This window comes from Numenius arquata, chromosome 10, assembly GCF_964106895.1.
Source record: "Numenius arquata chromosome 10, bNumArq3.hap1.1, whole genome shotgun sequence".
In the NCBI taxonomy this organism is placed as follows: Eukaryota; Metazoa; Chordata; class Aves; order Charadriiformes; family Scolopacidae; genus Numenius; species Numenius arquata.
Window position 1 is genome coordinate 21472580 of NC_133585.1, and position 1153433 is coordinate 22626012.

The 1153433-nt window shown below is 44.1% G+C and overlaps 9 protein-coding genes across 15 annotated transcripts; 4 read left to right on the top strand and 5 right to left on the bottom strand.

Moving 5' to 3' along the window:
• Positions 1-147324: 147324 nt before the first annotated feature.
• Positions 147325-148845, bottom strand: DKK1 (dickkopf WNT signaling pathway inhibitor 1). The gene is given in 6 exon segments (XM_074155132.1): positions 147325-147575; positions 147875-147985; positions 148099-148255; positions 148414-148619; positions 148622-148820; positions 148822-148845. Coding segments are annotated over 6 exon segments (948 nt in total).
• A 3208-nt stretch (positions 148846-152053) lies between these two features.
• Positions 152054-712757, bottom strand: PRKG1 (protein kinase cGMP-dependent 1). Of its 2 annotated transcripts, none has more exons than XM_074155210.1 (18): positions 712492-712757; positions 647596-647762; positions 489945-490058; positions 353940-354045; positions 312200-312263; positions 279620-279697; positions 274340-274434; positions 229618-229683; positions 221913-221987; positions 187679-187775; positions 172168-172307; positions 167036-167125; positions 164584-164725; positions 162214-162377; positions 161137-161259; positions 160977-161039; positions 159867-159933; positions 152054-155602 (listed from the first exon to the last, which is right to left on the bottom strand). In XM_074155210.1, the coding sequence occupies exons 1-18, from the start codon at positions 712755-712757 to the stop codon at positions 155504-155506; spliced, it is 2016 nt and encodes a 671-aa protein (XP_074011311.1). In that variant the 3' UTR covers positions 152054-155503. The 2 variants fall into 2 exon arrangements, with proteins under 2 accessions (XP_074011311.1, XP_074011310.1); XM_074155209.1 differs by lacking the exon at positions 712492-712757 and adding an exon at positions 677568-677878.
• Positions 712758-756110: 43353 nt separating this feature from the next.
• A1CF (APOBEC1 complementation factor) lies at positions 756111-780584 on the top strand. Of its 2 annotated transcripts, none has more exons than XM_074154462.1 (11): positions 756111-756209; positions 759602-759736; positions 759950-760080; positions 761513-761751; positions 764933-765097; positions 772001-772098; positions 773000-773270; positions 774758-774966; positions 777148-777284; positions 777932-778065; positions 780433-780584. In XM_074154462.1, the coding sequence occupies exons 1-11, from the start codon at positions 756111-756113 to the stop codon at positions 780582-780584; spliced, it is 1770 nt and encodes a 589-aa protein (XP_074010563.1). The 2 variants fall into 2 exon arrangements, with proteins under 2 accessions (XP_074010563.1, XP_074010564.1); XM_074154463.1 differs by having other exon boundaries at positions 774782-774966.
• Positions 780585-788609: 8025 nt separating this feature from the next.
• On the bottom strand, positions 788610-814482 carry LOC141469367 (putative neutral ceramidase C). 2 transcript variants are annotated; one of them, XM_074154866.1, is made up of 20 exons: positions 814356-814482; positions 812450-812529; positions 811892-812041; positions 811113-811289; positions 810585-810712; positions 809889-809966; positions 808756-808876; positions 807195-807320; positions 803171-803257; positions 802146-802250; positions 801934-802015; positions 800270-800385; positions 797694-797788; positions 797004-797043; positions 796136-796231; positions 795165-795260; positions 794395-794544; positions 793546-793605; positions 792754-792842; positions 788610-788799 (listed from the first exon to the last, which is right to left on the bottom strand). In XM_074154866.1, the coding sequence occupies exons 1-20, from the start codon at positions 814480-814482 to the stop codon at positions 788610-788612; spliced, it is 2193 nt and encodes a 730-aa protein (XP_074010967.1). The 2 variants fall into 2 exon arrangements, with proteins under 2 accessions (XP_074010967.1, XP_074010966.1); XM_074154865.1 differs by having other exon boundaries at positions 814314-814482.
• A 12318-nt stretch (positions 814483-826800) lies between these two features.
• On the bottom strand, positions 826801-905524 carry SGMS1 (sphingomyelin synthase 1). Of its 2 annotated transcripts, none has more exons than XM_074154736.1 (6): positions 905406-905524; positions 842360-843202; positions 836980-837097; positions 832070-832223; positions 831160-831326; positions 826801-828442 (listed from the first exon to the last, which is right to left on the bottom strand). In XM_074154736.1, the coding sequence occupies exons 2-6, from the start codon at positions 842980-842982 to the stop codon at positions 828263-828265; spliced, it is 1242 nt and encodes a 413-aa protein (XP_074010837.1). In that variant the 5' UTR covers positions 842983-843202; positions 905406-905524; the 3' UTR covers positions 826801-828262. The 2 variants fall into 2 exon arrangements, with proteins under 2 accessions (XP_074010837.1, XP_074010836.1); XM_074154735.1 differs by lacking the exon at positions 905406-905524 and adding an exon at positions 867796-868139.
• A 64002-nt stretch (positions 905525-969526) lies between these two features.
• MINPP1 (multiple inositol-polyphosphate phosphatase 1) lies at positions 969527-988261 on the top strand. The gene is made up of 5 exons (XM_074155094.1): positions 969527-970067; positions 970386-970574; positions 971876-971973; positions 973054-973187; positions 987862-988261. Exons 1-5 carry the CDS (start codon positions 969527-969529, stop codon positions 988259-988261), a joined length of 1362 nt encoding a protein of 453 aa, XP_074011195.1.
• A 38324-nt stretch (positions 988262-1026585) lies between these two features.
• PAPSS2 (3'-phosphoadenosine 5'-phosphosulfate synthase 2) lies at positions 1026586-1044169 on the top strand. The gene is given in 13 exon segments (XM_074154609.1): positions 1026586-1026732; positions 1026735-1026803; positions 1029157-1029262; positions 1031211-1031446; positions 1033410-1033548; positions 1033812-1033930; positions 1034040-1034153; positions 1034600-1034711; positions 1039308-1039513; positions 1041426-1041561; positions 1042342-1042610; positions 1043327-1043556; positions 1044028-1044169. Coding segments are annotated over 13 exon segments (2025 nt in total).
• Positions 1044170-1046260: 2091 nt separating this feature from the next.
• Positions 1046261-1066393, bottom strand: ATAD1 (ATPase family AAA domain containing 1). 3 transcript variants are annotated; one of them, XM_074154800.1, is made up of 10 exons: positions 1066311-1066393; positions 1064119-1064294; positions 1062297-1062395; positions 1061906-1062026; positions 1060097-1060297; positions 1058869-1058975; positions 1055830-1055919; positions 1053857-1053907; positions 1050889-1051025; positions 1046261-1050344 (listed from the first exon to the last, which is right to left on the bottom strand). In XM_074154800.1, the coding sequence occupies exons 2-10, from the start codon at positions 1064278-1064280 to the stop codon at positions 1050224-1050226; spliced, it is 1089 nt and encodes a 362-aa protein (XP_074010901.1). In that variant the 5' UTR covers positions 1064281-1064294; positions 1066311-1066393; the 3' UTR covers positions 1046261-1050223. The 3 variants fall into 3 exon arrangements, with proteins under 3 accessions (XP_074010901.1, XP_074010903.1, XP_074010902.1); XM_074154802.1 differs by lacking the exon at positions 1066311-1066393 and adding an exon at positions 1065819-1065855; XM_074154801.1 differs by lacking the exons at positions 1055830-1055919; positions 1066311-1066393 and having other exon boundaries at positions 1064119-1064280.
• Positions 1066394-1076250: 9857 nt separating this feature from the next.
• Positions 1076251-1129587, top strand: PTEN (phosphatase and tensin homolog). Its single transcript, XM_074154515.1, has 9 exons — positions 1076251-1076335; positions 1092820-1092904; positions 1096744-1096788; positions 1101663-1101706; positions 1105746-1105984; positions 1115330-1115471; positions 1117395-1117561; positions 1125592-1125816; positions 1126816-1129587. Exons 1-9 carry the CDS (start codon positions 1076257-1076259, stop codon positions 1126999-1127001), a joined length of 1212 nt encoding a protein of 403 aa, XP_074010616.1. The 5' UTR covers positions 1076251-1076256; the 3' UTR covers positions 1127002-1129587.
• Positions 1129588-1153433: the final 23846 nt, after the last annotated feature.

Below are 1153433 nucleotides of genomic sequence, written 5' to 3' on the forward strand. Positions count from 1 at the left end.
ATTGCAAGATCTTTCAGTTTGGCTCCAAGTACTTCAATAAGGTCGCATGATTTTTAGAGAAACATTTTCTCCCAGCTGCTCTCAGTTTTCTGAGGAGACTTGCAGCTATACACAGTCTCTTTTCCCAGAGACTCACAGCTCCACCAGCTTTAGCCCTAGCTCTGTGAAGGACTGTCAGGCGTAACGCTGGTGGTCGGTCAGTAGTTCTGTGCATGTTTCTCAAAGCTGTAATACTGGGAATCACTGTAGAACCCAAATCTTTATGTTTTGGGGATGCCATAGTGTAAATTAATACAGATTTTAGACTGTGAGCAGGTAGTGGGACCCAAAACCAACAGCCATAACAGTACAGACTGATTTGGTGAAAAAAAAAAGGTCACTTCTATTTTCCTTTGGGAAGTGAAGGATTAAGCACGGCTTCGGTGGATACAGTAAGCAGAATAAAGTATCTGGGTCTTGGGATATAATCTACAGCTGTTTAACCACTGAAATTTGTAAAGTTGGTGGAAGGCATGAGTGTTTTCTCCTGGGTGGCAGAACTACTCACTGGCTGACCGTTCAAGGTGATAATCATTGATCCTGACATGGATTTAATTTGTACACTCCTCCAAGCAGGCACTGAGAGTTTTGTCCTTTAGTGAGGCATCTGCTACGTTTCCAGTGTGAGCAAGGATCCAGTGTCTGGTGTTGTGGCTGTAGAAGGGCAGTGTAATGCCCACTGTGAGGCAGAACAAGGCCTGTCAGGAGAAAAACAAACTTCTTTTTTCCCCTTTGTTTAAGTCTATACTACAGTGAGCAAGATAGAATCATAGAATTGTCTGGGTCGGAAGGGACCTTTCAGATCATCTAGTCCAACCATCAACCGAACTCTGATAAAAACCATCACTAAACCATGTCTCCAAGCACTAGGTCAACCCGGCTTTTAAATACCTCCAGGGATGGTGCCTCAACCCCTTCCCTGGGCAGCCCATTCCAAGGCTTAAGAACCCTTTCCCTGTCAACATTTTTCCTACTATCCAATCTGAACCTCCCCTGGCGCAACTTGAGGCCATTCCCTCTTGTCCCATCGCCTGGGACTTGGGAGAAGAGACCGACCCCCCCTGGCTACAGCCTCCTTTCAGGGAGTTGGAGAGAGCGAGAAGGTCTCCCCTCAGCCTCCTTTTCTCCAGGCTGAACACCCCCAGCTCCCTCAGCCTCTCCTCACAAGACTTGTTCTCCAGACCCCTCACCAGCTTCACTGCCCTTCTCTGGACCCGCTCCAGCCCCTCAATGACTTTTTTGTGGGAAGGGGCCCAAAGATTGCAACGAAAGCCACACAGATCTATTGAGGACCTTTTAGAAAGCTCAAAATATTTATGTATTAATGGTAGGAGGTCCTTGCACCCAGGATTTTCCTGAGTGGGTGTGGGGGAAAGGACAGTGCAGTTGTCAGGGGTGATGTGTGTGTCAGTGCCTTCTGCCAGCAGAGTGATGTCTCAGCATGATCACTCAGCACAGGTTGAACCCTCCCAGAACCTGGTTACGTAGCTGGAAAACTTGCACAGTCAGAAAAATGGAAAAGAGATTGGAAAAAAAAAAAATCTGCATTATTAGCAATGGGAGAACAGGACCAACCTCTTACACAAATTTCAGCTTACATGGTGGAAAAACACATAATGAGAACTAGGTATTTTGGGCCAGTCACAGCCATGAGAGGGCTTTCTGGAAAGTGTCACACGCTGCTAAGGAAATACAGCTTGATATTGCAAAAGGTCTAATGGATCACAGCCATGGTGGGTCTGGTTTCTCATGGTGGTTGCCCCCAGATTGCTTCTGTGTAATGATCTTATCGGTTGGAAAGTGGCTTTTCTTCTTTTTACGTGTTTGCCTGGAGCAAATGTCAGTTGTAACCCAAAACTTTACAATTAAGTACATTTTGCAGCTGCTGGATAGTGGTAAATGTTTCTTACCTTGTAGGATTTATAATTGTGCTGCAAATGGGGATATAAGTTTGAATGCTTTCTCATCAAGCCTTAGCTTGTGGCTGTGCAAAGGCACACAGCCAGCCAGAAATAAAAAGGGCATGAGCTTTCTCCTGCTCAGCACACACTTGCGTGCTGGCCCTTCAAATGCTGCATGCAGAAACGGTAACCCTAAATGACCATTGACTGTCTCATTGTTTATAGTCTGAGAAAGACTTGCATTTATTACAAAGTATTGTTAAACTGCAAGGTTTGATGAACCCAAGGAATGGTGCGGTTTGTCAAATGAATTTTGAAGGCAGCCGGTTCTCAAAAGCCCATTAGAGGAGTATTAAGGAATACTACCATTTTTCTTTATTATTGGAAGAAGAGAGTTTCAGTAGTTTCACTGTTTGGACTAGGAGCACTAAGCCCAGCTGATTAAATGATAAAGCTGTAGCACAGGCCTGGATCAATAGTGCAGCCAACATGAGCAGAATCGGGTAATTTACTCGGACCATAACAAAAGCAAAGCTTTCAGGGTGACACCAGCCTGGACAGCTGAAAAGCCGTTTTTCTTCTTTTCTTTCTGGCACTGATTGTTGCTGTTTACCAATACACAATAAAATGATACTGTTCCTTTTGCGAACCACCCAACATGAGCAACACCAAGCCTGCATGTTGTTAAGCAACAGCTATCCGTGTTGCTGCTGTGATGCCCAGAATGAGTTGCAGCATCCTGAGGAGCGTTTGCTGTCCCCATAGGGGTTCCACAGAAACGTATACCTGGCCGTGGCATTCGGGAATTGCCACCATGTGGCTCTGCCTAAGCAGCCAGCGTGGGGTGAGCAGGCCTGGGGAGCCCGGGCTGGAGTTCAGCAGAAGGGGATGCAAGGTCCCGATCCTGGTTGTATGGAGAGGAGCTACTTGGAAATAGTAAGTGGTTCTAGCCCAAGGAAGCTTAATTTGTATGCTCTGAACCTGGCAAGGAGCAGCAGTTTCCATAGAGAGGTGGGGGAACCACATAGAGCTGCTCGGGAGGCAAACCCACCGGCATACCGTGGGCAGAAACGTGGTGGAGGCCCTTGGAGTTACTGTGCTTTGCCTTTCAGGAGGTCCCATTGAAACTCTAGCTCTGGACAGGTTGACCTTGCTTGGAGTGGAAAACAGCCGGTAAGTTGTTTGTGCTGTATCCAAAAGTGTGTTTGGGGAAGGGATGGTGTCTGTACAGTGACTCCTTTGCTGTTCTTGGAAGAGCAAAAACAAGATCCTGTGTCAAACTGTTAAAAATCTTTCTCTTCACCCTCAAAGCTCTGCTGAAATGCTTAAAGAATAGAAAACACCATCACATTTTTAAGGGAACATAGTAAAATTAGTCTTTTTTTAGTGCATAATGCTCAAGACTGCGTTCTCTACTCCAAGAAGTCTATGGCCATGGTACCTGGCCAAGTTGAATGTCAGGGCAAGTATGGGGCTTATCTCATTGCAGCAGTTACCAGAAACTTTGCAAGTGCCAGTTCCCAGGGGAGGTGTTCCTGGCAGCCCCTTGAGTTCTACAGAAGTCCAGTCAGAGGGGTTTGGGGAGATTTTTGAGGAGCTTACAGAGAATGGCATCTTTGGCGCAGAACTGAATGTTGCGCTACACAGAGGGAGGTTTATTTTTGTTTCAAGAGTTCAGGAAGAATATAAGCCTTTATACTGATAACACCACAAAGCCATGTTATGTGCACCAGTGTTGCTGAGGCTGGTGGAATCCGTCACTGGTTCTCCTCAGCAGTTAGATTTGCGGTATGTATATGCATCATCTCTGGCTGCTGTGGATTATCTGCTGCCTCTTAAGGCACATAAATGTCTCACGTTATGTCTCCAACTAACTGGTGGTTGCTTAAATACGCCTGCTAGCAAGTTTCCATTTGAGAGGGCAGCAGTCTCCTAAGAGTCTGGCATCCTGCAGACAGATGTCTTGTAGAAGTGCTCCCTGCAGCGCAGTGACTTCCCACCAGTCGAGCGGGCTGGATCTGATGGCATTTCATTCAAACCAGAGTCAAGCCCAGCCTCTCGCAGGTGCCGCGTTCTGTAACATGCTCCCGTTTGGCAGACTGAGCTGTTCCCGGGGATCTACTGGCAAGTTATGTGCTATAATTGGTGGTTCTGAGCCGTGCCCCGCTGTAGCTTAGCAGTGGGTCACTGCTTTTTGTGAGAAAATGTGGCAAAACCCCAGCGTTCAGCACTGCTGTGATTTAGCTGCTACTCACGGAAATAACGATTTGGATTCTCCTTAATACCCGCATGGAAAGCCAACAGGAGATGTCAGAGAAGCTCCACTTTGCCATGATTACGTTTAGTATCTAAGCAAGAATATCTTATTTTGTCGATAAAGGTCACCAAGGGAAATTGTATTAAATCTCTAATTGTATTTAATCAGATTAATTTTTCACAGGTAGAAAGATTATTTTTTTAATGAATTACTTTTAGAAATTAGACCTAGACAGCATCTCTCTAACAACATTCACAAAGAGCTATTTTACTCTAACTTGTTATCTCAGAAATACTGGTAAGAGGCTGTTTTAATGAAAAAGGAAAGTGCAATTTTTAAATATATAAAGTACTAAGCAGGGTTTGCCCTGATTTAATTACAGAAAGCTACCACAGCATGCTACTTCTTGGAAGAGGGGGTAAACAAAATGGTAAATGCTGATTAATTACCGCTGTTTAAATGAGGAACACGAAGTGTAAGAATGCAGTCAGCTACAAAACCTAACACCATCATCAAGCCAAATGAGAACAGTAAATACTTGTCACTCCCATCAGTTTGTGATGCACGTTTTTCTCTTGCAGACTGAACAATCTGTGCAGTCTATCTATCAATACACGTAAATAAATGAATGCTGAGTAGATACCAGGGCACAAAGTGGCCTTTACGCCCCTTGAAAGACCTTCAGGATGTGGTGAAGCACTGGTTGTGGACAGGATTGTTAAGTCCAAGTTAGAAGCACAGGAAGAAAACAGAAGCAGTGCTCCCAGATCTCATATTCCAAAGCTATGCTTGGCTCAGCCACTGGCTCCTTCTTTATTGCCTTTAAAAAGGTGAGCTATGACAGGAGAGACAGGACTCTGCACAGCGCATGGAGAGACAGACACCCGGTCTGGTATGGTTGCCAGAGTACAGCCACACTGGGCATTGTGCTGCCCAGGCTAATTATCCTGCCAAGGTGACAAATTACAGTCCCACGTTTTCTGGAGTTAGAAAATAGCCGTGCCCTTGTTTGCTTGGAGGGGGTTTGCTCTCTTTGTGTGCATACGTGTGTATCTGTGCACACACGCGCACCCACCTGTCCATCATCCTTCACCATCTATAAATGTATAGCTATGACATAGACTATTAGATAAAATAGATCTTCCTGTTAAAAGAAGCTAAGGAGAGATGCATGGAAGATGGAAATTCTGATTAAAAAACTGAATATATCTCAAGGGGGATAGGGGAAGGGAGAAAGAGCAAAATGATGTAACGTGCAGCGTTTGTTATCTCTGTGCAATACCATGACCACCAGACCCTGGCAGCTCAGGAAGCGGGGCCACGTGGCTGCGGTGCGCACCGGGGGGACTTTGCAGCCGCAGTCACTGCATGCAGCGGAGCTCCTTTCCCTCCCGGTCACACGTGCTGGGACTGAAACACAGATCCGGAGCTGCCCGTGTGCTGCCCTGTGCCCATGGGCGTCAGGCGTAGCTCTCGTTGAAGCCGGAGCACGTTGCTTGTGCCACTGTGAAGGTAACACAGCTAAATAGCCTCTTGTGCCAAAGGAATTTGTGTTAGAAGGAGGCAAGGTGCTCAGCTGTAGTCTCCACAAAGGCAAGCAGAAAAGTCACATTGATGTCAGCAGCTGCTCTGTTTATGACACAGCTTTCCAGCCTTCCTGCTAACCTCCGTGTCCTCAAACTAATGAAGATGTAGTCACTATAAGAAAAAAGTATAAAAAGAAAAGACAGCAAAGCTGCTGAGATTTTATTAAAAACAAGGTAACAGGCTGCAAGTACAACGTAATACCCCATCTGCTGCTACTGCAGGACGTGTCACCTTGATTTCTTGTGCTTCCTTCCCAGCATCCATTCACTGGGCGTGTTGCATGAGAAATCAGACGAGGGCAAGTTTTGCTTTTTAGGGCTTTTGGCAGGAGGGTTGTAGAAATTAATTAATCCTGGGCTGTGATATATGTTCATCTGAGTGATGCTAGTTTAACTACTATACAAAATATGCTCTATTCTTACAATTTTGGGGCAATAAAAATCTAACAAATCATATGAGACAGCAGCTGGAACTACAGAGCTCCTAAGGTCCACTTAAGAGCAGAGACTTTGCTGGTACGTAATCACACTACCCTGCTGTTGGCAGTACCCTGAGCACGGGTAAGTGCAAAACTGTGTCTGCTACAGCTGTACGGGTGTACCTTTTCCAAATGTTAAACCTCCTTTTGCTGATCTAGAGCCTGCTCATGAAAAAAAAATATTTTAAATGGTGGGGGGAGCATGATCTTGATATTTAAGGCCTAGGTAGTTAGTCACATAATGCTGCAGATTGGCTGTGAAGGGATAGTATCAACCTGTATCAAGTCTCTCTTGAGGAAGCTTCGGGCTTTGGCCAGAAAAAAGGGTGCTAATTCACCAATTAAACTCAAACCATTTCCCAGATTACACAAACTTGTATTGAATATGTTTAGCACATGCTGGGATTTTGTGCTGGTGGTATATACTGTAGTAGTTAAGGGCCAACCTTGTTGCGTGCATCTAGCCAGGGTAAGTGCCCAAACACATCTCGCCTGCTGAGCATTAGTCTTGGTTTCGCTGCAGATCCCTAGGAACAGAGTGATTCCTTTTGCAGAGAGGGCACCGATTACCAGGACAGTGGCACCTTGCCAGCGTACCCTTGATTCCCATCCTTCCTGTCTTCTCCTCCAAACATCATACCCGCTTTCTCTTGCTAACTGCTCTTCTTTTTTTCTTTTTGTCCATTGTCCGGGAGATCTCTGATAGCTGTGAGCAGCTCCATTGTTTGCCTTGAAAACTTACGTATGGATGCATAGGAAAGTGAAAGGTTGGCTTAAAGCAGTAATTAGCTATTGGAGGCTGACAAGAAAACATCACCAGTACTTTAGGTTTGTTCTTTTCTGTCTGAGTCAGTTAGGGGCAGGCTGTTAAAGCCATAAAGTCTTTGAAATGCAGTAGCTGCTGTAGCATGACTGATATTAAACTCAAAGGCTGCTCAGTGGACACACACACTGACCATGCCTCCACACAGGAACGTGCCTCTGCACGCAGTAACATGAATTCCGACTCATGGCAAGCGTGTTACAGAAATACAGGAATTCAAGAGGGATGTTTTAGGAACTAATAAAAATATTCCTCCAATGCTTGCTGTTGTTGATGATGCTGAAATGCAGGTTTCTAGTTGCATTTAAAAAATGGGGGAGTGGGTCTCCTGGAAAAAGCACAGAAGAACAAAACCAATTTTTACATAGCCTTAGCAAAGGGGACTTCTGTAAGGCCATTTCAGATAAGAATGCGGCCTCAGCTTTTATTACTGATACATATTTTAGAAGCTTTAATAATAAATGAAAAGGTTTATAACTATTGGAATATGGACCCTTCCTTGAACAGGAGCAAAATGCTACCTGGATTTATAAAAGGAGGCTACCTTTATGAATGCACTGAAATAACTACAAGAAACACTGTAACGTGGGACTTGGTTTGAAGTGCTTTTTTTACAGTAAACTCATTACGGAAGCTATTCACAACCGGTCTTTTTCAGGCATAGCTAGCTTGAGCCATGTTAGTTCTGTATTGCAGAGTTCAGGGCTTAAGGCCTTATTGCTTTTAAGTGCAAATATGTAATTCCTCAGACTGATTCCCCGCTGTAGGTCCCACTCTGGTTTTCACGTTTCCCTTTTGGCAGGTTTGTTTATGAACATTGATTCAGTGCTCTTTCTATAAAGGTGGATTTAAAAGCAGATCATCTGTATTGAATGCCAGAAGCGGGACACAGAAATATTGGTTAGTGCTAGTGAAGCAGCCCGGCTACAGCATGCATTAGATAAAGAAGCTGACTTTTCAGTGAAAGTGGTTTTTCCGATGAAGGTTCACCATCCAAGGTAGTCGTCTTTGCCTTTCTTGCAAACAACTCCTACAGCAGGATTTGCATGGAAGGAGTGTTTGGCCTTTCCTACCTTCATTTGGAAAAATGCCATCTCTGCCATGGCCTGTCTGATGATCCTTAATTATTTTTACTGGTTTTGGCTACTGGTACATGTTGGGCTGTGCCCTGATTGCCAAGAACTGTCAGTGATGACTCCAGGAGCTCTTCCTGTAGTTGTATCCGTTGGTTCAGAATTCAGCATTAGGTAGCATCTGGATTATTTTTCCTTAGATGCATTTCCTTGCATTTATCTCTGCTTAAAGTCACCTCCCTCCCCCGTTTTGCCCACTCATTCAGCTCTGTGAGGTTTCTCTGGAGCACTATAGCATCATTGTGGCATTCAACTATCCAAAACTACTGGTTTATTTGGTTTTATTTGCTTTGGGTTTGTTGTTTGGGTGGGTTTTTTAAAATATATTCCATAATATGGAGTGAAATAGCATTTTGTGGACAGGGATTCTGTGCTGTTACTGGTGACAGTAGCATTTATTTGTATTTGAAAAGTGCAATACGAACGGGACATTCCTAGCAGTCTAGCAGTAATGTGAGACTTTTGCTGGTCTTTAATCCCTCTCCATCTTTCTAGGAAAGCTTATATTTATATATAAGTGATAAAATAGAAGTTCTGGTGAGGTAGGTAGTTTTGGGTGGATCTTATTGACAGTTGGGTACAGCTCTGTGTGTCTGAATTGAAAAGGAAAATACAATCCCAAAACCCAGCAGGGAAAAACTGAGGCAACACAAGAAGGAGCTCAGAAGCAAGAATCTCCTGTGCTCCTGCAAGTGACTTTGCTTAAGTGGGCTAATGAAGTTCTTGTAAAAATACATATGCTACAATGGAATTTGATTAGTTTTCCTTTTTAAACACCATGTTGTTGTTAAAAGTTCATTGAGCAAACATGCTGCTGCTGACCCTACATGTACAGCCTGTTGTGTTAACATTGCTAGTTTTAGCCTGTGAATTTATTGATCTGCAAACCAGACAGAAGGGATTCGTTCTCTTTCCTACTCTCCATTATAATAAATGTTGCAGACTAATCTTTTGAAAAAGGTATAGGAAAGAAGTTTTTAAGTTTTACCGTTTTTCTTAATCACACGTTTCCAGGGTATTTCTAGCTGAATCCAGAGACAGTAGCATCAGTTTTGATCTTGCAGGATCACTAAAAAACTCCAAAACCAAACAAGAATTTTTTAAGTTGTACCTCTCATTAATTTTAAATTTCAAAGGCAGATTGATAAAAACACTCTTTTGTAGCATGATCACTACTGTTGCTTCTCCTTCAGTGTCCAAACCACTTATTTTCTCCCATGAAAAACTGCAGAGTTTGGTTTTAAGAAATATCATTCTTACTGACTTGCTGCTTCATCACTTCTAGGGCATGGCTCTGTGGTGCCTTCTTTCTATGCTGTATTTCAACTTTCCATTGTCCTTAAGCTTGCCATATTACATTAAAAAGCTTTGGGGTTGTGACATGGCACAGACATCTGAAGCCTGGCCAGTATTTCAACAAGCTGCTGCTGATTGCCTTCCCTTTCAGGAGTTCGAGTGCTTTTCTAAGTGATTGTTTTATTTACAGATTTGACTGTGCTCTTTATATTTGGCAAAGAGCTCTACTACCTGTAGTCATACCCTATCTTGTGGGAAGTGCTTACTGCCAGCACTGCAGCATCACTACACCAATGTGCAGATATCACCTGGTACTTCCCACATGGCTGGTCCATCAACAATTAGTCCTCCAACAGTTGTGAGGTACTAATTAGCTCTCCTAAGATTTGAGGACCTCTGTTTTTCTAATGTTGTTGTTACTCTCATTTTCAGTTTGATTTCCTAGGGGAAAAAACACTTATGTGACTGCAGTGTCCATCCACCCGTCCCTCTTGCTCTAAATAATTTCTGAATAAAATCACCGATTTCATGCAAATTTGAAGAAGGAGGGTTAGCAGTCTCCAAATTAATTAAGTTTTCACAAGCTTCAGGAAAATTGACAGCTGAGTAGAGGAAAGTGAGAAGCAAATTAATGCTTCTGTGCCCCTAGAGGAATATGAGAATTCATCCATTACCCCAGTTGGCCACAAGCAGATGGCCAGCCAGGACACACCTGGCTCTTCCATGACTGCCAGGGTGTCCTGGTGGCCTTGGGATGCTTGATGTGACTGTGGTGCAGGTTGGCAGAGGGATTGATGAGAGAAATTAAAATACTTTCTTTGTTCACAGTGCAAGTTACTTTCTTTTCCTACTGTCATACACGGCTGAGATCTTAAAAAGCATTAAAGATAAAAGCATATCATTGTCTGATATGTCCATCTGCCATGAGATGCCAATGTGCTCATTGCTGTTGCACTTTTACTAGCAGAACATTACGAGCACTGTCCTCCAGCATAAACATAAAAACGTTTGACTTTTGGTTTTAGTCAATGTTTTAAAGATATAATAGGAAATTAATGTTGAGTAAGGACAATTATTTGGTCACTTACAATGAGAATTATGTCAGCTGTAATACGAGTTTTTTCTCACTAAAATGAAGTTCTAATTAAAATGATAATGTCTCTTCTTTGGGGAAGCTTTTAAAGTAATTGCGAGGTCACCCACAACTTTGTTTAAATAGCCAGTTAATTCTCATTTTCATTTTAGTAGCTATCTTCCGTGACTTTCACCATAAACCCACAGCCTCCCACTAAATGTAGTTTCACAATAACAGTTTTGGTTATATAAATACTCAAGGTTTCTTTTGCAAGTTAGCTAAGAATCATAGAATCATAGCATTGTCTAGGTTGGAAGGGACCTTTCAGATCATCTAGTCCAACCATCAACCGAACTCTGATAAAAACCATCCCTAACCCATGTCTCTAAGCACTAGGTCAACCCGGCTTTTAAATCCCTCCAGGGATGGTGCCTCAACCCCTTCCCTGGGCAGCCCATTCCAAGGCTTCATAACCCTTTCCCTGTCAACATTTTTCCTAAGATCCAATCTGAACCTCCCCTGGCGCAACTTGAGGCCATTTCCTCTTGTCCCATCGCCTGGGACTTGGGAGAAGAGACTGACCCCCACCTCTCTACACCCTCCTTTCAGGCAGAAAGGCACTGCACACAAAATTCAGGGTGGTATTTATTGCCCCTGTTATATTCACTTCCTAAAAGTTAAAAGGAACAGAGCTTGTGTTTTTAAATCTTGATTTTTGATGTGTCATCTTAAGTGAACTCTAAATGCGATAAGCCTTACAATGTGTGCTATACCTGAGGTAGAAAGTAGCATATGCAGCTGTGCAACATCAAGCTTTCATGACTTCTGAGCATTAGTAAGCACTACAGCAAACCACGGTTACATATGTGCATGTTAGCAGAAATCTTAAATTGTGGTTTTTGTTTTCTTCTGGCAGTTTATAACGTGTTACTGTAAGGCAGGCATGACTCCATGCATAGCTCAAATTGATCAGCACTGGGCCATACACCTCCTTCCCTCCTGGCACTCTTCTGTGGTTTACTCCCCTTCTCCCGCTCTGCTGCCCCAACCCCAGCCTGCAGCCTGCACCTGTACCTGTCTCAGGATTTCTCTGCACCCTCCACCTCTGCCGTTGTCCATCTTCTCGTGCGCTGTGTGCACTGGGAACATGCCAGCAGCCGGTCTCAGCAGCCCAGCACATTCTCCCAGCCCTGGAATATAATCAGAGGTTTCTGTGGGTGGTAAGGGTTTTCGTTTGTGGTTTCTATCCAGCGGATCAACAAAGTCTCTTAAATTCCCCTCTGTTAAGAAAAATTAATAGGCTGTTTGCAATTTGCAACTTGCATTGTAAAACCAGGAGCTGAAAGGAGCCGGAACAGCAGCTGGACATAAACATAAACTGACACCTGTTAATAAATTTTGCAGATTAACAGCTCTTGCAGGCTTAAAAACTTAAAGCCTAAAATGATCTCTGCACATTCAGCTGCAGAAATGAGTTGTTCATCCTTTCCCCTCTCTTTGAAATTATTTTTGCCCTATAAAATTGTAGAAGAGTCCCCCTTGTGGTATATGCCATAAAAGCAACAGGCGGGACTGTGATTTGATCTGGTCTGCTTTTCCCCTCTGGTCTGCAGGTTGAATGTATAGTGCTCTATTAGACCAGAAGCATTAACAAATCACAGTGTGCCTTGTTTTTTTCTTGACAAGTTTTGCAACTGGTATCGAAACACCAGAAAGTAAAGGCATTAAGACTGATTTTCTTCCACTTACGGCAGCTCTAAATTCACAGCTTATCAACTGAGGGCTTCATCACAGCTTCTGCAAAATGTCACTGGAGTGGTGAGCACAGAGGGTAAGAAACCTGTGAAGAAGACATTTTTCAAGATTTTTTTCAAGTCTGAAAAGTTGAAGTCAGGGAGAGGAAACAAATCAGTGGGTCTGCGCTTCCAGAAATCCCAGTGGTGCTGGGAAAGATCAGAGCAATTCAGTGTGGCTGTCAGTAACGAACTCACCCATTGTTCTTCCAGGAGAAGATACAGCATCTCTTCTTCTGGCCACTGCCACTTTCCTTCTCCTCTCTAATGTATTCAAATTTGGTTTTATTGAAGTGTACAAAAGTCTGAGCACTGCACGGGATGGCTTATGGAGCTGTGAGTTATCATTTGTGTGTTGTTCATCTTATAATGTGTTTTCTACTTTACTCCTCCACTCTGGATGTGCCAATAACTTTATCCACTAATGAGCTGTTCAGGGCAGTTGTGGGCTGCCCCATCTCCTTTGCAAGGCAGAGGGCTTTCTTGAGCTCACAGTGATTTTTTTGGCAATACGTCTGGTAACTGCCAGGTGACTCTGGCCCCAGCACAAGCATGGCTGCATTCAGCTCCAGATGGCGGGGAGAAGGAACTGTAGGTTTTGTAGCATGTTTTTAAGGCTGCATTAGTGTTTAGGCTGTCTTATCTGCTGATGAGAATTCCCCTCTCTTGAGGGCTCACACCATACTCTTTTTTTTTTTTTCCTTTTCCTTTTCCTTTTCCTTTTCCTTTTCCTTTTCCTTTTCCTTTTCCTTTTCCTTTTCCTTTTCCTTTTCCTTTTCCTTTTCCTTTTCTTTTTTTGTTTTTCTTTCTTTCAATTGTAGCAGCTGCTGCCCCTTGTCCATTTGTTATCTCTGCAGCGAAGGAGGAATTCATAGCTTAGAGGCTTAACACCCTGCAACTTTGATGCAGCAGCATTTCTGAGTAAAGCCTGTTTTGATTTTAACTGTTTACTGCAGTGTGGAAGAAAACAAAAAATGAGGCCCAAACTATAAAAGAATTCTGCACTTTTAAGTAGGGTGCTCTTTAAAAGGGATGTCCTTTCCGTTAAACCGAGGATAGTCAATCATCCCACTCCAAGGGCTGGCCACACAGACCCTCTGGAATTATTTACGGGCTATAAACTATTTACCCTACCAACTCACCAAACACACAGTTGCTTGTGAGGCTTCCCCCCCACCTTTTCCCTTGTAAGGGTCCCTGGTCCCTTCCTTCACCTGGGACCAAGGGCAATTTATCATATGGGATGGGGTGGGGAGAACGTCTGGTCTGATGTGCTCTGGTGACCTGGAAAAAGCTGCCATTTGGATGATTTCTAGTGGACTGGGTGTACCCAGGGGCACTGGATGCTCAGACTAATTTCCTTGTGCGAACAGGGGAGGCAACATGGCTTGACTGATCAGCTAAAAGAGGGAAGTCTGTAACAACTAATGTTTCCCCTTTATGGGTAAAGTCCTTCCATGGGATGGCTCAAGTTGGGCATGTAATGGTCCTGTAACTTTCTCCTATCTGCCTCCCTGATTTGGGTACCTTAAGAACTACCCAACTAGTATTTCTTGCTTTCTCCATCTTCTCAACCTCCCATTTTAAAAAACAAACAGGCAAACAAGTATTTTTTGGGCTGCATTCAGAAACCAAGCAACAGCTTTGTTCATTGATCTGCAGGGTGCAGAAAATTTTGCATCTTCTTGGATGCAAAATTGTCAAAAGGGTTTAAAAGTGGGCAGAGAGGGGAGGCAGATATGAGGCACTGGACAGTTGTCTGTGATGCTATAGAAAGATCGTCATTTTAAGTATGCCTGCGCTGAAGAGGTGATTTGTGTGTGTGTGTGTATGCTTGACCAATTGCCAGATCTGTGATGCAAAATGGATGGGGCCTTTTTCACTTCTTTCCACCACCCCGTACTTACTGCAGGTCAGTGCAGAGCAGCAGCTTAGTCTCTTCTTTTCTCTGTGCAAGGACACACATGATACAGTCTCCAGATGGCCAACAGCCTTTCTTCCAGCCCAAGATATTTGGCTTGACATGGAGGAAAAGGGACAAAGATAAGTGCCCTGTGACAGAATTGAATACCAGACTATCATCTGTGCTAATGCTCCCTTCTCCAGGGAACAGCTAATTTGGCATTTGGTTGCATGAAATCGTTTTTGTGTGACAAGACTTGTATTCAAGCCAGCAGCACTTAGAACCACTTTTAAAATTATCATTGACTTTTCTATGTACTGTCAAGTCTATTTCCCGTGTTAGGGGTTTATTTAATTGAATGGGAAGGTGCTAAAAGAGTCGTGTGTATTCACTTGTTAAATACACTGGACTCCTCACCTCTGTGTTTGCATTGTTCCAGTTCATTATCCATGAGGCTACAGCAGACAAGGGCTGGGTGAATAATTACTGATCGGCTCATCTGAACAGAGGGGCTCATTTTCAAAAGGATGCAGGTAAACTAAAATGGTGGAAATAAGAGGCCTAAGTCTGAAATGATATTGCAAAACCTCCTACTCTGCAACTGCTGGACCCTGGAGGCAGGTAGCCTCAGTAAGCAGCTTCCTTGGCTTTTGGCAAGGTTCCTAGGTACCGCTTTATATGGGCAGAAAGCTTTGTCTTTGGGCACATGCCCAGAGGCTGAGCCCAAAGGCAGCCCAGGTGTCTAGCTGCCTTCCCACGTAGGATGCTCCTGTGTCTTGGAACAAATCTGTTTGCTCCTTCTGAGGGGCAGTTTGTCAATAATCAGCTGTAAGGCATGTCAGTGTGAGGACCAAACAAGCCCTTGGATCAAGCCACCGCACCGAGGGCATTAAGCTCTTGGTCAGACCACCTCTCAGGTATGCGGTGAAGGCATTGGGAATAGAAGACCTCCATACTTTCTGAAAGAGCTGTGCAGACCAAAGCCTTGGGCTAATTTTCTTAGATTCCCCTCAAAATGCATAGCCAGGGCATTCCTGTTCTGCCTGAAAAATAGGAGGCTTTATTTGGGGATCTAGCCTGTTTTGGAAGTTGAAGTAGCCTTTAGACAAAATAGCAAGGTTCAAAAGGCATTGTACTGGGAAGCTGAGGGGTGACTTATATGCCAGATTTTATTTCTGAGCCCTCCTGTGCCACACCTTATAGTGGTACAAAATAAAAACAGTAAAGTGAGACAGTTCTCAGGAATAGGGTGGGGATTTGTTGGGTGGGGTTTTGGCCAGCCAAGAAAGCTCTTCAGATAATAATTCTTGTGGGAAAACAGAAGATAGATATTTTTTTTTTTTGTGCCATTTAGAAATCTCTCAAAGCATAGAATTTGAAGGGTTTCTGGGCTGTCCTCCACCAGCGTCACTGGATGTGGTTTTGTGCACTCTGAGTAGGGCCCAGAAGATGTCACCACAGGACAGCAGGAAAGCAGGAGAGAGCCTCAAATCTTAGAGAGCGCTAGATCTATGCAACAGCCAGCCCAAGCAACCTCTAGGGTTTCCGCTGCTGGATTTATATTTAGAAAAAATGTTGTAGTGTTTTTTTTTTAATAATCAGATTAACATTAACACAATTATGGTAAGAGAAAAGACAAAAACGCGCTAGTAGTTGCAACACTTCTTTTGGGGAGGATTTTTTGGTAAAGATTTGCGTTCTGAAAGAGATATTTATAAGCAACTTACAAGACAAAATTGAAGACTATTTTTGAACAGTCACAAAAGCAGTCATGGGAAAAAAGTCATTTTTCTCCATAAAAGGAGTGGTCAGATGGTCAAATGAGTGGGTTTATTAAAAACAAGCAGTGTCCTGCTCTTGTTTTTCCATTGCTCTGGGGCTGTTCCTCTCATTTCCTCTTTCCTGCTGTAAGTTTAACAAGTTTTTCATTTTTGCTAGAAAGCTAAAGGGTCATTTTATAAACATAACAATGATGTACAAATAAATAAAGCAACCTTTTCTTTTGCAAAGTCAGTGTACAAAAATGATGCAAACTAGTATATCCATGATGTGTTAAAGTAATCCACTTGGGACTGACACAGGCATCCACAAAAGCTTTATGAGACCTGCAGCTGTACGCTCAGACATATTTTAGTTGCTTGCACTTACTTAACCCTTGAGTCTCCAGTCTAGTCTGGCGGGAGATCAGCATGTAAAACTCATCCTATCCAGAGCCTTGCAAAAATTGCTGTGTATAGTTAGTCATTTCCAGCAGCTTTGCTTGCTTTTTTCTGTAGAAAATCCCAATCTCTACAATATTTCCCAGCGAGTTATATTTCTCACTTGCCAGGAGTACTAGGACTTCAAACATAATAATGGAAGAAATGTATATGCTATGTTACACGCTGAAAGAGGTATGTTGCACATTGTCCCTAATGCTATGCCCATGACTCCCCTTTTTCAAGTTTGCATATCAAAACTGTCACAACACTTCAGTTACAGTAGAAAAGATTCCAATCTATCCATGCTATGGTCCCTCACCTGCCTTCAACACAGCATATCCCCACTTTGCAAGCTGTAAGAAAAGCAATCATGAGTTGGGCTCTTCAACTCAACAGCTGCTGTCTGTTTCTCCACCTCATTCCTCTGGCCCATAGCCGTCCTTTGGGTCACGTTGTAACATGACCTGATTTCTGAAATGTGTTCCCTTTGCTGGTGCTATTTGAATAAAAACATATCTCAGGAGAAGCCACTCAATATGGGACAGCTCAAAATAAATTACTTTTCAGGCAGTTGCAGATTGTCCCCTAGGCTTCAAGTCACACATGTGAGGTGCAGGGACAGTTATTTAATATCACATGCTTTGTAAATGGACTAAGTTGTGACCTTATTTTTAGATTCAGGTTTTTAAGTTATTTATTTATCTATCTTTTATTTATTTATTTACTTTTAAGCCATAGCAAAGTTGCATTTTATTTCTAGCAAGCCTTAGCAATGCAGCAGGGAGAGAGCACCAATAGGTGGGAAATTCTTTTCTTCCTTTGTTTAGGTCTGAGACTCCTACCTTTGAAATATGACTTTTCCTATTTTGTGGCTTGCATTGTCAGCTGAATTTTGAGAGCCCACTAAGTAACAACTCACTGTGGTCACTCTAATTTAAGACTAAGCCAGTGCTGCAAGCAGACATCATCCTGAGCCACTGTGCACAGCCTTTATGGGAAGGTCAGGGGCATCCCGGATCCACGCGCTGTCCAAGTTAGCAGGTCTTCAGGGCATACTGCAGTTGTGCAAATAAATTCACAGCTATCAGCACACGAACCCCCTCTGGCAGACGGTGACAGAAAGACACAGTTCCTGAGAGAGGCACTTCATGGGCACACAGCGTACATTTATACAAATGTTGTAATTCATCAGGCTTGTACACCAGTGCACAAACTTGCAGCAAATAAAATGGCCAAGATATGAATAAAAGCTAAAAATAACTAATAATAAAAGCTCCAGATTGACTCAATACATACAGCCTTGACAATTCTTCCTAAAGCTAATGCTTTTGTAACAGACATCAGCAAAGGGAAGTTTCATTCAAATATAAACCCAAAAATGTATGTCCCCGCTTAAAATCACTTTGGGGGACCAGCCAGATTGAAAAACCTCATGTTAAAAGAAACAGGTGGGCTGCAAAGCCAAAGATTCAGCTTCAGAACTGAAGTTATCTGATCAGCCGTAATTGCTCATGTGCATCGTGGTGGAGTCGTTATGGCACCATTTTCTTCTGACAAGTACGTACCAACGCACAGGAAATCAAGCCAGTCTTATTTCATGCACTGAAAATACTTGCAGCATATCAAAAGTTTGAAGACATAATTTTTCCCCTCTTTGGGGGTTACATGATTATCTCTCCTTTTCTATGCACTCCTAATTAGGTGAAAGTATTTACTATCTCATTTTATACCCTGATGAGTGAGGTCTTTATTGTGAGACAACAGAGGAAAATTTCAGACTTAACTTTCTGATCTCCGCGTGTTCTCATGAAGAGCACTTCTCTTCTTGGTCAGGTGCAGACAGTCATGCATTAGCTCTGCCTACTCTCAGGGCCTGCTCCAGAAATTGGTGGCGATCCTGTGGCACATCTGTGTTTGGCACAATAAGGGCAAAATAAAGCATCTAATGAGCTTCCCGATTGATACCACTGCCTACTGCAAGCAGGAAAGAGGCTCTGCCTTCTCTGGCCAGTAGGTAGGACTGACCAATACAGAAGTTAGCCAAAATTAAACCCAGCCAAAAGTTGGAGAATGGGATGAATACATCTGGATTTTTCCTTTCCATAATGTAGGAGAAACAGTAATTTCCATTACTGTTCTAGACACTTTTGACAAACAATCTTGAGAACTGATGCTCCGCAATCTGGCTTTTCATGCAAATAATCATTTAGTTTTGTATTGTAAAGTCTATACTTTATAAAAAGGTGATGTTTTGCATTATACTTTAATTTTTTCCTGGAGGATTAATTGCCTTTAAAGAATGTACACTTTCCTTTTATCCTTTTCATTGTAAGTGAACCATTGCATCTTTGCAAATGCTTGTCTGATTTTTTGAGTTTTTTTTTTTTATTTTATTTTTAACCGGCTGGCATAAACTGAAGGGAAAAAAAAAAGAAAGGAATGAACTTAACATTTTGAATTAGAGGCTGAATGTAGCAGGTGCAAAGTATGGTAACTCAGTCACATAGTTAAAAGCTGTTGTCTTTGCTGGATTGCAAAATCAGTTGTTTCAACTACCTGCCTTTGAAATGGTTCTCTGATAACTGCTGCTACACAGTTCAGTTCAGCTTCATCATCATTTTAAATCTCATGTTTCAATACTGTACTTTCAGTCTATGCTGCCAGCATCTTTACTGACTTACTGTGTAACTAAATCATCTTCCTACCCTTTTTTCTATAGCTAAAATACTGCAGTCACAGCATCATCACACTAGATGGCAATGATGTCCACACAGAAGGAAAACAGACTCGAGCATCAAGTCCTACAGAGGAATTCTGTTATTTGAGAGATTTCAACTCCTCTTACCTAAAAAAGAATATTATATTGGCTAGGGAAATCAAGGTTGATAAAATAAGGTGACAGTGATATACATATAACATGTAAGTGTAGGTGAAATGTGTGTATGAGGACAGCACAGATATTATTTCCAAGACTGGATACATTTTGAATACGGTATCAGAGAAATGAAGGAAAGCCGTACCTTAAAAACTGAATACTGACAGCTAATACTGCCAGTGGATGAACAAAATTACAATATAATTTCCTTTTAGCACATCTTTTCCATTATTCTCCTTCAAGCCTTGTCTTGGATGTGTGCTTTCTGTCCTGCTTTGGCTTTCGTTTTCTTTCTTAATTGAATCATGCAGCTGTAAATCCAGAAATTAATACTTTAGGAAAAAGAAAGGGGGAGGGGAAGAAAGCCTTTTATTTGTTAGAAATCTAAAGATCATTTGCATAGTTGAATCCTAAAGGCAGCAACGCCACAGAAGAGAAATATTCTTGGAAATGTGTACTTTGCAATGTGTTGCTTTTGGTGGAAAAAGGATCAAAATGTTAATCTGTTCTTATGTTTTTGTACACATATACATAAGTAGATATGCAGGTATATATTTATACATGTTTATATATAGATGTGTACACAAATATCTGTATTTATATTACCCCACAGTCTGAATTTAGGTAAAACTTAAAAACATTTTCCCTCTCCCCACGTCAGCCTAGCACCAAAGACTCACGTGCCTCTGAGGTTTTATCCTGGAGACATTTTTGAGCACATTCTCTCTGTGATCCCTTGGCTTTTCCAGTACCATGCGCTGCAGCACTTACAGCTAGAGCCATCAGCTGGTGCGTACTGGGAAAGCCCCTCTTGACATTACTGAGTGCTGGAAGTGAGAGAAGGGATAGCAGTCAGCCCCTTGCAAAAGCAATGGGGGAATCTCCCATTCTACAGGTGGCCTCGGTTTAAAAGGCCAAAGCCCTCTATGCAAGCCCAAAACAGATCTGTACAGGAGGGTAGGCTGTTTTTGCTTGCCCAAGTGGGTCCTGGCACGTGCCAGTGCCCACTGCTCTCTGGTTGTTTTTCCTGGTGGGCTACAGAGACCCAGCTTTTGTGAGCCAAACAGTTTACCCCGCATAACGTCAGTATAATGTGAAGGTTTGCTGTAGGTACAAACTGCAGAATACACATCTTCTCTTGGTTCATTGCCCTGTCTGCCATCCAAACCCTGAACAGATCTTCTCCTGAGTGCCATATACTTTTCTTTCCTAGCAGTTGTGTAAGATAGCAATGACCTTTTGCAAGAAAAGCTGGAAAAGCTTGGCAATTTTAAGACCTAGATGCCAAGCTCAGGGGTTTATTTCCTCATTAAGGGCAAAATGTGCCCGCATGTCTGCCCATGAGGACCCAGCTCAGTGGAGCTCTGCTGCTGAGCTGAGCTGTCTTGTGCAAAGGTGAGCAAGTACACGCAAGGAGGCCTCACATGCTGTATATCTTAAAATACACTTTTCAGGAATGAGTTCCCTGTGTTTTCATGTAATTTACTTTTCCTTACAGGAATGAGCATTCTGTGTTATGCTGCCACCTTTCCTTCCAGCACAGCAAAAACCAGAATGACATCATACACTGCTTATCTGCCCATATCTAAATATTTTTTATTTAAAGTTCATTTGAAATTAGACATTTGTTATGGAAATACAGGGTCTCAGAAAATGTAAGTAGACTTTATTTCTAAATCTTGCTATTTTTTTCAAGATCTTCACAGTGTTTAGTCAGTGGAACTGTTTCTATTGACTTAAAGGAATTAGAGACCAGCCCCAAATCTTCCAAATGGACTCTCTGCTGCAATAAATTATACTGTATTTTCTTACTTAAGGGCATTTCTTACACTTAATGTGGGAATTCAAAAGGTTATATATAGAACTGTGAGCTATACAAACAGAATTATGTTTACAATGTAAATGTTTACCATATAATCTGACCTGTTCTTGCCTCTTGGCTATGGTACTGTTATTAGCCAGGATGCTAGATATTTTTAGTTTTCACTGTTTACATAGCCTCTTCATGTACATATAAATATATCCATTCATTTTTTACATGGAAAATTTTCTCAATAAATAGATTTCTGGTAGATAGATATTGGTATTATTTGGAGAAAATATTTTAAAGAAGTGACAGATTTAGACTGTATTTATTAGGGTTATAAAGTTGCCTGCAAATTTAAATGAAACCTTTAAATCACTAAAACTGATTTCTGTTAAGTTTTATCATGCTGGAGAAGTTTTGGAGGAGTAAAGAAAAATTAGTATATAGAAAGGTGAACAGGCCAATACAGGCTGGTTGGCTTGACAATGAGTCTGAGGCAGAATATGAAAGATATGGCTGGATGCAATCAGTGAAAGATTTAAGACAACACAATTAACACCAACCAAGGGCATTTTTGTGAAAAATAATTCTTGCGAAGCAAATATGAAATCTATTCTGATGGGGTCAAAAATTTAATCATTAAAATTAACTTTCAGCAGTAGGGCTGCAAAATCATTTGCAGCACTTAATTAAAGTCACAGGAAAGAGCATATCATGTGCTATTAAATTGCAACTAGACCGTTTAGGAAGGCAAACAGCATAGTTCAAACAGGAGCCAGACTGATGTTGGTGAGTGAAGCCAGCCTTGGTGAGCTTCTCTCACCAACTGTTCTGCCTTCTCTCTCATCTGTTCTGCCTTTCAAATGTCAGAGGTGAGTTGGGCAGATCTCCTCTAAAGCTCCTTCAGGTACTCATGTAGGCCCAGAAAAAGAAAGGATTGCCAACCCCAGTAACTGTAGATTGTAGGCTGTTAATAGCCTGTTCGGGATACTTCAAGGTTGCAGTGGTACTGGCATGTATTTTTTTGTCTCTGCTCAAAAGGCTGATGTTTACTTTTTGTTTTTTAATGAATAGTGACAATCTAACACCATTGTTATTACCTCATTAACCCTGGTCCCAACAACATTATGAGCAGTGCTGAAACAAACATTTTCTAATATGGAGCCTCTGCGTACTTTTCACCACAATGTACACATTAATCAGTAACTCTACTGCTCTGTAATTATACTGATTAATGTGTACATTCGTGATGAAAAGCATACAGAGTTAGGACTACTGATGCTAAATTGTTTGGTGCAGTTTTCAGGACAGCATGCATATTGAAAAACCAGGACTGGAGACCAAAGAGGGGATCCTAACTAGGCAATGCATAAAGGAGAAGATACCTCCTTTTGCAGCTTCTCTGTGGATAAGGAGCAGAGAAGAAACCCGCTGAGTGCACAGGAATCCCAGGGCAGGTAAGGAGAAGCTTTCAGTCAGTCATTCTAACCCACAGGTCAGATTGCACTAGAAAGAAACAGCAGGATCTGACTTGTGAGCAGGGGTCTGTAGGAAAACTACTATAGGGGTTTGCTCAGGTGCACCTGCTTCACTGTCAACTAAAGTCAGCTACATGTCTGGGATGTGAATTGTGTAAAACGTCCAACCTCAAAGCGTGTGGTGGTGCAGCACATTCTTGCATGACAGCATTCACTGTGCATGCTGTTCTTCCCGCTGGGAAAATAGTCTCAGGCTTACTCATTCATACAGAGGCATCCTTTTCACAGGACCTTCACAAAGGTGAGAATAAGCCTTGATCTTAAGCAAAATGTGACAACTACTCGCTGATAACTGCAGCTCCTTATCAGTGCTGTAAATGTGATCAGCGCTTGATCAAGTGCAATGTTTTAGGTCTCTTGAGGGTGGTTACAGGTTCCCAGAGAGGTAGATTCCCCCTCCTACAGTCAGAATTAAATTCACAGCTTTAAGCTGCAATACTATTTAATCCTGGGCTAACGCCCCTTTATGCTTATTTACCTGGCAATAACACACCTTTCATGTGGCTTGATTACAAAGGTGCTGATCAGAATCATTTAAAAAGTAATTTAAAAGAGTTAACTGCAGATAACATAAGGCACTGCAAGGCAGCTGTTACAATTTGGAAATCATCCTGTATCTTCAGGATGAGGGAGAAGATAAGTGTTTTTTTCCCCGTTCTAGGGCCTCTGTTGTGGCATTAAACCATGGGTTTGATTTTGTTCATTGTGTTCTTGCATATCTGGTGCAAAACAGTGTCTGAAGTTTTTTCATAACTGGTTTTCAGGATAACTCCTGAATTCATCTTTTATCACCAGATGTGCAGGTTGGCAGCATGTTACTTTCATTTGCAAGGAATGGATGAGGCAAAATTTGAAGTAATGTTATAGGGAATCATCAAAGATATTCAATGGTCTAACTTTATTTCATATAGGTAGTTATTTCTCTGGCTCTTCTCAGTTTTGGTGCTAATTCATATAATGAATGATTTGGTTACTTTGAAATTGCAGCTAATCCTACAACAAATTGAGGGATTCTGTTATACTTTACACCACTTAAAAAATGGAATAACAGGTATAAATGATACAAATCAACTATTAAATTAGCATGGAAAATACATTTTGAAGGAACTAACACAATCAAGCCAGAATTGCTTTTTCTTCCCAGAAGACAGTCACTCCATCAGTTCTCCCGTGAAGTTATTGAAATAAGAAATGAAGTAAATTTGCCATCTCTTAGATGGAATTGATCACTTATAAAGCACAATGATCTCCGCATTGGGGGAAGAAAGGATTTAGCAAAAGCTAAATAGCTTGCAGGAGTGTTACTGAATAAACTTAGTCTTTCCAAAAAGAGTACATTTTGTGCCAGATTTAGTGAAACCAGATCCAATTAAGATTTTGCAGAATAGCCTATATTCGAGTGTCCCAAGTGCTGTTGAACTGGCATGAGTGATAGCTTGTTCCTGTGTCAGGGAACTAGAATTAATCTGTTACAAAGGCAGAGGGAAAATTAAGGAGGTGGTGGGAGTAAAACCTGCACAGCCCTGTCACTTAGGTCTGTAAGCACTACTAAAAAACAAAGAGGCACAACTAGCATGCCAGAAAACCCTACCAATGTGAAGGTGAGTAGAAAAGTGTTTGGAAAAATGAGCAGAGGCTTCAGCAATCCTCCCCTGCCCCCATCGGCAGCGATTTAATTCGCTTCTGGTCCCAGGGCAGGTGAAAATGGTTTGCACTAAGAGGCGCAGCCTGAGGGGGGGACCATGAAGGGCCGCTTTCTGACAGTCTGTAAAACTTGGCTTGAAGAGAAAAATAACTTTTAAAAAGTTCCTTCTGCTTCTTTTCCTTCCCGTTATGTTGTCTCTTTTCCTCTTTTTGCTTCATCTCACCTCCCGTTTCACAAGAACTGGCTGGGCAAAGGCACAGGTGTTGAGTGACTGAACGGGTACCGGGAGTTTTTCACACACTTTTTTCTCTGACAGACATGCTTTTGGAGGCTGTTTCGGTGCCAGAGCTGGCTCATTTCGAGAGTGAAAATACTCTTTTATTTTTTTCCCGGAGCGTTTTCCTCGCAAATTGCTGGGTTTTGCTGCCGGCTGCCCGACAGCTATAGCACCTCTTTAACCTTAAAGGAAAGCCGAGCGCATCTCTTATGCCCCTTTACCTCAGCTCCGTCCCCAAAATGGGGCACCCAGCTGCCGGGCGGGCCCGGCATAGCCAACGTTTGGGCGAGAAAAGGAAACCTTTCCTCCCTTCTTACCGCGTCCCTTGGCAGAACCACGAGTCCTCGAGCGCTAACAGCTGCCCTCGGAGCCGCGCCTTCCACCGTTGCTATGGCGGGAGCGCGACGACAAACATGGCGATTGTCGCGACAGATTGGGGGGGGGGGGGGGGGGGGACACGCGGAACGGACCGTTAGGCGGCTGAGGGCGAGGCGCGCGAGCGGTTGCCAGGCAACGGCGGGCGACAGTTGCGCGCGCGCGGGGCTGCCTGAGGAGAGCGGCGCGGCCGGGCCGGGTTTGGCCGCCCCCGGGCCCGGTGCCGGCGGAGGGCGTCGAGGAGAAGCGGGTGTCTGGGCTGTGCCAGTGCGTGAACAGCGGCCGGGGGAGGCGGTTGGGGTCACGGGCGCTGTTTGGGGAAAGCTCAGCCTGCTGAGGGAGCTGTTGGGGTGGCGTGCGAGGTCTGGTGCTTCTGTCTGGCTTCGGAGAGGCCTAGGTGATCACTTCCCTCACTTCTTAAGAGAGCTAGCTCAGGTGTAACACTTTTGTTCCCCCAGAGTGCCGGTCTGCGCAGCTAAAACTAGAAAGTATTGAGATAATAACGGGCAATGCAGTCTTGAAGGTTGCGTCTGGTTGGACAGGAGTCTACAGAGTGACATGTTTAACCTCCAGTGCTGTTTGCTTTTGCCTCTGTTCCTACGTACTCGAGGGTGAGTTAATTTGTAAAATTCACATTATCTGCAGAGTCTTCTACCTCTGCACAGGTGAGTTGTATTTCTGAGGTTAGCTTATCCTGAGGCCAGCCACCTTATTTAAATAAGGTAACAGATTTGACCAGTTTGCAGGAAGGCTTGGCTAGGGGAGGGAGCACAGAAAATTGTTTGCAAAACAGTCGGTTTTATGCTGCTGGTTGCTTACATAAGTGGCATGCTGTTCACTCATGGCCACCCACTTTCAGTAGTCAATAAGGATGGGTCATTTTGTTTCCAGATGTCAAACTTTTGGACGTCTTCACAATTTCCAAATTGCTTACAAGGTGAGGGAGCCATATGTTGGCATCTCCAGGCATGTTCCTTCAGCTTCATGGAAAGACAATTGTTGATTGAGGGAAGTCTGAAAATGCTTGAATTTGTGGGGAAATGGAGGGGAGAGCCACCTGAAAAATAACCGAGTAAAACTTATTTTGTTGATTGTCCCATCCTACATGCCTTAGTATTGTACAGGTTCCTATATACATGCAGATTTTTGGCAATTGCTGGGTCCCAGTGAACATCAGTTCTTAGTCTTAGTCTGCACTAACATGCATGAAACAAAAATTAGGTCTATCTGTGTCTAAAAGTACCAAGAATTTGGCCGGTATGCTGTTGTTTGCAAGGAGGGTTGGGGACATACACTGATGTCCCTCCACAGTCTAGAGGTTTGTCTCTCTGTGATGTAACTGTTGACCATCAATGACTTCAGACGTAACTGTGGGGCACCGAGGCTGCAGCCTAGCGCTTCAGGGAGTTGCAAACTTCTATGGGGAAGACTTCAGAGTGCGAGCTGTCAGCAGCCAGAAAGACTACTGATTTTGATTCTCCTCATTCATGAAGTTCAGGTAGCGTGAGGTTTTGTTTCTGGAGTTGTTGGTGCTGCAATTTCATCTCCTCGTTTGAAGATGTAGGGGCAAAGGTTGCACTCAAGGATGGTAGTAGGAGTATTGATGTGCAGGTGGGTGGATGTTGATGCACAAGGGCATCTATTGAAAGCGTGTGTGTGTGTATGGAAGCAGCAGATTTTTTTGTTGTTGGTGGTTTTGTTCTGAAGCTCAATTTAAGGATAAGTTCTTCTGGACATTTCTTCGTATTGTAAAAGTGTTATGTTTGGAATATTTTCTAAATCTGAGTGAAATCAGATACAGGCTACAAGTAGAGGTCTTGATATGTTTTAAAAGTTACATGAATAGACATAAAAATGTGCAGATTATTGGTTGACAACTGTTTGCGTGATACCGGCATCAGTGCTAAGTTCAGCCACAATGCTGAATCTATAGGTTATAAAGAGGGCGTGGAAAGAGCTCAGGATGCAAGATCAGACACCCTTTCCATATTGCAGTTCAGACCCCGAAACATGGCAGAAAGCCCATACATCAGGTGAGTGTGCTTAATAAGAGACTTAGATTTAGGTTTAAGTAATCATACTTTGTGTTGTGCTTCTGTTATTGGATAGCACTATGCATTATCAAACCATGAGGTTTGCTTTGCTTTATACTGTTAGAGCTGACAATAGCTTCTGGCTTGTGGCTTATGTATGGAAATTCTAGTTTGTAAAAGTTGTTTCCATCGTTCGACTGGAATCTACTGGAAGGTCCAAAGGGCTGCATGTTGTACCTTTTTGTACTGAGACTTAATGTGGTGAAACTACAACTGTGGGGGGTCACAAAATTTCAATTCTATAAAGAGCCAAAAGAATAGGAAAGGCCGTGTTTTCAGATGTTGCAGTTCTCTGTATACAAATATTTCAAGGGTTCCCTGTTACTGCATATATTGAATGCGACATAAAGCAGCAGTCTAAGTGCTGTTATTATTCTGTGTACTCATACTGTACTAGGTAAAGACACAGGCTTTGTGTGGAATTGCTTGTTAGGCATAATATCCCTCTACAAAAGAGATATTAGTGTGATGTAATTCACATTGCAGCCTTTGGCGACGTCGCTAGAAATGCCTTCTGTGAGCTCTGATATTACAGCCCAAATATTGTTCATGTCAGGACAACAAAGATGGTGGAGATTCCCTTTTTATAAGGAGTCACATGAAAAAGACAAGGAGTAATGGGTACAAGTTACTCCTGGGGAAATTCCAATTGGACACAAGGGGAAAATTTTGTACGATGAGAACAATCAGCCATTGGAATAATCTCTCCAGGGAAGTGGTGGATTCTCCAACACTGGACACTTTTAAGACTCAGCTGGACAGGGTGCTGGGCCATCTTGTCTAGACTGTGCTTTTGCCAAGGAAGATTGGATCATTAAGGTCTCTTCCAGCCTGGAATTCTATGATTCTATGATTTGTCTGTTGTGTAGGCAAACTGGTATGCTGGTAACTTCTGGCTCTCAAAAACAAACAAAAAACTCCCACTGTGAAGTAGAAGCCTGGAGACTGTTCTTGGGTGCCAGGAATCAAGGCCAGCAGCACTCAAATTCAGCAGCGGATCCAAGGAATTTAAACTGGAATTAGCAAGGTCAGAAAAGGCAGGGCTCCCAGAGGAGATGCCTTGGAAATGTCAGTTAACCCACAACATCGTGAAAATTATTACAAGTAACGGCTGCTACTGTAATTGCATTCTTTATTTTGGAAATCTTGGGGATTTTGTTCAGTCAGACCTGGATACCAGGATAACCTAAGCAGTATATTAGCTTTTGAGAAAAAATTAATTCTGCAATGAGAATTGGATTTTGACAGTGATTTGAATGCAACTGTTGAATTTCTTGGTGTGGAGTTGGGAATATCATGTGCAGACTCACGGTCTCGTGTATCAGCTCTGTAACACGTGCATAAGCAACTTTTTAATAGGAATGATGCTTTTCTAGACCTTTGGTTGTTGCTTCATGTGAAAATACTATCCCTTAGGAGCCTTTCTTACACCAGCACTTGTGCTATATGTTTCTGTTGTGTGGAATTTTGACATCTTCAATAAACCTTAGGCTTAAAGTCACCTAGTAAATGTAAAGCCTGAGAAGATTGTAAGCAGAAAGAATAGAATACAGTTCTTGTCCAAAACAGTGTGATGTAAACTGTGATTTGGACTGTGTTGAGGTTTATATCCAAATTTGTACATGCTAAGACTGTTTCTGGTGTCCGGACATAAAGCTAGCATGTCTATGGGTGGGGTAAAGCTTCCTGTCCTGAGTCCAGAGCTTGATGTTTCACATCTAATTCTCAAGCTGGTTTGCTCAGAACAAACTCCTCCTTCCCCCAGGAAAAGAAGTTTGAAGGTTACATGAGAAATCAGGGCAGGATTAGTGTATCGTTGAGTTACATAAGCCCACAAAGTGACTTGTAAAGGCCAAGGAAAAATGTGTTAGAGAAAAGGAAAATAATAGGAATTCAGAATCAAATTGCTGATGTATAAAACTTAATCTAGAATGAACTTCTCTTAATTGGCAGTAGTGAACCTTCCACTTTGTGAATCTCTATCCTAGGATGCAGGAAAGACCAAATGCATAGACCTATCTAGGACCTACCCAACAGTCATATGTACAGTTCAGGTTCGTATTTGTCTTCTCAGCAGTAGAGACTAGCAGTCCTACTTGGTATTTTAGATTGCTGCTGGGTGAAAATCACCTTCCCTTCAAATGTGGGTTTAGTTTTGGGACAGGTATGCCATCATCCCAGATGGGTTTGGTTTGGGGTTTTTTGAGAATGCTTATTCTAGTTCATATACTGTAGAAACAGAGGCCTGATCTGGGAAATGGTGGCTGGAAACAGCAGCGGTTGCTTGCATGCCAAAGGCTGGGTATAGTCACTGTGCCAACCAAGTGATGGATAAGTGCTGTGTTTAGCACTGCATTTACATTTCCAGGAGAGGTAAAAGAGTCAAAATGTTTGTGGAGTTGCAAAGTTACATGGCAGTTTGATAGCAGGTCCCAGGAAGGAATCAACCCCTCCTTTATGCTAGTTCACTGTTTTTGGTGAACTTTTTGGTAAACCTGCTTTTGAGTATGGACTTGTGCTTAATATAACAGGTGGGGGTGGGGGGTGTTGGTCTGGAATTCTTTCTCTCCCAGTATAGTGCCAGGCATTGAAAATAATTTGTTTGCTTTTAAAAATGGCCTTCTTTTCTGTAAAGCCCAATTCTTTGAAAGACTAGTGAGAGAGGAATGAGTTTACAGGGTCTGGCTACGTTTCTTCAACAGCTCCGTTTTAACCATAGTAGTATTTCCAGAAAAAGACAGTAGAGGGGGCTCGTGAAATACACATGCTTTTTAGTTTCTACAGTAAAATACCGCATTTCTTCATTTTTCTACCGCTGGGGGTGGAGGAGGGTGCTGAAATTGTTTTCCAGGCAGACAGTACACTACCACTGTAGACGATCCTTTTGAGAGGATGCCGAGTGAGATTTACTATGGGAAAAAGCCTAAGGCACTGGAGGAAGTTAACCTTGGGTTATGTTTATTTTTTGGTTTTCATGTATGGAGTATATATGAAGCATGGAGTCACCTCAGTTCCTTCACTGTGCACCTTGTGGTCCTAGATTAAACAGAATGACCTTTTCAAAAAGCCTCTGGAGTGGCTTTTCATATTTTATCATCTTGGCAAAAATTTCATTCTATTTTGAAGTAATCACAAATTATGACAACATCCCTTTATACATAGATACGAGACAGTGCATTTCTCATGGTAATGACCCGATCTTAAATGTGACATAAATGTAGGAGGGGTGGGAAAGGTACGTCAGCAATGAACAGGAACCATATGGGTAAACTAACCCAGTTATTAGTGTGTATCATGATACAACTATAATATACACACATAAGCAATTTCTTTGAGTGAGAAGTTATTTCTTATTTAATCAAATCTTCTATGTTTTTCTGTGTTTTAAGGCTTTCTTCAATGTTTTCTTGTGCTTAATGTGTCAGCATGTTTTTTGTTGTTAAGACAAAGTATCACGAATACTAGGAACAGAAAAACAGTCTTGCTGTAGTAAACCAGCGACGTTTTAAATGTTACACATATGACAGCATTTTGTTCTTTTCTGTCTATGTTTTAAGCATCTGAATAAGTGCTGTAAGAGCTACCAGCTCGCACTATTTCAGTGCCCGGTCTGCCAGCGTGCCCAGGAAACTAAAATAAAAAAGGATTAGCACATTACTTGTAAACAGAACGAATATACTATTGACTCAGTATTGCAAACAGTAGGACATAATGCAACATCGATTAAATATGTGCTTAACTGTTCTCTTAATGTTTACTGTGTTGATAAACAGATTAGAAAGGTGAGCAGATTTCTTTTAAACTTGAGGTTTTTCTCACATTTGCTCTTCAATATGCCGCATGACTTAAGTGTTGACGGGAATGACCTTTGATTTGCTGTCAGTGACTTCGTATTGAACCTTGGTCAATATTCCCTTGTAGAGACATGGTCCTAAGTGGTGTGTTTGGTTCCACATTTCCCTTCAATAACAGCAATGACATAATAACCAATGCACTACTGGAACTATAGTGTGGGGTTTTTTTTCCCAGGTAATTGAATTCATATGGATTTTGGCCTTGTGTCCTGTAAGAAACCACAAGTACAATGTGCTGAAAAATCCCCTGTAAAGCTAGGGAATGAAAGTGGACCTTTACAGAACAGAGATTTTTGCTGAAGTGTTGTGTCCTGGAAAGCATATTACAAATGTTTATTGTTAATGGTGTTTAGATGATATCTGAAAACAAACCCCTCCTAGTAAAGTAGCCAAACAGGGTGACTTTTTCCATGCAAAGTACTACGGTCCTGTTGTGTATATGTGTGTCTGATGCAGAGTAATGTTTCCTGGGGACTGTCGAAATGTAGAAAAACCCATAACAAGCCTCATTCTGAATACTTATTTTGTCCAAAGTACTTTGTCAGTGAAATACCAGGTAGGTATAAAGTGCCTCTCCCTTAATTCTTCACAGACCAAGTGCTGTAAAATATAAATGTTATTCACAAATACTTGACAGGTTGTGTTGTAAGAAGAGGGCTTTTTTTTATTGCAGAATGCATAGGAATGTGTGTATATAGAAGGGCTCAATCATGCCTGAGAGATGCACCATCTCTGGCAGGCCTTGATTAAGCCTGAACAGCATGAGGGGTTGTCTACTGATTTAGGACTTAGACTTGAGGTATATTATTGATGGCTGTTCCCCTTCTCCTTTAATGGTCCAGGAATATTGTCTGCCATAGTGTTCGTGGGAATGATTTGGTTTGGGTTTGGGGTTTATACGTTATTGGCAGAAGGAGGTAACTAGAATGGTACTATGAGCAACTGAGGTGAGGGCAGGAGCAGATACCCTGACTGTGTATTGGCTGCTAAGAAAAGCAGCCTCCAGCACCTGTCATATGCACTCTGCCTTCTCATCATCCGGTGATTTTTCTGTACATGGACTTTTTTCCATTTTCTTTCAATTTTGTCCAGTTTCCTAACTCTGTGTCCCATATGTCTAGTACACCTGCTAGTCACAGCATTACCTATAACTTGTTTTCCTTCTGGAGTAGCAGGTCCCAATGATGCAGTAAATCTTCTTTCACCTTTCCCTAACACACCAATATATGAACTGACTGCAGGAACTGCTTTATTGGGGCTTAATTGACATCTGTCTGCTCCTGTGGCTGATCCTGAGAGAAAGCCTGGAGTTAGGCAGATTGTGTATCTTTTGATCTTTTGTTCCTCTGTACTGAGTTTCATCCTGTTACTAGCAGCTGGACATTGGAACTCCAGAAGTCCAGAAGTGCAAACACCCAACTGTCAAAGTCTAATTTACCTGCTGAAATCTGACACAAAGTTTGGTAGAAAAGTGCTGTGCTGCTTTACAGCTCATCTCAGCCCCACTGTTGCTCTCTGTGGTCATGCACACATGACAGAATATCCTTGCATCTCCTGGGCCGTGCCTGGTGCAGAAACCAAGCGTACAGCTCTTCATTGCTTTTTGCAACTTTATTGCAAATTAGGTTTATCTTGAAGTTGTAACAAACTTGTTCCATTTGTTCCTCATGCTTTGATCCTGTGGCCTGTGTTGAAAAGTGAAGTAGCTGGGCTAGGTGGTGTTTTACAGGCAGCAAAAATCCTCAGGGAGCTGGCTACGCAAATTCAGGACTAGAAGAAAGCTGCCAAATTTGACATGTGATCCTAAATTGTAGAAAACCTCAAGTTCTCAAGACTTCTGAGATCTTAAATCAATCAGAGATTGGGTTCTATCAATAGTACCCATCAAAACCTTCCGTTTCTATTTTTTCTTTTTTAAATAAGAAGCAAGCAATTATTCAGTCACTTTCTGTTGAAAGAAGAGAATTCAACCCAAACTCTAATGCTTAACCCTGTCATTTTGTCTTCTGTGTCAAGCATAGAGGAGTTACAAATTCTCTTGCTTTAGGGAATGGGGAAGCAAGAAATAAAGTAAAAGTATATTGTATTATTACTTAAATAAAATGAATATAAAAGGCATAAGTATTAACGACAACCCATAAGCTTTCCCATGTAAAGAAAACTTTGAGCAAAATAAATTAAATGACTTCAGCATTTGTTGCAGCAACTTTACAAATTTCAAAACCTAGTTTTTTCCCTTGTGCCAGGTGTTTTATGTGACGGTTTGTCCCAGCACAAATCTTTCTGTCTTTGAGCTGCTGCAAGCCATAGATGCTAGCTGCAGGACCAGAGATCAGTCTATAGGAGTCTAAAGTCTATAAAGTCTACTAAATCTAAACAAAGGGAGGGCAAGGGAAAGAGGGGGGGCGGGCGGGCGCTAACTATAGCTGAAAAGATGAAGCTGTGCTCTGTTTTGCCATAGATCCTCAGCTGTGTTTTTGTCTATGTGATTTTGTTTTAAACTATTGCTGTTATTTTTCCTCTCTTTTTCCTGATAAATACAGGACACTACTCTGAAGTACGTCCACCACATGGTTTCTAATAGAAATCAACGTGGCCATCCCAGATTTTTATAACCACAGCAAAATTAAACTTTTGGGTGTAGTGTTTTAGGTCCTAGTAGAGTGTCCTGGTCTGAGGTAAAATAGAACCAACTTTCTGTTCAGTAATTTTACTTCTTAGCTCGGCCTCTCCTGACTCTCTGAAATTAGCAGCATATTGTGGAGAAAACTGCTCGCTCTCAGAGTGATAAGACGAATGTTTGTACTTCATGCCAAGGAACAGTGTGCAGAGAGGCTCTTGCTTAGACTTATTGCTGTAACAGCCAAGGTCAGCTCATTTCGTTATTTGCCCCGTTGGAGGGTCGGAAACAGAAAAGCGTAGAGGGGTCCCCCCTGTGGGAAGGAGGGGACAGGAGAGGTGACCCAAACCTGACCAACAGGGTATTCCATCCCATCTGCCCCATGCTCAGTGTAAAAGCTGAGGGATCAAAGGGTCAGCCTCTCTCTCTTCAGTGGCCAACAGGACCCTGTCTGTTCATCTGCCTTTGATCCTGATCCGTGTGTTCCTGACTCCAGAGCTGGAACCCAGTTCCCATCCATCACTGAGTCCAGTCTGGGACTTCCCCAGTGCCTGCCGGTGACATCATCCTGGGAGCTTGATATGGTTTTGTATATACTGTATCTATTTCATTATTTCCTTTTAATTTTATTATTAATATTCCATTAAAGTAGTTTAGTTCCTTCTGAACTTGTAAATCTCTTTAGCTCTCCTCCTTTTCTCCTGGGAGCAAGAAGTGAGGGGTGAGCATCTGTTGCCGTCATAGGCTAACTCAACCTAAACCATGACACAGAGACTGTAGGAGATGATAGGAAATGCCTCTTCTCAAGACTATACAAGTCCACTTTTAGTTGGGCCACTGTTATTGCCAACTTAAGTGTCTCACCTAAATGTCTCACCTAAGTAAATGCCTCGATATCTGAATGTGAATCTTTTTCTACTCCAAATCAATATGATTCATAGGGAGAGCTAAGAAAAAGGAACTGAAGTAGATGTTTGTAATGAGAAGGAAAAAAGTCCCACCCCTTTACTTTCTGTGAAAATGAAGAAACCCCAAACCATTAGCCACGTCTTGCCAAACTTACAGTTGCTGGAAGCAGCTGAGTGGTTGGACAAGCTGGAGTGGATTAATGAGCAGAGTAGAAGTGGGCTTATGGGCGCAGATGTCTGTATTGTGTGGAGCGTTCATATGAATCACTGGGTGAAATGTCTCCTGCAGTCCTTGACATAAGTCTTTCATGTTGAGGTACTTCCACTTAAGTGGCTCATTAATGGTGCATCATTTGCATCATCAAATTCCCTCAGGAGTTGTCTCAAATTTCCCCTCATCTTTGTTGGCTTATGTACAGCAATATCCTTCTAAGTCCTTGGCATCTGTCCCCATTATATAATTATGTAGAAATTAATCTCTGTGTATCTATTAGCTCTTTTTCCAAGATTAATGTGAGGGCTGCTTGCATTGTTACTAACAAAGCACCTAGATTTATCAGCTCTGCAAGGAACAGGCACATAGACTTCAATGTGTAAATAATACGCTAATATTCTAGCTGTCTGGTCTACAATCAGATGTTGGAATGCAAGTGCTTCTGTGAAGACAGCAAATGTTACACATTTTCCGCTATGTAGATGGCCTTAGTTAACATTAATCAAGTTTTCTTATCAGCTGCAAAACACGCTTCTAGATGTGCATCTCCAGGGCAGCCCAAAGCCAAATGGGTGACAGGCTTGTACTAGATATCTTGTGAAACCCTGTTCTGCCAGCACTCCTCTTTGATAAAGCTGAGCTCTAGTCCATGTTCTCATCCCGTGGTACAGGGGCTGGTCTTAGGAACTGTGACTCCTTCATGTTAGAGGTAAGACAGGAGCATGAAAGCAATGCGAGTATGCAACACAAACACACCCAAGTCTTTTTTCCCCCAGATCCCCGAACTTTTAGGGTTTCTTGCAAGACTGTAAAAAGCTCTTTTAAAAGAAGTGTCCGGTCAAACCCATGCAGAGGTTCCCTCAGAAGTCTGATGTCCCAGTGGGCTGTGCTATCATTTCCCATTTGAGGAACCGTGGATTTCCAGTGGTATATGCTGTTACTAAGGCAAAAACTGGGGCCCATACTAATACAGTGGGTTGGCTTCTCTATGGGCAGCAGAACAGAAAGTGGGTCAGGGAATGGTCTAGAAGTCAGCAGTGAGACTGCTTCACAAGCAATTAGTTTTGCACTTGAGGCTAAAAATATATAATCCATAAACTACTTCAAACTGTATGTATAAAAATGTGAAGTTCCAACAGATTTTATTGATAACTTTCTGAGGAATGGTTTCCTGCTACTGTCCGTGCAGCAGAGAGTTAGCTGTGTTAACAACATGAGACCTGGATGGATTTAAAAGCTGCCTCCCCATTTGAATAATATGGTTCACAGGGGCACAGACCTCCCTGTGTTTGGGAAGGTGGGGCAGTCAGTAGCGCAGTAACAGCAGCCTAGCCAGTCTGTTGCGCAGCCTCACATCATAGGATGTGAGGGAACACATAGGAAACTGAGGAAGAGTGGGTTAGATGAGGGGGCAGTGAGGTGGATTGAGAGCTGGATTTGTGACAGAACTCAGAGGGTTGTGATTAATGGAGCAGGGTCGAGTTGGAGGCCTGTAACCAGTGGTGTCCCCCCAGGGGTCAATACTCAGTCCAGTTTTGTTCAACATATTCATCAATGACCTGGACCAGGGAACAGAGTGTACCCTCAGCAAGTTCACTGATGATACCAAACTGGGAGGACTGGCTGACACTCCAGAGGGCTGTGCCACCATCCAGCGTGACCTGGACAGGCTGGAGAGCTGGGCAGAGAAGAACCTAATGAGGTTCAATAAAGGCAAGTGTAGGGTCCTGCAGCTGGGGAGGAAGAACCCCAGGCACCAACAGAGGTTAGGGGTGGACCTGCTGGAAAGCATTTCTGAGGAGAAGGATCTGGGGGTCCTGGTGGATCGTAAACTATCCATGAGCCAGCAATGTGCCCTTGTCGCCAAGAGGGCCAATGGCATCCTGGGCTGCGCAGGGAAGAGTGTGGCCAGTAGGTGGAGGGAGGTCATTCTCCCCCTCTGCTCTGGCCTGGTGAGGCCACAACTGGAATACTGCGTCCAGTTCTGGGCTCCCCAGTTCAAGAGAGACAGGGAACTACTGGAGAGAGTCCAGTGTGGGGCAACAAAGATGATGGAGGGATTGGAGCATGTCCCTGATGAGGAAAGGCTGAGAGAGCTGGGGCTCTTTAGTCTGGAGAAGGCTGAGGGGAGACCTTATGAATGCTCACAAGTACCTAAAGGGTGGGTTGAAGGAGGATGGAGCCGGACTCTTTTCAGTGGTTCCCAGTGACAGGATGAGAGGCAGCGGGCACAAGCTGGAACATGGGAAGTTCCATTCAAATATGAGGAAGAACTTCTTTCCGGTGAGGGTGGCAGAGCCCTGGAAGAGGCTGCCCAGGGAGGATGTGGAGTCCCCTTCTCTGGAGATCTTCAAGCCCCGCCTGGATGCCGTCCTGAGTGATGTGCTCTGGGCAACCCTGCTTTGGCAGGGGAGTTGGACTGGATGATCTCTAGAGGTCCCTTCCAACTCCGACAATTCTGTGATTCCGTGATCAGACCCTAGAAAAGCACATCTTCTTGGATTCCATTTCCAAATATTTTAAGGGCAAGAGGATAATCAAAGATGCATTAGTTGAGAGCAAATTGTGCGTGACCAGCTGCATTGCCTTCTCTGATGAAATAACCAGTTGTATGGTTTAGGGGAGAGCAACAGACCCAAACTACCTTGATGTTTAGAAAGGCTTTTGACGAGATCTATCACAGCATTCTCGTTTGGAAGCTGTGGATGGTATGGGCTTGAGGAACAACCAGCTAGATGGGCTGAAAGTTGCCTGAGCTGCCAGGCTTGGAGGGTAGTGATGATGGGCCAGATGTTCAGCTAGCAGCTGGTTAAGAGTAGAGTACCCAAGGGTTGCTTTTGGGTCTGAGAGCCTTCAATATCTTCATCAATAACCTCGATGATGAAAAAAATTACTCCCATGGCAATTACTAGGTTGCCATTTACACATGTGCACTAGTACTAACAGAACCTCTGAGGCTGCAGTATTTTTTGGTGGTAGACTGGAGATTTTTGCTAGTGCTGGGTTATGCAGCACACAATCTTCTGTGAAGCTGGGGGAAACTTTTAAACAGACTGAGTTTACTTGCCAGTGTTAGAACCAAAAAGGGACCCTGGTAAAGTAATATGCGGTACCTTGCTAGTTCCATGAGCAGCTTAAAACCTTATAAGTAAGATGAAGAGTTCAGGCCCAAGAGGTATTCAATTATTATTTTAGCAAATCTTATAAATTTGACTTGCTGGAGCAGTTTAGTATGTTCATACAATGTAAAAATTATATTACAATGTCATTCTCTTGCCAAACAATGGCACTTCAAAATTGGTCTACTTTCCTATTTTGGTATAATTTTCCAGAGTAGGGGCTTAATTCATGATTTATGCTAAGAGTTCTGTTGATCATACAACACCTTTAAAATACAAGCTAGAGGACTAAAATCCATTAAGAGACATAATTTTTTTTCTGATATAAAGTCTTAAATTCTGAACTAATTATGTAGTGGCTGGAAATATGCTGTGATCTCACATAATTTTCTAGGTGAAAGGATGAAAATAGTAGCTCTATTTCGGTTGTCCCTGAGGAGGGCAAAAGTAAAATATTGTTTCCAATATACGGTTTCAAGATTTTGTGGCATTAATTAAAAGTATGGTTTGGGGCTGTTACCTGTTGAAAGGCTTAGAACTTGCAGTGCCTAATAAAGTGCTCTAAAAAGAAATAACTTCAATTATGCATCACGGATGCTGGTTCTCATGTACAAGTTTGTGTTCTCACGATGCTTGTTTTGTAAGAACAGAATATAAGAAGGGCAATACTGAGAAAAAATGTACTCTCCCACCTTCCAGTCATTTTCAACACAAGGAACCTCCTAAGCACCGTATAGTTTCTAGGTGCTAAGAAGCTTGTTGAGCTTTTCTTCCCTCTTTGTGTGAATCTCCCCCTGACTACCTGTGAACTGTTCAAGTCCAGGGCGTTTTGTGGCAAGCAATTATATGGTTTAACTAAGTATTGTATGAAAAAAAAAAAAATCTTCTCATGTGTATTCCTGAACCTGCCACTGGCTAGCATCATTTGATTCATAGATTCATAGATTGGTCCAGGCCGGAAGGGACCTCCAAAGGTCATCTAGTCCGACCTCCCCGCAGTCAGCAGGGACACCCCCAGCTAGACCAGGTTGCCCAGGGCCTCGTCGAGCTTCACCTTGAATATCTCAAGGGAAGGGGCCTCAACCACCTCCCTGGGCAACCTGTTCCAGTGTTCCACCACCCTCATGGTAAAGAATTTTTTCCTAATATGCAATCTAAATCTCCCCTTCTCCAACTTAAAGCCATTGCCCCTTGTCCTGTCACTGCAGGCCTTTGTAAACAGACCCTCCCCAGCCTTCCTGTAGGCCCCCCTCAGGTACTGGAAGGCCACTATGAGGTCTCCCCGGAGCCTCCTCTTCTCCAAGCTGAACAACCCCAGCTCCCTCAGTCTGTCCTCATAGGAGAGGTGCTCCAGCCCCCTGATCATTTTGGCGGCCCTCCTCTGGACCCGCTCCATCAGGTCCATGTCCTTTCTATATTGAGGGCTCCAGACCCGCACACAGTACTCCAGGTGAGGTCTCACCAGAGCAGAGTAAAGTGGCAGAATCACCTCTCTGGATCTGCTGGCAACACTTCTTTTGATGCAGCCCAGGATGTGATTGGCCTTCTGGGCTGCGAGATTTGATAACCCTCAGGTCTTTGTACTGGAAGAGGCAGGCAGTAGCTGGCCCCTATTCAGGCTCTCCTTGCCACCCATGTTTTTACAGATATCTGTTGCTCTCCTGTGTCATCTTTTCTAGATGAGAAAGTCCTGGTTTGTGCAGTGTGAAGGAATTGTCTCTTTAGGCCACTGACTATCCTTCTTTTCCCTCCTTGAACTTTTTCCGGTATCCATCAATCTTTTTGAGGATGGGTGAGAAGGACCAGAGCTGAAAAATTATCCAAGCCCTAGACAAAAGCGTGGATTTAGACAGCAGCATAATGATTTTTGATGACTGTCCGCTGATGTGCTGTTGTGTTAGATATCCTGCCTAGCCCTAAAATCTCACTCTTGAATTGAAATAGGCAGGTTGTTCCCCATCATTTTATCTGTGAAGTCAGGGCTGTTTTTCCATGTACATCACTTTACAATGGAGCTGATCTGTCATTTTAACGCTCTGTTACTCAGTCCTGTAGGTTCTCCTGCAGTTCCTCATGATCTGCTCGTCTCCTTACGAACTTGAATAACAGAATTACTAGACTTTGTGAATTACTATTTATCCCCTTTTCCATGTTGTTTGTGAATAACTTTCCACATACGCTGCAGCGTGACTAGTGGTTACCACCAAGCAGCCAAACTCATTGGTTGTTTTGAGGTAGAAAAACTGTAATTGCTGAAGAATGATGAAACTGATTCTGATTTAAACATAGGACTGTGTTGCAAGTCTGTTTGCTAGGTCATTATTGTTGATTTTGGACCTTAACACCCGTTAGCTCAGGTCCACTATCTTACCCACAGCAGCAAGACTGGGGCTGCTGTTGCAGGATCCCCTCAGATAGTCTGCAGTTTGTTTCCTTGCTCATAACCTCCAGTCCTACCTTTCCAGGCAGTGCATACACAGGGAGCCTGTCTCTGCTTCTTGGCAGAGCTGCTGGCCACTGCCTTCTGCTTTGTTTTTTATTAATTCTTCTACTTCAGTCTCCATGGTTTTTAATCAGTCCCAAGTGAATTCCTGTGGACCTGCTTGGGTAAGCTTCTGCTCAGTGTTTGGCACGTTTCTGCCAGCGCTTGCCCAGCCAGACTGGATCTGGCTTACTGTTATCACTTCAGGCTTATGTATGATTAAGCAAAATTTCATTGAAGTTGCCTGTATAATACTGCTTAGAAACAGTTTTCTGTGGAATACAAAATAGTTTTCTGTTAATATTTTCTATCTGAAATACAGAAAGATACCTTACAGAAACCAAACTTTGCTGATACAAGTTCATGTAAAAACCTAATCTAATTCCTTCAGTTTCATTGGAAGAATATCAGTCATTAATAAAAACACAAACCAGAAAGAAGTTTGATTCTGCATTAGTATTTGTAAAAAGAAAGCTATGAAAAGTCTTTCCAGGCCAATGTCTCATCCCCAGTAATGGCCGTTAGTGGGTTTTCAAGGAAGAACCTGAAGAAGATGCTGTTCTCCTACTATTTTTTGTCATGAGCAGAGGCAGTTTTGCAACATTTGTCTGATATTCCCTAAGCAGAGAGATGCGCACACACATGGAAACTCTGTGCAGCAGTTGGTTGGAATCAGGGTGCCTTGGGATGAGCTGGCTGTACTGCCCATGTGCTGCACAGCTGGGCCTTCCCATGTGCGGGAGTTGGCACTCAGAGCTGATGCATCCTGAGTGCCCTGGGTTTGCTCTGCATGCGTAGCCCATCTGCGCAGCGTGTGGGCAGCAGATGTTGTATGGCTGGTCAGTGCTGGGCATGCATTGCGCACATGTGCTGTGGGAACAACTGTGCAGCGGGCTGCTCTGGGGGCATTGCTGATCATCTTGGTCATCTCAGGCTCGCAGCCTCTTTGGAAAAGATGATGTGTCTCAATGGATCTAGATAATGCAGGATACGCTTAGCAATAAAGAGTTTTTAAATAACCACTATGGCTACATTTCTGTTGCATCTCAAAGTTTGGGAGTAATCTATCTTCCATTGAAGCCAGATTCAAAAATCACACTTGTTTCTGCTGAAGCCATCATTGGGATTCCTTTCTGCTTTCACTAAAAATCCTACTGCTAGTACATATGAGAGGAATTGGACAGTCGGACAAGGGAAGGGTACCTTGCAGTGAAATCAGCGCTGTTTAAATCATGGCACTTGTGTCAGCGACTTGGAGTCAAGACTTTGGCTGTGGATTTTAATTCTTCTGGTGCTGAATTTCTATTCTGCTGACAGTGAAGGGGAACAACTGAAATAATTTAATTCACAGGCTGTAGGAGTAGGTTCAGCTCATTTCTTTGATGTAATTGCTCTTTGTCTTGGGTAGTTCCCCTATTGTTAAGAAAAGTCAGTCTCGATGCTTCTAACTCACAATGGTTCCATGATGCTGGCAAATATCTCTGAGGTATTCACAGCTGTTAAAGTGCTGTTGATTGACAATACCACTTTCATGTAATTCTTCTGTATTTTCTTTGGTATTGTTTTCAATTACAGTAATTTCAACAGAGCTGTCTACAATCAGAAACTATGGAAATTGGATACAGAAAGATGTAATATTTCAAGGAAGAGTAAGTATAGCACTGTCTTTTTTTTTTCTTAGAGAAAGGATATAGATTTCTCAAGACCAGCTCTGTATCCTCAGTTTAACTGGCAGTCAGGAAATGCTTTTTCTTTCTTTAGGTCCCAAAGGATGTTTCTTTGTTAGAAAGCCAAACCTCCATTTCCTCTACTTCTTGTAACTGATAGCCAACCTGGTGAACATAGAGTAGACTTGGCACCAAATGCATGAACTTGTATCTTATCTCTTTTACAAACCAATTTCATTTGAACATTGGAAATCTGCCTTTGTTTTCTGCTAGATAACTTGGTAGGCAACTAATTGATTTTCTTGTGGCCAAATGCTGGAGCCTACCCTGTTGTTAATGAGACTTCACTTACACAAACAGCCTCAACGAGGTTAATGGCAACCCACGTGTGTGTGAAAGTCCCTTATGCAGCTGTTACCGTTCAGAAATGTTAGCACTGGCTTGGTCTCAATCTTTGCTTTTCTCTGCAAAAAAATTCCCCCTTTCTTCCCCGGGGTCCTGTGTGTGCACTGAATATGACTGGACTGCATAATGCATACATAGAGGTACCCAAGCTAGCTTTGGTAACAAAACCAATAGCTATGTACAGCCACAAACCTGCTTTTAAGAGGACTGATTGTAATTTGGGTGGCAGAGCATGCTGTCCAAATTGCGGTGCAGCTCACACATGGGCTCATGTCCTGTTAAATGGCAGGATGGAAATTTCAAGAGCATTTGGAAACAAAGCAGTCTTGTAGTGATCAAAAAGCTGTGATCACAGCCAAGCGGTTTGGTTGAGTAACTCTGGTATCTAGGATGCCAAATAAGCGTGGCATGATGATTTGGAGCGGGTACTATGTAGCTGAGAGGGTTGGAGAAGTATTGCAAGGATATACAGAAGTACCATCTTAGTGCAAAACTGAGACACAGCAGAAAATCACACCGGAAGTCAGGCTTCTGGCTATAATTGGCACGTAATTGTCAGCTGAAGGGCTGCTGGAGCAGAAGCGTTGTGTGGCTGAAGCTGACCTCACATTCATGGATGCAAGACTCTAAGCACCATGTCTTTTTGTGTTTCTGTAGAGAGGTTAGGAACCCTGGTTGCTGCAGTCTGCCGTCTCTACAAACTACTCTGAGTCAGTAGCTGCAACATTACCTCATCGCTGTCTTTATATTTTCAGGGGATGATTTTTCTTGATTTGCTTCAGATTGGAACATAATACCTGTGCGCTTTAAAGGATTGCTGTCTAATGAGTTTCTGTCATTCTGAACTCAAGCGTAATGTTTCTCAGCCATGAGGCTCTCCTTTGCAGAACTGCTGAGATTATTTTTATTTACAATGAAATGAGAGGTAAAGTTTAGCCTCCCGTTTTGTTTGGTTTTGTGCTCACACCTCTGAATTGCTTCTTCAGTGGCTTGTCTGACCATGCAGCTGTAGAGACCAGACAGAGACAAGGAAGGCTTCACCTATTTGACTGTTACCCATCTGGAAATACTAGTGTTTAAATTGGGTTTGGGGCGTTTTCTAGCTGATAAGTAGGTTTATATGTTTGAGTTGGATTATTCTAGGCTGACTGTTGTGTTTACTTGTAGTTAAAAAGTGACTTGAACAGCCACTTGCTTACTTCCACCACACACAGTAGTTCATGCTTTATCGGTGAATTAGCCACATATTTCTTGTTTAAAAGTTCAGAGATATTCCTGAGTGCTGCTTGTCCTTAATGCGTGAATCACAAGGAGAATGACAAATTTAGGAAGCAGCTTCTAACAAGCATACAAATAAAAATTAAGAACTCCTCAAGGACCAAATTATAGGCTAGAGTTGTGGTAGTTGGATATCTTAATAAAAAAAATATTTGTTCTGCTTGCAAACAACCTTCAGAAATATTTTAAAAAATTATCTGTGAAGACAGTATTTTCAGAAATAAAGACTACATTTTCTTGGAGGAAACTATGGCAGTGAAGGAGCACAGGAAAAAAAAAAAAACCAGGCCTATTATATTGCCTGACTGGAATTGTATTCACTTATCCTGAGGTTAAATTTGATCTTGATGGTGTGTAATCTTGATGGATTACTGCGATGCAGTAATGTGCCGTAGCACTCTGTTGCATTACCATTCAAGGAAGGCTATAAGGCTTTTTGACTGGTGTAGGCCAGCTTTTCTAAAATGGGAAGCTAAAATTGCAACATCATTCAAGGCATCAGTAAATTTCAACTGTCTTAGCCGGCAAGAAAAATAATAAAAATTTTAATAAATTTGATAAAAATAGTTTTATGGTGTGAGGTGTTTAGTCAGCCTCTGAAAACACACATAGATAACTGCTTGTCGGATTTCATATAAATACTTGATATGAAATTAACCACTGTTAATAATTTAATAATCAGCCTAACTTTGGTAAAATGCAGTTATTAGCACCTACCTATTTTGTTTAATGCTGAGACACCAGGGTTCTTATAGATCATGTTCCCAACAAGAATTTATTTTGTCCATTTGTCTCCAACTGCATATTCTTCGTAAAATCTTAATAGCAGGATGTGGTGAGAACATCATACATGATGTTCTTAACAACAAGGCTTTTCCAGGAAGGGTTGTTGGAGACTTGTCGGATAGAGTGCTTGTGCTCCCAGCAAAAATACTGACATCTTGTATTATATATGATACATTATATATATAAAATATATATATTATACATAAGATACTATATATTATTCAAGATATAAGATGGGAGCAAGGCAACTGTATGAATTGGTGGTCTTCACAGCTATTCTCGCTGGTCTTCAGCCAAGTTCCTTGACCCTTACTGGAAAGTTATGCAATAAGGTTCTTTTGTTTTACTGAAACAAACAAACAAACAAACCCAACCAAACACCCCATCAGTCTCTCATTAACTTACTTGAAGCAAAGCAACAGAACTGTACTTTTCTGATAGAAAATACGAACTGTGATCTTCTTGTTATAGCACAAAGCAAATGTCACCTATTTACAAAGTAATTCTTCCTACGTGTTGATGGCTGGCTTTGCCACTGAGTTATTTTTAAATGGGATCCATTTTAAATGCAATCCACTTTGCTAATTTCCTCTTAATTAGTCTTCTATAGACATTATGTGGGTCAGTGGTCCCTCAAGATAGAGATGCTCTGCTGCAAGAAGGATAAATAGGACTCCAAGATTTGTTCACAGGCCTCAAAAATTGGTGTTGCTCTCCAGAGCGTTGGTTTTCTTTCTTTCTTATTCTTTTGAAAAAAAACTTTGGTCTGGAGCAACCTTGAAAAACATGAGGTAAATGCAACCAGCTCAAATATCTGAATCTGCAAAGAAGCTAAGCCCAGATCCCAGAAATTAGCTGGGATTCATATGCCAGTTCTGTGATCTCTTTGGCATCTTCTGAATAGATATTGTGCTCTATTTCCAACTAGTGTTGCCCAAAGCAAAGGCTAAAGCAGCGTTCATTGGGTGGGATGTTGAAGACAGACAATCTAAGTTGTGTAAACTTGTAACGTGAAGGGGACTTTTCCTGAACGAGGACTCAGTTGCTGGTGTTTTGGGAAGCATTGCTGTGGTCAGGTCAGGGCTTTGTGAGAACAGTTTGGTGAAGAATGAGGAGGCAAACTGCAAAGCTTTCTTTGCCTAGGCTTAATTCATTGTATAGGACTGAGATCTCAGAAAATGAAAGGACAGATAAAGCATCCCATTGCTTTACTTGAGTTTTACTTTGTTATAAAAAAAAACCTATTAAATGAAGAAACTTATTAGAGCACTATATGGGGAAGAACCAATTGTTCAGTTGATGCAGACACATGAGGTGGACCTCAGTGCTTTCTGCACGCAGCCAGGGTGCGTTACTTAACTTGTGGAAGCCACATCCTGTAAGAAATCAGTCCTCATTCAAGCAGTGTTTGGACAGTGCTTGGCATGCAGGAGAGCGGGTATAGCTGACAGGAGTGTGACCAAAGTATGTGTGTGTTTATACTCACAAGGCAGAACTTTCCTTCCCTGCAATAATAGGCCAGTGGATGCTGCCGTGCTGATGTATGGAGGTTCACTTTTTCCTCTTCATTATGTGGTCACTCTGCCTTGTGGGCAGAGGCAAGGTGCTGAGCTACATGGACATCACCGGGTTCAGTATGGCCATCCTCGTGGGTGCCTCCTGTGTAGCACAGGGAGAGGAGCTCAGAGAAGAGCAATGTGTTTGCTATATGCTTGACCAGCTACTGATGGGAAGAAAAAAAACTCTTTTAGGTTTTATTATGCACACTGTTGTTTTGCTTTCCATAGAGAGCAGTGGTGAGCCAAAGTGGCAGCCATTTCAGCAGCTGAAAAACAAGTAAGAGTTACCAATGGCAACGGGCCTCCTGTTGACAAAGAAGCTCTTTTCCTAGTTCTGATGACCTACTGTAATATATAAATCTCCAATCTTCTATTTCGCCCCTCCGTATTCTTCAGATGAACTGTAGGTTTCAATAGCAACTTAATATCCTGTGGTTAAAGTAGGATCCAGAGGTGTGTATGTTTATACTTACCAGCTGCCATAGTAAAAGCTCTGTGGTTTGATGGTCCAATTTAGTATAAATCACCACTTTACTGCTCAGTGATATATCATAGTGACACATCAGCCTTTGAGAAGGGTCTTTGTGGCTGTTATGGTGCAGCGATGAGGCCAAAAATGCTTGCTGCTCTGAGTAAGGATCTTTATTAAGATGGACTGACCTACTACTGTGTTCTACCAGCCCTTGCAATCTATACCACATCTTTCCACAATCCTTGTTTAAACTGCAGGCCGTGAAGCTTTATCTTTCTTAGTTGCTTTACCAGACTTTCATGTAAACTTAGCACAAACGCTCTGTGCTGCTGCTTCAGAGCTATTAATTGGTGCCGCAGCTTGCTCCTTGCTTTTTGCAAGAAAATCATGGTGCATCATGTGCTTGCAGATTCAGTCGGGGAAGTGTGCGTGTGTGTGTGAAAAACTAATTCGTTCCTTTTGAAGCAGATTTTACATTTCTGCCCATGTGCCATTTTTCCTCAGCTCTAACAGTCGGATATCCAAACAGATGTTGTGGAGCCTGCTTTGTCCAACAAGTTTTAATGAGGCTTTCCAAATCTTTCAGGCAGGAAGGCCTAAATATTAATGCTCCTAGGGAAACAAGAAACTTAGCCCACTCTATGGCATCAAGCTGCTAAAAGCTATGATAGCAAGACTTAACCCTGGGGGAGCTGTACCCAATTTGTAGTGCAAAAGCTGCAACACGGCACTGGGAATGTGACTGATCACATCTTGGATGCAAGCACTGCTCTGAGGTCCCGTTAAAAAGGGTGGGAGGCTGCTCTTCCCATGGCCTTTGGTCCTAGAGGATGGGATAGCCCAGCTGAGACTTTAGCAATGGAGCGTCCATGGGGTGAAAACATCAAATTTTAACCCTGTTCAAATCCCTGTAGCAGCAAAAAATTTCACGTGTACTGTAAGATGGTAAATGAAGGAAGAAATAAAGTTCCCTTGTTCCCTGCCTGCAGCGATGATGCTGTTTGGAGCCTGGATTGCAGTGCTGGCTCTGGGGAGCCTGAACTGGGGCTGTTGATGCTCCTGGACGTGGGAGCGTGGCACTGGGGCTGCTCCTAGTGGGAATAGCTGCTGAGGCTCTGCTGCAGCTATTCTCTGCAGTCTCTGCTCTCTCTGCAGTCCGAGCAGACCCTTGAAATACCCCCAGGGGTACACAGGCTGCATCTCAGCCCCCGAGACTGTTTTGTTAGAGCTCCAGCATCTCTATCAATGGCAGCCTGACTCTGACCAGTGGCTTGTAGATGTTAGTTAGCTGGTATTCAGCTATCCCTGTTCTGTGGGTATCTGTGCGCTTTCAGGGACTTGTATGAGCAGTAATGAGAGTCACCTGGGTTGCCCAAAGGAGTCAGGCAGCCAAGAATACCTGGATTTAACCTGATGAGGAGAAAAGGATTGGGTAAAAATGGCTGGATATGAAGGATGCTGTTGAAATGGATGGAAGCGGCAAATACTGTCCTGCTCAGTGAGTACTGGTTCACGGTACGAAAATACTAGCTGGAGAAGATGAATGCTGACCTTAGAGTTTTGGTTCTTAATGTTCCCTCTGTGTGGCTCCTTATATTCAAGTAAGACAAATCAAAATTAATATGTAGCAGTGTCTGTATATGTGTGTGTGGGAAGCCTGGATGTTATAGGTGTTTCGTTTCTTTGTTATTGTTGCTTTCTGCCTTTGCAGATGGCCAAGATGGCTGTGCCAGCTGACATACTCTGGTTTCTACGAAGCAGGCTATCTATTTCGCTGGATCTCAGGAGTGATCTTTGACACAACTGATTACCTTTTCTGTTTGATGAATAATGGTGTAGGATAATAACGTGGCAGCCTGGTTAAATTCTTATCTCAATGGAGACTATTTGCTGGTCAATAAGACGCGAGCTCCTGTGGTACGCTACCAGCATTTTCTGTATTTCCATTGCTACTGTAGCAATGGTAAGCTGTCTCTTAACAGGATTATTGAGTGGCCATAAAACTATGCATGTTTCAAAGAACAAATGTGTGTGCTTAAGTTTTTAAGCCAAGGTTAAGAGTGGGAAAGTATAGCAAAATCTTTCTGAATAACAACTATTTTGTATATCATTTGGTAAGCCCCAAATGTGTTTCAGACTAATTGCTTCAAAAACTGCTTGCTCACAGCTGTAGGCCAGCTGTGCAATGACAGCTATGAAATACTCAGAATTTAACAAATCTGGGCTGTTAAGCCTATGAAACCACATAATCCACAGAAATGCTTGATAGGAAACAATTAATTAATTCTAATATTAAATTAAATTAAAAAGGAGCATCCTGATTTGCAGCAGAGAGCTCATTGTCTTCAGTCTACAAAGACTGTATAAAATTTTCCCCCCTCTCTAAATTTTATTGTGGAGAACAGGAGCTATTGTGGATTTTGTACCTTGAAAAGCCTCGCTCTACTTCTTATCTCTTCCAGTACCTGCTTCTCACATCATGGATTGTATTTAAGTGTTTGTCATACCCCATCTGCAATGCAAAAGAGTTTGTGGTGTGTGGCTTTTCACTTAGCTGCTCGCTTTTCTCGTGTACCTCTTTGAGAACCTTACATAGTTTTCTGCTTTGTAGAGAAATGCTATAATTTGGTGCTTAAAAGGTGCAGTAAGCTATTTTTAAAAAGCACGGTTTGGACCGTTTCCCCTTGCAATAACTTCAAAATAATTTTCTTATATACTTTATATTTCCTGAGGCCTGCTTTCTTCCCTTTGCTTTTTCCTGAGTGAGGAAGTATTTATAAAACCACTACTTTAATTCTGTCTTTCCATTTTGTAGTGACAAAAGAGATCGTCTGCGTTAATGTCACAAAGTATCGCTGATGGGATTATTAGTACCTTGGTTCTGTTGTCACAGCTGTAAATACCAGTCAAATTCCAGCAGAGGTGTATTTCTTCCCAAAAGTGCAATGTGGTAAAATGTTAAAACTGTCAGTGATTCAGAACAAACCCTTCACTGGAGCAGGTGTGATTGAAAAGATACTTGTGTGATTAGAAACAAGCAGCTTGGGAAGACACCTTTTGAAATCTTCCCTCAAAGGCACCTTGTTGCATGTTCTCTGCAGCCTGCTTGGGAAGAAGGCAATGATTGGTAACCACATGGGGATGTCGGCCGGCTGCGCGCTCTTCCCTCCGCACTTCATTATACCCCTATGCCTCACTCCTTCCTAGAAAGCCTGACGACTGCTGCACTTCAGAGTACGCTTTTGCATTCTTTGCAAAGAGAAAATCATAATTTTTGATAGTAGGCTCAGAGTTGGCTTTAGCCAAGAAGAGTAGGGAGTTAAACTGCGGTATTTGTCTCTGGTTGAAGAGATGAGCTGGCTGCTCTGAGGGTAGGTTGAGCTGCTAATCCTTCCCTCTTGCTTGTACAGGCCTATGCTAAGATGCCTTTGGGCTGGCTTTGAAGGAGGACTGATTCACTGAAAACATCTGCTCCCATGTTCTTGCTTTCCCAGCAACCGTAACTTGTGGTGTGTCCCACATTCCGAAATTTGCATTAGGAAGAAGTGTGTTTGCATTAGGAAGAAGGCGGTGTTATGGTGGACTAGAGAATCAAAGAGTAACACTTCCCAAAGTCATGGCTGGATGTAGTGCTTGGGACACATTTTTCTGTGATGATGTGTTTTAACGTAACTTCACAGCATCCCCTGCTCAATATTTCTGTTACGGAGGCTGCTCACCCCACCTCCCTGCTGCTTTGCCTGTGCCCTGTCTGCACCTCTCCTGGCAGGTACCCAGATCATTTTGGAAACATCTGTTTATCTCGGATGTAGCATTGGCTTTGCTGATCTACAAAGGGATTCACTGCTTCAACAAGAGTCTGTGTTTTTTTATATACGTAGAAATACTCAAGGGGGGGGGAGAGCTAAACCAAATTCTCAAAGTATGAGAAGGGCAGCTCCTGCTGTGTGTGCCTGACTGCTCACACGCTACACACGCAAGACCATCTGTCCTACCTGTATAGCAAGAGCTCAGGTGTGAAGGGAGGCAGTGCCTGCTGCCTTCCCCACAGCAGCAGTTGCTGCCTCCTACATTATGGGCAGGAGCAGGGAATGCCCTTCTGTTCAAGACCTCTGCTAGCTTTTCCTCCCAGCTCTGTCCCTCATCTCTTATATGTTGAGGAGGAAGAGGACTCTCATTTTTCTGACCCACCCCTTCATGGTAAGGGGGTTGTGGTGGGGTAGCTGGGTCTTTGTAGGAGTACGTAGGGGACTTGTAGAGGACTGCTGGTGTCCTCTACACCAGAAAGAGGACGAGAGCGAGTGATGGGAAGGGGACTTTCCTCCTCCCCTGTGCTTTTAATCCCAGTGCCCTCTCCTTGCCTGTTCCACATCCTCCAGCATACATTCTGCTGCTGCAGAAGCAAAACTGAACTTTGCCCCTGAGGCTGAGATGCCTTGAGTGCTGAAGTCTCTCTGGTGTGTCAAGGAAACTCTCCCACATAATAGCTTCTGTTTGGGGTGTGAGTCTGCATGGGCATTGGTATTCCCCTGTGTTCTGGGAAATTTTAAACACTGGGAATACAGTATTATGGAGGAATGATTGCTGGGAGGGGCCTCCAGTGGTGGGTAAGTCCAGTCCCTTGCTCAAAGCCAAGAACGATTACAGCTAAGCTGTTCCTGTGAGATTCTTGCATCCTCTCAGTTGCAGAAATCTTCCTGTACATTCTCCCTGTATTTACCTCTCAATTAAAAACCTCCTGTCAACCTCTCTGTTACTTCTTACCCTCTCCACTGCAGATCCAGAGAATGGGCGGTCTGTTTCCTTGTTGCCTGCAGTGGCTTTTTATCAGTTTGAAGATGGTTCTTGTGTGTCTCCACCATCTAGCCCTTTTCCAAGTACTCTGGAATGGATGAGTCTGGTTATTCCAGATGGGTGCCACTCTCTGGACTCGCTCCAGCTGGTTCTTACCTTCCAGGAAGGGTGTTGTGCAATACAGGATACTGTGCTCTGGCAGAGACCTCCCTGATACAGCACAAAAGTACATGGTAGAACATAACCTTTCCTAGCTGAAAGTTAAAGCTGTTCTGCTCAGGACAGAAGAGACAAAAAGGCTACTTTTAATTTTTTTTTTTTTAAAGAAGTTAGAAAAAAATATTTAAGACAGAAGGGAGACAGTTTATTGTCATTTTTGTTCAAGAAGGCTTCACATAAAATCTTTTTCCTCTTTCTGACAGACATGGATGTATCCCTGATGGCATTGACCCACCTTCAGCAGCGTGGATGTATTGGCAAATGAATGTCAGGCACCATAGTGTCTCTGTGTTGGCAGGATGTCTCCTTGAGGTGTTTCAAGGGGGAGTGCTCCTGTCCTTGACATGATCTAAGCCTTTCTTCTCCCTGAAGCACAAGGCTGGCTTAAACCTCGCTGATGGCTGTGAAAGGAATTAGTTTTTGCTCGTACTCTATGCGTGGGCTGTAACTGGTGTGGCTGTTGCTCAGTTCAGCTCTTCCCTGGCTGCAAACTACTTCTTCCCCCACAAATGTCTTGTAGTAGAAGACAAAAACGTTCTTTATAGTGCTGTAATAAATGTGAGCAAAAGCAGTTATCTTACTGCCACCCTGAAGTACTGAGCAGTGAATTTCCATCAATTGAAACCCCTTTAACTTAAATTGTATATCTCTTCATTAAAGCTGCATATAGGATCACAGCGCTTTGCTCTCTCAGAACGGAGCCTTCTTTTTAGCCCTGACGTACCACAAAACTTATCACACGCAAAGAAAACACTATTTCTATGCAAACTTCTGCTTCCGCTTCTTTTCCATTCCTTCTTGTTGTGAGTTTTTCCCCTGGAGTTTTATGTATTTGCCTATTATATTAGTATCTGAGTAATTCCTCGGTTTACAGTTGTTGGGCTGTATTGAAAGTTAGGCCTTCCTGTGGGGCTAGGTGTTCCTCTACAGGATGACTATGAACCAACAATGTGCCCTTGTGGCCAAGAAGACCAATGGCATCCTGGGGGGGCATCAAGAAGAGTGTGACCAGCAGGTGGAGGGAGGTCATCCTGCCCCTCTGCTCTGCCCTGGGGAGGCCCCATCTGGAGCACTGGGTCCAGTTCTGGGCTCCCCAGTTCCAGAAGGACAGGGAACTGCTGGAGAGGGGACAGCAGAGGGCTACAAAGATGATGAGGGGCCTGGAGCATCTCTCTCATGAGGAAAGGCTGAGGGACTTGGGTCTTTTTAGTCTGGAGAAGAGAAGACTGAGGGGGGATCTGATCAAGACCTATAAATACTTGCAGGGTGGGTGTCAGGAGGATGGGGCCAGTCTTTTTTCAGTGATGCCCAGTGACAGGACAAGAGGAAATGAGCACAAACTTGAATATAAGAAGTTCCATCTAAACATGGGGAGGAACTTCTTTAATCTGAGGGTGTCAGAGCCCTGGAAGAGGCTGCCCAGAGAGGTGGTGGAGTCTCCTTCTCTGGAGACATTCAGAACCCGCCTGGACACGTTCCTGTGGGACCTGCTGTGGGTGGACCTGCTTTGGCAGTGGGTTGGACTAGGTGATCTGCAGAGGTCCCTTCCAACCCCATATCATTCTGTGATTTTGTGATTCTAGCCTGCATGCGGTCTGGGTACGAGCAAAGGGAGGTTGGTGGGGTTTGCAGGGGATTTCTTGAATCTTGCCTGGCTGCCACCTCAGCCTTCCTAGGGAAAGGGCAGGTACAGTTAATGAACTGTAGTTTATTAACTGGTTAGTTTAGTATGTTTGAGGAGGTGATTACGGTCTTGAAAGAGATGCAAAAGGCGACACTGATGGAAGTTTTTGAAAGAATGCAATTTTCTTATCTCCCATGTCGTTCATGCTCATAAAGCCATAATAAGAAGGGCCACATCTCTGTGACATGCAAAATGCTTCACTTAACTGTACCAGCAAGGCTCAGTGTCAGAGGGGCACCAGTGTTTGATGAATGCCCAAAACTTTACTGTCATTGTTACCCTGAAATGCTTACATATTGTCCAGAAACAACCTCTTGCCAACTCCCATTTTCTGCATGCTTCTAAGAAGCCTGTTGAACTGGGTTTCCCCCCAGACATTTTCAGTAAACACCAAAAATAGGGTTTTTTTCTCTGGCTTTGCCATGTGTGATTAACTAAGACGCTGTATCTGTATGCCCATTTATAATGGTGGCATTCGAAGAGTAGTATTAGTTTCCCCCATCTTCTAATGCTTTTATAATAGCTGAGAGTAAACATGTGTCTTTACAGTAATCATTATTACCTCTATTAAAGCATCAAAAATAAAGCAAGTTAGAAGCCTTCCTCAAAATATCTGTAATTGTTACCAAAGACAGGCCTCTGCTTTGTTTATAACCGTATGCTGACTAAAATGAGTTAATTACTGAGCTTCTTACTGTGTGAGAAAATAGTTGGTCACCGAGCTGATAGTGCTAAGGATGGGATAACAAGAAGGAGTCAATCACTTCAGGTTCTCTCACACGTCACAGGATGTCCTCCTCTACCAACTAGGACAGAGCTGGGGCTACTCAAGGAACATCCTTATCCTCCTCAAGAGTTGGCAAACTTACAGTAAAATTTTACTGTCCTGAGATGACTCAGTACCTTAAAGGATAATGTGAGGAAGGGTATCCCTACCCAAAAGGCCACCGAGGAGCTCACGTCTGTGCAGAAGCGTTTTGCAGATGCTGCAAAATTTAATGGCACGTGTGAAAGGGCTATTGGGTCATCCCAATGGATGGATTATGGATTAGGTAGGCGGAATAATGAGAATCTCTTGTGTATAAATAATGGGTGACTGTCCCCAGTAAGGGGTGCTAGATTTGGGATTTCCACCCAGCACCTGACATTGAATAAAGCAGTATCTCCTCTCTAAACGACTACTGGTTTTGAGAGCTTTTATTTCAGGTAACATAAGCAGTAAGGTTTTACTGCCTGCCTGCTGGGAGCATGCATACCTATAGATGATTCAGCTGAATGCTCATAAAAATGTATATATAATTGCTCAACTTAATCATGAAATTCATGGGACAGTGAGTGAAATATCTTGGTGTGCTTTAGAATATCTGTGTTTATGATGCCCTTCAGAAACCATGACTTCAGTAACATTAGAGTATTTTTCTGACAAGTCATAGCTGCTTTTAAGCCAAAGGTGTGGTATTACAAAAGGAAGATAGCCTTTGATTTAAATATACATTTGGAGATGATCCTGTTTGCATTTGGGATCTACTTGCAAATGACCTGTGCGTGCTATGTCCTATTTGCAAAATCTGTTTAATGCCTTTTGTGTACTTGTAGCCATTTTTTAATGCTCTGTGTGTACCAGGAAGAGAGGCTGACGGTGGGAGGCTGTCAAAGAGTAAACCACTTGAGGTGGTGGACTAGCAGAAATCTGTGAAAGTGAGCCTGGCCAGGTTTGTTGATGGGGAAGAAGTAATGTGCAGTGGCACCTCTGGGAAGAGAGAAGTAGGTCAGAAGGCTGATATGGCTGGTATCAAACTGGGAGCTGCGTGGAAAGTTGAGATAAATGCCAGAAAGCCTTGGGCAAAATGATGAGCAGCCTGAGCAAGGGTAGGAGAAAGGAAACTGAGCTGTAAAATTGCCACTGCTCAGAAGATGAGCTGTGAGCTATGCAGAAAAGGCTGGACTTCTATAGGTGTAAGGATCTTCTGCACGATGAATGCCCTGGGGAGAGGAGGAAGCAGAAACTGGAAAGTATGAATTGGGGAGTTTGTTGTGTCTTGTCTTGGGATAAATGTTCCTCAGGTTATTTGGCAAGGAGCAATTACATCTGTATTTCCTTTAATCCAGTAGATGCCTCTGAGCGGGTAAGGTGTCACAATCACAGGGGCTGACTGAGGGAGGGTAAAATTTGTTAATATGAGAGGAATCTAACGGCTCTGCACTAGGCCCATGGGAAGTCTCATAGCGAAGGGTGTTTGCCTCTTCAGTCCTCTCTCAGATTTCTGTCCCACTGTTGCTCTTCCCAGGGCGCTAAGGATGTCTCCAAGCCTTCCTCCCCAGAGCAGCAAAAGTCAGTTTTGTCCCATGTTTTTGGAAAGCTTAGGACTGCTGAAAGAGCTTCAGATTTATCTGTCACTAATCAGATACTAAGACTATTCTGGGAGATTATGGACCTCTTCAAGCTCTCTGCATCTTCAGGAGACCAGCTTGGGAAAGTATCACCTTGCAAAATGAGATTTTTATCAATAACAGTGGTAGAAATACAATGGGTACACAGTCAGGAATACTTTGATGTAACAGTAGCCTGAAGAGATAAGATGCACAAAATGCTTCTATAGGTTTATGCACAGATTTGAGAGAGGATTATTAATAGATTTGAAAGAGACTTTCTGATTTATTCAGGTACGTTTTCTTTCACTAAAGATTTCCGATACGCTACCATTAATATTTCAGCCTGTGTTTATTCAAAACAATGGTATAGGTAGGCGGCTGGTCTGAAATTATTTGTAAATCTAATTTGTAAATGTAAATGGAGTCAATGAACAGCTTAGAGAAGACCCTGGGGCTGCATGCCATTGGAGAGACAGTGACTTGCTGACATACTGATTTCCTCCAGCTGGACAGGTTTTGATACTAGCTAGATACTAAAAAAGCCCAAGTCATCAAGAATATTCTTTGTTGCATTCTCTGAATTTTTCTTAATCTCTAACATGTCGCAACTCTGCCTGTGCATTAATGTGCACTGTCCAAGCAGATTTATTTCTATTGCTGTCCCAGTGACTCTGGGGAAAAGGGGCCGGGCTGCTCCAAATCCTTATCTCTTTTTGCAAGCACGGTGCTCCTCAGTGAGCACAGATTTGTAGCAGCAGGAATGTACGTGAGCTCTCCCTCCATTTGCATTTTAATCGTATCTGGAAAACAAAACTTCAAATAGCATTTCACAGTCTATCTTAAATAATTAAAGCAATCATTTCTATATATTGTTGAAGGATATGAGGAATCTAATTTGAATTCAATTTCAGCTGGCCCATGCTTGCTTTTAGTGTCCCTCTGGCACTTGCTTATCTTTTCCAAAAGCTGATGAAATTCTGTTTAATTTCTTCTTTTCTTCCCCTCTCTCTATTTTACACTTGGGTCTTTTTCTGACACTGTCCTAAAAAGGAACAATGCAGAGGACTGCAAGATAGTCCTATTGATTTCAGTGAAACAATTGAGTTATCTCAGAACTGCTACTTTTATTGCTAAAAGGGTGTATTAATAGATAAAGCTGTAAGTCTAGCGTACTCCGTAGTGCTGATCCTAGCGACAGGAGGAAGGCCACTGAACATACAATATTGCTTACTTTCATACATGTTTGATATTTGTAGAGCAGATTCAGTACTGCTGCACTTTCTACTGAGAACCGCACGTGACTACCAAGTGCGTGTTTTTCACCTTTACATCACCCCTGCAGAAAGTAGTGTCCATGTTCAGCGTTTCGGTGAGAGGTAGAGAGGAAAGGAGGTGCCTCCTTCAAAAGGTTTTATCTCCAGTAACAGCAAAAACTGCTAGGGGGGTGTGTGATGTGGTTTGGGACAAAAATGCTGTTGTCTCAATGGATATTGGTGTAGGGAACAGTGGAGAAGGGGACAGTAGCAAACTGTACACAGCCTAAAGCAAAAGCAGTTGGTGTGATTGGGATTAGGGAGGGAGATAGTGCAAGGTCATTTCAATCAAGTAACCGAAAACTTTCCAAATCACTGAACTCACATAAATAATACAGTGAAGGAGATTAGCTGGGCAGCTGAGTTGAATATGGACAAGACCCTTGTACTCAGCCAGTAGTATTTCTTACGTCTGTGATTCACACAATAGAGAGAACTGTGCCGAATCTTAGAATTGTCCAGGTCAGAAGGGACCTTTCAGATCATCTAGTCCAACCATCAACCTAACTCTGATAAAAACCATCACTAACCCATGTCTCTAAGCGCTAGGTCAACCCGGCTTTTAAACACCTCCAGGGATGGTGCCTCAACCCCTTCCCTGGGCAGCCCATTCCAAGGTTTCAGAACCCTTTCCCTGTCAACATTTTTCCTACTATCCAATCTGAACCTCCCCTGGTGCAACTTGAGGCCATTTCCTCTTGTCCCATCGCCTGGGACTTGGGAGAAGAGACCAACCCCCCCTGGCTACAGCCTCCTTTCAGGGAGTTGGAGAGAGCGAGAAGGTCTCCCCTCAGCCTCCTTTTCTCCAGGCTGAACACCCCCAGCTCCCTCAGCCTCTCCTCACAAGACTTGTTCTCCAGACCCCTCACCAGCTCCGTTGCCCTTCTCTGGACCCGCTCTAGCCCCTCAATGTCTTTTTTATGGGAAGGGGCCCAAAACTGGACACAGCCCTCAAGGTGAGGCCTCACCAGTGCCCAGTACAGGGGGACCATCACCTCCCGAGTCCTCCTCCCCACGCTGTTCCTGACACAGGCCAGGATGCTGTTGGCCTTCTTGGCCACCTGGGCACACTGCTGGCTCATGTTCAGCCCACAGTCCACCAACACCCCCAGGTCCTTTTCTGCCAGGCAGCTCCAGCCACTCTGCCCCAAGCCTGGAGCGCTGCAGGGGGTTGGTGTGACCCAAGGGCAGGACCCGGCACTTGGCCTTGTTGGTCTTGAAATCGCTGCGAGGGTTGCTGTAAGCATGTCGTGTTACATAACTGTGAGGTCCTGCAACGTGCATTTTCCTTTGGTGTCCCTATTTGAACCAATGAATCGAGTCATGCTTTCCTGGAACTGCTTCCCAGCTTGCAGCGCTCGCTTCCAGCACACTGTGCTTATTGATTAAGCCACTAAATTTGAAGTAGAGGGGCAGGGAGGTCTTTTCTTCTAAATATGCCAACATCTTTCTAATTGAGCTTTCATTGCAGGACCCCAAACTCAGTGATGAAATACCCACTCTTGGCAACTCTGTGTGTTCAGAATTGAGCTCCCAGCCTCAGCGTGGTGGTTTTAGGTGGTGAATTGTGAGGTCTTGGCTCCAAGTACAGCCAGCGGAGAGGGCAGGGTACTACAGGGTAATATGTGGGGAGCCATTTAAAGCTGGCTCTGGGAAACAGAATGGATCTGAGCTCTGTCCTGTCCCAGGTGCTTTTGGGTGCTTATTCTGAGGTTGCACCATGGACATTGCAAGAATCGGAGCCTACAGTTGTCTAGTAACAACAGCTAAACAAGCAAAGCTGTCCAGTTTCACAACTGAACTGCCAGAGGATTGAGCAGCACCTTCCTTAAATACTGTAGCTTAATTAGTCAAGCATGGGCTCGGGATTATAGACGTTAAGGTTCAATTCACTTGCAGGCTCAAGTCCTCGATGGCTGTCATCATTAGGGAGTCACTGAGTGTTGTTTGGGGCACCCATGGTGGCTTCTGCACATGATGGGACACACTTTGAGTTAGGAGCAGTTCTAGTTCTCTGGCTCTAAGACTTGTTGCCTTCCCCTTTTGCCTTCTTGTCATTTGCAAGCTGGAACATCCTATCACCTATGGAGAACTGAAGGTTGGATCCTCCTTTCTGGGTGCTAGTTGCCAGGTGGTTTTGCAGTAGCCTCCTGTATTGCTGGTTGGAGAGTGGATGGGGCTGCCCTGCTTGTCTTTGCCCAAGAGCTGTCAGTGTGTGACAAGGGAATGATACTGCTAAAATGATGCAGCTGCTTTTTTTTCTGGACTACAATAGCATCTCAGCGGGAGCTGCCTGCCATGGCCAAGGAGGTGGGTGACCTGCATCATTGTAAGCCCTTCTGCACAGCAGTGTGCACACATACAACTTGTGTGTATGCCAGACTGCTCTCCTGCAAGCCTACCTGACAAAACGACTGGAGCTTTGACATAAGAGATCTGGTTCTTGCCCTGAGCCCCTAAGTCACTTTTCAAAACATGATTCAGACTCCTGACTTACGCACGCTCTTGATAAAACGGGTTTGTTGACTGGATAAAATGTCTGCATGAGGCCTCTTATTTTGTTCTGCCCAGCAGCTCACATTGCAAAGAATATGGGCTCATACGCTGGTTGTTTCCGTATCTTTTGTCAAGAAAAGGGAATAACGGGGGGAAAAAAAATCCTGTGTTTCATCCAGGTGACAGATAAGGAGAAGAAAAATTCCCTCTACAAAAAAATGAGCTACCAAAATTGGACTGTGTGGAAACTACCTCTCCCAGTTCACTTGAAGGGATTGATCAGAAGCATCTGGATTTTGCTGCATGGGCAGCTGTATGAAACATTGTGAAAAACAGTGCAAAAAATGCAAGTGCTGAGGTTTCTTGAGTGTTTTCAATCACTAGATAGAAAATCTAGCTTGCACTAAAGCAAGGTGAATTTGAGGTGGATTGGGAGCTGGATTTGTGACAGAACTCAAGAGGGTTGTGATTAATGGAGCAGGGTCGAGTTGGAGGCCTGTAACCAGTGGTGTCCCCCCAGGGGTCAATACTCAGTCCAGTTTTGTTCAACATATTCATCAATGACCTGGACCAGGGAACAGAGTGTACCCTCAGCAAGTTCACTGATGATACCAAACTGGGAGGACTGGCTGACACTCCAGAGGGCTGTGCCACCATCCAGCGTGACCTGGACAGGCTGGAGAGCTGGGCAGAGAAGAACCTAATGAGGTTCAATAAAGGCAAGTGTAGGGTCCTGCAGCTGGGGAGGAAGAACCCCAGGCACCAACAGAGGTTAGGGGTGGACCTGCTGGAAAGCATTTCTGAGGAGAAGGATCTGGGGGTCCTGGTGGATCGTAAACTATCCGTGGGCCAGCAATGTGCCCTTGTCGCCAAGAGGGCCAATGGCATCCTGGGCTGTGTAGGGAAGAGTGTGGCCAGTAGGTGGAGGGAGGTCATTCTCCCCCTCTGCTCTGCCCTGGTGAGGCCACAACTGGAATACTGCGTCCAGTTCTGGGCTCCCCAGTTCAAGAGAGACAGGGAACTACTGGAGAGAGTCCAGTGTGGGGCAACAAAGATGATGGAGGGATTGGAGCATGTCCCTGATGAGGAAAGGCTGAGAGAGCTGGGACTCTTTAGCCTGGAGAAGAGAAGGCTGAGGGGAGACCTTATGAATGCTCACAAGTACCTAAAGGGTGGGTTGAAGGAGGATGGAGCCGGACTCTTTTCAGTGGTTCCCAGTGACAGGATGAGGGGCAACGGGCACAAGCTGGAACATGGGAAGTTCCATTCAAATATGAGGAAGAACTTCTTTCCGGTGAGGGTGGCAGAGCCCTGGAACAGGCTGCCCAGGGAGGGTGTGGAGTCCCCTTCTCTGGAGATCTTCAAGCCCCGCCTGGATGCCGTCCTGAGTGATGTGCTCTGGGCATCCCTGCTTTGGCAGGGGAATTGGACTGGATGATCTCTCGAGGTCCCTTCCAACTCCGACAATTCCATGACTCTCTGATTCCATGAAATGAATCTGCTAGCTTAAAGAGTGAATAGTTTTAGTACATCAGACCAGTCTTCTCATGCCCCACAAAATAAAAACAATATCTGGGATACTACTGGGACAAGCTGGTGTTTAATAGTTCCTGAATATGGAGCTACTACTCCAGAACTGGCAGCTGCCAGAGTTTTGAGATGTGGAATCAAACACATAATGAGAAGTCCTCTAGCAAAAATTTACCTTTTTTGTTTGTTTGTAGTTTTTGTTGTTTGAGGGGTAGGATGGAAGGATATTACATTACAGCACAGCTCCCCTCCTCCAAAAAGTATTATTTTAGTCCTCTGAAACTCCTGGAATAAAGGATTTAGGAGGATGTAGTTGTATGTTTTGATCACCCCCCATACGTTTTCCTGTGCTACTTCTAACCTCAGCCACAAAGTCTGGAGTGGAGAGTGCGAAGCAGCGTATCAGATGGGGATGAAAAGACTGGCTTTAGAGAGATGAACAACAAGCAGGAGGGAAAGATGAGAGTGAGGGAAAAAATAAAAGGCCACGGTATGAGAGACAGCAAGTGGGGGTGGGAAGTGGAGTTAAAAATGGGCAAAACTGTCAGGGGCTGAAGGGTCTGTTGTATTGAAGAGGACTGAGAGGGAAAACCTGAGCCAGGTAGGAATCTTTATAATCAATATTGTTTTACCTTCCAGCTGTTCTCACCAGTACATGATTGTAGGCAGACAGCTGAAATAAAGGTTCCATCGGCAGCTGTGGCTCCGACCAATCCATCGTAAGCACCCCTTGGGAGGGGAGACTTATAGTCTGATGTAAGTGTGTGAGGAATGGAATGAGAACAATAAATAACTTGGTTTTGTCTCTGAAATTAGAATGAAATGCTGGCCCAGAGATGACAGACTAGCATATATCATGCTATTCAGACCCACTGTTGTTTTTCACCTTTAATTGTATGATAAAGCAGCAGGATGCTTATGGAAGCGTAAGAGCTCTGGCAAACTCTGCAATCCCGGCTGTGAAACAGCAGAACTGAGAGACGTACATAAAAATTTAGTGTTGTGATACCTAGTTTCCTTTTTCTGACCTTTGAAAACTGTCTGGCTGTGGTAGGTGGCTTAGTGCAGGTGTACCAGCAGATCAGAGTACTCAGAGGGTTAAGTATCTGTCCTTGATGGTTGTAGCAGGCAAGTGAGATTTGTGAGGTAGTCACTGTTTGCACTGAGTTCCCTTTTGGGCAGCGTCAGGCTCCAGGACTGCCAATCTGTCACCTTTCGGGAGCTCTGCATTAACAAAAACAGAAACTCCTTTTTGAACACAAACGCATACTTAATAGAATAATCCTTAATTTCAGGGCCTCTCTGAGACGGGATCTTTGTCTGAATTCCTTTGACAAAAGAAAATTGAGGGTTTGTTTTTTTTGTTTTGCTGTTTTTGACTAGGGCTCCACTAATTAAGTAGCAATTTAGTTGCTTACACTTTGAAGTTTCATTCATTACCTGTCCTGTGTTAAGTCAACAAAAGGCTACATCTAAGGCAGTGAGTCTCAGGCCATCACTTTTTTGGCTGCCTAATTAAATGTAATTACTTTATTTTGTGCCAGGGTTCATACTTGTAACATTGCCTTGTAATAATTTAAATTGCATGTATGCTGCAGGGGGACTGTTTGACGCCAGAGAGGAGACGTTCCTGCTGTCCTTCCTTGCAATAGCATGCAAGTCAAGAACACAGAGACATCATTTTCCTACCTACTTATTAGCTGCCCTACAGGAGAATCACCAGTAAGGCACGCATTTTAAAGGGACAGGATGTATAACGGACCCTCTATTGTGCCTAAAAATAGCCCAGGTTTGGGACATGCTGGGATTAGCCACAGAGGGAATCCTGGATGTTTAAAAGTGAGTGACCTTCCTGTGGCACATGAGCTTTGCATCCGTTCTCTTTTATTTTATAATTATGACAGATCAAAAGCATTACGCTGCCACTCATTATCTCTTTAGAGGGATTTGAAGAATTACTGTCCTCTTGACAAGCAAAATACTCCTGCTGCTTCTATTTGTTGAGATCAAGCAGTAAACACCCCTCAAACAGAAAAATCACCTGTATTTCATTTTTCCCCTCATGCATTAGGAAAACAGTCGTTGCAGAAAGAGTAAATGAGTAGCCCAGCGCAGTTAATGAGCTCTGGTAAAGCTCCCTGACCCATGGAGTAAGTACAAGCCAGTCTGAATTTTGAGTCAGACTTTAATGATTAATCATATGGTAAATCTAGACTCAATAGCACTAATAATAGGGGTCGCCTTTGGCTCTTTGTTTGCCACTGAAATGAGCGCATCTTGGTGGTGTGTTGGAGCCCTCCCTTTTTGTCAATGGTGCCAGCAGGTCTACAGTGAAGCAGTTAAAACTAATGTGAGATCTGAAGTCTCTCAAGCTGCATTCAAGTTTAAAGGGAGGGGGGGAGCCAAACAACTTCTGGCTTTCTAAGGGCTAGATAATTTGTGGAGTGTTTGTAGGAACATCACAAAGAATACAAACGGAAAAACAATTAATCAATTTAATGTAAAAGATGAATGGGACTGTTTCTTTCCAGCAGCAATGTCATATCAGTATTTGGGTACAAACAGGAAGCAGGAGTTCATTTATAGTGTGTTTTCTTCAATATAAAATGGCTTGGTGGGGGAAGACTACATTTTTATGGCAGTTTTTTGAGAGGCAGCAAGATAAAAATCAAGCATACATGTATTTGCTGTGGGGTTTTGGTTTGCTTGGGTTTGTTGTTTGGTTGGTTTTTTTTAAATACTGTTAAGAAAATGTGATTCCTGCTACATATTGTTTCAATTTAAACACCTTTAGAGATTCAAGTGCTGGCTATGCCTGAGCTAATTCTTTATCTTGCTGCGTGCACTTGGCATTCAGCGCGCTAATTTTATCCTGTCAGTGACAGAGAGCACATGTCACTTGCGGAAGATGGTGGGAGATACTGGGAAAATATTTGCTCTTTGATTATGGTAGTAGCTCATCAGGATTTTAGTCTGTTTCTTAACCTGCAGAAATACAGGGAAGGGGGGGCTATGTGTTCAGCTGATCCTCTTTTGTGTTTAAGACCACATCATATATATGGTATATCAAGAGAGTGTTTTATATGGGGGATGAAGATGTTCATCTCCGTAGAGCAGGCCAGACAGCAGGAAAAGCATTTCAGTTTTGCCCCAGTAGGTACATAAGTATATAATTGACTTTGCTCTTTTAACTTATGTTTACACCCACTTACAGCCCTGTTTGCCGTCTCATGATGGCACAGGCTTATGGCAATAGGGATCCTATCAGTCTGTGTTCGATTTTAGATGTAGGAATATCATTAATGATTAACTTCTTCCATTGAATATCAATTTAAGTCAGGTCCATTTAGAACATTCACTTAGAATGTTGCAAACGCAGAGTCCTCAGACTCAGACCGCCTTAGCAGCCTCACGTGACCAAATTTATTTAAGGATGAGGTAAACAAGATTATGGTAATAGAGGCAAAAAGTCTTTATGGACACCCACTGCGGAGCGTCAGAAGCGTGCTTTGCATGTAATTAGTGGTTCCATTGGAGATGAAGCAGCTTGAAACATATGGAAAATGCTCCTGCACAATTTCTGCCTCTTGTGAAGCCCTCTCCATGCTATGCTGGCCAGGGAGATCAAACTGCATTAAAGCAGTAGTGGAGGGATATTTTCATAGCTAAGTTCGTATGGCCTCCTCAGCCTGCAGGTCCATGGTTAGGTGCATCTGCCCCTATGGAGATTATGGGCTATGGAAATTCAGTGTCAGAAGTAGAGTTTGTAATCTGCAGTGGGGTGCATTCCTGCAGAGCAGGCTGAGATGGTCTATCTTGCCTCCTCAGCGGGGCTGTCTTAGATGAGCAGGCAGGTGGCAGAGCTATTTAAAGTCAAAGAAAGGAGGAAAAGTTGAGAGCTGCTATAAAATGTAATCTGTTCTGTGTTTTTGTCTCCCACCTGTGAGAGACCTCTATTAAGGGAGACTGGGGTGGTCCCCATCTTACCTCCATGTTTCTTGCCTCTTGCTCTGCCGAGTTCAGGGCAGCCAAGTCTGGCCGTGTCCTGCCAGAGGATTACAATGGAGAAGAATTTGTACATTGTACAATAGAAACTAAAAAGAAAGAAACCACTCGTGATGATCATGAGCCAGTCTTCCTCTGTTTCTGCAAAAGAACAAATATCACTAAGCAACTGTGCAGCATATTAAAAAAAACCCCAACAAACCAAACATGGAAGTATTTTCTGGCTTAAACTATGTTTTACTATCACTTAGATTAACGCTCACGTTCCAGTTTGCTTCCTACCAGATGGTTTTGAGTACAGCTTCCTCTTGTTGTAGTGCTCTCGGTGGGCTCTTGCAGGATGAGTGGGAGAGTTTCTTTTCCAAACTGAAGAGTCTCAGTCTACACTGTCCTTCCTTGTCTTGGAGCTGTTCTGTATTTTTTATAAACTGCTCTGACTTACACCCCCGGCACTATCTGTCTTTCTTGAGATAGGGGACCGGAGTATTCAGGTTGTGGGTAAACCACGGATTTGGCAGCATAATAATATTCTTGCTTTCATTTGCTGTTTCCTTCCTCATAGTTCCTAATGTTTGAATTGCTCTAGTGAACACTGAGATGATGTTTTTGTGGACCTCTTGCCTATAACATCAAGAGTTGGAGATATGGTAATGGTCAGCTCAGCTCTCACTGTTCCTGTGTATTCAGTTAGTCTTTTTTTTTTTTCCCTTATGTATCGTTTTTCACGTATCAATGTTGAACTTGATCTGTCATTTTATTGCCCAGCTTTTCAGTCCCATGTGGTCCTTCAACGATTCTTATCAGCCCTTCTTATTTTAAATTGCTGAGTGTCATTAGCAGACTTTGTCATCTCTTCGCAGATCATTTTGTTAGAACGATGAATAAGGTTAACAATTCCAGTACAGCTAGGGCAAGTCAGTTTGCACATAAACTATTTGTGAGACGGTGCTTACAGAGGGTGTAAGTACTGTTTGGCTCCCTTAACACTAATTGGATTATTACCCACCACTACATTTGAAAGACTTATTTGGACCCAGTGTGAAACTTGTGAGGCCCTAAGAAATCTCCACCAGCTGTGATGCTGTTGCTCTCGAACATATTCCAATGGATTTGGGAGAAGCAGTCACATCGTCTCCCTCTGATCAATTTGGGGGCTGTGTACAGACAAGATGTGAAGCCAACATCCAGATCTTTGTTTGCCAGGAGCAGATGAGGCTCAACTTGAATATCAAAAATACCAAAACAAAATACTTCCAGCCCCTGTGTCCTGTTATCAACAGATGGTATTGATAGGCTGTTCCACAGTAAAACAACAAAGGTCTAACCAGGATCTTTAACAAATTGCCAGCAGGGAGGAGGGGAGGGAGGATAAAGGAAGAAGAAAGATGGTGCCTTTAAATAGAAAGGAAGGAAAGGAAAAAGATAATACTTACACTTTTGTAGTTGCCCAAGTCCTGGGGCCAGCAAGAAAAAGACTCCATCGTATTGGAAACCTGCAAACAGCAGCAGAATAGGAGTGAGGAGAGGAATGGAATTGCTCACAAAATTTTGAAGCCTTTCCAATATTAGAAACCTTGAATGCTATCGTGGCACTACCAAACCACTCAGCACCAAGGATAATTTAGGTTAATTCAGTTTTCTTGTACATGCAGCAAATATCCCCAGATCTGTTGCTGTCGCACTTGGTTTCAAAAGGGGAACTACATTTTTTTACAAAATGGTCATTTAAAAGTAGCTTCGTCTTTCTGCCAGCTCCAAAGACATGACATAAGGGCACCTAGTCTTGAGAACAGGGAAAGCAGCGCTACAGGGAACTGCAGACTGGAAAGCCTGACATAAGAACTGGGCAAATCAGGAAGGACTGTGCTCTAGACCAGACTTAGCTGATGCTTGGATAAGCATCACGTATCTGGGAGGAGCCGGTGGGATGTTCTTTGAGGGAACCCCATTGCTATGCGTGTCCCGACTCCCAGTTAATTCAGATTTTGAAGAAGTGTTTGGCAATTAAAGGCACTGTAGCATAAGAGGGAAGGTATTCACATGGTAAGTAATTAGTTAAAAGACAGGAAAAAGTGAGCAGGAGTAACTACCCAGTCTTCAGAAAGGAGAGGGATCACCGGCAGGTTGTGCAAGGATTTGTTCATGTTCAATATACTGAGAAATGAGTGGGAGAACCATATGGTGAAGTTTGTTGATGATACCAAGCTTTTCAGGGGAACAGGGTTGAGGATCAACTACGATGGGCTGCAAACAGACATTGAGACAAGACACAAAAAGCAGCGAAAGTGGCGGTACACCAGAGGGTGGGGGAAATGCTCTCGTCTTTACGCTTGGAGCTCTAAGCTAGTTCTTTCCACCTCGGTTGTAACTAATAGTGCTGTAAAAACACTGGCTGAACGCAGTAACAGTCGAAGGAGGAAATCAAATGTCAGGATTGGGGTTGATTTTAGCACTGTGAATCTGCTTTAGGTCGGTGTAGAGCAGTCTGTGTGGTTCTGATCCCCTCATTCCCAAAAGGATGTGGGCAACTGGAAAAATCCCAGAGAAGGTTGATGGGATGGTTGATGGGTCTAGCATGACTTCTGTGTAAGCAATGACTAGATAGGAGGAGTTGTCAGCCTGGAAAAACACTCAGGAAGATAGGATAGAATTATATGAAAGAAGGAGTGGTGCAAAGAAGATGACTGCAGACCAACTGTGTGATGCCAGTAGAAGTATTTCTTTCCCTTTTCCCTTTGTAACTTGGTGTCCAAGTTCTGATCAAGATCTCCAAGTTTGGGCTTGGTCTGCTGATGCCTTTTGCCCATGAGTGATGGCACTGCAGAGTGGAATGGATCACAAGCAAAAAGCTGGTCTATCTATAAGAGTTTTAAGGTTGGTGCATACTTTAAAAACCCATTAGCTGAAATACTGTCTCTACTTTTATGCAGCAGAGTATAAATGTATCAGTCTCCGAACAGTGGCAGAAGAAAGTACTTAATATTGAATTTTCTTGCCTTTAGATTTGAATTATAATTATATACTCTTGTGGCTTTGCATTTTACAATGCAGGTCTAAAAATACTGCACAAACACTTTAAGATATTTTCCTTATGACTGTATGTCTGTCTTGGCAAATGGTGTGCATTATGAAGATATACTGTAGCTGTATTGAAGGTACATGTTACACCAAAAAAATCCTCGTTAAAAACAGATGATATATTAATTATAAATGTATGTTCTTTTTGAAAACTGAAATTGCTCTTAAAGCACCTATCAAAAAAGTTCAAGTAGCAAACCTTTTTTTCGCTTATGTATTTCATCCTCCTTATCTATAGGGGAAAAAAAATGCCAAACAGTATGGGGTTTCAGCTGTAATGCTGTTGCTGTTTTCTTGAAGCTTTCGCTTAACTAGATATTGCAAATCAAATTTTGGTGTGCTACATAAGGAACTCTGCGTTCTCTCTCCCTATATAGCTTTTCCATCTCAAATTTACCAATGTATGTCAGAATAGCTTCTTCAGAGGGGTGTGTGTGGATAAGACCAAGGTGGTGCATGGAGATCTGAGGAGAAATTCTGAAGAGTAGATTTATTCTAACTACACAGTCTGGAGATTGTGCCAATTTAAAAAATATGTCTTGGGGAGGTTATAAAGAACCTTTTTCAGGTATAAGGTAACACTAGTAAACAATGGTTAGCAGAACTGCTGAAAAATACTGTGTCCATTTAAGCTGCAAAAGAATCCTTTGAAATGCAAGAAATATATAGTAAGAATTGCTGTAAAAGTGGGGTGAGAACATGCCAGCTTCCTCTTAGGCAAACACTGTGCTCCCAGTCAGACAGAGTGGATGTTCAGGATCTGAAATAAAAACGGTGCCTTCATAAACCACCATCAGTACCTGACTCACTCTGTCTCTCCACGTATCTGATTCAGTCGTGCATCACACGTCTTCAGTCATCTGGGTTCTCCTTATTCAAACCCTTTCCTTTATCTGTCCTACTCTGGATTCATTATTCTGTGCTCTGATGAACTGTAATCATCAGACTCTTGGTGTCTCTTACTTCAATTGCGGTTTCTTGTGTCATCCTACAGCATTGTAAATGCTGCTGTTTTTTCTCTTGCTGTCTCTTGGGCTGTCTTAACACCGCTGTGCCTCAGATGCTTCCATCTGGAATGTTACTGCCCAAATTCTTCTTTCACCCCTGGTTTTTAGTGCAATCATTTTTAGCCTTTGAGGTTTTTGCACTTTGAGTGGTCTGTGACACAAGGCCCGATTTATGCACTCCCAGTCCCTCTTTCCCACAGGTGTTTCAGGTTCTGCTCCAGACTCCTTCAGTTATGTCCATAGTGCTGTCCAGGACTACTTGTCACCCCCTTAACTTCTTGATAGGCTATTAAAAAAAAAAAAAAAAAAAAAAAAAAAGTAGGTCGTTTTGTCAGCTTGCTTAGAACATTTCCCCAGAATTTATCTTTCAAGCTATGTTTAGTTTTTTTCATGGATGACAAAAGCTGTGCTGATGACTGAAAGCCTGGTCTGTTCCATAGGTAAACTCTGACCAAGCTTTATTGCAGAATGATGCAAACCTTTAAAAGATACTCCATTTTATAAGCAGTAGAAAGGAGAGAGAAGACCTACTGTGCACTGAGCCAGAACAGAAGGAAGGCCCTTCAACTACTGATGACATGTTTTTGCTGTCATCTTCTCATTTCAGTTATCTCTGGAAAATGGAGGTGTTTCAGCAGAGGCATTTGTAGATAGGCGCTTGATCACTGTGTGAGTGTATGTATGGCCAATATTTCTGTTCTTACACTGGGGTAGATACTGCTCTTAATTAGCCACTGCTGTGCTTTGTTGCTTCGACAGCTGCTGGGGACAGTCAGCAATGGCATTGCTTTAGGCTGGGAGGGAAGTGAGGAAAGAGGTTGTTCCAGTAAGTGCCTTGCCTCCTGTTTGTAGCTTGGCCCATTGCATCTTGCCAGACACACAGACTCCTCCAAGTACTTTCACAATCATCTCTTGTCTCTTCAATGACTACTTCCTCCTCCCCCTGCCTCTCTCTTCCGTTTGACCTTCTGGTAATTCCTCCGGCGCTAGTTCAGAACCACGCAGTAGGCTATACTACCCCCTCCAATTAAAGAAACAAGTATGTAGCACATTAGAAGTTACCTAACAAGCCTCTCTCAAATGAGAGCCCACAGTCTCATTGATCTTGCTTGCCCCACTTTGAATCCCAGATTTTTGTAGGCTTCAGTTAAGTGTCTGTCACAGCAATTTCAGGTTTTGGGGACTTTGTTGTTGTTTTGCTTTTTTACTTTGTGCTGTCAGCCAGGAGTACTAGGCTTATAATTCCAGATTTAGGCACAGACTGATTTCCCAGGTTCACATATTACACTCGGGGTTTATTTTTAATTCATAAAGACCACTTGATGTAATGATCAGCAATCAAAGAATGTGCAATTATCACTCTTGCAAACTTTCCTGTGCCTCAGTAATTAAACCAACAAATTAGTTAAAGGCTCCAATGCGGAAGAAGATTGGTAGACTGTGGTCAAGACACACATTTATGGATTTTCCCTTAAGCTGCTTTTCTTGAGGAAGCTTTGATAAAGACCATATGATATCAATTATCATTAACTCTGTGTGGTTTCTCTACATTTGGAGCTCTCAGACGCTAGTAGACAGGAGCCCTGTGTTAAGTCTTTAATGTATAACTGGTATTTATGCTGCATAGCCTATTCTCATTTTGATTTGTCAGCTGACATTTGAAAGGGAAGATTTGAGACAATTTATATGTGCAGACTGTGGCCTGTTGTGCTGAGTGACACTTCCTCCTCTGATCTGATTTGACAGAGAGCTATTCTAACAGCAGCAACAACATATTTTAAATGCCAGATTCAAAACTGAACATTTTAATTATACCTCGTGTTCAGTTACTGCCTCAAAATCGAAGGATGCGTTTTGTTGAGGTGTCACTGCCTGAGCCTGACAACAAAGTCCGCATGATTTAATAAACTGATTTAAATCTTCTCTTCAGAGAGTGCACACTCGTACAAACTCCCTAAACATCAAAGTCTCTCTTGTCTTGAGCTCTGTTCTACAGTCCGTCAGTGTGAGCCTTCCTTCACAGGCAGCAGAAGGAATTCAGCAAACATGTAGATGTGATTCATTCTTAAGATCTTCAAATATGTGCATGAGTCACTGATAAGTACATGTGAGTTGTGCTGACCAGATTGAGAGTGCAGCAACCGGCACTTGAAATTACAGGATGTAGCTGGGAACAGATGAGGGAGCCTGAAAAACTCTTATAATTGAGGAAGTACATATGAAAATCCTCAGCAGCCTCAAGAGTTCATTTCAATGGGGGTGGGGGGGAGTTCTACATAATTCATTTTACTAGAATTTACAGACAAATTTAGGCCTGATAGTTCACAACTCTTTGCTATTTTTTCAGTTTGAGATTCTCAACAATTTGGGGAGAGAAAAAACCAACCCCAAACCTGAAACGTCTTTATTCTGTGACTTTGAGGTTGAAAGGCTGCGTGTGATTGGCAATGTTGGCTCGCGTGTTAGCTCAGCTTTACGTCCATGTCTGATTTGAATGCTGTGAGCTGGGGGGAGTGAGGGTACTGTAGCATGTATGTGGATAACCAGGAGGCAGAAACATCTTAAGAAATTATATTTTCATTATATTTTGGGGTTTATTTTTGTTAGCAATGGGTAGAGCTAGATGATAAAAGCTGAGGGAACCTTGACAATTTTCTCTTGACTTCTTGTTTATGTGGCAAAGCCCATGGGTTGCTGCTCTACTTCATACGTAAGAGCACCATGATTTCAGGGACAAGGAAGGGAGGATTCTGTTTGAACACACCAAATGCTCTCAATGTTCTTCAAGCAGAAACAGCGTGCAGCATTTTATACCCTTCTTGGCAGAGAAATCAACTTTTGACTTCTAAGAGAAATTTGGAGACTTCAAAAGACACTTCTGTAGATTACCTTAGTCAACTTGGCTGATGACTACATGGGGTTCTGCTATTTGTCTTTCTGACTTAGCACATCGTTTTGAGATACTCTGACGCTACTGTGCCTTGTGTCATGGTTTACTTAGAGCTCTTCTTCTGTTCATCTAAAGCTTGCATGGCTTTTCTTAAAGCTACAGCAGTCAGTATGAAGTAGTACAGGTGGTGTTTTCAAATGTCATAACATAAAACTTGTATATGTTTTGCAGCTACTAAATATGCAACAAACCAGCCTGTTAAGCAGCCAAATTCCTGCTTGGTGTCAGCACACAGCAGGGCTCCACCTGCACAGCAGGCCTGGACTTGGCCTTGTGATTTTTCATGCTGATTCATTGGCAGGTTATTTGGCTAGGATGTTGCTGCAATCATGGGGTAATTGGAAAAATCTTATGCTGTTCAATTGCCTTTAACCACCTACTCTTGTAACTACATATGAGCAAACATCTTCAAGGAGAGCATGCCAGGGAGCCAGTTTCCCATAGCTCTCAAGAAGAATTAAGTGGGTTCCGTTTTTTCTCAGAAAGTATCAGAACTTTTGGGTTATTGAATGCTACAATCAAAAATATCAGTTCAACAGCTCTTTAAAATACCATCACCTTTTTGCTAGACATCATCATAGCAGTGTTGCCCTAGTGTTTCCTGGTTTTCAACATTTTCGGTCTTTCTTTTTCCTAGCCATCTCTTTATGATATTCTGTACACCTCAATGTTCAGCTTGGGTGTTTGCATTTTAACTAAAGATGTCTAACAGTTCTTGCTCAGTTGATTAGAAATGCTTATCCTGTACTCCTAATTTCTGTGATTTTTCTCAGCCAAAGCTAGTGGGAATATAGCCAGGCACAGATTTACCTTTTCTTCACAAATTTTCCACAACAGGTTACATACTTCATTACACAGAGATGTGAGAATGAGAATCCCCTATTTCTCCTGTGAAACTCTAATATTTGCAGTGTCCTTTGACCCAGGCAAGATAGAAACCAGTGATACACAGTGTAAACTTCACAGATTACAAGTTTTTGTAGTGACCCCTGATGTTACTGAACAACAAAGCCTAGGATTTTACTTGAATTATTGCTAATTTCAACCTTCAGACTGTCTGCATTAAATTTACATCCTTGCACATAAAGGGCTGGTTTCATGCAAGACTTTCATCCCTCCAAGAGGGTGGCATTCCAGAATGATGCTAAATTCGGGATGGGACTGAGCTGAGTCATTGATCCCAGGGTGTCTTCAAGAGAAGGACTCTTCACACCCAGAGTTCATTCCTAAAAGAAGTTAGAGCCCAAGCACGTTGCTGTCTGATTAGATGACGAAGGCTTTTGGTGAAACCTCTCCCAGGTACCGATGCTATCAGATCAGGGAGTGAGTGGTGTTGTAGAAGAAATGGAGAGAGGCAAAGGGAAAACAAAGAGACTTTCACCAGCCACTTGAAAACTGCTCCATCTTATAACAACTTTGACGGGCAGCTCAGAACAAAACCTAGACAGGAGAGATGAAAATTTCCACCAGCAATCTGAGAACAAGAGAGTTTGGAATGCATGCTCGTGTTAAACAGAGGGTGGCCCCTGGCTTAAACACAGTCCTTGCTTAACCAGACCTAGCTAAGAAAAGCTTGCGGTGCTCGAGATGTGCAATTTCTGAGCATGGTTAGTGTTGTAGGGAGAGCCACCAAAGAAACAAAAATTCAAATACATCATGACAGCAGAAATGTTGTGTTTTGATTGATTAGTTTTGCTATTTTGCTATTTGCTGTTGAATTAATGGAAATAAATCATTTCCTATCAAAACTTTTCATTAATTACCCCAGACTTCCCATTTTAATAGCAAATTAAGGCAGGAAAAAGTTTCTGCATGAGTCTCACGCTGCTACTGAGATTATGTTTAGTGAAGCTAGGAAATAATTATATTTACTGAGGTACATCTTGACCATTCACTGAGCTGTTTGTAATTCCTGCATTTTATTAATCTTCCTCAGCAAAATATGCTAAAATTACACTTTCTTGCCCTTTGTCTAGGCTTTTACCATTTACACAGAGCCATCTCCAAACTAAATATTATGCATGCACTGTAAAACCTGCAAAGCAGTACTCTTAATGTGCTGGGGTTATGCAATGGAAGTTGAATAGGTTACTGAAATTCATAGTGATCCTGTCACCTCTGCTCCTTAAGCTAAAACCTACTGGGATATATCCTGCAATGCCCTTTTCTCAAATTTCAGGTTCTTATGAAACAATACTTAAAAGGATGTGGGTTAGCTTTAAAAATCCCATTAGTAAACTGGATTAGCATCCTGACAGTGTGTGGCCCTGAAGCAGACACTGGGAAGCTAAAAATAAGGTGCTGTTTTAAAGACTCTTGTAGAGAAAGCATGCCCTCAAACTTACTTGAACTCGCATGGACCATCTTTCACTGCCTCACTGTGTGACTGTATTAGGAGATTAGGCAGTTATGCTGGATGTTTCATTGCAGGTACAGCTCTGTCAGCCCTGCACAACTTGCACTCTGGACACTACCAAAAAAAAAAAAAAATTAAATGCACTTTTGTTTGTCTTTTTAAAATAAATTATTTTAAAAAACCAAAAAACCACTCTGAGGATTAATTAATTAATTGGTAATGTGATCACCATCTGAATAAGACCTAGGCAAAAAGCCTCCAGTAGAGGGAGTGACCAAATTAAAAATCCCATCTAAACTGCTTCTGAATTCTATGTTGCTGGTAAACAATTTTATTCCTCAAGTGTATGTGCCCTGAGAAGCAGGGAACTATCTTCACAGTTCACGTGCTGTAGCTGCTGTCACCTGCGTTCACTGCCCTGCATTGCAATACTCGGTATGTCACAGACACGCGTGACACTAATCATGCTGCCTTTCCATTCCAAAGAAATAAAAAAACTCCCAGCTTTGATCCTTAAAACCCTCACTGAGCTGAAGTCCAAATATGAGTCATATTTGCTTCTCCTTCTAGAAAAGCATTCTGATTCATCAACAGGATTAAAAGATTGGTTAGCTTTCAGGTAGAACCTAAAACACAGGTAACAAGATCTTTGAGGTGCCTGTGTATTTGCCTTATGATGAGGCTAATCCGTCCTCTTTCACATCCCTATTTATTAGCCTTCCACAGTGATCCAGGCATATGCGCCTAAAAATGACTTTTCTTCAAAGGCAGCTCAGAGAAACTAGTCCTAACTGGGGTGATGAAGAAACATAAAAACCCCTTTCTCAGTGAACTTTGTAAATGCATGTTCTTTCCGTTGCATCTCAGTGTGATGTTGGGAGGTTTTTTGTATAAAGTCTGTTCACGTATAGCGTGAGTACTCTGAACTCGGATCTTTATGTTGTGAGGCATCAGAAAGTGGAGATACAGTTTCAGAAGCCTTTCTACCGACAGTCGTGAACAGTTCTGAGCAGTATCAAAACCTGTCCCGATAAAAAAAAAAGTAGCATATATTCTATTTAAAAATGTGATTAGAAAAGCAGTGTTTGGGGGTGCTGGGGAAATGCTGCACTTGCGAAAAGGATTGGGGGCAGTGGGGGGTAGGAGAACCCCCACCTAGAAAAGTACTTCCAACATTGAGTTTAAATATAGTTTTTGATGGACAACTAGTTTTTTAAATGATCCCTCACCTTTGTACTTTCTTGCAGCTTTCAAATGTAATTTTTTCATTTTGTACCCAAGCTGAACTCTGTGTAAAGTAGCAGTCCCATTTCAGGTGAATTTTTAAGTTCTATAAACTTCATAATTGTAGCACACAAACACTTTTTCCCAAAGACAAACAATATAATATCCTCTGGGGAAAACAAGAGGTCTCCAAGTTTAGAAAACAGGCTGGAGTGATCATTAGTGAAGCACAATTTCATGGCAGGAAGTCGGCTTGGATCCCGTCTATGTATCCCAGACATTTTATGGTCTGGATACAGAAAGCTCATATGGTGAATGTTGGGGTTTTTAACAGCCATATTTTGGGCCCATAAAATAACCAACTACAACAGTTAATTTTCACCCACACACCCAAATTGCTAGTTGGTATCACAATTTCAGTCCCCTGACACCCCTTACACAAACATACACTATTCACCACCAAAAAAGTAAAACCAGGAGGGTAGTCTTTGGGGATTGCAATGGAGGTTAAAAAAAACACACACACACCATACACACAAACCCGAGCAGCAGATGACTGATTATACCTTCCAGCAAGTCGCAGAAGGAAACAGTTTACAGAGCGTGTTGCCTCGCAGCTCTTCCACCTCTCCATCACCTCCCTGTCCTTTTCCTTTCTTTCCTGCTCTGCTCTCTCTCCTCCTCCTTTCATAAGCTGTTGTAGCCCAGAGCAGAACCAGCAGCTTCCAAGAGTACCGGCGACTTTAAAGTTTGCTTTAACTCTTTCCCAAATGGCTCCGTGAGTTTTAGCAGGAAATACAACGGATAGGTTGCTACTGGGTTGTTTTGTATTGTGAGAAAATGTAAGCGGGCAGCTAGGTTGTCATCTGCTCATCCTAATGAACACTTCCCTCTACTTAAAATACTGCTATGCTGCAGCAGGAAGAAATGGTGATCCTCTATAGCTCATCAGAAACGGAACGGCAGGACCAAGCTTAGTTGTGAAACACAAAGCTCGTTGGTCATTCCGTTCAGTAAAAATAAAAAAAGGGAGTGAACACTTATTAAGGTGGAGATTTTTTTCTTAAGTTATCATTGGGGTTCTAATTGACAAGCAGCTGAATATGAGCCGGCAGTGTGCCCAGGTGGCCAAGAAAGCCAACGGCATCCTGGCTTGTATTAGAAATAGCGTGACCAGAAGAAGTAGGGAGGTGATTGTGCCCCTGTACTCAGCACTGGTGAGGCCACACCTCGAGTATTGTGTCCAGTTTTGGGCACCTCAATCCAAGAGAGATATGGAGGTGCTGGAGCGAGTGCAGAGGAGGGCAACGAAGCTGGTGAAGGGCCTGGAAAACAAATCGTACGAAGAACGATTGAGGGAGCTGGGACTGTTTAGTTTGAGGAAGAGGAGACTGAGGGGAGACCTCATCACTCTCTACAACTACTTGAAAGGACACTGTAGAGAGGTTGGTGCTGGTCTCTTCGCACAGGTAATTAATGACAGAACAAGAGGGAATGGCTTCAAGCTCCAACAGGGTAGGTTTAGACTGAACATTAGGAAAGAATTTTTCACAGAAAGAGTGGTCGAGCATTGGAATAGGCTGCCCAGGGAGGTGGTTGAGTCATCATCCCGGGATGCGTTTAAGAGACGTTTAGATGTGGTGTTGGGGTATATGGTGTAGGGGAGAACTTTGTAGAGTAGGGTAGATGGTTGGACTCGATGATCCCAAGGGTCTCTTCCAACCTGGATGATTCTATGATTCTATGATCTGAAGGGTTTTGCTCCCAAGTGCCACTAGAAGTTAGTTAGAAGTAAGCCCCAAGTCCCAGAGGTGGTTTTGAAAAGCTTAAGTTAGTTTGTTTTGTTTTTTTTTTAGCGCAAGTTTATTTTATGTGTAAATAGGTATCTTGAACTAGGATCCACTTGTTAGGAAAGATGTGGGTGATTAGAGATGCCTGGGGGGTGTCATCTTTTTGGGAGGGAGGTATTATTTCATTAGTTGTATTCAGCTACTCAGTAACTTCAACTGGGTTAAAATTAAAAGGGAAGTTTTCTGCATAAGTCTGAGATGTATGAAATCACGGGCAGGATGCTGGCTCAGCAGGTTCTGGAACAAGGAAAATGGGCAATGGACTTGAAAGGTGCAGATTCATAGACTACTCCTGCGTTTACAGAATGAATTACGTAGATGAATTGAGGCCCTTTCTCTTACCTTTTTATGTCCTGAGCACTTTCTATGGGAAAATTATATCAAGCGTACAAAGAGTTCCAAAATCTCTAAGGTTCTGGAAAAACTAGCTGTAAAGTACAGATTTAAAATGACCAAGCCACTCCAGCCAACCATGTCACCTTTCTGTCTGCCTCATCTAATCAATCTCGCCTAAAACAAGCTACACGCTGTAACATATTGCACCTCCTTTGACTGGGTGTTCACATTGGTCATCTTCTTCCACCCAGCTGAGCCAGAGGGGAGCTCAGCACACAGCTTGTAAACACAATTCCTTTGGAGTCTGCAGGGGAGAGGTGGTGTTTTTCCTGAAGCCACATCCCAGGAACTTCTCTCCTTAAATTGCTTCTGTAGCATCATTTCATAGTTCCTCGTAAAAAAGAAGGTGTGAGAAAAGCTGTAATCCTCTTGACCTTTCCCTGCCAGAAGATGTTTTATCCTATTGAGGCACTCAAATCCATTTCCTGGGTGGAAATTTGCCCACACTGCACACTTCAGTGTTCAGAGCTGGCCTCTCCTGGCACCTTACCCTATGATCCCACGGCATCCTTCAGTTGGGGTCACCAGCTTTACCTCACACGCTAGTTATTTTCAAGACTTTGGCCTAGTTTCCAGTTGCCAAGTGTCTTCACTTGCTTGGTTTGTATCTGGCTGCAGTCTTCCAGCCTCAATCAGTGTCTCCAGCAAGTGTCCGGACTACACCCTACCAGCATCTTTCTCTGTTTACCTGAACGTGGGATGATCTGCAGTAGCTCTCAACAGCACCCTGGCCTAGAGGCTCTGTTACTAAAATATACGTATTACAGGTCCTATTGCTGCTGGTGAGCCAGGGACAGGAGGGGATTTGCAGCTCTTTTAACATCAGCTCTTTGATTTATTTTTTATCTTTTTAAATGCAGGTAGTTTGGCCGGCAAAAGCTGCTGCTTGAGAATGTTTGAGAAACACCATCTGGGATCAGTGGGCCTTGTGAGACTGGCTCAGCAGAGAACTTTCATCGGTACTGTTTTAAAGATCTTTAGTAGGGTTTGTGCTATTCAGGCTAATTCTGATGAAATCCCGTGTAACACGTCAAAGATAAAACCTGTAGGTTTTCCAGACTGCAACATTTTTCTGGTGGTTTTAAGAGAAGGGTTGCAGCCAACCTGAGTTCAAACACAATGTTGTGCAGCATGTCCTTGGCTTGAAACATGACAACTTTGGGGGGTACAACGAATGTGTGACGTTACAGATGCGTGGGAATTCAGACTGTAAATCCACTATTCTAGCACGTTGGGGAGAGTAATGAAAAAATAGCTATACACCACACATCAAGATTATGGCAGCGCTTACTTATTATTTATCTACAGTCTTCCCTCTATTCCTTTGGGGCCTGAAATCCATGTCTAAAAGATAGTAGAGCTGAAATATTGTTGTATGACATGCAGAGCCCTTTCTTTTTTCTTTTAAGTGTGATAGATAGATACAACAAATTTCAGCTTTAAATATATAACAATAGCAACACCACTCTTGAACTAACTGTTTACACCATTGTGGAAAACGGAGAACTTCTGCCATTTGTCACTCAGCTTGAACCAATACTTTTACACTTCGGAGTCTTGGTTTGGGGTAAACTTTTTCTGGCTTTAATTTTCAAAGATTTTATTTTATTTCTGATCAAAGTGATACAAAATGAGCCACAATGAACTTAGCCAATATAATAGCGCTAGAACTAGTTTCCAGATAGCTCATTTTCATTTTCTGTAAATCAAATTACAATAGTTAGGCTTTATTGTGTGGTTTGCATGATTGCAAGAGAATTTAAAAGCAAACTTCACCACTCAGCAAATTCATGGAAATCCAATGACAAATTTACTGAGCTAAAAGCAGCTAGAGAATGTTGAACACTGGAGGCTGCAGTCTAACAGAGCACAGCTGGCAGCCTTAGCTTAATGATTCATCTTAATAATTACATGGAAAATTAAAAGATTTAATCCTCCTATAAAAGGCACCTTCCTAGCATTTGATGTTCTCTTCTAAGAGCGTATCAATTAATGCAACAGGGTGAAACCTGAACCACAGTGGAGAACCACTGAAATACCAGCTCAGGTCAGGGAGTACCACCATGCATTAAGAAAAGCTTTGGAGTTGCTAATATTGGTTGAAGTTGTTTTTTTTAAGAATTATTCCTCCGATGCGTAATGTGGAGTACTAATCTAAACTTGAAGGGCCATAGTCTGCCATAAGCTCCACCGTCATAAATTCTCTGTGAGTTCTCTGACATGCTGGAGTAGCATCAAGTGGCAGAAGCAGAACGCATACTTGCATCAGCACAACTATAAAGAATTTAGGTTAAATGTTTGGCTACTGCTTCCGTTCTGGTGTCTACAAAATGGTATATAGAAATGGCTGCCTGCAAATTCGGTGTTCCCAAGTGGAAAAAGAGACATGCTTTTCCATAGACAATATTTTGGATTGTCTTGCTTACCAGTTCCAAAATTCCCATATAAAACTGTGCTAAAAATTGATATTTGGTTTTAAACACACCTTTCAACCTTGCAGTGGTTTTAAAAGGCAATCCTACCTGTAATTCACAAAGTAAATTGGACATAGCCTCAGATATGAATATTAATTAGTTTTACTTCACTTATATGGGTAGTATCACGATACTACCCATATGTATTCAGATCATGAGGTTGGTTCCTGCTGAAGGACTGTTCTCAACTATTTTAAGCAACCGTATTTTACACTTTCATAGTCTGGGTTTGTAGCATAAAAAGAATGCAACTTCTGCTTTTAAAACAAATCATTACATGTTTGCTGCTATTTTTCCTGGAGCCCTTTGCACACCTTTTTCTACCAAAACAGGAACAATCTGTTCTCTCATAGAATCATAGAATGGTTAGAGTTGGAAGGGACCTTAAAGATCGTCGAGTTCCAACCCCCCTGCCCTGGGCAGGGACACCTCCCACCAGAGCAGGTTGCTCAAAGCCCCATCCAGCCTGGCCTTGAACCCCTCCAGGGATGGGGCAGCCACAGCTCCTCTGGGCAACCTGGGCCAGGGTCTCACCACCCTCACAGCAAAGAATTTCTTTCTAGTATCTAATCTAAATCTCCCCTCTTTCAATTGAAAACCATTACCCCTCGTCCTATCGCTCCACTCCCTGATCAAGAGTCCCTCCCCATCTCTCCTGTAGCCCCTTCAGGTACTGGAAGGGGCTATAAGGTCTCCCCAGAGCTTTCTCTTCTCCAGGCTGAACAACCCCAACTCTCTCATCCTGTCTTCATAGAGGTGCTCCAGCCCTCTGACCATTATCGTGGTCCTCTGCTGGACTCGTTCCAACAGGTCCATGTCCTTCCTGTGCTGAGGACTCCAGAGCTGGACACAGTACTCCAGGTACTCTGCTCTCACCAGAGCAGAGCAGAGGGGTAGAATCACCTCCCTCTATCTGCTGGCCACACTTCTTTTGATGCAGCCCAGGATGCAGTTAGCAGAAAAAAAATTGGATTAACCCTGATGAGGGTATAGTGTTTGCAACTGTTTTCATCCCAGAACTGTACAGCAGAGACAAGCTGTGGCAATGTGCTGGAGCCGAGGGATGCATTTCCAAGCCCAGCAACTTGGAATGCAGAGTGGGGCTGCTGAGGCTCTCCCACATCAGAGAGTGGATCAGGCTGGCCTGGCACAGGGGCTGCTTGCAAATGTGGAAGGTGGGAGCGAGTCTACACGGGAGCATGTCTGCAGGCAGCAAGCCGGTTGTGTGCAACCCTGAGCTCGGGAAGCTGCGAAGCTCTGGAATGCCAAAAGCCGGGAGGGCAGCCCAGGGAAAGGCCGTTGCTAAAATTGCTGGTCATGTTTTGTGGAGGCCTTCAGTGCTGGGGAGAGCCTGAAACAGAGGCTGGAGCAGGTGGTTCAGGAGGGCTGTCTCAGTGTAGCTGTTCCTGGGTTATGTTCAGTGCATGGCGTTTAGCAGGTGTGAGCTTCCCTTGCTTCCTGCGCCCTGTTTGGGCAAGTTTCTCTGACACTGGGGAGAAACAACCAGCCCAGGTAAAAGCCACTCACCCAGTGACATTTATTCCTCTGTAGTATTTTAGAAGCCCGGGTCCAACTAGTGCCAGAATTGCAGGGCACATTGTAGGTACTGGTGTGGAGAACCCCGTTCTTTGGAATGTAAGTGGGAGAAGCCGTGATTCAGTGAGTTGAACCAGACGGCAGCCTTTTCCTTATTGAGGGCAAGGGGACTACGTAGCTCTCCTATCCTGTTGTTCCTAGTATCTACCACGGGGAGCAATCTCATCTGCAGTTGGGTCTTTTTTGAGTGTGTAAAGCTCAATCTAATGAAGTTTTAGCAAGTATCTTCTAAGCAGAATCACTGAATTAAGTAGTCTTTCTGACATGCTTACTCCTCCCCTCTTCCTCACACCCTTTCTCCTGGGTTATGTTCATGCATAAGATCCCTGCCCAGCTGTGCCCAAAAGTGTACCAGGAGACTCCCCTGAAAGCTACCCCATTTTCTTTTCTGGGCAATTATTCCACCAGAGGGGTTCCCTAGGCTGGCAGCCCTCTGTGAAACTGCTTGCGGAGGGCTTTGCATGGGGCTGGGAATGAGAATATACTTTAGCAGTTTTGCTGACAAATGTTTTAACCTGGTCTGAGCACCATGACCCAGGCAACCTACGAGCATAGAGGTGCCTGCCCAGCATCTCCCCAGGTCTCTTGTGTGCAAGAGAAGGTCCGCAGAGCAGCGAGAAACGTATTTTGTTGAACTTTTCCCAGTATGTAGGCTGTGTCACTTCAGAACTTTCAGAACTAAAAAACACTAAAGGGAAAAAAACCCTCCCTTTTTATAGCCTACTGTCTCGTTGAAAGTGATTTATGAAATGAAGCTTCCTGCCCACCCAGTGCACAGAACAAATACAGACAGTGCTTTGAAATAACTATAGTACTATGCTATTTTCAGTAATATTTAGCTCAGACTTAGCCAAGAAAGCCCAGTAAGCTTAGCAGACAGACATAAAAAGAAATGCTCTTTCTGCATTTTTGTGTGCACATGCGTCTATTTTAGGTTTTACTCTTTCTCCAGTTGCAGAGCTGACTATCAATGCAGCAAAGCCCCAGCTCAGGAAAATGCTCTAAGCCCACTTCTCAGTACAAGTAAGAGCTCTTGAGCACACTCCTAATTAAGTGCCTTAATAAATGTAAGCACATGCTTACATTGAGATACTTTTATTTACTGTAGTGAAACTTGTTGAATTCATTCACTGCAATAACAGTAGAAACTATTGTAGTCCGTGTACTTGCATAATTTGATTTTGTGTATGTGTGTTTAGGAAGTACTTTTACCTTTTCTGTGACTAAGGGGTTTTGTCACAAGATTATTACCTGTCACAGCTGGCATCAGGAGTGCAGTTGAGGAGGAAGCTCTAGCTGACATTTGTTTGGCTGTCACCCAAGACATTTTCTTTACACCCCTTTCTTCCCTATCAGCAAATTTTGAGCTGTAACTTGTTTTCACAATTACATTTAGGAGAAAAGATAAAAACAACCCAACCAAGTCATTTAGGTCTGTCAAGTCCATTTCTCCTGCCTTCAGCAGTGGGTGCCTAGGGAAAAATATAAAATCAGGTTGAAAATACAGTGATAGTTCTCCAAAATACTCTTGCCTTTTCCCCAGTGATTTGGAGGTTGAAGGACTTGCTAAGCTAGGAATGTTATTTTTGCATTAGGTGGATTTTTATTTGAAACAATCTAATGCTTTTGAATGCATGCAGAGCTCAAGCATCCACTCTTGCAGCAAGGAGTTTCACAGTTTAACGGGACGCGGTAGGACAGAGCATCTCCCAGGCTTATTTTGATCTTGCTGTCTCCTGGTTCTGTGTGACACTGTCTAGCTTGTGTGGCATGAGACAGCAGATTACAGTTCCCCTTCACTGTGCCACCCAAGCAGTCAGAGCAGCACTCTGTCATCGCCTGCCCTCCCAGGTATTTCTTTTCCTTACTAAGAGTCCTCCTTCCTGCAGGAAACTCTCACTTGAGTGGCATCAGTGTTGGCATCAGTGAAAACACTTGCAGGAGTGAGTGCTGGCATTACTCAAGACCAAGAAAGCAGGGCTTCATTTAGGTATTGCGGGTACTGTTTGTAGCAAGCATTTCTGTCTGCATCTGGATATCTGGATCCTTAACGTAATCCAGTGTTTGTCGTAACTCCGTGGAAGTAAAGCTCCTGCCACTTGGGTTTCTACTCTGAGGTTTGTGGGACAGATAGGCATTTTAGTTTCAAACTGCTCCATCGTGATGGTATCCTCTCACATAAACCTATGTACAGAAATATCTGTAAAGCTTACCAGCTTATCTCAGTTCACTGCCCGCCTGCCTCCATTTTCTAATTTTCCTGGTTCAAGTTGCTTTTGTTATTCTGACCAAGCTCTGGGATCTATCTCACTGATGAAAGAGACATCAGTGGTACAAAACTGTCTAGAAATCTCATCATGTTCAAAACACAGTAAGAAAGGTCTCTCTTCTTGGTGTTCCCACGCTGTTAACACGTGGTTTTCTTATTGTGGTTTACTTTATAGATCAAAACCATGTGCTGTATTAGGAAATGCTGTGGAAGGTCCGTTTCTCATGCTAGTTTATCAGACGAGATCCTTTAGAACATACATTGAAAATACATCAAACAAAATTGTTATTATAGTTCACTATCTCATATTAAGGGAATGGTAGGGAAGCACCACCAGTGATAAGGACTTGGAATTTGTGTCTGTGTTCCCATGTAAGCAGATAAACTCCCCTACCTGAATAGGTACCCAAAGAAATCTTAAAAAAAGATCTTTTAAAATGAGAAGTAACATGTTTTTTTAGTTTAATGATGTCACATCATCAGATTTTTAAAATGCTGAGACTCCACTAGATAGAAAAATAAGTAGTATTTAATTTATATCCTGCCCATGACAGTACAAGTCACTGTTTATTCTTTCATGGTCAACTAAGGTAAACCTTTTGATGTGCTTTTTCCTCATTTAAAACCCATTTGGGATGATTATGTCCTAAGACCTGAGATGGAGTGTGTCTTTTACTGCTCTAAGAAACAGGATAAACATTTCAGAGTCAGTAGCTGCGTGCTTTGCAGAAGAGATGAGCTATAATAGGATGCCTGCTCCTCAGCCCCATAACTACATAACTACAAAGAACAGTTCCTTATCAAAGACTAGGACACTGATTTGCAGACTTTCTGATGCATTACTCATCGAGACGCATTGCTCCTTTTATATAGCTTGGTTTTCTTTTTTCTCCTAATTCAGGAGAGACTCCGACCCAGCACTTTCTGTCATGCATTAGTAACTCTGAAAACATGTTTACTTAAGTACAAAACCACATTAGCTCAGCATTATTGTATGCCTCCAACACACATAAATTACAATATATTGCAGGGTAGGAACTTTGATCAAGAAGAGCCCACACTGAATTAACTTGGAGGTGGGGAGGATGGTTGGAGCATTACATGTTCCTTGTCTCCTTTTCCTCTCGTCCCTACGATTCTCGCTGCCAGTCAGTCTTTTCTATTGCTCGCTACGTCTGCACTGCAGGCTACAAGAAAAGAAAGCAGTAACGAGAGTAGCTATAGAAAAGTCATGCTATTTCATGGATCTGATCTCCTTTAGCATTCATTTCCATACGCAGAATCTCAAGTGCCACTTGTAGAAAATCCTCCCTCATTCTCCTCGACATCATGTCTCTCACCCTAACAGCACTGGGCTTCTGGAGCAGAAAAGCAGTTTGGGGAAGGAAAAACGCTATAAAGACAGACCCCTAAAAAATGTAACCTGGAGCCAAGATTTTGTCCCCATCTTATGCTAAGATTCTTGCCCCATCAATACTGCAGAATCTTGTACAGTGCTCGAGACAATTATCTAGCCTGGGTGGTGAGGAGGGTGCTGTTTGCATATGCTGTTGTTGGTAGAGAACATGGTGAAGGGTGGCCTCGGTGCTCCAGACAGGGCTGCAGCATTCTGCCACCAGAGATGCCAAGTGCCCTTGCTGATCCAGCCCTCCCACTCACTGCAAAACAGCCTCTGGATGGGAGATGAGCAGAGCTGAGAAGCACAAATAGCATGTTTCTTCCTCACAGACCAAATACATTTGACCCAGGATGAAACACCTTGCAGGTTGACAAGTCTAGAAATTATGTCATCCCCATCCAGTGTCCTGTCCCCCGTCCTCCCCATCTGATAAAACAAAGAACAATTTATTTTCTGGTACCTCTGCTCAACCCCTTTTGGAGGACTTTTTGACTATCATTACATGCTGCAGTGAAGGAACCAGTATATGGCTGCTCTCAAGCTGATTCCATTGCCATTGATGCCAGCACCAGAAAGTACCCAAGAAACAGCCTCACTGCCTGGGTGTGATTTAAAGATTGAGGAGCCAATGTTGCTTCCACTGAAGGTAGAAACAGCTTTGCCTCTGATACAAGTGGAAGCAGAAAACAGAACTTACTAGTACTTGAAGTGTTAATTGATTTTGTTGATTGGGCGGCGTGATACACTGTTAATCAGGTTAAGTACAAGCACAGGTTCTTCCTGTGCCGAGTATTTGATTTTTTTTACTTAGTATTTGTTTGTAAGCATAGAAATCTAAAGCCACGTGAAGTTTGAGAAACTTTACACTTAAAGTGACTTGCTCATCTATTTATATGTACACAAGTATACAGAGCATTGCATGATAGTTTGACTCCACTACTACCATGTTTTCTCTGTTATTCCTCACTTGTTTTTTGCAAGTTCGAACATCTTCCAAGCCCTAGGCTATATCTTGTGCTGTACATTTACAATAAGAAATTGATACTGCTGTTGTATACAACTCCTTCTTTTTAAAGAGTTTGGATCCTGTAAATGAGTGATGTGTCTCGTCCAGCAGTCCACTCTTGCTGCAAAAATCTTGAAAAAAATCTTTCCTCATTAGTTTGGGATCTTATTACAAAAAAGTCTATTACAAGAAGGATAAAGTTTAGCAATGTGTGGAAGCAGAGAGGAAGAGTACTAAGAATTTTTTGTGCTTGTATTCATCAGACATCACCTCCCTTTCCTTGCTATGGCTGCTCTACGATTTATTGTGAAAATTAAGCTATTTTACACAATAAAGATAGCACAACATTTTGGAGAAATTATCACTGGGGAGCAATACCCTAGATGTCATCTAGATTGAAAGTGTTGTCTCTCTAGCTCCAAAAGTCTTGTTTAGAAGTGGACCCAAAGATAATGAAAGGAGGGTGAGTTCATTGCAACTTCACAGAGGTTCAGGGCAACGTACCAGTGACAAAATGAGCTGTAGGTGCTTGAGCAGTTCTACAGAGTACCACACACAGTCCACAGGAGTGGCCTTTGATACAGTCTCCTACAGTAAACTCCTGGAGAAACTGGCTGCCCGTGGCTTGGGTGGGAGGACTCTCCGCTGGGTTAAAAACTGGCTGGAGGCCGGGCCCAGAGAGTGGTGGGGAATGGAGTTAAATCCAGTTGGCGGCCGGTCACGAGTGGTGTCCCCCAGGGCTGGGTACTGGGGCCGGTTCTCTTTAACATCTTTATCAATGATCTGGACGAGGGGATCGAGTGCACCCTCAGTCAATTTGCAGAGGACACCAAGTTGGGTGGGAGTGTCGACCTGCTGGAGGGTAGAAAGGCTTTGCAGAGGGATCTGGACAGGCTGGATGGATGGGCCGAGGCCAATGGGATGAGGTTCAACAAGGCCAAGTGCTGGGTCCTGCCCTTGGGTCACACCAACCCCCTGCAGCGCTCCAGGCTTGGGGCAGAGTGGCTGGAGCTGCCTGGCAGAAAAGGACCTGGGGGTGTTGGTGGACTGTGGGCTGAACATGAGCCAGCAGTGTGCCCAGGTGGCCAAGAAGGCCAACAGCATCCTGGCCTGTCTCAGGAATAGCGTGGGGAGTAGGACTCGGGAGGTGATGGTCCCCCTGTACTGGGCACTGGTGAGGCCCCACCTGGAGGGCTGTGTCCAGTTTTGGGCCCCTTCCCACAAAAAAGACATTGAGGGGCTGGAGCGTGTCCAGAGAAGGGCAGTGAAGCTGGTGAGGGGTCTGGAGAAGAAGTCTTGTGAGGAGAGGCTGAGGGAGCTGGGGGTGTTCAGCCTGGAGAAAAGGAGGCTGAGGGGAGACCTTCTCGCTCTCTCCAACTCCCTGAAAGGAGGCTGTAGCCAGGGGGGGTCGGTCTCTTCTCCCAAGTCCCAGGCGATGGGACAAGAGGAAATGGCCTCAAGTTGCACCAGGGGAGGTTCAGATTGGATATTGGGAAAAATGTTGACAGGGAAAGGGTTCTGAAGCCTTGGAATGGGCTGCCCAGGGAAGGGGTTGAGGCCCCATCCCTGGAGGGATTTAAAAGCCGGGTTGACCTAGTGCTTAGAGACATGGGTTAGTGATGGTTTTTATCAGAGTTAGGTTGATGGTTGGACTAGATGATCTGAAAGGTCCCTTCTGACCTGGACAATTCTATGATTCTATGACCTTTGGCAGCACATCAACCCTTATGCTACTCCACACCATCATAGCTGGTGGGGAGGGGTGGCATCAGTAGGGAAGACATGGCTTTTGTACCTGTAACATAACATAATGTACCTTAACACTTGTATGGTGAAGGGTCAGACCAATTGCCAAAAATGGTGAGCAAAAGTTTACATGATGCTATCCCTGTATGCATCGCTCCACTGAATATACCTTACACAAGAAACAAGATGAAAATCTGACTCCGTTGAAGCCCAAGGAGTTTTCCTATTAAGTAAAATGTTTATGTATATGCAAATTAACATTAAAGAAAAATATAGATACCATAACATCTGCAAAGAACTGCTGAGACATGTTCAAGTATTTCCTGTGCTGCACATTTTATTTCTGTGTTCCTCAAGGCTGTCCTAAGAATTGATAATTATTGCTATAACTGCTGTGAATTAGCTGATGAGCTCTGGATATTACAGCTGCCATTAATTTTTATTATTGAACGTAATAAAGTAGCTGATAGGGGCCTTAAATGTTGCTTTAATATTAAAGTGCCATGCCACATTATGGTTGTCATGTTATGCAGATAATATGCAGATATTATGAATAAGCAAAAAGGAACTAGATGATTTAAGAAGGAAGCCTTTCTCCAGAACTCAGGTAATTTACACCACCATGATTATTTAGGAGTGTTACCTCCTAGCTTTTCTCAGATCAGAAAAACAAAAATTAATTGATTTAAGGTCACATCCCAGGGAACAAACTGGCCATGACAACACTCTTATTTTTAGAGGAAAAATTCGAGGTAGTGCTGCTCATGGACTTCTACATGCTCATGCAGGCACCCCGCTCTAATGCATTTGAAATTCATTCTTGGTACAGTGATACAGCTCTCCTAATAGCAAAATTGGATTTATATGGTTTAATTAGCATCTACACAAGCTATCTAGCAGCATAGTTATAAGCAATACCTTATATTTCACTATATGCAGATGGCCTTTGTTCAGTTCCATCAAGCTGTCCTGTGCTTTTGCAGGCTCGTGGTACAATATGTGGCTTTAAATGATCCGACGTGGCGCGCTCCCAGCAATTCATCACCGGTACAGCAGGGTTCCCAAGTCAGAGTTCAGGTATCACACTTGTCATGCATAAACTTACCGGAAGGAGTTTGCCAGGCACAAATGAAACAGTGTCTGCTGTCAGAAATTACTACTAATCCAGACAGGGCTTTGCTTTGACCTGACGAGGTACAGGAGTAGCTGTACATTATGCTTTGCTGATTTTCTCATTATAACTGAAGGACCCTTTAGGAGCGCCATTTGAGACATAAGAGAATGCTGTGCTCACATCAGCAGCCCATCAGGGGGCTGTCACTGGAAATCCTCTTTGTGTCCCGCACATGGGTCTGGCCACTTTTAAGGTCCATCCACAGTATCTGGGGAGAAGGACTTGATCACAAAATCATCTAACCCTTTTTGAACCTGCTGATGCTACATCCAGTGGCAACAAGTCCCAGGAGTTTGTTATCTGGCTGGCACTGCAAATAGAGCTGTCATTTCAGAAAACTCTGGGATGTTTCTGGCTGTAACTGCCAGTTCAGAGCTCAGCATTAGGTGAGTAGGATCTGGTTTGTTTTGTCCTTAAATACATTGCTTGTGTAGCTTGCTTATCTACCCTGACAGTCCTCTACCTCCTTTTTACCCTTTTAGTCTGGGGTCTCACCCAGATCCTCATGGAGATTCTCACTGTCAGCAAAGCATATGACTTCCCAGATGAGCTCAGTATCATCCACAAACCTGGAGATTTAACTGCTTACTTCCCTCCCCTGTCATCAATAGGACTGGCTTTAGTCCACAGCTTCAAGGAACCCACTCGGCCCTTCCCCGTGGCTGCCTGGCACGGCAGCAGTCTGCAGTGCCAGGTTACACGCCCTGGCTAGGAGCTTTGCACTCTCACAGCTAAATCCCTTCAAGACTTTTGGGTGATGCCATTTAATCCTGGAGCTTAATCACATCTGTCTGGTGTAACGCTCAGACTGACCTTGCTCCTCTGGCCAGTCTGCTGCAGAGCACACATGTAGTGTCTCCGGTACTTTCTGGAGGAGAAGGTGACACAGTTGCTATTTTCTCTGCTACAGCCTCGTTTTTCCCCAGTGGCCCTTTTACACCTTTGTTGCTGAGTGGTCCTACCGATTCCCAGACTGCCTTTCTGCTTCTGAAAAATGCAAGACTGTCTGCCATCAGCTTGATCACCCTTTCCAAGGTGCCCTGCAAATTGTTTCATCCCTCCCCATGTTTTGCTAGCACCTGGCCTGCCCCACTTGGAGATCCCTGTTCTGATTCCCACTGCTGAACACTGAGCTTTCCCTTACCTTCCCTGCTAAACCATGCAGGCGCTTCTTGGACTGCGTTCCTTCAGTTGTGGCACAGGCTTTACCCGAGCTTGTAACACAGGAAATACTGAGCAGCCTCCAGTTTGCTTATAGGCCTCCTTGCACCCTTCAGACACATGGCCACACGCTCTTCCACACAGCTTGCCTCTACTCCTGGACTCTCATCAGCCTGACAACAAGTTTTTCCAGTGGCTGTCCTCCCTCCACGAGGTCCAAGAGCCCGACTGTACCCAGTCTATCATCTCACATCAGGTGAGGCTCTCACATCTGTCAGGCTCCTTGCACTGGTAAGGTCTGCCTTCCCCCCTTCCCTTAACCCTTAATGCTGCATGTCCTACTCCTCTGGCACTGCGGGCAGCCCAATTTGTCATCCCTCTTTATTGCTGTTGTGCTACTCATACCTGTCCTGGCCTTTCTGGGGCATGCTGAACATCAGAAGCATCTTCATTGACAGCCCAAACCAGGAGCTCCCCTAAGCCTGCCAGCTTTTCCCTGGCTTCTCCCCAAGACACTCCTCCACAGCCATCCCCAGTGCAAGCACCCAGTCCTGGGGGGCTTACAGCGCAGCCCATTCCTCATGCACAGAGTCCCCCTTGTCCCAAAGGCTTGCAGCCCTCCTCTCTGCCCCACTCCTCAACCAACCACCAAGCTCCAGTGCTTGCTGCCCCTTGGGCCTCACAGCAGGGACAGACAGTGATTGAGGGGTGGTGCCAACCACAGGGCACTGGCAGCCAGCACTGAACCACCAGCATATCCCTGCTCCCCACCACGCCATCAGTATCCGTGTTCCCATCCACACAGCTCCCCCAAACCCAACCCAGCACTCTCTTGTGTCAGTACACTTGTTTTGGCAGGTATTACCACCTGCTCGGTGGCTCTCCTGAGGCCAACAACAGCCTTCCTACATCACTCATGCTTCATCCTGACCCCAAAGGTCCCTTCAGTGCCAAAGGAGGATGCTGCTTTCAAGGGAAAAAGCGTTGTCCCCCCTCCTCACAAGCACAGCCGCCCCCTGGGCCCAAGCTCCCCCTCCTTAACATATCAGGGGTCATGCAGAGCTGGGACTGCCGCACATCAGCCACCAAGACCACAGCAAGGGAGCCTGATGACCATCTGGTCTGCAGCTGCCCAAGCACCCTGGTCCCGGCGGAACAGCCCCATCCTCAGGGCCCAGAGCACCTCATCCCCCAAGCCTCAACTGGTAACCACGCACACTGAGCTGGGTGCAAGAACCCAGGGGCCTCCCACACTGAACCAATACCTCTGTTCTGAGCTCTCATGATTTTTTAAAGGTTCCAATTAATTCATTTTCCCCTTTGAGAAGAGGATAAAGGCATCAGTCGCCCTTTGCTCTAGCCTTATTACACTAGCAACAAAACAGGATCTGGCTTTGCTGAAACAAACCCATGAGTAAGTGCACGGGAAGAAACCCGCTGACCTGAAGCACACGTGCTTTCCTACAAGGTGCGGGTACTCACCAGAGCAGCCCCTCAAGCCAAACTGATGCAAAGAGCTCCAGGTTAGGGAGATACCACCCTTTGCTTCTCGCCTGTTTTGGAGGTAGTCCCACCCCCTTGGCAGGACTAGGGCATCACATAACACAGCCTCCAGTCTCCACTCCTGCATTAAATAATTAGCAAATTCAGCTGGCCCTTGCCAGTCCCACATGCCCACCCGGCCTGTAGCCACAGCCACCCCCCATGATCACACAGGCTCCACACTCCCAACATTACTCACCTGAAGGAGCCAGCCCTCCTCCTTTGCCTGCCTTTCCTGGGAAAAACTGCCTTTCCTGGGCTTGTTTGCCTACACCCTATTTTTGCTGATCCTTGTTTTACCCCTTTGTACTCATTGAGATGTGAATTTCACAGAATCACAGAATCGTCATGGTCGGAAAGGACCTCTGAGATCACCAAGTCCAACCATACACACACCCACAAAAAAAACCACCCTACAATCTTGGCCACTAGAGCAAGTGAAGTGCCCTGAAGTGCCACGTCTACACGTTTCTTAAATACCTCCAGGGATGGCGACTCCACCACCTCCCTGGGCAGGCTGTTCCAGTGCCTGACCACTCTCTCAGGAAAGTCATTCTTCCCAATATCTAATCTAAACCTCCCCTGCCCCAACTTCAGACCATTTCCTCTGGTCCTGCCATTATTCCCTTGGGAGAAGAGGCCAACACCCCCCTCTCTACACCCTCCTTTCAGGGAGTTGTAGAGGGCAATGAGGTCTCCCCTCAGCCTCCTCTTCTCCAAACTAAACATGCCCAGTTCCCTCAGCCTCTCCTCATATGACTTGTTCTCCAGACCCCTCACCAGCTTGGTGGCTCTCCTCTGGACACACTCCAGCAGCTCAATGTCCTTCCTGTAGTGAGGGGCCCAGAACTGGACACAGCCCTCGAGGTGAGGCCTCACCAGTGCCCAGTACAGAGGCACCATCACTGCCCTAAGTGATTTATCTGCCTGCCCAGCATAAAAACTTCTGCGGCGGTGTTCTTCGTGAAGTCAATGTATAAAAACTTCTGTTTTCGACATGGGGGCTTTCCTTTCCCAGTCTGCTGGATATGGCACGTGGGCAGGCACAGCCCACCCCAGCAGCCGTGATGAGGCACTAGCATTCTCGTTTGTTCATTTTATCAGCAGCTGCTGGGGAGCCACATGAACCACTACTAGCTCAAACTGCAGTCAGAGGGAGCCATGGTTCAGCAGCTATCAAACTCACCTGATGTCTGCTGGATCCTAATAGTTGTCCCAGATGGATGATGCTATGTGATGAGCTGAAATACATTTTTTAAAATCTTTTAATAAATGGGCAGCCAAACAAAAGCTTCGTGTCGATGCCTCTGTGACCTTGGGTTTGTGTCACAGGCCGAAGAGGTGACCATCAATTTTATGGTGCACGTCCAAGCCATTGAGGCCAGCATTGCTGAGAACAAAGGGGAGACAGAACTGACTTATACACATGCTTGTCTTCACTGATACAGATCCATCACACGGCTTTTATATCATCTTGAAAAGAGCAGATGAGGCCACAGAAGCTGTCAAACTCTCAGCTTGCTTAGCATCTTTCAGATACTTGCCTGACGGATAATACACAATGCCTTAGGCTAATCAATACAGACGCAGGTGCCAGTCCCCACCTTCTTCCTGAATTTCCTTGTCTGTGAATTGTATGTATTTATATAGGTTATATATACTGTACTAAGATGAAGCTGTAGTGTGTCAGGATCGCAAACCTGTGTGAAGTTGAACAGCACCTGCTTCACACCTGGTCAGAGTGGTAGGCCAGAGCCTTAAAGTTCAGTAGGAAGAAAACAAAAAGCTCCTAGAAAGATGTCATGCTAAAAGGAAATCAAGAGAAAGATCAAATAAAATGTAGAATCAAAATACTTTTCTCTGTTAAGGTCCATCTGTCTCAGCCTATTTTGTTCTAGCAGTGCAATAAGTGAATTTTCACTTTGAAAATACAGCTGCCGTAATTTTATTTAACAACTGTAGAGCTTTGGGCAGCAGCTCCGTCACTGAACACTGCTGGGTGTTATACAGAGCGAGATGCCTTACCCCAAATATTTACAGCTAAGCAGACACATTTGTGCAACTAAACATATTGAACAGAGCTGATGTGTAGTAACTGAAGCAGTTGTCATTTCTCTGCCTGGTCTCGTTTGTGACTGGAGACTCTCCGTGTCTGTTCCAACCTTTGATCCAACCCAGGGACTCACTGAAGTAGAGCCAACAGGGCTAGTGTGGCTGGGGACAGCCCCAGCCCAGGGACATCGGGCTTCTCTGTGGGGACGGGCTGAGGCCAGGCACAGCCAAGTCACGGTAAGGATGAAGATCGATGGGTCCACAGTGAGGGTGGCAGGTTGACCCTGGCCAGCAATCAAACACCACCCTACCTTCTGCTCACTCCCCTCTCCCGGAGTATGGGGAGGAAAATGGAAGGGGGAAAGACTTACAGATCAAGATAATAACAGTTTAATAAGAAAAGCAAAAGCTGTGCATGCAGACAAAGCAAGAATAGGAGTTCACTCACTCTTTGCGATCAGCAGGTGGATTTTCAGCCACTTCCTGGGAAGCAAGGCCTCAGCATGTGTAGTGGTTGCTTGGGAAGACAAATGCCATAACCATGAATGTGTCCCACCTCCTTTCTCCATCTTTTCATGAGCTTTTACTGCTCAGTACAATGTCATACAGTATGGGATATCCCTTTGGCCAGTTTGTGTCAGCTGTCCCAACTATGTCCTCTTGCCCGCACCCTACTGGTTTGGGAGTGGGGAGGATAAAGAAAGCCTCGACACTGCAAAAGACCTACTCATCAGTAGCCAAAACACTGATGCTGCAAATCCAAGTAGTGGACACAAGTGCAAAGGAGGGCTCCATAGGGGCTGCTATGAAGAAAGTTAACGTGATAACTCCATCCCATTTAGACCCAGTACAATCTGTACCCTTTATCCTATCCCAGTTACATCATGCTCAGGTCCCACATTAGCTATACATCTAAGTATCCTCTGATACTTACAGGAGATGTGATACACCCAATCAGTGCTGTGTTTCTTGGCCCAGGAGGTTATTTTGGAAATGAGTCCCATCATCTGAAATTCTCACTGGGGTACTGTGTCACCACAGAACTTGCCTTTCAAGGCTTAGGATGATCTTTCGGGCGGTGGTATGGTTCGCATGTTTCCAGCCACCAGACAGTTACTTCCACCACGGTGAGCACCCATCCAGCACAGTCAGTTTCCCAGGCCTCACCACGTTGATAACCACCACCCTCTATTTCAAGGAGATTTTACTGACATGGATCACCTGATTGTGGCACATGTTTCACATTCGTGGGTGACCTGTGTGATGGTCAGGTCCATCCCTTGATCATGAGCCCATCTGTATTTTTCATGTGTCTTGAGATTCATGGGCACACAGAGCTACCAAAAACTCACCCTTACATTCCCAGTCCAGCTCCACCTGACCTACTTCAATTCTGGTAGCCTGGTCTACCTGCTTCTTGTTTTGGTGTTCTTTGGTAGTGCGGTTTTTTGGCATATGAGTATCTACAAAATGTATCTTTACAGAAATGTTTTCTACCTGGGCAGCGACATCTTGCCACAATTCAGCGGCTCATGGGGGTTTACCTCTGCATTACCAGTTGGTCCGTTTCCATTGCTGTAGTCACCCCCACAGGACATTTGCCACCATTCATGAGTCAATACAGAGACAGGATAGAGTACTGGCCACTTTTCTCATTCAGCAATCTTGAGGCCAGCTGGATGGCATTCACTTCTGCAAACTGACTTAACTCACCACCTTCTTTGGAAGCTTTGATGGTTTGTTGTGTGGACTCTGCACAGCAATTTTCCACTTCCGATGGTTTCCTGTAACCCAGTCAAGCTGTTTCCGTGGGGCACTCTGATAGTCAAGACACTGGCCTATGTCTTGAGCCTTCTCTCCTCCAAGCTGAACAGTCACAGCTCTCTCAGCCTTTCCTCATAGGAGAGATGCTCCAGTCCCTTCATCTTCTTAGTGGCCTTTAGCTGGACGTTCCGTATTTTTCTTGTATCGGGGAGCATTTTTGTATTTCTTGTATTGTACTGGGGAGCTCAGAACTGGGTCCAGTACTGCAGGTGTGGCCTAACCAGTGCTGAGTACAAGGGGAGGATCACCTTCTGCTAGCGACCTGCTAGCAACACCCCTCCTTCTGCAGCCCAGGGTACCATCGGCCTTCTTTGCTGCAAGGGTGCATTGCTAGGTCATGTCCAGCTTGGTGTGATTAGCAGATTTACTGAGGGTACACTCTGCCCCGTTATCCAGATCATTAATGAAGATGTTGAACAGGATTTTACCTGTTATAGACCGGAGGTGTACACCACTCATTACTGGCCTCCAACTAGACTTCATGCCACTGTTCACCACCCTCCAGGTCCAGCTATTCAGCCAGTTTTCCATGGACCTCACTGTCTGCTCATCCAGGCCATGCTTTAGCAACTTCTCTGTGAAGATCTGGGAGACAGTGTTGAAAGCCTAACTGAAGTCAAGGTGCACCATATCCACTACTCTTCCCTTTTCTACCAAGCTATCCATTTCGTCACAGAAGGTGATTGTACTGATTTTGGCTGGGAAGGAGTTAATCTTCTTCTTAGCCACTCATGGTGCTATATTTTGGATTTGTGACCAAAACACTGTTGATAACGTACTGTTTTGGTGATTGCTGAGCAGTTCTTACACAGCATCAACACCTCTGGTTCTCACACTGCCCTGCCAGCAAGTGGGCTGGGAGGGAACGGTGCTCAAGAAGCTGGGAGGAGTCACAGCTGGAGCAGCTGACTCAACCTGGTGAAAAAGGGGGTATTCCATATCATATGTTGTTGTGCTCGGCAATTAAAGTTGGGAGAAAGAAGGAGGAAGGGTGGGGGAAGTTCAGAGTTATGACATTTGTCTTCCCAGGTAGCTGTGAGGCATTATGAAGCATTGCTTTCCCGGAAACAGCTAAACAACTCCCTGCCGATGGAAATAGTGAATGAATTCCTGATTTTGCTTTGCTTGCATGTGCAGCTTTTGCTTTACCTATTAAGCTCGATTTATCTCAACCCACGAGTTTTCTCACTTCTACCCACCTGATTCTCTCCCCATCCCGTTGGAGCAGGGAGCGCGCGAGTGGCTGCATGGAGCTTCGCTGCCAGCCACGGTGAACCCACAACAGTCTTTTTGGCACCCGTCGTGGGGCTCGAAGGGTGGCTTGTTAGTGGCTGCTTTTGGCTTTTGCTGCACTGCTTATCATCTTCCTCTGCGAGACCTGAGAGCATTTTGTTAATAGCAATGGCCATGCGCCAGGGCCAGGGCATTGCTGGGGTTCCTGTGCTGCTGTACCGCATGGGCTGGAACTCCAATGTGAAACCAGGTCACAGAGAATGTGACCTCTGGATAAATCCATACATTAGCAGGTACACTCAGAAGGGACTCTGGCCCATCGATAAGCCCGTGATGGAGCAGAAGTAAGGGGAGGAATTCATTGCAATGTTAAACGCTATGGCTTCATCCAAAGGGACAAAGGGTGGAGATTGTAATGGGCACAAACTTGAATATAAGAAGTTCCACCTAAATATGAGGAGGAATTTCTTCACTTTGAGGGTGGCAGAGCCCTGGAAGAGGCTGCCCAGAGAGGTGGTGGAGTCTCCTTCTCTGGAGACATTCCCAACCCGCCTGGACACGTTCCTGTGGGACCTGCTGTGGGTGGACCTGCTTTGGCAGGAGGGTTGGACTAGATGATCTCCAGAGGTCCCTTCCAACTCCATAGCATTCTGTGATTCTGTGATTGTAATGGATATACCATAACATTGTTGTAACCCATCATCTGAGTTGCACTATAGCAGGAACCACTTGAAGTGGTCACAAGAAGTTGCACAAATACAGCAGTGACCCAGCCTGAGCTGGCTTTGGTGCCCAGTAACACCACATCACACCAATAATACGCTGTCCCTCCTGTTCTGAGTGACCATTGTAACACTTAAATCATGGTCTAAGTGAACTCAAAGGAGGTTTTATGGACATTTTGCAGGGGTGGCTGGACATCTGCCTGCCAGTGGGAAGCAGTGAATGAATTCCTTTTGCTTTGCTTGCATGTGCAGCTTTTACTTTACCTCATAAACTGTCTTTTTCTCAACCCATGAGTTTTCTCACTTTCACCTTTCTGATTTTCTTCCTCATCCCCCCGGAGGGGAGCAGCTGCGTGGGCCTTAGCTGCCGGCCAGGGTTAAACCACGACGACTGTCCAGGGCCGTACTCGGAGATGTCTGGCAACTACAGCTGGCAGAAAATGCTCTCCTGAGCTCTGCTTCATCTTAAATGATGACCACTGGGCAAGGTAGTCTTCCCAATGCACAAACGTCCTCCTCAAGTCTGGGGAAACAGGTTAAGTTGCCTTTTTTGCCTAAGCAGATTGCAATGGGCACTTTTTTGCTCATCATCGCTTATAGTCCATTGCACCATCTCTACCTCCTTTTTTCCCTCCTCTTGCAAAGAATAAAGCATTTTCTGGGTTCAGAAGGGTGGAGCAGAGCTGGAGAGTCTACACGATAATACGAGAAGTCCTGTGTTACAGCTGCTGTTGGGAAATATTTCATACAGTAACATTTTGGTAAAATACATACATGAGTTCACTGCAGTCCTACCTAGATATTAGATTGTTGCAATGTTGAGCATTGTGGTAGCCAGGGTCCTCACAGGGCCACCACCCTCCTGAAGACGCTGGCAGAGATGATGATGTTGGGAGAAGACCACTGACAGCGAGCGCTTTTAGGAGGAGGTTGTGGTGGGACCAGCTCACAGCTTCTTTTAGAATCAGACATACAATTCTCAGGACCACTTACACCGGCAAATCTTTTGGAAAGAGATTGCATTGCATTGCAATGTATTTTTTAAAGTGCAGCTCTTTAAGAAAATTGGTAGCATCAGTTTGTAACTCCGAGTATGCCCTTCAGTGATTACTGCACAGATAATTAATGATGTGGGGGACTGCTGCACAAACTCAATTAGAAGTTGCTCATCAGACTGTGGCCCATTTCTTGGGGCCTCAGCACAGCAGGCGGTGACATAGAATCATAGAATCATAGAATCATTCAGGTTGGAAGAGACCCTTGGGATCATCGAGTCCAACCATCAACCCTACTCTACAAAGTTCTTCCCTACACCATATCCCCCAACACCACATCTAAAGGACTCTTAAACTCATCCAAGGATGGTGACTCAACCACCTCCCCAGGCAGCCCGTTCCAGTGTCTGACCACTCTTTCTGTGAAGAATTTTTTCCTAATGTTTAGTCTAAACCTACCCTGTTGGAGCTTGAAGCCATTCCTTCTTGTTCTATCGCTATTTGCTTGTGAGAAGAGACCAGCACCAACCTCTCTACAGTGTTCTTTCAAGTAGTTATAGAGAGTGATGAGGTCTCCCCTCAGTCTCCTCTTCCTCAAACTAAACAGTCCCAGCTCCCTCAGTCGTTCTTCGTACGATTTGTTTTCCAGGCCCTTCACCAGCTTCGTTGCCCTCCTCTGCACTCGCTCCAGCACCTCCATATCTCTGTTGGATTGAGGTGCCCAAAACTGGACACAATGCTCCAGGTGTGGCCTCACCAGTGCTGAGTACAGGGGGACAGTCACCTCCCTACTTCTTCTGGTCACACTATTTCTAATACAAGCCAGGATGCCATCTGATGATGGCATCTGATGACATCTGATCATTCACTACCACCATCTTAAACCCTGGCTGGTGCAGTTCACAACCTTAGTTTTAGTATCCGAAGGGTTAAATAGCATTAGGGTTGTTGAGTCCATTAAGTCTCTGAGCAAAGCACTTAAGTAAGCGTGCACTTAGCTAGTTTGGTTATCCTGAACAATCCTTACCTACCCAAACAATCCCCTAGCAGAGGAAATAAGCCAGGGTTCACAGGGTATAGCCTTCTTTGACCACTTAAGCTTTTGCTGGTATGACTCTGGACCCAGATTTATAAATACTTCTGAACAATGAAATAATGGGAATAAGTTGAAAGGTTTGAGATAAGCTGGTCTTTGGGATTCAGGATCTGTGCTAAAATAAATATAAATAAATAACCTGTGCTGGATAAAACTCCTTGAATAAGTACATGTAGAAAAATGTGCAAGTAGCCATGATCACAGGCCCGTCTTCAAAGTCAGGGTAGGATTTTGTTCCCCTCAACACACAGGATAATGACAGTCCTCCTCCCTTTGCCCAGGGCTGGTGGATGGTGTCTGCCCCAGACTTACAATGGTACGTGGTGCCCCAGAAAGTTATCTGGTCTGGAGCTGCCCCCACCAAGCTCAGCTTGTTCTCAAAGACCTCTGCAGGGCAATTCCTGGGCTTCAGGGTCTTACAGTGTTTTCTACTGACCTGAAACCTCCTTGTCTCAGGACAATGCCACCACAATCCATCCACTATGACCACGACCCAACACTGTTCTCATCACCTTTGCAGCACTCTTTTACGAGTCCCTCACAGAATCACAGAATGATATGGGGTTGGAAGGGACCTCTGGCTTCTAAAATCAAGGAAACACTGACCATTTAGGCTGTTTGGTAGATTTGCCTCTAAGCCAGCTGCTTGGTATAAAGCAAAGAAAATAACTGATGGGGTTGAGAGGAACGTCAGGTATATCAAATATATCTTTTTTGTCTTTATTTCACCAAAGTTTTGTGTCTGATTAGTGTTTTGCAACATACAAATCTAAGAAAATATTGTTGAAGGTGGAACCAAAGCCAGAATTGTATGGCCATGAGACTATGTTTAGCCCAGGCTCCCCTCCAATATCGTTAGCAAATCCTGCCTCCCGCTGTCAGTCACGGTTCACACCCCTGGAAATTTGGGCATAGCTCTGGAACTGACAAAATATCCTGAGCCTCTTTTGGCTTAGCTCAACAGTGCAGCGCTCCGGTGGGTGGTGGGGAGACCAAAGGCACACTGTAGCATGGGAGGGATCACTGATGTGTGCGAGATACCTGGCCACGAGCCCTCAGTCTGTAGCCATTTTAATAGTAGGATCTTTGATATTTAGAGGATAAAAATCGTGTCCTCTCAGTTGCTCGGAGCAGCCCAGTTTGCTACACTTCGCAGACGTTATGGGGAACATGTCCTGTATCTAGAGCTGCACCAGGGCTGCAGAGCCAGCAAAGAAAAATGCTGCACAGGGTTCTTGCTTAGAGAGAGCAAGTTTTCAGCGTATTTAGATAATTTTGTGGGTTTGGAATTTGCATTTCACTGTAGCCAATTGAGGAGGAAGTATCAACAATTATGTTCCTTTTCAATATAACCATAATTATTTGTACTTTAGTGTCCTGTGCAGGGTCACAGCAGTATCGTGCAGGGTCACTCATTTGTGTGAGACTCAGCCTCCCTGTTGTTTAATAAACTTTTATAAGAGACCTTTTTAGTTTCTTATGTCCAGGTGCTCATGTGGAAATTTTCTTAAATTCTATTGTTTTGCTGATGGTATTATAAGCAAAATAAATGTGTGTATTATGATGCAAAGTGACCTGCAGATATTTTGGGAGTTTCTGCATTCAGTAGTCCCATGCATCTCCAAATGTCATTTATCAAAAACAGATGTTCTTTATATCACTATGTCTTGTATCAATGTCTATTTAAAGTTAAACTGAGAGCAACTGAAGCCAAAGAAGCATGCTTTGATTTAAATAAATCAAAGCATGTCACAGTCCTAGCAATTAATAATCCAAGACTCGAACAAACATGAAGAGTAGGAGAAATCCATTCAGACAGGGCTGGTTTTGTTTCTTGCTGCTTTTCTAAAGCTTATTAGAAGCAGCAAGTCTTTGATTAAACTAGATCAACTTCTAAAAAAAACCCTTGGCAACAATAGGTATTAAGAGGTTCAACCCTGGCAGCCTGAGCAAACAGCCTGTTATAAATCAAGGCTGGGGTTTTGATAATAATGGTCCCTTATTTATGACAGGTCACAAAAAGCAATTTTTCACGGGAATCATTCTCAGCATTAAATGCAAAAGCTCCTGCTAATGATACAGGATGAGGTCTTGAGCTGTAATTATGTTACTTGCATCACGTATCAGGCAGAGATATTAATGAACCACGACTCAAGTAATTATAGCTGCGGGAGAGGGAGCCTTGGATTATAAGACAAACTTCAAATTGTACTGGAGCAGTAAAATCGATGTCTGGTTTTATTCCTGTTAAAGTCAGTTAGTATTTTGTGTGCCTTCAACTGGCCCATCTTGGTAGACAAGGGCAGAGCAACAGACGTCATCTACCTGGACTTATGCAAAGCGTTTGACGCTGTCCCACATGACACCCTGGTCTCAAAATTGGAAAGGCATGGATTTGATGGGTGGACTGCTCGGTGAATAAGGAACTGGCCCCATCAAAGCTGGATGGGGCTTTGAGCAACCTGGTGTAGTGGGAGGTGTCCCTGCCCAGGGCAGGGGGGTTGGAACTTGATGATCTTTCGGGTCCATTCCAACCCAAACCATTCTATGATTCCATGATTCTGTGATTCAAAGAGCTGCTGTTAAAGGAGATGGGAGGGCAACACTTACCAGTCAAGACTGTGACTTGTCCTTGGAGCTGCCATCAGGTAGAAAAGTTCTTTTGGTACAAAAAGTGAAGCATTCAAAAAAATATGAAAATGGGGCGGGGGTGGTGGTGGCGGCGTGGAACCCATTATTCTGGCTTTTTCAATTGCTACAAGTTGTTTGGATAAACTCAAAAAAACATTTTGAATGGGAAAAAAAGGGTTCTGGCCACAATATATTTATTTTTTTTAGGTTTCTAATGATGCTTCCACCAATATTCTACCATCCCAGCTTTTGTGAATATTTGCATCCTTTCTGAAAACACAAAATGTTTTTTTTCCCATGTTCAGAATAAGCGGATTGGGCTAGACCTGGTGAAGGAAAGAAAGGGAAAGGAATAATGTAGTGTAGAAAACATGGTGAGCCTACTGCTTGCAGAAAATGTGATGAACCTATTGCTTAATGCCTCCACACTTCTTCATGTATGCGGGCTTGCACCCTACGGAGTCCTTCTTGTCTACATGCAGCAAAGGGCAGGATTTTGGCCTACAGACACGACATCTTTCCTAAGCCAGCCTTCACGTGTACTGATAAAACATCAGTGGCGGTGTTGTACCATTCTATCAAATCATCGGGGAATGCTTACAAGTACTCTCCGCTGGAGAGTTGGGCAGAGAGGAACCTGGTGAACTTCAACAAGGGCAAGTGTAGGGTGCTGCACCTGGGGAGGAAGAACCCCCTGCACCAGGACAGGTTGGGGGCTGACCCGCTGGAGAGCAGCTCTGAGGAGAAAGACCTGGGAGTCCTGGTGGACAACAGGACGACCATGAGCCAGCAATGTGCCCTTGTGGCCAAGAAGGCCAATGGCATCCTGGGGTGCATCAGGAAGAGTGTGACCAGCAGGTGGAGGGAGGTCATCCTGCCCCTCTGCTCTGCCCTGGGGAGGCCCCATCTGGAGCACTGGGACCAGTTCTGGGCTCCCCAGTTCCAGAAGGACAGGGAACTGCTGGAGAGGGTACAGCAGAGGGCTACAAAGATGATGAGGGGCCTGGAGCATCTCTCTCATGAGGAAATGCTGAGGGACTTGGGTCTTTTTAGTCTGGAAAAGAGAAGACTGAGGGGGGATCTGATCAAGACCTATAAATACTTGCAGGGTGGGTGTCAGGAGGATGGGGCCAGTCTTTTTTCAGTGACGCCCAGGGACAGGACAAGAGGAAATGGGCACAAACTTGAATATAAGAAGTTCCATCTAAACATGGGGAGGAACTTCTTTCCTGTGAGGGTGTCAGAGCCCTGGAAGAGGCTGCCCAGAGAGGTGGTGGAGTCTCCTTCTCTGGAGACATTCAGAACCCGCCTGGACACGTTCCTGTGGGACCTGCTGTGGGTGGACCTGCTTTGGCAGTGCGTTGGACTAGGTGATCTGCAGAGGTCCCTTCCAACCCCATATCATTCTGTGATTCTGTGATTTAAATATATATATATTCCTAGTTCCAAAATAAAACAGGAAACGGAATTATCCAGAACTCTCCAGCTCCCACATCAGAGAGTGGATCAGGCTGGCCTGGCACAGGGGCTGCTTGCAAACGTGGAAGGTGGGAGCGAGTCTTCACGGGAGCGTGTCTGCAGGCAGCAAGCCGGTTGTGTGCAACCCTGAGCTCGGGAAGCTGCGAAGCTCTGGAATGCCAAAAGCCGGGAGGGCAGCCCAGGGAAAGGCCGTTGCTAAAATTGCTGGTCATGTTTTGTGGAGGCCTTCAGTGCTGGGGAGAGCCTGAAACAGAGGCTGGAGCAGGTGGTTCAGGAGGGCTGTCTCAGTGTAGCTGTTCCTGGGTTATGTTCAGTGCATGGCGTTTAGCAGGTGTGAGCTTCCCTTGCTTCCTGCGCCCTGTTTGGGCAAGTTTCTCTGACACTGGGGAGAAACAACCAGCCCAGGTAAAAGCCACTCACCCAGTGACATTTATTCCTCTGTAGTATTTTAGAAGCCCGGGTCCAACTAGTGCCAGAATTGCAGGGCACATTGTAGGTACTGGTGTGGAGAACCCCGTTCTTTGGAATGTAAGTGGGAGAAGCCGTGATTCAGTGAGTTGAACCAGACGGCAGCCTTTTCCTTGCTCCGGGCTGCCAGCACACTGCATCTGCAGAGCCAGTACTGAAACCGTTGGGAATGTGGGACATTAGGTAACGTGTTGGTAAGGCTTAGGTATGAGCTTGTTATATCCATACCCACTAAAGCAGAAATTAAAAGGATTAAAGAGAGTATAGCTGCACTTAGTTTAACTAATGACCCGAGTGGCAAATTTGAGGCATTTTCTTGCTTTCCCCGTACCATTCAGATGGCAGTGCCTCACTCTACCAGAGATTTCAGCCCTTCGGGAGCTGCTGTGATGTTGTGTCTGTCAACACAGCGTGTGCCATCATGTGGCATAGACCGGTGCACGTGGTCCATCTGCTCTCCAAGCATTGCACAGGCACCCAAGAGGACGGGGGAGCAGACAGCAGCTTTTCTCCTCCTTTTAGCAGATGCTCAGAGGTCTGGTACTTATTACCTGATGAAGAAAGGGCACAGGTTTCTGCAAGCAACTTGAGCTCGTGTGAGCACTGAGATCACCGAGCATGATGTAACTGGTCAGTTCAGAAAGACAAATTGGCTTGAAGAGGAAAACGAATGCAGTGCTCTGACCCTCTTAATTACTTTCTGCTCCCATCGACAGGCTGGGGTTTGGCAGGCAAAACAGGAGGCGAGGCGAATGGAGACACTTCATGTGAGAGGAGGTCACAGCCCCATCTAAGCCAAGAGATGATATATTGCTTGCAGAGCTGACTGAAAACAACGGCGCCTAAATAAAGCTGTGAATCATCCCCCCGTCTCACACTACTTCCAGTGGAGTAGCTTCCCTTCTGAAAAAATGTGGCACATCCTTTGATTGCAAACATGGCAAATAAATATGTCAGGCCTGGCAGCTCTTCGGACAGACTGTACGTAAGTGGGTATGTGTCCCCCAGCCCCATTGGGGTCCCTGCTCCCTTCCAGTGGTGCAGGATGGAACCATCTCCACCATCAAATTCAAGTGAAAAAATATCTTCATCCTCAGTCTGGCTCTGATGCTTCCAGATCCTGAAATGACTGATAATTTTCTGGGCGGAAAAAAAAGGCACATGACATTTACCTTGATTAGCGGTTGACACTGCATATGAGTGCCGCTGGGGGTGTGACTAGGGATAGGTTTTAGAGTCACTCCACTTGCCTTCAGGGCTCGTGGGGCAGGCTCTCAAACCACAAGAAATACCTGAAGGAAAAGCCATGGGGTTAATTGAGCCAGCCCTGACTTTACCAGGGGAACCTGATGCACTTTACTTTTTCCCATGGATACATTGAGTGAAAAAAATATCATAGAATCATACAATTGTCCAGGTTGGAAGGGACCTTTAAGACCATCTAGTCCAACCATCAACCGAACTCTGATAAAAACCATCCCTAAACATGTCTCTAAGCACTAGGTCAACCCGGCTTTTAAATCCCTCCAGGGATGGTGCCTCAACCCCTTCCCTGGGCAGCCCATTCCAAGGCTTAAGAACCCTTTCCGTGTCAACATTTTTCCTAAGATCCAATCTGAACCTCCCCTGGTGCAACTTGAGGCCATTTCCTCTTGTCCCATCGCCTGGGACTTGGGAGAAGAGACCGACCCCCGCCTCTTTTCAGGAAGTTGTAGAGAGGATATATCCCTAAAGGCTTATCGTGCATATTTGTTTTCTCCATTTTTCTTCGTGAAATGCAACTCCCAGATACTTGAGCTCATCTTCATTTAATTTAGTTGGAATATTTAGGGGATGAAAGAGGATAGTGGATGTACCCCATAGCTAGAATCTGCTCAGTCTTATCTAGTCACTGAAGTCAAGATGCGATTCACTTTGTGTTTCACTTAAATTCTGAAAAACAAGGTGGGGGAGGAAGTAAGGAAAAAACTTGGAGAACAGGTGAAGTGAAAAACATGCACTTTAGAAAGTGTGGGGGGGAACTATATATACATAGGGCAATAAATAGAGTGCCTGTTTGTGCTGCTGTGCACTTTGAGATGTGTCCTGCTCTCTTCAAGGTAGAAAAATATGTTTATTTTTTTCTAAACTGTGTACCTTGGACGAAAACAATATGATTTGAAATACACTTTTGGTGTGATACACTTTGGTGAAATACACTTTTCTGCCCTAAATTAGCAAGCAAACTCCATGAACCTGAAACAGACTCTGCCAAATTCACAAAACCTCAAAAAGCACAAAGTTTGCCCACCTCTACCTTGAGCTCCAGGGCCGTGTGAAGGGGCTCTTTGAATGGTGCAGCATAAGCCCGAGATTTGGGGAGGGTATTAGAAAGATGAATATATGAGAGACATAATCGGTGGAAACTTTTGGTATCCTCTGTTAGCTATGAAGTTTGAAAAAAAATCCAGAAGAAATGCTGTTTGAGCATTGACCTGTTGACAGAGCTTTGGTTGAGTTTGCAGGCTCTGAGTTTACAGGGCTCAGTTTTGGGGCCAGTCTTGTCTAATGTCTTTATCGATAATCTGGATGGGGGGATTGAGTGCACCCTCAGTAAGTTTGCAGATGACACCAAACTAGGTGGGAGTGTTGATCTGCTTGAGGGTCGGAAGGCTCTACAGAGGGACCTGGACAGGCTGGATGGATGGGCTGAGGCCAATGGGATGAGGTTCAACAAGGCCAAGTGCCGGGTCCTGCCCTTGGGTCACACCAACCCCCTGCAGCGCTCCAGGCTTGGGGCAGAGTGGCTGGAGCTGCCTGGCAGAAAAGGACCTGGGGGTGTTGGTGGACTGTGGGCTGAACATGAGCCAGCAGTGTGCCCAGGTGGCCAAGAAGGCCAAGGGCATCCTGGCCTGCATCAGGAATAGCGTGGGGAGTAGGACTCGGGAGGTGATGGTCCCCCTGTACTGGGCACTGGTGAGGCCCCACCTCGAGGGCTGTGTCCAGTTCTGGGCCTCTCACTCCAGGAAGGACATTGAGCTGCTGGAGCGTGTCCAGAGGAGAGCCACCAAGCTGGTGAGGGGTCTGGAGAACAAGTCATAGGAGGAGAGGCTGAGGGAACTGGGCATGTTTAGTTTGGAGAAGAGGAGGCTGAGGGGAGACCTCATTGCCCTCTACAACTCCCTGAAAGGAGGTTGTAGAGAGGTGGGTGTTGGCCTCTTCTCCCAAGGGAATAATGACAGGAGCAGAGGAAATGGTCTGAAGTTGGGGCAGGGGAGGTTTAGATTAGATATTAGGAAGAATGACTTTCCTGAGAGGGTGGTCAGGCACTGGACCAGCCTGCCCAGGGAGGTGGTGGAGTCGCCATCCCTGGAGGTATTTAAGGAACGTGTAGACGTGGCACTTCGGGGCATGCTCTAGTGCCCGGGATTGTTGGGTTGGGTTTTTTTTTTGTGTGTGTGTGTGTATGGTTGGACTCGATGATCTCAAAGGTCCCTTCCAAGCATGAAGATTCTGTGATTCTGTGAAAGCGTGAAAATCGTAGAAGTCTCTTAGGAAGGGGGTTTAAGTTTGCTGCAATAAAACAGCTGGCTCGGGCTTAAGGAAATCACCACCATAGCAGTACATCTGGAAAATCCAGCAAGTCATGAAGCAAGCTGATAGAAAATTAAAGACACTGCAAATAGTTGTAGGTATAAAATTACTGCCTACTGTCTTTGACGATGGTACAGTCGCACTTGATGGGAGAGAGAGTAAAATAACATGAGTCCAGGAACCTCGCAGCTTGGTCCCCGTGTCCTCGCTTTGTAGGCACAACTGCAAGTTAGCTGTGGTGTGCCCTCTCTAGCTGGCATTTTGCTCCTAGGCTTTCTTGCTTTTCACATGGGACAATGAGATGCTTTTTGATCTTCTGCGGATTCATTGGTGGAAGTCAACAGAAGCTTTTTTTCTCCCTTTATTTCACTGGGAAAATTCATTAATCACAGCCTGATTGCCCTACAGGTTTTACTTTACATGGCTAGAAGGACCTGAATCAATGGTTTGGAAGAAATGAGAGGCTTCTTTTGAGTTGTTTAAAAACATATTGACTGTCACTGTGAAGTCTAGCCCAGGACTCGCTATTTAAATCTGCTCTTTTTAACGTCCTCACGAAGTCACTACACATTCACTGGACAAGAGACCAAGCTTTTGGCAGCAGAGAACTGCAGGTAGAAAAGGTCTGAGAGTTTGACGGCAGCTAATCTGTTATCTCCATTTAAAACTTGATCAAAGATACAATTTAGAATAAATAAATTGCTGCAGCAAAGCCATGGCATTCAAGTAATGGTGCCCTGAAGAGGTGCAAGGGCTGAGCCAGTCTTTCAAGAGTTTCTCAAGCCACTCACCGTGCACACAAATGTAATTTTACCAAAAAGCTGTTTGCTTTCAAACTCTTTCCAAAGCATGGTAGACCGTGGATGCTTAAAAATTTACTCCAAGTTTAACATTAAGAAAATGTATACCTATAAATACCAGTTTAATCATGATAGGTAATGGAAAGTAAGTCAGGGCAAAAAAGCTGGCATTGTCCAAAGTGTGTTTTGTCCCCTCTCAGAAATCACGTGTTTTTCAAACTGGTACCTGCAGTTGGATCTTGTTGTCCCCATTTAAGCCATTTGATTACTGAGCTGGAAAATCCCAGCACTTGAAACCCCGACCATGTTTATCCCTATGCCTGTAATGCAAAATGGTACATAGGATGCACGTAGGAGAAAGAGCCATCAAAGATGTGGGACTCTTTAAATGATGCCACGGCACTAAAGGACAGGGGATCAGGGAGCAGCTGGAGGACTTTTCTTCTGTCCCTCCAGCTTTCACCTTCTGAGTGCAAAGAGCCATGAGTTAGTATAACTTGCCGGCTGGGGGAGTAAATTGGCAGAATGTGGGCTCACATCTTTGTTGGATGCTGCCTCTGTGGCGGAGGTAGAAGTGTCCTGTAATACTCAGTGTAAATGAGCACAGGAGGAGTTTAATATGTGTGACTCCATTTTTTGGCAAGTTATTCCTTGCAGCAGTGAAATAAATACTCCACAGTTACAGGCTCGTTGACTTCTTTTATCACCAGTAATAAAGGTAAAGCAGTGGCCTGAGTTGAATTCTTTTTTTTTGCTTTGCTATTTCCAGGATAAAAAAGAAACATTCTGCTTCCAGGAATTAAATAGCGGTATCACACCTAGAACAAGGGAAAGCATTGTTTTTTCCTAGTCATTTACTGCAGTTTTGACATACACATATTATCCTGTCGAAATGTTGAGTAGGAAAGCAAAATGGGGAGCACACCATAAAATTTATCAGAGGACTTTTTAGGAGAGGTGGAGAGCAGACTGATTTTTCCATCTACAGCTGGATGCAGTTTTAATAAATGTGGGGATATCCAGGGGGTTTGGGATAGCTAACTATGCTAGAAATGTTTTAGTGGTAAGTCATTAGGAGAATGAAATTCTCCTTCCTGTACTTAAATGGGATTTTTAGAGATGGTTAGAAATCCTGAAGGAAAGTAATGTCTCCCATGAAAAAAAATACGCTTTTGCTAAATTTTGCTGATGCCTTTCCTTTCAGAGTTGCACAAACACAACTTAGATGGCGTTGCATTTAAAAACAACAAAAAAGTGGAGAAGCAGAAGCATATTATTAATTCTCATTCGTTTTTGCTTAAATTTCAAAACAGAAGGAAGATGTTGATCAAATAGGAAGCTTTCAGCTCAACAGCTTTTAACTTGTTTCCAGCTTTCTCAGCAGAAAGGACAGAGTTTTGCTCCTGTGCGAACAGCACAGATTTCACCCAATTAAAATGATATTAATCCTGCGAAGAGTGCCACCAAAGCTATGGCTGGAACTGCATCTGTTGCCAACTTAGTATAGCATTCTTACAGTCAAATGTTCTTCAAAGGCAGTACTTGGAATAGAAAAGAAGCAAAGCTTTGCCTCCTGAGCTCTGAGATGGGGTACATGTGTTCTCAAATGCTCAACAATTTTTTATATAAAGCCTCTACAGTTTGGGTACTACATCCAACATAGCTAATGCAATACACGGTGAGTCTGTTCATACCTGATACCTTTGAAAGGCTGTAGGAAAGTTGCTTTATGAAGGAGGTTCATCAGGAGACTGGTGGGTACTCATAAAGGCTGGCATTCACTCCATGAGGCTGACTTTCTCAGGTTCCCTCTAGAGTCAATGCCAAGAGAGAAGAGAAGAAGATAAAAATCCTTTCCCTGCAGCACATCTGGTTGTAGCTAGACTGCTTTATAATATATGCTAGCGGTATTGCAAAATTATGTGCTTTCCCATATGTTGGGGGGGGGAGTGAGAAGGGGGGAACAAATAAACAAAATAAAATCCAATCACACAAAATTCCTGCCTTTCTTAATTTCTCTACAGAGCATGGAGATGGTCTGCTTGGGATATAATTGAAAGCATGCTTTGCATGAGCCTTGATGCTATGCAACTTCTTGGCCTAAGACTAATTAAGGAAGAATGATGATGATGATTGTTATTATTATTATTATTATTACTTTTTTCTTTCCCCAGGACAAACCATGCCTGTTGTACAAACAGCACCTTTTCCTGAAAAGCCAGAGCAGACTCACAAGCTGTTTCCTCCTCTTGTACTGACGGCAGCAAACAGCAGAGAGCAGATCTTCCTGCAATGCAACAAGCTGGGAGCAGCTCTCGCTCCATCCTGGCACACAGCAAGGACATGCAAACCAAAACTCGTCAACGTTTTGAGCACTGGGGGGAACAGGACAGTTGAGCTTATGTTAAAATCCTTTCATTAAGGTTTGCAGTTTGCTAATTGCTTTGCTTCCTTCCCCTATAGGGTTTTCAACGAAATATCGCCAGCTAAGGACGGCAGCATCTCATCTCCTATAAACAGCCGTGCTTAACAGCAGTGTTTCCATCCAGCATGTCATATTTTCCCTTACCACCCAGCTTCAGTTTAATGAAGCTGATGTGTTTTCAATTAGTTTTAAACTCTGCGATAGAAAATATAATAATGTATTTCAAGTTACATGTAAATTTTAAGCTGGAACCGTGTTCACAGCAATGGGATTGGGTTTGGTTTCTTCCATGCAACTCGTATCCTCTTTTCCCAGCAGTCTGTCCTTCTGTTTCTTGAAGTCCAACATTGTTCCAGTGCACCAGGAGAAGTACAACACATTTACACCATTTTCTTTAGCTTGTTGATTTGTTTTATATGAAGTCCAGGAGAAGTATTGCAAGTCACTTGCAAGTCATTGATGCTTCATCTTTAAACCCTTGCCATACTCATGGCAGTTTATGCGTCCCAAAGCCATTTCCCAGGTTTGTGGAGTGCATTGTTGCTCTTCTCCTCCTCTATAAGATGGTGAAGTGGAGGAGGATGTGGAAGGACGGGCTTCTCTTTCTGTCGTTTCACTACAATTGATGTAGTGTCTCTGGAGGCTGGAGGCTACTGCTCAGCCTTGGGCTTGGAGGTCCTTCAAAACAGTTGAAAGCTGCCATGGGAATGGATGGTCATGCCGGGAGAGGTCTGACAAGAACTACACACCAACCAGAGCTAATCCACAGGTTTTCCCGCATCTTTGTACTGGACATAAGCAGCTAAAACTTGCCTGCATCCCTCCTCACCCCACATCCACCCCTCAATGTCATGAATACGGTGAGGCATGGTGATACCCAGCGCTCCATCTCTCCCTGGAGAAAATATGCCACTGGGGGTCACTTTTTCAAGGTGACAAAGGGCCTGAAGCAGAAGTCTGCAATGTGCTGACTGCTTTTGAAGCAGCCACAGCATTTTTCCCCCCATCACCTTGGAGGAGAAGGGGGTTCTCTGCTGAGCGAGTTGTGCCACAGCCGGGGCACCAGAGCGAGCAATGGAGCAAAAGATGCCTTAAGCATCCCTCCCCTCTCGCCAAGCAAACCCGTTCTGGCCACCGAACAAAAAGGGACAGGGATAACTCTGCTGGCAGTCCCACAAGCTCCCTCCCTGTTTGAGTGAGTGAATCCTGCCTTTAAATCAGGGCTTCCACCAGCAAGCTCCCCACCGGATGTTGCTAGACACCGCTGCTTAATGAGACTGACGTGTATTTTTAATGTGGTAATCTTCTAGCTCTGGCAATTGTACAGACACCGAGACTACAAAAGAGTCACTTCAATGCGATGAGCTGCCAAGGAGCCTCATGTCAAAAAGCCACTCTGCCACAGGGACGAAGACATTGCAAATAAACACTTCTGGGGAACTCTCTCTCCTTAAATAACACATTTATAGAGCATCCAGATGTTGGTTTAAACTTAACGATTGTGGGAGAAAACAAAGCATGAAGGGCTGTGTTTGGTTTGGTTTGTGTTTTCTTTTCCTCTCCTTGATCTCATATATTGAGTATGTACAAACAGATATGATCTGAAAAAAAGTATAGGAAATCCATATATACGTGTGTATGCCAAGACAGTTATTTGTCCATAGTAGTAGCTGGGTCCTGCGAGGATGGAAGGAGGAAGCTGACCCTACAAGAAGTGTGTTCTGCAATGCTAGGAGACACAACTTTGCTTCGCTTCGGGACAGTCACAATGAACCCATCTTACCCAAATTATTTCCAGGCTGGTTGCAAGAAGCATAAGGGGAATAGGGGGAAAAAAACCCCAAAACCTCAAACCTTTGTAATGAGGTGCCAAAGGTCCTGAAAGGAGATTTGAAAACTGAGAAGCAGGAACCAGATGAGGTCTTACGGCTTCAGCCAGGGCTTTGCAAATGGTGCTGTATGTTTGCCTGGTCCTTCAGGGGATGGGTCCTGCCTTTGAAAGCGAGGTGTCCCAGAAGGTTGAGGACCACTTGCAAATTGAGAACATGGATCCACTGCTTCACTCCTGGGACTTCACCACCAGGTCGAGCCAGGTGAGCCTGCCAGGCAGCCAGGCACAGGTGAGGGCAGGGACCCTTCCCCAAGCCCCAGCAACTCTGTCCAGAAGGATCTGCAAAGGTTTTGGAGAAGCTCATTACAGTCCTGGGGAACCAGTCTGAGTGAGAGCTGTGTTTGGAAGCGAGGGGAAAGAGCTTGTGTTTTAATGAGTCATTTCACAGTGAGATTTATGTAGAGGAAATCTGGCTGCTTAATCCAGACTTCCTCATGGTATAACCTATTTTTTGCTCGCTGTTTTTCTCCTCGTTTCCTTTGTTCCTCGGGTGTGGGGAGCCCTCAGCATCCTACACAGCTCTGCCATTGGAGAGGCAAGAGTAATTCCAGCTGTTGCTGCTGGATATCAGACTGCCTTCCAGCTCCTTTCGGGAGCCAGGGCAGCCTCACCTTCCCAGCCACCTCACGGCTCTCCAGGCTTCCCCTGCTGCTCTTATTGGATCCTCCAATCGCACAGTGTACAGTCTTCCCTTAAAGCAGCGGTAATGCTGAGCAATGGCTGTTTCTGTATGGGCAGAAGCAAGAGAAGAAATAGTGGATGGCATTCATAAATCTGTGGCCCGAAGAGTCTGCAGGAGTGAGGCCATTCCCAGCCAGCATAAAGTCATTAGACTGGGCACCACTGCTGGGGTGTTTGTAAGACTCTTAAGTATTGAAAACACCAGGAAGCACAAACTTAGATTAATACAGGGCTTCCCGTGAGATAAGGCAACCCCATTAACGTGAGGTGGCCACAGGAAGCTGCTGCGCTCTTCCAGAGTAAATCACAGTAATGAAACGTGGTCCAGAAGCACTGGTATCCTCCAGGGATGACAGCATTAGGCACTTCCAAAAGGCAAAGCTGTTTTTTGAGGCTCCGTCACCAAGCCCAATGGCCACATGCCTAAATTTTGCCCCCCCCCCCTCCCCGGGAAGCTGCTCTGTGCTATCACTGCGTAAAATCTATTTTGCAGACGAGAGCTGAAAGCACAGTGCCTGTTGCTAAATTGGGGTATTTTGGAATAGCTTTGGGGAAGAGGAGCATTCTGGCTCCCACCCTGAGGGCTCCTGGCATGTTTGACACCAAAGAGCCTCTGGATGAAATCCAGAGCCCTCTCCTGATGCTGGGGTGTCTGCAGGGTTTGGCACACAGCTAAGGTGCCTGCAGCATTTAGGGCCCCTTAGATAAGGCAGGAGGCTGGGGATTTTCAGGGTCAGAGTTTGGGGTTTAAGCACATAAATGCTGCCCCATTTTCAAGCTGATTTTAGCTTTTTGATCACTTAAGTGTCCCAGTGGCTTCTCCAGGGTGGAGGCACTAGGGGACACGTGGGCTCATCCACTCGAGGTTTGCTAATAACAGAGGCCAAGACTTGAACAAAGATTTGGAAAATCTGGTTTTGCAGAGCAGTGGGGATGCTGCGTTTGAAGGAAAGAAACCAGCTTTGTTATTTTCAGTGCCGACCATCCTCTGTCCTATAGCGTAGCCCAGCAAATGATGGCTGAGGCCTCCCCGCAGCCGGCTTGGCTCTGCCTTTCTCTTTCCACCCTGTCCTTCAGGATGCTGCCAGGCACCCACAGCCCCTGCAAGGCTGTGCTGAATCGAGGGAAGTTCTGATGGGTTTGGGTTTCTTTTTTTTCCTTCGTTTTGGCAACTTTTCTTCCCTCCTTTCCCCAAACGTCCAAGCCGATTTGGAGCCGCGGCTTCCTTTAGGTGGCGGGACATTGGGGAATGTGTATAGGTAGAGCAGAGGTTGAATTTGGTTTTGGTTTGGGGTGGCTGGTTTTCTGGGTGGAGGCGGATTCACACAAACCAGAGCCTTGCCTCTCCTTCTGCAGGCAGCATCCAGCGCCACCCACTGAGCCACAGCCATCTGAAATCTCCTCCTCCGGCGCCTCGTCCTTCCAGCCCTCCTTGCCCTGTCCCCTGCTCTGGAGGCAGCAGCACCTCTCCTGCCTGCCACCCCATCACTCCCAGCCCCTCCGCTCCCTGCCCCTTGCTTTACTGCATCCTGAAAGCGTGCACATTTGGAAAGGTTCCCTTGAGCCCTTTTTTCTGTGCACTCACATAATACTGTATTTTCCAGCCCGGGTTTCCCCTTTCCCATTTCTAACTCACCGTTCCCGAATTCTTCAGCTCCCAATTGTGCTACATTAGTGCCTTTACTTTTCCCGTCCCCTGACCTGCAACCAACTGACTGGCCGTCCTCCAAATCACATTGTTTGCTTTCCTCGAATCCTCATCCTCTTAAACAACTCGGAGCACGATGATTATTTCAGGGCCTGCCGTAAGTGTCAGAGACAATTTAGTGAAATGCCGCTCACGAAGATTTTCTGCTTAGCATCCCTTCCTGTGCGCTCCTTTGAGCATCTGCTTTAAAAACTGATGCTTAATAATACAGAATTAATACCTACAATGAGGTCACACTCCCCATGCAACATCCCCACCATAAAATCCAGCAGATATAGGCTTTCTGTGTTGGGGTTTTTTTGTGTTGCTTTGTGTTGGGGTTTTTTTGTAGGAAGCTATTAGATCCTAGCTGCAAAATCTGCCCTGGAGTCTGGCAGAGTGGAACGAGGAGCTGTCGCTTAAAAATCAATTCATGGTGGTCTCGAGCTATGTTTTTGTTCTGGCACATTAAACAGAATGAAGACATATGTCTGAATTTAAGACATCCTTTTGGTTCCCTGTATACACAAGCCAGACGAGAAATTTGAACTATTTCAAAGCGCTAGGAAAAAGAATTGTAGACACATCCTTTGTTTAGGCATATATTTTTAATTATCCTGCCTTTTAATATTCCTCTCCATTTGAGTATAATCAGAGAAAATAGATCCTGCTGGGCATTGTCATGCTTAATAAAAGTAAGACTGAACATCTGCAAATTTGGCGACAGTGTGGCGCATATGATGCACCAGCGGCTGAGCTGCATTCTTGTGTAATTATAACACCACATGCAGCTGTAATAGTGTAATTCTCTGTTGACATTAGTTCTAGCACTTATCCTAAACTCTTCTGGGTCGGGGTGCTAAGCATTTGCAAACTGGTAGTGTTTTTTCCCCCCTACTGCAGGAAGCTGAAAGGACAGGAGGGCTGTGTGGTGTCTGCCCATCGGTGAGATACGGGGTTCGGGAGGACGACTTGTGGAGGGCAGGAGCCTGCAAAGCAGGGTTTGTGTCACTGAAATTAGTGCCTTTAGAATTAAGTCAGCGAAAGTGAGAGCAGACTTCAGTCTTTCTCTCCTCCTATTTATTTTTTTTTTCTTGGCGATGCAGACCCCACATCCCGCAGCGGCTGAAGCACGTGCTCAACCGTTCATCCTGCGCATCGCACCGCTGCCCCCAGCCAGAGCACAGTTTCACCCCCTTTCGTGTAACCCTTTGCAGGACGGAGAGCCAAAGGCACTGCTTTCTCCATCACCCCAGGTAAAGCTGGGCCATCCTGCCCTTCTGCCGAACTGCAAGTCAGGTACCAACTCGTCCGAGTGACTGATGCATGTGGGCATGTGTGGGAGGGAAAGCAGGGAAGGTCTGTTCCTTGCGGGCACGCTTCACCTCCCTCCTGGCTCTTACACACATCGGGTGTGCTCTGTCCTCCCAGGGCTGGGGAATAGGGAAAGCAGGCAATTGGGAAAAGTGTCCGAGGACAGGGAGCAAGATGCACATTGACGTGTTCCCAGCCGTGGTAGGCGTGCAAAGCTCAAACTCTCAGCAAATATAAGCCTCTCCCTGAAGCCTTCCCAGCGCTTCCCAGCTGGATGGGGCTTTGAGCAACCTGGTCTGGTGGGAGGTGTCCCTGACCAGGGCAGGGGGTTGGAACTCAATGATCTTTAAGGTCCCTTCCAACTCTAACCATTCTATGATTCTCGCAGACATGGGCTGAATTTAGACCTATCAGCTGGTTAATAGAGCCTGGGTTTATTACAGATGTATTCTGCCCTTGTACATCCAAAATCTTCTCACATGCTCAGGTTGTTTCTGTCCAAAAGCACTTTGGTACCTAACTTAGCATTCACAGCTGTATTATTTAGCTTTCCCCCCAGAAGGACCAGCTCTGTGTTTGCAATATTGTGTGTCCCAGCATCAGCCCGCTCACAGAAAAGCAAGGGTGACAGTGCTGTAGGCGTGCAGTCGTCTCGGGTGTGCGGGTGTGGGACGGACCAAGTGTAATGGACCTCTGGTGCGCTGGACTGTTTTGGGAGACAGGGATGATCTCCCCCTCCTGCCCAAAATCAGCCACCCACAGTAGTGGTAGGAGGAGATAATTTTTATGCAGTATTATAATTTCATTTCCAGCAAGATCTTGACCTTCCTCTGGGACGAAAACTGGACATTCACGTGCCAAAAAAATGCCCCAAGCCATAAGGAGAAAATGCAGGAGGTGAGTAAATAAAGTTATCGTGCCCATCTAGCAAACAGGGGCTTCCCTGGCCCAAATCTCCCAACTTGCAGCCTAACTTTAGAAGCTGTTAAACCATTGCCTGGGAAGCTCGGGGTGGCACCTTGACTGCCATGGCTCAGTCCTGACGTTTTGGGGGCATCTACCAACATTCAGCGCTGTGCCCAGTGAGAGGAGCAGCTCCTCTTCTGTCGCTGGTGGGAGGCAATGCCCATGGTGCCATGCTTCCCAGCTATGCCAGGCAGTGCCCACACCTTCCAACTAACTGTTTCCTCAGGCACTAGTGCTTCCAAGGCATCCTTTTTTATAAAAGGCAATGCCAAACCGAAGCTCTGCCCTACCCTTCTGGCTTCTCTACCCCAAAAAATGGAGACATGCAGGCTGGCAATGCAGCGTCTGATGCTTGAATGCACAAGCCACAAATCTGAGCATCTCCATCTTTCAGTGACTTTCTAAACTTTCATCGTGCTGTAGCGGGAATAAACTGATGCCCCATGTACTCAGCCTGACGTCCACCCTCGGTACGGGAGCTGCTTGACACTGCGTTTAAATCGCAGAGCTTGGGGCATCCAGGAAGCCGCCCCCAGCAATGACGGTGCTGCCGAGAGTGAATGCTCTTATTATAGCATCGCTTTAACTAACAGGCAGCGCTTTCCCTTTGCACATGTGCTCAGCAGCTGCCTGGCCAATCTTTTGAAAGAATGCCACGAGATGCAACACCAGATGCTCGAGTTTCCAGAGAGACGGATAACGGTGGACTCTCTCTTATCCTTGGCTGCTGCACCAGAAAGAGAAAGGATAATAAAGGACCAGCTCACCGCGGCAGGGAATTTCTTTATATAATTTAAGAGCAATGCGGCCAGAGAGGGAAACGATGCTGAAGGTGCTAGGCCAGTTGTTGCATCTTCAAGCACGATGGGACCTTCAGCTGCTCTGACCTCCTTGAGGTACGACGATGCCCGAAGTTACCTCGTTTCAAGGCTGAGGCAGGGTGGTGGTTTGCAGCTTACGGGGCCTGTCTGGTGTTCCAGTCTGCAATGTTCTGTGCTGCTGATGGCAGCCAGCACTGGCAGGGAGCGTGTCCCATTCCTGTTCACACGAGCGGCGGTTCCTCTGCTGGAACGTGCTGCCGGAGATGAGCTTTGCCATGGGTTTCAGGATAAAACAGGCTGGGATGGGAAGAGGGAGGTCAAGATTTTAGGTCTAACCTATTTTATGCAAACTATAGCTGTGTCCTACGGAGAGTAAATGAATATCGCATCAGTAACCAAGCTTTAGAATTGTGCCTTAAACCTGGTGTGCCTTTGTGTCTGAAAGACTTTTTATTACAGTTCAAAAGTGCTTTTGCATTTTGGTTTCAACATAACAGGTTTTCCAGCGTATTTTCATGACTCCCTCTCATGCTGTTATGCTTCAGAGTTGCAATTATTGTACCAGAAATACTTCAGAGGTGGCTGGCAAGGAAGGCATGCAGAATCATACCTCCCTACTGATGTGTCCAGTGGTTTTCCAGATGATTCAGGCAGGCCTAGCAAGGCAGGAGCGATGGGATAGAGACAACAGTACAACCCACAAAATGCCATTTGCTGCTCCTGCTGAAATCCCCGGGTGCGGGGCTCAATCTCAGGTACATTTGCCGCTTGACCAAGCTGCCTATTAAATCAAGTGCAATCATACTGAAAGCAGCTACCCTTAGCAATATAACCTAGAAATACAATACGGTATCATCACAGCTGTAAAACTTCATTAAGCAAAGCGATTATGAAACCTTTTTGCTGGTCTTCTGGCTCTGGGGGCAAGAAAAGCAGCCCGTTCCCAACCCACGCTTGGTAGGAGAGAGGATGTGTGGCTGGAGGGAGGGTGAGCAGCAGAGCAACGTTAAAGCTTGTCTCTTGATGTGTGTGGCTTGTGATATCCTCCAGTACGGTCCAACGAAGATTTGATTATTGTTTATTATGCCATATATATATATGTAAATATCTGTGTGCGCACACTGTATTAATCCCAGATGTCTGCGGAGACTCGGGATTTTTCCCATCCTTTGCATCTTAGCTCGGTGGCTTTGGGGTTTTGCCCTCCCTGGTAGCAACAGCAAGAGACAGGCTGTTGGCAAGGTGCATGGCCCAGTGGCTCTGTCCTGCCCATGCTAATTTTGAGATCAAAACGCTATTAAATTTTCATGACTTTTGGTCTTTTGTACTAAAAGCCTTGTACTGACCATCAGGGAGTATTTTGGGGTATGGAGGGTGGGTGTTCCCTCGACCAATTTCTTTGCTTAATGGCTTTTGACTATGAGGGCTGGTTGTCCCAAGCTGATGGTCCTCTGCTTCTGTAAATGTGCTGATGAATACTTGTGCTTCAGCCCTGGAAGAGGTGCACTGCCAGCTGCGTGCTGTAATGGTGGAAAAGGGGAAACACAGAGGGTGTCCGGAGCTTTGTGAGGCATCACACCAGGCAAACCACTTGCTTAATGCTCCAGGTGAGACAACCTGCCCTGTGCTTGTCTCTTCTGCGAGTGCACAACAATGGGCAATACCGTCTTCCAGAAGAGGTCCTTCCCTGGCACATTTGAAACAAACCCAAAGAGCCTTCCCAAAATACTCTGCAAAGAGATTTCCCTTGGGAAGAGCACAGCTCCATGGGCTATGTGACAGCACTGTGATACTGCACGACATTCCTTATATTCCCTATGCATTATGGCACTATGTATTATCTTATACACCCACCCACACCATTCCATATTTATTCATCATTAAACAAATACAACTCCCACATTCCAGAAATGCGCCAGCTTGCAGCTAATTAAAACCACCATACACTTCATTATCCCAGCTTTTCTTCGGCTCCGGTTTCCGCAGTCCAAAAGAAATGAAAAGGAGTTGGTTCTGGCACGGCTTTCCCTCCTCTGGCTCCACATTCCTCGGGGTCTTACGGGAATTGCTCGAATTCTCAGATGTTGTTAAACAATCAAAGAGTAAATATTCCATCACATCCCGATTTTTCTAAAATGGTTGTGGTTGCAGAGAACAGCTTCTGTAAAGGGGGCTGAGCCCAGAAGGACTGCAACTAGTGGTTACTGAATGGCCACAAATTAAAAGCAGCCAAAAAAAAAAAAAAAAAAGAAGATGCAAGCCTCGACCACAAGCGAGCGAGATCGAGACGTGCTGAAGCGCGGATGAGTTTTGTGTCCGTGGGTCGCCACAGGGAAGGGCGCACTTGCTTTAGTTTACTTTACATCACAAATTGGAATATACCTCTTCTGAGCATTCTTACCTCAAGTCCTCCAATAAAGGCGCCAAGTCCCAGAGCCCAGGTGAGATTTAAATGCACGGGGTTTGTGCAGGAGCTGCAAGCTCTCATGGATGCATCTTCATAGCTGCTGTCCTCCTCAAACCATGTTTTACATCTAAGGGGCTTTAGATTCTTGTGGAGGTCAAGTTAGGCTGCGGCTGTCCCAGAAGAGGGCAGAGGTGCTCCTTCCAACCCAATTTGGCATCGAAGTGGCTTCAGGAGCCACCAGTACCCACCACCAGCTCCACAGCCTTTGCAGCACCTTATCTGACACCTTTGGAAATGCGTGACATTCATCATGTTGCTTCTTCTGCTCCCAGTGTGTTGCAATCGAATGGCGTGGGCCATAATAAAATGACTGGCACTGAAGAGAAAAAAAAATCCAAAAAATTGGATAAATCTTTGGGTTGCAAACATACTGGTTAACTGCACGGCTCCGAATTTTCATGAGCAAAGGGTCAGATCTTCAATGGTGGCTTCTTAAAAGTAGTCCCATGTCTGGGGATGTTATTGAGAGATTTATTCAGACCAATATTGTTCAGAGAATTAAAATGTGCAACCAGGAGTGTTGGTCCCTATTTGTTGACCTTCCTTGGTCCTTATGTATTTGTCCTGGATAGCATACAATACAGATAAAGGTGAAATATGGGTTATACTTATTTTTAAAGGATTTTCATGTAATCTTTTCTTTCATTTAAATTTCTATTTAGTTAAAATCACAACTGTGACACAAACCGTAAGGTGTTAAGCTCACTGACCGAGACATTAATCCTAGCCTCAAGGATCAGTGTTTTACCTCACCATGAAAAGAATACCTCACTACCTTTTAAACAAACACCTCATTTATTTAAAAGTGAAAATTTTGAAAACTATCATACAGGTTTTAAGTTCAGTGGCATTTTCAAGCTGGTTGCAAGATTTAGTCATGGTGTTTTTAACCACAGAGGTCTGCAGGGGTAGAAGGGGTAAGATTTGTAGCAGAGGCAATAGCATCAATCAGAGGAAGTGAGATTTGGGAAAATAGAGAAGTGTTGGGAAAATTGCCTCTCCTTCTCACATTTTTCTTTTCCCTCCCTTGTTCCCTCCCTGTGGCCCCACTGTAGAGAGCATCCCATCCTCTGGAAACAAATACTGTATTTTATCCCACAACAACAACATCAAGGGACCGTCCCTCTTCTTGGGCGTTGTGTTTGCCCAAGCAGCAGGTGACTTCCCTGGTCTTCGTCTGCTTCAAATCCTCCCGTTCCTCCTTTTAAAACACCGTTGCTTTCAGGAGGGCTGAGATGAAAGTCTCCATTAAAACAAGCCCCCCGCCATTGAATGAAGGCCAGCTCGGGCAGCGCGGCCGCCAACATGCCGAGGGGATGAGCCTTTCATCTCCCAGCTGCCCTCCCCACCCGGCTGTTTGTCCCAGCCCCAGCAGCAAAGGTTGTTTTTCTTCGGTGCAAGACTTCAGCCCACAAAACTTTGAAGTTTGCTGCCTGGCTCCATGTCACCTACTGTTCCTGTCAGCAGCAGCCAGATAAACCCGATGGGCTCAAGGTGTCTGCTCTAATGCCTTCATTGACACGTAGGCTGATCTTCAAATGCTTGGGTAAATGGCTGAGTGCGGAGATAGTAATGCGTCATTAATCCCCTGCCAGATAAGCACCCTGCTGTATGTGCTGGCCCTGGCTTCCTAAGGCCTAACAACCCCCAAACCTTACAAATCAGCACCTCACTGAGATCAAAGATTTTGCTTCCCTTTCTTTGTGCCGGTACCTACTGGCAGGGTTTAGACACCGAGCCCTCCCTGGCCCACACAAGTCTTCCCCCAGTTACAGCGCAAATGGTTAAATTACACTCGCGTGAAGATTTGGGTACCTGTCCGTGGTCATTTCGCCAAAAAAGTAATCTGGGAGAGGGCTGGGAGAGGAAACCTTTTCTCTTACAGGATGGAGACGACATACAGCAATTTAATTTATTTTTTTTTTCATTGCCCACACGAGCTCATGATGAAATCTCAATCCTCCCGAGGCTTGTGATTACAAATGTATTGCATTTTGTCCAATCGCAGTTTTAAAGGATACTTGATCCTAAACCATGTTATCTAACACGATGGAAGGGATACTGCTTGATCTTTCCTGAAAATGCCCTGGTTGCTCTGGTCCTGCGTGACAAACCAAGCCCAGAACAAGTGCTGTGAAAATAGTCTCTTCCGTGGACAGGTCTGGAAAGTGCAACACACACACACACAGAGAGCAAAAAAAAAAGGTGTTTTTCATCGAAAGACTATTGTAATTTCTCCTTTGCTGTGGTATGGAGCACCAGGCATCTGCATGAGCAATAGCTACAGGTAAATACTACCTTATATACATCGTCTTTAGCGTATGTATGAAGTATGCGGTAAAAGTGAATACTGGCACCAGCCGTGCTGCAGCTCTCAGTGTTTAAGCCACGCATAGCATGTACCGTGTTTTATAGGGAGGTGCCTGTCATTAAAAAAGTGTCAGAGTGTTCAAAACAAACAAAAAAATTGATATTTGGATGAAGGTATTAGAGGAGTTGGATCTCCCTCAACCAGCCACCTCCGCAGATCCCAAATAGGGGTATCTGGAGAGGAGTAGATGAAGACTCATTTAAGCCAGTTGGTAGAAAATGGTGAAAAGATAAGTAGAGTTAAGGCTCAAAGAAATCAGTGTGCCTTTTCAGGCAGGGTTCATCACTCTGGAGATCTCAGGAGGTCTTGAAACTGCTGCCCTAACACCTTTTTTCAAGAAACAAAAAGCAGGTTGTTTCTTCCCAAAGGCACCCTCCTCCCTCTCCTTATGCAATATCTCAGTGATTAAAGCATCTGTTTAGGATGTGGGAGATGCACAGTGAAGTTCCTCCTTGCCTGGAGGGGTTTGAACCTAATCTGCAACATCAGGAGAGCAGCCAGCCAGCTGGGCAAGCTGGCTTGAAGGAGAATTCTCCCCCACGCTCTCCCAGCCCCACATCCCAGCTCCTGGAGGGTGGGTAGCATAAAATACAATTTTAAAACCCCTCTCTTTAAAAATTAAAAGAGAAAAGAAGTGTTTCTGTAGGTCATACATGTCATTCTTTCAAAGAAGAGTAGTTGGCATCTTCCTTTTTACCTCCAAAGGTAAGTAAGAAAAAGTAATATCCTGGTGAAACGAGAATTGAAATGAAGTTTCATGAAGTTTTAATGAAGTTTAACGACCTTTTCATTTTTAATGAATTTTCTCCTTAATGCTATTAGATAGCTCTTCCTACCCATGAGAGAGCTGCCAATGACTTTCCCAGGACAAGTGAAGGGTGGTTTCTATACACAGAGGGCAAAGGTTTATCATCCAAGGTTTGTGCTATGAGCTAATTCCTTGGATAGGAAAGCAGTTATTAAGAAAGCAAATTCTTGTAGCGTGTCTGTGAGGGTGGTGAGACACCGGCACAGGTTGCCCAGGGAATGCCCCATGCCAGGAAGTGTTCAAGGCCGGGTTTGAGCAACCTGATCTAATGCCTGCAACCGTGGCAGGGTGTTTGGACTAGATGGTCTTTAAGGTCCCTTCCAACCTAAACCATTCTATGATTCTATGGTTTAGCAAACACTGCCCAGAAAAAAATGATGCTGGGTTTGGTTTGGCTGTGATGGCTTGAATGTGCCACGGCTTTAACCACAGAAGATACTTTACACCCTGGCTTCTCCTGCTCCATCTGTTACAATAACTTGTGTCCTGGATGTGGGGCAGCGTTAACGGTACTGAAAGCACATGAAAAGATTGCTATTAGTATTAATAAATATATATGCTATTAGTAAAGTGTATTATTTTAACAGTGTTTTAAGTCATTCCTTCCAAAATAAATTCTGACCCATTTCCAACATGCCAAACTGTTCCTACAGCAAGCCCAGTGGGTTTTCTAACTCTATTTTGTTCAAAAGTCTGGATAATGGGTGAAGGAAGAGCTCCATACTAAGTTGGAGGAGGCAATGCTTATCATTTAACCTTTGCAGTAATGGACCTTCCATGCTGAGGTCCCCTCTTGCCATCAGCTCCTGGCAGGTCTGTGGTGAATCACATCTTCCTCTGAAGCCGCAGACACAGTGATGGGCTCTGGACATACCAGGGCCCGGTGCACCAAACTGGAATTTGGGGCAAGGCGCATTGGCTTTAGCTCAAAAATGAGCTGGATGTATCCATGGGAGTAGCCATGCAGCTTTAGCTTTACGCTTAGAGGCTAGGGATGGGATTCGGTCATCTAAATGCAGTCGTTTGAGGTGATGTGGGGCATGTGGAACACCTCCAGCTCCTGTTCCTCAGGGTACAGGTCTCCTACGGGTCCTGCATCGTATCTGTTGGTCAGCTTTGGCTGGAAGGGAAAATCTGAGGACCCTGGGAGGGTCTAGCAGGCAAGGAAGATGCTAGACTGAGCCATTATCTGAAGTCAGGCCACGGCAATCAGCAAGTGGAAGAGCAGATGTGAGTCTTCCTACTCCGTCTCCTGTCTTCCCTTTTGAAGTGTGAGATTAATGACCATATCAGATTGTTGACTTTAGAGAGGCTGCAGTCGGGGCTAATGTCATAGTGTGATACTTCAATAGCAGGAGGATGATCCTCACGTCTGACAAAAACAGCTAATAAACAAAGATAAATTGAATGTACTTCCAGGTTATTAATGACTTCCCAGCACAGTAATCTCTAGAAACAATAGAGAAATGTTTACTCAGTGGGTTATAGTATTACTCCGGTTAATGACTGTTGAATTAAATAAACGGCAACTCCGGCGATGCATCAGTGTGTGCTTCGCAGAGGCATCCTGCGGGGATGGATCAAATAGTATGTTTTGGGTTGGGGGGAAGGAGAGCTCAGCTGTGACCCGTCTTCTCCAGTATGTGGAGACACTGGGAAAAATAATTGGAAGTAGTCTTCGCCCAGCACCGCGCAGAAGATGAAGCACTCTGTTTGTCTGCCCGTGTTTGCCTAGTCTTTCTTCTTCATCTTCAAAGCACTTGGCTAACGTTATCCCGTTAACGTTCAAGTGGGAAAGTAAGCAGTGGTGATCGGTGTGAGGACAAGCCTCTGCACTGCTGATGGCCCCAAGTACTGCTGGAAGCTGGCTATGGGGGGCATCCGCCCCCCAAACCCAGGGCAAGGAAAGTCCAGGGCTGCTCAGGTCCTGCTCCATATGGGGTGAGGATGCTGCCCGTGCTGTGGGCTGAACCGCTGCTGCCCGGACCTGGATTTACTGGGAAAACTCTGAGATGCCTGGCCTTGATAAGCCATTTCCAACAGATAAAATGAATCCTTCTGCAGGGATTTTGTGGAAATAGGAGCTGAATGTACACAGCTGTGTTCTGCTGAGCTACGTGCAGTAACTGTCTGCCCATGGGTAGGGCAATACTGGTTTTAAATACAGGACTTTTTCCCATTAGAAAAAAAAAAGTTTTCTTTTTAACCATGGTTGCCCAGCAGAAGTAGAGCCAGAACATAAACAGAGCCACTGAGAAACTGAGGTTTGTTTTTCTATTGCTTTTCTGAACAATTTGAACACTGTAATTTCGGCATGTGGTTCAGCTGAAGGCAATCCCACCAGGATGCTGCAGGACATAGAGCAGTTTCTCCATAGGCAATGGTTCTTTAAGGAAGAGTTTATGAATTTCTTCTCCTTCTTCTTCTTCTACCTTCATTCCAGCCCAGAATTGCTGAGAAAAAGCTCATGAGACTGGGTGCCCTGGAGGAGAGATGGAGGGGGCAGCACCGAGGGTGAAAACAACACGTTTTTTAAAAGGAAAAGAGGTAAAGTTCCAAATATTTGCAGTAGCAACACAACCCCAACATTGCTCTCAGCTTTGCAAATCTTTGGGTGTCGCTCTCAATGAATTCCCCAGCTGCTGCCAGCCGGAGGGGAAGGGAACCAACGTGAATTACATCTGGTCTACACGTAGGGTCTTACCTTGAATTAAAATCTTTATAATAATTAAAAAATGATAATCCCCCATGCTTTCTTACCTCCCCAGCAAGGACACAGCAAAGGGCAGCATCTCATTTTCCATGTGCAACGTCTCGACATTTCAGGGGTTTTTTTTATCAGGAGCTTAAATTATAGCTCCGTCACCAGCGGTCACCTGCTGAGCGGCACCGTGGTTCGCACTCCCCATCTTCCTGTCTGCTGGTCATGTCAGAAGGTCGCACAGCGTGAGTGGGCTGATTTATGGGCTCGCCAGAGCGCACAAAGACTTTCGGAGGAAGTCAGAGCTCTCCTGCCAGTGCCTTTCAAGGCCGGCGAGTCAGGCGGCGCAGGGCTGCGGTGAGGAGCTGCCACCCAGATGAGGATGCTGCACCGGCAGACCAATGGAAACGGACTGCTTGCTTGCAGTTTTTTAAGCAGAGAGAGAGAAAAAAATAGAGGAAAAAAAAATAAATCACAAAATCAATATAAAACAATAAGTTAAAAAAATCAATATCAAAAAATTTGATAATTCACTTATAATATCCATTGCTTCATCTTTAAAAGGGCCGATGCTGCTCTTCGGTGATGTGTTACTGCTTTGGGAGCAAAGCACCTCAAGAGAAACCAAACCTTTTTTTTTTTTTTTTTTAAGCCTGGTTTTCCCTCTGTGCGTTGGCTGCCCATCCTTCCGGGTGATTCAGCCCTTGCTCTCCTCCGCCTGTTTTCCCTGCTGGGTTTTCCAGCTCCGCGCAGGCAGGTGAGCACCGTCCCCGCGCTGGAGTCAAGCACAGGTTGCAATAGCCCACGTGAAGAGGATGGGAGCCGTGCTGAGGTTACTGGCAAATATCCTGTGATGCTTTTAGCCTCTGTTTGAGCATTTACTGCCTGAAGTCTCATTGATTTTTAGAATTTAGCAAAAGCCAAATAAATGCGGTGGCCCCACATGCTCCAGGGGGGGTATTTTACTTGTGAGGGAGGATTTATTGTCTAGAAGGCAGTGTAACATTAATCTAGACAAACCTGCCTTTTTTTGTGTGTGTGTGTGTTATTTTATTAATAGGAAAAGGATCCTCTGTTGATTTACTAAGTTTTTAAAATTTTTTCGTCTGATTTTTGTGATGCTTGTGCACATCACTTCCATAGCAAGTGTCCCCTCAGCCTGCACCCAGCTACGCCTCGTGTACAGTGCCCACCCCATGTGAAACAGGGGTCCTGTTCCATGCATCCATGGCTGTGCTGATTTATGATATTAATCTTTATAGAGAAAAAAATTAATTTCTTGTTTTGCAGCCTTTTGTTCTTTGATAAGTGTCCTGGTGGAAAGTGCTCTTGTGGCTTATTAAGGAGAATGGGATGCTGCCTTCTTTAGGTGAACACACAGGGGAAAGCATTTGAATTTTTCTGTCGATATCACGTGTTCTCACCATAATAATTGTAACTCTGTTGAGAAAGTAATTTTCTAAAGCAGAAAGTATATTTATTTTATGGCTGAGAGCGCCATGGCCAGAGCAACCACGAAGGGCAGTTATCGTTATGTTAATGTATGTGCGTAAAAGCAATGATATATGCTGATATATAAAGAATACCATCATGCATTTTCTTTTTCACTTAGGAATGACAGGGAGGGGAATGCCAAACAACTTCTCTGGCCCTGAAATTCAATGAAGAATTGCACTTCAAAGTATCCAACTCTATTAACGGGGAAATACTGCAACAGTAGTTCCTCTTGCACTGGTTCATCACAGGATTGGATACAGTTAAAGGGAAAGTTTGCATGAGTCTCACGCAGCAAATCAAAATGTTTCAGTGAAAGAAACCAGCTTTGAAGGGACCACCTACCATAAACATTATTCTGAAAGCCTGAGTTCTTAGCACAAGCATCCAAAGAGTAAATGATACACAGATGAGGGAGCAAACTGAAATTTCACAGAGTTGTAACTTTAACTTTCTGCATGTGTCAAAGAAATATGTCTTTTAAAAAAGCAGTGGAGCTGTTTACTATTAACAGCATCACTTTATTTATATACACAGCACCCGGCACCGTTCTGATCCACTTGATCCAACACTCAAAGAGATTACTCCTCGGCTGCCAAACTACAGTCTCATTTACTGGAATATAACTTTTATTTTTGCTGGTCTCTGGTGTATGCCTACACGACAGTGATCAGATTACAGGCATTTATATTTTTTTTGGTCTTTAAGTGTTCTATACAGCATATTTCCAGGTGCATACAACTGACATTACTACCGCACTGGGAACAAATAAATTACAGCAGATGTAATGAAAATGGGGGCATTTAATAGCCCTGAATTGCCTTTTCTTGTTGCTTTCCTTGAAGTTGTCCATCACTTTCTGACTATGCCAGCAGTGCTCAGTGCCCACAGCATCTGCCAGCAACACCACCTGCTCTGCCATGGCCCACCATTCCCAATGATTTCTGCTGTTTTAATTGTTTATATAGCGGTGACAAATTTATAGATTAGTTTAACAAACAGCATTTGGATGTGCAGCTCCAATATATCACAAGCTGTGTACAGAGGATATTTATGGCTGAGACCAAAAAAGAAGAAACAACCAAATATATTTTGCTGGCTGTCAGGTCACTGTGAAAATCCTGGAGTGGTCTGAAAAAAAGCCACCACCTGAAATACAAGAGGGCAGTGGTGTCTCAGGCCAAATTAAACACACCCACAAGACTCTTTTGTAATAAATAAACAAGTAAATAAAAGGGTCTAATGAACAAACTGTTTGCCTTTCACAAGATGCTGTGGAGCCCTTAGAGCCTGAGCGCTGCATCCCAGTCACATTCCTCCTGGTGAATCATCCCCAGCATTTGAAAATACATTGCTCATCCAGCAAGTTGCTGGCTTCCCCGGTACAGCTGAAAGAAAACTATTTGGTCCAAACCCTTTCAATTTTGGAAGCCTCATATAGAATCATAGAATGGTTAGAGTTGGAAGGGACCTTAAAGATCATCGAGTTCCAACCCCCTCTGCCCTGGGCAGGGACACCTCCCACCAGACCAGGTTGCTCAAAGCCCCATCCAGCCTGGCCTTGAAACCCCTCCAGGGATGGGGCAGCCACAGCTTCTCTGGGCAACCTGGGCCAGGGTCTCACCACCCTCACAGCAAAGAATTTCTTCCTGGTATCTAATCTATATCTCCCCTCTTCCAATTTAAAACTGTTACAACTGTCACTACACTTCCTGACAAAGAGTCCCTCCCCACCTCTCTTGTAGGCTCCCTTCAGATATTGGAAGGCTGCTATGAGGTCTCCCCAGAGCCTTCTCTTCTCCAGGCTGAACAACCACAGCTCTCTCAGCCTGTCTTCATAGGGGATGTGCTCCAGCCCTCTGATCATCTTCATGACCCTCCTCTGGACCCGTTCCATCAGGTCCATGTCCTTCCTGTACTGAGGACTCCAAAGCTGGACGCCGTACTCCAGGTGGGGTCTCAGGAGCACAGAGTAGAATCACCTCCCTTGACCTGCTGGCCACGCTTCTTTTGATGCAGCCCAGGATGGGGTTGGCTTTCTGGGCTGCCAGCGCACATTGCTGGCTCATGTTGAGCTTCTCACCCCATCCTTCTCATCTACAGCCATGTCATGCAGGACAGCATCGAACGCTTTGCTTAAGTCCAGGTAGATGACATCTGTTGCTCTGCCCTTGTCTACCAAGGCTGTGGCAGTATCGTTAAAGGCCACCAAATTTGTCAGGTCTGACTTGCCCTTGGTGAAGCCATGTTGTCATGTCAGCCATTGGCTGTCACCAATCACCTCCTTATTTTCCACGTGCCTTAGCAAAGATTCCAGGAGTATCTGCTCCATGATCTTGCCAGGCACAGAGGTGAGACTGACCAGCCTGTAGTTCCCTGGGGCTTCCTTTATTCCCTTTTTGAAGATGGGGGTTATGTTTCTCTTTTTCCAGTCAGCAGGAACTTCACCAGACTGCCATGACTTCTCAAATGTAACGGAAAGCGGCTTAGCAACTTCATTCGCCAGCTCCCTCAGGACCCGTGGATGTATCTCATCAGGTCCTATGGATGGATTTCATCAGGTCCTATGGACTTATGTACCTTTGGGTTCCTTAGAAGGTCACATGTTTGTAACAGCCTTACCTGCTTGGTTAGCTTTGTCTTGTATGGAGGAAACCAGACTGGTGGTGGTGGTGACTGGTGTCACCTTCTAGAGACACCACCATTGTCCAGAAAAACTGGGATTCTTGTGGAGAATGAGGGTCTCTGTGCTTGTGGTGCGACCTTTAAGTTTCTAGATATAAATAATGGGAATTTGGACTGATCTGAGGGTTTAACACCTTCTTGGCCCCAGAAATTCAATTTGTATTTCTGAGGAAGCACATCTTGGATTCTTCTGTATCTGAGGCAACAGCCCACCTTCACTGTTCAATACCAGTGCATCCAGCATTTCAAGATGGGAGTTTGATAAAAGCTGTAGGGTTAACTGTCCAAGGACACTTGGCATGCCCATGCCCTACTAGTATCATTTTCTTCTATATAATCATCTTTAAAAAATCCTTTCTCTCCCGTCCCTAAATTAGAAAGTGCATGAACACCACAGATCCATGGGCATGGCCAGACACCCTAAACCCTACCTTGGACATGGCTTCCCCTTTGCCCACCTCCATGTGTCCCAAAGTGAAATGAGCTTGCCTGGTCTCTCGAAGAAAAATTAACTGTGCCAGGTAGAGATGCAGCTGAAAGGGAACATGGACTCTTTCTATTTGGGAAGAAGGAAAAAAGGCAATGAGGCTAAGTCCAGAGCATTTCATGGTCGAAACCCCAACCATTTCATTATGGGAAGCCCAGGTCTCCCACAGCTCCTCCTTGCACCACCATCCTCACCTAGTAAAGGGCAAAAAGTCACCAAAGGGTAAGACTTTGGGGTGCTCCATGCTACCGGCTATGGCCGAAGACCAGCTGGACTGGACTGAAATGGTGATGGCATTTCAGAGTGGTGCCCAACTCTTTCCACTGTGAGTTCCCCAGTAACAGGGTTTGGAAACAGCTACCTTGTGCTCCACAGTCGATGGGATTCAGTTTGTGTGCGTGTCCATCCAAGCTTTAATGAAAGGATCCCGGATGAAATCCGTTCATCTGCAGTCTCTCATTTCAACGCATCTCTAAGTATACTGTGTGTGCTCCGGAGAACTGGTAACCTACTATCAAGGGCCTGATACTGCAAAATGTGGAGCAATTCCTGGGAGGTGCTGAGCATCCACAAGCCCCAGAAGTCCCTCTGCGCTTCCCAGCACCAAATAAACAGGGAGAGTTATTCCAAGGCCTGCAAACCAAAGGAAGGATCCAGCCCAAGCCAGGTCTTGCCCTATGTTATTTGCATCTTGCTATGTTTAACTCCAGATCACAGTTTTTAGTAAATTGGGCTCAAAAATTATTTGAGTGGGTTAGAGTTTGGCTGGCAGCTGGCAAACCTCGGGTAGCTATTTCCTGTTCCTGTTATTTAGCTACTTTTACATTTGTCAGAGTTAATGCGGTAGGGTTTCAGCAGCAGACATCTCTTCTTTTAAGGCTGGAAAGTCTGTAAGAGAGCGGGACGATGAACTGTGACCTGGGGCCACCAGCCCTACTGCTGCCTGAAACCCCAGGCGGGTGATGGGCTTGTGGTGGTGGCCAGGAGTGGGATGTGGGCTCTCCAGTTCATATCTCTGGATACCAGACCTGGAGGTACTCCGGCAAACAATCCGTATCAGAAGAAGCCAAAGCCTTGCTTTCCAAGATTTTGGCCCTAAAAAAAAAAAAAAAAAAAAATTAACGCGTGTTCACCTGCAATTCTGGTCCCATCGTGTGCAATGAAATAATTTACTTTTTTTTTTTTTTTTCCAGCTTGCCCAGAGACACTTGCCAACAAACACAGTGACGCAGAGATGGATTTGTGCCATGAGGCAGCGGCAGAGACTGAGCCCTCCGGACCTCGTGCTGCCGTAACACTGCGGAACAGCCCCCGTTGATGGAGTGGTGTCATCACTGAGCAATGCACTATCCATCCTCAGCAGCAGCTTGTGCAGACACCGTACCCGGTTGGAGGATGGACCCTCATGCAGCTTATTCGCTTTTCTTTTTTTGAAATTACAGGAATTAAAGAAAAACCAACAAGATCAGACACGCAACAACCGGCAAGAAAGCAATTTCGAACGGGACCCTCCCTGTCAGTCGCAGAGAGAGAGAGTCGCCGCTGCACTATGACACTGGCCTCACCTTTTGGGGCCAAAAGCATCCCTTGGCTAATCATCAAGCTGTTCTTAATTGAACATGATTTAATAATGATTGAAATAATCATTGTTTCAATTCTGTACTTTAATTCAGTTTACTCGCAGAGCATAATAAACCCTATCTCACACCCACACACATAAACTATCCAACAAGGGATGAATACTTTATTATTTTTTTATTAATTATGATGAATCATCTGATGCAGTAAATGCAAGAGATATCTATCCTATGTTAGAAAAATAGCTTTTTTAAGGGGATCAAACGCTGGCTTGACTCACTGCCCTTCTGCTCTTTACACAGAGCTGCCTTACGGTGTTAGCTATATTATATATGATTATTCTCTCAAAGCTGTGCTCTTCTTCTTACAGTATCTTCATTATTACCGAATTCAAGGACAGCTAGACATTTGCTTTTGCTTCTATCAAGCACTGTGACACAGGGCAAAGTTTCACTTTCGGTGGTGTAAGAATATGGCCAAAAACCCCGTCATTGTCATTGTTATCCTGCCCTGTGCAGGGAAGCTGGGTAAGCGGGTATCACTGGTGAGGACTCAGGTAATTGTAGGTCTGAACTCCACAGAGTAATGCAAAATTGAAACCATTCAGGCCACGGTGTTTTCTTGCTGGAGTGAAACCTACTCACATGAGGAAGGGCTGGCTGCTGGCACTTGGTTTGGGACAGAAGGGCTGAATTTAATTCCAGCCTAACCAGACCAAACATGGTGCTATTTGTGTGCTCTCTTCCCCAGTATGAAAGTGTAAATGCTTTCTTAGACAGCCCCTGGAGTGCAGCACTGGGGAAAGACACAGATTTTACCTTCAAACCATGTGCAGAGTATATTGTAATGCATGTGCTACTTTTACTTATAGATTATGTTTCTTTTTCCCCCGAAATTGTCATACTTTCCTCCAGTTAAGTCACAGTCCCATGGACAAGGCCGTGCCTTGGTGATCACGGGACTATAATAGACATATTTTCTGTGAGTGATGAGTAGGGGGGAAAGGTGGCTTGGAAATAAGGGCAGGAAAGGACTATTCCTGTGTCCTGGGAAAAAAGGAGTGATGCCCTGGCTGTAGGCAGAGGAAAAGGATCTTGTATTCTTGCTGGGCACATGGGTAGCTCTACCAATTTTTGCTGATGTATCCTTGAAATCCACCTCTCAATCCCACCACAGCCTTGAAAAAGCTTTATCTGCTGAAGCCACCATATGCCAGATTCAAAGCTCAGCTAAAATGGGGTGTAAGCAGTGGTGTGATCTTGCCATTCTGCCAAAAATCGGGCCCTGTTGCCATCTTCCTCCCATCCTGCACCCGGCTTGATGTGCTGTGAGGAATAACAGGGCATGCCAGCATCTGACAAATGACTCCTGTGATGCTGAAGGTCACTTCGTGTTACGTGTGTGTGTGCGTGTGCGCCACCAGCTTAAACACAGCCCAGGTTTTGCTAGGCACAAGCATCGCTTCTTGATGCCATGGCAAATCACATGCTGAGGTCTAGTGCTTGTAGGCGGAGCCAACAAGAAGAATTCTATTGATAAAAGTTAAGGGAATGAAGAAAATACAGGCTCTGCTGTTGCTAGCTGAAAGGAAAATAGATTTTGGATGGCAGTGGCAGAAATCAAGATGCTCTTGGGATGCCTCAAACCGCTGGTCCTGCAGTGCTGCTCCACGAGCTGAATCAGGAACCAAATCTAACCCAAATTAGGTTAGAAAAACTGTGGGGCCACAGAAATGGAGGAGAGGAGAGGATGCGGAGCTGAACCAAACTGTCAGGCCCACGATGGTGAGGCCAGCTGCAGAATAAGCTGAAGGTAAGTGGTACACAAACATGCGAGTTCTTCGACACGCAACACACAGGTCTCTTTTTTTTTGTCATTTCACTTTAAAAAAAAATTCATTTTGGGTCCCTGTTTTGCTAGACTGTCAATTCTTTAAACACAACAGGGTTGGTTCCTAGTTGGGGAATAACCACAAGCCAATTAGAAGTTAAATTGTTGAGCAGTATGCATCTAATTGAAGTCTCTACTTTCTGCCTGCTATTTTTAGTGTTTGGACCAAGCTGCAGCTCCATGTAGGGTATAATCATGTTTATTTAAGAGCAACGTGTACCTCAGTGAGAAAAATAAAATCCAGCAGGCAGAGCTGTTTTTTACCAAATATACATGGGCGGGTGGTACACGTCAGGTCTAGACTGCTCTGTCTCTCTTGTTGTACGCTATCTCCCATCAAGCACGCATCCTTTTGGCTTCAAGTCTCTGCCTGTAATATGTGCACGCACGTGCTTTAATGCAAAACGCATTTCCCCAGTTCTTTTATTGTCGTTTATTGCCACCTATTATCATCGCTTCCTGATCTTTGGAGCAGTGAAAAGAGACTCAGGTTGTGCTGGAGCAAACAGATGGGCTGACACATTTATAACTTCAAGGGTAAGAAGCTGAAGAAGGTGCCTTGAGTCAGCCCTGAGCAACCTCCCCTTATCCAGGGGAGTTTGAGAGTATTTTGGGTACACGCTTGGATGTTCAAGAAGTGATTTGAAGGGCAACAGCAAAGTGACCATTTTGGAGTTTCTGGGTAGCTTCCAGCAAGGGGAAGTGTAGAAAATGGTTATTTGCTGGAAGTTTTCAATGTCTGAACTCTAAACGGTCAGGGGACTGGTGAGACTGGGATAGGACAACCTCAACATCAGGTTTGATGTCTTGAAAGTCAAGACATTTTTCTCTGGGCTTGATGGGTGAGTAAAGGGCCAGGAAGGAGTGGAAAGAGAAGGAAGAACAGGGGAACCAAATCCCATCAAGAATAGAAGAAAAAGACCTTTCCTCCAACTTCTCAAGTGGACATAAGAGGGTCAAGACAAGTGAGGAGTAAATCAGAGGGTGGACAGCCACCTGATAGCTGATGTTGGGTTGCAAACGAAACCATTGAGTCAGCGCTATAAGAGGTGAAGAGTGGGGCATAAGGACACAACCACATGGGATACGTGTTGAGAAGCAGAGTGGAGATGAGCAGATTTGTAGCGTGACACACACACTGAAGAAGGGAGGGCGAGATGAAGACCTTTAAATTATTTATTTTAGCCAGCGGTTGCAACAGAAGCCCTGGCTCTGCCAAAATATCACATCAGTCAGCTTTAATAACGATAAGAAAGGAGATAAGGAGGCTGATTTGCACCTTAAAAAGCCCTGTCTGTACTATGACTGCTCTTGTGACTAATTGACTTGTTTCTTTAAAACACCCCAAGGAAGTAAACAAAAACAAAGGCCCAACAGAATCCAGCATTTTTAGTAACATCTGATTTTTCTTATTCATTTCTATTTTACATATGCCCGTTGAATAGCTTGTGTGCAAGGCAAGTCGCATTGGGAGGGAAATAGTGGAAGTTTTTCAGGAATTTTGCATACATTCCTCTTTCTCACCACACAAGGGGTTTGAGCTGGTTTCGGCGAGGAGCCATAAATTTTATTCAAAAAATTCCCACACTGATTTATCCCATCTCAGCGGCTCTGCAAAATATAAAGCCAGTACTAAGGAAAACCCAGCAGTGCCCTTCCTAAAATACAAGCCTGGAAAGATAAGCCCCAGAACTTAATCTTAAATCAAGCAGCACATGCCCTCGCTCCTTGTCTTATTTCACAGTGTTGGATGTGAAATCCTGAGATGGAGTTGATTTGAAAGTCAATGAAACAATGTCAACAAGGAAAAAATAAAGCCCCAAATACATGGGAACTGATGTTCTTAGGCTCAATGATATTTAAGGGATAAACTAAGAAATTGAGGTTGTTGAGTTCCCCAAACACTCCTATAGAATACATTTATCTTTGTAACAGGCAGATGCAGGAAACAGTCTTCACATTCTGATGACAGTGAAGGTTTCTAAATAGCAACAGGCTACTTACTAGTAAGAAGTGTTCAGGACTAAGGTGTTATGACAACAAAGAAAATTCAAGGTTTGAAAGGCTCTTGCTTTGCTAATTATTTAGTTAATTACATCCATAGATTAAGACAGAGTCAGATCTAAGAAAGGATCAAGATGCCCAAATAAGAAGGATCTGGCTTTCTAGGCCATTGCATTTGTGACACAACAAAGAGTTGCTGAAAAACACCGTCAGGAGCACAACATCAGGTCTGGTCCCATCTCCAGGGGGTGTTTAAACACTTCTTGAAGCTGTTTCCCCCAGCCTAATGGCCATGCTTGGGTTGCGTAGCCACGGTCACATCAATGCAGTCAGCAGAATGCCATAAGCTCGCAGGACATGGCACCACCCATGGATCATGCCAACAGGACCCTGTGCAACATCGGGAACTTCATGGGGCAGAACCTGGCCTTTTCCCAAACCCAGAACAAAGTTCACTAATGTGAATAGAGGGTCTGTTAAGCAGCAGAGTATGGGAAAAATGCAGGCATGAGGGCTGCAGCTAATACCTGGGGTTGCTCAACAGCACAGCAACCGGGCACTAGGCAGCTTTCAAGAGTTAGAAGTGTTCACGACTAGTTTGCTGATGGTTGCTGTATGAACTGTATAACAAAAGGCCAAACAGCAACTCAATATTCAACATGTCAGTAAACTTTTAAAGGGCAATGAAAGCTCTGCAAGAGAGAAAACTAATATTCTTCTGTCCAGCTGGTTGCAGTTGTGGCACTATAAGATGCTACGGTACCATGAAGGCTCCGCTATAAATGCAATGAGCATTTATAAACCACATGACACAAATAAGTCCACAGAGGCAGCAACAGGATATTTTGCTGGATAAGGATCCTACCAGAATTGTATGCCATGATGATTCCTTGTTATGAAAGTTGTCAAAAAACCCCCTTGATGTACTTCAAAAGGGATCCAAGTGAGCTTTACAGGTCAGACAGAAGCTGGAGGCCTCTTTTCCTAATACAATGCTTTGACCAACCATTAAATGATATTTTTTTAGGAATATCTAAACCAAAATAATTATACATTATTTGCAACTCTGGAAAACTCTTATATTTAGAAATTTTCAATGCATGAGACATGAATTGAAGGAAGGGTTTTCCCCTCCCTGCTGATCACTCCGGTTTGCAGGGGCATCAAAATATAACCTGGGAAATACTAAGTTGGTTTCTCCAGGAACTCATCACACTTCTCTTTGCCGGTGTCTCCACTTGGTGTGGTAGGACCATTGCAGCCACTGCCAGCTTTCAGTGACATTGGACTTGTGCTGTCCTCAGCTTTTGAGCTCCCAGGAGAATATAAAATCCTGCAACAAGGGTTAAAACACGTCAATAATCTGGGTCACAAGAGGCTTCCCTTTTGCATTCCTACTGCTTTCTAGATGATCAGAAAAATAGGCTGACAGCAGCTGCTACCAACAAGCACTGCTGGCTTTCTGATGGAAATAATATTAGACTGCTCAGGCAAAGGACATCCAGCTCAGAAATGGGATTAGCCCTTTATCACTCTGCTGGAAGTAGACTAGATCACTGGACGTGGCCAGCTTTCATGGACTAGAAAGTCCCCATCTGCCTCCAAAGGGACTCCTTGCCAAGGAGGAGCTGGAAGCTCTCCCCGCCGCATGATGGGACAAAATACTCCAATGTTGCGCGTAACAGTGCCTTGTCTTGACAAGGGGAGCCAAGACAACATCTTGCACAAATAAGCCTTCTCTAAAATTCACATAAATACTCTGGGGCAATGTTGAGTTTGAGTAGGAGCATTGCCCTTGAATGGTGTTGACCCCAACCAGCCTGGGGACAGAGAGGTTGGGTTGTTTCCTCAACAAATATGCCTGAACAAAAGCAGTGTACACCCCATAAGCCCGACAGTCTCAAAAAAAAAATAAAAAAATTGAAAAGCTACATGTAGAAGCAGATTTCTTCACAAAGGATTTGGGTTTTGGGTTTAAAGCTCAAGAGACTATGGGATTAACTGGTCCCTGTGGATGGGAGAGGAATAAAGCACCATCTGGAAACAGCTTCAGGCTCTTCCCTCACCTCCTCTCCGAATGCAGCCCGTGGGTTGTAGAATGCAAGAAGCAGGTCTTCCAAATAGGGGAAAGATCTGGGCTCATTGCTATCGCGGCCATCACTCATTCCTCGTACACAGGCTGGACTGTAGCCAAAAGAAATTACATTTCTTGGCTGATCATTTATGGTCAGGCATTCCTCCTGGCTAAGGCAGCTAAAGCCTCGCTAACACCAGACGAGATGTCTGGGACAGCAAAGCCGCTGTGATAGGGAAGGATCAGCGCAGGCCAGTCCTTTGGGAGGATGGGCGGTTTGGGGTGATCTAAAGCCAGGAGAGACTTCCTCATATACAAGGTAAAGAGCAGAGGCACCTGCACACACACCATGGCAGACTTTCCTGATGGAAAGCAGCTCCGTTAGCATTTCACTTCTCCACTTCCCAAGGCACAACCCACAGACCAACACCTGCTCTCACAAGCAGAGAAAGAGCTGCCATTCTCCTGAACCTTCCCAAGCTCATCCTGGAGACAAGTGACCTCAGCTGAGCAATGGGTGCAAATAACCTGCTTTTCATTAGAGGACGAGTCAAGGGAGGCTCTCCACACTTCTAAAAAATGGACCATGGCAGGATCTTTTATATCCTCCATTCTCATTCTGCTACACATCAATGGAGAGATACTCCTTGAATGTGCAAGCTAAAATAAATTACAATTAATTATAGTTTTGATTTTACTGTTCCTTGTATGAATCCAATTATTCTGAAAAAGAAGCCTGAAGTCCAGGTCCTATCTGACCAGAGTTATCTGACTTCTTACCAAGTTGTGAAGCTGTCATTTTCAAGTGCCACCTGTACACCCAAAGGCTGGCTAGAAAGCTCCAAAACCCCTGCGGATCAACAGAAAACAGAGAATGAATGTTAAGGTGCAGGATCAAAACTATACAGAAATACTTTCATCTGTGGTGAATTGGCTCTCAGGATTAAAGAAAAAAGAGGAAGTGAACCAATTTTGGAGCATGTTCTTCCACACTTTGGTTTGTGTTCATTAGTGATTTATGATGGCATTGGCATGTTTTCACCTCAGCCTCATAAAACCCAGGAATATTAAGTAGCACACGGTAAAATTAAATATTTAATTTTGTGGGTTTTTTTTTTTTTTTTTCAAAGTGCGTCCACCTTAAGGCAAAAATGGTTAGACGACCTGACCCGCTACAAGAAGTCCTTCCTCAGGCACAGCAAATCTGGCTGGAGGATGTGCTGCTCTCATCAGCCTGGAGTTTCAGGAGCTCATTTAAAGGAGGACATCAGGGCAGAGGGTGAGACAAGGCTCGGAGTCACTGCTGGCTTGCCAGGGTTGTTCTTCCAGTGATGGAGCTCTTACACAATCACTTATTCTTCTCAAAATCAGCATCTTGAACCAATTACGTGTTTTCGAGGAGGTTTAGTTTAAAACTAAAATGAATGAATAATTAAAAATAGACCAACACTTCCCTGTGGGTCTGACACCCACATACTTGCAGCCCAAGATCATACTCTCAAAGAGGTAACAGCAGGGCCTTAAGGAGCCAGTATTCAAGGCAAACAAACCAAAAATAATAATTAAATAAATCCCACCCCCCAGACACTTATAGTATCATGCTTCCCACTGCCCACAATCAGCATTTAGAGATTTCCTCAGCCAGTAATTGCATCTGAACCTCTGTCGTCTATGAATTTGCCTTGTCCCCATGTGACTTAATTTATGAGTTTTCATTTTGTGGCCACCAGTTACACAACTTGGCCGTGTGCTGGGTTTGTTTTAAACCTGCTGGCTGAGTCGTCCATCTCCTTCTTGCATTGTGAGAAACAAAAATAACCACTTGGTCACCAACCTCAGCATTGTTTACAGCTTTGCAGACCTCTCTTACCTTCCCTTAGTCATCTCTTTTCCAGCTGAAAAGAGCTGCCAGGCCTTTCCTTGTATGGGAACATGCCCTCACCTCTTTACCCTTTATTTTTCCTAGTTCTGCTATACAATAAGCTTCTGGAGTCACTTGGTGTCGCCGTATCGTCCTGCAATATTTTCCTAGGCTGCTACTGGGATTTTTTTTTTTTTTTTCAGTTTTACCTATCTGTCCAGACTCTAAGTTTGACCTACAGATTTACTATTAAAGAAATCTTAAGGGGAAAAAAAAAAGTAATTAGAACTGAAAAGTGCAGCACCCATCCTTGTAGGACACCATCACCTCCTTCCACCACGAGCGGCAGCTCTCTGTTCCCATGGGCCCCTCCCCAGTTATTTCAAAGGAGGAAAACCTTTGTTTTCTCCAGTTTCATCCCTTTGGTGAGGCTCCTCACCAAGGTCTTTGCAATCAGCTGGATCACCTTCCTCTACCTCTTTGTTGATTCCTCTAACAGTTTACTCCAAGGCTGGCAAAGTGCCACTTTCTCATGCAAAACTCACGCTGAATCTTTGCCCACCCTACAACATCCATCCATTCATCTCCAGCTGCTTCTCTTCGCTTACCCAACCGCTCAGAACTGGGATTTAGAGAGGTGAGGGACACCCCTGCCAGATCTCAGAGGGGGGAGGCTTAACATCCCATTGTGGCCCAGCTACATCTCTCACCCTCCCCAGCCAGCCCTTTCATCGGGCTCTGGCCGTTCACATGCTGATGGACTTATTACTCACTTAAATCACCTGCTAATGGGTCCCCTCCCTCACTGAGAGGTAGATTAGAAGCTCTGCCCAGAAGTGTCCTCTTTAAGTATCTCAGTTATCCTCACCCCCCTCTTAACGTGTTAATTAGGGACACAAGTCAGGCACTGGGAGGGAAAAAAAAAAAAAAAAAGAGGAAAGAAGCAGCTACTTAGGAAAAAAAAAGTAATAAACATCACTTTGGATTAGCAGGGATGAAGTATATTTGTTTGAAGAAGTGCAAGGCATGGAGGAAACCATACCTTTAGTGCTCTGCAAGGGGTGCTGAGGAGCTGGGCCACCTGGATGCTTCACTTCCCACCCCAAGTGAGATCAAGGTTTGCTTCACCAAGCCCTCAGCTGAAAGACTTATGATAAAGAACAGCTTAAGCAGGTGGGTTAACTCCCCACAGGAAAAATCCAGCCCCAAACATAAGGGAAAACAAACAAACAAACAAACCCCCCAAAGCTTGCTGTATTGTGTTACATCCATAAAGGTTCTCACTTGCTCTCTCTCTTCAGGGTTTTCATCTTTCTGAGCCCAAATGTGCATTTTTCTGCTCTGTGTCGACAGAGGTGAATATAAAAAAAAAGTAAAGAAGTTTTTCTCCTCCTAATGCCTGTGGGTGGATTTAAGGACTTTCGTAACCCTTTCTTGTACGAGCACAGAGAGGGGTTTTGCTCCTCAGACAAGCTTTTTTAACGGCATGGGAGTCTAGTGTTAAATGCGATGTGAAGGCTGGTGGAAGCAAGAGGAGCAAGAACATCTATTTTAAAATTTGTTTGTTTGGTTTTTGTTGTTTTTTTTTCTTAAAGGGATGTTTCTTGTGCTGCAACTTGGGATGAAACTAGGATCTGAAGGAACTTAAGAAGAAAATTGGAAGAAAATTATATTTGCCTCCCCAAAAACTCATTTAACCAGAAATCACAGTAAAAACCGTGCCATGTCCCCATCCTCCTCTGTAAGATTAATGCCTTTATGCCAATATTGTCCCCAGGTGCAGCAGAGAGGGCCTTGCTGATGATGATTCTGTGAAAGCATCCCCTCGAAGTCTGTATCCACAGATCATCTCAGGAAAACCATAGCATAGTTGGAAGAGTGATTCAATTTTCTCTTCGAATCCTTGAAGCCATCTGCGTTTGTACAGCCTGTGTCATCTCAGGCTGGGGTAGGGCTAGGGGGTTCTGGGGTGTTGCTGTATTATTTTTAACCGAGTGCTGCAGAGGTGCAAGGTATGTAACAAGCCGGTGGTTAAGAGTCTAGAAAGGGCTTCAAAAAAATTCAACAATTAGACAAATTAATAGCAAATTATATATCAAGGGGAATAGGACCTTTAAAGCCTGTAATGCTATAGTTGTAGCTGTTAGGAGGAGCACATGAAGGAGGGTACCACAGACACCCCTGCAGACCCTTTAAATACTGTCTCCTACCACTGTGGGGGCTCAAACCCCACTGAATTATGCGCTGCTTTCTTACCCTGCCCGCTTTCAGACCCCCGAAAGGTAAAACTTTGGAGTGGGTATCACCAGCTCCTTTTCCCATGCCAACAAGGCACCCAGTTTAAGGGATGAGCAGGGCAAGCACTGTATCCTCACGCTGTGCATGGGGCTGTGATATAGCGGTGGTGATGGGATCCTACTTATTTATGTCCTGCCAGGGCTGGAGCCGCCCTTCCACAGGCTGTGCATGATTAAGGATTTATTTTGAAGGAGAAATGAAGGGGAAGGGTTATATTTGCAGGAGGCTGTAAAGCTGTGCTGCCAGCAACCAGTCATTAGGGGAGGTTGCTTTAAAATGTTCCATTTTTTTTATTGTTATAAATAACAATATTTAACTTTACAGAGCTTTATTGTTAGCTCTTCCAGCCCTATAACCAGGAACAGCAAGTAAAGAAGAAATGCTAGCCCTCCTTGTCCACAGAACCCTGCTTTTTCTATTAGCTCTACAATTTGCCTAGAATAAGAGGGTATATTTTCTGTCTTTTTTTTTAGGGGGTGGGGGAGGGGGGATAATTTCATTAGAGAGCAGACTGGTCGGGAAAGCACATCCTGAGATGCCTTTTACTATGGGTGTTACTGGATTGTGCATCATGTGCTGAAATAACGTGGTTTTCCTTATTTCTCTTGGTCAGAGCATGAGGTCCAGATCTGGACACACCAGCCAGTTCAAAGTCAAGGGCTTGCCACATCCCATCTTTGCCAAGCCCAATTGATACACGTTTAACTTCCCATATTCTTATTGTTTTTTGAGGTTGCAAGTATTAGTTCAGGCATTTCTGAAATATGGAGCATCCACTGGTAGAGAGAAGAGGAATACAGGAGGGATCACAGGGACGCTGCCTATTAATTCCTTGGGGCATCCTGATGCTCCTACCCATCTTCTATTTATCTCTGCTGTTGGCACTAAATTAATATTTTTACTCCTCAGGCTGCCAAAGCCCTAAGGCAGGTTCATGGCTGAACGATACATGGGGACAGGGAAGACTGAAAATGTCTCCCTTGAATAAATGGGTCATACTGTCACGCTCTGTTTTGTTTTGGTTTTTTTCCTAAGGGATGTTACTAAATCCAGTTTCTTGGTGCTCTACTTGAAGAACAAACCCTGAAAGTTCATATGGGGCAGAAATGGGAAGACATCCTGACTGCTCACTGAGATGTGGTAAGAGGAAGGGGAGAAAAAAACAACCCACAAAACCATTGCTTTTGTGAAGTCTGGCCGTGAGACTGATTATTCCGGAGATCTGCTGTGCTAGCATGGGCTGCAGGAGATGATAGAGATGCAACCCAGGCTTTGGAGGTCCTTTCTGCCTTGCATCAGATGCTCGGTGCTGACCTGAGCTGCTCCTCTTGCCTAAAAAGAACTGCTAAAAATGCTTTTTTTCTTTTTTTTTTCCCCCCAGACTGAGAAAGTGAAGAATATCAAGGCATAAGCAGCATAAAGTAGGTTTTGGTTAAAGCGCAGACAAGTATGGAAATGGCCAAACTGCCTGAAACAGAAGAGGATGGAGAATATGGTACGAGACATGGTACCGAAGGCTTTTCAGCCTGAAATAACCACTTTATTAAGGTATTTGAAGTGCTGAGGAGTGTCACTGCAAGGCCATCTTGGTACTGAAATGTGTCTGCAAGGATGGAGCTGGGTGTGACGATGCGGAGCTCCAGGTCCACCCGAGTGCCCTTGTGAGTGGGCAAGATTTGATGTAACAGGATTCAGAACCAAAAAAAGATGCTTAATTGGTATTTAATGCATCGTGAGCGTATTTTTGAAAGGTGTCAAAGCTGTATCGGGTCACTTGTGGAGGAGAGAGTGCTGTAACTGTGTGGAGAAAAACCCTAAACCTAATTATTTTATATGTACTAGGGATAAAATAGGCCACAGTTAATAGTTACTGATGCTTTATTCATAACCAGGTACCCTTGTTGCTCCAGTGCCATTGATTTTTACAGGGCGTAACTGTAATGAGTAATAAGTATGTTATGAAATAGCAATTTTTTTAAGCATCTATTTTTAAGAAGTGCTTTAATATTTTTTTATTGTTATTTTTGAAGCCTTGCACAATGATTAAAGTACTGAACTCAAGCCTTTGAGTTGTAAACTCTTGCAGGGGGGGGCTGTTTCACACCCCAGCTCGCGCGACAACCCCAGTAAAAGCTGTTCCTGAGCGCAGTCCCAGGATGGTGAGATCTGAACACGTGCCGCCCAGCAACGTCACCATGCAACGTCCCTGCCACCTGCCCATCGCCGTTTAGCTTGGGGCGTCCGCAGATTCCCTGGCTACAGACAGTTCGGGGGGCACAAAACACCCCAGTACAATGAGGAGGTTTAAAGAGCGTGAGTGTTTTACCCTCTGGTTTGGGGCAGCTTTCTCAGCCTGCATGGTGCCGCTTAGTCCCAGCCTTGAAAAAGCTGGAGGAAAGACATGGATGACACCCTTGCCTGTGTGAAAGGAAGGCTCCATTTTAATCATTTCCCTCTACTTGGGGCAGTTTGCGCCCTCTTTTGCATTTTCCATAGCTGCAGGCTTGGTTCAGCACGCACTGGTACTTGCAGGTTCCTGCCAAGAGCTGCAGTTGGGTTCATGTTCAGTAATCCCACACACCGGTGCCACCCCCGAGGTCCCTAAATAGGCAGCGTTGCTCCTAGAGGCACCAAACACTAGCCATCAGGTGGCATTTCATGACAAGATGTGATACTGCTGGAGCATCCCTGCAAATGGCACGCGGTGCCCTCGGAGCCACCCCAGGGATGTGCTGCTTTGCAGGCAGCTTTGGGCTTGGGGTACAAAGCACCGCTGGGTCATACAGGGAAGACCCCAGCATGGTTTTGCATCCCGAACACCTTCCCCAGACTGCAGGGAGGCCAGGTAGGCACAGGACAGCTGCCACCACTGCACTTGCTGCCCACCAGTTCCCACGCTGCACGACACAGGCCCCCCCCCTCCGCGCACATTTACGACCACTTGCATAGGTGGACAGCATTAGGAGCGAAAAGGGGGGGGGGGGGGGAGGGTGGGAAAAAAAATGCCTGCTTGCAATCTTCCCTCCCTCCAAGCCATCCCAAAAAGAAGCAAACTCATAGTAACAGGTCGCAAAGTGAAGTGAAAAGTATGTCTTTATTGTGCACGGAGCAAAGACTGCACCCATGGAATGGTCATCACTGTGCTCCTCAGCACCCGGCCCACAGTCGGCCACGCGCCGCAGTCCAGCACGACCCCTCCGGCGATGCTTCGCTCCCTCCTCACCCCATGGAAAAATTAGGCAGGAGGGTGTTTTCCTGCTGCCTGCCCTTCCCAGAGCCCTGGCCACAGTGCCCATCCTTCACCCTGCATCTGGTGGCTGCCGTGGCACACAGGAATTCCTAAAAAAGCAGCTGAAAAAATAGTGATACCCAAACAGCCTCTCCTGCGGTGTGCCGGGGACGAGCCACCCCCCTCTCTCTTTGGGCATTTCCCCCCCCAGGGCACATATTCCCTCCCGTGGGGCAGGGAGGGACCACGATGGCCACACACAGGCAGGAACACGCAGGCAGGGATGTGCAGGCAGCTGGGACTGATTTTAAAGAACAGTTTATTCACTCGCAAACAGACGGTCGCATCCCTTTGACCTAGCTTTAAAAACCCAGTGTGTACAAAGTCACAGTCACGGCTTGAAGAGCACAAGGCAGCACCCTCAGAAAAAAAACCAAAAAAAGTCATTAAAAGTCCCGGCGTTATGTACAGCTAAGTGCCAGCTCGAGTATTCACAACACAGTAACGTACTGCAATTAGTCGCTTAAAAGTAGTTCCCTTGAGAAACAACCTTCCGCTCCGGCAGGGCCGGAGTCCGTCCCGTCCCGTCTGTCCATCCGTCTGTCCGGTGATGCTCAGTGCCGCTGGCAGGTGTGGAGGCGGGAGGCATCAGTGGGGCCGTGCTCTCGCTGGAGGCGGCAGGCCAGCCCCTCAGCGCACTGGCACCGCTGGAAGATCTCCAGGCCGTGGGTGCCTTTCCGCCGGTGCCGGGTACACACCTGCCCCTCCCGCAGCACCGGCTTGCAGATTTTGGACCAGAAGTGACGGGCGCAGCACAGCCCGGAGGCGCAGTCGGAAGAGCGAAGGCAGAAGTCCCCTTCTTCACCTGCCAGGGGACAGCGTGGCACGTGCTCAGCCTGGGATGCTCCCGCGGGGGATGGTAGGGCAGGGGGGGCATCCCCCATGTGGGGGCAGTGAGGCAGGGTGGGCATTCCCCCCCCCGAGCAGGACAGCGGGGCAAGGGGAGCATCCCGGACTGACCCCATAGGGGGGCAGAAGAGGAGGGCGGACATCCCGGACCGACCCCACTAGGGACAGCGGAGCAGGGTGGGCATCCGAGACTGAGCCAAGGGACAGTGGGCCAGAGCGGGCATCCCAGCGCGACCCCGCTGAGGACCCCCTTACCTTTGGCCGTGGGGAGCCAGGCGGGAGCAGGCGTCCGTCGGGGCAGAGCCTCGGCGCCGACCTCGTCCAGCTCGGCAGCTCCGTGGGGAGGCTCCGGTGGGGCGCAGAGCCCTGCGGGAGGCAGCGGGGTGGCTGTCAGCCCCGGGCGGGACCCCCGACACCCCCTCCCGCGGACGCTCCCAGGGTGTCCCTCCCCTTCCTCCACCAGCGCTGCCGCCCCTCACCGTTGCTGCAGGTCGTGCCGGGGCAGCACATGGCGTCGCGCAGGCAGCGCTTGCGGCGTCTCCGGCAGGCGAGGCAGAGCGGGGCACCCCCGCCGCGGGCCGCCCCGCCGCAAAACTCCTCGGGGCCGCAGTCTTCGTCCTCGGCGCAGGGGAAAGGCTGGAGGGGGGGGGGCGGGGGAAGGGGAGGATGGATAGTAGAGAGTAAGCGGAGGGGGTCAGCGGGGCCGGCATCCCCACATCCCGGTGTCCTTCCCCCCCCCCCCCCAGCTCCGTCCCCGGTGCGTCCCTCCATCCCCGGTGCATCCCCGCTCCTACCTGCCGGGTGGCGGCCGGCGGCGGCTTGTTGCTGCCGTCGAAGGGGGCGGCGGGGGCGGCGCTGGCCTCGGCCGCCCCCCCCAGGGGGGGTCCCTTGATGGCGTTGGAGCTGAGGCCGCCGCCGGGCGCCGCCGCCCGCCCCGCCGGGGCCGCGCAGCTCAGCGCCGCCAGCAGCGCCACCAGCCCCCTCATCCTCGTCCCGTCCCCTCCCGGCCCCTCGTCCCCGGTAGCGTCCCCGTCGGCGGACTAGCTCCCGCGGCCCCCGAGCAGCAGCTACCTACGCTGCCCGCCGCCGCCTTTATACCCCCGGGGGCTGCCTCCTGCGCCCGCCCCCTCGGGGAGGAGGGCACGGCGGATGGGATTTCAAAGGGGCCCCCGGGGGGGTTGTGCCCCCAAAACCACCCCCCCACCCCGCCCCGAGGGCTCCGTCATTGGCCGCCGGCCCAGGAGGGGATTTTGCAACGACGAGGGCAGACACCCCCTCCTCCCCCCCCCCCAACATCCCCCCCACAGTCCCCGGCCAGATGCTTCGCACGCCCCGCCGCCGCCGCCGTCTCCAGCCGGGCGCGCCGCCTCGCCCGACGGGGAGGGACGAGGAAAAGGAAGAGGGGGCTTGCCCCATGCAAACCCCACCTCGGTGGCTGGGAGCCGCGGTGGGGAGCAGAGAGCCCCCCCCCCCCCCGATGGCAGAGTCGGTCCTTTGGTCTCCGATAAGTCTGCGACCCCCCCCTTCCCCCGCGCCCTTCCTGGCGCCGGTGCAGCTTTGCGGGAAGGGAGGGGGCCCGGGGTGTGTGTGTGGGGACGGGACGGGACACGGCGGGGCTGAACCCCAGCCCGCACCCCCGCGTCGGTGTCCATCGTCGTCCCCCCCCCACCCCCCGCACCGTTCCGTTCTGGCTCCTGCCTGCGCACTCGCCTGACCCCGGCCCGGGGGGGGGACGACGAGAGGGGGGAGGGGGCAGCACTGGCGGGGCAGCTCCCGGCCCCTTTGATGCGCGGAGATCAAAGGGGTCGCCCCCTCCTATTCCCGCCCCCCCCCGGGTCCTCGCACCGACGCCCTCGGGGCGCCCCCCCCCCGCGGCGGAGCCGGCACCACAGCGCCCCCTGGCGGCCGCGCGGGCCAGCGCCCCCCCCCCGGAGGCCGTGCCAGGAGCAAACCCCAGTTAATTAAATTGGTTTTTCCTGATGAGGGCCTGATGCTCTCAGTCATTTTTCGTAAGCGGAGTTGGCAAGAAAACACAGGCAAAAAAAAAACAAAAACCCAAAAAACCTAAACTCCATAAACCCCAAGTAGCTATTCCCAGCAGGGTGGGCTCTTCCCAACATCGCTGTCCCACCAGTAAACCCCAGCACCCACCCAGCACCCAGCTCCCTGCTCTGCTGGGACCTGCTATCGGGTATTTCAGCCCCTGAAGGCTCAAGCCAGGCTAATAATTGGCTGGGAAAGTTTTGGGGAGCACGGAAGGCGGGTGGACGCGGGAAGGGGCTGAGTCAGCAGCCGGCGGACACCCCCAGCCTTCCTATTTTTAGGCTGCAGGAATGAGGGCCACACCTTGCCCCCAAATCCCTATCTTCCCCCTGCAGTTTCAGGTGAGGGCTGCGTCACGCTGGGATTTGGGTTGGATGATTAACTTGTATCCGTGATCGCTGCATCCTGCAAAATCATTTTGTGGTCTTTCCCAGCAGTTATCAAATTGATTTCCCCCCGGGGAGGATGTCTTCTCGCTCCTTTCCCCACTTTTTTCTTGTCTGTCTGTGCCCGCATGGCGCTGACGTCCACCCTTCACCCCGGCCGTGCTGAGACCGAAGGGCAGCGGTGTCACACGGGGGGCAGAGCAGTTTCCCCGGGATGGATTTAAATCTATGGGGATTTAAATCTATCTGTTTGCATCACTGCTGCGGAATGTCGGTGTCATCCCGCACACAGAGCTGATGTCGTCAGGACACCCCACGGCTCTGCTCGCGAGGGGTTTGACGGGGGGAGTTGTTTGGAGTCACATCTCACCTAGGGATGATGCAGCTTGGGGTGGAAATGCAGTCCCTTTCCAGCCGTGTGCCCCAGATCCGCTTATATTAAATGAATTCTTCATCCCCGAGGAGTAAATATGCTGCAAATGTGCTCATTGCTTGGTACGTTCATGGAATGATGGGGGTTGGAAGTGAGCTGTGGGGGTCACCCGGGGCCAGCCCTGCTCGAACCTGTTCGGGGAGATGCTGGGGCTCCAATAAGCACTAAAACTGCATTAACTGTGGCCATTTCATAGATTCATAGATTCATAGATTGGTCCAGGCCGGAAGGGACCTCCAAAGGTCATCTAGTCCGACCTCCCCGCAGTCAGCAGGGACACCCCCAACTAGACCAGGTTGCCCAGGGCCTCGTCGAGCTTCACCTTGAATATCTCAAGGGAAGGGGCCTCAACCACCTCCCTGGGCAACCTGTTCCAGTGTTCCACCACCCTCATGGTAAAGAACTTTTTCCTAATATCCAATCTAAATCTCCCCTTCTCCAACTTAAAGCCATTGCCCCTCGTCCTGTCACTGCAGGCCTTTGGAAACAGACCCTCCCCAGCCTTCCTGTAGGCCCCCCTCAGGTACTGGAAGGCCGCTATGAGGTCTCCCCGGAGCCTCCTTTTCTCCAAGCTAAACAACCCCAGCTCCCTCAGTCTGTCCTCACAGCAGAGGTGCTCCAGCCCCCTGATCATTTTGGTGGCCCTCCTCTGGACCCGCTCCATCAGGTCCATGTCCTTTCTATATTGAGGGCTCCAGACCCGCACACAGTACTCCAGGTGAGGTCTCACCAGAGCAGAGTAAAGTGGCAGAATCCCCTCTCTAAATTTGCCTTTGCGTCCTGCAGAAAACCCTGACCCCGGTAGTAATCTCTTAAGTACCACAGATTTTCTTTGGTTTTTCTCTTACTGCGTATCATCACAAAAGAGAAGAAAACCCGCAATTTAATCGCTCACCAGAAGAACTCTCCCCAACTTGGCTTCTGCCGTGGAAGAAAGCCACCGACACGCCATTCAAAAGTAATTATTTTTATTTCAACTCTATAAAGTATACAACAGGCACTCGGCAATTACAGCTGCAGGGAAAATACAGAGCAAAACAAAAGCGGTTAAAGTTTATGAAAAAAAGTTCTTAACTCTACATCAAAAGAGTGCAACCGGCTGACGACCGGTGGATGACTGACATTTGTCTGACAAACAAAACCTCTTTCATGTAAGAAGAAAACTGGAGAAATTAAGAATATAAAATGAAGGGCTAGTGTAAAAACAGCGTGAATTGGGACTCGATAGGTAACTCCAAACGAAAATTTCCCCTTTTGCCGGTTAAAGCCCTAAAACCGCCCAAGTCTCAGCGTTACGGCCGGTTCACGCGGCCAGGAAGCTGCAGAGGACGAGGAGCTTCCATCTTCCCAGCCGGGCTCTGCGGGAGCCTCTCCGGTGGCTTGACTACGGAAGGGGTCGGGGCGGGGGGGGCGGGTGGGGGGGGTGGTGGTGTGGAAAAAGCACGGATCCTGTTTTCTTGAGCGGTGCCAAAGGATCTCCGCCTTCGCCTTGGGGTTTCGGGTCAAAACAACCCACAGGTGGGGTTTGCACCCCAAGTCGCTTGTCGGGTTTTTTTTTTTGTTGTTGGCAGGTGGGAGATTTCTAAAGGGATGTGTGTGACCGGGGAGGTTGGCGCTGGAGCGCAGGATGGGCTGGATTTGCACAGCTTAGCAAAACAGGAATACCTGTCTACGGACTGATAGGATGTCATATATTAATTTGACCCGCACATAACATTTATACATTTCACAGAAATGACTCTGTATCTCATTAACAGATACACAGCTCTGGTACATTGAACAGAAATAAGAGAACGACTTCATCATTTCTGTAATTCATCAATATTATATAATAAAGGCTTAGAAACTGGTAGGAGAAAGAACTGTAAAACGCAGCAAGCTAAGAAAGGACAACATTTTGAGGTGTGTTTGTCTTTGTCATGCAGCATAACACCAAATTTGTAACTTTTTTTTTTTTTTTTAATAGGATGCCATGGATTTAAGGCACTTGCAACAATGCCAGATAGCTAGTCGTGTTCTAAAACTATGGGACGGATGAGTTAACAGTACGGTTGACATAAAGTTTAATAATACTGACAATTATGACATTAATTCAAGTCTACCTTGACCTAAAAACATTACATTACAAATAAGAAAATGAAGTAATAATGCCATGGAACTCTAAAAAGAAAAAAGTTGTATGTGTGCCACAAAATATCAACACGAAAATACCTATTTACATAAATATTCGCTTGTGGTCCTGTTGTTAAATAAGAGTTTGCTATGGGTAATGCAGCACTGTGAGAAGCTATGGATCGTCTGTGTCTTAACAACACCCATCTTCATACACTCACTTTAAATACGGGAGCTGGTTTCCCCTTACGTAAATACGCCGTCGTCTCATATATTAAAAAAGGAGACAAAGAGGAAAGGACAGTAAGTGGGAACACAGAGGCAATCCATCGCTGTGAATATACATATATATATATATATAATGCAACTCAAATATATTACTTATAAATGAAGGCGTTTATCATATACATAGGCTAAGTATGGTGTTTAAAGTATGCTTAGGAAAAGTGATGAAAGTCGAGTGAGGTGTTTGATACAAAAATAAACTTACACTGGGTACAGTGCACACTGCACGCTGCAGGTGTTAATTAACGTGCGTGGCACCAGGAAAAAGGGATAGGAAAAAGAAAAGTAACTCATTGGCCCATTTTAAAACCTTCTTCTTGTAATGTTGTCGGGTTGCCCCCCAAGATTGTTGTGACGCTCTGTCCTCCTGGCAAGCCCTCAACTGACAATTGCATCTCAGCTACTGAATACCATCATTTTGGGACAAACTCCTCTCTATGTTCTTCTACAGAAAGTTACCAAATGCCACAGGTTTCCTCCTCCAATGTCGCTGCATCGTCGAGTGAAAAACCAGGGGGATGCGAGGAAAGAATTCGGCTTTTAGGCAGCAGCACTCTTTGCTAAGATGCCTAGTGATTATTTCAGCCTCGGTACTCAGCATTGGCTTTCAGCGTCTTCCACCCCTCAGAGAAAGGCTGACAAGCAAGTGCCTATTTGCCCTGTCTCAGTAATTCCCGGGAGACGTAGTTACTGTCTTTTCCTTACGGTTTTGAAGGCAAGCAAAGTTTTAATGATTAATGAATAGCGGAAATAACCTGAAGTTACTGTGCCGATGGCATCGCCTCACCCTTTGGAAAATTAGGAAGGAAATTCAGCGACACAGAGCAGTTTCAAAGGCATCGCGATGACCGAGCTCTTTAGTTTGCTGGAGAACAGCAGACATTGTCAATGCTGTCAAAGAAGGGGAGAAAATACCTTTTAAATGCACTCTACTAAGTCACTTTCATCAGGAACATGGGAAAGAGTCGGGATCTAGCATCGGGAAAATAATTTTTCCTGCTAAACTACATGTTGTCTGTGTACTATGTAGGCAAAAGTCCTATGGATGACTTTTCAGCAAAAGTTGATCTTTCGACTTCCAGCGTATACACCTGCCCTTGGCAGCTCTGAGATGAAACGGGGCAGCGTCCGCTCATTTTCTGGGGCAGGGTCTGTTACAGAGACTGAAAGCTGATAAACTCTTAGTCCCATGCATGGCGCAACAAGCAGGCATCCAGGACAGGATTCCTCTGTTGTGTTCTACAAATCAGAATAGACTGCACTAAAGCAAAGGAAAAGCCATGGAAGTGAGGGAAAAGCGTACAGATGATAATATTGTTTCCCCCAGTTCATTTTTTTCATCTGAGCTGACTCAGCTCTAGGCATCCCTGTGCCTTAAACATGGCCACTGGGGACCTCGCACAAACACATCCAATATCAGGTTTCCATTTAATTCCACGGACTTTCCCATGGAGCTCCTTTGTCTGGTGAGGCATTAGGATTACATTTTTACGGGCAATACTACAAACAGAGCCAGCAAACCGGCCCTGTGCCACCTTTTATTTTAATTAGCTTCGTACTAGACACAGAAGAGATGCAGACACCGAGATATAGAATCATCTAAGAGTGTAATGGAGAACAATGCCTCTTGCTACATATTTCTGAAATGGTGGTTGACTCCATTTATATTCACAGATGAAGGATGTACATAGCACCTCTAAAGTACATTACGGGTCTTGCATTTTCCCTTTGGGTTCTGAAAAGGTAAAAGTTAAGCTTAGTTTTATGCCTAATAGCTAACCAGTAAGACCAGTGGGCTGCTGTCACTTTATTACAGGACCATTATTTAAGCACTATTTTATATGTAAAAAGGATTAATTTTATGGGTTTTTTTTGTCATGCAGTTATGTATTTGTACCGAGGGAAAGGAAAAAAACAAACCCAACTGTCATGTTACAGTATGTTCTCAGCTGTATGAGAGAAGCAACCCACATCTGCCGTAACAGGATCTAGAGCAGTTGTGCTTTTGTTTTACCAGGCTAAAAAAAAAATATTCTCAAAAAGAAAGAGGAAAGGTCACATTCAGTCTTGTCAAGAATACCACTTGGAAAGAAGAAGGACAAATTTTACCACTGCTTTGACGTGAACTGTTTGACCCGGACCATTGTGGTCCTCCTTTGCTCCTACACTGGCCTACAGTAGATCTACAGAGGTTGGAGGGTGGGAGTAGCCAGAATCCTGCACTGTAATTAGCTACAGCACTTAATAAATTACTATTGATTCTACTGATAAAGCCAGTACCTTGCAGCTAGAATTAAGTGCGTCGTACACTACGTATCTCTCGACTTTTCTAATTAAGAGTGTAGCAAGATTGTCGCAGTGATAGAAAACATATCTCTTTACTGGTGAAAGGCTTTGTGTCAGGACCACCATGTCAACTGCTATTTTAAGTTCGAACATAAAACATGAAGAGCACTATTGTCATCTAAGCAATAAGTCCTAATGCCACTGTAGTTACTGTAGCAGCATCAATCAAGGCATCATGGTGACCCCGAGCACTAATCCTCCCCAATTCTTTCGGTTTTGCTGGCAGCCATGTCCCAGGAAGCTGTCTTCAGCAAGGCAGAAGCAGGTAAGAGAAATACATTAAAAATCTATGTCCCATCCTGAGTTGTCATCAGGGGGTGGTTCATCACTGTCCTCCGGGAAGCTGTCAAAATTGCTTGTGTCTGTTGGAGATGCAACCTGCGGAAAGAAGAGAGTGACAAAAAGGGGACAGTCATCAAAGTGGGCCTCTGCAGCCATTGCCTCTCCATCTCACGACCCTGACCATTCACGAGAATTCATTGCTAACTGCAGCAAGCAAGAAAACGTCTGCATTCAACAACTTTTTGCTGAATCCCAGGAGGACTTCCCACAGCCCCTCTACTCTAACGATCCAGGCCCTCTAGGGTCTCTACTTCAAGAGCAACTGTCCTGCCCCTTGGTATAAGATCGTCAGAAAAGCCTTGGGCCTCACCAAAGCCCAGGATTTCCAACTTATGGCTCCAGGATCCTGAACTGGAGGCCCGGAGCTGGGCCTCTGCCACCTTTGAGTTTCCTGACAAGTATTGCTCAGCCTATGGAGCCTACCAGAGAAACCCATCTTCACAGGATGAAGGCCAAGTACGTTTCTTTTTTGGAAAGAATGTCATTTAAAATCTACCGTAGCTAGGTACTTTCTAATTTCTTTTTGCTTTACAGTGATGACTGAAATTTTCTTACAATGAGACCCTGATACATTCAACGCAATTTAAAAAAATGAAACAATACAAAACCAGACCAGCAGTTCTCCAGACCAAAATAAAATAATCAGTGTCTTACTAGAGAAAACCAGAACTTTAAGCTGGCTGGAGGTGACTGCACTTGCCATCGGAGTGCTGTGCAGGAAAACCTGTGTTTTTTAGCTGTTTTACTTGTGTGGCCGCTGGAGAAGCTACAGCCAGAGCCCAGTCTACAGTCCAGGAGACACATTTGATGCTGGATGCTGCTATAAGCCTTGGAAAAAGACTATTTGATCAAGAAGAGCTCCAACTTCAGCTCTAAATTTAATTTGCTGCCCAGCTGCATCAGCATTTCTGGGCTGCTGAAAGCAGCTTGGGGAAAATGAAGATCCTTGAATACCCAATTCATTTTGAAAAAAAAATAACCAACCCTGCAAAAGCTTAGTGGAGTGCTACAGAGCGACAAGATGTTCCACTGTGTAGTGAATGCTGTTTATTTTGTTGGTGCTGGCATGGTTGAGTTGGACAGCCTTCACCTTTCCAGTCCTCATCCTTGGAGTGCTCCTCACTGGAGCATCTTCACGTCATCTATGGTGCCATGGGCTGGACCACAACCCTCTGTTTCTCTCAGCCCACCCCTTGTGAGCTCTCCCTCTGGAAGCAGAAGTGTTGGGGATATGTGTACAAGATATCCCCAGAGATATCAAAGTATAAGAGATGCAGTTGGTGTGGACAGTCATGGAGAACGCGCACAAGCTGGAGCTTCTTGCGAAGCCTCTCAGCAGTGATGGACAGTGTGTAAGTGGACTGCACTGGGTGAAAGCATCTGTGGAGCTCCCTGGGGCTCATCTGCAGATGTCCACTCTGGGAGCACCTAGCAGGGCAGGCACGTTTTTTTGAGCTCGGTTAGATGAGGCTTTAAGGGAAATAAGTCCCGATTTGGGAAATGGATTGCCTTTTGTGTTCATCTGACAAAATAAAAAGGCTGAATACATGCAACACCTCAAGTGTGGAGTGTTTTCTTAGAAGAAATACAATTGGAAGAAGAAAGGTTGGATGAGTCGTTACTCTGCTGATTGACTTTATGTAATGCTAACGCTGTTGTGTGCAATTCCCCACATCTGTGAGGTCCAGGACACCTACATGGCATGCAGTCTTTCGCTGTCATGGGAGACATGGGGACAAACGTCCCTCTCAATGCCCTCTCCAGCCAAGAAGTGACACTCTAGATTTACCTCCTGTCCACCCAAGAAGATAAGTGCAAACATCAGTATCAGCTGTCTGGCTGCTAACCAACGTCAGAGCTTGAGATGAATTATGGTGCAGAGATCTGCACGTCTCTCTTAAAGGCAAGAGCTATGATGCAAGACAGCAACGTCTTTGGAAAGGTCAAGAAGGAGAAGCTTATCAGGATAGCTACTGTCACAGACTTAAGCTGTGTTATCGAGGCTCAGCTGCTCCTGGAAGCAAAGTCCTGGAGCAGGCTGTAAACTGAGATCTCCTAAAATCCTGTGGAATAAGAGCTAAGGAGCAGCGTTTGATTACTCCCCCAGTAGAACGACGTAACTGCTGAGGAGGATTTAAAAGCTGGGAAAGGCTTTCTTAAGAAAATAGCTAGTCTCTATGTTTAGCCCTGCTGGCTCCTTTCCAGCTAACAAGGAGAGGTGCACTGATTGAAGGAAAAACTGATTTCTTCTCCCAGAGCTATGTGCTTTAGGTCACTTTTCAGATATGGCCCTTACTGGCAGCTGGGACTTCTGCCAAGCAACTAAGCTGGTTGTAGAAAACAAGGCTGAGCAGAACAGACAGCTTTGGGGCAGATGAGGTTCTCTAGTTAATGCAGGCAGGTTTTGGAGAGGATCTCAAGAGTATGTTTAGAGAAGATATTAGTCCTAAGAGCTCTAGCGAAGAATGGCCTGTATTGAATTGGGATTAGGACAATGCATGACTGTCAGCATTGAGTTGTCCTGGAAGAAGGATTCCTCTGAAGAGGGGAGGATGCTCCTGCCTACTTCAGAGGATGACACCGCAGCCTTGATGGTGGTGTGCTGGCCAAAAGGGTGACAGCAGATCACTCTCTTGGGAGCAATCATTCACGTTCCTTGGTAGGACGTTACCAGACCCAGGATCATACAGCCTTGATGATGCCAAGAAATAACGCCAATGAAGCGTCGAAGATGCCAAGAAATAATGCCAATGAAGTGACCTGGGTGCTGACGCAACCCTCTTCTCCTACCGCATTGGACCTCACTGAAAAAGCAAAGAAAATGTGATTTCCTGCACAACAGGCTGGAGGGCGGCCTTCCTCTAGGCAATGCCAAAGGAGTAGAGACCCTTGCTGGTGGTGGAGCAGCATCCCAGCTTGGGGATGTCAGGGAGCAATTTGTGCCCAGAGAGAGCAGATACCGCTGAAGTCACTGCTGCTGGTCGGGCTCTCTGAGGGTTAGACATGCAGGGTCCATATGTATATTGGGTAAGGGCAGTATTGGAAATGTTCTTACTAAACTAAAAATGCACTAAAAACAGTTAGAGAAATATATTGGGGCATTTTCAGGCTACTGACGTCCTGCAGAGATAAACCAGGAATTGAAACTGGATGTAAAGGAGAAAACTTGACCTTATTGTCTGACTTGAAACGTGGTGAGCGGTACTGCTGACAAATTAATAGTGATTAAAAAGAAGCTTAACAGAAAAAACACAGTTTTGATTTATAAAACACTTATATGTTCTTTGGGCATCCCACTTTAGTCAGATATTTGCGAAGTTCTGCTTTCTTCCACCGACTGCCAGTAGCTTCTGCAGCCCATAGGGCGAAAGGGGAGGGGGATGCAAAACCTTCTTGCTCTTTCATAGCTGCTAAGAAAACCTCGGGATGGCATATTTAGTGCTGGAGCCATGCCTGCCACTGCTGCAGGAGGTGCGGGACCACGGGCGGACGGAGCAACGGGATGCAATTAAACACAATTGCTAATGTCATTCTCTTGGTGATCCCACAGGAGAGGCACAGAGAGAAAGGGATTAAGTTGAAACAAGGAGTGGAGGCTGCAGAACAGAAGGGGCCAAGGTAATTTCTATCAGCTAATCCTGTTTGGTTTCCCTTTGTGGCGGGCTTTGTGGGTAAAGAGCTCACAAAGACATCAAAGGAAGAGCTTTGCTCCAAAGGAAAATGAGTCGAGCTGTCCCTCCGCGTCTGCTCCCAGTTAAACATAAACTAGGCGGTAGCAGGGCTTTTCATGTAGGACATGGACGCAGAGAAAAAAAAGGGTGAAGAGCACAAAAGAAAAAACAGAGGGAAAGGTTAATGCAAAAGAAAAGGGAGATGGCACACAAATCCCACTTACCTTGTCAAAAGAAATAAGAATAAAGAAGAAAGAAAGAGGATGCATCTGAGAGAAGGGGTGAAAGTGGCAGCTCTCCACTGAAATGTGAAAAGTAGATGAAGAAACAAGTGAAGCAGGTGAGGAAGGGAAAAATGCGTAGTAGTGAGTGAGCCTGCCCTGATACCCTGTGGCCAAGAGCATTTCGTCGCAGTCATGCCCTCCCCGAACCGCCTTCCCCTGGAAGAGACTGCGAGGAGACTGAGTATAGCTGGAAATGTCTCTAATGTGACTTCCTCAAGCATCTTCAGAAGAAATAAAGCACGTGCTGTCATCACCTAACTCCAGAGTATTAGTGCTCGAAGCTCACGACATTCATGTAAAAGAAACTCATTGGCCAGGAAGAAGAAAATAAGTGGGAAAACTTACACTTGGTATTATAGGAGGTGTCAGTGTCCCTTTTCGTAACCCTTCCCAGTTAAAGCCTTCAAACCATCTAGAAGGGAGGGAATAATGAAACAGTTAGACATAATGATGAAAAATTCTCTGTAGCACAAAATGAAATTGAAATTGCTTAAACAGTGGGTTTCATCTCCTGCAGTCACCTTCTTCAAATTGTTCAAATAGCCTTGATAATTTTTCCTGTCACCTTTATATATGTTTTTTGGGACTGAAAATGAAGGTGTGTAGCAACTCAGTGGTGATACCACGGCAAGTACAAATTACCAATGCTCAGAAGAAAATCATTCCTCACTGCAGGTGTCCTTGCAACTGCTCTTTCCTTCTTATAGGGTTGATCCCTCTCATATGAGACCCCTAGTGTCCTTTCTTCATATGAGATTGGGAGCTAAGGGCATGCACAGGGATGTCCTCCTCCCAAAGCCTGGGCACTTTGGGTTTGCTCAGGCTATGGCAGTTCAGGTGGATGGATGAGCCCTGAGAAGAGCCTTCAACCCATTCACCCAAAATGTCCATCCAACCCATTTCTGTTGCTTTGGGGATGGGAGAAGAGAAGGGCCAGCATGGATGGATGAGACAACCTGCTTCTGAAAGGGGTCTCTAACTTGTTCTTATTTCCCTCCAGCAGCGTGAAAGCTTGCAAGATAGCACTTAACAACTCTCTCCCATCAGATCAAAAGGGATGATGAATTGACATTATGGGTAGAGAGAGAGTGTGCTGGGCTGGGGCAGAAGGGAAATGGAGGAAAAACCTCAGAAAGTGATTCTGCAAACCAAAAAAATCCAAGCAGGCAGTGTCTGAGTTGGATTGCTTCCAAACGCTCTTCTGCAATTAGAGTAGTTAAAGCGTAATGGTCAATGTCCAATGCGTTTTGCTCACAGGCAAGGCTGGCATCTATACCAAAACACTGGGGAAACAAAAGCCTGATGGAAATGCAGTTAGAGTCTAAAGCACACTAGAAGGGAAATGCCAAAGGACCTTAAGAAGAGTATTTTTTTTTTTTTTTTTCGGAAAATTGAAGTGTTTGGGATGCATGGTTCTGCAGGTGGGGTCTGATGGATGGTGGAGAAGACACTTACTTGTGCTTTTGGATATCTTTGACTCCGTTTTTCAAGTTCCCTAATCTTTCTGATGGATTGTCCCTATAAAATGAATAATAAAATCAGTTACTTTCTTACTCCTTCTGAACAACTAATTTCTTTGCAATAAGATCAAGGTGATTATATCTCATATGTTTACCTGCATAGTTTTTTTATTAAATTAGCAGCATTTTTGGCAATCTTCTTTGGAAATTCAATCATGTCTATTCCCCTTAATATGATGTTATAGGTCTTCATGGGGTCTGGGCCTGAGAAAGGGGGACTTCAGAGGGCAGAGGAAAATAAAGAAGATTAAAAGCTTTTCTTTAGAACAGCATTGAAGATTGATTAAAAACAAAACCAAAACAAACAAAGCAAACCACAGTACCCTACTGAAATGAGAAAAAGTCTATGATAACTAGCAATGCTTGGCTTTCTATGATCTTAACTCAGCCAAGTAGCTCTGATACCATCTGGATTTCAGTGATGCTGGCTGGAGAGAAGTACTAAAGAGTAAAAGCATGTTTTCTGCAGCAGCACACGCTAAACCTCTCATTTCCATGATGGCCCATGTCCCAGCAGCTTGAGGAACAAGAGGAAGAGCAATGCTCGCTGGCTTATTCTCTGCTTGATGTTGTGACATGCTTTCAGTGGGGATTAATTAGATTTCCATTGGTTTAATAGAATAAGGACCTGGGTCGAGCCCCAGAGGATAAGCAGGTTGAGACAATGAATACTCTTCCAGCTCCTGTATCCCGGGAGTGAACGATGGGCGATGAGGTGAGGAAGTGCCAGGGAGCCACTACTGCCAACATCAGCAGTAATATATACATCCAAAACTAAATAAGGGAAGGGATGGATACAGGGACTCAAGTTCCCATGGTGTCAGGTCTACCTTCTCCTTTTCAGACGTGTGGCAACCCGTCACTGCACCTCCCTAGTTGAATTGCAAACCCTTTCCCTTTCCCCATCACGTTCAGCTCGCTCAGGGCCAAAAATGAATTATTGGCGTCATTTCACAGCATCTCCTAAAAGGCCTGCTCATGTCTTTCCCTCTGAGAGGTCAGCATGGAAGCTGTGATTTAAAGTGGAAAAACTAATTACTAGGTTCAGCAGCACAGTGCTGTGCTGCTACAGTGCACGCCAGCTCTGAACCTGTCCCTTGCCTAATCAGGGTGACAATGGCAGAAATATTCGGATCTATTTTCAGCAGCGGCGCCGGCCCCGATGCCCATACCTGCCAGTCAGGAGTTCATACATTAAGATTCCCAGTGACCAGTAGTCTGCCGAAATGTCGTGACCTTTGTTCAGGATGATCTCGGGGGCTACGTACTCCGGGGTCCCACAAAAAGTCCATGTTTTCTTTCCAAATCCTATTTTCTTTGCAAAGCCAAAATCGACCTGCGGAAAGGAGCAGAGTACCATCAGGGCAGAGCACGAGAGGGAACGTCAGCCATGCGCTCCGCTCCTCTTGAAGTGAAGCAAAGCAGAAAGGAGGTTTCCTCGTGGGAATATTCTCCGAACTAAAGCATCGCGGGTTGTTCCAGAACCAGGCAACTGCAGTGACCTTTTCGCTGATTTATCCTTCGTAATGTAAAAGGAAGATGCTTGTGAAGGAAGAAGAACAAATGCCAACACGGAGGGTTTCTTGGGAGATGTAACTTCGTATCATTCACAGCTCAGGTTGATTTGTTTTGCTTTCATTTTTTTTTTTAAACTCCCAGCCTTTACCCGAGCAAGGAACTACTTAGGCTAAATACTAACCATTTTGGCATCTACTAAAAAGTTCAGATTTCTCTCCCAGTATAGGGAGTGATGCAGTACAACAAGTGCCCTCCCAGTTTTCCCAGTTTACCTGAGGCTGTCAGAGCGTGCTGGAAGGCTCACAAACCTCAGCCTGCCCCAGTAGCAATGACCCTATGGCACTGGCAAGCACAGAAAATCAGATTATTCTGGGAAACGAAGCCGTCCTTTGGGGCCCAGGCAGAGCTCAGGTTAATAGGTTTACTGTATGTTTAGCTCTGCCCACTCTGCCCTCTCCAGCCTCGGCGCCGTGCTGGCCCAGAGCTGTGGTCTGTAGCACACACTGTTCTCCCTTGATGGCTGGGAGATGCTCCTACACCTTGAGTTGGCCAGGAGCAAAATGTCGCACATGGTCCCAGTCCCACAAGGGATCCTGGACACTTCTCGCGCTATCATGGATGAGTCCATGAAGATCAAACTGTCTAAGGAGCCGGGGGTTGGTGATGGGACTAGCACAAACCCCAGTTCAGATCCTCCTGGGGTGGGGAGAAGGACAGTCCTGCACCTAATTCTCCTCAATCATCTGACACCTCGCTGGAAGCCCCAGCCTTAGTGAAATGCTGTAGAGGATAAACTCTGATGTCATTCATTAGGCTTAGTGTCATGGTGACACATGGTGGATGCCACCAGGCTGTAAAGGACTATGATGGTGATGGTCTGACTTACTGCTCTCATCTGCTGGAGCCACTCCGGAGCGCCCCTTCCCAAAGACAGGGAACAGTCCCCAAGATGAGAGGCAGAGACCTTGCCCCTGCCGTGACTCTCAGGGAGGGCATCAGCCCCTCGTGGATGCAGCTCTTTTTAGGAGTGCATTGCCCCATCCTTCACTGGTGGCTTCCCAAGTCCCCACATCCTCCAGAACCTCCCACCAAGGGACGACTTTCTTTTCTCCTCCCCCTCTCCATGGTCTCACCTGGCGTTTGGGTTGAACCTCACATGCAGGGCAGTTCTACAGTGAGTTTTGAGGCAAAAAAGTAGTATGAGTGAACAAAGCAGTACAGTGAAACCCATCAGTAACTCCCTAATTTGGGGGGTGGAGGTCTTGCACACGTTGCCGTCCTAGTTTGGGGAGGTGGATCTGACAGGGGGACAGCCCGGAGAAGGACCATGACCTTCTGGGAAGAGCAGTTTCAGGCAGAGCCTTAGGCAGTTGTCCCAGAAGAGTTTGCACAGATCAGTCAGCCATGTTATTGGTGCTAAACCACAAGTGGCTCTTATAAAGCAAGAAGCTGTACTGGCCACAGTTCAGCAACACAGTCCAGAGCAATTAATAATAATCATTTCTTACCATGACAGGGTCATGATTAATATCTCCATTAAAAATGCCCTTTTTTATTGCTTACACAAAGGACCTGGCACAGAAGCGAAAGTGTACAGATGCAAGTCCTCCCCCTCTCCCACCAGTATTTTAAGAAACCTATTTTCAAGTTACTTCTTAGTCTTTCAGTAGCTCTGAAACAGCTGGGTGGATTTCTCTTGATAGTCTTCTCTAAAAATTTCCACTTCAGGACTGCAGACCTGAATTTCAAGCCAGAATTAGTTGTTTCCCAGCTCAGCTGTACCCTGAGCCTCCTCAGTCTGCTGGAGGTTGGGGAACACATCCTGGTGGTGGGTGACAACACCCTTGCCCTGATCTCATCTCACCATCTACTGATGGCCACCATCAGAGACAGGACCCTGGGTGGGGTGGACTTCCCTTCTGTCCCTCTTTGGCTAATCTTGTGTTCTCCTCTACCCCTAACACCAGTTGCCTAGTAGCAGCAGTGACGTTTTTTTTGCCAAACCAGGAGTTGCAGGCACTCACCAGTTTGGCATAACCTCGATGATCCAGAATGAGGTTTTCTGGCTTGAGGTCCCTATAAATGATCCCTTTGGAATGCAAATAGGCAAAAGCTTCAACCACGCACGCCGTGTAAAACCTGGTCGTCGAATCCTCAAACGAACCTCTATGTAAAACGAAAGAGAGAAAGGGGACAAAGCGATTAGTAGATCTCTTCTCTTCCTGGACTTCCCCCTACTGTTAAAAAATGTGTACAGTCCAGTAGAGTCACTCTAATACCTGGAAATTATCTGTTCCTGATCTCACCTTTATATATAACTTTAATTGCATTTCCATTTTTGAAGTTAGCATCTTTGCCTTCAATCTACCTTCATATCAAACACTCGAATCTAAAATATTTTAATTTATTTAATGCAAAATTATTTAGCTTCTTTTATAATTACATCTCATAGAAGTAAAATTTACAAATACCTGCTAAGTAAAAGGTGATTTTTTTATTATAACCCTTGACTTTTGGGTGATAGAGCTATTTTGAGCTATGGAGATGAGAACTCCCATATTAATGTTCAGAACCAAGACAAAAGGCAGAAACATTACAGTTGCTGGGACTTGAAGTGTTAATTGCAAATTCAGCAGAAACTGCACTTTTGGATCCTCATTTCAGCACCAGTTTGCAACTGGTTTTCCGAAGCAAATCATACCCCCCTGCCTGCTGGGAGCACAGGGTGGGAGCTGGCTGAACTCAGAAGCGTCCCTAAGCTAGGTGGCAGCAGAACCACAACTTAAAGCCGGGAGAATTAAAGACAAAATTATCAGGCTCTGACAAAGAGCAGGAAAAATACCACCTGGAACCTGCTAACTTTGCTACGGTTCTCATTTTAATGGTCTGGAGAAGGTATGCTGTTAGGAAAAGGAAGAATTACAAAAAATTCGTTCTAGGTAATTAAAACAGAAATTAATTTTTGCTTTCCCATCAATCTTCCCGATGCATTTCTTTCGCTTTCCAAATTTAATTCAATTACCTTCCAATTATAGGCCTATTGAATAGCTACGTGTGATTCACCGCATCTTTTCCAGCCCCACAGGCGTATTGTGTGTACGTCCCACGTACATCCACGCAACCCACCTGCCCCCTGCCCGCCCTCAACCAAAACCAAACGCTGCAAGGCCAACCCCCCCCCCAAGGCAGGAAATACCAGGACTGCATTTCCTTGTGCATTACGGTGCTGTATGTAATTACATGCTTTCCTAACTATTTTTTTCCATGGCACTTCTGTGTCCTGACCGCCTAGTGCTCCTTGCAGGGTGTGGATTTGATGCATGATCCTGTTTCCCGTGTTGATGAGCAGCCCTCATTTAATACGTGGTATTTGGACTAAAAGCCCATGCAGAACTATTGATTGCCTCCTGCTCACCACTATCATACCTGACTGTGTCATAAATATTAAGAGATATTAATAGACATCGTTTATCACGTTTCCTCCACGATAGAGGTGGAAATTGCTATTCACAGTTGCAGAGGGTGGGCAGAGGAGCAAACACTGAGATGAAAACAGGAGGTCTTTCTCTGGGATGGGAAACTGTAAATTTTCAGAAGACTTGGAAGAAGTCTGCACTTCTTACCTTGAAAATGCACATTCCCATGGATTTTGTTTGCAATTGTGAACTCTCACTAACGCCACTGCCATCTTTGTGTCTTGGTTTCTAAGTCCAGAGTCTGAAACAGCCATGGCAGCAACGCATAAAGGTGGAGAGCTGGAAGGATGACAGCTCCAGACCATGTCTTGCAAAAAGGCAGCGAGACTGGCCTTAACATTGCACCTACTGCAATGCCTGGTCACACCCTGCAGGGTCATTCTCTGCCATCAGACATGGTTCTCAAAGTCTTTGTCACCCTTAGGACAGTCCCACACTTCTCTATCAGGTGCCTGAGCCTCCATCCAGGCTCCCAAACGTGGGAAGTGGTAGCATGGACACTGTGGACAGAGCCGTCATTTCTGTGGTTGTAAAAAGTTATTGTTCTAGATAATGAAAAATTAAATTATATAATTAATTAAATCAAAATTAAAATATGCTGCTGGTTATTTAGGGGTACCTTTTAGAGATGAAGCTATAGGGAAAGGGCAGTCAAAGACTTGTCATCGATGCAATTTATCACACGACTGCCATCACTACCTTCTGTATTTTTTCAGAGGGACCATGAGAAAGTAGCTCTGGATAAGTCTCCACTTACATAAAGCCTTGTACATGTTGGATGCAACCTACCTCAGTCTTTATTCTCAGATATGACTGGATTCGCTTTATGCCTAGTTAATCTGCATAGGAACCAAAATATAGCCTCACCTTCCTGGGATCTTAAATTAAACATAGCATGGTAAGATCCAGATTTTGCCCATGAAAGATAAAGACCTTTGGTTGTCTGGAAGCATATGAGAAAATATTCTACTTTTTAAGATAACAGTTTCTTAAAACTCACCTGTCCCTGAGAATTGTCCAGAGCTCTCCACCTAGACAGGCCTCCATCAGCATATACAGGTACTTGCTGTCCTTGAACGTCCTGTAGAGCCTGTCATTGGCAAACAAGAAAATCAGACATGAATCTACCATACAAGCAAAGGCACCAAGCATTCCCACTTCTCACAGACCATGCGCTTCATCCCAGTAAGCACCACGAGACTAAGGGTGTCCTTCAGAGCTAGTGCTACATTTAAGGGAATAATTTCCGTGCATCTTCTCAGGTGGGAAATATTTCAGCAGAAAAGGATGGGCACCTGAGTGGTGAAGCGTATTGTGGACCTCAGAAGAAGAGGTCACCACTATTCTGGGTGCTGCATATAAAATCTGCCATTTCAAATGGCGTAACCTGGCACACGGTTTTCCAGATGTGTTTGAAAGGGAAGTTTTCCTGCCATTTTTTATAACATCCATATCATCTTACTCTTCACGCTTCAGAGTCCATTTGAAGATCTGCAGTTTTCCTTCCATTTAATCATCTCAAAGGAGTGTTGCCGAATTTGTGCTTCATTTCAGAACTTAAACCCACCAATTTGGAGAGTTTAAAGACAACCTGCTGAAACATAGGCATCTAAAAGTGCTCTTCCTCTTCCTCCCAGGGACTGAAAGTGGAGTTTGACTAAAGGGATAGATGGTCCAGGCTTTATGAACCTGTTCTCCTCCTCAAGTGCGATCTAAGTTGGGCGGTAAAATCCGCGCTCTGTTTAGTATGATACATTAAACAGGAAATGCAACTATGAAACTGTGGAATTAAATACAGGAACTTCAGTATGAGCTGCTTTATTTAATTTTAATGTTGAACTACCTTTGCACTTCTTGTTACATGTGTGGGTATCTCAGTTCAGGTTGCCTGCAAGAACAAGCCTGCTCTATGTGGGTACTGGAAAGGTTTCTTCGTAGCTGCACTGTTTAGAAATTAATTTAAAAAACCTGAACTCCGCAGCAGAAGGGGATGCTGAAGGATGTTCTGTTATGGTGTAATTCTTCCAAGAATTGAAAATTAAAGGGCTGATGCAACATGATAAAATTAAAACAGGTGGTTTTACAGATTCTAGCTCTTCCCAGCTAGTGAAAAACCCAGTTATTAATATCTTTTACAGAGCTGTGTGATGGACCAGGGCGAAAACACAGCAGGATTCAGCTCCTTTTGAAAGCACTCAGCTAAATATTAACTTAAGGTACGTGGCAAAACATCTTGGCAGCTACAGCTTGGCTCTGATATGCTTTCACATCATGATGCTAGACAACATTTGTCCCCTGCCTGTGTTTGTGTAGCATCCAGCACACAGCTTAGCAGCAGTTATCCTCTATATTTTTGCCATGTTTAACAGAAAAAGATCCCGGCAGGCGTAGCTGTGATGTAGGCAGGAGTTTGGGAACCGAATATGCTCGATGCTGATCTACCTGGGAAATATTCTGTGGCTAAAAGGCACTATTTGCAGCCACAACAAAATTTAAAGGGAAAAAAATGAATGCACGGTTCAGATCTTTTCTTGCTCTAGTTGACATTTAAAACCTCAGTTATAGTGTGCTGCTCAGAAAAAGTTGGAACAAACTTACTGACCATTTCGTATCGTTAAAATTTGTGTGTTTAACAAAAAAAAAACCCTGTTTCTTGCCAGTTGAACAAAATATAATTTATTTTAATAAACATTTCATCTACATTCAGGTTTATAGAAAACCTACATAGTCAAAAATCCAAAATAAGAGTAACTAAATATTTTTAATTGCTCGGTAATTTAAATGCTACTGAAATAAGGCATTACTTTCTCTTATTAAGGTAGCCCTGCTGAAAAATTGCTTTCTAGATGATTTTATGGGCATCAAATCATAACACGTGCAGAAAATAAATAATCAAATATTGTTTATCAATCGTAATGGAAGCATGAAGTTTATACATGATGAAACTGCACTATTTTAGTAGATCAAGCAGTCTTAAGTTTGAAATGACACAATATTTGAATTCATTTTTTAAAAAATTTCTTATTCATCTAAATATTTGCAGATCCAGTGCAGGCATCCACTGCTCAATACTTGTTTGGCCCTTTACCAAACCCAGAGCAATTTATTCTTCGAGATTCTTGGTTTATCTACAAGTAAATTTTATTTAGTGGTGCTTAGCCTCTTCTGCTTCTTTTACCTGCGTTTAATGTATTTTTGGTTTAATGCATTTTAACAGCCAAACTGAACTAGTCTTCAGAGATTTTTAACAAACAGTTTCATTCTGAATTAAGAGAATAATTGAGTTCTTCAAGAATCTTGTCTTTCCCATTCTGATATCCCAGAGGTTGTGTCCTTCTTCCAGGACCATTCTAAATCCACCTTCCATGTGACATCTCAAAATACAACTCATTTACTGAAGTGATAAGATTTCTGCCTGTAGCACCGAGAAAAACATTGTCCCAGCGGGCCCAAGAAAGGGTATAAACAGGTTATTAATAATTTTAGGACAGAAATTATAACAACTTCACATCCCCATGGATATGTAATAGGAGAAATGAGGGGGAAATGCAGACACAGAGTTTGATAAAGCAGAGAGGATTTTCCAGCTGTGGCACATGCAATAGCAAAAGGTTGGACTTGATGACTTGATGAAGGTAGGACATTGAGCTGCTGGAGTGTGTCCAGAGGAGAGCCACCAAGCTGGTGAGGGGTCTGGAGAACAAGTCATAGGAGGAGAGGCTGAGGGAACTGGGAATGTTTAGTTTGGAGAAGAGGAGGCTGAGGGGGGACCTCATTGTCCTCTACAACTCCCTGAAAGGAGGGTGTAGAGGTGGGTGTTGGCCTCTTCTCCCAAGGGAACAATGACAGGACCAGAGGAAATGGTCTGAAGTTGGGGCAGGGGAGGTTTAGATTGGATATTAGGAAGAATGACTTTCCTGAGAGAGTGGTCAGGCACTGGACCAGCCTGCCCAGGGAGGTGGTGGAGTCACCATCCCTGGAGGTATTTAAGAAACGTGCAGACGTGGCACTTCAGGGCATGCTCTAGTGCCCGGGATTGTGGGGTTGTGTCTGTGGGTGGGGTGTGGTTGTGGGCGTTTGGTTTGGTTTTGGTGTTCTGGGATTTTTTGGGTGTGGGTTGTTTTTTTGGTTTTTTTTTTGTTGGTTGGATTCGATGATCTCAAAGGTCCCATCCAACCAAAAATATTCTGTGATTCTGTGATTCTGTGACTTAGAAAGTTCCTTCCCAGTGCAGAATTTCCACAGGGTATTAAAAATAGTTAAGGGAGGCTTGTTACTGTAAAGGATGGAAAATATTGCATGATACAGGAGGAAAAGACCTATTGCTAACACATCCTTTTTTCACCTGCCTACTGAAAGAATAAAAAGTGGGATAGAACTATTTATTTTACTAGCTATGAGTATCAGCGGCTCCATTCTGAAATGTTTGCAGGTTTGGGCTTTTTATTTAGGAGGGGGTATTACTGGGAACGGTGTCAAAATGTCTCTCCGCTTGGCTGGCCCTTCCCCTCCCTTTACACCCCCATCCTGAGACAGCTCAAGCTTTGGAAAACAAATCCATAGGCTGAAATAGCTCGCAAGGTATATTTGTCTCTAGTCTAGGTAACGGGGGCATGGTTGTCAATCGAATATTAGAGCATGAAGGAAACTGCAGCTGGGCAGTGTGTTGGGCTGCAGTTGTCACCCATGAATCAGAGACGAAGCCGTGGACTCCAGGGGAATCCCAGGGATCAGCCCGGGAAGGAAACACCCCCTTAGCAACTGATGGGTGGCTCTCCCAGCCAGGCGCTTGCCTTTGCATTTTTATCTCAGGGATTTGGTTTCACCCCTGGGTTAGTATGTCTCTCTGGAGCAAATTTTGGGAGCGGGGTTGATCTCCTCTGGCAAAAGGCAAGTGCTTCAGGCATCTCTTCGAGGGTGAGACGCAGCACCCTTGGCTTAGACGAGAAGCTGACCTTTTAGATACCTCCAGCTCAGTGAAATGCATTGCCCTGCCAGAAGTCCTCACCACCCACCGCTCTTATCCTGACCTAAACCATCTCTGTTTCCTGCAGACAGGTACTCACAACCCTTGAAGAGTCAGAGAACTTTGCTATTAGGGTTAAAACAAACAAAAATGCCTGGCATCTGATTTTATTCACGGAAGAATTGCATCTGCTTAGTTTGTGGGTTTTAGTGCATTTGCCAGTGTTGAGTCAAGGGACACTGAGCTGGATCTAATACACCCTAAAGAGAAGCGCTGGATACAACTATTGATTCACATGGCAACACATGATCTCAAAAGATTAAACCCTGCCTTCCAGCTTCCCTTTACAGGAAGGAAATTTCAGAAAAAAAGAGGAATATTAACCTTGAGGAGGGGTGAGGCAGAGTCATGCTGTGTATGTCTACATGGGGCATCGTCCACCGGCATCAGCAAGCTCTGCCCACACTGAGGGTGTGCTGCTCCTGAAGCCACAAAGCCATGTGAGCATGGCACAGAGACAAAGCAAACTAGTTAAGACATGAGTTTAGTTTAGGCTTGAGCAGACATTCCCCATGGGCACAGTAATCTCGCATTGGCATTGAGAAGACCTTATTCCTTGCACTGTATCTGCAGTTTCTTGCAGGGAAGTTATCACAGAATCATAGAATGGTTAGAGTTGGAAGGGACCTTTAAGATCATTGAGTTCCAACCCCCCTGCCATGGGCAGAGACACCTCCCATCAGACCAGGTTGCTCAAAGCCCCATCCAGCCTGGTCTTGTACACCTCCAGGGATGGGACCTCCCTAACCTGTGCCAGTGCCTCATCACCCTCACAGTGAAAAATTTCTTCCTGTTATCTAATCTAAATCTCCACTCTTTCGGTTTGGAGCCATTACCCCTTGTCCTATCACTACATGCCCTTGTAGCTGCAGTCCCTCTCCAGCTTTCTTGTAGGCCCCCTTCAGAGACCTTTGCTATAAGGTCTCCCTGGAGCCTTTTCCAAGCTGAACACACCTGACTAAGGTGCTCCAGCCCTCTTATTAGTTTTGTGGCCCTCCTCTGGTTAATAAGCTATGGCTAAAGGTTTTTTCTAGTGATAGATGAATGATTCCTGTGTGGTTTTATGAAATGTTCCCACAGCAGCGCGTAAAGCAGAGGGACAATACCTCACGATGAAGTCCGAATGAGCACTCTGCATGATCTGCTTCTCTGAGCGGATGTGCTCCTGCTGCCGTGTGTCCACGATGTGACGTTTCTTCAGTATTTTCATGGCAAACGTTTTTGATTCTTCACTTTTCAGCTGGACCTTGGGTAAAGCAGGCAAACACAACAGTTAGAAGCAAGGCGCATTCCTCCGCCAAGCTGTGAAAGTCCAACTGCATGAGGACCCACTACTCCCACCACTCTACCTTCAAATAATTCCTCTCATCTCTTCAGTCACCAGACTGACTTTGGTATGAACCAGATTTCTAAATACTCGGTCTGTTGCTAAACTGAAAAGCCATTTCTAAAACTCCATGTGTTTTAGGGAAAACCCAACCAACAGCGTTACTCTCATGTCAGAAGATGTTGCTAGCTAACGTACAACTTTCACAAATCCTTCTTCTACCGCTAGTAACAAACACACTGGCTCTGGCAGGGAAATGCAGTCCTTGGATGTTTGTAGAGGATGAGCGGAGCTGGCTTTTCAACGGCACTGCTTGGTCACGTCTTTACTTTTAACCTTAAGCCTCAGCAACCTATTTTTAGCCTGATTTCCCGAGATGAGGTTGAAGGGAGTTGTTTGCTTTGCTCTCTGGCGTTACCCTGGTAACTTCTGAACCCTGAGCCATCCCCAGCTGGCCCTGAGGGACCGGTACCCATCCCAAAGACAGCTGGAATGCAGCCATCCTTCCCATCTTGGCCATCCCCTCTTAGTCACCACCGAACAAGAAAGGAACCTTGTCATTGACCTACCAGGCCTCTTAGTTTGCTAAATTCCCCCATCAGCTGCTCACAATAATATTGCCAGTTAAATGCTTTTCCCGCTTTATAGTAATAGGTGCCGTTTGGTAACTTCTATTTTGGTTTTCTTGTAGGAATTTGGCTTCAGCCAGCAGACAAGTGGCTTGTCTGTCATCAAGCCCCATCAGAAATCCAGCTTGCCTTTTAGGTTAGGAGACAACATTCATGTCATTGCATTTTATTTAATGTAATATCTATTTTTAGATTTTCTTGGTAACAGAAATGCGGGCTGACATGAGACATGGCACCTTCCACACTTTTCCCAGGCTGCGTACCATAACCTTGAACAGTTTCCTTTGCGTTTGCTTTGTTCACATAATGGTTCATGTCACAGGGAAAATGCAAGGAGGGATGGGTACCCTCAGCGTCTCGTCTTTGCCAAAAATCAAACTGGTACTCAGATGTCCACAAAGACACATATAGCTTAAAGAAATCAAACCCAAAAGGCTGATTCTCAGCTGGCAAAGAGATTCCCAACACCGCTACAAGTGATTCAGAAATAAACCCCAATAAATGGCGATCCACCCATCTCTGGCCAAAATTTTCATTTTAAGTTCTTTGCTTTATTAATGCTGTTTCAGTGGTTTCATCTACAATGGCCCAAAACACCGACATTATCGCCCACATCACCACCATAAACCATGTCTGCTCACTGCCTGCCAGAAAAAGAAGCTGCAGAACTTCACAGCACGTCGTTCGTGTTGACACGGTTTAAGATTTTAATAAAGTAAAAAAAAAAAAACATCTGAAAAGGGGTTGAACTTCTTCAGCTTACTGTCAGCTTTCCCAAAACACCAGTGGAGAAAAATTCTCAATTTTACCGCTGTTTTGCTACTGCTTTCAGAGAAACATCTTGTTGCTCCAGGGGCTCATTAGCAGGTTTGTACTCCCTGCTCTTGGTGCAATACTGCTGTGCTCAACTGTGTGTGTCGATATACATATAAACACATATATGCATATGCATATATGTATGCATGTATTTATCTGTCTGGTTTAAAACCACTTAGGGTTTCAGTCCTCGGATTTGTGGCTTCTCATTTTCCCCACAGCTGCAAGCACTTCCAAGCCCACATGAAACTTTTCTTTTTCCAAAGGCACCATTCTGCACTTCACGCTGAGACTTGTAATTATTATCTTTGCATGAAGCTTGTGTTTGCTGTTTAATCTTCAGGGAGACAGGGTACAGAGACCTAAACAATCCACATATAATAAAGAAAACCATTTTTCCTGATGTATGCAGTAGAGCTGCCCAGTTATTTATTGAACTGGTGCTACACAGCGCTGCTTTCACCGTATGGTTTGATCAGAGCTCAAAGCAGAAAGAAATTCTGCATTTATGGCAGACTGAAAGTGATAAAAACATTTTTGGTTTGGGGTCAGGGTCTGGGGTTTTTTGGGGTTTTTTTGCATGTTTGTTTAATTTTGAATAACCGGCATACAGACTTTAGCGTAACTGATTAAACTAAGTTATTTGATATTATTCCACCTAAATCAAACCAGGCTGTTTCAGGGGAGCAGAGAGAGGAGTGAGGTGATACATAGGGAATGAAGAAATGGCAAAAGTTAAGGTAAAATCCCGGCAGAGCAGAATTTACCAAAACTTGCAAAAAAAAAATAAATTAAAATTAATTAAGGTTTAGTATGACTAAGCATATACTTCGGGAGATCTTACCCATTTGCTTTTGATGGTAATCCAGATTGGTGGTTTCCCATCAGACCTGTCCATCTGCTGATGGACAAGCGCAACCAGTTGCCACACAAATTATTTCAAACAAAAGTCTGTGCAAATCCCTATTAGGTATTACAGATCAGATTTGTCTTCTTTCAGCCTGTATTTTTTAAGGTTAGACAAATAATAATGAACCAAAGTGGAACCAAAAAAGTAGCTCCAGTAGCAAATTTGAACATTTCTCAGTCAATTTGGACATAAAACATTAAAAAAAAAAAGAAAAAGGGTATTTAGCATTCTGAACTTACTTGAAACATAAATTCTTATTTTCCTAATGTTAATCTGTACTAAATATCAGTGTTAAAAATAGACACAACCACCTGGTGGAGGCTCAGATGAATTAATTACAATATTTTATAATAAAGGGTAGTATGAATAAATCCCAATGTGTCACCTTATGGTATTATTTAAATACCATGGATTCTGACTACTAATTTTTATATCTTTCATTAAAAAGGCTATTTCTTTTATTAATTACTGTTTTTTTCAGGGGTGCCTGGGCACATGACGGAGAGTCGGGGCAAGTAACTTGCTTTCCTATACATACCTGCAAAGCTTCAAAATAAGTACAGGAAAGGAAATTACTATAAGGAAGCAGAAGGCAGTGGTTTTATTTGGTGTTTGATGATGTTATCAGTGTCACAAATGTTTAAATATAGAACAATCAGGCGGCTACAATTAGCTAATGCAAGACTTTGACCTAATGCCACAGGAGAATTTAGATCCATTTTCCATTCCCACTCCTGTCATGCTTCATAAGGCAGAGGATTTGTGAGAGTTTGAGAGTGTGAGGGGATCAATTTGCACAAAACGTGCTGATGCACTGAAACAAACCACCAAGGTACAAAAATCCCCTAAGGCTTACAATTTGGATCACCTAGTTGTCCACCTGGAAAACAAATCCATCAAACTTGTTCTCCTTCTTCAACGTGCCTGAATCCTCCCCTTGCTTTGGCATTTCTGCCAAATGTGGTAACTGTGAGGACTATTTTTATGATGTAAAGTTGGGGAGCTCCAGGCCATTTCTATTATTCTCACAAACAGTAATTTTTAATATTAAGCTCATGATAGTTAATAAAAAAAACCACGACGTCTAATCCCAATCTCATTTTGAAAGTAGAAACAAAATATCCAGGAGTTACCTGAACTTTTTATTAAAATAAACTGAAAAAAAAAGGATTAACATTAAGAAGATGAGAATGGGCTGCTGAGAACACCCTGTCCTTCAATTATGATAAGATAAATAGCCCATGGAGCCACAGAAGCCACAAGGATTTTTGCTCTTGGCTCAGAAGGAGGGCGGTATGTTGGGCAGGATGCTCAGCCTCCCAAAGAAACCCACCACAAAAATCTCCTACATACTTCAGAGAGGGAAAAGCGTGTAGTTTTGCAAAAGAGACATCCTTGCTACACAGCTCTCAAGATCATCTTTCACTCACTTGGAAGCAACATCTTATATTTCAAAGGCCCTGGGACTATTGATTTGGTGAAGACCTGCTGGAGCCTTGACTTTCAATTGCTCTTCTCTGAGAGCAGCTGAGCCGCTAAGAGGATAGACACAGGGTAACAACCAACCTCCATCTCTATTGGTTTTTTGCAAGTCAAAAGAATTTCTGGTGCCTTCTCTTCTCCCTTTTTTTCACTCCTCTCCTTGAATTGACCTTACCCAGTCATTGCCCTTTCACCAGTGCAAAGATCATAGAATCATAGAATCATAGAATGGTTAGAGATGGAAGGGACCTTAAAGATCATTTAGTTCCACCCCCCTGCCATGGGCAGGGACACCTCCCACCAGACCAGGTTGCTCAAAGCCCCGTCCAAATTATCACTCTTGGAGATTCAGTGTGGTGATGGTAAGGGCAAACATCAAGGCCACTGTAAAAGTCCACATTCAATGATAAAATTGAAGTTGCTTATCTGCTGAAAGGCCCAGTGGCAGGAAAAAATTAGAAATAAAATGTACAGCACTGAGTATACTCTTTCCTTTTCTCTCCACCTTTGTACATGTTTCAGCTTTCCATTTTATGTCCACCTCATCACCAAGCTCTGGCACGTGGTCCACGGCTGCAATTCTGCCTCCAACTTGCACTGACTTAATCAGAAAGTGCAAAGCATGCTGAATAGCAAAGCTCTGCCAAGAGCAGACCCACACCATCCTTTCCAGTGCAATAATTCCCAAAATAATGAATCCCAGTACCAGTAAAGCCGTAGTTACTACTGATGCTCTCCTGGTTGGACTCCCTCACAGTGAATCTGCTTGAGCTCTTGCCCTCTCCGTTACATCTTCTCCTCCTGGAGGAGGAGATAAACCCTTTCAGTTGTGGGACATGAATATATTTTCTCTCCAAAACACAAGAAAATGCAATAGGGAGAGTAGTTAAATAAAGTCCAAGCACCACCTTAAAGAGGTGATGTACAAAGGCAGAGAGAGAAGAGGCAAAATTAATTAGATTAGGTCATTTTGCAGGATTCTGATCTAGGAAATGAACTGTATCCTGGTGACAAAAATAACAGCAGAAGTGTTTATAACTAAACAAGCCAATTGTAGAAGCAAAATAGAATAAGAAATAGCTGTTTTCATTTTGCATATGTATGTATTTGCATAAAGGGATAAAATATATATTGCGTATATGTTTATATGCATATCTAATATAAATAGACTATAAAACATATAAACATATATATATTTTGCAAAAATTTTCTGGTCCAAGCAGTGGGGTGATGGGATATCACACATTTGGAGCCGTGCCTGCATCTTCAACCAGCGGGTACCAACTGGACAGGGCTACACGGGAAGAGTCAGACTCCTTGTCCCGGTTTGAAGTAAAACCAAACCAATTTTCTCTTCTGTAATTCTACATCTTAGCTGGGCCTCTTCTAACTCTCTGAAATTAGCAGCATATTGTGGAGAAAACTGCTCGTTCTCAGAGTGATAAGACCAATGTTTGTGCTCCATGCCAAGGAACGGTGTGCAGAGAGGCTCCTGCTTAGACTTATTGCTGTAACAGCCAAGGTCAGCTCATTTCGTTATTGGCCTCTTAGAGGGTCGGAAATGGAAAAATTGTAGAGGGGTCACATCGGTGGGGAGGAGTGGACAGGAGAGGTGACCCAAACCCGACCAACAGGGTATTCCATCCCATCTGCCCCATGCTCAGTGTAAAAGCTGAGGGATCAAAGGGTCAGCCTCTCTCTCTTCAGTGGCCAAGAGGACCCTGTCTGTTCATCTGCCTTTGATCCCGATCCGTGTGTTCCTGACTCCAGAGCTGGAACCCAGTTCCCATCTGTTGCTGAGTCCAGTCTGGGACTTCCCCAGTGCCTGCCAGTGACGTGACTGTCATCCCAGGAGCTTGATATGGTTTTGTATATATTGTATCTATTTCATTATTTTCTTCTTTATTTTTATTTTAATATTAATTCTTCATTAAAGTAGTTTAGTTCATTCTAAACTTCTGAATCTCCTTATCTCTTCCTCTCTCCTCTCTCTCTTTTGGGGGGGGGAGAGCGGAGGGGAAGGGCCATCTGTCGGTCTGGTTTCGGTAAATTCGTCCGAAACCACGACACTCCTCCATCTTTTAGCCCCTTCCTATTGCACAAGCTCACCGTGATTGCCAACCTCATGAAGAGGCAGCCAACTCCTGTCCTCCTCATCTGACATCCATCCAGACCTCTGCAGCAAGGAAGCCCCACAACATCAGGGTGTATGGAAGTTAGAATCACAGAATCATAGAATTGTCTGGGTTGAAAGGGACCTTTCAGAACATCCAGTCAACCATCAACCCTACACTGACAAAACCACCATGTCCCTCAGCACCACGTCTAACCGTCTTTTAAATACCTCCAGGGATGGTGCCTCAACCACTTCTCTGGGCAGCCTGTTCCAATGTTTGATAACACTTCAGTGAAGAAATTTTTCCTAATATCTGTCCTAAACCTCCCCTGGCATAACTTGAGGCCATCTCCTCTTGTCCCATCGCCTGTGACTTGGGAGAAGAGACCGACCCCCCCCGGCTACACCCTCCTTTCAGGGAGTTGGAGAGAGCGAGAAGGTCTCCCCTCAGCCTCCTTTTCTCCAGGCTGAACACCCCCAGCTCCCTCAGCCTCTCCTCACAAGACTTGTTCTCCAGACCCCTCACCAGCTCTGTTGCCCTTCTCTGGACCCGCACCAGCACCTCAATGTCTTTCCTGTAGTGAGGGGCCCAAAGTTGAAGCAATCAGTTGTCCTCCATGCTAGCCCCACAGCCAGCTGCCCTCTCCCCGTATGCCTTGCGGTCATGTGGGAAGCATCATCCAGCCAATGTCATGGCCTTTGGGCTGTGCTTCAGTGTTGTGCCCCATTCCCATGTCACCAGGTGCTTTTTTGGCAGCCTGAGTCATTGTGACAAAGGTACCCCTGAGCGAAGCCAAACAGATGGGTCAGTGTCTGAAAATACATTATACATTCAAGGAGAAGTTCCCTTGAAGAGGACATGAGGACACGGCAGGGAAAAGGGCTTCATTTTGCTGCCAATAAGTTGTATTCACAGGACTATCTTTAACTTTTTAGCATTGAGAAAATAATGTTGCTTCAGTAAAGAAACTTTAAAAAGTCTATTAGGAAGCAAGTGAAGATGTCATGGCAGTGAGTTGAGCAGAAGAACAATGCTACAAGATTGGGGCAAGATGCAAACACAGGCAAGAAGAGTAAGAGAAAAGAAGAGAAGAGCGAGAGGGAGAGATGGAGAGGAGAAGGAGGAGAAGGACAAAAGAAAGAGAGATCCAAGCTCTCTTGCTTTTCCAAGTCCTTGTTTTGTTAGACGTCAGTGGGCTTCTCCTGGGCTCCTCCTGCATATATGAAAACGTTGGAACTGCTCCAAAAGCATTACTTTGCTTTATGGTGTATAAAATTCTGCAACTTCCAAAACACACGGTGTGCTCCGGGCCCATTTTTTTTTTTTTTTAACACAGCTATAATTCATCTACAAATAAATATGGTTTTATACCTTAGTGCTTTTTCAGACTTTCTGAGAAAATGGATATTGATGAGACAAAATCCAGACCTCAATGGAAAAAAGAGTAAACGGGTGTATCTGTATGTTTCTTAACCTTCCTCTTCTTCACCCCCTTACTATAAATCACATATGTGTATTATATATAGCCTGCCATGTGAGCAATTTCCATGCAATTCCAGTGAGGGCTGAACTGATACAATGCAAGCTGCAAACATTACCTTGAGAAATTGTAAATGTTAATGAATATTTACCAGAATGTAGAAAACTCCCCCAAAGAAGGATTTATTTTCTGTGAAGACTTGTGAGGTGCCTGAACCTTGCTATACCTAGCCTGAGGATACGCTATTTTAACTGCATCTATCTCATTCACATCCACTCTTCTAGTCATAGAATCATAGAATGGTTTGGGTTGGAAGGGACCTTAAAGACCATCCAGTTCCAACCCCCCTGCCATGGGCAGGGACACCTCCCACCAGACCAGGTTGCTCAAAGCCCCATCCAGCCTGGCCTTGAACCCCTCCACGGATGGGGCAGCCACAGGTTCTCTGGGCAACCTGTTCCAGTGCTTCACCACCCTCACAGCAAAGTATTTCTTTCTAATATCTAATCTAAATCTCCCCTCTTTCAGTTTAAAACTATTACCCCTCATCCTATCGCTCTACTCCCTGATAAAGAGTCCCTCCCCATCTCTCCTGTAGCCCCTTCAGGTACTGGAAGGGGCTATAAGGTGTCGCCGGAGCCTTCTCTTCTCCAGGCTGAACAACTCCAACTCTCTCAGCCTGTCTTCATAGCAGAGGTGCTCCAGCCCTCTGACCATTATCGTGGCCCTCTGCTGGACTTCCTGTGCTGAGGACTCCAGAGCTGGACACAGTGCTCCAGGTGGGGTCTCACCAGAGCAGAGCAGAGGGGTAGAATCACCCCCCTCGACCTGCTGGTCACGCTTCTTTTGATGCAGCCCAGGATGGGGTTGGCTTTCTGGGCTGCCAGCGCACATTGCCAGCTTATGTTGAGCTTCTCATTCACGAGCACTCCCAAGTCCTTCTCCTCAGGGCTGCTCTCCAGCCATTCTCCTCCCAACCTGTATTTGTGCTTGAGACTTCCCTGACCCAGGTGCAGGACCCTGCACTTGTCTTGATTGAACTTCATGAGGTTTGCACGGGCCCACCTCTCAACTCAGTCCAGGTCCCTCTGGATGGCATCCCTTCCCTCCAGCATGTTGACAGCGCCACAAAGCTTGGTGTCATTGGCAAACTTGCTGAGGGTGCACTCAGTCCTACTGTCCATGTCTCCAACAAAGATGTTGAACAGCACTGGTCCCAGTACTGACCCCTGAGGAACACCACTCATCGCTGGCTTTCACTTGGGCATTGAGCCATTGACCACAACCCTTTGAGTGCGGCCACCCAGCCAGTTCCTGACCCACCAAGTCGTCCATTTATCAAATCCATGACTTTCCTATTTTGAGACCAGGATGTCATGTGGGACAGTGTCAAATCAGATCATATTCCTGCATGATCTCCTTCTAGGAGAGGACAGAAAAGAACTTCTGATTTTCTGAATTCCCATTTACTGCAGGTAGATGGTACCCACATGGGTACCACGTTACCCACAGGCACAGCTACCCACCCAATAGCTGTGCCTGTGGGTAACAGCTCTTGCATGGCTGTGGGTTTTCTAAGAAGCCCTATGATTCTGGGTTTTTTTCCAAGGAGCTGCTACAGATAATATTTGCCACTACAGTACCCTGTGCAGACCCCTGAAGCCATGAAAGACAAACAGACCCAAAGGCATGAAAGCAGAGCTGAACACATATTCATAGTTTATCGTTCCTTCATTTTGGCAGCTACATAGAGGTTTACGACTGGAATGGTGTTTGCCACTCAAAAATCTCCAGATTTCTTCTCACTGATACAATGGAGGTATTTGAACATGAACTTTCACAGTGTCTGGACTGGCTCACAAAAATGTTGCCCAGGAGCTCATTTCTGCTGGGAACTTCAAGGGAACTGGCTGGGCTCCCAGCTAAATGGGAACACACAGGGAGTGGAGATTGTGCAAGTGAAAATTATTTCATTTACTCTGGAGATGTGGCTTTTTCCTAAACATGCAGTAACGGTGAGTTTTTAGGAGCTGGACCGAAGCTTTTCTTGAACTTCTGTGTCCACAGATGAGTTTCTTGTTGCTCGTGTCTCCCACTGAACTCTCTATGTGGGGCACAGCGATACCTCTATAACAATAAAGATGCTTTTCCAAAGGACTTTTGCTAGCTGTGCATTTTGCTATATGTGTATTATTCAGAGCCAGAAATCTGTGCTACCATGAAAAGTGAATATCTTTGTATCCCATTAAATAATAATTGACTCAACTGCAGCGCTCGGGAACTGAAGTGCAAATGCTTTTGCTTGCTGGGTATGTCCAAGGTCCTTTATTTTCTGCTGTTTCCCAGCTAGATGCATTCAAACCAACAAAAATAGCAGCAGCTGTTGCTGAGTGCAGCGCTTGTGAGCTGAGCTCTCCTAATCCCAACAGCTGAACTGCTGCACGAACAAAGCGGCGACAATCCAGCAGAAGAGTACAGCATGCTTTTAGTACCAAATATATTTATGTTCTTCCTGGATGAAACACTTTTCCCCATAATAATATTCCTTGCCTTACAACTTGCTTTCTTCCCAGCATTTCTTTTTATTAAGTAAGTGAGGAAATACCTTGCTTGTATTTCTGCCTTGAAGCCTACTGCGGTGCTCAGTATTGCAAGAGCTCTCTGTTAGAGGTTTGAAGGTACTTTAAACATCTAAAGGCCCTCCTGACCTAAGGCTTGGAGAGAAATTGTAGTTTGCATATCCAAATGATAAGGAGGCTACATGGTGTTTTTCACCACACCCTTTCCACCTCATGCTCAACATCATGCTAGTTTTCGGTTAGCTGAATGTGAACAGGCACGGTGATTGGAGCAGGTTAGACTGGAAAATAAGTCAAGACTCAAAAAAACACCTAAGATGGAAAGAAAAGTCACGGAGGAAAAAGTAAGCCTTTAGGATATACTGCAGGCTGAAATTTTGAAGGATGAATCAAGGATTAATTACAAGTGGGCAGCAGCGTAGAAACTGCCCATCACAGGGACCTTATTTTCTTTGAAAAAGTCTAGGTTCAACTGGTTGGGAAAGCACTAAATATTCTATCACAATCTGACTATGGGGCTCTACAGGAAAATAAACTGCAAAATTACACTCTATGAATACACTAAAAAATGCACAATCCTTAGAAAATCTCAGCTATTTAACTCAAATACTCAGCTGTGCTAAACCCTTGCAATTCTGTTTTGATCCCTGTATTGAAAATTCATATTCAATGCTTGACAACATGCACAACTAAGTTTCTTTTAAGCGAGGGCTTTGGGAAATGTATTAAAATTTGTGTCTTTCTACGAAGCCCAGGGGTAAATATTATTTTTCAAAACTGTCTAGAAGGAAAAGGCAAAAAAGCAGTGAGGAATGTAAACTATTTCATGCATAAAATTATTCCAATAAAAAATAAATAGCAGAAGGGTTATATAGCTAAAATATGCTAAATGAAAAAACTCACTACTGTGGTTTCTTGAAAATATCAGATGGACCTAAACTGTCCAACCCCACACACGAGCTGGCCCCGCTCCTGAGTTTGGCTTTATCCGCAATATAGCACCTATTTTTATGTCTTATTCCTGCCTCTAACTGGAGCTGAAGCCTCTTGACAGCTCACATCCTTATCCAGCTTCTGACAATATTTGACGGGCTACAAACAGCATCTCATCTTTCCAAACCTTGACAACATCCTTTCCATTAGCAGATAAACCCCAAGAATATGTTTCCATCTACAAAGGATGTATTTAATTCCATTAGGAATTAAAAATCAAAGGAAAAATTAAAAAATAGCTCCAGCCACATCTGATGGTATCATTAAAATTAAGCATCCTGCATATAGTTAAGAAGGGACAGAAAAAAAAGGGTCAAATGCTAATAACCAGTATTTTTCTCAGCTCCACAGCACTAGCTTCATTGCCAGACGAAAGTGGGATTTACTCAAGTACTTGATCTTCCAATCTCTAACATCTCAATTTCCTCACCTTGATGGCACCCAAAATACCCATTCTCTCAAAAGGAAGGAGGCCAAAGGATCCTTGACAATTAAAAATAAAAATTAAGAGATTTCAAAGAGAAGATTGATCTTTCTAATAAAAAGCTTTGGAACAGTTGGGACAAAATGATAGTTATGCAATTGGAAATTTCCACTAATAAATATCTGAATTATGCATCTGTCAGTCTATTGAAAGACAATTACGGTGGTTTTTCTGCGCCATCTAATTAATTCACTAATGGTTTTGTTTACAAAACAGCCTAGAAGCTATATCAAATTTGATTTCACTTCATAATCTGTGGCCTGATTTCTCTTAAAAATATCAATAAAAATGAAAAATGCCATACTGTCCTTTTCAAAAAGGTCTTGTAGAGCCCCAGTAAAATGTGACTGAAACTAAGGCTTAGTTTTATTGCGTGTCTTTATTAATCTCCATATTGTAAAGGAGTTTAGCTTTTAGTGGCCACCACCACCAAGCCAAAAGGACTTCAAGGAGGTCTGTCTAGTATATGGTACCATAAAACGCTTTCATTATTGGCTTGGATTGTGAAATAAGAAGAATGTTATTAACTTTGCACCTATTGAAATCAAGCCAGAGTTGGCTGGGAGTGCTTTTGAGAAGAGCAAGGGAATTCAAACTAATTTTTACAAATGGAAGTGATGACTTGAAATAAAAGGGGAACAATTTAGTAGTGGCAAAGCACCCCTTGCTGTCCAGCTTGACCTGAGCAGAGGACAGTCCAGGTTGGACAAATGCACCTGGTTTGGGCATTGCTCCAAAGAGGTGAGAGCCAGCTGGAGAATGAGGAACAAGACCACAGGCCTGGAAATCATGAATTAGATGTAAAGCTAAAAAGAAGCACATTTGTGGTTTTAAAGAGAAGAATTCTTCAGGTTCACATGACAGTGGTCTTCAAATCAATACAACCCAACCTTAAGGGTTGTAGGCATTTGTACTTCAAGACTACTACAGGCTACAGCAGGGAGATGTTAAACATTAGGAAAACCATTCTTGCAGTGAGGAACAGGTAAGCACTGTAATAAATTGCCTTGGGAACCTCCCTCCCTGAAGACTTCAACAAATTGACAGGCTGAGAGAGCTGGGGTTGTTCAGCCTGGAGAAGAGGAGGCTCCGGGGAGACCTTATAGCCCCTTCCAGTATCTGAAGGGAGCCTACAGGAGAGCTGGGGAGGGACTCCTTGTCAGGAAATGTAGTGACAGGACAAGGGGTAATGGTTTTAAATTGGAAGAGGGGAGATTTAGATTAGATACCAGAAAGAAATTCTTTACTGTGAGGGTGGTGAAGCACTGGAACAGGTTGCCCAGGGAAGTTGTGGATGCCCCATCCCTGGAAGTGTTTAAGGCCAGGCTGGATGGGGCTTAGAGCAACCTGGTCTGGTGGGAGGTGTCCCTGACCATGGCAGGGGGGTTGGAACTAGGTCATCTTTAAGGTTCCTTCCAACTTCTATGATTCTATGATAATTGTGTAAATCAGTATAACAAAAAGACAGGTTTTCAGGAGTGGACCTGATTTTCAGTCCACCTGGGCTCAGGCATCACCTACATGGACTGATTTCACAGCAAGAATTACTCTAATCCCATACGTTCAGATACTTCAATACATTTATTTCAGAGCTGTCTAAAATAATTTTGATTTAAATCCAAAATAGCTGACCTGTGACAGACGATTAGAAACACAGGACCTAAATTTAAAGGAAATTAAAGAACAAAGGCAAGAGCAATGAAGTTCAGGAGAGATGATTTATGAAGGCTGAGGACACCTGACCTACATCTTCGTCCTCTGCAAAGTGGTGATTGGTGGGACATGAACGTGAGATGACATTCCCTATTCCAATGCATTACTGTGGCACCTGGATCCCAACAAAGAAGATGCTCAACTGACACAATACTGAGAAGCTGAGCTGCAAAAAATAACGGATGCATCTGTTAATCTGTGCTATTGAAAACCAGAAGTCATTCCTAATTTTTTCCTTCTGCCTTGCTAAGGTCAGGAGTGTTGATCTGCATGAGGACAGGGAGGCTCTACAGAGAGACTTGGATAGATTGGATTGATGGGCCAACGTTAATGGTGTGAGCTTCAACAAGGCCAAGTGCCAGGTCCTGTACTTGGACCACAACAACCCCATGCATCGGTACAGGCTTGGGGAAGAGTGGCTGGAAAGCTGCCTGGAAGAAAAGGACCTGGGGGTCCTAATTGACAAGCAGCTGAATATGAGCCAGCAGTGTGCCCAGGTGGCCAAGAAAGCCAACGGCATCCTGGTTTTTCATAGTTCGTGGTTTGAGGGTCCCACAAGCAACCCCTCATGAAGACAAACCCATGCACCTTCCCAGGAACATCTCGATGTTTTCAATGCTTGACAGCACATGTCAAAAAAGCCTTAAAAATGGAAACAAACCTCACAAACTCCTTCACGAGATTCAAAACAAGCCCCAAACTGGTGAGTCCCTCGCTACAGGTTACCTCAGGTGCAGAAGCCAAAGGTGATGTTAATGTAGGAGACAAATCTCCTGCACTTTATGCTGTTGTCAACAGAGGGGGAAGAGCCTTCAACAGGGAAGTTCAGCGCAACCCAAGTTAAACTCCAGCTCTAAAGCTTCCTCCACAGCAGATGACTAGAGAAGGAGCAGGGCAAGGACAGCCTTCCCAGGCTACGCATGAGCTCTTGTGACTCTTCCAAAACACTTGCTAATATAAAATAAATAAATAAATCAAAAACCAAACCCCAGGAAGGGACCAACATTCTCATGGATGTGCTCTCCTCTGCACAATTTTACATACATCCAAATAGGAAAAGTCAGAAATAAATCACATGGAAGAGGGAGCCACACTTTTAAAACAGAATTTACCCGTTCCATTACAAATAATCTCTGAAGCACTTCATTTTGCCTTTTTCCCAGTTCCCAGTTCCCAGCACTGTGGGTGTGTTTGGCTCCTGCAGGGTTATGGAGCAGGGGTTTCCCCAAAGTTTCGTGATGGCAGCAGTAACTCTATTCCCTTTTCTGCCCTTAACTTACAGGAGTTCCTAACATACTGTACTGGTGTCCGGTATCAGAAACTCCTCTGTGGTCAGCACCGTGATGTAAACCAAGCTCCCTTTTTCTATTACAAGTTTTTGTATTTACATGATATTACAAATGGGTCATGCAACGGCTGCCCTTTCAGTCTTCTCCTGCTCAGGCTTCATTTTAATAAAGACTGCAGAGCTCTAAATCCAAGCAGAGCAAAAAGCAAGACCAGGTTTTGCAGAATTTTAGAGAAGGGACAAAAATAAGTAGTTTTCTGTAAAGTGTTGTCATAGTTCAAACATTCAACTTACAGCTTTTGGGATAACGAAGTAGGTCTGTCTCTATACCCGAATTAGAAACTGCTTAGAAGAGACATTGTGCTGTTACTCCTGTTTTGGCTAAGTAAGGTTTTAGGTTGCTCTTTCAATCTTAGCACTCAATGGCCACACAACTTTTGAGGTTGTTTTGAAAAGGCAATTAATCCCATAAACATAGGACCACCTGGAGAGAAAGGATGCGTACTCCTCTCTCAGCCTAGTGCATAAATTCTTCTTGGTTACTGCAAAGGTTGGACTCAACGATCTTAAAGGTATTTTCCAACCTAAATGATTTTATGATTCTAAAGCATTTATTCGTACATTTTTATTTAACAGGAAATATAATTCAGCTTTCTTCAACCATTACAAAATATATAATCTCATCACATAATTTTCTCCCAGTTATTTGAGTGTAATAACAAAGGAAAATTAAAAGACTCATAACACAGCACTTATGCCAGCACATCACGCAAACTTCAAAGAAGAAAAAGTTACCTACCAGCTCAACTCGTCCAAACCCTCCGACTCCAAGGGTGTCAATGATGTTGAAATCAGACAGCTTCAGGTTGGCGAAGAAGGCAGCTTCAGCTTCATATCTGGATTTTTTTATGCGAAAAAACGGAAATTTCTTAGAGGTGCAAACATGAGTACTGTGCAATACCGTACCCGAATGGCATGAGCGTGAAACAGCCTTTACCTGCTTAATTTCCATCTTATCTCTTACTGTTTGCTTTTATTCACACTCATTGTTTTGCTGGTCCAAATTATAGTATTGCTCCGATGTGCACGGTTTTCCAAGTGAGAAAAGCAAACGTACCTACTGCATGCCTACAATGCAAATGTCTGGTACTGCAATTCAGCTCCAGCTACCCAGCAAACACTACATTTTGACATTTTCTATTGATCTTCTTGTAGGTGAGGTTTTTTGGTGTCTTTAAGTATTTTTGGAAGATAAAGTCTCTCATAGGAGTTTCTCCTATCCACAGGCTGCCAGTAGTTTCTATAAATGTTTATTGAAAGTGGCAAGATCATTAAGGTCCCTGGAGAGAAATCACAGCCAGGTTTTATGAAATCAGATCCGATAAGCTGTGGGCTGGTGTGCAAATGCCTGAAATGAATGACTTCAGTCACATATCAGCATTCCTATAAGAATATCTTCACTTCTTTTCCTCCTGGAAACTCACTTGGAGTAGATGTCCCAGCTCAGGAGGTCCCAAAATCCAGATGCTCCCTCTTTAGCCCATGTCCAACTGGCTCGCAACACAAGTTCACCAAGCCCTTGACTAAGGAAGCATGCAAATTGAACACATGCAAGCCTGCCAAAATAAGCTTCCCATGACTGTCCTCATGAATATGATTCCTCTTAAATAGCTCCTTGTCAAGGTTTATGGTATTTTTAGAAAGGCTCGGGGCTGGGGGGGAAATGGATGAACAGGATCCACCCACTCAATAAAGTTTGACATTCAGCTGCCGGAGAAGTCCCTGCGCGTGTACTACCTTTGGCTGCTGATGATACAGACTTGTATAGCAAAACAGCGCTGATGGGATTATGGAGAGAGGCATGGAGGGTGTAAAGGGGGAGTTGGCTTGGTTTTCAGTACTTAATTTTAGCCATAATATCTTGCAATTAATTGATAGACCATAATCCGCTATTTCACCTGGATGCTTCATTTGTGCATGGTAACACTAGTGTAAAGATAAAACATCATAGCGTTAGCCACGATCATACATACATATCCACCTGTCTACCTTCTTAACATACCTTGGCCATCACGCCTGTCTCTAATTCAATAATGGGATGGAATTGATATACTGACTTATTCCCTTCAAACCCCCTTCTTAAGTCTATTTAAAACTGCAATGATATTGAGGGAGAAAGAGAAAAAAAAAATCTAAAATTTTAAAGGGGAAAAATAAAAAGAGGTGTCAAGAAATGTGAAAGGTCACATCAGCAAGCCCCAAATCCCATGCAATAAAGGGCAATTTTATCTCAGGGCTGCTGTTGACAAATTACTTAAGCTCTGCTTTATTATTTATACTGTCACCAGATCCTCCCGGTGACCTTGCTCCTGTGGCCACAGCAGCCTGATGCACCTGATTTTGGAAACCAATCAGTTCTGAGCCTGCTTTGAACTTGGGATAACCTTGCATGACACAGCTGCTTATCGATCGCCTTATACTCATCATGAGGTGCATACTAAACCTGCCACTAAAAAACCTTTGCTAAAGGAAAGAGTATTTATACATTCCCTTCTAAATCACAGCAGACACAACATTTTAGGGGTGACAAAGCAATGAGACGAGTCTAATTTTCATGATAAATATATAGACAGCGTATGAGTTATCTTTCAAGTTCCTGACCAGTTAAATACCCTTAATGATTTATAATTGTCAGCAAGATGAAATCCCAGCATGGAAAATTTCCCTTCAACAGTCAAACAACAGATGCCAAACTCCAGGTCAAGAAGCCCTGCATTACCTTTGCCCAAGGCTTGGGAGGCTTCCTTCTTGGTGGAAGGTGGCAGGAAAGAAAATGTGCAAGGAAGCCACCTCGTGCTCCCAGGGAGGCAGGGGACAAGCCACCCCATCTTCTCCCCTGGGCAACCAGAGAGCATTTCTCAAGCAGGGGATGAGAGATGCCAAACAGCAATGTGTCTGAAGGGTCAGGGTCTCCAAAAACATATCGGGCAGAGAAGGGAAATGTTTTTTCCCCTACAATACCTCTTATCCTGAAAGATGGCCAAGTCCTACAAAAATGCCATATAGTTCACATCATGCAACGTGAGAGGACAAAAACTAGGTAAGACACGGCACACTGTTGGCAAGGCAAGCAGGACGCTAGTCCCAGCCCCTATGAATTCCAGCAGTTTTCCCAAAAGTCCCTTAGTTCGATGGGAAACGGGATCTTCTACCCCAGTCCCAACTTCTTCATTGTTTTGTGTGTTGAGTTGCAGAAGCCGAAATCTCTGCTGATGGCTTATAGAGTAAAAAAATGTGTTCATTTATTATTTTGCTTAAAAAAATGTACTTGCAGCATTAATGTGATTGCTTTTTGAAATCTCTTGGCTAATTCTCTTTGACAGACTGCTTAGTGCATACAAGTGCAATGAAGCATATAAAACAAACTGGATGCAGTTTTCTAAAACTGTGCAACAGGCATCCAAAAAACAACAGAAATTCCAAAAATATATAGTGAAACCAAAACACATGTAAAATCAAGAAAGCAAGCTCTTCACATGCTAAGTAACAACAGTCACATCTGAATTCTGTTTTATTCCCAGCTACAAAGGTCAAAGTCCACTTTCAGTTCAAATTCCTATAAACTAACAGGAGCTACACACTTAACCCTGAAAAGCTTAAGAATAAATCTCTTCAGTCACTTCAATAAAAATATCAAAATGCAAATACTCCCAAGCCTTCTCATAAATCAGAAATCGGGGTATAATCCTCATCCTGAAATTTAGAATATTAATTCAACCTCTGTCCTCCAATTTCCTTAATTTGAGTGTGCTGCTCCCTCAATAAAAACTCCCAAAGTTTTGCAGTGTGTACTCCTTGCTCGACAAAATTAGAGTGAAAAACATATATGATGTCTTACTTTATCATCTCCAAAAGAAAAGGAACCCTTTTAAGGTATTGGGAGAGCAGTGCAAATTAAAACTGAGGAAGTTTAAAAATGAATATTGGTGTGCCTGTAGGAAAATGTTTGGTTCTGGACCAGGTTGAAGAGATCTGCTATGCTCAGATACTGGGGAGGATCCTTGGGATATTCCCTGGGAATATAACAGAGATGGGATGAATGGTAGAGACAGTTTGACCATGCTTGTGCAAGATGATGTGGAAATAACTCAGCACTCTGTGGGAAAAATACACGTGTCCCAGGTGAGGGCGTATTTCTTCTGAGTACCTCTTTGCAGATGCCACAGCTTCTTCCCATTAGCAGTCTAATGAGAAAGGCCATTATATTCTAAATACACATCCGTATGCTGGTATTCTGACACTTTTCAAACAAGAAACTGATTTTTTGACCTCTGGGAGAGTCAGTGATTTAAGTTCCTAAATTAATAGATAAGAGGCATAATGGGAAGACATCACGGGCAAGCTCGGAGGCATGAGTGCTGATCAGCATCACATCTGCGTGCGGTGACGTTCTGGAGCTACGCAGATGCAAGGCTCAAACTTTCTATGCTGAGATTTCTGCGGTTTTCTGACTCTAGTTGAATTAGACATAATTAAAATAGCCCTTCTCCAGCTATTTTGGTGATTGTGCTTCTTGCCCCAGCTATCACAGGCCAAAATGGCTGGAAAATCATAGCTGGAAGTACACAAAAAGAAAAGATATAGAGAATGTGTGATCCAAATACGGAGAAACAACAGAAAGTCTGTTATTTAATAAAGATCTTCTAAAATTAAGGCCGAGAGTTTCACAAGAGCTTGTAGGAGTGAAGATATCAATCCCCTACGTACTCTTAATGGGACTTTTTTGCTTATAGAAACTGGGTTTTGTAATCTGCCCTACCAATCCACCACTGCCAGAGCTCACAGGTCACTCCTGTAGCTACGAGGAGAGGTATCTCCTCCATGAGGGTGTCAGAAAACATGATGGAGAAGGAGATGTTCATCTCCTGAGAGCATCCGGCAGAATCTCCCAAGCTCTCCTCCCAGGTTTCTTGCAAATCTGAAAGACAGAGGTACCTACTGAAATCTCACTGAAATTACTGTCTTCCTGTAATGACCTCACCCTAACGAGCATCAGTGGAAAAGCTGGGATTTGGGACCACCATTTCTTTCTATCCTTCCAAATAAAAGACATACTTCTAAGGAGTCGCTAATTAAAATGCCTTGATTCAGCCTCCTCTTCGGTATGGACAGGCATCACATGCAAGGAATCAGAGTAATCAGGGGGATCAGGAGTAAATACCATCATCCACATGCCCTGTTGCTTTGAAACAGCAGCGCAGGAGCCACAGCCCGAGCACGTGGGCAATGCCTGTTATGCAGAATGGGAGAGGCAAACATGTGGCTTCTTGCACTGCTGGAGGTTTCCAACCATTTAAATGAGTGATTACCTCCTAGGACGACGATTACTCCAAAACACATTTCAAGCTTTTCCACCCAAAGGCACAAATGAAAAAAAAAAAAAAAAAAAAAAAATCATCTTACCTATGCAGCTAAAAAGGATAAATGAAAAAACGTGAGGAACAAAGGTTTGCAATTATCCAACTGCTCAGCTTTACTAAACTAGCTCACGATTCCTATCACATGAGCTAAATGTATTGGGAAACATTAGACATCTGTTACCAAACTGTCATCTTGATAGAAAACTTGGCTTCTTTCTACCTGCGTGCTGCCAACTAGACGCAAATCGCAACCAAATGGGAACCAAACACCAACTCCCTGACAAGAGCAAACATAACCATTTTTGGTGGATAAAACCAGAATTTTGGAGCCTTCCTCAGTGACAGACACCTGCTTGTCTAACAGGTATTTTGTTGGCCTTATCTTGAGTTTTGTTGGCTGGCCTGGTCACTACAGCACCCATCATAGAGGCAATGCACTTCTGCAGATAGAAATATTGAATCTCTGCAAAGACTAGAATAACTTGAGTTGTAATAGTTAGATGGTGATGATCAGACCCAGCCTGCAAGAAGACACATGTGAAACAAGCCAAAGAGCCACAGGTGGGGTGGGGAAAAAAATACATCACAAAGGAAAACCATCTTTCTGTGTCCACTAGATAAGAGATTTATCTCAGTCCATCTCCTTATGGTTCTTAAGATACAACTAATTTTCTTTTTAGGATGCTGCTTCAACTGATGGCGGCACTTAAAAATAAAGAGTTTGTGATAAAGAAAATTTTTAAAATTACCTCAAATCCTCCATTTTGTGAGTCTTTTTTTCTATACAGCTGAACCTAACCTATTTTAGCCCTGACAAAATAACCCACCTGGATCTACTCTACTCATAGCACCCAGCTGCTGTTTGCCTGCCTGGTACCCCGAAGTCATGGCAGGTTTTCTGGACTGGATTAATGCTATTAAGAGAGATGCAATTCCAAATGTGAATGAAAAGTGGCAGAGGACATGGCTCGAATTCATGTAACAAGGAGGCTTTGTTACCTGAAAGCAATGTAAGGAAGAGCAGAAGCAGCAAATGGTGGTAGGGCTCCCATGCCTTCCCTTCCGCACTGGCCAACCCTCTTCCCCGCCTGCTCAAATGAGTCCAAAAAGCTCAGGTTCATGTATTTCTGAGTGATTTTGGACAAGGGGAAATCTATGAACGGTCATATGGGTGAAAGTGAAATAAAAAGCACCCCGTGTCATGTCCACATGAGATCCTTACCTTCAACTATGCCCTGTTTGAGTGGGGCTCAGAAGATTTAGCCACATTCAGGCAACAGACAGAAGCATGGCACAGCAACAGTGTATTTTACACAAGCAGCAAGATCCAGAGCCTGGGAATGCCTGAAAGCAAATTCTTGAGAGGCATTGAGAGCAAATCTGTATTTCTTTATGGTGCATTGCCACTCATCCTCTCAAAGGTCCCACCCCACGTGCAAAACCCTTCTCATCTAGCATTCCCTCCAGACATCAATCCATTTGGGTCAGTACGCTTTAGGGGGGGGGGGTGTGTCCCTTGACAAACCATTTCAGCAAGGAGAAATAACGAAGAGCATGAACCCAAAACCCTGTTGGGGAAGACTGTAACATGCTCATCAGGCTTCTCTAAGAGTCTGGTCCTGCAAGGTGAAGAGTACTCTCAGGTCTCCATGGTCTTGTGTTAGCTGAAAGCGAAATGCTCCCCCCAAAATTACACTCAGGCAGAGCAGGCAGTGATAGCAGAGAATAACTATTTCCTAAATACTGTCACCCTGTATGGGAAATGCCTATGTTTTGTATTTCTTCCTCTGGGTACCAGATGTCCGTTTCTCTCATGACACACAAATGCACCTTTTAACTTCCAAATGTCCCTTTCAGATAAACACTGGAACAAAAATAGCAAGAAAAAGACCAGCTCTTTACCTATTTACTGTCAATCGCGTAACATCACAGAAAAGCTGAATTCATTTCAAGCTCTGTCACATTACTGCAATTTATTAGCTCATTCACAAATACAGGATCATAAAATTGTTCCAGGACATCTCCATTGGCAGTGAAAGCAGGAAAATGTCAATCAAAGACAGCGAGCTGTTGGATAAAAGTACTGGCACAAGACAGCTGTGGTATCGCCCATTGGCAGTAAGGTAACTGTTGCCCACCTGGCCCTGAGTTGTGTTAACCAGGGAGCACTAACATGCCACTGCTCTAAATCCAAATGGGATTTTCTGCCTTTCCACAGAGACAATGGACTGATGGCATGTTAGAATGCCCATAAATAATTTCTGCCTGGTATTTGCTATCCTAATGCTAACCCACACCTGGGAGGGACGGATGCTACTTGCGTGCGGATGAGAATTTGCTGCCCTACACCAAGGAAGACCAAGGAGGAGAACATCAAACTCATCTTCTGCTCTTCCATTTTTTCTAATTGCAAACAACAGTGAAAAGTGTCTATTGATCTGTCTACATGTATCTGTAAGACAGAGAGATATAAGGAGAAAGTATGATAACTAATAACCTAGCTTTTCCTTAGTTCAGGTCTCCTTCTTCCAGACCATCCTTCTGAGGTCAGCAGTGCAGTGGCTTTAACTCCCGATTTAGCTGCTACCACTTCCTTCTATGTCTTACATCTTTGACTGAAAATCCAAATCAAGAGAGATTTTGTTTGGAATTTTAAAAGCAATGTGCTAGTGGCGACGATGCAGTTGAATGCTACAGCTACATGGACCATTGCATCGAAAAGAAAGGCTGTCTTTCTTTTCAAGTTCATGTTGTTGGGGCTGGGAATTTCTCTTGGACCCACCAGCACTTGAACTCGTAGTGTACTTGCCTTTAATGACTTTCACATCAGGAGAAATATCATACCTCCTGGTTTAGATTTTCTCACAGAAAGTGAACATTTGAGTGGCAGCTAAAACAGACATTAAAGCTATGGCACCTCTAACTTCCTCTGGAAGGGGAAGGAGATCTGAAATTAAAAACATAAAGTTAAAAAACTAAGAGAAATTACTTTCCCCCCCTATTTTAAATGCACATCACTTTTCAATTGGAACTCAGCAATGCAAACATAATATTATGCTGTCATAATAAGCTGTGTTCATCATAAGTTGTTTCAGTAGTTAAGCAAATAGAAGATTTGTGTGAATTATGGGGCTTTGCAGACTTGCTATTGCACAGAGACAAGTTTCACCAAGAAATGTAATTGAATGCACTCAAATACAGTCAGTTAAAACAGCTCTGAAAGACCTTCTTGTCATCCAGGCTCTTTAAAAAGTCTTAACTTCGAAGCTAATATTGCTGAACTCCTAAATGTGCCAGGAGACTGGTAACACCTTATGGAAGAACTGACGCCTGTTGGATTCAGTACGTCCTGGCTGGCAACAGTATGAGCCCTGCAGCGGGACCATACCTGAACAGAGGATGTGCAGGGAGCAACTTTATGAGGAAAAAAAACAACCCTAAAATCCAAACCTCACCTTTTTTTCAGATGTTTGCCGTGGGATCCTCTCCTCTTGAAATGCATCACTCCCTTTAAAACTCGCGACTGCTCCCATGTATCTAAGCTCACAATCGAACTGTTCAGGAAAAACAACCCTCCCTTCTCCAACTCAAGCAGATATAAGGAGTTTGTGTAAATCATTGAGTCATAGAATGGTTTGGGTTGGAAGGGACCTTAAAGATCGTCCAGTTCCAACCCCCCTGTCATGGGCAGGGACACCTCCCACCAGACCAGGTTGCTCAAAGCCCCATCCAGCCTGGCCTTGAACCCCTCCAGGGATGGGGCAGCCACAGCTGCTCTGGGCAACCCATTCCAATGCCTCACCACCCTCACAGTGAAAGATTTCTTCCTCTCGGTGTACTTTGCCTGCCTGCACCCCATTATTACACATCCACACAATGCTCATGTACCAGAACCAAGCTAAAATTTTGGTGTAAGAACCAAACAACCCGAGATATAAAATGTCAGCTGACCGAGGGGTGATAATGCCTTACAGGTATGAAGCAGACTGCTTCCAATGGAGCACAAGGTTATCAGGATGGTTTTTAGGCAATAGGGTCCCTGGTTTTCACTGAAATGTGTATTTTATTTTCTAGATGCATGTGTTTCTCCTTCAACTTCTAACGAAACAGCTCGATGCTTCCAGGAGGACTCTCTCTCATGGTCCTACTTCGGGAATTCCTTGTTTCAGCTTTGGTTAAAACAACATTTGCACTTTTGTAACACACCTAATGCTGAGAACAGCCTGAAATAATTCAAACAAGATAATCTACAGAATAGACTGACTTACAAAACCAAGAGTTTAATCAATTTTAATTAAAAGGGGCGGACAGAGGATGTGGAGTATTCCTTCCTCTGGTGGTGTCTCCTGTTCTGTACAGTATTAAAAGATAGTGTTTAAGGAGGGGATTTGTTTCTTCTTCCCCACTAGCTTTCCTTGGGCAATGTGAACCGTCACAGTTGCCGGCTGGAAGGAGTACTGGTTTAATCCTCTCGTTACACATACCCCAACATCATCAGGTTTCTGTGCTAGCAGGTACGTGGTACTGGGGTCTTTTTGAGTTGTACTGAGAGTTTTTTAAGGATATTCAGCTGAAATATTACACCCACTAGATAAAAGGCAGCTATTATATGCTTTAGGTCACTACAGTTCACTAAGGGTTTTATGTCCTGGCCACCCCATCCCTACTTCCAAGAAAGCTGTTGGGGTTTTCTTGTTTGTTTTTGTTTTCCCTACAGCTGTGCTCATTACAACAGAAGTGTGGGGTAAGGACCAAATTACGAAGCAACATTCATCATGCTCTCAGACACATGCATTGCAAAGATAAAGCTCCTCTGCCTGGCTGATGGCAACAAACTGAGAGGGCAAGGCACTTCAGCTGGCTTTTTTATCTGTGCTATGCCAGCATCCTGCAGTATTATGCCTTAATAGCCTTCTTGGCACATTTATCTTCTCACATGCTAATGCTAATATGAATAAGCAACCTTTCATAATAAAATATTAAGAGTTATGTTGTTGGGTTGCGGCACAACATCTAACACCCCACTGCAGGGTGACATGGCTGGAGTCAAATGCAGTTCATTGAAGGATTGCCAGGGACTTTTTACCTATATTAATTTTACATATATTAATTCCTGCGTAACTCTTCCTAAATCATGGGTCACTACTGGGCTAAAATTTGGATTTAAATCCCCAGATTCACTAGGTGAATCAGCTATAGTTTGGGTGTACTCAGCAATACTGAATTCTGTTGCAGCACTTATACCCTAACTTTTAAAGTAATACAAAGTAAGTGAAACATAAACCTCCCATGGTGATGCTAACTGCCCCTGAATAATTTAGAAGGAAAAAAAAAAAGTATTATGGTAAGGAAGGAGACAATTCACTAACTTCCCTCTATTCTCCTCATTAGCTCTGAATTTAACAGTTTGGATCTGTAGACAAGAAAACATATTTGGAAGATAAGGCATCAAGGGCTTTTCCTTTCATCTTTCTGATTGACTTCAGAGGAAATAGCAATATATCCCTTATTTCTTCCTTTGGAAAACACCAAGGAAAACCCATGCTTATGGGAAGTACTCAGGAAAAAAGCAGTTCATATTAAAACTCCAAAAGACCTCTTTAAGGTCAATAAATCCCAGCTACCAAACTTGGTTTAAAGGTTCCACTATGTACCAGAGAAAAAACCCAAAGTTATTTTAAGACAACTTGTTGGGAGTCACTGGAAACAGCCATGGCCATGTTACAACCTTGGACAGTGAGATGTGATCTCAAGGAAAATTCAGTCTAATTACAGGTTGAAATTGCTCAAATCACAGTTAGTTCTGCTTGTTGCTCTTCTACTTTACAAAATCTCATGATCTAATTGCAAACTGCTAATTAGAACCCATGAACCCCGAATCTGCCCATCTAAGCACATAAACACTAAGTGGCCCTTTTGCCTCCATCCTTAATGTAGGACTGTGTTGCTTGCATAAGTAAAGGCTCACCATGGCAACAGTGATGCTCAGATTAAAAAGACTTGGCTGCAGTTTTCTTTCTCTTAGATCTTTTAAAGAATGTGGAGAACAGATCGATATATCGCTGATGTTAGACATACTTATTTGTCCAATTCACCGTGTTCACTACATATTGCACATTTATTCAAGTCCCATGGGATTGCGTGCACTATGTTTTCCCCTCGTTTCTTTTCTCAAATAGCTCTATCTCTCTAGGAAAAAATCGCTTGCTAGATAGTTTCCAGCTTGATGACTACTAAGAAGCAGAGGTCTACCTTGAGGTCTGCCTGCTCCTGTCCCTTCTCCAAGGGCTGCCCAGAGACATTTATGCACTGTTTCCTGCAGCCTCTTCCAAATTCTCAAGTAGACTTGTGTGTGATAGGACCTGGAGGGGTTGCTGTAGCAGATGGGTGAATGATGCTCTCTTAATCCAATGGCTCCCCCAAGATGCCCACAGATCATCAGCGAGAGCTATTAATTGCACTGGGTTCACTGGACTAAACCTCCCAAAGTGTTACTGCAAAAGCCTCAAGCTTTTGTTCCTTTGGCCAACGTTGGAGCACTCCAGCCATGCCGGCACTGCTGGTGGAAGTTCTTGCATCTGGCATGTTTCATCCTAATTTACTTTGAAAAAAAAGGTGACATTATGGGGAAGGCGGGGAGATGGGGAATATTACATAAAATCCTACTGAAAAAGTGGAAGCAGGCAGGAAGCAGATTTTTCCTTACAAAGCAAGTACGTGTGCACACAAAGTGAGGCTTTTCGCTCTGCTTGTTTATTCTGGCAGACAGATGAAACTGTGGGAAGAGATCAGTGGGACTGGGTTCCACATAACCAACCCCATCCTGGTATCACCCTGTGTCAAACCCGCTTTTAATTTGACTTATTTGCTAAGATTTTGCTTTCTTGTGTGAATATCGCTTTCAAAAGCAGAATCAATGTCTTGGGCCATGCAGGTCCTTTTGGCTCCACATGGGAGAGACTCTGCAGAGGCAGAAAGTTTTCCCTGGAGCTTGACAGCTTTACACAAATAACGAAGTATCTGGCAAAAGTCAAGAAAAACAATCAAAACGAAGGGCCGACTTAAAGAAAATCTGGAGAAACAGAAAAACCAAAGCAACTGTGCATGCATCATCCCACAAACATCTAAGAAAGGTCCAAGAAAGAAGACTAGGAGAACTAGAAAGTCTAGCTCTCAAGAAGGCTATGGCATGACAAACATATAGGAGGCATGACATGACCATTGCTGGGATAATGTTATAGCAGCCACAGAAGACACTGAAAACATGAAGGCTACACCAAGTAGCCTGTCATACAGAACGAGCGATTTGTTGTGTTAAATCAGATTAACAAATCAAATTATCAAGTCATGCAGATCATCTGTAGATGGAAATTCCAGAGAATTAGGATGAGATTACTAACCATCCATCAGACCGGTAAGAGTGTCTGTGATCTGCTGAAGAAGCTCTGACAAGACCCCAGCAAAGACAAGACACCCAGCATGAGTGTGCAACAAACTCTATATATACCATCTGTCAAGCCCAAATTTTTAGGCACAATTAATGAATATTTTAGGAGATGGCCAATCAGGTGGCCCAAGAACAAAGAAAACTTGTGACTTGACACTGAATTATATGGAAGACCCATTTCAAAGTTCATTGAAGAACCTCCCTGTAACAGAAACCACGACATATTGAGATTTAACACAGCTGGGGGTCTGAAAAGAGGTTTAAAATCAAAGTACCATTCTTGCACTTAAAAAAAGGGAATTCAAAGAGTAGCTAGAAGAGTTGATTAGGAGAATCAAATCTTAGCAGCAGCATGTAAGTATCTGGAATCTATCAAATGTGGACCTAGGATAGGTCAAAAGGAAGTTGGTGTGGCTGAACAGAAGCATGAGACAGTACTTTAAAAGGAAGAAGGCATCCTTCAAATATGAAGTGGCTTCAAACAAATCAATAAAGAAAACAGAAAAAAAGAATCAAACCCTGTCCGGTTGAAAGGAAAAAGGCCATAAGTCAGGACAAAAAATAAAAAATTAAAAAAAATATGCAAGTAACAACTTCAAAAGGTTAAAAACAAATAATAAATCCTTCTCAATCACAGCAGCAGCAAAGCGCCTGACCATAGGCAGTAGGGTCTCCAGAGGATCGTGCTCTAGAAAGAACACACCGAGAAGAACAAAGCCATGTGAGAAAAGCTCGATGCACTTTTTACCCCTGGGTTCAACATGGAAGACCTCCGGGAGATCCTCCCATTGCAATCTTCCTTCCCAGGGGAATCACCAGAGTAACCGCCTCCAGCTGAAGTGTCAGTAGGAGACCCAAGTCGACAAAAGGAACGTTAACCCATCTCCAGGCCCAGATGGTTTCACCCAGCACTTCTGCATGAACTCAAGGTGAACTACTAACTGTGGTTTGTAACCAGCTCTGCTTGCCAAGGGACGGAAGTGGCTTTTTGATGTGATCCAGAGCACTGTACTTGACTAAGCCCAACATCTGTCCTAACAGAATTAGTTGACACATGGATAAATCTGACTTCTTTGGGGAAGAGCCAACATGCTTCCCAAGTCTACTGGAGTTCTTTGAAGGAGTTGACACACACATGGGCAGGAGAGATCTGGTTGAGATAGTTGGCTTAGATTTTTCAAAAGGCATTTGACAAGGTTTGAGAGACTGTTAGAGAAATTAAGCTGCTGTGAGATAAGAGGAAAAGTCTTTGCATTGATTAAAAAAAGGTTAAAAATAGGAAACAGCAGATTGTAATAAATGGCTGGTTTCCTAATGGATGGAGGCCAACAGCGCTCAAATCTTTCCTGCTCAACATCTTTATAGGTTATCTGTAAAAGGCGGGGAATAAGTAAAATGACAACATTGGTCAAGGATATTAAATCATTAAACATAGCAAACAAAAGCCCAAGGTGAAAAAATGCACAAGAATTTAAAGGTACTGAGGGACAAGGTAATACATTCACCTGAAATCCTGTAGAAATGATGAACATCAGGGAGAAAAAAGTCCTGATCTTACACATGCAGTAATGGGTTGATTTGTCCACCTTTACCCTCCTCCCCATCTCAAAACCTGCATAGTGGAATTGGAAAAGGTACTGAGAAATGTGATGGTAAGGAGCACAGGTCTGGATTGGTTTCTGTTGCAGGAATGCGTTAAGGGCTTTCTCCTGGGAGAGAGACAACTCAGGTAGGAGATGACAAAGGTCTAAAACTTGGGTGTGCCATGGAAAATGGCTACACAGATTCAGGGAAAAAAAAGCCACCAAGGGCTACTAAATACACAGACAGCACATACATGCAGAAAGTCCCTGAGTCACAAATCGTTGGAGACTGGTGGACTGCAAATCAATAAACATCTCTTTGCTCTTATTCTCCTTCCTAGATACCTGCTGTTGGGCAGAGTCAGAGACAGGATACAGGGTGAGCTACATCTTCATGCGTGAGGCCACTCATATATTGGCACTTCCAATGTATCTGTATATAAGTAGAATAAAATGAGAAACTCAAGGCCCATAGTTGTAATGTATAATGGCATTAAAAAAACCAGAAAGTTGTATTTCACAGTGCCTGGTGCCTGATCTGGAAGCCTGTTTGTGTTCTACATGGGGAGAGATGAGCTGTTCAATCTTACAACTTGTCTTTACTAGATAAAAGGAAGTTTTAATCAGACATTTATTTAACACATGGTGCCTAACATCAGGAAAAAGCATAGTTCTCACTTATCCACTTGATGCGAATCCTAAATTCACCACATGGGAAAACTACCGAGTGCTTTGTCAACATTTGAATATTATCATGTGCTAATTAGAGAGAGAGAGGAAAAAAAAAAAAAAAGAACCAAACAAACCACCCTAACCCCCAAGTTTTCCTACTGCAGATGACTCCTTGGCTTGAAAAATGATGCAAGTCGTCTCATTTGGGGAATACCAGGAAGCCGGAAGGCTCAAAACTCCTCATGTCACAGCAGTTCAACAACTCATTTAGCACTCTTCTAATGGAGGAAAATATTTCCTAACATGTACTCAGTTCATTTTGGAGAAAGGGTCACGGCATCCCAGGAGCTGAACATGACTTACATGGTTGAGTTCTCCCCAAAACACACCTGCAAGCCATGCTCCCATACTACAACACTGAAATGTCACTGGCTACACATCATCTACTTGGTTCAGTGCCCCACATTTGGAAAATTTAATTGAGTAAAGGTAACCATGGGTGTACCAGCATGTATGGGCAGGTGAACCTAAAGAGGACCAAGGGGCGCTGCTGAGAAACACTGGTGGTAATTCATGGGATAAGAGATCAAAGGCTGGGAGCTTCTTTGCATCCTTTTGTGGGCTCCCATCTGTTTTCCAGCTGAAGCAAGTTCTGAAAGGCACTTTCCCATACTTCCACTAGAGAGCAGTACGTTTCCACAGGCGACCCTTCAGCTCACTGCCAAACACCCATACGCTGAAAACAGCTTCAGCAAGGCTGGGCCTTGGAGAAACATTTCTTGTACACTTACAGGCTTTAATTTGGTTTCTATCCTGCTTTTATGAGCAGCTTCACTTTTTACAAAACAACATCATTATTTTCACACAACAACTCCAATATTTCCAGTTTACCCCCTCCGGTGCCCCTCCGCCTCTGCTCCCAGCATGACCCGCAGCACTCCAAGGTCCCCCATGTTCCCCACCTACCTTTCCAGTAGGTAGCACACATACACTGGAAGTAGGTACATATGTGCTGACCAGCAGGCTAACATCCTCACTGCTCCCCCAGGACGCAGTTAAAAATATTTTAAAAGGTTTGCAAAGCTGATCAGGGGAGCTATGGCTTGTATTGTCTGTATCTTTATTAGTGAAAACAATCATCAGGAGTAGAATTAGCAGACACAGGAACAAATTAGATATTCTGTCTTCCATAAAGGACATATTGGAGTTACTTAGGGTTCATGCATAAGGCTGATCTGCTTGGCAGAGTTTATTTAGTTTCCAAAAGGCATCTCAGAAGGTTCTCCAGCAACGGCAATTAAAGGCAAGAAGCTGCCAGGACACAGAAGGAAAGGTCTTCTCGTGGAGAAATAACCGCTTCAGAGAGCGGAGGTCAAGTCATCTGTGATCCTGTGTGGTGCTGTGCTGGGACCTGTGCTGTTTGATGGATGTAAAATTCATGTGCATAAGGGTTCAATAGCAGAGCACCGAGGTTTTCCGTTGACATTAAGATATTCAGAGTAGCAGAAAAAACAGGGTGAACCACAAAGAGCTGCAGAAGGACCTTAGGAGATTTGGTGACTTGCCAATAAAGTGTGAGATGAAATGAACTGATATGCATAAAAAAATAACCCAAACTTCTAATGTCAAAAGACAGGCTCCAAAATGATCATTCCCCCTCAAGAGTTTGTAACGGTCCCATGAAAGCATCAGCTCAGTGCTCAGATACAGTCAAGAAGACAGACAGAATGTCAGGGTCTACCAGGAAAGGAGCAGAAACCCACCTGACTTTATACAAACCTACAGCACCCAGTACCTCCATGCCCTTCAGGGTAATGTTGAACATGGTCTACGGTAAGACACTTTTCTCCACATTTATGTACCTGAGTTTTACAGACTAATTCTTTCAAAACTGAAACAAAAAATGTAAAAATTTGCTTGCTATTTGCTATAATGACCCTTTGTTAGATTATTAAATGGGAAATAATTCTGCAGGTAAAGCTTCTTTTACTTGGTCTCCTTCTCTGCCAGTTACATTTACATCTGAGGACCGAAGATGGGAGAGAAGACGGTGCCAGCTCCAGTTCTGCCTTGGCTTTTCTGACTTCTGGTTCATTCACTTACTCTCTCCGTATCTGCTTCCTTATCTCTAAAATGAAGATACACTACAAAACTTATTCAAGAACATATCACCTGTGGGATGTCTGGGACCAGGTCAAAGGTACATTTTGCTCAGTATCTCCTCTGGAGACCAGCTGTGAGGAAGAACATGGCTAAGTGGAACAAGCATGTGGTGATATTTCCTTGAATACTCACAGCCTCTCCAGGACTGATAGGTTTGCAGGAGCTACTGTAAAGGTGTTACATGAAGGAGTAGTGTTTTGCACACCAAAACAATCCTGGTGGTCATGAACCTCATGAGAAGCTCCATAACAAGGGCTTTGGGACCAGGAAACATTGCTTAGCATCCTCCTTGGCCCACATAAGAGGAGGACTGTGCTGCTGTTTCTACTATTGCAATAAATCCAAGTTTTTTCGTTAAACTCTTAAATATCTTCATGGCACAAGGATGTCCAGAGCTGCTTTTTCCAACAGAAACCTAAGCAGACTCAAAGGGATGATCCCCTCTACTCCATGATACAATACAAAGCCCAGATCACAGCAAGGATTTCTGGCACTTCAAACACTTCTCCAGTATCACCTGGTGGTCGGTCTGTACACAAAAACTTTCCAAAAATCCACTTCTGTTCTCAAAGAGGATCATGCACTTCCTTTAACAAGTATTTTTTTCTCCTCCCTCTTTCAGCATAAATGACAGAATTCTACCTGCTGCTCACTAAGAGGATGGAGAGACCCAGTAACACTTATTTTTTTGTCATAAAATAATACTTAGCCGAAAGGTAAACAATGATTTCTGGGGAAGAACTACAAAGTCAAACACGTGCTTTCTGATAAAGATCATCTTCCTGCATTTCCCCTCTGCTAATGGCTATGCTGTCACTTGAAACTCCCCAAAGAAACTTCATGCTGCCTTCTTTTCCTGGAATTAGCAGCGGTGGTTTCAAATTAGCTTCCCTTTGCCTGAAAATGAATTAGAAAAGGCCTGAACTCAGCTACCTGCCAAACAGGCATAATTTTGTGAAATTCCACGGTCAAGCACTTCAGCGTCGAATGCTGTCAACTCCTGACTAACACCAGGCCAGCCAGGGAGGGTCAGAACCGGTCTGCAAGTGATACATAGGCATTAGGAATGTCTGCATCCAGTAGGGCTAAGTAAAAAATTGCTTTTTAAATAGGTAGCAGTGTTTTATCTGATTATGGTATAAAAATATGTATATTTTCTAGTAGAGTGGGTTTCAATGCTTTCTAGGCAAGGCTATGCAAGACTTGCAATAGCCTTTTTGACAGCAGTCATGCATCACTCATTTTTTTTAGTCTCCAAGGTGAAGGATATGGGGACCTTTTTGGTAGCTGCATCTTTTTGAACAGATATTATTCCCAAATTAATCTCATGCCTTTGTCCCAGCAGCTCAGTGTTTCCTACTGTGTCATCTTTACGTGTGTAGTTTCATGCTTTATTGCTGTTGATGCCACTGGGCTGCAGCAGCATGAACAGATAATTTCTGTGACATTTTTCCTTTAATCCTTAGTTTTTACAGCAGTTCCCCATTGTGGCTGAGCCAAGAGGTAAGAGGCTTTGCCAAGGACACTCGCAATTTGGACTAGCCACCTTCAGCTTGTCTGTGCTTGGAAGCATCCTGATATGGTGTGGATACTCCCCCATGAGCACTAATTGATGTCAGGTGTCTACTCAGGACAACTCCAGATTTAAGTGGGAGAAACCCAAAAGCCTGAGGAGACCAGGAGAGATGCAGCTCTACTCTGCCTCATGGGAAGGAGCGAGGTAGTCCCAGGCTCTGACATCCTGCACTCGGATGTGCATGGGAGTCAGTAGCAATGAACTGCAGGGATTACATTTCCCCTGTAAACTAAAAAGGTGGGGTGTCCAGTAGGTCAGGCGATCAGGCAGTGCACAGCAGATGACCTCCCAGAATTCGAGGGCAGAGGTTTGAGATCACTGCAGCTTTCCTCCTCCAGCTCTTCCTGCGGGGACTGCAGCAGAGATCCTGTGGTTATCATGGGGTTCCAGAAGCTGCCTGCCATCTGAATCAGGAGTCCAGATCTCGTTTCAGGAACTCTCACAATGACGGGGCTAAATTTGCCATCTGGGTCCTCAGTGTTTACTACACAGTCAATCTCTTCATGCAATCATCTCTTCTCTGCCACGTATGGATCTGAGCTATGATGCTACAAAGCCGTAGGTCAGATTTACCAATCCTACCAGTTGCAAGTCTTGTAGTGGACCCAGTGGAACCACTCTGACATCCCCAAGAATATCCTAGTCCACAGCAGATACCAGTAAGCTACTCTTCCACAAGCCCTAAAGGCTCATCATCAGTCAAAAGACCTTCTGTTCCTCTTAGGCTCACCTGCCACCCTGGCGGTTTTGAGAAGGGAAAACCTAGACTCCATAACCAACTCAATTGTTTTAATCAAATGGGCTACATCTTTAGGAAACCTTTATGAAGCTGTCAACATCATTCCAACCTGTAGACCACTGGAGAGGTCCAAAGCCTTCAGTGGAGATGGGAAGAGACCACTTTCTGGAAACCACAGGGTTCTGCCAGGAGCCTCAGTACTCTCCCACCACAGGGACGTGCAGCACCAGAAGGACCAGGTTGGTGCATCTTTGCTTACCCTGACAAACCTCTAAAAAACATAAAGCCCTAAAACTACCTATGGAGCAGAAGGGAAGTGAATATAGTTGCTATTTTATTTATTATCTTATTTTGGAACAATTAAAGATACTTCAAAGCACAAAAGGACGTTTCAGAAGGCTGCAGAGCGCCTCAATCCTGAGGAGAGCAAGTCATGCTTGTATAATCTGGGGAATAACCAGCATTAAGTGACACGGATTTGCCCAGGAGAAGGGGAGAATTAAGTTTCTCTCATTGCAAAAAAAAATTTTAAAAAATCAGTTTGAACAAGAGTTTGACCCATGTACTCCCATCTTTGATAAAGTCTGCAAAGGCAACTTCATAGCCAGCAGATAGGGACCATATATATATGTATATGGAGGTAAAACCGACTGTACAGAGATGCCTGAAAATAAAGACCCACGAAACCAACTTCCTGGCCTGGATAAAAAACTATTTCTAGATGCTGTGTTAAGAGGTCAGGTGCTCACCACTCCCCTTTTGACATTATTTTAAAAGATAATTTTAAAATCACTTTACTGCAAGAACAAAGTGACCAGAAAGCATAAACCTTGAGACATATCCTGAAGTTGTAATGTGGGATGATGGAGATAGTAATAACAATATCAATTCCTGATGTAGTACCTTGGATTAGTAGATCTTAAATGCTATTTTTCAGATCAGGAAGCCAAAGGACAGAGAAAAGCAACTTGCTCGGGGCTACTCATGGTGCTGTTCAACACTACTGAGAAGTTAAAGGTTTTTAGGCACCCAAACAGTTCCTTCCAGACCCAAACAGTGGGAGTAGGGGAAGTCACACAAGTTCATCTCACACTGTAACTTACTAAACCTAACTTAGCAATACCAACTCAAACCAGCTTCAAGGCAGGCAGAAGCGAGAAGAAAAGCCATCTGCCGAGATTAGGGGTATCTCAAGGTGATCTGCCACCTGCAGAGAAACGTGGGTTCTGGAGAGAGCCTACAGACCAGATGGTCTTGAACAGGCCGGCTTCACCTTAAAAGTAAGCATTTGTGAGAAAAAAAAGTCTAAAGATAACACTACCTAGCAAAAAGGGTGCCCTTGTTTCAGCTGATTCTGTGAGGAGTATCCCACTATCTGTTGATAGACATTTCTAGGTGTTTAGGAACACAGCTGTGAACATCCACTTTGATGCACATGAACATTAAAACAAAAAAACACACGTTCCAGAAACTGCTTTTAAGTTTTATAAGTATTAGCCCAACCAAACCCCACTGTTCTAGGCCTTTTTTCTGTGTGTATCCTTGCAAAGTTTGCCAAATCCAGACCTGTTGAAAGATGTGAAATTTATCTTTACATTTTTAGTGTAGCCTTAGACGCTCTGTATTCAGAGCACTACATTCTTATTCTTCCAAGCTAGATTTAAATGCAAACACCTTGTAAGGAATTCATATACATACTGTGGCTTGGCAAGAAATGTCCTTAAGGAGGTTTTTCTAATTATTTCTAATTATTTCTAATTATTTCTAATTATTTCAGCTCATCTACATTACTCACCTTGATTCACCATCAGACACTGAAACAGCGGATACTAAATGATATACTGTAACAGATGAACTGGAGCATGTTTCGATGCAAAATGTATGGAATTGTACATGAGCATCGCATTTCCAACTCATAAGCTGTCATTAATTATACCAAAAGGAGAGGTTTGTGGGGGTTTTTTTATTTGCAGTGGAGCACTTTGCACCAAAATAGCCATAAAGGCAAGCAATGCAAACAGTTATCTCCTCCTCAGAAAATGTAAACCTAACTTTTAAGCATCATACACAGATTTTCAAAGCAAAAAGCGTAAAAGCGCCCAGTCCAGATGTTTCTGGAAGAAGAAAACTCAATTACCATCAACTTTTTCACTTCTAACTTGCCTTGATTTTTCCCTTCCCCGTTTATTTGGCCCTAAGCGTGTTTGTGCCTGGAGTACCACGCTGGCAATTCAGCAGAGAAATGGAGTTATGTTTTCGAAGACCTCTCTTCATCTCTTTATTCTCTATTGCCGCAACACCCCAGGTTCCCATAGAAACTGAGAGTAAAGAGCGAAAGCATAAAATATAAATGAACAGGTCTAAGCTGGCAGTGTTATGTTTCATTAGATGTATAAATATGACAATCAGGCGCTGGGTACGAATTCCTTTCTAATGGAAAAGCCAGATAACGCTACACCTTATAAAATAAATACAGGGCATATAAATTTTAAAGACTAGAGTCAATGAGTGCTGACTATTAACAGGTTGATACCGCTTTCTGAAATTGAATCATTTTCTAGATTATTCATTTTCAGAGCAAGCCAGATACCTTCTCCTCATCTGCAGGTCTGATCCTGAATCCCCCAACTGCCCCAAATCGCTATCGATTTTCGTCTACTGACACTGGAGCTTTGCATTGCGGGAATGGGGCAACAAGCCCTTATTTCAACAGGGGTTTAGGACCTTGTAAGGTGGACTGTATAATTTTAAATTAATATTGGCATATAGGTTGAAGTTTTCTGAAAAACTTCTTCCATTGTAAATATGGTTTTCTGAGCAAAAACCAGCCCAAATGCTTTCTTCATGCCTTTAAAGAAGTTGATGTATTTTGAACTTGTTCCTGGATTATTATTTTCTTTGACAGAACTAGCTTCAAAAATCTAGCAAAAGGGGTTTATTAAAGATGCAGGCCTTCAGGAAAATTATCAATTTGATTGCCCTGGCGAACTGTCAATATGATAGTAGGATTCTTCACATCATAACAAACCCACTGAAAATGGGAGAGTTACTAATGTGACTATAAATTATTTCAAGCTCTGAATAGTTTTTAGAAGTCAGTGATAAAATATGATTTAGATACATGAATGTAGTATTTTTTTCCCAAAGACACTTTCAAACACCGGTATACAAATACCCCATTAGTGTTTATCTATCTCTGAGCACCCTCGTTCTGCAGTCTCCAAAGGGGTGACACAGATAAGCCTCTCCTGAGCCCCAGCAGTAGGAGTGATGTCCTTTACTAGAAATATTCATTTTCTAAGCACTTCCATCCACTAAAACTTCTGAAAAATGAGGAAAAGTTTAAAATAGCCCAGGTGAGCATGTTTTTTTTTTTTCCCAAGCTAAACTGTGACATCCAGCATTAACTGACTCGAAAGAGGAATTCATTATCAGCGGCTCCTGTTGACTTCTTGAGTGATATGGCCCCTGGCACACCTAGAGCTCAGCTTTTTTATGTTTGGCTCCTCTATTAAATGCCATAGGAGATGCTGCAGGTCAAACAAACACTTGAATTTCTTTCCCCCATCCGTGTTCAAAACAATATTGCAAAATGCTTGAGGCCATTCAAAGAGACTCGCTATAAAAGGACCCTTCACTCGAGAGACTCCTACTTCTGTACATGTCCCCATCTGAAACCATCACCAACCCTTATGGATCACATTAGGAAAGGGAAGGTACAAGACTGCTTGTTTCCAGTATTTATACCTTCAATTTCTCTCCTGAGAAGTCTGAATATTTTTTCCATTTCCGGAAGCAATAGATGGTAGCTGTCCTGGATAACAAGGCAACGATAAAAATCTGCCTGCTTTAAAAATATAGAGAGGTTGAAATACAGATAAAAACAAGAGAAAATACTCTTAATTTTGCTTCTGCATTTAACAAGCTCACCTAAAGGAAGTTTAAGTTACCAGAGTTTTGTATTAGTTGATTGGAAGAAAAGCCTTTGATTACATTTAATTTTAGAGGGGACTTTGTGAGGTGCTGAGTGCGATCCACAACCAGGCGAAGGCTGTTCCCAGCACCAAGTCTTTCAGGACCTTACCCTTTGCAAAGGCTGTAGCAATAAAAGATGTAAGCAATTCCTTTTTTTTTTCTTTTTCAAATGTCAGCTTTGATACTTAGCAAGGACGCATTTGAAGCAGCAGTAAGCCCATATAGGTCTTGCTTTCCCGAGACATGACCGTTGGAGCTGTATTTTCTCCTTGATATGCTATTTTTCCCAAGCAGGAGGTCATGTCTTTGCTAAGCACATGCTCAACTCTTAACAAACATTTTCACGTCCTAATCTGACTCAGATGCAAAATATAACAATTCAGCTATTGCACAGTTATAAAAATAGCTTATTTGGAAGCAGTGGGGTTGATAACGGGATCGTAAAACATCTTTCAAAGCAAAACTTAGGGCATTCATTTCCCTAAGTGTATGAAATCAGCAAGCAATCTAGGAAGCTGGGGGAATTTAAGGAGATGGCTAATGTTTCAAAGCAGCCAAGTAGTTAGCTTTTTTCTCCCCCAAACCCAGCATCTGTAGGGACTCCCTGGCAATTTCCCTGCATGTTGAAAGAGTCACAGCCATTCCCTGGCCTGCTGCCAGCCCATTTCCGATTACGGGCTCCGAAAAGAATTTCAAGCAGTAAGAATTACATTTTTGCCATCCAAGATGAATGATATCACTTCTGCACAGAAACAGCCTCCAAATGAAATAAGGAATTATCCATTAAAATAGTCCATTAAAATTGCAGCGTGCAAGAAATACACCTTTCTTAGAAAGTATCTTCTTAAAGCGTAAAGTATTAGGAAATGCACCAAAGTCTGGCAAAGCTTGCGATTTAATCCGAGACCAAGATGGGTACAAGGACCTGAACGTGCACCTGTAGCTCTGGTGGGTTTGGGTGACTTGCAGCAGGTCATCAACAGCCCAGCAAATTGCAATTGCAATTCCACAAATGCTTTTTAAGCCCCGTTGTATCAGACTAATTAATCCCTGGCTTTGCTATCAACAAATTATGTTATTGGATGTCTTCTGTAGAGCCACCTGACAATTGCACTTGAAAATGAAGTAAGAAAACCTAAGAGATATTAAAGACAGAGTGCCAAAAAGTTTGCAGATACGCTGAGCAGATAGAGCTAGAAACACTTCATTCCCATTACTAAAATGAATTTTAAATATGGTCCTTTTAACTTACATCAGAAATTTTATTACAATTGTCCTATTGTAAACCTCCAGGTAGTTTTATATTAACGCCCAATGTAACAGGTAAGATCAGACTTTGATCTTCTCTTTAAAGGTTTACAGACACTGAGCTTTCTCACATAATCAAAATTTCATGTTACCTATATTTTTGATGTTTTATCTTACTATGCCTACGTAAAAGCTGTGGGATCAGTTAAATCATGAGAACAGGTTTTCCTCCTTTTTTTTTTTTTTTCCAGATGATTTAAAGATTTAGAGCTCAGCACTTCTCAAATCATTTAATGGAGTATTCAGTCAGGCACTGAGAAAAAATAGCAAAACCGAGGGTAAATCAATGTAAATCAATGTAAGTGGAGCAGAGCATAGTCAGGATAAATAAGTGCACTGCCCAGCTGTGGGGTTTAGGATGCCCCAAACAAGTGCTGCAAACAAGCAAATGGAAAAAATATTAATATTGTCACATGGCAGCAGTTTCTCAGAATCCATCAAAAATATTGAAAGCATCAGTTTTTTTCCAATAAACCTCCTTTACTCGGTGTTACAGAGTAAGTTATTGTAGTAGCAGGTTGTCACCTTCCCATTGCACCCAGAGAGTGGCATGTTGCATCGTGTGGGTCCTGCAGCCAGCAGCAGTGAAGGCAGAGACCCACCTCGGCAGTATCATTCGCCCTTTTTCTACACCACCTCTTGGCCTGCCTTTGATTTAGTGCTTAACGTTTGACAAAATTTAGAAAAATCACAATAAGAGAGTCTTCCAGTTGAGTGTTGGCAAGACAGGTGGCATCACACTGCTAGTCTTGCAGTGATCCAATATTGCTCACGCCCACCAGGGAAGGATGAGACGCGGGTAGAAATCCTGATTTTTAATCTGAGCTACATATATACTGTAAGCTACATATGGAAATTAATTTGAGCTCTCAGGAAAACTGATTAAGTATTCTTCACAGGGAAGAAGGGAAAGAAGAAAAAAGGTTTGTTTTGGTGGATCAGCTGCTGGTCAGATGGAGGTGTCAGCAGTAACTTCGGAATTAAGGCTGCATTGAGTTTTTCACTTACAGGGGGATTAAATTTCTTCTGTTTCACAGTTCAGTGATTGAATTTCATCTTCAAATTGGACACAGTTACTGTTCCGGGGTCAACTGAATTTGCTACGCAGTTTTCAGGTACCACGCTTACTAAATTTCTCAGGGAAAACAATTAATATTCACTCATCTTTGAAATATGGACCTCCACCCTCTGCTCCTCCCCCTATCCCTGCTGTTTGAACAACTGCATACACCAACATTTCCAAACTTCGGAGCTATTCCCATCACATCCCAGCCTGGGAAGTTTCTTGGGTAAGTGGGAAGAAATTATCTGTCAACACCTTTTCCAACTTGACAAGTTGGAAAACAAGACAATTCAGCAGCGGGGAGATGGTGCTCCCCCACCTCCTCCCCTGCTGCTGCCCTCCTGGAGTCCACATCTCTTCCTCCCAAACATTCCCTGGCTGCCAGCACCATCCATGTACTTGCCTTTCAGCTCTTTCCCTCTTTCCTTTCCCTGACCAACGCTTGGACATCAAAGTAAGGTCTGACTCAACTCCTCATGGATCTCATACAAATTGTTGAGGTTCAACCAAGGATAACTGGTCTAGCAGGCAACTCCAGTGCTGGAAAAGCCACAAATGATCACAGAACTATTTCCAGCAGTTCCAAAAATCAGTAGCTTCCTATAGTAGAAGGATCACTGGGTTTTATTTATAATATATTTGACTCTATTCAAATGCCCCTCTATTTAAGTCAGAAGATGAAAGCAGGACAGAAATAGCTCATCTTCCAGTGGCATAATCTCAACAAAGCTATTTAGATAAATCTTCAGGACAGCTAAAAAACGTGCTGGACACCAAATGTACAGACCCAGAAACCATGCAAAACTGTTTTAATGCTACCTTTGATGCTCTGTCCCTCCCAAATGCCAAAGTTTCTGTTTAAAGCTACTGAGACTGTGCTCACCAAGCTCTAAGTGACAGTACTCGGACTAGAAAAGTATTTTCAGTGCCTTCTGAAAAAAGTATTTAGATAAATTCCGAAGGAATGGCTAATATTTCTAATGCACTAATGCACCAATCTCCATTTCCATCAAGCGCTACCACGTACAACGGGAACTGGCAAGCATACGGATGCATTCGCCACAACGTTTTTATGTTTCCTCTGGAATGAGGCTCATTATCATCAGAAAGCTTTCTGTTGCATTTTTATTTCATCAGTACAGGCCCTAATTCTATAAAACAAATGCAGTAAAATATTATAATATCAGCCTGCTTCAAAGGCACTGATTTTTTTTCACTGGCACTTCCATCTGGCGTCCGACACAGCCCATTATCACATTGAGAGGTCAAGTCAGCAAGAGGAAAGCATACAGATTATTACCTAAACAAAAATGACCTGGTTTTAAAAGCTAATTTAGTATATCCCTTGTGAGCAACACAGTGCATTACACAGTGCATTTTCTCAAGAGGAAAGCAGCCATAAAGCCTACCCAGTGCAGATCTCTGCACGAGCAATGCAAGTCTGCAAGCAAGGAGCAATTCACCTTTAAAAAAGAAAGTAATAATTTAGCAGTCTCCTCTACCTTTATTTAGGGATATCACCCTGCACGTTATCTCAATGGGCTCTCACCTTTTAGAATTATTTCTGAGAACTGAAAAAATAAGCGAACACCTATTTATTACAGCAGTTGGGAAAATTCGGTAGCCAGACTTGGATACAGACTACCAGTGACTTCAGTAGGAAATTACATATTATTTAAGGCTAAACTCTGTTCTATGCAAAATTATCCAGCAGAAAGAAAAAAAGCTCTTGCATACCAGAGGCCAAATAATGCTATCTAAACTCTCAACTCTTCTAAACAGCAAGGTATTTAAACTCATAAAACTTAAGAGGTATTAATGATCAGTTATGATTTCTCCCCAGCACTCACCAAGAAGGAGAAATATTTTAATTATTTACAAAGCTGAAAAGAAATGATTGCAACCTCTACTTTTTATAGCATTAACGAGCATTTCCCCCCCTTTTGGTATGTCTCACGAGGCTCTCCCGCCCCAGCCTGGCACTGTAGATAGCCAAGGCAAAAGCTAGTTCTCATATGGTCCCTAATTCAGAAAACAATTGACACAGAGGGAGATGGAGCCAATTATTACAGCTCAAAGGCCGCCCAGACCTTCCTAATGCTGTGAGCCAGAAAATATTTCCTCTTGCAGAAAAATTACTAATCTAATTGCACTCCGTGCATTGGTGAATTATTTCAGCCAAAGTTTTCCAAATCTGTCTCCCAACAGAAAGTCAGACCTTAATTAAATCATTCTCTTTTATTGGTAGCTCCTCTTTTGGAACTTTTAACTCTGAAAATTTCCCTTTTGGCAGGGGTTAAAATCTTTCTTGGCTTATCTTATCTACATTTCTAAAAGAAAACAAGATAAAGAAATAAAAAGTGTTCTTTCCTAATAGACAGGGTTACTTATTATTCACCCCAAACTGACTGGCTCAAAACCATCATGTACCAGTGTGCCTGGCAACACAGCATCTGTGTTCAAAGCTTTCCCTTCTTACCGAAACAGGAGTCTGTTGGTTCCCCTATGTGCCATGGCTCATTTCTTTGGAGCTGAAGGGCCAACTCCAGCCTTAGTACGTTTATGGAGAGGCTGGCCAGAACTTGCACCTATAGACCACCAAAGAGCAGATGTCTGCACCACAGGCACACCAGCACACACGACCTGATCACTACCAACCACCTTCAGAAAAACACTGCAAACAGGGAATCAATAAAGAGCCCTCTTTATATACAAGGTGCATAGAAATATCTCATAGCCCAGATGAGGACCATGTTTCTGAAGCAAGTCCCCTGAACATGGTCAAGTGCCCTGAACTGGGCTCCTCTCCGGTGGTGCTGAACTGGAAGACATGCCTCAGGAACTGATCTTTGTGCCCCGAGCACTGTTTAACGTTGAGTCCAGGGAACCAGACTTGAAGTAGCCCAAATGAAAACTCCACTGAAATGTAATTAAACCTGTACAGCAGGTCCTTGTCACCAACGTTTTTCTCTACACATCTGTTCCCCTGGATGTGTGCTGCTTATGGACCCTATCCATGTGCAACAAGTTTTCAACTCCCAGAGACAACTTCAACCACTGAAATAACTCTCAAAGACAACCTCATGAAGCAGATGAAAAAGCTGTAGAAGAAGGAAACACATGTAGAGCCAGCAGCAGCCCTCCAAGGACCATCACCGAGGAGCCACACAGGACACTTGAAAAATACCTTCTCTTGTAAACACGCTGGCAAAGGAGAAACTAGATGGACTGGGGGATATGGGGATTTAATCTTGCAAAACACGATAACTGGACACAGCTCGAAGGAAGCCTTCAACAGCAGATGGCACCTGAGCACCAGCTCCCAGCCGCCGGGAGACGCCAGGAGCAGGCTTCAGTCCAACCACGCACACACACGCACTTGCTTATGGCTGGGACACAAAAACTTTTCCTAAACTAGCATCTTCAAACAAGCTAGTACTCAAAGGTATTGGGGTACACAGTACCACCTTGTAAAGAGCAAATGAAAAGAAAAAAGACGGGGCACCATACCACCTTGCTTGGTCAAAACGGTAAAGCTGTACCTTTCTCATTAGAATAAAAGCAATTTCACTTTTAAAGCCAGGGTGGAAGAGGGAAAGTATGTACAAAGTATGCGTATACAACTGAAAAATATTAATAACCACCCTCTGCACCAAAACTAAGTCAATGAACTGCTAGGATGCTTTGTTATGAATAAATGTAGTGAGAGAGGAGGTGTAAAGTGAAAACAGGGATGCCTCTGGCCAGTTAAACAAAAGGTTTGTGTGGAGCTCATTATCAAAATACAGCTCAAGTAAAGATGAAGGGCATTTGGGGCCAGAGCTTCTAGGCAAGGAAAAGGCATTGCATACGTACACAAAGGTTCCTGCCCCCTTGACTCCTATGAAAAGGAGACAATTTTGCCTGTGAGTACCATGACTTATTCCCCCAGGGTTGCTATGCAGCTGGAATAAAAAATAAACAAGCAAAAAGTGCAATCTAGCCTGCATCTGCAGAGAGCCTGGAGCAACAGCACGAAGGCACCAGCCTCTGGACTTCAACAGGCTATTAATTTCAAGCCCCACTGCCACAGAAGATCAACATCAGCAGATAACTCTGGATGTGACAGGAGAAAAGGAGCACAGACACCCTGGTCATCAGAGTGGATATGCTCTGCTTGGCCGGGCAAAGCCCAGGCAGCTGCCAGCTTTCCCAGCTTGGTGGTGAGGGCCACCCTGTTGCTCTCCTTGTCTCTGTGACACGGGAGAGGCTCTCCCTTGCTACAGCCATGTCATGGAAAGGTCACAGAATCACAGAATCATCATGGTTGGAAAGGTCCTCTGTGATCACCGAGTCCAACCACACACACACAAAAAATCCCCCAACAATCTCAATCACTAGAGCATGCCCTGAAGTGCCACGTCTGCACGTTTCTTAAACACCTCCAGGGGTGGTGACTCCACCACCTCCCTGGGCAGGCTGGTCCAGTGCCTGACCACTCTCTCAGGAAAGTCATTCTTCCTAATATCCAATCTAAACCTCCCCTGCCCCAACTTCAGACCATTTCCTCTGGTCCTGTCATTGTTCCCTTGGGAGAAGAGGCCAACACCCACCTCTCTACACCCTCCTTTCAGGGAGTTGTAGAGGGCAATGAGGTCTCCCCTCAGCCTCCTCTTCTCCAAACTAAACATGCCCAGTTCCCTCAGCCTCCCCTCATATGACTTGTTCTCTAGACCCCTCACCAGCAAAAGGGAGCAAGCCAAGGATCAGACCTCATCTGATGACCTTGTTAGTGATTGAAGTAGTGTGCAAAGATTAACTTTGGGAGTTTTCTGGATGGGGAAGACACCAGCAAAAGCAGTTTGTGTGTCTGGAGCTAATGTTGTTTGCTGAACCCTTACCTCACTTGGCACCAACAACTGCAGTAGAAAGCACCTATTTCCTCTTGGATTTATGAGACCTGCAGTGGTGGCTCTACCTGGAACCGATCTACAAGTAAGCAGGGTTCCCTGCTTATGTAGGTATCTCCTTCATGCCCTAAATACCAAAGCACCTGGGCCTGACACTGGGACAGGAGTGCTGTTCTTCTGAAACTCTCGTGTTCTCAGAAAGTGAAGAAAATGAAATGTTGCCTCTCTCCTTCACCTTTTCTGTGGTAAGGATGCAACAATAATATTCATTAGTCAATGAATTTATTAACTTATCTGAATACATCCAAGGAGTAGAATATTAATTATATAGTCTCAGGGATGATAAGTCAATGATTTCCGATTTAAGAGACTGAACACAAAGAACGGATGTCAAGGAGAACTGCCAATCCCAAGCTTGCAAAAACCAGGGAAAAGTGTCCTCAAAAGAGGTATTAGTTGGGTAGCAAGGTATTAGTTGCAAACAAATAAATCAGGTCTGGTGCTGGAGTAAGCTCATGCTGTAAAGACAATCCCTGTAATCATAAGGATAAAAAAGGGTTCTTCCATTTAGGTGAAAGACACAATTTTTATGTTCACCTGAATTTAAAAAAAAATAATCACAAAACAGCATCAAAAAATGACTCAGCTTAAGCACATGAGCAACTCCCTCGAATTCCCCTGCTTTCAGCAGCCCTGGTGCATGCTTGCTTTCCTAGAGAGACACGTCTTCCTGAGGAAGGCTAAAACCCTTGAAGAACACAAATTTCTTCGAGGTCTGCTTGGCAGGGACTCCTGGGCACCTTTCCACTGGAGCACTGATGCAGCCTTCTGTTGGGTGTCCTGGCTGACTGCGCAGGCCAAGACCCAGGCATCTAGGACCCAATCCAAAGGTGCCCATGCAGAACAGAGATACCTACAACTGTCACAGGTGGTATGCAGATACCTAAAACCATGGTCCCCCTGTGACACCTCACTTAGCGGTCCAGGAGGCCCATCTGCTCAGCTGAAATATTTTTGAGCGGTGATATGCATTTTCTTTGCCTTCAAGAGCTGAGCAGAGTTTGCTCTTTCCTTCAAATCATGTCCAAGAGTAGGAAGTTGTAGCTCAGTTGCCTACTTTTTGATTGTTAAAATATTTTCCCAGGTTCTGGGAGCACCCTAGCCATATTTCAAAGCTTAGCTGGGAAAGCACCAGGCTGCCAAGAAATAAACTCCACAAAAAGTTGTTCAGCCCTTTTAGACCTGGAGGACTGTTGAATACATGGAAAGATCTTCTGACCCTGTAGCTTCTGCCTAATATCTGCTGAGCCACGTCGTGCACTGGGACTTTCAGCTCTGTAGCCCCATGGTCATGCTCTAGCATGGAGATAAAGAAAAACCCACCAGTACCACCAACTTAGTAGGCATTTCTGGAATGAACTCCTGCGTGTGGCCTAAGTCCTGCTTTAGGAACATGAACCTGCATTGGATGTAGTCTAAGCCTGTGCTTTTGCTGAACAGAAGCCTACAAATTAACAGGAATTTAATAATCACATTGATATGGTACATTTATACAAAAATACATTTGCTTCCATTTTGTAGATATTTTTATAGGCATCATTCCAGTTCATATTTCTTAATTGACAGCAACTGATAAGAAAATATTAAATTTTTCACATTTTGGCCCTGAATGTGGCCACCACACCAGCCAAAAGCAGGCTCTGACATGCTGTAATGACGTCTCACAACGACATCCTTTGTATTTGCTCTGTGTGGTTACACCTGCTGAATGTCTGACCTTTGCATGGATCATCCTGATCCACCTGATACACGGTGAGACACAGGTACACAGCAAATTTCCATCCATCCAAAGGCCCTTTGCCACCTGCCACACAAGCACTGAAAATGTGACGCTAGATACAAGGATGTAAAAAAGAGGGAAAAACACTTTTTATGTGATTTAACTTGCGTAAAGCTTCACCAAACCCAAATGTGCTTTATGTGCCGAGTTCTTCCCTTTCACAAACCTACCCTTGGAAAAGATAAGACCTTGAAGGACAATTAGCTGGAGCTAATTAACAGCTGCTTGAAAAGTAATCCAGGTTAAAATTTATGCCAAGTAGACTTTTCTCCCAGATGACTTTTATCTTGCAAGATACAGAAACAATAACTCTCAAGCAACAAAACTTTCTGCAGCAGCTTCCAATGCGTCTCACTTTACTCTCAAAGTAACTTTGCCATTTTCACCTCTTCTATTCTTCTTTTCTCAGGCATGTGCTTGCTTTCAAGGAGTCAAGCAAATGTGAATGTGGGAATATGGTATTCTGCATATGCAAGAAATGCCTGTGATAATAAATTACTACATGATACTCTATTAATAATATAGCTTAAAATTGCAGATGCAAAAGACAGACTAGGAAATGGGGAATGGCAAGTCCTATGTGCAAATTTTGCTTGGTGCTAATGGGTTGTGGTGTACCTTATAAAAGCTTCTGCGATAACAACATCATGTTACCACTAAAACCAAAAATCCCCAGTTTCATTACCAATATTTTCTTCTTTTTTGTTCACGTGGAAATCAATATAATCCAAAGCGTAACACTAAAAAAAATAAATCTAAAATAATAGCAGCACATGCCTGGGATACTTGGGACCATCTCTCTGAAGCTGCTTACGCTAATTTTCCAACACTTTGTAAAATGCTTTGCATAAGCTGCTACTGGCGTTAGAATGCCATACTTTCAGCTGGTACTGATAGTTAATATGTATTATTATATACATATTATATATACATCTGTAAAATCTAATAGCTACTTATCTGCTGCTATAGCACTGTGTCCATTTGGCTTTGCATTCTGCGCCCCAAATACCTATTTTCTGGGATGGTAAAAGAGGATGATAGCCTCCTGCCTTTTTAATTAAGTCAACAAGAATTTTAGGGAACTTAAGTAGCTGAAGAAGAAAGCTTACATGTTTGAATTGGGGTAGGAAAATACTATTCTAAACAAAAATGCAACCCTGGGATGCCTTTTAGTACCTTAAAATAAATAAAATGTGATTAAAAATGTATTTCAAATATCACTCAAAGATCATAAAAAAGAAAATACTATCTTAATTTGTGTGTACTTTGCAATATTAGCAAGTCTTGTCGAAGAAACTAAGTTTCTTGGGATGCATATTTACTTCCTGAAACAAACAAACAAAAACTTATTTTTAACCAACTACCTAATTAGGGCTTCTCATTTTCTCTCCACACAAGTGCCCAATTTCTTTGTTCAAACCCCTCTGGTTTAATGAGAAGTTGCTACGTATAACTTAAGAGCAACCTTAAATTTAGATGGCTGCAGACCCCGATTAACAGTTACACCAAGTATTTGACTTTGAGAAAACACCTATCCCCTTCTTTAGTGTGGTAATAATAATAAAAAACCCAACAGAAGAAAAGTAAAATAATTTTGTAAAAGGAAAAGTATAATAATTTTATATAGAGCAACTTCAGTTTTCTTTTAAACTACTTCTGCTTTTGAATCGTATTGGCTTATATTCGTTATCCCTCTAATCAGAACAAGTTCCTCTTCAAGACCTTTATTGTTGGTATAGAATCACAGTACAGACATAACAAAGTTTTCCTATTAAAAACAAATTCTAGATCAAGAATGAATGAAGAGTGGGGTTTTTCTGAAAATATTTTAAAATACACTACAGCTCACTTCTGAAAGGAATGAATATTTATAGTAGGACTTTAGAATATACCACATCAAAGTAGCTCTAATATTCATTCAAAAATGACAAACTTGATTTCCCATTCTTCATCTCAGAACACATTTTGACTTTGTGAAAATGTCTGAGAAAGATCAGAGTTCTCTAAAGAAACAAATCAAATTCAACAACAATTTCCTTCACTGCTTGAGCTTTCCAAGATCCATAATTTCTCACCTTAAAATATTTCAAGAGAATTATTTTGCAATAAATTTTGAAGATCCAACACTTCTGCGGACTCAAACTTTGTGATTAAGACGGACCTTGGGACCACATGGCACTGGGCACTGACCTGAGGAGACCCATCTCCCCCTGGTCCTCCCATATGCATGGAGAGAACTGGGGACAACAACTATTGTGTTGAGAAAAACCTTTTTTTTTTTTTTGTAAATTACAATGACGTACCATCAATAAAAACGAGGTTAAGATTTTATGCTGAACACAACAAGCAGATACTTACTTTGCTTTTGCTTCTGCATCTTCATAGGCTTTATTGGAAACATCATCTAGGCCGCCAATCAGATGTTTGAAGGAGCTGTAAAAATAAAGGTACAATTTTAGAGGAAGAGTTTCCCATTTGGGAGCCGAGCAAGCCAACACAGCTCTTTGGTAGCAACCTGGTGCCATCCTTTGATGCCTGGGATGGCCATGATTGACCAACTGGGGCCAGGGCTGGGCATCTGCTATGAAACACACCGGAGAAGGGGTGGAAGTGCAATAACCAGTGGCAAGAAGATCCAAACTTATTCATGTAGCTCTCTTAAGACTGCACCCACTGCAATTACTGCTGAATCTTTCCTCCCTCCAGTATAAGTTTCAGAGTAAATCTCTCAGTGCGGGTGGTAAGTCCCACAATGGTGAGGTGACACCACCACATCCCTGTCCTCCAACCAGAAACCCTAGAAATTCCTCTCCTTTCAAAGTGAAGGATAATCTTTATTTCTGTATTTTAGCTTTCTCACCTTTAGAGAAACAGCAGGCAGTAACACAGCAAAGAGAAATAAAAAGAAAAAAAAAGAGAAGGAAAAAAAACCCGAGGGCAGAAAGGCAAGCGAATTGTCATAAGCCAAATTGCTTGATGACATTTAAGAGGAAATGTGGCTTTAATTAGGTAAAACTAAGACAGGGTGAAATGTTAGGAGGGTCTGATACACTCGGTGCTGAGATGTCTTCTGTACGAGCTGTGAGTAGCTCGAGCAGTCCCTTAACACCATCCTCTGTCCCAGGGGAGATAGAAAGGGCATAGGCATAGCGGAAAATGAAATAGAAAATCTTTTTATATCATGAGTGACTCAAACAAATGGACCCAATGACCATTAATTCAACTAACAAGCAACACTCCAGAGGAAAAAAAAAATATAAATCTGTTATGTCTTTGGAGTGATATTACACAGTGTCAGACACTAAGTAGGAAATAAAAATTATTCCCAGTGTGTTTGTCCCACGTAGTTTTTCTTTTTTTTCAAGAAAGAAAGCACCACTTGGAAAATGAGAAAAGAGCTAAACTAATTTGAAAGGATGAACTCTTAGAAACTACAGTCTCTTGACTAATCTCTGCCTTAAGGTCACAGCTTCAGAAATGAAAGTCCTGCATTTCCCCTGGCTTCTATATGTTCGTGACACTCCTGAGGCACTAAACATAGAGCTGAAGAAGGCTATTAAGAAGTTGAAAAAAAATTAATTGGAAAGTTGAAAACATTGAAAAAGAATAATCACCATTTAGGACCTTATTTATGAATTTAGGAATAAGAACAGAATACTTAATATGGCCTTCTCTCAATGAAGACTTTTAGGAAAGAGAATTAATGCTATTCAGCAGGTGAGGAAAATACGGGGCAGGCTAATAAAGGTAACAGTTTGCAGATCTTGTGCATTCCCCCCCCCCCCCCCCCAAAATCACTTGGTTTTAAATCACATGGCATTATATAGGATAAAGAACCACAGATGAGAAACCTATTGCCTGAAAAGCTCCAACCCCCAGCTCTTTGTGAAAATAAAGCAAAAAGCAGAATTCACCGTCCTGGTGTCTTTGGGTTGAGTGGAGGGCAGCTGTGGGAAACGCAATATCCTGCCATGTAGGAGGTTAACCAGGGTGACTTCATGCTCTCTTTGGCCTCGAGGGCGATGGAACTGTTTGAATCGCGCTTTGTCCAAGCAGCTTAAACATGTTGCATGGTCTTAAGCGGGTACTTAAGTGTCCTGCTGCATCAGGAGATGCCTGACCTTACGCGAGGTGCCCCGTGTGCACGCGGCAAGCAGGGATGTGGCTTCCAGAAAAACGAAAGGAGGCTTAAGTATCTTGCTTTATGAACAGCAGCTGGAAAAAGCTGTATTTTACCCATTATTGCAGTAAGTATAATGCAAGAGGTCACAGTCGGGAGAGGTATTTATACTGGTTTGTATCTAGAGCTGCTTCCTGTAACGGGCTTTTCCAGCGTGGCCTTTTGCATAATTATAGTCATCACTGCTCTGGATGTATCCTCTGCCCACACAAATTCACTGAGTTTTCCACTGTGCTTAATTCATAATATTTAAAATGATATAATGTAGGAAATAATTTATGTAGCATGGGGAAAGCAACAGGAACTCATTAATGAAGGTGGCAAAGACCCCTTCGCTCCTGCATGGAGATGGCATTAAGGTTTTTTAGCAAGGCAGGCTGCAATTTTCAATATTAAGACATGTTAATCACCAGAATATCTTTTCCCACCAAAATTCCTTACTCAGCAATATGAGTAAGGAAAATATGAAAAATTCAGCTCATTCAACACATCAAGGTTTATCTTTCTTATGTTGAAGATGTTCCATAGGATGAAGCCAAACCCTTGACAGATGACAGAGAAAGCAAAGCAAATTTAGGCAATTAAGCCAGACACAGTAATACCATAATCCTCCTGGAATACCATAAGACATGACCTAAGGCTTAAAGTGCAATTTAAAATAGCTCAGCTTGGTTTGCTTTCATGTGGTTAGGAAAATGTGGCAGGATTAAACATCCAATTTTTTTTCAGCAATGCAAATGAATCTTTGTCTAGTGAAACACTGCATGGGCAAATAAAAAAAAGTCACTGAAAGGAGTAACAACAGTTTGTCTAATATTCTTAATATCTTCAGCAAGACTTAGGACTGGGCAAGATACTGAAGTTCACTTAAGTCGCTTTTTTCTTGCCTATCTCAATGCTGTTGAAGTACCATCTTGGTCACAACAACAAGAATCTAACCAGAAAACTGCTCATTTTCTTTCTCCGCATGACCTTCTCTCTTAATTTTTTCTATTTTCTCCTCATAACCAATTTTCTCCATGGATAAACTTCACCCCAACTGGGAAAAACAGTAAAGCAGCAAAAACTAAAATCTCGAATGAAAGAGTTCAGCTCAGCTTGTACGGGGTCAGTCATGCTAGGATAATATTTTTTTATTTTATTTTTCTCCGATTTCCATTGCCAAGAGGGTTGATACAGTAACCTTTCTTGACACCTCATAGCGATCCCCACTAAAAGCCAAAATCAGGGTTTCAAATACAGACAAATACATAAAATCCAAAGTGAAAAATCTAAACCCACCTGAAATATTTAAAATGTTTCCTTCCTGTTTTATCTCCATATGAAGTAGCTGCAAATAAAGTCTGTCTGTGTTTATTCAAAATGATTCACAGAACAGATGCTCAAGGTTGTCCCGCTTGTGTCTACACAATTTTTATTGGAAGACGTTTTATAGAAAATTTCCTAGAGGACCAATCCATCAAATCCAGCATATTGTAATTGTTACCTTTTCCCCAATCAGCCCGACTGCACTTCTGCAACAAATCTAATAACCCCTACAGGGAGCTTGAAAATTCCCTAAGATGAGCTGCAACAGGGCCAAGCTTGAAAAACTTTGGAGGCACCAACGTTGTCCATCTCCAACAATTAGTTTCTTCCCAGAGGCCGAATTACTGCAGTAACACAATAGGAAATATTTAACTAGCAACGGTCTCGATTTTATTTCACATCGGGTCTTAGCAAGTCATAAACACAGAAACCCTATGAATTATGAAGAAGAAATTGCTCTTGGCATTGAAAAAGAATAAAAGACACCTGACAACTAGCGACTGTTATAAAATATTAATCTAGATCATGTGGTTGACCAGAAGAAAACTGTATTTTTGCAATGAGCTGCCGGGCTCCCCAAAGGCTTCTACAAATTCCTTGAAATGGTCAGACGTATCGTTTCACAATTCCTGTGAACAATATGTGGATTCTGCTGGACTTTTCAAGCCAATTTCAAGCCCCCCAGTTGGGTCTGTGCTTCACAGTTGTCAGGAAGAACATCTCCTTCCCATCCAGGCAGTGTGGCTGAAACAAGCTGGTCTCACGATTAAGCTTGAGTGTGGAGAAGACGCCAGGCTGCCTGGTGCTGAGATCCCTTAGCAAAGCTGTCATCCTCATTTGATCGGCCTTGTTGCTGTCTTGTTTTGTTTTCCCTACTGGGTTAGTGGAACCTCCTTCAATGACAGCATGCATGGGCACGTTGAAACTTTGAATATAAAGTGAAATACCCTGGAAATTTTTCCTACCAATTACTAAGCTTGTTTCTTTGAAATACAATGGGACAGGTAGGACAACACTATTTTTTTCTGACAAGATGGCAACTCTTAATGTTATAGCAAATAGTCTATTTGCTGTCATAGTCCTCTTCCTTGGGCGTCCAAAATTAATGGTACTCCCAATGTGGTCACATGGGAATGAAACGCAGCATAATTTGACATTAAGCCTTAGCAAAGTCAGCTGAAATTTCTCCTACAGCTTGGCTGGAGCCGGATGATCAGCTTCATCTCACCTCCTGCATGGTGGAGACTGCTGATGAAGCCAGAGAGTGTTAAGGACCAAATCCCCCTGAAATTCATTATTCTGGTAAAGGAAGTAACTAAAAAAAAGATATTTGCAAGACAGAAAGAATGTCAAGTTGTCCTTCATAAAAAATATTTTCAGGACAAGGACAAGTGGGAACAAAATGACTTAAAGTCCGTGGGACCCATCAAATGCCTGCTGCACTGCAGATCTTTGTTACACCATGACTCTGCTCATTTCAAAGGATGATGACAATCCACTATTGCAAAGCATGTCTACGTAGATTTGCAAGAAATAGCTATGCTACTATTTGGGCATTTTTGGAGTGTTTTTGAGACTGTAATGGCCTTCTCGTTTCACAAGGGAATTAAAAAGCAAGGCAGCGCCAACATTGTGTGAGTTTGGTAATTAAAGACCCATCATGTTTGGCTTTCCTCGTGGCATTTTCAACTCCCACTGCTTCCCCCCTGTAGCATTTTAATACGTATTTTTTGAATTTCAGAAATTATTTGAGGCAAACCATTTAACTTTTTCATGCTTAAACAACATCCCGTCTCCAACCCAACTCTCCCAGAGCTTCTTTGGTGGCGTGGCTCATCCCTATGAAAGAAAGTTTCCTGTATTATTACCCTCAAAATCCTCCAGCAATGAAAGCGGCCCTACAATTGCTAATAACATTGCCACATCCAGAGATCAGTCTTACATCTCTCTTAGGAATAACTTGCTGTGATACCAAGGTGTGACTCTTACAGTTCAAGTGTTAACTAGATGGGAGTACGGCAGCTCTATTAGCAGTGTAGCTCTCAGGTGCTGTGTGGAACCATTTTTGGATGTCTTGGTGAAGAATTTTACAAGCAAGCTGGAAGAGTTACCCTGATGACAAGATAATACCAATGGGTAATATTAACCCCTACTCTCAGTAAGACTGAAATTCTCCAGCTTCTCAGAGAAATGGATTGACCATTAAGGAAACGATATTTTCCCATAACTTGTTCTTTGAAATTGCTACATCAATTTTGCTGAAACACTTCAGATCGAGACACACGTAAAGCATGGAAATTGCTGCTTCAATAGTTCCGTTTGATTAAGCAAAGTGCTTGTGTTGTAACAGAAGATATTAGGCAACCTTAATGACGTGCATCACTCCTCCTTCTGCACAGAACAGCTTCCGACTGTAGGTAAAGCTGACTTCCAGTTTCCATTGCTGCCTTGCATATAACTCAACGTGAACATTTACCATGACCACCATAACAAACCAAATGCTGTAGTATTCTGTATATCCAGATATAAAGAAATGCTATTTTTCCTCATTAGCAGAACAGCGTCTGCACAATTTTCCAAATTTACAGAAGTCTTAGTAGATTTTCTCCATATTAAAATTAGCTTCTACAGTTATTTGCATGCCTATAAAATAATAATCCAAGAGAAGAACTATAAAAAAAAAAGTCAGAACTGGTCATGACACAGGACAACCTTCCTTGAACTATAAATAGTGTTATAAATAGCATTAGTTTTCTTGCACTATAAATAGGATTCTTATAAATAGTGTTACTCTGCTACTAATTGCAGAGCATTACTAGAATCTCTGGTATAGATCAACTACAGCTTCATCAGTTTAAATTTAACTTGTACTTCCTTACTATTTCAAGGGCATTATATACTGAGAAGAAAGCACAGGAGACCAGCAAAGAAACAGTCTGTAAAATGATCAGGAATGACTGACTCTGCAATTAGTAGTTATTTGGGTTTTTTAATGCTCACAGTGCAAAACAAAAATATCCCTTGGAGAAGTGTTCAGAAAAAAACACAGAAATTACTTGTTGCTTTGTATTTCTCCGAATTAATGCTTGCTAAATAACCTAATTATCTCAATTCTTCTCCTCTTTGTCCCACAGAAAGATAAGGGATAGTGTGTCTTTTATCTAGCAGGCTACCTTGCTTGTGTATGAGAAAGAAAGCCACTCAGCTGAGAGTCCCAATATTCACCATCTGTTTTCAGTGGATTAACCATGTTCTTTTTTAATTGACCATAAACAAACTAACATATCAGAAGACCTAGGATTTTTGAAGTATTATTCCCCAGTTCAGCCATTACAGAACACTAGATTTCTAGAAATAAGGACTGTAAGATAACTGAATACAAAACACTTGTGCCAAAGCAGGATTGAGTGTATGTAGATCATCCCTACAAGATACTTGAGCATCTCTCACGTACCTCATCAGAACATAAGAAGGGCTTCAGAGGTCACTCCTAACCCAGCATGTGACCTTTGACAGTATCTTACATCAAGACTACGTGCCCAGGAAAGAGTTCAAGGACTCTTGAGCAAGCAATTGTGATATTTGCCTTGGTATTCTCCTACACCTCTCTGAAAGATCCTAGGCCAGAGGTAGGTCCTATGTATTTAACAAGTCCAATGGATTTCTTTTCCATTTGAACACTTGCAAACTCTCCTCCTACAGCTCTGTGGAAGCCGCTCACGTGAAGAGCCGCCTCCTTTCGGCTTTTGCCTCCCTCCTGCAGGTTTCTTTGGGGTCTTGCGTTGGGGGAGGCAGTGAAAAGTCAATCCCCATTCATCCTACCTGCCTCTCTCATGGCTTCACAGACCTATACTACACTGCCTTGGAAGGATTCCTGTGGAAGATTTGTCTGTACCTTTTGATGGTCTTTGCCAGTGCTTCACTGCCCTCACAACTGGAAAAACACCCCACGAGTCATGTTGAATTTTCAAGGTAATGTTAATTTTTTTAATCCCATTCCCAACAATTGTAGAGAGCAGATGAATTTGCAGCACTGTTTTCTAGAGCCCAGGCACTTATTTTCTAGATTATTCCCCCCCCAATTCCTTCAAGCTCCCTATATAAGACATTATTTTACTCTTCTGATCATCTCTATCTCCTTTGAGCCGCAGAGCTTCAAGCAGGGCTACGTTCTTTGGACAAGGGCTCTCCATCCCCACACAGATTAGAATAACAACATCTTGCTCTAACATTTGCCAGAAGCTTGATGACTTTCATGACATTTTGCCGACACCAACTCAATCTGCGTTCCACCATAACGCCTGGATCTGTTTCCACAGTAATGCTATCTCCCCAGTTATTTCATTTTGTCTTTCTGCACCTCTTAATTGCCTGCATTTGTCACTACTGAGTTTTGTCTTATTAACTTAGGGGGACCTTCCCCGTACTTCATCAAGGACACATATATAGTGGGACTGTATTACTCAAAATTAAATGACCCCTCTGGAGAAAATGATCAAAGGCTCTAGTTAAAAACTGTAAAAGGTGCAAGCTGGAGATAGACCCGACCCCAAGGCAGGAAAATGATGTACTTACTCTCTGTCAATGACCAGACATGTTACTGCTTCAGCTGCAATGACGTTGGCTGTTCTGACATCCTCCCTGAAAGAAAAAATGCATCTCTTAAATAAGCTGGATTCTTTTCATTACAATATTTTTCTTTCCAAACATATCGCACTCTTAAAGCGCTTTAAGAAGAAATTTCTGGGTTTCATAGCTTTTTCCCTATATCAATTTGATGTTCATCATCCATACAAGCTTCAAGCATGCAAAAGCTAAAAACCATGTATGAATGGGAAAAAAAGAACCAAGTTCCCTGTGTAAATAAGACACTCAGCCAGGCATCAGCCCATGCTTTTCACCTCTTTTAGGTAAAGTCTCAGTTCTTGCTATGCACATTTGTGAACAGAAACAGTTTTATCAAAATATTAGCTATTTGTGTAGATTTCTTTACGAACTTAGACTTCTGCTTATGTCCTTCTCCCCCACAACCTACATAATAGCTCAGTGTTGGAACGTGAAGCATCTAGTTAATCAGGACATCAGCTCTGCTACTCAGAGGAGGTTCAAGGTATATGGTCGGCTTTAGGACTCGCTATGTATTTACTATCTGAGCACGGAGGAGGCTGAGACTGCTTTGGGGACAGAGCTTTTGAAAGGTCTCAGCATTAAAACACAGCGCTGGTACTTTTCCCCAGCTTTTCAGAAATTAAAAATAAGGTGCTTAGAATTTTTTCTGTATCTTCATTACCAAATGACTTGTGTTCTCCCCTTTCCTGCCTCACTGAGAGTTTGGCTGTCGCCAGCACAAGCTATAAAATATGAAGTTACTTCATGTTAATCAGACCGATTCGGTGTTTTTTCAGGGTTTATGAGATGCCATTGCATTTTCTGTGTTGGCCAAACAAAAGTACAGGATTCAGAGTTGCTGTTTTCTTCAAATTCACTCCAAACCTTTTCATGTACGAAGGGTAAGTGGATTACGGGCAAAAGACACCCACCTCTTTTAAACAATTTAATTCATTTAGACGGGAAAACCACTGTACATTCCCACTGAAGCAGAAAATGACATTTAAAAATAGCAGTTCCCCTGGTTAAAGATTGGAGGTATTAAAGCAGTAATATAGCAAAAAAAAGGTGGTGCATGTGCACTCATACTAGAATGTACACTCTCCCTTTAAGGTAACCGTTAATTAACTTTAATTTTTTTTGAGCTATCTCATTAATATTCAAGCCTCTTTCCAAATGCTGTCTCTGAGTCTATTTTCATTGAAATTAAGTGTGTATTAGTGCTAATTTATCCATACTGACAAAAAAAAATTATGGTAATTTAAAGCAAGTAGAAAGAAGTAGCTGAACAACAATAGACATTTACCTCTATTAACTCCTAAAACTTTGGTAGAGAGGTTAAGGAATGATAATATTTAATATCGCACTAGATTTCTGTAGCCAACATTTGCCTGTATACTAATAAATAAAATGAACATGCAAACTTTTTGGTTGTTGTTCATTAATTCCAGTTGAAACTTAACATATTTCTCCCATTATCTCAGATGCTTTTCTGCCACAAAAAGACAGTTTATACCTTTACAGATTATAGACACATTTATAGTTACTATATTACGGTTATATGATTATAGACAAGTAAAATATGGCTATTGGTGGCTTTAGTTCAAACATTTTAAATAACCTTAACATTAGAGATTAAAACGCAAAAGTAACTGTTATGGTTTCCACTATCTTGTACTTAATATATCCTTTTAATCAGCATGAAATTAATGTAGAATGAAGGCGCTTTCCCAAAGGGCACTTGACTTGGCACAAATACCTGAACCAGAGAGATGGCAGGGTTTTTGTAATGCAGAAAGTCATGCAATTCCGAGGTTTCCTTATGTTCTCCATGAGTAGAAATAACTGATAAGTCAGGGGAAAACCAGGGTGGTTTTTTTAAATGAATGATAAAGTGGCTCACATATGAAGAGCTAAGTCAAGAAATCGCTATCTTTGGGTATCTCCAAAGCCATCCTGCGCATCCTTGCCTACAAACCCCCCTCCGCCACTGCTGCAGGACACTCATCCCGCAAATACCGAACAAAGGGACGCATGGGGGAAAGCAGCTTCCTGTTCCACAGTCCGAAATTGATTGTAAGTGGGTTTATAAACCTCGCATGCTCTTGTGTTAGGGGGCATTTACTGATCAGGCTGCAAGCAGGAGTAAAAATCTCGGCAAATTTCTAAAAAAAAAAAAGAAGGAAAAAATCTACATATTTTCAGTTCTATACAAACATTAAACCTTTATGTGCATCAGCTATGAAATACAAGACACGCTCGGACTTCCAAAAACCACCAACACCTCACATAGGCTTAAAAATGACAAACATACCTAGGGCCATGCCACCGATCTACGAATTAACCTCAGTCACCTTCCAGCAAAACAGTCAGCCCATGTTTTAAAAGCTAATATTTCAACAGGAGGCCACCAGTTATAGCACATGGCATTAAATGCATCAAGTAGTTATTAGCGGTGCAGAAGTAGAGTATTCAATTGAAAAGTAATTATTTTAAATGCATGGCATCAGATGCAACAAGTAATTCTTAGAAATGCATGGCATTAAATACAACAAATAACTATTAGAAGTGCATAGCGTTAAATACAAAAGTAATTACTGAAAATGCACAGCACAAGTAATTATTTTAAAGGCAGGGCATCGAATGCAACAAGTAATTATTAGAAGCGCACACTACCAAATGCCACAAGTAATTAAGTGCAAGCCTTGCTTGCAAGCACTGACTCAGAAGCTTTCTGGACTTCATCGCAGAATTCCTCGTCGCTGCTCACCGAGAAACAGCACTCTTCATTGGAGGAATCGCCTTCACTCTCCGAGTACTCCATCACTACGGTTTGCCTCAACCATTTCCCCCTGGGAAAACGCCTGCTTCCTTCCAGCCCGTTGCTATATTTTGCCCTCTGGGCGAGCTCTGGTATTTTACAGCTCCTCCACTTCAAGCTTCGGGACTTGGAGAAAGGTCACAGCTGCTGCGGGGGGTTTTGAGGATGCATCATCGGGAAATACAAGCAGGGAGTATTTTGGAGCCATGGCAAGGCAACAGAGATGGCAACGTTATCTGCATTCCTAAAGCTCTTCCAAAGTGTGCTATCGCACCACTATAAACATGAGTACATTATTTAAGAGATGGAATGCATATATGTATTTTTTTTTCTTGTTATAAGCTGTCGCCCAGTTCCCCACCTATAAATTGGGCAATTTCAAAAATTTTGCTTTGCCAACAACTTAATTTAAGAATAAGGATTTTTTTTAACCATTTCCAGAAGCTTTTCTTATAAAAGCATATCAATCCCACTATTTATAAGGCTGTTTATAAAGCAAATATGAAAAACATACGCAGTTTTAACCGGAGATAACATCATACGTCAGCCTCTGTTCCCTGATTTTACCTTAGATGGTAAAAATTTAACTTAGATTTAAAAATCTTTGAGATGATTCCCATCTTTTTGCTTTTTTACCTTCCTACATGCCCTAACTCATTGGAGTCCTGCTCCAACACTGGCTCTCACAGGTCCTACCACACCTAACACCTTAATAATGCTGATATAATTCTTCGAATACATGGAAGCCACATTTGGATGATTTAATTTAACCATTAAACCATTAATTTAACCATTTTACCATTATATTTGCCTGAAACTCGTTCTTACGCCACCAGCAAACAATTCTCTGAGTTCTTCCCAGAAGATGGACACAACTGGTACAACCTTGGCGTGATGTCTGCCCCACTTTTGGGGATTGGTTCCCCCCCGATGCAGCCTCCCAGCACAAAACAGAATTTATTATGAGGTGCGAGTACCCTGCTGCAGGAAGTATCACATTCACAGCCGAGCCTCTTCTGCTCATCTCCTGACTGGTATTTTGTCAATCAAAACTGACTTCAAGCTAAAACATAGTACAGAAATTTTTAGGCCTCTACGTAGGCAAAACCCTCTCTTTAAAGGATAGAGCTAGGGCTGTTTTTTCAGAAGATTGCCAAATTTGGGTATTGCTCCTCAGAATACACAATAAAGCTAATCTCCCATGTGACAGTCATGGTGCAGTCGGAAAATACTCAACAAAATACTAAGGGGAGACAGAGATGCTGGGTTTTGAGCTATTACCACTGATTTCCGCCCTTCTTTTTTTCCTTTTCCAACATGCCTTGTCCTAAATACTTTAAATCAACCTTATTAAAAATACTGTAACAAGGTCAAGTGTATAGTGCCAGAAAGTGGTAAAATGCACTAAAGAACTTGAATATCAGCAAATTACGAACCTCTGGATAGTCGTACTGCAGCAAATTTTTAAAACCCACCAGGGAAGACCTAATTTTTTCTTTCCATGTTTCCATTGAAAACCTTCATTAACACCATTCTCAAGTTTAAATGACCTAAACGCTCATTTCCAGAAGTCCCATGGGACTTGAGCTTTCTACCATAGACCTCTCTCAGGCAGCAGCAGCTTCTGCTGAGCAACCACCAAGGACCAGACACTGATGCAACCACCTTGGTGAAAGTTCTTCACAGTAACTTGGTCAAAGAAAAATGGGATGTCATCATCATTTTTAGAGAAAGAAATAAAAGACCCTAACAATCCTAAATGTACATTTTGGGATGCTGCTGCAGTCAATAGCCCTTTGGCGGTCTACAAGCCCATTTGGATAGGATGGCCGTCGCTCTTCCGAGGAAACACAGTCTGATCATGACAGGTGTCACCTGTAGGAAGTTTTACAGAATCACAGAATTTTAGAATTGTCTAGGTTGGAAGGGGCCTTTCAGATCATCTAGTCCAACCATCAACCGAACTCTGATAAAAACCATCACTAAACCATGTCTCTAAGCACTAGGGCAACCCGGCTTTTAAATCCCTCCAGGGATGGGGCCTCAACCCCTTCCCTGGGCAGCCCATTCCAAGGCTTAAGAACCCTTTCCGTGTCAACATTTTTCCCAATACCCAATCTGAACCTCCCCTGGCGCAACTTGAGGCCATTTCCTCTTATCCCATCGCCTGGGACTTGGGAGAAGAGACCGACCCCCCCGGCTACACCCTCCTTTCAGGGAGTTGGAGAGAGCGAGAAGGTCTCCCCTTAGCCTCCTTTTCTCCAGGCTGAACACCCCCAGCTCCCTCAGCCTCTCCTCACAAGACTTGTTCTCCAGACCCCTCACCAGCTCCGTTGCCCTTCTCTGGACCCGCTCCAGCCCCTCAATGTCTTTTCTGTGGGAAGGGGCCCAAAACTGGACACAGCACTCGAGGTGGGGCCTCACCAGTGCCCAGTCCAGGGGGACCATCACCTCCCGAGTCCTACTCCCCATGCTGTTCCTGAGACAGGCCAGGATGCCCTTGGCCTTCTTGGCCACCTGGGCACACTGCTGGCTCATGTTCAGCCCACAGTCCACTAACACCCCCAGGTCCTTTTCTGCCAGGCAGCTCCAGCCACTCTGCCCCAAGCCTGGAGCGCTGCAGGGGGTTGGTGTGACCCAAGGGCAGGACCCGGCACTTGGCCTTGTTGAACCTCATCCCATTGGCCTCGGCCCATCCATCCAGCCTGTCCAGATCCCTCTGCAAAGCCTTTCTACCCTCCAGCAGGTCGACACTCCCACCCAACTTGGTGTTGCCTGTGAACTGACTGAGGGTGCACTCGATCCCCTCGTCCAGATCATTGATAAAGATGTTAAAGAGACCCGGCCCCAGTCCCCAGCCCTGGGGGACACCACTCGTGACCGGCCGCCAACTGGATTTAACTCCATTCCCCACCACTCTCTGGGCCCGGCCTCCAGCCAGTTTTTAACCAGGCGGAGAGTCCTCCCACCCAAGCCATGGGCAGCCAGTTTCTCCAGGAGGATACTGTGGGAAACCATGTCAAAGGCCTTACTAAAGTCCAGGTAAACAACAGCCACAGCCTTTCCCTCACCCACCAAGCGGGTCACTTTGTCACAGCAGGAGATCAGGTTTGTCAAGCAGGACCTGCCTCTCGTGAACCCGTGCTGGATGGGCCTGGTCACCAGGGCAACCTTCATGTGCCTCATAATGGCACTCAGGATGTTCTGTTCCATGGCATTCCCAGGCACCGAGGTCAGACTGACAGGCCTGGAGTTCCCCGGATCATCCTTCTGACCCTTCTTGTGGATGGGCGTCACATTTGCTAGATGCCAGTCAGCTGGGACCTCCCCAGTTTGCCAGGACTGCTGGGAAATGATGGAAAGTGGCTCAGCGAGCACTTCCACCAGCTCCCTCAGTGCCCTCGGGTGGATCCCATCCGGCCCCACAGACTTGTTTATATCCAGGTGTTGGAGCGGGTCCCTCACCACCTCCCTTTGGGTTACGGGGGCCTCATTCTGCTCCCCGCCCCTATATACTGGCTCCCCTATGTTCCCTGGGTACTTGGGGAACAACCGACTTTACTACTAAAGACTGAGGCAAAGAAGGCATTAAGTACCTCAACCTTCTCCTCATCCTTTGTCACTATGTTATTGCCTTCATCTGATAAAGGATGGAGATTCTCCCAAGTCCTCCTTTTGTTACTAATATATTTATAGAAACTCTTTTTACTGTTCTTAACATCCAAAGCCAGGTTAGTTCTAGTTGGGCTTTGGCCCTTCTAATTTTCTCCCTACATAACCTTACGACATCTTTGTAACCTTCCTGAGTGGCCTGCCCCTTCTTCCAAAGGCCATAAACTCTCCTTTTTTTCCCTGAGTTGTGACCATATCTCTCTGTTCAGCCAGGCTGGTTTTTCCCCCAAAGACTTGTTTTTCGGCTCGTAGGGACATGTTTTATCTGAAATGTTAGGACTAACCTTGTAAATGATGTGATCACCCAACACACACAGAAGCAAAAATGTAGGTTGATTTAACGGTGCCCTCAGTTGGTACAGTTTGTGCCACTCTGCACCCTCTTTCCTTCTTTTTCTCGGTAGCCATTGCTGAAGTCAAGTCATTGCAGACCTACAGAATGGTGACATGGTCCATTGTGACTGATGGTGGAAGCCACAACCTGTATCAGTTACCTGGATCTATTGACTGATTTCCATAGGGGAAAAACACCCCCTGTAGGCTGCTGTTTGTTTTTTCCAACACTTCAGCTTTCTGAGAACACAACATCCATTTGCCATTGGTTTTGACTGTGAAAACATGTTAATGGAATTAATAAATACAATGTGGCCTACTAAACTTCTAAAAATTTTAAGGTGAACCTAATAAAATGCGCAACTTGAAAAAGCTTCACTTGAAAAGAGGTATGCTATTTAATAAAACCTATGAAAATCCCCACAGTCATTAAAATCACACCTTCTATAAAGGGAATGAAATACGATAGGGGAGGGATTTTGCTTCAAGGTACCCCAATTTGAAGGCATGTATCAAAATGCAGATACCTGCCCTCCTGTGCAATTTAGGATATACGGCTACTGAAAAAAGGAAACATTTCTTATAGAACAATATTTCAGCTTGTTCAGACAAAATGCTTTCAAAATGCTATTTTACAGTTTTTTTCTTCTATATAAGCAAACTGTACGACTCTCCAAATAGGTTAGAAAATGTACCAACCCCTTCTAATAATTTATTTTATGCCTTGTGAGAATATCATTAGCACGCACTTACTGTTTTTAAAATATATTGATACTCCCAGTGGCTCCAGCTGAAAGGTTTAAGTGCTGGCAAGGATTGCGCAATAGGATTTACAAGAAAAAGAGCCCTTCCTGATAACTTGTTTTAATATTTATGAAATTAAGGACTCAGAGATGGTTAACAGGTCTTTCAAGACTCTGTTGCTCAAAAAAACCTCTGTTCTGTCCTTACTGTACTGACACTTCTAAAAGCAAATGAAACTCCAAACAACTACCACTAAGATTACCCCAAGTTTTAACTCAAAATTCTCCCAACAAGTCATGATGTGCTGGGATCATTTCAGGATGCTGTGTGAAGTCTGACACTTATTTTCTGCTTCATATTAATGATGGATGCTATTTCATGAAAGGGGAAATGCCTGAAGGGCTTCTCCTTCTTTCCAGTTTCATGAATGATGGAAAATCAAGTCCAGTTTACATAAAATACAATTTATTTTGGTATTAATGCAAACGTTCTAATTTTAAAAAAATACATAATTATTGTATTTATTTGGGGAAACAATCGCTGCTACAAATACTACACTGGACTGTGACTGCTCCCTTGTCTGCCCTGGGCCTACAGCCCAGCCTTGACCAAGTCATTTCAATATCTGACTCCAATATTCCTATATTTCAATATATTCCTATATAGGAATATATTTCTATATGTATGAATATTTCCTGTATTTCACTATATTGCTAAATTTCACTATTTCATTCCTACATTACAATGAGAAAAACGCTTTAATTTACTATGTGATCCCCTGGGTCTACAGACAGAAGACACTATGCAAGAGACGGCTGCTGTTATTTTTATTGGATTATAGAACTGACACAGTGATGCTGGTGAATTAACAGCTGCCTATGCTGATATCAATAGATGTAATGTAGATCAATACCGCCAGAAAATAGTATTAATAAGGCCAAAGCACTATGACAGGCACTATTAAATAGAATATGGTAATATTGAACCTATTCCTGCCCCTTGGAAGCAAATGGGGAGATGCAGAGGGCAAAAAGTACTCATAACACAAAGACCTTTTGCTGCATTTTTAAAAGTTGGTGTAAAATCAGCCCTTGCTAGCCACCTTCACATTTATATACGTAATTGTAAGATGACAGTGATTCAGGAAACCTAGAGGGGGTTGCGTCAGCCGAAAAGTATTCTGAGAAGAGAAGGGTACGTGGCTCTCATGATTGGAAAGCAGAGAGAAAAGGTCTTGCTACCACTTGATTATCATGAAGCTGGCATAAACCTGATGGTGCCTACTCTTTTGACAGTCAGCACGAGGATTTTCCCCTTGCTGTGAGGCATAATCAGGCTCTTCTGCTAACTCCTGGCTGCAAGGTAATCGTGGCTGCAACAATATGAAGGGTTATGAACCACACAGATCGCGGTGTTAATAAAGAAGTAACTCATCATTAACTTCATTATACACTTTTGGTATATTCTCATCATATTTAATCCATAATTGATAATTGCAAACGACTCAGGAAATAATCTATGACCTCTGCCACAACCAATTTAACCTACAAGCACTTTTCCTGAGCAGTAAGCTACTGATTTGCCACTATTTACAAAAACAGCCATATTAAAACCAAACCAAACTAACACGATGCATCCATGACACATGAACAATATCAACACTGCAATTACGCAGCGTCAGTTTAAACCACGCGCAAGAGGTTCACACAGTCTCAGTTAAATCTCAGAAGCAGCCAAGATATACAATAATATCTGTAAACATATTTTATAGGTGAGTAAGCGAGGTGCATTAGATTATACAGGCAGCAATTAGCCTCAGCGCTACCAGAACTGGCAGCTGGCTTCTCTTCAAGAATTAACAAGGCCACGTCCATTTGGCCTAACGTCTTTACTGTGTTGGCAAGCTCATAAAGCTGCACACATGCAATCACTGCAGAGGCAGGGATCAGGTTATCCCTTAACTGTGCCACCCGGATATCGTGCCAGCTTACTAGTTGTAGCCACTATATTTATATCCCAAACCCTACATGAGCACGGGAGAGCCTTCAGCCAGATTAGTGGAAACAATTGCATCCAGAGCAGCTTCTTACAGCCTGAGCTCCTTACAGAGTCGGGTTTTTTCCCCCCTCCCTTCCAGTGTTTCTATGACTGTTATGTTCTTTTTCTTGCTTGGCTTCTTTGTGCATGAGAGCACTGGGACAAATACCCTTTGTCATGCTGAAGCAACAAGCAAAGTATTTGGCTATTGAAACCACGTCTCATTGCAAGGATGCCTGCCCTATCTGCAAACGATAAGAGGCTCTTTCAGTTGAGAATATTTTGAATTCATGACTTTTTTTAAAAGAGGAACTGTATTTTAAACAATGCTCTTGTTAAATTCCTAAGCGCTGTGAAGAAGGGAAGGGGAGTTGTAATGAGTTTACGGCTTCTCCTGTACGGATGCCAGCAGTAGGATCTAGATGACAGGCATGGGAGGTATATTGTCACTACCACTTGTCCTTGGCTGACACTACCAGCCTCCACCCCCAAGCTTACTGGGTACCAAATTCTCACTCCCCTACACTTCAGGTTCATGCAATCCCACCTACAGCACGTGATTTGCACCATGCTCATATCTTCCTCTTCCCATGGCCAATACTCTGCCCCTGCAAGTGGATCTGAGTGTCCCCATCCTGACGACTGCCCATCTTACCTTCCTCCCCACGTTAGAGTCCTCCAGATCCACCCATCCCTTCTTCACTCTGCAAGCCAAATTCACTGCATCCCTCCTTTACCCCACAGATCCTTTGACTTTCTTCCAGACTACCCAACTGTTGTCATTGATAACAAGGACTTAAGTTTATATTAATAAAATAAAGAGCTTGTCATTGCCCTGAGTGTGTCTATAGGCTTTAATCACCCTGAGCAGCCTCACTTGAACCCTCACCCACATCTTCTGCCCGTGTTCCAGAAGCTCAGCCTGGGACCCTCAGTTGTAGGTATGGAATTTGTCTCGTCTTCTCTCTGGCCCTATTTCTTCGGTGCACCTTGGATCTACAATGTAGATAGCTTGTATCCCATCTCCTAGATTCATTCCAGCCCTGTCTCTGCCCATCTCCTGCTGCTCCTGGCAGGACTCCCTGGGTGGACCCAGGACCTAGGCCATCCTGTCCTTGTGTTTGGGAGCACAGGAGCACCCTGTTACCAGCACCCACTTCAGGACCCAGTTTCACTCCGAATGGGTTTCACTTGGCTAATTACAGTGAATGCTTTCTTCTATTTGCTGCATGAAAGGTCAGGCCAATAACGGGAACAAAAGCACCACGAGTAAGTGCAGAAAGTGCCCAAACCCTTCACTAGAACAACAAAATTAAGATCCTGGACACCAACAGTTAACGATGTGAACAACCACACTGGTGCCTGCTGATGTGAGTGCAGCAAGGGAGCTGGAGATGCTCACTGCTGCTCTCTTTTGCAGCCTTCTCATGTCTCATTTAATGAGGTTTCACAGATAGCTTCCAGACGAGCTAGTGGGGCTCCTGAGAGAAAATAGTGTCCTCCACAAACTTCTCAAAGCCTCCCACTGATGCAATTAGCTCTTCTGAGGTTCTGCAAGCCTGTGCTTCCCCCATCCAGCTTGTGCTTTCACTTGAGCACTGCTCTGAAGTGTAGCATGGAGACACTTGAACCAACTTTCAGCCAGCCGGAGTGGGTCTCAGCAGCACTCAGGAGAGTACAGAGACTAAATCAGCCCATGCTGGGCTCCGCACCACCACGCTCAACTCCTCTGATGGTCAGGTTAACTCCCACAAAGCTAACTAGAGCATGCCTCTGCAACGTCACGGTCTGCAGAGCTGGTGTGGTGATGGGGCCCTATTTTAGTCTCAGTACTCAATTTCTTGTTCTGTGCATTATTTTATGGTGGAAATAGCATGGAAGGGAAAATAATGGGCAAAGTTTATCATCAATAAAGGTGTAAAACTGCTCATTTTCTTCAGTCTTATTTTCTCCTTTCTGTGCACGGAGCGATGAAGCAGATTTCAGCTCCACGATCACCTTAAACTGATCAAGATATATGAAACCTTCTGCAGGCTTAGTTTTCTGGTAGATCAGTGCAACTCACTCCACAGGCAGTAACCACTAGTGCCAGGGAACGGGACGTGGTGGGAACGTGGCCAAGAGGGGACGAGGAAGTTCGGGACCAGTCTCTGGCACAAACACAGCCATACACTCACTTAAGATAACTCCATAACCCCATCCTACACGATCTGTGCTTGCCCAGAGGACACACAGGGCCAAACCTTCATCCCCATCTTCTCTATCGAAGGTGTGAGGTGGGACTAGAAATTCCCCCGTCTCTCAGACACTCAGTTTGCACTCCCTCGTGATTCCACCATTTAAGCAACCACTGCCTAATCACAAAACCTGCCAAGCTATGGAAAGGCTGCATTGCTAATATAAACCAGCACAGTATATCTGCTTAAAAAAAAAGCATCAAACTGAAGTGAAAAAGCAAAAGACAATGTGAAAGACAATGTCACAAGAAACTTATTTTTTATCCATTAGAAAGTATTCACAGACCTTTATGAACGATGTCACTAATAAAAAAAAGCAGTATACAATAAATTTTAAAAACTATTGCTAAAAATCCCCTTGATTATGCTCTATCACCATTAATATATTTACTAAAAATATGCCGAAACCAGTTATGTAATGTCTGGAGAGCAGCATAATACAGTCTTAGAAAATAAAGTGAAAAATCTGAAAAATTGATTTGCTGCAGCCTGAGGAGAAACTAAAAACTTCGGAAAAGCACTGAAAAAGCCAAAAGAGATTTCACGCCCCATCTACACCAAGTCTAGATGAGCAGGGGGAAGTCTTTTCAAGGCAGCATTTACAGTTGTCATTCAGTAACCACAAAGCAAAATAAATCACAACTTAAAACAGAAACCGTAATATTCCAGGCAGTCCTACCCAACTTGTAACAGCAAGTTCTCTGCAGATTTAAAAACCATAGAATCATAGAATTGTCTAGGTCGGAAGGGACCTTTCAGATCATCTAGTCCCACCACCAACCTAACTCTGATAAAAACCATCACTAAACCATGTCTCTAAGCACTAGGTCAACCCGGCTTTTAAATCCCTCCAGGGATGGGGCCTCAACCCCTTCCCTGGGCAGCCCATTCCAAGGCTTAAGAACCCTTTCCGTGTCAACATTTTTCCCAATATCCAATCTGAACCTCCCCTGGCGCAACTTGAGGCCATTTCCTCTTGTCCCATCGCCTGGGACTTGGGAGCAGAGACCGACCCCCCCTGGCTACAGCCTCCTTTCAGGGAGTTGGAGAGAGCGAGAAGGTCTCCCCTCAGCCTCCTTTTCTCCAGGCTGAACACCCCCAGCTCCCTCAGCCTCTCCTCACAAGACTTCTTCTCCAGACCCCTCACCAGCTCCGTTGCCCTTCTCTGGACACGCTCCAGCCCCTCAATGTCTTTTTTGTGGGAAGGGGCCCAAAACTGGATACAGCCCTCGAGGTGGGGCCTCACCAGTGCCCAGTACAGGGGGACCATCACGTCCCGAGTCCTACTCCCCACGCTGTTCCTGACACAGGCCAGGATGCTGGTGGCCTTCTTGGCCACCTGGGCACACTGCTGGCTCATGTTCAGCCCACAGTCCACCAACACCCCCAGGTCCTTTTCTGCCAGGCAGCTCCAGCCACTCTGCCCCAAGCCTGGAGCGCTGCAGGGGGTTGGTGTGACCCAAGGGCAGGACCCGGCACTTGGCCTTGTTGAACCTCATCCCATTGGCCTCGGCCCATCCATCCAGCCTGTCCAGATCCCTCTGCAAAGCCTTTCTACCCTCCAGCAGGTCGACACTCCCAAATCACTCCAGAATTGAGTTGTGTAAAAATGTGCCTGCCATTGCCCAGGATGGTGATCGCTCTTCCACTGGCGAAGCAGCTGTGCAGCACACGTCTTCATTTGCATGTCATTTTACACTTATGTAGTTAACGCTAATTACTGCGGAGGTGGATGTATTTTTTTCTAAATCCATTTTAGTAGGAAATGATTGGCCATGTCTGAAAGCTGAATTGCACTAGAAATACATATGGTGCTTTTATGGCTGGTACCAACTCTCCACTTGTCCTGCTGAATTCACGCTCACACCCTATAAAAGCAGAGGATACGACACGCAAGCACTCACCAACGCACAGAAAGAATAATGTTTTTGGCTTTCTTACATCGCATATTAACTCAGGTGTGGCTGCCTTTGCCTTCAGGAAATATCCTGAGCTCCAGCTGGCTTGTTTTGGCTTTTTTGTGTGTGTCTGTAGAAACCTACACTTCTATATAATAACAGGATCTATGCCATAAATTAATTTACATTCTAATTTTCACAGTCACTTAGTTGAGATGAGAGACATAGTCCTGCTGCTTTTAAATCTTCCCTTTTACCATTCTTCTTCATGCTAAATGTTTTGTATGGCATATCATATCATAATTTTATATCTTTCAATCTTCTGGTGAAAAATTTCCATGATTTTCAAAGATAAAGCCTTTAATTTCATTTTGGTATCACTTTCTCTCTCTTTCTTATATTAAGGGATGGTAATATACTGACTTCGCTGTCAAGAAGCAATTGATCTCTGTTAGTACACAGAACTGGACCTCAAACTCAGACCCTAAATCAGTTTTGATTTCTGGGTCTGTGAAATTGGGGCTGAATACAGATTCCTAGCAAAGCTGGACTTCCCGTGAGTTCTGGAGGTGAAGAGGAATGGGACCACCTCCTGGGGATCCTCATTTCTGGTTCTGGACATCAGCTGGAGCTGATTGGAATCTCCTGAATCTCATGGATGACCAAGTCCATTTTCCTGCTATTTCAGATATGCCATATTATATTTTTCACAAACTTAGAGATTCAAAGTAAAATCAGATATGTCAGTATAGCCATTGAAGATGCTTCCGGAACTTATTTCTTTATTGGTCAGGTGCTTTTTTCTATTTCCCAGTCTAAATTTACACATTGCAAGCTTAAATCTAAGCCAATGGACCAAAACCATCCTCAAGTCAAAATAATTTTCTTCTCCTTTATCTATAAAACCCCAAACCACCTCAGATTTCATTTCACTGAGTTAAACGAATCGAGGTCTCCTAACTTTTTGCCTTAAGCTCCCTTGGCTTCTCAGTATCTGGACCAACATGAATTCATCCTCTATGAACCTAAATATTCTCAGTGGTTTGGAATACTCCAGACCAGATCTCACTGGGGTTTTGTACAGGGGTGCAGATATTGTCCTGGTCTCACCGACTACACCACTGAATGTCTCCTAGAACTCCCTCTCATACTGTTTCATTTCTGCATCTGCACGTGGTGCCACATACAAGCTTGTGTTCAAGTCCAGATGACACCTGCTGTGGTTCCCTTGTCCAAAAATAGGATTCTCCTGCACAGAAACAACATCCAGCATTTTCCTTCAAGCCTTTGCAATAAATTTGGAAGGAAAGGATAATTAAAGATGGTTTCACTTTGCTGTCTTCCAGCTTGTAGCTCCCTGAATGGCCCCACTGCTTCTGACACCTCTTGTTCTTCCCACTTACGATGGCACTTGTGACTTGATAGATTCACAAGTCCAGTTTTAGGAACTAAACTGATCTGAGCTTGAGGATGGAGATAATGAGGTCCCCTAAGTCCAAATCTACTTTCTTTTTAAAGCTTTGATTACCTTTTACTTGTAATAATTTCTATGCCTTCACCTTCATATTGGCCTACAGTCACAGCACGGCCAGCTAGAACAACCACCTTCCTTCCAGTGCCTAGCCTTCATTTAGTAAAAAAATTAAAATATTCAAGGTTTTACTTGATAAAATCAAATAAAAATCTCACAGTTACTAGGCCTGATCCCACTTCAGTCACAAGACAGTTTAATGAAGAAAACAACAGCTGTCTCTGCTTGGAGGAACAGTGTGAACTAGATCTTAAACTTGGAAAAAAAGCCTAATCTTCAACTAATAAAGATTACTGGTCTTCAACAATATGTGACACACAGAGGATACAAGTCCCTACCCCAGGATTCTGCAGATCTCATTTTCCAGAATGTGTTTCCTTAGTAAAGCCAAATCAAAGAAAGGAATCGCAGCGCAAGCATCTAAGATACGACGTCTGACTCTCCATGACTCTGCTCTACCCACCAGCATCAAAATGAACTCTGATAAACACAGCCTTATAAAAGGAATAATCCCTCATATTTATTATCTGAAAATATTGCAACTGCTAGATTATTCTGATAAAATTTCTGATAAAAATGACTATAAAAAGAAAAAAGGCATCTTTAAATTCAGTTTTACAACTGACATGTCTAAGAGAATTACAACCACCGTCTGTGACCAGCTCTTCTCTGTTGCCCTGAGAATCCTACCCAAGGAATCGAACTGACGTGGAAAGAAATGAATTAGTTTCCGGCACCAGTGGGAGTGACCTTTCTCTGACCCACAGGAAATTATGCTGCTGGGAGTATGATAGAAGTGTTAAGAGAGCAATTAGGGTTGTCACCTACCATATTCCCAAGAGGAAAGTGATGGATTCTCATTCCGGCCTCGTCCTCTACCAACGGTGGCGTGTTGATGAATATTGCTATTGCTTTGAATAACCCCAACAAAAGGCATTTTATTGCACTGAGAGCTGCTGACCTCAACAGCACGACATTATACCAGCTCTTTTGTACTGCGGAGCAGCCAGTCTTCTTCTGGGTGGACATAAACCACCCCGACACGATGGATTTTATTGCTTCAAGGGCTATTTTGGTATGATTTTATATGAGTTTCATATGACAAGTGCTGATGAATACCCGGATATCAAGATTCAGCAGCCAGCAATGGGGAACATACCAAAAAACCCTAATCAATTATCATAGCCATAATTTAAAACCATTATAACCCTTCAAGAAACTTTTTCCTTTTTTTATAATTCATATCAGCCATGCAGATACCTAAGAACAAATTGTGATGACTCCCAACACTGTGTTTGAATATGAGGCCATTTAACATGGAAAGTAGCAGAATGACTTGTGTCGGTAAGTATGAGCAGGTGCAAATTTACTCTCCCCTTCCTTCACACATCCAGCGTCGCATGGCAGGACCGCAGCTCCCCTCCGGCTTTCCAGCCCTCTGGTCCATGTACAATTTATTGGACCATCATCAACTTCATCTGGAGCAAAACAGTCCCATGCAACAGCCCTAGCACATTAGAGGGCTCCAAATAAATTTAGTTAAGACCATACTTCTTTCGGTGAGGCAGACATGCCCTGCTATGTATTTGGATTTCTAATTCAAATCTGAATTTTAAATGATAGATGGACCTGAAATGAAACTTAGAGAGCTGAGTGACTTGCCCCACAGAAGCAACCAAGATGAGTCCAACCTCCTCCTCTGATGGGGTGAAGTACCTCTCTAGGTCTGGACTAAACCACCTTGACTAGTAAAATGGGCAATCTTTTATTGAAATTTGATAAGGGATTAAAATGTTTAAAAAAAAATGCCAGGTTGAAGAAGAAATACGCGTCCAAGCTTAAATAAAATGATCAAGAATATTAAAGCAGGTTGGCTTCCAACCATGTTTAACTGATTTAACAATGAACTGCACTTTACCTCAATATGTATAAAGAAAACTGTATCTGTCCAGAGCTGGAAAGGGAGAAAGTTTAGGTAAGATTAGAATTTGGGCATAAATCCCATTAAAAAGAAAACTTTATCTAAAACAAAGCACTTGGGTTTTTCTTATGTTTTGTTGTCAAGTCAAGTTGCTTAAACCCCACTGGTTTAGCCATAAGATCTCAGAACAAGAATAAGAAACCTTTTTATATCACTCAACAGTAACAGAAAGATTACCTGGGCTTTCTTCCCCACAATCATTATTCAGCTCAAATACCAGCAAACCGCAACGGAATCTTAAATAGGCTAGACTTATGATTTATGGGTATCATTTCTCATAACTCCCATTCATTACAAAATGACTATGACAAGGATTACTTTGTACCGTTTTACTCTGTTATGGCCTATGTCATCTTCTATAACCACAAAATATAAACCCTGCATCAGTGATCAAGAATGGGATACTGCTTTTTTTTTTTTTTTTAAATCAGCCTACAACTTCTGTCTTACCTGCAATGATCAGAGCAGATGCAAGCCCAGAGATCTTATCTATTGAAATGAGGTTTACGGCTGAATTATATAGATCTTTTGAATACAGTAGTCTAAGTAGCATGTGAAAGTCATCTGGAAATCAAGAATTACATTTCTTTGTAAGTATTCTTATATTAGTATTCACAATATGGCTCTTGCTTGGCAGTAATAGTACTGCTAGGTGTTCTCGGGATGTCAGTGCCTCTATGGGAATGCAATTTCTGCTCAATTAATTTTCTAAAGATGTGAAATGCTGGTGCACTCACATCATAGTAAAAGTTACTGTCTTCCCAGATTAGTAAAATTTCCCATGCATGTTTCAAGGAATAATTCCCATTAGCTTTATGTAGGCAAAATAAAAGCATCCCTAGGTCAACACTTACCAAACTTTTCAATTCAAAGACTTTTTTTGAAAAAAAATGTAGATTTTTGGGGGGAGAAAAATCCATGAAACAACATTATATTGTTTTGTGCTTACAAATAAGTTAAACTCAAAATATTAATGGCTTTTATTTGCCATTCTTCGCACATGTTTGCACGTGAGAAAATGTGTTTGAGCTGGAGACTGGGGCTATTTCGAGTCCCTGGGCCATACTCTAAAATGAATATCACAGGCTGAGCCCTATTTCACTTCTCCCATAGCAGAAACACACAGACAGTGATGAAGAAAACCAGTTGATAAGAATTCTTAGGTCCCACAGAAAAAGACTAAAGGTAAGTAACTGTAAGAAAACAGGTTTTCACTTCACCTTTCAGTACTAAAATACAAAAAAGATTTTTTCCTTTTTTCTGCAAAAAATTCAAATGAACTAAACAATGGGAATTTTAACAAACTTTTATCTCTATACCACTGCTATCTAACTCAGACTTGATCTGAGTTCCTCAGTATCATTTTATGATACATATTAAAGCCACATGTTCACTAAATGCATAAGAAAGCTAAATATTAGCAGCATTTTGCTGAAGATGCATGATATTGCATTATTTTCTGGTATTATATACATGTTATATACATGTATCTCTATAAAGATAATAATACCACATTATTTGCTAATAAATAGCACTTACCCAGGTTCACAACTAGCAGTTAAGAAAACTCACGTGAACTGAATTTTTGGCCCTTTGTAGTCATCTCTGCTGGTGAAGGAGCTACAAGCCAAAGCCTAACGTTGCCAGAAGCCGGTACTGCTGGGGATGGTAGCAGATGAACTTGGGAATATGGACCTACACACCTGGGAGAAGGGGTATCCTCACCTCAGCTGTTCATCCAGGTGTTAACGCTTAAACGTGCAAAACATCACTTACTAAAGCATCGGCGCCTGCAGCCAGCATGAGATGTTTTGAAAAAAAACCCCACCTTTATTAATTCTAATCGCTTCAGGGAAACAGAGGGATTATTGGCAGCGTCGGGGTGTGAACACTTGCAAGTCAGGTAGTTGTAGGCTGTTATCTGACACAGGGTCTGCTCTGCCTTTTTTCCTAGGCAGAGGAACTCGACTTTGTGCTGTCCCTTGGGGAACCCATCTGCTCGGGAAGGGAAATCCAATACAACACAACAGCTGTGATAAAGCACTGAGGAGATATGCTGCAGATAGTGACATATTTGGCTGAAATCTTTCTTGCTGCAGTCTTTTCAGGGGGAAGAAGAAAAAGAGATGGATATCTCCTCCCTTATCCTTTGCTACCGAGTTGAGCATAGAACCTTATCTGGTTTAAAAAGGTGCAATTACACCCATCTCGGCATAGCTGGATTTGTGGACATCCCACGGAGCATCCCTCAGTACGTGCCAAAGACTAACGCTTTGCTAACTCCCTCTGAAGGGCAAGTCGAACACAAGGCGTAAGGAGGTGCGAGGACCAAGAGGCCACAGCCGGTTTTCTACTGACACTCCAACCAAATGATCCACAAGGTCTCAACAGCCTAGCTGAAGACCACAAGTAGATACACAGCAAAACTCCGTTCCCAGCTCAGTTCTATTTGCAATTATAAGTTGAATTGCAATAATAAATCGAAATGGCAGCAATTCAATCTCAATAGGTGATTTTTCATGAAAACATTAGGTCTTTGGTGACAGCGGTTCCTGCACAGTCAGTTTCTTCCCTCCCAAGCTTTTCCCTTTCCTATTCACTGCATTCGAGATTTTTATCAACTGGTTTAATTTTTACATACTGAGACCCATCAGGGCTGCATGAGTCTGTGCTAGATCCAGGGATTTCCAACTTTCTTGCATTTACTTCTAGCCCATCACAGTGGTAAGGTTCCAATCCTATAGACCTATGCCAGAAACGGGCTCTTCGTATTATCAGCTTATATGACAAGGATGCAAGTTAGATCATCTTGTCTCAAAATAAATATAAATGTTCCATATCTGGAAACATGGAATAAATATTTCCAGTTTATTTTCTACAAACAAAAGTTAACATTTCCTGTATCTACGTAAGGATTTCAGAAATATTAATCTGTATATTTTGTTGCCTTGTGGGCCTAAAGAACAAAACCCTAGTCATTTAAAACCTTCTCATTTCCTTCCCAGAAATGCTCATTTTAACATGTTTTGAAAAGGAGATTTGTATGGTAGAAGGCTTTTGCATTCTTCCTAAGCAGCATCACTCCAGACTTCTCTTTACTGAAACCACTATTGCTGCTGCCTGCTTTAATATTTAATTCTTGGCACAACCACAAAATCCTTGTGTAACGTATTGACCATGACAGATAAAAGTGAAAGTCCTCTATTAAAGAAAATAAACCCAAATTCCTTCTCTTCCAGAGCTAATTATATACCAGTCATTTATGAGTGAAACTGCTAAAAGTATCAGAAAAACCTACATTTAGGAGCTTTTGGTTTTTTTGGCCGCTTGGAAGTTGTCACTGCAGGAGTGATGTCCCAGTTTGGCCATGCGGGCAACAGGAGTCAATGGTGAGAAAGCAGAGCTCTCTGCCTTGTAAGCAGCTTCTGGAACAGAATTTACTTGCGAATTTACAACTACCAAGTCTTAAAAGTCCTGCCAATGACACTGCTTGGGTGCTTTTTGTGTGTGTAGGCATGACTGCAGCATCCTTTTTGTATAGCAACAGACTTCGCCTGTATGTGCTTGGAGTGGTTCTTCTTCTCCACCCTCTTTCCACTCATTCCATCTTTTTTTAATCACCTTTCAAATCTTCACCAGTTTTCATTTTGCTTTATTGCACTTTTTTCTGCCCTTCAACCATTGCACAGACCCGTTTTGGGGGAAAAAAAAAAGAGGCAAATTTTGCACTAAAAGGCAAAATACAAATGACATGAGGAACCCAAAGAAGAAGTCAATACAAACTTATTAGCATTTTAGGGCCATACAGCATTTAGGGGCCTAGGGAAGCGGTGGAATCGCCATGGCTGGAGGTATTTAAAAGATGGGTAGATGTGTTGGTTAGCAACACGGTTTAGTGGCGGTTTGTCAGTGCCAGGTTGATGTTTGGACTCAATGATATGAAAGGGCCCTTCCAACCTGGACAATTCTGTGATTCTTAAATGACCCATCATGCAAGGCTTGTCAGTATTGAGCTGGTAGAGCATGAGGCAAAGACGCCAAATTTCACCATGTTCCACCATGCATGACGCAGAGGGGTCCACCGACAGTGGTCAGAGCTGTTGACAGGCCACCAGGAGTGTGTTTCCAATCACTGAGAAGGCAACAACACTTAGAAATCATCCTTCACTGATGGGAAAACCATTTCCAGTGGACCCACTCCATCAGCAACATGCCCAGTGCCTCTCACAGAAATCACTTAATATTTGTATGATTTTGTACAGTGTTTTCAGAAAACCAGGAAAACACAGAAGAGCAAATGCAGTTGTCTATAGGAATGAATATAAATATTTTTGTAGGTAAAATGTGGCTTAAGTTTAGTATGGATGAAATGAGAGACTAAAGCAGAATCTGAGTGACATAACACCGATACTAGGATTTAATACCTCCTTGCTTGCCAGATCTATTAATAATTTAAACCAATTATTCCTGCAATTTATTCTGAATTACTGTAATGAAGTAGGGTCTCACTAGCCAGTAATTAATAATATTCCCTACGTGAAACAACCCAGAGGTATGAAATAACCGATTTTTTCATTAAAAAAAGTACATTACTATTTTAATCAGCCAGTGGGTGACAAGAGTGTCTTTAAGACATATTAAATGTTAATTATCACATTCGAGGACAATTCAATTAAACCTTGGGCAAATCAGAAGAGTCTAGAAAACAGAACCTTTCAGACCTACTCTGCTTAAGGTACATACCTACCAGCCTTGATCAGACAATACAAAGCTAGACAAAGCCAAAAGACCAAGAAATTTGCACAGGTAAAGAGGAAACCATTTATTTGCACACAGACTTCCTCAAAATAAGAAGCACTGCAATTGAACTGAGCAGGTGTTACATTTTAATAAGTTCAGAACAGTATAAACTGTTCAATAGGTACTAAGACGAACGTGTTTATATACCTACACGTGCATGACGTTGTTGCTTTCCTAAGGCTTTTTACTTTTCTTAAAAATTGGTAACACTAATAGGCTCTTATGAGAGTATTTAGAAAATAAATAAAAAGCAGCAAACCACACAATTTTGCAAAGATTACTTGCAGAAAAGTAATTTGCAGAGCAGCAGCCACAGCACTTGGCATAAAGAGCTGCAAGAAACGGTCTCTGACCCATTTTCTTCACGAAGGACTCGATAGCTGCACTTCGGCAAGTTATTTAATAAGTCACTAGAGAAGACACAAATAGGGACTAGAAAAAAAAAAAAACCTCTCAGATAATTACTTCACTTTGGGATATATTGATATTTTAACCTTGTTAAAGAATCAAGGAGTTTGGAGGAAACAAAGTCCTATTATTAGTAAACCAATTAATTTTCAAAGCATATTAACAAGCAGAATTTCATCCAGTTAAACAGCATGAATAAAATCTGAGATCAAAGTCGAGCTAATGAAAAGAGATGCTCTTCTGAGTAACTCGTACAGAATTAAACAATCAGATTAAGGACTTGGGCTTTCTGTTTAGTTTTTCCTTGTTTAAGTTATTTAAATCAAGGAAGACTAGTACAGTAATTTATGTGAACAAAATCACAGGAATTTGGTACGTGCCTGATTCTTTACAGCTTATTCAGGCCAAATTGCCATCAGAAAAGATCTATTGCTTAGAAAGACAGGACCTGCTGAAGCAGAGCGGAAACAAAACTCTTGCACATCTCTTGTTCTGGTGATGTCATGAAAAAGATGTGCACAAAACAGCTTCTAACTTTTCAAACGAAAATTGGAAAAGCAATTCAGAAGCTGCTTCACTGCTTCTCCAGTTCTGTATTCCTGAATGATGACTGGGACAGGCAGTAACCTATGGATAAGCCACATGGTGACTCTGCAACTCTGAACTGAAGGCGTCAGTGACCATCTCTGTGTGCTCCTCTGGACCTGGGGCAGCAAACACGATGCTTCATGATCTGCAAAAGTAACAAAACCTCATTTCTAAAGACTTTGTGTATTTTGTTCTGCAGGAATCTACTTAAGCCATAACTTTTTCCTTTCAAAATTGGACAAAGCTGGATGAGGGCTTACAACCTACCAGTGGACGGAGAAGATTAGCAAACCAGGAAGCAGGAAACAGGTAACTAAATTGGCTAAACCGAACTTCCTTGGGCAAGGAAGGACATGGAGAAAACTGAGGCCCTTCAGCCTTCACTGAGAATATATATACACCTGTATATGTCTCAGTGAAGCCCACTTGCACTCGGACTATTTCAGAAGCTAAGAAACCCATGGCCAAGACCTGCCTCTCGTTAGTCCCTACAGTTCCTGCAAGAAACACTTGGGCCTAGAAACGGCAAGGGAACTGAAAAAAGATGACATGACCTGGAAGTGATGAGTTATTGCCTGATTGCAGACGAGTAAACTAATGAAAGAGCGTCCTAATTAAACCATGTCTCTTGGAGTGTATCCTTCCCCAGCAGGTCCTGATTCACTGCAGATGGTGCCATATAAAAGCTATAAACCACCCAGATTATGCCAGGAAGGAATAGTCAGGGCAGTGATTAGCAAAAGTCTACAATGTTACTGGCAAATGAGTTCTAGCAAAGCCTTATGAAAGCCTACCCATCAAACGTGGCACCTTCACGTTAAACTGTCTGCACATCAATGATGTGCTTCCTATCAACTGGGCTGCTCACTTTGTGGTCGGAGTGTTGGGTGAGACCATGCTCCTGCTCCTCTCTGTGAACACAAGAAACCATGTTATTCTCATAATCTTGTCTCATGCTCATAATAAAGGAAAGAGATAGAACACATGCCGATGACCATGATGAAATCCAGCATAGTGTGTTTGATCATGTATAACATTATCCACTAAACTATGGCTACCGAGATGGATAAATACCATCCTTTGGTACAGTTTTAACATCGCACATTATTAAGTTACATCCGCTGTTCATGAAAAACAACCTCCGAGAAAAGTGTATTTTTTTTTATCCTGGCTAAATCTGAAATGCAAAGGTTTGCCAATGTGGCAGAGCAGTGCTGTGCAGAGAGAACCCAGCTGACTTTGAACATCCCAAATGAGTTTGGGGACTGGTGAATCTCGCTTTGTAGGCACAGGGCTCCTAAGGACCAGCCGGCTGGATTCCCATACAGTTCCTGGCACACATGTCGACAAATTTCCTGGACGCAGTGACTTGTGTTTTTTTGCACAAGCAACCTTTTTCAAATAAACATGACTGCTTTCCCCTTGGGTTCTTAGAAATGAGAGGGAACTTAATCATATATATTAAAATATTCTCCTCGGTTAGAAAAGCAAAGGAGATGAACTAATATTGGAAAGTACGGCAATAAAGTGCAAATAACTTGGAAACACTGTAGTAATTTGACTATGCAAATATTGCCCTCAAAATTATCATCAAAATCTCAGGTAAACTGAGGACTTCTGCAGCTGTTGGGGAGCATCGGCAATAAAATTTGTGAAAATTGTGGGGCTTAGGGGTCTGAAATAAGGTCCTTTTTCCAGTGGTTGACTCCTATCTCTTCAAGCCTCGGGTACTGGTAACACCTTGAGCCTGGATGGAAAACAAAGATGCACAAATTGTGAAGTGGTCCAATGATTCTTCCTCAGTGCTGGGAGGAAGGCAGTGTCGCAGTGTCAGTGTCTCATTACTAAATCAAAGCTCTTGACAATTAAAACACTTCCTCTCCACTCTCTCACTATCCTTAATCTGGAATCTCCTCATGGGAAAAATATCTTCTACAGCCATAAAAGGAAAGAAAATAGAAAAAGGTGGCTATAAGGTTAACTAAAATAGTTTATTACAAGCCTATCATGAACAGTTTTAAAATGATAAAACATTTTCTAAATGAGCTTGCATTCCTCTGAGATACTCTGCCTAGGGAAGCGATATCTTTATCCGTAAAACATCAGACTTTGCTCAAGGACACAGGCTGGGGTTAGTTTAAAATCTAAATCTTTCCCAAATTCTTCGTAGCCTCAAGACAATAAACCAACAGCACAAAAAGCCCAAACCTTCCCAATGTTCAAAAGACCTTCAACTCCCTTAGACAGTGGGATCTCTCCAAAACTGCCAAATTATTTAACTCTTTCTCCAAGTCTCTAGGAACCTGTCCAGAAAGGACACATGATGCAAGATTAAAAAATATACTATAAAGCATATGGATGAACTCCTTTGCTCTTGTAGACCCCTCCCCAAACCCATGCACATTAGATATATTCCCATTTTCATTACAATAAAAGACTTTTTCATTACAGCAGAGGACTGGACTCAATAGCTTTTTGACTCAAATAGCTGCAACAATGCCTATTAAATGCCTGACTTGTTTAAATTACTTCTGTTGGTATTTTTTCCCCGGGAATTTTTTTAAAGCAGCTGTCACAAGTTGTCATTTGGGAAGTTCAGGTTGGACATGACAGAAAACTTAAGAAAAATTTATAGAAGCGCAATAGGTTGACTGGTGACCGGCTCTGCATTCTTGAAGATTTTCAAGATTAGGCTGGACAAGGCAATGACAAATTGGCTCCAGCATTTGCGACAGCTCCACTTCAAGCAAGAGGTCAGAGCAGAGACCTTCAGAGCTCCCTTTCAGCCAATGATAATCTGATTTTTGTCTACCTCTTGTACATGATTCCCCCCTCTCTCTGGTAAATTCAACTAATTTTCAAGAACTGTGTAATACAAGGGTCACTTTCTAGACTAAAAGACACTTTCATTCTGACACTAAGAATGTTAAAAACCATGGCAAAAACTCTAGGTCACCTGAATAACAAGAACCAAATGCCTTTTTATGCCGCCCCTCAGTTTTCCTTAAGGCAGATATTTTCAGAGAAAGCTTGAAGAGAGCACTAAGAGAATTTTAGATGAGGATTTCAAATGCAAGATAGGAGACAAAAGAGCAAGTAGAGCCATCTGTACTTTAAAAGCACTACATTAGCCTATGGTAATATAAGATGTTGGAAATACCTGGCTTCAGAATAGAGTAACATTGAGTTTAAAATTCATTCCATCTCTCTTTGCAAATTTTCAGCCATTACTGGAGGAAATTTCAAAATGTCCAATGTCAAGCTATTAAAATCACAGTGAAGCCTTCACCAGCAGATGCGGTGGGTAACACATACCACCCCCCAGTTATTGGATGGAAGAAAGATTTACTCTACAGCTTTTGCATAAAAGCTTGTGCACAATTTCTGCAAAGTCTTTCCAGGCTATTTATGGACTTATGCATATACTCCACTCCTTTTAACTTCCAAATATTTCCATCAAGCTTTACTTTGCTTAATTTCTTGTCCTTTCAGCGCAGAGATGAGAAGACACTCCTGGCCACTTCTGCAATCAAGCGTGTAGAGGAGCTGGCTCTAGACTGGAGTTGCACACCAGCTTGGCATGAAGGAGCTGTATGTCTTCAGTCTATAAAAGCAATTCCTTGGCAAGGAACTTTACTGTTTCCCTCTTCCTGACTTAATTTCAGTTTGTGTTTTGTTTTGGTTTGGTTTGGTTTTTTTTTTCTCCTGTGTTAGATGTGACCCCACCTACTCAACTGTAGAAGAGGAGAAATAATTTTGAAGATTACAATCCAGGACCAAAAGAAGCTCATCTATGTATTTCATGTCATCATCTCTACCACAGCATGGTGCAAAAGTCATTCAAGCATTGCAGAAGATATGTAAGAATTAAAAATAAGGGTATCCTCACAGTAATGCCTGTCGTAGATTTTTAGCTAGATTATAGTTGGGCTCTTGCTAATGTTAATGATTCTTCCCCCAGAGTTGACTTAGTCTGGTCACCTCAACACTGAAATTACCTAAGAGAATAGATGGCTTAATTTGGAATAAATTAAAAAAAAAAATTATTATTTGTGACATCAGCACAGGCAATATTTAAAAATAAAATTAAACACTAGGAAAACTATAAAGTGGGTTTGGGCCCAAGAGAGCAAAGTCAAGCCAACAAAATCATTGTCCCTCTTCTTAACGTTTAGCCCCTCTTACTGAGTTTATTTTCTTCGCACTAGTTTGTGGCCTCTGATTGAGAGGAAAAAAAAGTACACGACTCACATTATTGCACAGTTTAAGACAACTTCTTTGTAAAGTTCCCAAACATCTTCTATCTAAAATTACACTATGGAATGGGAAAATAAAATAGCACCTAGGACAAATGATTAACCTACTGTAACAGCCATTATCATCTTTATAAGATCACGGCAAAAACTGTTCTAAAATGTTCCAGCTTCTTCTCAATTCTATAATTGAAAACATTTTTTCATTTAATTATAACATGATTGAGGAAATAATGGAATTCAGCAAGTGCCTTAAAGATGTGCGTTTTATAGCTTTTGACTTCAGGAATCAAGACCTTGATTTTATAAAGCCCAGAGGCTTGGGGAAAAAAACTGAATTTGATAGAAATATAAAAATTATATGAATTTAAATCTCTGCCAGCCCCTTTAGCAGTCAGAGAGAAATTGCTTCATTAGGAAAGTTCTGCCATATAAACCTGTAACACTTGTTTCAGCCTGAAAAAACCCTAAGATTAAATTGAGATAAAGGTTGGCCACAGCCTTAGTGCTTGTAAATGAGCTTTTTCCCTTTTTATTGAATATAAACACAATTAAACCACCAAAAATGGCTCTGTTCAATCCAACACATGCACCCCAACACCTCCCCTCCCATCCCAAGTTGAACTTGGGATGACTTGCGCTGCACTGATGGCACAATTCCTGGGAGCATCTTTTCCATCTGCAAACATGCCACAATGACTCTGGTCTTCAAACAGCAAAAGCCTGCAGAGACCTTGGTAAAAAACCATACATATTTGCTGAAATAAATACAGAAAATTTATTTATTGTCAGCAAATTAGCATTTCCTAGAGGGTCTAGCGGTGAAGACCAGTGTATTTCCTAATTACAGTGGGAACAATTTATTACGGTGGCGCTCCAGTTCAAGGCCAAGAGAAAGTGGCTGGTTGGTGAGGTACAGAAGTAAATGTATACAAAAAAGCTGTATACAACTGCTCAGAATGACAAGAGGTGGTCTTAGCATATCGTTAGGACTCTACTTGTGGGAAACAACTTCACACACATGGCAGTCAAGATGAGCTCAAAGGAGGACCGAAGCCTGGCCAACTTCTCCCAGGCTGGGGGGCACCAGGAAGAAGCACAAAGATACTTTTTAAACAAGTGTAATAAATGAGCTTTAGATGCTAAAATCACTAGTTACTGCAGGAAAAGGTTGGATTGGGCTAAGTCTTGAAAGCAAAGATGAAGAGTGGGTGTTTGAGGCAAGACAGCAGAGGAGTCATGGCCCAAATAAAAAGGCCCTGATCAAAGCATTCATTTAGGATACCAGTAACTGCAGCAGCAGTCTTACAATGTCTTTGGGGTAACAAAAGATTTTGCTATATGAAACCATCTTGGAGACATTCTATATAGAGAACTTGTCAGATCTGACCTAGCTTGAAGGTGGGGTTTCAGAGAAAAGCCTGAAGACAACATGTGCCTTGGAGACACGAAAGACAGACAGGATGGCACTGCTGTGCATGAAGGAAGAAACCAGTGGGAAGTCTGCATACTTGTTGGAAGCATACTGGTAGCCAGTCATCTCTATAAGGTATCAAAGAAATGGCTGAGATTCCTGTTTGGAGGGAGGCAAGTCCAGAAATGAGCTGTGAGACATCAAGACACAGATAACAAGCTGAAGTTCCAGTGAAAAGAGTTAAAAAACACTAAGAAGAAAACACCCCCTGTGAATCTCTGCACAGAGGCTGAAGAACAGACACGGCTTCTCCTTCTGTTCTACTAATAAGAAGAAAGTTGGAGATGCCAAGAGAAGTCCATAGTTGGCAGCTCTGAATTGCAATGACAACTCTAAAAGGACAGAAATGAATTTTTGGACCTGTTTTTAAATTTTTTTTTAATTTTTTAATTTTTTTATTATTTTTATTTTATAATGAATGCTTCAGTGACTAGAAGAGAGGCGAATAGGGGACAACTGGGTGAATATGACAACTGGGGAAAGTGGCATATCTCTGTGACTGAGGAGATCAAAATATGTTCATCTAGTGAAGGATAAGATCTAAGAGAGAGCAAGAAATGAAGGGAAAGAGTAAAGGCAGATACATATTATAGACAAGATACATGTTAACAGGGGCCATGAAGCTGGCTCCATGGGTTAGAAGAGACCAAGTGAGAATTTTTTTGCATCCACAGCAGCAAAGGAGGAGGACAGAGTTGTGGTGGGACGTGGGACAGCAAGTCGAGAGAACTGCATCTTAGAATCATTTAGGTTGGAAAGGACCTTTAAGATCTTGTTCATTTTCTCTTCAAAAAGAAAAAAGCTATGAGATACTGGGCAGAGAAAGGAGATGTGAGCTTGACAAATGACTATCGGGGAACAAAAGGACAGCTGGAGGACTGTTGTTTAGTTAGAGAGATGGCAGAACAGAGAAGGTGATAATCATAATTAAGGAAATCAGCCCAGCAGTGGGATTTCCACCAGCAGAGTTTGGCAGCACAAGAGCAAATAGATTTGGGGATAAGGACCTTGTGCTTAGAGAAGGACAAAAAGAGAGAGGTGGTTTGGAGCCTTAAACCTGCAGAGAATCAACCGCTGCAGGGCTGGGGGCAGGAAGACCGGGCCATGGGAAGGAAAGGAGAGGTCCCAGTGACTGTGAGAGGGGCTGGACGGCTCTCAACCAGCCACACGCCTATCAATGGTGCTGATGCAATGGCAAGGCTTCAGTAGAGCAGACAACTCCGCCGTGGACAAGGCAGCACCGTCTAGTCTATCCCGTAAAAACCTAGAAACAAAAGGTTAATCCCAGTGCTGAGGCTGGGCTCCTCTTTCATAGCCAGGTAGCCTGATGCATTGAAGAAAGCTGCCTAAGGCTCCCATATCCATCACACTATGAGGTTTTTCTTTGGGAAAAAAACCTCATAGTCTACTGGGGCGCTGCAGGGTCCCCCAGTTGAAAAGCTTCCTTTAAGCCCTATTCACAGGGCTGGCAGTATCCCAGCTACGACGGGTAGTGGGGAGCTTGACAGCGCAGCTCCCATTCCAGCTATGGGGTCGGATCAGTTCACACGCTGTCCCGCACAATTGGCACAGCTATAGTTCGTTCCCTGGTTAAATTCAACTTAAAAATGGAAAGACTGAGCCCCAGCCGAAGTTTCTGAGGGCGAGTAATGACATGGATCAGCCTAACAAAATGTCAGTAGGTCACTGAGCACCTATAAGGAGCACTCCTACATAATGCCACACTCAACAACCTGCTTCTTTTGTGCTAAGTAAACAGACACCTTAGGTGAGCATCCACATCGATGTTACAAATAAATAACACACTGTTTTAACAGGAAAACCATTTCTAAAGATCAGCTTTCAGTCACTTGTTATGGGAGCCAAACACAAAGGTAACACGAGGTCTGCACATGAAGTCCTGATGCCGTAATGGGAGCGCTGCTGCGTCTTTCAAAAGCTGTGCTCCGATTTTGCCTTTGCCTAAAATAAGACCTGACTTTGTTTAGTGATAGCACAATCCATTTATTTTTAAATGCTAAAATGCTCAGCGTGATATTTCCAGCCCGCCCAGTTGCTCTCCCAGATGCCAGGGGCAAGGCTGGCCCCAGCTCCCCTTTCGGACCCCCAGTGACACCCCATGGGGACAGGGACAGGCTGGGACAACATGCATTTGCTTTAATGCACCGAGTACTTAAAAGCTTAACTGTATCGTTTGCATCAACAGTCAACGCAACTTACTTCATGTTCAGAGGCTGTAACTGAAAACGGAACCATCAAAGCCTGATCTGCCATTGCCTGCATAAACAGCCCCTCTGCCTAGCCTCGAAATGGGGAAAAGATCTGTTTTAAGACTTAAAATTGATGTTAATATTAATTAAATTCAAAGCAGGGGTCTGGTAGACTGATGACTGTCAAGAAATAGAAATACATACAGTATAGGAATAGTATACAGTCTATGAAACTCCTTGTACTTATAGAGGGAAGATTAGGAGGAGAAAAGCAAACCTTAAGAGACCTGGTCTAGAGGTCCTGCACCCATCGCTCAACCTCGACGTGCCTCTGCTCTGACAACAAAGCCATTTTCACAAAGAGTAGGAAGCACATCTCACCTCTCTGAAGACATTACCAAGTTGGCAGCCTAGGTAATATTTCTTGTGCGGGGTTCACGCCTGGTTGATGGTTGGGGACTCAGTGATCTTGAAGGTCCCTTCCGACCTAGACAATTCTAATGATTCTGGGTTAGGAATTAATTTGTCATCACCAGTTGACAGGACACACAAGCACGTCTCCCACTGCTGGTGCAGCCAAGCATTTGTTTGCCACCCCCAACAGTTAGACCCACTCAAAGTGAAGAGCTTCCCGCTCTGTAGCAAAGCCGTTGAAAAAGCTGAAAGCCAGTGTTTAACTAAAAAAGTGGATGTAATAAACCCAGGCTTGTCCCCATGCTGCTGCCGGGCTGGTATCACTCACTGAGCGATGCTTTGCAGATATGACAATGCTGATCTGTGTTTTAGGGTGACACGCCACAAGCCATGAAGGTAATTAGCCCATCAGAAATTATTTCCTCCTTTGGTTTATTAGCCACCTCAGTCCACATGGTCTAAACGTTTTTTTTTTCCACTGCAGGACACAATACCTACGTAATCACACAGCGGGTTTTCTGCAGCCATCTTCAGCTGCTTTCCCACCATCCTCCCCTGTGACAAACTGCTCTAGGCTTGCTCTTCGACAGAAAATCTCTCCAGAGATGTGCTAATGCCCGACATACTCCAGGAAAAGGAGCCACTTCAAAAAAAAGCAACAAAGAGCATTTCTCATTTCACCACCATTTTTGCCCAGCATTAGAGCAGGGCACTTCAGTGGTTGCTTCTCCCCCAGTTTCCAGTGAGATGTCAGGCGCACAGCCCCAAACTTTGCTCCATTTTCTCGGCTGGGAAAGGGATGGCACTGGAAGCAAAGACTCTGGGTTGTGAGAAGTTCAATTACTTGCAGAAAGTGCTCCTCGAGGTGGTCCATCGCTCATGGGACCAGCTCTAGCTTTGTATAAGGGCCTCAGGTTCTTTGCTCCAGACTTTGGAAATGCAACTGTGAAGGCTTCTGAGTACAAATGATGTTACAGCTTTAACATAGAGAAAGACTTTAGCCTATCACCAAGCACATTTCTCAGGAAAAACAAGCCAGCAAACCAAAAAACCCCCCAAACTGGACACTGGGCTCAAACACATTCTTAAACTACATGCCATAAAAGAGGATGTTGCTCTTTTGATGTCTTTTTGTCGATTTGAATGAGCATCACTTGAAAAGAGTGATCTTAAAACAGTCTTTTAATACTGTAGAGTTCCTAACAAAATAGAATTAAATAGGCGTTCATACAGACACATAGCCAGCTCCAGCCCTATAAATATTTAATCCCTATTTTTGAGTGTGTCCATGGCAGTTAACTATGTTACTTGTGATTGGACAGCTGCAACATAAATTCTGGAGAATAGACACTCGTCACTAGGCTTCCCACTGGTAATACTTATTATACGCAGCCATTCAGAGGCTTTTCCTTTTTTTAGTCCCAAAGGAAATAAAGTCGATGCCTCCAAGTGGGATTCAGCTGCCCTCCATGAGGCTGGGATCCCATCCAGCCCAGCTGCCTGCATGTCCCAGGCGGCTCTGGATGGGACAGAGGGCAAAGGAATTTCAGCATCAGATGAATCACCCCTTGCAGGGTCACTGTGTTCCTATAAACCTATGGACTACTGACCCCTAAGCAAAACTGGGTGGGACATGCAGCTCTCTGGGGGGACAAGTGCAAGGTCCTGCACTTGGGTCAGGGCAATCCCAGGCACAAATACAGGTTGGGCGGAGAATGGATTAAGCCCTGAGTAGAAGGACTTGGGGGTGTTGGTGGACAAGAAGCTCAACATGAGCCAGCAATGTCAGCTTGCAGCTCAGAAAGCCAACGGCATCCTGGGCTGCATCAAAAGAAGCATGGCCGGCAGGTCGAGGGAGGTGATTCTGCCCCTCTGCTCTGGTGAGACCCCACCTGGAGCACTGTGTCCAGCTCTGGAGCCCTTAACACAAGAAGGACATGGACCTGTTGGAAGGGGTCCAGTGGAGGGCCACGATGATCCGAGGGCTGGAGCACCTCTGCTATGAAGACAGGCTGAGAGAGCTGGGGTTGTTCAGCCTGGAGAAGAGAAGGCTCCAGGGAAACCTTATAGTGGCCTTCCTATAGACCTAAAGGGGCCTACAGGAGAGATGGGGAGGGACTCTATCAGTGAGGGTAGCGACAGGACAAAGGGCAATGGTTTTAAAATGGAAGAGGGGAGATTTATATTAGGTATTAAGAAGAAATTCTTTGCTGTGAGGGTGGTGAGACCCTGGCCCAGGTTGCCCAGAGAAGCTGTGGCTGCCCCATCCCTGGAGGGGTTCAAGGCCAGGCTGGATGGGGCTTTGAGCAACCTGGTCTGGTGGGAGGTGTCCCTGTCCAGGGCAGGGGGGTTGGGACTAGATGACCTTTAAGGTCCCTTCCAACTCTAACCATTCTATGATTCTATGACATTATTTCATGGTCTTTCAGAACTATACAATCCATCCAACTTTCCTTAAGTGCTAATTTATCTAGTTTTAGTGTTGCTACACAACATTCCTCTTCTTAACTCATAACCTACTGGTGTTACTATGAGCAAAAAGAAAGTCATCATGATTCTGGGTTTGTTGCATGTAGGAGATAACCCGTAGCCAGTGGCCGATGCTGGAGAATGTCAGGGTTAGGAATCTGATGGGTGGGAGAGCTCAGGAGGGGAACTCGGTCATTGAAGGACAACACAGTACAGAAAAGTCATCTTAAAAACAGCAAGTCTATAATGGTGAAGACACTTTTCCCCTGCTGAATAACCTGGATGACATCAATTAAATCAAAACGTCATTATGTGTTGTTTGTAACACCAAATATTAGAACATGATTAAGAAAATAAGAGGTAATTAGAAATGTGTACTGAATGCAAACTTACACCAACCTCTTCTTCCAAGGATGGGGGCCTAATTTACCATATTATGGCTAAATCACGATTGTGTTAAATTCACTAGCTAATTTAAATGACCTATCCTTTGTATTTAAATTACTCAGCATAGAAAATGAAAACCATTAAAATATAATACTCTATATTTTCATAGGTGAAATTATTTTAACATGCTTCTATAAAGAACATTCTATTATTTTTAAATCACAAGGCTTAATATTGAGTATTTCGTATGATGATGATGCCTTATAACGATCGCAAAATGACTAGGTGCTGCATTCCAATACCGGGTTACTATGCATCCTTGCAGAAAAACCCCTCAAGTTTCTATGCATGAAAATTTTATAAATGATTGCTATATTTGGAATTACAAGCCTGACACACAAGACCAAATCCATCCCCGGTAAAAAAAAGAAGAGGAGCCACATCACGTTGTGCCATACATATGTGCCATTGTCTATAAATTCAAGCAGCCATCCCAGGAGGTGCCATAAGCACACATCATTTTTTTTAATGCCATTAAACGTGATGCCACTCAAGAATGTACGTTTAACAGCGTGCGCGGCTGTGTAAATGATACAGAAGTTAGGCAAAAAAAATCCCAACAAGTGTAGAGCATTTTTTGCCTTTTTTTCCCCCTACGACTACCTATTGTTGTACACATGCTCTGAGGGCTAGCTAACGCCAATTATCTTGTCTGCATCACGCGTAGTTACGCAGAGCAGCAGGCAGACTGCGAGTTTGCACGCAGCATCCCCGGCAGTAACTCCTACTCCTGCCTCTCTGTCCCCGGCAGGCTTCTTCAGTTAGTTATTTATTTTTAAGGAAGGCAGGAGAATTATAATTCAGTGCTGTATTTTTCAGTTCCACTTAATGCTTACAAACCTGAACAGAGCTAGTGGGAATGTTTTGATGGAAGCATTTTCCCAAGAAAACATGTGATTTCCTCTGGAGGTTTTCTACAGGGACTTTTTACTCCTCTCCCTATTACCACATTTATTTTGGATTATGGATTTTTTTTTTTCCCAACTAGAAACATTTTTCATAAACCACAGTTTCAGCATTTTAACAAAAGCATCATAATTTTCAATTTTAAATAAATAAAATGTTTCGATTCAATCTTCAACATTTATTGTTGACATAAAGCTCTTATTGTTTAAGAAGGCAAAAAAGCCAAAATACTACAAGTTGCTGCAGGACATAAATTTCGTGGGGCTTTTTTTTGTTGGTTTTTTTTGTTTTGTTTTGTTTTTGTTTTTGTTTTTGTTTTTGTTTGAGTTTTTCTTTTGCATAGTGCAGGTATTGTCTGCAAAAAAACCCATCAGTGCCATAAAAGAGGCAAAGGGGAAGACTGGAGGATTCAGCCAGCACCAGAAGAAGCCTTCAGCCCTTCCAGGCTATTTCACATCCCCCTAACTACAATCTCAGGTTTATACTCTTTTAAGTATACAAGAACTACCAGATCTGACCCCTGCAATCATTTTTATCCCTAACTGGTTTCACTCTTCCCGCTTCATATAAGAGGATGCATCCCCCAAACTGTGCTATTTTAAAAACTTTATAATAAGAACACATACTTTTATATGAATAGTGCTCTAGCAGGGTTGATATTTAATAAAAAGCAACGATATCATACCACCGCGGTATTTCCCATGCATTACCTATTTCAACAATCGGGTTTCTTTCAAGCTCTGAAACAACTCTGAGGCAAAAAGACATCAGAAAAATTCCTGAGGACATCCAGTGCAGTAAGTGTAAGTGAATATATTCATAACTGTAAAACCTCTCTAATTCTGCTTTCCTCCATCTGGCACAATCTTGTTGCCCAATGTTATATACATTTTAAACTCAATAAATATTGTGTTTAATCTGTAGGAGTGCATCCTCAAAGGAAAGCAAATATACAGTTTTAGTTCCCAGGCTATGATTCAGTTGTAAAAAAGCCAGAACTATTAATAAGCTCTTATAAACGAACCATTATTATCCTTAAGACTCAAAACAACCTGATTATTTATTAACTACATTTGAATCATGAAGTTGGCTTCGAGCATAACTTCCCTGTAGAAATTGGAGCAACTTTACGTACTTTTTGTTAGAAAAAGAGTAGTAAAATTTTGAATTTACTGCTAATTGTTTCCTAATGGCTATTTTTCCCCATAGAAGTTTTTTGTTTGATCGAGTAAATAAAAAGCCAGATATTTGTTTTCTTTTTCTCTGTGACAAAAAATAAAAAAGGCATATTTTGCGCGCAGGCCTCCTATCAGTACAATTGTCTTTATTCCTTCAGTAACTGATATATTTTCATGATTACGTGTTTTATGTAAACAGGCTTGTGAAATGCAAAGTGGCTGCTCAGAATGCAGCACAAAGCAGGCAATTGATAAGGCATAAGAGACTCCAATTCTGGTGTTCACTGATCTTGCTAAAGTACATAAACATTTGTTTTTCCTTCTTAATGCAGTGTTTACTGTCGCTTGACTGAAGCAGGTTTTGTTCAGGGTTATTATAATATAAAGCTGCATCTCATTTCCAAATCAATTGCCCTGAAATTTAAGAAATTTGGAAGCCAGATATTTAACAATGGGGAAAATCAAGCAGCTGAAAACCCCCCATTCATCATCTCGCAGCTTAACTCCAGCCCTACTCCAGCTTTTCAAGTGATCATCTAAACGCAGACACAGAAAGAGCCTTTGCGGGCGGGATTTTTTGCAATTGCTCCCCTTGCTGTATTACTCCGGACCTAAAGAAACCCTTTGCCTAGTCAAGCCTGGAAGAGTAGCTCTTGGGTAAGTTGCCAAGCAGAGCAAATCTGAAAAGCCGCAGGGCTTTTTGGTGAGGTTCACCAACACCTGCTTGACTAAGATGTTACCAGCTATCTATCTATATCTTGAGTGGTCAGACATGGAAGAGGCTGCCCAGGGAGGTGGTTGAGTCACCATCCCGGAATGTGTTTAAGAGTCCTTTAGATGTGGTGTTGGGGGATATGGTGTAGGGGAGAACTTTGCAGAGTAGGGTTGATGGTTGGACTCGATGATCCCAAGGGTCTTTTCCAACCTGAATGATTCTATGATTCTATATCACCGGCACACAAATCGGTAAAAAATCTCAAATTATTGACTGAACAGCTGTTTGTCAATATGCAGAATGATGCTCCAGTTGGTGCACCCTAGTTCCAAATATCCTTAGATAAAAAGTGTGGTTCTGGTTAAAGAAGAACTGGGACTGAGTTTCAGAGATCTTATCAAGCCATTTAAGATGCTACAAACTGTAAGCATTTCTATAAAGAAAAATCATTCTCTCTCTTAACATTAAATAGCTTGTTGCCACATCCATAGTCTCAGACAACAGACTCTGGAGCTCTCTGCAAATTACAAAGTCAACTGCACATCTGAGAACTTGGATGCAGCTTGTAAGAGGAGCAGATGGCACATACAAAAAAAACCCAAAAAACCAACCCCCACATTAAAACCAGCATTACTTCTCATCCTGCACACTTAAACTGTGGAACTAATTGAGGTCACGAACAGCAAATCGACAACCCACCAAGGATTATAAATTATAAAACCACCAGCTCAGGTTCAGCAATTGATTCTGGTTGCTGTACAAGATAGGACACCAGGCTAGATGGACCTTTGCTTTCACCTGGTGCGATACATTCCATATTCTTGTTTAAGACAAGAGTCAATAATATCAATTCATTCCTGTTGGAAAAGTGCAAGGTGACCTTCACCTCGCTAGTGACAACGCAGCGCTTACAAGCAGGATGCTGCTAGAGCCAACACATCTTGCTCTGTCCCTCTGGGTCCTTTCCCCCTCGTTTCTTGATACACAGGGTGGCTGAAGTCGACACAGCTCCAAAACACAGACTTATTTTTGCTAGGTGGCAAAGGTATAGCTGTATTTTTGTGAGCTAGAGCGCGCCTAACAACCACTGGGGCGAACCTGCCAGCTCATTTTAAAAGGCTTTGGATGAGTCCCTTAATTGGGAGCCTCTTCCCTGCCAGGGAACTTCCTGGAGCATGAAGAGCTTTTGGCAACTGGCTGAAGACGCTCGCCACGAGCTCCCACGCAAGCCAATGCAACATTGCCTTGTGTTTTATGAAGAAATAAGGGGTGAAGAATGCGTACTTGGAGAAAATGAAGCAACTAACTCAGCGATCAATACATGCTTGCAATAATGTAATTAAACAAATCACAAAGGCCCTGATGAAGAATTCATAATTTACTTTGCAACAGCAGTATCATAAAAATCTTTGTCTGTGCTAGAGTAAAGCCCTATCTAAGGACTTTAAGTCCTGGGCACCCAACCGTTAGAAGCCAGCCTGGACAGGACAGGGAGACATTTTAGTAGTGTTTAATTACTGCTGGGGTATGTCCTTAGGGGATCAATCAGAGCGAAGGTCCGCCTGGCCACCTCTCCTGACCTGAGCAGGGGCCAGATGCCTACAGGAAGAAAGCCAGCCCCAAGGGGAACCATATGGTGACACTATCTCAGGGTCTCTTTGCCTCTTTGCTTCCAGCTGTCCAGGCTTTTGAGCTCTTACCCTCCAGAACCTCTGGGGAGGGTTTTGTTTCAGGGCTTTGCCAAGAGCTTTTTCAAATCCTTTAAGTGCTTCTGGTGCTCCCTGTGTCTTGGGGCGCAGGGTCAAAACCCATCAGCCATCACCCCCTACTCCCACCTCCCAGGTCTGGCGGGACTTTATGGGCAGGGACCTACCCAAGGAGGGGAAGAGGACGGGAAATACAGCTGTAACGGCTGAAATACATTTTAAGATCACTCAATGCTCGCAATAAATGTAAAAAGCAGCTGATGTAATGGATGAAGTAACTTCCAGCCGGCCCTTGGAGGCTGCATGCCACATCCACGCTGCACGAGCCGACACACACGGTACTGCAGGTGCCAGGCAGGAGGGCTACAAAACGCCCAGGACTTTAAGGGAGCCCTGCCATTTAGCAACAGAGGCGATGAAAAGCGCTTCCCAACTTGCTCCCTCCTACTAGCCAAAGTTAAAAGGGACTTTTTTTGGTTGTTTTGAAGCTCGGTTCTCCTCTGCATCAACATTTGAAGGAATGCTTCGATTTTATGATGACCACCACCACTATGTGTACACCTTCATTGCCACGGAGCTCCTGGCTGGAAATATTACATTTTCCCGGACTGAACTTCTACCCTATGGCTGGTTTTTTTCTTTCTTTTTCCCCTTTTTCCCCTGTTCCTAACTGGATTGAAATGGGAATAATGAATCTCTTCGCATCGTGACCCCTGGCATGACAGGCAAACAAGGAACAGCTTCGTGCCAGGGCAACAAGCAAGAAAAATCGCTGTATGTGGGAACTTCCCCTAAATCTCTCAGCCAGGATGGCACAGTCCATTTTCCCATCCCTTTTCCATCCCAGATCCCATTGGCTTTCTTACATCGTAATCTGGCTGGCTCCCCAAATCCCCCCAACAATCTTTGGTGGTTGGATGCCTCTTTCCCAAGCACAGTGATTGCAACAGGAGGACTAGTACTTCTCCCTGGAGAAGGAGAAATTAAATTATATTATCCTATAGAATATATATACACACACTTTTGATATTTATTAAGTCTTATATTTTTTTATATACTTATACGTCTATCTTATAACGCCACACCAAGATGAGACTCCTGTTTGCCACATATACACTTGCGGACTGCCTTGGAAATCTTTACCGCGCTGTGTCATAGAGAAATGAACATTTCCAATCCTCCATCCCATTCTCTTTTCCTGAGAAAATTCAAGACAATTACGTTAATAGGTCAGCAGATGGTATGATTTTAGTGGAAGAATGGTATAGTGAGGAAGGTGTCCGATGAAGATGAAACATGGCTGTTATGTTCAATGAGAAGTGAAGGACATCGAAAGAGCTTTTCTAGACACAACTGCTCAGGCACAGCAAAGGCTGAGAGAAATGACAGGGTATTTAGTAAATTAAAACTTAGTCCCAACAGGTGACTGGAATAAACAGAAATCCTTGTGTGGCAAATGAATGGGAAGAACAGGCAGTGTTTGAGAGCAACGGGGTGTGAAAAATACCCTGTTTTACTGAAAGAATGAAAATAAAATATTTAAATTAAATTGTAATAACATAAAATAAAAGCCCCTCCAGCCTGCACTTTTCCCTTCCACACAGCCAAGGCAGCTGTGAAGTGTAAAGGGCACTGTGTGGGTCTTGCAAAACCAAAAATATTTGAAGACACCAGCATGCAAATCTGTTCTACCATTTACCAAGTTAGCTCTTTTCTAACTGGTGAGAATTGGTCTTATTCCCTCAGCATTTGAACTGAGTAAATAATCCCTGCAGTCCTCCAAAAGTTATTAGGTAGCAACAGGGGAAAAGAATTTCTGGGAAAAAAAGAAATGAAACAGGTAAGAAGCAAGATAGAAAGGGCAAGAAAGAAGATAGCAGGACAGCAAGGTGGGGCACTTTAACAGGTTTCAGGGTTTGGGCAATGAAGTTTTTAATGAAAAACTGAATTTTAGGTTCTTATTTGGGAAAAGGACTAATGTAAATGTCAGTTTAGCAGCAGCATCATTGTAACTCAACAGAAAGAATATCAGAATTAGAGCAGGGAGAAGAGGCGTATGAGCAGGACCCCAGTACCTCCTGCAGCATTTATAGGGATTTAATAAAAATGATTAATTCTGGAGTTTGAACCATAACCCTGGCTGCACTGATGTAACCAACCACACGTTAGAAAAAGAAACAAGTCTATAGCATTGCCAATACTTTAATGTCCTATTTATTGATGTCTCATTCTCATCTCAGCCATCAGCTACCGGACCTCTTAAAAAGGTTTTGGGATTATATTCAGTTCCTACATTAATATATAAATACATAAAGCTCTGCCATTGCCAGCTGCTATTCTGATTTAAAGCGGCACTAGCATTTCCCCGCGCATTACTACTTCTTTCTGATGCCCGAGGACAACTTCAATCACAGCAATTCACACTATTTTAAGTAGGAAATATGGTATAAAACTTTTGGATGGTCAGCAAGAAAACTGTCTTTTGACAGTTCAACTCATGCATATATATATTGTTTTACTGCTGCTGCAAATTATCAGCGCACAAAACATACACCAGGGATTTTGGGGAATTAGAGGAGAAACGGTTTCTGTAACAGTGAGAAAATAACTACACAAGAGCCTCCAGAGGCAGAGATATAAATGGGAAATGATAAAAATTCTTTTGAAAGGAAGATGCTCTTATGTCCCATGAGACATAGGTATTACCATACTCATTTTCAAATCATTGTGAAGGTAAGAAAAGAATTTATATAAAAATCTGTTACTGTAGCTCAAATATCACTACAATTGTCACCACAGCAGAGCACCCCCTGCACGACCCAGAGACCACAATTTCTTCTTCACCCTGTGCACCACAAACACACTTTGAAAAAATAAACAAAAAAGCAGTGTATTTTGTTCTGTAAAAATTAGAAGGATGAAGGGAGGATGGACACCCTTTGGCTGGGGGTCTCTGTGCCAAGCAGGAGCTTCCTTCAGCAGTCCACATCTGCAAACCGACCCACCAGGACCCCAGAGGCAGGATGGCTTCCCAAATTCCCACTCCTTTTCCATAAGCCATGCCCTAAAATCCTTCACATTGGTTGCCAAGATGTTCTCATCTCCTCAAACTGGCTGTCATCCTGCTATGGTTTTGCTCACGGTCAAGTAACTTGAGTTTCACTTTGGCTTAATTACATCGCAAATACACACCCATGTGGATTTATAAAGCAGGACAACTGAAGATCATAGAATGGTTAGAGTTGGAAGGGACCTTAAAGACCATCGAGTTCCAACTCCCTGCCCTGGGCAGGGACACCTCCCACCAGACCAGGTTGCTCAAAGCCCCATCCAGCCTGGTTGTGAAGATGATAAACTCTAAGTGAAAAACAAATAATTTCAAAATTTTCAAAGACAGCTCACATGGAGCAAATGAGTAAACTAAACTGCTTTCAAAATAAAACTGTGTTTCCATAACTGTTTTGCCTCACCAGTGTCCACCCCAGCCTGAAGTAGCTACCTCTTCTGGTAGCTGCATTAAAAACGCTCCTCTCAAAGACTGAAATAGAGTAAAGCAGCCTTAAAACAAAGCCTAGAAATAGAGTAAACCAGCCTTAAAACAAGCTGCCGTTTCCATCTTACTATGCAGAAACCATCTTTGCTAAAAACATTTCATATGTTTGTGTAAGTTTAAATCAAAGCCCGGCATCCATATTTCCATCCCTTTTCTCCGTACAATGCACTCCCAGCATTTATATCTATACATAGATACATAAACCAGATATACATACATTGTGGAGGCCAGTGCAAGCCCTTTCTCAGTTCAGCCTGGGCTGCTCTCCCAAATTCTTCCTCTCTTACCACCACCCTTGAGACTTGAGTCTGTCAAGTGTTTGCGGATCCCCTCTTTTAAAAGCCAAAGAACTTGCCAGAAAATCCCAGTTATTGGACCTCAAGGGTTGGGCATTTTGGTCAAAGTGTTATGAACCAAATTTTGATTATTTCTTTCAAAATCCCACTCTGGCTCATCAAGGTGGGCTCCATCACCACCCCTCTAAAACATCAGCCCTCTGCCGTGTGCCACTGCTCTTTTGCCCCATGGTCTGGAGCTCCTCCTTGATCCCCAAACCAGGTGAAATCCCCGAAAAAACAGCTCTATCTAAATGTAATATATGATGTAATACACAATGTAAGAGTAAGGAGGCAATGGCTCAAACTGTTTACTCTTTTGGGCTGGCCTATTGGAAACACAATTTCTGAAGGAGAAAGAGCCTTCTCATATTCCTAAAAATTTGCTTTTCTGCCCTCATTTCTTCCCTTATTGTTCTCCATAAGACTGTCCACTCCAGACTAAATAATGTTTTCCTTCTTAGTATTATAAAAGTAACCAAAATAAGGACATTTATTTAATAAGCATATTATTTTATAATTAAGATACACATTTGCAGGGGCAAGACTTGAGTTTTGTGCTGGATACGTCTCCCTGGCTACCAAGAAGTGACATGAAATTTGGCCTTCAAATGTTCTGCCTCCTCCTTTTTGGAAGAAGGCTGATTTAGCTGGGATCGAACGTGTTATCACAGCATCAAAAAGAAGCCCAATAGCTCTTATGCACAGGATGGGATGTTTGTCCATTGAGATGAATGGGTGGCCCAAATTCCTGCCTAAAGCATGTGTTTTACTATTCCTTTTCTTATTCCCTCCTATGGAAATAAAGCATATTTTTATAATAATCACTTGTTGAATATGGATTCTTTTAGTTCATCCCCAAAGGAAAATGTTTATATAAAACAGGTCACTCACATACAATTCCCACCTCCACCTAAATCATATATACACAATAAGACAATGTAAAAACCATCACCACTGCCCCGCCTTCAGCGCCATCAAGAAGACCATGATTATGCTCTTACTGTACATGAAAAATACTCCACTTGTAAAACATCAAACATTTTGACCTTCAAATGCATGGTCAGGGAAGGAAGTTGTCCCGGGTTGAGCGACACAGGACTAATTTCTCTTATAATGGTGGAAAAAATGGCACTTTTAGAACAGTAGTGTCTGAATTTGTGAAAATATTTACTTTATAGCCAGCCAGGATCTGTGGGATTCAAGGTCTCGGTGTTTTCGAGCCTTGCCAGGTGCAGGGATGAGGAGGAGCGAGGCCTGGGCGTTTGACCCGGGCTGGCCAACAGGATTATCTCATACCATGAACACCACATTCAATATAAATTAGAAAGTTTCCTGTGTAGTTTCTCTCTCCCCTGATGGCAGAGGGGCCAGAGAAATCCTTGCTCCGGTGCCGGAGCCCTGAGCCCTTCCCTTCCTCCCAAAGCCACAGTGCTGGCAGTGTCCCACATTTGTTGTCCACTGCTGGGAGTGCACGGCTTCCCTGTGATAGAATGGGCTGAGTATAACTCCTGTATATCTTATATTAGTACTGGGATTAATACTGGTTCTTTGGTATTATTGTTAATTATTTAGTCTTATCCTATTCAACGTATTTATATTTCAACCCTCGTATTTCCTTGTTTTCCCTGGTTCCCCTCCCCAGGTGGAGAGGGGTCATCAGGTGATAGAATACTTGTCTAAAGGACAATAAATAGTTATGGGTTTTCTCAAACCACAACAACAGTGCAAAGATAAACTATTTTCTGATGTCTACAAGCATGGAAAGATCTGCATTTGGCCACTCAAATGCATGACAAACCCTATTTCCCCACTAAGGTGCAACCTCCTTGCAACACGCATCACCGAGTGACAATGCTTGACTCCAAATGCATAAATCTACTCCCAATCACCTTTCAAACAGCAAGAGCCCTCCGAAGGCTGCAAAAGTCCTTGAAAAATCATCTCGATGTAAAAGCTACGTCATAAGGAGCACTTACCCTTGAAGGGCTTTTTCTCCAAACCAATCTCCCTTCCCTAGAGTACGGAGAAAGACTGGATCTTCACTGGGGGAGTCTTCACGAGTAACATTCACCTGTTGAAAAGCCAAAACCCCCCAGCATTTAGAAAACTTTTAACTAACAAATAAAACCTGTTTGTTCAGAGAGGGATCTGACATCTCCTGGATCTCTCGGGAAAAGCTCCGGTCCTTATCTCCTCTGGGAACTACGTAATTCTCCAGAGTCCTGCACTCTTCCCTCAGCATCACCAACCAACCATCCAAGAAAATGAGCAGTTATTTTCCACTAAAGTGCCTACTACTCTTGCAAAAATGCAGTAATTGTGATTTTTTTTGAAGGTTTTTAACTCTAAACATAGAGTTGGCTGCACAAGCACAGTCATTGACCGTATTGAGTCAGCAGCACAAATAGGTTCCAAATATTTTCTGTGTATCAGGCAGACACATGGCATAGGCTTCTCTTTGCTTTGTTCCACATGATTTCTTCCCTTCACTTAAGGGAAAGGAATAACAAAAATAATCTACATTTAGACATAATTGAAATGAAACAGTTTGGAGCATTACAGGATGAAAGATGCCTACTCTCCTTTTTACTATCTCTCAAATTCTGGGAGGAGATAACTCTAGCTGGATCAAAAATGAAAATTTCATTGAGGTTTAAAGGAAAATACCATCTTATTTTTTTATTTTCACAGTGAAAGAGAAAAGCAATTACTGCTGATGAAAAACAGACTTTCTACCCACTGTAACACCATGGGTAGCATAACCTAGTGTAAGCTTAAGTTGAAGAAGCAAGAACAAGAAGACGACTTCACATCTCTGAGGGATGATTTCCTACCACGAGGGGATCCTTTTCATTTTCTGAAATAATTTCAAAAGAAAAATAGTAGCTGATCATCTGAACACTCTTGGCTCTGTTTTCCCATGCCAGTATGGGATATAAATCCCTGCTGCCATGTAACGACAAAGCCCGTGACATCACAGAATGGTTCAGGTTGGAAGGGACCTTAAAGAGTTCCAACCCTCCTGCCCACCTCCCACCAGACCAGGTTGCTCAAAGCCCCATCCAGCCTGGCCTTGAACACCTACAGGGATGGGGCAGCCACAGCTTCTCTGGGCAACCTGTTCCGGTGTCTCACCACCCTCACAGGAAAGAATTTCTTCCTAATATCTAATCTAAATCTCCCCTCTTTCAATTTAAAACCATTACCCCTCATCATATCGCTCCACTCCCTGAGAAAGAGTCCCTCCCCATCTCTCCTGTAGCCCCCTTCAGGTACTTGAAGGCCGTTATAAGGTCTCCCCGGAGCCTTCTCTTCTCCAGGCTGAACAACCCCAACTCTCTCAGCCTGTCTTCATAGCAGAGGTGCTCCAGCCCTCTGATCATCTTCATGGCCCTCTGCTGGACTCATTCCAACAGGTCTTATGTTGGGGGCCCCAGAGCTGGAAGCATTACTCCAAGTGGGATCTCACCAGAGTGGAGTAGAGGGGCAGAATCACCTCCCTTCACCCGCTGGCCATGCTTCTTTGATGAAAAAGTCATTTAGTACCTCAGCCTTCTCCATATCCTGGGTGACCAGGTCTCCTGTTTCCTTCTGGAGAGGGCCCACATCTTCCCTAGTCTTGCCTTTACCCCTGACAAATCTATAGAACTTTTTCTTGTTATCCTTGATGTCCCTGGCCAGATTTAATTCTATCTGGGCTTTAGCTTGCCCAATCTGGTTCCTGGCCGCTCCAACGATTTCTCTGTACTCCTCCTAGTCTACTTGTCCTTGCTTCCACCCTCCGTAGGCCTCCTTTTTGCTTTTGAGCTTGTCCAGGAGCTCCTTGTTCATCCATGCAGGCCTCCTGGCTTTTTTGCCTGACTTCTTCCGTCTTGGGATGCACCGCTCCTGAGCTTGGAGAAGGTGATCCTTGAATACATCCCACTGTTGCTGAGAATGGCATGACCTACCAAGGATGCAAAGGGCTCCATGAAAGATGGATGTTCTTGATGCAATGACTCCTTCTTCCTTTTCAGCTGTTATCAGAGATAACTCATTCCTCTTACAGTATGAGAAGGCAGGTGAAATACAACCAACTGCTATCAGTGCACGGTGAGGATCACCTCTCCCAACGTTAACCATCTATAAATCTAGTTTTCTAGGCTTTGTCTATGGTCAGTGGAGAGGGACAGACATTTCCAAAGCCCGAGTTGTCCAAAATTTAATTGGGATGAGCAACTCTCTGGATGTACCTTGCATACAAGGGAAAATCTCCCATCTGCTTCTCCTTTACAGGCTGGTTAGCTCTAATCAGAGCTTTTGCATATGCAAATTCACAAAGCCAAAACCTGGGACATCAGACACATCCTTTTGGATTTAGAGACATTCCAGTTTAATTTCACTATTAAATTTACAATTGTGGCCTGCACTTTCTCCTATCTCTTTTACAGATGGAAAAACCAGTGGGTTTCAGTCATTAATGAGTGCTCCATCTACATCACACTACGTTTAACATCTGCAGTGACTCACCAAAGATCAGATGAGGGTAGGGAACATGTAATGGATGAGCCAGAAAGATTTGTAGCGGTTGAAAGAAAAAATATTGGACAAACAAAGGGAACTTTAATGCAGATTTAAGCTCTTCCTCCGTGAGCTCTACTGATTCTAAGCAATGAGTGCTAAGGGACTACAGGAGTGTGATTTTCACGTGGTTGAAAGCAATGAGCTATTTGAATAGCCACAGTATCAGTGAAGAACTCGCACAATCTGGCATTACATCGGTGCCATGCCATGGCTTTTAAAGGGAAAATGGTGTACAATGGCACAGCATGGCCCACGTTGTCTCTGGGTGAAGGCAAGGTACAGAGCAGGCGTGGAGCAGCAGCATTTAGCAAGCAGAAGGGACCGAGTTGTTTTCATCTGACATATTCTTCAACAGATTCCTGTACGCAGGATGTTTTGAACACAGTTTTGATTTCTATTCACTTGGACTCGAGGAAGTGTGCTAAAATAAATAAACTAAATGAGCTCAGGAGTGGGATCAAGTATGGTGGACGGAGTTGATGGAGAAAAAGGGGAAAAGGATTTTGCTCCTAAAAGAACTATCCATGGAGCATGGGCTGAAAGGAAAGGGAACAGAAGTCTTTCTAAGCATTTCTGAGAGAAGTGCTGGGCTCAGAAATGTAAAAAGCCTTACAGAGTCCCTGACATAAAAGGCAAGGCAGATTTTTTTATAAGTAGCTCTTGCTGATAAAACTCTAATACTCACGCGATGCCACTGAAAGCTGAAAGTACACGTGAAGTCCCAGGCACATGAGCTGCAGCCAGCATTTTTTCTGGCTTATTAGGATGCCTGAGTCAGGTTTTAGCATGGGACATTATGTGCCCCTGCTTCAGCAAGTCCCAGGCAGCATACATTGATTTGTTAATTCTGTATTTCACTGCTATTTTTTCCATGTTTCACTGCTAAGGCTCTATTCCTCCTACCCTGGGCTGTATCCTTAGCATGGGTTAGTTCCTACATCCACTGTTGTAGCTCTTATGTCCCAATACAGGCATTGCAATTAAACACTCTCCAACTCCGTCCATCTTCTATCAGTCAGCGATAGTTCTTTTGCAAAATCAGGAAGCTTGGAAGAGAAAACTGGGCATAATTTAACTCTCCCTGCGAGAATTTCTGTCAAGCCATCAGGATCCAGCTGAGGTCTAGGAATTTCTCAGCAAGCCCATGTGCGTTGCTTTATTTTAGCTCTGTTTTTCTGGCCATCAACTGTCACAGAAAGATAAAGTAGCAAAGGCCACAGATAAAGCCAAGGAGCATCTCAAGCAGGACCACAGGGCTCTGGAGCGGCAGGTGGTTTTCTCCTCCATCCTGAAGGCGAGGTGTAAGGGCTTGAGGAGATGCAGGTCAACAACTAGTTGCCGAGCTGGTATAAACGGGAATTTCATTTTTACAACCAAGGGCCATTCTTTGAAGATTGAGGACTGCTAGGAAGGGATGGGATCCACATGACCACGTGGGGCAAAAGCATCATTACCAACAGGCTGGCCAACATGGCAAGAAGGGTTTCAAACACTCAACCGTGAAAAGAGGTGCACCCTCCCATTATTTTTGCCCATTAAAAAAGGGAAAAAAACCCCGCCAAAACGATTTGAAACGTGCATCATGGTTGTCCTTATTCTAGGAGAAGACGACATATTACTTCTGAGTAGAGGGAAATGAAAGGGCATGAGGGAATAACATCAGCTTTCTGCAGCCCATGATTATCTTGATTTCAGAAATTTGTCCATGATTAACTAACTCATCTGAAAAAACCCATTTTTTCCTTCTGATGAAGATTAGCTCCCAGAGATAGAGAATGGTAGACGATGGTGAAAATCTCATTTTAGTACCCGAGGGTTGACTGCTGCCTTGGGAAACGGCCCAATGGTGTGTACAACACCCACACTCTTCCTCTACAGATGCCACGGGGTTTTTGCTACCCTCAGTTACGCACGGCCAACGTTAATACGTGCCTTGGTGCGGACATCAGACGCAGGAACAAGGAGATTGGGGCTGGCCTACTTTCAAGCATATTTATCCATTTGTATTTACTTTCCCTGCATCACATCTCATCTGCAGTGGGAAATCACTGTGTATTCCCTTGAATATCTCCATCCTCTACGTGGAAAGAAGCCAAATGTTTCTCAAGTGTAATTGTATTAGGCCAGTTAAAAAAATGAAGTTGAATGGAAGAAAAAAAACTCTATCTATAAAATTCCATCAGGATTTTATGGGAAAAGAAGTCTAAAAGCATATTTTACCTGTGAGCAGTGGAACAAAAACTTAGACCTTTTTTCTTCCCCAAGGAGAAAGCTCAGACTTCTCTGACTTCCTATTATTTAATTGGGAGGAGCTGAGAAGTGATAGCCATGGGAATGAAGTCTGGAAGTCAGCCTTGTAAGAGGGATACTTAACAAAGAAAACGTTGAGTATCGTAGGGTAGATTGTTAAAAAAAGAATTGAGCTTTTTGGTCACTTACTGAGACTCAACAACTTTTCTCAACCCCAAAGTGCTCACTGTGAGCACATGTGTAAAATAGCATGAGATCTACTTTTTCCCCTTCAGGCCACTCTTCCCTACTGATACAGTGCCAATGAGTTTAATTAAACATCAAGTGTTGCAACATTTGCACCTCAGGGCAGGGAAAGAGAAAGCTCTGGGTGGCACTGAATTTCCAGAGCGCATCACCACCATCGTCATTGTCCCACTCGCCTGCAAAGGACCTCATCTTACCTTTCCTTTGCTGATTATAAAGAACGTGTCCCCTCGAGCACCTTGTCGTATAATATACTCTCCGCTTTCATAATGCGTCTGTAAAAAAAAAAAAAAAAAAAAAATTAAGATGAACAAATAGAACTGGAGACCATTATTCAGCAGATAGTTTGGCAGCTTTGCAAGATAACGCTTATGGAAACGTAATCCTGGACCAATTTTATCCCAGTCTGACACTGGCCGTGATTTAAAAATTGTCTTGTGTCAAGAAATATAATAATTAAAATGAAACCGTTTATGGCTTGCCCATTTTTCTTCTTACTGTGCTAGTGCCAACTTTTGCCCAGATGAATTATCCTCATGGCCTAAATCCATTTATACTAAATAAACCAGACAGAGGAATTTTCAACAGAGAATGTGGTACATGAAGTAAACTGCAATAATATGTCTGCTATAAAAACAGTTCTTTTCCATTTTTTTTGGTTGGTATTTTTTTTGGTATTTTTACAGCTTTGCTAGCAAGGGCTTTATTCAACAAATAATTTTTGCTCTTCTCCTGTTACTATAGTAGTTTAATCAGTCTTTTTTGCCTTATTTTGTGGAATATCCCTTGCTCAATTTATGTCACAGCTTATCAGTGCTTGCATCTACTCTTGATGGGATAGCTTCATCCCTTGTATTACCCCATCAAAATCAATAGGCATTTATACACCACCAAAAAAAAATAAAAGCTGGTATGTTCTAAATAAAGACTCCACAACCATATTCAGTCCCCTCAAACCCTTGCATTTTCTTCAGAGGTGCTCTACCCCTTGCAAATTCAACAAACATCCGTTCAGCAGTAAGCAGAGGAACGCCAAGAGCTTCCCACCCAACATCTTTGCCTACGTCTCCTACTGGTCAAACAACTGCTGGGCTTTTTTAACCAAGCCCCTGCAGAGAGCACAGTTGGGGCTGCGGGCGTCAGGTCTGCTCTGTCCCAGCACTGATTTGTGACAAAACCTCCCCAAAATCATCCCTGCGCTCTGGCGTTGTCTGAAGCTACAGTAAAGCACAAAGCCCCAGAAAAGCCTGCCAGATCTTTTAATCCCAGAGTATGTATAAACAACAGGAAGGATGGATTTGAGCTAAGACAGAGGAATTACTCAGAATCTTAGAATTTGGATAAGCTTGAGATGTTTTCTTCCAAGGGTATTTTATTGTCCTGCGTTTATTTATTTATCTTTACACTCAACCTTTTTGGTGCCACATACGTTTACATAAGCCTTTACCTATTTATTTTCACATTGGGGTCTGTTATGAGTCTGTATCTGCCACATCTAAGAAAAAAATCTGTGGCTTGGGAGCACTGGGTACATGGGGATATTAATGAAAAGCGATTGTCCAAGGAAAAAGAAAAAATATCTTAGTGAACTATAATAAGGAATTAATTAGGTTAGTTCTTTAAAATACATATAGTTAGGCTGTAGGTATTTTCACTATTCTAAAAAAAAATAAAAATCTGGGTAAATAAAATAAGAATGTCAAAGCAGTGTGTTAGTAATTAATACTCTTCAGACACTCCAGAAGTTTAATAAAATAAAAAAGACATTTATCAGAATCACAAATACCAAATATTATCATGTCAGTCTTCAGAAAAGGGACCAGAGAAGGTGGGTCAGGACGACTTAACTTGTGGGTTGCCCTGATCCTGACTGGACACTGATAGGTCTAAAAACCACAGCTTTTTTTCTGACTTGCATGTGCAAGAGTAGAAAGAAGGAAAAAGCCTGAAGGAGACCATGGACACAAACTCACAGAGTTTTACTTCTTACATGGAGTGTTTATGGATAGGAGATTTTGAGGATGCACGTTTTTGAGCATCCAGGTTGAGACTCCTTGAAAGGGCCTGATTTTATAAGGTGTGGGGATCACACCCTCTTCAAGTGGAATCTTGTAGGCTCCCAAAAACCTAATGGTTGAAAATGCTCGTCAAAAGGTTTCCAATTTTAGTATGTGCAACACATACTCATTAGACATATTAAACTGCTACTGCTTGTATGACTTTTGTGCAATTTTCAGCTGATGCTGCCTTAACAGCTGACTCCCGACTTCTGGCCAAATAACATGTTCAACAGGGCAAAAGCTTCTTCCAAAAAGGCCATTTCTTGGTCTTAGCCACCAATTGCAACTGCACCAGCCACTTAGGCCTAAGACTCATAGTCCTGCTGCCGTATCCGATTCCCATCCATGAGTCCTCCCAACCTTTCCACCTAGGCTTCCACAAAAGGAATGGGAGGAGAACAAGTTTGAGTTTTGAAGGATCTGAAGCTGCCTCTTACTTCAGCATCTCTTCTCTGCTGCATTTTTTTTTTCCCCTGGGCTCTAGTCTCATTCAAAACACTGCAAGTCCTTCTTCCAACATTCAAATCATACCCCTCTAGTCTTTCCTTGAGTGCCCAATCGGACAGAGCTTTCATTTTGATTGACCTCCTCCTCACCGACGCCTCTCTCCATGCCTTTCTTGCCGTCCACGTTTGTTTTTACGTATTCCAGCCCATTTCTTTCACAGCTAATTCCACCTGGCCCTACTGCAATTCTTCTTGCTTGAATCAACCTGTCCTTCCCCATCTTCTAACAATGCTCTTCCTCGTAAATCCTCCTCTTCTAAGACAAATCAACTCATCTGTGAGCTTCACCCTCCTAACCGAATTATTTCTCTTTAGACTGGAAGCACTATGCAAAGCAGGCAAAGCATGTTAAGTGCTCACTTACAACACATGCAAATAAAAATAATTACAAGCCTCTTGCTTTTAGCTGGCTACGTATAAGGTAGCAATATGTTCTCAGGTACATATAGTACCATCATACAAAGTCATCTGAAGAAGTGCTTTGGGAAATGTTGCCCATATTATTCATGGCTCAGCTGATTCATTTTCGCAACACAAGCTCCATCTCATCTAGGAAAAAAACAGTCCAAGAACAGCATGAGGAAAATCAACAATTCCTACAGCTCTACAGTGGTGTGGTGGCACACACAAAGGAATGATATTTGAATTAAAATCACAAAAAAAAAAAAAACCCAAACAGAAAAGCTAGCAGGTTCAATGGGTCTTGAATAGCTTTAGACTGACCCCACTACTGCTTCTGGATTTGCATTTGCAAGATTAAATTCAATGGCTGAGCTCTAGCAAGCTGTTGGGCGCCAGGCTCTGTTGAAGGGAATCCTTCTGATGGAGAGAACAACAACTTCTTGGCATCTTTTAAAATTACAGCTTCAAAGCCCTGTATATAACCGGTCAAAGAACTTCCAGGATGTCTTTAAAATGGGTAATAAATATTTCCATCCCACCTCTGCAGTGAAATAAAAACATATGCAACTAGTGTAATACTCCAGATTTGGGATTAGAAATTGAATTTTTGTGTTTTTAGACTTTTGTTCCAAGAGAAAGGGACTCTGGACAGAATGCTGTGTTTTCAGAAGCAATACCAAGGTTCAGGGATGAAAGCTAATTTAATACCTCAGATAGATTTCACTGAAACCTAAGCATCAGGTAGGTTTTTGAGCACGGTTCTTAAGACACAGCTCCTCAAGGCCACAACAAAATTAAAGCAAAACACGGAAATTAATTCCTCACTGGAAGGGTCGACTAGACTATATTAACTATTCTTACATTTCCTTTCCTCCAGCAGAAAACCGCAGCTGAAATCCAGCATAAAAATGGGATGGAGAAAATCTGAAGAGAAACGTAGGCTGGAAAAATACAGCTGTACGACCGGCCAGGGTCGAGATAACCAGACAGCAAAGCAAATAGTTACAAGGGGCTTGTGTGTGCAGGGGGAGGGGAAAAAACAAAGGGTTATAAGCCAAGGCATCGAGATCCCAACTTGGCATCAAAGTCTGAGAGAGTCAGCGCTCAAGAAAACTGTGATGATAAAGCTGAGAAATTACTGTTGGGAACACTCATATACCACCAAGCCGCAAATGTATATTTTATAAGCTTTGGCAAATAGGGATAAAGGCTGAGCTTCAATGAATTATAAATGCCACAAGATTTAGAGCATTTGTCATGCTAACTAGACTGTTGTTTTATAAAGTAACATCAAGCCCTTAAGGTACTTCTCTACAGAGCGAGAGCTGGTTTATCGCCTCTTGAATGAGCCTAATATGGAATGGCCTCCTAATACCCCATTTTCCTATCTAATAAAAATTTTTCACAGTCTAAAAGAGTAAGGCAAGACCATCTTCTCCTTATCAAAATTTTTCCCAGTGTAGACCAGTAAGGGGATGCAACATTAGCAATGCAGGGATATACAGAGGGAAGCAGAGTGCAAGCCAAGCTTGTGACCCAAGCACTCATGTGTTTATCGGAGGACAGTTAAGTAATCCAATAATTGGTTTCTTCCTAAAAAAATAAGTGATAAAATAAAAATAGGTGATTTTAAAAAAAAAAAAAAAGTGTCTTGGTTTTTCTGCTTTTTTGGCACAGGCAACACATCTGAAATTAGAGACTGAAGGTTTCCTTAAAAAGAAAGTTCTAATTCTCATTTCAGTATCTGCCCTACACATGGTTTAATTCCTATAAGCATTTAAATACTTGTAAAATAAAGGTTCCAAGTCTTTCCAGTGGAGCTCAACTCTGAACTCAAAGCCACAGCATTATATTTACAGAAAAAAATGTGTCAGGCAGGAAAAAAACAAAAAAGAGAGTGCTCTAATTATCTTTCTCAGGGAAAGAAGAACAGGTCCTTAACCAGAATGTTTTAATAGGAAACAAACATGAAATATGTATAAGCAGGAGAAAGTTATGTATCTATTACATAAGCTCAAATTTCCCTTAAAATCGACTTCATCAAGACAGAGGGAAGCCTGAGAGGAGGAGGGGAATAAAATAAAAAAAAAAAGAGAAATTAGAGAACGAGCTTAGTTAGCATTTCAAAGTCCTCGGAGTGTTTCTCAGCTGCTGTGAGCCAGCACCGTGTCAGCGGAGCATTCCCAGCACCTCACACCAGCCCATCCTTAACCTTTATTTCTCTATAATCCCTTTCCCTGGCCCCCCACGCAAATTCTGTGTAATTCCAACTTGTTACCTCTCTGATCCTTGCCTCAGACAACTGCCAGCTTCTGCTCTACAGCATTAAATAAGAGGTTTTAGGATCAGGAGCACCCTTATTTTTAACAATACCTGGGAGTTTTCCCAATCATCTTTTGCAATGAACAAAAAAATCAAGGCACTGAACCAATAGTTGGTTTTGTTTGGGTTTTTTTTAAATCTGATTTGTTTGTTACAAACTAATACAGCATACTAGGAAACCTTTGCAACAAAAGACCTGTGTAATCATCTGTTTTCCTTAATAATCCTCATTTTCTCACCAAGAACTTAAAGGGATCATTGAGTTCAACTAAACAACATTGGAAAGGGCTAAATCTCACCTGTGGGAGCTACAGCCCATCTGTGCAACTCTTTCCCTTCATGCTTCTGTATCACATAAATGAGACACTAGAAAGGCTGGAGAGGGCGGGTAAATAGCATTTTTGATGGATTAGGAGGTCAATACATGGCTTTTGAACTGAATGGAACTCAGTAGGAATTTAAAAACTTTTCTAGGCTAGGCCTGTAAAACTAGCATGAAGATTTCTGGGTAGTCCATCTTGTTGGCCGTTTACAAGCCAAGAGCCATCCCAGTGACACCAGTGACTGCTCTGTGCTCCTGGTGCAGCCCCGTTTCAGGAAGCACCAATGGGAAGAAGCTGTCAGAGCTCATTTCTGACCTACCTCCAGCCCCAGATCTCCAAAATGAGCCACTGATGATGATGATCCAATGATGATGAGCTAAAATTATACGTGGCCTCCTAAAAAGAACAGCTCTCTGGCTTTTCCCTCCGTGGCTGGCCAGGTAGATCAACAGAAAATAAAAGTATTTCTCCCAGTGCAAGGGAGGCCCTCATGATCTCTCAGCCACTTTCACATGCGAAGTAAAATATATCCACTTAGATCACTGTGGATTGATAAATACTTCCTCCCTCCCATATAAACCAACACCTTGATTTAAAAGCAATTTGGACAATGGAGACAGAATAGCAGACTTGCATTTATCTTGATTTTAGGAAGAGCAAGAACTTCAACATCTGACCTAGGATCAAGTAGTGAATGCTGCATCTTGCTCCCATACTTAAGGTCTCCATTGCCATCATCATCACCATCATCATCAACTACTTCAGGTTTTAATACTTAGGATGAAAAACTAAGCATGTCTAGAACACAGTTGAAAGTAGAAAAACACTAAATTTACACTACTTGAATGAAACAGCAGAAATCAGATTTCTTAGAAAAATGTTACTCGAGTATAAATGAAAGTTGTATGGCAGGTCCAAGCTAGATGTAGATATAGTGAATATCCAACCAAACATACTGAAATTTAGGTATCAGTCAGCTCTGTATTAACTGTTACCATCACTCCAAACTATCATTTCCCTTAGAAAAAAAAAAGATAAAATTGAAATAAAGTTGTTTAAAAAAACCAAACTTAACCCTAAACAAAGCCAATTTCTATGCAACACCAGAGCCACATTTTCATCCAAAACATGTACTATTCTTTGTTTAAATGGCCTTCACATGTTTAGGTTAAAATCAGCCTCAGCATACAGAGAACTTGAATGTTTCACTAAATAACTTTTCCAACCCAAATTAACACAAGTCCTGGAAGCTCTTGGCCCATCAGCACAAGTGCCTCTTTCCTGGAGATCCCCAGTTTGCCCAGTAATAGCAGCTTCTATAAAAATCTCTTCCCCACCCCCCTTTCCTCTGTTGCCAATTTTACTTAAAGCTAAGAAAAAAATCCTAGTGCTAAGGGGGAATAAAATGTTTACTCAGTGGGTTTCACAGAGTAGGACACTGCTAAGCCTCCCTGATGTACCCCACAGAAGAACAGCAGAGGCACAGAGCATCCCATGAGCGAGTCAGATTATGCTCTAAAAAAATTAAATATCCTGCTTTACAAACTCCTTCATCCCATGCAGAACACCACGGTGCCACCCCAGCCTTGAGAGGAGAAACACCCCATGGAACTAAAACTCTCTTGAGAAGTAATTGGATTTTTAGGAGACCTACCTTGCATTGAATACTGACAAAATTAGAAACAGTGGGGCATTAGCTGTCAACAACAAATAGCACCACATTTTTACAGTAACTGCCTTTTTGAGTCACTGTGCTCCCTGAGACCAAAACCACAAGTCCTCACCAACCAAAACCTCCCACTTATACAAGACCCAAACGCATGGGCTTGACTGAGCACACATACAAACCGGATTGGGTGCTCTCAGCTATCACTCGATACCATCTCTTTCAGAAAAGGTATTTTTGCAATTAATTTCCTCCACTAGCCATTACACATGCGTAGCATCACATACTACATACGCTTTCTCCCTCTTTTCATCTTTGTTTGCAATGGTGACATCATGGCTAGTGTTTGAAATTTGAATTTCTGCACCTCATCCTTCCCAGAGAGGTTTCTATCACAACCCTCCATTGAGCATGGAAACGATTCACAGCTCACAAACTCACAGTATTCCACTAATTGGAGAAAAAGTCACCTTTCTTCCTTCCCAACACTACACCTAAACAGCCAAAACTTTGCATGGTGGGAACAGCCAAAGAAGAGCAGCTCAGATGGATGCCTCTCCAAGGGTGGCCAGACGCACACGCAACAACTGGGCACTGTGCAGGACGTAGCCTTGTGCCACCACCGTCTGTGCCAACCACATGAGCTTAGGATGCCTTGCCCTGCTTTTGGCATTCCTCACATGCCACCACATTGGGATGAAGTCCTCCTCCACAGCACAGTAGTGGACATCTCACCCACCGCACAGAGAAAACACGAGCTTTGCAACAGCAGACGCCCATGTTTAGGTGAAGGCTTTGGTCCACCAACCTTACTTTGTCAGTCACCAACTTCAATTGGAGCTTCTGTTACCAGGCACCATCAAAAACTGAGAAGCTTTTAATGCCTGACCATGTGTTGACACAGGCTTCATGGAGAAACCTCGATGCTTAACCTTCAGAAAACTTTATTTTTCCTCTAGCTGGATGCCTTTGACTGCTGTGCTTATACTGAGAACATTTGGGAAAAGGTGGAAAATAGATTTCTGTGTGTGGAGGGCTCCGTAACCCACGTCAGGTGGGGCGCCGAGAGGCCAAAACCCTGCCAAAGGTCACATCAGGGGAGCAGAAACACAGAGGTGGCTTTGAAACAAGGAGTTTCACTCCCTGTGGTGAGGTTTGCAACACATAAACCAGTGAGGGTAACACAAGTTTGATGACAGCGCCCAGTGAATAATCCATCTCCCCCGAGGTGCATTTCTTTTTTAAAAAATACATCTAAAGATGTTATTTTGCTGGTGGTTTAAAAAAAAATAATTCACAGAATCATCAGCTAAACTCCAAACATAAGCAGCTTTCAAAATACTTCTGTTTCTGTTCTGGACTTTCTGCCTTAAACATTTCTTCGGTTCTGAAATGACAACTTTAATGTTAACAAAATACCATTTTAAAAAATGTTTATTTGCTGAAAAATGCTGCAAAACCAAGAAGGTTTAATATTAACCTTCTGGATTGACTTCCTTAGGAATCACAAAACTTTGTTTCCCTGGTTTTACTATGTTTCTCGCTCGTGTGAATTATCTAAAAATGCTGCTCCTTGAAATGGCCAAAGGGCAACATTATCATGGCGTGGTCCTTTGCTAATTTATCCCATGAATCAAAGCGCAGGGGGTGGATCTGATTTTTGACACTCAAGATCTTAGAATCATAGAATCATCTAGGTTGGAAAAGACCCTTGGGATCATCAAGTCCAACCATCTACCCTACTCTACAGTTTTTCCCTACACCATATCCCCCAACACCACATCTGAGAGACTCTTAAACTCGTCCAAGGATGGTGACTCAACCACCTCCCTGGGCAGCCCCTTCCAGTGTCTGACCACTCTTTCTGTGAAGAATTTTTTCCTAATTTCCAGTCTAAACCTACCCTGTTGCAGCTTGAAGCCATTCCCTCTTGTTCTATTGCTATTTGCTTGTGAGAAGAGACCAGCACCAACCTCTCTACAGTCTCCTTTCAAGTAGCTGTAGAGAGTGATGAGGTCACCCCTCAGTTTCCTCTTCCTCAAACTAAACAGTCCCAGCTCCCTCAATCGCTCTTCATCAGATTTATTCTCCAGGCCCTTCCCCAGCTTCGTTGCCCTCCTCTGCACTCGCTCCAGCACCTCGATATCTCTCTTGGATTGAGGTGCCCAAAACTGGACACAATACTCCAGGTGTGGCCTCACCAGTGCTGAGTACAGGGGCACAATCACCTCCCTACTTCTGCTGGTCACACTATTTCTAATACAAGCCAGGATGCCGTTGGCTTTCTTGGCCACATGGGCACACTGCCGGCTCATATTCAGCCGCTTGTCAATGAGAACCCCCAAGTCCTTTTCCGCCGGGCAGCTTTCCAGTCACACTTTCCCCAGCCTGTACCGATGCATGGGGTTGTTGTGGCCCAAGTGCAGGACCTGGCACTTGGTCTTGTTGAAGCTCATACCATTAATGCCGGCCCATCGATCCAACCTATCTAAGTCTCTCTGTAGAGCCTCCCTGTCCTCATGCAGACCAACACTCCCGCTTAACTTGGTGTCATCTGCGAACTTACAGATGATACACTCTGTGTCCTTATCAAGATCATCAATGAAGATGTTAAACAGAAATGGTCCCAACACTGAGCCCTGGGGAACACCACTTGTGACCGGCCGCCAGATGTCTCAACATCCCCCCAAACAGGAGCTTAGCTAAAGTTAAGCAAGCGGGAAATTAAAATAGGAGAAAGATGCGTCACTGATGGGAATCAAGGGTTAACTCATGTCTTTTAGTTCAATGTCATTATGGAGCACAGGGTTGGGAAAGCAGATGAGGAAGGATAAGCCCAATAGACCAAGGGATGCTGCCGAGCAGCTTGTCCCATATCCACCTGCCACTGTACATCAGGGGATGAGGAAGTGCAGAGTGGCCCAAGGTGGGGTATCCCAGCAGGAATTCAGTACATTAATAGCTCCACCATCCCAAATGGTTGTGAACTGGTTGTTGGGACGACCCTACGACAACCTGGGGTTTCCAACCCTTATTTTCAGATTCAGCTGGCTCTACCTGAGCTGCAATCTTCTGCAGGAAATTTTTCTCCCTAATGGATTACAAACTTACTCTTCCTCCTTAAAAATCAAGCTATTTGAATTCAACCTAGGTATTTGAATATATATTTTAAAGTCAAAGCTGTTTTGTAATAAAGCTGTCGCCTTGGTAAAGCCTTGCAGTAAACATTTTATTTGTACTGCAGTGATTCACTGTGGCTTCTTAATGGACTGTGACAGGAATGAGAAAATAACATGCTCCTGGACACATTTTGGGCAGTCTGGGTGTCTTCTCCAATTGTGGTGTGTTCTGTAGTTTACCGGTTGCTTCCAATTCCCACACAAGCATCCCCTAAACAACAATAGTCCTAATGCACCTAAAGGGACTGTTTGGGTGTGGATGCTCAAGTCCAGAGTACGGAATAATACAAATCACCACAAATGGTGGGTTTATCTGTCCTCACCTGAGGCTGCTTTCGCATCCTCCTGAGATAGAAGGTGAGGATCTGATAAAAAAACCAAGCTACAAATCAAACAAGGAGGAGTAACCAGTTTGCTAAGAAATGCCTTTTCCTTAGACTGAAAAAAACAACCAAGCAGCTCCTGGCACACCCCCTAATATCAAGATACAACACGTGCTTCTGAGAAGTTGGTCACAAGGATTTCTCCAGAAGAAAGGAATATAAGAGGATGTAGGGGAGCAGTCAAAGAGATATATTCAACAACTGCTTCGTTGAGGAGAACACAAATGCAGCCTACACCGACTCCGCTGAGTACAAAACAAAATGAATAAAACAGCAGTCCTACATCAGTCCTTTGACATTTCTGAAATGTAAAGCTGTGATAAACATTCCTAAAATGAAGTTCTTTGGTTAAACGATTGCTTTAATTTTCTGTTTGTTACTTCTGGGATTTGGTACTACTGTTCCATGAATCTGAATTTCACCGCTTTGTGCAGAGAGCCAGCGGGGAGGGGAGCACACTGCATGGGTAGGGATGGAGCTGGGGCTGGTGCCATCCTTCTTTTCCTTCTTCTCAAAATTTCCTCCAATTTCAGTGTCCCACAGACATACAAGACATCCAAGAATTGAGCTGGAACCAGTCCTCTCCCAGATGAGCTGCTGGGGGGTACCACCAACACAGCTGGGGACAATGTGACATAGGTGATGGAAATGGTAATAAAAACTGAAGTTGTAGAAAAGAGTAACTCCAGTGACTCAACATACTCAGTTTAGAGCAAAAGATAGTCTCCAAAGTGTGATTTTTCCAACTCTGACAACTCCTTTGGTGAAACTGCTGGTCCTGAAACACAGGGTGAATTTTCACCGTGGATTCAAGACTTTCACATTAAGCTGTAAATATGACATTAGAGTTGTGATCATTCAGGAGCTTCCTGAAGGTTGACTTCTCACGTGGAAAGCAGCAGCAGCAGTACCCTGTCTCTGGTATTTCCACAACCCAGAATGCACAGCTGATCAATTCTGTTTTCTTTTACACCATAAAAGTTAAGGTCATAACACCAGAACATCCAACCTTAACACAGCTCCCCTCGTGGTAATAAATAGTGGATAAATAGGTCCACTTGTCACTTTTGTGAGATACATACTCAAGATTTATTAGGTTTGACACTAAACAAAGATGCCTCATCAAAGAAGTCCCCTATACTGAACAACACTAAGGAAAAGGGCACGAAGTAGAGATAAACTTCACTGGTATCATCTTCTAGTCATGAAAAACACAACTTTGTATTTTCTGCTCCAATTTTACTTTCTTCTAGATTCCACTGGACTTCAACCCAGTGCTCATCAAGCCCAGTTTCCAGGGATGCATAAAAGGCAACACAATGTATAAGGGACCACATCTGGCAAATGTTGGCCCATGTTCCTGTGTTCAAAAGGGAAGACCCATGCACAAGATGGAAGGAGCTTATGGCCCCTTCCTTTCCCACTCCTGAGCATCTTCCTCCTATAATGGCAGCACCATTATAGGAGCCGTTTCTGTGCTCCCCACCTTTTTAATCTACTGAGGCTTCTTCTCTTTTTCGTACTCCTTGAAAGTCAGAGAAGAGTCCTGTGGTGAAAGGAGGCTCCTCTGTCTCCTCTCATATAATCATGAGGTTTGCTCAACTCTTACTTTACTGGAACCTTCTGATCTGACATGACTATAAAACTTCTTGGGGAGGAGGCAAGTCCTGCTGTCACCTTCAGCTTTCTTTCCTGGCACACTCTCAAAACCAACCGTTTTGAACAAACCTGAGCATGTTCAGAGGCTCTTGAATGCCCATGGGGCTGGCTGAATAGCAGAAGCTGTCCTGAGCAGGTAGATTTGCTGAGCTTCAAAGATTTTTATACAGCCCCCTCTAAGATGAGGGATGTTGCAGAATATCAAGCAGATGACGAGACACCTACAGAAAGTGAGCCAGGTTGATCTGGACTGGATGAATCCATTAAGGTTTTAATGAAGACCTGAGATACAGTTTTGATTCCTAAATGCACCATGCACTTAAAAGGGAGAAAGAGGAGGAAAGAGAATCTAAAAAATTCATTATTTAGTTTAATACGTTATTGGTAAAGAAAATTCCTTCCTTAATTTTCTCTAAATGTAGATGCATTAGAAACCATGTTTTAACTCTTGTTCCATCCCCACTGTTACTGTAATGCAGCCTGACAACTGTTTTTGGAGAGCAATCAGGCTTCCTAAGCCGCAAACAGCCTGGAGGCAACTCCCTCTCAGCCATTCTTCCTCGGCGGTGCTGAGGCAAACATCTGTTTCTCTGTTTCTGTCTGGAGAACAGACCGAGTCACAAAATGCTGTCACCAGCCAGTGCATGGGCCACCACCGTCCTGACCCCAAGCCTGACACTGTCCCTGCTGCCCCCGCCCAGGTCAATGACAACCTCCTTGAGTGGGAGCACGTAGGGCAGAGGTCCAAGAGATGCCCAAGCTGTTGCCTGCAGCCCAATATCCTTTTATAAAGGAAACTTGTAGGAATATGGTAGAAGCTCAGAAGTGCTAATTTTTGGAGCATAGCCACTGAAAGTGGGTTATCTACCTGCTACATAGTGAAGATTGACACGAAAAGAGGAGAAAGAGGGGACAAAATAGGTGGCTGGGCAAAAAGGACTGAAATCCCTGATGCTCTTGGAGAAAGACCACATGCAAAGATGCTCGAAGGATAAGAACGGGCGAAAGGAAGGATGAGGGGATTGGAGAAGGAAGCTCAGCCCTGCCACCACACGTTTATTCGGTATCACTAAAGGCCACCAAAAGAGATCAACTGCAGAAGTGCTATCAGTGGGGGAGAACTTCATTTCCTCATGTGGAAAGAAACAGGAAAAGAGAAATAAAAGTAGATTAATGGGCAGGACGATCTTCTGAGAAGAAACAGGAGTTTCAGAAGGATGAGAAAGGGAGGAAGGAAAAGATGCTGAAAAGGCTGGAAAGTTCAAAGGCATACAGATGGGTACGAAGAGGCTAAAAGGTCAAGATGAACCTCAAAGACAAAGAGGGAGAGTTCAAGGAGAGATAGCTCACGGACTAAGAGAGCACAGAGGTGGTAGAGGTGAGTGAGAGCAACACCCTGGGACAGGCTAAGGAGAAAAGGGAGAAGAGTTTTAGCAAAGAGGGTTGCTCAGGAAGACTAGAGAGAAACCAATATGGAAAAACCAGGATTTATTCCCAAGAGAGATGATGGTGATAATGATAGACAGCAAATTAGTTGGGTGAAGGTGATAGCGGTATTAGGCCACGGATCAATGAATTGGAGTAGAAAAACCAACACTTTGCTTGCTAGCTAAAATAGTAACTGATGATTCACAGATGATCAACGTGAAACGTGGAGAATTAACTGAACGGTAAGTAATTAGTAAAAGGATACCTGGCAACAGAGTGGAATTAATTAATCAGTCACCCTGACTAAAAATTAGCAAATGGTAAAATCAAGTAAAATTTAGTAAAAAAAAAAATAAATAAATTATATAGCAAGTTGCATAGGGTTGATGCTGACCCTGGGGAAAAAAAAGAAGAAAAAGAAGCTGCTAATTGGAAATTGTAAGTGTTAATGTGAGAAAAAAGTTTGCATGCCCATGACCAGTTGCACACATTGAATTTTGAGTACAAGCTTTTGTAGGACTGAAATCTCTACCTGGACAGACGCTGTACCATGATATTTCCAGCCTACTTTGAACATTGACACGTTGCTGTGACTCGGATTGATTCATTTCAACAGACTGTTTGAACAGGGAGAGGTGCTTTGCTTTTTAACAACAGAGACGGAGCGGTCTCCCTCAGCATATTGACTTCGACAGCTTTGCTTGGAGGAAACACAACCAGAAACAGTATCATAGTATGTCACCGCACCATGAAATTTCTCTCCAATCACAAGCAACTTGAGTATGTGGGGTGATTAAAATCCAGATTTCACTGGAATGCAAGACAAGTAGCTGCTCTTCTCCCCTTCTTTCCTGAATACCTCTGATTTGCTTCTCTCTTTATAATAGAAGAAGGCGTGTGGAACACTAATTTTCCTCCCTAAATCCAAAGACTGGTTCAACAACTATTAAAATGGCAACCAGTCCCTTGCAAAAATGAAATTGGAAGTAAACGACGTAAATCAACTCAAATATTTTTCTTAATTTGCTCCAAATTTTGTATGCTTATTCAGACAATTTATTTGCATTGCCATGAAGATCCAAACTAATTTTCTAATCTATCATGAGGAATAAAAAAGCATATTAATTGAATATATTCAGCCACTTTTCAAGTAAACTGTGATGAAATATATTTTCTTTTTGTGCTCTGAATCAGAGGAGACTCTACTTTTCCACCATATACAAATGCTCTTCATAAATTGTCACTAGAAATCAACTTTACTTGCAGCAAAATATCTCAAAAAGCATTTGATTTATTCAGTCTCTCCAGAGTTTCACTGAACCAGGTAATTTGCCCAATTCAAACACCTGAATTCACCAGTTGCTTCCAGTTTGGCAACTTCTTTAGGGGTTTGCGTAGGTGACATCCAGTTCTGACTTAACACATGAGTCTTCTAGCACCAGATTAATTAAACACTATCATAGTTTATACTCCCTTTTATACCTCTGCAGATTTTGGCTGCTGCTAGAAAATATTCTTTTTTCCCCTTAATTTTTCTCATTAACTGCAGGAAAAAGTCCCAAAAGTAGAGTTTTATCAGCCAGCATACACACAAATTCAGACCGCACTCCCAGTCTGCCAACAAGCACTCTGGATTACAAGTTTTGGGGGCGAACTACACTGGAGTAACCAAGGTAAAATGTTTGCCTGAAATACATTTATTGAAGCAACAAGTGAAGTTTTACTCTGTGTGTGCACTCAAACGGGAACTTTGCTATGAAGTTGTTACAAAGAAAATTTTACCGGAATTTTCCACTGCCTACAACTTATTCCAGACTTTTGCATGATTAGTAACAAAACGTGAAGCTGCAAGAAAAAAAAAAAAAAAAAAATCCACATTATGAATTCAGAACATGGTAAAAGTTTAGATTACTAAAAGATAAAGCCTGGAAAGAATTAATCCTTCAACAGTAACGTCGTCATCAATCTCTCACACAACGATTAGACATAGAAATATTTGACCGACTCTTTAAAGCAGCTTTTGCTGAGTAGATCTTAATACCAGCCCTGAAAAGAAAACCAGATCAACGCTGGGAAAGGCAGCCTAGGTCAGATTTTTGGCACAAGATGCAGCACTGCTAACGGACAGCTGACTGTTTCCTTACTGAGGACGGCACATCGATCTGTCCAGAGCTTACTTCCCTGGTGTGGTTTTGGTTTTTTTTTAACTCCAAAGCACAGAGAACTATGTCTTTTACGGCTTTCTCTGCAAGGATTTTGGAAAATTACAATTTGGATTTACAAGCGGATGAGCGCAGGATCGAGTCTTATTGCAGAGCTGGAATCGCCCGTCACCACAGTTAATAAACCCCACTCCTATACAGCCACGGAAAATCTTCACCCTGGTAAAAGAACAGCGTAAAACTACACGCTGTTAACAGCCCTGGTATTTACATTTTCCCAGTCTCTTACGGTGGATAGAAATCAAAAGGGACAGGAGGAGGAGAGCACATCTGTTCCACTTATGCCCTGATTTAGGACATCAGCATTTTCCACTGCGGCGATATCATAAGTTTTCCCAACAATAAGCTATTTTTGCACTGAATTACCAATATAGTCAGTTATTTTAATTTTATACTAATTTTGAGATACTTTGGAGTAATTTTTTTTTGTAATTTTTTTTTTTTTTTAGCACAAGCATAACATTGAATGGAGAAAGGGCATCTCAAGGACCTGGATCTCCAGCAAGAGATCCCTTCTTGCCCGTTTTCCATGACTTTCAGCTGAGAACCAGAGGCAGACTTGGCTGATCCCAAGAAGCCTGCAGCTGAGCGGGGAGCTGACTTTCAGCCCTTCCCAATGCATAGCTGCATTTTGGGGGAAATTTTCCCCCTTTCTGGTGATGCCCAAAGACGCAGCGAGCTGTGCTGATGCCAGGCAACCTCCGGACACCCACGCTGTGCGTTGGGACCCAACTGAGGGAAATCCAAGGATGAACACTGAAGCAGCCTCTCTGTGCTATGGCCCCCAAGCATACGGCAGCGTGACAGCAGCTAATATTTCATTTCTGATGCTAGGCATCTGTTACCAAAGCTGCCCACGGCTGATGGAGCATCAAATGACTCGAGGAGGGGATCAAGGTGCTCTTTAGTGCATCTGGGAGGAGGCTTTGGGGAGATGCTGGCTCGAAGCAATGTGCTCTGACCCTTCACCTCCCATCTGGTGTGGAACACAAGGGACAACGAGCATTTACCCACTACAAAGCTGTGTTTTCTTATCCACAATGCATCTCTGAGATCTCACTGCAAAGTTATTTTATGTAAAAAAGTGTTTTCAGAAAAAATAGAAAAAATTCTTTCACCATCTCTCATGTTTACAAAACTTCCCTCTTTTTTAAAAATGAGAATAGCATTAGTTTTCCTGCCATGCTGGCAAGTTAGGTCTGAGTTGATAGAAAGCAGAAAGAATGAAGAACTGACCTGAGCTGACTTTCAATGGCATGAAGAAAACCTGCAAAGCCCACCTGGAGTTCTTGGTGGGTATGTTCTACAGGATCAGGCTCTGCCTTCACCTTTCCAAACTCCTCACCAGCGAGGGAGGCACAGCAATGGAGAGGGCACCACAGCACTAAACTATGTCAGTCCCTATTCCTTATGCTATATCGTCCTTAGGCTACGGGCTACTCCAGCAATTCAGGTTGCTTAACATTGTAGAACAGAGTATCTGAGCATGGATTCCACTCCAAGGTCAGAGAGATGAGGTTAAATACACCTTGCCGTACACTGCATCAGTACTGCATTATGCACAGTCCGAACGACACACATCTTTTATATGTTCCTTTAAAACCCTGGGGAAATATACATTTTCTGACCCAAGTATGCATTTTAGAGGCTAATTTCTCTGCTATCATACTTAATTTCTATGCATTTTAATAACGAGGGTTTTTTTTCTGAAAGCCCACACCTCGATTTCATTCCAGGTACCCATTATCAATGCCAACTTCCACGGCGCTGGTGCCACCTTCAGCTCTGCAATACAGGCAAGGATTAGCAGGTTACAGAGCCCATTCCAGTCCATCCCTTCCTTCAAGGTAAAAACAGATGGGCATGCTCCAAAAAAGGTACTGAAGGCAAATCCGCTACAGGAATGCTCCACGAAGAGGTTCACCTCTAAGCTTCAGTTATTCAACTTTCAGTGGCCTTTTGCGACAATGTTTTGAGATAACGAGTTTCATCCCCGCTCTACTACTACAGGGTCTGAAGGCATACACCCAAAACCTTGTGTATGACCCCCAAATACAGTCCTGTGCTCTTATGTCCATAGACCCTGAAGAACTCAAATGAAGCAGAAGTTCCAAGCTGCGCTCAACTCCCTGGAAACTCCGGAGATCAGCTAATCCTCAGAAACACATAAAGCCAAAACTCCCTTCATCTAACCTGACAACCTATACACAGTCACACCAAAAGCTTCTCCTCCAGAAAGACATCCCATTTCCACCGAGAGGCAGCGTAGGAAGAGGATTTAGCTGTTACCAAGGACTCTGTGGCTGATAAGCTTATTGCATCAGCAGGTAGCCCTACAACCACCCATCATTGCTTCTGGCCTCACGTCCCCTCGCAAGCCCCATCTGGCAGACAGGATCTGTCTTACCCCTAATGGTGATAAGAAATTCCACTTTGGGAAGCTTCACGGGAAATTCCCTATTAAGAAGGGCAGAAAGCCACAAGGTATTAAATATGTAAATAAGAAAACTTATCTCAAATGGTGTTTTGGTTCATTCTGCACAGTATGGAAATAAGGCCATTTCAATTTTACCACATCAGTAACTCCATTTCTAACGCCTTTCTCCCTTCCTCCAGTCACTTAGTCTTGTGGTTATCTATTAAGATATCCAATCCCTACTGTTTCATGGATTAAGGGTGAACTGGCTTTCTGCTATCGTAAAAACACTTTTCAATTACTATTATTACAACTCTGAGATACTGCAAATACCACACCTATAGCAGGAAATAAGAAGTTAATTCAAATGTATCCCCAAGACCTTAATTGAATGTTTAATATTATACAGGCACAAAAATGAAAGCTACTCAAGTGAATGGGAGCGGCTTCATTTCCCACGGAGAACAGACTGCCTGCAAAAAGAAATACCTACCAGCCAGGGTATATTTTGAGAAGCCATCAAAGCCTGGGGAAGAGAGAATGATCTCCCCGTTTCAATGTTTGATCTTCTACCCAGCACAAAGCTGGGGTTTAATGACCAGCTCCATCGCTAGAGGCTCTTCCTCAGCTGGTGCAGGAAGACTCAAAGCTTGATGTCCCGGTGCAGAGCAGAGGGCCAGCCATCAAAGCTGGGCAGCCATTTCTTGGTTGGCCACAGGTGTCTCCATGACCACATTTACCATTTTCTTCATTTTTCCTAATTAATCCCTAGCATGACTTGCTCATGAGGCTACAGCCTGCAAGCCAGCCTTGTTCGAAGTGCCAGTAGGTGTCACTGTGGGCAATCGTATAGGAGAAACCGGTGGGATAAAATTTGAATCAAAGGGAAAACGCCCACCAGGCTAATTAATATTTGGTTTTTCTCAATATAATTGCTAATTATATTTTTCTGCTTTTACAGATAAAAGTGCATTTTCTGTGCCTCACAGATAAAAGGAATTTTATTAGAAACAATTAACTTTTTCTGCTTCAGACCATTCGGCGTTAGACTCTGGAAATCACAGAATATTTTCAAGTAAGCACAAGGCTGGATTTTGTTTCCTTGGTTCATTGCCACCAAAATCAGACTATATACATATTTATCTAACTAGCAATATGTGGGTTAAAATTAGGGATTTTTGGAAACTGCTATTAAAATAAACTCACAGAAGGAGATGCTCAGATCAGAGACGTGCACACTCTCCCTCCGGGCTTCTCCTGAAGCCAGCACAGCAAAGCCCCTGTGCCTCCACAAAGCTGCTGCACTGAGGACGTATCTCATCAACGGGGAGATCCATCCTGGACACTGTGAGATGGCTGAGAGAGCTCAGGCTGTCAGGAAAGTTCCTTTTTAATTCTGATACTGGGCCCTGGAGATGCTCCGTGCAAACCAGGCTGCTAGTCCTGAGCTTGGGTGGGTGATGCAGCAGGAACTGGGACTATTGCAGATGTTCATGTATTGTTTTTTTTTTAAATAGATATCATTCTTTAACACTTGCTTTATCTTAAAATCAGCAGCCAAAGCATTGTTGTTATTAAAAATAGGATCATTTGCTATAAGAATCTGTACCCTGCCCATCACATTGGAGCAAGGGGGTGTCATACCTTGCTGCTGATACATTACTAGAAACAAATGGACTCTTAGAAGAGTATTTCTTATCTAATGTCCAATTTTCTAGTTCAATTTTAAATGCACTCAGATAGAAAGGGAAATATCCCAGCGGTGGGTTTGGCCCAGAGGCAGTGCCCATGTCTCAAGGGCAGCAGCAGTGTTGGCTCCAGGCGCTGCTGGGGAGAAGGGATCGAGCTGAGCCACACTGGCTGCACTGGAAGCTGCCAGATGTGCCACTTTGAATTATATTTCAGTTTGAATTGAATATATTGCATTTGCTCAACACAAGAACTGAAGGGCAACCACCAACCCATCAGCCTCGACCTGTCTGCGGGCAAGAGCAGCAAATAAGATGCAGAGAAAAACCAGAATCCACCTGCCCGTTGCCCGAATGTGTGCTGCAAAGCCTCTTAGAACTGGAAATAGTTAACTAATGGGTACGGGAAAATAAAGCACAAGGCTGGATCACGGAGGAGATGTTAACTTAGATTGCCTGAGCTGCACCCTGCGACCTCCTTGTTGTCCCACCTGCTATAATAAAAAATTCACATCCACCTTGTGTGTTTCTAAAAGAGAGTCTGCAAATCTGCCAGTGCAAGTCATAAATTACAGATTTACTTAAACCCTTCTTTTCATATCTATGAAGCCCTGGAAAATATCTAAGATTACCAACAGAAATCAATTTCATGTTTCGGTTTGTTTGGTTTTTTTTTGTTTTTTTTTTTGCTTGTGGGGTTCCCCCCCTTTCTTTTATATCTGTGACAGGCTGTCTGAAGAATCCGCTTACAGAGAGCGTAAAAATATATCCCAGATAGGCCAGAGCCAGGTTTAACCCGACCTGTCGAAGAGCAAACACTTATGCCCAAAAACCTGCATAACCGGAGAGTGGTGATGGCAAGTGAGGTACCTTTATGAATTAGCATCTTGTGATGGCAAGTGTGGTACCTTTATAAATTAGCAACTTATCAGCAACTTCCCGTAGAAAGCTTCAACATCCGCTCAACCCACTGCTACTGAAAATAATAAAAGTAAAATACTGGAGCTTGAAGCAGCACTTTGGTAATTTTTCTTCTGTTCTGCTGGAAACTGTTACACGGTGCTGCCTCCACCACGTGCCCCGACAGCTACCGCAGCATCGCTGGAGTGGCCTTTTCTACTCACTGATGTGGCTGAGACGTGTTGATTAATGAGGGCGGGATGCCTAATGCAGGGGGACAGCGTAATAAGATGGAAAGGACGATGCTATTCAAGAGGCAGCTGAAAAACAGGCAACTATAAAACTCTTTGGAAGGATAAAATTAAAAAAAGAAATTAAAAAAAAAAACAAACGCAATACAAGCACCTCACTTGAAAATTCAGGCTCCAGCCTTGGCTTTCACATCTTCATCACCGGGTGCTGTTGAATAGACAAGATAACTAATATTTGATGCTAATGAGCAGGCTATGGTTTCTCCAAGTGGCTCTGCATGCAGTACCTGAGGAAATCTCTCTTTACAATCCCAAACTCCTACCCTTCCAAGTGTCCTTTGGGATTCTCGTGGAGATTTACATTAATACAGATATCCACATGCTTCAGATGTCCGTAGAAGATGTAACTCTCCAGCTGGGAGGCTTTTGACCTAACTTCAGTGGATTTTACAATTTGTATTGGAAAAAAAAATATCCAATGACCCAGATCCTGCGTTTTGTGGGTCAGGAAATACGCCCAGAGAAAAGGGCAGCAGTACTTCTGGCAGTAAATTAAATAATAATAAAGTCTTGCCATCTCTGGAGGAATCTAGCTCCCTATGGACAGCCTCTGAAAAAACATCCCTCCAAAGTTGCTGGGATTTTCATTGTGAACACAAGATGGTTCCCGAAAGATTTTAAAATTCATTTCATAAAATTCAGTTAAAAAGAGAGCATAATTCTCCAACTGCAGACCTGTGACTGGCGGGCTTGCATTGCTCACCAGCTGCATCCACTGCAAGCACCCAACAGGTCCCTCCGTGAGAAGACCTGAAGCTGCTAATCCAGCCTGCCAGGCAGGGGGAAGTCAGGGAAATGGCTTCAGTACGGGGATTCCATCGGAGAAAAGAGGGGTTTGATGGTAAATGATGGAGAGGATGGGGAAGAAAAGGCAATAGAGATTTTGTGGAGAAAGGGCAAGAGAAAGACACAGCTGGCCCACATGGTTAGTGGAGGAACTTGGAAACAAGACCAGTCTCAGCAAAATTAAGACGCAGCTAAGGTTTTAAAAGCCAGGGGCGGACTTAGCCAAGAGCTTAGTAGGGAACGGTGTGCCTGAGGGACAAGAGAGTATTTCTTGCTAAACTGGAGGCACGGCACAGCAAAACCCACAGTACTGATGCCCATGAGACCTCATAGATCCCTTGCAGCTCAGGGATGGGATATGGTGCAGAAAGGGAGCCCAAAATGAACACGCCTTAAAGAACTGAAGAACTAACCCTTAGCATGTTTTGCCAAGGTAGAAACATTAAGCATTTAGTAAAGAAAGCAGTCCTGTGATAAGCAGAACACAAGTCCCAGCCATATGGATGCTGAACCTTTTCCCTACGTTCATTATGTTATCTACATTTTGGAAAGGACAGAGATACTGCCATCTCCTCATACATTCCTAATAATCCTATCTTTATACTAAAGTCTATGTCCATATCCATATTTTTAGGAAATTTTCCCTATTTACAAACCCTCTAATGCTGTTTTTCTAAAGAAGTCTCTGTTGGTACAGATAGCTCCAGCATTTTCTGCATTACACACTTTTCTAGAAAAGCAATAATATTGAGAAAAAGGAGCCAATCAGTCAATGACTTGATTACACCTTGACTTTCCAGCACCTTTATTTTAACCAGCAGCACTCTATTTTCCTCAACCACGGTCGTATCAAGCAGATAAATATTTAGCCGTGTTTATCTTGGGTATTCCCGAGTTTCCATTTTCCATTCCCCCGTTACTCACAGAAGACATTATTTGGTTGATTTTTGTTTGCGGGAGCCAGTGCTGCTGGCTCAAAGGCAGCTTTCTGCTTGGCCCCCACTGCACAAAAGCAGCACAGTGGGATGCACCTTGGCTGCCAGATCCCAAACAAGTAGAAGTGGGGGTGGGGGTGGAAAGCCTTGTATCAGCATAATCTTATTTAGTTTTGCTGCATTTTATTTCTGCTAGGCTGTACTGGCCATGGAAACCATCAAAATAATCCCATGCATTTTTCAGTAGGATGGGAGAGTTAAATGGGTTATTCAGCTTGGTTGCAAATTTTGCTTTTAACAGACAACTTCTCCTGTTGTCCTTCAACTTGCTTTCAAATGAAATAACAGCCTCAAATTTGAATAAAAGCTTGTGTTCTAGTTAGACTGCACCACGCACCTGACGAAATTTTGAGTTCACATGCAAGCTACTTCATCAGGCAATAATTTTTTAATAGCTTCTTCGTCACTTGTATGAAGAGCTCGCTAGATCCTTGTTGGTCTTGCTCTGAGCCCATAAGCTCTGCTTGAGCATTGAGGCTTCCAATTTAGCAATCTCAAGGGATGCTCCAAGTGTCCTCTTCAATCCACAGAGCTTTTCTCCATCTGCACACCCGCCAACAGTAAGTTTTGCAGATCTATTAACTGCAGCATGAAGAAACCTCCTTCAGTTCTACCACTGCAGAACAGAGCAATCGGGTTGGTTGTTGTAACACGCACATGGATGACGATGCCCCTGGCAAGGAATAAAGTCCTTCAGGGAGCAGGAAGTATTTAATTCTTTCCCTCTGTTGTGATAAATTAAGCATGAGCTTATTTGTAATTACCTTTAAATGGTCAGTGCCCACAATAAAGAAAATCCCAAGGAAAACTTATATCAAGGTGACACCTTTTATTCCAATGGTACTGCTAGAGCAGCTTGTAAAGCAAGCATCACTATGCAGTCATGTCATCATCTACAAAGAAATAATCACATTTTTCTCTTTTTCTTCCTAATATCTTTTAAAATTAGATTTAGGTAATTCATCTGCATTCTGATAAAAACTGAAAGAGACTGAGCTACTTTCCAATTCAGTCAGCACTCCTTGGTTCTCAGCCTGGAAGAAATTTTTAATTCTTTTAATTCTTTGAACAGCTGTGATTTGTGGTGGAAAATACAGCATATGTGCACTATACATACACACATACTCCATAGGTTTAAAGGCCAGAAAAAGTTTGTCAGCGACATAAGAAGAGGCTCCTATCCTACTGCATTGCTCTAGACATTGCAACTGAGTACTTCATTGTACTCTTGCACATCATTTTTCCCAACTGCATTTTATTGTCTGTTGCTTTTTAGTTTTTTTGCAGAAGACCTAAAAAAGCTTTTCTCCTGGAGCACCCGCAAAAACAAAGCTATGTTTCCATGAATGTCATTCCAAAAATCAATAGAAGTACAAATCAAGTTGAAATTTTGTTCATAGGTGATTGAATCTGTTTTGTTGCCCCCACAGGTGGCACTTCTCTAAGTATATCCCATAGCTCCTTTGGTAAATACACCTCAGAGTGCTAGCTTTAATCAGAAAAGATAAATAATAAAATAAAAATAAACCTTTCCTAAGCTAAACAGTTTACTCTTTCCTGTTTATTTCCAATTGCCGCTCAAATCTAGTTTGTGCCTCTAAGTCAGATCAATATTTATCTGCTACCCATCACCTTCAGCCCAGGCAGAACCTACTGTCAAGCTCCACATAATGACAGTTGTCACCTGCAGGATGGACCAGTAAAGGACTGCATTAGACCTGGTTTCCTTTACCTAAGAGTCATCCTCAGTCTTAGTTAGGCAGCAAAAAAAATACTAAGTATATTGAAAGCTAATTAATTTTGCATACTTTTCCCGTTCTATTCACCGTTGCTACGTAATCCTGCATAAAAGGAGGATTGTATTCAGACACTGTTAATTAAACACAGGCATCCTAAGAATTTCTAATCCATACTAATTTCACAATGCGGAGCAAGAAGGATAGTTGGCATCTTTGCATGAAGGCTGGCAAAACATGACAGGTCTGCCCCAGCCAGCTTTTGAAGCCGAACGATGCAATGGAACTTTCTCCAAGATCGCTGCTCTTCATCAAGAGCTACGACTGAAGGAGCACCACTAGCAACAGAGATGAATTTTGTTTTCCTTTTACCATTTGTGCCTTATTCAATTCATTAATTGAGGGGGGAAAAAAAAAAAGAAAGAAAAAGAAAAGAGAAGAGAAGAGAGGCGAGCAACCCTCATCACATAAATTCACAGCGGCACTAATGAAATGGCTGCAGACAGGCGCTGTGATCGTGCTTTCAGCACTTTGAGATCACACTTCCAAGATGTGCTCTGCATGCTGCCAGGGAGCTGCAGGAACACAGGCTTCAGGCTTGGCATCATCCGCCCGCGGTATTTAACACATTTCTTTTAGCTCGTACTGTGCTCAAATAGCTTGGCAGCACCCTTTGTCATGACCGTATATGCGTAGGGATCAGTGGAGTGGCCAAGCCATAGCTGCCTGGGCTTGGAGGCAGCACTCCCTGGCACTTGGACCTCCGTAATGCATTAAATTAAAATTTTGAAGTCTCAGTGCTTCTAGTGAAATAATTTCCAAAACGCGCACTGGGAGACACGGGGAATGGCACTTCCAGGGCCCTCACGCATTCCCAAGCCAAACTCTGCAGCTACAGCAAGGAAAACCTAGGACTAGTTAATGAAGTGGTTTGCATACCTGATTTAGGGCAATTAGTCATATTAAAGTCATCATTATATTTAAACACCTGTTTTTATATTGCATATATAACAGAAATATTACATACTTGCAATATATCATTAAATATATACATATAGCAAAAAATATATAAATGGCAAAACTATCTAGAGTTCTGGATACACGATATACAAGAATCCATTTGACATAGTTTAGATTTGACATAATCTACGCCAAAAGTATCTCTGATATTTTAGTAACCAAATTGAAATTGCATTTGTTGCTTTCTGTCGCTCAAACTGCTCAGACTCGTACATATAACATCTTATATGGATTAGTATGCTAAATCCCAAAGAGCGAAGGAACATCAAGTACACAGGATTTAGAAAATGCGAGTCAAAACCACCAACAAAACCTTAATTCAACTCCCTTCTGTATATTTATAGCTATAAAACATTGAAATCGCGTATTATTTTCTCCAGCTTCCCCAGGCTCTCTGATTTTCTGCCCCCTTCCCCTACCTCGAAAGCCCTACATAACTCAATGGAGCCAGGACAGATATTCCAGTGGATAACAAGTTCATCCCTGACACATGGGCAAAGCGATCTCCTTCTTTGAAAAAGGATTAGTAGTTTTACTAGGGGAAAAAAATAAATTAGAAAAATGACTTGTGGTCCAGCAGCCGCAATGAATAATTTTAGATCAAACGGGTAAGTCATCAAAATGATAAGCAACTGGAAATGGTTTCAAAGACACGAGGTCAAGCAACCTTAATTATACTTATTGTTGCCTGAACTACTGATCTGAGATATAAATCTGTCAAGGATATAAGCTTTATATTTAAATGACACAGAGGATATGCTTGAAAGAGGGAAAACACTACCTGAAAGTGAACCAACTTCAAGGTGGAAAAGAAATCCCTATCCTTTTCCCCCAAAGAAAAGAAGGAAAAGAGAAAGAGAGAAGGAGATGCCAGCCCTGAGTCTCCAAGGGCTGCCCATGCCCACTAATAGCTCATCCTCGACCACGCCAGGAACACAAACCCTGGACCAGCCTTCCTCTTGCTCCAGAGATTTCAAACACCTTCTCAAGCTCAGCTGTCCTTCTGCCTGCCTGCTTGTTTCCCTTTTCTCAGCATCTACTCTCCTGCCAGAAGTACTAATTTCCTCCTGCTGAGCTCTTGGAAAGATCTTCCAAATGCACGGTCAGAGCTGAAGGCCACTGATAGGAGGTCCACCCACTGTCACCCCACACACATCTCCAGCAGCTCCTACGAGCTGTCATACACACAGCCTCACCAAAAAAGGCGTCAAGCTTCAACTGGGAGCACAGCGGGGAAAAACGCCCCCTTTGCTCCATCAGTGACATGCTGCTCATCTGATTTTTTTCCCCCTCCTAATTGCCAAGAAGAAGAGAAGGTGCTTAATTGTGGGCAAACGTGTGACCTATAGGCACTCTGCTATGCTATAGGGAGACAGAGCACCTATGCATCTACCCCAAGGAGTCACATCTTGAGAAATTATACTAGAGGCCGGATGATTTGGGGGGGTTTTTATTCGATTTTTCTCCTCTGTGACCATAAATTTCCCCTTTTATTCTCTCAACTGTGGTGTAGCTCCTGGCAATTTGATCCACTTCTTACAGACTCGCCATCCTCCTCCCTTAAGGGTTTAATTTAATTTAACGAATGGCGTTAATCCACAAAGACTGAAAATACTGGCAACGTTAGCACATTCCAGAGAACCACTGGGCAAGACACCAGACACATCTTGTCCGTGTAATATTAATAGTGCTGTGACCCAGAGGGCTCCTTACGGTACCTTGGAATCCTCATAGACACTAGTTCCTCCATCGCAAGGAGAAAGAGAGGTGAAAACTGAGACCCAACCTTGGTCGACTGTGGGCTGAACATGAGCCAGCAGTGTGCCCAGGTGGCCAAGAAGGCCACCAGCATCCTGGCCTGTCTCAGGAACAGCGTGGGGAGGAGGACTCGGGAGGTGATGGTCCCCCTGTACTGGGCACTGGTGAGGCCCCACCTCGAGGGCTGTGTCCAGTTTTGGGCCCCTTCCCACAAAAAAGACATTGAGGGGCTGGAGCGGGTCCAGAGAAGGGCAACGGAGCTGGTGAGGGGTCTGGAGAAGAAGTCTTGTGAGGAGAGGCTGAGGGAGCTGGGGGTGTTCAGCCTGGAGAAAAGGAGGCTGAGGGGAGACCTTCTCGCTCTCTCCAACTCCCTGAAAGGAGGGTGTAGCCAGGGGGGGTCGGTCTCTTCTCCCAAGTCCCAGGCGATGGGACAAGAGGAAATGGCCTCAAGTTGCACCAGGGGAGGTTCAGATTGGATAGTAGGAAAAATGTTGACAGGGAAAGGGTTCTTAAGCCTTGGAATGGGCTGCCCAGGGAAGGGGTTGAGGCCCCATCCCTGGAGGGATTTAAAAGCCGGGTTGACATAGAGCTTAGAGACATGGGTTAGTGATGGATTTTATCAGAGTTTGGTTGATGGTTGGACTAGATGATCTGAAAGGTCCCTTCCAACTTAGACGATTCTATGATTCTGGTGAAGATGTTCTTCCCTCTCCTCCCAAATTTCCCATCAGGGCAGCTCTGCCTCTGTGTTACCTTTTAGTCTGGGGGCCCGGAGAGGGGACAGGATCCTAAGTGTTGGCAGAAGTGTCGTATATGTGGCCAGCACCTCAGTTGCTGTAAGTCATTCTACAGCTGTTTAAATGCATTTTAGTTTTCTTGAAAAAAAAAAAAAAATAAACAAACCAATACTTCATTCCCTTCTATTATAAACTACCCACATTATAATGAAGCACCATAATGCTAAGGCTACATGTTTTTGGAAAAGAACTGTTTAGTACCAGATATCCATTTATTTTTGTGTAGCTGATATATGTTAAGGGTGCCTGGTGAAAAAAAAAAAAAAAAAAGAGACAACTTTTTTAACTCTAAGAAAAACAGAAAGTCTGTAATTAGAAAAGACAACCATAAATAGTTTCAAAGCCTTCAAATGTGGGGAAAGAAAGGTCAAGGCTTTTGCATTTTCCTGAAGTTCTTCAAGTTTGTAAAAATAAAAGGACTTCTAATCGTGGCTATTAGTCTTCTACAGCGAGTCTTTCAATTTCCAAACAAATTCCCTTATTTCATCCCAGGAAACTAAAATCACTCAGATGTTTAATGAATGTGCAAGAAAACACTTTTACTGTTTTCCAAAGGAGATTTGCGTTCATCCAGAGCAAAGATATTTATACAATAAATACCAATCCAGGCATTAAACCCAAGATACGCAGCGCTCAGAGGGGGGTAAGGCACAAAGCTATGTTTAAGCAGCACCCTGGCAGCTGCTATCTCTTCCAAATACATTAATCCTCCAATATTTAAACATAAACATGTTGATTTTCTTTACCGAAATACGGTACAGTGAAACCATTTTGCCATTGGTTCAATGCCGTTACGCAGCAGAGCTGGGAACACACACACCAGAGGCATTGGGCAACAGGTTTGGTTGGGTTTTTTTGTTGGTTTTTTTGTGGGGTTTTTTTGTGTGTGTGTTTTTTGTTGTTGTTTGTTTTTTTTTGGGGGGGGGGGGGTTTGGTTTTTTTGTTTTTTTTTTGTTTTGTTTTGTTTTTTTTGGAAAGAGCAGCCCAGGGCATGATGCTTGAAGAGTCAAAGGGAGGTCAACAAGGGCTTTTTCAACTGAAAAAAAAAATGAAAAAGCAAGCAAGGAAGAAAAAAATCAGGAAAACCTGGGGGACAGTGTTAAAAATGTGACTATTACACTCCCAGGCTCCAGGGCTATGTGTTGCCTCTCGCATCCCAGGCACACAGCAGACGTGGGATGATGTGCACCATCCTATGAAAAAATTAAAGCTAACAATTGTAACCTGCACAGAATAACTGATGCATCGGGGTCCTTCATCCCTTGCATACCACGAGCAACATTCACCCTTGCTTCCCCACCTCTCCAAACAGCTACCCCCATCAACAGTTTAGTTACTGTGAAGTGCAGGCTGACTACAAACCCATGCATTTATTTTGACTCAGCATCCACTAATTGAAATTTTTCTTCTCATCCTACCCCATACTTTGGATGAATCTCACAGGAACTTTGCACACAACAGGTTTTGGGCAAGCGGATAATTTGAGAGGACTGTTCTACAGACAGACAAACCTTATCTCCTTAAGACACCAAGCTGCTAAAAACCAAGTGAAATAAAAAAATAATCCTTGAGCTGCAGAAGCATATTACGTGTCTCACACATTATGTTTGACACAAGGATAAACAACGCAGAGATGGCATTACAGCCAAACTAAATTAACCTCCGATGGAGGGGATGCTGGGCTTCCCACCGTGTGAAAACATCACTGCAGTAGTCGCCCAACGGCTGGAGAGATATTAATTAAGTCAGCTATACGTTAGATTGACACTTGGTAATATGTAATAACGTTGAGAAATATTGATAAATTTTTAAAAAAGTAATGGAAGGAGACAGAACGGTCAGGTTTGGGTGCTGGGAAAAGCTGTGCCAGGGTCTAGTAGCGATTCCCAAATCCTGGGACTGGGCCTATAGATGTAACCTAAAGCTGCTCCGAGATTAGTGCCAACTGGAATGATCTACAACTGGAAAAACCTCCATCCCCAGAATAAGGTCCTGGAAATGGGGTAAATTATGGCCCTAGAAAGCTAATTCCTGGGAGATTTCTTGGCAAAAACACAGCGTATCTGTAGCTTGGGTCTGAATGTGCTAAAATTGAACTCAGTAGATTTGTTTCTACTTTTACGTGTCGTTGATGGGAGTGATCTTCCACAAGTCAAGAGAAAAGGAAATACCCCCAGGTTTTGTTAATTCTTGAGTTATTCACGGAACTTGTAGTATTTCCATCAATTATAGAAATGAAATTAAGTTATCAAACGCTGATCTTTTTTTTTCCTCTCCACTGTCTTTATAACGCCACTTCCAAGTCTGATTTGAATAACAGGCAATTAAACCTGCCTTTTTTTCTTGCTTCTGGATTTCAGTTAACAGTTTTTAGAAATTATTTAAAGAATGTAGGACAGAAGTGTTGCATTATTCACAGCACTGTATCAAAAGAAAAACTGTATGAAATCTTGACATTAAGACAGAGATTTTTTTTTTCCCCTGCCTCAAACTGTGCCAGATCAGTCACTTTTATCCAATCCTTGTTACAGTAACAGAGAACATAAAAAAATTAATGCTGCTTAGTTTCAATAGGTTAGATACTATTAAATACAAAATGCATAGTATCATAGTAGAGATATTTTTTTAGTTTATGTAAAACACATTTATTTAAATCAAAGATTAAGCTGGTGGAATAACAAGGGTCCTTCCAAGTAGGAAGCTGGGAGACACATCCCAGTACAGACTGGGCTGACCAGCCTCTCTTCCCATAGCATCCATCCCACAGGTACAGAGTTATCCCCACAGATGGTGCTTCTGTGTCTCATTTTTTCATTGACATTTGTTATGATTTTTTTTTTCCTCCCCTGCTATGAAACCTTAAGTATCCCTGGAAAAGTTTTATTGATTTTATTCTTTTCCTTACCTCTTGATAAGGAGCTTAATGCTGGTCACAGGATCCAAGCAAATAAACTATCTGTTTCTGGCTAGGCATGCAGTTTTGAGATAGGGAAATTTAATTCCTAGCATATCAAGTTAATACGCCTCTTTTCTCTAAATAAAAACACTTCTCCGGCAGTAAAGGAAATAAAGCTTATCTATGAATATGCAATTATTCTGTATGACAAACAGCTGATTTGTTCAGATTACAGAATTTATCTGTATACTAAATAAAAAGGCAAAGAAATAATAATGTCCTATCAATGCTATGGGAAAAAAAATAATCAACTTATGTCAGCAGCACTGTGTTTTTAATATCAATGGCAGAGGTGGTACACAGGAACATTCTTCTATGAATCTAGTTATTATGCTGGCTCATGATGGCAAGGCATGTACAAGAAAAACCAATGAGGAATGAAATAAAATACTGTTGTACATAGAGAATTCCTGCAGTTAAAATCATACAGGCCTACGTTTTGAAATGTTTTATTAACAGTTTCTGTAATATTTAACCACATGCAATTCTGCAGGCCCAGAACAGAGCGCTATGTGAATAAACTGCCTGCAATGCAACTCAAATATTTTACATTCGTTTTACACATTCATTTACAGGGCAAGGTTGGGGGTTTTGGTTTGTTTCAGAGCGTGGGGTGTACTTTGTGTGTACGTGATGGGTGGGGGTTGAAGGTTTTTTGGTTGGTTGGGTTTTTTGTTGTTGAAGTTTTCTTTTGTTTGTGGGGTTTTTTTTTTGTTGGTTTTTTGTTTGTTTTAAAATAAAGACTCATTAAAAGCCTGACACTAATGAGATACTAGTTATAGCCAGGTAGGTGAAGCACAACTCCATCCAGACCATCAAATATCTCAACATATATTACATCACCCCTCTCTGCTCTAACTCTTATGGGAGCAGCTTTTCCATGACACTTCCTTAAAGGCATGATATTCCCCTCTAACATAAGCGTCCCAAAAAAAATTTGAAAGAAGATGATCTTTTCACATTTTCCCTTCTCCGCTGCTGAACCAGGCACTGGAGAAGAAGGTTTCCCTTCTGCACACCTCAGGAAATGATGGTTTCAATCCCTGATTGGATAGAAATCCAATTAAAAGTATGTAAGTCCTGTTCAAAACTAGATAAATTTTTCACACAGCTCCTCTTGTCATCTCGATGTGCTAGAACAGTCAACCGTAACTGGGAGCAAAATTGTGAAGCTGTTCTTTCGCTGTTCTTTTTGTTCTGGATATTGCCACCAGAAGGCTCGCAGACTCTGGACTCATTAGCTCCCAAAATTAAAAGCACTTACCTCTTCAAGGACATCTGCAAGCTTACTAAGTATCTCCTCAGGAAGGCTCTGGAATGTGGGAACACTGCAATATAAGAGAAACCTCGATTAATTGATCCCTCTATACAGGTCATAAATCCAGCTGCATTTCTCTCATCTATCTTCCAGAGATATTTCACTCTCCTCTTCTGGGGCTGAACAAGCGATCACCACCACGCGGCACCTATAACGGAAATCTGATCTTCTAGCAGCCAAGATGTATTTTGTGATGATGGGAGACCACTTGTGGTAAACATCTTGAGAACCACTCATAAAGCTGGTATCAACTAAGAATCAATTAAAGATTTACTGCAATTAATCTGTGCTGCAAACCTGCTCGGTCATATGTATGACTGTGAAGATTTTTTCCTGGTCTGCTTCCAAACCCCCCGAAATAAATAAGAAGGGTAGAAGAGATCAGCTCTAACGAGCAACAGATAAAAGACTGACTGAGGCCACACAGAGGCATAAAAAATGCAGAGCAGAAAGCTGCAAAGGGTATGGGGTCAGCAACAAAACAGCACTGAAGGACTGTAGAATTATTAAAGACTTCCTCACGAGTTTTACACCCAAGCTTGTTTATTCTCTTTTGCCAACTCCTCCTCTTGTTTGGTAGGATCTGCCTCAGCAAAAGTCTCCCAGGCCAAGCTGGACCTGCCGGTTAAGGTAAGATAGCAGTGCAGCAATAAAGAGCCCACCAGCTCAGGGTGGCCAGGACTGAGATTTAATTCAGCCTGGGGAAGGATGAAGGACTTGGGTCTCCAAGTCTCCTGCAAGTACCCTGACCTTGAAGCTGTATCTCCACTACCTTACAGGCTGCCCAGCAATGATGTGGAGTCTCCCTCCTTGGATATGGTCCTGGGCAACCAGCTCTAGGTGGCCGTGCTTGAGCAGGGAGGTTGCACCAGATGACCTCTAGAGGTCCCTGCCAACCAGCCTGTGATTCTGCAACACCTTGGTCTCTCTGTCTCTACTTTCCATAAAAAAAAATTGATGTGCATCAATATTCCCAAGTGATGCTAAATGAAACACAGACACAATGTATGTTCCAGAGGCAAGAAAGAAGTGCTGCACCTGCTTTAATTAAAACCACCTGTCACCAGTAGACTAATTAGCAATGCATCTACATGCAATATTAGAGCAAGCCTAGCACTGAGCTGATAGAGCTCTACCAAGGCTATTTACAGGAACAGTTTACTCACAAGTTGCTTTATCATGATCCATTTCATGGCGGAAACACAGCTGTAATGCTCCTAATATTAAACCGAGATCCCCAATGCATTGCTCTGATTTCAGGAACATTATCAGGTGCAAAGCAAGGAGGAAGAGGGCTGTTGGGAGGAGATCCCTGCAGAGAGGTAAATATAGCCCCAAATAAATCACGCTTTTCCTTTCACTCAGGGTTTTGCTTTTTACTTTGGATCACACAACTGCATAAGAGTTATTCTCCACTTTACGGAGAGCTAAAAAATCCAAACTAAACACATAAGGTTTTTGCAATCCTGGAATCTGGAGAGCAAGTCCAGGCACGTGCCTTTGGGGTAACCATGAGCCCTAAACATTTTCTGGATGCACGATTTGGTGGCCGCTTCTGCACCCAGAGCTGACCCACCCACAAAAGCAAAGGGAGGTCTGAAGACCTTGCTGAAGACCTTGTCTGAAGACTTGAGAGCAAAACCCAGTATTTTGTCTGGGGCCAAGCATGAAGTGCCTGGTGAACTTAATTTGTGAGCACAATTAAAGTCGAATTTGCTTTATTAGCTTAAACATATGCTACGCTGCAGTGGAATTAGAAAGTTTGGAAGCCTTCATTATTTGTTTAAAAAAGCCTAAATAACTTCAGCTGAATGTATTAAATGATAACAAGACAGAACTGGCCAACTAAGTGCAGAAAAATCTGATTATTCATGTTCTCAATAATATATTTTGTTTTTTCCTTGATAAGAACTCTTTTTCACTGGAAACACACGGGTCCACGGTATAAGAAGTACAAACAGAAACAAATGAAAAGGAATTATATGATGTCTGGGCCCAAGTATAAAATGAAAGTTCATTATACCAACTCTAGCATTCCCAAATAAGGAATAAACTGATAGAAGAAGATAATACTCCCAGACATCTGGAAAAATTTTACTGTGGTTGCACCATTACACTCCCAAATTGGGGGAGAATGCCTCGCAGCATTTTTATTGTTTTTTTTTGTTTGGTTTTTTTTTACAGATAATTATGTCTATGCAATCCAAGGCAGGGTAGCAAAAGACATCTATCATAGACCAAATGTGTGAGAAACAGGGAAGTAGCGTACAAGCTCTGAACAAATTATAAATCTTACTATTGAAAACTTAGGATATTAAATAAACAAGGAAAATTTCTAAGACAAATGCCTACAACTTTAACACCGCAATAGAGCAGATAATGGGAAAAAAATCAACTTATTGACAAAACAAACTAACTACATCACATCATAGAACTACACAATTAACATCACAGATTTATGATGGGCCAGTACCCTTCTAAACAGCTAGCAGTGGCAATCCAGCCAAATTACATTTGAGTCCCATAAGAAGAGATCTTACAGGACTGACCATCACTTTAGTACCAAAAAAACCCAACCCTGTACTGAACAAATGCCATTATAAAACAGTACAGAGAGAGCATTTATTGACCTGCTAGAAGATGTCACAAATTCAGGCCAACAGAGCTGATGATAAGACTGATAAAAGAACAAGATTTGAAAACATGCTCAAGTGTATAAGGCAGTATTGAATGCTTGGATATTCTCCAGGTCAATAAAAATAGACCCCCATTCTCTCCACAACAACACTAAACAGATTCATAAAATAGATTTTTGCTTTCCTCCAAAAGTCTGCCTGTATTATTTAAAGATTTGCATACAAAAAAAAAAAAAAAAGAATGTTTTAGAGGTTATTTCCATGGGGTACTTGCACTCAAAGGAAAATGGAGCCTTGGTTCTAAAGGGAGAGTTCAGAGGAAAACAACTAAGCTGCAAATGGCTTCAAGAGGGAAAACACATGCCAGGGAGACAAACAGGAGCAGAAGACTCAAAGGAAATCTTTGTAAACGTTGCAGCACAGCAAGAGGTAAGAAAAATTACATTCCATTTTCTACAGTTTTGTGAAAATATACAGAGTATACGAAAGAGAACATTCAGCACTTGAGCTCGGATGTATTCATTATTTATGATGGAAGAAATCACAGCAAATACAGCTCTATCTCATCAAGAAATGACTCACTCTGTGCCTAACAAAGCAGGATCAAGTAAACCCAGACTTTCTCTGACAAGTTCTTCTCCAACAGCTTCTTAAAACCCATCAATAACGAAGACTTTAAAACATCCACATAATCTACTCTAGAGAACAACAACTGCTACAGCTACAAAAAAGAGATATCTTCTGTTATCTAATGCTGAAGTCTCTCAACAAAGTTTAAAACTCGTGACTCTTCTTCCTACCTGCACTACACGTGAAGGACCTCATTCCACTTTTCTCCATGACCACCTCCCACTTTAGCCAGGAGCTATGTCCACTGTAGACTAGGCACTAGCAGCTTGCTCAGCCTTTCCTAGCAAGCTGTTTCCTACAAGTCTGGTTACCCCATCTTCCTGTGGGCTTCCTCCAGCTGCTTCTTATTCCATGTAACAAGGAGCAATTTCTCCACCTGCACTGAATATACTATTGAGAAGTTGTCCTGAAAGGGAAAGATCTGCACTCCAACACACCCATGCTAAGATGGGAATCAAAGCCCCATCTTGATCACTCCTGGGCCAGAGACAGGGTGACGAAGGCTTTCTAATCCTTTAAGTATATTTCGAGAGAAACTGGTAAAGCACTTAATTGCAGAAGAGGTTCCAGCTCTGCTACAATTTACCCCATGAAGCAAACAGCTGAAGGGTAATCAGCACTACGCCACCTAAGGTATCCAACACTGATTAGTCAAAAAAACCCTATCTGTATGTGATGAGGTTATGGAATAAAGCTGGATACAGAATAGAGATTTAACTAATGGCATTTTACTCACCTGCAGCCCCCCTTGCTCCTGGAAGTTATTTATGGTGATATGGGTGTTAAAAGTGTTTCTGCAAAACTATTTACACCTATTTGATATGCCACCTTTGCAAAAACCTTTGCAAAATCACATAACAAGGCAAACCACACTCCTAACTTTAGGAAATTGAGTTTTAATAGCAAATGCCAATAAACCTAACTTTTTTTCAATCATAGAATCATAGAATTGTCTAGGTTGGAAGGGACCTTTCAGATCATCTAGTCCAACCATCAACCGAACTCTGATAAAAACCATCACTAACCCATGTCTCTAAGCACTAGGTCAACCCGGCTTTTAAATACCTCCAGGGATGGTGCCTCAACCCCTTCCCTGGGCAGCCCATTCCAAGGCTTCAGAACCCTTTCAGTGTCAAAATTGTTCCTAATATCCAATCTGAACCTCCCCTGGTGCAACTTGAGCCCATTTCCACTTGTCCTAACATCACAATGCTTTATCACAAAAGATGTATGACTGCCATTGCAGGTAACAGGATGGGGAGCAGCCTCCAGGCTTCTCCAGCCTCCCTGCCCCAGGCCTTGTTAGACTCTCCTTTGAGCACGAAAAGGAGAAGTAGCTGCACTGGTGGAGGGGCAAGGAGAGGTGACTTTTTGCTGGCTACATTCCAGGCTATTCAGCTACAGAATATTTTTGTAGGGGATGACAGTCCCTATACCCAGTGAGGGCACCATGGAGACTTGCTTGCTGTCTGCAGGAACGGCAGAGCAGCTATTCTGATTGGCTCCAAAAGTGACGCATTTTCACAGAGAGCTCAACAAGCTGAAGAGAGGCTGCCAAAAAAGGGGAAAATGCTGCACCAAAATGTCCATGTTGAATCTCCGTCCTGATACAAAAGCAAAGACGTGCCCAACCTGAAGGTGGTGGAAGGAGGCACTAAAGGTCCGTTTTCCATCCCTGGTGATCTGCAGTCACTGAGCCGCTCTCAACTCTTAGGTAGAAGCAACATCCCCTGTTAGCAACGCTTTGATTCACACTTTAGATTCTACCCATGGGATTACTCTTCTACTAAACCAACAAGGGCTTCCAAATAATCCTGGCTGTAACCCAAGGGGTTGATTATACCCTAAAAAATACTCGGTGGCAGAGATGCCAGCACTCCAACAGGACATTTATCTTCTGACATTTATGAAAACTTTGCAAGGTCCTTGGCGTTCTTCCTTCTCCAGCCCAACACAAAAGCAGCTATTCACTTTCTAAACGCATTTCAAGATGCATTCCCCAAACTTTTGAAGGGTGTTCATTGATAGTGTTCATCCAGCTCTGCAGTTGGCGGCAGACAGTCCTCATGGGTTAACTCCGAAACAAACCCTGTATCTTTTATTACTGGTTGGCATCTTAACAAATGCAGTTGTTGTCCCTGTTCTCTGCCATGGGCCAGATGGGTAAGCATAGTTTAAAAATCAAAACAGATCAGTAAAAGGAAATGAAGTCTGTTTGCATTCCCTGAAACTCTTTCTTTTTTTGCACCCAACTGAAAGGAAGATTGAAAAATGCTAACGTCCTTGCTTTACCACATTTGGGATGCTTCTACAGCACTATCTCTCTGCTCCAAAAAAAAATGAGGCTAAACCTTTCCTAGCAGAAGTTGAGGCTTGATTGAGGATACTCAGAAAACCCAATGTTATGAACAACTCAAGCTGGAAATGCTACATACAGGCACCCACTGGCCATCGAGTTGTGTCAGGTAGGGACTGCTGGCTCCACCACGATCATGGCCTTAAAAATGTATTTGCAGCCTTATTCATGAAAGTTTCCAAAACTTTACTGTGCAATCTTTCATGCTGTCTTCTCTTTGCCTTAAACTGGGACCAGCTGCACCAGACAATCCTACATTGTCCCACCTTTCCTGTGTTACATCTGTCCTGAGATCTGGTTGGTATCAGTTAAAGTGGGATCTTGTAGAAGATAGTTTCAGAAGGAAAAAAATAAAAAATCTCTATTGCTCCTCCGCCACATATATATCTTAGGGGACAGCTCCTGTCCCTGTCATGTTATATTAATACAGCCATATAGAGCAAAAAAAAAAAATGCTGATTATGGAATAAACCCTAACCCAAGCAAGGAAGGCAGAGAGCAGAAGTGCAAAGCAAGACCTTCCTCTCTGTTTTGCATTGTCCCATATGTGGGATTTCATACCAGTGCTTTAAAAATATGTTTCCATCCTGGTAGACAAGTTGCACACCAAGTTTCAGATCAACAGCCGAGCCATCTCCCAGGGTGCTAGGAGATGCTTTGGGGATTATCCAGTGTCGGAAGTGCCCGGCAACGCCGGAGTGCTGAGATCATCCAGTGACTGGACTGTGTTTCAGCCTGCCGGGGAGAAAATGCAAAGATTTTGGAGGAGGTGGTAGGACAGGGAGTCTCTTTGGAATGGCAACAACAACTGCAAGTAGCCGCTGAGGCCAACACAGCTGCTGGATGCCTCTGTGCAAGAGGCAAGAGTGTGGAGTGAGAGAGTTGTATATTCATTTTCATAGAATCACAGAATTGTCCAGGTTGGAAGGGACCTTTAAGATCATCTAGTCCAACCATCAACCTAACTCTGACAAAAAACCAAAAGAAAACCATATAAGAAAAACCCCACATCACTAACCCATGTCTCTAAGCACTAGGTCAACCCATCTTTTAAATCCCTCCAGGGATGGGGCCTCAACCCCTTCCCTGGGCAGCCCATTCCAAGGCTCCATAACCCTCTCAGTGTAAAATTTTTTCCTAATATCCAATCTGAACCTCCCCTGGCACAACTTGAGGCATCAAAATACAATTCCTCTTTTCCGTCAGATTAACAGGTATTATTTGGAGGATAAATTGTTGGGTTTTTTCATATGCAGTACCCACTGCAATAGAAGTGGCAGAAAATAAGGTCCAAAAAGGTGTATTTAGTTCTCCAGAAACTCAATCCTTACCCTATTACAAATGTAATTGGTAAGACAAGGCTAGTTGTCCTGAAGCCATTTCCTGCATGTTTTGCTTAGCTTAAAGAATATTAGAGAAAAAGGAGAAAGGGAGATAGAGAGCAATAGTCACTCACGCTCACATTAATTATGCTCATGTCTGGCCTGAAAAGCAGCTCGTACAATGCAGCTCTTGGGAAGAGAGACTAGATTTGCTCTGCAGGTGCTGCAGATGACTTGTCTGCTGTGCTAAAGCTACAAAAGCATTAAAATCATTTGCAATTGTTAATCTCCGAGAGGGTGAAAATGTTATAGCTACAGTTTCAAAGCTCTGCCACTCACAACACAGATCTGGTAAATAAACTCCTGAAAGGATTTTGTACTAATTTTTTTTTGCTCCCAGACATCTGGTTATATACTAAGAGCTACTATACATATGAAAATGGGAGAGATGCACAAAGCAAATGAACTGATCTTTTTCCTTATGAGCAAGAGACTACTAAAGCATAGCAAGTGCTAAGGGCTGCATTTTTTTCCTCTCGTGACGAAAGGATAATAACAATGCTAATGGCTGAGGTGGGCTGCTGACATCAAAACTCTGATTTGCCTGCAGGGAAATGATCAGAAAAGGATGCTGTTGCACACCCTATTTTGATCCAGGCTCTGTTTCTATTCAATAGGCTGCTCAGGTACTCTGGAGTATTTTTTTCCCTTGCTTTTGTCAATCCCTGTCTTTTCCTGACAGGGGTTCGTGGTCAGAGATAGCCCTCCTACTGCATCTCACTTTGCAGTCATTGGGGAATTTTAGAAGAAATTAAATTGTTGCTGTCATGATGAGAGGGGAGAGAAATTAGCAGATATGTAAAACCCTTCACCCATTTTACATGCGTTCACTCAGGATTATTCATCTTCAAAAGAACATTTGCTCCCAAAGAGCTACAAATGCTCAACAGCAGCAACTACTTTGGAAACATCACTAAACTTTAAGCCAGCGTAGTTTTGGTTACTCAAGGATGAGCAGGAGGACTCACACTGCCCAGCAGTGCTGCTCTTGTGCCAGCCTACGGGGGAAACCTAAACCTGCTATCGCTGTTTGAGTATCTTATGGGATTCTTTTCTGCTGTAGCTGTTGGTATTTCTTCACATTCACAAATCAAATTATACTTATAGTCCTAAAGGAAAGCTTCTGTACCTTCCAACTCACCCGTCGTTTCCAACATTATTATATAGGTTATTAGAAATAATAGCTGTCGCAAGAAGCCTCACCCCTGTAGCCTGCGTCCTTTGATTCTATGATCCTGCATTCGCAATACAGCCAAAATTGAATTGTCCTTGGCCTGCAATGTAATTATTACCTCTTCAAAGTAGTTTACTGTCAAGGAGTTTCTCTTCAGCACTTTTTCCCCATTCTCTAGGAGATTTCGTGCGAAATGAAACTTCACCTTTCAGCGTCTGTGGACAGTCCCGGAGTGGGTGCTCCGAGCCCGATTTCTGCTGCTGCATCGCGACTGACACTACAAACGCATCACTGAAGCACCAGAATAAAGTTGAACGAAAACCATTGTCTCACACAAGATGCTAATATCTTGCCTAGAAAATGAAAGACGTTTGTGACTGACTCTCACGCTGTGTCTAAAAACACAGATCAATGTTTTGAAGACACATTTGACTTTAAAGAAGTGACAAGCCGCATTTGCATGCACGGGTCGTTTTGTCCCATTCCTCCAAACTGGGTATTTATAACATCTTCAAAACTAATTGAAGCCAGGCATTTTGTCTCTGACAGATGTCTGCTGCACTTGACAGCAAATTGTCATAATAACATCTTTTTCATGAAGACACTGACAATACTATTTCCAAAGCATGGACCTTGTTTTGCAATGTTCGCTGCTTCCTGCCTCCCTCCTTCTCACAGTCACCATTAAGTGGATTAAAAAGATTACCATAGTTTTCCATCTTCATAATTACACATACACAGAAGAAAAATAAGCTGTAAATGTTTTCAAGGTAATCTGAATCACAAGCATTTCATGTTCTCCTGGGCAACTTCTTTCAGCGCCCACCAAACTAAGGGGACGTAAGAGCTGGGTCCCTAGTACTGAACTTTCAAAGAAAAATTTCTCCCCGACACAGATGTTGACTGAACCTACATGAATCGCAAATTAAAATATCTATTAATTACTAACAAGAAGAGTTGGAAAACTTTTTGCACTATAACACATGAGTAATATAGGATAAAACAGATATGAAATCCTGCCCAACACATTGCTATGCAGTAAGCTGGCAGTGATGTGACCCCATGGTTGGCAGTGCCATCAATTACCAGACACAGTAAAAAGCAGCAGAACTGGCTTTGGGGGAAATCTTGAGCTCCTCAGTCTGGGTCAACGTATCTGAGATGATTTACTGAAGGACAAGTCCAAACAAAAGCACCTTCACCAAGAATAGTCTTCCAGGTATTGACTTAGTTACCTCCTCCAAAGAGAAATAAGCTATGAAAAGGACACCAGAGTCCAGAACGCTTTGTTCCTCTTCATGGTGGAAACCTAGGACAACCATGGTTGCATGAAATTATGAGAGTGGCCCCATGTAAATTCATCTCAGAGTGCTTGACAGAGGCATTTGAGACCTTCCTACAGACACGTAGTGTTGGTACAAAACCCAGGTGACACCAGAAAGTACTGCAAGACATCCAGGACATCCAAACGAGCCCCATTCAGTGATTCTAACCCAATACATAGATGGGTAAAAAAACCCTTTCTCCTAATTTCTAACCTGCACAGCCGTGGGGCAGCGTTGAATAATTACTACTCAGTTGGAGACAGAAGAGGAACATTGACTTCCAGATTTGCCTGTGGCAAAAATACACAGCCAGCAAACTCCTTCCTATTTTAAGCAAAGTCATTCTCTCGGCGGCGTGCTCATTCGCCAGCCGCAGCAGAAAAGACGGCACGCGCGTTATTGATTTGGGGGTGTAACTCAGGACATTTATCCTCCGCAAAGCTCTGAGGGCTAACAGATGGCGGCTCGTCTTAATTCCTTATTTCTAATGGCTTTTATTCATACTCTTGGGAATGCTGCTGCTGTTGCTCTTTGTCTTTTCACAGAAGAGCTCTGTTTTCTCTGAATGCCTTTTTACAGATGTTCCAGGGACCCTTGCCTGGGTTGAGTTTGGATCCACTTGACACTTGTAATACTACATGTTTTAGGAGGCTCAGCGCACCAAATACCTTTAAAATGCCTCTAAAGCCGTAACTGGTACACCTCTCTTTCCCCAGGATAATCCTGGAAAAGAGAAAAACAATTTAACCTTTGAGTTTACAATGCTGTTGATTTTCTTCTCCCCTCTGTAAAACCCTTCCATCTTGGGAATCCAAAATTTACTATGCACTGTAAGTCTCCGCGGCATTTTTTTATGTGCGGAAAATAGAATGCAGCTGAAAATGAATTAAACGTTGAGGATATTCAAGTGGCTTGGATTGTATTGGAGCGATAATCAAATAAGCTTGACAGATTTGAAATAAGGTTTGAAAATTCAATTGTTTAGGAAAACATAATCTTGGGAATATTACAGACAGGCAAGCAATATAACGGGTAACAAATACCCAAAACAAAACAAAAGAAAATGTGCTGGGAAGACAATTTCAATTATTCAATAAAACTGTTCAGTTTCTGTCAAACAATCTTTGCTTAATGCTTCCTCTGCATTTGCTCAAAGAACAGCCCATTTAGGGGCTACAACTCTAAAATCAGCTCCCAGATTCTTGATGAGAAGACATCTCTGTTAAGACCAGGTTTAGCCTGACACCCAGGCTCACAGAATGATAGAATCACAGAACAGTCTAGGTTGGAAGGGACCTTTCAGATCATCTAGTCCAACCATCAACCGAACTCTGATAAAAACCATCACTAACCCATGTCTCTAAGCACTAGGTCAACCCGGCTTTTAAATACCTCCAGGGATGGGGCCTCAACCCCTTCCCTGGGCAGCCCATTCCAAGGCTTAAGAACCCTTTCCCTGTCAACATTTTTCCCAATATCCAATCTGAACCTCCCCTGGTGCAACTTGAGGCCATTTCCTCTTGTCCCATCACCTGGGACTTGGGAGAAGAGACCGACCCCCCCTGGCTACACCCTCCTTTCAGGGAGTTGGAGAGAGCGAGAAGGTCTCCCCTCAGCCTCCTTTTCTCCAGGCTGAACACCCCCAGCTCCCTCAGCCTCTCCTCACAAGACTTCTTCTCCAGACCCCTCACCAGCTCCATTGCCCTTCTCTGGACCCGCTCCAGCCCCTCAATGTCTTTTTTGTGGGAAGGGGCCCAAAAGTGCCTGTTGGGAGCATGGTGACCAGCCCACATAACCCTCCAATTGGGTCTTTTTAGTCTGGAGAAGAGAAGACTGAGGAGGGATCTGATCAATGCTTATAAATACTTAAAGGGTGGGTGTCAGGTAGATGGGGCCAGTCTTTTTTCAGTGGTGCCCAGGGACACGACAAGAGGAAATGGGTGCAAACTTGAACATAAGAAGTTCCACCTAAACATGAGGAGGACCTTCTTTCCTGTGAGGGTGGCAGAGCCCTGGAAGAGGCTGCCCAGGGGGGTGGTGGAGTCTCCTTCTCTGGAGACCTTCAGAACCCCCCTGGACAGGTTCCTGTGGGACCTGCTGTGGGTGGACCTGGTTGGACTAGATGATCTCCAGAGGTCCCTTCCAACCCCATGCAATTCTGTGATTCTGTGTGATATTCAGAAAGAGAAATAATACAAGGGGAAGGCAGGGGACAATTTCAGGACTTCTGTTGCAGACATGAAGCAAGCAGAATAGAAACCTGAGCCTGAAATTAGCCCACAGGTATATCAGTGAAGGGTGAAGGACAGGGGAGATGGATCTAAAAGGCATGGAGTTGGTGTAATTTTTGGTGCTGAATCTTTGCCCTGAGCCCTGTAACCCGGGATGTGCTGCACTGCCCCTTTTTGCCCACGGCAGCACCCAGTGAGCCTGGCTATAAGGAGAGCCTGTCCTCATCAAACAGTGAATCTAGCCTCCCATCAAAAATTATTTTTAAAATATAATTTATGTCAGTCAGCTTTTTTTTTTTCATAGGAAGAAGGTTGTCATGATAAGATTATATCTCTAGCTTACAAAGGTAAACACGGTTATTTATCGTACGTTGATTTATTCCAGGCCACATGGCATCTTGATTAAAAATTCCATTATATATGTTTAGAAGGAAACACTTTAGATTAAAATCTAACTCACTGACACATATGAAAATACAGTTAAAACAAATGAGCAACGGCTGTTGAAAGTATTTCCCATAAATCCATCTCTGTCATTTCTATTTTATTCATGGACAGTCCTCAAGATTGCAGATGAGGCAATTTACTCCTCTCAGGTGATTAATGTCTAACAAAATGTCCTTTAATAGTCCAAGTATTCGATAATTCATACTTGGAACAGACATGCAGATCACAGATGCAGCATCAGAGCAAGCACACAAGCATTGACTTAAAACAAGGTAGCCAGGTCGCCCTCATAGCCTTCTCCAGTAAAGCCCTGTTAACCTTTGTTGAAATAATGAATTTATCATTTTATATGGATTCAGAGTAATTTTCACCTACATGGGGAAAGATCAGATGAGGAAGACCATCTTACAGGTGAAGGAAGGCAAGGTCCAGTGGAATTAGAAATCAGATAAACTGAGATTTTTATCTCATTTCCCAGTTTCTAGCAATAAGGCAAGTACTGGAACAGCATTATCTGAGACAGAGCCATCCTCATTTGGGCAAGTTGGATGGATACTTTCTTATAAAGACCTGTTTTTTCCTTTCTCTAATAACAACCCGGTGGCACGTGTCTATGGAGGTTGTAATGGACCCCAGTGGCTTAGGGAGACCATCACTTTTCAGTTGTCCCTTAGACATTCAGGACCCCGGGAAGATAGCACTGGGAACAGTTTGCTTATGAAGGGTGGAAATTTAAACATCAGTTTAATTTGTCATCTGACAACACAGAGGAACAAAATTTCCTGGACTTCTGGTGCCATTTGGAAGGGTAAACCCATTAGCCTGGACCTGTAAACCCAGTCATGGATTGCAACCCTGGTTTCCTCCAACAGAGGCTCCAGGAGATGCTCAGCATTCTCCCTTCCCTACAAGTGCAGTGGAGCAGAGGCTGTGCTGGACAGAACATCTCCTCCCTCCAGACCTCTCTATGTTGGTCTGATTAGCTCAACCTCCCCTCCTGTTCTGAAGGGGAATTTGGACCAGATGATCATGGGGGCCCTTCAAACATCAACTACTCTGTAATTCTATGGTCCGAAAGAAAATGCCGATTTTTTTTCTCTATAGACCTACTGCACGTAAGGCCTTACACTTTATTCAGTTGTTTTGAATATCAAGCCAAATTGATTTTTGAAATAACACCTTTTATCTTTCCACCATAGCGCAAAGCATTGGAAAACCTGTGCATATAGATGTGTGTGTTCATGCACACGCAGATTTCAATTTGCTCTGAAAGTTACCATCAAAGCCTTCTATATCGAGCAGTTTGGATTTTCTTGTTAAAATCAGTATCTCACTGATTGGTAGTATACTTTGGGTAGCTGGTCTTCCTTAGCCCCCTTGTTAGCAGCTTAACGGAATACTAATTCACTGCAGGTCAGCTGTAATTTTCTGAATTACTAGGAAGTTAGAGGATTTTTACTATACCTCAGAGGACACTTTAGTCTAAGGCTGATTTGTCTTCACCTATAGTTCAATTCCACAGCATAATTCCTGCAAGCATGTTCTGGGAGATCATTTTCATGGTATGTAACGCCCTTTCTGTTTTCTCTACACTTTAAAATACGTATTTCTAATTGCATTGTGAACTGCTGGGGCACACAGTGAGTTTGTTTTCATCGAGCTGTAGAAACTCTTTTCATCTTCTTCCAGAAATAATTAGGCTGATTTATCGGTGTCTATATGAAGTTTAAATTATTCTTCCTAATATGCATTACCTTGTATTTTTTGATGTCACAAGTAATATGCTACTCAATTCTCACAGCTTAAGTTGCTCTGGTGATTACTGTCCTCTTTAGTTTTTGGGAATCTACGAGCTGTATTTATTGGCAAGTCACTTGTGTGATATTTCCAGAGACAGTATATAATTGAATTTAAAATGCATTTCTGATGCTCATAAAAGCAATAAAAATGTCACCTTCTGCCTGCACATTAAAAATTCATCCCATGCAAGTAGAGGACAAATGCATAAAATGATCATTACAATGTGCAAATGTACTAGATACAGGAAAACGAGACTGGTCTCTGACTGGACATAAAAATATTTAATAGGTCTATGCTCAAATGGCAATATTTATTGAACTTTTCTAAAGTTGCCAAAAAAAACCTGCTCCCATTAGTAACTTGACTAAGTACACTTTAGCTTGCTTCAAAAATGTGATTTGTACCATTATAAACAAAAATGTGGACCCTGTGTGAAATTAAAATTAATTCCCTGAAATACCCCCCCCCCCGCCCAAGATACCATTTAATGCCAGGTGATCCTATCCTGGATCTAGTTAAATTATCTATGTGACTACTTTTCTGATGAACATATAGCGCCAAAAGGAAGACCATTAGCATTTTGAATCTATTTCCACTCAGAACAGAACTTCAACACTTATTTAAAGTTCAGAAACTCATCCCTGAGTTTGCTGTGGACAGCTGTCTCCGGGAAACTGGGCCAATGGAGCTGTTGTCATTTGTCTTTTCTCTTCTAAAATGCTGCCCATACGCACTTTCTAGGTTCCTATCACTCTATTTAGATTTTTTTTTCCACATCTGCATGTATATTCAAGTCACCAAAAGATTCAAACCTCCGTGGACAGGGCATGGAAATAACATTCAGAAAAAGTAACTTTTTTTCTTGTCTTGAGCCAGTCTCAACCAACTCACTGCTGTATCACAAGGCTTTTGTTTTCCCTATTAATTTTTATCTCTCTTAGCCAAAGAAGCAATAAAACCCTCAGGGCAGTCTGCTCAACTCTTATTTTTTGCCTGCTCAGCACAAAGTAAAATTAACAGGTAATTAAGCATATTGTGAATCATTAACTCCTCTCAGAAGGAGAGGAGTTTCTCCTTCTTTCAGAAGGAGACTTCTGAAAATTGGGTCTACAAGTAGAAATTAAAATCCATCTTTTGCTCATTTGGATTAATTTTCATAAGCATGAAATATTACATACGACCTCCTTTTCCCACGTCAGAACCGAGTGATTTTGGTTACTGCAGCCCTGGGGCCAAGCCCCAGTCGTTCCACCCTGTTGTGTTTGGGAGCCTTGCTGAGAACCCGCATCAGCAGCACCACTGAGCGTGCACAGGCTGATGAGTTTTCCTCCTCCGCTTACCCCAATTCAATTGCAAACACCTCCAGGAATTCAGTATTAAGAATTTTTTATGCTCCTTGTTGTTGTGGTGCTGATAGCTTGCTATTCCTAACTGTAGAGTTATTTAAATACAATAGTTTGAAATTATTTAACTTAGCAGAATATCTCAGTTCACGCTCTAGCAGCAGGTGGATTTGCTGGAGGTGGTTTGTATCCCTGGCCTGATACTGCTCTGTACCTTCATCTACTTACTCTAAGTAATTATTTTCTGACCAAAATCTGAATTTTTCACTATTAGGGTGGTGAGACCCTGGCCCAGGTTGCCCAGAGAAGCTGTGGCTGCCCCATCCCTGGAGGGGTTCAAGGCCAGGCTGGATGGGGCTTGGAGCAACCTGGTCTGGTGGAAGGTGTCCCTGCCCAGGGCAGGGGGGTGGGACTGGATGGTCTTTACAGTTCCTTCCAACTCTAACCATTCTATGATTCTACGATTTATCTTTTAAGTATCAGCATCAAGATGCAGCTGGTATCTCCTAAAGGGGGGGGGGAAACCCTCTAAGCAAGAACCTTCTACCCAGATCCTCGAAGTACACGCAAAAAATGCCATAATTTCAAAACCAAAGCCAAACCATCATTTTTTATTAAAACTCATGGACAATTGCTTAGGAAAGCCAAGAACACTTGCTTCTCCAAAAGCAATATTTATTAGAATGAAGTAATGCAGTTTTGGCCATTCAAAACTACTCTTACAATCTATCACAGTGTGCCATACGATCTCGAAAAAACTCGCACCACGGAAACACTGTGTGCACCAGAAGGCTGCTCTCAGCCTTTCCAGGGGAAACTGCTCTGTCTGGAGGAACAGACAGGAAAAATGGAAAAATGCCTTACTTGGCCAGCCAAAAAAAACCCTCATGGAAGTGAGAGTCTCCTCAGATCAATGTCAAGCATTGGTGAACATCTGCACTTCTTTTGGAGAGTTTCTTCACCTGGGGTCTCTTCATTGGCAGAGAAAAAAATATATGAACAACATCATGGTTAGGGCTTTATCCTGAAAAGCAGGTTTAGGTCAACCCAAGAATGAGAAAAGAACTTAATCCTGAACTATCAGATACAAGTCCGTATTTTTTGGCTCAAAAGAGATTGAAGAAAGAGCAGACCTCTGTTTCTCTCCAGTTTCGTGAAAGCTCCAACACTCACTCTCAATTTCACTTCATTTGAAAGCTCCCAAATAGGAGCCAGATTCTTTGCTTTCTTCAAATCAACATGAGTTTAACACTTGCAATATAATGAAGAGGAAAACGTGTTTCATTAAAGGTTCATTGAGGTTCAAACAAGGCCAAGTGCCGGGTCCTGCCCTTGGGTCACACCAACCCCCTGCAGCGCTCCAGGCTTGGGGCAGAGTGGCTGGAGCTGCCTGGCAGAAAAGGACCTGGGGGTGTGCGTGGACTGTGGGCTGAACATGAGCCAGCAGTGTGCCCAGGTGGCCAAGAAGGCCACCAGCATCCTGGCCTGTGTCAGGAACAGCGTGGGGAGTAGGACTCGGGAGGTGATGGTCCCCCTGTACTGGGCACTGGTGAGGCCCCACCTCGAGGGCTGTGTCCAGTTTTGGGCCCCTTCCCACAAAAAAGACATTGAGGGGCTGGAGCGGGTCCAGAGAAGGGCAACAGAGCTGGTGAGGGGTCTGGAGAAGAAGTCTTGTGAGGAGAGGCTGAGGGAGCTGGGGGTGTTCAGCCTGGAGAAAAGGAGGCTGAGGGGAGACCTTCTCGCTCTCTCCAACTCCCTGAAAGGAGGGTGTAGCCAGGGGGGGTCAGTCTCTTCTCCCAAGTCCCAGGCGATGGGACAAGAGGAAATTGCCTCAAGTTGCACCAGGGGAGGTTCAGATTGGATATTGGGAAAAATGTTGACAGGGAAAGGGTTCTTAAGCCTTGGAATGGGCTGCCCAGGGAAGGGGTTGAGGCACCATCCCTGGAGGTGTTTAAAAGCCGGGTTGACCTAGTGCTTAGAGACATGGGTTAGTGATGGTTTTTATCAGAGTTCGGTTGATGGTTGGACTAGATGATCTGAAAGGTCCCTTCCAACCCAGACAATTCTATGATTCTGTGATTCTCTGCTGATAAAAAAAAGCCTTTCCTTTTTTCTGGTCAGCTCATTAACCAAAATCCCCCACTCCAGGCACTCCCAGCTTTGCACAACTAAGTAATATGAGTAACTAATCAGAGAAAGGGCTCACATCACTTAGGGAGTATTTTCACACATAGTGTGCCAGGAAGAGAGACACCATGAATTAGGAGCGAGGAAGACAAAGTAACCAATTTACCAAAGCTATAATCTTTGGGAATTTAGCGATCAAACAAGTTAATTTTACTCGGCAGGATATCACACTAAACAAGAGCTTCTGAACGGGATCTACTGTTGTAAATGCCAATGGCTACTTTCTGTAACCATTTATTTTCTGCTAATTATACTTGCCTATCTTTAGATCAATACTTTCTATATCTTCATACTTCAGTTTGTTAAACCATTCTGAAGGGAAACTGCTATTTCTATGTAGAAGGCAGATTGCCAAGTCTCAAGACAATTACAAATAATAAACGAGATACACATCTAAACAGCTATTTCTAATCACATTAAAGGCTTTGTACTTAATCTTTCTTTGTACTTTGCTAATACAAAACACAACAATTACCAGGTGAAAAACATGTACTCAGAGAGATGAATGAAGATGTGCTTGGAGAATGGCATACGCAGGGCGTTTTCTAACCTTCAGGCACACCACAATAAAACCAAGAACTTACCCTGCTCAGCTTTTTCCTGTTGCAAAAGCATCTTCAGATTTGAATGTGCAAATAACCTTCCCATTCCGACATCATCACAATACACCACCCCTGTCACAATGGACCACAGCACTGAAACCAGCACCGACACGGTGCTTCTCTGGAAACTACGAATACTTCTGGCGCTTCAGAGTCCATTGCTGTCTGATCTGCTTGACTTCTCAACTCCCCCATACTCCTTCGACTGTCTTCGTCCATCAGTGGCTGTAGCCTCCATCCAAGACAGCCGAATTCACACGCCTGTATGCTGCACTGTCCATCCAAACAAGCTGCGTTTGACCACCACAAGCTAAAAATACCTCAAACACTCAAAATAGCATGGACTTGGGCTGAAACAATAGCAAAGGCATGAGTACCACCTTCAAAGTATTCCCCTTGGACTTAGTTTCTCCCTTGTAAAAGCTATTGATTCGTGCCAAAAGACATTGCAGAGATTTTTTTCTTGCCTTTGAAAAGCAACGTCCAATTTCATTCCAGGGGTTATTTAAAAAGAAGAATAAAAACCACCACCTTCATTGTATTTCCCATCTTGTTCCAAGTTACAGGACAGAGAGCGAAGCACGCAGAGGACAGATGCAACATTTGGAATGATGTAAATCACAAAGAGATACAGAAAATACCCCCAGAAGCTGGCCAGATAGCGGGACAAGCTTTATGAGCCACCATCATCCATCATGCTCCACAACCCGTGTCCAGACCACGATGGTAATCTCACACCGCTCTCACTCAGCCTGTTGGGTGAAACTCGGAAATCCACTGCTATTGCAGCACAGGGATAGCCCCAGTGATAACAAATGAAGAGGTACTAGATAAGCAAAAGCAGTGAAAGTTAATGATAGAAAAAATTAATTCAGGAAATATCTGACCTAACTCCCTTTGCTCCTAGGTCTGACAATAGTCATGGGTTTGTTTGGATATCTAGAGGAGGAGCAGAACCTGCCACTGAGCAAAGAGTAACAGCTCCCTAAGCCACCTTCTTAAGATTTATTTCAAATATTTGTTGAAGCCTGTTTTCCTCTTTTGCCTGCCAATTTAGCTATTGATGAGCTCCCCAGGCTGTAGGCATGCAAGAAAAATAAGCATAGTATCGCAATATCTGGGATATGAAAATGGGTAAACACAAATGGATTGCATTAGTGTAACACATTTAAGCATCATTCATCCTGAATATTTTGCAGAGATACAATCTAAATACAGAAAAGGATCTCTTTTCCTTATGAATCACTGTTATTATCCCATGAATATAACGTGAAATTATCACAATATTTCACTCACACCTCTAATTGCACCCAAATAGCAAACTTGCAGCTTTTTCTACACCAAGGCTTCATCTCTGACGCAGCGTGCTTTCATGTCTCTAGCAGAAGCTACAGCATCTTTTTGTAATGTCAAGGCCAAAATTAGACGTGCGATTCCTTGCCAAAGAGTATCAAAGGGTGGCCTCCTTGCACACTTCCCAGCAGACAGCCCAACGGAGGGCTGGGGTTTAATGAGCTATGCGTTTGGAAGCATGCCCAGTTCTTTACTTAATTTGGCCTTTAAACGCCAATACAGTTCACAATAAAAGATGTGCTCCGGAGTTATGTGTTGGTGTCAAGACAAATTCAAAGACCCTCTCCATATTCTTCATCTCAATACAGATGTTTTGTATTCGGCAACACTGTTTATTTGCAGTCAGCAACTGCTTCATCCAGATTACTAACAATGATTAAAATCGCCCCTTCAGAAGGATCTAGACCAATCCATGTGTTTTATGCGCCCATATGCATGGATTCAATTTGCAGAGGAAGTAATAATTCATTTTGTTTCAAAGCTCCTAAGAGCCAGCGCATGCTATTTCATTTTCGCTTGAATAAACATAGACTTCGACACGTATTCATCCCCAAAGGATTTCCAATCAGCACAACATGATTATGTGATCTTTATTCAAACGTGTACCTCTGAAGGGTTTTGCGTTTATTAAGAGTTAACTGAAGTGACAGCTAATCAGACTCTTAAAGAAATCTTTGTTCTTGTTGAAATACATTTTCTCAAAAGTTTACTAAATGGCCCAGAAAAAAAAAAAATTCAGGGACAAGCGGCACATCAATTTCCATTTTTCCATCAGTCTGTTTCCCATCCACAGCTGGGTTAGCTGGGCAATGTGATAATTGTCAGCCATCCATAAGGAAAGATGAAATGAAGGTTAAAGCCTTTAATATGCAAGTTTGCTTACAAAAACATATGGGTGGAGGTTTTTTTTTTCCTCACTGTGATCCTCTTCAAAAGTACCAGCCAGCCTTTTCCAGCAGAGAGAAAAACCAATTCTTCATAACCTGTCTAACTGTCTTTAAGTAACAGTTATCAAAATGCCTCCACTTGTGAATCTCTATTGGATCTTTCCGATTTACAAAAAATAAATGCCAATTAGATAATGTGAAGAAATAACACCTTTCTTCAACTTTTTCCATGGCCTTTTTTACTGATCCCATTAGAGGAAGGTTGTGGCTGGCAGACAAAGGCGTTGCTGATATTCCTCCTACCCCACAACCATTGATTTCTTAAAAGAACTGGCACCACCTAAGCACCACCTTACTCTACATGGCATAACTCCGGTTATCCCGAGTTTTCTTCTCTTCCCTTGCCACAACAATTTAACTTCCAATGCTCTGATTCAGACCAGGCAATCTGGTTTAGATCTGTGTTTCTAAAGCATCCTTTATAATGGAGCCCAAAGCATGTTTTTAGCCAACGCCACGTTACAAAGCACTATTAAAACCGGTGCCAGGAGAAGGCAGCGATGAGGGAGGCTCTTTTCATCAAGTCTAAAGCCTTGTGCAAAAATGCTTTGTCTTTGCACTACAAAACCGCTTAGGAAATAGTAAACAGCTTCACAGCAAATTGAAACTTCAGCGAAACCTTCATAAAAAAAGTGGCCTTCAAGTGAATGCACTGCTAACTACCTACTGACATTTTAAGTCCTGCCTGAATGTTTCAAACCAAATCTCAGTGTCATCAGAAGTCTTCTATCACCACCCAGACCTTGAGGGTTTGGGAACAGTGCAAGTATGGGCATGAATTCGGGGGCCATGAGACAGCTACAAGGGACACAGCCAGCTGAGACGCAGTACTCAAACATCAAATATACACTATTCGTCCTCTAAGGTCTGAAATTTTACTCATGTTTTCATTTCCTTCCCAGATCTCAACTTTCCTGGGTACGTCTTGATGTGCAGGACTCATCGCTGTAGCAGAATCTATTAGTGGCAACTTGAATTTGTTAAAGTAATGGAACAAGCCTGATAATAAAATTACTCTGTGGTTCCCTCATGCACAGTTGCACACAAAGGTCTTCCCGGTAGCTTCATCAAAACCACTCTGCCAGTTCTGTCAATAAAGCAAAATTTCCTCCCACAGTAGCTGTATTTCAGACTTTGAAGCCTCAAAAAGCTTTCTTGCACACACTGCCACCATTTTAGGAATTTTATCACGTCTATTCAGTTCTAGACATGATAAACAAATGGAAAAAACTCAAGTATACGTAAGCCCTGGTGCCACTGTGACCTCCTTGAGTGTGAAAATATTTCCCTGGATTTCTGAATAGGAAAAAAACCACCCAACAAACCTCATAGTCCTTAAGTCAGGATGGTTACAAACAGCCACGGCTCAAGATTCCCACCAAGCCGCGGTGGTGTCACCACGGCCGGGAGAAGGAAATCCCCATGCACCCTTCACCTGAAATCTCATGCGTTCGCAAACTGCAACCTTGAGTGTGCAGAAAACAACTGGAATACTGCGTCCAGTTCTGGGCTCCCCAGTTCCAGAGAGACAGGGAACTACTGCAGAGAGTCCAGCGTGGGGCAGCTAAGATGATGGAGGGATTGGAGCATCTCCCTGATGAGGAAAGGCTGAGAGAGCTGGGGCTCTTCAGCCTGGAGAAGAGAAGGCTGAGGGGAGACCTTATGAATGCTCACAAGTACCTAAAGGGTGGGCTGAAGGATGATGGAGCTGGACTCTTTTCAGTGGTTCCCAGTGACAGGACGAGGGGCAACGGGCACAAGCTGGAACATGGGAAGTTCCATTCAAATATGAGGAAGAACTTCTTTCTGGTGAGGGTGGCAGAGCCCTGGAACAGGCTGCCCAGGGAGGGTGTGGAGTCCCCTTCTCTGGAGATCTTCAAGCCCCGCCTGGATGCCGTCCTGAGTGATGTGCTCTGGGCAACCCTGCTCTGGCAGGGGAGTTGGACTGGATGATCTCTAGAAGTCCCTTCCAACTCCAACAATTCCGTGATTCCGTGAAATATATAAAAAAGCCTGAAATATGATGTTGACCTACACAGAAGCTATTAGGAAGGTAACTGCTGTTCATTGTGATTTTGATGCCCATGACGTCACTGTAAAAATAAGCCCGTTTAAAACCCAGCAATGAAACTAATGTAAAGAAACAGCACTTTTCCAGTTAGCCTTTTCCACTAGCAATTAAGCAGTTGCCATGGAAATGAAGCTGATCCCGACTGACCTATTTTTCCTATATGTAGTGGTCATCATGTGAAGTATTACTTCTTGCTGTGGCATTTTGCCCTGATAAATATCTAAACTTGAAACAAAAAAGTTTTTAACTACTAAGGCATATACAACCCCTCCATTTGATTTTTTTTCCCCCATCAAGGCTACTGACCGCAAAAGTCCCGACTATATTTATTTAACGGTCAATTTTTAAAGTGCAGTTCACATTTTTAGACTTTGAAATATGAAGCCATAGGAAAAATGTGCCACTACTTTGAAGCCAAAGGTATTTAGAAGTGCTCATTATCACAAGAAAAAGAAATGAGATTGAAAAAGGAAGACAGCAAAGGGATGCAAAACCACTATGCACCAGCCGTCTACTAGAAAGCAAAACAAAGGCGATGGGCACAATTCCGGTTAAGAAGTGGCAGGTTTTTTATTCAAAAGGTCTACTCAACACTGGCTGAGTGATCAGCATAACCATGTCAATCTCCTGCCACTCTTCTCTGTGGCTGGGCATGGCAGTAGGGCAGGCTTTTCCCCTCATCTTGAACCAGCTTCTGCTCTAAGCTAGTTCATGGCTGTCCCCCTGCTGCCGGACCGCATTTAATTCCACTCTGCCTAGTGCCAGTTGTCCAACTGCAGTGCCAAAACAAAAAGGTGCCAACAAATCCCAAACTGGCATCCCTCCTGAAATCTTTCCACAACAGTATCCTCAAACAAACATATACTTTGACATGTCCTACTCTCAAGGACAGAGATCCCTTCCACCTCTCTGGTGACCTGTCCCGACCTGCACCATGTTTCCAGGACAGCTATTTGCTCTCATGTCCAGCCTGAACCTCCATAACCTCAACTGATGGCTGCTGTCCCTGGTTTTACCACTTGCCAGAACAAAGAAGAGTTTGACTCCATACCCTTGCAACTGCCCCTGCAGTATCAGTGAATCACAGAATGATATGGGGTTGGAAGGAACCTCTGGAGATCATCTAGTCCAACCCACTGCCAAAGCAGGTCCACCCACAGCAGGTCCCACAGGAACCTGTCCAGGGGGGTTGGGAATGTCTCCAGAGAAGGAAACTCCACCATCTCTCTGGGCAGCCTCTTCCAGGGCTCTGCCACCCTCACAGGAAAGAAGGTCCTCCCCATGTTTAGGTGGAACTTCTTATGTTCAAGTTTGTGCCCATTTCCTCTTGTCCTGTCCCTGGGCACCACTGAAAAAAGACTGGCCCCATCCTCCTGACACCCACCCTTTAAGTGTTTATAGGCGTTGATCAGATCCCCCCTCAGTCTTCTCTTCTCCAGACTAAACACACCCAAGTCCCTCAGCCTTCCCTTGTAAGAAAGATGCTCTAGTCCCATAATTATTTTCGTAGCCCTCTCCAGCAGTTCCCTGTCCTTCTGGAACTGGGGAGCCCAGAACTGGACCCAGTGCTCCAGATGGGGCCTCCCCAGGGCAGAGCAGAGGGGCAGGATGACCTCCCTCCACCTGCTGGTCACACTCTTCCTGATGCACCCCAGGATGCCATTGGCCTTCTTGGCCACAAGGGCACATTGTTGGCTCATGGGCATCCTGTTGTCCACCAGGACTCCCAGGTCTTTCTCCTCAGAGCTGCTCTCCAGCAGGTCAGCCCCCAACCTGTCCTGGTGCAGGGGGTTATTCCTCCCCAGGTGCAGCACTCTACACTTGCCCTTGTTGAATTTCATCAGGTTCCTCTCTGTCCAACTCTCCAGCCTGTCCAGGTCTCACTGGATGGCAGCACAGCCTTCTAGTGTGTAATGGAAGACCACTCTTAAATATTCTCTTAGCTTGCTCTTCACCAATCTCACCAGGCTCATGTGGGGCCAAAACAACATCGCTCCAGGTGTGGCCTCTCCAGCACTGAGTAGAGGGACTAAATGCTTACCTTGACCTGCCAGCTGTGCTCTTCCTAATCGACTATTCATGATGATGATATACTATTGGATCCTACTCAACTTGGCCCCCACTGTATGGCCCAGGTCCTTTTGTTCTTTTTTAAAGAACTCTGGTCCAGCCATTGAGTCCCCGGCCTCTGCCAATGCGTGGGGTTATTCCACCCCAGGAAAAAAAACAACCTCTACCCCGTACTCCATATTGAGTTTCTCGAGGTTGATTTTGACCCAAGAGACAAATTTCTCAAAGTCCCTCTCAAATGCAGGCCCACTCTTTGGCTTGGCACCAACAGTCCCTTTCCCCTAATTTACCCCTGCATGCACAGGGCTATGCAGGGGTAAAATCATAGACAGGAAAAACTTTGCTGAAGATGACTCTGTCCTACCATCCAGACTGTCAGTGAAGGTGTGGATTATCTGCCCCAGTACCAGCCCCTAACATACTGTGCTTTTCACTAGAACCAGCTAAACATCAAAGCTGTTAATTACCTCTCTCCAAGCCCGACAGTCCTGCCAACTTCCAACCCATCTAACCACCCGTGAGTCCAGCCCATTCGTCGCCGGCTTCCAAACGACAACACTGCAGGCAACAGTGTCAAAGCCTTTCTAAACCCCAAACAAATGACATCTGCTGCTCCCCCCTCATTCTTGTAGTCATTTCATAGTGTAAGGAATCCATCACCAAGAGAGCAGAAATTTCTTTCATTATTTCTGTAATATTCCATCAACAAATTATTCAGCCTTAAAGCTGCATTTTTCATCAAATAAATGCTTTTCCAAAATGCTTTGCTTGGCATTGTGTATTTGCAGGCAAACTCTGATTTTTCATTAGAATCAAAAGGCAGTTTAAATAAACAGTTTTCAAACATGAAGCCTCAGATATCCTTCTAGTAATTAGTCTGTACTCAAACTTTTCTACCAGCTGTGGAAAAAAAGGCACTTTTTCTCAACTTTCTCTCCCCAACATTGCACATATTTTACGCATTTCAATTTGCACGCAGATAAGCATAGTTTCCTTGGAGCCTTTTAGTAATTCTCTTAAAAATTTTGTTTTCACCAGAGACCTCAGCTGGTTTTCCAATTACCAACTTAAGACGATGAACAGTTTTGCACAGAGAAAAAATACCAGTGAACATAACCCAAAGGGCATGATTGACCCTGGCCAGACCCAACACTTGCATACGAGCACTGGGAAGAGCATTTTGCTGCCATGGACTTTCAAGGTTAATAAAACAACAATGATGAAAACCACTAGGATTCACTTAACATGACTGATCCACCAATGATCACTTTGGACCAAATGAGAAAAAGCAATAATTGACACCGATTTCTGGAAGCTATGTTGCATACAGAATAGCTAATGAAGAACATCTTCATGGAATAAGGGTATTACTTACAGCCCAGTTTTCAATCTCTGTTGGTTTTGGGTGCAAGCTGATAAGACTGTTCAATCCCACGCAAGTATTTCTAAAGCTGTCTCATTTGGGAAAACGAGAGCAAAATATTTATCAGTGTCATCAACATACTCAGCTTTGTTTGTAGATGAAGGTGCTTAATCAACGGTAATTGAAAATCTGTTAAATAATTTAAGGCAGGTAAAAATGTTGTTTGCTCCCAGCTCTTCTAACAAGCTGAGGGCTTCCATAGGCAATCAAATACATTGTAGTGAAATTCAGGCATTTCTTCTTAAAAGGGCGGGGTGGGGGGGAAAGATGGAGAAGCTGAACCACAGTCTGTAAGGTGTCAAGAAATGCTCGGGTTCCTCACTCATTTGAAAAATAACCACAATAACAAAGACAATAATCCTCCTTTCGCACAGGAGCTGATACACCTTAATATCTGAGTATTAGCTGAGCAAAAGGAAGTGAAGTTTGGAAGCCTCCAACTGCATTTCTACCGGTACATAAAAAGCTCTGGAGTGGCTGCCACCGAGAAGGCCACTCTCGCTTTGCCTGGCCAAAAAGCAAAATAGTTTAAAGCAAGCACCTGGCACTGCTGAAATCTTTCTCCTGAGCTTTGCCGAATGATCCCTTTGAGGACAGGAGACTGTCAGATGCTTTGGGAGGTATCTATTTGTAATTTGAGCATGAAAACAGACACAAGAATAGGGACTGTCTGGTGCAATAACATGTTAGATAGGTGGATAAATGATTTTTTTATGAGAAATGTCAGACACAAGGACGAGTTCCAAAACGTCTGTGACTATCAAGTGGCTGCACACTAACCAAGGGCTCCAAAACCGCCTTTGGGGCCCATGAGGGAAGAGAGCTAAATGGATCATGGGAAATTTATCCTTGAAAAAGAAGGTTAGAAAACAGACCTGGATCTTCAAATCTATCATGCTGGCTTTGCTTTTCACCCGGCAAGGTGAATCTACCTTGCTGAGACTTTGAGCAATCCCCTCCTAAATCTGCTGTGTTTGTGCTGTTGCTTTGATTTCCAATCCATTGATTAACGGATTGATCGTCTGACGCTGATCACTTAAAAAGGAGCTGAAGGGCTTGAACCTCTTGGGATGGGAGCTGCGGACATTTGGCCCAATTCAGCCACCCTGGCCAAACCATGAGCAATGTTAGGCGTGGGCACACAGGCACCACGACAAACAGGCAACATCTGTGGCCATAAAAGACAGATAAATGGATGAGCATCACACCCCTTTCTATTTTCCACATTGCCAGTAAACAGTATCAGTATTGTTTTATAAACAAAGGAGTAAAGACTATTGTATTCGCCTGGATAAAGGCCGCAGGACTAAGTCTTCTATGATTCCTCCTAAACTTTAAAACTAGTATCAATACTTGCATGAATCATTCTCAGTGGGTATCGGTTCAATTACAAATAATGGATTAGTAAGTTACAGAAGTCAGATAATAAACCATGTACTCTGATTCCTGATGCAACACAGGACTTAGGATTTTTTGAACTAATTGCTTAAAGCAGAAAGCAATTTTTAGAAAATATTAAAACTTGATTTTGAAATGAAAGATACAATCCATCATAATCTTTTCCATATTGTTTCAATAGTTAAGAATTACCTTTGTCATAGCACCAGGCTTATTGCTATCCTAGCTCAACTTCTGGCCACATTCCTGCCTTTTTGAAGAGCCTTTTATTAAAGACTTTTCCCTGCAAAGACTCCTACCAGCTGTGACCATGTCACTCCGTTGTCTTCTCTAGGTTTGGTTAGATGGACTGAGCTCCTTGTGTCCCTCAGTATCAGGCATCTTTTCCAACCCCATACTCACTCCCATAGCTCTTCTCTCAACTCTGCAATGTACCCGTCTGTGTCCCCCCTGAATTACAGACACCTGAGTTGGGCAAGATCTTGCAGCTGCAGAGAGCACACTATATGCGAGCTCGTGCAACTGGCCTGGCTTTGATGGCCAGTCCAAGGACTTCTTCAATCTTTTTGGCCTAGCATTGCATTACTTTCATTTCCAGCCACTGATGCAGACCCTCCAACCATTTTCTAAGCTAGCTTTCAGCTGCTTCTTGCTGGGTGTGAGAAACCTCCTCACAGGTGGCTGATTGCAGAATGTCAATGCTTCCACACTTACCATCCAGATTTGTTTCCACAATAAAAGACCAGAAAAAAATTTTCCCAAGGCTTACTTCTCACAAGCCCAGTTTCTCACAATCCTACCATCTTCTTTTATGATCTGAATCCCATATCAGTTGCTATATATTTTGTCCAAGATCAATATCAGCCCATTTAATCAACAGCAGCCTGCACGTAAACTCTGTCTTCCACTTCTGGAACCTCTGAGCTATTGCAAGAGCCACTAAAATCAGTGTTAAACTCACCCTCAACAACTCTTAAAATAATTCCTTGATGCAAGCTACCTAGACTTGTTGATTTTAAAATAACTAATTCTAACAGCTGTTGAACTTCATCAACATACTGATCAGTTGGATTACTGCATATTTCCGCCATTTCCAATTAAATTTTCTTTGTTTAGACAGCATTAATATCTCCACACCTTACAAACCAGAGTGAGACCAATATTACGATAAGAATTAGTTTTTTCCTCTTGCATGGCTCTTAACACTATTAGTTCTGTATTGTTTTCTTGTATGCTTTTGCTTGTTTTACCACGTCTACACTTTTCTATAGCTCCTACTTCATCACCACCACCCTTCCTTAGATATCCTGAAAACAGAGTCATTAATGCCAGTATGCTTCAGAAGATGCCTGTTGACTTAAGTATCTCCTAAATACCACATTTCATGTCCATGTTGTTTTGTCTTCTATCTCTTCCACTCTTTTGGTATGGGATCCTGAACTGGGACTGTCCCCAACTGGCTTCTTCGGACAGTTGAGTATCTCTGTGAGCCCCCAGCTGGTTTAGGTTCAGGTTGGGCTGAACTGCCACCCTATGATGCTTCACCTGCATGCCACCACACTAGTCAACTACCAGGGGTATCTCCTATTTTACAAGATCAGAGACTACCTATTGCCATCTCTCTACAGCTCCGCTCTACTTAATCCATCCACTACGAGCTCCAACTGCTGCTCACCATTGCTCGTCTTGAAACAAAACATAAATGTGAAGCATAAACCATGCTCTGAAAAACCTCCAAAATGTCTCATCTTTTGCAGTCCATCGCAATTCACACATCTCCAATGCTTTTGTACCAAGCATCACTGTTCAGCTCGATTCTGCCAAAGCGAGGACATGAATGACTCACCTGGGCATTTTAAATAGTTGACAGATTTATAGCCCAGGGATTATTACCATACAGCATCTGCAAAATAACAACCTAACAAGTCTTGCCTCGTTATTCTGGGCTGCCTCCTCAGCTCTTCTCTTGTAAGAGAAATCTCAACAAAGCCATCCAAGGCTATCCAGCATGTAGCCAAGTGCTGCAGATACTGACTCAGAGATCACGGTACCTTTCCGGAGTCTTAAATTTTAAGTCACACTACAATGTCATCATAATGAAATAACCTTAATATCTAATAACTTCATCTACTTTAAAAATTTGTAGTATAATCTCCAAATCTTAATCAATCTACTCTTCACTATGTTTAGGCAAGCAATGGAAAACAATCTTCTTGGTATATTCCGCCGCAAACATCCACATAACATTACAATACAAAATGTTAATTTGTAAGAATGAATGACTTCAAACAAACCCTAAAACCTTAATTACCAGTTATGCCTAATGTTCTGCACTGAGCTGTGAAGAGCTTGATTTCCTCGGTGCTGCAGAAAACACAAACATCTAGGTCATCTCTCGGCCTGGTTTGCACTGGAGCTCAGGAAGCCGCTGTCCTCTGAATCATGACAGTAACTAATAGTTAGGCAGTCAGCCAGGACTGGTTTTGACCTGATGCAAAATTACCGACAAGAGTTTTCTTTCTCCAAACAGGCAGGATGTCAGATACAACCATCCCTGATGGCTCTGAATCACCACTGTGACAACAGAGGACCAGATGCCAGGAGGCCTGCATGGATAAACAAGGAGCTCCTGGTCAAGCTTAAAAACAAAAAGGAAGCCTACAGAGGGTGGAAGCAGGGACAGGTAGACACGGTGGAATATAGACAAATTCTCCAAGTGGCCAGGAACCAGATTAGGGAAGCTAAAGCCCAGACAGAATTAAATCTGGCCAGGGACATCAAGGATAACAAGAAAAACTTCTACAGACATGTCAGGGATAAAGGCAAGACTAGGGAAGATGTGGGCCCTCTCCAGAGCGAAACAGGAGACATGGTCACCCAGGATATGGAGAAGGCTGAATTACTGAATGACTTTTTCGCCTCGGTCTTCACTGGCAAGGGCTCTAACCACACCGCCCAAGTCACAGAAGGTAAAAACAGGGGCTATGAGAATGAAGAACTGCCCACTGTAGGAGAAGATCAGGTTCGAGACCATCTACGGAACCTGAAGGTGCATAAGTCCATGGGACCTGATGAGATACATCCACGGGTCCTGAGGGAGCTGGCAGATGAAGTTGCTATGCTGCTTTCCATCATATTTGAGAAATCGTGGCAATCTGGTGAAGTTCCCACTGACTGGAAAAGGGGAAACATAACCCCCATCTTCAAAAAGGGAATAAAGGAAGCCCCAGGGAACTACAGGCCAGCCAGTCTCACCTCTGTGCCTGGCAAGATCATGGAGCAGATCCTCCTGGAATCCCTGCTAAGGCACGTGGAAAATAAGGAGGTGCTTGGTGACAGCCAACATGGCTTCACCAAGGGCAAGTTATGCCTGACAGATCTGGTGGCCTTTTGCAATATTGCCACAGCATTGGTAGACAAGGGCAGAGCAACAGACGCCATCTACCTGGACTTACACAAAGCATTCGACACTGTCTCACGTGACATCCTGGTCTCAAAATTGGAGAGACACAGATTTGATGGATGGACCACTCGGTGGGTCAGGAACTGGCTGAATGGCCGCACTCAAAGGGTTGCAGTCAATGGCTCAATGTCCAAGTGGAAGCCAGTGACAGCTGACATTCCTCAGGGGTCAGTACTAGGACCAGTGCTGTTCAACATCTTTGTTGGAGACATGGACAGTGGGATTGAGTGCACCCTCAGCAAATTTGCCGACGACACCAAGCTGTGTGGCACGGTCAACACGCTGGAGGGAAGGGATGCCATCCAGAGGGATGTGGACTGAGTTGAGAGGTGGGCCTGTGCAAACCTCATGAAGTTCAACCAGGCCAAGTGCAAGGTCCTGCACCTGGGTCATGGCAATCCCAGGCACAAATACAGGTTGGGAGGAGAATGGCTGGAGAGCCCTGAGAAGGAGTTGGGGGTGTTGGTGGACAAGAAGCTCAACACGAGCCGGCAATGTGCGCTGGCAGCCCAGAAAGCCAAAAGCATCCTGGGCTGCATCAAAAGAAGTATGACCAGCAGGTCAAGGGAGGTGATTCTGCCCCTCTGCTCTGCTCTGGTGAGACCCCACCTGGAGCACTGTGTCCAGCTCTGGAGTCCTCAGCACAGGAAGGACATGGACCTGTTGGAATGGGTCCAGTGGAGGGCCACGAGGATGGTCAGAGGGCTGGAGCACCTCTGCTATGAAGACAGGCTGAGAGAGCTGGGGTTGTTCAGCCTGGAGAAGAGAAGGCTCCGGCGACACCTTATAACAGCCTTCCAGTACCTGAAGGGGCTACAGGAGAGATGGGGAGGGACTCTTTCTCAGGGAGTGGAGCGATAGGACGAGGGGTAATGGTTTTAAATTGAAACAGGAGATTTTGATTAGATTCTTTCCTGTGAGGGTGGTGAGACACTGGAAATTTTGCCCAGAGCAGCTGTGGCTGCCCCATCCCTGGAGGGGTTCAAGGCCAGGCTGGATGGGGCTTTGAGCAACCTGGTCTAGTGGAGGTGTCCCTGCCCAGGGCAGGGGGGTTGGAACTCGATGATCTTTAAGGTCCCTTCCAACTCTAACCATTCTATGATTCTATGATTCTGGTCCCATTTGCATCAGTATAAAGCAAGACTAACACTTGGTTTACGAGTAATTACAACCTGTTGATTGATCTGTACCTGAGGTGACGCTCTACAGGTGTTAAAAAGTAAAACGGGATTCTCATCATGGCAAAAAATAATAACTGATGACAAATAAAACCCCCAGTATTTACGCCAGAAAAATAAGGCATTTGGAAATTAAAAATAAAAGAACATGTACAAAACATCACCAAGAAAAGCTCTTCTCTCAGCTGATTGTACCGAAGGGATTAATGCATTGATAGTTGCGGCCTTATTCTGGCTTGACTTCCCTTTTTTGACGTCTCTGCCTTCCCCACAGACACTGACCCCCTTGCCAGTTTCCTTCCCACAGCTGCTTGGCTGGTTGTCTTCAGCAAGTTTTACAAAAGAGCAGCACAGCCCAATCCTTGCATTTACCTCCAGGAAAACTGCAATAAAACCATTTGGAGCTGCTGTTGGATAGAGATTCAAATTATTTTTTTTCTTAAACAAATGAATGCGGCGCTCCTTTGGTCTGCCTGAGAGCATCTGCTTTGTGAGGCTTGCCATAAAAAAAATAAGGGAATTTTGACTGATCTGAATTATGACATTTCTTTAGTTTTCAACTGCTTCGCTTTTTCTGCTCTTTTAAAAAAAAAAAAAAATTCTCTCTTCTAACTTAGATGGAAGAATTGCTGATTCAGCTGAATTCTTTTTTTGTTGCTCCATTTTACCACTGCAACAGCGAGTCTTTATGCATGATTCCTTCCTTCCTTCTTTCTATGCAAGGTTACAAAGCTTCACTGCTATTACCTTCCAACATTTAACGATGAAGGAATTTTCATTCTCTTCTCTTTCTAGGCAAGTAAACTTGAAGAGCCCAAATGGCTATCTGTGGACCTGCAGAACAGATTTTACCTGGACGATGTGGACTTGGAACCACTACAACAGAATAACCTAAAAGGAGAAGGCAGTGACTTAAACCAAAGTAAGATCTTGTGCCTACTGAGATCAATAACGCATCTTTGAAGGTGCTTTTCCTTACTGGTAAGAGTCACTCTGGGGGGAAAAATGACATATGTGGCTTTGGCTCTCCTTTGAAATGTAAAGACATTATCTCATATAGCACAGCAACCCTACCAGCAAATTAAGACTGTACCTCACCAAGAAAAGAGAAAACTCCAAGTTGAATGAAAACAAAATGGGCAAAGAAAGTCAAAGGCTTCAAAATACTCATCATCTGCAGATGTTTTATTACCGCTACCAGCTGTGGCCTGTGTCCAACAGCCCCCAGTTTCCATTTCTGCACCCCCGGGTCCCTGCAATCGGCTGTCTCCCACTAAATGTATCAACTCATCATTTTTACAGATTTTTGCATTTTGCACGGATGGACGTTGGGAGCAAAGTCACTGTCTGTCACCTGTCTTGGGGGAATAATTTACTGCCAAGTGGCAGATCGGCAGCAGTAAGTAGCAAAAGGGAAATCACAGCACGGCCCATCAAGACTCGCTTTGGTGTGCAAAGGAAGAGTTAGTGCAAAGACAGCAGGTCTAGATCGGACATAAAGAAGTGTTCTATCATGAGGCTGGTGAGACACTGGCACAGGTTGCCCAGAGAAATGGTAGATGCCCTAAACCTGGAAACATTCAAGGTCAGGTTGGTCGATCTAGTGGGAGGTGTCCCTGCCCATGGCAGGGGGCTTGGACTAGGTGATCTTCAAAGGTCCCTCCCTACCCAAACCATTCTATGAATCTAAGATGCAATGACATTAATATGATATATAGACTTATTCCTATTTGTATTTACCCACATTTCGAATACACCACACACCAAGACTAATGCTATCTTCAGGGTGATGCAGGGGCTGCTGTCTTCAGTCCCCTTAATGCAGGTTATTGCAGCTGCCTTGATTGAAATGCTCCCATGTAAAGAAAAATAGTAATTATTCCTCCCTCTTCCTCATGCTCTGAATCAACAGGAACACGAGACTCTCACTTTCTTTTCCCTTCTCCCTTCTCCTTGTTGTGCATTGCCTCCAATAAAGATTTTCCTTAGGTTAAAACATAGTTGGTCAATATTAAACTTCTTAAACTATATCTGCCCCAGGCCTTTCATGTGCATTAATAGCATTCACAAGGGATTATGGAGGCTAGATCGTGGCTATTAAAATAATTCATTACAAGAAGTATTTTAAAATAAGTCTTAACTTGGCCTCCCCTCTGCTGAAAGATGAGAAAGACTATTTTTCTTGTTAAAGGGCAAAAGAAAATTGACAGTTTGATACCGTGGCGCATCATTTCAGTTCTGCTTCAGTGCCTGCCTATGCACCGTGGTGTGGTGAAACCACCTCCTCACGCTCAGCCGCCTGCAAACAGAAACTTCCTTCAAGATATCCTCAGGTGTCCCCAGCACAAAGTGAATTTAAAGCAATGCAGTAAAAACGAAACAGACAAGATTTTGTGTGATTTCCAAAGCTGAAACATGTCTTTTTTTAACACGCAGGGCTTCTGAAATACCAAAAACTCTGTATTTACAGCCTGTCTTCATGCTTTATGCATGAGCCCGGGAAGTGCAAGGACCTCATGAGAGCTCCTGTGGGCACACTGGGTATCTTCACCGTCTGCACCCTTACAAGCAGCTTCTCACGTAAAACCATCCCTGAATCTTTCCCACCCCTGACCAAAGAAATACAACAGCCTTTTCCTCCTTTTTACCTTTAGGCCACCCCTAGCTTGCTTCCTCACATCTTATTTACTCTCTGGTTTGCATCCTGGAGGCTGCTGCCATCCTCTCCTGCTGCGGTAACTTATTAACGCTCTTCCCCGCTGTGTCCACTTTGACACCGACCGCCCGGCTCCAACCCACTATTGCTCCCTCTTGCTCTTACCCCGGGGGCTCGGCTATCCTTGGCAGCCCATTAACTGCACCCTGTTGACACACGCAGGGATCCGTAGTACTTTGCATGAATTACAGCCCGGGATGTGGCGCCCTCTGCACTCCAATTTGTCGGTAAGGGTGAGAAATCCAAGCTGAGAAATGCAAAGCTACGTGGCATGCGTGGCTTTCTAAATGTCTGTTTTCCCCAGTGTTGGCTATAACACATGGTTTATCTAAACAAAATACAAAAGACTAAAGTTTCAGTCTTGCGAAGTCTCCCAAGTCATCTCAACCTTCCCCACTAAAGCTCCAGGTATAACTCCCTGTAGCTCCACGTAGCGCAGTGCATTTAACATGACCTTCAGAGAGTCAAGGGCTAAGCTGTACTTCAACATCATTTTTTTTAAAAACAACAAACAAAACAATTGAAAGGGACAGTATATATTTTTTTTTTTTATTTGTTGCATACAAGTATGAATTCATTCTTCATTTTGAGGATCAGCGAGGAGTCCTGTAACACCACTAACCCCTCCTGCACCAATCAAGCTCAAAGTTGAGTTGATTTTCTGCCTGCTTGATATCACTCTTGCCTATCTTTTTGCTCTCAATTATAAAAAAAGGATAATTTTAACCCTCACTGTGGACTCAAGGTGGCTGTAGACGTCAGCCAAGAATGAAATAGGTGGAGGTCTACTCTGAAAGATCCCCCATGGTTTCCAGGCCTTCTCTTCAAAGCTGGACCCTTCTTGTGACATGGAAAGAGTCTGGCCACTTGTACTTTCCAGCTAAAATTGCCATATAATAGATGGGCTCTAATGCAGATCAGGTATTCAGTCTTCCCTCTCTTAGCAGACCTGTGGGGTTCACACAGTGTAGGGTGACACAAGGAACAGTGCATCTAGAGACAGAACGGAAGATACGACTTGACAGCTCTGAAAATTGGAGTAAAATGGTGGGTGGCATACGATCCGCCTCGCTTGAGTTACGCTAACAGGAAAGAGAGGGCTGAAAAATGTCAGGTGCGAATGCTTCGGAAGAAAGAAAGGATTCAGAGCTTTCCACAGACAGGAGTCAGAAAGCCAGCTCAGCTGCAAAACAGCCTAATTATGTATCTATTACCTCTCCCTGGTTTTACTCCTTCCTGAGCTTCTTATTAGGGTCAGTATGGGGCACGGTGGGGGGAGGTGAGCTGATTTTCAAGTTTTGTCATCTCATCTACATCTCCTGGGAGATGCTGTTTGGATGTTTCCAGCCTTCCTGGCTTCATCCAGCAGGTCATAATATGGTCATAAGCTTTCTTGTCACCAGTTCATGGATCGCACGTTTGATCTGTTGTGTGTCAGCCTGGACAGCAACAGTGAAAGTAAAAGCGGGGTAACTTGACAGAATTCTTGGTTGCCTCTGAGGTCAGACGGAACCTGATCACGACATAACAGTCCAGCTCGCTCCCCCTAGAATCACTCCTTGGACTGTCTTTGAAAATTTGGACCTCCTAAAGGTGGGTGGTGGCCAGATCTTCTTGTTGTGAACACCCTTCAAGACAAAGCTCTTGGCCTTCAACGTTTTGGACTGGACACCCATCCTAGTAGGGATGGTCCTTTCCATTTTGGCCTTGAGCAACATCTTGGGATGAAAAGGACGCCGGTCTAGATGGGTTCCTGGTTTGAACCACTTCCTTTATTCTTATATTTAGCTTTGCATTAAGAAGACATGCATTTATTTGCCTTATGGAAATAATTCCCCTTTTCCTCTTTCTCTGCTATCCCCTCTGTTCACTTTGTCTACATTCCAGTGCCCTACAGAAGTTGTCTTCTTTAAGCCAAAGTTCATTTTTCCGATTTAGTCAGATGAAACAATTTTAATGTACATATTTCACCAACTTCGGTCTCCAACTCCCTTTTTCCAAAGTAGCTCCCACCTTTGCCTCACTCTCCTAATTTATGTCCCACTTCTACCCAGTATAATTTCACCCTAAGAGGCACTTTGGGAAACATGAAAACACAGGTAATCTTTCAATCTTTCAAAGACACAGTCATTTAATAAAGCTTCACACGTTTTTGCATTTGTTTTCTTCTCACTGACAAACAAGTGGTAAGAAATGCAAAACCTTCACTCTAAAACCATCCTGCTACTCACACTGACCAAACTCAGTACCTGTCGCCACAATTAAATATGTGGCTACACACAAAAAAAATTTACCAGCCTAATTCCCCATGCATATAAGCCACGAGTGCATCGACTCCCATTTCTTAGACGTACCCAGCTCAGTTCTGCCATGTCTGTCCAGATCAAAACTTCCCACTTAAGCCAATTTGGAGCTGGATAAAATTGTCATCGAGACTCAGGATCAAGCCAGAGCGCTATGACAAAACGTAAAGGCTGAAGAGCGGGCATTTTTTCAGCTATATTAAACTTTTTGAAATTAAGTTAAAAGCTCAGGCTAACAAGATACTTTTAAATTTTCTTTCTATTAGTACTATTGAATTTTTATTTATAAGATTCAAGATTGTGTTTATATGCGTGAACTTCCTTTAAGTTTCCACTTCTCAAAGTAGATCCTGCCTCTGAGGCGACACAGAGTATTCATCATTTTTTCTCCTGATCTGTTCCAGGGTCTTGGATGAATCAGAGTTTACACAGTGAATCAGAACATGAGGCCTCTTTTTACAGAACATTTAGGAAGTTTTTTTTTTGTAAAAAAATACAATATTTATTCTTCCAAGGCATTCTGGTTTTTTTAAAGAGTGGATATTTTGACCCCTCCTTAAAACTTTTATGATTTAGCAGGAAATTATTATACTTGCCACAGCATAAGGCTTTTCCCCATCTTTTATTTCCTGGACAAGTTTATTTTATAAATAACTCTTTCCTTAGGTGAAATATTCTGATCTTGCTTGAAGAGAAGTATTTTTAGTACAGGCTTGAGAAGAAAATAACTATAATGTTATAACAATGAACACTGCAGTGAGATGTACAGGTGATTTTGGCACAGCTGTAACCTCCACTGCAGAATGATGCTTTTTCTTGCTTGTATAAGCAAATATATTCAACAACAGAAAGCACTACATTGGGTAAAACCTAAAGACAAAATGTTCACCAAAAAACCCTATGCCATCAGGTGTTACTAAATCTACAGAACAATGTTATATTTTAAGTTTTTACTGATAGCTGCATTGCGAACTAGCTTGACCTAGCATTGTTTTAGCCACATAATAAGCTACCAAAAATTTGTGTTTCAAAGGGAATTTGTCATTCAGCATAGACACAGGAATCAAAAAATAGTCTGGATTTTCCACTCCTTACTTGAAGCAGGTGCTGCTGGGGAATTAGGCCATCTTTTGATCACTTCAAGGATCATCCATTGACTTTACCAGTTGCAGAAAGGGATACACAGACCAATTCCTCATAAATACTGTGAAAAAGAGGATGTTCACATGCTCCTTTCTGCAGTATATTGCAGTTGATTTTCACAAGTCAGAAGAGTTACCTCAAGTTTTATATGCCCATGAAATCTATGTACTACTATTCCTTGGAGCAAACCAGGAGACAGCCTTCTGGCCCAGGACCCATTAGGAAGGTAGACCTGGATTTCTTAACCAGGAAATATACTTTTTATGGTTTTCTTATGGTATTCAGAAGAAAGAACTGGACGATACACACTCTGGACATAAAAGGGTGAAACTAAGGAAGGAGTACCTGACCTGTGTTATCAGTATGCTCCTTCTGTGGAAAAATATGTCAAAAACACAATACTGGTTGTGGGGTGGTATTTCCCACAACGACTACAAGGAGCACCAGTGATACCAGGGCTCAGACTGCACGTATTTTCAGCAAGATAAGTGAGAACATATGAATAGTCTTATTTCACCCCTCAAAACTTAACTCCTATTATATTTTATTCATAGGTGAAAATAAGTTATGGAAGACAATGATTGTTACGTTATTGTGACTAATGACAAGATTAGAAAGGGTACCTTTTTCATACCAATGTCAGCAGAAAATAATGCTGTCCAACCCCACTGACTTTTCTGTGAACAGGTAACATTTAAACCTTTTTTTCTATTTCATTTGGTTTCTTAACAAGAACATTTTCATTCACTTATTAATATAAGGGGGAAAAAAAGAACAAAGAAGGTGGTCAATTGACATATTCCTTGTTTTCAAGGATTTAACCTATTTTTTTTCAAGACCTATTTGTTTTCAAGATTTAACCTATTTTTTCCTTTAAAAGATTTAGAAGGAAAGCATCCTTAAAAACGAACATTTAATGTAATACATGGAATTTAATTTGATCTTAAGATAGCTGTTGATGCACAGAGCCCAAATGGAAGACACAATGGGTACATACCATTTTGTAATGACCTTCCTACAGCTACCTGCCCCACGCTACAATTGTTTCTTAGGAAGAGATCTTTTCCTAAGTTCAAACTGTAAGATTTAAAGAAAAAAATATTTTCTTGCCTTAGGCCTTTCTAATGAGCATTAATACGCAGGTTGACACGCTGCAATGGGCTGTGTCCAGGAAGCTCAGACACAGTGTGAGAAAACGCTTCTCGGTTTCTTCCTCACACTATTTGCTTTAAAATTAAAGCTGGGCAGGCTCTGTGGAACCTGCATCCAAATTATTCTTGACAATCTTCTAGAAAATCTCTATTAAAGCTCAAAGCTTAAGAGCTTAATGCGTGCATAGTTTCAGCCTTGAAAGAGCGCCAGAAACTCTAACCCCCAGAACTGATCTTCTATTCATTTTTTGGTTTATTCACACACAAGAAAGGCCAATGCTTGTTAACGTTTGAATTTGTGACTTTTTAAACCCTTTCAATATGGCAACAGGTTTTGTTTTCTTTCCTGAGTTTGCATGTTAATACCTATAAACTGAGACACCTGGAAAAAGCTAGACTTTGATGACTACACTTTCATGTCATCTCTGAGCAGCAGAACATCTCCATTGAGCTCCTGGTCCTCTCCAGGGAAACACCTTGTCCTCATCAGAGGTTGTGCTACTTGACCAATTATTTTAGTTTCATTATTTAATTATTATCTTTTCTTTTTTTTTCATGACCGAAAATAACTGGAGCTGAAACTCCTGGCCACAAGGAGAGGCCAGTAGGTGGGATGTCAACCCAGTCAAGAACCAGTGCAGTGAGTTGGACAGGTCTCTACTCCCACATCTAAGTGACTAAGGGTGCCTGAGCTGTCAGTAATTCCTCACCCATGTTCCTGGCCGAGCTGTGGTACAGCCACACTCATGTTCTGGGTATTCGTCCCACGGATCACTTTCCTGGTTCCATTTGCCCTGCCCCATCCCTAAAACCTTGCCTGCAGATCACAGGACTGTGGTCACCCTGTGGGATAACCCAATTTTGTGACTCCCCAACAATATCATCGCAGACATAGTACACATACATATTTATATATTATTTTATATATATATATTATATACTAAATAATAGCTATTATTATTGTTGTTGTTGTTATTGTTCCTGATTTTCTAAGTCTCTTTTTCCTCTGTTATTAACTGGAGAAAAACTAATTTAAAGTTGAATGAATACAGGCTGCTCCTTGGCTTTATGTTACTGAATGCCCAACTGCATGTACTGTGCACGTTTTTCCAATTTTAAATGTCTTATGTTTGAAAACATATTAAAAAGCAGGTCAGAAACACAAGCAGATCAAGCATGTGACATGGCAGGGTAAAAATTAGTGTGCCTACATCGGGGAGACCTGGTACCTCTCACCTGACATGGCTGTGTGGGATTGACTTTTCATCCAAAACACCCTTTTTACGGGGGTGTATCATCACTCAGGTCACTAGTTTGCACTAGTTCCAGACCTTACAACAGCGCATTTCCCCAAAAACCTCTCTTTGGAAAAAAGAAGCAACCTTTGGAAATGAAGCAATAATTGCTAAAACATTTCCCTGTGCTGAAAATTAGCCCCATCCAAAAGATTAAAGCAAGCAATCAAGTCCAGCTCCGCCCTGGAGAGAGGTGAACAGGAGGCCAAATCTGAAGGATTTTGATCCCATCCCCATCTGCCATCAAGAGAAATGGTCTCTCCGGCATAATTTTACCCCTTGCACCGCTTCTGCACGGTGAGGGGGGTCTGTCCTGGGGGGAAATGATGCAGCAGGGAGCATTTTGATCTGGGACAAGCCTGGTGTAGTAACATCTTAGTAACGATGGGATCACATTGACTTAGTGATCTTTTTCTCTAGGATTTGGTGACATTATGCTTCTATTTGGGATTATTTTGCTGACATAGCCCATTCCTCACCGCTGTGGCATGTTGAATTATTGGGATATTAGGCATTGCTCCAGTAAGAAACATTTGTTCCAGTTTGAGATAGCAGCACGAACCAAAAGAAAGCTTGAGAGTCAAATTGAAGGAGTGAAAGACTTGGCTTTATGTCTCTCTCATTACTTCTCTAAGCTGTATTTACCAGAGCCTACAGCTTTTGCTTCTCTAGAAAAATGCATTTTACCTCTAGAAGCATAAGAACACACTTTGAATGGACTTGTTTCTTTCAGATTTTTTTTCTAGGGGTGTTTTTTTTTTGTTTGTTTTAATGGGTATTTTCTTTAATAAGGGACACTTTGAGTTACTCATATTAAAGCTTTTTCTCTTACACCTCGGCCGCGTGACTCTTTGCCAGTGAATAACTCACAATGGGAATGAAACTGCGGCAAGATTCCTCCTGGGGCTGGAGGATATGGCTTACAGATGGTTAAACAGCAAAGGGAAGAAAAAAAGAGAGATGAGAATGAAACAAAACAAATACTGCACTCACAAAAAAAAGTCAAAAGATGAGTACGGCAGTTTCACTGTATTTTTTTGATAAAGTAAACAAGTGTCATACCTTTTTAAAAATTCCATATACTCAGTATGCTTGATGAGGCCTGTCCTCATCATTATCGTTTGAAAACATTGCCGATCAATAGCCCAAAGTTTCACATTTACGAGAGCTGGAAAAAACAAGACAAGGGGAAAATGTAATTAGCAAAATGTCAAAATTTGAAAAACCTGTTGTGAATTCTGAGGAAAATGAATTCATTCATGAGAAAGCATGGAAATGGGTACACACTTCCAAACAGAAACATAAAACTCATCTGCTGGACAATGGGCTAAGCATGCACTGAAACAATTCTAAGTATCTGAAATTTTAGCTGTATACGTGGGCTTTTGGAAAGATCGCTTAAAAGCAGCTGTGAGATGAGAAGAAATCAATGCAGGCTGAAAGGAAGGAAGAAACAGGGGGGGCAGCTCATTGTAACCCAGGACACGTCATTGCCCAGGACACGGGTGAGCCGGGGGAATTTTTAGCGCATTATCCTATTTCAGAGGCAACAAAGTTCATTTAGGTGTCATCCTACCCCCAAAGTACATGACAAATTTCTCCTTGACCTTGAGAGGTTTTCCAGAACTGAGTCCTGTTACATCCTAATGATTGAACACGTACCAATTCTGGACGTTTTGAATAATTTTTGTCCAACTTTAGTTTTCCGGTCTCTGATAGATTTCAAGACGTCGATGTTGGGCACCACACACTACACCAGATACTTCAGAAGCAAATTCCCGTTGTAAAACCAAACATAACAGATCCCCATTGCATAAGGTACAGATGCTCGAAGAAAACAGGAACATGTGAATTAGACGGGCAGAACCCCAAAGGGTCCAGATTTTCATCTTAGATGTGGTTTAGACATTTGTGTTAACTACAAATGTCTGCATACATATGGTTTCTAATAGAGTTTCTCCTTAGAGAAACATTTTAATTAAACAAAATTACTCTAAAGACCTCTGTACTCATATTAATTATTTTTTTTTTTCACAGAGTCACTGCAATAAATTTCATCCCCACATCCCTTCTCACTACAGGAAACAGAAATGAGCAAAATGACTTTTAGCAAAATATTTACAAATCTTCTCATGAATAAAACCCCAAGAAAGGACTTTGCTTTTATTTGCTGGTCCTTTACTTCGCAAACACCCTGGCTAATGAATTTTTATCCCTAACTGCATTTGCAGGATGTAAAGCCTTCAAAGTGCAAATTCAAAGTTTTCTTCTCAAATCGCATTGCAGATCTAAGGGAATGCACAGAATCATAGAATCACAGAATGGTTAGAGTTGGAAGGGACCTTAAAGATCATCGAGTTCCAAAGCCTATTCTAATTTTCAAGACAGAAACTCCATTTTGAGAAGCGTTTTTAGTTTTATAATCAAACTGATAGGAAAGAATGACCTATAGCTTTAGTATGAGAGATTTCTGTAAAAAAAAATTAGTCTTTCACTTTGATCAGAGTGGAAGAGACAATTAATATGAATGGGATATCTATTTTTCTGTTTTTTTACTGTCTTTTGCAAAATAGGGGTTTTAATTGATTTTTAGATGAGCTCTACCCTAGAGGAAAGAAAGAATATTATTCAACAGGGTGTGTGGGGAAACTCAATGAAAAGGACGGTCTCCTGCTGTACTGGCTGATGATGGCTGGTATCAAGTTAATAAAACATCAGAAAAATCCCAGTAAATTCACTAAGAGCAGGAAAACACTATCCTGTAAAGGTGCTTTCTATCTAGGTGAATAAGTGTAGGTGATTTGAGCCAACCTGGCTGTTTCGGGATGGTCTGTATTGTATGAGGTGTGACTGTCACACAAGGTAAAAAGGCTACTTGCTTAGTCATAAATCAAAAGTCATTTATCAAAACCACTGATAACTGAATATTCAAAAAAAAAACATGTGGCGAATGGGAAAATAATGAATTAAATACAGTTTGGGTTGGGGTTTTTTTGTCTGGACTAAAATATCCAACAGCATCCCAGTGCCCTATCGTGAACACATACCATGAATGCATCAAAGGCATCACTGTTAAGCTGAGTAAATTCAGAAGCCAGCAAATACTTAAATTCACCTTTTTCTCCTATTGTGCCATGTAATTCTGAAAGACACAGCATCCTTCCTGTAAATAATTCTATCTGCTGCTGCTTCCCACTGTATTTTAATGGAGTCATCATCTTATGCAAACAAGTAGCTCTGAAAAACTAAAGGTTTCATCCCAGTACCAGTCCTGGCCAGCTGGTCCCTAATGGATACATTTGATTGGCATCTAAGACCAAATTCCTGTTCGAGTCCATCACAGCATTCAAGAGCACGGTCTCCGAATGGCACAGTCCCCATCCTTGGCCCGTCAGATGGATTGATAGGCTGTATGTCATCATGCCTTAAATCAGCAACAGACGGCAATCACCTAACTCTTACTTTTCACGTATGTAGTGAACGATGAAGATACTCCATGGATTTTTCTTTCCCTCAATGGGTTCAGATAGAGCTGCAAAGACACCACCTACCTCCGAGGTCCACACGGGTACCACAGAGCCAGATAAGCAGCAAACATTTACTCATCCTCCTCTGATCCCCAGATGTTTTATGAAGCATTACATCGTATTTGATATCAGTCCCCAAAGACCAGAAAGAATTGCCGCTGCATGGCCCACACTAGGTAGGCTCTTGCTCGGTCTCTTAATGCACTTAAGTAAATGGCAAATGTAATTTAGTACCTCTCGAGCAAAATGAAGATCGATTTATTGCTGCTAGAAATTGTTCTGTTAAAACAAATCTCCGCAGCTGGCAATCTTCATGGGAGCACAGGACCGGAGCCTAGAACAAGCCACATTCCCCTGAAGGTACCCCTAGTAACCCAGGTTATATACACACACAACTGTATTTATACATATGAATATATATTAAAAATATTACATATTACACACATATGTAATTATTTCTAATTCTATATACATTATATAATATATATATTTATCTATTTCAAAAATATATCCCACAATTATACATACAGCTGTGTACTAGCTAACTGTAGTAACAAGGATCATGCAGCTCAGGAAAAGTTAAGTGCAGACAATGCACTTCTGCCCTGCTAATTATAATCGCTGCTCATACTTCATATTCACATTTATCCTGCCTAATGATAAACAGATGTTTTAATAATGGCTAATCACAGTAGGGCTTTAAATGTCAATAAGATCCTTATAATCAGGTGTGAGCATCATCTCCTGTTATGCTTAAAATCCGGTGTAAATGTATCAGAGGGTTACTGAAGGAACAGTATGAATTCTGTTAGATTTGATGATATTAACAACTTCAAAGAGATATATTTATGAGTGCCCCAGGATGAAAAATATGTATATGGGATGTATACCACAAAGTCAATCCCACCGTGAATAACTGAGTCATAACAGATGCAGACAGAGGTGATGCAAAGATTTTCTTCTCCACCCATCTGCAAAGAGCGTGTGTTGAGTACTGGGGGCAAAATTTTCCGTGAAGCACAATTTCAGGAGAATAACTTATTCTCTGACTGCAAGAACCACAATCATAAAGGAATATAATAAATAACATTACGAAAACATGCGAGTACATATATCTGTAATGGGAGTTTCCTAAGACTTCTCAATAATATAAAATATTACACTGCAATCAAAGCAGCCCAACTGGAGTCATACCACAATTAAAGTTTACTGCCTTTTTTACGCTTTTTCATATTAAAATGTTACAGCTGGGATTTTGTTTTATCTTTGTAACAGCACATAATGCAATCAGCGATCATCCTAGAAGCCACCAAGATTTTGGCTGGCATGCAAAAAAAGTAGCAAAACTCTAAGGCAACGACATGCGTACTCACAAACTAAGGTATATTATAAAATATGTATTGTCATATATACTCCTCCGTCACTCTGAGGCATGGATAACAATAGGGATGCCCAGGACTGGGACCTTTAAATGATTGATTATATGGTATAGCTTTCCAGGTGAGGGTCTCAGACGATGCTGGGCATTCCACAGTCATTGCAGAATATTTTAGTTGTGTGCTAGAGATGAGTAATCCCATCAAAATAAGGACTTTGTGTGAGCTCCTAACAAAGGTGCTAGATAAGGAGGAAAACATGGTTAAAGGACAGAGTGGTTAAATTAACCTCAGCAAAGGCACAACTTCCTGTTTTCTGGCAAGATTTCCTTTAAGAAGTGGATTCATTTAATCCAAAACTCAAGATGAAGGTTAGTCGGTGCAAGGGCTGAAACCAAAGCAAAATGCTCCTGGATAAACAGGGAAGAGCAGTGAGAGCTGCAGCAAAAGAATCAGGATTTCGTGGGTCAAAACTGGGTGGGGTGGAGGCATTACCATAAAAGTTTAAATTTGAACTGTTCACTAGGGCGACACTTAATTTCTGATAACAAGTTGATTGAAATTACTTAAATCAATCATTTCAGCATATGAATCAGACCCCTCTCTACACCAAAATCACCGATTTAAGCAAATAAAAAAATTCCATAAACAATTTCAAACTTTTTTTCCAAAAATAAGTTTTTCCAAAAAGAAATCTTCTTATTCATTTACCTGGGCAACCTAGGAAAATATATTCCATTTTAAACAGATGAAAAGACATCCCCAGGGATATAGGAGTGCCCAAACCAGCCCAAAGCTTGGGCTGTGTCCTGGCTGGTTTATCCACGTCCGCTGGTTCGCTCACGTGCTGGGAGCTCTCTGAACATTAAGCAAGGCGAGATAAAGGTATTTTCTCTGGATGTAAAGGAGAATATGTGCACATCTTTCACAACACAGCTCAAACCTGTGGTTTAAACTGCAATTTTTATTTATCTCATCTTTACTGTATACGCTGCTATCACTCACGCAGTATTACTTTGGTGTCAGTAGGGGCAAAATACATATTTCCATAAAGATTAGAGAAAGAATTTGGATTTTCTCCATTTATTGCACTAAATAATAGGGATTATGCATTATTGATCCTCTCCGAGGCTTAATTCTCTTAATTTTTTATACTTGTCGTCATGTCCCCAGCCTGCTGAAGGATGAAGTTTTAGCTTTTTGGATTCTTTTCTTCTTTGTGGACCCAGCAGCTGAAAATGCTGAACTTCAGGCTCAGCTCCGAGCTACAGCTTTTCTCTGTGCCACATGCAAAGGCAGTGAAAACGGGGGAAACCGTGAAGTTTAAGTGAAAAAAGTATTTACGAAAGAGCAACATAGGTATTATTTCTGCTATATGTGTTATATATTATTATATGTTAACACAGCTGGGGAAGTCCTTCGGGTGCAGCTGCTAACACAGATTTTAAGGGCGGGTTGCTTTTCTGCAAAGCCAGATCAATCACAAAACGTCCTTTTAACCACAGCCAGCACAGCAAAGCTTTATCAGAAAAACATTCAAAGATGCTTTAAATACTTAAAATCGACCGCCAGAACAGCACCTAGATAGGTGTATTATTTGAAAATGAAATGCCATACTCATACGGCCCCGCAATCCTTTAGCACCTTCCCAAGTTTTTGCACGCTTAGTGAAGCCTTTCCAAGTTTTCCAAGGATCACGGAGTGAATCGTCCTCAGCTCAGGCACTTGCTGATGGCATTATCGGACCTGAAACTTTCTATTGCCTTGCACTGTAGCCAGAATTCATCCCCTCGCTTTGGCTTTTATGCTACTTTATTCAAATATCTGCTTGTTTATCTGCCCAGGAAAGCCTCAGGCAAGGAAAGAGCAGCACCTTCGTGTCCTTGGGGCTTTTCTTGCAGCAATGAGATGTAAAATTTCCACTCCAATTGAACCATCCTCCCGCTTGGGTTTAATTTTGCAGGGATTATTGTGCAAATTACCGTCGGGGAGAACACAGTCATTTCCAGTTACTTGTGCTTCATCATGTGTATCGTATATGATGATGATGAAAAGCACATTTAACTAAGCAGAAAGAGCAGCCTGAATGGTTTTAGCCCTCCAGAAACCCCGTGAAACGTGAAGCCCAGCAGATTCTGCTTTAGGATCGGACACGGAGCGACACAGAGGGGATGGATTTAACAGCTGGAGCAAGAATGAATTTCTCTATTCTCAGATGTTTCTAACAACGATGGCACTGGTACAATGAGGACTTCATCCCAAAACTATCCGTTTTCTCAATAGGTTCTTTCCCGTAACTCCCCAGGGAGTTTTCGCACCTCATACTGTGCAAAGGAGTAATTTTATCCTTGGCCAAGGACAGATGCAACATTCAAGCAGAGACAGAAAAACATTTAAATACGCTTTTTCTCGCAGGACAGCATATATCCATGTGCTCCTAAACAGAGACAGTTTGTTAAGAACAATGTTTAACAATAATAAACGAAAACATACCCACAGAAACAGCAGAAAATATTAATTAATTTATTTATTTTTAATTTTTGGGCCAGAGCTGTGGTTTTTCCTCACACACAGAGAGTGCGACAGGAATTAAGCAGAATTAAGAAGAAAAAAAAAGGGAAAAAATTTCCAGCAGGCCTCATACTAATCCTAGAATTAGGATGCTCTAGGGTTAGGATTAGAGCAGAATGCTCTTGGATGCCCAGAGCTCGGGGCGGTGTTATTCTTACTTCTGGCATTACGGCAGCACTCCATACCCTGCAGGGAATTTTGTGGGTGCGGTGGCAGGGTGGCAGCAGGACACCCCGGTGTGGTCCTTCTCATGGTGCTGGGCTACAAACGGGGTTTTTTGACCGTATGGTGGCAATTCTGTGCTGCGGTGTAAGTGCAGGATGAGGTGGTATCATTTTCATCTACCCCCGTACCGGAGGTTGATAACTGTTGATCACGGTCCATTGATAACGGTCCTTACCGCAGAGGACAGATACACGCTTCTGTGAGCCCCTGAAATGATCAGCATGTTACTATCACCTGGAGCAGGTACAGCCAGATTTTGACTTGACTTTCACCTTTCGTATTTTTTCCCCATCTCCCTCTCTGAGCTTGGCCAACTTGAATTTTGATGTCAAAAATGTCGGTATTATGTTAGAAGCCCTCGTTGCGCAGCAGCTCCCGGGCTGTATTGCTTACTGCTCCCGTGGAGGAGTGAAGGTAACTGCTGTTCAGAGCCAACAACTGCTTCAATACTCGAGCTCTTTTCAGGCCATAAATAAAATTAATTTCTTATTTGGATTTGCATGATTTTGCGATCATAAAGAGCCTCTGCTTTGCCATGGATACTAGAGTGAAGGGCACACTTATCACCGTGCTCAACCTACCCCAGCCTTCGCCCCCTCACACGCCGAGGAGGGGAGGTAAGAAAATCCTCAACACTTTGGCACGACTGCACCTGAGTGTCTACAGCAAGAGATGCTCTTGCATGTGTATCTGGGATTATCTGTCATTAAAGAGAGCTAGCAATCCTGAGACACCTCGCAGGAAGATGCTGAGTCCGTGCATGCCACCTCTAACCCATCTCCCAAGCCTCCTGACAGGTGAGGCTGGATGCTCACCTACACGTGGTGTCGATACAGGTAAAATAATCTCCTCTTGCCATGAGCAAGAAGCCTTTTTTTAAAAAAAAATTTAAAAACCCTACACACTGTTTGCACTTTCATAGTACTCAAAAGCACAAGCTGGTCTTGTATCACAGTCTGGAATCAAGATTGCAGCAGAGTTACAAAAATGGGCATTTTTTTTTCATAGTAAATGGATAAAACATTCCAAAACAGATTAATGGGCAAGTCTCAGAATTGTATTATTTTTTAAAGAACTGGTTTTGGCTGCTGTTTAAGCACTGGTCTCGGTGGGGACTAATAATACCTTCAGGTTATGTGAAAAGGAAACAAGGCAGGAAGGACACGACTCCATGAAAAGTTCTCCAGATCGCTTGGCTTTCGCTACAATAAACTATGAAGACCCCAGTCATCTCGAGGAACCGTATACACTTTCCATAGGAATGAAACGCGCCTGGATAAGATCAGATATGACTAAGAAAAGAAACTGATGGAAATGTTTATTAACAAAACCTGCTCTTTTTCACCAGAATTAAATCACCTCTAGTATTAAAAAGTCAGTGAACCAAATTTTAAGGGTAGTAAAATTCACGATGAAGGCATCCGAGGAAAAACTGGGGCAAACAAAATGAAACACTGCAGGTGGGCTGTGGAAATGACTCAGTGGAAATCACGACCACACTTTCTGTTCATCTTTACTAAGAAATCAGTAAACAGAATAACACCATTGATATTTAATTATAATTAACAGAATTCACTATTGGTTTTGCTGTGGTTTTGGTATGTTACACTGGAGAATGTGGGCTGGCTCCTTCTCCCACTGAAGTGACTGGGCTCTGTGGAGTCAGTAAAACGGTCCATTTAAAATAAAAATTAAAAAAGGATCAATTCACCCCATTGCTCACGTTACGCTGTTATTATTCTTTGAAGGAAGGGATGCACTTGGTGTTGGAAGGACACCAAGGGAAGACCTTTCCCATTTGTGGTATGGGCTGGCAGCGTCTGCCCTTCGTACGTGTGATTCAGAGGAAGAGCTTGTCCTGCGCCAAGCTTCACACATGTCTACCCCAGGGAGGTCTTGCCTCTTTGATTCGTTTGCTATGGGCAATTCCCCCTATGAAAATCCTGTATCACAGCAGGAGAGGAACCAATATGAATAAAGAAATGGCAACTGGAGTTTAGCTGACTCGTGCGAGCCCCAGGCCCTTGTAAAGCTTCAAGCCAAACATTGGTTGACTTCAATGGAGAGGATTTCATCCTTATTCCTCCATCATACAGCTTGCAACCTAAAATACCCTTACACTTCAGATCTATCAGCCAGTGCTAAGTACAATAATCTGTATTAGATACTAAGTACAATACCAGGACTTTTCTTGACAGAAGAGTGAACTGAGTAATCCAACCTTCTGCCCTAACAACAACCTTCACCCAACATTTCAAAGAAAACTACAAGTGTCCTAATGAATTATTCAGGAATAACCCCAGCCTGGATGTTTTTATTAATTAAAAGCCCATAGCATTTGGTTGAGGGCATACATTGTCATTTGGTTTTATCTAACATAATTCCCAATCTTCCCATTTCTCCCAAAAATATCTCAGTCCTCTTCTGAAGACTCATAACTTCTTGGCCTTAATGAGAAGCCGTGACAAGGACTAATTGAGCATTAGCAAAGTCTTTAATTGTATCAGGTTTTCTTCCTTGGAATTTCAAAACATCCACATCATCTCTACTTCAGAACATGATAATTAGATGTCCTAATATGCTCTTTTTAAGCTAACTGCTATTTTACATAACCTTTACTATGTCAACTCTCGCCCTTCTGTATGAATGTACTTCTACTCTTCTTACACTCCTACGATACAGAAGTTTTTCTAGGTTTTTAATTAAACTTACCTTGTATGAGAAAGAGCTCACAAACTGCTTAGGAAATTGTATTCATTATAGTATTGAACATGCATACAAAAGACGAAAGCTGACATAGTTCCTTAAAGTAGTTTAGGAAGAATCTATTCAGAACAATTTGAGAGCCACAAAAAACACTCTCAAGTACTATTTTGAGTTTGATGGAGAGTGATATGCGTTAGGTGAGATTAATGGAAAACCAACAAGGGTCTAATGCAGGTCAGAAGCCTAAAATTTAGTTGCTCAAACAACTAATTCAATGTAACGAACACAGGAAAGGTTGAAGTAAAATGTCTTCAATTATTTGTGAAAGGAAAAGGAGAAAATAACCCAAACCTTTCATCGGGGTGTGAGGTTCAGCCTGGGACGCATCACCCCATTGGCATGCCAAGATCATAAAAGCATTACCAAGAAACTTTGTGTCTAAGAGTAATGAGCACAGTAATATATTCACATTTTAAAGAGATCTACAAATGAGTTCTAGCTCATTGCCTAAAGGACCCCCAAGAACTTGGAAACTGAATATATCCAATTAAAAGAGGTATCTTAACACTGCTCTAATTTGGAAGGGCATTGATAAATAAAGAAGCCAGCCTGGGAGAAGAAGCAACGTTAAAAATCATAATAAAGAGATGAGGCATCTCAGAGGGACTCCCCAATTTGGAAACCAGTCTCCTGTGATGCAGGTGGGGCAGCACCAGGGGTCTGTATTTTGGGAAGGGAGCTCTGCTGCTAGCAGACAAAAACGGGCCAGAAGAACTGGATGTGACTTTATGATATTAGGGCAAAAAGACAAAAGGTCCTAAAAGCAGAGGAAAATCCCAGGCAGCGACACCTGTGGCTCCTGGGGTCTGCCCAGGAACACTGCCAGGAGCCTCATGGAAGAATCTGTAAATACGTCCCGCAAGTTGTTCCGTTTCTTGAAGCTGTCAAGGCTGGACAAGCATCCCTTTCATGGTCCTTCTGCTGAAAGAACCTCTTTCATACTTCGCATTCGAAAAATACACACATTTCGGTGTTCACCCTGAAAAATGCTGTTGGGAAGTACAGTTGCTTGTGCAGTCGGTAAAAAACCAAACACAACGAGTGGGCGCAAAAGCATAAACCTACAGGGCAGAGCTTGGGCTGATTTTCAGGATGATCTGCACAAGTTCAGAACTAGTTTGATTACTAATAGAGGGTAAAGGTTTAAATGAATGATTAAAGCCTAAAGTTGGTATCCTAAAGAGATATATGTTTGAAAATTGGAATGGGGCTGAGTAGTTTAGGAATGATTGGGAAATACAAAAAGATATTTTATACTCCATTCAAAAGAAAATACCGCTTTAAGGATACAGGGCTGTCAGATAATGTCTGCTTGTTAAAATAATAAAAAGAAGCGCACATATAATGCCTGTTCTAAAAAGAAAGTTGAAGCACATAATAAGCAATTACTATGCCTCACAACATTTGTGAAAGCTATAACGTGATATATTGATATCACTGGAAAAGAAGAGAGGGAAGCCTCTCTGCCGCTGCTTAGCTTTTCTAAGACTTCAGCTCCTCTGAATTCACTGATTCTCACACCCATCTCCATCTCAAAAATAAGCATTGGCTCTTTCATTGCTCCGTGAGCACCCAAAATAGTGCTAACACCTAAAGGTGGAACTTCCAGGTGGAAGTTATCCTCTTCCTTCCGCAGAGTCATCACCAGACCTCCAGCGGTCATAGAAAAAGGGGGAAAAGGTGGTTTAAATGTTTAACTTCCTAGCAAGCCACAAAGTGAGGAGATCCTTTTCTCCACCCTTATTCCAGGGTCTATCACTGAGCTCTGCGACAGACCTTGATACTAAGAGACCTAAAATGAGCAGGAGTTTCAGCTTCACCGACTGATTTTTTTTTCCTAAAGGACACCACCATACAGGTCCAAGAATTCTGTTTTCCACCCTGAGTTATCAAGAATGGTTTTGTAAAGAAAACCTTTTTTTTTTTTTTTAAGAGCTGTTTGCATTTAGCAAAATCAATTATACTTTCTAAAAAGTATCAAATCATTATTTTCCTGCTTCCCGCCCCCCCCAGCCCTAGGTGCTACCTAACTACTTAGCTACAAAAGTAGCTCCTACAGCCCTAAAGCTTATTCAACCAGAGAGATCAGCATGAAGCCATGTGGAAATCCATTTACACAGCCAGATGCTCTCACTTATAATTCTGCACTGCGGGATGCTTTAATTCATGAATAACAACAATAAGAAGGAGAAAAGTGCCATATATGCCTTCACTAGGTGTAACTAATTGACCAGGGACATCTTTCTGGCAAGACGTTTTTTATTGATTGAAAAGCCTAATTAAAGCAGCACATATGGAATAGATGAGTAGGGATTTTTCCTTTATATAACAAGTACCAAAACATCCCTGTGCTAACTTTCTCAGCCCTGGAATGCATAAAACCTTGTTACAGACCCAGTGGGCAGAGTTTGCTGCAGGAGCTTATGGGATCCCCAGGGTCCCATTCATGTTTCCCGGATCTTCCCTTCTAGCGCAGCCGCTCCGGGATGCCGGATCCGTGAGCAGCGCCTCCCTACACTTGGCTGCAGAGTTTCACAGAAGAGAATCATAGAATCATTCAGGTTGAAAAAGACCCTTGGGATCATCAAGTCCAACCATCAACCCTACTCTACAAAGTTCTCCCCTACACCATATCCCCCAACACCACATCCTTTCCAAAAAGAGGATGACACTACTGGTTTTTAGAGCTGCTTTGTAGCTTTTACGGAAGGGGTTTCGTCATATACTTTTACGTTTGAGTCAGCTCAAGTCCGTGTCTTGAATTTAGTTTGCTACTGACGCTCATAGCTGCTCACTGAGGCTTTTCCTATGCCAACTTAAAATGTACTGGGAAATGATGGCACAAAAAACAGAAATACAAAGGAAAAGCAAAACCATGTTTGTCTGCATGAAAGCAAAGTAATGTAAAGAATTTCTTTTATATCTACTAGTGATGCTACTAGTAGATATAAAGTAGTTATAGCAGCAGAATTAGCAGAAATCTTATTCTGCCAAGCAAAAGGACACGCGTGTAAATGAAGGATGAATTTTCAGACTGTGTAATACTAAGCAAAGCGAGGGAATAAATTCTTCTGAGAACAGCGTAAAATTGATGACAGCTGAGCCTTATAATCCACTATGCAGCACTGGCCCTAGTAAGGCAATATAAAATACGAATAATCACAACACTGAGATATTTGCACATTCCTAACTAGAGAAAGGCAGAGCATACCACTTGCCCGACAGGCACAAGGCTCCAGGGCTGGTGCTGCCCTTCTCCAGCTGGGATATTTGTTTTGTTGGGAAAAAGACCCCAAGGAAAAGAGTCGGAGGGACAAGTTATCTACCTTTCAGAGGCTGGAAGGAAAATATCATTTTCACGACAAAGCCATGACATGTTTTGAACCAGACTATTTAAATTCTTATTGCCACTGTCTCCGTGACCTTCTCTCTCTTCTCACAGCAAGCCTGAAATGTTATTTTATACCAGACCTTTAATTACTCTGTGATGCTGTTAGCAGAAAAAAACCTGTTTTCCCCATTTAAATTAAAATTCACCTCAGTTTTCAACTGCTAGTCATAAACTTTTCACCACAAACTTGATCAAGTACAGCAGCAGAAGTGAAGATTTTGTTACCTTGCACCATATTCAGCTACATATTTTCAGCAGAATACTGCATATAATTCTGAAATTTAATATAGTACAAAATTATTCCATTGCTGCCATCTGCAAATAATGCTAAACTTTCAGATATGAGCTTGAATAATAGTATTTTGAGAAATCCAGAAGAGTTAAGCAGCATCTCAGTGGCTCACTAGAACAGTAACTATTTACAAAAAGCACATTTCATAGAAACTTGTCCCCTCAGCTATCACCTCTATCTAGTTACTTTGCCTTTGCTTTTTAAAAGCTGTCTTTCGGATTCCATGACAGCACCAACAACAGGCTTAGACCCCTCCTTTCTTGCGGTTCCATGGTCACAGAATCACAGAATCACATGGGGTTGGAAGGGACCTCTGGAGATCATCTAGTCCAACCCCCTGCCAAAACAGGTCCACCCACAGCAGGTCCCACAGGAACGTGTCCAGGCGGGTTCTGAATGTCTCCAGAGAAGGAGACTCCACCACCTCTCTGGGCAGCCTCTTCCAGGGCTCTGCCACCCTCACAGGAAAGAAGGTCCTCCTCATGTTCAGGTGGAACTTCTGATGTTCAAGTTTATGCCCATTTCCTCTTGTCCTGTCCCTGGGCACCACTGAAAAAAGACTGGCCCCATCCTCCTGACACCCACCCTGCAAGTATTTATAGGCGTTGATCAGATCCCCCCTCAGTCTTCTCTTCTCCAGACTCAAAAGACCCAAGTCCCTCAGCCTTTCCTCCTAAGAGAGATGCTCCAGGCCATCTCATCATCATCTACATCATCTTTGTAGCCCTCTGCTGTCCCCTCTCCAGCAGTTCCCTGTCCGTCTTGAACTGGGGAGCCCAGAACTGGACCCAGTGCTCCAGATGGGGCCTCCCCAGGGCAGAGCAGAGGGGGAGGATGACCTCCCTCCACCTGCTGGTCACACTCTTCCTGATGCCCCCCAGGATTCCATTGGCCTTCTTGGCCACAAGGGCACTTTGTTGTTTCGTGGTTGTCCTATTGTCCATCAGGACTCCTATGTCTTTCTCCTCAGAGCTCCTCTCCAGCAGGTCAGCCCCCAACCTGTACTGGTCTGCATACTCTTCCCCATGACTCAGGAGGTTCCCCAGTTTGGAGATACCCCCTCCTACAACCCGCTTCACCTCCATGGGGCAAGTTGCAGATCTGCCTGGAAAAATTACTATTTTTGTTATGATACTGAAAAAACCCCTTCCCCCCCCCAATATTGCTTTAAGAGAATCCAAGCCACGTGTAAACCCCGTGGTATTGTGGTGTTATTCACCTGGTATTAAAGATCTGCTGTCCTAATGGTTTAGTTGTGCTTAAATAGCATGGAGTAGGGTGCAGAGCACAGGCTGGATTAAAGCCCCTGCGTGCTACATCCGCTCCCCAGGGTTGTGTGTCTCTGCCCTCAGGAAAAGCTGTGTTTCGGAGGACTATCTATTGAACAAATTGAAAGTCCAGGTGAGAAGCCTTCCACAGGACACGCAGGTATTTGAGGCAGCAAGATGTATCTGAGATACCTGCATGGCAAAGGAGGGAAGACCCAAAGGCAGACGCTTGTGGTGGAATATAAATAATACTTACAGATAAAAAAGGGTACTGAGAAGCATTGGTTGTGCTGTACAGAAGTAACCAAATTACGTGGCAAGATAATATTGATTATGCGGCAAGATAATACTGTTCTAACACGCCATCTGAGGTTTAAGCCATGACTCAAATACTCATCTTCCCTTTCTTTATGTCTTCTTTTCTGTACTTCCAGTTGCTGCAACTTCTTTCTCCTCCTCATTAACTCTGACACCTTCAAGCTGTTAAGAGCTGAGCCACAGGAAGAGCACACGACTGGAGCGTTTGGCTGGGGGAAGAGAAACAGTGCAACCCTACAAGCTAATGCAAACCAGGTATCGGTAACCTCCATGCCCACAGACCAGTAAAACACTCAACGAGGGCTGGGTGAGGACCTTTCTGCTCTCACAGTGCCCTGAGAGATGTGCAAATCCCTCACTCTGCCTCTATAGTTTTTTCCTGAAATTTTAATTATAATGTAATTACAGGGGAACGTTCATACAGGCTTGCCCTGGTCCTTGTCTTCACATTAGGGACCTGCTGCTGGTGATACCTGGATAACACTGGGCACCTGGGACAGTCATCCTTGCTCGTGCTGGTGGCAAAGCACCATTGGTAAAAGCTGTGAGCAACTATACTGACAGTAGGGAGAAACCCCTGGGATGCTGAAGCTTTTTTTTTCTGGCTCACACATCATTGCATAGCCTAAAATATTGGTGAGCTTTTAATACCTCCATCAATTCAACAGCAAACACTGGCATTTGCTGGGGCAATGCCTATGAGAACGAGCTGGCCAAGCAAAGAGAAAGGGACACTTCTGCTTAGCTCTTGACCAGCTTTAGCTCTGCAGCGTGGAATAGACAGCCAAAGTAAAATATAAAAGCAGTCACTTAAAAATGTAAACCGAAACAGTGGACATTTCTGCTGCAGGGTGGGTATGGCTGCTGAAACGCACTGCTGTTTCTAGCCAGAGTCAGAAAATTCCCTCCTCCGATTTGCTTCACCATTTGTCTGTTTTGACAGCACGTTTACTTTAACAAGGTTTAGCAAGCACTCGCAGTCAGGAGTCTATGTTAACTTTTATCAGTACCAGAGTTAATATTTTGGGCTCTAATTATTCAACAAATCATTGCCTCCTTGATCAACACATAATTCTAGCCAAAGCAGGGACCGCAGGCTCACCCTTCCTTCAGGAAAAAACAGTTTTGGGAAGAATTACAGTCCAGTCCTGAGTATCCACACTTTTATTACCCAAAGCATCCCCTGTTAAAACAAGATGATAGCTTCTGATGCCTGTTAATCAGATTTAAAATGTCTTTCCAGGGGATTATTTCCTCCCTCTATCCCGACTGCCCAGTGAGTGTGCAGATAACGGCGATCGGGTCCTGCTGCTCATCCTCCTTCATCTAATGCCCTTTTAAATTTGTTTATTCCCACCAAGATTACCCTATGCCTCCTCAGCACGACCAGCTCCCTCCGAGACCACAAGGAAGGTGGGGAGGCATCTCCAGCATCTCTCCTCCCAAGCAAAGCGGTGCTGGGAGCGCAATCCACTGGCGGAGGAATTAGAAATGGGCTGCAAAGCAAAAGCACCCTTTGGTGCGCAGCTTGAAATCCAAATGGGTTGAAGGGGATCAAAAACGAGCACCATGTGCTAGTTGTTTGCTGGCTCAAATAAAAAGAGATAGTAGCTTTGAGTCCAGCTGGATGAAGATAACTGTGCAAGCAATCAGCAGACAGCTTCCTCTCCAGTAAACCCTTTATCCCTCTCCGCAGTGTGCTGATCATAGCAAAAAAGCCCACAGATTAAATTATTAAAAATAGCCTGTACAACTGATGGATGCTCCAGGGAAAGGGGAAGGGTTTTTGCTTATCCACGCAATGGGTAAACAGCTCCCGGACTGTCAAAAGATGCCACCATTCCCCCCCCATCCTTTGCCACATATCATATATAATTTAACGATATTTCTGCTCCTACGTAGCCTTAATGTTGTGTAAGAGTTGACGTCCAGTTGTGATTTAGCCCGTTGGCTTTGTTTTTTCCAGTCTTTGTGTCTACGTCTTCCTGAAATGACCTGATCTCTGGGAAAGGACTTTTCTTGCTTCTGTATTTGGAAACCATTGGGCAACCACAGTCTTAATAAAGCAAAAGTCAAACAGTAGCAATAACATCGGATACCAAAGAGCGTTGGCAGGGAAATGGAAAAGGGCAATTTAAAAATATCACTTATGAAAGAGAAGGGCTGAGCATTACGACTTCTGAAAACAAGTTCTTGTTATTCATCTGACGAGAAAGCAGGAGGCAGAAGACACGACATTGCCTTAAAGCACCCTGAGAACTTCCAAAAACATTACTGCCTTGATATTTAGCTAAGCACAGACAGCAATCGCTGGCCTCTTCACGAGGCATTTAACATGGGACCAGAGAGAAATCTTCTCCTCCACCTTCCCCAAGCGACAGGACAGCATCTATCCTGTCCCCTCCTCCCTTTTTGGGGAGAAACACTCCTGCTCTGCAACAAGGCATGTGGTTCAAACACTCGTGTCAGACAGTTGAAAACACGATGGTGAGACAGGTGAAAACTATATGATGGTCCTTCTGGACCCCGTGGTCCACAGCCAGGTCACCTCCATCCCCCCATGCCGCCCTCAGAGGCCAAACCCTCCACCCTCCCACCCAAGGGCTGAAGAGGAGATGGTGGTACAGTAGGAGATAATAGTAGGAAAAAGGGATAATAGTAAAAAGAAAGAAGGTTTTCAGGAAGGGATGGGGAGGTGGAGAAGACGAGTGAAGGAAGGGAAAGGATGCCACATGAGCAGAAAGGCACAGGAAGGAGCAGCAGAAAGCAAACAGGAGGGAACCTTCAGGTAGCACAAGAGCCACTGCGGGGTGGAGCAGGTCCTCCTCATCACTTGAGAGCCTTTTTGGGGTGTCTGCTTTGTAAGTCAACATGGGAAGACCTTGTAGGCTTGCAAGAACAGATCTGGATCCACCAGCACTTAAATCACACATGGGTGCGAGCTCTGGGAGGTTACTCTCCACCTAAACAAAACTAGTTCGCACGTGCCAAAACCACTTTGCATAGCAAAGTGACACCTGGTGAGTAGGGACAAGCAGAGGACTCCCTTCAATACAAGACCACTGCTCTGAACCAGACTTCACAGAATCAGAATCACAGAATGCTATGGGGTTGGAAGGGACCTCTGGAGATCATCTAGTCCAACCCACTGCCAAAGCAGGTCCACCCACAGCAGGTCCCACAGGAACTTGTCCAGGTGGGTTTGAATGTCTCCAGAGACACCAGAATGTTTCCACCATCTCTCTGGGCAGCCTCTTCCAGGGCTCTGCCACCCTCAAAGTAAGGAAGTTCCTCCTCATGTTTAGGTGGAGCTTCTTATGTTCAAGTTTGTGCCCATTTCCTCTTGTCCTGTCCCTGGGCACCACTGAAAAAAGACTGGCCCCATCCTCCTGACACCCACCCTGCAAGTATTTATAGGCGTTGATCAGATCCCCCCTCAGTCTTCTCTTCTCCAGACTAAACAGACCCAAGTCCCTCAGCCTCTCCTCATGAGAGAGATGCTCCAGGCCCCTCGTCATCTTTGTAGCCCTCTGCTGTCCCCTCTCCAGCAGTTCCCTGTCCTTCTGGAACTGGGGAGCCCAGAACTGGACACAGTGCTCCACTCTACTTCAAGGTAGACAGAGCCACTGGCAATACAGAGGGCATAAAGCCTGCTCAGGTACAGCTGCTTATTGGCAGAATAAAAGAGCAAAAAAAAGGTAACTATAAGGAATTTTTTCTGGAGAGGGAAAGAGGGATATAAAGAAATTAAGGCAACATTTGTTGCCACGGGTTTTCTGCCTTGCTCTACTCACCTGCGCACAAGACAAGGAAAAAAGAACCAGCCCCAGAGCATACATAAAGAAGTTGCAGTTTCTCTCTTTGCTTAATTTGTTTCCTCTGGGAGATTAATCCTCCCAAAATGAGGGGGTGGTCTAACCCCCTTTCTGCAGCAGGCATGCGGAGTTTTGCAGCTCTATTTCTGCAAGACATCAAAAGGCACTAGAGCCATCTGAACATGCTGGTGGCTCCCTTTCCATCCCTGAATCCTAGGAAACCTACCATCCTGCCTGGAGAAGAAGACCCCAATTCCTCACTCGAGGGTACCAGCACATCAACATACGGGAAAATTAATTCACACTTATCGTGAGTCTCCAAATCTTGCTCCTTTAACCACCCAATCTAGGTGGCAAGAACATTTTGACTGAGTGGAGGTAGATGTTAATTTTCTTTGGCTGACGGTGCATTTAATGTGATTCACAGGAAGTTATTTTCCAAGCCGTTAAATACATAATAAAGAAAATAATACTGTATTTCATTAGATAAACTTGTGGGTTTTCAATGCATGCTGCAGGGACAGTTTGGGGGAAAAAAAAATGTTTCCGATGCATTTACTGAAGTCACTAAGGGGCGTAAAGCTACAATGGCTGTTGATTAGAACATACATCAAACAAAATCCCTTGCTGATATCCAGAAGCATCACTCCATCATTACAGATCGTTTCGACTTTGATGAAAAACGCTGCTAACTTAAAACCCACTGTGGTAGCAGGTAGCTGTACTGAAGCACTTCAGTGATCAGAAATCATGTTTAAAAACTGAACATTTAAGAGTCTTTTTTTTTTTACTATAATAACATTTCTTAATTGTTTTAAAATTTCTCCAGTCCCCAGCCAGCAGAGATTTTTCATAATTCCCATAACACTTGACATTGCATCCCAAAAGGCAAGCAGTAATTGAGGTTAAAATACACTGGAAACTGCCTTCCCTGTAAAGTTTCCTCATCTCCTTTGGAGCTAACTAAATGTCACTGCTGCTGTTAAGGATCTGTTTGTTTGTTTTTTTAATTTTTTTTTTTTTTAATAAAAAAATAACTGCTGGCTTCTGTGGGAGTCAGCAGTGAGCTCAGCTGTTAGTACAAAAAAAAAAAAAAAGACATGAAAGAGTGAGCTGACAAGCACGGAGGTGTGAGACACGAAACAAAGCTGGACTCGGTTGTTTGCAGCTGGCAAGGAGAGGGTGCAAAGGAGTAAGGGCAAAGGAGAAGGTGGCCATCACAGGGAAAACCAGACTTAGATAAACCTTAGGACAACTTAAATTCAGGAGAGGTAAAGTTAGGAGAGACTGTGGCAGACATGATGCAGATAAGCCCGTGAGCCTCGGCATGCAGCAGCATCCACTCGAATTTCGAGACAGAAGAGGGAAGAGGTAGATGCTAAAGAAGAATCCACTCTCCTAATCCACAGGGAAAGCATTTTACAGCCCATTTCCAACAATTCAAGCAGTTCAGCTTATACCGCCAAGTATGCTGGAGCAGTTCCAGGTACCTATTTCTCCCATAACAAATGGGAGCTTGAACTTATTATTGAACAGAGAGAGGGCATCACACCTCCTTTAAGTGCTCCAACAACCAGATCCAACAAATTGGCAAACCTTATTGAAACAGTAATTTCTTCCTGCCTGTACTCTGAAATCTGTTATCATCCTTTTTTTTTAATATTAACATTAAATGATGCTTACCATTACACATTTAACTGCCTATAACAGCTGTGTTTCAAATACCTTCACAGCACGTATTTCTTCTGATTCGGGGAATTGTAATGTATTTATGCCCTAGGATTTCAATTCTGAGAGACGCGGAGCGCGCTGGACGGGGTCCAACGCAACACGTAGGTGCATGTATACATTAGGAGAGCAAGTAACTAGACTTCTGCAGCATTATTTATGTGCTTACTGGCCTCGCTGATGCTGGCCAGGGAGAACTTAATCTTTAATGTTTATTTTTTACCACTTTGAATCTTTGCAGAGTGCATACTTATGTGTTCTTCAGCGATGAGTTTGCAGGCTCATTGAACACAGTTCTTCAATACACACTCAAATGGGGATTATTTTAACCAGGCTTTAACAGAAAAGAGGTCAAGGCAGCTACAGTTTGTTTACTGAGGTCTGGCAGTTTTGAGTAGTTGTTTTTAGTTTGCATCTTGAATTTTTCCCCCCACTTCCTCTTCCATGATCCTTCAGAAAAAGTGGTTTAGGGTGTTATTTCACTGACAGGAAGCAATCCAGATAACTGCAATGCATACCCAATGCACCTCGGTCATTCCTACACCAAGAAAACACCCAAATATTATTCTATCCAAGCCTCACAGCTTGCCAAATTTCTGCAATTACGCTGATCAAAAGCTATAAAAAGTAACCCTTGAGAAGACAGAGTCCATCTGTGCTCCTACTCCAGCCATCTCTCTCTGTGTCTAACCAACAGATCAGGTCCCCTTCCAGAAATAGTGATGACCCTGGCCCAGGTTGCCCAGAGAAGCTGTGGCTGCCCTATCCCTGGAGGGGTTCAAGGCCAGGCTGGATGGGGCTTTGAGCAACCTGGTCTGGTGGGAGGTGTCCCTGCCCAGGGCAGGGGGCTTGGAACTGGATCATCTTTAAGGTCTCTTCCAACCTAAACCATTCTATGTTTCTACGATTCTAATTCTCTGACCAGTGCAAAAGGTCTGCTTTCAAAGTTTTCTGATAAAAGGTCACCAGATGCTCATATTTAGCATCGCTACAGAAGTGAAAAAATCAAGACTGCTGCTACTGCCTGGCTAGCCTCAAACGAGAAAATAACACAGAAACGAGGAAACTTGTTAAAAGGAAATGAAAGGGAGCAGCCAAAAGGGAAAAGAAAAATTAGTGGTGGCATAAAAATTGTCTTGTTGCATCTTTGAGAGTTTTGGAGGAAATATACACTGGCTATCCCCAAAATGACTTTAAATAAAGCAATAAAAAGCTGCAATGGTTGAACAGCAAAGTGCAGAAAGGTATGAGAAGTAAAAAAAAAATCCATTAAAAATGGTGATTGCATCTGCATGAGGAAAAACCAGAGAAGGGCATAGCCAGAGAAACGCAAACCCATGGCGTGGTACCCAGCAGAGATTTTGAGGAGCAGCTGGCAGAATGCTGCTAGAATGTAAAGCACAGGAGAAATAGGAAGCCTTCTGGAGAACCTACAGGACTATGATGCCGAGGTCTAAAGCAAGCATTGAAAGGAGATGGATTCAGAGCAGAAAAGCTGGATCAGGCCCAGGCCCTGCAGGTCAGCTGAGAGGAGCTACGGGAGCTCTCTGGCTCTCTCACTGTGAACGGGAGACATCAAAAAGAAACTAAAGGGGCATCAGAAAAGATTTCCAGCAAATAGACAGGGTAAGGAATTGCCTAGATCAACTCATGCCGACTTTAACATATATGAACACACGTTGTCCAGACTGTTAACCTAATCCCTTTAGCATGTAGTCCATTGCTTAGATCAGCCTCTGCAATAAAGGAAAAAGGGTGGTAAATGTGATAGAGCTTTTTTAAATGACTCCCAAAGGCTTTAAGAAAATTACGCCCTGCTCAGTCTGATTCTACTATCAGACAATTCAGTAAAAAATACAACACAGTGTAAGTGCAAATACATAGGAGGAGTCAATACAATTTTTCCTGTGTCTGAGCAGGGTCAATCCCTTGGTTCCTTAAACTTAGCGTGTGGACAGGGTTGACCTCGCTGTAATGTGTATTTCAAGTAAGTTTTGGACATGGCCTCTTAATAAAGGCTCTTAGAGAAACTCGGCTGTCGCCAGGTGAAAAAGGGACTGTCCCCTGCTGCAGGAAGGTTAAAAGATACAAAGGGCACAACAAGAATCCGGGGATCTGCAGCAGGATTTCTGCTCTCCAACGTGCTCTGAGAGAGAAGGGGAAGGTGAGAGTGAAGGAAAGGGGATAAAGATTGAAGATCACCTAAAATCTTTTGGAGGTAAAAGCTGAAGAGGAGCTGCTGATGGGTACTGCGTAACCCACACTGGGCTTGGATTCAGTGCCAAGGGATGCAAAATAGTGCATAAGGGGAAAGCTGACCTTACCAACAGACAGACAGGAGTGTTAGGGCTGTGCAGAACTCACCGTGCAACGGGCTTCTAAATTACCAGCTCAGTGTTTAGCGGTGGGCAAAAAGACAGTGTTATTAGGAAAAGAAACAGAGAACTAAGAAGAAAATCCTGCTGTGACACTGTAGAAACTCACTGTAGGTCCATATCTTCAATCCTATGTGCAGCCCTGATCCCGACATTGCAAGGAGAGTACAGCATAGAGAATCACAGAATCACAGAATCTTCATGGTTGAAAAGGACCTCTGAGATCATCGAGTCCAACCATACACACACGCGCAAAAAAAACCAAACCCTACAATCTTGGCCACTAGAGCATGCCCTGAAGTGCCACGTCTACATGTTCCTTAAATACCTCCAGGGATGGCGACTCCACCACCTCCCTGGGCAGGCTGTTCCAGTGCCTGACCACCCTCTCAGGAAAGTCATTCTTCCTAATATCTAATCTAAACCTCCCCTGCCCCAGCTTCAGACCATTTCCTCTGCTCCTGCCATTATTCCCTTGGGAGAAGAGGCCAACACCCACCTCTCTACACCCTCCTTTCAGGGAGTTGGAGAGGGCAATGAGGTCTCCCCTCAGCCTCCTCTTCTCCAAACTAAACATGCCCAGTTCCCTCAGCCTCTCCTCCTATGACTTGTTCTCCAGACCCCTCACCAGCTTGGTGGCTCTCCTCTGGACACGCTCCAGCAGCTCAATGTCCTTCCTGTAGTGAGGGGCCCAGAACTGGACACAGCACTCGAGGTGGGGCCTCACCAGTGCCCAGTACAGAGGCACCATCACTGCCCTGCTCCTGCTGGCCATGCTGTTCCTGACACAGGCCAGGACGCTGGTGGCCTTCTTGGCCACCTGGGCACACTGCTGGCTCATGTTCAGCCCACAGTCCACCAACACCCCCAGGTCCTTTTCTGCCAGGCAGCTCCAGCCACTCTGCCCCAAGCCTGGAGCGCTGCAGGGGGTTGGTGTGACCCAAGGGCAGGACCCGGCACTTGGCCTTGTTGAACCTCATTCCATTGGCCTTGACCCATTGATCCATCCTGTCCAGGTCCCTCTGTAGAGCTTTCCGACCCTCCAGCAGATCAAGCATAGCACAAAGGAGCACAGAAAGGGAAGAGGAGGAGGATTAGGGGCATCTCGCTCCTATCTGAGGGACCTGCTCCAGGACTCTGGAGGCTGGAAGGGAGATACAGCCTGCTTCTGATGTGCTTGAAAAGGCTGGAGAGAGTTGGTAGGCTTGCATAGTCGGTAAAATAAGAAACTGTTTATAAAGGTGAAAAATGGGTAATGTATCAATGCACCTTCTCACATGACAAGCAGTAGATATTAAACTGAACATCGAAAAGAAAATGATGGGGATTTCACTGCCACAGGAGCCAAATGCATATGTTGTTCATACAACAAAAATCAGAAGAGAACATCAGTGTGAGATGTTGAACTGCTACGGACACCTCTTCTGGCTCAGGACATCATCGAGCTGACCATAGCCAGAAGCTGGTGGACACTAGCAGCAGCAGCAGCACTGTGCATCTGCCGCGCTCTTGTCCTTCCCTGTCCCCACGTATCATCGTGGTCCTGGCATCCGCAAACTTGGGTGGCATGGTGTTTATTAACATCACATTCATTAATTCAAAGAGACCTCTTGTTGATGAGCGTGCCTGTCAGACGAGGTATGCATCAATGGCAGTGCTGAAAACATCCATTTGGAAAGAAGGACTGTCGGTTTTTATTTCGAAAAGAAGGGATAAATTACCATCCCTACAAAGAGGTTTTTCTACGTGATTCTTGTGAAATGACTGTCAGCCACTAAAAACTTGCAGTAAAAAATGCGAGAAAGCTCAAATGCAAGCAAACCAGTGAAAATAGCTAAGTGGCAGCAATTCAAATAGTTCACACGCTAGCACGAGATTAGAAAGCGTCAAGAGTTTCAAAAGGTTTTACATGATTAAATAACTAAGAGAAAAATCTAGTACATAAACAAGATGAAGGATCAGATAAGAACCCACACAAACCCCAATGCAACTTGAGTCTTGTGAGCAGCACAAGAACAAATGGCAGACAAATGTACAGGAATGGCTGCTCTTTTGTATTTCACAGTACAGAGCTCTACAGACACTTGCCACACGCTGATGCCTTTCTCCTCTCCCCTCATAGGTACAACCAGAAAATATCCTCTGGAAACACTATTTTTTCTTTGTAGGATCAGCTACAGCTCCCAGATTGAGTTACTGTTGTCTTTGTCATTGTAGCTTCAATTGCAGAAAATAGACCAAAAAAAATGGAAAAACAATGTCATTGGGGGAAAATAATTTCATTTGAGACGTATTCATGCAGTCCTCCCCTGCACTAAATGCAAAACCTATGCAACCCTGTGCCATGGAGAGCAGGTAATTCCCACAAATTAAATTGACATTGCCCACCTTGTGGACAACCAGTAAAAAAGTGCTGAAGGGTGTAAGTGGTTTTCTTTTATCATGGAGATGTTGCCCTTTCAGGATAGACTTAACCCAAAGTTCTTTGAGAAAAGTAGCTAATGTAACCTTCAAAAATGTGAATGTTTGTGCTTTTCAATAATCCCCTAACAGAAGCTAGGTTTGCAAAGGAGGGACCGTCAGCCTCATGCTTCAGACGTTCAGCATTCATCCTAGAGCGTGCATTCAAGTGTGGTTTGTCTCACCAGATTATTGCAAATCCAATTTTCCTATAAAGCGCATTGCAATTAGAAGAGCAGAAGGCTATAAGCGACTCCAAGATCATGTGTATCAGATGCCAGATTTGAGACAGCAACATGACTACTCCATCCTCGTCCTTACTTGGATACTCTAAATACCAATGCTCTTCTAGACACCTGGAAATTTTATCACTGGAGTGTTTGATATTTATTTTCAGGTCAGAAAGAAATATGCGCAGCTGACCTATGCCCATAACCTCCCCTTGATTACGCTCTCTCATCAGGAAACTCTTAGTTTCCAAGTGCGTGCTCTGCCTTTGCGCCGAGTGCTGGAAATCAAAGTGATGAGCAGCACCAAACACCCTAAACCAGCCTTAGCACACTGGATCTGCAACAAATGCAAATCTTCCCTGAGGAAGAAATCAGGCACGTCTGGCCAACTCTGCTTTACATAAATATATGCTCATTGGCATTGCAAATATGTCTAGCCTTTAATCCTGCGTCAGCGGGATCTCGTAGAAATGTTCCCATTATTTCACCCAGCATCAATATCAGCGACACTACGTACCGGCCCGTTTGAACAGGTTTTAGCCCATTTTCAGCCTCGATTGTGCAGAAGTCCAAGATTAATCCCAAACAAGTACCGGGGGGTTAAATCTCCCAGGTGCCTGGACTGCTGGCCATGCGGATGTCCCTGCTGCTTCACAAATGCTTTACACTTAGGAGACAACTTTTAACATCCTTCTTAACTATCAGGAATCCTTCCAGGTCCAGGTAGAACAAGCTCAGCAGGGAGATTTTAAAACAGGGTTGGGTGCTTGGCTCTGCTGAAAACTGTTTAGAAAATATTTAGATGATGGATCATTTCAGAGAGCAGAGCAGGGCATAATTATCTTCCTGAATGACGTTCTTCCGACATTTTCTACATCTAATATTGCCTCTTTGGGTTGTAGTTGTGGCAGTGAGCTCTTAGACAGGCAAAGACCTACTGCAATGACATGCATGAACATGACAGGGGACCTGGAATTCATTTAGCAGCAGCCTCTGCTAAACGATACATAGCATGAGACTACTCCCTCGCTACAACCCAACTCCTAATGTAAACATTTTGGAAGTCTTCTAAAGCTCAAGCAAAGTGTTGCAACTCAACCACTGTCATTTAACAGGCAGTGCCATGACGGTTCATCACATTTGCAGTGCTGACAGCCTCAAACCTCCATGAAAGCCACCAGTTCTGTCGTTCCCCAGCAATCACACCTGCTTCTGCATCAGTTTAGTAGCGACCCGCTTGTAGCTCTGTGTTCCACAGCTGTGAGCAGCTTTATTTAACAAGACTTTATTGGAATACTTTTAGAAAATTGCTGGGACTGCAGATCATTTGGACATTCAAAATCCATTCTTACAGGGTTGCTCTTACCTAATCGTGATTAATCCTCTCCCAAGATTAGACTCCTCAATAGAAAGTAAAGAATTTAAGTATATCTGTCTAGAAAATGCATTTTTATCAAAATACCAGGCGTTTACACTATAAAGACTCAGAAAGAATATGCAACAGGAAGAAGTGGAAGCATAGTCCCTTTACAGCTACAATCATTAACATGGAACTCCAGTCTCTTAGGAAGAAAAGCCTCACCATTTCTGGTGCTATGCCAGCACATGAAGGGTTTTGATTCAAATAAGCATGTTTCACAGAATCACAGAATGATATGGGGTTGGAAGGGACCTCTGGAGATCATCTAGTCCAACCCCCTGCCAAAGCAGGTCCACCCAGAGCAGGTTGCACAGGAACGTGACCAGGTGGGTTTGGAATGTCTCCAGAGAAGGAGATTCCACCACCTCTCTGGGCAGCCTATAAGGCTTACAGTATCTTTCATCATGCTCCTTTTCCTCCATTTCTGTAATTTTACTTTATTTCCAGCTATGCCTGGTTCATTAGACATATCAGAGCATATTAAGCTCTTTCAAACTACATTTTTTTAAAGTCGGTAGAGAACCACAGCATAGCAGAGGTTACCAATCTCTATCCCAAAGCAGGGTCCTGGCCTCTCGCATCTTAGGTCAGCAAGGCGACCTTCAGGTCATCACGTTTGCAGCCTGGTAAATTCAGGGCAAGAGAAAAGGCTGAGCAGACGCAGGATGGCAAGTGCAGCCTAAGCAATTAGCTTTACACTTTTCAATTACTCTGCAAATCCTTAAGATTCACGTAGGTGCTTTAAAACATGTTTTCTGCTGCTTACAGGCACGCCAGCTGTGAGGTGTTATCCTATTCCCATCTGTGCTGACACCCATAAGCCGCCAGCTGAACTCCAGCTCCCGCACCACAGCAGATCCCTCCCGACGGACATCGATACGGGGATGGAAATACAAGGACTCGTGTTTGGCCAGCCCTTAAAACAGCAGTAGGCATGGAGCAAGTGAGAGTCCAACTCCAATAGCCTTCAGGCTCTCGTAGGGCTGCATTCCTCAATGCTACAGCTCAGGCAAAGCACCAAACCCAGCAACTAGGTCTAAAACCAAAGAAAATCCCATTTTTATCTAGTTAACTGGTACAGAAAGTCCAATCGCTTTTCTGTAGCCCAGCCCAAAGCCACGCAGAACGAGGCTCAAAAATGTTGGAGGCTTCAAGAGTTGATAAAGGTTGTTTTCTGACACCTGAAAAGAAAATGATCTTTCTATCCCCAGGAAAGCTGCCAATACAGAGTTTGCAGCCCCCCCCGCTCCCCAACCAACGCGAACCCAGCACACTGAGCCAGCCGTACGGGTGATGAGTTGAGCAGAATCACAGAATCTTCATGGTTGGAAAGGACCTCTGAGATCGCCGAGTCCAACCATACACACACCCACACAAAAGACCCCAACAATCCCGGGCACTAGAGCATGCCCTGAAGTGGCACGTCTACACGTTTCTTAAATACCTCCAGGGATGGCGACTCCACCACCTCCCTGGGCAGGCTGTTCCAGTGCCTGACCACTCTCTCAGGAAAGTCATTCTTCCCAATATCTAATCTAAACCTCCCCTGCCCCAACTTCAGACCATTTCCTCTGCTCCTGTCATTATTCCCTTGGGAGAAGAGGCCAACACCCACCTCTCTACACCCTCCTTTCAGGGAGCTGTAGAGGGCAATGAGGTCTCCCCTCAGCCTCCTCTTCTCCAAACTAAACATGCCCAGTTCCCTCAGCCTCTCCTCCTATGACTTGTTCTCCAGACCCCTCACCAGCTTGGTGGCTCTCCTCTGGACACACTCCAGCACTTCAATGTCTAGCAGATGAGGACAACTCAGGTGTCACAGGTGTGCTCAGGTGAGCACAATCATGGCCACACAGGGTTAGACCAAAGGTCCATCTCCTCCCATGCTGTCGATTCTTTGAACCTGCAGCCTGCTTAGCAGCTTCATCCGCCACCTTCCTGTACTGGAAGGAGAAGTGGAAAACTGATCTGTCCTTGCGTCTTCATGTTACTTGTGATCTCACAGACCTCACTCATAAATGCTCTGTTGTATTTTCTAGATTACATAGTGGTAAGTATATTTGGTATTTTATTGTATGGAAGCTGTTAAAGGCCTTCATTACCCTTTTAACGGTTCTTCCAACCATCTCCAGTTCGACTAGAGATTTTCTGAGACAGAGAACCAGAAGCGTACGCAGTATTCAAGATATAAGCAAGCCATGGATTTACAGAGGTATAGAAAGACCTTTGTACTCTCTTTTCTTTTTAAATCTCTATTTCTCTCCTAGTGCTCAGCTTGCCTTTTTTTGAGAGACCACCAGGCTGACTTTCTCACAGCACAATATATCACAAACTCAAGACCTCATTCCTAAATTATAAGCCTCAGCTCAGAGACCATCACCTTATAATGAAAAATAGAAATGCTGTATTTTCTATGGAGGTTTCCATTTCTCTGCCTTCATTCTCCTTTCTAACAGTCAGAGGTTTCTGTAAGATGCTCACTACACTCTTCACATCTCAAAACACTCAAATTTTCATTAAAAAAAAAAAGAGTATGAATAGCCTGGATTAAACATGGCAATAAAAGAAGAGGGCTCTGCAGAGGTGACAAAGGCAGGAAACCTCTCTGGATCGCTCCCAGATGCTCCACACAACTGCAAAGACATTTTCACAGAATCACAGAATGCTATGGGGTTGGAAGGGACCTCTGGAGATCATCTCCTCCAACCCCCTGCCAAAGCAGGTCCACCCACAGCAGGTCCCACAGGAACGTCTCCAGGTGGGGTCTGAATGTCTCCAGAGAAGGAGACTCCACCACCTCTCTGGGCAGCCTCTTCCAGGGCTCTGCCACCCTCACAGGAAAGAAGTTCCTCCCCATGTTTAGGTGGAACTTCTTATGTTCAAGTTTGTGCCCATTTCCTCTTGTCCTGTCCCTGGGCACCACTGAGAAAAGACTGGCCCCGTCCTCCTGACACCCACCCTGCAAGTATTTATAGGCATTGATCAGATCCCCCCTCAGTCTTCTCTTCTCCAGACTAAAAAGACCCAAGTCCCTCAGCCTCTCCTCATCAGAGAAATGCTCCAGGCCCCTCATCATCTTTGTAGCCCTCTGCTGTCCCCTCTCCAGCAGTTCCCTGTCCTTCTGGAACTGGGGAGCCCAGAACTGGACACATTTTCTGGCGTTGCAAATCGGAGTCAAAGACAAAATCTGTCACTATTGTTTTAGTTGTTGTTTCTTGCTGCTCTTTTAGCAACGGATGGGCTGAATGCTGTGATCACACAGATTATGTGCCAATATGCCAATGGTGAAAAAACCCTGAGTATTAGAGCATCCCCTAAAAGGAGATCGTCAACCTGTTTGGATTGGGGCACTTCCATTTGGACTTGCCAGACTTTCACTGGAGCCTATTTCTGTTCACGTACTTATTCCAAGGGTCTGCCAGCAGGGGTTTTGGATATTGTAAAAATGCCCAGTATATACAATAAACTACTGATAGTAGATTGTGCTGTGGCTTTTTTTTCTTTCTGATAATATCTTCAGCAGTCATGCCAATGATTGATGGCAATAGCTTAAAAATGATGAGATACAGAATTGTTTTGTATTTACCAGCAAGGCCACCGCTTGCAGTACGGAGCCAAAATGTTAGTCTGAAAATAGCCTCTTCTTCCAAAGAGCAGAGAAGCAAATGAGACTTGGACAATGTATGGCTGTTAAATGAAATGCTCCTTCTCCTGCTGCCTGAGATTTGTCATCCTGTAGATATACTTTTAAAAGTACCTACTACATGACAATAACATACTTTTAAAAGTAGCTACTGCAAAGTCAAATATTATTTCACTAATGAGATGCCATTTTTAATAATCCACATCATCAATATATTCAGATTATTAAATCTGAGGAATAGAAGAAAGAACACAAAGTAACATGCAGCAGGGCAAATATTTGATGGACCTGCTGTCTATTTTACAATGGAGTAATCATTACTCAAACATTCAGTGATAAAAAGTAAACACCTGCTAATTATTTTATATCAAACCTACAGTATTACTTGATCATAGATTTTATACTTTACATATCATTCAATTGCTATTTAGTTTTTCACTGTATTTTATTACAATCCTACCACTTTTCAAATCCAAAAATTTCACTGAAATCCTGACCCTGGTGAGAGGAGACTCACTTTAACAGAGAAACAGGATCTGGACCATCAAGGCTAGATTCCACTTTGTTGGCTGACAGCATTCCTTATGACTGAACCTTTCATGGAAGCAGCTTCTAGGTTTAAAGCCATTTTTGTATTCCATCTCTGCAGAAATAATTAACATTTGTGGATGTGGCACAAAAAGATTTGGGCAACAGAATGAGTGCCCTGGACGATGCTAATGAAGCATGACGTGAAGATGGGCATCTCCTTCTGAGATCCACTTCAGCAACGCTTTCACCATTTTGGGTCATCGTGGTGCCAATGGGTCAGAACAAAGGTTTGGGCATATTGTTCTTTCTGTGGTTGGAAATCCAAATGCTAGATAGAAACAATGTTTGACAACAGTATTATTATATATTATATATATATTATACATTGCTATTGGCTTTCTGGTATGTTAAACTCAGAAATAACTTTGGTCTCGGGTATCATCATACAGTAACTATTCCAGCTTGTCAGCAAGATAAAATACAATTATTAAAACCAAAAATCTGTTAAGGGAAGCACTAAGTTCTTGTGTATCTATAAAAAAAGAAGCTGCCAATTGTAGAATGCAAGACTGTAATCAGAGTGTGAGAAAAACAGATGTCCTTGATTACTCTGACAACACACATCTTGGCTAAAAAAACTTTAATAGTGCCCTACTTTATGTTAGCTCAGCCCATTTTATCCACCCTGAATAACCAAGAACAGCCTTCACCTATCCCTCAGAGTTGTTTTTGTTTTCTTTTTCAATTTATTTTTTAAAAATGAGGTTAGTCTTGGAAAGCCCACGATTGCCTTCTGTGTCTATGAGACAGACCAAACACCACCACGCTACAACCCCACTGTATGTGGGATCCAAGAGTTGTTGAGTCATGGATGCTTTGACTTGCTAACACAATGCTGGGCTTTTCCTAGGACAGCCTCCAAGCTGTAATTCATCATGGAAGGTTATTTATCCCCACCCCAGTTATGCTCAGCTCCTGGGAGAGTTTCACATAATTTCATCTTCAGCTGAAACAAACAGCGTTGCCGACACCTCCAAACTGGTGATGTGCTTGCCTGAGCTCTAACAGTTTCTGAACTAAATTTGTATGCCCTTTTCCTTGCGAATCTGTGTGGAAAGAACCAAAATCATATACTGAAAAAATTTCTGTCTGAAATGGGCAGAACTTTATGATCCAGCCATAAAAACACAATTATCAGATAGGTACAGCAACCTTTTAGATAGTGATGGAGTATGCACCTGGGTTTTGGTCCCCTTGGGAGCCACAGCATATCCAGACAACAGAAAACCCAAAATTCTCATGTGTCTGGGCTCTATTTTTAGCAAAAGATATTGCGTTATCCTAAGGATAATGACTAAATTATTTTTAACACGCTGTTCTGTTTCATAGGCTGGGCTTGTTCAGAAAGAAACAAGCTATTAACAAAAGAACATATCGAAATTTTAAAATGCAGAAGTGCTATTCATTTGTTAAGTATTTTTCTGGTGTTTGTGCATGAAAATGTACTTCCGATTCAATAACCATATTCCAATTTTGACAAGCTTTGCTGCTGACTATAGAGAGTAGCTTTGGTTCTCCATGGGGTTATGCAGCTGCCATGAGACGGTAAAGTGGCACAAGGTACCATCTACTGAGGGGTCTGGAGAACAAGTCTTGTGAGGAGCGGCTGAGGGAGCTGGGGGTGTTCAGCCTGGAGAAAAGGAGGCTGAGGGGAGACCTTCTCGCTCCCTACAACTCCCTGAAAGGAGGCTGTAGCCCGGGGGGGTCAGTCTCTGCTCCCAAGTCACAGGCGATGGGACAAGAGGAAATGGCCTCAAGTTGCACCAGGGGAGGTTCAGATTGGATAGTAGGAAAAATGTTGACACGGAAAGGGTTCTTAATCCTTGGAATGGGCTGCCCAGGGAAGTGGTTGAGGCCCCATCCCTGGAGGGATTTAAAAGCCGGGTTGACCTAGTGCTTAGAGACATGGGTTAGTGATGGTTTTTATCAGAGCTAGGTTGATGGTTGGACTAGATGATCTGAAAGGTCCCTTCCAACCTCAGTAAGTCTATGATTCTATGATTCTATAATTGCCTTTCAACATAAAACTAACACCTTTCCTTAATGGTGGTAGAAAAATAATTAAAAAAAATAAGTTAGAACAATAAAGAAAGAACCTGTCCAGTATGCCAAGGACATATCAACATGGTGGGTTTTAGTTTGTATATCAACGTAAAGAACGTCTAACATAAAGGTACATCTTTGAGTGTTTAGTGGATCAGTACATTTGTGTAACGCATGAGATGAAACAAGTCAGCTCCTGGACTGAAAGGGAAGAAGGAAAGCAAAGGAGAATGAGAAGATTTGCCTGGATTTCAGCCTAGTAATTAACTCCCTTCTTGGACAGAAACACAGCAATCACAGTCATTTGCAGTTTGCTATGAATATACAAATTTGGGTGAACCTTCATTCTACAGCATAATTATAGGGAGCTCAGAGACTGTCAAAAGTTTTGTATTTGCATCAAGTTCTCTACTCCCTTGTGCGTTATTTTGCCTAACTCGTGACTGCACCCAACCCAGCTGAATGTGCATATCCTCTTCAGCTGAAGAATTTTTAAAACGTGCTAAGGTATTCTGAATATCATTCATGATAATTTTTTTAATTACAAAATAGCTAAACTACATAGAGTTGTGTCTTTACTGCAGAAAATCGGTGGTAATAACACGAACTCATGAATATAGAGTGTTATGTAGGCATTCCTGGGACAGGATAAACTTTATTTTTGACTGAGCACACAAACTGAGAGCAAACTCTACCCTGATGATATAGTTCAGCCTATGAACAAAAAGACTTTCAAATGCTGCATATAATTAACATTAAAAATGTGACCTAATGTAATAGATTCAGGGATGCCAAAGCTTTCATCAATATCACGAATGCTGCCACTCCTTAATCCTATTTCTTACACACTGATCGTTGCTACGTGTACCTGAGATTTTGAATTCCTGTACCATATCTGTTTAAATAAATTCTTATATTAATGACATCCACTGCTTAAAATTAAAGAAAGCAAGAAAGACTTAGCAGTAAAACTCCCATTACCACCATTGCCATCAGGGATAGAGACTTTGGCCCTTCAAAGGAAACTTCAACCACCAACAAAAATTCAGAGGCTGAAATATACTCTGAAGAAGCATTAACTGCATTCTCTGAAAATTCTTTTAAGTACTTAATTGAGCTTGAAAGCACTGTCAAAGCATCATGTACTCATGTCAGAGCCCAGGGAAGCAGAGAAGGGGTTCTCCCTCCTGGCATGCTAACCGCTTAAGCCTGTTGGAGACCATCAGCACAGGCCTTATACCAAATCACCACCTTCCAGAAATGTCTCTTATAGAAAAGTTATGTGGAGTTTATCTGAAAACTCCAGTGCTCTCCTAGGTCGAGAATCAGGCAATGCAAGCAGCGAAACGCAGCCATGAGCACCCTATTGCATTGGAGGGAAAGAGTCAGTAGAAGTCCCTCAAAAATCGATGGTGCCTCTGGATGCTGTGACTCCCAAGCAGCATCCCTGTGTTAGAAAACCGTGTCTGGGCCACAAATCCAAGGTGAATGGCACACTAAACATTAACATGGCCAAAGATGTCAAAGACATCACTCATTCTGGCACACATTGCTCAGAGAAGCTGTGGCTGCCCCATCCCTGGAGGGGTTCAAGGCCAGGCTGGATGGGGCTTTGAGCAACCTGGTCTGGTGGGAGGTGTCCCTGCCCAGGGCAGGGCGGTTGGAACTCGATGATCTTTAAGGTCCCTTCCAGCCCAAACCATTCTATGATTGATGATGCTTGGAAGCATGTGGGTCTGTGTCTTTCTTTGAAATAGCTCGAAAAAATGCTTGCTTGAAGCAGAACTGTATAAATTCCTCAGTTCGTGTGTACTTGAATGCAACCCTGAGAATGAATAGACATGTAAAGTACTTGAGAAAAGCTTCCCTTAGAACTCATGAGTAATAAGCAGATCAAGGTAAAGCCTGCCCTCTTGCTCCTAGCTCAGATTTAAGGAAAGCTATAAAAAGCATTCCTTTTCAAGTATTTAAAACTTCCAGGAAACCTCTTACAAATAAGTGGCAATAAAAGAGAAAAAAATCTTCACACTTTTTACCGTACCACCTTAACCTGCACTATCTGCCAGCTCGCATCAGACAGGACAGGAAGAATTTTCACACCCTATAAAACCTCAACTGATGGAAGATGTTCACACAATACATAGGAAAAGATCTATTAAGTCTTCTTTCCAGGATCTTTCAGCCCCAAAAGAGCACTCTGTATTGGACTGGATCTATCTGGAGTTCGTGCATCTTCTCTTCTAAGCTCATTTATCACTGTCCAGAAATAGTTTCTCCCGCCCGCTATCGAAGCAATAAATGCCTTCTAAACATATGATATTTGCTGAAGGATATATCCATCTTATCCATCTACAGACCAGCTGTGGCGGGACACACCAGGATAACTGTCTTTGCTTAGATGGACAGTGAAGATACTCACATTTAGACAACTCGGCAAGGATCTGCAGTATAAATTCCCTGCTTCTTGTTTTTGGGGTATTTTTTTTGTTGTTTTTCGTCATTATTTTTTGGCAGAAGTTTGAAGGAGAAGTGTAGAGCTCCGGAGTTACTGCTATTAAGTTCAGCAGAAAGAAACTCCATGTGGAGATCAACAGGAGTCCAATCTGAAATGCCATTTCACTTCTCAATGACGGCATACGAAGAAGCTAACTCACACAATACAAGCATAAAGTTGTAGTTGATATGAGATGCTTATCAAAAGATTTATCAAATAGGGGAAAGAGCTTTTATTAAAAAAAAAAAAAAAAGGATATGCCATTTTGCTGATGAGAAAATGTCGGATTTTTGAGCGTACAAACAGCACCCAGAGCATTAGCTCATGTTAAGCAGATTAAGGTAGCTGGACTTTTGAAGACTTTTCCTGATGTCTAAAATTATCCGCTGAAATACAGGCGGAGGTCTTCGGGTTTGGCTTTTTTTTTTTTTTAATAATCACTGCATGGATGTTGAGTTTAAAAACATATATTGAGGAAAATACATTTTAGCTATGGACAATTAGAAAATGTAGTTCCAAAAAAGAGGAAAGCAATGCAACTTTTGGAACTAAAATTCCATATTTCTACCAACAGCCCCTTCTCTGGAGACTGCATATACCTGAAAACTTTGGAGAACTGGGTGTTTCAAATGTTGCGTTTCTCACAGCTGGACAAAAAAAAAAACCCAAAAAACATTTTTACTTGAGTACAGAAAGGTTAAAGGACAAAAGACTGAAACGTAGGAAATGTAGGGAAGGTTCAGTCCAAACCTCAAGTCTCTCAAGGAGATAACTCAGCATCATCTCCAGAGTTTATTAGTGAGGTCTGACCTGAAAAGATGCATCAGAGAAATCTTAATATTTATATAGTTAATAACCAAAAATAAACTGTAAAAGGGTGTATGTTTAGCATTGGCTAGGAATGTTCTTGAGAATTATACCTGGAGAAGATAGCCATTTTTTTCTTCATATACTGTCTTTTGTCCTAAATGTTTAAAATTAGCCATTTAAAACTGGACAGCAGCCAAATTGCTTACTTCTTTAGGAAAGCATTTATTTAAAGTAATTGTTGCATGAAAGTTTTTCACTTAAGCTCATTAAATAAACAGCAAAAAAACCTATGAGACCCACGGTCAACAGCTCAATGTCCTGGAAGCCAGTGACGAGTGGTGTTCCTCAGGGGTCAGTACTGGGACCAGTGCTGTTCAACATCTTTGTTGGAGACATGAACAGTGGGATTGAGTGCACCCTCAGCAAATTTGCCGATGACACCAAGCTGTGTGGCACGGTCAACACGCTGGAGGGAAGGGATGCCATCCAGAGGGACATGGACTGAGTTGAGAGGTGGTCCCATGCAAACCTCATGAAGTTCAACCAGGCCAAGTGCAAGGTCCTGCACCGGGGTCATGGCAATCCCAGGCACAAATACAGGTTGAGAGAGGAACGGATTGAGAGCAGCCCTGAGGAGAAGGACTTGGGAGTGCTGGTGGATGAGAAGCTCAACACGAGCCGGCAATGTGCGCTGGCAGCCCAGAAAGCCAACCCCATCCTGGGCTGCATCAAAAGAAGCGTGACCAGCAGATCCAGGGAGGTGATTCTGCCCCTCTGCTCTGCTCTGGTGAGACCCCACCTGGAGCACTGTGTCCAGCTCTGGAGTCCTCAGCACAGGAAGGACATGGACCTGTTGGAACGAGTCCAGTGGAGGGCCACGAGGATGATCAGGGGGCTGGAGCACCTCTGCTATGAAGACAGGCTGAGAGAGCTGGGGTTGTTCAGCCTGAAGAGAAGGCGCTGGGGAGACCTTACAGCAGCCTTCCAGTACCTGAAGGAGGTCTACAGGAGAGATGGGGAGGGACTCTTTATGAGGGAGTGGAGTGATAGGATGAGGGGTAATGGTTTTAAACTGAAAGAGGAGAGATTTAGATTAAATACTATAAAGAAATTCTTTCCTGCGAGGGTGGTGAGAGCCTGGCCCAGGTTGCCCAGAGAAGCTGTGGCTGCCCCATCCCTGGAGGGGTTCAAGGCCAGGCTGGATGGGGCTTTGAGCAACCTGGTCTGGTGGGAGGTGTCCTATGACTAGATGATCTTTATGGTCCTTTCCAACTCTACCCATTCTATGATTCTATGATTCCAGAGTACTGTTCAGTTGTGAATCGATGCTTTGTTAGAACAAAGCTGTAATAAAAGCATTTATCCTTTGAATATGTCAGCTCCTTGTCAGTCATTTTTCAGCTGGTTAGAAAAACTTTTAGAAAAAATTACTAATTCACATAACTGGAAAACATTATGGAAGATGGGGAGATGAGTTGCGACCCACCTATTTTTCCTTCAATGTAAGGACATTTTATTCTCATTTTTCCCTTTTTGTAATTTTTATTTGGATATAAACTGCCATTCATACAAATTCAGACAAGACTTTTAACGATGGATGCAACATTAAAACCAGGAGCCCTTAAAATAAATCAACTGGGATTTGCTTTTACCACCTATTCCCTGACAAACCTGCTTTTGGAAACATTTTTGGCTGTACAGTGGGTGTAGGACAGAGCTTTGGTATTAAATCCATCAACCTCATTCATGCCTTAGATATTTAGTTACGGTATTTATTCCCTACTGTACATGTCATTAAGCAGGCTATGCAAACAGGAGAAATGGAACAAAGTTGAGACACACTGCATAAGATACATATCTTCCTTGGGACCTCTCTAAGTTCAAAATGTAAGGGAAGAATAACAAAATTTGCATGCACTTAAGTATTTCTTTTCTCAACATTTCAGAGCAGCTCAGAAAAACAACATGCTGGAGATGCCCACCAGGATAGCTGAAATGTTGTCCAGAATAAAATTCAGGAAAAACAAACCTGTGTGGGTGGGTGACATGCGGCAGTGGATGGGTTCCTGGGGGTGTTCACGTTGGGATGCCAACCCTACTCCCTAAAATTCAATTTTTAGGACAGCACAGAAAAAAACACAATCCTCTTAAGCAAAATCTTTGCCTCTCCTGATGATGGTAAAGGCAACACCACCATTTCACCACGATCTCCATTACTAGGCAAAGTCATGCCCCAGATGCACCAACAGTCCCATCCAACATAAGGTTAACAGTTGCTCAAATGCTGGTTCTTCTTTGTGTTACTGGTCTCACCCTTCTGCAATCCTCAACCAGTATTTAAATAGCTGTGGAAAGAAAAGCCAGAGGAAAACTGGGTCCTGTTGCATTTGGCATGTTCTGCTGCTTCTGTCCCTTGGCACAGGAGTTTAGTGTCTCCATTCAACCTTTCAAGGTGTCTCTGCCTTGTAATACAGCACAAAGACACTACGAATGTCAAGCAAAAGTATTTTTAAAAAGCCATTTTTAGTGGTTGTCATATTCCAGCCAGTTACAAGTACAGTAAATGAACATAATTTTTACCTAAGTTCAATTATATTCAGCTGAGGCCAGAATGGTCACGATACTGTCAACTGTAGAAATCCATCTGCGCCAGCTAAATGCAGTCAGATTTTTAACCCCTAATTCTTGTACAGAAGGAAATGTATCCTTCCTTGAAAATGAGCCATTTTAGTCAAGACACACTGACACGAATATATAGTCACTGGAGAACTTGACTTACTGGAATTTAGAACAGAAAAAAGTCATTCTGCTATTTCTTTTCCTAAACTAAAGGAAACTTCAACTTTCTTCTTGCCAGAACGAATATCAAGACCATCACAAATACCAATTAAAGCCTTTCTTCTTCCTCATGGGCCACCTCGAACAACAAGGAACTATTTAAAAAAAAAAAGTATTGGAAGAGATGACAAGGAATAAATAAATAAAAGCTGCTGAATCCTTAATATTTTTTTTTCGGCTATTATCCAGTAAGAAAACCACAGTGAAACCCAGCGCTAGAGCCGATGGGAACACTGTGTCTGTTTGGTGGAAGGGCACCCAGACTCAACAGCGTCTTCTTGCCCGGCTCATTGACTTGCTGCTTCTGTGGCGTAGTACAAACTGCTGGGGGAGCCCACGCCTGGGACAGGTTTTGTGTGGTTTTTCCCAACCCGGCCTGCAGCACACCAGGATCTGCCCAATACCCAAAACACAGCAGTCCCCTCTGAGGTACATATTTCTCTACCTTTATTTCCTCTTTCTGGTATGGTATCTGCTGTGCAGATAAGTTAAGGCCATCAAACCCAGGCTGCTCAGCTGACTTCTCCCACGTCTGAGCCAGCTGAATGCCTTGAGGGTTTGCGAGTCACTCCTTGAATGTTAACGGCAAGTTTAGGGCAACCATAAAGAAACTACAGTTTATACCACGAAAAAAAGAAAATGGCATTAACTCTGAACCCTGGGAAACCATCTCATCAGAGAGGAACCGAAAAGCCACCTCAGCCTTACTGAGAAAATACAGTATCTTGATCAACCAAAGGAAACAAATTCATGGGTTGGAGGAGTCGAGCTCAAATTTAACCAAGCAAAGGTTCACAATGCCACAGAGCAGAGGTTTCAGCACAGATGCAGGGAGTCTCTCCAGTCCCAAACCAGCCCCGTGCGTGGTTACGCGCCATCAAACCCTTCCTCCAGGTGACCAAGGTCTACCTAAGAACCAGCTCTAGGACCCAACCTCTTTCTACACCTTCACTTCAGCCCACAGTGCTGCTGCACTAATTCATAATTATTTTTGTGTGTGTTGCTTTTTTATGGGTTTGTTGGGCTGGGCTTTTTTGTTTTGGTTTTTTGGGGTCTGGTTGCTATCAAGTGTCATAGAATTATCGAATCATAGAATTGTTTAGATTGGAAGGGACCATCAAAATGTAATGTGAACTGTAAATCAACGTAAAATAAGCCTTTGCCCAGCATTAGGTTTCTGACTGCAATATCAGACACTGACCATATTCTGGGAAGGAAACAGACTTCTTCTCAGGGGAATCTCAGTGGTTTGGTTTGTTCCTATTTTTCTTGAGGGCTATTCAAAGTGCTTTGTACTTTTTCTTATCTGGATTTATAAAAGGTTAATCAAAGTGGAAGTTGGCTCATGTCCAAGACTAATCTAGAGAAAAATAAGCCAGAACTTTGAACTTAAAATTTTTAAAAGGTTAAGGCTTTTTACTTATTTCAGTGGCATACTAAAATAGCCAAAAACTTCACCGCTGACATTTAATGCTTTTCTGCAATTTAAGTACATAAAACGTGTAAATGATGGCTTCGTCACATTTCCTTGAAATATTGCACGGAAAATCTGAGATGATGTTACAATGAAACATTTACTGTTCTCCAAGCATTATTTCCCCGTGGAGAAGAGAAATATTTCAATCTATTAACTCCTAAAGTAAATGTGAACAGAAAGCACACAGGTACATGCATTGCCTCAGATATATCTTAATTGATATATAGACATAGTGCATATGGACACAAATACCTGTTCTATCCAGATGTACGTATCTACATGCAGACTAGATATCTATGAATGCAACGTGTGTGTTTATATATTTATATATTTAAAATGAGAGAAACATGTCTGTAAAGCTAGAGGCTCTGTTTTCTGGATTACTACCCATTCAGCTAAGCAAGGATGTCAACATTTCCATGAGCAAATCAAAGCAGGACCCAACGTTGATGGATGTGTAAGGAAAGGGGTTTTGATGGCCAACATCATAAAGTCATGCAGGAATATCAACTGCCCTCAAACAGAAGGGCTGTCAAACATCAGCATGTCTCATCTCCCTTTCCTTTGTCAGTGTAAAGAAGCAAGATTTTTTTAAAAAATAAATGTAGTTAGGCAGGCTGCGGGTGATGAAGATGCTACAAGTGGGACAATATCTAAAAGAAAAAACTCCATTTGCACAAATTTATCTCTAGGCTCTGTTGTCAGCAGTTGAACTATTTCTTCCTCAGCTAATTTTAATTCAGCCAAATATTCAAATGTTATTAGAACTGCATAGGATGTGGACTCTGAGGCCATGGCACTACTTTTAGCTAGTGTACGGTATGACGATCTAAGCCGGGAGTCAATCAAAAATCCCTCAATTACTGCAAGGTCTTAAATTTCTTATTCCTCACCAGGGAAGCAGTCTATTTCTGGATTGATATCAAGCTCTGTCAGTTGTAATCTAGCCTGAAATCCAAAAAGCCTACAGTACTTAACCCTGGAACAAGACAAATATCCTGACAGTTCCTCCTACAGAAATCCCCAAAATCCCCCAAACTTGCATGGTTTGTACCAAGACGCCAAGGCTCAGCACAGTCTTTCATGAACGTTGACAACAAACACGACTTTTAAGATGAAAACAAAGATTAAAATGTCAGAGTAGAACAGTTTTTCTACTTATAAGACTTTATTACTCATCGTTCCAAGTTAAGCTTATTAATTCATGCTTCCATCAAAAGGGCAAGGTAAAAACTCTGCATTAAATACTACTGATGTTCACATAGCACTTACAAACTGGTGGAGATGACAACGTTCCAAAGTAATCGCAACCTGGATTTTAGCTTAAAACCATATGATTTGCATTTTTCTGTCATTCCTTTTCTTTGGGAAGCACTTAATAACACTTCTTTTAGACATGCTAGTACGCAAGGGAGCAGTGGGACGGAAGGAGAAGACAGAGCTTTGGGGCTTCTATAGCTTTCTTCTAATTCGATGCCAAGCTTACGTGACAGCACCTTCTCCTGCACTCCAAAAGCAATGCATCTGTAGTGGTTTGTGTTCAAAACAGGGACTGCTCCCTACTGAATGAATTGACTACGAGCAGAAGCAACCATCAAACTGGTGGTAAACTGTGCCTAAAGCATTTAAATTAACTTTTAAAACTTTGCTGAGTATTTTGGGAAGCCTGAAGAAAATGTTACAATCCATCTAATTGACTTAGGCACCAACATCTCATTTTCCAGTGCTCAGTACAAAGGAGAAAGCCTCATTGATTTTTTTAAATGGTGCTTTGGTTCCTAAATGTCTGGTGCTTCTGAAGATGGGAGCTGAGCTCTTTAGCCGCTCCCACATCTTTAAGGATTTATGCACAGTGCAGCCTGCATTCCATTCCTTTTTCCCTTCCTCAACAAAGGAAAAGAAGTTGCAAAACACTGAAATCAGAGAAAAACAACAGTGGGACATGACACTACTTTTTAGAGACAACTCAGCCACAACTAGACCAATTACCATGGCTTTGATGCAGGTTTCTTCTCCAAAACTCCAGGACACCATCTGTTATTTTCATTATTTATCCCAAGGTGCTCATGCTCATGAATGAAACTTTAAGATTACTTCTGCTTTTCGTATGACTTCCCACTGCAGTACAGGATACTGGAGATCCCACAATCTCACCCTCTTGGGCTTTTTCTCAGTGTGATCTTCCTCTTTGTTAGCAAGGTAAATTTGGGAAAGTCCAAGTGAGTGTTTTTTCACGCCTCTGCCTTGCTCTGCTTTCCTGAGACATCATCCACCGAATCCCTGACCTTACTGACTACCAGCAAAAAGAATCCCTTCCCTTGCTTTTCTGAGTAGTCTAACAGCATCTTTTCATTATTATTCAAGTATCATGAGCTCTCACATTCAGAAAGTTTGTACGTCCTTAACTTAGATGGCAGTCCTTCCTTGGCTCATCTCTCCTGAAAAAGCTGCATCCTTCTCTATCAATCTTTCAGGAATGTAAATTATCTGAGTAAGCCTCAGTAGTGTAGAATCATAGAATCATCCAGGTTGGAAGAGACCCTTGGGATCATCGAGTCCAACCATCTACCCTACACTACAAAGTTCTCCCCTATATCATATCCCCCAACACCACATCTAAACATCTCTTAAACACATCCAGGGATGGTGACTCAACCCCCTCCCTGGGCAGCCTGTTCCAATGCCCGACCACTCTTTCTGTGAAAAATTCTTTCCTAATGTTCAGTCTAAACCTACCCTGTTGGAGCTTGAAGCCATTCCCTCTCGTTCTGTCATTAATTACCTGTGCGAAGAGACCAGCACCAACCTCTCTACAGTGTCCTTTCAAGTAGTTGTAGAGTGTAATTAAGACATAACATTGATTACATACTCAGCCTTCCAATATCTTGTTTATTATTCGTTATTAGCATACAAATATCCAAGATATTCATTCACTGTGTAGCAACTTTTAGAGGTTATTCTTATTTCAGGGCAAAATAAAGGCACATCTGAAACAGTTTTAAACTAAAAAAGAAGTATTTTGGTCCACACATACATAGAAAGCATTATTATGAGTATTATAAAGCAATCCACACTTCACTATTCATCAAATCCAAACTCATCCTGTGCTCGTCTTACAGCTTAAGAAATTCTGCAGTGGTAGTCTAAAAAAAAAGAAAAACTTTTACTAGAATATGTCAGAATAGGAAAAAAATATTTTGAAAAGGTTTTATTTCTCCCAAAATATTTCTTTGACAAAGTCAAATAGATAACTTTGGAAAAAGCGATCATACCAAAGGAACAATCCTGTGATGTTCTGAGCACCTCTCAATGGTTTCTGAGGGCAGCTGACGTAGAGGACGCTCAGCCTCAACCTTAATGAATTTAGCCACCGTCTGTCTGGAGTTCTTCGTGTGAGGATAAGTTATTAGAAGTCTTACTATGACTCTGTGTATACACATGTATCCGTGGGTGGTATATGTGTATATACATGTATATACACACCCACACACAGATCACAAGCCTTCCTGGATTAGCAAGATTTACAGACTGGCACTATTTTCCCTGACAAAAACGCTACTCAGAGCAAAAATAAACACACTTTGAAACGAATACAGAAGGTTTTAATATACCATACCCATGAATGGTTAATATTATAAATATTCTTTTTTGGACAGGTGCACAGGATTAATTTTGTGATTAAAAATGAATGTGCTCAGCTCTTTTCTAAAGGCAAAAGTTACAGTTCTCAAGAGGGAACCCTAAACTTCTCATTAGATACCGGTGCTTGATTTTCAGCTCTATATAACTGCAGATAAAGAAACCCAAGAGAACCTGAGATTTAAAACGGCAAGTAGTTTAGGCAAATACTTTAAAGATCCAAATGAGGTAATAGTTATCAAACCTATTCATATCTTAAGAAAAATTCTACATTTGCTGAGTTTAGTGTATCGTTTACATTACAGTTCAACTTCTGAGAGCACATTTCTCCTTCCAAAAACATATATTCATCCTTCATTAAACTGCAGTAAGGCAATAACCATGAATTTATATTCAGTCCTACTTTCTCTTTGAACCCTCTTGCCAAAAGTCCCCTGACGGTGGGCAGGAGGGCTCCTAGCTAGAAAAGGACCCGATATTGCTCCTGCCCAGCCACTGCAGGAGCCTTCACTGTCAATGTTAGCGGGGTTTCCATGATGCTGTCAACGTGCTGTGACTGCACTTATCTCTGTGCCAGAGATGATGATTTAGCTTGCATTTATTAAAGAGTGATTAGCCATGTTTGCCCACCAAGACACTATATTGCTTCATTTTAGAGCGCTTAAATTAGCTTTCATTTAAATTGTTTTGTAGGAGCTTAGAGTTCCGTTTGTGTGGCACCGGACTAAGGCAGAAGCATTGAACAAAGTAAATACTTCTTTCCTCCTGGATGGAAGGCCCCATTCTGGTCTTAGTGTTTTAATGTTTTTTTTTAAATTATATTATTTTCTGGTGCCTAGTACATAACGTACATCAACTTTAATCATGGGGATAGATACCTGACACTTCCAACCTCATCAGAAAGTCTCCCACGGCTACAAAATACAGACTTCAAGTATCCTTAGACTTCATTTATTAAGTATTAAAGGCAATTTATGTTCACATTTTTGACCTATAGATCCCATTCTTTTCCTGCTTGAGTGTTTTTTCACTGAGGAGCGAGATTGGGTTAACAACACAGGCCATGAGGATGCAGCACATCTGGGAAATACAACGTACTAGCAGGATTTTACAGTGGCAAAAAGAAAACAAACCCACCAGCCTGCCTCTGTGAAGCGAGGGATTCCCAGCTGGGAATACTGGACCAAGGTCTACCTTAATTTAAATCAGACCAATTTTTCTATTCTCAAATGGATGGCATTAAAGATAATCATGGCTCTCGTATCAGAGCTAAAATTGATGGTATTCCAAAAATGATGCTTACTGTACTTCATTTCACTGGACCTCAGGTGGTTTTTTTTTTTTTTTTGCTTTAATAACGATTTAAGGCACTGAGAAAATCATTAATGGGTGAGAAGGAGGGGTGGGTGGTTACACAAACAGTATTTTAGATTTCAGTGGTTTAGATTTCCAGGTATAGTATCTTAGATTTAATCTCCCATGATACAAGACCAAAGTGAGAATATTACAACTTATATAAAAGGCGATCAACTGGCAAAATGTGCTTTATTGGGGAGTTAAAGACCAAAGATTGGGGAATGGCTAAGAGCGTATCGTGGGCATACTGGAAGCTTAAATTGGTGATCTGCATCACAACACAAATACCTTATTCTAACTATAAACAGTATTCTCCTTCGGTATCCACATGGCTACTTGCTTTTCGGTCTTCAAGTATGCATGATATCATGAGCTTTACTAAGAATTGGTACACTGTGCTTTCTCTCCATTCATATCCAGAGAAATTCTCATTTCACATGTACAGAAATAGAATTAAATTATGTGGTAACTTGTGAAGCGGTTCATCTGACTTTTCTTAATTCCACTAGTTTATGATTTCTTACAACTCATAAACTCTCTTGCAGCAGAGTTATTCTCAATTAACATTTGCTAAGTGAGAGGGTAGATTCTCTATTAAAAAGTCTGTTTTGGTGAAAAAAAAAAGAAGAAAAAAGAAACTTCCTTTGCTGCCAACAGGCGAGATAAACTGATGTATGTCTGAGGGATTGCAATTACGCCAGAAGGAGACTTCTCAACAGACTGAGAGCACTTTAGGGACTAAAAAGGACTTTAGTCACCCTTCGGGATTCATTTCACTCAAGTATTTGCCGATGCTTGCAATACAAAGAGCTGGACTCCAGGCGAGACCACTCATGCTTAAATATTAAACTGGCAGAGCCAGCAGATTTCCATGAACACCACTCAACAGAATTAAATATATTTTTTATATATGTATGCTGAAATACATATGCTATATAATATAAATGTCTTATTTATATATCCATACATTTATATCTATATAAGTAATATATGGGTAAGTATAAATATATATTCAGCACATACATATATATCTATATATACTCTGAAATACTGGCATTTTGAGAAACTCCCCAAAGCAAAGCAGCTCAGTGCTCTGATCCTCCTCTAGGAATCGTGCTTTTCCTAGTAAGGCAAACCCACCCATTTCATTAATCACCTCAATTCTGAATTTTCCTGATTGTACTAGTTTAAATGGGACCCGTAATCCAATTGCAACACAAACTCCTTTAAATCAGACCACATGCTCTGCCTGCAGCCCAAAACACCTGTGATTGATAAACTCGTGCTGTACCCACTCATTCAAGTCAGCTCATTCAAATCTCACGATTTCCAACCTTTTTTTCAAGTAAAAGGCAATTGCAAAGATTGAAACAAATCCAGGCTCTGTCAAATCACTGCTTCATGGCTTATAAACATTTAAAGACTGAGTGCAGACTTTTTAAGACTCTGTGTTCAGAGTTTAAAGCAAATCCAGCCAAGATATTACCTCCTGCTGGTGAAAATAACTTTTTAGACGTAATTGAGGAACCTCTCATCTCTGGGACTGAGCAAGGTTACATTACCAGTAATTAAAAAAAAAAAAAAAAAGAGCTATGACTATTAAACTTTGTGTCTCGTTTCTGAAATTGGTCCGTAATGTACTGTTATTGACTTCAAGCTATCCGAGGGATAATTTCTGAATATATAATATGCAGAGTGCTTAATTCAAATTCGTATTTTACATCCTGTCAATAAAAGTAATTTATTATAAAATAATAATAATACCAAAATAATAATAAAAAATACAATCGATAGGACTCATCTTCATTTTGAAGATTTGTGCTTAATAGCGAACCAAATCAGGAAATACAAAGTCATTATTTTTTTATGTTTCCCCTATAATGCATTTTCAGATATGACCAAAACCATCTCAATGAATTTTTACACCTTGTTAAATATTTTCTTCATTCTGAATCACTCTTTTCCCTGGGTCTGTGTATGTATTTCAATTCTGTTTAACAATGTTTTTAATCAATGCCTACAGAGTACACGAAATTATTTTCCTTATTCATTTTTGATGACCTCATTACCCTAATACTGAATGTCTCATTTGCCACAGCATAAAAGAATAGGTCACACTGAGCCATGTAATCCTGTAAGAGTAGCTCAAAAATTCATCCATGCAAAATGTTCATAACTCACATTTTCCTGACTCGAGATAATATAGGATTTTGTCCATCACTGTCCTCTTGTGAGTTGTGCAGATCATACATAGATTTTGAGCACACTTTTGTATGCGATTCCTGGGCCATCTATGAATGCAAAAAATACCTGCTTTTCATCCCACATCTCATCTAAGCAACGCCCGCCCCACATCTTGTGATACAGCACTGACAGCACACATCAAGAGCAGTCCCAACTAATCCGTTTCCATTCTCTTTGTGTTACCACTAAATATCTCAATTTTCTTATCCCTTTGCTTTTAGGACATCACACCGACTTGACATTTCTTAATCCGAGCCTGTTTTCCAGGTCAACAATTCGATTTCTCAAAGCTTTGGCTTAGTTGTCCAAGATTAGTGTCTTGCCCATTGATCTTTCCCTACGTATCTGTTGAGTCTGTGGTTCCCACAGCATTTAAAAAAAAACATTGTGCAAATAGCGGGCACTGAGTCACGTTGAGACTTTCATGGGGATCTTCCGATGGAAGTCAAACGCAGTTTGACACATCAAATCCGTATCTCTTCCTGGTGTGAAATAGAGAGCAGCCAGATCTGCCTCATGGATAGCAAAAGATGCACAATATTTAGGGCATAAAAGTTAACGGAGTGACATTTCCCCACCGTGAGGCAATGCAGAGGACTTGGTCTTACTTACGGCTCAATTCTGCCGTTCATGCCTGTGTTCCCCTGCCCCTGGCGACCACCAAGGAATCCAAAACCTTGTCTTTAAGGGCATTTCTTTCTTCCAAAAAATGTGTTTGATGAAAACTTGATGAAAGTCCAATTCTGAGATGCCCCTTTGGTGGACTTCTCCCAAAGAAGGCACAAACAAGCCATAGAAACATGACAACTCAACACCAAACATGCAGCTGCAAGAGTCAATCCATGTTTGAAGCTCATTAGAGTGGTAATTGGACTTTAGTGATCTTCAGGGTGCTCCAGGGATCAATACTGGATGTTCAACACCCTCATAAATGATCTTGATGATGGGATTGAAAGTACCCTCACCAAGTTTGTGCATGACACCAAATTGGGTGGTGACGTGGACACGTCAGAAGGGCGAGTCATATTACAGAGAGACATGGACAGGCTGGAAGAGTGGGGTAGCAAGAACTGCATGAAGATTAACAAAGCCAAGCACAAAGTCCTGCATCTGGGATGATGTATCTGAAGAGTCCAGTACCGGTTGGGATCTGTGTGGATGGGAAAAGCCCTGCCGAGAGGTATCTGGGGGGCCTGGGGTACCTGGACAAGCAGCTAAACAAGAGTCAGCAGTGAGCTGCTGCAGCAACAAAGGCAGATGAGATCCTGGGCTGCATCCACAGGGACATTACTAGCAGAGATAGGGACGTGATCACCCCACTCAGTGGGGTGCTGTCCCTGGAGTGCTGTGTCCAGTTCTCATCCTTACAATTCAAGAAAGACATGAACAGACTGGAGATGGGTCCAGAGGAAGGCCACAATGATGATCAAAGGGCTGAAGAATGTGCCCTTTGGTGAAAGACTGCCAGAGTTAGGTGTCTTCTCCCTGGAGAAGAGAAGGCTGGCGAGATCTCAGTATTATAGAACTTAAAGGGCAGACACAAAGAGGACAGAGGCTCTCTCTTCACAAGGAGCCACGTGGAGAAGACAAGGGCCAAGGGACAAGTTGCACCAGAAAAGGTTTCATCTCAGTATAAGAAATATATTTTTACAGTGAGAGCTATAATTCACTGGAAGAAACTCCCCAGGGACATGCTGGAGTCCCCATCACTAGAGGTTTTCAAGATGTGGCTGGACAGGATGCAAGATAATCTCACCTAGGCTCCCTTCCCCATGAAAGGTTGGGCCAGGTGGTCTTTGCAGATCCCTTCCAACCTGGGCAGGTGTCCCGGTTTGAAGTAAAGCAGAACCATCTTTCTGTTCAGTAATTTTACTTCTTAGCTCGGCCTCTCCTGACTCTCTGAAATTAGCAGCATATTGTGGAGAAAACTGCTCGTTCTCAGAGTGATCAGACCAATGTTTGTACTTCATGCCAAGGAACGGTGTGCAGAGAGGCTCCTGCTTAGACTTATTGCTGTAACAGCCAAGGGCAGCTCATTTCGTTATTTGCCCCGTTGGAGGGTCGGAAACGGAAAAGCGTAGAGGGGTCACATCGGTGGGGAGGAGGGGACAGGAGAGGTGACCCAAACCTGGCCAACAGGGTATTCCATCCCATCTGCCCCATGCTCAGTGTAAAAGCTGAGGGATCAAAGGGTCAGCCTCTCTCTCTTCAGTGGCCAAGAGGACCCTGTCCGTTCATCTGCCTTTGATCCCGATCCGTGTGTTCCTGACTCCAGAGCTGGAACCCAGTTCCCATCCATCACTGAGTCCAGTCTGGGACTTCCCCAGTGCCTGCTGGTGACGTCATCCTGGGAGCTTGATATGGTTTTGTATATATTGTATTTATTTCATTATTTCCTTTTAATTTTAACATTAGTATTTCATTAAAGTAGATTAGTTCCTTCTAAACTCGTAAATCTCTTTATCTCTTCTCCTCTTCTCCTGCACTGGAGAAGCGGGGGGAGAGTGTCCATCACTGTCGTAGGCCGATTCGGCCTAAACCACGACAGCTGGTCTATGGTTTGACAACAAACTTTTTTTTTTTTTCTACATATAAATTTCCTGCGTCTCTGCTGTATTTATGTCCTTTTTAAAAAACACAGATTTTATCCCCCTAGGTTTATGACAAATGAAACGGTTCACCCTGTCCCACAGGGTCCAGCACCGCATGATGAGACTTGTAGATCAGCTCAGCCTATTTTGGAGGGGAATCACTGAGAATAATGGTATAGCCAAACCCACCCCCACATCCACAGCTGCTGAATCCACAGACGTTGGGTCCTTCGAGAAAAACATCAACATGTTCTAGAAGCAGAATTTTACAATTTAGGTTTATAATTTAGGTTTAGTCAAAAGTTATCTTCTCTTTTTAAAGCTAAAGACAACGCTGATTGAAATAAGAAGTCTTCTTAATGGAGTAGAAAAAAAACCCCTGAGTGCTAGCAGGAAATGTTACTTAAATACTTACATGTTACTAAATACTTAAATGTTACTAAATACTTAAAGGGAGGATGTCAGGAGGATGGGGCCAGTCTTTTTTCAGTGGTGCCCAGGGACAGGACAAGAGGAAATGGGCACAAACTTGAACATAAGAAGTTCCATCTAAACATGAGGAGGAACTTCTTTCCTGTGAGGGTGGCAGAGCCCTGGAAGAGGCTGCCCAGAGAGGTGGTGGAGTCTCCTTCTCTGGAGACATTCAGAACCCACCTGGACACGTTCCTGTGGGACCTGCTGTGGGTGGACCTGCTTTGGCAGGGGGTTGGAGGAGATGATCTCCAGAGGTCCCTTCCAACCCCACGTGATTCTGTGATTCTGTGATTGTTAAAGGCTACAGCCTGATGCCTTTGCATACTATTTGGCATCTCTCCCCGCAACATTAATAGCTTAATTTTTATTGTAAAGATACAAGGGGCAGAAGACCCCATCAAACCTTTCTCAACAGAGCAGCTCTGATCATCACCTTATCAAACAAACGTCAGATACGATCTGCTGCGCAGTTTTAGACAGCTTCTTACAGGAAAAACCAGAATGAAGTAGAGAAAAGCACCATCTAAGTGAAACTCTGGTTTCCCTTTCTGCTCCTCGAGATACATTTTATTACTCTGGTTTTCAGATAAGCATTTCTATCGTAAAACTTCAGCAAAAACTGCTTTTCCTTAATTAATGATGGGGTTTTTGGGTTTTGTTTTGGGGTTTTTTTTTTTATTTATTTATTTATTTTAATTTTTTTTTTTTTTTTTTTTTTTTTTAATCAGGTTTAGGTTGATGGTTGAACTAGATGATCTTAAAGGTCCCTTCCAACCTAGACAATTCTATGATTCTATGATTCTAATATTCAGGAGCGACAACAAAGCTCTCCAGTAAACTATGCAAATCTGTAAGAATCACAGGAAAGAATAACTAATAAAATGTGCAATTCTCCATAATATATAATAATATAATTGTCCATAATATATACATGCGCAAAAAACCCTCACAGTCCATGCAGAATTTCTGCTCCTGATCTCAGAGTATTTGGGGGTCCAGAAGACTAAAGTCAGTGGGATGCTCAAGAGCTGGGCTATAGGATTTCAAAAAACCAACAGTTTTTTGAACTATAAAAACCATCTATAAAATGTTTGTACAGAAGTTTTGTAACAAACCAATGTAACGAACTAATTAACAGTGACAATAGCTGAAAGAAAGTTACTGCTGCAGTGTATTTTACAGGAAACTGTTTCAGAAAATGATGGTATTTTGATACTCGAGGGTGCCTGAAGGATCAGCTGTCTTCTAAAACCAACTGAGATGTGTAGCCACTGAAATTACTGGATTCCCTTCCCCAGAGGTTTGATTTATTACAGCGTTGCTGAGACGTTCTGCTGCTTCTTTCACCATTAAAGCACCTTGCCCCGTTGAGCTGAACACGCTCGGTTCAGGCTGCAGTCGCGACTGTTCCCAGGTAGTGAGGACAGAACCCTGACACTGGGCTTGACGTGCCTGGAAGCCAGATTTGCTGAAGGGGAAATTGCCTGGGAATAATCCTGACAGCTTCTATTTCCAAACGTGCAAAGTTAATGATTTCAGTCTGAGTTATCTTACTGAAATCCCTTTTTACACCCATAATTTTGAAGTATATACAAGGCTGAGGCTTCATCTAGCACATTTTTTTCATTACAACATTGTTTTACGACAAACGTGTTAATCTACTTTGATTACAGAAGTATATGTGAAGGTTTTCATCTCTTATGTGATGATGGCAGCTCTGCGAAAAGTAGAGAACTCCCTGCTGCCGACATCCAAAAACATGGGAGTATGAGAAAATACATACTTCCACTATTTGTTTTACTGAGAGAAACCAGCCTGGATACAGCTAGTGATGTATGATGTAGTGATGTTTATACACTGGGATTTTTTAAAATATGTATTTATACAGATAGACAGAAAAATGTGTAAGAATCAAGACAAGAAAATAGAGCCCAGGCTTATCCTATCATTTTAACAAACATCAAATGAACGCAAATGTATGTGCTAGAGAAGAGTAAATCCGGGATAGTGAGAATCAGCTAAAGAAATTTTTATTCTGCACATTTTTATGCACAGCCCTAGGACAGTGTCTGCCCAAATGACTTCTGTTTGCCATCTAACGAGCTCCATCTCAAAGACACCACCCCCACTTACCTCGCAGAGCAGCACACGGGGGAAGCAAGGGAGCGGAGATGTTGCGTTACTAACGCTCAGTTAGATGTGGAGGTCAAAGGTATTGGAGGGATTACGCCAATGCAACCGTAACGCAAAAGGCACATACTGTGTGCCACCTCCGCCTTGGACTGAAATCCCTCACGTGGCATTTGCTTCCGCAGGCTCTGCAGAGCCCCGTCCTTCCAGGCACAGCAGTTCCAGGCTGTTCAGGAGGTGGCAGGGACCACCTGTGCAACCGAGGCACTATGGTTTTGGAGCTAAAGCAAGCCCAAAACCAGTGGAAGACATTAAAAAAAGTATTAACTACTTGGCACGGCTGCAGGTATTAAGGCTGTAGAAACTTTCTGCACTAAGCTAACTCACTAAAATTCTGCATGGAAAATAATAAATTTCCCAAGATTCAGGATTAGTCACAATCTTTCTTGCAAACTGTATAAATACACTAAGCCCTGAAAAGACTAAAGGCACATACACTTTGGCTATATTTGTACTAACACCGATTTCAAACAGTTACTCTCTTGTCTTAGTTCTTTTATTTTCAGTTGTCAGTCCAATAAGGATCTTACCCAAAAGCATTCAAATGAATCTGGAATTTCTAGACCGTGTGGGATGAAATCATTCAATAAACACTCAGAGTATACATATACTGACATATGAGCTATACACAATCTTTTCTAAGAAAAAAACCCCACAAACAAATAATTTTGATGCCTTTGCAGCAGCACTTTTGCCTGCCCGCTAACAACTTCTATATGATAGAAATAAACGAAAAGTAGGGCTGCTGCACAACCCGAGTTGCATTTATTGGAAGTTCCCAGAGAAGCCAGCGCTGCCCCAGCGTATCTACCGTTTGCTTGGGTGTACTTACAGGAGCTGCAGCCTCATCTTTGGTGGCTTTTTGGCAGATCATAGAATCATGGAATCATACAATTGTCTAGGTTGGAAGGGACTTTCAAGATCATCTAGTCCAACCATCAACCTAACTCTGTTAAAAACAAAAAACCGCATCACTAACCCATGTCTCTAAGCACTATGTCAACCCGTCTTTTGAACACCTCCAGGGATGGTGCCTCAACCACTTTCCTGGGCAGCCCATTCCAAGGCTTCATAATCCTTTCCGTGTAAAAAATTTTCTTACTATCCAACATGAACCTCCCCTGGTGCAACTTGAGGCCATTTCCTTTTGTCCTAATCCAAGAGGTTCAGAGAGCCCTGTGCCTGGGGTTAGAAGGTAGATGATGACCTGGGCCATGGTCCAGCTCAAGCGCAGGGGTGCTGGGAGAAGAGGTGCAAAGGGATCCTTCATTTATGCTGCGCTATGAAAACACACCATGAGCTTGGTGGGAAACTGCAGCAGACAGTAAAAAGTCTACTTTCTTATTTCCTCTATTCCTTTTGGACAGCATGAATCCATTCTGCCTTCAAAAACATAATTCTCCCCTTGTCTCTCCTCCGCTAACCTTCATCAATCAAGTCTTCGCCGTTGTTTAACCATTTTTGCTTTTGCTAGACAGGATCCTAGCAGCTACCAACCCACAGATCCCTCCTGGATCTCCCTTTGCAGAAGGACTGAGTTTGCAGAGAGTCGCTGGGGGTCAGCACTCTCAATCCCAAACAAGATTTCCCAGTTACACCACCACCCTCTGATGCTGGTATTTGCTACCTGGATATCATTGCAAGCAGTGATTTTTTTTTTTAGTTGAGAAGTCTGAAGGAAAACCTTTAATGCAATAAATTCTAAAGTAGAAACATTTTTGCTGGAGATAAAAGAAATTACAGAATCATGTGCATTCCTACATTGCTCATCTGCACCCTCACACCATTAATATACTGGGATATAAAATGTCAAGATACTTCATTTGATGTTAATGTGCTCAGAGCTCTCAGGACATCTTTGCCTTGGATTTGGGTGAAATGCCATGACGTGGAGGCAAAAAGCAGGACCCTGTGACAAACACGTAAGGAGATACCCACTCCTTGCTCATGCACCACATTATCTGCTGCCAAAAATCCCTTCTGCTGCAATAAACTAACCTGGGCTGCTCTTCCCAGCAAAACGAACTAATTCAGACTGAACACACATAATTTACAGTCCGTGGACTTCAATGTGGTCTGAATCTTCACCACAAGCCACCCAGGTAAAAAAGGGACTTCACAAAGGTGGGAGATTAATCCCACTTGCTAACAACAGGGTAATCTAGGTCCTCTACAGGTCATCTTCTTCAACCAAATATACATAATATTTGAAGTTCTAGCTCAAATTAAGAGAAAGCAAAGTGTTACACTTCCACTGAAGATTTCTGTATTTGGGAGACGATACAGTTGACAGAACTGTTTTAAATCGATCGATATGGAAAAAAAACCTAATAGGGCCAGCTTGCAAGGAGCTTCACGGCTGAGTGCTGAGACGAATAAAAGCTGTCTTTGGGGTTCAAGTATTGGCCTGGCGTATCTAAAAGCCACGGCCAAAGGACTTCCCTTTTACAGTCTCCCTCTTATAATTTAGAAGTAATTGTCTACAGTCTTTCAAGACTGTTTTGGAGGCCAGGAGATTGATTAGCATGGGAACGACATGGCCAAACCCCATTTATTTGAAAGAGCCAGCTCTTCCAAATAGACAGAGAGGGAGAACGGGAAGAAAGTCACATGGAAGAAAATAGGAATTATTTTCAATATGGACAACATGGGATTTGCTACCTTTTTGGCATCACAACAGAGCTCTAAGATTTTTTTTATGTCAAAGCTAAACCCAGATATTTTAACATTAGACCAGAAATACGGGGTGCTTTCACTATTTCTGGAACACTTAAGGAATCTTCTTTCACTGGCATTTCATTTGCTTGAGGAACATACAGTATCACCGTAATACCCATGCATTCGAGATGGGTAAGACTCACTCTTATTTCTTCACAGTAAATGTTAATATTTTAAAAAAATAAAGTAAAAAAGTTTAGTTTTGAAATTTGCTCTGAAAATATTTTGTATCCATTAAAGACTGTTCAAATTTGCCTTCATTTTTAACTTGCATTATTTCTGTTTTAAAATTAATATAATACGTAGAACAAAATTTTCAAATACAGTATCTATTGTTAAAAGAAAAACAGCTTGAGGCCAAATGGAACAATCTGACCCTTTCTTAGTGATTTATTTTACTTTTTTTTTGTAACCAAAGCTAAATGCAATTAAAATCAACATGTCTGTGTACAGCAGTCTTGCCATATAGTATTTTTAAAAAAACCAACAACCTTCTAATGAGCGTTAAATGTCACTCTAACAGTTGATATAAAAGCACCAAAGTAGAAGGTATTGAATTATTAAACGTAATATGGGTTATTTTTCAAGCACGATGACTCCAGAATCACCGGGGAGTTGCAAGTAACTGTAACTGGAAATCTGATATCTGAAATGATTTTAAATAATTAATGGTACCTCGCAATGCTTTACGTTTGAGTTTTTATATTGTTTAAATTAAAATTAATCATTGGGGGGGGGGAAAATGAACATCTGCTGACAGCTCGCCAGCAGAAAGCATAGCTGTTGACAAGCATCTGTTCCCACCAGCCTGGGAAGGGGCTTTGGTTTTCCATCAGAAATTCATAGTAATAAATAATCCACACCTTCCAGATTTACCATCTCCCCTCACAGCAGGATGGGCGCCCTCTGCGAAGGAACCTGCCGTGTTACTCAGCTGTATTTAACTCCCTGTCTTCAATGAGTATTTCCACTAAAATTTCTTCTAAAGCTTCGCACTCTTTGATCTCAGGCTACTCGGCTGAGCTACTACATCGCTTTTTTTGGAAAACTTATCTTACTTCAAGGTACTGTATTTGCTGGTCTTTGATTGCAGGGCGCAATCTTTGAGGAGAGAGTGATGTGTTTAACGTTTCATGTATCAATTCTCCAAAACGCCTGTCGGAGAGACATCCCCTCTCGTATGTAGGCATCAAACCCATTGTTTTATTGTTCACCTCTCCCTACATCGGAAAACTCCCACTGACCCTCCTCTTGCTGTTCTTGTTGCACTGGTTTATACTGCTGGGAAGAACAAACCCCATATTTGAGATGCTCAATCCTCTAGGAGGCCCTTGACCAGTAATTTCCCAGTAATTACCCCCACAACAGAATATATACATCAGGGACTCATCTGCACTCAGTTTTGCTTCTGGACCAGCTTGTACTGAGCAGCAGTTACCTGGAATATTCATGTACGTATCCTGAAATAGTACATCCTCAATCCCCATTAAATTTTTTTTTTTTCTTTTGTGCTTCAGGGGAAAAAACCACCAAACAATATCCAGGTAGGACTTCTGCAAATATTCCCACTGAAGCTCAGTTTAGCATCACCGTACCTTAAGCTGGAAAATAAATGAAGGCATTGATGCCCCTCACCCCACCTCTCTGCAGCTCGTTGCCTCCTACGACATAAAAGGAAGTATTTTTCTTGAAAATTAAGTATTTCAGTGCGTTCACTGCTTTACCCATGCTTGCCTGCGTCCTTGCAATAGGAAGAAGTACTATCTGTTACAACCTTACCGCCACTCTATTTCCTGGCTCTGTATTTTTATAAGATGATTCAGGAGTTGGCTGATCAAGAAGTCTTTAAATGACATAAATATAAAAAAAAACCAACAACTTGATATGGTAAGATGTTTCCAAGAGCCTGGATCCTGTTTTTTCTAAGATTTGAGACCAAAGCTATTCAGACCCCCTTGGGAACACCATAAAGTATTGCTTTTATATATCAGCCCAGGAGCTAATCTCACTCCCAGCTGGCCAGCAGAGAGCTCTGCATCACCTCAACGCTTTGGACTTCACTACCTCGAGGTCCCCAGGAAAGCGACGCTTTACAATACATTTCAAATAATGCCTTATAGAAGATACTCACCATACTGTTCATGATTTCTAGATGAATTTAAAAAAAAAAAAATTTAAAAAAGGTATATAATGAAACAGTAAATCCTGAGCTTAGAATTTCATTCTAATATTTGCATTAATCCAGTAACTTCTGGTCAATAGCAACGTGATCTCATCTGCTCTAGCAGGGAACAAATAGGCTTATATGCATCTTATCTTAATTGCTATGAATTCAGCATGGATTAATTTCTTTTTTACTTTGTGGTCCGGGCACATTGCTTGCTTCTGAGAATCCCTTTGCTTTCTCCAGCTACGGAGGACACCGGGTGACGCAGAGCTATGTACACACCTTCAGGCTTGGGTTCAAGAGCTTGGAAGAGGGATACACAGCCGTACTGCCAGAAAGCGAGAAACGGGTTATGTTTGGCTTGTCCCTTATTTATATTCATGCCGACACATTCATATTAAATGCAGTTTGGTTTAAAGTAGAAAGGTGTCTTAAGCTCCAACAGGAGCTTGAAAAGAGTTGTAAAGTATCTTGAACATGCAGCGGGTTTCAAGTACCGTTGCCTACAGTGAATGAAACAAAGTAGAAACTGCTTCTGTGATACCAATTACAAAACTATCTGTTCAGCATCTCAATGCACGAGTAAATTTGTCCGTAAATTTTTCATACTGCAAAAAAAAAAAGTACTATTTTCCACTTCCACCCGTTCAGAAGGAAGCACCATGTGAACTTAGTGAAACGCCCCAACTGGAGAAGGCATTTCATTCAGACTGGCTTCCTCTTTCTGTTTAGAAAATAAAAACTTCCCCACATTAAACAGCAACTGCGTGTCAAGAGGTTTATACACAACAGCACTCCTGTGTTGATTTTTGGTACACATCCACAACCAACAGCAGCAAAAGGTTAGCAGCCCTGTGTCATGGAAAACCGTTCCTTGGAGGACTGACCTTTGCACAGGACACGAGAGTTATCAAAAAGCACATCTTCTCATCTCCTGGAGGAATGAACTATACCTCAGGACAAAGCTCCTGCTACCAAAAAAAACCCCAACCATAAACCAACCCTGTCCATCACACCTCCCTTTCTGCATCTCTAGTCTCCATCTCTTTAAGTGGTCGTAAATACTGATGTGCTGACACAGTGTTTGCTTTTAGATCTGAATTTATGAGTGCTGAAGTGCAGCAAGATAATTATAAAAGCAGGTAGAGCATGCTGAGAGACTCCCTGGGCGCTTTTTTACACTGCCCTTATGATAAAGCTCCTGCAGGTCAGTCCCCTCAAATCCACTGTCACTCCCAAAACATCCCGGCTCTATCAAGAGCCCAAAAAGAGTTACAGAGGTATGGCCAGACTGTCTTCTAGGTGAAAAATGAAGCCTTTTCAGGTGGAAAAAAGTGCAGCAGGTTGCCAGAGAGGCTGTGCTCCATCCTCAGAGGTTCCCAGGACCCAAATGGATGAAGCCTTTATCAGCCTGGTCTGAAGCCAGAGCTACCCTGCTTTGAGGATCTTGGACCAGAGACCTCCTGAGATTGCTTCGGACTTGAATTATCCTACGTGCCATCATCTTTGCTATTTCATTTGGATGGATTTTTTAAAATTCAAAATAAATTGCAAGATTAGTTTCTGTTTTATCTGTAGCATGGGAAGACCGCACTAGATGTGCAGAGAAAAGTCAACGTGGCAGGTGGGAAACGAGAGAGTAAAGCCGTTCCCAGGACTGGAGTGTGTTACATACGTGCTAGGTAATGAAAGCCATCAACCATTCCCTTGGGCAGCCTCAAAAACTTTGGTACCTGAATCTTGGACTACGTTACCTGAGAGATCAGAGCACACCCCAGAAGATGTTCCCCATATCCTCACTAGCAGCACTTTCACAGCATGTCGCACTGTAACATCTTCCTCCTCCTCTCATGCCTTTGCAAATCGTAGATACTCTCTTATTTTAGGTATTTAGAATTTGTTATGTTTAGTTATCCACGACAGAGCATAAATATTTCAATCAGGAAACATATTTTTATGAGAAAACATTCTCTTTCTGAATAACACGGGCTACATAGGAATTTTTTGTTCCAATAAGTATGCCTCCAATGTAAGTAATCAGAAAATATAAAAAAACCCCAAAACTCTAACTCAAAAAAGCCAACTATTAGTACTGTACTTACAGCAATGGAGAGAATCCTGTGATACCTGCTAAAGGAGAACTAAACATTTTCCCAGCAAAACATCCCTGAAAGTATGGTGAGGAATCAAACCAATCCCCCCTCCAGAAGCAATGCTCCCAGCTGCGCTTGCACCAAAAGGGTGGAGATGTCTACAGGCCGAGTTGCTCCATGTAAAATTTCCAGGGAAAATGCGCTATGTTCCTTAAAATGTACAGAACTAATACAGACTTAAAGATCACCCACCCAACCTGGAAAACCTCGATTTTGCAGTCCTGGTTAGTTAGCCTGGTTGAGGGTCCCCATGTTGTACCTCAACATCCCTCCAAACAAGTAGAAATGCAGCTTTTTGGGTCTTTTGTGCAGCAAGTTTTAGCGATACATCATAACTGCAGAAACATCTGCGGTTCTCTGAGTTCACTCAAACCCACAATGTGGATAATTTCTCATTACTCATCTGCGATTCCCTGCAGGCCAGGATGCGACAACTACAGGGAAACAGCGTTGGGCTGGCTTTTCTTGCCGAAACTCCTATCTTGAAGACTTCAATTATATATCCATGCCATTTATTCCAGAATTTTTAACATTTGTCCATCAAAAAAATGCTATGAGGAGTCCCACAGGAACAAGTGTGACTATCTTGTGCGGCTCTATCCCTGTGAAAGATGTTAGCAATGGATGTAACAGCTATGAGGAGCATGAGGAAGGGGAGAGAAAATGCAAATTGTGAGTATGGGATGACCTGGTTACACCTATATTACGGACTGATACAATGGAAACACAGAGCAGGGACAGCGGGTTTGTTGGTTTGGGAACTGGATGAAAATAATCACTCTTAACCCGATTAAAACAAATTGCAGCAAAAAGTTGTTGCAAATTAACTTCTCCCCCAGGGAATGTTCTTTAAACAACCTGGGAACCAGCCCGGTTGCAATTCAACAAAATCCACATGTATTGGTGAAATATTTTACTGTCAAGAAAATGTAGCAATATTTACATGGGAAAAACTGTTTTCTTGTAAACAGCTCCTACGGTTAGCTGGAAATACTAAAAAAAGAAAGCCTAAAATAATTTCTACTATGCAGTAAATCTCTGAAACAGACTCTGCAACCTAATTGCGATGCAGCTAAAAATAACTTCATGGAGCCAAGAAAAAATTAGAAGCCTATAATACATCCAGTTGCAAATATAGAGAGCTCTGCTATTTCCATATATAATTTGTAGCAGAAAACACTACTTAAAAACCAGCACCTGAGCGAGAGAGAGGAGACACAATGGAAGCGCCTACGCGAACACCTCACTCCCTGCTCTACAGATGCAGCGTGAAATTTTTGGTAACGGCAGGGCTGGGGCTTAGGAAATTTCATTTCAGGATTAATTCTTGTTTGGTTTTGGACAACTCAAGCAGGCACACCCAGACTCAGCTCTCCCTTGGTTCCCATCCCGCTTTAATAAAACATAAAGATATACTATTACCGGGAAATAAAATAGAAAAAAAGGAAAAAAGATGGGAGGAGGTTGAGGCAATTAAATTTAGATAATAAGCACTAATCATAAACACTAATTGAACGAACATCGTGTTATTTAACTGCACCTTGTAATTAAAGATATTTATTAAAAAATCAATCATGTCTCACTCCCCACCTCTTCCTCCTTGTGCACTGCAGGTGAGGATGAGAACGGGTATCGGACTGCGCCTGGCATCGATCCCTATGCTCTTGGAGGGCACAGCACACCTCGCCCTCCCTGAATGCATCAAAACCAATCCTGCTTGTAATAAGAGATAGCGATATTCTTCGTGCTCAGTCGCCAAATGATGTTTATACACATGCTGGAAACGCCCAGCAATGCCAAGAGCACGCTATCTAAATCCTGCAGGTTCTCTCCTTGGGGCTACCTGGGCTGGTGCAGAATAATGATGCTACCTCCTTGTCTTCCTTCAAATCTCTCTTTAAAATGCTCCCCACTGGCTAAAAACAGGGCTGGACTCGGCAAGACCCCTGCGTCCACACTGCAAAAAGCTGGTTTCATCCCCCTGCTGCTCCCGGTCCTATGTGCAGATCAAAAATATTCTCTTTTTTGCTCCTGAGTTGTGGCATTGCTCCCCCAGCGGTGCCGGGGAAGGGAGCTTGGCCGGGGGACGCACAGGGCAGAGAGCTCTCTGCAAATCAGTAACATCAGCAATAACAGCGCAGGGTTGTGGTTGTTTAATACAGACGCTGCCTGGCAAACCATAAATGGGACTGGGAAAGGGGCAATTCCCTTTATTTTAATCTCTCTCCACTAATTATGTGCCTTTACCCCAAAAGTCCAACGAAAACTTGCTGGAGGCCGGGCCCAGAGAGCGGTGGGGAATGGAGTTAAATCCAGTTGGCAGCCGGTCACGAGTGGTGTCCCCCAGGGCTGGGGACTGGGGCCGGGTCTCTTTAACATCTTTATCAATGATCTGGACGAGGGGATCGAGTGCACCCTCAGTCAGTTCACAGGCAACACCAAGTTGGGTGGGAGTGTCGACCTGCTGGAGGGTAGAAAGGCTTTGCAGAGGGATCTGGACAGGCTGGATGGATGGGCCGAGGCCAATGGGATGAGGTTCAACAAGGCCAAGTGCCGGGTCCTGCCCTTGGGTCACACCAACCCCCTGCAGCGCTCCAGGCTTGGGGCAGAGTGGCTGGAGCTGCCTGGGGGAAAAGGACCTGGGGGTGTTGGTGGACTGTGGGCTGAACATGAGCCAGCAGTGTGCCCAGGTGGCCAAGAAGGCCACCAGCATCCTGGCCTGTGTCAGGAACAGCGTGGGGAGTAGGACTCGGGAGGTGATGGTCCCCCTGGACTGGGCACTGGTGAGGCCCCACCTCGAGGGCTGTGTCCAGTTCTGGGCCCCTTCCCACAAAAAAGACATTGAGGGGCTGGAGCGGGTCCAGAGAAGGGCAACGGAGCTGGTGAGGGGTCTGGAGAACAAGTCTTGTGAGGAGCGGCTGAGGGAGCTGGGGGTGTTCAGCCTGGAGAAAAGGAGGCTGAGGGGAGACCTTCTCGCTCTCTCCAACTCCCTGAAAGGAGGCTGTAGCCAGGGGGGGTCGGTCTCTTCTCCCAAGTCACAGGCGATGGGACAAAAGCAAAGACACCTATGTCAACCACTCACCGGGAAAAACCACCCAGCCGCAATGCTTGTCCCTTGCCCTTCTCTTACGTCTAACAGTGATGAAACAGGACAGCTGGTTAAGCCCAGAGCCTGAGCATCCTTCCCTGCCTGCTACGGCAATCCCACGGCCCGGCTTGATCCGGTGGCCTGAAAATGAGAGATGGCAGAGAAAGGTGGGGGGCTGCAAACGCGATGAGAAAATCCGGCCAAGCCAAGGATGCAGCAGCAGCGTTGTATCGGGGAGTTAAACAAAAACAATTGGAAAAGATAATTTACTTGGTCTTATTTATTTGCTGCAGGTGTCTCTGGGTAGCCTGGGAAAAGCTGTCACCATTGACACAAACATAGTTTTTCTACAGCTCTGAGCGTTTCCTCAGGATTTGATTTTTCCCTTTGCTCGTTCTGAACTAACCTGTGATTGTCTTAACTCTTTTTTTTTTAAAGTACAGACAACCCATATGAGCTCTTTGCTCAGATGCAAGTAATTCCCCAAAGGAAACCGTGAGCCTTTAAAATGCAGTATTTACCAACCTGGCATTTTACCCCTGGCAAATACCTTCCTGCAAATGTAGCATGGATTGATACCACTTCAAAATAGGAGAGCTCAGCAAATAGGAAGCCTGATATTCAAAATTAATAAGGTATGAAAAAAAGAGTGATATCAAAATGTGTTGTCTCCTCCGTATATAAAACACAGAGCTAACACACCTAATAATAGAAGTAGGTTTGAGAATATATTAATTCTGACAATTTTACGTCTTCTTGGATAGTGACCAAATTATTTAGGTGGAAATCATCCGAAGGATAATATATACGCGTTCAGGAAACCAAGGTGAGAAGGGGTTTATTTTCTAGAAAGGCTCAAAAAGGGCCAAGACGATCATTTCACAACCTCCAACACAACATCGTGGTGCCAGCAGTCCTCCTTTGTGTGACAGCAGGCAAGTGCCGAAAACTAAATGCTCGAGTGCAATAACCACTCGCTTTAGCACATCAGCTCTATGAAATACAGGTTAAATATTTCATACACAAAAAACCCAACGCAGGCTACTTCTACAAGCATAGGGTAAACAGCAAAAGTATCAGTTACTGAAAATAACAATGCATTCTGTTGTTATGGTAACCAAACTTTTTTACAACATTAAGGAAATGACAGCTCATCAAGAGCCACATCTCGTCGTTATAGCAACAAAAACGTTCAAAGTAATTGCCTTTAAAGATTTTTCTCTTTTCCTTTGCATTTTCATAAACACCCCAATAGAATAATGCACTCTTATTAAAAGGATGGAATTTTCTGCCATTTTGCAATGTTTGTAGTGATTTAATGAATCAATTACTTTTGGTGCTCATTTGTGGGCTAGACCGTTAACCGTGGATCACAATGCAAGGGGATGCTTGTTGCCCCAACTCCAAACCACTGCTGTAAGATTCAGAACTAATCAGGACATTGAGATTGGAAAAACTTTGATGCCGGGAGCAACATTTTTGATGGAGAAAAACCAGTTACAATAAGTATTTTGCTTTACTAAATGCAGCCTTAATCCAAGATGCACCATGCAATTTGTATAATACCATTAATTTTCATGCAGTGTTTGGAAACAGTAGGATTTGCCAGATTTTGAGAACCAGGAAGGAAGTAAACAAGAAAATATTTTGAAGAGCCAGATGTAATGGATCAAGGAACAAACCTTCTCGAAGTATTTGATAGATTTGTTGAGCTTTAACTGCTGATGACAACAGTATTTCTCAATCCCAATTAAATCTTAACATAGCACATTGCATAAATTTAATTCAGTACTGGCAGCAGAACACTTTATGTCAGCACAGAGCAGTGGTGTCTTGTATAGACGGAGAATATACCACCTTTATTTATGACAAAATTAAGGCAGTGAACACGTTTTGTGCAGTTGCTTGTGTGCAGACGATATAAAAATGTAGTCATTTTGTAAAAATACAGAGCCCTAAAAGAAAGTCTCCAAACCACTGAAATACTGCATCGTAAAGAATATAGTAGTGCCCAAAAGTCCTATGTATTCTGGGCTTAAAAAGTGCAGAAAATAACCTTTCCTCACTTGGCAGCACAATCCTGTCTAATAACAATTACTTTTTAAGCCAAGATTATGGGATAATCAGAAATAAAAATAAACATAGCAGTCCGGCTGATACGGATGGGTAGGAAAATGCAATGGCAGAGATTTATTGCTGGAACTGGGTAACTTATATGAACCCAGTTCCAACTGAACTGGTATTTACTGTCCTGACTGAAAGCACGCTGCTGACGACTCCTGCCAAGGACCAGCCCCCACCGCTTCCAGCATCTTTGCTACATCACTTTCTCCTTCCCAAAAATTCACCTCTTGATGAATCTGTATTAAAAGTTGAGTCTAAACTAGAAAAGTTTCCAGCACATGGATGGATGTCAGCACACTGCCTGCTTTGTGGTATGGCATTTTCCTTTATGGACATTTCTGAAATAAGGAAGGTTTTATGCCCAGTTTTTTCTTCTTTTTTCTTTTATTTTTTATTTTTAGATATATTTTTTCTAATGCATTTTCTTATCTTCATTTGTATCTAAACACCACCATACTCCAGAAAACTCCCAGTGTGTCTGTACGTGAAAACAAAAAAAGGCCACTCACCTTGATGAACCAATGGATATTTCAAAATTAGCATGACTGTCTCTAGCTGCTCGAAATTTAAATTCTAGTTTTAGTCTCTTTTTTGAAGGAATCCCAGCCATGCAGGCACGCGGCCTCCCTCCATCCCTCCCAAATACCCAGTGACCTTCTGGCCAATTTTGTTTGGGGGTATAATTAAACTATGCTCAAAAGCAATTAATAGCACAAGCCTTCTGCAACCAGGCAACGGTTTGAAGAGGCGATCGGATGATCCTGTGAGTGCCAGAAAATTGCTCGAACACTGTTAGAGACTGTGAAAGCCCTTAAATGCCCCAAGTTTTCCTAGACATATGTTTTCCTAGTACAATCAGGGGAAAATCAGGCAGTGTGGCTTCAGGCTAGCAGAAAATATCATAGAATATAAAAAAATTAAAAATATATATAATAAAAATATAAATATATATAAAACAAAAAATATAAAAATATAAAAAAATCATACTAATATCCATTTTTGTGGTGCTCTAACCAAAAGCCATTCTGTTAGGTGGATCAAGGACTAAAGGCACGCGGACTTTACTTCCCCTAAGTAAGAAACAAGAAAACCCGTGTCAGGGCAAAGTTACAGAACAGATACTAATCCTTACAGTCGGGCAAGAACTTTCATCCTAAACACAAAGCAAACAAGATTTGGTTTTCTACCTGGTTTCCCTAGCAACCGTGTTGTCTCTTCCGAGCATTAAAGCAGGGATTGTGCAGTACCACCTAACAAACACAGCTCCGGCTTCATATAGGAGTTCTCCACCAGCGCAAAGCCACTGCCAAAGCAGAGCCTGAAACTGCAGAGCAGTCTCTACGGTCCTCCACCATTTGGGGACCTTGGTTTTAAGTGGGTGACGTCCCTTGGAGAAAGCTGCTTTGTTGCTGCAGGTGGTTACCTGACCTCGCTGGGATGCTGAATGGGAGGGCAGGAGGCACCCGTGTGCGGGCACAGACTGGGAAGCAGCATTGAACAGGCAGCTATGAACTTATAATTACAGAATCATAGAATCATAGAATCATTCAGGTTGGAAAAGACCCTTGGGATCATCGAGTCCAACCATCAACCCTACACTACAAAGTTCTCCCCTACACCATATCCCCCAACACCACATCTAAACGTCTCTTAAACACATCCAGGGATGGTGACTCAACCGCCTCCCTGGGCAGCCTATTCCATGTCCGAGATGGGTTACTCTGCCGTAGGGGCATCTTAACAGGTATTTACTAGGTATCTATCGAGGTGTGTATATATATATGCGTATATCTATATATAACATATACTAGGTATAACAGGTATCTACTAGGATACAGGATCCTCTCTCTAGGATTTTGAGATGACCATCCACCTCTCCTGCTTTTCCACTCATTCCCAGCCAAGTCCACCCGACGCACACTGAACATGCTGACACAAGGCTGAGATGGAGGAATTTTGTACCAGCAGAGGATTCCCTCTTCCCCATCGCATCCCTCCAAGTACCTTGTGAACTCTTCGCAAGGGCCACCCCGTAATTTGTGTTCATCTGATGAGAACTGCTACTGACACATTTCCAGCTTATTTATAAAACTGCATTAAAAACTAATTCAACCAAGAAATCCAACTGTTACTGATCTCAAAAAGTAATAACAAATCTCCTTTTACAGATTACAAGTGCTGGCAACATTCACTGACCTTTAATTTTAATGAAAACCCAGGAGGAGCAGTACTGCTCCTCTGATGACTTACTGCTGAGGCATCCCTTCCATGAAGGCAACTCCACATAAGCTTGAACCTCAAAATTTCAAGAAGTCCTTGATGTGGGATTTTTTTTTTTTTTTTTAAATTTAAGGTTATTTTGCAATATCCAAAGTTTTTGTTTGCATATGTTTAAAAGGCTCAGAGGCAAATATGTGTTGATTTTATTATTTGGACATTTAATTTCCCCCTCACTCCTCCAAAGTAAAAATTTTACTGTGTATGAAAAAGGAGCCCATTTGCACTAAAAACCCTTAATACCTATATTTTAAAGCAATGGAGAACTCTTGCATTTAGAACATCTAATGCTGTGGCAGGAGGGAAGCCCTTCCTGAGGCTTAGCTCAAAAGCTACAACAATAAGAGATTTTATTGTGATTCAATTACTGTTTACTACGTTCAATTTTGGTTTGGGCCATCTCCTGGAAGACTTGTGTATTCTCAGCTCCCGTAAAAAGCAGAGGGTATTCAAACACCTCAGGCACATTAGAAAATGTTGGGAATTTCTGGGTAGGAAAGGGAAAGCAAGAACCTTAGTGTGTCTCAGTGGGAAAACGTGGCTATAAGACATTATCTCAGACTATAAGACGACAGCCAAGCCCAAATGGTGTTGAATGCTGTTTGAGATACCTGAAGACACGGCACTTTACACTGAATAAACTCATAGTGATTTGCTGAGATTCTTATACAAACAGAGCCTAAACTCTCTGAGGAACTGGCTTACTGTCATTTGCTATGAAATTAAAGATTACCTATGGGTGAAAGATATAGCACACAGTGTTTTTTTAAAACTTATTTTAAAAACAAACTCCATGACCCTACTGATAGATTAGCTCCACGATCCTACTCCCAGGTAAAGATCAGAATATATACCTGATATGGTATATATGATTGCATTTTGCACAAAATCGCTCTCAGCAGATCCTAGTAAACTCAGTAAGCAGAATTAGCTCAGCTGGTTTAACGACACAGCAAGAGAATGCATCCCCGGCCGCTCAATATGCCTTGGATCAACTGGGTGGCACCAGGTCCCTGAGCTTATCCACCACCACTTTATCTGGTTACCTGAAGGAAGTCCAGGACAAAAGCATGCTGGGGAGGTACACGTAGGATATCCTTGGAAACATACTGCCAGTGCCCTCTCAGTAGGTTTACCTTACCCTGAGGATGAACGACTTTTGACTTGATGGAGAAGGAAACGGTGAAATAATCTGATGTGATTCCATAACAAAACACAATTCCCTCCATTCTTGCCTCTCTGATACTAAGACTAAACTAATCATTGAAGGAAGAGGATGTAGACCTTCCGCCTCAAAAATATTTTCTGTAGCGATTTGATGCTGCCTAATATCTTCTAGATACTAAAGTTATTGATTGAATTAAAAAAAAAAAAAAAAATCCCCAAAAAACCCACCACAAACCCAAGCTCTCTGTGCTCCTGTCACCACTGCTGCCAAAGAGTTTCCAGGAAAGCAGGGAGAATGACACAGGCTTTAGCATTTATCAAGGACATGACCTCGTTCTTAAAAAAACAAAATAAAACACTGAAGACCCACTATTTTTTTGTTCAAATAAAGATATACTGTATCTCAATATAGTCCACGTTATACTGATTTATTAATACGCTTCAAAAGTGCACTCTATCTTTGTCCAAAATCACTCCTTTACTAGACTTTCTCATTCTTCAGATGCTCTCCTCTTATCCCCTTAACAAATCTCCTTTTTTATGTATCAGAAGAGAAGAAATATGACTGGGACTGGCCTAATATGGTGTGATTTCAAGAAATCTAAATGAGATGAAGAGCTGCCCAAGTCCCACTCTATCCTCTGTGACTCTGCTTGGCAATGTGATGAATCCACAATTTCCATCATTATGAACACAGACACTGTAAATCCAGCTCAAAGGCGCTGTCTAAATTTGTAATAGATAACACCTGCACAGGTGACCAGAATATGCCACAAAGAACAACATCTCCTCCAGTTCTCCCAGGGAACAGTATGGAAAGTTTATTTTTGGAGAAGGAAAGAAAGGCACAGACGAAGGCAAAATAATCATTGTCTTGACATCGTTCTGCAATATTTGAATTGCTGCCTTGAGTCACTCTGACAAGTTAATCCATGCAATGTCAGGACATTGTCGTGATTATTTTCTGTTTTGCTGCTCGTCTCTTGGATGACTAATTAGCTGCTCAGCCATTCAGTGTTGAACAACAACCATGCAAACGTTCAGGCAACTGCACGTATTATTATAGTCAATGGCATTTTTAATTACACGGAAGCAGCCAACGCTGCCGATTGCTAACAACGATGACACCCAGTTATCCCATAAAGTGTGCTTAGCAAGCTGTTGCTCTGTAAGGGAATATGTTGATTTAAAATAGTGAAGACTAACAATTCTTCTGATGATACTGAGGCATTAAAAAGCTGCCTTCGCCTCCGCTCTGTTTTGCTATTATAGATATTAAGCTGTCACGGGCATCATGCTTGGAGAAGAGTAAAATGAGCAACTGCAGAAACAAACATTACGTCATTAAAGAAATAGGAAGAAAATTCTAAATCCTTCATGGAAATGATAAACCTTAAGGAGTTTTGTGGAAACTTATTAAGGAATGTGGATAGGTATTTTCAGAATTAAAAATTAAAAAGAAGTCACAAGTAGCACTTGGGTTTGAGAGGTCGCATCCTGCACCTGAGCCACCAGGCTGGCAGGAAGATGAACTTGACCTAAAAAATGAACTTTCTTTCCCAACATTAAAGAAATGCTGGGAATATATGATAGAAAAAAGACCTACCGTATTAAAAAGCCTTCCTCTTTGGTGTTTTTGAAAAAAAGGCTCTTTGCCCCTTGAAAAAAAGAAATTCTGCTTCAAACTACCTTATAGAAATGTCTGTAAGTAATGATTATTGCCACGATCACCCCATATTCTAAGAACAGTAATCATCATTAGAAAGCAGCTCCGTGCAGACCTTGGTTGCCTCCCACTCAAGAGGGGCTGAATGCCCTCGATAGAAAGAAAAGCTGCGCGTAGTACTCTCATGATACTACGAGTTTATTACAGCAGTAATTTTACCAGGAATAAAGACTTTGTGTCCAGAAAGTCTGTAGGACGGGGGAAGAAAGTGCAAGGAGCAATCCACTGGCTTGCCCTAGGGGAAGGAGCGCTCCGTAGGCTGGCCCATTAAAAGCCCAGCTACTCAGCTACTGAATCTCTAAATTGCTTGAAAGAAAACACGTAAGCGATTAAATCACTAGAGTTTTTTCCACCTTTGACAATATGATCATGAATAGCATCAAAAATCATCAGAAGACTCGTAAATGTAAAAGGACACTAGAGCTGGATAACAAGTGAATCACCTATTTACCAATTCTGGAGAAAAAGCAAAAAACCAGGACAGAGACCACTTTACAGAACCACCTCTGATGCAAATCACTGTTTTGGAAAGAAGGGACAAGAAATTGACCCGCTGTAGTAAAGAAAGAAATAAACCCAACAGGCTGCTGGCTCAATAAAGAGTATTTAAGCTGCACAAAATAAAAATAACAGACCAGCAGGTAGCTGTTAAGAAGAGTTTTGTGGCTGCACATGTTTAAATCAAGTAAGAGACTGAGAAATAGGGTAAAATGAAGTCAAAAGAAACACCAAGGGACTGGTGAAACGAAGCAAAAAGCCAGTTCTTGCACATCTTGCTCGACATTCCGGAGCTGGGAGGCGAATGAGGCGTCTCACAAGCCCGAGAGCAAGGGATAGATTTGTGAATCTGGTGAAAAAGGAGAAGAGAAGCTTTCTATGATGCCATAACTGGTTGGCTGGATGAGGGGAGGGCAGCAGATGTCATCTACCTTGACTTCAGCAAGGCTTTTGACACTGTCTCCCATAACATCCTCATTGGAAAACTAAGGAAGTGTGGGCTGGATGAGAGGACAGTGAGGTGGATTGAGAACTGGCTGTGTGACAGGACCCAAAGGGTAATGGTTAATGGAACAGGTTCAAGCTGGAGGCCTGTAACCAGTGGTGTCCCCCAGGGGTCAATACTTGGTCCAGTCCTGTTCAACATATTCATCAGTGACCTGGACGAGGGGACCGAGTGTATCCTCAGCAAGTTCGCTGATGATACCAAGTTAGGTGGGGTGGCTGACACCCCGGAGGGCCGTGCTGCCATCCAGAGAGACCTGGACAGGCTGGAGAGCTGGGCAAGGAAGAACCTCATGAGGTTCAACAGGGAAAAGTGTAAGGTGCTACACCTGGGCAAGAAGAATGTCAGGCACCAATACAGGTTAGGCGTGGACCTGCTGGAGCCAAGCTCCGAAGAGAAAGATCTGGGAGTCCTGGTAGACAGCAAAATGACAATGAGCAAGCAGTGTGCTCTTGTGGCCGGGAAGGCCAACGGAATCCTGGGCTGCATAGGGAAGAGTGTGGCCAGTAGGTCGAGGGAAGTCATTCTCCCCCTCTGCTCTGCACTGGTGAGGCCACAACTGGAATACTGCGTCCAGTTCTGGGCTCCCCAATTCAAGAGGGATAGGGAAAAAAGAGGACTGGAAAGAGTCCAGCGAAGGGCAACAAAGATGATTAAGGGGTTGGAGCATCTCCCTGATGAGGAAAGGCTGAGAGAGCTGGGACTCTTTAGTCTGGAGAAGAGAAGGCTGAGGGGAGACCTTATTAATGCCTATAAGTATCTCAAGGGTGGATTGAAGGAGGAGGGAGCCAGACTCTTTTCAGTGGTTCCCAGTGACAGGACGAGGGGCAACGGGCACAAGCTGGAACATGGGAAGTTCCATTCAAACATGAGGAAGAACTTCTTTCCGGTGAGGGTGGCAGAGCCCTGGAACAGGCTGCCCAGGGAAGGTGTGGAGTCCCCTTCTCTGGAGATCTTCAAGACCCGCCTGGATGCAGTCCTGAGTAGCATTCTCTAAGCAATCCTGCTTCAGCAGGGGAGTTGGACTAGATGATCTATACGGTCCCTTCCAACTCTAAAAAAAATTCAGTGAAATTTAGTGAAATCTATCAGGTATGAGCTACAGAAAATACTGAAAGATGGAAGAGCAACATACTCTGAAAGATGGAGAGAAATACTGAAATGGAGAAAGTACTGGAAGATGGAAGGTTTAATTGCTTTTTTGTGCCAAGACCAACATTTCAGAAATACTTGTGAATGAACTAAATGTTGAGGAGTCCAAGGTGCAACAAGAACACCAAACAAAAACGCTGGCAATGCTCCTGCTGAATTGCCAGAAGACTGTGTTGAACAAAAAGGGTTTGAAAATAAATTATGAAGCATTTGATGCTTGAAAAAAATTCTCCACGGAAGGAAGGAGGCAGTCCCGTGCACAGCAGGGCAGCTCAGACATAACGAGGGGGAAATTTTGCTTTGAACTGATCCAAAACAAAGTGAGTGCTTGAGAAATGAAAAGACAAAACTGATTTGGGTCCAAGAAAATTTTTATTCGCTCTACGTTGCCATGATTTATCCTGAATTCCAAAGAATATCTCAATCAGTTGGAAAACGTCTTTGGTGGTTAAGAAAAATGTTCCACAGAGATTATGGATTCTCAGGCTCTTCCCAGTTCGTGCTGTGGTTTTATTTCAACACAGCTCAACCTGAAGTGAAACTCAGGATGCCCTAGAACGGATTGGGAATTATTTGGCAAAATGCTTTCCACTGCATTTTCCACAAGCCAAAAAGTAAATTTTGCATTTCGATCTCTATTTCGAAATCTGTTTTCTCCTGAACTTTCAGTTCCACAAAAGGCTTTGCTATAGATAGCACCCACGGCATAAAGCAGCTACTGTAGGGGACAAAAGAGGGGGCTCAGTCTCTGTGTTGGCCGTGTCCCACTGAACGAGCGGATCGACCGGTGCTGCCAAGATGCACCTAAGAGAGCAGATGTTAGAAAACCTGTGAAAGTGCTATTTCTGAACGCACGTCACTCACTTATCCCTGCCCCTGACCTTACCTGTATTTGTAAGACATAATGGAGAGGAATGCTGGGGCTTTGCACACCTGCTCCTCCCGCGGAGCCACCGCTTTTATTTCTACACCACCATTTCTGGACTCGTTATTTTTAATGGGTTAGCTGACAAGTGGCTGGAAAAGGTTTGGGTTTTGCTGGCTGGATCTGAAGAGAGATGGGAGGCAAGGAAGGAGTCTGTGCCGGTGACAGGAGCAGCTCTATGTCCCATATAATCCATACTCCTCACCTCAGCCCATCCTATCCTCCCCATCCCACAGCCATTACGCAGTTAGTGAAGGTGCATGCCTGCCCAGCACAGGTTGCACACTCACCCTCTGCCTAAAATCAACATAAAACACTCTCTCTCCATCATTTTGGGGGTTCAGAGAGCTAAACCATCATTGCTGCTCCTCAATTCAAGGTTCTTCCTCAGCACCACAGAAGAGCATCCTTCATGGCTGGTATTTTGAAGAACCTTTAACAGATAGTACATTTAATTTAATACAAAATGAAGCATTCCTGTTATTTCCCTGAAAAGATAACAAAACTGCTAAAATATATGTATATTTGGAGGGGAATTTTGCAGGAGAGCTTACATATATGCCTGCAGAAAATATACATCTCAGCTACAGGGCAAACAGGAGCCCATCCATACCAGCTTAGTAGGTTGTGAAAATGCGGTTAGATCCTTGATTCAAGCTCATGGAGCCTCGATTACTCTCAGCTCTCCTGCACCACGCTTATTTTCATCACTGTCACCAGTCCCTAAAGACAGAGGTTCACAGAGAACTAATCATGTGGAGGATGAGAGCTAAATTATTTTGGCACTACAGCAGGAGGAAGGGCACAGGTAGGTCTGTCAGCAGGATGGACAGAGAATTTAACTCTCAAAATTCTTCTCTTGCATGTTCACAAGTGCCACTTTCTGGCTATCGGTCTTCTCCGAGTCGAAGCAAACTGGCTCTGGTGACATAGCCATGAAGAGCCCTCAACTTTGGTGTCAGTCCCTCTGAATTCAGACCCCTGCTCTCCCCAGCACGGGCTTCCCGTTGCATTCAAAGGGCGCTCGGCTGTTTGAAGGGACAAAAAGCAGCATAAGCAAGTGACTCAGAAGCTATGAAATGCTACTTTAAAGTAGTTACTTGCAGCACCAAAGAGCACCCAGAAAAACGGGGACAATGCTAATACCCAGACGGAAAGGCATTAATAATTCCTGTGACAACTTCAACAGCAGCAACATATTTTCTTGCTTCAACTCATCCTAACCGGCTTCTTGAAAGAAGTAATCCTTATTTATTGCTATTGCTGGATAAACACCATCAGAAGGGTAAATAACCCATTTCTATCACCCTAAGCAGAGAAACCCAAAATAGATGTCCTCTTGAGTATTCACAGCAGGCTGCGGGCTACGGCAGGAGCCCTGCCACTTAATTGTTCATCAATCACTCACAGCTCTGGCCAGAGCTGCTTTTCAATGAATTCACATCATCCCGCTTGCTCTCCTCGGACAACAGCGGCATTCTGTGTCATCTTGAATGTAAATGATGTCCTAATGCAAAACCAGATAGTTATGATGTCCCCTTGGCAGCATCGTTTGCTTTTAAATGCCCCTTCACTCAGAGCAGGTTGATGGTGCTCATGCATGAAGTCAACTGACTTGACAAATCGTCTCATCTTTGCATCATCGTCCTGCGGTGACAAACATTTCCTGCTGGTAATTTGTTTTCGCTCTGAAAGTTCACACTGGAAAAAGGAGAAATGCTGTATTTACTTGTGCATGGTGCTTGAGCCCGGTGTGTAAGCCGGGTGGCTGCGTGAACCATGGAAGGTGATCAAACGGCACCTGCACGCAACAAATGTCTCTTGTAATTCCTGACGGTAGGTAATATACCCTGAGGTTCAGTGTATGGATTTGGGGTGACCATTTCCAATGCTACAATCAATTCATCTTTTGCCAAATGAAATTAAAAAAAATGAATCCTGTGATTCCTTTAGGTCTATATTAAGTCTAAGTTGATGTAAGTGGTCATTGCCTCTGTATCAAAACTATCTCAAAGTAGTGGGTTGGGGTGGATTTCTTTGCCATTTCAAATGTTGTTCAAGAAAATCAAATGTTATCATTTGGTGATTAAAAAAAACATATCAAGTATCTGCATGTCTAGATGATTTATAAACAGGAGGTGGATTTTTCTTCTCTAACAGTTCAAGTTCTGATGTGATCCCATCTGGGATGGTACCCCCTGATCTCAAATTTCACGCTCACGGTACAGCAAAACAACCACGGCACAGTCCACTGCATGAAAGGCCACCGCTGTCCCAAAGGCTTAATCTAAGGGTCTTCCTCCAAGCAGCCCAAGTGCTCTCACATCCTTCTGCTGCTTTCATCTGCCACCTGAAAATCACACTTCAAAGTGCAGGGCTTAATCCGTGGATTCAGGAGAGGGGGAAAACCCCATGCAGACAGCCCTAGGGAGAACGCCTCTTTGCCAGAGAAACTTGCACCAAACCGAGACATCAAAAATCAGACAAGAAGGGTCTTTCTGCAAAGCCTGCAAGGAGCAGGGCACTCCGAGCATCAGGCACATGGAGACTCATCCATCAGTTAAGCCAAGGGACATAAATTAAAGCACCGCCACATCCGTCTTACCCGGGAGCTGAATTGCTTTAGGTGCACTGTAACTTAATCCTCTTCAGGATTAAGGCCACTTCATTCCTGAATGAAAGCTTCGACACAGAGCTCTAGTGGTGCTTGAACTTCTGGTGAGAGTGAGAGAAAAGCAAAGCCAGTGTAGGAGTGCTCCAGCGTTTGAAATCAGAGAGTGGATGGGCAAGAGAGCCCGGCAGTCATGGGGATGTGCACACTGACACATCAAGGTTGAAAACTTAGTTTTAGCCCTTTCATATTGCACCACCACAAAAGAATCCAGCAAGACAGCTCATGTGCAGAGATCGCCATTAAATTGCCTGTTCACAGCAGTATTCAAAGAGAACTGAGATTAGTTTTTATTAAAATATTGGGGCTGGAGGGGAGAAAACTGATTTACAGCCGGTCAACAGATGCATTATTTCTACCAGCTCCCATTCCCAACCTGCACAGGGGAGAATAAATTCTACTGAAGTTATTTCCTCCACTTTTGTCCAGGTTGGTATTAAAATATGCTTTCCAGGACCAAAGCACAGGGTCCCTAAGGATATAAACACGAGGTCTGGCTGCCATGTGCTGGGCCTGTCCACGGATGCTGTCTCCTGAGCGGCGAGGAAGCCACAGCCGGAGAAAGGATCCTACTGTTTCGCTACAGGCTATTGCAGCGATAAGGAGAAAAACTTGTTCCTCAGTTATTTCACTTCTGTCCCTAAAAAGGACATATTTTCCCACAGTTAAAAGGATTCGCATGCTTCTCTTTCATTTAATCCTTGCTTTCTCTTCTGCAAAATAAAAGTACTGACCTGAAATGTAGCCCAGAATACAAGACAGGATTTAGAGTAGCCAGACCCATCTCAGGGAAGCAGGGATGGTATGGCCTGATAAGGCACTCAGAGAGGAAGTTTTATATTCAAAAACCAGAAGGTTAAAAACTTTTGTTTTCCGAAAAGAAAAAGGAAGGAACAACAGGGAAAAACCGTGCCACGGGGAGAAAAAATGGACAACCTAAAATATACAGCAACCTAAAATATTACAGCCTGGATGCCGTCCTGAGTGATGTGCTCTGGGCAACCCTGCTTCGGCAGGGGAGTTGGACTGGATGAGCTCTAGAGGTCCCTTCCAACTCGGACAATTCCGTGATTCTGTGATTATCATAAATGTGTACTTACAATTTTAGCAATTATCTCAAATTATTCTCATGTTACGCTCCACTGCTTGTTAAATTATAAACACTACCAGGGAATTAGGTGAAGATATTCTTCTTTTACAAAAATAAGGTATTTACAAGAAGATGATATTCTTCTTTTACCTATTTTTACAATTAATACCCATTAGTCTATCATATAAGTGAGAGCTGCAAAGTCGGACCGCATTAATTGTAATTCTATCACAAAAGGGTCATGAATTTTCAAATCTGCATTCACCTGCAGTAAACTCCTTCAACAAATGAATCAGTAAATTTCACATGGTACTGATTTAGAAAACTGCACCCAGTTTTCAGAAATGGTACTTTTTACCAAATCCCTAGGAAATCCAATTCCAGTAAATTAAGAGATGAATTTTGGTGATACTACAGGAAAATGGAACGTCCCACTGGCACATACTTCTTTCCCCATAAAGAACAAGTAATTTAGTATTTCAGAGTGAATATTTTTTTATTGTTACCAGCTTCAAGAAGCAGGATACCTCTGAAATACAATTTTCCAGGAACAAAGATGTGAAATAATGTTAACAACTTGTCAGAGTACTCACTTTTAAACTAAAATAGTTCACCACCTATATATTCATCACTATAATGCTCTCAGAGCTGATGGTTAATCAGAATTAGATTAATTAATTTGGAGATGGAAGGTCTTTGGGGGGCAGAGGTGATACAAGGAGTTTTGGCGACTCCATGAATAACATTCTTTCTTTGGCTACATACTTGAATTGCTCACCATCTTATTACCAGGATCAGTGTTACACGATAGATTAGGAAAATGTGAATTTCTAACCAAATGTGATCATTAAAATTCAAAGGTGTCCCTCCCCAAGCCAAGAGCTTGCTTTGTATGTTGGAATTTAACCAAGTACTGGAGCTCAAATTTAAAACTCTTCCTACAGTCCCTATTTGGATGCAGTACTCACTTAGAATTATAGAATCCTGATTTACTATGATCTGTTAATCAGACATTATGTTTCCTGTTAGGTTCAGATGGGAAAGAAAAAAAAAAAAAATCCTTGTTTTAGAGATGCAAACTTTCCAACGCCTTTAACAACACCGTCTGCCAAGCCTCCTCTTCCAGATGCATAAGAATTTCTGAGCATCATTAAACTGTCCCCACAAAGGTCTCGCCAGCTGTTGCAACATATTTGCATATTTATTCCATATTCATCTTAATTTCAAATAGCTACTTTCATCTGAAGCTGTTCTTAATTTTGCAAACCAGTTAATTCACTAAAATTAGGAAATCATAAGAAAATGCTGACAGACCATTAACTACGTGCTGGATAATGCCACCAGACCATGGTGACTTCACCTGGCACCTTCTCGTTTCCATTTCAGAAATTAATTTTCATGCCTGGTGCGTTCCCTCCGTTCTTCTGCTAAATATTAACATGCACATCAAAGCGAGGTGAGATTTTAAAATGGGGATAGCCAGTGGCAGAGACTTAACAACCAATGGGTGCTTTGAATTTGCAGCAAAAGAAAGCAAAATCCTTCATTAGCTCGGAAAAATCACCACATTAATGAATGTTGGGGTTTTTATAAATGAAAGGTTTGACACTGATGACAGTTTTAGATGGTTACCTAAAGATAGCTGACTTATTGTAGACAAAACTCATGAAAACAATCTTTCTCAAGTGGTTTCAGAGCCCAACTGCCCCAACAAAGCAGGCACAAGGACACGGCCCAGTGCAGAGTCACGCCTTTTTAAAGCTTTACGTAAATCTAAGTTAATATCACTAATGTACTGCCACAAAGACGCTTTGAGCATAAAATGATACCGGACCAAATGCACCAGCATGGTTTCTGGAGCTGTTAAGCCACCACTCTTGGGTTCGGTCCCTTCCCCAGGGTTGTCCACAGCCCTGAAGGAGCCATAAGCAAATCCCCATTTGTTGGACAACTCCAAAGGACACAGCTTCCTTGTCGGCCAAATGGTGCTCACCTGAATCATAGAATCAGAATCATCCAGGTTGGAAGAGACCCTTGGGATCATCGAGTCCAACCATCTACCCTACACTACAAAGTTCTCCCCTACACCATATCCCCCAACACCACATCTAAACATCTCTTAAACACATCCAGGGATGGTGACTCAACCACCTCCCTGGGCAGCCTGTTCCAATGCCCGACCACTCGTTCTGTGAAAAATTCTTTCCTAATGTTCAGTCTAAACCTACCCTGTTGGAGCTTGAAGCCATTCCCTCTTGTTCTGTCATTAATTACCTGTACAAGTCATTTTGAGGACACGGTTCATTAAGATGAACACAAAAAAAAACCCCAACCCTTGAAGAGATACACGCCCCCAGCTTGAGGTGAGGCCCCATCCTGGTCCCTGCGTGAGGTGGGAATGGAGCAAGGGAGGGATGAAAGGTAGGAATTCAGGTGATGAGAGAAAGAAGAAGGAAAAAAAATCTGCCTCAACTCCCTCTTGTGCACTGTCATCACGGGTACTAGAACCAAACACAGACTTGGTGGTGCCAACATCTTCTATTACACAGGGTAGTGTCCCACAGCACCAGGATGTGGGGGATCTTCTGCTGAATAGAGCACAATGGTGGGACACACCAACAGGAAAAATCCATAGGCATGTTCACAGCAAAATGATGAGCTCTCGAGCAGATATGACACTTTAGGAGACCTGTTTAGTTTGATGAGTTTTCAACTATGCCTTGTGATTTTCAAGGACGCCCTGTCTGAAGTGAGTGCTCCCACACACCTCACCTTCGCTCCCACCCTTTGCCACAGTAGGAATATTGGATTGACTTTGAAACTTACTTAAAGAACAAAACCAAAACACATAAATAAAAGGAATCAGAGACTTTCCAACCTTGGAAAATCAAACTACTGGTTCAGTACCTGGAGGAAGTCAACCCTTAAGGACAATAGCTAGAAGCTTTAAAAAATTCAAAATAAACATCAGCAGAAAAAGTATTACAAGCAAATTGCCTGTCAAACCTTTTCCTGTTATTATTTATTTTTTAGAAGGTATGACTTTGAGGAGATTATTTCTCAATCAAGATAAAGATGGCCGTTGCTTGCTGGTACACTAGCATTTTAGGCATTTCCACTTTGCAGGGAGATTATGAGTGAGCTCTTGTGGTCAGACATCACTCTACTCAGCATATGGACATCACAACCTGCTTAACCGCAGATGATCTTTTATGTGCATGTGTTTTAATGCTGGATTGCTCATCTAAGCACCCCCAGCTCCCCAGGGCTGAAGATGTCCTGGAATTAACTTCACCATCAGTTGGGCAGAGAGGAACCTGATGTACTTCAACAAGGGCAAGTGTAGGGTGCTGCACCTGGGGAGGAATAACCCCCTGCACCAGGACAGGTTGGGGGCTGACCTGCTGGAGAGCAGCTCTGAGGAGAAAGACCTGGGAGTCTTGGTGGACAACAAGTTGACCATGAGCCAGCAATGTGCCCTTGTGGCCAAGAAGGCCAATGGCATCTTGGGGTGCATCAGGAAGAGTGTGACCAGCAGGTGGAGGGAGGTCATCCTGCCCCTCTGCTCTGCCCTGGGAGGCCCCATCTGGAGCACTGGGTCCAGTTCTGGGCTCCCCAGTTCGAAGGACAGGGAACTGCTGGAGAGGGGACAGCAGAGGGCTACAAAGATGATGAGGGGCCTGGAGCATCTCTCTGATGAGGAGAGGCTGAGGGACTTGGGTCTTTTTAGTCTGGAGAAGAGAAGACTGAGGGGGGATCTGATCAACGCCTATAAATACTTGCAGGGTGGGTGTCAGGAGGATGGGGCCAGTCTTTTTTCAGTGGTGCCCAGGGACAGGACAAGAGGAAATGGGCACAAACTTGAACATCAGAAGTTCCATCTAAACATGAGGAGGAACTTCTTTGCTGTGAGGGTGGCAGAGCCCTGGAAGAGGCTGCCCAGAGAGGTGGTGGAGTCTCCTTCTCTGGAGACATTCCAAACCCACCTGGACACATTCCTGTGGGACCTGCTGTGGGTGGACCTGCTTTGGCAGGGGGTTGGACTAGATGATCTCCAGAGGTCCCTTCCAACCCCATGTGATTCTTTGATCAGGAGGGTAAACCACTCAGATAAGCTGACAGACTTGCCGACGCTACAAAGATGGGAATTTGTAACGCTGGCTCCTAAAGATACGTGAAATTGTGTTGATATAATTAGAGAATAGGGATAATTAGGTTTCTCCACTGAGGAAAACAGAACGACATTTTACAGGGACCATATCAGCGACCAACGGTGATGCCAATTCAGTTTTCTCTAATGACACAAACCCACCTACTTGCACCACACAGTGGTGACTTTCAAGTTTTATAGTAAACGTCTGAGTTAGAAATTTACTGCTTTAGATGCAACATATTAACAAACATAATTTCTTAAACAAAATCCTATTATTTACAGATTTTGCAAACCACTAATAATGTGCTCATAGGATGCTGCTTCTGTATTTTTCAGCTACCTCACTGCAAGGAATCAGCTGTGGTCGGCTACAATGCCCCAGAGAAATCACTCACGTTGTAACAAGAGTTACCACGTGAGTAAGAAGTGGACGAAATCCTTGTTCTAGGTAGAAATAAACCGGGAGACACTTCACCTGATAGTACATATAACAGCAATGTGATTGATGCTCCTTTTGGCAGGGATTTTTACCTCCTTTTCCCTATTGAGTGGCTGGAAGCTGCCCTGACACCTTACATCCTGCTTCGAATTTAAAGATGGAGGCAATAGCGACGACCAGAGTAACGATGCTTTGGCACACGCTATCTTGACCATCAACATCGATGTCTGAAAACGACTGCTGAGAAACCAACCCCGGACTTTTTGAAGTGCCTGAGCTTGAGGTTTGTGAAACACGGTGAATCACTGAAGCGTGGTACTGGGGTATCACCAGGACATTGATTTCTGACCCTCTGTTTTCCAACAGCTACTGCTGTTGGAGGAGACTCATGGGGGTGCAACCATAATCATATGTTCCCCAAACCTCATCTTTAGCATAGCTTTCAAATGAAGTCAGCAAAAAGCTACATCTGCTGGTAATTAACCATCTCTACGGGTGACATCAAAAAAATATATGTTTAGAGAAGAATGTCAGGATGAAGGTAAATTGAGGAATTTCTTGTTGCTTGGAGGAGATGGTAATGTTATTTCTGCCTTTTAAATCTAAACATATGGCTGAACATTAAAACAGGGTTTTGAACGATTCATCTTGTGACTTATTCAAAAAGTAATGGTGTTAAGCTTTTGGGGGTATTTTTGGTGGTTGGTTTTTTTTTTTCCCCCTTTTTTCTTTCCTTTGAGAAGCTTTTTGAGAAGCCGGATCAACTGCAGCCCCAACTGATACTGTTCAAGTTACTGGCTAAAGCCGCCGGCGGCAGCACTACACCCAGTTATGATAAGCCCATCTACTTAAAGCTGTTACTCATATAAAAGACTATTTTCAGCCTTTACTCTGTTATTTTGTTTTGGTCTTGTTTGTTTCTTCCCCTTATCACGAAGAATAAATTGCTACTTTCATTTAGGAGGAAGTACAAATCATGTCATCACAACAGAGCCGGCACCGCAATGCTAAATGCTAAAATCTCCAATTTTTTTATGCTACAATGAAGCATCGAGGCACTTAGCAGTATCCCTGGGAATTGACAACCGGGGAGCTGAAAATCATTTCACTCCTCTTCCCTGTATTTTTAATAAAGATTTCTTACCTACCTGGTTTTCTCTTCAAGGTAATTATATGGGCAACTGTGACCAAACTATACAAATTCACTCAATAAAAAAGCTTATTGCAGTTTGCTTTTGAGGAGCCATAATGCTCCCAGTATTTTCTTCAAAACTCCTCAAGGTGGATGCTCAGATCAGAGAAATGCCCTCACCACTTGCCACGAGACACTATTGCACATTCACCCGCCTCGACACCTCCTCAAATAATCATCGCTTTTGATTTCGCTTGCAGGTTTCCCCAGGACTTTGACAGGCCCCCAAAACAAAACCCCTCAACTGCATCCATGGAGCTCCACATCTGGCACTGCCTGATAGAGCCCTGCTGCTTTCACAAGACTGAGACGGGAGAGCTTTGTGTGGGTTTTACAGACAAGGATCTAAGAATTAGGGAAGCTGAACTGTTTATTTAATTAAACGGGGAGTGTGTGACATAGCAGGTATCAGACCTACGTAACTCAAGTTTCAGTTTACTGCCTGAGCCTTTCCAAAAAACCTGCAAAACCCTTCTGAAAAGCCCTAAACCCTTTAACTCTGCCTCTGAACACCAGAAGTAACAAATCAGACGCCTAATACTCCCCCCTCACCTTGCAGAAACACGTGCATCATCCGTTTTGCTCACACCCCCAGGCGGGAGTGATTCCAGCTGCTCCCTAGCCCATCAACCCCTACCTTTTCGCTTCTCATTCCTGCCCACAGAAGAGCAGGTACAGAGTTAGCGGCACCACCATCCTGTTCTTAACTGCAGGCTTTGATTGCAGAATCACAAGATTATAACTTTATTGTAGACTGCGGTAATAGGAGAATTAGAGATGAGGGCTGAGATATGCACCGTAAGAGAAATATTAACAACCTACACAGAACACGACTGGAAAACTAACCAGCTTTGTGCATGCACCTCCTCTTAACGTTTGCTCAAGTGTGGAAAGGCTGTGATGATAGCATAATTATTAATACTTACAATACCCACTTTTCTTACAGGTAATCCCTTTTGTTATCCTCATGAGGGGTTGATGTATGGCCACAAGCATTTTAAAGTAGTAGTAATTGGGAACAAAATAAGCGCAGGTGCTTTAAAAATATTTCTAATAGATTATGGGGCTCCAATTCTGAAAAAGAGCTAGTGGATTTTAAAAAAGCAAAACCAAAACCACACTTTAAAGGTGTGCCATTTCTGGAAAACCACCATCTTCTCGCTAAAGCTACAGGATACTGCCTGACGCATGTAGGACACCAGAGCTCTACCAAATGTGTGGCTTTCCGGAGCAGAATGAGAAGAGCTGATTTCAGAAATTGCTTTATTACAGCAGGTGAGTCTCAAGCACCTTTTTGGGCAGCTGCTGTGTCTCCAACAGAAGGGCAGGGGCTGCTAAAGCAGCAGAGCCACTGGCTTCGGGGGAGCGCAGCCACCCTGCCCTCCCACTGCAGCGCGGGCAAAGTGGCATTGCTGGAAAAAACTGCCGTGAAAAGTTAAAAAAGCCTTTTCAAACGTTGTCCCTGGCAAACAAATTATTTCTCAGGTGGTGTGGCACAAGGGAAACGTGGCAACATAGAGCTGCTCTTACTTGCCCAGCAGGATGTAAAGATCCCACTTCCCAGGAGCTGGGCAAACACCGAACGCAGGAACGATTCCCACTCCATAAAGACGATGACTTTTGCTGGGAGACTCAATTTTCTCTGCCTCTCTCTAATCACAAGAAATATTTTTATTATCTCCTCCACAACCTCAACGCCATCTCTTAACAGCAGAGCTCTTCTGGTAATGTGTGTCTCAATCGTGACTACAGTGACTGATCCAGGACTCATAAACGTCTATAGGAAACTTCACCTTTGACTTTAATGGGCATTTAATAAAAAACATCTCCCAGAAAGGCACTTGTCCCCATTTCTTCCCCATGCAATCTGTGCTCCAGAGCTATCGTTCTGTCACTATCCACACTGCATTTTTCAAAGAGGCAGCCAGAGACTTAACTAATGCTGGCTGTGCTGTCTACAGCAACACAAGACACACGAGAGCCTCTGCGACACTGCTCCCGTCCTTCCCAGGTGAAATATGGGTGAATTCATTTTATCCAAAGACACTGGTATTTCCTCCCTAGGCATTTTGGGGGGTGGTTAGAGTAAATATGATCAAAAACATGACCTGTGGACTTCCCAGCTTTCCCCTGTGTTATATTAGCGGTGCTCTCCCTTATGCCAGGTCACCGTCATCTTTTTTTAGGAAGGTTTTAGCCAATGGGACTTCTGTCATTAACAAAAAATTAATTTGTCATGCCATATTCTAGAGATAAATTATTTTAAATGTTTTGGCATGCTCACACTTCATCACAGGGACTTGGCATCTTCAAGAGGCAGGCTTCCTCTCTGAGATACCGTTATCTCCAAAAGTCTGCCCAGATTACAGTAGTAAGCTTTGAAAAACAGGGATACACCCTTGTACAGGCTTAGAAGCTTGGTGTCTAAATAATACAATTTTATCTGCACTGGCTGGAAGAAGGAAGGATTCCCCATGATGAAAACAGCTGGGAAAAGTTCGTGGACTGGACCAACAGTGGCTGCTCCATGTAGAATGGCATCATCTGTATGTGCTAGAGTCTACACTCGACAAGCCAAAAAGTTCCCAAGTCCCTTGTTTTGCTCTCAGGAAGTGTTAGTTGAGTCCCTGTAAATATATCTTCTCTTTCTGCTACTTGGATAACACAGTATAGCAGTCACTGCCCACTGGGAAGGCTATCTGATGGACCACCTGCTCATGAAGCTCAGTTGATGCCGTATGATGGCATTTCTGCTTTGGTGCTGGTTTGATTTTCTATGAAGCTTGGATAATGAGAAGAAAGCCAGTATTGCAAAGTCAGAGGGCCACTTAAAGGAAAATTGTAGATTCATCCTCAGTTCTTTGGTGAATCCACATCATCGTACTGCACTTAATTATGGAAATGCACGTGACTTTTCTCACAGGTTTTGTTTGTAATACAGGAATACTGTTAACAGCATTATATCCTGGCTGCTAAGGATTTGCCTGTGGGTGTACTCAGGTGAAAGTTATTTTCAAGTCACAAAAAAAAGGAAAGCCAAACCAAAGAAGGGTATTATACGGAGAAGTGGAAGGATTTCTTCCAGAATCACAGAATCACAGAATATTTTTGGTTGGATGGGACCTTTGAGATCATCAAGTCCAACCAACAAAAAAACCCAAACCAAACCAAATCAAAACAAAACAAAACCACTAAGAACAAAAAAAAAAAAACAACCAAAAATCCCAGAACACCAAATACCAAAACCAAACCAAACCAAACTCCCACAATCACACCCCACCCACAAACAGACACAACCCAACAATCCCGGGCACTAGAGCATGCCCTGAAGTGCCACGTCTACACGTTTCTTAAATACCTCCAGGGATGGGGACTCCACCACCTCCCTGGGCAGGCTGGTCCAGTGCCTGACCCCCCTCTCAGGAAAGTCATTCTTCCCAATATCTAATCTAAACCTCCCCTGCCCCAACTTCAGACCATCTCCTCTGGTCCTGAAACCATGAAGAAAATGGTACTAAAAGGAGGAAAAGTGTATTTTCAGAAGGAATTATTCTCCTTTATCAGGGTTAGATAAAGCTGCAGTTACCAGCATCATTTTTTGGAAAACAAGAGAAAGACTGGGCTTAATGAGAAAAAAAATCAGTTTAATTCTATTAATATAAACCCGTATTTTACTAAAGCTAGGAAGCATGAAAATTTAAGTCACTTAAGTGCTGTATAAACACTAACGAATTAATTCATCTTTATCAAAACTAAACACCACAGGGAGGAAGGGGTTTGCCAAAGGCAGCAGAGAGCCAGGAGAAGAGCTTAAGAGGCTTATATTCAGTCCAAAAGATCATCCTTTATCACTTTGTAAGGAATCATTGCTCAGAAAGCTGTTCACAACTAAAATAAACTAATGTAAACTCTTCCTGCCAGCAGACAGATGTCTTTACAAACTCTGATACACAAATGAAGAGATTCACTGAAGGCTACGACATTTCTGGGTAAAACCTGCGCGGCGCTCAGAAAAAAATATATCCAGGTCTGTAGTTTGGCCCCAAAATTCATAGAGAACAAAGCAGTAACGATAGGGTCACAGCCTGACATTGGGGATTTTTCGAAGCTAAACTCATGGGAGATGAACTCACGCACGGAGCCACGGCAGCTACTCTGAGACCTCTTTGCAATGATGAATTCCAGTGTTGCTCATCTCCAGTGTCACGGAGGCTGGACACAGAGGTAAGAGGTAAGGAGTTTGCACTTGAAACCATGTTGGTTTCAAGTTATAGTAATGTATGTTTTGAGCTCAATCTCTGAAGCCTGCTCAGCAGGTATTCACTGCTGGACCACAGGCACTGAAGATGCCTCATTAGGATGACATATCCTGAAAGAGAGAGGTAGGCTTCTCCAGCAGGTGATTTACAGCATCTCTTTTAGCCATCTTCACTTCTCCAGTGACTGTACAAGGTGGCTGAAGTTGAATTACAGAATCACAGAATGATATGGGAGATCATCTAGTCCAACCCCCTGCCAAAGCAGGTCCATCCACAGCACAGAAAAGTGTCCAGGTGGGTTTGGAATGTCTCCAGAGAAGGAGACTCCACCACCTCTCTGGGCAGCCTCTTCCAGGGCTCTGCCACCCTCACAGGAAAGAAGTTCCTCCTCATGTTTAGGTGGAACTTCCTACGTTCAAGTTTGTGCCCGTTTCCTCTTGTCCTGTCACTGGGCACCACTGAAAAAAGACTGGCCCCATCCTCCTGACACCCACCCTGCAAGTATTTATAGGTGTTGACCAGGTACATCTCCTATCATGTCTACAGTTATGCTGCATCACTGCATTGCTTTCAGAGATTTAAGTATTTCTATAACATGGGAAGTTACACTAGCAGCGGTGGCTGTAACACAACGTGCTTGTTCCTTCTACTACCAAAGAAGCCCCTAAGCAAGAAAGCCTGGAGATACCAAAAATAGCTCTTATCACAGTGCAAAGGAATTAATCAGTTTGGTCTATGGCTGGTGATCGAAAAAAGCCAGTAACGATACTGGAAATGCTGCAGAGCCTGAAGGCCAAAACCTGGTATTGAATTCCAGCCATGCCTATCAGGGTGGGGAAAAAAAACAGCAATCAGAAGCGATTTGGGGAAAACACCGTTCCAAGGAACAGGAATGATGACACTTGCTCCAACCCGGAGACAGACAAGGAAAGAGACCAGGATAAAGCCAATGATAACTGGTTTTGGGTCAGCACACAAACACAAACGGCTGCAAATTTCCTCGGCAGACTGCAGCAGGGAGCCTGCAGACACGAGGTCTGGCAGCCACACCGCTGCAAGAATAACATTTAGTGGGTTTTTCTCTTAGAGCATATACATAAAAAACATATAAAACTATGGATGGAGAGTCAATCTCCAAATTTAGCTGGCACCTTTCTTAAACCATGGTAGAAAAAATTGGCCTTTATCCTCAGCAAGAGGAGGAAATCTTCCACGTGCTCTGCTGGCAATTATATGAAAAATGAACAGCACCAAAAGACATTAAAGCAGTAGCTGATTAACATGGATTTTTATTTCTATTTTTAGGATAATGTTCTTTTTCTATTGCAGACCATTTGCTTTGTGTAACAAACTTACCTTGCAAATGAACAAGGTTTCAGTGTGCCGTTCCAAAAGGCAAATAGTAAATGAACATTAATTTTCTAATTGACAGGATGTACTGTGGCTTTTATCAGCAAATTTTATTAGATCTGGGAAATGAAAATTATGATCACACTTTCAGAAAGAAACCATCACCCTTTCCCCGCCCTCCAACCTCTGTTACAGATTCCGTAGGCGAGCTTTCAAAAATTATCCACCTTTTCACACCTTTCAGGACTGCACTTTGCATCAGAAATCCTGGGAAAATCTACCCACTTTAGGATTTTTAGCCTTTCTTTAGAAAATCCTAATAGGAAATCACATAAATTCAAATTCCTTAGACTTTTGCTACCTGGATTCCCTGCATCCATTTTTTAAAATGTTTCTCATAACCCCAACATTTTTTCTAGATTTGGCTCTGTATTTTCTCACCAACATCTATCTTCAGCAAGATGGGAAGCAACAGCTTGTTTTCCTTACACCCTTGAGCTGTTTGGAAATGTTCAGAAATAAAGCTTTTTTTTTTTTTTTTCACAAGTACGTTATAACCAATTAAGATTTGAGAGAGAAAGCAGGAATGGTTAGAGAATTCATTTAGGGATGCAGGAGAAAAGGGCTGGTCTCCGTGTCTTGCTAGAAAATTTACCTTGTACAAGCAAAGGCCCTTTCCTTCATGTATGCCCATCCTAAATCCCACCTGCCAGATGAGACAGCTCAGTCCATCACACGGAGAATAAGACCACTTGCCTGGCACATCTTCAGCCTCACAAATTCTCTTTTTCCTTCAAGGGTAGCTCCTGGAGTTTGCACTGAAATGGGGTTCTCCTGCTCTATTTTAATAGAATAAACCCAAAATATTGCAGCTCTATTCCATTTGCTCTGAATGATGCTGAGAAGCTGAAAAGCATGCGTCTCAGAAGCAAAAATAAGTTTGGCTTCATAACAATGAAGGTTGGCTTCCCAGCTCGTTGTATCCTGTGAGTGATGGGCCGTTTGCCTGCACTTCACTGAGGCTGCCTTTCTAACCACCAGTAAAATCTGTGATGCGTGGCAATATATATGATCCCTGCAAAGCTCTTCCCATCTCTGGGTCATTCCTATCACCGCTGCGTGTGGATTCTCAAGTGCCTAATACCCAGTGATGCACATTACCCCTTCCCTCTCTGCCATGGCACTTAGGGAGTTTCTGCCTTTCCTTTGCCGACCTGTTTTTACAAAGCTTAGAAGAACTTCATACTGTTGAACCATAGAATGGTTTGGGTTGGAAGGGACCATAAATATCATCTCGTTCCAACCTGCCTGCCCTGGGCAGGGACACCTCCCACCAGACCAGGTTGCTCAAAGCCCCATCCAGCCTGGTCTTCAACACTTCCAGGGAAGTCTTCCATGAGTCTTTCCACCTTTCCAGTGCTGTTGTCTAAGCACTTCAAAAGTGATTCCCAGACCGATGCTGGGCAGGTACACAAGAGTCATGCGCTTGCTGCAAAGCCCACCGCAGGTAAACAACTGGAAATGTCTTCATTTTTACATCGTGACTCTCTTTTTCAAACACACCAATGCTATCAAGTGCTCAGCCTCTACCTAATTAAAATTAGAAAGGGGAATCGTATGTGCAAAAAACAAAATTCCCTTTCAAAGTACTGTGTTATGAAGCCCAAGCCTTTTTCTACCTGAAAAAATGTTATTGCTACTTTCATGTTGAAGGGCTTTCTCCTTCAATACTTGGAAACCTCAACTTGATGTGATGTTGCATAAAATGAACCCAGACGAAACTCCCAGCTGCCTCTACCCCCGAGTCCTGCAAGCCACCCCCAAAACCAACAAACAAAACAGAGCAATTTAGGTCAAGGAGTCTTCCTCCCACACTCCAAAATAACCCGCTCGTATTCCAGCGAGGAGTGGACATCTGTGCATGCAGTGGAGCCTCTCCATCCAGACGTACACTGCCTTCCAGCGCCTGCCATCACTTCTCAGTTAAGCCCTCAGCTGAGGTGGTAGGTAGTAAAATGGGTGCAAAATACATGGAAGCATCAACTATCACCTTTCGCCATGCACGTTCATAAATAACACCAGCTGAGCTTGGGTCTTATGCTGCCATACACTGTCCCCTCAGCCCAAAGAATTAATGTGCAAATTAAGTTAGTTTACCTTCATTCCATGTCTCAGTTTATATAATCCATTATTTCTCATGCTCCTCACAAAATCCCACAAATCAGGTGCACAATAAATAACGAGTGAGAGGATTTCTGAAAGATTTTGTCAGAGCTTGGCCCATGAAGTGACAAGTAGAAACAGAAAAGTAAGCGCTTTCTGCAATACATTTAGAAAATGGACCTTTAATGAAAAAGAAAAGATTATATCAGAGTTTTAGCGACTTAATTTTTTTTGTGGATTTACTCCCCACTGTTCTTTCTGCAAAACTAATAACAACAGAAAAGCATCATACAGTAACAATAGAGCAGTGAGGAGCAATAAGAGCAAAATTACTGAAATTAATCAAAAAATAAGCCATCTGCTATGATGTTCAATAATCTTACTAAGATGGGAAAAAACTGGAAAGCCAAGTTGCACAACCTAACCAGTAAGTATGTAGGGGTTTGAAGTAGTAAATGAGTAGGGTTTGGGGTTTTGGGGGAGCATAAGCACTCAGCTTATCACCTGGGGGTAAAAATGCCTGGATTTCTAAGTCCCTGTTTCTTCTGGGAGACTTGATGCCCAAAAAAACCCCAAACTTCCTGAGAACTGCAATGCAGTAGCACAGGAGGGAATTGCAGGGTATCCCAAAGGTGGAGACAAAGATGGAGATGCTTGCTTTTATCTATTCATCTTCAAAATGGAAGTGAGTAATATTATTCTAGGAATTAGAGGTCTCATATGGATATGGCCACTGTGCCTACCACCAACAGAAAGGATACAGGCTCCCGTCCCCTCTGGTCTCCTTCCAGCATAATTGATCGATCTCAGTCAAGAGATAGCATTGGTCTGCACAGAGCAACCTCATTTATATGTTTGTACAAAATGCAGATATTTTCCATGCACATATAAAACAGGATGCTGAAAGGTTTCCTGTTGAGAAACAGCCGCTGTCTTACTGGGTGAGAAAAAGCGTGTTATCTCATAGCAGGTTCATAGCTTGCTCACGGGCAGCAGACAAATATTTAATTAAACACTGGGGAAATATTTAATTAACAGACTCTGTTTCCAATTAGGATTGGGGATGACGCGAAGGCAGTCAATAGTCCATGAGAAAAGCCACCAAACTTCCTGCTGCAGAAGTAGTGAATCGATACCCCCGGTTCTGGGGGAGAGCCCTAGCAGATCACGAATAATTATTGGGTTTAGATCTGTTTTGATATCCCATCATATTAAGCAAATAAAATAACAGAACACCTGATACGTTAGTTCTGTCTATTTTGCACACATGAAAGATAGAAATCTGAGTCTGAACCCCAACATCACAGGCCATAAAGCAGAACACACAGGAGGCTCTTACAACGCACCAGAAGACACACACGGCACTTGTGCTCCAGTTGATCAGAGTGTGAACGACTGCCATAGCCATGGGCTTTGATAAACCAAAAGCAGCCTGGAAATTTCCTCTTTCAACTTAAAAAAAATATCAATTTTCAGATTAATCGATCGGAAGTTTTGATAGCCAGTCCCACAAACACGTCAGTCATCCAGCCACTTAATTAAAAGCTGATTTCACCACAGAATCTTCATGGTTGGAAAGGACCTCGGAGATCACCGAGTCCAACCACACACACACAAAAAAACCCCAAACCCTACAATTTTGGCCACTAGAGCATGCCCTGAAGTGCCACGTCTACACGTTCCTTAAATACCTCCAGGGATGGTGACTCCACCACCTCCCTGGGCAGGCTGTTCCAGGGCCTGACCACCCTCTCAGGAAAGTCATTCTTCCTAATATCTAATCTAAACCTCCCCTGCCCCAACTTCAGACCATTTCCTCTGCTCCTGTCATTATTCCCTTGGGAGAAGAGGCCAACACCCCCCTCTCTACACCCTCCTTTCAGGGAGTTGGAGAGGGCAATGAGGTCTCCCCTCAGCCTCCTCTTCTCCAAACTAAACATGCCCAGTTCTCTCAGCCTCTCCTCCTGTGACTTGTTCTCCAGACCCCTCACCAGCTCTTGCAAGTTGAAGCAGATGAAGAGGCAGCTAAGTTTCCTCACCAGATTCCTCTCCCTCCTTCCAAAGCAGAAGGTGTGTGCTGTTTAAGGGCTGCCATTCTAAAAAACACCTATTCAATATGCTCAGTATCCAAACAAAACCAGGTACTAACTCTAACAGCACACTGCTTGTTTTTAAAGCCCTATGGATACATTTAACCCTTCGACTCCTACTAAACTCCATGATATCCCTGCTCCTAAATCCCACAAAATGCTCTAATATCTTAGAGATTATGGCTGGGTTTTTTTTTTTTTTTCATAAAAATGAGTTAATAACAAAAAAAAAAAAATAATGGTACAAAGCCATTCAGAAAAGAGAGTCGGTATCATCCCTCAGCTACCAGATACGTGAGGAACTTCCCTGCCGAGCGCGCTCACGCGTTTAACCTACACGCACCTTGATGCAGGGAAATAATTATCCACTTACTCGTTTCTAATTAGCTTCAAAGCGTGCAATTACTGTAACCGGGAGTTAGGAGGGGAGGCGAGGCCGGGAGAGGTGGATGAAAGCGGAGACATGGTCAGGGCTGGTACAAAAGCAAGTAGGCAGAGGAAGAGCTGCTGCAGCCCAGGGCAGCAGAGGTAGAGCAGTTGCTGCTGGTGCAGGAGCAGCTTTCACAGAATCACAGAATCACATGGGGTTGGAAGGGACCTCTGGAGATCATCTAGTCCAACCCCCTGCCAAAGCAGGTCCACCCAGAGCAGGTCCCACAGGAACGTGTCCAGGTGGGTTTGGAATGTCTCCAGAGAAGGAGACTCCACCACCTCTCTGGGCAGCCTCTTCCAGGGCTCTGCCACCCTCAAAGTAAAGAAATTCCTCCTCATGTTTAGGTGGAACTTCTTATGTTCAAGTTTGTGCCCATTTCCTCTTGTCCTGTCCCTGGGCACCACTGAAAAAAGACTGGTCCCATCCTCCTGACACCCACCCTGCAAGTATTTATAAGCATTGATCAGATTCCCCCCTCAGTCTTCTCTTCTCCAGACTAAAAAGACCCAAGTCCCTCAGCCTTTCCTCCTAAGAGAGATGCTCCAGGCCCCTCATCATCTTTGTAGCCCTCTGCTGTCCCCTCTCCAGCAGTTCCCTGTCCTTCTGGAACTGGGGAGCCCAGAACTGGACCCAGTGCTCCAGATGGGGCCTCCCCAGGGCAGAGCAGAGGGGCAGGATGACCTCCCTCCACCTGCTGGTCACACTCTTCCTGATGCACCCCAGGATGCCATTGGCCTTCTTGGCCACAAGGGCACGGTGCTGGCTCATGGGCATCCTGTTGTCCACCAGGACTCCCAGGTCTTTCTCCTCAGAGCTGCTCTCCAGCAGGTCAGCCCCCAACCTGTCCTGGTGCAGGGGGTTCTTCCTCCCCAGGTGCAGCACCCTACACTTGTCCTTGTTGAAGTTCATCAGGGTCCTCTCTGCCCAACTCTCCAGCCTGTCCAGGTCTCGCTGTATGGCAGCACAGCCTTCTGCTGTGTCAGCCACCCCTCCCAGTTTTGTGGCATCATCAAACTTGCTGAGGGCACATTCCATCCCTTCATCCAGGTCATTGATGAATACATTGAAGAGCACTGGACTCAATACTGATCCCTGGGGAACACCACTTTTTACGGACCTCCAACTAGATTCTGTGTCACTAATCACAACCCTCTGAGCTCTGTCCTTCAGCCAGTTTTCAATCCACCTCACTGTCCATTCTTCTAATGCACACTTCCTAAGCTTATCTATGAGGATGCTGTGGGAGACTGTGTGATTTTGGGTTAGGTCCAGGCAAGGTCAAGCACAACAGCCCTGTGCTTCCCTGAAAGATTCAGCATGAGGAAAGCTGAGGTCTGTTGGGCACGGAGAGCTGGGAAAAAGCAGCGCAGAAAAGGGGCTTCAGGGTGAGCTCATATCTAAAGCCTTTACTCCTCTTCGACAAAGAGGACAACTGCCACCTTCCTACCCAGTTATTGTGCCCTCCTCATGCCATAGCTCAGAGAAGGCAATTCAAATGGTGCCGCGCCACTGTAGGTTTGTTGTATGTTATCCAGCAACCTCTTAGCAAAGACAGAGGTAAGAAAGCTCTAATTTCAGGCACTACGGTACAGTTCTTGTTCGCAAATAAAATATATCTTCAATTGTGATCAACATGTTATGGATGCTTCTTTATTTCCATGAATTATTCTCCTTCAGGGCAGGAAATACCATACTCAGTAATTTTCACATTGCCATCCTTTCTTTGAAAAAAATAAATAAATTTCTTTTAAAGGAAAAATAGGTTCTTAAAAAATGAGATATCTGACAACTAATTAAAGAATAGTCTCTGCATTTTTTCTGACTATCCCTCCAATAACGTTTTCTAGGCTTCCAAGGCTAGAGCCCACCTTTCCTCTGGAAAAATGCCACTATTCCCATCCTCTCACAACCTCAGTATTTGGTGCTAATCTTCTAATCCAGTAATCTCTTGTGCACCCATTGCTCATACTCTTTTGCTGCCAAAAGAGGGTTGAGAAACCTGGAACGAGAGGCTGGGTCTTGCCCAAGGGTTTGAGCCTCACCCATAGAGCTCATGAGAATTAGATAACAAGAATATCAAATGGGCAAATGATAGCATGCGGTAAATGTTCTAGAAATTCAAAAGCCATCTGGAAATAAATTAAGAATTTATCAGAATAAAATGTTCACTGTGGAGGCATTTGTAATGGCATCTGTAATGCTACTGGCATAAACTCCCTTTTTTCCCATTAGCTTGGGTAATGTACAATTCATGAGTCGCACTGGCACCTCGTTATCCAATTAAAATTACTCATTTTTAACAAAGAAATAATGTCGGAAAGGGAATTATTAGGTTAATGATTAATTCCGGCTACTCATATATGAAATAGCTTTGCAATTAATTTGGGGAGGTTTGCACGTTTTAAGCTCCTCAGCATAATTACAACAAGCTGCATCACTGGGTCTTACAGTTCTCCTCTCTAATTAATTTGGTAATATAAGCACAAGAGAAATCATCCCGAGAAAATAAGAGGCACTGCCGGAAGTAACAAGAGAGATCACTGGGTGTTTTTAGAAAAACAAATCAAAACATTCAGGAATAGTTTACTGACACCTTTTCTTTCGTCAAGGAGAGGGTTTTCCTCCGGCTCTGGCAGCAGACCTGCCACCCACTGCCATCACACTCCTGGAAAGAGTTAATTAAATGGCTTGATTTAATAATAATGTAATCATTCAACTTAAGAACTATCCAGCAAACAACTTCCTACGCGTTAATCTCTGGAAATTGCATTTTAAGACCAAGACTGTATTCTTTTAATAAATGCAGCGTGAGACCCTTACGAATCACTTGGAGGGGAAGGTGCTGATAATCTGAGCAGAACATCGCAGACCTGTTTTTCTGGTTTACTTCCCTTATTTTTTTTAACTCCTTGTTTAAAGCCCCTTTCTCTTTCCTGGTGGTAGGATTTTGTACCCTTGGCCAGGACGGGCTGCAATTCCCTCCCCCCAGCCCTGAGCAACCCCCAAGCTTTGCTGTGAAGCCCTGAACCCTCCCAATATGGGTCCCTACCAGGACCCTCCCAATAGGTCCTAGAGGCATGCCCTACTGTAAAAAAATCTGTTGTCATGGCGCTTGGCAGTCCCTGATGAGCCACAAGTAATTGTGAAATGTTACTTTGGAGCCAAACCCACTGGGGACCTGATGAAATTCTTCCTTTTGGTCTGGATGGACAGTATTCACTGTTTGTGTCCCACCTATTTTTACACCTTTTTCAGGAGCCATCTCTTGGCAGCACATCCTCCCCTCCCAATGGGGCATTAATTACAAGGTACAGGCCAGATTTTGTCTCTTGGCTTGTAAGGGAAGGAAGAACGTGCCACGTGCCTGCCCTGAGGACAGCCCAATGCTCACTCCTGCTCCACAAAGAGGTGCACAAGTGGAAAACTGGTGAGGCACTGGTGAGGCCTCACCTCAAGGGTTGTGTTCAGTTCTGGGCCCCTCACTACAGGAAGGACATTGAGCTGCTGGAGCGTGTCCAGAGGAGAGCCACCAAGCTGGTGAGGGGTCTGGAGAACAAGTCATAGGAGGAGAGGCTGAGGGAACTGGGCTTGTTTAGTTTGGAGAAGAGGAGGCTGAGGGGAGAGCTCATTGCCCTCTACAACTCCCTGAAAGGAGGGTGTAGAGAGGTGGGTGTTGGCCTCTTCTCCCAAGGGAATAATGACAGGACCAGAGGAAATGGTCTGAAGTTGGGGCAGGGGAGGTTTAGATTAGATATTAGGAAGAATGACTTTCCTGAAAGAGTGGTCAAGCACTGGAACAGCCTGCCCAGGGAGGTGGAGTCCATCCCTGGAGGTATTTAAGAAACGTGTAGACGTGGCACTTCAGGGCATGCTCTAGTGGCCAAGATTGTAGGGTTTGGTTTTTTCCGCATGTGTGTGTGTGTGGTTGGACGCAGTGATTTCAGAGGTCCTTTCTAACCATGACGATTCTGTGAATCTGTGAAAATGGACATGGTCAGTGTTGTCCCAGGCTCACCAGTCACCAGGTGTTGTCACCTGCAGTCTGGGTTACTGATAGTGTGATCTACAGTCACCAATGCCTGAGCACCTTCAAAACCTGAAGATAAAAGACATTTTTTTTGGCCATTTTGAAGGTTTGACATCTGCTCTTGTTGCCCATGAGGACCAGGCTGGGGTGGTGAAGGATGTTAATCCTCCTGCAGAGTAGGTGAGAGCTTAACTGCAGCAAACTTAGATGCAATCTCAGCAAGCTTTGGTGGAGAAAGTTAGGCTGGCTGCCTCCACAGCGTTGCCAAAAATATTTGACTGCTATGACAAACTAGAAGTCACATACAGTTTCCCTGGAGACACTTTGAAAACCAGGCAGAAGAGATTTTGGAGGGTGAAGCTCCGACATTGCTGGGGGTTGGGTTGGAAGCAACATGTTTTGGTGTGTTCCTCACATCCGCTCTTTGAATATTGTTACGGGTCATGGTCAACAAAGAGGCAGAGCTCTCACGCACTCGAGGAGAAGACACAGCAGCTGCCAGCTCCACATATGCCTGCAGTGTGTCCCCAGAGACATGCCACTGCGGCTGCCACCACACAACTCCGAGAAACTCACTGTGTAGTGGTAAAAAGTGCCACAATTTATAGCAAAAGTTATTTGGAGGACAAACTTTTCACAAGCAATGCTGGATATTTCACTGTGTGGCACAAAAGCTCTTGCAAGCAACTCAATGGGAAACATAGAGCCCCACATCTATTTTTAGCCTACTGGGAGAAGGTCCTGTTATTGTGACATTTTTCACCATTACCAAATCACTGTTTGTATGACTCCCAAGTGCTTTAAGCAAACAGGGCACCATCTTTAAGGACATCATGAACTGGTTCGTTGGCTTTTTAGTCTCGAGCCTGTGTGTGATGGCCCAAGTCCATTGCTGGTTTGTTCTGCATGGCCTCTTCCAAGAAGCTTCACCGTGAATCATCTCCCTTGTCCCACGGCACCAGGTACAATTGGCCAATGTGCTTTTCTAAGTGTTGTCTGTTACCAGCATACTGACACTAACTTTACGGAAATCTCAGTGGTTTTTAATTTCTCTATTTTACAGTCCAAACATACCATTTACCTTTAATTTCCCCTCTCTAAGCACCCACATCTTCTGCTTGTATTTCACATCAGAAACATGTGAAAAGCATTAAATTGAGTATCAGCTTCTCTATCCCTTGTTCCCCCAACAGATCTTAGCCTATCTAAAAAGTAACACGACTTCAATACCAAGAAGACTGATGCCACATTCACTGCAGTGTAGGTCACCTAATCGAAGTAACCTGCCACCAGGAAAGTGGTATCCAACTCCAAACCTCTCTGCACAGACAGGCTGGACGTGTTCCATAATCCATCCTATTTCAGCACGAAAGGGAAAAAAAAAAATCCAGTCATTTTGCAATGCCGCTTAGCACACGTTATCTTCATTTCATTTTCCTCTAGCGATCACTCTCAACAAACACTCAGATGTGGATCAGGCTTATCAACCAACCAGTCTTTTCCCTCCTCGATAAGCCAACCCCAAGGGTGTGAAAACGTGCATTAGCAGGCTTGCTTCTCCCAGCAGCAATGCATTTCTCAGATGTGTAATACTACAGCTTTGACTACTCAAAAAAATCATATTGAAAATAATCCAAGAGCTAATTAAATCAAGTCAAAGGCAGAACAGTGACAGTTTACAGGCTCCAGGCTGATGAGAAAGAAGGCTTTATATTAAGGAATACAATATCCACTCTCCCAACTACTATTTATCCATACACAAAGTCAAACTTGCAGGGATTTCAGGTGTAGAAACACACAGGGGAAAAGCAAAGACACTTACTGCCGACCATAGACACCTACTGCCAACCATCTGCTGCAGAAGGGGACATCGTGTCGGGAGCCGCCTGCTCTCTTCCGATGCAGAAATGGCTTGTGGGCTAAAGGGAAATGGCACATCAGCCAGTGGGTTCTACCCAACAACAGCAATCAGCCAGGAACGGGGAAGGCCGATGCGAAGGTCCAGGACGTGTCACTGTAGAAGTTCTAACTGACAGTTATATTTAGAAAAATATAACCTGATAGCAGTCAGGTACTGCTGATATTTCTGACATCCATCATCTATCTTGCTCTTCCAAAGCCAGCTTGGTGATGTAAAGCAGAATTACTTTTGCATTCATTTTGCATTTGTGATCACAGCTGTCAAAGCCATGATGTATGAACACTGCCTTTTTTCAGAGAGGCAACCAATTAATTTTATTATGCCAATTGAGAAGTTTGGAGATGGAGTTACAAAGCATTTAATGATCAAAGAAAACAGTGAATAATATAAATAGAGATGTCCTCGCACTCCCCATTACCCTATTCACACGTCTTCTAATAAAACAGTCTCCAGACCTCCCTGTGAATTTTGCCCATTTTCATTTGGAAAAGTGCAAATATTACATTTATTGTAAGCGGTGACTGAACGAGCCTGACAGGGAGAGGAGCTGCCTCCATGCAAGCAGCACTAAAAAAGCCTTGCCACCGAAAAGAGGAGGTGACACACTACTTCTTCCATCCCACAATTTCCATAATTTCTTTTTTCTATTTAGTAATAGTATCACTTGGCAAAACAGCAGGTAAAAAATAAATAAATATATCCAGCCTGTGTATATCCAAGCTACATTGTTAGATAGCATCCAGCCTGTCCCCTTCAGCTCCGTACAAGAGGTGCTGGGTGGCAGGTGGGACTGTCGGCGAGCTGGCAGGAGGACGGAGCTGGGAGACCATCACTTGCTCCTCACACAGCAGAAGAGGGGTCTGAGGGTCTAACATTGCCAGCCCCACAAATGAAATGGGATGGGCAAGTTTGATGATAGAATCCAATTCCTTTAGAAATACTACTTCCCTTGAATGAATGTGTGACTGCAAATAAAAACATAATCTAAGCTTGTTATTTTCCCTGCTGCAAGTCTCAATTTATTAATATTGATCTTCAAAATTACTACTGGAATGGCATAGAAGTAGCAAACCAGTGGTGCATTTAGTCTGCTCTGTGCATTATGCATTTTTTCTTTTGGAATTATTTTGTTACGGGAAAAAAAGTGACATTTCCTTCGAGGGTAATATTCCTGTGGCAAAACTGCCTTTCCATTTTAAAGCCCATCTTTGATGTAAGGGATTGACTCATCCACACTTGTCCATGACATTTGAGTGCATGGCACCCAGGAGGTATTTGCCCAAAAATACATGTATCAGTTTTCCTACTGCACTTCTTTTATTTAAAAAATGTTCATCTTTCATGTATGGGAAATATCTTACCCAACTGCTTCATGGGAAATAAGGAATCAAAGGCACATCCTCATCGCCACTTTCCAACATGACACAAGGTAGTTTTTCCTAAAAACAAGCAGCACAATTGCAAAAGTCCTTTCCAAGACTTTTTCTTTCAGAACAGTGAATTTACAGAGTCAAATTTGGAAAAGCTGGGACACCCCCATCCTGAAGTTTTTCTGCAAAAATCATGAGTTCTCTTCATATGCAGATGGCGCAGAACCATCAACTTCAGGATGGCCAGTGGTTTCCGTTCCCTGGAGGGCTGCACATAAACACTCCGAAATGAATGCCCATCCCAGGAGGGTACGACTGCAATTTGAGGACTGTGGGAGGGGGAAACGTTTGTGAAACTTGTATCAAGTAAGTTTTATGGGGTTTTCAGCCCCTCTCATCCATCTTCTTTACAACATAAAACACCCATTGCTTCTGTTATTTGATATGTAAGACAGCAAATGGAGCACCTATATCTGTATTTTCACTGCTTCAGGCTTTGGTACTCCTCATAGTAGAAGGGATTAAAAAAACCATTTCATTTTCTATTATATGAAAATGCACTATGATTTTACATGATAACATGCCAAATATTCTAAATGAGATTTCTGAGACTTCATAAGGGATTTGAACAGCCAGCTGCTATTAAAGCTGAAATTATTTGCAAATACTCAGCTTGCGAGTGACTTCAATAGCTGTCCTCGATGACACAACTTTGCAGAGCACAACAAAATCAAAGCTGTCCTTGCACACTGTCCTAAAGCAGGCAAGGGCAGAAAGCTCTCCTCCTCTCTTCCCTTTCCCCCTGCAAACAAGACGGCTGCCCGCATGGAAGACAAACAAGAAGTTAAAGCTGTTTATGAATTCCTAGCCCAGCCACTCCTTTATCAGCATCTCCTCAAACACGGTCTCAACGTTAGAAATCCAGGTACCAGGTGTTACCCGTCTGCAATGGAAATAGCCTGGGCAATATAAAGTCTCCTGACCAAAGGCTTATTGCATTTGTGAAACCTATTATTGTTGGAAACAACATTCTGGGGAATTCTCCTCTTGTTACAAAGATGATTTTTTAATTTCCATTCTCCCATGGCTGCAGATTATACACTGTAACACATTACAGTGATCATTGTTGTTAGAATCTGTCTGGAATTTATTTTCATTATACAGAACAAAAAGAACATACAGATTTTTAAAAGCGAGAAAAACCTCTTAAGATGAAAATCTTTTCCAAATGAAATCTTTTTGGATTTTTTTTTTGTTTCTTTGTTTGTTTTGTTCTGTTTAACAACCCTCCACACATACCTTTCAATTTTTTAACAGCTATAAATACAATCATATTTCTCAGCAAAATTGGGCTGGGACATAAAAACTATTCCATATATGCTTTATCTTCCCAAGCTGCCCACAGACACCAAAACAATCCAAATACATCCTATTTTAAAAGCGTTCGCTTTTGTATCACCACCTTTATTTGCACTATTTGAAGATATTTCTCTTGAGTGAGCAATATTTTAAGTCTTATGTCAGTGGAAGAATATTCTCAGTCTAATTAAAAGAAACCTTTGAAAAATAATACAAACAAACCAAGACATTACATGGAGTTTTATCTATCTATAGGTGGGTTGTGAAGTTAAGTTAAATTCAATTATCTTTTTTTGAGTAGCACAGATTAACTGAGGGATCAGTGCAACTAATGAACTACTTAATGAGCAGGATTAAGAACGCTGAGGTACAAAATGACAGCATCCACTAAAAGAAAAATAAGTCAAGTGAACTAAGGCCACTGGAGAGGAATATAAAATTTGGCTTATTTTCCCAGTCGCTTTGTATTCATGAACTGAATCGATCCCATGTAGGTGGACAGAGCTGTGCTGGGTTATTTCAAGAGGTGAAATGCCAGGTCTACTGGTAGGTCTCCCAAAAATCTCATTCCTCTGCTACACACTTTTGATGGGAAGATCGAGGTTTCCAAAGAGCATCATGGCTTGGCTTGGCACGAGTCGTTGACACCAGAGCATGAGCAGGATCTGGCCCAATGACTCCCTAAGTGGCTGATTCTCTACCGCAAGGCAAGCGTGCTCCATGGTGGACCTTCAGTCCTGGTGTCCAGGAGCATAACCCGGCCACATCATCACTGGAGCCGAGTGCGAGACCCAAGCACTCACCACTGCCTTTGGCTGACAAAACCTCATGAGGGATGAAGCTGAAGTGGCCACACAGACAAGCAGCTGAACACAAGGCAGTTGCTGCGGAGAAACCCGGAGTTAGCCAGGGAGTAAAGAGCTGCAACGTTCAGCTGAGACACAAGGCCAACATGAACTCCAAACGAGAATTCTGCTCTGTCGCATCTTTTTTTAATGGTGATTTTACTGTAACGTCCCACTGGAGATACTTATCTGTGGCTGACAAATGGCATTTTCACACATGCCAGTACGTGCACTGGGGATCACAACAGGCAGTGGTGGAGCTGCTGAGTCCACATGTCTCACTGGAAGAACTCACTGGGGGAATGCCGATCTCCAAAGGGGTTTCAGAGCCGCACGCCTACTCAGGATTTGAGTTTCTTGTCTGCCATGTACTAAAAAGGCGCATATTTCAGGTTCTGCTTCAGAAGTAATGTCCTCTTACCCTGCTTTCTCCCTAACTCCTTGGTCTCTTGGGAAGGAGACGTGTTATGTGACTACAGGTTTAGGTAGCCCCATTACCATTCCTTCCTTCCCATCCGTACACCTCTAATAGGAGGATAGATAAAACTACTAATAAGAATTGAGAAAATAACCAGGCAGCTAAATGAACTGAACTTTCCACCATGTAAAAAATCAGCCGCAGGCCTCCGGGTGCTCTGGCAAATAAAGAATCTGCTAAAATGAACTGTAAAAGATATAAGTAAATAAAGGCAGGTAAAGCTCTCAAATTTTAGAATATCTGTTATACTGGTATCATGAGCTCCCAAGTTAGCCCCGTCTCACTGGTCTCATTTTATAGCTTATCTGTTAGCAACAGAAAATCATCAAAATCACTCCGGGGTCTGAAAGTCAGGCTGGGTTCTTGCTCCATTATGCATCACTATCTGCAGTCTATTCTGGTCGCAGCAGTTATTCCAGCAGTGGCTAAAAATACCTAATTTGTCATCCCAAAATGAATCACTTTAATAATTTCAAACGACGCTAAACAAAACACTAAAATTTCAAGCAAGTAATCGAAGCAAGCACACAAGTTTGCATGTATGCAGAGAAAGCTGACCTGTTACCAAGACATGTTTCCAACCTTAATATACTTAAAGCATGGAGAAAATTAATTATCTTATTAATGGAGTCATTCACATGAGCATCTCTGTTTCTTTTTCTCAGTCTCACATCTCCGTTCTCTTCGCCTGTTTTCTCACAGTGCATCAATTCCATTACCGCAAATGTATGACTCAAGCACATTTATGACATGGTAACCAATTGTGCTTGTACTTTAATATATTTTCTTTTAAATGGAGAAGATATATTTTCAAATGAGCAAGAAAAGGCAAAAGGATAAAGGCACAGTCACATAAATCCAAACAAACTTCTAATTGCAAAAGTTGAAAAGGTTTCAGCGAACTTGAACCAAAAAACATCACCTCTTGAGTCAGATAAATGGCAGCAAAAAGCAGGCAAAAATCTATAAAGACTTTGAAAACTTTGAAAGGGGAATATAATAATAATAAAAATACAGTTTTTCTGGTGGTTTACCTCTGCTCATGTAGTTTAGTCGGACAAAACCAACTTCACCCTGAAAAGCACTTCCTTCATTGGCTGTAGGGGCCGTGCAAAAAGTCCTTGTGTGGCAGCACACAGACCCACCCCACACAGTAAATCTTACTGCAGTGATAGCTCCTTTGCTTTCTGTACAGTTTCTGTTTCTGTAATATTCTTCCTTGACCTTATCTGATCTTATATGATGGTGCCATTCATCATTTCTAACTCTTTATTCCAAGCTTTGATCAGATATGCCTCTATTCACCGCGCGTTTAGATCCTACATCAAAATAACTCTAACTGGGAAGTTTTATGGGGGCTATGCTTGAGCACATATCCTTGTTAAAAGGTTATTATATACGAACTTTTAATTAAAATTAATTAGAATTTATTATATATTACTCATTATAAATGTGTGTAGTAATCCCCAGTAAATGCTGTTATAGCACAGGAAGCTAGCATACATAAAAAAAAATCTTATTAAAATTGTGGATTAATTACTATATGCAGTCATATAAACAAATTCTGATGATTTACTATATTTTAAGTATATGGCACTTATGCAATGTAATTGGTTGTGGCATATTGTGCGTTATGAACACAACAAATTTGCTTTTGTGGAGCTTTTGCAAGCAGCTATTCAAAACAAAAAAGGAATTAGTGAAAGCAGCATTTAGTAACAAACTGAACGGAAAAATGGTTTTAACCAAATCTACTGTAAAATCGCTACCACATTATTTTATGCAGGCCTCTTAAATTACAGTTCCTTTCTCGATATTTAGTGCATTTCTATTACATATAAACATTCACAGACTAGAGTGCGTAAATGCCAGTTTAAAGAACAGAACAAAATATTTCCATGGGAAGTAAGAGTGTTGACTTTGTGATCAGACAATTTTAAGACCATTGAAATATCCATTTTATAAACACAGTCTTTTCAGATAGTTAGAGCAATTGAGTTTGGAACAGAAAAATGAAAAAACAGATCTGTACTGTCTGGCCTTTTTCCTTTACAGCCTTTTTCCAACCACACACACACACAAAAAAAAAAAACAAACCCCAACAACCTCGGGCACTAGAGCACGCCCTGAAGTGCCACGTCTACATGTTTCTTAAATACCTCCAGGGATGGCGACTCCACCACCTCCCTGGGCAGGCTGTTCCAGTGCCTGACCACCCTCTCAGGAAAGTCATTCTTCCTAATATCTAATCTAAACCTCCCCTGCCCCAACTTCAGACCATTTCCTCTGGTCCTGTCATTATTCCCTTGGGAGAAGAGGCCAACACCCACCTCTCTACACCCTCCTTTCAGGGAGTTGGAGAGGGCAATGAGGTCTCCCCTCAGCCTCCTCTTCTCCAAACTAAACATGCCCAGTTCCCTCAGCCTCTCCTCCTATGACTTGTTCTCCAGACCCCTCACCAGCTTGGTGGCTCTCCTCTGGACACGCTCCAGCAGCTCAATGTCCTTCCTGTAGTGAGGGGCCCAGAACTGGACACAGCCCTCGAGGTGAGGCATCACCAGTGCCCAGTACAGAGGCACCATCACTGCCCTACTCCTGCTGGCCACGCTGTTCCTGAGACAGGCCAGGATGCTGTTGGCCTTCTTGGTCACCCGGGAACACTGCTGGCTCATGTTCAGCCGACAGGCGACCAACACCCCCAGGTCCTTTTCTGCTGGGCAGCTTTCCAGCCACTCTTCCCCAAGCCTGGAGCGCTGCCTGGGGTTGTTGGGACTGAAATGCAGGACCCGGCACTTGGCCTTGTTGAACCTCATCCCATTGGCCTTGGCCCATCCATCCAGCCTGTCCAGATCCCTCTGTAGAGCCTTCCGACCCTCCAGCAGATCAACACTCCCACCTAGCTTGGTGTCATCTTCAAACTTACTGAGGGTGCACTCAAGATAACCAGGAAAACACAAAATAGGTCCTGGGAGAACATACTCTGTGATGGAGTCTCCAGGAGGGACCAGTTTAAGCACCTTATTTATACAGCTTTGCATTTGCTTGATAGAAAGCAGACTCTATGCACAGTAAAATAAATGCACGAGTTTTAAAACAGGACCACCAGCTCACTGTTTGCCAAGATACACAATCTGTAAGATCCCATCAGCATTTTCCCGTGCTACAGTATGTCAGGTTAAGAAGGCAACGGTGTGCAAATTAATCCAGACTCCTCCGTGGGCAGGGGAGGATTTCTGCAATACCACACAGTGTCTCGGGAGTCCATCTCTGTCAACAGTGGGACAACTCTTGTACGCACACCAGAAACCAAGATACGCAGCTGGGGGGAGCTCGGTGGCGACACAAAGAGCTCTCTGCCTTGTTTCCCCTCTCATATCTCCCTCCCCGCAAAGCAGGGGTGGGAGGCGATGGCTGCCTCCCCCTGTGACAGCAGGAAAGGATTCCCCGGCCTGGGCTGGGGCTGATTGAGACAAAGTGCAAAAAAAAAATAATATTACTACTACTGATAAATATAATCTGGAATTGCACTGCATCACCTTAAATTGTTACAATCTTATTTAATTATGCTAAAGCAACCCAGTTTAACCTTTGCAGAAACATATTCTTTTAAGGTTAAATCTCGTCTATAAAGCTCACTCCCCATGACCTGACAAACACACGGCTCTCCACGCCTCAGCCGTCAGGAAGCACTGCTAAAGAATGAGATAACTCTCCAATCTATACGCTCTGGATAGATTTCCAGGTTCCCCGGAGCCTGCAGAGCACGCCTCAGCCATTATGCAAGGACCAGACTGTAGAAAACGCAGCGTCTGGGGAGAAAAAAAAAAAAAAAATCTCCCTGGTTGAGTCCTGGGCAGAAATGTCTTTGGTGAGCTGCAGAAGAAGATCTGACAGCTGCCTGCCATCCCCAGCACCTCGCATCAATATGATCCGACTTCAAAACCAGAGGGGAGGAAATATTCCCACACCAGCAGGAGCCACAAATCAGAAGAGGACATAACCGGCTAAATCGTACGTGTTGCAGGCACAGATGCCTGCTGGTGTGAGCTACAGCCCGTGGCAAGCTCTGAGACTCCGCCACTGCCTGCCCACACAGTAAATCTTACTGAGTACTTTATAATACTTTTTCATCACTTCTGTTTACAATGTAAACTTCAAACAGGCTCAGAAACTGCAGTAAAAAAAAGAAAACGAAAAGTTTTTAAGCTGTTGCTTAAAACTGGATGGAAAGTCAAAATGTATTCAGCAATTATCCACTGTTCTGAGATGAGTAACTGCATGCACATTATGAGCAGCTTTTAATGCTAGTCAGAATGGGTTTCACAAAGAGAGCAAACAGAACCTGAACAAGCCCTTCCGATGGATCTTTTCCTACAGCTTCACCGGGAAATTCACAAAATCACAGAATGCTATGGGGTTGGAAGGGACCTCTGGAGATCATCTAGTCCAACCCCCTGCCAAAGCAGGTCCACCCAGAGCAGGTCCCACAGGAACGTGTCCAGGTGGGTTTGGAATGTCTCCAGAGAAGGAGACTCCACCACCTCTCTGGGCAGCCTCTTCCAGGGCTCTGCCACCCTCAAGTAAAAAAGTTCCTCCTCATGTTTAGATGGAACTTCTTAAGTTCCAGTTTGTGCCCGTTCCCTCTTGTCCTGTCCCTGGGCACCACTGAAAAAAGACTGGTCCCATCCTCCTGACACCCTCCCTGCAAGTATTTATAGGCGTTGATCAGATCCCCCCTCAGTCTTCTCTTCTCCAGACTAAACAGACCCAAGTCCCTCAGCCTCTCCTAAGAGAGATGCTCCAGGCCCCTCATCATCTTTGTAGCCCTCTGCTGTCCCCTCTCCAGCAGTTCCCTGTCCTTCTGGAACTGGGGAGCCCAGAACTGGACCCAGTGCTCCAGATGGGGCCTCCCCAGGGCAGAGCAGAGGGGCAGGATGACCTCCCTCCACCTGCTGGTCACACTCTTCTTGATGCACCCCAGGATGCCATTGGCCTTCTTGGCCACAAGGGCACATTGCTGGCTCATGGTCAAATTCCACCCTTGTTATTCAAGGCACAAACACTCAAGAAGTGGTCAGGATTAACTTTGGCAACATATAAATGCAGGAAGCAAAGACGGATCTATCCTGAGCCAGTTTGCTCGATGCTGCAATTCAGAATTGTGGTGTCCGTCTAACTGCAGAAGGAGTTACTCTATCCAGCCGTGTTCTTTTTCCCAGCTTGTTTTCCTTTTCTCTGCTTTTCCACTAAACACGCGTGTCTTCGGACATGAAAATTACAGTTGTGTTAGAAAGCTGCAGTCAGACTATGATACTTTTGCTAAATCAGTTGCAGCATTATTCATGAGCATGGATGTTTTCCGACCCAGAAAGGATGAATTTACAGCCGTTTCACATGGTTTTCCATACAGAGAGAAAAACTAACTACTACCTCACTGAAATTCATCATTGTCATAAAAATTAATGGACTTTGAGTAGGAGTGAACTTAGCCCAAGATGTGATCTTAATTATCAAGTTAGTCTTTAAGCAGTTACAATCTCTGCAGTGCTTAATAAAGGCTAATGCCTCTACTATTAGAGAAATAGTATATATAACTTGACAAGTATTTGGCGGAAAGTAACTTAGAGAAGCTGAGAAATAACTCCACGTTATAACAAAATAAATCCAGAGCATCCTTCAACTCTTAAAACCATAGCAGAACCCTTCGGGATTAGGAATATTTCCCCCTCCTTACACACCATTAAGCAAACCTTGTGAAGACAGAGGTCCTGTCGACACAGGCCAAGGAGGCTGGTGGGCAGTGCCTCCTGAGCTTTCGTTGCTGGCACAAAGCAGCTGCTCTTCCAGGTCCTGTTGCCGTTGCCGGCATGGCAACGTGTGTTCCTGCTGGTCCCTCCCTGCCTTCTATGACATACCAACGTTCCTTGGATGCATTATTGCAGATACAGCATCAGCCTCAAACCTAAGCAGCTTGCAGACAATAACTAGGGTTTTATAAAGAACTAAATCCCATCCGGACCAGGTTTGTACACAGAGATACTATCTTTTATTGGACTCAGCAGCGTAACGTATATAAGTAATCACACTCCAGGCAATTTTTTCTCAACCTTGACTTAGTTTTAAGTTTTGCTGCTTGACTTCAACCCTGAAGGAAGACTTACAAGACAGAAATGTGGCTGTGGTCTTAGACAGCCCTGGCTGCACCAACATTACCACTATTGCACTAGTTCCATTAGCCTTTTTGCAGTTCTGCTATAGAAATCGATGTACTCGAGTACATCTGCATTTTACAGTGGAGGAAAAGAACTTATTTCCTTTCCCTGTCAAGTGTCTTCAGTACTACCTATGAAGACAGCAATGTTTTGACTGGGTGGAGATGCTCTTTAAAGCCAGTGTATAATTTGGAAGTGGACTGACGGTGTTTGGGTGAGTAATGAAGGGCTTCTACAAATAGCACACTCACAGCGAGTCGTGGGGAGCTCTCCTCATCATTGGGCTTGCAATGAGTTGGTCAGTCATGGAAGAGATATTGAGGAGAAGGAAGGATTACGTCCATTGTACCTTGCCAACAGTGTTGCAAGCCATTCAGCGCTATTCCCTGCCAGAAGACAGAACTTCAAAGGAGGCTATCAGAACCAGAGAGAGCAAACTATGGATGACACAAAAGCAGAGATAAGATTAAAAGATTAACATTGGGTTCTCCTCAAATCCAGACCCAGAATCTCTTGGAGATGCATATATGTGCGTTAATTTATATTTTTTTCTTCTTTTTTCATGGAGATGCAGCTCAGAAGTGTTTCCAGCAGAGGACCTCACAGCACTCCCAGGCTGGCAATACAAATACAAGCTACCTAAGCTGCTAATGTCCTAGTGCCAAAGCACTGGGGACTCAAGAACTGGGGAAAGAAGGAAATTTTAGCAGAGCATTATTTGCACGAAACAGCAAACTTCAGAAAAGGCTTGTGAAAATGTAGTGACCTTCCCTACTCTGCAGGTTGCTCTGCTGGAAGTCACAGTAACGATGGGCACTGGGTAAAGGATGCATATACCATCTATAGTATCCGAATCCCTTCTTTTTTAAATAAAAATAACCAACTGTTTTTTATTTGTCTCACATTCATCAAAGCCAGAAAATACTGTTTGCAAAAGGTGGTCTGTGGAAAGGCACATCTCCTTGAACAGCCTGGAACATTTTTCTTTGGAAAGATGCACACTGCTCTGCATCAGGTTTTCATTTCAAACACACTGGAGAGCTGTAACACTCCACTGCAGTAAGAATTACAACAGCAATTAAAAGACATTTACGTTGTTCCACTTTTAACGTGATGGCTGAGATCAGACACACAATTAATTCAGAATCTGTGTGTTAATCGCCCATACAAATCCGTCACAGTTAATTAACTAAGACTATAACATAAAAAAGAAGCAATATGGAAATGAGTATTTCTTTCCACAAGGAATCATTTCTTTCCCAGGTTCTGCTCCTATGCTTTTCAAGGATAAACTGATATTAGAGGATGAAACTCCTAACACTTTCCCTTTATCAGACTAAAAGCAAATAAGCACTATTTTTAAACATGGTTTCATAACATTATTTTTCCTCTGTCAGAACACAGCACCTATAACAAATGCATTAAGAAAAGATTTAATTTCCAAAATTATTTGGAAAAGTAAGATTGTTTCCTCAAAAAAAAAAAAAAAAAAATTTCAATGTCTGGGAAACGGTTCACAGTTGATCTCAGCTGTAAGATTTCTCTGCAGGAATTAAAAGTGCACATTTCCTGCCTCTCTACCACCTCTCTGGTTTGTGGCCAGGAAGACATTTTGGGGTAGGACTTTCCCACGCCTGGTGTATGCCTTTGACCGTCCTCCCAGTGAGCCACCACACCGTCAGGTCAGCTGCAGCCGGAGCCAAGAGAGCTCCATTCAGGGAGGTATTGCAGGGATTTGGGGGCAAATTGCCCGGCACAGGAGGATCAGCAGCTTCTAGCACTGGCACACGGCATGCGGAGGACATGTGGAGGAACACGGTGGCTTGTGAAAGGGGAGACCTGGGGCCAGCCCCTTCCCGACTGAGGACTCTCTCAAGTATAATCTCTTTTCTCTATAGAAGGAATATCCGACTCTCACGCAGAGACATGTAACAACTGACCAACTTAAAACCTGACCAACTTTGAAATGTTGTTGTCAGGTCTCTGTCTCAAAGACAGAGAGATTTGAGCCGAGTCGCTTCTACTGCAGCAGAGCAGGACAACAGAAGATGTGATGACAAAGAACGTGAAAAGTCACGAATTTGTTAAATCTTTATCCAACTGTACAAAAACTGCAGAGCGGAGTTGAAAATTAAATCATTCCCACTTCGTTCACAAGATCATTCTACAAAAAGCTGCAAATTACTGCAAATGGAAATAGGCTGCTTTAGCTGTTAGGGTAGTTCAGGGAAACCACTCAGCTTGACAAACACTCCGCTGTGCGACTGTAATCTGCAGTGAGCACCACACGCTGACGGCACGAGGCTGGAGGCCAATCTCGCCCGGCATTTGTGATGCTGCAGTTCCCCTGGAAACTGAGGTTAACGCTAATGCACGATGTAAACCTGGGGCAACAGTCAAATCGAGAGTCACGCTCCTGTACAGCAATGCTTGTCCGCGCATCTTTGAGTATAAATATGTTGCTTTTTGTATTCTGATTTACTGGAAAGGAAGCAGAATTTTTGGCTGCTTTTACTCTATTTCAGTAATAAAAGGTAAGAATGCTTTGGGAGAGAATAATCTTACGAATTCTATCATAAGGATGCAACAACTATTTTCTAGATGCTAATGTCAAAGTCTTTAACACATGCATTAAAACAGCGCCAAGGGGCAATGCGGTAATAGATTCATAGATTCATAGATTCATAGATTGGTCCAGGCCGGAAGGGACCTCCAAAGGTCATCTAGTCCGACCTCCCCGCAGTCAGCAGGGACACCCCCAACTAGACCAGGTTGCCCAGGGCCTCGTTGAGCTTCACCTTGAATATCTCAAGGGAAGGGGCCTCAACCACCTCCCTGGGCAACCTGTTCCAGTGTTCCACCACCCTCATGGTAAAGAATTTTTTCCTAATATCCAATCTAAATCTCCCCTTCTCCAACTTAAAGCCATTGCCCCTCGTCCTGTCACTGCAGGCCTTTGTAAACAGACCCTCCCCAGCCTTCCTGTAGGCCCCCCTCAGGTACTGGAAAGCCGCTATTAGGTCTCCCCGGAGCCTCCTCTTCTCCAGGCTAAACAACCCCAGCTCCCTCAGTCTGTCCTCACAGCAGAGGTGCTCCAGCCCCCTGGTCATTTTGGTGGCCCTCCTCTGGACCCGCTCCATCAGGTCCATGTCCTTTCTATATTGAGGGCTCCAGACCTGCACACAGTGCTCCAGGTGAGGTCTCACCAGAGCAGAGTAAAGTGGCAGAATCACCTCTCTAATGACTCTTCTTGATTTGATGCTTAGTTTTACATGTATTTTTTTAATATATTCCCATTGTGGAGACAGCGTAAACACATCTATGCTTTTCTCCAGCCAAAATACTGCGCTCCAAAACCAGCTGAAGGAGAGCCCGACCTGCCAGCACGACTGCAGCCGCCCCTGGGGCTACAGACTGTCATCCCCCGGGAGAGGCAGCCATAGCCATGCCCTCTGCGCTCCGTACCCCTGCCCTGCCCGCCAGCTAGTTCCAGACAAATATTTATGAGAATCCTGGGAGCAAATACGTTCATATAGGGTCAGTTAGAGTGTCTGGTTTGAGGTAAAACGGAACCAATTTTCTGTTCAGTAATTTTACTTTCTTAGCTGGGCCTCTTCTAACAAACTAAACTCTGAAATCAACAGCATGTTGTGCAGAAACTGTTCCCTCTCAGGGCGGTAACACCTGATTACGCCAAGGAACGGTGTGCAGGGAGGCTCCTGCTTAGACTTATTGCTGTAACAGCCAAGGGCAGCTCATTTCGTTATTTGCCCCGTTGGAGGGTCGGAAACGGAAAAGCGTAGAGGGGTCCCCCCTGTGGGGAGGAGGGGACAGGAGAGGTGACCCAAACCTGACCAACAGGGTATTCCATCCCATCTGCCCCATGCTCAGTGTAAAAGCTGAGGGATCAAAGGGTCAGCCTCTCTCTTCAGTGGCCAACGTCTGAAGAGGACCCTGTCCATTCATCTGCCTTTGATCCCAATCCGTGTGTTCCTGACTCCAGAGCCGGAACCCAGTTCCCATCTGTCGCTGAGTCCAGTCTGGGACTTCCCCAGTGCCTGCCGGTGACGTCATCCTGGGAGCTTGATACGGTTTTGTATATATTGCATCTATTTCGTGTTTTTTTTGGTTTTTTTTTTTTTTTTTTAATTTTAATATTAATTCTTCATTAAAGCAGTCTTGTTCATTCTAAACTTCTAAATCTCCTTATCTCCTCCTCTCCTTTCTTTTGGGGGGGGTGTGGGGTGGGAGGAAGGGCCATCTGTCAGTCTGGTTTTGGTAAATTTGGCCGAAACCACGACATAGAGAAAAATAGGCTTTCACCGACGTCCTTCCACGCTTCTGTTAAGAGACAGAAAGAAACAAGGGCACAGCAAAGCCTGGGAGTCTCACAGTTTCTTGATAACATCAGTCACTGTAGCTGATGTACTGATGCAGCCTTTTATTTGTTTTTAATTGAGGGGAGGTTATTATATCAATGAAGCAGGAGTTGAATACCAGCCGTTGAATGCAGCCATCATCATCTTCCTCTCCTCAGAAGGGAAGGAAGAAGGATTTCTTTTAAACCACAAAAAAAGTCTACAGTAGCAGCAGCCAAAACTAGGCTAAGCTCATTTCCCACCGCTTCATAACGCTCGGCTATCAGTAAGTCTTTTTAGATACTACAATGTTTGTGAAGCAGCAATTAACAATGCAACAATGCTTAAGCAAATACCATAAACCTTTTGTAATTAATTTGAAGCAGTCAAATATTTGCACGGTGTAGAACAGCAGCAAAAAAATTCCAAATCAAGCTTGAGGTGTAATATTATTTGATCCTCTGAAGATTCAAAACACTTCATTTTAAAAATGTATTTTTAAAACCTCCATTTAATGGGCTGTATACATTTCCTTATAATGAATATATGGAAGTGCAAACACTATTGGACAGGTATAAATACCTAATTACAATCTAATCAGATTACACATTATTGCTAGTAAAATTTGTTAATGCTTCAGTGTCAACAGTTTCCAGGGGAAGTTAATGGCAGGTTAGAAACCCCTTCTCTTAGCAAACGAAGATGACAATAGCTAATGAAAGATCTGAATGTGTCAGTTACTAAATTATATGATGCAATTAGGATTTTCCTGTGTACAAAAAGAATATACTAATGAGATTCAATGGCACATCACTAGGCTACGTAAGATTTTAGTTCAATAACATGCTGTCATCAGCAATTGCATACAAATAATTACTACTTGCATAAGAATACAGCCTCCAAACAAGAGTGGTGCTGGCTGTTGCAGAAACCAGCCCTGCCTCAGAAAGCTTACGATCTCAGGCAATGATGCAGGTCCCTGAAAGTCCTATGATGATCCTAGTTTTACGTACACCCGCACTGCAAGACAGAAGTGCTTATCCAAAATCACGTGACAAAGCAGAAATCCCAACTCATTTTTAAAATCTGTGCTTCGGTCCAGGTACATTTATTTTATCTCAAAAAACCAAAATGTCATCCTATGTGAAATGTGGTACAACTGAGTATAAGCTCCGTCGGCTCCCTGATGCCCTCACCTTCTCCCTTTATAAACTGGGCCAGCTCAGGATATGTTCAAACAGCTCATAATCTTAAACAAGAGAAAACTTTAAAGCCTGTTAAATCTTACCCAAACATTATAACACAGAATAAAGAGGATTTATGCACTTTTAACTTTTTCCCACTGCTACCCGGAGCAGTCCCAACCGCACTCCTCCTCTCCCGCACTTCCCATTCCCATGCCTTCCCCGTCCCTCCTGCCAGCAAAACTGTTTATCCAGCTGCAGGGAAAAGACCACACTTAGGTTAAAAATAACTTAAAGGGTCTTAGGTTTTTTTTTGCATTTTAGGGGGAGTTAATATTTACTTCAGATTACTTGCCAATCCAGTTCCTGTTTCACTGGACCCAGACAAGCACCTGAATAACAGGAGGTGGACAGGGCAGAGAGAGCTGCAGGTCCTCAAGCCTTGCTCCTGCCAGGGGGGAGACATGAGCAGAGGCTACAAGACCCATCTGATCCTACGTCCCCTGGGAAGGCAGTTACAATGATGGTGTTACCAAATATTCATAACTGGGGACAATGCTCAGAAGATGCAGAGTTTGGGAGGTTCATGTTGGACGTGAAGGAAAACTTCTTGCCCTTGAGGTGGCGCAGAACTGGGACAACGCATCAGAGAGGTGGGGGAATCTCCCTCCTTCAGGGCTTCACGACCTGTCTAAACAAAGCCATGGTAGTCCCTCTTCGAGCAGGAGGTTGGAGAAGATTTGCTGAGATCCTTTCCCACCAACATGAGCCTGGGATCAATACAGAGGTGTCTGCTCATCACGGATAGACCACTTTAGTTTCTCCAAAAGAGCTTTTACACCCAAAGTATGGCAGCCTTCAATTGCTTCCCTAATTCAGCTAGATTTCTTCTCTGCACTGGTGAGGCCACAACTGGAGTATTGCATCCAGTTCTGGGCTCCCCAATTCAAGAGGGACAGGGAACTACTGGAAAGAGTCCAGCGAAGGGCAACAAAGATGATTAAGGGATTGGAGCATCTCCCTTATGAAGAAAGGCTGAGAGAGCTGGGACTCTTTAGTCTGGAGAAGAGAAGGCTGAGGGGAGACCTTATTAATGCCTATAAGTATCTCAAGGGTGGGTTGAAGGAGGAGGGAGCCAGACTCTTTTCAGTGGTTCCCAGTGACAGGACGAGGGGCAACGAGCACAAGTTGGAACATAAGAGGTTCCACTCGAATATGAGAAAGAATTTCTTCACGGTGAGGGTGCCAGAGCCCTGGAACAGGCTGCCCAGGGAGGGTGTGGAGTCCCCTTCTTTGGAGATTTTCAAGACCCGCCTGGATGCCGTCCTGAGTAGCATTCTCTAAGCAATCCTGCTTCAGCAGGGGAGTTGGACTGGATGATCTATACGGTCCCTTCCAACTCTAAAAAAATTCAGTGAAATTCAGTGATTTTCATAAATTTCCCCTATAGCTACACCCTGGAGCTATCCCACACCAGGGGAAATTGGAGTCATCACCTGCAGTGTAAACAAAAGGCGACCTTACATATACTACTGGTCTCCACATTAATAGTGTGCATCATTTTCAGTAGGTTTCGGTATTTGGCATAAAAGTGAACTCCTCCCTCCTGCCAGGAATAGATAACACTACCTAATCTCTTTCATCAAATATAATCAGCTTCCCGCATTGTGTTTTTAAAAGTGGGAAGTCAGGACTGCCCATCACCGAGGGCGAAGCTGAAAGCGTGCAACATCCCCATGGGAACACCTCCTATTTTAGCCAATAGAATTTTTAATACGAGACCATCAGTCTTGGCGTGTGCCACAGGCAGCGTCAGAAATGTTAGGGCAAATTGACAACTGCCCGTGTGATCAAAAAGGGGGTAAAAATAAAAGTTCCCTTTAGGATGACATAAATGCCGAGCTGATGGTTCGTAACGGCGTGATGATCCCTGCGCATCAAACCAGGCCTCCTCAGAAACAGCAGTTAAGACGCAATGAAAACAGGGAACTAAATTGTTGCCTGCATGAGCTGCTTAGAGCAAGGGATTAGAATAAACATTTTTAGATCATCACTTGAATAACTTCATCCTTTTAAAATACCTTTAAGTCCTGATTTATTACCCACTTTCTCAGCGCAGTGCACTTTTCTAGGTGTCCATGAGTCACCCTGGCTGTGGATGTGGCCAGCTCAATTGATCTTTTCCAGAAGTTCGCAGGGTTTTATGAGCCTATGGACCAAATCCATCATGTAGATGTCGAGGTTATAAAATGTCCCTTCTGCTTATCTCCTCTGCCAGCAGAAGGGGGATAAACAGCTCCCTCCTCTTGTGAGTGGTCAGGCATTGGAACGGGCTGCCCAGGGAGGGGGTTGAGTCACCATCCCTGGATGTGTTTAAGAGACATTTAGATGTGGTGTTGGGGGATATGGTGTAGGGGAGAACTTTGTAGTGTAGGGTAGATGGTTGGACTCGATGATCCCAAGGGTCTCTTCCAACCTGGATGATTCTATGATTCTGTGATTCTATGAGAACAAGGTGGGATTTTCTATTCTGCATTATGGCGCTCTCTGAGGCTCCTGGCGAAAATGGTGGCAACCTGTGCACACGTATTATTTTATATATATTTATTTCTGAGTGTGTGCATATATACAACATAAGATCAATAGACTTAAAGCAAAACTTGTTTCCCACTTAGAGGGCTGAGCAAACACACGGAGGCCTTTAAGTGCCTGAGTGGGCACAGAGGGATAAACGAGAATGGGGCAACATTTTCTGAATTTCGATCAGTGGTTGGAGAGGCAGCAAAAAGCAAAACGATGCTCATCCCTCCCCTGAATAGCCAAAATAAAGTTCAGCAGAGCTAGCCGTAGGAAGAGATAACTAGAAAGAAAACCTGAAAACAGATTACCTTCTAGGCATGGAGTTTCCCACTATTCATATTCCTTTCCAGACTTGAATTTCTGCCCCCAACAGTTTGATATCCCCATCTCAGCTTCACGACCCGGGAGAGTCTCTCCTAAAAGCTGCTGAATACTGACTACAACTGACCATGTTTTAAATACCTACACACAAACACGCACGCTGGACGGTGGCTGTGGGCAGAGGAACGGAGAGAGATCCCACACCTCCACCATCATCGTAGAAGGAAGAAGTACATCATTTGCTAAGCCACAAACCACTCGGAAGCAAAGTAGAGACAAAAGTGAGACCATGGTTTCTCCTAATTATTCCCTTTTGGCAAAAAGCATCCTTCTGAAATTCCAGTCAGGCTCTAATTCCCGCTTTGGGATGTGAGGTGCGAGAAGCACGTGTGGTCCACGAGCCATGCTGCAAATCCTCAGCTGCCTCAATCACCGGGAGCTCCAGCAACGTTAAACCAACCCGCAGCTGCTGTGGCTCCTGCTCAACAACTACAAAACTATCAGTGTTTATACTTCTGCCGGAGCCGAAAAGACGTGACAGGCTTTGATATCAATTGGTGTTTGATATCTGTGAGCAGCGATGTTATAAAAACAGAGAACAAAGCAAATTTTGCTCTTTCGCAGAGCGTATCTGACAACAATAAATCCATATTTGGGATCTCTTGCAATGACTGCGGAAAGAATCCCAGAAGTGTGTGAGAATTATGAAGGACTACAAAAGCACAGGGGAAAACGCAGAGAAGAAATTCAAAGGAAAAAAAAGGACTCTGGAGTGGTTCAAGAGACTTGTCAAACAGAGAATATGGGATCTAATAAGATACTAACTAGTTTTTAAGAGGAGAATGTATCTTATCAAGGAGGGAATGGCCCAGGAGGGCAGGAGAGCCACATCCCAGCATCGTCTCTGCTGCCAACGCTCATAGCTGGGCAAGCCCTCAGCCCTTCTGAAATGATGCACCCGCCACGAGGCATTTTCACATCCGAGGATGATGAGTTTAGCCAATTTAGCCTGCTTCCTAGGCAGCTTCTGTCCCCCACTCTGACTCCCATCCCACAATTGCTCCAGCTCGCTCCCAGCTCCTCTAAGGTTGAGCTCAACCACAAAGCTTCGGCATCCTACTGAGTTCCCAGCACAAGTCCTTTGACAACTCACTGCCCTTTGCTCTTAGCTCACTGGATTTTCTTCTTGTCTTCTGCTATAAATTGTTAGGAACATGGTCCTCTCTCAATGACTTTCATAAACACATTCAGACAAAGCCCTCTATTACTGGAGTAACTCTACACGACTCTTTGGCGGTGCTCAAATTACTCCTGTAAGAGCCCTTGGTTTCACAAGTGTTATTTTCATGCTTACACACTGGGGATGTAATTTCTAGAGAGCTTCACCTGGGGGATCTCTTAAAGGAAATAACGTTTTGCTCTGAGCGGCTCCACATCCGCCGGTGGTACCAGCACTGCAGCTCGATGGCCTTCTTCAACACTGATATTCTGACACAAAGAAATTATTCTTTTTGTCTTGCCCATGAAAGAAAATTTTTTAAAAAGACAAGCTGTGAGCTGGGCATGTAGTGTGAATTTAATCAATCATTACTCCTGCCCTCTACTACAGGTAAGGCAAGCAGAGTAACCTCAGAGCCCAACAAACCCAAGAAATGAAGACAATTCTACTTCTTCAAAGCTAGCAGGGATTTTTCCTTGTTTAGATCTCTGCATTTAGTTTTCAATGCTATCTGAGCTGCACAGCTGGCTTCAAATGTCTTGAGTTCAACTCAAGTCCCACCAAAACAACAATTTAGGGTGCCCAGGACATGTCATAGGAAAGTAGAAGACAGCTTTATGGTGGCACCTGCACTTTGTGTCGTTTAGACAGGCTGCAGACTACCCTGAGAAACCAAAGAACTAACAAGTTCTGTGTTACATAGTTGAGTCTCTTCACACACTCCATTTTCCTCCGGTTAATTAAAAATTATACACTATTTAAATCTCATTTCCTTCTACTGGGCATCAGGCAGAGGCTGGAAAGAACAGACCTTCATCAAACCCATTTCAAATTCTGATTACTTTTAATTTCAGAAGCAAAGGATTTTGCAAATACCTCAGGAGGAGTGAATCCAGTTGTTGAGAGTCTGTTGTCTAGATGGTTTTTATGGCAGTCTAAAGACAAATAAAAGCACTCCTGTTCTGAGTACATTCAGAGAGAAGATGCAATTCAATTAAGTGTAATGAGTTTTTCAGACCTGCAATACTGAGAACTTGTCTGGTTACTTTTTTCTTTTTTTTTTTTTTTAATTAAAAAGCCTATCTCCCATTTTGTCGATTTATTTGGTATCCAAGTGCTTTTAAACACTGGCACTTAAATAATATGAAATCCATCTTTGCCAGAAACCTTTAGAGAAGATAAGCACAAGTAAATTACAGCCTTCTTTACAGCATCCCAAACTTCAGTATACACTGGTCATTATAGACTCCATCTAAGGTATCACAACACACTGGGAGCTTACTATTTTCTTCCGTAACTTAACTGAGTCACCATTAGCAAGTAGATTTATGGTTAGAAGATTTCCGTAACAGAGAAGATTTCAGTTGTTTTGTCACTGAGTATCTGCAGATGAAAAAGGCCAGTAAGTTTGATGAGACAGTATACAGTCCCCAAAAATACAGTGGCATTTTTCAGCTCCTACTGAGAATTTTGCTTCTTTTATAGCATTAATCACTATTTTGAATTGACATATCATGGCAGCAATACAAAGCTACGGCAGATTGAAGGCTTGCTAATACACAGCTCTAGCTGCCCTAAACAGTCCTTTCTTAACTTTAAATGTTTTCCCACAATGTAAAAAAATCTCACTTCAAACAACATCCACGGAACTGAGATGCTGAACAGCTCTGCTATGGAAGTGCACAGGCAATCAAAGCAAGGCAAACGTATCAAGAGCAAAGATGGGGCACCAAACACTAAATACATATTGAACATATTTCTTTTTATCAACACAGAAACTGTCTGCAAAACATCCTCTACAAGAGGAGGGCTGCTTCTTGCTCCCTGAGACATGAGTTTCACCCCTGAGAGCAGATGGGGGGAGATGAAGCCCTCATGCAAAGTCACGTCCGTGCCCTTAAACACCTTACAGGCACCTTCATGCCTGCAGAATGCTTCACCAGGGCGATTAGAGGAAGTTCTGCTCCAAAACCCAGCTTCTGTGGTGGCTACGCATCTGTTTCAGAGACTGCTTCCTGGCAAGAGGCCCCACAATGATACAGAGCAGTAGTCTCTTCACGTTGAACAGCTTTTGAAACCAAGAAAACCACGTGTTTATGCACAGGCATTAAAAAACCATACAGAGAATACAGCCCATGCGAGCCAGGTGCAAACCTGAAGCCCAAATGCCGGTATTGGAGCCCTCATACCCCGGGAGAAATAACTGAGGGTTGTCATTTTGTTCAATGCACCACCAAGTGCCTTCTCCATAAACACCTTCTACCTTATGTCTGCTGCAGGGAAGAGGGATGCTTTCCTCTTAGTCCTCTCTGTTTGATAAACTATTGCCCCACTACTATCAGCCAGCTGAGAATCTAGCAAAGCTTGAAAATAAGAAGAAAAGAGAAAAGATTTGCAACTGTTCTTATCTGTTTATTTGTGCTGCTTCAAAGAATTCAACTTTGAGGGGTTTATACTCCCTGAATAGGAGGTGGCAAATAATTCGCATGCTGCTGGTGCAGCCGATTATTTTGGGAAATGCTGAGAAATTGGGCTATGGTGTCAGCCCCCGAAACAAGCACGGTAATGTATAGGAGGACACCAACCCTGCGCAAAAGAATTTGCAATTCGTAAAGGTAAATCAGCAATCACAGATGGTGAAAAGTGGAAAAAAATCCTACTTGCAAAGTCAGCAATGTAGTGGATAGACATGTTTTCTTCTGTCTCTATTTTGTTTTTCCATACATTAAATATAACCTCAAACACTATCTAATACAGCACATGGGCACCCATCTGCTAACAAACACCTCTTCCTCTGAAAACACCCACGCCACAAAAACGAGAGCGGAGATCGCTTTGAGAAAGAGCCACCTACTTCCCATCAGCAACTTCCAGCAGCTTCGTCAGTCACAACAAACTTCACAGTCCCTCCTGATTTCCCACAAAAGCTGCTCTCCGTCCTCTCCTGCGTAATCCCGTATGTGCTGCCTGCTCTTCTCCCCCGTTTCCCCACTGTCCCCTCTCCGCTACCCCAAGCTCTGCTCCTCCAGGGATGTCCACAAATACAACGGGAAGATGCCCTCCACTGATCCAACACCGCTATAGGGGTGTCCTGCCTTATTTTGAGCCGTGCTGTCCTGGTTTGGGGTAGAGAAGAGCCAACTTTCTATTCAGTGAAAAATGCTCTTGCTGATATTTGTTGCCGTGGCAACCAGGGTCAGCTGACGTGGCTGCTTACCCCATGGAGGGGTTGCACCTCTGGGGAGGAGTGGACAAGCCAGGTGACCCAAACTGACCAACAGGGTATTCTCCATCCCATCTGCCATGCTCAGTACAAAAGCTGAGGGATCAAAGGAGTCAGGTTGGCTCTTCTTCTTTGGCTCTTCTTCAATGGTTTCTTGCTCGCTTTGATAACTGATGCAGGAGGAAGACCCTGTCAGTTTGTTCACCTTCGATCCTCACCAGCGTGTTCCAGAATCCAGCTCCCAGTCACTGAGACCAGTCTGGAACTTTCCTAGTGCCTGCCGGTGACATCTCCCTGGGAGTTTGATATGGTTTTTTATATACTGTATCTATTTATTTTTTTCCTTTTTTTTTATTTTATTATTACTATATCTCATTAAAGTAGTTTAGATTTTTTCCTAAACTCCTATCTCTCTTTATCTCTCTTCTTCCTCTCCTTGGAGTGAGAGGTGGGGGAGAGCATCTGTCGTCTTGTCATTGGCCAACTCAGCCTGAACCTCAACACGTGCAATAGCTAAAAAAGCATGCAAAATAGGGAAACAATAATTAGCGTTATACTTTGGGAGTATTTAAGAGAAGAATATTTTTAGTTTCAGTGTTCACACATATTTCTTTGCTGCACGGGCACTACGAGCAGAAGCACTGCTCTGGATTTCCAGACTGAACTTGGATCTGCTCCCGGTCTTTGTTTTGCTTGCTGTAAAACAAGATAGGACAACAAACAGTGCTGGTTTGTCAACAAAAGCACTTTGGGCACCCTTTACGCTCTCTTTAAATGTCTGTGGAGATCTACTGATGCCCTTGAACCACGTGGAGAATAAATCTCCCTGCTCGTGTTGTGCTGCATGCTAATTCTGTGCTGCCCCAGGAAGAATATCCTTCACAAAGGCACGAAGCGCCTCAGTTCCAGTTTCAAAGAGCTAGTGAGAGAGTACCGTGAGCGAGGGGAAGGAAGCATGAAAGTAGGTTTTCAAGTTAATTTCAAGCTAATTGTCTATGGAGACAACCTGTTTTCCTGCAAACATCCAGATGAATAGGGCTGTTCACATCCAGAAGCTGAGGGCATCATTACCCAAAGAGCACGTGCTGCAGAGGGGCATCGCTTGCCTTTATAATGGCCCTGGAAAGTTCTATATTTTTATTTGCAATTTTTTCTTGTGGAAACTATACTAATAGGCAGCCTGATGCTAAAATATTTCCTTTGCTTTTAACATGGAAAAATTGTAGGGAACTGTGTATGCTTCTACAGTTACTTTAATTAGAGATGCTATGGACGCTAAAGAATTTATCATAAACATTTCAGGGGCAAAATTTAAAGACTAAATAAGGGAGAAAGAGCTCATAATTTAAAGGATACCAAAACACAGCAGATACAATTACTCTTCGCTGATCTCTTACTTGTCAAGACAGAAAAAATCAAGACTTTTGATATAAAAAAAATACTAATCCTTCCAATTTGCTCATTTTCTTTCTTGCTAATATTTGGGAGGCACAACAAGAATCGTGCAATTGATTTATTTTTTGTTTAGAGGAACTAATAGCTAGTAAGTCTGAACACAAGTTCACAGAACTACAATGTAAAATTTTTAAAAAGTATTATATGATAAGAAATTTTCGTTTCCCTATTTATATGGTTACGGTTATAAACGACAGCGTTAGATGTTCCTTAGATTCTGGAAGCCTGACTCGGACATCAGGAACTCTCAATAGGAAAGCAGGCTGGTGGGAGCAGATGAGCTGCACTCAGGGCACAAACCTCTGCTAGAAATGGGGGTTTCAGCCTTGTGGACTGTGGGCCCACACACAAACACAGCCCCCAGCATGTGCCCCACCATCAGATTTGTCCCTGTCCCCTCCCTGCTGCCCAGCTCCCATCAACACAGACCACAGTCCAGCTTTCAGTCCGTTTCCATCTAGGAAGGAAAATCTCCCCGTTTATTTCTACAGCTAGGTTTTTAACAACTTTTGCGTTATCTTAAACAAGACCAGACACCAAAATCTGATGCGGATATTGAACGCCAAAGAATCACAGATTGGTTAGAGTTGGAAAGGACCTTAAAGCTCATCGAGTTCCAACCCCCTGCCCTGGGCAGGGACACCTCCCACCAGACCAGGTTGCTCAAAGCCCCATCCAGCCTGGCCTTGAACCCCTCCAGGGATGGGGAATCCACAGCTTCCTTGGGCAGCCTGTTCCAGTGCCTCACCACCCTCACAGTCAAGAATTTCTTACTGATATCTAATCTGAGTCTCCCCTCTTTCCATTTGAAGCCATCACTCCTCATCCTGTTGCTACATGCCCTTGTAAAAAGTCCCTCTCCGGCTTTCTTGGAGGCCCCCTTCAGACACTGGAAGGCCACTATAAGGTGTCCCCGGAGCCTTCTCTTCTCCAGGCTGACCAACCCCAACTCCCTCAGCCTGTCCTCATAGGAGAGGTGTTCCAGCCCTCTGATCATCTTCATGGCCTCCTCTGGACTCGCTCCAACATGTTCACATCCTTCTTATGTTGAGGGGCCCCAGAGCTCAACCCAGGACCCCAGGTAGGTCTCACCAGAGTGAAGCAGAGGAGGAGAATCCCCTCCCTCACCCTGCCGGCCACGCTGCTGGTGATGCAGCCCAGGATGTGGTTGGCTTTCTGGGCTGTGAGTGCACATGGCTAGTTCATGTTGAGTTTCTCATCCACCAACACCCCCAAGTCCTTCTCCTCAGGGCTGCTCTCTGTGCAACAAACAAAACTGAGGGTATCATCTGTTGCTAAATAACCCCTTGGTATCCCCATATTCCCCATGCTATGAGCCAGTTTGACTCAGTGAAGACCCAGTGAGGCTTCCCAAAATCCAAAGGAGGTAGTATTGTTTTCCTAGGATGGAGCAGCTGCCTTACAAGGAGAGGCTGAACAGGTTGCCAGTCTGCAATCTGGAGAGGAGAAGGCTAAGGCTTGGTGTCATCAAGGCAGTGAATAAAATGAATGCAGAATGGTTTACCCCACAATATTACAAATTGGGGGAAGAGGGGAGGAGGGAGAAGAAATAACAAAAGGAAATAATCAATGAAACTTATAGCAGATAGGTTTACCATTGAAAAAAATAGCACTCTTCCCTGTGGGTTGGGAAGATCTGGAGCCCATCACTATCAGAGATGGTGGAGGCAGCGGGATAAGCACAGTCCGAAGGGACCAAACACATCAGTCAGTGGAGATGGTGATGCTATAGCTTGGCTGAAAGCAACATACACTGCAGTAAAATTCAGTAAAATGTACTGACTAGTTATGTATTGGGTCTTATTGTTGGGAGATTTTGTTTCAAGATTACCTTAATGGAAGTTTATTGAAAGTGATGGACTTCAGATATAGGGAAGCACAACTCCTCCAACACAGAAAGGTCTAATAAAATCTTTAAAATTAATCCATTGTAACTCAGAAAGAAACCTTGAATTATAAAGGCTAAAAATATCTTTTAAAACTATGCTTTTATGGATACCAGGAAAGGCAGCATGGGGTGATTTCATTTCTTCAAGCATCTTCTAAAGTGGCTTTAGAGAACAAAAGGGGATAGTTGCTTTGGTTCCAAAACACAAATTGATCAGTTCTGTGTCTGTCAAGCAGCTTTTTGTTCCCCAATTAATACCATGAAATAGTCTAGAAGAAGAAACTTTTCTATACTGGTGAGTCAAAATCAGACCCTGTGTGTTTTAATCTGAGAAAAGGCCATGGATTGTTGAGCCCATAAATCAATATAAATGGCAACTACTACTATTGCATTCTCTTGTTTGTCAAACTTACTCAAAACTTTGCTCATTAGCAAAGCTCAGCCACTTTGTTTATCAAAACTGCTCTAGCCATATTTCATGCATTAGCAGTGGTTTTGGAGACATGAAAAAAAGGTGATGAAAAGGAAGCTCTTGTAAAGTACTTATTTTACAGCTGCTGTTCCTATTAACTACTTTTTCAAGGGTTGCATGGAGAAAGTCATAATCTACTTATGAACGTGTTTCACTGTGATGGTTTCTCAGATTATCCAACTCTGCAACTAAAACAACATGAAAAATATCAACAAAATTATCTTCAGGAGTATTTAAAAACAGCTCAAGTGCTTCATTTTCCCTGCATGATGATCATGCTACTTCTGTATTAAACAGAACAAGTATTTTATTCTGACCTCTGGCGAACAGATCTATATAGTGTTTAAACGTGGACTTACACTGAAAGATTTTTCCTATAATAAAATTATTTCATGCTATTGAGTTTTAAGTAATACCATATATCTGAAGGAGAGGAAAGTTATTCTCTGCAACAGGAACATAAATGCAGATATCATCCAGGGGTGAGCAGATACAGCTCAGGATCTACGCAGCTTTCCTGAGAACAGCCAGGAGACCTGGCCGTACACACACCCACCTCTGGGCTCCCTCTGCTCCAGCTTTACCATGTAGCAAACTGGTCTTAAAATTGCACATGATGCCTAGACCTCCAGGTGTTGTAGGAGCTGCTCTTGCCAGTGCGTTTGAGGGAAGCTCTTCAAGAATTTTACTGGGCTGAATAGTTTTTACAGACCTGTATTGCTCTAGGTATTCAACCTCATTATAAAATAAAACTAGCGTTCAAGATTTCTCCATGCTCCATTTCCAAATTGAGCAGCAAGTTTTCAAGTCCCATTACAGATCACAGAATCACATGGGGTTCTCTGGAGATCCTCTAGTCCAACCCCCTGCCAAAGCAGGTCCACCCACAGCAGGTCCCATAGGAACGTGTCCAGGTGGGTTTGGAATGTCTCCAGAGGAGGAGACTCCACCACCTCTCTGGGCAGCCTCTTCCAGGGCTCTGCCACCGTCACAGCAAAGAAGTTCCTCCCCATGTTTAGGTGGAACTTCTGATGTTCAAGTTTATGCCCATTTCCTCTTGTCCTGTCCCTGGGCACCACTGAAAAAAGACTGGCCCCATCCTCCTGACACCCTCCCTTTAAGTATTTATAGGCGTTGATCAGATCCCCCCTCAGTCTGCTCTTCTCCAGACTAAAAGGTCCCAAGTCCCTCAGCCTCTCTTCCTAAGAGAGATGCTCCAGGCCCCTCATCATCTTGATCCTGAGGGTGTCTCAACTTAGAATGAGCAGCAAGTTTTCCAGGCTCTGTTTCATAATACCTTTTCTAAAGCCTTAAAGTTGATGCTGAAGGAAAACTTATGTAAAATGAGTAATTCAAGACTAATACCTTTGAGCTATTCTACAATTAACTAGGAAATAATCTAAATAAGGTGAGGAAAACTAAGAGATTAATGGGATGCTGCTGTATTCGTTTCTGACACGTTGGCATGCACACCAAAATAAGGTACTGAAGAAGTTTCTTTTTGATTTTATAGAGATGTTACGTTTCATAGACTCCCAATACAAGCCAGCAACCATGCCTCAGCACCTTCCTTCCATTCCTGCCTCCAAGACAGCTTGTAGTGTCTTCACGGAGCAAGCCCACTCAACTGGCTCCAAAAGTTGTCACCGCTTTCTGTCTCTCCGATCTAATGAGCGCTGCTCAAAAAGACAACCCACACCCATGCCTCTCCTCCAAAGCACTTGCAGGTGAGCCAATAAAGATAACAGCAACATTAAACCAACTTCAGGGAGCAAGGGGAAAACTCTGAATATTGGGTAAGCACTGTGACAAAGCTCATCTAGAAAAAGCTGAATAGAAAAAAAAAAAAGTTTTCAAAAAAAGTAAAAAAAAAAAAAATCCCAGTCAAAGAAGCCACAGAAAACTGAGCCCCTAAAATGCAACGCTTTCCATCCTGAACAGACTAGCAAAATGCTGGAGATGACAAAGGGAGGCAAACTAAACAAACAGTATCATTGATAACAAAACAAACAAACAAAACCCAAAGAAAAGGGGAGAAAAAAGAAAAAAGTTTCTTTAACTTAAGAGCACTAATTAAAGACTTTGAGAGACAAGGCAGATTTTCTCAAGAGCAAAGGCAACACGAACACCCCAACTACAAGAGCATTTAAGGAAGCAGCAAGTGCGCGCTAGGGATTTCTTGTTTTTAATGACAGCTCAAATCAAAGAAAGAAAAATCCACACTGACAATTCCTGGAGCTTTATAATCCAGCCAAGCCACCTATCCCTCACTTCTTTTTCAGCTCAAATTGCAGTTGCACTGAACCCAGGAACTGAAACAGAGTAGTCTTGAAATTAATACGCTGATCCAATAAAGGATTTATTAAGGATTTATTAAAATATTTCTTCAGAGAAACAAATAAAATGCTGCCAGAACTTGCACCTTCCTTATTCATGACTAATTTTTATTTCAGTCTCATGATTCTTAGGAACTGGATATATGGGACTTTCTTTTCAGAAAGTTTTTCTTTTTTTTCTTTTTTTCTTTTTCTTTTTCTTTTCTTTCTCTTTTTCTTTTCTTTCTTTCAGACCTTTTATGTTAGAAACACTGAAAGGGGAAAGAAAAAAAAGAACAAAGAACTTTCAAATTCGGGGTCATTGCATTTAAGTCAGAATAAGACACTATCTCTTTTCTGTGTTACCAGGGGTAGAAAATGTAATTTATAGAAGAAAGCATCTATTTTCCAGATGGAATTGGTAGCTTCCTGCACTAAAGACTTCTCAGTGGTGAAACCCTGAGTCAAAGAGACATTTCAATGGATAGTGTTGCTGAAGCAGTAAGGACCAAACCCTCCTGTCCAAAAAATCCTGGAATAATAATCAAAAGCCAGTATGTACACGCTTGGGGGGGTAAAAAAGGTCACACGCAGAAATGGGAGAAAAAGTACACGCAGCGCAGTTCTGCAAGCTCCCAATCTCTCAAAACTGCAAAGCAGCAAAGTGCTGCTTGCAAATAGACCATCAACCAGTAGCCCCATATCTGCTCCTCCACAGCCCCACCGCCCCCTGAACCAGCTTTCTACATAAAAGATGATCATCATTAGAAAACACAGCTCTTTCCCCTGCCAGGTATTTCTGCCTGTACCTTGCCTGCAAGATTTTGCTCCGCTTTGCTGCACGGCTAGAAACGAGCTGAAGTTCACATGATTGAAAATAAGAAGTCAAAACAAAGGTCAGGATAAGCAATAACCCTAAAGCTTTTGTACACATGGTCAGCTGCTACACTTTGGAAATGTTAGCCACTCTCTTAATTCGTAGAATCATAGAATGGTTTGGGCTGGAAGGGACCTTAAAGATCATCGAGTTCCAAGCCCCCTGCCCTGGGCAGGGACACCTCCCACCAGACCAGGTTGCTCAAAGCCCCATCCAGCCTGGCCTTGAAACCCCTCCAGGGATGGGGCAGCCACAGTTTCTTGAATCTTGAGGTATCGGAACTGCATCAAGATCAAAAAAAAATGACCGTATTGGAAGGAAATAAGTTTAAGCACTGACTTGATACTTAACCACAACCAAAACCAAATCCAGATTGATTTTCATTGGCTCAGTCATTTTATTTCCATTTCCCACACTAAAAGTGCAGTTCAAAGGAACAAGCTACTTTGGCTGGTTTCTACAGTCAACAGCAAGCTGCAGCACCTGAAATGCCCCAAACTGTACCAGAATTTTCCATAGCCTGGCTTCTGGACCTTCATATTTTCACTCAGAAGAGGTGTACGTGTAGAGGAGAATGACAACATAGCATTTCACACCAGGGCTGTGTCAGGTCGATGCTACCTGCATGCTCCTACCAGGCAGGACACAAGAGCGTGCCCGACCTTGGACTGAAATTTTTCATGGCTGGTTATTCCTGTCTACACCACGCCACTGTACTCTTTACTATTTAAAAATAACTAATAATCCAGTAGGTATCAATACACCCCAAGATGAATCATTCCGTATTTCCTCTTTTTCTGCCCCGCTTCCTCAACCAGTTCTTATTTTTGCCACTGAGTTCAACAACGCTGTTGTCATTTCAGGTACACAATGAACCCAGGTCTTGTATGAATTTTTCCTTTTGCTCTTCCCATCTCAGACTTTTCTCTCTTTGATTAGACTCTCCATTAAAATTGCACTGCTATGTGAAATTTTCACTGCAGTGGTCGGCACCACCCCACCCTCCTGAGACATGGAGATGCCATACTGAAGATGCTCCTCTGCTGAACAAGAAGAGGGGAAAAAAAGTTCTGCTATTGTCCTCAACATCATTTTCTCTTGTTGTCTTTCCCTTGGAGGAATAATCCAATTCCACTTTGTCACATTACCGGGCAAAAACCGTAAAGGTCAGAGAAAAATAGAGGCAGTGCAAGGGAGTGTTTAAATTACTTTCTCCAAGGATAACTCCATTTATCCCCAACCAGGCACACGGACAGACCCAGGCACAGCAGGCTGATCTGTCACCTGATCATCTCTGGCTTGGTCAGCCTGGGTTTTTTACCTATAAGTAATATCAGAAAGTTTTTAATCAAATGGCCGAATATCTAAAGTCAACTTTTCACAGACCAAGGCCTGAGCAAAGATCCTCTGGCCACACCGCAACGTACAGCCCCTGCCCGGATCAGATGTGGGACCGGAGCCTCCGACAGCAGGGAAGTTCTTTCTGTAGGTGAACCAAAGCCAAGAGGTTATATCCAACAGGACTTCTTCTTGCTCGGTAAAAGCACTGTATTTCCGGCCGAGGATCCAAACGGGTTCTTTGGTCTCAGGGAAGTCTTCATACTCGAACCTGAGAGTGTCACAGGTGAGAGTGGCTGCGTCCATGGCCCCGCCGAGGGCTGCGGCCGCTGCCGTCCCCGCCAACACCTACTCTTCTGATATATTGATTGTTTTAAGAAGATCTGAGCAAACTGTACACGAGTTCCCATATTTGTTAGAAGAGAACATATGAAGGCAACACCCTTCTCAAAGGCTTTTAATGAGCCTCTACAGTTTTAATTGCCAACTGACTGTTGCTTTATTTTTCCTTGCAAATTATGCACGTTACCAAGCTCCTTTTCAAGTTGGGTAATTTCTGGGGCTTCAGCTAGCAAACTAGGGAAGTAATTCCATAGGATTCCAGTAAAAAAAAAGTGGTGGAAAATTCAAACTCATCTTGGCAAGAAATTGATAAACTACTCCCTTCATCACGCTGCGGGGCACAGTTTTGTACAATTAGCACTGCTGATAAGCAGAGGAGCTTGAGAAACTCTTGTGCTGGCTTTTGAGGAGACATCCTTAGTTTCACCAGAAAAAAAGATTTACATAATTTACAGTTTAACAACTTCAGCTTGTGCTTTTTTTTTCTTTTCACTAATATTGTTTTCCTAAAAGCATAGGCTGGCGTTAAGTACAACTCCACTGAAACTGGCAGCCTTGCACCGAGAGGTTTTTGTGGGAAGCTTTTTATTTGAATTTTGTCCCCAGGAGAATACAACTTTTGATGCTAAAGCTACCCCTCAAATAAATATGACACCCTTGGTGCATGGAGACTCCACTCCTTTCACAAGCTCTCAAAAACTGCCTGCAAAAATACTACTTAACTCTGCTCATCAGATTATTCTTTAAGAGTAATGAGAATTACTGCACAATAAATTTCCACTTACTAAGAAGATCTTTTGTGTTATCAAATGAAGAATTATGAAGTTTTATATAAAACCAGAATTCAACTGGGGTATTTTTTTTGTCTCTTTTGTTCGGTGGTTTTTTCTGGACGTCATATAGTTCCTTCTACCACCCATGCTACTAATAAAACCACATTTGAATTTTAATACATTTTTACTTCTTTCAGACTCTTGCGATAACACACTAGGAAATCCTGTGTGCTTGGCAACGAGCAGGACAAAATCCTTTCTTGGTCTACAGGAAAGACTCCTAATTAACAGGCCTAATATTGAGCTGAGTGGCTTGGGTAGTAGAGACAAGGTGCATCTACCTCTTGTCCAGGCTCCTTTACCATCGCTGGATTCTCACGCTGAGGCTCTACCCGCGGATGGGAAGAGAAGAGCAGCAGCAAGTCACCCACGCGCTCCTGTTTGCCCTGGTGCTACCAGGCAACCAAGGCAGAGATTTCAGGCACGCCAGCATTCAGGCTGTCATTAACCTACATAGGTGGTGGTGAGCTAGAGGGAGAAAGTAGCCAGCCAGAGCAAAGGTAAACAAAACCAACAAAACCCAGCATATTTTTTTATATTTGGATCACTTGCTCATTCAACAATGTTATTTCTGAGTGATTTGAAAACACAGCTTAGCGCCGTTGCTGTTTTAAGACTCTCAACTAGCTTCCTCGAAGAAGCGACCACAGCAATTTGAGATATATGGGTAAACAAGCGTATCTGGAGAATGGCACCCTCCCAGGGGATCAGAGACATCATTTTAGCTGTGAGATGATTTATCCATAACGAGTTGAGTTTTCTTTCCCTTATTCTAATACACTTAATTTAATTATTTGTTGGATTCAGGGAGAAGAGTCTGTAATTCTGCTTTCAATTGCAAGTTTTGCATTTAGGCAATTGAGAGCTCTGGATAATGAACACCGACAGAGGAAAAATTTAGCTGCTGGTTTGGATTTGGCTGTGTGCGTGTAACGGAAGCTGATCTGTGAACACCAGCACTTTGGAAGGCTGTGACTGTGACATACTTGGAGCATCAGACTGAACAACAATTATTTTTTCTGTAATATTTAGAAATGTAAAGCAAAAGCTTCAGAGTAGCCTCCCCTTCTCCCCCTCACCCCCTCCCCCCCGCAAAAAAAAATATCTGATGCCAAAAACTTGTGAGCAGTTATCTTAAAGATGAGACCACATGTCATGAGATGTGGTCCTACCTTCCTCAGTGCTTCTCAACACCCAAGGATTTGGGTCACTCCTTCTTCCAAGGCCCTGGTTAGACCCCATCCCACTTTTACTTAAGATTGTAGTTATATTGAAAAAATATTATAATAATTCTCTCGGGGAAGGCTTTCAAAGACCCAGGCTGTCTTATTAAAGAGGTCATAATGAACCAAGAGTCAGATCAGAAAAATTAAAATTTAAAGCCTTCTAAAGTATTTTTAAAAGACAAAGTCCTTCCTACAGTGATTTATCCCTTTAAGTTTGCAACCTCCTACAGAGCGAGCACCAGCTGAAGGGCCCACGTAGACTAATGCAGTGAGTAATGACACTAAAAACCTTTTAATTTACAAATAAAGCAAGAGTACACATGCAAACGAGTTACAGCAAGAGATGTCAACACAGCTGAGACATCACTATGGCCCAAGGGCACTGCTGAGCTTTCCATACACGACCATAACGCATCCTTCATTTGGTCTTCGCTGCAGCTTCATTTTTCAAAAATAAATACTTAACATCCTCGTAATGAAGCACTGGCAGGCACACCAGAAAACACTTCTGACTCTGGAGGTAATGGAAATCTATCTCCTGAAAATTGGGAAGCCCTGACTTAAAGTGTTTCTCTAAATGAAAGTTGGATGAAGTCTCTTGACACATGTTCACCATCTCCAGCATCAGTGTTGACTGGGTGTCTATTCTCATTACAATCACCAATTGTTCATTTCTCCTGAAATAAACCTTGTGATGATCAAAGTTATCATCTGATTTACTGGAATATTTACTAGCATTCACCTCTTTAGAGCTTCATGACATTTATTTATCATTTAGCCAAAAGAACAAACAGATGTTTGAAGTTGTTTATTAGCAGCGGCAGCAGCAACAATTTAAGTCAATAATATGCCCTAAATTGACCTGCACACCTCTAAGGCCTCTGTTCAGTTAGGTCTAGCTGAAACAGCTCCCCAAAGTCAAGCTGTGACCATGCGTGCCACCGCACTTGAAAGGATATAAAGCCAATTACAGTCACAACTGCTATTTACTTGTGCAATAACAAGAGAGAAAATACCTAGAAGTCACTTGTTGGCACTGGAACCGAGATTACGTGCCCGACAGCTGCTGGCAAAAGAAGGTGCATAATTATCATAATTTTAGAATGCTGGAACACACCATAACAACTATAACAACAAGTGCAGACACATCTTTCTTGAGGAAAGATCTCTCTGAGGATGGTCACAGTAGTGACCCTACTACTGCCCCCAATTTAACCAGGAAAAAGGGATTCAGTAAAACTAAGTGCCAAGTGGCAATCTGGAAGTTTACTCAAGAGAGGAGACTTAGTACATGAAAAAGCAAGAAAGGAGCAAAACTGATAGTAAAGACCACTGCCAGTATTATTTCCTGTTGGAGTCACTCATACAAAGGGGTTGAAAATGGAGACAGGAACAGTGAGGGCGGATCAACACCCGCTTCCCATTCGCACCCACGTTCCCCTTGGTTCCTCGGTTGACTCGGGGAAAGGAGATAAAGCATCTCATATAAGAGCAGCTCAACACACTGTCTGAAGTAGCCTGGAGGTCTCTGGGGCTGGGGCTGTCCCCACTGAGCCGAGCATGACTTGTGGAATATGCACATTTGCTACATCATGTGGGATTACCCCAAAGCATTTGCTAATCATTTGGATTACCGTGCCACTGACGAACTGACTATATTGCAGCTGATGATTTACCTGCAATAAACAGTACTTGTAAAGAGGCAAGGTTTGCGCAGGTGAAAATAGAGAACATCAGTCAAGTTCTTCAGAATTCTGGAGACCAGCATGTTCTTCATAAAAAAATCTAGTTATCTTTTCCCGTTTTCTCATTTCTGCCCATTTGTTCTCTTTCTTTCTCTCTCCTTTTGAAACAAAATTAGGTATTTCTAAAAGGCTTTCTTCTGAACAGGGACTCACATGCCTTACTATTTTGCTACCACTTGTTTGTCTTTGCATTATTCTACCCTAACTGTACCCTTCTAACTTCTCCCCTACAGCGTCTTTAAAACACAGAACTATCGATCATTTCCTAAAAAACCTCTCTGCTTAAGATGTCACCATAAACTCTTATCCTTGAGATCAAGGAAGACTGTGGTATCATTAATCAGGCTATTAATCTGAATTTAAAGGAAAATATATTTATGCTGTACATAGCAATGTGATTTTGTCCTCTACTTATTGTGCAACCCAGGCTTTTGCCCAGAACATTCATAAAAGAAACCGGATTACAGGAAACACGCTGAAGACTTAGAGCAGGGGATCGCTGCCACGGAAGGTTTTTTCCTGATTTTGTTTAGTCAGTTTAGGGGCAAAACAATGACTTGTCCTGGAGAAATACATCAGCTATACTTTTGAGTTTCCCCTCAAAGACTTACACTTACAAGGGTCGGATAAGCTCTTCTAAGCAACAGCCATATCTACCATGAAATTCAGAAGAAATCGTAAAGAAAGATATGGTATTAGCTCCTCCGCATAAAGTAGCGTCAGCCGTGCTGTGTTACTGTAGGGGGTTCCCTACGTGAACAAACCTGAGCGAAAGAATCTGGTGAAGCACTTCTGCATCTTCTTCCCACTCACAGTGGCTAAATCCAGTACTATAACCCATGCCCTGAAGAGTTGAATTAAGAAAGCAGAACATCCAACAGAGGCTGCAGCCCCAAAGAAGAGATGAGGAACCCTACTTCCCAAAGCAATCCCGAGTCATTCAACATTAAAGCTCAAAAACGATCTTACTTTTGACAGTTGCTGTTCGGGTGCAATTGTAGAGTATGGCTAACTCCCCAAATACTTTGCCGGGTCCCATGGTGCACAGCTTCACGCCTTCTTTTGTCACTTCAACCTTCCCATCTGTGAGAAAAAAGAAAAGAAAAAAAGAAAAACCAGACCATTTTAAAAGGGAAATTAAGTTCTTTCAGAATTAAGTTTTAAAATGTATTCGATTATCCTGTGAATAAAAACACCAGAGCTTTACAACCTGGAAAGCAATTAAATCTACTACGAAGGACAGCACAAACTCAGAAAAAGGTTAAAAACAGCCATTGCATATTTAAGCTTTCAACACTTGAGGGTTTTCAGTGGAGTGTCTGTACAGACAGGACAGACTCACCAGCACACTAAGCTCAATGTGAACTTTGTTTCATGTATTACACTTCCAGGTGAAATTTTCTCCCATTTTGTGTTAAAAAAGGAAAAGATTTAGGTCTTTTAACACCACACATGAAAACCACGGAGTAATTTTACTCATTTTCACTGAGAAACTAATCCCCAAGAACACTCATCCATGAATAACACAGCTATTATCAAAAGGAAAATTACTTTGATCCGTGGCCATTATTTAATTCCCATCTTACCAGACCTTTCCTTTTTGAACATTTCACCTTACCAGAGCAAGTCCACTTTATCTGCTTGCCAGTACTGTGCCAAGAGGAGACACGAGAGGGATTTAAAAGCAAAGGCTGAATGGAAAGAAAGCAGCTCAGGGCCAGTCTGGGGGTTTCAAAGGACATATGAGGAGCCAGGAGAAGAGAAGGAACTGAAGATGGCCCCACCACCTTGTACACACACAAGTAATGCCATGACAAGAAGCAGAGTAGACACACGTGGGGAATCACAGAATGATACGGGTTGGAAGGGACCTCTGAAGATCATCTAGTCCAGCGCCCCTGACAAAGCAGGGTCAATCGGAGCAGGCTGGACAGGATCACATCAGGTGGGTTTAGAATATCTCCAGAGAAGGAGTCTCCACCACTGCTCTGCCACCCTCAAAGGAAAAAGTTTTTCCTCATGTTCAGATGGAGCTTCCTGTGTTCCAGTCTGTACGTGTTGCACCTTGTCCTGTCATCAGGCACCACAGAGAAGAGCCTGGCCCCATCCTCTTGACACCTGCGCTTTCTGTATTGATAAGCATTGATGACATCCCTCCTCAGTCTTCTCTTCTCCAGACTAAACAAACCCAGGTGTCTCAGCCTTTCCTCAGGGGAGAGGTGCTCCTGTCCCTCATCATCTTTGTAGCCCTCTGCTGTCCCCTCTCCAGCAGTTCCCTGTCCGTCTTGAACTGGGGAGCCCAGAACTGGACCCAGTGCTCCAGATGGGGCCTCCCCAGGCCAGAGCAGAGGGGCAGGATGACCTCCCTCCACCTGCTGGTCACACTCTTCCTGATGCACCCCAGGATGCCATTGGCCTTCTTGGCCACAAGGGCACATTGTTGTTTCGTGGTCATCCTGTTGTCCACCAGGACTCCAGGTCCCTCTCCAGCAGGTCAGCCCCCAACCTGTCCTGGTGCAGGGGGTTATTCCTCCCCAGGTGCAGCACCCTACACTTGTCCTTGTTGAAGTTCATCAGGGTCCTCTCTGCCCAACTCTCCAGCCTGTCCAGGTCTGGCTGTATGGCAGCACAGCCTTCTGCTGTGTCAGCCACCCCTCCCAGTTTTGTGGCATCATCAAACTTGCTGAGGGTACATTCCATCCCTTCATCCAGGTCATTGATGAATATATTGAAGAGGACTGGACCCAGTACTGACCCCTGAGGAACACCACTAGTTACAGGCCTCCAACTGGACTCTGAGCCACTGATCACAACTCTCTGAGCTCTGTCTTGCCTTGCTGAAGTGAAGGTAGACAACATCCACTGCTCTCCCCTCATCCACCCAGCCAGTCATTCTATTGTAGAAGGCTATCTGATTGGTCAAGCATGCTTTCCCCTTGGTGAAGCCATGCTGACCACTCCAAATGACCTTCTTTTCTTCTACATGCTTAGAGATGACATCCAGGATGAGTTGTTCCATCACCTTTCCAGGGATGGAGGTGAGGCTGACCGGCTTGTAGTTTCCCAGATCCTCCTTCTTGCCCGTTTTGAAGACTGGTGTGACATTAGCTTTCCTCCAGTCCTCAGGCACCTCTCCTGTTCTCCATGACTTTTCAAAGATGATGGAGAGCGGCTTTGCAATAACATCTGCCAGCTCCCTCAGCGCTCGTGAGTGCATCTCATCAGGGCTCATGGGTTTGTGGGTGTCAAGTTTTCTTAAATGATCTCTAACCGGATCCTCCACGATCCAGGGATAGAGGCTTCCTTACTCCTTGCTCTCTCTCCAACCTCCAGGGTCTGGGCTTCCTGAGGGCTGGCCTTAGCAGTAAAGACTGAAGCAAAGAAGGCATTCAGTAGCTCTGCCGTCTCTGCATTCTCCATCACCAGGGCTGATCACCCACCTCGTTCAGGAGCAGACCCACATTTTCCCTAATCTTCCTTTTACTGCTGATGTACTTGAAGAAGCCCTTCTTATTGTCCTTGACATCCCTTGCCAGGTTTAATGCCAAGTGGGCCTTAGCCTTCCTTGTTGCACCCCTGCGTACTCTGGCAGTGCTCCTATACTTCTCCCAAGTGGCCAGTCTCTTTTTCCACCTTCTGTAAACTTCCTTCTTCCACCTGAGTTTTTCCAGAAGCTCCCTGTTCATCCATGAGGTTTCCTGCCTCCTTTGCCTGATTCCTTGCTCCGATCTTGAGCTTGGAGGAAGTGGTGCTTAAACAGTAACCAGCTCTTTTGCAAGAGAAGTCAGGGTTATTAAAACTACGACCACTCTTTAGACTGTAACAAATAAAGCTCAAGACAGAAAAGTGAGATTTTCAGGTTATCAGCCACTAAAAAGCCTCCTATCACCTGAAATTGGGAAGCAGATTGTTAAGGGATCCTGCTACGCCAGCCCAGAGGGCATCACTGACTTGCTCTCCGTGGGTCTGTATGTGGCAAGAGGGCAGGTCAGCAATTCCTGGCTCTTACCCGCCCTACAGCTATCTGCATTTGTATGTTAGATACCAAACTGGGCCTGGAATGCTTGCAAATATAGAGAACCAATTCATTTGATAAGAGATTATTAAACCCTGCCTCCTGCAGGGGGAAACCAGAGGTACTTTGTACAAAGCTAGACCACCATCACAAAAAGAACTTCTCCTACATAATATATATGTTCTAAAATACAGTCCTGTCAGCCTGTATCTACATGTATTTACACAAGTATCTGTGTGTAAATCTACATGGCTATACCAATGACACCCCCCAAAGCAAGAATGACTCCAGCCTAGCTGTGCTACTCCACCAAAACAACACACCAACAAGAAAAAGCAAACTTTGAAGGCTCTGAAACAAGTTTAGCACCATATCCCTAACCGGACACATAACAAGGGAACTCAAGTTGAGCAGAAAACTTCAAGTGTTTCCATGGTAGAACAACGAAAGGGGGTAAGGTGTGTAGAGGTGAATGGAAGAAGGCATTATATTGAGGCAGAGTGAATATTAAAGTGTGCCTTTAAAGGTCACAAAGCATTTTGGAAGGGGAGGGGTCTTACACTGCCAAGATCTATTGCCGATTAAAAAAATTAAATTTAAAAAAAAAAAATCCTTGTTATTTGTGAAACAAAAAGCTACTGTTAGATAAATAACATGACCTGAAGGTTATCTTGCCTGTGGGAGTGTAAAGATTGCAGTAGTGTATTCTATAATACAAAAGTACAGAAAGTTTGGGGGCGTTTATTAAAATTTCTTTATCCCAAGTTATTACTAATAAGCAAGTGTGTACGTATAAATATATTATGCTACTATGAAATTACTACCAGAAAGCAAGTATGTATTTTAATATTAAGAGCAAGTCTCTATCACTAGTAAAGCAGCCAATACACTTATGATTATTACTTATATAAGTACACATATATACATCCACTTATATATAAGGAGGAGAAAATGTCATTTCCTTTGTTTCATTTGTTCATATTAATCTAATATCAAGCACAAAAATATGTATTTACCTCAAGAATGAGCAAAATCACCCTTTTGTGGTGCCTCACATATCAAAGACTCCTACATGATTTTAAATACATTTCTTTTTTTTTTTTTTTGACTAGAGCCGAGTTTCAGCAGAGCAGAAATGGGATTACTTCTCCAAAAATCTCTACAACAAAAATCCACAAAGGGCATTAGTTTACCTCACTTTTAGCTCATGGAGTTGTAACTTGTTCCAGAGAAAAGACAGCCAAATCCAAGCCGTAATGCACAAATAGATCCCGTTATTCAAAAGCATTCTGAGATCTATCCCACTGCCCAAGATGCCATCTGTTGCTTCCCGAAGCAATCCACGCTGACCATTTTGTAAGAAAGCTACATGTATACCCATATCCCATTTACTTTCTTATAAGGACTTATAAATAAGAAGCTGGGTTCTCATTCTTATGGCTCAGTGGGGGTTTTTTGGGGGAAAGCATTTCTCACTGTATCAAAAAATTACGTGGTTCACTTATGATCACGCATGATTACAAGTCAATGCTTCATCATCTACAGGTGCTCTCCAAGGGTTGAGAGAAAGAGGACATGAAAATCCCTCCGAGGGAGTGACGATGCCCGAAAGGACCACACTGGGGTTGGAAAGAGCTCACTGCAGTAATACACAGAAATATTAGCTCAGCTCCCATCCATTTACAGCCTGTATTTCACACGTAGAAAATTGAGCTCTCACTGCCGTACCTTGATGACAAAACTCCTGCTGGATCACGGCAGAGGACTTTGAGAGGGAAAGCACAATATTGAACGGATGATTTTTACTACAGTCTTCATGACCCTTTTACTGCATCAACCATTTCCCCTGGTACGGAAGAAACATATCAGTGATGAAATTAAAATACTAATTTAAAAAGCATAGAGAAGACTTCCTAGCAGAATATGTGGGTACAGCAAGAATTCATAAGAAGATGTTCTACAATAACAAAACCCAAGCAAAACCTAATTTCACTTACAGAAGAGGGGGTCAGCTTCCAAAGGCAGAAGTTATTTAGATTTGTATGCAGTTATCTCACCACTGTCACCTCTGAGTTTCAAGCAGCAGCTACAGAGTTGAGCAGAAAACCCTAAGCTTCAGGAAACCCTTAGGCAAGCACAAAGTGCTCCAATTCAATACAGTTTCTATTTCACAGCAAACCCCAAAAGCCATTAAGCAAAAGATTATAGTTAAAATTTCTCATGACTCAAGATAATGCAGGATTTGGCTATAGGTCAGAAAAAAAGACAACAAGCATTTTTTTTTTATTAATTCAATACGGATTTTCTATATGAGAACTGCTCAGATTTGGAGGCAGTTACCAATAACTACTTTTAACTGCTTAACAATTTAAAAGTGCTTTGTATACAAAAACCCCAAGAATTGTTTAAACACTCATTTAACATTTGCATCCAAACTAGTTTATTCCTAATAAATTGTTTGAAGCATAGATTGCAGAGAGGACACACAGGACTGTGCTGTACACACAGGGTAGAGAGGCTCTGCAGAGAGATCTCGACAGGCTGGATCGATGGGCCGAGACCAACGGGATGAGGTTTAACAAGGCCAAGTGCCAGGTCCTGCACTTCGGTCACAACAACCCCAGGCAGCGCTATAGGCTGGGGGCAGAGTGGCTGGAGCTGCCTGGCAGAAAAGGACCTGGGGGTGTTGGTCGACTGTCGGCTGAACATGAGCCAGCAGTGTGCCCAGGTGGCTAAGAAGGCCAACAGCATCCTGGCCTGTATCAAGAACAGTGTGGCAAGTAGGGACCGAGAGGTGATCGTCCCCCTGTACTCGGCACTGGTGAGACCCCACCTCGAGTACTGTGTCCAGTTTTGGGCCCCCTACCACAAGAGGGACATTGAGGTGCTGGAGCGGGTCCAGAGAAGGGCAACGAAGCTGGTGAGGGGTCTGGAGCACAAGTCTTACGAGGAGAGGCTGAGGGAGCCGGGGTTGTTCAGTCTGGGGAAGAGGAGACTGAGGGGAGACCTTATTGTTCTGTACAAGTACCTGAAAGGAGGCTGTAGAGAGACGGGGGTCGGTCTCTTCTCCCAAGTCACAGATGATAGGACAAGGGGTAATGGCTTCAAGTTGCGCCAGGGGAAGTTCAGGTTGGATATTAGGAAACATTTCTTTACTGAAAGGGTTATCAGGCATTGGAATGGGCTGCCCAGGGAGGTGGTGGAGTCACCATCCCTGGAGGTATTTAAGAAACGTGTAGACATGGTTCTTCAGGGCATGCTCTAGTGTCCAAGATTACTGGTTTGTGGTGGGGTGCTGTGTGGGTGGGTGATGGTTTTTGGTTTGGTTGTTGTTGTTGTGTGTTCAGGTGGTGGGTGGTCGTTTTGTTTGTGGTGGTTTGTTTTTTTTTTTTGTTTTTTTTTACTGTTGGTTGGACTCAATGATCTCTGAGGTCCCTTCCAACCACTACGATTCTGATTCTGATTCTGACTGTGGGTGCATTTCTTCCCAGAAATCCTGATTTTTCCAGAAGTCTGTAAGGCGACGTGATGTACAGGCCTCGTTTGTCAAAACAAAACTAAAACTTCCTTTTTTGAAAGCTAATGAATATGAATTTCCTATGCAGCGATTTCAAAGCATTTTATACCAGTTCTGCTAATGAAGTGGTGTTTTGATTCCAGCACCTGTTTCTTATTTTGCAAATTTGGATATAAAGTTACTACACGCAGCTGAAAGGTCTATTATAAAATTTCGGATGGAAATCACATTCATTCAGAGAAGCCTCCCCAACTTAGTTTGAACATGAAAGCAACCTCTATTGCTGCAAAGCATCGATAGATCCCCCTCTCTGGACCCACAGGAAAGGTTTCACCTGTAGGAACACAAGCAATGCATCATAGATTCATAGATTGGTCCAGGCCGGAAGGGACCTCCAAAGGTCATCTAGTCCGACCTCCCCGCAGTCAGCAGGGACACCCCCAACTAGACCAGGTTGCCCAGGGCCTCGTCGAGCTTCACCTTGAATATCTCCAGGGAAGGGGCCTCAACCACCTCCCTGGGCAACCTGTTCCAGTGTTCCACCACCCTCATGGTAAAGAACTTTTTCCTAATATCCAATCTAAATCTCCCCTTCTCCAACTTAAAGCCATTGCCCCTCGTCCTGTCACTGCAGGCCTTTGGAAACAGACCCTCCCCAGCCTTCCTGTAGGCCCCCCTCAGGTACTGGAAAGCCGCTATTAGGTCTCCCCGGAGCCTCCTCTTCTCCAGGCTAAACAACCCCAGCTCCCTCAGTCTGTCCTCACAGCAGAGGTGCTCCAGCCCCCTGATCATTTTGGTGGCCCTCCTCTGGACCCGCTCCATCAGGTCCATGTCCTTTCTATATTGAGGGCTCCAGACCTGCACACAGTGCTCCAGGTGAGGTCTCACCAGAGCAGAGTAAAGTGGCAGAATCACCTCTCTGGATCTGCTGGCAACACTTCTTTTGATGCAGCCCAGGATGTGGTTGGCCTTCTGGGCTGCGAGAGCACATTGCCTGCTCATGTCCAGCTTCTCGTCCATCAGCACCCCCAAGTCCCTTTCCTCAGGGCTGCTTTCTAACACCTCATCCCCCAGGCTGTATTTATACTGAGGATTGTTTCTTCCCAGGTGCAGAATCCTGCACTTGCTTTTGTTGAACCTCATGAGGTTCACCTGGGCCCACCTCTCCAGCCTGTCCAGGTCCCTCTGAATGACATCCCGTCCCTCTGGTGTATCGACAACACCACACAGCTTGGTGTCATCTGCAAACATCAGCGAGGCTGGATTTTACATTCCCAACCTGTGACCGAGTGGCAGCTCTCGGTTAGTCCTAAGTGACCTTCTGGGTTAAAGTATGCTGCCACTTGCTCTTCCTGGCTTTTCACAGGGTGCTGTGAGGTGGTTCTCACAGAGTTCCCTCCTTGCTCCCAAGCTTCACGACCTCTGGACAAAGCTGAATACAGTCTCTAAGAGATCTTTAGGAATGAACGGACTGGTTTGAGAGGTGGTCAGAGCATAAGGAGTCACTTGAGTAACCTCAGCCTTGGTCCACCATCCCCAGCTACGAGGCTGATGGTGGTTTATGGCGCCAAGCCAACCTCTGCTTTGTCTTCTCCCCCTTTCTGAAGCTCAGCAACGTTTCTGATGCCGGAGCCAAACAGCTCCCCGGTCCTCCTCAGACAGCTGTATTCTTCTACCAAGCCACAAAACAGTCCGAGAGAGACTCCATCAGACAAACTCAGCTGCTGCAGGAGAACATAGAACTATTTTTTCCAAAGTACATAAGAGAAAGATTGCACAGGACAGTAGCCTGAGGAAGCCTGGAATTGAAAGGCAAAGGTGTTCGATCTTTGACACTACAGCAAAAGAGGAGATACAGATAAGCTGCTTCTCTTTCAGTATGGTTTAGTAATAAATGTGCTGTTTAATTACAATTTAGTGTACCGGAGAAAGTCTCCTGTTCTCCTGTTGTGTAATTAAGCAACCTGGAACATTAAACACCTAACAATAAATTCTCCGGACCGTGAGCCAAATTCACCTCTTGTGGAAATAAAGGGTCTATCACAGCTATAAACAGAAGGAATTTTACTCATTTTCTTTTCCTAGCTGGCAGTCTACACAGTGCAATTTTCCATGTAGGAAATAAATTGCTTTCTTTGATGTATCAACCAGATAAGGAAAACAAAAGAAATGCAATACAATACTGGTCAATTAGTGGAGATAAATTTGCAACTTCTTTTGACATCTCCATAAGACAAATACTAAATAATGCAAGTGAGGCTTTACTCGAGGCAAGAAGAGAAGATTGGAAAATGCTGCGTTTCTGCCAAAATATTGAGCATTATTGAATTCATCATTGATATTTAATGAGCTGATTTTGTGGAGCTTTAGCTTGCATCCAAACTATGCGTTTTTATGTCAGCTGTAGGAAACTATTCCATATTGACGGAGGACAACACAAGTTACTTTTCATATAGACAGAGCATAAAATAAAATAAAAATCTCTGTGTCTTAGCCAGCATGGAGGACTTACCAAGAATAAAGGCTGGCAGCTCTATTTTGGTGGCTATACTTTCGAGTCCCCTGAGGTCCCTATTATTCTCCATTCCCACATGGACAGAATATGCCCCAAAATCATCTGACCGATGAGTCACTTCATTAATGGTCCTGAAAGCAGTGGCCAAAGCAGTGAAATGGGCCTTTGCCATATCATGTCGGTCTTTTTGATGCGTACTCTCAGCAAGGCAAGTTTTATGAATCAATTCTCCAGCTGAAAGGCTGCCACATCCATTTGGCTTTCTCCCAGCGGTGGTGACCAGCGTGAGGATACAGAACAGTATCTCCAAAAGCCCCCAGTCTGCTCCCAACAGAAACAGCTGCCAGAAATCAGTTTAGCCATGCATAACTCAAAATATTTTGGGTTTGGCAGATGCTCAGAAGTCTCAGTTATATGGGAGGCTCTTTGGTTCTTTTTCCAGGCTCTACTACTTGAATCACATCCCACCTTTGGCAAAAGAAATTTTTATGCTGGAAATTTTCTACCCTTATTCCTTGGATTCAAAGACCAGCAACTTGCCTTTTTTATCCTCGTTCATTTTCCCCCAGTGGTCCTCCTGGACGATGAGAGCGAAAGCCTTATCCTTATTCCTTCGCACGGATTTTTATGTAAATGCCATTCACCTAGACGTAACATTTCCGCGTTGCCAAATGCTTTGCCCTCTTTCCCACCCATTTTTTCACTTGTCATCCAGAACTCGCAACTTTTCTTAGCGACTTGGAAATTAGCTGAGGAAACGGAATATTATTTGCAGTCCGTGCAGCTACTTTCATCCAGTCTTGCTGCCTCCTAATATGTTCGTGGAACACGCTGTTTGCACTATTACTCGTGCTTAAGTGCACTGTTCAACAGATGCAACTCCTCCAAATGATGAACTGTCTTGTCGTAAGCACAATGCTTCTCCTGGGCAGCCTACAATAAGGCCAGGCTGCCACCAGTAAAGCATCACTTTGAAAAAAAGAGAGCGTGTTATAAAAATAGCAACCCCAAATCACCAGGATGATCTTGCACCTTGTCGACGAGGGCAGCTCCATGAAAGCTCCGTGAAAGCCAGTTTTGCATACACAGCTTTGGGTTGTAACTCAAGACAGCTTAAAAACTGGAATCGGTTTGCAAGACTTCAGGTTGATGCACTAAGACTTCGGGAAATCGTAGAACCATGGAATTGTCTAGGTTGGAAGGGACCTTTAAGATCATCTAGTCCAACTCTGAAAAAAAAACCCACCACCAACAAAAAAACCAAAACACACCCACATCACTAAACCATGTCTCTAAGCACTAGGTCAACCCGGCTTTTAAATCCCTCCAGGGATGGGGCCTCAACCCCTTCCCTGGGCAGCCCATTCCAAGGCTTCTTTAAGAACCCTTTCCGTGTCAACATTTTTCCTAAGATCCAATCTGAATCTCCCCTGGTGCAACTTGAGGCCATTTCCTCTTGTCCCATCACCTGGGACTTGGAAGAAGAGACCGACCCCCCCTGGCTACAGCCTCCTTTCAGGGAGTTGGAGAGAGCGAGAAGGTCTCCCCTCAGCCTCCTTTTCTCCAGGCTGAACACTCCCAGCTCCCTCAGCCGCTCCTCACAAGACTTGTTCTCCAGACCCCTCACCAGCTCCGTTGCCCTTCTCTGGACATAAAGCTTTTCCTAAGAAATCCAAGAGGGAATGGCTTCCCTCACTGCCCTGGCCCCCGCCACACGTCCCCTGAGCCCTGGGACTCTCGGCCGGAGCTATGCTTTTGCCAATTAAACTCTGCATGCTAATTACATTGTAGTTGCAAATTTAATTGCGGAGCAATTAAAAGTTTAATTGCTAGCTGACATCAGAGCCAGTCCAGTTAAGATCTGTTAATATTTTTGTTTGTTTCAAAACACAGACTGATAATGCTGTGCATTATTCATGGGGTTGTGCACAAGCCACTCTATGTCTTAATTGTGATGGTTGTGGAGTAATGCGGTTCCTAACGATGAATATTAACACCATTAAAGTAAACCATGATCTTTTTTTTCTTAAAGCTCTACTTAAAATAGACCAATATTGAACCGCTCCCAGCTCCTTTCTTGTCCCAGCCCCATGTTTGTGGTGTCTGCACCGATGGCAGCATCACTATCCCACGCTCAGGCGATGCACTGAAAATAAAGGTTCACATCTCGAGGCTGGTTTTCAGGAAGCGGTGGAAATAGTTCCCGGGAAATAGTCTAATGCTCTTAATAGCATTTAGTCTGACAAGTTATTGCTCTTACAAGTTTTTGTAACACTTCCCCAGGATGCAAAGTTAAATATGGGTCATTATAAGCATAGAAAAGTAAAAATACAGAAGGTTGAAGCATGTACAAACAAAGCAGGGTCAGTTTTGCAACAACTGCATGCACTTGTCCTGGATAATAACACCAGCAAAGCACACAGACTGGTTTTGTTTTGATGAGGCCATTGAGTGCTTTGTCACCCTGAGTCCATCCAACTAAACATTAAACAACATCTTTGGCTTAACTGCATCCATGTTCCTCAAATAAATTGAACTATAAACTAAATTGCACTAATGTGACTCTCTCAATTAGTAGGATAATTTTGTCTCCCAATAATTAAATGGTCATTTTCACTTTCCGGGGGCAGAAGAAAACAGATTAAGTTGACTTTAGGAATTTATCAGCCTGCGTGTAATTTATATAATGGGTAAAAATTCCTGCAGTGCCTTACCAGCTCTCCCTTCCTCCTCCCAGCTCAGAGGCACGGCTGAAAAGCCACTTGCTATTTCAAGTCAAAGTCTTCCATGACTCACAAGCCCAAACCAGACCCTTAGCTTCTTAATTTTAAAGATCCATGAATATCCAATATGATATCTAAGAATCCAAAGTGCATTTCTATACAGCATGAGGTTTCAATAACACACACTTTCGTCTGTCTTCCAGCAAAGCCTTTAACGTCAGGAATGTAGCAGACATTTCTAGCTTATATTTCTCTATTTCTCCTCCTGGGTATAAACAGAAGACATTTGGAAAGCCTAATTCTTTATTTTTAATTGTATATCTCAGCAATGCCGTTGAGATACGGTTAAGTATAATCAGTTTTATCTTTATTCACATTACTGGTCCCTTCTCATCCCATGAGCACGTGGGAACTGTAAGCCCTGATACATTTATCCCTCACCCAAATTTGGGTAAGTTTTGACTGAAGAACTGTAATAAGGGAAAGAAAAACAAGACACATTTTTCCAAATTTAAAATCGTGTTCCAAAACATGGCAACAGTGCAAATTGTTGCAAGTGTTTTGAATATGAAGAAAAATGTCATTTTTTCCTGAGACGCCTCCCTGGAAAAGACCGAGCAACTTCTGACGACATTTTCCAGAACAATTTCATTTTAAGCTGGCATCCGCAGCAGAAGTTTAAAGCTCGAGCTTTTAAAGTTTTGCAAATGACAGGGAAGCGGAAGCAAGGCATGATGGTGTCCCGTACCTAGTCACTTTTGAGATTAACAACACTGTGGAGTCTCACCTGTAAAGTATTTACAAAAAGCCCTGAAGAAAGCTTTTACCTCTTTTAGCTTGTCAGATAAAATGTCATGAGGAAGGTAAACGAAGAAAGTCATAAAGAGTTATGACTCTCAAACCTACTGGTGCAACTGGTGAAACTGCAACAAGTCCCTTCATATGCTCCAATAAACACTTTTTTTAATGGAATGAACTTACTTTCCCTCCTATGAAACGCCCTGAGAGAGACAGTCCAAACCCGACGGACCACGGAGTGGAGAAGACGGAGCCACTGGGCTCCCTGACCAGAGAACCTTGTTTGGGGGGATTTCCAGTGCCAAGACTTCTTCGGGGGAGTAAAGCAGACAGGACAGACACCAGCCCTTTCCAACATCAGCAGAAACCCATGCTGAGATGGCCACAAGAGAGATGTCCAAAAACCAGTAATTATCTACCACCCCAGGCTGCCTCACCTCGCCCGGCTGGTTGAGACCTACTGGCAACACGGGGGGAGTTTTGTTGTTTCTTTTCAAAAATGACAGGCTATGGCTATTCTTTAGCCTTTGCTTTAAGAAATGGCAGAGCCCTGGAAGAGGCTGCCCAGGGAGGTGGTGGAGTCTCCTTCTCTGGAGACATTCCAAACCCACCTGGACACGTTCCTGTGGGACCTGCTCTGGGTGGCCCTGCTTTGGCAGGGGGTTGGACTAGATGATCTCCAGAGGTCCCTTCCAACCCCACGTGATTCTGTGATTCTGTCAAATGGTTTTGAAACTGGGCTCAAAACTGTGACTCAACGTGCACAGTCTCAGCAGCCCCAAGCAGTGAATAACAGTAAGATTTCTCGGATTTAAATCGAGACTTACTCTAGAGAAAGGATTACTGGAGATAAAAGCAGATCTGCATCCCCGTTTCTTCCCTGTCTGCAGAAACGTTTTGAGAAATAGAGAATGGAAATAAAGGGAGGTGATGGTCAAAATCTGTAACAGCAGCCTAGGGGCAGAGAGGAGCTCAGAGGATTGAGAGCATCTGAAAACAGGATAAAGAAACTTCCTTTAAAGGTAAGAATTAAAACCCAGATGAGAAGGCGGCAGGAAAGTGAAGCAAAGCATAGAGAGTCGTATTGGAGACTGTCTCACAGAACTAAGGGTCTGCCCAGAGCAACTCAAAGCAAGATTTCACCTTCAGAGAAGTAAACAGGATGGACCGATGCTGTTTCAACACTTCAGATTTAGTTCAAGTGCCTCTACAGGTTATGGTTAACCTTCTTTAACAGCCTCACGTGGAACAAAGCTCTCGCAAAGCACACTGCTAACATTACCCTTGAAAGCAGAAGCAAAGAGTTCCTGTCTGGCTTGCTAATGAATTAACCCAGAAGAAATACTCTGTGCAACGATGTTAATTCTCAACTATTTTCTATTGTGACCTTCACAAGCAAACTCTGCAATCAGAGCTAATTAAATGGGTATCTTCCACTCCCAGCCAGGTGGGGTTCTGTCTAGGAGGATCTAAAACTTGAGGGTTTTTTGCTGTTAGAATGATTTTTGTTATTGTAAGGATTTTGTTAATGGTGGAACCTAGAGGACCCGGTCCCAAGTGGCGAAGCACATCCTCAAACACCATATAAAACATTCAAAAATATACGCATATATATACACATATATATATCCTCTCTTTCCAAGCTTAAATTCCAAGATCCTTACAACTCTAATATATATGTTCAGGGGGATGGATATGTGACCTCCAGAAGTTCCTTCTAATCTCAGTTATTCTTTGACTCTATAAATTGCTTCTGATGGCAGGTTTATTTCAGCCTAAAGGTGTGAAGGTAGGATTTACCTTGGCAAACATCATGTAACGAGTTTGTTCACAATGAGGCTGTAAGACCACGTTAAAATCTCTGAGATGGTGAAAAAAGCTGCTAGAGAAACCTCTTAAAATAGGGTGTGAGTTGGCAAACAAAGATAACAAGGACTCCAGGAGATTGTTAGCTGTCGAGCAGACAGAGAAGATGGAAAAAAGCAATGCCAGATAGGAGATGTTTGTCTGGGATAGATTTGTTACAGTCGGCACAGAGAGTACTAACAAAGTGTGGAGTAACACAGGTGTGTCGCAGGGCCATAAACCTCTTCCCTTGGCCAAAAAGCAGACACTTTTTGCCTGTGACAGCACTGCTAAAGATCAGTGTGAATTTCTTGTCTTCACTGCACCGATTCTAGCTTCTCTCCCTCAAGTCTGGCTGAACCACTGAAGATGCTCATAAACCAACGGACTGGGGTGCAGATGGAGAGATACGCAGGCTCCCGAGTAGGATTCAACGTGGCAGACTATGCTATTACTCATGGAACGACAGCAGTAACAGACCATCTTCACTGCGTGACTACAGACACCTTATTACCCAAAGGATCAGCTGAAGGATTACAAAAACCCCTCCTGTTTCAGTTTGGGATAATTTGGGAAAGCAATGTAAGTCTTGGTTTGCACAAATCTGTTTACCCCTGCTCTCAAAGCCCATGACCGCTCACACTGACGGACGGGGCCCAGCATGGGACACAAGACGACCCATTGCTCCAGTTGTGGAGCAGCATCTCCACGGCCCCGGCTGGCTGGATTTCAGGGGTAAGAGCCACCCAGAGCAACACACCAAGGCCCAGCCGAAAGGTGCCAAGGGAGGCAGGGAGAGGAGATGGGTGCACAGAGGCATGTTTAGCATATGTATACATACATATATATATATACATGTTTATATATATTAAAAAATCCCATAGTCCTCCCTTAAACACTGGAGAATTCTTCACCATCCACCCACCGCACCAACAGTTCCCGGCTGTACAGCAGCCCTACAGAAGCAACTTCAACATAAGAGGGTTTCTCGCTGCTAAGTCAACACTTTCTCGATTTTCTAGTGGATAGCTGAGTGTGCCAAGAAGAATCCCAGTTGTGATGTAGATGCTGGGGGATTTCTCAGTTTGACTTTCCCATTTTTGAGGAACTCACAGAATCACAGAATGATATGGGGTTGGAAGGGACCTCTGGAGACCATCTAGTCCAACCCCCTGCCAAAGCAGGTCCACCCACAGCAGGTTGCACAGGAACGTGTCCAGGTGGGTTTGAATGTCTCCAGAGAAGGAGACTCCACCACCGCCCTGGGCAGCCTCTTCCAGGGCTCTGCCACCCTCACAGGAAAGAAGTTCCTCCCCATGTTTAGGTGGAACTTCTTATGTTCAAGTTTCTGCTCGTTCCCTTTTGTCCTGTCCCTGGGCACCACTGAAAAAAGACTGGCCCCATCCTCCTGACACCCTCCCTTTAAGTATTTATAAGCATTGATCAGATCCCCCCTCAGTCTGCTCTTCTCCAGACTAAACAGACCCAAGTCCCTCAGCCTTTCCTCATGAGAGAGATGCTCCAGGCCCCTCACCATCTTTGTAGCCCTCTGCTGTTAAGGTGCAATTCAGGAGAACATGTTTTCCCGCAGCCAGTGGGAGATGCACACAAGTCATGTTGGCAGTTCATCCTCTTACACAGTTACCCCATTGCTTCTGAAACCTATATATATTTTTAAAAAAGGCGATCAAAGAGAATAGATGAGTATCATATTTATCCTAGATAAAATACTGAAAAGCTCAAATACTTTTTGAGAAACATTGGGTTTGCTTTTCTAATTTGACTCAGTCTTACCTCAATAAATAATATGTTTCAATCTCAAAAGCAAACAAACCCAACAACCTCAAATACGAATTGCTTTTCCCCCTGAGCAGGTGGTTTTGTGGAAGGACTCAGTCTGCCTTGCAAAGATGCAGTATTTGTCTCAAATTCTCATTTTGGCTGAAAGGCTCTTAACCTGGAATTGCAAATGCGACACCACAAGTGCAAACGGCCCTTTTTGGGTACTCAAAGTCTCTTGTGAGCACAACCCATCCATTCGCTGATGGATATAACGTACAGGACTCTGCTGCAATGGGAGGTTTGCAGGAACTAGACTGCACTTAAAAAAATAAATTCAGCCCCTGAGTAATTTATTACCCTGACTCGCAGCAACCCCGTATGGTGTGAGAGCGCATCACCGGCCAGCCTGCCCTTGGGTACAGGTGCTTTCACATCAGGGTATTCAGAGATCCCTCCGGATAAATCCACACTTGGCTGTTTCTAGATGAGATCCTGTTTCTCCAAGCTGTGCACGCAGTCTGTACAAAATGGGCCACCGCAGCCCCTCAGGCAACCTCCAGTTCGGGTGGGAAGCGTGAACAGGCTCCAGCTGTATTTTGAAACTCTTCGATAAATGACACACCACCTTTCAAAATAGGAAGAAACTGCTTTTATGATTTATAAGGAGGGAAGGAATGGAGAAGGCAGGTCTGGGCTGGGAGCTGGATGAAGGAGAGGGCTGGGAAGTGCTGACCCCCCCGGCCAGCTCTGCCCCCAGCAGCACAAGCACCTCTGGTTTATGGCAGCCTCCACACTGCACAGACTTAGCTCTCCAAAAAACAAAGCCACAAGAAACTTTACTCTCATCTTCAGGGTTTCCATAGCAACACTTTTGTTACTAACATATTTCAAATGCTGAGAAACCCTGATTTATTTTTTTTCCTCAGGCCTTCCAAGACACTTAGTTTAACTTCAGCTGTCTTAAAACCCTGGGACGTTTTCTGTTGAATACAGTGAGAAAAGACATATTTTGTTCACCCGCTGTTAGATTATCCTATCCACATTTATTTCCAGTTACTACCCTCCTCCCTCAGCCAAAAAAAAAAAAGGTTGAAGCTATAAGTGTATAAAAAACTGGAATTGACCAGTCAATTTAATTTATTCTTTTAATTAAAATTAAAACCAGACTTAGTTTTGTGATCTGATAAGCGATAGTGAGACATGCCATCGCTGCAATCTCTTATTAAACACACCAGAACCTCCGTGGAGAGATCCCTTTGAACAGCAAAACCACCATTCCCTTCTCTCCCGTTTTACCCATGGGATAACCACGGGCTTGAAAGGCAATGAGAAAAGAAGAGATACATTTCAAAAAACTGAGACAACTACTTCATATAGAAGCTGCAAATCCACAAAAATAAAAGACTAAAATGAATAAAAATTTCCACACCAATATTTTACACTCTCGTATACACACTTACACCCACATAAATAGACTCTGAATACTGTTTAGAACACATACTTCAGTTGGCTGCCAAACATCGATAGCTCTGAATGAGAATCACACTTCGCAAAGAAAAAGATTGCTCCAGGGAAATCCTGAAAAGCTCTTCCAGCCTCTGACACTGGCCACATCCTTGAAAGACACTTTGTGGGTCTGAAACATGCCCCACGGAGCAAGTGGAAAGGCCCATTGGGCTCAAAAGTACCTTGACACCAGCCGGACAACGTACGTGCCCTGGTCAATTCTGATCTCAGAGTTAGGGAAACAAAAAATGCCCCCAAATTATAAGTTTTCTGGCCTAACAATGAGACAGCTGAAGGATGGCCAGTGTTCAAACCCCTGAGCCCCATATAAAGATGCAGATCAGAGGACAGAGGCCTGTGCCAGAGAGAGGAGATACGTACTCTTCACCTACGGCTAGCAGAAAACTGAGTGTGAACCCATCCAAAAATACTCAGGACGTGAAGCAAGTTTCAAGATAGAGATCCTGCAACAACCAGGAAATCTTTACCTCTTTCAAGCAGTACCACAATAGTGTGGGAGTGGAAAAAGCTCAATTTTGTCTGGATTCATTCAAGTGCTACGATGCTATAATGCGTTTAAGGTGCATTGCACCATGAGCGATGCGGCACGTGCTGCTCCACTACCTCTCCCAACTCCTTACTGTGGATGTTAAACAATGCAAAGAGCACTGTATGGATAATCCAACTGGGGGACATCTGGAGACGAAGAGTTATTTGGTCCTTCCAGCCCACACTGCTTGGCCAAGGAGAGAGACTGGAGCCAAACTGAGCCATTTGCCTTTGCCTCTGCAGCTCTCTACCTGCTTGATGACCACTGGTGGCAAGTAACATGAAGGACTCCAGCCTGAGCATGTGGTGTTTGGGCAGAGTCCACCCCTGGAGGTTTTTAGGACCAGACTGGATAAAGTCCCAAGCACCCTGGTCTGACTCCAAAGCTTGCTTGGGCAGGAAGCTGCACTTGAGACCTCCCGATGTCTCTTCTGACCTGAAGTATCCTACAATCCTATCTTCTTTATCTATAGAAAGAAGATGAGCTAAAAGGGCTTACAATTACCGTTACTAATTAAAGATGCACATTTGAAGGGAAAAAAAAAAAAAGTATTCTTGGTATCTCCATTCTTACTGTCTTTGGGAATGTGGCACCTTGTCACACAGTGCTTCAGGTGCCAAGTACCCATACGGCCACAGATGCCATGCTCACAAAGCATGCCTCCTCTCCCTCCCATTTTTCCCGTTTTCCTGGTAAATAAATAGCTGGGCTTAGATTGAAGTATGGCCCCCTCGACTTCCCTGGCAGTTGGAAGGAAAGCTCAGAGCGCAGCCTAAGCCAACAGTTCTCAGTTGAGTGATTTGGATGAAACAGGAAAAGGTCTCCAGTAAATCAATGTTTTCAGCTGACATCTCCGCAACGAGCCCAGGTTTCCGAGTTACACAGAACCAGTAGCATTCTGGTGTTTTCATTTCTTGTCCAGACACAATAGTTTTTGAATAGTTGGTCAATAAAACTTAGTAGCATTTATGACAGCAAAGGGTTACTGATAAAACAGGCACTCCAAAAATTTACCATTCCCCCCCAAGGCAAACAGTGAACAATTTCTTCTGGAAACAAATCCTTTTCCATTTAACAAAATTAATTCTCCACCGAGAGGGGCACTGCTAGGTTCCCAACCACCCTCAGAGCAAACTGAAGAACCTTCACTAGTTTCTTTAAGCTTCTAAACTGGGAAAACAGTTGACAAACACACTTGGGTCATTTTTCTTTTCTGCCGATTGCCAGCCCTGCCTGATCACCAGCCACGTGCTCAGCCTCCCCCCAAGTCGTGCTCTGCAGTAAGACCCTTGAGACGAGGATGGGGGGTGGTTAATGCCACAGACTCATCTGTGTTGGTCTGTGCTGCTCTGCCAGGGCACACGGTGCTGGCATCGCGGAGGACTCCTATCAGAGAAGATCCTATCAGAGAAGATCGCAATGGAACTTCTCCTTACGCCGTACCAATGCCAGCCTCTGGGAGAGGCACCTAACGTTGTTCTCTTCAAGCTTTACGCATAAAGCTTCTCTACCAGGAGTACGAGTGAACACGATAATGAATGGAGCTGTTTTAAGTCTTGACAGCTGGGAATATCTTTGCAACACCTCCAGCTGATAGTCAATCACTTCACAGAGAGGAGTGAAGTGACCCAGAGACTCTCCATTGATCTGCGGCAGAAACATCTGCTGAAAACAAACCCACCTGATTCATCGAACAGAGCCAGTTCAGCAGGAGGGGAGAGCTGCAGCCGGCCAAGCAGCCACGAAAAAGCCCATCATTGGTAACGCAACACGGGGAAATACGCTATTGGAGTAAGAGGTTTTTTGCTACAAGCCTGAACGTCTCTCAGCTCTGTAAAAAGGGAAAGAGATGTGCAGCGAGGGGAATTAGGAGCTGCTCCCTTTCCCAGTATATATAGTGCAGCCTCACTGGGAGATTAATTCCTGTTATTTAGTTATTTTAGCCTATTATTTAGTCTACTTTACCTAGGAGTCCTGGTGGACAACAGAATGACCATGAGCCAGCAATGTGCCCTTGTGGCCAAGAAGGCCAATGGCATCCTGGGGTGCATCAGGAAGAGTGTGACCAGCAGGTGGAGGGAGGTCATCCTCCCCCTCTGCTCTGGCCTGGGGAGGCCCCATCTGGAGCACTGGGTCCAGTTCTGGGCTCCCCAGTTCCAGAAGGACAGGGAACTGCTGGAGAGGGGACAGCAGAGGGCTACAAAGATGATGAGGGGACTAGAACATCTCCCTTACAAGGAAAGGCTGAGGGACTTGGGTCTGTTTAGTCTGGAGAAGACTGAGGGGGGATCTGATCAATCCCTCTTAAATACTTGCAGGGTGGGTGTCAGGAGGATGGGGCCAGTCTTTTTTCAGTGGTGCCCAGGGACAGGACAAGAGGAAACGGGCACAAACCTGAACATAAGAAGTTCCACCTAAACATGGGGAGGAACTTCTTTCCTGTGAGGGTGGCAGAGCCCTGGAAGAGGCTGCCCAGAGAGGTGGTGGAGTCTCCTTCTCTGGAGACATTCAAACCCACCTGGACACGTTCCTGTGCAACCTGCTGTGGGTGGACCTGCTTTGGCAGGGGGTTGGACTAGATGATCTCCAGAGGTCCCTTCCAACCCCATAGCATTCTGTGATTCTGCAGCATACAAGCACAGTTCTAAAAATCAAGAGTTCATTCAGCAACAAGGAAAGGATGCAAGACAAAGGTTGGCTTAAACAGTCATTCTTCCTTGCCTGTGCCTAAAAAGACATGATAACCAGCAAAACAGGGATGCTTTGGGAAAGTGAGATGTTTTAAGCTATACTTTCCTTCTTTCTCTCAGCTCAATTCGACCCTGTCCCTGCTTTCTCCGAGTGGATACGAAATCACTACGGAGAACTCAAAAGAGAGAGCAATGAGCAGAAAGAGTCTGCGTACAACTCAGAGGAAAAGAAGGGTATTCTCTGCCAGCCGGGAAGGACCGTCTGCATTCCCTTGCTGCAGATCACGCAGTCTCACCCCCGGTAGACAAGGATTATGAGGCTGAAAAAATCAGCTCAAATAGGGAGCTGTATTTCTCCGAATATGGACAGCTTGCTCCAGGCAGCAATTGACACCTAAGAAAGGGAATGGGGGAGCTGTTTTGGCGGACATTAAGGAGTTAATACTTTGGAAAAAGCACACGAGCTATGAACTTCAGGAGGTCATTTGGTTCAAGGAATAAAAAGCAGGAAGAAAGTGAGAGAAAGTAAATATGCAAAATAGAGTCATTATTCTGAGACAGAGAAAAAGGGAATTTATCATCCAGGAGCCACTTTGTTTAGATGATCAAATGTCATCACCTAAGAATCAAGGTGGCAGGTCTGAGGCAAGAAACCAGGGCTTAATCTAAACTAAATGTTTCATTCTTCTTCCCCTCCTCTCGCAGACCTGCATATTAGATAGCATTTGTTCCTACAGCCCCACAGACACACACGCTGCCAAAGGGTGTCACAGAAGTTGTACAACTGCGGTTCTGTGTTTGGTAGGCTCAGGCAAGAGCAGCACACGAGTCCAAAAGACATGTTACATATACAGAAACTAGAGCACAGGCACATCTAGCTTAGCTTTTTTAAAGTGTAGCCTCTTCTTTCTAAAATAAGACTAGAACTAGCTCAGGCGTACTATTCTCTTAAAAGAAGGGGCAGTCTCCTTGTCTGCTTTCTTGGGAAGGCCCATAAGAGCAGCCCTTTTTCTCAGCAGATCCACCAGGCCAGCTGGAAGTACTTGGAATTCCTTCTTTCAATCTTGTTTTTACCAGACTTGCTTTTCACTTTTGTGTTTCTCTACAAAACCCAACACGGTTGAACACACCAGTATGAAAAACGTGTACCAGAAAAGCCTGCCCTGTAAAATGCACCTCTGCACTTATGGGAGATGAATCTCTGCTCACCCACCGGTGAGGATTTCTGAACCACACCAGGAAATATGAAATGCACATATAAAAACTACACTGTCCTTTGGAAAAGAAAGCTTAGGTTAGAGGATAGTGGCATTTCTAGGAATGGATATCCCAGGGGCTAATTGTAGCTACTCATGTTGTACAAACGTGATAATGTGCCCCCTCCCCCCTAGACAAGACAACCCAAAAGGGCTGTGAGGATGCTCAGAGACATTTTATGCAATATTAGGTACCATCCACTGGAAATACCAAGGTAAGAATAATTCTTTACTCTTCTGAGGCTTGCTGGGTGATCACTGCTAGAGAAAAAGACTGCTTTGCGTAACGAGCTCTTGTTTAAAATCAAAGTTGACAAATGGGAAAATTACAAGATTGGAAACACCTTGTAATACAGAGGGATGTCGTTTCTAAGTCAGATGTATTTGAAGTCTCTTCTGAAAACAAGAGCAAATTGAGTTTTAATTAGTTTTGCATACATAAAGTATATGCTGAACTTTCAAGCAGCAAAGCTTCAGTTCACTCACCGCAGCTGCAATTTGCACTGCTCCAGGTTAATCCAATGTCTACTCTTTAAAAATCTGAAATGCATGGACTTTTATTAGATGCTACTTCATGTTTGCAAATCAGATGTTGACTCGGCTCGGTCAAATGTGATTTATTACTGTCTGCAGACATCAGAGAGAAGCAAGAATCAGCGCACCGACATTAACTGATGGAGGTAATACAGACTGGCAAGTCCCATTTTGCTTCTGTGTTACGTTGCCAGTCTCTCAACTGTGGAAGAGGGAAAAAAATGATACTGCCCTCTTGGGCATGCAATTTCAGAAAACAAAGCAGAGAGATCTGTTGATCTGCCTACAGACAATTTTTCAGCTCACAGTCAGCAGCTTTGAGCTTTGGTGTGATGTAGTAAGTTTTCCTCAGCAAGCCAGAAGAAAGTTTTAGTATTTCCATTCAAATAAACAGTACATGAAAAGTATAAGGACCAAACATTAAAGCCAAACTTATCAATGTACAGGCCAACAAAATCAGACTAGGAGTTTTGATTTTGGATGGGAAACAGGCTTGGCATGTTTGAAATTATTTTCACTCAGTAAATGCTTCCTTTCATGTCCACACCCCAGGGCAACAGCCTGCAGATGCTAACGAGGATTCCAACACGCAGAAGCCCAAAGCGTGAGCACCTGATGCTAAACACTGGCAATTCTCTTCTCTTTCAGTACCGCCACAGGCATGGCAACTACAATCTTTTTCTCTGCTTGGCCTTGCACTTCTTTCTGCCTGGAAACTTCCTAACTCCTATATACCCACATTCAATGCCTCCCCGTGTCACAGCGAGATGCTGTATGCCTGTTTGGAATAGCACAGCATTAACTGTAAGAATACATCCCAAAGAGTCACCCTGTATTTCACTGAAATGCCAAACGATGCACCAGTTACTTCCCCAAGAAGCCTTCTGCGTGGAAAAAAAAGCCCCTTCTCCTGGGGTCATTCCTAGGGCAAAACCCAGGAACTCTGCTAGGTAATTGCCAGCACCAAATTTTTGTTCTTGTTTGCCCAGGCTAAAAGGCTGCAGGCTCCCAGCACGGATGTAAACACACACAGGCTTTTGTTCCCCTCCCCATTCAAAATCTCTCATGCATCCCAGCCAAGCCAAGCGATGCATTTGGCAGAATGTATTATTTAAAATGCAGTCATTTTCCCACACAGCCTTTTGAAACGGCACTTTAAAGCATCCGCACTCAGACAGCAGTGCAGGGGATGCCTTATGCTTTCTTCCCAAACTGCTTCTATCTGCTGCAAGCAGAGCAGCAGCTTTCTATCAGCCCAAGTTTTGCCACGAGGCAGCACGTTTCCTTGTTGGCATGTTTGCCAAGGAGTTTAGGTGCCTCAGCCCCTCATGCTGCAAGGGCCATTTGTTCCACAGACCTCTTCCTGGGAAAGAGGAAGGACAAGAAGAACAGAGCTCAGAAATTCAGAAGACTTGGAAGAATCGAGCCCTAATTAATATATAGCCAACATCAGTGCCAAGAACTCTGGGTGAATACACACAATTGTACAAATCAGAGAAAGGTCACACCAGAGTGAAGTCTTTAGCTGAAGAGGAAGACTGCAGAAGGGAGCGTTAGCTAAGGAAGAACATCCACAAAAGAGCTGGAAAGGTTATGTACAAGAGCTTCTGAAAAGCAGCAGAAGAAACACAGAACCACCCATAAATATCATTCGCTTTGGTTTATTTCTCTGTGAGTGCAGAGGGAGAGGAGGAGAAAAAGCCAAAGAGGGTCCCACCACTGAACTTTTACACAGATTTTTCCTGAGGGAGGTTATTTACGCCTATTCATAGGAATGTCATTGTATTTTCAAGAACCAACTCCCATTTATTTCCCAGGAGGAGATATTAATTTCTTTGCCATTGAGCAGTTTGAATAAAGCTTTTTTCTACTTCTTCGAGTAGCTGCCTTCCTCCTACCATCTTTAATTGCCCTGACACTTCTTGAGGCTTTTAATAAGAAGTACATAATATTATATTGAACAGTAGTAGATAGAAAACTGTACCTTGCACAACACTGCAGAGCCGTAAAGACAGATGATGATTATGGGTTTCTCTTGTGCACTGTATTTTTCATCAAAGTGGTGCAAACTATCTCACAGAGAAACACAGTGAGGATACTCCAAACTCACCCATGGAAGAAAGACGTGGTCCCTAAAAATTATTAAGCTTGGATGGGCAAGCTCTTTCCACCTGATCTCATGACAGAACGCCGCCTCCACCAACATGATTTATCCTTTGGAAATAGAAAATGATACCATTGCTGAGAAATTGTTGATCCATCTTTGAGCTTCAGCCTTTGCAAATTTGATTGTATGAAATAAAGCATATAAAACCGCCTCAAAGCAACTACAGTTGAGAACTTGTGCTGAGTAAACCAGGTTATAATGAGTAGTAATTAGAAATCCTGCTCATCTTCTGCAAAATGAATTAGCAAAGGATTAATCTCTAATGCAGATGTCACTGCCTCCTAAAGCCAAGTGAGCCCTTCCTGCTCTACACCCTACGAGGAGGGCTATCACTTGGCAGAGCGATCAGCATCCACAGCACCTTATGGCTGGAGGCTACCAAAGTCCAGAAAGGACAGGATAAAGGAAGGAGAGAGGATGCTATTGGTGTAGGCAGTGCAGTACCAAAGCCATGTGCTGCTAACTCTGGATGACAGCTGGCATCCAGAAGTTCCAATCAAATCACACTGGTTTATACTTCATAAAACATGGCCACAGAAAGAGGTACTCCAGCCACAGGAGAAGCTATGTGGGCACCAATATGGAGAAAGAAGATGTGAACATCTGCAGCAAGCAGATAAGTTACACACAACTGATAAGGTCGCCCATTGCCAAACAAGGACATAGCTCAGAGTACGAAAAGCAGGGCAAAACCCAATGGCAGTACCAAGCTGAAGACGCTCAGCAGTCTGAAGACTGAATCTGAAGACGGGCCTGTCAGTCTGACCTCGGTGCCTGGGAAGGCCGTGGAACAGACCATCCTGAGTGCCATTATGAGGCACATGAAGGTTGCCCCGGTGACCAGGCCCGTCCAGCACGGGTTCATGAGAGGCAGGTCCTGCTTGACAAACCTGATCTCCTGCTGTGACAAAGTGACCCGCTTGGTGGGTGAGGGAAAGGCTGTGGATGTTGTTTACCAGGACTTTAGTAAGGCCTTTGACATGGTTTCCCACAGTATCCTCCTGGAGAAACCCGCTGCCCGTGGCTTGGGTGGGAGGACTCTCCGCTGGGTTAAAAACTGGCTGGAGGCCGGGCCCAGAGAGTGGTGGGGAATGGAGTTAAATCCAGTTGGCGGCCGGTCACGAGTGGTGTCCCCCAGGGCTGGGGACTGGGGCCGGGTCTCTTTAACATCTTTATCAATGATCTGGACGAGGGGATCGAGTGCACCCTCAGTCAGTTCACAGAGGACACCAAGTTGGGTGGGAGTGTCGACCTGCTGGAGGGTAGAAAGGCTTTGCAGAGGGACCTGGACAGGCTGGATGGATGGGCTGAGGCCAGTGGGATGAGGTTCAACGAGGCCAAGTGCCGGGTCCTGCCCTTGGGTCACACCAACCCCCTGCAGCGCTCCAGGCTTGGGGCAGAGTGGCTGGAGCTGCCTGGGGGAAAAGGACCTGGGGGTGTTGGTGTGTTGGTCAGTTCTCTGATTCTATGATTTTCTTCTTCCAGTCATCTTGCAGGTCTGTAGTATAGCATTATCATCGGGGATCAATTACTTTGTAAGTGGCAGCTAAGTCATGTCAAATTAGAGTACGTGCCCTAATGACTATGTTATATCACTGCTAATAAGGGGCTCCCTCAGAACACGGTTTTACAAAGCACTGCATTAACCTACTGCCTTCAAAGTAATTTGTAGTTGTCTGTGAGAGCAGGTATGTATTGTAGCCACGTGCTCTCTTCTGGTTTCCTTAATTCCCCTGTTCTAGGAGTTGGGAACAGATCTCAGGATAACCAAGGAAATAAGGAGGTTGTCTTTGGATGGGGGTTTAAGAGTTTGGCACTCTTAACCTTAAAAAATAAGAGTTGATGTGATTAGACCCATCATAGAATCGTCTAGGTTGGAAGGGACCTTTCAGATCATCTAGTCCAATCATCAACCTAACTCTGATAAAAACCATCACTAACCCATGTCTCTAAGCACTAGGTCAACCCGGCTTTTAAATACCTCCAGGGATGGGGCCTCAACCCCTTCCCTGGGCAGCCCATTCCAAGGATTAATAACCCTTTCCGTGTAAACATTTTTCCTACTATCCAATCTGAACCTCCCCTGGTGCAACTTGAGGCCATTTCCTCTTGTCCCATCGCCTGGAACTTGGGAGAAGAGACCGACCCCCCCTGGCTACAGCCTCCTTTCAGGGAGTTGGAGAGAGCGAGAAGGTCTCCCCTCAGCCTCCTTTTCTCCAGGCTGAACACCCCCAGCTCCCTCAGCCTCTCCTCACGAGACTTGTTCTCCAGACCCCTCACCAGCTCCGTTGCCCTTCTCTGGACCCGATCCAGCACCTCAGTGTTTTGAGACACCATGTTAAGAGTAAGATGCAATAAAAGCCAAGTAAGCAAAATGGTGATACTGGCTCAGGAATCACTATCAGTTTAAAGTGGATGCTCGAACAGATGTCTCGTTCCTGGAGCATGGTGGTTCAGGAAGAGCTACCAATAAGGTGGAAAAGAAAAAAAAAAACCAGTCTCAGCGTGGTCAGGACATAGAAAGGATGGAATGTGGCATTGTAGCAGAATGTGGACTTGGTGCATCTGAGTCACTTTGTCCCAGGCCTGGGATAGGAAGTATTGCTTCTGAACCCAAAGCCATAGAAAGGCTCTAGAGCTCTAAAATTCATGCTTCCAGCTGAATTTTTGCCTTCAGCAGATAGCTGCTCCTTGTGACTGGGCAGAGTTGGCCCAGGAGAAGGGAACTGGTGTCCCTCAAGGGTCCGTCCTGGGACCAGTACTGTTTAACATTTTTATCAAAGACATAGACAGAGGGATTGAGAGCACCATCAGCAAGTTTGCAGATGACACCAAGCTGTGTGGTGTTGTCGATACATCAGAGGGATGGGATGTCATTCAGAGGGACCTGGACAGGCTGGAGAGGTGGGCCCAGGTGAACCTCATGAGGTTCAACAAAAGCAAGTGCAGGATTCTGCACCTGGGAAGAAACAATCCTCAGTATAAATACAGCCTGGGGGATGAGGTGTTAGAAAGCAGCCCTGAGGAAAGGGACTTGGGGGTGCTGATGGACGAGAAGCTGGACATGAGCAGGCAATGTGCTCTCGCAGCCCAGAAGGCCAACCACATCCTGGGCTGCATCAAAAGAAGTGTTGCCAGCAGATCCAGAGAGGTGATTCTGCCACTTTACTCTGCTCTGGTGAGACCTCACCTGGAGCACTGTGTGCAGGTCTGGAGCCCTCAATATAGAAAGGACATGGACCTGATGGAGCAGGTCCAGAGGAGGGCCACCAAAATGATCAGATGGCTGGAGCACCTCTCCTACGAGGACAGGCTGAGGGAGCTGGGGTTGTTCAGCTTGGAGAAAAGGAGGCTCCGGGGAGACCTCATAGCGGCCTCCCAGTACCTGAGGGGGGCCTACAGGAAGGCTGGGGAGGGTCTGTTTCCAAAGGCCTGCAGTGACAGGACGAGGGGCAATGGCTTTAAGTTGGAGAAGGGGAGATTTAGATTGGATATTAGGAAAAAGTTCTTTACCATGAGGGTGGTGGAACACTGGAACAGGTTGCCCAGGGAGGTGGTTGAGGCCCCTTCCCTGGAGATATTCAAGGTGAAGCTCGACGAGGCCCTGGGCAACCTGGTCTAGTTGGGGGTGTCCCTGCTGACTGCGGGGAGGTCGGACTAGATGACCTTTGGAGGTCCCTTCCGGCCTGGACCAATCTATGAATCTATGAAACTGGTCTCAGTTTTTGCTGTTGCATGTTCTAGGCATGCTGTTGGGGATGCATATGGAGATGGCTTGACATACAATCCTACTTCGGGATGAGCCGATGAGACTCAGTTGCCTCTGAAAAATAAATATGAAGTCCTTGTGCTCAGTTAAATTATAATTAAAAGAGCGCTATTAAGGTTGTAAAGTCAAACATACCAATATTAGTGGCTCTTAGTTCTAAGTATCCTCACCTTCAGTACAAATGTCCTCTACCATGTTGCTGCCTCTGGCCAATGCAGAGTTCCAGGATCTCTGTGTCTGAGTTTGACCCCAAAAGTCCATGTTTCAGATTGGGTTATGGGTTAGTATGCAACCCTCATGACTTCCTGCCACAACACCAACCAGGGTGGGAAAGATGTGGGCTGAGATAGATCTGGCAAGTCCACCCAACTCCCAAACCCCTCATCCCAAATCTTCCTGCTGATCTCTGCCCAGCCAGGCCACTGGGGCTTGTTGCCTGTTCCTGCAGCTTGTCACCCTTTCCCATGGCAGGAGGGAGAACCCTCTAGAGCAGGGCTGTTCAGCGCTGAACTCCTGAGCAGATCCATCACCCATTTTTCCTTGTGGATCTGACCCTCCTGAACATGGGACTCTGTTTCCAGTAGTTCCCCAGCTTGTGCAAACTGAATTTTTCTCATACTTTCTAGGCCTTTCTTCTGAGAATTGTGCCCCAAAACTATGATTTTCCCAAATATGAGATAATATGTATACTTATGGGTTATATGTACAATCTGTGGGTTATATCTCTTAGATGAAGTGTAGAAACCCCCAGCTACTGAGGAGTGAGCCAAAAAAAACCCGTTCATAGTCTCAGGAGAAAAAGCAGACACGTTTTCCTGCAAGACAACTATTCCACTGTGAAATGGGTGAAGTAAAAAGAATCGATTGTAGGTTGAAATTGTGTAGTATGTTGTTTCAACGAATTCAGGTACGTGGAGTAGCTACTTTCAGAGAGGATACACAGAGACAAACTGTTTGTAAATCGTATACAAATATGGTTCCTGTGTTAATTTGCTGCCCTGTCAGCAGCTTTGTTGCAATCTGCAGAAATTATTCTTAATAAATTGGTCATAATTGGTTCCTAAATGTAAGGAAATCATCAGCTCTCACTAGCTGAATATTTTAAGTCATAAATTAGGAGTGCAATGGTGATAGAGATCTTGATTCTGTAACCCATTCGTGTCCGTGGAGTTACATGTTCAATACCAGTAAAAGGTAGAAAAATGAGTGGTGTGTAATTAAAAGCTCCTTTTAATGTGTTGATATTAAGAAATACTGGCTGAGCAGCTCTGTGATCAAGAGCTAAGCTTTCAAGAGAAATAAACCAAACTGTACTGCAAACTGAGCCTACTAGTCTGAAAATATTTGCACTTTTTCACCATCAGTGGGGTACATGTTCTTGATGCTGATCATGAGTTTGTAGCTCTCGTTTTGTAATACAGTTTTAATTATCTCCTGAATTGCAGTGCAGCACTTTTTCTTTAAGTGTGTGTGGGAAGATAAGAGCTGGTGAAGTAAGAGCAGTAAATCTTCCATGACTTCTTTTCACTACCAAATTGCTCTGAAAAAGAGCAAATAGGACTTGTAACAAAATCTCCCAGTGTTTTAAAACAGGTTTAAAATTTTAACACAAACTTACTTTTGTTATAAAACCTTTTGAACAACTCCTTGCTTTGCCTTTTGCTCTCTTAGCTTTTGGCTGTTCTTCCCTTCGATGGAGTTGGATGTAAACGTGTGTGGCTGCTAATGAGTGTAATTGCATGGAGAAAATAGCAATTGATTGCGAGAACGATGGAGCCCGCACCATGGCAATCCCTTTAGCGGTGCAGCCAGGGGGAGGCCTTTCCTCCGCTCTCCTTTGTGAGAAATAGGGATGAAACAGATGCATGAAATTAAGCACATATCACATGCCTCTTTTATAACACTCCTATTTTCCAAATTGCCGATAAACACAATTATCCAAGGAAAGAAAATGTAAATAGTAAAATTTAATTTAGGTAAGCGTATAATGAATGCTTAAAGGTTTTGCCTTGCATTAACGTGCTTTAAGCCTATAAAGGTAAATCTGGAATTTGGTGTGTGGAATAAGGAAATGATTTTCAGATAAAAAGAGGTGATTTTTCATGTGAAGTAACTATAGTTGTTCCAAGATACTCATCTGCAAACGGGTGACATTTATCATTAGAATACACCTAAGACTGAGAGTCAGATTTCAATTTCCACATTTCCTGAGAGCTGCAGTGCTGGGCAGTGTATCCTGGCTTTTTTCCAGTTTCCCCTGTCCGGTGATTTAGGCACATAAAACACTTAAAATGCAAAACGGAGAACAGAGAGAATTAAATACAGAGCCTCAGATCTCTGGAGGGGAGGAAGGATCCTTCAGCTCACAGTGAAATTTCTCTCATCGTTTCTACCTCCCAAATTGCGCCTCCAGAGAGAGGGAAGAGGAGGATAGAGACAGAGAGATGCATTTCCTTGTGACCTGAAGGTAACCAAATGAGGAGGATACAAAGGAATTTCTGTACTTTTTTTCTTTCTCTGAACTGCAGGGGTACATTTATCATCTTATTTGTGTTAATTTGGACATTTGAGCAGTTGTTTGCATCTCTCTGTTAATCAACATACCCAGCAGGGTTTGCCGGGAGCTGGGGTTCACTGGACACCAGCTCGAGATCCAAGCATAGCGTGTACATCTGGCTCAGTGCGTACTGTGCATGGGTATATACTGTCATTTGTCTTGACAAAAGGAGCCAGGAATTAATGAATTAATTGATGGCAATGCTACCTCACTACTGTCTGCCGCCCAAGGTTTGCTTTTCCAGCTGTGGGGTTGCATGGGTGAGAGAGCTAAAGGCATCCTGCCTTGGCTAGTCCGGCTGTACGTACGACAGGAAAAATAAACAAATGTGTTCTCCATAAACACAGCTCTCATGAAATGCCTCCTGGACCCCTCGGGATTTAATTAATCCCTTTCTCCCATCTTAAAGTTTCCAAAATAAACCATTTTGTGGGAACAGGCAGAGATGGAAGGAGAGAGGTTACATCTTCATGGAATCACGGAATTGTTGGAGTTGGAAGGGACCTCTAGAGATCATCCAGTCCAACTCCCCTGCTAAAGCAGGGTTGCCCAGAGCACATCACTCAGGACGGCATCCAGGCGGGGCTTGAAGATCTCCAGAGAAGGGGACTCCACACCCTCCCTGGGCAGCCTGTTCCAGGGCTCTGCCACCCTCACCGGAAAGAAGTTCTTCCTCATATTTGAATGGAACTTCCCAAGTTCCAGCTTGTGCCCGTTGCCCCTCGTCCTCTCACTGGGAACCACTGAAAAGAGTCCGGCTCCATCCTCCTTCAACCCACCCTTTAGGTACTTGTAAGCATTCATAAGGTCTCCCCTCAGCCTTCTCTTCTCCAGGCTAAAGAGCCCCAGCTCTCTCAGCCTTTCCTCATCAGGGACATGCTCCAATCCCTCCATCATCTTTGTTGCCCCACGCTGGACTCTCTCCAGTAGTTCCCTGTCTCTCTGGAACTGGGGAGCCCAGAACTGGACACAGTATTCCAGTTGTGGCCTCACCAGTGCAGAGCAGAGGGGGAGAATGACCTCCCTCCACCTACTGGCCACACTCTTCCCTACGCAGCCCAGGATCCCATTGGCCCTCTTGGCCCTGTTACCTCCTGTTTCTGCGTAGAGGGGTGCAGGGAAGCACAACCCCCTGTATTTCTGTGCAGAGATCTTCCCTCCCCTGCAGTCACCTGAAGAGCAGCCAGCAGGAGCAGCTGTGTGAAGCTGTGTGGGTGCTCCGGTCCTTCCTCCCGCGAGAAGTGTGTGGCCAGCCCTGTCTGCCGATTCCAGGAATCGTGCTCCTTTCTTCTGGGAAGGGGTTATTTACTGGTCTGAGGGCTCTGGCTGCAGGGGTGCCTCGCGGAAGCAGTGGCGTTGCCAGCTGTGACCTTTCGGTGTATGTATTTGGAGCACATCTTTTCAAAGGGTGCTGTGTGTGGTCCCCGGAGCTTGGCTGGGTGGGGAGATGGCAGAAGGGTATAACACTTCTGTTGTGTTCGGTGTTCAAAATTAATAACCGTGGTGAAATTCAGAAGGGTCACTTTGACTATTAATGTTTGCTCCCTTTTCAGAAATACTCTGGAAGAACATTTCATCCCCTATCGCTTCTCTATCTCCAGCCTCTCCCAGAAGTTGCTCTGATAACAAAGCAGGGCTGTGCCTTTTCTTCCTCCCTGCTTTTCCCCTCCTCCTAAACTGGCACACAAGCCCAGTTCGTATAGCACAGCAAACGTGTCTCTACCACTGGAAAAGGCAGCGGGCACTGAGAAAGTGCTTTTAAAGTTGTGTCTGTGTAAATCATTAGGTAGCATTTAACACACCGGGATACGTGGACTGGTGTTTCTGTGGGTATGTCTGAGGCTTGCATACCTCCTCCCAAGACATGTGGTAGGTTGACCATTCATACCTGTTTCTTTTTTTTTTTTTTTTCCTGACATTTTTATTTCCTTTTTGAATTTTGCTGTCTCCACAGTATCCACAGTAACGTGTCCTCTCATACTGGCCTGCTTCAGTATTGTCCAGTGAAAAAACTGGAAAAGCGTTCTTTTGAAAATGTTAATTTGGGATTTAAAGTGTGGTGGAAATGGTGAACCCTACTCTAGTAACTCTTCACTTCTAGTCTGTTGGGGAAATCCTTATTTCCTCGTGGTTGCAGAGATTCATTAAAAAAATGCATCAACAGCAACAGAAATAAATATAAAACCAAAAGGCATGCTGGCAAGCAAAGTGCCAGCAGAAAGGAGAAGGTATCCTCCCTTTCTTAAATGTGTAGCCCTCGAATATGTAAGGCTCTGCCTAATTTTTGAATTCCCAAAGATGCTTTAAAGCGCCTGGCGAATGAACGCTGTGTCCAGAACATCACCTCTCCTTCCCAAAAGGGGGTCTGGCATGCAAGGCAGGATCCTGAAGCTGCATACAGCGTTACATAGAACGTATCCCAGACTTGGTCCTGAGCTGGATTCTTCCCGATGGTGATTTCCACCCCGCTCTGTGCCCTGATGAGAGCCAGGCAGATAACTGTGGCCCTTGCATTCCTGACACGAGGCAAGTGAGCAACCTCGTAACCCCAGCCTGTGGCACCTGCACTCTGTGGAGGGCAGGATTGGGGCCGGCAACAAGAATCACAGAATCTTCATGGTTGGAAGGGACCTTTGAGATCATCAAGGCCAACCATACACACACCCACAAAAAAACCCCCAACAATCCCGGGCACTAGAGCATGCCCTGAAAGTGCCACGTCTACACGTTTCTTAAATATCTCCAGGGATGGCGACTCCACCACCTCCCTGGGCAGGTTGTTCCAGTGCCTGACCACTCTCTCAGGAAAGTCATTCTTCCTAATATCTAATCTAAACCTCCCCTGCCCCAACTTCAGACCATTTCCTCTGGTCCTGTCATTATTCCCTTGGGAGAAGAGGCCAACACCCACCTCTCTACACCCTCCTTTCAGGGAGTTGTAGAGGGCAATGGGGTCTCCCCTCAGCCTCCTCTTCTCCAAACTAAACAAGCCCAGTTCCCTCAGCCTCTCCTCCTATGACTTGTTCTCCAGACCCCTCACCAGCTTGGTGGCTCTCCTCTGGACACGCTCCAGCAGCTCAATGTCCTTCCTGTAGTGAGGGGCCCAGAACTGGACACAGCCCTCGAGGTGAGGCCTCACCAGTGCCCAGTACAGAGGCACCATCACTGCCCTGCTCCTGCTGGCCACGCTGTTCCTGACACAGGCCAGGATGCCGTTGGCCTTCTTGGCCACCTGGGCACACTGCTGGCTCATGTTCAGCCCACAGTCCACCAACACCCCCAGGTCCTTTTCCCCCAGGCAGCTCCAGCCACTCTGCCCCAAGCCTGGAGCGCTGCAGGGGGTTGGTGTGACCCAAGAGCAGGACCCAGCACTTGGCCTTGTTGAACCTCATCCCATTGGCCTCGGCCCATCCATCCAGCCTGTCCAGATCCATCTGTAGAGCCTTCCGACCCCCAAGCAGATCCCACCTACTTTGGTGTCATCTGCAAACTGACTGAGGGTGCACTCAATCCCCTTGCAGATCTCAAGGTTATCTCTGCTAAATCTGTGTCCTGCAATAGCATTGCAAAAGCTGAGTGTACTTTGGTATTTCCTGATTTTAAAAGGAGGAAGGCTTGAGGAGTATGGAGGGAAAAAGAGGAGGGGAAGGGCATCAGGAATGCATAGAATGGTTTGCCTTCTGGATAGGTCAAGACTTGGACCTAAATGTTTGATGCTTAATCCCAGACCTTTGCTATGTTCATGGGGCATTATGTATCCATAATCATAGCCATCATTAACTCTTCCCAGGCTTTCAGTAAGTGACAAGGGAAGAGAAACCTACAGCTTTCTACTGTTGATGAAAGTGGCCATCAGGCAACATAATTAACACTGTCTCCCCGCTGTACACCACGGGCTCTCGGACTGACAGGCTGTGGGATCTGCATGTTGTGAGAGCATTCTCCAGGTGAACCTCTCATTAGTCCTAATCACTAAGATGGATTACATGCCAAGGAATAATTAACCAGCAGGAGGTAGGCAGCCAGCATCCTTCAAAGAGGTATTTTAGGCTCATGTAGCTGGTGGACCTTCAGGTAGTTCCCAATACAGTTAGATCCTCTGAAAAGTGGCAGTCTTGCAGGTGGGATGAAATAGCTTATTTAAAAGGTGTAAATCCCTCCTAAATCTCTGAACTGCTTGTGCCACATGTTTCCTGGTTGTGGCTGTGTTGCTGTTGGCAGTGGGGAAGGCAGGAGGGAGGATAGAGAGGGGCGTCTTTAAGAGTAGCTGAAAGGGCTTTGCTTTTGTCAGCCAGCTCTCCCTCCTTATTAATGGCTCAGCATGATGTTGCTTATTTGGTTTCAGACCTCATGTTTCAGCTGGCAGCACAATGAACTACCTCCCTGCAATTCAGTTGATGGCAATCCCATCCTTACTGAAAGCCAAAAAGTGTGAGTAAGTCATTTAGGCTCGTATCCTGCGCCGGGTGCAGAGTCATTGTCATTGTTTCCTTGTGGAAAACAAAAAAATGCATCTAATGCACCCTTTCACCTCTCCTGCACTGAGTCAGCAGCAGGTTGCGGTCCCAGGCGATGGCCGTGGCAGCAGGAGGTGGCCATGGCTTGCCCTACGCACAGTCTCAGCCTGCTATTCCAGATCCGTGATTTTATTTCAGGTATGATGTTTTATACATAGAGGTACATTTATTTTGGATTTGCTGTCCCCAAAGCTTGAGGCTTTGTTTAAGAACATCATATTTGGAGGCCTTTCTCTTTTCCTGGTCAGTCCTGTGCCTTGAAAACACCTCAGGTTTTGGTCGTGCATGATTTTTTTTCATCCTATGCTAAAATGTGAGGATGTTTTGGCAATGAATCACAGAATGATATGGGGTTGGAAGGGATCTCTGAAGATCATCCAGTCCAACCCCCCTGCCAGAGAAGGTCCACCCAGAGCGGGTTGCACAGGAACATGTCCAGGTGAAGAGATATGTCAGTGTGCTCTGCTGGTGCACAGTCTTGCGGTCATCAGTGAGCGTAGAGTCATAGAATTGTCTGGGTTGGAAGGGACCTTTATGATCATCTAGTCCCACCATCAGCCTAACTCTGATAAAAAAAAAAAAACATCACTAACCCATGTCTCTAAGCACTAGGTCAACCCGGCTTTTAAATCCCTCCAGGGATGGGGCCTCAACCCCTTCCCTGGGCAGCCCATTCCAAGGCTTAAGAACCCTTTCCCTGTCAACATTTTTCCTAAGATCCAATCTGAACCTCCCCTGGTGCAACTTGAGGCCATTTCCTCTTGTCCCATCGCCTGGAACTTGGGAGAAGAGACCGACCCCCCCTGGCTACAGCCTCCTTTCAGGGAGTTGGAGAGAGCGAGAAGGTCTCCCCTCAGCCTCCTTTTCTCCAGGCTGAACACCCCCAGCTCCCTCAGCCTCTCCTCACAAGACTTGTTCTCCAGACCCCTCACCAGCTCCGTTGCCCTTCTCTGGACCCGCTCCAGCCCCTCAATGTCTTTTTTGTGGGAAGGGGCCCAAAACTGGACACAGCCCTCGAGGTGGGGCCTCACCGGTGCCCAGTACAGGGGGACCATCACCTCCCGAGTCCTACTCTCCACGCTGTTCCTGACACAGGCCAGGATGCTGGTGGCCTTCTTGGCCACCTGGGCACACTGCTGGCTCATGTTCAGCCCACAGTCCACCAACACCCCCAGGTCCTTTTCCCCCAGGCAGCTCCAGCCACTCTGCCCCAAGCCTGGAGCGCTGCAGGGGGTTGGTGTGACCCAAGGGCAGGACCCGGCACTTGGCCTTGTTGAACCTCATCCCATTGGCCTCGGCCCATCCATCCAGCCTGTCCAGGTCCCTCTGCAAAGCCTTTCTACCCTCCAGCAGGTCGACACTCCCACCCAACTTGGTGTTGCCTGTGAACTGACTGAGGGTGCACTCGATCCCCTCGTCCAGATCATTGATAAAGATGTTAAAGAGACCCGGCCCCAGTCCCCAGCCCTGGGGGACACCGCTCATGACCGGCCGCCAACTGGATTTAACTCCATTCCCCACCACTCTCTGGGCCCGGCCTCCAGCCAGTTTTTAACCCAGCGGAGAGTCCTCCCACCCAAGCCACGGGCAGCGGGTTTCTCCAGGAGGATACTGTGGGAAACCATGTCAAAGGCCTTACTAAAGTCCTGGTAAACAACATCCACAGCCTTTCCCTCACCCACCAAGCGGGTCACTTTGTCACAGCAGGAGATCAGGTTTGTCAAGCAGGACCTGCCTCTCATGAACCCGTGCTGGACGGGCCTGGTCACCGGGGCAACCTTCATGTGCCTCATAATGGCACTCAGGATGGTCTGTTCCACGGCCTTCCCAGGCACCGAGGTCAGACTGCCGGGTTTGTAGTTCCTGCTGCTTTCAGCCAGTCGCTAGCGGTGGTATGAAAATTGAAGTATAATTGTTCGATTCATGCATGGTTTGGGGGTTTTCTGGTTAACAGCTGTTCTTAAGAAAAGGATCTCTACAGCCTTTGCATTTCCTTTTTCAGGGAACGCCAGACAAATGAAGTTTAGCTCGCAGATCAATCTCTTTGCAAACATCCTCCTGTCTGAAAGCATTTATAACACCCAGGCTGCTGAGATGCTGGCACCAGGAGAGGCAGGACGGGCCGAGCTGTCAGGAGAAGAGCTGGGGGCAAGGGCCCCGCAGCACAACCCGCGACAGGGCACCGACCGTCACACTAGGACCCGGAGAAGCCGCCCTTCGGAGCCCAGGCAGCCCGTACATCTTCCAGTTGACAACTGAGCTCGAGAAACCTTCTGAATTTGGACCTTCATACTTGAGAGTGTAAGGCTTTTGAAAGCAGATTGCACGTTGAAGGAGGCTGTGTCACCACCATGGCTGACACCGGCAGAATGGGGAACCACGATTCATCGACACGGCAGCTACGTACGCTGTAGCACTGAGGTACCAGAAAGATTCAGACTCTTCTCCCACGCCTGAACCCTGCCAGGGAACTGCCGACACGGTGCTACGACTGTGTTTGAGCTCTTTTTTCCTTTTACCTTCCACTGCTGCTCATACATAGCTGCCAGTGGCAAATGTCAGGTCTTAATTTTCCAAGAGGAACAGGCATCCACAGCTGCTGCTCTACAAGGTGTTACAGCTGCAAGGCTTTTCCCCTGCTTTAGAGAGGAAGAGCCGAGATTTGTGGATACGTAACTCTTACTACTGAAAGGAACAGCTGAAATTATGTGAATTATGAAATTATGAAACACTTGAAACCTCTGTGACTGTACGAAACAGAAATAGGAGACGATGCATCAGGAGGAGGATGGGATTTTCTGAAATACCTGCGACACATTTCAGCTTGGCCAAATTCAGACCACAGAGAGAAAAAAACAGCCACAATGAACATTTTATGCAATTCTTTTCTTTATGTGAGTCTTAAAGGAAGAAGTTATGCCTGGAGAGACAGCCTGTGGAAACACGAGGAGCGATACGAGACAGCAGCAGTTGCTTCACACAGAACAATTCCCAAATACCACGAGAGCTCTGCCCATTTCATCCGACGATTCATGTTAACGCTCTGCAGCTCCAATTTATAGAGAGAAGCAGGTTTTAAACATTTTAAACAATCACGAGTTTTGTGTAATTGCTCTTGCTGACAGAAAAAAAAAAAAAAAAAAAAGGCAAATTGCGTGATCACTCAACATTTAAATGCCAGATTAAGGAATCGCAATTAATAGTTCATCTTTTCCAATTTACTTGTACAGATTCTTAAAAATCAAGCTGCGTGACAACATCCTTCACAGAAGCAAAATGAAGAAGTACCGTTCATGTAGCCCTGAACTAAGGGCGGCTGGTTTCACACCATTAGATATGAAACAAGAATTCCAAGCCCTCATGTTTTAGTTATTTTACTATATTTTACCATTGCCAAAATTCCGGTTGGGTCTGTCAGCATGAAGCAGAACAATTACTGAACCAAGTAAGTTACTTCGTCACTTTGCAGGGAGCCTATGCGGATGAGGACCCAGGGTTAGCCTAATTTACCTCTCCCATTTGCAGCCTGCTCCAATTAGAGGTTTCACCGGCGCTGTAATACTCCATCTACATCACTAGACCTTTCGGGTGCAAGTCGCAGAGCGTTTTTCCGTACAGTAAACCAAGTCACAAAGAGGAATGAGAATTAAGAGGAGGAGTTGGTGAAGAGCCCAGGCTAATGCTGCAGTGGGTACACACACACTGAATTACTCTGGGTATCCACGAGCGTCGGGAGTGACGAGGTCTCCCATCACTTGCTGAGATTCATTTAAAGTATTTCTGAAAGTTGAGAGAGATTTTCCTCCTAAGAAGTTTGCGTTGTTACTAAAATAAAATTGCGTGCTTTACAAAACAAGCACTTATGCTGGCAGAAAGCAATAAACTTTATAGATTGGGATGGTTTTTTCCCCTGGCAAATACTACTTCTACTTGTCAATCAAGTATATTTTAGTCAACGTGAAAGCTAAAAGGTAAGGATATTTTTAAATTTCTGTTGTTTTCTCATTTGAAGAATTTTACAACGACCAATTTGGAGAAACTGCCAGTTAGGTAAATATTTTGTGTTCAGAGCATATGTTATAATAGATACAAACAAAAATATACATTAAAAGAACTGACATTAATAGCTGCTTATTTACTTTGCTGCCTGAGGTTGTATTTCACCTACTGTAAAGTCAAAATTTCGGCAGACATTTCCAGCGGTGAAAGGCTTTGCGTGCTGTTGCAGAGCGCAGAAGGGTACGATAGATATTAATGCAGAGCACCACAGCCGGCTTCTTAACTAAGCAGGGCTATTTTGCAGAAGCTTCTTACAAAAAAAGAATTACAAGAAAGACAAATAAACAAACTTTAGTACTCACATTTCTGCTTAATTTTGTCAAGTAGAGTATGTATTAATAATATTTTACACATGCCAGCTCCCCGTTTAATTGGCCTACATGACAAGACTGACTGTCCCGTTTAATTCACAGATATAACTGCAATTTTAAAAATTGTGTATTAAATACTCTAAAAATCCTCACACAGGTCTCCTACCAAGAGCAGAAACGAACTGAACACAACAGCACACCTAAACCTTGGCCAAACCTCCTGAAGTGGCTCAAATGGAGGAACTTGTGATGTTTAAAAAGCTCACATAAAAACGGCATGCTTGTATATATGATATATACATATATCGTATATATGTATATATATGATCTCGCACTGACTTGTTTAACTATTCCTTGCTAAGGCAAGTTGTCCCTACCTTGGCTTCTCCTAAATGAAACTGTGATGGGCATTTGCGAGAAACAGAATGGCAGGATATCTGTTTTGAGCCTGCTTTGAATTTCAGCCTTACTTCTCTCTGTTTTCATTGAGTCCTTGACTTTATTTCCATGTGAACACCAATGGCTCCCATTGCAGCAGCAACTGGAACCCCCCTTCTAAGGTGCTTCAAAAGCCAACTCCTCTGCCAACACAACAAGGAGAAAGAAGACATTGGAAAAATCAAGATATTGGAACAACCCTTATTTTGTTATCCGGCTTAGCAGAGAACACCTCCGCTGAACCCCTCTCCATTGCTTCTAATCCCGTTAGAAAAAAGAGAGCCCCAAAATCCTCCCAAGCAGCTTGCTGTCCACAACTGACATTATGGCAGAGGCCTTCCAGCCTTCTTGAGATGCCACAGTGACTGTGAGCAAAATAAAGCTTGTTCATGATGAAACACAGCACAAGAAAGAACTCATCTGAGGTCTTGAAACTCTTCTGCTCTCTCAGTAACACCATCAGGATCAGTCTCGTGACTCCTTTGGTTTCATGGGGAAGTTCTCACTAAGTTCTCACTTTTTAAAAAATATCACAAAAAAAATGGGGGGGGGGCAAGGTTACCTACTAAAGGGCAAACAGTACTGGTATGGCAGCCACATGCCGAAAGGAAAGCGCACGTTTCAGTAACAGACACACCAGGAACCGGAACTGCAGAGGATACGGAGGATCCCGGCAACGCCATGCTTATGGCTATCTCCAACTGGAGCCATTCAGTTTATCATTTGGGTTTTGCCTTCAAATGACTAAACTGGATTGGGCACGGATCGTGTTTGCTGAATTTTAACATCAATCTGCACAGCACACAGCTGAGAGAGTAGCAGAAAATTTCCACATTGTTGGTTCTCAGACCCAAAACCAGGACTCTGGGCTTGAGCACTAATTAAAAAAAAAAAAAAAAAATCTTTCATCTTCCTGAAGGAACCTGGGAGCGCTGTAACTGCCTCAGGCTTGCTAAGTTAGATGATCACTGCACCATGCAATGGTATTTTCACATGCTTCCCCATTCTCTTGCTTTGCTGCAGTAACGAAACCAGTGGGAATTCAGGTAGGGATGCGCTCACAAATCAAGTCCTGACATTTCTTCTTCCGGCTGGTGACAAACAGCTCCACAAAAAGAAGAGGCAGTATCTGTCAAGAAAATCTAGCCAGCTTTTCTGTTTATAAGGTTATTTGTCACTCTTCAGTGCACTCAAGAAATTTATTAGGAAGCTCGAGTTATTTGATAAAAATTGCTAATTCAGTTGATCCAAGCGTGTTCCTCTAAGCAGCATACAGCACTTGCAGATGCAAACCTGAAAGCTTGAGAAGTCTTCCCCCCACCCATCCCCCTTCCTTAAACAGACCCAAGAGTTTTCCTTTTAAGAGGAGATATTTTAAACTGTGGCTCCTTATTCTCTTGATGATTTCAGCAGACAGGAGCCAGTGGAGCACAGCTACTTGTGCTGAGGACCAGCGCTCCCACGAGCCTGCCACGCGCTGCCCTGCTGGGCGCTAAAAGCACGACACGAGAAAGGGTAAATTTACCATGTAAAAAGTCTGGGAAATATGCCCAAGGTATGTGTTTCCCCGCTATTCATTTGCAGTTTTGCAGAGCTAGAAAGGCGGAGGGATAGAGCCTCTGCTCCAGCCGGGAGGGAAGATGACAGATCAGGAGTGGTAAAAGCTTTTCTTGTTGAAACAGGCTCTCTACTAACCACCACTGGCTTTGCCACTCTTGCTCTCTCTACGGTTGTCCGCGCTGTCTCAGATAAGTTTTTCAATGGTCTGAATACGACCACCCAGACTTAATGGCCACGGTGAAGGATTCTCTGGAAGCAGGTGGGAAATGAAGGTGGTCATCTGTGTTGAGAACATCCTGATATCCTGTATCTCTTCCAGGGAAAAAGAAAGAAAATAAATAAAATTTAAAGAGAGAGAGAATACGTCCTCTGAGATAAAATGGGTGGTTGTACTTCCAGAGACTGATCAGACCTGTAAAGAGAGGAAGCTCAGTGTGTAAGGCAGGTGCCATAAATAAAGGGACAGATAAAAGTTTACTCTGACAGTGGAACAGTACAGAAATGAATACAATTTGCTAGCTCGACAGTCCACGGCTCCTCGGGGAATCAGTCACCGGAAGGTGACCAAGGAAAGCAAACCTGCTGTCGGCAGGCTAAGGTCAGAGTAAAAGGTCTACACCTCTAGTAGAAAATGCTTAGGTATCTGCAAATCAAAAAGAGTTGAAAGTCACAACTGTAGATGACTGAGGTCCAGGTCTGCTGAGCCTGGGCCTGCCAAAACCAGCGAGATTTAGTGTCAAGAAACTCCTATTTGGTGGTGTCTCGTGAGGCGCTTGTGCAAAGAGAGGGGCAGCCGGAGCCTGCAGGAGGGAGTCTGGAAAAATCCCAGCTCCGTCCAGGGGATGGAGGTGGTGTCAGTCAAATTCAATAGCTCAGTTTCAACTTCAACCACAGGAATTTTCTCGGTATTTGGACAAAACTCAGCAGATAAGACGGGTTATGAATGTAGCAGGAAGGAACCCATAGCATACGTCTCCTGATGAGATGCGCCAGGTCCTTGCAAGACACTTGTAGAGCCCTACAAAGGAGATGCACAGGTTGTAGACAAGAGCACACATACAAAAGTACAGAATAAAATACTAACCAAAAGACCTTAAGGAAAGAGGGAAAAGGAAAAAATGTGGGCATCCCTGCCTTGCCTGGGCTTGGGGTCAGAAAAAACAGTCACAGGAGACAAGGCCTTTTTTCACAGCGTAAGGAAGAGCCGGTGACTGCAGACTGGAGGAGCCCTCAATAGGAAGGATTCACTGTTTGGTCAGTGCCACTCTCCTCCCTCTGGACTAAACGACATAAAAGAGGGAGAGCCCAACTTAAATTAAGAGGCAGAAGCAAACCCAGATGCTGAAAAGAATAACAAAGGGGCTTTTTTCTAATATCTTTTTTAATACTTTTCTTAAGCTTATCTTTTTTCACTGTGGTTGCATTGTTACAATTCTACTTTTTAAGCTGCCATACAAGTGGGGTTTTTTTATAAAAATGAGCAATAAAGTCAACTTGGAGTAACCCAATATAAAGCAAGGGCTTCGTCCAGAGCAACCCTACCTTCTTTCCTTGTTCTTTGAAGAGGTGGAAAATAAAAATGCTAACCTTTCAAATGGATTTCACTCGATGGATATATTGATCAAACAGGATAAGGGGATTTTTTTTTGTAATAAAAGCTGCTTTAACTCAGCACCTCATTAGCAAATCCTTGATTTATTTTCTTCATCTTCAATAAACATCTTTACTGCTGCTGGTGGTGATGACTGATATCTTTCCAAAGCACTCAAGCAGAAGACAGAAGGAAATAATTTCCAAAGTAAAATCAAAGCAATCTAAGCAGATAAATAAATGTATCTCACAATAGCGCCCCCCCATCTGCAGTGTGGTACCCAAACTGCAGCAGCTCCCTGCTCGAGGCCCTGGGAAGTTACGGGCATCGTGCAGACAGAAGCTGGGTGGGATTTCACAGCCACATCCTCTGACTTCACACCGCTCCATCTACCTTCATACAATCTTTCACTTGAGCATTTCTGCAGACCATCAAGGCTACGAAGACACCGCTGCCACAAAACACTTCAAACAAGGCTAAAAGGGAATTCCACAGTAATGAGCTCGTACAACCTCTTTGTGCTTTACAACACTGTAACATACCGTTCCAGTGACAAGACGATGCTTTGATGGGTCTTCAGATTTAAAATATTCATCTTCAAAGACTTTTAAGTACCAATGTGCTACACTATGCTTAAAACTAGTGCAAACAATGCAGTGTCGCTGGAGCCACGTGCCTTAGAAAGCAACAGGTAGACGCAATAAGCCCAAAGCAAAACCCCACCACCACGTCACTGCTGTGCTTTGGAGGGGACAGGGGTACCCGGACACTTCACGTAAAAGCTGTGTCAGAGATGTCTAGCACTGTAACAGGAATGGGTACTCCAACCTCAAGACATGCAATAAAGAAAAGGGAAAAGAAAATTAAAGAAGTCTTCAAGTTACCTGAAAGATACTCTCTCTCTCTGACTGGAGTCATTCCTCACCAGCTTCTTCTGTTACTGCAGAGCAAACACTGTCTTCTTCAGAGGTTCCCATTACACAGCGATATGTATGACCCAGATGTCCTTACAACCACAAGTCTTAAAACCAACAGATTCAGACAAAGCTGAGAGGAGCAACATCTTTCAGCTTTTTCTTTTTTTCCCTATACAACTCAAGAGGTGATATATCAAACATTTTAACCTGACTACATCAAACAAAATGTTTTAAGTGATACTCAATATGTCTTAACGACCTTTTGATTTCAAGCAGGCCACATTAGAAAGACTAGCCTTACTCAAAATACAGATGGGCTTCACGCAGAGAACAAGGTCACGGACTAAAGAGAGACTACAAATTCAGAAGAAAAAAATAAAATTATATTTTCTGCAACAGAGCCCAGAGAAATGGAGTCTGAAAATAAACTCCTCACTTCAAAACTGAATCTTACTGTCACTGGTACAGTAAAAAAAGCTATTACCCCATGTACCACTGCCACGACTCTGCAAATAAAGACAACAGAATGTCTCCTCTTTCCAGCAGCCAGGCCGAGCAGTCTACAAAAAGCTGCTACTAGCTCCTTTCCCAAAACGTGCTCCTTGGCTCAGTGTTTTGAAAATGCGGAACACCATATAACAATTAGCCACTTATATATGACTCAGGCTGCTGGTTAGTGTCACTGTCTGTTCAGCTGAGAGTTTCACTTCTCTTCCAAAATACCTCTACCAGTGGTTGTTAGCCTGTATTTAGGAAGCATCGTGTCTCCATGTATCATTCAAATATTGATATAAAATAATCAAGTCTTCCTTTGATGATCCTGTTTGTTCGCAGAATAAACCACTGTTTCCAGGGATACAGGCAGACGGCATAGGAGCGATGCCTGTTCCCTTGCACTATGAGGTTGCTTCACCCATGGCTCTAAGAGCACTTCCCACCACAATTTTACCTAAAAGCTCTTGCTGCATTTCCCTGGGGCAAGCTCAGTGTTTCTCCATTTTTATCTTCAAGTCATCCTGTTTCTTTCATGCCCTTCGTATTTACTACCTCTAATTTAATATGGAACCAGTCCCCAGTGAAACCTCTCAACCGTGACTCCCAACAAACCTTTTTTTGGACTCTGTTGTTCCAGGTATCTCACTGCCGACCATCCCCAGCCCATCCAATGCCATTTGGTGCTATCACCACCAACTTCAGCAAAGTCTCACCCAAACTTAAGTCTAGCAGTAGATACACAGCTTTGCACTTGTCTTGGGCTTCATTATTTTATTGGTTTGGTGCCAACCGCTTTTGAACCTCCAAGATAGCTGGGGAAAACCACAAAATCATAAAATTGTCTGGGTTGGAAGGGACCTTTACGATCATCTAGTCCAACCATCAACCCAACTCTGATAAAAATCATCACTAAACCATGTCTCTAAGCACTAGGTCAACCCAGCTTTTAAATCCCTCCAGGGATGGGGCCTCAACCCCTTCCCTGGGCAGCCCATTCCAAGGCTTAAGAACCCCTTCCGTGTCAACATTTTTCCTAAGATCCAATCTGAACCTCCCCTAGTGCAACTTGAGGCCATTTCCTCTTGTCCCATCGCCTGGGACTTGGAAGAAGAGACCGACCCCCCCTGGCTACACCCTCCTTTCAGGGAGTTGGAGAGAGCAAGAAGGTCTCCCCTCAGCCTCCTTTTCTCCAGGCTGAACACCCCCAGCTCCCTCAGCCTCTTCTCATGAGACTTCTTCTCCAGACCCCTCACCAGCTCCGTTGCCCTTCTCTGGACCCGCTCCAGCACCTCAGTATCTTTTCTGTGGTAAAATGAAAAGGGTAAACCCTTTAATTTCAGTGCATAGCTCTTCCATTATTGCTGTCATGACTTACCCATCATCTGTTTAATGCCTTTTTGGGATAATATGACATTTAGATCAACAAGAACTGCAGAATGAAACACTGTCCTGCAGGGACCCCTAATGAAAGCAAACCCACAGCACTTCAGCATGACTCACGTACCCCGCAGCCAGCCTTAACGTCAGCTTTTAATGGACACAGAGTGTATCCAGAGTTACCCAGGGCCACAGGCCAGCTGTGGCAGACACATTAAACTAGAGAAAAAGCAGCAAGAGGAACGGAAAACAAAACTTCTTGACCACCTTCTCTTCCACATCCCAAGCTTCACCCAAGACCATCTTAAAAAGTTTCTCATCATTTTGACATGGACTGTCAAGTCACCACATCAATAAGCCATTTGTATCTTTAATATCTGTCTGTCTAATTTGGTATTACAACATTTTAATATATACATACATACTACTGGTGTTGCATTCAATAGATTTACAACTTAGGCAAAAATAGGTTATCAATAAATACGTGAATTTTGTTAAGACATACGGAATATGTTGTCAAAGCACTCCTCATTAAATGTATGCATCCCATATTCACAGGATTTTATAGTATGTGTAACTCCCACTCATTGCTTTGAACTTAAATTGAGCTTGAACCAGATTCTCTCATCTAAAACCTTGATTTTTACAAGGCTCAGAATGAGATTTAAACCCAAATCCCTAAGGTTAAGTTCCCCCTCCAATTTTTGACTGGATGCAAGAACACGATTAGGGATTCTCCAGTTCCCAGATCTGCCTATTTTAGAAGCTCCTCAAAACCAACAAAACCAAGTAACACAACACCCCATCACAATATCTAATCAAGGGAGCAGCAGCCGAAGACGCTGTGGGCACGTGGTATGCACGGATCCCTCTCTCCTAACCCCACCCCTTTACAAGGATGCCATAGAGCAAAAAGAAAACTCAAAACTTGGGATGACTGGCCAAAAAATGAAGAGATTACATCTAGAAGGTGGTACCCGACTCCTGGCCTGTGATCCCTGCTACAGCAACAAACACCGTGTGTTCCAGCACATAAAGCCCATGCTCTTTCCTAGCAGTGTTTTTCATGAATCTCTACAAATCTCTACATCTCATTTTCATGAATCTCTACATCTCTACAAATGATAATGGAGCTAATTGCTCCAAAAGTATTCTGCAGCATGTAATAACAGTAGGTAAGTGCATGAAAAATTACCCACTGCTTCAAACCAACCATTTCACACTCTTAAATTGGAAGAAATTCCTCCCCTGGTGAGACCCCATCTGGAGCACTGGGTCCAGCTCTGGGCTCCCCAGTTCCAGAAGGACAGGGAACTGCTGGAGAGGGGACAGCAGAGGGCTACAAAGATGATGAGGGGCCTGGAGCATCTCTCTCATGACGAAAGGCTGAGGGACTTGGGGCTGTTTAGCCTGGAGAAGAGAAGACTGAGGGGGGATCTGATCAACGCCTATAAATACTTAAAGGGAGGGTGTCAGAAGGATGGGGCCAGTCTTTTTTCAGTGGTGCCCGGGGACAGGACAAGAGGAAATGGGCACAAACTGGAACATAAGAAGTTCCATCTAAACATGGGGAGGAACTTCTTTCCTGTGAGGGTGGCAGAGCCCTGGAAGAGGCTGCCCAGAGAGGTGGTGGAGTCTTCTTCTCTGGAGACATTCCAAACCCACCTGGACACGTTCCTGTGGGACCTGCTGTGGGTCCAACCATCTAGTCCAACCTCCTGCTGTTTGGCAGGAGGTTGGACTAGATGATCTCCAGAGGTCCCTTCCAACCCCATATCATTCTGTGATTCTGTGAAATCCAGAATCCCCAGCATCATTTGCAGCAGGAAAGTCTCTTTAGCCGAGCGGTGGCAGCTGGCACGTTCCATGCTCTCACACGGAGCAGGATTCTCTTTGCCCAAACGTGTGGGGCTTCAAAGGAGGAGACACACACCTCCGGGTCTTTTTGGGAGGTGAGCAGTGTCAAGCATCCCCTTTACTGGCCGCTGTATGACAACAGCTGAGGAGCCACTGCAGAAGAGGGCAACAGGGAAGGTGCAGACAACGTTGATTTGAAAAGCAATTTAAAAATCTTTGCAATTCTCACCCACTATGCCAGTTATCCTGCATGTTCTATTGTGAGGTTAATTGCCTGCCAAATGGCCACTGTGAAGACTCAGGGAGCAGAAATAATTTACCTATAAACTGATGTTTGTGTTATTCAGCTGGCACCAGGGTCCCGTGCATTTATAAAAAGCATTCTTAACACACTAATAATGGCTACCCTTCAGCTTCAAGAAAATAATCATGCTAATCCCTGCCATTAAGTCAAGCCAAATTTTTCAAGAATGGAAGCAGGCAAAGGCCTCATGCTCCAAGGTAGGCACAGGATTTGGAGGGGCACAGACTTTAGCTTTCCAGAGGAAAGCCTGTCCCACCGTCTGCCAGATGGTGCAGGGAAAGATGGCAAGAGCCAGTTAGAGATGCGTACAACTGAATCCAAAGGCCAGCGAAGCCTGAGGAAAACACCAACAAATGCTTAAAATGAAATCAGAAGTGAAAAAGTTACACTAAGTAAAGAAAAATACCGGTGCTGGCATTCCCCTCCTCGCTTCTTTGGAAGACTGCTTTAATTTTGGTTCTTGAATTCCTTCACTTTTCTGCCTGAAAATGTCCCCCAAATCACATAGCTGCTACTTAAACTTGTACTAAGGCTAATTTACTAATGGGTGAGATGGAATGAAATGGCTAATCTCTATCTGAGAGTGCCCACATGACTAATCCTCCTCCACATCCCCAGCCTCTGGTTTGCCAGGGAGGATGCAAACACAGCCCTCCCACTGCCAAAAGGCTGCAGGGTCCTCCTGCATTTGGGGAAACCCACAGGGATTGGCACACGTGAAGGACAAAGGGCTCAATCTCAGAATATCATCACTCAGAGATGGCATCTTCCCTGCCGGGGACAAGAAACACGAGGCTACAGATGTGACCTAATGCAGACATTCACGCTTGGGGAGGACAACAGCCTTAGAAGTTTTATTATGAACACCTACAGCAAGTAGGTACACATTCTTCCATAGTCCTACATGAAAAGAGAAAAGAAAAGTCAAGGTTGAGTCTTGCCCTCTAATCTGCATCCGCCTCTGAAAAAACAAACTCTTCTGCTCTCGAGAGGACACAGTCTGAAGGAAGCCAGCTCTGGCATCCACAGCCCTTCCAATGCATTCTTCTGTGCCCTTTTCACAGTCACACAGCACCTTGTAGGCAGAGTCTCCATCCTCCACCTTCCCACCCACTTTGACAAACTCATGAGCATAAAGCCAGAGCCAAGAATTTTACACCTCTTAAGTGGGCTAACGGGAAATTTGGAGAAAACTAATGGAAAGAAGATATACACTCATTAACATAAGAGAGCAGGCTAATTAATATCTGAGATGCTAATACAGGTATTAGACCACCATCAATCAATAAACCATAGAAAGCATTATTATTTGCTTTTTAAAACAGAAAATGTACAAGAAATTCTCAAAAAGAGGAGATATGGCTAAAAGTTTTCCAAAACCAATTGCTACTCTTCTTTTTAATAACAGAATATGATTTGACTGACAAAAAATAATGAAGATGCTGTCAAGGAGGCTACTTAAGTTGATTGATCATCTGTTTAAAGGCAATCCACCCCCTGCTGCCAAGCAGAAAGCTCAGACACACAAAAAGTAGCAGTTACAAAGCCCAAAGTCTCACTGATTGCATGCATTAATGCTTTGGGTAAGCATTATCCTCAGCAGATCTTGTTGGATCTCTCAATGAGAAAATACCTATAAAAACCATTCTTGGTACAAGCATTCACACGATCCACCTCCTCTGGGACCTCTTCTAGAGTATTTCTCCTTCCAGCTGCATCGGAGCAAGCCTTTTTCTCTGGGAAAACAGCATAGCTGGCAATGAGCAACGCCAGTGAACGATGCTGAGATAAGTTGAAGCTCACCAGCTGCCCAGCACCCCAGACTGTTTCGACGGCAGTGTCTTCTCCCAAGCCGCAACGCAAGGGGAAACACTGGGGTTTTTTTGTCTCTGTTGCATTGGCAGGTCTGGGACACGCACATTCCCCGTGCTGTAATCAATCTGACCTGCAGTACATTTCCTGCTACAGCGATGCCATCCTCCTTCCTTGTCACTTCATTAGCTGCACGGTGGCTTGCAAGAACCACGCAGGAGTCGGGAGCACACAGGTTTCCGGCTGTCAGTGGCCGGGGATAAATGACTGTTATATTCACTACAGCAAAAGCAGAGGGTTTCAGCAGATAGGCACTAACATCCCTTAGATGCTGCTCGGACTGAAATTATTCATCACCCGTCCTGGGCAGGTCATCAAGACAGGACCTTGCCCTGTGACAAAGACAAAGAGCCTGTGAGATGAGGCTTAATTTGCTCATGGAAGAAATGTTACCTTCAAAACAAGGGAGTTATTTCCAACATCCACTGCTACCGCAGAAACAAAATCCAAAAGCGAGTAGGAAAAGAGGAGCTGCCTCTTACTCACCCATAAGGGTAAGGTAATAAGATCCCGATGGACCAAACTAGAGACACCACTGTTGGGCCCACACTTGACACCCCAAACTCATGCAGCTGGCTTGGTGATGAGTTGGTGAGCCTAGAGATGCCTCACCTTGAGTGCTGTGTCCAGTTCTGGGCCCCTCACTACAGGAAGGACATTGAGCTGCTGGAGCGTGTCCAGAGGAGAGCCACCAAGCTGGTGAGGGGTCTGGAGAACAAGTCATAGGAGGAGAGGCTGAGGGAACTGGGCATGTTTAGTTTGGAGAAGAGGAGGCTGAGGGGAGACCCCATTGCCCTCTACAACTCCCTGAAAGGAGGGTGTAGAGAGGTGGGTGTTGGCCTCTTCTCCCAAGGGAATAATGACAGGACCAGAGGAAATGGTCTGAAGTTGGGGCAGGGGAGGTTTAGATTAGATATTAGGAAGAATGACTTTCCTGAGAGGGTGGTCAGGCACTGGAACAGCCTGCCCAGGGAGGTGGTGGAGTCGCCATCCCTGGAGGTATTTAAGAAATGTGTAGACGTGGCACTTTCAGGGCATGCTCTAGTGTCTGGGATTGTTGGGTTGCGTTTTTGTTGTGGTTTTTTTGTGTATGGTTGGACTCGATGATCTTAGAGGTCCCTTCCAACCATGAAGATTCTGTGATTCTGTGAAATGTCCCCTTCCAAGTTGTGGGCCTGGCAACAACACTCCTACATGAAAATGCCCTCACCATAAGCTGCTGACAAAGGTTGGTATTAGCCACTTTGCAACAGCCATGAAATAAGACCCAAAAAAGTGACTACCATCTGTTGTACCTCCAACTTCTACGCTATTTTTACTTTACCTTAAATATATATGAACAGACACAAATACTCTCTCCTTATGGACTGGGAACAGCTCAGCAATACACAGACGTGCCCGTACAACGCACACACTGGTCTCTGTCACGAGGCCAGCCCTCTCTCACGGCTGACACCCTGCCCTGGAACGAATGGCAAAGGGACATGGGCTGCATAAGTGACTCTTCCCCACCGGGTGAGTCAGAGGAGCCCATCTGCTTCATAAACTATTTCACAGAATGCTATGGGGTTGGGAGGGACCTCTGGAGATCATCTAGTCCAACCCCCTGCCAGAGCAGGTCCACCCAGAGCAGGTCCCACAGGAACGTGTCCAGGCGGGTTTGGAATGTCATATTTATGCTATAGCACAGCACTTCTCACAAACATTCGTGTCTTACTTTGTAATATTTTTAGCATTTCAAAGAGGGACAGGCTGCAGGTATTTTGCCATTTATTGCTGTAGCCCTGTGCCGGTTGCCTGGGAAACGGCCGGAGCGGGGAATTACATCGGCTATGTTGGCCAGAGTTTGCAAAGGAGAAGAAATATCCTCTCATCACTGTGTTTAATATGCCAGAATGTTAAGAGACCGTTGTATGCAAGAAGACAGTGCGCACCTGGGGAGGAAGAACCCCAGGCATGGGGTTAGGTTAGGGATGGACCTGCTGTAAAGCAGTTCTGAGGAGAAGGATCTGGGGGTCCTGGCGAATCGTAAACCATCCATGAGCCAGCAATGTGCCCTTGTGGCCAAGAGGGCCAATGGCATCCTGGGCTGCGTAGGGAAGAGTGTGGCCAGTAGGTCGAGGGAGGTCATCCTCCCCCTCTGCTCTGCACTGGTGAGGCCACAACTGGAATACTGCATCCAGTGCTGGGCTCCCCAGTTCCAGAGAGACAGGGAACTACTGGAGAGAGTCCAGCGTGGGGCAACAAAGATGATGGAGGGATTGGAGCATCTCCCTGATGAGGAAAGGCTGAGAGAGCTGGGGCTCTTCAGCCTGGAGAAGAGAAGGCTGAGGGGAGACCTTATGAATGCTCACAAGTATCTAAAGGGTGGGTTGAAGGAGGATGGAGCCGGACTCTTTTCAGTGGTTCCCAGTGACAGGACGAGGGGCAATGGGCACAAGCTGGAACTTGGGAAGTTCCATTCAAATATGAGGAAGAACTTCTTTCCGGTGAGGGTGGCAGAGCCCTGGAACAGGCTGCCCAGGGAGGGTGTGGAGTCCCCTTCTCTGGAGATCTTCAAGCCCCGCCTGGATGCCGTCCTGAGTGATGTGCTCCGGGCAGCCCTGCTTTGGCAGGGGAGTTGGACTGGATGATCTCTAGAGGTCCCTTCCAACTCTGACTATTCCGTGATCCCGTGATTATACATGCCACGTCACCCGTTGCTGTTAACAGTTGGGTTGACTCCATCCATCGCCCTCATTGGCACAATTCTCCACCTGACTGAGTAGGTCTGGCCAACAATAATAACATCTGTCCCCTTTCCATAGGATTTTATGGGAAAATTTACAGAGCAAACAAGTCTCTCTCACACCTGACTGCCGTCTTGCTGCAAGATGCAGCGTGTCGAGCTGCCTGTGGGTATACGATAGCGCAACTTCTCTACTGGTTTGGACTTAATACGTGTGATTAATAACGATAAAAGCCACCGATCTTTTTGGTTATTGCATTTTTCTTTTTTAAGAGAAATCAGAGCAAAACATAGTGACAGATGGCAGATATTAAAACCCAGAGGTGAAGAACACTGCGTTAGCAATGAAATTCATGAGGCTCATTTGCTAGACCCCTTATACTCCAGGGAGTGGATGAGTTTGAGAAGTTTTGTGAGGACTGAAGAATCCTGTTTTATATTAAAACCAAAACAGGTGAGGAAGAACTCCAAAAAGGCTCTTTACCTAAGAACTACGCCTTCCCCTGTGCCATTTTTGTTGGAAGATTCTTCCATGCAATTTTACTCCGTTAAAGCAAACAAAAACATTATTCACTGAAGCTCAGCACTCCTTTTTTTTTTTCTGCAGATATTTATAATCTTTCCTATGCAAACCAAAGTGCACCTCTCATCATCTGGCCTACCTAGTTCCTTAAAAGGCTATGATTCAATAGAGCCCAGAATTGGATTACAGCAGTTTACGAAGGGACAATGGAGAAGAGTGGAAAAATAAGGGGAAAAAAAAAGCTTATCAGTCACCTCTGAGCAGAAAACGGTAGAAGATACTCAAACCTGGCAGGTTCTTCCTTACCTTATTTATCACATGCTGGTAACAAACTGGTTTTAAAAGGAAACATAGTGGCTGAAATTTGAACAAAAAGTAGTGTCCCAGCAGGTCATGGCAAAAACTGCTCGACTGCTAAAACCAGAGCAATCCGAACACCCCCGGTATGTTAATGTTATCCATGCAAGAAAAACAACAGGAAAGAACAAAATGACAGGCACACGTCTTCTCACATTTTAAAGTATACCGACCCCGTGTCTAGACTTCATGAAGTATCCCTTCTCTACCAATCAACCAGCAGTCTAGCAGCAGGAATTTAAGGACACTTTAATGCAGAAGAGATGTTAATAATGGTTTAAAGCTATCATCAAGCATGTTGAAAAAACAACTCTTCGTGTGATTATTTCAATGCTAGGTATCTGTTTTTCCAGTGCTCCAGATACTCACATTCACATAAAGCTCAGCATCATCCAAGCCGCCTGTTCCTTCTCAGAGCTCTTCTAGCCTCTTCCCTTTAATTTACTCCATCAGACCCAGCGCTTTACCTGTCCTCCCCACAGATATATACAGCCTTCACAAGCTTTATGGAGATTATACAATACTTAAAACAAATACTTTTCTTCTTCCTTGAATTTTATGCAACAACATCTACAACACTCAATGAGTATTCTGCTCAGTGCCTTTTCCAGGGGCTCGTGAAGAAGCCTTCAACTACCCCGTCTTTTCAAGGTGATGCCAGGCAATTATCCTTATGTATTTGGACAGAATCACAGAATGCTATGGGGTTGGAAGGGACCTCTGGAGATCATCTAGTCCAACCCCCTGCCAAAGCAGGCCCACCCACAGCAGGTTGCACAGGAACGTCTCCAGGCGGGTTTGGAATGTCTCCAGAGAAGGAGACTCCACCACCTCTCTGGGCAGCCTCTTCCAGGGCTCTGCCACCCTCACAGCAAAGAAGTTCCTCCTCATGTTTAGGTGGAACTTCTTACGTTTAAGTTTGTGACCATTTCCTCTTGTCCTGTCCCTGGGCACCACTGAAAAAAGACTGGCCCCATCCTCCTGACACCCACCCTGCAAGTATTTCTAGGCGTTGATCAGATCCCCCCTCAGTCTTCTCTTCTCCAGACTAAAAAGACCAAAGTCCCTCAGCCTCTCCTCCTAAGAGAGATGCTCCAGGCCCCTCATCATCTTTGTAGCCCTCTGCTGTCCCCTCTCCAGCAGTTCCCTGTCCTTCTGGAACTGGGGAGCCCAGAGCTGGACCCAGTGCTCCAGATGGGGCCTCCCCAGGGCAGAGCAGAGGGGGAGGATGACCTCCCTCCACCTGCTGGCCACACTCTTCCTGATGCACCCCAGGATGCCATTGGCCTTCTTGGCCACAAGGGCACATTGCTGGCTCATGGTCATCCTGTTGTCCACCAGGACTCCCAGGTCTTTCTCCTCAGAGCTGCTCTCCAGCAGGTCAGCCCCCAACCTGTCCTGGTGCAGGGGGTTATTTCTCCCCAGGTGCAGCACCCTACACGTGCCTTTGTTGAAGTACATCAGGGTCCTGATATTTGACATATTTTATGTATTTGATATATTTCATATATTTTAAGGCTAAAACATTCCAATAAATCACCAGACATTACTCCTGCTGTGGTATCCTTAAAAGGAACCTTCAGCTTTTTTGTTGCATTTGGGTGGTCACACCACAGGCTGCTCTCCCCCTCCCTCCTCCTTTGCTCAGCTTGTGTAGGACAAGCCCTCCGGTTCCCCCTCCCCAAAACATGACAACCCAGACACAGCCATTTACACCACACACAACTCCACTGTCTGTTCTGAAGGTCTCATGTTCAGGTGATCAAGCTGAGGCCTCCTTCAGGCTTCCTACTCCTTCACTTTTTGCAAGAACATCTATCAGTGGGTTTTGATTCAATGAAGAAGCAAACTTGACGATGGTTCATGCCAACCATATAACAATCCTGGGCAGTCCACTAAATTTAATGGCTCAAGATTTTGTAAAAATGAATCCTGTGAGAACAGCACTGTAGTAATCCATACATTTTCTTCAAAATACTTGCAGTTCGCCAGGTTTCTTCCAAAATTTCCACATCACTGTTGGAAGTGATTGCAAACACAAAGGGCTTTGACTTACAATACATGTAGCTGGACAAGATGAATCAAAGTCCATGTATCATGGGTTTTTTCTATTGCATCTGGGAGTTTTTACCTGGTTTTTTTTTTTTTCCAGCCACTATTTTATTTTAATGCCTAACGCTTAGCCAGCCAGAAAAAGCAAACACTCCAGGCTCCACCCGAAGGCTTTATATTATTCTACTTTAATTGTGATCTAAAATGAAATGAATTATGACATTTGCTCTTTGCAAAAAGTAAAACAAGACACCAAAAAAATCCTATTGAGGGGAAAAACTTGCCTACAATACTGTTGGTGTTGGTTATCAAGTGTCTGTCCCAGGCTTTGATGTGCCCTGCACTCAGTGACAAGATATCTTAGCAACGAGGCAAAGAGATCAGCTAATAGATAATCACACAAACAACAGAAAATTGTCTTTTATATTCTCATTCTTTTAGAAGTTATGATATCAAATCTTGGATTTCCTCCACGATACTTTGATCCTGCAGCATGTGCCAAGCTCACCAAAGATTGCACTTGGTCTGTGACAAACTCCTCCTCAGCTACACAGCTCAGAGGGAAAACAGCCCATCTGCTCTGCCCCATCCACCAAAGAAAACTATTATGAAGGCAAAGAGTGACAGAAAAGGAGAAAACAAAGACGGCATCTGCAACAAATCTCCCAGAGCATAAGTACCATTAAAAATTCATTTTTTCCCCTTCTATCTTTCCTGACATCCAACAGAAGTGCTGGAAAGGCATTAAATCAGCCATGCTGGAGGCTTGGGAACTGAGGATATCGGAACTCACTCTGCTGAGTAAGAAACGGGCTGTCTCTCCCTTGTGCTTTGAAATCAGATTTTAGACAGACAGACAGTGGGTAGCCTGGACACTATCACAGAAACCTTAAGCTAACACTGACGCCTGCAAGAACAAGCAAGCCCGCCTAACTTTCATATCAAGCAGTGCTTGCAAGGACAAGAGGCAGAGAAGTCAATAGAAACTTGATGTTGCCGCAAAGCTTGATGTGACTTAAAGCCACATCTGAAACCCATCAGATTCAAACAGCACAGCTTTTTGTGCAGAAATGGGTTACACCTACAAACTAACCCAGACAGCACGGTATTACGCTTTTTGCTAAGGGACTGCTGGTATTTCCCACGGCCGGTTTCTCTATTCTGTATAGTGCCCACTGCGAAGCGAAGATCTGACAAGCACAATTCATCACATGAGCTAAGGAGATGGCGCCTTCCAAACATCGCGTGTTTTGCTGGGCATGGTATTTGTCAATCAGCAAATTGGATTTGTCCCTCTGAATTTGCCCCAGCAGCAGCTGGGATGCAGGAGCACTGCTGGGAAGAGCTGCTCACAGGATGAGAGAAGAGTCTAATGGCTCATTAAAGGTCCCTTGGTACTTTTGAAATATAGATGGTGTTAACTCTCATTTCTTTGCTGATTCGGAACTAGTAATTGCTAAAGCTGTTCAGCATTTCCTACTCCACTTCTGCCAGCAGCTGTGAGGGACTAAACACTGTCCCCAGTGGTGGATATCACAGAATCAGAGAATGATACGGAGTCAGAAGGGACCTCCGCATCATCTAGTCCAACCCCCTGCCAGAGCAGGTCCACCCACAGCAGGTCCCACAGGAACGTGTCCAGGCGGGTTTGGAATGTCTCCAGAGAAGGAGACTCCACCACCTCTCTGGGCAGCCTCTTCCAGGGCTCTGCCACCCTCACAGGAAAGAAGTTCCTCCTCATGTTTAGATGGAACTTCTGATGTTCAAGTTTGTGCCCATTTCCTCTTGTCCTGTCCCTGGGCACCACTGAAAAAAGACTGGCCCCATCCTCCTGACACCCACCCTGCAAGTATTTATAAGCATTGATCAGATCCCCCCTCAGTCTTCTCTTCTCCGGACTAAACAGACCCAAGTCCCTCAGCCTTTCCTCATGAGAGAGATGCTCCAGGGCCCTCATCATCTTTGTAGCCCTCTGCTGTCCCCTCTCCAGCAGTTTCCTGTCCTTCCTGAACTGGGGAGCCCATATCGTCTGTGGAAGCATCCTCCTCAGCCACAGGTGGACAAGAAAGTGGGAGAAAGTATTGCAGAGAAATTAGAACTTCCTTGATTCCCTTTAGAAGATCTACATAGGAAAAAAAAAAAAAAAAGCCCTCCTGGAGTAGCACTGCTAATTAAAGCCTGTGAAATCGGAGTTGCAGACTGCAGACTCGCCTGGGCTCCTAGACATCCACGCATATGCTGGAACAACTGAATTACTCCAAAACACAGACTTGTAAAGAAAAGCTAAACTTGTTTCCAGAGATGTAATTACCGGGTCATTTTAATGATGGACCTGCCGGCACACACTGCACCAGTAACCTTCCCACACTGGAAGGGGTGCACCAGTGCAACCACCCGCAAACAGCATCTGCTCGCAGACAGTTCTCTTGCAAGCTTAACCACCAACACGCCAGCTATGTTCAAACCAGCAGGAGTGACGTGCGTTTGTCCTTGCTAGGGCCCTAAACAACCTGAAAGAGAAGGAAAAGGAAATCTTTTGGAAAAGAAAGCTTTGCTGTCTCATGGGGTTTAGAACAAAGCAAAAAGAATACTTAAAAATTTATATCTTATCATTTTTGTGGAGCATTCTGCTGTGCTTCAAGCTGAAATTTCCCATCAAACGCTTTTCATGTGCTACAAGTACCTCTCTTCCCATAGACAGAAATACTTTGGCATCTTTCTGATACTGAACATTTGGAAAACTGTCTCAAAATACTGTTTTCCCTTGCCAGGAGACCATAGCTCAGACTGTGAAGGGACTCAAAGACACTGCCTTGAGACGTCATTATACGCCTTTTGTTATTCTCCTCTGTGCTTACTACAACTTGCAAAAAAATCCACAAACTAACAATCTCACAGCTCTCTTGTGTCTATAGTACTGCAGAGCCCAAACTGGGGTCAAAACCTGGGGTTTGCATCTGTTCCTCTCACGCACACTTTGCAGCCAGCCCTGTTCAGCTGGTGTCTCCAACACGCCGACCCCATCACTGCAACCCGGCTCACGCCCAAGCGCTGCTGAACAGATTCCTAAATTTAATCTTTGGGGGACGGTCTTCTGTAAGACAAAGGAGGTCTAGAAGAAGCAGAGAGCACCGTGAGCTTCAGATGAACGTAAGTGACAGTTTGAAACCCATGGTTTACAAGTGGAGCTGCGGAACAGAAGCAGAGCACAGGCTGTGGAGGTGGCATCGCTCTCAACAACTGCTTTCTGCCAGTACAAACAGGGAGAGGGGAAAGGCAGATCAAAGCAAGACCATTTTCTTGCTATAATAAGTGTTACCACCTTTTTATTTCTACTACAGGAAAGAGAAAAGGTCTCAGTACAGCTGAGAAGACAGATTTTTATTTTTCTTCCTTCCAAAGAGCTGTGTGTGATTTACCTCCACGGCTCCCAGGAGCATCCATAGCACCCACACAGCTTAATCCCAGGGCGTCCTGGCTTGAGGTAAAGCAGAACCATCCTTCTGATCAGTAATTTTACTTCTTAGCTGGGCCTCTTCTAACTCTCTGAAACTAACAGCATCTTGTGGAGAAAACTGCTCGCTCTCAGAGTGATAAGACGAATGTTTGTACTTCATGCCAAGGAACGGTGTGCAGAGAGGCTCCTGCTTAGACTTATTGCTGTAACAGCCAAGGGCAGCTCATTTCGTTATTTGCCCCGTTGGAGGGTCGGAAACGGAAAAGCGTAGAGGAGTCCCCCCTGTGGGGAGGAGGGGACAGGAGAGGTGACCCAAACCTGACCAACAGGGTATTCCATCCCATCTGCCCCATGCTCAGTGTAAAAGCTGAGGGATCAAAGGGTCAGCCTCTCTCTCTTCAGTGGCCAACAGGACCCTGTCTGTTCATCTGCCTTTGATCCCGATCCGTGTGTTCCTGACTCCAGAGCCGGAACCCAGTTCCCATCTGTCACTGAGTCCAGACTGGGACTTCCCCAGTGCCTGCCGGTGACGTCATCCTGGGAGCTTGATATGGTTTTGTATATATTGCATCTATTTCATTATTTTCTTCTTTTTGATTTTAATATTAATACTTGATTAAAGCAGTTTAGTTCATGCTAAACTTGTAAATCTCTTTATCTCTTCCTCTCCTCTCTTTTTTTTTTTTCTTGGGGAGGGGGGTGGGGCTGGGAGGTGGGGGAGGGAAGGGCCATCTGTCAGTCTGGTTTTGGTAAATTTGGCCAAAACCATGACATGGGGGACACCTGAGAAACACAGACGATCCAGCAGGATACTGCAGGGAAACCACCAACTGCTTTCAGAAGAGAAGGAAAGGGACATCCTGCTCGCAGAATTGTTCACCCTATTGTTCCAATTAATAAGTCCAAACTGCTTGTATTTTAATCAGCTGTGGTCTGCAAACAATTCGGAGCAGGACTGTCAGCCACATGGAAATGGAGTCTTTAAGAGCATTCAAAGACATAAAATATGTACATACACAGAAGAGCAAAAGCACTGTATTTTATAACACTTTTAAGAAGTTACATTGCATTAGACAGTGATCACTTGATCACTTCCAGTATACGACAGAAAGAAATGAGTGGGGGGGAAGCAGCACTTTGTGCAAATTAAGTTGACACCTTTGGGAAATAGATGCTGAATGCTCCCTTTTACCAGCAGTGCAGATTCCAAGCCTTTCTCGGCGAGACCCACAAACAGTTAGTTTCCTTCAGAGCAACTGCAAAGTATTTTCAAGCATCATGCAGCTTCCCACAGAAGAGGAAGTAAAGAAAAGAAGCATCTTCGTAACATCCCCGTGACATACAAGATATTCATGCTGGAACAAACCCAGGAAAAATGCTCTCAGGTGCAGCAGTGGCTGGTCCAAACCAGCCCCACTCTAACACTGAAATCACAGAATCTTCACGGTTGGAAGGGACCTTTGAGATCATCGAGTCCAACCACAAAAAAAAAATCAAAAAAAAAAAAAAAAAAAAAAAAAGAAACAGACACAACCCAACAATCCCAGGCACTAGAGCATGCCCCGAAGTGCCACGTCTACACGTTTCTTAAATACCTCCAGGGATGGCGACTCCACCACCTCCCTGGGCAGGCTGTTCCAGTGCCTGACCACCCTCTCAGGAAAGTCATTCTTCCCGATATCTAATCTAAACCTCCCCTGCCCCAACTTCAGACCATTTCCTCTGCTCCTGTCATTATTCCCTTGGGAGAAGAGGCCAACACCCACCTCTCTACACCCTCCTTTCAGGGAGTTGGAGAGAGCGAGAAGGTCTCCTCTCAGCCTCCTTTTCTCCAGGCTGAACACCCCCAGCTCCCTCAGCCTCTCCTCACAAGACTTGTGCTCCAGACCCCTCACCAGCTCCGTTGCCCTTCTCTGGACCCGCTCCAGCCCCTCAATGTCTTTTTTGTGGGAAGGGGGCCAAAACTGGACACAGCCCTCGAGGTGGGGCCTCACCGGTGCCCAGGACAGGGGGACCATCACCTCCCGAGTCCTACTCTCCACGCTGTTCCTGACACAGGCCAGGATGCTGGTGGCCTTCTTGGCCACCTGGGCACACTGCTGGCTCATGTTCAGCCCACAGTCCACCAACACCCCCAGGTCCTTTTCCCCCAGGCAGCTCCAGCCACTCTGCCCCAAGCCTGGAGCGCTGCAGGGGGTTGGTGTGACCCAAGGGCAGGACCCGGCACTTGGCCTTGTTGAACCTCATCCCATTGGCCTCGGCCCATCCATCCAGCCTGTCCAGGTCCCTCTGCAAAGCCTTTCTACCCTCCAGCAGGTCGACACTCCCACCCAACTTGGTGTTGCCTGTGAACTGACTGAGGGTGCACTCGATCCCCTCGTCCAGATCATTGATAAAGATGTTAAAGAGAACCAGCCCCAATTCCGAGCCCTGGGGGACACCACTAGGACCAAAGCCCCTTTCCCATCCCCAGATGCTGTAGCTATTCTGTAAATCAAACATGAGCAGGACCTCCTGCAGATGGATGTCCACATAACAGAAAGCCAAAACACACCAGTCATCGTTGGGAAAAAGTATTCCCACAGCAAAGGAAGCACAAAGTTACTCCAGCACATCCTGACCACAGAAGGGATACATGGTTTGTATCAACACTTGCCAAAGATGCAGGGAGAGAAAACTATCCAATTTCTTTTCCTTATGTGTGTTGATGAAGAAATACAGTAGAAGGAACTGATCGTACAAGAGCACTGAAGACTTTTGCTAATAACACAAAGTTGTAGCCAGTTAGCAGGACTGAGCACACGGGTACTCATTAGAGGATTCAAGACTGGGATATTAACGAAATGGCCAAGTTAGCTGAATTTACCTGATTTTAAAAGGAAGCTTGTGTCTTCATCTGTTTTTAATTTCTGCAACGTAAACGGCAACAACATTTCAAGCTGCCCACAGCATCTTGATTGACATTTGGTTGTCATGAGAGTAGCGTGTCACAGTGCAAAGCTCTGAGGTCTTAAGTAAACCTTTACATCAGTTTTATTTAGTGGAAATCACAGTATCTGACGTGTAGCTGACATTTGAAAGGGAAAAATCAGATCTATTCTTATGTGCTCAGGTGCTCCTGTGATGAGGTAGCCCAATACATGTGGGTATTTTAGCATATTTTCACAACTCAGTGGTATTAAAAAAATGCATTTGACCAACTGGAAAACCCCCACAGTAGGAGCTGACACCTAATTTTCAGTTCCACTCCCCGAACTTAAAATAATGTTTGATCCCAATTTCAATCACAGCAGTGTAAATCAGAATAATTCCATTATGTAAAACCGGCATGTGGTTTTTGCTCTATAGCTTTACCTTAGAGAAGTAATTTTAAACTCCTGTTTTGCAATAAACTAACAATTTCTATGCTACTCGGTGGAAGAAAGGAGGTGTTTAACAAGGAACGTACTTGGACTAAAATTAACAGCAGTGCTCTGGTAGTATCAAACAATCTGGAGACAGTTGCTATGTGTTACTACCTACAAAGCTGTAATCCTTCCTCTTATGCTAAGTGCTAGCATGAAGACTTCCCAAAGAAAATCAGAAGGAATGATGGGGGGGGGGAACAAAATATCGAAGTGTTAAGTGAAAGGTTTTGGAAAGCCCAGCGAAACACAAAAATACTTCAAAGGGATGGTTAAGAACCAGATTTTTGGGTTGAGCACACTACGGGCTCAGCTTTTGCTGAGGGCAGGAAAGGCCGGGTATCGATTTTCCCTGGATAGGGAAAATGAACCACAGAAGCCGCAGAACATTTGAGCTATTTTGCCCCCACTAATGTTCCACCTCAGCTCACCTGAGACCCTCGCTTTGCTGCATTAGCCCAACTCCTGCTAACAAGTCCAGCGCACACAGAACGGTCAGAGACTTTACTCCCACAGAGCTACAATAAACCGAAAAAAAAAAAAAGCAGAGAGAAAAGTCGAGACCGGTTTCCACCTTGACACCAGTGAGCTAAAAGAAGTGTTTCAGTGGACATCACCCTTCCAGGGCAGATTTTCCCCCTGCACAACCCCTCAAATGATTAAAGAAAATGAAGAGAAGGGAATATTTGTATTTTATGCCTGTTTTCCATCACACCACTGTGACAGAAGAGCCAGCAAAAGCCATGTTAGAAAAACACAGCAGTAATCCAGCTCATGCCCACGAAATTATAGGCTGTTAAAAATAAATCACACACCCCTTACAAGTGGAGCAAAATGATCTGTCTCTGTAAATGAAGGTGGAAAAAGATGTCTTTCAAACCCACTTAACATTAATGGGTAAAAGCAGTGAAGGCCGTTAAATAGCAAAATGAAGGGGGAAAATCATAATTAAGAACCCAATCATGTTTTAACTCTCAGCAAAAATTTTTACTTCCAATTAATTCCTAAATGTCCTCTTTGAGCAAAGGCCGGGGGGGGGGCGGGGGGGAAGAACAAGTGAAACTTTGCAGAATCTCCTGTCTGCCCAAGATTTCACCTCTCATGCAGATAGGCAAATCCAGGTTTTCTTTGTGTTTGCACAGATGGCAAGTGATATACTGGCAACAGACAACCTTCCTGTAACACCCCATCAAATGCCAGCTTTGAAGAACACAGAGATAAAGAATATTTTTGTTTAAAAAGAAATATTATTATTTGTGCTTCTTGCTCTGCTGCTATTCTTTATTAAGAAATGATGTTGTTGTGGTGCTTAAGCTCTGCAATGATTTCCCTCATCCACTGGCTGCAGGTGAAACCCATCATCCACTGACAGGAGATGCTCCTTCAAGCAGCAGCAGCTTCAACTAATTTAGCAAAACACCACATGAAATACTGCACCCCATAATAGAGAGGAAAAGAAAAGCTGTCCGAGAAAAGACATTTCAAGCACCACCGAAAAGAAAGTTCCCTAACTCCCCACTATGGCAGGAAGGAAACTTTTGGGAAGTATGTACTCAGTGCCCTCTCCAAGAGAGTTTGGAAAATGAGATTGCACCAAAATCCATCTTTTCTGTTAGAAACATGTTGACTTTGTTGACATGTTTGGATTTTATTTCTTTTTTAACTCGTATTTTATTTCTTTTTGAACTCATAAAGAAGCATTGATTTCAGAAGAAACCACTGGAGAATTTTCCAAGGGCCACTATAAACTTCTATTCCACTTTAATCACAAGTGCCAATGCACTTTCTAGGGATGCTTTCCTATTATTCTGGGTGAAAACAAAGGGAGGATAAAGCAAATGAACAAAAAAAAAAAATCCACACAAACACTGAAACTTGCCAAAAACTACACAGAAGCTGCATTTTCTGATCCCTTTACCTCCTCACCGAATGCATGGAGCAGCCTCTTGCATCACAGGACAGAAATGCCTCAACAGCAACTTTAAATGCTAGAGATGCTGAGAGTGACACACATGTATCCGCATATTTATATCAAGGCATTAAAAAAAAAGGAATAAAAAAATCATACAACCTATTAAAAGTTGATCTACTGTGCTTTTAAAACAATGCAGTGCATCCTGGGGGCTTGACTCATGATGTGCAAACCATTAACGATGGAGACACCACAGCTGCGTGTGGGAAGCGACCTTTCGGTCTCTGCAAGACTGAAGGCACCTGCCACAAATCCTCCTTGTGCTTTGATTGGGAAATTGCGTGGTTTGTTTTATTAAGACCAAATTAACACAAACCTATTAAACAGCGTTGAGTTTAAGACAATGAATTAAGCTGAGAGAAACCAATACACTGAAAGCCAGTTTCTGGAGGCAGCAGATTCACTCCAGTGACTCTCCTTCTCTTCAGTATCACCAAAAGGTGAATGGGATCTACATGCTCTGGACGTATCTGGCTTATATAAAACATTCCGCAGAAGCCATTTTTTGCATTAGTTGGGACGTTCTTCTAGTAATCACTTGGTAGTAAATAATAAAAACCCAATCAAACCTGCCAGTGCTAATCGTTTTCAAGGCAAGTACCTGACTCCATAGAATCATAGAATTGTCTAGGTTGGGAGGGACCTTTCAGATCATCTAGTCCAACCATCAACCCAACTCTGATAAAAACCATCACTAACCCATGTCTCTAAGCACTAGGTCAACCCGGCTTTTAAATCCCTCCAGGGATGGGGCCTCAACCCCTTCCCTGGGCAGCCCATTCCAAGGCTTAAGAACCCTTTCCGTGTCAACATTTTTCCTACTATCCAATCTGAACCTCCCCTGGTGCAACTTGAGGCCATTTCCTCTTGTCCCATCGCCTGGGACTTGGGAGAAGAGACCAATCCCTGCTTCTCTACACCCTCCTACCAACCATCATCACAGCCATCTCTGGGACAGCCCATACACAGCAAGAGGTGTAAAATCCCGCACTGATCTGCTTCGAGCACCCTTGCTGCAACCCACTCCTGCACCACGGCCTTAAGGCTGTGAAAGCTTCAGCAGAAAAACTGGACAGCCAGCAGTTATTTAAACCCATACGAGCCAGCCATGGCTTCAGGATACGAGAAGTATTTATCTGCAGGCCCACTCCTCCAGAGAACACGGAGCCCCCCTGGAATAAGGGCACATCATTTATTAGGATGAAAATATTACACAGTGAAAATGTTCACCTGGAGAACACCTGGGAAGCCTGAAAAAAGCAGCCACATGAGCAGCATCTCTCACTATCAATAGCCATCTACAACCTTTCCAGGTGTCTTCTTTCCTTTGGATACATCTCAAATTTCTCAACTTCCCCTAGTTATGCTACAATTATACAGTTAAAAGTGAGATGAATACTTGTGTATTTTTTGCAATGCAATTATTAGAAAAGCTTTAACAGCCTTCATTGTATATTAATTTAATCAAAAACTTGAGTTACCTTGGAAGTCTCTACCAAAAATAGATGTTCAATGGAATTTGTGGGTTCACATCATATGAGTTAAGAACCTACAAACTGAAAACTGCAATCATGTTTCTCTTCACATTTCTGTACAGTTTTGGTACTAAATTGCTAATGCACAAATAAACTGTACTCTTTATTTAAAACTAGAAAAAAAAAAAAAGCACTATATTAGAAAATTTGCCAGGAAATTTCATAAAGTTGCTTAAGGATCCTATAGAAACATCTCTTTCTTTTCTGGTTGTTTATTATTTATAGATATGGAGAGGTTTTGATCTTGGAACCATTCATGTACTATAGCTATTCGTCAGATTGAATTCTTGCTGAGATTTGGCCTTTTTCTTGGTTCTTTGTCTAGAAGTGCAGGGAAAGGAATTCAGACTGTTTTTAAAAAAACAAACAAACAAAAAAAACCCCAAAAAAACCCCAAACAAACCCAATGTTACTCTCATTTGCAGACAAATGGAAAAGATGACAAAGGTTTAGCTACCACAGAAGTTCAAGAGAAGAGATGAAAAGAAAAAAAATAATCTTTGCACTGACTCTTCAGAACATCAGTTCTGTAAAATAAAGGAATCTGAGCTGACTGGGTTTGTTTCTTTCCAGGCTACACAGCACCAATGACAAAAGCTCACATAGAAATAAAAGGATGATCCGTTTCTCTCAAATGAATAGAAAATGCCATATGTTTCCATCTCCAGATGATTTCACAAAGAACATTTTCCTTTGTCAAAAGGATCAAACAACTCTATGGTTGCATCAGGTAGTTAACGTATGAATAACTACAATAATTTCACATTGCAGGTGCTTTTCCTGGGTATACTATAGAAGTAGATAAGGTTTTACACAAATCTATAGTCAATACTAAAGAGTACGTTCCATATAGATGCTGCTGATTCAGCTCATTAATAAATTCTGTATTCCAAATTCATTTTTCATCCAGCCTGTCTATATAATCTTTTTATGCATACCATCCCCGATTTCATCTATAGCCTACTTCTTGTAAAAACAGATGTCTGGAACATACATTTGAAGTTCTAAAGAGAAGCGTATTTTAAATAAAGAAATCTGAACATCAAGTACAGAAATAATCCATCAAGCTGAACGTGAACCGAGGTAAAACAGAGCGTGCAAACCTTAACTACAAGAATACTTTACTGAAGTGCTCAGCTCTCCTATTTTTTTTTTTGGTTTGCTTTGGAAAACAATCTTATGTATGTGAAAAAGCGATGTCAGCACGGTCTCCGCCTGATACAAATGGGGAGAGTTCCTTAGATTTCAGGGGCTCTGTGGCAAATGACTGCGCTCAGCAATCAGCCCACGATCCCACACACCTTCAGCAGATCCACGGCTCCTGCATCCCCTGGACCAAGCAATCATTTCTCCCGCTTCAGCCACAAGCTTTGTCTGAACTGCCGTTATCAGCCCCAGACACATCATCTGTTCCGTTTTCAAAAAGGAAATAAAACTACAAAAATATTTTACAGCATCAAAAGCACACTCTCCTCATGGTCCTCTTCAGGTTTATTTTTCTTACCTTCAGACAGAAGCCAAGGATGTAATACTCCTGTCTAAAATATTTAAAAAAAAAAAAGCAAAAAAGCAGAAATGGAATAATATTTTTCTTTCCTGGATGTAGGTGATCAGGAAGAGTTGTAAGGACAGATTCCTGCAACTCTCGCTACCCATATGCTCAGAACTACTTGAAAAAGGAGAGCAGTTACAGTAAAAGCTGTAATTTTTGTTACAGACACTTCACTTTATACAACAGACAATTGTCCTTTTCATAGCTTGTTTTATGCCAAATTCATGCAGCTGAAAGCAAGCACCCTCTAAGTATGTCCCTGTTACCACAGGGGATGAAGAGAGACAAGAGGGGAGAACACCAGGCATTTTGGTCACCCTTTTTCAATGACACTCAAACTTTTTAGGCAAGGGGAGATGTCACGAGAGGTAGGTACATACAGAGAAGTTTACAGCCAGGAGGACACCCCTAGTCCCGAGTAACATATTGTGAGATCCTATCAAGTAAAGGTGACGTCCAAATCATCTGGAGGACTCTCACACATCCAGTGCAAACCCTGCCTCAGGTTGATGTTACATCTTCTCAGGGGGTTCACAGTGCCCAGAAATGAGCCACATTCTGCTTTAAAGGTGATTTTCCAAAACCTGCACACTTGCCCAACTAATTAAACAGAACAGAGACAAACCAGTGGGAACTGGCAAAGTAAAAGATTTTTTCGCTGCGCTTTTTTGCTGACAAAACCAAAACAGTGAAAAAACTCTTTAGAGAACAGTTTAAGAAGGGTCAACAAATACCAGCTGCCAACGAGGTGCGTTGCTTTAGCTATCTCATTGCCTTATGTCCAAGGACCAGGATGACTGCAAACACCTCCTGATGCAGACTGAGAGGCACATCACTGACAGTGGTAGGACAGACAGACTGAGGTGACAGCAGCTTCCCTGGGCGTAGGCACAGCAGCATAAAGATACTACTTAAAACAGAGAGGAATTAAATGTACATTTCTGCAATCAGGAGGAAGTGTCTGCAATAGCCTCTCTTTTTGATAGTAAGGACAGAGCAAAGCCTGCTGCTTTTGAGTCGCTTCAATTTAAAGGAACAAGTTGACAGGTCTGAAAGCAGATGGCAAGTGCAGGGGAGAAATCAGAGGACAGTCAGTAAATACTGCAAAAAATAGAAGGGGGAAGATAGAGCCACACGCAGATGTTTCGAGGAGTACCAGAAAACAGTATTTTTTATTTCCTCTGAAACATCAGCTTCTGCGCTCCCCTCTCCCTGCTAGCCTGGACCACCCTTGGAGGAGGAAAACGAAGGGTGAGCAAGCATGGAATGTAGGGACATCAGATGGCCCCAAGAGGAGGGGAACACAGTCTCTCTACAGCCTCAGCTCTTGTCTCTTGTTCAGAGACAAAGAAAAATACTCTTCCTTCACCAGGACCCTTCTGTCCTTTGAGCAACAGAGAAAAGCAACCAGTTCCTGCATGATGCGATTTGGTTTCCACTCTCCTCCAGGGAGAAAAAGGAAGCAAAACTTTTTCTCCACAATCTCAGGAAAATTAATATATATATTTGACCTTTGTGTCTCATTCCTTACAGGCTCACCTTCCTCAAGTGTAATAGAAGCCGAGATAACTCGAGCTGCAAAACGATCCTGAACTAGAAATCCGTATGGTTTAAAAAACTGTGGTGGGAAAAAGGCTCCTAGATCCCCCAAGACATGCAACTAGAAGCCATCTACAACCATAAAACCCTTAACACCTCTGAAAATGTGATGTCAGGAACACCTGAAGGCACGGTGCTCACTCTGCAGACCCAGCAACACTCGCTAATGGCAAATACTGCACCTGGACTCGTTGCCTCAGCCGTTGCTCAAGCAAACTCGTTTTGCTAGCTCCTTCTTCAACATCCTTTTCCAAAATATCCTACTTCTCTTGTTATGCCATTTGATCAGTCATTTAAATGGACAAAAGGAGTACTATAGAAGGAACACAGGCTTCGTCTTTGCACCCAGAGCTGACGTGAACACGAGCACAGGTAAATGTACAGGAGCCATAGAAGGGTTTTTGCCGGGGAGGCCAACAAAGCCATGAAGACATTACCTAATTTTCCATTTTTATTTTTTTCTTAAAAAAAAAAAAAAATCACATGACTGTGTGTGCAAAGCTGTAGAAATGATTACTAGTTTATCATTAAAAAGAAAAAAAAACAAAACTTTTTACTGGAGGGTTTTGTTTTGTTTTCTTAAGTAACAAAAAAGCTATTGTTTCTACTGAAAAACAGAAAATATGGTGCCAAAGTAAGATCAACATTTCTGAAGGCTTTCTCTGGATTTCTGTGGAATAAACACTTTAGCTAGTTCATATAAAGAGCTTAATTTTTTTCTTTTTTAATCTGCCTCAAACATATATTACTGTCCTACTGCTTGGCACAAGGCAGACAAACAGACTTGCCGAAGGGACATATTTCTGTGTGAACACTTGATTACTGTACAGGCAGGAGATTTGATTACTTTCTCCCTGGGGATGCATAGTATATTTAGATACCTTTCTATGGCTAAGGACTGGCTTATTTAATTTCCTTGGTGAATAAATGTATTTAGTATAGGTGGAAGCTTAACCCGAAACAAAAGCTCTCGAAACCAGAAGCAGTTTAGAGAGGAGATGCTGCTTTATTTGACATTGCGCGCTGGGTGGAAATCCACAGATCTGGCACACCATAACGGGGACAGTCACCCATTATTTATACACATGAGATTCTCATTATTGTGTCTACCTACTCCATAACTCCACCTGGGCTGACATATCCATCAGGATGACCCAAACGACTTCTGCCCAGACGTGAGCTCCTCGGTGGCCGTTTGGGTAGGGATACCCTTCCTCACATTATCCTTTAAGTTACTGAGTCATCTCAGGACAGTAAAAGTTCACTGTAAGTTTGCCAACTTCTTGAGGAGGATAAGGATGTTCCTTGAGTAGCCCCAGCTCTGTCCTAGTTGGTAGAGGAGGACATCCTGTGACATGTGAAAGGACCTTGAAGTGACTGACTCCTCCTTGTTATCCCATCCTTAGCACTATCAGCTCGGTGACCAACTATTTTCTCACACAGTGAGATACTCAGTAATTAACTATTTTCTCACACAATAAGAAGGTTAGTAGGAAGCAAACACCATTTTAGTTACCATATGGTTATAAACAAAGCAGAGGCCTGTCCGTGGTTACAGAAGTAAACATCCCAACATCAGAGCCCTGCTGTTATCTGCCCGACAGGGGCATAGGGGTACTCGCCCACAGACCCCCCCTTGGGAAACAGGGAAAGGGATGGGGAAGGATGATACAAATCTCTGCAGGAAAACAAATGGGAAAGCATCAAAGATGATTTTTGCAAAGTCATGTTTGCTTATTCAAAAATTAAGCAGGCAGTCTCCAAAACAGAACATTTCATGTAAACACCACTATCTGGGATCCAGAATGTGTTTTACCCAGCTTCTTCTTTTCACTAAAGTGGTTTGCAAGCAACTCCGCAGCAGCAGAGCTAATCAAAATGCATTACTATATTAATATTTCATGCCAGAGCTTGCCCAACAGGTGCTTCCAGCAGAGAGGGCTGGAGAGAAGCAGTCCCATGGATAAGGAGGAGCCTTGGCAGTGGGTCTTGACATGTTACTGCATGTGGGCACTGCTAGGAGGCTCAAACCAAGAGGGAGAAAAGAAACTCCCATATATTAATGACTGCATTCAGTCTACCTCTCACTAGAGCACAGCCCAGGCAGGTGAAGCTGCTCGTCCTTCCCAAGGCCTCCCAGAGCAAGGAGAGGGGGCAAGAGCTATAGACGCCTCCTTTGGGTTTCTGTAGGAACAGATGTATGTCAATGCACATACACACCTAAACTTCACAGAATCTTCATCGTTGGAAGGGACCTCTGAGATCATCGAGTCCAACCATAAACACACAAAAAAAACCCAACTCAACAACCTCGGGCACTAGAGCATGCCCCGAAGTGCCACGTCTACACGTTTCTTAAATACCTCCAGGGATGGCGACTCCACCACCTCCCTGGGCAGGCTGTTCCAGTGCCTGACCACTCTCTCAGGAAAGTCATTCTTCCCGATATCTAATCTAAACCTCCCCTGCCCCAACTTCAGACCATTTCCTCTGCTCCTGTCATTATTCCCTTGGGAGAAGAGGCCAACACCCACCTCTCTTTCAGGGAGTCGTAGAGGGCAATGAGGTCTCCCCTCAGCCTCCTCTTCTCAACTTATACATACGGGCTTCAGCCAAATACCAAACTAGGACTGTTCTCACTACCAAACCTAGTGATATATTCCAATTTATGGACAGATTTTCCCAGTAAAGGTCTGTGCCAGGACACATTCACAGTCACATTTCTCTAGGGTGGACAAGCAGCCCAGAGCAAAATAACGTTGATTCTGCCTGTCTGTGAATTTGCAGCACTAAAATGGCATATAAAGCATGTTTTCTTTGGAACATCCGAACATTTTTGCATGGCAATGTCATATGGTATTTGTTGCATGCAGAGTTGTATCCATACTGCAAAAGAGCAGATGTTCTCCATGAAAGACGCGACTTTCAGTAGAAATCCTAGGTTCGGTGTGACATAAGGCTTGCAGGGGGGCTAACACCCACCTCCCACATATCACACCCCCAGGAGTTACACCTAATTATATCAGTGAACAAGATTTATAAAAACCACAAGAATTTTTTGCAAGAAAGGCACAGACAAGGAGAGTTTAAGCTAAATGAGTGTATGAATGCTCACAAACACTGTAGTAAATAGCTTGGATGTATACGCAAATCGGTCACCAGCAAAGATGCAACTCTGCAGCACGCGGAGGCCAAAGCAAGAAGTGAGTATTTTTGGGAAAAGTGAGAGAGAGACTCTAGACGAGAGCCCTGACATCCCCCATCTCCTCAGCATTGAAGCAGGTGGGTGGGTGCAAAGTTACACAAGATGACAAGTTGTGTTCCCTCCGTATATCCACAAAAATCTTAATGCTTCGTGGGTACAAGGTAAACCTCCTTTCTGCTTGCAGTTACCGTGCAAGTACCTCTCACCAACAGCTAGTTTGGATCCCTGTAAGTCTTTCCAACGTTTAAGTGCCTGAACTAGATATTTGACGTTTGAAGAGCAGGTAGGCGGCAGAGCAGTCTGAAAGAGTGAGAAGGCCAGAACACAGTGGCAAAGGGACAACGGGAATAACACCAGCTCATTTCTCTTCAAAGATGAGGCCACGTGAAGCAAAAGAGGAAAATAAGTTTTATAACAGCAGTCATTATCATTACTAGTCGATGAAATTTTATTTTGCAAGCCCATGCGAAAAAATAAGAAGATTCTCAGACAATAGAAAAACTTATTTTTGAGATGAGCTTTTCCTTCCCCCCATGGCTGAATGGGCTCCCCATGACACAGGGAAGCTGCTTCCTCCTCCCAGCGAAGCAATACGAATGAGTGACAGAGTAGCCGGCGCGATGACAGATGTTATCAACATCTTCATCCCATCGCGGAGAGGCCAAGAACATGCAGGGAAAGGGGTGCTGAAGAGCCTGTTAACAGATGGTATCCGAGAGGCATCCAAATTAGACCCAGACTGGAATCAAAAACACGTCACCTTACCAACAGTAGCAGCACAGCAAAAATACTGTTACGATTTCCAGTGAAAGCAGCATGCTGCCATCTGCAAGCGTCACCCCAAAATAATGGCACGGCTTTGAGCGATGCCATCATCCCCTCCTCCTAATGGAGCAGCAAAGCACAGAATCAGAGAATGATACGGGGTTGGGAGGGACCTCTGGAGATCATCTAGTCCAACCCCCTGCCAGAGCAGGTCCACCCACAAGCAGGTCCCCCAGGAACGTGTCCAGGCGGGTTTGAATGTCTCCAGAGAAGGAAACTCCACCATCTCTCTGGGCAGCCTCTTCCAGGGCTCTGCCACCCTCACAGGAAAGAAGTTCCTCCTCATGTTTAGGTGGAACTTCTTATATTCAAGTTTGTGCCCATTTCCTCTTGTCCTGTCCCTGGGCACCACTGAAAAAAGACTGGCCCCATCCTCCTGACACCCACCCTTTAAATATTTATAGGCGTTGATCAGATCCCCCCTCAGTCTTCTCTTCTCCGGACTAAACAGACCCAAGTCCCTCACCCCCAGAGCAGGGAGCTGAGAACAGAGCACACTCCTTTTTGCTTAGACAAGAGCACTGAAGAATTTCTTTGGGGGCGTATATACATTTCTCTGTATGTGTTAAACATCCAGAAGGTTTGAGGGCCAAGGTGTCATAAAACTACTTCTCCACTGGTTCTTCTCTACAGCTACAAAACAGTTTTCGGCACAACTCCAGAGTAAATACAACGTAGTGCCAGTAAAATTCACTTCACATCTGCACCAGAAGGCTGCTGTGGAGGACTCACATGAAACAGCACACCCAAGGAGCAAAAAACATCTCCCCGCTCCTTGTGGTTAAACCCCAACCAGCAACTAAGCAGCGGGCAGCCACTGGCTCACGTCCCACCGGTGGGACGGGAGCGCGAGGCGGAGTGGAGATGAAGACACTGCGATAGGTCGAGCAAAAGCCGCGCATGCAAGAAAGCAAAACAAAGAATCCATTCCCTGCTTCCCACGGGCAGGCAGGTGTTCAGCCATCGCCAGGAAAGCTGGGCTCCATCACAGTTCCTTGGGAAGACAGGCACCATAACTCCGAACGCCCCCTCCTTCCCTCTCCCCCCAGCTGTATACGCTGAGCGTGATGGCCCATGGCACGGAATATCCCTGTGGTCAGTCGGGGCCAGCTGTCCCAGCTGTGCTCCCTCCCGACTCCTTGTGCCCCCCCAGCCGGCTCACTGGTGGGGTGAGGAGCAGAAAAGGCCTCGACTCTGTCTAAGCAGTGCTTGGCAATAACGAAAACATTCCTGTGTTATCAACAAGCCAAACCATAGACCCACACCAACTACTAGAAGGAAAATTAACTCTCCCAGCCAAACCCAGCACACTGCTTTGAAAGGACTGCGGTCGACACACACCTCCCTTATATCCCACGCTATCGACTTCGACACACGAAGAGCCATTCAGAAAACACACCCTGCAGTATGCTGCAAAGCCTGCCCGTACCAGTCCACAGCTGAAGTCAGATGAGCTCCGGAGCCACAGCCTCCCTAGGAATATTAAAGCTCCTCCACTCATCTCAACTGCCCTGACTCCAGAGAAAAACCCTCCCCAGCCTCTGTTCCCTACACAGCAATTACAGTTTGAAATACTTTGCTCGATAAATTAAAGCGAGTTCTGGCTGAATGAGACAGGCAAGATAAAGGAGGGGGAAAAGAAAAAGAAAAGCATATCAGTGATGCAGGTAAGATTTTTTTTCTAGTATATTCTTATCTTAGTAATCACACTGCACAAGTACACAGACTTCAAGGATTTAAACCCTTTGCCTCACATCACAGCTAACATTTCCTACAGGGGAATGCTTGGAAAAATTAATCCAGATTAATATTGAACAGTTATTTATCCTCCAGCGTCTGCACAAGCTCTTCTTCAGAACGGCGTGGCTTTCACGTGGCTTGCTTCCTTGGCATTGCAGGTGACTCACTCCTAACTGAGCCAGGGAGACTTTAAATCACAGAATCACATGGGGCTGGAAGGGACCTCTGCAGATCATCTAGTCCAACCCCCTGCCAAAGCAGGTCCACCCACAGCAGGTCCCACAGGAACGTGTCCAGGTGGGGTCTGAATGTCTCCAGAGGAGGAGACTCCACCACCTCTCTGTGCAGCCTCTTCCAGGGCTCTGCCACCCTCACAGGAAAGAAGTTCCTCCTCATGTTTAGGTGGAACTTCTTATGTTCCAGTTTGTGCCCGTTCCCTCTTGACCTGTCCCCGGGCACCACTGAAAAAAGACTGGCCCCATCCTCCTGACACCCACCCTGCAAGTATTTATAGGTGTTGATCAGATCCCCCCTCAGTCTTCTCTTCTCCGGACTAAACAGACCCAAGTCCCTCAGCCTTTCCTCATCAGAGAGATGCTCCAGGCCCCTCATCATCTTTGTAGCCCTCTGCTGTCCCCTCTCCAGCAGTTCCCTGTCCTTCTGGAACTGGGGAGCCCAGAGCTGGACCCAGTGCTCCAGATGGGGCCTCCCCAGGGCAGAGCAGAGGGGGAGGATGACCTGCCTCCACCTGCTGGTCACACTCGTCCTGATGCCCCTCAAATCCAGACAAGAATACCCCTGCAGGGGTGCAACTCACCATTCACCTCCTTTCCACAGGGATTAGCCCTCTTGGATGCTTCCACACAGCACATGTGTGGCTCGGGACTCTGCATCTGGCATTGCAAAACACTTCACATGTCATTTGATCGCATCATCTGAAATAACCCTGCTGAAATTTAAAATTCCATCAGCCCATATTTTGCCCTCACCAAGTGCTCAGCTAAAACTTTTGCACTCTGGACTTAAAATCATCCCATCGACTCTGTCCCAGCAAAGGGGTAAGGACAGAAATGTTACCATGAATGGAAGGTGAGAAAAAGGGGTTTTTTTCACCCCAACCACTACAGTTTTAGTAGGGTCAAGTCAGCACTGCCCTCACCTATCATTTAGGAAAAAAGAGGATAAGGAGGAAAAGATAGCTCCAGGAACCTCTTCTTTCACCAAAGCGAGGGCAGAAGAGAGAGACAAGTGTAAAAATGGACTTTGTCTTTAGACAATACGAATTAAACAAATACAAAGAAGGGGTTTAGGTTGGAAGGGACCTTAAAGATGACCCAGTCCCAACCCCCCTGCCCTGGGCAGGGACATCTCCCACCAGACCAGGTTGCTCAAAGCCCCATCCAGCCTGGCCTTGAACCCCTCCAGGGATGGGGCAGCCACAGCTTCTCTGGGCAACCTGGGCCAGGGTCTCACCACCCTCACAGCAAAGAATTTCTTCCTGAGATCTCATCTAAATCTACCCTCTCCCAGCTTGAAGCCACTACCCCTCAATCCTATCACTATAGGCCCTTGTAAAAAGGCCCTCTCCAGCTTTCTTGTAGGCCCCCTTTAGGTATTGAAAGGCTGCTCTAAGGTCTCCCCGTAGCCTTCTCTTCTCCAGGCTGAACAACCCCAGCTCTCTCAGCCTGTCCTCATAGGAGAGGTGCTCCAGCCCTCTCATCACCTTTGTGGCCTCCTCCAGACCTACTCCAACATATCCTTTTTGTGCTGAAGACTCCAGAGCTGGACACAGGACTCCAGGTGGGGTCTCACTAGAGTGGAGTAGAGGGGGAGAATTGCCTCCCTTGACCTGCTGGCCACGCTTCTTTTGATGCAGCCCAGGATACGATGGGCTGCAAGTGCACATTGCCGGCTCAGGTTGAGCTCAACACCCCAAAGTCCTCCTCTTTCGGGCTGCTCTCAATCCATTCTCCACCCAGCCTGTATCTGTGCTTGGGATTGCCCTGACCGACGTGCAGACCTTGCACTTGGCTTGTTGAACTTCATGAGGTTTGCACAGACCCACCTCTCTAGGTCCCTCTGGAGAGGGAATTCTTCCCTCCAGCGTGTCAACCACACCACACAGCTTGGTGTCATCAGCAAACTTGCTGAGAGTGCACTCAATCCTACTGTCCATGTCGCCAGCAAAGACACTGAACAGCACCAGTCCCGGTACAGGCCTGTAGTTCCCCAGGTCCTCCTTTTTTCCCCCATTTTGAAAATGGGGGTTATGTTTCCCCTTTTCCATTCAGTGGGAACTTCACCAGACTGCCACGACTTTTCAAATATAATGGAAAGCGGCTTAGCAACTTCATCCACCAGTCCCCTCAGGTCCCGCAGATGGATTTCATCAGGTCCCATGGACTTAAGTAACTTCAGATTCCTTAGATGATCTTGTACTTGATCTTCACCTACAGTGGGCGGTTCTCCATTCCCACAGTCCCTGCTTTTGCCTTCTGCGACTTGGACAGTGACTAGAGTCCTTGCCAGTGAAGACTGAGGCAAAAAAATCCTTGAGTGTCTCAGCGTTTTCCATATCCTGGGTAACCAGGTCTCCTGTTTCCTTCTGGAGAGCGCTCACACCTTCCCTAGTCTTCCTTTTATCACTGACATACAAGTTTTTCTTGGTGCCCTTGATGTCCAGAGCCACAGTTAATTCTATCTGGGCTTTAGTTTTCCTAATCTGATCAATCCCTGGCTGCTCAGACAGCTTCTCTGTATTCCTCCCAGGCTACCTCTCCATGCTTCCATCCTGTGTAGGCCTCCTTTTTGCTTTGTGTCCAGGAGCTCCTTGTTCATCCATGCAGGCCTCCTGTCTTTTTTGCCTGACTTCTTCATTGTTGGGATATACCGCTCCTGAGCTTGGAGGAGGTGATCCTTGAATATTAACCAACCTTCTCGGGCCCCTCTCCCCTCCAGTGCTTTATTCCATGGAACTCCACCAAGCAGATCCCTCAAGAGGCCAAAGTCTGCTCTCCTGAAGTCTAGGGTGGTGAGCTTATTGCGCACCTCCTTTGCTGCCCTAAGGATCTTGAACTCTACCATTTCATCATCACTGAGGCCGAGGCTGCCCTTGAGCTTCACATTCCCACTTGCTCCTCCTTGTCAATAAGGACAAGGTCCAGCACAGCTCCTCTCCTCATTGGCTCCTCTACAACTTGGAGAAGGAAGCTGTTCATTCCAAAATCTTCCCAGATTACTTCTGCCCTCCTGTGTTGTCCCTCCAACAGATACCGGGGTGGCTGAACTTCTCCATGAGGACCAGGGCCTGTGAATGCAAGGCTGCTCCTATCTATCTATAGAGGACCTCATCCACTTGGTCAGCCTGGTCAGATGGCCTGTAGCAGACCCGCACTGTAATGACACCTGGCCCTGTGTTCCCTTTAATCCTGACCCATAAGCTCTTGGTCAACAGGCCTGCTGCCATACCCCGTTCTCAGAAAACTCAAAATTATGGCAGTGACACCATGTATTAACAGACTGAGTGCATCTGTTTCTTCCAATGACACTGCCTGCAACTGGAAGGAGAGAAGAAAAAATAACCTGTGCCCCAGATTCCCTCACTAACCATCTCAAGGCCCTGAAGTCTCTTTTAATCAACCTTGGACTACATTGCGATGTCATCGCCACCCATATGGAAGAGCAGCACTGGGTAATAGTCCAAGGGCAGTAGACACAGCAGGACAGGTAAATCTTACCCAAACTCATTTGTTTAGTCTTTAATTAAGTAAACTTGAAATAAGGGTTCCAAGTCATAAGTAGCCCTACCACTAAAATCTTGTCCCAGTATATTGTTCTTGCTAACCAACTGGGAAACCTGGATATGGGCACTGTAAAATAGAAATCCTTTACATCTCTGGGGTCTTCCCTTTGCCCTTTCTTGCACGATCTCCTTTCAGAAATATTATTTTCCCTAGCATTATGAAAATGGTTAGGTCCCTCTGTAACACAACAGCAAGGGAAAATGCCCTATAATAGTTATTTCCAAAGTAAGGTTTGTATTCACATCAAAATTGAGGCTAAAAGCATGTAACACCCCTAAAATAAGTGTTCAGCATGTGTGAAGCACAGTGTGAAGAATTCTCAACACATGCAACCTGCACTGCCAAAAAGCAGTGTGCAGTTTTCTATGCTGCTGTTTTTCTTCCCTAAAACAAATTACTGCTACGAGACAGGAACATTATCTTTTAGCATCTTGCCATTTACTGCTTCCTTATTAGCATTCAAGCCCATACGAGCATGATGAAACTTTTAACAGTGAAGAACAAAACAGTTCTTTGGTCAAACTTTTGCATAGTCAAGGCCAACATCCCAAAAGACTCAAATTTCTCCCCCTTGCTCTAGCCCCAGACTAACAGAACCACTCCATTATTTTCATTATGAAAAAAATTAAAACAGTCTACAGAGATACTGACCACGAAGTGCTTTAACTACATGGCAGAACCCATATAACTATATAATTCACTCAGATGTCAAAGTATCCTCATAATGCACTCAAATAAAAAGCGCAGGGCATCTCAGCCGGCTTTTAACCAACTGAGCCAGCACCTAAAGGCTAAGTGTTCAACATTAAAAATAAAACATAGTAAAGGACACAGAGGCTTTCAGTATAGCAAAGACATACGCAACCACAGACATTTGGAAGTGAAATTATACAGTAGATTCCTATGCAACAGCAGAGAAATTATAAATGTTGCTTCAATAAAGTAAATGCTGCAATCCACACACAGGTCAAATTAAGTATGGCAAGTGAAGAAAAGATGATGGAACTCTGGGTGGGAGCGCGAAATGCACCTACACACGTTCTCCTTGAAATATCAACACGTTAAGTGGGACCAGGTACACTAGGTAAAAGGGGGCAGCCTACTGCACTGCAGTTTCACCCTGTACCTAGTAACAGCAGGGCTGAAAACAAATGGACCGTGTTTCTGACAGTCTTAGGACACAGAGAAGATGGATAACTTTCACAGCCATGGTGCAATATCCCAAAATATTCCACTAATGGCCCAAGAGCTGCTGACCACCACCAAGGACAAACGAGAGAAGCACTAAAAGGGTAGAAAAGCAAATGTCAAGAACAAACAGAAAAGAACCAAGGAAAAACGTAGTTTAGCTGAGAAGAAAGGAAAAACAGGGGGGAAATAATAAAAAAAAAAAAAAAAAACAAGCTGAAAAAGGAGATGCTGATGATGATGTTGCTTTTAAGCAAAACAGTGATTAAGTAAGAGAGAGTGGTGACTGCTCTGTGGGACATCAGTAAAGGGAGAGAGATTACACAGTGGAAGAAGAATTGAAACGAAGAGACAAATATTCATCAAGTGAAAACACCAAGTCCCTGAAATAAACTGTCACAAATTCAGCAATGGGGAGTAAATGTTACTGGGAATATAAAATATTTTCTTCTTGATTTCACAGGGACAAGGAGAGAAACAGATTAGGAAGCGAATGATGCTTCTATTACTCTAACATATTGAAAAGCACACAAAATGCAAAAATACCAAAGCTATTTGAGAGGGGGAAAGCGTAAGGGACAAGAGGATAACAATTTCAAGTATAGGTATTACGAGAACTCCTCACAACAACACAGTGTTTCATGGTGATCGCTGGTATGAAACAGTGCTGATTCTCTCCACTGCTGTTCAGTTTCTGAAGAAGTTCACAGGCATCTTGTATCTTCACAGGTAAATCTCATCCTAGCATAAACAGATGGCAAAGCCACAAAAGCTTCATTTGGGCTGATGATACCATGTCACAGAACCACAGAATATTTTTGGTTGGATGGGACCTTTGAGATCGAGTCCAACCAACAAAAAAAAAAAAAACAAAAACAAAAACCAAAAAACACACAAAAAAACCAAAACCACCAAAAAAATCCCAGAACACCAAAACCAAACCAAACGCCCACAACCACACCCCACCCCACCCACAAACAGACACAAACCAACAATCCCGGGCACTAGAGCATGCCCTGAAAGTGCCACGTCTACATGTTTCTTAAATACCTCCAGGGATGGTGACTCCACCACCTCCCTGGGCAGGCTGTTCCAGTGCCTGACCACCCTCTCAGGAAAGTCATTCTTCCTGATATCCAATCTAAACCTCCCCTGCCCCAACTTCAGACCATTTCCTCTGGTCCTGTCATTATTCCCTTGGGAGAAAAGGCCAACACCCACCTCTCTACACCCTCCTTTCAGGGAGTTGGAGAGGGCAATGAGGTCCCCCCTCAGCCTCCTTTTCTCCAAACTAAACATGCCCAGTTCCCTCAGCCTCTCCTCCTATGACTTGTTCTCCAGACCCCTCACCAGCTTGGTGGCTCTCCTCTGGACACACTCCAGCAGCTCAATGTCCTTCCTGTAGTGAGGGGCCCAGAACTGAACACAGCCCTCGAGGTGGGGCCTCACCAGTGCCCAGTACAGGGGGACCATCACCTACTCCCCACGCTGTTCCTGACACAGGCCAGGATGCTGGTGGCCTTCTTGGCCACCTGGGCACACTGCTGGCTCATGTTCAGCCCACAGGCCACCAACACCCCCAGGTCCTTTTCTGCCAGGCAGCTCCAGCCACTCTGCCCCAAGCCTGGAGCGCTGCAGGGGGTTGGTGTGACTGAAATGCAGGACCCGGCACTTGGCCTTATTGAACCTCATCCCATTGGCCTTGGCCCATCCATCCAACCTGTCCAGATCCCTCTGTAGAGCCTGCCGACCCTCAAGCAGATCAACACTCCCACCTAGCTTTGTGTCATCTGCAAACTTACTGAGGGTGCACTCAATCCCCTTATCTACATCATCAATAAAGATATTAAACAAGACTGGCCCCAAAACTGAGCCCTGAGGGACACCACTGGTGACCGGCTGCCAACTGGATTTCACCCCATTAATCACAACTCTCTGGGCAAGGCCATGCATCCGGTTTTTACCCAGTGAAGAGTACACTTGTCTATGCCATGCTTCGCCAGCTTCTCCAGGAGAACGCTGTGGGGGACGGTGTCAAAGGCCTTATCAAAGTCCAGGTAGACAACGTCCACAGCCTTCCCCGCATCGAGAAGGCGGGTCACATGGTCATAGAAAGAGATCAAGTTGGTTAAGCAGGACCTCCCTTTCATAAACCCATGCTGGCTGGCCCGGATCCCTCGGCTGCCCTGCACTTGCCGTGAGAGCTCACTCAGGATGAGCCTCTCCATGATCTTTCCCGGGACCAAGGTCAGGCTGACAGGCCTATAGTTTCCCGGATCCTCCTTCTGGCCCTTCTTGTAGATGGGCGTCACATTGGCCACCCTCCAGTCATCTGGTACCTCTCCTGTTGACCAGGATTGTTGACAGATAATGGAGAGAGGCTTGGTGAGCTCTCCCGCCAGCTTCCTGAGTACCCTTGGGTGAATCCCATCCGGCCCCATGGGCTTATGCATGTCCAGGTGCATAAGCAAATCATTAACTACTTCCTCCTGGACTATGGGGGGGTTGTTCTGCTCTCCATCCTTATCTTCCAGCCCAGGAGGCTGTATACCCTGCGGGTAGCTGGTCTGACTATTGAAGACAGAGGCAAAGAAGGCATTAAGTATCTCAGCCTTAATGTCCAGAGAGGGAAGATGAACTTCGCAGCTGAGCTGAACCCATCTCTGTGGCTACGAGAGGGAGGTTCCACTCCCCATCTTCTCTGCTAGACTGTCCCCAAAATAAAAAGCCTCAGTACAGAATCACAGAATGATATGGGGTTGGAAGGGACCTCTGGAGATCATCTAGTCCAACCTCCTGCCAAAGCAGGTCCACCCACAGCAGGTCCCACAGGAACGTCTCCAGGTGGGTTTGGAATGTCTCCAGAGGAGGAGACTCCACCACCTCTCTGGGCAGCCTCTTCCAGGGCTCTGCCACCCTCACAGCAAAGAAGTTCCTCCTCATGTTTAGGTGGAACTTCTTACGTTTAAGTAACCATTTCCTCTTGTCCTGTCCCTGGGCACCACTGAAAAAAGACTGGCCCCATCCTCCTGACACCCACCCTTGAAGTATTTCTAGGCGTTGATCAGATCCCCCCTCAGTCTTCTCTTCTCCAGACCCAAAAGACCAAAGTCCCTCAGCCTTTCCTCCTAAGAGAGATGCTCCAGGCCTCTCATCATCTTTGTAGCCCTCTGCTGTCCCCTCTCCAGCAGTTCCCTGTCCGTCTTGAACTGGGGAGCCCAGAACTGGACACAGTGCTCCAGATGGGGCCTCCCCAGGGCAGAGCAGAGGGGCAGGATGACCTCCCTCCACCTGCTGGTCACACTCTTCCTGATGCACCCCAGGATGCCATTGGCCTTCTTGGCCACAAGGGCACGGTGCTGGCTCACGGGCATCCTGTTGTCCACCAGGACTCCCAGGTCTTTCTCCTCAGAGCTGCTCTCCAGCAGGTCAGCCCCCAACCTGTCCTGGTGCAGGGGGTTATTTCTCCTCAGGTGCAGCACCCTACACTTGCCTTTATTGAAGTTCATCAGGTTCCTGTCTGCCCAATTCTCTCCAAGTCCACTACAGCAAAACAACTGTATTTGAAACCTGGCTGCCAAATGGTATCATCAAAGCAGAAGACCATCAAGAGAGCAGAGGGACTCCTTTCCCACGCCATGCACCTGAGAAGCAGTGGCAAGGCAGAAAGTCACAGCAAGGAGAGAAGGGACAGTCTCTGTATTCCGTAAACTCAAGAGTATCCAAATTTAAGGTGGACGAAATAAAGGATTTTTCAAAACAAATCCAACTTTGTTGCCAGCCACTTGGCTGTAAGAGAGTTCTGCCATGGCCTTAGGTACATTGACCACACATCTGCAAAAGATATGGGATGTCAAATGGAAAGACTTCATCACCACTGGAGATTTTCAAGAATTTGGTCAGGAAGTACCTGGAGGAAGCACAGGACACAGAACACACATCCTTCATGTCAACACACACATCACTGTCAGGCAGCTAGGAACAGGGGATACCCAAGAGAAACCTGAAGAAAGACTTTAGTGTAAAGAGCCATTCGGCTCAACAAAGCAGGGCATATGGAAACGGCACGATGGAGGAACAGCATCAACAGCATGGGGTGCATTAAAGCAACTGTCCAACTATTTGACAGTCCCAGAGGATATGATGGTTCTGATAACACCATTAAAGGGACCATTTCCTATGCTTTCCTCTTCTGTTTTGGTTACTGTGAAGTAGTCCTGCGCTCTACCTGAAAATCAGCTTTGCTGTTCCTCATCTGGGCCAGCAGCACCTGCAAAACCTTGCAAAGCCAGAGCTCAGGAAAGCTCATGATCCACAGGAGCTCCTACCACTGGCAGGAACCACCACAGCTGGACCAGCCCATGAGCGCTGCACAGCACTCCTTTCCCGTTCCCATTTTTCCTTTTTATGTGATATAACTCCAATCATGAAAAAATAACCCCCAAGAAACATTATATTGAACTACCTCATAACACATAATGGGTTTTGGTACAATAATCACAACATTTGTGCATGTGAAAATCATGAGAAGTATCTACAACTTTGCTTGACCTGAAACATCTCTTTGTCCCCAAGCTGGAGTAATGTCTGGGCTTGTCAAGATATGTTCTGTTTTGGTTGTTTGCTGGGGTTTTTTTTTCCTGTTATGTCTCAGTCTTCCTAGGATCCTATAAAGGATCTGAGGAGAGGAAGAGGTGGCATAAGGAGGAGAGCAGGACCACATGTGTGCAACCAAGGAGGGTGGTGGTGCAGCAGCCAGCAGCCCAGATTCAGCAGCTGGGGAGCCACAGCCCGGAACCGCAGCCTGGAAAGATATGCAGCGTGTGCCCTTTTTGCTCATTCACCTCCCTGTATTTAAGCAGCACAGATCAGTAGCTAAACAAAGAGATAGGGTTGGCTTCCTTAAAAAAAAAAATAATGCTATTATTAGCTGTACCAGCTGGATCTCATCTACTTTTATTGCAACTAAAAAGCTGTCAAGCTGCTCTCCTTGGAAAGCACACAAATCACTGTCTCCATTGTTTAAGCTGGAAATATCTCAGTCTTTCTTACATTCCCCACCAAAGAAAGTTTTCTGAATATGAGAGCACTTACAAGCTGAATAAAATTTTACACTAAATTAAATTAATTCAACAAATCACAGAAATCAGACCTTCCTCCATCTAAATGGTTAGCTTTAGTTCACAGGCTTGTTACAATTCTTTTCTCTACTATAACACAATTATGCATGGCAATTAACCTGACATTTTCTCTGCAGTATCCTTTCTTTTAAACTACCTGAATGACAAAAGGCTTATACATGTTTCCGCGACATGTCCATGATTGTTCTACCCCGCATCTTATTTAGGATACAATACGATGCTTTGAAACCACAAAAAGATTGAGAGCTCTACAGATTGTGGTAGCCTTTCCTACTGTATCTCTTTTGATGTTATGAGCATATTATCTACTAGCAAGTACTTTTTATTGCTTTCGTACTTGTGCATCAGTGCTAGTACCATGCCAGCAAAGCAGAATCAGTGTTTTTCGTAGCCACAATGGCAGCTTCTCAGAATTAAGTTTTCCATTTGAAAGAGCAGAAGTTGCACCCTTCTGTCAAGAGTATTTGACCATGAGCTCCCACCAAAATTATTAAAAAACACCACCAGAACGTCTAATTCAACTTGTAAGTTTTCAGTATTTGGAAGACTTTAAATTTTGTTATTTAATTAATATAACTTGTTATTTTAACATTATTTTGTTCTTACTGTGTGTAGTCATGTTACAGTCAGGAACCGAGAGTCCAGTAAACGTGTAACTAAAAGGATTAAGGGCGCCTTTTGCAAATACAATCAAAATCAAGCAGTGAAGAACACCATCAGAAAGAACCTGTTTACAAGCCTGCAAAATAAATGGAGGAGCATGTACCTTCCCCAATCCACTCAAAGAGTTACCAGCGCAAACCAGCCATACCGATCCAGCAGAAGGATCTCCAAGCCAAGGCCTCATATGGAAAGAACCACCAAGAATTCACTGAGACTTCACTCCAGGGTGACCACCGAACATCACTAGGTACCAGCCGAGACCTTCCGCGCAGCCCCTAATGGGCTTAATGCGCATGTGCCGGGGTGATGTGAGTATTATCGTGAGTTCTGGGCAATGTAATGACTGTGCATATTCTGGATGGATGTAAGTCTCTGTGAATCTTGCGTTCAGTGGACATGCTGGGTGGAGAGATCTCCCATGTCCCCGGCACCAAATAAAAGAATGCCCGCTGCTTAAGACTACATCAGTGTTGAAAAGTTTATTCCTGATTTTGGTGACAGTCACACGAGATGTTTGCCCAATGGACAAGCCTACTTTGCAGTTTAGCAGCAGCTAAAGCTGTGCTTTAAGGTCTATTTCACCAGCTCTCAAGAGGACACTCACCGAAGCGTTTCAAATAGGCTCGTATACCTAAGACACAGATGCGCCTCTCATTACTGCTTCTGCTCTTAATGACAAGAAAGCTCTGGCAAAGGATGTCCCAATTACTCCTCCTGAAAAAAAATAATATCAAAACCTGGGGATCTTTGCTCCTCAACTCCGCTGTGCTGGAAATTAACTGGGGATGTTGGAGCACTGAGCCCGTCCCTAATAACCCCAGGCAAACACCTCTTGACTCCGCAAACACTGAACCATGGGGGTAAAGTGAAAACAAAGCTGTTCACCTTTCTGGGCAAAAATGTTACAGGGCAACATCCTGTGCTGGGGGAGCTGGGGTGGTCGTGTGTTTTTCAAAGTGCATCTTCACGGGCAAGCACAGAAGAACCAAGGGGTCGGGGCTGCTGCTGGGGAAGGCGAAGGGGAGACGGAGCCTGCAGAGGGGCGGCAGCACAGCAGTCTATGAACCAGGTAAACCCTTCCTCATTTTAATGAGCTGTCAACACCAAAACCTGTTGCACTTCTGCTCCCTGACTTTCCAATAGCCACATGCAGTATTGCTCTGCAGGGAATATGCGACAGCAACAAGCCTGCAACTTGCAAATAGCCAAGCCCAATGTTTTTTTAGAGTATTCATGTATTTACTGTGCTTTCCACTGTCCCTAGTAATTGGTGTTTGCAGAACTGGATTCCTGCAGTGCAGTCAGTGGAAATACAAGACTTGAGCCAGCAGCAGCAAAATGAATTTAATTTAATGAACTAAAACTGCCTTGATTGGCAAACTTGGGAACTAAGCTCGGGTACCACCACAAGGAGAAACACGCACTCTCAGAAATCACTAATCCCATTATGGCAAAAGCCCAGCGAGGCACAACCTGGGTTATAAAGCCCAGCCCCTCAAAACTGCAAGCAAAACTTTATCACTTTTCACGTCCAAAAAAACCCCCAAATTGCACTCCCATCCATCCTACACACATTTTAGAGTTTGGCTACGAAAAGCAAACAGTGTATAGAACTACAGCTGGGCAGATAAAAGGACATACAGATGCTTTAGGTCCCACAAAGTGTCTGGTTTTTTAAGTGGAAACTCCAAAACAGCTAATTTTGCTGACAGGGTACAGCTTTTCAGGCTGCAAAAGGTTATTTCACTTTCATACCACATAAAACTCATACAATACACTCATTTTAAAAAAACCCAACTGGTTTTGCGTTAGTGCTCAGTAGATGTTTAACAACATGGTCTTAACAGAAGGTTTCAGTAAAATGAAAAACAATAAGGAAATCCATTGGAAAAGCTTTAGTAAGCACGTATAAAATTTGCTGCTTTTTAGTAAATACAAAACACCCAAGACAGAGCAGAGTGCCTGAGAAAAGCCATCCCTCTGAATGCGTACTGCCCCCGGGGACCTGTGGTGGCAATCACCAGGCTGCTGCAAGCATTCCTGCAGTTTCAGGTTAGGCATTCAAAGCCCCAGGTGCTTCAGCAACACTGTCATAAATCACATTTACGTGGCTCCGGCTGCACCGCAGAGCTCTCAGCACACCCTGACCCAATGACTTCCAGCTTGCAACGTGCCATGTCCCCCCCTCAACACTTCGGCCTTTCAGGGTTTATGTGAAGCCCAAATGCTGCAGCAGTGGCAGGTCCCACAGGCAGGCAAGGCAGGCATCCTGCAGCATCCTCTCCTCTATCACAGAATGCCTCCAGCTTCGATACAGAGGCAAAAGGACAGTAAATTTATGGTTTTCTTCAAAACTATCCACAGCGATGCCAAACCTCCTCTTTGTGGCCAAGCGAATTTAGAGCCTACTGTTGTACATCTACAGTTCGGTTTGTTTGCTCCACATATACTATTTTGTGCTGACTGAACACCAAATTTCAGTTGCTAAGTGTCCTACCCTGACTCTTGCAGACTTTCATTTTCACTACATCATCTGACCAGGCTTTGCCTCCTGCCCACCTCTTTCTCCAGATCATTTGTGAAGGCACTGACGAGCACGGCGTTGAGCAGAGATCTAAGGGCATCACCGACCACACCGAGAGAGCAGGGAAGGTCCATCCTTCAGGGAATCTGCCGGCAATCTCCTTCCTTAGAGACAGTCAAAATTCAACAGAGCTGGGAGTAACCTGACCTCACATGGACATCACCCTTGCTTTGAGCAGCAGTCTCCAGCAGTCCCTTTCCCACCTATATTATTCTGTGATTAGAATATGCGACATTTACCCAGAGTACAGAGAGGAATCCTCCTGCTGTAACTGTGTTCTCTGCCCTCACGAGCACCCCAATGGAGCTCAGCACATCACAGGGGCTGTAACATCCAATGGTTGTGTGGTTCACCCAAGTCCTGACATTTTTAATTTTTATTTATTTTTGTTTTAAATTTAGGCATCAGTGAGACTTGCTGATAGGGACACCTCACATAGTCACATACCTCTTTACTGTACCCCTTCTGCCCCCAATGCAATCAGCCCCATCAGTCCTGTGCTACATCAGCTCCTATCAGCCCACAACCTGTCACCGAGCTTGGAGGGGCCTTTTCTACACCAAGGTCCTCACTGAAAACCAGGCACATCTCTTCAACCGCCTTATTCTTTGGGTTTCTGGCACATCTGCAGGGACACATAGAGCTTTGATTCTCCCTGAGCTGCCCTGCTTAAATAAGATTGCATGCATTGAAATTGCTCTTTGCGTTTTCTTATTTGAAATTCATTAACTTCTGCCCTATCCCCTCTTTTTTTTTTCCCCTTGAATAAAGTTCTTAGTGACTTCATTTCTAAAGAATATGTACTAAGATTTCATCTGCCCCTTTTCTATTTTGAAACTCCCCTATAAATTCAAACTGCTGGGAGCACTCTGAGAGGGAAGGAGAGATCTCTTGGCTTGTTAACTCTAATTTTCATTAGAGTTAACATATTCCATGTTAACCTTAGAGCTAACATAATGTTAACATACAGTTAATATCAGAGTTAACAAACTCCACCTTTTCCACAGCTTTAATTTACATTTCATAAACCCTGAATGTACTGTACTTCCCCAGCAGAGAGCCCTGCCCTTTCCAGGCAGCTCCATCCTTGTCACCATTTCGGCAGCCCCATCTGATTTTGTCTTTATCTTTATCTTTACCCCTTCCTCATTTTATCTGCAGCTTATCCCTCCCCCCACCCCAACTTTTCCAGAGAAACAGCTCCATCCTCCCCATCCTCCTGCCTCAAAGCTCCCACTGCAGCTCAACCTGCTCCTCAGCCAGGCACTGGTGACTTTCAACCTGCAGATTTATATCTGAACGTTACTAAAATTAGGCCCAAAATCAAACTCTAAATATTACTTTTTACAATTCTAGGTTCACGTGAACTCTGCACATATCTCCTCTCTTAAATTTCCTTGGGACTGGATGCTTAACTTTTAAAACATCTTTAAAAATCAGCTTTAGTCCAGAAACACAGAGCAACCGTCCCAAGTAAAACTTTAAAATTGACCATTATCAAGAAAACTCTCTGAATTCAGAGGCGTTCTGAAGAACACAGAGAAAAATCCAAACTGAAAGAGAATAAAAGGAGGGCAAGGTCTCCCTGGAAACGCACCTTGTGGTTATTCTTAAATGCCACTATGCTGCATCCGACTCAAATTCCTCAGTCCCATGGGTGAAAATCCACCAATTCAATCAACACATAACCCAAGCAGAACAACACCCAAGCATGGACATTTGTGCTTTGTTACACAAACACCTTTTCCACACAAAATTTCTACATACCAACAGTTTAGAGACAGGAAGCCGTTCAGAAAAAGCTGTTTTCACCCCCAGGGCACAGTTCCCAGTCCCACGTCACGCTCCTGAGGTGCCTCGCTGGTAGAGTCACACACACGGTCTTGCCAGTGCCCAAAAAACACGGGTGAGCCTCATTCAGGTAGATGAGCTTTGGCAGGTCTGACACCAGGAATACGCCTGGGGAGCTCACTCACCCAAATATGAGCTCTGTTTCAGTAATTACATCCAATACCGCTTACAACTGACAGCAACCTTCTCTACAGGGCTCAAAATAGAGGTGTCTTCACAAATTCTGTCAGGAAGGAAAATCCTAAGGAAAGGTTCCATAGTATCTTGAATTACCCTGGTTTTATTCGCCTGCAGAGAGAGACATGACCTGTTCCATGCACCAAAGCAGTTTTGCCTTTGCTCATTCCTGCCCTCATCAGCAAAAAAAAAAAAAATCAGGATGGGTTTTAGTACATCCTACACTTCCTGTCATGGAAGCAAAGCCTCTTGATAGGTTATCCGAGTTGGAAATAAAAGGCAAAACATATTCCTCATATTCAGGCAAGCTTTCTGGGGTTTTTTTGTGGTTGGGATTTTTTTTTTCTAAATAAAACCTTTTCCTGGATCTTTGTATACAGATATCTCACTCTAGAAAAAAAATATTCATTCTTTTAATCACTAGAAAATGTTTTGGTTTTTTCTTTTTCCAAATGAGTACTTTTAATACATCGTAAAGCTGGATTACATGCTAATTATAACAATGTCATATCTTGTAAACCTTGAATCCTCAGTGATACCAAAAGAGATGCTACTAAATTGTCTGACACATGATAAAAAGCTTACTAATTAGCTTTCCTTAACAATTAAAACACATTAATAGAAAATTGATTTAATTACAATCCGGTCTACTGGAAATCACATATATACATAAACAGCTCCTTAATGAAAGGCATTAGGGCTTGTGCTTTTAATGCACACTGATTACGAAGGCACGTATCTCGGTAATGGAGCTCTGGTCTCAGTTTTGCTAGGTTTTTCTCAAGTTCTTAACCTTTAATACTGGGTATGTATTAGAGACTCTTAGAATCACAAAATTCCCTTCAGAAATTGGTTTGGTTGAGAATCAATCGAAAGGCAATTTGCAGGGCAATAAACTATTTCCTGCAGAGAAAGAGAACAGCTCTGAGAAATATGAAACAATTCCGTTATCACTGTTACAGAGCCTGCGTGCGCGCACACGCGCATTTCCACACCGATGCCAACGGAGGCACGGTTAAATATTCATGTTGTCACCTTCTACACGTAGCAAGGGTTGTATTGCAGGAGTATTTTGCTCTAATCAACAGCAACACAAGTCAGTCGATATCATGCTCCAATCTGATGCTTTGAGAGCATCGCTGGTGACCTGGCTTCTTCAGAGATGCGGAACAGCTACAGATAGAATTATTACTCTACTTTGCTGAATTGAGAAATAACACACCTACATGCAAAGAACTGGAAACTAGACCCACGCCGATTGTTCTCTTTTACACACACTTCGATGGCAGTCTCAGCAGCCGCTCACACATCAAAGAAAATTTCTCTGCCTTGCTACAGTTTTTCCAAGTGTTTACGTGTCAAGAAACGCTGGGCTCTACCTTTTCTAATTAAAAAAAAAAGCACATAAACCAAAAAAAAAAAAAAAAAAGCCACAGAGTCACAGAAGGGCAGGCAGCATCAGTACACATTTCCAGGAAAGCTATCACCTGGCAGTGATGCTTGAGCGTGCCAAGCACCAAGCTGAAGCCCCTTCTGGAGCTGCCGTCACAGGCTGTTATTGCGGGTACCAGGTACCAGTGACGCTTCCACATCCCTCTGACACAGGCTTCTCCTGCACTGCTGGTAAGGTTTCCACGCGTAGAAACAAAGCCTGCTGGCATAACGTTTGGGTAGATTTCAAACTAAGAGAATTGCTTTAATGAGCTTGGGAAGTGATGACGCGTGGCAAACCGGGAAGCTGTTGTGCAATTTGTAGCACACATCTTCACGTGTATATATAAATATATATATATATATATATATCGGACAACGGAACTGAATCCGGGCAGCAAGAGCACCGCAAACCTTGGTTTGAACCAGCCGTGCAGCTCCCAATGGAACACTACGCTGGGATTTCCCTCCTACAGACTAGCACAGTGGCAACGCCACAGGGAAGTCATGGCCAAAACGGACAAGGAAAGCACAACGGCACAGGAAAACTCTTTACCCTCTCAGCAGCCACCTGCTCCCTTCTCTTTCCCGTGCCGAGACCTGGGCAAGGGAGTGCTCCTGTACTCAGCAACTCCATGGAGCACAGACAGGCATAATACAAGACCAACCGTGATCTCTGGGGAGCTGAGGTCTGAGGTGGACCTCACAACAGAGCTGACTCCATGACAATCCATATTCATGGCAACAGAAAGGTGAATCCACATAAACAGACTCATCCTGGGTCACTCTTACCCAGTGTATCAATAAGCCTTCAAAAGTTAATCATAAGAAAGTCAGATCTATTCCAAGGGACCGTCCCTATGTAGCTTTCAAATACTTATTCAATTATGGATGCTTATGTTTGAGCCATTTGCCACTAGCTTTGTGTTAAGCTTATTCAAAAGAAACATTGCTTCGACACTCTTTGCTCACTCTATGCCCTACCTTTCATATAGCATTTTCAGAGATTTCTTCTATATGCTTATTTGAGAACCTCTCCGTTTTTCCTCTACGAGCAAATAAGGGACAGATCTGTGTACGTCAACCTAAAGTATACTTCTTGAAGAAACACCATACATAAACTTGATATAAATCCTATTGCTCTACTGAAAAACCCACATTAGTTCTCAGCTTGGTGTGACCACACTCTGCTTTTAAAGAGCAGAAAGACCAGGAAGCATAAAACACATTAACTCCATGGACAACATTTGAGATGGACCTACTGATCAAATCCATGGTGAGACTCATCCAACAAGTGGTTTGAGCCCAAACAAACTTCACCAATAACTCACAGTATTTAGTCCCACTAGCAATATCCGGAAACTTAAACCCAACCCAATCATACCCATTAGGTCAGGGTCCTGAAAGCCCCGAAGACTTGAGTTATCCCAGGGCACTAATCCAAAAATCTCTCAAGGTCACAAGGCTTCAAACACTTCAAAACAAATTATCTTGCATTTTGCTGACCATCGAGAAGTCTTCATCACATAAAAAAAAAACCAACCAGTGAGCGAGCACTAATAGCAAAAGCAAACCCCTGTCCTCTAACGAGAAAGGATGTGCACGTTTTCTGGGCCTTAGCAGCCAAGACAAACCCCACGATGGGCTGCCGCTTACCACCCCAAACACCCTGGAAGATGACTGGCACACATAATCACTTTTTAAAAAGGCCCCCACGCTCCCAAACCATTTGTACATTTTTAAAATATTGACCTCGAGTCTTCAACACCAATATACATAACTACAGACATGTTTCTATGGATTAATTTTAAACGCAAAGCAGAGAAGGAACTGAGCTACAGCATTTAATACTCCTGTTTCACTTCCCACCGGCTTCCAGCAAACTGCCTGCGTGAAATTCATATCCTGTTTAATATCTTCAAATCCCTAAGCAGTCCGAGGCCTGATCTCTGCTGCTGGTTCTTGTGTTTTTGGGAGCAGAAGGGAAACTAAGAATTTCACATGAGCAGCTCCCGCCAGCAGCTGGGATCAAAGGCTGGGGAGCCAACGCTCTGCCCTGCGGATGGAGCCGTTTCTCCTGAGAGATGGCCACCTAAAGGCTGCCAGGTTTGCCACAGGGGCAGAGAATTCACAAGGGGAAATCTAAATACCTTTAGGTTTCCTGCCTCCACAAGTCTGTAACTTAATCAGTGTTTCCGACCAGGGCTGAGTAGGGGGATCCCACTGCAGCTCCCCCCATCAACCCAAATCCACAAGAACTTGCACTATTAGCCTTGGGCTACAGAGCAGAAGACATCCCTATCCGCTGAAAGCTGTGCTGTGTCTGCTTTGCAGCTGAGTATGTAGAATTCATGCTGCTTTTAAGAGCCATCCACAAACCACAGCACAGGAAGATGCTGTGCCTCCTAACCCAAAAGTCAGCCAGCACATGGTTGTATCTACGACCGTCAAGTACTTAAGGGGAATAAAGCAGGGCAAGAGCCAACTTGCTATCTGCTGCTCTCAGGGCATTTTCACAGATAACAAGCAGAAGTGGCCACATTTTCACAATCAGCAGTCAACTCCAGTACGCAATTCTCTTACCCAGCTCTACATTACTCCGAGTTTTAAAAGAAAGCTTTTAAAAGAAAAGAAAATATGCATGTAATTGGCTTATAAGGTCTCTGTGGGGTTAGAATGAAGATGGGAAAATCCAAGCAAGCTATGCATTAGTGTGAAAGTCATTTTCATGCCCCACTTTTTCGGCTATGGAACATTTCTTTTGGAAAGTAGTCACTTAAAAGTAAACTCTGGGGGATTTTTTTTCCCCCCTTACAACAATACCTTTTTCCTGTGAACTAGTGTTTTGAAAATCTCCACAGGTTTAGAAGTTGGGTTTTGTACAGATATGCATCCAAGAGTTCAAGTGTGTATCAAGGCTCTGCTGATCTACACACCAGACTGGAAATCCTAGGAGAAAAAGCTCTCTTGTAAGATTTCCTGTATTCCTAAATTTTTGTCAAGGTGGAAATAGCTTATTCTCTTTTCACAGCAGTTCAGTGTTTTTACTTCCAGCTTAGCTGCAAACGAGAGACACAAACAATTTAAAGGAAGCAATCCAATGAAGAGAGCAGCTTGCACACGCACGAGCAGGCAGGGAAGTCTCTTGGGAAGATGGACACTTAGGAGAGTTCCTCAGAGTTAAAAACAGCTGTCGGCTCACTAAAAATTTGAGGTGGTGGGCATTGAGCAATGTGGCCATTGTCTGCACTGGATGCTCTATCTTACAGAAAAAGCTGGCAAAAAGTAGGATTTGGCCTCCCAAGTTAAAGGATGCAACAGCACAGGTATGTTCTCAGCCCAGAGGGCCACAACCCCACAGAAGCCCACATCTACAGGTTAAACAGGAGAGATATCTAAGTATTTGATAGCAAGCCCAAAGTACCCTCAGGTCCTTCAACCCTGGATGCTAACCTGGAGCCTGCTGCTGCATTTCACCGCCACAATGGGTCAAACCAAGATTTCCTGTGTCAGGCTCCTTTCCTACACCTTGCAGAAAAGGACTGAAGAGATGACTTTGAAGCACAAGTGCTGCCCTGTTCCCATCACCTCCTCCCAATGTGCACTACTTTAACGAAGGGCTCCCAGTGCCAAACGATTGTGCAAAAAGACCCACTGAATCTTCAGCGAGAAACTGCAGCAATCAACCCTCTGAAACTAATGAAAGTTCTGGGCCTCTCGCTACAGGAAGGACATTGAGCTGCTGGAGCGTGTCCAGAGGAGAGCCACCAAGCTGGTGAGGGGTCTGGAGAACAAGTCATAGGAGGAGAGGCTGAGGGAACTGGGCATGTTTAGTTTGGAGAAAAGGAGGCTGAGGGGAGACCTCATTGCCCTCTCCAACTCCCTGAAAGGAGGGTGTAGAGAGGGGGGTGTTGGCCTCTTCTCCCAAGGGAATAATGGCAGGAGCAGAGGAAATGGTCTGAAGTTGGGGCAGGGGAGGTTTAGATTAGATATTAGGAAGAATGACTTTCCTGAGAGAGTGGTCAGGCACTGGAACAGCCTGCCCAGGGAGGTGGTGGAGTCACCATCCCTGGAGGGATTTAAGAAACATGTAGACATGGCACTTCAGGGCATGCTCTAGTGCCCGAGGTTGTAGGGTTTTGTGTGTGTGTGTAGTTAGACTCAGTGATCTCAGAGGTCCTTTCCAACCACGAAGATTCTGTGATTCTGTGAAAGGGGAAAGTGAGGACCCAAATACCAAGCCATGTTTTAATAATGACACCCAAGGTCTCAGAAGGCCAGAAACACCCTTTGAGTTGTGGGACTGTCCACAATACTAGACTGCACCGATACTACCGCAGGGTTTTTTTAACCGTGGAAAAGCTCCAGCCTGTTTCAAAGCACGGAGGAAACCCATATCCCAAGCCGTGTTTGCAGGAGAGGGAAGGCAATTCAATTATCTCCCCAGACAGGAGGATGAGCTTTGTAAGAGCAATCAGCGTATCTGGACAGCTGAGTATATCACACGCCAGACAAACTTGGGCCCTGCTTCATTGACATGCCAGGCACACCCCACACAGCTCACACAAGGGGAGTTATTAGCAAGAGGGAAGGGAAGGTGTGGGGCTCAGGCCCAGCTTCTGACTTTAGTTTTTACACAGAATTCTCAATCATCATCAGGTTTGTCTTGAATGAGGAAACCCAAATCTGACCCTGCCAGAAAACAACCCTCTCAGGGTAAGTGCTGTCTTGGGGCAATATGAAATGACAACAGAGAGGAAAAGGCTAACTTCAAGTATATATATATATATATAACATTTTTTATCATTTTCTATTTTTCATGGTAATTGTATTCTGTGAGTTAATGCACAGGACACAGAAGTTTCAGCTGGTGGGCGTTAGCGGGTGCCCTCCAGCAAAGGGCACAGGAGGGTGAGACAGCCCTGGGAAGCCACTTCCTTAGAGATAGCCATCAGGTTCCCAAACCTCTTACACGTATCAAGAAAGTATTTATCTCTGCTGCTTCTCTACAGTAAAAGCACACTGACCTTCTTTTAGGTTTCCCAGAGCTACATTTTAACTAAAAAGGCGTTTATAAGCAAAGATGCTTAGATACATCTAAACAAATGACTTTTAACCTCCTAATGTGGTACCACGAAGGAAAGTTCACTTGTGGCTTAGGAGAGCAGCAGAAACACACAGTTCGAGGAAACACGCGGCCGTAAGGAAAACAAAAGACATTCTTAGCGCTGACCTCCCACGGTGTCACACCGGGGTGTCCCTCACTGAGCAAGCGCTGTCTCGCTTTGGGACACCCACCCCGAGCTGCACGCGCACTCACAGCACTGAGCAGAGGCCTTCCCTCGCGCACCGCCCCCGTGCGCCTCCACGCCGAGTGCCGGGCAACAGCCCCCGCCCCGCCCTTTTATAGGCACGGGTCACATGCTGCTAGGCGTCACTGTGCTGCATTGTGATTGGCCCGGGCGGCAGCGACGCCCTTTAAAGGCGCAGCGGCTCCTGGGGCGGAGATGGCCGCCCCTCACGGAGGTGGCGGCTGGGACGGTGCCGAGCATCTGAGGGAGCCTTTCGGGGCCTACCTGGAGAAGTTAAAAGGCTTTTTTGATAATTTTTTTTTTTTTTTAATTTAGACAAAATCACTTCCCAGGGGGTGTAGAAGCGCTGTTCCTTCAGGAGGTCAGTGATTTCATAAACCCCCTCCTTGCTTCGACATGTCCCCTTCGCTCCTCTCAGAACTCCTCTGAGTTCACCCCGTGTTCAGTGAACGCCGGGTCAGGTTGGCAGCGGGTGAAAAAAAACCTACTTCACCTTCTTTTCTCTCAGTATTAGTGTGTCTGAGGCTGCTCACCAGTGTTGGTGCTCGGGGAGAGGGCCGTTCCCCTCCATAAATTTCAAGCTCTTGCTTCAAACCTCCTTATTCACAGATGAAAGCATTTCTTCTCCCAAGCTCCCTCAGGCTGGAAGCACATCAGTGATTCTAGGAATACTTATGGCCAGCCAGAAGGTTCAATTAGAAAAGAGTAAAAATCTACAGCAGGAACCTCCAGGAACCAAAAAAACCACTGACACCGTCTAGGATGGACCTTCTCCCATCTGATAATTGCAATCACAGAATCACATGGGGTTGGGAGTGCCCAGGAATAGGACAAGAGGAAATGGGCACAAACTGGAAAATAAGAAGCTCCATCTAGACATGAGGAGGAATTTCTTTCCTGTGAGGCTGGCAGAGCCCTGGAAGAGGCTGCCCAGAAAGGTGGTGGAGTCTCCTCCTCTGGAGACATTCAAACCTGCCTGGACACGTTCCTGTGGGACCTGCTGTGGGTGGACCTGCTTTGGCAGGGGGGTGGACTAGATGATCTGCAGAGGTCCCTTCCAACCCCACGTGATTCTGTGATTGTAAGTGAGTGAAGTAAGTTGAGGAGGTGTAGTGCCTGCCCTTTCTTTGGTGGCATTTGTTCTGCATCCATTTCTAAGAGGCTTGCAAGGTCAGAGCAGTCAAGAGATGCTGCTGCCTTTTGTTTCATTAGCTTGAAAATGGGTATTTGACATCCCAGTATAATATTGCGGTTATGAAGGTTATTGGCTTATTAGCGTAAGAAGAAAAATCCAGAAATGATGTGAGATTCCTGCCTCTTTATGGCCCTTAGGCCTGATGTTTGCAGGATGTTGTTAATCCTCTTGGAGCAATTTAAAAAATGTAAACTGAATCCGAATGTAGCATTTACCTGGCGCCCTTTCTGGGTGTTTTAGATCTGGTATTTATTTCAGTCTGAGTCATGGCTAATTGCTAAGATGTTGCTCCAGCACATAGAGTCTGTGTGTACAGCGAGAAGGAAAACTCACATCCCTGGTCACGCCGGGGCACCTTCTTGCAGAAGCTGAGCACAGTTTCATGTTGATAAATAAAAATCAAACAAATGTCTGCGGACATAACACTTATTAGTAGAGAAGAGCCTGCGGGAAAAGGCAGAAGTGGAAACTCCCTGCACAAAAGAAATCAATTTGCTCACTGCTGTTTGGTATCTCTATCCATAGAGACATGTCCCAGGAGCAGCATTCACCTCGCACTGACACACAGCTCCCGAAAAGGGGAAGGAGAAAAACATGGAAAGCCTAAAGCCTTGCAGCATTGGCCAAGCAGGGCATTCTTTGTCCCTCAATAATAGAAATGTATTTTCAATTCTTCTTGCAACTGTGGCTCTTCTTGCACAGACTGCGATTTGCAGTCCCAGAATGCAGCAAGATGCTCAAAGCAAAACAGAGAAATGTCACCTTCCCAACAAATCACCCAAAATAATCTCACCAAACTGGAGAACTGATCGCTCTTTTTCTTGCTTATAAGCCTCACTGGCATTCAGCAAGTTGAAAATTCAAGGGGAAGCTGAATTTGATTTCATTAAGAGTTATCGGCACTCCCCACAGTTTTTTTCTGACCACTGAGCTGTTGTTCATGTCAGAAACGAAGTAACTCCAGGGCTCCTTACTGCTGCCAGCAGAATGGGAATGTCTGATCTGACACTTAACCAATACTCTCATTTCTCTGTGTACAATGTACATGATGAGGGGCCTGGAGCATCTCTCTCATGAGGAAAGGCTGAGGGACTTGGGTGTGTTTAGTCTGGAGAAGAGAAGACTGAGGGGGGATCTGATCAACACCTATAAATACTTAAAGGGAGGGTGTCAGGAGGATGGGGCCAGTCTTTTTTCAGTGGTGCCCAGGGACAGGACAAGAGGGAACAGGCACAAACTTGAACATAAGAAGTTCCACCTAAACATGGGGAGGAACTTCTTTCCTGTGAGGGTGGCAGAGCCCTGGAAGAGGCTGCCCAGAGAGGTGGTGGAGTCTCCTTCTCTGGAGACATTCCAAACCCACCTGGAGACGTTCCTGTGGGACCTGCTGTGGGTGGACCTGCTTTGGCAGGGGGTTGGACTAGAGGATCTCCAGAGGTCCCTCCCAACCCCATGTGATTCTGTGATACAATGGGAAAAATTTATTTATTCTCCGGGATACCCAATACCGCTGTAAGACCTTCTATTGTGGTTAGAGCACCTTATTGTTTTTCACTTTAATTCAATACAGCTACCACAGCTCTGGACCAGACCCAAAACCTCAACCAATCGGCACTTTTAGAGCTACTGACCTATTAAACTGCTTATTCTTATATTTGAAGTAGGGCTTCTACTGGTATTAAATGGCATGTTTTGAATGGAAAAGCTTGACAAAAATCCCTTCTCCATTACAGATCAGATAGACTTTTCCTGGCTCAGCAAGCACGTGGTGAGGGCAGAAGACCACGGCGGCAACGCTGGCTTATCCTACTCGGAGTGTGGGTGCCCAAATCCCCATTTTCTCCATCTGTAGTTTCATTCATCAAACGGTAGATCAGCACCAAGTATAAAGTAGAAGCGAAACCAGCCCTTTTTGTTCCAAATAGCTTTCACACATCTCCTCCAAACAACATTACCAAATCCCTCCTTTTGCTCCTAAAACCTCCATCCTAAAAGCAGCAATGGAAATGTTTCAGGTCTTGAGGAACAAGAGGGGCAGCTCCCTCAAAGCCCCTGCTCCTCACCCTGCCGGGGAGGTATGGCTGCAGGGGGAGGTGGCGGAGCTGGGCAAAAATCCTTTGAACTCCCTTGGATTTGGAGCCTGTCAGACAAGAGTGCTGCTGGAAAAACACAGAAGTCTAATAAACCATTTGAAAAGCTGGCTTTAATAGGTTAAATAGATGCCAGCCTTGCCTAAAAATGCAAATGAAACACGTCTCCAGATTTCACAGAGAGCTGCTTCGGCTCTATTGAAAGAGTTAGACGTCAAGTCAACTTTCTTTATTAGCTACCACTATGCGTCTGCTCCTCCAACGTGGCTGGAGCAGGGCTGATAGTGCAGAAACAATGGGAGAACAAAACACCAGTATTTATAAATCGAAAAATGTGCTGGCCTGCAATGAAGGCATTGCTGTGTTAAATATTGCACCGTAGCTGGATTTTACAATCCAGTGGGGTCACACTGTCTGGAATACTACAAAAACATATTTAATCTTCTGGGAGCTGATGAACATAGAATATAAAGTGCCTCAGTAGATTTTCAATTCAAAAATAACCAGAGTTGGAACCTTTTAAATCGTTCTGGCCGCAGCATCCACCGCTTAAATCTTTCTAAGCAAGAAGCTGATCCGCAGCTCTCACAAAACAGAAAGGATTTTGTTGTGCATAAAACCTTCTTGGGCCAAATCTCGTCTTGCTTGCACTGACGCCGTCTCGGGAAAATCAATGCTGATCCCAATCCGTGTGTTCCTGACTCCAGAGCTGGAACCCAGTTCCCATCCATCACTGAGTCCAGTCTGGGACTTCCCCAGTGCCTGCCGGTGACGTCGTGCTGGGAGCTTGATATGGCTTTGTATATATTGTATCTATTTCATTATTTCCTTTTAATTTTATTATTTTATTATTAATTTTATTATTACTATTTCATTAAAGAAGTTTAGTTCCTTCTAAACTCGCAAATCTCTTTATCTCTCCTCCTTTTCTCCTTGGAGTGAGAGGTAGGGGGAGAGCATCTGTCGACTGATAATTGGCCGATTTGGCCTATACCATGACACTAGTCTTACAGAAACACTGAGCAATCGCAAACCAGTCCTCCCACCTCCAGAAGCAGCAGTAAGAAACCAGCAAGAGAATCTCATCCAGAGAAATGGAGGACTTGGGACAAAAAACTCAACTATGACTGTGGCCAACAAGAGAACGGTAGTCTCAACAAGTCCTCGTTAGTTAGGAGAAAGCTTCAGGTGGCAAAAGATATCCAAATGATATCCAAAAAGAGGTGGGAAAGACCAGACAAAGCTGCCTTTTGCCAGAGCTGCCACATGGAAAACTCTTTTCAGACCGACAGGTCAGGCACCAGGAAGGAACTGGTCCCAGACAAATCTGCATTACAGGTTGAAGGCGTCACGCACATTCACACCCTAGTCAGCTCACAACAAACGGCTGCAGAGAGCCAGGAACATTAGAGACTACAAATCCCATATTGAAATTCAATTGTTGGTTGTAAGAAAAGGATTTTTTTGATTAAAAAAAAAAAAGTGTCTTTTCTTCATTCAGAATGCAGAAAGTACCTGGATAAAACCACAAAAATACCAAGAAAGTCTTCTTACCTACCCCAATCTCTACCAAAAAGGTATACCTTGTGTTTAATCAAACATAATATTTTAAATATGAACTTTTTTTAGCTGGTTTAAAAATGAAATTTGAACTTAATAACTATGGGCAACTAACCTCTGCCATCTCAAAAAACAAGAAATTGACCTATTATACCTCCAGAGAAGCAGTTAATTGCTTAGAATACATAGACTGCTGTTCAGGAATAGCTTGAAATTTTTCCATCTGCAGTGAAAACCATTTGTTCTGCATGGTAGATTTCATGACTTTTCAGGTCCATTTCTAAATTGAAATGGATGTTTTAATGATGAAAAATGGGGAGAAGTGATGAATACTTCATTAAAGCACATTATTTCCCTGTCAAACTTCTATTCTCCTGACTGTAAGCAAAAATAATGTCCGAGCAGAATTAACGTCTTGGGTTAGCAGGACTGCAGATGCCTCTTGGTACTTGATTGAACAAATAAGCTATTTCATAGCCTGCAAACAAAAATGATTCAATAAATTGGATCTTCTAATGAAAAACAGAGTTTTCAAACTCTTTAACTACGTGTAATGCAAAAGATGCTAAAGATAAGATAATTCTACCTGTTTGCTTTCAGTGCACCATTCTTAGGACCAGCAAGGCACATTAAAAATGTTAAGAGGTCCACAGTATAGACCACCTGCCCTATGAAGAGAGACTGAGAGGGCTGGGGTTGTTCAGCCTGGAGAAGAGAAGGCTCCGGGGAGACCTCATAGCAGCCTTCCAATATCTGAAGGGAGCCTACAGGAGAGCCAGAGAGGGACTCTTTGTCAGGAGATGTAGTGACAGGACAAGGGGTAATGGTTTTAAATTGGAAGAGGGGAGATTTAGATTAGATATTAGGAGGAAGTTCTTTCCTGTGAGGGTGGTGAAGCACTGGAACAGGTTGCCCGGGGAAGTTGTGGATGCCCCATCCCTGGAAGTGTTTAAGGCCGGGCTGGATGGGGCTTTGAGCAACCTGCTCTAGTGGAGGTGTCCCTGCCCATGGCAGGGGGGTTGGAACTCGATGGTCTTTAAGGTCCCTTCCAGCTCTAACCATTTCATGATTCTATGATTAATCAGTGTTTCCTTTTGCAAACTGTATTCAATTATTTTAATGAGAGGATATAATTTCCAACCAACACAAGCACATGATGAGGAACCAGAAAACTGTAGAAAACATTCCTATCTATCACACAAATAAACACGCACTGTTTTTCTATAACATTTCTCAGTATATTTACCAATTACCACATATTTTTGGACTGAAGCAAGTGTTTGCTCAAGCACAGAGCAATGATAACATAAATATCCAAACAGGGCTTTCTTTTGTGCTTAGGCAATTTATTAAACCAACAAGACATTTCAGTATGGCATGAAATTGAAAAAAAAATAAGGTAGAAGAGAGTGATTGTATTAGAATGCAGAATAAAATACCTAAAGCCTTCAAAACCATCAAGTATCAGGAAAAAACCATGCATGTCCACAGTACTCTGCTGTCCCACTGGACTGGGTTAACCATGCTCTGCTTCTGCCACAACCTGCTCAAGATTTGCCAAATTAACATCTGACTTATGTCACCTTCTGAACATGCCCAAGAGAAGACGACTTCTTAAAAACATCCAGTGTTCAAAGGATCGCTACGGCACCTGTGATAATCAATTCCCTTTTCACACATCTAAGAGATCAATAGACATTTATGAAAACCTGAGCCTGTGTTACATAGCTTTCTTAGAAAAATTGTTGTTCATTAGAGATTCCCAATGAAATAAAAGCCGAATCCAACACGCGAGCGGGCTGTCTCAAAGCTAACCTCTGAACACAACATGCCAAAACATTTCTCCTTTACTTGAAGACTTTCAGGCAACGGGTGAAGTCTATACAACCTCCTACCTGAATGCTATCAATTCCCCTATCCTCAGATAGGCTTCGGCAGAAATACAGTTATACTTGCTCAAATATTCATCTTACTGTCAAAAAAACATTAGTCAGGGGTACATTCAGGAAAATGGAAGCAAATTAATATAATACATTCAGACGTGGGACACAAAACTCTCCCATTGAACTCTCCTTCCCCCAGGTTTAGGGCAACGGCAATTTAAGCTCCTTAGTAGCTCAAGAGGCATCATAAAGCAGGTCGAGGGAGGTGATTCTGCCCCTCTGCTCTGCTCTGGTGAGACCCCACCTGGAGCACTGTGTCCAGCTCTGGAGTCCTCAGCACAGGAAGGACATGGACCTGTTGGGGCAGGTCCAGTGGAGAGCCACGAAGATGATCAGAGGGATGGAACACCTCTGCTGTGAAGACAGGCTGAGAGAGTTGGGGCTGTTCAGCCTGGAGAAGAGAAGGCTCCGGGGAGACCTTAAAATGGCCTTCCAGTGTCTGAAGGGGCTACAGGAGAGATGGGGAGGGACTCTTCATCAGGGAGTGGAGCGATAGGACGAGGCGTAATGGTTTTAAACTGAAAGAGGGGAGATTTAGATTAGATATTAGAAAGAAATTCTCTCCTTTGAAGGCTGGTGAGGCATTGGAACAGGTTGCCCAGAGAAGCTGTGGCTGCCCCATCCCTGGAGGGGTTCAAGGCCAGGCTGGATGGGGCTTTGAGCAACCTGGTCTGGTGGGAGGCGTCCCTGCCCAGGGCAGGGGGGTTGGAACTCCATGATCTTTAAGGTCCCTTCCAACACTAACCATTCTATGATTCTATGATAAAACTAGCCTTGGTCTTCTCCTTAAAATTTGTGCCACCAAGGCCACGGCCACACCATCACCATCAGTGTAAATCCGTCATTGCACTTTCTGGAGGAGCTGCTGGCTGTGCAATAGAGGGTGACCAAACGCACTGCCCAGCTCATCCTCAGTCCAGAATTCACTGTCGTTTGCAATGAGGGGGTTGTTTAGCTGACATACATGAAGGTGTAACGGGGCTTTTGTTATTTAACCAAATGAGGGGAAATACTGCTACATATGACAATACTCAATTGAAAACCATGTACTTTAATTACGTTGTAGTACTAAATATGATACTTAATTTAATCTAGCAAATTTCAGCTTTTCGACAGGAACAGAGTGATTAGAAGGAATCTTCCTGGATTTCTCCATATTCATCTGAACAGGGTATCAGGAAGAAAATGACAGTAGAGACTTTGCATGATCAATACATAATGAAATAGCTTTAAAGTAATAATGTTTTGCTTGCTCAGTGCCTGTTTCTTTTCTTCATAATTGATTTTGCAGTGAAGTTTGAATATTGCACCAGAAGCCTCAAAATCATCGCTGCAAAGCCAGCTAGTTTATACCTCTTGCATTTTCTCCCAGCAAGTTAATCCCAGGTGGAAGACTTCCCACTGATGGTGCTGCTTAGGTGCTGAATTGAGATTTTAATTAGTCAATATTTTTTTTTTTTCCTGTTTGTGTCTACACCACAAGGCACAGAGACTTTACAAAAAATCAGATTCTCTCTATGCATACCCTTAGCTCAAGTTTGAGAAAACCTCACAATGTCATCTGTAACTCTGGTGAATAAAAAACACCACAGCACATTTATTTAAAAAATACCATTTCATACACTCATAAAGGAGAGGTTATGAGTGGATTATAAAAAAAAAATATTGAAAAATATTTTCATGGCAATAAAAAATATTACAGCAAGTCTATAGGTCACTGCCAGAGGCAATGAACAACATGCGATCTGATTTCTGTGAGCTGAGCTGCCTGGCGCCTTTGAAACTTGCTTTGGCACCAATATAAAACACATTTCTGTTGGTTCAAGGAACTAGAAGCAACAATGTAAATTTAGCTTTCGAACCAGATATAAATGTACCTTGAGTAAAACATCTGTCTGTCATTAATTTTCCTCCGCAGCACCAAACCAAAGGGTAGTCCTCCAGGTGACCCCAGGATGTGTATGTTATTCGCAGTATAGCAGTCGTTTCGCAGAATAACTGCCGTGTTTAACTTGGAGCCAGAACTTAAAATTTTCTAACATAGTTTTAAAGTATGATTTGGAGCCAAACAGGATACGATGATTTTCAGTTTGGGTTTATTTTCCTTTTGGTAAGTACATTCCATATATAGTCCTGCTTCTAAACTGAGAATTCTTGCACATTTAATATAAGAAGGAAGGTGAGATTTAGAAATACAGGGCCTATCAAATAGCTTTAAGAGCTAAGAACAAAAGAATTCGACAAGATAAACGTGAGGGCACAAGTACAATAAATTCTCCCTTTCTTCCAAAAAAAAAAAAAGAGTGAAATCAAGAATAAAATATTGTCTACAAAACAGTTTGCAAAAGCCGTATTTTTTAAGCCAAGAAATTTGCAAGTTGAAGTTTTTACTCAACCTATTCTATCACTTTAAACAGCTGCATACTTAAAGACTTCCAGTGGATCAGATTTTAAAATTCCTTTCTCATAGAGGTATCTTTCAAAATTTTTCTCAATTCACACTGCAGACAAGCCAGAAAAAAAATCTGTATAAAATCAGAGAAGGGAAGGATACCTGAGACACCCATCTTGAAACCCCGTTGAAGTAACACCATTATTAGACGTTAATCTAGAAACAAGAGGTATTTGAATTCTAGCAATCAGATCAGTCATATTTGCTGTAACACTGCATGCTGAAAGGACAGCCTAAGGTAACCAAGAATCACAGAATGCTATGGGGTTGGAAGGGACCTCTGGAGATCATCTAGTCCAACCCCCTGCCAAAGCAGGTCCACCCACAGCAGGTTGCACAGGAACATGTCCAGGCAGGTTTGAATGTCTCCAGAGAAGGAGACTCCACCACCTCTCTGGGCAGCCTCTTCCAGGGCTCTGCCACCCTCAAAGATCCCCCCTCGGTCTTCTCTTCTCCAGACTAAAAAGACCCAAGTCCCTCAGCCTTTCCTCGTAAGGGAGATGCTCCAGGCCGCTCATCATCTTTGTAGCCCTCTGCTGTCCCCTCTCCAGCAGTTCCCTGTCCGTCTTGAACTGGGGAGCCCAGAACTGGACCCAGTGCTCCAGATGGGGCCTCACCAGGGCAGAGCAGAGGGGCAGGATGACCTCCTGGTCACACTCTTCCTGATGCACCCCAGGATGCCATTGGCCTTCTTGGCCACAAGGGCACGGTGCTGGCTCATGGGCATCCTGTTGTCCACCAGGACTCCCAGGTCTTTCTCCTCAGAGCTGCTCTCCAGCAGGTCAGCCCCCAACCTGTCCTGGTGCAGGGGGTTCTTCCTCCCCAGGTGCAGCACCCTACGCTTGTCCTTGTTGAAGTTCATCAGGTTCCTCTCTGCCCAACCCTCCAGCCTGTCCAGGTCTCGCTGTATGGCAGCACAGCCTCCTGCTGTGTCAGCCACCCCTTCTTGTTTTGTGTCATCAGCAAACTTGCTGAGGGCACATTCCATCCCTTCATCCAGGTCATTGATGAATATATTGAAGAGGACTGGACCCAGTACTGACCCCTGGAGAACACCACTTGTTATAGACCTCAGCTCCCTTTACAAGCTTTAAAGCTCCCTTTACAAGTTGTTAAACAAGCCTGATATCTGGAATGTAAAAGTTATGGGTGCTTCCAGAAATCACCGTCTCAAAGTCATTTGAGATCCTCTTTAATTCATAATTATACTAAATTTGGGTGTAAGCTTTTGTTGTGGTTCTTCTCCATTGCTGTCACTTCTGGAATATGCAGATAGGCCTTTATTATCAGGGAAAAGGCCGCTGTGATTTTTTTTCCCTACTAGGAATAACAACTAATAAAAGAATATAGCAAAGGGAGAGAGATGACAAGGCCAAAGGAACGCCCACCCTCAGTCAGCTCCCACTGGAGAGAAGTCTTCAGTCGTCAGAACAGAGAGAATGAACCATTGCTTCCCCATTGCAATGTCAGAGACACACCTTTCAGACATACGTGAAGAAAAGCAACACCAAAAGTGCCTAAAACATATTACAATGCATGGGGTGTGTAACCCAGCTCTACACCCATTCCTTTTTTGCGTAAGAAAGAAACCTGAAAACTTCAGTTCCAATTCAGCCCATAGTTGTGGTAATGATACCTTTCTGCAAAGGAGGGGTTTGATTTTCTTCGTGTGATTTCTATTCTGTTCTGTGTTTCCCTTGGCTGGTAGCAATGCTATGCACCTTCATTCTGCTTTTTTCTTTCTCTAAAATTGCATTTCTCGACTGTAGCTCCTGGTGATTGATTTGTCCCAGGATGAGGCTTTTTGGCTACAAAAAACAGGGAAGAAAAGGGATCTTTTCTATTAGCAATTATGTTCTAACTGCATGCCTCTGAAAAGTTCTTTTCCTAACAAATTAAAAAAAAAATAATATTTCAGGCAGGGTTCAGCAAAGCAATTCATTAAAGTAATTGTTAGTCTCCGAGGATCACACAACATTTTTCTGTGAAATTAATGCTTACGGGAAGCTCAACAAGTAACATTCATAAATGCCCTTAAGGCCCATAAATGCCCTTCTCCAAGACCGACACAAAATTAGCATCAAAATTCATAACCTTTTGGTAAATAGGGACATGCCTTACACAAAACTCTACTTGTTTCTCTAGGGGCACTGGCTGTATCTGTTTAGGTTTTTGAGACCCCGAATCTCTGTCGACTTTCACAGTGAGACGATTTTAGCACAAGGCACAGCAGGCCAGGCAGGCTTTCCAAAAATACCAAATTGAGATTACATAAAACGAGTGGAAAGTCTGAAAAAGAAGAAAGGTTTTCATCAAACAATTTATGGCATTTCTGACTGCGAATGCAAATGAAATCATATCAGTGACCTTAAAAATGAACTGAAGCAAGGGGTCCTTGGAGGCATGGAGGCAGAATAGAAGGCTTTTTTCACTGAGGGTGAGATAATGCTTGGACCAGAGGTTTTTAATACACTGTGCTCAGTAAATCCAATTCAGGGACAAAACTCCCATAGAATATTTGATTTCTGGCATCAAAACCACTACGTTGAATTAGTAAATCATTCTGCAGTAAGTTACATTTCTGAGGCTTCAGAATGCTTATTTTCTGGAGATTTGTATTCACTTACTAATCATTTTCATAGAAGTTAAGTAAAAAATAAAGGAGGTTGTTATGGAGAAGCTTTATTTTTCTTTCTTATGTAATAGACATGTTTTGTTTCGATTTTTTTCCCATAGGAAACAGCTGATACTAGCAGTACCCAAACTTGGGAAGAAATGCCAACAGATGAGAGACATGGAAAAAACTTCCACCCTGCTAAATGTAATTTTTCCTCTATCACATAATACATTCCCAAAAAATCTCTAAATATAATACATGTGTATTTACTTTTCATAGTGTTATCCAGTATCTAGAGTGTTCCCCAGTGTGGTACCTTGCCAGTGATGGGTACCAAGCTTGATCCCAGTCCTCACCTGGGTCACTCTACCTGGCTTGTAAAGGAGACTTTATCTGCAATATTTTGGACAAGAAGCAGAAAATGCAGACCTTCATCTGCTAGTTGTTTCCCAAGACAACAGTCCAGGGTTTTTGCCTACCCCCAAAAATTGTTCACTTCTCCAGAACTCTCCTCCTTTTTGCACAAGGTGATGCTTGAAAAGGGCTTGCTCTTCTCAAGGATGAATATCATCTTCTCTTGGGAATGGCTTTGCAAAGTATACTGCCGATTCTATAAAAATAGTGGTTTTGGAAGCCAGACATTTCCCTGTCCCTCTCAGACCAAGATAGCCTGGTACTTGATTACAAACACGTCACTCTCTGTAGGAGTGACACCAACCATGTTCCGAATCTGAACTGACATTAACAGAGAAATGGAGATGGTTGGTTGGTGGGTATCTTGGGAAAAGCCTCTTAGAGTGCCTCCCAGGATAATTTAGTAGAAGCAATTTCTCTGCAAGACCATTTCTGTTCCCAAAGAACTACCCAAATAAGACAGCTCTCTCATAGTCTCCTTCACTCAAGGAGAAAATAAAATAACACAGAATAGTTTTTAAAGCTTTTCAGAATGAAAAGCTAAAAAGAAGCTATAAACATGGGTTTCTAGACGGACCATACAGACCAAAAAAGCCATGAAGTCTCACTGAAAGGCTTTTCAGAATCGCCCTGTCCACAGGGCACTGATACCAGATGGACTACAGAAATGAACACCACTACAGTATCACCAGTGTGTTCATGGACCTCCACTGGTCCCTGGTCCAACCTTGGCTGGCTTTGAGCAGCCACGTCGTGGAAGACCCGTAGGATGGAGAGTCCACAGCCTCTCCAATCACCAGTGCTTTGGTTATGCCTGGAGCAAGAGTCCAGGGAGCAGGGGCTGGAAGTGCATCGCAGCAGCTTACCTTGCTTCTGCTTGGCTAATCCTCGTGTTCCTTTCAACCTGTCATCTGTGCATTCATGGCGACAGGACAAGTACTAGGGATGGAGGAATAAAGGAGAAGACTTTTTTCTTTTTCCCTTGTCCAGATTGGAGGTATTAGAAGTCATAGCCTTTTCTCAGCCTAGCCCAGTAGTTTTGCACGAGAGACATCTCATAGCTAGCACAGAGGGAAAAAAATCCATGATTGTTTATTGTCTATCTAAATCTTAATTCAGTCTAAACTCAACAATTACTCTGAATCACTCTTAGTTCTGTCAAGTGGCATTTAAAAAAAGAAAACTCAGAACAGAAAATACGTATGCAGAATGTAAAATCACAAAAAGGAAAACCTCTACATTACTGTGGATTTTCTTCTGTGAGCTGAGCTCAGCAGGCACTTTATCATTACCCCAAACGGCTGTTTATTTCCTCTCCTACATCCTGTGGTACGGCAGCATTCACAGCCGGGAGAGGGATGGCTCAGAGATTCCCATGGATTGTCTCTACCCTTTCTCCAGCGCTAACAAACATCATTATGAAAGCGCAAACCATCCATCACATCCAACACACCTCCCGCGTTCATCCTACAGCATTTCAGAGAGCGATGTTAGACACGCAGTATACAGCTGTCTCACACCCAATTATTTCTTTTTGTCTCTTAAAATGGGAGATTTCTCACAGCAGTTGCTCTGCCGCGTTATCTATGAATATGCGCCTATGTTGTCTTATGGAAGTGTGCACCGAGTTTTGCTGGTAAAACAGTTTAAGGACTCATCCAAAATGTTTTTTTTTTTAATAGTGTAAACCCTGCCCTTTTTGCCCTCTGCTCGCTGAACACAGCTTCCCTTTCACGCAGCTGGCTGCTGCGTACACCTCTCCTTGGAAATTGTTCCTCTGCTTTTGAGGCTTCAGTCACTGCCCTATTTCTGTATCAATGCGGATGCTAAGTAAATAGTATTCAATCAAAATTACTAGTCGGGGTTTGGCAGCTGGCACAGCAGCTCACAAAAGCAGGTAGGAGCGTGACTAGATGACAGCTACACGGTTGCTTTCCAGCATAGAAGCAGCAAAAATAATAACAATGCATGCAGCGGGTAACCACGGCCGGCAGGCTCTCCATGCCAGCTACAAACCTCTGCCAGTTAAGGCAAACAATCATTTAATTTTCTTGCAGAGAGGGAGATGATTGACTTTTCATTCAAAGCAGCCCTGAGAAGGTCAGCGGAAAAAAAGAAATATTGAAAACTAATGTAAATACCCAAGCCGAGATGGGCCCAGATTCACAGCCACAAGCAGGGGCTTAAGCAGATTAACATCACCAAAATCTAAATAAAGTGCCCTTGTCTGGGCACTGCAGAGAAGCTTTGTGGAAACGATAATAAACTCCATCACAAATGCTTGGATGCATACGATGCCCAAGCTGTACAACTGGGGTTGTTGGGTCCTGCCCTTGGGTCACACCAACCCCCTGCAGCGCTCCAGGCTTGGGGCAGAGTGGCTGGAGCTGCCTGGCAGAAAAGGACCTGGGGGTGTTGGTGGACTGTGGGCTGAACATGAGCCAGCAGTGTGCCCAGGTGGCCAAGAAGGCCAACAGCATCCTGGCCTGTCTCAGGAACAGCGTGGCCAGCAGGAGCAGGGAAGTGATGGTCCCCCTGTACTGGGCACTGGTGAGGCCCCACCTCGAGGGCTGTGTCCAGTTCTGGGCCCCTTCCCACAAAAAAGACATTGAGGGGCTGGAGCGGGTCCAGAGAAGGGCAACGGAGCTGGTGAGGGGTCTGGAGAACAAGTCTTGTGAGGAGCGGCTGAGGGAGCTGGGGGTGTTCAGCCTGGAGAAAAGGAGGCTGAGGGGAGACCTTCTCGCTCTCTCCAACTCCCTGAAAGGAGGGTGTAGCCAGGGGGGGTCGGTCTCTTCTCCCAAGGAACAGGCGATGGGACAAGAGGAAATGGCCTCAAGTTGCACCAGGGGAGGTTCAGATTGGATCTTAGGAAAAATGTTGACACGGAAAGGGTTCTTAAGCCTTGGAATGGGCTGCCCAGGGAAGGGGTTGAGGCCCCATCCCTGGAGGGATTTAAAAGCCGGGTTGACCTAGTGCTTAGAGACATGGGTTAGTGATGGGTTGTTGGTGGTTGTTTTTGGGTTTTGTTTTTTTTTATCAGAGTTCGGTTGATGGTTGGACTAGATGATCTTAAAGGTTCCTTCCAACCTGGACGATTCTATGATTCTATGAATTGCCTGAGAACTCCTGTTACCGAATTAACAGTTTATTCCTCTACTTATGTTTTAAGACTGAATTCCTACGTGAAAGGACTCTGTGACCCCACTTTTAAGCACAAGAGAAGACGAAGGTCCAACAGTTTCCCCTCAACCATCTTCCCAGTTTGTAATGGCAAAGGATTTTGGAGAAATTTTGCTGAAATTATGGTGATACAAATTTTACACATGAGCTCAGGCAATGTCAGCAATTACCAGAATGGCCTCAAGGCTCCAAGAGGAATCAAGACTAGAGGGAGGCTTGTTTTTCTGCAGATGGCGACTTTTGTTTAGATCTTCTGAAGAAAAATAGCCTTGAAACAGGCACTTTACCAGTTTAATTAACATGCTATTGAGAGGAATATTAAATGTCTAAAGCAGAGACAGTTCCCAGAGCCTCACACAATCTTTAAGAAATCAAAACTCTAGTGCTGACATTTGTTTGGTGCCTTTTTTTGGGACATGAATTTCAAACTTCTGATTGATGCTTCATCCTCTGTGCTTTCCAGTTTTATTACGCAGCAAAACTAGATCAGCTCAGCTTTTCGATTAAGGTCTTTGCTTTTAAAACACTGGATGTTTTACAGCTCTCAGCAGAGGTTGAGACCACTCAGCATTTCACCTGCATCTAGGATTCTATGATTTTGTTTGTCTGTAGGTAAAACAAATACACCAGAGCTCTTCCCTTCATAATGTTAATAATTGTGAGTATCTTCACAAACTAACTAAAGCAGCCTCATTTAACACGTTGGCATACTCTGAGCTTGCAACCAGACTGAAGTGATTTCAAAAGCTTAAAGCAAGAGTAAGGAAAGAAGTAAAACGGGCCAAGATTTAAGAAGCCAACAAAAGAAGCAATTGAACATTAAGCACTTAGTGATGGGTCAGAAGTCAATAGCATCCCACTCATAAGGACACGCAGGTCAATTTGGGGCCGACTAGTCAAGATAATCCAGACCTGCCTCCAAGGCAGAGAAAATATTGCTGTATGTTTTGGACTCCTCTGGACTGAAAACACTGTTCTCCTTGAACAATTTTGACTATTAGAAGTATACGACAGCCCCCCCTTGCCTAAAGAGAACACGTACATCGGCTGTTCCTCTGCGCAAGGATCAGAACAATGTGTTTACACCAGGGTGACATTTCACAAACTGTGTCTCCATTACCCTCCCACTTACTGCTTTGACAGAGACAGCAGCTAGCCTGGACTGATGCATGCTAACGGGAATAAAAATGCTCTAGTTCAGCTAGTAAATGGAGACAGACCAAGAGGAATCCAATTACAGACAGAAAATACACATTTCTAACCTGTACATTCAAGGTAAATGTAAATGACTCCTTTATATGAGCTAAGATATAGCTGAGATTTCTTCCAAGCTTTTTTATACTGCTAAAAAAAGTACACTTGCTCTTGACTTCCATCAGCACATATGGTATGCCAGAAAGCACACAAAATAATCATATGAATAAACAACTACTGGTACATAAATGAAGGCGAAATCAATTCTCCCTCCACTTACTATTGAATGAAAACCATCCAGAAACATTAAACATTAAAGAGGAAAAAAAGGCTCTAAAACCTGAAAAGGAAATTGAAGAATTGAATTTGCTTGTTTAACTCAAATTATGTATTTCTTTTACTCTAATATTTTTGTTTTCAATGATATTCACATTCTCTTCCCATACACTCTTTTCCACGGGCATACTTACATCATATTTGGTTCAAAGACTCAGGACGATGCATCTTCTGGAAGACTTAGCACAACAGCACCACTGTTAGAGATTGTTCAGCGTGGCGTTTATCCAAAACTGCTTGTTTTAAAAGGGCACCTCGATCTGCACTATGTATCTGTGCAAACACTGCCACAGCATCCCCAGGTTATTCATATTCACGGTGCTCCCTCACCAGTTCTGCAGGTCCACTGCTTTTTACATATATTACCTTGTTTTTATTTATTCTGCAATGTTATAAATAAAACTGCTCTAGTTAAATCTCCCCGTTTATAAATTCAAAGAAGAAATCTGCAATTGAAGGAATTAGTTACTCAGTTTCAAAACACTCTTGAGTGTTTTGAGCTACCAAAATGTATATGTAAAACATCTCAGCTAAACTTAAACTGTATCCCATCTATAACAAAAAAATACTGATTCCTCTCAAAAGCTGTCAACCCTCATTAATCAGGTCCTGATGAATGAAACCCTTTTCATTGCCACGAATATATATTCTCTCTGACATGGTAGAAATGGTTCAGGTTAATCTTTTTGACAAAGTAGTCAATTCAGTGAAATCATTTTCTCCATATCGCCCGGATTCGCAACTAGTATAAATTTGAGAGGCTCGGCTGGAGCCAATGAAGCTATGCTGATTTATATCAGCTGTGGCCCCAGCCAAAAATTTCTCTCTGTTTTAGTGAAAATGCGTTAGTCAAAATCCTCAGGGAAACCTGGGATGTATTTTCACATGTTAAGCCGATAATCTGCTTGGAGAGTCTTCCAAATTTATTTTAGAAGACAAGCTGAAAAATGCATGGCCATGTTATCCTTTAAAATGATGCTGTGAGAGGCTAAACTGACCTTTGCTTAAGTGCATTTTAAGAACAAGAGTCACTTGGGGAATATTTAAATGTCTTGGAATAAACATATTTAGCTGGAAATGAGACCTAAACAAGAACAACATATAAAAAACTTGCCTGTGTGTTTTAGCATACTGTACTTACAGTATCTTTTATTTAGAAAAGAGGACATCAGGCATAAAAGAATTTTGGTCCTGAAGTTTTCTTTAACCTTCTTATAATTGAGCATGTGAAGTAGAGCATCACAGCGCCAGAGCTCATCATGTTTAATGAGCGTGGCTGTCTGACCTGATAGGAAACCCTGCTCCTTATTTCAACGGGTTCCGAAAGTAATTTTTTAACATTGCTTAGTGCTAAAACTATTAACTGCGCAAAGAAAAACATACAGGCATTGATCTCGACTTAAGCTTTTTCCGCTGTTTTCAAAATACTTCACGATAATGATTAAGGTTTGGGGTGTTTTCTTAACCAGCGGTTTATCACTGAAAGGATGACGTTTAGCAACACACAACTAAGAAAAATCTCGTCTTGAAAAATGCCTGGGACAAGCTGAAGCCGAGGCACTGCGAATACACCACTCGCACAAGGACTGCAAAGGAGCACGTCGGGTTCCTATCCAATTTCTACCAAAAGTGAGGGCCAGAGCAGAGGCCGTATATTTTATCAGCTTCCATACTTAAAGGTAATTCTTTGCTGTTGCACTGAACAAACCTGACTGTCTACTTTTCAGAATTGTAATTTGCAGAATTCTTCCTTAAAGGGATCACTTGAAAAAGAAAATTCAAATTATTTTCAGCGTGAGTAGAAAACAAGGTATAAGGAAAGTACAGGGATTGGTATTGGGTCCAGTCCTCTTCAATACGTTCATCAATGACCTGGATGAGGGGACAGAGTGTACCCTCAGCCAGTTTGCTGATGACACAAAACAAGAAGGGGTGGCTGACACAGCAGGAGGCTGTGCTGCCATACAGCGAGACCTGGACAGGCTGGAGAGTTGGGCAGAGAGGAACCTGGTGAACTTCAACAAGGGCAAGTGTATGGTGCTGCACCTGGGGAGGAAGAACCCCCTGCACCAGGACAGGTTGGGGGCTGACCTGCTGGAGAGCAGCTCTGAGGAGAAAGACCTGGGAGTCCTGGTGGACAACAGGATGCCCATGAGCCAGCACCGTGCCCTTGTGGCCAACAAGACCAATAGCATCCTGGGGTGCATCAGGAAGAGTGTGACCAGCAGGTGGAGGGAGGTCATCCTGCCCCTCTGCTCTGCCCTGGGGAGGCCCCATCTGGAGCACTGGGTCCAGTTCTGGGCTCCCCAGTTCCAGAAGGACAGGGAACTGCTGGAGAGGGCACAGCAGAGGGCTACAAAGATGACGAGGGGCCTGGAGCATCTCTCTTAGGAGGAGAGGCTGAGGGACTTGGGGCTGTTTAGTCTGGAGAAGAGAAGACTGAGGGGGGATCTGATCAATGCTTATAAATACTTGCAGGGTGGGTGTCAGGAGGATGGGGCCAGTCTTTTTTCAGTGGTGCCCAGGGACAGGACAAGAGGGAACGGGCACAAACTTGAACATAAGAAGTTCCACCTAAACATGAGGAGGAACTTCTTTGCTGTGAGGGTGGCAGAGCCCTGGAAGAGGCTGCCCAGAGAGGTGGTGGAGTCTCCTTCTCTGGAGACATTCAAACCCGCCTGGACACGTTCCTGTGGGACCTGCTGTGGGTGGGCCTGCTTTGGCAGGGGGTTGGACTAGATGATCTCCAGAGGTCCCTTCTAACCCCATGTGATTCTGTGATTCTGTGAAAGCCCTGGGCCAGGGATGCTGAGCGTGCAGGGGCAGAACTGAGCTGCTGGGAAGGTCACTCTGCACAAGCTTAGGTTTTAAATCTCAGAAAAAAATGACAGGGATCAATAGCAACAGTAATGAGTTGAAGGTGACACGTATTAGTGAGACAGAGGGTTTTACCGGGAAGAAGGGGAGGTCTGTCTCGCTCCTACACAGTGTTAACAAATATTTATACAAACTGGAACAGATTTAGGACAGGCTGAGCTAGACCGTCCAAACAGGAGGCAAAGACAGGCTCACTCCTGAATGACCCCGAGTTTGCTATTTAACGTATCCTCTGGGGATTCAGCCGTGGTCAGGTCAATAAAAATGAAGTCAAGCTCCCAAAGCCTAGTTATAACTCAATAACTTAAACTATTAGAAGTACGAGGTTAATAATGGGGCTAAAACTTGAAGTAGGGTGCCTGTGCCGAGCCCAAACCAGACATTACCACTTCCACTTCAAATGAACTGAGAAGCAAAGGGGCTGTGCTGATTCATGCATGGGACACGAGATGAATTATTTCTGCCTAGAAAAGCCCAGACTTGCCCTCGCTGACGCACAGAAACATGCCATATGCTTAAAGTGATGGCCAACACTTAGCCTAGAGCCACTACCACGCACATGCAACACCCTTACAGGATAAAGATCAAAACATTTTGAAGTCTCCCCTCTCCAGACAACTCAAACACTGCTGAACAGCCAAGTCTGTCCCACCTTGTCTTAGAAGCAGTAAGAGATCTTGCAGATGGTGCTCTGCCTCTTGCGTACCCCCATGTCCCTCAAGGTGTGCAGACCTCCAGACTTCTTCCACTCAACAATTTGTTGGTGGCTGCTATTTTGGAGACCTTGACATGACAAAACCTTGCTTTGTGGATGGAGGAAGAGCAAAAACTTCTACTGCTTTTGAGACTGTTAAACATTTCCTAGCCTGTCCCAAGTGTTTTGTGTAACCCCCCAGCTCACCACAAACGGGCAAGCTCTCTGAGCCGAGCAGTAATCAAGCCTAAGATTTATTCATAGAATTGTCTAGGTTGGAAGGGACCTTTAAGATCATCTAGTCCAAATCCCTCCATACAGGGCCTGGAGGGAGAGGAAGGGAACAGGAATAGTCTGTCCTTTTACCGTTTGCTTTCTCAACCTCTGTGCTCGTAGCCTGAGCATCTTTTGTCTCGAGGTGTCACATCCACCCCCCGCAGTTTGGGAACGGTACATCGTGGCGACACTGTAAAGTGGATTCTGCAGCTGCAAAATAGGCTGCTGGGAAAGAGGTTCCTTGGCTTGATTTGGAAAAGATGATCAGCTCTCAAAACATTAGCGTTATTCTCGCAGTGCGATTTAGAGCAAATAAAAATATTGTGATGGTTTCTTCATTCACATTATCAGTAACACTCCCCCCCCTTTTTGTAATATAAAATCCATTTTTATTTTCATGATCATTACAAACAGACATAGGCTCATTAAATGCCCTTTGTAATCAGTCTTACCCTAACATAGGCTGCAAACATATGCAACCACAAAAATAAACCACTGTCACGCAGAAAGATGTAAGCATAAAGCCTGGGGCAAGATCCATTTTTACCCAAAAAGTAACATCTTAGGAGACTTGTATTATCTTATAACTAGAGATTGGTTTACTACAGAAGATGACACTCAGAAACATGCATTTGGTGGATTTCCTAGTACACAGCAGTAGGGGAGAAAAATGAAGATTTTAATATTTATTCCTAGAAATGCTGCACGAACCAAAAGTAAACAACTTCACCAACTACAAAGGCGATTTTTTATTCTGACAGCACAACATAATGCTCCTTATGCAGAAGGAGCCGGAGGGAAAGCACTCTACAATGCTGACATCCTCTTCTCTACGGGTGCCTTCCTCCCGGGTAGAAAGCACTCACAGTTTCCAGGCCCTGCATTCAAAGCTTTGCCCATACACAATAAATAAACTAAAAAAAAAAAAAAAAATTAACAGACCTCCAAGACAGAAAAAAAAAAAATAAAGGAAATTCCAAAGTAAAACACCACTTGCAAACCTCATAATTCTTGTGCAATTTAATACTCAGAGGTAAGTAGAAATGAACAGCGACAGCGAGGATGTGGCCCTCTACAAACAGATAGGGGCAGCATCGCGCTCACACGCTCTGGTCCTCATGGGGGACTTCAACCACCCCGACATCTGTTGGAAGGACAACACAGCAGAGCACAGGAAATCCAGGAAGTTCTTAGAATGTGTCGACGACAACTTTCTTCTGCAAATAATAGAGGAACCAACGAGGAAAGGAGCAGTGCTGGACCTTGTCCTCACCAACAAGGAGGGGCTGGTCGGGAATGTCAAGTTCAAGGGTAGCCTCGGCTGCAGTGACCATGAGATGATAGAATTCAAGATTCATAAGGCAGCAAGGAGGGTGCGCAGCAAGCTGGCTACCCTGGACTTCAAAAGAGCAGACTTTGATCTCCTGAGAGATCTGATTGGTAAGGTAGCGTGGGAAAAAGAACTGGAAGGGAGAGGGGCCCAAAAAAGCTGGGTGGTATTTAAGGATTGCCTCCTCCAAGCTCAGGAGAGGTGCATCCCAAAAAAGAAGAAATCGGCCAAAATAGCCAGTAGGCCGGCGTGGATGAACAAGGAACTGCTGGACAAACTCAGGACCAAAAAGGAGGCCTATAGAGGGTGGAAGCAGGGAAAGGTAGACTGGGAAGAATACAGAGAAGCTGTCCGAGTCACCAGAAACCTGATCAGGCAAGCGAAAGCCCAGGCAGAACTAAATCTAGCCAGGGATGTGAAAAATAACAAGAAGAACTTCTATAGATATATCAGGGATAAAAATAAGACGAGGGAAGCTGTGGGTCCCCTCCGGAAGGAAACGGGAGACCTGGTCACCCAGGATGTGGATAAGGCTGAGCTACTGAATGACTTCTTTGCCTCAGTCTTCACTGGCAAGGGCCCTAACCACACTGCCCAAGTCACGGAGGGCAAGAACAGGGGCTCTGGGAATGAAGAAGCACCCACAGTACAAGAAGACGAGGTTCGAGACCTCTTAAAGAACCTGAAGGTGCATAAGTCCATGGGACCTGATGAAATCCATCCACGGGTCCTGAGAGAACTGGCGGACGAAGTTGCTAAGCCCCTCTCCATCATATTTGAGAAATCGTGGCAGTCTGGTGAAGTTCCCACTGACTGGAAAAAAGGGAACATAACTCCAATATTCAAAAAAGGAAACAAAGAAGACCCGGGAAACTACAGGCCGGTCAGTCTCACCTCTGTGCCTGGCAAGATCATGGAGCAGATCCTCCTGAAATCCTTGCTAAGGCACATGGAGAATAAAGAAGTGATTGGAAACAGCCAACATGGCTTCACCAAGGGCAAATCGTGCCTGACAAATTTGGTGGCCTTTTACAATACTGCCACAGACTTGGTAGACAAGGGCAGAGCGACTGACGTCATTTACCTGGACTTATGCAAAGCATTTGACACTGTCCCGCACGACATCCTGGTCTCAAAATTGGAAACTCATGGATTCGATGGATGGACCACTCGGTGGATAGGGAACTGGCTGGATGGCCGCATCCAAAGGGTTACAATCAATGGCTCAATGTCCAGGTGGCGGCCAGTAACGAGTGGTGTTCCGCAGGGGTCGGTACTGGGACCAGTACTGTTTAACATCTTTGTCGGTGACATGGACAGTGGGATAGAGTGCACCCTCAGCAAGTTTGCTGATGACACCAAGCTCGGTGGCGCAGTTGACACGCTGGAGGGAAGGGATGCCATCCAGAGGGACCTAGACAGGCTGGAGAGGTGGGCTCATGCAAATTGCATGAAGTTCAACCAAGCCAAGTGCAGGGTCCTGCACCTGGGACGTGGCAACCCCAGGCACAAATACAAGTTGGGTGGAGAATGGCTGGAGAGCAGCCCCGAGGAGAAGGACTTGGGAGTGCTTATGGATGAGAAGCTCAACATGAGCAGGCAGTGTGCACTGGCAGCCCAGAGAGCCAACCGTGTCCTGGGCTGCATCAAAAGAAGTGTGGCCAGCAGGTCTCGCGAGGTGATTCTGCCCCTCTACTCTGCGCTCGTGAGACCCCTCCTGGAGTACTGTGTCCAGCTTTGGAGTCCTCAACACAGAAAGGACATGGACCTGTTGGAACGGGTCCAGCGGAGAGCCACGAGGATGATCAGAGGGATGGAGCACCTCTCCTATGAAGACAGACTGAGAGAGCTGGGGTTGTTCAGCCTGGAGAAGAGAAGGCTCCGGGGAGACCTTATAACAGCCTATCAATACCTGAAGGGAGCCTACAGAAGAGCTGAAGAGGGACTCTTTGTCAGGAAGAGTGGTGACAGGACAAGGGGCAATGGTTTTAAATTGGAAGAGAAGAGATTTAGATTAGATATAAGGAAGAAATTCTTTACAGTGAGGGTGGTGAGGCACTGGAACAGGTTGCCCAGGGAAGTTGTGGATGCCCCATCCCTGGAAGTGTTCAAGGCCAGGCTGGATGGGGCTTTAAGCAACCTGCTCTAGTGAGAGGTGTCCCTGCCCATGGCAGGGGGGTTGGAACTAGATGATCTTTAAGGTCCTTTCCAACTCTAGCCATTCTATGATTCTATGATTCTATGAAATGGTGCCCCGGGACAGGACAAGAGGAAATGGGCACAAACTGGAACATAAGAAGTTCCATCTAAACATGAGGAGGAATTTCTTTCCTGTGAGGGTGGCAGAGCCCTGGAAGAGGCTGCCCAGAGAGGTGGTGGAGTCTCCTTCTCTGGAGACATTCCAAACCCACCTGTATGCAACCTGCTGTAGGTGGACCTGCTTTGGCAGGGGGTTGGACTGGATGATCTCCAGAGGTCCCTTCCAACCCCATAGCATTCGTAAAACTCTGTTTGGTGCAATACGGCCACAATCATAACCTTAACTGCCACAATTATTTAGTGTATTTTGAATTCCTCTAACATTTCTTCAAGCAGTAAGCAGATCAAAACCTGTGATTTTTTTAATAGAAGAGCTGACTCATTTTTCCCATTACTATTATACCTGTTGGCAATTTATTATTCAGATAAATAGGAGGGTAATAAAGAGCCACGCTGCAAAAATCCCGGCCAGGCTGTGGAGTAGAGCTGCAACACGCAGAAGGAGCGCGAGAGCAGCCTGCTTCTCACCAGGTCCTCCCCCTCCTCTTCCCCACAGAAACCAAGAGATGGATCGCAAACCTGCAACCAGCACAGACCCTTTCCTGCCTGAGCACTGCCAGATCAATCCCCTAATAAATACTCTTGCCTGTTCCAACAAGTTTGGAGGCACTGGGAAATATCTGTTTGGCAGGCGCTTGGGCTGCTCAGTGCTGGAGGAATGGCAGAGCGGCCGCCCAAGCTAGGAATTGCCTGCCGGAAAGAACATCTTCACATCACTGCCCTCTCCTTTGTGGGCAGCGTTAATCTTTCCTGCACACCCTCTTCTCAAGTGCTCTTTGCCTCCCCCAGCCCCATCCTACCTGTTGCTCGCTTTTCTTCAGTCTGCATCACATCACAACCCTTCCATAATTTTTAAAGAAAGTGGCTCTATAAAGATTTTCTTTTTTATTATCTTTTCCTTTTCATCAATCACATGCAATTTGAGACTTCCTAATCATGTAGGCTTCGTTTGGATGTTGCCTCGGCCAAGGCAACACCCCAGCACTCCCAGGTTACAGGCACAAGTAACAGTCCTGACCACTAAAAACAAAAAAAAAACCAAAATCACCACAGAGTCTGAAAAAACACTATTTCAGCTGCTGCCCTTGGTGCCATGGGGCTGATGGCAAATTTAGGGTTTGATGTGTGCTCTTTTCCCACCTCAAGTGCCTTCTGCAAGAGAGCTGCTTAGGAAAAAGGGGCTTTCCTATCAGCCCTCTACTGAGAGAGGCCAAGGCGAGGAAAACATGAGGGCAAATGGACAGAGAATGAAAATGGAGAGGAAAAAAAATAGGAAGCCAAAGGTTCATAGAAAACTGAAGGGCAAAAAGCAAATAATTATAGAAGAACTGCTGGCTGCAGGTCTGCAGATGTATTTGCATAAACGGGCTCTTCTGTCAGCGAAGACAACCTGATACTTGCAACCCAAGTGCTGTGTCATCTTTTTTCAGTGGTTGGTGTTTGCATCCTAACAATCACCACGCTGGTGCATATAATCCCAAAATTATATATTATAACCCATATAATCCCAAAGTTTAATGGTATTTCCTTCCTCTTCTCCCCAATTTTCCTTCTGAAAAGGATGGGGCTGAAGTCACATTTGACTCTCTCTTGTGCTTTGGATGCCTCTGATGATCAGGGATGCCAGCACTTTCTAGATGGCAACACCAGCACTGCAAGACTAATGATTCCTTACTTTTACATTACTTCTACACATAATGTACTATTAGAATAAATAAAGCCATCCTACTTGTAAAGCTGAAGTAGTTATTTTAACAAAGAAGCAGAACCGTACTTAAGTGGTTGGCAGACCTTTCACAAGGACATCAACAACTGGGCACCTCCCTGATCCATCTGCGTATCCTGCATGTGTCAACGGATTTTGAGGTCCCCGGTTGCTGCCAGCATATTGCAGTCACCTGTACTCACTCGCATGCGATTTCTTTTGCTGGGCAGTCGGAAGGCATGGCATGAGGCATCCTGAGGAGGAGCGAATCAGTCTAGTCAAAATTTAGCGCAAGGAAATCTTTTCTAAGGACTTGTCTCACTGAGGTGACAAGAAGAGGAGTGACTGACGACCTCAGACACTGGCACATACACCCCTGGGTGAGCAAGAGACGAGAACAACTTTTCCTTTAGTGCTTGGAAATGAAGGGCTTTTTGTGCTTTAATATAAAGCAGCAAACAAATTCAGGAAGTGCCCCTGCAAGGAGGATGCTGAAAAATTTGATTTCAGGATTATTCAATAACACTTTTCTTCCCCGTTGCTCTGATGAATGAGAATTTGAGTTAATTTGCTGGAGTTAATTATTTATTGTTATGAAACATTTCAGCTCCCGGATGGTCACTGTTATTGTAATAATTGCTGGGGAACCTTCAGCATCTTGCAGGGGCCTCTTCTGTTTATTCAACTGAAGAAAAAAATAGAATATCTGCCAATTGCTGAAAAAGTTCGTTTTCTTCATATTATCAGTGCAACCGTACCCTCTTCCCATTGCTGACTGCTCTCCTTCTTCCAATAAAAGGCATCAAGTGCAGATTGATTTCAAAGAGAGAGAATTAAGCAGCTCCTCACATGCAGATTATCACTAAAATGAACTCTCGGCAGGAAAACCCTGGTGTAATCAATATCGCTCAAGTAGTTCAAGTACTGGCAAGCTGACTGTCCTTGCCTCTTCCACAAACAATGACCCTCATTCCCAAAGACAGATCACGCCACAGACACTAATAAATAAAGCTAAGTGTAATGACGTGCCTCAGTATCCCATCCCAAATCTAACAGAGCCGTTGAGCTCGTTGCCTCCATCTGCCTCTGCAAAGCACGGGAAGCCTGTCGGCGTATCTGGGGCTGGGGATGCTGGCGGTGCTTCACCAACAGGCTCTTCCGCGCTGAAAAACGAGAGGGAAGAGGAATGCAGCAAAACACTCGAGGTCTGTGAACCCTTTGCCGCTGCTCCCCGGCTAAATGAAAATATAAACTGCAGGAGATCGGCATGTTCCTGGTTTTCCCCCTGCGAGAGGCCAAACTGTTGCTCTTTCTGTTCCAGGAAGGAACAGGGTCTGGTACCATTAACCCCAGTAAGACAAATACTGCGCGTCGGCTTCTCTCGGGCTGGAGACACATGCAGCTGCCTGCACTTCAGGAAAAGCGGGAATCATTTAGCTGTCCTTAAAACAGCCAGCAAGACCGCACCATGATGAGAAAGCAGGTTTTCACAAACTCAACTAACACAACCCTTGCCCTGTTGCTTCTTGACCACAGGCTCAAACTTGGAAGGATAGGAAGTAAAAATCAAGGTTGGGGTAAGCATTTAATTTTTTTTATATAACATTTTATTGCTTTAAACTGAACCTGTAAATCTGATTATCAGCTGCTTCAGCAGAAAAAGAGCAAGTAAATCTGGAAAAGTGTAGCCAGCAGTGAATATGCATACAAAGTAACTCCGGAGTGTAAACAAAGCTGGTTTAGACCATTCCACTTTAGTCTTTTTCATTAGTTTGCAGAGATTATATTCAACTATTTGCTTTTTAATCACATTTGAAAACATTAATTTCGTATAAACAGTCCTGATTTCAAGTGCAAACACTGCTTAATTAGAACTAGTGGGGAAATTATTTTAGATCCTGTGGAAAATGAGCCTGTTTTCATTTCAGACAGAAAAATATTCACAGCGCAACGGGCATTCATTTTATTCCTGGGGATAGTAAAAATCCCAAAGATGAAACCCAAAAATGCAACTACCATTCGAGGTGGATCAAGGTTCTCTTAAATTCTCGAGGACAAGGTAAATGGAGAAGTAAAAAGGGGGGAAGGGACGTGCTCCCCGGGCCCAATAACTCTGTGCCTCTGCCCGGGCTGGGAAGCTGCCCCGTGGGAAGGGTCCTGGGGTGATGCTGGTGCCCAGCAAGAGGAACCAGCAGCACATGCTGCGGATAAATACAACATGAAGAGAATATGTTCCATCTATATTGCACACAAGCACTCCTTTCAAAAAGTCCAGAGCCTCTAAAAAGCTACTCCTTTGGGGAAACACACAACATTTACTGATATGAAACCAATTTTAAAGAAAAAAAAATAGCAGCAACAAATAACAATGGGAAAATCAGAACCTGAGGATCTAAAGACTTTTTTAAAAATCCAAGTCAGGATACACAGTCTCTCCCTGTCCATTGCTGTGCTTTCTTCTGGTCAAAAGAAATGAAGAAAAAGAAGAGAAAAGAAAAGAAGCGATATTATCTGTAGTGTCACTCTGTCAGAAGCCGTTGCTGTTCGATATTCACAACCGTGCTCGCTTGTTAAATTAGCAGAGGCTGCTGTGAATCACTAAACATTGCCTCTGCAGAACAAAGGGGTGGGAGAAGACACAGCCTCTAAAAGGCTTAACTTAAAGGGTACATTGATAACCCCAGTTTCTGCAAAAGATGGACTTACGTAGGAGGTTTTTTAATCAATGCACACATTTACTTAAGGAAGTCAAATGGTAAGTTTGAATGAATGAAAACGATACAAGAAGTAATGGGAGCATTAAGGGAGACATATCAATAAAGCTAACTCACCAAACAGCCACTCCGGTCATTTGAGACCACATTCCCATCACTTAACCAGCCCAAATTACTGACTCATGCTGAATTTTCACTGATGCATCGAACTTGCTTTCCTGTAAATTCCCAGCGATATGCAGCTGGCAAAGCCTGGGCACAAACACAATACATACGGGTGGGAACAGAGAGCCTCTTTTTTTCCACTCTGGCTTTCTTACCCAATGTCAAGTAGTCTCATTTTCTCTAATTAAACAAACATGTTTCCTATAGGTGACTAAAATACCTACTTTGTTCATTCAGCTACTGAATGAAGCTCTAAGGACCGGAGCAGCCTGTAGCATATGCTTGCACTCAGCACTACCAAAATCTTCCCTTTGTTTTCTTCCTCCAAGTTCGACTGCATCGTTATTGAATGAAAGAAAAGAGTTGTGTCATTCAAACCTTCTAAAACATTCTGGAGAAACAGGAGCTGTTTGACTTTATGCAACACAACACGCCAGCTTTAGCACTACAAGCAGATATGCAGACACAAGAGTCATCTTTGCCCCGAAATTCATAATCTGGACTCCCAGCTGTCCTCAGCATTGGCCACAACCTCCTGCATTCTGCTGTCATTGCTGAGATCTGGAGTTATTTGAAGAGCACAAATGAAGGTGCACCAACACAGCTAACCTTTCTGCTGAAAGTTTTCTGAACTGCAGTATTCATAAGGGTAAAAAACAGAGCCAGCAAATTTTTCATCTTTTATTCATTTGACTATCTCTAACTGCAAAAGAATTGTGAAATTGAAAATTAAAGTTTGGACAGTCCCAGGAAAGCAATTCAAATGCAATGAATTCAAATTCATTGTCTTTGCACCAGCAGCTTGGTGCGAAGAAAATGAAATTCAACACATGGACACTGAATTACAACAAAAAGTTCATTAAAAGAGGTGTCAAAACAGACAAATAACTGAGCAATCTGGTTCAAAACCTGATGTCAGAAATTTCAGTAAATCTGCTTTACAGAATAATCACGAACTAAGCACTTAATCTAAAACTTCATCAGACACCTGGCATGCCGGTGAAGTGTAAGACTTAGGCCATGCATTGCTCTCTTGGGGTTTATCTGAGTTAGAAAACTGTTTCTGTGCAGAGATTTTCTGTGCACCTCTGTACGAACCCTCTCTCGTTGGGAACACTTTAGATATTTAGCAAGGCAAGCTATCATTTTTCTCAAACAAAATAAGACTGAATTGGTGAGATTTACATCAGCATAATGCCTCTGCATTGCAGGAGTTCTCCATCTGGCTGGTTTTCTGCTCTCCCCTGCTTTGGGGTTATCAGTACCATTGCCGAGTGTCCTGCGGGAGTGAAGATGCAATTTTGGACTAGCAGCTCCGTCTCTCTTCACAATGCCTTGTTCATCCTCCTGAAGCTTGATGAGGTCATTGTCTTGAGTGCTCCGACAAATGAACATACCAATTTCCCGCCATGACTGCTGCACTTGCATGCTAACATCAGCCAGGGGCTGGCTGGTTTAGGGATTCTGCCTTAGCTTGTGACTGAAAGAGCCGCCGGGGATGGGAGGACGGAAAGATAGACGGCTCCTCATCTGTCTCATCCTCAAAGTTTGGGATCTTTGAGGCTTCATAAATACAGTGTGAAATATAAAATGACTTAATATAGGAGGTGTTATTCACAGTAGCGTGAAGATGATCCAAAATCCACACTTGTCCATCAGTTGACCAAAAGTACTTTGCACGGGCATCCCAGAATGATTTCAGGCAACAAAGCGATGCCAGGCTCTATCAAGACTTCTAATAATGCGGAGAAGTAGGAGGGAGGTTATAATTTAACTTGGCAAAATCAAAAAGAGAATCAGAATCACAGAATCACAGAATGGTAGGGGTTGGAAGGGACCTTCAGAGATCATCTAGTCCAACCTCACTGCCAAAGCAGAGTCACCTAGAGCAGGTTGGACAGGAATGCATCCAGGCAGGTTCTGAACGTCTCCAGAAGGTGTAAATGAATCAAGTAGAAAAACTTCTGTTCACTTGCACATTGCAATGACAATAAAGGTGACATTCCTGACCATGAACAGAGGGATGGCTTCTGCACTGAGGGGCTGCTGGGCCAGCCAGGGACGTCGATCCCCAACTAGGAACTCCTTAGCTCACCACGGCACTGTGGGTTTGAGGGTGATGGGGACAGGAGTGAAAGCGGGGCAGCTGAGATAACAGAGCTCCTTGCTTCACTCCTGTACAAGGACCTGAATTTCATTCCTGGTTTCAGCTGATCAGCCTTGCTCATGAACCCAACACATCCCCTGCCCAGCGTGAAGTGGATGATGTACAGCCATTTGCCATCACGAGCCCCCAGCCCTGCAGACAGCTTACCACTCTCTCTCCTTGATATACTTCAGTTAACATGCAAGACAAAAGCTTGTGTTTTGTGAAATGATCCTCTTCCAGAAAAACAAAACCATAATAAACAGCCTAATAATGCCTGCATACTTCATCTCCAGCACACATAAGCAAAGCACAGATTTTCTGCTAGATCATATTCAGTATACAAATCCACTTAAAAACATGAACTCATAAACATACGGTTACAGCTTGCCACAAGTTTTGGGGTTTCCTTTTTGTATGGGTTTTGGTTTTTTGGTTTGTTTTTTTTTTTGAAAGGCCACAAACCAAGCAAATACTGTATGTGTTCTGAAAGAATGAAATTGCTGCCAACTCAAATCTGAATAAGCTATTAAACACCTCTACAAATTACTCTGATGCCTGAAGAAAACAAATCATCCCAAGGCTGGCCAGAAATGTTAGAGAATATGGGATGAATCACCACAGTGACGTTGCTGTTGTGGTTGAAAAGACACGGTCATTATTAGGTGACGTTATCAGACGTCCCAGAACAATCACCCTCCAATACATATTTTTTTGGTAGCTGCTTTTGAGAGCTTTTCAGGTGCAAGGTTGGTGTGCGGTGGGATTTATTTTCGGCTGAGAAAGCAACATTCTTACCTCATCAGCTACTTAATCTACACGATAAGTAGCAAAGTCGTCTTAAATCTCTGTTTCTTTTGCCCCAAAGTACCCTCCAAAAACTAAACAAAGGTACTTAAAAGGTCAGAGACAGGTTTTCTTTCTTACACATGAAAGATGGAGGCATTTTTAATCCTACCAATATTTGTTTCAAAGACAGACTCTTGTGCCACCTTCAAATTGCTGGAAGAAAAGAAAATGCCTTTCTACACCTGTTTTTTTTCTCCCTCTAAATGAAATGGTTGTTTCTTGACCCACTGGAAAATCTGAAGCGGATAATGAATGAAAGAAACAAAAGTGTTTCAGACTAAGAAAAAGGGACCCTGTGGACAAACGTAAGTCATCTGATCTGGGTAAGGAAGACTGGATCAGAAATAAATGGGGTCCTAAGTGATCTTACCAGTTCTTGAAACAGCAAAATATATATATATTCAAATAAGTGAAACAGACTCTTTCGTCTGCTTGTTTGCTGCAGAAAACTGGGATTTGCATCTCCTCTGGAGTTACTCCCCTGTTGAGACCCAAGCAGGGAAACCCATGCTCCAGAGGGAAGGAAGGAAGGATGAAGGAGAAATGCATTAAACAAGGAAAATGCTTTGGTTTCCTTGCACGCAAGCACACACACTGTCCTTTGCATGAGAGCAGAGGAGCATGCTGATCACGACCACCTTTCCAAGTTACAGATGCACAGGAGGTGCCTTTGAGGTCCCCTTAGCAGCACCTGCACAATCCAAGGTGGCCCATCACCACCACGTTGCGCAGCAGGCCTGGTGGGAGGGCTGAGAGGGTCACCAAGGTGAGAGCACCTTCCCACATCTCAGGCTAAACTGAAGAAAAGAAGAAAAGAGATTTCATGCAAAGGGATGGGGTGAGGAATGGGATAGAGAAAGGCTTCGCAGTCCCACAAGGTCTTGCCAGCCACATCATCCTTGGTCCTGTTCACCTGCAAATAGATCACCGAGAGCTACCGCAGCCCTACAGCCACAGTAGATTAGGCTAAGTCATAAAAAGAGGTGAACAGAGGTGAATGACAAGCCTGAGGCTTATTTCTGTATATGGCTTTTAATGCGACTGCTGCAGAGCACAGACATGCTGATGCAGACCTCACCGGTTCAGGGCAACCATTCTCTGCAATGCCTGTTCCAGAGAAGAGCTGATTTACGGTGTCAGATAGGTGTCCCAGCACTCAAAGGTACTATGAACAAGACTTGGCATACGGTCCGTCACGCATAAAAGGAAGCCAAGATAATGGAGTGAAGTCCGCAGGAGAAAATGTAACTTCTTTCTGAGAGAAAGAAAGTTGGAAGTACAATAAAATCTTCAGCCATGTGGTCCTTCTGTAGGGTTTGGTCCATAATGCATACCAAAACCAACTGGAGGATTTTTACCTGCATTAGTGATGAAAAGACCGTAAAATTGCCTAATATACATTCACTCAGGATTATTCACAAAGGCTGCCATTGACTAATTCTTGGTCTGCAGATGACTTCGAACAGATGCTTTGAATACTTGTAACCTGAGCATATTATTTCAACTGTCTGCATGAAACCTGTTTGCTTCTAAAAATAAATGTCTTTTCCCAACCGATACAATCAGATTTTGTTTGTTCCTTCTAAGATTAAATATAATCTTCTTGGCTCTTTAGGAAAGTGCTGTGCTTTCTGGGCGCAATGGTCTGTGGGTGCTGGTGAGACCCTAGATTTACAGCAGGTAAACCCTCAGATTTGCAGCACCCTCGTCATTCTGCTGAATCACACTGGATTCGGCCTTGGAGACTTAGTTTCAGCTTCCTTGCCAAGGCAGGATTGACTTGCTCATGCCACTGAGTCCTACTCCTTCATCCTGCTTACTGGTTACTCACTTGCATGGTTTTGTGCATGTTTATTCTATTTCTTGTTCATCCCAAGGCTGATGCTAAAACTGGGCATCTACATGGTCCAGAGACCCCGTACCCCAAGCTCCTCTTTCAAACTGCATCAGCCGATCTAACAGGGAACTTCTCCTCCTACAAGCCTCGCCTTCCTTTTAGACTAAAGCAGGTTAAATGCTTAATTTATTTAAATGCTTAATTTATTGGTAATAAATTTATTACCAATACCATTCTGCCATTCAATTACAGCATTCAATAAGACCTTTTCTATCCATCTTTGCCATGTTTCCTCAATTGCTTTATCTGTTTACTGATCTTGGGTTTCCTCACTCATTCAGAAGACGTCCCACACAGTATTACACCACTCTTCAGACTCCCACAGTGCAAGAATCAGTATCTTTTGAAAGACAAACTTCAACTGCTGCTTTCTGAAGGCAGTATTACCTTCCCCTCCCCTCCCTGCAAGCCTTAGCTGTGTTGGCTGTGAAACAAGATCATTTTTGAGGTTATTAACCTGTGCTGGATAGCTGATGGGAGAATTTTGCACATCTTATAAAATGGATTCCTCTGGTTCACCTAGCAGCCTAAATAGTTGTTCATTGGCATGATTAATACACTGAACGTACCGGCGATTGTTTCAGCTCTGTTCCCATTTTAGGTTATGGAATTGCTTTTGCTGAGGTTGTTCTTTAAATTAAGACACTTTCAGATTGCTTTGAAATGCAAATTCTTAGGGCAGCTTAGCAACAACAGCTAAGGGGAGAACTATTACAATTACAGAAGGAAGAAAATAGGAAGGATTTAAAAAAATCTCCTGCGAGATCTTTGTTAACGCTTGTCAACAACATTATCTGGCTGCTCTCCTGCCGTAAGAATGAGGTTTTACTTTGGTAAATGCCACCGGGCACGGGCAGGAAAGCCCGGTAGGACTCGGAAGTGCAAGATGCTGTTTTAGTGCCGTGTCATGGATCCCGAAGTCCCCTTCCTCTCTCTCCAGCTGGCTTCAAAAAACAGTAGTTTAGGGCACATTGTGTTTTTGAGGCTCTGGGTACAGAGGAAGATGTGTCTTGCCAAGATAACAAGAAGGGGTGATGCAGGGAGTCCTTGCTGTAAGCTGGGTAGCGGGGTTAGCGGTGGGGAATGAGGCTGGAAAGATGCATCAGGAACCCTACAATTCCTACACCTATGATGCAGGTATTCAAGCACCTCAAATCAGGCATTTGGGTTTGAGAACTGTGGCCCGAAGCCCACGACAAAGTAAACTAAAAAATTATTATTCCTACAAAATACCTACCTCTTCTGGGGTGAGAGAAATCTTATGTCTGCATCAGTAGTACAATACCGCTCTTCGAAAGCAGAATTAAATGCAGCAGGTTCAAATCATAGGGAGGGTACCCTGCCAAAAATACTGGCTGCATTTTTGCAGGAAAAGCACCAGCAGCACAAGGCTACAGAGCAGAATTTTTAGCCCACAACAAAGGCAAATTCTTGGGGATCTGTGGGTGCTGCGAACTGCTCCCCAAGATACCTGCCGAGTTTAACACCTGCAGCATAGGCACTAGGGGAAGGAGCCTGGAGGGTCTAGCCCTTTCGGTGCTGAAAACACACTCTTTTATATGAAGGGCAATAATAAAGCACTAAGTCAGACATCAAATCAAACACTGATATACTCTGTATATAAATCAGTATTTCTCACGAAAGAACTAATTTTACCAGCTAAAAAAAAGTTCATTTTTACATTCAATACTTTGGTTACTGCATGAGAAAAGTCCGTTACAGGCTCCTGCTGGAAATCTCCATCACACCAGGAAATTTTGAATATAACATACGATCAAGAAAAATCATGCAGTAAGGACTACGTGGCAAACTTACAGATAGGAGGTCATTCAGGAAGGCTGTAGATATCCTCAAAGACAGAGATCAGTTAGCCGAGGAGTAAAAGTGTTAGTACCGCTCCTATCCAGCCAGATGTTTGGTATGTTGAAATGGTCTGGAGGTTGGTTTTTTTTTTATTTTATTTCAAGGTCAAAAGTTGATGAATTGCAATGATGCTCTAAACTGCTCTGTTCTAACCATACAAAAGATAGCAAAGTGTCACTGTCCAAACAATAATGCATCTCCACCCAGAAGGGAGGGACTTGCTGCAGGACAGGAGGTTGGCACATTTCATAGGTACTGTGCAAGTCAAATGAAAATCCAAATTTACCTAGCACGTGGCCTTGACAAGAACTCTGTTATCAAAGTTTTTAATTTGCAGAGTCCCTCCAGCTGATCTTACAACTAATAATTGCTATTTCCTGGGAATGATGTAGAAGCTAAGATGCGAGCACTTCTTCTTCTTCAGTAAGTGGCCTTCAAATTCAGAAAGAACAGTTTTAAACTCAAGTCCTGAGTCACATACTGATGGATGAAGCTTCTGCAAAAAGAATACCATGAACTGTTTCTGTCCAACAGGGTATTAGAAGTGCATTGCCTATATTTTGATATACCAGGAAGATCCCTTGTTTCCCAGTTCTTTACTTTCCCTTTTTTACTATGTCATTAGTCACCCACAGAGGTGTGAGGCCTGAGGGGTGGAAATGTTCTTGATACACAATAAAAATTCATTCAGCAGAAGCAGGTCTCCAGACTCCATAATATAGGGACTTCTAGCCTTCTCCAATACAAACTGGAGGAAAAAAAAGCACTTGGCTTCTCTGTTAGATGACTTAATTTTCACAGATGCTCCACCTGTACATCCTTTCCCACAGACTAAGCAACGAGAAAACTGAGGCAGGTTGCTTAAACCATCATGGTCTTTCATTAACAATCCAGCCGTCAAAGTTTAAGTAAGTTCTTCACCAGATGATAAGTTTAATTGTTTTCTCCGTACCAGCAAAGAATAGTTTTCACACTATTTTTGCAATGGAAAGCCTTGAAGAGTAGCTGGGTTGTCCATTCCTCCAGGCAGCACACCTGTTTGAGGTCAGCACCCCAGCAAAACTTTATGCCAAACTCACCATCTAGAACAGGGAAGGTACAATTCACAGAGCTGATGTGTTTTAAGCACTCAAAGAAGTTAATTTAGGTTGACTTGTAAAGCAGATAGTTTATGGTCATCTGGCAAGCGAGGCTCCCTTCACCAGGGGGAGATAAGTGCCAATTAAACTACTGAAGCTGTGACACATGGTAGCAATGAGTGATTTTTAGAAAAATCAGTTCAGTCCTCTTTTCTTCTTTCTGGTGTGTTCAATTTTCATGACATGGAGAACTTCAGCATCACAAGGAAAACCAGGGCGTTTTCATAGCTTTCAGTCCTGACTGGATGACAGAATGATGTTAGAAATCAAAGCAGTCTGGAGAGATCAGCAGTAATATTTTAGTACATTAGCAATTGCCTGCCATTGGGAAAGCTAATTTTTTTCTCATTATAGCCTGATATGAAGCTATGATGTTGAACAGTTAAGTTCGCACCTGCTCCCAACCTGTTCTCTTCAAGTTTATGACCTATTTTATCATTGGGCTTAACCAGACGGGGGAAAAATAGGGGGAAAATGTTGGTAAAACGTGTATTTCAAAAGAAACATAGTAGCTGTTAATCCACACCAAGAGCAGACCAAATGTATTGTCTTTCTGGTGCTTAAAGCTTTGCCTTTTTCAGAAGCTTAGAGTTGAAAATATTCAAGGGACCAGAAAAGACATCCATTGACGAGCAACGATAGTCTCAGAAGCCGTCAATGACATTCTAAATACCCTGCACATAACAAAGATAGTAAACAAATGTCATAGAAGGAAATAACTAAGTCAAATAATTAAAATTACAATTTTCCAGAATGCATATTCCCTTAAGGATATATCTATACTTGAAATTTAAAAATGTTTCTACACTTGGTAAAGAAGTGCTTATGTGGAATTTGTGTCCAGAGCTTGACTGATGTTTTCTTAAGCGTGAAACACCCAGAATTGCTACAACTCCTATAGCAAGCTTCCATTTCTCTCATATTATTAGGTTTGAACGGCGGGTAGTGCAGATGTTTCCATAGCGTGCCTGGCGCCAAACACTTGCTTTCTGCCTGAATGGCACCCCCATTACTTGGGGAAATACCCCAAGTATTTCCTTACTGCCCCCCCTCCCTTCCGCGGGGGCAGCCTGTGCCCAGAGGGATTTGGTTCCGCTCTGAAACAAAGACGATGGGCTGCAACAGAAGAGTGGAACTGTTCTGCTTAGATATGCCTAATCCACCTTTTAACCCGCTCATGTTTCTGGCTTTACATATCCTGTTGTTACCACGGTCAAAACCATATAACCATATGCTTCCTACGAACCTTCTCACTGTGTGAGGAAATGTTGGTTCACCGAGCTGATAGTGCTAAGGATGGGATAACAAGGAGGAGTCAGTCACTTCAAGGTCCTTTCACATGTCACAGGATGTCCTCCTCTACCAACTAGGACAGAGCTGGGGCTACTCAAGGAACATCCTTATCCTCCTCAAGAAGTTGGCAAACTTACAGTGAACTTTTACTGTCCTGAGATGACTCAGTAACTTAAAGGATAATGTGAGGAAGGGTATCCCTACCCAAACAGCCACCGAGGAGCTCACGCCTGTGCAGAAGTGGTTTGCAGATGCTGCAAAATTTAATGGCACGTGCAAAAGGGATTTTGGGTCATCCTGATGAATATGTCAGCCCAGGTGGAGTTTTGGATTTGGTAGGCAGAATAATGAGAATCTTTTGTGTATAAATAATGGGTGACTGTCCCCAGTAAGGGGTGCCAGATTTGTGGATTTCCACCCAGCACCCAACATCGAATAAAGCAGTATCTCCTTTCTAAACTGCTTCTGGTTTCGAGACCTTTTATTGCAGGTAACACTGTTAGCATGACTCTCATTGCTAAAAAAATGCATTTTTGCTGTTGAAGTTTGTTGCTTGTTCAGGTCTGTGGTGCCTCCTAATTCTTTGATGGTGGAAACACCCCCCAGCCCTGGCATTTTTTTCAGTCCCTATTCACTTTCACCACAACACTTTTACTCTTTATTATCTCCTTGCTCTTTCGCTGCCTCTTTTTTGGCATTTTCTGAAACTATTCCATATCTCTGAGCATCCCTTTCTCAACAACATTTTGAATTTCCAGTGGATCTTTTTGATACGGGACCAGCACTGCACAGAGCCCTTCACATGGGGACAAACCAAAACCCTATGCCATGCTGTGCCGATGTTCTTTTTATTTAATTTCCACTCCGATTTTAGTAAAACCAAACACACTATTTGTTTGGGCATTTTTGCTTACTGCTGGACACAAGGAGGCACAGCCAGGGCACACGGGAATGCCAACTCCAACCTTTCTCCCCTGGGTGCAGCAGCTAATTTAAATCCCATCACTAGAGCCGCTTCCTTGCAGTTACTGACATTAAGCTTCACCTATTCTGTCGCCTCCTATATAGGTACTTTGTGTCTGACATTCCTTATACATATAAAAGCGTAATTTATACAAGCAGGTGCTCAGGAAAACAAACAGCCCATTTTACCTGGGCTGCTGTTTGAAGTGTTACACAGTGAAGTGCCAGCGTTCCCAAATTTACTCTTGAGGGCTCATATATAGCCAATGTGCTCAGTTTACACATCCCACAACTATTTTCCTCAATGCCCAAATTACGTGAAACTTGATCTGGGATCATAGAAAGTAAAACCCACTGCATCTTCCCCAGTGGATTACCAGATCATAACTGGTAATACTCGGCTGTAAGTGGACACCAGCTGATAGCTCTGCTGAGGCTGCAGAAGACAGGTGGAACAGAGTGGCTTCTCCGCTCACAAAACTTAGGTGAGCAAACAGACAAAGCTTATTTTTGTCAGTAAAACAAGCAGATGACCTAAAAAATTACTTAGGAAAAATTGTCATTTTATCCCAAAGCTCACTGCTTTTAGCCAGCTAGCACAAAACTCTTCCACTAGCATGGGGTTTACAAAGTCAACACATTCAGCACTCACATGTATTAGTTATTAAATTTCAGAAGTGACAAGTGAGCTACAGTTGAGCTTTTTTTAGCCTGCCCTGGTTTATGAAATTTTCTCTTCTGTGATCATTTTTAAGTCACTACCACAGCTTTGCATAGTTGTTTTCTTTCCTGTCTTGATTTTATTTGCAGAAATGAGGGGTTTCTGATAAGAAATCATTAATCTTAATTGACAAAGCTCTTCATCAATTGACAGCAGAACTGAAATATGCTCCGTTTACCACTCTGTAACAGCAAAATTAGAATCATAGAATCATAGAATGGTTAGAGTTGGAAGGGACCTTAAAGATCATCGAGTTCCAACCCCCCTGCCCTGGGCAGGGACACCTCCCACCAGACCAGGTTGCTCAAAGCCCCATCCAGCCTGGCCTTGAACCCCTCCAGGGATGGGGCAGCCACAGCTTCTCTGGGCAACCTGGGCCAGGGTCTCACCACCCTCACAGCAAAGAATTTCTTCCTGGTATCTAATCTAAATCTCCCCTCTTCCAATTTAAAACCATTAGCCCTCATCCTATCACTACATTCCCTGATCAAGAGTCACTCCCCATCTCTTCTGTAGCCCCCTTCAGGCACTGGAAGGCTGTTACCAGGTCCCCCCGGCGCCTTCTCTTCTCCAGGCTGACCAACCCCAACTCTCTCATAGCAGAGGTGCTCCAGCTCGCTGATCATTTTTGTGTCCCTTCTCTGGACCCGTTCCAACAGGTCCACGTCTTCTCTGAGCATCTGTCTGTCTCTGTGCTGAAGGCTGTAGAACTGGACGCAGGTCTCCAGGTGGGAGTAGAGGGGGAGAATCCCCTCCCTCGCCCTGCTGGCCACGCTGCTGAGGATGCAGCCCAGGATGGGGTTGGCTTTCTGGGCTGCCAGCGCACGTTGCTGGCTCATGTTGAGCTTCTCATCCACCAACACCCCCAAGTCCTTCTCCTCAGGGCTGCTCTCCAGCCATTCTCTGCCCAACCTGTATTTGTGCCTGGGATTGCACATTAGAAGCATGAACTTCTGAACTTCTGAACTTACTACTGAAACCCAACTGTAAGTGTGTCCCCCCCAGCATATCTGAGAAGAAACTACAAACTAAAGAGCCAGCACTGGCATGTGGGGTTCATCCCTCCTCTGCCTTTCAGAGGAGATAAAACCGCTCTACCCGCCACCATTTGCAGCTGTAGATGTTGCTGCTTCCAAGAGGGAAAGGAGGGTAATTTAGGAATAACCATTTGCTAATCCAATAACAGCGTGGGTTTAATTCCGTTCACTGCAGCATACCTCAGAACAGTTCTGTTCTCAGACTGCCACATTAAATTTATTTGCAAATTTTTCCTAGAGGTGACTTCATATGAGAAACATAAATTCTGCATTTTTTTTTCTTATTTAGATACCCTTTGTACTAATGGGATTATTTTGAGGGATTTACGTTCACAATTTCTTGCTTTCTACATAACTGAGTCTTTCAATCTTCATAAACAACTTCAGGAATTTATTCTCGGGGAAGATTTCCTGCCCTTTCCTATGGGTACGCACGGACATGCATTTTGAAACTCCCAGCTACCTCGCCATGAGCTATTCAAACGGGGCAGCGGGGCAAAGTCCCTTACCTAAGGATGGAAATGGGACTTTGCTTTCTATGTACTTCAAGGGTGGATTTCTTCAGGTTTAGGAAACTATGCAAGGTTTATGGGAAAGCCTCAAGGCTAAAGCACATTGCACTTACCGAGGATCAAATTGCAAGGATCAAATTTGCAAGGCTTCATGCTGGTCAGCAGTGGGCTCCCCTCACACTAATAGCTCTGTAAAACGAGTTTATGGGAAATAACGTCCTCAATAAACACTGGACAATCTCTGACAGGATTATAAGAAAACCTAACACATGTATTTAATGACAACTACAGCGCTGAAAAAAATTAAGTCGTTTATGGTAACCTTTTGTAAATGCTGATGTTTTTTCTACTCCTTATGGAGCTCTTAAAAATCACTAATTTGTAATATTAAGAGTGAATACTTACTGATTTCTATTCCTGGATCAGAGTGATGCTTAACTCAGATATCCCACAGTTTGACAGCTGATCTGCATAATATTGTGAATAGAGGTATAACAAATCTCAAGACAGTGAAATAAGCCTTCGGTACATCTCTTTTCTGTGTGCTGCAATACAATGCAATACTTATGGAAAATGCCTATTGCATGCCAATTCTAACTTGTAGGCATTGAAAAATTAAACTATATTATAAAACACATCATTCTTGTCACTTACTTAGGGTTAACAAAAGCCCAGCGAGAGTTTTTAACCCTTAACCTGTTTAGACATTAGTCACCCTGAGCAATGTCATTTATCTTGTTGCTTAACTTAATAAACCCTTTCTACTTCTTACTGACTTGGTCTGATTAGCATCAAAAAATCACCTATGAAAGTCCAGATATAAATATACTGTTCTACACTACATTTACTCCCATCAGCTTTCATTTAGAATCAGAATCAGAATCAGAATCGTAGTGGTTGGAAGGGACCTCAGAGATCATCGAGTCCAACCAACAGTAAAAAAAAAACAAAAAAAAAAACCAAAAACAACAACAACAAAAAAAACAAACAAACAAACAAACAAAAAAAAAACAACAAAAAAAACCACCACAAACAAAACCACCACCCACCACCTGAACACACAACAACAACAACCAAACCAAAAACCATCACCCACCCACACAGCACCCCACCACAAACCAGTAATCTTGGACACTAGAGCATGCCCTGAAGAACCATGTCTACACGTTTCTTAAATACCTCCAGGGATGGTGACTCCACCACCGCCCTGGGCAGCCCATTCCAATGCCTGATAACCCTTTCAGTAAAGAAATGTTTCCTAATATCCAACCTGAACTTCCCCTGGCGCAACTTGAAGTCATTACCCCTTGTCCTATCATCTGTGACTTGGGAGAAGAGACCGACCCCCGCCTCTCTACAGCCTCCTTTCAGGTACTTGTACAGAACAATAAGGTCTCCCCTCAGTCTCCTCTTCCCCAGACTGAACAACCCCAGCTCCCTCAGCCTCTCCTCGTAAGACTTGTGCTCCAGACCCCTCACCAGCTTCGTTGCCCTTCTCTGGACCCGCTCCAGCACCTCAGTGTCCCTCTTGTGGTAGGGGGCCCAAAACTGGACACAGTACTCGAGGTGGGGTCTCACCAGTGCCGAGTACAGGGGGACGATCACCTCTCGGTCCCTACTTGCCACACTGTTCTTGATACAGGCCAGGATGCTGTTGGCCTTCTTAGCCACCTGGGCACACTGCTGGCTCATGTTCAGCCCACAGTCCACCAACACCCCCAGGTCCTTTTCTGCCAGGCAGCTCCAGCCACTCTGCCCCCAGCCTATAGCGCTGCAGGGGGTTGTTGTGACCGAAGTGCAGGACCTGGCACTTGGCCTTGTTAAACCTCATCCCGTTGGTCTCGGCCCATCCATCCAGCCTGTCGAGATCTCTCTGCAGAGCCTCTCTACCCTCCAGCAGATCAACACTGCCACCCAGCTTGGTGTCGTCTGCAAACTTACTGAGGGTGCACTCGATCCCCTCGTCCAGATCATTGATAAAGATGTTGAAGAGAATTGGCCCCAGTACCGAGCCCTGCGGGACACCACTCGTGACTGGACGCCAGCTGGATTTAACTCCATTCACCACCACTCTCTGGGCCCGGCCTCCAGCCAGTTTTTAACCTAGCAGAGGGTATTCCCATCCAAGCCATGGGCAGCCAGTTTCTCCAGGAGGATACTGTGGGAGACTGTATCAAAGGCTTTGCTGAAGTCCAGATAAACAACGTCCACTGCCTTTCCTTCATCCAGCAAGCGGATTTACTATGAGCATTTTTTGGTTTGCTTTGGCATAAGCTTTTATTCTCTTTCTAAGCTGAATTATTTGAGGACAAAACATTAAGGAAATGTTTAACTTACTGATTATCTTACTATGGTAAATAATAACACTAAAAGAATGGGACCAGATTCCTAGAGCATGGAGATGGCAGCTCACTGACAGATGGCACTGTGCCGGTTTGTGTCACCCGAGGACCTGGCTCCGAATACTAATATATGGTAATCGCTGGACTACGGTACTGAGAAACAAATGTGGCGAGAAGTTAAGAGTGATAAGCAGCTTCACATTACCTTCAAAAAGATTTTTAAGACAATTATTTTTAGGTCTTTCTTGCGGATGATCCAGTGACAGAGACTGTTAAGAATCAGACTCCAAAAAGTCTGGTGGCAAACCTTCAGGAAGATCCAGCAAAAAAACCCTTCTGGTGACAACTATCACCACCTGCAGAGGAAAGAAAGCCCTAGGGATAATGCCCCCAAAGCCTTGTGCTACTGTGGCAGAAGCCTGCTGCGGTTACCCTGCACCGAGCCAAAGGGTGCAGGGTAACCCATCATCTGTCCTGTCGATCCCGCTGGTCCAGCACACACAATTACAAACCAGAAACGACAGACGCTACAGTTTCCCTGCTATCAGGAACAGACACTGCCAAGTATGTACTTTGAGGTCCCAAATTCTCCAGACTTCTGAAACAAGTAGAAGCGACTGAGGATACATACTTGGATCTCTGATTCCTCAAGCCTCCTCCCCAGCATGTTTCCACCAAGAAAACACAGCCCTGTTTATTTTGACAGTTGAATAAGACATTTATTCTGCAAAAGTAAGACAGAAAACTGAGATTACCATTAAAATTTAAAGAGGCAAAGAAGCATGGGAAGCTGCTGTGATACCTCCGCACTCTCCAGCACTTTGGTCTTCCCTACCACCACCAAAAGCACCTAAGGAAACCCAAATGCCGTAGTTCCCTGATGATGACTATCTGTTTATCCTCTGAGCAGCAGTTACAAGCAAGGTTAGTTCTGCAGTGTTAAATATTTTCAACTAAGTGGGGTCTGTGAAAAAGGATTATTTTTTCAAAGAAGGCAAACAACATACTGGAGATGGCTCACAAATATTTTATAACAAGCAGAAGCTGCTGATAAAAAGCAGAAAATAAACTTCCTTTCTTTTTATTCATCACACATGAGGTCTAGTTGTTCCCTCCAGATGAACATTACCAAGGACACCTCCTTCTCCTCTTATCTTGTACCAACTGGGAACAAACACATTCCTTGGTTAAAAAAATCTTCCATGGATTTAGTTCAGTCCAAATTTTAATACAGGAAACCAGTGTTTAAAGGAGATCTCCAGAGATAGTTGTCATTTGAGGGCATGTTGACCACTTGGCTCTAATAAAAGTCTATACTGGAACCTAACAGTTTCTCATCCACTGTGGAGTGCCTACCCCACGGATTACTACAAACCGCAATGGATCTCTGGAAAACTTCCAGGTTTAGGGGCAAAAATCACTCCACGGGCCTTAGGAATATTTTCCCAGGGATGTCTGCAGGAAAATTCACAAGTTATTCACCATTTTGCACTGGTGAAGTTAGCAGGGCTTTGCCACAGGCAGTTCTTTATTTCCCACTGAAGATCTTTTATCAATATTATAACTTCACTTTTCCAAAGGAAACAACTGCCACAAGAGGACACGGCAAAAGAACACAATGTTTTAGGTTGAAAATCCTGAAAAAGCTAATTTAAGCAAGACTTCACCTAGTTATAAACAAAGTCCTTTTGCAAGCTCCTGGACCTCTCCATCCTCCCCATGACAGAAAAAGAGGTGGAAGCAGATGAAGAACAACAGGCAACACAAAATACAATTAACTTTAAGAAACCTGTGAAGTTATACATCATTAGCAGAAAAAAAATTCCCACAATCCAGCCAGAAATAACTTCAAGCTTCCTCCGACTTCAAGATAAAAGTTTATATCATTTCAGCAGTGATAAACAGCCCTGGTCAATCTCTATGGAAGGATGCGACTGCATAACTACAACAGGATTATTGCTTTTCGAGATCTGCATCGTCTCAAACCTCAGCTGCTGCTTTCATTTATAATATGAGAAAGCTAACCCAGTGTTATTTCATGTTCTAGTTGTTTCACAAAATAGCTGTTTCCAGTCAGAACTGAGAGGTTATAAAAATATTTAGCACAAGGATGGCAAACATCTTCTTTTTATTAGTTTTTCAATCTTAAATCCCTACATATTCAGATTGCATTTAATTATCTGTGCTAGGAATAGCAGCTGCCAGGATACATTGTAATTTCCATTGTTTTAGAAAAATACAGTGCAGAAATTGATCTGACATTTTGATACCTTAAAGATTTGTTTTCTAACAGCAAAATTCTCATTTTTCCCCAAAACTCATCTGCCAGGGCTTCACAGAAGTTTGAGATCAGGACCAACATATTAAACTGAAAGAAAAATAAGAAAACTTTGCTTAAGAATGCAATCAAAAAATCTCCCCACCTCCCTGGCCTTATTCCCTTTTTTTTTTTTAACTTATTCTAAGATTCCTCCCTGTCAAACTACTGGTCTGCAGAGAGCCTTAGCCATACAAATTCATGGGAGGTTTTCCCCACTGATAAGAGGAGAGAGATGAAACCTCACCTGAATTTCCCCAGGGGCAAAGAGATGTTCAACCAAGGTGAAGTGTTTAAGGAACACGGATACATACAGAAATTTTGCCTCTGTGACTTACCAAGAGGAATTGCTATTGGATTTCCCCATTTTGCCCACTGACGCATGAAATAGCGATGACTTAAAGCAAGAACGAGTGGCATCACTGGAGAGCTAAAAGCAGCTGTGTTTGCAATGCTTTACCCTTCTGAGAAGTAGTCTTGGGCACTCAGTGATCGATCACATTGTACGTGCTGAACGTAAACTGGAGATTGGGTTCGAGAGGCTGAGTCGGAGCTCCATCAAGCAGAGGGTCACCAAGACAGCTTAAAACAACTTCTTTGTCTCCATTTCAACCGATTCGTATGGTGCACTCACCAGTTAGAGTACTAAGACCTGGGATGTCTATGGACTAGAAGTCCCTTTTCTTTCTCAGTTTTCCTGTTTTCACCCTCTCATTTTCCACTAAAAATAATCACCAAAAAAAATCTTACAAGGTAGATGTGACCTGACTTTTCAGTTTAAACAAGAAGCAGGAAGCCTTTCTCTCCTTCCCCTTCCTCAAACTGTTTATTTTGTACAATCCAGAGCAGTAAGAAAGGGCACAGGGCTCCCATGGTTTGACTATTTTTTTTGTAGATCAGCTTTCAAAGTAAACAACCAGTCCAAAGCAAATCAAGCCTAACAGGGAACAGTACGCCTCTAATGTCACTTTAATAATAGTTTGGATTGCTAACACTAGAGTCTTTCTATCTGCATACACAGGCGAAATTATACAGGCATGTATTTTAATGGGCAGAAACAAAGTTCAAAATCCCGGCGCTTTCATGTATACTATTATGATGAAAAATCGTTTTATTTTACATTTCACTTGTGGGAGTTTCAATAAAAGGGACTCATGGAGCAGAGTGGGAGACAAGAAAGACATTTGTGCCTCCCTTTTCAGCTGGTATTAATAAAATGAATGAGGCATTATCTCACCAATTTATTTTGTAAATAAAATCCCCTTAACAACAAAGCAGTCTTTGCATAACTGCTGAGAAATACAAAAATAAATAGTACATCAGCTATGATCTTATGTGAGGAAAAAATATACATTCATTATGTTTCCTATACAGTGGGAATCTTTTTGAAGAGGTTACACCTATTCATTTTCTTTCCTGAAGAGGTGAAGATGAATATTTGGCTGCCTGCAGATGAACTGGGTTGTATGAATGCATTTAGAGAACAGTATGTCAATCTGATAAACTCTGAATACTTCTCCCTAGCAATGAAGACTAGAGCTTTTGCTAAATCTGCTCCAACCTCCTTCAATACTACACTGCAAAGAGGCCAGGAAATGTAGATTCAGAGAAGTTGAGATAATAATGAATGAAATGTCAAGAGTAGTAAATCACTGAACACGAGCAGATCCCAAAGAAAGCTGGCCACTCATTTTGAAAATGGAAATATTTTCAGGTCATCTTGACACTAAAACTTTTACAGCATTGCTTAAGAACCTGCCAGCAGTCCTCTCTCATCCAAATCTAACAGGGAAGCTTGTGCTGAATGAGGACAGAGATAGGAGACTCAGCTATTCAGCTGGCTGGCAGCGTTCATATAAAGGCATTATATACTGTACTGTCCCTCCTCTCCACTGATCAGTTTGGCAATACCATGAGAAACTTGAAGGTGGTTGATGATGATGATAGTGATCATTTAGATAGTTAGAAGAAATTATATTTGATAGGTCTGAAGTCATTAATTCCCAGCTTTGATTGCATTTTCTCCTCCCCCCCTTACCAAATGTTGCCTTAGACTAACCACAGGTTAGGTTTGCATTACTGGAAAGGAATTATTTAAACAAATAATATCCTTAGAATATATGCACATCTTCTTGCCATTCCTTAACATAATTTATATAGGGTTTGGGGGTTGGTTTGTTTGTGTGTTCTTTAAAAAGAAGTTAGTACGTAAGATCAGCACAGGTGGGCTAGAGGTTATCTGCTCGGGGCACACAGCATCTCAGAGGGGCAGGTGGCAGGACAGTGGTGACAGATAGCACCGCGTCACTCCTCTCTGAACATTGCCCACCCGCATTTCTGCTTTGCAAGCTCATATTCTAATACCTGTGAGATTTATACAGGCTTTCTCTCCGAGATCCTGGCTCAAGTGACAATGAATGTTCCCCCTGCTGCCCTTATAAAACACTATCATCTTTCCTTCTATAAACTCTGGTTTGCAGCGATTCAGTAACCTTGCTAATAAAGTCTGTTAGGTTCATATGAGTCATTACAACATCTACCAACTTGCAATTTGTTTAGGAGAGAGGGTAAGCAAGAATATTTCACATAAGGCGTTGCAGCAGTATTACAGTACTATGTTCTTATTGCATTTAAAGTGTTAAGAGTTAGTTCTGCAGCCCTTAAAAATAACTACTTTATATAGAACAAATATCAAACTATATTCTAATCCTGAGCACAATCACTGCCTATAAAACACTGCCACTGTAATAATCATCATTTCATATCCTATTTGATGTCATGAACATTTCATAAGTATAAGAAATATCTACTTCTCTGTCACGTGAGTTTGAGTAAATAACAACTTTTAGAAGAGTTAATTATTATGACACTGTAACATTAAAATAATTAGATGATAACAGTGGAAGATTTGCATTATATTGTCCTGTATATGGAAACAACAGTGTGCAATTCAGTCTCTGTAAGAGACAGGCAATACGTGAGCCTCCCTAACACCGACACAGCACCAGAACACACAATTTATCATAACCTGGAAGTCTGCTAGAGTAGGTTTTAAGTTGATAAAAATTTGGAAAAATATAGAAACAAACACTTGTAATAGTGCTTACTGGGCCTCAAGACTGCAAACTCGAGCCCTCTCAATACTACAGCCACAAAGAGAGGTCCACACTTCACCTATTTATGCAAAAATAGTTAGTGAGAAATACTTGTGGATTTTTATAACCAATATATAACCACAGTTTTGACTTCCAGAAAAAGAAAAGGGGGGGAGAAAAATCAAATTTTAATATGAATTGTAGTAACTCCAAAAGGAAGCAGCTGGAATAGCACCCAATTTCTGTAAGCGATAGTTTAGAAATCCTCAAAGATTAACAAACAGGTTCCTGTTCCAACTATATTCTGACAGATTTTGTAACTTGTACAGTTCACAAAACCCTAGGAAGATGCACGAAGTCCTGGGTTAAATCCTGAAGCAGATTTAGATGGAGCCCCAGACTGCTGCAGCGGATGTACAATTGCTTCTTTGATCCAGTGCAGAAGTTAAAACAGAATCACAGAATCACAGAATTAGTTACGATGATTTTTTTGAGCGCACCAAGTTTTGGCGCTGCATCCATAAAAAGCATGCAATTGCCAAGTCATGGAAGTCTTTTTATTGTTCTTACGCTGCTATTTCCTAGGTACGCTCTCAGGGTAACACCTCTTAAGAAATTTCAGTGAGGTGCTCTGTGTATTTCCAAGCAGATCAGTAACAGCTGATATAAACACAGGTACTCAGTTGTATTTCTTCATCACACGCCTAGGCAGGGGCATGACTGGAATTACGGGCAAGTGATAAAAAAGTATGACTACTAAACAATGCCCAAAATAATAAAAATGTTACCTTAAAGCAGGTCTCAACTTAACATAACCCAGCTTCTTGCCAATATTGAGGCTAGACGTAAAACAGTATCAAAGCATCAATTAAGGGTTAGAAACAAATCTGATCTTCTCCAAAACAGGTGAGCTTAACTCCATGGAAATCCTCATGAGATATAACAACCAAAAGGTGAGTGTGTAATGAAAGAGAAGCAACCAGAAATGTTTTGAGATCTCAACCCTTCCTTCCTCTGCCCTACAGCCCCAGGTCTAGGGAGACAGAGAGGATGCAGTGCCAGATGTGAAAACGTACATTGATAGCACATTTTAAGGAACCTGGTTGATAACCTTCCTTGCTCCTTTGGCCATATGCACATTTGTAGCACAAGGAACTCCAGGAATACTCTTTCAGTGCCACTGCATTACCCAAGGGACGGTCTTCAAGCCCTACAAAAACACTGGCTCCATGAGAGGCCAGCTTCCAACAGGCAGCTACCAGGATGTCTTGCACATCTGGAATGACACCTGATATTTCTGCCTTTGCCTTCTCCAGCATGTCCTCATGAAGTCTGCTCTGCAGTAGGGTCATCTTTGGAATGAAGGCATCAATCCTAGAGAATCTCTTAAGCCCAGAGAGCCTTAGAAAACGGTCTTGCCCTGATATGTAATGGTCCCAGCACTGGACATGGGAGATGTGGGGAGGGATTATTGATGAGTGATAGAAGATCTCCCACAGGAATGGTGACCACTAAACCACTTACCTCTGTGGAAAAACAAAAAATCTAATGGGAAGCCTATGAAGCCTCCAGAATTCCAGTGAAGAGCAGTATCCCTGACCACAGGAGAAACCCTGATCTCACTCCTGCCCAACTCTACAGTAGCAGGATAAAGAAGGAAAAAGAAAAAAAGCAATAAACAGCCTAAAACATGAAACAGGGGAGTGCAAAGAAGAAAATGCTGCCACGGTACATTTTCACAAAACTAATGCAAAGTCCTGTGAAAGGTAGGTTCTTCAGAGCCTAGTGATTCGTTGGCAAGCTGTGCAGAAAATCCCACTTTGCCATAAATGCCTAATTGATTCCTTCCTACACAGTGCTCGTTATGGACACTGAGTCCAGTCTCAAGAGCCATCTAACACCTGTGCAATGAGATGCTATTTTTGACATTTCCTTGGGAAGGCAGATCCAAACCCCTCAAGAAGGGGCTTGGAGACTGAGGTATGGCCCAAAACACTCATACTGAAAGCCAGAGTAAGTCTGAAAAGCAGAACCGCCTCAATTGTGTTAGAAAAGCCCTGATTACAATTGATGCAGTTGTTATTACCTTCCCCATTGTCCTTGGGAGATGCAGAAAGGTAGGAACATATATCAGAGGATCTAGCTACGTTATCAGGAATATATTTGGAAAGAACACTCAAAACTGTCTGGTCCTTCACCAAAAAGGCAGGAACTTCATGGTGGTCTAAAGGACCATCAATCTGGAGGATGTCAAGCAGGGATACCATCTGGGCATACATAACAAAACCCAGTATGCAGCCAGGCAAATCCCTACCTGCAGAGGCTCAACTCCCTCTCTCCTCTCAGAGCGTGACACTGACCTGAAACACCCCAGCAGACACCAAGTTCAGCCAATGTCTCTGGATTTAATCGCATATTCACTCTTAGCCCCAGAGACTAAACAAATTACAAATAGACTAAAATGTTTATAAAGTTTGTTCCAGCTAGCATCCTTTCACCAAAGCTGGACGATGGGCGGGAACAAAACCAAACCCCTCAATACGGTCTTCTTTGAGATGAATGATGATTATCGTAAGTGTTGGTGAATACCAACAAGGCCAGAAGTTCATGCATAATGACAATAGCAGCAGGCTGTAATGAAGTAAGGGACCTCTTGCAAGTACGGTGTACAGCAATATAAAAATAGATGTGGTACAGGTCAAGAGACACGAAGCACTCTCTCCACTGAGGTGGCAGTACTACTGCCCCCATTTTGCTATTCTGGTCTTGCACTTGGGAACAAAATCATTTAGCCTACTTAAATCCAAAATGGGTTTCTGTTCTCCATTTCTCTTTCATTTAGAAGAATCAGTCCTACCAAAGCCTTTCTCTGAGAAGGAGCAGACTCAGAAGACCCTAAGCCTAGAAGAGCAGTTATGTCCTATTAAATCAGATCCTTATCAGAGTAGTCCATAAAAAGAGACAAAAGAGGGGTCAGAGGGAGGGTGACACGAAGACAGATTGGATGCAGTATTTGTGGATGACTGCACATAGCATCCCAGATTCTGCAGGGATCATGGTCCAGTTAGGGGGAAAAAACCAGAGAGCTACACAGTTAGGAAAAAGCAAACAGGAGAGAAAAGGGTGATGCACTCCAGCTCACCTTCAGAAGTGAGAACAAGAAGAAGTGAGTTGGCCAACAGACTGATGATAAAATCTTACCATGTAACAAAACTTGGGCAAAGGCTGTGATAACCCGCAGAAGGCAGCAAGGTGATGTCTTGAGGAATGCAGACTATCAATATGCCTACTTTGGCTTTGACTCAACAACAAAAATCGCCAGAGACTGAGGATTTGCTCTGAGGAGCGCATCCCTCTGAGACCAGAAAGCTGTGCTGCCTCTGATGGGAGGTCTTCTACAGCCTCATGCATTTCTCTCTGTAGTTCAAATGGCTACTGAGACTTTGTTTGTCTTCTCTTATCAACACCAAGTTTGACATCCTGACAAATCCTGCAGTTTCTAGGAGTCCATTCCTTCTCAAGACACCTCTGACTCCCAAAAAAACATGTTCCCACAGGAAGTCACAATTGGACACTTCATTGCTTTGGAGAAGCTACCAAGAATGAAGCAAGAAACAAAGTCTTCTTTAAAAATAAAAGGCAAATCTCCATGACTGAAGACAAAAATAAAATTAAATTTAAGAAGAGAGGAAAACTATTAAAACAAGGGCTGGGGAAGTGTAGGCTGTTTCTCACCATGGGTTCTTAAAAAGCTGCTTCTGCCCTTTTCCTGCCTCCAGAAGTAGGAGCCCCCAGGGTACTGGTGGAGCTATTTTTCTTCACTCAGGTTTTCAAGCTGTGGTGCAAAAGTGCAACCTCAATATTAATTTGCAGAAAGACAAACAATCAGGGAGGATGTTACAGCACCCACTGCCAATACAAAATCATGAGTGACAAAATAGTTAATCCAAGTATTTTGACCTTCCTTTTCCTCCCGGCTCAGTGTATTATTTCTTCCATACTTTATGGGAATAGCAACAAACATAAAAGGAGGACTCTTCACACCTATTAATATAGTTTCTAAAAAAAATTAGAACATCTGTTTATAACGCCATGACTGTTACTCACATGAAAGCCTAAAGCTTGTACCTTGTCACCTGATTTATCTACAGCTCTGCTGATGTATTTTCCTTTCATAATGCACACATCAGATTTGATATACTGCAGTTGACAGGTTCAAACAGGGAGGGAGCACAAGAGGAAACATTTGGTTTCAGATGTGGAATATCACATTTATCCTCATTAGCGTGAGGTAACACCCACACATAACTCAAACCTGTCAACGCAGTACAGATCTAGATGTATCTCTCTGAAAGAGACCTTTCCAGGTTTTCACATGTTTAAGTGCTTTCAGAAAATTTTAGAAATGTTATGCCCAAAGAAGGCATAATGACAAAGAAGTCAACAAATGCAAACCTGCAAAACTAGAATTTGGAAAATGTTTGGTTTTTTCCTTAAAGAAAACTGGGGATGGTGGACTAATTTTAGAGGTAGAATACGATTAACCAGCAAGAAACTTTTCTGGCTCCAGAAGAAACTTCAATTTGAAGACAAACAATCTGTTGAACCACTCTTAGAGCAATACACTTTCTCATAAAAAAGGTAATATTTCTGATAAGTTTACTTTAGTCTCAAAATTGTTTTACTTGCAGAATCAAGAGTGTCAGTATAGACTAGTTCAGATGCCATACCACTAGTTCACTAGCCACAGCGTCACTCATCCCCCTTGTCACTGCCAGTCTCATCAGCCCGGAGGAATACTAATTCTGTAGGTGATCTAAGCACGTATGTTTAATGCCTTTAATGTGCAGCCCCTAACGAATACTCCAATTTCAGCCTAATTTCAGCCCCTAATGAATACTCGCTTATATCACAAATTAGTTTATTTCCACCTTCAAAGAACAGCTATAAGGGATTTTTTTGTGTGTGTTGCTAGAGATTAAGGGCATCTCTTTACCCAATTCAGTTAATATGCAAAAGTTGTGGGGTTTTCCTGCTACTTAATGAACATAGGGGAATTAAGGGATGTTCCCAGCCCCAAACTATTTCAGAACCTGAGAAAGTACCAGTTCCTACCTTGCAGCTTCATATAAATCCTCCTTCCACAATTCATGAGAACTACGCAAGACAAATGGACACATGCCATTTGCCTCAAGATTCCATTATAACCAGCTTCTTTCCTGTAGGGCTTATGGGAAAACTTTGGAGGGGAAGAGAAACGCTCAACTTGCGCAAAAGACTACTGAGCAAACACGGGTGCTACGACCGCCCAAATCCAACAGCTCTCCACATCCTCATCGAGGTCTCTGTGCTGAGAAATCCCTCACAGGCATAGGACCTAGTTTGTGTTACCACTTTTGTGATCACAGATACCTGATGACAGCACTGCTGCTAAGGAACAGCCAAATATTTAAAATGCAAAGAAGAGTCTGTAAATAGCAAAAATCCTGCCTGAGGTCAGGTAAGGTATGAGGCCATAAGGAGATCTCTTTTATTGGGTTCTGATGGTGAAGCTACCTTCTCTCCCACAGTCACACCTATCTAATAGTCGCTTTTATGGAGCCCTTCAGGTTGTTGTGCCTCTCTGTGGGTACCTCCTACTAGGGTTTCCCTCCCCTCTGGAAAAAATACATTGGGATCAACCTAATGAATTTTGTTAACTGAACAAGTGTATCCCTGACTATCTGCATTTAATACATAAGACATTTCTAAAGTGGTCTGTGCCACAAATCCATCAGATCCAGTTACCTCAGACAACTAAACTAAGTAAACAAGCAGGATGATGCTAGAGAAATACAGTGCTTTAAGGACTGGGATATGGTGGGGCTAGTAACAGTCCTGAAGGTCTGATTGATTACCCCCAACAGGTAAGTTGGGGGCCTCCATTTTCCAAGAGGTGGAAATCTGGCCAGGAAGACACAGACTACTGCGAGAGTCAGCACAGAAGCAAAAACTAAAAGCAAAGTAGAACTAAATTTGGGATTCTGCTTACTGAGAAATTTCAGCTTCAGCTGCTGACTGACAGTGTTGTATTCTCACTGCAGACTCAGAGCCCTACTTCAGCCCAAACCTGTACTTACTTCCAAGGCTTCAGACCTGGTAGAAACAGCAATCCTTGGGCTTTCATGCTAGGAGCCCACTTGCCTCAGTGCAGCAAGTCAGAGACAGGGACCCAGAAGGTGTCTCCAACAAGCACAACTCTCATTCTGTAGCTCCTCAGGGCTGTATCTCATGAAAGCCCAGGCAGGAGCCCACCAGAAAACCAGGCTAGTTTGGAGTTATATTCTACCTATAGATCAATGACTTTTTTCTTTTTTTTTTTCTTTTCATTTTTTCTGTTTTTTTTTTTTAAACGAAGTCTTTGCACAAAACTCTTCAGATTTGAGAAATACAGAGCCAGTCCAAAAAGTCCAGGTGCACACCCAGGCGAGGGAAGTCTACCAGGACTGGGACAGCCTCCTCCTTTAGAGGAGATTGAGCCTATTACCAGTTACTGGATTTAGAGGATGAGACTAACCACACATCTCCCTTAGCCTTGCACAATTTAAGAGCTACTCTACGCAAACACCCCTAAAAGCGAGCTCCCACATCAGTGCATGTTCAGGACAGAGGGTGTTTAGATGGAGAGCTCCTCAATCTGATGAGTAGTTCCCTTCTGTTGGGACCAATGGAACAAGATCCAATCCAGCTGAAGCATGGCACATGCCAGAGGCACTCCTACCTCTCAAACTCAACACTTCCCTCTACCCAGCATGCTGCAGATAGAGGGAACATCTTCCTTTTGAACTCAGTACCTCAATTTGATTTCCCTCTGATAGTATCTCACCATTTCCACTCCAAGAACATTTCCCTCTGTTTCCTTCTCTCTCCATCTAAATCCCAATTTACAGTATCCTCCCGTTTTCCTGTACTGTGTTTTACTTCTCTCTGCCCAGCTTTGCAGTTTGACATATAATAGGTTGACTAATATAAAGTATGAAAAATTTTCTTCTTGTGTTTTCAATAATCTCAATCTTTTCTCAACCTTCACTGTATTAACTGACTTTAATACTTCACTGTATTAACTGACAACCGTTTTGTGCCAGTGCTGCTCTTGGTCCTGATACCAAAAAGAAATACAGTGAGGGCAGGAAATCTGATGTAAGACATGGAATAATAGGACAAAGAATACAAAGTTTTTACTCGGCCATCACAGGCATGTCAGCACATGACTGGAGGGGAAAGAGTCAAGCCTACTAGTGTGGGTAGGGTTGGGCAAAAGCACAAATAAAAATGACTGCATATGTAAACCCAGTAATGGACAGCATGAAATTACCTTTCTGCTAGAACCCAAGAGAACATGGAAAACTGGAGTCAAGCCTTTTCCTGACTCTTTTAATGAGGTACAATGCTACAGCCACTCCCACCCAAGGAACGTAGCAAACCTGAAATTACCTTCAGAAAGCATTACCAAGTCATAGCAAAGACGAAAGAGTTTGGAGGTCCAGCCTTTTAAGATTCACTAAGCTCAGCAAGTGTCACACATATATGCATTTTAACATCCACAGTCTCACCAGGACTAGTAGAGTCCTCATGTCTAGAGGGGAAAATTAAAACAGACACTACTGCTTCACCATGATAAACGAGAACGCAGAAAAGTAACAGTGAAAATGATGGATGTTTTCAAATCCATCTTACTTAAATTATTATTTAAAATTAGTCTAAGGAAACATCACCAATATATAACTCAGCCTTCTGGTAAGAGGCTCTATCTAAGCACTGAATCATAAATTATAAACAAGGATAAGAGTATTGGTTATCAAATGCTCTACATGAGTAATTTTTATTCATATTAATCATGGCTATAAGTCCAAGTAAGGAAAGAAAGGGGAATTAATAGAAGAAACACTTGCAGCATTCATTTGATTTTTGTGAAAATAAAACACCTCTCAGTAATACTCAAAGATGGGTTTCTCCAGCAGAGCTTTGTAAAGAATAAAGTTTATAACTGGGGGGCTATGGGAGGTGTTAATAACCGAGAGGACACAGAATGATAAGCCCAAATGAGCTAGTGAGCCTGTTCTCATAACCATAACACAACCCATCTGATAATGTCTTTTTCCATTTCCATTACTTCATCATCACTCATTGCATTATGTCTAAACTATAGACTATAAACTCTTCATAATTCTATTTGTAAAGCATTATGCATATTTACAGAGCTATCTAAATAATCTTAAATTCAGTTACAAGACCAGCCGAAGACTGGGGGAGAGCCAAGTCATGCCGTCATACACAGAGAGCTGCCAGAAGAGCAAGGATAAGCTAAAGTGCCCAAAAGATGCAGAAGTTGTCTTTGACAAACATTTGTTTTAGAAGACAAGAATCACGAAGTTGGGGATAGAGTTTGAACCAACAATTTGAAACATTCAAGGAAGTGACAGTAATAGTACATCATCAGATGTAGCAAATAAAGGGTCATCTCAGCACCAAGCTGTTATGGTTTAAGGAACCCACAACAATTTATTGGCGTTTAGACAATTATTCTACCACCCCATGACCCCTCCCCACCCAGGAAGGGGAATCGGGAAAAGACAAGGAAACCTGAGGGTTGAAATATAAACAGATTTAATAGAATAAGACTAAATAATTAACATGAATAATACTAAAGAATCAATATTGATCCTGATACCAATGCAAAATATACGTGTATTATGCTCAGCCCATTCTGTCAGGGAGAAGCTGTGCACTCCCAGCAGGGGACAGCAAATGTCAGATACTGCAAGTGCCATGGCTTCAGGAGGAAGGGAAGGGCTTAGAGGTCCGGCACCAGGGCAAGAAGTTCTCAGGATCACAGCCACCACACAAGAGGAGAAACTCCTTAGCAAACTTTCTAAATTATATTGAATGTGACATTAATGGTGTGAAATACTCCTATTGGAAGCCTGGGTCAAGTGCCCTGGTCTCGCTCCTCCTCATCCCCGCACCTGGTGAGCTCAAAAACACTGAGACCTTTGAAACCCAGGTACCATAGCTGGCTATAAAGTAAATATTTTCACATTCAAGCACTAGAGTCTTCTAGAAGTGCAGTTTTCCCAAGCATTAGGAGAGAATTCTACCGAAAAGTAAAATTACTGAAAGAGAAATTAATCCTGTGTTGCTCAAACCAGGGCACAAGCTGTGTTTCAATGCTCCAAATGGTGGCGGGAACCGGTCTGCCCATAAATCTCCCCAGAAATCCTCTCCAAAGAATCTGAAGAATGGCAGCAGAGAAATATACACTGATTTTGACAGTGTCCTGTTGTTATGGGGTTTATCAAGGGACAACATTGAACACAACATCCAAAACCAGCCATGCATTTGAATAGCATTTGAATGTGCAAAATTTAATATTAAAAGCTGAAGGAAATCAACTTTGAGAAAGGCCTTAACCTTACAAGGACAGAACATTAAGGCTGACCTTTGGGAACAGGGGAAGAGCATTTGGAAATGCTAGTGAAAGAGCAATTGCTCTTTAGGAAACTAGTGAAGAGCATTTGCAACACTACAGCATTAAGAGTTTGGTAGTAAACCACGTTTAAAAGATGGCTTACTGCCTTGAAAATATTTTTGTTTAAAAGAACAATTTAAGAAATTAATTTGAGCATGTACACATACATATAAACACACAAGTTATCCATAAACTGTAGTTTTGCCATATTTGCTCAAAAGATACGGGCAAGTGAGAAACCTCCATCCCCCTCAGGTGTTACCTGGCTAAAATGCTTACAAGTCTACCAGATGTTTCCGGTAAGGAGCATGAGGAATTTTATAAGCATCTATTGATTTGCATTGTACCAAATCAAACTGAGAATTCACTTGTTGCATCAGTTGAATTAAAACAGTGACATTTGCCTCAGAACTCATTATCAGTCACTCTCAGAAGAGGGCTGCTGTAGTAGACGGACACGAGGTTTGACCAAGCTTAGTAACTCCTACAGATGAGCATGAGCTTCCTTTAAAACGAAAACACGTCTATAAAATATGCTCAATTTGACATGTGAAGAGTTAGAGAACTTGGAACGAATAAGATACAAAATGCAAATAGCTAACATTTTGGAGAACCAGAGCGCTGGCAGCACTGATCCCATTAAAAGATTTTCAGAAACCTGATGGCTCCCAAGAACAGCAGAATATCCACTGCTCTCCTGTTCCACCAAGAAAACAAAACCCTGCCACAACACATACTGTGACGAATCAGATGTGCTGAACTGCAGATGCTACACTTATTTTGTGCAAAGGACAGAAAAATACTATTTTGTTATACAATGCATTGCTTCTGCAGAGAGCCCCATGTACTTTATCAACATTTATAAGCTTGTCCTCACACTGCCTGATAAGGTAGCAAGCCATGACCATGTTTTCCTTGTTTTACAGTCATTTCCCATTTCCATAATACCATTATTACCTGTTAAGTCCCTAGTTTATATAGCAAACCGTTGGTACTGCCTCAAAGCCAAAGACCTACATTTAGTGGAGGTTTATTTCAATGGATCTAAGTGCAATGTTAACAGCTTTCACCCTCTTTCTTTATACAGGGAGGCACACAAATCTAGTCGGAAATTTTCCAGTCAAGAGTAGTCTACACAATTTTTCAACAACCGTATTTAGGCTTCTTTAACTTTTTTCTTTGAAACACTTTTTCCCATGAAATAATGTTTTTGTCTCTATATGTCTTGAAAAAAAAATTATCTTTTTAAACTGTACCTTCCATGACATACACCAGGGAACCCACATCTCCTTCCTTGATGATGCAGCTGTCTTTGCCATACTCCACGGGATACATACAATCCACAATCTCCTGGATTTGAGACAGTTCCAGATTCTTCATGAAGTCATTGTCAAGGATTGCTTCTTTTATTAGCTCCTTGGACCTGTGGCAAAAAAAGACAAGATTTATCCAGGTGTCCATCATCTGAGCTCATTAATAGCATGTGAACTTTAGCCCAGCCGCACAATGCTCCAATGAGTACTTCCTTGGAAAAAAAATACAAAATTTTCCCTAAAAATCCGATAAAGTCCATCTGCAGAGAAATTAAAAAAAAAAAAAATTACAGAAATGATAACTTGTAATTATTTTTGTAAATAATTTTAGATACAGCCAGTATTGAAGTAAAAATAGCTCTCATGTGATTGCAACATCCTCTTTTGGCTACAAGTTTCACATCTATAATAACACCAAAGAATAACACAGCTACTTCAAATATCTTCCATATACAAAACTGAAAGGAAATGCAAACAAGAAGTGAAAGGATTTCTGACTTAGTTTATTATATTTTCTATTAAATTATACAAACTGGAGCACACAAAAGTGCAATACTGCACTGATTCTTTGAGTATTAACCAAGGGCCATTGTATTCACTAGAGGAGGCACCACTGTTACAGGAATAACACCACCACTAATTCATTTCTTTGATGACTAAATGGAAAATTCCAAAGTTATGGAATTAGTGTGCATAAAATTACATACGCAGTTTTGGGTTTGCCTGCATTGGGGTTGGAAGTTTGGAGTTCTTTGTAGCCGCTTTGCAAAGTTGAGTAAGGAAGGAGTTGTTTCTGAAGACAGACTGCAGAACTCAAAAGTTCAAGTCTTCTCTGGGAGACTGGTATGTAATACAACCTGCTCGCTCTGCAAGTGCCTCTGCCAGTGTCATGTTATGACAGAAAGTGTGCAACAAAACCACTCATGTGTTTTTTCCTGAGATTCTTTCAATCTCTACAACTAAAGTGCTCACCACACAGTGAGTCACGCTCAGGTGAACCCTCCAATCTTCCCTTCAGACTGTCAAATTCAACTTCATCCATCTGCTAATGCAGCATAACCACCATGTTATGACATTTTGCAAAAAACTCCTAAGGCGACCTTTGCAAATGAACAACTGAAAATGCTAATTCTGTATATAGACCAAAAGTAAAGCCCCTAAAACATCTACACCAGGCCCTCGGTCCTTCATTTCTCGCTCTGCAGCTCCACCTCTATGGGCTGAACCACTTGCTACTGTGAACACAGCCCATGCAGATGACAGCTACCTGCAGAGCTTACGCATTCAAAAGTTTTATCTTTTTGACATATGAATATGAAACAAGGTTTTCAAAGAAAAAGACGTTAATGGATCATGTCTTCTTGAAAAAGAGCCAAATTGGGACTTCAGAAATCCAAAACCAGCCAGACAGCCTTGGAGATATTATGCTTGTGCTATAGTCCTTTTAAAGTATACCTCAAGGTTATATACGGCACAGATTCAATTCATTAATGTTTAAGATGCTTTTTACGCTTTCAATTGTTTTGAGATTATTTCAACAAAACATGCTACTTTACATCAGAGTTCATCAGTCTGGACCCAGCTGAAGCACAGGATGGGACGCAGACCAGACTTTTCAAGTGTTGTCGGCAAGACGGCAGGCACTGGGACTGCTACTTTTGCTCTTAAGAAATTTAATTTGACTTCACATACTGTCACTCTAATTCCTCACGCATGTAAATAAAAACCACCAGAAAAAAAACATACATCTGTGTTGCTTTTTGCTTTCAGTAATGCAAGAAGCCGGTAATTCGCAAGGTTGACCAGATGAGAAAATAACCCGATTTCCACGTTCCCTCCTTCTGCGCTAGCGTGAGACCACGCTTTCTATGCTATGCCTTGACTCAGTGCTGCTCTTTTGCTCTTTGCCACCCCCACAGGTCCCCCAAATCCTCCTAACAAAGGCACACAGCATTTCTCAAACTGCCTGCTGAAAAAGAGAGAATAATAAAAGCTTTGGCGTTAGTCATATCAACTAGCATTACAATTTCAGCCATTTATTTCATTCCAAGTCGCAAAATGAGGCTTTCTCCTTGATAAAATGAAGTCAGCCTTTCAAGTGGACTGTTTCTAAGAATACCCACAAGAGACCAGAAGGAATTCAGACGTGGTTCAGCTCAGACCTCCCTTGGTAATTTAGAGGCCCTCAGCAAAAAACAATGCTCCTCTTGTCGGAATCGAGCACCGCTAAGGATTTTAAAAGGATCCGGGAAGCTTGGTCTAAACGACAGCAAAGGAGCAGTACGGGAGCTAGGAAAATCCATTAGATGTCTATTTGGGGGAAAAGCAGCAAAACATACACAGCGTGAGCAAACTCTGGGGATTAAAAGCATTATTCCAGTCTAAGAGTACATCTGAACCAACTGATTCACAGCCTCTGCCCTTCAACACAGAAATATCAGAGAAATTAAAGCTCAGAGGCCCACCGAGTCATTCAAACCCTTTTAACGACAATGCAAAATGCATCCATTAAGAGGAAAAACACGCTGGCAGGGACATCAATAACAGAGTTTCATCTCTGCCATATCTATAGATATGGCATTGATATGCCATAGAAGGGTCTGGATAATAACTCAGTCACGCTTGAATGTAACCAAAATAGGTATTATTAGTTAAGGATAATTAGTTAAAATGAGACTTCAAATACAAAGAGCATAGCATGAGAGAAAAGCACCTCCAGCTGCCCATCGACAGTGCTGGCTGCAGGAGCAAGCCCCTTGCAACCCAAACTGCGCATTGATGAGTGCATTTGCACCAGACTAAACCACGCTCTGTAGTTTGTAAGCAACACACCTTTGCATCAGGAAATATTACATCCATTTTTAAAAAAAAAAGTTAAAAAAGCTTCGTTTGTAACATTTGAAAATGAGTCGATACTAAAAATACTTCGTCGTGGCTACAATGTTACTCTGTTGTTCCCTGCAAGAGGATATTCCTCACTCTAATAATTCAAAAAAATTATTCATGCAGATTCCCATTCCCACATACCTGCACATGCCAGGCTCTCAGCAACTTCTACATTATTTTATTACGCAGTTTTCTTTCAATATAATTCACAGGTGTGATTGCAGGTAAACAGATTTTTTGTTCTTTTACATTTATTTTTATATGAAATGAAACTCAAAGCATATAAATCAACTCATAGTTCACAATTATTCCATTACAAATGCTTTTCTAAACCACACCATTCTATAATCTTCATCATTAGTATTTTAAAAGAGCATCTATCCCAGTAATCTACCCAGTAATACAAAAAATGAATTTAAAATGGGACACACTCCTGCTATTGTAAATGGTTTAAACAAGATAGAGCTGTTTCATTACTTCTTATTTTCAAATAGTATTTACTCTCTATTTTCTGATTCAAGTTTCAAATAGAAATAATCTGCAAACAAAATCAACTACAATATTTGCAAGAGAACATGACTATTTCCAAATGACCCTGTTTTAAGAAGGGGGCATTTTCATGAATATTTACCTAGCGCTGAATTGAACGGCTCCTAATTCAGAGAGTTATTTAGAGCAGAAAGCAGTTGTTGTCATCTTTACTCTCCAGAGGTAAGAACCTGGCACTAAGCCATCACTATTTTTCTGAAAGATTAATGATCCAATGCAATGGAGACTTGATGAACAGTTTGGAAGGGGAAAAAAAAAAAAAAAAAAAAAAAAAAGAAATAAAAAAGGGCACAATCCTCTGCGATACATCCTTTCCCAAATCAGTTTAAGTCCATCACAGTAATTAATAAGGCAACAGTAGGAACAAGCTAATTGCATTCTAATTTGCAGAAGTCATGCAAAAAGCACCTTAAGAACTTTGCTAAAAATACACTTAATACATGAAAACCTAGATGCCTGGTTGCGCATACCTATCAGAAGAAAAGGATATAAATGTGTGTATAAACTGGGGGATGCTCTGGTCATCCAGCCACATCAGAGCCAGCCACCAAGCCCCCAACAAACCAGCGTGACAGCTCGGGAGCAGCAAAATGCCTGGAAAAACATCCAGCCACATTTTCTGTCTCAGCAGACAGGGGCTCTGCACAGAAGCCATGCTTCAGCTGTGCTGGAAAAGGTTTGTATTAAAGATTTGCCTTATTGCAGCAGCCATAAAATGCAGAATTTGGCCGAGCATCTTGCTCCAAACCCTGCTGCTAACATCCGCTGGCTGCTTAAACAAGCCACTTTTAAACCAAAAATTTCGGTTTGCAGCAGATGAGAAAAAACAACCCGAGATGTTATGCAGCCCCAGATAAGAAGCAAAGTTAATGCTGCAGTGGTTTGCAATGTACATAGTAAAATACCAAACCCTGTATTACTGCCTGTTGTTATCCTGACAGTAATTTACATTTTACAAAGAGCAGAATGAAAAGTCATCTAAGGCTCTTCGTCCACAGCAAAAAACCCAACATTCTCTATGCTAGATTTGTACTTTCCGGCACGTAAGACAAATATTAAAACAAAAAGTTAATCTTTGTCTCAAAAGGTCTTATTTCAACATCGGAAAAGCCACTTGCTGAATTTAAGGAAGGGAAGAATTTAGGTGCAGATGGAAAAAACTACTGCCCTATACATCTAGGGATGCTTACAGAAATGCAAAGCCCTCCTTGATACACACCAGGCTGGTGCAGCACCAGTTTGCAATGGGGTTTGCAGGAACCTGAGGTTCAAAGGGAGCTGGGACAGCTGCAGAGGTATCGTTCTCCAAGTAATTACTGCTGGCAAGAATTGATTGAACAGAAGTGGATCAAGAAGAATAAAATAAATTGAGAGTTCATTTTAGACAACACTGACAGAAAGCAGGTGGAAACAGATGTGAATTTTATGGTGTTCACAAGTCTACCACCACGGCTATGTACCAAAACCATTTTAAACTACTAGCAAGGAAAATGAAAAGCAATGTACTAGGTAGACAGGCTGCAAGATGTCTCAAAAAGGGAAAGAAAAAGTATATTTTGTATTAATAGTCAAGAAGAAGAAAAAAAAATACACAAGATCTTTTCTTGAGCTATTACTCTCTCCAAATTTTAAGTAAAACTTTTCAATAGGAACTTTTATGTCAATACTAATGGGGGGGAAAGGAGCATTTTTTCTAGAGCCTCCCCCATCAAGAGTCTGCCAACTAGTACTAATGACCTAAAGCCCCGTGTTTAGGAGGGAAACATCTACAGGAATTAGACCAAGCAGAGACAGACAGAGCTCACTGCCGGGGCTGAAGTTTAAAGCAGCAAAAGTGCAGCTCCCTGAAAGATGAGAACTCCTTAATTACTTGTGTGATAAACCTTGCCCAAAGCGACTACAACCAGTGGCGTCTTTTTTATGCTGTTTCATCATTGCTGTAAAAATCCAAATTAACTACACATGTACGTCCTTTACATCTATCCACCAACTAAACCTTGACAAGCCTTTTGGTAGAAACTCATGCCCCAGCACTACTTTTTGGGAGCTTCCATATGCCTCCACAAGGAATAAAGTTGATTTCAGTAGATAAGAAACATGGAAAAAAGTCTGCAGCCTCAGACCCAGAATATGACAAGCAATACAAGAGCCTAGACAATCCCTACAACAACTGTCTGTTTAAAATCCACAGCGTGAAATGTTTTAAAGTGTTTACTTCTACAAAATGTGGCTATGGAAAAAGAAATGCTTCTTTAAAAAGAGAAAACATGGCCAAGTATTATGCCTGCTCCAGATTTCCAGCAACTCTTCAGTGGGTTATGAATACACTGTAAAAAGTGTTAAACAGATTTTATGAAGTTCTACCTAGACATACCTCCGTTTCATAAAGGGGCATCCATTCCAAGTAACACAAAAAGCAGTTTCTAGGAGGTTTGGGAAAGCTCTTTGCTGAAAGCCCACATTCATGGGGCTTTTCACTATGTTCTCAAGCCCTTGTGCACTTAAAAGTATAAGACTAGAACCCACACGCTGCTCTGGAATAGGATCTCAGCATTTCAGTTCCCAGTCTGGTTAACACCAAAGCACTGGAGTTACCAGTTATGAGCCTTTTTATCTCTTTAACCAACAAAACTAAAGACAAACTCTGATGGAAGGACGTATGTTTAATACTGAGGACAGCGACATCAAGAATGAACAAGTTAAATAATTTGAATAAGGTGTTTTAAAAGCTCTCTATAGAGACTCTCCCACACAGAAAAAAACTACCACCTTCTAAAAAGCAATAAATATAGAGATACAGAAGCCTTACTAAAAATTGCTATTGCTTACCATAAAATTATTCAATGCACCAAGTGGCCCATAGATCCTACACATATGTATCTGCATACTTTATCTTCTTGGCTCTGTTTATGAATACTGTGGCCTGCCCATACTTACGGAGGTTCAAAAATAACAGCCGAAAATCATAAAGCCTTCAGTGATCTCAAAATGACTGTCAACAAGAGACAGAAGTTGCAATCTGTTCCTTGCACTTATCCCTTCTCAACAGGCTGCGTTATGTACTGTGGGTTTCTCTCAGGTTCCTACATAAGAATGACCTGGATGAGGGGACAGAGTGTACCCTCAGCCAGTTTGCTGATGACACAAAACAAGAAGGGGTGGCTGACACAGCAGGAGGCTGTGCTGCCATACAGCGAGACCTGGACAGGCTGGAGAGTTGGGCAGAGAGGAACCTGATGAACTTCAACAAGAGCAAGTGTAGGGTGCTGCACCTGGGGAGGAAGAACCCCCTGCACCAGGACAGGTTGGGGGCTGACCCGCTGGAGAGCAGCTCTGAGGAGAAAGACCTGGGAGTCCTGGTGGACAACAGGATGACCATAAGCCAACAATGTGCCCTTGCGGCCAAGAAGGCCAATGGCATCCTGGGGTGCATCAGGAAGAGTGTGACCAGCAGGTGGAGGGAGGTCATCGTGCCCCTCTGCTCTGCCCTGGGGAGGTCCCATCTGGAGCACTGGGTCCAGTTCTGGGCTCCCCAGTTCCAGAAGGACAGGGAACTGCTGGAGAGGGGACAGCAGAGGGCTACAAAGATGATGAGGGGCCTGGAGCATCTCCCTTACGAGGAAAGGCTGAGGGACTTGGGGCTGTTTAGTCTGGAGAAGAGAAGACTGAGGGGGGATCTGATCAACACCTAGAAATACTTGCAGGGAGGGTGTCAGGAGAATGGGGCCAGTCTTTTTTCAGTGGTGCCCAGGGACAGGACAAGAGGAAACAGGCACGAACTTGAACATAAGAAGCTCCACCTAAACATGAGGAGGAATTTCTTTCCTGTGAGGGTGGCAGAGCCCTGGAAGAGGCTTTCCAGGGAGGTGGTGGAGTCTCCTTCTCTGGAGACATTCAATACCCGCCTGGACACGTTCCTGTGGGACCTGCTGTGGGTGGACCTGCTTTGGCAGGGGGTTGGAGGAGATGATCTCCAGAGGTCCCTTCCAACCCCGTATCATTCTGTGATTCTGTGAAGAAATAGATGCAGAAAGTAGAATGTTCCAAGATGATTATTTGATCCCCCAACCACCAACTCTATGAAGTCCATAGCCCTCAGGAAGCAACCAAAGTGTTTATGTTGTTAGAAAAATTATTTGTGCCAAGTCAACCACAGAAAGGTGGAGGGGTCCTCCCCAACTGCTCCAGGAGGTTTTGCATTAAAGGCAGTAACAAACATCCACAGCGTAGGGCAGTATATACTTTTTGCATGACAGCTATGCAATAGGAACTGTTGCTTTCTGTAGTGCATTATACCAGCTAATGCCTTTAAATACTAAAGCCTGCAAGCGAACAAATGCATCTTCTTTTGCAACTTACTACTTGGTACAGAAAAGCCCAGACCTTTCAGTAAAATCTGGGTCTTGTTTGGACTGTAATGCTATTAATAGTTGATAACTCTACATTAGCTGTTTGTTTTGGCTATGGATAAAGACCACTTTAAGTGTTTCTTAAAGAGAATTTTAAATATAACTCCAGAGAGCTATTCTTGTCTCATTAACTGGAAATAAGAGTAGGATTCAAGTCCAGGACTGAATAACATGAAGGCCCTTAAATATACTTGTTGATTCTCTTTTCAGTGCTTGCCTTTCCCACAACATACAATGGTCAGCACGTCTTCAAGTTGCAAGAGGAAATTTCTGAGTAGGATCTTAAGCATCTTCACCTGAGACTGTTATTGCACAGTTGGATGGAAGAATATGTTCTTCAGAAGAATACATACAAATTTTTTTCAACTGACATTTTGATTAAAGAGTCAAGCAACAGGGAAAGTAACTGCCCTGATCTAACACTGTGAAAAAGGAAAATAACCCCTCCATTTCTATTTTGCTTGTCCTTAAACACGACTTACAGTAGCGGAATCAAGGAGCTCAGTAAAGAATACATCGATCAGACAGCTCCACTTAGGATTTCTAATTATATCAGTAAAACATGCAGTTCATTTACACTGCTGTTCATTATATCATATTTTGGCATTCGACATTTAAAAAGCAAAATAATTTAAGAAAAAAATGTTAAACTCTTCTTTCACCTACGCTGAAAATTGTTGTTAGTATAAATATACTGCAGGCAAGAGTTGGTTAACTCTTGCATTTTAACGTGTCTCACCCCACACATCTTAATTTACCATCCTTTTCTAGGCTAGTATTTTGCATCCTACAAAACTCCAGGTTTAGATATTGGAAACATTGGCAGGCTCAGTAAAAAGAAAGTTGGCTCTTGCCAACACAATTTACATACTTCTGAAATATCTGACACCTCCGAGGAACTCCCACATGAGCTTCATTTTGAGAAACCACTACCAATACCTCCAAACAGGATGAAGCAGCTACTTGATTACTGAAGCAAACAGTAGAAGCTTTTGGGCAGCTAATTATAGGTAAAAACACATAGGAAGGAGGAACGGGGTGTCTCTGAGAGACACCTGGCCAAAAAAAAAAGCGGTCTTTTGAAGGATGTTATTCAATGCATCTCACCGTTTTGGTGCTCACATCCAGTGCAACTGAGCTGGAGAGTTTTTGCACCAATATAAATAGCAGAGAAAACATATGTACCCATATGTCACAACACGAAGGGATCCAGAAACAGTCCAAGCTCCTCCATGAGGAGTTCAGTTAGCAAGACTGAGTCGTGGAGATCCAGACAACACATCTTAAGGGTCATGACAATGCATCTTCAAAAGAACCACTTGCAGTAAAGGCAAGAGTTTCTCCACCAATCAAACAATTATCTACAAAAGCTCGCACTCTTGGCAGCTCCACACACTGAATTCTGACTGGAGGCGGGTATGAGGAGTCTAGCTAAATGGCAACTAAAACAGTTCCCCCCAAGTTTATTAGCATATTTTGAGGTCTGCGTGGCTTCATAGTGATAAATGAACATGCAGAGAGAACTGCATTCAGATGCCCTGGAGAAGAAAGTTGCTGATAGCCGCTACAGAGATGGCCTTCGCCCTGGTGGAATAAGCAGGAAATCTGCCAAGTGGATGATAACCTAATTTAAATAGATGCAGAAATCCAATTAGGGATCCTCTGAGCAGAGACAGCTCATTCTCATCTCTTAGGTTAGAGGCTACTAACACATTGCGAGCTTTTCTAAGTGTGCTGCTGTCCAGGCGAAATGGATGTGCTCTGCAAAAGCACTCTGTTCCTCCTTGGCATAAGATTATCAAAAGTGAACACTGTCACGACAGCATAAATACAGCTTTTTCCAGTGTAAATTCAGGATAGGGTTTCACAGAAAATGTGATGTATGGCGGGAAAAAGAAGTGACGGAGATTTAACATCACTTACTCTGATTCACCTAACACTTCCGATGGATGTTACTGTCACTAAGAAGGTTGCTTCAGCTCTTTTGCTTTTCTGCTGCCTGAAGAAGTCCCCAGCTTAAATGTCACAGGTGTACAACAGCAGAATGCAGACAAGCACTTGGAGCCTTAGTCTTTCAACAAATATTCTTAGGGATTTTAGGGAGAAATACTTCTTTCTGCTTTGCAAGTCAGTGAAAGGACTGATGTTAGCAGCCATGCTTTGAGAAATAAATATTTGAAATATTTGAAAGAAGTATGGGATTATCTAAATAACACACACCCCCTTGAGAGCCAAGGAGGAGCCTGTGGGGATTTAAAGGCAAGCACTGCTGATGTACCTGCTTACAGAAGGGTGACTTTGGGATACAGCAATCCTGAGTGGAGTTGTGGGAGCACCACCATGCAGGCTCTGTCTATTCTGCTAATAAACCAAATTATAGCTGGGCAAGCACCTTTTGGCAGACAACAACCATACAACTTGATAACGTTTAAATGGAGAAAGAACAGCAGCAGGAAGCTCATAAGGTGTGTGTGGAAAAGCAGGGAGGGCTGGGGCTCGTAGTGGGGTGGTACCACTGACAGTTTCTTCCCCTTCAAAGTCAGATCAGGGAGAGATTGTCCCATTCAAAATATTATCTTCTAATTCTTATTTCCCCTGCATGAGTATTGACTATTGCTATCCCACTGAGCTTTGAAGAACATCCCAGCAGTGACTGCCTCTTACAAGATGCTTTTTTGTTCAGACATGCTTTTGCAAATCTTGTTTTCGGAAGTCTACTAAGAATCCCAGGCTTGTGATGCTGCATTTAGCTGTAACCAAAAAAAAAGGTAGAGAAACTCCAAAGCAGAAGGACACAGACTACGGTGTTGTCCTCACAGAGGGGCACTGTGGGTGGGACTGCAGTCCAATGGCCACAGCAAGGATGCCCAGCTACAAAGCAGGTATGAGAGCAGCACGAGGTGACCACCTCCAGAGAAGCAGACATCCCACATAAAAGCCACCACCACCCCAAGCTTGGAAAGTTGCAGCCTCAGGGCAAAGTGTTCATAAAAAGTCTTAGGCTACCTAGTAAAGAACAATCTACAGGAAGAAAGAGGAGATGCATTGGAGATTCAGAGAAATTTCCCTAATCCCCCTGAACTATACGAGAGAAACTCCAGGGATACCTGCAACCTATTCCACCCCATCCAGCCATGTATAAACACAAGTCAGAAAGAACTTAAAAGAATTGTTTTGAAGAATAATCATGACAAATATGACATCAGAAGAAGAGCACCAAATTCAGATGGAAGGAAAGGAAGAGATTAAGAGCTTTTAACGACTTCAGGATATGGCCCTTCTTTGATCAAAGTAACCGTCCTCCAGAGGACTTAAATGTTTCCAGGAGTTTCAGTCTGAAAGGATATTGAAGGGGAAATGTCTTATTTCTTGGAAACGGGAGGAAAAAGCCGCAGGAAGGATTGTATCTGCAATCCTCAAGCCTCTGGGATGGTCACCTTACACAATCTCACATGGTAAGGCCCAGAACTACAGGACTACAAATGCAGTTTTGTTCACTTTCTGAAAAGTACCGCTACAACTCTTTCACATTTTGAGTTTGTTCCATGCTCCGCAGGCTGCGTTTAGGAAATATTTACATGAAGGCATACACAGAAAGAGCTAACGAGATGGAGAAAACGTGTGTGCCAAGGAGCCAAGTTATTTTGATACAGGAAACAGGAACTACGGAGTGAGCTGAAACAATTTCAGATCCATTTTAACCCCGACAGACCTGAAGAGTGTTACTTGAAAGACATTTAAGCACATTTTAAAGATGCTCAGACAGTTCTTTGCTCCAAAGTCAAAAGCGGATCAAGCTCTTTGCATATTTGCTAATACACCCCATGTTCATGAGCAGAACATGATTAGAAAGATCAGCCCAAGCATGTGTTAAACCAATGAGCAACGGCGGTGAAACTCCTGAAAAAACACCTCTCTGCAGTGAGTTTATGGAACAAAAAGATACAAACCTTTGAAGTTAGTGAGCAAATAGCAGAACTTTGAGTATTATTTATTTTAAATCTAAATTCAGCCTATTATCTCCTCTCGGCTAGCAAACAGCAACAGCAGCCAGAGCTAAAAGAAAAATCCGTGACAATACCTGCTCCTCGGAGCAGCAGCCGATCTCTGTGCACTTTGTTGTTTGTCTGGGGAACTGCACTTTCATGTCTGCCTTTACACCAATTTTGAAACATCCTTTATTGTCAAAGGACTTCTGTTTATTTACCCTTATGCACACACGCACTGTGTAGGTCAGCCATTGGGTCATGCAACATTCACCCATCTTAAATGAAATACCTCTGTTCACCTAATAAAACATTTTTAGCGAGCTATGATACAGACAGATCTTTGGAAATGCACTTTAATGTCACCTGTGTCCCTATGAGACAAATTCACTCTAGAAATGAAAACTCCTGAAGTTTCTCAATTATGAAACACTGAGAACAGACATCCAGTTACTTACTCTTCCTTAACCCTGGCGTCCCTTAAGACTAAAGCTCTCTAAATTATTAGATGCAATGTTCCTAAATGGATGCTAAAGGCAGCACTAAGTTTTGGGTTCCCCTGTATGATTTCAGAAGTCGGCAGCATTAACTTTACAAGGTGCTCAACAGACCACAGCATTTTGTTCCTGCCGTACTGTAACTCACGCGAGAGCTCCTGCTCAAATCCGAGGCAAGAGACTTTAGGAACACAACAGCCAGTTTTCATCTGCCGGTTTCATCTATATGTGTCTGCATTTTTTTGGGAGCGATAGGAGAGAGATGATATATAGGGTGCTATTCTGTCCAAAAACTGCTTGGACAATCTGTCTTTCTGCTCCAGGAACAGTAGCTAACAATTCCTATATATGGTGGTTAATAAAGAAGCATACTACTTTCAGGGTTTTTTGCAATAGAGATACAATGTTGTTCTATTTATAAAGGTCGAGTAAATTGTATGCAGTCTGTGGAGCCCTAACACCTCTATATTATTAAAACAGAGTATTTTATTTAGACAGCCCCTTTCAGAGAGGGAAAAAAAAATATCTCAGAATAATGTATTTCCCCCTCCAATCTGAGTTAAGGTATGTACACAATTTTGTGTACCCTGAGGAGAACAGCAATACAAGTGTTTATTTGCTCTTCAATTATAACAACTATTATTTCTTAAACACTCTATAACATTTTTACAGGTTGTTTGGATAAACCACAGCTATAAATCCTACTCAGCTGTCAAGGAAGGAGAAAGCTTTGCATTATCTGTGGGCAAGGAAATAAACTGCTAAGAACAGCAAAGGGAGTCGAGGGCTAGAAGGGGGTTAAACGGGGTTTAAAGTGTGTCATTTGGGTCTCCGGGACAAAATCGTTGCCTTCAGCCATACCTCTGCCATTCTCCTGGATTGAAATGATGCCCCAATGATCGATACCTTCACACCAGTTGTTGAGGAGGTCAGACAAGGATTCAACAACATAGAAAGCTGACAGTGCTCAAATTTTCTTTAGTTTCATTAGAACCACCTAGGCATTTTTTAATCTTTATCCAGTGAACAATTTTAAAATAAACAGGTTTTATGATCAGACTGATGATTACGCCACAGTAAAATGCAGAGAGGCCTGTGTGTAAGACTGCTTACATGACACAGCTAACAGTACCTGATGAGATGCTGGCGCTGCAAAAAGCCCATCCAGGACTCTGAGGAAGGCAGCAAATGAATGAGCAAACACAGAAATCCCATCTAAACCAACCCCAACTACAGCATTTACAGTCAAACGCAGTGACTTGCACTGAAACCACAATACATAAGAAATTCCTCAACTGAACCTGGTTAGGAAATTGAATTCCGGATGACATTTCATCTTTTATATTCTCCTACTATGGCCTCTAAGGTCTGGTGAACGCCTGAGAGCTGAGGGCTGTCCTGTGCCATAGAGCCAACATCAAAGAACAGGAGAGCAATCAAAAATTCAGCTGAGGAAGATATCTCCCAGAGCTTCAATTTTACAGTTGTCATGTTTCTCCCCCAAGCAGTTCAAAGAAGTCTGTAGAGACAAGAGAGGTCAAGGAGAACAAAGACGTGCCAGGCAGAATTACTACTTGCAGGTGCTCTAATTTCATTTTTTTGGACAGATACGCCCAGCACACCCGGCTGGAAGTTAAGCAGCAGAAATCCCAAGTGACCAGCTATACCTTCCAAGAATCAAGCTGGGCTCCACGTAGCTTTTACACTAGGAAAAAAAACCATACAGAAAGTTTCTAGCCTGAATTTTAACTATTCAAAACTTTCAGCTCTTCACACTCTTGGCATCTCTCTAATAGACATAAACCAAATTTTAAAGATTGCTGTGTGTTTTACTCTCAGGTTAATAGGAAAAGAAAACCTTAAAGAAATCTGTCATTAACTGATATCTGTATTAAGTTTTGTTATTTAGGTAGAAACTTGGGGAAAGCTTCTCTGCTTCTGAAAATCTATGTCCCTTAAATGACAGCAGTGGAATTTTGTCCTGTTTTGTTAAAGACTATGCCTTGTAGTTTGCTATTTAATTAGGAATGAAACCTAAGTTCTAATCACTGAGTGCTTATGCTTATGAAGGAATTCTAGTTAACATATTCTCTGGGATACAAAAATTAAGACTGTACAAATGCTGGTTAATCAGCACTGAAAGCCAGATAGATCGAACCCTGCAAAGACGGGGGCAGACCAAGGCTTGTGCTGGCATCGGTTCTCTCCCTCTCACGTACCAGGTGCCCCAAGCTGCCCAACCTCTTGTAAATTAGGAGGCAAAAATGCATGAACAGCACAAGTATATCTGAAAAAGAAATAAAAAAGGAATAAACTAACTTCATACTGCATTCTGGCCACCCTTGAGGCTGCAAGACGCTCTTTCTGTGGGCAGATGAAATCCTCCTGGTCAAACGCAGAAGAGGATTGTTGTGGATCTGCGGGCTCCCTCTCCTAATCTCTTCTGGCAAGACAACTACGTTATTTGCTTGCTTTAAAAAAAAAAAAAACACCATGCATATATGAATAAAAAGCTAACCATACAAACAGTACCAATAATAGTGCCAGGAACAGACCCTGCTGCAAGATAAAAACATAATGTAAAACGCATCATACAAGGATGCTTATTTTTTGGCTCACACTTTTATATAGATCAATAAGGCCTTGGTCACAGAGAAGAGTTTTGAGGTTTTTTAAAGCACTGTTTTGTAACTAGAACAGCCTACAGATGTAGTGCTAATGAAGGACCGAGGAGACACAACCAGTCTGGACACAGAGGCTGTGTGTGCGCCTAAGAGCTTGCCTTTTTTTTTGTTTTCAGCTGTGACAGATGTCCTTTCCCTACCACTCAGAATTACTCTTTCTGCAAAGAACAGAAGCCCTGAACAGCCAAGACACTTGCAGACAGTACAAAAGGCGGTTTTGAGGGTGTGAGGGGGAGGGTCAAAAGCTGAAATCTGTTTATTTGGCACCTAAATATAGCCCAGTTAACTCAGCAAACATTTTTTCTCTACTACATGCTACTTTGTCTATATTTAGAGGCTGTAAGGAACCAGCTGTAGCATCACCATTTTATTACATTCTGTGATGGGGAATTTGCTTTTGTTCCCCAGAACAAATCTCTACGGTTAAGTAACCATGACCACTCACCTGAGTCTTGGGTATAAAAATTAACTTTTCAGCTGAAGCACCAGCAGTAAGGATGAGCTCTTAACTTCAGCCTTACACAAAGGAGCTCTGCTCAGCTATGCCTGGCTGTGAACCAAGCCTCTAAAATAATCAGAGAGGACACATCGTGAAGCTACTATTCCAGATCAGCCACCGGTTGATTAGTTATTTCAGTCAGAAAGACCCAGCTGCCAGTAAAAGACAGGTTTCAACCAACTACATTCAGAACAGAGGCTGCTTCTAAGAAAAGTTTTTCCAGATAGTAAACAAAAATAAGTCTTGATACTTCAAGATTCTTGTTTAAAAAGCACTATAACCCCCAGAGCATCTTTGCCTTTTTTTCTGTCTTTTTTTTTCTTTTTTTCCCAGTAGGATTGTATACTTGTAGCATGTGGAGAAAAACTTTTTTTTGCAAGGAAAATTGCCATATAGGCTTAGGGCTACTTAGAATGGGTTTTTTTATTATTTTTTTCCCATAATCACTTAAATCAAAGCTTGCCTGATGAAGTTTTATGATAGAGACACATCTCTGTCAATGCGGCATCTGATTTACCTCTTCAGATAAGTGCACAAATTGACAATTGATTTAACTCCTCAGAATCCCTCCGTGTGCAACAGATACTTTATAAAAAAGCGTAGGCCACGGGCAACAAAAGGATAGCTTTTTACTCCAGAAAAAACATTCTACGATTTTTCTCCCATGCTTTCATGCTAATTTGCTGAGGTGGCTGTCTTTTATTCTCAATGTATGTACTGCAGGACAGTGCACTTGAGCCTGCAAAGCAATCCAGAGAAAATGGTATGAAGGGACTGAATGGCCGTGTCCGAGCAACCTCAGGATCGCCAACACAAATAGATAAAAAACCAGACTTTTAGCTCTTCCAAAAATGTGCAGAGCACAAGAAAGGTTTAAAAGAAGCAGGTGATGTCGGTGGAAGAAAGAAAACCTGTATGGCAATGTGAACGAGAGGCAAAGCACTGCTCATCTCCCAGCAATGGATGTGAAGCATCAATTATATATCTGGGCGATATCTGGGCTCCACGCTCAGGACCTGGGAGCCTTCAGTTCTGCCTCGCCTGTCTCTCGGTGACCTGAGGGCTTTCGTGTCAGGCTGCAGACACCTGTGGCTTAATGTGTGATGACCCCCTCTCATATCTCCCATTTCGTATTGGGAAGTCAAATGGAGAGCCGAGGCAACTCTGAAGGAGCTACAGAGCAAACAAGCTGGTATCATTAGCTTTTCTGTGCATCATATTCTTCAACTGAATTGATAAAAATTCCATTAAGAGGCTCAGAAAAAGTGTGGAATATTATATCCCCATGATATAGCATTTCTTCAGTATGAACAAAGTCAAAAAATATTTCAACTGCTGAACAACCAAATTAGAGTAGGTCATGGAGAGGAAGGCTTCCAACTATGCAAGTGTAATTTTTTTAAACTTCAGGCACTACACAGGAACTAGCATCTAAGCATTATAAGGCTCCTCCAGCATACATTAAAACTTTGTATACCTGTAAAGATCCTACCTTCCTGGTATATTACACAAGCATCCATATTTTAGATTATTGTCTTGACCATCCTTAAAGTATCTGCTTCACTTCAGTGCGTAAGTCAGGTTGTCCTAACTTACACTTCCAGACCCTATACCACGCTAACAGAGTACAAGCGCGTGAAGCTTTACATTTTGTTTGTTACATACTCATAAATTTTGCATCAATTGAACAACTCTGCCACAACGCTCTGGAAGGTTATTCAGCCATTTTTAAACAGCATCCTTCTTCAGTATTAGCCCTGCAGCCAAAATTTTCCTGGCCACTGAATCCAGTGAGCTTAATCAAATAATGTGGCTCAAATTGATAACATTTGCCCCTCACAGACTGCCTCGAGAACCTTTTGTGGTGGAAAAAGTTGAAAAAACAAGTGGAAACAGGTTCATTTTGATTAAACCTGAAAGTGTCCTCTATAGCCCATGGACAGAATTTCCAGTCACAACAAGGATAGAGAAACAAGGCACTGTGCTCCGGAGGTGAAATGTGAGGGACACGGACTCATGTCCCTGGCTCTGCCCAATTTCAGTCAGGTCCCCACACACATTTTGTCCTCACTATGCTAATGGGGCAGCCTCACTCTCTATGGAAGCCTGTCCATTTGTACCTACAAATAATGGCACAGAATCATAGTATAGTCTAGGTTGGAAGGGACCTTTAAGATCATCAAGTCTCACCATCAACCTAACACTGCCAAAACCACCACTAAACCATGTCCCTCAGCACCACGTCTACTCATCTTTTAAATACCTCCAGGGACGGCGACTCCACCACTTCCCCGGGCAGCCTGTTTCAATGCTTGATAACCCTTTTGGAGAACAAATTCTTCCTAATATCCAATCTAAACCTCCATGTCTTCACCCAGGTTTATACATCCTAAGTGATGCTCTAAATACCAGGCTAGTGGTTTCCTACTTGAACTCTTTTTGGCTTTTAAATAAAAGAAAATAAAAATTTCAAAAAACCCACCTGTTGTGTCTGTGCAAAAGCAATGGCACAAAATCAAAAAGCTGAGATTTGCTTGATGATGTCCCTTTCGGACTGACTTGCTTTGCCTAACTAAATAATGGTAACAGTGATCTGAAGGAAAAAAAAAGTTGGAGATCTAAGGGGGAAGTAATAATTTGCTCCTAGTCATGGACAACATATGCTCTTGAAGTACCTGCCACAATGCTTGATGAGAAAACACCACTACTTGCAAAGCAGAAGGTAGAGCAGCTGCTTTCTGCATGACAGGAGGAGAGGTCAGGTCTGCCCCCATAGAGTGCCTAATCCCTAACAAACAGCAATGACACATACAACATACCTGCGCTGGCCATGACTGGCTAATGTGTTCTGGAATTCAGGCTTGCCATGCCGGCAGAAAACACTCCTTGACACTGCTGCCTGCTCCTGCAGGCACATTAATAAATCTAGCAAATGAATGGAGGGAAATAAGATGGATAGTTAGGGTTCCCTTGGGGCTCCTCTAATGAAAGACTGCTAGGGCCACAATACAATATCCACCCTGCGACAGATCGCTGCGCCACTGCCAAAAAAGGCCACGTGAGCTCCTCCTGCCAAGACAAGCTGTGACTCTGAGATACCCTGTCAGAGTCAGGGAAGAAACAGCAAATAAAAGAGTTGTACCACCTGTGTCCCTGCTCTGAGCAGAAGCATCATGAAACTTCAATTATCTTCCTGCAGCAACAAGTCTAACTTCAAGTGGCGAGTCAGAGGCTGTGTCTTCCTTTCAACAATGCCTCGAATCAAGGTAACATCAAGTAAAACCAAGGTATCTGCCTTGAGCTCTCCCAACGTACTCGTTATCACGGTATCTGAGTATATCTGTGTCTGGGTATGCTGCTAATAGAGAAAAGCCATCGCCTCGCCACACTTCATTTCTCTCATGTGCCCCACAAATTTAGGCTTCTACTAGGAAAACAGAAAGCAGTCAAGTATCTGATGAGCAGATGTGTTCTCCCCTTGGTGCAATTGCTGTGCTAACAGGCTTTAAATGTGCAAAGATGTGTAAGGAAAAAAAACCTTCTATATACATCCATATATATATACACACACACATACTCCAATTCAACTAGTTTCTAAATACCTGGCAAAGTTAGATAAATAGCATCATTTGAGCACTCAGGCACAAGTGATGCATGAAGGTGTACACACACACCCCTTTCTAACTGAGATTTAGCCCCCTCTTCAGTCTGTACGCTCCCCACCAGTGAGACATTGCTGTTACAGGGTCCACAGCCAGGACTGTAATAAAGACAAGTAACGATAAACGCTAAAAATGCAGTCTCCCGGAGCTGGAGCAGCACTTCATCAAGCAGCACACAAAGACGTATCGAGCCACTGCAGGATGGCATTCAGCCATCACATGGCACGCGCCGTGATGTTTTGTCAATACAACTCAAAGCCATTACCACTAAACACCCCGACGCAGAGTGAACCCCATGCTCTCTTGCTTTGTGCCCTTTGGGGTGCCAGTGCTTTAGGGCAGGGGATGTGCATTATCTGTCTTTTGGCTGAGGCGAGCAAGGTGCAGGCAGCCAGTGTGATAGAACTGCAGCTTGCCTGTAACATGAGGCCCACGGGACATCACATCCAATCGGTTGTGAGTCGACGGATTTTGTACAAACTGGCACAGTAGAAAAGCTGGATTGTCAGGAAAATCAAGCCTACCACAGCATCTTGTGCTACAGACTCTGGAAGCTCTCTGTCTCCTGATGTATAGAGGAAACAAGACAGATTTTTTTAGGGAGGTGTAAAGTCTGGACCCTATCAGATGGGACAGCTTTGTAGAAGGAAGAGCTTTGGGGTTGAGAGGGAAGAGAAGGGCAAACAGCCAGAGAAAGAGAGAAAAATGTTGGGCAGAAGGAGAAGCAGGAACAAGAGAGCCAGTGAAGTAACTGAGGGCTCAGAAGAGAAGGGAGAAGAGGATGAGGAGGCATTTCCTGGGAAGAGCAGTCTGCCCTGCCATGTGAGCAGAAAGGACAGTGGTGTGAAGGCAGAGGGCTCCGGGGACACAACGCCAGAGCACGTGCCGCAAAGGGGACAGAGAAGACACACAGGGGACCCTGGGGGGAACCTGGCAACAGAGATGAAGGGAACAGATGTAATGGATTCAGCCCACAAAAACTGCCAATCGCGATAGTCCTGCATTGTACAATCCCACTCTGCTGATTCGTATCCAGCCGCAGGTCACCGTGGAAAACTGGAAAGGAAGTATCGTTTCATTTCCCCTCCACAGCCTCCTCTTCCACAGCGCTTAACGCTCAGTTCTTCAAGCAGGAAGACAAGAGAAAAGAAGCCCTGCTGAAGACAGCATGTTGTTTATCAGGTGCCAAAATCATTTACCTGTTTCGTTCATTAAATATATATCAAACTACAAAACACAGTAGTTGCTAAAAGATGCATACCTTTTCTAGGTGACCACGTTTAGCCACTGTTAAACCTCACATGTAACCCCTTATAGACTTTCACCAATTTAAGAAATACTGAAACTTCCAGGCAAAGGCTGGACACCACCTCCACTGGTCTGTATTTCCAACTCAGAAAGGCGGATGCCTGATCTTCCATTTTACTTAGAGGAATTTCTCAGGTTTTTAAGAGTCATGATTTTCAAAGCATCTCTATAGCTACTAAGATAGCTATTGTTTCCAACAAGAATAAACCTATAGCTGAATGGCATATATTTGCATCACATTTGGTTTATCTACACCTTCTTTAAGTGCTTGGCTATTGCTTTGATGTTCTGTTGCCTGAGTCATATTGCGATTGATTTCTCCTATTCATCAGAAATGTTACCCACCAAGAAAGTTATTTTTCTCATTTAGCCTGTGGACTACAAGAGCACTAATGAATTCCCCTCACCGGGTGGATCTTTGCACACAATTGACATCAAATAGGCAGTTTAAATAGTAACAAGCACTGACAGATCCCAGCTATACCCACTTACACTAGGGGCAGGGAGCAATGACTTTAGATTTCCATCAAATCCACATCACCAGTTATTTGCTCTTTTGCTCCTGAATCTGAATGATACTCTCCAGCTGCTAAGCCAGAGAAGGCAACAGCATTTCGACATTCCCAGAGCCCAGCTGATACTGGAAAAAGTCCGTATACTCCACTGATGTTAAACCTTGCTTGCTCTCTATCCTAATAAAAGATCATGTCATAGTATATTTTTGTTAATGCAACACTCTCATGCATATGGATAAGTATATGTGCACATAGACAATTGTCATTATATGTATTTCTCTTGAAACTAGGATAGCACATTTAACACAAAGTATGTGTATATTTACAAGACCCCAGTTTCATTTTTGGTCAACCCAGACAGCTACATTATGATTTCTCCTATTTGTTCAGATCCCACACGGTCACCAAGGAATCATGGAATTGTCAGAGTTGGAAGGGACCTCTAGAGATCATCCAGTCCAACTCCCCTGCTAAAGCAGGGTTGCCCGGAGCACATCACTCAGGACGGCATCCAGGCGGGGCTTGAAGATCTCCAGAGAAGGGGACTCCACACCCTCCCTGGGCAGCCTGTTCCAGGGCTCTGCCACCCTCACCGGAAAGAAGTTCTTCCTCATATTTGAATGGAACTTCCCATGTTCCAGCTTGTGCCCGTTGCCCCTCGTCCTCTCACTGGGAACCACTGAAAAGAGTCCGGCTCCCTCCTCCTTCAGCCCACCCTTTAGATACTTGTAAGCATTGATAAGGTCTCCCCTCAGCCTTCTCTTCTCCAGGCTGAAGAGCCCCAGCTCTCTCAGCCTTTCCTCATCAGGGAGATGCTCCAATCCCTCCATCATCTTTGTTGCCCCACGCTGGACTCTCTCCAGTAGTTCCCTGTCTCTCTGGAACTGGGGAGCCCAGAACTGGACGCAGTATTCCAGTTGTGGCCTCACCAGTGCAGAGCAGAGGGGGAGAATGGCCACACTCTTCCCTGCGCAGCCCAGGATGCCATTGGCCCTCTTAGAAGGGGCCGCCACCTCACAGAACGTTAAATAAGTGAACAAAATGAGCTGGTCTGGCTGGGTAGTTTTCAAATCTGCTTCAAGCCCACATTGCAGAGACAGTCCACGGCTTTCCTGACATGGTTTGTGTGTTTCACAGGAAATACTTCCAATAAATATGCTCACAGACCAAATGAAAAAAGGGAATTTTGGAGAAAGAAACACAGCTCCAGGCAGGAAAAGTGTTGCAGTATGATGAGGGGGCTTTTCCTCAGTGATACCCTACCTCAAGATTGCTCCTAACAAACAAGCAACAAATACAGTCCAAATAATCCCAACTCTACTTTGCAATTTTAAAGCCTGGGACACCATTTTCTACTTTGAAACCAGGCACCAGTGCTCAAGTTTGGCTACATGTGCTCAGACTCTAGTTTCCAAGGAAACCAGTGCCTGCGTGAACATTGCAAAATGCAAGTCCTGTGCTTGCTGTTTCACAAGTACACTGTAGCTATCTCCGTGACACCCCCTCCAGGTAGGTGCTTTACCACTGTTTCTAAAAGACCTTCATGCAATTTCAGATGTGTAGGATGTCGGTATACACAGTACATATCCCAGCAATGTCCACACTTGCAACCAAACCGCTTTCTGTAGGTAGGTGTCAAGAGAAAGAGAAACGAATTATTTGTGTTGGTTTAGGCTCCAACGTAGCAAGCCCTTTTGTTTTTTCCTGTTCTGTCAGCCCTTCGAAACAAAGATGAGCTACACAAAATTTGAATGTCAGGGACTTCTCTGCCTGCGTGTACCCCCTAGAAATGGCCAAACAGCAGATTAAAAACTACGTAGTGGTTTAAATGCCACTTACCACCTCCAGTTCAAAAAGTACAGCTTTCCAGCACCCTAAGATAAGATTTGGATTCAATTACTTTGGAAATCTTAGCATCCCACAGTATCTATCCCGAGCAGGATAACCAAAGAAACAGGTATATATCAAGTCACCATGTCCCTTTTAACTCTCTGAAGGAGCAATTTTTCCCCCTTGACTCATATTTTGTATCTGCTGTTCAGTGAGGCAGCGGGCATGGAGTCCACTCACCCTCCCAGCAAGTCTTCAACACAGGTTGCTGCAAGCAGCTGGTTAGCCTAAATTTTGGGCCACTAAGTACATTTTTGCGCAATATCAGCACACTGATCAGAGGGGTAGGAGGAGTTGATTCATTTCATACATGTAAGACGCATATTGTGTTTAGGGACACAGGATGCTAAAGCTCAGGATTACTTTCCCAGCGAGACTGGAGAGAAGGCATCTGTGTCCATGGTCTGGGACCTCATTTTCTGCTGATATACTTCAAAACTATCCACCTGCAGCATTCACCCAGTAATAGAAATAAGAGGAAAAAAGTGAGTTCTGTAGAAAATTAATTTATGGAGATGTATTACAATTTTAAAAACAGTTTCTATGTTACGGACTGCCTTCATTTAAGTGCTATGAGCTTGCTTAAAACTACTGAGCTTGCTGAATACTTTTGTTTTGCATATAACCACCATAAAGATTTCAACATAGTTTCTGAACTACCTTGCTTTAAAACGTAATGCATTTACACTACATTGCTAAAATCGGTACCAGAAAGCAGCTGACATTCAGAGGTATGTGTTGTTTACTGCTACTAGTAGAACTAAAAATAATTGAAATTGCAGTGACGTTTAATCTTGCTGTCACTCATCAAAGCAAGAATCAGACAGACAATGATGAAACAAACAGGTAGCTTTAATAGCTTTGTCCAGTGAATTGTTTCTTACATTCCTTTGAATAAAGCACCTCCGGTCCTTAGAGTTTACATTCAGCATAAACATTTCCTGACTAAACAAGTGCGCTTCAGAGATGACCCAGAATATTATTTGCCAAATGAGAAAAATATTATAATAACTAAATACAATATAGTTATTCCTTATCACAACTAGTAACCAAAGCCTCCGAAGGCTGAATTATACAAAGAGCCAAACTACCAGCAATCTCACGCTTGCTGCTTCACCATGCATTAGGCAGCACAGACTCCGAGGCGTGAGTCACACATATGCCTCTTGCGTGGAGGAAAGCCCCATCCACCACCACCACCGCCAAGCCAGACCTGTCAAAACACAGTAAAATAACATTTGACTGACTTGCATTCGCCGCTATCCTTGACACGCTGCATGTTAAAACTTCTGTCAGGAAGCGTACCATCCTTCACAATAAACCTCGTCCCTGTGAAGCGTGAGGAGGCTTTGCTCTCAGCCCTGCTGCGCCAACAGAAGTGGAGAAAGTTGGGTGTTTGGGGAGTCAAGGGAGAAGACGGCTCAGGAGGCAACCCTGCCAAGCTGCCTTGGCCAGCCGCAGAGATGAGACGAGTTTAGCACTGGACAGCTGGGTAGGCAACAAGTGCCACGTACCCAGATTCAGCAGCACTTGCTCCTTGCTGGAGGAGCAGACTGTCCTCCACAGCATCTGAGAGCTCAGCCATGTAAATCAGCCAGCTGAAGCTAAACGCAAAAACCATGATAGGGTTTGAGTGGCACCACGCTGCTAGAACAGAAGGAGCAAAGTCCATCTCGATAGACACCAAGACGTGTGGAAAGCTAACCGGCGTGGGCCTAAGGGAGATCATCTCCCAAGGCAATGCTCTTGGCCACATCTTGTATCTCTGGGCACTGTCACCCTTTCTCACAGACCTCCTACCAGTGGAGAGATGCTGCCCCATCACCACTCGACACCTACCAGTAAAGTCCTAACCCTAAAGTCCTAACCCCCTAAATCCTGCATACCGAAAAAAAACCCACTGACGTTAATGGATGTCAGCATTTAATCAAGAATTAGCAAACCCTTTCCAGGCACAGAAATTCTTTCTTCAGAACTATGCTAGACTACATTCAGGTGGATTCACCATTGTATCACGTAGCACATAAAACCAACCACAGAAGTTAATTACGCTCGAACAAATGATAAACATATTTCAGCTGGTCTCTGGACACATCATACCGAATTACATCTTGATACCGAAAAAAAAATGTAAGGTTGCACTGTTATATCCGTCGCTGCTGACTGCTTTTGATATGATGTTTTCTGCAGCACGACACCAAACCCAGAAGGTAACAGGACTAAAGAGGCCACTATCGCCCGTCTGATTCCACAGCTCCTGTCCCACATTTCAGGAAGCAACCACGGCGGGAGGGTTGTCTCAGTTCCCGACCACAGGTCCCTCAATCATCTTAACCATCAGTTTCTAATGGTTAAACTACATTGAAACCATCCTTCCAATTATTTTAGAAAGGGGAGAGCATGGGGTTTAAGAAAAGAGGTTGGGGTTTTGGTTGCTTTGGTTTTTTTAGAACTACAGTTTGAGAGTTTTAATTCAGGAGCAGCTCCTGAGTAGCGCAGCATACATACCATCTACAAATACCAGCGGATAATTTTATGCAAACACTCTAAATATGAAGTGCTTTCCTAATATTTCTGGGGGGTTTATTACTATTATGATCACTTTAAAATATGCCTCTGGTCCACAGAAAATGTACACATTCGCCTTCAAAGAACCAATTTGGCCACTGAAGGGATTTTGTTACAGCTCTTGTATGTATGCTGTACTTTCCCTAAGGCTATGCAACCAAGTATTTTATTTTTTTTCTAAACTAGAACTCTTAAATACGGCTCACAGAGTGCTCCTCCCCCCAGAAATGAATCTCTGGGATTTGGCAGATTTCCCAACTTTACATTCAACACATTCCTAAGTCCGTTAACTCACAAAACCAAGTCGTTTTTCATCTTACTCAACATTTTCTATAAATGACACAGCACTTTGCCGTTACCTCAGTTAAGGCAACGACAAGGACACACACCACCTCTGAGAAGAGAAGATCAGGACGTACACCTTCCTTCCCACTCACAAGTTCTCCGCTTTGTTTTACATTCTGCTTCTACAATTTTTGAGTCCCTTCTGGAAAACAAAATGTGCTGATTACACAGTCCTCCAAAAAAACGTACAGCTGTTGCCAATCACCAAATGAAACAGCCTTTTAAAATAAAAGTCCTGGGTATTTTCCCATGGCAAGTACCAAATAACGAAAGCAAAGAGACAAGGGTTACAACTTTCTAGTTGAAAAGGCTATTCTTTGGTTTGCGGCTCTGTAAAATCTTAATTGGAACAACAGTTGGTAGAAACTTGGTCTCGCAGTACTCTTTTCATGCCGACAGGCTGTTAGCAGCCAGGATATATCCTGCGAGAGGTCAAAGGTGTGGAAAAACAAACAGAGCAGCAATTTTAGAAGATGAAGAGGCGATAAGGATTTGTCGCGGTATTCTACCATGGAAAACCATCCAGCTTTCTTCACAGTCCGTGCCCACTTACTCCAGTCACTTCTTGCAAGTTATTTCCTTTGGAGGGAGAAAGAAAAAGCCACTTATTTTAGACAAATGGCTTCTACTTACTTGTATAGGAAGACTGATAAAGATGCCAATGCCTGACTTTTCTCACTGGTCTCATAACTTGGAAGAAAACAGATGTGTCCCTCCACAGATTTTAGCTATAAAGTCCTCATGTGAACCCACAAAATCCCATTTCACATTTAAACAAAAAATTAGAAGCAAAATAAGCCCAAACCTGCAACAGCAACTAAAACTCTTTAAACTCTGAAATGGATATTTTTTTTAACTACATGCATCTTAAACCGTGGGGTTTGCGTGCAGGAAATTTAATTATACTTTTCCATATGAGACAATTCAATTTACTTTCACGCTTGAAAGCCATTCAGAGTTTAACCATTTTATAACCCAGAATCTTCCACGTGGCATCACAGCAGCTTCCATAGACACTCATGAGCCTGCATGGAGTCAGCCCCACAGGTATCAGAAGTCCACTGTGACCCTCACGATCACTCTAACAGACTTTCTACTACTACTGATCCTACCAATCTCCAGCCGCCTTAGGTGCTCCACCAGATCAAGAGGACAGATCCAGCACCACTTAATGCAAAAAAAACCCCAGGCCACCAAACAACTGAAGATTTCCTGTGTGTCCTCTTGGTGCTCCTACTCCTGTATAACCCTGGAAAGCAGGCTGATATTTTGTGTTGGCTTGTCAAAGCCAAAGGTTGGATACCACTACTTCAAGGGTCACTGAGGTTTGGCATGAACGGGGCAAAAAAGTCAACCCTTCTTTGCGTATTTTAGTAGTTCCTGTTCTGCTTCCAGGTCATCTCCACCTTAACCTCCAGTACCACTGCCGAGTTATCTTGAACATCAAAATGTCATCAAGACTGTGTCACATTCATTTAATCAAGACAAGGACCTCCTCTGTGTAAACTATGTTTGCGGCTGCAGATAGAAAAGTGTAAGAAAAATAAAAATTTATGTATTAATAAACTAAACCAGTTGTGCCTCCTCACTCAGTGTCCCAGGTACATCTACTACCAACAGAGTAGATCATCTGGATTGTATTTGAGTCATAAGAACTACAGGTAAGCAAAACACACAGCTCACGTTTTCCTTTGTTCAGGAAGACAAATCTTCCTTTCTGTTGGGATCCTCAAATTAAAAGTGCTCATCAGTGCAGTAACGGAATTAGGCAAGCACCCAAGATAACTGTCCACCACCAAGAAGACTTTGCCTGGCCTCAGCAGGTGTCCACCCCTGGGCATCAGGCTTTGAGGTTTCATGTCCCCGTTGCTCAAATAAGCAGAGCAAATGCTTCCTAGAGAGATGTGCGCTCCCGAAGCAGCAAGCAAGCACCTTTTCCAGCTCAGCGATTAAGGTCTGGACCTGCAAGTTGACTTGAATATTGCAAATAGTATTAAGAGTATTGACCACGGAAGGTGAACAGAAAATACTCCCTCGGGCTGGTGGCGCCCCACATGGGGCTGCGGTAAGGCATATAGGCAATGGGCAATTAAAATCCAAGCTGGAAAAATGTTAATTCAACAGGCTGCTGATGTATTTCACTTGACAGGGCAGGGGCTCCAGGCCGGCCCTGCTGAAACCTGAAGCGCTTCCCCCAGCCCTGGGGCGTTCCACTTGCACTTCCAGGCCACCGAGGGGAAAAGCACGTCTCCCTGACAGAAAAAAAATTTTTTTGCATGCAATGCGCTGCCCTACAGTTTAATTGAGGAAAGTAATGCCTGTGGGCCACCTTACCCCTCCTGAAGTCGTTTACCAGACCCACCCATGCCTCAGCCCGCCACCGGCTCGCGGGGAAGCATCCCTGCTGCCTGATGGGGCCCCGTCTCCACTTTTTGGGGTGTTTTTCGGTTTGGGGAGGTTTTCTTTTTTTTTTTTCTTTCTGGTCCACCGGAGTTTCTCCCCGCCGCCCTTTTGAATCCGCGGCCGTTCGCCTTAAAAGGGCAAAATATCTGTGGAGAAACGGCGGCGGGCAGGGGGGGGCGGTGAAGCGGGCCGGGCCCTCCCGACGGTCCTGAGGCGGCGGCGGGGCCGACCCATGGCGGCCGCCCCGGCGCGGCTGTTGCCAGGAGACGGCGGGGCCCTGCCATGACGGCGGGAAGGGCCGGGCCGGGCCGGGCCGGCGGCATCGCCCAACCTCACCCCCCCCCAGCCCGTTAACCGACCGCGGGAACCGAGCGAGTCCCGGCGGCGGGCGGGCAGGTCCCGCTCCCAGTGAGGGAGCACATCCCCGGTGAGGGCAACGGGGAGCACCTGGGCACCGTCCCTCACAGCCGCCCCCTGCACACCCGCCATCCCCTCGGTAAGCCCATGGAGGAGCCCAGGGCCCCATCTGCCCTAAACGGCCGGCGGGGGCCGACCCTGCATCCCGACCCTCCCCCCTTCCCTCCCCCCGGGGGATGAGAAACCCAAAATTAACCGGAACAACCCCAACTACCAGCATGGTTCGAACCATCCTCCGCGCATTGCCCAGCGCTCCCGGGGAAGCTGTCGGCCCATCCGCCCACCGACCGGCAGCGGCGATGGGCAGGTCGAGCCCCGGGGGACCCGGCCCGGAGCAGCGGGCGGGGGGCGACCCCCGAGCCGGCCCCGCCGCCCTTCCACAGGGCGCTTTACCGGCGGGTAATCTCCTTTTTTTTTTTTTTATTTCCCTTAAGGAGCATTTGCTAGAAAAAGATACCAAGGTGGGGGGAGAGCGATCCCTCTCCTGCAAGGTCTCCGTTTTCTCCATTAAACCAGGGCAGAGCATCTCCCGGGAGTGCTGGCAGCCGAGGTTTTCCCCAACTTTCCCTTCGCGCCGCACACCCCCGCAGACCCTCCACCGGACTAGGACACTGCAGCGAGCCTTCCTTACTCCCCCCCCTCCCGAAACCAAACGCCAGCACCCACCGGGAAAGGGAGACCGGGCAGGGCGGCGAGGGGACTGCTGTAGACCTGGGAACAGCACCCCGCCGGGCTCCCAACTTTCCCTCTCCGCCCCGCCGCGAATCGCTCCCCGCAGGACACTGTTCCTCCCCACAGGGGAGAGACCCCCCCCCCGGGTTTCTACCGTGTGGTGTGTCGTGTCCCGTCCCGTCCTCCGTGTTCCCCCCCCCCTCCGCAGCGGTAAAGCACCCCGAGACCGCCATGCGCTCCCTTCACCCCGCCGGCGGCCGCCCGAGCTCTCCGCCGTGCGGGATGGCGGGGGGGCGGCCGGCTCCGACGTCTCCCCCCGCCCCAACCTCGGCGCTTCACTCCTGTCGCACATCCACCCCTCTGAGCCCGGAGCTGGCAACTTTCCCACCCCGCAGGTACACGGGGCGGCCGAGCTTCGGGGCTCCGCTCCGCGGCCCCCCCCACCCCAGCCCCGGTCCCTCCCTGGCGGGCGGCGGCAGAGAGGACGGGGGGACGGAGGGGAAGAGCCGTCCGCCGGCTGCCCCGCCGGCAGCGAGGGGAGAAGAAGGGGGCGAAGGGGGCCGAGAGCGGCGGATGGAGAGGTGGGTACCCGGGGTGACACACACCCCACCCCACCCCCGCTTACTGTGGACTCTTGGGGTAGAAGGGGAGGGTGACGTGGCTGAGATCGTGGATGTCAAAGGCGGTGGGCTCGGCCGAGATGGCCTGCCGCTTGGTCCTCTGCTCCCCCTGCAAGGTGCCGGCGCTCTGCTGCTGCGCCTGCTGGGTGGCCGGCCGGATTACGGAGCGGTACTTGTCCAGCTCGTTCTGCAGCTTCTGGATCAGTTCGTCCTTCTGGTCCAACTCCAGCTCCAGCTCGTCGATGAGCGCATCCCGTTGCCGCAGCTCCTCGATCTTCTCCTGCAGCGCGTACTGTAAATCCCGCAAAGTGCCCATGGTCCTGCCGCCTCGCTCGCCCCTCGCCTCTCCCGGCAACTTTCCCCCTCCGGGCCGCCTCCCCCGCACTTGGGCCAACTTCGCCTTCCCTCCTCCGCCCTCCCCGGCCCGGCCCGGCCCGGCGCGGCCCCGCTGCCCGCCGGGGCCCCCGCCGCAGCCGGACCCCCGCCGCCGGCACGGCGCTCCGGAGCCGGGTTGTTAGGGGATTTCGATCCGCCTGCGTCAGGCTAGGCTGGAGAAGGGAGAGGGAGACACACACATACACACAGGCGGAGGGGGAGGGAAGGGAGAGGGAAGGCGGCGGGGGGGGGAGGCAGGGGCGCCGGCGAGGATGCACATGCCCTCCCCGCTCCCTCCTTCGCCGACTCCCCGCACCGCCCACAGCCCCGCCGGGGTCGCCCGGGCGGGGGGATGCGGGGAAGGGGCTGGCCGGCGGCTCCCCCCCGGGGCTGCGGGAGCGCTCCGCCGCCGGGAGCCTCCGCCGAGCCCTCCCCTCCTCTGCTTTTGCAGGAGGAGGCCATCAGACAAGGTCCAAACCCTGGGAGATGGCTGCACAAACCTGCCATCGCCCGTCCCGCTGTCGGGGTGGCACCTTCTCCCTTCCCCTCCTCTGCTCCAATCAAGGGTGCTACTTTTCCCCCACAGAACTTGCCCGGTTTACCTCCCGTTTCCTTTTTTTTTCTTTTTTTTCTTTTTTTCTTTTTTTTAAACAGCCAGATTTTGTTGTGTTCTCGGAGTGAAAGCACAAGCCAGGAGCCTGGCATGGCTCCTGCTCAGCCTCAGAGCAAGCTTCAGGCTCCAAAAACCCAGATTTAAATATGAATATCGGTCAAGTATATCTGCACTGCAAAAGCCTGGAGGCAGGGCATATGGGTCTTAGAGCGCTGAAAAAAAAAAAAAAAACCAAAACCTAACTTAAAATAGGGGAAATAGACTTTCTGTGTAGCCCAATACCCAGATGAAAGCGTGAGCTATGCCATACCAAATGCAATAGCATTTTCCCAGTTGTGCGAGTGTGACGCCTCATGCACTAGGATTTTCTGCGTGCCAGCAAACAGCTACCCGTTGGTTCTACCTATGCGATACGGTCCACGGGTCTGCAGCACAAAAATAACAAAATAAAATAAATGAGCCGCATTGGCTGAGCCCTCAGTGCCAAATGGCTCTGTTTTCTTTTGTCTTCCCTGGGTTTGTCAGGCGCAGAAGGGACAGCAATGTACAAGGTGACAACGCAGCTCCTGGGCTTGGCCTTCCAGGGCAGAATGAGGGATCTGTGGGCAAGAAAATAGCCAGTTTGAGGGTTTCCTGGTAAGATTGCACAGTCTGGAGGCGTTGGGGGTAAAAATCCCCACAGCCCAGCTAAACACAGATACCCCGCAAGAGCTTCTGCAGCCCTGGGGCACCGGCACAGTTTCATGCTCAGCTGTTTTCAGGGCAGCAGAAGCAGCTGCTTCGGTTCCCTCTCTGAGAGGTTGGTTTGGGGAGAGAGGGAGGATGCAGCCATGTATACATTTTTTTTGGAGGTGGGTGGTACCTAGGTGTTTGTATCTGCTGTTAGCAGTGTGCCTACACCTTCCATTCGGGCACGAGCTGGAAATGGGAGGCATCCAGACTATGTTTGTGGCATTGAGCTTTTGTGGTTGGGTGGTTTGGGTTTTTTTTACTGTTACATACTGGCTGAGTCCAAAGTTCCTGCTTTCAACCTGCAGATGTTCTTTATAAAATAAATTAAAAAAAAAAAAAAAAGAAAGAACGGGTAAGGAATTACAACAGCTCCCCGTTCAGTTGTTCGGTGCTGTGGTTTGAAAGGGCCTGGCCTCTGTTCATAAGCATGAGGCCTTGCAGGTTCTCCAACGTATTTAATACCTCCTGCATTTTTTGAGATGCCCGTGAAAAAAAAAATTACATGAATCTAAAATGCTTCAGTTTTCAGTCCCCTTGATGCATCTGTGCCAGGCACAAAAGCAAAGTCCTCTGGTTGTTTTCACGGGGTGCCAAAGGGCTGTAAGTTCAGATGGCATTTTTTCCTGTATATTCCCTCCATTTCAAACATGCATAACTCACTGGGAACAAAAGTACCAAATATCCTCTGAACATTCCCATTTTAAAGAAGACCGGTGTTAAATAGATGCACTCCTGCTGCCTACAAACTAGAAATCAATGATAAATAAAATATTTTAATAGCCTTCAGCTGACATGCTTAAAGTTTTATTGTTTTCCTCCCTACAGAAGTGAAACCAACTTCTGGAGGAGGGAGACAGCGATAGGTTAACTGAAGCCTACCAGGCTTCAAAGAATAACAGCTCTGGGGGGAAACTTGTGCATAATTTTTCGATGACAAGCAGTAAAGCCACATTGCTTGGTTTCTATTAGAGGTGCACAGCCTGGGACTGAGACAACAGTGCCTAGATCAGAAAGGATCTGGAGAAAAGCAAGAGAAATTACGGGAAATAAAACTGGCAAGAAATTTAGCTGAGTATATCTAAACAAAATACTTATTTACAGGTGGGAAGCAGATTTTCATAAGGCCTGTGAGGTCTAAAGAGAGATTTTATGGCTTGGTTTTAGATTTGGGATTATAATCAGCAGCTAGCAAGTCTAAGGCTGGTCTTCCCTGATTTAAGAATGAGGCCAGAGCAGCCCAAAGGGCTTCAAACCCATTCTGCCACCGGAAGACAGCCGGCAGTTACGTATTTTCAACTATTCATTGCTCTCCCAAAGAAACTGTTGTGCGGGTGCAGATCTCCTCCCTGCAGCTCATACTTCAGGCTTTCCTGGTACCGGATGGTGTGTAATCTCAGGGATCCCAGGGTCCCACCCCACTCCAATAAAAATAAATCCTCTGATCCCTTTCAGATTATCTTCTGATTCCTTTCAACTTAAAGTTCCCAATAATAAAAAAAAGAAAAGTCAGAGTCTCAGAGCAGCTGCTTTGTCTTCTTGATCCAGTGAATGGGAAAGAAACAGCTTCAGGGAGAAGAATGCCAGGAATGCACCAACTGGCTTAGGTTTCAGGAGGACGGGGTGAAGCTTCTTGCAGTTTGTTAAGCGAGCCTTTGGCTATGGTCGCCCCAAGGCCTTTTTCTGATCTGGACGCTCTGACACTGTGCCTGGATGTCAAGTAAGCAGGAAGCCGAAAAAAAAAGAGCATCTGCAGAGGGCATCCTCCCTGCCCCAAAACACTGCATGCTGGGGCTTGCTGTTGGGAATCACATGAAACAGGGATGTTTCTTCTCTTTGAACAGGCTCTGTTATAATCACAATATTTCTTCTCTACACGGCTCCTAGGTTTTAATAGCTTTTGCTACTAAACCTTTCAAGGATCATCTGTCACCAAATGCACCCACTCAGCTGCCATCTTCCAAGCTAAAAACATATTTGAAAGCTCTCTATTCTGCAAACATCTCCCTGGGCTCACCAGTCAAAGCTCAGGTAGCAAGCAGAATCACTGACAGGCAAATGTCACCTTGCTACCGCTGGCCAGCAAGTACAGCGTGGATGGAGAAGCTGGAGATGCATCACTGAGTGCATACATAAACATTTTTCTTCTTCTGGAAGCCTTTTTTTCCCCTGCCTAATCCACTCCAATGCCCATCCTTACTCTTTTCCCAAAATATCTACGGGAGCAGCTCAGCCTGTGGTAGAAAGCTGAACTGCTTGGATTTTGCAATGCATTTCTCTGCTGATTGGGGCTTTGTGCAGGTTTGGGAAGGTGTGTGACCCGCAGGACTCTACCTGCCAATGGCACACAGCTGGTTGCAAAGCCAAATGCATTCCCTATGTGATATTCACAGCAACACCTTTACGATGTGAAGGAGAGACTAAAAATACAGGAAGATCTAGAGGAAAGCAGCACGTACATGAGATGAACTCTTGCAGGAAGTGTGCTATAACCAACTCAAGCTACAGTTCACCCTGGAGAGTCATCATGTCTCATTTGTGGGATGCTACCCCCCCTCTATTCCACCATACACCCAAAATTCACACCAGTTTCTGAGGCAGAGGAAGGAGTGCCACCTACTGAAACATGAACAGATGTTTCAGATGCCTCCCTAGGGCACATTTGGCCATTCTTTTCGCCTTTTGCCCCAAACAGAGTGCCTCCGGTAGCTCCTTCTGGGGCCACAGTGCCCTACAGATTTGCAGGGTGCAGCTGAAAAATAATTCAACCCCCAAGGACAGGGATGACGCTGGAAGTACTATGTAAAAGCAGCCTCACCAAGACAAAGGAACAGGAACTGGCAGTGTTTGGGGACTGCTTCAGCCCCATCTATCTCCAAAAATAAGTTCCTATTGTCTTACGACATTGGACTTTCACACTTATTTTGGTCCTTTCTGGAGCCTCTAAAAATGAAGCTGAAACTGGTTTGTTGCTCCCCGTGGAAGGAACAGAGATACCCAGGGCTGGGCACTCTTGCAGTGAGTGCTGTCTTTCAAACCCCACTGACTGGAGCACTGAAAGACAAATCGACATCTCAACTGGATTATCTCGAGGACTTTCCTTTAGTATGTAGATTCTTTCCATTATCAGTAAGAAACACTGAGAAGTAGCACTCGAGAAGACCATGCAACTGCTCCAGCCTGCCCTAAGGAACCCTTCCAGGATGAGGATCATTTGGAGTAGAGTGCACGAGAAAATAAATACCCCAAGACCTATTAATGGTACCAAAAAAATGGTCACTACAGAGACAAGAAAAGCTATTAATGTGCTGTACTGCAATTGGTAATATGCTTAGCTTTTTATATCACATTAGGGACATACATAATAACACAAAATGAATATTTGTGTCATGCAAAGCAAAAGGATGAGATATTATGGGTGTATAATAGAACAGAATTATCCATGTAACACGGTGGTTTTCAAGCCCCCCTCCCCTTGCACGCCAGAATCAGATTTAAGACTCAAGTTTCCTGTTCTCCTTCATGGGTCCTTTGCCCAGAAAAATGGATGGCATGAAGGACCTAGCATCCTGGCAAGGTAAGAGATAACCCTCCCCTTGTCGTTTTTCCAGGCTGGAGGAAAGCCTGTACCTGTGGCTCCTGCTGGGTGGGCTGCAGAGCTGGAGAAGTAGAAGGGTATCAGTCATCTTTATGGGAGGAACATGAGTTTTACATAAAAATGGCACAATTAATTATTCTCAGTATCCAGAAGTTGAATACACATTCAACAAGCCCTTCAAAGCTTTTTCCTTCCATTAGAGCAACCAAAACAGTGCCTCTGACTTCTTTTCCCCGCTAACAAGACCCTATTCGAGCCAGCCCTGCCTGTGTGCCTACAGAAACCACAGATCCTCTGCCCTCCAAAAGCGTCTGACACACTTCAGTTCAGAGATGTCTTTCTCCCATGATCTCATAGGAAGCTGGATTTTCAACAGCTCACCCCATCAGATGGCTGCATGTCATGGCAGTGGCTCTCTGCACCCCTTTGCTTCAGCGTTGGTTCAACCACTCATGAGTCCCTGTGGGGTAGGTTCCTGGCAGCACCTTCTCAGATCCTTAGCCTAAATTAAATCTTTGGGGCTGGGCTTTCTCCAAGAAAGAGTAAACACATTTTCTCTGCACCTCTAGATAGAAGCTGCAAATAGCAGCAGATCTCCAGGCAGGTCAGGCGTGGGAACCACCATCCCTGATCCCTATCCCTCCTGTCCATACACACCTCAAGTGACTGGGTCATTTTTTTTCCCACTCCAGGAAGGACTGGAGTGCCCAGCCAGGTCAGACACAAGCAGAGCTTAGACACGTCTTCCCATGGGCTGGATTAAACCAGAAGCAGTTTCAAAAAGATTCAGCTGCCTTACGAGGTCTCTTTAGGCTCATGTTAAGCAGCAACTTGTTCTGAAAACTGCCAACATAAATACTTAGTACTGTTTTGCAGTTACTACAATTAGACACTGACTGTGCTCCTGCTTTTCTCAGCAGTCCCAGGGCACTGACTATGTAGAGCAAAAAGCAGCATTTAGACAAGGAGAGCCATGGAAATTTAGTTTTCTTTTGCTTTCAGCCTTAAGCTACTGGCAAATGAACCCAGGGACCAATTAAACTAAACGTAAGGATGCAGATCTAGTCTTGGAGCCGTGAGATACAGGATATAATGGAGGTGACGTTTGTAGAAAACTTCAACTCAATTGACGTAGTTGGAAAAACAGATTCATTCTGGCTCTCATGCACATATCTGTGAGACTGGGAGAAGCTGAAACATTTGAAGGAAAATGGGAGCCACGTGTTGGATCTAAGGCCACTGATTTTCATGGGAGACACAGCTGGGATAGCCAGGCCAGCTTCCTCGCACTTCTCGTCAATCAGAGTTTAACTGCTCAGGACAGCCTACGCTCAGTGACCCTTTTATCTTCACTATTCAAGATAGCGTTCCTCCTCCCGCTGTACGTTATCTCAGTGTCATGGTGAAGGGGTGGGAGAGCTCAGCGACTCATCCATCATTCAGCCCATGCACCAAAGGACATGGGGTTGCTGCCTGAGGACAGAAACAGTCTGATCATACAACAGAGCTCTTCAATGTCATTTGGTCACTGAGTGATCAACATGTAGAGGTTACCAAAAGTTTCCCAAACTTCACTTTTCAGAGGCAAGACCCTTACAGAGCCATTGACACAGCCAGAAACCTTACAGCTGCCTAACACACATCCCACGTCACCTTTGTATTGCATTGCTGAGGAAAGGCACTCGGGCAGAATATAGATCTGAGCTTACCATGCTCCACGGTCCAGGCAATCAGGAACTCGATGGGGTGTCAGGACATCTGGGGTCAAATCCCAGCTTTCTGCCTTTGTTTCTGACTTCATTTGCTCCTACTAACCTTCTGCGTGTGAGGTCATCTCTTCTTTTGTCTTCATGTGGGATTCTGACTAGCAACAACGGCTTCTAGGGGTGCGCTTTGGAGTAGTGATTCTTGCGTCAGTATTCAGTAGTACGCTGGTAAAAACTTGCCTTGACCAAAAGTGAGGTTTGCCTTGTGAGCCAGCCTGCAATTCTTCATGGTATACTTTCATAACACTACATAAACCCGGCTAAGCTCATCAGTTGTTACCATGCAGTTACATTCTTTTGCTCTCTCCAACCTCCATTGCCTTCTGCAACGTGCTGATTTTTTTAAATCACAGTTCTCTGGCTGCAAGAGGTGGAAAGCAAAGTACTCAGGAAGGTATGAACAGCAAGAGACTTGTTTCCCCCCCCCAAATTATTTTGGTTGATAGCAGCAGCTCATTTCTACAGCCTCATTTTGCAGCTGCTTGATGCCATTTCTTAGCTTTCCCAGTTCAGTGTTAGCAAACCACTTGCCAGCCCCAAGCGTTTGCAATTTCGGGTGCAATTCCTCCCGGACCTTGCAGTGTTTCTTATCTCTCCTTGCCAGTAATGCACCACTCACCCACCATAATTGCCTTGGCCTGTTGGGCTGATTTATCCATTTATTCGTTTGTATTTGAAATTGGATTAGAAATAAGCGCATATTCCGCTACCACCAATATGAAAATAACCAGTGCGTTACCATTATTTTATGAGGAATGCATCGTGAACAAGTGCACCATCTCTTTATGTAACCAAATTAATTCCTCTGCTTTTTAAAAACTATTATTTGAAAGTTTCAGATATTTATAACAATAAGCACAGAACGTAGACTTTCAGCCTGTGTTTTACACGACTGGACAACAGACTGGTGTTTCTTAAAGATAAATATGAGTTGCACTGAAAGTTGTTTTCCTTTTTAGAAAAAGATTTGCGTGCGAATTTAATCCTGAAGTCTTTTTCTCACATCTGCATGTCCTGAGCAACTAGAAAAATTGTACTGAAGTACCAGTCTTTTATTTAAGTATCTGGAAATGTTCATGTCTGCAATTCTAGCAATGCTAAACCTTCTCTTGCAGAAAACGTTTCCAGAAAAGGTTTGTACTCAAAGTTGATCCCCATGATCATTTAAGGCTCAGAATAAACGGCTGCATACCACAGAGGACCCGGCTCGTTCAGGTACCAAAGAAAAAGCCATGAATAATCCTGGCACATTCTGCAAACAGGGGCTCATGTCGGGTTTCACAAAGGTTTTACAGCCCTCCACTGGCTTCTACAGCTATTTCTTGTTTATGCTTGGGGAAACTTCATCAGGTTGGGCTCTCTGAGTGTGTAAAAATGTTTATGCTCACAGTTTTCTCTTTGTCAGTGTTTGCTCAAACTGATTGCCCTACTCATCAGAGCATTAGAGGCCAGCGTTCGCCTGATTTCCGAAGCGTTGCCAACATCTTTCAACTGACTGCCTTGCTGCCTTGGGTGGATCAGAGGATGGGCAGCGCTTTTATTCTCACCTTTGCACAATTTGTGCTTCAAATCAGCAGCTAAACTCCTGGGTAAGGTGCAGGGTTCCCTCCGGGCTCTCGCCGCTGCGTGGCCACTACCCCATCTTGGAGGAGGATGCGCAACCGCAGCTCCTCATCAGCCACAGGCAAGTGGGGCTGTGCGAACCCGGGGCTGCGCTGCCCTTTCTGACTCCAGCTCCGGCTGGTTCTCCTCTCCCCCCGGCTCCTCTCCCTGGCTTAGTACTGAAACATGCATGGGGGAGTTCACCTATGCAACTCTTCCCCACCATAAAAAAAATGCTGGGAAGGTTTGCCTTCCCCACCACCTCCTCATCTTTGATCTGGGTGGAGGACAGCACAATTTTCACTCCTGGGGAATTATGATACCAACTCATGGGGGCTTCCTCAAACCTAGAAGGAAAAAATCCTTTGGAAGTGATGATGCTGCAAAGGCATGCATGCACTTTGTGTCTGCTTCTCTGTGCTCTAACAAGAAAAATTTCTAGGTTAGTATCAACCTTTTATTAGGCTACTTCTCTGCAAGAACTATTTCTGTCGAAGCTTTATCGTCTATGTTTTCACTTGAGTGTCTTGGCCCCTGTCGTTTGGACAGGGCAATTTCTTTATAGCCTTATTTAAGCAATCTGTATACACAAAGCTCAGCGTACAAACTCATCTCCAAAGCATCTGACACGCTGTGAAAGGGTCTCGTGTTGTTAGAATAGGAGGGATTGATATTGGTACGCAGCATAAAAACCTGCATGTGGCAGACAGGAAGGCAATGTGTTTTGTACTTCTGCTTCCTAGAACAAGGGTGCAAATTCACAGCTGCTTCAAAAATCCCCCTGCTCTGTTTCAGAAACACAAACACCAATTTGTGGGGGTTTTTTTTGTTGTTTGTTTTTTTAAACCTGCTCTTTTCCTTTTTCTTTTTTGTTTAAAAGCCATGACTATCAGCAAAACAACTGTTTCCAGCTCATGATTTGGGTACGACATAGTGCGAAGTGCTGTGTGCCACCTCCCCACGCGGTGGGTGTTTGGCCCCACTCTGTTCCCTTACATGGCCTGCAGCTCTGGCAGGCACGGCATTCTCCACATTCTTCTGTTTTTTCCCCTGCTTTATAATTCTCTTTTCTTTTAGGAGGAGAAAACACAAAACACAAGGAGTAATGCCGCCCTCTACTGCCCTGCTCTCCCAGCTTGAGGTGCACGGCTGCAAACCTTCACACCAAATATGTTTGAATCACCACCACCACCATCACAAAAAAACAACAAAACATCAAAAAAACGCCAAAACACTCAATCAAAAGGCAATGTAGAAACAAAAATATGCATGCATTGGGGAAAAAAAGAGACCATGAGGGCCAAGAGCGTTGCTCCAACTCAGCTTTAAGTTCCCATCAATATTCATATATTCTATTTCTCAGCAAAAGCACAGGATTAATACTATAAATTTTTCTCAAGTTAGCAACTACAACACTAAAGAAGTGAATGTGTGGCATTTTAAGGGGCATATTTATATAAAAGTGAGCATTTATAAAACCACAGTACTGTCTCTCTCTATGTCCATTATAATAGACAAACTCACAGCCTTCTTCCTGCTTAACATTCAGTTTACTTGATAAGCAAATTATTTCAGAGATATAATAACTCTACCAGCAAGTCCCAGCAGACCAGACATCACATTTATGTGGGTTTTCTTTACCACACCTGTGTGTGTTTCCCTGAAAGAGAGGAAAAAGATGAGCTGATTTGTTGAAGGTCTGAATCAATGATTTGATTCAGTAATAGACATTATAGGGGAGCCCTTAGGTCACTGATGTGCACCAATTCCTGGCTCTTGGCTCAACACCCGGTATGTGCTGCCACTACGATAACATACAACTCTGAGCACACACGCAGAAGTCAGGACACATAAACCTAAGAATCTGTATCTTTTAGTAATAACGACCAATTGAATGACCAATCCGAGTAAGGAAGATGTGTCATTTTCACTATATACCACAATTCCATATGTAGTCTCATTTCTTTAGATTTTAAATTATTCCATTTTCAGGAGTCTGAATCTTTTTTCTTTCCATTTATATTCTCTTGTAAACTCTCAGAAAAATCTATTAAATTAAAATAGCTCATGCTAATATACTTATATACATATATCACTGCAATTGTAATTAATCCATCACCTCAAAAAAAACCTCAACAACTTTCTATGCTCCTCAGATGCAAAGTTAAACTTTGCAAACAAACTCTTATGTAATTTCCAGATGGAATGGGTACTGATTGGGCAGCCGACCAGCAAGTGTTGAGCACACAGGTCTACATTATGGGGAAAGAATCAATACAGAAACCCCTCTAGAACAAAAGATTTAAATAGACGTGGCTTTTTCCCCTCAAGTTTCTCTATATTTTTGTAGGGAAAACTCAGGAGACAGAGTAAATAATGTTTTTAAGATGCAAATTAAACCCAAACAGATTAGGAGATTCAGGGAAACACATTTATCCTCAGGCTGAAAAGGTACCAATTCTTTGGTGGCAAAGCAAGGTGAGCCCAGAGTCTAGTCTAGCCCCTTAGTCTAAGCTGAGTCTAAGTTAAAGCATGTCCCAGCTTACACTGTAGAGAGAGGTAAAACATTTGCCCAATGATGCTGGAAGAAAGAGGCATGATTTCAAGGCTAAGCCGCCAAATGTATTTGTGATATCTGTATGAAATAAGCCACAAAACATCTACCAGAAGATGAAGTTGGGGATGTGCACCCTATGTCTGATATGCAGCCTACAAATCATCAAAACTCTGCAATCTGTGCTCTTTTGAAGGCATGAGCAACAACCGATACACCATAATAATTTCTTGTCTGCAAATTCCTAGAGCCTGAGCTGAATTTGAAATCCCAGGGAGTATTAAAGCATCTCCATGAACCTGCATGCACGAGGGCAGCGGGAACTACACCCATCATCTCCACTTTGCAACACAACCCTCTGCTCAAAAAATATTCTTACACATTCATTGATGGAAACGAGCCCGTTTCTCACCTGTTGCTTCTTCTCTTACTTTGAATAAGAGGCATTCTTTGCAGTCACCACAAACGTTCAAATAAAATCTGCATATTGATGCATCCCATTAAAAACTTTCACCAAAGCCATTAGAGCCAAAGCAAGTTTTGAGATTCCCAGTGAAGAATTTGCTTCACTTGGGTAATTCCTTGATGAAATGGAACGCTCAGAGCAGAGGTAAATGCCAAACCTTTCCATTTCATCTTGGGAAATGGAAAAGATTTCTTAAATTGCTCTCTCATTGACCCATTCTAGCAGGTTTCTTCCAATTCCATAATTAAATGTATCCATTTAATTCAATATCACAGTGAAAAGCAATACTTATTAACAAAATAGGAGCAGGAGGAAAACAGGAATCCTCCGGGAGATTTTCCTTTAGACCCAGACAGACTCATTGAAACATCCTTCAAAGAATCAGGATGGCAGATACCTCCTCATGTAAATAAGGAGTCTTAGACACGTTTTCAGCACGATGCCTTTAGGGAAAATAAAAACCACACAAAAAGAAAACCAAATCTGAATATATTCACTCATATTAATAAGTAGGAAGAGTAAGAGAGGGTGTTTTTCAACAGAGAAGACCTATAGTGTAAATCGATTATCTGTCTACAATGCAACCAGTTCCAACATTCTGGAAAAAAAGACCTTTTTTCCCGAGGCTAGGCATTATTCATCCACCCGAGTAATGCAGACAGAGCATTTGGACAATGACCATTTCCAGTCATAAAATCTCAGTTGATAGTAATTAGTTGAACTCTAAGCTTTGAATTAATGCAGTATTTTCCACTTGTAACTACTAAATACTTTTTTTTTCTTTTTACTGGAAAAGCCTTTTTCTGTACATTCAGGCTTTACTGCCCATTGAATGGCAAGTTACATCTTTGCAAAACTAGACTTTTGATTTGTACGTCATTATTAGGAGTCCTTCCATGATGCTAATGGGTTTAAAAAATATATACTTGATTTTTTTTTTTCCCCTATCTCTTTACCTCTTCAGCAACACATAGGAAAGGGATGGTAGAAATGTGCAGAGCCTGGAGGCGAGAGTCCAGAGGATAACTTCCTGCATTGCGTTACCAACACTTTTCAAAAACATCTTCAAATCCTCACAGAGAGCATTGGTTAAAGCTTTAAAAAATGCACCCGCTTCCACCCTGAGAGAAAGAAGGGCCATTTGATCATTCAAACCCCTTTGTTTAACCCATATTTTTTAACTATAGCTTTAGTTTATTTCTGTTTATTTTTAGCTCATTCCTGTTACTAAAAAACACAAAGCAGCGTAAAATGTGGACTAATTGCAGATCCTGCTAGCTGCAAGGGTTAATTAACATAATTACTCATTCATCTCCTGGTCAGCTGGCTGAACCCATGTACTGTATTTCCAGCTTTAATAATTTAACAGGTATTAATTATTTATACCTGATTGCTCTTTCAAAGGAGTTGTTCAGAGTCAATGCCAGTTATTAGACTTGGCAGACAAAGCCAAGCGCTGCCCCACGAGGGGCCGCTTTATCCCCCGTCGTGCCTGCTTTATCCCTGGAGATACAGAAGGGAAATGGGAAGGGTTGCATTTAGCCACCAAAAAGCATCATGCATTAAATCGCCCTGTGTCCAGTGCTGGATTTATAGATGATGCCAGCGAGTTCAAAGGAAACCAAAGAAGATGCATCTCCCTGCTAAGCACCTTTCTCTTTTGGCTAATCAATATAATACATTTTAAGAGGCAAGACTGCAAGTCAGCAGCCATCCTTCCCCCATAATCTTTGCAATAAGTTTCTCTTCCAGGAATCAAAGTGCTGGTTTCTAGCTAGGGAAAGATCATATAGCCGTGACATGGTCAACAGAACATCAAAAAAAGGGGGAGGAGGTGTGTCTGTTGAACGTCAACCACCCACAGCTTTATGTGGGCCCATCTCACCGACTGCAAGCTGCCAAAAAAACCCAGGGGGCTTTCCTGGGGATCTCCTCCTGCTAGGAAGAACCTCTCCACCTTCCTCTTTGCTTCCGGGGGGGTCTCGGTGAACAAGTGGCTCCATATGAATGTGGAGGGTGAAGTTATGACCAGCTATCTATGTAAGTAGAAAACAGCTAACTAAACGGAGAAATAATGACTAGCGACCAATAACAACACGTGTCTATTGGTGGCTGAGGCCGAACTGCTTTTCAGACTGCTATGATCCCTGCTGCAGGAGAGGACACTGAGCAGCTGGAGATGGTGTTGAAGAAGGCAAGCAAATATTGGCGAGATGGAAAAAAAAATCTTTAACAAGGACAGAAAGGGCTTGATTTGTTTAGCGTATGGGGAAAAGAACTAAGACTAAGAGAAAATTTAATTATATAGACCCTAACATAGAGGAAGTGTTCAGTATTTAGTGGCATTTTCGGAGTAGCAGGGAAAGGCATTACAAGGACTGGAAGACAGGTAAATTCAAATGAAAAATGAGGCACCTATTTTGAACATGAAAGGCAGATAACCATGAGAACAAACTCCCTAACAAAGTGGTAGATCACATATATCTCCACCTGCAACTTGAGGTTAGCAGTGCCACCTCAGCCACCTTCTCCTCTGCTCCTCTGGGGAGCTCTGAGGTGCCTATCACAACCACAGCTGAGCAGATTTATGTTATAAAAGCCCCATACCAGCCAGCTTTTTCCCTGCCCAACCATATTTATTCCCAAATCTTCCCTCTCGCTCTCCACCTCAGACTCACACACTGCTGTTGCTGGTGTGGAGGACTTTGCAGCCATCTGACGTCCCCTCCATTTACAGTTGCTGCAAAGAGCCGTGCTGACGGGAAAATATTTCGCATGGCCAAGCCACGCGTGCCAGCACACAGGAGACGCTTCTTCCCACCTAACAGTTGCTTTTGCGGGTTTGGCAGCTTCCACCCAGGAATTCTTCCCCAGAGTTTAACTGATAAAAATACCAGTGTCCGAACAATGCAGCCTCTCAACCTCCCCGAGTCCCACCGGGCCAGCGCAACCTGTGGTTGCATCTGTGGAGCTCCTTGGAGGGCGGTGTGGTTACCCAGACGTACCCGAGGGCACCGCTGGCTATGTACTTTACCTTATTCAAACCATCTGTTTAAAGATTTCTGGTCTATGAGTCCTTTTACAAGAGCAGAGGGTGGGGATGCAGACCTGAAAGCATTTTTTTCATTCCTGGGAAAGCTTGGGGTCTGTGCAGCCCTCCAGCTTTTCCCTCTGCAGCAACCTCCCTCCATTACCCAGCAACTGAAGCATCATGGGTTTTGATCGTTTTTAACCACTTCCCGGCATTAAGCTAAGGGTCGTCCTCTACATTTCACCTCTATCACTGGGGTCTTGAGGGATGCATAACCTGAAGTCAAAGTCTATGAGACGTGGGTCTGTCATTGCCTTAATCATCAAACATTTCCCATCACATGGAAGGTAATGCTGAAGTAATCCGTATGTGTTTAGTCTCCAGCGATAAAAGACCACCTAGTAACCTCAGCCGGTGTTTCAAAATGCTCCTGTCCTCTACCACTGCATGGAGGGTATCCAGAGACTTGTCAGCCTCTCCCCATCAGTCACCCCTCTGCACACACATGGAGAGAGGGCACCCAGGTCACCCAGCCCTTCTCCCCCTCTGCAAGACAATTGTCACCCTCTCCCCACTGGATTAAATAACCACGGCAGCAGAGGATGTAGTGGAAGACCAGGCATTTTGGGACTGCAATAAACTTTGTAATGTGATTTATGACTAAAGGGAGATAACATGCTATGGTCTTAATATTCCGTATCAGTCTAGGGTAACACTGTTCAGCAATGTTACATCCCTTATCAGAGGTGTTAAGCCAGCTCTAAGAATACAACCCAGCCTGGCAGCCCCTAACGTATGTGATGCCCTCATCCTCCACAGCGACCAAAGACCATGGATAGTGCTGCTACCCTTCATACCTGGTGCTTGTGAATATTGCTGCATATCATACAATTGTATGTGCTCTTTTCTCCCATCTGTCCATAAGACACCGTGGCCAGGAAGGAGATGACATAGCATCCATCTGTTCAACCCCAGCCTTAAATCTGATTTAAATTAATGCTCTGTCCAGACTCTAACCCACCCTTCGTTCTCCCTCATAGTGGTACCAAAACCCTTTTTTCCTTGCACTACCAACTATTCTATGGGAGGTTCAGGCTGGATATTAGGAAAAATTTTTTCACTGAAAGGGTTATCAGACATTGGAATGGGCTGCCCAGGGAGGTGGTTGAGGCACCATCCCTGGAAGTGTTCAAAAGACAGGTTGACGTGGTGCTGGGAGACATGGTTTAGTGATGGTGTTGTATTTTGTTGTTTTGTGGGTGTTTATTTTTGTCAGTTAGGTTGATGGTTGGACAAGATGATCTTGAAGGTCCCTTCCAACCTAGAAGATTCTGTGATTCTGTGATTCTGCCAAGCTCAGCTGAGCTAAAGAACAGTGAAAAAATTAGGAGAGATTGGCTGTGTGAAAAGGCAGAACAAATAGCCTGGTTTTAATAGACCTTTTACTATTGGGCCAAGAGTCATTTGGGTTTTCAGAGCTCAGACTCCATTTCAAGGTGCATCCACAAAAGCTATCAATATGGAGAAACATATGGTAACCATTTTCTTCCCTTCTCCCCATTGTTCAAGGTTCTCTGTCCATCTCCTGGCTCTAAGCAGTGCCACAAGTTAAACATAACTTCAGTTTTCTTATTTGATTGCAAAGCCAGATCCTTATTAGACTGGGGCATATTGCAGTTCAAATGCAAAAGCTCCTGCTTTAGCCACTATTTTCAGCTTAGACTTGGTATTTTTAAATAATGATACGCTTCTGAAGCTCTTCATAGTTGAAGTACTGTCCCTTTTCAACATATACTTCTGGTCACAGGGATTTTTTAATTTAGGATTTTTGCTTTCCTCTTTCTGTTAGTCAATTGTGGCCATGCAATAAGTTGGAAAGGGTGTTACAATTTCTTGAGGCCGGTAGCTGCAAATCTCCAAGCCTATAAATAACATCCACATGAGTACATGCCATTTAATTACCTATTAAAAAAGCACACATACTTTGCAGTCTGTAAGTACCCCACCTTTCACTTAACATCTCCTGTCAGTGATGGGCCCTTTCTGTGGCGCCGCACACCATCGTTCTCCTGCCAAACCAGTACCTTCACCTCCTCTCTCCTGGGGAAGGCAACATGGGTCCATAGGCAACATGGCCAGCGTTCACCTCCACCAAACGACATGTCACAAGCTGTCCTGAATTTCATCTTCTTATCCTACTACTTCTCAAAAGGTAAATCCACTGGAGCCCCTGAGCTGGAACCAGTGGTACATCTTCCATGCAGCGCTTGATCTTATTTCAGAGATGCCAACGATGCAAGTCCTGCATCGTTTCTCATTTCAATCCTGAATTTTGCTTTAGTGCTCTTAAATGAGACACTTAGAAAGAAAAACCTGTGTTTAACCTCCTGGATGCTTTTATTGGTTAAAGATCAGTAACTGTCATGTATTTTAGCGTGCCAAGCCTGCTTTACCACGCTGATAAACACAGCAATTACTTTATGCTGAATGTATCTTTGAATGTATACGAGCGGAAACTCTATTTGTAAAGGTAAAAATGAGAGACCACCTAAAGGGTTTAAAGATCAGCCAGTAACAGGATGACACTTCTTTGGGAACATTTGTCCGTAATGAAAGCAACGTCTAAGCACATGAAATTGGGTCATAATTATTCCATTATCATTGTGTGGGTCTGAAGGCTAGACCAAGATAATGTCAGCGGAAAATGTTTCCACCACACTGGGAAATCATTACCTCAATAGTTTCATTAGCTGAGTATTAGGCTCAAGCAGCTTCTGCTGCAAACAGGCACTCAGACACCAGAAACAGCCTGAAACAGCATCTCAGCTGTTCCCTCGAAGCCTGTGTACTGAACACCACCTCTTACAGTACATGTTAGGGAGAGAAACGCTTGTGATGGGACCACCAGAGAGAAGAGGAGCAGAAGAAATCACACGAGATCAAACCCATCCTCATGTTTGCAGTGTGGCAGCTGCAAATAACACACCTGAAGACCTATACAGCATGTACTAGTATATATAGGAGCTATATATTTTATGTATACGAGTTAGCATGTAGGAGAGCTGTACAGCAGCAGTAGCCCCCATCTCTAAAGCAATGAAGACATCTTCAGCCACCTCAAGTCCACCTGTTGCAAGGGAGCTGTGGCAATGGTGATGGTCTCCAGGTGAAAAAACACCTCTGCTTTTGGGATCAGGCATGGTAGGCTAAGAAGAAAGGTGCTTAAAGGAGAGGGAAAGGAAGGCTTCTGTAAAGTAAAATGGAAGTGTTAGCATGGCTCTGCCAAGTTACCACGGACTGGACAGAAAAGTCTCCTGCCCATCAACAGCGCAGCCTGGCTATAAACACTGGAATCACTCAAATTCCACTTAATTCACATTTCAATTGAAGAGGCAGGAACGGTTGCGTGATTGGGATGGTAAACTCAATGGTCATAGCTTCCTTAGGAAGGCAAAATCTCATTATTGGGCAAGTTTCCAGATAAAAAAATGGTCTTACAGAGCAACACCTTAACAGATAAAACAGAGAGTGGGACACGTGCTACAGACAGCCAAGATATTGGAAAATAGAGTGGATCAGGTCTTTACACACTGGTTTTTCAAATTTAAAAAAAAAAAAGGGGGGGGCCAAAGGGTCATTACATTTTCTCCGCTGATGATCTTCAGCAAGTTTTGAAATACCAAGAAAAATATTTTGGAAGGCCAGAGGAAAGCAAGGGCTTCACAAAGATTCTTAGCAGGTAAATGGAATCACACAGATAATTGTGTCAGCTTGACATCGATCCCGCCCATCCTTTGGGATGTACAATTCTCAATTTAATTGCTGAAGAAATTAAGGCAATATAACGAATACCCATCTATGTGTCTCTATGGAAAACAGAGGTCATGAAATGAACTTAGCAAGTTTTATTAAACCACCTGCAAATTGGGTTGAAAAAGCATTTGCAGCGACGTAATGTAATTAGGCTGCTGTAAACCGGCTGGCTTACAAACTTGAGCTTGTTGAGCATGTCTCCAGCTCCAGGGGTTTTTGTCTCAGTGGAGGGGAGGTTAAAAGCAAGGAGCTGCTGTCGGAAAAGCACTCGGGAGAAGCGTGAGAAAGGAGGGCTAATCCGCCCCAAAACAGCAAGGGCAGGATTTAACATCAGGACCATGAAGTTAGATGAGTTCAGGCTTGAAATGTGGAACAAGTATTTAAGGCAGAGCAATTAGGGCAATTAATCTTTTCAACAGTTTGCAAGGGACTGTGGTGCTTTCTCAGTCACCGGTAATTTTTTAAGCCACAATTGGAATATTTTTTAATTTTTTTTTTTTTTAAGACAGAGATACACTAGTGAAAACAAAACCTTCGAAAAGACTAATAGCTCGTCTTCTGCAAATCAGACTAGATAAGCACAGCTGGCCTCACTGGCCTTATAAGATACCCATTTATGAAAACTAAAGTAGTTTTCATTTATCCTTCTGCCATCCGACATCTTTCAGACACACTAGAAGGGCTGAAAAGTGGATATAAATATAATTGTAAAGCCTCTTTCTCTAAATCAAGGTTATGCACTGAATTTCCAAATGCTGTCAGCCCAACATCCTGCCGACTTCTCAGTCCGGAAACGCATGCAGAATACAGATGTATGGACTTTATCGGTTCTATATTATGCCTCACAATGTGAAAATGATTGCATGATGAGTAAATCCAACACCCACGCAAATAACTGCTGTTTCCAGTTCCTAATGAATCACAGAGCCAGAACAGGGTCAGAATAATAGTCATTGTGGGAAAAAAAACAATGCTCAAGTGGACTGTTTCACATGTTTGCTTGGGCAAGAGCTATCAAAGAAACACTGGTTGGGGAGATTAATGACATAACTTCTGCAGACAACTAGCTGATGTATTCATGTGAATTTTTCCCCTCATGTTCTCACATTTTATTTAAGGCCTTTTAAAGAGAGCTGATTTTTAGCTCCTTAACATTTAGCAACTGAGTGAAAGAGGGGAAGAAGCCTTCCCAACACAGAAGTCAACCAACCCAATGTGAAAGATGGAAATCAGTTGGACCTGCTCTCGAATATCGGAGTAGCAACTACAAGTTATGGGTAAATCCAATCAAAAAGGTGAAAGAATTGATAATAAGCTGCAGCAGAAGGAGCTGGGGAGGAGAGACACAAGTGATTCAACATCTTCTGGATGCAAATAGTCTCTGCAATGAGCTGATTATCTTCACTGATCCTGTAGGATGTTTACTGCACAGAGATTAATTGGGCACCAAAATTTCCTTAGAAGTGGCCTTCAGTTGACCCATGACACCATTTCCACTTCCCTTTCCCACGCATTTTTGCTCTTCTGCTCCCAAACATATGGTTTTATGGAGTAAGAAATTTCATATTCATAATCCCTGCACCAGCTCAACCCATTTTTTTCCAGCATCTTCCCCCAGAGGAATGAGCTTCTGGTTGAAGCTGCCACAGGCAATCTCCCATCAAAAGATAAAACATTCGCTTTGAAATTATTTTTTTTTAAGTGATTATTTTAATGCCATGGAGGGTAGGGATAAATTTCAGTTTTGCTTCAACTCTCTCTGCTCCAGCAGGGCTGTGCTATGCAGGGAAGGGAAGATGCAAAACATCAGGGTTTCTGCAAGGGAGACCAATTGCTCTGGTCTGGGTTTCCAAAAAGGCAATCCAGTCCTTTCCCACAATCAGGCAACTGATAATAAAACTGCAGATCAAAGCAAGAAACATATTGCTGGCAGGGAGAGCCTAAAGATTTCACCCTTTACCTTGACACAGATTCTGTAAAGTAGCGTGAAAAATCAATGGGAGGGAGGAACGACGCCAAACAACCTTTTATGCTGCTTTGGTATTATCTTTCTTTTTTTTTTTTTTTTTTAATATTCAATCTTTTCCCAGGCTACAGTGGCTGCTTAAGACTGAAACAAAATTGCCAAGAAGCAGCTGGTATATCATCTCCCTGGGCCTTCACACAGCCTGCTCCCCAAAGAACCGACTCCTTGCTATGCTGGTTCATGAGCTGTGACAGGGTACACATCTCACCTCTGCAGAGCCCAGAAAGCAAGCCCAAGCCTTTCTTCTGGGCTTACATGGGAATAGATGTCACCTCACGGATGCCCATACCAAAGGAGAACAGGGCATCAGAAATTACTTGGAAAGATTTGAAATAAATGGTTAAAGTTACTGTGCAATCCCGCTCTACACACTGCCACCAGCAGAAGGAAGCACAAAAAGGATGCAAAATGGGGCAAATGCAGATTTCCCAGCTAGGGGGGATGCTCCGTTTTTGAGCAATGGCTATAAATGTGGTTAATACCTCAAGTTTCCTCCTGACCCTGCTACTATAGCCAGTGCATTCACCCTGGGTAAGGTGCTCCCATTCCCCATCCGCAAAATGGGGGTAAGGCTCGCTTCCAAAGGAAAGCGCTTTCAAACCTACTGATAAAAGACTCTTAACGCCTGTGGTGGTGTGCTATGAAAATTTCTCCTATAGAAGCTGATCTTGGGATTTTTTTTCTCCCTCCATTCAGGCTAAGATGGCATCAGAACCATCCAGAAGACTTTGTGAAAAGGGTAAACCTAACCCTCATGGTGCCCCCAGCCAAGTACCAGCCTCCAGCTGAGTGCTGCATCCCCATCCGTCCATCATAGCAAAATGGAAGATTTCACCTGAAATGGAAAATGTCTAGCTGTGCTGCATCAACAAACGGCCTTTATTTGTCCTTATTTACTGTCTGAGCCTCATCCTTGATTAAATTCCTTTGCTGACACTAACACATTATTTTTTAATAAGCTGATGCTTTCCCATTTACTAAAAGAAACAAGTCATCTTGCCCATTTACTAAATCATTAAGCCACTGCCCATATGTATATAACATTATTGACCCTCGCCATACTGAATTCAATTATCATACACATACTTATTCCCCCATCCTCTTTCATTATCTGCATACATCGCTGCCGTGCTCCATCACTGCTGCTATTCCCCTTTGCACAAGCTCTACAGCTCTGTCTTCACACCCATCCTCCTGGCGAATACTTTTTTGGGATCTGGAGATCTTTTGTAACCTGGTACTATTGCACCTGTCTGAGTTTTTGCTGGTTGCAAAGCTAAATTCAATGGTCTAAAAGCAAATGCAGCAAAAAGGAGCGAGCAATTTCTCCAAGACGGTAGCATCTTCCATCATGCCCCTCATTGTGGTGGAAACGTTCACGTAAATCATTCTGGTTAAACAAACATGATGTACCCCAGTATCATAAAACATGTTTTTCCCCCATCTTCACTGAGCTTAATTATGCCTTGTTTCTTCTTTTCTGCACCAAATCAAGTGCTGGTTAGTTGCTGTCTGCCACACTCAGGCTTCTTATTTCTTCAAGTGCTCATTGTTTGTCCCTTGTCTCCAGAGGGACAAAATGTGAATTACCACCAAGATTCCCTGCGTTTAGCATCAACATGTTAATACTGTTGTGCTGCATTAAATGCAGGGCATTTTTCCCCCGTGTGCCGCCAATTACACAGTAAATACACAGCCTATGAGGAGAAACCCCTCTGCCGGAAAATTGAATTTCATACCTAAGAGCCATTCAAGCTGCGTGGGCCAAGCAAGCAGGAAAATCAGACCCAGCAGAAAGCTGGTTATTCCTGAGGGCTTTTTCAGGAGATCCAATATGGACTTGGGAATAGAATTCTTTAATTGTAGGTTACAGTAGCTGGGATCAAATATCCGGTTGCAAAGAAGGGCTCTCCAGTGCTGTGCACAAATGCTGCTCCTTACCAGTAGGTGAGCACCATGGCAAAGGAAAATGCATTTCTGCCAGGTAAATACCCAGGTAAGATGCTTAAACCAGGAGATACTTATTTTGAGGAGATAACTATCCCATTATCCTCTTCTAAACAACTTTATTCTATCAGTGATCAAGTTGCAAAATAAACCAACACTCTGCCCTGGGGAGGCCCCATCTGGAGCACTGGGTCCAGTTCTGGGCTCCCCAGTTCCAGAAGGACAGGGAACTGCTGGAGAGGGGACAGCAGAGGGCTACAAAGATGATGAGGGGCCTGGAGCATCTCCCTTACGAGGAAAGGCTGAGGGACTTGGGTCTGTTTAGTCTGGAGAAGAGCAGCCTGAGGGGGGATCTGATCAACGCCTATAAATACTTAAAGGGAGGGTGTCAGGAGGATGGGGCCAGTCTTTTTTCAGTGGTGCCCAGGGACAGGACAAGAGGAAATGGGCACAAACTTGAACATAAGAAGTTCCATCTAAACATGAGGAGGAACTTCTTTCCTGTGAGGGTGGCAGAGCCCTGGAAGAGGCTGCCCAGAGAGGTGGTGGAGTCTCCTTCTCTGGAGACATTCAAACCCACCTGGACACGTTCCTGTGGGACCTGCTGTGGGTGGACCTGCTTTGGCAGGGGGTTGGACTAGATGATCTGCAGAGGTCCCTTCCAACCCCATAGCATTCTGTGATTCTATGTCAGTAAAGGAAAGATCTCCTGCTATTATTTTGCACCCAGTTCTGTCTTTGAAAAGGACCTGAATTGAGACAAGCATGTTAGAAATCTGCTTGTTAGAAATCTATGGGATGTGCTTCTTTAGATACATCTTGCCCAGTATTATTTTTACAGAAAAATAAAATGAAAAGTTAACAACTTCTGGTTTTGGTGTTTTTTTTTTTTTTTCAAAAGTTCCAAGATTTTTTTCCCAGTCTTCCAAAGTAATTTGGAATTTGAGGAACAGGAAAACAGTCTCTTTTTTTTTTTTTTTTTTTTTTTTTAGGAAAAATTAGAGTTGTCTTTGGATAACTATAGGATGACTGCTACTTTCTTAATAAAACACAATGGGATAATAAAAAAAGGGGGGGCAAACAAAATACGCTGCCATTTGCTTGTTTGCAAATGCCTGTTTTATGGCTAGCCATCTTCACAGTTCTTGTTCGGATGTCACGATGCCCAGCTCCCCATGGATTTCACTTGGGTCAGCAGAGGAAGGCTTTCAAGTTTTGTCTCTAGCCAAAAATGAGACTGATTTCAGCTCTGACTCACCGAGATAGCTCGTTATTTTTCTATAGGGAAGCTGAGCCACTCCCAGTGAGCAGCACCCCCAAAATATAGGTGCACCGAATTTGCTGTGCTCAGCTGCCTAGAGCTCAGCCCCTTACTGAGAAAGCCAAATGGTCACGCTTGCCTTGACTCTAGTTCTGTTTTCTATTTAAAAAAAACACAAACAAACCAACCAAAAAACCATTTCTAGTTGCTCTCTGATGATCATCTACAAACAGCCAAGCTGCCATCTGCAATGGTGTGTGAATACTGCTCTTCATCCACCTTCTTGGTCTTCCTCTGTGACACTGGTGGAGCTCCCAGTGGTGGAGACTCCTACACTGCAAGGTTTAAAAGAGCCCACAGGAACACTAAGCATCCCAGTCCCCACTGCACACTGGAGACATGAAGCCTGTAGATACAGTCCATGCTGAATGCACCCCAAATTACCCCAAAATAGCATATTCTCCCTTGATTGCAGTGAACAAGCCCAGATTTTGCAAACAGAGATGAAGGTGTTGGACTGAAATGCCCAGGTTGTCTCTGCTTTCTTCATGCTTGGGTGATCTCGGTATGGACAACTTCAGGGCTGCACCATGAAATGCTTTCATTAAATGGATGTGGGTGGGTTGGAGATATCCCACATTTCTGCGTGCCAAAGTATGGTTCATCAAGGCGAGCTTGTCCCACTTGCCTATGCTTATCACCATCCACCCAACTTACACCTACTTAACAAATCACCTTATTTTTCTTATTTTCATGTGTCTGGGCCACTTGAGCCCTTGGGGTGTCCCGGCAGGGAAACTGAGGCAGAGGGGGTGCTGCAACCCACCTTCCGTGGCATTGTTGATACAGTCAGCACAGCCTTGCGCGGTGCTGTCTGTTGTGATGGGGAGAGGAACAACATACCCAACATCACCCAGTTGCGAGACCTGACTTTAAGGCAATGCAAGACAAGGAAATCCCCTTAAATAATAAAATCCTCTCTCTAGTCTTCAATGACAGGCTTAATGTCCTGAGCATGTGTTGTACTGTTCGCCCAGGAGCTATGCCATGTTCTTTATCTGTGGTTTTCTTCTAGTCATCTTCTCAGACACTACTGCCCTCCAGTGATAAGTGCTGGGACATGACATGACGTGCCTCGGAGTACCCTTGGAGACACAGCCTTGTTATTGCCAACATTTTCCCCCGTGTCCGCCAGACTAACGCAACTTTCAAGTTATTTTACCAAAAATACCCTCTGCCACGGTGCAGCTTGCATTTCCTTCTGCTCGTGACTGTAGTAACGATCCCAACCCAGCTGGGAGCCACTTCCCCCTGACCACAAAAATTAAAGGTTTTCTTGCCACTGAGTCATATTAAAGTCCATCGCAGCCCAGAAGTGCTGGGTACATTCTTATAGACACGGGACAAAACTGCCTTCTAATAACTGCAGAGCAATTTTATAAAGCAGAGTTACCCAGCCAAGCCCCTCAAGAGCTGTTTGCTCCTTCGCAGCTTTTCACAGTGCCGCCTTTCCAAATTACTTCAGAGCTAACTTTTCCGTGCTCGCCATATTTCCACAAGAATCTCCCAGTGCGCAGATTTATTTTCTTTCAACTTTCAAGAAAACCGTGGACTTTAGCAAGAGGGGACATTTGATATATTTGCTCTTTCTAGCTTTTTTTTTCTTTTTTAGATAATTTTTTTAAGTCTAGCGACTCCCTGCCAGCCTTACTCAAAGCATACTACCCTCACATCTTTCTTTGCACAATAGTAGTTTCTGACGTGCCTTCAAACCATTAAAAGCAGCCCGGCTAGAAGCCACCTTTCAGGATACATTTCTTAAGGTACCCCTTCCAGCTACGCCCACTGATTCCAGTTATTAACGTTGCATTTTGGCTTAATAATTATGCCAAAGACTTCTACCATACACCCAACGTGCTAAGCCACTCAGAGGATTTGGGTATGTTTGTTTGGGATTGAGCACATTAGTTGCTCAAGAAATTATCCCTAGTTATCCTTTTCCCTTTCATACACAGCAGGATAAATAATAAATTGGCTCTTGGGCCAATCCTCAGCATACAAAGCATTAAAGAGTTTAAAGAAATTAAATACTGACAATATCGCATGCAGATACATAAGCAGAAAGTGGAACTGCAAGATTTAGGACCTGACCCCTTATTATAAACAACTCAACAGAATATTATTTTTTTAAATAGAATTTATACACTGATTGGTCATTTAAAATCCTGGTGGTGATTTTTATCTTGGAGGATTTTATAGACACAACAAAGAGCAAAATGCAAATGACAATAACTGAAAATTCCCATCCCGTTGCACTCGCTGGGATCAATCACAGCCTCACACTGTACTCCTTCACTGCACACTGCACACCAGAAAACCCAAATATTAAGATAGCAATGTCCTGAACCTGTTTCCCACCTGCACAGTTACCTTCTGGGCCTTTTATGTGAATTATTACTTTGTTTTCTACCAGTGTGCCTGTATGCTGTTGTAATCTTACAGTCACACGATCAGCTTGTAATTAATTCACTGCTACAAGGACATCACAGGTATGTGTTTGTACCCCATCCTACATACCAACAAGTCTCAAAACCACAAATGCACCAAACAATCTAATGCCAAAGGAGCGCAAAATAAAACTGATTTAAAGAAAGTTTTGGGGCACAACTTTCTTTATAGTTAGTTACATCTTCAGCTTTTGTTTTTCTACCATCAAATTGTACTCAAATTGTACATCACTGCGGGTGAGGAAGACTTTAATATCACGTTTGCCTGCTCCTGTACCAGCATCCATAACATGCCTCTATTAAAGCATCACTTGATATATTCCCGCTGTAAAATACAGAAAGGTTTCCAACCCCTAGAGAGAGCAGGCAGTCTTGCTCCAGCGTGTATAACAGCATACAATGCTCCTCACATCTTTAATGGACAATTTTAATGGACCCTCACTCTGTCAGAGATACAGCAGCGTCTCTTGGGAGGGGAAACGCAACATGAAGCTGCTTCAGCATGTCCTTCACAGCTCAGCAACTTTCAGGAACGCCATCGGCTGTATTTTTGGACTATATGTAATTTCCTGTTCTAATTGACATTTAAACTAAATGAAAAGTTATACCTGCTATGTGGCACTGGAATCAAATACATTGGAGTGCAGTGCAAAGCCCCCCCCAACCCAACGGGTGTCTTTATCAGCTAGGCTCAACGGCAGAGAGGGATTCAAACGGGCATTTTTATTTAGCCCGACGTGGTTTAGGTCAGTTAATTTGTGCTACAGTGAAACATTTTCCCTTGACACAAGTTTTCTGGGATTTATTCAAACTTCTACCTGAAAAGCGAGGAAGCCGTTTGATAATGAAGCAGATCTCATGAATCTAATCATCGAGCAGCAATCAAACCTGAAGCTGGTGGAGGCAGCAGAGCGGGAGGTTGGATGCCGTCCTGAGTGATGTGCTCTGGGCAACCCTGCTTTAGCAGGGGAGTTGGACTAGGTGATCTCTAGAGGTCCCTTCCAACTCTGACCATTCCGTGATTCTGTGAGGTTAGTGGGGACAGCAGACCTACTCCTGCTCACATGATGCCACTCAAGCCTGTGCTGAATCCAGGGCTGTCCCTCCCTGGTTAATCCTCTTGCCATGAGGTCTACGTACAGCTACAGCCACCTTCTTGCCAGATCTGATTTCAAAGAGCTCATCACTCGGGAGCACAAAGCCATCAGCGTCTCAGAAAGCCCAGAAAGATTTCCCTTGGAGGGTTTCTGGTCTGCTCCAAGCATGGCCAACACTGCAGCTGCAGCAGGTTGCTGTGTCCAGGCAAGTTGGGGCGGCCCCTGAGGATGGAGAGCCCACAAGCCACAGCATCAGTGGGACAGATTTGGGCACCGACTCACGAAGTCCCTTTCCTTACTCAGGTACGTGACCACCACCTGCTCTTTCCACCTCTCAAGACCCCACTGGACATAGCCAAGAGCTTAGGTTGTGCTACTGGACAGGTTCGTCCCCATCTCCTGTAGTATTTTGCACAAAGCTTGGGCTTTGTTCCACGTGGTATTGATCAAAAAATATAAGCATTGCCATTTGTGCTTGCAGATCCCCATGGCTGGGTCCTCCTATGGCACGCGTGGTCTGGAGCTCAGCCTCCCTCCCTCTGGCTTTTTTAGCATCTCCTATGTGTGCACATGCCTCATTTGTGACTACAGCGGTTTATTACTAATGGAACAAATATGCTCAAAGAACATCCATGAGCAAAATGTAGAAAAACCCTATATATAAAAAAAAAGAAGAGTCCTCATCCTTTACAGCTTGTTTTTCCAGCCTGGAAGTCACAGCGGAGAGTAAAGCTCTTTAAGAAGCCACTTGCCAAGCTCTGCTAGATATTTTCTAGGACCTGCATCAACCCTGCAGGCAACCAAGTAGATATCTTGGGAAGGCTTTTTCCCCTCAAAGTTCCTCATTAGTAAAGCTGCAAAGAGGGACTTCGCAGTCTTATTTTAGTCCTTTCTACCTTATTTTACTTTGCTACACTTCACCACCCAGGGGACTTCCACTAGAGAATTACCTTTTCCATGGTACAGTTCTGACAAAAATGACACTTGCTGTGACTAAAATCCAGCCAAATAAAGAGTGGCTGTGGCCAAGCAGTTTACTATGCATGTCCACACCTACATGCTGCTTTTAAAACTACAGTGGCAAGTGAGACACAGGACCCTTTTTCTCCTCCGAACTGAGCAACATCCACAAGCTGCTGCGGAAAAATAACACAAGGCATTTGCTAGATCTTGTCTCCCTTTTATAATTTTTCAAAATGAACTTGCATCAAAGAATCTGAGGGAGAAAAGGAGTTTATCATGACCTTGCCTGGGAGTGTAGCTATCGGTTTAAAGCTTGTATGTAATCACATTTTCAGGGATTCGTAACCAAAGCAGACAGGCTCAGCGCAGGCGGAAGGTGGGTTACGTGGTAATCTGGCAGCTGCCTGAAAATTCCTCTGCCTGTGGTTTAGTCCCCCCCAAGGGAGGCACTGAAAGCCTCATGACTTGAGGCATTTAAAAATAGGCAGAAGGAAGAATTTGCGATGACGCCGCTGGGAACAGCTCTGAGTCAGCCAGGGCCCAATCCTGCCCCCGAGGACCACGCCGTCACCCCCCTGCGTGGCACGGTGTCAGTACCAGGGTGCTGAGACTCAGCAGATGATGCACCAACCCTTAGCCACAATGGTGACGGTCAGGTTTGGGATGTCGTGTCACAATGTGATAGGCTTCCCTTGGTGCAAAACCAAGCAATAAATACTGAAACCAAGTATTTCAAGTTTTCATTAAAATCCACCTGGAAAATTTTTAATTCTGCCATCTTGCCTGTCCTTTTTCACAAGAGATCATATAAAATTATCTGCTTTTTTTTAAAAATTTATCTTATATATAAATCAATATACATTGGATACTATTTTTGCAGGAGGTGGAAGGCAAAGCTCAATGTAGCTGCTTTTGATGTGCTGTCATAGCGGTGATGCTGTTCTGCTTGTGACAAAGTGCCGAACCGACACGATGGAAAAGGCAGCGTCGCTCACCAGAGCTGCTGGCGACAGACAGACAGACAGACAGACGCCTAACCATGCCCGGCAGAGAGGTGCCATCCGATGCCCTTCAGGAGTGTGATTTCCCCATGTTGTGGCTCACTTTTCAGGTCTCCTATGAGCCAAAGGAAAGCAACGCCCAGGGAGAGGGGGAGCAGTAACTTCAGCCCATTAAAAATGGAAAGAAGGGGAATGGTTTCAATTGATTAACCATAAACATCTGCTTCTCTCTCTTTCTCCCTCTAAACCCCTTCCGCTTATCTTATTGACTTTCGACCTCTCAAGGGACCCAGTGACCCATGCTGTACCTCTTCTTATGGCGTGCAACAACCTGCTTGGCTCCAAACCTCACTCGATATCCTTCACTGCTTCATGCCACAGACTAAGACTTGCTCCAGCCAAATAATTAGAGAGGAGATTGACCAAGCAAAGAGTCTAGTTCCCATTTCAATTGCTCCCTTTGCGATGTTTTCCACCTGTCCTCAAGTTAAATAACACCTGATCAAACTTCCCTCCTTTGTATTTTCCTCTCTTTTTAGGCCAACGATGCGCTACTGACACCACAAGCAATGAGAGCAGCATTAATCTTCCTATGCTGACATTATTTAATCTAATATAATCCTTATGATCTTCAGTGTCAATCACCCAGGGATGAAGCATCCAAAGAACGTGCTGTTGCAGCACACTGGCAGCAGACAGGGAGCTGACTGGTGATGTGTAAATGAGGGAAGAGAGGCATTTTTTAGGATAGTAATTAACGTCAAAATTACTTCTGTTCCCTGTACCCTTTGAAAAGCGATGCCGATTCTTACAGAGATATTGCTAAAGAGAAACAGCAGACACAGAGAGGACTCAGAGATAGCAAAACCCACCTGTTTAAACTATTTAAGGCACAGCTGCTTAGCAATATCAAATATTAGATGAGCTATGGTCCCTTTCCTTAGCTTAAAGGCTGTCCTTAACGGAACAGAAATGTTACACCTTTGCAGCAGGTTATGCATTTGTCCCTGATGGTCAAAAAATAAGGCAAATGCTCATTTTCCAGCCTCCCAAGGCCTTGAGGGATGGTGGTTACAGGTACCGGGGAAGCAGTCGGGTTGTTTTTCACATGGAGGCTGAATGCAGGATCAATATTGCTTTAGCGGCTGGCAGATGATGAGATCATGTCTAAATTAACACAACTCAGCCGCCCGGCTGAGAGCTGAGTTCCCAGAAAGAGGGCTGGGGGAGGAAGGGCACAGCCCCAGCTGCCCTAGGGAGGGAGAAACTCTCTCTTGCCGTGCTCAGGGTGGTTGGAGGCTGGGTGAAGCCATCAACAGATCAGCTCCAGGGGTGGTGGAGATGGCCATGGTGGGTGAGCTGTAAGCCAAAACTGTGTTACGGGGGAGGAAGAAGTGATGGAAAAACACAGGGTCATGCAGGACATCCCTTTGCTTTAGGCTGGAGCAATCCAAGAAGCCTAGTCAGCTTTGAAGATGACTTTGCCTTGAGTTTTGGACTAGATTACCCAGTTTTTACCCTCTGTGTAGTTGGTCCTGAGCGGCACACGAAGCTGAAACCACAATACACCCCAATACCATGCCTTAAATGTTAGACCCCACTGCCATCTTGTGGCAAATGCTTCCCAAAAGAAAGTGAAAAGGGAAAACCCGTTAAAAAGTTGCAAAGTTAGCTGGTGTAGCTAGCAAGGATGGGCAAGTAATTGGGCACCGGTTGGGGAAACCGATTGCTTTTCTGAAACGATGCTGAGACTGAATCTATAGCACTGTGCCAGGGACAAACTGATGTGGAAAAACCACAGAGACAGGATGACCCAAAACAAATTTGCGAAGTTGAGGATATATTGTCACACACAAAGTATAATTCTTTGTACAGCCATCACTGCCTTTTGGTCATGGCTCTGGCACATCAATATCAGCAAAGATTTAGTCGCTGTTTCAAAAAGTTTAACGGTTTTCAAAGTAATTTAGCATCACATTGGTTTGAATAAGGCTTGTTGACACCAATAAGAAGGTTTAAGCTGGAATTAGATACTGCACTTCTGAATTAAAGAATGCAGCTGCTGGAATTTACCAAGAGGACAATTTAAAAGATGGGGATTATGGCTCACATCGATCATTCACATAGCGTGAAGCACCTTCGGATGCTGAAAGTCCACAGATTAGCACCCCTCGGGTGTTCAGAGAGCACCTTGCCACAGGAATGAGGCAGTTTTGAAAATCCCCATGGTCCTTATCCAGCTGTTAGTCCTAGCCAAGGGCTCTGAGTACACCTTGGCATTTACTTTTTGCATCATATATCATTTACAGTGCTTGAACTGTGGCAGAGCCTCTGCTTAGCAACTGGGGATCGCTTCCTTGGAACCACTTTCCTAGGCATCAGCAAAGTGCCTCGATTGCTGTATCATCCAGTCACACCATGGATGGCTCTTACCACACTAGAAAAAACAACGACAAATCGTTTTTCCTTCATTATATTGCAGTAAGCAACTACCAATGCTGTATCAGACAGCATCGAATCCGCGTATGATCCAAAACACTTATAAGGTTTAGGTACAAGTGAACAAAAACTCACTGAACAAACCAAAACTAATGAATCATTTACAAGAAGTGTGTCTCTCTCCTCAATGCAAATCTCTGCTAGCAGGAATGAGTCAAGGAAACAGCAGGGAAAAATTATATTTTGAAAAACAGACATAGAAAGTGGCAGTGTCCGGACTATTCTGAAAGAAAATCTGCTTTATACCAGGATAGCTCCATACACCTGACCATTTGCAAAGAAAGGCTTTCTTCCATTAAAACCTATACAATTTAAGGTATTGGAAGGAATAAGAGCATAAAAACATACTTCCAGACAAAAGATAACATGTCTTTCAACATCTTTCTGTTTTCACAGCCCTTTCTTTGGATCTTTGCAAGTCTTAACAACTTTGACCCTGCTACACTTACAGGGATGGGTTACAAGAGGCACAACATATTGCCAGAGACAAACTCTATTTACTGCTTCCAGCTGGGTTTTAACTACTTTTTGAGTTTCTATCATCCCATTTACTAGTTTCAACTTCTTGAGGATTTTAAATGTCAGTGTATATTACAGATAATAAATAAAATGAATTACACTGTTGATAGCTATATCTTTATCTTCAGAGATGAAAAAGCCTCTGAAGGTTGATCTCGGACCCGGATGAAAACGTTTCTGTCAACATTAATTTGAAATCAACGCACAAAACAGACGGATCTAAACATCATATTGGGGGTTTTATGGTATGGGAGCTGTCTCTGTGTTTTAGAAAAGAGTTATTACCTGCCTCCAACCTCTCAGGGACCTGAAGGCTTGTGGCATGACCAGTTTAGATGATGCTATCAGGGGCTGTTGCTAAAACACAGGCAGGAGACTGTTACAGGTCTGTAAGTTACCCCCATAAGTAAATCAGCCAAAATACTGTCAGCAGTTTTTAGACGAGAAAGCCAGAGGAACCCACACAGACATTAAAGGGAGCTGGCACCAGACCGACCCACTTATACCTCTGGTCGGCATCGAAAACTGGGAAACATCGTCATCCTCTTGGCAGACACCGACTGTAGCTAAGCCCTTTACCCCTGGCACCCAGGAGCCACAGCAGCAACACGGAACCGCATCAATGGGCCAGATACCGCCCGTGAAAACACACCTTTATTTAACCCACTGGTGGGTATTAATTTGGGGACAGTAAAGGTAAAAAAAGGCAGGTTGCAGGTGCAGCGTGTTCCGTACACTGCCCATCACTCTTCCAACAATGAGATGGGAGAAGAATTAAGTGGATCCTAATTAAAAACCCAGAGCAATCCCAAACTGGCTTGGTTACCATTGTCATGGCTACCACAAGCGAGGCCAAGGTACGGGAAGATGCCGGGGGATGAAGTGCCAGCCTGGAGGGTGACGGGAAATGCCTGTGGGCCTCACCGAGAGTTTTTCCTGCACACTGAAACAACATTTCTGGGTGACAGTAGCGATGCAGGATGGGGTAAATGACCTTCTCAACATCACACAGACACGGTGTTTTCTGGCACTGGCCTGCCAACCCAAGCTGGGAACAGCAGGGGAAAGTCTCAGGGGAGGATTAAACCTTGCTGGAGCCTTGAGAAGGTTTAATACCTCCTAATTGAGTTATTAAACACGGGTGGACATCGAGGTCCCTCCAGTTACCGCAGGTGCTGGGTCACTGTCACCTTCCCCTGTGGCAGTCGAGGCTCGGGACGATCCCAGCCTTCAAGAAAAGCAACGACAAAGAAAAAAGTTCGACCCGGGTTTCGACCCGGGTCTCCTCTGGCCACAACACAGGGCCTCGGCTTCAGGCAGTGGGTGCGAAGCAATGTGCTAACCTGGGGAAGGACACACTGGTATGCGCCGCTGGCACGGCCAGCAGTCACACACCTCCCTGGGCATATTGGTTTGTATTATTGAATCAGCCCATACAGTCAGGAAAAAGAATAATTAAAAAAAGCCCAAAGTGAAGTGCTCCTCATTTATTTTTAAATGAGTAATAGTCTCGTTAACGAAGGGCAAGGGGAGGAGGAGGAAAGGGCAGGAGTTTGGTCTGGATGACGGCAAGGTACATTTTGTGAGAAGACTCAAATTATAAAAGGGAGAGCAGTATGGATCCGCACTCAAATACACCCAGCTATGAAAAATAGCAATAAATGATTTTGCCGAAATGGCCAGGCTGGGAAGAAATCAGACCGTCTCTCACTCAGCGAACACCTCTGACAGCTTCTGCCGAAGGCTGGGTGACGCTGAGTCCCGTGTGCTGTGGTCACACAGAACTTGTGTGCTCCCACAGCAACTTCCCTGTCCCGCTCAAAATCCCCTGGGAGCCGGAGCAGCGCCGTGCTCCCCCCTTTTCACACCGTGTATGAAGGCAAGAGAGCCGCACAACTGAAACTCCCAGAGCCCCCAGGCTGAGTGATGCAGATCCAAACCCCCCCCTCCAAAAACCCTCCGTGGGTGCCCGGCGCCGGCACAGGGGGATAACGGGAGGAGCAAAGCCCTCAGGGCGGAGGAGCGCGGGCTTTAGTTTTGGGGAGCGCTTTGGGAGGGTGGGGTCGGGAAAGGGGGGGCAACACCTGCCCCGAGGATGGGGGGAGGGAGGCGAGTGGGTGCTGCCCGCCCGGGCCCGGCTCTCGGGCAGCGGCCAAACAACTTCCCGGCCCCGCTGCAAACTTTTCCCAGCGCCGAGGAGGCACCGCCGCCTCCCGCCCCGCCGGGTCCTCCCAGCGCAGCCCCACCGCCGCCCCCGCGGCCGAGCATCCCCCGGGGAGCCGGAGAGGAGCCGCGGCGGGGAAGGGAGGTGAAGCGGGGCTTGGTAATGGGTTATCCGATCCCCCGCAGGGTTTCTTCCCGGCGGCTGAAAGCCCTTAATGCGCCCGGAGCTTCCTCTCCTCCCCCCCCGCCCCGCCTCGGGGCACGATCGATGCCGCTTCTCAAGGGACCTGAGGTAAGGGGGTGCGATATCCCGCCGCCTCCCTCCCTCCGGCCACCCCACTCAGGAAGGGGTTTTGTGCGGGGGGCGGTGTGTGTGTGTCTGGGGGTGCCCGTTCCTACCTCTCGGCCTTGGTGAACTTGCGGAAAGCCTGGCGGAGGTCGTGGAAGGAGCGGTAGGTCTGGGGCTCCGCCGAGATGCCCTGCGCCCGGGTGGTGCGGGGCCCGATGTGCGGGCTGGGGGCCGGCAGCACCGACTGGCATTTGTGCAGCCGCCGGCGCAGCTCCTGGATCTCCTCGTCCTTCTCCCCCAAGCGCCGCTCCAGCTCCTTGATCCGCTCTTCCTTCAGCAGCAGCAGCTTGGTGAAGTCCCCTTCCAGCTCGGTCATTTTTGGGGGCGGTCTCCACCCCCACCCCGGCGCTAATGCCGAGCCGGTCCCGGTCCGGGGCGGGCAGCTCTCATCGAGGAACCGCTGGAAGCGGCTGGATCCGCTCTTCGGGAGAGGGGCGGGGGGGGGGACGGGACGGCTCCTGCCCGCCCCGGGTCAGGGCAGCGGCCCCGGCATCCCCGAAGGCTGCCCTGCGCTCCGCCGGCGGGCGGGAAAGCGGGAGGAGGAGGCGGGGGGGAAACACACACACCCCCCTCAAACTAAAAAACAGAAAGAAAGAAGGGAAAAGGGAAAAAAAAAAAAAAAAAGAGGCAAGAAAAGGGCAAAGAGCTTTTGTGCGAGGCTGGGATCCTGGAAATAGCAACAATTACCATGTGATCGGAGAGTGACGCAGCTCCTTGTAACTGGAGCCGAAGACTTGGGATTCAAACAAGAGCACTGCATAAATATTAAATTGCCTTCTGCTAATGAGCCACGTGGAGCCGCCCCCGGCCCCGCCCGCCCGTCCCTCCCTCGCTCCCCATCCCACCCCCCGCATCACCCCACGTCCCATGCTGCTGCCTTACCCCACGTTGCCTCCCGGTCCCTCCCCGGGTACCCCCATCCCTGGAGTACCCGACCTCTGTCCTTGCCGGGGCACCCTACGTGCCTCCCCGCATCCCTCCTGGCCAGGACAGGCTGCGTACCTCCCCACTGGGACACACCACATCCCACCCCTCCTGGGCACCTGCGTCCCTCCCCATCGAGGAGGGCTCATCCCTTCCCACCAGGGTTCCCTGCCCTCCTCCAGGTGCCCCACATGCCTGCTCTCCAGGTCACCCCACCCACCCCTATCACCCTGTGGGCACCCAACTTCCCACACACCAGGTACCCCTCATCCAAGCCTGCACCCCATGCCATGAGGGAGCGGAACCCATCACTGGGCACACAGACACGGGAGCCTCGGTGGCACCTGGTCCCCCAGGGGAGATGCAGGCCGGGGAGGGCAGGCAGCCTGAGTGCTGGCCAGCAGCTCTGAGGAGGCAGGAACTTACCCTTCCTGGACTTATTTGGAAGAGTCTATCATGAACATGAATTTTTAACGCTGGCTGGCAAAGGGCACCATCATTTCCCCTATCACATATCCCTCCCCAACCACCCTCGCTTCCAGGAAGGAGGGCAGGAGCCCCTTACTGCAGGCAAAAAGCGGGGAGCTGGCCTAGCCCCACAACCAGGCCTCAGGCCCAAAAGGAGCCCAGGAACCCCACGGGGCCCATACCCCAACCTGGGGCAGCCATGGGGTCTCGTCCCCTGGGTTTAGGGTTCACAAGCCTTCTAGGGCAGGGCAAGGACGGGACACAGCATCCGAGCTGGGCTTGAAGGACAAGGCTTTATCAAAGGAGTTTTAAATTAAGGTGGAAAAGTCAATTAGCAGCCTCTGTTTTAACGAGTTGGAGGTGGTGGGGTGTATTTGCACACGTATCCATCCCTCCAGCCTTTAATGCGTGGTTGGAAACCACTGGGGTAAGAGCTGCTCCCAGTTCCCATCCTCAGCCCAGGAGCATCCCTGGGGCCAAGGGCTCAAGCAGGGCTGAGGGGGGCAAGCACTGGGATGTGGGGGGGAAATAAGTAAAAAATATTAATTGCATTTTGCTTTATTGAAAGGCAAAGAGCGCCATCTCGTGTAGAAAATCATCATGTAGCTCGGGGCAGAGATTTCCAGACGGACCCTCCACACACCGCTGGGGATGGGGTGGTGCTGGGGAGGGACAGTGGGAGCTCGGCTACACACTGATGCTCGGTACCTTCATGATATAGTGTGAAAATCTTGTTGCTTAAAAAAAAATGCACTGTCCCTGCAATCCTCAGGGCTTTTGTGAAAGCAATTGTTGCTGGGGAAGTAGAGAAAGAAACACAGCAGAAAATACACTATTTCCTTATAAAATACATAATCAAGCAGTCAGATTTCACCAATAGCAAACCAGGCTTTTCAGAGTTACATTTTCAACTCACTGCTCGTTACTTATATTTAAGGAGGGCCTATAAGCTTTGGCCTCCACACAGAAAACAAGAACCGGGATAAACACTGAAATAACCAAAATTTAAAGAGAGATTATAACAAGCAACACACAAGTGCTTCATACCAGATAAGTCTATGTGTAATATGGTAATAAGTGTAATATGGTTTTAATTTGAGGTGGATGTAGTCCTCAGTCCCCAGGAACATCAAAATGACCTGCAACGGACAGCAGGACACAGGGTGTGGGTTGCTCCTCCACACATGGTCAGGAAGGTGCCTCCCGTGTTCCCTGGGGTCTCTAGTGGTGCTGAAAGCCCCAGTCCCCAAGGTACAGGGCTCCTAGAGAATTTCAATATCTAATAACTTCAGAAGTAACTCCTCACTTCAGTAGTTGCCAAGACCAACCTGGAAGCATTGCCAGAAAACCAACAGAATACATGTAAACAACCAAACCCTAAAATACTCAGCTCAAGTAGATTTGGGGAGCAAGGAGAGGGGTTTAGCACTCACTCATATTGGCCGTGCTGCTGCCGTTCCCCAACCCTCTTTCTTTCCTGACCAAGGAAAGCAGAGGGAGGGCAACATGCCAGCAGGGACTTCCAACAAGTAGCAGCCACAAGACAGTTCCCAAACGTAACATTTGCATCTTTTGTCCTACAATGATCACAGGTGCATCAGAAGGAGGCAACTTTCTCCAGAGATATTTTTAAAAACCAGCTGAACATATTTTTTTTTTTTTAATCAGAACTGTGCAATTCCATGTTTCTACCCCAGTAATAGCATTTTTGGGTTTGAGTCATTTTGCAGCCCTAAGGGCCAGCAGCACAAAGAGAAAACTCCAAGCATACTGTGAATTAAGTATAATTATATATTTACTGTGAATTAAAACAACAGCTAAGATCTTGTCATTGCCACCATGCACTGACAGGCTCTCCAGTCTTCACCAGTACCTTACTGGACCCCAGGTACAGATGCTGCCTATGACTCTCTCTCTCTTTTGATAGATGGGGTTTTTGCCTAAAAGAAATAAAATCTCTGGAGCAGAGGACAGCAGAAGCAGGTCCCAACCTGCCTTCTTGCCCATGCAACCTCGGGTTTAAGTATATGAGTAGTCCAGCATGTGATCGTTATTAATGTCCCATCTGGCTTTGGTTTCTTGGGAGAGACAGAAGGGAAAACACATTCAGTCGTCTACTTTGGATCTAAATTAAGGGATATATATATATAATGTACATGCCACTAAGAACAGACACTGGATTGAATCTGTGAATTTACTGACAGCCACAGCAATTCACCAAGGAGCGTTACCAATTTTACAGCCAGCAACTGCTGCAGCTTCAAGGTCAGCTCCTGGGGAAGCCCAAATAAGAGTTATCCTCAGTTCATGAAGCCTGTGAAATCGCAGCCTGCCCTCTGTGCCTACATCAGGCCAAAGTCACCTTCAGCATCCATCAGCCCTTCCAGGAGCACACTTGGTGCAGTATCTGGATTTAGCATAAAACATCTGTGTTTTTACCTAAAGATGAGCATTTTTCAAAAAGTGAAGAGATAAAATACAACCTGCAACGAAGCAGCAGCAAGAAGAATTAGGGCACTGAGTAGGGACAGACATCTTAATTGGCTTCAACCCTCTTAAGTCCTCCAGACATCCCATATGTGTATATATATATATTTTTATATATATGAAAAACCAGGCAGGGATCAAGGCAGCTCTTAACTGGAAACCCTTTGGGGCAAGTGGGTTTGGAGCAACGCAGCCAGTGACCTTGCAGCAATGAGGGGATTCAGCGTTACCCCATCTTCTTCCCAGGAGGGAAAGGTTACCTACCTGTCCCACCTTCCCTGCAAATTCACCAGGCAGCTGCAGAAAATAACAACGCAGCCAGTCCCATTTATCCTGGATTCCCTTTTATCCTAGATAGCCCCCAGAATTAATATTTTGCTTTTGAGATGGGGACAGTTGCAGTTCTTGCCAGTGATAAGGATGGGGGCAAAAACTGGTTGTAGCTCTTACAAGAGTCGGCAAAGAGTTTTACAACCACCAAATTACTAGTGCCTTCTATTAGCACTTCTTAAAAATGTGGTGATACCCCAAGGGATTATAGTTTGTCCAAGGTGGTATCCAAGGATACCACCTACAAGAAAGGGCAATGTTTTGCCAGGTATGTCGGTCCCAGAGCATCCCGAAGGAGTGAGTCCCACCATTCCCATGACTAGCTCCAAACTATGGGTGAACATCCACAGTGACAACTTTTCATGTACAAAAGAGGCAAAATGCAATGTGCTGTTGGAAGTAACCCTGATGGCTGTGGCCAGCACTGCCAGAGCTTATTTTCTTGGCTCCCGGCAGCTTTTCTGTTATGAAGCACTATAGAAAACCATTTACAGGAAGTAGATGTAAAATGTGCCAGCTATCAAACCCAGGAAGGATCAGCGCCTTCATTTCTCATTCAAGCTCCTTCTAATAAAGGCAGATCACTTTGCAAGCCCGAAGCACACAGACATTACTCAGACTGGGGCTGTAATTATCCCCCTGGAAGCCGTGCCAGCTATCCCTTAGTGCAACTTCTAAGAGAGTATCAAAGTTGATGCTGGATTTTTATAAAATCAATAGCCTGGCTTTTATTCTGCCTCTACAGCCCCCACCATTTCTCTTTCAAACTCACTTTTGCAAACAATGAGCCTCTGCAGCAACAGAGTGGACTTGAGGTCACAGCACTATGTGTTTTGGAGGAGCCATATGAAGTCAGTAACTCACACCATGTTAAAAAAAATACTAAAAAAAATTAAAAATCAGTATTTATGATCTATTTAAATAGTGACAAAACTCTAAACATATTTAGCATGTCGTCCCCCACCGCACCTTGACATCAGCTAAAGTTTTGTGGCAGCTTCTTAAGGGATGCAGCTGTCTTAGGGACCAGATGACACAGAAGGAGCACTAGGTAGGACTCTACAATATTTATTAAAGGGGTTTACACTTGCATTTATAGAGGCACAGCTTTAATAAAGCCAGAGATTAAAAAAGAAAAATCCATCAAAGGCATTTCTGTTTTAAAGGGCAGCAGGTATCTCATGTATGTCTATCTGGAGGGTCTCTCTTCACACGCATGGGTGCAGTGCAAGAAAAGATGTGGCCACCGTGTCCTATGGGATGTGGTGCCCTAAGTCCCAGGTGTGACACTGGTGGCCCTTGCTGGCCATCAGTCACATCATTGCAGCATCTCCCAGCCCTGACTTGTTCACACAACCCTGCTCTCCCTTCACCTTTCGGCTTTATTTGGTAAATCACCCCTTGGGAATAAGTGCAATGCCAAGAGCAGGGTGGTACCAGATCAAGTGCTAATTGAATTTGGATGGAGCCCCGGCACTCCTTGCCTTCTTCCAGGTTTGTTTTTTAATTGTTTTTCTTATCACACACAAGATAACTTGTTATGGGAAGGCATTTTAAGATTACAAGGAGGAAGGATTAATTTTGTGCTGTTTCCATCTTCAATGAACATCATTTTAGTCCCTACTTCACTGGGTAATTTAATAAACTGTGTCACCTCCTCAGTGTCTAATTCACTAACAGTTATAAGGCCCATTTGGGCACCACCCCCAAATGGGAAGTAGAAGGCATCCAAACACAGTTTTCTTTGCATGGGGAAATGCAAAAGAGATATTTATATTAAAAAATCAGAATCAGCCTCCTCAATCCCGTAGCAGCTGGCACTACAGAGGAGCCTGCATGCTAAGCTCTTTGCGGAGCTTCTTACAGTCTTTTTCACTGCCTGACACCTTCAAAAAGCACCTTTGAGTTGGCTTTGGACAGAGAGCAGCGTGTGAGGATGTAGGTGCGGCGTGGCTTACAGCCGTAAGTCCTGCAGCTACTAAAGTGTGCAAGAAATACATTGCTACTTTGGATCACAGAAAGCACCTCAAAAGCTTAAGCATTTCCATTGAACTGGATTGAATTTGTGTGTGTCCCCCCCGCTATTAGTTACAACCCATCAAAACTTCCAGCAAAATGAGATTACAGATACCATGAGTTGGAGAAAGCTATTCTGATCACTGATAACTAGGATTTTGGCTTACGAAATTTCGTTAGCTCACGGAAGTATAGTGATGTCCCACAGGAAGTATTTTTCTTGCAGTGATAAGCTGGAAATATTTCCTTGTAGTCTTCTCCTCTTGCTTTTTGGCACATTTTCTCACTGTTGCTTATGACTTATTGCTTTGCATACAGTCCCATCGGCTTAATTTCTTCTCATATAAATTAAAATCATCGTCAGAATGTCACAGGCAGGATGTTATTTTCCTTAATTTAAGGAGAAGTAGAAAGCTGAAAATATTTATTTGGATGCATCGATATCACTGCATACATGCTCTTATTGCCAAGCTCTCACTGCGACTGCTCAACAGCACCAGAGGCTAGTGGGGGAAAAAGAGAAGGAGTCTCCAGCAACTCCAGGGATAGCAGGGATTTCATTCTAGTTTTATCCAGTCTGATCCCCCAGGCCCCGTGTGGGTTTTGGCATGTCATTATATAAATAATATTGACTCTCCCCTCTGCGCGGCTGCACATGCTCTCAGACGCGCTCCCTTTCGTTCTTCAGGCACCCGTGACACACAGCGGGCTCGCTTTCTCCTCCTTCCCCATCCCACTGCAACCCAACACATTTTTGCCAGTATAAAGACTACAAGGAGCACTTTTCTTTTTAATATTGAGAAGGTAAAAAGAAAAATTAAACAGCGCAAGCGAGACCTCTTGGGGCTACAATAATCCGGCATCCAAATATAGATGTTCTGAATGTCTATGCCTGAATTTCAGATGTGGGAATTTTTTTTCCCTCTCTGTACTGTCCCAGAAGAGTTTCCCTCTCTGTGTTTGTGGTTTTTGAGGCTGTATCCTCACTCCCATTCCGCATGTGGCAATTTTTGCAGAATGTTGAACGTGCAGAAAAATTGAGAGCTTTGTCATAACTCAGTAAAAAAAGTCACTCTCTGCCAGACTTGTGTCCCTTCCTTACCTTTCGAACAGGTAATAACTTCCTTTTTTATCACCTTCCATCACTGGATCTTATTACAAATCTAGGCACAGGCTTTTCTGAACTAAGTGTCTTTCCTGTAAAGATTTGTAAAAATACATAATTAAAAAATAAAAATAATTGTAAATGGATAATAAAAATCCCTTCACCTTTCAAGAAAACTCATCCTCCAGAGCATTTCAGCTTTTCTGCAGCCCTCATCCGGAATGTCAGTGAAACATCTTCCAATTTCTTCAAAGGCAGAAGGAAGAAATCGGACCAGTATAACTCAGAAAAGCACTGAGACCGTGCAAGAAGGAGGAATTGTTGAGGAGTGCTGTCCAAGACACATGTAAAACAGCACATTCATAACCCAAAACTTGACAAAGCCAGCTCCAGCACACACATGGAGGGTCACCCTGTGGGGAGAGGAGGAGAACAACTTCAGGAGTTGTAGGAATTCAAGCCTGAGAATATACATTTTTCTGCCATGAGACCAATCACAGCACTTTCTCGTTCTTGCAAAACCACAGGAATGAAAGAGCCTTCACAATCACTTGCTACTCTGTCCAAAAAGGAAAAAAAAAAAAAAAATTCTCCAAAAATGAGCATGGTAACTTGGTAGTTACATTTCCCCAGCATGAGCAGCATGGCCCGCGAATGGCATTATTGCTGTGAAACGGGGTTGTGACACGTGGAAAATATTTAATCCCAAATATTAAATCCCAATGCCTCATTCTTCTAAAACAGACAGGAAAAGACACACAGTAAGAAGAGTCAAGTTCGTGATAAAATGGCTGCTCTGCAGTTCCTGATGGGAAATGACACAATTGACCAAAGTCTCCTGACTTCCTGCAACATGTTACCACATTGAGCAATAACTACGTCCTTCGTTTCTCTTGAACCAACCAGGTGGTTCCCAGATGAGCGCTCTGAGCCACTTTCCATACTTTTGCAGGCAAAAAGTATAGTTTCAGATCTTAAATATTTCCATCTCCTTTCGTTGCATGGTGATGCTCTCAAGATGAGCAAAATACTCCTATTTACTTCTGGTTAAGAGCCCTTCATTGCTCAACTATTGCCACGGAAAGACTCACTAATTTTTCTTTTGTCTCCTTTCTGAAGTGCTGTTGATACAGACTAGAAACATATTAAAGTTCAATGCACTTGGGGCTCTTAAAAGCAAAGCCTCTGAAGTCAAGAAAACAACAGGTCATAAATCATAGCAGTCAAGATGCTTCTTTGTTTGCCACCTTGCAGATGACTGAAGATTGCCTGAGGGTCCACCTATCACTCCTAGATAGGTGGACCACAAGACATTGTGTTACTTCCACTAGTACGTCTCCCAAGAGACATGGATGCCTCTGAAGGTTTTAGGGTCTTTTCATGGAGGCTGGTGCAGGCACCCAGTCCTACAACCACTGCAGGCTCAGGCTGGAGGCACCAAGGTTGCTGTCCCTGGCCCACCCCCACTTCCAGCCGGCTCAATGCTGCAGGTTGCTCATGGCTGTGTCCTGGCAAGTCAGGGCATCTTGGTCTCAAGAATGGATACACCCCACTGCTTTTTTGGTGGGGAGAAAATTATCATATTTATTCTCACATTGGATTAGGAGAAATCAGGAGATCAGGATCTAAGAACAGCCCCTTTAGGGATTAGAGATCTGGAAGACGATGTCCCCTTATATGGCCAAATCTGTCACTACCCAATGGCAGTGCTGATACTGCTAACATTGCCTACACTTGACAAACAGCAAGAGAAGCAGCTCAATGGAGAAACTGAAGACTTTTCAGTACCTTGTAACATGAAGTGACCATGCCATGGGCTGCAATGCAAGAGGCACAGAAGAGGTTTCCAAACCCAAGTCCACTGGACACAGAGCAGAGCTCTGCTCCAAAGTCACCTCCTCTCCCTGGGAGTTGACAAGGTGCATCACAGCCCTCGCATCCACAGCTTCATTTTCCAAAGCACTAAGTCCAGGTTTAACATTTCCCAATATGCTGCAGTCAGAGTCAACAGTCAGAGAACAGAGCACCTTCATCCTTTCTGCGCTGTGTGCTGTATCATGCCTGATAACATTGGTGTCGGAGGGCAACATCCAGCAGCTCAGCACAGCTGCTGGCAGCCACCTGGCCAGCCACAAATACATTAAGCCACCGATGGTCTATTTGGAGACAGAAACATTTCTGTAAAATGCTCAGCATCTCATCTGTGACAAATCTAAAAAGCTCTCTGCTCCTTACAATCATGTTCAAGTGCCAAATTAAAAGCAGTGTGCTTCATGGGACAACTGACGGTTATCTTGGGAAAATAACACCAGGCCTGACCACAAAAAGCTGCTTTTCCTGAGCACCCTCCACGTTTATATTTGATCAGCTCCCAAACCAGGCTGTGCTATGGCTGGAGATATTTGTGGAAGCCTACTTTAGGGTATAATCCATCTTTTCCTTCCTGAGGTCTGCTAATCTCTTGCCTTCGAACATAGCACTAGAGATGATAACTCAAACGTAAACAGCATGAATTAACTCACTTGAGATGTCAAAAATGGCTCTTTAAAATTAGGAAGGTGACAACGAAAATGGAAAATGACCATTGCCTGTTTTGCTATAAAGGGAACATTCAGCAACAGTAACGCCAAATGCGAGCTGGTCCTGGGCCAAAAATGGGCCTATGGGATGTGTATATAAATTTCAAGCAACGACTGCAGGGGAAGCAATGACAGAGCCTTGAACTCCATGTTTATTTTCTCACAAATGACTCTTGCTTTGTGCTATTCCGGCTTAAAAACATCATCAACAGATACTTTCATGACGTGGCAACATGTGCGGTCATTCATGCCCGGCATCACCCACATCAATGAGCAATCCCACCAAGCTCCAGCTGGAGGCACTGGGGTGGGGATCTCCAGCCTGACCCTGTTCGCAGCTACAGCAGGTTGCTCAGGGCAGCATCTGGGTGCATTAGGTCAGTCCCTAAGGATGGGGATTCCCCACCCTGTCCCAGGGATGCTCTTCCAGGAGACTCTTCATCCATCAGTGAGGCTGGTTTTAGACTACAGAAACAGCCCCTGTTCCTCACTTTGCTACTGAAGTCTGACTCATGGACAGTGCTGTCATTAGCTCCATTATTTATTATTCTTATTATTCTTTTATTACTTGGCTTGCAATCTGCTTTTCTAGGACACCATAGGAGCTTCAACTACTTCACAAATACACTGAGAATATTTGACTTCATGAGACCGACTATCACCCTGGGACATCCCTGCCACGTGCAGTTTTGTGAAGCCTTTTAACTTTTACATCTTTATATCAATATTTAGGTGTTTTAGATTAACTGCTTGTTTTATTTTCTTTCAGCAAAGCATGCATTCTCAGAGAACATCCCGTAGCTTCCTAGCCTTTATTTGGATTTCCACAGCATTTTAACAATAATAATGTAATTTCCTGACAGAGCTGTTAACGTCAATTTCTGACTGTGAGAAATTAATATACTGAATGTTAATGTTCCTTTCCACCTCAGTTTTGCCTTGATTTGCAGCTATTTTTACCTTGTTTCCCTTGAGGGCTCTATGCTTTCTAAATATGTTTTCATTTTAAAATCCCAAGCAACGTTCAGCTTCTATACCCTTTCCTTTTGGAAGCCACTGACCAGAGAAACCATTCAAAGAAGAGAGATCCTTAGATGCCAGCAAACTCTTCCAACACAAGTTTTCATCAAATCTTCCTTAGAAACAGGTGTTTTTTTTAATGATTAAATACTTTTTGACTAATAACGCCATGCACTGCTCACCGCAAACATTCATACTGTCTTGGGTGGAGAAATAATTAAACCCCGCCCTGATTTGCAAAGGCACTATGAAGAATGCAACCTAGAAGGTCAACACTGACCTTAGCAGCAAAACCTTATGTATTTCAGGCAGAGCAGGTCAAACAAATTAATGAAAATTCTTCTCATTAGGTACAAATTGATAAATGGATAAGGGATGTGTTACAGTTGGGGATCTTTTCTTTTTTTTGTCTAGTAAATATTTATGCTGAAAAAATGAAGAGTTATTGATGCTACTGAAATTACTACTGAAACACCTTGCTATAGTTGTCACTGTCTTCAGAAGCAATGTTTTCTACGTTTTTTTATCTGAACGTCAAAGCTATATTTATGACCTTTTTTATACTTTCTGTTAAAGATGTGAAAACAAAGTTCAGCAAGAGGTACCTAACACCAACGGAGCATCTGTAGTATAGACCAGCTCAGTGAGGGGAGCAAAACCAACAAAACCAGATGCCTTTTTTTTAAGTATAAGTTAGTATTTTTCCTCTGGTCAATTTGTTCTTCATTTGAGCATTTTATGCATCACCTGCTTCCCATATTAGAGCCTGAAAACAGCTAGATAAGCACGCTTTGCTCCCATGAACCACCTTATGCATCAGCCAAGAGACAACACTGTCTGTTTTTAAAAGTAAAAGGACAGGGGAGAATTGCTATTCAGTCAGTTGTGCTTATGCATATATTAAGAAAAAAATTACCAAGATGATGGACCCAGCTGTATTATTTTAGAAATCTTTAGAAATCTTATTTTTCCCCCCTTTACAGGCTCAGTTCCACATGCAAAACAGTCTCTTGCCAGTATGAAAGCCTGGTCCACTCAGCTGAACTTGGCTGAACTTTCTGAGCCCTGTAGGCTCCAGAAAAGCTTGCAGCAACTCACCTGGGAAGGGGTTTTACAGTCAGTCTTCAGTGACTGCTCAAGGCTGGGTATAAAATTTCTTCATACCCCTTTCTCCACTGAAATCAGAGCCCATTAAAAACAAATTACTGACATCTACAAAGCAGACTTCAAACCGACTTCAGGTCTCTGGCAGACATTTTTCCTATTGTAACTGGACTCTTGCCACTTAAAAAAAAAAAGTATTTTTTCCCCTACATCATAAGTTCCTCACATGTAAGTTTGAAGCATAGAAAACAACACTCTGAGTGAACCTACACTTGAAGGTGCACACGCTGAGCTATATTCTGCATCTACTTTTAAAAGACACCATGAAATTCCTTTTCCCACTGAAATTTCCCACTAGCCATAAAAGTAAGTGTTAGGCAGAATGGACTTGTTGCCCACATGAAAGATCTCCATTATGTTAATTCTGCTTAGACTGTGGTCACACGAGGAGGGTATGTGCTACTCTAAATGGTACCTGCATTAAAGAAGTCTGAGAAGTCCTCAGCCTAGTTGGCATTTTTGCATTGATGCTTATAATATCTTTCTGCAGAGTTTCCAGTTCTAAATCACTTGAAATGCTGCATCTTAGATGTCTAGTACAGCCTCATTTTTTTCCAGAGGTCATTTACATGCAGCTGAAATTCTTTCAACATCTAAAATACCCTGATTTTAGCTAAAAATCAAAGTGCATTTACATAGTGCCAAACAGTTAGCGTGATCACGGTTTTGCCAGCACCTCTGCACTCACATTTTAATGAGATGTCCAACGTGCTGTCCACTGCATCTTTGAAAAAACGGGATCTTTGCAGGATTCTGTATTAGAGCTGACTTGTGCTGTATGATGCATATACTGCATCCAGCTCATGCACTCCCACTCTAAACCCTGTAGTGTAACTTCTGATTTGAGAAGAACATGCCCATCAGCATCCCATGTCCAGGCCATGAGGGTCCCAATCACCTTCCAGGTGTGTCCTCTCCTGGAGCAAGTCTCGAGAGGAACAACTATTGTTATGTATTCTCCCCATGGCAGGCTGCTAATTTTTTCTACTCTCTGCGCTATATCATAGACTTTACTTCTTTATGGGGGTACACCATCCTGTATCTGTGCTTTGGCTTCAGCTCCTTGCAAATGTGGCAACTCCAGCTAAAGTTTGACATTGCTTCCATCTGGGCTTGCTCCTGCTCGATGCACCACCAGTGCTGCCTCCTGCAAACACACAGAATCACAGAATCTTCATGGTTGGAGGGGACCTCTGAGATCATCAAGTCCAACCATACACACACAAAAAGAACCAACCCAACAATCTCGGGCACTAGAGCATGCCCTGAAGTGCCACGTCTACACATTTCTTAAATACCTCCAGGGATGGCGACTCCACCACCTCCCTGGGCAGGCTGTTCCAGTGCCTGACCACTCTCTCAGGAAAGTCATTCTTCCTAATATCTAATCTAAACCTCCCCTGCCCCAACTTCAGACCATTTCCTCTGGTCCTGCCATTATTCCCTTGGGAGAAGAGGCCAACATCCACCTCTCTACACCCTCCTTTCAGGGAGTTGGAGAGGGCAATGAGGTCCCCCCTCAGCCTCCTCTTCTCCAAACTAAACATGCCCAGTTCCCTCAGCCTCTCCTCCTATGACTTGTTCTCCAGACCCCTCACCAGCTTGGTGGCTCTCCTCTGGACACGCTCCAGCAGCTCAATGTCCTTCCTGTAGTGAGGGGCCCAGAACTGGACACAGCACTTGAGGTGAGGCCTCACCAGTGCCCAGTACAGGGGGACCATCACTGCCCTACTCCTGCTGGCCACGCTGTTCCTGAGACAGGCCAGGATGCTGGTGGCCTTCTTGGCCACCTGGGCACACTTCTCTGCCTTGCAGCTAGACCCTTGTACTTTTTGCTTTTGTTCTGCCCCTGTAAGTTACTGGGGGCCTGCTATTCCCTGATTCTCTCTGGGAAGGGAATTGCAAATGTTGGTGGAGGAAACAGACTGAACTATTCTCACCTCACCCTTCAATTTCACACATTTTTTTGGCTTCTTCTATATTCAAGGAACGACCTTCTTACTGCCTTTTCTCAGCTTTAGTTTGGAGTAGTTCATCAGAAGACACCTCTCTAACTCAAAAAAAAAAATAAAAAATCTCAGAGCCCTTGTGTCCTGCTCAGGAGCTTTTCTGCCGCCTTGGTTTCCCTGCAAACAAGAAACGTCACAAAGCTTCACTCTTCCCAGACAGGTTCATATTCTCCTACTGCCTACAGCAGCACCTTAAAAGCAGCTTGTTCAGCCCCATCCAGCAGTAGCACATTGAGCATGTCTTCTATTTCTCTGCCCCAGCAAAACTTTAAAAAAGCTTGAGAGGAGCTTAGGGACAAGAGAGGGACGTACGCAAATTGCTGAATACATCAGACAGAAAAAAAAAAAGTCAGTTGAATCACAGCATCCTGGGAGATTTGGTGGTGCAGCCTGTAAACTTTAAAGAATCAGCCACCACCCGTGTGGCCAGTTTGTTTCGAAGCTCAGAGGTGCTGCACAGCTGCTGGGTAGAAGCATAATAAGCGTGGCTGACAGTGGACAAGGTTGCTTCTCTCTGGCTTTTCTTTTTTCCCTCCAACCCCTCTCAAACCAAATCCTTCCAGAGAGTAACTCCATCTAAGGCTGTGGAAATAACTCCATCTAAGGCTTAGGCATCCAGCCTAAGTCTGGCAAGTTTATAGATGGCTAAAAGCAAGTTATTTCAGAAGAGTGAGCAGTGGCTTTACCCAGCACAGCCCATTGCAGCCTGGTAACCAGTGATGCTTTGCTGCGTGCATTTCCTATTTCCATAATTAACATAATGACTTCCCCACCCCCGGATTCAAGTCTGCTTGCATCTCCATAAGACCAGAGAGGCAAATGCAGCATGGCTCAACTATTCAGTCAGGGATGAGAAGTGCAACGGAATTTTGATACTGATAAATAGAATCATAGAATCATCCAGGTTGGAAGAGACCCTTGGGATCATCGAGTCCAACCATCTACCCTACACTACAAAGTTCTCCCCTACACCATATCCCCCAACACCACATCTAAACGTCTCTTAAACACATCCAGGGATGGTGACTCAACCACCTCCCTGGGCAGCCTGTTCCAATGCCCGACCACTCATTCTGTGAAAAATTCTTTCCTAATGTTCAGTCTAAACCTACCCTGTTGGAGCTTGAAGCCATTCCCTCTTGTTCTGTCATTAATTACCTGTGCGAAGAGACCCACACCAACCTCTCTACAGTGTCCTTTCAAGTGGTTGTAGAGAGTGACGAGGTCTCCCCTCAGCCTCTTCTTCCTCATACTAAACAGTCCCAGGTCCTTCAACCGCTCTTCATAGGATTTGTTTTCCAGGCCCTTCACCAGCTTTGTTGCCCTCCTCTGCACTTGCTCCAGCACCTTGATATCTCTCTTGTATTGAGGTGCCCAAAACTGGACACAACACTCCAGGTGTGGCCTCACCAGTGCTGAGTACAGGGGCACAATCACCTCCCTACTTCTGCTGGTCACACTATTTCTAATACAAGCCAGGATGCCGTTGGCTTTCTTGGCCACCTGGGCACACTGCTGGCTCATATTCAGCCTCTTGTCAATTAGAACCCCCAGGTCTCTTTCTTCCAGGCAGCTTTCCAGCCACACTTCCCCAAGCCTGTAGCGCTGCTTGGGGTTATTGTGACCCAAGTGCAGAACCTGGCACTTGCCCTTGTCGAAACTCATACCATTGATGTTGGCCCAATGCTCCAATCTATCTAGGTCTCTCTGTAGAGCTTCCCTATCCTCCTGGGAATCAACACTCCTGCTTAGCTTGGTGTCATCTGCGAACCTGCTGATGATACACCCTATGTCCTTGTGGAGATCATCAATAAAGACATTAAACAGAAATGGTCCTAACACTGAGCCCTGAGGCACACCACTTGTGACCGGCCGCCAGCTGGATTTAAATCCATTGAGCACCACTCTTTGGGACCTTCCAGTCAGCCATTGCTTGACCCAGCAGATTGTATGCTCATCCAGACCGTGTGAAGCCAGTTTTTCCACAAGAATTGTATGGGGGACAGTATCGAATGCTTTTCGAAAGTCCAGGTATACAATATCAACAGCCTATCCCTCGTCCAATAATCTGGTTATCTTGTTATAGAAGGAGATCAGGTTCGTCTGGCAGGACCTGCCTTCTATAAACCCATGCTGACTAGGCCTGATCCCCTGGTTGCCCATTATGTGGGTTTTGATGGCACTCAAGATGACCTGCTCCATGACCTTCCCTGGTATCGAGGTTAGACTGACAGGTCTATAGTTTCCTGGATCCTCCTTTTTGCCTTTCTTGTAGATGGGTGTTACATTTGCCACCCTCCAGTCCATTGGGACCTCCCCAGTTAGCCATGACTTCCTGTAAATGACGGAAAGCGGTTTGGCAAGCACGTCTGCCGACTCTTTCAGCACTCTTGGGTGTAGCCCATCCGGTCCCATAGACTTGTGTGCGTCCAAATGGCATAGCAGGTCACTGATCTCTTCCTCTTTAATTGTGATGCTCTCATTCTGCTTCCCCTCCCTGCCTCCTAGCTCATGAGGCTGGGTGTCCAGGGAACAGCTAGTTCCACTGCTAAAGACTGACGCGAAGTAGGCGTTGAGCACCTCAGCCTTTTCCTCGTCCTTGGTGACTCTGTTTCCCTCTGCATCCAATAAAGGAGGGAGATTTTCCCTAATCCTCCTTTTGTTGTTAATGAATTTATAGAAACATTTTTTATTATCCTTAACAGCTGTAGCTAGGTTGAGCTCTAGCTGTGCTTTGGCTCTCCTAATTTTCTCCCTGTATAGCTTCACTACCTCTTTATAGTTTTCGTGAGAGGCCTGCCCCCTCTTCCAAAGGTTGTAAACTCTCCTTTTGTTTTTGAGATCCAGCAAGAGATCCCTGTTTAGCCAGGCTGGCCTCCTACCCCGCCTACTTGTTTTTCGGCACACGGGGACAGCCTGATCCTGTGCTTTTAAGACTTCTTTTTTGAAGTACGTCCATCCTTCCTGGACTCCCGTATCCTTAAGGGCATCCTCCCAAGAGATTTTGTCTAGCAGTCTTCTGAACAGGTCAAAGTTTGCCCTCCGGAAGTCTAAGGTGGCAGTTTTGGTAACCCTTCTCCTTGTTTCTCCAAGGATAGAGAACTCAATCATCTCATGATCACTGTGCCCTAGACAGCCTCCAACCTTTACTTCCCCCACAAGTTCTTCCCTGTTCACAAGGAGCAGGTCTAGGAGGGCACTTTCCCTGGTCGGCTCACTTACCAGCTGCATGAGGAAGTTATCTTCCACACATTCCAGGAACCTCCTGGATTGTTCCCTGTCTGCCGTGTTGTATTCCCAGCAGATATCAGGGAGGTTAAAGTCCCCCACAAGAACAATGGCAAACAACTGTGATATTTCTCCCAGTTGCTTATAGAAGGCTTCATCCACCTCACTGCTTTGGTTGGGAGGTCTGTAGCAGACTCCCACAGCGATATCACCTTTATTTGCCCTTATCCTAATCCAAACACTCTCGACCCTGTTATCACTACACTTAATTTCTGAGCTCTCATAGCATTCACTAACATACACAGCCACTCCGCCACCTCTCCTTTCCTGTCTATCCCTCCTGAAGAGCTTGTAGCCTTCGATTGTGGCACTCCAGTCATGTGAGGCATCCCACCACGTTTCTGTGATAGCCACTATGACATAGTTTTCCTGGTGCATCATGGCTTCAAGCTCCCCCTGTTTGTTGTTCATACTGCATGCATTGGTATAGATGCACTTCAGACGAGCTAATGGTTTCAACATCTTTTTGTGAGTGTGGGCCCCATTTCCTACCAGGCCCCTCTCAGGTGTTTCCGTAATTTCTAGGTGTCTATCACTTCTCTGAAATGAATTGGTAGAGTAAGAGTCTTGCTAGTCCACCATCCCTCAAGCCCTGGCATGTTTCCCTTGAGTTTAGTCCTAACAGGCCCAGTTATCCCTCCCTCCCCCCTCATATCTAGTTTAAAGCCCTGTTAACGAGTCCTGCTAATTCCTGTCCCAAAATTCTTTTCTCCCTCTGGGACAGGCACATCCCACCTGCCACCAGCATGCCAGCATGCCAGGTATGTCAAATAACAGGTAGAGTTACTGAATACCTTGAATATTTTCCCTGGTTTATTGTTTAGGACATTCCTGCAAGACCACTTTTAGAAACCCAGGGAATCTTCTGTAATTTCAAGATAAACACTTTTATTTTCTGTGCTCTGTCTTATATATACACTTTATATTCAACAGCATAAAATTTTCATCCAGTACAAACTGAATGAGCCTGCTTACATATTAAAAAAAAAATCTGTGCTATTTCTAGAACATAATTACTTGTTGATTCCAGAAAAGGTAATAAAAAAAGAAAAAGGGTTTGTTGAGCAAGAGGAATGGAGAGCCAGACGCAAAGGGAAACACATACCCTTTGCAATGGGGGTTAGCTCTGCAAAGCTCAAAGTGCCCAGAGGAAAAAAAAGCTAGTGGGAAAAAAAAAAAGACGTTTAACTGATGGCAGTGCTGCGCCCCAGAAAAGCAACAGTTTCTGAGGACTTGCAAGGAGCCACATCACACAGAATCACAGAATCAATCCTAGGGATCCCATTAAATTCTTACAATATTGGAACTTCTTAAAAAAGTTCAGCTTTTGGATACATTAGACTGATCTAAAGTTACAATAAATGTACATGCTATATTTTCATTTACACTAAAAAGGTCTTCAAAAGTTGTCATACATGCTATGAAAAGAGCATGTATGAAAGAGCAAGATCCTACCCTTTCCCATGATTTTTACAATTACTAGATGAATAAAAATATTGAAATTGTTCCCACAACTGTGTTAAATATAGTTTTATAATAGCATTGATTTTGAATATTCTGGTAGGATTTTTGTACCAGCACATTCTCTAGAAGGTTTCAGTAATTGTGAGTTAGTTACAAGGATGGCACATTATGGCCTGTAGAAAAGTTAATGGTAAACGACAGATAGAGTCTCCAGTTCTTCCATGGATAGAAAGTCTGCTGCCCACCTCTCCCTGATACTGCCAGCGATAACACCTAGACAAGCTAATTCATACTCCTAAGAGGCTATTCCATAGGAAAACGCAGGTGAATTTAATTACAAGGCAGAAATACAGGTCAGGCCATCTGTCCATCACAAGAAGCACAAGCAGAAGATATTTACCCCTTTACAGTGACTTTTGTGACATTTCTCACCTGCAAGAGTTGGCAGTGTTGTTAACAAGAAAAGATAAAACTGCGACAAAATCAAACCTGGGCTGCATCAAAAGAAGGGTGGCCAGCAGCTTGAGAGAGGTGATTCTCCCACTCTGCTCTGCTCTGGTGAGACCCCACTGGATGGAGTACTGCGTCCAGCTCTGGAGTCCTCAGCACAGGAAGGACATGGACCTGTTGGAATGGGTCCAGAGGAGACCATGAAGATGATCAGAGGGCTGGAGCACCTCTGCTGTGAGGACAGGCTGAGAGAGCTGGGGTTGTTCAGCCTGGAGACGAGAAGGCTCCGGGGAGACCTTATAGCAGTACCTGAGTGGGGCCTAAAGGAGAGATGGGGAGAGTGTAGTGATAGGATGAGGGGTAATGGTTTTAAACTGAAGGAGGGGAAATTTAGAATAGATACCAGAAAGAAATTCTTTCCTGTGAGGGTGGTGAGACACTGGAACAGGTTGCCCAGAGAAGTTGTGGATGCCTCATCCCTGGAGGGGTTCAAGGCCAGGCTGGATGGGGCTTTGAGCAACCTGGTCTAGTGAAGGTGTCCCTGCTGACAGCAGGAGGGTTGGAACTCGATGATCTTCAGGTCTCTTCCAACCCAAACCATTCTATGATTCTGAGAATATGACAAAAATGAAACCCTGGAACTTGAGCTGTGACTTCACAGCCATTTTCAGCTCAGAGTTGATGGTTTCTTTCCATATCCACAAGTCAGTCTTTGGACTGGTGGTGGTGCAGTTACAGAGGAGTAAAATCTTTAGAGAGCACATTCGTTTGTCAGAAATCAGGTTCCCCCTCCTTCAAAAAAAAACCTCAATTAAGTTTCCAGCTTGACTTACATTAAAAAAAAAATTAAATTAGGCCACCACAACATGCCCTGAAGACCTTCTTGACAAGGAGAAAAAAAGGAAAAAAAAGGGAAAAATATAATCATCCAGCATTGACTAAAATTGATTAAAACTTTTTCAAAAAAATATTTTATAAAAATACAATGTTTTATCTTGAAACTCTCCCAACAGTTGAGTCAACCCAAAAGGAATTTTGGGTTTCTTCATTCCACAAGGGGAGGGGAAAAAAAAAAATAAAACACATACACAATTATTCCAGTTGACCAGAAGTACACATTTTTTGTTTGCTGGCTGAACCAGAAAGCAAAGTTTTCCACCCAGCTCTGTCCTCGAAGGCAAGGTTTGCAAGTGGAAGCGAGCTGAATTCTTTTGATGATGAGTAAAGCAGAAGAGTGGCCAGCATGCTGCCAGCTGCCTTGGCTCTGTGCTCACACCCTATAAAAACTCTACACGCATCACCCAGAGCAGCAGCAAATCCTTCCATTCTTTGGGATGTCATCAGTGGAGTTAGCCCCAACCATACTTTAAACATAAAGTTATTCTGCTTATTGCACCAAGGGGCACATGAGTGCTCAAGACCCTGTTCGGTGACTGCTTTGAAGCAGACGTCCCAGAAATTATTTGGAGTTAAAGTGACGTTTTCTAGTTGCTGATCCAGAAAGAGTCTAACAGCTTGTGGGCTAGTCCAGGTCTATTTAGATTAACCAGCTTTTTTTTCGGTTTTTGTCATCCCATCCCAACATATCAGAGATATTTTGACTGCTTCCTAGAGCAGCTGAACGCATTCCCATTTAAACCTCTTTTTTTTTTTTTTGGTAAACTGCCAAAAATTTATGGTCCCATGGAGAATATTTGTTTACAATTCAGAACTGACATATACATTGCTTGGTATCTGAACATTTTTTTCCCCGGACATACAAATTAGTAATGAAAATATCTGGAACATGCCATTCCTAACCAATACCCAGGGCTACATATTATCTGAAAATTGTAAATTTGTTACCGGGCACTAGAAAGGCTTCAGCAATTTCCAGCTGCAAAAAGTTTGTGATAAGTTTGGCTGCTTTCAAAGGGGAAAAAAAAGAAGTACCTTACATAAACATTGCTAGCAAGATTTGCCAGGAAGAGTGGACATCTCTTTTGACAGCTCCAGCAGAAAGCAAGCCTGGAGCTGCCTGATAAGGCACTTTTTCCACTGGAAAAACGACAAGTTGCCAAAGCTGAAACTTTCTCAAAGTGTCAAAACTTCAGGGTGTTACTTCTTGAGTGCAGGATGGTGTCTCTGCTCACAATGGGAGTGGCTAGAAGTGAAGTGGCCAGGAAAGCTTGTAAGGTGGATGTTATTTTTATGTGTTTGAGTTTTTCTAGCAACATCATACCTACCCATCCCTTCCACCGCAGGAATCTGAAACGATGCTGCAGTGGAGCAAGGAGCCTGCATCACTGTTGCAAAAAGGGGAAGGGGTCTCCAATGCTGCTTACACCGGAGCTTCTCTTTGCTTTTCCCCTGCATCACTCCAGCCTGTTACTACACCTGGATGCTCCTGTCCAGGAGGACCACCCAGCATTTATCTCCAGGAGATAAAGAGTTGTAAGGGCCAGAGATGTTATATGGAAAAACAGAGCTGAAAAGGCACTTTCTGCTAGGGAGAAGCCAAGCTCTCAATTAACAAGTACTTTCGGGGGGAATGGATTCAGACACACATTAGACCATACCAAATTCACTGGCCTCGGAAAAGCCCCACAAACCCCCAAACACTTCTTAAATCCTCACAGCTTTGTCCTACTTCCCAAATGCAGCTCACAACAGTAAGCTGTTGTTGTATGTTTACAGTGAACTTGAAGCAGAGATAACCTCAATCCCTCTTTCTTGGTCACAGCTTAGACAAAATGCTAGGAATAGACTCTGGAGGGGTGTTATCAATTTTTATTTATTTTAAAGAAACACTGTTTCTCTAACCATGGAAATATTTGAAGGTTTAAGCTTGGCCACAGCTGAAAAGGGTTTGTTTAAAAACACCACTTCAAGATGAATATATTTCCCATACATCATATGCAGGACAGCTTCAGGGAGCATGCTGGCAGCCTATCAGCTGGTAGAGCTCATTTTAAACAGCAAAGCAAACTGCAACACCTCCAAAGCTAACAGGGTCCCAGATTCATTTGAAAAAAAACAAATTAAATAAAATAAATGCTTCTAAGGACAAAAAAAAATACCCCTTAAACCTACGTTGAAGTGACACAACCCTGTTTGAACTACTCGATCAGTCTATTTTTCCATTCTATTTATTAAATATTTACTCTGTTAGCGGTCAGTAGTCACACATCCAAAAATAAACACCACTACCTTGCATCACAGACCCTGTTTTGTTCAGATTTGGTCTGACACAGAGGACCAGCCCAGCCACCCACCTGAACTCAGGGACAGCTTGGCAGCCCCGCTGAACAACACTACCATGATTTTGCTGGCTGGGTCCAAACCTACACCCTCAGGGAAGTTCACATTTAGACCAGGCAGAGGGGCCAAGCCTCATGGCTTGGACCTGATCGACTTTTTGTAACCTCCCAAAGAAGAAACAAGCCATACCACTTCTGACCTGGGCTCCAGTCATGTCTCATACCCAACAAGCCAACTCTACCCCAGCCTCTGCAAGGAGAGCCCTACACCTTCAGGCTCAAGACCACCCATGATCAAAACCAATGCACCGGAAAACAGACCACCTGGCAAACCACTGAGAGTACGAAAAGAGAGAGGAAAAAGAGAAGAGCAAGATGTAGAGAAATATTTTAAGAAACACATTTCAGGGCCAGCAGTAATTCTGGTTCTCAGCACTTTAAGACTGCTGAACCAGAGATAGGTATCTCGGTTTCCAGCACTGAGATGACCGTATTTTGTGGGGCAATGGGGCCAGAGTAGTACTTAATGCAGTTCGGCATCTCTCCGATTTGTATAGGTGAATAATTTTTCATGTACCTACAGAGCTTGAGGAGTTGATCTCCTGTTCGCAGCTCTGTGCTTTCCTTTCCCCGTGATACTCAGTACCCACTTGTTATTTCTCATATCCTTGGGGGTCACAGGAACTTTTTAAACTTTATTTTGCAGTTCTCATACCCTTTTCCTCCCCTCTTTCATCCCTATGAGGATTTGCCACAGGCTGTGGACACACAGCAAGGGACAGACCATACAGTCCTGACCTACTCCACAACACTTCTGCCTCAACAAGAACAGCCAGAGTGAACCTCGATTCATTTTTTCCTGCCACTAGGGAAGTCAGTGACAGATGAGGGAAAGGTGGCAACAGGCTCTTCATGCAAGGAAGAGTATCCTCTCTGTCCTACACAAGGCTGGCCACAATTACACTGCAGGAACCTCACAAGAAATTTCCCAGATAAGAATAGATGTGTAGTTTCACCTGCTGTTTTTTTTCTCTTGTATGATCTTGGGCACTTGCAAAAATGCAAACCAGGAGCACAACAGCAGTGTCAATGCAAAGAAAACTCAGCATCCCCATTTTTTACTTGCTTCTCTATCCTACTGGCTAATTACTGGGCAGGTGTTTACCTTGGTGTTTGGATTAGGCTCACCCCTAGTTTGATGGGCATTATCAAACACATACCCAAGCAAATAATTTTGCCCCTTCTGCAGAGAAATAGCTGAGCCACAGTCATCCTTCCTGGTGCAACATGCTGTGAGGTTAAATGATGCTTCCCACTGACTGTTCTTTCCTTCACTCTACAACAGGGCACTTTCCTTCTATTTCTCAATGAATTGATAAACCAGGGACTTACAAAGCCCAAGCCAGGACACCAAAGCCTATCACGGGTGTGATTTCATGCTGAATCACTGGTGACGATTCTGTTCCTGTTTTATAAGCTTTTGTATTTGATGCTTCAATGATATCAGAATGTCCCATGTGCTTTTCTGCAACACCACAACATAATATAGCATGCCTTAATTCAGTGTGCTACAGAAACACTTTTCTGAAGTAAGTTATTACATATTAGAAAAGTACAACGAGTCGTGGAACATGACTACTGGACTGAATTGGGAAATATTCCACATGCCTGCATTCACCGGGCTGACACAGGAGTTATGAAATGGTCTTTGAAGAAAAACATAAGTGGAAAAAAGCAAAAGCCACATGGAAGAAAACAGCATTCCAAATTATTTGCTCTTGCCTCCCCCAGGTGGCCAAAGCTCAGAAGAGGCAGAAGACTCAGCTTAGTGGATAGGTCTGGCTTACAAGTGCCAACCTGCTCCTTAAAAAAAGAGTAAGATCTGATTTTCTCCCCTGGTCTCCCAGCAGAATAAAAGTCTCCAAGGCCCATCAAAGTATTTTTATTTTTTAACGTTATATTTATATATAAAAATAAATAAAAATTCCTCCAAATCTTATTCCCGTCTTATCTCTCCTACCTAGACTTGCCTAGTATTTTATGCAAATTGTTACCATTTCTCTTATCAATGCCCTTATATCCCAAGATCAATATCACTTTTCCTACCTTGTCTATTCAACGTGCTTAGTTCACTATTTGCCCCCTCCAAAAAAACTAGAACAGTGGCATTGACCCTGTCTTCTTTACACCTACATCCAACCACAGGGAGATTTCCCTTTCACCAGCCGCTTTCCCTTACTAAGTAGGATTTTGGATTGATGTTAATATTGCCAACTCCTCAGCTCCCAGCTAACTCCTGCCAGTTTGTGCCTGAAAGAGATATACACCATCACACAGGCTCACAGGAGGACCAGGAGATAGCTGCAGTATTTAATGAGAAATTTCTTGCTCCAAACAGAACAAAAAAACCTCATTCAATGGCATATTATTTGTCCCTAGAAATGTCTTTTTCCTTAGGAGGGTTTATAGCCACATGGATAAATTTATACTTTCCATTCTCCTCCCTTGGACACATCAACAAGCTGCATTTTTTTGCTTTGGTTTGTAACATCTGGCAATGGCTGTTTCAAGCTATGGTGTGCTGCTTGGGTCATTTCCCCTTGTTTGAACCTTTGTCCTAAGACAAGCTCCTGAGGATCCTACCAGGATCCTGAATTTACACCTGTTGTAGAACCCAGGTGCCGAGGTCCATGTGCTATTGAACAGCTTTATTTCAACCAACGCTCCAGGATCTCTCCAGAGCTGCAAAAAACCCCCTCTCTCTCCTGTTTTAAAAATAGGTTATATGCTGTAGGTACCCATGCAGGCTGCAGCATATTGAGTTCATGCAGCCTCATGCAGGGTGCCTTTCCAAAACAAATAGGTAAATAACTGTGCAAGTCTTGTCTTTTCCACGTCACTTATTTGTCCTGAAAAGAAAAAAAAAAAAAAAAAAGGGAAGGAAGCTTTTCTCCTACACACACAAGTGGCACAAAAAGGTGCTGCAAAATAACTGCGTCTGGCCTTTCAGTTCAATTATTTGTTTTGTGAGCTTTGGTTTCAGCTGGGGGAGAGTTTTTAAGTATATTATTTTAAGAAGTCCTAACAGCATTAGATTAGTTACTGTCTGTGGTTTATACAGTAAGTCCAATTACTACTATTCACTTATGTTTAACATAAACCATTACTATTAGGACATCCCATTACTTTCAAACGTACTTAAAGGTGAAATAAGAGCTGGTTGGGAAGTCAAAGCTTAGAGAAAGCCATTTCCACTCAAATAATTTTAACATCAGCTTACTGCGGAAGGAACAGGGGAAAAATAACCAAAAAGTAAAAAACAGATTTTAGCTGTACTTACACTCACATGGCATGGAAATATTCACCTAGATCTTCATTTTCATTGCCACAGCTCTTCTATTTTGTCTGTGAAGCACATGTTCAGAAGTTTTCTTTTCAAATAAATATTGTTTCCTTCCATTTCATGAGAGCCATGACCGTTGAGAATGATGAACTAGCCACCTTTATTTTCGTATGAAAGTCAACTTACCCATAACATTTTGCATTATAATTATTCTTTTTGCAAATAATTACCTTTTATTACTTACTTCTAAAGTACACAGTGTTATTAGGCCCATGATAAACCTGTCTTTTTCCAAGACTGATCATACTATAAGCATCAAGAAACTGCATGAACTGGGGAGGGGAAGTGAGGAAGCAGGTTGGGAAATTTTCAGTATAACTAAAAATAGCTAAGCATAACTTTCAATTAAGTTCCCAAGAGTTTGGGTCTTCTAAAGAATTATTTGCCAAAGGGAAAGACACACCAGCAGGAACAGAATTAAAACATACTTCTCATAACAAGGAGACAAATACATTTTCATACCCAGTGTTGCCACCAGCTCCTGTTTTAAATCACTTTTTTGCAATTACTTTTTGACATGGATTTTAGAAACCACTGTGGAGCAGACAGATTAGGAACAAGCACATTTCATGTTCTTGATGGTACACAGTTACCTGCATTCACATACAGGACTTGGCTTCTGAGCTATGATTATTCAGGCTGGCACTACACCATGGAACAAGAATGGAATTACAAAACTATTATTATACTTTGCCCCATCAGAAGCATTTGCAGAAAGTCCACAAGACTGCAGAAGTCATAATGCACCGTGTTACAAAAGACATTGGACTTGCAAGCAAAGGGAATAGGAGAACATTTATGGACCAGTGTAGTGTCAATATTTGATCAATACCCAAACATTAGCCTTACATAAACACAGCTTGTATCAAGCTATCATAAATCAAAGGAGTACTTATAACCACAAGTTTATCTTGAAGCCACAGACACACAATACTTCTATAGTTTATTCTATTTTCTTTGGCAGTGGCACAATCCAATGCCCTCTGGGCACAATGTGTGCTGGTGGCAAATCACTGCCACTTCTCTGTGGCACAATCAAACCCAAAGCGTCTCAGCCACAACTAGCGAAAAGTGGCAATGAAAGAGGCTAAAGACTCCTGAGCCTGAAGGATGGGGATGCAGAAACCCCATTCACGCCAATTTTTCGAAAGAGTTTGCTTTTCACCTGACGTCACTTTTGAAACTGGGACCAAGTGGTTTACATATACACATATATACACACACACACACAGAGGCTGTCTACTCCAATATAGATTCCTTTGCATCCTAGAAGCAATTCTCTAGCAGGGTATGCTGCAGGCTGCTGAAACATAAGATTGTTTTTGAAAACCATTAAGACTTAAATTGAATTGTTTATAATTATAGACCACAGCAGCACTACAGTATGCAGATTTATTCTGGGGAAAGGGAGTATAATGATGTTTATATAGCTGTAATGAGTTGTAGTAGTGTTTAACACAATCTGTAATTCATGGCTCTTAGTATACTGTCCCGGTTTGAGGCAAACTAGAACCATCTTTCTGTTCAGTAATTTTACTTCTTAGCTGGGCCTCTTCTAACTCTCTGAAACTAACAGCATGTTGTGGAGAAAACTGCTCGTTCTCAGAGTGATAAGACCAATGTTTGTACTTCATGCCAAGGAACGGTGTGCAGAGAGGCTCCTGCTTAGACTTATTGCTGTAACAACCAAGGTCAGGTCATTTCGTTATTTGCCCCGTTGGAGGGTCAGAAACAGAAAAGGGTAGAGGGGTCCCCCCTGTGGGGAGGAGGGGACAGGAGAGGTGACCCAAACCCGACCAACAGGGTATTCCATCCCATCTGCCCCATGCTCAGTGTAAAAGCTGAGGGATCAAAGGGTCAACTCTTTTTCTTCAATGGCCAATGTCTGAGGAGGACCCTTAGACTTATTGCTCATCTTGTTCATCTGCCTTTGTTCATCATTGCATCATTGTTCATCTGCCTTTGATCCCAATCCGTGTGTTCCTGACTCCAGAGCTGGAACCCAGTTCCCACCCATCACTGAGTCCAGTCTGGGACTTCCCCAGTGCCTGCCGGTGACATCGTCCTGGGAGCCTGATATGGTTTTGTATATACTGTATCTCTTTCATTATTTCCTTTTACTTTTATTATTACTATTTCATTAAAGTAGTTTAGTTCCTTCTAAACTCATAAATCTCTTTATCTCTCTTCCTTTTCTCCTGGGAGTGAGATGTGGAGGAAGAGCATCTGTCGCCCTCATAGGCAAATTTGGCCTAAACCACGACATACAAATTATTAGGGAGGGTTGTGGTGTGTGTGTCCATGCACACGCGTGTGTGCACGCCCTACTGAATCTATAGCCACTTGGCAAAGTCCTTTTAGCAATAGCCTATTTCTTCCTCCATTTCCAGCAGACCATCCCCCTGCAGTGGGCATGCCACTAACCAGAGGGCCACTGCACCCAGGTGTCCACGCATGTGCAACACAGCATGGTCAGCCTAACCCAAGTATTCCCACCAAGCAGAGCAAACACAGGACTCGAGAGATGTTTTCAGCACTACTAAGCAAGGCAGGGGTGTTGACATCACAGACACATCTGTATTACAGCTGAATATTAACACCCAACCCCATCAACACTTCTACAGTTTTTCAAGGCTTGAGAAGGCAAATATTCTTATATCATAGATCACAGCTCCACACAACAAAAGCTAAGATGAGGTCTTATGTTTCTTAAAGCCCAGCCCCCAGCAAAGGTCTGTATATGACTTACAAAGTCATATGAAAAACACACATAGCCTCTGGGAACAAGGGCTCCAAAGTCTCAGTTAATCAGCACGTGTTCTTTTTAAGCTGTGTCTATCCTTCTTGCAAAGTGTCTTTCTGCACTGTATAAGCTGCCTAAGCCAAATAATCCACTGGAACTCATGTGATTCACACACCAAAGGTTGCTTGCCAAAGAGTCCACCTCCAGTGCAGGTAAGTCCGCACTGGGGAAGGGAATTGCAGCCAGGAGAGCTGGCAAGGGGCTCATTTTTTGAGGCTTTTTGAAGGCAGGAAAAGTGGCAAGCCTGGGCTGGGTTGCTGTGCGCTAAGCAAGCAAGGAACAGGTGGGTGTCACCTGGGATCACCACAAGGGAGTCTGCACCAGAGAGGGCTGAAAGACTGTCAGCTCGGCCACAGACCAGCGATGGTATCCACACAGAAGAGGACCATGGCGTCTGTGTGCTCTGCACGCACCGCTTCTGAGGCAGCTTCCCAGACAGAGCTCTTGTGGAAACACGCTGCCATTCGGACATGGGGTCCAGTGCCAGTGTCAGATGGCATTGGTGGGCACCCTGTGGGAGATGGGCCCAGGTAGAAGAGCTCCTCTGATTAGTGATGGAGCTCGGAGAGGAGGTAAGTAAGTTGAGGACAATCAGGGAATGCGAGAGGGAGAAAGACTGCCAGAGTTGCACCCTGCCTCCCATAGCAGAAACCAAGCAGGCAGAAAGAGCCCCATCTACAGAGGACTCCCTGCCCTCTCTCTGCCGGGCTGAAGAAGGTAACCTAGAGGATGGGGGGCTGTGGGAACAAGTTCCTGCCTGACGAAGCAGGCGTGTCTGCCCAGTAACTCTCCCACCTCCCCAGGTACCTTTAAAAAACAAATATGAGGCTCTGCAAAGGGAACCCAATCATGATGGGAAGGGTAATTCACTGTTTACAGAGGTGCCTCCAGGGTTAAGTCATACTAAACCCAACATTAAAGCATGCTCAGGTCAGAAAAAAAGACGGGTCATTGTTGTAGGTGACTCCATCCTGCAGGGAGCAGAAGGCCCGCTATGCAGACCTGACCCACTTCTCAGAGAGGTCCGCTGCCTCCCTGGGGCCCGGGTGAAAGACATAAAAAGAAAACTTCCCTCCCTGGTAGGCCCCTCAAGATTATTACCCTTTTACTCATTTTTCCAGCAGGCAGAGATGAGCTGTTAATGAAAAACCCAAGGGCGATCAAAAGAGACTTCTGGGCCTTGGGACAAGTGGTCAAGGGGCCAGGAGCACAGGTAGTGTTCTCCTCTGTCATCCCAGTCACAGAGAAGGAAAAGGAAAGTAACAAGAAGAGCCAGCAGATCAATACCTGACTCTGAGCCTGGTGTCAAAGGCACAACTTTGGGTTTTTTGAGCACAGGAAGGTCTACATGACACCAGGCCTACTGGAGACAGATGGGGTACATCTGTCTTAAAGGGGGAAGAGCGTCTTTGTGCAGGAGTTGGCAGGCCTCATCAAAAGGTCTTTAAACTAAGTTTGAAGGGGGAGAATCCATCAGCAGAGATGCAAGGGTCATCGATGGGTTGGAAACTATGGCTGTGCCTGGGAATGGTCAGGTAGAAGTTAGGTCTTCCTACACCAAAAAAGTGGCGGAACCGGTAGCCCAGCTGAAGTGCTTTCACACTAACGCATGCAGCATGGGCAACAAACAGGAGGAGCTGGAAGCCATTGTGCAGCAGGAAAGCTATGATGTAGTTGCCATCATGGAAATGTGGTGGGATGACTCGCATGACTGGAGTGCTGCAATGGATGGCTACAAAGACTTGAGAAGGGACAAGCGAGGAAAGAGAGGAGGAGGCATGGCCCTGTATGTTAGGGAGGATTATGAATGTCAAGAACTAATTGAGGGTAATAGTAGGGTCGAGTGCCTATGGGTAAGAATCAGGGGGAGGACCAACAAGGCTGATACCATGGTGGGAGTCTGTTATAGGCCGCCCAACCAGGATGCAGAGATAGATGAAATATTCTATAAGCAGCTGGGAGAGGTCTCAAGATCGTTTGCCCTTGTCCTGGTGGGAGACTTCAACCCACCAGATATCAGCTGGGAACAAAATACAGCTGAGAGGGAACAGTCGAGGATGTTCCTGGAGTGTGTTGGGGGTAACTTCCTGACACAACTTCTGAGGGAGCCGACTAGAGAAGGAGCCCTGCTGGATCTGCTGTTTGTAAATAGAGAAGGACTTGTTGGGGGATGTGATGGTTGGAGGCCGTCTTGGGCACAGTGACCATGAAATGATAGAGTTCTCGATCCTCAGGGAAGCAAGGAGGGGAGCCACAGGACTGCCATCATGGACTTCCAGAGAACAGACTTTGGTCTTTTCAAGAGCCTGCTTGACAGAGTCCCTTGGGAGGCAGCCCTGAAGGGCAAAGGAGTCCAGGAAGGCTGGATGTTTTTCAAGGAGGAAGTCTTAAAAGCACAGGAGCAGTCTGTCCCTGTGCACTGTAAAGCGAGTCGTCGGAGGTAAAGACCGGCCTGGCTGAACAAAAAGATATGGTCACAACTCAGGGAAAAAAGGAGAGTTTATGGTCTTTGGAAGAAGGGGCAGGCCACTCAGGAAGGTTACAAAGGTGTTGTAAGGCTACGTAGTGAAAAGATTAGAAAGGTCAAAGCCCAACTAGAGCTAACCTGGCTTTGGATGTTAAGAACAGTAAAAAGAGTTTCTATAAACATATTAGTAACAAAAGGAGGACTCGGGACAATCTCCGTCCTCTATTGGATGTGGGAGGTAACATAGGGACAAAGGATGAGGAGAAGGCTGAGGTACTTAATGCCTTCTTTGCCTCAGTCTTTAGTAGTAAAATCGGTTGTTCCCTGAGTACCCAGACCCCTGAGCCAGCAGACAGGGGCGGGGAGCAGAATGAGGCCCCCGTAACCCAAAGGGAGGTGGTGAGGGACCCGCTCCAACACCTGGATATAAACAAGTCTGTGGGCCCAGATGGGATCCACCCGAGAGCACTGAGGGAGCTGGTGGAAGTGCTCACTGAGCCACTTTCCATCATTTACCATCAGTTCTGGCAAACTGGGGAGGTCCCAGCTGACTGGCATCTAGTAAATGTGATGCCCATCCACAAGAAGGGTCAGAAGGATGATCCGGGGAACTCCAGGCCTGTCAGTCTGACCTCGGTGCCTGTGAAGGTCATGGAACAGATCATCCTCAGTGCCATTATGCGGCACATGAAGGACACCCAGGTGATCAGACCCAGTCAGCACAGGTTCATGAAAGGCAGGTCCTGCTTGACAAACCTGATCTCCTTCTGTGACAAAGTGACCTGCTTGGTGGGTGAGGGAAAGGTTGTGGATGTTGTTTACCTGGACTTTAGTAAGGCCTTTGACATGGTTTCCCACAGTATCCTCCTGGAGAAACCCACTGCCCGTGGCTTGGGTGGGAGGACTCTCCGCTGGGTTAAAAACTGGCTGGAGGCCGGGCCCAGGGAGTGGGGGTGAAGGGAGTTAAATCCATTTGGCGGCCGGTCACGAGTGGTGTCCCCCAGGGCTGGGGACTGGGGCCGGTTCTCTTTAACATCCTTATCAATGATCTGGACGAGGGGATCGAGTGCACCCTCAGTCAGTTCACAGGCAACACCAAGTTGGGTGGGAGTGTCGACCTGCTGGAGGGTAGGAAGGCTTTGCAGAGGGATCTGGACAGGCTGGATGGATGGGCCGAGGCCAATGGGATGAGGTTCAACAAGGCCAAGTGCTGGGTCCTGCCCTTGGGTCACACCAACCCCCTGCAGCGCTCCAGGCTTGGGGCAGAGTGGCTGGAGCTGCCTGGCAGAAAAGGACCTGGGGGTGTTGGTGGACTGTGGGCTGAACATGAGCCAGCAGTGTGCCCAGGTGGCCAAGAAGGCCAACAACATCCTGGTTTGTCTCAGGAACAGCGTGGTGAGTAGGACTCAGGAGGTGATGGTCCCCCTGTACTGGGCACTGGTGAGGCCCCACCTCGAGTGCTGTGTCCAGTTTTGGGCCCCTTCCCACAAAAAAGACATTGAGGGGCTGGAGCGGGTCCAGAGAAGGGCAACGGAGCTGGTGAGGGGTCTGGAGAACAAGTCTTGTGAGGAGAGGCTGAGGGAGCTGGGGGTGTTCAGCCTGGAGAAAAGGAGGCTGAGGGGAGACCTTCTCGCTCTCTCCAACTCCCTGAAAGGAGGCTGTAGCCAGGGGGGGGTCGGTCTCTTCTCCCAAGTCCCAGGTGATGGGATAAGAGGAAATGGCCTCAAGTTGCACCAGGGGAGGTTCAGATTGGATCTTAGGAAAAATGTTGACACGGAAAGGGTTCTTAAGCCTTGGAATGGGCTGCCCAGGGAAGTGGTTGAGGCCCCATCCCTGGAGGGATTTAAAAGCCGGGTTGACATAGTGCTTAGAGACATGGTTTACTGATGGTTTTTATCAGAGTTAGGTTGATGGTTGGACTAGATGATCTTAAAGGTCCCTTCCAACCTAGGCAATTCTGTGATTCTGTGACTTTGAGGCAATACGGAGCCTAGGAACATCTGCTCACTGTGGCATGTCAAGCCATTTCTAATGGACGTGGACAGCGTCCACTGGAAGCCATTGGTGGTTTCCAAAACAATGTCCTCCTGAGTTCCCACACCTTTCTCTCCTGAGCTTTGCCAGCAATGCTCAAGGAAAGCCCAATGTGAAATTAACGTCTTCCTTACTTCAAAACCCGAGTGAGCAGAGATGGAGAAGTGACTCCACCAAGAGGTCCTGGGTAGGGTACCTTGCTCCTCTTGAAATCAAAGATGTTTTTAATGACTTCGTTACTATACTAATGGACAGCTACTGATCCCCAGTCACAGCCAGCAGGACTTGCCATGCCTCTATGGAAATCTGCCATTAACACTTTCCCTGGGATCCTGGGAAATTTCTTGAAGTACATTCAGGGAAAGCTGGACAATTGGGCCCACCTTAGGGTTTTTGTGGCAGTAAGCAATTAACACAAAGGGGCATGTCTGCTCAAGTATCATTTTTCTTGAGCTGGAAGTGCTTGTCCCTAATCACATCTGGCAAGCTGAGGGAAACCCTCAAACAGGCAACCCGCTGCTGGCATGATTATGGAAAAGGAAACAATTATGCCTTACTGCTCTTGGGATTCTCAGCTATGCCTGTTGAGAGGCTTCCAAGGAAAGATAAACACAGATCACATCTCCTCTTTTGATCACTTTTCCTCTTCTGAGCAAAATATGCCCCAGAGAGAGGAAGACAGAGAAGAAAGTCATCACAGTTGCCAGTCCTGCATAACTTGAGGACCTTCAAAAATAATGCTAAAATCCCAACTCCTTTGGCATCTGAATGACTTTCCATGGGTCCTCCATGCCCATATGTGTTGTCTTGCTTCCCTCGTACCTGTGGGGCAATCCAGTGGAAGCACATTCAATTTCTACCCCAAAATGGGGCTTTGGAACTGGCTTTTCACCCCAAAGACACATTTCATCATTCACACGTCTAACCCCAGTGGCCACCTGCATTTCATCTAATGAGCAGATGGCTTTTTCTCCCCAAGAAGACTTGCTCATCAGACTCCTCTATTACCTGCACTCAGGTAACATCTTGTGCTGCTCTCTTTCCCTCAGAGAGAATTTTTCATGGCTCCTTTTTAGTGATGGTCACATGAAGATGTATGACACTTCATTTTTTGGAACTGATTTGCTCCCCCGATCATCACAATTTCAGGGCAGCAGTTTTTGTTTGATTGTTGAATTATTTCAAATCATTTCCCTGTGGAATGCACCGAGGTGCTCAGTGGCATGCTGGCGTTGAGTTTGAAATCTAATGTCCCCGATGATCAAATCTTACCAATTCCTTATGACTGATAAGATAGGATGGCACACTAAAGAGAGAAAAATCCCTTTGATAGGGAAAAAATACAGTGTTATATCTGCCCATCACCCCCAACATCTGCCCAGGAGGCCAGGAAAAGCAGCAGACCCCAAATCTTCCCTGGGTATTGTGCTCAGTGGTAGGTGGCCATAAGTGGGGGGATTTTGTTTGTGCTTTTTTGTTTGTTTGATCGATTGATTTGGTTTTGTTTTTTTTTTTTTTTTTTTAAAATATGCTCCAAAATCTGCATTTGCAGCCCTGAATTCAGCAGGAAGGTGGATAGCAGAGGGTAGACATTTCCTTGTGAGCAATTGCATTTTTGAAATGGGTGAATGCCTCAGTGGGACAGCGATTGCACTGGGCAAGGACAAGGATGTTGCTCGCATTGGGAGAGCAAGGCCCCCATTATCTATCCACTGCTCAGGAATACCGAATGCTTTTAAAGCTGAGCAAACACTGGTATGGCACTTTTCCAAACCTGAAGCGTCAGCAACACCTAATTGTAAACACTTCGTTTAACACGCCTTGAAACGAAGCCCGATACTGCCTTAAATGTAGTTCAGCACCAGCATAGGCAAAGGCTGCTAGTGGGGATCAGCTTTAGGACTGACAAACCTACAGGCTGTAACATGGTCATGGTCCAGCATTTAGATGAGAGACAGCCACACAGGATGCAATTGCAGGGACAGATCCTTATGCTGGGATACTGAACTCGCACATCATATGGGAAATTACTCTGCCAAACCATCACAGTACCTGTCTCATTACTGTTATGGTCTAGAGGGATTTTAGCAGAGGCAAACATTCAATTCCCCACAGATAAGCTTAGGAAGTGTGGGTTAGATGAGTGGACAGTGAGGTAGATGGAGAACTGGCTGGATTTTTATGTTCAGGGTTGTGATCAGCAGCGCAGAGCCCGGTTGGAGGCCTGTAACTAGTGGTGTTCCCCAGGGGTCAGTACTGGGTCCAATCTTGTTCAATATGTTCATCAATGACCTGGATGAGGAGACAGAGTGTACCCTCAGCAAGTTTGCTGGTGACACAAAACTAGGAGTGGCTGACACACCAGAAGGCTGTGCTGCCATCCAGCAAGACCTGGACAGTCTGGAGAGTTGGGCAGAGAGGAATCTGATGAAATTCGACAAAGGAAAGTGTAGGGTGCTGCACCTGGGGAGGAAGAACCCCCTGCACCAGTACAGGTTGGGGGCTGACCTGCTGGAGAGCAGCTCTGTGGAAAAAAAGACCTTGGAGTCCTAGTTGACAACAGGATGACCATGAGCCAGCAAAATGTACTTGTGGCCGAGAAGGCCAATCGTATCCTGGGGTGCAGGTCGAGGGAGGTCATCCTCCCCCTCTACTTTGCCCTGGTGAGGCCCCATCTGGAGCACTGTGTCCAATTCTGGGCCCCTCAGTTCAAGAAGGACAGGGAACTACTGGAGAGAGTCCAGTGGAGGGCTATGAAGATGATCAAGGGACTAGAGCATCTCTCTTCTGAGGAAAGGCTGAGAGACCCAGGTCTGTTTAGTCTGGAGAAGAGAAGACTGAGAGGGGACCTCATCAGTGCTTATCAATATCTAAAGGACGAGTGTCAAGAGGATGAGGCAAGACTCTTTTCATTGAGGCTCAGCAACAGGACAAGGGGCAACAGGCACAAACTGGAACCCAAGAAACGCTGAACATAAGAAAAAACTTCTTTACTGAGGGTGGCAGAGTCCTGGAACAGGCTGCCCAGAGAGGTGGTGGAGTCTCTGTCTCTGAAGATATTCAAAACCTGCGTGGATGTAATCCTGTGCAACCTGCTCTAGGTGACCCTGCTTTGGTAGGAGAGTTGGACAAGATGATCTCTGAAGGTCCCTTCCAATTCCTACCACTCTGTGATTCTGTGATTTGGCAGTTGCATCAACAAGATGTGGCACAATACCCCGAGGACCACACTAACTGGATATTCAGAGATTGCCACACCTGAAAGCCACCCATCCCAGAGATTTGTGGCTGCTGAATTTATTTGCATCCTTTTCTAGGTGCAGCAAGCCCTCCCCAAAATCTGCATTGGCTTGCCTCGTTGCAAGTATATTTAGTCAGACAATGTTCAGATGATGTTTTCATAGCAATTCCTGCAAACCCACAGTTTGCAGACTACATGTACTTCGACTACCACTGAGAGGGATTTATTCCTCCTGCCATCTTCCTCCACCAAGCTAAAACCTCCTGTTGAAGACAGGCTGTCCCCCTTCTTCCTGCATCTCTGCCTGTAGGGTAACAGTGGCAATGGGGTGGATCAGCTGGGAAAGCATCTGGCGCAGAGCGAATAAACCGGCGTCAAAATGGTTGCACGGGGCCAGCCCTTAAGCCATGATCTGACTTCAGGCCTTTGCATTTATTTACAAAAAAATGTGCCTGGGTAGGTGTCGTCAGAGTTGTGGTGACCCAGGTATCTGGTCAAAGGCCTGCAGGGAGCCAGGAGATAGAGCAGGTTAACGTTTAACCCACGGGGACTGTAAACCAGCCCCAGGGCTGCTGAACCTTTGGAGTTTGATATGATGATTAGGGAATAACCAGAGTGACACGTTGCAAACTCTCCATAATCAAGGAGACCTTTTTCCCTGGCGGTGATCTCCAAAATTTCTCAGGTATGCAGCCCTCATCCTACCCGGACGTTTGGGGTGCGGAGACCGGGTCCCCTGCGAAACAAGGCTTTTGGCCAGGATGGGGAAAGAGCAGCTCTATTGCATGCCTCCCCCCTCTCCCTGGTGGTGCCCCACCTTCAAATTCATGCCTGGAGTGCTGCTGGACACTGGTGGGGCTGGACTGGGGGGGCTGGGACTCCTCTGCACTGTGTGGCTGGACCCACGCACTGGCACAGCCCTGCACCGCTTGCCTTGATGTTTTGATGAGTGAGGCGGGGAGAGAGGGGCTCCTTGGGGACCTCGGTGTAATTTCTGCCCGGCAGCCGTGGCAAGGAGCTTTTTTTACCGCTTTCCCCCTGCCGATCACCGGCATTTGCCAGAAAAGTGAAGCCAGACAAGGTGGAGGGGGGAGGAGGGATTTTCCATGTGATAATTTGGTCTTGATTTGTTAAAGTGCAACTTTCTAGGGCTAATGATTAGAGACCATTCCAGCTGACTTCTTATTCCTCCTTCTCTCTGCAAAAGATTGGTCTCCATATCAAAGCAATCACTACTTCTAAAAAAATCTCAATTTCTCCTAATGTCTTCAAACTAGCAGGCTTTCAGCCCAATACATAATGCTTCTCTTAAGGTATTACCCCTTGGCGAAACAGGAGGCTCAGGTAGGAGCAGGCGCATGAGGGAGGTTGGCTTCAAAGCATCCAGCATGTGATGCTACAAATAAAACAGAGGGGAAGGAGGCTGTACTCAGCATTAGCGCCCTTCTTCCTCAGAAGAGGCTTTTTGGGGCATGTTGCGTGCATTTGGTAACACAGCTGCAAAATTTTCAAAATGTTTCAAAGAGAGAAGCTGCTTCCCAAGAAAAAGAGGCTGAGCAAAAAATTTGCCCATTTATACATGAAATATTTTCCCAAGGCTCATGTGTTGCAAAGCATGCAGTGCTTTTCCATTACTTTGAATTTTCCTGCTTTCCTGCAGGTACCTATGATTTCCCACTTTCCGGGGGATCACTTAAGCTGGAAAAAAACCCTACGCCCTTGAAAGCAAAGGGACTAAAGCCTTGCGCCGCGTTGCTCAATCGGACTCCGTCCTGCAGCATGTCTCACCCCAGCAATGAGCTGGTGGCAGCTCACAAGGCTTCAAGTGTCTCGTGTTAGGAAGAATATGAAGAACACTTTGTGTTTTATATATATATATTGATTGGAGCCTGGAGGGAGGAAAAAAAACCCCCAAAACCTTGAAAAGCAAGCTGATAACCAAAAGGAAAATAGTTTCTCTAGTAACTACTTATTAGAGTTATTAAGGGTTAAGAGGGAATATACTGATCCGGTCTTTTCAAAAGCTGTTCCTCTTTGCAAGGAGGGTTTTACTGGGGGCAGGGGTGGGGGAAGTTGGGGGGTGTACCTGTGCAAAACGGCCTTCATTAAATGAGTCCAAGTGGCTCAACACATTCAAACATAAAGGCATATTGATCCGCACAGGATAAACACAGCTTCGTTATCTCATTCATGGAAACAGTAACCACGTTTCCCCGAAAGAGCTGCAAAGGGGCAAAAACAGAGGGCTAAGAGAGCAGGGTCCGGCCAGAAATACCACCTTTCCTCCTCTCAACAAAAGTCCCAGCATAGGAGGCATCCCTTGAGTGGGGAAATCAACTCCCCCTTTTCCAAGCAAATAACTCAAAAGCAAAGTAAAATCCCAATTTTTTGCATAAAAGCTTCTGGATTCATCTTGGCTGAATGGAAGAAAGCCATAGGATCTGCCTGCAGTAACTGGCAAGGAAACCATGTGTAGAAGTAGTCATGGAGAGGTGAAGTAGTATTATAATAACTGTTTCTTGTTGATATGCATAAAAGTATCTTCAGTACAAAAGTATCTCTTCTTGCTTTGGCGTTTTAGATCTTTAATAGAAACCTAAAATAAATGAGGGCACTCAATGGAGAGAGGAATATCAAATGAAGCGATGCTCTGATTTAAGATAAAATCAGTACCTTCCTTTACAAATGGTGCAGGCTTCTTTATTCCGTGATCACGGTTACTTGGTAGTACTGTTAAAAAATTGGTCAAAAACAAGGATGAAATAGAAAGCCCATTTGGGCTGTTTCCACCATGAAGGTCCTAATTTCAATATAAACATCTGAATAAAATGCTACCTCTCCCCCCCCCCCCCTTTTTTTTTCTTTTCTTTTTAGCATAATGGCCATTGTTAACAGCAAACCATTTAATGGTCAAACCCCTAAAAATGACTGAATTTCAGAATAATTATTTCTATTAAGTGTGGGGTTTGGTTGTTTTTTTTTTTAAATAGTGTTAAAACTACTGCCTTAATTTGTTGCAGTCATTCACACTTTCCAACAAAGGCCATGGAAGGGCAGTTTTCCCCCTGTGAGTGCGGATTTTCTGGTTGATTAATGGCCCAGGGAACAAAGATGGAGAGAAAGGAATCCTGTTTCCCCAGGTCCTTTGACAGCAACTCTCCTCCCTTACCCTTAAAAATAGCCCAGCACACCAACACTGCTGCAAGGACTGAGGCTGATGCTTGGAATAAGGAGAAAGTGCTGAAATCCAACCAGTTTCAGAAATAAAACATCCCACTGTGATTTGTATCCTGGAAATATTGTGGATGCACTGATGGATATGGACCCTTGGGTGGCAATGGTGGGAAAGCGTCCTTTCCAACAAGGTATTTAGACCTCTTCAGGCCAAGGAAGGTAGGAGAGAGGGCATGGTAGGAAGATGGGCTTGGAAAGCCTGTTTTATTGTGCTTGGGATTTGTTGTCTTGGGATTTACACCTCTTAAAAAAGAGAGGTATGATTTCTGTTCCCATGCCAGGGAAATCCACGTGATGGAGGAAAGCTCTCTAGCAATGAGGCTTATAAATTAGCTGTGATTGATTTTAGGCTGGTAATTAGTAGGAGGGACCTAATGTCTAAGAGTGGCACTACAAAACCAGATCCAGGTGGCGTGTTGGGTTGTCCACATGTGTGTCCAAGCTCTGAGTGTGCAGTGTTGCCCATCCTTGGCCTCTGATGCTCCTGGATCAGGAGTGGAGACCCTCAGAGTAACTCAGGCTGGGTGGGGGTCTCCAGCCAGACCCCATTTCCAGCAGGACCAATGCCACAGCTGCAAGTCGGGGCATCTGCAGGGATGGGGATCCTCCACTGTTTGCATGGGGAAGGGCAGTTTCCTTGGGGCCAGCCAGGCTTTCTTCAAAGGCGGTAGTGTGTGGAAGCACTGGGCACAGATTAAAGCCAGATCATCATTAACATGCACCCGAAGAACACGGCAACCGATTTTTCTGGCACTTTCCGAAAATGCATGGCAGTCTCCTACACTGGATTTCACAGCAGCTGTGATCAGTACCTTGTGCAACCTTGAATGCTCTTTCTCCTTTACTTCTAGTAGATTGCTTGAGCATATCCTGGAGTACATCAATGTCTAGACATGCTGGTCTAGAGCATAAAAAATTTGCAGGACACCTTACGGGAAGAGCCCAAAAGAGCTTGCCTGGTCTTATCTAATAAGGCAAAAGCCAAAGAGGTATATTGCTCCTGCTGTAAATGCATCAGCCGGGGAGATGCTCCATTCCCATCCATCTCCCAGCCCCGTGGCTTGTGCTTGCTGCTCAGTGTGAAACCATCACCTGGAGCGAGATGTTACTGGAAATTACTCGTCCCTGGAGGAGAGGTACAGAGATGTATGGCATTTAAGGCTCTGCGTGCAAATGCATTCTAAGCAGCAGCTGCTGAGAAACCCAGCCTGTAAGGGAAGTGCAGTGTGAAATAGTGTAATTTGCTGGAGGGGTGGGGGGAGGGGGAAAGAGGCTCTTACACTACTCATTTATCTAGGTCATGGCTGGGGACAGACTGGAAACCTCAACCTCTATGGAAAGCCGCCGAGCTTTCCAAGCTGGCTGCAGTCCAGCTGCTTTCCTGGCACAGGGAGGAGATGCTGCCGGCGCAGGGTGATGTGCCTGTCTCTGCACTCTGGCACCTGGGGCAGCCTCTCTGTTGGGAAGCGGGTTTCTGCAGCACTGACATATCTGATAGAGAAGAAAAAAAATTATGAAAGCTGAGGCAGTGAATATCAGAGATATCTGCATAGTGCGGCTGTCCCTTTTCATCCCCACGTCTGTGCCGGCCTTTGGGTACATGAAGATGGGCTTGAGTCCAGCTACAAGGGCTAGCAGAGAATCATGGAGCCCTGTGAAAATTTGCAGCAATCCTAGTGCTGCAAAATGTGATCACTCAACCCCCTGATGAAACCAGGGTGCAGCAAAAGCAAAATGTAAGGGGACAAATTTGCAGTACACCAGAGCTTTTCTCTATAGGGTGCATATGGGGTGTCTCTGCCCAGGCAGGGGAGGATGCAAAATCAATCTGTTTTTCTTTTGAATGACCATTTTTTCCTTCTTAAGCAGCCTAGGAAAACGTCCAACTCGTTTTTGCACAGCACTGTGCTGATCCTGTCCCGTGCTGTGCTGAACCCCAGCTCTGGAGGAGTCAGCAGGCACAGAAATTATGAGCATCAGTAGGGTTTTCCTTCCGTCCTCAGCAAGGGCAAAACAAAACAATCCAGTTGGGATTCAGTTGCTGCAGAAAACACTCATTTTGGAATTAGGGACAGGAGAGAGCTATTGCATGGATCAATCTGTCTCTCAGTCCCTCCACATTGGTAGTAATTAAAACACCAGAGAACCTGGGAGCACGACAATAAATAAATAAATAAATCAGAAGGGTCTCACAAACTTCGGCAATAAATAACTCCAAAATCCAGCTTTACAGAGATGTCTCTATTTCCAAGTATTCGTGGTCTCTGGAGCTCAGGGTGGCAAAGCCAAAATGACGCAAAGCTGAGATCCTCCAAACACCTAGGCTCATGCCTCATTTGTGGCACTGAGAGTAATCCATATATTTACATTTAAAGCACCTTTTTAATCCTGTTTCCAGGATACAAAGATATAGGAGCACAGAGCAAGTAACATCCAAAGGTGAAGTGGCCGACCTCAAACTTTAGTTCTTCCCTTAATGAACCCCAAAAGTGGCATGTGCTAATAAAATATTTTGGTGTTAAACATCCAGTTATTGGAAAAGGCTTTTTCTGTTATTTCCACAGCATCGTGGTGTACTCAGAAAATCAGCCATAGTCAGATATGTTGCACTTTTTTACCTGCATTTCTTAATGTGCAATGCTCATGTTGTGTGCATCAAGAGACCTGCTGTACAGTGAGATTGCTTAGGGTTCTGTCCCGAAAATTTGGCATTGGCTCAGGGCACAGACATAGCAATCCATCCTCCTTCCACTTCTCTGTCTCCTGCTTTGGAACCTCTACATTTCCCTTTTCCCCCACCCAATTGCTCCACCATCCCATGCCCTTCCCCATCCCAGGGTGCCTTGTCCCCGTCATCTCCAGTACACCTACCCGGGCCCCTTTTGGCTCTGTTTGCTCTCCAAGCAAGCAAAGGAGTTATCATCGCCTTTCGTTGCCTCAACCTTTGCAAAATTGAAAGCAATTTAAGGCAATAATGATAATTTTGGATGACATGATTTAGCAATTTCCTGCTCTAAGTTCTTGGTCCTACCAGCCCACAGCACATGCCCTGGCTATGAGGGCCAAGGAGGCAAGTGGTTTTAGCTCTTGCTGGTGTTCAGCATCAGCCCGTCATCATGAATCCTCAAGCTCCATGTTGTGCCTGCAGAACCTGCTTTGTGCCTGGGTGATAAAAATGGGTTTTTCACATGCTCAAAACTCAGCATGCAGGAAAAACAAGGCAGCCTGAATTTATAGGCAGCAAATCCATCTTATAAATGCCCCTTTGCCAGTGTGTAACCCAATTCAGATTCAGATTTCAGCTGAATGTTAGTGTTTTCAACCCAAACCCAAAATAAATAAAAAAATAAAAATCTTTAATTTGATATGACCTAAAACTACAGCTCTGAATCAAAACATCTGAACCCAAGGTTGTCCCAGCCCTGAACCTAGATACAGATCTGAAGTTCTCCCATGTTCTTGTTTTTTAAAAATAGGCCAAATCTGGACCTAGGTCTTGTTTCTCATAGTGTGTTGGACATGGTTTGTATGAGGTTCCTTTCCCAGTGTCAGCAGGTTGCAATGGCACGAAGGGCTCACTGTCATGTACTCAGCGCACGGTGAGGCATCTTACACGTGTTTCCCTCCTAAGACACCTGCACCGGTATGTTACAATATCCCTCTGCGTCTCACTGGAGTGCTCTCCAAAAATCTGACTGTCGGCTTAAATGTTGTTTATTTTCATGCAACATGTAAGAGGGGGATATTTTTGCTCTTTACACCATCTGTGGTGTTTTGTTTTTATGTCAAAATGACTGATTTAGGAAGAATGATCCTGTTAACTTTCTCAGGAGTCCTTTCTAGGACTTTGTCCTCCTAGCCATATTAATTTATTTAATTTATCTTAAATTTGATTGCAGTGAGCACCCCTAATTAACCTGATTTTTTGCTGATAATCACTCACAATGGAATCAAATCACAAATCCGGGGATGGATTGACCGGCACACAGAAAGAAGCTGCCCTCCGTGCATTAATTCAGCGAACGGGATATAATTTGATCCAGGTAGGAACTCACGGTCATGTCCTTTTGTGTGCAGTGTCTGGCTTCATCCTGAAGCAATGTATTGTACTGGGTGTTTCAGCAGCAAATCTATACGCATGAAGCGCTCCTTGTTCATTCTTCTCTCTGTTTTTCTCTAACGTTTGTGCTGCACATAGCTACAGATGTAGCGTGATAGGTGCTGTCTTTTATGAAGTGGGATCTTATTCCTCCAGGAATTCTTTGCCTGATACCTAATTATGATAAAGGTGCAAAAAAAAAAAACACCTGAGCATTGCTAAATGTTGGGAAAGGTTGAGATTGCTGTCTCAAAGCCATGGCTGTAGTGGTAGCGTAGCAAAGAAAACTCACTGAGCAAAGTTTCAGAAGAGCATAGGTCCAGAGTTGGCCATAGGCAGTCCAACACATCACCACCAGATCCGCCTTTTGTATAGACCCTTGCACATGCACAAGTGCACGTGAGGCAGGTGCCTCACCTGTCCAAACCCCAAAGGTTTGCTCCCAGTTTAGTCTTCAAGGTCTCCAAGTGCAAATCCTCCTCCGGTTAGGACAGATGGAGACTGGGCATGTTCTTCAAAAGCCATCTGAAGAAGTCTTTCTCAATTAGCATGACCAAAACAAGGTAATCTTTTGAAAGCATTGAGCACTTATATGATTGACCTTGCATCCTGGAAGAAGTGACTGAAAATTGTGGATTCTAGGCATGTGGCTGCCTTGAACTTTGCCTTGCTTTGTGCAGCACTAGAGGGCACAACAGCCCAAAGCAAAAAACTAAGACTCCTGGGAAAACGCATTTTCCTATAGCCCTTAATCCCGCATGTGCCCCAGACCAGCAGTGAGGTTTGTTGCTCTTGAGGCTTTCTGCTGTACCTGACCCAGAAGATAAATAACTTCTCTATGTCGTGTATTTACTGTGGCTTTCTTTATCCTGGTCTTCAGTTTTTCATACTGTCACAACTGGCTATAGCTTGTTCCTAAGCCACAGATTTCAAGCCCCAACTCCCTCCCCACTACCCCAGCATCTTTTTTCTGCTTACCTTTTCCATTCCAAGCTTACCATTTTATATTTCTTTTTTTTTTTCCCGCTCCTAATTTCCTTTTCCATGTCTCCTTGGGATTTTCGTCCAATATATCTATTCAGGCAAAGACCTTCTTCCTCAATGCATGCCAGGGTCACTCATTTTTGTGAAGGGGACAATGAAGTCCTCCTTCACTTCAGACTCTTTGCCAAGACGAGTTTGTTGAGATGCTGCCTTCAAACTGCAAACAGAGCTACTGCAGATTGAGAGAAGGCTTTATATCTTCTTGTGCCTCCTCACACACCAGCTCCCACATGCGTTGACAAAATGAAAAGAAAATATGAACTGTTTGATTGATTGTCTCTCACTTGGCTTCAAATGGGATAGTATGACTCCTCTGGCCATTTTTAGACCATTATTGATGAGCTCAGCACTCCTCCAGGTGATCAGCTTCTTCCTCCAGCTGAGACACCAGTGAAAATTGCAGATGACTGCAGAGACACAAAACATACCCATCGCCTTTTGATTTCATTTAACGAATAGCTAGAGAGACAGAAACATGCCATGCCAGCAAAGTTCAGCTAAACTAGGGGCAGAAAAAAGCCTGAAACATCATGGTCTTCCTGTTAGATTTGCTATAAGAATTAATTCATAAATTCAAATATTCCCATGACTCCATCACTATGCTGATGACATTTGCAAAACAGGAATGAGAATGGGTAATTCAAGGCCCATTAGAGGCTCGGGAAAACTGAAAGAGCTGTGGTATATTCTTATTTTCCTGCAAGGATCTTCATTTGTTTACATGCTTTAGGCCTTCCTCTTAAGTCAGCCATATGCGCATTCACTTGCCTGGAATAATCCCAGAGTGGGAAATGACTAGAGAAATGATCAAAGAGCCAAAAATAGACAGAGTCCCAGCTCTTCTGGGAGCAGGGCATTGCTGCAAGACAGGAGAGGGAAAGGGAGGAAAGGAGGGAGGAAAGGAGGGAGGGAGGGACAGAGGGAGGGAAAGGGAGGAAGGAAGGGAGGAAGGAAGGAGGAAAGGAAGGAGGAAAGGAAGAAAGGAAAGAAGGAAGGAAGGAAGGAAGGAAGGAAGGAAGGAAGGAAGGAAGGAAGGAAGGAAGGAAGGAAGGAAGGAAGGAAGGAAGGAAGGAAGGAAAAAAAGAAATGAAATACAGGAAGGATTATTAAAAATAGGAGAACAGAGACACATTCATGTTGAAAAAACATATCAAAAAGGTGAAATAGTGGCTGGTCTTCACATCTTTGATTATCATTTTGGGCCAAGACTTGCTTCCTGCCTAAAGAAACTCCTGGATAGGCAGGAATCATCTCTTGCCTGTCACATGGCCTCCCACTATTGACGGCCCTCCTCTGTGCCCACTGTGGTCATCTCCTCTGCCCTGACATCCTCCCCTCCTGGGCTCCCTCTGAAATGCCCAGCACAGTTATAGAAAGGGCTTCACTTCTCCTGGGTGCAGGAAGTGGTGGGCATTGGGATGCACCATTTCTCCCTGTCCGGCTCCAGGCTCAGGTCCTCACCACACCTTGTGCCAAGCCTTGCTACTTCTTTGCTAAGCCCAACTGCTGGCACAAACATCTTTTCTCAAGGGTGTTGAGCAGCTCCAGCATTACGTGCTGCCAACGATGCCTCAGGCTCCATGGTTGGCCCCTTTCACTCTGTCCACATCTCTCCAAATTTCTACCTTCATCCCCAGTTTTCCCCCTATGTTAGTGCTTTCTGACCTCCAGATGCCATCTGCTTTTGGAAAGCCCTTCTGCTTTCAGACATGATCCTGCTGAGTCTTTTGTTTGGTCTGTATTGGAAGCCTTCCATCAATTACTAAAATAAGAGGCAGTATCTTTGCTAATAAATGTTTATGATTAGATGAAGAGTCATGGCAAGTTATATATTTTCCAAGTGTTATATTACACAGTCCACAACTAACATACAGTCCACAAAGATTCACCTCCCATAGCCAAGCAGACCTACATTTTCCAATGAGGTATTTGACTGTGTCCATCTTGGACATCTGAAGTAGCAATTGAGTTGCAGAGCATACACTGATGCATGTTGCTTAGAAAAACTCAGCTAGGTACTAACCAGACCTTTCTCCTGTACATCATCGGCATACTAACTGGGATATCAAAGCCTTTCAGTAGATATGGCAGTAGGGCAACCAATGCACACTACATTATCCCTGAAAAAGAGATAAGAGTCTGTAAAGAGTTGCTCCTTGCAGCAAAGGAGGGCATCCACTTCCAGCCACTGGTAATGGAGTGTGTCTAAAGTGTCATTCCCGGGAGAGGGGTTGGTTACATCCACATTTTAAATCTACATCTAAACCATTCTTTTATTTTTCCCCATGGCAGGAAAATGGGCAGAGGAAATACGGAGGCCCACCACCCGGCTGGGATGGCCCTCCACCGGAACGGGGGTGTGAGATCTTTATTGGAAAACTGCCCCGAGACCTCTTTGAAGATGAACTTATACCACTGTGTGAAAAAGTAAGACTTGGTGATGGGTAGTCATATTGCAGAGGTTACTGATGATCAAAGCTGCATTTCAAGGCTGAACTGGAGATGATCCGGCCCAGACTACCCTTGACTTGATGGAGCTCTGATGTGATATAGTCAAGGAAGCACCCGGCTTTGTTTAAACACCTCCCACCTTGCTGATATAAACTTCTCTTTCAGAATTAATTTTTTTTCTATTTGCAGATTGGGAAAATCTATGAAATGAGAATGATGATGGACTTTAATGGCAACAACAGGGGCTATGCCTTTGTGACCTTCTCAAATAAACAGGAGGCGAAGAATGCAATAAAGCAACTGAATAATTATGAAATTAGGTAAGTCTGGCAAACACCTTCGCATCAACTTTAAATCATATATATTAATATATTTTGTTATGTAATGCATATTTTTCCTTGCAGCCCAGAGGAAGGTTATTTAGATACCTAAGCTTTAAGAGGAAATCACCTGTCTCCCTGTGCAGTCATTGCTTTTTGCCATTGTACAAAGGCAATATGTAGGACTCATTAGAGCTAAAATCTTTTGGAGGAAATTGCTTCCTTATGAAAAAAAAATATATCTACCAGAACATTGGAAAAAATTTTTTGCTTTGGATCAAATTAACTTTTGCCTAACTGTTGCTGTTTATTTCATGTTCCCCTTTGGGCTGTTTTTTGTTGATTTATTCTTATCCACAATCTCTCTCATGGCTTATACTGCAAATACATGCTGGGAGACAGAGCGATTGCAAAAAGTAGTGAAATAGGATAGAAACCAATTGGCAAAACAGTGACATTTCCTAATGGATAGGAACAGAAAAAGCCCTCATGTTTGTGACTAAAAATTGGGAACAAAACACCCAGAAATCAACAACATATGGGCCCATCAAGATGTTTTGTTTGCATTTAATGTTTTTTTCCAGTTCAAAGTGAGATGAGTAGATGCCTTTGCTTAGAAGCATTTAGAGATAAACCATTCTGGCAATTTTATGACCTTCATTTAAAAAAAAAAAAAAAAAGATGAGTTGTGAGTTCCTTTACTAGCAACCCTAAGGATGAGCAGGTCACAAGGCCCATGGAGAGGGCTTGGAAAGAGGATTTGAATCAGAGGCTGGAAGGTCTTAAAGATCAGATTTCATCCACCTCCACATCCTCTGCTTACTTCCCTTGTTCCAAAGACTCCTTTAAAGAAATTTTTAACTTCTCAGGCCTGCAAGAGGTGCTTGGACCACAAAGAGGTGAGCAAAGTGCATGTAAGGAAATTTTTACTTTGGGGTCTGCACAACAGCTGGCACGAGTAAGCCCAAGGTGGTGTATCCCCATGACCAGGGTTTTTTCCCAAAACATCAGTTGTGAGACCCAGTGGTGACTGGGAAGCTACAAATCACTGTTGGAGACAATAAATCCTGGCTTATACTGGTGGCAACACAAAAGTCACTGCTGTGACCATGGGTGGTAGGTACAGTTGCTGGTTTTGCGAAGAGCAAAGGGAGAATCCCAGGAAGCGAAATCAAAATTTGGCTTTGGTTTCCCCATGATCTCAAATCCTTCATTTCAACTGTGCTACCTTACTTTGATGTCAAATTTAGCAGTGGCAGTCTTCAGGTTAGATCTTGCATTGAGCAAGACCACCTGAAAGTCCCAAGCGACGTGTGTCGCAAGAGTGCGAAACCTTGTGTTTTGGTACAAGAGGGGGGATTTATTTTAATTTTTCCTCTCTTTGAGAACTGATCCTGACTCCTGACAAATCAGCAATATTGTTCATATGCAGGAATGGGCGTCTGCTTGGAGTCTGTGCCAGCGTGGACAACTGCCGCCTGTTTGTGGGAGGGATCCCCAAAACGAAGAAGAGGGAGGAAATTTTAGCAGAGATGAAAAAAGTCACAGATGGAGTTGTGGACGTCATTGTCTACCCTAGCGCAGCTGATAAAACCAAAAACCGGGGTTTTGCTTTTGTGGAATATGAAAGCCATCGGGCAGCAGCTATGGCCAGGAGAAAATTGCTCCCAGGTTAGTACAGATGGTGAGGGTAGTAGGGGTCCCCCTTCATCTCAGGGGTCACCTATATACATGTTGTGCTGCAGTGAGACCGAAGTCTCCACAGGACACACGTACCCAGGGAAGCAAATACTGCTTGGTTTTCTTCTCTCAGCTGCTAGAGACACTCAGAGCAAGGAGGGACACCAATACACCATGGCTGGCTGATGGAGTCCCCCCAGCTCTGAGGTGCAGGATGGATGACTCACTACAGATCCTGATTCAGCACCATGCTCATTACCCACACTCTTTATTTAGGAGCTTGAATTTATTAAAAGTAGAGCGAGATGGATTTAGCTGTGTGTATCCATACAGCTCTGTTATACAATATGCATTATCCTCTGGTTATCTTGGGCCTCATTTATGGCCTCTCAGAGACTATCTCTCAGGAAAGCATCCAAGACCATATTCAGCCTTGACAATATACTGGGGATGTTCCTGAAAAAGGATATTTTCCATATGGGAAGAAAACTTCAAATGAGGAGCTGCTTTCGGATTTAAACAGTATAAACAGCAAGTTTATGCAATTGAGCAGTGGAGGACATTCAAAGACCAGTGTGTAGCAGAGAGAAGTTTGGCAGATGATAGATGAAGGAGTCACTTAACATTAATTGCATTTGCAGTGATTTCATCAATTTTCTCATGCTGTCTTATGGTCAGCATCTCCTGCACTGCTTTATTTAACCCAGCTCACAGCTGGTGAAAGAATCCAATAAACCTTCTGTTTTGAGACTTGTTCAAAACCCACCAGCCTCCTTTCGTTCTTTCTATAGGACAGTCTGTGAAACACCACGAGTCATTTCAATCCTTTTTTCCTGTTGTAAAAAAAGGAGCATGATTTTGAGCACTGAGTACACAGCTATTGTGGGATATCTCACACTGACTGTTTTTCCTTTTATTCTGCATTTTCTGCATCACTTTAGCATCTCCCTAGTTGTGGAAGTACATTCAGTTGGTCTGTGCTTCAGCACAACTTTTTCTTGGTTTCTATGTCGAGAGTGAAGGAAGGAGCAGGCACAGCCACAGCTGCCAACAGCAGCCTTGAGGGAGCAGAGCACTTGAAATCCTGAGCAAAGACAGCAAGACAGATGGGAATGAGCATGTAGCCCAGAACAGACATGTGCAATGCACTAGTAATTTCCAATTTAGGGACACCTCGGTGAACAGTTTGAGGAATATCAAAGGCCTGAGCAGGAGCCAGAGTCTTCAGATGTTGCAAACGTACGGGAGGAACTTGAAAAAAGTTTCAAGCCGGAACCGAATGTGTCTCCAGCTGATGCATTGGATGAATTTGAGATTGAATATCATTATCAAGACACTTCCTTTACTCTGAATCTCGCTGCTTTTTTGAGGGAACTTTGTAGAAGACACAGAAACGCTCAAAAGGAAAGATGCTTTTTATGAAAACTTTGTCCTGACTCCTGGCTAAACAAGATGGTAGAGGAAGACTGGGTTTTACCAAGAGGCTCTTAGCTCCTTGCTGCAAGTCCACCAGGTCATTATTTCCACTATTGAACAGAAAATGGCAATTCAGAAAGGGACACATGGCCTTTCATTTCAGCTGGCTTTTATTAGCAGCCATCTCTCTATTTCTGTTCACTAACAGCCCAAGTCAGACTGGGCAGTGCTGAAAGCTGAACATCATCCCAGCCTTGCTCCACAACTTCCAGCTCATTCATGAGCTTTCCCAGCGGGAAGCAGCTTCTTTCCATTTAGTTTGTTATTTTTCACTTCCAATATAAAAAAACAGGTCTCCAAATTCTACCTTCACCCTCTAATTTTCTCTAGTTTGGAGCTCCCATCCCATCTTAGATGGGTTATCCAAGTGAAAATGCAAGATAGGAGGTCTTGTTTTAGATCTGTCCAAAAACGTTTTGCAGGATTCTCATTTTCCCTCTACTGGCATAGGCATCCCAGGGTTTCTTCCTTTAAGAAAAGAGGACCCAATCTTCATGTCATAAAGATCAGAGAGAAAGAAAGAAAAAACACAGAAAGATCCAGTTACTCTTTGGGGGACAATTGCTAAAGAGGCAGACATTTTATTTCATTATTTGGAAGGAATATCTAGCACTTACCATGCTGCTAAGACATAAAACAGTCCCTACTGTAGATCCAATGAACTAGCTGCTGGGACGATTAAAATTACTGGAGAAAAAGTGAACCACAGACAGAGCATGTGAAATTTGAGGTTTTTGGATATCCGTGGGTGGCCAGATTTCAAACACTCCTGAAGAGAAAAGGGTGGAAGATCTCCCTGCAAGATATGCAGAAGGGACAGGGAAGAAAAAGAGGTATTTTTGCTGTCTGGAGAAGACAGGAGGTGAAGAAACTGTCACTACGTAAAGGTCCTTCTGCCTTACCCAGTGTCCTGCTGCTCATCACTGCGATTCCCACAGCTTTGAGACAAGGCTGTAGCAGTCAGTTTTTATTACATATTAAGCATCACTAATTGACTAATCAATTACTACAAATTAGGTGACTCAATGTAAATTCTTACAGACCTCAGTGTGATAACATGGTGACAACATCAACTTTAACTACCTCTTTATTTGCTTTTTTTATTCTCTGCGCCTTAGTATCTTGATCTGGTGTGTACAGAGCCCGTGGGCTTCTATTCCACACCCACACCCTGTTTTATGCCTCGTTGTTTTTTGTGTCCCTCCTTTTTACTACTTCTGCTGCAACTTCACCCAGTGGTGAACATGCGACTTCAAATACTTGCACGCAGAGACATCCTTGCTTCTACTATTTCATTTCAACCAGCTAGGACTTCTGTATCCCTCTCCTGTTCCCTAGGGAATGAAACTTTTGCAGCCAAGAGGGATCTTTATAAGTTCACTAAAATATTTCCCTTCAGAGAGCACTCCAGGGAATGCAGGAGTTCTTGAATAGTACTATGTTTTCACTTCTTTAATTCGGGACACTGCATTTCTGCAAGCATCTACGTTACTAGTGGGAGCATGCTGAAAATGCAACCATCTGCTTTTGGAAATGAATTAATGAAGCAGCTGGGCTTGGAGCTAGAAAGGCTTATCTCGGCCCCATTTGTAGAATTGGCCCATTCTTCTGTTCATGCTGCTCGTGAAATAGTCTCTGAGCAGAAGTGAGAGGAACCAAAGCCTGTCTGACACTGACTATGCCAATCCCTTTAAAGGAAGGATCCAGTTGTGGGGACACCCTATCGCTGTTGACTGGGCAGAACCAGAAGTGGAGGTGGATGAAGACACCATGTCGTCAGTAAAAATTCTTTATGTGAGGAACCTCATGCTCTCGACCACTGAAGAGACCATAGAAAAGGAGTTCAACAACATCAAACCAGGTAGGAACCCATTGACACAGTAACTCCTAAATAAGTACTGCTACTGCAAATGGAAATATTTCTCCATTCATAAAATGCCAAAAGAAGAGAAGGCCTACCCCCAGTTTAAAAACCACCTCCACAAGGAAGAAGAGGTGGGTTATAGTTGTAGGTGACTCCCTTCTGAGGGAAACAGAGGGCCCAATATGCTGGGCAGACCCTCTTAGGGAAGTCTACTGCCTCCATGAGACCCAGGTCAGGGACATCACTAGGAAACTCCCCAGCCTGATTCAGCCCTCAGGCTACTGTCCGCTGTTGCGCCTTCGCATGGGTGGCAACGAGGTGGCAACACATAGCCCAAGAGTAATCAGAAGAGACTTCAGAGCATTGGGAAGGTTAATAAAGGAATCTGGGGTGCAGTTAATCTTTTCTTCTGTTCTCCCTGTTATAGGCAGGGACTCTGAAAGAAACAGACATGTACAGTCTGTCAATGCATGGCTCTGTGGCTGGTGTCACCACCACAATTTTGGGTATTTCGACAACAGGGTGGCCTACATGGCACCAGGGTTGCTGGTGTCGGATGGGGTTCATCTTTCTCAAAGAGGGAAGAGAGTGTTAGCTCACGAGCTAGCGGGGCTCATTGACCGAGCTTTAAACTAAACTAAGCTTATTGGCGGAGGGGGACATTATCTGCCTAGCCCTTGACAAGCCAAGGGATGATGCTCCTAGATCTGTGGGATGGGTCACTAGCACAGGCCCTCAACCTGTTGCTCTGAGATGTGATGGGTACTCTGCAGTCTTATGACTTTGAAGTCATAAGAAGTCTTATGGGGACCAGGCAGGGGCTCCTGAGGCAAAAAGAACCAGGGAGTAATGGATAAAACACCTCAAAGGAAGGCCACCTGAAAAGCAACACAAAGGAAATGCAGCTACTCCAGCCAGTAATTCAGCTCCATTGGGCACCCAGCTGAAGTGCCTTTACACAAATGCACGGAGCATGGGGAACAAACAAGAAGAGTTAGAGACTGCACACGCCTCCAGGCCTATGATCTTATTGGCATCACAGAGATGTGGTGGGATGGTCCTTATGATTGGAGTGTTGGAATGGAGGGATACAGACTCTCCAGGAAGGACAGGCCGGGGAGACAAGGAGAGGGTGTTGCCCTCTATGTCAATGACCAGCTGGAGTGCATGGAACTCCACCTGGGGATGGATGAAGACCCAATGGAGAGCTTATGGGTCAGGATTAAAGGGAACTACAGGAACAGGGGTTACTGTAACTGTAACCCCCCTGTTACAGTAAGGGTCTGCTACAGATCACCTGACCAGGGTGACAGGGTGGCTGAGGCCCTCTATAGATGATAGGAGCAGCATCGTGTTCACAGACCCTGGTCCTCATGGGGGACTTCAACCACCCTGATATCCATTGGAGGGACAACACAGCAGGGCACAAGAAATCCAGGAAGTCCTTGGAATGTGTCAGTGACAACTTTCTTCTTCAAATGGTAAAGGAGCCAACGAGGAAAGGAGACAGGCTGGACCTCGTCCTTACCAACAAGGAGGGGCCGGTGGGGAATGTCAAGCTCAAGGGTAGCCTTGGCTGCAGTGATCATGAGATGGTAGAATTCAAGATCCTTAGGGCAGCAAGGAGGGTACACAGCAAACTCACTACCCTAGACTTCAGGGGAGCAGACTTTGGGCTCTTGAGGGACCTGATTGGCAGAGTAATATGGGGAAAAGTACTGGAGGGGAGAGGGACCCAAGAAAGCTGTTTAGCATTCAAGGATCACCTCCTCCAAGCTCAGGTGAGGTGCATCCCAAAAAAGAAGAAGTCAGGCAAAAAAGACAGGAGGCCTGCATGGATAAACAAGGAGCTCCTGGATAAGCTCAAAAACAAAAATGAAGCCTACAGAGGGTGGAAGCAAGGACGGGTAGACTGGGTGGAATATAGAGAAACTGTCCAAGTGGCCAGGAACCAGATTAGGCAAGCTAAAGCCCAGACAGAATTAAATCTGGCCAGGGACATCAAGGATAATAAGAAAAACTTCTATAGATATATCAGGGATAAAGGCAAGACTAGGGAAGATGTGGGCCCTCTCCAGAAGGAAACAGGAGACCTGGTCACCCAGGAAGTGGGAGAAATCGTGGCAGTCTGGTGAAGTTCCCACTGACTGGAAAAGGGGAAACATAACACCCATTTTCAAAAAGGGAAAAAAGGAAGACCTGGGGAACTACAGGCTGGTCAGTCTCACCTCTGTGCCTGGCAAGATCATGGAGCAGATCCTCCTGGAATCCCTGCTAAGGCACGTGGAAAATAAAGAGGTGATTGGTGACAACCAACATGGCTTCACCAAGGGCAAATCATGCCTGACAAATTTGATGGCCTTTTACGATATTGCCACAGCATTGGTAGACAAGGGCAGAACAACAGACGTCATCTATCTGGACTTATGTAAAGTGTTTGACACTGTCCCACATGACATCCTTGTCTCTAAATTGGAAAGGCATGGATTTGATGGATGGACCATTCAGTGGATAAGAAACTGGCCGGATGGCCGCACTCAAAGGGTTGCGGTCAATGGCTCAATGCCCAAGTGGAAGCCAGTGATGAGTGATGTTCCTCAGGGGTCAGTACTAGGACCAGTACTGTTCAACATCTTTGTTGGAGACATGGACAGTGCGACTGAGTGCACCCTCAGTAAGTTTGCTGATGACGCCAAGCTGTGTGACACGGTCAATGTGCTGGAGGGAAGGGATGCCATCCAGAGGGATGTGGACAGGCTTGAGAGGTGGGCCCGTGCAAACTTCATGAAGTTCAACCAGTCCAAGCGCAGGGTCCTGCACCTGGATCAGGGCAATCCCAGGTACAAATACAGGTTGGGAGGAGAATGGATTGAAAGCAGCCCTGAGGAGAAGGACTTGGGAGTGCTTGTGGATGAGAAGCTCAACATGAGCCGGCAATGTGCACTGGCAGCCCAGAAAGCCAACCGCATCCTGGGCTGCATCAAAAGAAGTGTGGCCAGCAGGTCACGGGAGGTGATTCTGCCCCTCTGCTCTTGTGAGACCCCACCTGGAGTACTGTGTCCAGCTCTAGAGTCCTCAGCACAGGAAGGGCATGGGCCTGTTGGAACGTGTCCAGAGGAGACCATGAAGATGATCAGAGGGCTGGAGCACCTCTGCTATGAAGATAGGCTGAGAGAGCTGGGGTTGTTCAGCCTGGAGAAGAGAAGGCTCTGGGGAGACCTTATAGCAGCCTTCCAGTACCTAAGGGGCCTGCAGGAGAGATGGGGAGGGACTCTTTATGAGGGATTGTAGTGATAGCATGAGCGGTAATGGTTTTAAACTGAAAGAAGGGAGATTTAGATTAGATACTATTAAGAAATTCTTTCCTGTGAGGATGGTGAGACCCTGGCCCAGGTTGCCCAGAGAAGCTGTGGCTGCCCCATCCCTGGAGGGGTTCAAGGCCGGGCTGGATGGGGCTTTGAGCAACCTGCTCTGGTGGGAGGTGTCCCTGCCCATGGCAGGGGGTTGGAACTCGATGATCTTTAAGGTCCCTTCCAACTCTAACCATTCTATGAAGAGATTCTATAAAGCAATAAAAATAATTTGTTTTCCACTGTAAAATGTTCATGTGTAATGCCACAAAAATCATCATTAGTCTGAAGGCTCCCACCCAACATGTATGTCATGTCAGTCCATTAAGAGCTGCTTAGTTTCCAGCTAACAACACTACTAACCTTTCTAGGATAATTGGCAACTGGAAGAGATCCAAAATGCTGCATGGGAATGCCTGTGTAATAAAAATTATTTTGAATCATTTTGGTCTTCCTTAAAAAGAGAGAGTTGGTGAAACAGCTGGGTGATTTCAGCATTCTTCTTCCATGGCAAGGGCTGATGATAGAAATAGAGTGGTTTAATTCAAATGCTTTTTATCTAATCTGGCTAGATTCTGAATTCTATCATTTTCATACAAATATATCCCACATTCTTTTGTAAATTTGTGAATAATCAGTGCCTATCATTTAACATAAAATATGATGGTACTCCTTCATGGCATATATTGCATGTCCTTAGGGTGAGATTTTTCAAAAAACAAGTGAGTTCGTTGGGAATAAAAATCCTGCTGGCTTTCAAAGGAGATTTTACTTCTGAGTTGCTCCAGTTTTAGGAAATTCCACTGAAAACCAACAAAGTAAAAATAACCCATTTCTGCATCTCTCCAAGCCACACAGTCCATCAGGCATTAGTAACTTATGCTTGGCTATGTGAAATCCCCTTTCATCTTATTCCTATTAACTTCCTTCTATTAATTTTTTTAAAACACACTACAGAGTTCCATTTTTCCTTCACTAACTTTTCATTTCTGCTTTATTAATTTTATTTATACATCATATATATACGATGCAGAAGTCTTTATGAGGTTTCTTCATGAGTCTGTCCTTCTAATGTTTCCGGCTGATACTTTCAGCCACCATCAAGCTGTTAGAGATCCCATTTTACCTGAGTTAAATATGTGTCATTCCACTCTCTTAACTGTTTCCTCCTTTTATTTACCCAGTTTTGCTCCTGAACGTTGAACTGCTTGCACTCCCCACAAACACATTTATGCCCCTTTGACACTTTGGTAAAAGTCATCTGGTTTACTCCTAAAACAAGTTTTCTAGTACAATAACAGAAGATCTGTACCACCTTTAGTGTTCCTTTCCTTGCTTTACCTTTTTACTTCTCATGCTGGAAAATTTTTAATTTTTTTTTTAATGGACAGCTTTATTTATTGTGGATAAAATCAGGAATACCATTCTTAAAGCTGTGTCATACTTTGAAAAAAATGTGCATCAGACCTGAGCTTTGAGGAGAGCATACACAGTGTAATCTATGGTGAGATGACAACCAAAAGAGTCAGCAAGAGTCTGAAATGATTCATTTCCCTGCCTTGGTTATCTGCCTTATTCATTGTGCTGCATTTCAGTGCTGCTTGCCTGAAGTGTACATTTGATCCAGGGAATTAAGAGTCTGTTTTGACAGTAACAAGTCATCCAATAAAAAATGATCCTAACGAGAGGAGTTGCGATCCTGAGGTCCCCATGACAGAGCAATTACCACATCACTATGGGCTCCATGGACACTACCAGGAGTGCTGCTTTTGCCTCTCAAGTTGCAATATAGAACGAGTATCACCCCTTAAATCTGTGCCTGATGACTTCTATAGGATTATGCATCACTTGTTTCACTGAAAAGCCCTGTCCTTGCTCCCTAGACATTTTGGCAAAAATCCTCAACCCTGGCAAAGTTTCCAGCAGGAAGGTTGTGCTCTCCAAATGTACTGAAGGGGACAATATTCCCCCTGTAACATCACACGGACAGTCTCTACGTGGGTATGGCCCAAGGGTGGATATCACATTGCTTTGTCCCAGCAGAGGCAGAAGTAGGGAAGAGCAGGATTTTTGGCTCAGGGGTGGATCAGTAACACAGAGCACTCTCAAGGAGGCAGAAGGGGGATTTTTAAAACACAGAGCGTTCATTAAAACTTTGACTTGTAAACAAGGCATCAGCATGTAACTCCCATAACTTCAGGCTTAGGAAATCACTCTCCGATCCCAGAAGTACACGAAGTGCTACTTACCATTCTGGTGTCATTTTGAAGACGTGCAGGATGCTCAGGTTATAGGCTGGGACAGGCTTCATTTAGCTCACTGGAGCTCCTAATGACTCCCCCTGAACTCCATAGAAATATATTTTCTCCTGCAGTTATTTAAGTAAGTGCTTTTTGTGGCAATATGACACTTCCCTGTGCACCTGTTCAGCTTTAAAGGGTAAGAAGCCAACAGAAGAGTCATTCAGCATATATTTCTAAAGGATGTGTTTGGGGGTGTTATGATTTCTGTGGCTGATGATGTGTTTCCCAACCCACAGGAGTGGGGAAGATGAACAATTAGAGAAGGAAAGGCAGATATCTAAAGCTTGTGACTACAGAGAATAAGACCAGTGTGGTTATTTTGGCAATAAACTTATTAGTGCTGAGTATCTCGGTGCTGAGAAGTTCCCGGCAGCAGAGCAGCTGACAAGGGAAAGGTGTATAAGATGGACATAGAAGAAAAGAACAAGAAGCCATTTACTTTGGATAATTTGGATTATTTCGGGTAATCACAGAGGTGTAAGAAAGATTCAGGCTGGAGACACCAGGATGAGGTTCTCCAGTCTGACCTCGGTCTCAGCAGAGCCAACACGGCAGCTGCAGCAGGCTGATCAGGGCTGTGTCCAGGCAAGTCGGGGCATCGCTGGGGATGGGGATCCTTCACCACCTGAGGCCCTGTCCCAGGGGTGCTCCACACGCACAGAAAAGGCTGTGGTGCCTGATGTCCCATTGGTCCCAACCCATCCCCATGACTGGATGCTTGTTCTTGCTGAACATCCTGAATTGATGGTTAAGAGAAAAGCCTCCTTGTTTTATGGCAGAAGCACCAGCTTTTCTCAAGCTGCCCCCAGGTAACATGCACAATGGATGTACAAAATCATGTGGTCATCACATGGTGGAGTTACCTGTAGCTCACCAAATCCAGGGCTGTTGCATGTCCTGCTCAGCTATCTGGTCTTGGTGGTCTGTCACAGAAGAGAGAAAAAAGACCAAAGGTAGCGTCCAACAGAGCATTTTGGACAGGAGAAAGCCACTGCAGTTTAATGGGAAACTTTTTAGTGTCTGACCCCAAATAATTCTAGTTTACCTTGAAATACTACAACCATTATACGTTTACTTTCCCACGGCATATAGATCCTAAGAGGTATAGGAGACACTGTCCTCTTGTTCTTTTATCCTTGATCAGCATTTTGCTCTCCAAGGGCTCATAACCCAGTCCAGTTGCTCTTTCAGGTCTGTATTTTCCAACTAATACCCATTTCCAACTAATATTTCAACCTTTTCTGCAGGTGCAGTGGAGAGAGTAAAGAAAATTAGAGACTACGCCTTTGTGCACTTTAATAAAAGAGAATATGCGGTGGAAGCCATGAAAGCCTTGAACGGGAAGGTAAAGCTGCTGTAAATGCTAATTTGTGGGGCTTACGTGCAGTATGTGATACACAGCTGAAACAAAGCTGCATGGTTTATTAGCTACAGAAGCATCCTGAAGGTGTTAGCCCTATTTTCTCTTTCTAGGCTGCTTTTATACCACAGAATTCGCCTTTCAGAAGCTCTAATATACACAAACTGTTCATTTTGGCTTCTTGCTCCTTGCATTTGTGCTAAATGTTTGCCCAGATCGGAGTGTAGTTCACTGCTCAGAAAAAACAAAAAGCAGAGCAAAGCCAAAACAAGGACTAGCAAACGAGGGGTTACAGGTTCCCTTGGCTCACATTCACATCCTGGTCCCCATATGCCAACAAAACCACTCACAGGACAGCGTGTGAATGGCAAACCGGGACAAACAAGGTCAACCCAAAACATCTGCTCCAAATTCAGATGCGGGTTTGCAAGAAGGTTGCTGTATTTAGTACTTCTTGCACTACGTGTAATTCACGGCACTGTAATGCAAGAGCTGTTCCCAAAGAGGTGTTAACCCTGCTCCTATTTTTAGTGCTATTGCTATTCTCCACAGCAGCATGTGTAATCTCACTGACTTAAATGCTGCTTTGCAGGGAAGCAAAGACTTTTGAAGGCTTCACAGCCATGTTGGTTCTTCTTTTGATTGAGCTTCTCCATGTTGGGGTCAGGGCTGGGTGCTCTCAACATGTTAAACCTTCACCCAGCCAGTGCCTTCTTCCACTTGTGGGAGGGAGATTTTGGCTTTTTGGGGTGGTTTTCTCCATCTCCCTGTCCCATTAGCAAACCATGCGGGGAAAGTGCCTCCCTGGGCAGGAAAATTCCCATGCACTTTGGAGACTTACACTTGTGCTTCTCTCATGCTCTCACTCCATGACCCCCGCATGAAGGTGCTGGATGGGTCCCCGATCGAGGTGACGTTAGCCAAACCCGTCGACAAGGACAGCTATGTCAGATACACCCGGGGAACTGGTGGCAGAGGTACCATGCTGCAAGGAGAATACACCTACGCCTTCGGACACATGTATGACCCCACCGCTGCCTACCTGGGTGCCCCAGTTTTCTACGCACCACAAGCCTACGCAGCTATCCCCAATCTCCACTTCCCTGCCATCAAGGGCATCAGCAACAGGAGCATCATCCGGCCCCCATCCATCCGAGGTAACTCCTGACAAGCCAATACTCAGCTCTAGCAAAATATCTCCACTGGGGCTTGGGTAGCTGCTCCCTAGACTCATGTTGAGGGCATCGGCTTTGCCCTGGATGCTGGACCCTTTTCAAACAGGGATGGAAAACAGTTTTTAGACTTAGTCCTTCCCAAAGGTGTAGTGATCTTCCAGCAGATGAAGCAAGGCATGAAAAAAACCAACCATTTTCCTGGAGTAGGAGCTTACTGATAGCCCTTGGTCCAGTGGAAATAAACCACAGATTCTCCTGGTTTTGCCCCAGCAGGGAAGATGAAATAAAACAATTTTCCTTTCCCCCCTTCAGAGCCAACTCCCTCAGCCAGCCGCCAGCACAGCTCTGCTGTGTTTCCACTTTGCTTTGAAGGTCACAAGGAAAGTTTTACCATTCCTGTTTTTTTCTGACCCAAGCCACAGGGTTTCCCAAGGAGGTCATGTTGCCCTCATGCAGAGAAGGGAACCAGAACTGAAATCAAGAAAGCCATTAATTGTGAGCCTTGGGAGATGGAGTCCTTTTTTGGGGGGATCATTAACCTAATAATAACCAATCTATGGAAACAGAGAGTATTTCTGAAAGCTGCTGGGGCTCTGCCTTTGATCTGGGGCAACTGCACCCAGAAGCAAATCGAATCCCCATGTTCAGATACCCTCAAATTAAATGCCGTTGCAGGCATCATTTGGTAAGTGCAGAAGTAAGCTTGGGGGGTTAGCAAAAAAATAAATAAATTCACCTATTTGATCTTCCTTACAAAGATGACGCCTGTGGCAGTCAGCTTGTGTCCCCAGGCCCGTGGCCAGGTCCCACGGCAGGCACCCTGGTAGAGCTGACAGGGACAGTGCCAGCCAATTTTTCCCCTTTTCCAAGGAAGGGGGCAGGGGAGCAGGAATTTCTCTTGCTGCCCCCCCATATTTTGCTCACACAGGTAAAACCAGCTTCTATGAAGGTTGCACTGGGAAAGGCCCAGATGTGATAACCCACCAGCCCTCTCTTGCCTTACAGTCTCCTCAGACTCCCAGGTAGAGCTCCCCAAGGAAAAAAGGAAGCATAATGGCAGGAAAAAAAAGTCTTTTGGTTCATATAAGCAATGTGTAAACTCTGAATTCTTCAAGACAGTGAAAGTACACTGGAGGGTAGCAAGTGACACCAGCTGTCCCCTCTCTGCCTTTCAACTACAAATCTGTGTAGAAAGATGACACAAAATCAAAACTGACCAGAAAAGACAGAAACTGGCTCAGAAAGAAGCAGGGTTTCCCCCCCAAAAAAACCTCACCTGTCCAAGCATACGAGCCCAAAAAGAAAGGGTGTCAATGTCGAGCCTGGGTTTTTCCAGCAGCAGGCTATGGTGGGCTCCTGCCCATCTTCTTCTTAAACCTGGCAAGTGGGGCTAACTTTTCCATTTCAGCGAGAAGTAGGGTAATTTTTCCGGCAATTTGATTCAGTTTAATGCCTTCTTACATTCCTAGAAATTTACATGAATGTACCTGTAGGGGCTGCGGGAGTTAGAGGACTGGGAGGTCGCGGCTACCTGGCGTACACGGGCCTGGGGCGTGGATACCAGCTCAAAGGAGAAAAGAGGGGAGAGGATAAACTCTACGACCTCTTGCCAGGAATGGAGCTCACACCGATGAACCACATCACGCTAAAGCCCCAAGGGATCAAACTCGCTCCTCAGGTATGTGCGCAAAAAAGAGAGTCAGTATCCCAGATGGAGGTTGTCTGCCCAAAATGCTTTTGGGAAAACAGCCTCCTGTTTGAATCTGCACTGAGGGCCGGCAACTAAATCCATGGGGGTAAGATGAAATCCAGCTACGGCTGTCACCTCATAAAAGCACTGAGAGTAAAGAAATTCTCACCCAAAATGGGTTTGATAAACAGGATGCATTGCTTGGGGCTCCACCAAGGAACAAATGTGCATACATAGAAAAATAATGTATGTTTTAAAATCATATATGGGGAAAGAGGTGTTGGCTGCCTGCACAACCCAGCCCAGTGCAGAAACTGTGGTTGCTCAAGGAGGCTTTTGATGTGGTTGTACATGCGGGACTGAGATTGAGCTGGATGGATGAGGGCTGAGGAGAGCAAACCCAGAACAAATTCCCTGAGTTTCTGAGGGTCTGGCTCTTACGGCACCTCCTTTCCCCTTACATCATCCAAAGCAACATGAGAAACTAGCTTCACCCTGAATTTTGTAGCACATCTTTGCCTATTAATACTTCAGTTGCCACAGCTTCTGGTTTGCCAAAGTGTACGAAAACATCCTTTTCTCCCCCAGAAAACTGGAAAGTGGTGTTTCCTCCCACTCCCCTGCAAAGTTTCACAGTCCCCTTGCTCTATTTTATTAGCATGGAAGAGGGGTGAAACAGCCTGAGTGGTGCTGTGCTGCCTTAGGGCAGGTGAAATTAATTTTATCCTCTTCCCAACAACACCAAACGCCCACTGCCTGTATTTCAACCAGTGCAGTAACAGTGCCAGGCCATTGCAACACTAGTTTTTGGGGGCACATTCTCCCAGCAGCCAAGCTCCCTAATTCCCCCACTACTACTGTTTTACAACAGCAGGTCTTAAACAGCTGCAGCTTGCTTCACCACAGCCCTGTTAATGGGACAGCCTCATTAATACCTGGTAACTTGGGCAGCTTCCCCTTCTGCTGCACTGAGGCTGTTTCAACAACATCTTTGAATGATGGATTTCATTGCCACTGCCTAGCTGGGATGCTCAGTGTTAATAAGTATATCTGCCTTACTGAGCAATTAAACGTTGATGTAACATTATAAAACCCACATCTGTATAAAGGTGTTGGGACAGCAGGAAACAAGTGTTGCCAAGAAATGTAATGAACTACTCTATTTACACTACAAAGTGCTAAACTGCAGTTGGAGCTATGATTACAAAATTAAAAGCAGCACTAACATTTAAATTTTACTCTTTAATTTTAAATAAAATTAAGTGTAATTTTTAAATAAGGTAGACAACAGAAAGATGCAGGTTGGAGGCTCCTGGGGGGTCTTCGGTCCAACTCATCTGGCAGCATGGCCAGTGCTGCAAAGCCCCAAGACCCAACACTTTTTCCACTGAGCTTCTGGTCTGGTGGAACTACTTGAAAAAATAACTGGTCTGAGCAGCACTCACAGGGAGGCACGGGAACACCATGCTGGGTTCAAACCCATTTGGGACAGCACATACCCAGTGGGTTACAAAAAAACCAAAACCAACAAGAGTGTTTCCGGAGAGTGATTCCCAATTATGATGGAATAAGCTGTGCTAAGGCTGGGGGCAGCATGGTTCAGCATTTCTCTTTCAATCTAAAAGCAGACATTTCCTATTGAAGCCCGTATAATTAATTGGATGAAAACACTACCTTTTTTCTTTTTTCTTTTTTTTTTTAAAGAAAAGAAGACTATTCGGAGTTTTCATGCACTGTGATGCACTAAGCCAGGGAGGTAACAGAGCAGTGAAGATGAATGCAACCCTAGTGTTTAAGCACTGTTAAACAGAATTGCATTGGTAGAGTTTTTGGGGATAATTCAAAGAAAACCACACTGATAACAGAATAAAACAGCTCATCAGAAAAAGGACAAAAACGTCCAATTTAATGGGGTAATCATTAACTTCAGGACTTAAATGGATTTATAAAATAAAAAAAATTTAGATTAATTTTACACTTCAAGGTGAATGTAATATCCTGTCAGCTATTTATTGTATGTTTCTTTTGCTAAGCTTTGAGGAAGCTGCCACAACACCCCTGAAAACCCTTTGGAGGGAAGGAAGCAGACCAGTGCAGGGGCTGGAGCTGGGCGAGAAGGCTACTGCACAGCAATTAACCTGAGCAAAAAATCTCTTTCCTCCCTTCTAGATCTTAGAAGAAATCTGCCAGAAAAACAACTGGGGACAGCCTGTTTACCAGCTCCACTCTGCAATTGGCCAAGATCAAAGACAGCTCTTCCTATACAAAATCACCATCCCTGCCCTCGCCAGCCAGAACCCCACCATGTATGTAACTATTTGAAGTTTTCTGGGGTTTAGGATTACTTTTTTTAATTGCATTTTATCTAGCATCTCTCCTTAAAATACAACTGCACAGGTGTCTATTTCTTTTACACATATATATATTAGGAAGAAAAACATTCACAAACTAAAATAGACTGATAGTTATGTTTACTGTGCTTGGTGCTCTCTCTCTGGTGGTGTAAAGATTAGAGAAAGCCAGAAATAATCAGGCAAAAGGGTGCTTTTAAACACAAAAATAAAGCTTACAATAGCTTTTGACGGAAAACGAAAGCAGCTTCAAAGAACGTTCTGATAATTCAGCTCCAAATATGATTCTAAACATTTCTGACCAAAAACCTTTGCTGCATATTTTAAAGAAAAATGCAGACCGCAGGAGGCTTCCTTTTGGACTGAAAATGCACAACGTGCTCTAACAGGATGTTGTGTCCAAAATGACACCCAGGGCCGATAAACTCAGCAGAGAAACCGCACTACTATGAGGAGAGTATTTTTGTTAATGCGTCATCACAGTAAAATAATGTTTCCATTTGGTATGTGGGATGATGTCATCTATGAGTGTATCAAAACATCTTGCAGGGAAGTCCTAGAGAAAAAAACATCAACAAGCTAACATTCTGCTGTACTCACAGACATCCCTTCACACCACCCAAGCTCAGTGCCTACATCGATGAAGCCAAAACCTATGCAGCTGAATACACCCTTCAGACACTGGGGATTCCCATGGAGGGAGCAGAGGTGCCTCCTGCAGCCCCAGCTTTTCCAGGTACGGGAAGGTCTGTACAGCAACAGTCTCCTGGAATGTTATTTTTCCTGCTGTTTCCTTGTGGAATATCAAGAATGAACCCGTTTCCGGCCACTGAGGACAGACGTGACTGTGATCCCCCATACGCCTCCACCTTGACTGGTGTTACTTATGTGTATGGCTTCTTTATTGCCTATAGCAATTTATCTCTATATCAGGACTTCTCAAATTATGGTGTACGTACCATAGAGCAACTCAGGCTGGAAGCACCGGGGTGGAGGCTCTCTGGTCCAACCCTGCTCCCAGCAGGGTCAGTGCCACAGATACAGCAGGTTGCTTGGGTCTATGTCCAGGCAAGTTGAGGCAGTGTCCAAGGATGGGGATCCCCCACCACTCAGGGCCACATCCCAGGTACTCACCTCCCCTCCACTCCTTCCAGTTTGTGGATACCTCCCTTCAACTGGGAGCCCCAGATAGGATGCAGGGTCCAGAACTGACATCCCCTGTGCAACACTGGGGATGAGTCCCCTCCCTAGACCTGCTGGCTGATGCCAGCCAGGATGGAATAGATCTTCCTCACTGCAAAGACGAATGGTTGGTTGATTCACAGTCCATCTGTCGTCCCCCAGGATCCCCAGCTCCTTTTGAACCGACACTTTCGATTTCATCTGCCAAAGAAATGACTCAACTGTGAAAGCTAGGATCTGATCCCAGCTTTTACACCCCCCTCTCCCCATTGTAAGGTTTTTTTCCCAGTTTGGGTGTTCATACTCAACAGGTCTTGAAACTGCCCAAAGTAGCTTGGGAAGTCATGGAAAACACAGGGTGGGAGCAGGATTCCAGCTCACAGGCATTACATTTACTGTGGTCTCCAGCATCACCGTTATTCTGATGTAGTGGGAGCAACACATGCTAAACTGGACATGAGGAATGCATTAGTCAGTACTATTGAGTTGTTTGGAGTGTCTCAAGGATGGATTTAAAAAAAAAAAAAAAAATCTATCCGGCTTCCTGCCACAGGAGTCCGCAAGAGCCACAGAAAAATCAATTTGTCTGGGTTTGTGCAGGCTTCCGCAGTGTGGAAACCAAATGGGCTCTTTATTGAATCCAGTCTCCACTTACTGCTTAATTATAATCTCTCCTTTTTCTTTCATCTATCCTTATTTATTTGTCTTGGAAACTCAACAAATTGACATACATTAAACTTTCTGCTTGCAACACACAATGGTCCTTGATCAGGGCTTTCTGAAGCTCAGCTCAGCTCAGGCCATGCCCAGGTAGCAGCTCATTTCTTTTATGATGGTGGCAAATATGCTTTAAATGACATATTGCTCAATTCCTAGTCCAAAGGTTGTACCTTGCTTTGCTGATGCAAAGAAGATACTTTGAGCAGCCACAATACTCAAATTACAGCAAATTTCTCATGTTTTCCCCTAAGGTAACACGGCCAATGAGGCAACATGCTCTCAGTGTTGCCCAATATCTCCGTTCCCTGCACCGAGAGCACCTTGTCTCAGATTGACCTTGAGTTGTTCCCCTTGCTCAGATGGTCACTTGGAGATTTTGAACCCTGGGGGATGTAGTTTGGCAGCACAGCCTGGTGCAGCAGAACCAATGGGTACCCCAGCTGCTCTTCCCAAATCTGGGCTTTGTCTTAGTTCTTGATTCTTTCACAACAGAATATTGTGGTCTGGTCAAAAAGCTGCTATCCCCTGCTTTCGGACAAACCAGCCCCAAATGATGTTTGTTTTCCCAGTGATTCATTTTAAATCAGCAAAACTAGCATTTTCCCATGGAAAAATTTGAAGCATTGAAACCACATTTTCCATTAGAAACTGGTGGGATAAAAAGTCCAGTTTACAAAATATTTTCTCCTCAATATTATATAGAGGGAGTTTCCCTCTTCTCTAACGTGGCTCTCCAGAATTGCATGCATTTTGTCTGTGAAAGATATCAGAGCCATATTTTCTCTATGAAACCTGTCCCTTTCCTATATATAACTTAATTTTCTTATCCTCCTCATGTCATGCATGGGAGGACATGTACAGAGCCCTATTAACACCCTCTTAGCTCAGAAATAATCAAAGCCTAAGGAAAAAATATTCAACAGAGAGGGGCATTTTTCAAGTAGTGTGTTTAACAAATAATAGGTGAGAACAAGTATTACTTTTCCAGCTTTTTAAATGACCTATAACTTGGAGAAGAAACATACCAGAAATTACCTATTTAATCTAATTAGATTATTCCCGTAAACAAACTCATTGCTCCCTATGTCATTCCCATCCACAGCAAAGTCTTCCCATCAAAAACTATCAGGCGATGGTGAGTTTTGCACATCTTTTCATTAATTTGCTTTTTTTTTTTTCTTCCCCCTCCCTTCCCCTGCAGGATATACCATTGCTAACGCAGCCGCAACCGTCACAGCCACCCAGCTCAAACAAGCGGTGACTATGGGACAAGATTTAGCAACGTACACAGCCTACGAACCCTACCCTGCCTTCACAGTCGCTGCACGCAGCGATGGCTACGGAGCATTTTAATCCTGTCTTTAAACAAGCTCCCTTAAATCGAGCACAGGCAGGAAAAAAGATATCTCAGTCTCCTAATTCTTATACCCTCATGATTTTAACCTAATCTGTCACCTGAAGTTAGATTTTAGTCAGAGTTTCATTCTTGTAGTTCTTTAGTTTTGTAACAGGATATTAGGGGAGAAAGGAGAAATTAAAAAAAAAAATCATTCAAAATCAGATTTTCACACTAGAAAGCAAAATTTCAGCCCAGAAAATGAGTGGTTCTCGTGTGTGTATGTACATACATATATATGTATATATACATGCACACCATTGTGTGTGTGTTTACAAGCAACAACCTGTGCTGAAAACAGTTGGTCCTGTGGACACTGGGACATGGGACCGGGGAAGGATGGGGTGTCTCCAGCCAGCCCCTCTCTGCATCAGGAGTTCTCTGCCGTTCATCCCAAAATTCCTCAAGCCAGGCAGAGCAGTGGTTAAAATGAAAGGCTGCCCTTTGGCCACCTGGAGGTCTCCAGTTTGCCTCCAAGCATCCCGTGCCACTAGCATTGTGGGGATGTGTTCAGGCATCTCAAGCATCTTTTAAATTCATTCTGGCACAGTCAAGGAAAAAAGACATTTATCATAAACATCTCTGCCAAGACTAACAGGCTAGTTTGCATGCTCTTGAACACTAATTTGATTTTTAAGGCAGGAGGCAAGCATTCAGCAGAGTTTTCCCTCTTACTTTGCTACTTCCCAGCCATATCTACAAGTCACAAAACAGCAAATAATGACATATTTTTTCCACCTCTCATCAAACGACATACTCAGTGAAAGACAGGAAAACTTTTAGGACTATTAAGTGTGAGGACTAGAAAAGTGCTGTTCATTAGGGCCAATTCTGTACTTAATTAGAGCACAAGAACTCACAGCCATGGCCCAGAAATAACAGGAATAAAATTATATACAAGGAAGATTTTCGATAGGATGGAAAGAGCCCTGCCTGGCTATCAGCGCTGCTTTACACGTTAAAGCAAGGATGCTGGCTCCTGCGATTCTTGCCAAAATTAATGTAGTGGAAGAGGATTCATGTCAACAGTAAAGGCACCTCTTGTTTTGGAGAGCACCAGTGTTGGTGTTGTGCTGGAATGTTTTGGGGATGCTGAGAGCATCCTCTGGTTTACATCAGGAGGGCATTACCCATTTATTTTTGCCATCGGATTGAGAAAGGAATAACGATGCTCTAGAGATATAGGAGAAACCTAGTGTTAGATAACTACAGCAGACATTAATCCCATATCCTATACAGTAATGCACACTAAGAAAACCTGAATCTGCTCAGCCTAGGGCCCCAAAAAACCACAAAACCCTTTTTTGGGGAGAATCTACAATTGGGTTGATGATGTCCATTGATTCCAAGAGATTTGGTCCCAAACTTTTCATCCGGACTAGATGATGTAATGTGGCACTGTACAAGCCATTTCAAGCAGAGTTTTTCCCATGAATCCCCAAAGCTGTACAAAGCACGATGGTTTGTGACGAGGTGTTGACTACCAGGAGCTAAGTGTTTTCTCTTCTCATGCTTTGGCTGACTCAATTTCAGTAGGAATGGAACAAAAACACACAAACTGTATAGTTTGCGGTCCTATTAGACCCTTTCTATTTATAAAGTAGCTCATTAGGGTGATCCTAAAGGTATTACAAGCCCTCTGTGGTTGCTGTTCAGCATGCTTGGCTTTGCAGAAAAAGACAAACCTGTTTACAGAGGGCAAAATAACTGAGAGTGTTATAGTTATTGTGGCTTTCTTTTCTCTTCTGTCTATGTCTTTTAAGTCGTGTTTGGCTGCCAACAAGTAACATATCCACATGTCCCTCTCTAAGACTACCGTTGGCAGAAAGTGTTTCTAACTTTCCGTGTTCAGTAACTTTAGTCTGCTTTTTCAGCTATTTATATAAGTTCAGAAAGATGTCAAAGAAAAGGGCAAGAAGCAGTATTAAAAAGTGTGTGCATGAAGCACTTATTTTTGTACACGTAGTACCATATTTGTATAGAGTTTTAACACTATGAAGTGTAGCAAAAAATCACACTGTCTACTTACTGGATGACAATCATATATGTTTAAACAGTATAAAGTGAAGATGGCATCACAATCACTCGTTACAAGGAAATTATAACCGGGATTAAATTCTGTGAAGCAAGTCTGCAATTCTAGAGTAATCCAAGGACATTAACTGGACTTTGAAATATCATTAAAACTTATTAAACCAACATACTTGCCTCAGTCCTTTTATACCCTAAGTTTCATCTGAAAGGGTCATCCTGTTCATGGTAAATAAGAGCACACTTTGCTCTGCAGGGATCGATTCAAGGTCAGACAGGCAAGGTCACAAGCTGCTCGGCAATGCCTAGCGTGTTTTCAACATGCACTTTGGTGGCACTTGGCATGCATACACAGCAGAAAATCAGCAGTGTTATACTTCTGCACTTTCAAGTAAAAAATCAAGGGGTTAGGGTTTTTTCCACCACCTCTGGCAAATATTTATTTATCTGTGAATGTTGCAGGAATCGCTTTTGCTATAAATTTATTATAGTGGTAAACAACTTTGTTCCTTACCCGATCGCAGTGGAGATATCTGAGGGGCAATAGCAAGACAGCAACGTGAAAAATAAGGGGGTAAACAGAGTGATACATGATTTAGGGCTATTAGGGATTGGTCTGACCTTGGCCTCACCTGTTGCAAAGTCACCAATAGGTAGAGCAGCTACAGCCCCGCTGGTTTTAAGAGGAAGACCTGCTACTGGGAAGACCGTCATAGTTAAATGACTGAGCAAGAGCAATTCCTCCTTCCACTCTCAGTACAAGGGGTTCTGGTTTTGCACCTTTACAGAGAGATCTCAAGCTCAGGAAATGGGGCAAAGGTCTGGTACCTTGCTTCTGATAGCACACAGCACTCAACCAAAGGCCTCCCTACCAAGCCAAAAGAGATCTCGCCAAAATAGCTTGACATTGTTCTCCCAGACTTACAAAGAGGTCAGCTGTATTCTGGGCTTTAGCAAGAACAGCAGCTCTGCCAGCTCTATTATTTTACCTCATTAGCTTTTCCTGATGTCCTGCTTTCGTTTTCTTTGAAAACAGGGCAACGGCAGAATTCGCTTTTGTGCTTTAATTTTTCCCCTCTTGGAGACATTCCCTCTTTTCTCAGCAGCAGCTGGACGATGAGTTTTGGAGAGAAAGAATAATTTTTCAAGAAAGCTCAAACCCACACCCCAACTTAAAAAACATTCTTTCCCATTTGTAAAGATGTGGGTTCCCAGCGGATAGCAAGACAAAGCCAAAAACCATATCCGTCCTCCACGAACAAGTCTAAGACACGTTTGAGTTGTAAGTGATGAGAGGATCAATGGCTCAGAAAAATCAGCAGATGGTTATACATTCGGCTGCTTGCATGGCAGTAGGTACAAAAACTGCATGTTCCTTCTCCTTTCTCTCAGCCAGAGGTGTCTACAGCACAGGGCCTCACATGTGAGGTGCAAAGCAAGAATAAAACGTCTGAAGATTACACAACAACTCCACCTTTGGATCTGGATAAACATCTCCCACATCCCACTGAAACCCCCTCTAGAAGTCCATGGCACACAGTCTGCAATGACTTTCAAGGGCAGTTGATTTATCTTTGAGCTTGCATGGCTCCATTTTGCCACTAGCCCAGTTAAATTGCCCCTAGACCATCTCATCTCCCCATCACACACCTACCTAGATTTCCCTTTTTTTGGGCAAAATGCCCCAAAATACTCTGAAGGGTGACATTACAGTTAGGGACCGCAAGTCACTGCTGTTCACTGGCTGCCTGGGGGTCCGCCTGGCCCCAGTGCATGGTACTCTCATGGGATGCTCCTTTCTTCCAAGAGCTGGAAATTATTGTGTCATCCTAAGACCTTGGTCTCAGCTAAAATTGCATTTCTCATCTGCCCTTTTTTAAGGGCCACTGGGGGGTTAGACAGCCCCTACCCAACCAACCCCTCTCCTTCGGGGGGGGTTCTTGAAGTGGGCTGCTCTCTCCCTAGAGATGCCCTGCCACCTCGAACTCCTCTCCGTGCCCAGAGACCTAGCCTGGCCTGGCCTGGCTCCAGCTATCTGAAGGAGATGGGGGGTGTGCATGTCCAGATTTGGGGCTGGTTAAGGGAAACACTGGAAGAGTGATGTTCCTTGATCCCCAGACCCACCTCATGCAGATAGCTGCTGGTGGACTTGTAGATAGGTTGCACACAAATATCCTCTGTGGGAACACATGCAAACAGCACCAGACAACCACGGGATCAGACAGATCCTAAAAGCCTGCATGAAAGCCCGGAGACAGCAGAGGAATTCTCCCCCTTCCTCCCAGTGCCTTGGGTCAGACCCTAATTTAGCATCTCTTCTGCAGCTCCAAATACTGTTGGTAAATTCAGGAGGGATAAGTTGTTGTGCAGGAGGAGGGCTGCAGCATGGTCAAGTTTTGCACAGCACCTTTGCGAGGGGGCTCAGCCTGCAGGCACAAACAAGTTTCTCTGAAGTTCAACTACTTTATGTCTCACAATAAGAAAGAATTTTTTTTTTTTTGAAAAAAAGTTTTGCTCGTCTGCCTGAGCACGTACGCAGGGCACAAAAGGCTATACATTGAAGAAGAGCAGCCCTAGAGAGGGAAGAGCAACTGTGATGAGTAATGCTATATTTAGCTACTGGCAAGTTACCCAAATTCCTGAAAAATTTGTCTAGGCTTTGGCTCTGTGTAGCAGCAAGCTTGCTGTCGTGTAAAACGGCACTGGCACCTAGTGGCTGCTGGATTCAACCACAGCACCCCGAAACGACGTGCAGGTAGGAGGGAAGTGCTGTTTGTCACTGTATGCCAGCAGCAGATGGCCGCTACACTGCTATGAAAGAGCAAATGAACCAAAGGACTTCGCTCAACAGCCTTTCTGGCACTGTGGCGCTCGGAGTTGCTGAATATTCTAGACATAAAAAAAAGACAAAAATTTCCCCCCAAAATTCAGAAAGCCTGTGCCCGCTGGTGACAAATAAATAAGTCTGCTACGGGGTGTTTCACAAGGGAACCTGCTCTGAGGCACCAGCAGGACTCTCCGGATACTCTCATTCTGTCTCTCAACACCTCCTCTCCCATGAGAAACACCAGCTTCCTAAAAACTCTCTTTTGGGGTCAGATGCTCAAATTTTAGAGAGTAAATCTTACCCATGAGCATTTTAACTGTGCAATTCAGTTTTGCTTGCATAAACATGTTCAGTATAAGCACTAAAAAACTAAATACTAAAAAAAAAATAATTCACGGTTAGTATAATGCAATAATACAAACAAAATCATCTGAAACAATCAAATAAAACACCTCAGTGTTGCCTGAGAAAAAATAAACCACTATTTCCTTTTTCACATTGTATTTCTTTTAGGAAAACAGAAGCACTCCGTGCAATTTATTCTAGTTTACACAGTGTAAGAGAAGCAGCAGAGAGAGAAAGTGATTGTTATACTGTGATTCTTTAGGCAGCACCATTTCCAGGCCAGAAAGCAGTTCCTGTGTTGCATAAAGATGATCTGACCCTCTTTTAAGGGGCTGCAATGTGTTTTACCATGCATAGTCCCACATGAAAACATGAGCGAAGTGGGAAAAGATTTTCAAGAAACTTTCTGGATCATTTTGCAACTTGAGCATTGCTGCACTGACCAAGCCACGGCACATTGGGATGCTGGAGCAGCATCCTCTGCTGCTGTCCCTATCCTGCAGATACCACTGCCGCCATCAGAGTGATTTTGCTGACGAGGGCAGGGTGGACGGGCCACCTGGGCAAGTTATTAGGAAAGGACATTAGGAGCATCTTCAGGGATTTGATTCTCAGTGTTCTAAAGCTCACTCTTTCCTGACTCAATATTGCAATTGCTTTGAGCTCCTCCAGATGGGGATTTCTGAGACTGGTTGCAGCTGGTTTAAAATGAATAATTCATTCTCTCCTACTGATTTTAAAGAGTGGCAAAATTATCGGACTGACGATTCTCTGAAGCATTAAAGAGTTTGCATACAAAATTGGAACACATTATTGGAGCTTATTAAACATTTACAATTGTTTAGCTCTAAGACACTGTAAGAATCCTAAATCCAGATCTTGTTCTCCCTGTGGCCCCCAGATCTACCACTCACAGAGGCTGGAGAAGAACTTGGGGGCTGAGGAGCCATCCCTGCCTAAAGCACCCCATGGCAGCCCTGGTGGGAGGCACCTCAGGAGGTCAAGGTGGTCATGGCTTTGTCTAGCTAGCTCGTGAAACCCCCAGGAGAAGATCACCTACCTTCCTGGGCACCATTCTGTGTTGAAACCCTTTCAGCCAACTGTCCTGCCCCTTCAATGATATCTTCCTTCTGAGTTTGATGAAACCCTCTATTGATCTTTCACACGGGTTGACGGGGCATTACAAGCCCTTCTAGTTACCTACCTGTAGGTGATTCAGGCTTTGGCAATCAGCTCTGGACAGCCCTTCATCCAGACAGAGCCTGCTCACCTTGTGTCCTTTTTGATGTTATAATGAAGCAGGATGAGGTCTGTTCAGAACTGCCTCACCCACAGCTTTAATTCATAAGTTCAATTCTTACTAATTTCCATCTGCAGTACCTGAAATATAAACTTACTGCCATGAAATCCAACTCTGCTCTGGTTGGACAGCAGTCACCTTTTGCTAGCAGCTGCAGGTTCTCCCTCACCAACAGGTCCCTCCCAAAATCCACATCCTGCATATGGCCCCTGGTGTAATCCCAGTGCCCTCCCATGACACCCTCCTATTGAAACAAACTGTCACATGCAAGCATCCTTATTTTGGACCTTTTTGATGTGTCCCAAAGTGATATTTAGAAAGTGAAATGCCATCTGCTGCCCTTTGTTGTGGTCAGAGGGCTGGGCAGGAGTTTAACACAAGGACAAGAGTGGACAAAGTCAGCCCCAAGGTCTTTCTCATCCAGCGTCCTGCCTCTGGACCATGCTACAGATGTATGATGTCTTCAGGTCATAAAATCAGAGCAAACATGTCCCCCTTCAAGGGACTTGGTGGCCTACAGCCCATCTGTATTTTCTTGGGCCACTTGTAATTATTTGAGAGCTTTCAGAACTTTCTCTTCCAAAAACTTGCCTAGCATTCTCTTGAAATGACACAAACCCACACATGGTGGACAGTACTGAGCCCACCTGGCACACCGGTCAGTTCAAAAGTGACATTTGTGAAAGAGAATAACACAGTCACTAATTGTGAACAGCTTCAATATTTTATTTTGTGAGTGATTGACCTTCCTTCTTTAATTGAGACATCTGAGGTAGGACCCTATACAGCCATTCTTATCAGGCACTTTGTGAAACCAAACCCACTGATTTCTGGAGCATTATGCGCAATTCACTTCATCGGACACTGTTGCCCCCCCAACAGCCATAGTCTATGGTGGCTTTTAACTCAGAGAACGAATCCTCAAAATGTCCTAAACTAGAATGTTTAAATGAAATAACATTCAAACCTTTCTGATGAGTATCTATACTATCTCTCCCTTTATTTAAGAGGCCAGCTTTGCACTTCAAGCACAATTGAGGAGTCTTCTCTTCTGATGCTTTTCAGCAGCTCTTCCCAGTTTTATGGACTGGGCTCAATTTTATGGACTATTTTATGGTCTGGATTAGCTCCTGATATGCACTCACTCTCTCCAACAGAGCCTATTCATAATCAGTAAGCACTTGTTCAGTCACTAAAGAAAAATAGTTACATCTTTTATTACAATGAGAATCAGCTGCAACAAAATCTGGCCAGGACAGGAACCGCTTGAATGAGAATACATTGGACTAGTGAGATTGAATTGCTGGTAAAGGTCAAAACTTTGCAGGAAATCAAGCTTTGCACAGCAAAGGGTGACCAGCAGCACTGGTCATGATGACAGCATGACAGCAAAAAAAAATTCCTAGGCGTGCTTTGTGAACATCGCAGATATCAAATCTACTGCTTATAGGAAACAGTTCCTTTAATGAACAAGATTACCTACAGAGTTGTGATTTCAAACACTGAAGATGTGCCTTCAAATGGAACAGAGACAGCGCGATTGTTAGACAGTTTTTTCTTGTAGTGCCCGAAGTACCGTATCCTGTAGACACCCGGCTCTGTGCCAGGAGGGATGTGCCATTCAATAGTCACGTTGCTCCGACCAAATAATCCTTTGGTCCAGTAAAACCTAGCAGACAAACCAAAAACTGCAGTCAGAAAGAAAATCCACTTTTCATTTGTTTTAATATCACAAGAGCTCACTAAGTGGAATGAGATGAATGCACTTCAGTAAAGTGTATTTTAAGAGCTCCTTTTAACCTTTCCTCGAATGTTTAGGCTATCAGAGTAGCAATAAACAAGCCAACCCAAAACCTAGCAGGGCTGAAAATATCTGGAAATATGGAAAAACAAGTCAGTGGTCCTTTTCGCAGATGAAGAATATTTCTACCAATGTGTTCTCACATTCCCACTCCATATCATAACCCCATACAACATTACCTCTGTGAGCAATACTCATCAGCTCAGTCTTCCCTGCTCAGGGAGAAGGCTGAACCAAGAGGATGAGTATTTATTGAAGGTCACAAGCAAAATCTATCATAATCGAGCTCAGGGCTCCTGGCATTCTTTTCCACATCAGACTCCCTTTTTTTTTTTGCAAACTCCTTGTGCAAAAGCACTTCTGATCAACCTCAAAATTCTACAGACAGCCACACGTCATCGGAGGTGAGGGATTTTTCAGCTGGCTGTGATGGAGTACTGCTTGAGGAGATGAAGAGTAACCTGCTGCACTGCTGGATATCTCCCTAACTGTATCCAGACCAGACAAGAGTTATCAAGTCTACTGAGATAGCACCCCCATTTCATGGCTTTAACTAAAGGAAGCAGATGAACAAAATATATTGATTCATCAGCAATGGTAATAAAAAGTTTCCCCATACCAGTCTTACTGAGAAGATTGAAATAAATATTTACAGACATGCGGGGTGAATGTCCTGGTTTGAGGTAAAACAGAACCAACTTTCTGTTCCGTGTACTTCTTAGCTGGGCCTCTTCTAACTCTCTGAAATTAGCAGCATCTTGTGGAGAAAACTGCTCGCTCTCAGAGTGATCAGACCAATGTTTGTACTTCATGCCAAGGAACGGTGTGCAGGGAGGCTCCTGCTTAGACTTATTGCTGTAACAGCCAAGGTCAACCTCATTTCGTTATTTGCCCCGTTGGAGGGTCGGAAACGGAAAAGCGTAGAGGGGTCCCCCCTGTGGGGAGGAGGGGACAGGAGAGGTGACCCAAACCCGACCAACAGGGTATTCCATCCCATCTGCCCCATGCTCAGTGTAAAAGCTGAGGGATCAAAGGGTCAGCCTCTCTCTCTTCAGTGGCCAACAGGACCCTGTCTGTTCATCTGCCTTTGATCCCGATCCGTGTGTTCCTGACTCCAGACCTGGAACCCAGTTCCCATCCATCACTGAGTCCAGACTGGGACTTCCCCAGTGCCTGCCGGTGACGTCATCCTGGGAGCTTGATACGGTTTTGTATATACTGTATCTATTTCATTATTTCCTTTTAATTTTATTATTAATATTCCATTAAAGTAGTTTAGTTCCTTCTGAACTCGTAAATCTCTTTATCTGTCCTCCTTTTCTCCCGGGAGTGAGATGCGGGGGGGGGGAGCATCTGTCGCCTCCATAGGCCAATCTGGCCTAAACCAGGACAGTAAAAACCCGGGAAAAACAGGGGAGATTTGGTTTGGTGAACAGAGACCACAAGCTGACACAGGGCCCATGTATCTTCCTGGTTGCCCTTGTTCAAGGTTTTGGCTGTGGATGGCACTGCCTTGTCCTGGGACAAAGACAGTGTTGTCAGGAGAAGACAGCAAGAAGACACCACTAATCCTGAAGTGGTGGGGGATTTCCATCCTTGGGGACCGCCCTGACACACCTGGACATGGTCCCAAGCCACCTGCTATAGCTGGGGCATTGGCCCTGTTGGGAGCTTATTTGGACCAGAGACCTGCAGTCTGAGCCTGGCTGTAATGTGGTGACCTAAAAACGCTGCTGTGATGGATCCACGCCACCACCCATCCTTCTCCCCATCCTGCCCTCCAGGCTTGGTGAAACACGGCAACCACTCTGGGACTCGGGAACTGGAACGTAGCCCACATCCCAGCGGGGAAGAGGCTTCTCATGGATGAGTTCATGGGGATTTAACCATGTCTTAGCTCTGATAGCTGTCTGCCAAAGGCAGGACCAGGCAAATTCCTGCCTGTAGCTCAGTCCCTCCTCCTAAACAGTCCCAATAAAGCAATTTACTGGCAGACACAGGGTGGCAGACACAGGGTGGGGCCAAACACTTCTCCACTGCACACACCAAGACAGCATCCAGCAAAAGGGCACGTTTGTCCTTGCTGCAAGGGTGAGCACAGGACAAAGGGCAGATAACAGCTATCTCCTTCCCCAAAAAGCTGCATCTCCTTTAAGTAAACCTTCCTATCTTTTGATCCTTGAAAATATGCATTTTACAAATGTAGCTATAATCTATTTAATACTTTGCAACACTAAGCTAACAAATAACGCATTCTCTTGCACTACTCCCCTCACATTCAATGGTATCAAACACTAGTTTTTCCTGTACTAAAAAACACAGTCTGACTCCACTAATACCTAGTAAAAATCTTTGATTCTCCCTGTCCTCATTGCCTTAATTACTGACATTTCAAGGTTAACACACTGACATTGTACAAAGTGACTAATTTTCACCTTAACAGAATCATTTCCCCTTTCTTGTGGTGTTTGGTATTTTCCTGGGGCACCAGGAAGGGAGACATTACTGTCTGTATTGGTTTGCCTTCTGGCCAGCCCCTTAAGGCAGGAAAAGGCCAAACAGCTCCTCTTCCTCATCAGCAGAAGTACTTAAGCATGTTCGGAGACCCAAAGTCTGACCTTTCTCAGGAAGGAAAATAAGATGTTTAGATTCTCATCTTTCCAGCACCGTGGTAGTACATTCTCCAAGTTTTGCACTTTTATATTTTTTTCATCTTCTCGATTGATGTGCTATTAAACATTTTCAGTGTTCCTCGCCAAGATTTTGGGAAACCTTTTGGCTTTTTGGAAGAGAAGGGAAGGCGGCAGGGCTACGTATATGGGTGATAAAATGCCATCATTTCCTTTACTCAAGCAGGAACTGACTTGACTGGAAAGGGTGACATCAATGGGAGTGATGAAGTAACATAGTGTTAAACAGAGGGCAAAGCACTTAGAAAAACAGAGCTCCAAGTACAGGCAGGAATAAATCTCCTGTGTTGGGACAGTCGGAGTCCTGACTACTGGGTTAGGTTTAGAGAGCAGCTGGTTGCACTTGGGTAGAGAGAATTATCCCCTATCAAATGCCTGTCATAAATCCAGAGGAAGTCTTTCCTGATGAAGCCAAGCTGTTGGGAATGTTGCCTCTCTGACCTTGTTTTTGCGCTGGGACATTGCAAGGTCAGAAGACGAAAAGACAGACATTTTTGGGGGTCTGCTTTCTCACAGATAGGTTGCAGAGGCAGGTGGGAAAATGTCTGGTTTTATTCAAACTTGAAATTGAACGCTTTGACAAAAGATGCCTTTGGTATTTCTATCTCATGTTCTGACTTCTGGTGTAGCTCTAAAAGGTGACAGCAGCTTTGTTGCTTAGTGGATATTTTTCCTTAAGACTGACATCTCTAACCTTAAATTTGCACTTTTACAAACTTTTTTAAATTGCTGACTCTTTCTACTTTATGATGCACAGCAAAACTGGCCAGTTTTTCCATGTGAAAACCCTACTGTGGTGGAACTCTCATATTTTCTATTGGGTATCCTATCATCAGCACTGTACAACAGATGGATGGATGTAGGTTTCGAACAAGTTGGACCACTAACCTTCTGCAATTTGTGCTATTCCTTCTACCTTTCCCAAACTTTTAAGCCTTCATTGCAGAAGTTAGGGAAAAATGATTATTGTGGTCTTGACAAGTTAATCACTCAAATATGGACGGACCCATCCCCAGAGAGCACCATCTGCAGTGACAAGACCAACCTATGTTTGGGAGCTCTGAAAAGAAGCCCTTCAGGTTAAACTCAACCTGAAGTCTGTGGAATAGTGAAATCTGGTCATGGCACCCACCTGGTGTTCCAGGAGGCATCGTTTTCTACCACGTGCCAGCTCTCTGAAGTTCTGGTGTATCTCTCCACTGTCAGGAAGTTGTGTTCAGTCTGGAATAAAAATAACAGAGTTAGCCAGATGCTGAAGGGTCAGGCATGTGCCTACTTTTCTGTGTCACTTTAAACTGGAGAAGGGACTATACTTCTGTGTCCTTTACTGGCAAATGCAGTAATTACTAGCAAAAATGCTTATATTTCACTGACAAAGCACAAATTTAAGATAGTAAATGACATAGAGAACAAGTAATGAACTTGAGCATTAAAAAGAGAATGAATAGGTGGGGTATTTGCTTTCAATGTCTATGCAGGATGGGTGATGGGACAAATTAAGTATTTTTTTAATTTTCTTTGTATTATTAGAATAATGCACCAGGCTAATAGGATGGAGACTAGAGACCATGCTTGCTACAACTGGACGGCACTGGATACTGCCCAAGAAAGAGTGTCTGGTCTAACGCATGACATGGGTGCCTCTGACTTCAATAGTAAGAAGAGATCATGAATGGACTATATCTGACCAAATTAAGGACTTTGCCCCAAAAGTTTTCTGGTCGTGTGAATACCCAAAGTGCATGCTTAATGGAGAAACTATCTTCTTCTGAACTCCCAGCAAAGATAAAAAAAGCACTGGAAGCACACGACCTTACTCCTGAAACCTGTACATCAAAGATTAAAATACGTCAGGCTGAGGCAGTAACTAAATATTCACTAATCCTGAACATCCCCAATTGCAGCGTTTTTATGTTATATTTACCGCATTTTCTGCAGAGCTCCTGGGGTTCGCGCCCACAAAAGTTACTTCAGCAACTTCTCTCTGGGGAAAATTGAGATTTATATTAAAGACTGAGCAGCATATTGCACATTAAGAATATCCTTTTAAGATGCTGTAGGAGTTTTTTAGTGGTCTGTTTGGTTTTTGTGGGGTTTTTTTGTGTTTTGTTTTAAATCAGTTGTTGCAATAGCAGTACACAATTTATACTGTGAACTGGTATTCTGTGCCTTGCTGTTCCACTTGTCCTGCTTGCTGGATAAACTCCAGCGTAGCACATAAGATTTCACATTTTACACATAAGATTTCTGTGTAAAAGAAGAAGGGAAATAGGTGAGATTTTTAAGAATGCCTCCCTGCCTTCTTCCTGCCTTACTGCTGGAAACAGCAATGAGATCAAAATCCTTGATCTGAAGACCTTATCTAAATTTTGAGCATTGAAAACTGAACCCTTTCTGACATTTTTGTTTCATTCATATTCCGTACCAGAGGCATCAAAGGTGACCTAATTTCTGCTCGTAAAGAAATCACTGTACAAAATTTGCCTATTTAATCATCAACTGTTATTTCATGTTGAAGCTGAAGGGGAAATCTTCTTCACGTTGAATAACAGGCTTTTATTTTCCCCTTCATTCATCCATTTAATCACATTCAGTACAATGACATTGACATAAAAATGCTCTGTCTCTGCCTTTTCAAGCTCACTAAGAGCAACAAGACCTTTTCGGTCGGGAGGGTACCACGATACTTTAGAAAACAGACTTTTTTGGATGAAGGATAAGAATTTAAAGATGATTTCCTAAGCAGGTTTTAGCAAATACTTGAAGCTCTCACCGCTCGATACTGTTGTCTCACTTCTTGTAGCACATCCCCAAATGTCTTGTTCACCGGCACGCGGTCGGCAATGAGAGCAGGCACCAAAGTCAAGTTACCTATGTTGAAAAATGGGGGCTCTGGACCACGTGGCAAATCCTGAACTGTATTCTGGGAGAGGGAAGATGTGCTCATTATACTTACGTATAGATAACAAGTATTTAACTAATCTCCTATCACTGATGTGGCTCTTTATCCAAGTCCATTGCTTAGATAGATTTTTAAGAGCAAGGGCAATAAAGCAAACATAAAAACAAACAAGAAGACCTTCATCTGTGCTCTGCATGCAGGACACCTGCTGCCCTGTTGTTGAGGTCTCCCCAAGCCAGCCACCAGCATATCCCATGACTTCAGGAGGCAGCGCCCACCCACCAGTCCTGCCTGTTCACACGGCCCACAGATACAATGGTAATGAACATTGCCATGTACAGCAAATGTAGCAGATTTTTTTTCCTCTTGGTAGAAAAGGAGCAACTTCAGGCCATGCTGAAAGGTTGGAGGTACCTGTTTCCTAAACTTTGAACCACAAACCCCCCAGAATTTCTCAAGTGAAGTTAGACCCCCATTACAGGAATTATTTTCATACCACATGAGAATTTCTCAAAACGGGTTCTTATGAGGAAAGAGATAGTAGCAAACATGCAACCTCATTGAGGAACAAATACAGACATCACCATTTACAGGATTTAAATGTCTCCAGCAGCATGTGGCATACAGAAAATTTTGATTACCGTAGCAATAGCCTTTGCAAGTCCTCTATACAGTTGAATATAAGCAGAAAGGGTGTGCGGCCCATAAATAGTTGATGCAGCCTCGTATCGTTGAGCCTAGAAAAGGAAAAATTTGGAAAAGGAGGGGTTGAAGGACTCTTTAGCCATTTATACAGCTCATCCTGCTCCAAGACAAGTTCAGCACTATACCTGCAGGGGTTTATTTAATCCCTTTCTGCTAGGGAGGCAGCCCAACAACTTGCCTAAGTGTTTCTGCTGCAATTTCAGGTTACTCTTCATTCTTCAATCCATCTCAAACAGGGAGGACCAGTTGTCACTTCCAGTTATCACAGCTCTTTTACTCTTTTAAAGGCTTATGATATAGGATGTCTCCTCTCCAACTTTTTGGGTTGGACAGTTCTTTTAACCTTCCCTTCCAGTTTAGGGTTTCTAAACCGAAGGAGTCCATCCAATGGTCCACATCTTCCTCAAAGCATAGCATATACTGTGCCTTGTGGGGACCCTTAAAACTGGATCTTGCAAGCTATATTGTGGTCTTTTCCACAGCAAGTGGCACTGCAATTTATGTTCATTTTACGACCCTACAGCTCCAAATCTTTCTTCTGGCAGTTTTGCCACATTATGAAGATAATTTCTAATTCATCCAAGTCATCAGGAGATTGCTGAAACAGACCTGAACTCACAGGATGTCCCTTGAGTGTTCCTGACCATTTCCACATTAAAGCATCCATATGTACTCTATGGATGATGAATATGGAAAAGCTATGGTCAGGAAACCACATTGGCCCTTGGACCATGTTTCCTGGGCCAGAATAAACAAAGAAGTCTTGTGATTTCTGTCACAGATTCTCCAGCTTTTTGTGGCAAAAGAAAAGTGCTCTAAACATTCATAATTTTGCATGAATTGTCATTCCATTTTGCCAAAAGCTGAGCTCGGTTAGACATGTTCAATCCACAATTTTAGCATTTACCTGGTATTCTTCATAGGTGGCAATGTAATGGGTGTAGACATTGCACAGACCTGCAATTACGACATCCATTCTTGGTGTACCATGAGAATCAAATTCCTAAGAAAGGAAATAAGTCACTTACCTTGTAACAACTTCTTAATGCACAATTATATTATATTATTATTATTATTTTTATTTTTGTTGTTGTTATTGTTATTATTATCTACCAGGACAGAATACAAAGCTACAGTGGGGATGGGGCTGCTTGCTTAGGAATGCAACCCTACAAGTGTAATTTGCATTTATTAACATTTCTTATTAACTTTCCAAAGAAAAAGAGGAGAAATGATATCATACCCCAGTAAATTCAATAAATTTAGGGGGGTTTTGGAAGCTGATATCAGTATACTTCCTCAAAAATTGTTGACAGAACTATGTGAGACAGGCTCAGTGGGTTGTGGAGACAGTGTCTGAGATTAAGATGGTATTTAGGCTGCAGGTGAAAATAGGATGTATCAATCAGGAAAATGGAAAAAATACATTTGCCATCTTTTTCCAGTTGCTCTCATGTTGCAAAATCCTGGTAGGGATTAAGGAGCTAAACCGTTCCATCCTAGAGACAAAACTCCTGCTAGCATCAGTTGAATAGCTTGTGCTGGCTTAATGGGTTGAAACTCAATGGGTTTGCTTTTTAGGGGAGGGTATTAACTTCTCCTACATGTCAGTAAGCTTTTGCAAAATGTGTCTGAAGCAATTGTGAGAAGGAAACATCTGTGAGACATGAGACCCATGATCCAAGCTGGGAGGAGACAAAGGAAAAACCATAAGAATCAAGAAACATGAAGTTCCAGATGCTGCACTCTGAAAAATCTTTTCCTCAGCAACTTACTTTTTTAACAGCTTCCCGTAGCCTGCGCCCAGACATGGTCCTAGAGGCATTAAGGGAACAATGTTAGTCTCCAGAAATGCAGGGAGCTAAAGCAGGAATCACCAGTTGGACATGCAGCACACCACCAGAAATTCACATAGCACTTGTAGCGTTTCTCAGCATCCCTTAAGGCTTCTCTGTGATGGACACAGCCAAACCACCTCTAAATATTTCACATACGTCATCACACGCAGGGTGAGGCTGGAGGCACTCCAGTGTGGGGTGGCATAGAAAAAAGAAAGTGCTATAAATAAATCATTATTATGTTCAGATTTTCACCATTGTACCATCAACAGACAGTGCAATTCATCATTACAGTGTTTGTGGCTTGGGAAAAAAAAAAAAAGTTTAAAAGTTCCTTTCATTTCATCAAACCTGCATTTTGCAATGAACAGTTGACATTATTTAGGAAGCTTGTTTGCATCTCATTCATTCCCATGGCTAGTTTACAGAATGGAGAAGGAAATGGGAAATCCCAGGTAACCAAAGGAACAAGTACATACAGTGGACATATATGTGTAGTGCCCACACAGCTGTCAGCTGTGGGGACAATTTTTAGCCTACATTCCCATGCATGCAGAAGTGCCACAGGTAGTTTGAATAAAACCCTTCCAGCTGCAACACATAGAACAAGACCAAAGAAATAAATACGTGAACTCTCCGGGGACAGCAATGATTGCCAGAGATCCAATGGCAGCAATCTGAACATCCACAATGTCAGGGTGCCACGGGTGAGGCCGAGTCATCTGAGGTGAAAAAAAAAAAAGTGGATATGACTATAGTAGGGCAGTAGCAAAAAAAAGGTAGCTGAAGCATTCTCCTTCCTACAATCATAAATCAGGCAGATAAATTTACTTGGTAGACAGGCACATGAGAAAGTGCTTTACCTCCACGTGTACAGCAAGTTGTCTGACCATAACAGACAGATAGGGCACGTGTAAATACTATGGGTAAAGCAACAAAAAAGGTGTGGCCAGAGGGTTAGCTTAAAGAAAAGTGGGTAAATAAGGTAAGGGTAGCACCTAGAAACCCCCAACCTGCATGGGAAAATGATAGTGGTAGGATCAATAAGGTGGATCATCTGATCAGGAGAGCAAACGTGAATGAGTGAGATCAGAGAGCCTGATGGGGATGGGAAATGAGAGTTACCTCTTTGTTAGCAGAGCAAATGCACTGTCGGTTGTGATGCAGAGGGAGAGTCACCCAGAGGGTGATGCTCAGGGAACCCTTGACCTAGCCCTGACTTCAAAATGCCCCTTAGCAGGGACCACACCTCAGACTCAGCACCATTGCAGCAGCCAAAACACACACTACACCAGCATTTCATCAGAAAAGAAAAGAAAAGAAAAGAAAAGAAAAGAAAAAAGAAAAGAAAAGAAAAGAAAAGAAAAGAAAAGAAAAGAAAAGAAAAGAAAAGAAAAGAAAAGAAAAGAAAAGAAAAGAAAAGAAAAGAGAAAGAAAAAAGAAAAGAAAAGAAAAGAAAAGAAAAGAAAAGAAAAGAAAAGAAAAGAAAAGAAAAGAAAAGAAAAGAAAAGAAAAGAAAAGAAAAGAAAAGAAAAGAAAAGAAAAGAAAAGAAAAGAAAAGAAAAGAAAAGAAAAGAAAAGAAAAGAAGAGAAAAGAAGAAAAGAAAAGCTAGATAAAAATGAAAGAGCCTGTTAAAATGAAATTAAGAACAGCAAGAGTTCAAGGGTAGCATGGCTTCACCAAGTGAAATGCAAAATCCCACTCAACCAAGTCAAAAAGATTTTTGAGAGCAATTTACCAAGGGCAAAACATGAGTGACAAAACCTTGTGAAGCACATCAGAAGCAGGAGTTCTGCCACAGCATCCATAAAAGGATGCTCAAAGGGTGATAAAATGGTAAGAACAAAGTGTAATTTACTCTCAGTAGCACCACCCTGAATGCAGGAGATGGGGTGGGATGAGGCTCTGCGTTTGGACCTCTTTTTATGAAAGATGAAGTGAGAAACTGATTGAACAGAAAGGGAGAGTAGGAAAGCTTTTAAAGAGACTGATGAGAGGAATAACAACAAATGCGTCATCCAGATGGCATCATCTAAGTGCTCTAAAGTACCTTAGACATGATCCTGCTCCACTACAGTGCGTTTGCCTTAATGCCAAGGGAACATCAGGTGGAAAATGGGCATCAATTTTCTTTTTTAAAGTTGTAAGTATAATTTTGGGAAAGTTCAGTAAGAACAAACACCAAGTCCTGCCCAGGACAGAGCAGACCCTAGCATGGGGCAGCAGCTCTGCAGAGGCTGGACCAAAGAAATAGCCCTTCACTGTGTCAGTGGGGCATCACTGAGATAGGGACCCAAGCAGCAGGGGATCTTTATCCTTGCTGACTGCCCTAACTCATGCTCATGTCTCTGAGCAACCTGCTGTAGCTGCAAGTATTGATCCTGCTGGGAGCAGGGTTGTGCTGGAGATCCCCAGGGCACCTCCAGCCTGAGCCTGGTGTGATTCTACTTGTGGATGAGTAAGTCTGGCATCAGTCAATGTTATAGCTCACAGAACTATCAGACCCTTGCATAAACATGACAGAAAAGCAGAGATGTCAACAGGACATTTACATAGGAAGTTAAAGCCTAGTAGAAACCTTTGAAGACAACACTGAGAAAATGGGCAAGTTGATACAGTCCCAAAAGTTTCCAAAAGGCACCATGATGAGTTACTTCATTTTGCATGGACCAGTCTGTCACATGACAAAAAGGAAAGTCCTCTTATGGATTAAGGTAGGATGGAAGAAAAATATATAATCCTATAATCCTTCTCAGAGCTATTAAGATCTGAGCACCAGGAGAGGATATCCTGAAGCCATGGAGCAATGCTGAGCTCCATGCACCGTTGGCTTTCCCTGACATCATGCACTTTCCCTGTGCGTCCTGATGAGAGCTGTTTCAGGGGCAGAGAATTAGGCCAGAGTGGACCTGTTGGGTTTTTTGATCCTAATGACAGCAGTGGGTCTGGTCCCTCCTCCTGAGATATATGGAAAAGACGCTCTGCAAGAGGAAAACTTCCACCTCTCCCATTCTGATGCAAAATAATGACACCGCTTATTCTTGCTTTCTATTTTCATACCTTCAAAGCCAATGCAGCTCTTGCTCCTTCCTTGTTCTTTCACGTATGGGCTTGCACAGATATTGTCTGTAGCACCCTACCAAAACCTATCCCAGATTAGCAATCTCTGCACTTCCCAGGCTGCACATCAGTGTATCCTTACCTCTCCGGTGCTAAAGAGGATTGGCTTAGGTTTGTGGCAGGCTTTCGTTTCATTGGACGGTTCTCCCAGCAGCTGGTCCCGGATTTCATCCCAAAACGGGTCCCCTTCTACTGAGCCTTGAGGGGGAAACATCTTTTAAACACTGCTCCAGCAGCTATCAGACAGAAAACTCGTTTGTTACCCACTCCTTGCTTATGTGGGATAGGATAGTTCTCAGTGGATCATAGAATCATAGAATCATAGAATGGTTTGGGTTGGAAGGGACCTTAAAGATCATCGAGTTCCAACCCCCCTGCCATGGGCAGGGACACCTCCACTAGAGCAGGTTGCTCAAAGCCCCATCCAGCCTGGCCTTAAACACTTCCAGGGATGGGGCATCCACAACTTCCCCGGGCAACCTGTTCCAGTGCTTCACTACCCTCACAGGAAAGAATTTCCTCCTAGTATCTAATCTAAATCTCCCCTCTTCCAATTTAAAACCATTACCCCTTGTCCTGTCCCTACACTTCCTGACAAAGAGTCCCTCTCCGGCTCTCCTGTAGGCTCCCTTCAGATATTGGAAGGCTGCTATGAGGTCTCCCCGGAGCCTTCTCTTCTCCAGGCTGAACAACCCCAGCTCTCTCAGCCTGTCTTCATAGGGGAGGTGCTCCAGCCCTCTGATCATCTTCGTGGCCCTCCACTGGACCCGTTCCAACAGGTCCATGTCCTTCCTGTGCTGAGGACTCCAGAGCTGGACACAGTACTCCAGGTGGGGTCTCACGAGCGCAGAGTAGAGGGGTAGAATCACCTCCCGTGACCTGCTGGCCACACTTCTTTTGATGCAGCCCAGGATGCGGTTGGCTTTCTGGGCTGCCAGCGCACATTGCCGGCTCATGTTGAGCTTCTCATCCACCAACACCCCCAAGTCTTTCTCCTCAGGGCTGCTCTCCAGCCATTCTCTGCCCAACCTGTATTTGTGCCTGGGATTGCCATGTCCCAGGTGCAGGACCCTGCACTTGGCCTCATTGAACTTCATGCAATTTGCACAAGCCCATCTCTCAATCCTGTCCACGTCCCTCTGGATGGCATCTCCAGCGTGTTGACCGCGCCACCGAGCTTGGTGTCGTCGGCAAACTTGCTGAGGGTGCACTCAATCCCACTGTCCAAGTCTCCGACAAAGATATTGAACAGCACTGGTCCCAGTACCAACCCCTGAGGAACTCCACTCATCACTGGCTGCCCATTGGACATTGAACCATTGACCACAACCCTTTGAGTGCGGCCATTCAGCCAGTTCCCGATTCTAACTATCACCCTTTTCTGGGGAGGTTTGAAAAGTCGAGCTTTAGGCCGGGTGAGCTGCATCTTGGCAGCCTCCAGGCAATGAGAACAAATGAGAAAGATTGCCCCAAATCCAGCTCTTTCTTCTCCCCACTCCCCATCCAGCACTCTCCTTCTTTCAGCTCTGAAGGTCATACTCTTCTCCAGAAGCTTTCTGACGAACACAGACAAACTTGTGAGGTGGTTATAAGATCACACCCTCCTAAAAAACATCCCTTTGGAGACTGTGGTTCAACTAGCCATTGATGTTCTCAAGTGACTCTGGGGTTCTGAATCTATTTGGAGGATGCCCCATGTCCTCCCCATTTGTAGGAAGCCATATTGACATCTGCTCCCAAAATTACCTTGTGTGAAGTTGAAAGCCCCCACTCCATCAATAGTCCCAGCAGCAAAGCTGTATCCTAAGGCTGGTTTACATGTTTTAACCTTAATCAGAAGGAGGAAACAAAATGAAAAAGAGATTAATACCACTTCCCCTCAATGTGCCCAGTCCTGCTGTGAGAATATAACATTTCTTCCTTCCTTATACCTGCAACCCGGGAGCTCCAGCTCTTACCGTGTGCGTGGCATTGAGTTCCACTGAGACATCACTCATGTTCACCCACTGGTGAGCTGAGATGAGGGGTCCTGTGACCTCCTGGGAAGCTTTTTCATAGAGCTCCTAAGGGACACAGAAGATAGAAATCCTTGAGGAAGAAGAATCGGGAACCCAGTTCTTCTGACATTCAGTAATATGAATTATTTCTTCGTTCTGTTGACACCTGAGTCTGCAGTGTTAAAAACAACAGCAATGTTTGTCCTTGCCATTTGACACACATGCTGGGCCACCCTAAGTGGGACAATCTTTCACTTGCAAGTCACGATCAGCCTGGAGTGACTTCAGGCCAAGCATCTGAAATGGTGATTAAAAGGGAACTACCACCATCAAGCCTTCTGCTCTTACTCCTCTGCTGGACCCATTCCAGGTCCTATAAGCTGCTGTCCCTGAAACGGTGCCAAAAAACGTTCTCTTACTGACTACTCTCACGTTACATGAAGCCGCAGAAGAGAAACCAATAAATTCAGGTGACTTTTGAGCCCAAGACCACAGCCAATGTAAGGGAGCCCATAGGGTGGAGGACACTGGCTGAGTAAATGCAAAGTCAAGCAGGGCGAGAGTATCTTTCATGGATGTTTAAGCTGGCATATTTAAACTCACATTTGCTTTCGTTTGGGAGTCTGATGCCAAAGACGGCCAATAAATGGTGGTGTCTCTGAGCCGAGTCTTGAACACCAGGGATTTTTTCCACCATAACACCTCTGAGATGAGTGCATGGGAGGGAGGAGGAGATTACAAGGGGCAATATCCACATTATATACCAATGGGGAATATTGAGATTAAAAGCCCAAACCAATACAATGATAAAAGTGTGTGCTTTCTGAATAATCAGGAAAATTTTCCTCAAGTATATAAATGTGGACTTTAGAGAAATTTAAATCTACAAACATTAACAAAAGCACATGCAAGAAAGTTGCTTAAATGAGTATGCGTTCCTGTAATAACAGTATTCATGCACAGTCGTAGAGCAAAATAGCACTTACCCTTGCTTTCATGTAGATATTTTGCCCTATAATTCTTGTACTGTCAAACATGTCGTTACCAGGACCCATGGCCATGCACATCGTTGCCTGTTAAGAAATTTGTTTAAGTGCTAGTGATCAGTTAATACAGAGAACATGTGGCACTGCAAAGGGGATGAGTTCACAAGGGATTGTCATACTGTGGGAAATGATTGCTTCTTGCTAACCATCTCAGATTTGGGCACCGGGTTACTACACTAACCTTTGCAGCAATATAAATTTAAGTTTGGGCTGAATGACCAGAAAACAACGTATCTGAGGACAAGACACAGTAAATTCCTGAAAGAGGTATCCAGAATAGTCCAAAAAGGGACTATTTTTTTTTAATGTCCTCTTCAGGGATGACAGCTCTTCCAGCTTGGAGGTGTCATCAAGGTCTAGTTGGACCACCCCCTGTATCAAAACCTCTGCAGTAAAGAGTAAAAGATGGATCATTGTCATAGGCGACTCGCTACTGAAGGGACCGGAACACCCAATATGCGGATCCACTACGTAGGGAGGTCTGCTGCCTCCCTGGGGCCCAGGTTAGTGATGTAAAGAAGCAGCTTCCTTCCCTAGTATGGCCCTCAGATTCTTAACCCTTTTTGATCTTTCAGGTAGGCAGCAACCAAGCAGCGAGAAGTCCAAAGGCAATGAAGAGAGATTTCAGGACCTTTGAACGACTGACACAAGTTGTGTTCTCCTCTGTCCCTCCAGTTGTGGGGAATGATGAGGGGTTAAATAGGAAGAGCCAGCAGATCAATGCCTGGCCCCAAGCCTGGTGCTACTGGCAGGACTTCGGTTTCTTTGATTTACAAGACACCAGGCCTGCTGGTAAGGGAAGGGATTAGCTTATCTTGCAGGGGGAAAAGGGTTCTAGGACAAGAGCTATCAGGGCTCACTGAGAGAGCTTTAAACTAGATTTGACATGGGATGGGGACCTAACTGGGCTTGCTAGAGAGGTGCCTGGGTGTTGAAGCTCAGCACTTGTGGGGCAGCGAGTGAGTATTTCTGAGAACCAGAAGGCCTGCCAACCCTCAAGGGTGAAAACTACAAGCTCAACTCCCTCTCTGAAATGCTTATGCAGCAGTGCACACAGCATGGGGAATACACAGGAAGAACTGGAGATCTGTGTGTGGGCGCAGGTCCACGACCTCATTGCGGTTACTGAGACATGGTGGATAGCTCGCATGACTGGAAGTCTGTCATGGATAGCTATGTCCTTTTTAGGAAAGACAGGCCACCAAAGCATGGTGGTGGAGTTGCTCTTTATGTGAGAGAGCAACTGGAATATATTGAGCTCTCCCTGAGGGCAGATGAAGAGACAGTTGAGAGCTTGTGGGTGAGGATTAAGGGGCAGGCCAGTATGAGGGACGCTGTTGTGGGTGTTTATTACAGGCCACCTGATCAGGATGGGGAAACTGATGAGGCCTTCTACAGACAGCCGAAAGTACCCTCACAATCACAGGCCTTGGTTCTCATGGGGGACTTTAGTCACCCTGATGTCTGCTGGGAAGGCTACACAGCCCGGCAGGTACAGCCCAGGAGGTTCCCCCAGTGTATTGATGATAACTTTTTGAATCAGGTGGTGGAGGAGCCAACAAGGAGAGGTGTACTACTGGACCTAGTTCTGACAAAGAAAGAGGGACTGGTGGAGGACATTAAGGTTGGGGGCAGGCTTGGCTGCAGTGATCGTGAAAAGATAGAGTTCAGTATCTTGGGTAGTATGTGCAAAACAACAAGTAGGATTGAAACCTTGGATTTTGGGAAGGCTAACTTCGACCTCTTCAAGAAACTGCTTAGAGAAATTCCATGGGTTAGGGCTCGGGAAGGTAGAGGGGCTCAAGAGAGCTGGTTGATATGCAAATGCTACTTTCTCCAAGATTAGGATCGGTGCATCCCTAAGAGCAAGAAATCAGGTAAGGGAAGCAGGAGACCTGCGTGGTTGAGCAGGGAGCTCCTGAAAAAGCTCAAGTGGAAGAAGGAAGTTTACAGTGCGTGGAAGAAGGGACTGACCGCTTGGGAAGAGCACAAGAATGCTGTTAGAGTATGCAGGGATGGAACGAGGAAAGCCAAGGCCTCCTTGGAATTACACCTGGCAAGGGATGTCAAGGTCAACAGGAAGGGTTTCTTCAAGTATATTGGAGGCAAGAGGAAAACTAGAGAAAATGTGGGCCTGCTGTTGAATGAGACGGGTGCCATGGTGACAGAGGATGGAGAGAAGCCAGAGTTGCTGAATGTCTTCTTTGCTTCAGTCTTTACTGCTCAGGGAAGCCCTCAGGAGTCCCAGACTTTGGAGGAAACAGAGCAAGTCTGGACGGAGGAAGACTTTCCCTTGGTTGAGGAGGATCAAGTTAGAGAACGGTTAAGTAAACTTGATATCTGCAAATCCGTGGGTCCTGGTGGGATGCACCCGCAAATGCTGAGGGAGCTGGCAGAAGTCATTGCTGAGCCACTCTCCATCATCTTTGAAAGGTCCTGGAGAACAGGCGAGGTGCCTGAGGACTGGAGGAAAGCCAGTGTCACTTCAGTCTTCAAAAAGGGCAAGAAGGAGGACCTGGGAAACTACAGCCAGTCAGCCTCACCTCCATCCCTGGAAAGGTGATGGAACAGCTTGTACTGGGCGTCATCTCAAAGCATGTGGAGGAAAAGAAAGCTATCAGAAGTAGTCAACGTGGATTCACCAAGGGGAAGTCACGTCTGACTAACCTGACAGCCTTCTACGATGGCATGACTGGATGGATTGATGAGGGCAGGGCAGTGGATGTTGTCTACCTTGGCTTCAGCAAGGCTTTTGACACTCTCCCACAGCATCCGCATAGGTAAGGCTTAGGAATTGTGCATTAGAAGAATGGACAGTGAGGTGTATTGAAAACTGGCTGAAAGACAGAGCTCAGAGGGTTGTAATTAGTGGCACAGAATCCAGTTGGAGGCCTGTAACAAGTGGTGTTCCCCAGGGGTCAGTACTGGGTCCAGTCCTCTTCAATGTAGTCATCAATGACCTGGATGAAGGGATGGAATGTACCCTCAGCAAGTTTGCTGATGCCACAAAACTGGGAGGGGTGGCTGACACAGCAGGAGGCTGTGCTGCCATACAGCGAGACCTGGACAGGCTGGAGAGTTGGGCAGAGAGGAACCTGATGAACTTCAACAAGGGCAAGTGTAGGGTGCTGCACCTGGGGAGGAATAACCACCTGCACCAGGACTGGTTGGGGCCTGACCCGCTGGAGAGCAGCTCTGAGGAGAAAGATCTGGGAGTCCTGGTGGACAACAGGATGCCCATGAGCCGGCAACATGCCCTTGTGGCCAAGAAGGCCAATGGCATCCTGGGGTGCATCAGGAAGAGTGTGACCAGCAGGTCGAGGGAGATCATCCTCCCCCTCTGCTCTGCCCTGGGGAGGCCCCATCTGGAGCACTGTGTCCAGTTCTGGGCTCCCCAGTTCAAGAAGGACAGAGAACTGCTGGAAAGGGCTATGAAGATAATTAGGGGACTAGAACATCTCTCTTATGAGGAGAGGCTGAGGGACTTGGGTCTGTTTAGTCTGGAGAAGAGAAGACTGAGGGGGGATCTGATCAATGCCTATAAATACTTAAAGGGAGGGTGTCAAGAGGATGGGGCCAGTCTTTTTTCAGTGGTGCCCAGTGACAGGACAAGAGGAAATGGGCACAAACTGGAACATAAGAAGTTCCACCTAAACGTGAGGAGGAACTTCTTTGCTGTTAGGGTGGCAGAGCCCTGGAAGAGGCTGCCCAAGGGGGTGGGGGAGTCTCCTTCTCTGGAGACATTCCAAATCCACCTGGACACGTTCCTGTGCAACCTGCTGTGGGTGGACCTGCTTTGGCAGGGGGTTGGACTAGATGATCTCCAGACGTCCCTTCCAACCCCTATCATTCTGTGATTGTGTGATTCATGCACATGGCCCCACCACATTGCTCTGTATTTGCTGCTCCATCTCGATTTTTCTCCTTATCAGAAGTTAATGTAGATCAGGTAAGACATACTTACGCCCCCCATGGGACAGGTGCTCTGTGGGTTATTGCACGACTCCCCCGTGTTTACACAGAATGGGCCTTTGGTGTTGGGCGACACATCTCCCAAGTTGGAGGATGCAAAGGCAGCAACAAAAGAGCCCTGCCAAAACCAGATATGATCAGACCGATTTTAGTGCCTTGCAGTGATCACAAACATCATCTGCAGCTTTCCCTGCAGTCAAGGCTGGCATTACATCCAGCTGATGATCATGCAATGTTGGTAAATATTTCTGAAGTTACTGGGAAGACTGGAATGGGGATTTAGGAGTCTCCCAAGGGTTAGGAACAGGAAAAGCAAGGGAGAATAGGACACACAAGATGCAACTGTCATTTCAGAGGGACCTTCACACCGATTTGGTATCCAGACAGCAGTTCTTCATCTACCTCTTCCACCTCAACAGCTCTTCCCCCATGTCCTCAGTTTCTCATGTTACTGACCAGGTGTTAATGGATCATTGTAGCACCTTGCACAGGATTTTTTTTTCCTGACAGACTTTCACCATGACTGGGTGAGAGCTGTTGGATCTGACTGTAGAAGTTAACATCAAACAGTACTTGCTAGAAGCAAGGCTGGTTACAGACTGTCAGCTGAATTCAGCTCTCACAGATAATCTCATTTTTTTCCCCTTCTTTTAGAGGTAGGATGCATCAACACAAGATATTTTGATATATTATGAGCTCTTAAGCCATTTTCTTGTAAGACTGCTAGACACAATGTGCCTAGCAGACCACAGAGTTAAATATTGAATCCTGCAAACACTTCTTAGAAGATTTGCATGCCGGTCAACTTGCACTGACTTGCACCCATAACCAAGGGTCGAGTCTTGGTTAAAGCTTTTAGATAATCCACTATAAAAAGAGACATTTGCAAGCAGGAATTAGGTAGGCTTCTTTTAGTTTCCATCTTTGGTATGAACTGCATGTGTTCCTCTGCCTGGAGTATTAAAATAGGAATCAGGTGACTGTTTCAAGGTGTATGCTGAAGATACACATGGGATACTCTCTTAATCAAGTCAAGATTCAAAGTGTCTCTGAGATGGGTTCATCTCCATATTTACATTTCAGGGGAAATAATGCTTTTTAAAGGAGATGTGTTTGCACTCTGAGGATGGCAAATCTTCGGATAAATGAAAATCAGAAGGCATAACTGGCTGGAAACCATAAGAAAGAAGTAAGGCTAAGGCTGACCACAGACTTGATGCCACACTGCAGATACAATATATTGATCCCTTTGGATCGAGTATCCCGCACATGTCTTTCTAGTATTTCCAATAGTTGAATCAAAATCAGTTTGGTTTATTCCTAAAATCTAAACAAATCCCACTGATTACTAGTTTGGAAAGTTAAGAGTACACCTTGCAACTTCTCTTCTCTAGAGGAAGAAAGTAAATAAATCAAAATATTCATCTTTTACCCTGCTGTATTATTTCACTATTTGAAAGAACCTACTTTGGCCCATAGAAAGCACCAACCATCCCCTCCCTGTTGCAGCCCTTTTTTCCCCACTATTTTCAGTAGTCTGAAATTAATCCCACCTCTCCGGGAAGCATCCCCTTGTTCTTCTCCTGTTCGAACAAGTAAGATGCGTAGCCCACGTTGTCGCTGTTCACAAGATGGTTTGTGTTGTTCATGCTGACTGGGTGCACTGCAAACCAGCTGAAGAGGAGTCAGAAGACACATATAGGAAATGTGTAGTTCAATCTATATATTGGCAATTGACTTGTTCACTCTGTATATTTGCAATTGACTTATGGGAGTTTTCTTTGGGAGAATATAAATGGAGACTGTTGGTACATAGGGATAGATTAACAAGGGTAGAGTTATTCCCGTCCTCTCCCTTCCTGACCAGGAGGACTCATGGCTATGATGGTCCAGGTACTGAGGCCACAAGAATTTGGCAGTGTAATTACCAGGGCCACCAAGAGCTATTTCAGACCTGAACTGACTCTTTTCTGAGTCCAGAGAATTCTATTTTGGAGGGTTTTTTATTTTCTTGCTTCAAAGAGTAAGGAAGTGTCAACAATGAAAAAAAGGAACACTTTAATTCTTAAAAAAAAGACACACACACCCCCATCCTCTTAATGTGGTCAGACTCTTGCTTGTGACTTCTAAACGAGGAAAACACAATTATGTCTCTGTTACTGCACATTACTTCATTTGCCTGGCCTTGAGCTCTGAACTTCGGGTGGCTGAACGCTGCCTCATCTTTTGATAAGCCAGGTGTCATAAATGCTGCCTGCAGGAATGGCTTGCTTTTCATGAAATGTTGGGTGTTGTAGAAAATAACCAAGAAGAGAGGAGCCAAAAGGGTCCTGGAAATGCCAGGGCTTGAATCTGCTTGGAGGGGCACAGTGAGAGCCCCAGAGAGGATTTTTCTGCACCCCTACAAGGGAAGACCAGCTATGGTCATGTTCCCCAGATGCCTTTGCGTCATGCTAGGATATGTGTCCAGCTGTAGGTGGGACAGGTGCTGCCGTGTGTCCCAGAGTAGATGAGGGATGCTGACCTGGTTTATGCACTCAGAGACCCTCTGGTGACTAGCTGGGAGCAATGCTGTATGGGCAAGGGTCAGTGTTGGGAAGGAGAGCTTATGCGGAAAGACAGAATTGCTACAGAACAGCGGTTTATGAGGATTTGGAGAAAAACATGTTACTTTGGTGGTCAGTACCTGATAAGTCCTAGCTCCTCTCCATTGATGTCTACCATCTTCAGCATCACCATTTCTTTATCTGTGTTGGATGAATATCTGGATGAAAATGAAGCAGGGAAATCCCATTACCATCACAGCCGTGGTCACACTCTGCTTTGCTCAGACATGTTAACTCTCCACTAGGTTGAGCAAGGTAATGAAGAGGTTATTACAGATATTACCAGAGCACAGTGAGACCTTGGAAGAGCATCTGAAAATATCTGGCAAAGTAAGAGAAGAGTTATGGTTGTTACTGTCCTCAGGTGTTGCTTCTCCAGAGGTTGCAGAGTGGACCTCTCTCTGAATACAGATTTATGCACCGAGGATAGCACTTTAATGCCATCGACTCAAATCCTGACATCTAATAAAGACTTTTTTTCTTTCTATCTTTTTATATTTTTTAAAAAAGGATAATATCACATCCTTGACCAATGCCTCACATGCTTGGAGGGGGCAACCACAACTTTCAAGCCCACTCTTGCAACTAATTTTTGGGGATGCACCACACCCAAGCGCCCAGGATGGCAAAAGTGTCATTCTGCCATGCCCTTGGCTCCACATTTTCAACTATCCCATGAATGACCAGAAGCACCAGCTGCAAGATGGCTGGGTGATGATCCCAATTGAAGGGGTTTCTTCAGGGCTCTGTTTCTCTCCCGCTTGAGGAGCTTTTACCTGCTTCGTTCAGACGCTGGGTTCTCAAGATAGGAGAATGGACTTCGGTTGATCTGACTGTTTTCTACAGTGCCTCTGTTTATAAAAAGCCTTCCTCTCTTCATGTTCTGGTGTGCGATATCAATACTCTGAAAAGCAGTAAGGCAGGGAATATTAGTTCATGCATGTAAGGCATGTATGAGATTATCTGGATAAACTCTGACTTTCCTTCCCTGCTGTCCCCAACCCGTTCTTGGGAATCTGAGGGCTTTTTATTTTTTCTTAAGTAGCTTAATATTCAAGAAAATTATGATAATGCTTTGAAAGCACCCACAACTGTCTCTTTCTAAAGAAAAACTTCAAGACTTCTGTTTTTTGATCTGATTTCACTAGTAAGCATAAACCAACCTCCAAGTGTGTTTTAAGACCGCGACATTTGGAGGTGCTACCATGAATACCACAGCAAGAGCTCCATTAGTCACAAATGTATCTCCCCCCACATTTTCTGCATTTATGGACTCTCATGGCAATAGACTGGATGACACTGACCTTTACGATGCCATTCACGATAGCGTTGAGGGACGGTCTGATTAGCCCTTTGCTAGTGATCCAGAAGAGGGTGTACTGGAAGTAGCCACCAGGCCCTGAGTGTGTGTGGGTGCCACTGAGGATGACGTTGTCCTGTCGATACAGCCCGCCATACTTGTTCTTCAGTTTCTTGAGCACCTAAGAGGAAGGAGGTGGTCCTAAAAAAACCTTTTTCATGCCCAAAGGCTATGGTGATTTGTATCAGCCCTTGCAAAAAAACCCAACCATTCATCTTCCTGCTCTTCTCTTTCTGGCTGATACTGCTGTACTGGTATCACAAGAAGTAGGTTATAGCTGTTGTCTTGGCAAAAGCCTTAAAATAATAAAATCTGGTAAGTAAAGACCTCTATCCCCAACTTGCAGTGAAGCCCAGATCATCCAAGGAGTCTCTATTTCTCCGGCACCTCCCTCCCTCCTCTGTGGTGCTGGAGACCCAGCATTACACAAGCACCATGATAATATATTGATGATTCAAATGTATTTGTGATAATTTTTCTGCTAAGAAAGGCATGGTCAAAGTCCAGCCTCATTTGCTGAGGAATCAAAAGCTCTTCTTCAGCAGAGAGATGACTCTTCTTCAGCAGAGAGACGACATCTCTCTGAGATCGTGCTGCAAGGAGATCCCAAAGCAAACAGCCAACATGCTGCCATGCTTGATATTATTTAGCAATAACTACAACCTTAATGCTAATACCAGCAACAACTCAAACTGTGCCAATCATTCATTTCCAGCCATGTACCTCCAGCCTCACTCTCTGAGACACCATTCCTATGTCGGCGCTGACAAACACTACTCGCCTGGAGTCATCAACATCTGCCACGATGAAGGCTCGGCTGTAGAGGCGCATGAGAAGCCCGCCACCCACCTGGTCTGGGTTGGCATATCCCATCTGGAAAGGAAGAGCTCCATCAAGCCCATGCAGCCAAAATATTGAGCAATGTATTCATTTGCACTTATTTTTCTAAGTAGATTTGCCAGAGGGTGAGAGAGATCATTCAATATATGAACACTCAGAGCTGCAACTGTCTTGCCCCGTGATTGCAAGAATCATAGAATCATAAAATGGTTTGGGTTGGAAGACACCTTAAAGATCATCTAGTTCCAAGCTCTCCACCACAGGCCAGGACATCTTTGATTAGATCAGGTTGCTCAAAGCCCCAAAGAAATTTCACCTGATGTTTGACGATGACAACCATTTGGCAAGGCAGAGCCTCTAAACCAGAAGTCACGTGAAAAATACTCAGAGACGATGAAAATCAGTACTTCGCCAAGCCCGTGTTCAATTCCCCGAACTTACTAGAGGAATTTCTGCCACAGGTCCTGTGCAGTCAGCTCGACCTACGCCCAGAAAGTAGTTTTCTGTTACTTTGCTGGAATCTATAATAAGAACAAATAGTAGACACATGAGCAAGGACAATCGAGGACGGAAGAGGCAACCCAGCCTTTTTAAAGAGATTGCATTCCTGAATCCTTCTTGACATCCCCAGAGGACTCATCAGGCCTGTGGACAAGGGGATCCAGCTGATACTGTCTGCTTGGGTTTCCAATGGGCTATCAATGTGGTCAAAGTGTGCTGAGGCTGTTAAGGCATTTGGCTTGGTAAAGGGTAGACCAGGCGTGAAGAACTGCAGGGGGAACTCACAAGACAGGGTCACTGGACTGTGTAAAAATGTGTCAGCATTCACAGCGAGGGCGAAGCAAGCCTAGCTTCACTGATTAAGCTCTCCAAGCCCACCACTACCATGCAGGAAACAGATATGAGGGTGTAAGAGTTTTGTGTTTTTCACACAAAAAATTCAGCTCATCAGCAGTGAGAAAAAGGGGATGGCATGTCAGGAGCTACTGGGAAAGAACTAGAGAAGAAAGATGGGCACATCCATATGTTTCCCTGGTGCCTCCAACATGTCCCGTGTCGAGTGCTGGTGTCCTGGTCTCAATAAAATCACAGCAGAGCCAGCAGAAGCTCAAAGGGAAAAAGCATCTCTGGGCAATGATCCCCAGGCAAGTGGTGAGAAAAAGGACTCCCAAAGGAGGTCATGTCGCATCCCAGCCATCATGAAGGTGCAGAAGTCCTTCTACAGGATGGATGATGTGCCTGGACAAATTCATGGAAGAAAAGCCATTGAGGACTATTCAATAAACAAACAAACAAACAAATAAATAAATGTGCATCTCAGGAAATCCCAGAGCCACAAATCACCGGAGGCTGAGATAACACTGTGGGAAAATATTTCTATGTACTTGATCTGTCCTCACAGTCTTCCCCAGCCACTGCTGCTCAAGGCAGGGCTTTGGGATAAGGGTAAGCTTGGTCTTCCTGGTCTGGCCTTTCCTAGGCTGTCATTTAAATCGGAAAAGTGAAACAATCACCCTGGCCACAGACTGACCACAGGGCATGTCTCCTGTTTAAAACAGCATGAGTCAACAGGGCTAGCCATTAAAATTACCATTCCTCCACCTCCTCCTCCAATAGCTACGACAGAGAGGAATTGCTTGTGCAAAACTCTTACATGTTACAACGAAAAACATGAAGAAAGAATGAACTATATCCAATTCAAGATCAAAAGTTAGAAGTTGGAACATCACATTGCTGACATGTTGGTTGATGCCCCATCCAGAGCAGGGGAGACCCCCAGCTCTGGGAAAGGACTCCTGTCACATGGAAACACCTAAAGCTTCAAAATATTTTCTTTCCCTGTGAGATTTTATCTCTCCAGAGGACAAACATGGGATACATTAGAAGTGAATTGAGAGTTAACTTTGGGCAGCTCCCGACACCCACCTCCCCATGCCTGGTGATGAGGTTGGAGACATAAACGAGCTGTGATGGAATTGCAAGAGCTGTGAAGTCCCTTGGTGCCGTGCTGAGAGTGAGGGGCTCTCGGTACCCCCTCCACCAGGCAGAGAGAGGGAAGGGAGGTTGTCTGGACCCCTGCAGCCAGTCTCACCCACTGACCCCGAGGCTGTGCATCCGCGCCCCAAGAGATGCTCACATTGGGTTTGACCACCATGCTCCTGACACAAAGGCCAGCAACAGCGCTGTGCCGTACCTGTGTGAGAGGACCACACGCAGCGAAGATTATGAAGGTTCAGCAGTGGCCCAGTGACCCTCTACCTGTAACCCTTTAATTTAAATTTAAATTAATGCACTGGACACACACTCGAGCAGGGTGTGATGGCAGGACTGAAATAGCTCAACTTGCCGTTGCTGTCTTTGGTGAGAAAGTGGAGAATGAGGAGCACCGCAGTCACCGCTATCATTAACACCAGGCAAACGATGAGGATCACCTCCAGGCGGGAGAAGGAGCACTTGGGCCTCTTCCCACACATGGTGCGGGCACTGTGACAGCAGAAAGAAGCCTGTGGGGAAAGCAGATAGGACAGCCCTGATGTAAGGCACATCCCACCCAGAGCAGTACATTGCACCCTCAAAGACCTGTTTATGGTTTTTGTTCCCCATCCCAGTGTCAGAGCAGGCAGCAGCAGCGACAAGGCTGGGAAGTGGAGATTTATTTTTCAATTTACTTAAGACAGCAAAAATATATCTCCTGTAAGCAGCGATCACTCCCCATCACGAGGTCCTATAGGACAGGGTGAGTGACTGAATTACTGATCCTGCATTTCCCAGGACACTTTGCTTGCTCTTTTGAAGAAATTTTTTAAATAAACCCCACAATCTTCCACCAGATCCTATGTTCGCTGAGCAGCAAAGGGAGACGTTGTGGCCAGAAGCCTCTCAGCTTTCCTGCTGCTCGCTCTCTCAGAGCACACCAGGGAACAGTATTGTCACCATGATAAAGGTGAATTCAGGAAACTCAGCAAAGGAAAAGCACACCCCATTGCACGTCCAAGTTCTCTCCTGGCTAGATAAAGTAGTAGTTGAGACAGCTTTCCAAGACAAGACTCTTCGTCTTTCCCAAGATTGTTGGTTTGTGTCGGTTTGTTTGGTGGGGTTTTTTTGTTTGGTTGGTTGGTTTTGTGGGGTTTTTTTTGGTTTTGTTTTGGTTTGGTTTTTGTGGTTGGACTCGATGATCTCAAAGGTGCCTTCCAACCATGAAGATTCTGTGATTCTGTATAGACTCCGGCTTTCTTGATCATATGCAGAGCTATTTAGGTTTACTTTTTGTATAATATTCTTCCTCCTTGGACAGAGGTTTATTCTGGGTCAATGATTAACCAAAAAAATTATTCAAAATACAGCTATGGGAAAATATGCTATCTCCTTCTCTGATAAAAGCTCTGGTGACCTCTGATTTGGCACCTGAAATTCATGTCAAGGGCTTCAGTCTTGCCTGGTGGGAAGTAGTAAAGAAGTACCTTTTGCCCTTACTGTAAACATCTGTGCAAGGTAGAAATAAGCCTTTTAAATAGCTTAGGATGTTTCCATGTGTCCTTGGATGTGTTAGTAGATAAAACTTACTGCAGATCCCATTTCTCTGCCTGTGACTGAACCACCAAATACCACCCTTGGCCAAAGGACTGGTTCCTTGTCTATGGTGGTGGGAGGTCTCCATCCTTGGGGATGCCCCCAATTCACCTGGACACAGCCCCAGGTAGCTGTGGTGTTGGCACTGCTGGGGCCCAAGTGTAGATGGGGAAGGATGGACATGCCATTAGAAAGGGAAGAGTGAGGCAGAGCCTCTAATTTTCCTGGAGGTAACATTTACCTTATGGTGGGTTTGGCATGGGGCTTGGTAAAGCTCATGCCTGCAGGCTATTCCCTGGAGGTGATATGTCCTGGAAACAATGAACCTGTAGAAAATAACTGCTGAAATGAGTGTTTATGGTCTTGGAAATGTTGCAATGAGAACTAACATCACCAGAGAGCCAAGTAGTCATCCAGACTTGCTATAGGTGACCTTTCTTATCAGCTTCTTTTGCCATGGTAAGCTACAGCAGTCATGATCATTGCTGAATTTCACCTAGCAAGTTTTCTAGTGGCAACAGATCTAATATTATGGGTTTCCTTACTCTTCTTTTTATTGTCCAAGCACAGCATGGACAGCCAGCCGTATGGCACCACAACCTGTCCAGATAATCGATATCACAGCACCAGCCTTAAGCACATCTACACGATAAGCAATTACAGTTTTCTTCTTTCAACTGATTAAACTGCCAAAGCAATACTAAAAGAAGCAAACATTAGTCCTATGAAATCCCAGTGAAACCTCATGCAAACTTACCTGAGATCCCTCGCGTGTCCCAGCGTCTACAGGAACATTTCTCAGCTTGAGATCTGTTTCAAGCTGAAAAGTTCAGCTTAAAAATTATTGCTGTTATAGCCCTGTGAGTCAAGCACTGCACAAGATAAGAAGAAACCAATCAATAATTTTTACTGCACAATGAGACGATAGGTCAGTTTTTTTCCCAGTGTGTCTATTTTAATTACAAATGGCAGCTACCTCTCTAAAATAACCTTTCTGGGATTGCACTGATCAGCTCCGGTGCTCAAGGAATTTGGGAACAGGACTTTTTGCTTCCTCTTTGCTTCATCATAGCTTGACCAGCCTGTGGGATGCCTGCTGTTTCCCACCTGGGAGTGACTCCTATTCCTCATGAAAGATCAGTCCCCAGGGTTTCCAAAATCTACTAGAAGATTGTATTTTAAGTGTAAATCCTGAATAGAGGATTGTATTTTAAGTGTAAAATACATTTCATTCATGTATTTTTATTTGCTAAAAATTTTATTCACTAAAACTCAGCTTTTTCCATCAGTTTTCCTTTTGACTCCCAGATACCTTGCAATGTGCATAAATTCACCAGCTGAAGCATGCTTTATCCGAAGGATTTTGACAGTTTTCTCTTCCCAAACTTAACAGGACGCATCACATCCCTCAGAGAGCAGTTGCTTGCCCTTGCTGGCAGGGGTGATGAAGAGCAATACCCCAGCAGGTGTACCAGGGGTGGTGAAAGACCCCACAAGCACCCATGCTGTTCAGTGGGAATTTAAGGCTGGGACCACCTCTGACATTTCCCCCCACACTCAGCTTCCAACAGGAAAACATCTCAGGAGGTTCCATTTTCCTCTTTCATCACCATTTCTTTCATGCACCCTAATCCAGGGGTTAATATTCCAGCCAGCATCAAGTACGTGCAGTCTGAGTCATCACTTCAAGGTCATATTCAGTATCGCTGTTTAAGTCCATGATTTTTGGACCGGCTGGTGGGGAGAAGCAAGACTTACTGATACGTTATCTCCTCACTGCAATACCAAAGGAACTCTCTTGCCCCTGACATCAGTGGACAAACAACCTGCTTTGCCGTGTGGGCTAGCGGGTGTCCGTGACCACCTCCGTGCTGCTGGGGATACCCTGCTTCAGGTTGCAAGGTTGCCCCAAATTGTGCACTGGCTTTGGAGGTAACTGAAGAGCCTCATTTGACAAAACCACGAGCAATCGCTCTGCTGACAGGGGAAAGGTCCTGGGATAGAGATGATGCAGGAGTAGGTGATGCATTGGCAGGAAGAGCAAGAGCTCTTCCTGAAGGTGGTATATTTGCTAGATCATCATGAAAACTTAAAAAATTGAGTTTTAAGAAGCTGGTATAGTGATGGTGTGTCCTGACCAGTCTGACACCATGAAATACAAAGAACTGAGGAAAAGACCTCACCGAGGCTCTGTAACTCCAGAAAGGACAACCCAGCTGTTGCTGAGGTTGGAGGAGGAAAAAGAAGTTTGATAGCAGCTCAAAATGCATTTCGGGGAATATCTTAAATGTTTTCCTTTTGAAAAGACTGCTCAATGAGGTTACGGGGACCCACAACTCCATATCTCCCCCAGATAGCATGACCATGTGCGCTCACCCTGGCTCTGGACTGAAAAAGCAGCAAGATTTTTGGTACAGAGAAAGGACTTTCTGGACTGCAAAGACGTCAGCTGAAGTGCTAAGGTCTTGGTAAATCCCTCTGAACTCCTTCCTGCCTGTCGAAATGCAATCCAGTGCCTTCAGAGAAGGCGGATTACCAAGATGGTGGTCAGAAAACTGTTTATTGAGCACACAGAGGTCATTACATGGCAGTGCAACAAGTACCCCGGAGCACCTCAGTGCCACTGTCAATCTAGCAAGAAACAACGACAAATTGGCTCAAAAGAGAAGTCCTGGAAATACTTCCAGCACTTCTCAGAAAAAAGTCTCCCCACTTGTTTCTGCTCGTCATGTCCACCACATCAGACAGGTCACCAGCACAACCACCACGAGGAAGGACTATGGTCCCACTGGAGGCACAACGCTTACCCCAAAGCAGCCATGCTGGAGCTCCTAGCCTGAGAAAAAAAAACCCCATGCAGAAGCTGTCCTGTCAGGGGCAGGATGCTCATGAACCTGCTCATTAACCACTGATGTTCGAGATCAGTAACTCTGCAGATCCAGGCTGGAAGGAAACCAGAGCCTGGGAAGCAGCAGTAGTCATGGTTGGAGGAGTCAGGATATCCCTGAAATTATGCTCCGTTTTAGGGGAGGGAGAAAATGTGGGATTTGAAAGAGGGCACACATGTCAAATGCATGCAGGCCCAGGAAAATCATTTCATTTGTGAGGTCCTTGTTCAGCAATGCCTGGACAGCCTCGCCCTACACGCCAGTCTGGGCTGGTATCACGTCGTAACATGCAAAGTTACCTTCTCGTGTGAGATGAAAGGTTTCCCACAGATCATCCTCTTGCCCAAGACCAAGAGTCCTCCAACTTCTTCCCCTTCTCATTTTGTGCTAAATGAGACTAAAGAAAGTCACGTTTTATTTATAATATATTTTCTACTGAAAAATGGCTTCTATCCCTTACTGCTATCACATGATAACAATTTTAACCCTTCCCAGACACATTCAGTAACTGCAAACAGCACAGGATTTTCATTCTCAACATAATGCAAAGGCTGCAGAGCACTTTGGGACAAGCCAGCAAAGCCCTTGCAGACCTATTTGGTTTGATACCACCACCCAACCAACTCATGGAAACACCCAGCTGGTCTTGACTTCTCCTGACAAATGCTCTTGATTTCTCATATGAGACCAGGTACCAGGTTTTACTTACTTTGGGAAGCAAAAGGAGGACAAAATTGATGCCAAAGGGACACAAAGCCAGAAGAGGAGGCCCATAAAGAGCCGAGAAACAAAAACCTGCTGCAGTCCCAGCTACTGGCGTCCCTCAAGGGCCTCAAGCACCTGTCCTTGCACATGTGCTAAATAACTGGTTGGGGGGGTGAAGCTATTTTCCAGTACAGACACCAACAGCTCCGCAGCACATGGCATGTGCGTACTTACAGCTTATCGAGAGACAGCACGCCACATTGTGGAAATGACACGGGTCCATGGCATAGCTGAAATCTGCTCCTGGTAGTAGGATCAGATCTATCTGTGGTGGTAAATGGTGACTTTCCTGTTGGACAACGCAGCTGGGAGCACACATGGAAGGGCAGGTTGAACCAGGAGAAGGGCCTTTGCAAAGGTAGTAAAACTGGAACGATTACAGCTTCTGAAATCAAAAGTCATGTGCAGATCACTGAGTGATACCTGAATGAAGGGATATCTACCAAACATTATCAAACTGTTGTCCTGGGATGTGGTATGAGTGAGGGACCTCCTGCCCTTCTGGACAACCAAGTCCTGGCAATTTTTTCTTACCGTCTAGAACTCAATTGGTGTTCAGACATGGCAACACCCAAAAATTCTCCCGATCACGTGCCTTAACTCTATCCATGGGTTAAATGCAAATGTGTTAAAGCCTCACCACAAATGGAGAACATTTTTCCATCAGTCATTTGAAGCTGCAGCAAAAGGCCAAACGCATGTTCCCCGTCTCATACGTAACATTACTGCTTTCAAAACTGAAGCACCCACCTTGGTGCCCCCCGGGCCTGGCAGAGGTTTCCCATGAGCTAAAATGCAGGATGACATTATGAAGAGGCCGTGCGACAAGGCAGGGGCAGGTCGTCCTTTTCTTGTGATGAACAGGGGGTAGAAACAAAGAGATGTGGAAAACCGCCACATTTTCATTTCCCTGAGTAGCAGCACAAACCAAACGACAGGGAGGGCACTAAAGCAAGTATTAAAATCTCTGCCAAAAAGGTAATTGTGGATTTAACAAACAAACAAACAAACAAACAAAAAGTGATCTGGCTGCCAGATGAAATGGGAAGGTATGTTTCCATCACTCTGTCAAAATGCAAGCAATGTGTGGAAGTACACTGAAGGGCTGAAAAATAATAAACCAATGCATCTCTCCCTGCGGGAAGGTACGGAGCTGTATCTTCTAGCCAAGGAGGAGACATCAGTGCAGAGAAACAGGCAACGTCCTGAGCTCCTGCAGGGGACCGGCTGGGATGGAGTTCATTTTCCCCATAGCAGCCCTCAAATCAGCTCCAGTGTTGGAAGCGAGAAAGGTGTTGATAACACACCAGTGCTTTGGCCACCGCTGAGCAGAGCTCACACAGCATCAGGGCCGTCTCTCCAACGTTGCCCCCTCACCAGCCAGCGGGGGGTGGGCAAAATCTTGGAAAAGGACACAGCCAAGACAGCTGACCGAAACTCACCAAAGGGATATTCCAGACCATATGAAGTCTGCTCAGCAATAAAAGCTAAGAGAAAGGAGGAGGGGGTGGGGGGTATGCATTCATTATTACGCTGCTTGTCTTCTGGAGCAACCCCTATGCCTACTGAAGCCCTGCTTCCCGGGAGCTGGCTGGACGTTGCCTGCTGATGGGAAGTAGAGAATAAATCTTTTTGTTTTCCTTTGCTTCTGCACACAGCCTTTGCTTTTGCTTTCATTAAACTGCCTTTATCTTGATGCACAAGTTTTTTTTTCCATCTTACCTTCTCCCTGCCTTGTCTGGCTGAGGAGGGGAGCGATAGAGCAGCTTGGTGGGTGTTTGGTGTCCACCCAAGGTCAACCTGGGGCTCAAGACAACAGCAGTTTTGTATTAAGCACGCTATAGCTGTAATAGTTATTAAGTGGCAAGCTCTGGTGTGGGTCACGGAGTTTGTTGGCTGTGTTGCTTATCTCTCTATTTTGCTGAGCTGGTACAAACAATGGCTCTGTGCTTTGCCCTGGCATTGGTGGGCTTGTTGTGCTCCAGAGCTATCTTGTGGAGAGGGTGAAGGAGCACATCTCCCTCTTCCTACCAGGGACTGATGTAGATTGTTTTATTATGCAGGTTCCTGAGGTCCTTGTTCACTCTTCTGTGAGCTGTTTAATGCTACTAATTAACACTGTGAGCATATCATGGGGTTTGTTGAATCTGGTGTCATCCTGGTGTAAGAAAAGACAAATTTTGGGTGAGGTGATACTGAAATGTGCCCTGAGATGGCCGGTGCCCGGGTGGCAGGGTGTGTGGAAGGATTTGGGCAGGTTGCTAGGGCGTTTATCACCTCCCATAACCTGGGACTTTACACCTGAACAGACAAGCAACCCTGGCAAACCGATGCTTCATCTGATAGAAGGGTGCCCCACCTACCCCAGTGAAAACCAGCAGCTTCTAGCACTGTACTGGGGCCTGATCTGTGCCTACTGAGCCATGGTTCAGTACTCTCAGAGGACTGTGGTTGAGAAATAGTCCTCAGGGACAAGGGGGCAGAGCAGAGCTGGCAGATCTTTAAGGATGCTTTCCATAGAGCACAAGAGCTCTCGATCCCCAGGTGTAAGAAATCAAGCAAGAAAGGGAAGAGACCAGCATGGCTGAGTCAGGACCTGCTGGTCAAAGTAAAAGGCGAGAAGGAGCTGCACTGGCAGTTCAGGCAGGATCGGGTATCCTGGGAAGAGCATAGGGACACTGCCTGGTTACGTAGGGACAAGGTCAGGAAGGCCAAGGCACGGCTGGAGCTGAACCAGGCAAGGGATGCTAAGAACAACAAGAAGCGCTTCTACAGGTACGTCAACCAGAAAAAGATGGTTAAAGGAAGAAAATGAAAAAAGAAAGAAATGAAAAAAAGAAAAAAAAGAAAGAAAAGAAATGAAAATCAGTCATTACAATAATGCTATGCTCTGATTGGCATGTGCCGCAGCTGCAGGCAACTAGCAGTGAAGCCTGGGTAGAAGCCATTATCAGTTGAATTAGGGAGTGTGTTGACCAAAAGTCACCCAGAGCATCATAACTAGGTCCAAAGGAGAGACCCTTCAACTCTGTGGCTGCTTTGCAAAGCCTGGGCCAGGCATAAGAGGGGCTTGGATGAGTTGCTTTTACCCTTCCAGAGGGTGAAGCTATGGAAAAGTTCTCGCAGCAAGTTGTGCCTGTCATGTTAAAGGGGATGAGAACAACTCCAAAGCCGCTGGACCCCACAGCATCACCTGGAGGATCACCGTGTCATCAGAGAGGGGTAATCAAGGGAATCATCCTTGTTTTGACAGAAGTCTTTTGAGAGCAGAATTGGTTAAGAGATTGGTTAAGACAACTCCCTGAAAGGAGGGTGTAGCCAGGGGGGGTCGGTCTCTTCTCCCAAGTCACAGGCGATGGACAAGAGGAAATGGCCTCAAGTTGCACCAGGGGAGGTTCAGATTGGATAGTAGGAAAAATGTTTACACGGAAAGGGTTATTAATCCTTGGAATGGGCTGCCCAGGGAAGGGGTTGAGGCACCATTCCTGGAGGTATTTAAAAGACGGGTTGACATAGTGCTCAGAGACATAGTTTGGTGATGTGGTTTTTTTGATTTTGTCAGAGTTAGGTTGAGTTGGACTAGATGATCTTAAAGGTCCCTTCCAACCTATGGGACCAACAATTCTATGATTCTATGATTTCTAAGTCTGGCACTTTCACTGGAGCGTTGACAACAGCAGAAGAAACCCTACGGCAGCCAATTTTGACTTCAGCCCATCGTCTCCTGGTGGAAGCACAGTCCGCCAAGCTAACCCATTCCCCCTTTCCACCCTTCACCAACAGGCAACAAGATCACAAGCTGGCTAGATGCATTTGGGCGTATTTGTTGGAAAACAAACACTCTGGTGACAACAACATCTAAATTTGCACACAAAACAGCATTCATTGGAGTCGTTCCTGGGCTTTGGATGGATGTTTTGCTCAAACACACACAGCAGCAGCCCCATGGATACAGCACTTACCTGGAATGCAGGAGAGCACAGGGAAAGCATCACTTTGAGGAAGAGCAAGGCAGCACGTGCAAAGCAGAAGAGCTCTGGCACAAGACTGGGAAATCCTTCTTACCTCTTTGGGCCTGGAGGCTGTAAAAGAAGCAACGCAGAATTGGGCAGATCCTGCCCCAGCTAACTCCTGCTGGCTTTTTCTGGGCAAAACTTGGGCAGAAAAAGAACCTTTGCCCACCCAAGCCTACACACCAACCATCCGCCACCAAGAGCAACCACAAGGGATGAGATACTGCTGCTGAAAACCATCTGCAGTCAAGTTGGGGGATTCTCGCCTGCTCCACAACTTTGCTAGAGATGTGCTTGTTTATTTAAAGAGGGCTGCAGAATGGATGTGCAGAGGGTGTCATAGATTCATAGATTCATAGATTCATAGATTGGTCCAGGCCGGAAGGGACCTCCAAAGGTCATCTAGTCCGACCTCCCCGCAGTCAGCAGGGACACCCCCAACTAGACCAGGTTGCCCAGGGCCTCGTCGAGCTTCACCTTGAATATCTCCAGGGAAGGGGCCTCAACCACCTCCCTGGGCAACCTGTTCCAGTGTTCCACCACCCTCATGGTAAAGAATTTTTTCCTAATATCCAATCTAAATCTCCCCTTCTCCAGCTTAAAACCATTGCCCCTCGTCCTGTCGCTGCAGGCCTTTGGAAACAGACCCTCCCCAGCCTTCCTGTAGGCCCCCCTCAGGTACTGGAAGGCCGCTATGAGGTCTCCCCGGAGCCTCCTTTTCTCCAAGCTGAACAACCCCAGCTCCCTCAGTCTGTCCTCATAGGAGAGGTGCTCCAGCCCCCTGATCATTTTGGTGGCCCTCCTCTGGACCCGCTCCATCAGGTCCATGTCCTTTCTATATTGAGGGCTCCAGACCTGCACACAGTACTCATGCCCAAATCCTGGTGCTCACAGGCATTGCCGGCCAAGCCAACAGCGCACGCGCATAACCAGTGGCAGAAATGACATCAAGAGGATGCATCAGTGCTGGAAAATCAATGTTAATTTTCTTCAAGGGTGATGTGTATTCCCTGCCAGGTTACAGAGATGCTAGGGAACACCACACTGCACGATGCAAAGGGTTCATCTCTTTTTCGGTCACCTGGCTGTAGAAGGAGTCCTTATCAAGTGGTCAAAAGAAGCTATAAATCCTTTTGGCAAATGTTTGCTGCCAATATCTGCTGAATTGGATGGGAAAGGTTGCCAAAAAAGGAACTCACGGCGGCTTGTCTTCAGGGAACACTCACCGGTGCTGAAGCCCAGCACCAGCAGGATAAGCCAACGGGCAACGCACTGAGCTGCTCCCTGGAGAAAAGCCGGGGGCAGGGGCCGGGGAGGGGAAGGTTGATGGGAATTAATTGCTCTTTTCAGAGTACAGAAAAGCAAAGGGATTGTGTCCCTGCTTGACTTGCACTCCTCAAAAACCTCCCTTCCCTGTTTTTTAAAGTCTCAAAACTTTCCAAACCTGGAAGGACTAAATTGAGATGGATCTCAGTAACATCAAAGTCCACCCTGCTGGCAAAGATCTTGGTTTCCATCTGTCCATGACTCAGGCAATTGCCAGGTCCTTCTCCACCTTAAGCTGTCCTTTTCCAGCCCTTTCTGGTGGAGACACCTCTTTGAAATTTCAGCCTCCTGGAATCCACACTGGACATGTTAAGGTTTACCCCACCACACACAAACCAGGCTCCTGTCTGTCCTCCTACAGACCCCCTCAAACTGAACAACTCACAGTTCGATTACAAGAGAAGACGGTTTTACTGGCACAATGCGGGAAGAGCCCTTTGCTCCATTTGCTTTGATCAAGGCAGCACAACACCAGATTTCAGCTTTTCTACTGACTTTTTGCTCCACACTGGCACAAGTTTGCTGTGCTCACCTCTGCTGAGCATCGGTGGTAAAGGTCCACCTGCGCCCAAGCAGCACCAGCTTCACTACCCGAGGCAGATGCAGACAATGCACCAGTGCCCCAGGGCAAAGGGACAATGTAGGCCGTGGTTCGGTCTCTAACTGGGAACAGGATCGCCCCTGGAAGTTGCCCAAGGATCTCACCACAGAAAGTTCAAAAGGCAAGCAGGGGTGTTCAGCCTCCAGGAGACACCATCACCCCTCGGCTACGCTTCTCCAGAAGGTGAAGGCTGAAGAATCACTGTAGATGCACCATCCCTGAGCGGTGTCGTGGATTGGGGGAAATTTGGGATGCCCAACGGTTAGCGCAACGCTAAACACTGAGCAGCTGCACCCCACGCACCCATCCCCGCAGCGTTAGCACCAGCACAAGCCATCACCCATCTTAAAAAGCGGGTGCTGCTGAGCGGATACTCACAGGGAAGGAGGAGAACAAGGCAGCACAAGTGCCACAGCCTGGAGTTAGCACTGATGCACGACAATTTTGCCCTGTATCTATTCCCTCGGTCCCCTCCTCCAGCCTAGCAGCACTCAGAGCAGCCCCACGCCGCTGGGCTCCGTGTCCCTGCTTTGCCCAGATTGTTTCCTCAGGCCAGCGCGCTTTATCAAAGCACAGCTCTGCTGTGGGAAAAAACGAAACCATGTTTAGCCAGATCCATGCAGTAACTCAGACACTACAATGCAGAATTCAGCAGATTCCATTTAATGTCATGTGCATATATCCATACATTTACTTATGTCAATGGTTTCGATGTGCGTGATGCCAGGTCTTGAAAAATCTACTTGTTTGTTTACGTCTGGGAGTGTCGATTCTCTCAAGCAATCATCTCAGGGTGGCTTTGCTTTTTTTTCTTTTTTTTTTTTTTTAAATAATTCAACCACATAGCTGCAAAGATAATACCGCGAATTGAAGGTAAAGCATTCAGAGCTCATCCCTAAAATTCACAGGCAGCTCTGCAAATGCTGTTGCCAAGGATTTTGCCAAGAAGCATGGGGTGGGAGGAAATCCCCTCCCTTCCAGGGAGAGAAAGAACTGATAAGAAATGGGTTTTGTTTCGCATCTCAAGCAACAGCGAGGCAAAGCAGAAGAAGTAACACCCCAGCAATTCTTCAAGGAGGCTTTTGGCCAAGGCTAAGGAAGAACAGGGCAGAGAAGTAGAGATAAACCATCCCCCCCCTCCAAAAAAAAAACAAAAGAAAAAGAGAAGAAGAAAGAAATTACAGTTTCACTGCCGTGTACTCACAGAAATGTCAGGGGGGTTTTTTTGGTTTGTTGGGGTTTTTTTGTGTTTGGTTTTTTTTGTTTTTTTTTTTTCATTTAAGTGACCAGACTGACTGATCCCGGGTTCAGGGATGTTTACCCTGCCATATGCTCCATCCCAGCAGTTTTGGGGTAGATTTTTCAAGCCCTGGTGATGACTCCCAGGAAGGCTTCTCCCATCCGCTCCCGGCTCCCGCACCATCAGAATCTATTGCATAGCATTTATTTCAGATAAGGCACTGTTTTGCCCAACGTGAACAGCAATTCACAATCAGTGCAGTTTCCATACAGTCCAAATTTGATGGCCTACAGTGCAATAACACATAAAATTAAAGGCAAGGTTTGGAAGAATAAACCCAGCTTTAAATTTAAACTTAATATTAAAAAGATAAAGGAAACTACATTTTTCAAAAGCCTTTTTATTTTCCTTCACCATTGTTGTTTTACAATACAAATATCACCTTGTGAATACACAAAAACCCTACAGAAGATAACTCTGCTTCACGTAAAATACAGAATGGATATATATATATTTATATATATATTTTCTCTTCTTCATTCTTTAAAAAAACTATTTTGTTCTGCACATTGGCAAGTTTAGGATAGAATCCTTCCCCAAACATACAGTATGTATGGTAGGAGTGAAACTTGTAATTACATGCAGTTTCTGCACAAATATTTTAAAGAAATAGATTATCTTTGTTGTTTTTCAACAACATTTCAATACAGGATGGAGAAACCATTCGTAGTTCACGCAGTGATCATTTGTAGAATTCTTAAAAAACAGGAATTCATGGCTGTTATTCTTTTTAAAATACAGCTACCAAGTAGACAATAAAGTGATACCTTTTAGTGTGCCCTGCCCACAATGTGTGAGCAAGATCAGCCCCCTTTTATTTGGTTTTGCTTTTTTTTTTTTCCCCTACACATGGCAATTTCAACATTATAAGCAAATTTCCAGTTTAATTTAGCTATAAATGCAAAAATTAGTAATTATACAGTATATATAATTCTGCTTTCATGGAATACTTTATTTTAAATAAAAACATGTAAGACTGCCTACTGATCATACAATCAAGACAAGAAAGGCACTAGAAACATAGACAAATCTCTCTCTCCCAAGAAGCATTTGCTTTAAATTTTAACTCTCTATTCTCTGACATGTAAAAATCTTTTTAAATTTAATTTTCATACACATTTTGAAAAATAAAGTTAGGAAATACTTAGAAAATCACTTTACAACTTTTTTTTTTCTTCTTTTTTTTTTTCTCTATTTTTTTTTTGCACTTTTTGACACAGTCACTGCAGATTCTACAAAAGCAAGATTACCAAACCTTCCTGTGTCTATCATCTTACTCATAGCGCGGTGCAACAGGTAGAAAGATTTCTCAATTTTACCCAAGGCAGGTATATAGAAACCTTCATATAGTCATTTGCTAGAAAATGGCTTACAGCCCAATCTTTGGGGCAAGAGATATGAAAAGTATGTTTTCCCAAGAAAATAATATGCTTTATTCCCAGACATGACTGGAAAGACCAGAACTTATGATATAAAAGCTTTCTTTTATGCTGTCGCATCATATACAAAGGAACATGGTGATGTTTAAATGTAAATCCCAAATCTATTAACAAGAAATGTATAACAGTGCATGATAAGTTAAATTTTCTTTATTGTTGTCCAACGCAGATCCTTTGGAGAGAAAAAAAGATCACAGTGCTTACCAGGTAACTGAACAGGTTAAGTCAAGGGAACTGTTAAAAGAAAGGGTTAGGGAGCGGTTGATTTTTTTTTTTTTATGGCATCTTCTCGTCGGGAGTTCTTAGCACTTGGGACAGGTCCTTTCCCCCCATTTTGTCCGTTGACACACTGTTACGTGTCATTCACCAGGCGGCTGTATTTCACCTGCCTGCCCCGGTGCAGCACCGGCCAGGGGAAGGGCCAGTAGTAGGAGCGAGGTACAATTCCTTGGACATTCTTTTCAAAGTACTGAAAGGGCTTGTACCACCAGACCCTTGCAAGGAGGTTAGTTTGGGAAGCTTCTTTTAGCGCCTGCACAAAGATAATCAGAAAAAAGAGAATTACAAAAGAGCACGTCTCGCACAACTTCATTGCACGCCGCTTACTACCATTCATTAGTGGCGTCTGACTTAGAGCTGTTTCCAAAAATCTCCCAGTATCTAGAACCACCCCCCAAACAGATTGCATGGACAGAGATCAAGAGGAGCCAAGCTACTTTTCCATTTGCACACACCAAATGCTGCTCCCAAACGAGGCTCACCCTCATTTCCAAGACCCCAATGGTCCCATAGGAAAAGAATGAATGGTCCAAAAGATCGGTCTCCCCTCTCCTTTGGGAATAAAAAACAATCAACCCAAAGCACAGCTGTTCCCATAAGTGTCTCTGAAATGACGTGTAGCTCAAGAATGGCCCAGCTGTGTGCCTGCAGAGCAATGAACAAGGCACGTCTCAACCCATCCAGAGGAGGCAACGAGCCTGCCCTGCCCTCCGCATGCTCTCAAACTTATCCTTTTGCTTCTCCTAGCCATGGGCAAGCCACAGCTGGGACACAAGGAGCGGGCAGGCACTGAGGGAATTATCTAACTACCCTGCTGCACGTTTTCAGTGCCGGAGCAGGGAAGCATTGTATCAGCCCACCAGAAAGTGCAAGCAACAGGCCTTGTATGCTAAGCTTTCTTTCCATGTCATAAACTCACACGTAAAATAAATCCACTTTAGCCCTAGTGGGCTTTTGCTTTTAATGTTAAGGTCAGACACAAGCCACAGCCCTCTGCACATGGAGCAGCACCAGGAATGAGAGACTAGCATACAGATGAGTGCTCAGGTAAGGATCCAGGGACGGGCATTTCCCACCATCTCAGCAGCTTAGGCTGAGCCATCTTCTGAGTCACATCATGCAGCAAAACAGGTCTGTTTCCATACAGTAAGGCAAAGGGCTTTTCTGAAGCCCTCATTAGCACTCAAGGGCAATTCTGACTTCAGTGGCTTCCAGCTTGGAAGCATGGCCACACAGCGCCATCGTTTTGACAGAGTCCAGAAGCAAATTCAAAGCCTGGAAGTCAGTCTGGTGATGTATGACCAAGAGTTACAAAGTCCAGGCATAGATTGCTATTGAACACAGTGGTTCCCAGACTGACTGAACATCAAAGTGCATTCTTTGTGGCATTTGGTGGTAAAAAGGGCTTAACTGTGGTGTACAGCTTCAAGTAGCATCAAACCCAGTGGAATAATATGGCATGGTAGCCAGAAGACCCTGATGTGATATCAAAATTCGTACCATCACAATATTAATTAATGTCCTATCATCATACTAGGTCTTTCTTAAACATAATTAAGTGGAGTCATATGCAATAGAGAAGCAAAATATCTTTCTTGACATTGCACAGAACATATTTGGACACCAATTTGCTGTTACAGGCCTAAGAGTAAGTGTCTCTTAACTCCCTAGGTCTTTCCCATGGATAACAGACATGCACATTTTCTCTGACAGGAGCTTACAATGCTGAGGAATCTCCCACCGATCTAGTTCACTGGCAGGAAAGTAAGAACAGCAAGAATGACAAAAGGCCTCATTTAGACTTCTGCCTTCGACCTTTGCATCATTTGCCAGTGCTTTCTGGTTGAGTATTACAAACCATGCTTTGCTCTCTCCCATTAAGTGCTGTGTTTTCTGCTAAGCAGCTCCTTGTTCTCAGCATTTTCCCCATCGCCCTGTTTTTCATCCCTTCCCAGAGGTGGGCCTTAGGACAGAAGCGGTCTGTTCTCTGCTGCGCTATTCTCCAAAAGAAAAACATTTCCCTTGGCCGTGGAAACTTACTGCCACTCGGGAACACTTTGAAACACTGGTTCATTTTTAGTGAGGCCTCATACCAGTCTTCAAGAGACCTGTCATCCAACTAAAGGGCACAAGCCACAGACTTCAAGGAAAACCCAGTTACCTTCAACAAACAAAAAAAAAAACACCACCAAAAAAAACAAGGCACACACCCCACCCCACCTCCCATCTATATGGTTTGGTCTGCTATCACAAAACCAGCCAATTGGCCCAAATTCAGAAGCACTTCAAAAACTGAGGTTACATAGCAGAAGCAGAGAGGCCTGCCTGCCTGCGGGTAGACCTACAGATATTTTTGTGGTCAAGACACAAAATGAACCCAAGGGATGATGCCTCTTTCTTTCCTGCAAACACAATGTCAGCGGGGAAGAGAGGGGTGCTCCACAAGACACAGGTAAGTCCACTCCTACTCCAGCAGAAAGGCTCAAGGCAAAGTGTGGATGTTCACCCATCACCACACTACGGCAAACAGTCACAGAATCACATGGGGTTGGGGTTGGAATCTGGAGATCATCTAATCCAGCCCCCCTGCCAAAGCAGGTCCACCCAGAGCAGGTTGCACAGGAACGTGTCCAGGCGGGTTTGGAATGTCTCCAGAGAAGGAGACTCCACCACCTCTCTGGGCAGCCTCTTCCAGGGCTCTGCCACCCTCAAAATAAAGAAGTTCCTCCTCATGTTGAGGTGGAACTTCTTATGTTCAAGTTTGTGCCCGTTCCCTCTTGTCCTGTCCCTGGGCACCACTGAAAAAAGACTGGCCCCATCCTCCTGACACCCTCCCTTTAAGTATTTATAAGCATTGATCAGATCCCCCCTCAGTCTGCTCTTCTCCAGACTAAAAAGACCCAAGTCCCTCAGCCTTTCCTCCTAAGAGAGATAAGAGTCACACAGATCCAAAGACTGGGAGAAACTCACTTGCTGGTTGGCCATTGTGTGATACCACCAGAAGAGTCTTGTAGTGATGTAGTAAGCCACCACCACGTCCACAGTGTAGTGGTCATGAGCAAGGAGGATGCAGAACATCCCAACCATGCTGAGTGCCCAGCAAATCCAGTGATACCACCAGAGTCGCCGTGGGGAATCTGGAAAGAAGGACAAGTAGTGATTATTTCAAAGTGTAACGTTATCAGTGTGCAAGACTATTGCTGTAATTAATAGAGGGCATGGACCACAATCCTGGGTGGGTAGCGTGATGCCTGTATTAACATTAAGAGCAGAAATGCTGAGATGACAAAATAAGTATCCTTCTCTTAAGGTGTAATTTAAAACTGTACTTGGGGGTAATCAGATCCTGAGAAAATAGAAAGGTTATGAAATCTTTGAGAAACATATGATATAATACATATGATATAATATACCCTCATCAGTAAAATGAACTGATTTGTATTTCAATATTGATTCTACATAGATGGCAACCCATTCCTCTTGCCTTTCACGAAAGATAAATGCATACATTAAGGCCCGACTCCTGCAAAACGAGCAACCTCACATTTAGCACGGCACTCCTCTCTCTCTGAACTAGGAGAGTCAAAACACCATTCATCAGGCAGGGTGCAGTGGAGGTTTCAATTATATTCCAAACAAAGCATTTTATTTAAAAAAAAATAAAAATTAATTCAGACATCAACATGGTAAAATGTTTTATTTTGTCTCCAAGGTTTTCTTTTTCAGTACACCCTATGTCTTTGAAGTTCTATTATTTTTATTTAATTGAGAAAGTGTGCACTTTTATTTTAATTGTATTTACCGATCAGCACAACAATAATTCTTCAATTAGCAAGGAAGGATACAACAGGAAATTCCGCTTGAACAGTAAGAAACTTACACTCTTTGATAAATAAGTATGTAAGAGTTAATATGACGGTGTGACCGCTGTACAGATAGTCGCCGCACATGTTGTGGGATCCTGTGATGGACAATCCTCCACCAGCAATCAACTTCATTATCCTTCGCAGATGAGATTCCCAGTCTCCAAAAAGCTGGTGGAAAAATAAAACACAAAAGCACAGTAAAATATCAGCACAAACCTTTCAGAGCTTAAAGCAATGGTGATAGCCAGCAACTTTGCCTGTCAGTTAGTCTCTCTTTTTGCTTTGATACACAAGATCAATCACTAAATCCACAGACTTTTCCAGAAGCCAGCAGCACATTTCTAGAGGAGAAAAAGACTGGAAATGAGATGCAAGTTTATTTCTTTATTGATGCTTTGCATCTTTTATAGCTAGTGTTCATGTGAGCACAGGCCGTAGGCACCTCCATTCATTTTTCTAAAATACATTGTATTTGAAGTATTAAATGTATGAAGAATCAAGGAAATAATTACAATTTCCCTATAAATACAATACCCCAAAGGACTACTGTTTTTTTTTATACTTACAGTATAGATTTAAAAGGCACGGAAAAAAGGTGATTTTATTTACACACATATTTGTGTATGTATATATGTGTATAAAAACCCTTCACACCAGGTCACTTCCAGTTGCAACGAAAAACATGGCATCTTTTCAGTGTAATACCAAAGCAAAAGATCTGGCCCAAAAGTTGTTAAATTCCTGTCAGTGGCTAAACCTGCGGCAAAACAGGGAGGTGAGCAGAAATTGTTTTCTATGTTATTTATAAGTACTTATTGCTGCTACTGCATAAAGGTGTAATCTTTCTCCCAGGTCTTGTTGGTGGCCTTTGGTAATGTTTGTGGCTATGCTGGAAAATTATTTTTAGTGGGAATCTTCAAGCAGAGCTAATAGATTCCTTTTTACTCCTATTCTTGCACCGGGATATATAACGGGCATATCTATCTATCTATCTATATATATATATATATGAACCTCACATATGTACAGCGAGGTTCAGAATAATGACTCTTGGAAAACATATGACTTCTGTAATATAGTCTCAAAAATCCAGCTTCACCAATAAAAAGGAATTAGAAATATTTCCAGCTATAGCTAGAATTTTGTCCTGTTCTCTAAACATCTGTTTTTCCTTCTGTTCAAGAGGCAATGCACTCTAAAATAAATCACGCTTAATTTAATTCAATTCATCTTGTTCATAACAGCACAGGCCCTGCAGATGATAATCCAACAGAAAACAGGATGAACTGCCCAAGCTGTATGTTCAGGTGTCGAAACTTAGATTCAATGCACAGAAGAGAGCATCTCACTCCAAACTCTGTGCCCTCTCAGCACCCCACCTTGGAAAGTCTTCAAAATTGTTTCTTTCCACTTCACATTTCAAAAGAAACATATCTGGTGTTTGTCAGAGCATGGTGCCAAACTTCTGTGCCAGCTTTAACTCACACAATCCACGCGAGCAATGGGGATGTTCCTCCACACCTGATAGATTTGCCCTGACCCACCTTCAACCCATGATGTTGGCTCAGACGGTATTTCTGAAAAAACTTCATTTTTTCCTTAGGAAAGGCAAATCTAATTTAAAATTTAAAAGAGGGGTAGACGTGGTGCTGAGGGACATGGGTTAGTGGTGGTTTTGGCTGTGTTATGTTGATGGTTGCACTCAATGACCTTAAAGGTCCCCTCGAGCCTAGACGATTCTATGATTCTAAGCAAACCAAGTCCTTCTGGTGAGGACGCCCCTCTCTCTCCTCTGAGGTGACCAAAGGGCAGCTGGCATTGTCCCAAGACTTTGCTTTTGCTGCTCCCAGTTCTAAAACAAGCCCAAGTATTAAACAAATCCACAAAGAAAATGTATGCTGTGGGGCAAGCACAACCAGGACCTATGGAGCACCTCCAAGACCCAACAGGAGGCAGGAACCGTCTCCGCTCAAAGGAGCGGGACTAACAGATCAATGCGCGTGACCACAAGTGTGCTGCACTCCTACCTCGTTTCATGAAGTTTTAAAATCCACAGTAACCATTTAACTGTCGGAGGGAAACACAGACCCTCCTGGGCTGGCCGTTATAGGCATGTTTTTCTTTTATTTTAAAGCTCAGTCTTGCTTTAAGAAGTGGAAATTATTCATTTCTGACAGATTTAAACAGAGTCTTTGCAGCAATTAAACATTTCCTGCTAACAGTTCCTTACAAAACGTTAAAATGCTCCCCAAAGCCCACTCTTCACAATCATATATAACTCAATAAGGTGCTGAGAGGTTATTCTTTTCCCACCAGTATATTCATAGCTTTCAAGAAAGCCCAGCTAATCCTTCGGCTTAGCGGGGCAACAGAAGAGCACAACATAGGCTTGTCTTTACTTGAGTAATAGACGGACTTGCCAACGCTGTAAATTTCCAGAAGTGGCAGATTTACTCCCTTCAGCCCATAAATAACACTGTTATTTCTCCTGTAATTTCACAATGGCTGACTGATCAAATACAATATTGACTCTTCTCCCACTTGCTTTTCTTTACAAAAGACCTTGGTCCCTCAAAAAGCCACGTGTGGCTTGGCAAATGCTCTGCCTCATCAAACAAACGGCACAGTACGTTTGTTGGCTTTATTTCCCCGTGGAACCAAAGCATTGCGGCTTTGTTTGTACATACCAGCAATCCTCACTGAAACAGCGACAGCACGCGTACCAAGTCAAATCAGGGTTTTACTACTTGTAAGTCAGTGATTTTACTACCTCTCATCTAACTTAGGGCTGTACACACAAAGCCATTGAACTGTGCACGCAGCAGACATTTCACTTTTTTTTTTTTCCCCACAAAATCACAGAATGATACGGGGTCGGAAGGGACCTCTGGAGATCATCTAGTCCAACCCCCTGCCAAAGCAGGTCCACCCACAGCAGGTTGCACAGGAACGTGTCCAGGCGGGTTTGGAATGTCTCCAGAGAAGGAGACTCCACCACCCCCTTGGGCAGCCTCTTCCAGGGCTCTGCCACCCTCACAGGAAAGAAGTTCCTCCTCATGTTGAGGTGGAACTTCTTATGTTCAAGTTTGTGCCCGTTCCCTCTTGTCCTGTCCCTGGGCACCACTGAAAAAAGACTGGCCCCATCCTCCTGACACCCTCCCTTTAAGTATTTATAGGTGTTGATCAGATCCCCCCTCAGTCTGCTCTTCTCCAGACTAAAAAGACCAAAGTCCCTCAGCCTTTCCTCATAAGAAAGATATTCTAGTCCCCTGATCATCTTTGTAGCCCTCTGCTGTACCCCCTCCAGCAGTTCCCTGTCCTTCTGGAACTGGGGAGCCCAGAACTGGACCCAGTGCTCCAGATGGGGCCTCCCCAGGGCAGAGCAGAGGGGCAGGATGACCTCCCTCCACCTGCTGGTCACACTCTTCCTGATGCACCCCAGGATGCCAATGGCCTTCTTGGCCACAAGGGCACGGTGCTGGCTCATGGGCATCCTGTTGTCCACCAGGACTCCCAGGTCTTTCTCCTCAGAGCTGCTCTCCAGCAGGTCAGGCCCCAACCTGTCCTGGTGCAGGGGGTTCTTCCTCCCCAGGTGCAGCACCCTACACTTGCCCTTGTTGAAGTTCATCAGGTTCCTCTCTGCCCAACTCTCCAGCCTGTCCAGGTCTCGCTGTATGGCAGCACAGCCTCCTGCTGTGTCAGCCACCCCTCCCAGTTTTGTGGCATCAGCAAATTTGCTGAGGGTACACTCCATCCCTTCATCCAGGTCATCGATGAATACATTGAAGAGGACTGGATCCAGTACCCTGGGGAACACCACTAGTTACAGGCCTCCAACTGGACTCTGAGCCACTGATCACAACCCTCTGAGCTCTGTCTTTCAGCCAGTTTTCAATACACCTCACTGTCCATTCACTTAATCCACACTTCCTAAGCCTTACCTATGCGGATGCTGTGGGAGACCATGTCAGAAGCCTTGCTGAAGTCAAGGTAGACAACATCCCTCACCCTCCCCTCATCTATCCAACCAGTCATCCCCCTCTTTCTTGTGCTTAAATCAAGTTATAGCACAAACAGCCTCAGGAGAGGCACGAAGATGAACTACTATGGAGAAAGAGCACTTGTGACTAATATATGCACCTTGTTCCCTACCACAGAAGTCCAGTCTGTATTAGATTGCATATCGCCACCACAAACAGCATGTTGCAGTAAGGACCACGTTGACACCAATGCTTGTGTGATATGAGATGGATGCAACACCACCATCCCTGTCCCATCTCCACCCCAAGCATGCGCATTACCCTTCAAGGCCAACTACAAGGGTCTTTCTTGCCTAAGCACCTCTGTCTCAATAGCTTTGTTTCAGCCACAGCTTTTGCAAGCCCATTTATTCCTTAGCACAACAAACAGGAGTCATTTCTAGGTTGGGGAGGAGACAGCAAGTCCTCGCAATAACATGTGCAAAAATATATGCAGGGACAAACAGCTGCGAAGGAGACACGAGTTTCACCAGCCTTAGAAAAGCCTCCGTGGGCCATTTTCAAACACAAGCCATACTTGAGTTTGACACACTGAATTGTTTAGGAATGAGTCGCACGTGCCACCTCCGCGGGTTGCACACCTTTGACTGCTTCGGTGGAGATCGCAAAACGCTGACTGTGCAAATTCACTGAAAATGCTAGAGAAATTGCCTAAATTAGCGCTTTGAAAAGGGTGGGAATGCCTGCACTGCCCCAAAGTAACTGTCAACACCTTCCCTGAGAGGGAAGCTGCTGATCTGCAGAAGGACATCCCCACCATGCCAAACCGGTATTTTCAAATTGGTAACAATTATTGAGAAAGTGTCACTCATGGTTTTGGTAACAGCAGGACAAGAGGAAAACATATAGATTAAAATACAGAAAGGGAGTCAGAAGAAGTTTACCTTTGGAGAACACTTGAAATGCATGCCAGGTACTGGGAGTGTAGTCACATACATTGTAATACACCGATACAGGTATAGTGTGCCAACTATACAAAAAAATCTTCTGCTAATTATAGACCTAGAAGAAAAACAAAAAGAAAAAAAAAAAAAAAAAAGAGAGGAAAAAAAATAAGGACGTCAGTCAACGCAAAGAAAATATGCAAAGGTAAATAAACTACCAACTGTTCTCTTCTCCATGCTTTTGAAACTCGTGACAGTATCAGCTTACACTTGATTACTTTACTAATATTCCCACGCTTTACAGGCCATAAACACAACTAACATTACCCGTGAAGGTGACTACAGTAAATATACGGACTAGAATACAAAAGCCTGTGCAGATTTAGTGCTGAAGATGTTAAAAGGAATTTCATGCCCCACGCTCCTCCATTAGCTTTGAGTAGTCACTAATTTCCTATTCAAGTCAGAGGATAAAGTTGCAATATTTTCATTATCCGATGAAAAGGAGTATGTTTATTTCAGCTGACACACACATTTAGTAATTACAAAGGGCTGCTTGAGGAAAAAATCGCTTGTGTGACCCAAATGAGTAAAAACACATCTTTCCTGAATAGCATTAAAGAGTAAACAATTCACATCAGCAATGAAACCTCCAAAATACAGATTTAGAGCTGCGTTGGCTTCAGGACGGAGTGTTTTCACAAGAAGCCACTTTAAGGCAAGCAGACGGAGCTGCAAAGAGATGTATTTATTGAGGGCTGCCTGCAAGTTGCTGATGTATGCAGAGAGGGCAGATGCATTTCTGGGGTACCACGCAGCAAAACCAGCAAGAGCACACAGTGTAACGAGCTGCAGCTTCGACTCAGGAGTGACAGCCAGCCCCAAAACTGGCCTGCTGAGTTTCACTGCTGCGTACCAGCTAATAACAGCGCAAGGCAAGTGCTATGATGATTAAAGCCCTTCTGGCACATCCATTAGGACAGGAGCTCAGAGTCCACCTATCTGAGCTCGGAGTTGAGCAAAGAGAAATCACTGCCAGCGTTACAAAAATCAAGGGCAAATCCAGTCACAGCAATTTGTGACTTTAAACACTTCAACCCTTTGTGCCCTGTTGGCTTCAAGTTGGGTTTAAATCATTGTTATTCACAATTATGATCATTTGGGGAATACAAGCGTTACAACACAAGCTGTGAGTTCTGGCATTAATTTGTTGCTATTTTTAAGCATTCACTTCTTAACAAAATATTTCTATCAAGTCAAGTTCTTCTCAAGCTCAGGATTGGCCATCTTTTTTATTTTTAATAGCTTTTGTCAGAGTTATTAAACTGTAGTGCTCCACTCAGAGGAGTATGACTTTGCAGTGCCAGATCAATAACAACTTGAGTGTCTTAATTTATCAGAAAAGCTTCAACTATTGCAGCATCATGCATTTTGGACTCAAGTGCTCACTGCTATTGAAACACCGTATTTCATATTTTTTCTTCCTCCTCTTGGTGTAAACATGAACAAAGCCGGGAGTTAAAAATTATACTTTATTAATGTAGCTCCATGGACTGAAATTTAAGAGTGGAAGGCACCATGCCATTGGGGCAGTGGCTTTCCTCTGTGTCTTGTATGGGGAATTTTTCTCTCAGAAGGGTGATCCAATAAAGTTCTCACACTTGTGCCTGGTTTTATAACCAGCCATGAACTTGCTTTGCTTTATAACCTGGTATAAAGACAAACAGGGGGGTTGGCGATTAAAGACTGAGCAGCACTGTAGTTCAAGAGAGTGAAGATGCGGCAGTGTTTTATTGGGCACTGAACTTCTTTTTTATTAAAATTACCCACGAACCTACTTAGTTTAGCTGGATTTAGCATGTTTTAGTTTAGGAAAAATCTGTATCAATGTGCTCTGTACTGTAATATAAAAAAACCCAAAACCCTATTAAAAGCCTCATTTTCCTTTCTCAAAAGAATTTGTGTGTGCGCACACGTGTGTGATTATGAGCCAGCTCATACAACCTCTAAGCGTATTACTGGCCAAGAAAACTTTTATTACAACTATCCAGACCTCCTCTAATGCAGGCAGAGAGCACACTGCTTTTTCAAGCCCCTGAGTGTGCAGACTGAATCAGATGTCAAGCGTGGCCAAACCCCAGATTTTTACTTCTCCCAAAACATCTGGGAATGCTTTCCAGAGAAGTTAATTCTGCCTCAGCAGCTCGCCTGGACTTCTCGAGCTCCCCATGGTATCTGCAGAAAAAGGCTTGGGCAGCCCAGAGTCCCCAGCCAAGACCTGCACACCCACCCGGCTCCTGCTTTCTGATGAGAAACCAAACCAACCCAATGCCATGGGCAGTATTCTATAGGGATGTTCAAAGAAAGCTGTCACTGATTTCCTTGCACCAATTCCAGCACCTTGCCCCGAAGCCAGACAGAAACTCCAGTCTCTACCTGAAGGTAAAATTAATTTTCAGGCAAGAAAGCAGTACCAGGGGCCAAGGGAAACCCTGCACTGTGCTTACCTGGACAGACACACTCAAGACCTCCTTCCATTTTGGCCTCAACTTTGCAGTCCGAAAGAGAAGACATGTAGGTCCTATTCAACATAATCATGCAATCTCTGGACTAAACAAGGAAGACCTGAGTCATCAGTATCACGAATGACACATCTCTATCATCCTTCATTGCTTGGGAGAACAGCAGGCTCAGCTTGGATGAAATCAGGTTATTGGCAAATAATGGATATGGTAGGATAAGCAATAGGATTTTCACTGCTTGGCAAAGAAAAGTGTTTTCTTGAAAAGTCTGAAACTATGAAGTCGCCTCCTTTGGTCAAAGGTTCAACTCAATCACTGACTGCAGTTGAGCTCACGGGTAACAATGCTGCTGGTTCATCAGTGACCCTGAGCTTGCACTTGGAGACACCCATGAATGGTATCTCTATCATCTGAGCAGGCGAGGAACCAGGTCTCATCCTGCCCAGCAATCACCTGCCTTCACATGTTATCTTCAGATCTCGAATGAAGTGTGGCAATGGCTATCCCTGACACCATCAGAGGTCAGAGAAGTGAGGAAGGTCTAGCTGGCTTAATTCCCGCTCTTTATTCTTGAATTAAGTTTCAAAGGGAGGTGATAACCCATGCCACAAAAGTGACTCAGCTCTTTTTATTGCACTTAGCGGCTCACCATCCAAAACCACGAGAATGAGGTCCTCCAGATAAAGCCACCTCACTGTGCTCCTGTTCCTGTCCCTGAGCGCCTCTTCCGTTCTTCCCTTTCTGCTGCTTACTGACAGCTTAGGACTCTCGGACTTTGATACATCTGCTCATTGACATAAAAGAAGACTTTTGGTCTCCAAACCAGTACACACACTGAACCAGCGCTGACCAGCCTATTCCAGGGCTGGGTGATACTGGGAATGGAAAGCTCTGCGACTCCCTGGCATCTTCCCCTAACACCAGAAAGAGCCCTTCTAAAGCAAGTAAAAATAAACACATAAAAGCAAATGGGGACACGGGGGGGAGGGGGGAAGTTGGGGGGGGGATGGGAAATCTTCACGTCTATCAATGATACCAAAATACTTTATGATCAAGTCAACCCATGTCTCACTGTTTCAAAATCACCAACAACCTTAAGGACTCTGCTGTTCTTAATCTAAAAACTCTGCTCAGCTTCATCACAGGACATTTGATCCCTCATATTGCTCTATTAACCTGACACCTCATTCTTGAGAGCAATCCCATGTCACCTTCTCTAGATTCTTCCCTTGGTTTTGAACAACATTTATGCTGAGAGATGGCAAGAAAGTTAATAGTCCCCACGTTCACCATGGGCAGCTGGAGCAGTGGGGAGAGGAGTGCAGTTGGTAGCACAGCAGTTACCAACAGAAAAGTGATACTGGAGCTTACAGCCATAAACAAAACGAGAGGCCAAGCTGGGGTAAATCCTTCCTCCTGTACATATGTGAACATTAAAAAAAAAAAAAGAAATTCCAGGTTTTTTAACCATTCTAGAAACTTTCCTTTCAGGAACACCACCTCTGTAAAAGCGTACAACGGTTTTAAAATGTCACCTGATAAAATACATGAAGTAGTATAAAGTAGCAGAAAAGATGAATAAACCGTCATCTCAGTCTTGTGGATTATTTAAACGTTTGCCACGTTCCTACAGAAATCCACAGCTGTGTTGCACAAGGGTATCCTGCCCCAGCAATTCTCTTCTCAAGCTGCCTGTACCTTATGAAGCTGGTGAAGCACATGCTTAAGTTTAAGTTTTAATGTTTTTCTCCATTATAAGGGCAAGTGATCCATTTTTGCCTCTGTTTCTATTTCTTTTAAAAAGGCAAATCTATAATTCTAAGGTCATTACAAAATCATGTGAACCGAAGAATCTTGTATTTCACACCGTGGGGCCCAAATTACATTCCTTCCTCAGTTTCCTATACAGGGGTCGCAAAAAAAGAGTTATTGAACAGGTAAAGAATGAGATTTGGGCTGGGCAGCTACAGGGTCATGCTTGTGCCTGGTTTTTGAAAGGCAAGGTGAAATGCCACCTCATATTGCTTAAAGCCACTTGACTTTTAACACTCCATTCATAGCCATGGCAGCCTCAAAGGTTTATATATCAGACACTTGCGGTAAGACAGCCCAAGGTGTGGATTTACAGCAATACCCAAAATTAAGCATCTGCATACATTCTGTAGAGGGTAAGCTGTAGGTTACTTCCATTGGCAGGGAAATTCACCTTTGCAATTCTGACCTGTACGAGCAAAGAGGCAGAAAACCGCTAAGACCTTGCAAATTCATTGCATATCTGTGCTTTTGCATATTTTATGATTAGCTTTCGACATACTTTGTGTTTGACATTGCCTGTCCCATCTAATGTCAAGTACTTCAACACTTTTTCTTGCAGTGCTGTTTAGGTGCAAAACCACTGCCTGTTGGTTTTGTCCAAGGGTACCATAAACTTAGGGTAGGTCTATACATCAAGGAAACTATAGAGACACTAAATCCATCACAAGTTGGCTTGCAGCTGTGTTCACAACAGCGTGAGCTGCACTCCCTCTAAACAGACAGGCCAGTTAACCCAGTTAAGAATATCGTTACATCCAGTTCATAACTTCTCACACATGACAGGGGCTCTAGTTAATTGTGCAAACAAGACCAGGGCTATTTCTTAGTTTTTTAGGTAGCAGTTGGACTGAGCTTCTTCCTTTTGCACAAACAGCCCGCACAAACAGCAGTCTGCCTATGTCGTGATATCTATCTCAGTTTGGGAAACCAAAATCAGAAAGATCACAAGAAGCTTTGTTTTATTTGGATGTAAACCAGTATCTGACCTCCAAAAGCTACCAGAGGTATATGCTAGCACTTGGTTTTCAAAAGGTTTTACTTACTTGTATTTTAAGAGCAGCCACTGAACAAACCACAGTCCTACAAGGATCATGCCATTGATTTCGCAAATAGAAAAAGCCCATTGCACTCGATCAAAGCGATCAAAAAATGCATCTGGTAGGGGAGGCTGCACCTCCTTGGGAGGCACTCGTTCATGAACGACTGAGATAGTCACTGTGGTAAATACGAAACAAGAAAGTGCATAAATAAAAGCCAGGAAAGTCTTGCCCCATTCCACAGGATGCTGTGAGCGCTCTGGCTCTGGCATGGGGATCTTGATCATCTCCTTCTTATACCCATTTGGCATCCCGTTCAGCTTCATTTTACTGCTGAAGCCATTCTCACGTGCAGTGTTGCTCACGCTGACGCGGATGTGCCCATTGACGTGCCCGTTTTTGTGAGCCTCCATGTGGTGAGCCATTTTTAAAGTTTCAATCATATGCAATAGCCGCTGGCCGCTGTCAGAAGACACGCGGGAGAGAGGTGTCTTCTTAAAATCCTCCTCCGTGAGGTTGATCAAATCCTGCCCGGTGAAGCTCTTCAACGGCTCACAATATTCCGGCACAGCATTTTCCGTGAGCCAATTTGTCACCTCCTCGGGTGACCACAGCACCACTTCTTTCATCTCTCCAGGCAGCTGGGGCACAATCTGACATCGATTTTAAATTGGGCAGCAGTCACTGCGACTCCAGCGCATCAGAAAGCTCCTCCTTGGCTTCATCTTGTCCAAGGAAGCAGTTTGGCAAGAGGCAAGTCCCTGTCTCTAATCATCTGATACGAGCATCCAGGTGCTGTGGCAAACATAGGAAACTGTTCACTTCATAATTGTGTTGGCACTCTTCTTCCTGAGGAGGAGAAAAACCCAAACCCAGTCATTAGGACAGCATTTAGCAATAGTTTGCAATTCATGTTTAAATACAAAATTACAGCAAAAACAATAGCTGGACTCTGGCACGGAGAAGACTAACTGAATTGAGCTCTAGCCTTGTACACACAGCACTGTCCTCTCCGAGCTTGTCACTGATTTCTCAAGAGCTTTAAGTCTTGTATTATAAACACCATTTTGTGGCTGTGGGAAGGACTCCTCCCTGCTCTATATTTGTTAAATTTTCTATTACTATGCAGCTCTGGTCCATAACCAGTCCCCAAACGCCTCTTAAAATCATACACAGCAAATGTTTAGTGTTATTTGTGTCACACACCTCCTCTTCCCCTTACAGACTGGTATCTTAATGCCATGTGTTGCACCCAGTTATTGAATAGGAAGCCTGGCTTGTGTTCTGCAAGGCAAAAATATCTAGTGTACCACAAACCCCACTTTTCTACAGGTCAGAAACACCAAAAAAAAATTAAAAAATGCTGTAGATAAGCAAGGTTATACTCTCTGGGCCAAAGCATGAGCAGGAAAATCAATACCCAACGAGGTGAGCCTGAAAACAAACCAAAACATTTAGGTTTGCAGGACTCTAGCAGATGTTTCGCAGCTCTTCAAGGTAAATTTTACAGTTTCCATACTACAATTCAATAATACACTGCTATATTAGACATACTATATAATATACAACACTATACTGCTACAATTCAAATAAACGTTTGTCATCAGCTAAAAAAGGAACCAGTAGAAAAATGAAACTTCATTAAAAGAAAAAAAAAAAAAAAGGAACTAGGTAAAAAATTTCTATACCCGATTAACTACAAAAATAGCTTAGGAGGCTTAGAAAAGCTGATCACTTCCAATAAAAAAATTACAGGAAAATAGATGTTACTTGCTGGAACCTCTTCTTGCATTTTTGACCCACAAGCAACAAAATCATTAGCACAAGGTGGTGATCACGTGGCAGTGAATGCCACCAGCAAATTCACAGGTTTGAGATGTTTATTCAGCAAACAAAAAACAGTCTTCCCTAGAGAAATGAGAAGAAAACAGTGAGAACCCCTGTCCCCAGCCCGCCTTCCCACGGACCAAGTCTCTCCTGCAGGAGGCTGCGGCATCAGAAACACAAAGTGCCTTAGAGAAAGTAACAGCATGGGGAAAACACACTTCATATTTTCAAAAGTCATATCATGCCTTTATCAGCTTAAAGAATATTTTTAGCCTCTTACAAGCTACCAGATGTTTGTGTTTCATGGCGGGGAGCAAAGATGTCATTGAGGAAAACCAAAATAATCTACACTACTGGCATGATTTGAGAAGTGCTACAAAACAGATACAGAGCTACCCTCCCATGCAAAACGTGACCACACTGCACTTCAGTATATTTTTTGACCTGTTATGTCTAAACTGAGCAAGAAACACATGGTGCAGTTTTTAATCTGTTTCTCTGTGGAATATCTGGTGATTGAGAAAAGAAAAAGCTTTGGGTGAAGGGCTGGCAGTACTTTGGTACTTTGCGTACACCACCTCTCACTTGCTGGGCACGCCAGGGACACACGGGTATGTAAATCTGTGGAGAAAACAGGGATGAAAATGAATATTCCCCTTGCGAATATCTTTGCTGTTTTAAAACAGCAAAAGAGAGGATACAGCTCTATTTTCTTTCTTTTTTTTTTTTTTTTTTCAGTGGGATTATATGTACTGAGGAAGGCTTTTAGCCATGGATCACTTCATTATTCAAGTTGTGTTTAGCAAATTGGTATTTAGTTACACAGCTCTGAACATGGAAAAAAACGGATGGATTGAATTATGCATGTTAACCCACATTAGAAACTCCTACAAGACTTTGACTGAGGGAGAGCAGCTCAGCTCTTCCCCACACCAGGCTCTGACCTACTCACTGCAGTCACATTGTCACAGGGCACCTGAAATCCTGGGTCTGGCACCAGGCACAACACAAAGCTCAAGCATGAACTCTGCCTCCTTGCTCCATGACGGGCAGCGTTGTTGGTGTCACCAGCAGTTATGGGAAGATGTTTTGCCTCCAGCTCCCCCTTTGGCCTCAGTCTGTGCATGTCAGCCTCGAGCCACCTTGTTTACTAATGCCTGTGGCTCCACTCGCTCAATGCAGACCGAGGAGGTGGAAACACCTTCACCTTTTTGACATCCACTGTTTTCAGTGTTTCAGTCTCAAGCAACGCACTCAAGGAGTTGGTGTCTATATGAAGGAAAATGCAACACACACTTTCACTCTTGTCCCAGGGTCAAAACTCAGGTTGAAATCCATGAGATGCAGCACCATAAACTGCACACCTAATAGACTTGGGTATTAGGAAAATTTTGGATATTGGATTGGAAATTAGGAAACATTTTTACATTGAAAGCGTTATTAAGCCTTGGAATGGGCTGCCCAGGGAAGTGGTTGAGGCACCATCCCTGGAGGTATTTAAAAGACAGGTTGACATAGAGCTTAGAGACATGGGTTAGTGATGGGGGGGGGGGGGGTTCTATGGTTTCCTTTTGTTGGTTTGGTTTGGTTGGTTTTTTTGTTTTTTTGTTTTTTTGTTTTTTTTTAAATCAGTGTTAGGTTGATGGTTGGACTAGATGATCTTAAAGGTCCTTTCCAACCTAGATGATTCTATGATTCTATGATTTCTCTACCAGCTTGCTGTTTCCAAAGTAGCGCCTTATAATCTTGGTAAAACCCCAATTTATTTATTTTTTAATCCTATTACAACACCTGGGCTCTTGGTCTGCAGCAGAACCTCATTTTCCCATGCCATTTAACAGCTACATCGGCTGCCTCTCCCAAGTTTCACTTTCTAAATTCAGCACGGATTTGGGGTTGTCAGAGCACTGTTCACCACGAGGTGGGGCAATATTAAATCTTTTCCATTTTAAATGCTGGAGCGACCGAATCACCGTTTCCCAAACTACTCAGAAAGGAGGAAAGGACCTTTAACCGTCATCCTCCTAACACACCAGCCTTTCTGTGCAGCCCCTGACCACACACCACAAGCCTCCTGTGTGCTTAAGGATTCAGGATCCCAAAGACACAATGCAAAGGGCTGAATTCATTACTGGTCAGAAGCCTGTAGCTGACCTTCAAATGACATCTCCTTACTCACAATGCACATGCATCTCCTGCCGCTGAGCTAGTAGATTTTAAGACGAGCTCTGTGTGGAACCTAAGAGCAAAAATCTGTTTCCAGCTGCAAATAGTGCTCTGATACTGGCACAAGAGTCATAATATGCTGGTGTAAGCCCATCATTCCTGGCCTGGCAGTGTTATGAGAAACAGCAAACGTGTTTTGCAGTAAAACTGCAGGGTTTAGCAATATTGCTAAAATTTACAGTCAATTCAGAAACTTACTTGTCCTTTAAACTCACCATCAGTAATGCTATTAAAGGTACTGGACAAAAGAATAAAGATTGCTCAACTACAATTTTTGTGTCTTTATGGAATATAAAATATAAATGTATCTCCTAAGAGTCTTTGTTGGTTTTAACAACGAGAAATCCCATCTCACACACAGAGGCACACACTTTCACTCCATCTCGGCCTCTGTGGATGGACAGACAGCTATGGCACGAGGTTCCCCGAGGAGCAAGAGGGTACTGAGCAGAAAGCTTCAGTCCTTGCTGATGATGTTTCTGGGAGCGCTGGGCAGGTGCAATCCCAGCCCGCTGCTATCACACCACCAGCACGTAAATCACTACCGAGCACCTTTTGTAAAAGCAGAGTAACCAATACCCATGGGAGGAAGGCTTGGAGGAAAGACAATACTCTGCTGAGGACACAGGCTGTGGAGTCATTATCATTGAGAGCTAAAATGAGGAAAAGCAACTAAAATTTCTAATGAACACCTATCATTCAAACCTCCATTTCACAGCCTGTCTAATGGGGGAGGAATAGGCAAAAGCTTCTTTACTAACACCTTTCAGCTTGTCACATTAAAAATACCTTGTTTTCTCTCATGTGTTCATAAAAGCTTGATTGGGTGAGGTTTACAGAAGTGATACAGGAGACTAATAGCCCTTGCTGGCCCCTTGCTTCCACAAAAGGTCTTCTGCCCGCACAAAAGCTGAAGACGGAAAGTAGGGATGGGCATCAGGTGCTGCCAGGCCACATCCACCAGCTCAGCTTTGTCCCACTGCCCCAGCAAGGCACAGGGACAGGGCAAGGGGATGGGCACACAGCCATCCAGCCCTGATAGGGGTTGTCAGCCTGGGCCAGGCAACAAAAACACTCCCTGCAGCCCTGGAGGTGTGCTCTCCCCCTTCTCCCCTCCCCAGCTCCTGCTCAGGCCATAACCATTGCACCTGGACTTCGGGGGATGGCTGGCAATGCAGCCAGAACACTGTCTGGAGCGGGGACCGAGATAGTTTGTTCCCATGGGAATATGGCTCTCGGTCAATGATCTCACTCTATAGACAGTGGACAGCCCCAGAGCCCTTGGAGCTCTCCTGCACGCCAGGGTCCCCCCTGGGGACACTCGCTTAAGGTTCTACTCCTCGAGGTTGAGAGATTCCTTGCTGCAACAGACTCTCGGTAAGTGACTAATAGCATGCTAATTCTGAAACCTTAGCTAAGTGATATAAAGGATTGATTGTATAATCCTTTAGCCATAAACCGTTGACCAAGCCTGGGACCAGGACTGGATCCAGCCTCACCCAGACTCCTCTCTGGGAAGGAGTTTAGAAACCAAGGGGGTCCTTTCTGAACCGCCTGACTCAACGGGAGGGTCTCCCCGACAGCGTGTCTGACCCTGTCCTCTCTGCAGTAAATAACCAAGTGTACCTTCCCATCGAATCTCATAAAACACTGTCGCATTCACCATCAAACTTTGTTAAATCAGTATTTTATATTAATAAATATTTCGCTGCTTCTCTCCTACGAGTGAAGTTAATCACTCCGCCCGCGACACCATCCACAACAGATCTGCTTCATTACACTCCCTGTATCTGATAATGAATTATAAATAACAATGCGATTATCATAATAATACCAACTGCACTATGATAATGATGCCACATAAAACCTGTATCTCAAAATACCCACACGACAAGACTGAGCAGGATGAAACAACTTTAGCAAAGGTCCCCACCTCCTCGTATTTACGTGACCTTTTTCCCCCTGTTCCCAGCAAACATTATAGTGCTAACTCAAAATTCTCAGATCCTTTTCCACTTTTCCCGACAGGGAGTATTTCCCACCCCCACTTCAATCTGCCCATATGGGTGCTGTAATAACCATGACCACGGCCACCCCAGTGGGTGAAGCAAGTATTTGAGAACGCGCTACATGAACTCGAGTATCAAGACCTGTTCTCTTTTGCATTGCTTGGCCGAGATGTGGTTGGGCATAAGGACCATCCATGGACCATGGGAGCATCCATCTCTCTGGCTAAAGGACAAGATAATCAGCAACAAATCATCAGCTGGCTACATCTCCACACTTGGCTTGGTGGCTAAGGTGCAGGAAACTGTGGTTCTCTGTCCCTGGCTCTGCTTGGAGGATAGCTAAGTACTCACGCTGGACATCACTCTTTCAGATTGCATTTCAAAATCCACGGGCTCACCGCTGAGCGAGTGACAGACATTCCCTGGGCAGGTGGCACGAGACTTTGTCTGGGATAGCTGCAGGATCCATGGAGCAGTAACCTCCCTCCACAACCCCGGAGCTGGCTGACGGGTTAACACACTGTTCCCTATTACCCCTACATTTGCAAGCAGATAGCACTACACGTCTTGCAATTAACACCAGTGAGACAAAGCCACATCCACCTAAAACAACAAAAGAAAGACGCCTCAAACCAGTTTCTTCGTCTCCAATCTTCTCCTAAAGCACTTTGAAACCCAATTGAAGAAAACCTAAGTCTTCTCAAATCAAATCATGCCTTCCTCCTGTTTGTACAGTGCGTTTATTCTCTAAGCGAGGAACTTTGCTGCCAAGGCAACAGTCACTATAGAAATCAGTAAAATAACCAGCCATTTCAGAAACGGCGATAAGCTCCTCACTGGGAACCAAGGAGATTTTCAAACCCTTTCAGAGGCAGTGGGTGTGTTTCAGTTGCAACACTGAGCACCCTTCCCAAACACCCCATCAAAGCTGAGATGATAAAACCACTAGTAAAAAATAGTGTTAAAATGAGTGAGGTCTAGGGATAAGCACAGTTTGAAGATAAAATAGTAACATTTTCTCCCTCGGAAAACAAACGCTGAGATGCACACTGACGTGTGCCCAGATGTAAGCAGGAGAAAATCAAACTGCTGTAAGGATTGAAGTTTTAATGCTTTAGAAAGCAACCCACAGGTGAATTCCCCAAACCCCCCCGCTGAGCAGAAATTACACAGAGCCTGAATACTTTGGATGAAAGGTGGGAGCTCTCGTCCTGCATTTTTACAGCACAAACCAAACTGTTCGTAACAGGAAGGTCTGAATCACCGCTGAAGTCACCTCCTCTACAGGCAATGTATCATCACTAACAATAACGTGCCGACACCTCAACAACTGGACATCCTGTACTTGCAAACCACCTCTGCACGCCAATTTACAATGAAAGGGCGATGCCAGCCACAAATTATGTGCTGGATATCACTAACGAGCTCTCAAGCAACGTACCAAATTGCTTCCCTCCCTCCAGGATAGCTTTGCTTCCAAACCAGAGATTGCCCCTTGCAAAAGGCTGCACCACTAGCACACAAGCGACTGCTGGCATTTTAAACGTTGCAATAAAGCTGGTTTTGTGCTTTAAATACAAATACAAAATATCTGTAAGTATAAAATTGAGGCACAGATAGGCTCACGAGTTTCACAGAGCTCCGAGACAGGTTTCCAAGGTCAGTCCCAGATGGAAAACATTGCCCCATGGACACAGAGTCAGAGCAAGCAGAATTACTACTACGAGAAAAAGAAAAAGAAAAGCTGGGATCAATATGTGAAGCAACGCCCACATACCCTGAATAGCTACTTACGCAGCTCCAGAGAGAAAAAAAAATTGCCTGCATACTACATAAATCCCTGAACAGCCCATTTTTTCTAAAGTACTCTATAGGAAGAAGAAAAAAAACCTCCATTGTATATTTCCTACCCTAATTTAACAAAAAAAAAAAAAAAAAAAGGAAATCCACGTATAGGCCGGGATCTCAGTAAAACAGGTCTGAACCCAAGCGTGGAGTTCAGTGCCGAGGATTTCCAAACAAAAGTACTTGCATCAAACCGGAATAACCAAACAGCTCATCTTCAGATGGGAAACACTGCTAGTGAGTCTCTCCGCTACAAAAACGCATTGTGGATAATGCCTGGGTGTATGTGTATAGGTACATACACGCACAAGTTCTGTGCTAGGTGACAAGAGACACCTGACCTGATCAAGCCTCATCTCTTCGCTTCTTCACAGCCCTACATCTTTTCGCTCAACTTTCTTCCTCCCTCTTCTTCTTCCTTGGGCTCGGAAGTAGTTATGGAAACCAGGAAACACTCACAAGAAGGCTACAGCTGACCTCATCATGGGAGCAGTTGCTAAGAAGGGCTTTTGTTTTGACACTACGGAAATCCTGCTTCAAGTGATCCGGGGGTGGAAAGGATTGGGGTGGGGAGGGCAGGTCCTGCCTTTGGTTTAAGTTACAAACAATTGTTTCAGACTGAAAAGTCTCCTCAAATGCCGGAGGGAGAGCCAGGCGCCAGGACCAGAGCCCCAGCTGGCACCCACAGGAACAGCGACGGGCTTTCCGCCTACAGCAGGGAGAGCCCAAGCACACGTCTCGTTTTGTATTGTGTACCACAATCCCAAGTTATAAATCCAAAAGTAAAGTAACACCTGCAACAGAAGCCAGATGAATATTAGCTTATTTTTGGATGGCTGCAATAGGAAACCCACCTCCCAACTCCCCGCCCCAAATGCTTTTAGTTCTGTGCAAGAAAGATGCAAATAACACCACAAAGTTAATTTGCACGAGGGTGGGACACCCCACAACTACATTCTCCTCCTAAGAATATTATCCTTGAGAGAAAGTGGGTTTGTACTATTTCAGCCCTCCAGATGCAAAGGGGTACGGGAAAATATTAACAGATGGTCACAAATCCTTACATGTGGGTAATCTGCTTCGACACCAGGATCTTAACTCTTCAGTGGAGGCTTCTACAGCAGGACTCAACACACCCACCACATCAGTTGCTTCTTTGCTATGCACAAGCAAAAAACCCCATGGATCCCAAAAAACCCCACACGTGCTGTGCTGAAAACCTGGCACAGCTGGTTTCTGGACCGAAGCAACCCGGAGTGTTTCTGGGCTTTCTGTGCTCAGGCAGCAGCAAGCTCTGGCTGTTCTCTCCAAAACAGCTGAACACCCGTCTGCGTTACGCCTTGGGATCTGGTTCAGCCGGAGATAGGGCAGAGCTGGAAATAGAGCCCCGTGTCCTCGTCCAACCTCTGAGCTAACTCCCTTACTAACGAGGATGAAACCATCCTCTTGAAGCTATCCAAATCTCCTTACATTTATCGCACCCAACAGAAGACCTCTGAAGGAAAACAGATGCACCGAAAGAAAACAGATGTAACACAGAAAAAAGCAGAAAAAGTGGGTTTATCCCCCCTCCCCCGCAAGGCATAGAAATGGGGAAGGAATGAGGTAGGGCAGAAGGATGGAGATGAGAAAATAAGGAGAGACTAAATGTTTGTAACATACTCAATATTTTAACTGTGTCAACCAAGTTCAGGTGGTTTGGGGTTTTGAGGGGGTTCTACCTACATTGAATACCTAAAAGGCATTTATTATCAGAAAGTCAGATTTGTGATGAGCCTCTAGGAATATAAGTAGTAGCAAGAACTTTAAAAAAAAAATAAAAAATCAAACCACAAAGGGACATTTTGCTTAAGGAAACTGAGGACAGTCTTGTGACTGATGGCAACATGGCTCTAAAAGGCACACGCCAGGGTATTTTGCCAAACCAGCCATGCAGATCGGGAAAAAGAGAGCCAGATGAAACTACAATGAAAAAATAAGAGCCTCACTGAAGGCTTAAATCAATTAACTGCTACATTTTTTTAATATTTGGGTTTGTTACTGGACACGTATTAGACAGCATCCAGACCACAACAGTTGCCTTCCTCCAAAGCAACTGCCTTCCCCTCAGTTATGACGAAAGCAAAAGAAAACTGAGTTTACACACTCAGAATCCCAGCCTAGAATAAAGTTTCCGTATTTCATTGGAAATATTTTATTTCAAATACACTACTTTTGAGGTCCGGCACATCAGACCCAGATCAAAAAGACTCTAAGCTTCAAGAGTTGAAATATGAATTCTATATATCCTCATGCAAGATGCTGTTCCCTGCATTTCAGCTGTTACTATTCGTAAACCCACCCCAAAAGGCAAACCATAAACATTGTTAGTTTTCGATGCTATTACCTTTGTAAAACAAAACAATTCCTGGGTTTGTTTTTATTAATGTAGTTTCATCTAACACATACTGATCCCTGGTCTGAAACACAGAAAACCACAAATATTCAAGATTATTTCTGGTTTAAATAATCCTAATCCAATTTTTGAACACATATTCCTCCTCTTTCCAGCAATATCTGTTCAGAGTTGTACCATGAATCAAATATGGAAATCAAAGAGGAAAGCAGTTACTGCACATTTGGTCTAGAACAACCTGAAACACAGGAAAGGCTAGAAAAATGTAAGAAAGAAAGAAAAAAAAAAAAGCATTTTTGACTGCCAATAAGAACAATCTCAGTGATGGGAACTTGTCTTACTAGAGCCAGATCTACTGAAAATTCAGATGAACTACCCTGGCACCTTCCTTTTGCGGTTAATGCTACAAGCAAAAAAAGATCTCTCTCACCTCACCTGCCAAACTTCAGCCACCTTCCTCACTCTCTTTGCCACTAGTCGCACGGATGCCAAATCCGGCCGTTTGCAGTGGAGATCGGCCACTGTCAGTGTCCAGCGTGATGGCAAAAACATGCTCACGTTCATTCAGCAAAACCCAGTGCAGCTGGAGAGATGATGCATCTCTCCTCTCCAGTCCAGCCATCCAGCATCTCCTTCTTCAAAAGCACGTGTGTCAGAAAGGGATGGCAATTCAGACCAGCTCTATTCCCTGCTCTAAGGGTCCCAATTTTTTTTGCCCTGTTACAGATAATTTCATGATTGTTGCTTGGTGTTTCAGGGCTGCTGCTGCTGCCACCGAATGTGACACTTCAATGCTGCAACAAGCTCCAAATTTCAGAATCTGGACTTCAGAAACCCAAGATATTCCTCCCCCAGCACTGTAAAGTAGCTTTATCTGTGTATCAGCCTCCAGATCTTAACACCATCGACTAACCAAACCCAGCTGCTCCCGATGTACATTGGACATGCCATCTCTGCCATGGATTATCCTGTGACACAAGCAAATCCTACTTCAATATTTTTGCTTCTGACAACAATTCAGCATTGAACCCAAAGAATAAGTATGCACAAACATCCTCCCCAAAACATTAAATGTTCCTAATGTATTTAATTGCCAGATATTTTAAGAGCACAAACCAACATTAAAAACACGCTTGCTTTCACACTGACAATGACTGTGTGTACTGCCAGGTATCAGCCAAACAATTTCCAAGACCACAAGCAGAATCACTTGAAAGCATTTTAGAAAATAAGAAACTTGTATCTTGGTATTTAACTGTTCTGCAAGTTATGAATATTTCAATAACCGACTGAAAGCCTCGGAAGCAAGTTCCTCCTGCAGACATCCAACTACCTCTGAATATTTTTTTTTTTCTAGTGACACACTTGAGGTATAGGAGATGCACCTGTGTTGTGTTGTCCTAACACCTTTATGGAGATGCCCGTTAGCCACCCAGCAACTCCAGTGACAATCCTGGGGAGTATCTCAGGCAGAATGGCTCTTGGACATCTTTTCTTCTGCAGGCAGTGACTCCGCTGCCTGGCGCACCGAACACAAAAGACTGGATGACTGCATAACAGATTCACGAGGCCAACTGGGTGGTTTTGAACTCTTTAATTACATTAGTTCTAAAAGTAACCTGTAATTCCAGCCAAACAAGAGGATCTCAGCTCAAGGTACTAGGTAAGTACGACTAGCTTGCATTCATGTCATGGAAATTAAGCTACATTTAAAAATAGTATTTAATGAAAACAATATTTCAGCTCACAAATTCCCCCCCCCCGCACCGGAGAATATTATCATCTACTGCCTACCCATAGCCCATAAAACTGCTGCAAAGCGACTCATGATAGAGTGCAAAGCTCAGTCAGCAGTTCCTTCAACCTTCACAACCAGAAATAATTAAAAATACTGAAGTCAGACGCCTCTTGAGGTGGTTGTTCACGTGATACACCTCTCTCCTGCCACAGAATGGATGGAGGGATCAGACCCAGCCTGCTACCATCAGCACGACTGTCCAGCTGCTAGCACGAGCGCGCGGCCTCTAGCAAACTTTGCTTACTAGTCGAAACATTTTCTTTTAACCAGAAGGCAAACCGAGCTGTTCAATCGAAACTTCTAAATCTCCTTATCTCTTCCTCTCCTTTCTTTTGGGGAGGGAGCGGAGAGGAAGGCCCATCTGTCAGTCTGGTTTTGGTAAATTCAGCTGAAGCCACAACACTATGAATTGTATGATGCACTCCTCAAAACCTGTTTCTTTTCATTAAATTCTACATTAGGCAGGAGTTGTTAATGGCCTGTAGTGCAGCACTAGGTGTCATGTCTTTTCCGTGATCCAGCCCAACGTAAGTATCCAAGGACCACGTACGTCACAGCGCGCACGCTTCATGGAGCACGTAACAACTGTCGCTCCCTGTGGGGAACCATCCGCACGCTGCTGGCAGCAAACAAATCAACTTGCTCAGATCATTTCAGATTGTTTAGAAACTGAAAAGCTGCGTCCGATCACCGTTCCTTCCCAGAAAGTATACACGTGAATTAACCATTTAATCAATTAAGGGATGCCTGTCACTCTGAAAGAATCACTGAGCCGCTTGCCTGCAAAAACAAGACTGGGCTTCGTAGCTCCTGTTACACAAATAGGTAACACACAATAAGGAGAACAAGCCCTGCTCATTTACAGCAGCAAAAGAACTGCAGAAACCCAGTGGCGCTATTCTCCTCTCAGCCACACAAAGAGGAACCCAAATAAATTGCAGGGAAGGAGATGAGAGGGAGGGAGAGGACGAAGGATTTAAATCTGCCATCACGTGGCCGCTGTAGCTGTCTGCAAGCAGACGGGTGAAGCCCAGATTAGCAAGGTATTAAGAGAAGCGAGGGAGTAACGCCAATGAGGTGCAGCTCCAAAATAGCCAAACTCTGACCTGCCCCGCCGAGCGGAGCGACGTTCCCCTCTCGCAGACGGGTCAGTGCCGGCCGGGAAGCCACAGCTCTGCTGACTGGTGGGAAAAAACAGGAGATCGCAAGAGAAGCAGAGCATGGTTGGAAAAAGCAGCTGAGGCTGAAGATAACGATGAATGGCAAAGTAGATAACGAAGCAGCAGCCACACAGGAGAGCGCAATGCTCCTTTAAATGAACCTTCAGCAGCAAGATGTAAATGGCTTGCTGGGAAGAAGCCCTTCCTGTAGGTAAATACTCAGAAGGCGCACTCTCTAGAGATGTCCAGCAGGATGCAATATCCCTGCTGCATACCTCAGGAAGCAAACAAAACAAAGGAATAAGAGTTACGCTGGTGTTTCTAATCTGCAGTGGAGCAGTTAGGATATTACAGTACTGTAGAAACTCATCTGATGAGGAGCCCTTGAGAGCAGGACACCACTAACACTCTGGCCAGCCACTTTGTGACAGGCTCCATGACTACCCAGCACTCCCTCAAGGCCTGGGAAACATATATACACCTCCTAAAGACATTAGTAAATAGAATAGTTTAAGAGTCCAAAACAAGTAGGGACCAACCTGACATAGCTGGTACTTTACCTACACATCCCACAGTCAGACTGGCTCTACAGGACTATCCTTGAGCTGTGCTCTGACGTGCATCTTTTAGCTAAGCCCTAAGAACATCTCCAAGATCTTCTCAACCTGATAAAATATAGCATTTTAATAAGAGGCCGTAAAAGAGATCTTCCATGAAAATTCACCATCAGTTCTCTGGTAATGACAGTGCCTCTCCTGCAAGCGATACAGAGCTGTTGAAATGACTACAGATGGAAAAAGAAAGTACTATTTTGGAAACAATCAGATCAAGTACTGTAAAGTGTTAAGTGTTCATAGCAAAAGATATTAAACAGTCACAGTAATTTGCATTTGGGGTTTATTGGTTGTGGGTTTTTTTTGGTTTGGGTGGTTTTTGTGGGGGTGAGGCTGCATTACCAGAGATTGTGCAGAGCATAAATACACATGAAATTTGCATTTGAAAGTATTTTATTATCTGTCCTTAGGCACTCCAAAACCTTTTCATTGGGTCTGAAAATACCTACATTCACAAATATTTAATGTGGGTGATGGGATAAGAGTACTGTGGCAGAAATCCCGATGAAATATGCAGCTCACCCTATGTGGCACCACAACAGCACTAAAAAAAAGTGTCGTCTTACAGGTTTTATTTCCCGTCATTAGTGAAACAACGTAGGGACTGGATTTAATTTGATCCTGAGAAAAACTTGTGCTGGTCTGAATCAGTCTTCGGCAGCCAAATTACAAAAGGCTGACCTCGCAGCAAGAGCCCAGGAGTAAAAACAGAATCTCCCATCGGGTACAGGCAAACGGCAAAGGCTGGAACGTGAACCAGCCCAGCCCAGCCCCAGCACGTGCAGGTGGGTAACGCAGCCTGTCTCATCCCAGCTGGAACACAAGGTGTGCCGTGCATACAGCACCACGTGAATTAAGATGTAAGGGGGGCAATAGGCTGATCTCAGACCAGTGGCTACAGGAGAGCATAAGGATATCACGTTCCCATCTGTTACGGGGGATTTCTTGCCCTCCCCAGAGGTCACAATGGGATCTGCAGGAGACAGGTTGTCAACAGTAGGGCTGAAGGCTCTCACTTTGTGGAGAAGTAATGGGAAAGGATCAATATTTAGAAAGAGCCTAAGAAGAGGGGAGTGCCACACACGGTGTCAGCTCAAAAATCAGGAAACTTGCATTTCCTTAGTACACTAAAAGCCAGTTTTTGCCAACTAGCCAATTTCCTTACACTCTTCATTAAATAAAATATGAAGGGCAGGCGGAGACATAAAATATAAATGCATGCACTTCCACAAGCAGCAAGCCCTGTTATTGTAGATGCTGCATAAATCATTGAGGACACCAGGACTTATGTGCCCTAATGGAGGGCACAGCCTTCAGGGTCGGTTAGCAGGCAAGGAAGTTTTATATTAACAAGTGTTGCATTTCTATTCACCTTCATAATCACACCGCTTAGAAATAGCAGAAATCATCTTGGCTCGTGTATTATTTGGTCAGGCCAAACAGGTGAAAGGCAGAATCAAACCCCAAGACAAACATCACATGATTTTGGCGTGGATCTCCACCAAATATAAAACTTGAGACGGGATGGCAGGACACTCACCAGTTCAGTGATCAAGCCAGAATAGCTGAAACGATCCTCCCGCCACATTTCTCTGCAAAGCTGCCTGAAGATATGACAGCAGTTATGAAATACCCTATTAAAACCCGTTGCTGTATCTGTTTTCCAGCACTTTGCCACGCATGCCAGCACAAACACAATGTCTTTACAGTTTCAAGTGTTAGCAGTTAGAAGTATTGTTTTGGCAAATTTCCCCGGGGAAGAGTAATAGCTACCTATGGAAGACTTGCCCCTAATCACTGCCATCTCCTTTTTCTTAATATTTTTTACTTCAGGCAGTTGAATGACAAATAATATCGTTGCAGTTCTCATGCTTACAATGCACGACTTCTTTCCTTTCTCATATTTGCAAAGTTTGACTCAAAAGGCATGGCAGCTTTCAAACAACTGGCTGCCGGCATCTCAAACCTCAGTTGCGAAAACTAACTGTGTATCTAGTTGAAAACCACCTTTCACCTTGAAAATTAGGATGTGGTCTAAAATATTGCCGGATTACCCTTTTACTACTCCACACGTGTGAGGCGGCCTTTAACTTGCAGCCAGATGAATGACTTCAGGATGAAGACTGTGCTTAGCTGTACAAGCGACTTCTTTAGGATAAGACATGCAAAGTTCCAAGACAGCAGTGCTCAGGTCTTTAAGGGACTCCACACTACTCTTTCCTACCATACAGGACTATAAAGCTCAACAGGTCCCCGCTAGAGCTCCAGAAATAGCAGGGAGCCATGCATCAGCTCGTGGCTGCCTCCTCCCCAGATTATTTAAAGGTTTGACAGAACTGAAAGTCCTCTTCATACCCAAAGTGATTTCTGAGTATAAAATCACTTTTGCTTACCTGTTTTGTAAGGTACTTATAAGACAGGAGTTCCTCCCTATTCCTAAACTCTGCATAAAGCTGGATTTATTGATGCAGACCCATGATTCATCAGGAGAGCAAGCTGTAGGAGACAAACTGTATTAAGCTGGAATCGAGCAAAATCAGGAAGGGGATGGGGGAAGCGTGGAAATCAAGAAGAAAAGTCAGGAGTATTCATCTCAAACTGAGACCTAGACAAAAACCAGTGTGGGTGTTCGTGCTCTCCTGCAGCTTTTTTCTCTTTTCATCAGCGGCAGTGTCTGCTCTTTCCTCCCTCCTTTCCTTGTTTCAGCCCTGCCCGTCAGACCCTCCCCAGCCAAGCAGCACACGCTCCAGATTAAAGGTCAAGAGGCTTAGGAAAAAATGGAGAGGCTGCTGAAACCAGGACAGGGCGAAACCATCACCCGAAACAGAGGGCAGAATATTTTCGATAACTTTGTGAGAGACGGGCAGCAGCGCCAGCAGCCCAGTAAGCCCCAACAGCCTCCTCTTCCTCCTCCCCTTCCAAGGCTTTTTAAAAGAAGGAGAATCAGTCTGAAAGGATCCCAAGGACTGTAAATAAATTATGGACTTGGTCATCAATTAGCTCAGGCTGCACTGAAATGAAAGACACAGTGGGCTCTGTAATCACTCAAAATAAACTCCTCTGACAGGATCGCTCCTGTGCTGATGGCTCAATTATGCCTGGGAAGACTGTTACAGAACATTAAACATTAACAAAAGTGTCTGAGTCTGCATTGCTTTTCTTCCAGATAAATCTAATTCAGTAACTGAGTACTTTTAGCTTAAGTAACCCTAAATTATTGGATCAATTCTTTTCCCACCTTCCCTTCCCAAGCTGCAAAAGCCAGGCCGTCACATACAGGGAAAATGTTTGCAAATAGTCCCTTTGCTAGACAGTTTAATTTTTATTATATGGGGAAGATATTTTCATGATGTAAATACATATATGGTTTGGGAGAGGGTTGTTCATGTAAACTCAGTAGCTCAGAAATCAAAACAGGGGCAAACTGTTCTCCTGGGTTCTGAGGATTTTACTCTAGCCTCTCCAGCAGAGCTTCTTCATTTCTCTAAAATCCAGTCCCCAGCAAACAGTTTCACAGCTTCTGTTTTCTGAAACTGCAAGGAGAGCTGTGAAGACGAAGAAACTAAGCAAAAAGTCGCTTTCATTTCTCATTTTGCTTTTGCAGTGCACTACCTGCTTTTCATAGCTTCAAGTTTAACAGGACTAGAGATAACCTCGCCACCCGAAACGTCTCTCCATTCTCTCTCTGCAGCCGTACTAACACAAAAAGTTTCTCAAGGCTTGCCCGGGTCAGATCTTTGCTGTTCTTACTGAAGTACAACATGCAAAAACACGTTGCAGAGTGTGAACAATGCCACCATTTCGCTGCAGATTTAGGTAGGATGTGACTAGTTCAGAACAGACATACCTATGTCCCCGAAGAAAGGCACGTGGCTGAGATTAAAAGAGAAAATTTCAAAACACAAAAGGATTTAGAAATAATAAGGGAAAAACCCAGACAGCTGGGAAGACTAAGAATCTGAAGTCAAAGTTGCACCAAAACTAACTAGCTGGTGGCTTTCCTACTAAGTCCTCCTCATCCTTGATGTTTAATACTCACCAATCCCAAAGCATCAGCCTCCACAATATAAATTGGATTTAACTGGGTTCAACTTCATGGTTTTTAAAAATTAATAAAGTATAACTGTGTCAGCATTCTTACTGGTGAAAAATCTGCCTGACTGCTAAAGCGATCTCTTAAATTTACAAGAAAATAGTGTTATATATGTCACTGGGACCAACTAATTTTTACTTCTGGTTATGAAAAGCAGCCCAGTAACAAGAAAGCAAGCACGCTGAAGCATTTTAAAAGGTAACTGAGTAAAACTATCTGCTTGTCTTCAGGATTCTTGTCCAGAGGCTGAAAGAGTAACTACAATTCTTAAATTCACTTTTAAAACACAGAATAATTCCAGTTTCACAAATCACAAAGTTGACTCGATACCGAATTCTACCAAGCTCTGGATATCCTTATGCCTACATCTTATAACTACACCCCCTTGAAAAGAGTAAGTGATGTTTGTCTTCAAGTTTTTTTGCTCAGGGAAAGCGTTACGTTACAGGTTTTCTGAACTAAATACTATATAGTGAAATATTATTTAGCTACGTTGAACTAACTGCTGTTTTCCCTCCACCCTATCCTGCACAGGGAGTACTTGGTACGGCACGCTTGCTGCTTTTTAGGATCCATCTAGGATGGATATCCAAGTTATCTGGAATGCCCCTGGATGTTTCCTTCTTCATTTGGCACCGAGCACTGGTTATCAACCTGTGGCTGGAGTGCTACAACAGCAGCTCATCCGAGCCATCGAGCAGCTTGAGAAATCAGACTGTTCTCAAGGCTGACAAAGAGTTAAAAAAAAGAAAGCAAACAAAAATAAACCCAAACCCTCAGACCCAAAGAGAAAAAAAAAGCATCAGGAAACAAACTTTTCAGCAAAGAAAATAATGGTTTCCTTAACTGGCTTTTGCCCTTATTTTAGGAAAGGCAACAAAAAACATATCCAGACAAAGTTACAACGACCAGTAATAACCACAAGGAATAGCAATAAACACAGAGTGAGGAGGTGCTGACAAAACACCATATAACAGCCGCTTCCTAAAAGCAATGCTTAAAAAGCTTGCTGCTTACAAAGAACATAATGTATTTATCCTTGGTTTGTCTGTTGACTACCTTTTTCCTGAAGTTTCACATACTTATTGCAAAATAAAGCCTCTTATAAGACAGTGTAATATTATAAACAAGCAAGATATTTACAGTAAGGGAAATTAAGGCCCCGGAACTTTTTAATGTGGTTTTTTTTCCCAATTACTCAAAGTCTCACGGTAAACTATCAGGATATGAACAGTTCGAACAGCAAAGTAAATCCCCTGAAGGCTTTGCTCTTAACTTGGGTGGACTAACCTGAATGAGCTCAGCCCCAGCTAGAAGCGGCAGCACATGTGCCGTGGCTGTGATTTTAAACCCAAGCTGAGCATGCAGGAGAGCTGATGTTACCAACACAAAGCCTTCGAGCTGCTCACCTGAATCCAGCTCCAGCACCCGTGCACCTGAACTTGGGTTACTCGTGCCAGCAGAGTTCGAGCAGCCTTATCTCAGAGGCATCGCCTCCCTCCTGCCTCGTATCCCCACCCTCCTCTCTTGCGCTTGGGTGATTGCATGGCAGAAAAACTGCTCTTTTCCTGGTTTTTTTTTCTGCTGGCCTGGCTGGCTGAACCAGCTGGCCGCGCAGTCGCAGCAGCAAGTCCTTCCCCTTTCAGTGGCAGCAGTGAGTTGTCAGAGCAGCTCGGCTGTATGGTGAAACCATACCTCACGTTTCCTAATCTGCCTTTCTATTTTTAACCGGTTATTTCTCCCACCTTCTTTCCCATACAGACAGCTGCAGAAAGCAGCTGGAGACAAGCGAGTGCTCCATCAGGCTGATTTTCCTGGCAAAAAATCATCCGCAAGCCAGAAGCAAGTGCTCAAAGGGCAACAGAGCCGCTCTCAAACACTACCCTGAACCCACGGCACAAAGTAGCCGAAAGGCAATGGGGCTGTCTTCCCTGTCCTTACTCAACATGGAGCATGGTTACCTGGTTTGTCCAAAGGACTACCACTCTCCTGGCCTCCTGGCTCACGTAAACCAGCTGAGATCCCAATTGGCACCTCTTGTCCCTAAAAACTCAGAGGAGAGAGGCTTAAGGAAAGATTCAGAGCATGGACCCGCTTCTGTGCTTAGCTGCCTGAGCCAGCGTTACCATCTCATACAGCACTTGAGAGCGCTTGCTGGGATGTCCCCGGAACAGAAACCTCCTTAAACAAACACATCCCTCAGGGAAAGGTTTGGATTCATCTTCTCCTCCAGGTTTGGATACCTCCTCCTCCAGACACTTGTTACTAGGTGTAAGACAGACACACGGCAAACCCTGAATTCTCTCCTTACGAAGCAGAACAGCTTCAAAAAGCTCAGCTTTAAAAAGATACCGTGCAGTAGCCCTGTAAAGTTAGGCAAGCAACAATGGCACTCTCCTGAGCAGCAAGAGCAGTTTTGAGCTTTCCCAGGCAGATGGAAACCAGAGGACACAGAGCACAGACTGTGCGAGGCGGTGAGCCATGTGGAACGGCATGAAGCAGGCTTTGGGATTTGGGTTTTTTTTTTAAAGCGAGGTCCAGGCATCTCCAGAGAGAAAATTGAAAATCTCATTGTAGGAGCAGGCAGACCTTCCACGTAGGACAGCCAGGCTGAGAGCTTGGCACCTAAAAGGGACACAGCATGGGGAGGACAAGGCACAACTCCAACACCGATTCAGGGAGCTTAAGAGTTTAGCTGGAAGTTTTGAGTCATGCTCTTGGATGTAGGCAACTAGAATAGCTTAAGCCCTTCTTGACCTAAGCCCTTTTTCTTTTGTTCAAGCAATGGCTGCAAGCACGGCAAATGAGGCTACTTTTGCTATTCTTCATATAACGTGTTTTCATATGCTACATATTTTCTATACTTCAAGTTATTTGCTCAAAATAGGCTTATTGCAAACACAATCGATCAAAAGTTAAAGCAAATGCAGATAGGACTCTATAGGTTATAAATATCAAATGCCTCCGTTTCTTACACACCTAAGGAAACAGAAGTCAGGCAAAACAGAAGCCTGGTGTGGATTTAAGCACAACAAGACCCACAGCAAATCTTCCCAGCTCAACCAGATTCAAATCACAGGATCCCAAGAAACAAAAACTGAGCAAAACAGCCCATCAGCCATAAACCCATTTAAAATTTAGTTTCATTAATGAGTTACATTATTTACAAGGAGGTCAGCGGCAGAAAGTAAGCAATTCAGCAACTGCAGACTTGTTCTCCATTACAGGCATCAGCAACAGCCCAGAAAAGCATGCCGCTCTTGTCAGTTTGTGGATAACCATGAGTCTTAATTGCCATTTTCTGCAAACTCTTCCTGGCCTTGAGTTACTTCGATGAAGAGTTGAAACACTGACTACCCTCCTCCCAAAAATGATTCAGAGCACAAGTTCTTTGCTAACATGAAGTAAAAGCATTATCCACCTATGGTTCTTCATGAATGACAGCAATGCATGAGCTGATCCCACCAAGCAGCCTGGCATGCTGTTTTTTCCCCTCTGCCTAAGTTTGAGCTGCTCCCTTAGGAACCACAGAATGATACGGGGTTGGAAGGGACCTCTGCAGATCATCTAGTCCAACCCCCTGCCAAAGCAGGTCCACCCACAGCAGGTTGCACAGGATGGCGTCCAGGCGGGTTTGGAATGTCTCCAGAGAAGGAGACTCCACCACCCCCTTGGGCAGCCTCTTCCAGGGCTCTGCCACCCTCACAGGAAAGAAGTTCCTCCTCATGTTGAGGTGGAACTTCTTATGTTCCAGTTCGTGCCCGTTCCCTCTTGTCCTGTCCCTGGGCACCACTGAAAAAAGACTGGCCCCATCCTCCTGACACCCTCCCTTCAAGTATTTATAAGCATTGATAGATCCCCCCTCAGTCTGCTCTTCTCCAGACTAAAAAGACCCAAGTCCCTCAGCCTTTCCTCGTAAGGGATGCTCAAGGCCCCTCATCAACTTTGTAGCCCTCTGCTGTACCCTCTCCAGCACTTCCCTGTCCTTCTTGAACTGGGGAGCCCAGAACTGGACACAGTACTCCAGATGGGGCCTCACCAGGGCAGAGCAGAGGGGAAGGATGACCTCCCTCCACCTGCACCCCAGGAGACGGTTGGCCTTCATGGCCACAAGGGCATGCTGCCAGCTCATGGGCATCCTGTTGTCCACCAGGACTCCCAGATCTTTCTCCTCAGAGCTGCTCTCCAGCGGGTCAGCCCCCATCCTGTACTGGTGCAGGAGGTTATTCCTCCCCAGGTGCAGCACCCTACACTTGCCCTTGTTGAAGTTCATCAGGTTCCTCTCTGCCCAACTCTCCAGCCTGTCCAGGTCTCGCTGTATGGCAGCACAGCCTCCTGCTGTGTCAGCCACCCCTCCCAGTTTCGTGGCATCAGCAAACTTGCTGAGGGTACATTCCATCCAGGTCATTGATGAATACATTGAAGAGGACTGGACCCAGTACTGACCCCTGGGGAACACCACTTGTTACAGGCCTCCAACTGGATTCTGTGCCACTGATCACAACTCTCTGAGCTCTGTCTTTCAGCCAGTTTTCAATACACCTCACTGTCCATTCTTCTAATGCACAATTCCTAAGCCTTACCTATGCGGATGCTGTGGGAGACCATGTCAGAAGCCTTGCTGAAGCCAAGGTAGACAACATCCCCCGTCCTTCCCTCATCCAGTCATGCCATCGTAGAAGGCTGTCAGGTTAGTCAGACGTGACTTCCCCTTGGTGAATCCACATTGACTACTTCTGATAGCTTTCTTTTCCTCCACATGCTTTGAGATGACGCCCAGTACAAGCTGTTCCATCACCTTTCCAGGGATGGAGGTGAGGCTGACTGGCTGTAGTTTCCCAGGTCCTCCTTCTTGCCCTTTTTGAAGACTGAAGTGACACTGGCTTTCCTCCAGTCCTCAGGCACCTCGCCTGTTCTCCAGGACCTTTCAAAGATGATGGAGAGTGGCTCAGCAATGAATTCTGCCAGCTCCCTCAGCATTTGCGGGTGCATCCCACCAGGACCCACGGATCTGCGGATATCAAGTTTACTTAACCGTTCTCTAACTTGATCCTCCTCAACCAAGGGAAAGTCTTCCTCCGTCCAGACTTGCTCTGTTTCCTCCAAAGTCTGGGACTCCTGAGGGCTTGCCTGAGCAGTAAAGACTGAAGCAAAGAAGACATTCAGCAACTCTGGCTTCTCTCCATCCTCTGTCACCATGGCACCCGTCTCATTCAACAGCAGGCCCACATTTTCTCTAGTTTTCCTCTTGCCTCCAATATACTTGAAGAAACCCTTCCTGTTGACCTTGACATCCCTTGCCAGGTGTAATTCCAAGGAGGCCTTGGCTTTCCTCGTTCCATCCCTGCATACTCTAACAGCATTCTTGTGCTCTTCCCAAGCGGTCAGTCCCTTCTTCCACGCACTGTAAACTTCCTTCTTCCACTTGAGCTTTTTCAGGAGCTCCCTGCTCAACCACGCAGGTCTCCTGCTTCCCTTACCTGATTTCTTGCTCTTAGGGATGCACCGATCCTAATCTTGGAGAAAGTAGCATTTGCATATCAACCAGCTCTCTTGAGCCCCTCTACCTTCCCGAGCCCTAACCCATGGAATTTCTCTAAGCAGTTTCTTGAAGAGGTCGAAGTTAGCCTTCCCAAAATCCAAGGTTTCAATCCTACTTGTTGTTTTGCACATACTACCCAAGATACTGAACTCTATCTTTTCACGATCACTGCAGCCAAGCCTGCCCCCAACCTTAATGTCCTCCACCAGTCCCTCTTTCTTTGTCAGAACTAGGTCCAGTAGTACACCTCTCCTTGTTGGCTCAGGAAAGCGTTTTATTCTTTTTGCATGGGGAGGAGGTCCTCTCCCATCCTCAATCCACTGGACTACATTGCTTTATTAACTAGTACAAACAGCAGCAAACACCTATGCACGAACCAAGCGCTGCAAGTAACTTCAGTTCTTACCTCCCAGAAAAAGGGAGTTTCAGGGTTGAGAAACCTCTTTAGAAGCTTTTACAAGCCCTGGGACTACGCGTTAATGATTTACCTGACAGTGCTGTAAGCAGATATTTGATAAGAGTGTGTTGTGTTATGATCTGCCTTCCTGCCTTTGCCTACGTAACCAAATCAACTCATGAAGTAGGCATGATATTCCTTGAAGGACAAGAAGAAATGGATGCTCCCCTTAACTTGCTTACTCCATCCTGCTTCTAAAAAAACCATTTTTTATATGGGTGCTTTATATGGAGTTGCTCTTCTACATGTATACATATGTGTGTATATATACACAAATTTTTATATGTTTTTTATATATATATGTTTATATATATAAATACACACACACAGAGACGAGCTACTGCAGACTCAGGTTTTTTAGATTCTTCCCCAAAAGCAGAGTAAAAAAACCAGCTGTTCAACTCATCACTATAATTCTATTAGAAAGCTTTCTCAAGTATTCAGCTAAGAAGAGCTTTATGATGAGAAGGAAAGGCAGCTACACCAGAAACGCACAATAGGATCCCATACTGTGGAAAGACTCAGCTGCGTATCTAAGACACAACTTACAGATAGTTACATACCTCTTTCTGAAGCGTGTTCAGCTCACTGAGAGGATTTCTGGCATTTCCCTGTGACTCACTGTGTTCATCTACACGTCCAGGGCCACCCTCCTCTGCAACCTAAACATTCACATTTTTGGGCTGCAGGTGACACATGCGGATCAGCACAGTCGCATGGCGCTGCCTCTTCCTATGTACAACTGCTAAAAAAACCTCACATAAAGTCCAAGATACATTCTTGCTCTTACTGTTTCAAATAAACACCCACTGCAATTGCCCTGGGGATATCTGGCAGCAGTTAAGGGGGGGGGGGGGGGGGGGGGTAGTGATAGGGAGAGGTGCCCAGGATGGCAAAAGAGACAGCAACTTGTCCCTAACTTTTAGTGTGTGCAAGCAAGCACCGCCACCACACCGTATAACTCTGATGACCTCCTATCAGTGTGCTGCAAACAAAACCTCCAAACCTAGAAACCACCGTGCCTCAATGCCCAGCCATGGTGAGAGACACACCTATTTGTGGGAAACATGCCGGACCCTGGACACACTTTGGGGGGACAAGACAGGGATACGCACCAGCCAGATAACTGCTGCCCCAGTTGCTGGCAGCCTGGCTGGCTTTTATTTGGAAAAAAACCAAACAAACCACAAACAAAAAAACCTAACCAACAAATAAAAGAGACTAACCACAAGCTTGAGTGCCACCTTTAAAAAAAAAAATAAATCCCCAAAAGCTGTTTTTCAGATCTTATTATATCTGAGTCCTTCTGCTAGATTCCGAAACACAGCCCCTGGCCCTTCACCAGCAGTCGAACACGCCTTGTAACTGTAACAGGATCATCCCGAAACCGAGAGCCACTCGCTCATGGAAATCGGGTAGCAGATAACAACAGCCAACTTTGTGTCTTCCCCGCTGCCAGCCAGACGTGACACTTACAGCGAGAGGGAGATGGCAGCAAGGCCTCCGCAAGCTGAAGGGTTTTAGGATCCCCCTGCCACTTCAGCAGAGCAACTCCTGGTCCTGAGGATCTCGCGGCGGCGGCCCCTTGTGAGCTGAACTTCCTTCAAATTAAAAGTTGCCTTTTGACTTCCCCACGCCAGCAGCCTCATGCCAGGCTTCGCCAGTGCTCCTCTCCCCCAGCCTGCCAGCCCTGTGCGGGAAGCGCCTGGAAAGGAGAAGAGGAGAGGTGAGCGGTGCACTGGAGGCGACGAGGCGAACGCTTGCCGGCTGCCGCAGTGGCTGCTCCCTCCCCGGCCACGCTGTCTCGCCCCGCTGAGTGCGTCAGCAAAGGGCGAGAGGAGGAGACGGAGGAGGAGGAGGAGGAGGAGGAGGAGGAGGAGGAAGAGGAGGAGGAGGAGGAGGAGGGACGGGCGCATTGGCCCAGCTGGAGGGCTGCAGGGCTGGGAGGTAGGATTCATTTTTCCCTATGTATATAAATACCAGATGTTAAGACCAACCCTAAAAAAAACCCCAGAAAACAAACAGACAGAGTGTATCCTCACAGAGGGGACAGAGTGTATCCTCAGCAAGTTTGCTGATGATACCAAGTTGGGTGGGGTGGCTGATACCCCGGAGAGCCGTGCTGCCATCCAGAGAGACCTGGACAGGCTGGAGAGCTGGGCAAGGAAGAACCTCATGAGGTTCAACAGGGAAAAGTGTAAGGTGCTACACCTGGGCAAGAAGAATGTCAGGCACCAATACAGGTTAGGCGTGGACCTGCTGGAGCCAAGCTCCGAAGAGAAAGATCTGGGAGTCCTGGTAGACAGCAAAATGACAATGAGCAAGCACTGTGCTCTTGTGGCCAGGAAGGCCAACGGAATCCTGGGCTGCATAGGGAAGAGTGTGGCCAGTAGGTCGAGGGAAGTCATTCTCCCCCTCTACTCTGCACTGGTGAGGCCACAACTGGAATACTGCGTCCAGTTCTGGGCTCCCCAATTCAAGAGGGACAGGGAACTACTGGAAAGAGTCCAGCAAAGGGCAACAAAGATGATTAAGGGATTGGAGCATCTCCCTGATGAGGAAAGGCTGAGAGAGCTGGGACTCTTTAGCCTGGAGAAGAGAAGGCTGAGGGGAGACCTTATTAACGCCTATAAGTATCTCAAGGGTGGGTTGAAGGAGGATGGAGCCGGACTCTTTTCAGTGGTTCCCAGTGACAGGACGAGGGGCAACGGGCACAAGTTGGAACATGGGAGGTTCCACTCGAATATGAGAAAGAATTTCTTCACGGTGAGGGTGCCAGAGCCCTGGAACAGGCTGCCCAGGGAGGGTGTGGAGTCCCCTTCTCTGGAGATTTTCAAGACCCGCCTGGATGCCGTCCTGAGTAGCATTCTCTAAGCAATCCTGCTTCAGCAGGGGAGTTGGACTAGATGATCTATATGGTCCCTTCCAACTCTAAAAAAATTCAGTGAAATTCAGTGAAACTACGACAGGCAAAGTCATACTTCACCGTGCTAAAAACAAAGCAAAACAACAAAACCCTCAACCTTTCTATGAAGTTTCTGGCTCCATCACACTGCTGCCACCAGCGGCAGAGTGCCAGAGTAGGCAGCATCACCAGTCCTCAAGGGCATGCATCCAGCTTTTATCCCAAGAGACACAGTGAGGACTGGAAACACATAGGACTGAGGAAGCTAGCACCTCCCGTACACAAATATAGGAGGTGGCAAAGGTAAGAGGGAAAGGAAGGTGTGAAGCATCCCTGGTGAGCATGAGCAGGAACAGAGGACTGACCACGCACTGCAGGACAGTGAGGTCAGTGTGACTGAGTACAAAACCACAATACAAAGCAGACTTAAGGAGGAGAAGGATCTGGGGGTCCTGGAGGACAGTAAACCATCCATGAGCCAGCAATGTGCCCTTGTTGCCAAGGGGGCCAATGGCATCCTGGGCTGCACAGGGAAGAGTGTGGCCAGTAGGTCGAGGGAGGTCATTCTCCCCCTCTACTCTGCACTGGTGAGGCCACAACTGGAATACTGCATCCAGTTCTGGGCTCCCCAGTTCCAGAGAGACAGGGAACTACTGGAGAGAGTCCAGCGTGGGGCAACAAAGATGATGGAGGGATTGGAGCATCTCCCTGATGAGGAAAGGCTGAGAGAGCTGGGACTCTTTAGCCTGGAGAAGAGAAGGCTGAGGGGAGACCTTATCAATGCTTACAAGTACCTAAAGGGTGGGTTGAAGGAGGATGGAGCCAGACTCTTTTCAGTGGTTCCCAGTGAGAGGACGAGGGGCAACGGGCACAAGCTGGAACACGGGAAGTTCCATTCAAATATGAGGAAGAACTTCTTCACGGTGAGGGTGGCAGAGCCCTGGAACAGGCTGCCCAGGGAGGGTGTGGAGTCCCCTTCTCTGGAGATCTTCAAGCCCCGCCTGGATGCCGTCCTGAGTGATGTGCTCTGGGCAACCCTGCTTTGGCAGGGGAGTTGGACTGGATGAGCTCTAGAGGTCCCTTCCAACTCTGACAATTCCCTGATTCAGCCACATGTTGGAAAGACTGATGGTATAAGCAGCGCTGGCAGAGTGTTTTCAAGCAGCTGAGATGGGAGCAAGGACTCTCTGCATTCCACTGTAAGCTAATGTCCAGGAGTGAAGTCTGAGGTACGTGAAGTGACCTGCTTCCACCCCAGGATGAAGTAACGTTGGGCGGGGAGAAAGAAAGACACCTGCATCAACAAATGGCAGCATCAGGTTTTCTGAACTCCCCCCCCAGGAGAGGGAGCCTGTAGCCAGTAATGCCAAGGAATCTGCAGAGCCCCATCAAAGAAATACAGGGTGGAAAAAGTATTTTCAGAAGCCGCACACAGAGATGCCTCCAAACTAATCTTGTCATATGGAAGACAAGCATTTTTAAGGAGTAGTTGGTTTCAGTTTTTTTAATAGATGCATGGCCCACCAATCCTTGTTCCTAACACAGAGACAGCCAGGTATCAAATGCAACAACGTGTTCACAATCTGCTCCTCCACGAAGTCCAGAAGCCAAACAGGTCCATGGGTTTATCACTAACCTTCAAATACTGGTGAGGAGAGGGATGGGGAAGTTTCGAAGAAGGACTCTGAACATCAAGTTGTACGTCTGCAAGCACCAATTCAAGGAGAACACAGCGAACATCTCGTCGTTTCAGTAAGCCGAGCCAATTCCCCTGCCTTTAATTAATTTTAAAAGTCTTTTGTTTCAAAGATCAACAAAAAAAAGCACCTTGCTTAAATGGTCCAACTTGTCCCTTTCTCAAATTGTTTGTTCCTTAATTTAAGAATTAAAACCCACAAAGGCTTATTCTCCTTTTCCTGCAGATCATCACTAATGGGAGCTGGCAGACCCTAGCCCAAGTGAACCAACCATCAGATATCCTTTTCCATAGCTCTTTTAGAAAGGACTTCAACAGTTAGGCTGTACCTTCAGCAGGCCAGAGAATCAAGTCCAAGTCAGCCCATTTTATTTAAAATCTGAGAAGAGATGGGAAGTGCGGATTGAAGTAAGCCACTGGTGAGCTCCCAGTGCCTTTTCTCCAGCAGTCTTTTAGCTGAGCTCCATAACACTCAACAGACGCATCTGCCCAACCTTCCCCCGCTTTCTAGGAGGGATTCTGGAGTAGAACTGGAATTACTCATTTCCTAAAGATTTCTTAGATGTAATTCAATTGGTAGCAATTCTGTAAATTCTTCCCATTGAGCAAATATATAAGAAATCAAAGGATTAATTAGAAGACACACTACAGGCCACGGATTCTGTGTTACGTAGATGACACTCATGTCTATTTTGGGCCAATACACACCTAATGGGACAGCAGAAGTCACCTGGTGAAGACAGAGGCCAACTTAATAACTCACTTCTGAGAATAAATGCATTCACATTTGACAAAAATGCTCTTTTATTACCCCAGAAGATGTTATCTTTCCATTTTTTCCCCGCAGTGATCTATGACTGTATGTGTTCAGTGACCTCAAGGCACATAACAAAGCCAGCCCTGTTTTCCCACGAGTGAGGTGGGGCCAGAAGGGAGAAGAGACAACAGTTTGACAAGTATTACAGGTAATTAAAAGCAAGCTTTGGGAACACCTTTTCAACATGTTTAATCATTAAGCATTTAAATATTGCATGTGTCCAGACAGATACAACTCAATATCCTGTAAAGCCCTAAACAAATAAAAGAAACATACTTAATGAACATACTTAACGAACATCCTTAACGAAGCATTTTTAGAGGACGCAGCAGGGAGGCACGAGGCTTGCTGGCTACCGAGGACCACTACCAGCACAAAAGCAGGGATGAGTTCAAAGGCTAATTACTGATTTCTAGGATCAACACCCACCAGAGAGAGTATGTTCCTATTGCTTCACATGAGCAATATAAATCCATACATCTCCATATACATCCCAAAACCCTTTTAAGCACTTTTGTCTTTTTTTCCTTCGAGTATCCTGACTCTGATCACGGATGTATCAGGAAAAATGTGCTACAAGAGCATCAAAAAGCTACTCTGACCTGCATTTCCTTCAAAACACTTTAAAACACCACGTTCAACAACAGCTCGAGGACAACGTTTTTAAAATTATTTGAAATATACAGCCCATTCTCTTCAGAGAGAAGCTATTTGGTCTTAACTACAATGTGACTACCTGCTCATTTGAAAGGAAGCATTAGCTATTGCACTGAATTACTGTTTGCTGTGAGCATCAAAGCCTCTACTTAGTATTTACTATCACAATATGCTGAACAACCCAGGCCACTCTGAAATTGCCGCTCATTACTCTTTCAGCACTTTCGCCCCCAAAAACAAGTGACCTAGTTTATAGCAAACTCACTGTGCAATCTGTAACACAGAGCTCTCCAGACGTGCCGTGAACCTAACTAATCCTGTTGCTTATTATTTATATCAAGCTTATTGTTTCTTCCAGCTCCAAGCTGGGGGTTTTTTTAAACCACTTAAGCTGAAATGTCTCTGTAAAGAAAACACAGAATCGAGGACATCGCTAAGTTTTGAACAGCGTTCACAAAGACCTTTCAGCACATCTGTTTTATGATCCAGAAATGAAGTGCTTTTATTAAAAATGCAAAAATGCTCATCACTAAAGGCCATCACTGCTCCACCCTGTATTCTGAGGGTTTCAACCAGCAAATGTGTATATTCCTGTTTGATCTAACACATGATTTTGAACAGACCAGTAGCTAAGGAGAAGGGAAAAAAAAAAAAAAAAAAAAAAAAAAAAAAGAGAGCACAGTAGACTCCCCCAATCTATCACCTTTCCTATTGAGAAATAACCTGAAACTTTGTTATTACATATATAAAATAATAATATTTATTATTATTACTTCTGTATTACATCATTAACAGCCATTGCAAATTCTTATGCAAGGCTGTTAAGAACAGGCAGTTGCTTTTGAAACTGAAAAAAATGTCATTAAGTTTACCTTAATGGGGATTTGATTTAAACTAGAAACATTAAAAGATTGACTTTAAAATCGACGAAGTATTTATTGAAATAACTTCCAGAAATGCCACGTTAAGTGTTTAGGTGTATCAAACACAAAGGGTGGTTCTGGAGTACTGATGTACTCACCAGCTCCAGCAATTAAGTTTCCAGAGAGGAATGCTGTGTCATATAACGTGTGACTCATGGAGTAACGTCCAGAGGAAACCACACTTCGCTTTCTTTTCCTATGAACAGTTCAACCTGTTTTGAAGTTGAACGGAGTTACCCGAACAAAAATCTTTCCTCCAACAAAGAAGCTAATTTCAGCATCGCTTGCTTGAGCACATGTGCAAGAACAAAAGGTGTGTTTTAAATCACTTGCAATAAGGATGATCACGCAACCTGCCAGCAAATCAGTGTCTGCTGGAAACATCCCCTGCTCCTCCTTCAGGAGCGAATTAGGAAATATGTTGTGTTGTTATATTTGAACACGTGTTTGTACTTTGACCTCGCATGAGTTTTGCAACCTCCCGATGCTTTGGCTGGCTGACCTGCTCATGGGCAGCTCCCGGTTCACTCCCTTTCTGCATCTGACCCTGCACACGGTCACGGGACTCTACCATGTTGCGACAGCTCTGAGGGATCACATACACACACGTGTGCATCCCCATGTGCCTGCTGTGACTGGAACCTGTAAAAAGGATAGCAGAAACACCAGTGGTATCCTCATGCATCCTGGAGGTCCACCAAGACACGGAACCTTCGCTGCTGATGAAGCGAGCCTCTGTATCACTCGTATTGTCCCAGCCACGCAGGCAGCTTAAATCTCTGGAGTTCTCGTCTAACCGGCATCATCTTTGTAAATGGGTAAAATCAGTCCTTTTGCTCATCACGTGTGCTTCCCTGGGATGCAGGGTGTGTACGTTCTTCTGCTGCTCCTGGGCAAGTGCCACGGCTGCCCTTCAGATCATCGGGGAGAAACACCTGGATTTGCTGAGCGGTGGCTCTGCCATCAGAAGCCAGGGTTGCTCTGCAGAGTCTAACACCCAGGACTTCCCCCAGGGGAAACAGCAGAGAGCAACAAGGTGGCACACTGCGTTACTGCAATTCACTCTCAAATTTGCTTTCATACAGGGGATGTACAATCAGACCCCCAATTCAAAGCAAGTGTTTAATACCAGTGCACACACATTTTAACGCAAAAGAGTGAAGCTTTCCATAAAAGAGAACAATAGATACAAGACACCCTTTTCAAACTCACTGTCTCGATGAGAAGGACATTTTTCATGGGGCAGGGTGTTATTCACAGGTGACTGCACCCCACATCCAGCTATAGCCCTCTCAGCTCGTAAAGTGCCGCTCCTATTCTCTTATACACTTATTTTTTCCTCCAAGATGTCTCATTACCCAGGTGTGTCAAAATCCTTTGGCTAAAGAAGTCACTGCCTAAGAATGTCAATTTGGTTGTATTTCTTCCAAACCCAAAATTCAACTAAAGCCCCCTGTTTACAGGCAGGCAGCAGATTGTTTCCTCACCAAACACTATAATGGGACATAGACTGGTAGCACCATTGATTTATCCATCAAAGAGTTAACTCAATTCCTTTGTTATTTGCCCCACATCTTGCTACAGCACTGCTGTAGTTTGGCACAGACCAGGTGCTCTGGCTTCTTTAAAGACTTTGACAGATCAAGTTGGCTTTACCCAGAAACACGGCATGTAGCCATGTAGCCACGGATGCCAGCTGCTGCCATCATCCAAGGAGCAATCAAGAACCTTTCAGGAAAATACCCTCACTTGGTTTAAGTATGGCTGGCTGGATATAGCAAGTCACTAATTTATTATGCATAAACTGAGCCAAAATGTCCATACTTGAGCTTATGCAGAGCACTACAAGGCAAATGCTTTTCCTTTCAGAAAAAAAAAAAAAAGAGGGGGTTTATACCAAGCTCACATTTGATATAAACAAATGCACATTTCATTAACACAAGGTACCTGCTTGTGGGCCTGCCCAGCAACCCCAGTGTTAAAATGGTGATATTTGAATTGTACTAATGCTCATCTCTAGGCCAAGGAGGGGCAGAGACATGAGAGACTTGGCTATTTCCTCCCATTTCCTCTGTTCCTCAGCAGCAGCACTGCACCCCTCTGCAAATACCAACTGCACGCTCTCCTGATGTTATCTCTTGCTCTTCAAAGGAGTTTCCTTTTAACCCGAAAGACCTAAAAGGAGCAGAGCTTTCCAGTACAAGCAAAATCAGTATATTAAAAAGAAAACAAAACAACTCACAAACCAACCAGAAAAACTCAAAGCAAGAGTTAATACATGATGGTGTTTTGCTAGAGATCAACAACAGGGCTCCCGGGTGCGGAGGGGGCTTTTTCCTGTTAAAGATAAACTCACCCAGTCTCCACATCCTGAGTATTTCTTTGCACACCAGAAGAGTCACACAGAATACAAACCAGAGAGAAATCCATCTCCTTAATTTACAACATATTTTTGTGGCACCTCAGCAGGATGGTTAATTATCCCAAACACGACCTACATCTGCTGTTCATGCAATGAGTATCTTCTCTCTCATACCCAGGTAGCAGACCCAGAACGACGTTTACCCCACTCAAAGACTCTGAAGAGGAAACACAAGCCAGTTACGGATTAATCACTGCCTCTGGCTCCCTTTTTTTTCCCTATGTAACCAAAAGTAAATATTCACAGGTTAAAATGGCACTGACTCAGACATACCCACCTATCGTATTCCTTACTCATTAATAAGCATGATGGGAATTAATACTGCAAATTAGGGCTTCAAGTATCTACTTCCTCCATCCCAAGGGCACAGGGAACAACACAACAGAAGCGATAAGGAGCTATTTGTGAGGACCGTGGAGCATTGTATTCCCAGTATCTTGTGTCGCTGCCGCCAGCATTATCAATGCTTTACGCACCCGCGAGCCGTGCGATCCCGTCATCGCAACACACATCCTTCTCTCGCGACTTCCTCTGCACGGCAAGTGCCACGAGCTTACCTGGTTAAAGGGTAACCTTATGAATGAGATGAATTCAGAGCAATAAGAAAGAAGAAATCATGATCAGGAAGCCTGAGCCATTAATCACTGAAGGCTCAAAGGGCTTACTGGGGATGTGTGTTTACGCTCTCCCAAAAAAGGGCGAACATACAGCAGTGCCACCACAGGCACAGGCTGGTTTTGGTATAACCCAAAATCTAACTGTACTTATACCTCTACCAATGATCAAAGTGTGATAAAAATGTTCCCTGTTCCTTTTTTTCAGGAGCTGGCCCATTAAACCTTGTTTTTATAACCTTAATCACTGTGATGCATACAAGAAACATGAAAGGACGAAGACCAAAGGGCTCGCTTTGGTCTCCAGGCCAAGGAGGTTTGGCTGTCCCACAAGGCAAGGGTAGAATGCTTCCTGCGGGAAAGCATCGCTTGAGCTGCAGAAGCAAAGGATATGATCACGGGATGCAAAACATGGCAAGGTACAAACACGGAAAATATTAGAGATTCTGTTACATCAAAAATTACAAAACACAAGCCCTACCTTCTACTTCAAGCTTCATGTTTAAAGATGGGACCTTTGATTAATCTATGGGTTTTCCCTTTTACAGACTGGGCAGTGATTTCCTCTGGTCTAATAGTACTAGTATAGCTTGTACTAGACAAGTACAAGCATCAGCTCTGTGCAAGCATTAAAACATGACCACCTGGTCCTTCCACCAGGACCATTAAAACTCTGCATACTAGCACAGATATCCCCCCCAAAAAATTCAGATTTACTAAGAACTCAATTAATGATCTCTCTTACATGTAAACTTTGCCACAAGCACACAAATTTGTCTCTGACTGCAATGATGAGCACTAACCTGAACAGGGGACTCGAAGAAACTTCACCCTACTCCTACTAAAGCCGATTCTCAGCAGCTTTGACCACAAAAGGCACTGTGCACCCCAGGCAGAAGCAGAAGCCCACATTTTCCGGCACATTTTGAGTTCTGCTTAAGTACAGCATCCATCCACATTGGATGAGACTTGGTGAGTATCAATTTCTAAATCTCTTCTGGAGTTACGTACTTTAGAAGGTAAACACACATAGATTTGATTTGCAAGTAAGCAGCAGATTTCATTTCAACTCACTCACTATTGATATGGTTAGTTTTAATGACCAAGTATACGTCCACAGCCTATATATAGCCTTACCGGAGAAACTATGAGGAGTTCTCTCAATACTAAAAAAGCCTAAAAGTATATTTATGCGGTAAATATACTATGCGATAGCATACGCAGAGCAGCAATTGCTAAATCAAGCCGTGGCCAAATATGTTTCCACTAGCATTCATCAAATGTATTTGGCTGGCATTTACCCTGTTCACACTTGCGTTTCTGTTCTTGACACCAGTCACAATGGAAAGACTACGCACACGTTTTCAAAACCCACACAGAAGACCATCACACCATTCTGACCTCAGTGTCGATCCTGCAACTCCCCAGATGATCAAAGTACAGACGAGGGGAATCCTTCTGCTTGATACCCCTGCCCCCAGTTATTCCCAGTGGATTATACAAAGCCAGAAATAACTGAGGCTGGTTTGACGTGAGCTGGGTGGGGTAGGTGTGTGTAGCACACTGTGGACACCATTGTCCTTCCTGTGCTCACGGAAACTTGAGTCAAAGGAACTGACTGTTTCTCTTTTTAAAGATCTTTCTTAACTACTCCCAAAGGATGACAGTACTTGGATAGTATCATGCTGCACACTACAATTTCCTAGAGTAAAATCAGTTTCTTCCCCACCCACACCAAAGAGGACTAATCCAGAACAGTATCTCCTCAGACCTTCTGCTGGCTGTTAAACATTGTATTTCCTAAAAATCGCTGTTGGGGGTTTTAGCCCTGCAATTACAGTTCAGAAAAATGCAATTCCGTAAGGAGTTTAAAATATCTAATAGGGAGTACAAAAGGGGAAAGGTAAATACTTGAGCTTTCTAAAGGAGGTGAACTTGCTTTCTTGCCCCCTTCATTCCTGCAGTACTGTTAAATTTGCTCGGTGATTGGCATTTCTGCAAAAATACAGTGCTCACACGTGCTCAGCTTCACACTGTGCCTTTAGGAAACCTCAAGCCTTGAAGTGTTATTTTCTGTGTCTTCTACAGCTCACAGGTAGCAAAAAGCAGCAAATGCAGCTTCAGACCTCAGAAAACCCTTACTTAAACCAAAAAGGGCCTCATTTTGCAAACTATCCTACCAGCACAATATAGACTATTCAGTCTGCACCTTTTTAGCATTTTCACCCAAATTTGTTATTTTAATTTTAGACTGAGTACAATAAAAATGGAAACTATTGGAAGTTTTTGAGAAGTCAGAGCTCCAAATTGCTTAGAAAGTCAAAGAGGAGTTGAAATTCAGTTTTACCGCAATGAAATCACTTCCATAGCACAATAACAATATGGGGGGGACGGGAGGGGGGATGGGAGGAGAGAGGAAGAGAAGAAAAAGCCTCTGCATCATCTGTGCAAATCACTGCCGTTTGAAGTTTGCTGCAACACCTCTCAAATGGGTGTGAGGGGCAACATGCAACTCCTGAGTGCTGATGCTTTGTGTGCAAGCAGCTGATGAGAAAGTCTTGCTGGATTATTAAAGAACCATTGCCTTCAAGCCTAGAGGCTTTTAGCAATTTATTTCACAGGTTCTTTCTAAAATACTGCCCCAGTGTTTAATATCTCCGCGCCCTAACACAACCCCGTAATTAAAGTCCATGGTTTCACAGGGGCGTGTTTGTTAGCAGATTAGTTGAACAGAAAAAGGCTATTTACCCTCACAGGCTTCCTGTCCTTCCCAGGTGATAATTTTCTATCACTCTTCAGGTCCCCCTTCTCAATAAGAGGAGAAGAAAGGAACTTTATCTTGCACCTTTGGTATCAGTTTGGCTCAGATGGAGAGATTTCTTCCAAAGCAAACACTCCTGCAGCGTCACAGGGCATATATATAGACACACGCCAGAGAAGGAGAAAGAAATACAGCCCTTCCGTAGATATTCAGTTACATTAGGAAAGATGTAAACAGCGGAGAATGTGACACAGAAATAAAGCCCTTATTTTTCTAAAGCTACAGGCACAACATTGACTCAGACACTAAAGCCAGGTTGAATGCTCCAAGATAAACATTGCATCCGTCCAATAATAGCGAGTTTCTCACATATTCCTGGCTTTTGCCAGAAGGTGTGCTATTTCTGCTCAGCAAAGACTGCCAACCTGGCAGCTCATACACATTTTTGCATGTTCAACTAAACTTCAGGAAAGCCACCTTCACTCACACACCTGAAGGTGTGTAGTCAGATATGGAAGTGGCTGCGGGGCGTTATGAGGAAAGCTCTCATGCCCTGGGAACTACACACCTTTGGGTGCCTCTCTATAGTGCCCTTACACCACTGCACGCAGCATGGGGAACGGGCAGGAGGTCCACCTGCACTTGCTGGGCTACAGTCTCTGTGATCACAGAGATGTGGTGGGGTAACACACAACTGGATGAGCATCTGGATGCACACTGGCTCTTTATGAAGGAGAGGACGGGTGCTCATGGGGGCCTTTCATCACCCTGATACCTGCTGGAGGGACAGCACAGCATGGCAGAAGCAATCACGGAGACTTCTGGAGTGCACTGATGACAATGGCAATATCCTAACACAGGTGATCAAGGAGCCAAAGAGAGGTGTTCTGCTAGACCTCATACTTACAAACAAAAAAGAACTGGTCAGGCATGTGAATATCGGGGCAGCCCTGGCTGCAATGACCATGAGATGGTGGAGTTCAGGACCCTGAGAAGAAAGAGTTGGGGAAAAAAGCAACATCACAGCCCTGGACTTCAGGAGAGCACACTTTAGCATCTTCAGGGATGTGCTTGAAGAATCCCATAGCATAGAGCCTTGGAGAGAAGAGGGGTCCAGGAGAGCTGGTTGATATTAAAGGATCACCTCGTCCAAGCTAAAGAATGGTCCATCCTAACAAGCAGGTAATCAACCTGAGGTGGCAGGAGGCCTACATGGAGAAGCAAGGAGCTCCTGGCCAAATGCAAGTGCAAACAAAGTGCAGCAGCAGGGGCAGGTGACCCGGGAGGAATCTGGGAACACTGATCACACAGGGGTGAGGTTAAGAGAGCCAAAGCCCATCTGGAGTTCAATCGCAATCAATGGCAAGGGATGTGAAGGGCAACGGTAAGACCAACCTTCAGGAACTACAGGCCTCTAAGACCACAGGGGAAGTCCAGAGCAAAGAAGAACCTCCTACTAGGAGAGGATCAGGTTAGGGAACAGTAGACTGGACATACACCATTCCATGGGACTACGTGGGATGGACCCACAAGTGCTGAGGGAACTGGCTGACATCATTGCGAGGCCACACCTGATTTTCTTTGACGAGTCATGGCAACTGGGAGAGGCTTCTGATGAATGGAGGAAAGCAAATGTCGCTCCTGTCTTCAAGAAGGGCAAAGAAATGGATCTGGGGAACTAGAGGTCAGTCAGCCTCACTTCATATGTGGGAAAGAGCAGCTAATTCTGGAAGCCATTTCCAGTCACACGAAGGACAAGAGAGTGATTAGGAGTACTCAGCATGGATTTATGAAAGAGGAACATCATGCTTCACCAGCCTGACCTCCTCCTATGATGGAACAACTGGCCTAGTGGATGAAAGGAGCGCAGAGGATGCTCTCTGTCCTGACTTTAGTAGGAATTTCGACAGTCTCTTATAACAGCCTCAGAGAAGCTGGCAAAGTATGGACTAGACAAGTGGGCAGGGAGGTGGACTGAAAACTGGCTGAACAGCCAGGGTCAGAGGCTTGTTGTCAGTGGCACAAAGTCCACCTGAAGGCCAGACACTAGTAGTCTCCCATGGGTTGATATGAGAGCCAGTATTGTTCAACCTCATCATTAATGACCTGGATGAAGTGCAGAGTGTACCCTCTTGCTGATAACACAGAACCAGGAGGAGAAGCCAATATACCAGATGGTCGCATTGCCACTTGGATGAACTTTGACAGGCTGGAGCAATGGGCAGACAGGAACCTCATGGTGTTCAAACAAAGGAAAGGCAAAGTCCTTCACCTGGGGAAAAATGACCCCAAGCACCAGTACAGGCTGGGGGCTGACAGACTGGAAAGCAGCTTTGCAAAGAAGGACCTTTGGTCCTGGACGTTAACAAGGTACCATGGGCCAGCAATGCACCCTCACAGCAAATAAGGCCACCAGCATCCTGAGCTGCATTAGGAGGAGTGTTGCCAGCAGGTCGAGGAAGGTGATCCTTCCCCTCTGCTCAGCACTGGTGAGACCATGCTTGGAGTGATGCCGGGTTCAGTTCTGGGCTCCATCAGTGCAAGAGAGACATGGACATACTGGAGAGAATCCAGCAGAGGGCCACAAAGATGACCAAGGGATTGGAACATCTCTCCTACGAGGAAAGGCTGAGAGACCTGGGACTATTCTACTGGGAGAAGAGAAGGCTCAGGGGGCATTTTAATCAATGTATACAAATGCGTGAAGGGAGGGTGCAAAAAGGAAGGGACCAGGATCTTCCGAATGGTGCCAAGTGACAGAACAAGATGGCACAAACTGAAACATATCGGACTGTACTGTGAGGGTGGTTGAACAATGCACCAGGTTGCCCAGACAGGTTTTGGAGTCTTTATCCTTGGAGATATTCAAAACCTGACTGGACACAGTCCTTGGCAACCAGCTCTAGGTGACCCTGCTTGACCAGGGCAGGTTGGACAAGATGATCTCCAGAGGTCCCTGCCAACCTCGACCAGTCTGTGATTCTGTGATCATTTTGCCAGTTCACATGTACACTCATATCATTTATGATACAGAAAAACCACGAGTATTCAGAAAAAGCATCTCAGTCCCATCCAAGGGCTAAGAGCCTGTGGCAGAAACCCACAATGTCCCTGACAGATCATACACCAGCTCAGCAGGAGACAACTAACACCATCTCACCATCTCACTCTAGGGGCTCAGTTCCCAGCACTTCCCAGCTCACCTCTGCTATGGTTTGGCTCAAATATTGCACACAGGGGTCAGAAAGTGGAAATATTAACAAACCAGTCAGGAGGTGTTTCATCAGGCTGCTTGGTATCTTAAATCTCTCTTAGACTCTCCATCTCCCTCAAGTTTTGCCCCCTCCCCCCCTTTTTTTTAAACATCAACTTTTTGATGAATGTTTTAAAAAAGACCCTCAGTTCCACAAATGCTCTGTGTCACCCCTAAAAACCAGTGGATGATTCTCCTCTTTCATAAAAAAGCAAGGTTTACCGACCTTCATTGACTTGGCAGGGATCTGCTTCTTGCTGGTGTAAGAGAATAGAAGTCCTAAAGATTTTGATTTTAAGGTCAAGAGATAAATTGAAGTTGTAATTTCTTTAAATCTCTTACATTCCCTGTTCCCACAGCTGGAGGTGGTTCAGCAAAGAGAGGCCAGTGGGGGTCATCAGTGAAGGAGGGAAGTACAAAACTGATCCTATCTACTAAGATTTCACCCTAAGAAGTAGTTCAGGAACAGGAAAGTCTCCATGCGGAATTCAGGTTTTTGTACAAGAGCTCAAGATAAAACTTGTTTCTATCCAACCGTTAGTGCATTTGTCTTGCCTGGTGCTCAGTTTAGCACACCTCCTCTGCCATCCCCTCTCTTTGCAAACCGGGTGAGCACGCTGGGGGCTGAGCAGGGAGAAGGAGCACAACCGAGATCTACCATGACAGCTGTCACATTTGGCCAGAGCACTTGTGGTCTCTTTACCCAGAGAAAAAATAAATAAATAAATAAATAAATGACAATTTTAAAACTGCATGTGTTTGATCACCAGATTTAAAGGCCATCCACACCTCTGGCTTCTCATCATGGGTATTTTTAACATTAGCCTTGTGTCAGAAAGGCTGAGGGACTTGGGTCTTTTTAGTCTAGAAAAGAGCAGACTGAGGGGGGATCTGATCAATGCCTATAAATACTTAAAGGGAGGGTGTCAAGAGGATGGGGCCAGTCTTTTTTCAGTGGTGCCCAGGGACAGGACAAGAGGAAATGGGCACAAACTTGAATATAAGAAGTTCCATCTAAACATGAGGAGGAATTTCTTCACTTTGAGGGTGGCAGAGCCCTGGAAGAGGCTGCCCAGAGAGGTGGGGGAGTCTCCTTCTCTGGAGACATTCCAAATCCACCTGGACACGTTCCTGTGCAACCTGCTCTGGGTGGACCTGCTTTGGCAGGGGGTTGGACTAGATGATCTCCAGAGGTCCCTTCCAACCCCATATCACTCTGTGATTCTGTCATTGAGTGCAGTGCTGAGACCCACAGAGAGCCCCCAGGCTGCAAAGGACTTCTTGGGGTCGGCTAGGCCAGGCCCTGCTCCAAACTAGCTCTGAAGCTAGCTCAAAGGTACGTTTACTGGTAGAGTCCATTGCTCCAAGCAATACTGGAGCTGGGGAAGGTTTTTAAGGACTACTCCATTTGCAGCTGCCAAGCTAGATTTTAGTATAACGCAATAGATGCGCAAAGACACAGCCATGAAACAATGTAAATTCACTACAGTGATCTCCTGAACTTAACAGGGGCTCAGATCCTCAGCTCACCTACAGCTTTGTCTTTAAAAATCCTGCAGCTCTGAACATAAATATTAGACCAGCATCTCAAAACATCAAAGAAACTCATCCTAGTGAGGCTAAGGACTTAGTTTCTTTACACTTGCAGCACTCTTGGTGCACAAGAAAGCCCATTTATATGGTATTTTTCTCTTGGGTGGTATAAACTACTGTTTCATACTGAATTAAAACCAATAGAGCAGAACCAACTGAACATAGAAATGACTACAGAGTCCTCTCTGGACTTGCAAGGGAAAAGAGAGGCTGCTAATTATGGCCTAACTCATTCCTCACTGGCACAAAAGCCTCAGCAACTCTGCCTTTATAATGTGCATCAGCACCGGGCTTCCTTAAATCAGGGATTTTGCTTCAAGAGTGAAGACAGGTTGTCTTCCATAATCTAACCGCTCCCGGTTACTCCCAGTCAATTAATCTGCCACTTAATCTCACCATTAGTGGCCACCACTGCTAAGTAGCCATCCAATTTAGGCTGTAGGCAGCGGGAAGAAGCCTCAGAGAGGGACTGCTATTTATATGTAACACTGCCATGAGCTGCTTTCATGAACAGAAACATATTCTCCTGCCTGAAGGCCAAGCCTCCACATTTGTGTTTAACCTTTTTGATACTCTTGGCACTCTATATAAAGAGTAGCTCAGATTATTTCTAAGGAGTACTGTGCAGCAGGTTTCAGGGCTATTTAGCAATTAAAGCAGGCACTTGGGTCCAACCAGAAGGGTTTTGTACATGCTAACCTCTTGTGAAGCCAGTTGCCTCCCACAGTGATAGGGCAGCTCCTCTGCACGAGTCGCATCCAAGCCACGAGACACCAGCAGACTGCACCTGACCAAGACCAGGTTGGACGGGGCTTTCAGCAACCTGGTCTAGTTGGACATGTCCCTGCCCATGGCAGGGGGGTTGGAACTTGATGATCTTTAAGGTTCCTTTTAACCCAAACCATTCTATGATTCTATGATTCAGGTACAGCAGCTGCTCTGCAAAGCAAACAGGGATACTGGGATGTCCAGCCAGGCACCAATAGAGGTTAGGGGTGGACCTGCTGGAAAGCACTTCTGAGGAGAAGGATCTGGGGGGTCCTGGTGGACAGTAAACCATCCATGAGCCAGCAATGTGCCCTTGTGGCCAAGAGGGCCAATGGCATCCTGGGCTGCGTAGGGAAGAGTGTGGCCAGTAGGTCGAGGGAGGTCATTCTCCCCCTCTGCTCTGCCCTGGTGAGGCCACAACTGGAATACTGCATCCAGTTCTGGGCTCCCCAGTTCAAGAGAGACAGGGAACTACTGGAGAGAGTCCAGCGAAGGGCAACGAGGATGATTCAAGGACTGGAGCATCTCCCTGATGAGGAAAGGCTGAGAGAGCTGGGACTCTTTAGCCTGGAGAAGAGAAGGCTGAGGGGAGACCTTATCAATGCTTACAAGTACCTAAAGGGTGGGTTGAAGGAGGATGGAGCCAGACTCTTTTCAGTGGTTCCCAGTGACAGGACGAGGGGCAATGGGCACAAGCTGGAACACGGGAAGTTCCATTCAAATATGAGGAAGAACTTCTTCACGGTGAGGGTGGCAGAGCCCTGGAACAGGCTGCCCAGGGAGGGTGTGGAGTCCCCTTCTCTGGAGATCTTCAAGCCCCGCCTGGATGCCGTCCTGAGTGATGTGCTCTGGGCAACCCTGCTTTAGCAGGGGAGTTGGACTGGATGAGCTCTAGAGGACCCTTCCAACAATGACAATTCCGTGATTCCCAGTTTGCTAGATCTGCACATCACAGCAGCCTGCGCTGTTGCTGCTAGCAGAATAATGAACCTTTTGATGAAGTTTCAGTGGTGTCATGGGTATTGGAGAAAAAAACCTAACAACCCCAAAACATAGGCGTGCGCGCGCGCACACACACACACACACATATAGAGAGAGGGGTATAACAGTCAAGAGGGAGCCAGGATTGCATCCTGCCCCAAAGAAGCAAATATGCGATACCCAGGTTCAGCTGAGGCAACTACAACCTGTCCCTCGATATGTTTCCTGAGTGGTCCCAAATCCCAAGCATAAACTCATGCCTGGGGAACATCCTTATACCAACACTGAGTGCATGAACGATGAGCAACATAAAATCAACACGGCACAGTCAGCCTTTTTACTGTAGACTCACCCAACAGGAACCTCGCTGTATTTTAGGATCATTCATCTAGCAACCAAAATAACCACGTTACTTCCTTAAATACACTGTGCAACAGGACAGCGTGACTAAGACGGACACAGTAGCTTTTTCTCCTGGGTAAGAAAGGATACAGGACTTTCTGTGATCAGTGATGTTACATGAGAAGATTTTAGCAGAAAAGTCCTACGTTATTCATGAATTGCTTGCAATATCAAGATGTTCACTATAAGCCTCTGTAAGTCACCGCACTGCTTAGTTGCTCTTTCTGTTAAGAGTGTGACTATTTATTAATACAGGGGAAGATTGTATTTGCTTCACCACTAAGTAAAGGAAAATTCAAGTTACCACAGCCATCAAGCATCTCTAAAATAAAACGGTAAAAAAAAAGAGCAAACCAAGATGTGCTGCGCTCCCCGGTGCTGTGCTGAGGAGCTGTGTTTACTTAGTTTGTCTCCAGCATCCAAAAACCTACCACACCTTTCCAGGGCTTTCAGTGCTAAATGAAAGCTGACTGCAGAAAATTCACTGGTAAATGTTTATTAGTGGCTGCCATTCTAATTTTAACCTCTGGACATTTTTAGGGCCAACTGAAAAAAAAAAGACCAAAACCCAAGAGACCAAACAGTCCACATAGGGATTCTCTCCTGCCTGTGCTAGTTCAAAAGTCATTCTGAGACTCACGGATTTTTTAAATTTTATTTTATTTTTAAATCATTGTTTAACTTCTTGTACTGGAAGCATTAAATTACACCAGAACATCAAATCGGACTGCACAAGAAAGGAAGGAGACATGGATTTCTACGGGAAAATAACACTTTCTAATACAAATACTTCACCAGTATTATAATCCATAGTGGTGAGCAGAAACCCCTATTTTCTTTGCCTTTCCACATTAAAGGGTGTGTGACAGGAATACCCCAAACCAGTACACTTACTCAGAAAAGCTTATACAGAGTATCTCCAGGGTCATGTGGACTACATTAGTCCCTGCAGAACTGTTTCATCAATCTAAACTCTCCAGAAGTGTTCAAAAAAAGCTTCTTCTCAACCCTTAATTGCATCTTCATGCATCAAAACCAGATACGCTATTATAGTTCAATAATAATTTTCCTGCCCAGGCCCACTCCTTCCACTTCTACCGGCAGAACAGACCACAAAAACCTTAACAGAGGCAACTCAGAGGCTCAAGCCCTGCCCTGTGCAGCCCAGGCTGCCCAACGTTCATAGCAGCAGCTTCAGGGCAGACTCTTTGTGCAGCTGGTATTACCTGCAGATGCTCATCACAGTGATACATGAGGTCATACCACGGGGAGCAGAACTAGTCCGAGATCTTCAGGTAGAAGTACAGATGCAGATCCACTGGACAGCAGATGCGTTCTTCTTTATTTTCCTTCCCATAAAAGTAATACCTTAGGTGCAACCCAGACACCCCAGGGGTGTGTTCTGGATAGTTAGGAGGCCAACACAAAAAACAGAATGAAACAAAGTTGGTCAGTCCCTGAGGCAAGCAGCTGCCTGCAAGGATAAACTTCACCTGCAGAAAGTACCACGCTGCTGCCAAAAGGCTTTCCCCAGTAATTCTGACCACAGCAGCATCTAGCAGCAGCAGCAAGAAGGAACACTCCTGGGTCTCACAACTCTGGCATTCTTGGCTGTACTAAACCCTACAGGCTTCTCTTCTTCCAAATTACCGTCAGTCCAAGCAACATGTCCTTAATTTAGCTTCCCTCTCCACTCTACAGGTTCACCACAGACAGATAGAGTCCCATAAGATGAATGATGCATTTCTATGCTTTCTGAAGTCAACACTCTTGCTGCCTATTATATTAGCTGCTACTAATTTTGTTCTGCTATGTGAACATGCATTTCCTTGTAAAATAAAAGCTGAATTCCCTTATTGCAAATCCACAGGATGCACACGAAGGCAAAGTGATGGCAGATGATCCCTGTGCAAGAGCTTGCCTTCAGCCTTTGACCTACAGCTCAGAAAAGGTACTCTTCTCTGGGTAGATCATCCCTGCCTGTCTGGGTCCAAAGAAGTCCTCTCCTTATCTCAGTACTCCAAAAGACAACTGGCAGCCCCTCTACCTTTCTAATCCAGGTGCCCTGCACCATCTCAGGTTTCTCCAGGGGAGGTTCAGATTGGATATTAGGAAAAATTCCTTCACCAAAAGGGTTATCAAACATTGGAACAGGCTGCCCAGGGAAGCAGTAGAATTGCTTCCCCTGGAGGTATTTAAAAGAGGGGTAGATGTGGTGCTGAGGGACATGGGTTAGTGGTGGTTTTGGCAGTGTTAGGTTCATGGTTGGACTTGATGATCTTAAAGATCCCTTGCAACCTAGGAATTCTATGATTCTATGATCTCTTCCCTGGCTACCTTCAAGGTTTTGAATAGTGCACAGGGACAGTATAAGAATTAGGGGAGCCTACAGGTCCTTATGGGATCTCTACACAGCCATTTTGTAGCAAGGTTCAACTACAGCAAAACCAGACATACTGAGGCAGATCTGCAGGAACAGGCAATAGGATCGTGACTTGGACATCTTGAAACCCAAAGGCACCAGGCACTATTCCCAGTTTCACAGCTGCTCCCAGCACCCACAGTGGCACTACCATAGGAAACCATCTCACAAGATGCTAATGCTGGGGCTGACAGAGCTGACTCCTCAGCTCTGGGGGTTTCCCTCTGACAGAGTATTTCTGAACAAGGGAAGAGACAACGGCAATTCTTTGGAAGAGAAGATGTTAGCACATGCTGAGCACTGCAGCTAGAGACCTCATTTCCTATTTGTGCTGGCATAAGACCTTGTCTTCTCTGTCAGAGCTGCAGCTTGGTTACTGAGGACACAGTTTGGTTTGAGGGTTCCCCCCCCTTGTTTTTTTTTTTAAACCATAAACCTACATGCCCGTAGCTCCAAAAATAAAAAGCTATGGCAGACAAAGACCTTCACAACACAACAAAAACTTAAGTATAAGCACTAAGTAAAAGCACTTTCTCACATAATAATTCAAAACCTCAACAGTACCAATGAAGTACAATAATAAAATCTGTAAATAAGCCTAGGTCTTTAGACACACCACCAGTTAAAAATTACCTACGTGACAAGTTACCACTTTTTTGGGGGGGGGGGAAAGTGCTGCCTGTTCACAACATTTCAGATTCAGTTCCTCACTTAGATGTAAGGTTCCTGTATTAATTCCATTTGCCACATAGCAAAGTCCTCCTCTCCCCAGCTCCAACTTTCCTATCATTGCAATCTCCGGTTTCCTCAAGTGAGCACCTTGCTTCCATACAACACATCTAAGACTTTTTAGCAGTGGTGGTGTAGTATTTTGCAGAAGATAATATAAGGGAAATAGCTTATTGTTAACCATTTCAAGACAGACTAAGAGCCAGCAGTTTAGCAAGTAAAAACAGTCACAGGTATCTTAGGAAAGACAGCCGATAAGCACGAGCAGCAGGAAACACTGGAGGTGAAAGGCACAATAAAGCCAAGCTTCCATAGGGAAAAAGAAGCAGCTTGACTTGTGAGGTAGCTGATAGTTTTTAATCTTATCTACCTATTAAATAATCCACACTTATTTAAAGTCATTAAAAAGGCAAACATCTGGTTACAGGGTAGCTGGTCCTCTGACATCGAACCCACATTGACACAAATATTCCCATTTTCAAAAGGATGTTAACCTGCCTGCCTCTGAACTTAGGTACAACTTTGTGTCCCCAAAGGCAGACTTGCTATTATTTGTTTTAATAATATTTAGTTGTGGACTTTAAACTCCTAATCTTTCTTTTGACACTTGTTTTTGTTTCTACCACGGGTACCACCTGCATATGCTTCATATTATTTACATTACAGTAGCTTGTCACATCATACTTGAATTACAGGGCTCTTTATTTCTGCAGCACACCGCAAGCTCAGATTGTTTTCTTTAGCATGATTCCTTCTCCCCTACTGCCTCCAAAGCCTGGATCGTGGGCTCCTCAACAAGGGCTCCTGTTGCAAGGTCAACACTATTAGCCAAACAAGAGAACAAAAAACACACCAAGAAGCACACAGACTATTTTTTGGTACTGACTGGGCTAAAAATCTACCACCAGCAGGTTCTACTGAACGAACTCTTAATTTTACCTTTTTTGTTAGAAGTCTTTTGTAAATGCAGGAGTTTGCTCAGGAAATACGCTCATAGACATGCACAAATGCATGCTCAAAAGAAAACAGTTCTCAGGCACACTGCCATCCTCAGAAAGGTAGGGCATTTCTTTACATCGCTAAATCCAAGCTACTGCAACCAGTAACTAAAAGACAGGTCAAGTGCTTTTTCTCCCTGAGCAATTTATGCTTGAATCATCATAATCTATGCAGAAAGTGCACGGAAAAAAGTCAAGTATGACTTAATAAACATTTGCGGATTCTGGCTGTAAACAGGCTTGCTTTTTTCCTGCAATTTCACAGAATCACAGAATATTTTTGGTTGGATGGGTCCTTTGAGATCATCGAGTTCGACCACTGAAAAAAAAACCAAACCAAACCAAAACAAAACCCCCAAAATCCCAGTACACCAAACACCAAAACCAAACCAAACACCCACAACCACACCCCACCCCACCCACCCATTTCAGAAGAGGGAATTTTTTTCCCCTACCACTTTCGGCTAGCACAAGCAGCCTATTGTTTGGCTTTAACCATGCAGCACTCCCGATGCAAACACACAGCCCATGTTGGCACGCCGGACCGCACGGAACTGAACACTGAACAGAAGGCAATTCAGTCCCATTACAGCAAGAACAGAGCTTCGTACTAAGCATCTGTTTGGAGCAAACAGAGAGACGTACCCTGATCTGGCACAGCAAGAGAGATGACAACGCCCATGCATCCCAGAGAAGTCTTGCAATACTTCCAAATACCCGGGTACCTGTATGGATGTTGTATACCAGGTGACAGTTCAGCAGCCTCTTACAAGCAAACATCGAGCCGATCAACTGCGTCACATCCAGAAAGACAAAAATTGCCCCAAACCACATCTCTGTGCCTCCCTGCACGGGAATGCCATGTTTGCATCCTCTCTCATTCAAAAACTGATTCAAACATCAGTTAGACACACCAAAATGTGTCATCTCTGTGCACTGGTACCTTAACTCTGAAAACTCCTGCTCTGTCCCTCCTCTAAGGGAACTGAAGTGTCGTAAGCTCACCCGTAGCTGTGGCAACGGCAAATGCAAATCCTGCCACACTGCAAAACTTCACCACGGTCTCCTCCAGCACAGGAACTATGTGCAAGCAAAACCACACCACCCCCCCTCTCCTCCAAGCGTAAACTGGGTTTCTGCAAGCTGTTCCCTCCCCTAAAGCAAAAATCAAAAGCAGCAGGGCAAAGTTTAGCCAGGCTTACGCTGCTTTAGCAGGGATTTGTACTAGCTGTGCTTGAAGGCACTTAGAAAACGGGCCCCAAAGAGTTTGGAAACAGTATGGCAAGAAGTAGCTCAAGGTCTCTTATGTACAACTGCAAAGACTAGACCCACTGTTTAAATTGGGTGAGGAGCTACTGTATTTGCAGCCTTGAGCTTCAGGCTGACCAAATCATCCCACTACAGTTTTAACACAATGAAGTCAGCAGTAGATATTTAGGCATAGAAGAGAAAATGGGTTTAAGTGACACATTTTTTTTAAAAATAATCAGAGTTCTAAAGAATATCAGCATATCTGAATGCAAAGATATGGTCTCCCAAGAGCTCTTTTCGGGAGATATATCAGATATTTCTAAATAAGATGCAGACAGTAACTGCATATAGCAATCAAAGGTTAAAAAACAATTGATGGAGGGGAAATAAAAAAAAAAGGGGGGGGGAAGCAAAAAAGAAAGCATCACCTCACCAGTTTCCAGAAGCAAAGCCTGTGTGAACCGTAAGACCTGAATTGCAAATACAGCCTTGGTGAGAATTTTACCTCTGAACCCAACAGACGCTTGCAGGATATCCACTTGCGGTTTGCCAAACCTTCGCAGACAAGCTCCTACATTCTGAACGGCGGGCAAAGAGTAAAAGCCCCAGCTGATGCTTCCTGGGTGTTGAGAAGTTAGGGTGGGGAGCTTCTAGTTTTCTGGGTTTGGTGAGGGTGTTGGTTTTGTTTTGGAGTGGAGGTTGTTTGTGTATGTTTTGTTGTGTTGTTTTCTGTTGTTTGTTTGGTTTTTGTTTTTTTTTTAAAGGACAGTTCGGGTTACCGTGTGCAAATAGTTTTAGAGAGTGAAAACACTACATCCTAACCTTTGCTTATTTGTGAGCAAAGCAAATCTAATCCCACAGGCAGGTTATTCTATCTGGTAGCAAAGCAAATGAGCTAAAAACAAAGGAAAGGGAGAGTTACCATGGGATACCAAGATGCGTCACTTGTCTTGGCACCACGTGACATCTCAGCCGTGAGTGAAGAACTCAGCAGAAGGGATAGAAAACAAAAAAAACAACGTAAAAAAGGTCTCTAGATTATAGCAAAGTTTAAGCTTTTAAATCCAATTTGCTACCTGCTTATGGCTATGGAAATACAGGCAAACAATATTTATCTAAAAACCAAACTATCTGCCTATAAATCTATTGCCACTGTGCAATAAATATATGCTTTCCCTTCCAACAGTCATCATCTACACTTTTTTTACAGTAAATTTAATCCAAACATGTTCAGAAATACTGCCCTCGCTATATTCAGTAAGAACTATCATTTGCCTTTCAGAGGCAGCAAAGCAGGTCCATAGTTTCCACTTTGCTCGAAAATAGAGAAGCAGCCACTTCACAGCAATAGAAAGGAGCGGTCAGAGTTCAAGAGAGATCTGAAGAGGGATAAATCACTTTGAATTTACTCTTAAAGTTATCACACAGGTCACCAAATCCACACCTTGAGATGAAGCCCACCGAATCAAGACTTTCTCTTGATTTTCAAGGTATCGCTGTTTAGCGGCACGCTGCTGCGGGGCTGCCGTGTGTGTGGGCAGCACGTGAGCTGACCCCACCACCCGCTCACCTATACTTTGATTTTCACCCCACTCAGGCCAGTGTTAAGTTTTTACGCATATCCTGTTCCAAGTCTTTCTTCTCTGCACAAAATCATAGAGCAGTTCACTGTTTGATATTCCCCATCCCCTTTTACAGCTGCCAATTTCTAACATGTCAAAACAGCTCTGATTCAAAGGACATTATTCCACCTCCATCCTCCTCCACCTCCCAAAGCCTCCTGACACCCACACGCTGCCGAGCACCAAAATCTCTGGGGAAATTTGGCCCTTTCATACACCAGCCAAGCAAAGCACCTCTCTGCAGTAAAAGGTGACGTACAGTATAAGAAACCTCCACCCTCCAAGCCACCACACTGCCATCCCAAAGTTTCAGCTCTACCCAAAGATTACGTCACGCTGAAAATCGAGCTTGCAGGGAAATACTGAAGACTGTCTGTCTCCAATGAATCACGGTAACCGGATCATTGCTCCAGGCACCCTCTGGCAAGCTGCCACTCCAACCTACCCAGACATTACCACTCTCCTATTAGCTCCAGATTGCAAAACTTTGGTAAAGTAACACAGCAAATTAGCCAAGACAACTGCTGCTATTATCTGGTCTTAAACACCAACTTTTTAATCACCTGAATCATTTGCTACTAAGCACCTGTTTCCCATTAGCTACCAAAAATATCAAATAATACAGAAGCCAAGAAATCCCACATTTAATCTGCTACTCCAACTCATAGCCCCTGCGTTAGCACACATCCATACGACACAGCGCTTGGAAATAGCTAAGCATTATTTATTACCTATTTACAAAATGAAGTTGCACATTTCTGCAACAAGTTTAACACAGATGGTGCTACCTTCTTCAAAATGGTTGCTTTAATAAACCGTTCCCTGAGCCAGGAGATAGTGACTTTAACAGCCACGGCTACGTTTTATCCAGCCTCCTTTGAACCTCTAATCTTTCAGCAACAAAGCACCTTCAGGACCACAAAGATGATGAGGGGCCTGGAGCACCTCTCTTAATAGGAGAGGCTGAGGGACTTGTGTCTGTTTAGTCTGGAGAAGACTGAAGGGGGATCTGATCAATGCTTAGAAATACTTGAAGGGTGGGTGTCAAGAGGATGGGGCTGGTCTTTTTTCAGTGGTGCCCAGGGACAGGACAAGAGGAAATGGGCACAAACTTGAACGTAAGAAGTTCCATCTAAACATGAGGAGGAATTTCTTCACTTTGAGGGTGGCAGAGCCCTGGAAGAGGCTGCCCAGAGAGGTGGGGGAGTCTCCTTCTCTGGAGACATTCCAAATCCACCTGGACACGTTCCTGTGCAACCTGCTCTGGGTGGACCTGCTTTGGCAGGGGGTTGGACTAGATGATCTCCAGAGGTCCCTTCCAACCCCACAGCATTCTGTGATTTGGTAACATCCTGCAGCAGGGAATACCATGGCATAACTGTGCACCACTGAAAGAAAAACATTAATGAAAGAATAACTTTCCCTTGTTTTAAGCTCATTGCTTACTTGTTTTATTTGACACTTTTTTTGAATGGGGAGGGCCTGACTACAGTCATCCTCTGTTCACGCTTTGCCTAACATTTCTCTTCTCACTTCCTCTGCTCACAATCATTTTTTCTCCATGCTGAAGAGTCAAAGTTTATTTACCTCCTTTTATACAACAGCTGCTCCATGCCTTTGATTACCTTCATCACCCTTTGCTGAACCTTTTTCCTTCTGGAGATGGAGGACCAGCTGGCATTTAAGACACAGGGAATCATGGAGAAAGAGGGTGGGTTTTGTTGGTTTTTTGGTTGTGGTGGTTTTTTGTTTTTGTTTTTTTGGTGGTTTTGTTTTTTTTTTTTTTTTACAGTAGTAAAAAAACCTAATACTTCACTAATAACAGTCATTTATTTACTACTTTGATTTACAGCTATTTTCAGTGTATGGATCTCTAATTCAGGAAAAAAAAAAAAAGGTCTCCCAGGAGCAGAACAAAACCCAAAACTAGTAATATTTTTGCATCATACCAATGTTGCACTGACCAGCATTAGGTTTCAGAGACAGGAAAGGACCTGGAAAGTGCAGTAATCTCTTAATCTGTCACACTGGCTGGTTCCAAAACTTCATTTCAACCAGAGCAGCAGAGCTAGGCATTAATCACATCCTCATCTGTGCACAAAGAAGCCTTCCTCTATCCTCTTGCTTCCTTCTGCTAAAGCACTCGCCCTCTGCCGCTCAAGCACAGCTTGGGAACCACCTGCTTCTTTTATCTATCCCAACCCAGGGCTCTCCATGCTTCTGCAAAGCACCCCCAACCCCTCGTTTCTGCTCAGAGAGTCAGATCAGCATCCCCTTTCCTCACGCTTACTGTTGACCCCTACTCTGCACCACTGCTTGGGCTTGCTCTAAGGGCTGCCCAGCACACCACATGCCTGCTGGCACCTCAGCACAGCAAGTCCTGGAGAAGAAGGAGCAAAAGCACCACCGCCCTGCAGGTGCCAGAGCCAGAAGAGCAGGGAGGAGGGGGGTGCTCAGAGCTGGCAAGCCTGGATTCAGAGCCCACAGGCTCAATATAAAACAAGTAGAATGTGTGTCTCAAGCTGCTTGTGCTTTAAAAAAATAAAATAAATATATAAAAATAGATATATATATACTCTACTCACCTGTATTTATTATTTCCTGATGCATTACCAGCAAAATGACCTCTACTGAGGTGCATAGAAAAAAAAAAACTGCTTTTTATTAGTGACCAATTGCTGCTATACCGCTTCATTGACCTTGCACCACATAGCAGATTCTTTAACTCACCTATGCTTTACACACGCTCATTTCCTCTTTCATGTGAAAACAGAGTACCCAACATCTTCTGCATCACTAATAATCACCGTACCCCAAGGGGCAGAGCTGTACACTGAAACGCCTGCCTGGCACACAGATTTTATGCCCCCCCCCCCCCAGTTTTCAGCACCTCAACCCAACACAGGATGACAATATTGATTTGCTTTGAAGTGTCCCTTTTCACTCCACCCCAAACTACCACAGAGAAGCAGATACTGGCTGAATAGTAGAATTTTCCAGCTAAAACTAAAGAATCATACAGAAACATAAAAAAAAAAAAAGAAAAAAAAAGTCATTACATTGGCATTTTACTGACAAACAACGGGATTACAAATGCACAGAGAAATAACTTCAGATTTGGCATGACTTTTGCAGGGACGCGCCATCTTGCACAAGCAAGCAGCAGGACACAGATGAAAATGTGCTATTTATTTAAGTTCACTTAAAGAAACAATCTTCTAAGTCTTTACCCCTTACAAAGCTGTGGGGTATAAATAAAGCCCTTTCCTTGGGACAATTTGCCAGGTACTCCTACTGTACAGTTTTGGATGCTGGTTGGAATAGACAGGAAGGATGGATTAATTTTGCTTCAGATGATAACTGGGCTTCCATACACAAGTAAGAATCCAGCACCCCACCTTGAGAAGAAAGAGAATCAACAGGTCCAGAAACAGACTTTCTTGGGTACTCCACCTGGAATTTCAGGTTTCAAAAGTGTTCTTGCTTGTAAAATTCAAATTATATGAATATGATCTGTGAAAAACCAGTCCTCTGCTGGAGGCTACTCCTCAGGCATTCAGGTTGTTGGATGCTCTGTTACCTTCTTTTTTTTTTTTTTCTCCATCGATCCTCTCCTTTCTAGACCATTTCTCCATCCAGTTTTCACACTGTACAGCAACACCCTCCTGCCCACTCAGTATGCACTCCTGAACAGAGACAGCATGAGAATTTGACACGTAGATCTCCTTACGACCAGTTATCAGATTTTGCAGTACCTGAGTAACCTCATCCAACTGGTCACCAAGCGGATCACCATCCTGAAAGGTCTTGGCTGTTTCACCAATAACTAACATGTTTCTTTTCATACAAGCTTTCATGCTGCCTCTTCCTGAACAGTAAGATTTTGGCTGCCAGCATTATCTTCCTCCAATGCCCGTTTCTCTTCCAGGTCAAATCAAGCCAAACAAGGGTAAGGGACAGGAAAAGAGACAGTTTGCCAAAGCGAGGATTAAATGATGTGCAATGCTTCTCTGAAGTGACAAACAGAAAAGCCGTGGATGGCAGGGTGTTACAGCATTGTAACTCACCCTCCACTCCCCCTTGAAACTCTCTTACCCTGAATTCCTCCTGAGTGCTCTTTCTGTTCTGAGCTCAGCTCAACTCACATTTTCATCTCAGCCTCTGGGCCTCCCTCCTGCCATTGCAGAGACATAAGGATGACAACTGAAAATCCAGTAAAACTATACCATACTTGTTTTTCCCCTCCAGAGGAAGACAAATTTGCAGAAAACTGACCAGTGTGCAGAGAGGAGCTCCGTTCCTTACCTCAACCCCGATGCCTGCGGTGCCTAAATGCTGCAGGAGCAATGGGCCGACAGCTCGGTCCCAGGCCAGAAGCGGTACTTCGCACCATGCTCAGAGGGAGGCACTTCTCATGAGACACCATTTTTAGGACAAGCGTAGACCATGCCAAACTGCACATCAACCAAACTACGCCAATTTAAGACTGACCAATTCACAGCGCTGCAGGCATCACGTTGTCACAAGACAATCAACGCCCGAGTTCTTGAATTAACAAGTTGCAAGAGCAACCCAAATGATCTGCATTTGGTTCCCATGGAAGTTTAAGACGACCACCTCGGAAATCATTAATTTAAGAGCTGAAGTTTTGATTTGGGTCTGGACTAGTAGGTAGCAATACTCGTTGCACAGGGGAAAGAGGCTCAGAATGAAGTTTCCTAATTAAATCATAGAATGTGTTGGATTGGAAGGGAACTTTAAAGATCATCTAGTCCCCCCCCCCTGCACAAGCAGGGACATCTTTAACTAGATCAGATCATTGTAAAGAACTTCTTCCTAATGTCTAATCTAAACCTACCCTGCTCTATTTTAAAACCATTGCCCCCCCTCCTATCGCTATATGCCCTTGCAAACAGTCCCTCCCCAGCTTTCTTGTAGGCCCCCCCCTTCAGGCACTGGAAGGGGTTATAAGCTCTCCCCGGAGCCTTCTCTTCTCCAGGCTGAACAACCCCAACTCTCTCAGCCTGTCTTCATGGGAGAGGTGCTCCAGCCCTCTGATCATCCTCGTGGCCCTCCTCTGGACCTGCCCCGACAGGTCCATGTCCTTCTTGTGCCGAGGGCCCCAGAGCTGGACACAGTACCCAGGTGGGGTCTCACGAGAGCAGAGTAGAGGGGGAGAATCACCTCTCTCGATCTGCTGGCCATGCTTCTTTTGATGTAGTCCAGGATGCAGTTGGCCTTCTGGGCTGTGAGTGGGCATTGTTGGCTCATGTCCAGCTTTTCACCCACCAGCACCCCCAAGTCCTTTACCACAGGGCTGCTCTCTATCACATCATCCCCCAGCCTGTATTGATAACAAGGATTGTCCCAACCCAAGTGTAGGACTTGGCCTTGTTGAACTTCATGAGGTTTGCATGGGCCCACCCCTTTAGCTTGTCCAGGTCCCTCTGGATGACATCCCGTCCCTCTGGCATGTCAACTGCACCACTCAGCTTGGTGTTATCATTAAGGCATCTGCTTTACCGTGGAGAAATACAAAAAAATGACTATCTGCTATTGCTCCCTTGACTTTTGGCTTGGCGATTCTGTGTGCAAACAGTGGTGTGTTTGAGTTGAGAAGCTGAGTACACAACATATTTCCCCCTACACACAGAAATTAGCTCACTTTCATACTGGCTGCTTCAGCTGTGTAAATAACAGTTGAAATACTGCCTTATATATATTGCGTAAAATGGAATCCCACAGAATGTAGCCAAGTAAGAGTCACAAATTTTTTAAGCCCTTTATTCTTGCAGTATACTCCTTTACTTCATAACATATGTTTTCTAATGAATAGGCATCTCCCTTATCAAATTTTAATAATGTGAATACGGTGAACACTTTCTCAACAGAGTGCTTTGGGAAAATCTTGAGGGGGGTGGGTACAAAATCAGTGTATTTTCATGCACCACTTGCAAATTTGTGATTAAGCATCTGTGTGTAATCTATCTGTGCAACCACTGCTCTAAAAGTGGAGCAGGTCAATGCACTTAAAGAATCCGGCCTCTGCTCAGTGACGTCACCACCTTGCAAACAAATCTGAAACCTTACTGGCAGGTGATGCTTCACAGCTAACAGTGATTTAAGGACAGAGCTCTCCTGCTTTGATAGACTTGCCCATAGCAATAGTCCTTAGGGGTTATGAACAGAGAGCTCACATGTTGGCTTTGAGCAAGCTGACATCCTCTCAAAGCACAAAGAATCTCATGCTAAATATTACCGGAGTATGAGAAAAATAATTTGGAGAAACAACAGCTACAACTTAGCTACTTGCCTTATCTCCTTTGTAATCAGCTTTTAAACTGCCAGGCACGGCTATATGATTAAGACCTGTTAGTCTACCTCTGCCTTGTCTACAGTGCTCAATTTCTTATCTCCTGCTGGCTTCATTTAAATGCTTTTCATGCAAGATTATTATTTTTGGAGCAGACAGAGTTTGATGAACCAGTATTATGGCAGGACGGCTATGCTGTCAGACACGGACTATCCAAACCTTTGGCAGGGGGCAGACCCAAGTAGCTGCATCGAGCTGAGGAGGGCACCAGTCTAATCTGGATCAGAGACAACGTTCACAAAACATCTGAAGCAACCCTGTAAGCACAATTAACATATCCTAATAATAAAAACATCATTTCTGCAAAGTGTGTTCCTTACCTTTTCTGCCACTTGCCTTTCAAGATGTGCCGAATAGCTCAGGGAGCTCCCAGGGCTATATTTACATGAGCTTTCCAAGAACCTATTAGGAAAGCTTGGGGAATTTAGTCATGTGTCAATGTCTGGAGACAGCTGCAGTGAAGCTCCACAATGCAGAAAATGGCAGTGAGGAACCTAAAGGTAGGAGCATGCTCTAGACAAGATGATATTTAAGTCTCTCTAGATGTACCTTGGACGCACACATCATTTGAACAGTTGGGACAGTTGCAGAGGGCTCTGGTGACAGAACAGACATCCTCCACTGGGACTATAAAATCCCTCAGCGTTTTAATCCCAGATGTTCTACCCATCCTTTGCTATGTATTTATCATTTATCTTTTGCTATATATTTATCACCATGAGCAAAATACATTAGACGAAACATTTTGTCTTCCTAAGTAGTACATGGAAATCTGTCAAAACAGTTGCTGACAGCCTTTCAACTATTCAGTGGAAACTGGGGGACAGCAAAGGGGGAACACAGTCCAGTAAAGAAAACCCCCTTTTTGTTTTAATGCATCTTGAAAACAAATCTATGAGAACAGAGAAAAACGTTTAACAAATGCAGACCGAAACTTGCATCTTGTACAAGCATCTCAATAACCATATAATCTGTGGAATAATAAAACTGCAAAACCATGGAGCAGTTTTAAACAGTTACATCTGTCATTAAAATAATGAATGAACTAGTCAATACTTATCCAATAAGAAAGAGCTATTCAATAGGGTCTAATTCAGCATGGGAACACAGCCTGTTGGATCCATCTCATGACTGCAGTTGGGGGAGAACAATCGATTAATAATGCAGCCTCCCAAAACACATAAAACCCAGAAGTCTGACCATCGGAGTCTATGTCTCCTGGGTTGCAGACTAAGAGGGTGCCCAGATGCATTGAATGCTTCAGCGCCATTTGAATACAGGTTAACTGAATGCAAAGAAACCAGATATAAATCAGTGAGCGAAACGAGATTAGAGATCAGCAAGATAGTGTTCCCCTTGGGAATCAAAAAAAAAACCAACACATTTTGAACTATTTCCAGCATGACTTCAGCACGAAATAACATTTGCACTTCAATGTAATAGTTAATGTTTTAACTGCAAGCTAAGAGCTATGGGAACAGTCACACAGAGCAGCCCCGAGTTTCACATCAGCTGCTGAGCCTTTAGAGGAAGTGAAAAGAGTTGCAAAAGAACTGTGCTGTACTTCAAAGCAGTAACTCCCTTTCAGATAAAGGCTGAAGTATTTACATTCACTCTCCAAGCACCTGAACCCAAATAGAGCACAAAAGTTTTGGTATTTGCTAGGTGCAAAAAATACCTGTCCCATCCCAAGACATCTCTGGTAGATGATGTGACACTTGAAAGGTACTGGAATGGCATTAGCCATCAAAATCCAACTGAAACCTCATGTACACGAGACTCAAGTAGTAAAAATTAAGCCAAAGCAAAAAGGAGCACAAGAAAAGAGGATGCAAAGCAAGACAGAGACCCCATTTTATCTTTGAACATGTGCGAGAATTGGCGAGTACACCCTTACGGGAAATCCTATTACTTGGACCCATAAACTATGAGTCATTCTCAAAGTAAGTCAGAGCCAGCCTTGGGACAAAGGAACAGTCATTTGCTAATTCAGTTGACAAATCTGGAGAAGGTAGATTCCATCTTTGGATTAAGGACTAATCATCAGCAGGTACGGCCGACTTTCATTAAATGCAGACATTTCCTGCTAGCACATCCTTTGCCTTTTCCAAGAAACAGGGGAGCAGCTGTGTGTCTGAGGGAACGTGAATTAGGAGATGAGTGAAACTATCCACAGCAGCCTGCTTTATGCTACCCACTTAGCAAGAACCAGCAAAGCTATTTAATAAGCAGCAAAGGCTAGAAAATCTACCCAAGTCGAATCTGACCAATCTGAACAAACGGAGCGCAAGGAACATATAGTATCTGTTCCAAAATTCAACTAAAGCTTCAGTTTTGGATAAGTGCCCAAGATGTTATGCCATTGCTTCTCTCCCTGGACCCCTCACTCGGCACACAATTGCTCCATTAACACGGGAGGAGTCGGCAGCAGCACATCAGACCATAGACTGGATTCAGGTACTCCCAGGGAATAGCATGGATTCACTCTTCATCCTCCTCATTTTTAAAACACAATCTGTGGACTTTGTGCTCGTACCAAAACCACCTAGGCAGATCCTGTGACATCCACTTGTCATTCCCACTTCCACAAGACAGTTTGGATGCATGCAGCTCGCGTGCATCTGGAAAAAGCTGGGGAAGGAGGTTAGTAGGGGGGGTCAGACAGGAGTCGAGAAGGACGTCCAAGCTTTCCCAGAGACTGGGGATAAAACCAGCAGCAGCTCCGCCAGGTAGTGGTGTAAGAAGTGTTGTCCGTTGTGTGCAGAAGGTGACTAAAGGCAGTGCTTATACAGCAGACCCCGGGCCTCAGCCTGCCTTATCAGCTCTTCATTCACCAGCAACTACAAGCTTGAGCATTCCTGGCAGCAAAGGTGTTACTTACAAAGTCAATATCACAACAAACTCATGTCCTACACAGGACACAGAAAACTCTAAATTCACATTCAGTTACATAAATGATTAATAAATTCCCCCAAAGGTGCTTTTACGTGTACAAGACAACACCCAGAAATCAAGTCACCGCTTTTAATTGACATTCTCTCCCATGCATTTGACATTTCATGGGGTGGTGAGTTTTTGTTGTGTGGTGGTTGCTGGGTTTTATGGGAGATTTTCTTTGTGGATTTTTTTGGTTGTTTTAGGGTGGTTTTTGTTTGGTTTGTTGTTTTGGTTTGTTTTTGTTTTGTTTTTTTTTTTTTTTTAAAAAAACAGCTGCTCTAGCCAACTGTTGCCTATTTAATTGGGAAATCTCATAACTGAAAATCTCAGTGCCTGTTAAACAATCAAGCAGTCTGCACTGGAATTTAATTTTAACCATTTCAAGCCCTTGCTGTATTCACGTACATGTTTTGTTTTGAACAAGCAACTTAGGCAAAAATATTTTCAAAAGGTATCACATATGCTGAGGCTGTGTTCCCATGGATTTAAATTTGGTAGGTTACCACATACCTGGCAGTAACAAACTTAAACAAAAATCATTTAAGAGATACACAAATTGAGTTCCAGCCATAAACCACTGCTTTACACTGCACTGTCTGCTTTAAATAGTCACTGTTACACTGACATTATACAGCAATCGGGGCATTTGCTTTGCTCTCTGAGTCTAGAGAGCTGCCATGGTCAGAATCATAAAGCACTATATAAAAGTAACGTCAGTCGGTTTGGTTTTTTTTTTTCTTATTCAAAACCACTGAAGTTTAAATTCAAAAGAGAATTCAGCAAGCAGCCATATCGGGCACACACAGTGCCAAGCTGGAGGATGAGTAATTTATATAACAAAAGGCTTCCTCGATTATTTTAAGGCTCAAGTTCTGCAAAGCTAACAATTGAGGAAAGGGATGTTTTCCCTTTGTTTAAAAAAATAGTACTCTTACCAAGGAAAAAAAAAAAAGCGCCATTGAAGAGACAGCAGTATCTTGACATTCCACTATATTAGATCCCTAGATTTCAGCAACAAGTCATCCATGTGCATCGTGAGCCCACGAGCTTGGAAGGTATGTTGCCATAAATCAAGATAAATACACAAAAAATACAGAGGTCGCAGATACCAAGGCATCTGCAAGGAATACCTTAACATAAATTACAAGGTACACCACATGCCCAAGAGTATTTGGTTTGAATCTTTTTCATTTAGTACAGAACAAAGCAGCCTTGCGCTTCCTGCACTGTACCTGTTGACATTCAACCCCTATTAAATCTGCATTAAACTTTAAATAACAGATTACTACATTATTCACAACAGCTGTGTATTGGACCCAGGGGAAACAAAAGTTGTATCAATACAGTGACATGAGTTTCTTATGTCTGATAAAAGCGTATTCCACCCTTAATATTTATATAATTGAAGGAGGGTGGGGAGAGTAGGAATTTTTCATGACCGGTAAAAACAATCCTAGATATTATGGTTTGTCCAGAACAACTATCCCGAAGACACCAGCTTTCAGAAAGCAAAAACTGCAAAATTAAAACCTGCTTATAACGATTCATTTTACGTGCAACCCCCCCCCCCCAATAATAATAAAAAAAAATTCTCTCAATTTCAGCAGCATTGATGTTTAGTCACAGTATTTTTCCCATTATTTCTGATTATCAATGGTATTTCTTACAGTATCTGTGGAAGCGCTCCTAAACATCTTCATTGTACACATGAGATGGAGAGGCCCGCAGTACCGTGGCATCTGTAGGAGACGGGCTAAAAACCAACTTTCCCAAAACCAAATTTGCTCGGGGCACCCACAGGAAGAATTACAACTGCATTAGGAAGAATCACAACTGAAAGCTGCTTTTCTGCTCTGTCCCTCCCTACAGCCTCTCACAATCGGCCAGTGCAGTCTCCCTAATGTTCAACAACATTTTGAGGAAAAGGCAGCAGCTTTCTCAAGTAAGAACTGAAGGCATGAAAGACTCCGTTCATTCAATGTGCTAGTCACTTGGGCTACACACAAACAAGTAACAGTTTGGAAAACACATTCTGTCTCAAAATCTCTATGCCCAATAGCTCCGCTTTTATTTTCTGATTTTTCAGCACCTCCCCCTCTAGCTCTTAAATCAGTCATGGAGCTTTCCAGCACAGATCAAACCCAACTAAACCACAAAAATCTTAAAAGATGCCTTTCAGCCAATCTTCGCTCAGCTTCAAAGGGTTATTAAAGACAAAAACGTAACTACAAGCAGCAAGAAAGGCATACACTCCGTTTATTTTCTCTTTGCAGGTCATTCATCTACATCAAAGCCAGAACTGGGAACAGCAACTAGGTATCCCAGCCACCAGCCTGGTTGTCTACCCCATGTATCGTTCCAGTTTCAACAGCCAGAAGGGCAAGGATTTCCTTCTAAGTAGGCTTTTTGGACCATTTACACACAACCTGCATCTTCTCAAGTTTTGCTCTTAGTTATCCTTATCTGGAAGCAGGAGAAAGGAATCAATCTAAGTCAGCTTTCAGTTGAGTTCTTAAGATTAAACAATTTAGTGCTGGATTTAGACTGTTTGTGAAATTATTTTTTTTCTTGAATGACGAGTATGCCAGGCTGGCACAAGCAACGTCTAAATTACCAGAAAATTGAGGGAATCATCATATTCTCTATTAAGCCAGGCATTTAAATGAAAGCCTCACTTAAAGAAGCCAACCAGTACAGGTGCCGAAAGAAACAGTGGACATTAAGTCAGATGATACCAGTACACAAGCGAGGACCATTGACTGCTGCCAGCGCACACTGTCATTGGCACACACGCAAAAAATGATAAATCTAAACCAGAATGGATATCTGCCTGTGCAAGTCCAAAACAAGAACTTATCCAAAATCAGGTCACATTTAATATCAGTTTGCAGTAAACAAAGTATTGAAAAAACACACCACTCCAAAACACACCTGCTTGAAAATGCAAAATTCATTTGCTTACCTGAAGATGCTTTTCTACTAAGAGCACTCGATTCATCAGGTTAGAAGCTCACTATGAACATGAGAATCAAAGCTCCAAAGGCCTGCTGCTGGCTGCTTCTCATGTAGTCAGAAGAGTCACTATTAAAAAAAACCAAAAAAAACCAATTACAGATCAAGAAGCAGAGCTAACAGCAAGCCTTCTATTAAAATATTAGGAGTTATTACAATGTGAAGATGACCTCAAGGTCTACCAATAGGTGGGATATACAGTAAAGACTGTACTAACACAGACAGATGCATTTTTAAAATGGTGTTTCCTAAAGGATGCAGAAAGAGAGAAGATCCCCGTGTCCAAATAAGGCCTATGGGCAGATTTCACTGGATCTGAAGGAGGCCTAGAGTGGTCTAGGTGCCACATTCACTTTGTGGCATCCCACAGAGAGCAGATCCGCTGCTCTCCAAGTGCACCAGTATTCCTGCAGGAGTGTATCTTGGGCATACACTCATTTTCCTGCCAGCCTGCACCAAACAAGAGTGGTTTGGATGAGACCGCCACCCCCAGAACAAGGTAGGAAACTGAGCTGCCAGAAATGGGCCACTGACCACCTGATTTGGTCCAGGGGCACCACAGACCAGAAGCTGTCTACTCACAACATCAGGAGAATCTCAGTGTTTCATTCCTAAAAGCCATACCCGGTGCCGGTGATACCCAGAGCACCTTCTCTTTAACTAAAAGAGTGGTCAGGCAGAACAACTCTTGGGGTGCACATCACCACTTAGAGCACAAACTAAAGAGATAAATCTCGAAATTTTCTTTGAAGGGAGCTGGTAAAGTCAGGCTCTGAACCAGGCATCACACAGATAACAGGTTCTGTTGACAGATAAGGTGGTGCAGGGGGAGCGAAGAAGGAAGACTGAAAGCCTTTTCTGCTGGTCTTCAAGGTAACAGAGATCATTTACAAGAGAGAGGGAGCACTTACACCGAGGCAAAAACAAAGTGTGAAAAAAATCAAAATGCACACAACCAAAATCCTCAAGTGGCAGCACCCAGGCAGCAGGCTTCTCTCCGTCCCCGTTGTTGAACTTCCGCACAGCCAAACATTACAGGCAGCAGTGCTCTAGACAAACCACTCAACCCCCCAGCTGGGAAGCAAATACACCCTTCACCCAAACCCCCCAGCTTTCAAGGGAGATAAAACCAGGAGGGAAATTCGGAAGAGAACCAGCATCCTTTTGCATGGATAGCTCTCTGCAGGGCTATTTCAATTAAACTTTCAGATAAGGGAAAACCATATGGTCTCCCTGTTCCATTCATATTAGTTAGAAAATTGAGATTCATACATTTTCATTCAAATAGTAGTTGAGGGAGAGAGGGATCAGATTCTGCGTGCTGAAGCAGAAGCAAATCCAAATAACTGGCTGCTGGGAAGCAAGCCGTCTGCAACATGGCAATTCTGCTTTCTTGGACTTCTTTTTAGCTATGTTTAGGATTACTTGGAAATTCGCTTTTGGGTTTTACACTGCATTCTTGCCTCATCTTCAAGATTCATCCATCAAAGTGACTCCGGGAGGGTGCAATCAGGCACCCCCCACTCAAACACCCACCCCAAGAACCCACCAGCCCAGTCCCCAGTGGCCAGAAGACTCATCTCTCTAACAGGCTGGAAGTCAAATGGGTTCTGTCCATCCGCATAACGCCAGGGCGCACTGCTGCCTTGCCACCCCACCGCGTTTGCTGTAGGACTGGAGTAGTAAGAGCTAATGTTTACAAAACCTAAGAGAAGTTATCCATTCCATGAACACCCACCAGCACGTCTTCAGTAAGGAGGAAGGCCCTGTTTCCATGAGTAATTGCACTCTTATCTCGTAACAACAGTCACCCTCCCAAACACATCATACTCGCTCTGCTCACAGGCACTCACTCATCTGCCAAGTTTTATGAAGCCCAAAAAGCCGCCCATCTGCTGAGAGCGTTAACTGCGAGAAAGCCAGCCTGCTGTACCCTCCCTGCATCTGGAGGGAAAGCTCCAAACCCTGCATACCCACTCTTCTAGGTAGGGCAGATCTTCCCAATCCATGAGATGATAGAGCATAAACTGGTGTTCAAATGTAAACACGCATTTTTTGATGAGCAAGTCATGAATCAGCATGTGCTGCCAAGCACCCAACCACTCCCAAGATGCTCGATACTGGCTGTAGCCTCGCACTCTCTGGTATAAAGCCAGATCGACACTGTAAGGACATGTTTTCTGCCACATACAGAATTGTTTCTGAACCAGTCAGAAGAAAGTAGAAGTGATTCACACTGACAGTTAACTTCTTTTACTACCAAAGTTACACTGATAGCAGAACTGCATGGCAAGGTTTGATTAGAGCTCATTCCTATCTTCCTCTTGGAATGCACAGCAGTTTGTTGTATTCAAAAAAAAAAACATCTAACGTGTTACTCAGTTTTCAGAATAAAAGATCTGTCTTACCTAGATTGGTTAGCCCATATTCCAAACTCCTCCATCCTCTGCTCTTTCCCCCAGAGGAAGATCCTTCTGTTTGCTCAGCAGTGGCTTCTGCTCTGCTGGGGTACAGGCTGCCAAGTTCATGGACCAGTTTCCTTAAACTGCATATTAATATCTTTAAGGAAATAGTTCAGTTTCTGGAGTTGCTAAGCGATAGCAAGCCACAACAGCACGAGAGAAGCCCACTTCTATTTTAGCATATAACATGACAACGTTTAGCTCTGTCTGTGATACCACTTGCTTTAACATCTGCAGCATTTCTTTAATGCAGAAGCACCAGCCGAGAAGCAGTTCTAACGGTTGTGATGCTATGAAGATTAATTTCTGAAGTTACTTGCTAGTCTTGTTCTCTATATCACAAGATGGCTAAGAACTACTAGTCATTCTCAACAGCACCCAAACACCCTTTAGAGCATCACTAGCTTATTTAGAATACACAAACCATTTTACAACACCTCATCTAATATATCATAACCAGCACAGGCTCAAGCTTAGGACTGGCTTAGAGTTGATGCTGCATCTCTGACTAATGCATTTCAATAGATTACAGTTTGCAGAAACCTGCAGGATTTCCAGAAAAAGCAAATAGTTCAAATGTTTTTCAGGTGAATGCTACCATCCTCATTACCCATGCAGAACTGTTAAGCAAACCAATCATCCACATGATTTAGGAGAGTGAGCATCCACATCCAAGGACCGAGGGTCACTTTTTGAGACTTTACAGAAGTAAAAGTCTCTCCTCGTGCTGTACGTCAACTGTGCCTGCAAAGCACAGACACGATGCTTTGCAGGTGAGGATTCTCTTCTTCCTCTTTTCCTTCCCACTTAACAGGTATGCACAAGCAGCAGTGTTGCAAAAGAAGCAAGAGTAGGCCGTTGTCTTACTTTCTAATCCAACATAAACAGCAAGGATCAGGAATGTCTGCAAAGGCTGGATTAACCGGCTACTGACTGCTACTTAGAAAAGGCACCTCAATGATTAGAGCAGCATTTTCATTTTACACCCGAGCACAGAAAGGCAGGCATATTTCCACATTTCACTGGCATGTTTGCTTCTCGTTTGCCAGACACACTGAAGTACTCCTTAAAACGCACTGGAGAAATTCAGCCTAAATAGATCAGTTGCGAGTTCACCAACCCAGTACGCTCGTGGATGAAAGAAGTCAAATTAATTGATTTAAAGACAACGTAAGCCATTTTGAGAGAATGTCTAGCCCATGTCCAAGACATCATTTTAATCCTCCTTGCAGTTAACTCTTTGAACATAGGAATCCAGTAAAATTTGTGGTGCGGTTATTACACAGAAAACATCTCCAAAGGCACGCTAATCACTGAACTATGTTGCAAATTGCTCCTAATCTACAGTTGTTTGCCTCTGCACTCCTCCTGTGCAGACAATAAAATCATACAGCTAATCCTAATGGAGCGCTCACTCCCAATGAAAGGGTATGCAAGAAAAGAATGATCCTAATTTTTTTTACGTCAACAGATCTGCAGTAGGGAACCATTATCTAAATACTACTCCCCCTCCCTCGCCCCAGCTTTTGCTATTATATTTTAGGGTAACTTCCATTTTATATTTTTGTCTTTAATTGTAAAAAGCAGAATATGTTTAGCTCCTATTTCCATTTTAGGAAGATTTAGAGGCAATTTCCTCCTGCCAGACACACTGCATTTTTTAATCAGTGCTTGGTGAAGTGCTAAGGGAGGCAGCCCAGAAACAATCTCTTCATCTTTCTTGAATGGGAAGATGGCAGCAGAACAGCTAGCACACTGCAAACTCATTCCTAATGTCCCAAAGCCCTGAGAAAACTCTTGTTATCATGACATACAGCAACATAATTATGTGAATTAACAAGATTTATTTATGGGATTCCCTTTGTTTAGTTCTTCCCAATGGGGACCGGAAGCAAAACCGAGGGGAAGAAGCCAAAAAGACTTCAGTGACAAACGAAAGATAATGTTTGCAGCAAGCACGCTTTCTTCACTATTAAAATTTGCACTTTTGTGCACAGTTGTGTACTTCCATGATAGTCTCACACCAAGACATCGGTGTACTTTCTGCACTAGCTTTTACAAAGCCAGCCATACACCACCAAGCCTTGATTTCCATTTTATGCTGTAAATAAGATGAAGTATAATTTTCAGAAACACGGGGAAAAAAGGACTGCATGAACATCAGCTAAGACAACAACTTTTGCAGTCTCTTACCAAATAACTATGTCAGAGAGAAGAGGAGATATAACAAGGGGGGGAATTAGCTTCCATTAAGAAATAACCAGATCCAAAATCCCCTTTGCCTGTTGCCTGGATTTATTTTTAGGTCATGTCATAAGAGATCTAACATACAAGTACACAACAAAAAGCAATCCCATTATCAGAGACAGCCTCTTTCCTGGTTTCCAAAATAATCATTCCTCTCTCAGGCCTCCTCCCCACTTTCTTGTTGTTCAGCCTTCCAAGAAACACGTTACAGAACACACTCCTCTCCACAAATCTGGCCTCAGCATTACTGAATCTCCCAATCACTCAGGGGGCCAACTGCCCCACGGACACTCGGAAATCCTTACACTAGATGGATGCCAGGACACCGACAAGTGACTTGGTACACACTGATATTTTCAACTGTCCCTATAGGGTAAGATGCTCAAAATTTCCCAGATTCACCTGAAAATATATTGAAGATAAAAAATAAGATTAGTTAATTATAAAAAAGCAAGTTATTACCAGGTTGGAAAACACTAATAAAATGAAACACACTGCAACTAACTCATAGTTAGGCCATTTTCAGAATACTTGCAGTCAAGCCTATCTAGATAATTTCCCCAGGTTATAAAAACCCAAGGTCTGATTATTCAGACAGATCATATTTTCCTGGATGAATATTTGGAAGGAAGTTTCCACTACATACTGCTCCCACTGGCAGTCCACTTAGCACATATACAGACATACAGACATATCCATCTCAAGGACTTCCTTGAAAGCTTCAGCTTTGATAATCGTCTTGAGGTACACTGCTACAACATCTTTTTGAACGCAATGCTGTCTTCTGAAATGCAGGCTCCTTGATTACTGGCAAACCCACCAAGGCCTCCCTCAACTTGCAATCAGTAAACCTACTCATAAAAGGTCACACACCTCTTCCCTAAAAGCGACTGGGAAATGACAAGCCTTCCCTTCAGACCTCCCGTACAACACACCTTGTGAGTTCATTACGGGAACACGCTAGAAATAAGGAATGCAGGGCACAAGTGGAGTTAGGGACCTCACTGCCGCTCTTGGAACAGACAACAACGCAAGCAACGTTTCCTGTCCTCCGCCACCAACAGGAACTACTTCGAATCGCTTATTTTTACCAATCAAACCCGTGTTTGGTATCTCATGGGTCATTTTCCATTGACTTGTACCTATTCTGTCTTACAAGAGCTGGAGAATGGGATGAAAGCCAAGGTCTCCATAACAAGCATGGTCTATGTGCTTCTGCTAAGGGGATGCAGACAGAAATGGTTCACCTCAACCTGCAAGCAACATCACACATCAGGATTCACACTATATTTAAAAACATAACTTCACACCCAAAAGCCTTCCTGTCAAGTTATCAACTAACTCAGAAACAAACCACAGCGGTTTAAACTTAGCATTTTGCAAGTGCTTTGAAACAGGCTGTTAGACATATTCCACCTTTGCAAGCATCTTTAAAAAATAATAGCTGATCCAAAGCTATTACACGGAGAGAAACTGGAATAACTGGTTTGGCAAAAGGAGGCGCACCCTTCACTATCCAGACAGTTGAGAAATTGTATTTCTCATACTCGTATTTTTCAGCTTTTAACACAAGAACAATAGTATGAGTTCGAGACTTCACTAGTTGGGACAATATATGGTACCTGCAGAGTAGTGGTAATGATGGCATGGGAAGCAGGGGAGGCCAGGATGGATGCTGGTGTGCTTACATGCAGAAGGGACAGACAGGGTCACTGACAGACCCTGCGGTCTGGAGAGATTAAGGCAAATAAGCACAAAACCACAACTGTTGTGTTTTTTTTCAGCTTTAGCAGGGTTAAGAGCATGAGTTCAGATTTGCTTCTGGAAAACGATCCTCCACTGGTGACTGAAAGTCTCCTTTGTCAGTTGCCCTACAACTTTGCCAGTTGTCACAGGCACACAGGGGCTCACTCTGGCCTTCTTGCTTCTCCCAGGACACGCGGTGCCTTGCACGGAGTGCATCACATCACATTCCAGAAGTACCACTGCCAACAGTTCTCCTGAGCAGGGCGGTCAGGGGATACTTAGCAGGACAGCTGGAGATACATGCTGACAGGTTTTGTGTTCATTGCTCAAGCTTTGCAAGTAAGCTAAAAACAATCTGCTTCATAAAGCACACCGAGACCTCCAAAGTGGAAAAACAAAAAACAAACCTAAACACATTCTCTGCTCGTCTGGCAAATATACTCAAGATGTGCCCAAGCAGCTTTCCCTATATTGCTGCAGCAGTTAAAGATCTTGTAAGTACACAAAAATGTGCTGTTAGCACCACTGAAAATTATAAAGATGCTTGAAGAAGCCTCCTTTAAGCTCTTAAAACATCATTCAATACTTTGTAAGCGAGTCTCTTCTAAACAGAAGATTTGCAAGATAATTCTACCGATATCAGAACAGCAAACACTGCAGGTATGCAGTGCTCGGGCAGCCACCCCATTTTAGCCTCCATTTCCATTCATCTTACTGCCCGGGAAAACCTCATCAAAGAAAGGCTGTAAAATGGAAAAACGGCAGGTGTCAATCTCGCAGCACCTCTGTGCCAAAGCCAGCACACCCAAGATCAGTGACTACTTTTTGCAGAGATTCCCTTTGGTGCTGCCATCACAACTAAAAGTTTGGCATTTGATTCCATTATTACAACCCTTAAATTAAGTCACTCCAAGTTCCAGGGCTTTTATTTTCACAATATCCCTATGCAACAAAAATAACCTCATAGCTCTTCTGCTACTTCAGTTGAATTGAGGTGTAAAGAGCAGCTTAACGGCATGCCCTGCCTCAGACAAGGCTCTGTCTGAAGCTTTGACTGCTTCCAGCTCCAGGAGTTTCCCGAGCCTGTATTTAGTAACCCTCAGGGCACCTCCCATCCAAATACTTGCTCAGCACCCCCCAGATATGATCCCATTTAAACTCTTTGTGTCCATAACATTATCTGGCAAGGAGTTGGGCGTAGCTGTTGCTGTGCGGAGAGGGGGGTCAGTGCCACTGCCCACTCCTCAGGATTCTAGTTACTGCCACATCCCACCTCCCACACAGATATGGTGGAAAGAAATCCTTGTTTCTGGCTTCCAGACTACTTACAAATTCAAGCAGATATGTTTACACTACTACCTAACTTTTAAGTTGTCACAAGCTGTCAGGTTTCCTCCTTCAGCTCTTTCCCAAAACCAGAAGCCATGTTACAATCCACAGGCTGAAAACACTTGTCCCCTCTCTAATAACGTGGGGGGAGATGTTTTATAAAACCTTAACTGTGAAATAACAAACACAAAAAATGTGCCTTTCTTCTGCAAGAAAAATTATACAGAAATAGACTTTATGTCAATAGGTTCCTCCACGATACCTAAGATGCCTTCCTAAGATTTTTTCAAGCATTTAAGTGACAGAACAACGGATTTCTACATTCCTTCATCTGAAGTATCATCTCTGGCAAAGTATCTAAATATCACGGAATCATGGAATCACGGAATTGTCAGAGTTGGAAGGGACCTCTAGAGATCATCCAGTCCAACTCCCCTGCTAAAGCAGGGTTGCCCAGAGCACATCACTCAGGACGGCATCCAGGCGGGGCCTGAAAATCTCCAGAGAAGGGGACTCCACACCCTCCCTGGGCAGCCTGTTCCAGGGCTCTGCCACCCTCACTGGAAAGAAGTTCTTCCTCATATTTGAATGGAACTTCCCATGTTCCAGCTTGTGCCCGTTGCCCCTCGTCCTGTCACTGGGAACCACGGAAAAGAGTCCGGCTCCATCCTCCTTCAACGCACCCTTTAGGTACTTGTAAGCATTGATAAGGTCTCCCCTCAGCCTTCTCCAGGCTAAAGAGTCCCAGCTCTCTCAGCCTTTCCTCATCAGGGAGATGCTCCAATCCCTTAATCATCTTTGTTGCCCCACGCTGGACTCTCTCCAGTAGTTCCCTGTCTCTCTGGAACTGGGGAGCCCAGAACTGGACGCAGTATTCCAGTTGTGGCCTCACCAGGGCAGAGCAGAGGGGGAGAATGACCTCCCTCGACCTACTGGCCACACTCTTCCCTACGCAGCCCAGGATGCCATTGGCCCTCTTGGCCGCAAGGGCACATTGCTGGCTCATGGATGGTTTACTGTCCTCCAGGACCCCCCAGATCCTTCTCCTCAGAACTGCTTTCTAGTAGGTCCACCCCTAACCTCTACTGGTGCCTGGCATTCTTCTTCCCCACGTGCAGGACCCTACATTTGCCCTTGTTGAACCTCATTAGGTTCCTCTCTGCCCAGCTCTCCAGCCTGTCCAGGTCACGCTGGATGGTGGCACAGCCCTCTGGAGTGTTGGCCAGCCCTCCCAGTTTGGTATCATCAGCGAACTTGCTGAGGGTACACTCTGTTCCCTGGTCCAGGTCATTGATGAATATCCCCAAAAGCTGATCACTTTGGCCTCTAATGCTGCTAGCAATGTTCAATAAATATCAACAACACGTTTTGCGCCTCTTCAGGATTTAAACAGCCTACAGAATAAAAGGACAGAGCAGCAACTCTATCAACAGATAACAAATGACAATGCCACTGGCTAGCAGCAGGACAATGCACATCTGCTAGTGTCAGTGCTAAACCACACGGACCAGATCCGCTTACCAAATGCATTGCTGCCATCGCTTGTGGTCAGCTTTTCTACAGGGGAACCTGACCGGGCTGGTGTTAAGCCAGCACTCCTCAAGAACATTTCTAGCTGCTCCTACTTACTACACAGCAATATTCAGTGATAATTATGGGGAGAAAACTGCTATAAACTGTTCAATAAACAAAAATTAATCTGGTTATGGATGCCAGTAATTTTTCATACAATAAATTGCTTGGAGCGTGAGATGCTGATCAAAATTAACATTTGGATATGACATGCTGCCCCACTACATCCCACTCCTGGCCCTCAACTATGTTAGAGGTCCTTGTTCACACTGCAACATTCATAATGACCACATCTGATATCGGATCAAAGCCAGATATAGCCTGGTAGTTCGGCAAAATCCTCATAAGTTATAAATCATTAGTGCCACTAGCATAAGACAGCACAAATAATAGGAGAGGTTAAGAGTTTCATAGCTGGTTGGTTAAGAATAAAGCAGGAACTTAGGAACGAGAACAAACTGAAGAAATTGCTCACCGAAACATGTTGCAAGCCAAAGAAGAACCATATATGGCTAGAAAGACAGTTCACCAAGCAGTCACCATAGGTTTTGGGGTCTATGGCCACTGAAGACCACCAGAGGGACCACCAAGACTCGACCACACAGGCATTTTATAGGAGGGGACTAAGTAAATAATCTCTGAGAATCTAAATTAATATATATAACCATTCCAAGAAGTTATATGTATATGGTGGTATAACATAAGCTGTGTTTTGTATAACACAGGGTATGCACACTAGGAGGAGTGATCTCCTGTGCATCCACTGCTGTAATAAAGAATGCTTGCCTTCTAAAACTTCAAAGTGTCTTAGAGGGTTTCTTTGTAGCCGGATTTTACAGTAACACATTCCAGTCTGAGGGTAAAAAGGTTGCCTGTAAGCGGTTTATGCAGTATGTGAAATGTTTTGTTTATTCAAAAATATTTTAGCTCAAGAAAACATTAAAGCAAGGCATAGATTTCAGCATTTGCGCTGTAAAGAACTGCCACTCCTACAGATATTGCCAGGAACTTTCTTCCTTAAGGCTTTACAGCTATAAGAAGACTATTCTGCTAAAGCAAAACTACAAACAAAAAGCAAAGTGTAATGCTCTTAATAATATGCTAGAAAAGGTTGTTATAGCAAGGGTGAAAACAAGCAGAGGACAAAGCAGGGGTGCCATCTCACTCTTGTTCACTTTGGTCACAGCAGATTCATCAGTATTAATCAGCAGAAAAAACTTCACAGTGCAGCAGAATAAACCAAAACTTACATGGTCTTCCCCAGTAAGCAGGCTCTGGAAAACCACTATAAAAGTAAAGGGAGTTTCCCTGCAGCCTGGTCCATGATGTAACTTGTGGTAGTGAAATGCAGCTAGCCAGCAGATCATCTATTACACTGAAGTCTTCCAATAGTCCTACCCACCTTAAAAATGAAACTGCTCAAAGCACATTACTTCGGCTGTTATTTAAGAGAAGAGGAACTAATCACATTGGTCAGAGGCAAAAGCATGACAGTTGATGGGAGATTTTCAACCAACACTCACAATTCAGCACAACTCAATTATCCCAGGGGTACAGAACTGGAAGACAGGAATATCAAGAACGTTTTTGTTCAAAAGCAGCAAAGAAGCATCTCCTTTTCCAGCTCAAAGCTCTTCTCATTTAAAGACATGCTCTAGACACGCTCTCAACATATTTGACTCCTGATCCCTGTTTTAGTAGACCAGCAAAGGCGAAATCATAGTACTGTACCCTCTTGCTAAGGCCTCTTGCTTCCCTATCCAGCTAGGGAAGAAAAAAACAAAAAAAAAAAAAAAAAACCAAAAAAAAAAAGAGGGGACAGGGAACAATTATCTCCATCCCCACTACACTAGTTCTGTAGTAGTTATTGATTAGTTATTAGTTAGCTCCTCATCCCATAGGTCCAGGTGCCTGCTTTTCTTGGCTTGTGGTTTCATTGTTTGCCCCCGCCAGAGAATTCCCAACCACAGGCTGGTTCTGCACCAGCTCCTCACCTTCCATACACTGCCTAATTAATCAATGGACTCATCCTAAGCTACATTACAAACGTAGAATTAACCAAATATAAACAGAAAAAAAAAAAAAGTTAAGCTTTTAAAACAAAGATCTGGCAGGTAAGGAAATGTTTTCCTGCTCTGTTAACTTCACTGTATGCAGGTTTACAGCAAGGTAATACTACACACTTCTGTATTTTTATGTTAAAAAACACTAGGGGCAATGAAAGCACTGGGGCAATGAAATGGCAAGTTTTGACATTACCAAAAATGTATATGCAGAAAAATAAGCCCTGTTTGATAAGCCATTTCCTTGTGAGGTACTACAAAAATGCAGGGACCTTCACATAGGTCTTACTCCCACTGCCTTCCAAGCTGGAATTTGCCTGGTGTGATCAGAGACCTCAGACAAACAGGAACTGAAAGTGAAACCCCAATGAAAAAACCCCAAAGAAATTAAGTTGGAATAAACTTTGGTCAACTTGGTGCTTATCATCCACAAGGTTAACTTCAGCCCTACAAGACTATTTTTCAAGACTAGTCTTGTGCAACAGTGAAATGTAAGAATACCAGACTAGGCCCAAGAGTTTAACCAAAAGCTTGCAAGTTTATTATGGGTCTCTGATGAGACCCCTGGCAGCAACCTGCAGAAATAAACACACAGCTTTTATGTGAAAACACAGATAATTTCAGCCTTGCTCTACAAAGCCAAAGAGCGCATTATTGCTTAAGTATTGAACATGTCGTAAGACCAAGAGCACATCACAACCACCACATGACAGTAAAAAGATACTTCATTTTCCAGGATTCTTCTTACGCCAGGGATAAAAGCAGTTAACACTAGGCATATTAAGTGCCAAAATTAGCTGGTTTACTTAAATGCAACAAACAAAACCATCTGCAGAACTGATGTCAAAAGAATATGGTTTAAAAGTTACATAAGCACTTTGTATAAAATTGTAACAGAATTTGAACTTTAGCCGAACTCCTGAAACTAAAACTTAATTGGGCCTCTCGCACTTGGACTAGAATGTAGAAACAATTAAACTTAATTGTGTCCTTGCACATCCACCTGGAATAGATGTAGAAACAATTAACTGAAAGATCAAAGAAATTGAATTGCTGAAGGATTACTATAATCGAGAACTTACTGAATCACAGAATCATTCTGGTTGGAAAAGACCCTTGGGATCATCGAGTCCAACCATCAACCCTACTCTGCAAAGTTCTCCCCTACACCATATCCCCCAACACCACATCTAAAGGACTCTTAAACACTTTCCAGGGTGGTGACTCAACCGCCTCCCTGGGCAGCCTACTCCAGTGTCTGACCACTCTTTCTCTTACTGAAGGCAAACAAGGCCCACGGAGGGAGTATGCTCCGGGTCTCCGAGCTAAGTACAGAACGACAACACATATAGCCTTTGGAAGGGAGTGGAGGTAAGAGCGTGTCTGAGAGGAACCTTAGGAGATTATAACCCTAAACTGCACACCCTCTTGTAAATAACAAGCACACTAAGTAAGCGGATCTCCAAAAACGTTTAAAACGTTAACTTGAATGCATATGTATGATGAGGGGCAGTAAAGGAAGTGTAGCTCACCTATCAGCTGTATCTTACCACTATAAATCTTGGACTGTCAGAAATGTGTGGTGTGCTGGCTGTTGTTAAATGCCTGGCAACTGATTCTGCAGAACTGAAATAAAGACAAATATCTTGACTCAGTGTGTTGATTGGTTTTTGCACACCGAGTGAAGAACCCTTATTCAGGGACAACAGAACTTTCTGAGGTACAAACAACAAAAGCAGCAAGTCACACAAGACGAATTTCAAGTCTTAAGGAAAAAAAGGAAAAGGGGAACTGTACTCCACCTATACTCCGCTTCTTTGAAAGCACAGGGGTGGCAGAAAGGCAGAGTTCTCATGTACCAAAAGCATCACACGGCACCTCCAGGTTTCACAAGACCCCATCAATCTTTAAAAATGAGATTGCTCTCCTTTCTACAACGATACATGCTTTACAAGCCTGCTGGGAGGGAAAGCCTAATTCTGAAACACACTTAAGTAGGCGTGAAAACAGCACCTGTGCTCTACCAGGTTTCAAGGGTGTGAAACTAAAAGCCGTAGAGACTTTAGTCTTTGCTGCCAGTGAGGAGCAACAGGCACAGTTGCCTTGTAATGTTGAATTTACATGTCAATAGTAAAGTAGAAAAAGAGGCTGGTATGAAAGGACCTTCAGTCTTCCCATCCACTCAAATTCTTCTCCAAACACTTGTAAAATGATACAGCTATCCCGGTTAGTCCAATTAAATAATCGGCCTACTAGACAGGCCAATCAAGTATTCCCAGTACCCTATCAGTGATATAAAATTAGCGGCTTAACAGTTCATCACTGCCTCACCAAGAGACCTTTCCAAGTCACTGCAGAAGAAGGTGGCATAGAAAATAAATCTTCCCTTCTTTTTGAGAGATTTACAAGGGTCATGCTTACATCAGAGAAATTATAACAACCTTTTGCCTTCTTCAACCTTCCCCCCCACTTTTTTTTTTTTTAATTTGGGGTCTGAATTAATTACAGGCCAGAAAGCAGATGAGCATTAGCTCAGTCTCAGTCCTGATGAACTGTCCGCACTGCTCCGACATAGACGGACTTCACTGGCCAGAAGAAAGCCTCTCAGCACAGTACAGACACCAGTGCAATAGTAATGAAAGCTGAAATCCATCACACTCTCTCGTTTCCCATTCCTCACACAATACATTTTATTTTCAGGCTACAACATCTGACACAGGAGGGAAAGAAAGGATGGGCACAGGCACACCACCTGACAACAAACTCTGAAACACCAAGAACGAGACATTTCCATTTCACATTTAGTTACATTTGCTACACCTTCAACTCACATTCAGTATTTCTGGAGTCACAGTGGCAAGATTTATACTGTCACGCTGATGTCACCTTCACATGTGGCTTCCCCACAGTCACAAGTTGCTTACAAAGAGCCTATCACCGTCCTTGTGAACTAGATCCAATGCTTTTTTGCCTCTTGCTTGGAAGAGGAAGACACGGGAGATTGAGCAAGTGACTCCTGAGTGGTGATTCAGTAATGAAATCTCTGGTTGGAGAATTTAGAAGTTAGTGAAGCTCTTCTATAACTACACGTTATGTGAGCCAAAGTCAGTAACAAAACGTAGCTCTTGAAAGAATCCAAAGATCAGAATGAGAAAGGTATGGAAGCATGTAACACAGATCAGATCCCTGCTTTAAACTCACACAATGTTTACGTACATGGACAAAGTGATCCTCCAGCAGTGGTCTGCTCCCTTTTTACATACGATGCTTCCCTGTAGTTAAGGAACTTTCTTCTCACCTTGCTGCAAATGTACACCATACGTATGCATCAAAGCAACAGAGCTACATAGCAAGACTTGGGCAGCAAGTTCTGCATAAGGGCGGAGAGCAAAGCTAAGGAAAAAGAAGAAAATTGGCCAATATCAAGCACACCTTTTCCTGAAGCAGCTTCTCTTGATAGAGAGCTCTAATTTTCACCTTGGAAAGCTAGGGACGAAGAGTTGCACACCCAGAAGTATAATCAGAGCCTTTAACAGCCTGAAGCTCTGATGCAGTTGCTTCCTCTCCTTTTTCACAGCGAGACTTTTTCTTTTTTAAACTTACCAAGCACATCTCAAAAATCTCTCATACCCACTTAATCAGGGGTTAAGTGGAGGTGAAATAAGACAGCATATATGCTATTACACTAAAATTGTCTTACATGTTCCTTTTTGCTAATTCTGTTGGTGCCATAGTTATCGATGGGAAGCAGGAGGAAGCTGGAAGGCAGATCTGTTCATCAGAGCAGCATGATGCAGGTAATGGCACAGTAATTTAATACATACTTGCCCTCTGGGAGTACTGAATTCCAGGGCGGGATCTGCAGAGGAGCTTGGGACCCAGCTGAGGTGCAGCCTGCTCCCAAGTTCCACAAACCTTGCCTGTTTCTTGGGTCTCCGGAGGCTGAGCAAGCAGAAGCTCTGTTATCAGTGTGCTGGAAGTGTTTTATTCCCTCGTGGCTGTAAAACACAGCAGTTCAGCAGCAACCAGACCTCAAACTCCCAGCGAGGCTTCATCCGCCACACACACCAAATTCAGCAGAATTTTTTTTTTCTCCTGAGACACTGCCTTGAGTGTCTTTGGAAGAGAGATTCATTTATTCTTTTATTGCAGTGGTCAGAGACCTGCACATATGCACTGAGTGCAATGCATTCAAGCTGGATTTGCACCTGACTAATTCACTGCAAGTAAAAACCAAAGTTACAAGATGATACCCGGGAGAATACCATGGGTGCTTTAATCAGTCTACAAAGCAGTGTATAAGAGCGGCCAAGGGGCAGCAAATACTCTGTGATGGAAATCAATACATCTGATGCAAATGATACCTAAATCTCAGTAAGAGTGCTTTTTAAGTGGGTTTAACACATATTAATGAGTGGCAGATGACTTTCTAGGGACTATGGGGGAGTTGAGGGGTCATCTCTGTTGAAATGTGTCTGTAAGTAAAGTAACTCCAGTTTGCCCTCAACAAAGTAAGTACAGGTGAGCCCTAAAAAAAAGAAACTTCTAGCCACAAAAGCTCTTCTGACTTGCAAAGGTTCCCATAGCTCACAGCAGAAATTTGTTTCACATAAAGTTTTCTAACCTCTGTCTTGACCTAAACTCATCAACTTGGAAGAGGAATTTTCTGGACCACACCCCTGCCAGGCCACAGTAACGGCTTTTTAATCTGGTTTCTTCTGGGCATTGAAAAGCATTTGAACATTGCTGCAACATTCTTCCCATACAGTTAAATAAATGGTAAGAGACGGTTAACTCCCAGGTTTCGGGGAGACAATGATCAGTATTCATTTAGAAACTCCTTATTAAAAAGATACACTTTTCAGAGTTTGATTTCGAGAGAGCTCTGTTTGCGAAGCCTCTGCCTTGAAGGCAGAACAGAGCCCTTTAGGACAAGCAAACCTGGGCAGGCACTACAAAAAGTAATCAGAGATGCACTTTAAGCCTCCTCCGTAGCTATTTGGCACCTGGCAAAGCCTCAGCGACCCTGCTGTCTTTCCCAGAAGCAACAGTTCAATTCTGAGAACTGCCACCAATGCAACTAACGAATACACACTTCCAGTTCAAATAGACATGGATTCTGATTTAACTTTGATTTAACTTGTAAAGAGGAGCCACAGGAGAAGAGCTATGACAGTCCATCCGCTGCACACACAAGGCTGGGGAAGGCACAGCCAGCTCTTCTGGATGGAGGAGCTGCTATGTCACTGTCCGGCCATCACCAACACTATTTTAAAAGCCTTAGGCCCCAAAGCCAGAAGTACAACCAGCCTAGCTTTGACCTGCATGAGCAACTTACTCTCCCTGGTGTCACATCTGTTAGTCCTCAACATCTCCCCATTTTCACTATGCAACCCCAATGCTTTTACACTTTGTTTTGAAGAGTTTTACTGTGGTTTTCGTATTTCAGCAAAAGCGTTCATTTCTCCTTTTGACAGTTTTTGGTGGTAAACTTTGATATCGCATCCAGTTACCAAATAGTGGTTTCTGAAAGATGAGCAAGTTCCCTGAAGAAACCAAAGTACTGGATTGGTGAGAGACGGGGGAATTCCCTGCTGTGGTCTGCTCCTGCTAAAAATACTAATAGCCGTGAGTCTGAAAGTTGCATCTCCACAGACATTAGGGATTAATAATCTCTTCCCAAACAATTCTGTTAACATGGAAAACATTATTGGCTTTTGCACTACTTCCCTTTTTGAGAGGCCATCTCCTATACTGCATCTGTTACTCAAGTTTTCCGTTAGCTTTATAAATGCCAAACAGCCTCTTCCACTTCTAACAGTTAATCAAGTGATTTATGAAAGATGCAAAAGTATTAAATTGGCAAGAAAGAAAAAAACTAAGCTCCAGCAAAGTATTTGCACATTTGGCCTGAACAAAACAACATATTTTATCTAAAAAATAATGGAAAAGAGGGAGGAAACTTGCACTACATCTTCCTCAAAAGGGAGAAATGCTGCTGGGCTGCAGAGAAATCTTGTCCTTGGGAGCAAGGAGTCCCTGTCAGCAGAAAGGACCTTCCTCCATATGCACAGAAGACCCCAACGATGCCTTACTCAGAAGGGGTAACAATAACATAACACCAAAAAGAGTGCTGGTACCATAAAAACATCAAAATCATGACATTAAACAAACCATTTGAAAACTGTTTCTACCAGTTTCTGTTCCACAGTCCAACGTGACTTTTACGCACCAGTCCTGCTTTACAGGACTTGTTTTTGGAGTTTCCTGCTTTCATTTCCCAGTGTAAGCCAGGAATTTATGCACCTGCAGCACTCAGGTCCTTAGAAATATCAGTAGTACAACACACTTTTCAGCAAAGGAAGCCTTTATTCTGCAGATTTGACAAGGTGGTTGGCCTTGGACCTGGCAAAAGACCTCCCCTCAACCACAAGCCCCCAAAACTAGACACACCTCAGGGTTAGGAATCTGTTTCACCCCTCTAAAAGCCATTGCAACTACGAATTCCCCTTAATTGCTGAAATGGGACCATCCCCTCCCTAAGGAGGGAGGGAGGGAAGGAGGAGAAGCAGCCAGGAATTGCAGCCAGCTCTCACTCCCCTGCCCTGACCCCGAGGGACGCCTATCCCTGCCTCCAGCCTCACGTATACATTCGCTGGGAAAAGCGGATCTCCTCGAAAACCATAAATTGTGATCCTGGTTGCACTTCTGGACGATCTCTTGCAGAGCAAGCAGGACACGGTGGCACGTGTGACCTGGGTGGGAGCACAACTGGGATGCCTTCACTTTTTAGTTTTATTTAGTCTCATCGCAGACCCCTAGGTGAAAATCCAAATGCGCACACTTGCAACAAGCAGGATGAGGATCCTCCTTCCCCTCCCTTGCAGCTCTGCACGTTGGTTTTTCAATTGTTAAAGGAAGGGGCGGTAACTGTGGCAAAACACCCTCCCATTTCCCCCATAACCCTGCACTCGGAGTGGTGTTTGCTGAACGGCCTGGACTCGGGGAAGTGTAAGAAACAACCTGAATAGCACAACTAAAGGGTTTCCTGTAATAGGCTTAACTGCTGAGCTGGTAGCTGCAAAAGGGCTACCAAAAGTCCCAAAAGATATAGTCATAGGGCCTTCTATGTAGGATTAACATAGGATTGACATGCATTGCAAAAGCAGTTTCATTAAGGCAAAAAGAAAAATCAACACAGACCCTAAATTTCTGATGCTGACCTTACCAAGGAAGGTTTGTTTCCTGCTTTAGCGCATACAAAAACCAGCCCTCAGTTTATGCTTGATCAGCTGCACTTATTACCAGTTGTTACAACCAATCTACAACAACATTTTAATCCCCTCCCTGAAATTTCTAGGAAATTAATTACATGTGAGCATGAAAAGAGAATCCGAGTTTGACAACACTTGCCAAAACAATTTTCCTACACTTTGAGTATATAAACACCACACACAAACCTGGTGACTGATCCAGCCAAGGCAGCTGTTGGTTAAATATCAAACTCCCCTTCCCTTCTCACCTTATCTTCTGATCTTGGCCCCAAATACAGCACAGGGTTGCCAGCAGCACGGCGGGACTCAGTGGTACGTACACCATGTGCTCCAGGTGGGGCCAAGACTCCCCTTTCCGAGCAGGAGCCAAGGTGCTCTCCTTCCACAGCAGATGCTCCTCCATGACCCAATGGTGGGGTTCAGTTTCCCCCCCATGCACTCAGCTGGGGGTCCCTCACATCCCACTGCTGCCCCAGCTCTTTCTAATGACACGTAGCTGGAAAGATTTGGGTTCTGTTTCCTTCCCCTCCACCCTTCAGGTAACAGCCACTTCTCAGGGACATCTGTGAGTCCACAGGGAAGGTGGTGGCAGTACAGGTCTCACAGGACATGACAAGGGTGGCAATGGACGCAAGGAGGTGGAAGGCATGGAGGAGTGGCAAGACCCCCAGTCCGGGAAGGCCAGAAGGACAGCTCTAAGAGGAGATTTGAAAGTATCTAATTTTAGCTGCATTTCCGAGACTTGTACAAACCTCTTCTCACTTTGATGACAAGTGCCACCACAACTGGTAGGTTTAATTTGGGAATACTTGCAAAGTCATGCTGAGAATACTTCTATTAAATGTTGTGCTTAATACGGTGTCGCTTTACTGCACATATACTGCATACCAATACTTACACTTGAGGAATAAGTTAAGTATGCACCTTTGTAAGTACCTAGGAAAGTCTCCAGACAAGGGAATAGCTCTCCCCCCCGCAGAGTTAACTTGAGTTTAAGCCACTGGAGGAACAGTGCTGCCCTCACCCTGCGAATGTAAGTCATAGCAGCAAAAATACCAATTTAAAAAAGAAAGATACTTTGTTCAAAGCAATCTAACATGCCCTGTACAAGACAATGTCTTCTAAGGGCCTGACTTGAGACCATCATTTAGAAGAAAAAAAAGTACAGCACAAATAAAACATGTGGGTTATTATTAAGCATACAGCAAGTCACTTCACATAAATGAACAGAGTAATTCACCTCTGCTTTATAAAAAAGGAAATGTTTTTAAAGCAGTCCTTGAAAGGAAACAAACTCTCAAATTCAGAAGAGAATAATACTGCCTCCAGAGAAGCCAATATAGGGACTGTTCCTCTTTTTATTTATTTTAATTCTTCCCTCATTTTTAAGGCTATTAATACAGGAAGATCAGCATGTTCAGCTCTTCAAATACTTCAGACATGTCACTTTTCAGTGTCTGTGGAAATAAATGGACTTACTCTTCCTTGTAGCCAAGTTTATGTTGCCTCTTTTAGTTTTAGCAACATTAAGAGCACTAAGTTGCAACATTAAGCAACATTAATTTAAGCAACATTAATTTTAGCAACATTAAGCGCAAAGACAAAGGATGCAAGGACTATACACAACTGCACATCGGAACCGCTTGTGCCTGCAAGCTCTCACCCAAAATCATACTTCTGATTTCATACTTGTTTGTATCTAGGATACACCCCAAAGGCAAGCATACATTCACACACTCTTTTCCTAGGATACAGAGAACTGGCTTTAGAAGTAGCAAAATCTCTTCCTAGAGGATGGACTAGTCAAGGCTGCTACAGCACCAACGTAGTAACATCAATATCTTAATTGTGCTTTACTAAGAGCAGGCACCACAAATACCCCAGTGGCATCTTGCCTGTGCCCTCTGTCACTGCTCCTCTGCTTCCTCCCCTGCCACCAGATCCTTTCCCAGTGATTGCCCATTCATGGCATATCTGCTCGCTTCAACCTCTTCTGCTGGAGGGAAAACATGGTTTTCTGCCAGTCCCTCACCATCTCCAGTGCCAGAGCACCAAGGCTGTGCCTCAACTCAGAGAAGTCACTGGGCATCTGCTGGGGGAGCAAGGGATAGGACTGTGCTGGGCAGCGGGACTCTTATCCCGGAGAGAGATCTTGCAGTCCCACATCATGTTGCACTAAAGCATTGCTCCAGCACCCCAAAACCCACCAAGCCCAGGCAAAGAGACTCAATGGCACTTGAGGGCTTCTTTCTGATAGCAGCAAGTTGCACTAAATGAACATGGCATAGTCTATAATATACAATTTACATTAAAATACATCCCACAAGTATTTAAGGCTCCATTGGGCTCTATCCCAACTATATAAATTCAGGAAAGTACTAGGAAACAAATAAGTTTGAGCATTTCCATCTGTCTTCACAGGTCCTGTCACTACACTGGGTATTCACCACCAGCAAGTCCTTTAGTTGCCACCTCTTTCTTACAAAAGCAATACTCGCTTGAGTTTAGTCTGCTACGGACCCACAACTGCCTTTCATGGTGCCTCTCATGGTTTAAAAAAAAAAAAATTAGGGACTTAGTGACAGGGATGAGAGCTTACAGCTCCAAAGCGTTCACACTTCACCTGAGTCCCAGAGTGCGAAGCCTCCTGTCACAAGCCACCCTGCTACCTCAGCCACCAGCTCAGAGAGTAATGCACCAGTGAAAACGTGTCTCCCTCACTCTAGGAAATTCAAGAGTTCACCTCCAGTGAACATCTGGAGTTGGTCCACACCCTGAACACAAGAAGATTTTCATTGCTACTTAAATGAAAACTCATAATAAAACAGCTAGGATCCTTTAGAAAGTAGCACACCATCCTTTGTAGCATTTGCATGCACGTTAAACACCATGCAATTAGTCAAAGTCTTAATGATAACATTTATGCATGAACTTACAAAAGAGATGGGACTGAACTGTGCGCCCCAACTACACCCACGTTCATTGGATTGTACATTTCTATATCCAGGTACTTTGAAATTACTGCACCCTGTAAGGTCCAACTATGCACAACGCAGCTGGAAACACAAGGCAGTGACAGCAGTTGCTCCTTACCTACGAAAGACATAAAGGCTTCACCTCAATGCAGGTCACAAGAAAAATGAATCCTTCTCACACAGTGTAAAAATTGTCTTTCCAAACCGATTTGTGCTTTAAAGTGTTTAGAGATAGTTTATTAATTATATTTAGTAAGCAGACTAGGCAAACTACAGATTCACTTTTCCTGAAATCAGGTAAACAAACTCAAATATGACTTGGATTTTCATAATTATCAAACTGTCTTGGCTTTTTAATTTGCTATGATGAGTTTTGCACAGGCAGCGAGACCAGACTTGGGAAACTTTACCTTGAGAAGGTTGGAGTTTCAGCTGCATGTAACAGAAACACACATACAACCCCATTCTCCATGGTCAGGCTGTGTTTGCACCAATACAAAGATCTCACACCGTAACACACGTGCTGGAAAACACAGCTAAATGGAGGGAGGCAGAGCATTACCCACTTGACAATTTTTGCAAAGCTTATAGCAGAAGGGGCCAAACACTGACTGGGTTATTATCCAATCTGCAAATAAACAAAACTAATTAATTTAGTAGCATGGCATCGCGTCCTGCAGGCTGAATTTCAACACATAGCTGTTGCAATGGAACCACTTGAAGGAACAGAACAATTCCCTATGACTTCTAGTATATAGTCTGATTTCAGGCTACAACCATGAAAAGATCAAAAAGGAAATCCTGAACATGGAAACAAGATTCCCAAATCATTAACAAATAAAATACAAAAATCTATGAAGCCAGCAAACATTTTGTAAAGTGGACAACTATTTTAAATATTTACTCATATCCAACTGCAAATGGACAGTATTAAAGCACTATTACCAGTGTGACCGGGATTACAAAGTTAATGCAAAACACCTACTTTTAACCTCTTAAGTACTTTGTGTGATATTAACAAAGAAGAAGTCTAATGGGAAGAATCATAAAAGGATTTTAAAGACTGGCAGCCACTCAATAAAATGGCCAAGGGAAGTTCCCTGTAGGCCAGTTATAAAACGATGCCAGTCAATTCACTTGTGCCGTGATGAACCGTGAGTTAAGGAGCGCCATTCAGAAGTTAAGATCTTAAAGGAGTAACTGGTTTGAGAACACCAGATCACCTGGACAGGCACAGAGAAGAAAACAGCTAACAGCCTTTTCTAGTGCGTAAATCTGGTGCACCTTTATGTCAAGCTCTTCCCTCTCTCAGTGCCGAGGTGGGATGAGAGTCGGGGAAACACTGAATGTAGCTTGCAGGATGGACTGTCTCTATGCACAAGGTGGGAAACCCTCTCCCCAAAGCCCACAGCAGGTTCTTACAACTTCAGATCTTCTTCCTTGGAGATCTTCAAAACCCAACTGGACTCTGAAAAACCTGATGTACCTTTGAGGTTAATCTTGCTCTGAGCAGGAGATAACATAAATTTGTCTGTGATTGTCAAATACGTATACTCTCATAGCCACTTATACTTATTGAACTCTCAGTTTAATAAGTATGAATGAGCATTCCCTCCCAAAAAAACCATTATAGATGCTTTGAGACAAGACATGTGGCTACAGGGGCTGCGTCTTCTCAGCATAGATACTTGTTTTCATGCAAGCATTCCCAAAGAAATTCTGAACTAAGTATCAGAATGCAAGTAATCCACTTCTGGTAAATGCGCTTCAGGCCCTGTTTTTTTGTTGTTGTTTTTGTTTTTTTTTAATGTCCTTTGATAAACCATCTACTTACATTTTTGAAAGGGAGAAAAACTGAAATAGGAAATTGCACATGCACGAAAACAAAGGCAATATCTGACAAGTAATTTTGTTAATTTGCAGATAATTATGCATTGCTGAGAAATAAGGCCTTTGCACTGTTTCACGAACAGCAGAGAAGAAACCCAAGCCCATTACTAAGTATTGCTTTTGGCAAATGTAAGCTTCTCCTAGCACGGTGAGTCTCCATAAAATCATGTTTCCATTAAATGCATATCCTGGCATCCCAAAAGTACTGGTGGAAACAGAATGGTAAGGACCTTCGTGGGTTTGCACTCACCCTTTTCTGTCCGTTTTTGCTTTGTTCACAGTGCTGCTTTGAACATCACCTACCCCCACACTGCCTCTGCTCAGCACTCTGCCTCCCAAACGCTCAACTTCAGCATTTTGAGAAGAACATGTATTTTCCTCTTCCTTCCTCCAAGTCTTGTTCACTTAACTAAATTGTATTCACCAGACACTCAAAATCCACAGACCATTGGTGTTTTATATTCTTCACGCACCCTCTGTAAGCAGCAAAGCTCACTGACTCACCAGCTGGCACTGGATTTTCACTCCTATTTAAGGGCCTTGAGCCCTCACGTGCCATCACTAGCCAAGCTGGCTAACAGTGCTTGCGCTGAAGGTGGCCACCTTGGAGTTACTTCACCAGCAAATAGTGAGCACGCTCTGGGAGCTGTTATGCCATTCGCATAGCCAAGCAGGTATTTTTGCAGCAATTGCTCTCAAGGCGCTTTCAAGGTCTTTCTCATCATCGTAACAGCAGGAGTAATTTTTAAGCCTTTCAAATAGTTTTAAATTAACTTCCTTGACAAAGTTTTCCAGAGCATTACAATCTGACTACATAAAACTATGCAGAAGAGCACGGGCACAAGGAAGACAAAGTACAGACTTCAGAGCAGAAGAGACACTACGGCTTGATTTAGATGGAGCTGTTTCATTAGCATGTAGATTCGAAGCCATTCCTGTGCAGTTACTGAAGTGCTAACCAAGCCTTCCTAGCAAGCAAAAACCCATTCTGTGTACAAATAGGGCTTTTATAGCTTGGCACAGTGCTTGACTGTGGAGTCAAACTTTTCAATGCCCGGTAAATTTTTTACTTGAGAGTGGCAGGAGAGCTCATGCCAGAAGCTCATATGAAATGCCAGCTCAGTGGCAGAAGGTCAAAGCTTGGTATCAAGAGATTTTATGGAAGTGTTTCAAGACAAACTTCTTAAAAGCATTGTGCTATCTAGGGAGGCACAGGTCTATACTGCTAAGAAGGCCTAGTAACAATCCTTATGGCTCCTTTCCAATCAAGGGTAATATCTCTAACACCCCACCTTGCAAAAAGCACAGCAGTAGGGTCTCCTGTAGGTGGTGAGAGCTGTTTCTGTGTCTATTTAATCCTTGGCTATTTTGCTGACGTTAAGAATAAAGAAGTGTTAAATGCCAGAGTTTTTGTGCAGACTGTCCTCTACAAAAAAAACCAAAAAAAAAACCCAAAAAACCAAAACCCAAACCACTAACCCAAAAATAAACAAAAACTACCTTTAGGTGCAAAAGGTGTTACTTTTGTTATTCATGCATACAAAAAATCCAGAAGCCAGACCCACGGAAAACTGAAGACAGCACATTAGAGTTTAAAGACCAACAGCCCAAACAACAACCTTTTCTCCATTAGTACCTAAAACTATGGCTGCAGGAGAAGGACAAATTTAATTTGAACTGAAAGAAAGGCTCTATATTCTCTACCATTTTTATAGAAGTATTTAAGGTTAAGTTATTCTCAACAATGACCCTGAAGAGATGTCAAGCATGAAGACTTTCAACATACTGGATTTTGCCAGCATTCACCACATAGTAATAAAAAAGGAGACAGTAAAGCCCCATCAAAACCTGATCTGTCTGCTCAGGGTCTCCCCTTGCATCTATACAAATGCACTGTTAGATTCACTTACAAGAGGAAATTTGCAAACACTTATACACTCTCCCATATAAAGCATTTCAATTGTCTGAATCTGCCATTTTAACAAATTCAAGTATAAGACTTTGAATTCAATTAGCACAAATCTCAGTGCTCCCAACATTAAATTTGCAGGTGACATTTAATGGCATTCAACACACACGAAGCTAAGCTAATACACTAATGGACCAGCAAGGAAAATTGTAAGACGCTCCAAAATGCAATGCTTTTTTTTAGTCAAGGAAATTAAGGGTGTAGGCTGCACTGGACAGGAAGAGATGAGAGCTATTAAAAATCCTTCTTCAACCAAGGCTGTAAAAGCTCTTCTCTTCAGATACACCACACAGCTATGGCTGCACATAATCTGAGAGCAAAGAAGAAAAGCGGCTGCTCTATTCAGGAAGATCTCCTTCCAAACTTCTGGGGTTTGGAGGCAATATACCTAATATAAAGCTGTTTCAGTTTCTTAAGACAGGAATTACAACCTCTTCTACTGTTTTTACTTCTGTTTCCGCCTACCTCTTTTTCTGATGAAGGCAACGCAGAACCACCGTCCCCCAGACCTGCACCAACTGATGCTCGCAGGAGTGCTAAATTTTCCAAGCCCTGTCCTAGCCAGCTAGTAAGGACACAACACCGCACCCCAAGAAGTCAGCCCAGCAAGCACACACAAGGAATTCCACTAACCCTGCCTCCCCACTACACACCCGCGTCTCACCCAGCTCGGTAAGAAAGGTACCAGTTTTCACACAGCTATGCTTCCTTCATCAGAAGAACACAAAGCTACTGGACTTCAGGGATCCCTTTAAGTCTTTTTTCCAAGCAACAATATGCTTCGCCTTAACTCCATTTAAATAAAGCGAGCTACCTCCAAAGAGCTTCAAAACCAGGGAGACAGAAGGCAGATCATGCTGGGAAATCCAAGAGAGAAAAAAGCTTTAAAGACACGGTTAAGCAAAGGAAGTATTTTTTGTTTGTTTAAATCTAAGCAAATTAGCACAAACAAAAACCATGGTTAGTGAAGATACTTTCGCAATAAATATCTATTAGCGTTTTGCTTTGAATATCATATGTGCTTTGCACATCCATATGTGCAATCGGATACCAGAGCCGGCCCGCACAAGCTGATGAAGGAAGCATCAATAGGACGCATTCTGCTTCACACAAGTCTTGCTCCTCTGATTTGGTTACGTGAGCTGTAAAGACCAGCAACAGCAATAACTACATTTTAAAAGCTGCATTTCTTTAAGCTACAGGTTATAGTCTCCTAAATTAGACTTTCTTTGCTCTTAAGGGCTCTTGGTCAAGAGCTATCAGAACAAAGCTCGGCTGGTACTTTCAAGGATTTCTTTTGCACCCTCAACTGCATTAACAGGCTCAGTAAGACCAGAAACAACACAGACAAATATTTTAAAGGTGTTTTTTATTTTTAACATTCACTTATGTTAATGAACTATACACAGCACAGGGAAACCAGTTACACTTCGTAGCTTATTAGGATGGATGTTCTTTTATCAATAAAAAATAAGCTTAAGTAACCTGCACCAAACACTGCCTCTGCTACGTAGGTTTTCAAAAGCATAAAATATATTTGGGGTGAAAGCATCACAAAAAGCCACTAGGTTTCATGCTTTCTTCAGTCTTTTGAATTTCCCCCAGCTCTTTGGGGGGGGGGGGGAGGGGGCGGGGGGGAGGCAAGAACGGGACTTAATTATTAATTTGAATGATGCCCCACACTTTGGGAATTCAAGCTGTATTAAAAACTGGAGTTTCCAATCCACAGCCCAGGAGTAATGCAAGAACACTGGCCTTCGGAGGGTTGCCTTCCCCCACCTGCTCGCTGGTGCCCTGGGTGCAAAAATGCTGCCGATGACACCAAAACCCTTTGGGAAACACTGACAGCACGTGGGAGCTCAGTTCATGACCTTCAGATACTAAGAAAACCCTCAAAATTCAGGTTTTTGAGTTCCTTTTAAGCTCACCTCTACTTCAGAGCATTTTTTCCACATACAGTTGTTTTTGATGTGTTGCACTTGAATTACGACTGAAATAGCATTCAGGCACTCCGCTGTATTTCAGCAAAGAACAGTTTGGACCCACCTCACTGTAAAGCCTTAAAAATCCTTCCTGCGCACGTCTTTGTGAATCACACCGTCAGAGAAGGATCTCACATCACGTTCAACAAAACCAGCATTCCTGGACACATGCAAGTCTCCCAGTTCTTTTTTTTGATGGTGCTATACAGATTTTTATTTTTTTTTTAAACTCCAAACAGGCCCTTCCTGACAGGCCAGAGAACAAGGGTCTGGACTATTTTTGTTGGAGGTTTTTTTTTTTTTTACAGGATGCCCTGTTGCCCCAATTAAAAAGCCTTTAATTTGGTAATCATTCCTTACGGCCAAACTGAAATTGCTATTAAATCTGAGTAAGTCCCAGGCCACCCATATTTAGCGCACCAATTAACCAATGTCGAACAAGGCAGAGTGGCACTGACCAGAAGATGGGAAGAATTTTTAAGCTCTCATCACCCATAGCACCTATGTTCTTCCTCCACATGTTCAGTTCAAGAGAACGCTATAATTATTTAATTAAAAGCAGCACCTATTCAAGCTTGCCGAGTGTTGAGAGAAGCAATGATATACATGGAGAACAGGTATACAGAAGGTGCTATTTACAAGCCACTGACTTCTAAGGATACCGTTAACTCTGAGTAGTCAAATAGTATTTATTAATACCTCCAAGTCCTGAAAATGATCCACGTACTTTGATTTATTAAATTTAGAAGTGTCACAAGTCTTCGTTAAAAGCTAATTAACCACATGGAGACACGTCTCTAGGTTGATATGTGAAAGACAAAAAGAAGCATGATAAATGATTTGGGAATCAGAGTTTGTTGCACAGACCGCAAACACAGTTTAAAGGCATCTGAGCTAAATTTAATTCTGCTTCACATGCAAAACCCGGAAAATCAAGGCAATCTCTCTGGATTTAAAGGCGGTTTATTACCTTTATTGTAAAAGTAGTCTTTACCTTTTATCTGCCACCAACCAGGGTTGATTGCATTCTCTTTCCAAACTCTAAACAAGTTCACAAAGCTGAAGCAATTCCACTGCCCACCAAAATACTACATTTAATAAAACAGAAGTGCACATTACTCCAATGCAACATCCACTCCCCAAACGAACGAACGTAGCCAAGCCCAACCCACCAAGACCAACAGCAGAGCTTCCACTGACTTCAGCTGTCAGGCATCACATCTGTATCTGATACTGGTTCGCAAATGGGCATGAAAGCCAACAAAAGTCATTTTCACCCACGCAGACCTTCATGGCAAAACAGAGTCCGAAGGAACCGCTGCAAAACCTGTTGTCACACCACGATGCACCAATGCTGCCATCGGCCAAAATGACATGAGGATGTTCATCAACATCCCCTTTCCAGCTCTGCTAAGAGAGGCTGCCTGCATCAGCAAGCTTCATCAGCATCATGTCAATACGGCAGAGCTCCCATTTTTTACAAATAATACTCTCTTCTCTCTCTTTCCATCCTTGTCTTGCATATTTACAGTGCTTGAAGGCACCGAGGCCTTCTTTAATGAGGTTTTCACACAAGACAGAATAAATTAGAAACCTTGATCAAAACAGGGCCTCCAGCAGGAACACAGTAAACACAGCCACATGCATTATACACTCCCAAAAAATCCACATAATGCAGCCCATCAATCAGCAAGTGATTTCACAAGCAAACGGGGAGCACACCTGCCTGCCTGATGGTGAGTGAGGCCTCTGCTTCTCCACCTCCCATTCGTCCCTGAGACCCTCAGGGACAAAGCAAAACCGTCACCCAGCAAACCCCAGGCCCAAGGAGGCGGCGGGACCACTGCTACAGCCCTCTAAGTCATCACGATGGGACAATCTCCTTCCTGCTTGCAGTGGACGCCTCCACCTTCTTTTGGAGCAGTAAGCGGCCTGCCTTTGCACCCCACCGAGCTAAGGGGACCAGGCAACCCCCAGCTGAGGCCGTACCCAGGACAAGGCCCCACCTGGGCTGAGGGGACCAGACTCACTCCCACGATCCCCCCTGAGCTGAAGGGACCACATGCCCCCCAGACCCTCTGGGGCAGGGGGGACCAGACCCCCTGCGGAGGAGGGGAACAGACCGCACCAGGGCTGAAGGGGCCAGAGCCCCTCCCGGGTCCTTGGGCTGAAGGGACCGCAGTCCCCAGAGCTGAGGGCACCAGAGCTCCCCCGGGGCCGAGGGGACAGCAGCCCCCTGAGCCGAGGGCACCAGAGCTCCCCCGCGGGACCGCATCTTCCCCGGTCCCCCCGGCGCTGAGGGGCACCGATACCCCCGAGCTGAGGGCACCTCCAGCCCCCCACCCAGATCCCTCGGGAGCTGAGGGGGCCTGGACACCCGCCGCGGATCCTCCGGGGGCCGCCGCCGGCCTAAGGGATCAGGACCCCCGAGCCGCGGCCCAGTCATGCCGCTACACGGCCCCGGCCCCGCTTGACATCCGCCTCCCTGTCCCACCGCCACCGCCGCCACCACCGCCACCGCCGGGCCTGCGCCGGCCCCGCTGCACTGAGGCGGCTGTGGCGACTCGCTGCTCACCGTGCGGCGCAGAAATCCCGGGCGGGTCGGGTCGGGTCGGGTCGGCGCGGCCGCCGGGCGGATCCGCTCGGGCGGCAGCGGCGGCCCCGCGTCCCGTGCGGCGGCGGCGGCGGGCGGGGCGGGTGACACCGCGCGTCACGTGACCGCCGTGTCATCGCGCGTCGCCATCTTGTGCGCGGCGGGGCCGGGGCGCTGTCGGGGCAGGGCCTTGTGGCGTCAGGGAGCGGCGCTGCCGAAAGCCGCTGTTTGCAGCGGGGTTTAAAGCCTCGGGCGGCAGGGCAGACCGTGCCCCGCCGTGAGAACCACTGCTTTTTCCGTAGCGCCAGCAGGTGAAGTGTGGCCGGGTGTGAGGGATTCTCCCACCAAGCCTGGCTGGCCTCCCGAGGGAGGTGAGGCCGCGCCGGGCGCTGGCGTGAGGAGCCGTCCCCTTTCCGCAGGGAAGACGCAGTCCAGGGCCGGGGCGAGCAGGGCCTGTCCTGAGAGAAATAAGCAAACTGATGTCTGCTTTTATTTCACTTTTCAGGGGCTGTTCCTGGCCGCTGGGCTAACGCTCACCACCTTCATTATCGCACTGAGAGCTCTGGAGACGTGAGAAGTCAGCTGTTAGTAATAAAATCTCAGTTTAAACAAAATCACAGGGCAACTTAGCTTGGGAGTGACCTCTGGCTGCCGATCTCCTCTAGGTAGAAAGAGGATAAAATTTAGTTTTATGAACACTAATGCCTCACATCCTGTTTCAAACCTCGCATTTCACAAACTGCATTGTTAATACGAAAAAAGTTGTGGCTTTTTTTCTGTCCAAAAGCGTCACCAGCATTTTGTAGTGCCCACAGTGGCAGTGGGGGTAGCCGCCTGCACTGAGCCTGGTTTCCTACGGGTCTGTTCCCCAGCATGGGAAGATCTGCAAGGTCTGATTCAAACTTTTCCTGTATTTCAGGCGTTTGTTATCTCTCCAAGGTGGTTGCTAGCCAACAGATCTGGAGATAGCAGAGCTACGCCACATCCAGCTTCCCCTCTCCTAGGCAGCAGGAGGATGAAAACACATGAGAGGGACTAGATGTGCTGGTATGTCACAATAACATCAAGCAGGAGACAGTTTTTGCTGATCTTGGCACACAAACATACAGAAATAAAAAAACCAAACCCTCATGACTTATCCTAATTAGTGAGAGGTTGCAGACATTACCCAAGCAAAATCAAAATTAAGCTTGGACAAATAATAATTTATACACGGGGGATGGGTGAAACACAACAGTGTCCTGCTCCTCTGTAAAGAACTCCCAAATACTGCAGTTTCTTAAAATGTAGTTTAGCCATTCAGAGGGAAAATTGTCTGTGTAATAAAACGCAAATTTAGAGCCAGTGTGAAAGTTACATTTCGAGATCTGCCATGACCTGTGGCTCTTTACACTTTTTGATTAGTCCTGGTGAAGAGGGAACAAGTTTTGTTTGACCTCAGGATCCAGGCAACAGCTTTCTCCTTACGCAAACTGCTTAGTAGTTAGGAGATGAAACGCAGGTGGAAGAGGATGGGTTAGAACAAGGGTGCTGGGGAAATCCAGCAGGAGATTTCACTTGACTTTTCTCCCAGGCAACTAATTTATGGTCCGCTTTTTGCCTGCTTGGCTATGCCCAGCATTCATGGGCTAAATATAAGTGCGTCTTTTTCATCTGAATAGCAAAACATAGTCTGAGCATTGCATTTTAATGCTCTTTGCTTGACATCTCCTGGATATCATGGAAATGAGTGAGAAATGCAGGTGCTGTGTTGGGTCACCCAACTTTTTGGCAGTGCTCAGTCAGTCAATACAGGCAGAGGAGGTTTTCTCCAGGTGAATGGACAGGACCAGAGTCCTCCAGAGCTGAGCCAGAACGCACTGATTATTTCCCCACAGAGCAAGAAAGGACCTTGTAAACCCTCTGAGCTAACAAAATGCGGCCTTAAACAAGGAATTTTCAGAGAGGCTAGACCCCGTGTGTCACCAGTGACTCTGCCCTCCTGCACCCTTCTGGGCAGGTCCTTGCTTTCCCATCACTCTTGTTGCCACAACCTTGTATTTAATTAAATCATTTCATATTTTTAGGGGTTTGTCACTGAAGACAACCCAGTCGTTGACAGCTTTAATTCTCTCATCCCCGAGGAGGGATTTATTTGTGAGTAGATTTAATACCAGCTGCTTGGTTCTCTTTTTTCCCAAGTTGACTAGGCTTAAAATCAGATTCCTACCAAAGCTTTGCAAGGCTGGCTTGCATGAGTGCAGTCGTGCCAGGAAGGGTTTAGGAATAGGGAATTGGGCCAGCTCACCGCTCCCTGCCTCATTTCTCCTTGGGAAACAGGAAAGCTAATGACAAAAACGGAGGGCACCTGCTGGAAGCAATGCCAGGCACGTGCTGAGCACCCACCCAAGCCATGCCAGGGAGGAGAAGCCTTGTTGGGAGTGCCATTGTGTCCTCCTTGGGGCAGTGGAGCCTGTGGGGGACTTGCCAATCCCTGTCACTTTATATCTTTCTATTTGCTCCCCTTGTGCGATGCTATCAAGACAGGGACGTTCCTAACAGAGCTTCCTGCTTTTTGGCAGGGCCCCGTTTTCTCCCTGTCATTTCTTGTGACCCTGTGCTGCTAATGCTATAATAGGATTAATGTTGCTGACACTTCCCCCAGGGTAACTGCATAATAAATTCCGCTTTCTGGGGTTGTTCCCTTAGGATGGGCATTTTCCGGCAAATAATATGAACCTGAAGGCTGTGCAAATTGATTCCCAGGGAGCCTGACCTCCCTGTTGGGAATGACAAAAGGACATCCAAGAGGCTTAGAAATAGCTGTCCCAGGCTGCTGCCTGGGCTTAATCCTGCTGAGCCCCTTGTGATCCTGAAAACAACTTTTCCTGCCGGGCTACAACTGGTCCACAAGTGCCAAGGGCAGGGAAGACACTGAGAGAGTGTGCCAGCTTGGCATCATTTCGGGGGGGCTCCCAGCGGGATGGAGGTGCCCCTGCAGGAGCGGGAGGGGACAACTCATGGCTCGGCTCAGCCAGGTTTCTCCTCAGGGGTGCTCAGGTTCTCCTCCTGCTGGTGCTTTGATGGAATCAATTGATCCAAATCGATGTACACATGAATGAACCAACAGGAAAATGCTAGCAGATCACAATCATTAATAATCATTAGGTATTGATCAGAAATTAATAAATTAATGGCATTTGGTTTGAAGGCATATTTATATTTAGACATAATACATTTACTATTAGAACACTAATACTTTATTAATGAGCTAATATTAAACTCATTTAAATAAAATTTGAGTAACCTTCTTCATTTTACCACACTCACCATAGGTACATCTTTCAGTATAGCAATGACCATTTATTCAGTCACTTCATTTATGACATTGCTTGATACCATATGATGTCATTTACTCACTGATGGCATTTATGACATCACATTGGGTGGCGTCATTTGCATAGGTTGCATCATCCCCCAAAATTGTGGGGCTTTGAGCAACCTGGTCTGGTGGGAGGTGTCCCCACCCAGGGCAGGGGGGTTGGAACTCGATGATCTTTAAGGTCCCTCCCAACTCTAACCGTTCTGTGAATCTGTGATTCTATGATTTATTTGATGGCTTTATCCAAGATACCATTTCTCATTAAACGGCATCATCAACTCAGTGCCTTCCTGATATCATTTTGCTATCATTTTGACACCATATGACATCATTTATCCTGTGATTTTACGCTAACCTTGAAGTTAGAGGGGGTTGCACTGGCCATGACGTTTTTAAAAGCCTTAGAAATAGAAAAGGCAGAAGCGGTCATTGCTCCAAATTTGTACAGTGCATCGCAGTCCTGTGGGGCTTTGTCCCTTTCCCCTGAGTGTTACAGACAACAGGAGCTGCAGCAGAGCAAAAAATAAGAATTAAATACATCGCGAATGGAGTCAAGCAAAGGGCACGTTGTGTTCATGTCATGGTTTTAAGAAACTACAGAGCAGGGCTCTTAACTGCAGCATAAATGGTAAAAGAGACCAAAATATCTCTTTCCAAGGGATGCAGTAGATTCTAATTCAGCTATTTTGTTATTCAAGCAAATGATTAATGGTGCCATGGCATCATCTTCTCAGATCAGCAGTGATACTACCCAGTGATCTGTTGCAAGCAAACAGCATTATAAATGCAAGATTGTAGAGTTTTCCTCCTGCTTGTTTGAGATAATTAGAAAAACACGTAAACTCATTTCTTTTATTAATCTGGTTTTAATGGCTGATTGCTCCTGATTAAAACAGCATGTGCCTTTGGGGGAAAATGCATCAAAATTTGAAATAAAAGGAGAAACCCTTAATGGAGGCAGGGCAATAGCAACCATTTCCCCATTTAAATAAAAGAAGAAAGAAAAATGAGAAAGAGGCATGAAGGACAGTAAAGGAAGGAAGAGAAGACAATTCAAAGGAGACAACAAGCCAACAGTTGTCAGGAGAGGACCTGCAGGGTTCTCCAGAGGCAGGCTGTGCTCAGCGCAGGGCTCTCATTGACCTGCCCAGAGCATCCCACGGGCAAACAGTGTGTCCTGGCTGGACTGGGCCACTGCTCTCCCTGGGGTCTTGGGGACTGGATGTGTCTGTGGGCTTTGGGACCAGAAATAGGAGAGCCCAAGGCACCATTTCATCCCTTCAGTGGATGCGTAAAACATTTCCTCTAGCTCCACGCTAGGCATTTCCCACCGGATAATGGAAGAGGTGACAGGGCATGCTGTAAGAATGGCTGGGGAATAAAAGCTGCAGCTCAGACTTGCTGCCGTGCGGATGTGGGTGGGAGAGGATGAGTAGCCTTGGGCCTGGGAGTGGGACGGAGCTGATGGTACCGTGTCTCCCACTGCGGATATCACTGCTCCTGGCCCCTTCAGCCACCGACACGCTGCTGGCTGGCATCCTGAGGGGACCCCCAAGCCACAGCACACAGCAACCACGGGAGGTTGCCGCTAACAGGGTTTGCTGCTCGCGTTAGATAAAAAAGAAGGTGTTTTCTTTGCAGGCAGCAGTGTGCTTCCTGAGAACAGCGGCTTTTTGTATCGCTCACCCCCTCTTCTCCGTCAGCTTTGGCTCCAACGCTCTGTGGTGCCTCCTCTTTCAAGGAGCAAGCACCTGCTCCTGATTAGGCTTGTGGAAACCCACAAGACTTTCCCACGTTGTGCCTTGCTCCTCACCAGAACAGTCCCCAGTGCCACTTTATGGAGCAAATTGTTTTAGCCGTGCTTTTTGCTGGCAGGATTTGAATGCCGGCACTGGCGTGCACTTCTCATCTGTCCCGCTGAGCCAAAGTGGAGGAGCGCAGCTGATGGAGGGCACGGTGCTACCCTCTCCCTGTCGGAGGGCAGCAGGCGATACAAGGAGGCAGATACAGCAGTGTTACGCCTGCAGCTCGACGGGGCTGTTATCTCTGTGTTCTTGCAGGCAGTGGTAGGAGTTTTGATCAGATTTGCTTTGAAACTTGTATTGAAACTGCACCGCACATGCTGCAGCCCTCGGTTTTTCCCACGATGCTAGTGCTGCTCCTTCAAAGAGCTTTTTTTTTTTCCCTAGAACCTCTAGCATCAACTGCAAATAAAGAAATGTAAAAGTGGATTTGAACCATTGCTGTGAGCTGGCCCCACTGCATCCTCCTCCCTGTAGACGGTGCCCACTTGGGCAGGTCCAGCAGCACACGGCTCTCTAGCAGCCTAAGAGGCATTAATTGCATAATGGTTAAAATTCAGGTTTTATTTTCTGTGGCCGGGAGTTAGAAGAAGAAAACCTTGCTCTGTGTAACCAGCAGCACCGAGGTGGGGTTTCACAGGGGCAGTCACTCAGCTGTGTCTCTGTGGTGACTCGGGGAGCCCTGATTAGCTCCCAGCTTCGTAAAGAGAAGATAACCTTGCGGGTGCTCCTCGTGTTCACTTTGCCAGCAGGTTTATTCTCGGAGCAGCATGCCGGCAGCGTGGGAGAGCAGGAGGAAATGGCTTTGCAAGTGCTCAGGGCTGAATTTGCAACGTGGCAGAGGCTGGGAAGAGGCAGGTTTCTCGGGGCAAAGTGGTATAAGAGTTACATTAAAGGAAGACAAATGGGGACTTCCCAAATGCAGAAGTGGTGAAGTCCCTGCTCCATCCTACCATAGTCATTCAGTACTCCCTGGTCTAAGAGATAGCCTGTAAATTCCCTGACAAGGGGGAGAAGGCCCTCTAAGCCTCCAATGGAATGCCTCAAATGCTCACAGGGAAATAGACAATGCAGACCTGACGTTCGAAGAATTGATAAGACTCACAGGCGCCTAAAAAGCAGTGGGAGGCCTGTTTTGTGAAGACAAGATAGTTCTGCCGCTTGTGTGATGAGCTTGCCGGTTCTCTGTTCAAGGCCATTGTGTCCAGTAAGTGACCTTTCCTTCATTATCCGCGAAATGCGTATGAAAGCACACACTCCTGCATATGTTAATGAAGATTATGGAGATCATGCTAAATATATATGACTATGGCGCTCTTCTCTCCACCTAAATCATGCTACTCGTCACCTGAGAGAAGGGAGAAAGCTGAGACGAGGCTGTCCTTGGCAAGGGGGGGACACCATGCTAATTCAGCAAACAGGAAAGGGGGAAATAAGTTGCCCTAGAGAGAGCAAGGAGCAAAGAACAAAGAAGACGACGACCGTGCCCAGGAAGATTTTTCCAAGAAAGAAGAAGATTATGTTTGGGAGGATTCCCTGAAAAAGATACTGGAATTGGGACCAGTGATCTCTTTATCTCTGTCTTTTTTCTCTATCCCCTGGTTTCTCTTTTCTCTTAGAGTTAAGTAACGACCTTAAGTACGTTAAGGTGTGTGGAAAGTGTGGAAGAGTGTGGCCAGTAGGTCGAGGGAAGTCATTCTCCCCCTCTACTCTGCACTGGTGAGGCCACAACTGGAATACTGCATCCAGTTCTGGGCTCCCCAGTTCAAGAAGGATAGGGAACTACTGGAGAGAGTCCAGCGAAGGGCAACGAGGATGATTCAAGGACTGGAGCATCTCCCTTATGAAGAAAGGCTGAGAGAGCTGGGACTCTTTAGCCTGGAGAAGAGAAGGCTGAGGGGAGACCTTATCAATGCTTACAAGTACCTAAAGGGTGGGTTGAAGGAGGATGGAGCCGGACTCTTTTCCGTGGTTCCCAGTGACAGGACGAGGGGCAACGGGCACAAGCTGGAACATGGGAAGTTCCACTCAAATATGAGGAAGAACTTCTTCACGGTGAGGGTGGCAGAGCCCTGGAACAGGCTGCCCAGGGAGGGTGTGGAGTCCCCTTCTCTGGAGATCTTCAAGACCCGTCTGGATGCCGTCCTGAGTAACATGCTCTGACATGCTCTGGGCAATCCTGCTTCAGCACGGGAGTGGGACTAGATGATCTTTCTGGTTCCTTCCAACTCTAAAAATTCAGTGAAGTGAAATTCAGTGAAGTACCTCTTGCCATAAGTTGTTGTATAAGTAACATGCCCAGTAACACAATCCATGCCTCACCGCTGGCCATAATTTGTATATGCCTAACCAATTATCACGGACTTGTTAAGACCTATACTAATCATTTTGGGAAACTAATAAATGTTTGCATATGGACCTTGAGATTCATCTCACCCTAGTCCATGCCGTTGGGGATTTATGAATCTGAGTCACCTACCCCCCCCTCTTTCCTGAGAGTGGGATGTGACACTGTGCTGGGCCACTGAGCTCCAGACTGTGTCACCTCCGTGGCGTCTGAGGAGCAGGAGTAAAACGATACCTGGAGGTTCTTAATCAAGCTCTTGTATGGTTTTCTCTTGAGCCCATTGACGTTGTGGTCACGTAGCGACAGCTCTCCTTCCTGCCCAGCCCCAGGATCTGATCCTGGACGCTTTTTGTGGTCATACCCTGTATGTATCCTTCACCTCACATGATTTTGGGAACGGCCATTTCCAAATGGTTTTTATCCTCCTGTGGTGCTGGCACAAGTTTCTTTCTCAAACTGGATTTTCTCAGTTTTCCCTATAGGGGCAGCACTTGCCTTTCAAGCCAGTCTAAAGGAAAAAAAAGATCTGTATTTTCAAAACTAGTTTCTGTTCTTAGTGGATGCAGCTCTGACAACAGGACTAACATCAGCATTAGCCTGTACTACGTGGGTTAAAGTTAAACTAAAGTTATCGTTTATTTTAATGTTCAATTCATTGTCTACTAAGCTGCTTAGTGATTTGTGTCCTGTGTCACCACGTGAGCTCTACTCCTCAAATTAGAATAAGGTCTATAAATCAAGCCTTCTTTTACAATAATGATAACAATAATCATCATCATCATCACGATTGTCCTGATTGAATAGCCTTGCTCCAGACTGGAGATCTCCAGAGCTCCCTTCCCAGCACCGCTGCTGTCATGCCATGGGCCAGGGAATTTAAGGACACAATTAAAACAGAGTAAGTCTCTGCCCAGATCCACTCCTGCCTTTCAGGGAAACACCAGCTCTTCTCATAAAACAGACTGAGGTCCTCTTACCAACTTGATAAGTATATAAAATAAGAGAGATCTACAGGGCACCGGGTTCCCCATGTGAGGATGAGCATCAAACATTATTCCAGCTTTGGTGCTAACAGAGTTTTCACTCTAACAGCCTCCAGATACAATAATCTGATGCTACCCTTAGGCAATGGAGAAGCGAGGAAGCAAGGGAAAAAGCTGATGCTAACATTCTCATTTTTATGGAAAATTTGGGTGACTTGAAGACTTAAAACCAAAATCCAAGTGGAGCTAGCAAACGTTACTTGAGGAGGACTGGAAAACAGTATAAACCATATAAAACTCAGAATCATATAACCTCCTTATGACTGCCAAGCGTGGGAGAGAGCCTAACCCCTTTGGGGTGGCTACATAATTTATCATTGTTAAAAAATGTTGTTCATGCCTCTGTTAAAGGAAGAAAAGGCACCCACAAAGCACATTTGTCCTAAATATGGTTCAGATATTATTGTGGCTCGCTTGGGCTGTGAGTGCCTTTCGGAGGAAACGATGGCAGAGGTTTTGCAGGAAGAACACGGCAAGTGGAGTGGCTCCTACCAAATTCAACAGGAGTTTTGTCCCAGAGTGCCAGTCAGACGTGTCAATCCCGTCAGCAGTGTTATTCATGGGTCATGGCACAAAGGCTGAGGGTTGAATGTGTTTGTTCTGCAAATTGGACAAATTGTGAAGACCATAGAAGAGGGTATGTAACATGCCTGGCCTCCTGCTGGTATCTAAGATTGCAGCGTATTACGTTTCGATGAAATTACATCAGCTCAGATACAATTTTATGGTAACTTGTGGCTAGGAATAACTTCAATTTCCTTAATAACTGATACCATCTTTTTAACATTTAATACATCATAGCGAAAATTTTTGCTCTTGATTTGGGATGAAGGAGCCAGGACAAAATTAAATCTGAAGTTCCTCGAGTTGGCCGAGGCTTGGGCTTGCTCCTGGAAGGTGTTGCGATATCCAGGTAACCCTGCAGCGAAATGACAGGCTGCACTGAGTTTTCGGATAAAAAGGTATATCACGGAGATGGCATCATGAGAGGTTGTCTAAAGCTCAGGTCAACACACCAGCCACATCCTAAACAAGCTGTGAGTGGCTTAAACGCCTCTCGTTAGATGGGCTGATGATCTAGACAAGGGGATTGAATGCACCCTCAGTAAGTTTGCGGATGACACCAAGCTAGGTGGGAGTGTTGATCTGCTTGAGGGTCGGAAGGCTTTACAGAGGGATCTGGAAAGGTTGGATCAATGGGCCAAGGCCAATGGGATGAGGTTTAATAAGGCCAAGTGCCGGGTCCTGCATTTTGGTCACAACAACCCCAAGCAACGCTACAGGCTTGGGGCAGAGTGGCTGGAGCTGCCTGGCAGAAAAGGACCTGGGGGTGTTGGTGGACTGTGGGCTGAACATGAGCCAGCAGTGTGCCCAGGTGGCCAAGAAGGCCAACAGCATCCTGGCCTGTCTCAGGAACAGCGTGGCCAGCAGGAGCAGGGCAGTGATGGTGCCTCTGTACTGGGCACTGGTGAGGCCTCACCTCGAGTACTGTGTTCAGTTTTGGGCCCCTCACTACAGGAAGGACATTGAGCTGCTGGAGCGTGTCCAGAGGAGAGCCACCAAGCTGGTGAGGGGTCTGGAGAACAAGTCCTATGAGGAGAGGCTGAGGGAACTGGGCATGTTTAGTTTGGAGAAGAGGAGGCTGAGGGGAGACCTCATTGCCCTCTACAACTCCCTGAAAGGAAACTGTAGAGAGGCGGGGGTTGGCCTCTTCTCCCAAGGGAATAATGACAGGACCAGAGGAAATGGTCTGAAGTTGGGGCAGGGGAGGTTTAGATTAGATATTGGGAAGAATGACTTTCCTGAGAGAGTGGTCAGGCACTGGAACAGCCTGCCCAGGGAGGTGGTGGAGTCGCCATCCCTGGAGGTATTTAAGAAACGTGTAGACATGGCTCTTCAGGGCATGCCCTAGTGCCCAGGATTGTTGGTTTGTGGTGGGGTGTTGTGTGTGAGATTATGGGTGTGGGGTTTAGTTGGTGGGTGCTTTTTTTTTTTGTTGTTGTTGTTGTTGTTGTTGGGTTTTGTTTTGTTTTGTTTTTGTGTGGGTTTGTGTGTGTGTTTTTTTTTTCTTTTTTTTTTTTTTAATGTGGTTGGACTCGATGATCTCAAAGGTCCCTTCCAACCACTAAGATTCTGTGATTCTGTGATTCTTTGATTCTGTGTGCGTCAATGCTGCACTGCTTGCTGGGGGACAGATTTGGAGCTGGGGACTGTCATACAGCTGTACCAAACGCCACGACCAGTGCAGCGGCTTTGCTGTCAGAACTCCTGGCAATTGTTTTCTTTGCTACGCTCACTTTTACAGTGGCGTTGCTGTCCCGATACACTGCAGTCGCACATCCAACATGGGCTAGGAGAAATTATCTCCACAGTGTAATTTGGTTCACCGTCACTGGGTGTGATATCACTACTGTACGTGCACCTTTGGTGCAACAAGGATATATTAGGCACGATGAATAAGTGCCAGCAAATAGCTCATCTGGCGTCACCCACTGTCCCACATCCCTCAGAGCTCATCCTCGTACACCAAGTGTTGCAAACGTCCTTTGACACCTGCTTAAATATACAGCAGTAATAACACAGGGCTAATAACAATGGTATTAAGCTGAGCACTAAAATATGAGAAAGCTGTTTTTAATAGAGTGTGGCATGGTATTTTTGATGTAGGAAGGATGCTTGATGTAAATGTGAGAAGAATTCATATTCGGAATGCACATGAATATAGATGTAATTTGGATGGCACGTACAGGACGTTTAGAAATGGAAATCTCATTATCCTAGTAGTAATTCAGGACTATTAGAGGGAAGCTTAGGGTCTTTAATCAGTAAGACTGTATTAGCATAACAGAGTTAATTGCAATAAAGGAAAAGATGCTGATTAAAGAACATTTTTCTCCACGTAAGACCTGCAACCTACTATATGCAAAAAGACCAGCTGGCCAAATCTTGCCTCTGATTTGCTGAACCCTTCTCCTTCTTCCTGACTCGAGGAGAGAAACTGTGGCTTTGCCTCCTCTAAGGCCAGCCCCAAGCTGTGTATCTTTGCCTCGATCTTGCAGTGGGAAGAACACAGGCTGCCCTTTGTGCTTGCTCGGCTTCCTGATCCTTTCAACGGAGCTTGATGAAGTGCAAGCATCCCTGCGCTGAGACCAGAGGCTAAAGCCCCGGGTGAAAATGCACAGCTCTTCTGGCTAATGTGGCATAACCCCAGCTGGAGGATATAGGAGGGCTTGGCCCCGCTGTTACAGGGCTGTGTCCAATCCCAGGGACAGCCTAGATTAACACCTGCACGTCTTTTATCCAGCTGTAGAAACAGCAACATCTCATAGGGCAACAGCAACCAGCTGCAATAGCAAGGAAGGGAACAGCCCCGGGCCTGTGACTGAGACCAGGAACACTCCTGTTCCTGCCAAACTTCTCCACTCCAAATCCACAATGTCACAGGCTTTAATTTGCAGCAAGTTCTGCTTGAGCAATTGTGTCCAGAATCATGCATGAAGCTGTCTCTTTCACAGGATATAGGATCACAGTGTCACCACAGTGCTGGGGGTCCCTACTCCACCTCCTGCTTGCAGCAGGAGTCACCTCCCATCTCACTGCGGGTTGGATGCTCCAGGCCCTGACCTCCTTGGCTGTTATGGTTTGAGAAAACCCGTAACAATTTATTGTCGTTTAGACAATTATTCTATCACCTGATGACCCCTCCCCACCTGGAAAGAGGAATGGGGAAAGCAAGGAAACATGAGGGTTGAAATTTAAACAGGATAAGACTAAATAACTAACAATAATACTAAAGAACCAGCATTAATCCCAGTACTAATATAAGATATACAGGAGTTATACTCAGCCCATTCTATCACAGGGAAGCCGTGCACTCCCAGCAGCGGATAACAAACGTGGGACACTGTGAGCACTGCGGCTTTGGGAGGAAGGGAAGGGCTCAGGGCTCCGGCACCAGAGCAAGGAGTTCTCTGGCCCCACCGCCATCAGGGGAGAGAGACCTACGCAGCAAACTGTTCTAATTTATATTGAATGTGGCATTCATGGTATGAAATAACCCTGTTGGCCAGCCCGGGTAAAATGCCCAGGCCTCGCTCCTCCTCATCCCTGCACCTGGCAAGGCTTGAAAACACCGAGACCTTGAATCCCACAGATCCTGGCTGGCTATAAAGTAAATATTTTCACAAATTCAGACACTAGAGTCTTCTAAAAGTGCAGTTTTCCACAGCATTAGAAGAGTAGTTACTCCTGTGTCGTTCAACCCAGAATATTCCACCCCTTATTTCATACCATATATGTGTCACACTCAAGTTACTATTATATTTGTCTTCTTTTATATATATATATACACACACACACAAATATAATCCTCTAAAGCTACAAACTATTCCTCTAAAAGGTCCATTGAGTTTCTTTTGTCCAAAACTGGGAATTCCATCTATCATAATAGCCTTTTAGGGTAGAAAAAAAGCACTGTGGCATTCACTCAGTTGTCTCGTCAGGACCATGCCTCAATACAGGACCACAGATGGTTGGAGTTGGGCTCAGCAATATAAGGTGTTGTGCTCACAGCCAGCATGTTCCCTGTTGCCGGACGCCATTCGATGAAGCTGGCTGTGGTTTCATTACCACTACCTTATCCTGAAAAACACTTATTGAACACTGTTAGCATTATGTAACAATTAACACCATACCATTTAAATTAAGGATTCTCACCCAAAATCAGATCTCCTAAAGGTACACATCGAACCTCTCCATTCTCCTGCATCACCCACCAAGTATGCCCTGGTCCTTCAGCAAAAGCAACCCCATGATTGGGTTTGCCTTTACCTGAAGCTGGGGTGACCCAGACTGTTTTCCCCAACATATTCTTTACATGCACCACAGGGACCTTATCCCCTTCTAAGGCAGGTAAAAGCTCTGAGTGAGCAGGACCAGCTCGGCCGACAGTTCCTCTGGTGTTGACTAACCAGGTGGCTTTTGCTAAATGTTCATCCCACTTTTTAAATGTTCCAGCACTCATCGCTTTCAGTGTGGTCTTCAGCAGTCCATTGGATTGTTCCACTCTCCCGGCAGCTGGTGCCTGGTAGGGGATGTGATATATCCACTCGATACCATGCTCTTTAGCCCAGGCATCTATAAGATTATCTCGGAAATGAGTCCCATTGTCTGACTCAATCCTCTCTGGAGTGCCATGTCGCCACAGGACTTGTCTTTCAAGGCCTAAAATAGTGTTACGGGCAGTGGCATGAGACACTGCATATGTCTCCAGCCAGCCGGTGGTTGTTTCCACCATTGTAAGCACATAGCGTTTTCCCTGGCGGGTTCGTGGAAGGGAGATATAGTCAATTTGCCAAACCTCCCCAAATTTATATTTCAGCCACCATTCTCCGTACCACAAAGGTTTTGATCATTTCGCTTAATTTCAGCACGTTTCACATTGATGCAATAGTGTCCATAGTCCCATCCACCCCTCGGTCACGAGCCCATCTATATGTTGCATCTCTTCCTTGATGACCTGAGGTGTCATGGGCCCACCGAGCTAAAAACAATTCACTCTTATGTTGCCAGTCCAAGTCTACTTGGGACACTTTAATCTTAGCAGCCTGATCCACCTGCTGGTTGTTTTGTTGTTCCTCAGTGGCCCGACTCTTAGGTATATGGGCATCTACATGTCGTACCTTCACAGACAGCTTTTCTAATCGGACAGCAATATCTTGCCACAAGTCAGCAGCCCAGATGGGTTTACCTCTGTGCCGCCAGTTGCTCTTCTTCACAAGGCATTTGCTGCCATCCATGAGTTGGTATAAATATAAAGTACCGGCTGCTTTTCTCTCTCAGCAATATCTAAAGCCAACTGGATGGCTTTCACTTCTGCAAACTGACTCGGCTCACCCACTCCCTCAGTCACTTCCATGACTTGTCGAGTAGGACTCCACACAGCAGCTTTCTACCTCCGCTGGTTTCCTACAATACGGCAAGATCCATCAGCACCTATCGCCTCTCATTTTCCAATAACTGATTATATGCCGGGCCTCCTCAGCCCACACCACTCTCTCCTCTGGGGACCCTCCAAAATCCATGCCTTGTGGCCAACCCATGATCACCTCCAGAATTCCTGGACGATTGGGGTTCCCTATTCAAGCTCACTGAATAAATAGTGCTACCCACGTATTCCGCATCGCATTAGTTGTGTGATGTGTGGAAGGAGTCTTCCCTTTAAACATCCAGTTCAACACTGGCAACCGAGGTGCCAGGAGGAGCTGTGCTTCAGTACCGATTACCTCCAAAGCAGCTCAAACTCCTTCATGTGCTGCTAATATCTCTTTCTCAGTGGTAGTACAGCGAGCCTCTGATCCTCTATATGCGATATATTTGGAGCCTATAAGCTCAACTCCAAAACCCTAGGGGTCGGCCTCGAGTCTCTCCAGGTGCTCTTGGCCAGAGACTCCAGGTAGGGCCATTCTCCCCAGCTGCGGTGTACAGCACATTTTTTACATCTTGTCCGGTTTGGACTGGCCCAAGGGCTACTGCATGAACAATCTCCTGTTTAATTTGCTCAAAGGCTGGTTGCTGCTCAGGGCCCCATTTAAAATCATTCTTCTTCCTAGTCACTTCATAGAGAGGGCTCACAGTTTGACTGGAACCAGGAATATGCATTCTCCAGAAACTCACAACGCCTAAGAAGGTTTGTGTTTCCTTTTTGTTAGTAGGTGGGGACGTAGCTGTTATTTTGTTAATCACGTCCACTGGTATCTGGCAATGCCCGTCTTGCCACTTAATTCCTAAAAACTGAATCTCTTGTGCGGGTCCCTTCACCTTACCTCATTTGATGGCAAAACTGGCTTCCAGAAGGATTTGAATTACTTTCTTCCCCTTCTCAAAAACTTCTTCTGCTGTGTCACCCCATACAATGATGTCGTCGACGTATTGCAGGTGTTCTGGAGCTCCACCCTTCTCCAGTGCAGCCTGGATCAGTCCGTGGCAAACAGAGATGTGTTTCCACCCCTGGGACACTCGATTCCAGGTGCACTGGACACCCTCTCCAGGTGAAAGCAAACTGTGGCCTGCACTCTGCTGCTAAAGGAATAGAGAAAAAGGCATTAGCAGTGTCAGCTGTAGCACAGCACTTGGCTGTGAAGTGTGCTTCTAAGTTCTAGTGAAGCTAGAAGTGAAGTTCTAACTTATCTGGGATGGCAGCGCTCAATGGTGGTGTGACTTCATTCAGGCCACGACAGTCTACTGTCGATTTCCATTCCGCATTAGGCTTTCACACTGGCCATGTGGGACTACTAAAGGGTGAGTGAGTCTTACTGATCACCCCTTGGCTTTCCAGCTGGCGGATCAACTTCTGGATAGGGAGCAAAGAATCTCGGTTAGTGCGATATTGTCGCCTATGCACCGTTGTAGTAGCAATGGGCACATTTTGTTCCTCGACCCTCAACACCCCACAGTAGAAGGGTCCTCTGACAGGCCAGGCAAAGTAGACATTTGCACAACTTTCTCCATCTCCACCACTGCTACACCAGATGCTCACCAGTACCCCCTTGGGTCCTTAAAATACTCTTCCCTGAGGTAATCTATGCCAAGAATGCATGGTGCATCCAGGCCAGTCACAATGGGGAACTTTTCCCATTTATTCCCAGTTAGGCTCACTTTGGCCTCCAATACAGTCAGGTCTTGAGATCCTCCTGTCACTCCAGCGATAGTGACAGATTCTACCCCTCTATGATTCGATGGCATTATGGTGCGCTGTGCACCAGTGTCCACCAGGGCCCTATACTTTTGTGGTTCTGATGTGCCAGGCCATCGAATCCGCACAGTCCAATAAACTCGATTGTCCCTCTCCTCCCCCTGGCTGGAGGCAGGGCAACCCTAGTTTAGATGAGAGAGCGCACCACTTCCATCTGTGACAGTTGCGTGTTGTAAATCAGGCTCCAAACCCCATCTGTGCCTTCTGGAGGACTGTTCTCTGGAAACTGGAGAAGCTCTTCTCCTGGAAGAACCCCCCTGGGAGATGTTTTACTCTGCAACTCACGTACGCGTGTCTGTAAAGCCGAAGCAGGTTTTCCATCCCAGTTCCTCATGTTTTCTCCCTGATCACACAGAGTAGACCGCAGGATGTGTCGTGGTGTGCTTTGTTTCTCTCAAACAGGTTTAGTAGGGAAGCATTATGTCCCCAGCTGAGACATTGGCCTTGCCAAATGATCTCTTCAGCACTGAGACACTGGCCTGTGGGGTGGAAAGATTATACGCGTACTGCTGCGTTTGAGCATCCGTTTCACCCGCTGTCGGTGCCTCGTCGTCTCTCCAGCAAAATAATGCCGATACATTAGCATATGCTGCTGGTGCACTCAGTACCCACTCGCGCCAAACAAGTCTGGTAATTTTGAGTGCATCTGGATGTAACGATGTCTGCAGGTCATCCAAACCGCTGAAAACCACCTCCTGCACAGCTTGTCACGGGTACCGGCGGGGTCTGCACGGGTGCGATGTCTGTTGGGGGAGGTGGGGGGTGGCATCTGTACTGGATGCCTCCCTCTGCCGCAGATCCAACCCATGGAAAAGACCAAGCCCACGAAAATTAGCAACATAAGCACGATGATCAAAACATTCCAAGGGTATTCCAAACTCTCAAAAACTGTTACTATTGATGCTACTGGAATATATAAATCCTCAAGAGATATCCCCCCCCCCGTCGCTAAATGGCCCATAATATAACCCGGGGTGTAATTATGTGCAATGCCCAAGAGAGGGCTCCCGCCATCCCGAGGGGAGCCCGACCACGGCGATTCACGAGATGCCATTACGTCAGCGGCAAAACCAGAACGATTACAAAAGACCTGATAACACAGCGAAATACCGCCACACAAGATAACAAGGCGATGTTTTTAAGTCCACATTTAGACATGATAAGCTGCCCTAAATCAATGAGAAATGGCAACAAAACCTTGCACCGCTCCCATAACTGCCCACGTAAGTCTGTACAAAGATATCAGAGAACTCCGTCTACCGTCCTTTGAAACCACTCCAACAGATCCATAATGACTGTTTTACAAATTCAAGCAAACGTGTTTATAACTTCAGCCCTTCAGAACTCTCAGATTAAGGCCACGGTTCTCCCAGCACTATTCGAATTAAGTGCAAACTATCACATTAAGTGCCAAGTTTGTTAAAATAGCATGTAGGGTGCGAAACTTTGTTAAAATACCATATTGTGCACCAAATTCATTAAAATATCACGTTGGTCACAAAATTTGTTAAGATTATCACGGTGGGTGCCAAATTCTATCACCTGATGACCCCTCCCCACCTGGAAAGAGGAATGGGGAAAGCAAGGAAACATGAGGGTTGAAATTTAAACAGGATAAGACTAAATAACTAATAATAATACTAAAGAACCAGCATTAATCCCAGTACTAATGTAAGATATACAGGAGTTATACTCAGCCCATTCTATCACAGGGAAGCCGTGCACTCCCAGCAGTGGACAACAAATGTGGGACACTGCCAGTGCTGCGGCTTTGGGAGGAAGGGAAGGGCTCAGGGCTCCGGCACCGGAGCAAGGATTTCTCTGGCCCCACCGCCATCAGGGGAGAGAGACCTACGCAGCAAACTGTTCTAATTTATATTGAATGTGGGGTTCATGGTATGAAATAACCCTGTTGGCCAGCCCGGGTCAAACGCCCAGGCCTCGCTCCTCCTCATCCCTGCACCTGGCAAGGCTTGAAAACACCGAGACCTTGAATCCCACAGATCCTGGCTGACTATAAAGTAAATATTTTCACAAATTCAGACACTAGAGTCTTCTAAAAGTGCAGTTTTCCACAGCATTAGAAGAGTAATTACTCCTGTGTTGCTCAGCCCAGGACATTGGCATCAGCTAACAAAGCCAAGGACATTTGCCTTTCTGTTGGAAAACATTGCATCTTTCCCTAATATACGGTGAACTGGGTTTGTTCCCTTATAAAGACACTTCTCTGGCTTATTTTAAAACCCACTGATCCTTAGATGTCAACAGCTTTATTATCTCCATGCCCTGAGGGCTGTTCTGCAAGAAGCATGGCTGAGAGCAGCAAAGTTCTGCAAAAATTTCCTTTAAACTAGGTACAAATAAAACTGCATCTCTTGCTTGCCCTGGATAGGAACCTCACTGGGAGCTCAACATGCTTTTTCTTTCCTTTTACTGCCACTTGAAGCCTTTCTTGGATGTAGTCTGAGATGGTCCCTGTATCCTTCTCCACCTGATGCTCAGACCACAGTTGTGCTCCAAGGATGCAGCTCCCATCACACTGGTTGCCCTCCTCTGTGCCCCAGAGCCGGTCTTTACCACTGGGCAGATCAAAGATACCTAAAGATAAATCTATTTATTTAACTGCAATTTTTCCTGAAATTGTAGATTTGGGAAGATCATTGGGCTCACACCTGGTCAGGCATTCCTGAGAGGTCTCCTAGTCATGATCACAGGTTCATGAAAGGCAGGTCCTGCTTGACAAACCTGATCTATGACAAAGTGACCCGCTTGGTGGGTGAGGGAAAGGCTGTGGCTGTTGTTTACCTGGACTTTAGTAAGGCCTTTGACATGGTTTCCCACAGTATCCTCCTGGAGAAACTGGCTGCCCGTGGCTTGGGTGGGAGGACTCTCTGCTGGGTTAAAAACTGGCTGGAGGCCGGGCCCAGAGAGTGGTGGTGAATGGAGTTAAATCCAGTTGGCGGCCGGTCACGAGTGGTGTCCCCCAGGGCTGGGGACTGGGGCCGGGTCTCTTTAACATCTTTATCAATGATCTGGACGAGGGGATCGAGTGCACCCTCCGTCAGTTCACAGGCAACACCAAATTGGGTGGGAGTGTCGACCTGCTGGAGGGTAGGAAGGCTTTGCAGAGGGATCTGGACAGGCTGGACGGATGGGCCGAGGCCAACGGGATGAGGTTCAACAAGGCCAAGTGCCGGGTCCTGCCCTTGGGTCACACCAACCCCCTGCAGCGCTCCAGGCTTGGGGCAGAGTGGCTGGAGCTGCCTGGCAGAAAAGGACCTGGGGTGTTGGTGGACTGTGGGCTGAACATGAGCCAGCAGTGTGCCCAGGTGGCCAAGAAGGCCAACAGCATCCTGGCCTGCATCAGGAATAGCGTGGCCAGCAGGAGTAGGGAAGTGATGGTCCTCCTGTACTGGGCACTGGTGAGGCCCCACCTCAAGGGCTGGGTCCAGTTTTGGGCCCCTTCCCACAAAAAAGACATTGAATGGCTGGAGCGTGTCCAGAGAAGGGCAACGGAGCTGGTGAGGGGTCTGGAGAACAAGTCTTTTGAGGAGAGGCTGAGGGAGCTGGGGGTGTTCAGCCTGGAGAAAAGGAGGCTGAGGGGAGACCTTCTCACTCTCTCCAACTCCCTGAAAGGAGGGTGTAGCCGGGGGGGGTCGGTCTCTTCTCCCAGGTCCCAGGTGATGGGACAAGAGGAAATGGCCTCAAGTTGCACCAGGGGAGGTTCAGATTGGATATCAGGAAAAATTTTTACACGGAAAGGGTTATTAAGCCTTGGAATGGGCTGCCCAGGGAAGGGGTTGAGGCACCATCGCTGGAGGGATTTAAAAGACGGGTTGACATAGTGCTTGGAGACATGGGTTAGTGATGGTTTTTATCAGAGTTAGGTATGGTTGGACTAGATGATCTTAAAGGTCCCTTCCAACCTAGACAATTCTATGATTCTATGATGTTCCATCTCAGCTGACTCACCCAGTTCAGTCTTAGCCCATCTCCTTGGAAGAAGTGGCCCATAACTGTAATCTTTCTTCTGGTGATGACCACACATTTTTCAGGGTTGGTCTGCTTTGCCTTCAGTTCAAGTACAAGGACTTCAGTACTGGCTTTGTCATCATGGGTCTAGCTGCCCTCAGCTATTTCTGGCCTCCCCCCAAACCTCATATATAACCTTTAGAAAACAGCTAAACATTATAACTTTTAGAAAACAGATATCTTAGAATAGATCTCTCCCTTCTCCCTTCAGAGACTGGAGCTGCACACAGGCACGATGGCCATCTCCACAGAGAGCAGAGAACAAACTGAAGCAATTTTGCTGACTCCTAATGTCTCCTTTCTGTCTCAAGAAATATCTCTTTTTGTTTGTTTGTTTGTTTGTTTCTAAATCATTTGAAAAGGGGTAATTAGAAAGGACTGTTCATCTTCCCTGGGTGATGCAAGTGTGTCTAGTTCATACAGGAATGGCCATACAGGGTCAGACGTGAAGTCCCATATGTCTCTGCCAGTGCATATAGAGCACAAAACTGCTGCAGTTACACTTTCCTGGTGCCGTGGTCATGCCGCAGGGCTTCTCACAGGTTCTCTTTGTGTTTAACAGCCTGTGTTTATTTCCAGCTAAAAATAACGTGCTGTAAGGTCCTGAAAGAATTAGCTGGCTTTCCGACACCAAGAAGCAGCGCTGACTTTCTGTGTCAGTTCAAAGTTATTCTGGGTAATGAATTAGTCCTTGTTCAGACCACACGTACTTTAATGGGCTCCTTTACTCTGCCTGACATGCTCACAACTGCTTCAGGAGCCAAATGCCAATATACGCTCAGGAGTCAAACACAGAGTGCTTTCATCTGGGCAAAGAAAACCTACCACCATTGCCAAATTATCCATAAGGAGATCTCCAGCCCTGGCTGCCATAATCAAAGCTTCTGAAAAGTGTGCTTTTATTGTGCAAAATACATAAGGGCTTAAAATCATAATAATGTAATAGTTTCAAAAGCAACCATCCTTTCTCCTTATTGAATAAACAACTCATAACATAAAACTTGTTCATTAGCAGAAAGATTTATAATGGCTACAGAAGAGGATATTCAAACTGTCAACAGCAGCTTTGGTATGACCAGAAAAGCCCAGGTGGGACCTTTAAACACACTGACCACAAGCAATCTGTTCTGTGTCTACTTAAATCAGAGTAAAAATACACTGACAATGGAGGGAGCAGATTGACTTTTAAAATTTTCCACAAGATAAACAACAGCTTTTGGACTGAAGTACAATGGACTGAATTTTACCTTATGGAAAGTTTAAAGGTAGTTTGGCAGTTCAGAGGTGATATAAGGATGGCACAAGCCACCATTTCAAATGAGACTGTTTTGTAAACTTGCTTTTCAAAAATAGGCAATGTCTGTTTGTAGTAAGACGCTTCAACCTCAATGTTTAGCTGGAATTTCTTGGGCCAAAATTACAGAGAAGGTAAAACAGAGGTTTTATGAAAGGAACAAGCTGCAACCTTTTCGTGGAAGAGGGAATATTTTACTGTAAGCAGCAAGATCCAAGTGTCACATTTTTATTTTAATCTTATTCCAACCCCATGATTTCCCAAAAATAGATGCACTCACCAGGAATGTCACATTCATCTTGATTCAGCTAATGATATTTATACTTTTACACTGGATGGGATTAATTTTCCTACCCTATTAATGCAGCATGTGATTATTAAATATCTTTACCGCACCCATAGACATATATTTTCTGTGTCAGAAAGGAAAGCAACTGGCATTTCAAATTATTGAATGATAATTGTAGGTGGCTGTTTTTCATAAAGATTAAGGAATTCCCTTCAATATCATAAATGGTTATATGACTCCCTTTTATACTAAAATCAGTTCACAAGTAAATTTATTTGACAGTCACAGGTTGTGGGTCTACTAAAGAACATTTTCCGCCCATCAAAGGCATATGTGTTAATGTAGTGAACGTTTGTAACATCAAATTATGGAGTAAAGGTCCTGAAAATTTGCAAATAATGGTTTTTGGTACTAACACCTTGTACAACCAGTGCTACAGATCAGATCGAGCCAGATTTCAATAAGGCACATTTCACATCCACATCTAAAGAAGTGGAGTCAGTGCCTGAGCAAAAGAGGATCCAATGACAAGCATTGAAGCAAAGTAAATTATTATTCTGGCATTTTAAGTAAAAGGCTTTACAAAATCAATATGCAGCCATGTGCTGTTGACATATCAAATGCAAAAGTGAATTTGAACAAGGGAAATCTGCCAAAAAGAAAAGATTTTATCCTGATGTGAGTGAAGAAAACACAAAGCTTCAACCAGGGTGAATTTCAAGAAAGCCAAAAGAAATAAGAACTCCAGTTCTGCACAGCACTATTTCCCCAGTCATAAAAGCAGTGACTGAAAAATGAGATCCTACTGCTTATGAAACTCTGAAGCCTGACTTCAAGCCTCCTAAATGGACCAGCTCACTGCTTTCAGCCAAACCACAACAGACCTCATAATCCCCCTAAAAAAAAAAAAAAAGAAGAAAAATGCTTGAGTTTGACCATGTTATCAAGCTGCCCTGCCCCACATACAGCTTGTTTCTCTACCAGAGCCTGCACAAAGACTCGTTTCCTCAACCACGTCAATAACAACTAAGGAAAACTTGCCTAGACCACTATCTTTGCCTGGCATGCAGTCTGAGGAACTTCAGTAATATCCTCTCCTGGTTTGCGTCAAAAGAAGCTTTCCCTTCACTTACTTGTGGAGGTTGCACTGGTCCCTCTTTCCCGGGCTGTTTTAGAAGTTTCCCTGAACCCTCCCAGGATGGAGACCCTCCGCCCTCCCAGGGACCTGTCCCAAGGCTGCTCCCGGCTCTGGGGGAAGACGGGCTTCCCTACATCCAGCCTGCACCTCCCGGGCTGCAATCTGGGGCCGGGCCCCTCGTTGCATCGCCTGTCACTGCCAAGAAAGATTTGGCTCTGACCTCTCTGTAACCAAACAGACTCTGCAAACATCCAGGAACCTGAAGGAGGGTAAAAGTCCCAAGCATTTTCTAGATTAATTCTTTCTGCCTTTTCTTGTGAGTTTGAGTGGATTCTTCATGCACATAGAAAGAAAGAAAGATGATTTTCCTAGCTCTTCTCTTTCAGCACAAGACTCTAAAGGCATTCCCGAAGCAGTACATGTTAGCACCATTTCTCTACCCTCCATCTCTCTAGGCCCATGCTGCAGGCACTGCTACTGTATTGTGCAGCACTTTTCAACCCTGTATAAAGAAGAGTAAATTAATTTACCTTAATGAATGGTAAATCCAACCTACAACTCCCTTTTCCTTTATCCAAGCTAAAAGCGTTGCTGACATGAACTGATTTTGAGGGGCAAGCAGACAAAAGTTTTAATTTGTTACCATAGACTTCAATGGGGAAGTTAAGGATTTTCTAGACAAAAGACTAAGACTCAGCTAACTCCAGCTGAATGCCTCTTTCTCTTCATTTTCCTTTTGTGCTGCAACTGCTAAAAGAAAGAACCCAATGACTGACGTGCGGTTTTATTCCCATTATTGAAATCTGTGCTCTGAAATGCAGGCAGGATCAGCTGAGCTCTGGGCAAAGCTGCAGAGCACATCAACATCTTTCATCTGCAAAGCTCTGATTGCCGTCAGTCTCTGCCTGGTTTTGGGTGGAGCAAAAGCTTTCCAAAAGCATTTAGGGATTATATGGTTTGTTTGCAACCCACACTGCCTGGAAAACGTGAAAACAGCTAAATACCCAAGAGCTAAAACTAAACAAACTGTGAAAGCAGAAAACAGATTTGCAGTCAGTTTGAGTGTGAGATTTATTGACAACTGGTATGGGCTGCCCTTGGTACCATAACTGTGAGGTACTTTTGACGTGGCTGCAGACTTTGGGGAGGACAGAACAAGCATCTGTCTTCATTTCTTGTGCTGACGGGATGTAGGATTTAATACTTGATATTTGCTTCTCCTCTTGTGTGAGAGTATTGGCAAGTACAATAATCTCTCTGGCTTCCTAATGCCTCACTGTCTCAAATCTAGATGAGAACAAAGCTAGGCAGTGAATCACAGCATCACAGAATCACATGGGGTTGGAAGGGACCTCTGGAGATCATCTAGTCCAACCCCCTGCCAAAGCAGGTCCACCCAGAGCAGGTCCCACAGGAACGTGTCCAGGCAGGTTTGGAATGTCTCCAGAGAAGGAGACTCCACTACCTCTCTGGGCAGCCTCTTCCAGGGCTCTGCCATCCTCAAAGTGAAGAAGTTTCTCCTCATGTTTAGGTGGAACTTCTTATATTCAAGTTTGTGCCCGTTTCCTCTTGTCCTGTCCCTGGGCACCACTGAAAAAAGACCGGCCCCATCCTCTTGACACCCACCCTTTAAGTATTTATAGGCGTTGATCAGATCCCCCCTCAGTCTTCTCTTCTCCAGACTAAACAGACCCAAGTCCCTCAGCCTTTCCTCCTAAGAGAGATGCTCCAGGCCCCTCATCATCTTTGTAGCCCTTTGTACGCCTAAGTGAAGAGCATACAGAGAATAAAAGTGAGCCAGTAGTCAGTTGTTACCTCCCATGGGGAAAAAAAGAAAAAAAAGTGACAAAGTTAACTAGTAGAGATAAGAAAGAAATTTTGAATGGAACTTAAATTGCTTCCAAACTTGGAGGTGCTGAGAAATAGCTGTGAAATATCCTCTGACATCCACTGGCACTTAATGTGGCCTAGTTTTTTCTAATGATAATGTGGGTGATCAACACTTTTTTAAAGACAAAAAAATAGAAAATGTAGAAGGAATTTAAAAGCAGTATCATAAAGATAATTTACTGCCTTAGGATTGGGAGAAATGTTACTGGACAACATTTTATTTACTGACTCTATTAAAATGGTGGCTTGGTCATGAAGAAAATCTGTCTTAGATGACTTGTAATTTTAGAAAGCTGCTGACTAGCCATGACTATACATCTGCTGAATAAATTGGCAAACAGCCCCCATTTCCATTTCTTCATCCTGAATGATTTGCGAGATGTGGGTTTGAATGCTGTGTGTTACAGTTGGATTTGTTTCACACCAACTCCCGACACTGAATTTTTCTGAAGCTCTTTCAGAGCTTTTCTGAACCTCTTTTCATGCAGGGATGGATGGCACTGTTAAGGGGAGGTCATCCTATCAGCAGTGTCTCTGTAACATCCCTGTTGTCCTGGGTAAGAATCACAGAATGGCAGGGGTTGGAAGGGACCTCTGGAGATCATCTAATCCAGCCCCCCTGCCAAAGCAGGTCGACCCAGAGCAGATTGCACAGGAACGTGTCCCAGTGGGTTTGGAATGTCTCCAGAGAAGGAGACTCCACCACCTCCCTGGGCAGCCTCTTCCAGGGCTCTGCCAGCCTCACAGGAATGCAGTTTTTCCTCATGTTGAGATGGAATTTCCTGTGTTCCAGTTTGTGCCCATTACCCCTTGTCCTGTCACTGGACACCACTGAGAAGAGCCTGACCCCATTCTCTTCACACTCAGCCTTTAGATATTTATAAACATTTATGAGATCCCCTCTCAGTCTTCTCTCCTCCAGGCTAAACAGAACCAGGTCTCTCAGCCTTTCCTCATTGTAGAGATGCTCCATTCCCTCCATCATCTTTGTAGCCCTCTGCTGTACCCCCTCCAGCAGTTCCCTGTCCTTCTTGAACTGGGGTGCCCAGAACTGGACACGGGGCTCCAGATGGGGCCTCCCCAGGGCAGAGCAGAGGGACAGGATGACCTCCCTCCACCTGCTGGCCATGCTCTTTTTAATGCACCCCAGGAGACCATTGGCCTTCTTGGCCACAAGGGCACATTGCTGGCTCATGGTCAACTTGTTGTCCACCAGGACTCCCAGGTCCCTCTCTGCAGAGCTGCTCTCCAGCAGGTCAGCCCCTAAACTGTACCAGTGCATGGGAAGCTTGGCTATAAAAGTGTGCTGTGGGTTCAAAGCTTTTGTCAGAAGCAGAGTGGAACAGGGCACGGGACTGAAGCACCCTGTCTCACTGAGCTGAGTAACTAGCATCAGAGGCAGGCAAACCACCTCGTTCCTTAAACCAAGCTTGGTAAATTTATCTTGAAGCCAGTTAGGTCTTACTGGTGGAAGGCTATTCTCACAGCTGTCCTTTCCGGATTAGAAACCTCCTAACACCCAGCCTATGTTTACTCTTGCAGTTTGCACCCATCTACGTGCCCTCTCGTAAGATGTGCACCACCACAGCAGTGCTTCTGCCCAATTCTACACTTGGGTGAATGTGACTGTGGATGGCCAGTGCTGTGTAGCAGCTTTCCAGATGCGATCACAGCAATACCCACATTGAGTAGTGTTAATCTTTCCCTGTCTCTACTGATAATGTCTCTGACTTAAAGTCGTATTTGCCGTTATGTGGCCATGCCACACGGATGGCTCATAGTTGTCTGAAGGTCAGCCAGTCTGTTCAAGCCTTTCTCTTCCTTTGTTATTTTCAGCTGATGAGTTTGCAGTACAAATCCCTGGCGTTTGCTATAAGCGCACAATTTTTCACTGCTAAATTTCAGCCCGTCTCTGCCTGGTTGTTCTCTGTATTTGGTCACTCTCAAGCTTTGCTCTGTCAGCAAACTTCATTTATTATGGCTTTCTTTTGGCCATCCAAGCCCAAACCCAGTCTGACAGAACCATAATAAAAAGGTTGCCACTGGATTAATGATTACACTTGCCAGTTCTTTCATGATTCACTATTCTAACTAGTCCCTTGCCTTGAGCATGTTACAATCTTTGGGCTTTTTTCCTGCTTTCTATTTGCTGAAAATAAAACCTAGAAATTTACCTTTTCTGCATATAAAGCACATACCCATATTATGTAGTTTCTCTTCTCCTCTTACTTTTGTGGAAAAATAAACTGTTATTATTTATTTCTACTCTTGGAAAATCCAGTCTGGCTGGATTTTGAGGGTTTCTGGGTTTCTCTCTGTGTATTTCAAACTCCAAGCCACTCCATGGCATGAGTGTGCTTGCTGCATGGGATCACGCTGCTCAAGGGCTTGACAAGCTCCAGAAAGACAAGCCGCATAATTATGGGGTTGTCGTGCTGATGGAGTTGTCCACATGGGGTGACCAGAAACTCTGCTTGCAAAGAGCTCAAACCACTTATGATGCCAAAGGTTTCTATATTTTCTGGGAGAACAAGCCATGTGACACACAACCTCATTATGACATAACCACGCTGATGAGGTGGTTTAAACAATATCATGCCAGAAGGGAGAGACCTGAGCTGTGATCCCAGGTATGTTATAGGACTCAGGGTTTCCAAGGGCACTGTGTGCCAACAGGACTGATATCCTAAGCACTGGGTGGCTAACTGAAAAAGCAAAGCAGCAAAAGGCCACAAGAACAGAGATGTAAACACAGTTATGGAGATGTAGCACTTGGGGTTAATCAAGGTCAAGGATGGCCTTTCCCATCAGCAAGGGAAATAATTAGGTGGCTCCGCCCTAATTATAAGCTATTTAAATGAATTAGCCAGAGGGAAAAGCAGGCCTAGGGAGCTTGGGAAAAGACTTTGACCTCAACCTCAAGGAGATCACATTAAGCAGCTCTAAAGCAGCCACCCTTCACAATGGGAAGGAGGGACTGGAAAAGTGATTTCCAGACCAAGCAGCCCAGTCATAGGCCTCCCACTGACAACTGTTAACAAGTTGCAGTGCTGCAAATCCCAAAGTGGAATGACGTGCGAGTCAGATAGCAACGAAAACTATTAGGAGATGGTCCCTCTCTCTCCATTAAGATAGAATGGATGAGATCTGAACTCAACCTTTTCTGCGGAAAGCAATAATTATCAGTACATGCGTCATTGCTTTTCCAGTTCTCTGATTGCTAACCAGAATATGGCATCAGCTAAGCAAAATATCATCGCTTTCCATATGAGCTATGAATGTGTTTCTGCTCCCTGCTCACATGCACAGAAGACAAAGGACCCCCCAAAATAACAGAAAGTGCCTCTGAAGAGCCTATGCTTCAAAAGGAAGCAGCGAGCATCTGGTAGTGCCCCCAGATTAAAGCAATCTTGCACCTTGAGTACAAAAACATGCATCCAAATTGAGCACCACTCTGCTGACGGCTTTGCACTGGAGAGCAGAGATGTGATACCAACTGACACAGGATCAACAGCCCGGGTTTTTGGATGCCACTATCTTGCCCAGCAGCAGCAGAACCTTAGCTTTGCTTGCTGAACACAAACACGAGCAGCTGCATGTGAGGGAAGAGGTCACCCTCCTCAGAGGAGAAATAAAAGCAGCTCAGTTACCCAAAGCTAATATGCTGGTGCATAGGCATGACCCAAAAGCAGACTGAATTGCTCCAAGCCAGCACTCTCTGTCTCCTCTGAGTCTCCACCGCACCACCTCATCTTTCTGACCCTCTTTATGCCAGATCAAACCCGCCATTAGCTTGTCTCTACCCTGCCCCACACCTTCTGCCCAGGTCAAGAGCCAAAACGGTAACACAACCCATGTAGATCTTTGTACCTGGGCTGCCACCTGCATCTTGGCTGTGCTGAGCCAGCCCCATTCTTACAGAGTAGAAGTATTAAACATCAAATGAATAGAGGACAGCTTTCTACTCTGAGCAACCTCTGCTGAAGTTATGCAGACCTTATTCTGAAGATGACACCCAACAGTGAGGCCAGGGTGTCCAAATAGCACCACTCATGTGTTTTGTACTTCCCTGTTACTTTGGGACTGTGAAGATCAAAGGCTGACAACTTCTCATATTTCTTCTCCTAAAACCATGGCTGGCCATGAGATAATAAGGAATGGCTGGCAGCCAGCAGGGAGAGATCCTTGCTTGGAGATCTGTTCCTTGAAAGTAAAGGAAATTAAAGGACAGTTTGCATGAGAAAGAAAGCAGAACACAAAATTAGAGGCCAACACTTTTTCCTCCCTGGACCATGTAATTAATATCATTGGTTTTAAAAACGTTATACAGAGAGATGAAACCTAGAACCATTCTTCAATTCTACAGCTGCAGGCAGTGAATCCTGTACTATTTGTATTATCTGAATGCTCAGATTTGCAACAAGAGTAGTTTCTTCTCTCCTGAAAAGACCAGTTAATAACATAGACTCAGCTGGGGACACACCAAAATATGTTTTCTGTGCCCTTTGACTGCTAAAGAAATATATTGCCATTGATGGTAATTAGAGGCCATCAAAGCACTGAGAAACAGGAAGGCTTACTAAGGAAAAAGGTGTTTTCAGAAGAGGTTAGTTCATTAACTTTCTCAGTTGCATTTCCTATATAGCTTGGTTTGGAAATTGATGCACCTCTAAGAAAAATCCATAGATAAAGCGGAAATAAAGAAATTATTCAGGACAGTTCTTTGAAATGTAAGAGAACAAAAAAATGCCAGTAAATGGAAATGTGACACGAATTAACCATCCCCAACATCATCATACTTGAAGACAGAAAAGGATAAAGAAGAACAAAAGAGAAAACAACTTGATATGGCTGCATTTGGAGCAGGCATGTTTGGTTTTGTTTTGGGTTTGGTTTGTTTTTTTGGCTTCTAATTTACACATAAAGAAGACACAACAAGGACCAAAAAAAGGACATTGCAATATTTATGGAGGGTGAAAATGGCAACTTGGCTGCTATGTAAATGCTTTGTCCAGAGTTTTGGGGTATGAACTGGAGCAGTTCTCCAGAAAGAAGATAATACTATATGGAGGACAAGCTTTGAAGAAGGAAAAGTATTTTCAGCACCCAGAGGCTGCACCTGACTAAGTGGCATCGGGCAGGTTGATACCCACGGGTTTGTAACTCACTTGGCTGTTTGTCTCTGACACATGACAGAGCTATCTGAGCAATGATGTTCACATACCTCAATTTACGCCGTGTAGGCGCTAGGCATCCAAGTCATCCAGTCTTTCTTTATTTCTCAAGGTGATGAACACCCTGCACAAAAAGCTCTTCTGAAAAGAGCCCAGCTTCATGTGTAACCATTCAAATAATGCAGCATTTTCAGCAGAAAGCAGCACTCAAAAATTTCCTACGTGACCAGCAGCCACAAAGACCCCTATGGACTCAGATGCCATCAAACACAAAACATATTTTAAAAGCATGTTTTTGAAAACATACTATGTTTTCAAAAACATGCTATGAAGGGGAAACAATTAGAGAAGGGTCATCACAGAACGATATGTAATTGATAAGATTTTTCCTAATAGATATCCTAATAGATACATAGAAAATAGGTATCCTAATAGATACATAGAAAAAAAACCTGTTAAAGCCACCCAAAAGACATAACTGAACAATTTAATGTGATATGATAGGATATGACAATTTGATGCGATGTGATAGGGGCAAGTAAGGGTGAGGGGTAAATGTCTTCACTTGACAATTCAGGACTTAAAATTCCCTTTCTGGAACAGAAACTGATCACAAATCAGTTTTTATTTAATTACCTTTTAAATTCACATTTTTAAAATCTGAAGATTTACAATCTCTAATTAAAAACTCTATGAGTTCTCTTTTTCTCTCTCACACAGACAAGCTCGTGCACACTGCTGTAATATGTGAAGTCATTTTCCTACTAAAACCAATTACAGATTTGTTATGGCGAATAATTACATAGAAGATGGAATTTATATTTGTCTCAGTACTTTATAAAATTCCCTCAGTAGGTTTCAAAACAAACCTAGACAGTGTTTTCTGAAAACTGTACTGTAGGTAGTTTCATGCTGATTTTGCTACAAAAGACAAGATGCTAGAAATGACCTGTTGTTAGACTATATAAACTAAAGAAGATCATATGAAATGATGACGGAGCATTTTGATTTTTTCCCCTCTGGACCTCTTTTCAAACTGAAATCCAAATTACTTGTCTGCACTGGTCTTGAAATGCTCACTTACAAATTTAGTACAGCTTTGTAAAATTGGAAAGCTCACAGGAATCATTTTGAGGAACCATTTACATCTAAAAGAGGTGTACTAGACAAATGCTCAAAACAATTTTGTTTCCCTGATTTTGAATTACCACTGGTTTATAGTAGACCGTGCCTTTTTTTTTTTGAACAGTAACTAGTTATTAGCCTCACCCTCTTGCACAAGCTTGATTTTCCGTGTTTAAGCTGAGCCCTTTCCAGCACAGCTCCATGACCAGTGAAATGCACATGCAATCATTAAGTTTGCTTATCTGCTTAATGTGCTAGCAATTAAAATGAGGTAAAAATGTGTGTTCCACCTCTTCACTGGGGAGGTTGTCTTCTGAATCACCATGGGATTGTTCTCCTTCTTTCAGATCCTCAGTGTAGCTTAAAGACAGAGAAGCGTCTTTACATTGTGATATACACAATGATTGAAACTGGTATGAAGAACACTGGTGTAAAATCACATTGTGCATGAAAACACTTCTTGGAATATTTTAAATAGGAAATAAAAGTCTAGGAACTGGCCATATCCTGTGCAGAACTGGAAACATAGTTAGGTTTGTATGTGTTTGTTCAAAATGATCTTTTGTGTCCTAACAGAGAATCAGACTTTGCTCCTCTTTCCTGAAGTTACCATTTCAAATACTTCTGATTTCTAAAGAGGAGACAGAAATTTAACTTAGGTTACGAGTGCCAAACCCGTCTGTCTCTCAGCACTGTACTTGTTTGGGACTAACCTACACCTGCCTCGAGACCCCAGCGCTGGAAAAGCAGCATGCTGTGCAAGGCCACGAACAGCCACAGAAACAGTGAAGTACTTTGTGCTGCAACCAAGATGCGGCTGAAAGAGAAGCCCCAACGGAACAACTGAGTGCATTACCTCTCAAGTGAGATTAGTTTGTTGACAGCGGACATACTTGCTGCTAGGTATTAAGAGATCACAAATCCAACCCCTTATTAGATGCATCTCTATGAAACATACATACAGAACAAAATCCTCACTGTCACCAATTTTGCTATATACCCTAAAAGTTTCCATTATGCTTGGTAAGAAGTAACCTTTCACACTACAGAGGGTTGAGCCAAAACCTTCAACAAGATAATTTACATTTCATACTGTACTATTTCCTTTCCCAAAACCAACAGGAAACATGGCAAGTAGCCCTGCACACTGTCACGATGAGACAGCCGAGTCACACCACTCTGGTTTAACAAAGAGAGCCCGTAACTTTGCCCAGAAGCTTTGAAACAATTATTCCTATACTTTTCTTTCCCCTTTCTTTCTCAGTTTTAAAGACTTTGCCTGTTTGAGCCTTTGCATATCATTGCATTAACACTTTGTTTTGGCTATTGATGAGGTAGGAAACAGGTGAGATACGCACTTTTCAAAAGAATTTCACTACTTGACTAAATATGTCGTGAAAATCTGTTTATTCAATGAAAATTCTCAACCATATAAGCAATAGCCTGATTGTGTAGGCAGGGAGTAAAGTACCTGATCTTTCTGTGTATAAGATAGAGGTTTCCCCAGGACATGCTGTGGCCCAAAAGTCCTGAGACTTGAGATGTTTTTGTTAACCTCAAGCCTTGCTTCTGCTACAAATAGTTTTCAGTTTCCTTAGCTACACGCTGATACCTATTTAGTAGCAAGGGTTTTCTTGAAAATGGGTATTGTCAGCACTGGGGATGTTGCGCTTATGCACTGGGGGATGTTTTGCTTACGCTCTTGTCCAAGCTGTTTTATAACCTGATGCGTCACTGTCACACTCAGGCTTTTCTACAGCATGCCTCTTTCTATTCTTTGCTTTTATAAGCCTTTCTAAGCTTTTCTGGAGCGGTCATTACAATGCTGCCACGCTGTGCTACCAGCAGTGCCAGTGGGATTTGAGGATTATCACTGGCACCGGCAGACCTCTGGACACCGCTCCCAGACGGAAGTGTCCCAGGCTGCAAAGTGTGCACTCCCACTCCTTCCACTTTTCCACAGCAGCGTATTTCCACCTGAACTCACTCCCAGCGGGAACACATAAACTGTGTTAAAAAACCCACTGCACCTTGAGCCCCCGGTGCCATCCGTGGCAAGCAGTGATCCACACCCCTCTCTCAGCCCAACGCTGGCCGTGCTTTGAGTAGAATTCAACAGCTTTTGGGCAAAAAAGACCTAAAAAACTCCCTCAAAACCCCCAGGTTAGCCTCACTCACCCGAAGCCTCTGCCAGTGTGGAGAATGATGGCGCAGCCCCATGCTGGAGGCCAAGCCCTGCCAAAACGGGTGAGAGGGGGTATGAGGATTGGGGGTCTTCAGCATCGTGAGGGGCCATCAAAGGCTCAATAAGGCATTTATTTTCTTTTTCCACACGAGCAAAGTCCTGCAGGGAGGCACCCTGAGCTCAGGGGAGCTGCCATCTTCCCCCACCTCACCCGGGGCTGCTACCCGAGGCAGGCACAAGGTGGGAAAGAGAATCGGGGGCTTTAGCGTCGTGAAAGAGCAATAAATGGGTCAAAAAGGCGGAGTTTTAACACAGGTGTGCAGTCCTGAGGTGAGACAGCCCACCCCGAGGGGAGCCACCGCCCCAGACGAGGGGCGGGAGCAGCTGGAGGCCCCGAGGAGAACTCGCCTCAGGGCCTCCGCCTCGCCCGGCTACCAGCGGCCCCGGTTGAGGCGCGGCCCCGGTTGAGGCGAGGGGAAGGCGAGAGGGGGCGGTTCCGCTCCGCCTCTTCCTGCGGGAGCCGCGCAGTTGCCGCCATGGCGCCGCGGCGGACGGTCGCCGCGCTCGTCTCCGCTGCCGCCCTTCTCCTGCCGCTGGCGAGCGCGGGGTTGAGCGGCTACTTCGGCACCAAGTCCCGCTACGAGGAGGTGAACCCGCACCTGCTGAAGGACCCGCTCTCGCTGGGTCCCGCCGCCGGGTCGCGGCTGCCCGCCGCCTGCGCGCCGCTGCAGCTCCGCGCCTTGCTCCGCCACGGCACCCGCTACCCTACGGCCGGACAGATCCGCCGCCTGGGCCAGCTGCACGCCCGCCTCGTCCGCCGCCCCGCCGCTGCAGACTGCCCCGCCGCTGCCCACCTGGCCGCCTGGCAGATGTGGTACGAGGAGAGCCTCGACGGGCGGCTGGCGCCGCAGGGCCGGCGCGACATGGAGCACCTGGCCCGCCGCTTGGCCGCCCGCTTCCCCGCCCTCTTCGCCGCCCGCCGCCTGGTGCTGGCCAGCAGCTCCAAGCACCGCTGCCTGCAGAGCGGCGCTGCCTTCCGCCGCGGGCTCGGGCCTTCCCTCAGCCTCGGCAGTGACGGTAAGCCCGGGTTCCCCGCACACGTCCCTCCCCGAGGGGCTGAGGAAAGCCGTGAGGCCAATGCGATGTTCCCCATCGCCGGGCTGAGGGACCCCTCTGCCCTCCCCGGGAGGGGCTGAGGGGAGCCCCGTGCCCGCCCTGAGGGGAGCTGTGTCCCCCATCCCCAGGCTGAGGGGGGCCCTGCATCCCGTGTCCCCCGCCATAGGGACACTGCTGTGGTGGTGAGGACCGTCCCCAGGAGGGTCTCTGGGTGGCTGGGCCCCCGGTACCCCAGGGGATGTCTGTTCTTCCTTCCCTGAGGCCCGCGTTTGCTTTCAGAAGTGGAGGTTGAAGTTAACGATTCCTTGATGCGGTTTTTCGATCATTGCGCAAAGTTTGTTGCCTTGGTGGAAGAGAACGACGTGGCGATGTGCCAGGTGGATGCCTTCAAAGAGGGGCCGGAGATGAGGAAGGTCTTGGAGAAGGTTGCAAGTGCCTTGTGTTTGCCAGTGGAGGAGCTGAACGCAGGTAATGAATGTTTGTTGCAGGTGGCTTCGGCTCTGAGTCTGGCTGAGAACAACTTCCAAGTAATTTTGCAGAATAGTTAACTTAAAATATGCTGTAAATTGGAGGCGCAGTCCCTAATTAAGGCTGCAAATGCGTATTGATGTTGCAGTAATGAGTGGTTGTTAGTCAGTGGTCAGTAGAAAAAGACAGTTGAAAATATCCTTCCTGTGGGTGAAATCAGCTTTACCTTTGTTTAGAAGCATATGAGTGTGTTATTCTTTTTAATTCTGCTTTGTGAGCTTTTGTTACAATTCAAACACACAATCTCAGGAAAAGGTATGTCTACGTTGTAATGTCACTTGTCCGGAACAGAAGTGCCAGGTTTCCCTGTGTGGTCAAGTGGTGGGGGGTGCCCCCCCAAATAGCTGTTGGTGTCCTTTCCAGCATGTCCCTAGAGCATAACGAGGATGATTCAAGGATTGGAGCATCTCCCTTATGAAGAAAGGCTGAGAGAGCTGGGACTCTTTAGCCTGGAGAAGAGAAGGCTGAGGGGAGACCTTATGGATGCTCACAAGTACCTAAAGGGTGGGCTGAAGGAGGATGGAGCCAGACTCTTTTCAGTGGTTCCCAGTGAGAGGACGAGGGGCAACAGGCACAAGCTGGAACGTGGGAAGTTCCATTCAAATATGAGGAAGAACTTCTTCACGGTGAGGGTGCCAGAGCCCTGGAACAGGCTGCCCAGGGAGGGTGTGGAGTCCCCTTCTCTGGAGATCTTCAAGCCCCGCCTGGATGCAGTCCTGAGTAACATGCTCTGGGCAATCCTGCTTCAGCACGGGAGTTGGACTCCTTATGGTCCCTTCCAACTCTAAAAATTCAGTGAAATCCCAAAGTTGCAGCACGCTGCTGTTCAAACTTGGCCACTAGTGTGGAGGATAAGTCACGATAGTCAAAGACTGCTCTGCATTGAATGGATACACCTTCCTTGTGTTGACTCTTCTGTCCTTTGTGGTAATGAGGATGCACTAGTGGTTGACGCCTATAGCATGTACATCAGTAGATGTGCAGCATTTGATGTGAAATGCTCTCATTTTCCCCTCATAGCAATGAAATGTGAAAAGCTTGCAGTCCTAAATGTGGATTCTGTGTGATAATGCTGTTGGAAGCTGTTTGGTTCTTAGCCTTTGGACTGGTGATTACTTATTGGCTTACATTGTTTGCATTGCTAAATGGTAGTTATGTTTCATTTTAGAGACAAGTTGTGGAAAAATTGCTACATGTGTAGCAGTGGTTTATCTTTTGCTTGTTTGTTGGATTTATTGCAGATCTTGTTCAAGTGGCTTTTCTCACCTGCTCATATGAGTTGGCAATAAAAAATGTGACCTCCCCATGGTGTTCACTCTTCAGCGAAGAAGATGCCAAGGTAGGTGCTAAATGGGAGAGATATTTGAGAAGCCTTCAAAACATGCCTCGGTGTTCGGATATAATTCATTGCATGGTCAAAAGTCGTAAGTTGTGTGCCCCTTATTCTTCAACCTAATGAAGCACCTCTTTGGTCTCCAGAGAGCTCTGGATTAATCAAGCAGCATTTCTGAAATACGCGTCTTCATTCAGACTTAAAATGCTGGTGCAATCTTGATTTGTCTTCCTTGACATGTGAGTTTTCTCCTATTGTGCTTAATTCGTGTAGTGCTTTTATTTCTGTAATATGTGAAATGCCCTGAGAAGTGTGGCCAGCAGGTCGCGGGAGGTGATTCTGCCCCTCTACTCTGCACTCGTAAGACCCCACCTGGAATACTGTGTCCAGCTCTGGAGTCCTCAATACAAGAAGGACATGGACCTGTTGGAACGGGTCCAGCAGAGGGCCATGAAGATGATCAGAGGGCTAGAGCACCTCTGCTATGAAGACAGGCTGAGAGAGCTGGGGTTGTTCAGCCTGGAGAAGAGAAACCTCCGGGGAGACCTCATAGCAGCCTTCCAATATCTGAAGGGAGCCTCCAGGAGAGCCGGAGAGGGACTCTTTGTCAGGAGATGTAGTGACAGGACAAGGGGTAATGGTTTTAAATTGGAAGAGGGGAGATTTAGATTAGATATTAGGAGGAAATTCTTTCCTGTGAGGGTGGTGAGGCACTGGAACAGGTTGCCCAGGGAAGTTGTGGATGCCCCATCCCTGGAAGTGTTTAAGGCCAGGCTGGATGGGGCTTTGAGCAACCTGGTCTGGTGGGAGGTGTCCCTGCCCATGGCAGGGGGGTTGGAACTCGATGATCTTTAAGGTCCCTTCCAACCCAAACCATTCTATGATTCTATATGATAAAATGCCTTGATTCCAGAGGACAGCAAATGAGGTCTGCTAGATCCTCTAAGACCTTGATGTTTTGGTTTTTCTTGTGTGTCAAAGAATTGTTGATTTCCTGCAGTGTGTGGTAGCATCATTGTTCCTGCTTGTGGGTTTCTTATTTTACCTCTGTGCCATAATAAAAACTTGTGAACTCCCTAACTATAGGTGCTGGAATATCTGAACGACCTGAAGCAATACTGGAAGAGAGGATATGGCTATGATATCAATAGTCGTTCCAGCTGCATTTTATTCCAAGATATCTTCCAGCATTTGGACAAAGCGGTGGAAGAGAGCAAAAGGTAAATAAAAAGGCTTCTGTGCTTTGGGTACAAGCTTTCTGTGGTCAATCCTGCGTTGGGTTTGATGTGAATAAAAGTTAAGTACTTTACTTCCAAACATAACGATGTTAGGAGAGTTTGAGCTAGGAGAATTTTAATGGAGAGAATAAATTTTTTAATAGAGCAGTATTACTGTAAAGACTATATATCTTTTTTTTCTTCTGTTGAAGCTGTGGTGCCCAGATAATGTATTTCTATCTTTTAACTTACTGATCCACACAGGCCTTCAAGGGACAGCCAGCTGCTGTGTCTGATAATGGTGTTCTCTTCCTGCACGGTTTGAGAAGAGGCCAATGAGCTTTTTGTTTAAAAACAATGATTTTTATTGTTTAAAACAATGAGCTTTTTGTTTAAAATGTCCTTGTTTAAAATCACTTGTAGTGAAAATGGAAGACCGTGTATTGAAAGCATCCCCGTGATACGTTCTGTTATCTAGTTACTTAAGTACTTCAATGTGGCAGTCTTTTTGCATATATTTGATTTGAGTCTCTTGGGTTAATGAAGCTTTCTGTTCAGATTAAAGGTGCTGAAATGTAGTTACGGACAAATAATTATTGCAGCCCAATCCAAACACTTTGTGACTCTAGACCAGAATGGCCTGTTGCAGGATCCAAGAGACCGGAGCTGTAAGAGAAAAACAACCTCGTAACAAACGGCTTTGTTGCAACTAGGGAAGGGCAGACTTTGGGCAATATACTTGATGCCTTGTAAGAACAGGAAAAAGACACTTCTGTCCTGAAGTTGTCATAAATACATTTATTTGTTCCGTGAATCTGAAATCAGTAGTTCAGCTGGCCAGTTGGAGACCTCTCTCTAGGATATTTAGTTTCCCATCCTTATTCTTTTACAGCAAAGGTGTAGTTTGGGAACAACGCTGTAGCTGTAAGAAGATATTAGGCCTTACAAGTAGCTATTAGTAGACTTGAAGATACAGTAACCAGGTGTCTTCAGAGGACGGTGGTCTGATAAAGGGTTGTCTTCACCTATTGCATGATTTGACAACAGTCACTTGGTGTCAGTGGAACAACAATAACAGTGGTACTCCATCTGCTCAGTTGCACAGTGCTCCAGACTGCCTTTGCAGCGTCATGGGTGTAACCATCCCTTCCTTAAAGGTTAGAGATGAGATGCCTGTGCTATTTTTGTGTATTGTTTATACTCCTGTGAGCTGGTATCAGTCAGCAGTCTTGATGCAGTATCTGGTTTTGATCTTGTCTCATGTGAATTGGTATGATGGGGAGAAGCAAAATAGGAACTGGGATCTATTGTTGTATGGAGAAGACAAAGGTTTCTGTCACAGGTTTGGATGTTTGTGTCACAGAATTACCTACACTTGCTTTCATGTGCTCGTAGCCTATTTTTTTTGAGAGAGGGAGCTGCTTCAGATTTAAACGCGGTGCATTCATGTGGGAATTAATTTACAACTCATGTGCGTGCTCCTCCTGCAAAATGAGGAATCAGAAATTCATGGTTTAGTGATCAATCACATTAATACCTTAGCATGTAAGTGTGGAAATGTTTATAGAAATACATAATATCAGGGATACGATGATAAGATTGTACAAATATTGTGCCATTAAATACTTGATAGAAACCAATTTATAAGTAACTTCAATTTATAACCAGCAAATTCAGCTTTGGTGTTGATATGTAAACATCAGTTACATGTGGTGGATGTTCTTGCAGTCCTTGGGACTTTATTCTATATTCAGTATATTAAAGTAGATCTGGCTAACACCCAGCAGAATGATATTAATGGCTTTTATGTTTCAGAGAGAAAAGCATGAGTCATGGATGTTTGAGGCTGTATGCATGGTTTTTTTACTTGATAACTTGTTGGAAAACATTTTTTTTTTTTTCTCTTTTAGTTGTCAGGCTGAAATAAGAAGTAGCATTCACATTTTGGATTGGAGGAACGATCCATGAAGTTGATTATAGCAGAAAAGAAAAGAAAGAAGTTTTGCTTCTTTAAGTTTGCAGTCTGAGGATTCAAGCTGGACATGAGCAGTGGTAGAGCTGTGTAGTAAGTCCGCTGAAGCATAGCTCTCAGTCAGTTGGCTTTTTTGCTGTCCTTTAGTGTGGGGTGCAGAGAGAGATCCTGTGTTCATCGCTGGAGCTCTGAGTAACACAGGAATGTTGAGATCATGTTTAATGCATGACATGGTTTCTTTCATCTGAAGTGGAGTTACCACTAGGTAAACAGTACACTTGCTGTTTATCTTAATTACTTTCAGGGTTCACCCGGAAAATCAGCCTGATATATCTGTTTATAAACAGCGTTGGCTTAGTATTCAAGAAGGTAAATATGTTGAAAATTTGCCTTTAGGGTGTACACACAGGCTTTCCCAACACTTGCATCCAGATTGGTGCCTTGGTCCTGCTCTGATGATGATGTGAGCCCGGGGAAAGGGGCCATACAGGGTTGGAAATAAGAGCCAAGCATGGGAGCATGCGGGACTTTTCTGCGTTGCATGGCAGTGGCCATCAGGGGCCTTTCTGAATCTCTGCTGTGTTGTGTACCTGTCAGCACAAAGGAGATGCCTCTGTTCATTTTGCCACGAATGGGTTAAAACTTGACAGTTGCAAACATGAAATAAGTTTGGCTTTGGGGAGGAGTTGCTGCGAATGATAGTGGGCAGCTGGCGATAGGGACCCCTCTCCAGCCAAGATGGCTTAAGAAATTGTGCTGTCAAGTGATGGCTCTGGTGTGTGGAAATCAAAGACTTGTGTGGGAGTCAGGGATACCTCTTGTTTTGGTAGTGGTAGAGTCAAAGCAGTAGTTATGCTAGATCACACGTTAAATAAACTTTTTCACTGCATCCTCTCTTCAGCCTACTGGAGAGCTAAATGAAAAAGTACATTAGGGCACAGGTCAGTAGCTCTCAACTGTGAACAGATTGACAAGCACTCTGCTGTGATTGCCTCTGTCCTGTGCTGTCTCTGTATCTACAAACAGAAAGTAAGAACTGGGAATGAGAAGATCAGGAGGAAGTACAAGTTAAAAGAGGAACAGAGAAGCAAGAGTCTTAACACCCCTCTGTCCTTCTGAAATCTGAAAAATAACTTTTAAGTGCAGCTTGACTCATATAAGGAGGGTGATTGATTTTGCTTCCTTTTAGTGTAATTTACTCTTAGAACAGTGACAGCCTTTCAATCCTTAAATTAGATGGACAATAGTGTACAATGTATGTTTACATAAATAATAAAAAACCAGCCATAGTTGACAAAAATCTACATCTATACTTCTGCTTTATTGAGAACTAGATCAGCATTCAGTAAATTACAAGGGGGAGCAGGCTTCCTGGGGAAGAGCAGTTGTCTGAGGCAGAGCACTAAAGGACTGAGAAGACAGGATGAATTTTTTCACCTTTGGCTGCAGAAATTTGGTTGCGATCTCTGAGGCTATCCTGTTGTGTTGCCACCGCAGGGGGAAGCAGGTGGTGAGTTTATGCATGTGTCTAAAGCGATCCGGAGCCTGAAAACCTTGCAAAATTCAAAGCTCGGTGAGCGGTCTGTTTAGTCTGTGTTATCCTAAGTGGGGGCTGAAGGCTTCTGAGGTGCGTTGCCTTGCACAGAAGGAGCGTGTCACTCCATCCCACGACGTAAGGTGGCAGTCTTAAGGCACTGAAGACTTCAGTGTAATCTGAATCGGGTAACCCGGAGCATTTAATAATATGTGGAAATCTGCCACCACCGCTGGCAGATGTACTGGAACAGCTTGTGTCTCTTGTGATCTAGAGAGTGGCGATGAAACTAATGCTTTTTCATCTAGGGAGAGAGACTAGACCCGGGAGAGAGCCCGGGTCCTGTGGCAACGTGAGAGATTAGAGTACAAACGAAAGCAAGAAACCGTACAAATAAAAAAATGTCTGTATTAATAACACTAGAAAATGATAGGGTTTGCATGAGTGTCTCTCTTTTTATGGTATTGTGCAACATCAAGACACCAGGTTAAATATTTTTGCAGCAGTTTGTTACTCAGAAAATGAACTTTCATGATGATGAAATGTCTTTTAGTGGAATGTTGTTTCAATTTAGTGATGTTTAATGTTGATTTGTAACTGACTGTTTTAAAAGTTGGAGAACAACCAATTTACTTCCAGAGCATTATCTTTGCTCTGAGTTCTCCTTTCTTCCTGGAAAGCTTAGATAGCTTCCTGCTATCCAAAAGCAGAAAGGGGAGCATTTCTGTTACAGCAAGAAGCTGAGGGATCTGGATTATTGGTTCTGGTCCAGGCTTGGCAGTTAAGAACAGTGTTGGCAACACTGCTTTTTTGTAGCATACTTGTAAGTATTTATATTCAATAGCTTAGTCCTCTTTTCATTTCCAGTTACAGCTGAAATAAGGAGAGAAACCTTGGTTTTATTGTAACCCTCTTCCTTCCATTAAGTGATTCATGACCTTGTAATCTGATTGCTCACTGAATTTAGTTGCCTTATTGGTTGCCTTGTTAAATGTTGCTTTTCTGTCTTCTGGGCAAAAATATCTTCTGCTAATTAGTCTATTCTTAAGAAACCTATGGAAGTGTTAATAAATACCTGTTACTAATTAGTCCCACCTCCAATTTGCAGTGCAAAAGTTTCAGACATTTTTTAGGATCTTTCATCATATGAATTCCAGTAGAATTCATGGTTTAAACTAGCAGTAGTCTCTTCTGTGTATGTCTTGCTGTACAGCAAAGACGATTTTGAAGGCTATGAAAGGAATTTTCACTATATGATTCCTCTTGTCAACTGTCCCCATCCAGACAACTGGTAGAAAGGTGTTAGAATTCAGGAACTTGGGTCCAATGTTGAATTTATCAATAGTTATCTCAATAGTATATTAGTGACCACCTTCTGTTAGCACACCCGCACATAGACCCTATTCTTCTGCACCCTCAGTAGTAACAAAGTATAAGTGTCTAATAGAGATTAATTCTTCAGTAGAAAGGATCTGCTTGAGACCTCGGCACACTCACAGTGGGCCTTTCAGGACCACATTCCTCCATACCTTCCTACCAGCCTGTAAGGAAATGTCATGGTCACGTTTCTAGGGAGAGGTTGAGGGCTAGGATTCTTTTCGATAGAAATATTCTTAATTACCAGGAAAAAAAAAAAATTGTATCACAAGAGTTGAATGTAAAATTAAGCCAGGTGATTTGTTATACTGAAATGGCGTACTTGGATAGTTTGCACTTTATTTTTGTGAAGACATAAGAATTGCATTTTTCCCAAGTCATCCTGCTACACAACTGTGTGGCAAAGAAGCTAATGGGGAAATACTCTTCACTAAACTGTTGGGTTTTCCCTCCACTGAGCCTAGGCATTACTGAAAGTGTCCCTGCTTTTCATTATATTGGTAAAACTGCCAGGTAGTGATACACGCGTGCATGTTGTCTTGCAGTTGTACTACTATGGAACAATCCTTGAAAGGCTGCTCTTACCAGTCAGCATTGGTTTAAACAGTTAGAAAGCGTCCAGTTTCCCAACGCTGTGGTATTTAGAGATGCCTCAACATCAGGATGTAGAGGAGCAGTCCACGAGTATCACCTTAGCTCAGAAACACCATTGAGTTCTTTGTGGCTCATATATGAGCTACAGCTGGTGACCAGAACCTGCTATGACTTCCCCCTCTCGCCCCCCCCAGTACGGTGCTGGTGGTAGGAATAACCTCAGACTTGATGGGCCCCTGTCCCTCCTCAAGAGGCATATCTGGTCTGTGTGTTGCATGGGACTGCTAGGACTGCCAGCTCAACCCCATTGCTCACTGGCTTCTCACCTTCTTGGGAGAGTTGGCATGCTGAATTTGGGTGGAGAAAGGGGAAACTACAGTTGCAGGAGGAAGCCCCTGTTGCTGCAGCGCAGGGTATGGATCTGTAGGAAAACTGTACATAGAAGGGATAAAGATGTGCATTGCTTTTCAAGTTTCTGTGAGATGCTGAGGTGAGCCTTACATCTGTCACCTGGGAGTGCTGTTCTGCCAACAGGAACTGTGCGTGTTGATGAGAAATCCATGTATTTGGGTAATTAATGCAATACAAAGCTACTACTCCTGTAAAAAAAAAAAAAAAAAAAAAAAACCCAAAAAAACCACCCCCAAACAACATCTTAACAGCTGCACACTTGGGCAGGGGTGGATTTGAAAGTTGGTTGTGGCACACTTTAGGGAAATCAGCTATTCACTAAAGCTGTTTTATGCTTTTTTTTTTTCTTCTAGCTTCTTGCTTATGAAGGAGAATATGAAATACTTGTTATTACTTGTACTGTCCAAAAAGATTACCATAAGGCTCTGAAACTGGGAGGTATGCTTTGTGCAGCCATCTCAATATTTAAAGTGTGTGGCTAATGATTGAAAATACTAACCTACCTGCACATAAACATTGCAAAATATTTGGTGGCTTCCTCTGAGGGTTAGCAGGTTCAAGGTATTTTAAAAAAATTAGTTGAATTTGAACCTAGTTCAAGATCAAGTGTAGGTGATCTTTGTAGTTGTACCAGGCTAAGCCATATGGTTAACAGCTTAATTTCCCAATTTATTGGTAACTTTTATTGCTTCATGTAATTTGCCGCCTTCTTTGCAGGTTGGTTCACAATACAATTGATAACCTTTCTGTAGTCATTTACTACTGTGGCCTAATCGCTCCTTTCAAAACTATGACTCAGTAGAAAATAAGTCAACATATTATCTAAAAACAATTAACTGTTCAAAACTATCTTTTTATAATATGTACAAAGGGAACAGCAAAAACCTTCTGCGTATGCAGTAGAAATGATGTAATTGGATTTTAAAAAACCCTTTTGCTCAGATCCAAATTGGTAGTTGTCTAATAAAACTTGTTGGTTGTCGCTGGGATCCCACGTTTGCATGGTGCAGGTTCTTGTCTCTCTGGGTGCGTCAGCAGGTTGAGGATGTCCCGTGTCCCTTGGTGGGAGTTGTAAACCAGTGTGTTTGATCACCCTCCCAGAAGCAGAGCAGCTCCAACAGGGAACCAGGGCCATGACATGTAGACGTGTAATTTACATTACTGGAAGTGCAGAGCAGTTTGTAGCCAGCTGCATACTACACGGGCTTACTTTGAAGTATGAAGCAGACCTTGCAGAGCCAGGTCAGAGGCGTTGGTATTGTGCTCCCCAGAGGGTCCCTTTCTCAGAGGGCATGGAGATGTGGGTGGGTCCATGTGGCTTTAGGGGTGTCCCCACCACGTCCGCTGGCTCTTTGGGGTACTGGGAGAGCCTGTGATGAGAACTTCTGGACTAGGTGCTTGTCACCTCATCTGATAATTACATAGTGATATATAACTTTCCAAAAAAATTAATTGTTTGACTTCAGCATATCTGTTCAGAAAGGAGAACAGGTATTGTGCGTGTGATGGGTAAATTGATCCCTGTAATAAGATGCTTGTGTATTCACAGAAGAGCGTGCCAGTGTACAGTTCCATACACCACACAGTTTACATTAGTACACCTGAAAAATATACAGGTCTTGACTTTATTTCCAGGAAATCAGAGAAATGGGATGACTTTTGCTACTAAATTGTAAATATCTCAAACAGCGTATGGTTGGTTTTGATAGCTCCATTTTTCAAAGATGAGGCTTCTGACAGGATTAGGGATGCTTTGAGGGAAACCAGGTAGAGATGTGACATTCTCCATTGGTCCTTGTAGCACATTCAGCAGGTTCCTTGTTTCTGCATTTCTGGTAGTTCAGGGGACCCCCCTGGGAATGTGTCTTGTCATCGATCTGGTTAGAATTAGGTATTTTAAGTGTTGCTTGTGCCTTTCAAACCTCCCAGAGTAAACTTAATCTCACATTAATTGCCTAATACTTGCTTGCTCAGGATTGCTGTGAAAAGGTATCTCAGCAACTTTTATAGAATCATATCCTTTTATCTAAGGAAATAAAAATCCAAGCACAACAATACCTAGGCAGGTAACACGCAAATCAACTGGTCTAACCAGTATTCACTTTGGGCAGGAAGGGTTTGACAAGTGGCATTACCCTCTTGATTTGGTTTTGGCTCATCACAATTGTTTTAACATTTAGCATCAGTACAATGCTGCTGCAGTAACGCGTTTAATCTCTGAGGTCCGTAAGAACGTGAGAGATGGGAACATTTAGAAATGAGCCTTTGAAACTGTATAAGCTCTTAAAGCTAACTAGGCTTTGCTGCATTTCACTTGAGTGATTAACTCTTGAGGGACTAGATAAGAGCTGTTGCCTTTTAATCAGGGTTTTAAATGAGTTTTGTGTAGTCTTGTCAGTTTTCAGAGTTTGCCTTTGCCATGAATGAGTTCATGTATGTCCTTGTTGGAAAAGAAAAAAATGTTTATCTTGTTAGTATTTGTGGTGGCATTTTGTTGTGTTGGTACTGATTCTGGAAATGAATGGGCACAGCTGTCTTCCATTCTGCTATTTATGGTGGAAGCTTTGACGCATGAGGACTTAAAAGTAAGCATCTGTCAAACAGTATTTTTTTTCTTCCCACTGGGGATAACACCTTTGAGCAGCACCAGTGTTAGGTATTTCTGCTGTCCTCCGAGTCCCACCACTACCACTGCATTCCCTGATCTCTTCTGTTTCCTTGTGTGGATTTGGGGTCCTTCCAGTTTTTTTTTTTATTTTCCACAAATAAATCACAAGGGGAGGTAGAAAGGATGGCGAATTCATTGCATAGCTGAAAGCAGAGATTGAGTACTGTGTGCCAGCTTTCTATTGGGGAGAAAAAGGACAGAATGTGGTCTAAGCTTGCTTGTTTGACAGTTGTTAAAACTTACCTACTTTGAAATTGTTGGAGGGATTTTTACTTGAGGTTTAAAGGTTGGCTGGTTAAGCTTTGCTGTAGGAAATGTTTCTTCTTACCCCACTATCTCCTGGGGTTTGGGTTATCTCTAGCTGAAAGTCACATTGGTGCTTAGGAAAAAAAACTTCATTGAAAAGAAAGTTAACTTCTGCCATACCTAAAGTGATATATCTGTAGTCCTAGAAGAGTAGGAACGAGCTGCTGTCGAGGATGGGTGAGCTGATGCAGAAGATTCATGGTTAAACACGAGACTGCCGAGATTAAGGAGAACTAGAATTTGCCTGAATGATAAATCCCATGTCCATGCTTCTCCACAGTGCCTTTTCTTCCATGGTGAGACTTAGCTTTTGGGTTTGTGATGATGAATTGTTCAGTAACATCTTCATTTTCAGCTGTGGTCAGATTTACTTAGAGGGTTACAGCATGGGCGGTTCAGCAGCTGAAGTTGACACATCTCTTCAGTGAATCCTGCTTGTGTTCTATCTGGTGACAGTCACTTCTGCTGATTTGGAAGTGACCCATGAAATGAGTAAGAAACCAATTGCCAGCAATCAATTTCAGACAAGCTCTTAATATTTTATAGCAAAGTTTTATGTGCAGTCTCTTCATCTCCCTTTAAAGTTGGAAATGGGATTTTTTTTTTCTGCTGCTCAGTATGCTTTCCCAAGTCATTGACTACTAAATAAGAGGGAGGAAAAAGTGAATTGAAATCTCATTAGCAGTTGCCAGAGTATGGTGCTGAGATCTTTGGCTGATGCTTCCACGTGATGCTGAGTCATTACTCTATAGATAAAGAAGATTGAGCGTGGAAAACTCAGGCATTCCATTTAATATTTTATTAGCCTGTGCTACTGGTCTGAATGTATCAGTGTTTTGTTGTTTGTGCTTTGTGCTGCTGTTTTGCCTTTATCAGAATGTAGGGGCAGTAGTAACCTTTGCCTCTTCAAAGCACGTACACAGGCAATCTTAGTGATTTCCCCATAATTAAAAATATTACTGTTGCGTTTTAACCTTGTTGATTTTATTGTTGTCATTAGATGATACGAAACCACATCTGAATTGGAGTCGTGACCCCAGAGATCGAACAGGGAGTGCTTGAGTAGTCTTAGAAATCAGATATACAGCGCTTGTGAGAAACCAAGTGTACTGTGTTAAAGAGGCTATAGAAAACTCGGGACTGTATTTTATAAGGAAACAGTTTTAATCTTAAAATAATATGATGGGAGAGGTTTGTTTTGTCTCCCAAGGTGGTTTGGCCTGTCAGCATGAGGATTTCCTGAGACTAAACCAGGTGAAATAAACTCAAGTTACAGTGAGAATGAGCGCCTTGTTTATTCTTTCTTTTGTCTTCGTGAGATTTTCTTTCCTTGTTTTTTAAAACTTCTGTGTGTGTATGTGCTATAATTTGTTTCCTGTTCTGGAAACATGTGTCTTGCTGTTTTTGTTAACTAAGAAGTCGATCGTATTTTTTGTGATTACTTCCATTTCAAAATTCCTGCTAGCATCAGCTGGAAAGTAAAGCCAAACCTTGCTTAAAGCCGGTGCCGATAGCCACAATGTTTTGTTTTGTTGGGTTTTTTTTTCTTAGCAGCTCTGAAACCTTGTTTTGGGGGAGGGGTGAGTGTGTGAAATCTCTACCCCTCTACTCTGGTGAGACCCCACCTGGAGCACTGTGTCCAGCTCTGGAGTCCTCAGCACAGGAAAGACATGGACCTGTTGGAGCGGGTCCCACGGAGGGCCATGAAGATGATCAGAGGGCTGGAGCACCTCTGCTATGAGGACAGGCTGAGAGAGTTGGGGTTGTTCAGCCTGGAGAAGAGAAACCTCCAGGGAGACCTTATAGCCCCTTCAAGTACCTGAAGGGGGCTACAGGAGAGATGGGGAGGGACTCTTGATCAGGGAGTGGAGCGATAGAACAAGGGGTAATGGTTTTAAATTGAAAGAGGGGAGATTTAGATTTGATATCAGGAAGAAATTCTTTCCTGTGAGGGTGGTGAGACACTGGAACAGGTTGCCCAGGGAAGTTGTGGATGCCCCTTCCTTGGAAGTGTTCAGGGCTGGGCTGGATGGGGCTTTGAGCAACCTGGTCTGGTGGGAGGTGTCCCTGCCCATGGCAGGGGGGTTGGAACTCAATGATCTCTAAGGTCCCTTCCAACCTGAACCAGTCTGTGACGCTATGATGAATATGATATCCCAGAGTAGTGTCAGTATGGCTCTTTGAAAGGAAAACATACCTCTTGGAGCTCTTGGGAAGGATCAGCAAGTATACAAACAGGGTGATCTGAAAGACAGAGTCGTGATTTCCAGACATCGTTCAACAGGTTTCCTTATCAAAAGCAATCAAGCATCCAGGGTTAAGGGGGAAGGTCCTTACATGGGTAAAAAATTAATAAAAATACAAGAAGTGGAGGGTAGGAATAGCTGACTGATTTTCCTAGCAGAGGCAGGTTGCTAGTGGAGATAAATCTGCAAGGATCTTGGCTGCCCAGCATGTTGTAAATGACCAGGAAGAAGAGGTGAGAAGTTAAGTGGCAATGCAAATGCAGCACATCTATTCAAGATAAATTTTTCTACTACGAGGATTGTAAAAGGACCTTGTGAGACAAACTAACTGGGTTTGAAAATTGCGGATCTGTGGAGTAATCCACGTGGTAAAAATGGCCTTATTGTCGGGTAGAACTTACTGCTTATGAGTTGAGTTTTGAGTTCATTATAGTTGTCTGGAAGTATCTTGAAATTCTGTAAGCAAAGTAGAAACGGTGTTGGATATTGTGAAATAAGAAAACAGCGTTATGGCTGCAGCGTGGATTTACGATGTAGCTTACTGTTGTGAGTCTTGTGCATTTCTAATACTCTGATCTAAAAGGATATAGCTTACGTGGAAAAAATCTGGAATGACTAAAGTAGGATTTCTCAGCTTGGAATGAATATTATTGCTAAGTTGTATGTAGAAAGAATAAATGGTACATAGCATCTACAAGTAGAAAGAATTAAGAGCAGTGTGTGAAGCTGTGCAACTCCGTGCCGCAGGATGTTGTGCATGCTAGAAATGTACGTGGATTTAAGGAGAGATTTGACAAAGGAAAGATTCATTGAGAGGTCCTACATTACATAGAAGCCACATCTGGCCCAGGAGACCTCTGAGGTGGAAATTGGAGGAGGTCAAAGAAATAGCCTTCTGTTGTCATCTTTAGGCATGTGGTTTTTTGCTGCTGTTCCTATTTGTTGTCTGACAGGAGGGATGTGAATGTGTCCTAAAACCTAAAAATACTTCCCTGAAGGTGTGTATGGAGGGGGAGGATATAAATGAACTAGTTAAATGAGTAGGAGGAGGGAACAAAGAATCGAGGGGAAGGGAGGAGAGAAGGGGTTGAAGGATCCAAAAGCTTTACAATTTTAGAATGAGGGAAGGAGTCATGAATAACAAGGGGAGAAATGTCGGCAGAACCGCTGATTTTTGAGGAGCTGGAAGAGGGGCTGTAGCAAATGTACACTTCTTGGTGCAGCAAAGGCATGGGTGGGAAAAAAAATGTAACATCCTCCATACAGAACCTCTCTGTGGTTTTAATGCTTCGTTTGGACAGGAAAACTGGGAGAGGACTGATTCTGGTATACTTAAGTGATGTTTCACCAAAGGGGAGAGTATGTACATGTATATGCATATGTGTCTAAGGAGTATAGAGGAGCTGCGGGAGCATAATGGTGCAGAGTGCGTTTCAGACTGCACAAACACTATGGCTATATTGAGCTGGTAGTCCAGAGCCCATTCTGTGCCAGTACTGATTTCCTGATCAAAGTTTGAATCTACAGGCAAGTTTCCCAGTTAACCATTCTTCAGTTGCTTCAGACTTTAGGTTGGAGTAGAGGAAACGCCTCCTTTTCAGGCCAATCAAGATGTGTCTTATCTGTGGGTGAACTTTGCTGGCAGCTGGAGTATGCCAAACATCACCTCTTGTCTTGTGAGAGCTAAATGTGTATTTACATGCACTAGAACAAGTGACCTGGGCTTCTGAGTACCACTTGGAGATGGTCCCAAAAAGCCATCATCTCTCTGCAGCAAGGGGCAGATGTTCCCCTTCGCTGCTGCTTCCTCATGCAGAAAGCTCTTATCTTTCCTTTGGTTGAACAATGTGTAACCTCTTGTTGCACAAACTGTCTTTGTTTTAGGCTATGTTTGTGGTATGAATCAGTGACTTCATTTGCTGGCCTGTGTGCTGAGGGAGTATAATCTTTTTGACTAGTTGGCATTCTCGAAAATTAGGAATAGCAGTAGTCCTGCTTATAATTTGGACTAATAAATTGCGGAGGGACAGCTGTTTTCCTCCAACAACTAGATCACTGTCTTCAGACTGAACTTTGGTAAAGGCTGATGTATCTTCCAAACAGCTGAACTGTATTACAGGACAAAAAAAAAAAAGGACCATATTTTGCTGTCCAATTACAACTCTTGTTCTAGCACGATATGCAGTTGAAAGCATGGTGGTCACGTAGGCAAGAAATGCTCCTTAAAATCCCGTGCTGGTGGTGGTGTGCCAGAGAGGGAAGCAGTTTGTGTGTTAATTCAGTAATTTGTTTGCTTGTGCAGACAATCATGTGGTTGTAGTTAGGTCAGAGGGTAGCTGGGATTTCTTAATGTGCCAATAACTTTGTACTTAGACTCAGTTTTCATCTTGAAACAGAATTGTCACTTATCCTTTATTACAGCAGTTGGGAAAGGGTTTTGATTCTCAAATCTAGTAAAATTAATGCTGAAAACTTTATAATCCAAGTCTAAAATGATGATAGTGTGGGGATTTGCTGCACCTTAGATTACTTTAGGCAGAAGTTTATTAAAAAAACTTTAAAAAATCCTGGGTAATTTGAAGTATTTAGAATAGCTTAAGAAAAGGGGTATGTTTTAGTAATAAATTATCAGTCTTTGTGAAATCGATTGCGTCCTGGATGATCTCAGTAGTTCATCATGCTTCGTCATTCAGGTTATTTTTGTGTCTGCCAGGGAAAAACAAACAGAATAATTACTAACTCTAATCAGTCCTATTAAACACAGCTCAGCATGCTGGGAAAAGCTGTTATATTTTAGCCATAAGTTTGTACTAAAGCAAATCTGTGAAACCTGTAGTAAAAATTATATTTGATTAAAAAAACAAGTGTCTCGGGGAGTTTTTCCAAACAGCGCGTGATGGGGCTGTATGTATTTGCAATAGATCTGTATGAACAGAACTAATGAGTTACTGCAATGTCCTGCGTCCCTCCCACGTGGTGACAGTGGAAGGGGACTCTGTCACATCTGATGAGGGGCTTGCCTGGGTTTGAGTGTTAACAAAGCCTTGCAGCTGGCTTGGTGATTTGCTGCCCTTCTCTCAAATTCCTGATGGGAGGAGGCAATGCTATTTAAAAATTTTATATTTAATGTGAAACCAGTCTGTTAACTGTAGCATGGTTACTGGATCTTTCCATAACTGGGAAGAGCAAGAGCGAGTAGGTTCACGGAGGGAGTCGCAGAGATGTGCTGAGTATATGGACGCACACCATTAATCTGTTTCTTGCTTTTGTTTACCATATTTATATTAGGCTTTAGCTGTAGCCTAACTACAGCTGTTGCAACTTCTTACATTTTATGTAAGAGCCAGTACCTTTTAACTGGGACAAAATGTAGGAAGCTTGGATGTTTAAAAAAAAAAAAAAGTCTGTAATATAGTGAAATTCCCAACAGGTTTCTATTGGGCATTGGAGTAAAACAGGCTCTGAGTTTACTTCTTTAAGTCTCCGTTGCTGACAGCTGTGCCATATGTTGGTATGTTTGTTTTAAAGCACAGGCTCTTGCTCATCGTTTGCACTTTTTTCCTTTTTAGTTCAAAACCCATTTCTTCACCTTTGATTGTACAAGTTGGACATGCAGAGACGCTTCAGCCACTGCTTGCCCTTATGGGTTTCTTCAAAGATGATGAGCCTCTCAAGGCAAACAACTACATCAGACAAGCACATCGGAAATTTCGCAGTGGCCGGATTGTGCCTTATGCTGCCAACCTGGTATTTGTGCTTTACCACTGTGATCAAGTGAACACCTCTAAAGAAGAGTATCAAGTGCAGATACTGTTGAATGAAAAACCGATGTCATTTCATCACTCAAATGAAACCATCTCCACTTATGCAGACCTCAAGGACTATTACAAGGACATCCTGGAAAACTGCCACTTCAAAGAAGAGTGTGAATTGCCAAAACTTAATATTACCACTATTGATGAACTTTGAGGGAATGAAACGGAGTGGGTGTTGTACAAATTGATCTCAGTTCTGTTCAGCCGACATTGATGAACAAGCACTTTTGATGATTTGCTGCTGCGGTGTTGTCTTTCTAAACTTGCAGATTTGATAGGTTGTCTCAGTTAGCTCAGTGCACTGTTTATTTATTACATAAGCAGAATTACAAAACCAAATGCTGTAAGAGGGATGTTGATGAGCATTTGTAACAGATAAGTGATATCAGATGAAGGGTACCTGCATGTTAATATGTCTGAATAAGTAATTTCATTAGTCATTCATTTTAGGAATGTGCTGTAGATGGATTTAAGAGCTGCAGCAAATTCTGTTTTATCAAAGTTGAAGGTGATTGGACCAATTAAGTATTGCTTTGTGCTGCCTGTTTTGCTAGCTGCTGTTTTCCTGTAGCAGGCATGAATTCAAACCTGTGAGCTTTTTTTGCTCCTTTTTCTGAGCCTCTAGGGTGGAGAGGGTGCATAGTCCTTCTCCACAGATGTCCAACTTCTGCCTGGACAGCACCACACAAACATCTCTCTCCGGCGTTTAAAGCAGGAGGAGTTGCAGTGTTCCTGCATGCGTTATCTGCCTGAAAAGGGTCCAGGAGTTAAAATTCTTAAAGTCATCATCGACTCATCCTGCATAGCACGTTAGCCTCCAGGGTAAGTAAATTATCTTTAAAAAAATAAGTGTTTAAAAAAAAAAAAAAAAGAGTGGCAAATAGTCACTCTTCCTTTAAGGTGCTCTGGGACATGCAGCAGTTGTTCTCTAAGTAATCTGGTGCATTCTTTCACTTGCTACCATCCGTTTCTTGTGTTAAAGGTTTGGGCTAGGGCATTCAGGTTAGGCTCTGCACGGCTACGAACATCTGACAGTTGCTGCAGTAGCAGCTCTGGTTGGAAGGGACCTTTGGAGGTCTGCAGTCCAGCCTCCTGCTTGAAATGGGGTTGTTGTTAATGCTAAATCCAGGCAGGTTTTGAACTGTAAAAAATATCTGGCTGAGACTTGACTTCTGCTAGCTTTAGGGCACCAAGCGTAGTGTCACTTACATAGGCCTTATACATTTGATGTGCTTTATTCTTGAAATGAAGCTGTTTTAATTGCATACAAGTACTGGTGATCTTTCAAAGCAACTGCACTTACAGTAGGTTCAGTTGCTACTGAAAGTTGGAAAGTATTTTAGAGCTCTGCAGTGTGGCAGAAAAAGGAAAAAAGAAGATAATTGGCTAGAAATGTCTCAAATGCGGTAAGTTAGATAAAAATTCCTACATCTCCCTGAAGGGAATGGCTGTGTGAACAAGTTGTCCCGAAGCAAATCAGGGTGTGGATTTATGGTGCTGGTAGCTCTTGAAGTGCATACTCATGCCCTATAAATGTGTTTACTGGGGAGGGGATGAAAGGTTGGTATCAGGTGCACTATAACACTTATAGCAGCATTTGCTGCAGGGTAACTTCTTTTTCTAGGCTCACCTTCAGAACTGGGAGCTTAGCTGCTGCAAAAATGGGAACGAGAAAGCCAAACTGGCTCAAAGTTGAGGAGTTTACCAGTGTATATTTTTTAAATTTTTCTGGAGGACTTAGGCTTGTCACTTTTTTTTTTTTAAATATGGCTTGTATAAAAGCACTTAAAGTTTACATATATGTAAGTTGAGGAGCAATCAAAAACCTGTTTTTTACTGTTGTACTCTGAATTAAGGATTGGGACGTAGGGCCCTGTTTCATTAGTGCACCAGTTTCTGTGGAGTCCAAGGTTCTGATCACTGAAGATACTAATTAAAGCTGGTGGATATTTCAGCATTAACATACCAGTGAAATACCCGCCTGTATTAGCTCTTCAGCTCTTCTTGTGAAACTGGTGAAATAGTTCGAGAGGAATATCGATGCTGAGACAAATGTAGGTATGTAGGTCGGAATAGTTGTCAGCCCCAGTATATGACTTTTACTGCTCTATCAGCTTTTCATGTCTCCTTTTCTACATGAGACCTGAGACTTGGTCAACTGATCATAATTACTGTGACAGAAGCCTGTTACGGCCTTTATTGCAACGTTTGAGGCAAGCTTTGACAAAATGAACCTTTGTTTAAGGGCAGTTAAGTTTGGTAAATAGCAGATGCAAGGGTGACAAAATTCACCTTTGAACAAATATGTTTTTCTGTGAGTCAGTCATCCTGTGATGATTCATGATTTGAACAGAAGGGATGAAAGCCTGACTACTGGAGATGAATGGAGGATTTCTGTTTGTCAGTTCAGTGAGACATTTGAAGACATCATGTTTGTTAAAAGACACATCCTTCTTCCTTATGGAGAAGGAATACACTGCCCTTGATTGCTTTTTTTGATGGTATGCCAGATGAGGTGGAGGAACCAAAAAGTTCCTTCTACAGTGAAGCATCATAACCATAGAATTGCCTAGGCTGGAAGGGACCTTTAAGATCATCTAGTCCAACCATCAATCTAAAAACCATCACTAACCCATGTCTCCAAGCACTATGTCAACCCGTCTTTTAAATATCTCCAGGGATGTGGCCTCAACCCCTTCCCTGGGCAGCCCATTCCAAGGCTTAATAACCCTTTCCGTGTAAAAGTTTTTCCTGATATCCAATCTGAACCTCCCTTGGTGCAACTTGAGGCCATTTCCTCTTGTCCCATCACCTGTGACTTGGGAGAAGAGACCGACCCCCCCTGGCTACACCCTCCTTTCAGGGAGTTGGAGAGAGCGAGAATGTCTCCCCTCAGCCTCCTTTTCTCCAGGCTGAACACCCCCAGCTCCCTCAGTCTCTCCTCAAAAGACTTGTTCTCCAGACCCCTCACCAGCTCCGTTGCCCTTCTCTGGACCCGCTCCAGCACCTCAATGTCTTTTTTGTGGGAAGGAGCCCAAAACTGGACACAGCCCTCCAGGTGGGGCCTCACCAGTGCCCAGTACAGGGAGACCATCACCTCCCGAGTCCTACTCCCCACGCTGTTCCTGATGCAGGCCAGGATGCTGTTGGCCTTCTTGGCCACCTGGGCACACTGCTGGCTCATGTTCAGCCCACAGTCCACCAACACCCCCAGGTCCTTTTCTGCCAGGCAGCTCCAGCCACTCTGCCCCAAGCCTGGAGCGCTGCAGGGGGTTGGTGTGACCCAAGGGCAGGACCCGGCACTTGGCCTTGTTGAACCTCATCCCATTGGCCTTGGCCCATCCATCCAGCCTGTCCAGATCCCTCTGCAAAGCCTTTCTACCCTCCAGCAGGTTGACACTCCCACCCAACTTGGTGTCATCTGCAAACTGACTGAGGGTGCACTCGATCCCCTCGTCCAGATCATTGATAAAGATGTTAAAGAGACCCGGCCCCAGTACCGAGCCCTGGGGGACACCGCTCGTGACCGGCCGCCAACTGGATTTAACTCCATTCCCCACCACTCTCTGGGCCTGGCCTCCAGCCAGTTTTTAACCCAGCGGAGAGTCCTCCCACCCAAGCCATCATTTGCTTCTGTGTTACCAAGTTGGCCGTATGCTTAAATTCTGTGCAAAGGGCTTCAAGGATGAGTTTTCAGAGGCTATTTCCTATTTTGCCTTGGAGTACAGGTCCATCGTACCTCCAGCATAACACATATATCTTCAGTTGCTGTTAGCAATTGAAAAGGAAAATTAAATCAGCGGTTAAATCAACATTTAAAAATGCTTTCAGCAACTGAAAAGGAAAATTGTGCTATTTGGTTCCTGATTTGTGTTTAAAGGATGTGCTGAATCACTCCTTTGGCAGAATTAGAAGCTGAAGGTGGAAACTTTGCATAATTGTAGCAATAGAAGCATCTGGACATGTAAATGTTCTGGGTGCTTGTTCAAGTGACTTGTTCTTACCATTATGGAGGTGACTTCAGTATGACCCTTTTATTTAGCAAATATATACCTTGTTTATATACAAAAAGGGGAAACTAAAATGGATCCAAGTATTTCCCTAAAGTTGGGTACTAGCTCAGTGAGCAGCGCGTGAACAGGCTGCCATATCTCATGGCCTTACACATCCTGAAAAAGTCCTGCAAGAAAAATGCTTTCTCTTCCTTCCTGTGGTACCTCATCTCAGTCATCCATTGAGGACTTAGTTTGCAGCCTTTCTTAAACTGGAAGCTTTCATTGATGAAAAACACTGACAGTGTTCTTGGATGCTGCCCTGAAATACTTTTGAAATGTATTTTATTTTGTTAAATGTCTAAAGCTTAACTAATTTTTCTGGCAAGTTAATTTTTTCCTCCTAGTAATTACTGCTGCTGTAATTCTGGTTAACATTGTGCTGTCAAATCACTGGATGCAATGCGAATTTGTAGTTATATGGTACAAACTGGATGAATTCTGAGAACTTGTTTTGGATTTTTAGTGCTGTGAAATAAAACTGCTCACTTTCTTCATCTCTCTTGTGTGAACAGTGATGACGTGATCTTTACTATCACGGCTATGTTCTGTTTCAAAATACATTTGGTAGGTTGCTATTACTTGCATTAGTGCCTCTGATTATTTTAAGTCGTCAAATTGCTTGATGATTAATATAAAATGCCTTAATTAGGTTTTTTACTCTCACATTTTGAGATGAGTGAAGATTTGCTCTTTTATCCAGGATCGCTGGTTTTAAAAACGGCGATAGTTTCCTGACAAGGCTTTTGCAGATATTCCTATGGTATGCAAAATGTCTGGAAATGTACAGCATTTGGAAATGGAGTGTGGATTACACACGTGTTTCGTGCAGTTTGGAATCTGCTGCAATATTATTTTTCTAAACATTGTCACTCTCTCAGTAAGAGATTGACACTGTTGATTTGATAAAGAATTAGAAACATACCTCATGCAATACTTTCTAACCTGTCATTTCTTGTAGGTATTTAGCAATAGAACCTTGTTATCGAGCCTCCACTGGCTGCTTAAATTCTTAATTCTGATTACCTATATGTATAAACTAAGCTTCGCCTGCAGCATGCTCATGTGCTGAGTGTGCAGTGCTTTTGTTCAGAGTGCTGTGTCTGGAACAGCAGCATCTTTGACTGAGGGCTGTTTCTTCATTTTCACAAGTACTAGTCTGTAAAACAGTTTGAAATAGCAAACAATTGATGCTGTTTTGTTTAAAACAAACACACACACACCCCCAAACTGTATAGTCATATGAAAAGGAGTGAAATATCTCTAAAATTAAGATACAAAATCCACATCTAACCTCATAGGGGAAGAAAACAATCACCATCATACCGTCACACACACACACACGTTTGTTTAGATGTATAATATATGAAATAGTCATTTTGTTAGTTATTTAACTTTTCAAAAGGAAGTTACTGTTATCAGATGTTAGTTTGCAGTTGCTGGTATAATGGTTTATCTTTTGAATTATTAAATTCTTGCTTTCTCAGGCTTTTAAGTTATAGACTGTTTCTCCTGATTGTCAGAGTCATTTCAAACCTGGCGACCCAAAGGACAGACCTTACTGGACTGGAGTGAAGGTCTCTCGTATCTTCCACAGTCTTCGAAGGGTAGTCAGTTATGGACCATCAGAAGAATTATATACAACTGCAAACAGTATCCATTGATAAGCCCACCAAAGCGTGGCCCCGCGAGCGGGTGAGCCAGGGAGAGCTCATAACTTTGTTTTAAGATGAATTTGTTGTCTTGGGGCCAGCTGCGCTTCTGTCACCCGTGTTGTCATGCGATGGTGAGTGGGTTTCTTTGTTCTAAATGTCCGGTCTGTTTTTTGTGTTGGTTTGACCGATGGGGGTATGGGTTCATTTTGGTTTTGATACGCTGTCACCTTCAAATTCATCTTCATCATGAAGACTCAGCATCTCCTGTGTATCCGGTTCAGCTTTTGAGTGCTGTTTTTCTTACCCAGTTTCTCAGGATTTGTGATCCAGTAAGTGGAAAACTTTCTAAATTACTCTGTTTCTGACATTGACAAAGTTTTTGAAGAGGATTTTCATTGACTGTGACATATATGCCAGGCCAGAGCTAGGTTCTGCTTCCAGATCTGATACAGATCTGGAAGATCAGATGTTGGAAAGGCCTTACAGCTTTTTTCCTCTCCATTGTTTTCTTCCAGAAGTGGAAAATGAAGATTATATATAGATTAAGCTGCACTTACAGCTTTTTTCCAAACCTAGTTCAATACTTCAAAGAGAAATTTTTGCTTAAAATCAAGCCAGAGGAGGTGCAGAGGTTCAGGCTGATAGCAGGTGGTCTTTATGGTGGTGGTTTTATTTTTTTGTAATTTTTAAACAATTCCTTTGAAAAAGGTTTAAAGGAAGCATTGTTTTTCTGACATTCTGTTGAAAGGTTTGAGCACACATCTTACTGTGTTTAATTAACAAAACCAAAAAGTTGACGTTCAGGGAAGGGATTATTGTTGAAGGACTAGGATGGAAGGAACCAGCTGAATCACTGATTATTACTATTATTTAGGGGTCAGAAAAGCTCTGCAGACTTTTCCACACTAGTGACCTGTAGCTCTCAAACGCTTCACTGGACATGATAACAAATCCTGAAGCCCTTACAGAAATGGAAGGTGCCTGGCTGATCCCAGGAAGCAAAGTACATACCCCAGAAAGAGGAACTGGGTTGGGTCAGGCTGAAGGTCCTTTAGCCTGTTGACCTCTGGCTTTTGGTTAGACATGGTGCATTAGCAAATGCCTAGGGATAGAGCAAATATTTCCCCATACGCTCCCAATTACTGGCCATTTGTGGGTACAGGGTTTTCTTCATAGAATCATAGAATGGTTAGAGTTGGAAGGGACCTTAAAGATCATCGAGTTCCAACCCCCCTGCCATGGGCAGGGACACCTCCCACCAGACCAGGTTGCTCAAAGCCCCATCCAGCCTGGCCTTAAACACTTCCAGGGATGGGGCAGCCACAGCTTCTCTGGGCAACCTGTTCCAGCGCCTCACCACCCTCACAGGAAAGAATTTCTTCCTAATATCTAATCTAAATCTCCCCTCTTCCAATTTAAAACCATTACCCCTTGTCCTGTCACTACATCTCCTGACAAAGAGTCCCTCTCTGGCTCTCCTGGAGGCTCCCTTCAGATATTGGAAGGCTGCTATGAGGTCTCCCCGGAGGTTTCTCTTCTCCAGGCTGAACAACCCCAGCTCTCTCAGCCTGTCTTCATAGCAGAGGTGCTCCATCCCTCTGATCATCTTCGTGGCCTCCGCTGGACCCGTTCCAACAGGTCCATGTCCTTCTTGTATTGAGGACTCCAAAGCTGGACACAGTATTCCAGGTGGGGTCTTACAAGAGCAGAGCAGAGGGGCAGAATCACCTCCCGTGACCTGCTGGCCACACTTCTCTTGATGCAACCCAGGATGGGGTTGGCTTTCTGGGCTGCCAGCGCGCACTGCAGCAGTTAGGGAAGTGAGAACTTCTTGAGTTAGGGAAAGTGGGTTTGCGTTTAGCTTTATATGTAGCTCTTAATTAATTTGTCTTTGGGGCTCACCTGTTGCTTTCTGAACCAAAAGCCTTAGGTTCGCCTTGCGATGGGATGTGGCAGATGCTAGAGCTTGGCTTTAGGCTTTGTGAAGGTCCGGCTCCTTTCATTTCATTTGAACCTGCCACCTGCTAGACAGGAAATTCAGTCACATTTCTAGGAGCAGGGATTTTGAAAACAGTAATAGCATTCTGACCTACTTGATTAGCAGAGTTGGTTACTGTATGCAAATGCTGAAGCTTGGCATGTATTCTGGAGTAGTTCAGTCATTTTGTGTGATATAGATCTTGTTTCAGTGCTGTGTTTTCCTGAACACCAGCAGTTCGTCTGATTCCTTGGAGAATTTTTATTGGGAGAAGGGTTAAACACTTGATCTCTCTTCATCCTGCCTATGCTGCTTATGGCTTGTGTTTTCCCCAGATGGGAGAGGCCCCTCTTGCCTTATTTGTTCCTTGTGCTGAAATCATTCTGTTCTTCTAATTGTCGTCATTGCTACTTCTTTCTTTGGCTTGGTTGTACCCTGTGCCTATAAATGTATTTACTGGACCAGACTTGCACACAGTATTCAAGGTGACGGTGCGCTGTTGACTTGAAAAGGGGTGAAATGATGATTCTTGTTAAGTTTTCCAGATTTTTATTTCACCACCCCCCCCACCAAATAGCATCCTATTTCTTTCCTTGATAGGTGATGAGCATCAGGATAACATGTCTGGAGCTCTTCACTGGAATCTCCATCTCACTCCTGACATTATTTAAAAGTATCTATGATTGTTTCTCAAAGAAGTCTCTGTCCTCCATGTATAATACATTCCTCCTTCTTGCTATTAGAGGCTATTTACCGGTCTCTGACTATTTAAGTTATATAAAAATACCTGTAAAAATTGGGACAATTTTGTATTGTAATGTTTATGAATTTACAATATCCCCTATTTTTAATAATGGTAATTTTTCATGAATCATTACTTCATTAGAATAAATTTATGAGAGGTGGATGATAGAGGGAATATTTTTAAACAATCAGTTGCACAGCTTCAAAGCATAGTGTTATAGGAAAATAAGGTAGAAAGGAGTTTTTGAAAGATCCCCTGCTCCATCCACCTGCCCTCTATGGCATCCTCTATCTGCTGAGGGTTTGTCAAGGTCGTCTGTTATCATCTTTCAGTGCGTCTGCTACATGGTGCCAGCTGCAAATTCAGTAAGTACCGATTTTGCCCGTGTTCCCTGTTTACTGAACAGTGCTGGACTCGGATCTGACCTTGGTAGGACTCTGCTGGATACCTCTTTCCAGCTGGAGGGTGAACTATCCTCTACGTCTTGGTTTCTGAGTTCTGGATCTGTGCTTTCTTTCCCTTTTATGGGGATAGGCATCACCAGCAGCGTCGTCTGAAACAGTGGCCCAAGGATTTTTCTAGCCCTTGTCATAGTCTGGCATCCCCAGGTTTCATTGCTGCTGTAGGGCAAAACTGGCTTGTGTGCAGTGCGATCGGCGTTGGGCAGCCGTTCCAACCTGTTACTTATTTTAGTGCTGGCTTCTTCATGCCTACAAAGAGTTTGATCATTGTTCTGGTATTTTGATGGAAATTAAAGTCAAGCAGCATATCTGTAATCACTGTTTCCTCTTACAGAGGAGATAGTTTAGCTGGATAGTTCTGGACAAAGCACAGGGAAATGGCTCTTAATCCTCTCCGACCACTCATTTATTTTAATGCTTTTAATTAGGTGTATTTTATTTAATGCATGTGAAACATTACTGCTCAGCTTGCAGAAACGAATGATGATTCCTAGTCAGATGGACAATGTGCTGTTCTAGGGGACACCCTGCAATTGCCCTGATGTTGCAGGGGAGGAGATACCATAGGCTGTTACGTGTCCTCCACAGCCACCGTTTTACAGAATGTCTTTCACAACCGTATACACCTATTGATTTAACAAAAAAACCCTAAGCCCTAAGCTGCTAGTTCCTGGTATATCTGCCAAGAGAGATTTGAAAACCTTTGTCTTTAGATTTCCAGCCTGTAACTTTATACTTGGCCTTCGTGTCCCAGTTCTATCTTCCAACATATGCTCATCAACCTGCTTGGTACCCTTGGAGCTGCCACTTGCATCTCATTTTAGTCTTCACTTTGCCAGATCTGATAAGTTGATCTCTTAATTTCTCCTCCTGACTCTCCTCACCTGACTCACTACCTCTGTGTACTGGCTCTTGTTTCACTATAGTTCTTTTCAATATAAATGACTACAATTGTACTTGGTTTTCCAGATGAGGTCTTACAAATGCCTTAGTTGCTGGCATTGAGATTTCCCTTACCTTCCCTCTTGGGAAAGTTAATCATTATGCAAGTGAGGTTTCTATATGTATTTGGTTGGTTGAGAGCTGTTTTCTCTTGTACTGTGGAGGTTTTGTGCTCTGGTTCCCATCTTCTGCTACAGAACATTTTTACCAGGTGTCACAGGTCATTTCTTGTGCACGGATTTGCGTATAACAAATTTCTTTATTAATTATATTCTGCATTTCTCTGTTTCCCTGCATGTCAGCTGCAGGAAAACACCCAGTGCCTCGGGCCTTGTGCTTCCAGACCTCTCAAGCATGAAGCGTACCCAAAGTCCTACTGTGGCTTGGCTTTGCAGGAAAGCCTTTGGGGTTCGGGTTTCATTTCACATAACCCAGAATTATGGGGCTGTTCTTCAACCCTCATAGCCCTTTGTGTGGCAAAGAATGGCATGTCTTCCTTCTGCACAGAATGCAGGCTCTGCCCCGAATCCACCAGCTTGGGTATTTGGGTTTCCAGCTAAGCTCTCCAGAGCCTGATTATCCAGTGCCTCAACAGCTAGTATCAGAGGGTTCTCCCTTTGCCTTTCTTCTTTTGGGGCTGAGGTTCGGTGAGATGAGTGCTCCTGTGTTGCCCTGCAGCAGATCTCCCCTTTCCTGTCTCCATGCTTCCTGATTGTAAAGCCTTGCTGTGCAAAATTGGCAGTGAATGCCACTCCCAGTGTGACACCACTGACTGTCCTGCACCTATATGCCCTGTGTCCCTGGGCAGACAGGAGGGAAACAGTAAATCAAATGGGTTCTTTTTAAGTTAAAGTCCTTTGTAGTTTTTTTTTTTCCAGAAGGTGCTGCATCTGCTGACTCAAACCAGCTTTCAGCATGGGGCTAGAGATGGGTCTAAAAGCCAAATCTGGAGGTGGTGCCTTGAGCCGCAGGCTTCCAGCTGAGTGAGGCAAGACAAAATTAACTGTAGAGGCTCATGTGACCTACTTCTTAAGCTCCTGCACACAGCCTTCAGATCAGAAAACTAAACAAGAGGAGACAGCTTTCTTGATAAATGAGAAATTGTTTCCATCCTGTATGACAATGGAGAGCTTTCAGGTTGTTTTTAACTGTATCATGGTTATTGGGGCCACTTAGTTTGCTGTAGCATGAATGTCAACTGAAAAGTTGGAGGGCTGTTCACTCATTTTGAGAAAGAGGCTTTTCTTTACGTCCTGAGGTGGTTCTCAAGCATTCAATCTGGCTGACCTGGTTACCTGTTTGGTGCCAGGTGCCCCTAGTGGCCCAAACTCAGTTTTCTCTAACAATGATACAAACCAGTATCTCAAGGGCAGCAAAAAGCAAAGCAAAGTGAACAAATAAACAAAGTTATCTTCTTTCTCCATCTCCCTTTTTTATACTGACAACAGGGGTTGAGTGGCTGGGTCAGCAGAGTAATGCTAGGTGATGTGCTCTGCTGAAGCCCACATAGACCTGAACTCTGAGCAGGGAAGATGCTGTTCTTCAGTCAAGTCTCTTGGTTTCTGTTCAGCAAGCAGAACGTGCCTTAGAGTTGTTGCTTAGGTTCAGTGCACTGTATTCTTTTAATGGCTTTTTAAAGGTGGACTGGGAGGGAGGGAGAGTGGCTTGCTGAAGCACACCTTCAGGAGGTACATGCTCAGTCTAACACCGTCCAAGACACATAAAAGCAGGGCCCTCCACCAGCCAAGGATGCTCTCTTGAGGTAATTGAGCTGATGTGAACCACTGAAATTCTGGTCTCATCTGCCTTCCAGCTGGATATGGGGTAAGCTAATGGACAATCGTGTGTCAAGACATACCCTTTATGAAATGTCCTGGTAGAATGTTGGTTCTGCAGGGCCCAGCCAGTTCAGCATGTGTCTTGTCCCTCGTGACAGATGCCAAGACCAACACAGTTGTTTGGCCAACTCCATTGGGTTGCAAGCACTGAAGATGTATTTGTTCTCATTGTTCTTTGCCTGTTCCTCCTTTGTTCCAGTGATTCAGTTGATGTTTGAGGTTCATGGAAGGAGGTATCACTACTGTTCCTTTGCCAAGGGACTTCTGGCACACAGTTGTCAGTGTGGGCTTGTGTGTTTTCTTAGCGACCTGAAGGAAACAGCTAAGAAGAAAAGAAACATTATTTTCCGGTATTTCCTTGTATGCAATATGCATTTTCAAGGACACTACTTCTCATGTAGAAAACCAGTGTTTGGATAAAGCATGCAACACATTTCATAACTAGTAAATAACAACACCCTGATTTCTTAAAGCTTATCACATGTAACTAAGGAGGGCTTTTCTAGGAGAGTGGTAAAAAGACCATTCTCTACATTATTCTAAAAATTACAAACTTGTAATGAAGTCCACCAAACTTGAAGTCTCACAAAAGTTTTCCTTAACATGGTTACCTGTAGGAAAGGTCAGTTATCTTAGTTGGTGGCAGCATACGTCTGTTCTGGTTAGTTATGCAGGTTACCAGGCAGGCTGACTAATTACACTAGGAAACGGAATGGAGGAAAAAGTGCTAAAATTCAGTAGCATATTGTAGATCCTAAATCATATGTCCTTGCACAGGTGTCAGGAAACGAAAATAAAAACGGGTGAACAATAAAGCTAGTGAATACTGTGAGGTGGTTGACTGCGCTGGCTGAAGAAGTTCTTGGTGCTAGACAGAGCTCGTGGTCATAACCGTCCACAGTCTGGAGACGGAGGGGGTGACGGGTAGGAGCCACTCTCGTGCAGTGCTGGTGTCTTTGCAAGAGAGTTAGGATGAACTGAAGACTTCAAGCTGTTGTGATAGAAGCCAACTTTGCTCCCCGCCTGTGCTTCTCCAGCTGTAACACTACCTGGCCCCAGAAAGGTTAGGTTTCCTTGGCCCTTCCTTAACCTCTGACTTTTCTTCTGTTGTGACTGCTTTGGTAGCAGTTTTATCTACAAAGTTACCTGGCTGGCTATCTCACGCCTTTTTCTGTGCTAACCTGCTTTTGGAAGAAGCCACATGGGGCTTTTAATCTTCTCACCTGAGTTCCCAGATTGTAACAGTCTCTAGGGAAAGTGAGTCTGTGGAAATGAGCCAGAGGTGATTTCAGGAACAGAGATCTTTATTCCAGTACTGTAAAGGGGACAGGGTAGGGATACAGGCCAAAGTCTGTGGTACAGAAAAAAATTACATAGGGCAAAGGCAATGGATCTATAGCAGAAAATTACATACAATAAATAAATATCTTTACTGCAATATGACACAGCACAGAAAGATATGAACCCTTGCATTGCTTCCAAAGAGGTTTGTACGGTTTGTACAGTTGATGGTTACTAATTCATCATTCAAAGTGAGTGCAAAGAAAATAGTGCACTTCTTATGAGTAGAGCAAACTGCATTGTCAAAGACTTGCTTTGGCTGAGCTCCTCCACGTTTGGATCTACAAGTTGCCCTGACCAGCTGCGGAAAGTCAGTTGGACAGAAATTGCTGGCTATTTCTGTTTTTATTTTCCTGACAAAAATTCCTTTCCTTGTAGAATGTCATCCAAGCTCCAGTAGGGATATATTTTATACTTGTCTTGCTGAGATCCAACCTAAAGATGAGGCAGTGCCAGCAGCCTTCAGGCAAATAAAAGCCTTTTCAGTTCTCATTCTTCATTTGCCCAATGGCCTTTTGCTCCATCACATGCACTCTCTGCATTGTGTCTTCAAAACCTCGGCCTGTGTGTCTGTCCTGAGATGAACACCAGCTCCTCTGCTGTGAGAGCAGCTATTGCTTGATCATTTCCGTGCTGGCTTACTAGGTGAAGCTCCATACACACCCCAGCATCCACCCAGGGACATCGAGCCATGTGGATGGTGGTCTGGAGCCTCCCCTTTGCCCTGACTCGGTGGTGGCTAGGGTTTGTAATGCACTTGGAGTTGCCTGCTGCTTTGAGTGGAATCCTTTGCTGTCCTGGTTGCATCACCCGTTGTTGCTCTTGTAGCTGTGGCATGCAAATGCAAGGAGAGCACGTGGTCTGTCTGCAAAACAGAGCTGAGATTGCTCTGGCCTTTGTAGGGCTGGTAGAGAAACCTCTAAGGCACTATAGGTTTTAAAAGACAGGCAAAGGGAAAAAAAAAAAAAAAAGAGAAATAGGTGAGTGAGAAAAATCAAGGGCCCTGTCAGAACTTAGAGATCTGGATGTTGAGTGGTGCTCGAAGGCTAGGGCAAATGTTTGTACCCGCTCTGAAAAGGAGAGTGAAAGAAGTAGCTGTGTGATTGAACATTTTTCATTATTGCCATTTGCTTAATGATGCTCGGAATTTGCTCCATATGGGCTTGTTGCATGGTGATGTCATCCCAATGGCTGGACCAGTTGCACTGGGAACCTTCAGACCTGTCCGTTAAAACAGGAGGGTGTGTAGGAAGGTAAGAGCCTGATGGTGAGCATTAGTGGTTGTGTCACTGAAGCACAGAGATTAAACAACCTAGATCTGGGATTTCCAGGTGTGGGGGATTTTCTAAAGTGAGCTGTGAAGCAATATGAGAAGTGGGTGGATGGGGGCAGCACATGTGCCCATCAAGGGGAATTGTGTGGAGCATGAAGGTGGCTGTTAAATTGCCATTAGAGATGGGCATAGTTGTGAAGATAGCAGCTTGTTAAAAGCTCTCTCTTTGCTCTTGTCATGCTATCTGGTGGTGAGCTACAGAAGGATGCAAAGATGTTTGAGAACTTAAGCTGAAGCTCCTGCCTTGGTGATCAGAAGACACTGATTTGCTATGATACTCTTCTGCTCTTCTCCTTCCCCTCTTTATTCTAAAATGAGAGCAGTGGTTTGTTTTCCTGACTTGTGGATGGTGCTTTAAAGATTCAAAAACCCAGGTTGGTGCAAAGCTTGTTCCTGTCTTGGGCTTATTTCTCCCATTGCGAAATCTTGGCAAACTGGTTTTGAACTTAAGATTTTTGGCTGGCTGTAGCAGTCCCCAACAACAGTGGGTGTTGCCAAAGCTGGAGGTTCCCGTGCTTGATTCGTTGTCACTTCTGGAGCTTTTGTTTATCTCCAACAGCTTTCCAGAAGTTGGGGATGATCCCACATGTTTGAATTGTAGAACAAGGAGAGGAAAACATAACGTTTCCTGATCTCATTAGAAGGCCTAATGGCTTATGCCAGCAGCTAGTGCCCTACCAGCCTCTGTCTCTGGTGCTTCCAAAATACTGTGCTTTGCTTTACTATTGTAGTTTATAAAACTTTATGATTTTATGTTTTATGGGTGAGGTTTTAGGGCCGCAGATCCAGACTTGACTTAAGGCTGGACGCTCTTCAAGAAGGAAATCCGAAAGGCCCAGGAGCAGGCTGTCCCCATGAGGCGCAAAATTAAAGGGCGGGGAAAATGGCCGGCCTGGTTGAACAAAGAGCTTTGGTTGGGACTTAGGGAAAAAAGGAGGGTTTACCACCTTTGGATGAAGGGACAGGCAACTCAGGAGGAGTACAGAGATCTTGTTAGGTTATACAGAGAAAAAATTAGGAAAGCAAAAGTCCAGCTGGAACTCAACCTGGCCATTAATATAAGGGACAACAAAAAAAGTTTTTGTAAATACGTCAACAAAAAGAGTCAGGGAGAATCTCTATCCCTTCCTGGATGAGGAGGGAAACATTGTGACCAAGGACGAGGAGAAGGCTGAGATACTTAATGCCTTCTTTGCCTCTGTCTTCAATAGTTGGACCAGCTATCCCCAGGGTGTTCAGCCTCCTGAGCTGGAAGCTAAGGATGGAGAGCAGAACAACCCCCCCATAATCCAGGAGGAAGTAGTTAATGATTTGCTTATGCACCTGGACACGCATAAGTCCATGGAGCCGGATGGGATTCACCCAAGGGTACTCAGGGAGCTGGCGGGAGAGCTCACCAAGCCTCTCTCCATTATCTGTCAACAATCCTGGTCAACAGGAGAGGTACCAGATGACTGGAGGGTGGCCAGTGTGACGCCCATCTACAAGAAGGGCCGGAAGGAGGATCCGGGAAACTATAGGCCTGTCAGCCTGACCTTGGTACCGGGAAAGATCACGGAGAGGATCACCTTGAGTGAGCTCTCACGGCAAGTGCAGGGCAGCCAAGGGATCCGCACCAGCCAGCATGGGTTTATGAAAGGGAGGTCCTGCTTAACCAACTCGATCTCTTTCTATGACCATGTGACCCGCCTGCTCGATGCGGGGAAGGCTGTGGACGTTGTCTGCCTGGACTTTGGCAAGGCCTTTGACACCGTCCCCTACAGTGTTCTCCTGGAGAAGCTGGCGAATCATGGCATAGACAAGTGTACTCTTCACTGGGTAAAAAACTGGCTGGATGGCCGTGCCCAGAGAGTTGTGATTAATGGGGTGAAATCCAGTTGGCGGCCGGTCACCAGTGGTGTCCCTCAGGGCTCGGTTTTGGGGCCAGTCTTGTTTAATATCTTTATTGATGATCTAGATAAGGGGATTGAGTGCACCCTCAGTAAGTTTGCAGATGACACCAAGCTAGGTGAGAGTGTTGATCTGCTGGAGGGTCGGAAGACTCTACAGAGGGATCTGGACAGGTTGGATCAATGGGCCAAGGCCAATGGGATGAGGTTTAATAAGGCCAAGTGCCGGGTCCTGCATTTTGGTCACAACAACCCCAGGCAACGCTACAGGCTTGGGGCAGAGTGGCTGGAGCTGCCTGGCAGAAAAGGACCTGGGGGTGTTGGTGGACTGTGGGCTGAACATGAGCCAGCAGTGTGCCCAGGTGGCCAAGAAGGCCAACAGCATCCTGGCCTGCATCAGGAACAGTGTGGCCAGCAGGAGTAGGGCAGTGATGGTCCCCCTGTACTGGGCACTGGTGAGGCCTCACCTCGAGGGCTGTGTCCAGTTCTGGGCCCCTCACTCCAGGAAGGACATTGAGCTGCTGGAGCGTGTCCAGAGGAGAGCCACCAAGCTGGTGAGGGGTCTGGAGAACAAGTCATAGGAGGAGAGGCTGAGGGAACTGGGCATGTTTAGTTTGGAGAAGAGGAGGCTGAGGGGGGACCTCATTGCCCTCTACAACTCCCTGAAAGGAGGGTGTGGAGAGGTGGGTGTTGGCCTCTTCTCCCAAGGGAATAATGACAGGAGCAGAGGAAATGGTCTGAAGTTGGGGCAGGGGAGGTTTAGATTAGATATTAGGAAGAATGACTTTCCTGAGAGGGTGGTCAGGCACTGGAACAGCCTGCCCAGGGAGGTGGTGGAGTCACCATCCCTGGAGGTATTTAAGAAACGTGTAGACGTGGCACTTCAGGGCATGCCCTAGTGCCCGAGATTGTTGGGTTGTGTCTGTTTGTGGGTGGGTATGGTGTGTGGTTGTGGGTGGTTTTTTTGGTTTGGTGTTTGGTGTTGGGGTGTTTGTTTGGTTTGTTTTGGTGGTTTTTTTGTTGGTTGGACTCGATGATCTCAAAGGTCCCTTCCAACCAAGAAGATTCTGTGATTATACACAGGGTTCAAAACTATTTGTGAAAAGCCCTGGGTGAAAGGTGAGCTAGACAAGCTGGAACTGCTTGTTGGGGCAGTTCAGTATCAGAGCTGGTATCTTTGCAGGCTGGTGCCAAAGGTATTGCATGTGTTCTTTTGTGGAATGTTTAATTTTCAAAGGTACCACTCTTAATGCATTCAGTATACGATAAGCAGAATTTGTTAGACTCCTGGTGACTGAAGGACAGTCCATTAACTGGTGTGAAAGCCTCACCTGAGACTTCATTGTCTGCATACAACCAAAAGCTGCTGAGCCTGGGTCAGCCTTTCTTAGATGTTTCTTCACTGATTTACCCCATGGGCTCCTATCTGAGAGCTGTCTTTAGGCTCTTAGTTTGTCCTCTGTACGGTCTCTTCCTCACTGCTTACAGGTGGAGTGAACTTAGAGGAATGCTGAGGTGGCTGTGGCCTGGGGGAGCACGGAAGTGCAGGTGCTTTGCTGATCATGTAGGAGAACATCATCCAAACAAAGCTGGAGAAACTCAGAAGAAGTGGTGCTGAAGATGACAGCTTTGTCTTCATCACTTGAAAACTAAGCAAGGCACTGAAGCTGAAGCCTTCATCTGCAGGTTCCCAGATGCTAGGAAAGCAAATAAAACAGAGTGGAGACAGTCTAGTTGTGGAGTAGTTTCGGTGCAGGGAGGATTGCTTGTCCAGCTGGCATAGCCCTGGCACGTGGGAGAGCTTGTTTGCCGTGGCACACAAATTCAAGCTCAGCCATCCTTCCTGCTTAGTCCAGCTTTCCGAAATGTACAACACAGGTGGGGTTTTTTTGGTTAGGAAGGTATTGCAGTGGATTTTGAACTGGGAAGATGACTGTAGCAAATGCCTCCCAAGCAGCTGCTCACCAGGCTTGTCTGCTGGAGTTATACATAGATTTTGCTCTCTGTGGGTCCTGTTAGTGGAACAGTAGGTTGCACAATGGGCTCTTAAGAAAGCTTTTTGTCTGGAGATTTATTACCTCATTGAGATCTCGGTGTCAGGGCAATATAGACTTTTCCCCATCCTGTGTGCACAAGGGCATAACTTTCTTCTGTTCCTCCCAGTAAGGAGAGGAACAAAAGTCTCCCATCCTGTGAGCAGAGTGAGAATATTCACAAATAAAGATATTCCCTGTAATGCTTTATCCTATGTAATAGGGCCCAGAAGTTGCCAAATCATTCCTGAAGCTACTTTTTACCAAGCAGGGAGGCTATTCCAGTGCCTTTTTTTTTTTCCATCTGGAGGGACTTTCACCCCCTGCCTGCTTTGCTTTGGTGCTGCCGCTTTTCCCAGCTGTGGTAGGCTGAAGCTCTTATAGCTTCTTAAAGACCCCAAGAAGTTCTTCAATGAAAATTAATTGTGTCACTAATTTGCATGTCTCCTGAGTAAGCAACAAGATTTTTTTCTTTTTTGCTTAATTTCAGATTCTGTTTCATCAACTACTTCCTGGACAAGCACACACAAATTAAAAACTTGAGGCAACAGACATATATATTTAAATATTAGAAATTAATGTTACAGAAGTTCATACCGTCTTCTGCATCGTGCTTGGGAAAATAGAGGAGAAAAAAACCTTCATCTTTTATATACAAAAACATTCCTTATTTGCTCAAATTCTCAGGCAGGTTATGAGCAGTCAGTTTAATTCCTAGAAGGGAGATAACTTTAATGAAGTAAGAAATGAAGAATGATGCAACAAATGGAGATAACGTTGACTCATTTTCTGTCTCACTGATAGGTATCAAGGGGAAACATGGAGGTGTTACATGATCTCACTGCTATTTTTTGTGTTACTTAATAACACAGGTTTTCTGTCTTTCCACTGACCTTTCTACTGTTCATTTTTAAGGAGAAAGGACTGTTTTTCCTTCAAAAATCTCCTCACTGGAACTAGTTGTGTATCAAGCCAGAGTGGTTTATAGTGGCCTATGGTTACAGAAGCCCCTCTTCCTGCCTTTGCTTTTACACAGACCCCTTCTTGCTGCCCCTCTTTCTTCAGTAAATGTATTTCTCTGCTTGCTTTTGGTCTGTCAGGCACATTTTCAACTCTTTTTCTTTACTGAAGATACACAAAGGAAAGGTAACATGGTAAGGGTGTAAAGCGGTGAATTTAAAACTCATTCTGCAGAAGGAGAATAGGAAATGTTTTTATCCAACTAAACAAACAGAAAACCCCCACCTAAAAATAAAACTTACAAAAATTAAGATGCATATTAACTCATCAGAGATAATAGCAGGCTCTTCTATGCTCCTGTAGAGCAGATCCACAAATACAGTGACAACTAAGGTTAATCTATAATCACCTGTATTTTCCCTGAGGTTCTACATACTTTTCCTGCCAGGCCAGCATTGATTTGATCAGTTCTGAAGCTCTTGCAAAGTAACAAATTTAGTCAAATCCATGTGCAGATAAAAGACGAGATGCTGACTCTGTGTGCTCAGATTTGAACACTGTGTAATATCACCTCTGAGCAGCAGCTAAATGGACTAAGCAGCCTTGGATGATGCTTGGGAGCCACCATGCTGGCGGGAAAGCCAAGCAGCTCGTGCCATTTTGCTGTGCACCTCCAGACTCTCAGTCATTTAATGTGACCTTCGCCTGATGTCCTCCAGGGAACGAGGCATAGCCTGTGTCCTTGCTAGGCAATGGTTACAGGAGGGTTCCTTGTACCAGGATGTGTTTTTCCAATGGATAATGTGTTTGGGCTTGTTTGTCTGTTCTTCCATCCACGCTATATTGTTGTTATGGCAGGAACTTAATCTGCAGCTGGACAATCAAAAAAACAAGGCATGAAATGAGAGATGCTAAAAAGTGACCCTGGTATTATTTAGCTGAGTTAATCCCAAATGTAATACCCTGGGTTTAACTGGAATTACACTGGGAATTAGCTCATCTGATAGCTGATCTCACTGTAATAGCTGCCTGGCTTTAGGAGTTGGTTGAACAGGTGCTGCTTGTCCCCCTCCCACCACATTCCCTCACATCTGCATTATCCCTGCTCCTCCTTCCCTATGCTGGGCCCTGTTCCTCCTCCAGCAAGGCCTCATTTGAGCAACCCTATTTATTCTGTTCTGCTTTCTTTCCTTTCATCCCTCCCTTGGGGTTTCCCATGTTCTGTTTTAAGGATCCTTCTCCCACTTATCTCAGGGAGCTTTGCAAAAATCCCACCATCTTTTTCCTTTTCCATCAAGGGGCATCATTTGGGGCCCCAGCATTTTAAACTCTGCCAGAATGAAGGATAGAGATGAAACAGGAATGTTTTTATGATGAAGGACATGCATGGCTGCTGGTGATTGTGTGATGAACAGGTACCAGGAGATGCCCACAACTCCCATGCCCAAAGCAGGCTCTGCATGTTGGACCTAGGGAGAGCTCTTGCTCTTTTGGGCATTGTTAAAAGTGAGTTGTCTTCTCCCAGAGGAGAGGCAACATTGTTTGCATAGCTGTCCTCCTAGCCCTGGGCTGGATTCGTGGCTGGAGTGGTAGGGATCAGGAGGAAGTGATAGAGGACAAGTGCCACGCAAATAACACAATGTGCAGAATTACACACCCACGGGGAATGTTTCTTCCTATGTTGCTGGCTTATGGGCCATCCCAAGAATGTAGTGTGGTTTCCCTCCACCAGGAGGTTGCCTGTCCTCTGGTTTGGCAACGTTCTGGGATTTGAGCTTTTCTGATGGTAGAAAATTGAGGATTTGGGGCAAAGCCGTCAGGCATGGGCTTCTGTTCCCTTCATTTGCTGAGCTTTCTGTGCCAGTGGACTCCTGTGTGTTTCCTTCTAAACTTCTTGGCATTTTGGCCAAACAGTTGGGGGGCCAGCCTACAGTGCTGCTTGTTTTTTGTCATTATTATCCTCCAGAGGTGATTTTTTTTTTTCTGACTTGTTTTGTGTGGAATCCTGTTCCTCCTTGCTCTCCTTAAACACATTGGTGGTTCCTGGATGGGAGCAGGACCCATCCTTACCTGAATGGTGGTGGCTTTTACCATAGAAGCGTGCAGCTGGGCCAAACACCCCCATTTCAGCAGACAAATGGGCCTTTCCCTGCTCCCTGTCCTGACTAAGTGCTGGGTCCTGCCCTTGGGTCACACCAACCCCCTGCAGCGCTCCAGGCTCGGGGCAGAGTGGCTGGAGCTGCCTGGCAGAAAAGGACCCGGGGGTGTTGGTGGACTGTGGGCTGAACATGAGCCAGCAGTGTGCCCAGGTGGCCAAGAAGGCCAACAGCATCCCGGCCTGTCTCAGGAACAGCGTGGCCAGCAGGAGCAGGGCAGTGATGGTGCCTCTGTACTGGGCACTGGTGAGGCCTCACCTCGAGTGCTGTGTCCAGTTCTGGGCCCCTCACTCCAGGAAGGACATTGAGCTGCTGGAGCGTGTCCAGAGGAGAGCCACCAAGCTGGTGAGGGGTCTGGAGAACAAGTCATAGGAGGAGAGGCTGAGGGAACTGGGCATGTTTAGTTTGGAGAAGAGGAGGCTGAGGGGGGACCTCATTGCCCTCTACAACTCCCTGAAAGGAGGGTGTAGAGAGGGGGGTGTTGGCCTCTTCTCCCAAGGGAATAATGGCAGGAGCAGAGGAAATGGTCTGAAGTTGGGGCAGGGGAGGTTTAGATTAGATATTAGGAAGAATGACTTTCCTGAGAGGGTGGTCAGGCACTGGAACAGCCTGCCCAGGGAGGTGGTGGAGTCACCATCCCTGGAGGTATTTAAGAAACGTGTAGACGTGGCACTTCAGGGCATGCCCTAGTGCCCGAGGTTGTTGGGTTGTGTCTGTTTGTGGGTGGGTGTGGTGTGTTGTTTGGTGTTTGTTTTTTTGTGTGTTTTTTTTTTTTGTGCTTGGACTCGATGATCTCAAAGGTCCCTTCTAACCATGAAGATTCTGTGATTCTGTGACAGTGGGAAGTTTGCTTGCCTCTTGGCTCTGTGTCCACAGATGGGCTGGCACAAAGACAGGCTGGACAGAGAACGGCTGGAGAGAAGCCCTGAGGAGAAGGACTTGGGGATGTTGGTGGATGGGAGGCTCAACATGAGCCAGCAACATGTGCTCACAACCCAGAAAGCCAACCACATCTTGGGCCGCGTGAAAAGAAGCATGGCCAGCAGGGTGAGGGAGGTGATTCTGCCTCTCTACTCTGGTGAGACCCCACCTGGAGCACTGTGTCCAGCTCTGGAGTCCTCAGCACAGGAAGGACATGGACCTGTTGGAGTGGGTCCAGAGGAGACCACAAAGATGATCGGAGGGCTGGAGCACCTCTGCTATAAGGACAGGCTGAGAGAGTTGGGGTTGTTCAACCTGGAGAAGAGAAGGCTCTGGGGAGAGCTTAAAGCAGCCTTCCAGTATCTGAAGGGGCTACAGTAGAGAGGTGGGGAGGGACTTTTTACAAGGGCATGTAGTGGTAGGATGAGGGGTAATGGCTTAAACTGGAACAGGGTAAATTTAGATTAGGTATCAGGAAAAAATTTTTCACTCTGAGGGTGGTGAGAGCCTGGCCCAGGTTGCCCAGAGAAGCTGTGGCTGCCCCATCCCTGGAGGGGTTCAAGGCCAGGCTGGATGGGGCTTTGAGCAACCTGGTCTGGTGGGAGGTGTCCCTGCCCAGGGCAGGGGCGTTGGAACTCGACGGTCCCTTCCCCGTCTCGCTAGTCTGTGGTTCGATGAGGGGGGAGCCCAAAGGCATGGGGCGAGCCCCCCGCAGTCAAGTTGAAGGGAATTTTAGATCCGTGTTGTTGAGCGGCGCGTTGGGGGCGGGTGTCGCTGTGTGTTACCCCCGGCCCCGCTTCCCCGCCCGGGGGCTGCCGGGCTCCCGCAGCGGGCCGGGCCGGGCCGGGCCGGAGGAGGAGGAGGAGGAGGCGGCGGGGGCGGGCGCAAGGCGAGAGGGGCCGGCCCAGGGACGCGCTACGTGTGGCGGGCGCCCTTATAGCCCCGGCCCGGCCCGGCCCCGGCGCCCGTCACCATGTCGAGCCGGCAGCAGACGGTAGGGCCGCGCCGCGGGGGCTGAGGGGGGCTGTGGGGCGCGTCCGGCTCCCTCAGGAAAGCCCCGTCCATGAATCTCCTTTCCCCTCGCCCGGGGTGCGGGGGCTCCTCGGACTCCCGGGCTCAGGGGATGCGGTGGGTGGTGTCGGTGGGCGTCTTCTGCTCCACGCTGGCGCCGGACCCAGGCTTTTCCTCTCGGGGCACGCCCTTCGCCCGGCGGGAGGTGGGGACCGTCAGGGGACGGTGCTGGGGGTGAAGGCTCTCGGCGGGAGTAGGTCCCCCTCGGTGCGAAGGGGTGGGCGAGGCGCGTGTCCTGCCAGCCCCCCCGGTGGGTCATCCGTCGCCTCGCCGGCCGTGGGCAAACAGCCAGCGCCGGGCCCTGCCGTCCCCGGGGGGAGCGGGAGCCCCGGCAGCCCCCCACGTCGAGGCCGAAGGTTGAGTCAGCGAGAAGGGTGAGCCGTCGCCTCCCCCGCCGCCGTTGGGGTTTCCCCTCCCTGGGTCCCACCCGTGTGGGAAAGCTGGTGAGACGGCCGTCACCACCACCACCGGCTGGCCTTCGGCACCGCCGCAGAGATTTTTTTCTTTTAAAAAAAAATAAAGCGGGCAGCAAAGAAAAAATAATAATCATATCCGGAGCATAACTCAGTTAGAAATTAAAATTGCAAATCGCAGTCGCGGCAAGAAATAGTCTTCCGCTTGCCAGCTGCCCTGCCTTACTTCTTGGGTTTGGGATGTGAGCTCTGGGTCCCACTGACTGCACATGCGTTTTCCAGGTTTTAAATCAGAACCGTAAGAAATCTTGACATAAGTCTCTCAGGCTGCTTTTGCCGGTTGGATTATTTATTTATTTATTTATTTTTTTTAACCTTGCCATAAATTTTTCAGATGGATTTAATGCGTTTCAAACACACTGGTAATCTGTCCAGAAAGGAATGCAACTAAAACCATGCATAACAAAGCGTGCCTGTGCGGCAGGGTGTTCTTGGAAATGTGAAAACCTGTGGTTTAGGGGTTATTTCAGGGAGGGGAGGTGCAAAATGTGAGCCACGTATGGGAGGTGGTTTTTTTTTATTTCTGGGGCAGGAGGGAGGCATTACTGAACTTCCAGAAAAATCCTTCTCCTTTGACTCCACCCTGGGCTGGATAAATGACCTTTATAAGCAAGGTTGTGGCTGAACTTTGTACCGTGACTGTCAAAACAGATGCTATCTGGTTGACAGTTGTAGGTGTATTGTCATGTGCTTATCTGCCAGGTACATGATAGAAAAGGCACGATTTCACTAATTACAGGAGGTTTTGGTAATTTTAACGAAACAGCGATGATATCCCCTTGGTGATCCTCCCCCTGGTCTATCTATCGCCAGGGAGGTGTGTGGCACAGAGCGTACATGAAGTTCTTGCTCCTGATGTGGTCTTGGCAGCTGATGGGTTTCAACCCTCTCAAGTTGATATCAAAGGTGGGCGATAAGGCATTTCACTTGGATAGGTGTCCCTCGATCAGCACAACTGATCAGCACTCCCCCACCTGGAGCACTGTGTCCAGCTCTGGAGTCCTCAGCACAGGAAGGACATGGACCTGTTGGAGCGGGTCCAGCGGAGGGCCACAAAGATGATCAGAGGGCTGGAGCACCTCTCCTGTGAAGACAGGCTGAGAGAGCTGGGGTTGTTCAGCCTGGAGAAGAGAAGGCTCTGGAGAGAGCTTAAAGCAGCCTTCCAGTACCAGAAGGGGCTACAGGAGAGCTGGGGAGGGACTCCTTGTCAGGAAGTGTAGTGACAGGACAAGGGGTAATGGTTTTAAATTGGAAGAAGGGAGATTTAGATTAGATACCAGAAAGAAGTTCTTTGCTGCGAGGGTGGTGAGACCCTGGCCCAGGTTGCCCAGAGAAGCTGTGGCTGCCCCATCCCTGGAGGTGTTCAAGGCCAGGCTGGATGGAGCTTTGAGCAACCTGGTCTGGTGGGAGGTGTCCCTGCCCAGGGCAGGGGGGTTGGAACTCAATGATCTTTAAGGTCCCTTCCAACTCTAACCATTCTATGATTCTATGAATTAATTTGCATACATACATGGACAATTGGGTTCCGTCTCAGTGCAGTTCCATGGCGTGGTTGGTTCAGGAGGGTTGAGGCCTCGACAGCGCATCAGAGATTGTGCCTGACAAAAGAGCAGGCAACAGCACGATGTGCTGCTCCAACTAGCAGCTTCAGTGTTGTAGCTCAGAGGAGTTTTAGCGTGGTGGGGAATTCTCTATGACATCTTTTGTAGCTGCAACAACCGAGATGGGTCTGTTAGAAAATGAAAACTGGATGCACAGAATAATTTTGCCCTACCGAGCTCCCTGCTAGTACGGCAGCTCATCCTTCTGTTGCCCCTTACTTAATCCCAGATTTTCATTCTCCCAATAACACAAATCCTTCTTACTCGTAAAAATCCTTATTTCTAATAATGTCTCTAGCTTTTGTCACTTCTTCATAGTGTGGGTGACGTGTTAATCTTTCTCCCGCAGACAAGGTTTTGTGAGCCTGGATGTTTCCAGCATTATTCGCTGCCCAGGAATACGTCAGGATGGGTTTCGCAGGTGGTGCTGCTTAGCTGTCAGCCTTTGAGAAGCGCAGCAGTGCTTGCTGTTGCGAGGTGGCTGTGTTCTATGGCTGTGATGCTCCTTGCTTTGGAAATTGAATAATTATAAGCCCAGGATTTAAAACCTAAATTCAGCCTGAGTGCTCTCTGGAGTTTGAGGATGTTTTAATTGCATGCCCATTTATTAATAGAAGCTTGTGGTAAGGTACAAAGAAGAAAACTTAATTTATTTTTTTTTATTTCTGCACGTATTGTCCTTAAAAATGAACAAGGCACCTTAATTCTGCTGAAGACCCAGGACTCAATGCGCAGGAACCTCTCTTTCAGTGGTTAGTAGGGAAACGCTCTCTTCATTTCTGCTTATGAGATTGCAAGGGGCATGTAGTTCTCTGTGTGCTGGGCAACCTCCTTCCATTCCCAGACCTCATGGACAGAAAGCATTTATTTATGACCAGTTCAAGGACCGACTTTTTGGGGAGAAGAGCAGCCGTTAACGATGACCTTAAAGACCTAATGTTCCTTACACAGGCCTCCTGTGTGTCCCGGTGGCAAAATACTGCTCTCGGGAGTAAGCACAGCGTGAAGTAATGGCAGCGAGTGGCGCGGAGCTGTGGGACTGCCCTTGTTTATTGTACGGGCTCTCGCACAGCGCAGCATTCAGGGCTGAGCGGCTCTCAGCCTCATCGAAATAGCAGCTTGTTCTCCCTACACCTGCAGCGTCGCTGGTATTTCCGCAGCTCGTTACCTCTCCCCATCGAGCAGCCTTTTCATAACGAGCGGGAGGGTACAGATGGTGCAGTGTGCTCTGGGAAAACAGCTCGCCACGGAGCCCAAGCCCATGGGGGTGGCCCTGCCCTGGAAGGGCTGGCCCCTCGCCGGGGTGTCTGGCTGCATGGCTTGCGTGTCCCTGTGGGTGTGGGGGAAAATGCAGTTCAACATTATCTCATGGGATGGAGGTGTTCAGAGCCGGCTGCCAGAGTCCTGCCCCCGGCAGCGAGCGGTTGCCATCCTTGCTGGCTGCTTTCACTCTTTGGATGTCCTTACAGGTGCTTAGGGGAGTTGGAGTTGGAAGCGTCCTCTAGAGCTCATCCAGTCCAACTCCCCTGCCAAAGCAGGGTTGCCCGGAGCACATCACTCAGGACGGCATCCAGGCAGGTCTTGAAGATCTCCAGAGAAGGGGACTCCACACCCTCCCTGGGCAGCCTGTTCCAGGGCTCTGCCACCCTCACCGGAAAGAAGTTCTTCCTCATATTTGAATGGAACTTCCCAAGTTCCAGCTTGTGCCCGTTGCCCCTCATCCTCTCACTGGGAACCACTGAAAAGAGTCCGGCTCCATCCTCCTTCAACCCACCCTTTAGATACTTGTAAGCATTCATAAGGTCTCCCCTCAGCCTTCTCTTCTCCAGGCTAAAGAGTCCCAGCTCTCTCAGCCTTTCCTCATCAGGGAGATGCTCCAATCCCTCTGTCATCTTTGTTGCCCCACGCTGGACTTTTTCCAGTAGTTCCCTATCCCTCTGGAACTGGGGAGCCCAGAACTGGACGCAGTATTCCAGTTGTGGCCTCACCAGTGCAGAGTAGAGGGGGAGAATGACCTCCCTCCACCCACTAGACTAGATGATCTCTAGAAGGTCCCTTCCAACTCCAACAATTCCGTGATTCCGTGAAAGCCCAGTACTGAAACCACCTTTTTCAGGGTAAGTGTTACAGCCTTGTCATCTTTCTGGTCTTGTAATAGTGTCTCCGGGAAGCTGGATGGCGTGGCATGTGGCATCCCTCATTCTCACCAGGGTGCTGTTTCTGTAGCCCAGTGGATCACAAAACTGTAACTTCTGATAGTTCAGTTTTGCTTGTGTAGGGCTTAAGCGCCTAAAATAGTTGCAAATTATGTGGTCTTATTTAAAGATAAATTAATGTGTAAAAATATTTTAGATTTTTTTTTTTAAACTTAATTAAAGAGAAGGAAAAACCCCACAAGATGAGATGACACCCCTGAGGAAATACGAAGAGGCTTAGTTTCTTTGCCTAAAACATGTTCTCGTGCTGAAAAACCTGCAGCCACAGAGCAGAGTTGAGATGGACTGAGTGATACCACAGGTTGTGCAGTAACCTATGTACAGCTTCATCAGTTTAGTTGCAAAGTAAAATAAAAAGTTTATTAAAAAAAAAACCCAAACCATGCCTTCATCTCCTTGCACACTTGTTCTGTACTATTGCATTGAACATAAATACCAAAACATCTGTAAAGATGTTGATGTTCAAAGGGGTTCTAGGTAGCTCCTCGCAGTGATGCTTGCGGAGGCGAGGGTGCAGCAGAGCCCTCATTTCAGGGTATTGCCATGGCTGGGTCTGGGTTGAATTACTCAAGACAGTGTTTCTGATGTTTTATCCAGCGATTCAGAAGTCTTGGGTTTACAGCCACGATTTATTTTGTGAAGCACAGTGCCGAACTCGTAGCACAGTGACAGTAAAAGATGATTGTTTTCTAGTTGCTCATCACATGCTTAGTATTTCTTGTTTCATTTTCTATGAGTTTTTTTGCTTTATGTCTCTTTGAAGACCATGGAAAGGCCAGCAGATTAACTATCTAGATATGCTGTTATTTCAACTTCTTCTGTTTCCTATAGCTCTCTCCCCTTTTCTCCTTATTTCTTTTGAACTCCTTTGCTATTAAAAAGTTACCTTTCCAGTCTGTTGCCCCCACCTTGATGTTTCATTAACTTGTGCTGTTGTGTGATGCTGCCAGTGTGCCAAACTGGTGTTTGTTAACCATACTCTTGTAAGCGCAGGGATGTTCAATTTTGGGAATTTCAGGGAAGAAAAGCCAGAAAAAGTTGCAGTCTCCTAAATATGAATGCCTCTTTCTTTCCATGGTTCTGGGAGGCTGAGCCATCCAGAGAATAGGGAACAAAGAAATCAGCTTGGTGTGGTCCAGCCTCAGAAGCTGCAAGCTAGGGACCTTGGTGGACCTTCCCCAAGTGCAGGACAGCTTGTCTGGTGTCCCCTGGTAGTGCCATGGCAGCAGGAGCAGCAGGGCATGTTTTCCAGCATGCTGTGTGGACAGAGCATCTCCCAGGGCCATAGAAGCTCGTGCACGTGGAGAAATGGAAGGGTTTTTTCTGCTGGGGCAGGTGATTCCTGCCTGAACACCCCTTCCTTCCAAGGGGAGAGGCAGGTAGGTCAGGCTTGATCTCTGCAGGTGTGCTCTGAGGTTCATTTTTTGCTTTCTCAACAAGAGTAGGTGGCTCTCTGTGGTTTCTCTTCATCTCCCAGGGGCCTCGTTTGGAGGAGCACAGCTGAGAGCTGGTGGTGGTGGTGGTGGTTGGCATGGTGGGTGCCATCTGGGGTGGTGGCGGGGGCACCTAAACCCGACTCCAGCCTTGTCTGGTTGTCAGGTTGCACCGATTAAATCACAGCCACGTGCAAATCTTTACCAAAACCTGTAATGCAGGTGTGGGTTTTGATCCATGCTCTTCTTGGGCAGCCCCTACAAGTGGTTTTAGGCGAGACAGCGAATGATTTTGACGATCCCACACCACCCAGACATGTGCACTGCAGCTGCAGCTTAGATTTAGGCCACGGGGATTTTGTTTATCTGGAGGGTTTTCAAGAGAAGTACTGGCATACTTGCATTTTTTTTTTTTTTTTTTTTTTTACTGGGCTGATGTTGATCCTGGAGGGTGTCTTTGCATAGCCTTTCAAAATGAAAAGACCTTGCCTATCTGAAACCAGGTGGTTTAGATAAACTGGCAGCTGTACGCGCCCACAGGAGATAAGTGGCACGCAGCGCCCGTGTTAATGCTCCTAATGATATGTTGTGCCTTGAACTTGTGCTTTGGTCACAATACTTGTACCCTTTGGTATCTTGAAAGTCCATTAAGAGAAACGCCATGTAATTCAGGTTACTGTTTATTAATTTACTGTTATTGTGAGCAAGGTGACTAATGATTATCTCTGATTTGGTTCTGAATCACAGCTGTAGGAAGTGAGAAATAGTTCTTTAATGGTCTCAGCTTAATCATTTCTGAGTGAAAATTTACTTAGAGTGTATAATTAACAAAGGAGGGATGCAAAAAAGCCAGGTCAAGGCATTTGGCATGGATGTGTGTCACAAAATGGGATGCTGAGGAGTTAGGATTTTGCCTCTAGGGCTCAATGCTAGCGCTGCCTCCCATCCCTCACAGAGCGGTCCTTTTTTGCTTACTTACAGCTTGGCTCAGTTACAACTATGTGTGTTGAAAGTTTTATCTACAGAGTGGGTGCCAAAATGTGCTGGCCTGTTTGGAGAGCAGGGCTTGAGAAAGGAGCCGGTTTGTGTAATTTTTTTTTTTTTTTTAACATGGCTTCTCTTTAAATGCAGCCCTTCGGGTTTGTTGAGATGAACTTTTTTGTGCATATTTGGAAAATAATCATTTGTACCTGAATTTTAAAACTTTCTGACCTTGAGGTCTTTGCAACCTCTCTGGCAGAACAAAATGTTTTCTTTGATATCAAACCATTTTTCAGCTTTACGTTGTGGTACAAAAAAGTGTGTCAGGTGGGAGATCGTTTTTCAGGCCTGCCCAACCCTTCTGATGGGAAGATCGTTTGTTAGTGTTGCCAGTGGTTGTGGGAAGAGGGGGGAAAAAAACCCCTAATTTCAGAGGAGGTGACTGCTCCTGCAGGGGGCCGAGTCGCATGGTCCTCTGCAGGGACCTTGGGCATGATGCTGGACAAGTCACCTCAACCATGGATGGAGCAGCTCATTGCATCTGCCCCCGTCTTTGCAAAGCTGGTCTGAGTCCATGGGGATGGATGTGAGGAACGTTGAGCTCTTGGAGGTGCAGCTGGAAGTCCAGGGGAGCCACTCTTCAAATATGTCATTTTTATAGGGCTTAAATATTGCAGGAGCTCAGGTCCTCATCTGCTGCTTGCCTCACCCTCTGCTATTCTTCTGTGGCTGTAAAACTGGGGATGATGCCATCCTCAGGGAGGTACTGGGAGTTTGCTTTTGATGAACCAAGTAAGAGTAATCCCCAAGAAAAATGTGTTACTGTCCTTCAGCCAGGCTTTGAGTAGTGCGTAATGACTAAGACCTGTGCCTACACTTAGTTTAGGGAGGTGCGAGGGAAATGCTGAATAGCCACTCGTTCAAGAGTACAGCGTTCTTGGTGGTGACTTAGGCAAGGGTCTAGGTAACCCCGCACGTGCTCACATAATTAAAAGCTTGTCTTGCAGCTTGTGTGGGTCAGATGCACAGCTAGATGGGACGGGAAACCTTCATCCTGGTGTTTCCAAACTTGAGTCCTCAACAGGGTGGCACATTCAATGGTACAATGGTGAAAACAAGCCCACCTTCAGCCAATAGAAGTACCAAGGGGACTGAGGAGGTACTGAGTGAGAGGAAGGTCTGTTTGGCCCTGTTTGTAGTTTCCAGCAGCAGCCAAGAGTGGGAGCCAAGGAAGAGTTTATGGCTGGGATGCCACAGGGCGTTCTCACAGCTTCCATTGAGTTAAGACTTGAGATACCAGAGGCCATGCCTTTCTTCCTGATAGTTCTCGATGAACTTCCCTTCCATGAATTCATCTTAATGATTTTTTCCAGCCAAGTGAACTTTTGGCCTGCCCAGCAGAGTTCTCCCTTTTAACCCTGTCCTGTGGCGGGGTTCTGGCCAAGTTTCCCCACAGTCCTTCCTGCTGCTGCTTTTGCACTTTGCAGACCTTAAAAAAAATTGAGGAGGTGGAGTGCGATCGCCTGTTGCCTGCTGACAACCATTGGTATTGCCATTGTTCAAGACACCAGGTTCAAGACTGTGCGTCCATGCTGGTTACTGGATGGGGCAGGACGAAGCATCGTGTCGCTGCGACACTGGGCCAGCCTGGGCTTGTGTCCAGCTTTATTCTTTCAGCAGGCTGCCACAATGTCCTGTAGAGGAGAAGAGATACAAGAGGGTTAGTACTTCTACAGAAATGTATGTATTTTAAAACCTGATCAAGCTGCTTGAAATGCAGATCCTCTGTAGCTTCCATGGCTTATGAAACTCCTAGAGCTTCACAAAAGTTACAGGATTTCTTTCCTGAGGTGGATGCGATGGGCATGTTAAAACCAAGTATCTTTTCCCCGTATCGTTTAGAGCCGAGACAGACTCTGTTCAACCTGTGCTAGCTTGGACAGTGGAAGATTCTGCTTCCTTACTTAGCAGAAGGTGGAGCTGGTGTCCCACCTGCCTGCTTCTAGCCATGGTTAGATGTTGGCCTCCAAGTCTGAAAACCTATTGCAAACTGTGTTAATAGGGACACAAAACTCCTGAATGTGGCTTGCTGGGTTTTGCGGTTAGAGCACTGCCACCATGCCAGTTCAGCTTTTAAAGGTAAGTTAACGACAGTCCTGGTTTGTTGAACTAATTTCTGGAGTTCCTCAAAGGGAAACGGGATGTCACTCTCCTGGTGTTCACTGGAGGACCGTCTGGGTAAGCTCGTCCCACGTGGCATCTCTGAACAGTACAGCTTGTGGTTTGGATTGTATCTCACAACTGAACAAAATTTAGCTCAGCTGACAGTCTCCTGACACTGTGCTGTGAGTTTTTCTGTGCGTGGTATTTGGTGCAGGAGTCCTGGCTGTCCCTTTTGCTTGTTTTAAGGGGTAGGGTGTCTGCCTTGCCATGGTAAGAGACGGGACATGTACAGTGGCTTATTTACCATAGAGAGCCACAAACCATCAAATAAATTCCTGAATCTCATTTACAAGAAAAAAAATGATCGCATGTAAATACAACTCCTCCCTGGAAATTTTTTTGATACAGAAGTTAATGTTTAGTCAAAATACGTACCCTTCTCGGCCTTTCCTCTTGTCCGTGAAATCTGAGGGAATGACACTCAGTTTACATTTCCATAACCTGATATTTTTCTCCAAAAGATGATACAGAGGCATGGCCGTGTGTACTGGGTAGCTTTTCCTGGTGTGGAGGTGGTGGTGTGCTGCTCTGTGCCACTGCAGTGTTTCTCACGCAGATGCTGTGGCACGGTGAAAGCAGCTCAGCTGGCTCTCGGTCGTGGCTCTCTGCACCACCAGGCGCTGGATTTGCCAGCAGAGATCACTGGGCTACACCATTTCTGTGGTTTTTTAACTAGTCACCTACCTTCTGGTTGCATATTTCCCCTCTTTTTTTTTTTTTGTTTTCTCAGAGGTTAAACAGATGTGCTTGATTGCTTTCTATGGGTGTTCAATCCCAAAACTTAACCTGTACTGCAGTGAGAATGTCATTTATGTTCCCTCGTTTTGCAAGATAACCAGTTTTTATATTGTTGGTGGTCCCAATGTCTTGGCATGATCTAGAGCAGCCTTGTAACAGACCCCAGGCAGCAAAGCAAAGCAGTTCTCCTTTTGCACTCTCAAACCTATTGTTTGCAAAATGAGCATGAGCCCAACTGCTGAAACAGGTTCGTTTAGGGGAGGTAATTTAGCAGAACTACTCTGAATATAAAAAAATAGGGCAACCATGGAAGGATTTCTTGGTTAAATTGTTATTTTTGTCAGTGGCTGACAAGATGTTTTGTTGGTCCGTGCAGCTTTCCCTTGTGATTTCTGGAATGAAGATGGGAAGACCTTCATTTTAACATCTGTCCTGCCCTTGAAAATTTGTCCTGAAAACATGGGAGTGCAGAATGACTCACTAGTTTTCCTGTGGGGGGGAAATTAGTGACATCATCTGATTCAGAGATAAAGAAGTGCCTGATCTGTGTGCCTTCAGAGAGGCAGATTTTAATGCCAGCCTGCTGGTTTGAAGTCACACAGTCTAGAAATCAGCATCTGATTTGCAAGGTGACTGGAATGTGAGCCTGGTTTTGTTGATTGTTTGTTTTTTGTTTTGGTTTTTTGTTTGTTTGTTTGTTTGTTTTGGGTTTTTTTTTTGCCAGGGTTATATAAAACTTGATTGTGGCAACCCAAACCATGCAAATTCATACCAAGAGAAAAATATTTTAGCTGAAATCAAAAATAAGGTCTTGCTAAGAGCTCAAAAATTCCTGTGGGTTAAGAAAAAAACACTTTAGCTAACACCACCTTGAAAACCTCGTGTGTTAGCCGTGTTTGGCATCTCCAACCGTCTGTCTGCAAGCTGAAAGACTGCTTGTTTTGGGTAACTGGGACGTCTCTGCTGGGCTCCTTAAGATCTTCTGTGTTACACTGCTGGCAGGGGACAGAGGCCGAGGTAGCGATGCCAAAAGTAACAAGCGTCGAGGCAGAGGGTGCCAAGGTGCAAGTCAGGTCTGCTGTGCTTTATTCAGAGCGCTGAATGAAGAAAGGGAGCCCAGTTCAGCATCCTGCCTTGTGCGAGGGAATGCTGGCAACCCCAGCCCCGCAACCTCTGCAGGGTATTTGATGGTAGGGCACTCGGCTAAGTCTCAAAAGAAAACACAACATTATTTCACAGAATCACACAGAATGATATGGGGTTGGAAGGGACCTCTGGAGATCATCTAGTCCAACCCCCTGCCAAAGCAGGTCCACCCACAGCAGGTCCCACAGGAGCGTGTCCAGGTGGGTTTGGAATGTCTCCAGAGAAGGAGACTCCACCACCTCCCTGGGCAGCCTCTTCCAGGGCTCTGCCACCCTCACAGGAAAGAAGTTCCTCCTCATGTTTAGGTGGAGCTTCTTATATTCAAGTTTGTGCCCATTTCCTCTTGTCCTGTCCCTGGGCACCACTGAAAAAAGACTGGCCCCATCCTCTTGACACCCACCCTTGAAGTATTTATAGGCGTTGATCAGATCCCCCCTCAGTCTTCTCTTCTCCAGACTAAACAGACCCAAGTCCCTCAGCCTTTCCTCCTAAGAGAGATGCTCCAGGCCCCTCATCATCTTTGTAGCCCTCTGCTGTCCCCTCTCCAGCAGTTCCCTGTCGTTCTTGAACTGGGGAGCCCAGAACTGGACCCAGTGCTCCAGATGGGGCCTCCCCAGGGCAGAGCAGAGGGGCAGGATGACCTCCCTCCACCTGCTGGTCACACTCTTCCTGATGCACACCAGGATGCCATTGGCCTTCTTGGCCACAAGGGCTCATTGTTGGTTCATGGTCATCCTGTTGTCCACCAGGACTCCCAGGTCTTTCTCCTCAGAGTTGCTCTCCAGCAGGTCAGCCCCCAACCTGTACTGGTGCTCATTTCTGCTCGTGTCCAAGTCGTGGGAGGAGATGAGTTCCCGCGCAGGGTAAGGGGGGGACGATGTCATGGTAAGCAGGACGGTGGGTGGTATGGTAACGCATCGGGGGGCTTGAGATGTCCCACTTCCCCATCTGGACCTGCAGGCCGTCTCCGCATTGTAGTTGTGGGAACCTGGGAGGTGAAAAGTGGAAAAATTTCCAGGGTAACTTCGTCTTGGTGGGGTTTTCCCCTGGGAAGGAGTGGAACTGATTTTGAAGCATTTACCACCTTAGTCCATTCAATAAGTCAAACTCAAGTTTGGAAAAAGTCTATAGGTTTAGGGTTACAACAGCGGGACTTCAGAGACTCCGAGGTTTCTCCATCGTTCTTCAGTATGATTGTAATCAAATCTTTGCTTCCACAAGCAAAACCCCCCTCTTCCCTCTCTTCCTCCTTTTCTTTTGAGTATAATAGTTTTGCTTTTCTGCAGCAAATGACTAGTTTACAGAAGGTTTTTCCCCCTTGTTGATGACAGGCACTTTATCTTCTCCGTGTCAGCTTGCCCATTCGCAAGACCAGCTGTGGGAATTGCCCTGGTAGAAAAAAGTATTTTTTAAGGAAAAGTTACATAAACTTAATTTTTATGCATCAAATTCAACTGATAGGATAAATTTTTATTTTTTTTTCTTTCGTAAGATGGCAGGATTTGGGAGAGGATTTTAAACAGTAGGTTAGATCAGTCTCCAGAGGCTGAAGCAAGTGTTTGACTTCAAACTTGAAAGCTTGCTTGATCATTTTATCATTTTAAAAGCCTACTTTACCATTTGCAACTATGATTAGCTGAAAACATTTTGAAAGCTTTTTTTTTTTCTTTTTTTCCTGGAGAGATGTCCGGGATGCAGTACCAAAATAGGGTGTGTATTAAATGCTTGACTGGAAAAAAATATGCATCATATTCCTAATGATGTGAGATAGCCCTGTAAATAAAAGAGCAGCTGGGGGAGTCCTGACCTTACCCTCGCTGTCGGGTCAGGGTTCCCCCGGGACTGCCAGCCACCAGTTGGATGTTGACTGTATTCATATGAGGCTGACCTTTCTGCGTGACTAACGTGCCCTTAATAGCCCTGCGCTACAAGAGCGTTCCTCTGCTGGTGTCGTTGGTGGGCTGCTCTCTGCTGTGTTTTCAGGAGGGAGTCCCTCTCTGGAGTGGGATGTTGCTGCAGCCTGCCATCAGCTGTGCCTCTTGGGCCGCTTCCAGCACCCTGCCCGTGCCAACTGCAGCAGGCAGACCTACTCCCACAGCCGTGGAGAGGAATTAAGTGCACGATAAGGACAGTGGTTTAGACCTTATCGGCCTTCACAATGACCAGCACTGCTTTCTAATGACAAACCTTTCCTCCTGCAACATTGGAGAGCTCTGTCTGCTGTGGATGGCTGAGCAAGGGTTGGCCTGAGGCTGTTGTACCCACTTAGGGCATCTCTTGAATGTCCTGCTCAGGTCCCACCTCTTCTCCCTCGTTTCCACCCCTTGGCTGTGGCACGTGGCACTCGGTTCTTGCCCTGGTCCTGTTCGTTATGCAGCTGTGCAGGTGCTGGCTAAAGAAGTGGGTGTGTGGGGGCAGGAGGATGCTGCCTTGTGTCCTAAGGTCCGCTAGAAAATACTTGAATTTCTAGTGGAAGATGGCAAATCATTTGTGTAATTTGTTGGGACAACGCTGTTGATGTAGCGCGTTTCTATTAATTGTGCAGTGGCTCTGCCCCTAACAGATGTCAGCTGTGGTTGGGAGAGGTTCCCCAGACATGGTGCGTTTAGCTCTTGGGTGAGAGAAGATGCTCCCTGATAACACGTCTCCTGTGGGTAGTCGCACACAACCTTTGATTTATGTGGGCAAGCACAGCTGCTCCCTTTGAGGGCCAAATAGTTAAGAAAGAGCTGAGGTTACTTTTTCAGATGTCATGAACTGAGCAGCGGTAGCTCTTGGAGCAGAGGACATGGATGGTTCCTGATTTCCAACAGGTCTGTGCTATGATGGACTCTCTTTTCTCAGAGGACCCATCTCTTTATTCAGGAGAACTTAGGAAAAGCCGCCTGCCTCTGCCTGCAACCTGCTTTCACAAAGCGGGGGAGCATCTTGTCCCACCAGGGTTGTCACCCAAAAAACTTGTTCCTTTTGGAAGCTGGGCCAGGAGACACTTGTCAGGTGGCTCAGTCAAACCTGAGATTTTGGTGTCTCCCAGTTTGTCAACCTCATGGAAAGGTTCAGTAGAAGGGAAGGCCAAAAGCAGAGCAAGGATTTGGCTTCTTGGTCTGCTGCAGCGTTGGTACAAGGTTTAGAGCCGTGTCTTTATTTTTTTCTAATTTTCTGGATGAGGTAAGCCAGAGTGGGATGAAATCATGCAGAGGTAGCCAAACAGCGGATTTTCAAGGAAAGGAGGGAGTGTGGCAATGTCCTGCTTACCCACCTGGCTGGCAGAGACTGCTGGCTCCTCTTTGGAAACACTGCCAGGTCACTTGTTGCCTTGCTTGGAGCTTTGTTTGGGGCTAAATTATAGATAAGAAGTTCTTCTATCAAACCTTACTTCTTTGATCTAGACTATTGCAAGAAATGCTTACCAGTGTTCCTAAATTGTCCCCGCTGCGGGGCCCAACATTCAGGCGTCAGTGTGTTGCAATGATGACTGCATTGTAATCTTGTAAATGTGCTTGGTTAAAACCATGACAATAAAATCATCAGGACAGCACCGCATCTGATGAAACCCCATCACTGCTTATCTCTGCCCCCCAACGGTCTTGCTGCGTATGCTCTTTCTAGATGAAATCTCTCCAGGGTTTGCTCTGAGGCCGTTGATGCTTATTATTGGTGGTGCCTTCACTCTGTTTGTTCATGCTTCAGCTCTGGCTTCCCAAGCCGTGTCCCAGCCCGTGGATGATTAGATGGGAAGTTGGTAATTCCTGCTGTTCCTCACCAAGCAAGCTGCCAACCCGACGTCTGCCATCCACTCACATTTCTCTCTGCCGTGTGGGTTTTTTTTCTTTTGCTTTTTTTTTTTTTTTACTTTCGGCTTAGCTGGTGACAAGAACTTGAGTTGGTGTGTGGCAGGCAGTTGTGCAGGGTTAGGGGGAGTTTACTGGTAAGATTATTAACATAGCAGAAAAATCAGAGGGATTTGGTACCTTCCAGAGCTCCTGACAGGTGGGAGAGGTCTGACAGTGTTGCTGAATTGCAAAAATGCCCTCAGTGATTCTTTCTCAGGTTCCGAAAGGTGCCAGCATGCAAAATAAAAGCTCTGGGATCCACACACAGTGCATCATACAGATTTACGGCACAGCAACATATACTCTTAATGTAACAATCTCATTACATTAACCATGTGGGAATATGTTAGTTCCTGCATCTTGCCGAGGCATGGATGTTACTGTGGTTCATCTCCTACAGGACAGATCCAGCAGATCAGAAGTTTGCAAAAGCCAACTGTGCAGCTGGAATTCCTACTGATGCAGAGGGCGTGCAGGAGAGATTCAGAGTGTGCAGGTTTATTTGTCCACGCAGAAATATCAGTCGTGTTTGTTGTGGCTTGCAAACAAATTGCAAAATACCTGCTTTGTGGTTTTTGGAGTGCTACGCTTGAGGGGTGTGTGATCACCAAGCGAGTGTTAGGCTGCAGCAGGGGAGGCTTCACAGCAGGGCTGAGAGGTGACAAGCTGCTGGGAAGGTGAGTTTGGGCACTCCTGCTTTTCTCAGGGTCCTTGGTGAGATGACGCATAATTTCAGAGCTCAACCAGAAGTAAACACAGCAGAAACGCACCCTTGGGAGAAGGGATTATTTTTGGCTGCTGGCTCTTCTGCATGTGCTCATTTAGTCTCGCTGCCGAAACCTGAACCCCTGAGGACAGGTGGAAATTAGACCATGGTGGGGCTCTCTTACCTTTGCAAGCTTAAAATGTTCAACCAGACTTTTGACAACCCCTGTGAAAAAACAAACCAAACCAAACCACGAAAAACAGATCTTGAGATACTTACCTTTTATTGTCTGAGTCATCAGGATGTGTTGAGCTCACTCATTTTTTTTCAGGGTCAGGTGTACAGAGGTTCTGGGGTTTTGTTTTTGTTTTGCTGTGGTACCTGGGCTCTGTGTTTCAGGCAGCATCTCGTCCGTCCCCTACACTTCAACCCCCAATTAATTTGTTTCATCATTTGAAACAACTGCAGAAGGGGGAAGTGATGTCAGGGATGTGCTCTGGTGGCTGTGGCAATGAAAATGGGAAGTGAGACTCCTTGGAGCGAGAAGATGCATCACTGGAGGTGGTTGGGACAGCAGCTTGGAAAACCTTTTTAGGCCAGGACATCCCACCGAGTCGTGTGGTGGTGGCACAGGGTGGGAATCGGTCACCTTGGGCCAGCTCTGGAGGTATTGCTTCTCCCTTCCAGAGTTTCTTCCAGTGCAATCTCACGATCATGGCACCAATGTTGAAGCTTGCTGAGAGTTAACCTTGGAGGTGAGATTTATGACCATTATTATGATTATTTTGGACACAGCTATTCTTACCAGTACATTAAAATGTTCTGGAGTGGGGTAGCTGTTCAGTGTGCCCACAAGCAATTGCAGATGGCATATTTGCAGGCGTAAAGAGGCTAATTTTGGAGCCTTTCGCTAAAATTGAATTGAAAATGGGCATGAAATTCTGAGTATAATTATAAATTGCTGTGCTGGGAGATCGGTCTCTGCTGGGATGCTGGTCTCTCTGAAAGATAATAATAAAAACAGGTGAGGAGAGGAGGGTATTTTTTCTTTTCTGTTAAGGAATAGTTTTCACCCAGTTTTCTGTATAGGCAGAGCCCTCTGTTGCATACAAAATACCAAGCCTTTGCTGAATCATATTAAAGTGTTAGTGGCCCAGCAAGTAGAGGGGGAAAAAAAAATAAGGCTCTTTTGCTAACATGTTTAAAAGGCGACCTTTTAATTTATTGTTTCTCCCATTCATCTGTTTTTTTTTTTTCTTGTCAATATTTTTTTTTCTTGGAAAATCAAAGATGATCACTTCCCTGCTATCACTTCAGATGTAGAAATATTTATATAGCGAGATGTAAATCATGGGAAAGCCCAAACCCGCTCTTGTACTGGTGATGCGAAACGGATAAACCTACAGTGGTGAAGAACCCAGCTGGGGAGAAAATATTTGTATTCCCTCTGGAGACTTTTCCTTTGGCTGCCTCGGTTGGAAACGTAATCCTTGCAAATAATAAGGTCTTGAAGATATTTTATGTGCAAAAAGCCTTTGTTGAAGTACTGCAGCTGGAGCTGCGGGGTACAGACAGGCTGTTTCAGTCTCTGTCCCAGCGGGGAGCAGGTTGATGTTAGGAACTACCAAAATTCAGGCCTCTGGCTCAGCACCGTGCCAGTCCCTTGTTTGCACCGGCAAGCGCGTGTGTACACGTTGGGTGTTATTTTCTCTGCCTCCCGTCCCACTGTCTTTCCCAGCTGGGTCCTGGTCTTGCTCAGCTCAGCCCCGCAACGTCGCTGCTTCTTGCCCCAACCGCAATTATTAGAAGCCGTGTTATGTTAAACATAGCGAGTAAATTAGCACTTCAAGTTGCTTTTGTTTTGCAAGTGTAATTAAAATAATAGGTGAGTCTGCCTGTATTTTAAAATGCCGAAGAGGCAGGGAGTGTGCTGCCTGTGTCTCTGCGCGGACTCTGTGTCCTGCCCTGCCTGCCCGTGGGTGTACCCGTCACCTGCCCGTGCTGCTGTGGGGCAGCGAGTCACCTTCTGCTGCTGCCAGCAGCAGCTGACACAAAGGCACTGCCGCCAGAAGGGCTCTGAGCAGAGGCAAACACTGCCTTTCAAAAAGGAGTCTGCGCCATGCAGACAGAAATCCAATGTATGCCAAAGGCAGCTATTTTCTTTGCCATTTTCCCTTTTGTACTGAATTGCCAAGGTTTGCTGCAATGGTTCATGCAATTCATTTGAGTTTTTCTCCTTTATATTAGTCCCAGCCGAGATTTTCATTTGTACAGAGAGCAACAAGGTGTAACAGAAGTCTTTTGTTTTGCTTTGTTTTAATCAGGAATCAACCAATGTGGTGTACCAAGCCCATCATGTCAGCAGGAGTAAGAGAGGACAAGTCGTTGGTACCAGGGGTGGATTTCGAGGCTGCACGGTTTGGCTAACAGGTATTTCCCTCTGTGGCTGAAAGCGTGGCTTCACGTGTGAAACCCACTTGCATACTTGAGTACGGCTTGGAGGCGGGGATCTGGGATCAGCAGGAAACATCAGCGTTCCTTCTGAACTGGGAATTGCAAAACAATTACACGTGGGAAACACTGACACGCAGTGCTGGCACAGCAAGATATTCTCCCTGGCAGCTACTGCCCATAACTAATGCTTTTATGAATTTTACAGCTGTTATCAGGCTCCTTCGAATGTGTCAGAAGCCCTAAGGATCGCACTTGTTCCCAAGTGTGTGGCTGAGGAAGGTGTGGCTCAAATCGAGCCAGTCCTTGGCAGGGAAACCTGCCCAGGGTTGTCCAAAAGAGCATGCGGAGCATGCGGATGTTTTCATTCTGGATTAGCGGGAAGTTTATTTCCCAATAAACTTCCTAAGTTTACTGTGTTTAAAGTGACCTCACGAGCAGCGTAATAAGGCAGTCGTCTTGTCAGAAGAATAATACTCCCGGACAGCAAGTTGCACTGGAAACGATTCACTGCACAGCCCTTGTGGGGTTCTTATGTTATTTCTCATTTCGTACGCCTTCAATATGTTGCCCTTCTCTTCTGCTTTGAACAATAAACTCATTGTTTGGGGATTAGGGGCTGCTAGAAATGACAATTGCATTTTTTTTTGTTCCACTGATATTTACACAACTCTATCTTTTTCCGCTTGTCCAGTTGTTTCTTTGCTCATTAAATACTGATATTTTCTTTGACTGACGGAAAATTTTGAAGGATGTACCTTGGAAGGGTTTGTAAAGCCATTCTGATTTGCTTCCTATCATCTTACGTTGGATTAAAACACATTCCTGTTTTGTTCTCTTTTTTAATTTAGAAAAGAAAGTCGAGGCCCAATCTGCTTTAATATAATTTCTGAAGCCAAAAAACCTATTGAAGGGAATTTCCTTCTTTTTCGAGTATCATTTAAAGATCCTCTTTCTGAAGGGCTTGAGCTTCTCTGGCTGATGATTGGTCTTTGAAATAGACAGTGGTCTCCTAACTTCCTGTCACTGTAATTTTAAGAGACAGTACGGAGGGCATATCTCCATAGGAGATTCTCCAAGGCTAAGTGTTTCCTGAGACAGGTGTGGTGTGTGGAGGTGTTATATCTCCTAAGTCAAGGTTCTCTTCCGTCTGAAGGAGTTTTCAACACATGGATCGCCACCCAGGGGAAGGAGGAGTTTGGTGCTCCAGGTGCACTTCCTGCTTTCTGACAAAGCCAGTAGCAAGTGGTTTTTGCAGAAGTGAATGGAGCCAGTGAATGGGAAGTAGCCACCTCATTTTGAATTGTTGTCTTTCTGGCTGATGACTTCAGGATACGTAGGCAGCTGAAGATGCGCTGCTTGTCTACACAATCACCGTGCTCCTGCTGTCACAGATCTGTGGGTGCTGCTCCTGCAGAAGGAGGTGTCCATGGATGCAGAGGGGCAATTACTGGTGGAGCCTGTCTCATCCCGCACAGTTGCGGCAAGAACCTCTCCGTGGGTTCAGCCTAGGAGAGCAGTTGGATGTTCACAGGGGGAACAGGAGGAGGAAGAGGAAGATGCTGAGGGACTTAAAGGCAACAGCATTCTTTCAAGCTTCCCCTACTTACTGGTACCTGTTTGTCCCACCATGGCCCAGGAAGAAGTACTTTTGCGACACTGCTGGGTTGAACCCCTCCAGATGTTGGGGTATAACAACTTTTCTCATGGCATTAATGCCAACTCTTCAATCAGAGAAGGGTTGGCCAGGCTCTGTAGTGGTAACTGTGTGCTGAAAAGATGAATCCAATTTCCCTACCTCATTCCCTCCTTAAAGCAACTTCAAGCAGAAGGATTTTTGTTGCCAGTGTCCCAGGAGGTATTGTTACACCTGTCATTTTCACTTTTTTGACCTCAAACCTGAACCTCATTTTTCTGTTTCCAACAGGCCTTTCTGGAGCTGGCAAGACAACCATTGGCTTTGCTCTGGAAGAGTACTTGGTCTCTCATGGCATCCCTTGCTATTCCTTGGATGGTGATAATGTTCGGCATGGCTTGAATAAAAACCTGGGTTTCTCTGCTGGGGACCGCGAGGAGAACATCCGCCGCATCGCAGAGGTGGCCAGGCTGTTTGCTGACGCTGGGCTTGTCTGCATAACGAGTTTCATTTCTCCTTTTGCAAAGGTAAATGCTCTGCATCATATTCTGCTCTTTTCTGGGCAGCCTTGATCTCATGATTGTTCTTATTGAAGAGAGAATTACACAGAGGACTTCATACATATGCCTTCAGACACTCCTTTTAACTTCTGTATTTTTTTTTCACCACCGATACACAGGACTACATGCAATAAGTACAAATTTCTGGAGGGCAGTTTGATGTGACTTCTTTGAATGTATTCAATATTACAAATTGTCTAAAAGCTAGGAGGAGTTTAAAATCTCCTTACAGAGGCTCCTACTATTGCAGAATCCCAGAATGGCAGGGGTTGGAAGGGACCTTTGGAGATGATCTAGTCCAACCTCCCTACCAGGGAGGGTCACCAGCAGGGTGACCTAGAGCAGGTTGGACAGGAACGCATCCAGACAGGTTTGGAATATCTCCAGAGAAGGAGATATTCCCTCTCTGGGCAGCCTGTTCCAGGGCTCCGTCACCCTCAAAGTAAAGAAGTTTTTGCTCATGTTGAGATGGAATTTCCTGTGTTTTAGTTTGTTGTCCCTTGTCGTGTCGCTGGGCACCACTGAAAAGAGTCTGGCCCCATCTTCTTGACACCCACCCTTTAGATATTGACAAGCGTTGATGAGGTCCCCTCTCAGTCTTCTCTTCTCCAGGCTAAACAGACCCAGGTCTCTCACCTTTCCTCATAAGAGAGGTTCTCCAGTCCCCTGATCATCTTCATAGCCTTCCTCTGGACTCTATCCAGTAGTTCCTTGTCTTTCCTGAACTGAGGAGCCCAGAATTGGACACAGTGCTCCAGATGTGGCCTCACCAGGGTGAAGTAGAGGGGCAGGATGACCTCCCTCCACCTGCTGGTCACACTCTTCCTGATGCCCCCCAGGATGCCATTGGCCTTCTTGGCCACAAGGGCACATTGCTGGCTCATGGTCATCCTGTTGTCCACCAGGACTCCTGGGTCTTAATCCTCAGAGCTGCTCTCCAGCAGGTCAGCCCCCAACCTGTAATGGTGCAGGGGGTTATTCCTCCCCAAGTGCAGGACCCTACGCTTGACCTTGTTGAATTTCATCAGGTTCCTCACTGCCCAACTCTCCAGACTGTCCAGGTCTCACTGTATGGCAGCACAGCCTCCTGGTGTGTCAGCCACCCCTTCTAGTTTTGTGTCATCAGCAAACTTGCTGAGGGTACACTCTGTCCCCTCATCCAGGTCATTGATGAACATATTGAGCAAGACTGGACCCAGTACTGACCCCTGGGGAACACCACTTGTTACAGGCCTCCAACTGGACTCTGTGCTGCTCATCACAACCTGCTGAGCTCTGGCCATTCATCTAGTTCTTCATCCACCTCACTGTCCACTCATCTAACCCACACTTCCTAACCTTATCTATGAGGATGTTATGGGAGACAGTGTCAAAAGCCTTGCTGAAGTGAAGGTAGACAACATCCACTGCTCTCCTCTCATCCACCCAGCCAGTCATGCCATCATAGAAGGCTATCAGATTGGTCAAGCATGACCAATTGTTAACTCGTTAGGAGGCAGAAAAGAGGTATAGAAACAACAGCCTCTCAGTGCTATCGCTGCTCTGTTTGAAGACGTATTGATTGAGTTTTTATGCTTCCTGAGAATACCAAGTAGCTGCTGTCATCATAGATCCGGTGCAAGCAGTTCCTTTCTTTGACATAGGGCAGATAATTTGTCACGTTCTAAATTTCTGCTTAACAAAGAGATCATCTTGATGTTTTGGATGGAAAAAGCTGAAAACAGATCAAAGTTGTACCTTATTTTTTTAAAGTATCTTTAAAGAAAAGGGAGGAAGGGAGATGGAAAAACCCTTATCAGAATTAGTGTAAATTTAATAAATGTATACTAGAGACAATTTTACCCGTGTCAAGTTCCTGGGCATGTCATGTCATAGGAAGGTGCTTGCTGCAATTCAGGCATGTATGATTTTTCTATCTTTCTTCTAACAGGATCGTCAAAATGCACGGAAAATTCATGAGGCAGCTGGACTTCCTTTCTTTGAAATCTTTGTAGATGCTCCCCTAAATATTTGTGAAAGCAGAGATGTGAAGGGCCTGTACAAAAAGGCAAGAGCTGGAGAGATCAAAGGTATGGAAGAGTGAGCTCTTATTTTGCCTTTTGTTTTCTGGAGCATTGGATAGCCTGTCGTTGCAGCTCTGCACATAGAGGTGGGTTACTAAAGGCTCTTTGTAGTGCACAAGAGTATCCTGTTTCCCTAATTTTGCTGTCATGAGTGTCACTTGCAGTACCCAGTATGGTTGAATGCTTGCTGGTTGTTTGTACAGCTGCTTTGGCTGTAGGGCACCAAGTATTATGTTGAATAAATTTAGTTTGGGTTTAATTGTCCGTAGGATTCACGGGGATTGACTCAGAGTATGAGAAGCCCGAATCTCCTGAGCTAGTGTTGAAAACAAATGTTGCGTCGGTGTCTGAATGTATTCAGCAGGTTGTGGAGCTCCTCCAAACACAAGTAGGTCACTTTTATGCGACCGCTGCTGGCAGCCTGTAAACCTGAGTTTTTGGTGTGTGTTTGAAAACCAGCATGTTATTTACAATTGCTGTCTGTCTCTCTTTTTCAGAACATCGTGCCCCATAGCTCAATTAAGGATGTTCTTGAGTTGTTTGTACCTGAAAATAAATTCCAGAGTGTCCGAGCTGAAGCAGAGATGCTGCCATCCATAGAGATCACTAAGGTATCGTCACGCGTGCATGCTGTGCTGTCATTCACTCATTATTTAGCTGTTCGAAGGGTAGAGGTCAACAGGGATATTGCCAGAGGGGGCTCTGTTCCTCTGATGGCTGTGTCCTTTTGTGGCTGTGGTTTATGGTGAGCTGAAGGAGAAGCAGGGTCCTGATCCTCAGCCCTCTTCTGCTGTCTCTCCGCCCTGTGCTGTAGCAAGCCAGGGCCTTCAGTCTCCTTCACTGTGTTAGCACAGCCCTGCAAGCTGTCATGCTATGAAGGTACTTGAGTCTGCCTTAAAAAAATAACGAAACCAACCCTGCCATGGATTTCTTCCCCTTTATGAATGTCCTATATTTGAAGCAAAACCGATGAGAGCGCTGTTGCGGCAGAAGGGAAGGAAAAGCAACCTGTGAGCATGACCTGGTGACAGGAGTGCCCTTTGGGTTTGTTTTGCAGCTGGATCTGCAGTGGGTGCAGGTGCTGAGCGAAGGCTGGGCCTCTCCACTGACCGGCTTCATGCGCGAGGCGGAGTACTTGCAAGTGATCCATTTTGGCACCCTGCTGAATGGTACGAATCCCCACGCTTTGCCTTAACGCTGGCTGGCGAGACACTGCAGGACGTGATGCTTACACCGCGGTGTCTCAGCAGGCAGCCGGGTGGAAAATCATAGAATCATCCAGGTTGGAAAAGACCCTTGGGATCATCGAGTCCAACCATCTACCCTACTCTGCAAAGTTCTTCCCTACACCATATCCCCCAACACCACATCTAAAGGACTCTTAAACACATTCAGGGATGGTGACTCAACCACCTCCCTGGGCAGCCCCTTCCAGTGTCTGACCACTCTTTCTGTGAAGAATTGTTTCTAATGTCCAGTCTAAACCTACCCTGTTGCAGCTTGAAGCCATTCCCTCTTGTTCTTTCGCTATTTGCTTGTGAGAAGAGACCAGCGCCAACCTCTCTACAGTGTCCTTTCAAGTAGTCATAGAGAGTGATGAGGTCACCCCTCAGCCTCCTCTGCCTCAAACTAAACAGTCCCAGCTCCCTCAGTCACTCTTCATCAGATTTATTCTCCAGGCCCTTCCCCAGCTTCGTTGCCCTCCTCTGCACTCGCTCCAGCACCTTCATCTCTCTCTTGGATTGAGGTGCCCAAAACTGGACACAATGCTCCAGGTGTGGCCTCACCAGTGCTGAGTACAGGGGGGCTCGGCTGTGTTGCCCTTCTTTCCTCTCACGTGTTAAATGTTGAGGGCTCCTGAAGGACCATGAGGGCCAGGAAGCCGTGCTCCGAAACGTACCAAAGGGTACAAAAGGTGACGAAGTTCACCGTGCTGTGGCTGGGGCCCTGGCTCACAGCTTTCCCATCTTGCCTGGTGCCTATCAAACATTTCAGTGGGCATTGTGGAGCTCTTTTCATGCTCAGTTATGCCAGGGTAAATAAAGATGCAAAGCCAAGTAAGCAGGGAGGCTGCCAGGCTGAATTTGAGGTGAGAGGAGAAGGCAGCTGTTCCTTGGAAACAGGAGCAGAGCCTGGTTTCACTCCTTCTTTTCCCTGTTTTACTGGTTATCCATTACTGTAACTTGAAATAAATCCGATGTACCTAGTCATTAGCGACATGTTAGAGGCACTTTCCCTTGGAAAAGGCAAAGAGTGTTCAAGCAGTGATCGTCTACAGCTGACACCGGGGCAGTAGACATTGGCGAGCGAGTCCCTTCGAGCCTTGCCCTCCTGCACAGGGCAGTGACCTGCTGCTGTTACGAGGATTTGGGCACCGCGCAGCAGCTACAGAGCTCAGGGCAGCTCACTTTGGACTGGAGGAGTGTCTGGGGGGGCGCTTCTGCTTTTGGACACGTCGTAGCCTTTTACCTCCTGCCTAGTGTATAAACAGTGTTCAGAAGCACATGTCCTGGTTATCAGACCCAGATCTGTGGTCTTTGAGCTGTCTGTTGTGCCTGACAAGGTCACAGAGGTGCTCCATAATGACCATGTTGCTCCAGAGCTCCGCACTTTGCGCTAGAGGCTCGTCTCAGAGAGTCCCTGTTTTTGGGGCACTCCCCCAAACCTGTTTGGCATCACTGAGCACAGCTCCTCTGGGGTCCACAGGCATACGGTCAGGATTTTTAGAGCTCCATGAGGTCAGAAACAAAGCTCAAGACACCTGCTTCTAGAGGGTGATGAACTCTCCAGAGCAAGGTCCTTTGCAGTGGAGGGCATTGGCATCAGTCCCCAGTCCACCTTGTCTCCATGGAGGTCTCCATGCTCAACATCTGAGTGGTCAGGCCCACAGGGTGATGTCTAGGCAAGAAGGAGAACATCCCTGGTTTGCTTGGGTGAGCTTTAGGAAATGATGGAGGGTCTCCAGGCTGGAGAGCTGGGCAAGGAAGAACCTCATGAGGTTCAACAGGGAAAAGTGTAGGGTCCTGCACCTGGGGAAGAAGAATGTCAGGCACCAGTACAGGTTAGGTGTGGACCTGCTGGAGTCAAGTTCTGAAGAGAAAGATCTGGGGGTCCTGGTAGACAGAAAAATGACAATGAGCAAGCAGTGTGCTCTTGTGCCCAGGAAGGCCAATGGAATCCTGGGCTGCGCAGGGAAGAGTGTGGCCAGTAGGTTGAGGGAAGTCATTCTCCCCCTCTACTCTGCACTGGTGAGGCCACAACTGGAATACTGCATCCAGTTCTGGGCTCCCCAATTCAAGAGGGACAGGGAACTACTGGAAAGAGTCCAGCGAAGGGCAACGAGGATGATTCAAGGATTGGAGCATCTCCCTGATGAGGAAAGGCTGAGAGAGCTGGGACTCTTTATCCTGGAGAAGAGAAGGCTGAGGGGAGACCTTATCAATGCTTACAAGTACCTAAAGGGTGGGTTGAAGGAGGATGGAGCCGGACTCTTTTCAGTGGTTCCCAGTGAGAGGACGAGGGGCAACGGGCACAAGCTGGAACATAGGAGGTTCCACTCAAATAAGAGAAAAAACTTCTTCACGGTGAGGGTGACAGAGCCCTGGAACAGGCTGCCCAGGGAGGGTGTGGAGTCCCCTTCTCTGGAGATCTTCAAGACCCGCCTGGATGCCGTCCTGAGTAACATGCTCTGACATGCTCTGGGCAATCCTGCTTCAGCAGGGGAGTTGGACTAGATGATCTTTATGGTCCCTTCCAACTCTAAAAATTCAGTGAAATTCAGTTTCCATCTCATGGTGCTGAGGTTGGACTAAATGTTACGAAAGAGAGGTTTGAGGCTGGTCTTTCCAGAGTCGTTACTCCAGCCATTTTGCTCTGCGATGCAGGTGATGTTTTTGGCAGCTCCAGGTGTGCCTGGAAGGGCTGTGATCCGTTTTGGTGGACTTATGCAAGTTAGCGCTCCTCTGGCTCAGACTCTGAGCCGTAAATCCCACTACCAACAGTTGGGTGGAGGAGGTGCTGTGTGTAGAGGCACGATGGCCACCAGGGAGACAGACGGATCTGCCTGTGGTAAGGCAACAGCAGTGCCGCAGAGTCTCCAGAGCTCTGCCCTCTGCACCGGCAACACGTGCCTCTGTCAGGGCTGGGTGACAGCCAGAGTGTAGGTGTTGTGCAGTGCTCCTAGCCAGTGTGACCCTCACCCCTCCACTGGTGAGCGCTGGAGGGGCTGAGGCAGCACTGTGGAGGGCTGAAACGAGGGCTTTGAAATGAGCAGCTCTGGTTCTTGAAATGGCTGTTGGAACTGGTGCCTGTGAATGTTAATTATCTTAATTCTGTGTGTATTCTCCCAGGAAGGAATCACTCTCTAGCTGGTATGTATATAACTGTCCTTAGGTTGTACGGAAATTACTACAATTAAATTATTTTTTTTTAAATAATTTTTTGAGATTTTAAAAAAAAGAGAGAAAATCATTAAGACTAGGAACACCCATGGCCAGTTTATGATTCGGATGGTTACGAAGCGGCATGATGCACCCCGAGTCCCACCAACCAGTCTTCACAAAAATCCCAGTTGTGTGATTTTGTAATTACCTTTGCTAGAGTGATTATTTTTTTTTCTTTAAACTCTGCATCTTGCATTTGGAAATAGACCATGGAGATCCTCAGCTTCGGCATCATTTGTTGGTTTCATAATCCAGCTTTTTCCATGCTGACTTTATTGCCTGATCACTGCTTAATGTTATTTAAATGTATGAAGTTGATATTGATTGGATACCGTGTGACTACTGTTACGATTATTCATGAAGATGGTTGAAAATCGCTGTCTGGCAGACAAATGATACCTGGTCATAAATTAAAAGTAAATGCAAACATTTTTGAATTTTAAAAAAAAATCTACATCATAGTCAAAATCCTCAAATTAAGACTCTCAAGGGTCCAAAATTATTTCAGTCAGATCAGAACAAATTGAGTCAGTGATTTGTTCGTTCTTGTTTGTGAACGGAAACCCGTGGGAGAGACTGATTCTTCTATATTAACGCTGGGATATCCAAGGAGAAGTGGGAGGACCTTAGTGGAGTGGGGATAAAACCAACAAGACTTCAAGGTGTTTACAGACAACACTGAAATTAGAAACTGCACATGCAGATGTAGGCTCATTGTATACACACAAAAAATAGATTAAAAATGGACTCTGCAGAGATATAAAGGAGGAGGAGGAGCGGTATAGAGATATCAGAAAAAAAAACCGAAGAAACAAAGCAAAGTATGACAGTGTTTTTCCTGTTAGAAGGGGCAGTTCAGGAGGTGTGCAGGGAGTGAGATGCCCCAGGGAACACCTAGCAGGAGCTGTCTTAATAGAGGTTGCTCTCCTGGCAGAGGAGGTAGGGGTTATATCCAGGGTTGCATTTTCCAAGTACATTTAGATTTTTCAAAGAGACTTTGCAATGGGGTAACTGGAGAAGAACCAACCTTTCCAGGGAGGCAGAGAGTCCAGAAAGTAATGAAATGCTCCAGGTGTCTTCGAGACATCTCTGGTCCAAAGATAAGGAGCTTTTGTATTCCACTAACATTGTTATTTATTAGCAGTGCAGAAAAAAATGGGGCAGTGAATAGTTACATCACTGATGATGAGTCCCTGAGCTAGTCCCGGAAAATCTGGCTCTCCAAGGGGATAATGTATGCCTCGAAAAACCTCTGTTTACTTGGCGCCCAAGACCAGTGTCTGAGGCTGGAGTACGTTAAAATCCTCCCCCCCCTCTTGCCAGATGGCGTTGTCAACCTGAGCATCCCCATCGTGCTGCCCGTATCCACAGAGGACAAGGAGCGGCTGGAGGGCTGCGAGGCGCTGGCGCTCAGCTACGCGGGGCGGAGGGTGGCGATCCTGAAGAACCCTGAGTACTTCGAGCACAGGAAGGAGGAGCACTGCGCCCGTGTCTGGGGCACCACCTGCGTGAAGCACCCGCACATCAAAGTAGGTTTGTCCCCTTGCTGCTCTGAGAAACCTGGCCAGGATGGGAAATGCGGGCAGGGGCTGAAGAACCGAACCTTTCCAAGGGTTTGAGGGCTGTGGGTGTCCTCTTTCCTATCCAAGCCCAAGTCCTCATGGGGAACCATCGTGTCCCAAGCAGGCAGGACTGAATTTTTAGGCTTGTGAGTTAATGCTGCGCTTGCTGCTTAGCAAGAGCATGAGAGGACAAGCACAAGGTGAAAGGGAAAATGAGCATGCTGCTGGGGAGCTGCTCCTTTCGTTTGCTCATGGTCACTGATGTGCCTACATCCAAACATTTTTAGCACGACCACCAACTTAACCCCCAAAATTTTCCTGCACTTGGAGTGTGACAATCTCAGTGATGCTACCAAAAGCTAATGCTTCAGATCGCAGACTCAAGCTCCTTTTAGCTACCTTTTACTTCAATTTGGCTGTTTTGTTCAGGCAGCCAACAAGGGTGTGGTATTTTTACAGCTTATCTCTTCCCACTTACTCCCTGGCAGTACAAAGAACGTCATCCCTTAGAAAGGGAGAGATCCAGGTTACACAGAGTGACTTGAGCTGCCCTCTTAAAAAGACTAAAGCCATGTTAATTGTTTTTCCCTACCATAAAATAAATCATTTAATTATTCAGTATAGCAGTTGCTCACTTTGCAACATATTCGCAGGAGGAAAGGGCAAAGGGTGAAGTAGGGGAAGGTCTTGGGCTGTAACCTGTAGACCCCCGGCTGGCAGAGAGGAGCCTGGCACCCAGCTGGGTGCAGGGGTAAGGGCTCGGTGGCTGATGCCTCGCTTTATGGGGTTGCGCTGCTCATGATGTTCAGTTCATGGGGGCACTGTAAGAATATTTTCCCCCTACAACGTGCTGAACGAGGAGGGAAGATCACCCTTCAATCGGAGTCAAGCCTAACACTTTTCAAAGGAGCCTGCGAAAGAGAAAAGGAGGTATTTTGCTGTCCCCTTGTCATGTCCCACTCTCAGGAGAGAGGGGGGGTAGGTGACTCAGATTTGTAAATCCCCAACAGCATGGACTAGGGTGAGATAAATCTCAAGGTCCGTATACAAACATTTATTAGTTTCCCAAAATGATTAGTATAGGTCTTAACAAGTTTGTGATTATGGCCAGCGGTGAGGTATGGATTGTGTCACTGGGCATGTAACTTATACAGCACCTTGTGGCAAGTGGTACTTAAGGTCGTTTCTTAACAACTCTGACCATTATTTAACAACTCTAAGAGAAACCAAGGGATAGAGGAAAGAAAAGATAGAGAAAAAGACAGAGATAAGGAGGTCACCGGTCCTGATTCCAGTGTCTTTTTCAGGGAATCTTCCCAGACATAATCTTCTTCTTTCTTGGAAAAATCTTCCTGGGCACGTTTGTCGTCTTCTTTGTTCTTTGCTCCTTGCTCTCTCTAGGGCAACTTATTTCCCCCTTTCCTGTTTGCTGAATTGGCGCGGTGTCATTTCAGCTTTCTCCCTTCTCTCAGGTGACGAGTAGCATGATTTAGGTGGAGAGAAGAGCGCCATAGTCATATATATTTAGCATGATCTCCATAATCTTCATTAACATATGCAGGAGTGTGTGCTTTCATATGCATTTTGTGGATAATGAAGGAAAGGTCACTTACCGGACATAATGGCTGCCAGAACAGAGAACTGGCAAGCTCATCACACAAGCGGCAGAACTGTCTTATCTCCACAAGACAGTCCTCCCACTGTTTTCCCAGAGCCTATGAGCCTTATCAGCTCTTCGAACATCAGGTCTGCATTATTTATTTCCTTGCAAGCATTTGAGGCATTCCATTGGGGGCTTAGAGGGCCTTCTCCCCCTTGTCAGGGAATTTACAGGCTGTCGCTTACACCTCTCCATAATACCTGTGTGCGTAATTCACAGATGGTGATGGAGAGTGGAGACTGGCTGGTTGGTGGAGACCTCCTCGTGCTGGAGAAGATCAAATGGAATGACGGGTTGGACCAGTACCGTCTGACACCACTCGCTCTCAAGCAGAAGTTCAGAGAAATGAACGCTGGTGAGTGCCGTGGGTTAGCACCAGTGACACGACTCTTCTTGCCCTGCCTGGCACCAGGAGATTGCTGTGATCTGTGATTACTTGCCCTCGAGCTCACAGCACTTGCCATATTGCTTCTGTATGCTCCCAAAATGGGACTATTTGTGTGGGGTGAGCAGTAAGAGGGACACAGTCGTGCGGGGTCTCCTTGGTTAAGGACGGTGCTTCTGATGGGCTGTGTCCTCAAATGGGCATCTCTGAGCACCAGACTGGAAAGCATCAAGCTTCCTGTTGGTGTCCTCTCCAGCAGGTCAGAGCCTCTCTTTCCGCACCCTGAGTGTTTAGAGCCCTGTGCTGATGTGCTTGGCCTTCACACAGGAGGGACAGGTCAAGTGTCTTCTCCCAGGTGTCTGTCCCAGCAGGCTGGAAGGCATCAAACACCTACCCTCACTCTGGGGTGTGAGCATTGGCCTTCCTGAAGGTGCCATCAAGCTTGGAGAGGTGGCAGGTCACTTACAAAGTCAGGGAACTGAGTGCAGATGTCCAGTAGCATCTGAAAACGTTGTAGGAGAGCTGGTAGGACTGAAATCAGCCCCAAAGGAAAGATGTGCCATGAAAATAAACTTGGCGAAGTGATGAAGAGGCACTGTATGTGTATGAAACACTCATCTAAGGTATTTGAGGCCTTGCTCATATTAAGATAGGACACACATCTTACGATTTACATATCTTATGACTGTGTTGGAATGTACAGTTGATGGTCAGCGCAAGCCTGTGACCCTCTCAATCTTTCCCTTTTAGATGCTGTCTTTGCATTTCAGCTGCGCAACCCTGTCCACAACGGGCATGCCCTGCTCATGCAGGACACGCGGCGCCAGCTTTTGGAGAGAGGTTACAAAAACCCCGTGCTTCTCCTGCACCCCCTGGGAGGATGGACCAAAGATGATGATGTCCCGCTGGAGTGGCGGATGAAACAGCATGCAGCGGTGCTGGAGGAGCAAGTCCTGGACCCCAAGTCAACCATCGTTGCAGTCTTCCCCTCTCCCATGCTCTACGCTGGCCCCACAGAGGTAACGTAGCCATCAGTTGCTCACCATGACAAGGGGTGAAGCCTGGCCATGGGGACACCGGCTGCCAGGCTGCCTGCGCAGCCTCAGAAAGCCACAGGAAAGAGAGTCAGTAGCTGTTGCCTCGCTATTAGCTCCCTCCATGGTTCACTGGCAGCTCCCAGCAGAGCTCCTGTGCTTTCACAAGCTGTGTGGAGAGCTGGGGGAGAAGGGGGCTAGAAACAGACTTTACCACTGTGACCTTTCTCTCTGTTGGGCCGGGATGCTCATTTATTTTCTCCCAGTGGTTTCCCTTCTGTCCCTAAATTGGTGGGATGAATGGAATAGAAGCTAAACATCCCCTGAAGGAGGAGGGAGAGAATGCATGGGCAGCCTTTGCCTGTGTGGGGCTCGAGGGCTGGTGGGCGCTGTCTTTGCAGGTTCAAAAAGCAAACCACTACCTCCATTTGCTGCCACATTGGAACAAGACCAGTTCCCATCCCCAATGTTTCCCTTGAAATACATATCTTGAGGAGAACTGTGATGTTGCATCAGGTCCAAGCAGTGGAAAACGAGTCTGGGCGGCTTGATCGCTATGAGAAGCTGCGGCAAGGCTGCTGACACATCTGCCTCCCTGCCTGCCTGCGTGTGGATCGCCAGGATGTCTTCTGCAGCCCAGGGAGGGCAGCTCGGTTGCTGCTCAGCCCTCAGCTAGTGCTCCTTGCATCTCTCCTTTGCAGGTCCAGTGGCACTGCCGAGCTCGCATGATTGCTGGGGCCAATTTCTACATCGTGGGGCGCGACCCTGCGGGCATGCCTCACCCCGAGACCAAGAAGGACCTCTATGAACCCACGCAGGGGGGGAAAGTCCTCAGCATGGCGCCAGGCCTGACCTCGGTGGAAATCATCCCCTTCCGTGTGGCTGCTTACAATAAACTGAAAAAAGCCATGGATTTTTATGACCCGAAAAGGTAAGACAGGCAGCAGCATTGCTGTTTCTTCAGCCTACACGGCGCGCGTGGCTTACAGTGGCGTCTGGCTTGCAGTTTACCAGGGTGAGAGGGAAAAGCAGTCGTTCCTCTGAAGGAGAGGAACGGGGGAAGTGCCTGCTTTCCCCTCCAAGACCTGACACCAGGTCAAGGATCGCATGAAACTAAAGGTGCGCCTTTGTAGCCACCAAGGGAGGGTAAGAAACACAGGTTTGGGACTAAGTGGCAGCAGAAATACAGCCTCTGGCAGCTGGAGAAGTGTGTTACCTACAACTCCGGCTCCTCTCAAAAGGGCAACCCCGTTGTTGCCGATTGTAGAGCTGGGTGTGGAGCCACAGGGGGTGCTGCTGGTGCCAGGAGGTTTCCGACTGCACACGTGGCACAGCAGAGCAGCTGCACCGGGGACGACTCGGTCCGGTTGTGCTGATTTCACCCATCTCTGTTTTGCTGCAGGCACGACGATTTTGACTTCATCTCGGGAACACGCATGAGGAAGCTTGCTCGTGAAGGTGAAAACCCACCAGACGGCTTCATGGCCCCCAAAGCCTGGAAAGTCCTAACCGAGTACTACCAGTCCCTGGAAAAGAAGAATTAACGCTACTCCTCCTCCCTAGAAACACTTGTATTAAGAGTGAGCAATGATTGATTGATTCCCTATGACACAGATCAGTTATTTGGCATATCCAATCCTCTGACTGTAGGATTTTCCTACCTGGGTCACAGTGTTTTTTACTAATCAGAAATACTTTGAGCCTGGTCCTTCTCCCCTTGCTGCTGGGAGTGTCCTCATGGAGCTGGAAGGGGAGGGCAGTAAGCCCTTCGTTCCCAGCTGAGCCATTCCCACACGGCCGTAGGAAGCCCAGTGTGGCCTCCAGGTGGGCCAGCTGGATCATTTTGGTGCTGTCAGGGCTGCGCACCAGCCCCCGGTGCAGAGCTGGGACCTCAGCACCGGAATGAAAATGGGATAAACATTAAGAAGTGCCTTTCTGCTGCCCCTGGCCCGGTGCTGCGTGAAGAAGCAGGAGCAGCTACTGAAGCGAGGAGCGGTCGCTGCTGACAGAGTGGGAGAGGGAAACAGGCACTCGATGCTGGGATCCAGTCACTGCCCTCCAGGTTGTGCCTTAGACAATTTATTGCTAACAAACAGCAGGATTTTTTTAACGCCCTTTTTTTAAAAGGATTTTTTTTTTATTATTTTTAAATCAGCCTTGACCATCACCAGTTCCTCGTGGCAATATGTTGATTTTTCACTGTTCTTCCTTGCTTCCTCCTGCTTGACCTCTCTGCTCTAAACACAGGCTGAGCTTTGGGCTGAGCATCACTGGTGCTCCCAGTTCAGCTTTCCATGAGGACCCTGCCGTAGCGATCCCGGCACTCACAGCCGGCTGGGCACACAAGTGCGGGAAGCTGTCTGGGGAGACACTCTAAAGCCCAGAGATCTCCAAGAAAGCTTAGGGCAGCAAGCAAAAACTGGGGATGCTGCTTTCATGGGTATCCTCCCACCTGGCAGGATTAGATCCCCCTTTCCTCTGCCCATGCTCTTCCCATCCAAAAGGTAAATTAAAGGCAAAATCTCAAAATGGCAGCGTGAGGTGGACCTGAGTGGCTGCACCCCATAAATCAGGCGAGAGATGGCTCAAGCGCTTGCCTTCATCTGTACCCTTAGCCCCGCATGGGTATGGGTGACCTGATTTTACTTCGTATCTGGTATCTTTGCGTCTGATTTTACTCTGTATGTGTGGGACGGTGATGCTGGCTCCAGGTGGTGGATGGCAGAGAAGTCCTTGGTCCCCCCCCAGCCACGTGGTGTGCTGCTGCACAAGGGGTGATGGGGCTGAGCCGAAGTCGATGGCTGGTGCTGCTCCCACCTCTGGCTGGTGGAAAGTTACCGCAGACCTTAACCTTTTTTTTATTTTTTTTTTTTTTTCCCCTACCCCTCGACACGGGCTTTGCTGGTGTGCATGAGGGGTTTTTTTCACTGACTGGCAGCTCTCGCAGTGACCTTGGCTGGGGCTGAGCTGCCTGACTCCACACTGGAGCTTTACCTGGCCCCATTTGCATCTTGCCCCAAAGCGCATCCCGCTGGACTGGGGCATGTCCTGGTGGTGGCTGAGGTTTGAGCACGACGCCCTGCGCAGCTGGAAGCCCCTCTGCCGCCTGCCTGTGCCTCAGCGTCCTGCCTGCAGTCAGTGGAGGCTTTCCCAGGGAAAGGGCTGATGCTGCAGCCCTGCTGCGCTGGCAGCGAGGAGTGTGCTGCTGCCCTGGCCACCACGCTCAGGTGTGAGATTTTTTTTTATGGGGGGGGAAACAATTATGCACTTAGTTATCATGGCAGTCTGAATTGATGATTTTTGTACTCATCCTTTTTAGTAGACGCCCCAGGACCAGTCAGAATGTGTTTCAAACGCAATGGAAATAGCATTCTCCTCTTCTTCTACTTCAGATTTAATTACAAACGGATCTGTGCTCAGTAAAAGCAACCATGCTTCTGCTTTTAACAGGATAGGGAGCTACACCACAGGCTACACCCTGTTTTTCGGTGGCCGTGGTAGAGCATCCAAGACTACGGATGCCATTTGGAATACTTTTGAGAAAAGGTTTTTTTGGGTTTTTTTTTTTCATTATTTGTCAACTGTTTTGGGTTGGGTTTTTTTTTTTTTTCTAATTTTTTTTTTGTTTTAAAGTATTTGGAGCAAAGAGCCCAAAGCTGTGTTATACCTCCAGACAAACGCTGCGGTGCCCGTGGCAGTAGCTGAAAGCACACTCGCACCCGTGCCTTTTACACTCAGACCCTCTGGCAGGGACCTGGAAGACAAAAGCAATACTCCCATTTCTGATGGCAATATTTGTACATTTTAAGTAGCGAAATAGCACTGTTGCCTCTTATCTTAGAATAATCAAATGGTTTAAAAAAAAAAACCACCCACCTGCAGTAAATCCAAATGGTTACAGCAAAACACAAATGTTGTGTTACCCTTTAAAAATAGCATAGTGTGCTGATTACCTCTGATTAAACTAGGGTATGTGGACTAGGGGTTTTTTATAGTGTATTTATTAAATAAGACATGAGACTGGAATTTGTACCTCAACTGATGCATCTCATGATTGAATATATTCTCAACTTGATACTCTGCTACAATACAATCACTTTTACTACAAATAAATATTTAATATAACTAACTCTCATTTGACAATTTATTTTTTTTTGGGGGGGGGGAGTAGGTGTAGAAATTACAAGCAGATGGTTCAGCTGGGGCTGTGACAGGGCTGTAGTGTTTGGGGCTGCCCTCCCTGTTCCAGGCAGTGCCTGGGGCAGGGCCATGGCTGGACCAGTGAGGCTGAGCACAGAGCCTTTGGGAAATCTCAGCTAATTTACCTTTCTGCTGCCTGGGCTGTGTTGCAAGAACAGGTCACGTTTACTGGGCTGTTCCTCCTGCCCTGCGTTTCCATGCTGTTTAACAGGCACTCGCGCACCTTCTCGCTGCTAAAAACCCTGCAGAAGCAAGGGATGATGCTGCTGCATCCCTCAGTCTCTTCCCAAGGGCTGCGCTGTAAGCAGGCACCCTGCTCACCCAGCATCACCCCCCCCCACAGCACCCCAGGCTTCACCCCCGGCCACCCCAGCCTGGGTTTCCCAAGCACCAGCAAGGGAGAAGATGCCCTTGCCCAACCCAGTCTCGAAAAAAAAATAATCTGTATTTATAGAATTCAAACCCTGGTGAAGGTTACAGAAAAACAGATCAACAAAACCAGAGCAAACAAATACATTTATTTACCTGTTACTTAAGACTATGCCAAAGGTTTCTCTTTGCGCTGCAGTGTTGGACTGGCAAGATTAGCTGCTTTACAGCCGGGGGATGATTTAGGCATGGTCTGTACTGTACACACCGGTGACTGCTACGGCTGACAAGGTCCTAAACATAATAATTTGCCTGCTGGGAATGTCTGTGCCTCTTCCTGCCAGAGGATTCAACCTTTAAACTCCCAAGAAAGACCCGTTTCCTCATACACAACTTGGTATTACAACTCAGAGGCTCAGCATGGCTCACACCTGTGAAACTACACTGGGTTGGGCTGCCAGAGAGAAGCAGAGCTTGCCCTGCTCTAAGGAGAGGTGGGAATCAAATGGTGAGGAGCCTGGACCAAGCAGCTGGAGACATGGAATCAAAGCAGCCACCTTCCCGCATGACAAACCCTGGTGCTGCCCCAGCCTTCGTGGCAAGCTGCCAGGAGGGGCTGTGCTTTGACAAGGGCTCCCAAAGCAACAGCAGGAGCAGGCGAGTATGGAAAAGTCCTTGGAAAAGCAGAAATGACACTCCAGCTGTGGGAACTGTCCTCAGGGGCAATTAGATCTAACCCCTTGGCCTCTTGAAATCAGTCCCTTAAGCCTGCAGCTATGCATTACATGTACATTTACAAGGTAAAGGTGAGATCCAGCCAGCGTGCGAACAGCCAGTTTTTTGGAGAACCAGGCAGGAGGGAGATCAGAGCTCTGCTGGTGACTACAGGATGCCCCCAGCACCTGCAAACCATCAAGGGTTTGTTCTTATTCCCACGCGCTCAGCTTGGCATTTAAACTCACTTGAGGACACAGTTTACACTCACTCTACTGAAACCAATTAAGCAGGCGTTCATCAGCTGCCTGCACAGGACCTTTAGTGAGGAGGAAGGCCCCTGACGTAAGGAGGGAGGTGCAGGACATTATGGCACCCGCCTGGCATTGCCCAGGCGTAACTACCACGAGGGGCTGGGAGAACTTGGGTCAGAGCAGGCACTGAAAAGGAACTGAATGGCTGGAGCACTTCACCTGGCACCCACGTAATTTCAAAACTCCCCAGAAACCAGCATCCAGTAGGTAGCACTATTTGCATGTTTTAATTTTAAGGCTAGTCCTTGAACTTGGGCTCTCCCAGAGCTTACATCACCACTTTCTGCCCTGCCACTTGCAATCTGACTTGTGGGGTTAGCATTTCAGATCCCAGGCTTTTTAGATTCCTATGGCCCAGTATATTCCGGTGTGCCCAATTTACTATGGCCTTGTTTTTGAGCAATATGCATTTACCATAGACTTCCCCCCCCATACCAAAAAGCAAAGTAATTATTAAAAAAAAAAAAACAAAAACCCAAACCCCACCTTTGGCACCCAAGGAGATTAAACTGGGTCAAACAAAGACCTACTGCAGCTGGTACACTGCACAACCAGTGTGCAAGAGGAGAGGACACCAGTGCGAAAGCTGTGCTTAAAGGGAATGGTCATCGGTGCCTGACGGCGTCCGAGGGCTGGCTCCAGCTGTCTTTATTTCACTTTGCAGCGCACTCCCTTCTACACGGGTACCTTGCTTTCAATGCTTCCCTTGCCTTCCGAGCTAGCAGAGCTGGGGCACAGCCTGCCACCCCTTGGGTTTGAACAATCCCTGTTACACGTTGGTGTTGAATTAGTGCACAATTCATAAAATTATAAGAAGAAAAATCAAGTTATTGAAAACCTACTGACAATAACTTCACCAAAACACTTTTACCACTTACATTTTTAACCCTTTGCCTTTAACTCTACATAACGTTACATGAGTTTACTAGAACTGTTACCAGCAAGTACAGCAGAACATCACTAAATCACATTTATAAGCCTAAAACCCATTCCCTTCTCTTCAGTTTTGCAGATCAGAGCATGTGACAGAGCAAAGCATCACAAAACACACCCCTGTGCCTCGGAGCAATGCGTATGACACTTCATGGGACAATGCCACAGTGCAGCAGCGGGTCTGCTGGAGGAGATGAAGTAGCAGCAAGCCCTCATTACAATGTGTGACAGATCAGAAAGCCACAATTTCAGAGAGCTTATAATAGGTGGGGCTTTATGAAAGAGCAATTAAGATTCTACTCTAATTACTCACACCGAGGAAAAAATAAAAATAAAACCAGCATTCATTTAAAAAGCCTCAAAAAGCAGAATTCATACAAAATGAAAAGTATATTCAAACATTTTTACAGTAGTTCACTACCTTTCCTAAATGGCACCAGATTTCAAGTGGTTATGTGAAAGAAAAATCAGTAGCATCTCAAATTTTGCCTGTAAGTTATTCTAGAAGCAGAATTTCTCGCTTTGTATTTGCTGCTGAAAGGAAGAAGTAAATGTGAACTGAGTATCGATGAATCTTTAATCTATGGATCTTCTGATTTGGTTTGATTCAGTAAGTAGAAAAGATTTTCCATACTCAAGTTATCTACAGATTATGTCTATATATAAAAAAAGGTGTGGATATATACATTTCATACACACATACACGCTCGTACATATATACACAAACTGGTAATGGATTGTCTCCCCTCCCCAGCGGTGACCTGCTGAACCCACACTCCACCCCAGAACCTACTTTAAGGCTACACAGTGTATCGATTATGGGACAAGACACGGGCAGTTGCTTTTGGTCTGGGCTATAATTGTTCCACTTTGTGATCTATTGTTACACTTCTAGTTGCACGTGACGAAATTTCAATAACTTAGAATTTGTTGTATAAAAACAATTCCAGAAACAGAACTCCCTTATTAAAGGAACATCCCTGCTCCCACCCCCTGACCTTGTTTTTGCTAATTGATTACAGAAGTCAAACTAAATCACATCAGAAACAGCAAACACACTCTTTTGTCTTAATCTAAACTAACGTGCATCAAAACATTCTGCAGTGTGGCATCCTTCGATTTTCTCATCTTCTCAATTGCCCTGTGGAGATCCTGCTGCTGCACGGGCCGAATTTCATCTTCATCATGGCTTTAACAGAAAGGGGAAAAAAAAGGCAAGGTAATGATTCAGGTGCTGTGTAACAGCTATTCAAACAACGAGAAGTAATTGAAAACAGCAGCTCTGACATGGGTCCAGCATTACATTGGAAACACGCCCCTGTCGGAGCGTGTATCACCTGCAAGTATGGGAGACAATCAGAGGAACATCACAGCAAAGGGATTTATGCGCGTGCAAGAGTGTTACCAGCACGTAAGCCTGGTAATATAGTGCAGCACTACCACTCTCTTGTTGGTCCATGCCACCTCAAGCTTGACACCTTGGAACAAAGTCTTATTTTCATAGTCAAAATGAATAAAGGGAACTTATTTATTGGGTCTTTTCATTGTATAGGGGCAATTTGTCAAGAAAAAGAGTACTCCTGCTTTCACTGAGTCATAGCGAGGTTTTCCAAACCTCTATAAATTTGCAATTCAAATCCGAAAATACAAACTAATAATTGGGCAGCATGTAGCACCAGGAGCATTCACAACTGTTGTTCAGCTCTCGTAACAAACAAAATAAAGACACATACGTCTCTTCTTCACAGGCGGAATTAACGTATTCCCTGACACAGAGGAGCGCTGCATCCCGGCACATTTCTTTCAGATCACTGCCTGAGAAGCCGTCAGTCTCTTTAGCAACTTCAAGAAGATCGACGCGCCTGTCCACCTGTCCAAAAACAAAAGCTCAGAGCGTGAAAACTCTGAAGTCACTTACTTTGTTCAAGGACAAGAAACAGCCACCTCCGAGTATTTTTATCTGCCTTAAGAAGATCTTTTTCAGTCTTGAATTTTTTTGAGAGCTAAAAGAAAATTAATTTATTAACTTACTTTGAACCCTCCAAGTAGTTCATGTCATTAAATGAAACCGATGCTTCATCTTGTAAAACTCTGTAGCTCATAAATAGAAAAAAAACAACAGGCAACCAGAAGCGACCCATCATATTGCTATATTCTGCTACTGATGTCGGTCCCGTGTGGTTCTGGAAGCCTACTGGGAGGTAGAAACTGGATCACAGGAAAAAAAAACAACTCAGTTCCCCAAATGTCCACACAAGTTTCCTGCAACAGCACTGCTTTTTTTGGTAAAGGGCTCAATCAGACCCTATGTGCATATTTTTATCTACAGACAATGAACACTACCCAACGGGTCTCCTTTCACAGTCACAGCCCCTTTTATATACATTATTTGAAAGGGCACATTTTGTAACGGAGTAAGGCTGAGAAAGTTCCTGTCACAATTATGTTTTGTTGTTGCCACCTTTCAGAGAAAAGTAAGAACTTCAAAAGCAGTTGTTCACTATCTCAACAACTCAGTCATCTGCTGAGCTACCGTACAACCGCTCCCACTTTATACAGGAACTTGCACTGGATCAGAGACTGAACTCTTTCCAGCCAAGACAACGTATTTATTCAGTCGGTTTACAGAACCTCTGATAACAGCCCCTTCCAGCACATTTTCCAATGCATCAGGATTTTATTTTCAAAAAAAGTTAAAAGTCAAACTATCTAATAAAAGGCTGAACTTAAGGAGTGACTTCTTCTAAGAGCGAAACTATTCTGAGGTGATGAAGGAAAAGCCCCAAGTATGATTTTCACTGCTTCCAGCTACCCCTTCAACCCACACACTCCCCAAGATAACCCAAGAAGGTCCTGACATCCACTGAGCACCCTTTCCAATTCCCCACTGTATCTCCCACTTCTCTTGAAGGACAAGGGTTACAGTGATCCTGTCCTGTCGGCTCAGATCTTGAGCTTGGACTTGAGCCCCAGCTCCCTGACCTATGACTCGGCAGACAGCGCTCTGATGCGGGCCTGGAGGGAGCCACCTGGTTCCCCAGGGGAGAAATGAAGGCAAAAGGGGCAGCTGGCTTACACCAGAGTGCCTCCTACTTCGCTTTAAAGAGTGATCCCGCACACAAATACCAGTAACAGTCAGCTGTGCACCTGCAACGTATTTGCTCCATCTGGGGCTGAAGACCATCAAGCATTTGAACAGGGCAGCACAGCTGGCTAAGAACACATAGAAAACGGGCATGTCGTGTACCAGGCATTAACAAGGGTTTCCTTTCGTGTGATATAGAAGAAACAAGATTTTAAGATAGGCAGAGAAAATGGAGAGCATGACTACTCCTGTCCTGTGAAAGACTGCCAGGAAGTTTGTCACCCTGGCTGAAAATAAGCTGGGCTTGAGAGATTCAATTCCGTCTCCTCCTATGGGATAACCAAGGCAGGCTGATTTTTTTTTTTCCCACTGAAAAATTTTGTGTGTCTGTGATCCACTACCAGATGTTTGATATACCTTGCATTCTTTCAGGATTTAGGTTTAGGTTTCAAAATTATTTAGGTTTCTGCCACAGGCCTTAAGGCCAAGGTGATGCAACTCCCAGGCCCAGCTGCTGAGGCAAAGTAGCCACAGCATCCACCTGTGTGGAAGGGCTGGGGGGCTGCAGGTATTCAGGGAGCCTATATAAAGGTCTATTATTTGGCATACCTCCCTAACAGCTCTTGAAAAGAAATTTGAGTCTAAAATCATCACTTGCAAGAGATGGTTTCATTTGCTTGAGACTTTTCTGTAAACAGGTCAGCTCTTCCTCCACAAGTCCTTTAGCATTTCATATCTGTTCTATTTCCACATCTATGTCTGAGTATTTTGCAAAAAAGCCAATTTATATTCTAATCCTACACAGCAATCTCCCCAATATCTCAGCCATTCGCAACGATAAGCTGTGATTTTTAGGTCTCTTAAAAAATCTAAGTTGGTTTTACTAACAAATGATAGGTGTTCTGATAGACCTCGACCAAGAGATACTTTGCAACATGAACTTCAAGACAACTAGTGCTGCAGACTGAATTTGGCAGGAACCTCCGATAACGCAGGTCCCATATCCTGACAACAGACAATACCAGATGCATTCACAGCTACTCCTTCCTCTCACCTTGGAATGCAGATGGTGACACGAACACCATACAATATTAGTAACAACATCTAAAGCAAATATGAACAATGGATCAAAGTGCAAAAAGCAGCACTGTCAGAAAACTCCTCCTTTCCTGACTTGAGCCAATAGACTGTACTGAGTTAAAAAAATTCAGTATCTCTTCTCCCCACTTCATGATTTCTTTCACTGCTTAAAGTGATTTCCAAACATGATTCACCTTCAACATCTTTAGAGAGACAAATATATTATCTTGTTACATAACAAGAAAATGGACACAGAGAAATCAAGTAATTTTCCTTGGAGATAGTGATTCACCACAGAATCCAAGATTGCTGCTCTGACTGAGGCTCATGCTTATACCAGTAGACAACTCTACTGCTTCAGTTTAATGCCACACCGAAAACCACAAGATTCCTAAATTATAATCAGAAATACCCTCATAGATAATCTCTACCTTACTCCAAGACAGTCAATTATAAAACATGTTTTCTACAACTCCAGAGCTTGCACTCCTGAAAACAGTAATAGAGCAAATTAACCATTAAAGAAGTAAACTTACATTTTCATTTTTCAAAATCAGCTTCAAGATTGCTTCTCTTTGTTTCAGAGCCTTAAACAAAAGAGATTAAAATTACAAAAAAATAAAACATATGTATCATCGATCTCAATTTTGCACTGTGTGGGCTTTCAGTCGCAGTTCAGTGACACAACCTAATCCCTCAAATAAGAGATGTGATACACACCAAGGTAACCAATCTGATGGCAAATCACTCAGAAAAATGAGATCTAGGGTATTCTGACTCCAGGAGCACACGAAACTAAGCATTTGAGCACACACATTTACACTAACTATAGGGAAAGAGAAAATGCACTGACTTTTAGTCTCACATTGCACTAAGTTTCTGAAAGCAGCTCTCTCTAAAGATTTGCCATCATCTTTAACGGAGGGCAGACTACCTAGATCTACAGGATGTTCTCAATAATTTTCTAAATCAGATGAAAAGGATAAATTGTTCTGCTTAAAAAAAAAAAAAAAAAAGAATTTAATTCTACAGATGATTCTTGGAAATTTTAAGCAATATAAATCACATTCTGTAATACGATTACTGAAAGAAACATTTAAGTCCTGAGCATTTCCTTAATAAGCAAGGTAAAACACAGGCAGCAAAGAGACTTGGTTTTGTGTTTACCAAAACCATACTTTTTAAAAATGAAAGTCAATTTAGAAAAAGGGAAAAAACTACCCTGTAGATACTTTGTCTCAAAAAATACTCCTTCCATTTCCCTTTGCCTTGCAGATCATTTCTCATGAGGAACTGTGAGTGTTTTCATCTCAAACTGAGTTATAAAATCTGCAAGGCTTTAGTTACTCCACAGCAATACTACCTGTGCGCAGAAATTACCAACCCCTGTAATACCCCGAGGCATTGTTACCTGCGGATAATTCACTCTTCTAATAATTGTTCTTGATAGATAGACACGATAAAGTACTAAAACGCATATCCTTGCCCCTTACTAATTCAAGGAAAAACTTGAAGAGGAGCAAGGTGCAGGAAACCCCGTGAGCAGGCATTACAGAAAAGCAGTTAGTTATACATGCTTTGTTTCAAGAAGTATCCACCCACAAGGAGTGAAAGCCAGTTCAAACAAGATAGTTCTGGGAACACGACTACTCTCTTGCACAATCAAGTAAGAGTTTTACTCCTCCAGTTTTGTCTCTAAGTTTCTGAAAAATAACCCCAAACAAATACGGAAGGGTATTTCTGTAGCCAGAAAGGAATACTGACAACCACAACTGAACTGTTTACAACAGCAATACAAAAATGTCTTGTGATATCACCAAGCGTTCAAAGGAGACTAAAACACCTTGAAAAGGATGGCAATAGCAAAATTTATAGTAAAGGTAACCTTGTGATGGCTGGCCGAATTGATAAAGGCCTTAATTATACCTCTTTGGCATAAATCATAAGCGGAATAAAAACAGTTTTCCAGATTGCTTGCTGCACCTGACTGTGGAAAGGCTTGAGCAGAACGTAGGCTTTGATATGCAGATTTCATTCCCTCTTCTCTCCTTGAAAACTAAACACTGTGTATCCAGAAGGTATAAATGGTAGTCAATATGTACTTGCCTCTTGACATTACCTGACCTGGGTGCCTCTCTGCCCTGTAAGCAAGTGCGTGCAGTCATTTTTGTGCTTTTTGTGGTTGTTTTCAAGTTAAAACTAAGCTCTTCCCAAGAGTGCAGCGTCTAAGCCACTCAGTTCTTATAGATGAAGAAAATGGGTGGGAAGGTCTCAGAGCACATGGCGTTGTTTCAGATAAAAGACCCAATTATTTCTGTGAGATTTCTGTGAGAAACTTCACCTTAAAAAGCCAAGTTATATATGCGCTTCTAAAAAACTAAAACCAGATCAAAATAATACAGTATTTCTTTGAAAAAAAAATGAGAGATGCGTGTTCCCTGGCTGATAAGGCACCCGCCTGTAGCTCATCCACTGGGCACACTGTTCAGGCAAACCTGGCACGACTTACAGGTTGGTTGATGTGAAACCGGGTTGGCATTCTTCTCATGATTGCAGAGTCAAGGTCCTGAGGACGGTTGGTGGCTCCCATCACTATTACCTGCATACACCAACAGAAAAAACTAGTCAGCCTGAAAACAGCTTTTGGAAACATTGCCATATTGGAATTTCAAAACCAAACATGTGACTCTTTCACACTTTATCAAGAACATCAACATTTAAAGAAGTTACACAAGGTACTCAGTACTGATTTTAGCAAGTGGATTTAAACAGGCAGCTTAGGAGAGCATTGGTACCACAGAGTACCAGATTTTTACATTAGTCTGAAGCCTCCTGAATTTGAAAGTTCGAACTCTACGCAGTAACCCAACACTTCTGTGTATAAGTCTTGGCAATGTCTCCTTAGTTCCTGGTGGTCTGGAAGTAGCTTGGAAAGGAGGCATTTTCCTAAGGTTATTAAAAAATGTGGCATTTTTGTGCTGTGTGGAAAAAAGGCAATCAGATCACCAGGACAACCAAACTGGCAGCTCTCGCAAGCACTAAGGTGTTTCTTTTTTTTTTTTTTTAAGCATTAAAAAAAAGGCATTAAAAGTCAGTAAGAACCTATATGCAAGGGTATACTGTAACAGCAGTGCATTAGATGTGCACAAGCCAAGTTCAATACAAGGAGAGCATTTACCTCATTTAACCACATTCCAGTTATTAGTTTAAGAACAAATTTACTTCCCACTCACATCAGCCTTGTTTTCTCATTTGTTATCGTAACTTATGTACATTGTAAATACCCAGACATGAAAGTGAAAAATGTCAGGGAAATTAATCTCGTACCAATACAGCTTCCTGACGTGCTTCTGGTCTTTTGTCTGAGGTTACTGTTCCGCAGCGAGCCCTGGCAGTTCCAGCAGACCCTGACTAGGCTGGCTGGTATGTCCCAGAGTAGAGTCACCCTGCCACCTAGAGGCTTAATTATATGGTGGCAAATTGGCTATGCACAGAAAAGGCCAAAAGGCACATTTCTCCCTAGGGCTCCTCCAGCAGCCTTCACCTTCTAGAAAGCATTATGCATGAAAGCACTTTGCCCGTGCCTGCGTGCCAAACATATGCTGATGTTTGGCTGAAGCTGCCTCTTGCAAAGATGCATCACTGTACTCGTGCTATGCATCCCCAGGGTCTGTATCAAGGCCCAACGTTGGACCCCATTTTGCTCCCTCTGTGCTACCGGAGCTGAGAAGCCTTCCCAAAACGGGCTTTGTCTACATGTTCTGAGAATGTGGGAACCCCCCAGGGCACAAATGCAGCTGTATGGAGCTTCCAGACTTGAACTGCCCCTTCAAGCAGCACAGCTCTGTTTTCCAGGCACTGTGCCTCAAGTTCCTGCCAGACTCAAGACTACATCCTTGGCAGGTTTAGTCCAAAGCTGAACATGCTTTTCAGGTGCAATCAACACAGGAACAAATAACACTCATCGCAGCGCTTAGTGACAATTTCCTTCTAGCATTAGGAATTTTTCTTACTGTAACAAAAGCCAAATTTAATCCTTATTCAAAGGAAATTTGTTTGGCAAGAATCAGACAAGCAACCCAGAACTCCCAAGTGAACATCCATAATTAACAAAAGAGCCCAGTGAGCTGACTGTCAAAAAGTGAGACAATGCAAATGTGAAAACCGTCACTTAAAGAACACTTCCTGAAATGCAGTGACATGTCGGGGAGGAACCTGAAATACAGTATTGAAACAAAACACTCCTGATGAAAAACTTCCCAGAAACCTGAATCAACCCCTGCAGTGTCTCTGGCCAATTCTTTGCATTGCATTTTACTTCGGTGGCTCCCTGCCACCACTCTTGTAAGGGACAAGAGTGACTTGTTCAGGTTCTGCATGCTGAACTTGAAAGATGGGTAAGACCACATATTGTCTTACAGCAGGGAATGAACAATTTGACTTGCTTTGAAAAGTTGTCAGTGTATTCGGGAAAAAAAAGATAATAATTCAAACATTGGAAGAAATGTGTGTTTGCAAGATCATATTAGCTTCCAGTTAAGTGTTTATACTGTTGGCCTCTTATTAATGGTTAGCAAACACTCTGCTTTAAAGGCCCTCAGTATATATGCCCACTGTGTTCTAATCAGTTTTTAAAAAAATCAACTAAAAAAAGATCTTCAGCACAAGCTTGAGAGAGGAGGAAAAGCAGATTTTACAAAGAAAGAACTAATGGAGGTCAGGGCATCAGAACCCATTCACAGAAAAATATAGATTAAAAAGACTGAAAATTTTAAGATTGGAGAATACACATCCTTTTAAAAGGCCTTAAAAAGATTGCTCCAGGTGACAGTTCAGAAACATACCAAACAGGCTTTCTTCTATGCTACATTCAAGTCATTTATTTAATAAATGTTTTTTGTTTGTTTTTACAGCACCAGCAACTTTTGCATTTTTTTTTCTCTCCAAAATACAATAATTATGTTGAGATTATGAGAGGGGGATGGAAGTGTACAGGAATAACGAGATGGAAGCATGGTTCCATTTAACAGAACTTGCCTTTGGATAACAACAACTTCTCTACCCTTTAAGATTAACTGCAGAATCTAGCGCTTGTCTAATGCTAGTCCAGTGCTTTTCCGGAAACAAACCAACCAACTTGCAATTGAGATGAATACTCAGATCTTTCAATACCTTTCTTGAAATCAAAGATTCACTTCACCTCAAGAAAATATTGTTGACAAAATGGTTTTCAAAACAGTATAAAAAGTCCTAATTTTGACAGCTCAAACTATACAGCTATATTATTGGGACTCAAGACACTTCTGAAAATAACACCTCTTAATTAAAACCAAAATAGCTACAAAACCAGTCTTTTTAAGAAGAAAAATGATCTATTAATATAATTTATCTCATTCCCACACTACTGGTAATCACTAACACTGACAAGTAAAGAAACTCTTTTGGCAATTACTACTACATGCAATCTGCTACTCTTCCCAAGTGGCTCAACGCACAATAACTGAGAGAGAAGAATCTCATTACTTTTCCCACCATCCTGTGTACTTACTTGGCAGTTATAATCGGTGTCTAGTCCATCCCACAGACTCATGAACTGAGCTTTCATCATAGCTGTAGCTTCATGATCAGAACTCGACCGACTTCGTAAGAAAGAATCTGTATTAAAGGATTCAGTAAAGCAGTTTACTTTCAGTACTGCCATAGAAACTACGCTGTTTGATTTCTCATGTGTAGACTTGTGCTAATCTCCATCTTATAATTTTTTAATAAATACTGTCAACAAATGAAAAATACTTCTCATGCTGAAGAATAGGGAGTGAAATCTCACCGTATTTTTAAGCACATCTTTTAAATTACATTACACAAGTATGTACCTATCACACAAGATTGTCCCAAATTTCACGCTCCAAATTTTCACTTCCTGAATTCATGGAAAGTGCAACTTTCACTTTAATTTCTCACGGAAGCATTCAGAGCCGGGCAAGCTACAAGACAGCAAAGCGCTGGAGAACAGCAAGCTTCAAGACTGACATAAAGGAGGCTATACATTTTGTTATTCAGAGCTCTACCTCTGCTAGAGATTGCCTAAAGAATTTCCAACAGCTAGAAAAACACCACATTTTTCACACCTATAAAAAAGCATAAAAAGCATCTTAAGAACATAGCCCCTTCATAAACCTGAACTGTGGAAAGGGTAAAAGCTTTACCAGGCTCTGTTTCTGCAAACTGTACAACTCACTTTAAGTCCCAGTGCTATGAGACAATGAGCATTTTTAACCAAACTGCTCAAGTTCACAGGGACTTAAACACTAATGTGACAAGTCTAAATGTGCTGTACAACTGGCAACTTTGATATCTTCCTAGCTGAACTCCTACTACTACTTCTTCAGCCTTATTAAACTATTATTCCTGAGCTGTCCTAAACCTGTATTTTATTTTCCACTATGTTCCTCACAGCAGAAGTGCTGAAGTACATTTGGTGATGGGTTTCCTGAATAAGTAGTTCCCTTGACAGAAGAAAAGCTTTCCTCGTGAACCACTTTAGCCCAACCAAAAATAAGCAACAACTTGTTCTACTTCTTCCTCTAGCATGAAGAAATACAGTTTTTTCTAATTTGACACCATTACTTTACAATACTACTTATACTACTAGACCTTGTTCCATTATCACTCTTAAGGAAAAGATGACAGTAGATCAATATACCCATCAACTTGAACCCACAGTTTAACGTCACTCTGCTATAGTTACCTACAAAAAAAAAAATAGTTTTTTTTACCTATTTCGTCAATAAAAATGATGGATGGTTGGAGCTTTATGGCAAGGGAGAAGACAGCAGCAGCCAGTTTTTGAGACTCTCCATACCATTTGTCTGTCAGTGTTGAAGGCTGGAGATTAATAAATCGACAACCTGCTTCCTTTGCTGTAGCTTTGGCGATCAGCGTTTTGCCACAACCAGGAGGGCCATAGAGAAGTACTCCTGAAAAAGTAATGGTGTTAATACTCTCTGGTCACCGTACAAAAAACATGCTTTGGTGTGACAGACCTGATAGCATCCGGGCTTGTATTTTATCCAAGCTTAAAAGATAAGAAACCAAGTTACGTGGTGTTCAAATCAAATACGGAGTTATTTAAGATATCCTTATTATAAAATTAAAGCTAACAATATCTAAAAACAGGTATGGTGAAATTGAAGAGACATTTGTCTGAAAGATGGCTGTTTTATTACTAAGACTATTAAGGTTACATAAAACTAAAACCCCATTTATTTCCTCTAAGGATTTGACAAGCCTTTTTTATAGCCAGTTTCAGTCTTGCTAATAAAACTTAGCACAGAGGGGGAGAAGAAAAAAACCCCACATTTTAAACAAGTTACTCACAATTATATATGACAACTCATATTACTTTTGAACTTGTAATAGTGAAAGAATTCACAGTAGTGCTTTTGTAACATAGTTGTAAAGAAACCAATTTAAAGAAAAAAAAAAAGTTAAGCCTGAAACAGAGAATGACTAGGGTTTTTTTCTCTTTATGTGACTGACAACCACAAACATAATTACTCTGAAGCAATGACTTCCTATTAACACACAGTAATAAAACTGAGGAGGTTGCTCTGTGTGGAAAGTCTGCTTTAAAAAGATAATTTATTTATTTTTTTTATAAATAATTTTTTCCTTCAGCTTATTAGATCATGACATTAAAGTAATTTTCCATACAGTTTCAATTTGTGACTTAAACAGAAAGCAGCCTGGAAAAACTATACCAGTTACAAAGGTGCTTCATTTTCCATCACTTAACGACATGAAACTGAGATGGTCACAGACACAGGCAGTAATTAATAGCTTTCAGAGGATTTTCAGAAGACAATATTCCAGGGATTACAGCAGTAGAGGTAAACTTTGGCATTTTCTCCAACATTTTAGCTTCAAATTCTGCTTGTTTGCAGTAACATACACCAAATAAGGCTGTAAGCATTCCAGCTGAGAGACTCCAACTTCTGTTTTACTGTTGGAAAGTTAATTTGTCACCTGCCAGTTCGCTTACTGCCTCAATACCGTGCAACTCAACTCCAGAGAAAATCAAGGGATTTCTAGAATAAAAATAGGATCTCTTTGAATGACTGGAATTTCTAGGACTAGAACAGAGAGACGTCTGCAAGATTAGCTTACATTGACGTCTCATGTTTATGACATGTTTCTGTGACACTGTAGAAATATTAACCAAGTGTACAAAGCCATACAGCAGAGTCATAGCTCACTTCTGCCCAAGGACAAGATGGGGTATAAGAAGAAAAAAAATTGACAACTGAGGCAGTTAAAACTGCAGGCTACAAAGATTAGGGCACCAAAATGTACTGTCAATAACTGAAAGCAATTATTGCTTCATTATTAAGATGAAACTTATTCACTAGAATTTGATGTCACAGCAAGAGAAGAAGAAAAACCTGAGTTTTCCCTGGCATCAGTCCTAATGGTTGCACTTTGGTTCGGCAACCTACTTCCTCTTTCCCTTCTGAGTAATTGTAATCTTTGCTTTTTTTTTTCTTTTTTAAATACGAACTTATAAATCCATAACATTTCCTTCCTACCTTTTGGTGGCTGTAAGAGCCTGGAATTCTCAAATAAATATTTCTTCTTGATGGGCAAAATGACAGTATCTTTCAAATCTGTAATAACATCATCTAAGCCTGCAATATCACTCCAGGTTACCTAATATGGAAAAACAGTATTAGAAATTATCATCATAGTCCCTGCCAACAAAAACTATTGACAAGCTTAAAAGTAGTACAAGGCCTGAAAAATAAAAAAGTCATTAAAAAACCCTCTGCTCTCAACAATGCAATTTTAGTTCTAAACAGAAATATTTTCTATGTATTTCCATAGATACATATATATGACAAATAATGTAATCCAAAGTCAAAATCAAGATCTTCCATGGCCGAAGTGCCCCCATTGGAGTAGCATGGAAAAGTTTCTTACATGCATGCTAAGTGGGTCTACGAGATGTGCAGCAATGCTCATTTCGTATTCAGTAAGCTTGACATTTTTCACTCCAATTTGCTTCATTAGCTTTTCAGCCTGGGGGAAATAAAACGCCAAGAAAATCAGAGAAAGAAACTGAATGCTTAATTCAAAAATTAGTTTTTGAAGAACAGCTATTTGAAGCCTGAAGAGCTTCTCTGTCTATCTGAAAAGAGGTTAAGTCTTACTGAAGTAGAAGGTTCTGCTATTTCCTAATGGCGTGTTGTCACTTGAGTGAAACTAAGTCATATGTCTCAGTTCCCATCAAGTAAGTGTCACACCAGCCCTCCCACCCGCAAAAACACAAGTCATACATTATGACCAGAAAAGCAAGCAAAATGAACATTAAAACACAGAGTTTGCTGTTCAGAGCAGGTTTGCAGACACACAGGTAATCTCAGTACAAAATAACTTCCATCATCTCTACAGGAATTTCAAAGCTGATATAGGTATGTTACACTTCAAAAAGAACCAGATGAAGTCCTTAAAAACTTTGCACAGGATTGAGATGAAAAACCTGAAACTTGCTATTAAATAGAACCCTTATATAGAGTTCTTTCACATGCTTAATTATCTTCATTCACAGCCCTGCAAATATTACACACACACTTTAATGGGAGATATAATTCTGTTATTATAAAAAGCATGCCTCTCCCAAACCTCCACAGCACCATATCAAGGATAGATTAGTGTATTTAAAAAAAAAAAACAAAAAACAACAAATGATAATTCACAGAAGCCAGTAACATTTTTTTTCTATGTATTCAACGTTTTTTTTTCCCAATTTAAAAGGAAAACTCATTTGTTGTGTTAACACACTTTCACAATTCAGTTTCTCTTTATACTCAAACTTGCAGTTAAGTCTGATATGCTCTTGGGATATTGCAACCTCTTATATAATAGCTGGCACTAGCAAAGATTGTGAAAGCTGATTTTTAAAGCAGGGCCAATTTTTTACCTAAAGATTTTGTTAAAAACGCAAACCCACCCAAAATAGAACTAGGTTGCTCAAAACTGCTGTTTGAATCTGGGAAATGTGTGTCAGCTATAAAAAAAAAAAAAAAAAAAAAGTTGCAACATTTCCCTTCAATACTTTCCAAAGGGAACATTTAACTTTTGGTTTTGAAATGCACCCAAATCTTTTTCCCAGAGCATTAACCCCCACGAATTATTCTAGTTCAACATAAGGAATGAGGCTTTTCACTTTTTTTTTCCTCCTCTTTCCAGGGCATTTTGACTGCTACTGGACGTGGGGGGAGAATGGAGGGAGAGGGACAAAGTGCAAGCTATTCTTAAAAAGGGACTTGGACAGTAGTGTTCCTCTTTGTCATGAGTAACTACAGTCTCTGCCTATGCCATTAAGGTACCAAAAAGCGGCAGAGAATCAAGTTACTTCTACTCAAGGTTTTAAAAAGCTACCAAGAGACTGAGGAGAGCATTAACACAACTGCTGCTTAGCTAAGTTGTCAGAAGCACAAACAACACTGGGACCACACACTTGCAGATGATTAGAGACAACACTGTGCTCCAGTTCAACAGTTTTTCCACTGCTTCAAGCTAGAAATTTTAACTTGTTATAAAACGTAAGCACTGAAAACACTACAACAGTGATCCTGAGATTTACTAAAAAATAATTATAGCTTTTTTTGATTGTTCCACATGCTTTTGTTGATTATTTCATTGGTTATTGCTAGTTCAGCTTTCAGTTAGTAGATTTCTCTGTATGAGTGGTAATGACCAAGACAGCATTTCACAGAAATATTTATGAATAAAATCCTACCTGTTTCTGAGCTTCTACTTTTTGCTTTCTGGTCGGATCAATGGCATCAACCATCCATTTTATGGTAAAATATGTTACAGCACCGAATATGGTTAAACGAAAAATTAATCCGACGACTTCATTCCGGCTCAGGGGACGTGAAAATGCTTCAGCATGGACCATTTTGCCTCCCAACACTAAATGTAAAATAGTGCAGGAAGGGACAGAAAGAAAGAAATTTAAACCTGAGAAAACATCTGTTTTATATTTAAACATAATTTTATAAAAACTATTTCCCGTGCACGCAGCGAGCATAAAGCTTACCATGAAGTTATAATGAAATATCTCAACAATAGCACAACCCCAACATTAAAATGTGCAGTGCCAAGTATAACAATGGTTTCATTCCCACTCTCACTAAGCAGAGAAGAAATGGCAGCAACAACTCGAGGCCTTACTTCTTGGCTGACTACATGCAAAAAGGTCCTGATTTCACTCTTCCCTCAAGAAATCTGCGTTCCTTTCAGCTATACGATACCCTAATAAAGTAATAAAGATTACTTTATTTCAGTGCCAAGTTTGCATTCCCATTAAGACTGACTTTTTGTGACTGTTACCGACCCAAGAATGCTAAGTCATGGAGACAAAGATAACTACATTATTTAAACAGGGAGTTCTCTTTCCTAAGAGAAAGTTTAAAGGAAAGGCACTCAATTCCCACATTAAGGAGCAAGCGACAACTTGTATTTGAATAAAATGAGGTTAAGAGCTGCAGCCTGCACCTAGCAGAATATATTTTGAGTTATTAATATCCCTGGAAAATTGAAAGTGCTGGATGTGGCACACGGCTACCAAGGGAAAAGGCTGGCTGCTATACAAGCCGAACCCAGAAAGTACAGCACCTTCAAGTTCAGGGAGCGCGCTGTAGAAAGGAAAAAAATCTCTTCTCAAAACATTGAAAAATGACTTATAAAAGTGGGGTCCTCTTTCCCCAGTCTCCTTTCTCCTCAGCTGGTGGGATTTCCGCTTGAGAATCCCCAACACTCTCCTCGCTTGCTGCCCAATTTCACCGCTCCAAGGGCAAAACCAGTGGCAATTGCTCTGACAGCTTCCAGCGCTCCCTGGCTGGTCTCCAAATGGAGCTGTCAGCCAGGGAGAAGCCGGGCTACCTAAAGCCAAGATATCCTGGAATTCCCCCCTCCTTGCTTGGCTAGCGGTCGCATGATGTCCACCCTGTGTTCAACTCAAAGCGATGCCACACCACAGAGCTTGCTTACAGGGATTCAGCAGGCTGGAATTAGGAGAAGCACCACAATACATTTACCAAAAGACGCCAGCGGCTCGCTACGATATTCCCGTGTGGAGCCATAAAACAGTTTCGGTTTTTGTTTTGTGTGGGGTTTTTTTTGTTTTTTTTTAATTCTTCGTTCTCTGCTTAGAAATATAAAAATCAAGGCTGTTGCCGTGCATACCTAGTTGGAAATCAAGTAAAATTTGCTCAAGTAAAATTTGCCTGCTTAGGCATCTAAGCAAGTAATACAGAGCTAGGAGATTCTGCATATTCTCTTTAGCCTGATTGATTACAATAAAAGGGCAAACAAGAAAAAAAGCTCCCAAAAAAGCCCCAAAGCCCAATGGAAAAAACACACTTTTAATGCAATCCTTGCCCTCAATACCAATCATAAGAAAAAGCTTTAGCAGAAGAGAAATTTAAACATAACCTTTCCAAACGAAGTTCTGCTTGCCCTGCAAGAATTTTAGCACGTACTTTCTGGGCAGATAGCCGAGATAATGAGCAGGACAGCTAATTGCCCAGCAGACCCCAGCCCCCTAACGGTGGTTCCCGTCCTGCTCCCTCAGGGCGGCCGAGGGCATGGCTCGGTTCCCGGAAGGGCACCCCGGCCTCTCCCCGCTTCGCCTCCAAGGGCTCGGCTTCTACTCCCCCGGGCTGCTTCCCGGACAGACCACCAAGACCAGGTGGGGGCCGGAGGTGACGGGAGGGAAGGGGCACGGCCGCCCTGCCCAGCCGAGCCCCAGTGAGGGCAGGAGCAGACATGGAGGAGCCCCGGGGCCCGGCCATGGCGGCGCGGTGAGGCGAAGGCGGCACCGGTGAGGGCCGGGCCGGACACGCCGTCCGTGACCTTCCCGCCGCCAGACGGGTGCCGACAAGGCGGCGGGCCGCTTCTCGTTCTCCCTCCCGCCGGGTCACTCACCCCTCGGGCCGGTCTCTCGGAGGGACAGGCGGAGTGAAGGAAGGAAGGAAGGAAAGTGTCGGCGGCAGCGGTGGCGGCAACGCGGGCCCGGGCGCGGCGGCGGTGCGTCCCGCGCTTCCCCCTCCGGCCGGCTCCCGCCGCCCCGCACCGAAGGTTCCGCCCGCCAGAAGGAGGTTAAAAATAAGGGAAAATTTGGGAAAACGCGGGGTTTGGGATGCTACAGGGATCTGCCAGAATGAAAATCGTCGAAACGTAAGGATTCATCCGTAGTTTGCTAGAGATACTGAGGTAATAATTTGCCCATTTCAACTTGTAATGAGAACAGTAACTTCACTCTCTATAGATAATAACAGAAAAATGTCCAGAAAAACGTAAAGGGGATCTCTGTAACGAGTGTAATTAATCTAAAGTTTGGGCAGCTTGCCTTCAACCCTTCCGCTGTGGTGTCTGTGGCGCTGAAGGTTTAAAGCCTTTCAGACCCAGAGAGCCTCACCACTTTGGTTTGTTCTCCCCCTTAATTCACACGTCCTCCCGAGGCTTCCTAACAGGGTTGTGATTCATTTGTCAAGAGCAGTTAGCTTTTCATATAATGCTAATTTTATTATGGGTCATTTTCAAACATCATCCCATCATCCCCCAAACATTCAAACATCACACCAAGGCAGGTGCTTCACCCGCCAAGGAGTCTCCTGAAGCTGCTGGTGGCTGCCACAGACAAAGACCTCTGGAGCAGATCTTCTGCTCTACTTTCATGTTTCCAGTTTTTTCCAGTTTCATGCACTAGGAAAACACTATTGTCTTCAAATTACCATCACCACAGAAAAATATTTCAGACCCTTCTGTTTTTTCTCCCACTCCTAAATAACAGATCAGATCTTCTGCTCTGTGACTCCTCCACCATACTTGCTCCACCAACACGGCCTCAGGTAGAGAACGTGACGCTGAATTTCCTCCCTGCAGCTGATCTGGCTCATGCTGCACCCCAGGCACACTGTCCAGGCACCCAAGCGGGATGTCATCCACCCCACCAGTCATCGCTCCGGCCACGTGTGGTGTTTCCATCATTAAATCCATGCGCAGAAAAATTTTTATCAGAAAATTTAATCAGAAAATAAATGTGTCAATGTTTAAATGCACCAATTGATTTACAGGCAGCCTGCCTTTTCTGCTGCTCCTCCAGTCTTTGATGGTAAATAAGATTAAAATCTTATAGGAAAAAAATTTTTTTCAATCTGTGTAGAATATGTGAACAGTTTCCCTTTATGTTTTAAAAATGAACTAGATGTAATTAGTGATGCTGACAGCTTTTGCTATTAATTTGAGGCTTATACTCATTCTTGCAATCACGCCTTTAGAAAAAGGATAATAAATCGTTTTACTGCCTGTGTTTCATGCACTAGGAAAACGCCATTGTATTCCAATTACCATCATCATAGGAAAATATTTAGGACCTTTCCGGTTTTTCTCTCACTCTTAATGACACCTGTTTTGCTGCAATTAAGGAGAAATGCAAACACGCACACAAGTAATAAAAGCTCAAAACCTACATTTTGTCACTGCTGCTTGACAGCTGTGGTGGTAACCTTTGAAAGAAATCCTCTGCTGGAAAATACTTAAAAAAAAATATTTTGAGAGATGCAGTTTTTCAGAAGCTGACCCAGGTCAGGTGGAAGGTGAGGTTGATGCAGAATGCGTAGATTTGAATGGGTCCTAATTTCTCAAACAATTGAGAGATTGTATTTTCTTGAACAAGTATTTCTTAAGAATGATGAGAAACACCAAATTCATCCTGCTTTCCTAAATACACAGCCTCAAAACCTTTACATTGCTGAAGGCTTGATGTAGGATTCAACTTACTGCTATGGTTTGAGAAATCCACAACAATTTATTGTCGTTTAGACAATTATCCTCTCACCCCATGACCCCTCCCCACCCGGGAATGGGAATTGGGAATAAACAAGGAAACCTGAGGGTTGACATATAAACAGATTTAATAGAATAAGATTAAATAATTAACATTAGTAACACTAAAGAACCAACATTGATCCAAAAACCCTATAAAATATATGACTATACTCAGCCAATTCTATCAGCAGGAAGCTGTGCACTCCCAGCAGTGGACGGCAAATGTCGGACACAGAGCGCCATGGCTTTGAGAGGAAGGGAAGGGCTCAGGGGTCCAGCACCAGGGCCCAAGTTCTCAGGATTGCAGCCATCATAGAAGAGGAGAAACACTTCAGCAAACTGTATAATTTATTGAATGTGACATTCATGAAGTAATCCTGTTGGCCAGCCTGGGTCAGATGCCCAGGCCTCGCTCCTCCTCGTCCCTGCACCTGGCAAGGCTCAAAAACACTGAGACCTTGAATCCCACAGAGCCTGGCTGTTCAGACACTAGAGTCTTCTAAAAGTGCAGTTTTCCCAAGCATTAGAAGATAAATTAGTCCCATGTCACTCCAAGTAGGACACTCACTCTAGAATCTGATTCTACAGTGGTCTCCACCAAGTCTCCATCCCTCTGGTACCACTGGAGCTTTCCCCGTTTGCACAGCCCTGAACACATACTAGATCTTAAAGACAGATCTAGAAAGTTGAAACTCATTTGGCACACTTTTCATTAATTTTGGTTTTGCACCTGTGGCAAAAGAGAACATTTGGGTTTGGTTTTTTTTGTTTGTTTGTTCGTTTTATTATTGGGGGTTTTTTTATTGAAATTGAAAAATGAGATTGCAAATTTCCCCCCCAAACTGTAAAATTTCAAATTGAATGTATCGCTTACTTGGTTGGACTCTAGGAGATTGTAGCTCTTGAATGCAGGGCTAGAAGGTCACCAAAGAGACTCATGTAGTTGGAAAACTCATCGGAGAAGGTAAGATGAAGGCTGCACAGCATATTTACTGTTTTGTTTTTGACTGCTGGGTGCTTTGCTATGAAATATGTTATTTTGGTGAACTTCATTCTCCAGTCAGTGCAGGCTGACCCAAGCTTTGCCAGTGACCCGCACAGGAGCAAGATGGAAAAGGCATGGTACATTAAAATCAGAAGGGTCCGTCAGGGTTGGAGGTAAGAAGGGAGTTTGCAAGACACAGGGAACAACTAAACACAAAGAGAGGGAATAGGGATGAAACGAGATAAAGAGAAAGCAAGGACAAGTGTAAAATGAGTGATGGGAAAGTAAAGAACAAGCTGGAGGAAAGAGGATGCCTAGGAACAGCTTCATAATTGGGCAAAAGCATGTAGTGGTTTTTCTCCAAAAGACTCTTCTGAGCTTCATCAACTCACACATCAAAGACCTCCTGAGTCAGAGGATGTGTTGTATTTTATAGCCTATTTTTTAATGATTTTGTCTACTCTCTCCTTAATAACTTTGGGTATCTGTGGCATTTTGTAGCCAAGTCCCAGAAATTAGCTTCACGTCATGACACTACCTATCTCTCTATTGTTTTGAACCTCTTGCCAGCTAGGTCCATCTGGAACCCCTACGTTTTATACTGAAGAGATGGCAAAGAAAGTAGTCCATTCCCAACCTCTTCTGTAGCTTAAGATTTTATAGACCTCTACCTAGCCTTTTAAAGTGGGCCCTCAACTGCGTGCAGAGTTGGAGATGGGGGCACAGAAGAATATTAACAGTGCATGATAATGTTCTCTTTCCCTATCCTGCCCATTGCTGGCATAGTCTCGCAGGTTGAATCATGAGATTTCAGCAGCGGTTGTTGTTACAAAGATCATCGCTGCATGATGTGATGAAAAGCTGTCGCAGGCCTTGCTGACACAATTGTAACTGACAGACACCTACTGCTCAGATTCCTTTTTAGCCTTGGAATCAGGAATCTAGCAAAAGGACTTTCAGTTAAGCCATATCAACTTCCTAGCGGCATATACATTGTCAGATATTAGAAAGAGAGAGGCAGTCTTAGGACTTGAGGACTCTCAGAAATGTTTTCAAACATGGTTTCAAAGCTGTCTACAGACAGCTGAAACTAGCTTCGCAATCACAGGCCCTGGTTCTCATGGGGGACTTCAACTACCCTGACATTTTCTGGAAAGACAACACAGCCAGACACACACAGTCCTGGAGATTTCTGCAGAGCGTTGATGATTCTTGATACAGGTAGTGGATGAACCAATGAGGAGAGGTGCTCTGCTGGACTTTGTACTAACAAGCAAAGAAGGTCTGTTGGGGATGTGAAGGTTGGGGGTAGCCTTGGCTGCAGTGACAATGAGATGGTAAAGTTCAGGATCCTGCGTGGAAGAAGCAGAGCAAAAAGTAGAACCACAACCCTGAACTTCAGGAGGGCTGACTTAGGCCTCTTCAAAGACCTACTTCGAGGAATTCCATGGGCTAAGGCTCTAGAAGGAAGGGGGGTGCAAGAGACCTGGTTAATATTTAAGCACCACTTCTTCCAAGCTCAAGATTGGTGCATCCCTAGGAGCAAGAAATCAGGCAAAGGAGGCAGGAAACCTCATGGATGAACAGGGAGCTTCTGGAAAAACTCAGGTGGAAGACAGAAGTTTATAGAGCGTGGAAAAAAGGACTGGCCACTTGGGAGAAGTATAGGAGCACTGTCAGAGTACGCAGGGGTGCAACGAGGAAGGCTAAAGCCCACTTGGCATCAAACCTGGCAAGGGATGTCAAGGACAATAAGAAGGGCTTCTTCAAGTACATCAGCAGTAAAAGGAAGATTAGAGAAAATGTGGGTCTGCTCCCGAACGAGGTGGGTGATCAGCCCTGGTGATGGAGAATGCAGAGACGGCAGAGCTACTGAATGCCTTCTTTGCTTCAGTCTTTACTGCTAAGGCCAGCCCTCAGGAAGCCCAGACCCTGGAGGCTGGAGAGAGAGCAAGGAGTAAGGAAGCCTCTCCCTCGATCGTGGAGGATCCGGTTAGAGATCATTTAAGAAAACTTGACACCCACAAACCCATGAGCCCTGATGAGATGCACTCACGAGCGCTGAGGGAGCTGGCAGATGTTATTGCGAAGCCGCTCTCCATCATCTTGGAAAAGTCATGGAGAACAGGAGAGGTGCCCGAGGACTGGAGGAAAGCTAACGTCACACCAGTCTTCAAAACGGGCAAGAAGGAGGATCTGGGAAACTACAGGCCGGTCAGCCTCACCTCCATTCCTGGAAAGGTGATGGAACAACTCATCCTGGATGTCATCTCTAAGCATGTAGAAGAAAAGAAGGTTATTTGGAGTGGTCAGCATGGATTCACGAAGGGGAACTCATGCTTGACCAATCTGATAGCCTTCTACAATAGAATGACTGGCTGAGTGGATGAGGGAAGAGCAGTGGATGTTGTCTACCTTCACTTCAGCAAGGCTTTTGACACTGTCTCCCGTAACGTCCTCATAGATAAGCTTAGGAAGTGTGGGTTAGATGAGTGGACAGTGAGGTGGATGGAGAACTGGCTGGATGTTCATGTTCAGGGTTGTGATCAGCAGTGCAGAGCCCAATTGGAGGCCTGTAACTAGTGGTGTTCCCCAGGGGTCAGTACTAGGTCTGGTCTTGTTCAACGACCAGGATGAAGGGATGGAGTGTACCCTCAGCAAGTTTGCTGATGACACAAAACTGGGAGGAGTGGCTGACACACCAGAAGGCTGTGCCACCATTCAATGAGACCTGGATAGGCTAGAAAATCAGGCAGTGAGGAACGTGATGAAATTCAACAAGGGCAAGTGTAGGGTCCTGCACCTGGGGAGGAATAACCCCCTGCACCGGTGCAGGTTAGGCGCTCTGCAGAGAGAGACCTTGGAGTCCTGGTGGACACAAGTAGACCATGAGCCAGCAATGTGCCCTTGTGGTCAAGAAGGCCAATGGTCTCCTGGGGTGCATTAAAAAGAGCACGGCCAGCAGGTCGAGGGAGGTCATCCTCCCCCTCTGCTCTGCCACATCTCGGCCCCCAGTTCAAGAAGGACAGGGAACTACCAGAAAGAGTCCAACAGAGGGCTACGAAGATGATCTGGAGACTGGAGCATGTGAGGAAAGGCTGAGAGACCTGAGTCTGCTTAGCCTGGAGAAGACTGAGAGGGGATCTTATCAGTGCTTATAAATATCTAAAGGGCAGGTGTCAAGAGGATGGGGTCAGGCTCTTCTTAATGGTGCCTGGTGACAGGACAAGGGGTAACAGACACAAGCTGGAACATAGGAAGTTCAGTCTCAACATGAGGAAAACCTTTCCTTTGAGAGTGGCAGAGCCCTGGAACAGGCTGCCCAGAGAGGGTGTGGAGTCTCCTTCTCTGGAGATATTCAAAACCTGCCTGGATGCATTCTTGTCTAGCCTGCTGTAGGTGTCCCTGCTTTGGCAGAAGGGTTGGACTAGATAATCTCCGAAGGTCCCTTCCAACCCCTACAGTTCTGTGATTCTGTGATGGTCCTGATTTGCTAGCCACATCTGTATTTGTCTATGGGTAATCCCTGAGTCCAGGACCTAAAGGTAGGTTTCATGGGGTCGTTTCATACGTTTGAAGTTTAGGAAAGGAACAGTACGATCCTGCTGCAGACACACATGAGCTGATCCCAAAATCACTATGAGCTGCCAATGTGTGATTGCGAAAACAAGGCCCTGAGAGATCTTGGGAGCAACGTTCCCAGCAGAGTTTGGAAGGGATTGATACCATTGTCCTTGGTGCTGGCAAGACATCCTCAGGAACACTGCATGCCATTCTGGTCATCTATATCAAAGAGAAATAAATAATGAAACCAGAGCATAAAGTCACTGCTGAGATGAGGGAGAGGAGAAAGTTAGAGGAGCTCAGCTAGCTTAGCATAGTCAGACGACAGCCAAAAGGGACATTTCTGCCTGCAAGCACCCAAAGGGTAAAAAGTAAATGCTAGGGAGTAGGAGCTATTTAAGGCCAAGGCTGGAACAAGAATAAATGGCTACAAACCAGTCACAAATATATTTAGCATGAAAATCAGAAGAAGGTTCTGGGAACAGCTTCCTGGTGGGAATAATGGTGGCAACAGATCTTAAGATTAAACTGGACACTTTTATGAAAGGAATTATATAATATAGCATTTGCAAAGGCTGGAGGCTGCAGCAACCCAGGAAATCCCTCCACCTTATGTTCTGGTTTATTTTGAGCTCTTAAAGACAAAGCGTAGCATTTCACCCTCCCATTCCTCTTCCTGCTCCAGCCATCAGCAGGTGGACTTCAGCGCCTCTTATAAGCTGTTTGAAGATTGAACAAGACACTGAATTTATCTTGCACTTCTGAATTCCTGTTTGCTGTTCCTCAGAAGGGAAAATGAAAGTTTTTCAAAGTATTGCCTAATTTATATATGCAAAAATTGCTATTTAATACATCTTCTCATAGGCACAGAGCATTGTGTTTTATCCATTTTTTGCTACTTGCCAGACTTCCTTATTAACCAATTTCCCATAGCATCCAAACAATATGCAAGCCAGTGCTATTTTACTCCAAGTTGCCCTGCTCAAACGTATTTGACAGGCATTCCCTGGGTAACGCGATTACAAAGCAAACCATGGAGACATTTCCTGCTGGTGTTCCTGCGAGGGCCGTTTTCACTGTGCTCTGATGGGTCTAGCAAGATACAAAGTCTCTTCAGCAAGCTGTCTTTCCCTGCCAGCCTCAGACACATATGAGGTGGACTTATGAATTAAACCCAGGACTTGTTTTTCAGGGAGACACCTGCCAAGTTTACCTCATCTGCTTTTCCTGGAGAGAAGAGAAAAAGGGGTGCATGGGTTCTCCTCTTCCTGCCAAGCTGGTCCTTTCCATGGTGTCTCTTTTCCAGTTGTATAGGAAGTATTTTCATTTTCCTTTTATTTCTGTTCCTTGTGGATTTTTGAAGATGTCCATCACCCCTTTAGAAAACAAATAATTGCCCTCTTGCTCCCTTTAAATAACACCCCTCTTGCTCCTTCAAAGGTATGTTATCTTTGATGTCCATAGGATATCCCTCACATGACTTACTGTCCAACAAGAGAATGAAGTGAAGACAGTATGTTTGAGGAAGGCAAATTTAAAAGTTTATTTGCCCCATTTCTTCAAATGTATTACATGGCAAGCTCTGTCCTCACCCCTTAGTACATGGGGCAGGTGCTGATCTCCAGCAGATTCCATTCCAAAAGTCATACATTCCAACCTGCCTTAAAATCTTGTTTTGTGTTACTTCAATAGACTAACAATTCACCTTTCTGCACACAAAAGAAAAAAATAATCACACAACACCGTTTCCCCCTTCCCTCCCCCCCCCCCCGCCAAAAATGCCCTACCAAACTATGAGAAAGATGGAAACCGGTAACTGAGACTGCAGCCAGCCTTCGTATTCAGCTCAGGCTGCGACAGGCTGCCTGATAGTCGTTTTCCGGCAAATCATTAACACCGGGAATAACCAAAGACTTACAGGATTTTTCAGCATAGAGCACGAAGAACCTTGTGCAATGGGATTTATTTGCTCGAGTTTGAAAGGAATTTAAAGGCTGAAGATTTAGAGGCAGCTCTTTTCCACCGTCAGGATAAACGGGATCAGCGTGGGAAGAAGGGACAGAAAGCTCCACGAAAACAGCACGACCCAGCCGTCGTAACCTGGGGGGGGGGGCACTCTCACGTCCCTACCCCAAGTGCTCGGTTGCGGGGCCCGAGGGCAGCAGGCGGCCCGCCCCCCCCGGTCCCTCTCAGCCTCCCTCCCTCCCCCGGGTGGCTGCAGGGGGCGGTAGGTGCTCACGTACCGCGGAAGGGAGGGAGGGAAGGCGGGCGGCAGCCGGGTCGCTCGGCTTTACGCTAAACTGCACAACGGCGGCCAGAGAGGCGGGGGGGGGGGGGGGGGGGGAAGGCCCCTGGCGATGGGCCCTGAGTAGGGAAAGAGCGGGGGGAGTCCCGTCCTCTGGCCCGCCCGCCGCAGGAGCGCAAAAGACAGGAAGGGGCCGGGCTGCCGCTCCCCTCGGGGCTCGGGCAAGCTCCCGCGGCCCGGTGGCGGCAGCGGTAACGAGGTGGGGGGGGGTGGAGGGGGAGAGACGACGACACAGGCCCGGCCCCGCTTCCCACCTCACGGCCCAGCCCGGCCACTTCCGCCCGCGGGGGGAGGGGCCACCGCGAGCGCAGCGCACCGCCCACGTGACCCTGACGCAGCACTACCGCTCGGCGGAGCGGCGGCGCGTATCCCTCCGCCGGCTGCCGGCCGCCTCCTCGCCCCTTCCCCCTTCCCGCGGGGTGGCGGGAGCAGGGGGATGGTGGTTGGGGAGTGCGGCGGGGGTGAGGGCCGGGCGGGCGGCGGGGAGGCCGGTAGGGCTGTTCGCGGGGGACTACTTTCTCGGGGCGGCGGAGGCGGAGGGGGCGGGGCGCCGCCGCCGTCCCCCCCTCTCGGAAGCTGCAGCCATGATGGGAGTCTAGCGCTGGCGGGCGCGGAGCAGGCCGGGGAGGGATGAGCCAGGCCGCGCCGCCGGCCCACACGCCCTGAGGAGCTGCCGCCGCCCCGCCGCGGAGCCGGCCCGCCCGCCCGCACCGCGCGGCTCCGGGCCCGCCGCCGCTACCGCCGCCGCCCCGGGCGGGGAGCGGAGCGGGGCGGAGCGGGGCCGGGCCGGGGGGGCGCCCCGCGCCGCTGTCACCATTGCTGGGGCCCGGAGCGCCGGAGAGCTGCTCTCTCCGCCTCCCCCTCGCTCGCCTCAAAGACGGCGGCGGCGGCGGCACCCTCAGGGACTCGGCCCGGCTCCCGACTCTCTCGGCTCGGCCGCCGCCGCCGCTGCTCCCGCCCAGCTCGGAGGAGGAGGAGGAGGAGGAGGGGGCAGCCGCCGCCGCCACCACCACCGGGAGCCGCCGCCGCGGGGGGAGGCGTGCCCGCCAGGCGCTGAGCCGCTGGTGCAGCAGGCCCCGCTCCCGGGGCCGCCCGACGGCCGAGGGCCCGCCGCCGCCTCCCGGCCCAGCGCCCCGCCGCCGCCCGGCCCCTGCGCGCTGTCCCGGAGCGGCCCCCGGCTGCCAGACATGACCGCCATCATCAAAGAGATCGTCAGCAGGAACAAAAGGCGATACCAGGAGGATGGCTTCGACCTGGACCTGACCTGTATCCATCTTCCCGCCGGCGACGGGGCCCAGCACCGGGCGCTGCACGTACAACTATTGCATCAGACCGGCCCGGCGCTTACCTAACGCCCTGCCCGCTGCCGCTCCGCCCGGGAGGCCGGCGGCTGCCGACGGGGCTCACCCGGGCCGCCGCCGAGGCCTCCCCTGCCGCTTCGGCCTCCTTTTGTGCGGGGGCCGCCGAGCCGGGGCTGGGATTAACGGGAGCTCTGTGATGGCGAGGATTAACGTGAGCCCTCCTTGGGCGATCGCAGCCGGCCTGCCCGCTGCCACCACCCCCCTTCCCCAGCCCGGGATGCTCCGGAGCAACGCGGGTCTGCCCCTTAGCTCTGGCTGTGTTGATTTTTTGGCTCGTGTGTCAAATATGCCTGTCCTACCATGACTCACGTCCTTTTACGTGTTTATTTTTTAAAAAAATATAATAACTCGTCTTGGATTGTAAATATAATGGTGGCAGGCCTCTCACTCTGCCGGGGTCACTTCTCTGTGTGGCAGGAGAGGTGAAGCCCGTGTGCTCTGCCCTGGTTTTCATCCATTCAGTAAGGCAGGACTCGTGCTTAGCTGCCGTGTGGTGCTGCGAGGGTCTCGATGACGAGAAGTGGCAATCGCTTCTTCCAAACTAAAAAAGAAAACCTCTTTTCCTAATGCGATGGGTGAACTGTGCTTTGGCGTAACCTCAGATCCAGTCAACATGGAGATGTGTTACAAACGAGAACACATTGAGTTTCGTCGAGGAGGATTGTAATTCTGGAATATGTCATTAGTATGCAATTACAACTAATGAGTCAAGCCATAAAGAAGTATTGCTAGTGTATAGTTTTGGTGGACTTTGGAACAGATGTGCTTTAGCAGCAGCAGGCAGATGTTTAGCTTCGAATGCCTTGCAGAGTTAGTTGTATGTAGGGGCTGTGCTGTGGTGGAGAAAGATTGTTATTGTTTTTGAGAGCTTTTGGAGCAAGAACCTCGCTTAAAAGTTGGAGCTGTCCTAGGAAAAATGAATTTTGACAGCAGTATTCAGAGCTAGACTTAGCCGTATAGGGAGAGCACTTTCTGTACTGCAACAGGATTATGGTGAAATATATTGGGTTTTGGAGCCGTTGCACTCGTGTCATAGTGAGTGCTACAAATAAATCCAGTTCTTGGGCAGGATCAAAACTGATAACAGCTCTAACTGTTGAGCTCATGCTGTTGCACTGACCCTTGGCCTAAAACTTTGATGGCTTTAAAACGACCTAAGAGGTTCTTGACTTTAGCATGTGGCTGCTGAGCTTTTTGTTAAAAAGCAGCAGCTCTAGTAGGTAATTCCTGCTTTCTGTTCATGGTGGTGTTAAAAATGCAAGCCTAAAATTCTATTTTATATGTTTGCTCTTGGTTGTTTCGTTGACCTATGACTAAGGCAGCTGTAACGCTGACATAGGCCAGCGCAGCACTTGCTGCTGATTTAACAGCAGAAGTCTGAGTTAGATTTCTTTTTTTTTTTTTTTTTTTTTATTCTCTGAGTGATTGGTTTGCTGGGAACTTTGGGGTTATGAAAAAAGTGGTGGCAAAATGATGAGGTTTTGGCTTCCCAGTTGAAGAGTTTGGTGTTTCAGAGATCTTTGCCCAAATGTGCCATGGGTAGGGAGAGATTTTTTTTTTTCACACGCAAACAGATCTTTTTAACTAGTAGTCTGCTCCCGGCAAGAAAATTGTTGAATGTTGAGCCTGGATTTTCATGCTCCAGGTTGCTAATGATATGCCAAATGGAGTTTGTTGCTTATTTTTTACTTTTTTGTCTCATTAATTTTATTCTTAGAATTTTGCATTAGAAATAGGCCACTGAACACTGAAAACTAGCTTAGGCTGGTTTTTCTAAAAGGAGTACTTGGCTGCAATTATGTAATGAAATTTATAGAAAAGGTGGTTTTTTTCCCCACGATTGCAAAAATATCTTTGGAAGAAGCTTATACTTAGTCCTTTCTCTTTTTTCTTTTTTTTTTTTTTTTTTTTTTTGTAGCTGCACAACTTTGAACAGACAATTAATGAATGAAGACTTACCATACCTGGTATCTGGAAAATAACTGTACACACATAGACCAAGTTGGGAGTTAGTTCTCCAACCATGCGATGTTAAATGAAGAAAGGACTTGAAACCTAAGTGAGCTGTTTGGGAAGGCATGTGGTGCGTGGCAGGAGGACTGGGGTTTTAAGTTCTCAAAGGTACTTCTCACAATGTGCCAGAGCTTAAAATTTTGAGACCGAAACAAGATAGCATCTGCATTTCTGCTGTTGGTTAGCTGCTTCCCTGTGCATCCATATCTGTAGAAGTGTCCTCTGTTATAGATTACTGGTCATTTCAGAGTAGGTGCTTCTGTCAAGCTAAAAAAGACTGACATCAGTTGGATAGCCCAGTGGTTTGGGCATTTCACCAGGATATGGGAAGTGGAGGTGTGAATTCCTCCTGCAGTAAATATTTCTGTACGAGTAGTTCAATGGTGGTGGCTCCGAAATACTCAGTAGCTGGTGATTACTACCTAGGCTTCAGGAGGTGGAGAATAAAAATATATCTACAGTGAATCCAGGTGAGGTGCCTGATCTCCAGCCTATATTCTGTGGTCTGTCTTCTTCTACCCATCTTTGAGGGAGGGTTTGTGTCTCATTGTCCCATGTGGACAAAGACTTGCAGTCTTTCTATTTCGGTTATGGCTGATTATCCCAAGATGTTGCAAGGAGCACCTGAGTGCTCAAAGGCATTCCTTCTGGAGTGCCAAAGGCCCCTTCGAGGACCTCTTTGTTTTCTCTGTTGGGCTTTGTCAAATAATTTTAAAACTGGCGCTGATACATATGGTACAGTATGTCATGCTTGGGAACTCCCAGTTCCTGACAAGTTAGTTAAGAATTCTTGTGTGGATAATGTAGGATTTTAGGAAAGGGAAATAGTCACTTCTCAAAATCAGTAGTTTTATGTACACAATATGAGAATAGTTCTATGCGCTAATTATGAAATGAGTGTCTTCGGAAAACATATTGACATTACTTTTTCTCTAATCAAACGTTCTTTTCTCCCTGAAGAGTCTTTTTATGCACCTCTTGGAAAAAAATATTTTGAAATTAGAAGAGGAAAGGGTTTTAAATGCGGAGACATTAAATCAGCGTTTTAATACTTTATTTCAGATATTGTATTTATTGCCCATTTATTTGGGTTTCTGTTCTGTTGCTGTAATACTGGATAACCTTTTCGTATAAATGGGTGAGAAGGAAAGTTTGGGTTAATGGCTTTCTTCTAAGATGGCTGCATTTCTTTATGATACAATGACAATTTTCTGAGGCACTGTAATCTTTGGTATTTCTGAAATTGTGCAGATTGGTTGTTGGCCATTTTATTTCAGGGAACAGCAAAGAGAAGATGCTTGCGTGCAAGTCTTGCACATTGCATTGATTGCCTGCGTCTTAAGAGGTCCATGTGAAATTGAGTTTATCAAGTGGTTTAACTATTTGAGAGTAAAGTGGAAAAAATCATGTAACAGCTTCTCGTGGCCATTATAATTTTGGTTAAACTTTGTCTCGTGTTTCCAGGCCTTCTGTTATGCATGAAAAAGGCCGTCTAGCCTGGGCACAGGGTAGAGCACGCCTACCTTGATACTTAATTGAAGCATGTGTATAGTTCATGACCTACATAGTCGTATAAACTGAAGCAGTATTCAGTAAAGATTAGATGTTGGGTGCAGTTTATTTCAAGTCTCACGTGTAGTTTGTCTCATATAATGAAAGGCAGAGAACGCTAAAATTGCGAGTGGAAGCTTCTTAGAATATCAAACTACTTTTTGTAGTCCTAAAGCTCTTTGCATTTTTAATGAAATTTTAAATTATGTGACTTCACTCAAAATCGCTCAGCTTCCAGGAAAAAAGAGAATTAGTGGCATGAGATACATACCACAATTAAAAATAGAGCCTGAGTTGGAAATGCCATTCATTTAAAAATATTTGTTTTCATTTTAATTTGAAGTTTGTTAGACATTTTGTAACAAGTTTTTCTCTCACACAAGCACAGTAAGGGCTGGTAAGAGTTTAGAAGAAACCAACTGGCAACACATTTTATTGGTGGAAAAGTATTTCTTTGTTCCAGAGTAAACCGTGTTAGTTAGCACTGTTAAGAGCCTGACAGACTTGTTTTGCTTTTGGAGCCTGGGATGATCTTGGGTTTTGGACAAGAAGATTAGTGCCAGTTTTGCTCTGAATTAATCTAAGAAGTCTGTTTGAATAGACAGCAGCAAACCATCTGAGTAAACTTCTCTGAGTTTGATTCAATTACCTGCTTGCTTTAGGATGTATTTGATGCTGGGAAAATTGGTCTTTTGGCACTTACCAAGGATAAAGATTTTTGAGTTGTCCGGATGGAGAAGGCAAGGTGGTGGTAGATGTGTGTCCGTGCATTTTCTCTTCTGGGATTATGGTTGTGCTTACCTTTCCTCAGAATCTAAAAAAGCCCCAAGCCCCTTTGATGTATTGCCATAATACGTGCATATTTGTAGATAGCCTTGTTTGACAGCTGAAGCCTACGCGCAAAACCCGCGCTGTTCAAGCAAACCCTCTGTTGTGCAACCCTTGCTGCATCCATTCAAAGTTACCCCAGCCCCTTTCCGCCCTGCTTTTTGACTGCAGTTGCTCAGAAAGGGACTTAAAAGATGCTTGACAAAATTACAGCTCATCTTTTTGTACTTGCTTAAACGTAGTGCAAGCTTCCTAATGAACTAGTTGATCTTGCATCATCAGAGATTTTTAATCAACGTGCAGCGTTGCTGGAGACTGTTTGCACAAGCTAAACACAAAGTTAAAAAATAACTGCCTGTGCACACTTTTAAATTGACAAAAGTTGCAAACTCTTTCTTGGTTTCACGTAGCTCTACTGTTGAAGTGGTGGCTGTGTGTTCTTTTCATGGTGAGGAAAGAAACTAGTACAGCTAACATGGACACTTCATAAAATTCTCCTTTTAGAAAAAACGCAGCTGAAGCTAATCTTCATTGAAATCTGTTTGTAAGCTTAGGTAAGTGTGTGTCATTTTCAGAACATCCAAAGCTTAGCTGTTAGACATAGGCGGTAACGCTTAATAAAGTGCAGGCTTTACTAGGACTGGTACTGGATTTGAGCATTTATTTTTTTTAAGGAAAATTCCAAGTTCATCTTCATTATCTCTTACTGATGAGAGGTTAGCACTTGAGGCCCTTGAAATTATCTTTGTTGAGGCTGGTCAGTGACTTTGGTGAGGATGGTCAGCTCAGTACTGAGGACTTCTGAAAATCCCACCTGTTAAGCTCTTGGTGTAATTGGTTTGCCATGCATCAGCACTGGGTCTAACTTGAGTCTTGAAGAAGGTTGATGGATTTTGAAAGTGCTTCTTTCTAGGGACTTGTCCTAGTCAGGAACGCTTTTCTGTCCTCTAGCTAATGACATGTGACTTCCACTGACTTCGTGAGATGGTTACAGCATATTTAGGAAAAGGCTATAGCCTTGAGTGTGGAGCTTATGCAATACTTGAAGTGGCTATTATTGCCGCAGTATAATGTATGTGGAAAGATTAGTTGGCTCTTGATGGCTGCTAGGCTGACAATCACCAGGTTTCTTTGGGACAAAAATATGTTTTTCCTGTGCTGTCCAGTGCTACACTTAATACATCTAATTTGAGAATTTTTTTTAATTACCAAAAGGTTTTGAAGTACAGTGACTGCTGTAGAGAAGGCTAGTATTTGCTAAATGATGTGTTAAAACACTGTGTAGAGGAGTACAGAACTTTCTAATTTTCTTCCAGAAGACAGGGGACCTGCGTTTTCCATTTTTTGACTTGTAGGATGATTTGGACAACTAAATCCTCTTTGTTGTGGAAGCAATTGATATAATTTGTTTAGTAATAATATGATGAAAGAATGTGTTTTATTAATACGTAATGTTAAAACCCCCGTTCTAAAAAACATAAAGCCATGACAAAACTGAACTTCAGAATGTAATAACGGTAAAGCTGAAATTTTATTTATAAGGTATTTGTCTACCAAATTGCTTTTACAAGTTGTGAATCTGAATAGTTTCTTAAATGAAATTATATTTTTAATGGATTAATGTTGTTGCCACATTAATACGGTATAAACTGACAAATTATACGCCTAGAGTCTTCCCTTACAGCGTGTTTAAACAAGAAAATGGTTCTTGTATAATGATTTAAGGGACAGTGGTTGTGTTCTGACAAACTGGAAGAAAAGGGAGGGAATTGGCAGTTGAGCTGTCAAATCCCTTAATTACATTACAGACCAAAGTTGCTGTCATTAGTCATAACTAACTCCCTTTTAAAAAGCCTACCTCCTTTCTAGTTCGAGTACCCAGCAAGTAATCTGGAGCTCGGAGCTACACGTGATTTGTATTCATTTACTGTGCCTAACATAGGGTGGATATTGGAGGTTAATTATTGCATAACTTTTTCAGAGGGGTAAATGGGATATAGCCTAGAGTTGTGAGTAGCGATTGCTGGATGTGCCGGATGCCTCACCTTAAATACTAGCGTAATTGTGGGCTCCTTTTATTTGGCACTTCTGTGAAGGTTTTTGGGGTTAAAGTTGTGCACATTTGTGTATTCGTGTGAGTTACTGGGGTGGTGGTTGCCAGACTGTAAGAGGGGAATTTATTTGAAAATATGGGAACATTCATAAGTGGCCCCGTGGAGCAGGATCTTTTCTGGAACATGAATGCCTTGTGGGTGGCTGACTGTACTTTGGGTTCAGAGACTGCTGGTAGTTTTTTGCCTGTATCTTAGTCCCAGATTAATATTTCAGATGTAAACAAATCCTTGTTTCAGTTTCTAATTCAAGCTAGTATCCTCCTTGCTCCTATCGTCATCTGCCTCGTTTACTGTCTTGCCTATGAGGCCCTGAAAAAAAAAGTTTTGTAGAATGGAAGTAAATAATCGTGCAATTAGGCCATGTATCATGCTGCATAAATCTAGGTTATCTTAATGCTTTTTAGGCAACGTAGCTAAAGTAGTGGGCTCTGTGATTCAAGTGGTAATTGACTGTGCAGCTAAAAAAATTAAACTCAACTGCTCTGCGTTACTGTTGCAAAAAGCTGGCATTGTTCCCTTTAAAGATGAAGTCCCAGCTTCACAGCCCCAATGTGCAGCAGTGCATAAAAACTGCTTAATATCCAGTTTTTTGTAGTGAAGTGCTTAAGAAATGTCTTTATAAACTTAATTCTGCCTTTGTGGAGCTGTAGTGTAATAGCTTTTAATTGCATGATTAATTTTCTCAGAGGCATCTGCTTAATTCATTGCATTGCCTGGATGTATATTGGGCTAGAATTGAAGTATTTTCTATTGTTTAATTTCTTGTGTGGGTGAGTTAGGGAAGTAATGTCCTTTTTTTGTATTAACATTTAAGAGGAGGAAAAACGCTAGATCTCATTAGAATGAAATTAATATTGTCTACTCGGGGCTCATTTGTTCAGAAACAGTTTATTAGGATGGCCTTATGTCTTGTTTTGCTGCTTGCCTTTATCTTCTCTTGGATCACTACCCTTCCTACCCCCAAATTAAGGCTTGATAAATTCATACAAACTCTAGGTTTTGTAGCTAAAAATCTTTTGTTCTACAAAACTTTTTAGCGTAGCATATAGCTAGCTCTAAACCGATAGCTATTTTAAATTCCCTTGTCTCTGGAAGTTTTGGATGTTGTTTCAGACTTGCAAAAAGTTGAGACTGAGCCATTTTTCACTTCCTGTCAGTAAATATCAAAGTAGTGACTCTCTGTGCTGACTTCTTTTTACTGAATAAAATTCTTGTATTTTTTCTGTGGGTGTTTGAGGTTAGGGTATGCTTAAGTACACATCGGTGCTTCTTTAAAGGAGATTCTGCAAAGTGTGGTAGTGTGCTGAGAACACGTACCAGGGAGGTCCTGTACTCTGCCTTGAGAGTTCATGTTGAATTTGGTTCATGGGTTGAAATATTTGTCACTTTGGAAATCTCAAACTGACACGTGAAGGTTAAGCTGCTCATATACATCGCCTCCTACTGAGAAGATCCACTTGGCAAGTGTGTTTCCTTGAGGGCAGCTGCTTAGCCTTTCATAGAATCACAGAATCACATGGGGTTGGAAGGGACCTCTGGAGATCATCTAGTCCAACTCCCTGCCAAAGCAGGTCCACTCAGAGCAGGTTGCACAGGAATGTGTCCAGGTGGGTTTGAATGTCTCCAGAGAAGGAGACTCCACCACCTCTCTGGGCAGCCTCTTCCAGGGCTCTGCCACCCTCAAAGTAAAGAAGTTCCCCCTCGTGTTTAGGTGGAACTTCTTACGTTCAAGTTTGTGCCCATTCCCATTCATGTCCTGTTGTCCTCTGCCAGTGGCACAGCTCTTGGCCTCGGGCTGCTGTGTGTTGCTTCAGCTATTTGGGATTCCAGGGTGGGTATAAGATGGGATGTGTCTTTCAAAGTGTGAACAGAAAACGTGCAGAGGTCCTTCTTAACTGGACCTCTGCACATTTTCACCTCTAGAAACTTGTTTGGATTGTGGGGTTTTTGTTCAGTGCAGTAGACCTGGACTTGAAGTTGGGTAGGGAGTGAAGGCCAATCTTTGACTCCTCAGCTGAAGAGTTCTTTCTGTCAAATTTCATATGAATAATATAGTGTGCCTTTGCATCATTTGTTATGCTTCTGTTTGCTCTTGGCTTTTTCTTAATGGGAAGGGTAGGTTTTTTGGTGTGCTGTAATATTGTCGGCTATTGTAGAGGGATTTGCTGCTCTTGACAAGAAGCTCATGTTTCCTTTACTATCTGCATGCTTTCCTGTCTGTATTTGTGATTCCAGACCATGTTGAAATGAAAGTTTAAGGCATCTTTTCCTCAGACTTTGTCAGAACAAGCTCTTCTGTAGAGTAGGCATCATTGTCTTTCATCCTTCTCTGTTACCATTTTTTTGTATTTATGCTGTGAGGTTTGAGGTTGATAATAAGCAGTCACTTTTTTTTTTTTTTTTGCAAAATGTTATGTAGATTGTGTGGGTTATTTTTTTTTTTTCCCAATCTTCTTGATCATATTAGCTGTTCAGCAAAGCCTCCGTATGGCTGAGAGCTCCAGGACACGTTTCCTACACCTTGCAGAGGAGGGGAGAGACTCTTGCTCTGGGAATACTTCCCAAGTGCAATATAGTAAGCAGGTCCAAAAGCCCCACTATAGGGTGGAAGTGAGTTGAGGACATAGCTGGTTCCTGTGACAACCTGGTAGTATCATCTTCAAGCATCTTCTGATTTACTTCTTCACGCTGCGGGGAATTTGAGTTCCCCGCCAGACCTGTGGTCAGTCCCATGACCTCATCTGGACAGGTTTGCCTTCCAGATACAACAGAGCTGCACTTTTGTTGTTCCTTGTCTAGGTTGCTGCATTTAAATCACAAGCTGAAATATTAAAGAATTAAAAAAAAAAAAAAAAAAAAAGAAAAAGGGTTTTAGTTGAAATTTTGAGCATTAAGGGGTTGAATGCATTTATTCTAAATCATAAAATGTTTCTCTCAGCCACATCTGAGTTGGTCTCTTTTCTTGTTCTTTAAGGCACAGATGGTAGAGTTGGCAAGTGTAGCTGGCTGGCTACAAGGAATCCTTTGCTTTGAAGAACTTTCTTCCTGTTCATTTCCTCTACGCTTCCTGGTTATCCAGAGTCGTAGAAAAGTAGTAGACTTATTTTTTGTTTTATACTGGCTAATGAAAATGCTACCTTTAAAAAAAAAAAAAAGAGGCATGCATGTGTACAGGCTAAACAGTATAGATGCTAGGAAACTTTTCTTGATTTTGCTGGGCATATTTTCCTATGGTTTGGTTTTTGTTTTTTTTTGTAGGGATGCTGTCAAGAAAATGGCACTAAAAAGAGCTTGGCCATTTTTCAGGGCTCTTGAATCTGAGGATAGAGTGTGGACACTTCTTATAACACTCCCCTTTTAGCTTCAGGCTGTCAAGCTGTTGAACAGTAAGAACAGTCCTTTTTTTTCTTGCCTTTGCTATATGAACTTTTTTAAGCTGGAGTTACAGGGCTCGAGGTTAGCACGCACAGCTGGTAGGGCCAGATGTACTGCTAGACCATGTTGCATGGTTATGAAGTTGGAGTTACTGGAAACTGCAAACAAATTGAGATGACAAAGCAACTTTTGGAGACTTGAAAATCACGTTGTTCCTCTGCTTTTCAGTGTTGCTATCAAATGGGACTTCGCAGTTTGGCTACCCCATGCTGGAGGCTGGCTTCCTTTGCGCTGTGGCTCTCTGCAGCTGGGAGGGTGATGGGTGATACATAGAGGAGCAAAACTGATGGCAGCTGGGGTGCAAATGATGAGTGGGCTCTTTAGGAGTGGATTAAAGCAAGTACATGCCTTGCTTGTCTGAACTGGAAATGAAAATTTGCATTCCTGACAGTTGTGAAGCTTTTCTTCAGGCCATAGATTTACCAACTTAAATCTGTTCTTTGTTAAACAAGATTCATATTTGGAAGCTGGAAACTGAGGGTTGGGAAAAATGGACTGTTGTCCTTTTATGTGCAAGTGTCAGGGTTCAGGTTTTGCAGTAAGTTTTTTTAGCTCCAAAGCATGACTTGAACAGTGAACGTCATTCACAGCTTCAGGAACACTCAGCTTGTCTTAAATTTCCTTTTTAAAGAAAGGTGAAGTCTGGTGCCTGGTAGGGCTTCCTGAAGCCTTTGGTTGTAAAGGGCTAATAGTTTTAAAGTTGTATTTTATTTGCATTTTGATTTAAAATCTGTCATCAGTGGTGGGTTTAAAAAGTAAAGCTATTTGTAAATTCTTACGCACTGTGTGCTCTAACATGCTTATAAAATAGGAATAAAATAGGTTGTTTGCTTTCTGTTTTTCTGTTATAGCTGCCTTCATGAGCGGAGCAAGGATAAGGGATAAATACTTTGTTTGAAATAGGACTTAATAAAATTACTTAGAAATTCTAATGACTGATGCTCTAGATGTTAATTGAGAACGTTGATCATTGCAGGAAAGCCTGTAGCTGTCTATTTTTGCAACTTTCTTGTGGCTGTTTAAGAACTTAAGAATTGGCAAATATTTTGGTATGCTTTTTTGGACACCTTCCATTATTAGGAAAAAAAGCTGAATTTGTGAGCAGAGTCAGTTATAGGACCAACACAATTCATTTGCTTCTACATGTATGTGTATAAAATTTAAAATGTATACTGCATATTCTTTAATTTGGTCTTAGCATAATGTGACTATATAGACAGCTATTTTTGAAAGTGATTATAACTGCTGATTTGCATAATGATACAGGATTTTTCTCATAGCAACTGGAAAGACTATCATCGTTAGCATGTGGGAATGATTTCAGGCTTTAAGAACAGTGTTTTGTTAAATCTATGAACAGCATTAGAGCAAAGGTGTTTCTGAAGTGGTGTACGGGTTCCTTGCTTTGGTACGTCTTCAGTAGTGACGAAGCATCACTTTTTCCTTGTGGTAAGCAAGTTATTGGGTGTTTTCATTTTAAGGTTCTTTGGGTATAGCATAGTGTTGTCCTTGTTCATTTGAAAGCTGAAGTTTTGTGGTTAGTAAGTAGTATGAACTTGAGTAGAGGTATCATGAATCTGTCTTGTATTTTTTTATTATGGTTGCTAACTAAAATCCCAGCCTCCACCTTTACAAGACTGAGAAAGGAATTGAGTGCTTTAAAAACTGTTGAAACCATTTCTAGGAATGGGTTTCCTAGGAAAGAGCTACTTTGGCAAAATGTGGCAAGGTTTATTTTATGTGTGGTTTTTTTTTTTTTTTTTTTTCTTTGAAAGCCCACTTCAAACTTTTGCAGTTACGGCAGTTTGGTTAACTTTGTTTTGCATATGTTGTAGAACTTCCTCAATAAGTGGCTGAGGCTTTATCCATTTTCATTTGCCTGCCTTAAAAAACCAAAGCTTGGAATTGATAATGAACTTGTTGCATGTTTTAAATTATCAGTTCTTCCAGATTTCTGAAATTGTCAGTATCGTTACCAATTTCATGATGACTCAGAATTCTTGCTTTGAATGTAAGCCCAGCTTGCAAGCTCCTGTGTAAGAAATCTCCTCTTGGTAGTGAATATCTTAATTTCAGCTTTGGAAATCAATGTTAAATTAACTGTGGTGTGAAAACCAGTGTCTCTGAACCATTGAGCCTGGCTGGTGGTAGAAGAACTTGCTGAAGATGATGCTGAGTGAATGGTTGCTCCCATAACTGGCTCAGTGCCATACCCTTCTGTGCAGTGATCAGAGCCTGTCCCTGAGGAAGACTGTTTCATTCACAGAATCAAAGGATCACATGGGGTTGGGAGGGACCTCTGCAGATCATCTAGTCCAACCCTCTGCCAAAGCAGGTCCACCCAGAGCAGGTCGCACAGGAACGTGTCCAGGCGGGTTTGGAATGTCTCCAGAGAAGGAGACTCCACCACCTCTCTGGGCAGCCTCTTCCAGGGCTCTGCCACCCTCACAGGAAAGAAGTTCCTCCTCATGTTGAGGTGGAACTTCTTACGTTCAAGTTTGTGCCCATTCCCTCTTGTCCTGTCCCTGGGCACCACTGAAAAAAGTCTGGCCCCATCCTCCTGACACCCACCCTTTAAGTATTTATAGGTGTTGATCAGATCCCCCCTCAGTCTTCTCTTCTCCAGACTAAAAAGACCCAAGTCCCTCAGCCTCTCTTCATGAGAGAGATGCTCCAGGCCCCTAATTGTTCCCCAGCATCAGGAAAAAAGCAAGCTAGTACTGTTGCAGTATCAACCATCGCCTTCCCTTGCTGCAGATCTTGGGGCATCTTTTCGCAGGAGAGGAAAGGGTGGAAGAGCTTGGTTTTTATGACAGCTTTGTCAATTAAGTGATGAAACTGCTATTTCTGCTCGGAGGTTTAGATCATCTGTGCAAACAGCAACAGCATTTCCATGTTTGCTTCTCAAAGCAAAAGGCATTCTGCAGTTGCTTGAACCAACAAGAGTTTCAAAGCAATGTGCTTGTCAGAAGCACATATTAAAAAGACATAAAATGGTCTTCACTAGCAGTGTGAATGCGTTTGTCATAGCTGTTGCTTGCGTTCGCTGGGTGCAGGTGAAGGTGGCAGCCTCCCATGTGTGTCATGGAGGGGTGTCCTTTGCTCGCTGCAGCCGGTGTCCTTTAATGCCAGGTCTGTTGCAGACAGAAGGGTGAGCAGTGGCTTGTGAATTGCATTCCAGTCTAATACTTTGAGATAATAAGTAAAGTCCTTTGGGATGCTGATATTTTGGTTGGGGAGAAATTGTTTAAAAAAAAAAAATAAAAATCATGTTTTTCTAAAAACAGCCCTCGCCCACCAGGCTCACTGGTGGATATTTGTTTTTCGGCAACACTTCAGTTTTTGTGCTGTCAGGCTGTAAAACCCTAGAGCCTACAACGCTTGTACTGAATCAGCATCAGTAAATTGGTTCATGCTCTCCACCTCTTCCTCCCTTTGAAGTCTTTTTCCATTTTCTTTAGTTACTGACATATCAGGGAACACCTTTTGCACTACCGGCTCTGGCTTTGAAAATGCACCTGTAATGATGCATGGTTGATCTTAAGCATTCAATTCTGCTGGCTTGCTCCTGTTTAAAAGAAGAAATGCATGTGAGCTATGTGTGTACTGCTCGTGCATCACCCTTGAGGAGCGAGAGAGGGGAGAGGGGTCACGTGAAACGCGGGAGCTTTCCAAAAGCATGTGATTTTGGAAATATTTTGGAAATCCAGTTATTTTGGAACTTTATATCTCTCTCTGCCTACGTGTTTTGAGGCTTTGGTGTTTGGACACATCTGGGGGCCTGCAAACTGGAAATGCTGCTGCTAAGATGTTCTGTTCCCTTCGCTTGGGGTGTCTGTCTGCTTCGCTGCCATCTTGCACCAGCTGGGAATCCTGGAAAGGACCTTGTTTCTTAGCCTCTTGGAGAGGAAAAGCCAATAGCAGAAGAAAAGCATCAGAACATAAACTGCAGGCTGAAATGCGTGGAAAAAAATGTGTATTAAAGCTCACAGTTGCAAACAGAAATTTGAGTAAGCTACATGGTAGTTGGTGAAGTTTGGGCATCTGCCTCATGGGTGATACTATAGTTGAAACTGAGTTTTGTTTTGATGTGGTGTGTCAAAATGAACTTATTTTACCCCTGTCGCTAGCATGAATGCTTGTCTTCTGCAGAGAAGTGCTGTGGAAAGCATGCCAATATACTGGATTATTTTGCTATGGGAATATCTATAGGTCTGCTGCTCAGAGCAGGACACAAAAGGAGGTGGTTTTGAGTGTAAATGCTAGAACTGCAGTGGGTTGAAATCGGGAGGGAGTGATGGGGTGTGCTGGCTGAAAGTCAGGTCACTCGCTGCTAATAGGCACAGAGCAGGTGCATGTGACATAGCCAATTTCTTCTCCTTACGGCAAGTAGTAACTGATAAAATAGTAAATAAGTTGCTAAGTAGATAGAGCCTTTTGTTAATTTAACAAAGAGGTGTGGACTGCTTGTGGAGTAAAATATGTTCAGAGTGAAGTTCAAAGGTTAAGATTTATGTGATTTGATAGTATCTACAGTTGTGGAAGTTAAGCAACTTAATGTTTGGTTTTTTGTTTGTTTGGGTTTTTTTTTTTCCCCAAGATAAGCTTTTTCTAGGGTTTGGGCAAGTACAGAATAAATTGGAAATGAGTTGTGAACCCCTTTCAGTGTCTATATTTAGGGCAGGTACAGCTATTTATGTGGATTTCTCAAAAGCTTTCATATTTTTCTCATTGTCTGCATAAATCATCTCTTGAATAGTCCAAGCAGACCAATGTCTATTAATACTTGGATTACAACATAGTAAATGCTAATTCTTTTTTCTTAGTAGAAAAAATTATTTCATTGTATTCAGTTCTTAATTTTCTTAAGTGTTGTAGTTAACTGTGTGAATGCAGAACTTGGTCCATGCTCTTCCCTATGAGTACTTAATTGTGGGAATTCTGCAAGGATGGAATAAAGTAGGTTTTATCCTACTTCAGGCCTTTCTTTGTGTACAAGTAACTCTAATATTATTATCTTGGAAGCTGCTGCAGTGTTCTCCGTTCTGATGATTACTCTTTGGAGCTTTGCTATATTTTAACCATGAAAATAAAAATGATTCTTACAGTTATGGAATAATTTAGGTTGAAAGGGACCTATGGAAATCACCTGTTTCAGCCCCCTTGTTTAAAGCAGGGCCAACTTAAAACACATCATGTTTGTTCTTACTTGGTCTAAAATGAGTTGGAGGAGTATGTTAATGTGGTAGGGTATGGTCTGGGTTTGAGCTGCTAGTTCCATTTCTGTTTTGCTTTTCAATGAAGCTTCTTCACTACATTATCATTTCTACTAATGTTTAAAACTTGGGAATATTTTCTTGAGTTCTGTTTAAAAAAAAAAATAACTTAAATCATTACATCACCAGGAAAAAAAATGCCAGTAATTTTCTAGCACTTTCTTATGAACTCTTTACTACATCATCTCTAGATGTAAACTTACTGTTTTCTTATTTGGCCTTTTTCCTTAGTGCTAAATTGTTTTTTCTAAGAGGTACTTTTCCTAAATTGTTTATCTCGGGTTGCTTTTGGCAAATGAGTTACAGGTAGTTCAGAATAAGAAATGACTATTCTTCCAGAAGTACAAGATTGGTGTTTTTTTTTCATAAACAAGATCTATAATTCTTTTCAAATAGGTACATTCTTATCTATTGCAATATCTTACATTTAGGCATTCAGAGCTACCTTAGCAGCTGCTATAATGGTCTGTTACCTAGAAATCATGGAAAGTGATATAAATGTTATTGTTTATGTGGCCTTGCAAGGGCTTGCATGCCTAAAATGTGCTTTTTTGTTTGTTTTGTTGTTTTGTGTGGCTATACCTGTTTTGGGATCACTGGGGACTTGAACATGGGTTTTAATTTGCAACATCTTGCAGTTTAGTCACACAAGACTATTTTAATAGTTTCCTGTTGGATTTTATATGCTACTCAAAACTGTAGAGAAAGACCAATGTGTAGCATCTATGTGATTCCCATGAGATGGTGGATGATAGAAGTGGATTACTTGACTCTGCTTTTTTAGTGGATTGCCTTCTTAATGGATGTTAACCATCAGCTGCTTAACAGCATGGACTTCTAATAAGTTTTAATAATAAGTTACCTGTTCAAGATGTAAGGAGATTTCCTTAATAGTGACTGTGGTCAAAGTATTGTGTTTTCAAAAGTTTCCTTCCTGTTTTTTTTTTTTCATGCCCAAACCTTTTTCTCTTTTTTTTTTTTTTATTTTTTTTTTTATTTTTGGAAGAGACCCCCCTATTACTGCCTGTATGAAGCTGAATTGTTCCCATATGGGAGTCGGTTGGAGTTGTTGCTCTGACTTAGGTACAGTTAAATACTTGATTAATGTCCACTTAATGGTATTGTAGAAATTTTACATGCTTTACAGATGTTTCCGTAACTTGCATATTCAGATATTTATCCAAACATAATTGCTATGGGTTTTCCTGCGGAGAGGCTTGAAGGAGTATACCGGAACAACATTGATGATGTCGTAAGGTAAGGCTTGATTTTTCTTTTCCTTAACTTACTCTTGTAAATCCTAAGTATCCTTTTCTGCCCTCACTTATGTTGTCCTGAGGAAAGGATGGACTGACTCATAGACTGGCAAGATTTTTGCATCTCTTCAATGTTGCCTTACTTTCCTGAAAAATGTTGGAAACAATAAAATTGATATTTTCAAGAATTTTAGGCCAGGCTGCTGTTCTGGGTTGATCTCAAGTACATGAAATCCGCTTTTTACTGTGAAAATTGGCTCCAGTGAATTGTGCTGGAGTAAAAAGAGGTTCTTTGCATTTAGAAAGATGTCAGTCTGTGCCTTTGTTCATGGTGTTGAGAGTTTCCTCGGGTAGCTGATGGCATTTCAGAATATGTTTGCCCATATCCTTTCTTCAATTGATAAATGAAGTGCTTGATAAGTTAATTTTGATTTAAAATAGTAAATACAGGTGACTTTATCTAAAAGCTTTTACATCTGGCTGTGTTCAATAATTGTGGATGAGGAGAAGAATCAGCTAAAATTTGTTACTGCTGGTGATGCTTTATAGCACATTTTGTAAAAACAAAACAAACCCACAACAAAAAACAAAAAAAACCCAAATGGCAAAACATACACCCCCAAAAAAACCCCAACAAAACCCCTGCAGCTTGTCATTTTTGTCATCTATTCTGAACTGCTGGGTACAACTGTGGAAAGGTGTACTTGGTGTTTTAGAAGCATTGTAATTTGTAAATGGAGAACGTAGTGTAAGAACTTGCATTAAAACTAAATACTTGGCAGAAGCTGCCAAATTTTAGTGGTTTCAGGATCCTAAAATTGATTTTTTTAGGTCATGTGTGATGCTTTTGAGATTTTGGGCATTTGAGGTCAGAAGTTCAGTAGCTCTCCAAGAGATTTGATGTTTGGGAATGGGGGGATAATGCAGTAAGGGGCGTGGTTACGCAGTGAAGTTAGAAGTAGGTGTATCTGGAGCACTGTGTCCAGTTCTGGGCTCACCAGTTCAAGAAAGACAAGGAACTACAGGATAGAGTCCAGCGGAGGGCTACAAAGATGATCAATATGGAGCACATCTCTCATGAGGAAAGGCTGAGAGACCTGGGTCTGTTTAGCCTGGAGAAGAGAAGACTGAGGGGGGACCTCATCAATGTTTAAAGGGTGGGCGTCAAGAAGATGGGGTCAGCCTCTTTTCAGTGATGCCCAGTGACAGGACAAGGGGCAATGGGCACAAACTGGAATCCAGGAAGTTGTATCTCAACATGCAGAAAAACTTTACTTTAAAGGTGGCAGAGCCCTGGAACAGGCTGCGCGGGGAGGTGGTGGAGTCTCCTTCTCTGGAGAGATTCAAAACCTGCCTGGATGCGTTCCTGTGCAACCTGCTCTGGGTGATTCTGCTTTGGCAGGGGGGCTGGATGAGATGATCTCGGAGGGTCCCTTCTAACCCCTGCTATTCTGTGATCTGGGCAAGAAGGCCTGCTCCCAGGTTGAAAATGCCACAGAAAGTTATTCGTAATTGTTCGCAGGCAGAATTAGCGCTGCTTGAATTTCACTGGCAATCGTTTGCTTCCAGGTTTGTACAGAAATTAGTTGAGATGGCTCCTTGGTTCCCAAAACGGGAAGATTTGTAACCCTCAACTGAGAATCAGTCATCTGAAGTCAGCAACTTTCTACACAGCTCCAGTTCGCTTCTGATGAGTTCGAGGGGATTCAGTTTTTGTATAAGCTAACCATCGCAATGAAGCTTGCTATCCACGAATGGGGTGACCAGGCTTGCAGAAGTGACCGTGTTCTAGCGTGCGGTAGTGAGAAGTTGCTTTTCCATCAGTGAGGTTAAGCATAGCAATCCGTAAATACTCCTGCAGAGTCTGTATGTCTCTGCTAGATTTGTTAACAGAAGTGTGAAGCTGTGTTTTCTGATTATATCATTGCACACAGCTTGCACTCAAGAAAAAGCTTTTGCTGTCCCACAAACTCAAGCTATTTAGCCATCTTTCTTTATCAGCAGAGCCACCAGTTAATAAGTTGATGTGGGCATTGCATCTGCTGTGTGAAATACGTGGTCCCTGATGGACTCCACCTTCAGAAGTTGTTGGATAGGGGAAAAGGCTGGAGTTGGAGTAAATAACATGGGAGTAATCCAAATAAATAATAATAGGCAGTAGTCTTTGGAGGCCTTCTTCCATTCACAACATTGATTTCACTTGCTTCTGTATGAAGGAAAATGTTTTATTGGTTAGGTATGTAGTTTTGTGCAAATTAGACTCTTGAAAGGGAATGTCTATGTAATTATTAAGTTGTCCGTAAACACTGATCAAAAGGAGTAGTGATCACCTAAAAGAGTAATCAACCAAATTAAGATACGGAGAGGTATAAATTATGTGGCTGTAGGGAACTGGATGCTAAAGTACTGTTATGTTTGTTGCCCCTTATTTTTAAACAATAATAAGGCACAAAATGTAACCATGCAGCATTCTGCATGTTGCAGTCAGCAGGTCCGCAGCTGCTCCTGTTGTTTCTTTATTGTAGATGTGTTTTTTCCAAGAGCTTTTTATGCAGGAATTGAATGTGTTTGAGCTCCAGAGCGATTGGTATTGAGCCAGGATATGCCAGTGGGCTTTTTCTGAATAGCTGGTATCCTGACAAATTTAGTGCTGATACTGTATGAGAAGTATGACCTGGACTGCTCTCTGTCTCCTGTGGCTCATGCTTCTTGAGGTTTTGGATAATACTGGCAGAAGCAGAGTCAGCTCTCCTTGCTCTCCAACATGTTTTAAATGAGTGGGGGACATCTCCTGAACAAATTGCCATGTCCACCATGTTCCTTAATCTCCTGAAGTCTGCCAACAGAGGTACCAGTGGGAGTCATGAAATATTTTTGCGGATGAAACTGGAATCTCACACTCAATGCTGCACAAGTAGCATTCACATCTGTTCTTATTTTAACGCATTGGTTTAACCACAGAGTTCCTCTAGGTTCTTCTGGAATATTATGACTGATAACCAGAGCTTGTTTTCGCTTGAGCTTTCCAGGATATTAGCAGCTAGTGTTTCTTTTCAGTTTAAACAGCATGTTCTGTCATGGCTTATTAAATTCCTTCTGGCTGATGTGCAGATACACACTGTTGATGAAGTTAAGTGTAAACATTTGTATGTTATTTCTTCTTGAACATTGCCAGGTGACACATCATATATAATCATGGCAATTTTGATGAATCATATTTGCAGTTTGGTGCTCTGAGGCTTGTATGGGAAGTTTTTGTTACAAAGTGAGCATGAAAATGAAATGAGTGTGAAAAAGTATAGTAGTCTTCCTCCTCCTTTCTGAACCCAGAGTATCATCGGGCACTGTCCTTCGACTTCAGTGGCAAATTAAACTAAATGATTCTGGCTAGAATATGAAAGTTAGTTTAACTGCTTTTTTTCATTGGAAACACCACAGTATCAAAATACTTTTGCATAGGTGATTAAATTGAAAGTAGGTGTTTACAGATACCAAGTGTAATCTATGCTTTCTGCTTTAAAAATGAACAACCCTTCCTCAGCTTAATATTGATGTTCAGATATCTTAAAAATCAGTGCGGGTTGGTCCGTACAATAAATATTTAGTTGCAGGTCAGCTCTTGGTCTCCTCAGTTGCATAAGTGGGTTTATTCATACTCCTGGGTTATTTGTATGGATGGGGTTTGCAACATACTGCCTCCTTGACTTTGAGGCACTGCAGGGCCAGCTGGGACTTGGAATGCAGAACTGCACATGCTGGATGCTGCTTTAACGATGCTGCAAATTAAGGTCAACATTATTGCAATGTATATTAATGAATGCCTTTTTTTTTCTATTTCAGGTTTTTGGATTCAAAGCATAAAAACCATTACAAGATATACAATCTGTAAGTATGCTCTTATAGATGTATTTTCCAAAGTAATGAGTTCTAAAAATAGCTTATGAGTGAAAGTGGCTTGTTGCTGTACTGAAGCAGAGCTAGAGATGTTTTGCACATTTCTTAAAGCAATTAAGCCTGATTGAGAGCACTGTTACTTCATTTAGTGGAACTGAGTGAGGTTAAATAAAATGCTGGTGTATATTCATATTACTTGAATGCTTTTAAATGACTTGGCATCTAGCCCATCTGGAGCTTGTACCATGTGATTAAAAAGTGAAAAGTAATTCACAGCAGGCTTTCTATTAATGTATTGATGTCCACAGTGCAGAAATTGCCAAATTAATATTTTCCTGGTTTTTTCTTTTTTTAATTGAACTGTATTGTAACCCAGGTTATGGTCACTTCCCCACTCTTATTGACTGTCCCTGTTTAGTATTCTGAAAAAGCTATTGCAGCAGTTGGTATTGTTGTGGTTACTCACTTTTGCAAATGTAATGTTTTCCTCTGGAAAATTTAGTTATGCAGAAAGCTGTTGTTACAAAAGGGATTTTCTTTGTTCCTTGATCATCTTTATACATTAGTTTAGGCTAATTTCATTTGTATAAATGATTTGGTGATGTCAGCTGATGTTGAGAAGTAGGTCATGGTTTTCCTACCCCTCATTTTTTTCCAGAAACTTAAGTTGATGATTTATTGATTCTCTGAGCTGTCAAGGCTTTTTTTTTTTCTTTTTTTAAAGTGATGTGAAATGATACTAGAAGCTGAGAAATTGTATGCTGGTTATTGAAGTTGTCTGTAAAGCCTGGGGTAGGATGCGACAGAAAAAGAGATGTAAGCAAAATATGTATTAAAATAGGCTAATTAAACAGCTTTCATAGAATTCAGTAAAAAAATTATTTTCTCCAACTTAAAAGCTCTCCAGAATGTTAGCCGTTTAATAAATGCTGTCTTCGTTGCACTTACGGCTGGAAAGTGTGGTGCTTCCTAGAGTAGCTGATAGCTCCTTCTGCGTGTAGGAGCCAGCTCTCTAAAGAGGTGACTTTCTGGGTCTTCTTTTGAAGTCTTGTGTAGCTCAGCACTAGAGATCTGTATCAAGTAAAATCTAACCACCGTGTTTTTATTAGACCTCCCCTGAAGCCTCCTGGCAGCTTTTGCTTGGTTTGAGGAGCAAAGCAGAACAGGGCAGATAACTGAATTTCCTCCTGCTCCTTGGGGCTGAGTTCAGCCGTCGCCTTCTGTTGAAGTATGGCTCTGCTATCACGTACAAGATCAGGGTTTGCTGAGCCGCCTGATACTGAGCTGCTTGTTTTGAGAGGTGACAGGTAAAAACAATAGGTTGCTGTGTGTAAACTTCAAGGCTTGGTCAGAAAGTAAGTGTTTAGTAAGACTTTTGTGCATCTTAACAATTAGCTCCTCAGGGAGGTGGTGTTTGAAAAGTTTCCACTTTGCTGTGTGCTAGCAACCTCATTTTACTTTAGAAAAAAGCCAAAACCAATCCCCCAACCCTACACAGAAACAACTTTAAAGTTTTAAAGTGAGAAGAGTGATGTGATGAGACAAAGGCTTTTGACATTTACATTGCTGATGCGTGTGTTTTCAGCTACAGAAAGAACTTGTCCAGGTGTGCCAAAGTCTTCAAGTGCTTCATAGAAAAATTTTAACTTTTTGGTGCAAAAGCCCCCCCCATTGCTTTTCCTTGTTGTGATTTCAAAACAATCACAAGTGAAACTTCCTAAAATTACTATATTTACCCTCAGATGAAAACTTTTACAGGATGAAACATCCTTTTAAAGCGTGTGATTTTTTTTTTTTTTATTTTTTTTTTCCTTCCCCAAAACATGCATCAGTTGCAAATGAAGATTCAAGTGATGCCTGCACTGCTTGGAAAGCATAGCTTTTAAACTCTCTGGCTAGAGAGGCCAGGTTATCGCTTTATGCAGGAAAACTTACACACGTGTTAAGTAAATGCCGTTAGGTGAATTGTTGCAATGTTTGGTCTTGAGATGGGAAGAAATCAGCCTTCAGATATTTTGGAGAACAACATCTCTTTAGATTAAGCTGATCCTTTGTAAATAATCAGCCTATTGTCTGTGTTTAAAAGAAAGAGGTGGGAGTTCAGAGGAGTTATGTGATTATATTCAGAATTATTTCAGACACTGTCATGGGGTTTGAGTTCCCTGAAGGTAGCTGTTATATGAAGTTTATAATGAAGTTGAGCAGTTTTATTTAAAAGGATTTAGAGAGATTTTTATGAAAGGATGCTTAAATGACGTCAGTTATGCCTCATCCTTGCATCTTGGCTTTTGACTTCCCAGTAAATGTTTGAGCATTCAATTTCTTTTTTTGTTTTTGTGGTTTTCTCACGTGCTCCTTTCAGTGTTCTTTATTTTAACATGTTCTTTTGCTTTCATCTCCTAACTTCACATACTTCCTAATTGTTACCTCCCCTATTGTAATGATCTCCATCTTCTCCAGTATATTTCTTCTAACTGTTCTACAGGCAGATAATTAAAGGAAGGAGCTGTAATGAGCAACGTGGATTTTATGTGCATACTTTCTGTACCTCTGTGTACGTGGGGTTGGGCTTTGGCATAGGCTGCCATCTTTTCAGTAGCCTATAGTCCTGTCATCAGTGGGATCGTGATTTTGATCAGAAGGGTACCTGGCTGGCAGGACTTAGGATCTGGGTTACTTTAAACTCACTTTAATCATAAGGAGGATTACAAGAACCACTCCGCCCACTCCCCACCCCCAAAATCCAAAAAAAAGTTCAAGTTTCCTCAGGAGATCTGACTGTATTACAGGTCTGATAGTGTATGAAAAAACCCAAATGCATTTGAAATGCTAAGGAACAGAAGCATCCCCCAAAGTGTGTGCTGGTGGGATGTCTGCTGCAGATACTCCCGTTTCTTTACATGGAAAATGTGTATGTTTTGTACAGACGAGTCTGGAGCTCTGGATTTGTTGTGTGCATCTCCCATAAGAGGGCATAAAGAGTGACATGGCTACGTTCCGTGTTGACTTTCTATCCTTGGTATCAATACAACTATTTATTTATCCCTTATGGTGTTCTATTTGATACTCTCAACTTCAACATTTGAAGGCTCTTTTGCCCATATGTGGATTTTTTCATTTGTTTTGAAGACTTGAATCTCTTACTACCCCTTTGAATTTGGTAATTCTTTAAAAGGAAGAAGGAAACTTTCTCAGATAAGATGCTTGTTTAACTGCTTTGCCTCCTAGCAGCTTTGCCCAGCATGGCTGAGCATACATACTGTGTCTAACCTTTCTGCTCAAAGCCTTGAGTGCAGATAATGGTTTTTTTGAGTCTCACTTGCCAGCTTAACCTGCTCTGTATCGCTTCTGACCCAGAGAAAGCATCAGCAATGTAATCAGAGCTGTCAAAACTGCCAGACTTTACCCTAGTGGAGACTAGAGTCGAGAAGGCTCTGGAATTCAGAGAAAGGGAAGCTCTGAGTGCATGTGCAACCCCAGCAGACCTGCCTCTGTCCCTGGGGTATGAGTCTCATGGCCAAAGCTCAATGCAGCACTTGTGAGACTCCAGATACATGCAACAATCATACCAGTAGGAGCCGAAGAGTTTACGTGTCTGAAAGTGTCAAGTAAGCTCCCTTCGGCTCCAAGCGCTGCAGTAGTAACATACCTATTAAGGAAAGATACGTTCATACCGGTCCTGAAACTGGTGTGGGTATTTGAACCCTATGAAGAATACAGGTTATAATCAGAACAGAAGATCTAGATGTGTTGTCTACTGAAATGACTCCCAGTCAACCTGGAGTCCTGTTTTGAGGCTTTGATTGTTCTCGTTTTCCTTCTGAACTGTATTTTGACTTGCATTGTGTAAGGCCACATCATTTTGCCTGCAGAGAGCAACTCCAAGGAAGATTACAGAGGGCTTCCACTTCTTGCCATCTTTCCGCTTACCCCCAACATCTGATCTAGCTTGTTTCCTTTACAGCATGCCATTTTGGGTGTATTAGAGCCCTACTGACTAGATTGTTGCATCTGGTTGCTGATGTTTGTCCCTAGGAAGTGGTCCTGCAAGATGAATACAGTGTGGTTTGCTGTGCTACTAGCTAGCTACTCCTACAGAGTGGTTGGATAGACATCAATGCAACTCCAAAGACTTCAGAAGTGTGCCATTTTCCAGGGTCTCTGAGGGGAAAACTGGCTGATTGGCCTTTTGGTTTTGTTTGAGTTCACTTAATTTCAAGGACAAATGCCAAGGTGGAGAGCAGTATCACAGTTTCTTGATCACTCGATGCAAGCGATCTCTGTTATGATATTCAGTGGTGCTTTCAGTTGCCTGTGGTGGTCTTGTTGTAGTCCTGTAATTGGAGAAAGAATGTTTGCTTAGGTTGCATAGCCAAGGGTCTTTGAAATGTCCTTGTGATCCCTGTCACCCCTAGTGCCCATGTTGTTGTTCAGGGGTCCTGACATGTGTTTTGAGTTCAGAGTCAATTGGATGAAGGTCATAGTCCTCTGCTCTTTGTGTGTTTGTGTGGGAGCATAAAGCTGCTCGAGCGGCTAATACTACAATGTTAATGAGCAGTAGTGTATTGCATTACTTGTGTGAATCTCCATTGAGAGTTGCACTGACTGGAACATACTGATGGACCACAATTACCATAGGGTAAGTAATTGTTTTTCAGAAAAATAGCTGATGTTTTAGTGAGCAACTTTATATATCTTCAATACAACAGTTTTTCTCTGTGTAACCTCTAGCTATAGTTTTAAATCATAAAGGCGATGGATATACATGATTTTTCCATATGTTGATCTGTGTGTTCCAAGGTGTGAGAGATACTGGGAATGCCTTAGAGACTTGTCTTGAACTCTTCTCTATTTCTCTTCCCTAGATGTGCTGAAAGACATTATGACACCGCCAAATTTAACTGCAGAGGTACGTTTTTCTGTCTAGTGTTTGTTCTTCTATTTAAACTTCAGTGTTTCTGGATGAAAGTATAAAGTAAGAGCTGATGAGTAGTAATGGCACAAGGAACATGTCAGATTGCTTTGAGTCATTGGAGGAATTTGCTATATTCTTGATGCTTTCAAAAAAGTATGTTCCTGGCAGTTAAATAGATCAAGGTCTAATAAGGCAAGCAGAAGTCTTCTATTGCAGAAATTTTTGCAGGATGGGTTATATAGAAGTTTCTGTTAAATTCAGTGTGCAAACTTATTGTAAAATCTAGATGTGAAGCTTAGAGAAGTCTTTTTTTTATATTCAGAAAGCATCACTTAAAATAAAAATGCAGAGCACTTAAGCCACTGTCACTGTTCATGTAAAACAACTTTTTGAAGATCTGGAACAAACTTTCAGATGCTTTAAAAAAATTAAATAATAAATTAGTTCCCAAGTGATGCTCTTGGAGTTGAGTTGGTTCTTAGACGCTTTGCAGAGTTACCAGAGTGAGTGGGGAAACTTTTCCGGGCTCCTTTTGATCAGACCCTTGGTGGGTAGAAACTGGTGTACCTGTTTTGTCAGTATTAACTCCCCAGTTAATAAATGAATACTGATTTACCTTTGCTTTTTGTGCAGAGGAACATCTCTGTGTGCTGTACTAGAGCTTGTAGTTCCTCTTCATGCAAAGCTCAGAATGGCTGGGTAGATAAGGAGTTCTTGTGTGTACGTAATTGCAGGAGGTGAATAAATTTTGGCCTTACTGGCTAATATACATCATAGCAAAGGGTCAACAACTTCTTTCATTATTATGATTTCAAACCATCCCTCGAGTTGTGAAGAACGTGTTTGGAACATGACCAAAACGTTATTGGCTGCTTTAATGTCTGAATGTAGGATGGAAATTTTCATTTTGAAGTCATCTTTGCTTCTGATTTGCTCTTACGGTGTTGAACAACAGTATCCTAAAACCTCATAAATACATCCAGGCCAGAAAGAAAGATTTTAAGATCAGCTTGAACAGTACTTTCAGTAAGAGGAGAAAAGGTGTAAATGAAAAGGATGTGCTTCTAGTATGTCCAGAACATATACTTGCTTTAATTTATGCTTTCTGTTACGGGGGTGCTCAGATCCCTTCACTGTCAATCCCAGCCCAAAATGTTGTTTGTGACAGCCCCTTTCACAGCTCCCCTGCATAAGACAATATTGTTGTAGTGTCCCTGCTGACTGTGGAAAGGTTGGACTAGATGACCTTTGGAGATCCCTTCCGGCCTGGACCGATCTATGAATCTATGTGTTGCCTTTCTTTTCATCCCTAAATTAGTTACCTTAGATAACCAAATTGGTGACTTGGAACTTCCCTTAGCAGAGGAACAACTGTTCTACTTTAAAATCTTCTAAAGAGATATGATTTCAGAGGGAACTTCTCATTTGTACACTTAGCATGAAACACCACAGTAGTTCATTATTCAACTTGGATGCTCTTGCAATTCAAAACCAAATGTTGAAAGCTCTTTTTCTTTGGATGTTAGCTTTCTGTCTAGGGTTTTGCAATTTCTGAAGTACTTCCGTACTGGAAATTGCCTTCTGCTTTGCCACAGGTTTTCCTTTTTATTTTTTTTTTTTCTATGTGATTTTTCTTGCAGTGTCTAGGGCCTTGGAAAGAGTAATCAGATACTGTGTGCTCCAGTGTTAGGAACCAAAATCCATGGAGGACCTGCACCCTCTAAGCTCAAGGTTGTGCAGCTTTGTTTCCTAAGGTTGCTTCCTGATGCTTAATCCTTCTGCACCGTCACAGGGCATGCATTTCATCTGCTCCTCATTCCATCTTTGAAGAAAATATCGCAAGGTTTGCCTATGATCCCAGATCTTGGAGAGCATCTTCAGCATGCTGTTACTATGTGGGATTTTTCAGGCTATTCTTTCAGGATTACTTTTGTCTCTCCTCTTCATGAGAACCTTATTGAATGTAGTTAAGATAGACTCAAAGTTGTATGGATGAATCTGCAGCATCCCCATTCAGCTTCTTTTCTTAAGGGTTTCTAGGTAAAATCCTCTTTACATTTACATCTGCTGCAGAAAATGGCATCTCTAAGTTCAGATAAAATGATCGTCTGGGGAGTCTTTGGATCTTTCGTGTGGAAGAATTTATTAGTGTACATTCATATTCATTAACCTTTGCTGCTTTAACAAAGAGTATTCACTTTATTGGGCCTACCTGTTTGGTCTCCTGGGTGATTAAGGGGGTGGTCTGTACTGTGAGTGAATATTGAGCCTGCAGTGTGCCCTTGTGGCCAAGAAGGCCAATGGTCTCCTGGGGTGCATTAAATAGTGTGGCCAGCAGGTTGAGGGAGGTCATCGTCCCTCTCTACTCTGCCTGGGTAAAGCCACATCTGGAGCACCGCATCCAGTTCTGGGCTCCCCAGTTCAAGAAGGATGGGGAACTACTGGAAAGAGTCCAGCAGAGGGCTACAAAGATGATCAGGGGACTGGAGCACCTCTCTTACGAGGAAAGGCTGAGGGACTTAGGTCTGCTTAACCTGGAGAAGAGAGGACTGAGAGGGGACCTCATCAATGTTTATCAATATGTAAAGGGCAGGTGTCAAGAGGATGGGGCCAGACTCTTTTCAGTGGTGCCTGGTGACAGGACAAGGGACAACAGACACAAACTGGAACGAAGGAAATTCCATCTCAACATGAGGAAAGACTTCTTTACTTTGAGGGTGACAGAGCCCTGAAAGAGGCTTCCCAGAGAGGGTGTGGAGTCTCTTTCTCTGGAGATATTCCAAAACCGCCTGGATATATTCCTGTGCAACCTGCTCTGGGTGGACCTCCTTTGGCAGGGGGGTTGGATGAGATGATCTCCAAAGGTCCCTTCCAACTTCTACCATTCTGTGATTCTGTAAATTGTCCTTGTGGACAAGTCCGTGGCCAGAAGACTTCGGACTTGTGCTGCAGTGAAGTCCATGACTTTATCCCTCACTTCTGTTCTTCAAGTCCTTAGGGATTCATCAAAAGGAGCCTGATGTGTATGAGAAGAGAGTAGTACTTACGGAATTAATACAAACACTTGCCAAAAATGAGATGTAGTCATATTTAGACCAGAAAAGTCTATGGTGGTTCTAGCTGAAAATCTTAAAATGAACCAGACTTGTATTTATAAGATCCCAAGTCTGTCGATCGAGAATTGGGGTGCACTTTATAAAGCGCTGTTCCCCTGATGAAGGTAGTACAGCCCTATGTAATCTGCCAGTCAGCGTGGCATTGTCTGCCATCTTATCCAAGGTGTTGGAGCTTTGGGTGCTTCTCTCTGTTTATTGTTTATTTTTTGCTCTCTTGAGTCCTCTTTAATTTTCCACGTGCTTGCTTGAAATTCTTTCCACCTCTAGATGGAAAAAGTGTGTGCATCCATGCAAGAAAAAGGACAACTTTGGTGGTTTGACTTTAAAACCTAGAAGTATTATGAGTGCCTTACATGAGATTTCTTTTCTGATGGCCATTTTCTAATATGGAAGTTGCCATATTAGAAAACCCCTTTGAGCAAGTTCTGAGAGTTTGTTCCCAATGTAGCACCCAAGCATGCTCAGATATTTTTCAGCAAAATTCCTATTGTCTGAACAGTGACTGAGGTCTGGCCCTGTTTTCTCTCAGCAGGTAGCCTAATCATTGCTAGAGTAATGGGTTTTCACAAGGTTATTCTTTGTGCCAATGTACTCTTAAATTCTAGAAAATTTGGGGTGTAACATACAGAGTCTGTGCCACTCGTTTCAGTAGCGGTGTGAAGTAGTCTCTTCATGTAGCAGGATGCTTGCTTGTGTGTTACTAGAGAAATGTCTGCAATGCATATAATAAGCAGTACATTGCTGCGTATATACACTGGAATACACTGGAATAAAAGATGTATATATCTATATGCAAGGGGGGGGAGGTATTTGGAAGGTTAATTTTTTTTGCATACTTGTCACAAAGTTGACCTGTCTAGTTGAGCTTGCTGTTATTTCCTTTTGAGAGTTTGCTAAATTACTAATTCTCATTGCAGTTGCACAGTACCCCTTTGAAGACCATAACCCACCACAGCTAGAGCTTATCAAACCTTTTTGTGAAGATCTTGACCAATGGCTAAGTGAAGATGACAATCATGTTGCAGCAATCCACTGTAAAGCTGGAAAGGGACGAACTGGTGTAATGATATGTGCATATTTGTTGCATCGAGGCAAGTTTTTAAAGGCTCAAGAAGCCCTAGATTTCTATGGGGAAGTAAGGACCAGAGACAAGAAGGTGAGCTGTTTTCTGTTCTTCTATTCTCCTACCTGTATCTTTATGATTTTTCCATCTTCAGGTCAGTTTGAATCATAGAATGGTTTGGGTTGGAAGAGACCTTAAAGATCACTTAGTTCCTGCCCTGGGCAGGGACACCTCCCACCAGACCAGGTGTCACAAGGGCAGGCTGGATGGGACTTTGAACACCTCCAGGGATGGGGCAGCCACAGCTTCTCTGGGCAACCTGTTCCAGTGTCTCACCACCCTCACAGTCAAGAACTTCTTCCCAATATCTGATCTAAATCTCCCCTCTTTAAGTTTAAAACTGTTACCCCTTGTCCTATTGATACACTCCCTGATAAAGAGTCCCTCCCCATCTCTCCTGTAGCCCATTTCAGGTATTGGAAGGGCACTATAAGGTCTCCATGGAGCTTTTTCTTCTCCAGGCTGAACAACCCCAACTCTCTCAGCCTGTCCTCATAGCAGAGGTGCTCCAGTGCTCTGATCATCCTTTTGACCCTCCGCTGGACCCATTCCAATAGGTCCATGTCCTTCCTGTGCTGAGGACTCCAGAGCTGGACACAGTACTCCAGGTGGGGTCTCACAAGAGCAGAGGGGCAGAATCGCCTCCTGTGACCTGCTGGTCACACTTCTTTTGATGCAGCCCAGGATGCGGTTGGCTTTCTGGGCTGCCAGCATGCATTGCTGGCTCATGTTGAGCTTCTCATCCACCAACATCCCCAAGTCCTTCTCCTCAGGGCTGCTCTCCAGCCATTCTCCACCCAACCTGTATTTGTGCCTGGGATTGCAGTGACCCAGGTATAGGACCCTGCCCTTGGCTTGGTTGAACTTCATGAGGTTCACATGGTCCCACCTCTCGAGCCTGTCCAGGTCCCTCTGGATGGCATCCCTTCCCTCCAGCGTGCTGACTGCACCACACAGCTTGGTGTCCTCGGCAAACTTGATGAGGGTGCACTTGATCCCATTGTCCTTGTTTCCGACAAAGGTGTTTAACAGCACTGGTCCCAGTACTGACCCCTGAGGAATACCACTCATCACTGGCTTCCACTTGGACGTTGAGCCGTTGACTGCAACCCTTTGAGTGCAGGCATCCAGACAGTCCCTTATCCACTGAATGGTCCATCCATCAAATCCATGTGTCTCCAATTTAGAGACAAGGATGTCGTGCGGGACAGTGTCAAACGCTTTGCACAAGTCCAGGTAGATGACGTGCGTTGCTCTCCCCTTATCTACCAATGCTGTAGCACCATCACAGAAGGCCACCAAATTTGTCGGGCATGACTTTCCCTTGGTGAAGCCATGTTGTCCTTATTTTCCATGTGCCTTAACAGACATTCCAGGAGGATCTGATCCATGATTTTGCCGGGCACACAGGTGAGACTGATTGGCCTGTAGTTCCCTGGGTCTTCCTTTTTTCCCTTTTTGAAGATGGGGGTTATGTTTCCCCTTTTCCAGTCAGCAGGAACTTGACCAGACTGCCACGACTGGAATGGAAAGCGGCTTAGCAACTTCATCCGCCAGCTCTCTCAGGACCCATGGATGGATTTCATCAGGTCCCATGGACTTATGTACCTTCAGGTTCCATAAATGGTCTCGAACCTTATCTTCTCCTACAGTGGGCAGTTACTCATTCTCATAGCCCCTGTTTTTTGCCTTCTCTCTACTTCCCATCAGTTGTGATACCTGGTTTGATTTAGCTTTAACGCTATTGGATCAGTGTAGTTCTAAATGAAAAAGCTTTCCTAAGCAGCAGCAGCAGCAATTAGTCACAACACTAAAACAGTCTGTTCTTTCTATCTCCTGTTCAAGAAAATCTGGTTTGTTTTAAATAGCCTTTTAAACAGCATTCTGCCGTGTGTTGCATCAAATGGGCGGTTGATGAGTGAACTTCTTCAGTGTTTTCAACCTAAGTAAGAGGATTATTCTAGCTTGTTTTGCCTGAATGGATGAGTTGTTCATCTCCTCAGTTTCTCTTCTGTGGTGGTGTTTGGAGATGTGTGGTCATTACAGTGTGTGTTAAAGTTGAATATCCTACTGGAAGATTCTGTTGTTGGATGCCCCTTTTCATAAAAACGGTAGTTAAGCCCAGATATTGGCGGCCTCACAGCCTGCTTCATGAGTTGCTGCTATTTAGTTTCTTGTTCTTTTCCTGAGGAGAAATGGGGGGATCTCATTTCAGAGAAATCATGTCCATGGCTACAAGAGCGTTCTGTTAAGACCTTGTCAGTGGTACAGACACACTTAGGTCCAACACACAGTTACTGCTTTCTCATATGGTTGTGCCTCATTAATGGGAATTTAACCTCCTTATTTGAAATCTTCTCCAAATATAATAAAATGTGACTTGCAACGCCACTTCAGCAACCTTTCCTGCTCATCTTCCATCACTTCCTTCTGTATGTTGGTGGAGCAGCCCAGGGGGATCATCCTGGCAGGCCAGTTTCACTGTACTCCAGTATAGAGCTCTCTGTGTTCCTGCAATATTTGCATAAAGTATTAATTTCACAGTGTGTAGACCTCTAATAAGCAGAGCTTCATGTTTGAAGGCTCTTGAGAGCTGAAGTGTCACATAAGGATTTTTAGAATTTGGCTGTTAATTCATTGACAGGAGCAAATAACTTCTTAGTTTGCTGTCTTTGTACATGGAGCTGTTATTCCGTGTACTGCTGAGAAGATAGTTTTGATGTAATACTAGAGCAGAGACAGCGTCAAGGTTTCCCATCAAAACTTCGTGGCTTTTGGTAAGACTGCATGATACTGAATAGGAATGAGCTGTGTGATGAATAAACAGTGTAGATTACTCCTGCTAATAAGAACTGGATCATCAAAACTTACAATACTACAAAACTTAGAAATACACATTGAAGCGTGTTGTGCCTCAGTTTCCCTGCTGTAAAACGAGGGTAGTATTTCTGCATCTTAGTGTGCTGAGGGTAAAGTCAGTTAGGTGTTCATCAGCACCCCGGTGGTACCTCTGGCATGTTTGAGGTAATGAAGAACTTAGTGAACAGGAATAGTGAGAGCCTTGTTTACAGAATCACGGAATCATGGAATTTTCAGAGTTGGAAGGGACCTCTAGAGATCATCCAGTCCAACTCCCCTGCTAAAGCAGGATTTCCTGTAGCACATCACTCAGGACGGCATCCAGGCGGGGCTTGAAGATCTCCAGAGAAGGGGACTCCACACCCTCCCTGGGCAGCCTGTTCCAGGGTTCTGCCACCCTCACCGGAAAGAAGTTCTTCCCCATATTTGAATGGAACTTCCCATGTTCCAGCTTGTGCCTGTTGCCCCTCGTCCTGTCACTGGGAACCACTGAAAAGAGTCCGGCTCCATCCTCCTTCAACCCACCCTTTAGGTACTTGTAAGCATTGATAAGGTCTCCCCTCAGCCTTCTCTTCTCCAGGCTGAAGAGCCCCAGCTCTCTCAGCCTTTCCTCATCAGGGAGATGCTCCAATCCCTTAATCATCTTAGTTGCCCCACGCTGGACTCTCTGCAGTAGTTCCCTGTCACTCTGGAACTGGGGAGCCCAGAACTGGATGCAGTATTCCAGTTGTGGCCTCACCAGTGCAGAGTAGAGGGGGAGAATGACCTCCCTCAACCTACTGGCCACACTCTTCCCTACGCAGCCCAGGATGCCATTGGCCCTCTTGGCAACAAGGGCACATTGCTGGCTCATGGAAAGTTTGCTGTCCACCAGGACCCCCAGATCCTTCTCCTCAGTAGTGCTTTCCAGAAGATCCATCCCTAAGCTATATTGGTGCCTGGGGTTCTTCCTCCCCAGGTGCAGGACCCTACATTTGCCCTTGTTGAGCCTCATTAGGTTCTTCTCTGCCCATCTCTCCAGCCTGTCCAGGTCACGCTGGATGGCGGCACAGCCCTCTGGAGTGTTGGCCAGCCCTCCCAGTTTGGTATCATCAGCGAACTTGCTGAGGGTACACTCTGTCCCCTCGTCCAGGTCATTGATGAATATGTTGAACAGGACTGGGCTGAGTATTGACCCCTGGGGGACACCGCTGGTTACAGGCCTCCAACTTGACCCTGCTCCATTAATTACAACCCTCTGAGTTCTGTCACACAGCCAGCTCTCAATCCACCTCACTGCCCCCTCATCTAGCCCACACTTCCTTAATTTTCTAATGAGGATGTTATGGGAGACAGTGTCAAAAGCCTTGTTGAAGTCAAGGTAGATGACATCTGCTGCTCTCCCCTCATCCAGCCATCCATTTATAACGTCATAGAAGGCTATTAGATTGGTCAAGCATGATTTACCCTTGGTAAATCCAAGTTGACCACTTCCAATAACTTCTTGATCTTCAGTGTGTTTGGAGATGACATCTAGAACGAGTCGCTCCATTATTTTCCCAGGGACGGAGGTGAGACTAATTGGCCTGTAGTTCCCTGGGTCTTCCTTCTTGCCCTTTTTGTAGACTGGTGTGATATTTGCCTTCCTCCAGTCCTCAGGCACTTCTCCTGTTTTCCAAGGCCTCTCAAAAATGGAGAGTGGCTCAGCAATAACACCTGCCGGTTCTCTCAGCACTCATGGGTGCATCCCATCAGGGCCTATGGATTTGTGCATGTCTAGTTTGGCCAAGTGGTCTCTAACCCAGTCCTCCCCAAGAGAGGGAAAGCCTTCCTCTCTCCAGACCTTCCCCTTTGTCTCCAGGGTGTGGGATTCTTGAGGGGCAGCTTTGGCAGTGACGACCGAAGCAAAGAAGGCATTCAGCAACTCCGCCTTCTCTGTGTCTTCCACCACCAAGGCACCCACCTCATTCTTCAGTGGGCCCACATTTTCCCTAGCCTTCCTTTTTTTATTGATACACTGAAAAAAACCTCTTCTTGTTATCTTTAACTGTGGTAGCCAAGTTAAGTTCTGCTTGGGCTTTTGCCCTTCTAATTTTTCCTCTGCATATCTTCACTACACCTTGCTATTGTTCATAAGTGACCAACCCCCTTTTCTAGAGATCATAAACTTTCCTTTTCTCCCTGAGGTCCAGCCAAAGCCCTCTATTTAGCCAGGCTGGTCTTCTTCCCTGTAGGCTTGTTTTATGGGACCTGGGGATGGCCTTCTACGCTTTTGAGAGTTCATCCTTGAAGTATGACCAGCCTTCCTGGGCACCTGTGCCCTAAAGGACTTTCTCCCAAGGACACTCTCAACCATACTCCTAAACAGGCCAAGGTCTGCCTTACGGAAGTCCAAGGTGGCAGTTCTGCTGGCTCCCTGTCTTGCTTCTGCAAGAATTGAAAACTCTATGATTTCATGATCACTCTGCCCAAGACGACCTTCAACCTTTACATCCCCCACAAGACCTCTTCTGTTAAGAAGCAGCAGGTCCAGTAGGGCGCTTTCCCTTGTTGGCTCACTCACCAGCTGTGTTAGGAAGTTGTCTTCCACTCACTCTAGTTTAGCTTCACTGTAAATACTGTCTGTAACCAGCAACTTTGTTCTGGTTTTGATGTCTCTACTGGAAGAGTTGATTTTTATTTTGATTTTTTCCAGCTTTGCCTGATCATGGTTATCTTTGTATGGACAGTGGGCAGTATGTGATTCACGTATTCATTACAGTAGCATTTTTAAGTAGATATTCCAGTGCAGGTTCTGAGAGCTTTTTCTTCCCTTGTGGCCCATATTTCAGTGTTATATGTCTCTCTGATTTGACGGATCCCCACACTTTTATATAGCTGACTTCCTGGACTCAAAGTAAATGAGGCATCAGAAGAACTGTTTGCATGTAGGGAGAAGAGAATGCACTTTTTCTGGTGTGTGGTTTTTTTTTTTCTTTTTGGTGGACCAACAGATGTATGATGAAGGAAAACTGGCTTTAATTAGGTTCCAAATTTTCTTCATTTAAAGCAAGCATAGGGGGCCCACTTTGTATATAGCTGCTCAGAATAGTATAGTGGAAATTGCTGTTGCTATCAGTGTGTCTGGCAAAGTGATTCTCGAGAAAGTTTAGTCCATGCCAGCAGGAACTGTGCAAGAGGAAGTATGACTGATTGGTCAAGAAAACAACCTCAAGTCCTTCTGTAACAAGCATTTCCCAAGTGTCTACTGGGAGAAGAAGCTTCACGGAGGCCTTTGCAACATGAAGTGAGAGTTGTTGTAGATGAGGCTGACAGTTCCTTGGTAGTCTGCTGATGCACTGTTGTCCTGGGAAAGGTATTAGGGAATAGGACATTGCAGAACTGAGTCTAAAAGTCTGTCTCTGACCAAAAACTTTAGTGTTTTATTTTTTCTTCTCTGTAAGCTGCCTGTTTTGACTTCTGTAACTTGTCATAGTGGGGGGAACTCTTTTAGAAGAAGGGAATGATGAAGATCAGAAGGTATTGGCTAAATGGTTGTCTATCAGTCACCACCACTCTAGTAGAGCAGGACTGACTTCTGTTTTTCCTTTGAAACAAGGAAGACAAACTGTTTTCTGAAGTTGGATGAAGAACTGTAATTGTTCAGCCTGTTTTCAGAGCTGGAGGAGAAGTAAACCTCCCAAAAAACCTTCTAAGAAAGCTGCTGCTTCCACTGTTTGAAATGGTTAGCTTATCACCTGTTTATTCCTTAAGATGGACACTGAAATACTACTGTGATGCCAAAGACTGACAACTTACCTTCCTACAGCTGAAGAAGGTCTTTATTTATTCCTGCCTTGAAGAGTTTTATGATGAGGATCAGACTTGGAAAAAAGCATGGTCAGCTCAACAGATAGATATCAGCTGGGAACAGCTGTTCAAGTGCTTGAGCCGGAGATGATCCATTCAGGAGCATTCTTTGACTATCGTACTGTTGTATTTTCAGGAATGGCTCCTAACAGTGGGACTATTTCCAGGAAGTGGAAACCAATTATTTTGTGCAAGAAAGTTTCAGAATGACTCTTTGAGCAGGGTAGATATCCCATGTATCAGAGCTGGTCAGTTGTGATGCCTGTTTGTTCGACATACTCAGTTGACAACCTCTGCTAAACCTGACACCATAAGCCTAGTCTGAGGCTGCAGCTTTAGCTGTACTGTCACAGCAGGGCATGTTATTAAAGTGAATTCGGGAATATTACTTCCAAAAATGTTTTTTTCTTCATAATACAGCCCATGCAACATTGAGAGGAGAACCAAGAGCAGCACCTGACAGTTTTTGTGATGTCTACATAGCTCGGCAGTGGCCTGTGAAACTCTGGCATAGGGAACAGAGAAGCTTAACTAATGTCCATTTGAAAAATGATGATGGTGATATATGGGAAATGTAAGTTTCTTGAGGAGAAAATACTTAAACAGCTTCCCTGTTCTTTATTCTTGACTAAAAGTAAGCAGGGGGGTGATTGTACCTCTCAGAATATTAGCTTATTATGAAAGTGTTCTGCTTAGAAATCAGACCTCTGGAAAATTGAGAACTTTCTGTTCCACTTGGTGTGGCTGTTTCTTCGCATCTCAGGGTAAAGGCTATGTCTCCAGGGAGTTAAAATCTCTGGCTAGAGGGATAAAACTGCCCTCTTGGATGAGAACTGGTTTTGCTTTGAGATCAACTATCACTTTACATAGCTGCAAAAGCGACTGTGTTCCCTTTGTTCTGGTCCCAGCCCTGGTTGTCCTAGGTTGTGCTGGGGTTTCTCCTTGGGGCACATCCTTTATGGCATGAAGAAGCTATGAGCAGAGAAGGATGCATTTTCGTTACCTGCATGGTTTCCTTCTGGTTGGTGGCATTAGCAAATTACTGGTGCTTTGCTCTGAGGCTGGGATTTTCTCAGTCATGAAGCTTAGATCCCAGGAAAGCAAACCTTAAAGCTCTGTGAAGTGGATCTGATAACTACTGAGATGACATCTGAATCAAAAACATGGTCAGTGTAGAAGGCTACTTAACGAGGTCATTGTACAAGTGCTGTAGGGAGATGTCTTTTGTGTAATTTATAAACAGCTGAAGTGGCAAGGAGACATAATTATCAACTTTTTTTTTTTAAATAATGGGAGGAAGTTAATATTTTCATGTGTGTAGAGTAGATGCTTACTAAATTGAAAGTACTGTGGCCGCTCTTAGCTTATGACTGTTGTAAGGTGAAGCAGGTATGAGAACTAACAGTTTATAGAAATACTGTGTTCTGGGTTTTGTGACCAAAATGCTCATTGTTGTATATGAAGCCTTTTTGTTTATCTCCAGTTTATTACAATTTCAGATTTAGTTTTAATATGAAAGTTTACTTACTCATGCTGTTGCAAGTATGAAGTATGGGTTGTTGTATAGACTATGTAATGCGTTTTCCAGGAAATTAAATTATTTTTCATTTTTATCCCTTTTGCTTGAAAATATTAGCTAGAAGAGCTTTTAAACTATTCTCTTACTTGAAGTTTAAGTTGATTTTAAAACAGTAATAAAGATGTTCCTTGGTTATATGTTCTCAGAGCAAGTATTTACATCAGAGTTGTAATTCAACTGAGAAGTTCTTCATTTAACAGTCTGGGCTATTGGGCCTATATTAATGAAATTTTCCACTTCTCGTTTTTGTGGAAGCGTTTCAGAAGGGTATTTTGTAATAGAAGGTATCATCAGTCTTGAGTACAGTGATATTAGCAAACAAAATTAGAATCTTTTGACTTAAACTGCTGTCAAAATGTAACTCCTTTATTGTTGGTGCTTTAAAATTAGAGTGTGTTCAAGGTGCCTCCGGCTTAACGTCCCTCCCCCCAAAAAACCCAGCAGCATGAAGCCATCTTTTACATGACCTCAGGGTGTCCGAGGTGTGTGTTTTTAAGATACAGAAAAGTCTGCATTCTTTGAGTCATTGGTTGAGATGGATGTTTGGGGATACATACTAAAGTAACGGGAAAACCAGTGTCCTGCTTGTTCCATGGTGAGGACTGGGTGCTAATGAATTGCCTGGTTTTAGATAATGTGTGCAAGCAGCTTCCTCTTAAATACAGGAGCAGGAGATGTGGACGTGTGTCTAGAGAAAAGGGAAATGCTTACAGAGGCTGTCTTTGGGAATGGTTTGGAGGTGGATTATGTCTTTGCTAGTCCTTGAGGTGTTTGGGATGGTCCACAATGAGAAAATCGCAGTGTCCTCACGAGTGACTGTGGAAAAATGTGCATGGCCGGGTTTCTGTGCAGTGTAGAAAGCCGTGCAGCACTCTCCTCCTTTCTAGGTACAGCCAGCTTAGATGCTTTCCCCTGTGTGCCGGTCCCCAGTGCGGCTGCTGCAGGGGCATACTTGGCATAAATCACGGTGGTCTGTTCCAGGTGCTTTAGCTACCTTCTCATTCATGATTTATTTGCCTTTAGTTAGGTTCTGAGGTAATGGGCAGGAGCTCTGTTAATGATGATAGTAAATGGTCTTGATGTTTTTTGATGTTTGTTTTCTGTCTCTTTAGGGAGTGACAATTCCAAGTCAGAGACGCTACGTGTACTACTATAGCTACCTGTTAAAGAATCACCTCGATTACAGACCAGTGGCACTGCTGTTTCACAAGATGATGTTTGAAACAATTCCCATGTTCAGCAGCGGAACTTGCAGTAAGTACCCAGCATCCCATTACCCTCCATAGGTCTTGTAAGGAAACACATTGGTCTTTGAGTGTGGTTTGGTTATGTGACAGTCATCATTCTGTTACATGACACAAAGAGCTGCCCATCTTAATGGAGGAGAAGGTCATACTTAAACAATTCGCATTCCAAAATCTGCTGGGTTAGTGTGGTCTATCCGCTAGCAACCTCCTAGGTGTAGCAAGTTTAGATCTGTGAAAGGCTTGTAGGGTTGTTTCACTACAGTTTTAAATTGGGAAGTATTTAGGAAGAGTAGATTCCTTGAAACTTTGAAGTATAAATATGAATTCACTTCTGTCATTCTGTGGGCTGCATTGCAGGGCAGGAACTGCTCAGCGTTGCGTGTTCATTTTTTGTTAGTGGAACACGTCTTTCTAATGGCTTTGCTATGAGGATTACTGCAATGTGTAATTAATTCCAGTACTTCCTGTGAATTTGATTAAAATTGCACTATTAATATTGTTGCAAGACAGTACCTGAAGAAACATATAAGAAACAATCAAGCAACTTGTTGGGCTAGCTTTAGTTACGGGGGGAGGAGGAAGTGAAGTGAGGAGCCTCTGCCAAAAAAACCCTGCCTCTAGGGTAGAGGTGTGGAGGTCACAGATTCCTGCAATTACCACTCTTTTATTGTTTTGGATAAACTATGCTATACTTGCAAAATAAGCTACAAGTATGAATTTCTCACATGAGCATTAACTTGTTTGTCTGTCCTGGGCTGGTAGCGTGCTATTTTTGCAGCAGGATGTTGGGATAAAGGAAAGAAGACAAAGTAACTATCAACTTCAGCATCTTTGTCTACTGCAGTATCTTACATTTCTGTGGAGTTTTCAGTGATTTTTTCAGAATGTGAAACCAATAGTCTGTGTTATCTGCTGCGATGGTAGTACTTTCACCAACACAAGAGAAATTTGAATTTGACTTCCTTGTTATCTTCCTTCTGTTTTAAAGTCACGGACCATGCAGAGTTGTGCCTCTTGGGTAAAATGAAGGGATGAGGGGCTTTCACAGCTCTGAGGATTTGAGGAAGATAAGTAGCAGTTTTACAGCTAGCCTGTTTAGCAAACAGTGTGTGTATGCGCACTAGGGACTTCCACAGCTCTGCAGGGATGGTTTCAGGGTGACTACATGCTCTGTGGCAGGGTATGGGTCAGTGGGTATTGTCTAGAGAGCAGTATGCATCCGATTCTAACGGAAGTCGGGAGCAAATGCAGAAAGACTTCTTTGAATAAGTTTCATTTAATATTTCAGGCTTCCATGCTGGTGTCTGACAATTTCCAAAGAAAATCTGCTTAGGCTGCACCAAAAAAGCCTCATAATTTCAGCTGTTACCCCTGCAGATTGAATTTGGAAAGTTACATAGTGGCTAGCGCTTTTTTGGTGATGGTGATCTACAGAACAGACTTATGGTCTGTGTCTGTATAATCTGTCATTGCTGGTTGCCTTGCATATTAATGTTAAATTTTGTCTTTGTATTTGCTTGTGTAACAGTTCTGTTTAAGAGTAGAAATCAATTTGTGCTGGCATGACCACCCAGTTTGAAGAAGAGATGAAAGAGTTACGTCTATATAATATCGAGATGAGAGGCAATATGCACGGAAAAGTCAAGAAGTTGTCGCTTCCTATAATCATTTCTTATTATATTAAAGAGAAACTGCAACTTTCTAGGGACCCCATGGTTGCCTGAGAGTATTGCTAGAAAGGATAGAAATCTGTTAGGTTGTTTCCAGTATTGTCTAGCAAAGTTTGATGCCCTGTGGTGATTAACTTTTAATAGATAGTTATTTAACTTTCAAAATATCCTAGCTCATGATTGTGATTCTGATAATAATATTGTACTTTTTGACACTTTAAGGCATTCCTTATGAAGTGACGCTCTGTTTTGCCATGCAGATCCTCAGTTTGTGGTGTACCAGCTAAAGGTAAAGATATTCACGTCTCCTTCAGGACCTTCAAGACGTGAAGACAAGTATATGTACTTTGAATTCCCTCAACCTTTGCCGGTATGCGGTGATATCAAAGTGGAATTTTTCCACAAACAGAACAAGATGTTGAAAAAGGTTGGTTTTCTCATTTTTCTGGAAAATGTTGTCGAGCCAATCCAGATGTAGGGCTGGGATGTTGGTTATTCTTCGGTGATGTGTAATCACAGTATTTAATTCTTCGGTGTCTAGTTTTCTCAAGGAGAGAATCTACCACAAAATGAAAGCTGGATATTTTGAGAGCTGGTAAGATTAAGTACAGAGGTTGGATAAAAGTTATACTGCATGTGTATTGCAGTTGTTTGGGTAGTGGTGAGTAATGTAATTGAGGAAGAAACATTGTCATTCTAAAAATAGACTTGCATACTGAGTAAGTTAACTCCAGCTGTTTTCTTCACTTTCCTAAGATTTGAGCTGCCACAGAAGATCCTGTCTGTGTGCTGTTGGCTGATTTCTACCCATCTGTCAAATTTGGTTGAATTTCCAAGATAATTGAGTTCCTACACACTTGTAAAAGTATCCCTGCAATGTCTTGGTTCCAAGCTGCAATGACTTGACACTGGCTATTTAGAGAGTTCACTCAGAACTGAGAATTTTATCAGTGTCTTAAATTGTGGAAAAAAAATTAATCTAGAACTTATTTTGACACCAAAGTCAGTGAGTTCTTAAAGATGAATGCCTCATCACTGAGTTTCATTAATTCTGGTGCTTGTGCAGCTAGTTTGCGTCTACCAAAGTGAAAGGTGGGGATGAGACCATGTTGATTAAAGGCTACCTTTGTATTTACTACTTAAAATTCTTTATTAATAGTTTTTCGCTATTTAGTGGATGTTATAAAACTTAAGAGCATTAATTGACTCACTCCCGTGTACAGGCAAAGCATAAAAAGCAGAAAATACTGGAGTGGATTGGGAGACAAACATAAGTGATGAGATAACATGGTCTCTTATGACTGTGCACGCGGATTGTACCTACAGGATATGTGTGTAAATACACATGCATTCTATTTTGTGGGCTTGTTCAGTTATTCAAGGTATTGTTAACTGGCTTAATGGTGTAATTTCACTAGCTGGAAATGTGTTTGTTTGCTATGTGCTGATGGCTGCAAAAGTTTTTAAACGGTTTTTTAATGGAAATATTTTCTTCTACTGCCTGTTCCAGGAGATGTTTTAGTTGATCAGTGCAGTTATATGCAATACAGAGAACTGTAAAACAAAACATTTTAAAAGCAGAAATTCTACTTTAAGTCAACGTTAAAATTATTGACATGTAAAACTGCAGTGCACGAGGAGCCACTTTTGAGAATGTGACTTAATGGAGCACATAGATAAGTGCTGTGCTAGATATGAGGGATGCAGGGAGGAGATGGAACAAAACCCAAACATCAGAGACAAGGTCCTGTTTTATCCGGTCTCTGTCCTGTCTTAACTGTGAATTTTTTGTTTCTTTACCATCTTCAGTAACACATGGATTGCGAATGGACTTTGTAAGAAGCATTGTGCTGTACTGCCCCTGCCCGAGTAAGCTCCCGAAATATCCGTGCACAGCTCAGATGTTGGATCTTGGCTCTGTAGCACCAGGAGCGAACTCCTGTATTTGTTTTATTTGCGCTGAGATGCAGTGACAGCAAAAACTAGAGCTACTCATTTTCACATACAATTTCTGTAGTGTGAGTGTGTAAAATTGTCTGCAGAAACACAGCAAGTGTGTTACTGTGCTGTAGTTTAATTTCGGAGTGTCATATCAACCATGGTTTTATTTCTTAAGAACCTCTTTGTAGTTTCTGAGTAGCTGGTTGATTTTTTTTTTGTTTCTTTTTGTCTATTCTTACCAAGTACCCTGACTATTCAGGCTTTGTGCAGGTAGTGCAGAGGTGTTCCTTTTCTCACTGTTTTTTGGATGGCTAGGGCCAAGAAGTGCTGAGATGGTGAAAGCTCTTCTTTCCACATCTGCAAGCTTTTTCTGAGAGATAAAAACTGTCCCTTCACCAGATGGAAGTCTTCTGTAAAGAAACCACCTTGATAATCTGCCTCAGAGGTCTGTTGAATCTAGTGTCTAATTGCCCTCAACCTTGTACAAGACTGGAGGCCAAAAGAAAGTTAGGTATATGGTGTGACATGGTTCTGGTAAGACTACCTCTGATAGCTCTACTGTAAATACAGACATGAATTGAGGGCATCTGGGACTGGGTCTGTGGATCGTCTCGGATGTAAGCATGTTGGTCTGTTTTAGAAAAGTACTGCTGAGATCTTCATATTGAGAATTAGTGAAGTATTCCATCTCTGACATTTGCTTTGGCACTAGAGGGGATCCTTCCACAAGGTCCTTTTGACAACTTGTTACGTAAAGTGACTAAGATGGTACTAGAGCAAAGGTGAATATTGGTAGCAGAAAAACCTACCTTGGCACAAAGTTGAACACGTTTCTCTGTACAAGTGTTTCACATCTGAGCCTGTTCCTTTCTAGACAAACTGACTCTACCCAGCTTTCACTCAAAATCCAAAAAGAGAGGGACTTCCATTGTTGGAGACTTGTCCCATTTTGAAGAAGATCACCTCTATGCAGTGATCACCTAATTAATAAGGAACAGCATAATTAGGAGTAACAGGATCTTATATTTTGGAGATTCTGGCTTATTCGCGTGTGTTTATGAAAGCTGGAATTACAGGTCTGTTGCCTGTCACTGGTTCTTGCTCTTCCAAGGTTTTCTTCTAGCAGATCGATAGGTAGCTGCTAAACAAGTGTTCTTGCACACACATAAAGGCGTTACATATGTACCAGTCTGCATTTTAACTTTCCATAAGAAACCAAATAAAAAAACTAATGACATTAATTAAAAATGTAGTTCTCGATTCCTTCTGGGCCTCAGGCTGGAGCATAGCTACGTCTCATCTGTTGGAGATAAAGGAAATGTCTGTGTCCTCCTGCTGGGTCTGGTTTGTTGTTTGATCCCACTGATCTCGGTTTAAGTGCTCCAGATTTGCTTACCTGTGCTTGATTCCAAATTTTTTAATCCTCTGAAGAACAGTAGCATTATCTGCAGAGCTCTCCAGTATGGAGGGTCCTCCTGAACTTTGATCAAGCTCTTCTTGAGTAAAATTATTGTGCATGAAACAAAACAAACTTGAAGGATCGAGTGGCTATAAGCACCTGGCGTTGCAGTGTCAGTATGAGATATAAAGCAGTCAAGTGTCTTGTGGTTTTTTTAATGGCAAAATTAAGCAAATTCAGTGGCTATCAAGAGCTGACCTGAGCCAAAGGATTATTGGTGCTGGTGAGACATTGGTAAGAGGGTGACTGCTTTGAAAAAGTTACCCTGTTTCAGCTCTTCCTTGATCTGAGCCACCTGGCAACAGTTAGTAATTCCACAACTTCTAGTCTTTTCCGGTCTAATAAAGTTGTTTATTCTTGGACCATTTCTTCAGTATGATGTAGCTACTTCCTTTCAAGAATGAAATGCATTCTCATTGAGAACAAAATGGATTGAGGCTCAAGTACAGTTATTAGGTATGAATTTCTGATGGATAGAAGTTAGTAATTTGGGGATTTTTTGAGCATGTTTTTTTTTTTTTCTTACTTGTAGCTTGGCTTTCTTCCATCTCAGACTGCTGAATGTAGTCTCTTTAAGGTTGCTTCTGTGTATCTTTGTCTACCAGTTATTGATGTGGACATGATAATCATAAAGTATTTTAGAGTATCCTTATATCACTTGCCTCAATGAGAGTCTGTTTTAAAATAATAACAGAAGATCTCGTAATCTTCCTGCCTGCAGAGCCTGGGGGTAAAGGAGACCTTTTTCAGGAGTCCTCCTAGTATAGATGAGAAGGAGGCATTGGTGTGGGTTTGTTTTTAAGAGTCTCTGCTGGTTTATGCCTAGACTCTAGCGTAGGCAGGACTGATGGCATTGTTTGTGCTGTTGGGTATGCTGCTTCAACTCTTGAGTCTGTATAGATGAGAAGTTCTGCTACACAGTTCAAGAGGATGGGTGATTGCCGTTAAGCAAGCACTGAAGAATGAACTCTGAAAATGTCAGAAGACTTTAACTGTTCTTCTGAAAACGGTACAAGAAGTTCCATGAGCCATGACTACAGGAAGACTGTGAGGCCAGCATGGAAAAGGTTGAAACGTGATCTCCATCTTCTGATTGCTGGATAGCATCTCCAAAACCCTTTGCTGGTTCTGCAAAGTGATTGTAATTGCCTGTAGATCTCTGCAAAATTAAACTCTCAGGAGGATATGGGAACTCCTAGCTGATGGCTTAAACGGTCTTGGATTTGGATCTCAGTCTGCAGTTAGATGCAGATACCAGCTTTATAGTGAGGTACATTTTTCTGACAGTCTGAGAACTGAAAAAGTACACAAGGTAGAGGTAAGTATCATATGTCAAAATAGTGTGATTAAATTGGTTTCTGTCAGATACTGCACTGTAGATTTTATGATACAGGTTTGGTTAGGGGAAGAAATACATTGCGATTTTTCAATTTTTATTTTTTTTAAGGCACATGCCTATGATCTAACTGGAAGTGAAGCAAAACAAGTTCAAAAGCCTCTAGCTAATACTCATTTTCAGAAGCCTGTTCATTAAATTATGTTCCTGTGAGCACTTATCTGGTATTCTGATTTGCTATATAAAGTCCAAGTTCAGTTCATGCCTTAATTTTAAAAATTCCTATCTTTGGCCTATATTACATCAACTTTTTTTGTTGTCTCCCATGAAATATCTTGGAGCCTGACGCTTTAGCAGAAGCTGCCTGAATCCTCACTTTAAATAATGAGTTTGGTTTTCCAGTGATAGCAATGACCCAGTTATCAGCCTTAAGAGCTGATTCCAAAAAACTTGACCATGTCTTCTCTCAATTTCAGTGACTGTGCTGTGTTCCAGTACCCACGAACTTCGTTTATTAAGCTAATTAAGTTTGTGTAGTGGGAAAGGAAGGAAAATAATGTGAGGCTTTAAAAAGCTGGAGGGAGATAAAAGGATAAATGGCCAGCTCGACCAAGTTGTATTGTTTAGTCTGAGTCCCTGAAGACCTCTGGAAATTTATCCCAAGGAAAACAGATTAAAAGATGTCTAGTGAGAAGTTTGTTGCCTGTTTTGTCTTCTCCAGACTCTATCAGTAAAGCTGAGTCCCTGCAGTTGCTTGTTCAGGCAGGCCCTTATGTGCCAAGGAAATCCTTCCTGGTTCTTCTCCACCTGATGAAGTTTAAGGTGAGGCATGATGATACCATGCCTTCTGCTTCTGCTGGCATTGGTTTACATCCAGTGGTCTTGTATGCTTTGGTGCTGCTTTCCTCCAGAGCTGCTTCAGCACTATTGGATAAGTCATTTTCCATCCATCTGCTGCGGCATGTTCATCAGTTTTGTCCCTCTCCTCTGTTGAGCTCCCTGAAGGTGTCATGGGTGACACTGAGGACCAGCACCAAAGTGCATTGCTGCTTCTGCGTTGTGGTCCTGAAGAAGGATGAAGTAGCATCATCACCCCAGCTACAAGAGATGGGATCTCTCTTAATTATGATCATGGTGTGGAAATGCACTTTCTTCTCTGAATCCTCACTGGAAGGATGGCCTCTTCACCACTGGTGAGACTGCAGGTGGTATATCCACCTGCTTACAGAGCTGTTGGGTGCTGGAAGTATCAGCTCAGGTTTGCCTTTCCCTCCTCCAATAAACAGTAGGTATAGAGCCTGTTCTGTAGCTCGAAAGCCGATACCATTGGTTGTTTCTCTTTTTTGACCTGAACTGGTGTTTTGGTTTGAGTAGGAGTAGCCATCTCATCTCCTTGGAGGACTACATATCTTTGAGGGACTCATCATCTGGGAATAGGAGGAGCCTGGACCAGGTTACCCTGAAGATGTCTTCATGGGGAAGACCTACTACTGCCTGCTACCGCCCTCTTCATGAGACATCAGCAGGCAGGCTGATGACTTGTTGGAGCATTACAGAAGAATAAACCCTCTTGACCAGGATGTTCATCCTCTACTTCCAGATGCTGGGGCAGGCATTTTTAAGACCGTTTCTGAAGTAGTGTTAGTGAAGAATAAGCAGATTCTAAGTGTATGAGCACATTGGGTCTGGGAAGAAGCTATTGACTGCAGCCTTGCTTGTATGGGCTCCAGCAAGGCTTCTTCATAGATGTGATGGTGTGAAAGGACTTGTTGGCAGTGGCAAACATCTGTTAGTCTCCCAAGACAACTACAATTACAGCATGTTAGTCTGGTAGATCAACTTGATTCCCAAAGGTACTGGAGAGGCACGCATTGAAGTGAATAACTGCTTAACTACCAGAAGTGTTTCTGACTGAATTATTTAACTTTTGTCTTTGCTGTTGCATTTCCTTGCAGATTGGGGGTCTCGTAGGTGCTTACAGAAATGGACACAAGCTGGAAGCATGTTTGTATGCTTTACCTGAAATACTGAAAATGGCTTGACTGAGCTGTGGTAGAGAAGGCGGGTAGAAGCTGTTTCATCAGATGCTTCTGATTTCCCAGTATTTGCGTGCTTACGTGTTTGTATTAAATTGTGAGGAAGAAGAATATAAGTTAAGCAGTAGTCCAGCTCTTCCCTGCCCCCTTCTTGATGGCCCAGGAAAATGTGATATTTTGCTGGTGCCAAATTGCTTTCAGCAGAGGCATGCTCATATGATACACGCTAGAACCACTTCTGTTCCACCTCTTGTTTCCACCCCCACTTACCAGCAGAAGTGAATAGCTAGGAAGATGGGGCAGGACCTAGGTTTTCCAATAAGAAATTGGAATTAGATCTCTCTGGTAAACCAAAATACGTGAATTAGCTCAGAAGGAGTCAGTTCATGTTCTGGTCCTAGATATGTTCATGATTCTAGTATGTGCTAGCTTTGTCACCCCTGCAGCTTAACAGAAATACTGACTATTGTTGGAAGACCATTTGCATTTTGGATCTTTTGCCTGAAAACTCAATGAAGAGTAACATAGAAAGTATTGTTGGTAAAGAGGAAGTAAATGTAACTCAGGGTTTTAGATGGAGAAGTGCTTAATGTGCTAGTCAGGACCAACCTGGTTGATCTTGGAAACAGCATCTCCTGACTGACAAAAAGTATGGCAAGTGATGGAGGCTAAAACAGCAGCATTCAGTGCATCCTAGGGAGGTATTTAGCTGAGAGTTTAAAGGTGAAGTTCATGGGCATATCATCTTCAGAGATTGTCTAGCCAAGAGCAAAGCATTGCTGCTTGTTCAGTGGCACATGGAGACAGACACTCGCAACAACCTTGTTAGTCATAGTGATCAGCATGTAATGTGCTGGCTGATGGCAGCTAGTTCTCTGGTGACTTTTAAAAATCAATGGTAAGTTTATATTTTGCCTCTTCATACAGGTATACCTGTTGTAGTGAATAATCTAACTTGTACCTTTCCAGCTGTTGGATCATCATCTGCCAAGTTCTACTTAAGTTGAATATACTTAAACTGTCGATGCCTCATCTTTTCAGTAGAAACTTCCTGTTGTGTAGAAGGACAGCCGAGACCTTCAGAGTCTGACTTTATCTTAGTACTGGTCAGCAAGCATCTGACTGGTAGAAACCATTTCTATAAAGCAGTAACGAATCCACTATGATAGTCCTGTATTTGTAGGCTGGTTTTGCTCAATTACAACTATTTCTGTATTAAAGTGTTCTGTTGTGTGGGAAGCTGTGGGGGAGGATGTCCTCTGTTGATAAATATTACTCACCTAAGCTGGGTCACACAGGCTATCTATTAGGTTTGGCTACTGCTTGGCAAAATATGAGTAAAAAAGTCTCTTTATGCATTGTGAATACAAGTTTAATGCTTGTTTAATTTATTGTCATCTGCTTTTTTTGTAGGTATGACTGTTTTAATACCAGCTTTTGATAAGGAGTGACTTCGAAAGCTTTATTGGTTAAAACTGAGTCTGAATAGTACAGTTCTGTGTATTGTGTAGGACAGTTGGTGAAAATGTCTTTGCTTGCAATGTAACCAATGATGTATTGTTGTCCAAACAAGTTTTGTTTGGTATTACCAATTTGTTTTTGACCAGATGATTATATTAGTCTAATTTATGTGCTACTAGTTGAATATTAAAGCAAGCTTGTTCTTTGTGTTCTTCCTCCCCCAGGACAAAATGTTTCACTTTTGGGTAAATACATTCTTCATAGGACTGGATGAAAATTCAGACAAAGTAGAAAATGGAAGTCTAGTTGCAGATCAGGAACTTGATGGTATTTTCAGTACAGAGCGCTCAGATAATGATAAGGAATATTTAATCCTTACATTAACAAAAAATGATCTAGACAAAGCAAATAAAGACAAAGCCAACAGATATTTCTCTCCAAACTTCAAGGTCAGTATATATTATGTGTAAACAAAGCTGAAAAGCTCCATGACGTTATCTGATTTCTCTGTCTTGCCTTATGGAGGAACCATTTGAAACTGCTGCCTGTAGAAATTGCATTTCGTGTATTAGTATTGCCACCACTTACAAAGCTAGAAGCTTTGCTAAGTTTGTCTGCTTTTTGGGAAGTCGATAAATGTTTAGGGACTGGGAGTAAAAGCTTCGGGTTGTTTCAGGTATTCGTCAGAGCCGTTAGAGATGAGTACTAGGAGAGCCAGAGACCCAGGTAGCATCTTTCCTGTACCAGCTGCATTGCCGTGAGTCCTGAGCTCTACACAGTAATTCCTCAGTTGATTTGCAGAGATGCTTGCCTCACGGGAATACCTGTGAGTTCAGCTTTGAGGAATATGAGCCATTGCCAGCACCGTTTTTAAAAAACGAAAAAGGCATTTTAAAGAATTTTAGCGTTTTCTAACTTGTTCATAAACTATTAATTAGACCCCAGCAGCCCTTGTTTGACGGTAATGGCCATAGTTGCTTCTTGGAATGTTGCTTGGATCAGACTTTTAAAACACACACACACACACGTGTCACCAGTTACAGAGTGTTTTGTTGATTCCTGTGCACTCTTACTACAACCTCTTTCTGTGCTCGCAGATATCTGAGAGCTAGGATGATCAAAAAGCTCTGTGTGGCATGGGCTGCTGCAGTGGCGTGGCCGCTGCTGGAACACAGGAGTACCGCTGGGGTTGGTGGAAATACGCAGAACTCCTTCAGCTGGGCTTGACAAACTGCTGCTTTGTCAGTTCTTTATTTTGTCCGGGGTGGTAGGGAGAGGCTGGCTAACTGCAGAAGAGCTTTTTCTTTATTTCCTTCTTTCCAAAGTAGAGAGGAGCACTTGCATGATTCGGTGTAGCAAAAGGCACCACACTGTTAAAAATTGCATTGTTGCCTGTGCTCGGTTGAAGTCCAGGTTCCCTTTTAAAATGTTGTTTTTTCCTTTCCCAGGTGAAGCTATTTTTCACAAAAACAGTAGAAGAGCCATCAAATCCAGAGGCTAGCAGTTCAACTTCTGTAACACCAGATGTTAGTGACAATGAACCTGATCATTATAGATACTCTGACACCACTGACTCTGATCCAGAGAATGAACCTTTTGATGAAGATCAGCATACGCAGATTACAAAAGTCTGAATATTTTTTTTTATCGGAGATAAAAAAAACCACACACAAAAAAAACCAACCACGAAGAGTGATAAACTTGAATAAACTGAAAAAAGGACCTTTTTAAATGGCAAAAGGACATAGTGTCAGATTACCAATTATAGGAGAACAATTCTTTCCTGACCAATCTTGTTTTACCCTATGAATCTACAGGGTTTGACACTTGTCCAGTTGGAGGAAAAAAAAAAGGTTACGTAGCTCTGATATGTATATAACTTTTTGTGTCAAAAGGACATTAAAACTTCAATTAGGAACTATAAACATGGCACTTTCCCATTTTATTCCAGTTTTATAAAAGTGGAGACAGACCTAATGTGTATACGTAGGAATTTTTCCTTTTGTGTTCTGTCACCAAACAAAGTTTCAAAAATATACAGGTTCACATCCTGCCCCTTTTTTTGCACTTGTGTGGCAACAGAAAAGTCTGCAGTTGGCTAAGAGATGTTTCTAGAAGGTTTTACTACATTCTAATGCATGTATTTTGGATGGGGGATGAAAAGTAATGCTCAGAAAGGAATATAGTCTGCTGGAGCTTGGCCTGTGTACCATATCCGGCTCTTTACATGCACCTTTCTTTAGCATGCTACCGTAATTCATCCTGGACAATTGAAGAGTCGCCGCTGTCTCTGCTTGTTGTTTGTGCATTTTATTTTTTTAAGTGTAATGGTGCTAGAAAAGGCAGCTAGAGGGAGTGATTCTGTATAGGGGTACAGGAAATGAACCTTCACAACATCCTAAAGACCCACAAATGAAGGGAGAAAAATTATTGGGGTCACAGAAAGGAAACACAGCAACAGTGACTTAACCATACAAATGTGGAGGCTATCAACTAAAATACGGGCTTGAAACAAATTGTTACAAAATTTGACAATGAATTACTGTCTTTTTCTGAATTATAATGGCTGCTCCATCTCCTGTGTAATCAAGGCCAGTGATAAAAGCCAGATGTTATTAGCGCATACATCAGTCAACATCTTATATTATTAGTTTTTCAATCATATTCCTGCTGTGAATACTTCATGTGCTGCCTTGCAAGCTTTTTTTTTCTCATTAATATAAAAATACTTTGTAATAGTGCACAGGAAATTTCAATTGGAGATTCTCCAGGTTAGTGTTTGTTTTGAAGATTTACGATGCATTTATTCAATCAAACCTCTGTCAGCCGTTCCACCCCTTTGACCTTACATATTCTATTACAATGAGTTTTGCAGTTTTGCACACTTTAAAAAAAAAAAAAAATTGTCATTAACTGTTAGGGAATTTTACTTGAATACTCAGTACCTACGATGTTTTGAAAACAGACATTACACATGGTGATCGGAGGGCTGGAGCACCTCTCTTATGAACACAGGCTGAGAGAGTTGGGGTTGTTCAACCTGGAGAAGAGAAGGCTCTGGGGAGACCTTACAGCCCCTTCCAGTACCTGAAGGGGCCTACAGGAGAGAAGGGGAGGGACTTTTTACAAGGGCCTTTAGTGATAGGACAAGGGCTAGTGGCTTCAAACTGGAAGAGGGTGGATCTAGATTAAATCTCGGGAAGAAATTTTTCACTCTGAGGGTGGTGAGACCCTGGCCCAGGTTGCCCAGAGAAGCTGTGGATGCTCCATCCCTGGAGGGGTTCAAGGCCAGGTTGGAGGGGGCTTTCAGCAACCTGGTCTGGTGGGAGGTGTCCCTGCCCATGGCAGGAACTAGATGATCTCTAAGGTCCCTTCCAACCAAAACCATTCTATGATATAGAGGAAACCAGTGTGGCAGTTAAGTTCTCAACACTCTGTGTATATGAAGATGTGTACTTTTAAAATCCCAAATACATTGTTTGCTATTAAACAAATAAAAAGCAGCAAACCACCCAACAAATTAGATTTCTAAACTGGCAGTGTTGTATTGTTTGTAGGGATATAGCCAGGAGTAGGGCTTGAGATTCACTTTTGGTATATAATTGACATGCCCGGACTGCAGATGATTTAAGAGTACAGCTGCTGTTGCATACAAATGTGAAGTACCTGACAAAATTCTCTCTAAAGTACACCATGAATAGCTGTCCTCGAATCGACGCTTTTTTTTTTAAGATGTAATACACCCTTCCCCTGCTTTTAATTAACTTATTGGTGCTGACATTGAAGTTCAGTAGCTGTGTTCTTGCCTAGATAACACCTGTGTATGGAATCTGTAAGGGCCCTGTACAACAGCATTAATGGTAAGAATTTGAATGAGACAAGGCAGGACTTCCAGTAATTACTATTGGTAAACAAAGGTATCAAGTGCTTTTTTTTTTTTTTTAGTATCTCTTAGTCAATTTTACTCATCAGATTCATGATTCTAACTTCTAACAAAGCTGATAAATATTTTCTGACTTCTAGGTTTAATTAGACTTTAATAGCTTAATGGATCAAGATTGCTGGTTCCAGTGCTCATTATTCCCACTGTTATTGACAAGCAGGAGGTGGTTACCTTGGGATGTGATGTTTAACTCTTTCCCTTCGAACCGTGTTTCACCTTGTCTGTTTTTTAACAGTTGAAAGTTGTGTTGGCTAATAAACAAAAATGTTCATGCTTTAAGAGTATTTGGATATTGACACTACTCCGTGTCCCACTTTGGATAATAAAAATTGGATTGGTGTGGTTCCGGTATGTAACGCTGAGGGCTGGATTGGAAATCATGAGGCAATGGGCTTTTGCACTGTATTTTTCCTTTGGAATGTGAAGGTTGGAATGAGGGTTTTGATTATTTTTTTTTGTTTGTTTCAATGTCTTTTGAGAAGCCTTGCTTACATTTTATGGTGTAGTCATTGGAAATGGAAAAATGGCATTATATATATATTATATATATAAATATATATTATACATACTCTCCTATACTTTATTTCAGTTACCACCCCCATAGAAGTTGACAAGAATTACTATGACTGAAAGGTTTTTGAGTCCTTATTAAAACTTTATTTATGACAGTATTCATAATTAGCTTGAATTGCATTCTGTAGGTAATCTTTCCTTGAGTTTCTGGACTGTATGCTTAAACCTTTTTGGATGTGCAAGAGCTTACATGTCTGAAACTACTTGGAGGCATCACTTTGGTAAGAGCTTACTGTTCGGCCCTGAAGCCATCCCCTAGTCATTGGTAGCCCCACTCAAAATATTTGCCACAGCTATTAAAGGGCAGTTGTATAAATAGCATCGGATCGGTTCCTGTGGCACACATTGTAAACTGGAGTTTACATGCAGCATCAAATGTTTCAGCTTTCAAAAAAAAAAAAAAGAGAAAAAAAAAAAAGGATGCTAGTGTGCAAGTTCCATGTTTAGTCATAGCAAATGTGTGCAATATGTTAACGATGCCTGTGGTTGCCACAAAGTGCCTCGTTTACCTTTTAAATACTGTTAGAAAGTGTCATGCATGCAGATGGATGGGGTGGAACTGTGCACTAAAAGGGGCTCCAACTGCAGTGTTTGGCAGAGCTGCCTTTCTCTGCCAGTTCAAATTTTCAGTCTGTTTTCATATAGCGCGTATATATATATAGATACTAAAAGAAAAAAAAAATCAGTCTGTTAAGCAGCCTTACTCTGATTCAGCCTCTTCAAATACTATTGTGCTGTGCAACAGTGGCTCTGTGTGTAATGCTATGCACTGAGAATACACAAAAACCAAGTATGACATGTACAGGATAATGCCTCATACAAATCAGATGTCCGTTTGTTATTGTGTTTAACAACCCTTTATCTCTTAGTGTTAAAACTCCACTTAAAACTGATTAAAGTCTCATTCTTGTCACTGTGTGGGTGTTTTATTGAAGCATTTTGACTATGGAAATGGTGAACTAAAATATTTTGCTTGTAAGCCATGAAACTTTGAGCGTGATCATTAGAGCAAAGGATGCTCCTTGTGCATCAAGGGATTTTAAGGGAACTGCAGCTTAAAACCCTTTTATGTTTGGATGCTTTAAAGAAGTGCAGGCACTGGAAGTGCGGACTGTGTGCAGGGAGACCAGACCCTTTGCTGTGGTGCTGTCACGGTGAGATGCATCGCTGCTTTCCTGGGGAACGAAACCATTCTTAGTCTCCAAGTAAGAGAACTGTTCATTACCTTCCTTTTAATGTCAACCAGTGCATCTCCAGCAAAATGTGATGTGAGTCAAACCTGAGAAGTCTTTTCCTAAAGTGGCTTTAAATGGGCAGAGATCCGTTTTTCCCCATGCTCAACACATACATTGAGTACATAGTTTGGGGTTTCTTTCTTGTTGCTCATCTGTTTTCAAACTAGACTTTAAATGGGCGCTTTACTTAAAACATGCTATTGTTGTCCTTTTGTGTTAGGGTTACCCTTTGAGCCTCTGGGAAGTAGTGACCGATAGCTCAGTGTGCAGCCTCCGCCTCTCCAGGGCGCTCTTCTGCGCCCCGTGCATCCTGGGGATGTGGAATTGGGGGACTTTAACTTGTTATTCCTCCTTCCTTCCTGCTGGTGTTAACATGAGCCCTGTGTCACCTCTGGCTGAGCAGCTCCAAAAAACGTGTCTATCGAGTAGAGGTTTCATGCTGTGTGGCCCATTCTGCTCTTGGGTGGCAAGAGAAGTAGAAGGTAGTTTTGGTGTTTGTGGGGGTGGAGTTCTTGCCAGCTGTGTCTGGTCCTTCCTGGTGAATGACATGGTGAAGGGCTTTACGCCATTTTGATAAAACAGCAGGAGGTACTACCCAATCTGTTAATACATGTTCCTTTTTTTTTTTTTTAAAGTAAGCTTGGTTTTCATCCAGAAAATGAAAGTAGAGGGAGAAGGTACAGAAAGGTGGATGGGAGGCTTTAAGGAAAGTAGTCTGGACCGTGTTCAATATGTTGAGTAGCTTCTATAAATATGTAGGTTAACATCTACGAAGGGGTTCTAGTCTGAAGACAGGTGAGAAGTGCTGTTGAAATGTGGATAGAATATTGTATTTGGCTTACGCTCTTCTTCTGTTGACTAAAAGTCCCGTGCTCCAGTCCTTAGCAGCTAAAAGCTGCTTCTGTAAAAAAAAAAACCCCATTCATTTTTTCCGTTTACAGCTGGTGTGTGAGTGCCGGTGAGTGCCGTGGTGATTGCACTCCCGGGGTGGTGCTGGGTGCTTCTCCGGGGGATGCTCCCGCCTGCTCCATCCCTGCACATGGCGTTTCCCTGTCCTTCTCTGACCACCTCTCCTGCTGAAAGCTTCAGCACGGGTGCCCTGGTGAGCTTTTGCTACCCCTGGCATCGTCAGCAAACAGCAACTTGGTTTGTGTGAGTTTCTTTTTAGACAGTCACAAAGCGATTGTTAATAATTAATTGCGTCTTTTTTTGAAAAAACCTGCATCTAGAGTTATAAATTCTAAGGAGGAATTATGTTGGTAGCAGACTCTTTTAAAACAATTTTTTTTTCTTTCTTTTCAGTCAGTTGGCATTTTGGGTATGAAATGAGAGATGACATCTGCTAATGATGGTGTTTCTAGATTAGTCTAACCGGATTCCCTGAGGTGCCACGTGGTTGGGATCCCCCGTGGGGGGGCAAGGGTGTCCGTGACCTGGCTGCAGGGGGATTCAGACCCCCATGAGGTCTGCCCAGGGGCCCAGCCCCACAAACCAGCCCCACAGGTTGAGGCCATTGATACAAATGGAGAGCAGGTCATGTAATGAGCTGCCTCGATTTTGGGAAGACGTCTTATCAAAAACATCACATGAATCGCTTGCTGCTTCAGCTTCTCTGGTTTCTCCTCAACCTTATTCTTTGGTATCTTCTCAACCCCCTCTCTTTCCACATCTGTCCTTCTTGGTAGTTCTGGGCCTTTTTTCATACAATTGAAAGCGCCTTGTGCAAGGCAGACAAGAAAAGCCATTTATTTTGAACTGATGTGTCTACTAGAATAAAAACCCATACTTGTTTTTTTGCGGTTTTGGTATCTCTTGCTCCCTGTGCTTTGAGACTTTTTCTGGTTGAGCTTTTTTATGGTGTTTCATGATTTTTCTGTGTGCTGCTTCTCATTTTCTGCTTCTGTGCCTTCAAACTTTCTAGCTGCTGGTGTCTTTGTTGCAATATAGGACACGTAATTCTTTTCTGTCTGTTTCTTATTTAATCTTTTTTTTTTTTACACAAAGCTTTAGTCTGAAGGCAGAGTAAAGAGAAAGGATTTAGATTGCTTTTCTTAAAAGAATAGCTCTGAAAAATGTCAGGGTTCAGAAATGCGTTTGCCTTGGTGAGCCGCCGTATGGGCATGGTGAGCACATCTACTTGACTTGTGATGAGCAACCTGTGCAATAAAACCCCTTGTTAATTAACTTCTGGGCTGCAAATATTTCTGCATGGGTTGGACTGACTACGGCAACATAGTAGCTTTTAGTGGGTTTTATTTTTTGAGGACTCTGGTCCTTGATAACTTACCTTGTGTCTCCTAGCTATCTCCAGATGGTGAAAACAGGTGGCACTTTGCCTTCATGAGGTATCCATTTCCTGCTTCAGGGTCTGTTCGTGTAAGAGTTTTAAGTTGATAAAAGATGATATTTTAAAGGCTGAAGCTTGTGCTTTAAAATACCCTTTATGTAATTCAGGCTACTTGAGGCTCTGCTTTTTTTTGGGCCTTTGACAAATGAGCGATAGCATCGGGGATTACGTGGGGTTTGGAAGATGAAGGGGCTGAAAGCAGGTGGGAAATGCTGGATTAGGAAATTTGAGTGGGCTGGATACGGATAACAGGGATGCCCCGTCCTCCACTGTGTTTCTGCAGTAGAACGAAAATGGCAGAAGAAAATGGGAAGGATTCTGTAATGGAAACAAGTGCACGAATGAGCATTTTAAATGGAAATTACTGAGTTTCAAGGATAAGAAGGCAAAATCTTTGATGTAAAGCAGGATTTGGTAATGGCAGAGAGAAACCTCGTGGGTGGAGGCATGGAACTTGTGAGAAAAGGGGTGATGGTGCATGCTTAGACAGATTTGCTGAGGTTTTGTAAAGATGGTATAAAACAGCTGATGAGCAGTGTCTGAGAGGCATCTGGAGGGCTGAGTTTAGGTGGGAGATGAATTTGAGAGGTTGGCTGGGGGATCATTTGCTTTAAAGGTGTTTGAAACTATGGAAACAGAATGGCTGACAGCTATAGACTGTAAGTAGGACTGCAAGCAGCTTAGGAAAATGTTGGCATTCGCGTGGGAGGATGGTGAAGAGCTCGTGTAAAGATAATATATATTATCTTATATATATATATATATATAAGATAAATAATAGCCACTTGCAAGCGAAAAGGAGAGTTATTTCCCTTCTCTGAATATTAGCACTTGGGAAGGACGTGGCTTTTTCACGAGGCTTCTCAAACTCCAGTTATACAGTAAAGTATAAAGCTCATGATTTTTGACCGTCTGAAGGTTCAGTATTGCTCAGAGCTGACTTACAGATGGGCTGCTGGGTCAAACCAACTTGCAGCTGAGACATGTTGGAGAGGGCCGAGGGCCTGATGGCATCCAGGGTAAACTGCAGCCCCCTTGGAAGAGAAAAGGGCTAGAAGCAAATGGGAACCACTGAACTGAGAAATACAGGGTAATAATAAAAAGCAGAGAGGAAGGAGGTCCTTCTGCTAGGTCTGGGTTATTTTAACCCCAGACCTTTGTCCACCCTCTTTGCTCTCAACTTTAGCTCTTTTGTGTAGAAAGGAAGGAAAAGCTTTGTACAAGAACTCAAGCTCACAGCTCATGTGTCTGTGCCCTGCTTTATGAGCCCAGAAAGCCACTTCTTGCAAGGTGTCTCCAGGATGATGTCCTCACCTCTTCCTGTTGAGCATAGAGGGATGACAGCTGGTGCAGTACAGGTTGCTTTCCTTGAGTAGAAAATATTTTGCTGCTTGGTTATTTCTTGACGTGCTGCTAGCTTTCTCTCACCATTTGGCTTCTGATGTCTTCTTCAAAGGCCTCCTTTTGAACCATGTGCTCCTTGCAAGAGTTTCACCCTCTCACCAGTGGCTCTCTGACATCTTTTGATGTCCTGGAGGCTGCTCTGCACCCCAGAACAATGGCCATTTCCCAAGCCTTCAATGAGAACTTAAGCTCGGAGTGCAGTGCAGTGCAAAGATACTCTGTGAGTATCTGCCAAGTCAACCCTGAGCATCCTTTGTGCTGATTTACCTTGTGCAAACACGTTCCTTGGGAAGTATCCCCTTTTGGGTATCTTGCTTGGCAGTTGGCATGTGTCTGGAATGATGTAGGTCTTGGGCCCCTGAGGTGGCTCTGTAGTCCCCTGATGAAGGCTTACTCCTGAGCATGGCACACTCTGTCCTGGTTTTGTCATAAGGATTTTGCCTCCAACATTGCTGCTTCTCCTTCACTTCTCCTCCTTGTGCTGGTGGCACCAAGCTCTGGGACTGGGAGATAAGGTGCTGTGAACTGTTCCTCTGACTCCTGCTTTTGTCTTAAGTTCAGTGAATAGTCTCCTACTTTGAGTCCATCCGAGGTCTCTCTGCCCATCAGAGGCTGTTTGTTGATCACCAGCTTCTCATCCAAGCAACTCATGTTGAAGCAGGTGAAGGGATGGCACTCAAGGATGAAGTCCACTTGTCCTTTTCTGGTTGGATCTGTGCTGCAGCACTCTAGGGGATGCCCTTGCTTCCCCTGGAGGTTGAAGCGAAGAAGGAAGATGCTTAGTGCCTAGTTGCTACATTAACCAAGCAGGGAGAAGCAGATCCTTCCTGCTTTGCTGCAAGGGACTGAAATTGGGGATGCCAGCCACTGTCAACAAGATCAACTTCTCTGCAGTTCATTTGCCTGGCTCTTCTGCTGTTCCTGTGAATGACGGCAAGATTGCAGCACAGCGAGAAGCCAGGACCTGTGCATTTGTGTCTTTGGTGAAGATCCCAACCTGTAATCGTGACCTTAGCTGCAGCTGCTTGCTCAGGTTGCATACTTTGCAGAGATTTTTCCCTTCCCACTCACCTTCATCCATCTTATTCACTGTCCTCATAGAAAAAAAAACAACTTTGGAGTAGGAAATTTTGATTACTTTGGTTCAGAGCAGTGTAAGAGCACAGCTTCAGGCTCCTCTGGGGCAGGTAGGACTCATTTGTTAAGGATCTGGCATGTTTTGCAACACTAGGAGATGGATGGGTGGATGCAGTTTTGTGCATACACACTCCCTGGGGTGGTTATTTCATTTGATGCTCACAGATGGGTCTTGAGGAGGAGGTGAGAAGATGTGGTACAAGGAGGTGGGTGTGCCCTGGTGCCACTCTGGTTGGCCAAAGAGGGGCTGTGTAAAGCAACGTGGCTGGGAAAGGAAGTTGGTTTGGGATCTATTAGTCATAAGACAGTTTTCTGAGAGCAGTTTGGGACCCTGTACCAGTAACGCACCTACATGCTCTGGGCAATCCTGCTTCAGCAGGGGAGTTGGACTAGATGATCTTTATGGTCCCTTCCAACTCTAAAAATTCAGTGAAATTCAGTGAAATCTAGATGCTGCGGCATGAGCTAGCAAAGAAGTAGTTTCCAAAAATCAAGTTACCTGTTAGTGCTGAGATGTTCAAGGTGTGGCTTTGATGTATTAGTTGCCACAACCTGGTGCTCTTGCTTCGATACTTGTTTACCTTTTGAAGAGAAAACATTTTTTGAACAAAGTTCATGACTTTTTTTTGGATGAAACACTGTGCCCAGCTGATCTGTTGCGTGTCTATAACTGAACTTTTAATAAACCAGCCCACTTCCTGCAGCGGTTGCGTGGGAGCTGGTTTGGTCTCGCATGGTTTCAGACCCAAAATGGTAGTCAACGAGTCGGCTGTTTCTCCCGTGCTTTTAGTTTGATGCTCTGTTCTCGCTTGATACCTGCAGCTTTGGGTGATCTCTCTCCGTAACGCTTCTGGTGAGATGACTCATGGCGTAAGGGGGCCCGCTGCTACTTGTCACTTCCTTTTGACAAAACCATTGGTGTTTGGCTCATTTGCACATCTGTTTGTCGGGCTGGAGTGATTTATTTCAAATCATGCATATTCATGTACAGCAAAGCTTGTGAAGTGCTGTCCAATTCCCCTCTTGCCTCTTTCCACATGGAGCACTTTCTTAATGAAGAATTAAAAACCTTAGGGGCTAGATGCAACTCGATGATGGAAAATAGTTGCACAATAGCGCATTTGATTAATGCCTTCTGACTTTTCCAAAAAGTTGAAGTCCTTCAGACAAAAGCAAGCTTGGCTTAGCTGCAGGGAGAGTGGGAAGGGAAGAGGAGAGGGCGAGGTGAGATGTGTGGACAAGAAGGTGGAAGGGGGATAAAGGATGCTGAATGTCCACATAACTGAATATTTGAAGGAAAACCTGAAATACATTAATTGAATAGCCCATTTCCCACTACTTGCTTTGGATGGTTGGTTTGTTGGGTATTTTTTATTATTATTATTTTAGCTGAGCACCTTGCTGTAAAGTCTTAAAATAGCAGTTTTGAATGTATATCTGTGTAACCATACAACCGTTTGGGTTTCTGACTTACTGAAATGGGTGCCCTGCCTCTGTGGCTGGAGGTGACTGTTCAGGCATGAGTAAGAACAGGCTATGCACAAACAAGACCGACATGTAACCAAAAACAGTTGGTGGCCAGGACTTCCTGAGCCTGAAGTGGTTTATCTATTTAGCAACCTACGATACGTTCATCTTCAAAGCACAGGTCCAGTTTCCCCTCAAATTGATGTATAAAGCCTTTGCATCCACTGCATCTTCAGACAAGGAGTTTCATAGGTCCTATGACCTTTTGAGTGAAGTGAGGAAACATCTCCTTAACGTCAGTTGATCACTCCTAGTCCTTGCATTGGAAGAGACAGTGGAAGGCCTCCTCCATTTTGTGCCACTTGCCATTTTGTAGATCTCTGGCAAAGCCACCTCTTCTCCAGGCTGAGGACTTCTAGACTGAACTTCACACAACTCTTCCAGAAGAAAGATGTCTCTGGTGTTTTATGCCATGGCAAAAGCATCCTTTGTGGAGTGATTTGCACAGCAACCGTATTTAACCTTGTCGCTTAACATGCAGCTGTGGCTGCTGGACTTGTGCAGAGTTTGCATTTCCCAAGAGATCTTGCAGTTTTGCATCATCCTCTTTGTGAGTTGGGGGGGGATGTAGTTAGGGGTGGAGTAGTGACAGTTTGATGGGGAGACAGGTTCGGATGGTTTTCCCTGGGGTGTTAACATGGCAGAAGACTATTCAGCAGTTGCCGAAGGTCCACGGTCTGTTGCACGTGCTCCAGCTGCGGGTCAATGTAGGCAATGTGGTATTGCTAAAATGCTTTTTCTGTCTGGTCTGCATGTTGAATTCAAAATCATAAGATCAAAATCATCAGTTTCTATCTCAAGCACGTGTTTTCTTGTTTTGTTTTGTTTTGTTTTTTAGTTGAAGCCCATTAAGTAGTTTAATTGGGAGACAGTTGCTCTTGAATAAGCGTTTTGAATTAATGAGCTGGTTTAGCAGGGCTTATGCCTAATAACACTTTTTTATCTCATGTGAGAGTCGGTCCTCACTTGTTTTCTCCCTTTTTGCTGCATTTGTGAGATGACCCAGGTTTTTATTCCCAGTAAGCCTTTGCTTGCTTGGGGCCGTCAGGTGCTGCTGCCCTTCTACCTACCTCCTTCAGTGCTGTGCAGGCAGCTGCGAAAGGGCTAATCCCCCCTACATGGGTGTCTCCCCAGTGCATGCTTAAATAAGACTGGAGGTTGTCTTCTGCTCTGAGCTGTCAGAGCTCAATTGAAGCCCCAGTGTGGATTTTACAGCCTCGTGGCTGCTCCCTGTCCATACAAGTGCCTGGTGCCCTTGCAGATGTAGTGTGCACGAGCATCACCCAGCTACAGCTTCTGGGGGTTTCAGTCTCACAAGGACTGCAGCTTGGTTGTTTTTTTTTTTTGTTCCATTTGCTGCTGAAAGTTGACTTTTTATCTTATCTGTGGTCTTTCACCACGAGCTGATGTGGTCCCTGCTGTGATTTCTGCTGTGCTGCACTGCTGCTTCGGACCCACTGTGGGTTGCAGGGCTGCTGCAGAACAGCTCTGATCTCAGTCTGTTTTCCTGAAGCCTTTCTCCCTCCTCCGTTGCAGAAATAATGAGAAGTAGAGCCGCTTTGTGCAATGTGCACACTAGCTGCTGCTCTTGCTTTCTTTATGTTGATATTTATCTCTTCAAGGTTGGAAAAAAGCAACCATAACACTGTGGTCTGACCTCCCCAGGCTCCCTCAGTTGGATCCATGTCCTCAGGATGAGCTATAGCGCCTTGTTAAAGATTTTTTTTCCCTGATGCAAAATATGCCAATATTGGACCATTTCAGCCTGGAGGTGGCAGATATGTGTCTTTCATCTAAGTGCTTTTATTGCAGGAGCCTCTACCAAGGCTTGAGGACGTATCCAGCACCTGTGGACCTCAACCAGTGTAAACTGTGTGCTGGTCCATAGAGAATCATAAATCCATGGTAGATGCCAACAGCCTGGCTCTCTCCTCCATGGACGTGGCTGTTCAGTGCAGGGTTTGTCCTTCTTGGTGCAGCAGCAGAGGCCAAATAATGAAACCAGTTCCAGCTCCTGCTGCTACAAGGTGCTGATCTCCCACTGCAGGGTACGTGTTCCCAAGGGGTGGTTTCCTCTCAACTTCCTCGTCTTCCTCCTTGCAGCTTTTCCTTTCCTGATTTGACAGGATTCCTGGTAATACATCATTATTGAGTTATTTTCTAAATAAGGGGCCTGAACTGAATTTTTTTTTTCATCTAACAGGCAAGTGTATTTGCTAGCACATCACTGACACTCACCGGAAGCTCAGGGAATGGCAAAGCCTGAAACCAGCTTTGCACTGGACACGTGTGTGTTGGACTTTGCCCATTGTGGCACAGGCATCTTTTGGCTTTTTGAATTAAATGTGGAATAACCTAACCCTTGTACACTCCATAGGTGGAAATACCATTCTTGGAGCTCCATCAGGGGTTGAATATGGGTAAAACAGCAGGAGATGGTTTCCACCTTCTCCAGGTTGTATCTTCCTCCTCCAGGCTGTTGGTGATGCTCACAGGACCGAGATGCTGATGGTTTTCCACTCCCATGAAAAATTAGAAGATTAAAAATTCCCAGCCTTTTTCTATATTGGGACAATCAAAGAAAATATGAGATGTTTTCAGGTTTTGGCATCCTCTCATGAATGCTATGGATGGAGCATCTCGTGTGCAATGATGCGGGGATGCTGGTGGCTTGGGTTCAACTCTTCGTCTTGTGTTGAGTGTAATTGAGTCTGTTTTTCCATCGTAGACTGGTGCAGTGCTCTGATTGCTGCAGAGCTCCTCCTCTACTTCTGCCCTCCTCTCCCCACAACACCCCGTCGAGGGCCTTGCTGCTTGCACAGCAAATCACCTGTCTGAATGGATGTTTTCCCATTAAAATCTGTTGGCAAGTCAGTGATTTTTTTTTTTTTCCAAAAAACCCCACCATCATGGGCTGGAAAGACTTCTTAACCTGTTCAGTTTAATAGCAACAAGCTTCCAGACTGTGCTGAAAAATCTCCCCACAAGCCTATTTAAGAGAATAGGAATATTCTCCCCCTTCCCCACTGTAAATGGACCAAGAGGGTATTTTCACCTCCAAAAGACCCTGGGCAGAGGACTGCTAATTTATTCCAAATTCTGTTCACATGAGGAGGGACCAGGATGTGTAGGCAGGCAGAGCAACACCTCCATGGCCAAAGAGCTGGAAGCGGATGTGGTAGGAGATTATCCAGGAGTTAAATTGAACAGAGCAGCCAGAAGGGAGCTGATGCTGCTTGAAATCACAGGGGCTTATCCGTGCATGTCTGCATGACCAACATCAAGGTCTCACGTCAAAGGGTGGTGGTTTGCCGTACCTGCTCGCTCTCTGGAGATGTGGCAGTGATCAAAACTGGGCATCAGGGAACTCTAAAATACACCCTGCCTGGCCTTGGTTTAGAGGGTTGTCTTCATTTCCCACACAGCTGACGAGAAAGCTTTTGCTTTCTTAAAGACATGTTATTTGTGCTATTTGTTCATGATAGGTCCTCTGTCGAAGGACCTGAGTGTTGTAGCTTCAGATGCAAATCGTTTAGTTGTCAGTGTGCTACATGCTCCTGGCTCAGGTTTTCTGACCCATATTTGATTAATGAAGTCACCAGTAAAGTTTCTGAGCACCTAAGTCCCCACAATTGGGGATTTAAGCATAGCTGAAGGTTAATGAAACTCAGGATTTGCCCTTCCTTTCAGAAAAGAGCCAGAAGGCTCCCAAAATACTCCAGATGTCTTTGAAAATGAAGCTCCCTGTTTGCCTTTATGTAACCAAAGCCCATGTTGCTAAACAGATTAAATTAAACTGAGACCATCTCTAGGTGAAATTCATATTTGGCGATTTGTGACTAAGTAGAATAGAATAGAATATTTTCAGTTTGAAGGGACGTACAATGATCAGTTTCGGTACTGGGCTCCCTGAAAACTTCCCTGAATTTCTCCTCTGTACAAACTTTTCTTCAAATGAACATGGTTTCACAATTATATATAATTTTATTCATTATTATATATATAATCACTATTGTATGTAACTTCTATGCATACAGTCATGTGAAATACTGCATATTTTCTAGTAGGAAATAAAAAATGTAGACCTTGCTAAAAATATCAGTGTTGATTATTGTGCATAGTGATGGCAGGATAAGGCTCGTGCTCTAAACGGCATCAGATTTTATTCAGAAGACATTTCCTCTTTTAAAAAAAAAATTAAAGTCCCTCTGGAGAGCAGGAACACTTTCTCATGGAGCAAGATGCGGAAACTGGCTTGTCGCTTCTGATTTCATTCTGCATAAGGGGTGGAAGAGAGATACCAAATGCTTTCCCGCATCGGAAGACATTGGAGAAGCTTTGGGATGTTGCAGTCTGTGCTGGTGTCTGTCTTCTGACCAACACTATTTGTCTGAATTCCCAGGAATGCTGCTTGTTCTTCAGAGCGGAAAAATGTTCTATTTTTGGCCATGGCAACTTGTTTTTTCTTCTGGGAAAAAAAGTTTTAAACAAAGCATGGCAAGGGTTCATGTGTGTGTAGGTCTTAATAATGTGTAATGGGGATGGAGTGAGGCTTTGCAAATAGGCCTCAGGCAGACACATGAGGAAGCTATTAATGTTCTACTTGCAATTTAAGGCTAAGAAAATGCATGGTTGAGTGGCTGATCATGGAGACCCTGGCGTGTTGGAGTGGAGGCAGACTTGGATATGTGGGATATGTTTGTTCTTATTGTGGGTTATTGGTCAAAAGGTTGATTGTGCACAGCTCCATGTGTGATGTTTTCTGGATGAAGAAGTGTTTCCTCGTGTCCAACCTGAACCTGTGTATGGTGATCTGGGGCTGTGGCCCCTCATATCATCTGGTGCTTCCAGGAAGGGTTTGTCCCCGTCCATCCCCTCCATCCCTGCCCATGCTGCAGTTGGAAGCAGATGCCCCCAGTGCCCCCATGGCCAGACCCAACAAGCCCATTTTCATTGCAAACCCCGAATTGCACGTGCGCTTACACAGGTTTAACCTTTGCAGGTAAAATGGAGTTAGACACCAAAGGTATCATTACTAGGAAAGACCAGTCTGGCTTGTCTGCTTCAAGGTGATGGCTTAGAGACGGATTTGATTGACTTCTCCTGTGATAGGTGATGCCATGTATTAGAAGTGTTTTATGGAGGTAGCCTTTTTTACCTCCTCTTTAAACAAAAACATCAAATAGAGCATTTCAAATGTGTATGGAGTCAACAATGAATGAGCCCCAAACTGCTTTCCTTTTACAAACTGCCCTGCAAAAACTCTGGTTTGAGATCTCTCTGAAATACTTTGAAGTAGAACTAAAGCAGGAAGTTAATTAAAGCTGCTTTGATATCTTACAGCGTGTTTTAACAGCTGCTTTGGAGGCAGCTCGAACAGTAAGAGCTAGCGTGGTTTAGCACATGATCCTGAGAGTCGGTGTTGCCCCTACCAAAATGCCTCTGCATGTCACGGTCGCAGCCAGTTGTTTTCTTTCCTAAGAGCTCAAACTCACATGCACGGGGACTTGGGAAATAAAATGGCCAAACCTCATTGGACTGCTGCTTTTTGTAATTTTTTTAAAGTAATAATAGTAATAAAAATCCCTTGATGCCGTGGCGTTGCAGCCACAGTCTAAAATTTTCCTGTTTCTCACTTCTGTTTTCAGTTGTCTCTCTCCCAACTTCTCCACCAGGCTAACATTTTCCATGGCTTGTTTGCACTTAAATGACTTCCCTGGATATTTTAGAAAGAAATCATTGCAGTGAAGAACTTTGAGCTGTCTCTTCTTGGTGAATCATAGAATCACAGAATGGTTAGAGTTGGAAGGGACCTTAAAGATCATCGAGTTCCAACCCCCCTGCCATGGGCAGAGACAACTCCCACTAGACCAGATTGCTCAAAGCTCCATCCAGCCTGGCCTAGAACACCTCCAGGGATGGGGCAGAACCTCTATGTAGCCCAAAAGCAAAGGTTTTGACCCTGTTGGTTCACCCTCTTGGAGGAAAACCCTCGTTGTTGCTGGCAAACATGAACTGAAATCTTTTGCTGTGATGATTAATGGTTGCGTTTGGTCAATGTGCTCTGTCATAGAAAAAAGTTGACTCTTCTGAAGTTTTTCCTTGCTGCAGCTGTAACTTTTATCCTTCTTTCTTGTCTTTTGACTGATCTTTAAACTAATCTTATGACTTGGTTTTTGTTATTTTTGTTGTAATTTTGATTGAATGAATGGTGCTTTGGAGATGCACACTACACATCAAGTCCTACTCTTAATCTTATGCGTTGAAGCCCATCTACATGTCACACGAGAAGGAAGAATTGGAGAAACCACATATGTTATTTGTTGTGCACGTGCGAATTCTCATATCACCTCTCCATTGTGCTTCTCCCCATCCCATGGTTTTAAGGTGGAACGAGAAGGCAGCATTAAGGTTGGAGAAGCAGCCTTAGGCAAAAAGTTCCAGGTCAGCCCTTCTGTTCTATGCTGTGCCTTCTCTCTATGATTCCATCATTCTGGACAGTGTGACAGTCTTTGTCGTAAACGTAATGGAAAGGGCTGCACCTTTTTCTAGAACAGCAATTGCTCAGAGGTAGCACGTTACCCTGGCATGGGAGTTCAGACTCATAGGACGGCTCTGGCCTACGTGAAGTTCCAGCACTGCTTTTACCCATGGTTCCCTTGGTTGCGTTCTGTCCACGTTGGGTTGATCTTAAGCAAAGTCAATGTCTGCATATAGAGTTTAAAAAAAAAAAAAAAAAAATTAAAAATTTGGTGATTGTGGAGAGTAAAAGAAAAAAAAAAAATTAAGAAACAGGAGGGAGGGTTTCCAGCTTGCATACCTGAAAACAACCTCTTTTAGATTAATGCCTGTGTACCTAAAATGGGGGGAAACATATATATTGGTTACACAATAGGACTGGAAGGATGACTAGCCTAATGGGGGGGAGATATCCGGGCTTTTTCATTACTCTTTGCTCCTCCTCTTTTGGCTTTGTGTGAGTTTTTAGGAAAACCTCCGGCCAGGGCTGAGCTGTAAAGATAGGGGCAGGTCAGTGGAAGCTGCAAATCTGTGGGGTTCTGCTGAAGTTAGTCCAATTAACAGCAGTGGGAGGATTGGGCAGAATTAGCGATGCACAAGACTGAAGCGTGCATTCATCCCTGGGGAGGATGAGGAGCCTCGGCGCCTTTCTTCTGGAGGTGCATCCCAAGGTGAAGCTGGAGGATGAATCCCACCAAAGCTCTCGAGCATCTCTGCTTTCTCCAACTGATCATCATCACTTCTTCTAACCCTTGTCCCCAGGCCTTCCTGCCTTCTGCAATGACTCGAGCAACATCTGCTTTGCTCATTAGTGACTCTCTTCTCCTGGTGTCCATCTCACACCTTTGCTGCCATTGATTAACAGCAATTTCCTTCCCTATCCTGGAAGCACGCACTGAATGGGATTGTAGTCTCCAAGCATTGGACTGTGCGTGCATGCGCTCATAAATAGCAGGGACTCATTGCCCTGTTGGGCATCTTGGTTATCTGCTCACTCTGAAGTGGGGATTGCCTTTCAGCTCCTTCCTCTTTGAATATAACTTATTTAATGCCCCTTCATCTTTGTCTCCTAAATCCAGTTCTCTCCTTACTTTCCTCCTGTTTTGCTCCAGGAGCCATAGCACTACAAGTCACCTAGCAGTGACTTCCCTGGAGCTATCCCATCACTGTGCATAGACCCCTGGAAGATCTCCCTGGCTGGATGCAGACTGCAGTTATTCCTGAAGCCATAAGTATTTGCACCTAATTTAAAGTGTGCTGAAGCTGGGGCATGGGGCTGGTTTTAATTACGTTCTGGAAATGAAGTACTTGTGAGCCATCTATTTGGTTAGATGCAGTAACCAAATGGATGATCGGGCGAGGTTTTTGGGAGGAATGTGATATCTTTCTATGCTGTCTGATAGAGGGCTGCTCTTGGAACAGATGCTTTCTGGGGTGAAAATCAATGCTTTTCTTGCAAGAGTCAATGGAGCCTGCTACAAGTGACTCTGGCTGGCCGGGCTCCAGCCAATGGACTACAGGATATGGGGGGGAAAGAGCAAGAAGGTGAAATACCTGATAGCTGATCACCTGGTAAAAGTCACCACTGCTGCTTCTGCAATCCTTGAACTTGCTATTTAATACTATTAATTATTAATTCTATTTGTTGTGCTATTTGTATTTTGCAGGAATCTTCACTGGTTTCTCCTGACATGGAAAACTAATGTCTGTTACAGTTTGTGAAACACGTAACTTGTATTTCAGGAAGGAAAGGGAAGTTGTTAAAGTGTAACTGTACTTTTTTTGCATAAATGATCTCATGTACCTTTAACAGTATTTTTTCACCCAGTGTCCCAGGGGTGATCTATGACCCTTTAAATCTCTAGAAAATCAGTTATATTCAAATGTTTTTTTGATTAGCAAGGAGCCCTGGCCTGCTTCCCATGAGGGCTGGAGTGCAAGTGCATGGACATCACCCACAGGCAGCCCTGGTTGAGGTTTACCTCTCTCTCCTGCTTGGGGCTGTCAACTCCCATCTTTCCCTAAAGCAGAGATGCTGTCAGTCATTGCTGCTTTTCTCATCATCGGCAGCTGAGCCCTGTGCATGACTCATGGGGTGGGAGGGATGCAGCAGCTACATCAACATCTTGTAGTTCCTTGTCCTCAAGTGCCAACACTATGAAGATTTTGGCACATTGTCCGTCACTACAGGATGAATGTGCAGATGAGGATACACTGTCCCGTGGGGAAGACAGAGCACGTCAAAGAAGGGAACTGTTCCTATGGGAAGTGATGTACCTGGGAGAGCTTGGGTTTGTGGGACATCAGCTCTCTCCTGTTGAACAGACATGGTCAGTTGGCTTAATGCAGGATGCAGCTGCATTAAACTATCTCCAAAAGAGGAGACTAAGAAAAAGCCATGCCTCTGTGTAGCACAACATCATGACATGGGGGCAAACTGAAGCACCTGAGAACACGAAGGAATAATCTGGTGAAGCGTCTAGTAGAGGAAAGAGGGTGGGGCTTAGTATCAGAGAGTAATTTAGGTTGTAGGACCCCCCCAGACCTGCCTGGAAGGTCTCTAGTCCAACCCAATGCCATGGCCAACTGTGAAGTTACTTCATACCAATGCTGCTAGCTTCTGCTTGCAAATGGCATTGCTGAAATCAGGTGGGGTGGCTTTCCTGGGATGTCAGACTGCTGATTTCGAAGACCTGCTTAGAAAGGCATTTGGCCTCCAAGATCCTTCCTCTTGCAAATGGTGTCTGTCACCAAGCTGCAGAAAATATGGAGAGGGAGGGGAAAAATTCTCTTGAATTCCTGCAGGTCAATGTCCTTCCAGGAAAAAAAAAAGAGGGAATAATAGCATTTGGCTCACGCTAGAGAACAAACACAAAACCTCCCTGCCTGCCTAAATTGCCATCTGCAATAGAGGGAAAGGGAAGAGCATGTTTACCATGGCAGGCTTGAGGGTGATGCAGGCTGTCAGAATTATAAAATAGTCTTGGAATTGCTAAATGTTATAGACAGTAATTCCACTTCAGAAAGTCTCCCGGTGCAAATGAAATCTGTTAAACATTGGCTCAACACAAAATGAAGCTGGGCATCAGTGTAGGAATTAGCTGCGGTTTGGTCCCAGTTTAAGGGGACTTGCTCAAGGATGTTTTACCAGATGTTCCAAAGCCTGTAACCTGGTAAGGAAGGCTGTGCTGGCGAAAAAGCCAGATTGGCATAGAAGGGAAGTTAAGACAGCTTGACTTCCATTCAAAGTGGAAACCAAACCAAGCCTTGAAACAATCTGCAACAGATGGAAATAGCAAACAGAGGGCCATGGATGTCAATGAGATGTTAAGAATTGTTCAAAATTGACAAGAAAATAAAAGTAAATGAGAAGAAATTTTGGGCCAGTGGGATTAAAAGGAGAACACAAATGCCCCAATCTCCCCTTCCTGCTGCCAATGTCACCGTCAAGAGACCTGAGCCTTCAGGTAGGTAGAGTTGGTTCACAGCTGATGAGGTTAAATGGTTGGGGTTAGACTTTAAAATACAAATTACATTGGGATAAATTGACCAGGAAGGTCTTAGAGTTTCTTAAAGTCAAAAAAATCTCCCTTGGGACCCCATGCTGGTGGGGGAGAGGCATGGTGGGCAAACAGTAATGTCCTCCCAAGTCACTATTTGAATGAAAAACAGCCATGAAAATGTGTTTGGCTTTTGGATAAGTAGCTCCTGACAGATTTGAAGAAGTCTGAGGAGCAATGAGAGCTACCAAAACCCACTATTGAGATGGTGGCAGCTCCCAGAAAGGCTTCGTGAAGATAACTCAAGCCAATGCAAAGATGCGGGTTGACCTAAGCCCTGGCACCAGTAAGGGGGGATAATGCAATTAATACCACTTGGTGGTCAATCATGGGAAAACACATAGTCCAGCCTTTTCTGCTCATTACTGGCAAGTTTTAAACATTGAATCTCACACAGATGACATACGTTTAGCTCCCATAAAGGCATTACATCTGTCCTCAAGACAGACTGAATGGGAGACATTTAAACATGTACATGGAATGCATTAATGGCACTAAAACTGGCTGGTGAGTCTGGACATCGCTCTATTGAAAATAATCACAGGGTGTGATTCCCATAGTGAGGGTCTGGCCTGGGTTGGTTCTTGGCCATGTGCTATTTTCTTAAAAAATAAATAAATAAATTTGGTGGTATTTGCATTACACTTCTGTGCTGCTCTGCAGGGGAAAAGCCTTGCCAGCATTGTTTTCATGTTTTTATGAACTTTCATGCTGATGAGTTTTTTCCAGTGCTGGCTCTGGTCCCATGGCAGAAGTGCTGTTTGGTCACAGCACTGAGGCTGGCCGGGCTGCATCCAGCCCTGCATTGCACAACAGACGCGGGTCTTCTGCTGCTGCTTGGGCTCCCCGTCCCGATGCATGACTTGTTCCCATGTCCTGACATCAGCTGTTGTCGTTATTGCTTCTTTTTTACCTCACTCTGGCAAAGGCTTATTTTGGAAGGCCCAATAAAAAAAATCCGACACCTTTACGAAAGTGGTCATGTAAATAAGATGTTGCACACATAAAATTAAGCTAGCACTTGAAAAGCCAAGTAATGCAGAATTTGGGTAAATTTTGCCAAAGTTGCCTGGTTTGTCTCCTAACACTGCTGAGGCTGGTTGCAGAGCTGAATAACAGCCTTGGGAGCAAGCCAGCCAGATGCTATTCTTAAAGTAAAAATAAATAAAAAAAGTGGACATGCCAGGATCCAGCATCTGCTAGTGGCCTTGATGTCATGGGCTGAGGCATAGTGGGGAATAAAGCAGGGGATTCAGCTCTCTGCTGTCTGCAGATACCCCCTCAGCTGCCAAACACCCCTTGAGAAACCTCTTGCATGGCAAACCCTGGTGTCCTACTGCTGCCTATGGCAGGAGGGATGTCGTAGATGGCAGGAGTGTGCTGGGTCATTTCTTCTGGGACTGTAAATCAGCATTAATGATGGGGAATTAAAAGAAAAAAGCCTGAATGGTGGGATGGATGGCCTCACCTGAACTTCTAAATGGTGATTGTTTAGGCCAAATTCCCACTTGCACATCAACTTTAAATGGACCCTGAAAAGGCATTTTTTGGTAGACCAAGACCTTGATGACTGTCCTGAGGAAAAAAAAAGCAGGATCTGCCATGGCATCAGCCTGGATAAAGTTTAATGATGGAAAACCTTAAGGAGGCATCCTTGATGCCAACGTTGCAACTACAGCACATTGTTGGGGGCCATGTCCAGGTGAGTCAGGGCATCCCTGAAGATGGAGATCCCACACCTCTTGGGGACCCATCCTAGGGATGACACACACACACGGAAGATCACTCCTTCCTACGCAGTGCTAATGCACCCAGGTAATAAACCTAGCAGCACAACTCTCAATGCTTAAATTTGTGTTTAAATTCCATAGAGGCTAGAAGTCTTGCTTATATCCAGCCTCCCTTTGAAAAATCAGTGCTTGTAGAGTGGCAGAGTATGACCTTGTTGAACCATGATTCCCAAAGAGCAACCAAACCACTAACGATGGACATGTGGTTATCTTTGGATGTGGAGTTCCTATTACTTGGTTTGTTTTCAGATTTTCTTGAGCAAGTTTGGCCACGGAGATCTGTGTTTTTTTCCCTGGATTTGATAACAAGGACAAACTTAAGGCATCAGTGTGGTTTGCTACTTGATTCAACAGACTTCTGAAAAATTTTCTCACAGAGGGAATTTGGGGAAGGTAAGGGTTTGCCTTTCAAATGTAGTTGTGATAGAGTATGTAAATCCATGAAGCAAGCATACAGAAAAAAAACCCAAATATGCAAAAAATTTGTACTAAATCATGGGCTGGCTGCAGAATTATTTCCTTACTTGCTAAAATCTAGAGTGACTCAGCCGTCTTGTTTGGTTTTGACACTGAGGGTGCAGACTGGACTTGGTCTCCAGGAGGCTAGCAGGTCTAAGACCAACCGAGATGCTTCCAAAATGAGTTTGTCTTTAGAGGAAAAGCTGATACCCCTCGGAAAGACACGCTGTGATGATCTGGAGAGCCCAGAGGAGAGAAGGCAAAGATGGAATATGCTCATATGACAAAGTTGAGATGTGGGATCCATATGGTAGGTATTGAATGCAAAAAAAAGGGATGGAGAGATGGTGGAAGGAGAGCGATGCTGGAGGGGACCTGGGGTCCCAAGGGGTCATGAGCTGGTCTAGAGGCAGTGGTGAAGGTCAGACCTCTGCAGGGCTGCACCGGCCAAAGTGCATGCAGCAGAGCTGGGGAAGGTATAATTCCCTCTGCTCGGTGCTGGGGATCCACATCTGGATACTGGGAACAGTTTCGTGCCCCCAGCACAAGAGAGGAATCTGCAAACTGGGGGGAGTCCAGGGTAGGGCCCCACGGAGACCAGGGTGGGGAAAGTAACCCAGGGTTTTCTTTCAAAGGAAGAGTAAATGGCATTTTTTTTTTTATTTTTAAGGTAACAGGCAAAGTATTTTGAAATGGGTGTAAGGAAATCCTCCCTGCAATATGTATTTCTCTTCCACAAAATCCAGAGAACCTGTATGTGCGTGTGTGTGTGTGTGTGTGAGTGCCAGAGGTGATTACAAGCATTTGTGCACAGCTGCAAAGTCAAGATGCTGCAAACGGGCTGACTCAAAGCATGGAGGCTTGAATGACTGATTTTATTTAGAAAGTTTCAAATCCACTTACTTTCCAACTGTGCTGGTTGTGTTCATTTATTGACTTCCTTCTCCACCTAATTTACTGTGTGTCAGATGTTCACACCCAGGAAATGTGTGCTTGCATAACTGAAACTTTTGCAACTTGAATGTTCAGTGGTAACTTTGGCTTCTAGTCAGTTTTTTTGTTTCATTTTTTGTTTGGGGTGGGTTTGTTGTTTGTTTTTTTTTTTTTTTTTTTTTTTTTTTTTTTTTTTAAATTGTGCTTTGCAGCCTCTGCCATGCATGCAGATCTGTAGTAATAGTGTGCTGTTAATTCCTAGGCTGAGTAAAACAGACCCACTCTTTTCCTCCAACAGGTCATAAAAGCTCTAAAAACCAGCCCTGTATAGCATGGAATGCCTGTATATGCCCTGTATAGCATTGGCTGATTTTTTTTGGGGGGGTGGGGTGGGTGGTGGGCAAACACAGTACTTTGTGTGAAAATATGAAGCAATGACAAGAAACCGGCTGCACAGATAAGAACCAGATCTGCTCCCGTTTTGATTCTTGAATTCACTTGTTTCATTTAGACAATCAGCATTGTCTAAATACCACAAATAAATACCTGTGGTAGCCAAGTGCTCATTTCAAGTTCACTTATTGCACGACATATTAGGAAAAAAATAACGATTACCTCTATATTTTTAATAATACTCAGGGAATGATCTTGCCATGTACCCATAATTTCAGTGTGAGGGTTTCATCGTTTGGAGGGTGCAAGTAAAGAAGGAACGTGCATTGCATCCTGTAAAAGCATTGCTGGTTTCGATTTTTAATTTGCAGTAGTGTTTCCCAGGGCATGACTGTCCTTGCTCCTGTGTGCATGATCAGGGGTCTAATTCCCTGTGCAGGGATCTACCCACCCTGCTCCCAGCGCTGCTCTGTGCTCTCCCAGCTCCTCATGCTGCAAGATCTCAAGCCTGTGCTCTGCAACAGGGCCAAGTTATTCATTTGCACAAGTTATCTCCCCCACGCAACCAGCCCAGCTACTGGGTCTTGGGAAATTATGACTGCAGCAATGGTGCTGAATTGCTCATTTTTTTTGATTTTTTGGAGCATCAAATACCCCAGCACTAGGGGAAAACCCTCAGCATTGCCTATGCAGACATGAGGACATGAAGAGTCTTGTCTGAGCATTTTGACTTGAGACAAACATTACTTATAATTTTTGAGCTAATAAATGTGGGGTTTTAGTGCAAACCCTGTACGGTGGAGGGTAAGGGGGCTCTGCTTCCACCTCTTGGTGAGGAGAGAGAACAGCCTCAGAGCCACAGCACGCTGTTGAGCCGATGCTCACCTGGAGACCTCGAGCTGCCCACAGAGAAGGGGAAAAGTGGGGCACAGACCTCAGAGTTCCAGCACAGGTCATCCACAGACCAAGGGGGTCTTTGTCCCCATTTGCTGCTTGGCTAGAAAATGCCATGGCTGCCCTGGTCCTTTGGCAGGTCCAGACTCCTGCTGGTGGGGAGGTTGCCCGAGTCCGTCCTGGGGCTCCCAGGCTGGCATTTACTGTTGCCTGTCCAAGTGGGATTAGCAAGTTGTAGGGGAATGTATCGTTTGCCTGTGGATTTAAGGAAAGAAGAAATGCCCTGTTGTCTAAGCTAGTATGAACACACTGTGGGAGCTACAGAGAGCCACCAGGTAGGACAACTTCTGCTCCAGAGTTAGCATGGGGAGCACCAATTGTTCTTCTTATGGAGATCTGATGTTGCATTGTCTTGGGCAGCATATGGAGAGAGAGGCTATTTGAATGATGCTGTTGCCATCTGCTAGAAGGCTTACAGTGTGGTTTCCTACTGAATCCTCTCTAATCCAGGGAGCAGAGCACATTTCACTGTGGACCTAACTCATTTTGAGACAGTTAAAGTTCTTGCACACTTTAAGAGCAAAATTATTTCCAGATTAAACGTGCATATCTGAGGCATTATTTAGAGCATGCAATTCATTGCTTTTGAGCTGATTGCAATCTTAAAAGAATAGATACATATAAAGATATGATAAAGATAAATATAGGGTTAAGATTGCAATCCAGTGAGGTGTTAAAACATTTGCAGTGATGAGAGAGTTACATGGACTTTACTGGCTTCTGTATTTAATAGTTGTACAGATACAGCTTTCCCCAAAGAGAAGCACTGACTTGCAAGAGCCCTCCTTTTCAATAAGCAAAAATGCTGCAAAAAACTCCTGCAATGCTAAACAGGCTTGTATCCACCATATGGTCACATACACTGCCATTGCCTCATCTTCAGATGATGCAAAACCGTGTGAAGCTCTGGGATGACCCCTGAACACTGAATTGTGGCGAATTGTGGTTCTAAATTTGCAATAATACATCATAGATGGTTCAATATCAGTACTTTGCTTAGAGAACAGTGCAAGTGTTGCCTGCGTATGTAGGACGCTGAAGACCTTATCTGAAACCACAAAACAGAACAACTCTGAAAAAGAACTTGTGCCCTGGCAAAAAATGTGGAAATGAGAGCTCATCAGATCTTCACTTAGGATGTGCAGGGTGCAACACTGTGTTTGCTGCAGTGTGAATAAATGCTACAATGCACAAAGGGTCAGCAGTGGAATCAGAAACAGTTTATAACCTGAGCTGGATGAGAACGAATTACTGGTGATGCGTAAAGCTTCCCCATCACCAGGGAAAAATGT

What these genes read in the sequence shown, in the direction of transcription:
- PRKG1 (XM_074155209.1), bottom strand. Translation starts at nt 677,878, where the DNA reads ATGGGCACTTTGCGGGATTTACAGTACGCGCTGCAGGAGAAGATCGAG. An exon ending in TGGACAATTCTCAGGGACAG is followed by an intron (nt 164,726 to 167,035) that starts GTGAGTTTTAAG and finishes CGTTTTACATAG; the next exon opens with AGGTTCGTTTGAGGATTCGA. An exon ending in TTAATAAAAAAACTATGCAG is followed by an intron (nt 161,040 to 161,136) that starts GTAAACATATGA and finishes TTCATTTTATAG; the next exon opens with GGACAATCCATCAGAAAGAT.
- A1CF (XM_074154462.1), top strand. Translation starts at nt 756,111, where the DNA reads ATGGAATCAAATCACAAATCCGGGGATGGATTGACCGGCACACAGAAA. An exon ending in CGGGATATAATTTGATCCAG is followed by an intron (nt 756,210 to 759,601) that starts GTAGGAACTCAC and finishes TCCCCATGGCAG; the next exon opens with GAAAATGGGCAGAGGAAATA. An exon ending in CAGGAGAAAATTGCTCCCAG is followed by an intron (nt 761,752 to 764,932) that starts GTTAGTACAGAT and finishes ATCCCTTTAAAG; the next exon opens with GAAGGATCCAGTTGTGGGGA.
- LOC141469367 (XM_074154865.1), bottom strand. Translation starts at nt 814,482, where the DNA reads ATGTGTGGGAAGAGGCCCAAGTGCTCCTTCTCCCGCCTGGAGGTGATC. An exon ending in TCGTGAATGGCATCGTAAAG is followed by an intron (nt 810,713 to 811,112) that starts GTCAGTGTCATC and finishes ACTGCTTTTCAG; the next exon opens with AGTATTGATATCGCACACCA. An exon ending in GGCTTTCAACTTCACACAAG is followed by an intron (nt 800,386 to 801,933) that starts GTAATTTTGGGA and finishes TTCCCCCTCAAG; the next exon opens with GCTCAGTAGAAGGGGACCCG.
- SGMS1 (XM_074154736.1), bottom strand. Translation starts at nt 842,982, where the DNA reads ATGAAAGAAGTGGTGCTGTGGTCACCCGAGGAGGTGACAAATTGGCTC. An exon ending in ATTTCAAGTGTTCTCCAAAG is followed by an intron (nt 832,224 to 836,979) that starts GTAAACTTCTTC and finishes TTTTTCCACCAG; the next exon opens with CTTTTTGGAGACTGGGAATC. An exon ending in ACACAATGGCCAACCAGCAA is followed by an intron (nt 828,443 to 831,159) that starts GTGAGTTTCTCC and finishes ATCTTTGTGCAG; the next exon opens with GCGCTAAAAGAAGCTTCCCA.
- MINPP1 (XM_074155094.1), top strand. Translation starts at nt 969,527, where the DNA reads ATGGCGCCGCGGCGGACGGTCGCCGCGCTCGTCTCCGCTGCCGCCCTT. An exon ending in CCTCAGCCTCGGCAGTGACG is followed by an intron (nt 970,068 to 970,385) that starts GTAAGCCCGGGT and finishes GTTTGCTTTCAG; the next exon opens with AAGTGGAGGTTGAAGTTAAC. An exon ending in GCGGTGGAAGAGAGCAAAAG is followed by an intron (nt 973,188 to 987,861) that starts GTAAATAAAAAG and finishes TTTCCTTTTTAG; the next exon opens with TTCAAAACCCATTTCTTCAC.
- ATAD1 (XM_074154800.1), bottom strand. Translation starts at nt 1,064,280, where the DNA reads ATGGTCCATGCTGAAGCATTTTCACGTCCCCTGAGCCGGAATGAAGTC. An exon ending in TAGACCCACTTAGCATGCAT is followed by an intron (nt 1,062,027 to 1,062,296) that starts GTAAGAAACTTT and finishes TTTCCATATTAG; the next exon opens with GTAACCTGGAGTGATATTGC. An exon ending in CATTTTTATTGACGAAATAG is followed by an intron (nt 1,058,976 to 1,060,096) that starts GTAAAAAAAACT and finishes CCTTTAATACAG; the next exon opens with ATTCTTTCTTACGAAGTCGG.
- PTEN (XM_074154515.1), top strand. Translation starts at nt 1,076,257, where the DNA reads ATGACCGCCATCATCAAAGAGATCGTCAGCAGGAACAAAAGGCGATAC. An exon ending in CGCCAAATTTAACTGCAGAG is followed by an intron (nt 1,101,707 to 1,105,745) that starts GTACGTTTTTCT and finishes TTCTCATTGCAG; the next exon opens with TTGCACAGTACCCCTTTGAA. An exon ending in TAAGGACCAGAGACAAGAAG is followed by an intron (nt 1,105,985 to 1,115,329) that starts GTGAGCTGTTTT and finishes CTGTCTCTTTAG; the next exon opens with GGAGTGACAATTCCAAGTCA.